This window comes from Balaenoptera physalus, assembly GCF_965194825.1.
Source record: "Balaenoptera physalus genome assembly, chromosome: 16".
NCBI classification, from domain to species: domain Eukaryota; kingdom Metazoa; phylum Chordata; class Mammalia; order Artiodactyla; family Balaenopteridae; genus Balaenoptera; species Balaenoptera physalus.
This window is the reverse complement of record NC_138898.1, coordinates 24,911,466-26,041,007: the sequence shown is the minus strand read 5'-3', so window position 1 is coordinate 26,041,007 and position 1,129,542 is coordinate 24,911,466. Positions and strand designations below refer to the sequence as shown.

At 44.0% G+C, this 1,129,542-nt stretch overlaps 20 protein-coding genes, 8 long non-coding RNA genes and 2 pseudogenes across 54 annotated transcripts; 17 read left to right on the top strand and 13 right to left on the bottom strand.

The window, feature by feature from the left end:
• The first annotated feature begins 27,381 nt into the window (after positions 1–27,381).
• BPIFA2 (BPI fold containing family A member 2) lies at positions 27,382–35,324 on the top strand. Its single transcript, XM_082432086.1, is given in 5 exon segments — positions 27,382–31,719; positions 33,362–33,498; positions 33,729–33,774; positions 34,558–34,685; positions 34,689–35,324. Coding segments are annotated over 5 exon segments (561 nt in total). The 5' UTR covers positions 27,382–31,544; the 3' UTR covers positions 34,764–35,324.
• Positions 35,325–46,442: 11,118 nt separating this feature from the next.
• Positions 46,443–62,716, top strand: BPIFA3 (BPI fold containing family A member 3). 2 transcript variants are annotated; one of them, XM_082432243.1, is made up of 7 exons: positions 46,443–48,536; positions 54,045–54,195; positions 56,062–56,169; positions 56,819–56,968; positions 58,156–58,240; positions 58,662–58,725; positions 59,259–59,386. In XM_082432243.1, the coding sequence occupies exons 1-7, from the start codon at positions 48,413–48,415 to the stop codon at positions 59,291–59,293; spliced, it is 717 nt and encodes a 238-aa protein (XP_082288369.1). In that variant the 5' UTR covers positions 46,443–48,412; the 3' UTR covers positions 59,294–59,386. The 2 variants fall into 2 exon arrangements, with proteins under 2 accessions (XP_082288369.1, XP_082288368.1); XM_082432242.1 differs by lacking the exon at positions 46,443–48,536 and having other exon boundaries at positions 48,617–54,195; positions 59,259–62,716.
• Positions 62,717–66,491: 3,775 nt separating this feature from the next.
• Positions 66,492–72,144, top strand: BPIFA1 (BPI fold containing family A member 1). Of its 2 annotated transcripts, none has more exons than XM_082432237.1 (9): positions 66,492–66,589; positions 66,779–66,953; positions 67,145–67,304; positions 68,783–68,890; positions 69,208–69,357; positions 70,194–70,278; positions 70,893–70,956; positions 71,319–71,388; positions 71,945–72,144. In XM_082432237.1, exons 2-8 carry the CDS (start codon positions 66,794–66,796, stop codon positions 71,381–71,383), a joined length of 792 nt encoding a protein of 263 aa, XP_082288363.1. In that variant the 5' UTR covers positions 66,492–66,589; positions 66,779–66,793; the 3' UTR covers positions 71,384–71,388; positions 71,945–72,144. The 2 variants fall into 2 exon arrangements, with proteins under 2 accessions (XP_082288363.1, XP_082288362.1); XM_082432236.1 differs by having other exon boundaries at positions 70,155–70,278.
• Positions 72,145–87,549: 15,405 nt separating this feature from the next.
• Positions 87,550–104,010, bottom strand: LOC309646207. The gene is made up of 2 exons (XR_014255219.1): positions 103,330–104,010; positions 87,550–87,876 (listed from the first exon to the last, which is right to left on the bottom strand). It is a non-coding gene; the product is annotated as an uncharacterized lncRNA (long non-coding RNA).
• LOC309646202 lies at positions 90,393–99,665 on the bottom strand. The gene is made up of 2 exons (XR_014255214.1): positions 91,451–99,665; positions 90,393–90,529 (listed from the first exon to the last, which is right to left on the bottom strand). It is a non-coding gene; the product is annotated as an uncharacterized lncRNA (long non-coding RNA).
• Positions 101,411–124,253, top strand: BPIFB1 (BPI fold containing family B member 1). The gene is made up of 16 exons (XM_082432180.1): positions 101,411–101,493; positions 104,024–104,173; positions 106,769–106,901; positions 107,604–107,711; positions 108,637–108,786; positions 109,557–109,638; positions 112,679–112,742; positions 114,500–114,585; positions 115,593–115,772; positions 116,717–116,770; positions 117,261–117,419; positions 119,528–119,595; positions 120,493–120,538; positions 121,440–121,503; positions 122,458–122,534; positions 124,081–124,253. The coding sequence occupies exons 2-16, from the start codon at positions 104,032–104,034 to the stop codon at positions 124,111–124,113; spliced, it is 1,446 nt and encodes a 481-aa protein (XP_082288306.1). The 5' UTR covers positions 101,411–101,493; positions 104,024–104,031; the 3' UTR covers positions 124,114–124,253.
• A 783-nt stretch (positions 124,254–125,036) lies between these two features.
• Positions 125,037–146,219, top strand: LOC309646109 (uncharacterized protein). Its single transcript, XM_082432085.1, is given in 10 exon segments — positions 125,037–130,957; positions 131,780–131,947; positions 134,119–134,272; positions 134,276–134,277; positions 135,318–135,449; positions 136,272–136,356; positions 136,790–137,130; positions 137,801–138,041; positions 140,217–140,435; positions 141,280–146,219. Coding segments are annotated over 10 exon segments (1,920 nt in total). The 5' UTR covers positions 125,037–130,583; the 3' UTR covers positions 141,484–146,219.
• Positions 146,220–171,104: 24,885 nt separating this feature from the next.
• On the bottom strand, positions 171,105–337,319 carry LOC309646199. The gene is made up of 2 exons (XR_014255211.1): positions 336,470–337,319; positions 171,105–172,677 (listed from the first exon to the last, which is right to left on the bottom strand). It is a non-coding gene; the product is annotated as an uncharacterized lncRNA (long non-coding RNA).
• CDK5RAP1 (CDK5RAP1 mitochondrial tRNA methylthiotransferase) lies at positions 173,588–212,124 on the bottom strand. 2 transcript variants are annotated; one of them, XM_082432181.1, is made up of 15 exons: positions 211,978–212,124; positions 211,220–211,432; positions 208,861–209,191; positions 206,128–206,231; positions 205,614–205,648; positions 204,454–204,554; positions 202,314–202,524; positions 200,602–200,722; positions 196,377–196,607; positions 195,247–195,344; positions 194,483–194,538; positions 189,011–189,141; positions 183,966–184,127; positions 178,339–178,479; positions 173,588–173,853 (listed from the first exon to the last, which is right to left on the bottom strand). In XM_082432181.1, the coding sequence occupies exons 3-15, from the start codon at positions 209,168–209,170 to the stop codon at positions 173,773–173,775; spliced, it is 1,782 nt and encodes a 593-aa protein (XP_082288307.1). In that variant the 5' UTR covers positions 209,171–209,191; positions 211,220–211,432; positions 211,978–212,124; the 3' UTR covers positions 173,588–173,772. The 2 variants fall into 2 exon arrangements, with proteins under 2 accessions (XP_082288307.1, XP_082288308.1); XM_082432182.1 differs by having other exon boundaries at positions 183,978–184,127; positions 211,978–212,122.
• On the top strand, positions 212,168–213,151 carry LOC309646205. The gene is made up of 2 exons (XR_014255217.1): positions 212,168–212,300; positions 212,991–213,151. It is a non-coding gene; the product is annotated as an uncharacterized lncRNA (long non-coding RNA).
• On the bottom strand, positions 218,290–244,116 carry SNTA1 (syntrophin alpha 1). Its single transcript, XM_082432193.1, has 8 exons — positions 243,684–244,116; positions 240,172–240,357; positions 225,687–225,891; positions 222,324–222,531; positions 222,044–222,174; positions 219,882–220,078; positions 218,983–219,170; positions 218,290–218,898 (listed from the first exon to the last, which is right to left on the bottom strand). Exons 1-8 carry the CDS (start codon positions 243,991–243,993, stop codon positions 218,806–218,808), a joined length of 1,518 nt encoding a protein of 505 aa, XP_082288319.1. The 5' UTR covers positions 243,994–244,116; the 3' UTR covers positions 218,290–218,805.
• On the top strand, positions 225,902–234,527 carry LOC309646187 (annotated as a pseudogene). The gene has a single exon. The product of its transcript is annotated as an uncharacterized misc_RNA (transcript).
• Positions 280,897–462,321, top strand: CBFA2T2 (CBFA2/RUNX1 partner transcriptional co-repressor 2). 7 transcript variants are annotated; one of them, XM_082432177.1, is made up of 12 exons: positions 280,897–281,080; positions 390,974–391,095; positions 408,466–408,609; positions 412,072–412,313; positions 430,660–430,749; positions 434,959–435,140; positions 436,044–436,297; positions 439,169–439,254; positions 440,193–440,388; positions 450,173–450,241; positions 453,140–453,330; positions 457,588–462,321. In XM_082432177.1, the coding sequence occupies exons 3-12, from the start codon at positions 408,492–408,494 to the stop codon at positions 457,885–457,887; spliced, it is 1,728 nt and encodes a 575-aa protein (XP_082288303.1). In that variant the 5' UTR covers positions 280,897–281,080; positions 390,974–391,095; positions 408,466–408,491; the 3' UTR covers positions 457,888–462,321. The 7 variants fall into 7 exon arrangements, with proteins under 7 accessions (XP_082288303.1, XP_082288300.1, XP_082288299.1 ...); XM_082432172.1 differs by lacking the exon at positions 390,974–391,095 and adding an exon at positions 286,988–287,090 and having other exon boundaries at positions 280,952–281,080; positions 453,143–453,330; XM_082432171.1 differs by lacking the exon at positions 390,974–391,095 and adding an exon at positions 286,988–287,090 and having other exon boundaries at positions 280,952–281,080.
• Positions 327,538–327,899, bottom strand: LOC309646195 (large ribosomal subunit protein eL39). The gene has a single exon (XM_082432276.1). The coding sequence runs from the start codon at positions 327,844–327,846 to the stop codon at positions 327,691–327,693; it is 156 nt and encodes a 51-aa protein (XP_082288402.1). The 5' UTR covers positions 327,847–327,899; the 3' UTR covers positions 327,538–327,690.
• On the bottom strand, positions 331,032–336,459 carry LOC309646204. The gene is made up of 2 exons (XR_014255216.1): positions 331,427–336,459; positions 331,032–331,114 (listed from the first exon to the last, which is right to left on the bottom strand). It is a non-coding gene; the product is annotated as an uncharacterized lncRNA (long non-coding RNA).
• A 95-nt stretch (positions 462,322–462,416) lies between the features above and the next one.
• Positions 462,417–470,113, top strand: LOC309646174 (ATP synthase subunit O, mitochondrial-like; annotated as a pseudogene). The gene is made up of 2 exons (XR_014268636.1): positions 462,417–464,784; positions 464,923–470,113. The product of XR_014268636.1 is annotated as an ATP synthase subunit O, mitochondrial-like (transcript).
• Positions 470,114–470,205: 92 nt separating this feature from the next.
• NECAB3 (N-terminal EF-hand calcium binding protein 3) lies at positions 470,206–487,071 on the bottom strand. The gene is given in 14 exon segments (XM_082432225.1): positions 470,206–471,036; positions 471,134–471,225; positions 471,742–471,819; positions 471,988–472,106; positions 472,108–472,125; positions 472,632–472,685; positions 472,790–472,869; positions 472,992–473,110; positions 473,704–473,840; positions 481,846–481,943; positions 482,140–482,165; positions 483,134–483,242; positions 484,810–484,834; positions 486,862–487,071. Coding segments are annotated over 14 exon segments (1,101 nt in total). The 5' UTR covers positions 486,979–487,071; the 3' UTR covers positions 470,206–471,007.
• Positions 473,850–476,616, top strand: LOC309646076 (uncharacterized protein C20orf144 homolog). Its single transcript, XM_082432067.1, is given in 4 exon segments — positions 473,850–475,693; positions 475,995–476,101; positions 476,274–476,486; positions 476,489–476,616. Coding segments are annotated over 4 exon segments (810 nt in total). The 5' UTR covers positions 473,850–475,319; the 3' UTR covers positions 476,605–476,616.
• On the top strand, positions 479,308–481,826 carry ACTL10 (actin like 10). The gene has a single exon (XM_082432212.1). The coding sequence runs from the start codon at positions 479,320–479,322 to the stop codon at positions 480,577–480,579; it is 1,260 nt and encodes a 419-aa protein (XP_082288338.1). The 5' UTR covers positions 479,308–479,319; the 3' UTR covers positions 480,580–481,826.
• A 1,415-nt stretch (positions 487,072–488,486) lies between the features above and the next one.
• E2F1 (E2F transcription factor 1) lies at positions 488,487–498,256 on the bottom strand. Of its 4 annotated transcripts, none has more exons than XM_082432167.1 (8): positions 497,545–498,256; positions 494,431–494,501; positions 492,690–492,780; positions 492,089–492,308; positions 491,088–491,240; positions 490,261–490,375; positions 489,935–490,166; positions 488,487–489,144 (listed from the first exon to the last, which is right to left on the bottom strand). In XM_082432167.1, the coding sequence occupies exons 1-8, from the start codon at positions 498,239–498,241 to the stop codon at positions 489,026–489,028; spliced, it is 1,698 nt and encodes a 565-aa protein (XP_082288293.1). In that variant the 5' UTR covers positions 498,242–498,256; the 3' UTR covers positions 488,487–489,025. The 4 variants fall into 4 exon arrangements, with proteins under 4 accessions (XP_082288293.1, XP_082288292.1, XP_082288294.1 ...); XM_082432166.1 differs by lacking the exon at positions 488,487–489,144 and adding an exon at positions 489,192–489,803; XM_082432168.1 differs by lacking the exons at positions 488,487–489,144; positions 489,935–490,166 and adding an exon at positions 489,192–489,803.
• A 4,049-nt stretch (positions 498,257–502,305) lies between these two features.
• On the bottom strand, positions 502,306–524,034 carry PXMP4 (peroxisomal membrane protein 4). 2 transcript variants are annotated; one of them, XM_082432261.1, is made up of 4 exons: positions 523,789–524,019; positions 519,784–519,846; positions 515,754–515,952; positions 502,306–512,396 (listed from the first exon to the last, which is right to left on the bottom strand). In XM_082432261.1, the coding sequence occupies exons 1-4, from the start codon at positions 523,899–523,901 to the stop codon at positions 512,133–512,135; spliced, it is 639 nt and encodes a 212-aa protein (XP_082288387.1). In that variant the 5' UTR covers positions 523,902–524,019; the 3' UTR covers positions 502,306–512,132. The 2 variants fall into 2 exon arrangements, with proteins under 2 accessions (XP_082288387.1, XP_082288388.1); XM_082432262.1 differs by lacking the exon at positions 515,754–515,952 and having other exon boundaries at positions 512,236–512,396; positions 523,789–524,034.
• A 93-nt stretch (positions 524,035–524,127) lies between these two features.
• LOC309646203 lies at positions 524,128–966,057 on the top strand. The gene is made up of 3 exons (XR_014255215.1): positions 524,128–526,833; positions 764,914–770,959; positions 959,239–966,057. It is a non-coding gene; the product is annotated as an uncharacterized lncRNA (long non-coding RNA).
• On the top strand, positions 532,771–574,864 carry ZNF341 (zinc finger protein 341). 2 transcript variants are annotated; one of them, XM_082432128.1, is made up of 15 exons: positions 532,771–532,978; positions 538,227–538,337; positions 540,083–540,279; positions 542,721–542,870; positions 547,195–547,446; positions 550,938–551,133; positions 552,727–552,817; positions 554,449–554,642; positions 555,374–555,564; positions 560,147–560,355; positions 566,772–566,868; positions 568,483–568,615; positions 571,406–571,517; positions 571,772–571,842; positions 573,631–574,864. In XM_082432128.1, exons 1-15 carry the CDS (start codon positions 532,786–532,788, stop codon positions 574,158–574,160), a joined length of 2,727 nt encoding a protein of 908 aa, XP_082288254.1. In that variant the 5' UTR covers positions 532,771–532,785; the 3' UTR covers positions 574,161–574,864. The 2 variants fall into 2 exon arrangements, with proteins under 2 accessions (XP_082288254.1, XP_082288255.1); XM_082432129.1 differs by lacking the exon at positions 532,771–532,978 and adding an exon at positions 533,596–534,501.
• Positions 596,380–644,199, top strand: CHMP4B (charged multivesicular body protein 4B). 2 transcript variants are annotated; one of them, XM_082432253.1, is made up of 5 exons: positions 596,391–596,754; positions 638,097–638,274; positions 639,996–640,110; positions 641,159–641,285; positions 642,516–644,199. In XM_082432253.1, the coding sequence occupies exons 1-5, from the start codon at positions 596,565–596,567 to the stop codon at positions 642,578–642,580; spliced, it is 675 nt and encodes a 224-aa protein (XP_082288379.1). In that variant the 5' UTR covers positions 596,391–596,564; the 3' UTR covers positions 642,581–644,199. The 2 variants fall into 2 exon arrangements, with proteins under 2 accessions (XP_082288380.1, XP_082288379.1); XM_082432254.1 differs by lacking the exons at positions 641,159–641,285; positions 642,516–644,199 and adding an exon at positions 639,251–639,472 and having other exon boundaries at positions 596,380–596,754.
• On the bottom strand, positions 742,962–759,042 carry LOC309646201. The gene is made up of 3 exons (XR_014255213.1): positions 758,725–759,042; positions 758,444–758,530; positions 742,962–758,330 (listed from the first exon to the last, which is right to left on the bottom strand). It is a non-coding gene; the product is annotated as an uncharacterized lncRNA (long non-coding RNA).
• On the top strand, positions 759,345–839,913 carry RALY (RALY heterogeneous nuclear ribonucleoprotein). 6 transcript variants are annotated; one of them, XM_082432231.1, is made up of 10 exons: positions 759,345–759,866; positions 796,641–796,718; positions 831,919–832,183; positions 833,290–833,362; positions 833,551–833,598; positions 835,640–835,809; positions 836,518–836,631; positions 836,838–837,034; positions 838,297–838,345; positions 839,552–839,913. In XM_082432231.1, the coding sequence occupies exons 3-9, from the start codon at positions 831,928–831,930 to the stop codon at positions 838,339–838,341; spliced, it is 903 nt and encodes a 300-aa protein (XP_082288357.1). In that variant the 5' UTR covers positions 759,345–759,866; positions 796,641–796,718; positions 831,919–831,927; the 3' UTR covers positions 838,342–838,345; positions 839,552–839,913. The 6 variants fall into 6 exon arrangements, with proteins under 6 accessions (XP_082288357.1, XP_082288360.1, XP_082288356.1 ...); XM_082432230.1 differs by having other exon boundaries at positions 759,346–759,835; XM_082432232.1 differs by lacking the exon at positions 759,345–759,866 and adding an exon at positions 794,249–794,363.
• On the bottom strand, positions 849,064–866,770 carry EIF2S2 (eukaryotic translation initiation factor 2 subunit beta). Its single transcript, XM_082432227.1, has 9 exons — positions 866,616–866,770; positions 861,380–861,557; positions 859,753–859,856; positions 856,624–856,759; positions 855,796–855,896; positions 855,025–855,173; positions 852,422–852,478; positions 850,181–850,266; positions 849,064–849,543 (listed from the first exon to the last, which is right to left on the bottom strand). Exons 1-9 carry the CDS (start codon positions 866,628–866,630, stop codon positions 849,368–849,370), a joined length of 1,002 nt encoding a protein of 333 aa, XP_082288353.1. The 5' UTR covers positions 866,631–866,770; the 3' UTR covers positions 849,064–849,367.
• Positions 866,949–881,086, top strand: LOC309646197. Of its 4 annotated transcripts, none has more exons than XR_014255207.1 (4): positions 866,951–867,106; positions 869,193–869,268; positions 869,519–869,640; positions 871,210–881,086. It is a non-coding gene; the product is annotated as an uncharacterized lncRNA (long non-coding RNA). The 4 variants fall into 4 exon arrangements; XR_014255209.1 differs by having other exon boundaries at positions 866,953–867,106; positions 879,403–881,086; XR_014255206.1 differs by having other exon boundaries at positions 866,949–867,110; positions 869,519–881,086.
• An 8,089-nt stretch (positions 966,058–974,146) lies between the features above and the next one.
• On the top strand, positions 974,147–1,074,941 carry ASIP (agouti signaling protein). Its single transcript, XM_082432263.1, has 5 exons — positions 974,147–975,066; positions 975,483–975,529; positions 1,071,935–1,072,104; positions 1,073,351–1,073,415; positions 1,074,670–1,074,941. Exons 1-5 carry the CDS (start codon positions 974,983–974,985, stop codon positions 1,074,844–1,074,846), a joined length of 543 nt encoding a protein of 180 aa, XP_082288389.1. The 5' UTR covers positions 974,147–974,982; the 3' UTR covers positions 1,074,847–1,074,941.
• Positions 1,074,942–1,086,031: 11,090 nt separating this feature from the next.
• AHCY (adenosylhomocysteinase) lies at positions 1,086,032–1,102,210 on the bottom strand. Of its 2 annotated transcripts, none has more exons than XM_082432184.1 (10): positions 1,102,052–1,102,210; positions 1,096,465–1,096,655; positions 1,095,237–1,095,312; positions 1,093,411–1,093,560; positions 1,092,413–1,092,525; positions 1,091,732–1,091,939; positions 1,091,554–1,091,641; positions 1,091,335–1,091,452; positions 1,090,332–1,090,526; positions 1,086,032–1,086,921 (listed from the first exon to the last, which is right to left on the bottom strand). In XM_082432184.1, the coding sequence occupies exons 1-10, from the start codon at positions 1,102,077–1,102,079 to the stop codon at positions 1,086,790–1,086,792; spliced, it is 1,299 nt and encodes a 432-aa protein (XP_082288310.1). In that variant the 5' UTR covers positions 1,102,080–1,102,210; the 3' UTR covers positions 1,086,032–1,086,789. The 2 variants fall into 2 exon arrangements, with proteins under 2 accessions (XP_082288310.1, XP_082288309.1); XM_082432183.1 differs by lacking the exon at positions 1,102,052–1,102,210 and adding an exon at positions 1,101,467–1,101,788.
• Between the last annotated feature and the right edge of the window lie 27,332 nt (positions 1,102,211–1,129,542).

The window sequence follows — 1,129,542 nt, the reverse complement described above, 5'->3', positions numbered from 1 at the left end:
AGACGAGGGAGCGGAGGCTCTGAGAGGCTAAGCTGCCCGTTGGCATGCAGTATGTGGGCAGCAGGGCTGAAACTCTCTCCTAGGCCTACGACGCTGAAGCTGGTGCCCTACTGTCAAATGATGACAGAAGTCCCCACCACATGGGATTGTCATGAGGTTTAAAGACAGGGTGCACGGGAAGGAAGGGAGGAGTAGGGCACATACGAGATATCGATGTTTTCAAATGTTTTGCTGCTTCGGGGTTGCCGAAGGATAGACCTCAGAGAGTTCAGAGAGAAGTTGCCGAAGATGACCCCTCCTGCGCTGCGGGGAGGATGGCTGAGCGGCGTGGGTGGTGCGATAGGAGCAGGTCGCTGAGCTGAGTGTGAGTGACAACAGAGGAGCTGGTGTGCTGAGCGGAGCGCTGCTCCAGGACGCCCCGGACGGCAGGCAGCGAGGGTGGGCTTGGGGACGTAGGTGGTAGGATATCCGGGGTCGTGCTGAACAGGCTTCACGGGGGCACAGTCGGGGTGTCAGGTGCTGTGGGGGGACAGCAGGAGGCGGTTCACTGTGGGGGCAACAGCAGTGAGGGCTGTGGGGGTGGCAGCAGGTGGCAGGGATGCTGAGGGTGGCCAGCCCTGCAGCAGCTGCGCTTTGTCTGGGGACGCCATGCAGGCCTAGGAGGAGACTTCATGTCCGGGAGCAGCAAGGACGGCACCGCAGTGCTAGGGAGGGGGCCGCGGCGGGCGGGGGTGGGAGGAAACTTGGCCTTTGGCAGCCAGTCCCTGCAAGTTAATGCATCTGGCCGTGGCCTTGCCGGAGGTGCGCCCAGCCTTGTCAACAGGGCTGAGTGCCGGAGGCGGCCTGTCGGCGAGGTTCCCTTGTTCGGAAAACGTTTACTAGCTGGTGGTGAGTGGTTAGGGGGTGGTGGCGACAGCTTGGGTGGCAGTGGTGGCGGTGGTCTCATGGGGGGGTAACAAGGAATTGGCAGAGCGAGAGGAAGGCTGAGGAGACTGTGTGTGTGTGCGCGTGCGCATGTGTGTTCCCTGCACACGCTTTTCTGTCTTGGCTTTGCCTGGAGGTGACGTTCATCCCTGTATTCCAGTGGTCCTTTTGATGGGACCTCCACCGGGGGTCCGGGGAGCGTTGCTCACAGATGATGTCACCCGGAAAGCAACGGACCGCATGGGAGACTGCACTCCCTGGCCAGTGGTTCCACGTTCTGTGCTGCTCCAGCCGCAGGGGTGTCACTGCTCTGCGTGGCCCTCCCCGTGCCAGCGCCATCCCAGCCCGAGAGCGCCTCTTCTTTGAGTGTGCCCTTCCTGTGACCCCTTCGGCCCTGTGCAACCCCGTGCTTCCGGACATGGCGGGAGCCCCCAGCTACCACCTGAAAGCCATTTGGGAACCTCGGAGAAGGCAGCACCCACAGCAAAAAAAAGCCTTGCGCCTTCGGGCATTTTCTGGAGCGTCTTTGGATCAAAGCATGAGAGGGAGAAGGATGTCCAAGTTTAACCCCATTAATGCAGGTCAGGTTTGACAGGGGGGAGAGGGTGGAAGGAGAAGCAGTACCATTGACTAAAGGCCTAGCAAGTGCCAGGACTTTCCCACCCATTGTCTTGTGAAATTGTCACAGCCATTCTGGGGGATAAAGGGTATGATCCTCACTTCACAGATGAGGATGTGAGCTCTGGGAGTCTAAGTGACTTGCCCGGAACCTGGCCTGGGTTTGGCTTCAGAACTTGCTCTCTTCTACTGCATCGCAGCGAGTAAAGGCAGAGAGTAAGGAAGCCCAGAGGGTTTGGGGAAGAGAAAAAGGAATAGTCTGATCAGAGCAGGTGAGCAGCCTGGAAGGCTGGCCAAAGAGTTTGAATTTTCTCTGCTAGGCAGTGGGGAGCTATGGAAGGTCTTACGGGGAGGCGGGGGGAGGAGGAACCTGACATTGGTGTTGGATATGCCGAAGTGGACAAGGCAGACCGCAGTGGGAAAGGCTGGAGCCTCAGTCAGGGTCTTGAAGGAAGAGAGGAGGCCACCGGGAGAGGCCTAGGTCACCTGGATATTGGCATTTCTTTCTCCCGGGACTTCCCTGTGTGAAGAGGATGCCCACCCAATCTGAGCCTCTGAGGTTCCCCAGTGCCGAGCCCCGAGGTCTAAGCTTAGGCACGGAAGGCTCCCGTGCCCCCAGCTACCACCTTCTTCCTGCCACACCAAAGCGTCTCTGACTGGATGCAGGCACTCCACCAATGTTGTCCAGTCTCGCTCTCAAACGGTTAAACTTCCCATTTTGCACATGATTCTGGAGTAGAGTCAATGTGTGTGATTCAACGACACAGTCAACCTAAAAGCCCAAGTGTGTGTTGCTGGGCACCTGACAGATGCTCAAGAAATGCAGACCCCACCCCCTTGCAGATCTTTAAGCACAGCCTTTGCTGTTTTGGAAAAAAGGGAAACAGAGGCCCAGAGAGGCAACGGGACTAGCCCAGGGCCACATGCCAGGAGTAGTATGGTAGGGTCAGGACCAAGTCCCCTGAGTCCACATCAAAGCTCTTTCTACATCATCTCCGGGTCTCCAATCCTGGTGAGCACAGAATCCCTGGGCAGCATGTAAAGAGGCAGGTTCCCAGGCCCCCTACTCCTCAGAGCTTCTGACTCAGTAGCTTCAGGATGGGGGACTGGAATCTGAGTTTAATAAGTTTCACAGATAGATTGGGGAAAAACTTTGAGGAATATTACTTTAGTCTACCATCCCCATTGTGCAGTCAGGGACACTGAGGCCGGGAAAGAGCAAGCAGGCGACAGGGTTGGTTTTAGACCTGATATTCGATGCTCAGCCCTGAACTCGGTTGGGCTTGCCTTACTTGTAGGGTGTTTCAAGGGATACCCCCAAGCCCTTGAGTCTGTTCCTCTCCCCTGCATCGAGGTACGAACCAACTGTGACAGAGTTTACCAGCCTTCAACTCCCACCTCCACTCGCTTTCCAGGCAAGAGGTGACTCTGAAAAGTGCAAACGCAGGAGCTGCCATGGCCTGGGCTTGATAAAAACAAACCAGGCAATTGCCTTAGGGGAGCTGCGGGGCCAGCGATAAAGAGCCCTTGTTCTGAGCCCTGAGCTGACCCTCAAGGGCCCCGCCCCTGCCCCACCTGAATGCTGACATCCATCCCACCTGTTAGCCTGCGTCATGTATCTCCCCCTGGAGAATTCTGCGTCTTTCTCCCAGTCACTCAGGCGGCACCCTCAGAGCTCTCTCTGTCCTCCCTCTACCCGCCTTCTTCCTCCATCTCAGACTTGCTCCAGCCCCCCCTCCAAGTTGCTGGGACCTTTCAAGCTGTTCTGTTGTCCCTGTCCCGGTTCAGTCCTTGTTCCCTGGTTTCTGGACCAGAAAAGTCTCCCAGCTCCTGTCGCTACCCTATTGTGAGCCACACATCTGATCCTTCATCTAATGAGCAGCTACTATGTTCCAGGATGCAGGAGTAGGACAGCCTCCCCTCCCTGCGATCCTTTGAATTTAGGCAGCTCTACTGCTTGGGGAGCCAGGTTTGAGCCTGGAAATCTTTGCCCAGGCTGCGTCCTGGCACCTTGGCTCCCACACAGCCTCTAACCTCTGGGGTCCTATCCTCTCTCCAGGGTACTGCCAGGAGCCAGGTGTAGGCCTCACTGCTCCTTCCCAGACTTGGGCAACCTGTCTCTCATCGGAGGGTTCCAAAGCAGGTTGTAGCTGTGACCTCATTTGACCATCTGGGAACTGTGAGGTGAAGGAGGGATTGGGATTCGCATTTCACAGAGGCGGGAACTGAGGCACAGGAAAGGTGTGACTTGCCAGGGCTACCTGGTGAGGAAAAGGCAGTGCTTGATGGCAACCCAGGCCTCCTGAGCTCGCCTGCGGGGCTCTTTGTGCAAATCCTAACAGCAGCAGTGGATGAGTTTACTTGGTGCCTGGCAGCGTGATAAGCTCTTGGCATGAGATTCATTCAGCCATCACAACAACGCTTCACAGCAGGTGCAACCATTAACTCCACTTTATAGATGAGGAGACTGAGACTCAGAGAGGGGATTTGCGGTCACCCAGTGCCCGAAGAGCAGAGCTGAGATTCGAATGCAGGTTATCCTGACTTTGCTGCACATGCTTCCAACCTAAGCCACAGAGATGATGGGGTGACATTTAAACCCAACCAAACATGGGGTCCTGCGAAGTGACCAGAGGAGGTGGGGGTGAAGTTGATAACTGGCGGCCCATGTTGCACCAGGGGTGTTCACACTGAGCCCTCTCATCAGCTGGTTTCTGCCTGGGTTGAGGTGATTATACTATAGTATAATCAAGACGGAAAAATTAGTGAGGGTTTCTGGACAGCCCAAATGGAAAAACAGATGAGCTACTTGGGTTGCAGGAAGGTGGGATTCAGAAGCCCTGCCTCTCGGGCTCCCTCACTCCCAAGATAGCCTAATTAACGAGAATAATAATGGCAAAATGGTGATAAAGCACTATCAAAGACAGATGTAAAGTATTATCACAATAGCAGCTAAGATCCTCTGAGCACTTGCCTTGTACTGGGTACCACATGGCCAAGCCCTTTATTTTCTTATTCTTTCATTTCTTTATTCTTGTCCCCATTCTACAAAGGAGGAAACTGAGGCTTAGTCAGCTTAGATAAGCAGTCTGAGAACACACCGGTAATAAAGGGAAGACTCAGGATTTAAACCCAGAGTCCGCAGATGCATCTTCCATGCATCACGACGTTGTGAGTCCAGTGGGTTGGAGCAGGGATATAAAAAAACTGTCCGTGGGTTCATTTATAGGATATTTATGAGAAACCATTTACTGATTCTCAATTTTTCTATGCTCTCTTTCCCAAGAACCCTCTTTTCAAGAGTGGCTTCTTCCACAAACCTTCCCACCTTCCCTTCCTCAAATGTTCCTTCCGCCTCCTTATGAAGCATTTTCTCTTTGCCTCAGTCCCTACTCAAGATCATTGCCTTGGAACATCACCTCCAGGACCTGGAATAAATGGGCTATGAGTGATCCTAGAACGTCCAGGAAATAAACCAGGTGGTTTTCAATTTTCTTTCAACAAAAGAAGAGTGTTACTACTGTTCCTAGTCTTAATCTGCTTGGAGTTATTGAGAAACATTTTTTGGTAATACAACCCCACGTGATTTTTTTTTTTTTAAAGTAGACCATTGCCTTTTTTTTTTTTTTTTTTAATAACAGAATTTTATTTATTTATTTATCTTTGGCTGTGTTGGGTCTTCGTTTCTGTGCGAGGGCTTTCTCTAGTTGCGGCAAGCGGGGGCCACTCTTCATCGCGGTGCGCGGGCCTCTCACTATCGCGGCCTCTCTTGTTGCGGAGCACAGGCTCCAGACGCGCAGGCTCAGTAGTTGTGGCTCAAGGGCCCAGTTGCTCCGCGGCATGTGGGATCTTCCCATACCAGGGCTCGAACCCGTGTCCCCTGCATTGGCAGGCAGATTCTCAACCACTGCGCCACCAGGGAAGCCCCCCCCCGCCCCCGCCGCCACGTGATTTTTGTCATATACATTGAAAGCAGTTCAAAGAATTGAGCAACACTGTTTTAATCAAACTCCTCTCATGTCCATCTGCTTATTTGTTGAACAAGTACACGGAATTTTTTGTAGCACTTAGATCTCTAAAGATGAAAATTAGGTCTCTGATGGGTGCTGAACCCTGCCTCCTTCTAGCAATGAGTAAAGTAATTCCCAGATAAAACAACTAACTGGGAAAAAAACTGTCCATTTCATTAAAACATCCGTTTCTCAACCAATATTTCTCTGTGTTAAATTATTATTAAAAATTTTAATAGAATGCATGTGACCATTAATTGTCATGATAATGAAGAGGAGCAGAATATGTGACCCCAAAATAACCTACTTTGGCCTGTAGATTATTTTCAGCTGAAGGCAATCAAGCCCAGCATACAAACTCAAGAAAAACTTTTACGTCTCCCTTAACCACCTAAAATAATTAGACAGGGGGTCTGGTTCAGAGAGAGAGCTATTACCGGAGATAACTTTTATCTGAATACCCTAACTGTATGGCAGGGCAAACATCTAACTACCAAACATCTCCTCTTCTTATTGTCCTGTGAATTACCCTCCTCCCCTTTGAAGCCCCAGGCCACTATCCCATTCCTTAGCTCAGGGTGGCATAGAAGTGTCAGCTGCTGGATTTGGCCTCGGTTCTCATATTTTTATGGAACTCCCATACATACATAATTAAATTTGTTTTCCTCCTGTTAATCTGTCTTACATCAATTTAATCAATAGACCAACCAAAAGAACCTAGAAGGGTAGAGAAAAAAGTGTTCCTCCCCTACAATAACAATCTAAAAGATTATTTTTAATATTTAGTGCCTTATGGTCAAGGGGGAATTTGAAAAAAATTTTAATCAAGATACATATTGTTGATGCAAAGAAGCACATCTCTCTCCTTGCCTGTCCGACCTCATCCCCTGTTCTTTTCCCACTTGTCAGCTTCAGGAAAGCTTTGCTGGCCTCCTAACTATTCCTCTAACACACCAGCACCTTTCTTACCCCAGGGCCTTTGCACATGCTGTCCCACTGTCTGGATTGCTCATCCCCCTAGACATAACTATGGGTGCCTCTCTTACCCCCTGCAATCTTCTCTAAGTCACCTTTTCAGTAAGGTCTTCTCTGACCTCTGTGTCTAAAATTTTTCTCCCTCCCTCTCAATCCTTTATATTCCCTGCCTTGCTTTTCTCTCCCTTAGCACCATCCTCTTCTTCTTATAAGGACACCAGTCTTACTGGATTAGAGCTGACCCTCATGACTTCATTTAATTTAGTCATCTCTTTAAAGACCCTATTTCCAAATACAGTCACATTCTGAGGTCCTGGCAGTGAGACTTCAGCATATCAATTTGGGGGGTATGGACACAATTCAGCCCATAATACGTGGGAAGCTTCACTTTAACCAGTTCCCCCAGCTCTATGCTTATGATGGTGCACTTTATGTCTGTGTGCTCTGCTTCAAGAAAGGTGTGAGAGGTACATGGTTTTTAAAAATTCTATAACTCAGTACAAACAAAAAGGTTTGGAGTCCTCTCAGGTGGAAGTTGCTCTGATTAAAAATCATTGTGTATCTTCCAAGGCTGTAGAGTGACATGCCACATAAACCCTTGCAGCTGCGAACAGTCAGAGAAAGGGAGGGCCCACTAGGTGCCGCGTCCAGATTCTGGGGCAGAGCTGACTGCAGGTTGGGGATGAGAGCTGGCCAGTCAGGTTTGCCCCACCATCAGCAGATACCCCTCCTGCCAACCCTCCCATATGGCCATCTCCAGACCCTGATATCCCTGTTTTACAGATGGTGCAAACTGAGGCTTGAGAATGGAAGGGATTTACCCAGGGAGGCATCCTGGCTCTTTGGCTTTGCATGCACTCACCCCTGACTCAGCCTGGTCACACTGTCCTATCCCTCAGGCCTGGCATCACCCCACCCTGGCAGGGCCGTTTGTCTTCCTCCTGCTAAGTGAGGTGTGAAATGGGCCAAGAGTCTACAGGCAAGGCACAGACCAGCCAGCCCTCCCAGGCAGCCTGCCCAGCCCACGTGCCCCTTGGCCCAGCACCTTGTGACTGGGTACAGCCTGGGTGCCAGGGAGGGATAAGGGAGTGGGCTTAGGAGAGGCCCACAGGGGTCAGAGGAGCTTGATTTGCTGTTTGACGTTGCTGGGCCCCTTTGCCACTCTGGGCCCTGGCATCCTCTCCTCTGATTCCTCTCTACCCAGAATGGGCCCCAGGAGAGTCACACTGAGGATGAGCGAAAAGCAACAGAGACACCCATCCTCGTGGCCATAACAGTCCCTTCAATGGGTACCACCCTTTACAGTTTGCAAGTTACCCTCCCCGTCCATCAGGGTACCGCTAAGGCCAGTACCTAGGGGGTACCTGAGACCCAGCAACAGGAAGGGATACATTCAAGGTCCCACACCTGGCCTGTGGGACCCTAAGGCCCCAGTGCAGACTCCAGGTGCAGCCTGGGGGCTCCCAGACTCCCTCGGTGTCCCTCGGGAGGAGGGAGAGTGCTGGCATTATTTCTGGCATTTCCAGAGAAATAGTGGACCTTCTGTCAGCCAGCACCATGATTTCTCAGGTACACCAAGATTCCTTAGGAATGTTGATAAGTTCCCCGGAATTCCCACAGGATTCCTGCAGCTTCCTCAGAGACACTGACATTCTTTTTTTTTTTTCTTGCATGTATTTTTTTTTAAATTGTAGTATAGTTGATTTACAATGTCATGTTAATTTCTGGTGTGCAGCAAAGTGATTCAGTTATACATATATATATTCTTTTTCATATTCTTTTCCATCATGGTTTATTACAGGACACTGAATATAGGTCCCTGTGCTATGCAGTAGAACCTTGTTGTTTATCTATTTTATATATGGTAGTTTGTATCTGCTAATCCCAAACTCCAAATTTATCCCTTCCCTACCCCCTTACCCCTTTGGTAACCATAAGTTTGTTTTCTATGTCTGTGAGTCTGTTTCTGTTTTGTAGATAAATTAATTTGTATCTTTTTTTTTTTCCATTTCTCCTTAGTTGAAAATTTTATTCAATGTGTTTACTCGAACATCAAATTCACCATTGGTCTCAAAGAATTTGCAAGAAATGTTCAGGTCATCGTAGCATGAACAACTATCTTAGTTTGGCCAGGACTGAGAGGATTTCTGGGAGAAGGCTAGTTCAGGGCTGAGACCAGGATATTCCCAGGCTAGTGGGACAAGGTGATCACCCTGCTGGGTATCATATTCAGATTCCACATATAAGTGACATCATATGGTGTTTGTCCTTCTCCTTCTGACTTCACTTAGTAGGATAATCTCTAGGTCCATCCATAATGGCATAATTTCATTCTTTTTACGGCTGAATAATATTCCATTGTATATAGATATACCACATCTTCTTTATCCATTCATCTGTCGATGGACATTTAAGTTGCTTCCTTGTCTTGGCTATTGTAAGTAATGCTGCTGTGAACATTGGGGTGCATGGATCTTTTCGAATTATAATTTTCTCCAGATTATGCCCAGGAGTGGGATTGCTGGATCATATGGTAATTCTATGTTTAGTTTTTGAAGGAACCTCCATACTGTTCTCCATAGTGGCTGCACCAGCATACATTCCCACCAACAGCGTAGCAGGGTTCTGTTTTCTCCACACCTTCTCCAGAATTTGTTATTTCTGACATGCTTATGGAACACTGGTATTTCTGAGGAAACACTGAGCTGTCGGGAAACACTGAGAATTCTTTTAGAAACAAATAAAAAGGCTCTCAGAAAGAGAGATTTCACAAGGAAAAGTTAGCATTCCTCGGGAATTCTGCGTGTCCCCTCAGTTCCCATAGGAATTTCAAGATGTCTCTGAGGAACAATGAGGCAATCACAGGAGGGCTGACAGTCTTCCCAAGTCAGTGATTCTCTCCAGGAAAACTGAGAGACTTCACAGAGAGGGGGCTTAGAATAGGGAGCTAACTTACGGGGGGCTGAGGTTGCCTTGGGGAAAGATGTGGCCTCTTCCCAGAACTTTGCAGATGTGCACATGGAGACAGGAGCACACCAGAGACCCCCGACACACACACACACACACACACACACACACACACAGTCACATACACAGACACAAGGCACACACATACAGACACTCAGGCACACACACATGGATTCGTAGTTCTTTTATTTATTCAACAAAATGTTTTTCTTTTTGGCTGCGCTGGTTCTTTGTTGTGGTGCACAGGCTTCTCATTGCGGTGCGCGGGCTTCTCATTGCGGTGGCTTCTCTTGTTGTGGATCACGGGCTCTAGGCACGTGGGCTTCAGTAATTGCAGCATGTGGGCTCAGTAGCTGCAGTGCGCGGGCTCTAGAGCGCAGGCTCAGTAGTTGTGGCGCACGGACTTAGTTGCTCCGTGGCACGTGGGATCTCCCCAGAGCAGGGCTCGAATCTGTGTCCCCTGCATTGGCAGGCAGATTCTTAACCACTGGATCACCAGGGAAGTCCTATTCAACAAATATTGAGCCAGCCACTACAGAGTTGTTCCTGGAGATACATTGGGGAACAAGACAGAGAAGGATGAGTAGGTGGTTGCATGGATAGATGAGTGGGAGGATGGGTAGCTGGGAGGATGGATGGATGGATGGATGGATGGATGGATGGATGATGAGTGGACGGATGCAAGGATGGATGCAAGGATGGATGGACATATGGATGGAGGAATGGATTGAAGGGTGAAAAGATAAACTGACAAAAAGACTTTTGTTGACTACCCTGAAAACCTAAGCTTGTTTCACTAGACGAAGTCTGAAAATGCATGCCTACTTAATTTAAGAGCAATGAGCTAAGGGTTAATCAGATTCTGTAGCACTATATTTCAAACAGGCCATTCTCTAAAAAGATGTCCAGAGCCTGGGCTGCGCCCAATCACCACCTTAAAGATGATCTTTAATGTCATTATTTCATGGTTGAGAAGGATGCTGTAAGTCACAGATAGCTGCTATAACTCAGGAGTGCTACAGTTAAATTTCATTATGAGGTTTAAAAGATAGGCTGGCTAGCCTGAGAACCCAACTGCCTGGTATCCAAGATCCTTTGTAGTTCTCAGATTCTGAATTCAACAACTTAGCATAGATATCACAAACTTAAATGCCTATTGAGGTAAGAATTTAGCATAAATTAGTAAGGGAGCCCCGTTTAAGAGAAGTACAGCATACAAGTTCAATTTTAATTTTAGGGAGGCAATAGAGAGTGGTGGGGTCTGTGGCAAACTGGACAGCATATGCCTCTTCTGAAGAGGGCAGCTCCTCTTCAGCTCCAGTTGACTGTGGCCATGTGGGAAGGAGGGCCCAGTCTTGTCAGTTTTCTGTATTTTAAAGAGAAATTGGAAATTTGAATTTTTAAAACTGTGAAGTTTTAAAAGACTGTCCTTGAAAAAGAAAACACACCTATGCACCTCATTTGGGCTGCAACCTACTATTCTGCAGGCTCTATCTTGGAAGCTGATTTCTAAGAGGAAATGCCCTCTATGTGCCTTAAATCAAGTCACAAAGAATGTAAAAGACACCACCTGTTTGTGAGGTGGCAGAAGCCCTGCTGGTGAGGGGGTTGAATGTCCTCTAGCCCATCTCTTTCTTTCACTCACTGCATCCTCACAGCAACTCTATTTTACATATTACACATGAGAGGCACAGAGACGTTATGTAAATTGGGCAAGGTCACACAGCCAGGAAGTAGTGGTGCTGGGATTCAAGCAATCTGTGTTTTTAATGTTATAGTAATTTGAGTTAGTATATGCCAAGTACTTAGGCTAGTCCCTGCAGTGGAGGAAACATTTTGTAACCATTAGCCATAATTGTCATTATTTCGAATGTCCCTGTTCCCTTCCCCAGCCTGCTCTCTGCAGTGATAGAAGCCATGCTGAAACAGATCCTGCAGATCTCTCTACCCAACATGGTGAGTTTGACAAAGTAGGCCCCAGGCAGACCCTAGAGATTAGCTGGAAAGGCTTTGCAGCTGGAGGCACAGAGAAGCAACCAAGGTAGAGAGAGGCAGCCAGGGCAGGCGATTTTTTTCTTTGGACTCTCCAGCCTCCCAGAGCTTTGCTGTCCTGTCCTTTGTCCAGGTCCCTGCTACTGGGGAAGGGACATTTACTGAGGGACTAATGTGTGCTAAGCAGTTTACACCTGTGGGAGAGGATGATTTGTATTGTGTTTATAAAAGCCTCTGATAGAACCACTCAGTTTTATACAACCAGTCAGAGGTCGGGCTGGGCTGGAAGGTGGGAGGCCTCTGCTCCTCTGTATTTTACCTGTGCTCAGTGGTCCGATTCTGGTTCTACATCATCAATCAACAGTTGGGCATCCTGAAAAGTAAGTTGTGTTATGGACCTGAGACTTGTTCTCTGGCTTAGACTATTGCAGTAGCCACACACCCGCTCCTGTTTTCTCCCTTTCATGGCTTCCAGAGAGGTTTTTCTGAATCACACCTCTGCTCAGAGTCTTCTGTAGGAGGATCAAGTTCAAACCCCCAAAGTTGGCAGTCAAGGTCTTTCCTGCAACTGCCCCAGCCTTATTCTCCTCTGTCCCCCTCATGCTGCTTCAGCCAGCTGATCTCAATCATCCCATACGCTCCAGGCCCTTTTGAGACATTATAGCTTTGCTCCGAATGACTTCCCACACCCTCCTTCTGCACCTGGAAAATTTCTGCACCCCTTCAAGGTGTGACTCCAATGGTTAGTTCCCCCCAAAGCCTTTGCAGACCTCTCCAGGTAGAACGACTCCCTCCTCAGGACTCCCACGCACACCTATCCATCACTTGTACCAGACTGTGTAGTACTTGTCTGCTTCTTGGCTGTTTCTTCCACTAGAACAGAAGCTCCTTGAGAGCAGGGACTCTGTATTATATTCTTTCTTGTGTTTGTCTCATAGTTCCTAGTTAGGCACAGAGGAGGCTCTCCAAGTATACTTTGTTGGAATATGAACTGGAGATGAAAGAGAAGAACATCGATGAATGGAACAAAGGACAAAAGTATAAATATAAATAAGTGGAAATATGTATGGAAGAGTAGGTGGATAGATGGATGGATGTGTGGATGGATACATACAAGGAAGTATGAACAGAATATGATGGAAGGAGGGAAAAATGGAAGAAAGGGAATATAAGTGGATTTATGGATAGATGGAAAGACAAAGGAAAGAGATAAAATGATTGATGGATATAAAAGAAACTGGAAAGATGAAAGATGATGGAGGGATGGAGGGATAGACGGATGAATGGATGGAAAGAAGAATGGATAAAATAATGAAAGAAGCAAGAGAGGATGGTTGGATAAAAGGATGAATGGGTGAAAGGGTACATATATAGACAGGTGGGTGAGTGGATGAATGGAAGGAAAGAAGGGTCTATTACTGTTGTGTGGGAAGATGGATGGTGGAGAGGTGTGTATAGACAATATATGTATTAATTGAATGGGCAAAGGAAGAAAAAAGGAAATTATAGAGATAGATGGAGGGTGGATGGATAGAAGGAAGGGAGGGAGGGAATATTAGGTGGATGGATAGGTGGGTAAATGGGAAGATGAGGAGAAAGATGATGGTAAGGGAGGCAAGTAGGACATACGAATGGATGGATGGATGGATGGATGGGTTACTACCTGCCAAGGTGAGACTGCTCCACTCTCTTGTGCTAGAAGATGGTAGGGCATTGGGGCTACAGTGTATTTTCCAACAGTTTGGGAATAATCTCCCTCTTCTGGATAAGTCTGTGTATGACAGGGACAAATGAATGAGTTTTATGAGTCTGTGTTTCAGTCAACTTAATCTCTTGTCCTCCCTTCTCATTGCCACCTCTCTCCCTCTCTCTTCATCAGATGTCCACTCACTTGAGTTATTTAGGAACCTCCACTCTGCTCTCTCCAGAGTGCCCCCAGCATCTGAGCCATATTACTGCCTGGATTTTCAGGTATGAGCAGCTAATGGCGGCCCCGCCCCATCACTCACTGGAGTCTCCTTGGCCAGGCAAATGTGCCCACTGCTGTCCCATCAAGAGAGGTGTATGTGCCATGGTTTTGGAGACAGGCAGGCTTAGCTGCTGCTTTGACTGTGCAACCTTGGGCAAGTCCACTTACCTCTCCACATCTCAGTTTTCTCATCTATCAGATGAGGATGATTATCATACCCATATAAAGTTATCATAGAGCATCACTTCCAAGACACACGTTTTCCCCACATTATAACATTTCTAAAATTGGCTTGTGTCCTACATTCAGTGGTATGCCACAGTTCAACTGGGAATTAAAATTTTTTCTTACTGACATATTAAATAATGTGTACCTTCATAAATGATATCTTGGCATGCATGTAATATAGTACAATGACTAGATGAGAAGATGTCTGATTATTTGTCCAGCGCAGAGGAGGAACGAAAAAACTAGTGGTTTATTCCCCTTTGCCCTTGATTTAAATATTTAAAACAAACAATCAAGCTAGTTACTTGGCATCACAGTACATGGGGACCCCAGAATGGAGGAGTGGTTCATGGTGGTCTTAAATGCATCCTTCCCCTCTGAGCTTCTTTTAAGCATTAACATGATACTGCCAGCCCCCTCTAACTAATGGGAAGTCCTGATTTATGTGGAATGTGCTTTGCTCCACAAAGTAAGAACTTCAGGGACCTTGGGACTAACAGCCCCTGTGCTCCCAGCACTCAGCTGTTCAGGATAAAAGTCAAAAGTCCAGATTTTAGGAACAGCTCTGCCACCAGCATCCTGTATGACCTGGGCAAAGCCATTCACATCTCTGAGTCTTCTCTTCCTTGTCTATGGTCCCTATATTGCGAGGTTGTTGTGAGGATTAAATGAGAGGTGCAGAACTTGGTGTAGTAGGTGCTCAGTTAACGTGGGCTTTCTGGTTTTTCCCAGGACAAACATTTCCCGGCCTCTTTCATTAACTGGCTGACTGAACGTAAGTTTTTTCTTCTCATACCTACCCCCACTGTCTCCCAGTCCCCACTCCATCTTCACGTTGAACTGTTCTTCCTCAAGAGCCCTGAAAGCAGGTGTAAAATCTTGGGACCACAGAGAGCCCACCGGGCACAGATTCCATGCTTTGATCAACATCGAGCACTGAAGCTGGCTTCGAGGACACCGGCTCCCCAGGGACCAGTGTCACAGTAGGGTTCCTGAGATCGCCCATTCCATAGTGATGACTGTGACGGTGGGCGTCCAGGCTGTCTTATTCCATAGTGACTCTTGCTAGAGAGAGATATCTGGAGCAGCCCATTCCATAGTGATGAGTGTTAGAGTGGGTTCCCGGGACAGCCCACTCCAGAGTCTGCAGTGTCAAGGTGGAGCTCCTGCACTAATCTACTCCATGGCAAAGAGTTCTGTCATGACATTCCTGGAATCACCTACTCTATAATGATTAATCTTTTAGTGAAGTTGCTGAAATTCTTTACTCCATAATGATCAGTGTTATGGGATTCCTGGGCTATCTCACCCCGTAGGGAAGACTACATGATGGATTCCTAAAATATTTCACTCTGGTGGTCAGTTAATTAGAATATCTCATTCCATTAGGTTTCTAGGCCAGTCCCTTTCCTTGGTGAGGCTTTTGTTCATATTATGGTTAAGTTTCCAGCCTATCCCACTTTATGGTAAAGAGCATTGTGGTGAGATTCTGGAGATACTCCACTGATCTATTGTGAGGAGCTTTCCAGTAGAGCCAACTGATTTCTGAGTCTTAAAGGAATTTGTTTAGTCATTGTGCTTCCATTCCATCCCCAAACCCCCTATGCCCTCTGTGGGGGCCTGGGCTGGACAAAGAAGGAGCGCTGTCCTGGCCAAGCTTCTGGATTTTCATCAATAGCCTCTTTCAAGCCGCCTCTACCTCCTCTGGGCTTCTCACCAAGACTGGGTCCCAGGCAGGAAGCAGGAAGGAGATGGGATCCCTCCCAAGTAGGAGGGGCAGCCTATAGTCTCCCTGTGGAGCCAGGGAGGGCCTGACTTCTCCGTGAGCCCTCTTGCTGCTTCCCTGGAATTCTCTATGATTATTGCGAAAGCCAGAGAAGATGACCAGAAAGATGCCCTGGCCTGGGCATCCGGAGACCTGGGCTCAAATCCCGGTTCAGCTGCCAGCTCTCTGGTGACCCTATACCAGTCCCATCCTCTCTCTGGACCTCTCTTCTCCCATCTATAAAACATGCACAGTCTCTAAAGATCTTTCCGTCAGTGATGAGTGCCAGGGAAACGGGAGCGGGACAAGACCAGAGGCCAGAGAGGCCCTTGACAAAACTGTGGCCGCTACGGGTCTTTCTCACAGTGCCATCTTCTAATGTCTCTCTTTGCTGTCAATTGCAGAGACCCAGCAGTCCTCTTATCACTAGGATCAGCTTGGGAACCCTGCCAGGACCACGGTAAGGATGTTAAGCCCAGGAGAGTCACTGTGGAGCCCTCTGACCCCATCTCGAGAAACTGCCATCTTGGTTTACCCACCATTGATCTCTCACAGCCAAACTGCAAATAGTCCCTTCATTAGAGCTTGGGTTTGGATTTGCTCAGAACTGATCAGATGAAACACCTCTCCAGGGTGGGTACTGATTGAGGCAGGAAAGCCTCTAAGAACCCAACCAAAAGAGTGAGGCTCTAATGGGTGAGGGACAGGAGTGAACGTCCTCCCCCTTCAGGCAGTTGGTCTGATTTGCAGCCTAGGGTCTGCGTATTTCTGAGGACCACTGAGGCCGAGGAGATGTTCCACCCAGTACAGCAATGTCATTCCAGTGAGATGCATAAGCCAGGCTGAAGGACTGGCTCCAAGATGTTTAGGACTCAGAATCAATAGGTGCTACTAGTGAAGCTGCCTGTAACCCTCTAATCCTGTGTCCCCCAATCCTGCTCCTCTGTACTCTGCCTTCCTTACCTGTATAAGAAAATTGCTCCGGGCTTCCCTGGTGGGACAGTGGTTAAGAATCCGCCTGCCAATGCAGGGGACACGGGTTCGAGCCCTGGTCCGGGAAGATCCCACATGCTGCAGAGCAGCTAAGCCCGTGAGCCACAACTACTGAGCCTATGCTCAAGGGCCCGCGAGCCACAACTACTGAAGCCCGTGCACCTAGGGCCCGTGCTCTGCAACAAGAGAAGCCACTGCAATGAGAAGCCCGCACACCGCAATGAAGAGTAGCCCCCACTCAACGCAACTAGAGAAAGCCCACACACAGCAGCGAAGACCCAACACAACCAAAAATAAATAAATAAATAAATAAAAATTTTTTTAAAAAAGAAAGAAAAAGAAAATTGCTCCAAAGCCGCTTTTTCAGTGTATAAGGTACACTTCAGCATCTGCCTAGAAATGATAAAATTGAAGCGTAAGATAATACACATTTAGAATTCCAGAAGGTCAGAATCCTGGCCTCAAAGGCCCTGGGAATCCCAGGCCCTTCCCAGTAGGTGGGAATGTTGGGCCTGCTGGTCTCACACAATTGAAGCCCTGAACCCTTTCTTCGCATGAGACTTTCATGATGCAGTTGTGTGTTTCAGTGAGTGGGTGACCTGTTGTGGCACTTTGGTGTGCAGTGAAGGGCACAGCTTTGGAGTCAGGTAGACCTACGTTCAAATGCTACCCTTCCCACTGACTCCGAACCTCAGTTTCTTCTTCTGCAAAATGGGAGTGAGAATAGTGGCTATTTTATAGGATAATCCTGAGACAATGCATGAGGAAAGCCTAGATGCAGAGCCTGGGACAGTGTCACAAACTGCCTCCACCGGTGGGTGGTCCAAAAACTGAGAGGCAGAGGGAAGTACTGGTGCAAAGATGTGGAGGGAAAATGCAAAGGGCTGTGAGAACACACTGTCAACCCCCCACCCCGCTTCACTCCTGCTCCCCATAGATGAGCCCCCGCAATCACAGGGGCTGGAGACTCCATGAGCTTCAGTCACCCTCTTCTCCACTCCCCCCAACCCCCCTACCCCCCTACCCTCCTGGCCCCGTGAGGAAGGAGTAAGAAGAATCCATGGGGTTGGCCCAGGTTGGGTGGTAGACGTGCAGTTCCCAAATGACACCACAAGGTGGAGCCATGACCCTGAAAATTCATGTTTCTTACACTGTGAAGATAATTTGTATAAAGCAGCATTTTTTTTTTTTTATGCCGGTTACTGTGCTGAGCACTTGGCTTTCATGATCTCGCTTAATTTTCAAAGCCACCTCTCAAGGTCAGTGTAATTAGCTTCATCTTAAAGATGGGAAACTGAGGCTCAGAGAAGTGATGCTACTAAACGTGTGGGTTGGGAGTCAGATCCCAATTCTTCAGTCTCCTGAGACACTTAACCTCAGTCTCCCCATCTGAAAAATAGGGATAATAATAGCAATACCATTACGATAGGTAATAGACCTTAGCTGTTTGTTTATTCTTAGTCTCTGCCCAGCCCTGTGCTGTGCTCCTTACATGGGCCATTCCATGTGGTCCTCACAACCATCCTAGGAAGTAACCCTAACCCTGTTTTGCAGATGAGGAAATTGAGGCTCAGAGAGCTTCGCTGCCTAGCCGACTTCCACACAGCTGGAAGGAGGTAGAGTGAATTAGAACCCAGGTCTTCTGGCAGAAAGCAGGAGGAGCTGGAAGAGGGAGGGTGCCCAGGGCCTCAGGGAGGAGAGATGCCCTAGGTTCTCGTTCTGGCCCAGCATTAACCTGCCATATCCTTGCTGAGTCCCCCATGTTGCTCTGGCCTCAGTTTCCCCACTGGTACCACAGGGAATTGGGATTCATGAAGCTGGGCCCCTTCACCACTGCCTGGTTCTACAACTCTATCCTGGGGATGGGGGTACTCATGGGGTGGCAGCCAAGAGACCACATCCTGGAGGTGCCAGGTCAGGCCATTGGGAACCCGCAGTGACAGGAGGGTCCCAAGCCCCCAGGGCTCTCCCCACTCCCCACACAAAGCGACGCCAAAGCCCAGTTCTCTCTAGGCCTCCCTCGTGCCCCTTGGGCCCCGCCCTGAAGACACCCTGACTGTGGTGGCTTATGTGCCCTTCTGGTCCAGTGACACATGTGACAGCATTTGTTTTGTCAACCTCCTTTTGCCAGCACCATCTCTGTGAACTCCGAGGGTTTCCATGGGCCTGGGGCAGAGTCACGTGGAGCCAGATGGGGGGACAAAGAAGGGAGAGAAGAGGGAATTGGAGTGGCCTTTGGTTCTTCCCCAAGTCTCTGCGGGGCCAGGTGTCCCTCGTCCAGAATCAATGATCCCAGGGAGGCTTCCAGGCACCAAAGGACCTGCCGTGGGAGACTCTCAGGATACACCACCACCACGACGTTCCTTCCTTCAGGCAGTAAATACGTTCAGGTCACATCTATGTGAATCTGATTTAGGCAAATCTGAAACAGGGTCTTGCAAAATACGAATGAAGTTTCATGTTGGGAACAGAAAGTTAATTTTTCTCATTGTTAAGAATGCACAACTGAACACGTCTCAGGCTCTCCCTCCTAAGGAAGAATCAAGTTTCCTCTCTTAATGCCACATTCCCTCCAGCTCCCTCCTCCCCTCCCTCTCCCCCTTCACAGCCAGGTTTCCCCAGAGCTGGGCTTCTCAGCCTGGAACAGGTGCAAAACGCCTGGGGCTCTTGTTAAAATGCAGGTTCTGGTGGGTTGGTCGGGGCCAGGGCCTGAGAGTCTGCATTTCCTCAAAGCTCCCTGGAGACGCTGATGCTACTGACCCACAGGGCACCCCCTGAGCAGCACGCTTGCTTGGGACACGTTTACCCCTCTGCCCACCCAGTTTCACTGGTCACCCTACCAGCTCAGGGCTCAGCAGGACGTCAACCATCTCCACGTGGAAGAAACCAGCGGACCCTTTTCAGCCTCATCTTACTTGATGGCAGCGCAGACATCAGTTCCTCCTCCTTGAAACCAGCTCTTCCTTGGCCATCCTCCTCTGCCCGTCCTCCTGCCCTACCCGCCATTCCATCTCTGCCGCCTTTGCAGGCATGATGTTTTCATATTGGTCCATCAGTGTATTCCTTCACCCCAGCCACTGTGATTGGCTCAGAGCTCAGCATGTAACCCCAGCCGGACCAATGCAGATCAGCCCTAGACTTTGGAAGAGATATTAGGAGAGAGATAATGCTCTTTCTGCTAGGGTTGTTAAGAGAGAATGTGAGCCTGGTGTCGTCTCTGCTACCCCTTGGGGAGAGTCGGTTTGAGAATGAAGCCAATGAAGAAGAAGGCAGAGCCAAGTCACAGACAGAAACCCGTCCTGAAACTTTCCTTTGAGCACTTGGATTCAGCCATGCCTGAAATCCATTGACCTTTGAGTTAATGTGAGCCAATGACTCCCTTTTACACTTAAGTCAGTTTGGGTAGTGTTTTCCATTACAAATAACACAAATAATCCTGACAGATGCAATTGACAAACACATTTCAGCTCATTCTGTGTAAGCCATCCTGGGAAACAAGAGAAGAATCTCAGACAGACCTTGGCCTCTCAGAGTTGACAATCGTTTGTGTGTGTGTGTGTGTGCGTGTGTGTGTGGAAAAGGAAGAGACCTATTCAAAAACCACAAGGCAGGAAAGTAAGAAGGGCCAGCGGGGTGGATCATTGAGGGTCTCGTAGGGGATGTTCCCTGAAGGGTGGGGGAGATTTTTTTTTTTAACATCTTTATTGGAGTATAATTGCTTTACAATGTTGTGTTAGTTTCTGCTGTATAACAAAGTGAATCAGTTATATGTATACATATATCCCCATATCCCCTCCCCCTTGCGTCTCCCTCCCACCCTCCCTATCCCACCCTTCTAGGTGGTCACAAAGCACCGAGCTGATCTCCCTGTGCTATGTAGCTGCTTCCCACTAGCTATCTATTTTACATTTGGTAGTGTATATATGTCCATGCCACTCTCTCACTTCATCCCAGCATATCCTTCCCCGTCCCCGTGTCCTCAAGTCCATTCTCTATGTCAGCGCCTTTATTCCTGTCCTGCCAGATGGGGGAGATCTGCAGGGTGTGACATCGTCAGACCTGGCTCTGGGCACTGGGAGGAGTTGGTGCAAAGCAGGTCCAGGCAGCCAGAGAGGAGGCCCTGGGGATGGTCCAGAGAGCCAAGAAGCCTGAGAATGATAGTGATAGAGACCCCACAAGACATGGGTCCCGTGAGGAAAGGCAAAGAGTTCTGCTATTTTCTCTGCATTTCCTCTCCTTTAATTCAGTGGCCACCACATAAGGCTCCAGGACGTTTTGGGGTTTTTTTCATTTTTTAAAATTTATTTATTTATTTATTTATTTTTGGCTGTGTTGGGTCTTCGTTTCTGTGCGAGGGCTTTCTCTAGTTGCGGCAAGCGGGGGCCACTCGTCATCGCGATGCGCGGGCCTCTCACTATCGCGGTCTCTCTTGTTGCGGAGCACAGGCTCCAGACGCGCAGGCTCAGTAGTTGTGGCGCACGGGCCTAGTTGCTCCGCGGCATGTGGGATCTTCCCAGACCAGGGCTCGAACCCGTGTCCCCTGCATTGGCAGGCAGATTCTCAATCACTGCGCCACCAGGGAAGCCCCTCCAGGACGTTTTATTCTCCTTTTTATTCAGTGCATCCCCAGTGTCTCCCAGCCAGGATCAGCATCTGATTTTAGAGAAGAGGTTCAGAGAGCTGACTTGCCTCAAATCACCACCTGTAAGAAGTAGGGTCAGGAAAGAGACCCTGTCCTTTTTCTCACCCTTAATCCTGCCCCTGGGCAGAGTTAGCTTTTCTGAGTACTCACCATGTGCCAGACACTGGGCTAACTGCCTTCAGGCTTAAATCTCACCTAATCCTCACACCAACTTTATCAAATGCACTATCGTGAGCTCTACTTGGCAAATGAGGAATGGGGGCTCAGAGAGTCTGTGTAACTTGCCCAAGGTCACACAGATGGTCAGCAGCAGGGTTAGGGTTCCAGCTGAGGTCTGGCTAATTATCGAAAGCCCTGTGAGACAAACACACTCAGAGCTACCCCAAGTTTGGGGATTCTGCCAACATCGGTCTTTTGTATTATCTGTATTATCTCCAGCTACACCATAATGTCATATTGTTTCTTCTTTCATGTCCCAAAGTGCTCAATTCAACCCAATTTAGTGTTTATGAAAGGCTTTCCTCAGGACCAGGCTCTGTGCCAGGGACAGAAGCCAAGGCAGGAAGAGGGAAAATTCTGACCATTTGCATGAAGTTTTCAATGTACAGAACATTTTCAAGAACATTACCTGCTTTGGGGAAAATAGTTGTCAGTACGTATGTTTGCCTCCACCCACTGCTGGTGGGCGCTGAGGGTGGGCACACATGAGTGCTCTTTGGGACCCCAGAGCCTGGCATGGGGCAGGGCCAGAATAGAAGTTCCCAAAAAATGTGATGAATGAATGGACGATGGGATGAGTGGATGGATGGAAGGGTGGGAGGATGGATGGATGGGTGGATGGAGTTCTGGATTCTTCTTGCTAGATTCTGGGTCTCATCCCTTACATTCATCTATTCAGCCAGTTGGTCAAACTTGATTAAGTTGCTCTTTTCACTTTAATTCAATGTAGTGCTTTTTGGGACCTACCACAAGCCGGGCCCTAGCTGGCTCCTGGGGACACAAAGAGAGCAGAACCGTGGTCCCTGACCTGAAGGAGCCCCAGTCTAGCAGAGGGGAAAGGGCTAACACACATTCCTTCAACCAGCAAACTTTTATGGAGTGACCCCTCTGACACAGAGTGATGCTAGGGAAACGGAGATGAATCAGAGTGCTTCCTACCCTTGAAGGGCTCAGACAGTCCAAGAGGGATGTCAGTTATTAAGATGTAAATGACAGTGTGATGTAAGTGGCTCAGAGCATGGGCTCTGGGATCAGGCTACCTAGGTTTGAATCCCAGCTCAGCCACTTACTAGGTGAGTGACCCTGAACAATTCACTTTCCCTCTCTGTGCCTCAGTTTCCTTGTCTATAAAATGGGGATAATATATTACCTGCCTCTGGTTGTTTGGAGGAGTAAACAATGAGATTACACTTTGCTACAGTCATGAGCTGATCTCAGTGGCTCATCTACTGCCCTGGAGGGTGGCCCATCTCTGGGACAAGGACCAAGATTTATTCATCTTTGACATAGGGCTTGGCCCTCAGGAAGTGCCCAATAAACAGTTATCAAATGGATGAGTGGTCCCAGCACAAAACTATTAACATTTGTTAAATGAATGAATGAATGAAGGGATAGATAGATGGATGGGGGGCCCAGTTCACTTTAGCAGGAAGGATCTGGAAGATGACACAGGGTGAAGACAGACAAGAGGTCAAATTCTGGGAGGTCAGCTAAGACTAGGGAGGGATTCAGAACTCACTCATGTCAATGGGCTGCTGACCTCATTCTTTTGCCCATTCATTCATTCAGACAGTCAGCGAATGCCAGTTAGCCAAGCCAGGTCCTGTGCTGGTCACTGGGACCTCGGAGATGATGTGATCCCTCACCTCAGAGATCTGATCTGATAGGACATAGCTGACCTCCCTTTCCCAACCCTTCTCTTTCTTCTTTTCTCCTTCCTTTCCTCCCTTCCCCTCTCTTTCCATCCTCTCTCTCTTCTTCCCTCCCACAAACATCATTTGATTCCTACTTTAATCAGATCTTGCTCTGAGTGACCCAAGGTGAAAAAAGGTAAGGTGTCCGGACTTCAAGGGACTCGGGGAAGGAGCCAGACCCGCTGAACATTCCTTTCAACTGTGTGCTGAATCTTCTCTGGGAGATTTGGGCAAAGTGTTCAGGGGACATTTCATGCGGCAGGAGGAAGAAGACCTGAACCTGGGAGGGGTGTGGGACGAGCCGCCTGTCCATCGGTCAGTCCATGAGAAGTAGTTCTTCACTTTCTAGGGGCCGGCACCTGGGGGAGTTGTTTAACCCAATAGGTGTTCCAGACACAGAGTCCAGGGCTTAGAAAAATGTTTGCAAGCTGAAAAAAAACAAAATGTGTCACCTTCAAAATCAGAAAAATGTCAAAATCTTGAAGTTTAAATTAAAGGTCTTCAGACTGTAACATTATAACAACTTTGTTAATTGTTATATTTAACAGTCATGAAAATGACAATATGTTTGAAAACAGTTGTTACTTTGATCTTTCGTATTTGGCAAGAATTCCCGAGGAAGCAATTCAAGTCTGAGAAATGCGAGCCTATTATAAATTGGGTGAATTATTCCTGCCTGACTGATTTCAAAAGCAAAATGACAATTCTTTCAGCTTTTTTTATAGCAACATGAAGAAATTACATTTGGTGGATGGGACGTGGGTGCCCTTCCGTATGTCTGCCATTGTGAGGGAAGTGGTGGGGGAGGGGAGCCTGTGGGCGGAACCTGGGAGCTGGGTGGGAGCGCGGAGACTCAGCCAGCCCTGCCCCTGCCTCTGTGCAACCTCAGCCCCGTCCACGTCCTCTCTGATCTCAGCAGCCTGGATGACCTCCTAGGACCTTTCTCGACTCGGGGCTGAGCCATGTGTGGAAAGAGATACCAGCTCGGAGCTTAAGGGCTGAGTCAGTGGGACCAGGAAGCTGCCATGGCTGAGGTTTAGCAGTCACGCGGTGAGTAGCATGTCCTAGTCCTGGGACGGCTAACCCTTAATGCCTCGCTGAAGATTTTCAATAAGAAATTCATCTCGCGACCCTTGTGGCTGGGACCTTTGTCCCTGAAAGACAAATACCTTCGGTGCAAGGAGCTGTCATCACTTCTCTTTCCGGGATGACCTGGACCAGCCTGTCTAGACCTCAGATGTCCTCAGAGGGTACCAACCTCCCTACCCACCGCCAGCGCCCTTTGCGTGCCCCCCATACCCAGGCCCTGCAGGGTTTGGAGAGTGTTTGGGCGGGAAGGGGCACTGATGCACCCCGAGTTGTGCCCACCCCACTGTCATCTTCTTGTTGCACGTCACAGACGCCTGGAGAAGAACTCAGCCTGGCATTAGCGCCCAGAGCAGAGAAACAACAGGCTCAGAGGGGCCCACAGCTGAGGGGAGAAGCCCCCGGCCAACCAAGCCCACACTCTCAGCCACTACACAGACCTGGGGTCACCATAACATGGAGGGGCCTGAGAGAAAGGAGCAATGGGTCGTAATGCAGCAAACGTGCCAAGTGTCTGGGGAGAGGCAGATGTGCAAGCAAAGTACTTGAAAACAGAGCAACATGGCTCTCCCTCAGGAAGTCACCCGTGGGCAAGATCCCTGATCTGTGTATTATAATAACAACAACAACAACAACAATGACAAGTCAGGGAACATGTATTCAACAGCTACTATTACAGGACATCGTTATGGCACTGGGGACACATCAGGGAACAAAACAGACAAAAGTCCTGCCTCATGGGGCCCCCATTCCAGTGGAAGAGCAAGAGGAGCACATCTTTAGAGATTGTGTCCAGGTTTATACATGTTAACTTGTGTACCCTTCAGACTGGTTCAGTGAGGTAGGCAGACCCATTGTGCCCACTTTACAGGTGAGTAAGCTGAGTCTCTGAGAGGGAAAGGTCACAAGGCTAGTAAGTGGCAGAGTCAGGATTTGAACCCAGGCCTAGCATGCTTTTGAGAACTGCACACACTGCCCCTTGTCACCCTCCTATTTTCCTGGGCTCCTAAATGCTGTGATAGGTCACCACTCACTACTATTTATTGTAGTAATAGTAATGATGATGATCGCAATTATTCATGGAGCACCTTCTGCAGCCAGGGCTGGGCTGGGCTCTCTACTGACATTTCCTCATTTAGTTCCCCCAGCAGCTCTTCTAAGGTAGAGGACATTCTAGTTCTCATTTTATGGTTAAAAACCCCAGACCTCAGAGAGGTTGGGGTACTTGCCTGCTGTCACACAGCCAACAAGGGAAAAGTCTGGGATGCACAGCCGAGGCTGACACTAAGAGCAAGCTTATTGTGCTGTTATAAATAAAATGCATGAATTTTTAAATGTGTATATTTTAATTAATCAGCAATAAAGAAAAATGCTTCTGCAGACTGTAATAAATATTTATTGAGCATCTACTGTGTGTCAGGCCCTGGGGATGATGCCCTGTGGTCCTGGCCCTCATGGCCTCAGAGCAGGGACGATTGTTACTGTGTCCTATGAGCTGGTGCGATTCCTGCTCAGAGCAAGAGCGTGGGGTGCCCCAGCTGGTGGGAATGTAGCAAGTAGCCCCCAGATGTTCCTGACCACCTCTCAAGAGTCCTGAGAGCTCAGCTGAATAGCAGGGAACCTCTGCTCATTTTGTAGTTAGAGGAAACGGAGACCCTAGGAGAAAATGAGTGTCTTGCTCCAGGTCACAAAGCAGGTTATTAACAGAGCCAAGACTGGAACCCAGATCGGGGTCTCCTCCTCCATACCCCAGCACCAGGAAGGTCCCAGAGTCCCACCCTCCATGAACATGTGATGTCAATGTGCCCATCACCAGCTGGAGGGACCTTTAGAGATGACCTGGTCCCGCACCACCAAATGTGCGGTTGCTCCACTCTCCCCTCCTGAACTTGTGGCAGACATTACTAATCAATGATGCCCTCTAAGCCCAGGAGCTGCCTGGGAGGGCTTCTCAGCAGAACACTCCATCCAGTCCCTACAATCAGTCAGACTTGTAGTTGAGAACATAGTTCTTAAGAGTTCCCTTACGTGGCCCCGGAAGGGAAACTGAGGCTCAGTGAGGAATCACACCTGCCAAGGGCTATACACCAGCACCTAAGGGAGTCGGAATTTCCAGACACTGGTATACTGGAGGCCTGAGACCATTTTAGCTCATCTGGTCTTTACTGCACACAAAAATAAGAAATGCTGTTGCCGTTGATTAAGCATTAAGCATACTGGATGCTTAATCTTCTCATTTAATCTTCTCCATAACCCTGTGGGGCGGGGCCGCATACAGATGGGAGACCTGAGTTGGACGGGAGTGAAATGACCAGAAACCAGCAATAATTATAATCACCATCATCACTGTTGTCACCATGTATCGGGGGCCTACCACACATTATCCCACCGCCTCCTCACAATATGCCTGGGAGGAAAGTCCCATCATCAGTCCCATTTCACAGGTAGGGGAAACTGAGGCTCAGGGTGATGAAGCCCCTTGTCCAGGCAGCACAGCCAGCAACAGGCAACGAGAGAGGATTCGATCCCAGCCTGCCCAACTCCAGAGCCGGGGTCTGACTACCGCCCCCTCGGTACCCTTTTAATTTCCATTTTGCAACCTGGATCCAGGCACGGGGGTGTTTACCCATTTTACGATGAGACAGCTAAGGCCTGGGGTGAACACCGGGTCTGAGGTCATTACATCACACTTGGCCCCCTGGGCTGCGTTCCTGAGGCGGGAAAAACTCTCTTCACAAGATTTCAGCACAGCCCTCAGCTCTGTGCCCACAACCAGGGCAAGAGGGACCTCATGTGTTTGCAGAACTGGGCACAGACAGCCAGGAAGGGGCGTCTGCTGACTGGCTCAAGGCTCTGCTGGACGGCATCTTCCACGTCTCAGGCCCAGGCTTGGGCACCTGGGCTGCCACCTTCTCCCTGCTCTGTGCTCTGATGGTGGGACCACAGTCAGCGCGAGGAAAACTAGCTCCCAAAGCCTCCAGCCCTACTCCTACTTTGCTCTGGACGTGTTCACGTGGAGGACAGGCTTACAGGTCCCTACTGAGCTGCAGGTGGGCGACCGGAGGAGATGAACACTGGGTGGCCTGGAGCTCTCTGCTGGTGCTCCCAGCCTGATGCCAAGTGGGCACCCATCTGTGCTTCCTGGACCGTATTCCAGGTTGACATGGGCCCAATGCACCGGGCGTTACAACCAAATCAAACAGCAGAGGCTGAGGAATAAACAGGATATTCTAGCCCAAGGACTCTCCTGCTGCACCAGCTGGCCTCAAGTGACATGGTAGAAAGGTCCTTCCCTGGGGACTCAAATTCCTGTCCTTGTGAGTCCTGGGCGAGCCACCTCCCTTCCCTGAACCTGTTTCCTCAGCTGGAAAATGGCGCTTTCCAAACCTCCTCACGGGGTTGTCGTGGGCACCAACGGTGAAAGTGGACCTGCAGTAAGAAGCCCAGGGCCAGGCACTCACCCGCACCTACTGGGTGCTGGGCACTGGGGCCAAAGAATGCGACTCGCTGCTGCCCCCAGAGGCTGCGAGCTGGAACAGCCGATCTCAATGGGAGAGGATGCAGAACTGCGTGCCCTCTCCAGCCTTGCCCTTTCCCATCTGTGTGGCCTTGAGCAAGTCATCCTCCCCTTCTGAGCCTCACGCTCTGCAGCCGGGAAATGGGGGCAGTAACACCCCCTGCGTGGTTGCTGAGGGGATGAAACAAGATGAAGCAGGATAAGCACCTAGGGTTGTGAGGGTCATGTCTGGGCTGAGCTGGGGCTCCAGAGGATGGGGTGGAGGTCACAGCTCATAGAATTCAGGTAGAAAGTACCTTCAAGCCATCTAGTCCAGTTGTTTCCATTTCTAGCCAGCCGCCCCCAGGCAACTCCATCCCGGAGCCCCTGACCCTAAGTATCTAGGGAGGGCATCAGGCATCTATAGTTTAAGCAAACTTATTAGGTGATTTTGTTTAACCTTTTTTTAAAAGGCTATTGCCCAGAGTAGAAAATTTCAACAAACCTAAAAGATATGAAATGAAAGAGGAAAATAAGTGGGGTTCACGTCACCGTGTAGCCTTGGATGAGTCCTTCTCCTTCTCTGGGGCACAGCCTCCCCAGACTTCCCAGGAAGGAGGTTAAATTGATGAACTCTAAGCTCTCCTGTGGCTTTGATGTCTGTTATGTTTCCAATGTGGTCATGTGACCCTTGAGTAGTTATCAGAAGGGAGGAAGCAAATGTGTATCTACAAATGTGTTAAGTCAGGATTTACTGTGGGTTTGAATGGCATGATCCAACTCACACTGGCTTCAACAAATATAAAAGAGGGAGGGAGAAATGTGTTTGAACTGGAAAGTCCTGGGCATAGAGGACTTCAGGCACAGCTGAATCCAGGCACTAAAAGGATACATTTTCTCATTCCCTTAATATGGCTTCATTCTCTAGTGAGATTTGTCAGATAATTGTATCTAAATTTTTTAAGGACAAAAACAGACCCAGGCAATCTGTGCAGGCCCAGGCAATCTGTGCAGACCCAAAGCCCCCTTTGCTGGTAGTGAGCTCTTTTATCCAGAACAGTAGTTATATGGTCTCCATGATACTGTAAATGTACCCCTTGTGTAGGGATGGAAATGTATGTGTTTTCTTCATATGAGTCTAGCTTATGCTGTCTTGTTCTTGCACATGTGCATATGTGCACGTGTGAATGTGCACATGTTCACATGTGTAAGTACGTATGTGCTTGTTCAAGAGTCCCACACACACTGCTGGGATTAGGATCCAGAAGACCTCAGAAAAAAGGGGGGCATGGTTTCTCTCCACTTAGGTAGATTTAGTCTAGTGTACATCAGACTTGGTGTACACTAAACCTTTAGCAGAAGGGGGCCCTTGAGGGTGTGGTAAAGTCCTATCCTCATGTGGGTTGGAGCCAGTGAACCTGCAGAGGAGTGAGCGACCCTGAGAATATGGCTCCTTAGAAAGCAGGACCTTTGAGGTGCATGTGTGCCCACCTCCAGGGCCACCCCCAGGGGACAAGAGTGTCTAGTTAATTTCAACTCAAATCTCAGCCATGAGAGGCGGCCGACATCAGTGGGAGAAGTTGGCTTTGTCCTGGGTGTGGTCCATGATGAGAAACAGCACCCACACCAGCCACTGTGACCCCAGGAGGCCACGGCCAGGTGGAGGTGGGGTCTTGGGAGGAGGGAGGGTGAGAAAAGGAAAGAGGCAGGAAGCCTGAGGGAACCACATCCCCATGAGGCAGCCAGACTCAGGTAGAAAGAAAATCTGGGGGGAAGAATCATACAAATATGCAACAATGGTCTTTGAACAATAGACTGAAGAAATTTAGAATCGCACACGGCTCACAGTCACATGAAGTCACACAGGACCTTAGCAGTCATCTGATCAAATTCTTGAGCATCTCTGGTGAGGGGGCCATCGCCACCTTCCCAGGTAGTAGATGGCCTTATAGGATGCCCCAGAGAGAGGCTTGGAGCATTCTACAGACAGGTCAGGGTCTAGGGGACCCATGTGAGAGGAAAACCCCAGAGTGGGTGTGGTAACAACTGGCTGAGGGCAGAGAGCAAAGGAAAAAAGTCAAATTTTGATGATTTGCCATGAAAGAAGCCAGCAAGGAGCTGAGATCGGGGAAGATGGGGAGGGACCACCTCAGGCAGGCAGTCACGGAGGTTCTGAGGTGATGTCGAGAGCCAGAGACAGTTGTGGAGGAAAGTTCTGGGAAGAGGGAATGGTCTGTGCAAAGGCCCAACACAGCAAAGAGGCTGTCATCTTTCTGGAACAGAAGGGAGACAGTAGGGGCCAGGGAGGGAGGGGTAGATGAGTTTGGAGAGGCAGTGAGCAGATAACACAGGCTCTTGTGGGCCGTGGTGAGCACTTTGGGTTTAAGCTGAGAGACCCCTCTGGCTGCTGCATTGAAGGTAGAGGGGTTGAGGGCAAGTGTGCAGAGGGAGACCGGATATTGGGGGTTAATACGGATGCAGATTTTGTTCACTCTCAGGAGGAACACTACTGAATAAATGGAGCAGGCAGGCTTGGGAGGATTGTAGTGAGCAACCCGTCATTGCAAACGTTGGCCCGGAGGCTGGCTCCACCGTGAGGGATGTTGTGGAGGGCACTCAGACGCCAGAGGAGGGTTGGGATAAATGACCCCACTGGTCTCTGACCCTGACTCTATGGGTCACAATTCTAGCTCCATCTCTGTCCCTGTCTTACTGGGTGACCTCATGCTGGTTGCTTTCCCTCTCTGAGCCTGAGTTTCCAAATGAAGACAGAATTAGGCTGGATGATCACTGTGGGTCCTCCTACCAGAACATTCTCCAACTCATCAGTTCTATCCATTCTCAGTCTTTACCCCAGCCCACAATGGCAACCGTCTTGGCAGCTGGAGGCTCTATGAGAACCTGATCTTAGTCTTGGCACAAAGTGCTCTCCATATCCATCCATTCCAGTTCAGGCATCCTCAGTGACCTTTGGGTTGGAAGTCTCTGTGTTCACTCTGGACAGGGGTTATTTTCTTTGGCGTCTCCTTGGATGGCTCTGAAACCAGGGCTTGCTTCCAGGGGCAGCCTCCCATCCCATCGCCACCATATAAGGGCCATCACCACCCAGCACAATTCCAGGAGACTGTGCAGGGGAGCAAGGATTTGGTATTTTCCTCCAAACCTGTGAATGGTGGACTTCTTCATTAATGTCTCCCCACATGGAGGCCTTCAGAATGTGTTGGGGGCAAGAGGCAAAGGGAAGGGCCACTTGAATTAGCTACTATTTTGAAAATAGGAAATTAAGAAATAGATTATATTAGAAGTGTCAAACCTATGAGCAATGCATGGTCATGATGTGGCACCCTTTTATTTGTTCATACCTTTATTTGGCAAACCTTTATTTTGTTGTACTGTACTAGGTGCAGGCTTTTTACTATGGGTTGGGAATTCAACAGTGAAATAAGTCACAGTCCCTCCTCTAAGGAGTTCACAGCGTGGTGGGAAAGACAGACAAGTCATCACTAATTGGTACCCAGAACTCCGATCAGAGAATGAAGGCAGCAAAATGGTGGAGTGGGGCCCCCTAAACCTAGACTCTGGGGAGGGGCCTAGAGTGGGTTTCATAGAGGACATGATGTCTTACTGGAGAGTCAGTAGGAAGTGACTTAGGTAAAAAGGCAGAGAAGAGGGAAATGTTCCAGGCAGAGAAGACAGCATGTGCAAAGGACCTCTGTGTAAAGAGCATTGACTTGGAGTCAAGTGTGACTTGTCATATAGCAGCTCCTCCACTCACTGGCTGTGTATGTCTGGGCAAGTTGCTCTAGCTTTCTGACCTGTGCTGCCCATCTGTAAGAGAGGAGATAACCACATCGATCTTAAAGGACTGTTGAGTGTAAGAGTGATAGGTGCTCATCAAAGATCCCTTTTCTCTATGGGTAATTCTCACTCCTGTTTCTCCCATGACTGTCCAGGTGTCAGGACAAGATGTTTCAGCTTTGGAAACTTGTTCTCTTGTGCGGCCTGCTCACTGGGACCTCAGTGTCTCTTCTTGAGGATCTTGGCAATGATGTTGTGAGCAAGCTGAAACCTGTTCTCGATAAAGGACTTGAGACCATTGACAGTACACTTGGACGTGAGTCAGCAAGAAGAATGATCAGTGGCAACTAGGAGCTTGCCTCCTAAACACTATGCCTGTATTACCAAAGGCTGCCACCAGGGGCTGCTCTTTATGGGTGGTCTCCTGAGAGAGGTGGTGATTTGGTTCCTGGTTCATTCATTTTTTTATTTTTCTAGAAACAAGTAATGCTTAAATAAATAAAACTTTACATATTATATCACGGTAAATTTTCTAATACATGCATAGGATAAATTCCTAAAAGTGACATTTCAAAAGTTCAAAAGGTATGCACATTTTAAATTATACTGGATATTGACAAATAATCCCCTATGTTAACATTTTCTCCAATAGTCTTTTTTTCTACTCCCTTGACAGCACTGGTATGGAAAACTTAAATATTTTGCCAGTCTCACAGATGAAAGGTTATAATTCATCTCACTTACCATTTCTCTAATTATGAAAGAATCTACATATTTTAACTCAAATATTTTATTTATATTTTTAGCATATTCTTCTGTTGAGTCATTCAATTAGCTTAGTAATTTGTATTAACTGATTGGAAATCGAGCCCTACTTAGCTTAGGTAGCTTTAAAACTACCTACCTTTCTACTTGATCATATCTCCTTATAATTATGATTTCTTGAAAGAACTTGGCCTGCTTTTCATTTTCTGGAAACATTGGCAGCACACTGACAAACATTCTTTATAGGAGAAACTAACTTCTGTACGTGACTGCCTTTCAAACCTTGCCAGGGCTTAGGCAACTTGCAAAGAAACAGAAGGGATCCACTCTCCAATTTCATTGCTGATAAAACTGAGCTCAGAAACAGAAGTGTCTGGATCGAGGTCACCTAGTTAGTTACAGGACCAGATGTAGTTTCCATGTCTGTTTGCGTCATTATAACTAGGTAGATAGATACTGTCCATTGCAGAGCCATGTTGCTGTACTATGATTACGTATCTTTTCTTGTAGCCTTTCTTTTCTCCTTGAGCGAGTTGTTGCCTTGTTGTTTCTTATTTGAATTATTTTCTGCACATATATTCTTAATTCTTTTCAAATGTGCCATTCAACTTCTACCATACCACTTACTCTACCAAATCCCTCTTTTCTCTGAAGATCCCCCTTTAGGACACTCTGTCCTCCTGCTCCTGTATGAATTATTGCTTTCTAGGCCTGCTGCAAAGCTGTCATCCAGGGACTCCTATTTGCCACTTTCATGAGTTGGAGCCATATTTTTTCCTTGATTCTAGATTTTCCATTTCTTAGTTTATTCTAAGTTTATTTTGTTTGTGTGAGCATCTCATTAGAGCGTCACTACTAGAAGCTGATGTGCAATCAATATCTATTGCCTGGTCACTGGATCGATTGCTTTGTTGATGAATGATGAGTATATCTTAGTGTGAAGGCAGCATGGAAGGAACAAGGTCTCCTTAGCTGTGTGACTTTAGGCCCATTTCTTAACCTTTTGATCCTTTATTTCCTCATCTGAGTGCAGACAATAATAATAATTATTATATAATAATTATAATATATATTATTAGTAGATAATAATAATATCTACTTTATGGAGTTGTTATAAAGATTAAATGAAATAACACAGGCAAATGGTCTCATTTAGTATCTGGTGCAGAGTAGCTGCTTCATAAGTTGTGTATCACACTAAATGGAGATTGTTTCTACAGCTATCCTTCAGAAATTGAAGGCCGACTTGGAGGCGCTCCAGGAATCCACGTCTTGGCAGGAGGCCCAGCAGAAGATCCAGGAAGCTGAGAACTTGTTGGACAAAGCCCTTTCTAAAATTTTTCAAGTAGTGGAAAAGGTGAGTCGCTGCTTCATGGTAGAAATCTTTGTTCCAAGAAAAGAGAATACATATCTTTAGGGGACGTAAGATTAAGGTCAAAGACAGAAGGGTGAATAAACCTTGTGTGTCCCTGCAGAGCGGAAGTCGTCTGAGGCCAGCTCTACCAGAGCTTGGGTAAATTACAGGCAGGGCTGCAGGGCCTATCTGGGCATCTCATGGGTTTGGGCTTTCTCATTCTGTGATTTCAGGGTCAGGATGAAGGTTCTCTTTACCCTTACCTCTACCTGTTTGCTGGTGCCTAAAGCCACTTTTCCAAGGAATAAGACTTGTCTTCTCTGAAAATAGCTGAGTATATATAGTCTGAATGCCCTCAGGAGAGAGGAAACCAGAATCCACAATACATGGGTGGCTCCACACACGAAGTTCTGGAGTCCAGCAGTTCTGGGTTCAAATTCTGACTGTACATAAAAGAGAATGAAATAATGCCACTTGAGCAACATGGATGGACCTAGAGATGAACATACTAAGTGAAGTAAGTCAGAGAAAGGCAAATGTCATATGATATCACTTATATGTGGAATCTAAAATATGACACAAATGAACTTATTTACAAAACAGAAACAGACTCACTGACATCAAAAACAAACTTATGGTCACCAAAGGGGAAAGCGCTGTGGGGGGATAAATTAGGAGTTTGGGATTAATTTATACACACTACTATATATAAAATGGATAACCAACAAGGACCTACTGCATAGCATAGGGAACTATACCCAATATTTTGTAATTACCTATAAGGGGAAAGAATCTGAAATAGAATATATATCTCTATCTACCTCAATCTATCTCTATATCTATATCTGAATCACTTTGCAGTATACCTGAAACTAAGACAACATTGTAAAGCAACTATACTTCAATAAAAAAAAAAAAATTCTGGCTCTGGCACATATTTACCCTTGGAGTCTTGGGGGAAACCACATTTGTCTGAATCTCAGTATGCCACGCCATCCAATGGAGAGATTCAAACCTCTGAACAGGGTTCTCATGAAGAACAAAGCAGGCAAGGTCAGTGAGGCTCATATGCGCATCACGATGCTGGCATAGAGAAGTGCCCAGAAATGGCTGTCATGAGGAGTGACAAGGGTGAATTGTGGTTTTTGCACAGGTTGAAAATCAGTAACGTCCACATCCTGGATATCAAATAATTCGAAGTGACTCCTGATGGCAAAGGCGCTAGCCTGAGTATCCCCATCACCACTAACGTCACCCTGACCCTATGAGTAGGCATTAGAATCTGAGGTTTGGGAGAGGCAGTGCAGCATGGCCGATGAATCTCCAATCTGGAATCAGATACAGAGATAGGAAAATGAGGATGTGTAGAAGAGTCTTTATAAATTAACTGCACTAAGATTTCATCATCCATTAGCTATGAGATCTTGGGATAGCTACTTAACTTCTCTATACCAAATGTTTCCTCTTTCTGAAAATAGAGATAATAATAGTACTTTTCCCTCATGGTATTGGTGTAATGATTCAATGGATCAATCCATGTAAAATAGTTTTTTTTGAAACACCTAACACAGAATTTGTTCTCAATAAATGTTAACTATTATTTTTATTTTAATCATCAGTGTGATACTGTATAGAAATATCACATGAACCAAACCCATGTGGCCAGCTGAATAAACTCCTAATGTAAAAAAGTAGATTCCATAAAGAAAATAGACCATATTGACATTATCCATAGACATCCCATATAATGTCCACACAGATGGAGGAACTCAAGTGGGCAATGTGAAGGGACTTCTAGACCTCTGTTCATTGTGAATCTTATTTCCTGCAGGCCTCTGTTGGGTGAGCTTGTCAACCTGGGCCTCAACTTGGACCTCCAGACTAGTGTCAGCATTGAAACTGATGCCAAGACTGGTGTCTCCACAGTGGTCGTGGGATAATTCACCAACGACCCAGCCAACATCTCACTCACCTTACCGGACAGGTCAGGCCCACCCATCTCACCACAGCAGGGCTCCCAGAGGATTTGGGACCCCTAATTTCAACCTTATTCCTATACCTGGGAGGGAGCATAGTATGGTGAAAAGGAGTTCAGACTCTTGTGTCAAGTTTGCTTTGCCACTAACTTGTGACTTTGTAACCAATTTAGCCTCTCTGAGCTTTAGTTTTCACATCTGTAAACTGAGGATGATAATAATACCTAATTCATAGGTACTGTGCTGACCAAATGAGAAAATGCAAGTGTTTAGCATTCAGCCTGGCACATACTAAGCTCTCAGTAATAATAATATCCATGCTGACTTTCTGTCTCTTTGTTCTTCCCATTACTGAGACATGAGTGTTGACCTCTCCAACCATAATTGCGAATTTGCCTATTTCACCTTTCAGCTTTATCTGTTTTTGCTTTATGCTTTTTGAAGCTCTGTTGTTAGGTGCATGCACATTTAGCATTGCTATATCTTCTTGAAAAACTGACCCTTTTGTTATTATATAATGTCCCTTAATAATAATAATAATAACAATAATAATAATAAACTGTGTTTACCTTCTTGCCTCCAGTTCGGAGGGAGAAAGAGGAGTGAATACCTACCATGGGCTCTAATTTCAGATTTCCCCAAATCATCCTCCACCCACTGGAAAATTCCAAAAATGAGATCTTGAAAACATAATCCTCTCCATTTAAATCACTGATCTGTGGTAACCCACAAAATCTGCATCCTAAACTGTGTGCTTGAAAGAGCATGTGTAGCCCAGGGAAGAGGGTGGAGGGAGAAAGGCTGACTCTGGTCATGGCTGGCAGAGGAAAAGTGGTCTGGAAGCTGAAGGCTGGGGGAAGGTTGCCTTTGACAGGGAACAAGGCTGAGCCATGAGCAGAAGTCAATCCATCCTACCCCAACAAGGAATCTGATCACAGGTTGCCTAAAGACCCCTCAGAACCAAAGAAAGGCTCCACAGCCTACTATTACTTGGAAAGACTGAGACGTAAGTCCAAATACCTGAGCCCTGCTGGATACTGCCTTGTGCATAGTCCCAGGGAATTCATCCTGCCCTCTGGGTCCCAGTGTCCATATCTGTAAAATGGCATTCCACTCTGCTGCTCCAAATTCTCTCAGGACTTTTCTCTCCACTTTGGGTGGAATCCCAAGCCCTCCTCAGGGCCATCTAGGCACTGCTTGGTCTGGATCCACCTTCATGTCCCTGTGCTCTCCCCTTTGCCCACTCTGCCCTGGACATGCTAGCTTTTGCTCTGTGCCTCAGACAAACTTCTTCCCGCCTCAAAACCTGTGCACGGGCTGCTCTGGCTACATAGAACACCTTTTCCCCGAAGCCATCTCAACGTACGTCTCATTCTTCAGGGTCTAAAACAAAGCTTCTCCTATTCTCTCTTGTAAGAATCTATTCTTGCCCTTCTGAGTTCTTGTCACAAGTTTTCATTATATATTTAATTGTATGTTTACTTCATTTGTTCCTTCAGCCAAAAATGTATTACACATCTGCTACATGCCAGGCAGCCACCATTCTGAGCTCTGGAGAATGTACTGGTGACAGCAGACAAGGAACTTGTTCTCATGGAGTTTATTCTCTTGAGGGAAAGGCAGACAGATGAACATTCAGTACACTAATAAAGAGCCCACAAGGAAAGTGTCATATTGCAATGATCCCTGGGCAGAGCAGCACACTTAACAGGGTACTATGATACAAAGCCCTCCCTTAGGCAAGCAGTCACGGAGGGCTGCTCTGAGGAGGTGACAGTTATGCTGAGAGCTGCAGGTGGGAAGGAAGGAGCCAGACTTAGCCAAACTTGTTTAATATACTATTTAGGTGCCAGTTTAGGAGCTGCTTGTGCTTTGCTCATCCCTGTGTCCCCAGTCTCACTTGGTTTCTGGCGCATAGTTGGTGCTCTATAAATATGTGTTGAATGAATGAATGGATAGATGGATGGATGGATGGATGGATGGATGGATGGATGGATGGATAGATGAATGGATGGATGGATGAATGGATGAGGTCTCAGGGTTGTGATGAGACTCATGGGGTATTGGGGTGAGCTGCTGGTCAGACATGGGGTTCTAAGTGATGATCCCCTTGGATAGAGGCTCAAGTCACCTGACTTCAAGGGGCTCCACCATCTTCCACCCTCTTCCCACTTCTCCTGCTTGGCTGCTCTGCCAACTTCACCAAGCTTTATCAGTTTCCTCCCTTTTCCAGCCCCATTGGACTGGTCAGTGAAGCCATGAACACTGTGGTCAAACTCGTGAGAAAGACAATGTCCCTTGTGGTGCAGTATGAGGTGAGTCCCCAACTCCTGCGGGCCCAGAGCCAGGCCTGCTGGGGGGCAGGTGTGACATTCCCTGGCCTGGCAGTAGGAGGAGGGGAGCAGGGGCCTGACATTAGCTGAAATCACTGGGTCCCACATTTGAACCATTTGCATACCCATGTACTGCCAGTAGGCCTTCTAGCTAATATTTTCTTTAATCAACACAATTTTACTTAAATTTATTTAAATACATTTATTTTTAAAAGGAAACTTTATACCACTATCATAAATAGAAATTAATATCACTTATCATATAATTAAAAAATAAGCACAGAAGAAGTGAAACTGTCCCTGTTTGCAGATGACATGATGCTACACATAGAGAATCCTAAAGATGCTACCAGAAAACTACTAGAGCTAATCAATGAATTTGGTAGAGTAGCAGGATACAAAATTAATGCACAGAAATCTCTTGCATTCCTATACACTAATGATGAAAAATCTGAAAGAGAAATTAAGGAAACACTCCCATTTACCATTGCAACAAAAAGAATAAAATACCTAGGAATAAACCTACCTAAGGAGACAAAAGACCTGTATGCAGAAAACTATAAGACACTGATGAAAGAAATTAAAGATGATACAAACAGATGATGAGATATACCATGTTCTTGGATTGGAAGAATCAATATTGTTAAAATGACTATACTACCTAAAGCAATCTACAGATTCAATGCAATCCCTATCAAACTACCAATGGCAATTTTCACAGAACTAGAACAAAAAATTGCACAATTTGTATGGAAACAAAAAGACCCCCGAATAGCCAAAACATCTTAAGAAAGAAAAACAGAGCTGGAGGAATCAGGCTCCCGGACTTCAGACTATACTACAAAGCTATAATAATCAAGACAATATGGTACTGGCACAAAAACAGAAATATAAATCAATGGAACAGGATAGAAAACCCAGAGATAAACCCACACACATATGGTCACCTTATCTTTGATAAAGGATGCAAGAGTATACAATGAAGAAAAGACAGCCTCTTCAATACGTGGTGCTGGGAAAACTGGACAGCTACATGTAAAAGAATGAAATTGGAACACTTCCTAACACCATACACAAAAATAAACTCAGAATGGATTAAAGACCTAAATGTAAAGCCAGACACTATAAAACTCTTTGAGGAAAACATAGGCAGAACACTCTATATGACATATATCACAGCAAGATCCTTTTTGACCCACCTCCTAGAGAAATGGAAATAAAAACAAAAATAAACAAATGGGACCTAATGAAACTTAAAAGCTTTTGCACAGCAAAGGAAACCATAAACAAGACGAAAAGACAACCTCAGAATGGGAGAAAATATTTGCAAACGAAGCAACTGACAAAGGATTAATCTCCAAAATATACAAGCAGCTTATGCAACTCAACATCAAAAAAACAAACAACCCAATCCAAAAATAGGCAGAAGACCTAAATAGACATTTCTCCAAAGAAGATACACAGATGGCCAACAAACACATGAAACGATGCTCGACATCACTAATCATTAGAGAAATGCAAATCAAAACTACAATGAGGTATCACCTCACACCGGTCCGAATGGCCATCATCAAAAAATCTACAAACAAATGCTGGAGAGGGTGTGGAAAAAAGGGAACCCTCTTGCACTGTTGGTGGGAATGTAAATTGGTACAGCCACTATGGAGAACAGTATGGAGTTTCCTTAAAAAACTAAAAATAGAACTACCATATGACCCAGCAATCCCACTACTGGGCATATACCCTGAGAAAACCATAATTCAAAAGAGTCATGTACCACAATGTTCACTGCAGCACTATTTACAATAGCCAGGACATGGAAACAACCTAAGTGTCCATTGACAGATGAATGGATAAAGAAGATGTGGCACATACATACAATGGAATATTACTCAGCCATAAAAAGAAACGAAATTGAGTTATTTGTAGTGAGGTGGATGGACCTAGAGTCTGTCATACAGAGTGAAGTAAGTAAGAAAGAGAAAAACCAATACTGTACGCTAACACATATATATGGAATCTAAAAAAAAAAAAGGTTCTAATGAACCTAGGGATAGGACAGGAATAAAGACACAGATGTGGAGAATGGACTTAAGGACACGGGGAGGGGGAAGGGTAAGCTGGGACGAAGAGAGAGAGTAACATTGACATACATACACTACCAAATGTAAAATAGATAGCTAGTGGGAAGCAGCTGCATAGCACAGGGAGATCAGCTCGGTGCTTTGTGACCACCTAGAGGTGTGGGATAAGGAGGGTGGGAGGGAGACACAAGAGGGAGGGGATATGGGGATATACGTATGCATATAGCTGATTCACTTTGTTATACAGCAGAAACTAACACAACACTGTAAAGCAATTATATTCCAATAAAGATGTTAAGAAAAAAAAGATTCATACCCTTTGTATATGTCTCAGTCCATTCAAGCTGCTATAACAAGATACCATAGACTGGGTGGCTTGTAAATAACAGAAATTTATTTCTCACAGTTCTGCAGACTGGGAAGCCCAAGATCAAGTAAACGGCAGATTCAGTGTCTGCTGAGGGTTCGCTTCCTGGTTCATAGATGGCCATCTTGTGCTCTGGGGTCTCCTATATAAGGGCACTAATCCTGCAAACTTCATGATCTAATCACCTCCCAAAGGCCCCACGTCCAAATGCCATCACATTGGGGGTTAGGTTTCAACATATGAATTTCAGGGGGACACAAAAATTCCATTTATAGCAGTATTCACTCACATTGTCCATTCATGTGCCTTTTCCCCAGACCCATCCAATATCCCTGATCATCCAATATTGTTCCTTCCAGTCCTTTGACCAATGAGCCCTTCATCACTACCCACAAGCCCATGTCTAGCCTTACCTCAGGCCACTTCTCTCTCTGCACAGAGTAGATGACAGGTGCGCTGCCCAAAGCTCTGCCCAGAGAGATGATTTGGTCCCCTCTTTGGGCTCCTCATGAGTGGAGCTGTAGTGCCGCAGCAGACCATTTTCCTCTTATACCAGCATACCAAGCTGACCCATCCATGAATCAAATTCCAGATTTTTTCTCCTCTGTCGGCTGGTCAGAGGAAACCTCCATGAAGCCGTAAATGTTAGTTGAGGAAGAGGTGCCAGTGCAACAGTGAGGGATGACATGGGGTCTGGGCCACCTGCCTGTGCACCTTATTTGTGCCCTCTGAACTGCTCAGGCCTAATCCTGGATATGACATTTCCAATGTATGATGGATTGCTCCTGGGCCCACCTGACTTTCTGGCTTATTTTCTGGGTCTGGGTGTACTCAGCTCATGAGAAGTAGTTCTGACCACATGGTTATTTGATAGCCATGGTCAGACACAGGTGTCTACCTACCAGGTGCTGGTATCAAGCTAGGTGCTGTTTTCCAAATGATGTATAGTTCTCTGCAGCAGATGGCATGGCTTTTTTCTAGAACTCCAAGGGATATGTGCTGTGATTTTTCTACTGGGGCTTGACAAAGGCTCCACATGTTATTACTTCCTATCACAAACGCTTCTAGTACCACGGAATTTACAACTTTGCTTTTGTTTTGTTTTCTTTTGTTTCACAGTTATTTTAGCTATTCTAAGTCCTTAACGTTTCCATGTGAATTTTAAGAATCACCTTATCAATTTCTACAAAATCTTGCAGGGATTTTTATTGGTATTTCATTGAGTCTATAGATCAATTTGGAGGAGAAGACTTCTTAACAATATTGAGTCTTCCAACAGAATATATCTCTCCATTTATTTAGATCTTTAAAAATTCCTCTCAGCAATATTTTGTAGTTTTCAGTGTACAGATCTTATACATCCTTTGTCATATTATTCCAAAGTATTTAATATTTTTAATATTATCAATATGGCACTGTTTTAATTTCAATTTCCAATTGTTCATGGCTAGCATATAGGAATGTAATTGACTTTGTTTCTCAATCTTGTATCCTGTAACTTTGCTAAACTCACATGTTAGTTCTAGTAACTTTTTTGTAGAGTTCATCAAACTTTCTATGTAGATGGTCATATCATCTGTGAATAAAGATAGTTTATGTCTGTCTTTCCAATCCAGATTTTAATTTCCTTTTCTTATCTAGGTAGAAGCTCCAGAACAATGTTGAATAGAAGTGAGAGCAGACATCCTTGTCTTGTTCCTGAAACTAGAGGCCAAGCATTCAGTCTTTTACTATTAACTATGATGTTAGTTGTAGGTTTTGTGTAGATGCCCTTTATCAGGTTGAGGAAGCTCCCTTCTCTTCCTAGCTTGATGAAAGTTTTTAATCAAAGTTAGATGTTGGAGATCTATCCAATGCTTTTTCTGCATCTATTGAGATGATCAAGCAATTTTTTTTAGTTTGTTAATATGATAATTTTCAAATGCTAAGCCAATCTTTCATTCTTGAGATAAACCCCCATATAGTCATGATGTATTATCCTTTTTATACATTGCCATATTTAAATCACTGAAATTTCGAGGGTGTTTGTCGCTCTGTTCATAATGGATATTGGTCTGTATTGGTCTTAGTTTGGTTTTGGTAGTAGGGTAGCACAGAAGTACTTGATAAGTGTTCCCTTCTCTTCAGCTTTCTGGAATAGCTTGGGTATAATGTGGTGTTTGGTGATGACACCACATCAGCCTAGATCTTTCTGTGTGATAAGGATTTTTCTACAAATCCAATTTCTGTAATAGATACAGAGCTTTTCAGATCATCTATTTCTTCTTGAGAAGCTTTGGTAGTTTGTGTCTTTCAAGGAATTTGTTCTTTTTGTCTAAGTTATAGAACTTATTGCCATGAAGTTATTCATAATATTTCCTTATTACCCTTTTAATACCTGTAAAGTCTGTAATGCTGTCACCCCTCTCATTCCTGATATTGGTCATTTGTGTCTTCTCTCTTTCCTAATCTCCCTGCCTAGAGTTTTTTCAATTTTATTTATCTTCTAAGAGAACCAGGTTTTGATTTTGTTGGTTTTCTCTATTGTTTTTCCATGCTTATTTCAGTAGTTTCTACTCTGATCTTTATTACTTCCTTGCTTCTAATTGCTTTGGGTTTAGTTGACTTTTTCTAATTTCTTACAAGGATGCCAGGTCTGACGTGTGTGGTAAGGACCCAAGCAAATTCCCTCCTTTCCACTGGCTGACATTTGAGGCTGACATTGTGGCCCTGAATGGCTGGTCCTTGTGGATGACCCGCCTTCCCCCTTTCCTCCTGAGAACACCTCTGCTAGGCAGGACCCTGGGCTGGATGGAGCCAGCTTCTGCCCCATTGTGGTCCAGAGTGTTCACGGTCGTGGTGAGACCTGCAGTCTTCACTCCTTTGGCGCATCAACTCCAGTTCATTGAAAATCTTTGATATTTGCCATGCGTGTCCTATGGAGTCTTTAGCGGCCTCTGGAGAATTACAAGAGGAAATGCCACTGGGCAAGGCAGGCTCACAGAGCCTGGGACGAAGGGTGAGGACTGTGAGTGAATTTATCCAGAGACAAGATAGAGCCTACTAGAGCCAGACACCTCCACACTTACAGGTGTGTGTCCTTGGGCAAGTGACACCATCTCTCTGTGTCTCAGGCTTTGCATCTGTGAAATGGGGCAGTAACAATGCAAGCCTCGAGGGTTATTGGGAGGATTGATTAATTAATTTAATTAACCTACAAAGAATGCTTAGAGCAGAGGCTGTCCCACAGTCAGGCTCGATGGGTCTGCTCTTGTCATTCTTCCTGCCTCTCCTTGCAATGCCTGCAGGGGCTGTGGGCTGGTGTTGGGGGGCAGAGTGGGGTGTGGGATGGGGAATGAGTCACAGCTCCTCTGATGTTCTTCCTGTGGGCCTGGCTGCCTAGCTCGTGCCCCAGCCCTACCTCACCCAGCTGGGTGACTTTAGGGAATTTACTCAACCTCTCTGTGCCTCTGCAAAGGGAGGCCAATGATAACGGTACCTAGCTCAGAGGGCTGTGTGGAGGATTAAATAAGCAATTACAAGCAAAGCACTTAGACTGCCCCTCAAGCACAGTTAGCGCTCAACAAATGTTTACCAGTATAATCACTCTTATTTCAGCTAAGGGGGCCTCCTCATGCTCCATGTACAGCGGGATTGCCCAGAAGCTTATTCCCAGGTCCCACTTCCAGGAAGACTCTGACTCCATTGCTCAGGGGTGGCCTAGGAATCTGCATTTTTACAAGCACCACCCATCCCTCCAAAAGTACTACAATGCTCCCAGAAACCCAAGCTCTTCCACTTTCCCGTCCCCCTCTCCAGGCCACCCCAGAGCCCAGAAGAGCCACCATCATCATCTTTTGTCAAACCTAATATTCCACTCAGAAAGGGCCCTACCCCCACTTTTAGGGAAATTTGACTTTGGGTTAAAGTTCCAGTGTCTAGTCTTCCATGACTGTAAAATGTGTACATTTCTACAAAGAATGGGATACGTGAATAATAGATCCTGTTCCTTAGACGAGTGATTCTCAGTGAATGGACTAAGCCGGGCTGTCCCAGACCCCACTGATTCAGGTGTGCAGGAATCTGCATGTTACTCACCCATTCTACTGCCCCCTGGAGTGTGAGGACCTCTGCTTTGGGGAACCTAGAGCTGCCTTAGAGCCCAAGGAGAGGAGGAAGTGGCCACTCCCAATGGCCATGGGAGGACGCTCATGAAGAAAAGCCTGCACAGCCCTCGTTCTGCCAGGTCTCCTTACATCCCTGGGTGTCCCTCCCTGGAGCCATGGACGTGAGCCAGGGCCTCTTCGGGGCACATGGCCGCTGACTTCTCACCCCCGGTCCCATCCACACCTAGTTCCTTTGTTCCTCCAACCTGCTGGGCCTTTCCCCACCCCAGGGACTTTGCCCTGCGGTTCCACCCGCCAGGTGTGCCCTCCTACACCTGCACCCAAGGCCAGCTCCATCTCCTCCTCCTGGACCCAGCTCAGATGTCACCTCTCTGGAGACCTTCCCTAACCCTTTTCTAAAGTGGCCTCCCTGCAATTCCCAATTTCACCTCACTTTTCCCTCTCTATACAATTTGTAATTATTTCACGTATTGTTCATCTTTTGTTCTCGTTCTCTCACCAGACTATAAGCTGCTGGAGAAGCAGGGATTCTGTTGTTGCCCAGAGCCAAACACAGTGCCTGGCACATAGTGGGCCCACAGGGGATATTGGTTGACTGGACAAGTGAATGCTCCTCCAAGTCAAACTCCTGGAAAGCCAATTACCCAGAGGAGCAGGGGTTTTAACCAGTGTGAGTGGGCACGCCTTAAGAGGACCACAGAAATCCTGCTACTGTGAGCAACATTTTTAAACCAGGTACATATACGTTTATCATCACAAACCCAAGTTTTCATCACGTTTTCAAAATGCCTCCCAAAAATGTAAAGAAGCTTGTTCTAAGGTAAGTTCTTTGAAATAGTGCAGGAGATTGCTAATGGGTGAGGTTTGGGGTGTCCAGCATCTCCAACTCCCAAGGGAAATAGCAGCTCACCTCTCTGGGGTGGCAGCTCCTCAGGCTCACGTCCCCTCATGTGTGGCAGGAGGGTGCAGTGAGATCCCACACGGAGCAGGCTTAGCACAGTGAATGAGGCCACCAGGTAAATATCGGCATCACCAACCTGATAAAAGTAGCTGCTTCCACAGGAGCAGGGCACCCCTCCAGTGGCCTCCTCTCTGGGAGCACCAGTGGGGGACAGGGGCGGGGAAACACCCAGCTAACTTATAGCCTTTCTTTTAAATAGCTGCTCAAGCTCTACCTCCCCAGGGACGTCTTTTCTCTGCTTACCCCGCTCCCCAGCTGTCAGGTCTCCCCTCACTGCGCCCTTGCTTAGCTCCTCCCGCCCCCCCACCTCCGCTCCACAGCAGAGCCGTGCTTCATAACCACATGCTCCTGGCAGGCAAAGATGCAGACCGTCAGCCTCCCCAGCGCGTGTGAGCTCCAGGAGGACGAGGAACCTAACTGGCTGCTCAGAGCCCATGGTGCCTGCCACTTAGCACTCACTGTCTTTAGCTGCTTTATTTGGGTTTTTTTTGGGTTTTTTTGGTTTTGGCTGCGTTGGGTCTTCGTTGCTGTGCGCGGGCTTTCTCTAGTTGCAGCGAGCAGGGGCTACTCTTCGTTGCAGTGTGCGGGCTTCTCATCGCGGTGGCTTCTCTTGTTGTGGAGCACGGGCTCTAGGCACGTGGGATTCAGTAGCTGTGGCACGTGGGCTCTAGAGCGCAGCCTCAGTAGTTGTGGTGCACGGGCTTAGCTGCTCCGCGACACGTAGGATCTTCCCAGACCAGGGCTTGAACCCGTGTCCCCTGCCTTGGCAGGCGGATTCTTAACCACTGGGCCACCAGGGAAGTCCCACTTTATTTGTTTGTTGAATGAACAAGAACAAAGCCCACCATCTGATCGGACGTCTGCAAGCTCCCTCCAGGCACTAAACCATCACAGCACCCCCAGTTGTAATTCCTGCTAGAATTGCCAAAACAGCCGTACACTCATTTGCAGATGTGCTCAGGAGAGGTGGCTCCTTGACATGTGCACTTTCAGTGTCCTGGGCACCATCTCTAGGCTAATCATACTTGGTGTCGTTCACTCCACCAGCTTCCCTGGTTTACAGGTAATGAAGCTGAGGCTCAGAGAGGTGAGAGTGAGGATGACAGCAATCGTTGCATTGCTGTGCAGGATTCTCTTTAAGTCTCCCTACAGCCCCACACTATTATCCAGACTCAGGGTGCAAATCCTGGCTTTCCCTCCTGAGTCTGCCAGGAGGGAAAGCCAGGATTTGCACCCTGGTCTGTGTGACTCAGAAGCCCACGCTCTTAACCGCGTGTCATTATGCATTAAGCTGGCTTCAAATCCGGGGCTCACCCCTGAGCAGTGCTTCCTGCTCCCTTGTCATGCACCAGACCCTGAAATCTACACCCTACACGTCATCATTTCTTTACACTCAGTGGCCCTGAGAACCACAGCCTGTGAGGAGGTGGGGCTGACAAACCCCCCCACCCCCTGTGCAGCTCTCCAAAGAGCCAAGGACAACAATGACCACTCTTCTCCAATTTTCTTGACAAAAAAAAAATAACAAAATCCCAACTGGTTACACAAGACCAGGAAGACTAGAAAAGTACATTTAAAGTAATTGATATTCTACAAACATCCTCAAGGGGGGCATGAACACTGAGAGAGGACCTCAGATCGGGAAAGCCATCACCCTGAACTAATGCTTTTGATTTACGAGACCAGAAGTGAAGTGTCCAAGGATGGCCCGGGGCTTCTGGGAAGTTCACACAGGACCCTGCATGCCCCCCGCATCTTGTGGGCGAGAGGACAAGAAGGGGAAAGAGCCTTTGTCTCAGAGCTCACGGCAGCTGAATTGTCGGGCCCAGACTCCCAAGGCCTGTGCAGCTGCAGGAGAGCAGAGGAGAGACAGAGTGGTAGGGGGTGAGGTCAGAGAGGACACCAGAGACCCTGCAGGCTCTGAGAGGCATTGCACAGATTTCAGCTTTCCCTCTGTGTGCAATGGGAAATTTTGGAGGGTTTTGAGCAGAGGAGTGCCATGGTCTGATTTATGTCTTAAAATGATTTCTCAGGCAACTGTATGCAAAAGAGATTGTAGTTGGGCCAGGGAAGAAGCTGGGACACCAGGTAGGACACCCCTGCAATAACTCAGGCCAAGAGAATGGCAGCTGAGGAGGAGTGGTTAGATGTGGTCAGATCCTGGAAGTGTTGACAGGACTTCCTGACAGATGGGTCATGGGAGATGAGGAAAGAGGAGTGAGTCAAGGGGGACTCCAAGGGCTGTGGCTGGAGCAACTGGATGGATTGGGATGCCGTGTCTTGAGATGGTGAGGAGAGGGGATTCGAACTGCATTCTTAATGACCCTCAAACCCAGAGCAACAAGATAAACCTAATGCTTTGGCTTCAAGGCTCTCTGTCCCCTCCCTGTAAATCTTATCCACAAACCATCCATCCATCCAATTATTCATTCATTCATTTGTATCACTTAATAAACATCACTGGTAACTACCATGTGGTAAACATGGGAGGAACTGGACACAGGAGGATTAATTAAATTCACACCCTGCGCTCCAGAAACATATAATTTAGTGGGGGATTCAGAGACCAGCCAGCCTCACTGTTTTACGTATTCAGTCATTTGGTCCCTCAACCAACAATCATCAGCACTTAATTTCTCACAGGCAAGCATTGCGATAGGCATTGCAGATGATCCTGCCCTTAAGAAAGTCCTAGTCCAATTGGAAAGCCTGAGATTAACTATCCTTGCCCATTCATTCATTCATTCATTCACGGAAGAGTCACCAACATCCACCCTGTGCTGGTCTGGGAGAGGATTCCCACTGGATGACCCAACAGTGGGGTCTACTGCGTGTCTCTAAGCAACAAGGCTTCCGTCTGGATCCCTGGCCTCCCCGCAGGGTTCCACCTGCTGCCCTCACCATGTGAGCAAGCCCCAGTGGCAGCTGCCAGAGCCCATCACGACACCTCCCCACAGCATGCTGGGGCTAACTCCGGTGTTGTCTTCCTACAGAAAACCATAAGTCCATCCAACCAGGTGGCGACCCTTGCAGCCATCTGCGTGGGTACCATCTGACCTTTCTTAATACCCACAGGTCCAAGAACCCAAGATGCATTCACTCTGGAGGCTCCTGGTCCTCCTCAGCTCGCTGGCCTTGCCCTTGGCACTACATAAGCAGCACTGGCCTGGCCTGGCCAAGACCCACACAGACAGCAAATCGGGTCTGGCGAGAAGTAAGCTAAGTCCATGCTCTGCCCGCTGTCACAGGGAGGGTAGGGAAAGCATTAACTTGACCCCATCACTGACTTGCTAGATGACCTGGAATTGGTCACTTACCCTCTTCTCTTCCTTTTTTCTTAGACCTGAAGTACACAAAATTGAATTTGAGTTGATCATATGCCTATTCCTAGCACATCATCATTACCATGAACCATAGCAAGACCCCTCTTGTGTTTTATTTTATGTTATTTTCCTCTCGACCTCTTATTCTCACTCCCATTCCCCTCTTCCTTGGCAGGCACTGCAGCTTGTTTAATATAGGTGTTGGCTTTTTTGGGATGGTGGTGCTTCGCAGCTTGTGGGATCTTAGTTCCCTGACCAAGGATTGAAGTCGGGCCCCCGCAGTGAAAGCGCAGAGTTCTAACCACTGGACAGCCAGGAAATTCCCTAATATGTGTTTTTAAATGCCCATATCCTTGTAAAACATACAGTGTTTTGATTTACATAAATGGTAATGCCATATAGATTTCTTTTTTTTTTTTTTTTACTGTTTTCACTGGACACTGTGCTGTTGACATCTGTTGCTTCAGACTTGTGCAGAAAAGTCCATGAAATACATCCACTTCATCATCACTTGGCCATTTCCCTAGGGATGAACACTTGAGTTGTCTCTAACTCCCCACTATTATAAACTACACGGCGATGAACATTCTCACGTGTCCTTCTTAGAACCTATGGGAGAATTTCCCTGGGATATACCCTGAAGGGAGATGGCTGGGCTCTAAGGCAGGTGCAAACTGAATTTAACTAAAGACTGCCAGATCGCTTTCTAGGATGGCTGTGCAGGTCTACACCCATTCCAGTAACAAACAAGCATACCTGTATCCCTTGTTTCCCAACACTGGAGAGAATCCACTGGTATCAGCCTCCTTGGGCTGCCACAGCAAGATACCACAGACCAGGTGGCTTGAACAACAGACATTTATTTTCTCACAGCTCTGGAGGCTGGAAGTTCAAGATCAAGTTGCCCACAGGGTTGGTTTCTGGTGAAACCTCTCTTCCTGGCTTGTAGATGGCCACCTTCTCACTGTGTCCTCACAGGGCCTTTCCTCTGTGTGTGTACAGAGGGTGAGTGAGCGCGTTCTGGTGTCTCTTCCTCTTCTTATAAGGACGCCAGTCCCATCGGATTAAGGCCCCACCCTTATGATCTGATTCAATGTTAACTCCTCCTTCAAGGCCCCATCTCCAAATACAGTCACATTGGAGATTAAGGCTTCAGTATATTGATTTGGGGCAGGGGGAGCACAATTCAGTACATAATAGCATCTTTCATTGTTTGCCAGTCTGATGTGTATTTGAGTGATATCTAATTGTTTTAGCTTGACTATCTGATTAGTGAGAAGTTTGAGCAACACGTCTTAATTCTGTTAGCCATTTTGACTTCTTTGAATTCCCTGTTCTTATCTTTTGCCCATTTTTCTATTTGCTTTCCAATTTTTTAAATCCTCTTTGATTTGAGAAGATGTTAATTTATTCTTGACATTAGTCCCTTGTCAGGTCTAAGCATTGCTAACATTTCTCCCAAACTGTCACCTATTAACTTTGTTTGTAGACACTTCATTGAACAGGAATATTTTCAAACTCAGCAACATTTCATCTTATGGTTTATATTTGATGAGTCTTAAGCCCTTGTCTCTACCCTGTTTTTTCTAACAGCTTTACAGTTTCACTTTTCACATATAGGATTTTAATCCATTTGGAGGACATCTTTATGTATGTTTATATCTGTAAATTAGAGATTCAGCTTCACTTCTCTCCTTATGAGTCCATTCAACCCACCTACTAAATGGTCAAATTTCCAAACACATGGATTCCCTTTTGAGTTTTGTGTTCTGTGTCTGTGTAACTGTTCCTGTACCAAAAACATAATATTTTAAATACTACATCTTTGTAAAATGTCATTTTATCTGATAGAACTTTCTTCTTCCAAATGAATCTTAGACTGTGTTGAGTTCCTTAAAAAAGAGGAAAAATCTTCTGGAAATTTAATTAGGGTTTCACTGAATTTGTTTATTAATTTAATGACAATTGACATTTTTGCAGTATTATGTTAGGCAATTACAAAAGTAGTATATCTTTCAATTTATTCAGATTATATTTTAAATCCCTTAATAGAATTTTAAATTTATATAAATGTCTTAAGCATGTTTTGTTAAATTGATTCCTAGAGAATTTATGGGTTTTGTTGCCACAGTAAATATTGCCTAATTTTCTATTATATTTTCTAGTTGGTATTGCTGGTACAGATGAGAGGAAAGCTGTTGATTTTTAAAAATTAATCTGCTATCCAAAAGTCCTACTGACCATTTATTAGTTCTAATAATTTGTCTTATTTATTCTGTTCAATTTTCTATCTAGAGGATTATATCATCTGCAAATAGTGACAGTCTTAACTTTTCTCTTCTAAACCTTATACTTCTTGTGCCTTTTTCTTATCTTGCACTATAGCCAAGGCCTCCTATAGGAATGGGAATATATCTAGAATTCTCCACTTAGTATATTTCTGTAGGTTTTTGGGATATAGTTTTTATCATATTAAGGAAGTCCCCTTATATTTCTAGTTTCCTAAATTTTTCTTAATCATAAATCGGTATTGGCCCTTAACAAATGTTTTTCTGCATCTAAAAATTAATCCATCTTTTTCTTCTACTCTGTTAATGTGATAAACTGTATTAATAGATTTTCTTATGTTGAACCCATCCTAGCATTTCTGGAATAAATACAATATTTTTATAACATACTATAATTATCTGTTTATAATCTGCTATTATTGTATTATTTTTATAATGTACTTTATTATTTTTATAATGTATTATTTTTATAATATACATTAATGTATTTATAATGTATCAAACTAAAATTTATATTTTATAATGTAATATGATATTTTTATAATGTACTATTAGCTATTAGATTTGTTAGCTAGTAATTTATTTAGGATCTTAGCAAATTTTTCATACATAAAATTGATGTGTAATATCTTTTCCTTGTACTGTTCTTGAAGCAAGTTGTACTAGCCTCATAAAATGAATTTTGCATCTTCTTCTTTTTCTATTTTTTTTCACAATTACCTTTTCATAAAGTTGGGTAAAAGTCTTCCATAAAACCATCTAGATCAAAACTTTTGGGGAATGAGATCACCTGTTTCTATTTCTTAATGGTTTTAAGTTATCAATGTTTTCCATTTCCCCTCATCATGACTTGGCATTTTATGGTTTGCCATAAATGTATGCATTGCATTTAGGTTATCAAATATATTCACATGTGGCTGTGGCTCCAGGTATCCTCATCTGTACAATAGGTGCAGTTAGAATGCTGTTTCATGGGACTGCTTTTGAGACTTAAATGAAGGCAAGTATGTGCAAAGTGTTTTTCAACTGTGAAAATGTTGATCTCTACAACCACTTCTCACGTATCTGTTAGGGTGTTACAGAAAACCCAAGTCAATCTGGTTAAAACTATAAGAAAAAAGTATTTCACACAACTGAAAGTCATAGGTAGGGCAAGCTCCGGGTTTGGTTCAATCAGCAGCTCAAAGCTGCCAACCAGAACAGAATTTCATCCTTTTTTAGCTCTGTTATCGTCATGGTTTCATCCGCAGGCTGCTGGTTCACAGTGTGATAGGCAAATGGTGGCCAGTGGCCATTGGAGCTATAAGCTGTCTTGTTCCTTTCCAGTAGGAAAAAGAGAAAGAAACCTTCCCCTCAAACATGAAACATAGGGTCTTCTGTTTAGTCTGATAGAACCAACTTGGATCATATGCGAACTTTGTACCTGTAAGAGTCACCATGCAATGATAATCAACAGCCTCATCTGGACCAGGAATTGAAGAGAGTGTCTGAATCAAAACAGGGGTCAGATGGGAAGAATAGGACGAATGGGTGGTTGGGAGAGTGGGTGGATAAGAGGATGGATGGGAGGATGTACGGATGAGTGGATGGATGGATGGGAAGGTGGATGGGTAGATGGATGGATTGATGGATGGATATTGGATAGACAGATAGATGGAGAATAGATGGGAGGATGGATGGATGGACAGATGGATGGATGGATGGATACTGGACTGGCAACTACTAGTGTCTGCTGCTCACAAATTCCCAAGTGCTACTGTCATCATTAACCAAGAACTACTAAGAGTTCTAGGCATACCTATAGTTTCACTCCATCCTTGAAACTATTTCTTTACTGTATGTTCTCCTACTAGATAGAAAAATGGTTTGTGTGTTTAGTGCCCAGAACTGAGCCTGATACCCAGTAGATGCTCAGTAAATATCCTTTGGCTAAATGTCTCAATATTCCTAGTAAGTATCCTATGAGATGGGTATTATTACTGCCCTATTACACAGATGAGGAAATCAAGACTCAGGGAGGTGGCAGAGCTAGGATTTGAACCCAGATCTATGACTCCAGAGACACTTTCTTTTTTTTTTTTTTAAATTTTTTTATTTTATTTATTTATTTTTGGCTGCATTGGGTCTTTGTTGCTGTGCGCGGGCTTTCTCCAGTTGCGGTGAGCCGGGGCTACTCTTTGTCCCGGTGCGTGGGCTTCTCATTGCAGCGGCTTGCCCCGTTGCGGAGCACGGGCTCTGGGTGCGTGGGCTTCAGTAGTTGTGGTGCACAGGCCTGGTTGCTCCACGGCATGTGAGATCTTCCTGGACCGGGACTCGAACCCGTGTCCCCTGCATTGGTGGGCGGACTCCCAACCACTGCGCCACCGGGGAAGCCCCAGAGACACTTTCTTGTTTGTAGGCAGCAGAAACATGGGGTGCTGAAAGGGGGTCTGGGGGCTGGCCCTGGAGGATAAGGGTGAGGTGTCACAATGGCTTCTGTGGCTCTGCAGTAATACATAGTTCTCAGTGTGGGGCCTGAACACCTAGAGGGTTGAGTCAGTGCAATAAATGTGTCCTGAGATGAGCTCTGAGGTTTGTCAGAACTGGGCCCCCAACCTGGGCGGCTGGGGTCTAGGGCCCAGAGAGCTAGGACTTCACGCAAGTCAATAGCTTTTCAAATTTCCCTCCTTTTTGGAATTCATTCTTTTCCACTGGTAGCTCCACCCAGCCCTGCAGTTTATTCCGAGCATGGTGGGGGAGGATTTCCATTTATTCTCTCCTTATTTGCCCACCTCTTTTTCTCTTCAACCAACATTTACTGTGATCTAGATCCTGTATGTTAGGCTCTGTGTTCCAGATTCAGAGATACAGCACTGGGCAAATTTTCAACCATAATATCTCTCTTGAGCAGCTATTGCCTGCCAGACCCTCTGCAAATGTGTCACACCAGCACTGCAAAGCATCATTTCACGGATGAAGAATGTGGATCTCAGTGGTGGGGGCAGGGGGATGACACACCAATCACTCAGCAAGAAGCCGGTGTGCCAGCCTGCAACCTGGGCCTCCTGGCTCCAAACCCCCCACCTTTGCCAGGGCATCGTGCAATGTCACTGGTCCCATATCCATTTCCAGTTATTGCCCAGGGCCTCATGAAGCACAATACAGAGCGCCAAATCCAGAACATCCGCTTCCTGGACAGTCTGAATGCCTCCAGGCAGATGGCTTCGGGGATGGTGGACTGGCTAATTGGCAGTATGAGCCTTCAGCAGCATCAAGAAGGCAGGTGAGATCTTGAACCCCATCACTGGCCCTGGGACTCCTGATAAAGCTCTGAGTAAGAGGGCAGAGCTGAGGGCATGGCAGTACAAGGCCTGTGAAGAGGAAAGGAGGGAAGATTGGAAGGAGATGTCAGACCCAACACAAGGATGAGTAGGGGGCCCAGTACAAAGGGTCACTGGGAGAGGCAGCACAGCAGAATAATTAAAGGTGAAGGTTTGGGAAGCAAAAGTTTCTGCATTTAAATCCTGACTCTGCCACCAACTTTGGGGAAATTGCTGGGCCACTCTGGTCTCATCTATAAAATGGGTACCCAGAGCACAGCCTGGATAAACATCTGAGGTGCCAAAGGAACCCAGGACTAGAGTCAGACATTTGAACCTCACTCTCGCTTGAAAGCTGTGTGACTCTGGGCAAGGCACTTGAGCTCCCTGAGCTTCAGCCTTGAGTCCTCCTCAGTGAAATGGGTGTAATCATCCCCACGTCCTGGAGCTGTTAGGAGCTTTCCCTGTGGCACATAGTGGATGCATAGCCATTGGTATAATTAGCCTCGCAGAACTGGGCCTGTCCTCCACCTCCATTTTCCCCCCTTCCTCTCAATGGATGCAGGCCTCCCCAGCTGCCTGGTCTCAAAGCTGCTCAAATGTAACACCATGATCCCAGCCTGCTGTGCCCTTGACCTACCTTCTCTCTGATTTGCATCCCTCATTCCCTCCACTTTAATGAGCACCAGGACTCACCAGCAGGGTTTCCCTTGCTGTGTGCAGCCACAATCACTTCCCTTCATTCATTCCTTTAACAATCATTACAGTTATTCATTGAGCACCTACTGTGTACCAGCACCTGGGCTGGGTACTGGGAATGCAGCTCTACATAGACCTACGGTCCCTGCCCTTTTGGATCTTACATCCTAGTTAGTGAGATAGGCCACGAAAGTAAATAACTAATTTCAGACGGAGGGATATAACACGAAGACAAATTTAACCAGGTCAAAGGTGAGAGTGAGAGGGCTGATCGGGGGACCTTCCTAACCCTTAAGTAGAAATATGAATGAAGAGAAGGAGGTGAGTGACATGAGGTCATGGGGGCACAGTGAGTGCAAAGGCCCTGAGGTAGGAAGGAGATTGATGCATTTGAGGAAGAGAAAAAGTCCTGTGTGGCTGGGTGAGCAAGGCGAGGGTGGTAGGAGATGGGGCTGCAGAGGCAGGTGAGGCCAGACCCTGCAGATCTGAGGGGCTGTGATGTGGAGTTCAGATTTTATTGCAAGAGCAGTGAGAAACCAGTGGAGAACACTGAGTGATAGGGGAGTGTTAAGGCCCCTCTGGCTGCCACATGGAGATGGTTTGTGGAGAGGCCAAGATCGTGGCCTTGAGCCCAGAGAGAAACTAGAGCATCTCCAGGCAAGAAGTGATGGTGACCTGGACCAGACGAAAGCAACAGAGTGATGGGAAGTGGCCCATTTCAGGATATATTTTGCAAGCAGAGCCAACATGATTTGCTAGTGAGTGGAATGTGGCGGTGAGGGATGGAGAGAAGTTGAAGACAGCTGCCACGGTTTGGGTCTAGGCCCCTGGGCAGGTGGTGGGGTTATCCCCTGAGAGCGGGAGGCTGGCTCTGAGAACGGGCCCAGGGGCTGGGTCTGCAGTTGGCTGTGGGTTTCACAAGTCAGTTGTGTGGAGCTATTCGGGGGCACTCGGGGACAGCTTGTAACCCCAGGGCTCCTGCAGGGAGCTCTTGCCCTCAGAGCATCTGTGAAAGGCTCTGACTCCAAATCCGACTGCTTGGAGACAGGCCAGCCTTGTCTGTAACGCCCAAGGCCTTGAGGTCTGAGGCCCTTCACCCTTGTGGGGGTCTTTGCTCTTTCCTTGTGCAGCGCCAACATCACCAACATTCAGCTGGACTATGGTGGGATCTGGATGTCTTTCCATAATGAGTGGTTCTTGGCAAACATCTCACTTGAATTTGACATTGACTCGAGACTGTAAGTCATACAGAAGCGGGGCCTGAAGGGCACTGTTCCTCTTCACTGGGAACCTGGGAGTCGGGGCAGGGGGATGGATTTTGGCAATTTGGGGAACCCAGATCTTTCCGCTGCAAACTGGTTTCAATTCCTGGTTTCCGAACTCACTTGCTGTGTAACCTTGGGCAAGTCACTTCACATCTCTGAGCCTTGGTTTCTTCAGCTGAAATGTGGATGGCGATCACTGGTCAGTGGAGGCAGGTCATTTGCTCATTTAAACTTATGTGAGTTCCCTACAATGGTTTTAAAAAGAGAAACACTTTAATGATCGCATCACCCTTCCCTCCTCCGGTTTAGACTACCCTTTAACATCCACTGCCTCTGGGAGGGCTCCACTAAATGGTAAAGGTTTTTAGAATAAGATTAACTCTCAATTTTTAAATTTCCGAAGGCCCCCTAATCTGGTCTATTTAAAGGATTTTCAGAAGGCACTCTGGCTAGTACTGTTTTTCTCCTTAATCGCTGACCACAGAATTTAACATCCAGGCAACGTGGAACCCCGCTGGGCTGGTGTGTTGAAAGAGCCACTCTCCGTGTTGGCTGCTTCTTCCTCCTTCTATTCTTTCTCTGTCTCTTGCCCCTCCCCCCTCCTCCTCTCTCTTGTCCCCAGGCCCTTCAATAACCAGATCATAAAGACACACGCACGCATGAACCTCACTGTGGAGTTCTGGCTGGAGAAAGATGAGTTTGGCCGGAGGGATCTGGTGATAGGCAACTGCCGCGTGGATCCCAGCAGCGTCCGCATGACTGTCCTCACTGAGTAAGATCCCAGCCGCCCCTCCCCAGGGCTGGGCCCCTTCCTGACTGGCCCTGGCTGCAGCCGCAGGTCTCCACCACCTCCTGGGTGAGCCCCAAACAGATCTCACCCCTTCCCCAGGATCTGTTCCTCCTCCTGCATCCCCATCCCAGAGATGGCCCTGCCACCCTCCCAGAAGCCAGACTCCTCCTCCTCCTCACTCCCCACAGCCCATCGTCCACAGGTCCCATCAGTGACCTCCTGGCAACCCTCACCTGCTCCCTTTCTCTCCATCCCCACAGCCACTGACTGGGCTCATCGTCCACTTCCTGGACCATTGTGGGAGCCTCCTCCAACTTTCCCTGACTCAGACCTCACCGCTTTCACTCTGTTCTCCCCCTGCAGCAGAAATCTAGCCATGTCACCCAGCCCCTGCTCCAGACACTCCAATGGTTCTCCAATGCCCTCTGGATGAAGAGCAAACTCCTGGATGTCACTCAAGGCCCTACTTGTCCTGTCCCCCACCCCACTCTGCAGCCCTTTGCCCTCAAGTCTCTCTGAAGAACCCCCCTCCATCAATATGCCATACATTTTCATACCACGGTGCCTTTGCACATGCTGACCCTTATGCTTGGACGCCCCTCCTTCCTTCTTTAAAGCTCCTCCTCATCACTCATTCATTCAACAAATATTTGCTGAGAACCTACTATGTGCTAGGCACAACATACTTGATGCTAGGGATACAGTAGTGAACAAGCTAGAGAAAAATAGACTTAAATAAAGATCTGTAGACTAGCTGACCAAGTGTGTCAACCCCAACAGACTGAGTCCCTCAAGGGCAAGATTTGTGTCTGATCTCTCTCTGTAATTCCAGAATGCTGAAAGCAACTAGGTCATCAGTGGAAATCCATTCATTTATTCATCAGACATTCACTGAATGCCTAGATCATGCCAGACATCCACGAAGAAGACTGTGGACTGTAGTTACTGACCTGGTTCTAAACTGATCAGCACTTAACTAGCTGTGTGACCTTGGGCAAGGCACATCACCTCTCTGAGCTGCGCCTTTGACTATTGCTTACAATGATGCCTCTCATGTAGGGCTCTCTGAGGATTAAATGGCTGTGTGAGATGTTCTCCACACACAGCACCTGACATCAGTATTGTCTGTATTTATCTGTTCTGTTCTGTACATCTATCTCTCTTTCTAGAGATATCCCACCAAAGATGAAACATTTTTTCCACAACCTCAGAGACAACCTGGAAAAAGTTATCCCACACCTGATAGAAAGTCAGGTAAGTTTCAGAAAAGTAGTTTCACCTTGGGCATTCTTGAGTCCGAGGGTCAGGGCATATATATTGACGTTTCAGTGAAGAATTGGGCTTTAGAACCTGAGAAATCTCAATTAAGATGTTCAATTTTGCCATCTACTGACTGTGTGTCCTTGGGCAAGTGACTTAGCCTCCCTGAGCCTCAGTTTCCCCATCTGTAACATGGGAACCATCACAGTCCCCATTGCACAGAGAGTCTCAAGGATTCAGGGGGGCAAAGCACGGAAGTGCCGTGCATAGCACCTGGTGGGTAGTCGGCGTTCAATAAAAGGGAGCCACACTTGCCATGATTCCTTGTGGAAATCCCGTGGCTTCCAGCCACAGCCCCTCCAGTTTTCTTTTCCCACTCCCTGGTCTGACCCTCCTCTCTGTGTTGGTGGCCCAGGAATGTCCTCTGATCGATGAAATCCTCAGGCAGCTGGATGTGAAACTGTTGAAAAGCCTCATGGGTGAGTGAGCACCTGCGTCCCTCCGGGGGGAGGACTCAGGACGGGCAAATGGCCAGAAGAGGTGCCCCTGCTGCAGCTCTCACGGAGGCCTGCTGAGGGGTGTCTGCATGTGCTCCGAGGACACTCAGAGGTGACCATATGACCATGACCTTCACTATCCCCCGAGAGAGCCGGGACAGCAGAGGGCACCCCTACCAAGCAGGCTGTGCCCCGCCAATTCACCCAAACCTCCAGGTTACCAGAGCTTCTCCCAAGATCTCCACTCAATCCTTTAGGGAGCACTGCCCTCGCACACACCCAAGCCCACCCCCATCGCAGTTGCAGACAAACAGATAGAGTCCCTGCCTTCAGGGAGCTCACAGTGAGTGGAAGACACAGGAACTGAATAATTAGATATCATTTGAAGAGTTTTAATGTGAATGTTCCCGGCACCAGGCCTTGGTCAGCATGGATGGATGACAGACCCCTTTGGTGTGGACCTGGGGGTCAGAGGGCAGACACCTGGTGACTGATTCTGCCTCTTCTCCTTACAGAGCAGGCTATTGCTCGTGAACTCAACCAACTTTGAGTCCAGCCAGCCTTCCACGAGCCAGACTTGAGCACCCCCTAGCTGCCCACTGATGATCAGAAGGAGATTCCAGATTTGGAGACCACAAGTCTCCCTCAGAGTGGGGCTTCCGATGTCCCACTTTTACCACAGGCCCTGTGGACATCCTGTCCTCTTCCACAATAAATTCTATCTCTGAACGGTACAGAGGTCCTTCTGCCTGGGCCCTGAGGTTTGGGTTCCAAAAGTCAGACCTGATGAAGGTCCATCCTGAGACTTGGCTGATGGCTGATAAGGTCCATCCCAAACCCAGGATATGCCTGGGTTTGCTCATCAGCCCAGAAATGCCAGAGAAAACACTCTTTCTTTTCCTGTAAGTTGCAGCCAATAGCCATCCATGGATGTGCTCATCAATGCGGGGAGGGCCCTGTTGAGAGTTCCCATCCCCTTGTTCATTCAACCCATGTTTATTGAGCACCTAATATGTGCCCAGAACTTTGCTGGGCTCCAAGGGAGTGAAGAAGAACGGTGACAGAATGGTAAAATATAAACACTGGCACCAAACAGATCTGAGTTCAAATTCGATTCAGCCCAACGAGAAGTTCCAGGAGGGTATAGACATGTGCATCAGGGTGACCAATGACCCTCCAGCCCCTAGCACAGGCCTGACACCAAGTGTGTGCTCAGCAAATACCCAGGGTTAAATAATGGGTGAGTCCTGGTCTTATGACTCCCTAGCTGTATCGGGGACAAGGCACTTTACCTTTTGGTCTCCCTCCCCCGCAAAGTGGGAATAGAAATCTTACATGACGTGGGACAGCAGGAACCCTCACACTGCTGGAGGGAGATAAGTCGCATCTCCACTTTATAAAACTGGGTGGCAGCATCTCCTGAAGGGCAACATGTTCCTCCCTCCGACCCACAGTCCCAATCCTAGGTACAGAAATACATGCACGTGGGCACCGCAAGACGTGTCCAAGATTGCTCATAGCATCCACAGTCATAATAGCCCCAGAGTGAAAACTCCCTAAATGCCCATCAAAAGAATGGGTAAATAGAGTGGATAAATATCTTGTGGGATAGTCACCAGCGGAATGCTCTACAGTAGTGAAAATAACCTATACCCACACAACCACGTGGATGGATCTCACACACCTAACAAAGCGAGGCCCCGAAACACACATCTCCCATCTATATGAGGCTCAAACACGGCAAACCTAATCCATGCTGTCAGAGGTCAGGATGGTGGTTACCCTCATGGAGAGGGTTAGTGACGGGAAGTAGTAGGAGGGCCTTCTGGAGGGCTGGTAACATTCTGCTTCTTGATCTGGGTGCTGCTTATGGGGAGGATGTTCAGTTTGTGAAAATTCACTGAGCTATTCACTTATGTGCATTTTTCTTATGTATGTTATACTTTAACAAAAAAATTTTTTTTGAAAATAAAAACTATTTACCATGCAGGATGTTTGTAGGAGTACATGAAAAGACATTTGCAATATGTTTAGCATCTGCTAGGTCCATGGGAAATGCTTTTTAAAAGTCATTTAATTCATTGTTAATTATTTGATTAATGACTACTCACTTCTTAAATATAGATTCCTGCCCTCCTCCACCCAAGGAAAGGGACAGCATACTAAGAAATCAAGAGGAAATACACACACACACACACACACACACACACACACACACACAATAATAGTAGCACATACATCTAAGCACTCTGCATGTGCCAAGCTTGGTGTTAGGAGCTTGCATCCAGCATCTCATCAAATCCTCACAGAAACCCCATGAAGTCCAAAACTGCTATCCTGAGGCTCAGAGAGGGAAAGCCACTTGCCCAAGGTCACAGAGCCAGGAAATGACCAAGTCGACTGCACTCAAGCGGCCAGACTCCAGAGCCCACAGCCTTGACCACTCTGAATCCCCACTTCAGTCTTCCATCCCTTCCTTCTAACACCCCTATCCCACCCACAACCCCGCACTGAGAGGAAAATGATGAAATCTGCGTTCCGCTAGATTGACAAGCTCAAACAAGGAAGTGTCAACAGCTCAGAGATGAGAATAGGGCAAGAGATACTCATGTCTCCATCTTTCAATTCACACTCCCTAATCCGAAATGCTTCACTGGGGATTTGCAACCCTAAACACCCATGTTCACACGAATGATACCCCTTGACAGCCTTGAATTTACAGGGGTTTTCCGGCTCATGATTCAAAGAGCAAACACGGGAGGGCTGGGCCCCATCCTCCAACGAGGTTGCCTGGTCCCTGTGAAGGCAGCTTTTGTCTGCCTTCCTTCTGACCCTTCCAGGGGTGCCTTTCTCAAGGGGCCTCCTTGGGTTTCTCGCATTCTGTTTTCTTTTCATTTTGAGGTTCACAGAGCTGTGGACTCATTGTGTTTTCTCCTGGAGGAGCTCGTTTCACAATGGACCTCTATAATGATACTGGGGTCCGGAGTGGGGGTGGTAATTGAAGCAGAAATTCAGCCCCAAATACTCAGAAGCTTGCTCCAGGCCCTGCCCACTTGTGCTTGTAACGTCCACGCCCTTCCGTACAGAGTTCTGACTCCCAGGGAAGAGAACCAGCATTCCACCCCCAAGTTCTGGAGAACAGACCTTGCACAGTTCAGAGTCCCTTGAAAAATAAAATGAACTCTGCCCTTTAGAAATGGATCTCATTTTTTTTTTGACTGGACTGGACAGATATTTATTAAAATAAAAAGGGAAGTGGCAGGACTCCAGATGTTAATTTTTCCTTTTAGTTCATCTGTAGTCTCCAGATTTTTCGCCAGTGAACACATGTTCATTAGCAATAATATAAAGTGGATATACAGAGAACCACAAACACTGGATATACAGAGAAGAGGTAGCTTCCTTATTTGATCTGTAACTAACCCATTCTTCTTTACAATAACCACTTATTAGAGGGGAAACACATTTTCAGTCTACTTTAAACCATAGTTCAATTCAGTACATAAAAATGGATCCCTTGATTCACAGAATGACACCAGGAAAGGCTCCCAAACACAGTCACAATCTGATACGTAGGAAGAAAAGGGCATGAACTCCAGTTTCTGACAAACACACTGGGGAGGCATTGATGTCGCCAATGCGGAAATCACTGTCCTGAAATGTTAGCTGGGTGTCCGTCCATGCTTCCTGATGCCCCACGACCCTTGCCCTGCTCAGGGCACTGGAACAAGCAGTACCTGTGCTTCAAGGAAGGGCAACTTCAGCAGAAGCAGAGAGAAGGCTTTTGAGTCTACAAAGCCTGGGTCTCTGACAAAACAGCAGTGACAGAGAACAGATCAGTGGTTGCCAGTTGCAGGGCAAGAGGGAGCGGGTAACTATAAAAGGGCAGCATGAGCGTATTCAGGGGATGATGGAACTGTTCTGTATTATTGTATAATTGTGGCTAAATAAAACTATTCATGTGTTAAACTCATTGAATTATACACCCAAAAAAAGTCAATTTTACTGTAGGCTAAATTTTTTTAAAGCCTGAGTTGTTTTGTTTGTTTGTTTGTTTTGGGATTTGTTTGTTTTAGTTATAAGATACTATTTCTTTTTTCACTCTCTCTCCCTTTTTTTTGGCCATACCCTGCGGCTTACAGTATCTTAGTTCCCCCACCAGGGATTGAACCCAGGCCACAGCAGTGAAAGCGCTGAATCCTAACCACTGAACTGTCAGGGAATTCCCAAAGCCTGGGTTTTTCAATTTCAAAATTTGGGACATAGGAGACATTAAGAATAGCATATACATGATGAATTGAAGCAAGGTTTCCTGCCCCCAGGACTAGAAAATTTCCCATGTTGGGTTGGTGGAGTGTGAGGGTCCAAGAGAAATTGAAGAGAAAATAGTTCTAGTGGGTTCTGAGAAGTGTCTCATGGCCTTGCTTCTCCCCAGGCAAACCTTGACGTGGGAGGAGGACAGCAGAAACCCCAAGTCGATGTGCAGGATTCCAGAACAGAGGGGTTCTGTGCCCACATTCCCTTCCAGAACCAGGAGAGGTGGCAGGACCCCAGGGAGAGAAAGTTAACTGGAAGGTCTCAGCAGTTCCAGGCAGATGGGCTGCGGCAGTCCCCCTGGGTCCTGCCTGAGACCCAAGGAATCGAGACACAGAACAATTTTGGGTGTCCAGCAAGGGTGTCCAGTAAAAAGTAAATGCTAAATTCGAAGGGGCCTTTTGGACGGGAGGGAAGCACAGCATCTTGGCATCAAGGGGTCAGATGGTATATGGCTGTTTCTATATTTCCAGTCAAAACAGGGACAGGGCAGCCTTCTTCAGATGCCTTGGCACAAATAAAGCCCCTGGAACAGAAATAAAATCCCAAGGGGAAATGGGGAAGTTTTTGTTACTCAGGAAAATGGCATTTGAAATGCTGAACTATACATACATTAGAAAAAAAATATGTAGGGGAGTTCCCTGGTGGCCTAGTGGTTAGGATTCAGAGCTTTCACTGCAGAGGCCCAGGTTAGATCCCTGGTTGGAGAACCATCCCACATGCTGCATGGCATGGAGCAGCCAAAATACAAAAAAAATAAATAAATAAATAAATAAATAAATGAAGGGATTATGTATTTAAAAAAAAAATGTAGGGACTTCCCTGGCAGTCCAATGGTTAAGACTTTGCCTTCCAATTCAGGGGGTGAGGGTTTGATCCCTGGTTGGGGAGCTAAGGTCCCACGGGCCTCGCTGCCAAGAAAACAAAACATAAAACAGGAGCAATATTGTAACAAATTCAATAAAGACTTTAGAAAATTGTCCACATCAAAAAAAATCTCCAAAAAAATAAACGTAGACACATGAGTTTATGAACTGAAGTTCATACCCCGTCCCCAGACATTATCCCCCGCAGCCCTGTGAGGTAGATATTATCCTCCCATTTTACAGATGAGGAAAGTGAAGTTCAAAGGTTTGGAGGGACTTGCCCAGGGTCACAGGACTTGAACCAGGGCAATATGCGCCCACATCCATCCCCTTTCTGCAGTAACACAAATGCAGCCTCCTAGCTTCAACCCAGCAGCTGTTAGCTGTCCAGTAACAAACTTGAATCCATTCTTTGGCTTATCTGCTTCCGTTTCCCCGAAAAATAGTAGCAACCTGACACAAACCACAAGAGTTGTACCAAGATAACAAAAAGGGGACCCCTTTGAGGATGACTGACAACGTACAAGCTGCGGGAAGAGTCTGGTGAGTGCTTGAATGGATGGTTGAGTTCAAGGCCATGGCCCAGCCCCTTGGAGGCATCGGCCAGACTCTCACAGGAAGTGGGAGCAGCTCCAGTGGAAGGTCTGACATGAGGGGAAGGCAGCTTGGCTCACTGATTACAGGGGCATCAGACACAGGGGAGAATTCTGACTCCACTCACTCGCTGTGTATCCCTGGGAAGTAATCACCTTCTCTGAACCTTAGTCTCCTTATCTGACATTTGAGGTTCAACAATAACAACCACTCATGACAAAGATGAAGTTCAAGTACGGAAAGCACCTGGCACATAGTGGGTAGTCCATAAATATGCATTTCGCCCTTCTCTCTCCGCTTTTGGTTATAATGTGTTTGGTTCTGCAAGACAAGAGCTGCTCTCACTGGACTAGGGCTTGGACCTCCCTGTCCCTCGTTTTTTCATCTGTAAAATAGACTCCAAAGGCCCAAGTGGTGGTAACAAATGCCTCATTACTTCATTTGGGGAAGGGAAGAAGAAAGGGTAAGGGTAGAGGCCAGGATGTCACACAGTCCCTCAGGCCTGGGAAACTGGAAAGCATTTTCCAGGTTATAAAAGTGGGAGGCATGACATTCACAGACATGGAGGTGCAAAACGGTCAGAGCGTGCCCAAGGCAGCCTCATCTCTCAGCCCAGTGATTAAGGGAAAGGACTAGAGTGTGAATGCCTGGGCCCCATGTCCACTGTGAGACTCTGGACGTGTCACCTCACACTCCGAGCCTCCGTTTCCCGCTTGTAGAATGGACGTACTCATTCCCATCCCACACAGGGTTGTGAGGATTTGTGAGGGGCTGGAGGTGAAAAACGATGCCGCGCCTGGCATTCAGCAAGAGCTTGACAAGTATTAGCTGTTGACACTGTTTTTATTGTTATTATTATCCAATGGGTTGAGTCCTAATGATACTGACCAGGGTTTTTGGCCTTCCTTAATCAATAGAAATTGACTAGAGTCCAGACAAGAAATTCAGGCAAGGCTTTATGGGGGCCCCTGCTGCCGCAGGGGGGAGTGAAAGCTAGTAACAGGTTCCCTTGCTCACCCCCCGAGGCAGGGCGAGCTGGTTCCTTCTACGGGGTGAGGGAGTGTAGGGGTGTGTCCAGGGGTCAGGCTAGAGGGGTGGCTTACGTAGTTTGCCCACCCCTTTGGTGGTGTTGAGTTCAGGGGGCATGCGCAGTACTCTGTTTTGGCTCCTGGCTCTTCAGAAGCGGCAGATGGGTTTTAGGTCTTTTTGTATCTTGTTGTCCATAATTTGCCCCAACTGCCCATGCACGCGGTTATGTTTAGTCCCTTATAGTTTCTTTGTATTTTGTTGCTTGAGGAGACATTTGTCCAGGTACAAGCACTGCAGCAAAGAGTCCCAGGTCCCAGGCCCCAGCCTGTCTCACTGACTCTGCCCCATCCTCTCTGTGTCCTTGGGCACCTGTCCCCGCTGGGCCTCAGTTTTCTCTTCTGCAAAGGAGGGACAGCAACCCCTCCCTCCAGGGTTCTGTGAGGATGTGTAGCCCCCAGCATGTGACTGTCATGCAGTTAGGATTCAGAAGCCAGGACACCCCTGCCCTGGAACTGAGGGGTGTCCCAGATGTAAGGAAATCAGAGACAGTTTGACTCTTTTTTGACATTTTGGGATCAGGAGCCCTCCAACTGGAGAAGAATAATTGGACCAGGAATGGAAAAGACCTGGATATGAGATTGAGGTCCCTTCCTGGGCTCCGCGAGCTGCCTCTCCCAGTGTTTCCAAATGTGATCTTCAGGCCACCTCAGAGCGTGGGTCCCCAGCCTCAGCCCCACACGTGAAACCATGAAGTCTTGAGTAACATCCCCATCTCAAGTTTTCCTCTGTTTAACTTGTCAGTGACACGGCTTAACTGTCCCACCTACTAATGTGATTGGCAATTATTTACTTTGGAGAGCAATTATTACTTTGGTGTCTTACTTTGAAAGACACCACCAGATTGCAGAATTCTGAGTTATCTAGAAACCCATCATTCAACTGCTTGTTTCCGGATTCCCACACTATAAAAGAGGCTGTCTCCTCAGCAGTAGCCAGCAGGGAAGAGGAGACCAAGACATCTGCTGGGACGTCTGAGAAGCCAGGTGAGATCTGCCCATTCCATCCCCCCGCCCCTCCACTGCCTGAGTGTGGAGGACTCAGCCCAAAGCCTGGCTCAGAGGAAACGTGTTAGTTATTGCTATTCACTGCCTGGTGTGCAGGGGCAGGGGCAGGCGGTGGATGGGTTCCTCTCTTGTGTTCGTGCCACAAGGGACCTGTCATTCTTTCCACAGATACTGAACGAGAAGATGTTTCAAACTGGGGGCCTTGTTGTCTTCTGTGGGCTGCTGGCCCAGACCACGGTCCTGCTGGAAGCCCTGCCCTTGCCCCTGGACCAGGCACTGCCCTTGCCTATGATTCCGTCCCTGGCCTCGAGTCCCACAGATCTTGCTGGAAGCTTGACAGGTGGTAAGTGAAAGTCTGTGACAACCTCCTTCAGGGGTGTGTGTGTATGTCTGTGTTAGTGTGTGTGTGTGTGTGTGTGTGTGTGTGTGTGTGTGTGTGTGTGTGTGTGGTTGGTTGGGAAGAGAGATAAAAGAGGGCAAGGACTGAGGACCCATAATTGATCTGACCCCCAAGGACCCCATACCCATTTCCAGGTCTCAGCAATGGCCTGCTCTCTGGGGATCTATTGGACATTCTCGAAAACCTTCCGCTCTTGGACATCCAGAAGACTGGAGGGAACACTCCCAGAGGCCTGCTGGGGGGCCTGCTTGGGAAAGCGACCTTACTGACTCCTCTCCTGAACAACATCGTTGAGTGAGTAGCCCTAAAATAGGGCCTTGGACCCCACCAGAGAACCCCCGTTGGAGATCTGACAGCCCCAGGCAGTGGCCCTGAGGAGGGGGGGGTGGTCTGAACATGAGGCCAGGACTCAGGCTGAGACCTTCCTCGTGGTCTGGCAGGGAACACCAGCCCTCTTGAACTAGCAATTGCCCCCAGTCCTAAAGCGCATCCTGCGTCCCCAGCATCATCTATAATCCTCACCATAGTCCTCTGAGGTCAATTTAATAATCCCTAGTTTACAGATGGAAAAACCGAGGCACAGAAAGGTGCCTGTGATCACACCACAGGAGTGATGCAGAGTGAGGCTTCTAACTCTAATTGACTCAAGTCCAAAGGCAAGGTCTTTTCCACTATATTATAGTAATTTTGTTCTCCTCACCTGTGAAATCCCTTAGAAAACTGTGGCCTTTGATGTAAGCAAGAAAGTGTAAGCTACTCTCCTCAATGACATCATCATGTGATGTCCGTGGAACAATCCAAGATGAATAACCCAGGAGCCACCTGAGAGCTCTCTAAGCAAGAGGCAATAGTAGAAAGCTTGGTGCCAGTGAGCTGGCAAAGCCTAGATCCTTCATAGGACTGGGTCAAAGCTTTTCCCATGATTCCTACCCACCCAGGTGCTTGCCCCTGACTAGAAGACAGATAGATAGCCTTGAGTTTGATTTTTATATTCACCATGTACTTGCTGGGTGACCTGGGGCAAGGCACTCAGTCTCTCTGGGCTTGGTTTCTTTATCTGTAAAACGAAGATTATGGTACCCACAGAGAAAAACTGTTGGGAGGACTGAGAAGATGTAGATCACCTGGCTCAGTGGCTGGCTCAGAGAAGAGACTTACTTACTTCCACCCTCTCTCCATTTTCCCGGACTTCCTGCTTCTCCATCTCCGTGATAAACATTGTTGATTGACCTGCTATTGAAGAACTTGGCAGGATGAGTGATTCCTACCATAAATGTTTGCGAAGGACTTACTCCAATTGCCCAGACATCATCCACTTAGCCACTTACCCATCCATCCATCTATTTGTCCATCCTCCCTCCATCTAACCACTTACTCTTCCATGCATCCACCCACATATCCATCTACCCCCCTGCTCATCAGTCTACAAAGTCAACCAATACAGAGTAGACCCTTTCTTTGTAAGGCTCTGAGCTGGCATACAGGATGAAAATATAACCCAGACACAGTCTCTATCCTGGAATACCTTATAGACTTGAGATGAGGAGAGGGCCATGTGTGTGTCCGGATCTGACCCAGGGCAGAGTTTGGGAAAAACTGATGTGAGACTCGAAACCCATGTGGCTTTTGCTGCAAGACTCCCCTCCTATCTCCTCCATCCCACCTCATGGGTAGCTCCCACTCTGGGATGGGTAAGGTGGAGTTAGGTGTGGTTTCTAGGTTTAGAACTAGAGGAGTTAATGTTTCTCCCTCCAATGTTGCTCCCTGGGCAGTATGAAGATCACTGATCCGCAGCTGCTGGAACCTGTCCTCCTGCAGAGCCCTGATGGCCAACGTCACTATGTCACCATCCCTCTGGACATGGTCCTCAATGTGAAAGTGTGAGTGGGTCCCAAGGGGGAATGGGAGGATGGCTCACCAGAGGAGACCCTGATGACCTTGAGTAGTCAAAAAGAAAAAAGGTGTTGGAGTCTGTCTAACAGACCTGAGCCTCCAACTTCAGCTCATTTGCTCCCATGCTGAGTGACCTTGAGTCACTTGGGAAACTCATTTAACCTCTGTGAGCCTTGGTTTCCCCTACTGGGAAATGAGATGAGTACAGCTGTGGGCGAGATGGCTGGCATTTCTGTCAAGGAGAAAAGCCTCCTCTGCCTTGGGATGTGGTGGGACCAGCTGCAACAGACTGTCTTCTCTGCAGGCCCTTGGTCGGAAGTCCATTGAAGCTGGCTATGAAGCTAAACATCACTGCAGAACTCTTAGCTGTGAAAGATGAACAGGAGAAGTTCCACCTCGTCCATTGCAACTGCACTTTCTCCTCTGGCAGCCTGCAAATCTCCCTGCTTGATGGGTGAGGCCAGAGGGGTGGCTACTCCTGTCCAGAAACAATAGGATGGGATGATGGATGGATGGTTGGGAAGATAGAACAAAGGGAGAATGGATGAGTGAGAGGGTGGAAGGGTGAGAAGATGGATAGGTGGAAGGATGGATGGATGGATGGATGAATAGGTAAATGGTCACTTATCCCTTCTTAGGCCAGGCTGACCAATTCTATGCTGGATTAGGCAACAAGAAATCTGAGTTCAAGCCCCATCTACCTGAGGGGTGTGGCAAGAGATGGAGGGCTTCCCGTGTGAACTTGAACAGTGCTTCCCCAACTTGAGTCTCAGCTTTCTCAGATAACTGCAATATGGAGCTACTTTGGCATTATTGACAGATGCTCTAAAATAATAGATGTGGACATGCTTTGTGCCAGTAAAGGGTAAAATAGCTATGGAGCCTACCTGGGTTACTATTTCAGTTCCTGCTGCGAGGGAGAGGGAGGCAGGTATAATATACAGGAGTCGTCCCTATCATGGCTCACGTTTACTGAACACGTGTGTTGTGCATCACGTGTATCATCTCATTGAGTCCTCATGACAACTACATACTAAGCACTGTTCATTCAGTTATGGATTTTACAAAGCCTTATTGAACACCTACTGTGTCCTGGAACTATGGGTTTATTCTACACGTACCTAGTGTGTGCGCTGCTGTGCGGTGTATCACTCCCTTTGGATGTGCCCCTTGTTGTGGACGCACGAGGCCAGGTTCCATGACTCAGGGCTGAGACTGCAGTGGGCACATACCAGTGCTTCTCCATTCCAGCCTCAGGCCCCTGCATGGCCTGTGGCTTTTCTCTTTCAGATTGGGCGCCCTCCCCAGTGAAAGCCTGATTGACAGCATCACTGGGATCTTGAATAATGTCCTTCCTGGGCTGGTGCAGGGCAAGGTAAGTGAGTACAAGTCGGGGCTCCTGATCTTTGGCTCTTAGAGCTTCTCAGGCTAAAAGAAGCCCCTGGGGTGAGCTTTTCTGAGCCTCTCAGTTTGATAAGTAAATTCCATCCATCAGTCTATCTGTCCATTGATCCATGTGTCCATGTTTCTTCTTTTCATCCTTCAAAATGTATTGATTGGTTTCTGCTCTGGGCCAGGCCCTGTGTGTGTCCACACTACAGCTGAAACAGATGGGCTCCTGCCCCAAGAAGCTCCCAGGCCACACCCCCTGTGGCTGAAGACCAGACCCACCCAGCCTATGCTTCGGTGCCTCCTATAACCAGAAACTCACCCCTCCCAGAGTAGTCCACCCTATTCAGAAGCAGATGCCAGATCACAGAGTGAACAGTTCACTGCATGATTGGGCACCTCACCCATGCCTTCAGTTTCTCCTTCCACCCACTGTGGATGTGTGAACATTCATCTGTGGGACTGCTTCGAATCAGACACTCTCAGATACAGAAAAATGATAGAAAATCTCCCCAGAGAATGCATACTGGGGATGCTGTTGCTGCCAGGGTCTCCCTAAGGTGCCACTTTGCCTAACTCTCCTCTCTGCCCCTGGGTCAGGTGTGCCCTCTGGTCAGTGAGGCTCTCGGTCACTTGGACACCACTCTAGTAAACTCCACTGTCAGTAAGTACCTGCTTCCAAGCCCTCTCTCCCCACTGCAGGAGCAGGGATTTCCCCCAGGGAGCTCTGTCCCTGCACACGTGGGACAGCTAGGTCCCTCCAGCCTCAACTCTCCCCACTTCAGATTTCTTCTTTGCCTTGAATTATCCAGATCATGTTGAGGCATAGACTCTATCTCCCCCCATCAGCCCTGACACTGAGAACAGCTGGGCTGGTTGGTGGAGGCGGTACGGTCCCCTCCAAGCCCTGCCTGAGCGTGGTTGGATCTCAGAGTTCCCATTCCCTAGTCCCAGGCCTCCAGGGGACTGTGAAAGTCCCTGGGCTCCTTCACTCTGGTCTGTGGTTATTGTTTCTTCATTTTCCAGACTCACTGATCTACGGGCTGGAATCAAGGTCTAAGCCTTCCAGGAAGGGACCTGGCCTCTGCTGAGCTGAGTGAGTATTGCAACCCACTCTGCAGGATTTGGGAGCTGGCTTTTCTTCTCCTAGTGGGGGCAGCAGGGGGCTTGGGACAGTGACATCCAAAGAGAGAGACAAACAGCCACATAGATATACACCAAGATGCACAGAGACGTCCACAGAAATGCTGACAGAGGTGGAGAGACACAGGCGGCACCGCAACACAGCTACCAAGAGAAACACACATGGTCGTGGATACGTGCACACACACACACACAAATGCCCGGACACACACATGGTCACTTAGACAGACACACAGAGGCACACGCTCTCATGTCAGCACACGCACACATGTACACACACATGCAAACGCGCCACGCACAAATGGACACACAGACACACACTCAAGCACATGCACAAGGAGCTCCCTGACCCCGGGCCTGGGCTCCCCTGGTGGCTGAGACAAGGTCACCCCAGCCTCAGGGTCTCAGCCTCCTCCCCACCCTCTGGAGGGCGGGTTTGATGATGGGCCAATACCAGCAAGACTCAGGGGCTTCGAGGCTCCATTCCGGCTGCGGTCTTCTCCCAACAGAACCATTTCCTGCTGCTCGATCCACCCCCTGCGCAGCACCCGAGGGCTCACAGAAGGCTGGCCCGTGTCCTGGACCATGACACGGCCATGTCTGGAAACCAGAGCAGCCTTCTCTCCAAGGAAACTGCTCCCCCTTCTTTCCCACCAGGCACGTGTCACATTCCATGTTCATCACCAAATAAAACTGTCCTTTCTCTGCACCAGGTGCCTTCTCATTCTTCACCATCGCTGGGGGGCTCATAGGTGGGAAGGTGCCCTGGCCTGAGCGGTTGGAGCTGTAGAACAGAGTTTGGACCTTACATTGGAAATCTTAATGGTCTTAGGCAGGACGGGAAGATGTTCAGATGGGTGTGGATTTCAGAGGGACTGCTCTGGGGTTCTTAGGATGGGTGGACAGAGTGTTGGGTAGATGTAACACTGCAGGCAAAAGTGATGATACACAAGATACCACGCAAGAAGTGAAAATGGCAGATTAGAGGGACGTCCAGGAGGCGGACCTGGAAGGGTGGAGGTGAGGGAGCAGGTGAGGCTCGCGTCCGTGTCTCAGGTGGGGAATTCCAAAGGTAACTGGAAATATGGGGGGACGAGTTGATTTCAGCAGGAATATTATGCCTTTAGCTGTGGCCCTGCTACGTGAAAGTGCCTGGGGGACCACGAGGGAGACGTCCAGGAGGCTGATAGATACACGTCCTCTACCATCTCTCTTTTGCCTACTTGCATCCAGTCATACTGGCCTCTTCTCTGCTCTCTCAGCAAGAGGATGATGAAGATGACAAGGAGGAAGTGTAGGAGGAAGGACAAACTGGTCCAAAACGTTCATTGCTGAAAGGCTTGGGAAAGATAAGCACAGAGAAGGGTCATGGGAGTTGCATATGAAAAGATTATTGATGCCCTGGGTGAGAGTCGTATTTTTAGAGGAAGAAACCTGATTTTACGGAACTGAGAAGAGAACGGGATGTAAGGAAGTTGAGACTGTGAACACAGGTAAGATTTATGAAAAATTGGTTGCAAGAAGGAAGAAGAAGGGCTACCCAGGCTGGGGGACGTTGTCCCCTCAAATAAAAAATAAATATGCTTTCACTGTTTGAGGTCCTTAGAGGATCAGCTCCACCCTTTCACTCCACAGCTGAGGCCTTGAGTTGTATGTGAATGACTTGCACAAGGTCACAGAGTAACAAAAAGGCAAATCAAGGACGGAAACATCTTACACATTGAGAGACCCCACTGACCTTGTGAGAATGAACAGATTCAGGCTGGTGGTTCTCAACTCCTGCCAAACACCTGCCATCGTGTCCGGACCCACCACTATCCCCACTTGCTATTGCCACCAACCAACATGGTGTCAGGGGAGGACAGTCCCGGGGTTCAGAACTGCAAGAAGACTTATTGTAGGAAACCAGCACGCGTCTTCTGGTGAGGACTTAAGAGGGGAAACATCTTCCACACTCACAGAAGTAGAAGATCTTTGAGCTCAGGGTGAGTAGTTAAATTCTGTAAGCAGCTGAATGATTGTTATGACTGTGAAAGACCTGAAATACAGAAAGGACCTTCCAGACTGGAAACCAGCAATCAGGACCTGACTTGGAGAGAACCCAGGCATTAACTACCTTCATGTCCTCTCTGGGCAAGCATTAGGTCAGGACTGAGAGTCCCCCAGGGCTGAGGCCCCAAGGATCAAGGTGGATAAAGACGGGCAAATACACACACCTGGGACTATAGCACTGGTCCTGCTGCCCTCTGACCATGGCACCAAACTGCACTCCTTCCTGGACAGACACCCACTGTCCATCTCTGGATACTATTTTCTTCCTACTGCTCCCTGGACCTCTTCCTATAGCCCACTGATGGGTCCTTCCCTCCCCTAACAATTTCAATTCCTAATTAACCAGTCTAAGATTCCCCTGGATACAAGTGACCTGGTTAATCAGAACACATTTATGACTTATAATGGGACATTTTCACATTTTAAAAGCTCTTCAGAAGGATGTCAGTGGCAATGGCAGATTAAAGACCTCCAAAAATTCTCTCCTACATAAAAGCAAACAGAAAAACGGCGAAAATTGTCCGAAACAATTTTTTCAGAACTCTGGAAATTAACCAAAGGCTTGCAGCAATCCGGGGCCGGGGTTGGGGGGGTGTTTATTCAATAAAAAATGGCTGAATCTTGGTCAGAACAGCAAGCTTTGTGACATTTTAGCTTATGCATCTCCCACTTTCCAGCTCCACAGTAGACTTGAAAACCAAAAGCCCATAATCTCTGTGAAAACCAGTAGCCTGGCAGCCACAGAAGGCCGGCAGAAGGGGATTGATTAGAACAACTTCAAAGCCTCATTCCCAGAGAAGTGTCATTGTTTGACCAGTCTGTTAGTTCCCTGGAGGACCCCATTCTCAAGGCTGTCTTTACTTGACCTGACTCAGAGTTCAGCCAGTCAGTATGAATCATCTTTTCCCCAAGGACATTTGTCAAAATAGTACACAGGCCTTAAGACTGGGTCCCCAGGAGTCTTTAACTCTCAAGCTAGTCCACATTCAAGTCTTCAGGAACTTGTCATAATGACCTTTTAAATGTTCCTGCCAGTCACCGGCTCCAGCAGCCTCTGCTTCAGGTAAGATGATCTTGACTATAATTCTATGTGTTTATCTCTCTCTCCAGATTTCAGGATGGCAGTTTGCCCTATGACCTCAATTCTCTGATGGATCTAAGCATTGATTTTCAGTTCATTGAGCCCTTTTCTTGTTGTGAGGTTGGGAGTGACAACTTCCAAGCTCTGTACACGTGAGAGCTGAAGTTAGAAGTCTGAGTTTGCCATAGTTTTCACCAGTTAGTTTCGTTTCGCTAGAGGATGGGCCCCCAGAGTCCCCCATACTGCCATCCTGAAAGTGAGACTTCTTTGGAAGTTGTTAACCATTATTTCTTCAAATTTATTTTCTGCAACCACTCCTTTTCTCCTCTCATTCTGGGACTCTGATGACATGAATGAAGCTTTTTTGTTAGAGTCTCTCTGGTCACTGAGGCTCTCTTCATTTCTTTCAACCTTTTTTTCTTCCTCTTATTCAGATTGGATAACTTCTATTGATTCACCTTCAAGTTAATTGACTATTTCCTCTTTCGTCTCCACTGTGTTGCTGAACCTATCCGCTGAATTTTTTATTTCAGTTACTTTTATTTTTACACTCTAAGATTTCCATTTAGTTCTTTTTTGTAGATTCCATCTCTCTTTTGAGACCTTTGTCTTTCCATTCATTTCAAAAGTGTTAGTCCTTAATTCTTGGAACATGTTTATAATATCTGCTTTAATGCCATTGTTTGTTAATTTCAACGTCTGGATCGTCTCAGAGTTGATGTCTCTGAGTTGTCTGTTCACTTGAGAATTTGTCAGACTTTCCTAGTTAATTGTATTCCAAATAATTTTGGGCTGCATACTTTTTAATACTATGTTATGAGACTCTGGGTCTTATTTAAATCCTATGGAGGATATTGGGGGGGGGGTGTTTGTTTGAGCATGCAATTGACCCAATTAGAATCTAACCCAGTTAAGTTCAGTTTCCAACCTACCTCCTGTGGGCTGTGTTTTTAAACAAGGGATTTCCTCCATTGTCTTTCTCTCATAAGGGTCCCTCTTCCTAGTCCTTGGATCAGAAAGAGAGGACTTCTCTTGGAGCTCTTTCTGTTCACACCCGTACATAGTTCCATGATTCAGACTGTCTTTGGGTCCAGCCTGAAAGATATAAGTGGGATTAAAACCCAGGAAACTCAACTACGGATTCATTCATTCTTTAAGTTATGACTTCCTTCCCCAATCCACCATTGATGTTTCAGAATTCTCCGAGAGCCACTTCATTCACTATGTCCAGGGGGTTCATTTCATTCCATAGGAAGGACAGTGTGGAGTATGCTTACCCCATCTGTTTCAGCTCTCCAATCTGCAAAACCAAATGGCTTATGACACATGATGGTGGACTACCAGAAATTTAACCAGGCACTCTCATAGATGTACTATCTTTACTAGAACAGTTGAATGCAGCCTCTGGTACTTGGTATGTAGCTATTTATCTGGAAAATGTGTTCTTTTCGATACTCGTCAGATAACGAGTCCAGAAGCAGTTTGCGTTCACTTGGGACGGACGATGGCACACCTGCAGCCTTGCCCCTGCTCTGCGTCACAAAATAGTCAGAGGGGTCCTCTCATGTTCATGTTCTAGTTACTGTTGCTGTATAACATTTCACCCCCAAATTGAGGAGCTTGAACAACAATACCCATTTCGTGGTGTTCCCTGGATTCTGTGGGTCAGAAATTCAGGACGGCTCAGGGGGAAGCTCTGGCTCATAGCCTCTCCTGTGATTGCAGCTTTGCTTGTAATCGCTTGTTTAATCCTCCACACAGCCCTCTGAGCTAGGTACCGTTATCATTGGCCTCCCTTTGCAGAGGCACAGAGAGGGTGAGTAAATACCCTAAAGTCACCCAGCTGGGTGAGGTGGGGCTGGGGCAGGAGCCAGGCAGCCAGGCCCACAGGAGGAACATCAGAGGAGCTGTGACTCATTCCCCATCCCACACCCCACTCTGCCCCCCAGGACCAGCCCACAGACCCCGCAGGCATTGAAAAGAGAGGCAAGAAGAATGACAACAGCAGACCCATCGAACCTGACTGTGGGCCAGCCTCTGCTCTAAGCATTCTTTGTAGGTTAATTAAATTAATTAATCAATCCTCCCAGTAACCCTCGAGGCTTGCATTGTTACTGCCCCATTTCACAGATGCAAAGCCTGAGACACAGAGAGATGGGGTCACTTGCCCAAGGACGCACACCTGTAAGTGTGGAGGTGTCTGGCTCTAGTAGGCTCTATCTTGTCTCTGGATAAATTCACTCACAGTCCTCGCCCTTCGTCCCAGGCTCTGTGAGCCTGCCTTGTCCAGTGGCATTTCCTCTTGTAATTCTGCAGAGGCTGCTAAAGACTCCATAGGACACGTATGGCAAACATCAAAGATTTTCAATGAACTGGAGTTGATGCGCCAGGGGAATGAAGACTGCAGGTCTCACCACAACCATGAACACTCTGGACCACAAGGGGGCAGAAGCTGGCTCCATCCAGCCCAGGGTCCTGCCTAGCAGAGGTGTTCTCAGGAGGAAAGGGGGAAGGCGGGTCATCCACAAGGACCAGCCATTCAGGGCCACAATGTCAGCCTTAAATGTCAGCCAGTGGAAAGGAGGGAATTTGCTTGAGTTCTTGCCCTTGCACCATGCATCATGTCTCTGTTTGATCATTAATTTCCAACGTCAACAACTTGACTTGTTTTATCTCTCCCCGTCCTCCCCCACCGCCTAACTCACAAGGGCCTGGGTCTACTGTCTCTCAGACTTTTTCTTCTCTCCCAAATCTTCATCATAAAACTTCAGCAGTTTCTCTGCCACCTGCTTGTATTCTCTTTTCTATCCCCAACTCTCCATTTCATTCTTTTACTAATTACACTCAATGGTAACGTCTCAGAATTTGCTCACTTTTTAAAAATTGGAATCTCAATTTTATGGTATTAGTTAGGACAGAGCAAGGCTGTGCTACAGTAACAAAGGAGCCCTGAAACCTCAGTGGAGTAACACTATAAAGTTTGATTTTTCACTCCCACGTTCACTCCACACACCATTTTGGAGTGATACTGTCTGGAATGCACAACCTCTTCTGTCACCAAGACAGGGTAATGAGGGCTGGCAGATGGGCAGGACATCATTAAAAGCTGGGCCAAAAAGCGGCATGCTTCACTTCTTTCACATTCCACTGGCTAGCCATTCTCTTCCCCTGAGCCCCAGTCTCCTCATCTGAAAAGGGGGGATAATCACAGAACCTGTCTGAGAGGGGTTTTGTGGGGATTAAGTCAGGTGATACATATAAAACACAAGAGTCAGGCTCAAGAAACAAGCTATTATTATCATTCATGCCAACTATTTCCTGGAATAGCATTTCAAGCAAATTATTTGAGCCTCATTTTATCATTGAAAAAAAAAGGGGGGAGGCATAATAGTACTACATTCAGCATTATTGTGAACACAAAATAATGTGTACAAGACCTGGCACATAGTAAGTGCTTAAGAAATGTTGCTGCCCTGAGTTAGCTTCAAAATCTTTCTAGAAGGAATCATTGGTTCCAGGGAAGAGCAACCAGGATCTAGGAATTGGACACACAAGAGAGAATCAGCATCAAGGTCAGTCAGGGTTTGATCAGCATAGAACCACTAGGAGTGATGTGTATAATAAGGGATTTATTGTAGGGCTCCCTTATCCCTGCAACTCATGGAACTGTAGGAGCAAGTTGAATGGGCTCTGTTAAGTTGTTGTCTTTGCATCTGATGCTGGAGCCTGAAGTCAGCAGGGCAGGCAGACAGGAAGGGAAGATGGATGTGGAGTGGGGGAAGATCAAAGACAAACTGGAACCTGCTTCTGTGTCTCCCCACCTCCAAGGCTCCAAGTTCAAAGATGCAGGGATGCTGGGGAGAGTTCCTGCTCCTCTGGTGGATGATTTTGAGAGCCCAAGCACTTGATAAGGCAATGGAGCAGAGCCAGAGACTGAGTGCTGGTCCAGACCCTGCCCCTACCTGCATGTGACCCTTAATGCAAAGTAACCAAGACCAGTCACAATCCCACAGCCCTCTTGAGCATTAACTGTGATGCAGCAGAGCAGAACTCACTGCATGGCATCCTCCTTTTTGGGACTCAGTCTTCTAAGCTGTGAAATGGGAGACTTTCAGCATTTGAGTCCTTGTTTCAGAAGAAAACTCTCTGCCCTGGAAGGGCACCATTTTATTTATGCTGCAGCTAAATACTTCTCCCCTTGTATTAGTTATCTACTGCTGTGTAACAAGTTATCCCAAAACTTTGTGGCTCAAAACCATAAACATTTATTCTATCACAGTTTCTGTAGGTCAGAAATATAGAAAGAGCTGGGTGATTCTGGTTCAGGGTCTCCCATGTGGTTTCAGTTAAAATGTTTTCCAGGGCTGCATCTTCCGAAGGCTTGACCAGGGCTGGAGAATCTATTTCCAAGATGATTCACACACATGGCTTTTGGCTGGAGGCCTCAGTTCCTTGCCACCCAGACTTCTCCATTGGGCTGCTTGAATGTCCTCTCAACATGGCAGCTGGCCTCCCCCAAAGCAAGTGATCCAAGAGAAGGAAAGAGGAAAGCTGCAGGACCTTTTATCACCTTGTCTTAAAAGTCACACATCATCACTTTCTGCCATATTCTCTTCATTAGAAGTGAGTCACTAAATCCACTCCACACCCAACGGGAGAAGAATTAGTCCTGTCTCTTGAAGGGAGCATCAAAGAATTTGGATGTGTTTTAAAACCACTATCCCCCTCTCCATTCCAGATATTCCCATGGACATTGCCCTCAATGACCAAAGGCTCAGAAGCATATTTTCCCAAGCAAACAAGCCTTTCCTCCTTAGATAAAATCTTTAGCCTCCCTAGAAGGTGGAAGTGGTTACAATCCAGTGTTTGGATTTTATATTATTGCTGTTGCAACTGTTTGTTTAATAGCAGTTTTTCCTTCCCACCACGTTCAAATCAGACAAAAGTAGAAATACTCTGATTGAAGTGGAGATAAAGGGCACAGTTTCAACATTTCTGCCCTTTGTCAGTGTCTTTGCCAGCAGTGATGGTACTTCCCCTGGTATGTGAGATGACTTGAGACAGAGCATGAAATCCCAAAGGAGAAACATTTTTGTTCTCTTTTTTATTCTTTTTTCCTTCCTCTGACCACAGGAAGAAGAAAGTCTCAGTTGGGAGCTAGTCTGTCTTTACTACTTTGCGTGATGCTGCTACAATCCCTCTTGAGAGAGATAGATCCTCCAATTGTTCTCACCACATTATCCCATAAAACTTAACATTTTTCTTTTTCGCTTGTATCTACTTTGTGGTTATCTTCTATTTCTGAAAGTTGATGCTGGGGCTTTTAACTGAAAACTGTGAAGTTTCCTATTACAATAGATTTTCTTTAAAAATAGGGAGACAATTGAAAGGAGAATATTAAGCAAGTAAAAGTAATGGTGGCTGGTTTGGGGCAGAAATCGTGGAGGTGATATGTGAATGATTGGAATCTGGGGACCCTGGGGGCCTGTCCTCTAATGAGGAACCCATCCTCTGATGCCTAGCCAGCCTGGCCGCTGGATACCCTGAAGCCACGTAAACCTCCAGGGCCCTAGCCTTGCACCAGCACTCTCGCATAGCCTTGTGACCACTAGAGAGAGCTGCTGCATGGCAACCCAGCAGTCATCTTGAAGATTAATATTTATTTGGCAGTAATGGTGGGCCTAACACCTTGCTAAACCCTTTAAATGCAGGATCTTATTTAATCCTCACAGAGATAAGGACTCTAAGACTCAAGGTCATACAGCTTGTGAACAGCGGATTCAGGATTCAAATCCCAGAAGTCAAACTCTAGAGCCCAAGCTCTTTGCCAGGGGCTGCAAACTCACCATCCTCCAGCCAAATCTGGCACATTGTTTTTCCTTTATACTTTAAATTACTTCAAGTGTTGGTTATTCTCCAATTGTGGACTGATTGTAAATGCAGTCACCTATTCCCACACCTCCATCCTACCAAATTGTCTTATGCTATTAAATGCTTGGCCCCAAAAGTAGGGTTGCCTGATCTACCAATAAAAATACAGGACACCTAGGTAAGGTTGAATTTCAGATAAACAGTGAATATTTTTTGTGTAAGTATGTCCCAAATATTGCGTGAAACAAACTTAAACTAAAGTTATTCATCTTTTATCTGAAATCCAAATTTAACTGGGCTTCCTATATTTTTTTCTGGCAACTTTACCCTACTGGCATTTGTATTTATAACTCCTGCCCTGTACTCCATTCCCCCAGAGAGGGGAAAATTTATTGAGCATCTACTCTGTGCTAGTTTTGAGTGGAGCCCAGAGAAATCAAGGGCTCTGCAGCAGCTCCAGGCAGCAGTTCAAGCAACACTGTTGCTTGAGCCACATGATCAGGCAGACCCCATGGTACTAGAAGTATCTATGATGCCATGTAGAGTGTTTGACAAACCCCAATAAGGGAGTTACAGAGAAGACCCCTAGAGTTCTGGAGCAAAGTCATACCATCTTCAGCAGAGAACTGTACACCGCTAGAAAAAATAGCTCCTGACCTGTTACTGGGCCATCAAGTGACCATGAGGCCAGAACTTCCCATCATGCACTAGGCACTGTTATCCACCAAGTTGTAAGGTCAGGCAGGACCAAGAGTCATCCATCATCAGGTAGAAATAGTACATCTAGCTTGGCTCAAGGTCCAGCATAAGTAAGCTGCATGAATAGGTGGCCTAGACACCCACCTCCCTTGTCACCTATGTCACCTACTAGTGTTCCCCTACACTTCTCCCTTGGGTCACACCTATGGTCATGTGACCAGCGGATGGAGGAGAAAAAAACCTGAGCTTGGTCCATGAAGGGGTTGGTGTTAGCTGAAAACGGATGCTATTCAGGGTTGACACTGAAAGACGGGAATGAGAGGGAACCCTCCCAGGAGGCAAAGCTTCAGGCAGCACACCTGGTCATCCACTTTGAGAAAAGAAAGAAATGGCCAGATATTTACAGTCTCGTGGGCTGAGGCAAATGGCTTAATAGTTTAAGCAAGAGCCTGGAAGAAATACGAATTTTTAAAATATTTATTTATTTTCTTTATTATTTTTTTTGGCTGCATCCGGTCTTAGTTGCGGCACGCAGGATCTTCGTTGAGGCATGCGGGATCTTTCATGGTGGCACAAGCACTTCATTGTGGCCTGCGGGTTTTCTTTCTCTAGTTGTGGCACATGGGCTCCAGAGCGCACAGGCTCTGTAGTTTGCAGCTCGCAGGCTCTCTGCGCGAGCTCAGTAGTTGTGGTGCACAGGCTTAGTTGCCCCGCGGCATGTGGGATCCTAGTTCCCCGACCAGGGATCGAACCTGCGTCCCCCGCATTTGAAGGCAGATTCTTTACCACTGGACCACCAGGGAAGTCCCAAGAAATAAGATTTAGAGATTGGGTATGCCAAAGCAGATTTAGTAACTGTCACTGAAAGTATGTATGACCTGCCACCAACAGGGACTACCACTGAATGCCTGATATGGTACCATCCATTCAGGTGATCAACCAGCCTCTTGGACCAGCAGAAGGGCTGAGGATTAGTGAAACTGAAATGGACAGTATTCTGAGTATCGGTTAAGGCCTCATGATCAACTGCAACACCAGGGACTCTAGTTAGTTTTGGAAATTTCCCATGAATTGTGACTGCATCAGTTTGCTAGGGCAGCCGTAACAAAATACTATAGACTGGGTGGCTTAAACAACAGATATTTATTTTTTCACAGTTCTGGAGGCTGGACGTCCAAGATCAACGTGCCGGCAGGACTGGTTTTCTTTGAGGCTCTCTCCTTGGCTCGCAGGGGGCTGCCCTCTTGCTGCCTCTTCACATGGTGGCCCCTCCACGCACCCTCGTTCCTGGTACAATCTCCTCTTCTTTTAAGGATACCAGCCAGTTGGACTAAGGTCCATCCTAATTGCCTCTTTAACTTGATCACCTTTTTGAAGGCCCTGTCTCCAAATATAGCCGTATTCTGAGGTATTAGGGGTTAGAGCTTCAACATATGAATTTTGGGGGACACAATTCAGTCCATAATAATGATCACCCAGCATTCCAGAGCAGCTGAGCCTGTATAGGGTGAACTTAATATGAAAAGCAAGTTGACCCAAGCAGTGTAAGCGGTGGACTACAGACGCTGGCACTGCCCCGCCCAGACCCCCATAACTGGGCACTAAGCCTCACAGCTCCCCCTTCTCTAGAGAACTGCTTTCAGCTGACAGGAGCCATCCCACCTCCATGGGGGACAACCGCCACAGATGATGGACTAATATGAGCAGGGACAAGGCCAGTCCCTGTGCCTGAAAGTGGAATAATGCTGAGGTGTGCTTTTCTGCTCCCTTTCGTAGCAGATGATCAGAGCTGTAGGAGGAATAGCTCGAGGTACCATCCGGCACTGAGAAGGGCATGAATTCATGTGCACAAGATGTTCATTATTGGAAACAAGGGGGGAAGTTATGGTACGATACAGCCTGTGAAATGTAACACTAAAATTATATGTGCTGATGTGAGAAAAATCTCCAAGACACGTTAATGAAGGATGGAAGAACAAGGTGCAAAATACAAGGTAGTTTGATCCTTCTATGACTGTTGTAAAGGATAAGTGCTTTCTGGAAGGACAGACAGGAAGTGTCTACAGTGATTAAAACTCCAGGGAGTAGAGTGGGTTGGGATGAGGAAGTTGTACATCTGTGTGTCACTCAATATCCTTTTGTACTTGTGAAATTTTTATCCTATACGTGTATGACTTCCCCCAACATTTTACTATAAACATATTCACACATACAGGAAATTTGAAATAATTACATAGTAAGCACCCATATACCTACACGGAGGTTCTATAATGAACAGTTTGCTATGCTTACCCTATCACATATCTGCCGATCTATCCATCCTTCCATCCATCCACCTTATTTTTTTATGCATTTCAAAATACATTGCAGAGAGCAGTTCATTTTATCTTTAAACACTGCAAGATACCTTTCATTAACTAATGTTCAGTAGTTGTTTATGTTTTTTAACTTTAAGGTAAAATTTATATAGACTGAAATGCACAAATCTTTAAGGGTATCTATGTGTCATTTTTATACCTGATTTTCTTAACCTTTTTTTAAGAGTGCTGGCACTGTCATCCTTTGTTCCACTTTCAGCCAGCACTGACTGAGCCCCTGCTGTGTGCCACGAAGTGTGGCGATGTGCTGGGGCAACACAGTGGACAGGACCAAGTTGCAGTTTTCATGAGCTCCCCCTCCGGTGGTGGGGGGAGGGGAGCGGACAATACGCACATAAATGAATAAGTAAATAAAATCATTGCATGCTGAGTGAAAGAAGCCAGATGCAGCAGGGTACATATTGCATGTTCCATTTACATGAAGACCAAGAGCAGACAAAACCAATTTATGGTGGAAAAAAAATCAGACACCACTCCCCCAGGGGGCACAGGGCTAGGAATTGGCTGGAAAGGGGCATAAGGGAACTTTTTGAGGGATTTGGGTTACACAGGTGTATGTATTTGTCAAATCTCAGCAAATGGACATTTAAGATTTATGCTTTTCATTGTATATTGAAAGTTTTTCCATTGCAGCCCACAGACTGGGCAGCCCCCAGGATCACTTTAATGGTTCTAGAGAGTTCTCTGGCTAAAAACCAGTGCCACATCTGTCAGACAATGTTGACAGTCTTATCAAAAGTGACATTCCCATGGTGCTTAATGTTTTTCTGCTTCTTTCCGTCTCTGCATGGTTCCTTGAGGGCCGTGATGTTCAGGCCTGTGTGTTCTGAATGGCCAGTTCCGCTGTCATCCTCAGACCCTTCCGGTCCCCAGTTGCCTTGCAAAGGTCATCAGCAACCTTTTTTTGGAGAGAGACCCAGGGAGCCGATCTTGGGAGCCAGGGCAGACGTGGCACCCACTTTCTCATGGGCACATGGCTTTGATCTCGTTGGGTTGAACTTGGGTGTCATGGAGGAGGCAGCTGGTGTTGGAAGAACCCAGACGCCAGCTGACAAGAGACGGATGCACCTTGGCCTCCTCCAAGCCGGAAGCCCAACTGCAAGCAAGAGTTGAACTCTAGGTCACCACACGTGTGCTGAGGACTTAGTGGGAAGGGTACTGACGTCTGCAACTTAGTTTGAAATGCATCAAACACATATGATGGATGGGCAGAATTTAGGTGGTAAAATGTAGCGTTATCTGTAAAACTAACTGCTCTGTGTTTGAAAACTTTCTTAAGAAAATATGAGGTTTCTGGCTACATTGCAGAGAGGAAATGCGAGGGGGCCAGACAAGACTCAAGAAGGCCAGTGAGGAGGCTGCTTCAATTGCCCCAGGGAAGAAATGATGAGGCCTGAGGTGAGACTAGCAGTGGGGGTGGAGAGGAAGGAGGCCAAAGACACCGTATAGGGGAGACTCCGGAGGCGAGGAGGGAGGGGAGACTCTGGGGGCCGGGGGGGAGGGGAGAAATGAGTGGAAATAGCCAGAAGTCAGGCCCCTGTGAAAGCCTGGAATGGCCTCTCTCAGGAGCAGCAGACCCTGAAAGTGCAGAGATGGGGGTGGGAGGGCATCTTGAACGTCCCTTCCCAGCACAAAGGAGAACATTGAAAAGAGTTCCTGCGATGCGCCCACCTCCAGGTGGGTCTCCTGGTTTGTCCACAGGTTACCTCTTTCTCCTCTCCTGGAGGACGGGGTGACTAAGTGAGCACAGGAACCTCCGTGGGGTGACTTCGTGGGAGGTGCCAGATGGGTCCCTGTGCTCCCCTCCTAGCCTCCAGGAAGTCAAGATAAGCACAGAGCAAGACATTCACAGTCCAGGGAGGTCTCCAGTCCAGAAAAGGTGCAAAGAGGTTTGAGAGCTTCCTCGGTTTGGGTTTCGGAGCCTCCGCTGGTGCCAGTGGACACAGCCGCCCACACGGTAAGAGATTTGTGATCCGGCTCGCACACACTCAGCAAGAGCTCCAAGCCTTTCTGGGTGCATGATAGATAGTTTGGTGCAGCATTTTCCAGAAGCAGAGCTGCCTCCCACACCATTGCTGGGAGTGAGAATGTGATTCCCCTCCTACTTTCTCTCAGTCCTCAGAGGAATTTGGGTACGTCTGCAACCCCTTTCCAACCAATGCCAGTTCTCCCCCGGGGGGCCTTGAAGAGGCGACATCCCCAACCAGAGCTCCACAATGTGTTGTTTGTTTTCACCGTGACTTTAGAAAAAGTACGTCACCTCTCTGAAGGGGACTCACCTAGACCTCATCTGCAAAAGGAGGCAAAAACAGTGCCCAGCTCCAGGCATCGGCGTGGGGTTAAATGGGTTAATACCAACAAGGGTGCATAAGAACACGATAAGCTTAATTATAGCCATTATCTTCATCCCTATAATCCTCTTGTCACCTCCTATTTCTGGGAAGCGATGTTGCTCTTTCATTTGGTAGTGTTATACAATTTCCTGTTAGAAGTAGAAAATCAAATGTATTTACGTTTCAAACATGATCCATTTACCAAAATGTGTGTTGAGTAAACAGTAATCTTAGGAGCTAGCAGATATTGCAAAATATAAATGCAGACGTGGCAGGTAGGGGAAGGCAGTACAAAAACAACAGGTGTTTGTGAGATGATGGCTGAAAGATTAAGAGCACAAGCTTTGGAGTCAGATGGACCAGAGTTCAAATCCTGACATCTTGTCCTGGTAGCTGTGTGACCTGGAGCCAGTCTCCCCACCTTCGTGTACCTCATTTCCTCATGTGTACAATGAGGGAAGGGGGAGAATAACAGCGAACTTGCAGGCTGGAGGCTCAGTCTGGCGGGTAGTGAGCCCTCAGAGATTGTAGGGCTGTTCCTATCCTGTACTTCAGGCAACCTCTCCTTTCTTACATAATTAGCCCCCAGGATTGTGTTCCGAAGTCAAACTTGGGAAATGTGAAAGTCGAACGAGGGAGATTTACACAAGGGGTGTGTGTGTGTGTTTGCGGGGGTGGGGGCGGGGTGTTTACAGAGGGTATCCAGTTCCCAGAGGGCTAAAACCACTTAAATCCTCATGATGCTCTGATGGTACAGTTCCAGCATCCCATATTTGTCCTGTATTTTGGTCTCTGTCCTCACGACTGAGACAATTGAGCACTGTGTTTTTATATTTCTTTGTCCATCTCTGGCTCGCTCTCTGTCTCCCCAGGAGAATGTAAGACCCAGAAGGGCGGGGGGCAATCTGTTTGCTCCCTGCTATGCCCAAGGCACCCAGAACTGTGTCCACACTAAGGCGGTGTATAATACAATTAGCTGACTGACCCACTGGCCTGCTGGCTGACTGGGTCTGTCTGTCCCACAGTCCTGAGTTACTAAATAGAATGAGGGAGAAGGGGAGAAATATTGAGCACAGATCTAAAACTGCACAAGCCCCCACATGCAGCCAGGTGTAGACATCTTCCTAGCCCTGCCCTGGGCTGCTGGGGAGGCTTTCCTCACCCTCGTGACCAAGAGAGAATGGGATAGGGGCTGCCCCTAAGAGTCTGTCTCTGAGGATGGCCATTTGAGGGGATATAAGGCTGAAACTCTGAGTCCCCCAAACTGAGACTCCCCATCTGTGGTCTCAGAAGCTCCTAGGAGCCTAATCCAGGGACCTCCACCTCCCAGGGGATCCCCCAATTTTCCACCCCACCTGTCTGCGGCAGCCAGACCCCATTTCTAAGGGCAGGCAGAACTCCTAAAGGACGGTTCGCCTAACATCCCCCAACTCGTAAAACCACTCAGTTTCTCCTTTATCCAGTTATAGCCATACAATATCAGTAATAACAACTGCAACAATCTTAATAGAAATCCCAATACTAAGAGCTCCCTTACTGGGTTCCAGGCTCTGCCCTAAGTCAGCACTTTTCTTTGAGCCTCTCAGCTCATCTTCCCAGCAGCACTACTGTTTTTGTTGTAGGAAGGGGGACCCCTTCCAGGGCCTGAGAGTGGGTTCTTGTCTAACACTCAGAAATAAATTGTCTGAGGAGACACGTGCTGACAAAGCAAGAGACTTTATTGGGAAGGGGTGCCCAGGCAGAGAACAGCAGGGCAAGGGAACCCAGGAGAACTTCTCTGCCATGTGGCTCACAGTCTCGGGTTTTATGGTAATGGGCGTAGTTTCCAGGTTTTTTCTGGCCAATCACTCTGACTCAGGGCCCTTCCTGGTGGCACGCACATCACTCAGCCAAGACGGAGTCCAGTGAGAAGGATTCTGGGAGGTTGGTAGGACATATGGACTGGCATCTCCTCTCTCCTTTTGACCTTCCCCGAATTATTCCGGTTGGTGGTTACTTGTTAGTTCTGCTTTCCTTACCAGGACCTCCTGTTGTAAGATAACTCATGCAAGTGGTTACTATGGTGCCTGGCCAGGGCAGGAGGTTTCGGTCAGTGGTTCCCCTTAACAACTCCCCCCTGAGAGACTTCATACTCAAGATACTTCTTGGGAATTGGAGCAGAGGTCTCTTTCTTCTGTAACTACTTCCTGCTGAGAGTGGGCATATTCCCGCCTAGTAGAGTAGAAGTTTCTCTCCACCTGATCTAAATCGAGGTATTCTGTGTCCAAAACCAGCATTCACCCTCGTAGTAACAACAGTTTAGCCTGAAACTGTCAGACCCTGTCAGAGATGAACCTTGTAAGCAGTTGAAACAGACGGGGGCCAAATAGGAGGCTTAACAGGATGGTCATTGCCAGGCCCAGAAAAGGAAGGCAAAATTTGGGGTGAGGGCTGCAGGGTGTGTGACCTTCTTCTGATGGGTTGGTGGTGAGGTAACAGGGTGGTGCTCCAGGAATCTTGCACTCAGCCTGAAATTACCATCCTCCACCTGGGTGGGGGCCCCAGTTCTGCAGAAGAACTCAAAGATATTGTTATGCATACTCCTTGAGGAGGAACCAGGACCCTGCCCCAAGGTTGCACTACCATTTGACTGCTCCTCCCCTATTTCTGCACCCCCGCCCCTTCCCTGGTTAGCAACTGTTTGAATCTGCCCTTTGGAACTCAGGGAAAGTCAAGGAGGTTGAATAAAGCCTAATCCTACAAACAAGAAACAGGGGACACAGAAAGGATTTGTATTCCAGAGCCCCAGAGAGTCCTGCTCAGTTTCAATTCAGGGAACTGGGCAACGACAGCTCTGGCCACTTCCTGCTAAAACAGGCATAGTCCTGCCTCAATTTGGGGAATAGACACTGAATTGGGACTATTTCGGAGTTCAAAGTCCTGGATCTGAGTCTTGTATGATTAAAATCTCAATCCCTTGGTCCTCCATTTTGGTGTAACAGACCCAGCTAGAAGTAGCTGGAGGAGTGACAACAGGAATTTTAATAGACAAAATAAATCTCATTCCCTGAGGAATTCAGAAGAGTAAGCCTGAAACCCAGTCTGGATCTCGCACCCTGGGGAGACTTGTAGCCAAAAGTTGTTTACTTTTACCTGTCGGTTTTAACTCCCAGTGTGGTATTAACATATACATAACAGAAGCTATTGGCCACTATACATCTCCTTTTTCTACTAATATCTGATCTAAAGCAATTTCATTTTCTAAAAATTTAATAGTTACAAGAGGATACCTTGAAACTATAAGGTTGCAGCTAACAGCTGCCAGCAGCAGACATTGTTTTGAGAATGGCTAGGGGCATCCTAAGTCTGACATAGCTCAGAAAACTCAAGTTCTTAGCAATACAAGGACTTGTCTGAAATCATGTCCATAATGCCACCTAGTATTACTTTGGATGTCTGAGCCACAGCTACTCCATTTTGACTTTCAATTGCATTTCTCTCCTTAATGGGCAAAGCAGATGTCACCATTAATGATTTTAGTGCTTTTCTAGATATGAGAAGATGCAAGAATTTGGGCTCATAAAATCTTTTCCTGAAAGTGTCTAACTATCTGAAGCCCTGTTCTGCTAGTTTTTCCAGAGCACAGAGCACCTCATTCCTGATCTCCACCCTGAACTCCTTTCAGAGTGTGCTGAAGGTCAGTGGCTGCAATGGCCATTGACCTAATCCTTGAAGAGGCAAGGAAAATATTCCCTCTTGTTGCTTCTTCTCATACCTAGTGTTACACTATTACAATCATTGATCTCATATGGGACTAAATCATCATTTTATCAGAGACTCAGTCATACATTTGGTAGTGAAAAAAACAACAATTCTGTAAAACAGGCAATATAAAAATAATATAGCTAGCAGTATTAGTAAGGTCATAAGTAAGCACTTAAGAATTTCCATTAGGTGCAGCCCAGTATATCCCAGGTCATCTGACTTAGCCTGTTCTGTACCAATCCTTATCTTTAAGGGAAATTATATATTGGCACTGTCCATAAGGCACCCAGCCCAGTTTCCTAGTGTTACTAGACTGATTATCCTTAGTATGATTTAATTGTTCCCAACACAGAGGAGCCTTTAAACTTAAATTACCATAGCCTGGTGTTAACTACATAAATCCATCCCATAACTGTGGGAGATTTTATTCCTTGGCTGAAATGTTGCTTGTTGCTTTTTTTTTTTTTTTTTTTTTTGCTTGTTGCTTTGATCGAGCTTGAGTAATAGAGGAAAATTCATATTTATGGCCAGGGTCAGAGCAGGCATTATTAATTGGCCAGGTGAGGGGATTCCATCTAGTAATATCAATATCAGTGTCTTGAACAGGAGTAAAATTTTTTCTTTTAAAATAAATTCCTAAGAGCCAACCAGTTAGACCCTTGGAGCGGAGAAATCCACCAAGGTAACCCAGAAGTGCTAGACACAGGTAACTGGCCACAAACCCAACAATTGGACTGATTTTTAAGACTAGCATAAGATGGTGCCCATGGTAGAAAAACATTTCATTCATATGCAAAGGTCCAAGAAGTCAAGAAAACATTATAATATGAGTCAGGTCGAGGATATTGGGCTAGCTGTCTACTTCTGATGTTGTCTTCTTCTTGTTCTAGTAGGAGTGTAGTTTCTCCTCTGTTGGAGCGTTGTTTTAAGGTGAGCCTTAGTAAATACAGATCTCCATTAACAAAACTGGAATTTAATATTCACTGAAACATAATCTTTTTTCTCTCTAAAATTACCCTCATTTTTATCAAATATAACCAAATTAAGACGAATTCGTTTGCAAAATAAGTCTGGTCTCAATAAACTTGATCTGATGATTTATATAAACTATGATTGCTCATATAGGCCTTTTTTTTTTTTTGCTTTGCTGAAACTTTTATAAGTCTCAGACTGAACTTTTTTTTTTTTAATTTTATTTATTTATTTTTATTTATTTATGGCTGTGTTGGGTCTTCGTTTCTGTGCAAGGGCTTTCTCTAGTTGCGGCAAGCGGGGGCCACTCTTCATCGCGGTGCGCGGGCCTCTCACTATTGCGGCCTCTCTTGTTGCGGAGAACAGGCTCCAGACGCGCAGGCTCAGCAATTGTGGCTCACGGGCCTAGTTGCTCCGCGGCATGTGGGATCTTCCCAGACCAGGGCTCGAACCCGTGTCCCCTGCATTGGCAGGCAGATTCTCAACCACTGCACCACCAGGGAAGCCCCAGACTGAACTTTTAAAAGACCTCTCAGGGCTAGGAAAGTCATGCCAAGGTCTTGTCACAGATTTCGCCTGACAGATCTAGGTGAATTTCTCCCTTTTCAAGGTCCCCAAAATACCTTAAGATTTCTGTACATGTTAGTGAGGTAGCCTTCCTAATTTATCTGTTAAAGCTGCTGGGAACCCAAGAGTTTCCAATCTCTGGAGGGAACAGATAGAGAGAAAAGATAAATGTTTCAATTCTGCTTACAAAGGTACAATTTACCAAATTACTGTAAGTCATAATGAGTTTGAGGGGAAGGTTTTTCTTATATCTGGAAAACACAGATTCAAACCAGTAATTTTTCAGATAGAAACCATAAAAATTATAACCATATTCACCAGTTCACTCAGTCCTATGTAGATAATCCTTTTTGTTAACAGTTTTATAAAGCCATCAGGTTTCCCATTTGAATTCTTCAATTTCTTACCCAGTTCAGCATTATGGTCTGAAAGTCAGAAATTTGTATTTATCCTAAAGTCCTTTCTATAAATCTTCTTGAAGAGGAGGCATTTTTGCTAAGGCATTAGAGTGAAACCGTAAGTATCTACGCATGACAAAAAGACTTAAGAAGGCACAGAAAAAAAAAAAAACCTGATTACAATTCAATCAACAAAGAAACTTGGTTACTGCTGTGACATACAACACTTGCAGATAATAACTAGAATTATGATTGATAACATTTTACCAGGACATATCAGAACATATTTAGGAACTCCACATAATTTCTAGAATATCTATATTAGTAACATTTACCAAACAATATAACCTAAGAGGATTTATTACTCATTTGACAATACTTCCCATGTAATTTAACATACCAAATGAACTTAATTAGTTTAATATCCCTTTGGGATGTTTCAGGAGCCCGTTGAAGCATCCCAAAGTTAGCTAGAGGTCAAAAGGACTTCATTAGAATTTAATTTTGGAAGTTTTGTCAAAAAAAAATCAAAAGGATTTAGAATACTCAGTCAGATAGGCTCATACATCACTGTGAAACAAGTTACTCACTTAGCTAAAGTAACAATAAAAGATTTCAAAGACAAATACAGAACAGATCACTTAAAAGGTCACAACACTAGAATTTCAAGTTACCAAAATCTGGAGAGACTATTTTTAGATAGACATTCTTAAACATAATTCTTCCTATAGAGTTTACCTAAAAGCTCTTCCCTCATTTGCATTTAATTCACTTATAAAATTTCATCATGCCAAGTTATGTTTCTTGCTGACAAATTTGCAACAGATATAATAAGATCTTATTTAACTTTTATTAAACCTAGGTACAATAAGGGTATTACACTTAATGTTAATGACTCTGAAGGCATGTCTATATTAATTAGATCAACAAGCTTATACATTAACACCAGGTGTTAATTTAATACTGAATATTTCCCAGTTCACGTGAACCTGAAATTAATTCTGGACAGTTACCTTCTGTATTTTTCAGAATTTATATAAGCGCTTAATTTTCTTTAAGCCAATTAAGTAGAGCTCATTGACAAATTAATTTTGATAATACCTTCAAAGGTAAAGACAAAGATAATGCACACATAAACACATAGACAGACGACAAGAGATCTCACAGTTTCATTTTCTAAACTTAGTCATGAATCAGATATTACAATATAAAACTCACTAGTTTATAAATAACTGTTGGAATAAGTAAAATGTTAAAAGGCTTCTTCCCCGTTTTTTTCCCTCATCTCAGAGATGGTCTAGATAAGATAAATGTTCCTGAGAGCCCTGGTGTCAAGGTACAGGGAGAGAAAATTAAGTTATCCTAGTAGGACTTGTTCCTCAGGGTCAGAATTCTGAAAAGATGTTTTTATCAAGCTTGCCTCTGTGTATGCAAAAAGAACCAGTTTTGGAATTTTCAAGAGTTTCACCTAAACCAATTTTCTCTGGAGTCTAAACAATATGGTGGCCACACAATGTTATAATAAAATATCATCTCTTTCTTAGTCATAGGCTCATAACTACAATCTTTGCAGTCAGACAGAATTCACCCAAGAGGGCTCTGCAGTGGAACAGAACCAGAATTTCCCATTTCACAAGGCAGAATGGCCATCACAAATCACAACACAGAACACAAAGTACAAAACACAAACAGGCAAGGCTGTCCTAATCAGACACTCCCTTAAATACAAGATCGCAGTCTCTCAGAAAACCTCCTACAGAGACACAGAACTTCAGATCTGAGTACTGGCAGAGTAAATGGAAATACCTCAGGTCTTCAAAGATTTCAAAGGGAGGAAAGCAGGCCAGGTTGAAAGAAGTGGGGAAGGGAGAGGGACAAAATGGGTTGCCTTATGGACATCTCCTGCCACCTGCAGATGCCCAGGTGTTATGGGACTTTTCCCTGGGCTTCCAAGAAGGGAGAACAGGAACTCAGCCCTACCAGAAGCCAGAAACCAGATACAAGATACCAGACCAGAATTTGAGCTCTCTGTCCACCAGAGGGGATCAGGCTCCGACCCTCAGATCAGGCTGAGGCCATTCAACCAGACTCCTGCATCCAGGACCAGTTCAGAAGAAAGAGGTGTAGGATAGGAGGGGTTGAAAACAGGAAAGGGAAAGGGAAGGAGAAAGAGGTCAACAAAGTCTCTTGTTCCTTACCCATTCGGGGCACTCTGGCCAGTCGCCCACATCAGGAGGAGACCAGGGACAAAAGGGTCCCGGTAGCGACCACTGGATCCGGTCCGTCAGCAGGTGAGCTGGTCCCTGACTACCCCAAGTGGTCAGGATGTCAGTCGTAGCAAAGAAGAAATCCTGCCAGATTTGCCATTTGTTGCAGGAAGGGGGACCCCTTCCAGGGCCCGAGAGTAAGCTCCTGTCTAACACTCAGAAATGAATTGTCCGAGGAGACACACATGCTGACAAAGCAAGAGACTTTATAGGGTAGGGGCTGCGGGAGGAGAGCAGGAGGGTAAGGGAACCCAGGAGGACTGCTCTGCCATGTGGCTCACAGTCTCGGGTTTTATGGTGATGGGCTTAGTTTCCGGGTTGTCTCTGGCCAATCATTCTGACTCAGGGTCCTTCCTGGTGGTGCACGCATCACTCAGCCAAGATGGATTCCAGCGAGGAGGATTCTGGGAGGTTGGTAGGACATATGGACTGGAGTCTCCTCTCCTTTTGACCTTTCCCGAATTCTTCTGGTTGGTGGTAGCTTGTTAGTTCCACCTTCCTTACCAGGACATCCTGTTGTAAGATAACTCATGCAAGTGGTTACTATGGTGCCTGGCCAGGGCGGGCGGTTTCAGTCAGTGGTTCCCCTAACATTTTGAGAGTTAAATGAGTTAATAAGTGCTTAGAACAGGGCCTGGGAAGGGAGTGAGTGCTTGTGTGGCTATGAGGTTCCCTTCCCATGTCCACAGCTGAACCAAAGTCAGCTGCTGCTCAGTGACCTCGGTGACGAGGGCAGGGCCGGAGCCCCTTCTGACAGCAGGGAGTCACCTGTGCTCTCCACAGGGCTCCCCCAGCTCCCTCTTGGACCTCTGATGTGGCCCCCAAGAGATGGACAGAGACAGGGAGAGAGAGAGACAGAGGGAAGGGGACAGAAAGAAAGAGATAGAAAGACGTAGAGAAACCAGTCTGTGTGAGAGGCAGAGACTGAGTTCCCAGGAGAACTGGTGTCAGAGTGTTCAGACAAGTAGGGTCTTGGAGGCCCGGTTTAGGGGGTCAGACCAGACTCTCCCTCTGCCTGAGGGAGCCTCCACTGCAGCCTGTGGCTTTCTGGGGCGAGCCAAGGGGCTACCAGGACCCCAGCCCCGCTAGTGCTCAGTTCCCATCCCCCACCTCCACCTCACCTCCGACCCTGGGTCTGGTTTCTGGTGGAATTGGATCCAGCCCACTTCCCTGCCATCCACTCTGTTCCATCACAAGGCTCAGATATTACCTGAAAAACTGGGTTTGCCTCTTGGTGGCTGTCAAGCCAAAAGACACAGCCAAGGCAGAGATCGGGAGAAGGAAGGACTTATTACTTGCAGTCAGTAAGGAGAACACCGGGGATCTTTCCCAAAGCAGTGTCTCCCTGAGCAGTACAACTGGGGAAGTTTTAAGCTAAGGGCACATGCATGAAGGGGCTTGAGCAGAGAAGAACTAGGCACAGGTTCGGGTCCAAGGTCGACAGAGTCCAAGCTTTAGTTGACTGAAGTCACGAGGGTCAACATCATCATCCCATCCTCCACCTGGGTGGGGGCCTTAGTCCCTGCAGAGCGCAAAGACTGTGTCAGATTGTTAGATATATCCCAAGAGGAGGAACCAGGACTCTGTTTTATCACTGAGCTATTGTTTCTTGACTGCTTTTCCTTTGTTCCTGCATTCCCTGACTTCCCTTGAAATCATTGATTACTGAGACTTGTTCAAGAGCAAGCATTGCGGCCAACCTTAGACCACAAAATGGCTTAGGCCAAAATGGCTTCTCTTATGTCAAGAAAGCCTTCCTTGTTCTCTTTCTCCAGAGAAAGAGACAGATAATCCCTCAGACTCACTCTTTCCAAAACCCACCTTGTTTCTTTGTCCCTCCACCTGGAAAGCCCTCTTCTTCTGACCCTGCATGTCAGCCTCTCATCAGCCCAGATGAAAAGTCACCTCTTCCAGGAAGCCTTCTCTGAACTATCCCCCTCCCCAATCAGGCAGGGCAACACCTCCAGGCTGCTGGCAACTGTCACACTCAAGACAGGTGTGGACCAAGCTACCTGCTCTATCATCTGACACCTTTTGCCTGAGTCCCACACTCTGGCCTTTGTACTGCTTGCCTGGCCCTGCTAACACTCCTGTGCCGACCTCCATCGCAGCACTTCCAGGAGAGCCTGGGCTTACTGCAGTTACAGCACTATAGCTCTGTCTGGGTTTCCCTTCCTTAGAGCACTTGCTTATCAAGGCCAAGCTGACCTCCACCTAATCACATGCCACCTCATTGATAGGAAATCACAGTGCTTAGCCCTCTGCTTGCATTGACCCTCATATGACCCAATGCCTGTCCTTTCTGTCCCTGTAGGACCCATCCCCCCCTTGACTGTGAGCCCTACAAGGGCAGGGTGCACCTGATCTTTGTCCCCCCAACTCCCCTCCTAGAGCTAGGAGTCTGGTTTAGCCAAGTTCGTTTGCATTGAATCTAAAATCTATTCCTGTCCCATAAAAGAGGGATTATGCCTACAAGGTTCCAACACGGATTTCTTTTTTCCCTTTCCTGGTGGTTCTGGGACTAGTGTGACAGGGCTTTTGTTTCATCCATCAGCCTTGTCCCTGGCAGTGTTTCCCAGGAATCCTGAGCTGGTGAGAGCTGTGGGTCAGCTCTGGGAAAAGAATGAGCTTTCCTCCACTCCCTTGTTCTCAGCCCAACCTTTATTTACTCATTTTCAAGCCATTTCATGGGACTGATTGTTTGCTGATCCAAAAAAATGCATTCAGTGTAAAAATTTTTTTAATTCTGAAAACACAAAGACAATGGTAAAGGTCACCTATGATGACACAACTAAAAAATAAGCATTGTTACCATTTTGGTGCCTTTCCTTCCAGTATTTTTTCTAGATGGAAAAAATAATTTTTTTTAATACAAAATAGAAGAAACTGTTTCCTTTTTCACTTGCTGAGAGCCTTAAGTTAGTTTCTCCGTATTGTTTTGTGACAGCGGCCTGGTGGCCCACAATTTATTTAATAAATCCCCTGTCGATGGACATTTAAGCTGGTGTTACTTTATACGTAATGCTGCAGTGCACACCCTGACAGTTCATTTGTCAACATCATCAACCTCCTAGTTCCAACCCGTCTGGGGTCTACATGCTTGTGGGCAGCATACAGTTAACTTCTTCCACCTGGTAAGGGTTTCTGCAAAACAGCTCAAATGATATGGCTCAGAATATTACCTATAGCTCTCGAGGAGGAACTGCTAAATGTCCTTGACTTTGTGCAATGGCTAAACTATTATTATTTTGTCTTGCTTCACCGTTTCCCTTTACTTCTGCATTTTCTTACTATTCTGATTAATTATATTCTTTGGAACTCAGGGAAGGCGGCTAAAGTTTTTCTATAGACAAGAGGCAGGCAGAGGACGCTGGGCGGGGGAGGGGCAATCTGTCCCAGGAAGGACCCATAACGTGCTGCTCAGTTACACTAATACTTCATTTTGCTCACACCACTGGGCAATTCCCTCAGACAGAACCTACACACACCCTGGGTCATGGATATGAGGCTTCCTAAGAACAAATTTGCCCTCGAGAAAAGGCCATTCCTCACTGTGTATTTACCAAGCTCCCTCTGCTATAAGCAAAGGTTATCAGAGCCAGCCTGGCCCACAGCATCCAGGAGCCCAACATCCTTATCTAACAGCTGGGGAGACTGAGGCCCAGAGATAAGGGATTAGCAAACTCTACGTTGTATAGAGATTTTCTCCCCTCTGCAATCTCCCTGACATTTTGCAAGGGAATGCAAAATCTTCAACAAGGATGCAGGTGGGATGGAGAAAGGATATAGCGTCTATATTGCTCATGGCAAACATTGCTAACAAGCATCACAAATTCTTCTGCTAGTCCAGACACTTGAGAACGTCTCCAACAGCCATTACCATGCAACAGGACTTGGCAAAACAAGTGAAGTGTTCCTGCCATTCTGGTGGCATCTTTGGTGCCAACAAAGAGCCTTTTTAAATTGAGGACTTGAGCCCATTCAAGTGAGTTTCTCAAGGTGGCTTCCTTTTTGCCTTCTGAGATAGGAAGAGTCCACAAGTCCTCCTGATTTCTGTCTGTCTAACCCTGCCATGTCCTCAGAGACCCTTTCTGGTTTTCCACAGGACCACAGATTTCTAGGAAGAGGATGCCCCTCGTCCCAGCTAGAGGTGACGGGGTGGGCTGGGAAAGAGGGGTAGAACACGGGCTCCAAAGTCAGACAGAAATGGGTCCAAATCCTGGCTCCACATTTTACAGCTGTGAGACCTTGGGCAAGTCACTGTCCTCCCCCAAGAACCTTCCTCATCTGGAAAATAGAGGTGATAACGCCTCTATTTTCTCCCTTCTGGGCCTTACTTTGCTGATTTGTAAACTGGAGATGGTCTTTTTCCACTCTGCCACTTTGCTGTGTCAGAGTGTACATCTTTGATTCAACAGCAAACTCTCTCCCCACCCCTAACTGAGGTTTCTACGTACCTGTTTGGCAGGGGAGAGGAGATCTCTCTCACTCTCTCTCTCTCTCTCACACACACACACACACACACACACACCCCTTTCCCCCTCTCTGACTCCATGCAGGAATGGAGCACAGGCTGGAAGGAGAGGAAAGGGGGCAGGAGAGGGTTACCTTGACTGATACTATTGCAAGATGGCCCCCTACTCTCTGGGGAGACAAAATCTGTTTACAGCTGAGTCTCATGGGCACCTTCATGGGGGTGTTTCAAACCTCCGTGTCGGGCCTCCCAAGCTGCAGCTCCAGACGAGTGTAGAGCTCCTCCAACGGCTGACCGCCCTACATACCACCCCCAGCCCCTGGTTCTCTGGCAGCCTTTCCTCACTGCCCAGGGATGATAATGGGAAGGACCGAAACCAGCCCCATTCCAGATCCCTCTCCTGCAGGGTCCACATCAGGCCCTGGAAACACACACACACACACACACACACACACACACACACACACACACACACGCTTTGACCCTGTCCAGAAGGAGCAGAGAGCAATAATTTTTCCCTCACGGAAGCCACTCTGCCCACAGTGACATCAGTTCATCAGCCTGTTTCTCTCAGGAAGAGACAGAATCCAGCCCGTCCCATATCCCAAGTCCAGGGTCACACCCCTCTAGGTCCGCACTAGGGGCAGACACCCCTGCTCTCCACGCTGGGACAGTGGGAGAAGGGACCACAGCTGCCTCCTAAGAGGTATCTTCACCAATCTGTCTCCTTTGCCCTCTTGACACTTTTATCCCCTCAGTCTGGGTCAGCACCTCCACGTGAGGGACCCAAGAGCTGTGCCACCGCCTCTTGGCCACCTGCGTGCACTGTGGCCTGGCTCTTCCTCCTGGTTGATAGCGTCCGAGGAAGTGTGGTGCCTCAGATGACACTTGCGTTTTGGGACTTGAGGAAGCACTAGCGAGGACACTTATTGATGGGTAGTGGTCAGGTAGCTTGATGCAGATACTGTCTCTGAATTAGGCCTTGAGGGTCAGTAATGTGAATATTTCAATAATAATAATAGCGTTTCCCATTTACTAAATTCTCTGATGTTCCAAGCATTTCACATTATCTTATATGACCCTCAAAACAGTCCCATTTTACAACTGAGGAAACAGAAGATCCCAGAGAGGAAGCCATTTTCCCACAGCCATACAGCTGATAAGCCCCAGAGTAGGGATGCATCGGCGTCTGGTGGCTTCCAGATGCTTCCCCTGCCTGCTGCCCAGACAGGGCAAGATGGCATCTTCAGGGGGGTGGATGAGGCATTCCAGGAAGGGGACACAGCACAAGCAAAGGCCTGGGAGCTGGAAAGAGGGGAGGCCAGGACAAAGAGGCCCTGAGCAGTCTGGGGATTGGTGGGGGCTGAGTGGCACTGAGGGCAAGGGTGTGGGTTCCAAGGACAGAGGCGCGCTGCCCATGGGGGGCAGCATAGCCAGCTGGAGAGCCCGGGAGGAGGCATCTGCCTCTCTGGAGATGCGCCCAAGGGAATGGCAGGCTCCCTCCGGGAGGCCGCTCTGACTCCAGAAGCAGCTCATCGTTAGGTGTTTGGGGCCGTTGGCGCGTTGCAGACATGGCAGGATGGCAAACGCTCTTGCCTTCTTCCTCTTGACAGCTCCAGGGAGGGGAGACCAGCCAGGGCCTGGCCATGCACTGTGTGACCCCACGGCCCTCGCTGCCCCTCTCTTGTCCCCCTGCACAAGGAGACAGGATTCAGTACCGGCTCTCCCAGCTCTGAACCACAATCCCAGCTTCTAGACTGAAGTCAGGCAGCAAGGATGATTCCCCAGATTATGCCAAAAGGCCCCGTTTGGGTCCAACTCCCCGACACTAAGCTGGAGTCACTGGGGAAGGACAGCGTAGTAGTGAAGAGTGTGTGGTCTGGACTATACAATACACTCAAGTCCCAGCTCTGGACACCCTGGGCATGGACCTGGAGCAAGGCACTCACCTCTCAGGGCCTCAGATACCCTGGGTAAACTCAGGGCTGCTGACACCCACCTCTGGGTGAAGTGAGCCAAGGCACCCAGGCAGTGGGCGAGAGGGGTCCCGCGGGGCTGTTCCTTTGTCCCCTTGGTTCACAGCCATGACTCACTCATTCACCCCGTGAATACTCACTGAGATTTCTGAAGGCACGGGCAGGGCAAAGTTGGTGCAATTGCTGCAGAATGAACGAATAAGAGCACAGGCTAAGTGCTGGGTGAGCGTGCACCTCAGTTCATGCTCTCAGCAGCCTGTGAGGCAGGTGCTAGCATAACCCCATTTTACAGATGAGGACATTGAGGCCCAGAGAGGTGAAGTACCTTGCCAACAGTTACACAGCAAAGAAGTGGCAAAAGTGGGATTCAAACCTATTCTCTTGAGTGAATTAATTCATGGAGATGTGTATTCCTAAATCCCAGGACGTATTTAGGAATAAGGGATGGGCAAGGCTATTCTTTCCATCCCCCAAGTTAATTATTTGGCTACGCTATGATCGTAACCTCTCTGCAAAGGCTCATCCTATTCTAAGCAATAATAACAACAGCAACAAGCACTCACATTTATTGAGCACTTACTCTGTGCCGGGACCTCCAGTCCCTGTCCTCTCAGCACTTGAGGAGGCAGGTGCTACCGTTATTCCCATTTCACAGATGAGAAACTGAGACTCAGAGAGGTTAGGGAACATGCCCTGAGTCACAAGGCATGGAAATAGTGGAGCCAGGGCTGAAACTCAGTCTGTCTCAGGGCGCCCTGTGTCCGCCAAGATATCCCTAGATAGGTTATGATGTCAGAGTTTCGGTTTGAGCGCTGGCTCTGCCGTTTGCTGGCTGGTGAAGCCAGTACCTCTGTGGCAAAGTCAAGGTAACAATGCTGACCCTGGTGGGAATGACGCTCCGTTGATATGACTGATGTAAAGCCTGGGGTGGCACCTCCACGTTATAGGTGCTTAAAATGTCATCTGCTCCTGTTTTCATCATTGTCCCCACGGGAGTGGCCGCCAGGAGGCAGGGAGCCCCTTGCAGAGGCCACGCTGTGCCCGGTCCAGCTCCCCTGCCATGTGCCCCCAGTGCCCCACCCACCCCTCGCGTCAGCCAGATCCTCCTTTCTCCAAACTTCAGGAGGCTGGAGTTCGAGGTGGGGCTGTGGTTCACCAGATGCCACAGATATTTACCTTGGAGACCTCAGCCCAGATGCAGAGGGTGTACAGGATATAAGGCTGGACTTCCAGACCCACTGCCCAGGTGAGGAGAGCAGCAGGCCGAGGCCTCCACGTGTCCAGGTAAAAGTGTAGGGAAGGGGGCTAACAGCCTACATCACCAGGAAGGGACTGAGCTGGAGACATCTGTTGGGGTCAGGTCAGGAGCAGGAGGGAGGCTTGGCCCTGGTATAAGATCCCTCGGTCCACTAGGACCTCTGAGGGTCAGGGCCAGGGGGTAGAGAGGTGCCCAGCTTCCTCACCCAGAAGACCAAAGAGCAGTGATGAGGGACTGGACTGGCCCAGTCTCTCCCTGACCTCATCCCCACGACATTAATCCACTCTGCACACACCAGCTGCTCTGTGGCCAGCCCTGTGCTGGGGGTGATTCTGGGGATAAGAACTATCAGACAGTCCTGGCCATCAAGAAACTCCCAATATGGGCCAACATGGTACATGCTGTGCTCAAGGAAAGCCCAGGGACATGGTGGTGGAGGACAGTCAAGGAAGGCTTCCTGAAAGAGGTGCTATGTTGGTGGAGAAGCTCAGTAGAAGTTGGCTGGGCAAAGGAAGAGAGAAAGGTATCTCATGCAAAAGGAACAGCATAGGTAAAGGCCAAGAGGTGAGGTACAACGTGGTGGGTGTGTGTAGGGTGCTTGGATTTGTAGAGGAGACAACTTTCCACAAGAGGGGAAGCCACCATCCTCTTGCTTCCCTGAGCACCTCTGATCAGAGGAGGACAGAGGGGTGTGAATTGATAACGAAGGCAAAAGAGAATCAAGGTATTTGAAAGAAAAAGACAGTGGGGTGGGGGCGGGGGGCTTCCCGGGTAAAAGAGCAGGGTGCAGGCAGGGCGTCACTGCTGTCTTCTGACTTTGACTGCAAGGTGGCTCCTTCTGACCCTAGTATTAGCAATAATAACTGTCATCATCGGAATAACAGCTAACACTCATTGAGTGCTTGTGGCATACCGGGCCACAAAGGGATGGTCCTATTTAATCCTCCCAACAACCCTGTGATGTAAGTATTATTATTATTACCCCTTACTTTATAGATGAGAAAACTAAGACAGAGAGAGTAAGTCACTTGCTTGAGATCACACAGCAAGTGGTAGAGGAAGGCCTCCAATTCAGGTCTGTCTGACTCCCAGGCCCACGATATTTCTCCTCCACCCTCAGGTCTCCTGAGACTCAGGGATGAGGGTCCTATGACTTGACAGGGGTCCTCGTGGCCCAGACCTTCCCAGATTAGCAGGCTCACATTCTCCCACTCTTCCAGGGCTCCCAGGGGCCATTCATTCATTCAGCAACCATTTACTTACTAAACACCCACTGTGTGCCAGGCACTATGCTGGCTGCTGGGGACACAGTGGGGTGCAGGTAGACCCAACCCTTCCTCCCGGAGCTCTTGGCCTGGTCAGGAAGGCAGATATTGAATCGTTATTGCAAGTGCGTCAGAGAGCTCACACTGCGCCAGCTCACAGAAGACACTCGTCATCCAGATGCCACGTCTGTCTTTGGCAACAAGAAACCCGGGTGCTGAGCCAAGCGAGGGCCCAGGTCTCTGGGTCAGGATCCTCCCGACCTCCAAGCAGGACCGTGCATAGGAGGCAGAAGCTGCTATAGGGTGCGTCGGGGCAGAGCCAGGGTGCAGGCTGGGGAGCTCAGGATGAGGTTATAGCTGCTGACGCTCCACACCCTGCAGGGGACAGAGCAGCCCAGGAGCCAGAACACCCCAAGCTCCTCTCGCAGGAGGCGCCCACAGGCCTCTCCTCTCTCTTTCTGCCTTTCTCTTCCTGGCTCCAAACAGCCACCTACTCCCTCCTCAAACCACTGAGTTTTATGAATTAAGCAAAGAGCTTTCCTACCACTTTGCATCTTACCTGAATTCTCATCTCCCTCCGGCCTCCAAACTTCCTGTCCTGGGCACACACCAGCCCCCCAGGGTGACATTTCTCCAAGTGTGGTCCAGGCTCTCTGGTTGCAGGAGAGGGAAAGCTTTACAGAGAAAGGGACACGTAAGCAGTTTTCAAGAATGAACAGGAGTTCAGCAGGCAGATAAGGAAGGAGGAGAGCATTACAGGAAGCAGGAAGAGCAGGGCAAAGGCACACACAGGAGAGAACAAGGTATGCTCTGGGAACTTCAAGCAGCTTGGAATGACTGGAAATTTGTAAAGCAAGAGGGGAAACCCAGGAAGTGAAGTTGGCTGAGGAACTGAAGAAGCAGAAGTGTTTTGTCCTGAGCACTGTTTTGTCCTGTAAGAAAATAGCTAATATTTTCCAAGTGCTTGCCATGCGAAAGGCACTGTGCTAAATGCTTTCTAGATATTAACTCATTTAATTCCGACTCCATGAAGTAGTGGTTATGATGCCCATTTTCCAGATGAGAAAACTGAGGCACAGAGAGGTTAAGTTGATTGTCTAAGGACACAGAGACCCAGTAGGGCTCCAGAGCCCACTCTATTGACCATCTCACTAAACAGCCTCTCCTGGACTCCATGCCCCAAGTCACCAGGCGTGGTGGGCCTGGCCTGGGTCTCTCTGCCCAGCTAACAGGGCCCTCTGTGTTCACCCCAGATTGTGCCATGTGCCACCTGCCAACCCCCAAGAAGATGGCCAGCCCACGGACCTTCACCTTCCTCTGTGGTTTGCTGGCAGCCAATCTGGTGGGAGCCACCCTCAGCCCTCCTGCGGTTCTCAGCCTCGGCCCAGAAGTCATCAAACAAAGTAAGTCTTGGCCGCCCAGGCCTCACCACCATAAGGCAAGGGGGCAGGTAAAGCAGCCCTCCAAAGGAGGGAGAGAGTTCCCCGTCCCTGGGGGTATGCAAGGCATTGTTGGGATCCCAGGTCTTGAGTGAGACTTGATTGGCTGAGTTACAAAATTTGGGAGTGTCTACGATCTCAAGAGTCCATGATTCCAAGATCCCCTTCTTCTTAAATTCCACGATTCCAAAACACACTACTCTGAGGTTCCATGGCCTGCAGAAGGGGTGTGCGGCCACTGCGTGAGATGATGCAACTGCCTCTCCAGCTGCTCTCACTTAAACCCCTTTGCCAGAGCACCTCTTCTGAGTCAGACCCAGGGTGCAACTAATCTCCAGAGCAAAGACCCTCAGCTGGGAGTCTGGCCGCCTGGGCCACGGGCACAGCTTTATCACGCTCCAGCTCTGTGGCCCTGGCAACACCCTGAGCCTTGGTTTCCTCCTCTGCAAGAGGGTCCGCCTCCCTAGGTTGTTGGGAAGTAACAACAACCTTCTTGTTACAGGAAGTAACAAGAGCTTAATGACCTCTACGGCTCAGCTTCTCAACCTCAGCACTGCTGACCTTGGGGGCCGAATACCTCTGCTGTGGGCGGCTGTCCTGTGCACTCTAGCTGTTTAGCAGCATCCTCGGCCCAGCTGTGACACCAAAAAATGTCTCCAGACATTGCCAAGTGTCTCCCAGGGGACATTGCCCCAGTTGAGAACCACTGCTCCAGTGTTGTCCCCTGAGAGGGAGAAAATCAGTGGGCTCTGGAGGTCCAACTGGAGCAAGTAGAGACCAATCCTCTGTATGCAGTGGGCCTGGGCTGCGTCTGGATGGGAAGGGATGGGCCAGGTCCTGCAGGGCCAGACAGGCATTGTAACCAGAGGAGGGAACCCCTAGGAGGGATGGGGAGCAGAGAGCCCTTGACACTCTTTGGGGAGGCATATGTGCCTTGGGCCCACACTGAATCGTAAGCACGTGGAATTTCAGCCAGAAGGAGCTTGGAGAAGAGCAGCCATTTAGGTTCCCCAGCAGCAGCGTCTGAGTTCAGGAGCTGTGTGCAAGTGGGTTGTTCTGGAGGTGATCCCAGGAAACACCTGCAAGAGAGCGGGAAGCAAGTCAGGTAAGGGGAAGTCAGTTACCACCGGGAGCTGGAGCTCCGTCCTCCTGGGCATCTGTGTTAGTCAGGGCCAGTCAGAAGGCAGAAACCACACAGTAAGCCCAATAGATGGGTTTGTATAAAGAATTATTAGCAGGAATTGGAATACTGGGAAATTGGCTAAAAGGAAAAAAGGTGAGAACGCCAAATGAGACCCTAGGGATTGGGATGCAGCAGGGAGCTCAAATCCAAGTACAGAAGAAACTTGGAGGAGAGAATCCTCCCCAGAACTCATGGAAGGAGTGTGTTGAAGCCCCTTGAATGGTGGGAAAGTCCCCGAGCTGTCCAGGGTGAGAGCTGGTCCACGGTTGGCAGGCTGAGGCCACCTGGCAGAGAACGGCCTGCCGAGGAGCAAATGGATTTCTTTGGGAAGCAGCCCCTGGACAAAGGGATTGCTGTTGACTCACTGGGACGTTGTCCCTGGGTAACTGCCTGGAAGGGAGCGGGGCTGACCCCAGCACTGGCTGCCCACGGGAGTCCACTCAGCTCACAGCCTGAAGCTCTGGGAGGTGATGCCACTGGAGTCTGGCAAGAGGAGCACCAGGGCCGGGAGGGGAAGCTCCTTCCTCCTCCACGTCCCTCCAGAGCCTCTACTGACAGTGCTGAACAGTGTGCCAGCTGGCAGAGGAGGAATATTTACAGGGACCAGCTCCATTGTCACAGGGCAGGCAAAAAGGCCCGCTTTGTCTCTGAGAGGCACCGACACACAGGGACTCTGGGACACAGTGTCCCCACGGCAGGGGTGGGGGGCGCGACACACCTAAGTCATCCTGCCCAAGGGTGGAGGGAGCTGGGGTATTTATACACCAATTCCCGTCAGTCATTGGCTGAGGTTTTCTTCTGGAGCATCAGCTCTCCAGCACTCTGACCTGCTCTGCACACAAGCCAAATGGGCTCCAGCTGTCAGGAAAAAAGTCCAACCGTGACCAGAACCCAGGGGTCCTGGCTCTTCCTTTCTCTGCTCAGCACCTGGGGCTCTTTGGACAACAGGCCCATAGGATGTGGAGGTCAGAGAATCATTAGCAAGTGAGTTTCAGCTGCAAAACAGCCCCAAACAAGGCCTTATGAGCTCCCTGCCTCTTGGCTCCAGAGTGTTTGCCCCTGGCTAGGGAGAGAGTTGCAGGTCCATGTGCCGGGTGTCCTGGCCAACACTCCCGGCAGAGGCTGGCAACGTTCAAGGGTGTGAATGGTCCCACCTGTGCCCAGCCACAGTCTTCATGTGAAAGTGACCCATCTGGACCATCGTCCTCCAGGCCACATTTACACAGTGGAGATGATCAGAATGGAGCCATCCATACCCTCACCTTATATCCCAGTCCAAGTAGCCCTGAGTGATGTCCCCTCCCAGCCTGGGGCCCCCACCAAGCCATCCTTCTCGCCCCTCCTGCTGGACCCTAATCCCTGGGACCTGTCTCCAGTGCTGACGCAGAAACTGAAGGATCACGATGCTATCAACACCCTGCAGCAGCTGCCGCTGCTCAGCGCCATGAAGGAGTCGGCCGGGGGCGTATTCAGCAGGCTGGTGAAGTCCATCCTGAAGCATATCATCTGGTAAGTGGAGCAGAGCCAAGCTGGGAGCTAGCTCTTTGCCCACACGTCTGCCCGGGACACGCTTTGCATGCTCAATCAGTTGGTCAACAAGCATTGGTTGGTATCAGCTCTGTGCCTGACCGTGAAGGATGGATCAAACAAAGCCTCTCCCTCAGAGGCTCCCAGAGGAGTAACAATAACCGTAAGAGAGTGACCCAGGAACCCTAAGGGGGGTGACCTCAGGGGAAGGTCACCTGGGGTGGGAGGGTGAAGGGATAAGGAGATGCTTCTCAGTGGAGGAGACAGGTGAGCCAATGACTCCATGCTCACCAGGAGACAAGCAGAAATGGCATTCCAGGCAGAGGGACTGGCCTGAGCAAAGGCATGGGCGGGGGGAGGTGAGAGTCAGAGTGGCTGGTGCTCAGACCCCAAGGCCAAGAGGGAGAGATCATCAGGGCCAGGGCACTGAGGGTCTTACAAGTCAGCCCCAGGAGCTTGGATTCGTCTCCTAAGTGATGGGGGAGCCATGGAAGTGTTGCGGGCAGGGGAGAGGAGAAGGATGGGGGCAAGACCGTGCTGAGGAGGAGGCAGCACACAGGGCTTGGGTCCAGCTGCTGGCTGGGCACTGCGGGGTTGGAGACAGGAAGGATGGAGGGAAGCCGGTCCGGGGACAATGCTCAATGAACATGAGGCATGATCTCATCTCTCCCGTGTCCCATCCAGGCTGAAAGTCACCTCAGCCAGCATCCTCCAGCTGCAGGTGCAACCCCGAGATGATGGCCGGGAGCTGATGATCCATGTTCCCCTGGACATGGTAGCTGGATTCAACACGTGAGTGTCCCCTCAGTCAGGCACAGCTGGCCTGACAGTTTCCTCCACTCATTCTCCCCGCCCCCATCCTCCATGCACGTGTCTGGAAAAGAGAGTTCCAAGCAGAGGACAGAGCAAGTGCAAAGGCCCTCAGGCAAGAGTGCACTTGCCTTGTTCACAGAACGGAATGAGAGCGGGGAAAGGGGGCAGTGAGGTGGTGCCCCAGTAGGCAGCTGGGGCCAGATCGTACAGGGCCTTGTGGGTCAAGGTGAGGACTTGGTTTTAACCAAGCGAGATGGGAGCCGTGCAGGGCTCTAAGCAGAGGAGGGACATGACATGATTTCACATTCTTCCAGAAGCCCTCTGGCTGCTGTGTATGGGGGCAAGAGTGGAGACAGTGAGGTTATCCAGAAGCTACTGCAATAGTTCAGGAGGAGACAATAATAGCATGGACCAGGGTTTAGGACCAGGAAGGTGGTGGGAAGTAGACAGATTCCAAATATGTCTCAGAGGACACAACAGGATTTCCTGACAGATTGAATGGGGGCTCAGGGCGGGGCGGGGGGAGAGGGGAGATTGAGGGGTCAAGGCAGCATGGAGTGGCCAGCAAACAAAACAGGGAAGATCATGAGAGGAGAGCATTTGGGGAAGGATCCATGGTTCAGTTTGTACATGTTAAATCTGAGATGCCTGTAAGACATTTGAGAAGTGAGTTAGGTATAAGTTTGGAAGCTACTGACATAGGCAGAGGATTTAAACCAGGAGAGGAATCCAGAAACTGAGCCTGGGACACAATGAAGTCAACAGTTGAGGAGATGAGGAGAACCCAGCAAGGAGCCTGAGAAGGGAGGAGTGAGAGCCAGGAGACAGAGGTGGACAGCAGGCTTGGCTTGATCCAGCCTGAAGCTGGGATGGAGATCACAGCATGGGGCTCCTCCACTCCCAGGCCCCTGGTCAAGACCATTGTGGAGCTGCACATGGAGGTGGAGGCCCAAGCCATCATCCACGTGGAGACTGGCGAGAGAGACCACACCCGCCTGGTCCTCAGCGACTGCTCCAACACCCGCGGGAGGCTGCGCATCAGCCTGCTACATAAGTGAGTGTGACCTCCTCCCACTGGGCTCCTGGCATGCCTGGGAGGGAAGCCAGGTGGTGTCCTGGACCCATTTTACAGATGGAGAACGTTGAAGCCCACAGAAGGAAAAGGACTTATCTCTCCTGACTCCTGATCTGGAGCTCCCTCCAGGAAATCTGTGATGTCAAAGAGAGCTCAAGATATCAAGGGTGAAGCGATAATGATGGGATTTCAGGCATCGTGCCAGAAATTGGGGCAAACATTTGAAGGTGGAGAGGAGGCTCTTTCCTAGGCCCCTCAAACCACACAGGTAGGCTAGGGTGGAGCCATGGGTATAAACTGTGGAGTCAGGCAAACGTGTCTCCTTCATTTACTGTCCAGGTGACGCTAGGCAAGTCACCTCCCCATGCCTCACCTTCCAGGCCACAGTGAGAGGATTAACAGGGCAGCAGCGCTAAGCGCTCAGCTGAGGGCAGGGCATACAACAGATGCTCAAAGACATGGTGCTTCCCTCCATCTCTCCTTAGCAGGAGAATGGGGGGAAATGCGAACTGCCCTCATCCCAGCGTCCAGCACAAATTCCTAAAGACAACCCCCAGGCCCTGTCCCTGAGAACTGTCGGCCACTGTCTACACCAGGCTCAGGGTCTACACCCAGCCTTGTTTCTAACAGGCCCTGGGCCTTGGGCAAGTTCCTTCCTCCCCTGGACTCAGTCTCTCCTTCTGTAAAACAGGGGAGGGGTGATCATCTCTGACCCTGCCTCATCTCTCTCCTCTTCTCCTCTTGGGAAGGCTCTCCTTCCTGCTCAACTCCTTAGCTGACAAGGTCATAAGGCTCCTGGTGCCAGCCCTGCCCAAGCTGGTGAAAAGCGAGGTAAGTGGAATCAGGGTCTCTCTGGCCTGTGAAGCTTGCTTCCCCTGTGGTTGGGGATGGAACTGCATGCTGGTGCTAAGGGACTTGTGCTTCCTTGAGTGGGAAGCTTCTGGGCTTGGGTCACTCTTTCAGCAGTGGATCCTTGAGATCAAAGTAATGAAACTCCCAAAAGTCAGCCAGGGGACCTTGAACAGTGATGTGCTGATAAATTGCTCACAATTGACCCAGGAGGGGTTGGTTGAAGGAAGGGAGCTCTGATTTGTAACATTTACTGATTTCGTTGATGTAAACACCCCTTCCATTGCCAATTTCAAGCTACTAGTGTGATGTCACTGAACAGAGTCAGGAAGAGATGCCTGGTAGCCCACTCTTGTATGGCATTTCCACCATGCAGGTACAATAGACGTAAATAAGCTAAGAACAATAGATAACAGTAAAATAAAACAAAATAATTAGGAAGTAATGAGTTTTGAGTTTTCATTGACTTTGATCTTAGCACAACTTATTTAATTGTAAGTTTATACAATTTAATTTTTAATAATGTCAGGTTTAGCACCAAGCTCAGATATTCCTGAAAATTTAACAGTTGGCCCTCATAAATTGGTCCAAGCTGGCTCTAGCGCACCAGGGCCTCACACCATCCTGGTTGTGTCGTCAGGGGTTTGTCACCCACCAGGTCTTGTTGGACTTATTTCTCTGAGTCAGTAAACACGAATCCATCTCATTTTATATGTCCCTTCAATGTCACAGGTAAACTAAAATTCTATAAGTTGGAGTCATCCACTGTGACCATTGATTTTCACTGTAAATTCCAAGATGTGTTCACAACAGTGATTCTCCTGGGGTTAAAAACACCTTGTCAGGGACTTCCCTGGCAGCCCAGTGGTTAAGACTCCACGCTTCAACTGCAGGGAGCGCAGGTTCGATCCCTGGTCAGGGGATTAAGATCCTGCGTGCCGCACTGCACTGCGTGGCCAAAATGAAATAAATAAATAATAAAAACACCTCGTAAGATAATTAATATATTTTTAATAAAAAAACTTTTTTGAATGGAAAACACACTATTATAACCAAAACCTTTGGGAAAAAAATACCCATAATCCTTCTACCTTAACTTGGCGGCTATTTTTTCTTTTGCATGTTGTTTTCCAAATCTCCATCCACATGCACTCAGAGTTTTATATGGCTGCACTCGGCATCAATATTATTTGATATCCTCTATGGTATATCTATTTCCTATGCCATTGTATGATATTCATAACTATTTTAATAGCTGCACCGTATTTAATACTTCTTAAAACCATTCCAGAGAGCCTTCTGAAAGGACTTTGAAAGTGAATTCTTTTGTAAAACTTAGCTTCACTTATGTGAGGTATTTTTTCTCTTAAGAAATTTTTTTTTCTATTTAAAGGTGGCAGTTTCTTAAAGTAGAGCCAGCTGGAAATTTTTTCCCAGCCTCCAGCAAAATCATGTTTTAACTGGCATTATACTTTAATAGCTAAAACTGTGTCTTCCACTAGAAAAGACGGCAAGAACTTGGGATTATAAAATGTTCTTTGCATGATATCTGTTTTTAAGGGTGAAAAGCCAAATACAGTGAACAATTTGAGAAAACTGGCATTCCATTAATCATCATGGTTCCCCACCATGAATCACTGGATTTGAAACTACAGTCCTACGAATATTTTACTTGGCATGAAGGGAAAAAGGCGCAGCATGTTTAAATCTGGCAGGAGCCCATCTAGAAAATGCTGATGCCCCTTTCAGTGTAAATATGTGGGTCCCAATCCCAACTGCACATCAGAACCTCTTGGGAAGGCTTTTTAAAATACTGATATCAGGGCTCGACCTGAGAGATTCAGATTTAATTGGCCTGGTGGGGCCCTGGTATCCCAGAGGATTCTAGCTGCCCCAGAGGAGGATTTGAATATGTAGCCAGGGGTGGAACTGAAGGAAGGGGAATTGTGGGAGAAGATGCAGAGGGTGCCAGCGACACCTTTCCCATGAGGAACAGACAGTGAACGCTGGGAGTCCCTGAGCTCAACTCCTCCATCCTCCCTGGGTTCAGGGTTGGCAAAGCAGCTGGAGCAGGGAACAGGTTTTTCATAGGAAAAATGAACATTTGTCAAAGTGCATTGTCATTTCTCGAGAGTAGCAATGGGTGGTCAACCAGAAGGTTCTTCACTGGGGAAATTGTACCTAAGACAAGATGACAAAACCTCAGAGCACTGCCCTGGAAAACAGGCTGCCTAGAGCAGAGAACAAGGCCTCTGGGCCCCAAGGTCAAGTAAGTCAATTGTTTAACTTCCTCCCCAAGAAGAACAGCTCTGGCCAGGGGTTGTCACTATGGACATTTGGGCCCCCTAATTCTTTGCTGTGGCGGCCGCCCTGTGCATTGAGGGATGTTTAGAAGCATCCCTGGCCTCCACCTACTAGATGCCAGTAACACTCCCCATAAACTGTGACAACTGAAAATGTCTTCAGTAATTTCCAAATGTCTCTTGGGAGACAAAATCTTCCCCTGCTGAGAACTGCTGCAATTTTGAGGGGAGAAGAGTTCGGGGGGCAAAGAGATGTGTTGGAGCTAGAAACCCACAGAGATTGTTCGCAAGTCTGGTTGGGTGTGTCTTGCTGGCCTGTATTCTAACCTGACACGTGGAAGGAAGTCAGTACCAAGTGTTGACTCAAAAAGTGAATGAAGGAACGCATTCTCCATTTTCCTCCTATGGAAACGTGGACTCCTGTGAACACGATGAGTCTGAGGGGAGGACAGCTGACAGGCCAGGCACACCCTGGACACAGGGCAAGGGACAAACCATGGCAAAAGATGCCAAGTGACACCAGAGGCTGTGATGGGCTCTGAGCAGCGGTGATGACTGGGGACGTAAGATGCACCACTGAGTCCTCAAGCCCATGGGTGAAAATCTGGCTGGCCGTGGGCACAGGGACGGGACTCAGCCCAGGAGAGCTGGGCATGGGTCACTGTGGGGCTATGTGCTGGCCCCTGGCTGATGGAGGCCCTGCATTTGTGCTGTTGCAGCTGTGTCCTGTGATCAAGGCAGCCTTTGAGGACATGTGTGCGGACCTCCTGAACCTGACGAAGGGTAGGTGCGCTGCTCTCTCATACCTTTCTCCTTGACTGCTGAGCTGGCCTCCAGGCCCTGGCTCTGCCCAAGGCAAGCCTCCCCCCATCAGGCCTGAGCAGCAACTTGGCCCAGGAGCAAGTGAGACAAGAATCACCTGATCCCTGCCCAGGATGAGCAGACAGGAAATCACCACAACTGTGACTTCATGAGCACACAGTACGTGCAAGGTTCTATGTGAGCCCAGTGGGTGCCCCAGATAAACGCAAGTTCAAATCCCAGTTCTGCCACTGATTTGCTCCATGGCTTTGAAAAAGCCAACTCCACCTCCTTATTCTGTTTCCTCATCTATAAAATGGGGTTTATGCAGCCCTACCTCACAGAATTGTTAGTGAGGATTAAAAGTTTATGGGAAAGTTCCAGATATATAGCAGGTTCTCTGCCTGGCACAGAGAGGTGCTTACAGATGTGTGCTGGATGGGTGGATAGATAGATGGATGGATGGATGGATGGATGGATGGATGGATGATCAGAGACTACTATGGGCTACTAGGGAAGAAATAAATTGTATCCTCAGATCACTCACAGTGAAATTCTGAGTTCTTGGACCCCTCAGAGAGGGGATTGATGGGAAGAAGAAAATGCTACCATCTACTCTTTTGGGATCTGAAGAGGTTCATTCAAAGCCACCAGAGAGGAGTGGAAAGAAGAGAATGGAATCAATAGGCATTCAGCACCCATAGAGCACCTGCTTTGGGCCAAGCCCTTGGGCTGAGTATTTTATATACACTGTCTTACTGACTCCTCAGACAACTCCATGAAGTGGAGTGGATCATTACCCCACTTCACAGATAAGGAAACTGAGGCTCAGAAATGAAATCATTTGTCCAAGTTCACAGAGGAAATTAGTGATAGGGGAAGGCTTTAACCCAATTCTTCAAGTTCCAAGTCTGGTTTAATTCAGATTTGAGCCAACTTTACCAGGTACCAGTCCTGTACAACCTCTGAGGCAGGTATACTACTCTCTCCTCATTTTAAGATGAGGAAACTGAGGTTCAGAGGCTAGCCAAGGCCGCTGGGGCTCCAACCCAAGTCTGTCCGGCTCCCCTGCTCCCCAGGGGCAGGGCAGGAGGCCTCCCCCAGGAGCAGGCAGACCAATGACCAACTCCCCGCCCGCCTCTGCGCCCCTCCCTAGTCTTCTCCATTTTCCGCCCAACAGCCCGGGCACATGAGACGCCACCGCCATCTGGCGGCCAAGTGGGGAACCCCAAGGCAAACGCACGCTATCCCTAGCACAGACCCAGACCCCGCCCCCCTGCAGGGGGGGTGAAAATCTGTCTGGTGGGGGAGGTAGACAGGTATAAGCTGTAGGTCAGTTTTGTTCCAAACCAGAACGTTGGCATAGGACCGACTGGGTTCAGATCCTTTCACAGTATGCCCTTGAGGGACATAAGTCACTTCACTTTTGTGAGCCTTGGTTTCCCCATCTGTAAAATGAGGGTAATCGTAGGACCTACCTCCTAAGGTTATTGTGAGGATTCCATGAGCTAACACATGTAAAGGTTTAACACGTTACCTGGTGCTTGATATATGCTCAATAAATGTCAGTCAGTATCATCATCATGTTTATCATGGTCCTTATCAACATCATCGTTACATCTGCTCCTTCCCTTACTCCACCTCATGCAATAATGCTGCTCCAGCCAAAAGCAGCCCCAAACCATCCCATCCAATACTGTCCTCCACCCTCACACAACTTTCTTCTTCTCCCTGAGCAGTGCCCGTTTCTCTCAACTCTGACCATCTGGAGTTTGACTTTATGTCTCCTGCCATCGACCATGATGTTGTTCATCTCATCCTGGGGGTGAGTGTCATGGGACCTCAAGGAGAAAGTGGGGACATCACTGCCCTTCTCTTACCCCCAAGGGTCAGACACCATGGGTCTGTTTCAGGGGAGAAAACGCCAGTCACAGTTAGGACACACAGGCTGATTTAGAAGACTCTCAACAGGCTGAACATGTCCCATGTAAACCATTCTGATGGAGAAAAATCAGCAGCTGGAAGCTACAGGCCACACACAGAACATCGACCCCAGTGACCTGATTTCCTCCAACCCTGATTTTTCCAGTCAGGGTCCAGAGTGTGTGGGGCTCTTGGCCTTTCTCTCAGGCAAGCCCTTTCCATTCCTCAAATATCTGGTGACCTTGAACAAGAGCCCAGGATGGAGACACATCACTGAGGATCACACAGACCTAAGTTTCTCTCCCAGCTCCACAGCTCCCTGGTGTGTGACTTTGGGCAAGTTTCTTCACCCCTCTAAGCCTCAATTTCCTGATCTGTAAAATGTAATAACAATGGTCACCAAGGAGAGGAAGAAATGAGGCTGCATGGGACCTGGCAAGAAACCAGTAACCATCGGTTCTCTATAAAATGTGGAGCCGCCCACCCACACTGGGGCTGGACGCGCTCAGGGACCAGTTCAAGCAAGGCAGCGTGAATCTCAGACCAGTTTTCACGGATCCTCGGAAAACAGCAGCATCAAACATTTCCATCCATTCTGTTGCAGTCTTGAATTTTCCCTTCATCTAAAGGGTTTGTGAGGTATCTGAGAAGTTGAAACCTAAATGCCACATAAGACATCTAGATTTTTTAAAAATCAGAGATTGCCTGAGGGGTGCAAGTGCTGTAGATGTTGCTAGGCACCTGAGATAAGTCATCATCTACAGCAAAGCACTGAATGCCAGGCTGAGTCTCCTGGCAGCAAATGCAGAAAGGGAAACAAGCTGAATGGTGTCATTTCCTTCTAGGTTATTACTGGATACGTCGTGGAGTTAAAGTTCCCAGACAACTCTCTGCTCTGTGTCTCCTTAGGCCAAGTTGGTGGACTCGGAAGGAAAGGTGACTAAGCTGTTCAATGACAGTGTGGATTCCCTGAATCTGCCCTCCCTACACTATACCCCTTTCAGCCTCACCATGAGGAAGGATGTGGTGAATGCTGCAGTAGCTGCCTTGCTCCCTCCAGAAGAACTCATGGTCCTGTTGGACTATGTGGTAAGCCTCAGCATGGGACAGAGCGTGAAGCCACCTCTGCCACATCATGGGGATTTCTTGAATCAACGGGGACACAAGGACTCCTAAGCAGGCACCACCTGTCAGGCTCAGCTTACATATCTCCAGTGATGGAGAGCTCACTCCCTTCTCAAACAGACCCTGCGTCTGATATATAACTCCAAAGCTGAAAACCTCCCTGTAACATCCAGCGCCAGTCCTAGTTCTGCCCTCCTGGAACCTGAAACGCCTGCTTCCTCTACCAAATAACAGGCCTGTCCAAAGGGCATTTTAGATTCTGACTGGCCCTGGGATGGTGATTGCACCACCGCTGTTCACTGCAGGACCCACGGCAGACATCACTAATCTCTCAGGGCCCTCCTTCCTGTTGACCCTGGATGCTGACACAGCCGCAGAATCCTTATCAATCCAGCACAGCAGATAACCACCACTAGTCAACTGGAGTGTGCCACCTCACCGGGGTGACCGATGGGGAAACCGAGGCCCAGAAGGGGATAGGGTTGGCCCAAAGTTAGGGAAGCGGGACAGGACTTCAGGTCAGCTGACAGACAATAGATCACCAAGCTCTCGGGGATTAGAAGTCAGGGTGAGGGGTGGGGGTGACGAGAAAAGGGGAGTGGTCACCAGCAACCACATTCACGACTATAGTAAGAATTCGGTCGCTTCTCTATGTCCTCTGAGAACAGGGAGCCGCCCACAGACCCACAAGCACCACCAACCCACAATAAAAGTCCAGGCCGGCGGGGACTTCATTCTCCACAGCCGCTGACATAGGGGATGTTTCCCACCAGGGACAGACATGTGCACTGGACCACCAGGCCCTCCCAGCTTTTCTGGGGTTTGGGGGATCCCAGCAGTGGGGCTGCTGGAGGTGTGTCTCCCCTCTCCCCCCCAGCGGACCTGCTCTGGCTTCCTCTCTTCCTTAGCTTCCTGAGACGGCCCGCAGGCTGAAGTCAAGCATCAAGGTGATCAGTGAAAAGGTTGGTCCATTTACCATCTGCAGCCTGAAGGGTGTTTGCTATGGTCTGTCTACTGGCCTCTGGGGAGTAAAGTACATGTGGAACTGCTCTGTCCTTCGAGCACTGGTGACTGTAACAGACTGGTCCCAGTCCTCACGGAGATTTCAATCTAACAGGACAGTTTGACCTGAATCAAATAATTACACAGATAATAATTCAGTTACAAGTGTGGTGACAAAGGACAGATTCTAGGGGTTATGAGAGCACTACTGGGGCACCTGATAGAGTCTGGGAGATTAGGAAGGGCTTCCCTGAAGGGAAAAGTATTCCAGATATAGGGAGAAGCAAAACCAAAGGCTGTGAGATGGGGAGAGCAGCAGTCTATTCCAAGATCTGAGGAAGCAGGGAGTCCAGGAAGGTTGACAGCGGCCAGACCACATGGGGCTGCATGGGGCCGGCAGGCCATGGTGAGGCACTTGGGAGGTCACATGTGGGTCTGATGTCCTTTCAGGCAGCAAATCAGCTGGGGCCCACACAAATCGTGAAGATCCTGACTCAGGAGAACCCAGAGCTCCTTGCGGACCAGGGCAATGCCAAGGTGGCCCAACTGATCATGCTGGAAGTATTTGCCACCAATGAAGCCTACCGCCCCTTCTTCACCCTGGGCATTGTGAGTTCAGTTGTCTGAGACGTTGGCAGCAACCTGGGGGACCCCTCTGTCCACTATTCCTGTTCACCCCTCTTGCTTTGCTAAACCTTTCCACCACTCTTTTTATCTCGCAGGGATAGGGGAAGGGAATTCTGAACCAAGAATCAGGAGATTTGGGGGCCCAGCTCTTTATTAGTCAGGATCTTTGGGCAGAAATTTAATTCACATGCACAAAATGAATTGTATTAGCTCGTATAACTGAAAAGTCTAGGTCAGGATGGCTTCAGGAATAGCTGGATCCAGGTGTTCAAGCAATGTCATCTTCATTCTTCTCTCTTCCCTTGTTTTTCTTTGTGCTACCTTCATCCTCAGGTAGGTTATCCCTTCATGGAAGTGCCCCCAAGCTGCATCAGGCTTATAACCTATCCGCTTGGCAACCCCAATGGAAAAGCTTCTCTTTCCCAGTAGTTCCAGCAGAACTTCCAAACCTGACTCTCATTGGCTGAGTTAGGGTCAAGTGCCCACTCATGAACCAACCAGCGTGGCCAGAAAAATGAAATATGTAAATTTTCTGAGCTGGGACACACACACACACAAACACACAGGAGTGGGGAATTGGGTTTGTCTCTATCCAAACCACAGGCCTGAGAGGGAAAGGGGTAATTCCTCTTCTGAAGTATGAACAGAACTAAATCATCTCCAAGTAAGTTCTTAACTGATTTTTGCAGTAACCCCAACAGGTCAGATCTCAGAGCTTCTATATAGGGGGATCCTGTGTGTAAAGGTATGGGGCTGGGAGTCATCAAAGGGCAAGCCCAGTAGGAAGGTATCTTAGATGGGGCCCTTAGAAACAGGCCCGAGACAAAGACTCTTATAAAAGTGGTGTATTGGGGGAGAGGTCCCAGGAGAAGAACTGAGCAAGGATGTGGTCTCAGCTGGAGGCTCGCTTCTGCTTCACCCCACAGAGAGCTCGGGAGCATGGTGGCACCACAGAGTCGAGCCCAGGCTGAAACAAGAAGGCTGGCCTTTTGTACCCCCTTGTCCTTCAGTTGTTGGCCATAACTGCCCTCAGAGTAGGCACAACATAACCTCCCAGCAAGGCCGCTCCGCTCCAGCAAGGGCAGTTCCCCAGACAAGGGGACGGCTGGGCACTGTTAACAGCAGCATTCAGCAGCTGAGGAATGGATGCCCCACCCGAAAAAAGGACCTGAGTGGGCCACCCGCTGTATCGCACAGAGGACAGGGAGGAGGAAGAGACGAGGCAAGGTTCATGGCTGGGCCCTGGATAAGTGAGGCCGAGGAATCCGGACACCACCTGGTTGTTGGAGGCTAACGTTACACTCTCCTTACAGGAGGGTCGCTGCATGTCCTGTGCAGGCTGTCCACAGGCCACGTCAGCGGGCACCATTCACACAACTACAGGATGCACAGTGCCCTGGCTTCCTGTGTGGGAGGATACTCTGAGCCCCCAACCAGCAGGGGAAGTGGACTGCCCCTGGCCAGCCTCACTCTCTGGGGACTTCCCCTCCATGGCCAATGGCAGACACTTTTCAAAAGGTCACCAAGCCCAGGCCTGCAGGAGAAGTTTGTTCTCTGGGTGCAGCTGCCCTGGAGCTGGAGCCTGGCACTTGGGCTCACCCCAGCCCATGCGTCAAGATGATGGATACCTTCGGCACCTGCGTTTGAGGCCTGGCTTAGTTTCTGACCTTTCCAATAATAATAACCAGTTAACATTTACCATCCTGTCTGCCCCTCAGTTTCCTCACCTCTACAATGGGGTAATAATAGGACTCACTTCACAAGAGTCGTGAGGATCAAAGGAGATGATCAGATAAAGCTCTTAAAACACCACCTGACACACAGTGAGGGCTCCGTGTGTATTGGCTACCGTCATCATTGTCATGATCAGTAATCCTCTGTGCAGTCTCTTCAATGGGGAGTGGGTACAGGTACCAGCCCAAGAGAGAAGGAATTTGAGACCCACAGAGGTCAGACCCTTTCCCAAGGTCACAGCCAACAGCTGAGATTCAGACCGTGTCAGCTTGGCCCCAGAGCCTCCTTGCAGAACCCCACACTCCACACCTGACACATCCTCTAAATAAATGGGGCCTGGGTTTCTCTTGTTGCAGGAAGCCACCTCAGAAGCTCAGTTTTACACCAGAGGTGACCTACTTATGCTCAACTTTAACAAAATCAGGTAAACATGAAAATCACTGTGAAGATTCTGGTGATGAAAATGAGTCCTGTCTGGTGACCACTGGTTTCTTTAAACAGCCAGCGTTTTGAGCCTCTGGGGTGACAGTGTGAGTGAAGGCTGCTTCCGGACGGGCAGAAAGGCTGCCTTGCCGGGACTGTCCCACTGTCAAGGACTGAGTATGAGAGAAAGCAGAGAGGGACATGGTCTTGCAGCAGTCACGGGGCAGGCTGACCCTGGCCACGCGGGAAGGGGCCGCCCAGCACCATCCCCTCGGCCTGGGGCAGCCCATTTTGAACACCAAGAAAGTGGCAGTGACAGTCATGCCTGGATGCTGAGCCCCCATGGGGCAGAGCCCAGCAGCACACGGCTCCCGCTGCCTGCTACACCCCTGCCTGTCCTCCCCTCATCCCACCACCCTCCTGCTGCCCCAAAGGGAGTTCAGGGGTTGCAAACTGGAGCCTCCTGGGACAAATCAAGCCCATGGATGTGTTTTCATCAGCCCACATAGGGTTAGGTTTTTTAATATAAATTAGTCGCCAACATATACAAATCAGAATATCTGGCCGCCATGGCCTGCATTCCTATATGGCAACAAACAGTGGAGCTAGGAATTAGGTACCCCCTTTAGAAGGAGAAAGAGCTCCTCATTCCACCATGGTCCTCACTCCTGTGGGTGATCTCTCTGCCTGCTCTTTGGGCAACTATTTGTTTGCTATCTCCCCCCGCTTCCCCCATGCATTACAATGTAAGCTCCATGAAGCAAGGATTTTATTTGGGTCACTGCTGTACATCCAGAGCCTGCACTGTGTCTGGTACATAATAGGTGCTCAGTAAATAGTTGATGAATGAATGAATGGGACTCCGAGGGACCAGCCTCATGAGCATCTTCTGTTGCAGCTCTGATCGGATTCACCTGATGAACTCAGCCATTGGCCTGTTCAATGTGAGTATGAACAGATTTTCCCTGGGGATGCAGGGGATTGCCGAGGATGGTCCATCTCAGAAGCAGACATTGCCCAGGATTTGCTTTGAACAAGGTCCCCACGGGCAGCCCCATGGTGAGCTGGCCAGCCTCCCCGATCTCAGCCTCAAAGTCCAACCTCCTGGTTCAGGTGTTTATTGAGCACCTACTGTATACCAGACACAGCTGAGACTACACACATTCACAAACACACAGATACACACGAACTTCCCTTCTGTAAAGTTCTGACCCTAAAACGGAAAACAAATCTCCTTTATTCACATCTCATTTCACTCATATAGACTCATCTCAGTGGTGACCCTGGGCAGCCCCTTCCGCCCAGTCCTCAGTTTCCCTGTCTGAGTCAGACTGAATCAGAGATCTCAAATTGGCTGAATCCTGTCTTCTGCTGTGGTGGGGTATTTGTTTCTTTGTTTTGGGGAGGGGCAAATTTTTCCACCCTTTTGTTTTGTCTTTTAATTTTTTTTGACAAATATTTTTTAATGGGGAGGCTTCCACATGAAAATCAGGACTTCTGGCTTCCCTTGAGAAGTTAAAACCTCGGGAAACAGGGTGAAATTCCCTTGGAGAATTCTGCTGAAACAGAGCGGTGGAGCCCTTGAGATTGAGGGCGAGGGATGCATCCCACAAATGTACCCCAGTCCCCTACCTGTGCATCTAGGGCCACCTGGTTTGTGCCCCACCCCTCCCCCCACAGCCTGTCTTGTCCGTGGAGCCCTTGCAGTTCTGACCAGTCAGGAACCTGAGATTCAGCATCTCCACCAGCTGCCCTCGCCAGAGAGCGGGACTGTGCCCATTCTAGGAATGGCTGGGAGGACTTCAGATTCTCAGCCAGGGTGATTGGGCCCCTTCTCTTTCACAGCCTGAACTTCTGAAAGACATCATCACCAAGATCCTTGCCTCCGTCCTGCTGCCAAACGAGAACGGTGCGTCCCTTTGCTGTCCATCCCCCTGGTCCCCAGGGCGTTGAGGGCAGGTGCTTTACTTCTCCTGCCTGTGTCTCCATTTGGGGCCCCTTTCATTTATTTTCCACCTATCCTCAGAGCCTAGTTCTAATTCTGCTTCCTCCAGGAAGCCTTCCAGGTCATCCACCTGGAAATGAGCTTCCCCGTCTCCAGCATTCCAGCCCAATTTCTTCACTCTTGTCAGAGCCTAGGCATGCATGGCAATGCCCCAGGCTCACAGGGCTGACAGCAGGAGAGAGACAGAGGTGGAAACAGACAACTAGAGCACACCCGATGTGTCTCCGATAGACCCGGGCTCAAGTGCTGATTCCCCTTCTTGCTGGCTGCCTGACCTTGGACAAGCTGCCTTATCATCCTGAGCCTCAGTTTCTCCATCTGTAAAATGGGAAAATAAGAGCACCTTCCTCTGAGGCATAAAGGAGAAGATGTTTGTATGAGGGCAGAGAGGGTGTGCCTGCACAGTCAGTGTTCAACAGCTCTTAGCCTTTGCTGTTGTTGGCATTGTTATTTGTGTCAGTAGTGGAGGAAGCCAAGAGAAAAGGTTGTAATTATTCTTGTTGAGCCCCAGGTCATGGGGATGGGGAGAACTGGTAACCTCTGACTTTTGTCATGTCTTTGTTTTATTAGAGTAAGAAATCTCAAAGTATAGGCACGTGCTGTGGATGATAGGAGGCCCTGATGGTTCTTGAGCAGGAGCATGAGAGGATGTGAGGGTACCTTTTGGAGCAGCCAGAAGCTGGGGCTGGAGACAAAGAACGGGGAGATGAGGCTGGGTGGACGCTAGAGCTGGAGAACAGGGAGAGGCAAAAGGGGCAGTCTGAGTCGGGAGTGCCGGGTCTAGGAACTGTGAGCCTGTCCACGGCTGCCCAATCCCACCCCAGGCCCACCATTCTCTGACCACACTTGTGATTTCAGGCAAATTAAGATCCGGGATCTCAGTGTCAATGGTGAATGCCTTGGGATTTGAGGCCGCTTCGTGGTCTCTGACTGAGGTGAGTGGGGTTAAACATACAGTCGCAGGGAGAGGCCAGGGATAGGAGGTGGGTGCTGCTCTCCCATCCTGGCCCCTCTGGTCACTTATGGGGGACCTTGAGCAAGTCCCTTTTCCTCTCAGGGCCTCATGTCCTCATCTTTTAGCGGAAGAGGATGGCTGTCCTAGCCTGGAGTCATAAGCCTCCAGCCTTTTCTATCTTACCTGTCATCCCACCTGGCAGAGGGAAGGGTAGGAGGCTTTGTTAACTGCCTTCAAAGGCAAGTTGACATTTGACTCATTTTCAGCTGCCCACCCTCAAAAACTGTGTCCATGCTTCAGCTGGCTTTGATGGAGAATTATGACAGCATACTGTGCATGATACCTAGGCTGGGTCTAGACTCAGGGACCAGAGGACCAGCTTAAATGCCAACTCTGCCTCTCTCTCTCGCCAGGGACCCTCAGGCAGATCCTTTGGCCTCTCTGAGCCCAGGTTCCTCACCCATAAAACCAGCAGATGTCTAAATATACAGGCCATGCACTAATGAACTACATACAATGATTCAATTATAATATGAGCAGTTTATACTGCATTTAATTCATGTTGGATGGACACAACAGGTGTCCATCCAACTGGGTGGCTGGAGGTTAGTATATTTCATGTATCTCTTATTAGGGGGCATTTAGCAACTGTCTTGTTTTTTTGTTTTTTTTTTAATCAAGTTGCAAAGCATCATTTGCAGTTTGGGTTAGAAAGGTATCATTTCCCCTTTGGATCTGCTTTTTCCAAATTTCCTGTTTTGCTCTATTCATTTGTTTTGGACTAGCAGCACACTGATATCCTTTTTATAGCCTTACGATATAATATGTTTTAAAATCTAGTCAAAGGAATGAATAAATGGATAGATTTGAGGGAATTCTCCAGCGGTCTAGTGGTTAGGACTCCATGCTTTCACTGCCAAGGGCCCGAGTTCAATCCCTGGTGGGGAGCTAAGATCCCACAAAATATGCAGCATGGCCAAAATAAAAAAGGATAGATCCAAGATTAAACAAGTACGGCTTTAAAAAAGTTAATGGTAGAATCTAGGTGACGAGTATACAAGTGTTCACTATAAAATTCTTTCAACTTTGCTGTATATTTGAAAATTACCATAATAGAATGTTGGGGGAAATCTAATAGGTTACATTCCTTGTATCACACTTAGTTTCCTCAAAAAAGGCAGAGTGTTGTTAAAAATTTAGCTGCCTGGGACCCAATGGATACAGCCAGGAATCTGCATTTTCCAAAACTTCTTGGGAGTTTTGTTGATCTGCTGGGCCTGGGGACAACAGTCCTATATAATCCCAGACTTTGCACCCAGATACTTTACCTGTGCCCCAGGCCCCTGCATGGTGTCACTGTTCACACACAGACGCTCCTGCTCTGACCCTCCCAAGAATTTTTTATGAGTGAGTTCAGGGTCATGACCCCCAATGCCAGCAGTCACCTTGTGGAGGATAAACTAGCATAAACCACAAAAGGGCAGAATGTTAAAAAAACTTTTTTGACTTTTCTCCTCCAATTCCAGGATGCCCTTGTGGTCACCCCGGCCTCCTCGTAGAACCTCAGACCATTTTCCTCTCTCCCAGTGAAGACTTGTATGGCGGCCTTCCATGCAAGCTGGGTCTCAGTGGGAGTGTGGAAGCCAGCTCTGTAGACTGGCCCTCTCTGCAATAAATAAACTTGTCTGTGATTCCTGCAGTCTGGAGTGTGTCTTTGTCACAACTCAGGGGTCATTTTGCCCCTGGCAGGCTTAGGGACTGGACATCCAAGCCACATCGAGGCCATGTTCAGGCACATCTGAGCCAATCTGAGCCATGTCCAAGCCATGTCTTGGTGACATCAAAACACACATGGACAAGGTCCAAGGTTTTGGCCACCTCCCTGAGCGACAGGAATAAAAAAGCCAGTTGTCCCCTCCTGCCTTCCACGTCAGCTTCTAGACCACCTACGGTAGGACAGCCTCTCTTGTGGGTATGCACGTTGTGTTGATCTTGGTGATGTGGTGGGTCGAGGGCTCGCTGAACAGTGTGACTCTGGAGGCAAGATTTGAGTTCTGGCCTGGACCCCTCAGTGGTTGTTTGACCCTAAAATGTGGCTCCCCCTCTCTGGGCCTCAGCTTCCTTCTCTGTAAAATGGGGAGAATCTTAGTCCCCACCTTGGAGGGCTGTGGTGAGGATGAAATGAGAGAAAACAGTTCCCAGCACGTGGGAGGTGCTCAAACAATGTCATCTGTGGGTGATGTCATTGGCACTCTTGTTACCTAGACTCCGGGATGTTGGGCCTTATCACTGAAGTCCCTTCCCACTTAGACAGCACGTGACTGTCATTGTCTCCCTGGCCCTCCTGATGCCAGCAGGTTCAGGACAGACAAAAAGGCCCCTGTCCTCCAGGCTCTGGGTCCATCCCAGCATGCAGAGCTCACATCCCATGAGGGGCCTTGCAGGAAGGGACAGGCGGGTGTTGCAGGAAAAGACGCTACACAGCTTCACAGTAAAAACATCCATAAGAACACCTTGCAACATGGAAAGGCAGGCAGGAAGGAGTTTCTCCTACAGGACTCCTACAGGTTAGGCCGAGAGGGACAGGACAAGACCCTGCACGAGGTGCTTACACTGGGGTCAGTGAACACTCGCTGGGCAGTTGCTGAGGGCTGGGCCCTGTGCTGCAGCTCCCCGCATGCATCCTCGACCCCCAGGCACACTTTGTGGTCCACATCCCACATGCCATTATTTTTCTAAATCATATTAAACCTGGGTTTTGAGCCCCCACTCACAAGGGAGCTGAGACAGTCCATCTCCATCTTCTCTGGGGCAGGTCTCCTCTGGCTCCCTAGGGTCATGCCACGTTCTATTGTGAGAGTTTCCGAGGAGCCTGGAGGGTGGGGCAGGGCTTCCGGTCTTCGGTCCCATCTGGTGCCGATGAACGGATCTCCGTCCCAGCCCACAGGATCCTGTCAGAGGTGAGCAGCTTGGAGCCCTGGCCACACTGGGGCACTTCTCCAAAACAGCCATGGCCATGGCTCCTGGGTTGCGACCGCCCACAACCTCTTGGGCTTCCTGGAGGGTGGTGAATAAATAACCCTGCTTCCTCACCCCTTGGGAGCAGGGAACAACTCCACACTGGCTCCCACAGCACCCCAGAGGGACTGTGCCCCAGGTGCCCATGGGGTCACTTGCTTGATACACACCTTTATGGGCTGTCTCCCTCCCTGCCTCACTTTCCCCCTCTCCTACCAGTGTCTCCTGGCATCACCTCCCCTATCAGCTACCTGCACTCAAATCCTGGTCTCAAGTTCTGTTTCTAGGGAACCCAAACCAAGACAAGTATTTGCTCTGCAGGTACTAGGCTAAGGGTCTTACAGACCTTCACTCACCCAGTGCCTCTCCTATGGTGTTCCCACTTGGCAAGTGAGGAAACTGAGGCTCTGACAGCTCAACACGACTACCAAGCAGCCCCTACCCATTACCCCGCACCACCTCCCTCTACTCTCTGCTCCCTCATCACTCCCCCAGAGTCTCCAGCCCCCATAAAGAAGAAGGAAGGTGGTCTTCTGTGCCAGCCCCCTTCCGATTTGCACCCTGAAACACAGGCGCCATCCGTGCACCCCTGAGGCAGGAGCCGCAGACCCGGAACTCCAAGATTCCAGCACCTTCCTGGGCTGGGGGAGGGAAAAGTCCTCTGCTTCCCTCTGAGTCTTAGCAGCAGCAGCGAATGAAAAACACCAAGTGATATCTCAATAACTCTTCCTGCCTTGCAGGAATTATTGTCTTACAGATGAGAACTCAAGTAACACAGAGCTGGTGAAGTGGTGGGAACCCAAGCCTCACCCACTTGCCCCAGCCTCCCACCTGAATCCACAGCAGGACAGTGACCCAGGTTTCTTTTTTTTTTAAAATTGAAGTATAGTTGCTTTACAGTGTTGTGTTAGTTTCTACTGTACAGCAAAGTGAATCAGCTATACGTATACATATATCCCCTCTTTTTTGGATTTCCCTCCCATTTAGGTCACCACAGAGCATTGAGTAGAGTTCCCTGTGCTATACAGTAGGTTCTCATTAGTTATCTATTTTATACACAGTATCAATAGTGTATATATATCAATCCCCATCTCCCAATTCATCCCACCCCCCCCTTCTCTCTTGGTATCCATATGTTTGTTCTCTATTCCTCAAAATAACAGTGACAACTAACAGCCTCTATTCCCTGAGGGCTACTCAGTTCCCAGTACAGTACTAGACACTTCCTGTGGGTTAACTTTCCCATTTTACAGATGAATAGACTGGGGCTCAGAGACAGACAATAATGATGTCTTGTACCTCTCTGTGCCCTTCCCAGGGCTTCTCTTTCATGGAGGAGACCCCCAGGAAATCTCCCATCTCTCAGCAGAGATTAGTCCATGAGGTAAACATACAGAATTCATGGTGCTCCAGCCAAAATCTTCCCTCCTATCCTGTTTAGAGAGGCCAGATCTTGGAAGGGAAGGGAGACCTCTGTGCTTCCACCAATATCCTGCACCAGCCCCTAGTGACTCAGATGAGGAAATTAACCCTAGAGCCTTTCTCTGCCCAGGCAGGAGGACAGCACTTGGCAGTAATGTTGAGACCCAATTGACAGAAATGAGGGGGACCTGCCAACTCTTAAAGCATCTTCCAACCAAAAAGTCCATGATTTTATGATGCTGAGATCCTAGAATAAGTACATCCCATCTGAAATATGGCGCCAAACCATACTAATATCAGCCATTGACTTTTATTTATTTGTTTACTTATTTATTTATTTACTTATTTATTTATTTGATTGCACCGGATCTTAGTTGCAGCTCGTGGGCTCCTTAGTTGCAGCTTGCCAGCTCCTTAGTTGTGGCTTGCGAACTCTTAGTTGTGGCATGCATGTGGGATCTAGTCCCCTGACCAGGGATCGAACCCGGGCCCTCTGCATTGGGAGCACGTAGCTAACGTTGCCCTAGCATTTCCTGCGCAGCTGCTGTCTTCCAGAACCAGCCCTTTCATCATCAGCCCCTCTGTGCCATGTTCCAGCCCAAGAATGGAGTTTAACACCTGCCCTGACCACATCTCTGACTGTGAAAGGGAAAGGAATTATCCACAAGGAAAATCTAAAAGCCGCCTAGAGGTGAGTCCTGCCCACCACTGAGATGACTGCACTGGACAGCGGTTAATGAAGGAGTGGATGCTGACACAGCCAGCTACGTGCACTCACGATGGTGGCGTCAAGATTCTCACAGGGGCTTCCCTGGTGGCGCAGTGGTTGAGAATCTGCCTGCCAATGTGGGGGACACGGGTTCGAGCCCTGGTCTGGGAAGATCCCACATGCCGCGGAGCAACTGGGCCCGTGAGCCACAATTGCTGAGCCTGCGTGTCTGGAGCCTGTGCTCCGCAACAAGAGAGGTCGTGGTGATGAGAGGCCCACGCACCGCGATGAAGAGTGGCCCCCACTTGCCGCAACTGGGGCGGGCCCTCGCACAGAAAAGAAGACCCAACACAGACATTAAAAAAAAAAAAAAAAAAAAAAGATTCTCACAGAAGAGGATGTCTGCAGAGCAGTTTTGTTGGGAGTGAGGACTCGAGGTCTTGGAGCTGCATTACTAGTAACACCAAATTTCCCTTTCACTGGGTGGCCAGTTTCCTCTCTGGGCCCTGATTTCAAATCCCAGTTTTGCCACAGACATGCTGTGTGACCTTGAGTAAATCACTTAACCTCTCTGAGTCTCCATTTTCTCATCTATAAAATGGAAATTAAAATAAGCAACTTTTTTGGAACATCCACATGAATTGCCCCAATGAATCTTCACAATACCAAAAGACATAGTTGGATTATTATTCCCATTTTGCAGACATGAAAAGTGAGGCTCAGGAGGGAAAGTAACTGGCCCACATTTACACAGCTACTGAGTGACAGTGGGGATTGAACCCAGACCTGTCTGGCTGCAGAGGCATGGCATGGGTGCCATATATGGAAAGAGCATGGGGAGTGGCCACAATGTGGTCACTGGGCTCCTCCCAGGCCTGCCTCTACCCCTGCTCTCCTCCACACACACCCCAACATACATCTTAACTCCCTTGGGTCCTGTGACTGCTACATCCTGCAATAGGAGCCTCCTTGGGCCCCTCCTGAGAGCTGGAGGCCCTGCCCCAGGCTCCATAGCACTGATGCGGCTCCTAAGGGAAAGGGCCCACCCCCAAAACCACAAGGCCCCCACCTACTTCCTCTCTGGGGTCTGTTGGCCCAGGGCTAGAGCCTACCCCTAGGACCCCAGTGACTAGCCCCATCAGTTTTGGCCAGAAGCCCCTAGCCTTCCGGTGCCAAGAGGACCCCTCCCTCCACTGAAGGGCTCCGCTGAGCACAAACCGGCCAGGAGGCTGGACTTCCTGCCATGTTTCCACCCACCCGAGCTTCAGAGCTCGGGTTATAAAAGTTGTGTCTTTCTGAGAAGCTAGTGACAGAGGCCCGGGAGAGATTCTGGACAGCCCTATTCTTGGAGAGGTAAGGACAAGGAGGCTAACGTGGGCATTTCGCAAATATTTCTTAAGTACCTACAATAATGTGGTGATGTGGTACATAGATTCTCAGCCAAACTGGGTTCCAATCCAGGCTCTGCAGCCACTACCTGTGTGACCTTGGGCAAGTCATTTCTCCTATCTGTGCCCATTTCCGTAAAATAGGCCTGCTATCAATGATCCCAGACCATTATGGTAAGGATTCAATAATGCAACAAAGCTTGTAAAGCTCTCGGCATAGAGCCTGCTACCTAGTAAGGACTCAAGTAAAAGTCGGGGCCAGTATGATTCAAGACTGGTACGAGATGGAGACGGCTGGGGGACGGTGTGAAGTACTAAGAGCAGGAAGGGAGGAGAGACCTGACTTGGGTGAACTGATTAAGAAAAGTGCCTAACATGGGCACTGGCTAAACACTGGTTGGATGAGTAGTGGATGAATTTAAGATCAGCCTGGTAGCAGAATATGAATAGTTAATGCCATGAGTACAAATTTCCCAGTCCAAAATTCACATCTGCAAATAAACGAGAAACTTTTTTTTAGGACCCATTTTAATCACTGTTTTGAGTTCCTGCCATCAAGCAAAAAACGCTGGATGTTGCTGATTCGAGACAATGCCAGGATGTTCTCGGGCACTCCAGAGTAGGCTCAGCCACTTTGGGGGCTTTGCCCAGAGGCAGCATGTACCCTCTGGGTAGTGTCTTCATGGGCTTTGGGGTGGGGATGTGGCGGCTCCTTAATGGGCCCGGCTTACACTGGCATCTGCCCTGGACGTGTCTGTATCCAGCTGGCCTCTGCCTTGCAGTTCCAAAGGCTGCATCTCCTGGCAGCACACCCTTGCCCACCTGGAGCGCCCCCTGCCTGCAGGCTCTGGGGTCTCAACTATGCCACCTTGGCCATCTGGGCGGAGGCTCAGCAGGCAGGAACCAGTACAAACGTACTGTTTGAAATACTGAAGTATTTCCCTACTAGTTGGTAAAGAGCCATGGCTTTAAGCCCCCCAGGTGCCTACCCTGGCCACTGTGGTGCTTCCCCCAGGACCCCCAACCTTGTTCTCCTCAAGATTCAGAAACCTCCATGGTTTTAATGTCTCACAATGTCGCACAGCCACATTAACAGCTGTTGGGCACACTGCTTGCTAAGTGCTTTGCGCATATTACTGAGTGCATTCCCCACAACAATCTATGATTGTCCCCCATTTTACAGATGAGAAAACTGAGGCACGGAGAGATCAAGTAACTTGCTCAGGGTCACACGGTCTGGAAGTGGCAAAGCCCAGATCTGAAGAGAGCCCACTTGAGAGGGAAGGACATTTCAGGCAGAAGGAACCGAAAGCACTAATGTGAGATGGTGGGGGTAAGGCTGTGTTCAAGGACTAGCAGATCTAGAGAGAGGGAAGGAAAGCTGGAGAGATGGCTCTAGGAGAGGCAGAGCTGGGAGAAGCTAGGCAGTGGCTCCCCAGTGAGGCGGCCAGTGGGGTTCCCAGCTCTGTGTCCCCAGGTCCTGGCCAGGAGGATGCTGCTGTTCTGGGGGTCACTGCTATGCTGGGGGCTGCTGCCCCAGGCCCCGGGGGAGGCCCAGCATTTAGTCTTCTTACGCTTCAGCAAGGATCAGCTGGAAACAGGTAGATTTTTAAGGGGTGGGTGGCAGGAGGCAGGAACTCAGGGAAGAGCAGGGGTGGAAGGTGACACCACCTCCCTGCTCAAGGCTTTTCCTCTTCTGGCTTCCCCCTCACCAGCAGCAGAATTTGCCTTCCTTTGCCCAGAGCTGACCCCATCCTTCCCCTGCTCTAACACTTGCTGTGGCTCCCTAGTGCCTTCGGGAGAAGCTCCAAGCTCTTCATCCTGGTTTTCAAGGCCCTGCCTCTCCAGCCTCTTCTACCACCACCTGCTCTGACCACCCCTGTAGACTTCCCAGCCTCCTTCCTTTGTTTGTGCTGTTCTTTCCCCCGTTCTCAACACAATGGATTCTGATTCACCATTTAAGGCAAAGCTCTAATAGTCCCAGTTTCCCCAGCAGAAGGAGTCTCCTTCCACTGGGTTCCCACAGCCCTTTGGTGAAGCCTCATCTATGGCCTTATCCAAGCGTACTGTACTTGTCCTGTCTGTCTGTCTTTCTGTCTCTCCCTAACTCTTGGCTGTGAGCTCTTTGTTATCCATTCACCTCCTTCCCCATTCAACACAGTCCAACCTCACTGATCTTTCTGTTTCATACACTCACCAGGCTCATTACCACCTCAGGGCCTTTGCATGTGCTGTTCCCTCTGTCTACGTTGCTCTCTCCCCAGATCTTGCAATAGTGGATTTCTCCACTTCATTCAGGTCTCAGCTCAAATGCCTCCCCTTCAGAGAGGCTCTCCCTGACTACCCTATCTAAAGTAGACCTTCCCCCCAGTCATGCTCCAATTCGACTCCGTTTTATTTTCAAAAATTGCCTTGCTTGCTTATCTGGGGGCTCAGTTGTTTTCTGTGCCCGCCCCCACCCCCCCCCCCACTCCTAGAATGAACCCCATGGGCCCTGAGCCCAGAAGAGAGTAAGTGCTTCATAAGTACCTGTTGCTAAATGATTGTCTAAATCGCTGACTCAGAGCAGGTGCTGGTGGGCCTTTGTTGAATGACTGAATGAAAGGTGAGCCCCGCCCTGAGGAGGGCCTTGTCCTCAGACATTTCAGGCCTGCTCTCGAAACACCATGTCCTGGACCGTGTGGCCAGGATCCCTGTGATGGGGGCCACAAGTAAAGGAGTCGCCATCCTGGACCACCGGCCCTTCGTAAGAGAAGGCCTCTCCAAAGGGAGCAGTGGGCTTGATCTGTTGCTGGTCGGGGACCTGCTCTCGGGGCAGAGCTTCCCGCTGCTGGGGGAGCTGCTCCAGCTGGGTGGGTGAGTGGCCTTCTGGCTTTTCTTCCCCCTCAGGGACAGTGTTCTCACCTGCTGGGTGGGTAGGAGGCCCCAGCATCATTGGAGCTATTCTCCAGCCTGGAAAGCCCTCAGCAAGTACATTTTTATGGTCCCTAAACCTCCTGAAGCCACTTGAAATCCTCCAAGGAACAAAGCAGAGTCTCAGTCAGGGATCTTAGCCTGGCAGCCCTCCAACCCTCCACATTTAGTTTATACCTGGGTATTGCAAACTCCCATAGTATTTTTTAAATATTTTAGTGACTTGCCAATATATAAAAATCTAGAGTGTTTTAATAAAAATCCAGATTTTCTGACTGTATTAGTTTGCTAGGACTGCCATAACAAAGTACCACAAACTGAGTGACTTAAACAACAGAAATTCAGGAGACTAGAAGTCTGAGATCAAGGCGTTTTCCATGTCTCTCCCCTAGCTTCTGGAGGGTTGCTGGCAGTCTTTGGTTTTCTTTGGCTTGTAGAATCATCACCTGATCTCTGCCTTCCTCTTCACTTGGCAATCTCCCTTGTTGTGTGTCTGTGTCTGTGTCCAAATTTCCCCTTTTTATAAGGACACCAGTCACATTAGGCTAGGGGCCCACTCTACTCCAGTACGATCTCATCTTAACTACATCTGCAACAACCCTATTTCCAAATCAGTTCACATTATAAGGTGGGGATTAGGAACTCAATATATGAATTGGGGGACTTGCCTGGTGGTCCAGTGGGTAACACTCCACGCTCCCAACGCAGGGGGCCCGGGTTCGATCCCTGGTCGGGGAACCAGATCCCGCATGCATGCTGCAACTAAGAGTTCGCATGCAGCAACTAAGAGTCTGCATGCTGCAACTAAAAAGCCTGCATGCCGCAACTAAAGATCCCGTGTGCCACAACTAAGACCCAGTGTGGCCAAAATAAATAAATAAATAAATATTTTTTTAAAAAAACATATATATATATATGAACTGGGGGGTGGAAGGCAGACACAATTCAACCCCTAATAGCAACTCTCTCTATAACAAAGATCTGGTCACGCCTGGCCTGACCTCCCACGTGGCAATCATTGGTGTAGGATCTGTAGTCCCTAAGTCAGTCCCCAGACACCTCCTCCACTCCCTTATGTTACATGCTTGGCCCTGAAGGCAAATGAGCTGGAGACTTCTGGCAAAATAAGTACCAACATAAATGAATGATATTTATGTAGGTTGGGACAGGGGTTCCTGCAAGGTCAACCTATGTAGCCACAGGTAGGCCTCCGAATCCATCCCCCAGAATGAGCAGGGAGAGCCAGATGGGTCCTAAGATGATAGAGTCCAGAAGAAGTTTTCTGAAGGGGGTGAAAAGAAATGAAAAGCTAGGGCACTGGGGTGGGTAGGGGTGCTTCCCAGAGAGGCCTGGGAGGAGGGTGCTGGGCCCACACCTGCCCCAGCCCATCCTAAGGCCTAGGACTGGCCACCACTCACCCCTGCCTGTGCATTTGCACCACCTCTACTCACCCATCCTGGCACAGGGCATCAGCTTGGGAGGGCCGTAGGAAAAACCCCACATGGTCCAAGTCATTCTTCAAAAACCTCTGGAAGGTGCCATGGTGGAGGCAGGCATACAGCCTTTGGGGAGCCCAGCCCATCCAGGTCTTCCTCCAGCACTGGAACTTGTTGCTGCCCACTCCAGTGGGCACCAGGTAAGTCACCAGCTTGTATCTAATGTTCAAAAAGTACATAAAACTCTGGGTTCCTCTTAGCTCAGGGAGATGCGAGGACCTGAGGCCATCAAGGGGAGCAGAAGTTTCATGTCCTCCTTCTTGGATGCTCAGCAGGGCAGGTGGTCCCTGAGTAGAAGGCGGTGGGATCACCAGCCGTCTTGCTCTCTCTGACTCCTGCCTGCTCGCGTCTTTTTTGCAGAACCCTTATATTTGAATTCAGACCTGTTAAATGTGCACGGACAGGTCCGCCACTGTATTCTCCTCATTTTGTAGAGGGTGACGCTGACGCCTGGAGAAGGAAAGGGACTTTCCCAGGTCTTCAAGGCTTAGAGGCTGCAACTAGAGCCCAGTGTTCTGCAGCTGGGCTGAGGGTCAGGGAAGGGGTGTCCCAAAGCTGCCCCCACCCCTCCTGGGGTCTGCCCCTATTCTAGCCAATACAGACACACACACTCCACAGAGTCACAGGGGCCTTACCAGGCCATACAAACAACACCCCCCAACCCACTCACAGGGTGGTCACAGAAGATGCCAAAGGCCCCGAGGTCACCCTACAAATCCTGAGTGACAGCCTGCTGCAGGTCACATTGCAAAGCAAACTGTACCTCTCGCTCTAGAGGTGAGTGTGTGCCCTGGGGGCTTCCTCCCCACCTCCCTCGGTTCCAGGCAGCCACGCAAGGCTAGCAAAAGTCTGCTGCCTATGTCACCAAAAGGGTTACAATAATCCTTTCCACTTGGGCATGTTTCAAAGTCACTTTTTTGTGATGGGGAAACTGAAGCACCGAGTAGGAGAGGGACCTGCCCAGGATCACACAGTGAATCTGCAGCAGAGGCTGAGATAAAACCCTCTGACTTCCATGTCAGGGGACATGTGCCCCATCTGAGTAAAAGGCAGATGTTTTCACGGGATGATCCAAGGAGGGTCTGGTTCAAGCTCACCTTGGGGTCCACCACGCCTGGACTCCAATGCCACTTACCATCCAGGCAACTTGAGTAAGGGCGTCCGTCCTCTGGGCCTCATCCACGAAGTGTTATGATCAAGTCCCCTACTGCCCCTGGCTGTTGTAAGAGTTCACTGCTAATCTAAGAGCTCAGACCGCCCACGAAACTGTGGATGATGATGCCAACCTGGGGTTGTAAACACAACAGCCAATAAAGGGAGTGATTTGCACATGAAACAGGAATATTCTTACATGCCCCTTAGGAATATGCCCACTCTCTTTTTTTTTTTTTTTTTTTTTGTGACATATGGCATTCTTTGTCTAGCTTCCCTTTTTAATAGAAAAGTGAGCACAAAGAAATATTTTCTTCACAGGGATGTGGGCACAGAGAAATATTTCTCTGCTATACAATAAATATATCATCACCCTTATACTGATGTGCAGTAAAAATGCAGCTTGACCCTTGGCCTGGTGGGAACTGCAGCAAAGAGGAGAGCATGTGGCCCATCTCAAGGGCACATCAGCCCCCCTGTGAGGATGCTGGCCGAGAGTTTCCAGATCTTTTAGGTTTTCCAAAGTTTGAACTCTGTATTTTTAATGAACTCTTCCAGTTTTTCATTTGAGCCCTCCAGACAACTGCAGGCCCCACCAGCCTGTGACTTCTGGACTCAATCTTGGGCTGCGGCTTGGAGCCTGCCCTGACATGCTGCCCCTACAGGATCCTGCGGCTCAAAGTCATCAAGAACATCTGCATCGGGGTACGGCTGGAGCAGACAGGGAACAAGACCAGCGTGGCCTTTGAGGAGTGCCACACGCCACCAGGATACCTGAGCACTGAGGTTCTGGAGCAGTGAGTACCTACCCCCCACCACTCCTGCACCCAGCCCTTCACTGAGACTCTCCCCAGAGAGTCTCAGTCTTAGGCTGCCTCTCCCCAGCCTAAGCTGTCTAGAGTGACCAAGGGTGTCAGGGACAGGGTCATCGCCAAGACCACCAGCTGTACACACCACCCATCAGTATCTCCTGCCTTCACATTGAATGTTATGGCCAAAGTGTGCATCCACGCAGGTCAAATCTTGGCTTGGCTGCTTCCTAACACCAGGAGCCCTGGCCAAGCTATTTGGCTTCCAGGAGCCTCAGTTTTCTCACCAATAAACAGGATCACAGAACTCAGCCAGCACGGGGTGGTTGTGGGGAAGAGATGAGCTAACCCCTGTGAGCTACTTAGCACAGATCCTGCTGCATAAAGTGGCCATTGCTTATGATTCTTAATATACCTAACAAAAAAGCCACCTCCTCCAGGAAGACTTCCATTAACTTCCACTGCCAGGTGTGACCTCTCCCTCTTTGAAAATCCCAGAGACCTTTATTAGAGAGAGAAATAAAGCAAGAGAGGCAGAAAGGGAGAATCAGGAAGAAATAAAGTGGAGGAGGACAAAGTCTGGAAGAGAGAAAGCAAGAAGGCAAGAAGGGAAAAAAACAGAAAAGGGAAGGGGAGAAAGAGGAGAGAGGAGAGGAGAGGGACACCAGGCGGGGAAGGAAGCAGCCACCCTGAGCTTCCCTGTTCACAGGCCCACTGGGGCTTTCCTCAGCCCTGCCCTGGACTCCCCTCTCTGGCCTCAGTCTCCCCTTCCATGGTGTCTCAGACCCCACCTGCTCTCCCCGCCCCTAGGATGGACCCCCTCCTGGTGAACAAAGCTCTGGGGTTGGTGACAGATGTCCTGGATGAGGCATTGCCCTTCCTCCTACAGAAGATAGTAAGTTGCTCATTCCCCCCGCCCCAGCCCCTGAGAGAGGGGTGTGACCCCAAGGGACAGCCCCTTGATCTCACCCTGACCTCAACAATGACCCCCTCATGCCTTCCCTCCAGGGGTGTCCCCTGGCCACAACCCTGCTCAACTCGCTGCTGGAAGACCTATTACACATCACTCTGTGTTCGTAGCTCCCAGCCAAGGAAGGGGCTTATCTGCTGTCCCCCTACTGTGTGCCAGGAACTCTTCTAGGCTCTGGAAATATGATGGGAAATAAAACAGACAAAGCTTTCCCACAGGGAGCCTACTTCCTAGTGGAGGGGGAAAAGGGCATTATGTCTTATGACCTTGGTAAATCATTTCCCCCCCGAGCCTCAGTTTCCCAGTCTGTAAAATGGGATTAATCACAGGCTCACAGAATGGACTGTCGTGATAATACATAAAACCTGGCACAGAGTTATGGCTCAGTAAATGCTCATTGTTACAAGAAGCTGAAGGCCCAGCCCACAATGAACTTAAAGCTAAGCAGAGAGGGAGAAGGAATTTCTCGCTGCTTCAGTGCCTCCCCATGCCCATCCCTCCATCCCCCAGGGAGGCTGAGCCCCAGTTCCATTTCCTCATTGCAGCCCCAGCCATCTCCGGCCTGGAAGATTTCCAGCACTATGTCACCAGCACAGAATTCACAGAGGAGGCCATCCTGATGAAAGTCCAGGTGAGCCAGCCCCTGGCCAGGGCAGACCCTCTGGGGATGTCCACTGGTCTCAGGGAGAATGGGCACAGAGGAAAATGAGGTGGGGCTTCTCTGGATAGGAGGCAGAGGAGAAGGAGGAGGAGAAGGAGCAAGTGAAGGAAGTGGTGGGCAAAAGAGGAGGAGAGAGGGGAAGGGAGAAGAAAGGGCAGACCAGGCAGGCCCCACCCTCCGGAGCTCACACTGAGCCTGGGAAGTCCCGCTCGACCCTGGAAAGGTGGAGAGGCCATGGGGCTGTATGTCCCACAAGTGAAAATCAGGCTCCAACAAAAGGGCAGGTGGGGTGGCTCAGGAGCGGCAGGACCGCGTGTAACGCCCAGCTGGAAGGGACCCCTCAGATGGGGAAACCGAGGCCCAGAGAAGCGATGAGGCTGGCTGCCCCTCTCCTCCATGGGATGGTAGCAGGTGAGTCAGAAGGACAGGGGGATTTGAGTGGATAGGAAGGAGGCACTGTTAACAAAGGCACGGAGAAAAGAATGGGGTTACATGAGGGAGAAGCAAGGAAGCGTAGCTCATGGGTTCAAAACCCAGCTCCACCTCTTACCATGTAAGTCACTTCACTCCTCTGGGCCTCAGTTTCCTCATCTATCAAATGGTTTCCATCTCGTGGTGCTTTTGTGAGGTCGAAATGAGATTGTGCCTGTAAATGTTCAGCACTGTGTCTGGCACATAGTGAACCCTCCATATGTTAGCTGTAACCAGTTTTTGGCTGAGGAGACTGTCCCCTCTGAATTTCTCCTTCCTCCTTCATTTTTCTAAAGCTCATGACCCCTGCAGCCCAGGCCAGAGAGCCCAAAGGCCTGACCACCTGGCCCCCAAGCCCCTCCCAAAATTAGCCCCGGGCAGCCTGGCAGACCTGGCCTTTTCACTGGAAACCTACAATGACATCCTGTCCTGCCTCTACACCAGCAAGGAGATACATGTGAACCTCCAGGACCCCACGGTGAGTACTTGAGAAAAGGAAGTACATTACTTTACTGCTCTACTTTTCACATGAAGAAAGCAAGGCCCAGGTGGCATAAATGCCTTCCTGGGTGAGCCTAGGTAAGTCACTTCCCCTCTCTGGACCTCACCTGGAGAACTCTTATTCAGCTTTCAGAACCCAGTATAGAAGTTCCTTCTTCTGGAAAGACTTCCTTGAACACCCCTTTGTTGTTCCTCTCTTCATAACATTTATGCTGCAAACATGTATTGAAGGCCTACTGTGTGCCATGCCCTGTGCACACAGGGTCCCTGCCCTTTCACAGATCAAAGTCTACTGGAGGAATAGAAACTGAACAAGAAAACAGATAAATAAAATAATGTATCTTATTTATAATAAGCTGAGCAATGGATCAGCAAGTGTGTGGTGGAGGTGAGAGAACTACCCTGGACACTGTAGTCAGTGAAGACATCTCTGAGGAGGTGGCCTGAATGGTGGCACACACACACACACACACACACACACACACACACACACACACACACACAGAAGTCAACGGGAAGAGCAAGTTCCCAGGGTCGATGAGGGCATCACATGAGGGAGAAATACAGATAGATCACTGCTCAGAAGCCCCCAGCAGCTCCTCATCATGCTCTGAACAAAGTCCAGTCTCCTCTCTGCAACCCCAGGGCCTCGTGAGATCTGGCTCCTGCCCACCTCTCTAGCTCTGTCTCCTCACCCACTATGCTCCAGCCACACAGGCTGGGCTGGTGCTCACCTCAGGACCTTTGCACATGCTGTCTCCCTGACTGGAACACTCTTCTCTCCACTGTTGGTCTCTGTGCAAATGTCATCACCTCAGAGAGCTGCTCCCTGACCACCACATGTAAATATCTAAAGTAAGCCTTTTCTCTCTCCTCCACCCAAAACCCTCTCTTTCTACTCTTTTCCCTTCGAAATACTGATCTCACTGTGTGTATGAGTATGAGTAAAGTTATATATGCGAAGTTGTATATATACACACATATATACATATACACACATATGTATATCTGTGTGTGTTCATTTATTTAACTTTGTGTGTTCACTGTCTCTGCAGTTTGGGGATGGGGACTATGAAGAGTATACTCTCTGAAGGGTACACAGGGTGTGCTCAGTAAACACTGAAATATGAAATCCCAAGATCTATATCTGGAAGAGATCTAATGTTATTGCTCCATTATTAACATGGGGAAACCAAGGCCCAAATAGGGAAAGTGACTTTCCCAAGTCACCCAGCAGGTAGGATCAGGACTGGAACCAGGGCTCCTGTCTCCCCATACTGTTCCCTCCTTTCCACACAGGTGTGGCAGCTCTGAGACTGGAAGTGAACCCTGTGATTCCATGTCTACAGAAGTTCTTACACCAGTGGATGAGGGTACATGTGCAAGGGTGTTCTTTGCAGCTTCACTTGTTACAGGGTGAAAAATAAAGTTAACCTAGGTGTCCATCAATAGGGAATTGGTAAAATAAGTCAGGTAATGGCTATATAAGGTGGAATTCTATGCAGCTGTTTAAAAGAAAGGGGTTGTTCTATATGTACTGATGTTGAGAGGAACAAACAAGGTGCAGGACCATCTGGTTAGAATGTTCCCATCTATTCATTCTTCTATGTGTGTAGAAAACAGCCTGTCAGGATATACTCCAAAATGTCAGTAGTGGTTACCCCTGAGAGTAGGATTTAGGAGAAAAGGGGAAGAAGTGTTGGGATGGACTTTTCATTTTTACTGTATACATTTTATAGTGTCTTCTATAATGATTTACGATTTTCAAAAATCAATGGATCACAGGTAGATGAATATGAATGTGATAAAGCAAGTATAGGAAAATGTTAATAGAAGAATCTAGTTGATGCATATACAAATGTTCTCTATAAAACTCTTTCAATTTTGCTGCATGTGTGGAAATTTTCACAATAAAATGCTGGGGGGAAAAATCATTGAAACAATAAAAAGTCAACCTTTCCAGATAAATCATGATGAGAAACCTGGTGAATGGCTCCTCCTGTGCTGCGACTGAGTGGTGTACCAATGGTGCATTCAGTTAGGGACAATTACATCTCATTGAATCCCACTGACACCCCTCTCACCCCATGTACCTGTTCAGAACAGACCTGCAGGATTCTAAAGGCCAACACACATGTTGTCCTTTTTCCAGGCTGCTGACCTCATTCAGCTATTGTCACTGAGAGCGCTGGAGCCTGGGCCCAAGGTGGGTATGTTGCCAACTTCTCCCCCAGCACCTCAGCCAGGATCTCAGGGAAGATTTCTTGAACAGGGGACAGGATTGGGCCACAGAGGCATGTTACATTTGGCCAGACTTTCCTACTGTGGACTCTGGAAATTACTGTGCCTTCTTCACAAGTACCGTGAGGATTAAAGGAGACGATTCACTTAGCTCATTGCCCCACCCAGGTGACACGGCCATGTGGCTGTCATTATTATTCACTACTAAACAAAACCCCGACCCTGCTGAGGCACACCTCCTGAGGCAGACAGATGTGCACACATGGCAGATAGCAGTGAGCAGCGACTGTGTGCCAGACCCCTCCACCTACATCGATGTGATCCTTGGAAAGCCTGCCCTCTCACCCCCTTTTTACACATGTGCAAACCGATGCTGAGCAGTGTGACTTCACTTGCCCAAGTTCACATTGCTCAGTAAGTGGCAGAACCAGGACTTAAACCCAGTCCCAGACTCCAACATCCATACTCAGTGTGCTCTCTCTAAAGGCTCTGAGAACAGGGCACCTGATAGACAAACAATAATAACAATAACCGCAATAGATAACAATAGCACTACTAGATGCCATGTTCCATTCTAAGCACTTTACATAAATTAACTCATTTAATCCCCACAACAACCTGGTGAAGTATGTATGATTATTATCCCCATTTTACAAGCATGAAAATTGAGGCACAGAGAAATTAAGAAACGTGTCTCAGGCCACATAATTTGTAAGGAGCAGAGCTGGACTCTGGCTCCAAAATCTATGCTCTTACCTGCTATGCAAGCCCAGGAGAAGGAGCATGTAATTTCACCTCAATGGAGCTCAGGGAGGGTAGGTGACCTTCCCAAGGTCACACAGCAAGTTGCTGCAGAGCTAGAATGAAAACTCAGATACCGTAACTCCTAAGATGGCCTTTTCCCATTCCTCCAAGCTGGGGGCTAAGGAACACCATCTTCTGTCGCAGCCAGCACCTTCTCTACCCTCATTTAGACTTCTAATCAGGCCAGAGGGAGCATGGGACTGACCATCAGCATCCCTCATCCTCCCACTGTCCACCTTGACGGCCACACGGCCTCAGTCATCCAGCCGGGCTCCCTGGTACTGCTGGGGCCCAGCAGCACCTCCTCCTTCTCAGTTTCCGGGGTGAGTAAGCCTCAAAGTTTATTGTTCCCCAGGGGGCCTGTGTCCACATGAGGGCCCCTCCAGTGCCAGCTGACTGAGGCAGGGTGACAGAGGGCAGTGGCAAACCCCACTGGCATGTCATCTGCTAACATTCCATCAGTCCACACCCAAATAGCTGCACCTATTGTGAGAACATCAAAATACTTTAACACCTGCTCCCCTAAGTCCAGCCCCCAGTGCTCCCCAAGGATCTCTTCAGCAACTGAAGTATTTTGCCTCTGATACCCCCTGTTCAGTGCCCTTGACTGTCTCCCCTGGACATGCCTACATCCAAAGCCCTTGTCCACAAAACCGGGAAAAAGCTCAGAGAAACAGAGTTCATGGAGGGCTCAATGCCTCTGTGTTCTCTGCTCCCGAGAGAGAGGCGCCCAAGCTAGAGAGCGCTGGACCTGGGGAGGAATTCTGGGGAAATACAGCTCCATCAAAGTTTCAGCTTCTTTATTCTGAGCCCCCTTGGGATTCCTACTTCCCACTCCACAGACTGAAATTGGGAATGTGCCCGTGGGGCAGAAGGGTCGCCCCACCATAGGTGAGCCTAGGAGCATCTGGTGCGTATAACAGGATGCTGGGATCTTAGTTGGCATGATTCTGTGGCCCATAAATCAGTCAGCTCTGGCTGGTGGCGAAAAGTCCGGTTTCTGGTTTATAAGGTAACCAGGTGAATTTTGGAGGCCCCAAAATGCTGGTCCTCTGGCTTCCAGCAAGTGCTTCTACCACCAAAGGATTCACTGCAAAAGGCTTTCTCTCAACGCAGCTGAGCTTTCCCCCTCCCCTCGTATCCAGCCCTGGCCTCCCCTGACCTCCAGGAGCACCCAGCACCCACCAGTACTCTCTCCCATGGCAACACCCACACATTCATGGTCTGAACACACATGAACCAGCAGCTGGGATCCGGCGAGAGGACCGGGTGAGAGGGGCTGGCCCTGGACAAGTATTCACGGGGGGTGGGAGTGAAGGAAATCCCTCTGGCTGGAATGTAAATTCCTCTCCTATTCTGAGCAAATTTCAACTCCTCATAGAAACTCTTTTCAAAGGCTGTGTTTTCCTCGAAAAATCAGGAATTAAAACTGCAGTTCACTCCAAACAGGTAAATATTTTTGGTTTGGGATGGTCAGAAAAAATAAGAGGGTTGACAGAGAGAGATGGGAGGAGAGAGTGTGGTTACGGGGTGCAAGTCTCCCAGCTTGCTCTAGCTGAATGGAGCAGTTTACAGGAGGGTGGGAAGGAAAGAGAGGGGAGGTGTGCTGTGACTTGAAGCTCACTGAGCATCGCATCCCCCCCGCCACCGCCAGCAACTGCCATCTTGGCTTCCTCGTGGTCCTGAAGGACCCACCGGCAGGCCTGAAAGAAGGCCCTGAGCCGCTGATGTGGGGCTCGAAAGCCTCACTTGCTTTCCATGAGTGATCTCGTCTTGCCCTTGGGCGGGGGGAGTACTCAGAACTTAAATTTGTCCATTTCATTCTTTCACGTGCTTAACAAATACTGAGTGCTTCTATGTGCCTGGCCTTGTCTTCGGTACTTAGGATGTATCAGTGAACAAAACAAATGTCCCTGGCCTCATGGAACCCACGTTCTAGCAGGGTAAGGTGAGATAATAAACAATAAATACAGTAAGGTAAATTACATAGCATATAGGCAGGTGATAATGCTACGGAGGAAAGCGAGGAGGGGACGGAGTAGGGGTATCAGGAGTGCCGGTGAGGGTAATGTTCAAAAGGAAAGTCAGGGAAGGTTAGAGAAGAGCAATGCAGGAGGGAGCTGTGGGGATGTGGGGAAGGGGACCCAAGGTTCCAAGGCAAGGGTGTGCCTGAGGCCAGGGAACAGGAGGGAGCCAGGAGGGTTGGATCCGAAGGGGTAAGGGGAGGTCAGAGAGCGAGCAGGTCCAGGGGCCAGGCTGCGCTGGGCCTACGGGTGGGGGCGGGCTTTTCCTGAGTAAGCTGGAAGCCACTGGAGGGTTCTGAGAAGAGGGGAGCAGACTGGAGGGGGCTGGGGCGGAGGCAGGGAAGCCACTGAGCAGGCCGGTAGAAGGATGCAGAGGGTTGATGAGGCTTGGATGAGGTGGTGGCAGGTGGCAGTGGCGGGGAGTGGCCGCAAGCAGGATGCATTCTCGAAGTAGAGCTGGCAGGATTTCCTCATGGAGTGGATGTGGGGAAGGAGTGAGAGGCGTCCAGGATGACACCAGGATTTCTAAGGGCACCTCCTTGTCTTTCAGGAGAACGTTTAGTTTGTGCCTCCAGCAGGCCTGTGCATCCTGTCTCTGGTTTTCCTCACCCGTGGGCTTCCCAGCATGGCATCCTAAGCTATTTGTGCCACCTGCACCCACACGTGGCAGTATGGGGTTTCTGCTGTAGTGTGACTGGTCTGGGCCCTCCCTGCACTGGCCCCACTGTTAACGAGGCCATGCGTGGAGCACATGGTCTCTTCCCCCAGATGTTGTTCTTGCTCCTACACTGGAAGAGCTTTTCACTGCCCCTGCCTGTCTGAGGGAGGCCCCACAAAATAACTCCCTTTCTGCCCACCCTGGGGGTATCCCACCACCCTACACTACCACAGGACTGTGAGCCTCGTTGTCTAGCCCTAATGCAGGAAGGCTGCAAGGTGCAAAAACAATAAAACAAAGGGCTAAATGAGAACATGAACAGGAAACACTTCAAAATTATCATCCCTGTTGTATCAGGCCTCCTTGCTCTGGCTTTACTTGCATAGAATCCCAGGTTTAGAGGTCCTAGAGATCATCTTCTCAGGGTCAGGGATTCCCTCTGTGACATCTTCAGAAGGCAGTCATCCAGACCAGGGCTGCCAGGTATGGTTGGACAGGTTGCGCACGGCACAAGCCACCCACATCATAGACGATACAAATACAAATATGTTTATGACAGTCTCCCAACAGATGGGAAAAGAGTGTCTCGAAGAAAGGGAGTTGTATCCCAATCTGTCCAAATGGGTTGGGGCAGCCCTGGTCAAGACCTCTTGAACATCCCTGGTGAGAGGAGGCTTGCTTTCTCAGTGAGACAATTCTTGCCCCATTACCAAGCAGCTCTCAGCACTGGAGAGTTCCTCCTTGGACTGACCCAAAGTTGGTCCCTGCGAAGCTCTGGCCCCGGGGTTTTCTCTGGCCCAACTGGTTTCCTGGACTGCCCTGCAGAGATATGAAGATAGTTACTGTGACCTGGGGTGAGGCAACCCTTCTTCAGGGCCCCCAACTTTCCCCAGTCCCTTCACTAATCCAGTCATCTGGCTCCAATGCCCTTCAAAAGTGGAGTTCCCAGGACTACTCCTGATCTCCTGTGGGCACCTGTACACTGGAGTCCCCCCACCATTCCCATTCTGACCATTGGTCAGAATCTGCCAAACCAGCTGAAGTGACCTTCCTGTCCCTCTTTCATCTCTTGTAGGAGGAACGTCTGGAAGCTTTTCTCTTAGAGCTTCTGAAGAGGTTCTTCCCCCATCACAACAGTGAGCGCCACCGCGTTTCTCCTCATGCCCACATACAGCGCAGCTGCGAGCCACATCAACCATGCCCGAAGCCCTGCACAGACAGCTAGCTTTTGCCTTGTCCCCTGGGGTTGGTTAAGAATTGCCCACGGGCCAGGCAGAAGGAGGCGGGGTGGGGAAGGGGCCATGTGTGCCCTCCTGGTCTTTGCCCAGGCCACTGGTGGTGACAAGAGCTCAGAAGTGGAGGGACGAAGGGCTTCTCAGGGGAGGTGGGGGAAGCATTACGGAAAGTGAGAAAAGGAAGGGCCCTCAGAGGTGGTGGAGCCCCCCGCTCACAATTCCAACGCCTGCAGGGTCCAGGTAGGTAACATACCCAAAGGAAGCAGCCCAGATAGGGCCTATGGTAAACATGCCCCGCCTTAAGTGGGCGGCCAGCACTCAGTTCAGGTATTTTTTACCTTTGAGAGATGCCAGAAAGCTGAACTTTTAGAGACATCACCCCCAGGTTAGATATCAGCAACAAAATCAAACTTTCCCCAAACACCCTTGTCTTAGTTTGGGCTCCCTCAGAAGCAGACCCTGAGGTAGCAGAGGGCAGGCGGCGTTTTGGGAAGACGGAAGGTGTGGGAAGTGAGTCTTCCAGGAATGCAGAGCTGCGTCAGGTTCCTCTGCCCCAGAGCGCTCAGCGCTTCCCTCTCCTTCCGCCTCCCCTCACGCCGTCTGCGTAACCTTCACCAGTCTACCCACATGATGATTTAGTCAGTGCCTATGTCCCCAGCCGGATGGTGAGCTGCTGGAGGGCAGGGACCCCTGGTCTTTGCTTTTTGGTGTGTTCCCACCCTTGTTCACTGCCTCCCATCCAGGAGACGCTCAGGAAGTACATGTAGGATAAATAGCTCAGACGTTACTCCTTCTGAGAAATCAGCTGGCTCAGCCTCCTCATCTTTCAGAGGGCCCACAGAAGTTACCCAAGGACTTACCTAAGGTCACACTGCAAGCATCTGCTGCAAGTATCCTTAAAATGCTGCTAAGAAGAGCATCTTCATAAAAATGTGTTCATAGTTATTGAATATATTCAAGAAGAAATTCCCTTCAGATAGATTTTTAATAAACGGGTAGAGTAGCTATTTAGAGACCTGACCTTCTGGAGTGGGATGGCCTGATGGGGGAGAGGAGGACACACCCAGTCCCACAGACCCCTGCCCACAGGGCACTGAGCTCCCCCGCCCTCCCCTCTTGCGATCTGCTCAGAGAACAAGGCCTCCTGCTGCCCAACGTCAAGGGCATCTCCTTCGACCAGGCGCGGATGGAGTCCTCCAAGGTAAATGCTGGGAAAAGGAGCTTCCTGAGGCACATGTGGGAGGTCAGAGCTAGAAGGGCCGTGGGGTCCTACAGGTGCCTTGTCCCCATCCTGCAGAGGCAGAAGCTGAGGCTTGGGCAAAAGAGGCACTCCGTGTGGAAAGCCCTTTACCTTCCTTATCTCACAGGCTCCTCACAGCCATCCTGGGTGGGATGCCCCATTTACAGATGAGGAAACTGGGGCTCTGGGGGGCTCCATGAATCCCTCAGGGAGCCACACCCTAGGCTCACTGAGAGCTTCAGTGCCTCACACAGGTGATCTTCACAATGAGCTCCATGAAGTTGATGCTATTATTTTTCCCATTTTACAAAAGAAAGGCAGAAGAACTTGCCCAGAGCAGCAGAGTCAAGATTCCAACTGGGGTTCATCTGACTTCAAAGCCTGTACCCTTAGCCTGGACCATCCACCACGCTAGAACTCAGGTGTCCTGAACCCCAGAACAGGGCTGTTGCCTCTGGCACCTGCTATCTGTGAACTGCCAGAGGGTGGGAACCAGGGCAGCCATAGGCTGGCTACATGTCAGGAAGGTTAAGATGCAGCCAGAGACCAGAGGGCAGAGAAAACCAGCAGAGGAACCACGGAGGTGCTTCCAGGGGCGTTTGCCAGCTCTGAACCTGCCCCTGGAATCACCCTGCCCCCTTGGCCCTCTTCCCTTCCCTCTGTGGGTGGACCTGAGAAGAGGCTGATGGGAAAGGGCAGAGCTTAGAGATGCCCTTCATTTCTTTGTTCCTGCCTTGAAAAGACTCCCACTCTTAAACAGCAGCACAGGAAGGGATGTTTGGGGCAAGGCAGAGAGAAAATCAGACAGAAGCTCCTGGCTGTATGACCTCATGGCTAGGCAAGCCACTAGTGGTCTCTCAGCCGGCTGTCTCTGTCTGTATAATAGAGATAAAGGCAGTTCTCCCCATGGGCTGGAAGAGAGGACTCCCCCGGCAAACACGAGGAATCGTTAGGGCCACTGATCTTACTACCCAGCCCTACTCCAACATTTGACAGAATGTGACCCACCATCCCAGTCGTAAAGTTTGAGCTTCAGGAGTCCCAGCTTATGCCGAATCCTGGACCCAGGACTCCCAGTTCCCAGTTCTGACATTCAGGAAGCACTAGAAATCTGCTTTCAAGACCCAGAAGTTACTGTGCAGAAGGAGGCAGGAGGGGACAGCAGGAGTTCCTATTATAAAACCCCAGCTCCTGGCCTGTGCTACTCCCCCACCTCCACCCTCAGACCCTGACCTAGATTCAGCCCAGGGTGGCCCTAGTAGAGAAGGGTCCACTCAGGGTGACTCTAGCAGGTCGGGGCTAGAAGGGCTTCTAGAGATAATACAGGGGCTGGGGCTGCTCCATAAATGATGCCACAAATCCTGGCAGTGTGGGCCAGAGAGGGTACTCTATAGCTCTGAGTACGAAAAAGAACAAAGTCAGGGCACAGCCCCAGCAGCTGCCATATAACCAGACCTAGAGAGGCAGGGGGAGAAAGGGTGGGTGGGCTCACTGGCTCACTCATTGATTCACTTCTAGGCTGCCCCGCACTGTTGTGCTGGTTACATATCGTACAACTCTAGAATGCACCACTCATACTGTAGTGTACCTGAACAACACCACCTAGAGTTGGGCAGTGCACAACCTGTACATCCTTCCATGGCTGCCCTCATCGCTCACTCATTCACTCAGTCAATAAATGGCACCGGCTGTTCTGTGCCTGGCCCTGTGCTGGGTGATGTTGGGATAGAGACGAGTTAGATCCAATGCCTGAACGCTCCAGGAGCTCCCATTCTTATGGGGAAAATAGGTGCAGGAACAGATGGATTCCAGCAACATGGTCGGGTCTGGCAGAGGTTTGAGCATTGTGGGTGGGAGCACATGAAAGGCTCTAGCTGGGTGAGATGCCCACCTCAGGGTGACCCAAACAGGACAAACCCCAGTGCTACAGAAATGTGAGAGGCCCCTTGATACACAGGCTTTCAGGAAGAGCCCCAAAGACTGGTCCGTCCTTCCCTCACAAATATTCCCAAAACCCTCCTCCCCCTCCACTCTATCCCCACGTCCAGTCAGTCCCTGACTCTGCCCTCTTGCCACCAGGGGAAGGTGTGCCCTCAGGACACACAGTCCCTCTCAGGAGTGGCAGGAGCAGCTTCGGGGAGAGCTGGCTTTGCACGGCGAGGACGGATGGGGTGCATCTCCCTGCTTCTATCCACAGGATTACTTGCTACTGACTGTTCCGGAGGAATAACCAGTTCTTACTGAGGGCCAGTCCCTCCCGGCAGCCACAAGTGCTCTGGACACTTGAGAGTCCAAGAATGGCTACAGTCACAGTGGAAAATCAGTTTCAATAAAGATGATTCTTGCTTGAGACGGAGTCTGGTTCTGAGTTTACTAAGGGGTTCTGGGAGGTGGCCAGGCTGTTGGGTTTTTTGTTTGTTTGTTTTTTGTTTTTATTTATTTATTTTCTTTTTGGCTGTGTTGGGTCTTCGTTGCTGCGTGCGGGCTTTCTCTAGTTGCGGCGAGCGGGGGCTACTCTTCGTTGCGGTGCACGGGCTTCTCATTGCAGTGGCTTCTCTTGTTGCAGAGCATGGGCTCTAGGCACACGAGCTTCAGTAGTTGTGGCACGTGGGCTCAGCAGTTGCGGTTCGCAGGCTCCAGAGTAGTTGTGGCACGTGGGCTCAGCAGTTGCGGTTCGCAGGCTCCAGAGTAGTTGTGGCACGTGGGCTCAGCAGTTGTGGTGCACGGGCTTAGTTGCTCCGCGGCATGTGGGATCTTCCCGGACCAGGGATCGAACCCCCAACCCCTGCACTGAAAGGCGGATTCTTAACCACTGTGCCACCCGGGAAGTCCAGCCAGGCTGTTTTGAAATGTTTAAATGAAGGGATTTTCTCCCTAATAGTTCCTGTTTTCCCTTGGCCCCTCAGAGAGGTATTCTGAATTCTGTATTCAGTGTCTCAGAAAAGGGAGGTGCCTCAGAAAATGGAGAAAGGGCTTGAGCTTCAAAAGCCCAGGCCCTGAGAGGATGGGGTGTACAAAGGATGTGAGGAATCTGCACACACAGGAAAGGTTCCTGGCTCCAGAGGGAGGAAGAGAAAGGAAGCAGGAAAGAGAAGTACTAGAGTCCCTAAGAAAGGGGGGACCACGGGACACAGAGATATTTGGGAGGCCCTGAGTACAGAGGGAAGCAGCCAGACCCCCAAGCAGATGAGTGACTGTGAGACGGCCGCACCTCAGCGTGAGGTGACTGTCATGTGCCCAAAAGCAGTGCCACGGCGGGAGAGAGCCAGGATCCCTCCTCCCCACCAACATCCCAGTCCCATGTGGCCCAGGCAGAGCCAAGCAGTGAGCAGAGAAAGGGTGGGCACTAGAGGGCTCTGCAGTCTGAAATGTAAACAACTCCATGGTTGCCAAGGGTGGAGAGATGGCAAAGCAGACAGACGCCCCCTCCCACGCCCAACCACCTGCCAAAGCCCATAGCAGGTTAGGCCCGGCCCCAGAAAAAGGCAGATGAGGAGAAACTTCAGACTATTATAGAGGCTCATAACAGTCTCTGTCTTGGGAATGAGCAAGTAGTCAGCAGCCCAGGAACCCCAGCTGGCCTCTGGAAACTGGAAAAGTTGTTGGGGGGAATCCTTACCCCAAGCCCAGAATTTTCCCACCTATGTGTGACCGCATCACCTGGCACAAGGTAGATGCTGAGTACAAAATGATTGAATGGCGACCTCCTCAGGACCTCGGGAAAAGTTGGGCAGGCCTCGGCTTGCTCATCAGCAAGAATGACCTGTCCAAGCATAAGAGAGCCTCTCTCACCAGCAACAGAAGCCCCTCATTCCTCTCCTATGACTTTACCAGATGCATCTCACTTTACAGTCTGCAGACACATCTGTTATCCTATTAGACCCTCACGATAACATTGGGTGCTGCCTGATAGGGTGTCCGATTATTCCCATCTGCCAGGCAGGGTAACACCACTTCTGATGCTAGAAATCAAGACACTGGCTCCAAAGACCACCCTCCTACTCCCTCCACCCCATATGGCCCCTCCCTGCTGCCACCCCACCCTGGGCCTCTAAACTCAGCTTGGGAGCAAATAGCCCAAAACACCTCTCCCACTCACCTGCTCTGGTGGCCTAAGGCCTTCCCCAGTGGCATCACTCCTGAAGGTCTTCTTTTTTTTTTAATAAATTCATTTATTTTATTTATTTATTTTTGGCTGCGTTGGGTCTTCATTGCTGTGAGCAGGCTTTCTCTAGTTGCAGCCAGCGGGGGCTACTCTTCATTGCAGTGCATGGGCTTCTCATTGCGGTGGCTTCTCTTGTTGCAGAGCACAGGCTCTAGGCGTGTGGGCTTCAGTAGTTGCGGTACGCAGGCTCAGCAGTTGTGGCTCGCGGGCTCTAGAGCACAGGCTCAGTAGTTGTGGCTCACGGGCTTAGCTGCTCTGCGGCATGTGGGATCTTCCCGGACCAGGGATCGAACCCGTGTCCCCTGCATTGGCAGGCAGATTCTTAACCACTGTGCCACCAGGGAAGACCCCTGAAGGTCTTCTTAAGGAAATATCAATACACCTTTTTAAGAAGTGATTTTCAATTTTTCAAGGCTAATGATCCATTTCTTCAAATAAAAGCTGACAAAGAAACCCGATACATAAAACAGATGACAAGGGAGCTCCTCTGATTAGAATGAGGCTGGGGACTGGATCTCTGCCCCCTCTAGTTCCACCTTCTAATCCCCAAAGTGGGCACCTCTGAGGAACCTCCATGCTCCATGGAGTTAAGGCACTGAGTCACCCAGGAGGGAGGCCATCAAGAACCAAGAGCGCTGAAGGACATGAATACAGGATGGATGTGTTTTGACAACTGGGATAACCTAAAGAATGGGGGGAAATTCACTGGAAGAAAGAAAGGGACACAGAAGGAAGAACATGGAAGGCGCTAGCTCTTCCCCACCCAGATCACAACTCCTCAGCTAAGGTCTCTGATTCCTCCACACCCAGTCCAATACCTGGTCCGATCCTGTTGTCCTACTTTCTAAATCACTCTCAAATCCACCAGCAATACCACACTGAACAAGGCCTCAATCATCTCTCACCTAGATTGTTCCAGCTGCTTTCTCCCTAGACTCCAAATAGCAGCCAGAATAGGCTTTTCAAAACATAAACCAAATCATGTCACTTCTTGGTTAAAACCCTCCAGTGGCTTCCAACTCAGAGGAAAATCCACCGTCTTCACCACAGCTCACAAGGCTCTTCCTGACTTGGCCCCAAGGTCAGCCCTCCATCTTCCTCTCAGTCTCACTGGCCTGTGAGTTGCTCAAACACACCAGATCTTCCTTACGGCAGGCTTACCCAAGCTGTTCCCTCTCCCTCCTCCCCTCACCCTGCCTGGGGTGCTTTCTTCTCATCCTTTAAGTCAACTTAGAAATCATCTCATCTGAGAGGCCCTCCACTACTCCCATCACAACCTTCATTTCTTTCAAAACTCTTAGCACAACTTGTCCTTATTTTATTGCATTTTATTGGTTTGCTTACTTGTTCTGTGTCTGTCTCTCTAATTATAAGTCATGAGGGGAGAGACCATGACTCATTAATGCAGTCCTGGTGCCTGGTACATAGTTGGTACTTAATAAATATCTGATGAACACATAAATGGATGGATAGATGGATGATGGATGGATGAACTCATCACCACTAATCCAGGCCCTGCTCACATTTGAAGATACACTATTGCTGGAAACAAGAGGGAAGCCAGGGGCCAAGGACTTCAAGTTTCCCATTTGCATAAAGATATAGTCCAAGGAGAAACAACCCTTATCCATTTATTATATTAGAGCAAAGAGCTCTTCTAGGTGATACCTTAAAACAAACAAAACCTAGTTTACAATGTTACATGGAGTCAAACTGCTTTTCTTTCCAGAGTAAATTTATAATGCAGATATTTCATGAATTGACATTCACTTTCCCTCATAAGAAGTCCAAATGCTTGAGGTTGGCAAAAACAAGCCAGATCTCACATGGATCAGGAATCTTGAAAATATTCATATTCTTTGACAATATGTATGACAATTCCCACTTCTGAGGATTCCCTAAAGAAGTGAGCAGAGATTCAGAGAAATATTTAAGGGCAACACTGATTGCCACAGCATTGGTTTTATGGTGAAAATCTGGGAACAACATAAATGTCCAACTGTAGAGGACTTTTTTTTTTGACAAATTCTTAGCAAGAAATATTGCACAGCCATTAAAATCATGCTTTTAAAAGAGCATTTGGGGGCTTCTCTGGTGGCGCAGTGGTTGAGAATCTGCCTGCCAATGCAGGGGACACAGGTTCGAGCCCTGGTCTGGGAAGATCCCACATGCCGTGGAACAACTAGGCCCGTGAGCCACAACTACTGAGCCTGCGCGTCTGGAGCTTGTGCTCCGCAACAAGAGAGGCCGCGACAGTGAGAGGCCCGCGCACCGCGATGAAGAGTGGCCCCCGCTTGCCGCAACTAGAGAAAGCCCTCGCACAGAAACGAAGACCCAACACAGCCAAAATAAATAAATAAATAGCGTTCCCTTTGGGAAAAAAAAAAAAGAGCATTTGGGGGGCTTCCCTGATGGCGCAGTGGTTAAGAGTCCGCCTGCCAATGCAGGAGACACGGGTTCGAGCCCTGGTCCAGGAAGATCCCACATGCCGCGGAGCAACGAAGCCCATGCGCCACAACTACTGAGCCTGTGTTCTAGAGCCCGCGAGTCACAACTACTGAGCCCGTGTGCCACAACTAATGAAGCCCATGTGCCTAGAGCCCATGCTCCCAACAAGAGAAGCCACCACAATGAGAAGCCTGTGCACCACAACAAAGAGTAGCCCCCACTCACCGCAATGAGAGAAAAGCCAGCGTGCCGCAACGAAGACCCAACGCAGCCAAAAATAAAATAAAATAAATAAAAAGAAAGAAAGAAAGAAAGAAGATACATGCACCCCCGTGTTCATTGCAGCACTGTTTACAATAGCCAGGACATGGAAGCAACCTAAATGTCCGACAACAGAGGAATGGATAAAGAAGATGTGGTATGTATATACAACGGAATATTACTCAGCCATAAAAAAGAACGAAATAACGTCATTTGCAGCAACATGGATGGACCTAGAGATTGTCATACTGAGTGAAGTAAGTCAGACACAGAAAGACAAATATCATATGATATTGCTTATATGCAGAATCTTTAAAAAAAAGGGGTACAAATGAACTTATTTACAAAACAGAAGTAGAGTCAGGATGCATTGCTAGAAAACAAACTTATGGTTACCAGGGGATGTGGAGGGGGAGGAGGGATAAATTGGGAGATTGGGACTGACATATACACACTACTATATATAAAATAGATAACTAATAAGAACCTGCTGTATGGCACAGGGAACTCTACTCAATACTTTGTAATGGCCTATTTGGGAAAAAAATCTAAAAAACAGTGGATAGATGTATATGTATAACTGATTCACTGTGCTGTACACCCTGAAACTAACACAACATTGTAAATCAACTATACTCCAATAAAATTTTAAAAAAGGGAGTCATCAAGTTATCAACTCGTATATACTGTGACATGTATATGTGTGTATACATATATAGAGAGAGCTATATATGTATACACATTTTTTTAATTCAAAAAATGTTGTTTTAGGATCTATCCATGTTGCCAATTATGTATCTAATTGCTTCTTGCTACTGTAAGGAATCCATAATATGTGTCCAATTCATGCATCTAATATTTTTATGTATATTTATGTATACTATGTGCACATATATAATATATATATAGAGAGAGGGAGCAGCATGTATAGAGAGATATCAGTATATATGTGTGTGTGCATTCATACAGATTGTAATGGTCAGGCCATTCAAGATGGCTGTTCTCTTGCTCTCTGTACATCCCCTGCTCAACCGGTCCTTGCTTCACTCACATGGCTCCTCTTCATTATAGGGCTTAATCAGTAACCACCTGCCCCAGCTGCTTGTTTCCTGGTAAATGATGAGCCAACCTGAAATCATTTACCCCTATAAATGATAGCCTCTTTCTCCCCCGACTAGCAAAGATTGTGGCTATGTCCTGCCTGCCCTCTGCTGCCCACGGTGGGCTGTCACTCCAGAGCCTTGGGTTTGGATATGTAATATCCTGTGTCCAATAAGCTGTTGATGTCTCTGTCACTGTCTCTGAACTCTTTCTTCTATCTCGAGGCTGGGCAACTACAAGGCTTTCAGGCCTACAGGTTACAGCCCAGCACAGATAGTCAAGAGGATGAGGAACATAGAAAAACTAACAAAATAAAACAAAAGATACTTTGAAGTTTAAAAAAAAAATGTTGGCTGTGATTGACAGATATCTTGAGTGGTAAGATTACAGATGATTTTTCTTCTTAATATCTTTTTACAGTGAACATGGTTGACTTTTATCATTATAGGAAAAAAATGTCCTCATTCATTCAGTAAATAAATATCAAACACCTACTCTCAGCCACGTGAGAAAAACAAAGCAAGAATGGTTTCTGCCCTCATGAAACTCGTGAAGGAGATGACATTCAACAACTCAGCCAACAAAAAAGACACGCGACTACAAACACCAATGAGGGCCCAGAAGGAAGACTACAAGGGGGCACTGGGAAAGAGAATAATTCAGGGGTAGCCTGATTTAGATGAGGTGCCAGGGAAGGCTTCTCAAAGCAGATGATATTTGAGCTGAGCCCTGCGGGATGAGTGAGTTAGGCAAAATGTGGAGAAAATGAATCCAGACAATGGGAACAGAATGTGCAAAGGTCCTGAGGTGGGAACAAGCTGGGTATATCCAAGAAACTAAAAGAAAGCCAGTGCAGCTGAAGAGATTAACAAGGAATGTTGGAGAATGAGGTTAGAGAGGCAGGCAGGAGTCAAACCACACAGAACCTCACAGGCCAGGGCCAAAAATAAAGGTGTTATTCTGTGTGCAAAGGTGAATCACTGATGAATATTAAGCAAGAGAGTTATGTGATCTGAATTATGTCATACATTTTTTAAGAGAAAAGAGATTGAGCCAGAACTACAAAGATACAGACCCCCAGAGCTAGCTTTAGAAAAAACTCCAATGTCTGTTATATCATGAGAAGTCAGGAGATTCATCCCTGAGCCATCCAAACTGATCACCCAAGGGAGCCCATATCTCTGTCCAAGGCCATTCTGAAAAGGGGTGGAGACAGGAGAAAGGAGGGCTGAGGATGACAGGAGCTCCTTGCCTCATGTACTGCTGTCACTTCACACACTCAGAGCCACTGTGTTACCTGATTTCCATAATCCCCACATAGGAGAAGCAGGCAAGGAACTGTTAGCCTATTTGACAGTCAGGGAGAGAAACTGAGGCTCTGAGAAGTCGGATCATTCATTCATTCATTTGTTCAACATTTACTGCACACTGGATGGAGACAGTGATGTACAAGACGAGTAAGACATGCCCCAGCCCTCAAGAATGTCACAGACCAGTGGCACAAGAAGACGAGTGGCATGTCCTAGGTGAAGGCTTTGGTTTCAGGCACATCTGTACTAGAATCCCAGCCCTGCCACTTTTGTAGAGGAATAACGGCTTCTCTGAGCCCCATTTAGAGTTTCTTCATCTCTAAATGGGGATGTGGGTGATGGTACCGTGCTGCTGCTGATGATATTGACAGGCCATTGTAAGGATGGAAAGCATGTTCTGAGTGCTCATTAATAGGGGCTTGGTGGTTGTGCCCACACCTTATATTTCAGGGTGATTTCCATGACATGTCCCTCTCCCCATCTCAGGCAAAGTTAGTTCTCCCCCATGTAAAACCCAAGCTGGCTGATTCCATATGCAAATGCCACCGTAGCAGCACCTGTAGGTATATATGGAGCCAACTTGTTGCACTTCCAAAAGAGGATGCCCACTAGCAGCAAAGTGTAGCCCGTGGATGGTAAAGTAGCTCAGAGGGAAAGCAGAGAAAACAACTTGTAGCCCCTCTGGGAACGAATGAAAAGCTCCTCTAGGCATAGACGTATTCAGCTTTGACTTAACAAAGCAGAGACCACAGGCCTAACACACTGACTGACATCTGTGTGGCAACTGGGTGAGAAAGGAAGACAGCCAAAACAAAGACAGCTGACAACATGTCTTAAATACTTAGACTTCGGAAACGTCTCATGCATTCGTGATAAGATATAGTCACATGTATATTTGTAGTAGGATGTGTGAAGAAAACTCTATCCTCCCACTGAAAAGAAAAAACTTCAGTGACATTACAATGTCTCTATACCTGCCTTCATTCTGGTAAAAGTATTATAAAGAATCCATTCTTAAAAAAAAAAAAAAAAAAGAATCCATTCTTTTTTTGGTAAAAAAACATAACCCCCAAATCCATATTTTCTTGTAGCAAACAAGGTGTAAATAGTTGCCAAAATCTAGGAAAATGGTATAAAATCTGAGAGAAAGGTGGGCAAAAAAAATCTGAAAAAACTGATGCAAAATTACGTGATGATGATGATGATAAATTATGGAATACTCACATATGCCAAGCATGGTGCTAATTGTTTGACATATTTCATCTCATTTAATCCACATGGCAACCTTATGATAGGTACAATAGTATCCCTACTTTGTGGATGAGGAAATTAAGGCACAAAAAAAGTTGGATAACAGCCCAAGGCCACACGAGAGTAGGTAGCTTAGCCAGGATTCACACCCAGGTCTGTCTGGCCCCAAAGCCTGTGCACAGAAATTCTGACTCCTCCTGAAACACTAATTTTTCACATTTGATGAATCACAAAGCCCACTGAAAATCTCATGAAAGACATGTACCCTAAGAAATGAAAATTAACCCAAATTTCACAAGCAACTGAAGAGTGTTCAGGGATATAAGTTCCCTACAGGAGGTCCCTGTGAATTCCCATTACTGGCGAAGATCTGAGACTGATTACACCAGAGAAGGAAACTGAGGAAGGAAAGCCACAAATGACTGATGAGTTCCAGGGGACTAGATGACGTGGACAAGCATATACGCAGATAAACATATAAATATGTACACCCGTGTGTGTACGTCACTAAAGAAACACCTATGAAAGGTCATAATCCTGATGCCAACCAAGACAACTGTGGCTCAGCCGGGCCTATTAAGACCTCTTCACACAGAGGTCATTAAGAATTCGTCCCTGCCTTATGACCTGCAACTGTGATCCCAGCCAAGCCTTGGCCAACCTTGAAAGGGCCCTCTCCTTCAAGAGTCAGCAGGTCAAATCACTTAGAGCTTGGGAACAAGCACTGTCCTTGTGCCCAGCCTGATAAACCACACCTGCATGAAACACCTTCCCACAGATACTGGATTAGCAGAATTCAAAGGCTGCCCCACCTCCTAAAGTTAAAGGAGAGAGACACAAAGAACTGGGAGGTCCCAAGGGCCGTCAGAGGTTGCATCCCTGATGTGCCCCTTCCCGACCTCTGGAGTTGGGTTCATTCTCTGGGTCCAAAGAATCAATGGATGCACTGAAATCAAAGTTCATCCACCAACAGGTGTCACAAATTTCACCTAAAAGATGATTCCATTTCCCTCAAATGTCCAAGAAAAATAAGACCCAGGACGGTTGGGTTTTGTCTTCTGCTTATCATCATGTATAGGTTCTGCCTAGGTTCTGCCCTCTGGAAAAGGTCAATGTCATTTGTTCTATGCATCTAACATTCCAGCCAATTCCAAAATGGGACCTTTGCCAACTGAAACTGTAGCTGAGGTTCACAGTATGAGAACAGTGAAGTTGGGGAGGGCCCTGCAGCAAAATGCTGAGCCTGAAGGCAGGGACCCAGCCCAATCCCCACCCCAGCGCCCACTCCCCCACTTCAGGCATTAACCATCCCATCAGTCAAAATCACCTCCCTCTCCCACACTCTTGCACTGTAAAGCTGTGGGAATACCACAGCATGATCATGACAGGACGTACAAAATCACAAAACATTGAGTAGTAGGAACCTAACAGATGACTGGGCCTTCTCTAAATTATAGGAAAAACCTGAGGCCCAGAGAACAGGCTCTAGAATTTGGGGAGCCATTAAATGAGATAATAAGTGAGAAGGAGCCTGGGCTAGAGACTGGAAAATCCTGAATACAGATGAGCACCACAGCAGGCTACTGACACCATTCAAGCCTCATTCCTGGGGCAATTAGGGAAAGGAAAGGGGACTGAGCAAATCATGTAACAACCATGCTTAAAATCCCCCAGGCCTGCATTCATGCTCTTGCCTGCCTGAGACACTGTGTACTTTCCAATCCTCCTGCACCCATTTGGATCCTTCATATCACACACATCTGATACAAAATGTCACTTGACATGGAGGCCGTCCCCGAACACCCTGTCCAAAGGGACCCCATACCCTCTCCCTCAGATCCCCGCTCTAGTATTGGTCACTCAATGCTGAGTGCCAACTATGACCAAGGCATGACACTGGCACCACGGGGTGAATCTCCCAGGCTTCAACCATAACACCTAAAAGCCTGCCATAGGGGCCGGCCATGTATTCACTTCCATTAAGTCTAATGTACAATCTCTGTGAGGCATTACAACGATGACAACCATTTCTTGACCAGTAGGACATGCCCAGCACAGGTCTAGACACTCAACAGACAATACGTAAGAAAACAGAAAGTGGGCTTCCCTGGTGGCACAGTGGTTGAGAAGCCGCCTGCCAATGCAGGGGACACGGGTTCGCGCCGTGGTCCGGGAAGATCCCACATGCCATGGAGCAACTAAGCCCATGAGCCACAACTACTGAGCCCACGTGCCACAACTACTGAAGCCTGAGCACCTAGAGCCCGTGCTCCGCAACAAGAGAAGCCACCGCAATGAGAAGCCCGCACACCGCAACGAAGAGTAGTCCCCGCTCGCTGCAATGAGAGACAAGCCCGCGCGCAGCAACGAAGACCCAACGCAGCCAAAAATAAAATAAATAAAATAAATAAATTAAAAAAAAAAGAAAACAGAAAGTGCCAACTCACCCACCCACCCATCTCAACCGCCCAGGGAATGCAAATCTAGACCATGAGGAGAGGCAAGGTTTTGGACGCACTTCTGTGAATCCAACTGTACTAAACATCCTGAGTATAGATATATTTAAGTACAAAGAAATACAGATATTAATGATGGGGAAAGAAAAAAAAAACTAGAAAAGAACAAAAAGGAAATATCTGAGTCAAGCATGAGATCATTAGAAAATTTTCAAAAAATGTAATGGTGTACAAAAATGCTTATGAAGGTACTGTTAAATTTTTCAAAAGCAAAATAAAAATTACATTAGGTCTATGCAAAAAAAAAAAAAAAAAAAAGGAGAAATACCAGTGCCGTCACTCAGATCTCTTTTCCCTTCTCCATACTTCTCTGAACTTTTCCTGCCATGTGGGGTTTGTGTTTTATAAACAGAGAGCAAAATGCGTATGAAACGAAGAGGAATTATTCAATGGAGGCCAGAATTCCACAGATAAGATGAGCCTTGAGCTTGCTTGAGAAGAAAGTCACTCTAAGGCTGGGAGAACTGTGAGTTACGTACAAACATGCATACACACACACGTTACTTGAAGCACTACTTAGACGGAGGAATTCACCTGAAAAACGAAGATGTGTGGCTTCTCTTGGAAAATCAGAGGTCTGGGGGACCGAGCCGCTCTGCTTCAGGGCTGATCAGCTGGAGAGAGCAGTGCTTCCTCCTCTCTAAGGGGCTCCTCTCTCCGTCTCCACAAGCCCCGCCGCTCCCCCACAGTCCTGCAACATGGAGGCTGGGAGGTCAACTGCCCTCTGTCTTCACGCTCATCCACTGGGGTGCTCCCACGGGGCCACCTCACTCCTCAACATCAGAGCCAGGCCTCCAAAGACACTGCAACTGATGGTAGTCTCACACGGTAACAGGGATTTTTCTCTTGTTCTCTCTCTAGACCCACTTTAACCAAAATACATCCCCTGTGCCTGGAAGTCTCCTTCCTCCAGACCCTATAAATGTCAACACTGTTGTAATTTTGTCCCGAGAAATGCTCAGGGAAATCATCACTAAAAGTGCCAAGCAGGGCTCTGTCAAGGTAAGCCTTACCCACATGGCCCCTCCACTCTCCTCTTTGCTTAAGTCTAGTCTATCAACCTCTAAGTGTGAGAAGGTAGAAATACAAGTAGGTTCTGGAACATTTTTCCGTAGATAAATATGAGGAAATGCTATGGGACACATATTTTCCCTTAATGGTCATATAAGTGGGTCCTTGCTTACACTGGGGAAAAGGAGGAAGCAGGGGCACAGGAGGACAAATGTTTTCTGAGTGTCTCCTATGTGCCAGGTACAAAGCCAGGTGTCTTTACATGATGTCATTTCGTCCTCACAACAGCACTGAGAGGTAGAGCTTCTTATTCCCATTTTACAGGTGACCAAAGTGAGAGAAGCAACTTACCAATAGTCAAAGCATGTGCAAGGGAGTGAGTTTATCTACATATGAGGTATTCACTTGCCCCCCGCCCGAAAAGTGGTAGAAGGCAGTAGTTACAACAAAATACTAACCTTAAGTCCTCTCTATGTGTCAGGCTCTATTTCAGCAATGTACAATGTTTCCTTACCAGAGTCTCCCAAAATCATCAAGTGCAGAACTATCTGCCACAAGAGCATAGAAAGAAACGGGCTTTAAACTGGATGAGGAGTAACAGAAAATGTGTTTCTGTGTTATATGCCCCACTGTCCTTCCGAGAAAGGAAATGAGATAAAGGGAAATGTCTGGAATTAGTGCCTGTGGGGTCATATCAGCTGTACCAGCACCCAGCAAGGTACAGGATCAATAAATATTTAAATAAAAGAACCAAGCAATGCGTGGATATCTCGCAATGCAACATCCTGCAGTCCTTCTTCCTCTCCACACTCTAAATGATGACTTCTTTACAACAGATGAATAACCTAGGTGCAAAGATCACCAAAATAGTCTACAACCACCTGTCAAGAAACAAAATCCACGCCACCTACTGGGTTGACATGGAAAAGGATGGTGAGAAGTTTGCCACTGGGCATACAGTGAGTGCTGAATAACAAATCACGACTGAGCTGTGAGGAGGAACTAGTAGGAGCAGAGGGCACATGGAAAGAAGAGTGTTCCGTAGGGGGAACTAGTAACAAAACCCTGAGGACCACAGTGCCTGGGTGTCCCTAGGAGGAGGAGACCAACCAGGCTGGTAGGCTCAGCCTTGAGGGGAGAATAAACAGGTGGTCCCCGGAGACCCGGTCATCTCCACTCCAGGCCTCACCTGTGACCTTGTTGGTCATATCACAATATGACATGTTTGCTGAGTAGCCTAGCGAAGGTATTTTTTTAACTCATGTTTGTTTTATATTAATGCAGGATTTAATCATCTCCCATGCATGCAAGATTTCAAAAGACAAACTGATAGCGGACATCAAGATTGAGAGGTACTGTCTATAACTACAAACCCCTCAACATTCGTCAGCACAGGAAGCAATATCAAAAACACAATTCAAATCACATGCGAAGAGTAATGGAGAAGGCCCTTGGGAAATACTTGGATGATTACAGGGAAATCAGAAGGAAGTTTTACTCACGTGCTTATTCACCTTAAATTTGCTCTTTCTCCTCTGTATTTAACATTTTAAGGGGATATGGGGATATATGTATACATATAGCTGATTCACTTTGTTATACAGCAGAAACTAACACAACATTGTAAAGCAATTATACTCCAATAAAGATGTTAAAAAATAAAAATAAAATTTTTTTAAATAAAAAATAAATTTTATAAGTGACTTTAAGAAGCAACTGAACTGGGACTTCCCTGGTGGCGCGGTGGTTAAGAATCTGCCTGCCAAATTCAGGGGACACGGGTTCGATCCCCGGTCCGCAAAGATCCCACATGCCGTGGAGCAACCAAGGCCGTGCGCCACAACTACTGAGCCTGCACTCTAGAGCCCATGTGCCACAACTACTGAGCCCGCATGCCACAACTACTGAAGCCCACAAGCCTAGAGCCCGTGCTCTACAACGAGAAGCCACCGCAATGAGAAGCCCGCGCACTGCAACAAAGAGTAGCCCCCGCTCGCCGCAGCTAGAGAAAGCCCGCACACAGCAACAAAGACCCAAAGCAGCCAAAAATAAATAAATAAAATTTTTAAAAAAAGAAGCAACTGAACTAATACCTAAACTCTACTTTAGAACTGGTTAATAATTTTTATTTAAAAATAATTTTTCCTTGTATTTTGTTTCCTGACAGCTCTCAATACAGAGTGACATCCCCTGAGGCTGTAAGTCGATTTGATTTTCAAAACATTTATCTATAATAGGGGAGAAATTATTTTAAAGCCAGGCACTCAGTGAAACGGGGACTCTGCAAAGGAAAAGGTCACACAGACTAGATCACAGGCACAATGTGGAGCAGGACTGCAGGCTCCGAACCTAGGTTCTCTCTGGGAAGCTCTTAAAACTTGGTTCCCCAAGCTCATTACTGAAGTGCCACATTCAGTCAGTGACCTAAAGGAAGGCCTAGAATCTGTGCTTTTTTAGTGTTGGGTGATTCTCATACACCAAGAAGTCTTGGGGGTCCACTGGAAGGAAGAAAAGATGATCTAGATTGTCATTTTGCCTTGGCTCACAGGAGGATATCCAGCCTCCCATAGCCTCACACTTCCCATCAAAGGTTTTCAGTCCTTGTTCTACAGAGCAAGCACATGGAGCCCCAGAGGAGACCTGGGAGGTAGGGAAGTGGGGAGCGCAAGGGTGGGACCTAGGGACCGGGCTCCAGAAAGAGATAAGGAAACTTACAGAAGGTTCACCAACCACCTCTGCATTTAAGACATTTGATCTCCCACACGTTCATACTTCCATTCAACAAACATTTAGTGAGCATCACTACGCGTCCAGCCCTAAATCTGTAACATGAAATGGTGATGAGGTCCCAGACTCCAGGAGGGACCTTCTAGTTTAAGCAGGAGGACAGGAACAGATTAAAACCATAAATAAATAAGCCACATCATTAAGAGTCTGGTAACCACACACTGGATGGAGGCACACAATGGGCACCCAGAGGTGAACAACCTTATGTCTATGTCCCATATGTCAGCCGTGAGATAGTGGGGAGTCATGTGAGAGGTAGACTCTGGGAGTCGGTGTAAGCCTGCGGTTGCTTCATCTTATCTGTACCGGGCAGCTATGTGTTAGGCCAAGCTCTGTGCCAGGGAAGGATCACAGAAGGCATGAACCCTGACCTCATGTAACTACCCACCTGACAGGGAACACAGACACTCATGCAAATAGCTGTCAATTGAGCATGAAGAAGACAGAGTGGAGGAAGCTTGAAATGGAAGGCAGACTGTGGGTTCACTGAGAAAATGATGCCTGAGCTCGGCCCTGAAGAAGGAGCAGTTTACCAGAGGGCAAAAAAAAGTGTGTACCAGGTAGAGGGAATAGGATGTGCAAAGGGTAGGTCGCATGGACACATCGGCCTCTTGAGGGGAATGCAAAAGAAGGGAGGTAAACATAGCACCAGCAAGGAGGACCAGATCAGGGAGGGACTCAGAATGGCTCCAAAGGAGGCACTATCCATCCTCACCGAAATACTGAATTCACATTCGGCCTGAGGGCACGTGGCTGTACCACTGTGCCTACAGCAATGTCTGCAACATAATAGGAGCCCAAAAAACACTGGTAAAGGAGCCACCCAAGGCATCAAAACCTACTGAAGGGCCTTTGAAAATCCCCAAAGAATTAGAGGCCTGAGAGATAGATTAAGATCCACTTTCCCTCGTAGCCTTGTCGAGTACCAGACTTCTTCCACCAGGAAAAAAGCCCATATGTACGGAGGCACCCAAGACCACTTTCCCTGATGTGACGACTAGCTGGGGGACTAGCAGATATACTAACAAAAATGCTCCACCCATCTCTTTCAGATGGACGAGGTGCAAAATGTGATACCTGTGGTTCTGAAGAAATTACTGCTTGTCATTGTTGGTATGTGGAACTAATGATGTAAACACCTACAAGAGTCAGTGTCACAAGAAAGGTACAAAGATGGGAAACCACACTCCAGAATGTGACACGGAAGTGAGCAGAGTATCATCTGATCTCTGTGATTGAAAAGCACTTTTTTGTTTTTAGATAGGGACTTCAGCATCTTGAGATGGCAAAACATAAAAAACAAATCAAAATGTCCCTTCTACATGTCCAAATGAAATTCAGCCCACTAGGTGTTTTCAGAAGAACAGCATCATGACACTTAGAGGAAACAGGAACCAAGTCACCTAGTCACATAGATACTGCGGTTTGAGAAGTTCAAGAGTCTGAGTTCATAACCCTTATAACCATCAAGAGATATGATGCAAAATGCCATCTGTACATATTTATGATGAACTCTAGGGGGTTCAATGTATTGCAAATGAAATCAAAATAGCAGGGCTTAATTCTTCTGTTTTCTTAAGGTAGGGAGGGCAGACATGCCAGCATATCTCTTGGTATCAATTCTCCACACATATAATGTCCATCAGATTTCCAGTTAGTTCTAGGGTCCTTGAGAACTCACCCTCACACACACAAAAGACTGGGAGAGACTATGTCTTAACTCAAATCCCTCCGTTGAATGAGCAGGGGAGAGATTTCTCCTAGAGCCATACACTGCCCAAAGATATCCTCTAGCTGACTGTGGCTAAAACAACCCAGCCTAGTCATTGTTTCTTTCAACTCATATCATAAGATGCTCCTTCTTTATTTCAGAAAATTTAAATCAATGGAATATTCCACCAGGAGTAATCTCAAATTCACTAAACAAGGCCAAGGTTCAAGTGCCTAAATCGGTAAGAAAAAGAAATATAAACATTTTCCTTTCACACTAAAGCTCACTCTGCACTTCAGTCTTCAGGGTAAGAAATAGGGGCCAGTGGGCCCTGGCATCAGAGTCTGTTCTGGGCTGTCCCACCAGCTCCCTCTGGTCTCCCCACTCTTTCCTAGGCAGATTCATTGCGTACTGCTCCTTTAGTTACCACATAAGTCCTAACCCTGAGATTGGAAACACCCCCACTACATATGCCTAACTCATCCACACTGTCACCTTGTGACTATTGGAGCCTCTCATTCTCTGACACCCTGACTCAAATTTCCCCTTCTTCCCATCTATCTAACCCTACACTCAGAGAAAACTGAAAAGAGAACTTGCTTTCTGAAAACAGTTAAAAGAACGGGAGTTTTCCATACACAAAAATAAACTCAAAATGGATTAAAGATCTAAATGTAAGGCCAGACACTATAAAACTCTTAGAGGAAAACACAGGCAGAACACTCTATGACATAAATCACAGCAAGATCCTTTTTGACCCACCTCCTAGAGAAATGGAAATAAAAACAAAAATAAACAAATGGGACCTAATGAAACTTAAAAGCTTTTGCACAGCAAAGGAAACCAGAAACAAGACAAAAAGACAACCCTCAGAATGGGAGAAAATATTTGCAAACGAAGTAACTGACAAAGGATTAATCTCCAAAATATACAAGCAGCTCATGCAGCTCAATATCAAAAAAACAAACACCCCAATCCAAAAATGGGCAGAAGACCTAAATAGACATTTCTCCAAAGGAGATATACAGACTGCCAACAAACACATGAAAGGATGCTCAACATCACTAATCATTAGAGAAATGCAAATCAAAACTACAGCGAGGTATCACCTCACACTGGCCAGGACGGCCATCATCAAAAAATCTACAAACAATAAATGCTGGAGAGGGTGTGGAGAAAAGGGAACCCTCTTGCACTGTTGGTGGGACTGTAAATTGGTACAGCCACTATGGAGAACAGTATGGAGGTTCCTTAAAAAACTAAAAATAGAACTACCATTCAACCCAGCAATCCCACTACTGGGCATATACCCTGAGAAAAACATAATTCAAAAAGACACATGCACCTCAATGTTCATTGCAGCACTATTTACCATAGCCAGGTCATGGAAGCAACCTAAATGCCCGTCGACAGACAAATGGATAAAGAAGATGTGGTACATATATACAATGGAATATTACTCAGCCATAAAAAGGAACGAAATTGAGTCATTTGTTGAGACGTGGATGGATCTAGAGACTGTCATACAGAGTGAAGTAAGTCAGAAAGAGAAAAACAAATATCATATATTAACGCATGTATGTGGAACCTAGAAAAATGGTACAGATGAACCGGTTTGCAGGGCAGAAGTTGAGCTACAGATGTAGAGAACAAACGTATGGACACCAAGGGGGGAAAACCACAGTGAGGTGGGGATGATGGTGTGCTGAATTGGGCGATTGGGATTGACATGTATACACTGATGTATATAAAACTGATGACTAATAAGCACCTGCAGTATAAAAAAACAAACAAAAAAAACCAACTAATACTAAACTTTCTTTGGGTTATTTGTATGGAAATATGTTAATATAAATGTTTCAGATACTACATGAAATTTCTAAAAATCTTATATGTTCTGGTATAATGTTATAAGTCATAATTCTAGTTATTACTTTAAAATGTATATCTCAGAAATAACTAAATTTCCTTGTCAATTGCATTATTATGAACTTTCATCAAATCTTTAACCGTGGTCATTTTTAAGTCTTTTGTCATTTACAGACAGTTCTGGGTGTACTCTGATGCTTTCGCAAAAAATGTTCCTATAAAAGGGTTTCATCTTCAAGGAATTCATGGAAAAGACTCTGACAACTACAGGTTTCTGGTAACTGACTATACTGCTGAACTGAATGAATAAGAATTTTCAGAACTCTAATGGATAACTGATGAATTCACAAAAGTGCTAACAAAAGATCAAGAAAAAAAAAAATTAATTACATGGGACTGAGTGAACTGATGAGGATGATTATAATTTTTGTGACTTTCTGTTTGAATAAAAAAAAAAAAATCCCACAAGGACTCAGAGGCAAAAAATATACAAATCAATTTTCACTGCAAAGTAAAGGAGCTGTTACAGAGGAGGATTACTGGACTGAATGTCAATATTATGACATTGTATGAGTGTGTTTCGTGTTTGGTAATTGCAATCATTGTTGCTTTTGTTGTGGTCATCCATTTACAATGTTTGGTGTCAGTTTATTTATCTCTTGTAAAAATAAAATACAGTGTGTGTGTGAAAATAAAATAAAATAAAAAGATTAAATGAGGTAATGCATGCAGAAAGCTTATCCCTGGTTCTAGCACATAGTGAGCACTAAATATGTATCACTTATTTCTGGAAATTAATATGAACTTTTTGTAATGGGATGGAGGCCAGAAGAAGGAAAAATGTTTTGTGAACTTCATTCTCAGGAATAAAAGAACAAAAGTGTGTTGGGACATATATCCACCCTATGACCCAGCAATTTTAGTTCTGGTCATTCACCAATGAGAAATACAAAATATGTCCAAAATGGGCAAGGATTTTCCTCACAGCTTTATTCATAAAAGCCTAAAACTTGAAACAACTCAAATGTCCACCAACAGGTGAATGGACATACAAATTGTGATATTTTCATACAGTAAGATATTAATCAGTAATAAAAAGGAATGAACTCCTGATGTGTACAACAACATGGATATATCTCAAAACATTATGTTGAGCAAAAGAAACCAGACACAAAAGTTGCTTATTGTATAGTCTGTATAGTCTGTAAATGAATTTCTGGAACTGACAAAACTAAGCTAATGTAATAGAAATTGGAGCAGTAGTTGCCTTAGGGGGAGGGTTGACTGGAGAGGTACACTGGGAACTTTGGGGTGATGGGAAATATTCTATATCTTCATTGGGATGGTAGTTACGAAAGTATACACTGTCAAAACACAACAAAATGTACACTTAAAATATGAGCATTTAATTTTACGTAAATTAAAATTCAATAAAAAATAACTCCCAAGAAAATGCAAAAAAAAAAAAAAAAAAGCAAAAATATAAAAATCCTAGAAGATAACATAGGAGAAAATCTAGGTGACCCCGAGTTTGGCAGTTACTTTTTAGGCACAACACCAAAGGCACAATCTAAGAAAGAGGTCATTAAGAAGTTGGACTTCATTAAAATTAAAAACTTTGGCTCTGTGAAAGATGCAGTTAAGAGAATGAAAAGACCAGGCACAATCTGGTAGAAAATATTTGCAAAGCATATATCTAATAAAGGATTGGTATTCAAAATATACAAAGAAGAGACTTCCCTGGTGGCGCAGTGGTTAAGAATCTGCCTGCCAATGCAGGGGACATGGGTTTGAGCCCTGGTCCGGGAGGATCCCACATGCCACGGAGCAACTAAGCCCGTGCGCCACAACTACTGAGCCTGCGCTCTAGAGCCCGCGAGCCACAACTACTGAAGCCTGCACGCCACAACTACTGAGCCCGCATGCCTAGAGCCCTACTCTGCAACAAGAGAAGCCACCACAATGAGAAGCCCTCACACCACAATGAAGCGTAGCCCCCACTCACCCCGCCAGCTAGAGGAAGCCCATCATGCGCAGCAACAAAGACCCAACACAGTCAAAAATAAATAACTGAATAAATAAATTTATATTAAATATACAAAGAACTTTTTTTTTTTTTTGCACCATGCCGTGTGGCATGCCGGATCTTAGTTCCCCGACCAGGGATCAAACCCACGTCCCCTGCAGTGGAAGCACAGAGTTTCAACCACTGGACCACCAGGGAAGTTCAAAATATACAAAGAACTCCTAAAATCCAACAATAAGAAAATTAACAACCTGATTAAAAAGCAGACAAAAGATCTAAACAGACATCTTACCAAAGAGACACAGATGGCAAAGAAGCATATGAAAAGATGCTCAACATATGTCATTAGGGAACTGCAAATAAAATAACAAGATACTACTACACATCTATTAGAATGGCTAAAATTCCAAACACTGACAACAACAAATGTTGATAAGGCAGGAACTCTCATTCATTGCTGGTGAAAATGCAAAATGGTGCAGCCACTTTGGAAGACAGTTTGGCAGTTTTTTATAAAACTAAACATACTCTTAACATATGACCCAGCAATCACGCTCCATGATATTTACCCAAATGAGTTGTAAACTTATGTCCACACAAATACTTGTCACAGATGTTTTATGGCAGCTTTATTCATAATTGCCAAAACTTGGAAGCAACCAAGATGACCTTCATTAAGTGAATGAATAAATACATTTATCCAGTGTAGTATATCCATACAATGGACTAATATTCAGCACTAAAAAGAAATGAGCTATAAAGCCATCAAAAGACATGGAGGAACTTTAAATGCATATTACTAACTGAAAGAAGCCAATCTGAAAAGGCCACATAATGTATGATTCCAACTATATAACATTCTGGAAAAGGCAAAATTATGGAGACAGTAGAAAATTCAGTGATTGCCAGAGGTTGGCCGGAGGGAGGAATGAAAAGAAGAATTTTAGAGCAAGGAAACTATTCAGTATGATACTATAATGATGGATACAAGTCTATAAATTTGTAAAACCCCACAGAATGTATAACATCAAGCAAGAACCCTAGTGTAAACTATGGACTTTGGATGATAATGGTAAGTCAATGTAGGTTCATCAATTGTAACAAATGTACCACACTGGTGTGGGATGTTGATAGTGAGAGAGGTTGTACATGGGCACGAGGCAGGAGGTATATGGGAATGCTCTGTGCTTTCTTGTTATTTTGCTGTAAACCTAAAACCACTCTAGAAGAACAAAGTCTATTTTTAAAAGAAAAAGAAGAAAGATCTTGAATCAATAACCTACCTGCCACCATAAGCACTAGAGAAAGAAGAGCAAACTAAACCCAAAGCAAGCAAAACAGAATAAAAAGGATTATAAAAAAATACTATGAACAATTTATGCCAATAAATTAGATAACCTGGTTGAAATGGACAAATTGCTAGAAATACACAACCTACCAAATCTGACTCAAAAAGAAATGGAGGGGCTTCCCTAGTGGCACAGTGGTTAAGAATCTGCCTGCCAATGCAGGGGACACGGGTTCGAGCCCTGGTCTGGGAAGATCCCACATGCCGTGGAGCAACTAGGCCCATGAGCCACAATTACTGAGCCTGCACGTCTGGAGCCTGTGCTCTGCAACAAGAGAGGCCGCGATAGTGAGAGGCCCGCGCACCGCGATGAAAAGTGGCCCCCACTTGCCGCAACTAGAGAAAGCCCTCGCACAGAAACGAAGACCCAACACAGCCATAAATAAATAAATAAATAAAATAAAAATTAAAAAAAAAAAAAGAAAAGAAATGGAAAATATAAACAGATCTATAACTAGTAAGGAGACTGAATTAGTAATCAATACATTCTATTAACGTGGAGTATTACCATTGATTGACATTATTCAACAATAAAAAAAGGAATGAAGGACTAACACATTACACAACATGGATGAACCTTGAAAACACTATGTTTAGTGAAAGAAACCAGACACAAAGGCCACATATTGTATTATTACATTTATATATTAATAAAATGTCCAGAATAGGCAAATCCATAGAGACAGAAAGGATAGTAGTGTTTGCCAAGGGATGCTGGGGGGAGTGGAAAATGAGAACTGACCACTAACAGGCATGGGGTTTATTTTTGGAGAGATGAAAATGTTCTGGAATTAGACAGTGGTAATGGTTGCATAACCTCATCAATTTACTAAAAACCACTGAACTGCATACTTTAAATTGGTGAAATTAATGGTAGGTGAATTACATCTCAACAAAAAGGGAGAGGGAATCAGTCAAAGTGGTTATATAGGGTTATAGTAACATTAGACAATGTGGATCTCAAAGCAAAAAATATTACCAGGGGTAAAGAAGGTCATTTCATGTTGATAAAGGAATCAATTATCAACGGAACATAAAAATCCTAAATATTTATTCATGTATTAACATAGCTTCAAAATACATGAAGCAAAACATGTTAGAACTGCAAGAGGGAAAGAGACAAATCCATAATTATTTTCAAAAATTTCAATACCCCTCTCTCAATAGCTGATAGAACTTAATAGATAGTAGGCAAGGATATTATAGGTTTAATCTGAATTGACTGACATTTACAGAACACTACACCCAACAATAGCAGAATACATCTTCTTCTCCAGTGTACACCGAACATTTACAAAGACAGATCATACTCTGAGCCATTAAACAAGTCTCAATAAAATTCAAATGATTAAAGTCATACAAAGTATGCTCTCTGACCACAATGTAATTAAATTAGGAATCTAACACAAAGATCTCAGGAAAATCCCCAAACATGTAGAAATTAAATAACCCAGTTCTAAATAACCCATTAGTCAAAGAAAAAAATCAAAAGGGAAATTGGGAAGTATTAAACACAACATGTCAAAAGGCATGACAGAAAAATCCATGGTAGCCTGGGGATGGGGGATCAGAGGCGAGAGGGATTACAAAGGGACATGAGAAAAATTTCAGGGGTGATGAATATATTCACTATTTTGATTTGGTGATGGTTTATACATGGTTATATACATAGGTCGAAACTTACCAAACTATACACTTGAAATGTGTGCATATCAGTTGTATGTCAATTACACATACATCAATAAAGCCGTTAGTAGTGTACATGGTGTATAACCATTTGTATGAAACAAATACACACACTAAACACCATATATACAGAGACTATATCTGAAAAGACATATTAGAAAATGATAAAAGTGCTGGATTTTTTTTTTTTTTTTTTTTTTTTTTTTTTTTTTGGCCACATCCCGCAGCATGTGGGCTCTTAGTTCTGACCAAGGATCAAATCCGTGTCCCCTGTAGTGGAAGTGCGGAGTCTTAACCACTGGACCACCAGGGAAGTCCCAAGTGCTGGCTTTTTACAAAGGAACTAGGGGATTAGAAAAAAGTGATGGGAAGGAAACTGACCAATTACAGATACCTACTGTATTGTTTGAATTATTTACCACATGTATGTTTCACTTTCTCATAAAAAGTAAAATAAAATTTCCAAAAAAGAATTTTTCACACATTTTGAATGAAGAACTGAGATGAAGAGCCATAACAAACGTTTCTTGAGTAGAAGATGGATCTTGAGGGCAGAAATCAACCCCCTCAAGCCATACCAACAGGTGAGGAAGAGGTTCCTAGCCTGGGATTCCCAAAGGCTGCCATGCAGGTCAGTGGAAGGGGTCAAAAGGAGATCATAGCCAGACACACAATAAAAGCCTCAGCATATCCTAATATACACAGTCTGTTTCAGAAGCAAAATCTTTCAATGATTACTCTCATTTGTTAAGATTTTACTATGGGGGCTTCCCTGGTGGCACAGTGGTTAAGAATCCGCCTGCCAATGCAGGGGACACGGGTTCGAACCCTGTTCCGGGAAGATCCCTCGTGCCGCAGAGCAACTAAGCCCGTGCACCACAACTACTGAGCCTGCACTCTAGAGTCCACGAGCCGCAACTACTGAAGCCCGTGCGCCTAGAGCCCGTGCTCCGCAACAAGAGAAGCCACTGCAAGCCCACGCACCGCAACGAAGAGTAGCCCCCGCTCGCTGCAACTAGAGAAAGCCCACGCACAGCAACGAAGAGTAGCCCCCGCTCGCTGCAACTAGAGAAAGCCCACGCACAGCAACGAGGACCCAACACAGCCAAAAATAAATAAATAAAATAAATAAAAATTTAAAAAAAAAAGATTTTACTATGTTCCATAGACAGTGCTAAATTCTTTACAAGTATAATCTCACTGAACTCCATATGAGATAAGCATTTTATTATTATCCCCATGTCACAGGAGAAAATCAAGGCACACAAGAATAATAAAGTAACTACTCAAGTTCACACAACTCTGAAGCAATTGAGTGGGGAATTCAACCAAAGTCCTTCTGACTCCAAATATTCTACACTACCATCTTTTGGATTTTTTTTCATGATCCCCACAGAATGACATAATCTTGGTAGTGAATGGGCCAAAAATGACTCCTCAGAGCCTACTATAAGGTAATGATGCTTTCTAAACTCCAAGTGCTGTCAGACCTGAAGGTAAAGAATGAACTGACAGGCTAAAAAAGGGGTCCATGAGGGAAATTCTCAGGTAAAATATGAGAATAAAGTGAGGAGACAGGCAGCTAAGTCAATGATATCAAACCAAAATGTTAGAAAGATCTAGAGCAGTTTTGGCTAAGCAAATGGTTCTCTCCACCTTCGCCTCCCCTTCAGTCTCTAATTCCTAGGGTACATGGGAGAAAACCAGAGAGATTTTCTGGTGTCCACAGTAGAAATCGGGGTGGGAAACACTTAATCCAGAAACTGCAGGGAAAATCTCAGAGACATTAACCAAGGCAAAAATGAAGTAAAAGTAGATAAAAAGGGAACACTTTAGTTTAGGTAAATTTAATGACTGTAAAAGCTGTTCACAAAGGAGCAAAGAAATGTATTTTCCATTTCATAGAAAGTTGCTTCACCATTTGCAGCTTGTCTCCAAAGCTTCGTTACCTCTTTCATTAGTGACCAGTCATATCTCTCTTCCTGCTGGGAAGGAATGAGAGGCCAACCACTCAGGTCAGCAATATGCTGCAGAGTCCTTCAGAGTGGTCCTGCAGAGGACATGTCCTTTAAGTGTCTGAGAGCTGGCGGAGGTGATCTGAAAGAAAACCAATCAGAAGAAGGCAAGGTAACCAGGACTGAACTACAGGGACTTAATGTGAATCGTCCAGAGGAGAGGCCACCAAAAGGAATCTAATGGAGATAACAGGCCAGCAGAGACTGCATGGTTCCTCTGTGCCCCCAATCCTTGGAGGAAGGGACATTTGATACAATGCTAATGCATATAATTTAAGGAGTCCAAAATAGGTAATTCCCAAACAGCCACTTCTCCCTTTTCTCTTGGGAGATGGCTCCTCCCCAGAGACAACCATAAGGTTCAGGTGTGAGCTGCCTATCACAGACCCTGCCCCTCCTAATCCCAGAGGTAACCTGTGATCCAGGCTGTACCAGTCAAATTCCTCCTTAAGATATTTATGGCCAATATTTGGTGAGAAAGGCTCTCTTTTTTCTCTAATTGAGAGCTGAAAGCATGTGACCCCCAAAATTACCAGGGGCCTCATTTCTGACTATAAGAATGAGTCAGTCCATTAGTAAATATTTATTTAGTGCTTACTGTGTTCTAGGAATTGTCCTAGGTGCTACAGATATCAAGAAGAACAAAACAGATGTTTTTCCTACCCTCAAAGTAGCTTTCAAGAGAAGACAGAGAATATATAAACAAACAAATGAAAATTATTTCAGGCACTAAAAAGTGCTATGAAGATAAAATGAGCTAATGTAAACAGTGAAAAAAGCAAGGCAGAGGGAAGCTTCTTTCAGCACTACAGTGGGCCTCTCAAGGAGGTGACATTTAAGAGAACTTGAAGGTTTAAAAGTAGGCAGCCAGGCAAAAATCAAGAGCCTCCTAAGCAACACAGCATGTGCACAGAACCTGACACTGGAACTAGGTCTGAGGGGCAAAAAGGAGGTCACCAAGACTAGAGGAAAGAGAATAAAAAGAGTACAGGGGACATGAGGTTGGAAAGGTAGCTGGGGAAGATCATAAAAGGCCATGGACACCCTGCATTTTATGCTGGCTCCAATGAGAAACCACTGCAGGGCTTAAGCAGATGAGTGAGTGATCTGATTTAGAAAGGTCACACTGACTGCTATGGGGCAGAACGACTAGAGGAGGGCAAGAATGGAAACAGGAATATGAAGCCTCTGAAATTCTCAGGTACTGTTGGTGGGAGTGTAAACTGGTACAACCATTTTGGCTATTTCTATTATATACACCCTGTTACACAGCAATTCCAAACCATATACCCTATAGAAATGAATATATACTTGCACTAAAACACAGGCATAGTCGTAGCAATTCTATTCATAATAGCTACAAACTGGAAACAACCAAAATGGCCAAAACATAAATTGTGGTATATTCATATAATATGGATAAATATAATCATGGATGAATTGCACAATATCCATGCATCAAAAATATACACTGTATTAGAGCAATTATACTCCAATAAAGATGTTAAATATATATATATATATATATATATATATATATATATATATATATATATATATACACTGTATGATTCAATTTTATATCAAAAACAAGCAAAACTGAACTATGGTATTAGAAATTAGGATGCAGGGGAAAAGAGTAACTGGTAGGAACATGACAGGGGTTTGGGGAGTTCTGAAAATATTTTGTTTCTTAATTCAGGTGGTATTCACATGGGTAGGGTCACTTTGTGATGATTCATCAAGTAGTACACTTGTGAGCAATTTTCTACATTTATGATATGCTTCAATAAATAATTCATTTTCAAAATACAGAAACAGAAAACCCGTGAGGAGGCTGCTCTAATCTCCCAACCAAGAAATGATGACGGCTTAGAGAAGGAGAGAAACGGTCAGGTCCAAGATACATCCCACAGGTAGAGCCGTAACAGATGAACTACTGATGGGGAGTACAGGAAAGTAAGTATCTAGGATGATTCCTATATTTTTGGTTTGAGCAACTGAGTGGTGCCATTTGCTGAGATGGAGGAGGCTTGAAAAGAAGAAAACTGCAGGAAAGTGGGAAGAATTCATTCTATTTCGGCCACATTAAGTTTAGGATGCAAGAAAGAAAGGAGACAAATGCAAATCTGGAGAGGAAGTGAAGGAATGGAAGCAAAAAGCACAAGGAGCAGCGTGACAGAAGACGCAGACGCTTCCTACACAGTCCCACATGAGCAGATAGCGTGGGCAGGCGGAGATGTGAGTGAGCTGGTGGAAATACTGATGAGACAATGAGATTTCACCTAATTGTATCGATTTTCTCTATGAAATATGAGGCAAAGAAATCAGCTGAGACTAGGATTTAGATAAGTGAGCGAAGATTTAGGGAGAATGAGAGTGGAAAAGTTATTTTACTGGGGAAATACAGTAGGATTAGGATTTCAGCGCCATTCATTTGAGTTTTATGGCATGAATGTGAACTGAGTACAGTTGGTTTATGCGAAGAGACTGTTATTTGTCCCCCAACAGTTCTCCCGTTCTTCCTCAGTAACTCCTCAGAACTCCCGATTTTTAACTGGGCACATCGTCATTCAGAATGAAGACCACACTTCTCAGCTTCTTTGCAGCCTGGCATGGTGTGTTACCATGGCGGAAATAGTACGTGCAACTTCTGCAAACTGTCCTAAAAGGAAGAGGGCAAGTCCTTCACCTTTCTTCTTCCTGCTTCCTACTAGCTAGGACATGGCTGCTGGAACAGCCATCTTGAATCATAAGGTGACCTTGAGAATGGAGGCAAACACAGCAGAGCAAAAGACAGAAGGAGCCTAGACCCTTGGTGATCATGGAGCCATCACAATCACCAGTCCTGGACCTTCTATATCTAGATTTTTATGACAAAGAGAACTCCTACCTTATTTAAGCCACTGTATTTTGAGTTTTCAATCACCATCATCTGACCTAATCTATGTAATAGAGATTAACTGTGTGCTCTTCCCCAACAATGTTCAGCTGCTAGGGTGCAGCTGCAGAGTAAGCAGATAATCACTTTCACCAAGGTTGGAGTTTAGCCAAATAAGCACCATAGAAGAAAGGGAGACAAGAAAATGAAATTTATGAGGAAATGGTTCTAGCACAGCCCGGGGACTCTAAGTGGAGAAAGATGAGAAAAGTGACAGAAAGATCTAACAGACCCCTGGTTCCACATCTTCTCCATTCTGATCCTTTCACTAAATCTTACTTGTGGGGTTTATGTCACTTCGGAACAAAAAAAGAGTCCCAAGTATCACCTTTCTATCTTTCTTGACAAATGGAATTTTTCCATTTTACAAAAGAATATCATACTAACATTACAACCCATACCACCAAACTCATCTTGCAAATAACCCTTATCTATAGTAGAAATAGGAAGAGGTATGAAAAAGCAAATGAAAATCAAAGAAGCAAACATTCAGAAGACAAAGAAGAAAACAAGACAGTGTCAAAAAGAAAGAATGAACAAGTAGAAAAACCTATGAGAGACTGTTTCCAGATCAATCACGTTGCTGCCTAGTAGGAATAACTCCATTTAGGAAATCTCTAGGTAATGCTGAAAGTAAGACAATCTCCAGTCAGGACAAGGCCAGAAAGGAATGGGATCATCAAGTCCCCAACCTGCAAAATCATTGTTTATGTCAGATGGACAGAACAGAAAAGTTCTGAGCGCTGGTAAAATTTCCAGGCCAATCTACAGAAGTTACATGCCAGGAGAATGAGCCTCCCTCAGCTGCACACCATGAACCATGGCTCCCATGACTCCAGAGGGAGGTGACGGAAGAGCAAGGACAGAAAGCAGAGGAGAGAGTAAGGCACTAAGGAACACGGTGGAGGATATAACACTGAACAACATCAGCAGAAGCATCACCCTCTCGCCACATCTCTCTTGTGCAGATGCTTCAAAGCTCAGTGTTGGAAAAGTGGTCTTGCTCCTGCCCACCTCATCAGTATGTGTCCTGCCAGTCTCTGGCTCTGGGGCAAAGTGGACATGAGGAAAAAAAGGAAGATGGCAGTACCAGACCTCTGGTAGTGTAGGAAGAAAAAGAAGAAGGAAGAAACTCATGAACGAGGGAAGAAAGGAGGAATATCCTCAGTGAAACGGGGAGAGGAAGAAAGGGAAAATCCCACAGCCATTCAACTAGACCTGTTAGTCCAGGGAAGGGATGCAGGAAACTGGAGCACATGTAAGTTAGGGATGCCTGGAGCATTAGAGACCTTGAAGGGCATGCTGATCTCTGACAGAGAGAACTATCAACTCACTTAAAATCACTTACACTTCCTGGCCTCTCTGCAGCAGGAAACTACTTGCCACTATGTATTCCAACCTCACCAAATTCCCAGAAAGAACCCTTTCAGGGCAGGAGAGAAGAAAAACAGAAAGCCTAGTTTGGAGCAGTCTAAAATCCAATTCAAGTGCCCTTTCATTGGTCAGGTTGAGAGAGATATTTATTTTACTAAAGAATTTCTCCAGGAAAAATTTTCATTCCCCCAAATTATCCAATCCAACACCCACTTCACAGTGCAAGTCAACGGTGCAAAAGGACATCCTTACCTTCACCAGCACATAGTCCCCAGGCTGAGCTTGGACCCTGAGCCCAGAGTTAGTGACATCCTCCATCTCTACATCAGGAAAGATCACCTTAAGGTTTCCATCATTCCGGCCATACAGGTCAGTGGCAGAGCGTTTACTGAGCTGCAAAAGAACAGAGGAGAGGTTATGAATCTGTCACAATCATCAGTTCTTGGTCTCAGAACCCCAGGGGTCTGACCCATAGAGCATTTCTTTTTTTCTTTTTTTTTTAAAATTAATTATTTATTTATTTTTGGCTGCGTTGGGTCTTTGCTGCTACACGTGGGCTTTCTCTAGTTGCGGCGAGTGGGGTCTACTCTTCGTTGCGGTGGGCTTCTCATTGTGGTGGCTTCTCTTGCTGCAGAGCATGGGCTCTAGACGCACGGGCTTCAGTAGTTGTGGCTCGCGGGCTCTAGAGCGCAGGCTCAGTAGTTGTGGCGCACGGCCTTAGTTGCTCCGCAGCATGTGGGATCTTCCAGGACCAGGGCTCGAACCCATGTCCCCTGCACTGGCATGCGGATTCTTAACCACTGTGCCACCAGGGAAGTCCCCATAGAGCATTTCTTAACCAAGGAATCACAAGACTAAGTGCTTTACTGCTGCTTCACCAACAAGGGCAGTAAATAGCACACAGCAGAAGCTCAATAAAATTTTCTGACAATATCATATATGATTCAATCAACGAGTCTTTGATTACAAAATTACCTTTTGCGGGAATGGACTTCCAACAGGCCTGATGCCAAGGACATATGGGTGATACACTTGGCAAAAGGGCTCTCACTTCACGGAGTCTCATAGTAATCACTCAGGAATGTTCTGGGGTTGTCTGGCCTGCGTTACTTGTCTCAATGAATAGGCAGACTGGAAGCCAGAGTCTCCATCACAACGTGCAAAAGACTGGGCCAGGAGAATACTAAAACCAGTATGATGGTATTAATTTCCAGAACATACCCAAGTCTTTCTCCTCCAATCATGAGGAAGTGACAAAAAACAAATTTATCCTCAGGCCTTAAATACCAGGAAACTGGACAAAAATATATGAGACACCTATTTTCAGATATTGGACAACAGATTTGCAAAACTATGATCCCCAAGAGAAGGAAAACAAATGGGGTGAGCCCTTCAATCGCCCCTGCATTCTACCAGAAGACACGTGCCAGACCAGAGAATGCAAAGCAGGGAGGGAGATCTCAAGGCAGAGCATGGTGGTTCTCTCTGAATTGAGGAAAGTTGGATCAAAGTCCAGGGAGCCTGCAATAGCTGGAAATTGTGGAGCAAGTTCAAGAGAGGAGGGAGCTAAGCAGAAAAAGAGCTGTAGAAATGTGCATAGCGGCCCCCTGAGTCTTTGCTGAATAATAATACATCCCTGTGTGAAGCAAAAATCCATGATGTCAGACAAAGAAAGTAACCTGGGAACTGTCAGCTGGTTAGCTCCCAGATCTCACAAAGGGCTAGGAATCATCTGACCTACCACCAAATAGTCCTCACTGATTCCTTGGAACATGCAGTAATGACTCTAGAAGAGCCATAAGTAGTACTAAGAAGGTTAAACTATCCCTAGAATAAAAAAACTTTTCTAGCAAAGATTAAAAACAAGCCTTGATGACCATTCTGACCAGTGTGACGTGTGGAATCTAGAAAAATGGTACAGATCAACCTATCTGCAGGGCAGGAACAGAGACGCAGACATAGAGAATGGACATGTGGTCACAGGGGGGAAGGGGAGGGTGGGATGAATTGGGAGATTAGTGTTGATATATACACGATCATGTGTAAAACAAATAGCTAGTGGGAACCTGCTGTATAGCACAGGGAGCTCAGCTCAGTGCTCTGTGATGACCTAGATGGGTGGGATAGGGGTGGGCGGTAGGAGAGAAGTCCAAGAGGGAGAGGATATATGTATACATATAGCTGATTCACTTCGTTGTACAACAGAAACTAACATTGTAAAGCAACTATACTCCAATTAAATCAAAACAAAAAAAACCTTGAAAGGATCAAACAAAACTACAAACTACAAGTAACAAAACTGCTTATCAGAACAAAGCCCAACACAAAACCCAGACACTCAAAAATAATGTCTGACAGCAAAATGTCCAACATCCAATCAAAAATCACTAGATATGCCCAGAAGCAGAAAAACATGACTCATAATCAAGAGAAAAGTCAGTCAATAGAAACAGACCTAGAAATGATAGCAGTGATGGAATTATCACAAAGATATTAAACCAGCTATTGTAATTAAGCTCAAATACTAAGTTTCAAAAGAAAACAAGAACACAGAAGAGAAGCAGAAGATATTTTTAAAAAATCAAATGTAACTTACAGAGATGAAAAATATATGATCTAAAATTTTTAATTCAATACATAATAGCAAATGAGACACTACCAAAGAAAAGAACAATGAACCTGAAGACAGAAAAACAGAAACTATTTAAAATGAAGCACAGATATAAAAAAGAGAAAAAAAACTGAACAGCCTCAGTGTCCTATGACACAATATCAAGTGGTTGGACATACAGGTGACTGGAGAAGGAGAGAAGAAATGGGGGGCGGGAGACGGGTGGCAGGAAGGAGGAGTACAGAAAAAATATCTGAAGAATAGTAAATGAAAATTTTCCAAATTTGATGAAAATTATAAACTCACAAACTAAGTAGCCTTAACATATCCCAAACAAAATACAAAGAAAGCCATGCCAAGACACATCAAATTTCTAAAAAGTGATAAAATGACAACTAACACAACATGTAATACTAAACTAAATCTTTTTCTTATAAATGACAGTTCTGAGACAAATGGAGAAATTTAAATGGGGGTCTAAGGACTGGATGGTAGTAATCTAACAAGCTTAATTTTCTGATTCTAATGGTTGTACTACAGTTGCATAGGAGAATCCTCCTGTTTGCATAAAATACACACTGCAATATTTGGGGAATTGGGGGCATCAGGGCAACTTACTCTCAACAGCTTCAAAGAAAAAAGTTCTTTGTACTATACTGCTACTTTTCTACAAGTTTGAGAATGTTTTACAATAAATTTTTTGAAAGAGAGAGTGTTCATGTTCCATGATTTGAACAAACCAACCATAAAAGAACATTTATAAGACAAAGAGGGAAACTGGAACATCAACTACATATTTGATAATATTAAGAAACTACTGTCAATTATTTCAGATATGATAGTCACATTATGTCTATTTTAAAAAAGAGTCATCTTTTAGAGATATATACTGAAATAATTACTGACAAAATAATATATGTCTTGTACTTGCTTCAAAACAACTCAGTGGCGGCAGTAGAGATGAAACAAGATCAGCCATGATTAACACTGTATTGACAAACTGCTGAGGCTGGTTAATGGGTATGTGGGCATTCACTAACCTCTCTATACCTATTTTTTTTTTAGATTCTCCATAATTTGAAAAGGTTGGGGGGGTGGTACTTTTAGGCTACAGAATGAGACAGATATGGGTCAAATTCTGGCTCTGCCACACTAGCTGTGTGACCTTGGGGAAGTTATTCCTACTTCTCTGAGTCTCCTTTCTTCAACTACAAAAGTGGGCTAATAACAGCACTACTCCCAAGGACTGTGGTGGGACTCAACATGCATATGACTGTAAAGTACACAGTTCCTGGCACATAGTAAATGCTCAGTATACAGAAGCTATCATCTTCTCTGACACTGAATACAGCAACCCGGTGTTTTAAGCTGGCCATGAGACTTCCCTGGCGGTCCAGTGCTCAAGACTGCACACCTCCACTGCAAGGGGCATGGGTTCAATCCCTGGTAGGGGAACTAAGATCCCACATGCCGTCCAGCGCAGCCAAAATAAATAAATAAATAAATAAACTGGCCATGACTGGAGGAAAGAAAGTCTCCCCTAAAAAAAAGTGAAGACTCCAATGCTGACCTTGAAAAATTCATTTATTCTCTAGCCCCAGGTGAGTACTGGCTTATGCTGGATGTGTTTTAAAAAAACAAACAAAACAAAACTTGTTTTGGTTCATTTAATTACCATGGGCTCTCTGTGGGGTTGATAAAGTCTTGGACAAAAATTAGTAACCTTTGAGTACTTATTCATTCAATCAAAAGACAGGTACACTATTCTGTACCAGACCCTGTGTGAGGAGAGCTGGGCATACAATAAGACCTAATTCCTACTGGATAAAATGTGGATTGCTAATAGACACGTTCATGTACAGATCTCCAGAATCACAGTGACACCCTAAATAACAAAGCATTTATCGAGGCAAACACTTTTGAGGTATTTCACCAGCTCAGCATCACCAACCATCAGCAGCTACTAGACCAGACCACAGGAAGATTCCTAACCCAAGCTGAGTTGATCGGATTCCCTCTCCTGGAAATTTGAATTGGAGCTGAAAGACACAACTTCGGTCTGTGAAAAACTGGAACTATACCATGAAACACAGGAACTATAGGGCTGCTGTACTCTGCCACACAGATGAAGAATCAGGAAAAGCTGGTCTGAGGAGGAGAGAAGAAAGTCTGAGCCTCAAAGGCTTCCCAGACTGGGTACAGTCCCTTCCAGACACCTGGCAGTATTCTAGCCTTTGGGCTCCAAAAAACACTCCTGAAGTCTTATACAACACAGAATTATTTTTGGCTTAGACTGAATGGCTTGAACAAATTTCCCACTGTCACTCACTACCAGAGAGTCCTAACAAACACAAATACCAAGCAATTGCTGATTTTGACACTGCCATATCCTACGGCATGGAGCAGGACTCTCCTTTCTCAAACCTGGACTTGTGAGGAGTCACAGAAAGAGCCCTATGTCTCTCTTTCCTCTCCTCTTCAATAGCCGAAGCATGCAGCTTCACAGAAGGTGAGGTTCCCTAACTCACCCCCTATCCCATCTGTTTAGTGCTCTAAATGATGACTAGGTTCCCAAGCTTGACCACAGAAGACTACAGAATCCCAAACTTCCGAAACGCAGTACATTTCTAAGAAAGTGTGATTTCTAAAAGGACTGAAAACAAACAATAAAATTGTTTCTAAAAATACACATATAATAGTGTTTCCAAAAAGGTGGAGCAGAAATACTTTTCACTAATCCTTTCACTAAATACAAAAATATCCTTCAGGAATGAAGAAGAAATCAAGACACTCTAAGATGAAGGAAAACAAAGAGAATGTGCTGCCAGAGTGTCTAAAGGGAGTCCTCTAAGCAAAAAGTAAACAAAAAAGAAGGAACCCTGGAACAACAGGAAGAAAGAAAAACAGACATGATAACTTGCAAAGAAAATCCCAAGCAACCTACCCAAAAAACTCCTAGAACTATTGAGTTCAGCAAGATCAGAGGATACAAGATAGAAATACAAAAACCAATTATTTCTACATACTAACAGTGAACATATGGACACCCAAAATAAAAATATAGTTGCAATTACAATAGCTAAAAAAAAAAAAAAAAAAAAAAAAAAAAAATGGGTGTAAATCTAAGAAAACATGTACAGGATCTATATGTTGAAAACTGCTAAAAGAAATTAAAGATCTAAATAAAGGGAGATATACTGTGCTCTAAAAAACAAAAAACAAACAACAACAACAACAACAAAATATATATATATATATATGTACATACACATAGCCTTACCCCCTCCACCAGCACCAGCTGGGTACAACCCACAAAGGTCTTGTTGGCTTTTGTTGCTTCTTCTCGGAAGACAGTGATAAGTTCCTCCAAACGCCTTAATTTTACCTCTTCAGGGATATCATCCTTCAGCCTGTGATATGCCCGTGTCTTCTATTAAAAAAAAAAAAGAGATGGAGGTCACCACAGACTTGTAGAATACGTTCTTCAAGCACAGAAGCAGACATGCTCATCCAATTTGCAATTTACAGACACATGTATAGGAACTCAAGCCACACCACAAGGGTTCTGTAGCTCTTGGGCCTTCTAAGAGAAAAAGGTAACTATGCAGTGGAGCCACGTTTTTGCAAGGGTTAAATTCTAAATTTAGTACATGAAAATCATAGACTCAAAATTGTTCTTGATATTTTTATAGGACACAGACACTAAATAATTCATATACCAGGTTACTCAGCAGCAGTGTTTATAAAGACACAAGATGCAAAGCATAGTAAATGTTTATCAATAGGGAACCAGTAGGGCCTTCCCTGGTGGTGCAGTGGGTAAGACTCTGCGCTCCCAATGCAGGGGGCCCAGGTTCGATCCCTGGTCAGGGAACTAGATCCCACATGCATGCCGCAACTAAGAGTCTGCATGGTGCAACTAAGAAGTCTGCATTGGAGAAAAGACAGTCTCTTCAATAAGTGGTGCTGGGAAAACTGGACAGCTACATGTAAAAGAATGAAATTAGAATACTCCCTAACACCATACACAAAAATAAACTCAAAATGGATTAGAGACCTAAATGTAAGACTGGACACTATAAAACTCTTAGAGGAAAACATAGGAAGAACACTCTTTGACATAAATCACAGCAAGGTCTTTTTTGATCCACCTCCTAGAGTAATGGAAATAAAAACAAAAATAAACAAATGGGACCTAATGAAACTTCAAAGCTTTTGCACAGCAAAGGAAACCATAAACAAGACGAAAAGACAACCCTCAGAATGGGAGAAAATATTTGCAAACGAATCAACGGACAAAGGATTAATCTCCAAAATATATAAACAGCTCATGCAGCTCAATATTAAAGAAACAAACACCCCAATCCAAAAATGGGCAGAAGACCTAAATAGACATTTCTCCAAAGAAGACATACAGACGGCCACGAAGCACATGAAAAGATGCTCAACATCACTAATTATTAGAGGAATGCAAATCAAAACTACAATGAGGTATCACCTCACACCAGTTAGAATGGGCATCATCAGAAAATCTACAAACAACAAATGCTGGAGAGGGTGTGGAGAAAAGGGAACCCTCTTGCACTGTTGGTGGGAATGTAAATTGATACAGCCACTATGGAGAACAGTATGGAGATTCCTTAGAAAACTAAAAATAGAATTACCATATGACCCAGCAATCCCACTACTGGGCATATACCCAGAGAAAACCGTAATTCAAAAAGACACATGCACCCCAATGTTCATTGCAGCACTATTTACAATAGCCAGGTCATGGAAGCAACCTAAATGCCCATCAACAGACGAATGGAAAAAGAAGTTGTGGTACATATATACAATGGAATATTACTCAGCCATAAAAAGGAACGAAATTGAGTCACTTGTTGAGACATGGATGGATCTAGAGACTGTCATACAGAGTGAAGTAAGTCAGAAAGAGAAAAATAAATATCGTATATTAATTCATGTATGTGGAACCTAGAAAAATGGTACAGATGAGCTGGTTTGCGGGGCAGAAGTTGAGACACAGTTGTAGAGAACAGACATATGGACACCAAGGGGGGAAAACTGCGGTGGGGTGGGGATGGTGGTGTGCTGAATTGGGCGATTGGGATTGACATGTATACACTGATGTGTATAAAACTGATGACTAATAAGAACCTGCAGTATAAAAAAACAAACAAACAAAACAACTAATACTAAACTTTCATTGGGTTATTTGTATGGAAATATGTTAATATAAATGTTTCAGACATTATATGAAATTTCTAAAAATCTTATATGTTCTGGTATAATGTTATAAATCATAATCCTAGTTATTACTTTAAAATGTATATCTCAGAAATAACTAATTTTCTTGTCAACTGCATTATTATGAACTTTCATCAAATCTTTAACTGTGGTCATTTTTAAGTCTTTTGTCATTTACAGACAGTTCTGGGTGTACTCTGATGCTTTTGCAAATATGTTCCTATAAAAGGGTTTCATCTTCAAGAAATTCATGGAAAAGACTCTGACAAGTACAGGTTTCTGGTAACTGACTGTACTGCTGAACTGAATGAATAAGCATTTTCAGAACTCTAATGAAAAACTGATGAACTCATAAAAGTGCTAACAAAAGATCAAGATGAAAAAAAATTAATTACATGGGACTGAGTGAACTGATGAGGATGAGTATAATTTTTGTGACTTTCTGTTTGAATTAAAAAAAAAAAAATCCCACAAGGACTCAGAGGCAAAGAATATACAAATCAATTTTCACTGCAAAGTAAAGGAGCTGTTACAGTGGAGGATTACTGGACTGAATGTCAATATTATGACATAGTATGAGTGTGTTTCACATTTGGTAATTGCAATCATTGTTGCTTTTGTTGTGGTCATCCATATACAATGCTTGGTGTCAGTCTATTTATCTCTTGTAAAAATAAAATACAGTGTGCGTGTGTGTGTGTGTGAAAAAAAAAAAAAAAGAAGTCTGCATGCTGCAACTAAAAGATCCCACGTGCCACAACTAAGACCCAGTGCAGCCAAATAAATAAATAAATAATTTTTTAAATTTTATTTAAAAAAATAGGTAACCAGTAAAACAAATTATGGTTTATCTACACAATGGAATACTACACAGTTGTGAAAAAGAATGAAATAGCTATGTATATAGATATGATTGCTCTCCAAAATATACTCTGAACAGAAATAAGCAAGGCACAGATCAACATGTATAATAAATTTGATGTAGAAAGTATACATATAAATGTATTTATAAATACATGAAATGTCTCTGGAAGGTTAAAGAAGAAGTTGCTAACAGCAGTTGCCTTCAGGGAAGGAACTGAAAAACTAGGCAACCTAGGAAGAAAAAACAACTCCTTTGCACTGCATACTATTTTGACCTTTTGAATTTTATACCACACCCAGGTTTTACCCAGTCAAAAAAAAAAAAAAAAAAGAAGGAAAATGTATCCTTGAAATCATCCAAAATCATAGTGTACATACATGTTTATATATATAAATATACACACACACACATTTATATATATCTTTATGTACACAAGCTCATAATGGAGTTGGAGAACCACTGAGCTAGACAAAAGTGGAAAGTCTATACACCAAAGTCTGGACATTCAAACCAATCTGCCTTTAAGAGAACTACCATATCCAGAGGGAAATGAAGAAAGGGTAGAGAATTCTAAAACAGAATTCTCTTACAGGGTTTACTCTATTCTGTCTTATTATTAATAACTAACCTCTATTGTGCACTTAACCATTATAAAACACTATTTTAAGTGCTTTATATATATTATCTTAATCCTCAAAATAACCTGATGAGGTTGGTATTAATGTTATCCCTTTTCACAGATGAAGAAAGCAAAAACTTTTCCCAAGGTCACACATTATTAAATGGGAAAGGCACAATGTGAGTGCTTGTTCTCATCCACTATGCTACTTGATTAAGCCTCTAGGACCTTAACCCTAATCTAGGAATTAGACTCCAAAGTAAACACTCATATTCAATGCCCATAGGATATGCTTCCACCTCACACTGAAAACTCACTTCCCAACTTTAGCATTAAAAAGAATTTCTCTTGGGCTTCCCTGGTGGTGCAGTGGTTAAGAATCTGCCTGCCAATCCAAGGGACACAGGTTCAAGCCCTGGCCTGGGAAGATCCCAAAAGCTGTGGAGCAACTAAGCCCGCGAGCCACAACTACTGAGCCCACGTGCCACAACTACTGAAGCCTGCGCGCCTAGAGCCCATGCTCCGCAACGAGAGAAGCCACCACAATGAGAAGCCCGTGCACCGCAACAAAGAGCAGCCCCCAATCACCACAACTAGAGAAAGCCCGCGCACAGCAACAAAGACCCAACACAGCCAAAAATAAATAAATAAATTTATTTTAAAAAAAAATTTCTTTTGCATATTTGTGATGTCCACAGAGATGAAGCAAATTGGAACCCAACAACCCTTCTGATGCTTCATCCCTGAAACAATTCTATAAGAGACATCAATATACACATTGGCTCACTTACACTGTCTACAGAATACTAGGTAGTGAGCTTTAAAAGACGTGAATTAGCTTGGTTGATGACAGCTGAGTGACAGTGATGGTTCAATCATTCATCAGATAGCTTTTCCCTGGCCACAGAGACCCCTCAGCCTCCAGCCCAAACACATGGCAAGCTGCCCCTGGGGTGACTGCGGGGATGAGAAGTGACCCATGCAAATTCATCCCTACTATCAAGAAAATGGCAGACAACCAGAACTATCCCCTCTCTGCAGGAAATATGCATTACCCTTCCTTTTCTTTCTCATCTCCTTCTGCTTTGCTTTCCTGGGAATCTGTGTTATAGGAGAAACTCTAAAGTGGACATCAGTGGGTTCACTTGGCCTAGAAAAATGGAAATTAAAAATGGCTGAGGATGGCTAGGAGGGCAACAAGGAGCCTCTGTAAAACAAATCACATCTGTTGGCCAAAAGAGAAGTTCTGCATATTAATAAAAGATTTTCGGTTTCTTTTAAAGAGAATAGTGCCCCTCCCTCCACTTTCAAATTCTGAACCTAAACATAATTTTAAATATTCTAATGAAGAGGAATATTAGCACAATTGTTTTTCATCTCAAATTGCTGAACTGTATAAAAGGGTAGACAGGTTTATTAGAAAAAATAAAGAAATGAATGGTAAGATCCTTGTGGTTTCTCAAGAACAGCCTCACTGCCACTTTCTTTTCTTCCCAGCTGTCCACAATCGACCAGAAACTGGTCGGGAATGATGTCAGTCTCAGCATAGAAGTAGCTCCTCCCCCAGCCCAGGACTCACCTGTCTCATGCTGTAGGCAAAGAGGAAGCCCATGTTGTACTGAACTTCCTGAAGCAAAGACACTGTCTGGAGGTGATCTTCCTCCGTCTCACCACAAAAGCCAGCAATGAAATCGCTGCTGAGGCTCACACCTGTGACACACAACAAAAGAGAGCATGTCACTGCTGCTTACCTTCAAGAGAAGCCTTTGGTACCGGTGGATTACAGAGGGAAGGATAGAGACTGTAAGGCCTTCCCTGGAGCTAGCCAACCCGTGTGCAAGTAAAATGGAACAGTTATTATAGAGCAAGGAGGTAAAGGCCTGCTCATCAACAAGGTTCCCATGCCAGAGCCTGGCTTCTCAGTCTACATTCCCCTCAGTGCTAGAAAAGGTATTTTTCACTTCAAATACTGGATTTAGGGACACAGTAGGAGTCCATATTTTCAAATTTGTCCTGCTTTAACTTTTTTTTAATTTAATTTTTATTTTATATTGGGGTATATTTGATTTACAATGTTGTGTTAGTTTCAGGTGTACAGCAAAGTGATTCAGTTTTACATATACATGTATCCATTCTTTTTCAGATTCTTTTCCCATATATTTAGGTTATTACAGAATATTGAGTAGAGTTCCCTGTGCTATACAGTAGGTCCTTGTTGATTATCTATTTTATGAATTCCACTTATAAGTGACATCATATGTTATTTGTCTTTGTCTGACTTACTGCACTTAGTATGATAAACTCTTGGTCCATCCACACTGCTGCAAATGGCATTATTTCGTTCTTTTTTATGGCTGAGTAATATTCCATTGTATATATGTACCATACCTTCTTTATCCATTCCTGTCGATGGACATTAGGTTGCTTCCATGTCTTGGATACTGTAAATAATGCTGCAATGAACACTGGGGTGCATGCATCTTTTTGAATTACGGTTTTCTTGGGATATATGCCCAAGACTAAGATTGCTGGATCATATGGAAGCTCTATATTTAGTTTTTTAAGGAGCATCCATACTGGTTGTACCAATACGGAGGTTGTCTCCATAGTGGTTGTCTCCATAGTGGCTGTACCAATTTACATTATCATCAACAGTGTAGGAGGGTTCCCTTTTCTCCAGACTCTCTCCAGCATTTATTGTTGGAAGATATTTTGATGATGGTCATTCTGACCAGTGTAAGGTGATACCTTATTGTAGTTTTGATTGCATTTCTCTGATAATTAGCAATGTTGAGCAGCTTTTCATGTGCTCTTTGGCCATCTGTATGTCTTCTATGGAGAAATGTCTATTTAAGTCTTCTGCCCATTTTTTGATTGGGCTGTTTGTTTTTTGATACTAAGCTGCATGAGCTGTTTGTCTATCTTGGAGATTAATCCCTTGTCAGTCGCTTCATTTGCAAATATTTTCTCCCATTCTGTGGCTTGTCTTTTTGTTTTGTTTACGGTTTCCTTTGCTGTACAAAAGCTTTTAAGTTGAATTAGCTCCCATTTATTTTTGATTTTATCTTCATTACTTTAGGAAGTGGATCCAAAAAGATATTGCTGCAGGAATTCCCTGGTGGTCCAGTGGTTAGGACTTGGCACTTTCACTGCCATGGCCTGGGTTCAATCCTTGGTTGGGGAACTAAGATCTCTCAAGCCATGTGGCACGGCCAAAAAAAAAAAAGATACTGCTGCCATTTATGTCAAAGAGTGTCCTGCCTATGTTTTCCTCTAAGAGTTTTATAGTATCCAGTCTTACATTTAGGTCTTTAATCCATTTTGAGTTTATTTTTGTGTATGGTGTTAGAGAATGTTCTAGTTTCATTCTTTTACATGTAGCTGTCCAGTTTTCCCAGCACCACTTATTGAAGAGACTGTCTTTTCTCCACTGTATATTCTTAACTCCTTTGTCGTAGATTAATTGACCATAGATGTGTTGGTTTATTTCTGGGCTTTCTATCCTGTTCCAATGATCTATATTTCTGTTTTTGTGCCAGTACCATACTGTTTTGATGACTGTAAGTTTGTAGTATAGTCTGAAATCAGGGAGCTTGATTCCTCCAGCTCCATTTTTCTTTCTCAGGATTGCTTTGGCTATTCGGCATCTTTTATGTTTCCATATAAATTTTAAAATTGCTTGTTCTAGTTCTGTGAAAAACGCCATTGGTAATTTGATAGGGATTGCACTGAATCTGTAGATTGCCTTGGGTAGTATAATCATTTTGACAATATTGATTCTTCCAATCCAAGAACATGGTATATCTTTCCATCTGTTTGTGTCATCTTCAATTTCTTTGATCTTATAGTTTCTTAACTTTCATCTTATAGTGTCTTATAGTTTTCAGAGTACAGGTCTTTTGCCCCTTAGGTAAGTTTATTCCTAGGTATTTTATTCTTTTTGATGCAATGGTAAATGGGATTGTTTAATTTCTCTTTCTGATCTTTTGTTGTTAGTGTATAGAAATGCAACAGATTTCTGTACATTAATTTTGTACCCAGCAACTTTACCACATTCATTGATGAGCTCTAGTAGTTTTCTGGTAGCATCTTTAGGATTTTCTGTGTATAGCATCATGTCATCTGCAAACAGTGACAGTTTTACGTCTTCTTTTCCAATCTGGATTCCTTTTATTTCTTTTTCTTCTCTGATTGCCATGGCTAGGACTTCCAAAACTGTGTTGAATAAAAGTGTCTTGTTCCTGATCTTAGAGAAAATGCTTTCAGCTTTTCACCCTTAAGTATGCTGTTAGCTGTGGGTTTGTCATATATAGCCTTTATTATGTTGTTAGGTTCCCTCTATGCCCACTTTCTAGAGAGTTTTTATCACAAATGGGTGTAGAATTTTGTCAAAAGCTTTTTCTGCATCTACTGAGATGATCACATGGTTTTTACTCTTCAGTTTCTTAATGTGGTATATCACACTGATTGATTTGTAGATATTGAAAAAAATCCTTACATCCCTGGGATAAATCCCACTTGATCATGGTATATGATCCTTTCAATGTACTGTTGGATTCGGTTTGCTAGTATTTTGTTGAGGATTTTTGCATCTATGTTCATCAGTGATATTGGCCTGTAATTTTCTTTTTGTGGTATCTTTGGTTTTGGAATCAGGGTGATGGTGGCCTCACAGAATGAGTTTGGGAGTGTTCCTTCCTCTGCAATTTTTTGGAATAGTTTCAGAAGGATAAGAAGGATAAGTGTTAACTCTTCTCTAAATGTTTGACAGAATTTGCCTGTGAAGCCAGCTGGTCCTGGATTTTTGTTTGTTGGAAGTTTGGGGGGTGGGTTTGTCTGTCTGTCTATCTATCTATCTATCTATCTATTTATTTATTGCTGCGTTGGGTCTTCGTTGCTGTGTGCAGCCTTTCTCCAGTTGTGGCAAGCAGGGGCTACTCTTCGCTGCAGTGTGCGGGCTTCTCATTGCGGTGCCCTCTCCCGTTGTGGAGCACAGGCTCTAGGCACGCGGGCTTCAGCAGTTGTGGCACATGGGCTCAGCAGCTGTGGCTCGCAGGCTCTAGAGAGCAGGCTCAGTAGTTGTGGCACACAGGCTTAGTTGCTCCAGGGCATGTGGGATCTTCCCGGACCAGGGCTCAAAGCCCCATCCCCTGCTTTGGCAGGCGGATTCTTAACCACTGTGCCACCAGGGAAGTCCCTTGTTGGAAGTTTTTTAATCACGGTTTCAATTTCAGTACTTGCAATTGGTCTGTTCATATTTTACTTCTTCCTGGTTCAGACTTGGAAGATTGTACCTTTCTACGAACTCATCCATTTCTTCTAGGTTGTCCATTTTATTGGCATATAGTTGCTTGTAGTAGTCTCTTATGATCCTTTGTATTTCTGTGGTATCAGTTGTAATTTCATTTTCATTTCTTTTTTTTTTTGGCTGTGCCACATGGCATATGGAATCTTAGGGATCTTAGTTCCCCAACCAGGAACAAACCCATGCCCCCTGCAGTGGAATCAAGAAGTCCTAACCACTGGATTGCCAGGGAATTCGCTCATTTCTAATTTTATTGATTTGAGCCCTTTCCCTTATATTCTTGATAAGTTTGGCAAAAGGTTTATCAATTTTATCTTTTCAAAGAACCAGATTTAGTTTCATTTATCTTTTCTGTTGTTTTCTTCATCTCTATTTCATTTATTTCTGCTCTGACCTTTAAGATTTCTTTCCTTCTACTAACTATGGCTTTTGTTTGTTCTCCTTTCTCTAGTTGCTTCTGGTGTAAGGTTAGGTGGTTTGAGATTTTTCTTGTCTCCTGAGGTAAGATTATATTGCTATAAACTCCCCTCTTAGGGACTTCCCTGGTGCCGCAGTGGTTAGGACTCTGTGCTCCCAATGCAGCAGGCCCTGGTTCGATTCCTGGTCAGGGAACTAGATCCCACACACATGCCACACCTAAGAGTTTGCATGCCACAACTACGGAGCCCACGTGCTGCAACTAAGGAGCCAGCGAACCGCAACTAAGGAGCTCACCTGCCGCAACTAAGCCCCGGCACAACCAAATAAAAATAAATAAATACATAAATAAACTTCCCTCTTGGAACTGCTTTTGCTGTGTCCCAAAAGTTTTGGATTGTCATGTTTTCATTTTCATTTGTATCTAGGAATTTTTTGATTTCCTCTTTGATTTCTTCGGCAATCCATTTTTTAGCCTCCATGCGTTTGTGTTTTTTACAGTTTTTTTCTTGTAGTTGATTTCTAATCTCACAATGTTGTGGCTAGAAAAGATGCTTGATATGACTTCAGTTTTCTTAAATTTACCATGGTTCGCGTGACCCAGCATGCGATCTATCATGCAGAATGTTTCAGTACCTCATCCAAACATATACTTTTGAAGTTAAACACAATGTTCCAACACACTTTAATTTATTTAATTATCCCAACAATCCAATAAGGTGAGTACTATTAACTCCATGTTACAGATGAGGAAACTGCAGCCCAGAGAACCTCCACACTATCCTGCCCTATCCAAATGAAAGTATTGGTACAGAACACAAGTTACAATAATTAGAAATTTGTAAAACAATGTAGACATTGTCAACCAATCTAAACTAAAAGACTTACAGAGTAATTTTATTCAGAGGAAGGGAAAAGAGAGAGGGGAGTAAGGGTTATGATAACAAGAAGGAATTACCTCTAAGTAGACATTTTTAAAGATATCAATTGCTCCCAAATCAGAACTAATTTAGACTATAACTTTGCCAGCTAACGAGCAAGAACAAGGTTTCTCTCATATGTTCAGAAACACAAAGACTATAGAAAAGGAATCCCTTTAGTACCTGAGGCCACAAGCTAATCCACACCTCTGAGTATATCTAGTAAGACCAAGATATTAAAAAATCGGAAAGAAGTAAAGAAGTAAAGAAAAAGAGAGAAATGAAGAGGATCAAAAGAAGTGAGAAAGGTGACACAATGTACTACCACAGGTGTTGCCTGTATCTGACCAAGAAGACTGGGGTCACTGGTAGAGTAATGTGCTCAGCAAAATATGTTTCTTAAATGTACCTGGGATAGACTCTCTGATATGATGAATTAATTCCACATAAGCTTCTCTTGAATATCTGCAATAAAGAACAAAAAGAAAAAGCTTAGATGAACCAATCTTCTTTAAATGAATGTTATAAGAAGATAACACTATGAACTAATCACATGTAATTACTTCTCATTCACATAGGACAGTACAAGAGTAAGTATCCAGAAGAGTCCTTCTGATCCAAATCCTGTACTATAACCTAATCCAGAGCCTATAAAATTTTAATTCAAGAACATAAATTACTCTAAATAGATGTTTTTATTTAACTAAGAAATGAAGACAAATTAACACTTAATATCTCTAAAACTCTTTGCCAATGTGGAATACAAGGAAATTACTAGTTCCATACAGCTTGCCATTTGTCACATGCTCCTTTCAGTCTTATCTTTGCTATACTTACTATTCCCAAAGTGAGTGAACACACGGAGCTATATTTAAATTCTAAGACCTAAAAAACTTTAATGTTAAAAGCTAAAGGATTAAAATCTCAGTGTGCCACACAGTAGGTGCATAATAAAACACATGCTAAACAAATGAAATGAGTGATCTAGTCCTCAGTCTATACTTACAGAATGAACGAAGCAAGTTATAATGTCCACGGGTTTACTCATGTAATAAATATTTAGTGAGCAGCTACTGTGTGCCACACACTACACTAGGTTCTTAGACACTGCTTGGTCCTTAAGGAAACATGGAAAGGTATGGGATGCCCCCACCCGCCCCAAGCAAGTCTGACCCCCTCCGCATGGCCTCCAATACACGGCTGCTTCCACTCTGGGCTGGTAGGTGGATCTGTTTACAGATGTTGTCCCTCTCATGAATCAGCTGCAGAACCTGATCAAATAGAACACATTAAAGGTCATCAAAGTCTCACCAAAGAATCTTGCAGAAAGGAATACCACCCCCCACTGTTTCTCCACCAAAGTTAATCTTTGAGAATTACGAGGCTGACTAAACCAAACACGTAAATTACCAAAAATCTTTACTTTTCTCAACCCACGTTCTGTCTGTCCCAGACATTTCACCTGATGGCATCTTTGCTTTCAAAGAGTGAAGAAAGTAAGCAGAGGTCAGATTCAAGCCATGGGGCTATACAGGGGTAGTGCCAACACAGACCAGAAAGGAAAAACAGCATTTGTTTCATCCAGCTTACAAACTAATTAGCCACTTTAAAAGATATCATCAAGGAACTAAAACTAGGAGAAAATACCTGAAAAAAATATACTGACAAATGATTTGTATCAAGAATACATAAAGAACTTTCACAACTCAATAAGACAAATAACACACAGGGGAAAAAGTAGGGGTGGGGCCAAAAGACAGACATTTCACCAACACAAAAAACCTTCCAAAAAAAGGTTTCACACGTGAGCTACATACTACATGCCAAGCACATTGCCGAGTACGTTCTACCCGTTATATCTATTTCCCAATAACCCAAAGCAGGAAGTGATTATTAACCATTTTACAAACAAAGATGACAAGTTGAAAAGGTCACCCCTACTGGTAAAGCAGTGGAAGAGCCAGGACTGAACTCAGCTCTGAGGCCAAAGTCTAGACTGTTTCACACTGCATCACACTGCCCCCCCACCTGTCCTTCCCACAACATCCTGTAATAAAACCTCTCTCCGCACAGCCCTCATGGTCCCACTGGTGGTCTTAATATCAGTCCTTTACCTGCCCCCACCTTGGCAGACTTCAAATCTTTCCAAAGGACAGGTAGATTCAGAGGGCAATACAGTAATACACCACAGGATCCCCTGATCCTCTGAGGACGGATGTCTCTGCTGCATGCTACTGGCTGCAGCCTTTGGCATGCTTAAGGATACTGATGTCAGTTCGACACAGTAAACTCTCAATACTCACCTCATCAGGAAAGTCCTTGGGGTGGGGAGAGGTGAAACGAATCCTCATTTCAGGATCTATTCTGGAGACCTGATCCAGAAGGTAAGCAAAACGAAGGCCCCCTTGCTTGGCTTTATAGTTGGTGGAAAAGCCACGGCTAAGGTTGGTGGACACTGCATTGTTGAACTGGACCTCTGAATTGTCCCGAAAACTATTAACATTCTGACCAAGGAGTGTCACTTCTTTCAGCCCCTGAAAAAGGGAAAATAAATATACTGGAAGCAATTTTAAAACATGTTTGGCAGCTTCACACCAATTCACTAGCTAAAATTAGCTAAACCTACCAAGAGCCATCCATAAATGTACTCTGTCTTTAACCCAATAATTTCATGCTTGGGCATCTTGTCTGAAGAACTGAACTTCAGAATAAAACCTTATGCAAAAAATCTTCAAAGCATTTTTTAGATAGCAAAAAAGCTGGATTCAAGTCCCATGTTCAATAATAATGGTTAATTTATACGACTAAAAATCAAATTATGACACCATTCTGTCCACTGAATGTTATATAACCATCACCTATGAAGTATTCTTGCCAAAAATATTTAGTCTAAATCCCATCAAGCTTTAACACCTAACTTCCAGTTTACCAGAATTCAGGGGAATATTTTAAATGACAACACAAGGAAGCAATCAGACAAACCCAGACATGTCTAATGCATCATTTAAGACACACAACAAAAAAGTGAAAGGACTGTTTTAGATTAAGAGAGACTGAAGAAATATTACAATACAATCAAACAAAACTGTATAAATCTTGATGGGATCTTGGTTTGAAAGTAGAACAGTAATAAGATATTTTTGGATAAATTAATAAATTTTGAATATGGGCTGCGTGTTAGAGAATATTAGTTAATTGTTAAATTTCCTATAAATGATAATGGTATTATGGTTATGAAGGGGAATATTCTTTATTCTGAGAAGACACATACTGACGGATGCAGGGCAAAGTGGCCTGATGACTACCATTTACTTTCAAATGGTTCAAAAAATATATATTTATATATCTATAGAGATAGGCAGATAAAGGACATATGACAAAATGTTAATAATCATGTTTATTAGACTAGTCTTTCAACCTGTCTGTTTGAAAATCTGCATTGTAAAAGTTCAGAAAGAAGAAGAATAATGGTTTCTATAAAGACTATTTTTTATAATTTTATTTTGACATAATTTCAAACTTACAGAAAAATTGCAATGGTATAAAAAACTCCCAGGACTTCCCTGGTGGTCCAGTGGTTAAGAATCCGCCTTCCAATGCTAGGGAAGCAGGTTCGATCCCTGGGCAGGGAACTAAGATCCCACATGCTGTGGGGCAACTAAGCCCGCATTGCAACTACTGAGCTCGTGCACTCTGGAGCCCACGCACCACAACTGGAGAGCCCATGTGCCATAACTACTGAGCCCAAGTGCTCTGGAGCCCACGTGCCACAACTAGAGAGAAACCCACGCACCGCAACAAAGAGCCCATGTGCCACAATGAAAAGATCCCACATGCCACAACTAAGACCCAACACAGCCAAATAAATAAATAAATAAATTTTTTTAATTAAAAAAAACTCCCATATACTATTTGCCCAGATTCAGTAACTGTTAACATTGTATCCTATTTCTTTATTATTCACATTCACACCTCATGTATATACTTTCTCTCTCTACACACACATGCAAGCACACATTTTTCTGTCTTCTGAGAAAAAGCTGCAAACATCATACTCTTTTACTTCTAAATATTTCAGCATATAAGAATATTTTCTTATATAATAGTAGTCACAGGACAATTATCAAAATCAGAAATATTGATAATATTATCTAATCCACATTCCATAAGCCAAATTTTCACCAACTGTCCATACTATGTCCTTTATAACTTTTTTTCTTAATTTTTATTCAGCAACGGCATGTCTAGAAACTTATCTTATGGATATAACTATTAAGATGGACAAAGATTAATGCATAGAGATGTACTTCTACACAGCACTGTTTTAACAGAGGAAGAACTGAAAGCAATTTGAAAGCTGCTGTCCTACAAGTAAATCATAGTGCATCCATACCAAGGAAGGCCACACAACTACAAAAATAAATTAAAAGCTGTTAATGACATGAGGAAATGTTCACACTATTACAGACAGGATACAAACTTGCTTAGGCAGTGACATCACAATTACATAAGAATATGTAATTTTTTTAAACATTTTTATTCCCTGATTAGAATCCCACTCCAGGACCATGCAATGCATTTAACTGTCAAAACCCGAGTCTCCATAAAGACTATTTATTTTTACAAGTTGTGACATAATGTTAGCTTAAAAAACAGGATATACTAAATGCAACATGGATCCTGGATTGGATCCAGAAAGAAGACATTCGTGGGGAAACTGGCAAAATCAGAATAAAGTCTGAAGTTAGTTAACAATAATATACCAATGCTAATCTTTTAGTTGTAAGAAATGTACCAAAGTTAAGTGAGATGTTAACATTAGAGGTAACTATCTTTGCAACTTTTCTTACAGAAAAGAAAAGTCTGAAGTTATTCCAAACCAGAAAATTTTTTTAAAAGATAGTAAGATATAAAACTAAGTAAAACACACACACATATAAAGAGATGTAATGACCAAATGAAAAAAGAGCTATAGGACAATTGGGAAAATTTGAATATGAGTGGACTAAAATGAAAAGATATTTAGCATTTTTTGTTAATCCTATTAGAGGAATTAATGGTATTGAAAATATCCTTATTTTTTTTTAGGGATGCACAATTACTTAAGGGTGAAATGTCATGCTGTACTCTGAGATACTTAACAACAAAAAAAAATAAAGTAAATATAGCAAAATGTAACAATTATTAAATTTCAGGGACTTCCCGGGCAGTCCAGTGGGTGGGACTCCACGCTTCTATTGCAGGGGACACAGGTTCGATCGCTGGTCAGGGAACTAAGATCCCACATGCTGCAGGGCAACTAAGCCCACGCGCTGCAACAAAAGATCCTGCATGCCACAACGAAGATCCCGAATGCCACAACTAAGACCCAATGCAGCCAAATTAATTAATTAATTTTTAAAAACACACACACAATGCAGAATCTTAATTTTTCATAAGTCAATGTCTTTGAATTCACTAAGATTCACTTTAATGTTATTAAGTTCCTTCTTTTATATGCAAATACCCTAGAAAAGTTAGGGGTTTTTTGTCATCACCTCAGTCTATTTAAACAGAATATCTCCATCCCAAAGGAGTGAGTTTTGGTACAGCTGGAGAGCTGGAAGGGGAGAGGAAGGAGACCACTTTAGACCACTTTGGATAGCACTGGGTGAGGTAAGGTATGAAGAATACTCACAGTGCCTGTGAGCAGCCAGAGACCAAATCAGGGAACTGAGAATCTGGGGATGGGAGAAGAGAAGACAGCTTGCCAGAGTGCACAAACAAAGGCAAACTGCTGACTTAGAACTGGAGCAGGGGCTAGCCTCCCATGGTTCCTAAGCCAAGCAAGTAAGAAAACACAGAGACTCGAGTGGAAGAAAAGCTCCATATTCCCACCTATTGTCCTCTTTTGCAGGGCTGGAATATTAGGGCCTAGGGTTAGGGAGAGACCTCAAGGGCTGAAGGACCAGCTCCCAATAGGAGGAAGGCAGGAGATATCTCCCCTCTGGCCTCTGATCTGATTCACTACCCTCACCTAACCTCTGTCCCTCAACTAGTGAGCTGGCTCAGTGATAAAATGAACAAGAGATTTGGGAATAGCCTAGAATACAAAGACAGACTAATAAATCATTCTCTGAAAACTTACTAAGTGCCAGTAACAATTGTCCTTCCAGTAACAATCCTTCCAATAACCTAGCAAAGAAGGTATCTGCCCTCTTTTCATAGATGGGGAAACTGGGTTTTGAAGAAGATAGTTAAGTGACCTATGCCAGGGCATCAAGCCAGAGAATGGTGGAGCCAGAATTCACAATCATCTAATTCATGCTCTCTCCATTCTACTGTGCTGCCGCCCAAGCAAACCTCTCAGTGGATCTGCCTATAATTCCTGGGCAGCAAACCCAAGATGTACACCCAGGTATTTCTTTCTGGCCAGGTATGGTTCTAAACTTGTACAGCTTAGAGAAAGCACAGGCTGCAAAACTAGAAAGGTTGTCCTCATCCTCCCACAAACACACTCACAGTAAGAAGGGCTGGAGAATTTTTTACCTGCTCAGAAAGCTTCCTCACTTCCTCTAGAATGGAGGCAACAGGCCGACTCCTCTCCCGGCCACGTGTGAAAGGAACAATGCAGTAGCTGCACATGTTGTCACAGCCTCGCATGATAGACCTGGGGAGGAAAGCACCAGAACTTAGTAACAGGAGCAGGATGGCCTGGTCCAACCCAAGGAGCAGCTCCCTTGGCATTATCCTTTGGCTCTGAATTCTCTTGGCAACAGGCTCACACTGGACCAATTGGAGATCTAAGAAGCAATAAAGCAGACATTTTTTATCTTTAAAAACTATTATGGGGAGTTCCTTGGTGGCCTAGTGGTTAGGATTCCAGGCTTTCACTGCTGTGGCCTGGGTTCAATCCCTGGTCGGGGAAATGAGATCCCACAAGTTGCACAACACGGCCAAAAAAAAAAAAACTTATTATGTGTTAATCACAGGATATAAACCAAACTGTAATTGGTGGATGCAGTGGTTACCCTAAGGGACCGCAGTGGTGAAGGAACGGGTTGCAGACGTACCACACCTGGACTTTCTACTGTTTATATTTAGATATTTTTGAACTCTTTAAATCTAGACCAGAAAAAAATAAATATTATAAAGAGTGTATTAGGAATGGAGACCTTGGATTTAAAACACAAGGTTCTGCATCTCTCACTCATTCCTGATCCAAATGCTAAGTATCTAAGTTACATCACCCTCTTTCATTGCATCATGTATATGAAAGCCTAAACTTATCTTAAGGAAATAATGATGGATAGATGTATAGTAAAGATGTTCACTGAAGGATTGTTAAATAAATGTTGGCTATTAATTTTTATAAAGCATTCCAACAACAGAGTATTGGATAGCCATTAAAATGAGAGGTTGGCAAACTTTTTCCGTAAAAAACCAGATGGTAAATATTTGAGGTTTTGCAGACTATACAGTAGAGACTCATCCTCCTCACAACTACTCAATTCTGATATTGTAGTGGCAAAAATAGCCACAGACAATATATAAACAAATGGGTATGGCTGTATTACAATAAAACTTTATTTACAAAAATAGGCTATAAGCCTATTGGCCAATCTGTTAGAGAAAATTTCATGACATAACAAATGTACATTATTTTAAATATGAAAAGGTTATAAAACCAAGTACACCAAGAGCCAATTTTTATAAATAAATATACACAAAGCATACACATACAAACACAGAAGAAAGAACAGAGTGATACACAACAAACTGATAATAGTGTTTATCATTAGCTGGTAGGAGTATAGGTAATCCTTACGCTCTTCTTTATGTTTTTCTATCTTTCCACATATTCTTCAACAAATATGAACTATTTTGTCATCAGATCTTCTTTTTTTAACTTAAAAGATCAGAGGAGGGGAAAAAAAGATCCTGAAAGCCCTAGATATTTTAAGTGAAAAAAATAATAAGAGTATAGAAGGGAGGGTAGGAAAGATTCTATATTATATACATGAATGCATGTGCAAAGAATACCTCTGAAAGGATTATATAAGAAACTCCTAACATGGTTGCCTCTGAGAGGTAGCCTAGGAGACTGAGGATGACAGGTGTGAGGGAGTCTTACTATACCATCTTTTGTCTTCAGTTTTTTGTACTATATGCATTAATTTTTTTAATGTAATAAAATTAACATGTTATTTTAAAAGTAAGAAAGGAGAAGCTGACTCCCCATCTCTTGGTCAGTGACTCACACAAAAGCAGAAGTGGCACTGGGGCTCGTCTGGACTGGCACGACATCAGCATAGGTCTCATCCAGAGAGAGCAGAACATTGGCAGCTTGCTGGCCTGACTCGGCAACAGCAAGCAGCCGAGGAAGGTCCCTATAGGCATCTGGACCAGCCAAAATATCCACCGTTTTCTCTCTGTTGAGGATCTCCTCCTTCAATCTCTCAGCCATGCAGCCTGGGAGGGAAATGAAATAAGCTAAGACCTGTTCCCAAATTCATCTCGTCTCACAACTTCTTTTTAGTACACATTCTCTCCAGCTGGATCAGAGACCAGGTCACAAAAACTTCTCTAGGAGTTTAGCATCATCCCTCAAATTTGCCCAACACTTCTATACCTCTGGAACCTGCATATTCCTATATAAGAAAACCATAGGAAAAGAGCTCTATAGCAATTCAATGAAATGCCTGGAAAAAATGAAACCACCATCCAAAAACCTTTCTAGACATGAACCACCTCTTTTTTCAACTGAAAATTACTTGGCGCTACAAATAAAAACTATTTTGTGTCAGGAACTTATTTATTAAAATAAAACTTATTTATATACAACTGCACTTACACACTTTATCCCTCTTGTTGCCCATAATACTTATTAAAACCTATAAGAAATGAGTTATCCATCTACGCTGGTATCTTCCATAATCAAGAATACCACTGTTATTAGTAAAACTATACAATTTAAAAATCCATTTTATTAAAAAAAAGAAACCCTTTAAAAACATTGGTTTAAGAACTATTCTTGGCTGTACAACTGTGTATAGCAGCATCATTCACAATAGCCAAAAAGTGGAAGCAATCCAAGCATCCATAAACAGATGTGATATATACATACAATGGAATATTATTCAGCCTTAAAAAGGAAGGAAATTCTGACACAAGCTACAGCCTGGATGAACCTTGAGGGTATTATGCTAAGTGAAAAAAGCCAGTCACCAAAATGTTGTATGATTCCATTTATATGAAGTACCCAAGGCAGTAAAATTCACAGAGGCAGAGAGTAGAATGGTGGTTGCCAGGGACTGAAGTGAGGGAGGAATGGGGAATCATTACTTAATTGGTGTGGAGTTTCAGTTTGGGAAGATGAAAAAGTTCCTGAAATGGACAGAGGTGATGGCCGCACAACAATGTGAATGTACTTAATACCACTGAACTGTACATCTAAAAGGGGTCCAAATGGTAAACTTTATGTTACATATACTTTACCACAATTAAAAGAAAAAAACTGTTTGGGGGATTTCTGACATTCCTAACAGATATATACCCAGGGGCTTCTATAATGAAGGAACTGGAATGGAACAAGACATTCTAGCTAATCTTTCCATCCTCCTGCATCACTTAGTACATTAATCTGTGAAATAAAGGATATGCTCCAACCTGTGTTTCGACCCATCATCAAGAAGAATTAATTTAACTATTCCACAATGGACACAGTCTATTTTAAGGTTAAGTACATTGACTAAATTCTGGGACCATGAGGGTACAGAATATTTATTTTTGAAATATGCCTCCCAGCTATCTATACCAGAGCTGTCCAATAGAACTTTCTAAGACAATGGTAATGTGCTTTATCTACGCTGTTCAAACTGGTAGTACTAGTCAAGTGTGGCTACTGAGCAGTCGATATGTGGCTAGTGAGACTGAAGAAGTGAATTTTTAATATTATTTAAGTGTAATTAAATTTAAATGACCACATGTGGCTAGTGGCTATTATACTGGTCAGTGAATAATTAGATCTTCACTTGGGCATGCTTCAGGAGTCAAGATAAAAGGTGCCTACGTGGTAAATTCAAGCTGTCCCTTCAGACTCCAAACTCTCTCCTATACACTACTCTGTGCCACCATGAGCCCCATCAGACTAGTAAGGACAGATCACTTTCTGAGTACAGTACCTATTACTTTAAGGCACTAAGAAAAGCCCTTTTATGAGCTTTATCTCATTTAATCCTACAGCCTCTGACATTAAGTATAAGAGTTGAATGGCATATATAAGATTGTATAAGATTTCTTCACTACTGGGAATCCAGCCTCTAAGGGAAACCCTAGCATATAAAGCTACATGGCGCCTAAGTCTCACAAAACTCACAAAATCTGCAAATTACCAGATACCTAGAATCCCAATCCTCAGAGGCACTCGGGAGCGGAGCCGTTTTGACTTCAAGGATTTGAGCTGATGTATACGATTCCAGATGGTCTGTTCAGCCTTCTCCCTGCAGAGGTCAAAAAAGGTAGACCTGAACCTGAAAATAAACTACAAAGCAATCTAAAAGAGCAAGACAATGGGAAGAATGGGAATTCCCTGGCAGTACAGCGGTTAGGACTCCACGCTTTCACTGCAAAGACACAGGTTCAATCCCGGTTGGGGTACTAAGATCCTGAAAGCCATGCGGTGTGGCCAAAACTATTCCTAGAATGACGCCCTCCCTGCACATCTCCAAATCCTGACAAGCCTTTAAGCCAAAATCAAAAACTATCTACTCCACAAAGCCCTCCCCAACTCTCCTCTGTTGGAGAGTTTGTTCTCCTGTCACCTTAACTATTCTATTCCCTGTACTCAGCAATTTCTCCTTTTTACTGTTTCATTTTTTTTACCTAGTGCTTTCTGCCAGATGTTAGAGCTATTTGTGTATCTGTCTTAGCTCCCATATCAGACCAGACTCCTTAAAGTCAGGCTCCATGGAGGAAGGGTTCATTTCTGAATCTCCCAAAGAACCTAGTCCAATGTCTTGCAGCAAAGACCCTCAGAACAAAAATGTTGGATTAATTAATTGATAGTATAGCCAGCTGAGGAAACATAACACCAACATGCTTTGTACACAGAAACAAAGTAATAAACAGGGTATGTTCACTTCTGATGGATGCCACCCATCTCTGTTCAGAAGAACTCTGTCCCTGACCACTGACGGTACCTAGCCCTTATGATGTGAGGTACATCATAAACATGTGCCATTGGCTGCAAGAAAAACCCAAGGAAAAGTTGGGCAACTCAGCACACTCTCGGTTTCCTCATCAATAAAATGAGTTTGATAACAGCACCTACCTCATAGGGTTGTTGTGAGAATTAGTTAGTGCACGTATAGTACTCAGTACAAGACCTGACACACAGTACACGCTTAGCAAATGCTGACCATTCTATCATTACTATCTCCACTGGTGTAAAACTGCAAATCCACTGGCTCATCTCCACAGGTAGGGCCAGCCTGGCACCGTTGGCTCTGGCATTATTATATAAGATACATTCACTCTCTAGGTAAAGAACAAATTCCCACCTGATAGAACATGTGACAAGGAGGACCACATCAGCCTGGGTGGAGAGCAAGGAAAAAAAGGAAAATTATGATCTTTGAAATTAACCTTTTAGAATCACTGCCCACAGCCCTTTTTTTTTTTTTAATTTTTTTAAAATTTACCATTTTAACGATTTTTAAGTGTACAGTTCAGTAGCGGTATGTACATTCACACTGCTGTGCAGCTATCACCACCATCAACCTCCACAACTATTTCATCTTCCCCAACTAAAACCTGTACCCATTAAACACTAACTTCCCATTCCCCTCCTCCTCACGGCCCATTTTTAACCTAGTTCCTTGCCTGAAGGTAAGCACCACCTTAAAAGTTTCAAAAATAACTGCAACAAAAGTACACCTCGGTCCCATACTACACACTTTCCTCAAGGGAACTCACTCTCACTAGGCCATAGCCTGTTCCTGAAACTCCACCCAAGAACTGGCACACATGCAGAATCTCGCCCAGGTAACAAGGGGAAGCAGGAAATGAGTATACCTCCTGAAGGTTACTGGTCCGGAGGTAGCCACTCTTCTGTAAGATGGACCAGGCTATCTCTGTGTCATTCACATTCATCTGGCAGCCATAGGTCTCAAGGTAGACTGCAATGAGAGGGCAATTCCATTGCAGGCAGATGAAAAGGAACCACATGTCTCAAAAGGTCTCCTCCCCAAATGCCCCAGAAACACCTGAGGCAACTGGTTAGCCGCTAAGTCCCCTGTTGCCTCAATTCTAAGGCATCATTAATTGCCAGATGTACCCCCAAATTAATGACAGCCTTTCAGAACAAAAGAAATACTACATTATATACACACACCAATTACAAGCCGTATCATTTAAAAATGGAGAAAACATGCACCTGAGAATCAGGAAATACGATTAGAAAAGGGAGGACTAGTTGACAATAATTATCAACCTGGGGGGAAATAAATTTAAATCCACGTTAGGGCTTCCCTGGTGGCGCAGTGGTTAAGAATCCGCCTGCCAATGCAGGGGACACGGGTTCAAGCCCTGGTCTGGGAAGATCCCACATGCCGCGGAGCAACTAAGCCCGTGCGCCACAACTACTGAGCCTGCGCTCTAGAGCCCGCAAGCCACAACTACTGAAGCCCGCGTGCCTAGAGCCCATGCTCCGCAACAAGAGGAGCCACTGCAATAAGAAGCCCATGCATAGCAACGAAGACCCAACGCAGCCAAAAATAATAAATAAATAAAACAAATAAATTTATTTTTTAAAAAAATCCACATGTTACACTCCTCCTTCTCAAAATGAGGTTCTCCAGACTCTGGAGGGAGCAGCAGTGGCCAGAGGGTACATAAAGCCACAAAATAAAAATGAGGCAACTTCCTACAGTAACTTCAAACATCTTAAATGAAAACAAGCATGGCTAACATGACATAAAACACATTTGCACAAAGCTATAAGAACCTCAATTTCACACCATAGCAAGACCCTTCAAACTAAATTCCTATTTCAACCCCTGCGCCCACCAACGCACTTTAATCCACAAACCCAAATAAATTCTAAATGGAGTTAAAAGTTGAAGGACAATCACATGAAAACCAATAGAAAAGAGCAGTAATTTTTTTAAAAAAAGAAAGAAACAATCAGGATTTTTTTTTAAACCTTCCTTGGCTCACTTCCCTTGTCTAAAAAAAGAAAACACCAAACTTATGTCAGGGAGAGACTGAAGGGAACAACAAATTTTAAAGGACTACAAAATACCGAGCAGGAGTCACAAGGTATACAGACTCCTTGATTTACCAATTCAACTCCTAGAAATTTATTCCAGAAAAAAATTTTTAAAGAAGCAAAGCTATCTATATACGCATGTATCTGTATACATATATATGAGGCACTTATTATAGTGTTATTTATAATATAAAAATTTTTGAAACAACCTAATGTCCCAACAATTGGAAAACATCATGGTACAGCATGTGATACTTTGCACCAATGTTTTTAAATTTAATTATGAAGACTAGTATTTGGAAGAATATTAAATGAAAAGAGCGCATTACAAATAACTTGCACCATATGACTGCAACCAAATAATTAAGAATTATAAAGGGAAATTTTTTTTTGAAACAGTGCAAAAGGGGAGAGGTCTGGTTGTCTCTTAATGTCTCTTCAAACTTTTTTTTTTTTTTTTTTGGTTCTGTTGGGTCTTCATTGCTGTGTGTGGGCTTCCTCTAGTTGCAGTGAGCAGGGGCTACTCTTCGTTGCGGTGCGCGGGCTTCTCATTGTCGTGGCTTCTCTTGTTGCGGAGCACGGGCTCCAGGCGCGCAGGCTTCAGTAGCTGTGGCACGCAGACTCAGTAGTTGTGGCTCGCGGGCTCTAGAGCGCAGGCTCAGTAGTAGTCGCGCATGGGCTTAGTTGCTCCGTGGCATGTGGGATCTTCCCAGGCCAGGGCTCGAACCCGTGTCCCTTGCATTGGCAGGCGGATGCTTAACCACTGTGCCACCAGGGAAGCCCTCAAACATTTTTTTAAGGCATTTTAACTGAGTGCATTATGTTTCTCAGAAAATCTCTGCCTAAGCATAATGATTTTCTACAGCACCAATTATGAAACCTACCTTATAACTTAGGATGATCTAAAAATCAGAACAGAGATCATAAGGGTTTCCAAAGGTAACCAAAGAGAGGACTCCCCAGGACTTCTACCCCCAAGTTGCTTGTACCAAAACTGTAAGTTTCTTTATATTATTGTTACTTGGTAGAGTCTGACGATTCCATAACTTAGCAGCCTTCCCACTCTGTTAACCCTCCAAAGCCAGGTCTGTAATAAAAGACCTGTTAAGAATCAGACTATGGGACTTCCCTGGTGGCGCAGTGGTTAAGAATCCGCCTGCCAACGCAGGGGACATGGGTTCGAGCTCTGGTCCGAGAAGATCCCACATGCCACGGAGCAACTAAGCCCATGCACCACAACTACTGAAGCCTGCGTGCCCTGGAGCCCTCATGCTGCAACAACTGAGCCCATGCGCCACAACTCCTGAAGCCCGCATGCTGCAACTACTGAAGTCCGCATGCCTAGAGCCCATGCTCTGCAACAAAGAGAAGCCGCTGCAATCAGAAGCCCGCACCCCGCAATCAAGAGTAGCCCAGAAAGCGCACGCGCAGAAATGAAGACCCAACGTAGCCAAAAAAATAAAGAAAGAAAGAATCAGACTATGGATGCTGGAAAGGAGTAAAGCAGGAAGTCCAAAGAGAAGTAAAGTAAAACCAACCTTTTCTCTGCCTTCCTAAAAGTTCATCCACTGTGAGATACGGGGGTGGGTCCTCCACATCTGGAGTAGACGGTTTCTCTTGAGGAACGGAAGCACTTCTTAAAAAATGCTGAAAAGTCGGTCCAGTGGCCAGCCTGGAGCTGAAATCCTTCCAAACTCCATCCTCCTGCCGCGTCTCTGGACTGGGACATGCAGAGCTACGGACACCACTGTGTGCCCTGCAGGTCCTCAGCAGCAGCCAGGACACAGAGGCCAAGGGCCCCCACCTCAGACATCTCTGCGCTTGGAGGACACACTGTAAAGGATGCATGGCACTAAAACAGCCCAAAGACTGCAAGAGAATGACAGACATCACCAACATTTATTGAACACTATATACAGGGCACTGCTCTAAGCACTTCCAAGTGTATCAATACATTTAATCCTCACAAAAACCCAAGAAGGTACTCTTAATAATATTGTCCCCTTAATAATATTTTACAGGTGAAAAAACTGAGGCAACTTGCCAAATATCACACAAAGAAGTGCCAGAGATGAGACGCAAACCCAGGCAGTCTGTTTTCAAAACAAAGGGGTTGTAGAGATGAAATGAGAAGCCCTGACAAAATAACAAAGTAGCATCTTGTGCCAGGAACAGTTCTAAGGGCTTTAAGTGTATCAGCTCTTTAAAGCTTCACAGCATCCTGAGGAACATAGGCAACAGACACTACTATTATCCCCATTCAGAGAGGAGGAAATAGACAGAGAGGCTGAGGGACTTACCTAAGCTCCCACAGCCAGTAAGCAGCAGAGTCGGGATTCAAATAAAGGTCTCTATTAAAACAAAGCCTGTGCCCCTAGCCACCTTGCTACACTGCCTCCCCACATGGTGAAAACTATTTACTGAGGGCATCTTCTTTTGGGTTTCTTCAAAAGGAAAGTATCTAACATGGGGGCACCATATGCCTGATCGGTGACTACTTTCGACCTCCAAGAGTCTCAGATTACTGCCCTTCAAACTTCCCACCCAGACTCTCTCACATATGGCTGGGGGGGAGGGATGGAAAATGGCACAACCTTTACAGAGAGCAATTTGCCACCTTCCATCAAAATTACAAACACACAAACCCTAGATAACTAATAAGAACCTACTGTGTAGCACAGGGAACTCTACTCAGTACTCTGTAATGACCTACATGGGAAAAGAATCTAAAAAAGAGTGAATATATGTATATGTATAACTGATTCACTTTACTATACAGCAGAAACTAACACAATACTGTAAATCAACTATACTCCAATAAAAATTAATTTTAAAAAAACACACAAAAACCCTTTGACCAAGCATTTCCATTCCTAGGTATTTATCCTACAGATAGACTCATATGCAAAATAACCTATGCATAAGGATATTTGATGCAGCAGTGTTTCTAATAGCAAAGAAACGGAAAAGATTTAAATGTCATCAATAGGGAACTGGTTAAATAAGTCACAGTACATCCATACAATGGAATAAGATGCAACCGTTAGAAAGTGAGGTTGAATCTATACATGACAAAAAAGCAAAGAAGCAAAGTGTTATACTAGATATAGTGGGCCATCCACAAATCTGTGTAGGAAAGAAGACATGAATATTCAGGTACATATTTGTAAATGCACACAATATCTCTAGAATGCATAAGAAACAGAGGGTGCCTCCCAGGAAGGAACCTAGGTGACTCAAAGTACAAAAGGTGGAGACTTACTTTCCACCACATATTCTTAATGGACCCCACATCTCCAGCCTGACTACCTCATTCCAGCCATACCAGACATCTTTGTACTGATCTTCACTAGCTTCTAGGCTTTTATACATGCTGTTTTCTCTGGCTGATGTATCTTCGCTCAACTGACTTGGCCAACTCCTACACTACTTTTAGGTCTCTGCTTCCTCCTGGAAGCCTTTCCTGGCCACCACCACCAAAGTCTAGGGGTCCTCCCCTAGGTTCCCAAAGCCTCCTTCTAACTATCACAAGACTCATCACACTTTGCTGTTAATTACTGCTTATCCCTTGTAAGCCGGAGGTCTCTGAAAGCAGGGAAAAAATCTCATTCATTTCTACGTTCTTAGTATCTCCCATTGTAGTAACATGGCAGGTGCTATACATGTAAAATGAGCAGATGTGGCCTGTTACTTCTCCAACCCGATCACCTGCTGTACATGCTACCAGCACTTTAGGCAGAAGCAATGCCAACCTACTTTCAAGTGACAGAGAACAGCAGACTTTTAGTGTGAACTTTAAAGTCACCCGAGGTCACCGTGTGACCTCGGGAAAGCCAAATTCCTACCTCTGAGCCACCAATTCCACATCTGTAAAGTAAGGATAAAAATAATACCCACCTCTCAGAGATGTTGTGAGAATTAAAGATGTTAAAACCTAACTTGGCATACAGTAATTCTTCAGTAACTGCACAATTGCAGCCCACACCTCCTTTGATGGTGGGTATAGAGCACTGTGGTTAAGACGCGAGAGACGGAGTCTGACCCAACTGCTGCCTCGCCAGATAAATTTGGGCACGTGGAAGCGTCTTAAGTTCTGGGAGCTTCCATTTCCTGTGTAAAATGGGAATAACAGTACCTATTACAGCACCTATCTCCATGTCTGTTGTGAGGATCAAATGTGACAATACGAACAAAATGCTTGCAGAGCACAATGTAGGGGGCCTCGGTGGGGGCCTACATTAATTGGTAGTCGACAATAACGATGAGACAATAGCCTCATCTCAACATACAATAAAGCATCCCACTTTATTGGGTGATTACAATGTGTCAGGCGTGGTGCTAAGTGCTTTCCATGGATTACCGTATTTAATCCTCACAGCAACTGTGAGGCAGGTTCTACTATCATCCTCACTTCACAGGTGACAAAGCTAAGGCTCGGGGGAAAGAGGGCTGACTTGTCCAAGGTCACAAACGAGTAGGAAGCGGGGCTGGAGTGCACACCCCGACAGTCTGACTCCAGGGTCCGCGCTGTAACCACCGCGCCATCCCCCCCCCTTGGACACCGCGCATTCCCGGGGCACCGCCGCCCCTCCAGTCCCAGACGTGGGGCGTGGCCGAGAGCGCAGGCGACCTCCGCCGGCGCTCAGTTCACCTACCGCTGCCCGAAAGCCTGGCGTCCAGCCGCTGAAGCTCCTCTCAGTGGCCAAGCTCCCGGCTCAGCTGTCTGCGGCTGCGCACGCACACGCGCAACTTCCGTTCCGCCGCAATTTCCGTCCGGGGCGCTCCGTCCGGCGGAAGTGCGTCTTCTCTACTGTCCGGGTGGGTCCAAGCTCGTGTTTGAAAACCCTCCACTGGTGCGCTGAACCAAGCGGTAACCCCTAGCCGGCAGGTGGCAACTGAGCGCTTGAAATGTGGCGAGTGCGAATTAAATGTGTTCTAAATGTAAAATACACACCGGATGTCAAAGAAAGAATGCCAGGTATCTCCTCGATAATTTTTATATTGACTACGTGCTGAGATAATATTTGGGATTTATTGGTTTAAATGAGTATATTATTTAAGTTAGTTTCATCTGTTTCTTTTTACTTTTTTCAGTGTGGCTACTGGGAAATTTTTAATTATTTACGTGGCTCGCTTTCTATTTCTATTGGACAGCGCTGCGTTATAGGTTAAAGACTTCCCAATTCACGTTTCCAGCATAGAACCCCCCTCCCAACCCCTGGAGTCACAGACACATAGTTCCACTGTCTATGGGGCACCTCCCCTTGGGTACCTATCGACCGTCTCTAACTCAATACAGAACTCTTCATTTCTTCATACACATCCTAACCCAAAACCTGTGTCTGCCCAGTCTTGCCCATCTCAGTAAATGACCCAAGCATCCTCCCAGTTGCACTAGGAGAAACTGAGTCATTTTTTGTTTCCTCTCCCTCAATCTCCACACTCAATCTATCAGCAAAGTTTTGTCAGCTCTAACTCCAAAATGTCTCAAATCTATCCACTTCCCATTCTCCCGTTCTTCTGCTGCAACTCTAGCCCAGGCCACCATCATCTCATCAGAAAGGACAGCAATAGCCTGCTAACTGGCCTCCTTGCTTTTGCCCTTAACCTAGTTTCCTACCAACTATTTCCCACACAGAGCCTAAGAGAGTTTGTTTTCTTAACTCAGATCATGGGAGTTCCCTGGCGGTCCAGTGGTTAGGACTCCGCGCTTTCACTGAGGTGGGCCCAGATTCGATCTCCATCCTTGGTTGGGGAACTAAGATCCTGAAAGCTGTGCAGTGCAGCAGGAAGAAAACAAAACAAAACAACAACAACAAAAAAAAACAAGACTTAACTCAGATCACATCATTCCTCTGCTGAAAACTCCCAGTGGCTTGCCATTGCCTTTGCAATAAAATCCAGATTTCCTACTGTGTCCTAGGACCTGCATGATCTGGCTACTGCTTACTTTTTACTTCTCCAACCTACTTATTTATTTCTTACTATTTGCTTCTCCTAGCATGTTCTCTCTAATTAACTATATTTCAACTACACAATTTTATTTTGCTCCTTCAATACCCCAAGCACATGTTTATCTCAGAGCCTTTGTACTTTGAACATTCTCTCTCTGGAATGTTCCCCAAAATTGTTTCAAGGTTGGTGCCTTCTCATCCTTCATGTCTCAGCTTAAATATCAGCTCTCCAGAGAGGCCCTCTCTAACCACCCCATGTAAAAGGCTCCCATCACTATCACATCATTTTCTTCTCAGTATTTGTCACTATCCAAAATGATAGCATTTTTTGTTTACTTGCCATTGCCTATTTCCTAGACATTCAGCTCCCTGAGAGCAGCGACACATTCTGTCATGATCACTGCAATGTCCCCAGGATGTAGCACAGAGTCTGATTCATAGGAGGGCTTAATAAATACTTGTTGAATGAACAAATGACTGCTTTATGTATTAGTTTGGGTTCCCCAGAAGCAGATCTTGAACAAAGGACTTGAGTGCAGGCAGGTGATCACAGGAGACACTGATAAGGTAACTCAGGGAATGAGACAGGGGAGACAGCCAATAAGGAGTGTGTTATCAAGCCAGTTACCAAGGTGGGCATCTGGTTCTTCATTCTGTTGGGGAGCTCTAGGAAACAGTGTAAGACACAGACCTCAGAATTATTTCACCCAAAGGGAGAGGAAGCTGGGGTAATTCTATACTACCAGCCATGGTGGAAGTATACTCCTACTTGTGTTAATTCCTCACTGCTTCTACTCTGCCTATGCAGAGAAGGCTGTGGTTTGGGAGAAAGCCCTCTATAAATAAGATGCAGTCACTGACTCCAGCACTCTGAATTACCAAGGCTCTGGGCGGCCTGACAACCCCTGCTACAACTGGCCTCTTCGACACCTCATTAGAACTCTGTGAGGTTTATTATTGGCCCGAGTTACAGGCGAGAAAACTGAAAATACAAAAAGGTAGTCAAGTGCTGAAGCTCACATAACTAGGGTATGGCAGAATTGGGATCCACCCACAGGTCAGTCTGATAACAAAGTCCTATTCTCAACACTGACTGACTAATTCAAAGTCAGACTGGCTGGGTTCACATTAAGGCTCCGATACTTTCCACGATAGCCATGGCCAAGTCAGTCCTTCCTGCTGACTTCCACTTTCTTTGCATATAAAGTGGCTGCTATGTAGAAAATATACTGCATTGAGGGTAGGAGGGTGGGAAGACAAATCAGTAGAGTATTGAGGAGGCTGTGGCAGTTGTCCAGAGATTGTGAAGTCCTGGGCCAGTGCAATGTCTTGGGGCAGTGAAGAAAAAACAAACGCAGATTTCAGGAGTTTGAGACATACCACAATAAATTCCACAGCGTCTCTTTACATGACTACTGGGTGCCAATTGAGTCAAATATACAAAGGCAAACACAGCCCAAGAATTGTATTATGGCTCTTGTTTTTTACTGTGGTTCTCCAGGTAATGTAGAATGTGCTCTGATCTTTTCAGGCAATAATCAGCACCGTGAAAATACAAAATTTCAGAATTCCTGGAAAACTTTTAGACTCTAGATAGAGACAAGTTCCTGGAAACTCTGAGATCTAAAGACTCCAGTTGGAGAAATATTCAGGTTTACTGTCAAAGTTTTTACTACAAGGGGAAGATGTTCTGTCCTAACTTGGCCATGGGGGGGTGCCACCTGTGCCACACAGAGCCCCACCATGGTGGCCAAACCTCCATCCCAATAGGAGTTATGTTGAGGAGGGAAGCCTCCCACCCACGCTGCCAAGGTCAGACAACACCCATTCACCCTCCACAGTGACCCCAAGCATGGACCCTGTCCTTCCTGACACATCAATTCTCTATTTCAGGTCCTACTTATCGTTTCAACGTGGCCCTTCCCTCTTTAGCCTCGGTATTGTCCTCATAGAATCACAGGAGAGAGGGATTCTAGGGCTGGAAGGAAGCCACTTTTAGAGCTTCCAATGTGGGAGTCAGGGAGGAGCCGGGATTTCAACCCAGGTCTCTTGGCCTCTTAGAACTGTGCTCGTTCAAATCTGGATCTTCCCCTAGTGGCCCCAGAAGGAGGTGTCACCTTCCCCTTTTGTGGCCAGAGCAGGAGGCAGCAAGTCAGAAGATGTCAGAGCTACCCCTTGCCAGTTCTGATTGCCCATGGGATGGGCATGAGGGATGTTCTCTGGTGCATGTTATGCTGCCCCCACCTACACACACACACACACACACACACACACACACACACACACACACCAGCCATTCCCAACATCCCTACTATCCTGTCCCACACACATCAGCCCATGTGAGGGCCAGGGACCATTTCCAACCTCCCAACCCATCACCCACCACATTCCAACAACAAGGGTCCTTTCAGCTGCCATATTGTGGAGTCTCAGACAGTGTTGTGTCTTGGGCAATGAAGGTGATAAAAACAACACCCCCCACCCCGCCCAGATCTCCAGGAGCTTGGAAGGCTCATGTTCCATCCCACCTTGGGAATCTGTCATCTGGGATGCCATTCCCCCTCCTACCTAACTCCTACTGGTTGGTGATAGTTCTAACAGTTACTGAGCAATTTCTTCTTCCCCTCCTCCTTTCCCACTGATCAGCCTCAGCCAAATGACTTGTTTTGGCCAACGGAATGAGAGTGGACAAAATGCAGAGGATGTAAATGTGCTTGTGCACTTTGCTTGTCTTTGAACTCTAGGGACTTGCCATGAGAACATGCCCTGGGAGCTGATGCCCCTTCATCCTGGGCTCCAGAAGGAAAATCATAGAGTAGGCCTGAGCCCAACCCACAGCCTGGACCAAAGCCAACCAGTCAAGCCCAGCTTCTAACAGTCAAACTGAAGTCAACATGCAGCCCCAGAAGTATGAAAATAAATGTTTGTTGCTGTGGCCACAGAGTCTGGAGTTGTTTTGGTCCACAGCATTATTGCAGCAGTAGCTGATTTTTAACCTGCTCCTTCAGAAGGACATCAGCTTCAGGTCTCCTCCTGAGAGAAACCTGCCCTCACCCTCAGAGCTGGTCAGGTCCCCGCTGGCCTCTCTGGTATTTCCATGAGTCTACCCAATCACACATTTGATTGTGAGAGCTTCTGCTGAATTTCTTTCCCCTGTGCAAGGGGGCCTGTCAGTCTTGCTCCCAGCAAATCAGCTCCTGGACCCAAGGATTAGCACAAAGTAGGTGTTCATTATGTATTTCTCAAATGAACAGTGGATTGACAAATGGGTGGGCAGATTGAGGTGGGCAAAGCTGGAATATCTCTGCTTACCTGCATTTCCCCAGGTTTCTAGAACGAGCTCTGGCTCTGGCTTGTTACGTGAATCCATGTGGGCCTCAGTTTCGTGTGGAACCTTGATTAGAACTGCTTAGTCTAATGCAGTAACTACTAACCACATGTGGCTACTGAGCATGTGATATGCAAGCAGTGTGAATGAGGAACTGAATTTAATTCCATTTTAATGAATTTTAATTTAAAAACTGATACTCAATTCAGTTATTGGAAAACTTTAGTACATTTGGAAATACTTGATTATGTGAATCTAATTTTTTCACCTGGAAACTTTATGAAATCTAAATACCAATCAAAGGTTTCCAATGAAAATTTGGTATCTGACTAGAGATGTGCTGTAGGTATAAAATACACACCAGATTTCAAAGACAGTATGAGAAAAAGAATGTAAAACATTTCATTAATGAATTTTTATATTATGTGTTGAAGTGATAACATTTTGGATCTACTGGGTTCAATAAAATATATTATTAATATTATTTTCATCTATTTTTTCTTACTTTTAAAAATATGACTACTAGAAAATTGGTAATCACAAATGTGGCTTGCACTATATTTCTAGTGGACGGTGCAGGGCCAGAAAATCTCTAAGGTGAGCAAGGGCTCTGAAGTCAGAAAAACCTAGTTTGAATCCAAGCTCAGACATTTCATAGCTGTGTGACTTTGGGCAAGTCACTCTCCTGTTCTGAGCCCCAGTTTTCTTACCTGTGAAATGCAGACTGCCGCGCCTATCAACATAGATAGTGGTGAGGATCCAATGAGGAAATGTATGTACAGCGCCCAGCACATGGCAAGCACTCTCTAAATGTAAGCTATCGGTACTGTCATCACGGTAATTTTTCTGGACAACGCAAGCAACTGGGGCTCATATGCAGCCAGCTGCATGGTACAGATTCCAAGGAAACATTCCACGAAGCACACTCCAAGCGTCCTCCCTTCTGCAGGAAAGGAGCAAGAGGCTCTCTATGATGGTTTTAAAACAGGTCCACACAAAAAAAAATGTTTAAATAAATAAATAAATAAAATAGGTCCACAAATTCTTTGACATTCCTTTCTTCAAGCGGTGGAGCCTAATTCCCCTCCCCTTGAGCGTGGGCTGGGATTAGTGACTCACTTCTAATGAATAGAATAAAGCAAAAGTGACAGTATGTGACATCCAAGACTGGGTGATAAGAGGCATTGTGGACCCCTCTTGGTTCTCTCTTCTGTGTCACTCACTCTGGGGGAAGCCAACCGCCTTGTCATGAGCACACTCAAGCAGCCCTATAATTAGGCCCATGTGGTGAGGAACTAGGGCTTCCTGCCAACATCCATAAGTGAGAAATATTGGAAACAGATCCTCTAGCTCCAGTCAAGCCTTCAGATGAGTGCAGCAGACACCTTAACTATAACCTCATGAAAGACCCTGAGACAAGAACAACCCAGCTTAGCCCCTCTCAAATTCCTAATCCACAGAACTTGAAAGAATAAATGTTCACTGTTTTAAGCTGTGAAATTCGGGGGTAATTTGTTATGCAATAGTAGATAACCAATAGACTCTTTTTTTGGCCCTGTGGTTAAAGGTCTGCTCTTCTCTAGGGAAAGGGGCTCCAGTCCTGGGTCTGCTCCATCTTGGGACTACAGGGGCCACTACAGCACCCACAGGCCAAGGTACAAACCACAGACACTGGGCCAGGCTGCCTATGTACTCACAGGCTGTTTATTTATCCGAGACTAAGGATGAGAGAGAGAGGATGAAGAGAAAAACCAGATGCCTCAAGGTGGTAGAGCTGATGGAAGAAATGAACAGAAAGGCTCCCCCTCTTTCTCTTGACACAGACCCCAGGGAACTCCAGCTTCAGGTGGGGCCTCTGGGGACAGTTTAGGGGCCCCTAGGAGGCCTGGCAGTTGTCAGCTAGGGTCAAGATCCCCAGAGGGGCAGGTCCCGGGCTCGGAATGGCTTCTGCGTACACAAAATATCTCTCCACAAAAGGCACTGGTGTGGGTGGGGGGAGCAGCAGGGAGGCTACCACGTCACCGGCAGGATCCACTGTGTCCTGAGTCTGGGTCCCAGCCTCTCTCAGGGGCTGGGTCTCTGCCTCCTTGTTCCTTTCCTCTCCCTTCCCTCAGCCCAGTGGTAAGCAGGCAATCAGCGGAGGGCCAGGTCAGGCCATGTGGTGGACACCCCCTCTTCAGGGCTAATGCATCTGACGACCTCTAGGCTAAGAGCCCCAGACGGGTGACTTTGGCCGAGAGGAAGGAGTGGATGATGAAGACCATTGTTTTGGGGCATGAATGCAGGTCCAGCTGCTGCAGGGTGGACGGAGAGAAGGGTCAGGAGCCCCATCCAGCCTGGGCCCCAGGACAGCATCACCCCCCAGCCCCTCCACTCACAATCTCTCCTTCAGTGCCCCCGAAGTCCAGGAAAAGGAGACTGGCACCATCGTCCGAGGACATCTGCAGCTTCTCAAAGGGTTGTCGGAGCAGCACAACTTGGGCCGCACCTGGCTCAGCCGCCCACAGTGTGAAGCCTTTGTCAATATGCACAGAGAGGCTGCAGGGACGGCCGTTCCATGTGCAGGCTGTGGGGAGGGTGTGGGCACGGGCACAGCGACACCTCAGAGACCGCAAGCCCTACCTCCAATCCCCACTGGCAGCTCCAAAAGCGGAACTTGAATGCCACTGGAGATGGGAGGCTCACTGTCAATGCCATTTGTACACCCACCCTGTACAGAGTCACCCACACTCTGAAATACAGAAGGATGAGCAGGCAGAAAACCTATACCCCACTGCCAGCCCCACTGCCAGCAGCAAAGGTAGAAAGGGGGAGCTTCAACTCTGCTTTGGACAGGAGGCCCACTCCCTATAAAGGCATCAGCAGACCCACCAAGCATGGCCTTTGGAGACCTTAGAGGCCTGTAGACTTGCCCAGTTAAATGTGAATTTCAGATAAGCGATGGATCATTTGGACATACTTAGACCAAAAAAATATTTGTTGTTTTACCTGAAATTCAAATCTAAGTGACTGTCCTGTATTTTTTCTGGCAACCCTACTCCAAGTGCCATCTCTCATATCCTCACCAGCAGAGTCACAAAGCCGGCACAAGAAAACCCCCGGGAAAAGAGTCTCACTACCTACCAGGGCACCTGCACATCCAAAACAGAGGGCCCTCAGAGACCCCAAATCCCACTCTCTCTCCCCCTCCTGAAGCACCCTAAAGAAGGAAACTTGAATGCCCCTGGGGATAAGAGGCTCGTTACCAGAAAGGCACTCCCAGATCCACCCAGCCCACCTGTCGACACCTCCTGCACACCCTCAGCAGCCCGGTGACAGCCATCCACCAGCTGGCGGGTCCAGGCAGCCAGCTCCTGCGGTGACTCCACGCTGAACAGGTGAGTGTCCACACCGTGGCGGGTACCCGTGCGCAGGGCAAAAGAGAGCTCTGCATCGTAGGACAAGGAGCCCTTGGAGGGGCCTGAGTGCACCAGCCTGGGGGCAGGGGGCAGAGGGCTAAGCATGAGGCCTCAGGCAGCAGGGAGGTAGTTCTGGGCCACGGGGGTGGTTACCTGGGAAGGGACCCTGCGACTCCTTTACCACCTAATGTGGAGACAGGACTTCCAGACAGCCACTGATTGACTCACAGGAGACCATCTCCTGCCACCCTTCCCCTTGCCCCCTCGGCTCCAACCGTTCTGGTGTCTTCAGACACGCCAAGCACACTCCTGCCTCAGCACCTCTGCTGTTCCCTCTGCCGAGCACACTCTTCCCTGATTACCTGCATTGCTCTCTCCCTCACTTCCTTCGCACCTTTGCTCAAGTGCCATCTCCTCTGAGAAGCCTTCCCTGACCTCTCTGTCTAAAACGGCACCCCTCCCTATCACTCACTAGTCTTACTTTTCTTTATGGTACCAGAAGTTATAATTACTTTTCACTGTTTCGGTTGGCTTTTGTCTTTTTCTCCAGAATATCATCTAGGGTACAAATTTTTGTCTAATTGTTCGCCACTATATTCCCAGCAACTAAAACAATGCCTGACATATAGTAGGTGCTCAGTAAACATTTGTGACCTGAATTAATGAATCACTTAATTAGGCAGGCAATTCATGACCTGCTTATCCCTAGTAGGCAGCAGGCTCCTGACACGTATGCCAGAGTCCAGCCCAGAGTGAGGAGACATGGACAACAAGGGCCCAGGCCCCGCAGCTTGATTCTCACTTGCTGCGTAACCTTGGGCAGTTCAATGCCCCTCTCTGGGCAGCAGACCCCAGAGTTCTGTCCCTTAGCCCTCTTTGCTCCTCACTCCACATACTTTCTCTTGTAGCTTCATTCCCCCTTGGAGCTGCTTCTGATACCCAGTCCCCTACTTTGCAGCCCTAAACTACAGACCCACAAGTCTCCAAGTTTCCTACCCAAGCTCCCTACCTGTCCCTCACACACTTTGGACTCAACTCAGCGTCTTGCTCTGACCTCCCCCCTTTGCACTCCCACCCCCAGTCCCACTGCTCCCCCAGACACGAGCTCCGAACCTCCCGTCATCCGGACACCTCCCTCACCCTCCCCATCTGGTGAGTACTAAGCCTGGTTAATTTTACCACCCATGTGTTTTCCAATGCAAATGCAGCCTTTCTTCTCCATCTGCTGCCTCCACCCACCTCCACCAGCTCTCCTGCATGACTGCTCCCATCCCCCGCCTCCAGCGTATTTTCCAGGTGGCAGCAACATGGATTCTTTTAAAACACAACCCAGAGTCACCTCACTCCCAGGCTAAAACTCTTCAACTCTGCCCCAGCTCTTAAGATAAGGCTAACATTCCCTAACCAGCCAATAGCGGCTCCACGAGATCAGGCCCTGCCAACCCCCTGCCTCATTTCTCTCCATTTCCTGCAGAGAGTCTACACACTGGTTATAGCACACTCACAGCTCCATGAACGTGTGAGAGCCCTTCATGCCTCTGTACCTTTGACTATGTTGTTCCCTCTGTGTGAGATGCTTTTCCAGCCTTTCTTAAATAGCAAACTTCTACTCATCTGTCAAAGTCCAGCTCAAATGTCACCTTCTTCCCGAAGACTTCCCCCACCAGGCCAGGTAGAGTTAAGTGGTTCCTACAACTCTGCGTCGTAAAGGCTGTTTCCGGGTCAGTCTCCCCTGCCAGGCTGGGGACTCCCCGAGGGCAGAGCCTCTGGGGACTCTCTGTCTCCTGAACCACACAGCACAAGGTTGGGCAGAGTAGGCATCAATGAATGAGTGACTGGTGGGACCTCATATCCTTCTGTTCCAAGCCCCCATTTTACAGATGAGGAAACCAGGGCCCAGACAGGGCAGAGACTCGCTTCAGGCCACCTGGGGAATAACTCAGGGCAGGATGGGGCTGGAGTCCCCAGCTTCTGAGGTCCATCTAAAGCATCACCCCCCAAACTCCGGGTGGGACACACAGTCCTGCCTGTCCGCAGATACCTGGTGGTGATGAGCGGGGCAGTACGGGCCGGCCGGCTCAGGGCCTCACGGGTCTGGGGGAGACAGCAGTAGAGAAGCAGCTCCTTTTCGGTCAGCAGGGCCAAGGTGGGTGCTGTGCCCCCACTGGGCAGCTGCAGGGGGCAAGGCAGCAGTGAGGAGGGACGGAGAGGGGAGAGGTCAGAGGGCCAGGGCGGGGTGAGGCAGTGAGGGGCAATGGGATTTGGGTCAGCTCCAGGACAAGGGAAGAGGGGGGAGGACAGGTCCCGGGCCCTGCAGGCACCTGCTCAGTCAGCCAGCCGATCTGCTTGATGTCCTGGCTCCCGGCTGTGCTGGTGGCTGACAGCAGCGCCTGCAGCTCGTCCTTGACCCAGGGCATCAGAGCGTTGACCTGGGCTTGGATGGCAGCTGCCCACGACCTGGCACTAGCCTCATCCTTAGCCCTCAGGAAGAGGGTGTCCCGGCCATCTGCTGAACAGATCTCCAGATACCTGCAGGCACAAATGAGGTGGAGGGGAGGGCCCGTCCACTGGGCTGCAGGTACCCAACCCTGAAATCTGGCCCAAGAAACCCCATCTACCACAAAACCAGAAGAAACCACAGGGGATGCCCATGACAGAATCAGGAGCGACACTCACTGCAGGGCTCCAGCCACTGTTGTTGGAGCCTCATGGGGCTTATCTATCTTATCTCAGGATAAGAGACTATCTCACACACACACACATAGGCATATACACACAAATACACACACACTCAAACATGTGTGACGGGGGCCAAAATTATCACTGTGCGAGGATTCATGATTTTGCCCTGTCCTTCCTGGTTTCTAAGGAGAAGGACTGTCTTGCTGGGCCATCTCCCAGGTTCTCCTTTGTGGTGCAGAACCAAAGTAACGCACTGACGGGGTAGGGGTGTGGACACAGCAACTGAAGAGGCTTGGTAGCCTGAGATGGTCTACATAAAAAGAGGTGGGGGGCGGGGGAACTTCCCTAGCAGTCTGATGCTTAGGACTCCACGCTTCCAATGCAGGGGGCACGAGTTCGATCCCTGGTTGGGGAACTAAGATCCGCGGTGTGGCAAAAAAAAAAAAAAGAGCTGGGGAATGGAGAAGGGAAAAGGGCGGGGAGATAAAAAGCCACAGAGGTAAGTGTGGGAAAGGTTTCAGGGAGGTACAAGAGGAGTTAGTGACAGGGAGAGGACTTTCAAATGTTCTGTGGGGCATTGAAGATTCACTGCCCTTTGGCTTTTCCGTAAACAGTGAAGTGGGGCAGAAACTGGAGAACGGCTCACACACATCCGTTCCAATGCCCTCCGCCTCTGCCTTCCTCCACTACAGAGCTCTCTTGCAGCTAGCCCTGGCCATCGACCCAGTTCTGACCGATGAGAGAGAGAAGGCTCTGGGGAGGGTGTCCCTTCCTAAATGAAAGGTAAAGCGTTTCCAGCTGTGGTAGTTAGTTTCCAAAGGTGGCCTCCACCAAATTCATCCCTCCCTATACACACGGTGCACCTCTCTCATCAAGAGGTGAAGCTTCTTTCTCCTCTACTTGGCCTTGTGACTTGGTTTGACAAATAAAATGTGGCAGAAGTGCCATTCCGGAATTCCCAAGCCATCATGAAATCCAACTAGCCCGAGGCCACCCACCCTGAGAAGAACAAGCTAGCCATATAGAAAGGTCATACTGAAAGAGGAATGCTTAGCCAGCCTCTAGCTGTTCCAACCACCCCAGCTGGCACGTGGGTGAAACAGCCATCTTGGACTTCCATGCCCAGCAGATACCACATAGAACAGAACTGGCCGGCTGATCCAGCCCAGATTACAGAATTGTGAAAAATAATAAACTGTTATCTTCTAAGCTACTAAATTTTTGGATGGCTTGTTATGCAGCAATAGAACAAAATACCAGGAGAAAAGTTCCTTTGTCCCTTGCCTTCTTCCTGCCTGGAATATGGACACATGCTTGGAGGTGCAGCCACCATCCTGCTTCCAGGAAGAAGAAAATCCGCAATGAAGATGGCAGAAGGGGAATTCCCTGGCAGTCCAGTGGTTAGGACTCCGCACCGTCACTGCCGAGGGCCCGGGTTCAACCCCTCGTCGGGGAATTAGAATCCCGCAAGCCATGTGGTGCGGCCGAAAAAAAAAATTTTTTTAATAAAAATAAAAAAAGGAAGCTGGAAGCCTGATGCCTTGAGGGCATTCTTGAGCAGCAACAGCAGCCTACACAGCTGACTGCTAGACTTCTTTTTAAACATGTGGAAAAATTAACTCCTCATTTATTAAGCCATTTCGTGCTGGGGTTTCTGATACTTGCAGCCCAATGTAATCCTAACACTAAGTAAAAGTTTGAAATATTTTTCATTACATTTTGGTTACCAGATTGTGTTCCTTTGACTGGGATATTGTGCTGATATGGAAACCCAGTTATATTCAAGTTACACATATGTGCACAAATCAGGCACATGTACATACATGTGTATACACATACAAATATTAACACATATGCACAAATCTACACCCCTGCCTGTGCAAATGCTCACATATACACACAAACACTTGCATTTAAATGCCATCTACATGTACACAGACATAGAAATACACGTACACACATGCTTCAGGTGATGTCTGGGATCAGGCTGGGATCCACAATTAACCTAAAGTTCTATGAGTCTCAGCAAGGACTGATACCACCTCACCTTCACCCGACACAGAAGGCCCCTTTAGTGGAGCACCTGTAAGTGACCAGTGAATCACTAGTTCTTGCCTCATGGGGGCAGGCTGGGGCTGGGGCACCAAGTAGGGCCAGGAGATATGGATGCTGAACATTAATCAGCCCTTCAGGGCAACGCTGGGCATTGGCCTGGCATTGAACCTCAGCTGTAACTAGGACCCACAGCACAAGCCTTTTATGCCCAAGCCATATACACACCACCCCAATACTGCACACCGCATTTAATCAACATAGACTGCATTCACCACCATCATCACTCAAGTACCTGAAGCTTCTGAAGCAGGGAGGGCTACCTGGAATGAGGCAAGCTCCATCCCTTCCAGGTTGTGTGATCTTGGGCAGGTTACTTCCTCTCTCTGTCCTCATCTACAAAATGGTGGTGAAATAATAGGACTTTGCCTGTAGGGTTGCTGTGAGAGTTAAATTAAGTTGTGCGTGATAAACACTCAGTAATGTTGGCTGGTATCAATCTTATCATTGGTGTTAAAGGCTGCGCAGATGTGAGGGATGGTAACCTTCCACGGCCCTGACACAAACATTACCAGATATCTCAGAACCTCAGCAGAGTTGGAAGAGACTTGAGGGGATCACTGAGTCCGATATCCTTGTTTCACAAAGGGGAATCTAAAGGTTAGTGAAGAAAAGGGACTAGTTCAAGGAGAACCAAGACTGGAATCCAGGGCTCCTTCACAGACCAAGTTCCTCCTCAGATGTGAACTGCCCAGAGGAAGAAGAGAGAAGCAAAGCACACCATCATCCCCATAACTTCACCCTTGCATCCATTCGACAAACATTTCTTAAGCACCTACTATGTCTGCGCATCGTGCTTGTCACTTTGCAACACAAGGGAATCTTTCCTTTGGCCCCACTACCTAACACAAGGGCATGTCTGTCTGAGTTGCCCCCTACGTCAGGCTTACCTGGTCTCCGGGTCAGTGGGGGTGCACCTCCTCGAGACATATGCCATCTTCAAGGACATGTGTTTGGCATCACGGAGGTCCCGGGGTGGGAGGCCAGGGGAGGAAGGCTGCCGCTGAAGGGGTGAGGCAGGAGGCGAGTCCCAGCCAACCGAGGTCCCACTGGCAGAGTTCTTGAAATATGGTGAGACCTCTTTCATGTACTTGACTGGTTAGGGGAGAGGTCAGCAGTTACCACTGTGACATGGGCTCCCACGTAGCACACATCACAATTGTCACTAATTCATTAAAAGTTTAATTTATGTCCACTATCACTATCCTCCTCTAGGCTAAAGTCTCAGACAGAGCAGCATGGTAGAAAATTCTGGATGCATGCCAACATCCATTCTCTCACTTTTCCCTTGGTTTATAGACACATGGCCACTTGGAAGAAAGACTGCATTTCCCAGCCTCCTTTGCAGCTAGGTGTGGCCACATAACTAAGTTCTAACCACATAAGTTTAAGTGTTTAGAGCTTCAGGATGGCTGCTTAAAGGGAATGGGCAACAGCTGCAGCAAGGCAGTGAGAGCACCGGGAGTCAGAAGATGTGACTGCTCTGCCACTGTCCCATTGTTTGCCTCTATCTCTTCAGTCTTCTCATCTGCAAAAAGGAGGGGCTGCATGAGACAGTCCTGTGGTGGAGGCTGCTAATTTTCCTCCAAGATAGTGATAAACTTCCAGCTTAAGACTTCATTTTCTAGGTTCCCTTGCAGCTATAAGTGCCCATGTGACCAAGTCTGGCCAATAGGATGAGAGCAGAAGAGATGTGTGCAGCTACCAAGTTCTGCCCATTAAAGAAAGGGGCATGCCCTGGTCTGGGAAGATCCCACATGCCGCAGAGCAACTAAGCCCGTGTGCCACAACTACTGAGCCCACGTGCTGCAACTACTGAAGCCCACGCACCTAGAACCCGTGCTCCACAACAAGAGAAGCCACCGCAATGAGAAGCCCACGCACCCCAACGAAGAGTAGCCCCTGCTCTCCACAACTAGAGAAAGCCCGTGCGAAGCAGTGAAGACCCAATGCAGCCAAAAATAAATAAATAAATAAATTTATTTATTTAAAAGAAAAAAGAAAGGGGCACGCCCTTCCTTTCCCTGTCTTTTCCCTTGACAGGTTGAGCTGGCTAGAACACAGACTGGTGGGGCACCATCTTGACCAGGAGAACATGAGCCACACTCTAAAAGGCTGACTAACAAACAGAAATAAATGGATGCTGAGACTTTGGACTGCCACGTCAGACTTGAACTGTTACCTAAGAAAGCAAGGAGCTTCTATTATATTTAAGCCATAGTATTTTATGGGGATCTGGTTACAGCAGCACAACTTGTACCCTAACCAATACAGATGTCTAGAGGCCCTCTTAGCTCTGACCAGTCATCGCTGAGTGAGTATAGTGGACTCCTTCTAGAATAGCATTGTCCAACAGAGACAATGATTTCTATGATTATGAAAATGTTCTCTATATACACTGTCCAGCACAGTAGCCACTAGCCGCAGGTAGCTATTGAGTACTTGAAATGTGGCTGGTACAAAATTCAGAGGAACTGAACTTTTTATTCAGTTCCTCTGCCCAACTGACCCATAAAGTCATGTTCTGATATGTGATCCTGCTCTCCTGGCTATGCTAGCTGGACCAGGGGTCAACCCCTTACCCACACTAGGCTACCCAAATTGAGACTGTTGAGAGATCCTACACTAATGTCTTGAACACACTTGAAAGCTACAGGGGCAACCACCTTCTGCAGTGAGGACAGAGAAGAGGCGAGAGCTGATTTGTAGGGAGAGAAAATCAGTGGAGATGCATGTTGAGAGACAGGGGAAAGCCCTGCCAGGCATCTGCTAACGTTCTGGCTTCTGATACTCCTCATTTAGAAAGTTGGACTGCCATCCCAACAGGAGTTATGATATTTGCAACCAAAAGAGTCTTGATTGGGGCCTGGATTCCATGCCTTTTGACAAAAGGAAGATGTCAGTAACAAAGGGCAGCTAGAAGTGAAAGGCAACATAATGACAGGGTTGATTTGAGAAGGCTTGGTGGGAGAAGAGTTTCAGAGACAAGTCAGTTTTCTTGAGCATCTAATATGTGCCAGGTGTTGGACTGGCCCTAGGTAGCACTGGGATGGTAAACATGTGACACTTGAGCTACCACTTGTTTATCCCTTGCTCAAGGAAGCCATCACAAATCAATCATAGTGTTCTATGGCAGCCATTACCAATCAATTAAAGCTAACTGATAATAAAACATTTTGGCATTCTTACTCTATCAATTAGTTGAGTTTGGCTGCAAATAATAGAATATATGATAACAGTGCCTTAAGCAATAAAGATATTTATGATTTCATGTAACAAGAAGTCTAGAGGAAGGCAATTTCAGGATTGGTTCAGTGGCTCAGTGACATTGGATCCTGGATAGGCATCTCTGCCATTGGATCTCTGCCATTCTCTGGCCTTCCCCTCATGACCACAGGATGGCTGCAACAGGCTCAAGCTAATCATTCCTTACATGACAAAACCCAAAGCAAGAAGGGAGGAGGCAGGGAGAAAAAGGGCTGTCTCCTCACATCTCCCTCTTATCAGAGAGCTAAATATTTCCATGAAGCCTTATATCTCATTGGCCTGACTGGGCTGCATGCCAACTTCTAGCAAATCATTAGTAAGAGTGAATAGTCATGATTTATTTAGACCAATCACAATTCAGCCTCTAGGGCTGAGCATATTCCCACCCAATTAAATCAGGCTCTGGTAGCATGGAAGAAGGGGAAATGGTTGGAAGGCAGACAACCAGTAGTGTCTGCCACATCTGTCCCAGCATCTGGACTGTTCCCAATTCTGATGAGCAGCAGTCTCCTCATCTCTAAAATGAGCTGCTAGAAGGACAGTGTGTACATCAAGGTGGTTAAAAGTCTTGCCCGAGCACTGGTCTCTCTTCTCCCAGCCAGGCTGGCCCCTCTGCTGCCCTACTGAATAGTACCTATGCCTGCTAGCCCTTGGGCAGCCTCTCTTCCTCTCCTCTCAGCCACCTCTACCCCCATGGCCATCTGGCTTGCTAGACATCTGATGTCTGCAGTCAAGGCCCAGTCAGTATGCTCTGTCTGTGAGCGGACAGACCAGGAAGGGGTGGGGAAGCAGTTCTTGGTCCAGCTCCCTGGAAGAACCACATAAGAAGCTATTTCTGTTGCAGGAGACTGCCCTTGAGGTTCAGATAGGATCCAAGGCAAACAGGGGTGAAAGTGAGAGGGAGTTACAAGCCCTATTGGGGTTGGAAGAGAAGTTATATTGAAAACAAGAGCAGATTGTTTAGAAACAACTAAGCTTAGGTCTGAAGATTGGGAACTAAGACGAAAAATGACTCATCCTCACCATTACAGCAATGACTTACCCCAGGATTATGTCTCAAGGGGCGATAGAGGTGGGACACATAACAGCCTACCTGACAGCCAAACCATTCCCCTACTTTTTTTCTCCTTGCTAACAGAACCCAGAGCCCAAAAGGCTGGGCTTCTCCCCAGCCCAGTGGGAAAATCTTGACTGGTCAAAGCGAATCATGATCATTCCATCCCTCTTGCTTGTGATTAGCTTAGAAAGGGGCAGATGATACAATTCTGTCCAATGAGCTGTGAGGGAAAATATACTCCCTTCCCTTCCTCTCTAGCCTTCAGAAGTTGCTGGGAGGGGGGAGTTGGTCCTAAAGTGATGATAGTCACTTTGACCCCAGGATTGGGGTCCACACACTGAGGATGGTGAGTCCTTAAATTAATCTACCCTGGAGCCATGCTGACTTTACGTATTCTGGAAGACACATATTTTCTTCAATGTTTAAACCTCTTTGAATTGCGTTCCTGTTACTTGCAGACAAAAGCATCCTAACTAATACAGCACCCACCCATTCCCCCCCACTCCGACTCAGGCTGCAACTGATATATCTCCCTACTATAATTAACTACGTCCCTCCCCTGCTCAAAGCCATGCTCTGGCTCCCTGCACTCCTCACCCAACTGCAAGGCTCTCCAGGACCTGAGCCCTGCCTACCTTGCTGGCTTTACCTCCTGCCACATCCCCAATCTCGCCCTCTAATCCAATTATACTGACCTCCTCAGAGCTCTCAGAAGCTGTAGGGGCTTCCAAATGCCTTTAAAAATGCAGTTCTCCCTGCACAGAATGCCCTTAGTACATGGTTTGGAGACAGGCACTCCAGGATTTGAATTCCAGCTCTGCCTAGCTATGTGACCATGGACGAGGTAATTCACCTCTCTGGCCCTCAACCTGCATAATGATGTCTACCTCAGAGAGACGTTAGAATTGAATAAGATGATATAAAACATATGACACAGGTTCTGCCCACACTTAGAACTCTGCTGTGATTTTGTGTGTTGGGGCTGTCTCTCGCACCAAACTGGGAGCTCCTAGAGGACAGAAACGGGGCTTGATTCGCACCCAGAGTTAGCGCTCTGTGAATGGAGAAATGAACGCCAGGGCAGGACAGGTTCGTTCAGCAGGAGGGAGAAGGTGCCACAGCCCAGGAGGTCCTGGCTCAGCTCAGACATCGCCCCTCTAGGAAACCTTCCCAGATACCCGCTCTGGAACCTCCACGCCCATCACCTCCGCAGTCCCCTAGATCCCACTTCCCTATGTGTCCATGTGGGAGTCCGTGTTCTCCTCCAGGCTGGGAGCACTGTGAGGGCAGGGACCTTGACTGACTCGTCTCTGTACCCCCCAGAATCCAGCAGGGATCTCCAATGCTACGTGCTCAGCAAATGAACGTTTGTCAGCTTTGAAGCCAGAGAAACTACTAGAGGCCCTGCTCACCCAGGCCATTCCAGAAGTGGGTCCGCCTTCTCCTCTCCCACAGGAACATGCTATAGATGGACAGCACACCAGCTGGTGTCTGAAACAGGGCTTGCATTTCACCAACCAATCAGCCTGTCCCAGAGTGGGGGTGGGGTGCTGGGGCCCCCAGAGTGTGGCCATAAATAGCCCAGCTCTGAGGCCTCCTCCCTGCTCTGATTTCTGCCTGAGTCACCCAACCAGGCAGGGCGGGGCTGCCCAAAGGCAGTGGCCTAGAGAGCTGAGGGCAGGACCATGACCCTGTGGCCAGCATTCTTGAGACCCCAAGGATAGACCCAACTGGTGTCCACACCCTCCCCAGCCAAACCTCTGGCCCAGGAGCCTGGTAAAGCAGATACGTGGGCCCTTCCTCCTCAGGGAAGCTGAAACAGACACAGGACACCCTGCCCCTTCCAGAGGCCCCAGCTGCCAGCTCTGCCAAGGAGAGAAGCCAGCCCTGACCCCAAGGAGCCAGGAATAGATTCCACTAGAAACGCAAGGAACAGAGGCAAGGCAGGACCATTTGCCTGGCCCAGGACAATTGGGAGGGAACATATGTGTTGCAGAGAGAAGGGGATACATCTGTGCTGGCTCAACACAGTATCCCCAGTACTTATCCCAGTGCTCAAAAAATGTTTATGACTGAATGTCTTGGCTTTGACACTTGGCTGAAGCCTGTCCCCTAAGCTCAAGCTGTTCCTTGTCTGTTCAGTGGGTGCTCATTTACTTGCCCCTGCCTGAAATTACATGATCTATCCATTTGCTTACTAGTCTACAGCCTCTCTCCTCTAACCAAAATGTCAGTTCCATGAAGGCAGGGACATGTTTCCTTGCTTATTAGGGTATCCCCAGCATCAAGAATAGTACCTGACATATACCAGGTAATCAGTGAATAAGAAATGCGTTAAATAAATGAATATTGACAAGCCTGGGGCTTCTCAGGATGGAGACAACATTGAAGTGGGCTCTAGAGTGAGGCAGGCTTGGGTTTAACTTCCTTGCTCTGTGACCCTGGACAAGTGACTTGACTTCTGTGAGCCTCTATTTCTTCATCTTTGTAATGGGAGTAAAATATATCTATCTCCTAACATACTGAGATTCAATACTTGTAAAGCACTTTGTCCTGCCTGGCATAGAACAGGTCTTCAATAAATAGCAGTGTGGTTATTAGTTCTGCTGCTATTCTTAGTATGACAGTATAAGGGGATGAGCACAGGATGTCGTGACAGACAGACAGACAGACAAAAATTTCAATGCAGGCCCTGACGCTTACTATCAGGCCTTGGCAAGTCCCACGGTCTCTCTGAGCCTCAGTTTGCTTGCCTATATAATTGGCACTCATATGTCAGCTTTCTGAGTAAGGCATTGTGAGAATTCAAGTCCAAGCTGCCCACCTGCCCACCCAGGATGTTGTGGAGAGGACTTGGCATTCCAACGGGCTCTGGATGATCTGAGGTCCTGCTGATCCAGCAAGGCTGGACTATACATAGTTCCCAGCCACTGGCAGGCCTTGCAGCAGCGCTGCCTGGACTGCCACACTCTGGGGCATAAAATCTCACCTTCCACACCCTTGTGCAGTATAGGGGGCACCATCTATCAAGATCCTAAAGGCACATGAACACTTGGAACTTGTAATACCCTTTGCAGGAATCCCGTTCAGATAAATGTTCACAGGTGCATAGAGGGGTCATGGCATCATTGTCTATGGCACAAGAGGCTAGGAGCAACTTGAATCCCATGAATAGGGGCTGCTAAATACAAGAAGTGAGCTCAGGACTTCCCTGGTGGTCCAGTGGTTGAGAATCCGCCTTCCATGCAGGGCACGTGGGTTCGATCCCTGCTGGGGGAACTAAGATCCCACATGCCGTGGGGAAACTAAGCCCACGCACCATTTCACAACTAGAGAGAAGCCCGTGGGCTGCAACAAAAGATCCTGCATGTCAACAAAGATCGTGCGTGCTGCAACTAAGACCCGATACAGCCAAATAAATAAATAATTTTTTTTTTTTTTTTTTTAAGTTGAGTTCCTGGCAGACCACTCAGTCCCGTTCACGGCTATATCCCCAGTGCCTTACATCGAATCTTGGCATAGAGCAAGGGCTCAATAAATATTTGTGAGACGAATGTCTGAATCCCAATAATGGGATACTATGTAACCATTTAAGAGAATGAGGACTTCCCTGGTGGCACAGTGGTTAAGAATCCGTCTGCCAATTCAGGGGACACGGGTTCGAGCCCTGGTCTGGGAAGATCCCATATGCCATACAGCAACTAAGCCTGTGCACCACAACTACTGAACCTGCACTCTAGAGCCCACGAGCCACGACTACTGAGCCCGCGTGCTGCAACTACTGAAGCCCACACACCTAGAGCCGGTGCTCCGCAACGAGAAGCCACCGCAATGAGAAGCCCACGTACCACAACGAAGAGTAGCCCCCGCTAGCTGCAACTAGAGAAAGCCCACACACAGCAACGAAGACCCAACGCAGCCAAAAATAAATAAATAAATTTATTTTAAAAAATAATAATAATAAAGAGAATGAAACAGAGTTACATGTGCTGAGTTGGAAAGAGGTCCTCAACTTGTTCCATGATAAAAACAAATATGGAAACCTTTCTCTGGAAGTGTGTGAAAATATTAGCCATGGGTGATATTAATCTATGAGAAGATAATTGCTTTACACTCTCCTGTTTTGTTTTGTATTTTTTTAATTAAGCATATATTACTTTTCACATTTCTTAAAACTCTATTTTTCAAAAATATACCGCCAGGATCTGGGGAAGGGGCGGCAGGTGCCATGTTGGGCCACAAAGGTGGCAAGAAGCCCCTGAAGCAGCCCAAGAAGCAAGCCAAGGATATGGACGAGGAAGATAAGGCATTCAGGCAGAAACAGAGGAGGAGCAGAAGAAACTTAAGGAGCTAAAAGCGAAGGCCCCGGGGAAAGCCCCCTGACCACAGGTGGAATTAAGAAATCTGGTAGGGACTTCCCTGGTGGGCCAGTGATAAAGAATCCGCCTTACAATGCAGGGGACACGGGTTCAATCCCTGGTCAGGGAACTAAGATCCCACATGCCGCGGGGCAACTAAGCTGGCGCGTCACAACTACTGAGCTCGCACAGAGAGCCCGCGTGCTGCAAACTACAGAGCCCACGTGCCCTGAAGCCTGCGCACCACAACTAGAGAGAAGCCCGCGCACCACAACTAGAGAGAAGCCCGTGTGCCACAACGAAAGATCCCACATGCCTCAACGAAGATACCGCATGCCGCAACTAAGACCCGATGCAGCCAAAGATAAAATTAAATAAATAAATAAATAATAAATAAATCTGAAAAAAAGGAAATCTGGCAAAAAGTAAGCTGTTCCTTGTGTCTGAGGCAATGATGATCCTTAATTCCATTCCTGTTTAAACATCTGGATTCTCTGCCATAACATCTGTTGCCACCTATAGCTAGAATGAAGTGTTGTCTTGGAACATATTGTACATTTAAGAATAAACTTTTGTTAAAAAAAAAAAAATACACTGAAAAAAAAAACCATATGTATATCTACACACTACCACATTCCAAACCATCTTAGCCAGGATTCAAAGATAAAGCCCTCATCAACTCAGGAAGCCTACTAGGATCTTAGTAATGGGAGAAAGAAGCACTTATTGAGCACCTACTATATACCAAGCATGAAAGCTCAAATCTCACTAACACATCTTCACCTAATCAAACCAACTCAATGAGACCGATCCATTGTTAAACTGCCCAATTTAACAGTTGAATAAATTAAATAAACTGAGCCTCACAGAGATGACATGACTTGCAGTGCAGTATAAATATTTAAGAATATGGGTTTTGACATCTGACAGATCTGACCTCAAATTCCATCTCTGCCCCTGTGTGACCTCAGGCAAATAGCTTCACCTCTCTGAGTTTCAGTGTTCTCATCTGTACAATGGGATGAATAATGTACCTTGAATCATAAGGGTGGTTTGTTTTTTTTTTTAATTAATTTATTTATTTATTTATGGCTGTGTTGGGTCTTCGTTTCTGTGCGAGGGCTTTCTCTAGTTGTGGCAAGCGGGGGCCACTCTTCATCGCGGTGCACAGGCCTCTCACTGTCGCGGCCTCTCTTGTTGCGGAGCACAGGCTCCAGACGCGCAGGCTCAGTAATTGTGGCTCACGGGTTCAGTTGCTCCGCGGCATGTGGGATCTTCCCAGACCAGGGCTCGAACCCGTGTCCCCTGCATTGGCAGGCAAATTCTCAACCACTGCGCCACCAGGGAAGCCCATAAGGGTGGTTTTGAGGATGCAACGAGAAAGCATATGGAAGGCACTTAGCACAGTATCCAGCACACTGTAGGTGCTCATTAAACAGCACACATAAATCACTATTATTAACATTCTTATCATTATCATTATAATTTCCTCCACCACCACCAGCAGCCAAGCTCACATAGCTAATCGAGGCCAAAACCTGCTTCCAGAGCCCCACAAGCATTTTAATCAAAGATCCAGGGAACAGGCCAGGACTGAATTAAGCCAAGTTTTGTCTGTGGGGAATCACATGGCCCTAAGCCGTATGTGTGTGCAGCCAAATTAATGTTTTCGCCCACTTTTGATAGTGGTGATGTATTGAGCCAGATTTCAGGCAGGACACCTGGCAGTGTCCATCTCCCAGGGAATGAGCTGGCGGGGGCCTGGCCCTGGAGTTCTGAGGACTCACAGTGGAAACTCTCAGGAGTCAGTCAAGCCCAGCTTGAGCCTTGAGCCCCATCTTAAACATTTAGGAAAGTCAACTGCAATTGAGGAGGTTACAGGCAAAGTAGAAAGGGTCAGGGATGTCCCCTGGGTGATCATTCCCCCCAAACTCACCAACATCTAATGTGTGCTGGGCTTGGTGCCAGGCTTGGGGCTCTGAGGCAAACTACACATGATTCCTGCCTGCAGAGACCTTCAAGTTTACTGGAGAAAACAAAAATGCTGCTGCCGATGTGATGATGACAAAGGTTGACATTTATCAAACGCTTACTGTGTGGAAGTGTGCCATAAACCTCAAATGTATTGTCTCAGCCTTATAAATAGCAAATAAAATAAATGAGTGCCTACTTATGCACACACTGGTCCCAGCACGTTACATGCATTATTTTTTTATATTGCAAACAACCGTGAGAGGTAGGTATTATCCAAGGCAGAGTCAATAGTGGCCTCTGCAATCAGACAGACCTAGTTTTGAATTCTGAATCAGCCAATTTATTAGTTGTATGACTTGAAGAAAGTTATTTATTCTTAACAAATCTTGGTGACGTTGTCTGTAAAACGGGGATTATAGCAATTCCTACTATTCTCTGTGTCTTTTACGTACATGCTACTCTATGCCTGTATCTTTTAAAAGCCTGATCTTTGTGTGGGGTGAACCTTCTCTACTTTGTACAAAGTACTAAAATTGCCTTTATTCATTTTTGTCCTTTAGTATTATTTTTTAATGCATCACAGGCTCCCTGTTGCCTGTGTCTTGTCAGCCTCACTGGGGGTGGAGGGAGGGGAGGCATTTGGCTGTCCCTCCCTTTTCCCCCAGGCCTGGTCTCCAAGGGCCCAGGCTGGCCCTGCTTCCAGATCCTTGCACACAATGGGCCTCTCTAAGCAGCAGACAGAGGCATGTTGGCTGTCAGCTTGGGCCCAGACTCTGGTCACAAATACATCGCTATAGCTGAGAATAGGCTCAAGACACTTGTGCAAACTCCTGCCCTCAGAGAGGAAAAGGTCTAGAGGGCAGGCTGGGGCTGCTGATACCCAGCTGTGCCCCTGACTTAGGCCAGGGAAGTAGGGTTCTGGCTGGCAACTGCAGTTTGCTAGTGACATCTTTTCCTCTAGGATGTTCTCAGGGAGCTCTGTACCCATCAAGCCCCATACCTCAGGAAAGATGCCCAGCTGCCCTGCCAAGTTCACATCCAAAGGACAGGCCATGGGCCCTTGGAGGTGGTCTTAGAAGTGGGATGAGGGTGGGGAAGTTCTGAACAATGTGACCAGTGATTGGGTGCTAGGGAGGAACCTAAGCCCAGAGAGGCTTCCAGGAGCTCTGGCTCCAGACTGGGGCAGCTGCCCAGTCTCCACAAACTCCCCCAAATCTCAAGGACCAGTCACAACCCAGCATCCTAGATCCCTCATGTCTTCCAGGCTTTTCAGATCACCCGTGCGATTCAAAGAGTCTTGACCCCAGTGCTCGCCCCCACCTGTTTGTTGCCTTGGATGGAATTACCTCCTTCTACAAGCCTGCTGGAGAGCAGCTCAGAGAGAGACTTCAACTAAGAAAAAGCTGGGAAAAAACTAACAAGAAGGCTACAACCTCGAGACTCCTCCTTTTATTCAAATCTGCTTAGGTCAAACCACCACCATCTCCCTCCTGCTCGTGGCCCCAGCCTCTTTGTTGCCATTCTGCATCTACTGTTGTCTCCCTCCAAACCAGGTTGATGCTGTAAAGCCCAGAGCTGACCATGTGAGCCCCTGCTGAAAACCCTTTAACCGCTCTGTTTCCCTCCAAATTCCTTTAGTCTGGCACTCAAGGCCCTGCAGAATCTGTCAGTCTGAATAGCCCTCTCTTTCTCCATTCCCTTCCTCACACCTAGGCTCAGATAAAGCTGAATTACTTCCCAGGCAACTCCCCAGGTAAGTCAAGTCATTTCACCCCTTCGTGGTTTTGCTCACACAGCTCCCCTTCCTGGAATGCCCTTTCTCCACCCCATACCCACATCTGCTTATTGTTCATAAAGTGCCAGCATCCCCTCCTCCAGGAAGTCTTTCCTGACCACCTGCCTCCTCCAATCCCTGGGCAGACCCCATCTCAGCACCTATGACAGGATGGTGATCTGGTAGGTTTGCTCAGCTATCTGCCCCACGAGACTGAGAGTCCCCTTGAAACCACTGAGTAGAGCAGTACAAAGGGAGGAGGAGAGAAAGAGAAGGCAGGAGAGGGCTGTCATCCAAAAGGGAGGAAAAATACCAGAAGATTATAAACAACTTTATGCCAAGAAATTTGACAACTTAGATGAAATGGACAAATTCCTTGCAAGACATAAATTACCAAGAAAAGAAAAAAAACAGATCATCTAAATTGCCTTATTAAAGACATTAAAATCGGGAATTCCCTGGCGGTCCAGTGGTTAGGACTCCGCACTTTCACTGCAGGGGTCCAGGGTTCTATCCCTGGTAGGGGAACTAAGATCCCACATGCTGCGCAGTGTGGCAAAACAAACAAACAAACAAAAACACCTTTCTATAAAGGTAGCTTCCCTGGAGAATGCTACCAAGCATTTAAGGAGGAAATAATACCAATTCTATATAAATGCTATAGGACAGGTGGGGAGTCACTAACATTTATAGAGTGCCTACCATGTGCCAAATCCTATGCTGGGCAAGAGGCAGGCCAGGCTCCATCCAGCAGCCTGGGGCAGCGTTTGCCAAGGAAAGCTCTTGCCCTATGAAAAGTCTTAGAGAACATAAGTGCTGGAAACCCTCAGTCCTGGGATGGTATTTCTCTTCCCTACTCTACGTGCAGCAGACATTGCTAATCAATTCCAGCTCCTTTCTGCTGAGTCCAGATAAGACCTCCCAATCTTTCCAAATATGGAACTCTCAGTAGCCACCAAGGAAGCTAACACTCAAAATGAAAGCTGTTGGTCATCTCTGATCTAGCTTAACCCCAACAGATATGAAAACTGAGCCCCAGAGAAGAGGGTCTTGCCTAAGGCCAGATTAATTACAGAGCAGACAGGATTTTAGACGCTGATTTTTAAATAGTTTGTGTGGAGAAGATAGTGTTCGTATTTTGTCTCCCCAACTCACTGGTGGGCTCCTTCAGGGAGGGCCAGGTCTGCTTTAGCTTCTGACCCAATGCTCCTCAAATCAGGTACACAGTAGGTCTCTGGAAATGCTTCTTGGCTTTAGTGAGGAAGGAATGGAGTAAATGAGGTAGAAGGCTTGGCTATTAGCCCCGAAACCAGGAGGCGCTTCAAACGTCTAACGCTCAGAGATGCTACCCTCTCAGAATGATCCACACTGAGAAGCCAGATAGAGACATTCTTTACCTAAAGAGGAGGAAGTGAAGGGGACCTTGGCGTGGATTAGAAATGTGTCTACAGTAGAAATTTTACCATCCATGGACTAAACTTTCAAACAGCAGAGACTAAAAGAGTTTTTCAAGTCAACCAAAATATGACATTTTGATGAATTTCAACAGTTTAAACTGCATTACTGGCTATAAATATCAAAGTGATGAGGCATATGGGAGGGAAAGTTTCCTATATCCATATCATTAATGTGTGATCTTGTTATTTAATTTTGCTGTTAAAATATGATTGATACACTTAAGCTTTTAGGGACCAATATTGCAGAGTCAGCTTTCAGTATATATTTTAAAAATACAACAGTAGCATTTAAATAGACACACAGTACATTTAAATAGATAATAAAATGTAAAAATAAAATAAAACAAAACGATAGAGAATTTAGGTCAAGAATGCCAAAGATCACCCAGGGATCCAGAGCCTGTTTGTCTCTGTGGCCTCTTCGAGACTCCTTCGGGGACACAAAGGCAACCTATCAGGATCTGGGCCTAGGGCTCAGCTCCGCAGCTTCACTGGCCATGGCATTCTCCATCAGCCCCCGCCACCTCCGTGTGCCTGTTCTGGGCCAGAAGCCAAAGACACATTCTTCAGGCCCCCATGGCTTCCGGAACTGACAGAGTGGAGTTTTTTTTGGGTTTTGGTTTTGGGGTTTTTATAACGTCTTTATTGGAGTATAATTGCTTTACAATGTTGTGTTACTTTCTTCTGTATAACAGTGAATCAGCTATATGTATACATATATCCCCATATCCCCTCCCTCTTGCATCTCCCTCCTACCCTCCCTATCCCACAGAGTGGAGTTTGATGAAAGGGCTGAGCAGAGCAGAAACCTCCTGACAGAGCTGGCAAAAGGCAGAAGTGGGACCACCCCAGCAAGAGACTGTAACAACCTATGGGAAACTGAGGCCCAGAGAAAGCCAAGGTCTCATCTAAGACCACACAGCGACGGGATAGTGGAGGGGCGCCACCAAGTCCCCCCCCCACAAAATAATACTCCTCTCTGAGTCTAGCTGGAAGTATTTGATGTCCTGCTACATAAAGGCCAAGTCCTCTCCAAAGCAAGATGGGTCTCAGGGTTTTAGGAGAACTCAGAGTTGAGAGCTCCCCTGGTTCCTCAGGAAAGAATCTCAGCCGCCCCTTCGCCAGTCCCCACCCCTCTCTTCCCGAGTCACTCACTGGGTGGCAGATCCTGCCTGCCATGGACCTTTTGTCCTATTTCCACAACCCAGTAAGGCAGAAGTTACATCCCTGCCCTACAGATGAGGAAAGTAAGGCTCAGGGGAATGAGGTGACTCGTCCAAGGCCACAGAGCTAGAGAGTGGGAGATAGGAAATGAAAGCGAGGTCAGCCTGGCTCTGGGCCAGCTCTGCTGCCACCACCCCTGCTGTCTCAAGGCAGATCCCCAAGTTCTGTTTCTGTTTTCAACCCTGCCCACCTCCCAGCCCCCACTGCTTGAGGCCTGGGGAAGGTAGGGAAGAATTGAACACCCCTGGAGTCCCCAGTGCTTACCCTCAAGCACCACCTCTTTGCCTGTCTTCTTTAGGACTTGCACCGCCTCATCATGGGTGGCAGAGGAAAGGTCTTCCCCATTCACGGACAGGATGGCATCCCCTACAAAGAGGGCCTCCGTCTGGTCGGCTGCCAGGCCCTTGAAGATCTTGGAAATGAGAATAGGCATCTTGTTCTCTCGGCCCCCTGCACAAGCACGGAAAGAGGAAGAAACTGAGGCAGACACTCCAACACTTGTGAGTCACATCGAGGCAAAATTACTTCTGAAGGTCTCTCACTGTGTCCAACCCAGTGCTGGGAAATGGGGAGTGGAGAGTAAAGAGGATCTCTGAAAAGACCCTGAGAAGTTTAGGACACTAATAATACTTACAAGTCATTTTCTAGATTTATAATGTTGTAATGGATCTTTTGGTTAAATGTTTTGGGTGTTCACCAGTGTTTGAGTAACTTACAAGGTGCTTCAGTAACTTCTTTTTTTTATTTTATTTTGGATTTTAAGCGATTTTCCCATAATGAGGGAACCCATTGATAGCCTCTAATCAAGAATAAAGATAGAAGTCAGCTATTGCTATGGCCACAAAGGATCTCTTTAGCAATCAGAAAGCTTTACAACCTAGGATCCAGGCTAGAAACCAAGGCCTTAAAGTCTAGAGATTTCAAAAGCCTATCTGGGGACTTCCCTGGTGGCACAGTGGTTAAGAATCCACCTGCCAATGCAGGGGACACGGGTTCGAGCCCTGGTCCGGAAAGATCCCACATGCTGTGGAGCAACTAAGCTCGTGCACCACAACTATTGAGCCTGCGCTCTAGAACCCGCGAGCCACAACTACCGAAGCTTGCACGCCTAGAGCCCGTGCACTGCAACAAGAGAAGCCACCACAATGAGAAGCCCGCGCACCACAACAAAGAGTAGCCCCTGCTCGCCATAACTAGGCAACTAGAGAAAGCCCACTTGCAGCAACAAAGACCCAACGCAGCCAAAAATTAATTAATTAATTAATTAATTTAAAAAAAAAAAAAAGCCTATCTGGGGACTTCCCTGGTGGTGCAGTGGTTAAGAACCCGCCTGCCAATGCAGGGGACATGGGTTCGAGCCCTGGTCTGGGAAGATCCCACATGCCACAGAGTAACTAAGCCCGTGCATCACAACTACTGAGCCTGCAAGCCACAACTACTGAGCCCACGTGCCACAACTACTGAAGCCTGAACACCTAGAGCCCGTGCTCCGCAACAAGAGAAGCCACTGCAATGAGAAGCCCACGCACGGCAACAAAGAGTAGCCCCTGCTCACCACAACTAGAGAAAGCCCACGCACAGCAACAAAGACCCAATGCAGCCAAAAAAAAAAAAAACCTAATACATTTTACCACATTGCTTTATTTCTAAATTCTTGAATGTCCTTTTAAAATCAGAAACAGTAATAACAGTAATAACACCATGCTAAGTGCTTTCAATCTTGTCTCGTTGCATCTCCACAACACCCCAATCACACAGGCATGCTCAGATTCCTACCGGGAAAACTGAAGTGTGGAGAGAAGCCCCTTGCCCAAGGTCACCCACCTGGTTAGTGGCAAAGCCAGTATTTGAACCTAGGTCTCCTGGCTCCAGAACCAACACTCTTAACTCTATGGTAGACTGCAAGTCAGGCCCTCACGTATCACACTAGTGCTCCATCCTCAAAGATGAGGAACAAGCGGCCCAGGTCATAATTCCAATGTCACCCAACAAATTGGTGGCAGAAGTAGGACTGGAATGCCTCTCCAGACCCCCACACAGGCTCAACAGTTTGTTCATTGCACCACACAGAGCTTGAGACCTAGGAAAGGAAGGCATTTCTATTCATATCTATCTGCCCTCTTCTGCCTGAAATTAGGGACTTCAGTTCAGTTTGAATCCATGATTATTCTTGGATGCCTGGGCTGGGCTGGACCCTAAAGGAAAGGTCAACATGGCAACGGGAGCCCAGTCTCCATACATGAAGAACTGAATGGAGCTGGTATTCCCCCTGACACCTCCTAAAAGTACCCTTACTCCCACCTGGAAGTATGAAGCTAGGAGGTAACTTTATGTGACCTTGGAAAGTCCCCCTCCTCTCCAAGACTCAGTTTGTCCATCTGCAAAATGGAACCCTGTATGAACTCTAAGTTCCTTCCTGTTTTAACACATTGAGTGTACAATTTCTGGATTGATCTGTTGCCCTATCCCATGCTGGAGTTTGAAGGCAAAACTGGTGCCCACTCCCTGGCTTTCCCATTTTCCCCTTTTAGATCCCTTTGGTTGGCTGCATGGAAGTTTGCCCTTCCATGGGGAAGAACCGACTCCTCTGGACACTCTCTAGGGGCCTGATAATTGAGGTTCAAATCCCAGCTATGTCGCTCACTGACTGTGTGATACTGGGAAAATCATTTTACTTTTCTGAGTCTCAGTTTCTTCACCTACTAAATGAGGATTATGCTTCCTACCTTTTAGTACTTGTTGCCAGGATGAAGTGGATCATGAGCCTAGAGTACTGGGCACAGCACTTGGCACACAGTGGTAGCCAAGTCACCACCATCCCCACCCCTTCAGGAAGGAATGGTGAACCCAGCAGCTGGGGTGTGCAGGTTTTTTAGCACTAGGTTAGTTACTTTGGGAGTCTCTCGTGACTTCTATTCTTCCTCTCATCTAACAGCCATAATTCTCCAGGCACCTACTATGTGTTGGCAGGGTGAGTACTTTGGACTCCTGTTTTCATAGAAACATCCCAATTCTACCATTACCCTCATTATATAGTTGAGGAAACTGACGTCCGGAGATGGGAAATTACTTGTCTAAGTTCACACAGCTGATTCTGGACTTCAGTCTGGGTTGCCCCCTAAAGAAAGCTGTCAGTACTGGGGGTTGAGAGCCCATGTCAATCCTGTGGAAGGTGGAAATGGTCAGATCAGGAAACTCAAACCCAGCTGTTAGGGCTCTTCACCTAGGTCCACAGCCTTCCTAGGTCCTCAGATTTCTAGGTCCTTTCTGGCCCCCTGTTTGTGAACCCAGCCTCCAGCTAGTCTCCAATCTCCCCACCAGCCATGCTTCCTACTCCAGGCCTTACTCCTCCCTCCCACCTCGGTTGTGTCTTGAAGACTTCCCCCTCCCTGCCCTAGTCGCACCCCAGGCCTCAGTCTCCTTTCCCCATCCTTTGCTCTCCTGGGGTCCCTGTTGTTGTTCTTGATGGCCATGCAACCCTAGACTAGGCAACCAGTCTCAGATCTCTTTGCCTCCACACAGAACTCCCCACCCACGTGTCCTTGGTGAGTCCCCAACGCCCTCCACACCTGTGCCTTCTGACTGAGACCTCAAAGCCCTCTCCGACCTTGGTGCTCCTGGTGCCCTCGGTTCCCTCTGTTCTCTCAGACGCCCTTACCCCCAGACAGAAGTCAACCAACTCCATGTCCTCAATACGCTGCCAGCCCCCGCGACCTCTGCGCCCTCGGCGGTCCCACAGACACCACGACCCGTGCCCTCGGTGGCCCCGCGCCCACCTTTAATGCTGATACCCAGCCCGCCGGCGTCGGCCTTGCGCACCGTCACGCGGCGCCGCTGGAGCAGCAGCGCCTCCGGCAGCGGCGGGGACTTGGCGCCCGGTTCGGCGGCGCCGTTCAGCTGCGCGGGCTCCGGCTCCCGCTGGGCACCGGGCTCCGGGCCGGGATCGCCGTCGGCGGGGCTCACGGTCAGCGCGTCCTCCTCTAGACTGAGCAGCACCCGCTGCCACCGGTCGCCTCCAGCCCCCGAGCCCTCCCCGGCGCGCAGTTCCAGTAGCCCGGTGCGCGGGGCACGCCTGCCTGACGCCATCTTCGCCTCCGAGCCCCCGGGCCGCCGCGCTCGCCCTGCCCCGCAGTGCCCGGCCAGCTCCAACCCAGCACCTAGGGCGGAGGGCAGGCGGGGCCCGGCTGGGCCAGCCGCCACCCTACCACTGGCCTCTGGGGGTGGAGCCTCGAGGGGCGGGGCTATCTATGGGTGTGGCTAACGGTTAGTGGCGTGGCCACAGGCAAGCTAGAGAGGGGCTGGGGCGGGGTCCAGGAGCCGAAGGATACGCTGTGGGTCTACATGGGGGTGGGGTCATAAGGCTGTCCGGGCGGGGCCACGAGTTAAGGCAATGAGCGGGTGAAGTGGGGTGGACGGGGCCATTAGGGGGCGGAGCTTCGTGTCAGGGGCTGGACCCTAAGACCCTGTGGAGGAGACTGCACCCGCCATGGCCGTCGAGGGCCGGCGCCGCAGCTCGCCCACGTGGGAGCACAAGAAAAAGAGACAGAACCGTGGATCCTGGTGCGAGGTTTTGGGCGTTGGGGTGGGCTGCACATGGCGGAGCGCTGGACTCCAGGGACAGGGCTTGAGTTTAAGAGGTAGACACGAGCTGAGAGGGACTTCGCAGGCAGGTTGCTAGCGGAGGAGATTTGAGGGAGCTGGTTTCCCACGGTGGGGCTGGAGCTTTGGTCTGTGGGCGTGGCTTAGTGTGGGGCCTGGTGTCTAACGCTGACAGGCTCCGCCCCCTGGGATGAACGCGTTGCTGGCTGTTTAGGGCTTGGGGAAGGGGTGAACACTGTCCCCACTTCGAAACTGGAAGGGAGTTTAAGAGATTAAGCCCCTGTTCTGTTCACAGTCGAATACGGAAAAGCCTGAAGTCCCACACTGGCCAGAGAAGAACCCACAACTCCTGGTGTGAGGGAAGAAGGCTGGAGGGTGGAGCTCTGGGTCTGGGCCTCTGGAGACCTGGTTTACGAACCCTGCTCAGACATGGTGTGAGCTCCACATCGACCCTGGTCCCGGCACTTCAGTTCTCTAGGCCTCAATTTCCTCATCTGTGAGATGGGGGTCCTAATAACCCCTACCTCACAGGGACTGTGTCAGGATTAAATCAATGGGGAAATATACTGTACACTGTGAATCTTATGCAATCAATATAATCACTTTTATTGAATGCTTACTATTGGCCAGGCTTAGATCTAAGCATTTTCATGTGTTTTCTCAACTTTACAGTAGCTTCGTGGAGTAGCTACCGTTACGAACACTCCCATTATACAGAAGGGAAAATTTCGATTTAGAAGATCTAATTGGCCCGGGTCACACATCTGTAAGTAGGGCAGAGCTGGGATTCAAACCTAGGCTTGTTTGACACTGGTGCCTGGGCACTGACCCACTCTGCTAGACAGCTGCCAAACACACAAGTGAGGTGTGATCATTACCAGAAAAATCCCATCACTTTGCACATCTCAAGCAGCCCTCATCTCTGCCTCTTGTCTCCATCTTCCACTCCTACCTGGAATGTGTTAGGCAATAAATAGGGCCACATCAGTCTGTAGATTCCCTGCATCTTCAGGTAGAATCCTCCACATAAGATACCATCAAGGGGGAAAAAAAAACTCACAAGAAAATAGGTACGTATACAAATTGTCCACAGCAAACTTCTGTTTGCAAATAACTAGAGGCCAAGCCAAGTATCCAACAAGACGGGAATGGCTCTATATCACTGAAAACCCACTGAGGGGACTTCCCTGGTGGCGCAGTGGTTAAGAACCCGCCTACCAGCCTGCCAATGCAGGGGACACGGATTCAAGCCCTGCTCCGGGAAGATCCCACATGCCGCAGAGCAACTAAGCCCGTGCACCAAAACTACTGAGCCCGTGCTCTAGAGCCTGCGAGCCACAACTACTGAGCCCGTGCACCACAAATACTGAAGCCTGCGCGCCTAGAGCCCGTGCTCAGCAACAAGAGAAGCCACCGCATTGAGAAGCCGGCACACCGCAACGAAGAGCATCCCCCACTTGCCACAACTAGAGAAAGCTTGTGCGCAGCATTGAAGACCCAACACAGCCAAAGATAAATAAATAAAATAAATAAATATTTTTTTAAAAAAAACCCCACTGAGGCCACATACATAATGCAGTTGTATTATATGCACACGTACATATAAAAAATAGATGTCATTTGTTCAGTTTGCTATACATTGGCACATGAGCTGGCTGATTAATATACATTGTCATTTAAACCTCACATGAATCCTGCACAGTCTTTATATTATCCCCATTTTATAGATGAGGGAATTGAGGCACAGCACTAGTAAGAACAGATCTCTATGCAAACATGGGTCTCTCTGGCTTCCAAGCCCATATCCCTCCTACTCCTTTCTGCAGCCTACATAGCAGCAAGGGATGAGTTCACAGTTCATTCATTAATTCAACAATATTTATTGAATATCCACTATATGCCAGACACAGTAGTAAGTATATAAACAAGTAGTTGTAAACAAGATAGTATCTCACCTCACAGGACATACAGCCCACTGGGAGGCAGGATCTCACTGTGGTTGAGAACAGGAACTTTGGATTCTGATTTTCTGTGTTCGAATTCCTACTGTGCCTTTTTTTTCCCCATCTTTGTTGAGATATAATTGACATATAACACTGTGCCATTTTCTATCTCTGTGGTCCTGGGTGACTTTTTTAACCTATAAGCTTCCATTTCTTTTTTTTATAAATTTATTTATTTTATTTATTTATTTTTGGCTGTGTTGGGTCTTCGCTGCTACGCACGGGCTTTCTCTAGTTGCAGCGAGCTGGGGCTACTCTTCGTTGCAGTGCACGGGCTTCTCATTGCGGTGGCTTCTCATTGAGGAGCACGGGCTCTAGGCGCACGGGCTTCAGTAGTTGCGGCACGCAGGCTCAGTAGTTGTGGCTCATGGGCTCTAGAGCACAGGCTCAGTAGTTGTGGAGCATGGGCTTTGTTGCTCTGCAGCATGTGGGATCTTCCCGGACCAGGGATCGAACCCGTGTCCCCTGCATTGGCAGGCGGTTCTCAACCACTGCGCAACAGGGAAGCCCCAGCTTCCATTTCATAATCTATAAAATGGGGATATTAAAATTACTATCCATGGGATTATTATGAGGAATAAATAATATTGGTAAACTGCTTAACACAATTCCTGTACTACATAATTAGCATTTAAAAATATGAGTTGTGGGGCTTCCCTGGTGGCGCAGTGGTTGAGAGTCTGCCTGCCAATGCAGGGGACACGGGTTCGAGCCCTGGTCTGGGAAGATCCCACATGCCGTGGAGCAACTGGGCCCGTGAGCCACAATTACTGAGCCTGCGTGTCTGGAGCCTGTGCTCCGCAACAAGAGAGGCGGCGATAGTGAGAGGCCCACGCACCGCGATGAAGAGTGGCCCCCGCTTGCTACAACTAGAGAAATCCCTCGCACAGAAACGAAGACCCAACACAGCCATAAATAAATAAATTTTTTTTAAAAATGTTTAAAAAAAAATATATGAGTTGTGGAACTTCCCTGGTGGCACAGTGGTTAAGAATCCGCCTGCCAATGCAGGGGACACGGGTTCGACCCCTGATCCAGGAAGATCCCACATGCCGCGGAGCAACTAAGCCCGTGTGCCACAACTACCGAGCCTGCGCTCTAGAGCCTGAGAGCCACAACTACTGAGCTCACGTGCTGCAACTTATGAAGCCCATGTGCTCTAGGGCCGACATGCTGCAACTACCGAAGCCCTTGCGCCTAGAGCCCATGCTCCACAATAAGAGGAGCCACTGCAATGAGAAACCCGCGCACCACGACGAAGAGTAGGCCCTGCTCGCCGCAACTAGAGAAAGCCCGAGCACAGCAACGAAGACCCAATGCAGCCAAAAAAAGCTAAGGAAAGAAATGAACCCATTTGTGAACCTTACCATCTAATAATGTTAGTCTGTGTCTTCTAAATAAACAGAAAACTTTTTTAAAAAATAAAAAATTTAAAAAAAAATATGAGTTGTAATTATCTTGGAAAACAGGCATCAATCAAATAGCTTTAATTTAGAATGATAAGTATCAAAACAGGGTAGACACAAGTAAAACAAACCAAGCAACCATCTGACATATACATGACACTCGATAAATATATAGAAGAAAGAGACAAGGCGAGAAAGGAAGGAAGGAAAGAAGGAAGAAAGAAGGAAATACAGAATTATATATATGCATTGATATTTTTAAAATATGACTGTGCTTGAAGATTGTAGGGCAACATGAGAAAATTGACGGTAAACACTTAATGATAAATGAGAACTGCATTTTACTTGACTTTTGGAAGCTTCATTCTGAAGGTAGCGGGGCGGGCGGTGGGGATCAGGAGGGAAGCAAGAGACCAGAGGGGAGATGAGACTCCTTTCCCAGAACCAAAGCCTGAAACCAGATCCTTAAAAGTCCCCCCACGTACTGCCCTGCTTTAAAAAGACTTAATAAGCCCCAGACAAACTTGGTGAGAAAAAGCCCTGAAACAGAGTTCCTGCCCTGGGAGACTGTTTTCTGTGGTTATAATGGGAAAGGAGGAAGAAGAGGGATGATGTGTGCAGAATAAGAGGAGGCTAGCAGAGAAGGAAGAAGGATGTAGAGTCAGAGAAAACAGTGGTGTATGCATGTACATATGTATATGAGTACGTGTGTATATAGAGATGTGTGTGTGTATTTTATGTGCGTATCTCTGAGAGAGACAGAGTGTGTGTGTGTGTCCATGGTCACACAGTATGGGCAATGGCAACCAGCTGTGCCCCTGTCAGTCCACCCCCAGGAACCCTGTAGCTGGAGGAATGCATTACCCCTCCACTGTGGTCAGCTGATGCCTCTCTGCTGTGGCTCAGAAATTGGCCTTCCGGACACATACACACAGGCCTGGCTCCCCACAAAACCCCAGGGCAGAGCTCCCAGAGGAAACCAGTTCACTCTCAAGGGATAGGAGAGGGGGAAGGGAAAAGGAAGAAGAGAGGAGCCGATCAGCTCACCAGTCTCCAATTCCCACTGAAGGCCCTGCAGGCTCAGGCCCTTGGACCAGCAGTCTCAGGCCCTCATCTGAGATAGGGAGGCCTCCACGCTCGGGCTCCAAGGCAGGTAGCAGAGTTTTCAACACTCCTGGCCTCCGAGACCCAATGATGGAAGTAATAATGAGAGTTTACATGACCAACTGCTTAACATAATTGCCTTCGGTGGATCATCTCATTTAACTTTCAAGATAATCCTAGGAAGTAGGTCCTGTTATTATCTCTATTAGGCAGATGAGGAAACTGAGGTCCAGAGACATTTGGTACTAAGCCCAAGCAGTCTGGCACCAGAGCTCGCTGTGACACCGTACTGCACCCGAGGAGAAGTTTGGATCTTAGTGGAGGAGGTTTCCAAAATATAAGACTTGGGAATTCCCTGGCAGTTCAGTGGTTAAGACTCTGTTCTTCCACTGCAGGTGGCACAGATTCGATCCCTGGTGGGGGAACTAGGATCCTGCAAGCCACATGGCGTGGTCAGGAAAAAAAAAATTATAAAAAAAATTTAAAATAGGGACTTCCTTGGTGGCGCAGTGGTTAAGAATCTGCCTGCCAATGCAGGGGACACGGGTTTGAGCCCCGGTCCGGGAAGATCCCACATGCCGCGGAGCGACTAAGCCCATGTGCCACAACTACCGTGCTCGCGCGCCTAGAGCCCATGCTCCACAACAAAAGAAGCCACCGCAATGAGAAGCCCGTGCACCACAATGAAGAGTAGCCCTTGCTCGCCACAACTAGAGAAAGCCCGCACACAGCAACAAAGACCCAACGCAGCCATAAATAAATAAATAACAAAATCTAAGACTCTGTGGCGTCTTATGGGATGGAAACCAAACCAGGTGCTACCCTTATACACCATCTTTTATTTTTCCTTGCAGCCTTGTGAGGCAGGCGTTATCATCTCCATTCCGCAGGGGAGGAAACCATGGATGAGAGAGGGAAAGCAATTTGTCCAAGGTCATACAGCTAATAAATGGCAGAGCCTGAATATGAACCAGATTATTTCTGATTCCAAAGCTTTGGCCTCTTCTGGGCTACCCTAAGATCCTAGTTAAAATTAGACTCTCAGGGGAATTCCCTGGAGTTCCAGTGGTTAGGACTCCATACTTCCACTGACGGGGCCCAGGTTCATTCCGTGGTCCAATCCCTGGTCAGAGAACTAAGATTCCACAAGCTGCAAGGCACAGCCAAAAAAAAAAAAAATCAGACTCTCAGAATGTTTAGAGAATTCAAATTGTAGGCTTGTGGAATTTAGAATAAAAGAATGTTAGCAACCAAAAATCTTGGTGTTTAGGAGGGGCAACCCACCACATGTCACCAAGTCCAATTCCCCCACTTCACCCCAAGCAAGAAGCTCCTTTATAGCATCCCCAAGAGCTCCCCCTCTAGCCCGTGCTTAGGTGCCTCCAGTAATAGGGACCTCACATTTCCACAAGGTAACCCATTCCAGTTAAGAGGGCTCTCCCCGCCACCCAAGCCAAGTCAAGGAGAGGGGACCTCCTCACACTTTGTAATCTTGCTGTCTCTGTGCTGGAGACCCAAGGCTACCTTTTTTAAATGACTGTTAAAATGAAAGCTGAGAGGACGTCTAATAATTCTCCCATAACCATCCTATTCATTTCCTTCACAGGACTCATCACAATTTGTACTTCATGCTTCATATGTTTGTTTAGTTGATTATCACCTGTCTCCCCAGTAGACTGGGCACCCACTGAGGGCAGGAACTGTGTCTACCTGGTTTATTGCTGTAACCCCAGCACCTAGCATACTGCCCAGCGCAAAGTAGATGCTCAATAAATATCTATTAAATGGATGAATGAATGAATGCATACTTCCTGAGGGAGTATAATAGGAGCTTGGGTCTGTGAAAGGTAAGTAGAGGGATGGCCTTCCAGGCTGAAGGCTGGGAGAGGGACTGAGCTCAGCACTTCATACCTTCTGGCAGGGCTCAATGATCTCCATCTACTAGGGCAGGCACAGTATTGCACACCATCAAAGCCCCAGCACAAGACCTGGTAAACGGTAAAAGTCCAGTAATGTTTGATGAATGAATACTGAATAGCAGAAAAGGGTTCTGGTTTCCACTTAAAAGGATGCCACCCACAGCTGGAATTCTTTCCTTCTTTCATTTATTCAACAAATTTTGTTTAGTGAGGCTGGGGTAGGTGTGAAAAATCACATCTTTTCTGATCAAACAGACTATTCCTGGGCCTCCTCTCTCAATCTGTCTGACATTAGTTCATTTATTTATTCATTCAAAAATATTTATTAAGTCTCTTGGGAATTCCCTGGCGGTCCAGTGGTTAGGACTCGGCACTTTCACTGCCATGGCCTGGGCACAGCCAAAAAATAAAAAGAAATGATCAATTCATCTGAGTCCCTCTGGCCCCCCTCCCTTATCACATTCCCTCTTCCCACATCCAGAGATTACCAATATGTGAACTTTGCTATAATCATGTCCTTATATTTCATTATAGTATTAATATATTCACATATGTATGAATACTAAACAGTCTATTGTTCAGTTTTACTATTTTTTAAACATTTCCCCTTCTACTATTTGGAAGTTATGTTCTCTAATTGTACTAACTCCAATCTATGATCTTCAGTTACTCTCTCCCAAATTATTTGCTGTGTTTGTCTAGTATTTTAGTGCTCATTTTTCCTTAATCCCACAAATTAGATATCATGGTTGCTTTATAAAGTCAATGTAGATTCAGAGGTACCTACGTGTTCACCATCTTCTTTGCTCTTCACTCTCTTGCATCTCAGAATTTTCTTCTGGGATTATTTTCCTATTCTCTGAATTACATCCTTGAGAATTTCCCTTAGTGAGAGAGGGTATGCTAATGGTAAACTCTTTGTTTTTCTTTATCTGAAAGTGATTTTATTTTATGCTTTTCTTGAAAAAGAGTCTCATTGAGTAGAAATTCTAGGTTGGCAGGTTTTTTTCCTCAGCGTTTTGCGGATATTCTATCTCTGTCTTCTGGCTTCCACTGAAGCTATTGAGAAGTCTGCTGTCAGTCAAATACTTCTCTTTGTAGATCATCTGTCTTTTGGGGTTCCTTCCGAAAACCAGTAACCCAAGTCTAATCGTGAGAAAAACATCAGACAAATCTCTATAGAGAGACATTCTACAAAATAGCTGACCAGTTCTCGAAACTGTCAAGGTCATCAAAAATACGGAAAGTCTGAGAAACTTTCACAGCTAAGAGGAGCCTAAGGAGACATGACAACTAAAGGAAATGTGGCATCCTGGATGGGATACCGGAATAGAAAAAGGACATTAGGCAAAACTAAGGAAATCTGATTAAAGTATGAATTTTAGGTAATAATAATGTATCTACATCGGTTCATTAATTGTGACAAATGTACCATAATAATATAAGATGTTAATAATAAGGGAAACTTGGTGTGGGATGTATAGGAACTCTCTGTACTATCTTCACAATTTTTTGGTAAATCTAAAAAGTTTATTTCATCAAAATTGATAGTAACCTTTTGATACATCACCTTCATATATATTAGTTCAATCAACATACCATTACAGCACTCATTTAAAGAAAAATTGAAGAATATTTTACCGGACATGGTTGAAGTAAAACTCTAAAAAGAGCCTTTGTGTGTCTTCAATAATAAAAGAAAAGGAGAGATAAAAATAACCTCTAGCTTATGTCAACATCAAACAAAACAGTCAATTTATCCAATAAATATGTGTTAAGGTCTACTCTTATGGTTTAAGGAACTGCACCCTCAGATCACAAGACAGAAAAATGCAAAACTTATATTTAAAAAAATTAAAAGTTTGTTTGAAAAAATAAACAATTCCAGTTTTATAGTTAGGCAATTCCTCAAGTGTTATAAAACATAGAGTTATCATATGATCCAGCAAGTCTACTCTTAGGTATATGCCTGAGAGAAATGAAAACATTTGCCCATGCAAAAACTCGTACATAATGTTCATAGTATTTTATTATTATTATTGATACCAAAAGATGGAAATAATCCAAATGTCCATCAACTGATGAAATGGATAATCAAAATGTGATATATTCATACAATAGATTGTTATTAAGCAATAAAAAAAAGAATGAGGCACTGATACAGGCTACAACATGAAAGAACCTCAGAAACATTGTGCTAAGTGAAATAAGCCAGTCACAAAAGACCACATATTGAATGATTCCATTTATATGAAAGGAATAAGCAAATCTATATCAATAGGCAAATTTTTAGAGACTGAAAATAGATGGGTGTTGCCCAGAGTGGGAGGCAAGGTGGGAAGATGAAGAGTGTCTATCAAAGGGTAAAGGGTTTCTTTTGGGGGTGATAAATGTAATGAAAATGTAAAATGAAAATCCAGTTAGATTATGGTGATGGTCACACAACTCTGTAAATATACTAAAAACCATTGAATTGTATACAAGTGAACTTTGTGATATATAACTTGTATTTCAGTAAAACTGAGTATTTATATAATTCCAGTTTTATTACAATTAAAGATTTACAATTTTCAGAACCAAAGATTCCACTGTCATACTTGACTCATGTCCTTCAATATGATAGAAAAGGTCTAAAATGGATGATACAATTACTCTTGTGCAATCATGTTTGAGATTTACCCGTAGCAAGACTTCATGAGTTGATAATCTTTATTTTCATAAGCTGTATGACTCAGATGTTGCAGAAATACTCGTGTATCAAAATAGGTTTTGCTGTGGACTTCCCTGGTGGCGCAGTGGTTGAGAATCTGCCTGTCAGTGCAGGGGACACGGGTGCGAGCCCTGGTCCGGGAAGATCCCACATGCCGCAGAGCAGCTAAGCCCGTGCGCCACAACTACTGAGCCTGCACTCTAGAGCCCGCGAGCCACAACTACTGAAGCCCGTGCACCTAGGGCCGATGCTCCGCAACAAGAGAAGCCACCGCAGTGAGAAGCCCGCACACCGCAACTATGAGTAGTCCCCGCTCTCCACAACTAGAGAAAGCCGTGCGCAGCAATGAAGACCCAACGCAGCCAAAAAGACAAGAAAAGAAATAGGTTTTGCTATATCCCTTTCATTCTTAGCAGCTCAGTAGTGTATTTTTATATTTTACCTAGCACTTTTAGATTTTTTTGAGCAAAAGAGCTGTTCAGAAAAAAAAAAAGTTCAGAGTTACCTAATCCACTAAACTGCTGACTGATACGTTTTTAAAGGAAACTTCTGGCCACCAGATAGAATATGGACAATGTGCGGTGGGGGGTGAATTGGAAGCAAGGAGAGTATTTCACGAGGAAGGCCCTAGAGAGCCTCACTAGCCCTGTCTCCCCAGCCCAGTACTGGTCACTCACAAACAACCCTGTCAGTGAGCTGATGCTGGGGCCATATGGATTTCACATCCTAGTGCCACATCTGACAGGTGCCAGCAGAGGGCAGCAGAAAGCCAGGGCTGTAGTGTCCTGGGCAGGTTGGCCATCCAGCTCTGGTAGAAAAAAGATGGGAACCCACTGGGCTGGCCAAAAGGTTCATTCGTTTTTTCCATAAGATGGCTCTAGTAGCACTTAGCTGTCTTTAATTTCATTGGAAACAATTTTGTTAGATTGTATTGTGACAGCTGTCATATCAGCATGCATTAAAAAGAAAAAACATCAAAATTTGGTGAATTTTTGTGTAGCCATTTTAATATTGAAGATGGAAGAAGAAAAGCAACATTTTCGACATATTATGCTTTATTATTTCAAGAAAGGTAAAAACACAACTGAAACGCAAAAAAGATTTGTGCAGTGTATGGAGAAGGTGCTGTGACTGATCAAAGTGTCAAAAGTGGTTTGCGAAGTTTCATGCTAGAGATTTCTCGCTGGAGGATGCTCCACGGTCGGATAGACCAGTTGAAGTTGATAGCAATCAAATTGAGACACGAATTGAGAACAATCAACGTTTTACCATGAGGGAAATAGCAGACATACTCAAAATATTCAAATCAAGCGTTGAAAATCATTTGCCCCAGCTTAGTTATGTTAATCGCTTTGATGTTTGGGTTCCACATAAATTAAGCAGAAAAAAACCTTCTTAACCATATTTCTGCATGAGATTCTCTACTGAAACATAATGAAAACTTTCCTTTTTTAAAACAAATTGTGACAGGCGAAGAAAAGTGGATACTGTACAATAATGTGGAACGGAAGAGATCGTGGGGCAAACGAAATGAACCGCCACCAACCACACCAAAGGCCGGTCTTCATCCAAAGAAGGTGACGTTGTGTATACGGTGGGATTAGAAGGGGAGGACTCTATTATGAACTCCTTCCCGAAAACCAAATGATTAATTCCAACAAGTACTGCTCCCAATTAGACCAACTGAAAGCATAACTCGACGAAAAGCATCCGGAATTAGTCAGCAAAAAATGCATAACCTTCCATCAGGATAACACAAGACCCACATGTTTCTTTGATGACCAGGCAAAAACTGTTACAGCTTGGCTGGGAAGTTCTGATTCATCCGCCATATTCACCAGACATTGCACTTTCGGATTTCCATTTAGCTCAGTCTTTACAAAATTCTCTTAAAGGAAAAATTTTCAATTCCCTGGAAGACTGTAAAAGACACCTGGAACAGTTCTTTGCTCAAAAAGATAAAAAGTTTTGGGAATATGGAATTATGAAGTTGCCTGAAAAATGGCAGAAGGTAGTGGAACAAAAGGGTGAATACGTTGTTCAATAAAGTTCTTGGTGAAAATGAAAAATGTGTCTTTTATTTTTACTTAAAAACCGAAGGAATCTTTTGGCCAACCCAATAGAATGGGGTGGGAATAGGGCATCCTTGAGACTGCCACTTCTGAAGCACTTTCTTCCCTTCCTCATGTCAGGATTACACATCCACTTCACAGATGATGATAATAATAATAATTATTGTTACCATATTATACCAGTAGCCGTTTATTGAACCCACCCTCCCTGCACACTCCTAACCTCCAGTCACAGACCCCACCAGTGGAAAGAGAACCAGTTTGGGGGTCAGGCAGACTGGGCTTCAACCCTGGCTCTTCCATTAACATCATGCTTCCTCTTTGAGTCTACTTTCTCATCTATAAAAAGGAGATAATAAAACCAAAGGCAGGAGGGCTCTGAGAGAATTAAATGTGCCCTGTATAAGGTGCCTGGCACATGGGAGAGACTCCATAAATTTTAATTCCTTCTTCTGGTTTCTGTAGATTGTTTTATTTAGACAAATGTTATTAATGTCACTTAATGGACATTCACTCTGTGCATACTCTGTGCCTGGATCTATCCTAGGTGCTTGAGGACACAAGGGTGGACATCCCAGATTGGCAGAAGCCAGGAAGGCACCCCTGTGTTAGAGTGGGTCCCCACCAAGTCCATCTGGATTAAGAGCAAGGGTTCCAAATTCCTGTTGCCTTGCGTTAAATTTGTGTTGCACCACTCAGTTTATGACGTTGGGCAGGTGACCCTGTCTCTTTGAGCCTCAGTTGCATCATCTGTAAAATGGGGGATAGTTACAGTACCTAGAGGATCAAAGTGACATTTAAATGTGACAATGTACAGCAAATGCACACGGTAAGTGCTCGGTATATTTAAAAACAGAATAGTGTCTAGAATTCCCTGGCAGTCCAGTGGTTAGGACTCGGCATTTTCACTGCTGGGGGCCCAGGTTCGATCCCTGCTCCGGGAAATAAGATCCTGCACAGAAGAAAAAACAAAAACAAAAAACAGTGTTAGACTGCCTTAAAATTACTTCTCCCCTGAGCAGTCCTTACTGCTCACTTTGGTCACCAACCACCTGCTCGGATTTACCAAAGCAGGCTGGTATCAGAGAGGAAGCAAAAACCCAGCACCTGAAGACTGGTTCCACCACCTACCCACTATGTGACCTTGGGCATTCATATGGCCTCTCTGTTCTTCAGTTTCCTTTCCAAAGAGTTGGGATTATAATAGTACCTACCTATTAGGGGTTTTGTGAGGGTTAAATGAAGATAATACTTAGAAACACAGTGTCAGACAGAGTAAGTGCACAATACATGTTCAGTTACTGTTGCTGCTGCTGCTGTTGTTGTTATTATTACTGTGACTACTACTACCATGCTGTCTTCCACATCCACTCTGGCATCAATTCCTATGGATTCAACCTCCTCAAAGCCTCTCACAGCAGTCCCCATCCTCCATTCGTAGGTCTGGCCCTGCCTATCATTTCAGGCCTCTAATAGGGGTTTGTTAAAACACAGATTGCTAAAAAAAACAAAAGCAAAAAAAAACACAGATTGCTGGGACTTCCCTGGTAGTCCAGTGGTTAAGAATCTGCCTTCCAATTCAGGGGACGTGGGTTCGATCCCTGGTCGGGGAACTAAGATCTCACTTGCAGCGGGGCAACTACGCCCACATGCCACAACTACTGAGCCCACTCGCCACAATTAGAGAGAAGCCTGAGCACTGCGACAGAGATCTCACGTGCCACAACTAAGACCCGATGCAGCCAAATAAATAAATAAATATTTTTTAAAAACACACTGATTGCTGGGCCCCATTCAGTCATTAATAAATCCAGGGTTGATGAGGTGGGTCAACAATAACCTAATTTGCATTTTTAGCAAGTTCCCAGGTGATGATGATGCTGTGGTCCAAGAACTGCCCTTTGACAACCTTTGCTTCTGAGCTCTTCTCAGCCTCTCTGATTCAGGAGTCCCCCACCTAACCCTTCTCCCGGCAGGTGGCCTCAGAAATGGGGTGACTTGGGGTGGAGATCATTCAATGAAGGTCAGAGGCTACAGGCTGGTGTATGAAAAGGAGATTGACCTCTGGTTCCAGGGTTTGTTCTTCACCCAGGAATCTGCTAGGGTAATCTGGAGGCCTGAAAATCCCACCCTCTGGTTCCTCTCCCACCCCCCTCCCCAACACAGACACACACAGAGCTTTCCCCTTGCTCCTCCTAATCATTCACTCCAGGAAGAGTCCCAAGCTGTGGAGGGGGCCCCCCTGGGCTCAGAGCTCACCCACCCTCATGCTGTATCCAGAATAACCCTTCCTTCCTTTCCTCACAGATGTTTCATTCACCCTCCTCTCTGGTCTGAAATTCCCTCAAAAGCGTTCACTAGTAATTTTTCCAAATCACAGTAATTACCTCATTACTTTGATATTAATAGACTTCATTGGCATCAAGGAGCCAGTTGAAACATGCCCAGACCTTGTGTGGGGAGATGGATTCCAGAAGGCAGCCCCGCAGGAGGGCTGGCCCGGCTGCAGCCCTGTGCCTCAGCTCTGTTCACCTCCCCCACTCCTGCTCTTACCCACATCAGAGAGTATCCTGGAACCACAGATTCATGAGAAACAGCAGAGACCAAACCATCCACTCCCCAGAGGCCTAGAGTCACCCAGCAAAGTAGAGGCAGCACCCAGAAGGAAACCCAGGGCTCTTGACCACCCAGAGCAGCCTTACTCCTTTCCTCCCCTCAGCTATGCCCCAAGACAGATCTGACTTGGGGACCCTCTGAAGCCCAGCCTGGATGAGGAGTCAGGGGTGACTCCTTACCTCCCCAAAATAATTAATACTTATTGAGTATAGCTCATAAACTCTCCAGGCGATAGCTTACTTAATCCTCACAGCCTCCTAGGAGGTAGCTGCAGTCATTTATTTAACCCATTTTACAGATAAGGAAACTGAGTCATGGCCCAGAAAAAGGATACACAGTTGTAATTGGGGGAGTGTTTGGGGAGGACTCTGGGCATGAATCAATCACCTACAGATGCCCTGGGGTCCTCCTCTCCCCACCTGAGGCTTTCTTGTCTCTAGCAGCACCTGCAACCTCTTTCTAGATTCCAGGACAATAATGAGATTTAGCTCAAATGTATTGAGGGCTAACTGTACCAGATGCTTTGCTTGTATTATCTTCCCTCTCCCTCAGGACTGTTCTCATGATAAAGATTTAACTAGCCCCATTTCAGATGAGGAATGAGAGCTTAGGTGATCTGCCCAAGGACCCACTCTCAGTAACAGATCTGGGATTAATTCAGGTAGACTCCCAAGCTTATTCTCCTAACCATGAGACTCTTCAGCAAGCACCCTCCTCTGTAGGCTTCGGTTTCCCCATCTGTAGTAATCAGAGGGACCATCGGTTGAGGGTTCCCTGAGTGCCAGGCACCAGTTTGCCACAATCCCTACATGGTCCATTGCAGTTGATCTTATTAGTGCATTTGAATCTGTGACCTGTTATAACCACAGAGCAATACCTGCCTCGGTCATATCTGCCCACCCTCAGGTGGATGCTAAGTGGGTTTCCAAGTTCAAGGCTCTCCAGGAACATTGCTTGGGAAACTTCCTCCACAAATAGCATGGGGGAAGGGACAGTTTCGGCAGAAAGGCTACCCCGGGCAAGGCAGGCCAAGGCTGAGAGTGACTGGGCAGCCAGAGACTAGACTCGCCAAGCTGGTCAGGGCGGGGGTGTAGTATAGAGGATCCTTTGTCAGGCCAGAAGCTGCAAGGCTGCCCCATCTCCACCATCTGGCTCCAGCTCCAACCCAGTGATGCATGATGGGGAAAATGGGGGTGGGGTGCTGAGGGCTGCCCACCTGCTCTGCCTCCTGGGATAAACCAACCCAAGACATCCCAGGCCCATCTGGCCAACATATTCCTGAGCCCTGACTACCCCTGGGGACTCCTTTCGACAGGCTGAAATTGGCCGGGAGTGCGGCCAGTCTGTCAGGGTCACAGGTCACTGTTAATCTGCCAGAACAAGGGAGGGCGGGCAGGTGGGCAGGCAGCCAGTGTGGGCAAAGCCCTGGCAGTTCCTGTCTTCTGCTCTGGTGGCCTTAGAGGGAGATTTTCCTCTTTTGGAGTCAGGGAGGTGGGCTAGAAAGAATACAGACTCTAGGAAAACTGCAAATGCTCATATCTCGCTACCTAGCAAATCCTCCTCTAGGTGCGGACTCCAGAGAAACTCTCACCCGTACGCTTAAGATGTCATTGCAGCTCCGTGTGTAATAGCTGAACATTGTCAATAACCTAAATGCCCATCAGTAGGGGACTGGATAAATATAAGAACCTAGACCATCTTTCTCACTGTTACTCAACTATTGAGTCTGAGAACTGAGACTCCAGTATGTCAATATGACTTGTTCCAGGAAATTCTTGCCTGGAAAGATAAGAATGTAAACTGGTAAATAACTCTGCTATTTGCCTCAGGAAATTCTTGCAAACCAATTTGTTTGGGCAAACAGTTTGCTCATCTTGGCAAATACCTCTCTTATCAGACGACAGACAGTTCTCTTCTCAAAGTTTCCAGAGCCTCTTAGGTGTCCACCAACTCTAAACTGTTGTGCCACAAACTTTGCCCAATTTCAATCTGTTTTCCACCTTAAAAGATTCACACTTGAGGGGACTTCCCTGGCGGTCTAGTCGTTAAGACTCCGCGCTTCCACTGCAGGGGGCGCAGGTTTGTTCCCTGGTTAGGGAAATGAGATTCCCGCATGCCTCCGGGCCAAAAAAAAAGATTCATACTTGAGCCCAGCCCACCCCCCAACCCTATAAATATTCTTCCCTGATCACCCCCCTTTTGAGGCACTGCTGAGATTTCCTGAAGATAATATTCCCCCTTGCTAGAGCAGATTTCATAAACTCAGCTTTGCTTAATCAACAGTTTTTCCTGGTGGTCTTTCTGGAAGAGCTGACAATAGACAAATAAAATGTGGTCTCTATAGGACAGAAAACTTTACAGCAGGTAAAGGGAATGAACTAGAAATGGATGGATCTTGAAAACATGATGAAAACATATGTTTATGAAACATATGAAAACATAAGGCTAAGTGAAAATTCAAATTGCAGAAAGATGTGGGAAAAAATATGATGAATTATGTAACATTTTAAAACCCCACAAATAGGGAATTCCCTGGCGGTTCCGTGGTTAGAACTCTGAGCTTTCACTGCTGAGGGCCTGGGTTCGATTCCTGATCAGGGAACTAAGATTCTACAAGCCCGCGGCATGGCCAAAAAAACCCAAAAAACCCCACAAATAATATTGTGTATGATTTTAGGACAGACTCATATAAAAACAAGTACAAGTATAAAAACATGCACGGTGTCTATGGAAACCCAAAATTCAAGGCGTTTATGAAAACCAAATTCCCCTATGAGGAGGCAAGAAGGTCAGTGGGATAGAGGAGTAAACAGAGGGTTTAAATGGAAACTATAATATTTTATCACTTCTGTCAAAAAGGAAAACAAAGATTTAAAGAAACATGATTAAAAAGGGTAGTATTTGGGGCTTCCCTGGTGGCGCAGTGGTTGAGAATCTGCCTGCCAATGCAGGGGACACGGGTTCGAGCCCTGGTCTGGGAAGATCCCACATGCCGCGGAGCAACTAGGCCCGTGAGCCACAATTGCTGAGCCTGCGCGTCTGGAGCCTGTTCTCCGCAACGAGAGAGGCCGCGATGGTGAGAGGCCCGCGCACCACGATGAAGAGTGGCCCCCGCTTGCCACAACTAGAGAAAGCCCTCGCACAGAAACGAAGACCCAACACAGCCATAAATAAATAAATAAAATTTTTAAAAAATAGTAATAAAAAATAAAAAAAATAAAAAATAAAAAAAATAAAAAGGGTAGTATTTGATTATTTGGAGAAATAGGTAATCAGGTGATTTTTCCTAAAATTGCTTTAAAAATTTTTTTTGTCTATTGGCCAGAAGCTTATTCTGTTTTATTTTTGGGCTGCACGATGCAGCATACGCGATGTTAGTTCCCTGACCGGGGATTGAGCCCGTGTCCCCTGCAATAGAAGCACAGAGTCTTAACCACTGGACCGCCAGGAAAGTCCCTTTTTTTTTTCCCACAAGCTTATTCTTTTTTTAACAAAATTTTAGTAAATTATACATAACATGAAATTTACCAATTTAACCATTTTCAAGTGTGCAGATCTGTGGCTTTAAGTTCATTCACATTGTTATGCAACATCGCCACTATCTATCTCCAGAACTTTTTCATCTTTCCAAACTGAAACCCCACCTCCTATTAAATAATAACTCCCCATTGATTGTCCCCTCCCCCCAGTCCCTGGCAACCACCATTCTACTTTCTGCCTCTATGAATTTGACTACTTTGTGTACCTCATATAAGTGATATACCGTATTTGTCTTTTTGTGACTGGTTTATTTCATTTAGAGTAATGTCTTCAAGATTCATCCATGTTGTAGCATGTGCTAGAATTTCCTTCCTTTTTAAGGCTGAATAATATTCTATTGTATGTACAGATAACATTTTGTTTATCCATTCATCCATCAGTGGACACTTAGCTTGCTTCCACCTTTTCACTATACTGAAAAATGCTGCTATGAACGTGGGTGTACAAATGTCTGTTTGAGATCATGCTTTTAGTTCCTTTGAGTATATACCCAGAAGTGAAATTGCTGTATCATTGGTAATTCTATGTTTAACTTTTCAAGAAATTACCATGGCATTTTCCATAGCAGCTACATCATTTTCCATCCCCAACAGCAGTGAGTGCACGAAGGTTTCAATTCCACGTCCTCACCAGCCCTTGTTATTCTCTGTTTTTTGATAACAGCCATCCTAATGGGTGCAAAGTGGGATTTTATTTTTTTTTTTTTGGCCGCCCCGCGTGGCATGCAGGATCCTAGTTCCCTGACCAGGGATGGAACCTGCACCCCCTGCAGTGGAAGCACAGATTCTTAACCATTGGACGCCAAGGAAGTCCCTGGGCTTTTTTTTTTTTTTTTTTTTAATGCAAATAATCTTGTATGCTATTCTGTATGAAAAGAAAGAAAGAAAGAAAGGGAGAAAGGAAGAAAGAAAGGGAGAAATGAAGAAAGAAAGGGAGAGAGGGAAAGAAAGGGAGGGAGGAAGGACGGGAGGGAGGGAGGGAAGGAGGGAGGAAGGAAGAGAGAAAGAAAACATTTCCAGGAATTCCCTGGCGGTCCAGTGGTTAGGACTCTGCGCTCTCACTGCCAGGGACCGGGTTCAATCCCTGGTCAGGGAACTAAGATCCTGCAAGCCCCACAGAGCAGCCAAAAAAAAAAAAAAAAGAAAACATTTCCAAATTTAAAGGAAGGAGGGCAGGTCAGTGCAGCATTGAACAAATCACTTCACCTCTCTGAGCCCCAATTCTGTCACCTCTGTCACCCAGGAAAATGGTGGAGTAGTAATCCCATTTCCAGAATTAAGGAAGTAACAGTTGTGCAGATGTTTGTGCAAAGAAAGGAATTTGGCCAGAAAGTCAATATGTCACCCTGAAAAACTCGGGGGACAGAATCTGCGTGAAGAAAATGGAGCCTCAGTAGCCCTCTACTGAGGGCCAGGCACTTCCAAACTTTAAAGTCCTCCGCATTGTACAGAAAAGGAAGTGGAGGCGCAGAGGGTCCAGGGACTTGCCCATAGTCACACATGGCAGAGCTGGGATCTGACCCCAGAGCTGAAACTCTCAGCCCCTGCAATTCACTGCCTTGCATGTGACTTTATCCTGATCCCAAGAGTTCAGTGAAATAGGGCCCTGTAGATCAGAAAGTCTGAGTACCTCCATGATAACAGTAACTAATATTTAATGAGCACTAGCCATGTGCCAGGCACCACACTACGCTCTGAATCCTCACAACCCCCATGAGTTGGTATATTTCCTGCTCGCTGATTTGCAAAAGGAGTCTCAGATAAGTCAGGGGATTTGCCCGAAGTCACATAGCTAATAATAGTGTCTGGTCTATATGGCTGTAAAGTCTCAACTGCCCCATCTAAGTGGAAGACTCAGGATTCGAACCCAGGACATCAAGGGCTCTAGCCATCAGGCTAGAACCCAGAACCCAGAACCCAGAACATCAGGACTCTAAGCCAGTGCACGTTCTTGGCACCCTCTCTCTCCCAGGGAATGAAGGGGCTCCTCAGACCATCTTTCCTGCTGTCCCCTCTTGTGGCCCTTCCTTCCTCCCAGCCCTGGGAGAATGCAGGGAGAGGCTTTGACTTGGAGGCTGGACCTGCCGAAGGTGCTCGGGCATGTGGGGAACCCACAGGGCCATGATTTCTAGGCCATCTCTGAGCCTCGGTGGCACCTTTCCAGGTTACAGATGTTTCTGCAGCTGTGTGACCTTCATCTTGGTCTTCTTGACCCCCAAAGCCTCCTCCCAGGCCCAGCCAGCCCCAAGGCAGGTAGGCTCTTGCTCAGGACCAGGTGCCCAAGTGGGGCCCAGAAAGAGCCAAGTCTGCCCCCACCCCCCACCACGCACACACACCAAGAAGCGGCCCTGGGACATCCCCCCTTCCAGACTCCCAGCTTCTGCTCCTGTCCCCTGCCTCTTTATCACCTCCTCCTTCTGTAATCAGCTCACACTCCAGAGAGGAATGAAGGCCAGTTTATGTCTTAGAACCAGGCTTTAGGCCATGAACCATTCTTTAAAAGCAGGGGAAAGAGCCCTGGGCTGGAATAATTATGAATAATTATTATTATAGTTTAAATAATTAAAATAAGGAGAGAACAACAATAATACCTGACCTTGAGAGGTTATCAGTGTGCTAAGCACACATTGTCTTATTTAATCATTTAATTCTCTCAAGAATGCTGTGAGGTAAGACTGATCTGCTTCTGCTTTGAAAAAGTGAAAACCAAGCTCAGAGAGGTAAGGGAACTTGCCGAAGGTCACATAGCTGCCAGGTGGTGAAGCCTAGAGGAAAGAGAACTGGTGACCTAAACCTTACCCTGCCTGATGCTTCCTTGGGAAAGTTAAACCCTCTCAGAGCCTCATCTTGCCCAGATGCAGAGGGGAAGAAAAGACAGACAGGATAGAACAGGACCAAATAAGCATGGAGCCACACAGTTTGGTAGTTTGGTGTAGAGGGAAGCAGTATGCTAAGGACCGTAAGTGGAATCTAATTAAGCCTAGAGGTAGGCACTCTTCTTCATTCCATTTCACAGATGAGGACTTAGAGGCATAGAGAGGTTAAATAAATGCCCAATGCCACATAGCTAATGGACATAGACTTCCATCGGGATCTGTGAGACTCCAAAGCCCTCACTCTGTGACTGTTACACCAGAGGTCAGTCAGCAAGTTCCTGATCCCAAACTGAAGGCCTTGAACTCTGTGTGAGGTTTGGATTTCTTCTCTCTAGATCTGCACTATCCAATACAGTAACAATTAGCTACATGTAGTTATGCATAATGAAATAAAATTAACAATTCAGTTCCTCTGTCGCATTAGCCACATTTCAAGTGCTCCATAGCCACACGTGGCTACTGACTACTGTGCATATATAGACCATCCCATCATCCCAGAGACTTCTATTGGCGAGCGCTGATCTAATTGTTGGGGAGGGAAGCCATCGAAGGGTACGAGCAGCAGGAATGCCACCAGGGCAGGTCTTTGTGCTGCCATCACTCAGGATTCAGGGAGGGAAAGAGGTGGGTACCCAGCAGGTTGAAGTGAACAGGTTATGGTGAAGAGGCTGAACCCAGAAGGCAGTGGGGGCAGAGAGGTGGAGGCAGTGAGGGAGCAGGGAGGTATTCCCAAGAGTCTGGCTTTCCTGGAATCCCCTCCCCACCACTTGCTGTGTGGCTTTGGGCAGTGTGTGCATGCCACTTCTCTGAGCCACAGTTCTTCAACTATAAAATGGAAATAATAAAAGTACCAGCTGGGAATTCCTTGGCGGCCCAGTGGTTAGGGCTCCGAGCTTCCACTGCAGGGGGCACAGGTTCGACCCCTGGTCGGGGAGCTAAGATCCCTGCAAGCTGTATGGCACAGCCAAAAAAAAAAAAGTACCAGATGCACAAGTGTGAGTTTTAAAGGGATAATGTGGGTACAGCAGAGCTGCTCCTGTCTGTGATAAGGGACCAGTTTACTGTTTCCAATCCATCCGTCGACTGACATTAGGTAAAATACAATGAAAATGAATTATTCGAAAAATAAACACGTTTGGATGTCATAGCAATGTCGAATTGCCATGTAATTTTCTAGACATTCTGGGACTTCCCTGGTAGCGCAGTGGTTAAGAATCTGCCTCCCAATGCAGGGGACACGGGTTCGAGTCCTGCTTCAGGAAGATCCCACGTGCCGCGTGGGGAGCCACTAAGCCCGTGTGCCACAACTACTGAAGCCCGCCACAACTACTGAAGCCCGCGTGCCTAGAGCCCGTGCTCCGCAACAAGGTTAGCCACTGCAATGAGAAGCCCGCTCACCGCACGGAGAGCCTTCGCTCGCTACAACTAGAGAATGCCTGCGTGCAGCAATGAAGACCCAACGCAGCCAAAAATAAAATTTTAAAAATTAAAAAAAATAGTTTCTAGACAGTCTTCATTTCTTACTTATTTTGTTGTAACAAACAGTTTAGGGACTAACACTACCCACACTTTGAGTAACAGTGATTATAGGTCACTTGGTTTCATGCCTGGCACGGTCAGAGGCAGCCACTGCTATTATTAATAGTAATATTGGATGGAGCAATGAATAATAAATGTGGTGGGTGCGGAGAAGAAGGAGTCTTGATACCGTATTGTGGCTAATACTCACAAGGGGGAGAGGCAGGACCGAAGCCCAGATACAGTCACTCCAGAGTCCTCTCATTCAATGCAGTAGGGAGAAGGCTATAGGCTACAGGACTGATTGGAGGTAGACCTGGAATTGGGGCCTAGCTCAGCCCAGGTGTACTTCTGGGCTTGTTATTTTTAACCAGGCTCTCTGCTGATGAAACTGGTGTTATGACTCAAAGGTGGAGAAATGGATCCTTTTGCAATAGATTGTCTTACCAATTGAATGGCTGAGTGAAGGGCAGGTTCCAGATCCCAACCTCTCCACCTTCCTGCCACAGGACACTTGTACATGCTACGTGTCCCGCTCTCCTGGGCATTCTTCCTCCCTTCACCTGGTTAACTCCCATTAATCACTAAGATTTTTGCCACTCCCCCTCCCCAGCTGCTTTTGCAGGGAAGTTTCCCAACCATTAGAATTTCATGGCTTCAGAGTTCTATTAGTTAGAATTTCACAACCAGAGAATTCTATTGATTAGAATTTTATGGCACCAGAGAAGTACTGATTAGCATTCCATGGCCCCAGAATTCTATTACTTAGAATTCCATGACTTGAGAATGCCACTGATTCAAATTTCATGCTTAGTGTTCCAGTAATGAATATTTCCCCCAGATACCAACGCAGACTGCTCAGCCCTCCGCTCAAACTGTCACCTGCTCAGGGGGAGCCTTCCTTCACCTCCTTATTTCAAATTGTCTGTCTGCCACCTGCTCCTGTTTTATTTTTCTCCATGGCGGTGATCACGACTTAACAAATCAAATACATTACTTACTGCCCCCTGTAATAGAATGTAAGAAGATCCACAAGGGTGGGCATTTTTTTTTTTTTTTAAGAAATGCACGTTCTTTTATTTATTTATTTATTTATTTATGACTGTGTTGAGTCTTCGTTTCTGTGCGAGGGCTTTCTCCAGTTGCGGCAAGTGGGGACCACTCTTCATCACGGTGCGCGGGCCTCTCACCATCGCGGCCTCTCTTGTTGCGGAGCACAGGCTCCAGACGCGCAGGCTCAGTAATTGTGGCTCACGGGCTCAGTTGCTCCGTGGCATGTGGGATCTTCCCAGACCAGGGCTCGAACCCGTGTCCCCTGCATTGGCAGGCAGATTCTCAACCACTGCGCCACCAGGGAAGCCCAAGGGTGGGCATTTTTATCTGTCTGGTTCACTGTAGCATCCCCAGGGCCTAGAACAGTGCCTGACACACAGTAGATGCTCAATAAATATTTGTTGAATGTTTATAAGTGAATCAACTGCAGAATTAATAAACTGTTTCAATTATTACACCAAGTTATCATATAATAATTTTTAAAAGAGTGACTGCCCATTTATCCAACTACCTCTTCCAGCATGTTGCCTCTCACTCAATGCTTCAACTCACAATGGAGAGAAGAGTGCCTCTCCTTTCTCTGTGTCTTTCTCCCTATGACAGGGGTCTCAACTGAGTCAAGATCCAGGGTCCTAGGAGAGGGAAAGGAATTGAAATGAAGGGGAGACAGGGATGAGCTTAAAAGGGGATATCCTAACATCTGGAATCTATCAGTACTAATTTTCAGCCTCAGATGTTACTATCACCTCCTCCAGGAAGCTCCCCCTGACGGCCAGATTAACTTGGCTCACCTGTCAAATGCTCTTCAACTTTCATGCACCCTGTCCACAGCACTCTGTACTATTTGTATTTAGAGACGAGCTGGGTGATTGACATCTGCAGATAAGGACCACATCTGCTTTGTACCTCATGCCAGGACAAGTGCCTGGCACACAGTAGGTGCTCCAGACTTACTTGTGAAATGAATGTATGAACAGCATATCACACTCCTGCTGGCAGAATGGAAAAGGACACGCTAGGGTCAAGGGGGTGCCAGAAGGAGAAAGACCCTCAGGAGACTGGAGTTCCGGTACCCAGCCTCCCTCTGGAGTCATCTCCAGGGTTAAGAGTAGGATAGGGGTGGGCAAATTTCTTGTGTAACTGGATAGATAGTAAAACATAGCCTGCTGTTGTAGCAGCCGTAAACAATATGTTAACAATAAGCACGGATGTGTTTCCAAAAACCTTAGGGATGCCAGAATTTATAAACCTAATATGTCTCAGGTGTCACAGCAACAGTCTTACTTTGGCCTTTTCAACAGTTAAAAGGTGTAAACACTTCATAAACAGTACAAAACAACAAGCAGTCAAGGGCTATAATGTGCAGAACTCCAAAATAAAGTTTTAAGTAGAAAGTAAGGGTGAGAGATGGAAGTGAAGAAGGGACGTTTTTTGTTTAAATCTGCGAGGTTGGGCAAGTCACTTAACCACTCAGCCTCCTGCTCCTCCTTTGGAAAAGGGCAATAATGAAAGTCCTTGGTTCCCAAGGCAGACTTGAGGATTAACTGAGATAATGCCTTCAACTCCAGCCAGGCGGGCTCAGCGTGAGCCAGTGGGTTGCTATTGTTAATAATAATCATTATTATTACTACCAAGGGGACTTTGGGAGGAGCAAACGGAAGGACATATGCAAATCCCACAGCATAAAGTCTGGCACCCAGGAGACCTCCACAGAAGCTCCTAACCTCCCCTGTCCTCCACCCCGCCTCCACCCACCCTAGGTCACTGGAGATAGACCTCCCCAGCATCCTCCACCGGCCTCCCAGGCTCTCCTGCTCCCCACAGGCCTCTTCTGAGACAGAAAATGTGCCCACTGGCAGCTGGTGGGGTGCGGGGAGGAGGGTTCTGACCAGGTCCCCTGCCCATTGTCTGAGCATGCCGGCCCGCCAGCCAGCTGATGTCCTGTGTCCCGACACCAGCTGGCCCACCCCACCCCCACCCAACACTCTCTCCTCCCAGGTCCCTCCTTGTCACTCATCCTCCCCACCCCCCAACCCGCAGCCTAGAAAGAATCAGAATGTGACCAGAGAGTCTGAGCTTTTGTTCCCCAAATCATAGGCTGATTTGCATTCCTTTAGCAATTTGCACACCCCATTCATTTGCAGAGGCTAGACGGCTGCAAAGCCAGCAGGGTTCTCGGGTTTATTTCATTTGCGAGGGGTTTTGAAAGGTGACTTTGGGTGTTCCCTTTTAGCCTTCAGCACTTCCTCATTCTGGGACTTCGGCCACTCAGATCCTTAGTTTCCACATCTGTAAAATGGGTACAATAACACCTTTCCTACTGAGTGGTTGTGGGGAGTGAATAAGGGAACGCATGCTGTGTACCTGGCACACAGTATGTGCTCAACAGATGACAGCTTCTTATTACTTAAACAGAGTAGCATCCTCATGTCCTCCAGAGCCAACTGTTAAACCTGTGCTGTCCCATAAGGTAGCCACTAGTCGTGCGTGGCTATTTAAGATTAATTATAATTAAATTAAATTAGAACTTTAGTTCCTCAGTCTCACTAGCCACATGTGCTGGTGGCTGTCGTCCTGAGCAGCACAGATATCAAACATCCCCATTAGTGAAGGAAGTTGTATTAGACTGTGGTGATTCAAACCCTCTAATTCGCCCGAGCTTTTCTCCCTTTCCCTGGTAGGGCTCTCCCTTCTGCAGCCCTTCTCCCCTCCCCATCAAGGTAATGACCTTGGTGAATGGGTGTTCTTTTGTTCTCTGCACCTGGGCTAGAGGGTGGAGAACAGGTGTGGTGCTGTGCCCTGGAGCACCGAGGGGGTGGGCACAAATTGTCTGCGTGGTAAAGCAAACAGCTGCACCCAGCTCTGTCCCAGCCACCAGCAGGAGCATTCATGGGCCCGGATGTGAATGAGGGAGGGGAGGCACAGGGAGTTTCTGTCCTCACCATCTCCCAGAGGCAGTTTAAGGTCACACAACACATCTGAGCCTCGGATGTGCAGTTTCCAGCACAGCTGACACCTGGGGAAGGTGCGCCAGATGGGAGGCCCGGAGTGCGGGGGGGAGGGGAAGATTAGCAACTTCTCAATGCCAAGGCTCAGCTGTATCAGAGACTGAATGGCATAAATAGGTCACATTCAGACTATTTCAAACTAGGTGCATCCGCTGTGGTCCCATGTCACCCCTGGAGTTTAACAACCATAGCAAGAAATGTGTATCTCCATGTAACTGTCTATTGGCATCCCCAAATTAACATCCCTAAACCAGAACTCACTTTTGTCTCCAGGATGTGTCTGTTCATCCCACAGCTGTCTCCATCTTAGGGGATGGCTGCCCCATCCTTCCAGCTGTCCCACCCCCAAACCTTCAAATCAACCTTGGCCCTTCTCCTTCCTGTGCCCTACAAAGGAGCTGTCAGCAAATCCTGTTGGCTCTACCTTCAAAATATACCTTGAATCCAACCCCTTCTCACCATCCCCACCGCTTGGCAGCACCCTGGTCTGAGCCACCACTGTCTCCCTGTGGCGGCTTCCACCTTTGCTTTCCCCAGTATACCCATCACCCCAGAGGCATGAAGATCAAATCACTTGTCTGTACAAAACTGTCTAGTGGCTCTGAAATTCACCCAGAACAAAGTCTAATTCCTTACTGTGGCCTACTGGGGCCCCATTTGTCTGGCCCTAGTCCGCTTGCCCAGCCGTATACTACTGTCTCATCTGTGCCATGCACACTCCTCCCTCGGGGCCTTTGCTCCTGCTACCCTCCACCAGGAGCTTCTGGCAGCTCTCTTACCTTCTCAGATCTCAGGAATATAAATACCCTATTTGAAGAAGACTTTCTTTGTTACCTTCTATAAAACAGCACTCACACTACCACACACCTCCTCCCCACCCCACCTTTGACTTCTTTTCTTCTTCTTAGAGTAACTATCATGGTATCTATTTATTTACTTGCTCACTGTCCAGCCATTGTCAGCATCCCCTCATAAGAATGACAGCTTCATGGGGCAGGAATTTTGTCTGTCTTCTTCACTGCTGTATCCCCAGTGCTCAGGACAGTGCTTGGCACAGAGTAGGTGTTCAGTGAAGGAAAGAAGGAAGCAAAGGCTCTGTGCTAGGAACCATGCTAAGCACCTATAATATGGTTACCTCATCTAAGAGCCATAGCCCTTAAGGTGGATACTGTTATCTCTGACTTTGAAAAGGTGGATACTGTTATCTCTGACTTTGCAGATGGGAAAATGAGGCTCAGAGGCAATGACTTGCCCCAAATCAGTAGCAATCTAAAAGTGTGTCTCTTGCACCACTCCCCAACCTACAATCAGAATTGACAGGGAGCTGTAAGAGATCAAATTCGTTTTTTTTTTTTCCTGAACAATAGTTGAGGGAGGGACTTCCCTGGTGGTGCAATGGTTAAAAATCCGCCTGCCAATGCAGGGGACGCAAGTTCGAGCCCTGGTCTGGAAAGATCCCACATGCCGTGGAGCAACTAAGCCCAAGCGCCACAACTACTGAGCCTGCGCTCTAAAGCCCGCGAGCCACAACTACTGAGCCCGTGTGCCACAACTACTGAAGCCCGCGTGCCTAGAGCCCGTGCGCCTAGAGCAACTAAGCCCAAGCGCCACAACTACTGAGCCTGCGCTCTAAAGCCCGCGAGCCACAACTACTGAGCCTGTGTGCCACAACTACTGAAGCCCGCGTGCCTAGAGCCCGTGCGCCTAGAGCCCGTGCTCGGCAACAAGAAAAGCCACCACAGTGAGAAGCCAGCGCACCACAACGAAGAGTAGCCCCCGCTCACCGCAACGAGAGAAAGCCCGTGTGCAGCAGCAAAGATCCAACACAGCCAAAAAAAAAAAAAAAATGTTGAGGGAGTTTGCCTGGTGGTCTAGTGGTTAGGATTCCAGGCTTTCACTGCCATGTCCCAGGTTCAATCCCTGGTCGGGGAACTGAGATCCTGCAAGCCATGCAGAGCGGCCAAAAAAAAAAGAATAGTTGATTTACAATATTGTGTTAGTTTCAGGTGTACAGCAAAGTGATTTGGTTATACATATATATGTATATATCTATATCCTTTTTTCCAATTCTTTTCCATTGCATTTTATTACAAGATATTGAATATAGTTCCCAGTGCTACACAGTAAATCCTTTTTGTTTATCTATTTTATATGTGGTAGTGTGTATCTGCTAATCCCAAACTCCCAATTTATCTCTCCCCATCTCCCCCGACAGGATACTAAATTCTGAGTGCCCCAGGGGATTCCGTTGCAGAGGCAGGATGTCTGAGATCCTCTGCTCTGTGAGTGGGCAGCTTTCAATAGATGAATCTTTTACACATTCTCAGAGGAGGCTCTAAATCTCTAGATTTCTCTTCACTTTTAGTATGGCTTGTGGCCAATTGTTTAAAGGGGAAAAAAAAAAGCATATCAGAGCCCTCTAGGGCATACTTGAAACATTTTATTTGCGTTCCCTTGCCTCAGGCTGGACATCCCTTCCCAGGGTCTCCAAGCAGCAGGCCAGCCCTCCCCACTCAGATCACTCACCCCACCCCCAACCAGCTGAAAGAGTAGAGAAGCGGTGAGAGGGAGGGGGCCACACGACATATAGGACTTTACAGATTCTGGTTGGAAGTTTGAATTTTATTTTAAGCACTTCGATGAGTCTTGGAGATGTTTGTTTAAATTTTTTTTTTGGCCACGCTGCGCGCGGCATGTGGGATCTTAGTTCCCCCGACTAGACCAAGGATTGAACTCACACCCCCTGCAGTGGAAGTGCAGAGTCTTAACCACTGGACCACCAGAGAAGTCTTTGTTTTTAATTTTTGTTTTTAATTTTCAATTGAGGAAGAACATATAGAGCACAAATAAATCATAAAGGTGAATTTTCTCAAGCTGAGCACACCCATGTGACTGTGAGCATCCAGACTGAGAATCAGAATATCACCACCCCCAGAAGCCCTCCTGGAGTGCCAGCCCAGTCACTGCCCTTTCCCCACCCCACGGGTCACCACTCTCCTGACTTCTAACAGCATAGATTAGTTTTACTTATTCTTGGGATTTTATGTATAAATGGAATCACACAGTATATACTCTTTTGTGTCTGGCTTCTTTCACTCCACATTTTTTTTTTTTTTTTTTTTTGGCTGCATTGGGTCTTTGTTGCGCTCGGGCTTTCTCTAGTTGCTGCGAGTGGGGGCTACTCTTCATTGCGGTGCGCGGGCTTCTCATTGCGGAGCACGGGCTCCAGGCGCGTGGGCTTCAGTAGTTGTGGCACGTGGGCTCAGTAGTTGTGGCAGTCGGGCTTAGATGCTCCGCGGCATGTGGGATCTTCTCAGACCAGGGCTCGAACCCGTGTCCCCTGCATTGGTAGGCGGATTCTTAACCACTGCGCCACCAGGGAAGTCCCTTTCACTTAACATTAAGTGAGATTCATCTGTGTTGTCTTTAGAGCGATATTTTATTCATTGTCATTGTTACGTAGTACTCCATTGTGTGAACATATCACAATTTATCCTTCTGTTGACAGACACTTGGGAACTTACTGGTTTGGGCTTTTGTAAATAATGCTCCTATAAACAACTGTGTACATGGCTTTTCATGCATGCACATAAGCATTCCTCTCCAGTATCTACCTAGGTGTGGAAATGCTGGGTCATTGAACAGGCATACGCTTAGCTTTAGCAGGTACTGTTTTCCTGAGTGGTTGTACCACTTAGACTTCCACCACTAGAATTCATGAGGGTTTTAGGTAGGCAGTGGCACAATCTGTATCCTAGTCTACCATCTATGCTATCAAATGTTTGTCACACTACTAAGTGAGCAAGTAGACCAGCACATGCCGAAAAGGAGGACAGTTCTGTCTGGGCCTGGCTGAACTCTCCTGAGAGGCATTTTCTTATCACACACTCTCCTGGGACCAAAGACCAGCCATAAACAAGAAAAGATCCCTGTCCCTAAAGAACTCACAGCCTAGATGGAGGGTTTAAAACTGTGCTCCATGAGATCTTATGGGGTCTGTATTCAGTACAGAGACCTGTGTACCTGGAGAAATGGAGGTAGAGAAACATGACAACAGTTAGACAGGACTTTGAGGCTATTCATCTCTAGGCCTAAAGAAGTCCCAGGGATCAATTTGGCCAAAAGCCTGGAGGACAGAGTGTTGTCTGGAGAAGACCAAGTGTGGCGACCTGAGATAAAAACAGGGGTTCTGGAATCAGTGACTCCCAAGCTGTGTACAGGAATCACTCAACCCTGTTGACCCTCAGTGTTCTCATCTGTTAAAAGGGATAATGTGATAGCATTCAACCTAGCAGGACTGTTAGCTATGCTTTTTTTTTTAATATTTATTTATTTATTTGGTTGTACTGGGTCTTAGTTACGGCAGGCAGGCTCCTTAGTTGCAGGATGCGGGCTCCTTAGTTGGGGCATGAGAACTCTTAGTTGCAGCATGCATGTGGGATCTAGTTCCCTGAACTGGGATGGAACCAGGGCCCCCTGCGTTGGGAGCGTGGAGTCTTATCCACTGCACCACCAGGGAAGTCCCTGGTAGCTATGCTTTGAACTTTGCACTAGTACCTGGTACATAGGAAGCACTCAAGGAAGATCTTATAAAGTATTTCTGTGTGGCTGGAGGGGAAGGCATGGCAGGCAAGTTTAGAATGTGCACAGTCTTGAATACCATGATGAGTTTGAATAGTTTCTGTAAGGCAGTGACGAGCCAGTGAGGATATGAAGGATGCTAGAGAGTGAGCAGGGAAACTAAATAAGAGGTGACCTGTGGTCAGATCTTCTGACTCAAAGGACAGCTAGTGAAGGGAGAACTTAGAGGCAGGGAAGCTAATTAGGAGAACGTTGCAATATGGACTGTGCATTTTTGCAGGTATGACATATTTCATAATAAAATATCTAAGAAGAGACCAAAATAAATAAATAAAGAGGTGATGAGAACCTCACCTTGGACAGGGAAGCGAGTATGAGGAGGAAGGCGTGGACTTAGGGGCATTTACTAGTGAAGTCAATGGGATGGTGGTTGGTTGTGGGGGTTGAGAGCAGCAAGCCTCTGTCTCATTGCCTGCAGGGCATGAGGTGCACTGCTTTGGGGTGGCATTCACTTCTCCTGTTGGGCACTTCTGAGTCTCGTAAATTTACTTACCCATCAGGGAGGGATATTGGCCATTAGCAATCTACCGTATTTTCATCTACAAATTTGGAAATGTTGTAAAATAATTGTAATACCCATTGTTAGGAGATGAGCATGCTCAACCACTACTGGTGGAAAAATGATTTGGTAAAACTGAAAATGTTGCTATTATTTGATCCAATAATTCCACTCTGAAAAACCTACTTTAAGACTCAGAAAAGAGGAAAGACTAATGCACAGTGATGTTCAATAAGGCATAATTTGTAACAGAAAAAGTAAAAAGAAAGAAGCAGCCCTAATGACAATTCACATTAGATTCTACCAAAAGTAGAATGACACCATTAAAGTGATGTTTATGAATAAATTTTAGTGACATGAAAAAATACTGATAGAAAAAATAATAGTGAAAAAAGGCTGGATACAGAAATGTATTAACGGTATGATCTCAATTATGTAAATATACCCATGAATAGAAAAAAGTTGAGAAGGATATGCAGTGAAATGGTGAGAACAATTTATTTCTCAGTGTTAAGAACTGAGTGGTTTTCCTTTTCTTCCTGATCTTGTTATGTAGTATACAAATTCCTCACCATGAGTTTCCTCACATTCCTCTCAATCATAAACAATAATGAATTTTAAATAATATAACTCGACTTGTTCATCTCTCCTTCTGGGAGCTCTTGGGCTCTTCAGCCTCCTATGGAGAAAAAGCCTTGCTTATTAGAAGAGTCCCAACCATGCCAAATATTTCTCTGGTGCACAGATAGGCTTTCTAAAGTGCCATGACCATTTCAGGCTCCTGTTTACCCAACAAGGATCATATACCTTTAAATCGCTTCCCCTCACTGACTGTCATCTGGCCAGGCCTTGTGTTTATCCTACATTAGCGGAAGGGCATGGCCAGGGCAGATGGCAGGCAGCGAGCACTTCTCCCTGCCACCCATCTTTATCCTCCTTGTCACTAGTTAAAGAAAAACAATCCACTTGGTTTGGACAAGAAACAGCCAGGGTCCCCAGTAAATTTCCTTAGGTCTACTGAGTCTATGAATCCTTTAGAAAGTTGTGATAAGAACGTCAGAATTCAATTCGGTCACTTGAAACTAAGTTTCTGACTCAGGCAAACATTATGGTAAGTCTCTTAACCTCTCTGAGCCTCAGTTCTCTTGGCTGGAAAATGGAGCTGTTGTAAACTGAGCTCAAATTCAGTGTCTAAGGCACCTGGCCCTGTCTCTGCCTCTTAAATGTTAGTGTCCTTGACCCTGTAGGCCTTAGGTAACTGAAGGATGCTGATGCTTTGTGGCTCTGATCTGTTCCGAGAGGGCCTCTCTTCCCCACCTCAACACACATACACACTCCACCATGAACTAAGCAAGAATGATAAAGAAATAGAAAAGGTGGTGAGCTTGTGGAGAATGATTTATTATCTCTATATCTGAAACCCAACAAACTTAAGAAATCTATATGTTTGAAGCCAGACCTGCCCAGGTCTTCAGTAAGAAAGTTTTGTTTTCAAAAACAGTAGAATGTAGTATATCTCAAACAATGGAGTGCCTGGCAATAAAAAGGAAGGCAAACTACTAATAGATGCAACACAGATGAATCTTGAAATCATAATGCTGAGTGAAAGAAGCCAGACAGTAGAGTACATGCTGCATGAGTCCATTTACATGCAATTCTAGAAAATGTAAACTAATGCATAGTGACAGAAAGCAGACCAACGGTTCCCTGGGCCCAGGTGCAGATGGAAGGATGGATTGCAAAGGAACAGGAGGAATCATAGAGGGGTGATAAAAGTGTTCTTTATCTTGTTAGTGCTGGTGATTTCTCAGATATATACAACTGTCAAAATTCATCAAACTGGACCCTTGAAATTGATGTGGTTCATTGTACATATAGTACAACTCAGAAAGTTGATTTTTTTTTTTTTTGGGGCTGTGCTGTGTGGCATGCGGGATCTTAGTTTCCCGACCAGGGATTAAACCTGTGCCCCCTGCAATGGAAGCAGAGTCCTAACCACTGGATTGCCAGGGAATTCCCAGAAAGTTGACTTTTAAAAGAGCAATCATAAGCGCTGGAGAGTGCAGGATGGGGAGTGACTGCTATTAAGTATGGGGGGTTTTCTTTGGGATGATGAAAATGTTCTAAAGTCAGGTTCTGGTGATGGTTGCACAACTCTGTGAATATACTAAAACCACTGAACTGTACACTTTATTTTATTTATTTATTTACTTACTTTGAATATTTGAATTTTATTTATTTTTTTATACAGCAGGTTCTTATTAGTTATTTGTTTTATATATATTAGTGTATATATGTCAATCTCAATCTCCCAATTCATCCCACCACCACCCCCCACCGCCACTTTCCCACCTTGGTGTCCATACGTTTTGAACTGTACACTTTAAATGGGTGAATGTATGGTATATGAATCATACCTCAATAAAGCTGTTAAACAAAAAACAATCATATAGCTATAGTGATAGAAGTCAGAATAGTGGTGACCTCTGGGAGGAGTATTAACTGAAAAGGGACATTACAGAGCCTTCTAGGGTGGTAGAAAATGAGCTTTATCTTGATATGAGTGGTGGTTACAGGGTGTTAAGCCTGAAACAAGTCATCAAACTGTATGCTTGAGATTTGTGCATTTTGCTATATATGTACCTTACGCTTCAATTTTTTCACTTAAATTCACTTTTAAAAATTACATAAAATAACTTTCATGTTTTTAAATGTGCAGTTCTGTGAGTTTTGACAAATGCATACAATCATGTAACCATCATGACAATCAAGATGTAAAACAGTTTCATCAACTCTAGAATTTCCCCCTGCTCTTTTAAGTTCATCCTTTACCCCACCATAAGATCTGGCAACCACTGATCTGTTTTCTGTTCCTATAATTTGCATTAAAAAAATATTCTATAAAGAAGGTAATAGAATATGTAGCCTTTTGAGTCTGGCTTCTTTGAAAATCATTTGCTTTGTTGTGCCTGTCAGAAATGTGTCCCCTTTTATTGCTGAATAATGTTTGTATGATGAATGTACCACAGTTTGTTTATCCATTCACTAGATGAGGGACATTTAGATTATTTCCAGTTTTTGGTAATTTTGAATAAAGTTGCTCTAAACAGCCATATACAGGTTTTTGTGTGAACATAAGTTGTTTTTTTTTTAATTAATAAAATTAGTTAATTTAGATGTTCATATATTAGGCTTTAAAGAAATCCCCCCCCTAAAAAAAAAAGGGAACTTCCCTGGCAGTCCAGTGGTTAAGACTCCATGCTTCCCCTGCAGGGGGCACGGGTTTGATCCCTGGTCAGGGAACTAAGATCCTGTAGGCCATGGCCTATTAAGAAAGTACTTAAACATAAGGTTTTGTTTTGGCTGCATTGGGTCTTAGTTGCTGCGCCCAGGCTTTCTCTAGTTGCAGTGAGCCGCGGTTACTCTTCGTTGCGGTGCACGGGCTTCTCATTGCGGTGGCTTCTCTTGTTGTGGAGCACAGGCTCTAGACGCGAGGGCTTCAGTAGTTGTGGCACACAGGCTCAGTAGTTGTGGCGCACGGGCTTAGTTGCTCCATGGCATGTGGCATCTTCCCAAACCAGGGCTCGAACCCGTGTCCCCTGCATTGGCAGGTGGATTCTCAACCACTGCGCCAGCAGGGAAGCCCCTGAGCATCTTTTTAAAATGTTTATTAGCTATTCAGATTTTCTGTGTATTGTCTCTTCATTCTCTTTGTCCATTTTTCTATTAAATTATCTTATTTTTCTTATTGGTTTCACAGAGTTCTTCATTTATTTTGAATATTGATTTTTTGTTGAATATGTTGCAACTATTTTATCCCAGTCTTTTGCTTAGAAAAGACAAACAAAGTTAAAAAAAAAAAACTTTGGGACTTCCCTGGTGGCACAGTGGTTAAGAATCCGCCTGCCAATGCAGGGGACATGGGTTCAAGCCCTGGTTCCTGGTCCGGGAAGATTCCCACATGCCGCGGAGCAACTAAGCCCCTGCGCCACAACTACTGAGCCTGTGCTCTAGAGCCCACAAACTACAACTACTGAGCCCGCAAACTACAACTACTGAGCCCGCAAACTACAACTACTGAGCCCACATGCCACAACTATTGAAGTCCGCGCACCTAGAGCCCGTGCTCCGCAACAAGAGAAGGCACCGCAGCGAGAAGCCCGCGCACCGCAATGAAGAGTAGCACCCGCTTGCCGCAACTAGAGAAAGCGCCCGCACAGCAACGAAAACCCAACGCAGCCAAAAATAAATAATTAATTAATTAATTTATATATTTAAAAAACCCTACAGCTAGTGTCAATCTTATTTAAAAAAACTTTGTGGGCCTCCCTGGTGGCGCAGTGGTTGAGAATCTGCCTGCCAATGCAGGGCACACGGGTTCGAGCCCTGGTCTGGGAAGATCCCACATGCCGCGGAGAAACTGGGCCCGTGAGCCACGATTGCTGAGCCTGCGCGTCTGGAGCCTGTGCTCCACAACAAAAGAGGCCGCGACGGTGGGAGGCCTGCGCACCGCGATGAAGAGTGGCCCCCGCTTGCCACAACTAGAGAAAGCCCTCGCACAGAAACGAAGACCCAACACAGCCAAAAATAAATAAAAAAATAAATTTAAAAAACAACAAAAAAAAAACCCGGCATTCGCTTTAAAAAACAAAACAAAACAAAAAACTTTGTTTATGGTATCTTTGTATATAGAAGAGTTTAGACATTTTAATCTCTTGTTTTAATTTTCATCCCTGTTTTTGAGACTTTGGGAGGCAGGATAGTTCAGAGTAGCTCAAAGTACTGGGTCTGAAATCAGAAGTTCCTAGCTTCCAATCCCACCTCTGCTATTTGCTAACAGTAACCAGTGGGCAATGTGGTTGGTGGGAAAGCCCTTTCCGCATGTGTAGAAAAGGTAGAATAATACTTCTCACCCTCATTGTGAGGATTAACTGGATGGAGTGTATAAAAATGGCTCAATAATAATAATTACAGCTAACAGTTATTAATATTATGAGCATGACATTTTAGACATTTGGAAAACTGTAGGCCAGAAAGGGGAAGTGACTTGCCCAAAGACACGCGCAAAGGCGACCAGATCTTAACCTGTACGACTCAGGTGAGGCATTGTGCCCTGCCCGCTAGGCCCCGCCCCCTAGGGCCTATGGGCCCAGGCAGCTGCCCTGGCCACAGCTGGAATCCCTGCGTACGAAGAGTGGGCCGTGCACGTGATGGGCGCGCGTGACGCAGAGGGGCGGGACTGAGAAGCAGAATGCGCCGGGATAGGGTGGTAGGTTCGCGCGGAAGGGGCGGGGCAGGTCAGGGGGCGGGGTTTAGTGGGAACCGATCCTGGGGCCGGGCTTCCGCGTGCGTTTGTCTGGAGGGCGAGAGCGCGCGGCGGGGGCGTGCCCAGCGGGTGGGGCGGGGCCAACTGGGGGGCGGGGCGGCGCGCGGCCTAACGGCGGCGGCTGTGGTGGCGGTGGCAGTAGCGGCGGCGTTGGGGTCGGCGAGCTTGGCTGTTACAGGTCCCGCAGCGGCGCCCGCTAGGGACCCGGGCCGCGGGTGGAGGAGGAGGTGCGGGGCGGCGGCGCTTGGCGATGGTGGGCGTCCCCGGAGCGGCCGCCTTCCAGCGTAAGCGGGGCGGGAAGGCGGGCGGCTGAGGGGGGCGTGTAAAGGCCTGCGGCTCCACAGGCGCGAGCTCCCGAGAGGCAGCCGGCGCGAGGCCAGGGTGGTAAACTGAGGCCCCAAGAAGGGCGGCGGATCCAAGGTCACGCGGCGGGCCGGGCCTTCCCGGGCTCCCGCGGCCGCCAGAGCGCTTCCTGCGCTGCTCGAGGGTTCGGAGCTCATGGCGTGCGCGAGTCTGTCGGGACCGCGGCCTCGGAGCCCCGGCCGGGCCGGCGTCCATGTAACTTGCCCGCGGACAAGGATTGTTTTGTTCTCCCTGTGCCGGGGCCCCTAAGTCCGGCCCTGGAGAAATATTCCACACGCCCAGTTTCGACGGATGTGTGGCGGATGGTGGAGGAGGCGAGGATGGCCCCTTTGAGGGGCCTGTTGAGTGCAGGCTCAGGGGTCTGCCTTGGTTCACAGTCCGGCTCTTCTACTTACAGGCTGTGACCTTGGGTCTCTCTGAGCCTCAGTTTCCTCTTCTGCAAAATGAGGGTGTGAAGAGCATCTCCAACCCCTCCCCACCCTGGTTCTGGGTTTTGTGGGGCCCGTTAGGAGGCTTGACACGGACTCTGGCACATACACAAGCGTGAAAACTGTCATTATTGTAGTCGCTGATAAACCTCAACCAGGGTGAACCTCACTCGAAAAAGCTCGAAATTGGGCTCTGGTTGTGTGTGTGTTTGAGATTTTAATTTTATCTTAGATTAGTCCTGCTTTATGATCCAGTTGTTCTTCTTACCCCCATTTCTCCTTTTCAGCATTTATCTACTGTTCCGCCTAGAATTGTGAGATCCTTGGAAGAGGGGTGGGTCTCTTAATAATAACAATAGAATTTTAATTGTTTCTTGTTACAAGAGCCATAATAGCCAATATTTTTTGAGCAGCAGGCATTTTGCATTCTATTCATTTAATATTTATTAAATCACCTATTAAGTAAAAAGTACCATTTTGGCCCTGGGAATATAGCAACAAACTAGATAGACCAAACTCAAGCTTTGAGTTTAGTTGGGGGGAGGGGAGAGAGACCTTAAATGAGGAAACAGATAAAACCATTTTGCATGTTTTCTCTCATTTAACTCTGGTAATGTAATTAAGAGTTAAGTATTTGCGTATGCCCATTTTGCAGAGGATGAAACTGAGGAACAGGAGCTTCCACACATAAAGGGGAGGCTTTACACAGCCTCTCTTCTTTGTTTGATGCCCCTTAAATGTTGGATTGAAGAAATGCAAAGTAGGTGCACCCAGCTAATGCCTCTTCATGGTCAAGTTTGCAGTTGCTATTTTTAATGGTTTGATCCATTCCTCTTGGAGCTTATAACTAAAGAGAGGCAGACAGAGGTGACCCTTAGGTCTGACAAAGGTACACTATCTCTGTATACTGAAAGGACCTTTTATCTGAAGTTAAATTTTTTATGCCCAAATCTCTTTTATGCAGTTTTCAGTTTAAAATAAGCCCTAAAGTCCAATTTTTTTGGTTCTGTTATGTAACTAAGGTTTGTTTGTTTGTTTATTTATAGTGTTCCTAAGAGAATTCTTTATTATATTCCTAAGCAATGTGCTCAGTATGCTTTTTCTTTTAATTTGGAAGTAATAGTAAGTTGCATTAAAATGTTGAGAGAATTTTTAAAAATGAGGTTCTCATGATACAGTTAGAGGCAACATTGACCATCTGCTAAGCACCAAGCCCTGTGCTGATGTAGGGCTTCCGTAGATGAGTAAGAGCAGACTCTTGCCTCTAGAAGCTTACCTATAGTCTTGACTGGCTGATGTTTTTAACTGAAACTAGGTAGAGAGAATGCAGGAGCTCAGAGTCCCTTGGGGAAATAGTCTAGAGTAGGGCCTCAGATGTTTTTAGTGTTCTTTGTATCAGTAAATATGGTTGAGTATGCACACATATTATGTGAATGTTTGTTTTAAATTACAGTGTAGACTGTATTATGTATATTTTATAACGTGCAAAAATAGACATTTTACAAAAGGATGAGCTAAAACAAATATAAGTAGAAGTTACAGTATTGTCTTTCCACCCCCAAGTGTGTGAATGGTAACAATGCCCCCTATGGTAGAGACCGTTGATCTTGTAGTCGGACCTTCCCCTCAACCCATGATGTCTGTTGAAATTAGTTCTGGAGTTGTGCCTAGGTTGAAATCTTGGGGTCCAGTCCTTACTAGCTTTGAGACCTTCAGCACTGCCTATCCTTTCTGTGCACTTTTATTTTCCTCATCTGTAAAATCGAGATGAGAGTTCCTATCTTGTTTGCAGTTTTATTGTGAAGATTGATAATATGTACATATTGGTATAATGTATATCTTAATATATGCGAAGTACTTACACTGGGCTTGACACACTAGTTTGGGTGCTGTTAGTGGCTGAGGATACAAAGATGACTTGGAATCTCACAATTTAATAGGGGTCCTGCACAAGTACATGGGTAATGATACAGTGCTTTAAGTTCTCAAAGGCTTTTGGGAATGTAGAGTAGGCACAACTAAATGTTCTTCGAGGGTACAAGTAAGGTTCAGGTAAGGAGGTGACATTTGAACCAGGCCTAAGAAGGAGAAGGGCTTTTTCCAGAAGGATGAGGCTTGAACCTTATTGGCTGAGGGTATAGAGTGGAAACTGGGAGGCTGTTGAGGGCTTGGTGAGTAGTTCTCCAGATCTGGACCTGCAGGGAACCTGACTGAAGCTTGTATACCTTGTTAATAGATAAGTGATTTCGGGCTGGAGTTGTGCCTAGCGGTTGTGATGGCAAGGAAGCCTGTTCTAGAACTTTTCATTTTCAACGCACAACAGCTCTTTCGTCTCTGGTGGCACTCATTCTGCCTTCTTAAGTTATCTAAGAATGTAAACCCCTAAATATAAACTCCTTGAGGGTTATGATAGTATCTGCATTTTTGTGCTTTTATTTTGCCTAGCAAGGTAAGCGCGAAGTCCATAAATGTGGAGAAAAGTATGTAAATCCTTGAACCTACAAAGAATTCTGAACAGTTACAAGTGGAATGATAAATGACCATACTCATTAATGAAAAGCTCACAAATATTTTACGGTAGATAAGCATCACTATTCAAAAGGGGTGAGAACTGTCATGTTCAGTAACTCTCTCTTTATCTGGCACTTACCCATTAGAATGAAAGAAGAGATGAGAAAGTGCACCAGAAAGACTTCTCTGAGGTTGAATTAGATGCCTTCTATTTGTTCCTCTAGGTCCACTCTCCGTCCTTTCCCACCCTGGGAAGCTGACTTACTTAGACGACATCAACTAGTTTCCTTCCCACCTGAGGTTATGGAATTTAATTACCCTGCTCCCTTCCTATGGATGTTGTCTCTGACTAAATGTGTCCCTTGATTGAAGATTGCTATTCTAAAGGTGGTTCTCTCTACGTGCATGATCGCTCCTTCTAGGTTTGGAAAGTGTGTCTTTACTTTGTTCCTCAGGCTTAGAGGTACTGTCACTAGTCTCAGGGTACTTATCCGAGCCCAACTCAGCAGATTTAAAGCAACAAATGCACTTGGAGAGGAGAGAGCCTACCCCAGGTAAGGATACTACCCCCAACGAGAGACAGGGTCTCATCCTTTCCTGTGGTCATTACCTGCTATGCCACATTGATGTGTTCAGTCATTTTCCTCCCAAACTATTGCATATGAAAAAAATGGAATAAGATTAAAAACACCCATAATCTGTGACCACACGATCAAGACTAGTTAAATTGCAGTTAGTAGCCTGTTTAAAAAGGCAGGGATGTACATGAGGTAGGTTGTTTGGCATAATGGAAAAAGCAGAATTTGGAGGCAGACTTTGAGTTTGAGGCCCCGTTCTACTGGGAAGTTATTCAATCTCTGAGACTCAGTTTGTTTGTTTAATCTGTAAATGAGGATAACTCCTGCCTAATAATAATAATAATAATAACTAGTATTGAATGTTTATTTTGGGCCAGATACCATGCCAAGCTTATACTCACTTTTGCCTTTTAATCCTTCACTCTTTTAGTTAGATATATATCCTCATTTTACAAATTTTATATATTAGGAAATTGACTCAGATGTCATAGAGCTAATAAATGACCAAGCCCAGATTAAAATCTAGATCTTTTGTGACTGCAGAGCCAGAGTTCTTAACATTAAGGTAGCTGCTGAAAGCTTTTAGACAGGAAGAGTGGTTTATTTATTTATTTGTTTTTAATTATTAGCGTTTTCCTTTAAGGGACATTTATTAGTTTTTAGGATGGATTTTTATTTATTTATTTGGCTGCGTCAGGTCTTAGTTGCAGCACATGGGATCTTTCTTTGCTGTGTGCGGGCTTCTCTCTAGTTGTGGTGCGCAGGCTCTAGAGTGCATGGGCTCAGTAGTTGCGGCGCGTGGGCTTAGTTGCCCCGCCGCATGTGGGATATTAGTTCACTAACCAGGGATTGAACCCATGTCCTCTGCATTGGATGGCAGATTCTTAACCGCTGGACCACCAGGGAAGTCTCAGGAAGGGTGGTTTAAATGATAGTATACTGAATGTAGCACTAGGATAAAGATGAATTAATTCACTAAGTTCCTACTTCCTCCAGGGTAAGGAAAACAGGAGGAAAGAGGTGGGGAAGTAAGATTTCTCACCTGCCGGTTTTAGCTTCAATCCTTAGTTTTTTTTTAATTAATTATTTTATTTATTTAATTGTTTTTTTTTTGGCTGCGTTGGGTCTTCGTTGCTGTGCGCACAGGCTTTCTCTAGTTGCGGCGAGCGGGGGCTGCTCTTCGTTGTGGAGCACGGGCTCCAGGTGCGTGGGCTTCAGTAGTTGTGGCTCACAGGCTCTAGAGCGCAGGCTCAGTAGTTGCGGCACGCGGGCTTAGTTGCTCCGCGGCATGTGGGATCTTCCCAGAGCAGGGCTCAAACCTGTGTCCCCTGCATTGGCAGGTGGATTCTTAACCACTGCGCTACCAGAGAAGCCCAATCCTTAGTTTTAGAGTATTGTTTTGAACCTCATTATAGAAAGTGATCACTCAATTGTAAAGATTTACTTAAAATCGCTAAAAGTTTGAAGGCTGAGGGAGAATCTCTGCCCTAGTTATAGTTTCTGCTTGAGTAAGATTAGGGCCTTACTAGCACTGTATTGACTGGCCCCATGTGCAATATGAGCTAGTACAGCCTGTCTCTGGGTTTTATTATGGCTGGTTAAGTAGCTTTTGCTTCTGTCTCTGGTTTCTCTCTCTGGCCCCTCAAAGGCCTTGAGGCTATCTGAAATTATAGGAGCTGGGGTATCATAAATTAAACTTGTAAAATGAGTCTGTAGCAGATATGTCAACTGAATCTGACTTTAAGTCCAGTTTAATTCTTTAAAAAAAAGTTTTTGCTAGATTTTCTGCTGGGCACTTTTCATGTATGTTATCTCATGTAATTCTTAGAACATCCTTGAGAGGGAGTTAGTATCTCTGTTTTACAGTCGAGGAAATAAGGCTCAGAGAAGTTAAATAAATTCCCCTAGGTCACACAGTTAACCAGTAGCAGATAACACTATTCCCACTTAGTTCAGTCCTGATATTGAATTCATTGAGATCTGAGTCCAAAACCCACTAGTTTTTACCTTCTATCACGTGGCTCCTTGTTTTTACTAGGTCATCTAGAGGTTTTTAGACATGTGTTCCTGAGGATACCAGTGCTCCCTGAAGATACTTGATTTCCCATCATTTTTCTTCAACAACTTTCTTTCCCTAACATCTAAAATGTTCTGTGGATGGATATGATTTAAAGATTGCTGAATTAGATCTTGGTCTTGTTTAGAGGTATCCTGAATTGGCCTTAGTGATGAATTAAAAACAAAAAACAAAAAGGCAGCAGAAACTCTCAGCATATTTTACCAATTCATTCCATATGTTTCCTGATTTTAGCAGTGAAGCAGATGATGGCAATGAACATCAAAAGCCCAAGAAATGTCCATGCTAATTTTACGTGGCCCTGTGAGGAGCTGTCAAATACGGATCATCAAATATGGTATATGGACTATGCAGTGAACCTTTACTTTGGAATGTGGCTCTTTAAAATATGATTCTACCCCTCTATTTTGTATTGCTGTAATTAAATGCAGAAATCAAAGTAAAATTCAGAGTTAACTCAGAGCTAGGTATCCTTCTGTCTGAATTGATAGCTTTGGAGTTGGCTAGACCTTTCAATTAAATTAGCTGATGGCAACAAATATGTAATCTGACCTCTGGAGCAACTCAAGTGAAATGTTAATACCAGGCATAGCACAGCTCCCTTGACACACTACTTTGACCTTTTCCTCTCTTACAGATGTTTCCCTTATTCCTTTGTTAACTTAGCCATCTTCATGCAGAGGTCCTGCCTGCTTTTAATTTTTCAAAGCCACATGAGAACAGACATTGAAATAGCACAGATTTATTCATTTTTACCTTATATCCCTAGAGCTCCGCTAATCAAAATCACCATTTCCTCTAATTCACATATAGTTTTTAGCTAGTTTACTGTCTGCTTACCACTATCCATCCTCTCCCCTTCCCCAACCCCCCATAAAAGCTAAAATACTAGTGTTTTTTTTTTTTTTGGCTGCCTTGGGTCTTTGTTGCTGCACGCAGGCTTTCTCTAGTTGCAGCGAGCGGGGACTACTCTTGGTTGCAGTGTGCGGGCTTCTCATTGCAGTGGCTTCTCCTATTGCGGAGCATGGACTCTAGGCATGTGAGCTTCAGTAGCTGCAGCACACGGGCTCAGTAGTTGTGGCTCACAGGCTCCAGAGTGCAAGTTCAGTAGTTGTGGCGCATGGGCTTAGTTGCTCCGCAGCATGTGGGATCTTCCCGGACCAGGGATCGAACCCGTGTCCCCTGCATTGGCAGGCGGATTCTTAACCACTGCGCCACCGGGGAAGTCCACTAGTGACATTTTTATCCACCAAAAATGTGGCAGGATTTTTTTGTCCTTAATATTGAGAAAGTATGATTCATTTTGTTTCCCTCTTGAGAAGTGGAGTCAACTTCACAGGGAGGAGGCAGGCAGAAAGCAAGTCCTCTTTATGGCCGAGATTAAAGGTAGAGGTGGCTTAGCAGAGGCAAGTTCTGAGTGGTGAAGGAGAGGTAGGGGGTGAGGTGATGATGGTCTTAGCTCCCCTGGCATTCATCCAATAGCTGCCTGGAGCTGCTAGGAGCTCAGGAGCTATAGTTTTCATAAGCTCCTCAATTTTCCCTGGATGGGTTGGTCTGCCTCAGTGGTTTAAACTATACTCTCATCTCTTCTTAAATATATACTACACCATACTGTGTTAGAAAAACACAAACATATTCAAGGATGGTGATCACATTATTTAAAAAAACCACTTTTTTTTTTTTTTTTTTTACTCCTTTTTCTTTTTTTTTCAAACTTTGTATTTTGACATAATTTCAAACTTAGGAAAAAGTTGCAAGAATGTTATTAAAATTCCTGTATGCCATTCACTTTGATTCCCCAAATGTCAGCATTTTACTATATTTTCTATATTCTTTTTATATATGCATAGTATTTTTTGGAACTGTATTTTAGAGTAAGTTACAAATGTGATACTTCTTTACCATAAATAAGGTAATGTATGTTTCCAATAAACTAGGACATTCTCTTATGTAACCACAGCAATATACTTACCAAAATCAGGAAATACAGATTTGATACAATATTATTATCTAATATACTGACTTTATTCAAATTTTGCCATTTGTTCCAATAATGTTCTTCTTTAAAAATTTATTTATTTATGTATTTATATTTTATTTTTGGCTGTGTTGGGTCTTCGTTGTGGCGAGTGGGGTCTACTCTTTGTTCCAGTGTGTGGGCTTCTCACTGCGGTGGCTTCTCTTGTTGTGGAGCACGGGCTCTAGGCGCGCAGGCTTCAGTAGTTGTGGCATGCAGGCTCAGGAGTTGTGGCTCGCGAGCTTAGTTGCTCTGCAGCATGTGGGATCTTCCTGGACCAGGGCTCGAACCTGTGTCCCCTGCATTGGCAGGCGGATTCTTAGCCTCTTAACCACTGCACCACCAGGGAAGTCCCCCAATAATGTTCTTTTTTAAAAATTTTTTAATTAATTAATTTATTTTTATTTTTGGCTGTGTTGGTTCTTCGTTGCTGCACGCGGGCTCTGTCTAGTTGCAGTGAGTGGGGGCTACTCTTTGTTGCGGTGCGCGGGCTTCTCATTGTGGTGGCTTCTCTTGTGGCGGAGCATGGGCTCTAGGTGCGCAGGCTTCAGTAGGTGTGGCTGGTGGGCTCTAGAGTGCAGGCTCAGTAGTTGTGGCACACGAGGTTAGTTGCTCCACAGCATGTGGGATCTTCCCGGACCAGGGCTCGAACCTGTGTCCCTTGCATTGGCAGGCAGATTCTTAACCACTGTGCCGCCAGGGAAGTCCCTTCATCAAACTTTTATCCATTGGTTGTAGCATCTATTGATGATATTTGCCTGAGTCAGTTAATTACTCTGATAGTTGTGCTCTGGTTTTCTATCAGTCATTCTTCGCTTTTTAGTTAATATTCTACTGCAGAGCATTTTCTAATCCTTATTTGTATGTATTGGGTTGACCAAAAATTGCCTTCGGTTTTTAAGTAAAAATAAAAGATACATTTTTCATTTTCACGAAGAACTTTATTGAACAACATGTTCACCCTTTTGTTCCACTACCTTCTGCCATTTTCCAGGCAACTTTATAATTCCATATTCCCAAAACTTTTTATCTTTTGGAGCAAAGAACTGTCCAGGTGCCTTTTACAGTTTTCCAGGGAATTGAAATTTTTCCATTAAGAGAATTTTGTAAAAATCAAAAGAAATGGAAATCCGAAGGTGCAATGTCTGGTGAATATGGCAGATGAATCAGGACTTCCCAGCCAAGCTGTAACAGTTTTTGCCTGGTCATCAAAGAAACATGCAGTCTTGCATTATCTCGATGGAAGATTATGTGTTTTCTGTTGACTCATTCTGGATGCTTGTCGTTGAGTTATGCTTTCAGTTGGTCTAATTGGGAGCGGTACTTGTTGGAATTAATCATTTGGTTTTTGGGAAGGAGCTCATAATGGAGAACTCCCTTCCAGTCCCACCATATACACAACATCACCTTCTTTGGATGAAGGCTGGCCTTTGGTGTGGTTGGTGGTGGTTCATTTTGCTTGCCCCACGGTCTCTTCCGTTCCACATTATTGTATTGTATCCACTTTTCATTGCCTGTCACAATTTTGTTTTAAAAACGGAACGTTTTCATTACGTTTCAGTAGAGAATCGCATGCAGAAATAAGGTCAAGGTTTTTTTCATTTAACTTATCTGGAACCCACACATCAAAGTAATGAACATAACCAAGCTGGTGGAAATGATTTTCAGTGCTTGATATGGATATTTGGGTATGTCAGCTGTCTCTCGCGTCATATAACGTTGATTGTTCTCAATTAATGTCTCGATTTGATCGCTATCAACTTCATCTGGCCTACCCGACCATGGAGCATCCTCCAGCGAGAAATCTCCAGCACAAAACTTTGCAAACCACTTTTGACGCGTTTGATCAGTCTCAGCACCTTCGCCATACATTGCACAAATCTTTTTTTGCCTTTTGGTTGCATTTTTACCTTTCTTGAAATAATAAAGCATAATATGCCAAAAATGTTGCTTTTTTTCCCATCTTCAATATTAAAATGGCTACACAAAAATTCACCAACTTTGATAAGTTATTTTAAATATATACTGATATGACAGCTGTCACATACAATCTAATAAATTGTTTGGAATGAAGTTAAAGACAACTAAGTGCTACTAGACCCATCTTAGGGAAAAAACCTAATGAACCTTTTTGCCAACTCAATATTAATATGGATTCTTATTTTATGTAGCAGGTTATAATCTGTTACCATCATTATTTATTGTGTTTTTCACATTGTCCCAGATTTGGCAGTGGGAATCCCTTCAAGCTAGCTTTTGACAAGTTCCCAACATTCTTGGACCAGTTCCTTACTTTTTGGCGCAAAAAAGATATTCCAGGCTTATCTTCCTACCTGAGCATTGGAATCAGCCATTTCTCCAAGGTGTTTCTCTCCTAATTCCTGTTAGTGGAGAAAATTATTTAGAAATCAAGATGTGGTGGTTGTGTGTGCTCATTGCTATGGGATGTCATTGCTTCCAGATCCTTTTAATGGGCAGAGCTAAAAAATCTATGTATATATGTACACATACATATATACACACGCATATCTCTAAATTTCTATTTTTATCTACATGTAATAAAAACTGAAACTGAGCAAAGGGCTTCTGTGCCCATGGTGCAGAAAGCCAAACTCTGACAGTGGTAGTTTGCAGCAAAGTAAGGACTTATTGCAGGGCGCCAAGCAAGGGAGTCGGATCCAAACCCACCTGGTCTTTGAGTTAGGGTTTTTTCTTTTAAAGGGGAAGAACAAAGAGGCTGGGACTAATGTTCGTTTTGTGACATTTCTGTGACATTTCTTAATTGTAGTTTTGGGAGTCAGGATGTCTCTGGTTTACGATTCTCCAGCCAAAGTGATCTGTGGCTCGGGGGTCTGTTAGCTCAACTTGTGCTGGAGGAACAACCTGAGTTTGTATGTTTTTTTTTTTTTTTTTTTTAATATTCCTGCATTTTATTTATTTATTTATTTTTGGCTGTGTTGGGTCTTCGTTTCTGTGCGAGGGCTTTCTCTAGTTGTGGCAAGCGGGGGCCACTCTTCATCGTGGTGCGTGGGCCTCTCACTATCGCGGCCTCTCTTGTTGCGGAGCACAGGCTCCAGACGCGCAGGCTCAGTAGTTGTGGCTCACGGGCCTAGTTGCTCCGCGGCATGTGGGATCTTCCCAGACCAGGGCTCGAACCCATGTCCCCTGCATTGGCAGGCAGATTCTCAACCACTGCGCCACCAGGGAAGCCCTGTATGTTAATGATGATGTTTATAACAGCAGTTTTAGTTCGTTAATGCTGTTATCAACAATAGCAGTTTTACTCATCTGACTATGGTTGATTAGTGTTCAGTTAGCACAGGATTGAGGTCAGAGGGGACAAGAAAGGGAATAAATTTTGGATAGATTAATCATAATCTTGATAAGGGTACTTGGTTTCAGAACTGTGTGTTCAGACTAATACCTCCAATACCACAAACTTCGTTTAGCCTTTATCCTTTCCATATTTTTAAGTCCCTTCTCTTACCTAGGGATTGTAAGCCTGACTCACGTAATCCACAATATATTTTACTTATTTGCCCAAACCTAGAATATACAGAAAATAGGTCCAAGATTGCTAACCCATGTTACCATGAAGTTCAGTTTGTAAACCTCTTTGATTACAGGTTTGTTTGTTTGTTTTTAGTCTGAGGGTATATGGTCGATATATTGTGTACAGAAGTTACTTTGGGGTAGCTCCTCAATGATTTAAGATGTAATTCAACCTACAGAAATTTGATGTATACTTTTTTTTTAGGCCATGTGGTGCCTTGCGGTACTTTAGTTCCCTGACAAGGGATTGAACCTGGGCCAGGGCAGTGAAAGCGCTGAGTCCTAACCACTGGACTGCCAGGGAATTCCCAATAAATCTCAGTATTTCTGTTCACCTTTTGGAAGCGCATTTGATTGACTCTCAGCCATGGAGTGTCTTCCTTACCCTGGGTGAATAGTTTTTAAATTTTATATGGTTGTAGTAATTTGCAGCTGTTGACTTGCTGGTTTTGGCACATAGTGAAAATTTTCCTTTTTTTTTTCTTTCATGTAAAAAAGGCAGAGTGATTTGCTACTGAGTGGTTTGCCTTTCAAACTCTGAGTGTGCTCATTTCTCAGATATATTTGTAGGTGAGAACTATAGGTTTCCCTGTTTGGGGTTTTGGAACGGGGAGAACAGGAGGAATGAAGTAGGGGATGATGAATGAAAGTCAAATAATGGTGACTACCAGAGTGAGCACTGTCAAAATAATACTGATTCCTTAGAAAAGAGAAGTACCCCGTCTTTTGATGTTACCAACGAGCTTCTCCCAATACTGACTGAAAAAAAAAGAATGGTTTCTCTGAAAACATGGCATCCCTGTAAAACCTCCACAGAGAGGTTTAACCTAGCAGTTGTTAGGTGGTTTAGCTAAAATTTCTTAAGCAAATACTGACCCAAATTGAGTATAAATATTGTGATAATTAAGTATTCCTTTTTTTCTCCAGATGTGTAAATGGAGTAGTTTCTTTTTTCTTTCTCTTTTAGTCAAGTTTTTGAGCTATAAGTTACATACAGTAAAATTTACTCTTTTTAAGGGAACAGTTCTATGAGTTTTGACAAATGTATGCAGTTGTAATCACCACACCAATCAAGATATAGATTATTTCCATCATCCCCAAAAGATCCCTCGTGCTCCTTTCCCCTCATTTAGCAGCCCCTGGTAACTAGTATACTGGTTTTTGTCCCTCTAGTGGTTTCTCTCTCTTTCTCTCTCTCTCGCTCTTGCTCCTTTTTTCCCTTTTCCATGTCATATAAATGACACCATACAATATATAGCCTTTGTATCTGATATCTTTCACTTACACTAATTGTTTTGAGAATTGTCCATGTTGTATCTGTAGTAACCTTTTATTGCTGAGTAACATTTCACTTTGTGGATGTACCATGATTTTTTAAAAAAAATTAATTAATTTAATTTATTTTATATTAGCTGTGTTGGGTCTTCGTTGCGGTGCGCGGGCTTCTCATTGCAGTAGCTTCTCTTGTTGCGGAGCACGGGCTCTAGGCACGCGGGCTTCAGTAGTTGTGGCACATGGGCTCTAGAGCGCAGGTTCAGTAGTTGTGATGCATGGGTTTAGTTGCTCCATGGCATACGGGATCTTCCTGGACCAGGGCTCACACCCATGTCCCCTGCATTGGCAGGTGGATTCCTAACCACTGCACCACCAGGGAAGCTCTTTACCATGATTTTTAAAAAATCTGTCTACCGGTTAGTGGACATTTGGGTTGTTTGCTTTCCTGTTTTGATGATTTTGAATGAAGCTCTAAATTTATGCACAGGTCTCTTGTAGACATATGTCTTTATTTCTCTTGGGTAAACAGGAGTGGGATTGCTGGGTTCTATGGTAATTTCATGTTTAAGTTTTTAAGAAACCCTCAGAGTGTTTTTCAGAGTGGCTGCACTGTACCATTTTGCATTTCTAACCAGTAACGTATGAGAGTTCCATTTGCTTGTTGGGTGTTTCATTTTGTTTTGTTTTAGAATTAGGTGTTAAGGAAACAGTGTATCTGGGTGAAATCAATTTTGGTTGTCTAGTTGCTACTTATGAAAGGCATATTCTCTGTTTTATAATGTAGAGTCTCACACTGTTTGTCTTCTGTTGGAGTCAGCATGTTCATTTTTTAAAATAACTAATTAATTAATTTTTGGCTGCGTTTGGTCTTCGTTGCTGCGGGTGGGCTTTCTCTAGTTGGCGCGAGCAGGGGCTACTCTTAGTTGCGGTGTGCGGGTTTCTCATTGCAGTAGCTTCTCTTGTTGCGGAGCATGGGCTCTAGGCGCATGGGCTCAGTAGTTGTGGTGCTTAGTTGTGGGCTTAGTTGCTCCACAGCATGTGGGATCTTCCTGGACCAGGGCTCTAACCTGTGTCCCCTGCATTGGCAGGCAGATTCTTAACCACTGCACAACCAGGGAAGTCCTGGTCATTTCTTATTTATATATCATTAACAGAAATAATATCAACCAACACATATATCAGAACAATTTTCACACATTATCTAATTTTTACAGCAATCAAGTGAGGTAGGTGGTAGTATTCTCATCGTCTTATTTCATATAAGGTTCAGAAGCCAGGTGGTTTGCTCACTGTCACACAGCTAGAATGCCAGGGTGTGGGTTTTTGAGAGTTGGAGCTGTGAGGGGACATTCTGTTTCTTTTTAGTTAGAAGTGTAGTAGTTAGAAGACGTGGGTGCTTCCCAGTTCTTCCTTCTACCTTCAACTCACAAGCAGTGCAGCTTTGGACAATTCATATTTGGATTTTGAGTGTCTTATCATCTGTGAAATGGGGATAGCCATACCGTCTCTGTCTACCTGACAGGTAATCACCTGACAAGACAAGAATCAATTGAGGGACTGTAAAAGCATGTTCTGGACACTATTTGTTATTACATGAGTGATTTTGTAATGCATGAATATATTTTAGAAACTTAAACAATACAGATAAAGTAAAAATCCCCTTCCTAGTCTTAAGTGAAGCTGTTCATTTAACAACTGTATTGTGCTGCTGTTAGATGCAGGGATGGTGCTAACTGCTGTGGGGCTGCCAAGGTGGTTAAGATTCAGTCCCTGTCCTCAGAGATCTTCCAGCTTGTCTTTCCTTCTTTGTCCTAACACTTTGTTGATTGCTCTTGTAATGAAAGCTTTGACAACTGGATTTTAATTAAGTTTGGACAATGATTGTCCATCTTTTCCCCTTATAATTGATGCTGTTGGGGAGAGTTGTACTGGGAAATAGTGAAGCAAAGATTCTGGTTCAATTGATGGAGGCAGTGAATTTCTTGGGAAGGAGATGGGATGCCAAACATGCCTCAGAGCCACTGAGCACATAGCTGTAGCTGTGGACATCAACACTTGGCTTGCTGTGAGCTTTCTATAGGTCTCTAAATAGTACATGCTAATTTTGGATTCTGAGGAGTGATTTGGTAAATAAGGAGAGTTTCCATTAAAACCATAGTTTTTAAATAGTAATTTGAAATCCTGAAATCAATTCCTGATTATTTTTACGTGAATGTTCCTTTTTTTGGTGTATTGTTTTAGTTTACTTGCCATTTCCACTTTGGTCTCTTTGTTCTCTTTACTTTGGTAATTGAGTTCAATGAATCATTTTTTTGAGGGACCTAATATTTGTATTCTACTGGAAAGAAGATGAACAGCTAATTATACTAGAAGGTGGACTATTAATGAATTATCATTACAGTGACTAAAAGTCATTGATTTTCTAAGATACTTTTGATTTCAAATACTCATTTACTTTCACAAATATTTATTGAGCCCTTAGTACTGGATTCTGGGGAATATAAAGAGAATTCTAAGGCACTGGAGAAATTTAAATGTAGTTCAATGGTGGAGGGAGGAGCAGATTGATGTTTCAGTACCGAATGGTAAGCAGTAATAATAGCATGATAAGAACCACCAAGGATAGGCATCTGACCTAATGCATGTGCATGTATGTATGGATGTGTTTCAAAAAAAGGCTTCTTAAAGAAGATGATGCCTGTCTTGAACCAAGTCTGTTTTTCCTTTCCAACAACTTTTTTTTTTAAATAAATTTATTTATTTATTTATTTATGGCTGTGTTGGGTCTTCGTTTCTGTGCGAGGGCTTTCTCTAGTTGCGGCGGGCAGGGACCACTCTTCATCGCGGTGCGCGGGCCTCTCACTATCGCGGGCTCTCTTGTTGCGGAGCACAGGCTCCAGACGCGCAGGCTCAGTAGTTGTGGCTCACGGGCCCAGTTGCTCCGTGACATGTGGGATCTTCCCAGACCAGGGCTCAAACCCGTGTCCCCTGCATTGGCAGGCAGATTCTCAACCACTGCGCCACCAGGGAAGCCCTCCAACAACTTTTAAAAAAATTATTTTTGGACTGGCAGTGTATTTACATAATTCAACAGTTAAAAGGTACAAAGGTTATTTACTGAACTGTCTGCCTCACCTCTGTGCTCCAGCCACACTTCCCCTCCTTGGAGGCAACTAGCATTACCAATTTCTACTGTATCCTTGCAGATATATTCCTGTGGGCCATATAATATCATAGATAAAAGAACTTCCTCATTCTGCATTGTATTTCATTGTATGGGTGCATAATACTTTTTTTTTCCCTACGGTCCACTACTGATGGACCTTTACATGCCAGTCTTTTGCTGTTAGAAACAATGCTGCATAGCTTTGTAAAAAATGTCATTTCATAAATCTGTAGACTAAATTCCTAGAAGCAGAATTGCTTGGGCAAGGGGTACAATTTGTATAATTTTGATAGATGTTGCCAGATTACTCTCCATAGATGATATGTCAGTTTTTATACTTCTGCCAACAAAGTGAGTGACCCAAGTAAAAAAGGGGTAAGAGATGGGGAAAGCTAAGTCTGGGCCAGGTTTGGGGGGGATTAAAAATACGTATGTTATTAGGGACTTCCCTGGTGGTGCAGTGGTTAAGAATCTGCCTGCCAATGCACGGGACACGGGTTCGAGCCCTGGTCCGGGAAGATCCCACATGCTGTGGAGCAACTAAGCCTGTGCACCACAACTACTGAGCCTGCTTTCTAGAGCCTGCGAGCCACAACTACTGAGGCTGCATGCCCTAGAGCCTGCGTTCCGCAACAACAGAAGCCACTGCAATGAGAAGCCCGCGCACTGCAATGAAGAGTAGCCCCTGCTCGCTGCAACTAGAGAAAGCCCGCGTGCAGCAACGAAGACCCAATGCAGCCAAAATAAAATAATAATAAATTTTAAAAATGGAGGTGTGTTATTAAAGTATAAGTGCTTGGTGGAGAATGGCAGGAAATGAGACTAGAGAAGCAGACTGGGCAGGTTTATGCTTGGATTTTATTCTGTAGGTAATGCAGAGCAATAGAAAGGATGAGGGAATGACATAGTTAAGATTGTGTTCTAACTAGAGCACTCTGGTGGCCCTGTGCAGATGGATTTGAAGGGGCAAGGCAAGAAGCAGTAAAAATAATTAGGTTAATGCAGTAGCTTTGTCAGATCATGTGTCTGAATTTTGGGTTTGGAAACTAAAGGGAAACAAGTGTGCTAAGGGAGAAAGAGGAGGTAGATTTAAAAGAGGAAGAGCATATCTCACTGAAAGTAGCAAGAAAGGCTTCACTGAATAATAGTTGCATTTTGATGGATGGGTCCATCTTGGATTGGTAGATATGGAGAAATGGGATAAAGGAAATCATTCCAGGTCCTGATACTGGAATAAGCCAGGAGTAGGCAAACTTTCTATAAAGAGCCTAATAGTAGATATTTTAGGCTTTATGGAACACGTAATGGATTCTGTCACATATCCTCTTCCTCCCCCTTTTTTTTCAACCCTTTAAAAATATAAAAACTGTTAGCCCATAGCCCTTACTGAAACAGGCAATGGGCAGGGTTTGTGCGGGGGTGGGATGGGAAATGGCCTTAGTTACTGACTCTTGGAATAAGCAAAGGCCTCCAGGCTGGAAGGTGCAGGGCAAGCATGAGTAAAGGCAGGTTCAGGCAGAGCTGTGGGAAACTTTGAATGTTAGGCTAAAGAATTTGTCCCCAGGTTAGACACATTGAGGAGTCACCTATCATATTGACTCTGGAGATGGTGACATTTTGCCTAGTACTATAAGCTTACTGTATTATCAGCTATAAAAGGCCTGGCTGGGAGAACTGCCTTGTGTAGACATTTGTATTACATGTAGTACTGCTGATGGAATGCCCAATACTAGCATGAAATACTGAGGTCTAACCCACTCACTAGGACTTTCGAGTGTTTTAGTGAGTGGCTTAACTCAGAAAGAATCAATCAAGTTAAGTAAGTAGTCAAAATTTCAGGAATTCTGTAGATACTGCTAAACATTTCTCAATTTTTTTTTTATTCCAAGTTTTGAAGACTAGGAAATAAAATGTATAATTTAGCTGATTGTTTCATTAAACAGCTCCCCAACTCTATATAATCTCCAGGTGAGCTTCCCATTGTTTTAAGCCTCTGGTTCTAGACAACTGGAAAACTGGTTTTCCTCGAAATGGGTGGATTGGTGGTGTGCAGAAGGTATCAGAAATACCTTGGGGAGTTATTAGAATATCAGTGTGATAGCCATATTATGATATATTCAGGGGGAGGATGTCTGGTATGTTTTTTGAAATGGCCTCTCAGGTGATTCTTTACCACGTCCACCCCATTAAGAGCCACTGTTTGAACCAGTTTCTGTCCTTACCTTATATCCAGTGATACTTGTAGGACTCCATCCCTCTATCTACCATCTACTATGAAGGAAGAGTTGAGATGTAACTTTGCTATCTCATAAAGACTGCTGTGGGAATTCCCTGGCAGTCCAGTGGTTAGGACTGTGTGCTTTCAGTGCCTTGGGCTGGGGTTCGATCCCTGCTTAGGGAACTAAAATCCCGGAAGCTGTGTGGTGCAGCCAAAAAAAAAAAAAAAAACAGACTGCTGATCTCTGTATATCTTTTGGCAGTGAGCATTACTAACTCATATTGTCAATTTGCTGATAAGATTTTCCTAATGAACTCTGGCTTTATCTTATTTTCAGTTATTTTTTATTATATTTTGCCTCGGTGTCTTATAAGCTTTGTGCCTGTGTTAATAGAAGAAAGTCAACTTCCTTCTTTTTGTGAAACTGCTTTTTATCAGCACAAAAACATAGACCATGATTAGGTACTCTGCTCTTGCTGCCCCTATGTTCTTGTACTTATTCTGAGCACTTTATGTACACGTAGTGGGTATGCAGATTTTTGTTGAGGCAAAGGAATGCTCTAAATATAGGAAAGCCAAAAGATAAAGGATCTCTGAGTTCCTTCTCATTCCACAGTCTGTGGGTCCATGAATTAAAAGGCAGTAAATCCTGAGGGAACCCTGATAAAATCCTCAGACCAGATTCCACCATACATGGTATCTGACAATCTTTAACAATTGCTTGTTTGTTCCTTTTGGTGGCTATAGGTGAATAAGGTAACTATGCAGATTGTTAGGACATGCAAAGTTTGGAGACAACAGTTGGGTCATATTTATTTATCAGTCATCTTTTCTAATTAAGGCTATCATTTGCATTTTGAAGCAATTGAAATTCCCCAATTTTTTAAAGCACGTGTTGGTTGTGGCAGTGAAAGCTGTAATGTGCAGTAATCAAAGATTTTTGATTGTAGCACATCTTCATATATGCAGATTTGGAACTAAGTGTGACAGGATTATCTGGGTGGTTGATAAAGGTTTATAAACTTAGAGGGGTCTATTTAAACTTCTGCTATCAGAAATAGGAAATTGGGATCCCATTAGGGCTTAATTGGTTTGACTCCAGTTTTTTAGCTTGAGGCTGCTGAAGAGTTAATTTATTGTGCAAGGGTTTGACTGGGTGTGGATCACAAATTTATTTTAAGGAAAGGATCTCTTTGTATGTTTATGCATTTGCCAGATTAGTCCTGTTTACATGTGAACCCTCTTCTCGATTACAGGGAAAACAGGCAGACAATCCATGCCAATTAAATACGAGAACATGACAGACTGATTTTGATCCTACAGATTAAGGGAGGAAACAGGGCTAAAGGTTTTATTAAATTTACCCTGAATGGTGACATTGAAAAACCTTTGGGGAAAGGTCTGTCGGTAACAAATGAGTAAATTTTTTGCATTTAAATAGATCCTTTATGGGCTTCCCTGGTGGCACGGTGGTTAATAATCTATCTGCCAAAGCAGGGGGCACGGGTTCGAGCCCTGGTCCAGGAAGATTCCACATGCCGCGGAGCACCTAAGCCTGTGCGCCACAACTACCGAGCCTGCATGCCACAACTACTGAAGCCTGCGCGCCTAGAGCCTGTGCTCCTCAACAAGAGAAGCCACCGCAATGAGAAGCCCACGCACCGCAACGAAGAGTAGCCCCCACTCGCCGCAACTAGAGAAAGCCTGCGTGCAGCAACGAAGACCCAACGCAGCCAAAAATAAAATGAAATAAATAAGGAAATAAATAAATAAATAAATAAATAGGTCCTTTGTCTAGTTAGATAGTATTACATAGTGAGAAAGGGTCTTTCGGTTGATTTTCTCAACACTTGGATTCCAGTTTATAGGTGACTGAAGATGTGGCTTTAACTAATCACCTAATCTTGAATTGTATTTTGTTTTTTAAAGAAATATTTATTTATTTATTTATTTGGCTGTATCGGGTCTTAGTTGCGGCACACAGGTTTTTCTCTAGTTGTGGCAGGTGGGTTGAATTATATTCTAAATGAAAATAAATTTTGCTTATGGCTATTAATAGAAGGATGTTTAAAATAAATGGAATCGTGGCTTCCCTGGTGGCGCAGTGGTTAAGAATCTGCCTGCCAATGCAGGGGACATGGGTTCGAGCCCTGGTCTGGGAAGATCCCACATGCCGCAGAGCGGCTAGGCCCGTGAGCCACAACTACTAAGCCTGTGCGTCTGGAGCCTGTGCTCCGCAATGGGAGAGGCTGCGACAGTGAGAGGCCCGCGCACTGCGATGAAGAGTGGTCCCCGCTCGCCGGAACTGGAGAAAGCCCTCACACAGAAACGAAGACCCAACACAGCCAAAAATAATAAATAAATAAATTAAAAAAAAAAAAATTAAAATAAATGGAATCATTAGCTGTTTGGAAGGTAGCTTAATAGTGTTTCTTTTTCCCTGTAACTTTTTTTTTGGTAAACTTTTTATTAAACAAAAAATTCATAAACCATAAATGTACAGCTCAATGAATTCTCTCAAAGTGATCATACTTGTGTAACTGCTATCCAGATCAAAAAATAGAACATTAAGAGCAACTACTTCAGAAGCCCACCTCTCACCTGCCAGTTACTATCCCTCCCTCTCCACCAGGCTAACCAGTATGCTGACCTCTATCACCATTTGAACCTTTGGCTTAAAAAAAAATGAATGTTATATAAATAGAGTCATATACTATATTTTCTTCTATCTGGCTTCTTTTGTTCAACAATGACACATGTTCTTGTGTCAATATTTCATTCTTATTGCTGTATAGAATTCCACTATAAAAATATACTGCAATTTATCCATTCTGTTGTTGATGGACATTTTGATTGTTTCCAGTTTTTGGCTGTTAGGAATAATGCTCCAAAGAACATTCTTCTATGTCTTTGGGTATACATGTGTATGACTTTTTGTTGGGTATATACCTAGGAGTGGAATTGGAAGGTCATTGAGTGTGTATACTGCCAAAAGGTTTTCTAGAGACGTTGTACCATTTATACTTGTATCAGCAATCTGTGTGAATTTCATTTGTTTTACATCCTCACCAGTCTTAACATTTTGCTGAGTCCCTCTACTTTGTATAGGTATCAGGGATACAGTAGTGAACAAAAGGAAGTCTCCTCTCATAGAGTTTGAAATTTAATGTGATGAAAAATATATTTTATACACACATGTTTAATATATTCAAGTGATGATAAAGTGTTAAGCAGGTATGTTGGACAGAGAGAGGAGGGTGGTAGGGAGTGCTGTTAGACACAGTAGTTAAGAAAGACTTCTCTGATCAAGTGACATTTGAGCAAAGACCTGGAGAAAATAAGCTAGCCATGTGGATATCTGGGAGAGGAACAGTCCAGGCAAAGGGAATAGCAAGTGTCAGAGCCCTGAGGTGGGAGCATGCTTGATGTATTCATAAAACAGCAAGGAGGCTAGGAAAACTGAAGACATTGTGAGTAAGGGCAATAATGGTAGAATCTCAGAAGGTAAACAGGGACAGAGCATGTGGGATTTTAAGAGTCAAGGAAAGGATTTTGGATTTTCTAAATGACGTGGGAGACCATTGGAGGGTTTTGAGCAGAGGGAGTGACATTATCTCCTTTACCTTTGTTTTGTTTTTTTATTTGGCTGCGCCAGGTCTTAGTTGTGGCACGTGGGATCTTTATTGCGGCATGCATGTGGGATCTAGTTCCCTGACCAGGGATTGAACCTGGGCCCCCTGCATTGGGGGAAGTCCCTATCTCCTTTACTTTTTAAAGAGGTCACTCTGCTCTTGGAGAAAACACTGGTGGGGCAAGGGTGGAAGCAGGAATGTGAATTCAGAAACTATTATAAATAAAAGTAAGACAAAAAAAAAGAAATTATTGGTGTGGGCCAAAGAGGGAGGTTGGTGGTTTGGATCAAATATTAATGGTGGAGGTAAGGAGAAATAGTTGGATTCAGGATGTTTTGAAGGTGCAGTGGATAGGATTTGCCCCAGTGGATTGGCTGTTGGCAGGGGGAAGGTTGTGTGTCAAGGATGACTCCAAGATTATTGACTTAAATTGCTAATTTACTGATTTGAGAAAGACTGGGGAGAGGGTAGAAGTCACCAGGTAGGTTTGGGCTGGGATGGAGAACCAGGAATTTGATATGGGACATTTTGTATATGAGATATCTATTAAATATCCAACTAGAAATGTTGAGTAGACAGTAGGATATATAAATAACATGGTGGGTGGGACATCCCTGGTGGTCCAATGGTTAAGAATCTGCCTTCCAATGCAGGGGACGCAGGTTCGATCCCTGGTTGGGGAACTAAGAGCCCACATGCTGTGGGACAACTAAGCCTGCGTACTGCAACTCCTGAGCCTGCGTGCTGTGGAGCCTGCACGCCACAACTAGAGAGAAGCCCGCGTGCCGCAACTAAGACCCTATGCAGCCAAATAAATTAAAATAAATAAATAAATAAATAACATAGTGGGTGAATTCCCTGGCGGTCCAGTGGTTAGGACTCTGAGCTTTCACTGCCAGGGCCCAGGTTCAATCCCTGGTTGGGGAACTAAGATCCTGCAAGTCGCATGGCATGGCCAAAAAAGTAAAAAATAAATAACTTGGTGAGTGAAAATAGAGGTTGGACCTAACATGGCCTTTGGAGTGATGTAGAGGGAACATATAAATTCTCTTTATCATATGAATACTTGTAAAGCTCATTATTTGGAATTTAGGTTATGCAGCCTTCTGTTTTTGTGAGAGCTATTTGACAAGGAAGTAAAATATCAGGAAGTTTTAAAAAAATTTTTTTTAAATTCATGTATTTATTTATTTATTGGCTATGCTGGGTCTTCGCTGCTGCTCGCGGGTTTTCTCTAGTTGCGGCGAGCGGGGGCTACTCTTCATTGCTGTGCGCGGGCTTCTCATTGCGGTGGCTTCTCTTGTTGCGGAGCACCGACTCTAGACAAGCGGGCTTCAGTAGTTGTGGCTCGCGGGCTCTAGCGCGCAGGCTCAGTAGTTGTGGCTTGCGGGCTCGAGAGTGCAGGCTCAGTAGTTGTGGCGCACGGGCTTAGTTGCTCTCCGGCATGTGGGATCTTCCCGGACCAGGGCTCAAACCCGTGTCCTCTGCATTGGTAGGCGGATTCTTAACCACTGCGCCACCAGGGAAGTCCCAAAATATTAGGAATTTATTGAAAAGGTTCTTGGGTACTTCTTTGAAAGATCTGTGACTGAAATTTAGTAGACTTTGTATAGATTTAATCTGGTCTACCATAGTTTCTATTGTCTGTTATTCTTGTGTAAAATGATCATTGCCATAGTGACCTTAGAAGCTCTATATGACTATTAAGTACATTGTGAATTATGTGAAGAAAGAAAGCTTTAAGCACAGTGTTTCACATTATATTTATAGCATATTTGTAATATGTACCTAATTTGAAAAATAATGTTTTACATGGGGATTTCACGTAGACTGTTTTATTCAGTGCTCACAATAGGCTATGAATTGTACTATTGCCATCTCCCATTTTACAGCTGAGGAAACAGAGGCTGCATGGATAATGAATTGACACTCAGGGCATGTCTCTCTGGTTAGATAGTAGAAACAAGACCTGAACCCAAGTCCTAACACCACAGAACCATACAGACTAACTCTGTTAGCTACCATGTTCCATTTCTCTGCTATGCTGAATCTATGATAATTTATTACATAGTATTCTGCTTCAACACTATAATTTTTGAAAGATATTTTACAAAAGTAATATAAGACATTCTCATAAAAAATTTATAGCAAACTACAGTAAAAAGTAAAAATTCCATTTCACCTCATCACTGAAAGTTTGTGTGTATTTCCATACTTCTTGGAATACCTTTATGGACATCTGTAATACGCAAATGTATAATGTTTTTTATAAATGGAATCATAATATTTTGCAGAGGCTTTGTAATTTCCAGTCAGATGAGAAGTCCTCAAAACCATTCTGTCAGATCTTTGCTTTAAAGATGAGCAAAGACATTTATCTCTTCTGTTATTTTAAGTACCTTGGAACAGGTTTTATGAACGACTGCAACATTCAATATTGATTTGTTCAGTGTTAGTAGTGAGATGCCTTTAAAGGGATCACACCTTTCATTTCAGAGAACTTTCCAAATGCTCTTTAAAAAAGGCAGATATATGATCAACTGCTTCATGAGGTTGCCAGGAATCATTCAAATCCTTTTCCCGTTCTCAGAAAGTGCATGGTCGTCCATTTTGGAGCAGTTGGCTCTTGCAGATGCACCTATTACCTATAGTTGTAGGAGATAATGTCTCTCCATGTGTCTGATGGTAGAAAAAGGAATTAATGAACCTGTAGCTAGACAGAACTGTGCTGGAAGTGAAAATAGGTCCTTTCTGCTATTGATGACATAGAGAAGAAAAGCTTCAGGTGGATCAAACTCCAGACCTAAGTCATAGAAGTCTTGCCAGTTTTCAGCTCATTAATGCCATAAGGTATTTTGGTGATTATTTCCACCAGTGTAAACTATTACATACGACAGATTATGCATTTTGCTTTTATTTATTTATTTATTGGTTTTTTTAAAAAAATTGAAGCATAGGTGATTTACAATGTTGTGTTAGTTTCTTGTGTACAGTAAAGCGATTCAGTTATATATATATTCTTTTTCATATTCTCTTCCATTATAGTTTATTACAAGATATTGAATATAGTTCCCTGTGCTAACAGTAGAACCTTGTTTTTTTTATCTATTTTATGTATAGTAGTTTATATCTGCTTATCCCAAACTCCTAATTTATCCCACTCCCACCCCCTTTCCCCTTTGGTAACCATAAGTTTGTTTTCTGTGTCTGTGAGTCTGTTTCTGTTTTGTAAATAAGCTCATTTGTATCATATTTTAGATTCTGCATAAAAGTGGTATCATATGATATTTGTCTTTCTCTGTCTGACTTACTTCACTTGGTGTGATAATCTCTAGGTCCATCCATATTGCTGCAGCATTTTGCTTTTAATATCTAACTTTTAATGATGTACTCACTAAATTCCCATTTTGTTAATATTTGCATAAGACCTTCTCTGGGCCAGTCAGTAGACTAGGTAGACATATTGGGGAGATAATGAAGTAGGCTCTTCTTGGAGACAGGACAAACCAAACAGGAAATGAATTTGTATGTATCTCAGAATTCCAGAGTAATGAAGGTGAATTAATACCAAATAACTGGTAAACATAGGCTTATTAAAATAACGATTAAGAAGGGAAAAATAACTATGCCGTGTACACTTCGGTGTGCATCCAGAGCATCTGGGAAGCTTGTTAAATGCAGCTTCTGGGACTTCACCTCCCAGAAACTTAAATGCTGGAGTTTGGGGTCGGGTCAGGAATCTGCGTTTTCTTTCACCAAGCCTCCTAAGTAATTCTCTTTTGGTAGTCTAAAGACTACTTTCAGAAACAGTGCTTCCGAGTGTCTAAACCTGACAAAGATCGTCTAAATCTAAATGGAGAAAGCATTACAGGGAGGAAGAATTATTTTGATATAGGACACTTTGTGGTAAAAGTGATAAATGATAATGTCTGAGAAAGTACTAGGAGAGAGATTAGTTATTAACTGACTAAGGTAGGGAGGAGGAGGGACTGATGTTTGACTTTACTTTTTGCTCAAGGAATACATCTTTACTTTGACTGCCTTTTATTTTATATACCAGGTAATGCTATGTTGTCTTTGCGTAACCAAGCTCTCATATCTGTAGTTCTCTATATTCCTGGGACATCCCTAATTTTCACTATTTCATACCATTTTGTCCATAAGTTATCAAAATATTCTAAAAAGTATAACTTGCAACATTCAAACAAACTCAGGACTGTGACATAAAATCATTTATCACCTCATGAGTGTTTATTTATTTGTTCAGGAAATAATCAGTGTTTTTAGTTTACCAATATTGATGAATATTCCTTAATGGGGAGAAAATTCCTCTGAGGATTTAAGTAGAGGTTGAGTTAATTTAAGGTCCCGTGGGGAAAATAAAAAAAAAATCTCTAAATTGTGAAGTTTCTTAAGCATAAAACTAGGAAGAAATTCTCATTTTTCACATGCTGTTTATTTGGCATTATCCGTCATTCAGTACATTTACTGTTATTGACACTACCATTCTTAATATGAAGCACTGACTGCTGGGAGGTGATGAGCTCATTTTAGTAGGATTATCTTCCTATAAATGTTCTTTCTTAAAAAATTATAAATAAATAAATAAATAAATTAATTTTTGGCTGCGTTGGGTCTTTGTTGCTGCACGCAGGCTTTCTCTAGTTGCGGTGACCGGGGGCTACTATTTGTTGCAGTGTGTGGGCTTGTCATTGCAGTGGCTTCTCTTGTTGTGGAGCACGGGCTCTAGGCGCACGGGCTTCAGTAGTTGTGGCTCAGGGACTCAGTAGTGGTAGCACGTGGGCTCTAGAGCTCAAGCTCAGTAGTTGTGGCGCATGGGCTTAATTGCTCTGTGGCAAATGGGATCTTCCCGGACCAGGGCTTGAACCCATGTCCCCTGCATTGGCAGGCAGATTCTTAACCATTGTGCCACCAGGGAAGTCCCTAAATGTTCTAAATTAAGTAGTTTGGGAAGTGGTTATTGATAACCAAATTTGTAATCTAGGTTTGTCACACTTTTTAACAGTTCTTTGGCATTATTATTGTAACTTCTTTAACATTGTTGTATTTGTGTTTTGGAGATGAAAGGCATATTTTAACATCCTATAGTTGAATGACAGTCTTAATTTGGGCAATTAGATGAAAATGCTGACCTGGGCTTGCCTGATCGGCAGCTAGGATTGTTTTAACCAGCTGCATGGAATAATAGATGTATAGAACCCGGTGTTTTACTTTAACTGAGGCTGTGCCATCTGTGGGAGCAGGTGGACAGATTCTGTGTCATCAGGGAAACACAGCTGGTGAGACTTAGGAGAAGAGCTAATTGATTGCTTTTCCTCAGCTCTGGCTCTCTCCAGTCACGTACATTTAAGCACAGGTTTTACCTGTGCACAGGTGTTGCCTTTGGTCAGTACAACAGCAACAGCAAAAGTAAACAAAAAAAGTGTACATTTGACTGCTTGTATATTTTTTGGGTTGGCACTGAGAAAGATAATTTAAGGTTTTTTTAAATACATGTATTTATTTATTTATTTGGCTGCATTGGGTCTTCATTGCTGCACATGGGCTTTCTCTGGTTGTGGAGAGCGGGGGTTACTCTTTGTTGAGGTGCACCGGCGTCTCATTGCGGTGGCTTCTCTTGTTGTGGAGCACAGGCTCTAGGCGCATGGGCTTCAGTAATTGGAGCGCGTGGGCTTCTGTAATTGGAGCCCATGGGCTCAGTAGTTGTGGCACGTGGGCTTAGTTGCTCCGCAGCATGTGGGATCTTCCCAGACCAGGGCTCGAACCTATGTCCCCTGCGTTGGCAGGCGGATTCTTAACCACTGCACCACCAGGGAAGCCCAATCCAGTGGTATTTCACAAAGAAATAGCGAAGTGAGTGAGCCAATTGAATATAGGGAGCAATCAGTTATGTACATAATTTCAGCTCATCTGGGACTGCAAACTAAAAATGAACCTGTATTACAGGGTTGTTTCAGAAACAATCATTATACCACTGGGCTGCATGAAGGGAGCTAGGAGTTTGCTCTATCCTACTTAAGGTTCAACTTAATATTTATGTACCTCAGTTTAAGAGATATATGTGAACAGCATTTGAGAGGGTTCAAAGAAGATCCTCAAATATGATTAAGCAAAAGAAACTCCAGTTGAAAGGTTCATGAAGCTGTGCCTGATGAAGAGAATACATAGTGGATTGATAAGCCTTTAAGGATTGTTTTGCAGAAGTTGGCTATTTGTATACCTCCCCACTTTAGAACTAGACAGGAGCGGACAGGCAACATCAAATTTACCTTAGCCATGAGAAAAGTTAAATACACTTTGTCTATTCTGGGACTAGCAGGATCATTGTCACTCAGGAGCTTGTTAAAAATGCAGAATCTCAGGCTATGTCACGGACCTACTGAATTTGCATTTTAATAAGATTTCCCCAACTGATTCATATGTACATTAATGTTTGAGATGTACTAGGTTAAACCATAGAGTTTATTTATTTTTATAAATTTATTTATTTATTTATTTTTGGCTGCATTGGGTCTTCACTACTGCGCATGGGCCTTCTCTAGTTGCAGCGAGCAGGGGCTACTCTTTGTTGCAGTGTGTGGGCTTCTCACTGTGGTGGCTTCTCTTATTGCAGAACACAGGCTCTAGGCACGCGGGCCTCAGTAGTTGTGGCATGCGGGCTTCAGCAGTTGTGGCTCGCGGGCTCTAGAGTGCAGGCTCAGCAGTTGTGGTGCTCAGGCTTAGTTGCTCCATGGCATGTGTTGCTCTGTGGCATGTGGGATCTTCTCGGACCAGGGCTGAAACCCGTGTCCCCTGCATTGGCAGGCGGATTCATTCATTCATTCATTCATTCATTTATTTATTTGGCTGCGTTGGGTCTTTGTTGCTGCGTGTAGGCTTTCTCTAGTTGTGGCGAGCTGGGGCTACTCTTCGTTGCAGTGCATGGGCTTCTCATTGCAGTGGCTTCTCTTATTGCGGAGCAGGGGCTCTAGGTGCGTGGACTTCAGTAGTTGTGGCACACGGGCTCTAGAGCTCAGGCTCAGTGTTTGTGGCGCACGGGCTTAGTTGCTCCGCGGTATGTGGGATCTTCCCGACCAGGGCTTGAACCCGAGTCCCCTGCATTGGCAGGTGGATTCTCAACCACTGCGCCACCAGGGAAGCCCCTGTACAGGTATATTTAATTTTTTTGATTCAGAGAATTATGTGTAATTCTGTGCCTGGCACATAGTTGGCATTTAATGGAAAGTGGAATGTTTCCTAATAAACCTCAAGTAAGATCTTTTATTAAGAAAATCAAAACTGTCCTGCCATGAGTTATGTGGGCTGAATTCTTGGTTGGGTAGGAAAGAAGGATGTGGAACCTAGGTAGGGTAGGTGACCTTTAGATGACTTTTTTTTTTTTTTAATTTTATTTTTATTTATTAATTTATTTTTGGCTGTGTTGGGTCTTCGTTTCTGTGCGAGGGCTTTCTCCAGTTGCGGCAAGTGGGGGCCACTCTTCATCACGGTGCGCGGGCCTCTCACTATCGCGGCCTCTCTTGTTGCGGAGCACAGGCTCCAGACGCGCAGGCTCAGCAATTGTGGCTCACGGGCCTAGCTGCTTCGCGGCATGTGGGATCCTCCCAGACCAGGGCTCGAACCCGTGTCCCCTGCATTGGCAGGCAGATTCTCAACCACTGCGCCACCAGGGAAGACCCTAGATGACTTTTTAAAAGTTCCTTCTTTTGTTCCCTTTTTCATAATATTGTGACTTTTGGATCCTTGAAGGCTTGCTGGAATTCAGAATCAGGATTTGAACAGAGAGGTGGGTTCCTCACTCTGTTGATTACGTAACCATCTACATGGGTACGGCTTTGGAATCTAAAGGGTTTTCAGACTGGGTTTTTGAGTGATTGATAACATTTCTCTCCCTTTGTTGTTGTTGTTTCTTCTGGAACTTGTTTAGATGGGCATGCTACAAATTTGCAAATGTTCTCATTTTCAAATTAAAAAATTTTGTTGCAAATTCATTTTAAGTTTTTTTTTTTTTCTTATCCATATGTTCCATTACACACTTAAAAAAATAAGGCTCTGTCTTAATAGGAGAGAATTGCGCACTTAGAGGAGGGCTGACTTTATGCTTGCTTTGCTAGAAGTGAACTGGTTAAGTTACACCCAGGTAATAGTATGATAAGGCACAATTTTTTTTTTGTATTAATTTGAAAAGAAAGTCATAAGTATGATTGCTGTGCATAAGTCAGAAACTAATGTAGAAAATAATGTTTTTTCTGTAAACAGCTTATAATAGATATAATTCAGAGATATAATTCACATACTATACTCTTTTAAAGTGTACAATTTAATGAATTTTAGTATACATACAGGGTTGTGCAACCAGTGCCACTGTATACCAGGACATTTTCATCATCCCCAGAAGAAACCCCATACCCATTAACAATCACTCTGCATTTTCCCCTTTCCCATCCCCTAATCTATTTTCTGTCACTGTATTTGTCTGTCTGGACATTGCATATAAAGTGTTAGAAACACTCTTTGTTTGGCTTTCATTATAACTCTTTTCTGGATTACTTGTCAATATTTAAAATTGGGAAAAATACAATATTTTGTGACTTTGTAATAAGCCTTTTGTGACTGACTTCTTTCACTTAGCATAATATTTTTGAGGTTTATCCATGTTGTAGTATATATCAGTGCTTCATTCCTTTTTGACTGAATAATATTCACTGTATGGTACAGAGTCAGTCCTCATTATTCACAGATTTCTGTATGTGTGAAACTGCCTACTTGCTAAAATTTATGTATCCCCAAAACAATACGAGGTGGTCTTTTGTGGACATGAGCAGAGTAGTGAAAATTTTGAGTTGCCCAGCACTCACATTCCCATCTGAAGTTGTACACGGTAACTCTCTGCCTTCTTGCTTCAGCTCTCATACTGCAAACAGGTTCTTTTCGTGGTCTGTATAGTGCCACATTTTTGTATTTTTCTGCTTTCTGCTTTTTGTTGGTGATTTTACTGTTTAAAATGGCCCCCAAGTGTAGCGCTGAAGCGCTAAGATAAGAAGACTGTGATGTGCCTTAAGGAGAATATATGTATGTAAAATAAGCTTTGTTCAGGCATGAATCATATTGCTCTTGGCAGTGAGTTCAGTGTTAATGAGTCAACAGTATATATTGAATAAGATGTCTTTAAACTGAAACACATAAAGCAAGGCTATATATTGATCCATTGATGGAAATGTTGTGACCAGAGGCTTGAAGGAACCTAACCCTGTATTTATTTCCCCTAGGAGCAATGGTTTAATATTTGCTCATTCAGTGATTGCAGCAGCTTTATGGAACACAACTGCCGAGAATAATAAGTATCTGGTATGCCACATTTTTACTTAAATATTTATCAGTTGGTGGATATTTGGCTTGTTTCAACTTTCTGGCTATTAAGAATAATGCTGCTATAAACATTGTGTATAAGTTTTTATATGGCCATACATTTTCTGTTCTCTTGGGTATATACCTAGGAGTGAAATTGCTGGGTTATATGGTAATTATGTTTAACTTTTTGAGGAACTGCCAGATCACTTTGGAAGAGTGGCTGACTATCTTACATTCCCATTAGCAGTATATTTGGATTCCAGTTTCTCCACATCCTCCTCAATACTTGTTATTATCTATCTTTTTTTTTTTTTATTATAGCCATCTGGTGGGTTGGAAGTGGTGTCACATTGTGGTTTGATTTGTATTTCCCTAATGGCTAATAATGTTGAACATCCTTTCATGTGTTTATTTATTTACTTATTTTTTAAACTATTTATTTGGTTGCACTGGGTCTTAGTTGCGGCAGCTGGTCTCCTTAGTTGCAGCAGGCAGGCTAGTTGCAGCTCGAGGGCTTCTTAATTGCAGCTTGCTGGCTCCTTAGTTGTGGCATGCGACCTCTTAGTTGCGGCATGCGACCTCTTAGTTGCGGCATGCATGTGGGATCTAGTTCCCTGACCAGGGATCGAACCTGGGCTCCCTGCATTGGGAGCACGGAGTCTTAACTACTGCGCCACCAGGGAAGTCCCTCGTGTTTATTGTCCATTCGTATATCTCCTTTGGAGAATTTCTAGTCTTTGCCCCAAGGATAGCTTTATATATATATATATATATATATATATATATATATATATACACACACACACACATACGTATTTTGGCTGTGCCACACAGCTTGCGGGATCTCAGTTCCCTGACCAGGGATTGAACCCAGGCCATGGCAGTGACAGTGCCGAATCCTAACCACTAGGCCACCACGGAACTCCCAAAGATAGCTTTTAATGAAACCAAAACATCTATTTGATGAATAAATTTATTTTATGGCAAAACTAAAAGTTTTAAATTGTCAAGAAACCAAATTCAGAGTTATAAATTAGCTTCTTACAGGATATTGATAGATTATTGTGGATACTCCTGCCTTTTTTCTATAAGGTCAAATAAAAATTTCAAATTGAGTGTACTAAAGGAAGTATACATCTTAAAGCTATATTTCCATGTGAAGGAGGACTGTTCTCTGAATACAGTTTTGAGAGGAATTTAGCTCAGTCTGCTTCTTTGTGGTTGGAAGGCTTAGAAAGTTCTCCCATCTTACTCATCTAGCTTGCATTGCAATATTTAGGATAAGAGTTGGGCCACAAAGCTACATACTCAAGTGAGTGCAGGTGTGCATTTGAATGATGCACATCTCCACGCTTGAATAAAGCAGATCTCCACACTTGTCATTATCTGAGTGTGTGATCATTCCAGTGTTTCCTAATTTTATAGGATCAATTGACAGTAAGCTGCTTTTTTGTTCAAGTCCTCAGCTATATTACAAGACTTGTGGGATCATGTTGAGCTAGCTTGTATGTATATTTGGTAAAGTTTGCTAAATCCAGGAGCCTTACTAATAAAATTGTTCTCTTTTATCTTCTAGATACAATTATTATACCTCATGTAATTTGTACATGTTGTATTAGTGTGTGTTTTCTGGTCATTTCAATTTTATTCCTCTGAGTTTGGGATATTGTGATTTATCCAGATTTTAAAAACCAAACAAAATATTTTTATATTTTTCATGAAAGGCAGAGAGCTAGGAGTTCTTTGGAAGACAAGGTTTTCATATCTTAAGAAGCTTGATACCTTTTGAGAGGTGTATGGCCTGTGCACTTAAGTAATTGAGACAGGTTAAGATGAGGACATATGAATGGAATAAAAGAGATGATCAGTAGAGGTTGAATGTGGAAAATGTCATCTGAATCAGGCCTTGAAGGATAGCTTTCAAAGAGCAGATTATGAGTGGAATCCAGACTTTTTTGATTGGCTTGATTTGTTCGGTTGGCTGCTTTTCCCTCTGTTTTGAATCAAAGGCTCCCAGATGAGGACTTTATTATCAACCTTTGACTCAAGTGTAAGTTATATTTCTGCCCCCAATTCTTGTGTGTAGAATTAGGACCTTATGACTTATAAGTGGCTTCTTAAGCTGCTCTTATACCTTTTTGCCAGGGTTGTGTGTATAACTATGTTCAGTCTTCCTTAACATGTCCACTCTTGGGGAATTTGCCCAGGAACTAACTTAATCAGTCTGTTCCATCCAATAATACCAAGGTATATCCATACTTGGGCTCATGGTGCCACCAGTTGGCTGGTGGGAGGAAGTGTTTTAATCTTTTCTTTATCCCACTGGGAGTTTGCACTGCCCTCGGCCTAGTTATTTTCACATTATGACATTTCTCTCACATTCATGTTCTTTTTAGTAACCTTCTATTCCTCTTTCAACTCTAGTTTTATTACCGTAGGACATCTTCCCATCTCTCCTGTTTACTTTGTTCTCTTTGTGAGTTAAGAAAAAGTAAAAGAAAAAAACTAGGCATAAGATTACTCCCAGTATCTTTGTATCAAGAAAGAAGAAAGGAGTCATATTAAAAAACATTTTTTTTAATGAAAATAGAGAGTCACATATGACCTAGGCCATAGTTCCTAGTATAGGGGAGAATGTTAGCAAAAGCTCAGAGGTGGGAAAGCGCAAGATATGCGTACAAAATGACAAATGCTCTAATTTAGGCCAAAATGTATCTCACATACTGCACATACTTTTATTGTATAACCTCCTGATCTTGTGTCTGGGGATTTTGAAAATGCATTTTTGTTGGATTATTGCCCCACTAGGAAAAAATTTCAGTCTGTTGCAGTTCCACATTTAAACTGTTTCATTCTGGATTCCTCATCTTTGGACCTTTCTAATAATTTCTGTGGTCACACTGGGTCTGTTCTGTTCCTGTGCTAAGTGAAAGCACACAATCACAAAACTGTGTAGGCATAAATGAGAGGCATATGGGAGTGGTGTAAAAGGAACTCTAGGAGCCTTCATATGCCTGGGTGGGCAAGCTAAACTAATAGCTCCCAGCAGTTCTTCTGAATCAGACATCGTGGAGCCAAGAGTCTAGCATTTGGAATTCCACTGCCTGTGCAAAGTGTCTGTCTTTTATCCTCCAAACCACCATTTGTTAAATGGCTAATGACCCAGTGGACCTGTTGACAACAGAGGGGGGAAGCTGGCAAAGATCAAGTTTAAAGGGAAAAGGAAAGAAAAGTTCAAAGGTAGAAAAGTCAGAGCAAAAAGGGGGTTTGATCATATCTTCACCTACCCTTTATTATTATTTTTAACAATTTATTGTGCAGAATTTTGAACATACACAAAGTAGACAGAATAATGTAGTAAACTTCCATTTATCTATCCCCACAGCCCCAGGAGGCTGCAATTACCACACTTAATTAAGGGAAACCAGAAAGAACTCTGGTGAGCCTTGGGTTTGGTCTCCAGGCCTCTTTAGGTCTTGTCACCTTTGGCCTTATGCCATCAGACTCCTCTTTCCCCTGTTTTAGCACCTGCTATGTATAGAACACTGCTGAGTAGGAAAGTACTTAACCTCTAATAGCTTAAGAAACTAAGTGCTGTTGTTCAAGTATAGTTATGAGGGCAGAAAAGTATAATTAATTCTATCAAGGGAGTGCAGTGGAGAGGACTTAGGAGGGTTTTATTGAGAAGGTGGCATTTGAATTTACTACAGAAGGGTGGGGCATGGGGGTGTGGACTGGATCCCTGATCCAGATAGCAATGTAAGCAGTCTGTTAGTTCTTTTCACTGGGCTATTTAGAACATGACATTTTTGTTACATTTCTAACACAAGATATATTTTAGGTGAGCTTTTCCTTCTTGCTTTAAGCAGTTTAGAAATATAGGTCAATTTCAGATATTTTTGGCTAAACTGTGTGTCTCCTTGAATGCTTATTAAGATGAATTATACAAGGTGTGTTAGATTCTTTTGAGAAATACCATTCAAAGCAAGCTGAGCCAAGTTTGATTGTCTGGACAGGACCTATGAGAGGATGTGGGCTTTGTCTGGGTCTCTTGTTTCAGTTGTATTTATCAGTGAAATAAGCCAGGAGAGCAGTCTGACTTTTGCATTTTGAAAAGCTGACAGGCCAAGGGGAATGCACCATAAATAGTGTGTTATAGATTAATGAGGTATTGAGGTAACCCAGCACCTCATTCTGCCTTGTGCTTTGTCTTCTGTTGTTTCTCAAGGAATGATTCCTCTTTGTGTATCAGATCCATGTTTCTCACTGCCTACAGATGATGTTTGGCTTGTTTCACTGTCTTCTCATATCCAACTTTTTCTAACTGCTTGGAATCATCAGGGATCTACTCACTCACTCCTGAACAAACAGTGCTTCTGCCTGACTCTTTCTTCTTAAACTTTTATCACTTTTTTCCTTACATATACCTTGTTTTGTTCTTTTACTTTTTAAGCAATTAAGGTATAATGGACACACAATCAACTATAACATATTTATTTTTATTTTTTTATTATTTTTTTTAAAGTTTTATTGCAATTTTTTTACTCCTTTTTTTTATTCAAACAGAAAGTCACAAAAATTATAATCATCCTCATCAGTTCACTCAGTCCCATGTAATTAATTTTTTTTTCATCTTGATCGTTTGTTAGCACTTTTATGAATTCATCAGTTTTCCATTAGAGTTCGGAAAATGCTTATTCATTCAGTGAAGCAGTATAGTCAGTTACCAGAAACCTGTGCTTGTCAGAGTCTTTTCCATGAATTCCTTGCAGATGAAACCCTTTTATAGGAACATTTTTGCAAAAGCATCAGAGTACACCCAGAACTGTCTGTAAATGACAGAAGACTTAAAAATGACCACGGTTAAAGATTTGATGAACGTTCATAATAATGCAATTGACAAGGAAATTTAGTTATTTCTGAGATATACATTTTAAAGTAATAAATAGAATTATGACTTATAACATTATACCAGAACATATAAGATTTTTAGGAATTTCATGTAATGTCTGAAACATTTATATTAACATATTTCCATACAAATAACCCAAAGAAAGTTTAGTATTAGTTTTTTTTTAATTTTTAAATTTTATTTTATTTATTTTTTTATACAGCAGGTTCTTATTAGTCATCAATTTTACACACATCAGTGTATACATGTCAATCCCAATTGCCCAATTCATCACACCACCATCCCCACCCCACCCCGCGGCTTTCCCCCCTTGGTGTCCATATGTTTGTTCTCTACATCTGTGTCTCAACTTCTGCCCTGCAAACTGGTTCCTCTGTACCTTTTCCTAGGTTCCACATACATGCGTTAATATACGAAATTTGTTTTTCTCTTTCTGACTTCACTCTGTATGACAGTCTCTAGATCCATCCACGTCTCAACAAATGACCCAATTTCGTTCCTTTTTATGGCTGAGTAATATTCCATTGTATATATGTACCACAACTTCTTTATCCATTTGTCTGTTGATGTGCATTTAGGTTGCTTACATGACCTGGCTATTGTGTAGTGCTGCAATGAACATTGGGGTGCATGCGTCTTTTTGAATTATGGTTGTCTCAGGGTATATGCCCAGTAGTGGGATTGCTGGGTCATATGATAGTTCTATTTTTAGTTTTTTAAGGAACCTCCATACTGTTCTCCATAGTGGCTGTATCAATTTACATTCCCACCAACAGTGCAAGAGGGTTCCCTTTTCTCCACACCCTCTCCAGCATTTGTTGTTTGTAGTTTGATTTGTTGTTTGATTTTCTGATGATGCCCATTCTAACTGGTGTGAGGTGATACCTCATTGGAGTTTTGATTTGCATTTCTCTAATAATCAGTGATGTTGAGCAGCTTTTCATGTGCTTCTTGGCCATCTGTATGTCTTCCTTGGAGAAATGTCTATTTAGGTCTTCTGCCCATTTTTGGATTGGGTTGTTTGTTTTTTTAATATTGAGCTGCATGAGCTGTTTGTATATTTTGGAGATTAATCCTTTGTCCGTTGATTCATTTGCAAATATTTTCTCCCATTCTAAGAGTTGTCTTTTCGTCTTGTTTATGGTTTCCTTTGCTGTGCAAAAGCTTTGAAGTTTCATTAGGTCCCATTTGTTTATTTTTGTTTTTATTTCCATTACTCTAGGAGGTGGATCAAAAAAGATCTTGCTGTGATTTATGTCAAAGAGTGTTCTTCCTATGTTTTCCTCTAAGAGTTTTATAGTGTCCAGTCTTACATTTAGGTCTCTAATCCATTTTGAGTTTATTTTTGTGTATGGTGTTAGGGAGTATTCTAATTTCATTCTTTTACATGTAGCTGTCCAGTTTTCCCAGCACCACTTATTGAAGAGACTGTCTTTTCTCCATTGTATAGCCTTGCCTCCTTGGTCATAGATAGTTGACCATAGGTGTGTGGGTTTATCTCTGGGCTTTCTATCTTGTTCCATTGATCTATGTTTCTGTTTCTGTGCCAGTACCATATTGTCTTGATTACTGTATCTTTGTAGTATAGTCTGAAGTCAGGGAGTCTGATTCCTCCAGCTCCGTTTTTTTCCCTCAAGACTGCTTTGGCTATTTGGGGTCTTTTGTGTCTCCATACAAATTTTAAGATGATTTGTTCTAGTTCTGTAAAAAATGCCACTGGTAATTTGATAGGGATTGCATTGAATCTGTAGATTGCTTTGGGTAGTATAGTCATTTTCACAATATTGATTCTTCCAATCCAAGAACATGGTATATCTCTCCATCTGTTGGTATCATCTTTAATTTCTTTCATCAGTGTCTTATAGTTTTCTGCATACAGGTCTTTTGTCTCCCTAGGTAGGTTTATTCCTAGGCATTTTATTCTTTTTGTTGCGTTGGTAAATGGGAGTGTTTCCTTAATTTCTCTTTCAAGTTTTTTCATCATTAGTGTATAGGAATGCAAGAGATTTCTGTGCATTGATTTTGTATCCTGCAACTTTACCAAATTCATTGATTAGCTCTAGTAGTTTTCTGGTGGCATTTTTAGGATTCTCTATGTACAGTATCATGTCATCTGCAAACAGTGACAGTTTTACTTCTTCTTTTCCAATTTGTATTCCTTTTATTTCTTTTTCTTCTCTGATTACTGTGGCTAGGACTTCCAAAACTATGTTGAATAATAGCGGTGAGAGTGGACATCCTTGTCTTGTTCCTGATCTTAGAGGAAATGCTTTCAGTTTTTCACCATTGAGAATGATGTTTGCCGTAGGTTTGTCATATATGGCCTTTATTATGTTGAGGTAGATTCCCTCTCTGCCCACTTTCTGGAGAGTTTTTATCATAAATGGGTGTTGAATTTTGTCAAAAGCTTCTTCTGCATCTGTTGAGGTGATCATATGGTTTTTATTCTTCAATTTGTTAATGTGGTGTATCACATTGATTGATTTGTGTATATTGAAGAATCCTTGCATCCCTGGGATAATTCCCACTTGATCGTGGTGTATGATCCTTTTAATGTGTTGTTGGATTCTGTTTCCTAGTCTTTTGTTGAGGATTTTTGCATCTATATTCATCAGTGATATTGGTCTGTAATTTTCTTTCTTTGTAGTATCTTTGTCTGGTTTTGGTATCAGGGTGATGGTGAGCTCATAGAATGAGTTTGGGAGTGTTCCCTCCTCTGCAATTTTATGGAAGAGTTTGAGAAGGATGGGTGTTAGCTCTTCTCTAAATGCTTGATAGAATTCACCTGTGAAGCCATCTGGTCCTGGAGTTTTGTTTGTTGGAAGATTTTTAATCACAGTTTCAATTTCATTACTTGTGATTGGTCTGTTCATATTTTCTATTTCTTCCTGGTTCAGTCTTGGAAGGTTATACCTTTCTAAGAATTTGTCCATTTCTTCCAGGTTGTCCATTTTATTGGCATAGAGTTGCTTGTAGGTTGTCCATTTTATTGGCATAGAGTTGCTTGTAGTAGTCTCTTACGATGCTTTGTATTTCTGCGGTGTCTGTTGTAACTTCTCCGGTTTCATTTCTAATTTTATTGATTTGAGTCCTCTTCCTCTTTTTCTTGATGAGTCAGGCTAATGGTTTATCAGTTTTGTTTATCTTCTCAAAGAAATAGTTTTTCGTTTTATTGATCTTTGCTATTGTTTTCTTTGTTTCTATTTCATTTATTTCTGCTCTGATCTTTATGATTTCTTTCCTTCTGCTAACTTTGGGTTTTGTTTGTTCTTCTTTCTCTAGTTTCTTTAGGTGTAAGGTTAGATTGTTTGAGATTTTTTTAAAAAGTTTTTTCTATGTATCTTTTTTTAAATAATTAATTAATTAATTAATTTACTTTTGGCTGTGTTGGGTCTTCATTTCCTTGCGAGGGCTCTTCTCTAGTTGCGGCAAGTGGGGGTCACTCTTCATCACAGTGCACGGGCCTCTCACTATCATGGCCTCTCTTGTTGCGGAGCACAGGCTACAGATGCGCAGGCTCAGTAATTGTGGCTCACGGGCCTAATTGCTCCGCGGCATGTGGGATCTTCCCAGACCAGGGCTTGAACCCATGTCTCCTGCATTGGCAGACAGATTCTCAACCACTGGGCCACCAGGGAAGCCCCTATTTGAGATTTTTCTTGTTTCTTGAGGTAGGCTTGTATAGCTATAAACTTCCCTCTTAGAACTGCTTTTGCTGCATCCCATAGATTTGGATTGTCGTGTTTTCTTTGTCATTTGTCTCTAGGTATTGTTTGATTTCCTCTTTGATTTCTTCAGTGATCTCTTGGGTATTTAGTAACGTATTGTTTAGCCTACATGTGTTTGTATTTTTTACGTTTTTTTCCCTGTAATTCGTTTCTAATTTCACAGCGTTGTGGTCAGAAAAGGTGCTTGATATGATTTCAATTTTCTTAAATTTACTGAGGCTTGATTTGCGACCCAAGATGTGATCTATCCTGGAGAATGTTCCGTGTGCACTTGAGAAGAAAGTGTAATCTGCTGTTTTTGGATGGAATGTCCTATAAATATCAATTAAATCTATCTGGTCTATTGTGTCATTTAAAGCTTCTGTTCTTTATTTATTTTCATTTTGGATGATCTGTCCGTTGGGGTAAGTGAAGTGTTAAAGTCCCCCACTATTACTGTGTTACTGTCGATTTCCTCTTTTATAGCTGTTAGCAGTTGCCTTATGTATTGAGATGCTCCTATGCTGGGTGCATATATAATTATAATTGTTATATCTTCTTCTTGGATTGATCCCTTGATCATTATGTAGTGTCCTTCCTTGTCTCTTGTAACATTCTTTATTTTAAAGTCTATTTTATCTGATATGAGTATTGCTACTCCAGCTTTCTTTTGATTTCCATTTGCATGGAATGTCTTTTTCCATCCCCTCACTTTCAGTCTGTATGTGTCCCTAGGTCTCTTCTAGACAGCATATATATGGGTGTTGTTTTTGTATCCATTCTGCAAGCCTCTGTCTCTTGGTTGGAGCATTTAATCCATTCACGTTTAAGGTAATTATCCATATGTATGTTCCTATGACCATTTTCTTAATTGTTTTGGGTTTGTTTTTGTAGGTCCTTTTCTTCTCTTGTGTTTCCCACTTAGAGAAGTTCCTTTAGCATTTGTTGTAGAGCTGGTTTGGTGGTGCTGAATTCTCATAGCTTTTGCTTGTCTGTAAAGCTTTTGATTTCTCCATCGAATCTGAATGAGATCTTTGCCGGGTAGAGTACTCTTGGTTGTAGGTTCTTCCCTTTCATCACTTTAAGTATATCATGCCACTCCCTTCTGGCTTGTAGAGTTTCTGCTGAGAAACAGCTGTTACCCTTATGGGAGTTCCCTTGTATGTTATTTGTTGTTTCTCTCTTGGTGCTTTCAATAATTTTTCTTTGTGTTTAATTTTTGCCAATTTGATTACTATGTGTCTTGGCGTGTTTCTCCTTGCATTTATCCTGTATGGGATGCTCTGTGCTTCCTGGACTTGGGTGGCTATTTCCTTTCCCATGTTAGGGAAGTTTTAGACTATAATCTCTTCAAATATTTTCTCTGGTCCTTTCTCTCTCTCTTTTCCTTCTGGGACTCCTATAATGTGAATGTTGTTGCGTTTAATGTTGTCCCAGAGGTCTCTTAGGCTGTCTTCGTTTCTTTTCATTCTTTTTTCTTTAGTCTGTTCTGCCGCAGTGAATTCTACCATTCTGTCTTCCAGGTCACTTATCTGTTCTTCTACCTCAGTTATTCTGCTATTGATTTCTTCTAGTGTAGTTTTCATTTCAGTTATTGTATTGTTCATCTCTGTTTGTGTGTTCTTTAATTCTTCTAGGTATTTGTTAAGCATTTCTTGCATCTTCTTGATCTTTGCCTCCATTCTTTTTTCCGAGGTCCTGGATCATGTTCACTATCATTATTCTGAATTCTTTTTCTTGAAGGTTGCCTATCTCCACTTCATTTAGTTGTTTTTCTGGTGTTTTATCTTGTTCCTTCATCTGGTACGTAGCCCTCTGCCTTTTCATCTTGTCTGTGTTTCTGTGAATGTGGTTTTTGTTCCACAGGCTGCAGGATTGTAGTTCTTCTTGCTTCTGCTGTCTGCCCTCCTTATTGAAATTTTTTGACACTTAAAAAATTTTATGTATTTGGTTGCACTGGGTCTTTTTTTTTAAAATAAATTTATTTATTTTATTTATTTATTTTTGGCTGTGTTGGGTCTTCCTTGCTGCACGTGGGCCTTCTCTTGTTGCGGCAGGCAAGCGGGGCTACTCTTTGTTGCGGTGCACGTGCTTCTCATTGCATTGGCTTCTCTTGTTGCAGAGCATGGTCTCTAGGCATGTGGGTTCCAGTAGTTGTGGCTCGCGGGCTTTAGAGTGCAGGCTCAGTAGTTGTGGTGCCCGGGCTTAGTTGCTCTGCGGTATGTGGGATCTTCTCCGACCAGGGCTGAAACCCGTGTCCCCTGCATTGGCAGGTGGATTCTTAACCACTGTGCCACCAGGGAAGTCCCTGCACCGGGTCTTGGTTGCAGCAGGTGGGCTCTTTAGTTGTGGCATGCGAACTCTTAGTTGTGGCATGCATGTGGGATCTAGTTCCCTGATCAGGGATCAAACCCCGGCCCCCTGCATTGGGAACACAGTCTTAAGCATTGTGCCACCAGGGAAGTCCCCCAAGTATACATATTTAAAGTGTACAGTTTGGTGAGTTTTGACATAGATATACCTGTGAAACCATCACCACAATCAAGATAGTGAACATGTCAATCACTCCCCAAAGTTTTCTTGTGCCCCTTTAATACCTCCCTCTCCAAGCAAATCTGCTTCTAGCAAATCTGCTTCTAGTAAATCTGCTTATAGATTAGTTTGCATTTTCTAGGATTTTACATATATATTTATATTTTATATAAATGAAATCATACTGAGTATATACCCACCCTCCCTCCCTTCCTTTCTTTCTTCGTTTGTCAGGCTTCTTTCATTCAGCATAACTATTTTAAGATATTGTTGTATGTATCAATATTTTATTCCTTTTTATTGTTGTAGTATTCCCTTGTATGGATATATCACATTTGTTTATTTATTCACCTCTTAATAGATGCTTGAGTTGTTTCCAGTGTTTTGCTATTATAAATAAGGCGGCTACCTTTGTAAATATATAGGAGTGGCATGGCTGGATCAGATGATAGATGTATAACTATAAGAAATTGCCAAACTATTTTTCCAAAATATTTTCAAGTGTATTTGCCATCCATATTTCTTCTGTGGGGAAATGTCTGTTTAAATCTTTTACCCAGTTAAACAAATTGAGTTGTTTATTTTCTTATTATTGAGTTTTCAGAGTTCTTTATATTTCTGGGTGTAAGTCCTTTATCGGCTATATGGTTTGCAGATATTTTTTCCCAATATGTGGCTTGTCTTTTTATTCTATTAGTGGTGTTTTTTGAAGAGTAGAAGCTTAAGAATTTTTTTGAAGTACAATTTATTAATTTATTTCTTTTATGGGCTGGGCTGTGCTTTTGTTGTCATATCTAAGAAATATTGGCCTAACCCAAGGTTGCAAAGATTTCCTTTTATGCTTTCTCCTAGCAGTTGTGTAGTTTTTGTTTTTACATTTAGGTCTATTATCCATTTTTAGGTCATTTGTCATGTGGTATGAGGTATACATGAAAGTTCAGTTTTTTTGCAATGAATATGTAGTTGTTCCAGCAGCAGTTTGTTAAAAGACTATTCTTTCTCCAGTGGATTGCCCTTATACTTTTGTCAAAAATCAGTTGTCCATATTTGTGTGAGTCTATTTCTGGACTCAGTATTCTATTGATATGCTTGTCTTTATGCCTCTTCCGCATGATTTGATTTACCATAACTTAAAATCTGGTAGTGTTAGTCCTCCAACTGTACTTTTCTTTTTCAAAGTTGTTTTGGCTATTCTAGGTCCTTTGCATTTCCAGATAAATTTTAGGTTTTTTGTTTTTTGTTTTTGGCTGCACTGTGCAGTATGTGGGATCCTAGTTCCCCAACCAGGGATTGAACCCACGTCCCCCTGCATTGGAAGGTGGAGTCTTAACCAGTGGACCACCAGAGAAGTCCCCTCCAAATAAATTTTAGAACCAGTGTGTCAGTTTCTACAAAAAAAAGCAAGCTGGGATTTTGCTTGGGACTACATTGAATTTTTTTTGGGTGTGTGGGGGAGAATTGACATCTTAACTATATTGAATCTTCCCATCTGTGAACACAGTATATCTCTCTTTATTTAGGTCTTTGTTAGTTTTTCTTAGCAATATTTTGAAGTTTTGAAGTATAGGTCTTATACATCTTTGTCAAATTTATCTCTTCACAATTTTTGAGAACATTGTAATTTTTTTTTAATTTCAACTTTTGATTGCTTATTGCTACTATGCAGAAATAATTGATTTTTGTATATTGATCTTGTATCCTACAACTTTGCTAAATAAATTCACTTATCTTAATTGTAGATTTCATTGGATTGTCTACACCATCTGCAACTAAAGACAGTTTTACATCTTTCCAAGTATCACTTATTTTACTTCTTTACTTATTACCAACATTTTCTATGTTGTCACCATCTCAGAGTCTGTCCTATTCTCTCTTGTTATCTTTTTCATCCTAGCCATTATCATATATCTTTTTTTCTTTTTAAATTACTTGGACTTCCCTGGTGGCGCAGTGGTTAAGAATCTGCCTGCCAATGCAGGGGACACGGGTTCGAGCTTTGGTCCAGGAAGATCCCACATGCAGCGAAGCGACTCAGCTCGTGCGCCACAAATACTGAGCCTGCGCTCTAGAGCCCACGGCCCACAAGTACTGAGCCTGCGTGCCACAACTACTGAAACCTGTGTGCCTAGAGCCTGTGCTACACAGCAAGAGAAGCCACTGTGCACCGCAATGAAGAGTAACTCCCGCTCACCACAACTAGAGAAAGCCCGCGTGCAGCAACAAAGACCTAACGCAGCAAAAATAAAATATAAAATAAATAAATAAATAAATCTTAAAAAAAATATCACTTAATGGCAAGTTGCCCTAATACCAGACATTCTTCTCTCAACACCTGTCTTGCTTGTGGCTGTGAAAACTTATCCTCAGAAAACACTGGTTTCATTCTGTTCAAGGCCATAGGTATCACTTACATGAAGTCCTAACTTACTTATCCCTCCACACTGGGATCTTTCCCATACTGCTAATAATTGACATCTGTGTTCACCAGTCTGACTTATTCCAGTCCATTTTCCACCTAAAATAATAGATGGGGGGAGTGAGCGTCAGAGCTGAGACTGAGAGATTTGGTTTGAATCCCTGCATTGCCACTTAATATCCATGTAATCTTGTACAGGGTCCTTATGTACTATGTGATTGTCTGTAGGAAGAGAATTAATACAAGGTCCTCACAGTGTGTTCGAGGATTAAAAGAGCATAGTAATCCTAGCTGTGTGCTTGGAGCACACAGCTAAAATATGTGAGCACTGAGTGAATGACTGCTTGCTTGCTTGTTCTATTTCTGTACTGCTGTTGATGCTGTTTTCCCATCTTGGGGTACCCTCATCGCTTTTCAGGTCCTCTGAATCCTTCCTCATGTTTCAGGGTCAGTTAAGTCTGATTTAGTTATTCATTTCCCTCCGTTCTTTTTTTTTTCTTTTTTCTTTTTTTTCTTATTTATTTATTTGGCTGCACCAGGTCTTAGTTGCAGCACACAGGATCTTTGTTGTCATATGCAGGATCTTCATTGCGGCATGTGGGATCTAGTTCCCTGACCAGAGATTGAACCCAGGCCCCCTGCATTGGGAGCATGGAGTCTTAACCACTGGACCGCCAGGGCAGTCCCTCCGTCCATTTTTTACATCCCTGTTGAGTTGACTTCTTACTAAACTTAAGGACTGGCACTCTTTTGAGCAGCTTTGTATTCCTCAAAATGCCTTGCACAGATGTATCATAGGTGCAAAAATAATTAGTTGATTATATGGTTAATTTAAGAACAGTGCAACAAAAATACTTCATGAAGTTTGTTGATTTTTGGGGGGGCGGTATGTGGTTAAAGTTTCAGGGGGAAATAAATTGAATTTTATATGATATAATGGAAATGGTAGAAATATTTTTATCTGATTAAAGGTAGCTTTAAAAGAAATAACCTTTTTCTTTTTTAATTTTGATTTTGTTCATCAAACAGGGTCATTCATGCATCAGAACGGAAGTTTGGATAACTAAACCATTTTTCTCTTTGTGCCGCTTCATAAACATTTTAAAAAATCACATTGTTTCAGCTGAAGTAGACTGTTCAGTACTTCTTCAAGGATAACATATATGTGTATATAGATACAGGTTAAAAATGATAACTGATTAATGTGCATGGAGAAACAGCCCCTATAACACATGTTATTTGAAAAACAGCTTAAGACTTTGCAGGTTCCATTAAGAAGTTCTGTGGTGAGATTATGCTTATCAGAAAAAGATTTCTTGGGCTATTGAACATTTTAATTTTAAAATAAGGGGATTCAAAACCAGAAGATGATACAGTTACTTTTGTCTTGTTAAATATCCACAGTAGTCATTCTAAGCCATTAGACCTTTCCTTAGTGTTTCGTGTGTTAATAAATAAAATCTTTTTTTTTTTTTTTTTTTTTTTTTATTTTTAAAAAATGCAGAACTTTATTTCACAGGCCATACGAAAACAGTCAGCAGACCAGTTTGCCAATCCCTGGTTCACGTGATTCCTACTCTTTGAGGACTGGCACCATAGAATAGTATATGAATGATTTTTATGGGACTTCCCTGGCAGTCCAGTGGTTAAGGCTGCACGAGTTCGATCCTTGGTCAGGGAACTAAGACCCTGCCTGCGTCGTGGTACGCCGCCCCCCCCCCCCCCCCAAAGCCTTTTAAGAAGGTGCTACCCTCAGGTATGAGGATGACACATACGCGCACTTCCCGTAACAGTAGGTGTAAGAGCTGCTAGTTACAGGGAGCTATTAAACAACAAAATCTAACAAACCAGTTCCTTACTTTTACTAGCCATACTCTAAGTACCTGGTAACTAGAGAACATTTCTATCATTGAACAGTCCTGTGTTACACCTGATAGGAGGGGTATTTATTCAGTACATCATCACAAACCAGAATAATACAGTAACAGTTCCAACAAAAGGTTCACATGTTTATTACTGAGCTACACAGTGAGCAGTGGTGAGGAAAGATCAAGAAAAGAGGAGAGAGCATCAAACACAGGCAGCTGTTCCAGACACTAGTGATGTTCTGATTATGTGTGCCACTTCATATGTGAGGCTCCTTATAGACCCAGCTTGGTTCTTCTCCAATGTCTTCTCTTGGAGTTGTACCTGATTTTATTACCAGTTTTCATTCGAATCCACTGGGGAATGGGACGATTCTGCTTTTGTTTCTTGGCCAGGAATCGTTTGATCCTGAAAGTCTTGTGAGAAGACATGACAAGGAGCAAATCCAACCGCACATAGGATGGCGGACAAGAGAAAAAGAGAATAAAATCTTGATATGCAGAATACCTGTTGAAACACCTAACTGGTATAAGGCTGACCAGTAACTCCTGATCACCATTCACATTGTATCCTAGAGTTGTGCTCTAGGGGGTGCTATTCACATAGAATATAATGTAAAAAGAAACCCCTAGAGTTGTGCAAGTAGGAGGTATTAGCTTAATGCCTTTGGCTCTAATAAGTGAATAAAACAATTTGAACACTGCTGTGAGCTAGAGTTTAAGATGCACTGTGGGACACTGGAAAGAGTAATTTGTTGGCAGCCAGGAGATCTGGGTTCTGGAACTGGTCACCGGTTGACACCTAGCCTTCCCCATGGTACCACAAAGAACTCTGATTAGTTATCTCTTTAGTGGCAAATATTTTGGATTTAGGTGATGGGTTGAAGTCAGGAATGAGGTCCAGCACTGAGGATACTAAAGGTGGCAGAGACATGTGGTTGTTGAGAGGTCAAGTGATTAGAAACAGTTTAGGGCAAAGTTAGGCTCATGATTTTGGTGTGGAATGTGAATGGAAATCCAAACACCTGCTCCATCTCCATTGGCTGGAGACTGACTGGTTGTCATCATTCTTAGATTATACTACAGGTACATGAAAAGGACTTCACTGATAGCTGAGCAAGGAAAGAAGAGAAGCAGGGCTCAGTTACCTTAGGTCTAGGCCTTCCTAAGGCTGAAGATGAGTTCCTGCTCCTGCCCATTGCTCAAGCAGTGGCTTGACCGTGGTAGACAGTATGGCCTATATGTTCCAGTCTAGGTTTATGCCCAACCACTTTGATATATTCACTGCATGAAACCCCTTTTTTTCCGCTTGTTCTTTCCATTTCCCTCGGTTATAGGTGCATTTCTCCCTACTCATCTGAACTTAGAACCCATCTATATTCTCCATGAAGCATTTCTTGTTCTTTGTTTAGTGGGAAGAGACTTTTCTTGTCATTTTTGGTAATTTTTACATTATATCAGATTATTATATGTGGTGCTGTGTATATGTTTATTCCCTACTGTATTGTCATATTGAAGGCAGGGACTTGGACTTAATTATCTTTGCATCTCTCAGTGCCATGATTTTCTCAAATTTAGTGTACAGAAGAATCATCTTGAGAACTTGTTAAAGTTTGGATTCCTGACCTCCTCCTTCCCATTCTGATTCATTGGATTTGTTATGGGCCTGGGAACATGCATATTAACAAGCTCCTTGGGAGAGTTTAGGCAGGTGGGCTAGGGGCCCATATGGTTTACAGCATCTAGCCCAGTACATTGTCTTGCTCTTCACAGAGCATAGTATGATCAGTTGATTAAATCAGTGGTCAGTCAGAACGAGTACTCATTGGTATGTCTGCTAGAAGTGATCTTAAAACCTGTCAAGAACTAGATTTATTTTTTCCTGGCTACCTAATATCCTGTAGATTTTTGTGAGTTATATGAACTCTTTGTACCCTCAGTTTAAGCTGCCTGTTGACTTTATTTTTTAAATTTCTGATTAGTCTCTCAATTATCCTATGCAAAAAACTAATTGTAGACATATATGCATTTGAGTTTTGTCTTTAATCCTATACGTCTTTTAAAAATAAACTATCTATGGGACTTCCCTGGTGGTCCAGTGGTTAAGACTCCGCGCTTCCACTGCAGGGGGTGTGGATTTGATCCCTGGTCGGGTAACTAAGATCCCACATGCCGGGAGGTGTGGCCAACAATAAATAAATAAACAAACAAACAATCTATAGCATGACTGTCTTACAGAAAGCAATACTTTCAATCTTTGTAGGAACTAACAGAAGAAGTCTTTCTTACTAATTCTTAATTTGCCCCATTAAATTGTTAATTTCTATGGATACATTGTTGTATTAGATGTATGGGAAAACAAGTATATACTTAAGATTTTTTGGTGCAGTGTGGGTGCTTAAGGTAAACACATAAAATAGGTAAGAGAACACTTAAGGCAGTATGTGATATAGGACCAAATGAATAGTCTGTGAATAGTAAAAGTAAGTGATTACTGGAGTTCAGAGAAGAGGGAGAACCTGGGAAAGGACTAGAGAACCTAGGACGTCTCCAAGGAGAAGGTAACAGGGGCTGAACCTGAAGGTGTTTTGGAATTTGATCAGAGGAGTAGGGCATTCTTAGAGGGAAGAACATATGAAGATTCATTTTATAGATGAAAAAAATGGAGGCTCAGAAAGGGAAGTGAGTTTCAGATGAGGTACTGGTTCCTGGACCACTGTCTTTCTCTTTGTTCAGCACTGGGAGGTTTCCACTGTTACCAAGTAAAAGACAGCTAGTATTAAGGTAACCAAGTGTCAAAGCACTGATAATTTCCAATTTTAATTGTGAGAATCTGAAAGTTTAGAACCAAATTTTTTTTTGTGAAAGAATTATGAATTTGACAGAGTTCATCTTTCATTAGTACATACCTAGTTTGATGCATTTTCAACAATATATTTTCAGAAGTAAAAGAATTTGAAATAATGATTAAATATAATATTTTGCATTGTATATTCCTTGAAAACATATTTATTGTGATGAGTACATGTCTGACTTTCCTAGGAGGTGAGGATATCCAGTTGTCATTTCTTAGTTCTCATCTTACTAGAGGAATTAACCCAATTGATCACTCTTCTTGAAACACTGTTCATTTGGTTTCTAGAGTACCACCACACTCTGTTGTTTTCCTCCTATCTCATTGGGAGGCTGTTTCTTCTCAGTTTCCTTTGGTGGTTCTTTCTTTTCTTTCTGATCCCTTTATGGGCTACCCACTGCCCAGTGTTCAGGCCTTGAATCTCTGTCTTTATCTATACTTATTCCCTTCATGAACTCATGGCTTTAAATACTATGCTGACAACTCCCAGATTTATATCTCCAGCCCAGATCCCTTCCCAGAACTCTTGATTGGTTTGTCCACTTGCCTACATGACATCTTCACTTGGATACCTAACAGATATCTCAAACTAAAAAATGTCTAAATCTGAACTTCTGATCTTCCTCCTCAAACCATGTCTTCCTTCAGTCTTCCCTGGCCTTTAACCAAAAACTTTGGAGTTATTCCTGGCTTTTTGTGTGTGTGTATTAAAATACATTTAACATAAAATTTACCATCTTAACCAATTTTAAGTTCAGTGGTATTATATACATTCATATTGTTGTTCTGCCTTCACCACCATCCATCCACATAACTCTTTTCATCTTGTAAACTGAAACTCTATACCTTTTTTTTTTTTTTTTTTTTAATTTATCTATTTATGGCTGTGTTGGGTCTTTCGTTTCTGTGCGAGGGCTTTCTCCAGTTGTGGCAAGCGGGGGCCACTCTTCATCGTGGTGCACGGTCCTTTCACTGTCGCAGCCTCTCTTGTTGCGGAGCACAGGCTCCAGACACGCAGGCTCAGCAATTGTGGCTCACGGGCCCAGCTGCCCCGCGGCATGTGGGATCTTCCCAGACCAGGGCTCGAACCCGCGTCCCCTGCATTGGCAGGCAGACTCTCAACCACTGCGCCACCAGGGAAGCCCTGAAACTCTATACCTTTTAAACAATAACTCCCGATTCTCTCTGCCCCCTAACTCCTGGCAACCACAATTATACTTTCTGTCTCTGTGATTTTAACTACACTAAGTTCCTCATGTAAGTGGAAACATATAGTATTTGTCTTTTTGTGAGTGGCTTATTTCTCTTAGCATAATGTCCTTAAGATTCTTCCATGTAGCATATTGCATAATTTTCTTCCTTTTTAAGGCTAAATAGTATTCCATTGCATGTGTATACCACATTTTGTTTATCCATTCATCTGTCAGTGGACACTTGGGTTGCTTCCATGTTTTTTAGCTATTGTGAGTAATGCTGCTATGAACATGGGATACACATATCTCTTCAAAAGACTCTGCTTTTAATTCTCTTGGGTATATAACCCCAAAGTAGAATTAATTGCTGGATCATATGGTAATTCTCTTTAATTTTTTGAGGAACCTTTACAGTTCTCCACAGTACCATTTTACATTCCCACAAATAGTGCACGAGAATTTTGTATATCCTCTTTGGAGAAACGTCAGTTCAAGTCCTTTGCCCTTTTTTGGATTGGGTGGTTTGTTTTGTTGTTGTTGAGTGTTAGGAGTTCTATATATATATTCTGGATATTAATCCCATATCACATATTTGCATTCTCCCATGCTGTGAGTTGCCTTTTTACTCTGTGGATAGTGTCTTATGATGTACAAAATTTTAAATTTTTATGAAGTCCAACTTGTCTATTTTTTCATTTTGTTACCTAGCCTTTCCTTTACCCAAAAACCTTGGAATTTTCCTTGACTTTTTTTTTTAACATTGAATCTGTTAGGAGATAATGTTTACTTTACCTTAAGAATATATACAGAATCTAAATAACATCTTAACTTCACTCCTCCCATTCTGGTCCAAACCACCAACACCTCTGACCTGGCTTACTGGAGTTACATGCTAGTTGTTTTCCCTGCTTCCATTCTTGCCCCTCCATCTGTTTTGAACATAGCAGCCAGAGTGATCCAATTTAGTCAGGTCTTGTAAATTCTCTGCTTAGAACCCTGTTAATGACTCCCATTTTACTCAAAATAAAACCAGAGATTTTAAAAAGACTTTCAAGCTTTCTGTGATCTACACCCCTACCTTACTACTCCCCCTTGACCTCTGAACTCATACCCTACTACTTTCCCAGCTCCAGCCACACAGATCTTCTTGCAGTTCTGTTTGTTTTTTAAAAACTGGGTGTGAGGCCCAGCAGTCTTTTTTATTTTTAAATTTATTTAAATCTATTTTTATTTTTTAAAAATATTTATTTATTTAATTTATTTATTTGGCTGCGCTGGGTCTTAGTTGCGGCACGTGGGATCTTTGTTGTGGCATGCTGGATCTTTAGTTGTGGCATGCGGAATCTTTAGTTGCAGCATGTGGGCTCTTAGTTGTGGCATGGGGGATCTAGTTCTCTGACCAGAGGTCAAACCTGGGCCCCCTGCATTGGGAGCATGGAGTCTAAACCCCTGGACCACGAGGGAAGTCCCTTGCAGTTCCTTTTGAATACTCTAATCCCCATCTTATGTCAGGACCTTTACCTAGACTGCTTTTTGTTCACCTATCCTATGGTTCATTTCTTTACTTCCCTTCTCAATGAGGCTAACCAGGCAACCCTATTTAAAACTGCACTCCCTTCCCCATTCCCCATTGCCAGCTTATCACCTTCTAACAAACTATATGTTTTACTTATTTTATTTATTGTCTGTTTTCTCTTCCTAGAATGTAAGTTCCAAAGGGGACAGGGATTTTTGTCTCTTTTGTTTATTGATGTGTTTCCATTGCCTAGAACATTGTCAGGCACATGGTAGATGTTCAGTGAATATTTGTTGAATGAATGAATGAGTAAATGAATAGAATAGGAAGCAAAGTAGACATGTGGTCTCTGCTCTCATGCAGATTTCAGTTTGTGGTTTGCTTTCTCCACATGAAGTTATCCACAATTTCTATATTTTTTTGTTCGGCTTAAATATTTGTAATTCAAAATCTTTGTGAAATTATAGACATTTAAGCTTTGGGAAGCAGTGTTTGTTACAAAGAATGATATCTTGAGTTATGTTTTGAATGAAATGAAAACTATAAAGCATTAAAATACAAAAGCCATGTGCCAGAAAAGGTGATGACGTGATTAATTTTTGAAAAATACTGTTAAGTCACTTTGGATCTTAATTCATTGCTGTGGACTTAATTACATAATGTTCCATTTCCTTGCAATGAAAAGCAAATTCTTTGGCTTATAAAGGGGACTCACAAACCAAATGATTTTTAGCTCTCATTAGGGTTATTTCTTTATCTTTTTGTAATCTACCATTAAAAATCCTAAATTTCATTTAAACCCAAAATCCTATGGTAGAAATTAAATATGCAAGACTTTTGAACAAATATCTAGTGTTGAAGCAAACATAAATAGTAGATATCAAATTGATGCCAACTGAGGAAATATGATTAGACTTAGTCAATAAATAAATCTGTTAACATAGTCTGCCATGTGCCAATTTAAATAATGAAAGCATTACTGTAGGAGGATGTTTTGTTAAATGTCCTACGAAGGCCTGTGTCTTCTGTGTAAGCCTACCATGTGGTAGACACTTAATAATAATTGGGAAATAATAAGACTGAACTTTTTGTCTCTTAAATTTTTTATCTGAGGGAAGAGGTATTTACTTGTACAGAAAACTTTAATGGGATGGCTAACATATCTTGTCTGTTAGTGACTGACACACTTTCTTTCCTTTGTCCTGAATATTTGCTGTGGTTTCATAATAGAACAAACATTTCTATTTTGACGGTTTTTATACTTAAAAAATTACGAGAAATAGTGAAGGTTATAAAACCTGGCCTTAGCAGCCATACCCTAAAAACTAAAGGAAAAGGAATTTTTGGTTGATACGAATTTTGAATTTCTGTTTGTTTACTCTGAAAAATTACTTTAGCTCACCACTACCTGTTTCAGTGTATTTTCTTTGCAATTAAAAGTTTACCACTTGTGGGCTTCCCTGGTGGCGCAGTGGGTAAGAATCCGCCTGCCAATGTAGGGGACATGGGTTTGAGCCCTGGTCCTGGAAGATTCCACATGCCGCGGAGCAACAAAGCCCGTGCACCACAACTACTGAACCTGCGCTCTAGAGCCCGCAAACCACAACTACTGAGCCTGAGTGCCACAACTACTGAAGCCCAGGCACCTAGAGCCTGTGCTCTGCAACAAGACAAGCCACATGATGAGAAGCCCTGGCACCGCAAGGAAGAGTAGCCCCCACTCACCACAACTAGAGAAAAGCCTGCACGCAGCAACAAACACCCAACGCAGCCAAAAATAAATAAATAAATAAATTAATTAATTAAAAAAAAAAGTTTACCACTTGTAATAGTAAAGGAAAATAAGGCTTACATTTTCTCTCTGTTTAGTTTCGTTTCAGAGCCAGAATTTGTTAAAAGTATGAAATCCCAGACCTTATTAAGTGAGTTTTCAGGGAATGTGATAAAAGTCAAATTTTATATGAAAATGTGGAAGAATAAATGGCATGAACTGAAGAATGTGTAGGGTTTTCCAGCAGGATGTATGAATTATATATTTATCTCTATATTCTATAGTTACTTTATAAAAGTAGAAACTATTATTAACCGTAATATTTTGTGTCTCCAACTGAGGTGTTGATTGTGTGCTTGAAATACTGAATGATTCAGTTTTTCTTATGTGTCATGTTTCCTAAGCTGTCAAAGACAGGAAATAAAAAAGACTACTTGGCAGAAATTTGATTTAGGTGTATGTAAAAATCTGTATGTTCACTCCGACATTTGAGTGAAGGAATTCCAACAAAACTAGTTGTAAAAAATTTCTTTGAAGTGAATATTTTCCCAGTAACTTTTTTTTTAAATTAATTAATTAATTTATTTTTGGCTGTGTTTGATCTTCATTGCTGCGGGTGGGCTTTCTCTAGTCACAGCAAGTGGGGGCTACCCTTCATTGCGGTGTGCGGGCTTCTCGTTGCGGTGGCTTCTCTTGTTGCGGAGCACAGGCTCTAGGCGCGTGTGCTTCAGTAGTTGTGGCGCACGGGCTTAGTTGCTCCACAGCATGTGGGATCTTCCTGGACCAGGGCTTGAACCCGTGTCCCCTGCATTGGCAGGCAGATTCTTAACCACTGCGCCACCAGGGAAGTCCCCTCCCACTAACTTCTGATATAAAACCAGAAACACTTTCCTGAAGGGTAAAAAGCAGAAATAATCCCAATATATAAAGTGGGAAATTTATAAGGAATGTAGCATCTCTGGATTATTCTGCTTGTTGTATAAGTGCTAGACTTATTGTGAGTTTTTTAAAAAAATTTTTAATTATTATTATTTTTTTGGCCCCGCTGCACTGCACGCGGGATCTTAGTTCCCCAACCAGGGATCGAACCCGTGCCCCCTGCAGTGGACGTGCAGAGCCCTAACCACTGGACCGCCAGGGAATCCCACCCCCACCCCCACCCCCATCATGAGGTGTGTTTTTTTGTTTCTTTTTTTGTTTTTTTTTCTTACCATTGTGAGTTTTAATCTTTACCTGTATGCTCACTTTTACCTTGAGAACTGGGAGTTTAGATCTCTTTAAATACTTGTGTGGTCTTTGGACTTTAATTTCCTCTAGGTAATAATAGACAGGCTTCCACAATAGGTATACTTATCTTAATAAAACTCATATTTTAGGCTTTTCAACCTTAAATTTGAATACATGAATATATAGATGTATTTTTTTTAAGTCTTTCTAAACATGACATCAAAATCAGGCAAACTTGTTTAGGGTAGAACTTCTGAATGGTGGAGTAAGGAGCTTGGCAAATCCCTTCCCTCCAAATTTTTGCAGTTAAAACTGGGCAGAGGGACTTCCCTGGTGGCGCAGTGGTTAAGAATCCGCCTGCCAGTGCAGGGGGCATGGGTTCAAGCCCTGGTCTGGGAAGATACCACATGCCATGGAGCAGCTAAGCCCATGCGCCACAACTACTGAGCCTGTGCTCTGGAGCCCGCGTGCCACAACTACTGAACCCTGCACACCTAGAGCCCGTGCTCCGCAAGAGAAGCCACCGCAATGAGAAGCCTGCACACCGCAATGAAGAGTAGCCCCTGCTCGCTGCAACTAGAGAAGGCCCGCATGCAGCAATGAAGACCCAATGCAGCCAAATAAGTAAATAAATAATTAAAAAAAAAAACTGGGCAGAATTGTTTAAAACAACTATTTTAAACTTGTACTTGTTCCCAGCAGCATTACTCAACCAAAAATTGGAAACAATCCAAATGTCCATCAGCTGGTAAATAAACAGAATGTGGTACATCCATCAATAGCAGTAAAAAGGAATGAATATTGATACATGGATAAACCTCAGAAGCATTGTACTTGAGTTAACAACAGTCAGATATAAAAGACCATATTATGATTTCCATTTATGTGAAATGTCCAGGAATGGTTAATTTATAGGGATAGGAGGAGCAGATAGTGGTTGCCTGGGACTGTGGGTGTTAAATGGGATTTCCTGTAAAGGGACAGAAGGGATCTTTGGGGAACAATTGAAATGTTCTAAAATGGAATTGTGGTGATGGTTGTACAACTGTATAAATTTACTAAAAATCATTGAATTGTATGTTTAAAGCAGGTGAATTTTATGGTATGTATACTACTATACCTCAATAAAACTCTTATTTTTAAATGTTGGCTTTTTCCCCCCATTCCAAAGGAGTGGCCCAAGTATAGCACATCTCTGCAGATGGCATTTACTTAGATGGTTGCTTTCAGCTTATTTAATTCAGGTGTTCTGAGAGCTTGGGGCCAGCAGGAGATAGAGCACTGGCTTTGTTAGTTACGGTTCATATTACGATCTTAGGCACATCAAAGCCACCAACTTTGTTTGTTTTTAAATTTGTAAAATGGGATTCAATAAATACCTGACTTAAAACCTGGCAAGAATTTGGACATTCAGTTTTGTTATTCACGTAAGCCTGCTGAAAGATAGTAAGAGGTGGAGACCTAGTAATTTGACAAGTGTAATGTTCCACCTTCTTGCAAATAGGTATATACCCCTAGGATGAATGATACCTTATTTAGGACAGGGCAAGGGTAGCAAAAATGGTCAAAATGTTTGGGAAAACCAGATCTAAGCTAGTAATTTTTAATAGTTATTAGCAAAGTAGTCTTGAAATTATAAAAAGTTCTTATCATTTCAAAAAACAGTAGCTTTCCCATAAAAATTCTTGAAGAGAACATAATTTGATTTGACTACATCATATTTAATAGGAATTTAATCCAACTTTTCAGACCTTATCCTCCCTTTGTCCTATTTTAATTAAATGAAGGGATTGGATTTTTTTTTTTTTTTTGGCCGCACCACATGGCTAGCGGCATCTTAGTTCCCGGGATTGAACCGGGGCCCGAGGTGGTGAAAGCACCGAGTCCTAACTGCTGGACCGCCAGGGAACTCGCAAAGGGGTTGGATTACATTCTTTTTAAAGTTAATACTCTGTGCTTCAATCTTGTTAAATTATTTTTGAAGCAAATAGGATATTTCAGTTCATCTAACAAATAAACATTGAGTATGTTGATCAAGACATACCCCTTGCCCTCAGAGAATAGTAATAGAGACTCGAGTCAACAAATCACTGAAAATCTTAAGTACTAGTGTCATATTAGGTACTCTCAAGCTACATGGACAGCACTACGAGGCATCCATTTTCAACTCTGCTTGCTTGAGAATCATTTCTCCTGAAGGGAAAGCCCTTGAGATAAGTCTTCAAAGACGAATCCTTTTCTAGGTATTTAGTGAAGAGTTTATTTGAAGTGTTCTTAGTGAAGGAAATCGGTTGGTAGTCTGATTTGAGTAGAATACCTGGGTATCATCCCTCATGCCTTAAAATATAGGGTTATATGTTGGTTTATTCTAGCAAATGAAAATTCCTGCTTCATTTATTTTCTGTTCCTCTGATCCATCAACTTTAAAAAATCTGCTATCACAATTAAATTGAATTCTTGATTTTAAATGATGATATACAGCTGCTGCAGTCTGACTTGTGTAGCATGAGGGCTGATGACTCAAACGTCAAGAGAATTGTTTGTTTTGTTTTCAAGATCACTTGTGAATTTGATTGCTTCCCTGTTTTTTTTTTTAAGTTGACACAAAATTCTTCCAAGCTTTGTAATGGTAACTATGTAAAGCAAATAATCAGCAAATTACGAAGTCTTTAATAACTAGTAAAACAGGAATCTATCTATACGTAGTCACGTAAACTGGAAAGTTAGACTATCTTGTTTCTGGAGAGCTTCCAAACCTCTCTTTCATTTTCAGGTGATTTAACTTAATGATGTTACTAGACTACATGGAAGATCAGTTTAAATAAGAAATAGAAACAAAAAGAAGTTTAAATAAGAAACAAAGATATAAGGGACCTCATAACACCTAGTCCCATCCTCTGATTTGACAGATGTAGAGGGTTAATGATTTAGATAATATACTTAGTAGCTGAATTGGAACAGTTACTCCAGGCTTTTTCTATAGTATTGTAAGAGAAAATTAGTATCTTTTAAAATGTTTGCTGTAAATGACCTAAAAAGGAGGACACTTCATAGTCTGATCAGCTGTATATTTCAAACTTTAAACATTTGTTGTCGGAACTTCCTTGGTGGTCCAGTGGTAAAGAATCCGCCTTCCAATGCAGGGTTTTTTCTTTTTTTAGATGATTTTATTTTTGTATGGTAGATGTTAAAGAGGTGATTTTTAAAAAGACTGGTGTTAAAATATTTTTTCATTCAAAATATGATCTTTAAGATTGTTAATTTTCTTATTATTTAATAGTATATGTTTTTACTTTCCCCAATTTAACAAGTACACTTGTACTTTTTTTTTTAAATAAATTTATTTTATTTTTTTTTATTTTTGGCTGCGTTGGGTCTTTGTTGCTGTGCGTGGGCTTTCTCCAGTTGCAGCTAGCGGGGGCTACTCTTAGTTGCAGTGCCGGCTTCTCATTGCGGTGGCTTCTCTTGTTGTGGAGCACGGGCTCTAAGTGTGCGGGCTCAGTAGTTGTGGCTTGCAGGCTCTAGAGTGCAGGCTCAGTAGTTGTGGTGCATGGGCTTAGTTGCTCCGCAGCATGTAGGGTCTTCCCGGACTAGGACTTGAACCTGTGTCCCCTGAGTTGGCAGGTGTATTCTTAACCACTGTGCTACCAGGGAAGTCCCTGTTTTTGTTTTTAAATGAGAAGTTCAAGAAGATTCCAAATATGCAAGTAAAGACTATCCACAATGGGGAATTCCCTGGCTGTCCAGTGGTTAGGACACCGTGCTTTCACTGCTGACCCCTGGGCAGGGAACTAAAAATCCCAAAAGCCTCGCGGCATGGCCAAAAAAAAAAGACTGTCCATGATGAAAAGCAAGTTGACTGTAAGCATCAGTGTTTATTAATTTTGTTATTTTTTTGACATCATCGTTTGAAGGTCTAGAGTCATCTTTATGTGCTGGATGAGAGATTTGATCTGATGAATCCAACTCAGAGGTCTGGATCTCAAGCATATTTGTAGAATCATTTTTATGCTTCTCAATTTTATATTATATATTTATATTTAGGTTTCTTATACTTTGTCTTTTAGCAGTGGCCCATTGTCAGTATGAAATAAACATTATTACATGACTAAAAATAACAATTTAAAATAACTTAACGTTGGGACTTCCCTGGTGGTCCAGTGGTAAAGAATCTGCCTTACAGTGTGGAGGATATGAGTTCGATCCCTGGTCAGGGAACTAAGATCCCACATACCAAGGGGAACTAAGCTTGAGTGCCTCAACTAGAAAGCCCATGTGCCGCAAACTACAGAGACCACGCGCTCTGGAACCCGAGCACCACAACTGCAAAGACCACGTGCCCTGGAGCCTGCACGCCACAACTAGAGAAGAGAGAAAAACCCACATGCCACAAGTAGAGAGAAGCCCGAGCGCCGCAACGAAAGATCCCGCGTGCTGCAACTAAGACCCAATGCAGCCAAAAACAAAATAAATAAATAATAAATCTTTAAAACAATAAATAAATAAAATAACTTAATGTTCAGCACCACCATGGCAGTAGTTGTGATCATCAGAGTAAGAAACCAAAGGAGAAACTGTCATGAGCATCTTCATTAGAAGTCCACGGACTGCTACACATGTTCACCTAATACCCACAACAGAGTTTTCAAACTTTTTTGTTTTGAATGGGGACTTTTTTTCTTTTTGATAAGTGCTTATTTGATATAATAGAAAACTTACAGTAAGTTGCAAGAATCATAAAAGGAACACTTGTTCACCAGTTGTTTACATTTTGCCCCATTTGTTTTATCATTGTGTATTATATGTATATAATTTTTTTAAACCACTCTAAGAGTAAGTGGAAGAATGCCCCTTTTGCCCTTGAATACTTAAATGTATATTTCTGAAAAACATTCATTCTCTTACATAGCCACATTATCAAAATTAGGAAATTTAATATTGATGCAGTTCACAGACTATATTCAAATGTTATCAGTTATCTCAGTAATGCCCTTTAAGCTCCTGTACCCCAATCCAATCCAGTCCAATCCAGGATCACACACTATACTTGTCATGTCTTGTTAATCTTTTCTTATTCTGAAACAGTTCCTCAAGGCTGCTGCCTCCCCCTCCCCACTTTTTTTTTAAACTTTCTCCCTTTTCTCACCTTCCCTCCCTCCCCCTCTCTTTCTTTCTGTCTTTCCATCTTTTCAGTCTTTCTTGACCTTGGCAGTTTTGAAGAGTACAGAATGTCCCTTAGTGGTCTGATGTTTCCTTATGATTAGATTTGGATTATGAATTTGGAGCTGAAATGCTCTAGGAGTAAATACTTCATTTAGGGAGGTGTATGTTGTCAGTTTGTCCTAATATTGGTGATTGATGTTAAATATTAACCTTGTTCATTTTGTTAAAGAGAGTGTCTGCCAGGTAGCTGCGTTGCAAGTTACTATTTCCTCTTTGTGAACAATAAGTAACTTGTAGGATATAACTTGAGACAATGTGTATATATCCTGTTTTTCATCAACTTTCTATTCACTAGTCTACCATGGTGATTTTCTACTTCCATCATTCTTTCTGTATTTATAAGTTGGCATCTACTAGAAGGAATAGCTTTCTTCTTGATTGATTGATCTTTTAAATTCAATTTTTATTTCACATATTATGCTTTTTTAAAAAAAATTTATTTATTTTTTATTTATTTTTGGCTGCATTGGGTCTTCGTTGCTGTGCATGGGCTTTCTCTAGTTGTGGTGAGCGGGGGCTACTCTTCGTTGCAGCGCGCGGGCTTCTCATTGCGGTGGCTTCTCTTGTTGCGGAGCACGGGCTCTAGGTGAGCGGGCTTCAGTAGTTGTAGCACGTGGACTCAGTAGTTGTGGCGCACGGGCTTAGTTGCTCCGCGGCATGTGGGATCTTCCCGGACCAGGGATCGAACCCATTGCATTGGCAGGTGGATTCTTAACTGCTGCACCACCAGGGAAGTCCCCACACATTACACTTTAATCCATTATTCCCATTTATTTTGATGCTCAAATTGTCTCACAGTTGACCATGGTAGCCCCTTCTAACTGGCATCAATATCTTTTTGACATGTCCCCATCATTTCTGAGTAGTCTTTTATTTTCTTCTACAAGGTGTTGCCTGCATATCTTGTATTTTCCCTGTCCTATCCATTTCTCCAAGGAGCCCTGGTTTTAGTAGAAAATGTGGTTTAGAAATCAGGATCTGGATATAAGATGTGGTCATTGCTTCTAGACCCTCTCAGCAAACAGCCAGGAAGAATATGTATGAATTTGTTTGTGTGTGTATTTCTATGTCTATATGTTTTTACTATAAAAATATATAATGTAGTATAATAAAAAAATATAATAACCATGGGTTCATATTGATACCTTCAATTCAAATCTAACACCCAGGGGCATATTCTAATTTTCCTATATAGGATGACATTAAAATTAAATTAAATTAAAAAATCAACCCCTTTACAAATTTTGTTGTAAAGCAACCAACTGAGCATCTGTGTTCACTATTCCTGGTAGATTGCACTGTCATCCTTTATTTTTAAAAATTGATGGTGTATCAACTCATGATGTAGTCAGTGAGATAAATGAATATGTTGGTACCACATTAAACCTCGTGTCAGACTTTAATTTGTTTTGTCTGAGATACTTTAAAAAACTGTCCCAATCAATCTGCCAGCTTCACCCATAATTTGGCACAGTGTTTAAGGAAATCGCTGTCTTTTTTTTTTTTTCACTTTGTATCATGGAAAATATAAAACAGACCTAAAAATGGACCCTCATGTACGTAAACACCATGCTACAATAATCACCAACTCAGCTTCTCTTGAAGGAAATCCTAGACAGCATATAAACTTATCAATAACAATTTCTATGTATCTCTTAACAGATAAGGACTTCTTAAAAATATAATTACAAATATTATACTTTAAAAAGTTTAAGATAATTTCTTTTTTTTTTTAAAGATAGTAGTCATCTTTTCTTTTTTAAATTTATTTATTTATCTATTTATTTTTGGCTGTGTTGGGTCTTCATTTCTGTGCGAGGGCCTTCTCTAGTTGCGGCAAGCGGGGGCCACTCTTCATCGCGGTGCGCGGGCCTCTCACTGTCGCGGCCTCTCCTGTTGTGGAGCACAGGCTCCAGACGCGCAGGCTCAGTAGTTGTGGCTCACGGGCCCAGTCGTTCTGCGGCATGTGGGATCCTCCCAGACCAGGGCTCGAACCCGTGTCCCCTGCACTGGCAGGCAGACTCTCAACCACTGCGCCACCAGGGAAGCCCTAAAATAATTTCTTAATATAATTAAATATCTAGTGAGTCTTAAAATTTTCCCAGTTATTTCATAGGGTATTTTTTATAAATTTATTTATTTATTTATTTTTGTCTGTGTTGAGTCTTTGGTGCTGTGCGCAGGCTTTCTCTAGTTGCGGTGAGTGGGGGCTACTCTTTGTTGCGGTGCGCGGGCTTCTCATTGTTGTGGCGTCTCTTGTTGCGGAGCACGGGCTCTAGGCATGCAGGCTTCAGTAGTTGTGGCACGTGGGCTCGGTCGTTGTGGCTTACGGGCTCTAGAGCTCAGGCTCAGTAGTTGTGGTGCACGGGCTTAGTTGCTCTGTGGCATGTGGGATCTTCCCGGGCCAGGGCTCGAACCCGTGTCCCTTGCATTGGCAGGCAGATTCTTAACCACTGCACCACCAGGGAAGCCCTCATAGGTTATTTTTTACAGTTGGTTTGTTCAAATCAAAATCCAAATAAAGTCCACATATGCATTTAAGTCTTTTATTTCTCTTTTAATTTATAGGTTTTCCTCCAACTCCCTTCCTCTGTCTCACCTTTTTTCCTATAAACCTGGGTGGTTTGCACTATAGATTTCTTCACATTCTGGACTTTGCTAATTGCACTCTCATGCTGTCATTAACATGTTCCTGTGTCCCCTCAATGTCCAATAAATCAGTTGTTAGATCTAGAGGCTTAATCGCATTCAGATTTACTTTTTTTGTCATGAATACTTTGCAGGTGGTGGTATACTTCCATTGGGAGGCACATTAATATCCATATATATCTCATCTCACACTGGTGGCAATTGATTCATTACCTAGATTAATTTTTTTCATTAGGGATTTGCAAAATGAAGTACAGGCATACCTCATAGACAATTGCAGGTTCGGTTCCAGACCACTGCAATAAAGTGAATATCGCAATAGAGCGAGTCACACAAATTTTTTGGTTTCTCACTGCATATAAATGTTAAGTTTACACTATGCGGTAGTCTATTAAGTGTGCAGTAGCATTATGCCTAAAAAAATGTACATACCTTAATTTAAAAATAGTTTATTGCTAAAAAATGCTAATCATCACCTGACAGTGCAGGATTGCCACAATCATTCAATTTGTTAAAAAAAAAAAAAAAAAGTATCTGCAAAGTGCAGTAAAATGAGGTATGCTTGTATATATAATTTTTTCATTTCAGTTGGATTATTTCAATAGGGATCAGTTTTCACCAAGTATTTGTTTACCTAGAGGTACAGCTCATAAGAAAGCAGGTAAAATGCTTGATACACTAATTTCAGAATAATGAATTGGTTCCCTAGTGTCCTTGAAAAGGTGAACAGTTAGTTTTTTATAAGTACCATTATGAAGTCATGAATTTAAACATTATGCTGTGTTTCAATCCATTGCAGTTATTATTTTTTACTGATGCTTAAATTATCCCATTGTAGTTAGTGCGATCCTCTTCAAGTTGGCTCCTAAGTCCCTTGGACGCAGCTCCAAAAGACTTAGATAGCTTAATTGATTTCTGATATGACAAGTTTTGTATATTTCCTGCCCTATACCTGGAGTCAACTGTTTTTCTAAAGAGCCCTGCTTCCTTTTAGTGGGAAGAAGTATTTAGGACCCATAATCTGGGTGCTAGAAGTGAAAGAACCATCTGTTTTTCCTTTTTAAAATAATAATAAAATTTTATTCTCTCCTGTAGTTCGTATAGGTCAGAATTCCAAGGTAGTTTAGCTGGGTGTTATGTGAACAAGTTGATGCTGGCATTGCCAAGAGATTTCAGTTCTTCACCATATGGACATCTTGGGGCTGCTTAAGTCTTTATGACATGGTGACTGGCTTCTCCCAGAGCCAGTGATCCAGGACAGCCAGTAGCATCTTTTGATTCATTTTTCTACTAGACAATAGAATATAGTGCTCTGGCTGTGAACCCAGAGTACCTGGCGCTGGCAGTCACTAGCTATGTCCATTAAGTAATCAAGTTATATAACTCTTTGTGCCTTACTTTCCTTAGAGATAATGATAATACTTAGAGGCTCTATAATATAGGGTCTTTGTGACGATTCAGACAATTAGAACAGTCTCTGACACTTAGCACGCATGGTAAGCACTAAGCCTGCTGCTCTTGCTACTATTAGCACCATCACTGGGATGAACTAAAGAACCGAAACCTAGTCAGTAAGTTGCCCTTGGCAGAAATAGTCTTTCTTCTTATTTGCCAAAAATTGCCATGACAGAAGAATTGTTTACAGATTCCAGATATCCCAAGTATGATAGAAGATTAAGGCTTAGAGAATTATAGCCACACCTATTTGATTATGTTCATGGAGGATCTTTCATTCCTAATTTGTGTTCATAGAGATTTTAATGCAGATATGTATCAATATAATGTGACCAGGAAGCAGCCAAACACTCCCCCTGCCCTTTAACTTTTTATTTTAAAATGTAGATTTTCAGGGAGTTGCAAAAAAAAAAAAGTAAAGGCGGTCCAGTGGACCTTTCACCCAATTTACCTCAGTGGTAATATCTTGTATAACTATAGTACAGTATCAGTTTTCAATGATCAATTTTCATTTAGCAGAAATTGACTGAGCAGCTATTATCTGCTAAGTATTTGGAGGGATAAGTGATTAACTCTGACCTTGAACAGTTTAGTCCTCTCTGGGTTCTCATTGTTATAGTTCTAAATATATATTTTGGCTCTTCATTGTTGAAACTTGAATTAGCAGCTCCTTTAATGTTAAACATTATGTTATTTCTCACATTCATATTTGCCTTGTTTTAAAACAATTTTTTGCATTGTGTCTCCATCTTTCATTTATAATCTTTACAGCATCAGAACCATGTTGCCTGCATTGTCTTAAATTTTAATCACGTGCCGGTTTTGCAGTGCTACCAAGTCTGGATCTGAGAGGCAGCTTGTGTGAATCATTTACATATATTTCTGTTAATACTCCCCAAATTAATTTGCAACTTTACATTTTTCATCCAGTTACATGTTCATTTTTAATAATTCATTTTAAGAAGGACTTTTCATATGCAGGATTTTAAAACTGGCTCAAAGAGCAGAAGCTATTAAACAATAGCAGAAACCAGAGAATATGTAGGACTTTAAATAGTAATTGTTAAACATTTGAATGTTCCCAAAAATATGAGTCCGTGTGTCAGTGTGTGTCTCTACATGTTATTCCACTAGGGACTTGCACAGATAGGTTTTGCACAATATCCTTGCTGTTATTGTCAGCCATAAACAAATTACACGTATTTAACAAGTTAATGTCAGATTGGCCAGGAGCCACTAGGAGGTGTGTACTTAGTGACATCAGCTGGCAAAGAGCCCTGGTAACAGAGAGGGTTGGAAGGGTAGTGGAGGGAGAGGAAGCAGGAGGGAGGGAGAAAAGGAGAGAGACAGAGAGACTGACTGTATCTGGGGATTCTGGCAAGGTGAAGAGCTGGTCTGTTTGGCAGGACCTTCCCATCTGGGATCCATCTGTGTTTCCCTGGAATGGGACAGGCAGCTCTAGTCAGTGAGAAATCGCAGATGTGAGAGAGCTGACACATGTCCAGCTAATGAAAGAAGGAAGAAGGCTGGTCTCAGATTGGGCTTTGAAGATTAGGAGGAGAAGAAGAGGAGCTCTTATATATCTGTTTCAAATAAATTTGGTATATTTTAAGAATCTGGATTGTTATAATCTGGGCATTTGGGGTAAGTACCTTTTAATTTAGTTTTGGGGGCTAAAGTGGGCAAGGCTCTGGCTTTCAAAGCTTTTTATTTCAGATTATGATGGTAAGAATTTTTTTGATATTTGATGAGAGTTCAGCCTTTAGCTACTCATTGTTATTTTGATGCTTCATTTTGTTCATATTTCTGTATCATTTTTCATTTGCCACCTTTACATTTGAATGCCGTGCTTTTTTGAATGGAAAATTTAATCAGATGTAACATATGAATTCTATGGCTAGGAAAGTAGTCCCCCAAATATTTCTTTAAGATCTTCTACAGTGAGTCTTTCTGTGATGTTTTGAGGGAAATTTTTTTCTCCTTTAGTATGCATAATACAAATAGTGTTTAAAAAGATGGCCCATAAAATACTCTTTCTTATTGTCACATTTTATTTCAATGTATTCGGGCGAATTACAACTAAAAGATATTATGCCTAAAAGATAATTTTAATGTATTTAGCTCTTTTTTTCTTTATTACATCTTACTGCTATCCTCTTTTCTTCTGTTTACTTCCTACATGCAAAATAAATAACATCAACAAACCTGACTTGTGAGTTTGGAGTAGTTGTGTGATGCAGTAGATTCATGTGCACATAGCTACTGTGTTCTATAGTCCTTGTTAGTTTGTGATGCATAATTTAGACTTCTGCTATTTCTGTACATTGCATTCATGTTTTCCAGACTTCCAAATCCAGACAACTATGGGAAGAGTATGGGTTTGGGAATTATACATACTATACAGCCATTATTTGCTAGTTCTCTAATCTCAAGCAAGCTTATGTCATTATTGGCGAAGTTCATCTGTCACATAGAAGGCATACAAGTTAGTTTCAGAACTTTCTAGATGTTCAGTATTTTGCTGTGATTGGCTCCTGAACCTTCTGCATTTTTAACCTCAAACTCTTAGGCTAAGAATGGGTCTTATCTATATAGTTTTCAGGATACTTTCCTCTCACTTTACCTACCTCCTAGATCATTTATATCTGTTATAAATGTTATATGCTCTCTTTGTTAAGTCTCACTATGATTGTAAATGATTTAGAAACGATTCTAAGTATTGTAATGCAAATGAGCCTGTCTTATTATAACAGAACAGAACTTTGTTTAAATTGTATTTTTTTCCTTTACAATTCAAATAGGAACTTTAAAAAATATTTTTATTCCTTAAAATTCTTCAGTCTTCACTTATGTCAGTTGGGTAATTATTTTAAGAGAACAGTACAATACTATTAATTTTCTTCCTTCAGTTTTGCAGTCAGGTTTCTTGAGATGGAGGGAGACTTTTTAAATGAGTATTTTCTTATACCCAATTGACTAAATGATTTAGTAACAATTTCGAGTTTCTTTTTTGATAGGTGCAGTGTTCAGAATCTTTGGAGACTTGTCTGAATATTTGAGAGGATATAGGATTTATATTGAATTTACATGATACTCTTTCAATGAGCAAGCACTTTTCATTGTACTCTAGGAGACATGCTCCTAGGTTGAGTTGGGAGAAAAAGACTTAATGCTGAAGTGTAGACTTAATGCTGAAGTGTCAGGTATACTGTGAAGGGATTTGCATACTGCTGCATGTCCTTACTAAGAATACTTTGATGCTAGAGTTTCAAGAAGCATAAGAAATGATAAATAATATGCATTTTAATATGTGGAGTTACCCTGACTGCAAATAAAGGTGGTTTATTAAGAGTCCTACTAGGACCACACAGTTCAGGAGAATAGTTGCTTATTACTAAGGCAATAATCAATATTTCTGACTTGAATACGGGAGATAATCGTAGTACTTTCTGAAGACTATTAGAGCCTTCAAGAAACTTTCCTACTGTGGGGACTTCCCTGGCGGTGCAGTGGTTAAGACTCTGCGCTTTCAGTGCAGCGGGCACGGGTTTGATCCCTGGTTTGGGAACTAAGATCCCAAATGCCGAGTGGCACGGCCAAAAAAAAAAGCTTTCCTACTATGAAAAGAGGAAACCTCCTAAATTGGCTTCCAGGGATGACCCAACCATGGGTTTTTCATAGCAAGGGGCCATGTTGGATTGAAGGTATATAATACAATAATGTCAATAGGCTAGAGATGAAGATAATGACATTTAAATTGCATCTTTGGAACATAAAGAAAGAGTGCTTTTGAGTTTGAATGAACATACTTTATACAAAACTGAAAGAATACAAGTGGATCTGAAAGATCAGTTGGGTCAGTTCATTGAAGGTTTTTTAAGGCCACTCAGTGTTCGTAAGCCCCCAGTGATAACCTATTGAAAATGTTAGGATTGAAAAGGATCTTAAGGATAATCTAGTCAATTGCATTGTTTTATAGATAAGCAAAGTTGAGGGAAGGGTAGTAGAGTGGTAAAAAGTCTGCCTGGCCTAGAGTTTATTAACCTTAGTTGGTAGCTGAGCTTGGACTGGAATTGTATCCTGAGTTTCCAGGACGTTGATTTTACAATTTTTCATTGCCCGTTATGTGTGATAAGATGGTAAGGGATAAAAAGTCTTCTACAGGAAGTAAAATGTACATGAATGCATGAATTGGATAAGTTCTGGGAATTATTGCCACTCAAGAGAACCTTCAAGAAGAGAAGAATTTAGGACAGGAAGGATTTGGACACCTCGTTTTTTGGAAGAAGCACAGTGGGTAGATGGAAAAGTTCACTTTCCATTAGATCCCAGTGCCTTAAATCAGACTTTGTTAGATGCATAGCTACATGGTGTTAATTTCTACTGTATTTTCAATTATGCCTAGCTGTTGTTGCTGCCTTTTCAAATCCAAGAGTAATTGTTTGCTTCTGAGATAATTATTTATATACATAATACTCCCCTACTCCTTTTTTAAACTTATGATTTATACCAGGAGCTCTAATTTAAAAGGTTTATACTAAGATGGACTGTGTGGGTTGTTTAATTTTCCCTCCAAGTTCAAGTCAATAAATACAGGAATTAGTGGTGGCTATGTCTTGCAGAAAAACAACCCACTATAACTGGTTTTTATATTCTCACTGGTTGATGGGGTTTCCAAACAGTGTTTAACTTTTAAGACCTATGTGGCATCATATTTATGCTAGGAAACGTAAAATGCATATGGATTTACTTTTCTAAAGCATGCCAAAACCTGCAAAAGCAACTCTTTGTGCTTTGTTTAAAGCAACGGCTAGTAGAAATCCTGTTATCATTCAATCCTGAGCAGCTTGTTAGGGATGCCTGGCAAGGTGGAGTGCAATTCTGCATAGAATCTATATATATATATATATGTTTACATGTATCTGCAGTTGCTTCTCATGGCTGGAGTTCTGAAGTAAATAGAATATGTATTTTCATGTGGTTATGGTAGTTAGGACAGGTGGAGGAAAGGCAGTGAAAAGATTATGTGTAGGCTTTGGCATTAGGCTGTGTAATCATGAGCTAATTTAACCTTCGCTACTAATCCCCAATTTTCTCACCTGTAAAATGGGAGTAAAAATAGCAGTTATTGTGGATTCTAAGAATTAAGTTAGAAAGTAACAAGCATGATACTCGCTGCATAAATACTCAGTAAGATTTATCTTTCCATGTGATTTTTTTCAGTCCCCCTAACATCAAAGTCACAGTAACTAAAGATTTAGTTAAAATGTGACTCTTGCATTTTCAATAAGCCCCTCTTCAAACTGAAAGGGAACCAACCCTGCTTCCTTAACTAATTCTTAGTCATGGGAGAAGGGTGCGTGTAGAGAATGCAGCAGCCTTAAAAACTCAAACCTGTTGCTGTGTGGCAAGCTGTTAATGTTTAGGGACCTTGTGTTACTTACCCTGCTGGAAGAGCTGGGGGATGGGCCGCTTTGAAGGGTGACAGATGTGCCCTCTGCTGCCGGCCGGCGCGTGCCGGCTCTGTCCCTCTGCTCCCAGCACCAGGTGCAGCCATTGTTCTGGCTGGTCTCTCTTCATCTGGCCTCGTCTGTTACTCTGCTCTTTCTAGCTCATTGTTTCTGTAGGAAATTAGCATTAAAAACCCATCTGAAACCTCCATGTCCCTCAACTGCAGGTGACTGTTACTGGCCCCAGCTGCCACCCTTGCGCTTGATTACTTCCATATGGGTCTGTGCAAAGAAGTAGTAGCCATTTATTGATTTCCACCACAGCCCCCACCTCTGTTACTCAAAGTGTGATACCCTGAAATCTATTAGACCCCCAGTTGGTACTGCAACTGTGATGAACATTTTACAAGCAAAACTAATTATACCCTCTTTCTCCCCCTTTACCACCTCCTATCTAAATATTAAGTGTAAAAAACCAGAATGTCATAAGTGGAATAGTAAATTTTTTAAATGTCTAGAGATAAATCTCTTTTTGAGTAGTAAACCTTTTAGACTTTGGATGGGCTTTTATGGAAAATTTTAGTCATTGCTTTAAATATTTCCTACCACACCCATAACATTCAAGCAAACCATGGCCCAGTAGGCCCCTAGGGTGGGGGTGGGGGGGACACAAACGTTCTGGTTATCTGCTGTTTGGTTTATTAAATTTAATCAGGGCAGGCAGTATGTTAGTAAAGGGGCCTAGTTTTAAGTGATTATATGTTTTGTGGAAAACTGTGTGCATTTAGAATTAGTTAAGTCCTCTGGTTTTGCATTATTTTGTTGTTTGCCCCTCTGTGTTTGCACAAATGGTTGTTCCAGTTTATGTACTCCAGTAAATACCACAGTGGGGGAGGTTGGTGTCCTAGACTTTTCTTCCTTCATCAGTAAACAAATTAAGTGTTCTATTTTGGTTATTGGACTAAATCAAGATTAAATCTCAAACAGGTTACCAGACATAAAACACTAAATCAAAATTGTTACCTTGACAAAGTCACTACCCTTATCAGTAAACAGAATCTGGTTCTGGCAGCCTTTACAAGTAAATAGCTCAGAAAAATCAAGGGGGAGGTAATTGACTAAGATATTTTGACTGTTGAGTATTTAGCTGTGCCAACCCAGTCTTAAAGTAAAATCTTGAATTCACAATATTTCAAATTAAGTTATTTAATTATTTTGATATATAAAGTAACAATTTCAGTATTTCAAATTTAGCTTTGTGGTGCTTATGTCATAAATAATTCCATAACGTAAGGCCATTTCTGTTGGAGAAATGTCCTTTTGCCTTTCTTCCTTTTCCTTTCTCATTTGGAATTTGGAGTTTTAAAAGTTCCTAGAGCCCCTGGCAGCCAACATTTTACCTGACAGCTCCTTTGGAGGCAAGCCTTCAGGTAAAGCTGTGTGATTACATTTAGAACGGTTTAGGATTTGTCATTTTTGAAGAGTCTTTGGAGAGCTTTTAAGTTTGTCCCTCATTTAAGCAGTGGAGAAATGGAAGATTAGAGACCTCAGGAAAGGAGAGTTGAGATTTGAAACTAAGTCTTCTGACTCCAAATTGTGGTGCTAGTAAAAGTTAGGACTGATTGTAAGCATGATATTGCTGCAGATATTATTATCTTGAAGTGCGTGTACTTCTTCTTGGCGTTCATGAAGAACAGGATTTTCTTTCAGTGGCCTGTCTGAAGAGAAATATGATTCTTCTTTTACTCTGTCATAGGAAAAGGAATTTGCAATCTAGTGTGAGACAAATTTTCTCTTCATCCCTTTTAATGATATAAGTTGTCCTATGCCATTCCCAACACCAGTGCCATGATAAAGCTGACAGTAGCTTTGTTTTTGAATGAGAGCTGTGATTTCAAAAGCAGTGTTCTTTGGTTGCCCCAAGTAGAGAAACATCATGGCAAATGGCCATGTGTGCTTTTATTGCCCAAATCACATTTATGGTAGAGATTCTTTTTTTTTTTTTTTTAATTAATTAATTAATTTATTTATTTATAGCTGTGTTGGGTCTTCGTTTCTGTGCGAGGGCTTTCTCTAGTTGTGGCAAGCGGGGGCCACTCTTCATCGCGGTGCGCGGGCCTCTCACTATCGCGGCCTCTCTTGTTGCGGAGCACAGGCTCCAGACACGCAGGCTCAGCAATTGTGGCTCACGGACCTAGTTGCTCCGCGGCATGTGGGATCCTCCCAGACCAGGGCTCGAACCCGTGTCCCCCGCATTGGCAGGCAGACTCCCAACCACTGTGCCAGCAGGGAAGCCCTTATGATAGAGATTCTTTACCAGGGCTGGGATTGGGGAGAGGCAACTGAGATGCCTAGGTGAAAAATTTGAGGCACTCACTCCCAGGGTTGGCCCTGCACTTAAATTTTGGGACCTGGCACCTCACTGTCTTTACTCCTGTTCTGGCCCTGCTCTTCAGTAATGTCTAAAGTAGGAAGAGGATGGCAGACTTGGTGCATGCAGTTGATCTGTTTATTTTGGAAACTGAATAGAATTAAAGTGTTTCCCTGTCTTTCCAGCCAAGGGAACAGTCTCTAAAACTTAATGTTTTGAAAGTAGGTCTGGGGGCTTCCCTGGTGGCACAGTGGTTGAGAATCCTCCTGCCAATGCCGGGGACATGGGTTCAAGCCCTGGTCCGGGAAGATCCCACATGCTGCAGAGCAACTAAGCCCGTGTGCCACAACTACTGAGCCTGCACTCCAGAGCCCGCAACCCACAACTCCTGAAGCCCCCGCACCTAGAGCCCGTGCTCTGCAACAAGGGAAGCCACTGAAATGAGAAGCCCGCGCATCACAACAGTAGCCCCACTCACCACAACTAGAGAAAGCCCTCGCACAGCAATGAAGACCCAACGCAGTCAAAAATAAATTAAAAAAAAAAAAAAAGTATGTCTGGAAGAGGGGCAGGAGAAGCTGTGATTTGTCTTGGGAATTTTGGTTTGGGGAGTCAGTTTTAATTACTTTAGTACACATTTCTGAAGGTCCTTCAACTTTTTTGGTTTCTTTCTTTCTTTCTTTCTTTCTTTATTGATGACTGTGTTGGGTCTTCGTTTCTGTGCGAGGGCTTTCTCTAGTTGCGGCAAGTGGGGGCCACTCCTCATCGCAGTGCGCGGGCCTCTCACTATCGCGGCCTCTCCTGTTGCGGAGCACATGCTCCAGACGCGCAGGCTCAGCAATTGTGGCTCACGGGCCTAGTTGCTCCATAGCATGTGGGGTCTTCCCAGACCAGGGCTCGAACCCGTGTCCCCTGCATTGGCAGGCAGATTCTCAACCACTGCGCCACCAGGGAAGCCCTGTTTGTTTTTTTTTAATGTACCACTTTATTCTGTTTTCTTACATTTTGCAAAGACAATATATATACTTAATTGGATAAATGAAAATAGTGGGCGAGTGTGAGGATAGACGTTAGAGGATATTCCACACTCCCATATTTTCTGCTCTTTTGAGGGTGATTGCTTAATATCCTTTACCTGCATTCTGCAATCTCATCTTCCTGTGGCTTTACTCATATCTATCTATATGCTGTTGACTCCCAAATTTATATCTTTAAATCATATTTGTCTTTTGAACTCCAGAATCATCTCATCTCACTGCCTAATGAACATTTCCACATATGTTAAACTTGTTGATTGTGTTGTTCAAGTATGCTCTAGCTATAGTAATTTTCCAATTTTATTAGTTTTTAGGAAAGATGTGTTAAAACTTTCCACTATGATTGTGTGTTTTTCATTTCTCTTTGTAATTCTGTCAGATTTTGTCATTGAATCTGTGTTGTTGGGTACATACTTTGTCCAGGATTATTATATTTTCCTAATGATGAACCATCCTTTATCATTTAGATAATGATGTTTTTGGTCCTCAATAGTGCTTTTTGAATTAAAGCCTATTTTCTCTATTATGAATATTGCTAACTCATTTGCCTTTTTCATCATTTTTTCTTAACCAGTCAGTATTTTTATGGTTTTTAAAATTCTTTTTTCAATATTTAAATATTTCAATATTTATTTATTTGGCTGCGCTGGGTCTTGGTTGCAGCACGCGGGATCTTCGTTGTGGCGTGCGGGATCTTAAGTTGCAGCCTTGTGGGATCTTTTTAGTTGTGGCATGCAGGATCTAGGTCCCTGACCAGGGGTTGAACCTGGGCCCCCTGCATTGGTAGCATGGAGTCTTAACCACTGGACCACCAGGGAAGTCCCAGTATTGTTACAGTTTTAACATGGGTCTGGTGAATATCAAATACGCAGATTTTTGTTCGAATTCAATCTAAAAATATTCTTTTACTTGGTAACTTTGGTCTGTTTATATTCCATGGGTTACTATCATATTTGGACTTATTAATATAATTTTAGGGTTTTTTATTTTCCTTTTAGTTCTGTTCTTTCCTCTTTTCCTTGGAGACTGAAAAATGTGTTCTGTACTTTTTTTGGATGTTACATTTCCATTATTTTGATGGTTATTCTTAAAATTTTAATATGTATACTTAAAGTCTAAAACATAATTCACAAACACTTTTCTTTTCTTCTTTTTAAACAGAGATCTTAGAACACTTCAAATTCAACAACTTCTCTTCTCAGTATACTACAACTGTCTAGGATTTTATTTCCACTTTGTGTTTTATACTCACCCCTAATCAAAAGAAAATTACTGTTATTATTCTTATAGCTAATATTAATTTAGGTTTGCCAACATATTTATCAAATTATCTGCTCATATTTCATCATTATTATAATTTTTCCTTTTAGGTTAATTTTCCTTCCTGCCAAACTACCTCTGTTAATAGTTCTTAGAGAAACAGTCTGTTAGTGGTAAACTCTTTCGTTGGTCTGAAAATATTTTTCTTTCACCTTTACTTGAATGATGGTTAACTGAGTTTTAAATGGTAAAGGTATTAATAGTTATTTTCCATCAGCACTTGGGAATGGTGATTTCTGTTTTTCTGGAGATGTGAAGTCTGCTTCCAGTCAAGTTGGTTTTTGTTCCTTTGTTGGTTCTATTTTTTTTCTCTCTGTTTGCTTTTAAGATTTTCTTCTTGGGCTTTGGTATTCTGCAGTTGTACTATGGTGAGGTTAAGTTGTGGATTTATTTCGTGCTCAGGACTTAGTGTACTCCTTTAATCTGAGGATACAGGTCATCAGTTCTGGAAAATTCTTGTCTATGATCTCTTTGAATAGTGTCTCCTTTCACCACTCTCATTTGCTCTTTTATCTCTTTCTAGATTTGTCCTAGATATGTGTAGGACCCTCTTACGCTATTCTGCATGTTTCCTATGCTTTCTTTTCTGTTTGTTTTTTTTTTAATTTTTGGCTGCGTTGGGTCTTTGTTGCTGTGCCCGGGCTTTCTCTGGTTGCGGCAAGTGGGGGCTACTCTTTGTTGTGGTGTGTGGGCTTCTCATTGCAGTGGCTTGCGGAGCACGGGCTCTAGGCGCGTGGGCTTCAGTAGTTCTGGCATGCGGGCTCTAGAGTGCAGGCTCAGTAGTTGTGGCGCACGGGCTTAGTTGCTCCGTGGCATGTGGGATCTTCCCGGGCCAGGGCTCGAACCTGTGTCCCCTGAGTTGGCAGGCGGATTCTTAACCACTGCATCACCAGGGAAGCCCGTCTTTTCTGTTTTTTACTTTATGTCTTTGTACTGCATTCTAGGTGATTTCCTTAGCTCTATCTCTTAGTACTCCTTTTTTTTTTTTTTTTTTGAGCCACACCATGTGGCATGCAGAACTTCCCTGACCGGGGATTGAACCTGTGCTCCTGCAGTGGAAATGTGGAGTCTTAACTACTGGGAAGTCCATCCTTCATTTTAAAATTCTGTCTGATGTGCTCTTCAAAATATGCACTGGGCATTTGCCTTCTAGAAATTTTATTTAATTCTTTTACAGATATGCTTTTTAAAAGAACCTGGGTACTGTTCTCTTATTTTCTTTTATCTCCTTAACCACCTTTTAAATATTAGATTAATTGAGGTATAATTTATGTACAGTAAAATTCACCCTTTTAGTTATACAGTTTTATGAATTCTGACAAACACAGTCATGTAGCCACCACCACAGTCAATGTATAGAACATTTTCATTACCCCTCTAAAGTTCCCTTGTGCTCCTTTATAGTCAATCCACCTTACCCTACCCCCTCATCCCAGGCCCTGGCAAACACTTATCTGTTTTCTCTCCCTATAGTTTTGCCTTTTCCATAGTGTCATATAAATGGAATCAGACAGTATGTAGCCTTTCTGTCTGACTTCTTTCACTTAGCATAATACATTTGAGATTCATCCATGTTGTTGCATGTGTCAATAGTTTATTTTTATGGCTGGGTAGTATTCCATTATGTAATAAAGTGACTAACCTTTCCAGTTCGTCTTGGTCCTAGAAGACCCCTCAGTTTTGCTATTCTGTATAAGTTTTAGAATAAGGTCTGTAGTTTAGATAGTGGTATTGTGTTAATGTTAATTATTTTGGCAATTGTACTGTGGTTATAGAAGTGAATATCCTAGCTCTTAGCAATTACACACTGACATATTTAAGGGAAAGGGGATATGATGTCTTTAGCTTACTTTCAAGTGGTTTAGACAAAAAAGTAGGTAGGTAGGTAGGTTGAGTGAGTGGTTGGGTAGGTAGATAGATAATGATAAAAATTAGTGAATCTGAGTGATGGGTATCAAGGGAGTTCTTTGTACTATTCTTGCAAGTTGTGATTATATTTTAAGAAATGTTGTTGGGATAAAAGAAATGGAGTACTGATAACATAAACCAAAAAAAAGAGGGTATGATAGCGAATGGTCAGTTCTCTGTCTGAAGAAGTAAACTGAGCCATTGTCTGAATTACAGTAAACAAGTAGCCTACTAGATATCAGATGGAAGAATATTTCAGACAGAGAAGAGCCTTGCAAAGAGGTCTTATGGTGGGAATACTCTTGATATGTTCAAAGAATAGAAAAATGGCTGGCATAGTTATTGACGTAGTAGATGATGAGAAGAGGATAAAGAGGAAGTTAGAGAGCAGGAGACAGCTCCTGTAGAGCTTTGTAAGCCAGGGGGAGGAATTTGGATTTCATTCTTAAGAGTGAAGGCGTTATCGATGGGGTCATAATGTGATCTGATTTATATTTTATTTATTTATTTATTTGTTTGTTTATTTTTTTATTTTTGGCTGCGTTGGGTCTTCGTTGCTGCATACGGGCTTTCTCTAGTTGCAGCGAGTGGGGGCTACTCTTCGTTGCAGTGTGCAGGCTCCTACTTGTGGTGTCTTCTCTTGTTGCGGAGCACGGGCTCTAAGCACGTGGGCTTCAGTAATTATGGCACGTGGGCTCAGAAGTTGTGGCTCACGGGCTCTAGAGCACAGGCTCAGTAGTTGCGGCACAAGGGCTTAGTTGCTCCGTGGCATGTGAGATCTTCCCAGACCAGGGCTTGAACCCGTGTCCCCTGCATTGGCAGGTAGATTCTTAACTGCTGAGCCACCAGGGAAGCCCTGATTTATATTTTATAATGATCACTATTCCTATGGTCAAGAGAAGGAGTTATATGGGGGGTGACTGAAAGCAACAAAACCAGAAGTAAAAAATAAGTTTGGATTATGTTCATGGCATCAGAGACAGAGAGGAGATGATTTTGTTATGATTTGGAGGTAGGTTGAGTTTTCCAAATTTGTTGATGCATTGTATGTTGCGGGAGGAAAAAGAGTACTTTCAAATTGTCACATTTGTCCTCATTGTTATTCATCCATTCATTTAAATATTTATTAAGTGCCCATTGTGTACCCAAGCTCTCTTCTAGGCATTGAAGTTACATCATTGAATAAAGCAAAGACCCTTCCCTGAGGGAGATTAAATTCTACTGGGAGAGACAGATAGTAAAGATGTTTAATAAGTAATATATATGTCGTCTAAAATATATATGTTTTATATATTTAAAATGTTTGATATATATGTTACAAAAATGAGAAGTGCTAAGGAAAAAGGGAAAGACTTTAAAAAGTTCCAGGTTAAGTTGAGGCACGTATATAAAAGGATAGTTAAGGAGGGTCCTTACTGAAAAGGTGATGATTTTGAGAATGCAAGAAGGTAATGAATATAAAAGGTTCAGCACTTTTATGTGGCACATTGTGCCTCTCACCTTTTGAGTACTTGTTATGAAGACTGAGGATGATAGTTCTTTACAGGGTACAGTCTTGACTCTACCTGTGATATTGTGTTCATTTTTTTGAGCATAACGAAGGAATCACCAAATGAGAGGCTAAAGTATTTGGAGTAAGGCTTTCAGAACTGTGGGTCTTGGTGCATGTGGAACATTCATAAATAGTAGGAGAGTAATTTAATAACAAAAATACACTCTTCTCTAAAAACAATTTGCAAGGTCTTTTTGCTTTGACATTCATCTGTATCCAAATGGGATTTGAGGTGGCATACAATAAAAGACATTAAAAAGAAGGAGGATCAAGAGCCAAGGAATTTGGAGAAGGATACTAAGTGGAACCAAGTTGTTGCCACTTAGCCCTGCTCTAAACTTTTAGCTAAAAAAAAAAGGGAAACCCCTGGGTTTTTATTTACCTTGTTCTCATCATCTGATTAGAGAACCCATACTTAGGAGGAGAGCCTTTTATCCTGGCATAGTGAATCAGGAAAGGTGTGCCATGAAGAGATGATACTCAGGTCAGTTCTTCATGCATGAATAAAAGTTAGCCTGGAAAAGGTGAAGAGAAGAGTCCCAGTAAACTATGAGGTCAAAAGTGGAGTATAATAAGACTGGAGAGGTAGTCAATGTCTAGATTATACAACATACCCTATGCTGTAGAAAATAGGATTAAGGTTCTTAAAAAAAAATTTTTTTTTTAAAGCAGGGAAGTGTGACTTGTTTGGCATTTTTGATGATGGAGGCTTCTGGGCAAAAGGTGAATTTCAAGAGGGCAGTCTTAAAGTCAAGAAGACCATTTTGAGATTTACTGTAGACTAGGCAAGAGATGGTGACGGTCTGAATATTGCTTGTTGTAAGTGGAGTAGAGAGGGCCAGAGGATTTGAACTTGGCAGGGAGTGGGAGGATGATGCAAAGTAATGATTGGTTTTAGTGTTAACATTTTTTAAAAAAATAAATTTATTTATTTATTTATTTTTGGCTGAGTTGGGTCTTCATTGCTGCGCATGGGCTTTCTCTAGTTGCGGTGAGCAGGGGCTACTCTTCGTTGCGGTGTGTGGGCTTCTCATTGTGGTGGCTACTCTTGTTGTGGAGCATGGGCTCTAGGTGCGCGGGCTTCAGTAGTTGTGGCGCGTGGGCTCAGTAGTTGCGGCTCGCGGGCTCTAGAGCGCAGGCTCAGTAGTTGTGGCACACGGGCTTAGTTGCTCCGTGGCATGTGGGATCTTCCCAGACCAGGGATCCAACTCGTGTCCCCTGCATTGACAGGCAGATTCTTAACCACTGTGCCACCAGGGAAGTCCCCTAATGATTGGTTTTAAAATACAAATGAAAAGACTGAGCTGATCAGTTGTTTTTAATGTGGCCTATAAAGGGTTTTGTGCTTTCAAAGGGAGGTTTAAAAGGGTGAATAAGCTTGGGTACTGTATGTATTTTGTTAGATATTTAGGGGTGGTAAAATAATTTCTAAAATATTTCTAGCAACTTTATTTTCATTTTTATCTGCAGGATGAAAAAGTAAATTCTAGGGTTCTTTTTGATTAAATTAGCACACCATATGGTGTTTACACAAACTGACTGCTATCCGAGGTGGCTGTGTTATTTTTCTCTTTCAGGATATAATCCTTTACCTGATGCCATGTGCTGAAACATTTATTTTCTAGTGAACAGTATGTGAAGCAATTATTCTAGTCATTGTATTTTTTCTTGATGCCTTAATTGATGTTACCATTTGTGTAGTGTTTAACCCTACTGGTCTATTAGTTTAATATTTTTAAAAGTGAAATCTTTTATACAGGTTTATATAGTGCTTTCTAACCTTTTCACATCATAGCACACAGAGAAATTGATAATTTCTGACTGGCCATCCCAGGCTGAGTAAATCAATATCTCAGTACACTCGTAATCATTCATACCTCTCCAGTGTTTCTTGTCACCACACAGCTTGGGAAGTTCTGCCTTAGTAGAAAAGGTATAGGAACCTTTCTGACTGCCTTTTTGTTTTGCTGCTGTGTGTGGCTTATGAGATCTCAGTTCCCCAACCAGGGATTGAACCTGGGCCATGGCAGTAAAAGCCCAGAATCCTAACCACTAGGCCACCAGGGAACTCCCCTATATTGCATTTCAGTTAACCGAAATTAGCAAAGAGTTACAGTCTATAGTGTGTTTCAGATGTGCTAGGTAGGTGCTGTGGTTATGACAATGAAGAGCTCAAGGGATGGGCTAATGGAGAGAGACAGGCACAGAAAAAAATTACGGGTGGTACGGTATGACAAATGACATCTTATAAGGGACGGTGTTTATAAGGGGCTGTGAGAATGCAGATACGAGAGAGTTTAATTCTGTCAAGGTGCAGTTGAGGAGTATCTGTGAGGGCTAATGAAGAGGTGAGGTTTGAGTTGGACCTTAAAGTAGGAGTTTCCAAAGTACCTGAGACAGGGAAGGCAGAGCAGTTTAGGGAGAGGGGACAGCCTGTTTTATAGGCTTTATGCCTGTTTAATTTCTATCAGAGAACTCTCTCCTCTTAATATATAAGAAGTAGATATTGGAACTTAGAAGTTTGCTCTAATGGCAGGCATGGTTATCTGCCCTGCCAAAATGCCCATCTATTTTCCATTTATGTTGGTTGGATTCAGCCCCACTATAATACAGACTTATATTTGCGTTGTGCTTTTAATTTTCAAAGCTTTTTATCCCCATAACGGCCCCCCAGGGGTAGGAAATAAAAAACAAGTGGTAGTATTTTTATTTTTATGGAGGAGAAAACTGAGACATCATTATCATATCAGCATTTTTGTTTTCCAGGCATGGTCATTAAGAAGCAAGAATGTAGACGCTTGAAGAGAAATTCCTCTATGATGCCTGTCAGTTCCTAGATATGGTCTTTTTTCTTTGCTTAATTACAGAGGGTACTGTCTTAAGAGGAAGAACCTCTCAGTCCTCTGGGCACAGCCATAGTGCTGACTGCTAAGGCACTGACCAGGAGGGAGCCAGCAAGGCAGACAGCATGGTTGCTGATCACAGAGCTAACAGCCCGACATCTGCAAGCTGCAGCTGTAGCCTTCTGCTACAGCATATTCATATACCTGCTTACACTTGGTGAAGAATCACCGAGTTTGGAGGAAAAATGTGACTTAAACCATTCCAAACTTATAGTTTGGATATATAAGAATATATTAAACTTATAAGAATATGTCTCTAGGACTTATATTCTGTATTGGGTGGAAGTTGTCCATGAGATTCCATAGTTGGTAGTTGTCCCAGTTCATTTATTGCCATGTTTATTCCATCTTCCCTGTACCAAATTTAGTTTAATGCCAAAATAAGATTGAGCTGTCTTAACAGATGAATTGAGTAGGTGCTGATTGCGTCACTGAAATGTTTGCCAAAGAGATTTTATTTTCTAGTTGGTTTCGATCTGTTCTGTCCTTCATCCTCTCTTGGAAAACACAGTAGAATACCTGGTTATGTTTTTAGGGTGTCATTGTGAAAACAGTCATTTCAATGAGCAGTGATGGCTGTTGAACCTTTATATTTGTGCCTATACAGTGTAGTTGTCCATTTTTCTAGAGGTACCTGAATTTTTGGAAAATAGTGAAGGAAAGAACTTATTGGATTGTTAATTTTGAGGAGCTGTATTGGGAGGAAAAAGATGATCTTGCTGTGGAGCCAACAGTTTCAAAATCATGAAAAGTCCATTCTTTTGACAGAGTGAGCCTGCTTCATCAGAAGTCTCTTGATTGTCAGTTGAGAACATAAGTGGGTTCCTACATAATAGCTTTTACTTTTCAGTCTTCTAACTTCCCCAGGATCCACTTCAGCTATAGATTCTCTACAATTACCTTCATATATTTGTGAAGAAAGCAAGAACTGTAGAAGAAAATGAAGTCTCTGTGCTATGATCAATGTTCATTTCTTTTTATCTTATTAAATTCTTTGTCGCAGTGTACAAACCTCATTGAGTCTTTTAATAATTCATTCTTTCAGCATCATTCTATTTAGATTTCTTTTGCTATAGTTATGGGCTCTGGAGTCCAGCAGAGCTGTCACTTACTCTTTTTTGTGGTGGGCGGTGGGGGGGACCTCGCCACGCGGCTTACAGGACCTTAGTTCCCTGCCCAAGGATTGAACCCAGGCCATGGCAGTGAAAGCCCAGAATCCTAACCATTAGGCCACCAGGGAACTCCTGAGTGGTTATTTCTTAACTATATGGCATTGGGCATAATGTAACTTCCTTACAGCCTTAGTTTCTGGTTGAGAAAAGTGGTAATCATGATGGTATTTCCTATCGTTTTGGTGTTGTTGTGTAAATAAAATATTTATAGAGGTGTTTAGTACCATTCTTTGCACATGTTATCATTTACAAATGAATAAATGAAAAGAGAGGATAATGGGAGATATTGTTATTGTAGTTGCTTCCTGACTTGTACTGATTATCCTTCCCGGCAAGAAAGTCTTGCTGAACTCAAATACTGGGGAAATTGTAAACCTGATTCCTTACCAGTATGGATTAAGAAAAGTGTTTAGTGTTCATGGGCATCTGAAGAAAGGCTTTTAAGTTGGTTTTCCTTTGTTATCAATTGGTCACTTTTTAGTCATTGCTAAAGTAGATGGCTGCATGATACAAATAACATGAAAATATCACAAGTTAATATAAGAATAATACAAACAGTTGCAGAAACAGCAACATAAGACCAAAAGTAAATGGCCTCTCTCCCGCCCCACTTTTTTCCTTTATAGCTGACTATTTAGGTGTTTGTACACCTAATTCAAATTTTTCCACATCTCTAAAATTTTGTTATGTTTTCAAGGCAATTTATGTGATTGAATTTACTTAGAGTATTAGTTTCCTTGGGCTTCCCTGGGACTTCCCTGGTGGTCCAGTGGTAAAGAATCCGCCTTCCAATGCAGGGGATGCGGGTTTGACCCCTGGTCGGGGAACTAAGATCCCATGTGCCGTGGGGCAGCTAAGCCCACACTCCGCAACTACTGAGCTCACATGCCTCAACTAGAGAGCCTGCGTGCCGCAAACTACAGAGCCCACATGCCCTGGAGCCCATGTGCAGCAACGAAGAGCCCGAGTGCCACGGCGGAAGATCCTGCAGGCCTCAACGAAGATCCCACGTGCCGCAACCGAGACTGGACGCAACCGAAGAAATAAAGAAAAATAAATAAATTTTTAAAATAAATAAATAAAAATAGGTCCCAGAAAAGTGGTAAAAAATTGAGAAGTCAGGTCTAAGAATAGAGAACTGGGGCCTAAGTTGAATATGGAAACAAGATAAACAATTTTTATTTATTTATTTGTTTGTTTTTGGCTGCATTGGGTCTTCGTTGCTGCGTACGTGCTTTTCTCTAGTTGCAGCGAGTGGGGGCTACTCCTCATTGTGTTGCACGTGCTTCTCATTGCAGTGGCTTCTCTTGTTGCGGAGCATGGGCTCTAAGCGCACGGGCTTCAGTAGTTGTGGCATGCGGGCTCAGTAGTTGTGGCTTGCGGCCTCTAGAGCGCAGGCTCAGTAGTTGTGGAGCATGGGTTTAGTTGCTCTGCGGCATGTGAGATCTTCCTGGACCAGTGCTCGAACCCCTGTCCCCTGCATTGGCAGGCGGATTCTTAACCACTGCGCCACCAGGGAAGCCCAAACAACTCTTATTTATTTGTAAAAAGAACCATTATCAGTGGGATTTTATTAAATGGACTTCTGCGCACCCATTTGCACTTCCTTCCTTTCGAGCTTTCGGCACTCTCTCCATATTGCAACGTTGTCGAGTTGCTGTACTCTGTAGCATCCCAAAAGGCTGGCACAGCAACTCTCTGCTTGCATTGCCTACAGCTATCATCCACCGGGGCCAAACACATGACACTGTAGTGTTATTTCCAGATGTCATTCGCTCTGTTTGGATGACTTGGAGCTTAAAGAAGGGTATTTGCTCTTGAATAGGAGAAAAATTGTTACTTTGGCATAAGGCCCACCTTGGCACCATTCCCACATCTGTTATTGATTAGAAGTGAATGCTGGTCAGTCAGAATGCAAGAGTGCTGGTCTGATTATCAAGCTCACTCTTCAGGGTGAAATACTGCAGGAAATCTCAAGGATGGCATAAACTGGCTCTGAGCGGAAGATCTGAAAGACGACCCTTTTTATAGCTGTTGTACAGAGACTTGATGTACAGAGATACCATGGGTGATTTACACATGCCAAGAGGATATCATAACATCTGCATGCAGAAACTGTCCTTAGAGGGGGCAGTGGAATAGTTAGTGGAATCCTTTCTTGCTGATTTTTTTTAAAAAATGTAATTAACGTAAAATAAAACGTGCAGATAGTGTGTTCAATCCATTGAGGTTTTTTTAAAATTAATTAATTAATTAATTTTTGGCTGCGTTGGGTCTTCTTTGCTGCACGTGGGCTTTCTCTAGTTGTGGTGAGCAGGGACTACTCTTAATTGTGGTGCGCGGGCTTCTCATTGCTGTGGCTTCTCTTGTTGCAGAACGCGGGCTCTAGGCGTGTGGGCTTCAGTAGTTGTGGCACGTGGGCTCTAGAGCACAGGCTCAGTAGTTGTGGCCCAGGGGCTTAGTTGCTCCACAGCATGTGGGATCTTCCCAGACCAGGGCTCGAACCCCTGTCCCCTGCATTGGCATGCGGTTTCTTAACCACTGCACCACCAGGGAAGCCCCTCCATTGAGTTTTTAATAGTTGTCTACTCTTGTGTAACCATAGTCTTAAAGTTTACAACATTTTAATTTACCAGAAAATTTCTACTTATCTCCTGTAACCAATATCTCATTTCTCCTCCTGTATTTCCATTTCATGTAAATGGAGTCATATAGTGTGTATTCTTCTGTGTTTGGTTTTTCTGGTTTTGAGTTTCATACATGTATCAGTAATTGCATGAGTCAATGGATCATTCGTTTTTAATGTTGTAGTATTCCATTGTTTGGATGTACCTCAGTTTATCCAGTCACCTGTTGATGGACATTTGGGTTGTTTCCAGGTTTTGGCTGCTATAAACATTCATGTAATTTTTGTGAATATATGTTTTAATTCCTCTTGGGGTGGAATTTTTCAGTCATTGAGTAGATGTATGTTTAACTTCATAGCAAACTGCTAAATAGTTCTCCAGTAGTCCAAAGTAGTTGTACCATTTACACTCCTACCAGCAATTTATGAGTTTGGTATGCTCCATATCCTTAACATTTAATCTTTTTTTTAAAATAAATTTATTTATTTATTTATTTATTTATTTATTTATTTATTTATTTATTTATTTATAGCTGTGTTGGGTCTTTGTTTCTTGCGAGGGCGTTCTCTAGTTGCGGCAAGCGGGGGCCACTCTTCATCGTGGTGCGGGGGCCACTCTTCATCGCGGTGCGCAGGGCACAGGCTCCAGACGTGCAGGCTCAGCAGTTGTGGCTCACGGGCCCAGTTGCTCCGCGGCATGTGGGATCTTCCCAGACCAGGGCTCGAACCCGTGTCCCCTGCATTGGCAGGCAGATTCTCAACCACTGTGCCACCAGGGAAGCCCAATCTTTTTTTACTTTAACGATTTTGGTGAGTTTGTGTTAGTAGCTCACTGTGATTTTTATTTATTTATTTATTTATTTATTTATTTATGGCTGTGTTTGGTCTTCGTTGCTGTCTGCGGGCTTTCTCTAGTTGCGGCGAGTAGGGGCTACTGTTTCGTTGCAGTGTCCGGGCTTCTCGTTGCGGTGGCTTCTCTTGTTGTGGAGCACGGGCTCTAGGCACGCAGGTTTCAGTAGTTGTGGTACATGGGCTCAGTAGTTGTGGCTCATGGGCTCTAGAGCGCAGGCTTAGTAGTTGTGGCTCACGGTCTTAGTTGCTCTGCGGCATGTGGGATCTTCCTGGACCAGGGCTCGAATCCGTGTCCCCTGCATTGGCAGGCGGATTCTTAACCACCGCGCCGCCGGGGAAGCCTGCTCATTGTGATTTTAATGTGCATTTCCTTGATGATTAATGATGTTAGGCACATGTATGTATTGGACATGGCTGTGTCTCCCTTTGTGAAGATATATTAATCTATTCCATTTGCACAATATGTGTTCAAATCTCATTGTCAAAAGGTAGGTTATTTGTGTTTTTATTGTTGATTTGTCAGTATTCTACATTCATTCTAGGTGTGAGTCCCTTGTTAGATACATGAGCGCTGAATAATTTTTCTTATGTGTGGCCCGTCTATTATCTTAATGGTGTCTTTTGATGAACAGAAAACCTTGATTTCATGAAGTCTAATTTATCAATGTAAATTTTTTTCTACTTTTTTTGTGACCTGCCCAAGGATTCTTTGCTTACCATAAAGATATGAAGATATTCTCCCGTTCATTTTCTAGGAACTTTGTGATCCTGGGTGTTAGTCTATGATCCATTTTGAGCTCATGGTTGTTGATGGACTGACATAGGATTGAGATTGGTTTTTTCTACTCAGGTATCAAGTTCCAGTGATATTTCTTAAAATGGTTTTTCTTTCCCCACTGAATTGATTTGGCACCTTTACTAACAACCACTTGCCTTTGAGTAGTTTGCCCTTTAACCTCGTTCTTTTTTGAAGTGGTTTTGACTATTCTGTATCCTTAACATATCATGTAAATAACTTCTTAGTGTCTGTCCCTTTTGTCTTTTTGTTTTTTTTAATGAAGAGATATTCTTGAATTTCTAAAACTTTTACAAAATTGAGACTATACTTTTTATGTAGTTGCAACGAAAAGTTGCAGAGTAATGAATGCTATTGCACGGTATAATCTCTTTAAAATATAAAGACATGGAACAAATTATTTTAAAATAGAAGAGTGCTTTGGGTTATCTCCCATTAACAAGCAAAGCTAACATTTACTTTGTTTTTATTTGGAATTATTTATTTATTATTTTTAGTTTTTTTAACATCTTTATTGGAGTATAATTGCTTTACAATGGTGTTAGTTTCTGCTTTATAACAAAGTGAATCAGCTATATATATACATATGTTCCCATATCTCCTCCCTCTCCTTATCCCACCCCTCTAGGTGGTCACAAAGCACCGAGCTGATCTCCCTGTGCTATGCGGTGGCTTCCCACTAGCTATCTATGTTACATTTGGTAGTTTTATTTGGATTTAAATCAGAGTTGAAAAGTTCTGGTTCTAATTTCCCATCCAGATTGTTTTTTAACTTAATAGTCGCATTATTAGGAAAATTCAATCACTCTGTATAAGCCACTAAGAAATGCCTAAGAGTTGACTTAAACAAATTTTAAAAAATTAAATAAGAAGCAAGTGTGTACTGGACTTGGCACTGGGAATATAGCAGTTATTGAGACAGTCACGGGCCCCAACTTTCAAGGGGCTTACTGTACAAGAGGCAGAGGCTGGTCTCTTCTGAAAAAATAAACAAATTATGCATTTGGGGCCTTGTGATGTGAACAGAAGTTTTTTTGATGTTCTTTATTATGCAGCAGCTGATAGAAGCATCAAAAATATCACCCAAGGAAGTGATATTTTTTGCCATTTGGGTAGAACTTATATCCAGCGTACAGATAACATTGCAGTTTTTTGGGTTTATTTATTTATTTATTTATTCATTAATAAAGTTATTTATTTTATTATTTTTTAAATTTTCTCTGCGTTGGGTCTTCATTGCTGCACACGGGCTTTTCTCTGGTTGCGGTGAGTGGGGGCTACTCTTCGTTGTGGTGCGCAGGCTTCTCATTGCGGTGGCCTCTCTTGTTGGGAGCATGGGCTCTAGGTGCGCGGGCTTCAGTAGTTGTGGCACACAGGCTCAGTAGTTGTGGCTCGCGGGCTCTAGAGCGCAGACTCAGTAGTTGTGGCGCAGGGCTTAGTTGCTCCGCAGCATGTGGGATCTTCCCGGACCAGGAACCAGGGCTTGAACCCATGTCCCCTGCATTGGCAGGTGAATTCTTAACCACTGTGCCACCAGGAAAGCCCTGGTTTTATTTTTTAATGAAAATATGTCCTGAAGCCAAGGTATACAGCATGAACATTGGAATGAGTGGGTATCTATGTCTATGGTTTTCTTTGTCCATTATGTAGTTTCTTAGTATTATTCACCTTCTAAATTCTTTTTTACAAAGACTTGTTTTATACTATGATTGGTATTGTATCTCAGGTTCTTTGTTTTTGTTTTTTTAATTTTGGTTTTTGTTTCGTTTTAATCCAGAGGAACCAGAGGTGTTAGCCTATGTTTTAAAACTCACATTTGGTAGTGGTACACACAGCTGTCACACTGAGTAATTGTCAGGTCACTGTGAGGGTTTCTTTTGCTTACTAATCTGTAGGTATAAATCTGGGTTTTAACCACATGCGATTGGTAAAAATTAGTTCTTGGGAGAGTTTATGCTGTGTGGGCCATCTGTTCCCTGTTCTCAAACACAGAAGGAAAAGTTAGCCTTTAAATTTTCAAGCCATTGAACTAAGATGTATGTTGGGCAGGTAGGCTGAATGAAGTCTCCAGAGGAGACACTTATAATTTGGAATCTGTGGACATCCCTGGATTTGGTTGCAGAAGCATTAGTGTATGTGGATATACTCTTCATTTGGTGGACAGGAGTCTTCATTTTTAGCTGATTGTCAATGGTAACTATGAGCCAAAACAGGATCTTAAGCTGATAATACAATATGATTTGATTGTTTTTATAGGATTCAGCTAAATCTTCAGTTTTGTGTGTGTCCCCACGGCGTCTCTACTTGAGTTTCACTCCTTTAACTCTTATCACCCAGCTACACCATGGACTCCTTGAGGGTTAGAATTGCAGCTTTTTTTTTTTTTTTTTAAATATCTTTATTGGAGTGTAATTGCTTTACGATGTTGTGTTAGTTTCTGCTGTACAAGAAAGTGAACCAGCTATATGTGTACATATATTCCCGTAACCCCTCCCTCTTGAACCTCCCTCCCACCTTCCCTATCCCACCCCTCTAGGTGGTCACAAAACATCGAGCTGATCTCCCTGTGCTATGCGGCTGCTTCCCACTAGCCATCCATTTTACATTTGGTAGTGTATATATGTCAGTGCTGCTCTCTCACTTCGTCCCAGCTTACCGTTGCCCCTCCCCGTGTCCTCAAGTCCGTCCTCCACGTCTGTGTCTTTACTCCTGCCCCGCCACTGGACAGCTTTATTTTTGTATTCCAAGCACTTAGTCCAGTGCTTGGGTCATGCTAGCCTTTTAGCGATGATTGGTAAGATGAATCATCATGGTAACTTCTTGCTTTACGAATGGTAGCACTATTATTAAAAACAACTTCTGTTTTTTCCACATTTTCTTCCAGTTTTTGCCTACAATTGTATATACTTTTTTAAAAAATTTATTTATTTTTGGCTGTGTTGGGGCTGTGTTGGGTCTTTGTTGCTGGGCGTGGGCTTTCTCTAGTTGCGGCGAGCGGGAGCTACTCTTCATTGAGGTGCGCAGGCTTCTCTTTGCAGTGGCTTCTGTTGTTGAAGAGCACGGGGTCTAGGTGCGCGGGCTTCAGTAGCTGTGGCGCGCGGGCTTCAGTAGTTGTGGCGCACGGGCTTAGTTGCTCTGCAGCATGTGGGATCTTCCTGGACCAGGCTCGAACCCGTGTCCCCTGCATTGACAGGCAGATTCTTAACCACTGCGCCCCCAGGGAAGCCCCTGTGTATACTTTTTATATGTTACTTCCATGAATATATAGCATGCTCTTTCCCTTTACATTATATCAAGGCCTATTCTATGTTGTCATTATTTCAATAGAGAAGTATACTCAGAATGTGTATTGTTTTCATCACATATCAATATTTCCATTAAATTGTGTTGCCATTTACCAGTCCTTTATACAAGAACACTATTGTACTAATTTGAGAAATCAGTTGTTTCAGTTTAGTTATTACGGTAAAGTTGTTCTAGCCACATGGTATTGGGCTTTTCCCAGGGCTGGAGACCAAGTCCCACAGTCTTGTCTGGGTCTCATTTTCTTTGGATAGACTGCCTGTATGGCTTTTCTAGTTTAAAAGTTCTTCAGCTAATTTTGTAAACCTTATTTGGGGAGAGGTAACTATTTTTATGAACCAATATTTTGAATGTAATGTTTGGTTTTAAGAGGTTTTAGGATGTTTCTTCTTTCTTTTTGAGTTGAGTATGTTTATATGATGTCTTCATATTTTATGTTTAGTAAATCATAGTAAATTTTTAAAAATCACCTTGTTTCTTTTGTTTTTTTTCGGCTGTGCTGGGTCTTCATTGTGGCACACAGGTTCTTCTCTGTTGCAGCGTGCAGGCTTCTCTAGTTGTGGCATGCTTCTTCAGAGCTTGTGGGCTCAGATCCCTGCGGCATGTGGGATCTTAGTTCCCCAACCAGGGATCGAACCTGCATCCCCTGCTTTGGACCCTGGACCACCAGGGAAATCCCACCTTGTTTCTAAAAAGGATAAAATTATATACAGTTGAGAATGAATTATTTGTTGAATTTAAATAATAAGTCATAGAGGGATGTTGCTTGGATATATTTAAGCCCTAAGTTACCTTGTTTGGATTTAGGTGGTGACCAAGTCTCTATAAGCAATGCATTTTGAAACCGTTTCATCAGATGTATTCTTTCTGCAGGGAGTTCTACTGTAGCATGCATTCATTTCCACCCCCAGAGGACAACTGTCTCAAAATGCTGTAAGCACTTTCCTGTACCCCCTCTTATCCCACTGTACCATGCATTTAGTTATGGACTCGCTCTCTATCTTCTCTTCTTGATTGTATACTCTAGTCTTTGTCATTGGTTTTTTTTTTGGTGGGGGAGGTCGACATCACTGGGGTTTAAGTGTCGTTTTTGGATTAGAAGATTTCTCCTCAGCCCATTAGGTAAACTCTAGCCAGCTTCTTCAGCTGGCTTCTTGGTAGGAGCAGTAGCGTTAGTAACAATAGTGGATGATATTGATGATGATGATGTTGGTATGTTTTGTAAAATGGTTTGTAGTTTAGCACAGGATTATTAACTTCATTTCCTGATAATAGAACAGGTTGGAAAGAGGGGCAGACTTAATTGCCTATTTTACATAGACAGTGAACCACTGTTTTAGGTGTGCTTATTTGTTTAAGCATTTACTGTATACCAAAAAATGATATCCTGTAAACTCACAATGTGGTTTTGACAGGTTAACTGACATGCTTTTGGTCATACAACCAAATTACTGGAATTATAACCTAGGGCTGTCAGTCTAAATTAAGAACTTTTTTTTTTCCTGTAGCCGCACCCCTCGGCATGCAGGATCTTAGTTCCCCGACCAGGGATCGAATCCCCGCCCCCTGCAGTGGAAACATGGAGTCTTAACCACTGGATCGCCAGGGAAGTCCCTAAGAACATATTTTTACCCATCTATGCTGCTCAGGTGTAGAAGGACTGGGATCTAGGGCTTCTGACTTTCCAATCTTGGTTTTTCTGTCATGCTTTCTATTTCAAATAATCTGTCCCATTGTTCCCTGACCCTATTTGTCAAAATTTTGGTTTCAAAAATGAGGTCACTGTAACTAGATCATACTGCTTGTGTGTAAAGGAAGACTTAACATGTTAGGAATGCTTGGCAGCCCAGTGGGTGTCTTATAATTCTTCTGTAGAAAAGAAGATCTAGTGAGAGAGCAAATGATAATATTTTATAAGCAATGTTCCAAAAGAATTCAAGGAAATTGGCATTTACCTGCTAGCTCCACCATATCTTCTGTTTCATTTTTATGTTCCTTTCCATACTGTGACCATGTGTATCAATTTTTTAATAAATAATTGTAATCATACTGCATATATAATTTTTGTAGGAGGCTTCCCCCCCCCACATAGTTTTGTACTGTATGCATTTCCCAAGTGTTGAATGATCTTCATAATTATAATTTTTAATGCCTTCACAGTTCACATTGACATGCAGTTCCATCATTTAATTAACCATTCCTTTGTGGCATAAATTGCTTTTTCCCTTGAGTTATTTTCTTAAGAACAAATTCCCAGGAGTGAGGTCACACAGTCAAACGGTATGAACGTTTTTCTGGCAGAGAAGTCATTTTTTAACCCCACTAACTGAATGTTGATACTTTGAAATATGTTTATTTCTGTGCTTTTTCTTCCCAGTACATTAATAATCAGATACTGGAACTAATGGAAGGTAACAAGCATATAGATAGTCCAGATAGCCTTACAGTTTGAACTGGAAATACATCAGTATTTTCTCCCAAAATTCACTATCCCATTTTATTATGCTTTGGCAGAGTGATGGAGGACTGGCTGAAGAAATGTGGAGAAATTGATATTAAAACCTTGGCTGTGGCAAATTGAAAGTTAACTTTAGAAGAAAAGCTTAACAATAGAAGAAAAGCATGATTACTCTTCATGGTTAATCATTGAAATATAGATTTAATTCTTTTGTCCTTCTTTCCATATCAGTCTCTATTTGATTATTTGCCCCACTTCCCTAGAAAGGTAGCTACTAATTAATGGGTATGGTGCTTTACATTGTGCAAAAGGACTGCCAGTATATGCTCATGTAATCCTATCAATATTGCGATTAATTATTATTATTTTTATCGTTTATTTTAAAGATGAGTAAACTGAGGTTCCTAATGATATTGGTTCTTTGCCAAGTAATGGAACCTGCTCATCATATCTTTCTCTGAAGGTTTTAAGCAGAGACTGGATTCATGAAAGTCATTCGTATCTTATAGCAGATTCTTACATTGGGCATGAATTCAAAATAGATAAAATCTTAAGATCCTTCATGGTCAAGAGTTTCTAAAATCAAAAGTACTTTGACATAGGGACTCATATAGAGAGGGAAAAATAGAAAAGCAGCTCTGAATCAGGAAAGAGTCCTGTCCCCACAGAGGTATGTATTTTGACTCTTAATTTTTCTTTTCCTTAGAAGGTTCGTAATTAGGGCACAGAAATTCAGGATTATCTTAGTTTGGAAGCTATGTACTTGATTGCTAGCTTCCTAAAAGTATATAGTAGAGTCTCCTAGAATTGTCTGTACCTAAATCTAAACTTCACTACTAAACTGTAATTAATACTCCTTGCCTTTGTTGATTGAAATTAGTTTTAATTACATTCTCTTAAGTGGACCTGTATGGAAAACATCTTAGATGTTTCCAAGACCAAAAGTTGAATTATTTTACATGTATTTCATTTTAACTTGTCATGTCTTGGCTGTTTTGGCATTTAAAGCCATTAATCTTAACTCAACATTTCTGTCCCAAGGCAAATGAGAGGCAGATGCTCACATCTGGACTATTTGTTCCAAACATTGTTTCATTCACATAGTTTAAATTACATTAGAAATTTTGATAGTGATGAAGTTAGGAATTTAGAGTGAATGATTCAGTCTTCCCATTGAAAGGGAAGATTGAAACTTATAATTCAGTGTAGGCATATAGACACAACTCTTTTTGTTGTTGTTAGTATTTTAATGTAAAATATGCATTTTTGGTCTGTGTTTTAGCTTTGCATGTGTTAATTAAAATGATGAAGTTATAGAAGAGAAAGTGAACATTTTGAAGTATTGTCAGTAATTTCAGTGGACATTTAGTTGTGAATAAACAAATATACATATATTTTTAAAAATTACCATTGCCATTCAGTTCATATTTCTTTCTTGCTCCTTTATTTCTGGCCTCTTTGAAAGACTTATAGTGCATTATCTGTTTCTTTATTCCTTGGTTTATTATAAAGAATAAAACTGTATTTAAGAGTAATACAATACACCCTAATCAAGCAAGTGATTCCATAATGCAGGTATGGTTCAACATTAAGGCACTTAAAGGAGGAAAAAAAAAAAAACCCATTTCTATAAATAGGTCCCTTCCCCTCATAAAAAAGTGTTTGATTAAACTGAAGGCCTATTTCTAATAAAAACAAATAAAAAGCAAGTTAGTGGTTGATGAAAACTTAAAGAGTGTAAATACAAAATGTATGGCTTTAATTAGAGCTGAAAACTTAAAGATAGTGAAGAAGAACAGAGGACAGCTTGGGGCTGTGAGAGATGCACAAATGAATGAATCTAATATAGATCCAGGGTTGGAAGTTGAATGCCCAGGCACAAAGAGCACAAGGAGGCTGAAGAAACACCCCTTTTAGTCTTTATCTGTTGTGGGGCTATTAGTCTGATACCATTTCTGCTAAATGCATCATAATGAAGCATCTTGTTTGCATATGCATCTTATTACATTTTTCAAAGATTTAAGCCCATAAAATGATCGCTTACATGAATTCTCTTTATTTTGAACTTACCTTCTGAAAGGGAACAATAAACCAAAACTATCCTACCTTTGTGTTTTTTTTTTTTTGGCTGCACCACTGCATGGCATGTGAGATCCTAGTCCCCACACCAGGGATCAAACCAGGGAATTCCCAAAACTGTCCTACCCTTAATTGATCAACCCAAACACTGTGAGGTCATCGTTATCCAGATTTCTCTTGAAATGAATTTGTCTCTGTGGCGTGGGGTTTATGCTAGATTTTTCTATTTTTTTCCTTTTTTTAGTTATTTCTGAGATATACATTTTAAAGTAATAACTAGAATTATGACTTACAACATTATACCGAACATATAAGATTTTTAGAAATTTCATGTAATGTCGGAAACATTTATATTAACATATTCCCATACAAATAACCCAAAAAAAGTTTAGTATTAGTTGTTTTTGTTTGTTTGTTTGTTTGTTTTATACTGCAGGTTCTTTTTTTTTTTTAATAAATTTATTTATTTATTTATTTATTTTTGGCTGTGTTGGGTCTTCGTTTCTGTGCGAGGGCTTTCTCTAGTTGCGGCAAGCGGGGGCCACTCTTCATCGCGGTGCGCAGACCTTTCACTGTCCCGGCCTCTCTTGTTGCGGAGCACAGGCTCCAGACGCGCAGGCTCAGTAGTTGTGGCTCACTGGCCTAGTTGCTCCGCGGCATGTGGGATCTTCCCAGACCAGGGCTCGAACCCGTGTCCCCTGCAGGTTCTTATTAGTCATCAGTTTTAAACACATCAGTGTATACATGTCAATCCCAATCGCCCAATTCATCACACCACCATCCCCACCCCACCGCGGTTCTCCCCCCTTGGTGTCCATACGTTTGTTCTCTACATCTGTGTCTCAACTTCTGCCCTGCAAACCGGTTCATCTGTACGATTTTTCTAGGTTCCACATACATGCGTTAATATACGATATTTGTTTTTCTCTTTCTGACTTACTTCACTCTGTATGACAGTCTCTAGGTCCATCCACGACTCAACAAATGACTCAATTTCGTTCCTTTTTATGGCTGAGTAATATTCCATTGTATATATGTACCACAACTTCTTTATCCATTCGTCTGTCGATGGGCATTTAGGTTGCTTCCATGACGTGGCTATTGTAAATAGTGCTGCAGTGAACATTGGGGTGCATGTGTCTTTTTGAATTATGGTTTTCTCTGGGTATATGCCCAGTACTGGGACTGCTGGGTCATATGGTAATTCTATTTTCAGTTTCTTAAGGAACCTCCATACTGTTCTCCATAATGGCTGTATCAATTTACATTCCCACCAACAGTGCAAGAAGGTTCCCTTTTCTCCACAGTCTCTCCAGCATTTGTTGTTTGTAGATTTTCTGATGATGCCCATTCTAACTGGTGTGAGGTGATACCTCATTGGAGTTTTGATTTGCATTTCTCTAATAATCAGTGATGTTGAGCAGCTTTTCATGTGCTTCTTGGCCATCTGTATGTCTTTTTTGGAGAAATGTCTATTTAGGTCTTCTGCCCATTTTTGGATTGGTTTGTTTGTTTTTTTTAATATTGAGCTGCATGAGCTGTTTATATATTTTGGAGATTAATCCTTTGTCTGTTGATTTGTTTGCAAATATTTTCTCCCATTCTGAGGGTTGTCTTTTCGTCTTGTTTATGGTTTCTTTTGCTGTGCAAAAGCTTTGAAGTTTCATTAGGTCCCACTTGTTTATTTTTGTTTTTATTTCCATTACTCTAGGAGGTGGATCAAAAAAGATCTTGCTGTGATTTATGTCAAAGAGTGTTCTTCCTGTCTTTTCCTCTAAGAGTTTTATAATGTCCAGTCTTACATTTAGGTCTCTAATCCATTTTGAGTTTTTGTGTTTGGTGTTAGGGAGTGTTCTAATTTCATTCTTTTGCATGTAGCTGTCCAGTTTTCCCAGCACCACTTATTGAAGAGACTGTCTTTTCTCCATTGTATATCTTTGCCTCCTTTGTCATAGATTAGTTGACCATAGGTGTGTGGATTTATCTCTGGGCTTTCTATCTTGTTCCATTGATCTATGTTTCTGTTTTTGTGCCAGTACCATATTGTCTTGATTACTGTAGCTTTGTAGTATAGTGTGAAGTCAGGGAGTCTGATTCCTCCAGCTCCGTTTTTTTCCCTCAAGACTGCTTTGGCTATTCGGGGTCTTTTGTGTCTCCATACAAATTTTAAGATGATTTGTTCTAGTTCTGTAAAAAATGCCACTGGTAATTTGATAGGGATTGCATTGAATCTGTGGATTGCTTTGGGTAGTATAGTCATTTTCACAGTATTGATACTTCCAATCCAAGAACATGGTATATCTCTCCATCTGTTGGTATCATCTTTAATTTCTTTCATCAGTGTCTTTTTTTTTTTTTAATGTCTGAAACATTTATATTAACATATTTCCATACATATTTCCATACAAATACAAATATAAGATTTTTAGAAATTTCATGTAATGTCTGAAACATTTATATTAACATATTTCCATACAAATAACCCAATGAAAGTTTAGTATTAGTTGTTTTGTTTGTTTTTTTATACTGCAGGTTCTTATTAGGCATCAATTTTATACACATCAGTGTATACATGTCAATCCCAATCGCCCATGGTATATCTCTCCATCTGTTCGTATCGTCTTTAATTTCTTTCATCAGTGTCTTATAGTTTTCTACATACAGGTCTTTTGTCTCCCTAGGTAGGTTTATTCCTAGGTATTATTTTCTTTTTGTTGCAGTGGTAAATGGGAATGTTTCCATAATTTCTCTTTCAGATTTTTCATCATTAGTATATAGGAACGCAAGAGATTTCTGTGCATTAATTTTGTATCCTGCAACTTTACCAAATTCATTGATTAGCTCTAGTAGTTTTCTGGTGGCATTTTTAGGATTCTCTATGTATAGTATCATGTCATCTGCAAACAGTGACAGTTTTTCTTTTCCAATTTGTATTCCTTTTATTTCTTTTTCCTTTCTGATTGCCATGGCTAGGACTTCCAAAACTATGTTGAATAATAGTGGTGAGAGTGGACATCCTTGTCTGGTTCCTGATCTCAGAGGAAATGCTTTCAGTGTTTCACCATTGAGAATGATGTTTGCTGTGGTTTTGTCGTATATGGCCTTTATTATGTTGAGGTAGGTTCCCTCTATGCCCACTTTCTGGAGAGTTTTTATCATAAATGGGTGTTGAATTTTGTCAAAAGCTTCTTCTGCATCTATTGAGGTGATCATATGGTTTTTATTCTTTAGTTTGTTAATATGGTGTATCACATTGATTGATTTGCGTATATTGAAGAATCCTTGCATCCCTGGGATAAATCCCATTTGATCATGGTGTATGATCCTTTTAATGTGTTGTTGGACTCTGTTTGCTAGTCTTTTGTTGAGGATTTTTGCATATATATTCATCAGTGATATTGGTCTGTAATTTTCTTTTTCTGTAGTATCTTTGTCTGGTTTTGGTATCAGGGTGATGGTGACCTCATAGAATGAGTTTGGGAGTGTTCCTTCCTCTGCAATTTTTTGGAAGAGTTTGAGAAGGATGGGTGTTAGCTCTTCTCTAAATGTTTGATAGAATTCACCTGTGAAGCCATCTGGTCCTGGAGTTTTGTTTGTTGGAAGATTTTTAATCACAGTTTCAATTTCATTACTTGTGATTGGTCTGTTCATATTTTCTATTTCTTCCTGGTTCAGTCTTGGAAGGTTATACCTTTCTAAGAATTTGTCCATTTCTTCCAGGTTGTCCATTTTATTGGCATAGAGTTGCTTGTAGTAGTCCCTTAGGATGCTTTGTATTTCTGTGGTGTCTGTTGTAACTTCTCCTTTTTCATTTCTTATTTTATTGATTTGAGTCCTCTTCCTCTTTTACTTGATGAGTCAGGCTAATGGTTTATCAATTTTGTTTATCTTCTCCAAGAACCAGCTTTTAGTTTTATTGATCTTTGCTATTGTTTTCTTTGTTTCTATTTCATTTATTTCTGCTCTGATCTTTATGATTTCTTTCCTTCTGCTAACTTTGGGTTTTGTTTGTTCTTCTTTCTCTAGTTCCTTTAGGTGTAAGGTTAGATTGTTTACTTGAGATTTTTCTTGTTTCTTGAGGTAGGCTTGTATAGCTGTAAACTTCCCTCTTAGAACTGCTTTTGCTGCATCCCATAGGTTTTGGATCATCGTGTTTTCATTGTCATTTGTCTCTAGGTATTTTTTGATTTCCTCTTTGATTTCTTCAGTGATTTCTTGGGTATTTAGTAACGTACTGTTTAGCCTCCATGTGTTTGTGTTTTTTACGGTTTTTTCCCTGTAATTCATTTCTAATCTCATAGCGTTGTGGTCAGAAAAGATGCTGGATATGATTTCAATTTTCTTAAATTTACTGAGGCTTGATTTGTGACCCAAGATGTGATCTATCCTGGAGAACGTTCCGTGTGCACTTGAAAAGAAAGTGTAATCTGCTGTTTTCGGATGGAATGTCCTATAAATATCAATTAAATCTATCTGGTCTATTGTGTCATTTATAGCTTCTGTTTCCTTATTTATTTTCATTTTGGATGATCTGTCCGTTGGTGTAAGTGAAGTGTTAAAGTCCCCCACTATTATTGTGTTACTGTCGATTTCCTCTTTTATAGCTGTTAGCAGTTGCCTTATGTATTGAGGTGCTCCTATGTTGGGTGCATATATATTTATAATTGTTATATCTTCTTCTTGGATTGATCCCTTGATCATTATGTAGTGTCCTTCCTTGTCTCTTGTAACATTCTTTATTTTAAAGTCTATTTTATCTGATATGAGTATTGCTACTCCAGCTTTCTTTTGATTTCCATTTGCATGGAATATCTTTTTCCATCCCCTCACTTTCAGTCTGTGTGTGTCCCTAGGTCTGAAGTGGGTCTCTTATAGACAGCATATATATGGGTGTTGTTTTTGTATCCATTCAGCAAGCCTGTGTCTTTTGGTTGGGGCATTTAATCCATTCACGTTTAAGGTAATTATCGATATGTATGTTCCTATGACCATTTTCTTAATTGTTTTGGGTTTGTTTTTGTAGATCCTTTTCTTCTCTTGTGTTTCCCACTTAGAGAAGTTCCTTTAGCATTTGTTGTAGAGCTGGTTTGGTGGTGCTGAATTCTCATAGCTTTTGCTTGTCTGTAAAGCTTTTGATTTCTCCATCGAATCTGAATGAGATCCTTGCCGGGTAGAGTAATCTTGGTTGTAGGTTCTTCCCTTTCATCACTTTAAGTATATCATGCCACTCCCTTCTGGCTTGTAGAGTTTCTGCTGAGAAATCAGCTGTTAACCTTATGCGAGTTCCCTTGTATGTTATTTGTCATTTTTCCCTTGCTGCTTTCAATAATTTTTCTTTGTCTTTAATTTTTGCCAATTTGATTACTGTGTGTCTCGGCGTGTTTCTCCTTGCATTTATCCCATATGGGACTCTCTGCGCTTCCTGGACTTGGGTGGCTATTTCCTTTCCCGTGTTTGGGAAGTTTTCAACCATAATCTCTTCAGATATTTTCTCTGGTCCTTTTTCTCTCTCTTCTCCTTCTGGGATCCCTATAATGTGAATGTTGTTGTGTTTAATGTTGTCCCAGAGGTCTCTTAGGCTGTCTTCGTTTCTTTTCATTCTTTTTTCTTTAGTCTGATCCACAGCAGTGAATTCCACCATTCTGTCTTCCAGGTCACTTATCCATTCTTTTGTCTCAGTTATTCTATTGATTCCTTGTAGTGTAGTTTTCATTTCAGTTATTGTATTGTTCATCTCTGTCTGTGTGTTCTTTAATTCTTCTAGGTCTTTGTTAAACATTTCTTGCATCTTCTCGATCTTTGCCTCCATTCTTTTTCCGAGGTCCTGGATCATCTTCACTATCATTATTCTGAATTCTTTTTCTGGAACGTTGCCTATCTCCACTTCATTTAGTTGTTTTTCTGGGGTTTTATCTTGTTCCTTCATCTGGTACGTAGCCCTCTGCCTTTTCATCTTGTCTGTGTTTCTGTGAATGTGGTTTTTGTTCCACAGGCTGCAGGACTGTAGTTCTTCTTGCTTCTGCTGTCTGCCCTCTGGTGGATGAGGCTATCTAAGAGGCTTGATGGGAGGGACAGCTGGTGGGTAGAGCTGACTGTTGCTCTGGTGGGCAGAGCTCAGTAAAACTTTAATCCGCTTGACTGCTGATTGGTGGGGTTGGGTTACCTCCCTGTTGGTTGTTTGGCCTGAGGCAACCCAATGCTGGAGCCTACCTGGGCTCTTTGGTGGGGCAAATGACAGACTGTGGGAGGGCTCTCGCCAAGGAGTACTTCCCAGAACTTCTGGTGCCAGTGTCCTTGTCCCAGCGGTGAAACAGAGCCACCCTCGCCTCTGCAGGAGACCCTCCAACACTAGCAGGTAGGTCTGGTTCAGTCTCCCCCCGGTGTCACTGCTCCTTCCCCTGGGTCCCAGTGCACACACTACTTTGTGTGTGCCCTCCAAGAGTGGGGTCTCTGTTTCCCCCAGTCCTGTTGAAATCCTGCAGTCAAATCCCACTAGCCTTCAAAGTCTGATTCTCTAGGAATTCCTCCTCCTGTTGCCGGACCCCCAGGTTGGGAAGCCTGACGTGGGGCTCAGAACCTTCACTCCGGTGGGTAGACTTGCGTGGTATAAGTGTTCTCCGGTCTGTGAGTCACCCACCCAGCAGTTATGGGATTTGATTTTACTGTGATTGCACCCCTCCTACCGTCTCATTGTGGCTTCTCCTTTGTCTTTGGATGTGGGGTATCTTTTTTGTTGAGTTCCAGTGTCTTCCTGTCAATGATTGTCCAGCAGCTAGTTGTGATTCTGGTGTTCTCACAGGAGGGAGTGAGAGCACGTCCTTCTACTCCGCCATCTTGGTTCCTCCTCGATTTTTCTATTTTTATTTCATTTGCTTGTCAACAGCAACCCTAGCAGCTGGACAGTATTCACTGCATTTTATAAACAAGGAAACAAACTTTTCAGGAGGAACTATTCCTATTATTAAGGAGTTAGAAAAGTAGCAGAGCCTCAATTTGAATACAGATCTGTCTGAATGTAGACACCATGTTTTTTCTATTACTGTGTCATATTTCTACATCAGAGCTGTCCAAATGAAATATAATGCACGCCACGTAGGCTTATAATAGGGGGCACGTATGTAAAATTTTCTTGTGGCTTTATTAAAATAAAGAAAAGAAACATGAAATTACTTTTAATGATATATTTAAGTTAATATACTATGTCTAAAAGATCATTTTAACATACAGTCATTATAAAAACTCTTGAGATATTTTACATTTGCTTTTAATTTTTAATTTATTTATTTTGGCCACACCACATGGCTTGTGGGATCTTAGTCCCCTAACCAGGGATTGAACCCAGGCCCTCGGCAGTGAAAGCATGGAGTCTAACCACTGGACCACCAGGGAATTCCCTACAATAGCTTTTTTAGTACTAAATCTTCAAAAGCATTGTTTTACTTACAGCCCATCTCAGTCTAGATCAGCCACATTTCTAGCACTCATTAGCTACATGTGGCTAATGGCCACCACATTGGGCAATACAGCTCTATATTATGAAATCCTATGCAAAAACCTACACTTAGAAAACATGTGAATTTGTGCTAAGTTGTATAATGTATGGAAGGAATCATTGCCTTACACATGGATTCACCAGAGGCTTTCTCTAATAATTAAAATTTAGTGCATATTTTGACATGACTCAGGAGCACATTTGCTCATAAACTCAAAAATATCTGTAATCCCATTGTCTTGCCCACAGAGAGCTTCCAGAAAGTAGTTAAAAGAAATCATCAAACTCTAAGCTAGTTTGTTTTTGTTATTGTTTTAAAGTCTTTGTTACCTCAGAAAGAGGGTTTAATAAGTGAACTGTTAGAAACCAGATTGAATCAAACACATAGAGCTCCATTTTTTTCTTGGCTTCTCTGTGTGCAGCAGGAACATAAGGTTTAGTGGGTTTGCACAAACACTAGTCTTTTGATTCGTCATGATGAGATAGTTTTCTTCAAATATTTAACGATGGTAAGACTCCAGAAGACAGAACTATTACCAGTTAGTGACCATTGCCAAGAACTACTTCTTCATTATCCAGCAATGGTAGGTGTTGTATTTGCTGATGTAGGAAGATGATACAGTGATAGAAAAAACAAGGTCTCTGGATTCTTACAGATCAGGATTCAAATTGAGGCTCTGCTACTTCTCTAGCTCTTTGATAGAATAGTTCCTCCTGAAACGTCTGTTTCCTTGTTTATAAAGCGCTCAAAGTTACCTCACACAAGCTGGGTGTCAGCCAGTCAGGGAGGTTGTCCAGGGGCTTCTCATCTTGGAAGAGAGCTTGATCTTTGATCCCTGGTACTCCTAGGTCTGCAGTTTTTGTGGTTGTCTACCCCAAGGCAGAAACTGATGTCTTCAGACAGGGGAAACATGAATCAATTTTTCAAATATTAAGTGACATGGAACCAAGTGGAGCCCTAGCATTGGAAAGCGCTTTTTAAAGTTTGTAGAATAAATATGTACAGAAAAGAAAAATATTTGTACATCCAAGTTAACTGAGCATGGTAATGTGATTAGAAAAAAAAACTTTTAAAGTTACAGTTAACTTGGTGGTTACTTTACTGTTTGGAAGATGGGACTGGGCACATATGTCTTTGCATTGGACAAACATTATTACTTAATAAAATATAATTAAAATAGCAAAAGTAGGGGCTTCCCTGGTGGCGCAGTGGTTGGGGGTCTGCCTGCCAGTGCGGGGGACGCGGGTTCGAGCCTTGGTCTGGGAGGATCCCACATGCCGCGGAGCGACTGGGCCCGTGAGCCACAACTACTGAGCCTGCGCGTCTGGAGCCCGTGCTCCGCAACAAGAGAGGCCGCGATAGTGAGAGGCCCGCGCACCGCGATGAAGAGTGGCCCCCGCTTGCCGCAACTAGAGAAAGCCCTTGCACAGAAATGAAGACCCAACACAGCCAAAAATAAATAAATAAATAAATAAATCTATAAAAAAAAAAAAAAAAAAATAGCAAAAGTTGACAGCTTTTAAAATTTAATATTTTTCAGTCTGAAAAGAGTAACAGCTGTGTATATTTGGGGGAGGATGAATCTGGAGAAACATAGCATCTTTGGGATGGAAAGGCCTATGGAGAAGAGAGTTATATGAATGAAAGATTTGTTGTCTGCATTAGTCTGTGATATTTCCCAGCAATTTAAAAACATAGACATTCAGCTTCTTTATAGTTAACACAATTAATGGTTTCATGATTTAATATAACATTACACTGTCTTCATTAAATGTGATGATACATTAATAGTACTTGTATTTTTGAGGAGTGATTTTTTTTTTAAAGTGATACTGATGGGGTTATATAGCTCTATCTTCATACTTGCTTTGTCTCCCTAGTGTCAAGTAAACTGGTATGAATTTTCAAGATTAATAGGACAGTCTCTGGCCTAGAATTAGAGTAAGCATAACTTGCTTATACTTGTGCTAGTAACACAACGAAACTAAATAGCATAATTACCTTTTATGTCCCCCACCCTTCATCAGCTAACAGTTATTATGAAACCACTACTCTTGCTTGGTAGTGTCCTAGGCATGGTGACAGATGATGAAAACAGGACCAACAAATGGGAACAAAAGCATTGGGGAAGATTTTAATGTATCTAGAGAAGGAGGAAGGAGTTTGAGGAAATGGAGACAGAATGACCATGACTTACAGGAGAACCTCCTAATTGGGATAGGGATATAGAACTGTTCATGAGAATGGTTGCTGGTGAGTATCAGAGTTTAGTGACTGAGAGCCACGAAGGCCAGTCTGAGGAACAAAACACAACAGAGAATGGGGATTCTTAATGAAATAGGTACCTGGTAGGAAAGTGCAGAATAGGTTGAATCCCAGAGAGAGTCCAGTTAGAGAAATGAGAGACTAATCTAAGGCAGTGGCTCTTGAGGGTAGAGAGAGAGGGTTGAAGATGGGTATGAAGATGTAGAAGTAACAAGGTTATGGCTGACTCACTGGAAATGGGGAGGTGTGAGAGAAGATAATTCAAGTCCAGCCAAGCTTGGGGGCTGTGTCACTTTTGATTATTGTTATTTGGTGTTGCCTACTCTAGGCGCTGGAGATATGGTAAAGAAATAGAAAAGGCCTTTATTTCCCCAAAGATGGGATCAATCAAGCAAACTAAATACTTGCTTGATTGGTGCAATGGTAATAAGTGCAGTGAAGAAAATAATGGTCATGGGATGATCTGGTAGGGAGAGTAAAGAGTAACTTAGGGAAGCTCCCTCTGAGGACATCTGTGCTGACATCTGAATGATAAGGAGTAAGCCATTCAACAACTTGGGGGAAACCAATTCTAGGCCAAAGGAATAGCCTGAGTTAAGGCATTGAAGTGGGAGTTCTCAGGGCACTTGAGAAGTAGAAAGAAGATCATCATAGCTAATGCATAGCAAGGGCAGGACAGGAGGACATGAGATTGGACAGATAGGCATGGGGTAGCTCAGCAGTTCTCAAATTCTTTGGTTTCAGGATCTCTTTCCACTCTAAAAATTGTTAAGGATCCCCAAAGAACATTTTTTTTTTATGGAAGATACACACTCCCATCAGAAATTAGAATAGATTTTTAAAATATTCCCTTAAAATAATCCCATTACATGTTAATATAAACAAGATTTTTATGAAAAATACCTTTCAAAGCAATAGAAGAGTGGCTCTGTTCAATAGTTTTTTTTTTTTTTTTTTTTTTTTTTTGTTTTAAATGTTTATTTATTATAAAACAAGCTCACAGCAAAGAAAGAAGTTGGGATTTTACCAAAATAGATTGGCTTTCAAAGAGTCCTGGTGTGTGGAATTGTGACAGAACTATTAGATTGTTTCTGCTTACCTGTGTTGATCTGTTTGGTAGTAGAAAGAAAAGCTTGAACATAACGTAGAGGTGCCTTGGGTGTGTGCTGGGGGAAATCACTATTTAGTTTTGTTTTTTTTTTTTTTTTTTTTTTTTTTTTTCACACACACACACTGTATTTTATTTTTACAAGAGATAAATAGACTGACACCAAGCATTGTACATGGATGACCACAACAAAAGCAACAATGATTGCAATTACCAAACATGAAACACACTCATACTATGTCATAATATTGACATTCAGTCCAGTAATCCTCCACTGTAACAGCTCCTTTACTTTGCAGTGAAAATTGATTTGTATATTCTTTGCCTCTGAGTCCTTGTGTCTGTTCAATAGTTTTGCAAGCCTCTTTAATGACCAGCTTAATGGAAGATAACTGGATTCTCATGTCTGCTTCTGCATCAAGTCTCTTATAGTATCATTCATCAAGTCGTTACTGGAAAAAGCCACTGTGTACTCATAAAGGAGTAAGAATAAAGAAGGCAGATAACCTGTGGTGATGATAATGATGATGATAATGATGATAATGGCTTTGACCCTTTAGAACCTCCAAGGGTTTCCAGAACACACTTTGAGAACTTCTGGGTAGATCATTGCGTCTAAGCCAAGGTAGAGTTTGTATTTTATTGTAAGAACAGTGGGAAGCCATTAGAAGAGTTTAAATAGATCTGTGACAAGATCTAAAAGAATCAGCACTTTGGCTGTTACATGGAGAATGGATTGGAAGGGACAAAAGCAGAAGGAAAAAGAATAGTTAGGAGACAGTTGCAGTAGTAGAGGTGAGAGATGACGTGGCTTGAGCTAAAGTAGAACAGTGGAGATGGGATAAGTAATATATTGTGATATATTTTAGAGTTGACCTGTCAGGATTTACTGGTATATTGTTTTAGAACATTCTGTGTCCCAGAGAAATTGTAGCACAGATGCATCAGCAGGTGGAACCAGAGACACCTGGGTTTGAATCTTGGGAAAGCCATTAATTAGCTGCGTGAGAAATTCATTATTTCTCCCTGTCTCCAGAAAAAAACATGTAAGAAGGATTTTATGTAACTGAGAAGACTGGAGTTGGCTTGTTCTCTGACAGTCTCAGTTCTCCGAGTTAACCTGAGTTTGGCTGCATGTGTTTGGCCAGGGCAGTAATTGCCACACAATATTAAGAGGTTGAGATTTAGATTGTAGTAGGGGTAACATTCACCTCAAGGCAAGATGCTAATCAAATGTAATTTTAAGTTATTCTGTTCATGTGAGAAATATTAACTTGGTGGAGACTTGAAGCAGATGGTGTGCAGTTAGAATAGATAACTATATTATTCCAAATAAACATTTGTTGGATCTGGGAAGAAACAATCCATTTTTCACTTTTCCCTATTTACATTATCAAGTCAGCTGTGTTGCTGCTGCTTTTAACTTGCATTAAGGTTATCAACACAGTTTTGAAGTTGGCAGGCAATTACAACATATCTTTAAATACTAAAATCATCAGCATTGGAAGAGACCCTTTAGTTACTTTCAACATATAGTGGTATAATGATTGTTAATACACTCCTGATAGATAGCTGTCTAATAATATCTGGTACTTGAATAGTGTAACAGAGCACTTTCTTAGTTGTTACTTTATTGGCCTTTCAACACCTCCCTTCCTCCCATGTTACAGATGAGGAAAGCAGGACTCTGGAGTGACTTGTGCAAGGTCCCAAAGCTGATAAATTGGCAGAACAATCAAGATTCAAAGTCAAATCATCTAGTTTCATGCCTACTTCTTTCTTCTACAATAGCCTGCCTTCTACTCTTTAAGGACTTAAATTTCCAGCTGGTTTGGAATTTGGTCCGTTTGTCAAACTGCCCTTTTCTTCTTATCTTTTGCTACAAACTAGCCTTTTCATCTTTACTATATATTCTGTTTCAACTAAGAGATAGTCTTAAATTGGGAGAGGAAGCAAGATTATATATTAACTGTTTTATCTGTCCTAAAGCCTTTAGCCATTGTGCTTGACTTGTCCCAGTTAAGTTCTGGAGGGAGAGTTGTGTGCAGTCTCTTAAATGCTTTTGTATCCTTTGCCACAAATAATATATTTGTTCTAACCTTCTTTGTAATTATATTCTTGCTTGTTGATGCTTTGACAAAGCCAAAGTTTTAAAATACTTGGTTTTGCAAGGTATTTTCTTTTTTTAAATTTATTTTGTTATTGAAGTATAGTTGAATTACAGTGTTGTGGTAATTACTGCTGTACAGCAAAGTGACTCAGTTATACATATATATATACATTCTTTTTCTTTTTCTTTTCCATTATGGTTTATCACAGGATATTGACTGTAGTTTCCTGTGCTATACAGTAAGACCTTATTGTTTATCCATTCTATACCAGTTTGCATCTGCTAATCTCAAATTCCCAATCCAGCCCTCTCCCAACCCCTTCCCCCTTGGCAACCACCAGTCTATTCGCTATGTCCCTGATTCTGTTTCATAGATAGGTTCATTTGTGTCATATTTCAGATTCCACATGTAAGTGATATCATATGGTATTTGTCTTTCTCTTTCTGACTTACTTCACTTAGTATGATAATCTCTAGTTGCATCCATGTTGCAGCAAATGGCATTATTTGGTTCTTTTTTTATGGCTGAGTAGTATTCCATTGTATATATGTACCACATCTTCTTTATCCATTCATCTGTCAGTGGACATTTAGGTTGTTTCCATGTCTTGGCTATTGTGAATAGTGCTGCTGTGGGCATAGGGGTGCATGTATCTTTTTGAATTATAGTTTTGTCTGGATATATGCCCAGGAGTGGGATTGCTGGATCATTTGGTAATTCTATTTTTAGTTTTCTGAGGAACCTCCATACTGTTCTCCACAGTGGCTGCACCAATTTACATTCCCACCAACAGTGTAGGAGGGTTCCCTTTTCTCCACACCCTCTCCAGCATCTGTTATTTGTAGACTTCTTAATGATGGCCATTCTGACCGGTGTGAGGTGATACCTCATCGTAGTTTTGATTTGCATTTCTCTAATAATTAGCAATGTTGAGCATCTTCTCATATACCTATTGGCCATCTGTATTTCTTCTTTGGAGAATGTCTCTTTAGGTCTTCTGCCCATTTTTCGGTTGGGTTGTTTGTTTTTTTTGTTGTCAAGTTGTATGAGCTGTTTGTCTATTTTGGAAATTAATCCCTTGTCGGTTGCATCATTTGCAAATATTTTCTCCCATTCTGTAGGTTGTCTTTTTGTTTTGTTTATGGTTTCCTTTGCTGTGGAAAAGCTTGTAAGTTTGATAAGGTTCCACTTGTTTATTGAGAGGTATTTTCTTAATCATAGGTCTAATCTCTATAATAACCTAAACAGCTAGAATGTATTCCTATATGAATAATTGTATATTTAATTTTGAAATTCACAATGCCTGCAGTTTGGAAGATTATACTCTTTACTTGGCTTCTGTTTTTTTCCAATTTCCCTGGCTGCTCATTTTCTTTCTTTTTTTCTTTATTTTCTTCTCTTTTTAAAAATTATTTATATATTTATTTTTAGCTGTGTTGGGACTTCATTGCTGCATGCAGGCTTTCTCTAGTTGCGGCGAGCGGGACTATTCTTCGTTGTGGTGCGCGGGCTTCTCATTGCAGTGGCTTCTCTTGTTGCGGAGCATGGGCTCTAGGCGCATGGGCTTCAGTAGTTGTGGCTCTCAGGCTCAGTAGTTGTGGCTCATGGGCTCTAGAGTGCACGCTCAGTAGTTGTGGGGCACGGGCTTAGTTGCTCCGTGGCATGTGGGATCTTCCTGGTCCAGGACTCGAACCCGTGTCCCTGCATTGGCAGGCGGATTCTTAACCACTGCACCACCAGGGAAGTCCCTCCTTTCATTTTTATTGAAATATAGTCAACATACAGCTCTGTATAAGTTTAAGGTGTACTGCATATTGTAACGACTTGACATAGTGCTGCTCGTTTTCAGTCTCCTTTTTTATAAATTTATTTATTTTTTAATTAATTAATTAATTAATTAATTTTTGCTGTGTTGGGTCTTCGTTTCTGTGCGAGGGCTTTCTCTAGTTGTGGTGAGCGGGGGCCACTCTTCATCGCGGTGTGCGGGCCTCTCACTGTCGCGGCCTCTTGTAGCGGAGCACAGGCTCCAGACGCGCAGGCTCAGTAGTTGTGGCTCACGGGCCCAGCTGCTCCGCGGCACGTGGGATCTTCCCAGACCAGGGCTCGAACCCGTGTCCCCTGCATTGGCAGGCAGATTCTCAACCACTGCGCCACCAGGGAAGCCCCAGTCTACTTTTTTAGTTTCTTCTTATCTTGTGTGATCCCCCAAATTAGAGTACTTAAAGATCAGTCCTTGAACCTCTACTCTATACTCACTTCCTCTAATATATCCAGTTTCAAGCTTTAAATAGCATCTATGTATCAACAATTGACAACTTTCCCGCCACAGGCCTCATCTTCAGACTTTTATATCCAGCTGCCTGTGTAGCATCCCCATTTGAATATCTACTAGGCATTTCAAACTTTGTCCTGATCTCAAACTATACCCCCCACCCCCCCATCTTTCACATTTTCCCCCATCTCAGTAAATAGCAACGCCATCCTTGCAGTTGCTCAGGCTAAAAACCTCAGAATTACTCCTTGAGCTCTATCCTCAGCAGTAGGAAACCTTGTAGATATTCAGCTATTTTCAAATGAATGAATGAGAGAATACTAAAATTCGGTTCAGGAAAAGCTGCTCAACCTCCTTAACCTAAGTATGTTTTTCATCCCTTCCCATCTTCACTATTATAGGGCAGAATTATGTCTCCTAAAAATGTATATGTTGAAGTCCTAACCCTCAGTACTTCAGAATGTGAATGAATTCGGAGGTAGGGTCTTTAAGGAGGTAATCCTTAAAGGTAAGGAGGTAAGTTCAACTGAGGTCACTAGGGTTGGCCCTAATCCAATATGACTGATGTTGTTATACAAAGGGAATTTGGACACAGGTATCTTCAGAGGGGAAGACCATGTGAAGACACAGGGAGAAGAAAGCTACTTACAAGTCAACAAGAAAGGCTCCAGAAGAAACCAACCCTGACAACACCTCAGACTTCTAGCTTCCAGAATTGTGAGAAAATAAATCTCTGTTATTTAAGCCACCTAGTCTATGATACTTCGTTACGACAGCCAAACTAGTATACCAAAAAGAGCAGGTCCATAAAAATCAGCTATACTCTTTTTCATATTCCAGTGTAGGAAAGTAACACCTTTCTTGCCATGTTCTTTTTTCTGTCTTCCTTTGTTGTCTTACTCATATTTTCCCTGTGAATGGTATTGTCCTAAAAAGGCTTTGATAGATAGAAGGTGGACATGGGTAACTGAGCCTAGCTCTCCAGAACTGGGAGCTGAAAACATCAGCAGAGAAATGCAAAGCAGAATGTTCTGTGAAACAGTATGGACAAATTGCAGAACGTGGGAAATAGTGAGAGTGAGGAGCTTGTAAACATGTTATAAATCTTTGACTTTATGACTAATCCAAAGAAACTGATTAGTAGCTTCAAGAAGAGGATCTGAATAAACTATCAAAGTATGAACAAATATTTAGTGTATAAATAGTCACTATCCTTTTTTTTTTTTAAAGAAATATGTATTGAGCTCAGTTGTTAGGTTTTGTTTGTTTAAATATTTATTTATTTGGCTGCCTCAGGTCTTAGTAGCGGCATGCTGGCTCTTTGTTGCGGCGTGCAGGTTTCTCTCTAGTTGTGGCACGCAGGCTTCTCTCTAGTTGTGGCATGTGGCCTTAGTTGCCCCACAGCGTGTGGGATCATAGTTCCCCGACCAGGGATCGAACCCGCGTCCCCTGCATTGGAAGGCGGATTCTTAACCAGTGGACCACCAGGGAAGTCCCGTCACTATCCTTTTTTAAATTTATTTTTTATTGAAGTATAGTTGAATTACAATGTGTTAGTTTCTGGTGTACAGCAAAGTGATTCAGTTATACATATATATTTTTTCATATTCTTTTCCATTATGGTTTATTATAGGATACTGAATATAGTTCCCTGTGCTGTACAGTAGGACCTTGTTGTTTATCCATTCTCTATATAATAGTTTGCACCTGCTAATCCCAAACTCCCAATCCATCCCTCCCCCTCATCCCTTCCCCCTTGGCAACCACAAGTCTGTTCTCTATGTCTGTGAGTCTGTTTCTGTTTCATAAATAAGTTCATTTGTGTCATATTTTAGATTCCACATATAAGTGCTATCATATGATATTTGTCTAATCAGTCAACAAGTCCTATTTATTGTAACTGTAATTATTTTTGAAATTTATCCCTATGTTTCCATTCCTATTGCTACTCCTATCTAAGGCCACAATCATCTCCCACTATAATAACCTTGTAGGTAGTCTCTTCCTGCATTATGATCTCACCATTTTCCCCATCGCAGCTAGTGATCTTTCTTTTCTTAGGAAATATTTCAAGTTTGCAAAGTAAGAAAAAAGCACGCTATAACAAACACTCATGTACCCACCCTTAGCTTTGTCAAATTTTAATGTTTTGTCTTATAATTTGCTTCAGATCTCTTAATGAAGTGAAATGTTAGAACTACAATTTGTGACTCTGCCTGATTCCATTCCTTTCCTTCCCTTTGCATTAGTCAGTATCCTGAATTTGATGTTTATTATTCCCTTGCTTTTGCAAAATATTTTACTACATATATGTATGTAAATGTATCATATGTAAATCAATCCCTTATCATATATAAATTTAAAAATGGTTTTTATGGAAGTATCATACTATCCATATTTTTCCTGCAACATACTCTTTTTACCAAATATTTTTACATTGTTTTGGGATTTATCTTTTCGATACATAGAGCTCTGGTTCTCTTATTTTAACACTATTGACTGTTTCATTTCTGAATTAGCCGCAGTCATCTATTCTCTATTGTTGGACATTTAACATGTTTCTCTTATATGTAAATTTTAGTAATTGCTCATCAGGTTACACCAAAAGTCTTGCTGGCATGTAATAAGAATTGTATTGAATTTATACATTAAAATGAAGAGAAAATATTAGTGATAGTAAGTCTTCCCATCCATAAGTACAATAGATCTTTCCAATTATTTGTCTCCTTTTATGTCTTTCAGTCTACTTATGTTCTTTATAAAGGTTTTATATATCTTGTGTTAGGTTTATTCCTAGGTGGTTTATACTTTTTGTTGTATATTCATATCTTTTTGAAATTACTGTTTATTTGCTGGTGTATAGGAATGTAATTAATTTTTAAAATATTGGACTTTTATCTAGCAACCTTGCTGAACCTGCATGTTAATTCTACTATTGGATGGTAGAGTCTCTTGGTTCTATATAGAAAGTCATCTTGTGTGTACAAAAGGATAATTTTATTTCTTTCTTTCCAATCCTTGTACCCATTACGGTTGGTTAACTGTCCTGCTGCTATGGCTTGACTCTTGAGTAAATATTGAATAGAAGCATTGATACTAGACATCTTTATCTTTTGGAGTTGAAAGGCATTGCTTACAATATTTCACCAATAAGTATATGGGTTTTTAGAGGAGACCCTTTATCAGGTTAAGGAATTGATCTTCTATTTCTAGTTTTATTCACGCTCATGAGTGGAATTGGGTTTTAGTGAATGCTTTTCTGTAATTATAGAGGTGATTTTAAGGTGGGTTTTAGGGGGGGAGGATTTTTAAAAATTAATTTTTATTTGAGTATAGTTGATTTACAATATTATATTAGTTTCTGCTGTACAGCAAAGTAAATCTGTTATACATATATATCCACTCTTTTTTAGATTCTTTTCCCATACAGGTAACTACAGAGTATTGAGTAGAGTTCCCTGTGCTATACAGTAGGTTCTTATTATTTATCTGTTTTATATATAGTAGTGTGTATACATCCATCGCAGTCTCCCAATTTATCCCTCCCCCACCCCATAACCTTAAGTTTGTTTTCTACATCTGTGACTGTATTTCTGTTTTGTAAATAAGATCATTTGTACCATTTTTTTAGATTCCACATATAAACAATATCATATGATATTTGTCTTTCTCTGTCTGGCTTACTTAACTTAGTATGACAATCTCCAGATCCATCCATGTCGCTGTAAATGGCATTATTTCATTCTTTTTAAGGTGTTTTTAAAAACTCTGTTAATGTGGTGAATAATTGGATTTTCTAATATTATATTATCCTTACATTCTTAAATAAACTCAGCTTGATTGTGATTTTTTTAAAAAAAATACATTGCTCGATTTGGTTTGCTAATTTTCTCAGCTTTATTGTGATATAATTTATATATAATAAAATTCACACATGGAATATATACAGTTTAAGTTTTAGCTATTGTATGTAGTTGTGTTAGCACCATTATAATCAAGATATGGAATATTTCCATCACCATAAAAAGATTTATCGTGCCCCCTAATGTGCCCCTTTGTAGTCAGTTTCTTCCCATCAGTACCAGGGACTGATCTACTTTTTGTCACTAATTTTGTCTTGTCTAAAGTTTCAGGTAAATAGGATAATACAGTATGTAGTTTTGTTGTGTGCCTGGCATCTTTCACTTAGCCTAATGCTTCTGGTATCATCCATGTTGTTGGATGGTAGTGTGTCCTTTTTTTTTGTTTGTTTTAAAGATTTATTTTTTTTTATTTATTTTGGCAGTGCTGGGTCTTAGTTGCGGCATGTGGGATCTTTTAGTTGCAGCATGCGGGCTTCTTAGTTGTGGCATGCGAACTCTTAGTTGCAGCATGCATGTGGGATCTAGTTCCGATCCGGGATAGAACCCGGGCCCCCTGCACTGGGAGCTCAGAGTCTTACCCACTGGACCACCAGGGAAGACCTGGTATTGTGTTCCTTTTTGTTGATGTGTTACAATTTGTGTTTCTTTGATGACTGGCATGTTGAGCATCTTTTTATGTCCTTATCAGTCATTTGTATATCATTTGGGAATTGTCCCTTTAAATCTTTCTGTGCATTCTTAAAATTGGGTTGTTTGTTATTATCAAGTTGTTAGAGTTACTTATATATTCTGGGTTATCTCTGTGTCTGGTGTCAGATGGCACCGGTAGAAGATACAGGAAAGAGAGATGACTGAGGAGGAGATAAGCATAATCATGAAGCCAGTGATCCTTCACAGGTATGCTGGTCATCTTTGAGGCTCTCCTTTTAGGTCTGTCTGATTTTTGGAAGAACATCAGGTAACTAGCCTCCTATTTGCAACTCCTTAGCTCTGACTTCGTGTTGTTAGTGTTCTGTCTTTAAATAATTTTTTTCTGTTTTAAGGTAATTTTCATATGTTATTTTCTTTCAAGGTCAATAAGTAGAAGTCTCTTTATATACAGTCTTAAGAAAACAAAAACTTTATTCAGATGAACCACTTCAGTGGATGTGGGTTAAAAAAAAATGTTTTATAGGCATAGAAAAAAAAGTAAACTAAGAATTAGATGGTTGAATTTTTGCAGTTTTTTAATCAGTCATAGCAGAGGTTGGGAAACGATGGCCCACTGCCTGGTTTTGCAAATAAAGTTTTATTGGAACACAGCCCAGTTCTTTGTGTATTGTCTACTGTACCACCGCAGCAGAGTCGAATACTTGTGACAGAGACCATATGGCCCAAAATGCCAAAAATATTTACTATCTTGCCCTTTGCAGAAAAAGTTTGCTGATCCCTGAGCTGTAGGAATGTATTAGATAAATTAATTTTCCAGTGTAGCGGCCTGAACCAAGATGGCGGAGTAGAAGGACATGCTCTCACTCCCTCCTGTGAGAACACCAGAATCACAACTAGCTGCTGGACAATCATCGACAGGAAGACACTGGAACTCACCAAAAAAGATACGTCACATCCAAAGACAAAGGAGAATCCACAATGAGACGGTAGGAGGGGCGCAATCACAGTAAAATCAAATCCCATAACTGCTGGGTGGGTGACTCACAGACCGGAGAACACTTATACCACGGAAGTCCACCCACCAGAGTGAAGGTTCTGAGCCCCACGTCAGGCTTCCCAACCTGGGGGTCCGGCAACGGGAGGAGGAATTCCTAGAGAATCAGACTTTGAAGGCTAGTGAGATTTGATTGCAGGACTTCAACAGGACTGGGGGAAACAGAGACTCCACTCTTGGAGGGCACACACAAAGTAGTGTGCGCATCGGGACCCAGGGGAAGGAGCAGTAACCCCAGGGGAGACTGAACCAGACCTACCTGCTAGTGTTGGAGGGTCTCCTGCAGAGGCCGGGGGGGTGGCTGTGGCTCACCGTGGGGACAAGGACACTGGCAGCAGAAGTTCTGGGAAGTACTCCTTGGCATGAGCCCTCCCAGAGTCTGCCATTAGCCCCAACAAAGAGCCCAGGTAGGCTCCAGTGTTGGGTCGCCTCAGGCCAAACAACCAACAGGGAGGTAAGCAACCCCACCCATCAGCAGTCAAGCAGATTAAAGTTTTACTGAGCTTTGCCCACCAGAGCAACAGTCAGCTCTACCCACCAGCTGTCCCTCCCATCAAGCCTCTTAGATAGCCTCATCCACCAGAGGGCAGACAGCAGAAGCAAGAAGAACTACAATCCTGCAGCCTGTGGAACAAAAACCACATTCACAGAAACACAGACAAGATGAAAAGGCAGAGGGCTACGTACCAGATGAAGGAACAAGATAAAACCCCAGAAAAACAACTAAATGAAGTGGAGATAGGCAACGTTCCAGAAAAAGAATTCAGAATAATGATAGTGAAGATGATCCAGGACCTCGGAAAAAGAACGGAGGCAAAGATCGAGAAGATGCAAGAAATGTTTAACAAAGACCTAGAAGAATTAAAGAACACACAAACAGAGATGAACAATACAATAACTGAAATGAAAACTACACTACAAGGAATCAGTAGCAGAAAAACTGAGGCAGAAGAACGGATAAGTGACCTGGAAGACAGAATGGTGGAATTCACTGCTGTGGAACAGACTAAAGAAAAAAGAATGAAAAGAAACGAAGACAGCCTAAGAGACCTCTGGGACAACATTAAATGCAACAACATTCACATTGTAGGGGTGCCAGAAGGAGAAGAGAGAGAGGAAGGACCAGAGAAAATATTTGAAGAGATTATAGTCGAAAACTTCCCTAACATGGGAAAGGAAATAGCCACCCAAGTCCAGGAAGCGCAGAGCATCCCATACAGGATAAATGCAAGGAGAAACATGCCGAGACACATAGTAATCAAATTGGCAAAAATTAAAGACAAAGAAAAATTATTGAAAGCAGCAAGGGAAAAATGACAAATAACATACAAGGGAACTCGCATAAGGTTAACAGCTGATTTCTCAGCAGAAACTCTACAAGCCAGAAGGGAGTGGCATGATATACTTAAAGTGATGAACGGGAAGAACCTACAACTAAGATTACTCTACCCAGCAAGGATCTCATTCAGATTTAATGGAGAAATCAAAAGCTTTACAGACAAGCAAAAGCGAAGAGAATTCAGCACCACCAAACTAGCTCTACAACAAATGCTAAAGGAACTTCTCTAAGTGGGAAACACAAGAGAAGAAAAGGACCTACAAAAACAAACCCAGGGGCTTCCCTGGTGGCGCATTGGTTGAGAATCTGCCTGCCAGTGCAGGGGACACGGGTTTGAGCCCTGGTCTGGGAAGATCCCACATGCTGCGGAGCAACTAGGCCCGTGAGCCACAATTACTAAGCCTGCGCGTCTGGAGCCTGTGCTCCGCAACAAGAGAGGCCGTGATAATGAGAGGCCGGCACACCGCGATGAAGAGCGGCCCCCACTTGCCGCAACTAGAGAAAGCCCTCGCACAGAAAAAAAGACCCAGCACAGCCATAAAAATAAATAAATAAATAAATAAACCCAAAGTTAAAAAAAAAAAAACACCCCAAAACAATTAAGAAAATGGTCATAGGAACATACATATGGATAATTACCTTAAACGTGGATGGATTAAATGCTCCAACCAAAAGACACAGGCTTGCTGAATGGATACAAAAACAAGACCCATATATATGCTGTCTATAAGAGACCCACTTCAGACCTAGGGACACACACAGACTGACAGTGAGGGGCTGTAAAAAGATATTCCATGCAAATGGAAATCAAAAGAAAGCTGGAGTAGCAATACTCATATCAGATAAAATAGACTTTAAAATAAAGGATGTTACAAGAGACAAAGAAGGACACTACATAATGATCAAGGGATCAATCCAAGAAGAAGATATAACAATTATAAATATATATGCACCCAACATAGGAGCACCTCAATACATAAGGCAACGCTAACAGCTATAAAAGAGGAAATCGACAGTAACACAATAATAGTGGGGGACTTTAACACTTCACTTACACCAACGGACAGATCATCCAAAATGAAAATAAATAAGGAAACAGAAGCTTTAAATGACACAATAGACCAGATAGATTTAATTGATATTTATAGGACATTCCATCCAAAAACAGCAGATTACACTTTCTTTTCAAGTGCACACGGAACGTTCTCCAGGATAGATCACATCTTGGGTCACAAATCAAGCCTCAGTAAATTTAAGAAAATTGAAATCATATCCAGCATCTTTTCTGACCACAACGCTATGAGATTAGAAATGAATTACAGGGAAAAAACCGTAAAAAACACAAACACATGGAGGCTAAACAGTACGTTACTAAATACCCAAGAAATCACTGAAGAAATCAAAGAGGAAATCAAAAAATACCTAGAGACAAATGACAATGAAAACACGATGATCCAAAACCTATGGGATGCAGCAAAAGCAGTTCTAAGAGGGAAGTTTACAGCTATACAAGCCTACCTCAAGAAACAAGAAAAATCTCAAGTAAACAATCTAACCTTACACCTAAAGGAACTAGAGAAAGAAGAACAAACAAAACCCAAAGTTAGCAGAAGGAAAGAATCATAAAGATCAGAGCAGAAATAAATGAAATAGAAACAAAGAAAACAATAGCAAAGATCAATAAAACTAAAAGCTGGTTCTTGGAGAAGATAAACAAAATTGATAAACCATTAGCCTGACTCATCAAGAAAAAGAGGAAGAGGACTCAAATCAATACAATAAGAAATGAAAAAGGAGAAGTTACAACAGACACCACAGAAATACAAAGCATCCTAAGGGACTACTACAAGCAACTCTATGCCAATAAAATGGACAACCTGGAAGAAATGGACAAATTCTTAGAAAGGTATAACCTTCCAAGACTGAACCAGGAAGAAATAGAAAATATGAACAGACCAATCACAAGTAATGAAATTGAAACTGTGATTAAAAATCTTCCAACAAACAAAACTCCAGGACCAGATGGCTTCACAGGTGAATTCTATCAAACATTTAGAGAAGAGCTAACACCCATCCTTCTCAAATTCTTCCATAAAATTGCAGAGGAGGGAACACTCCCAAACTCATTCTATGAGGCCACCATCACCCTGATACCAAAACCAGACAAAGATACTACAAAAAAAGAAAATTACAGACCAATATCACTGATGAATATACATCCAAAAATCCTCAACAAAAGACTAGCAAACAGAATCCAACAACACATTAAAAGGATCATACACCACGATCAAGTGGGAATTATCCCAGGGATGCAAGGATTCTTCAATATACGCAAATCAATCAATGTGATCCGCCATATTAACAAATTGAAGAATAAAAACCATATGATCACCTCAGTAGATGCAGAAGAAGCTTTTGACAAAGTTCATCACCATTTATGATAAAAACGCTCCAGAAAGTGGGCAAAGAGGGAACCTACTTCAACATAATAAAGGCCATATACAAGAAACCCATAGCAAACGTCATTCTCAATGGTGAAAAACTGAAAGCGTTTCCTCTAAGATCAGGAACAAGACAACGATGTCCACTCTCACCACTATTATTCAACATAGTTTTGGAAGTCCTAGCCATGGCAATCAGAGAAGAAAAAGAAATAAAAGGAATACAAATTGGAAAAGAAGAAGTAAAACTGTCACTGTTTGCAGATGACATGATACTATACATAGAGAATCTTAGATGCCACCAGAAAACTATTAGAGCTAATCAATGAATTTTGTGAAGTTGCAGGATACAAAATTAATGCACAGAAATCTCTTGCATTCCTATACACTAATGATGAAAAATCTGAAAGAGAAATTATGGAAACACTCCCATTTACCACTGCAACATACAGAATAAAATACCTAGGAATAAACCTACCTAGGGAGACAAAAGACCTGTATGCAGAAAAGTATAGGACATTGATGAAAGAAATTAAAGATGATACCAACAGACGGAGAGATATACCATGTTCTTGGATTGGAAGTATCAATACTGTGAAAATGACTATACTACCCAAAGCAATCTACAGAGTCAGTGCAATCCCTATCAAACTACCAATGGCAATTTTTATGGAACTAGAACAAAAACTCTTAAAATTTGTATGGAGGACTCCTGGTTGTGCAGTGGTTAAGAATCCGCCTGCCAATGCAGGGGACATGGGTTCGAGCCTTGTCTGGGAAGATCCCACATGCCGCAGAGCTACTAAGCTCGTGCGCCACAATTACTGAGCCTGTGCTCTAAGAAAGCCCATGAGCCACAACTACTGAATCTCGCGCGCCTAGAGCCCGTGCTCTGCAATAAGAGAAGCCACCACAGTGAGGAGCCCACACACCAAAACGAAGAGTAGCCCCTGCTTGCTGCAACTAGAGAAAGCCCGCACGCAGCAACAAAGACGCAACGCAGCCAAAAATAAATAAATAAATAAATTTATTTTTAAAAAAATTTTTGTATGGAGGCACAAAAGACCCCGAATAGCCAAAGCAGTCTTCAGGGAAGAAAACGGAGCTGGAGGAATCAGACTCCCTGACTTCAGACTATACTACAAAGATACAGTAATCAAGACAATATGGTACTGGCACAAAAACAGAAACATAGATCAATGGAACAAGATAGAAAGCCCAGAGATAAACCCACGGACCTATGGTCAACTAATCTATAACAAAGGAGGTAAGGATATACAATGGAGAAAAGACAGTCTCTTCAATAAGTGGTGGTAGGAGAACTGGACAGCTACATGTAAAAGAATGAAATTAGAACACTCCCTAACACCATACACAAAAATAAACTCAAAATGGATTAGAGACCTAAATGTAAGACTGGACACTATAAAACTCTTAGAGGAAAACATAGGAAGAACACTCTTTGACATAAATCACAGCAAGATCTTTTTTGATCCACCTCCTAGAGAAATGGAAATAAAAACAAAAATAAACAAATGGGACCTAATGAAACTTCAAAGCTTTTGCACAGCAAAGGAAACCATAAACAAGACGAAAAGACAACCCTCAGAATGGGAGAAAATATTTGCAAACGAATCAACGGACAAAGGATTAATCTCCAAAATATATAAACAGCTCATGCAGCTCAATATTAAAAAAAACAAACAAACCAATCCAAAAATGGGCAGAAGACCTAAATAGACATTTCTCCAAAGAAGACATACAGATGGCCAAGAAGCACATGAAAAGCTGCTCAACATCACTAATTATTAGAGAAATGCAAATCAAAACTCCAATGAGGTATCACCTCACACCAGTTAGAATGGGCATCATCAGAAAATCTACAAACAACAAATGCTGGAGAGACTGTGGAGAAAAGGGAACCTTCTTGCACTGTTGGTGGGAATGTAAATTGATACAGCCACTATGGAGAACAATATGGAGGTTCCTTAAAAAACTAAAAATAGAATTACCATATGACCCAGCAGTCCCAGTACTGGGCATATACCCAGAGAAAACCATAATTCAAAAAGACACATGCACCCCAATGTTCATTGCAACACTATTTACAATAGCCAGGTCATGGAAGCAACCTAAATGCCCATCGACAGACGAATGGATAAAGAAGTTGTGGAACATATATACAATGGAATATTACTCAGCCATAAAAAGGAACGAAATTGGGCCATTTGTTGAGATGTGGCTGGATCTAGAGACTGTCATACAGAGTGAAGTAAGTCAGAAAGAGAAAAACAAATATCGTATATTAACGCATGTATGTGGAACCTAGAAAAATGGTACAGATGAACCGGTTTGCAGGGTGGAAATTGAGACACAGATGTAGAGAACAAATGTATGGACACCAAACGGGGAAAGCCACGGTGGGGTGGTGGTGGTGGTGTGATGAATTGGGCGATTGGGATTGACATGTATACACTGATGTGTATAAAATTGATGACTAATAAGAACCTGTTGTATATTAAAAAAAAATTTTCCAATGTATTTATGAACGTGGAATGGAAAATTTTGTTTTTCAATCCCTATTGCAGTATATGGTAAAGCATTATTTTTGTTTTAGTTTGGCTCTGTCTTCAAGGTCCCTTGTAAAATATTTTCTGTTAATTTGTTGAGTCCTTTTGCCTCAGTTTTTGTTGAATAATAAATTATCTGTCATTGTAAACAATTATTCCTGGCCATCTCTGCATATGAAGCCTGGATGTTGTTAGAAAGTTGGATGCGTTGTCAGGTTTGTGGCCGAGCTACAAGGATGGGAAATGCTCATCCTTAAGCATGTCCTATGTCCATAATCAGTTTAACCAGCCTTATAAGCCTATAAGTGCAACAGTAATTTTGATGTTCTTTCCACTATCTTTAACAGATTAAAATAGTCAATTTTGGAAATGCTTCTTATATGACAGTTACACATTTAGAACATTTACCTATTCTTGGCAGTGGTTAAAGAGAAATAGTGGTCAAGAAAATCTTTTTCCTGATTTTTCCCTTGGTTCTGATCCCAACTTTAGGGGCACCATTCAAAGTATATCCTTATGTTCATTGATTCATATGTCTACAAGCAGTTAACGACAGATCAGACTCATTAGGTTAGGATCTTACATGTTTGGGGATCATCCTTCATGCTTTTTGTCATTATGTGCTGCCTGGAAAGCCCGTGTAGCATTTCCAGTAAACTACTTAATGGTCTGTAGAGACATCCCTGGCCTTCATGAGTAAGTCATGCTTCTACTTCTTTATTTTCTTAGTATTTTGTACACATTTAAATGTATCTCTCTTTCCTGTAACTCAGGGCCCTGTCTTCTTTATCTCTTTGCCAAAGTCTGGCACAGGTCAGTTAGTAGCATGGGATCTAGAGCACCTCAAAATTCAGCCACAAATAATTGGAAACAATCCAATTCATCAGTAGAGAATTGTTTAAATGAACTGTGGTACATCCCCACAATGGACTATCATGCATTTGTTGTTTTTTTTATTAGTTTTTATTGGAGTATAGTTGATTTACAATGTTGCGTTAGTTTCTGCTGTACGGCAAAGTGAATCAGTTATACATATACATATATCCACTCTTTTTTAGATTCTGTTCCCATATAGGTCATTACAGAGTACTGAGTAGAGTTCCCTGTGCTATACAGTAAGTGCTTATTAGTTCTCTCTTTTGTATATCGTAGTGTGTATATGTCAATCCCAATGTCCCAATTTATCCCTTACCCCCATCATGCATTTGTTAAAAAGAAAAAAAAAGGTTGTGGAATTAAGAATTTCAGGACATGCTGTAAAATTATGAAACAAAAGAAACAAAAAACCAAGGAGTAGTATAGTTTGTATGTGGTATGGATCAGTTGCCTGTTGGTCTATTGCTATAAGAAACCATGCTAAAACTTAGTGGCCTAAAACAATAAGTTTTTTTTTGTTTTTTGGCTTATGAATCTATGAGTCGGGAAGTTCTCCTGCTCTTGCTTATGTTCATTGATTCATATGTCTACAAGCAGTTAACTACAGATCAGACTCATTAGGTTAGGATCTTACATGTTTGGGGGTCAGCTGGCCTTAGCTGGTATAACTCTTCTCTGCTCCATGTGGTCTCATCCTCCTGCAGACTAGTCTGGATTTGCTTTCATGGCAGGGTTAGCGTTCCGAGACAGGTGTAGAACCAGCACTGTGTCACTTCCATCACATTATATTGGCCAGAGCAAGTCAGGGGCCCTGGCCAGATTCAGGGGAATAAGGGGATAGATCCCATTTCCTGAGGCACTGCAAAAGGCATGGTGCCATTCTTAGGGATGCTCAGTTTAATGTAATTATGCTGTCTTTGTAGAAATGGGGGTGGGATAAGAATTTATTTTTGCGTTTGCTCATTTGTACAGAGAAAGAATGGATGGATACATAAGAAACAGATTAAAATGATTGTGTATGAGGTGGGGTATGTAGGTATAGAAGCAGGGAGTATTTCTTTTTATATCATATATTGATTTTTGAACCACATAAATGTATACTTATACATACATACAAAAAAGAGAATTATCTACCTAGCCTCTGCCCCCCGAAATAGTTCTCTTTAAACCATCATGATTATTTCTTAGTTAGGAATATGATTTGTTTTAAAGAAATGGTAATGGCTTTCTTGGACACCCTGTTTGAAATGATCAGTATTTCTGTACTGTGCATCTGAAAGATCTATATTCAGCTTATTTTCCTCAGAGATTATAATCAGGAGCACTTGACCATATCTTCTTCTACCCAGAGTTTAGCATAGATAAACATCTCAATGGCCAAATAAAATGATTCCTTCTAGTAGATTGTTAATCTGATTCAAGTAAACATGTAAGAGTGTCTACTGCATTGTACCAGCCATTATTACGTATATTACATACATATCCCTTCCCAATAACCCTGTGTTGTAAGTATTACCCTCAGAGACAGATGAAGAAAACCATAGTCACACAAGTAAGTGATAGAGCATCCTTCACATTAAGCTCACCTTCTTTCACCTAAACATCCTCCCCACTTGCAGCCCTGGGAGTTCCCCTTCTTTCCAGTTGTTTGTGTGTAGCTCTTCCCCTCACATAATTGCATTTTTCTTCTCATTTATACCTCTTCTATTTATTGTTCCTTTGTCATCCTCAAAGTAATTTCTTAAAAACTGTAATGGAAAAGCAGTTCATAATGATTTGTAAATGCTCTCATTTGTGGGCAGTTTATCATACAAGATTCTTCTCAAGTAGCAGTTACCTAGGATGTTTATGTTTGTGTTTAGTATTACTTTCTCTTAAAGCTACAGAATAATTTTGCTCTTTTGCTTCATGTTTGATTCTTCAAATTCCTATGTGGGAAAAAAAATCACACTGCCCTCACACAGGTAACTGTTTATTATTTTGTTCTCTCTTTCATCAGTTTTCTATTTTTATGACATCCATAGCATCTTGCACAATGAAGAGGTAAAATCATTATCCAGACATATTTTTCCATGTTTGTCCCTCTTCTTTAGCTCAAGTTGTTTGGCTTTATGTTGTTAGGTGTTGAAGCATCAGTGATCCTGCAAATTCATGTGGTCATATTTCCGTATATATCCAAATATTTAAAATAACCAAGGCACAGTTGTAGAGTGACTAAATTATCAGTTACCTTGAACCTTAGGATCTATGTTTAGCATCAAGTTGAACCTTTCTGATAAAACTAAGGGTTAATTTAATTTTCTAGGACTGAATACTTCGTCTCTTTGACGATTCAAGCAGTGGTGTTTATGGGCTGAAGTCACACTTAAGAAAAAAAAAATTTCTTCTCTTTGAACTTCAAGTTTCTCTGGAATTGAAAAGAGCTCAAAATTTCGTTGGTTCTTTCAAGGGATCCAGGTAGATGTTTTATAAAACCTCAGTTTTATAAAAATTCAGAAATGAAGTCACTTTAAACGTGATGGCATAAAGGAATGCATTGGCCACCAAGCAGAGGGTTAAAATGCCTGCTTTGGAGTGTACTCCTTACTTACCATCTGAGCAACTGCTGGATTTGGCAGTTTATAAACCAGGATAGAGCTCTCACATCATGAAGTGCATTCTTGCCACCCAGCTTCCAACAAAAGTATCATCTTACATTGTACTTGGTAATTTTGCAACTGTTGATTCTTGGATCATTCCATACAGTATCTCTGAGGTCACATGGATTGTTGATAGTATACACATTTTCTTTGGGGAACAAATGTTAATGTTAACTTGGACATAGTCATAAGGCTAGTTAAGTGATAAAATCAGGACTTGACACTAGTCTTCATGTTTTCTAATCATCATTATTCTTTATTGAGTACCTTCTTTATACCTAGCACTAGCCTAGGCATTATCTCTAATACTTACATCAAAGTGAGGCCTGGAAAGGTGAAGTGATTTGATAAAATTCATACAGATTTTATCATTCAGTGATAAAATCGTCATTAGAATGACGATTCACACCAAACCTCTCAGTCTCTGTACCCATACTTTTCCTACTAGACAACGGTTGTTGCTTGAAACATGAGGAATGATACTAGTGTTGCAGGTTTGTGAGTAGTGACGTGAATAAGAGATAGGTAGTTTTAACCTAATATAAACCGTACTCTGGAGTCTGGGTTTTCCTCAGTTTCTAAGCTTTCAGTTGGTATATAATTCAGTGTTTTGCAGTTGGGCTGCTCTTGAGTTTTTCATTCTGCCAAGTGCTGACTGCTAAAACACATCTCACTGATAAGCCCTCCTCGGGCCTTTGGCGCCCTTGCTGTAAAGGCAGGTGGGCTGAAGAAAGGCTCCCCCTAGGTCGTTGCACGCTATACACAACACATAACAGGGCAAGACAACTGTTAGTTCCTTCCTTCTTTTCTCCCCCCACCCTCCAGAAAGCTGGGTCCCAGATGGAAGAGCTGGAAACGTGTCAACTGTTCTCTGAAGGGCATTGAGAAAACACTGTCAAGAAGAAAAAGGCAAACGCAATAGCTAATTAGTTCACTAATCAGACGGGATGACCGTCCATTTTACAAAGAAAATCTCCTGGACAGAGATGGGAAGGGCTGGCAGAGTGTGCTCACATGGCTCTCAAAGAACTACACATTTTTGTCAGGGGATTTGTAACTTGGGGGCATTGCTGCCCTGATTGACTTTATATATTCATTATATCTCTTCCCAAAATGTGACCACTGCAAACTAAGGCATAAAAATAATATTTGGGGATGTTTTCCTCTTGAGAAAGTGTCCTTGAATGTGCAAAGATGCGCCTTGTTGCCAGTGTCATGAATCCTTTTATATGTGTTGTGTTTATAACTGTGATCTCAGTGAAGGAAAACTTTGATTTAACATTCTCATTTGAACCTTTGGTCTCCATTTCTTGTACTTTAATTGAATTCAGCAGTTATTGGAGAATAAACACAGGGTACTTAAAGGAAAAGCTTGGAATTACTGAGAGGAACATAGCTCAATTTAAAGGTGATTATGGTAGCCCTGGCCCTATTATTAACGAAGTAGGTAACAAATTCCCTTTAATGGGAAAAAATAACTTTTTGAAGATATTAGAACATTACGCTTCATTATTAAGTCTTCTTCATATTAGCTCAGACCTAATTCTAACATCAAGTTAATCTACCTAATCTGACTTTCTGGGATTTGTTGCCGTCGAGTGTTATCAAACAGCTGCTTATTATGAATTGTCCTCATAGATGAAGTAGCCTGTGCTTAGCTTAGGGTCAGCTCTACTTTTCTGTTTTTTGGACAATATACATCGTAAATGACATGCCTGGTATCAGAGATGTTGACTCCACTTCATTTTTCTTACTTAGAATAGTTGATATGTATAAACATGTATTTCATCATTTGTAGTAATTTATATACAACTGACTGATTCTATTTCCATGGCATGCAGTTGATGCTTACTTGTCTGGACAGTCCCACATTAGCTTTTTTTCCCCCTACTATTTCAGTTAATTTGTAAGAAGTCAAGAAAGAATGCCGTTGAGATAAGCTGAATTTATAACCTGGTTTCTTCCTTTCTCAGCCACTCTCCTCACTGTTAACTCTCATGTCACATCATCCCTTGACCTTGCTGCCTTGCCTTGGATTCCTAGGATTGCCATAACAAAGTACCATAAACTGGGTAGCTTAAAACAACACTATTCTCTCACAGTCCAAGAGGCCAGAAGTCCAAAATCAAGGTGTCAGCAGGGTGGATTCCTTCTTGGCCTCAGAGGAAGAATCTATTCTATACCTGTCTCCTAGCTTCAGGTGTTTGCTGATAATCCTTGGCATTCCTTGGCTTGTAGATGGCAACATTCCAATCTCTGCCTCCATTGTCACATGCGTTCTCTCTGTGGGACTATGTCTGTCTTCACGTAGTAGACTTCCCTCTGTGTGTGTGTCTGTCTTTTCTCCTCTTCTTATAAGGACATCATTCATACTGGATTTAGGAACTACCCAGATAATCCAGGGTGATCTCCTCCCCTCAAGATCCTTTACTTAATTATATCTTCAAGGACATTTTTTCCAAATAAGGAAACATTCACAGTTCAAGGAATTAAGAGGTAGACACATTTTGGGGGGCCACCATTCAGCCTATTATACTAAGTAAGCATCTTCTTCACTTCTCAGTCCTCTAGGTAAATATGTTGGTATTTCAGATTGTTGTCACTATTTTTATTTAATAGAAAATTCTGATTTCCATTCCTTTTATTCTCTACAGTTGGTGCTGACAAAAGGGTGCCAGCAATGCCTGGATCGCCTGTGGAAGTGAAGATACAGTCAAGATCCTCACCTCCCACCATGCCACCCCTCCCACCAATAAATTCTGGAGGACCTAGGCCAGTGTCATTCACTCCTACAGCATGTGAGACCTCTTAATTACTTGGGTTTGTGGTTCACAGTGACATTTGGATCTAAATGAATGTCATTAAGCCTTCTATATATACTACTCAACATTTTCAAAATGGCTGTTAACACACACACATGTATCTTGGTTGTTTCTTTTCTAAGTTGCTTTTTCCCTCTGAGAATAGTACATAGCTGATTTAGGTATTTGGAAATTTAGTAGTCTAAATATTTTGTTTTCATACTTTTTGGCTTGTAATTATCTATTTTAATTTCTTTGGCTCTAAAATAATGAATTTTAATTATTATATTGATTAATAGGATTCAAAGTAAGTTTCATAAAATGATTGAACTACTCCAGGACTGTCATGGTAAGGCTTTTTACAAAAAAATTGATTATTTTATTAGTTTACTAGGGCTGCTGTAACAGAATACCAAAGACCAGGTGGCTTAAACAACAGAAATTAATTTTTTCACAGTTCTGGAGGTTAGAAGTCCAAGATCAAGATATCAGCCAGTTTGGTTTCTTCGGAAGCCTCTCTCCTTGTCTTGCAGATAGCTGCCTTCTTGCTCTGTCCTCTCATAGCCTTTCCTTGTGCATGTGCATCCTTGGTGCTTCCTCCTCTTCTTATAAGTACAACAGTCATATTGGATTAGGACCTAGGCAGATGACTTCATTTAACCTTTAAGGGCCCTATCTCCAAATATAATCACATTCTGAGGTACTGGGGGTCAGAACTTCAACATAGGAGTTTGGGAGTGGGATACAGTTTAGTCCATAACAATTATATTAGACAATGAATAAAAGTTGTTCAGCCTTACTAGTCACCAAGGAAATGCAAACTAAAACCCAATGTAGTACCACATACACCCACAAGAATGTTCAGAATGAAAAAGAATATCAAGTTTTGGTGAGTATGTGTGGAGCAACTTGAACTATCATACATTGTTAATGAGAAAAATTTTTAGTAGTATCTACTAAAGCTGAATTTCCCCAAACCCTGTAACTCCGCAAATTTAGTCCTAAAACCTCAATTTAAAAAAGAAGGTTTAATTATTTATTGTCCCAAAACATTTGAAATTGAGTAACTGGCAGCTGTAAAAATTTGAGCCAAAGTTTATGAAATGAAGTTTGATATCCTTTTTTCTTAAATTGTATTTTTTATCTCAAAGTTAAACAGCCTTAGATAAAGATACTATCTTGACGTGAAACAGATTTAAACCCAGGATGTCATTCAAATTTCAAGATATAGACAGTAGGGGTGTGTGTGTGTGTGTGTGTGTGTGTGTGTGTGTGTGTGTGGTCAACCCTTTTGACCCCCATATTTGACTGTTTAGGGATGAATATGTTTTATTTCAGAAAATGTGATCATACACTTTCACTGAAGAAATTGTAAAACAGCCCATGTAAGTGTCAGGGTGGCGAAAAGCGTAGTAATGTATATTTTTACAGGTTGCTTCAAAAGAGGGCAGCTCTCCAATGGCAATGAACCTTTCTGTGAACACAAAGAAATGATACACCATTGCAGCTGATTTTCTGTATTGCTGAGGTTGAGTGTTGAGCCTTCCTTTCCAGTAGCTCTAGCGTCCTTTACTGGAAGACACAGTAGAGACACCCTCTTTTTCTCAGCCTGTTAACCTTTTATGCAGTGAGCCATACACATACAGCATACACAGTTCATAACAGCTTAGCTAATTATGATATACACAGATGTGTGTTCAGTCAAGAAGTAGACAGTTTTTCAAGGCAGTATAAATATAGAAAGAAATAAGTATAATTTGGTAAGTAAAATAATGGAAGCATGTACTTGGGCAGCACAAAGGAAAGTTATTAAATCTAGTAGGAGCAGTGGAGTCTCTCAAATAATGCTTCTTAATACAGATGATATGTTTTTAGACTTAGTGTTACTTTCTTAAATTTTCAAGCCTGGATATGATTAAGTGAAAAATCTATTGACACTTAGGCACTAGGTAATTTTATTTCATTCATCAGGGAAGAAGGAGCTTTGCCTCCAAGAACATAGCTCTAGAGTTGTGTTCCAAATTAAAACTACAAGAAATGACTGTTAAGAACAATGGGCAGGGACTTCCCTGGTGCTGCAGTGGTTAACAATCCACCTGCCAATGCAGGGGACACAGGTTCGATCCCTGGTCCTGGAAGATCCCACATGCCACGGAGCAAGTAAGCCCATGCGCCACAACTACTGAGCCCGTGCGCCTAGAGCCCATGCTCTGCAACAAGAGAAGCCACCTCAATGAGAAGCCTGCACACCGCAACAAAGAGTAGCCCCAGCTCGCCACAGCTAGAGAAAGCCCACATGCAGCAACAAAGACCCAATGCAAATAAAAATTAAAATAAATACATAAATTTATTAAAAAAAGAAAAAAGAACAACAGGTAAATAGAAAAACGTAATTAATCACATGTATTATAATTTGAGCAGAAATATAGAATGGAAGTGTCCCATATGGTATCTAGAAAATGCTGTATTGAATGACCAAGAATTTGGCACTGTCAAGGCAGGGAAAAACTGATTTTGATGGACATGAATATTCCGAGTGGTCAAAGAGATATATATCTCATTGCAGGAATAGGTCATTAAACCTATAGCCTAGAAAAAACATTTCTCACATTAACACAACTCTCTGCTTTCTGATTATCTTGTTCAAATGCTATATATATATATATGTTTTAATATAAATTTATTTATTTAATTTATTTTTGGCTGCATTGGGTCTTTGTTGCTGCGTGCGGGCTTTCTCTAGTTGTGGCGAGCAGGAGCTACTCTTCGTTGCAGTGCATGGGCTTCTCATTGCAGTGGCTTCTCTTGTTGCGGAGCACGGGCTCTAGGTGCACGGGCTTCAGTAGTTGTGGCATGCGGGCTCAGTAGTTGTGGCTTGCGGGCTCTAGAGTGCAGGCTCAGTAGTTGTGGCGCACAGGCTTAGTTGCTCTGTGGCATGTGGGATCTTCCCAGACCAGGGCTTGAACCCGTGTCCCCTGCATTGGCAGGCGGATTCTTAACCACTGTGCCACCAGGGAAGCCCCCGAATGCTATATTTTAATTGACTGCTTAGATTATTTGGAAACCTGAGGTTGGGAAGGAGATGTCACATAAAAGATGGGCATGAGTGTCCAGTCATTGGAAATACATATTCTACCAGACTCCTCTCATGCAGCCCATTGCAAGAAGTCTTAAAAACTACCCATCCCTCCCCTTGGCACCTGTAGAATTTAGATGTCCCTTCTCTTTGCTCTTGTAGCACTCATACTCTTCTAACACTTTATGTTATTCTGTTACCATTTTTTACCTGGCAACCTGTCTCACTATAAAGCAACATTGTTGAGGGCTGAAAACGTGTCTTGTATACTCTTTTAACATGTGATTTACAAAATTCAAATGAATAAATGAAGGCAAATGCAAAAAAAGAAGAAATTAACAGAGATCCTTATGTTTTGCACTTAAACCAAGTCTTTCTTTTAGTGAGCAACGGCATCAACCATTCTCCTCCCACCCTGAATGGTGCCCCCTCACCACCACAGAGATTCAGCAATGGTCCTGCCTCTTCCACATCATCTGCACTAACAAATCAACAGTTGCCAGCCACTTGTGGTGCCCGGCAGCTGAGCAAGTTGAAACGTTTCCTCACCACTCTGCAACAGTTTGGCAATGACATCTCACCTGAGATTGGGGAGAAGGTGCGGACTCTTGTTCTAGCACTGGTGGTAAGTACATCACTGTCGACAGCTGCTTGAGTATATGGCTCAGAACTGAAGCCAGCAGAGAAGTTGTACATACTTCTCCTCATTCCCTAACTTGTAGCAGTGTGGCAGATTCTACAGTCTAGATTAGTTTAACTTGTATAATAATGTTGAATCATGGATTTCAGTTGTGGATAATGTTTATCAAAGAAACAAAAGCAAAATCTATAACGTTTACCGTATTGTTTCTTATGGTATCAATTTAATTCCGATAAACAACTTTGAATTTCTCTTAAAAGTGAGTTTCAACAGGCCCGCTGAGGTTCAACGAAGTTTTGTTCCTTAATATATTCAGTGCCTGGTGCATTGTTTCCAAACCAGAGAAAAAAGACAAATGGTTTAATTTTCAAGATAATTATTTGTGAAATTACAAGTTTTGTGGTCTAAATAAATAGTATCAAAGGGATTACATTCTTCAGCTCCTCATGCAAATACAAAATTAAAATTAAAATTTCTTTAGGATTTCCACACAAATTAAAATTTCTTTAGGATTTTCAAGGAACACATTTTTTTTCCATACTGAGTGGCGAATCCATGATATAAGGTAGTGATCTTCTTACATTGACAGCTGGGAGGGGTTTGACTCTTAGTGTATATAAGGGACAAGCTTCCAGTTCTTAATGTTTGTAAATTGAATTCCTCAAGATTTACCTCAACTAAAAGCACACTGTGCTCCTACGTATTACCCTCTGTATGTGATAAAGATGAATCACAGTACTAAACTTTTACCAGGCAGTTCTCAAAGTGTAATTAGGGACCCCTAGGATTTCTCGAGACCCTTTTTGGAAGTCCAGGAGGTCAAAAACATTTTCATAATAATACTAAAATGTTACTTGCCTTTTGACTCTTATTCTCTCATGACTGTATTGTGGAATTTTATAGAGGCTGCATGACATAGGATGTTGAAACAGGTTAAATGCAGAAGCAGATTAGGAGAATCCAGCTCTCTTTTATTAAGCTAGATAGCAGAGAGATTTGCAAAACTGTACAAACAGTGCCATTCTCCTTACTACATTTTTTAACCATTTTTAAAAATTGAAGTATAGTTAATTTACAATGTTGTGTTAGTTTCAGGTGTACAGCAAAGTGATTCAGTTATATTCTTTTTCAGATTCTTTTCCATTATAGGTTATTACAAGGTATTGAATATAGTTCCCTGTGCTATACAGCAGGTCCTTGTTGTGTATCTATTTTATACATAGTAGTGTGTATCTGTTAATCCCAAATTCCTAATTTATTCCTTCCCCACTTTCCCTTTTGGTAAACATAGTTTTGTTTTCTATGCCCGTGAGTCTATTTCTGTTTTGTAAACAAATTCATTTATATCATTTTTTTAGAGTCAACATTTAAGTGATAATTGGAATTCCCTGGCAGTCCAGTGGTTAGGACTCTGTGCTTTCACTGCTGTGGACCATGGTTCAATCCCTGGTTGGGGAACTAAGATTCTGCAAGCTGTGCCACACAGCCAAAAAAAAAAAAATTTCAGTGATATCATACGCTATTTGTCTTTCTCTGCCTGACTTACTTCACTTAATATGATAATCTCTTTCTAGATCCATCCATGTTGCTGCAAATGGCATTATTTCATTCTTTTTTATGACTTAGTAATATTCCATTGTGTGTATATGCTGCATCTTCTTTATCCATTCCTCTGTCGATGGACATTTAGGTTGTTTCCATATCTTGGCTATTGTAAATACTGCTGCTGTGAACATAGGGGTGCATGTATCTTTTCAAATTATAGCTTTGTCCAGATATATGCTCAGGAGCATATGGCAACTCTATTTTTAGTTTTTTGAGGAAACGCCATACTTTTCTCCATAGTGGCTGCACCAATTTACATTCCCACCAACAGTGGGAATGTAAAAGAAAAAGGAGGTTTCCTTTTTCTCCATACCCTCTCCAGCATTTATTATTTGTAGACTTCTTAATGATGGCCATTCTGACCAGCGTGAGATGGTACCTCATTGTAATTTTGATTTGCATTTCTCTAGTAATTAGCAGTGTTGAGCATCTTTTCATGTGCCTGTTGGCCATCTGTATGTCTTCTTTGGAGAAACGTCTGTTTTGGTCTTCTGCCTATTTTTTTTTAATTGGGTTGTTTGTTTTTTTGATATTAAGCTATATGAGCTGTTTGTATATTTTGGAGATTAACCTCTTGTCGGTTGCATTGTTTGCAAGTATTTTCTCCCAGCGTGTAGATTGTCTTTTCATTTTGTATATGGATTCCTTTGCTGGGCAAAAGCTTTTAAGTTTAATTAGATCCTATTTGTTTATTTATTTTTTTATTTCCATTACTCTAGGAGATGGATCCAAAAAAAGTATTGCTGTGATTTATGTCAAAGAGTGTTCTGCCTATGTTTTCCTCTAGGAGTTTTACAGTATCCAGTCTTATATTTAGGTCTTTAATCCATTTTGGGTTTATTTTTCTATATGGTGTTAGAGAATGTGCTAATTTCATTCTTTTACATATAGCTGTCCAGTTTTCCCACCACCACTTATTGAAGAGACTGTCTTTTCTGCATTGTATATTCTTGCCTCCTTTGTTGTAGATTAATTGACCATAAGTGCATGGGTTTATTTCTGGGCTTTGTGTCCTTTTCCGTTGATCTGTGTGTCTGTTTTTGTGCCAGTACCATACTTTCTTGATTACTGTAGCTTTGTAGTATAGTCAAATTAGGGAGTGTGATTCCTCCAGCAGTGTTTTTTCTCAAGATTGTTTTGGCTATTTGGCGTCTTTTGTGTTTCCACACAAATTAAAATTTTTTTTGTTCCAGTTCTGTGAAAAATGCCATTGGTGATTTGATAGGGATTGCATTGAATCTGTAGATTTCCTTGGGTAGTATGGTCATTTTAACAATATTCGGTCTTCTAATCCAAAAACAAGGTATATCTTTGCATCAGTTTGTGTCATCTTCAGTTTCTATCATCAGTGTCTTATAGTTTTGGGGTACAGGTATTTTCCCTCCTTAGGTACATTTATTCCTAGGTATTTTATTCTTTTTGATGCAGTGTTAAATGGGATTGTTTGCTTAATTTCTCTTTCTGATATTTCATTGTTAGTGTATAGAAATGCAACAGATTTTTGTATCCTGCAACTTTATTGAATTCACTGATGAGCTCTAGTAGTTTTCTGGTAGCATCTTTAGGATTTTCTGTATGTAGCATCATGTCGTCTGCAAACAGTGACAGTTTTACTTTTACTTTTCCAGATTGGATTCCTTTTATTTTTTTTTTCTTCTCTGATTGCTGTGGCTGGGACTTCCAAAACTATGTTGAATAAAAATGGCAAGAGTGGGCATCCTTGTCTTGTTCCTGATCTTAGAGGAAATGCTTTCAGCTTTTCACCATTGAGTATGCTGTTAGGTGTCGGTTTGTCATATATGGCCTTTATTATGCTGAGGTATGTTCTCTCTGTGGCCACTTTCTGAAGAGTTTTTATCATAAATGGATGTTGAATTTTATCAAAAGCTTTTTCTGCATCTGTTGAGATGATCATATGGTTTTTATTCTTCAGTTTGTTAATGGTGTATAACATTGATTAATTTGTGGTGATCATGATGTATAATCCTTTTAATGTGTTGTTGGATTCTGTTTGCTAGTATTTTGTTGAGGATTTTTGCATCTGTGTTCATCAGTGGTATTGGCCTGTAATTTTCTTTTGTTTTGTAATATCTTTATCAGGGTGATTGTGACCTCATAGAATGAGTTCAGAAGTGTTCCTCCCTCTGCCATTTTTTGGAATAGTTTCAGAAGGATAGGTATTAACTCTTCTTTAAATGTTTGGTATAATTCACCTGTGAAGCCATCTGGTCTTGGACTTTTGTTTGTTGGGAGTTTTTAAGTTGCTTATTTAATTTCTTTTTTTTTTTTTAATTTTATTTATTTTTGGCTGTGTTGGGTCTTTGTTGCTGCGTGCGGGCTTTCTCTAGTTGTGGCAAGCGGGGGCTACTCTTTGTTGCAGTGCGCGGGCTTATTGCGGTGGCTTCCCTTGTTGCGGAGCACGGTCCCTAGAGCACGTGGGCTTCAGTAGTTGTGGCTCACAGGCTCTAGAGTGCAAACTCTGTAGTTGTGGCTCACTGGCTTAGTTGCTCTGCAGCATGTGGGATCTTACCGGACCAGGGATCGAGCCCATGTCCCCTGCATTGGCAGGCAGATTTTTAACAACTGCGCCACCGGGGAGGTCCCAGGTTGCTTATTTAATTTCATTACTGGTAATTGGCCGGTTCATATTTTCTGTTTCTTCCTGGTTCAGTCTTGGCAGATTGTACATTTCTAAGAATTTGTCCATTTCTTCTAGGTTGTCCATTTTTTTGGTATATAGCTGCTCTGAGTAGTCTCTTAAGATCCTTTGTGTTTCAGTGGTGTCAGTTGTAACTTCTCCTTTTCTGATTTTATTGATTTGGGCCCTCTCCCTTTTTTTTCTTGATGAGGCTGGCTAAAGGTTTATCAATTTTGTTTATCTTTTCAGAGAACCAGTTTTTAGTTTCATTGATGTGTTCTGTTTTTTGTGTTTTTTTTTAGCCTCTACTTCATTTATTTCTGCTGTGATCTTTATGATTTCTTTCCTTCTACTAACTTTGGGTTTTGTTTGTTCTTCTTTCTCTAGTTGCTTTAGGTATAAGTTTATGTTGTTCATTTGAGAGTTTTCATGTTTCCTGAGGTAAGCTAGTATCACTATAAACTTCCCTCTTAGAACTGCTTTTGCTGTGTCCCATGGGTTTTGGATTGTTGTGTTTTCGTTTTCATTTGTCTCTAGGTATTTTTTAATTTCCTCTTTGATTTCTTCAGTGATCCATTGGTTGTTCAGTAGCATGTTGTTTAGCCTCCATGTGTTTGTGTTTTAAAAGATGCTTGATAAGATTTCAGTTTTCTTAAATTTACCAAGTCTTGCTTTCTTGCCCAGCATGTGATCTGTCCTGGAGAATGTTCCATTTACACGTGAAAAGAATTTGTATCCTGCTGCTTTCAGATGGAATGCCCTATAAATATCAATTAAGTCCATCTGGTCTAATGTGTCATTTAAGGCCTGTGTTTCCTTACTGATTTTCTGTCTGGATGTTCTGTCCATTGATGTAAGTGGGGTATTAAAGTTCCCCACTATTATTGTGTTACCATCAGTTTCTCCTTTTATGTCTGTTAACATTTGCCTTATAAATTGAGGTGCTCCTATGTTGGGTGCATATGTATTTACAATTGTTCTGTCTACTTCTTGGATTGATCCTTTGATCATTATGTTTGTTTGTTTGGGTTTTTTTGGCCGCGCTCCTTAGCTTGTGGGATCTTAGTTCCTTGACCAAGGATTGAGCCCAGGCCCTCGACAGTGAGAGCACGGAGTCCTAATTACTGGACCGCTAGGGAATTCCCAGTCATAGCCATTTTCTTTCTTTCTTTTTTCAAAAAAATGTTTATTTGTTTATTTTATTTATTTGGTTGCACCGGGTCTTAGTTGCGGCAGGCGTGTTCCTTAGTTGCGGATTGGTGGCTTCTTAGTTGTGACACACAAACTCTTCATTGCAGCATGCATGTGGGATCTAGTTCCCTGACCAGGGATCGAACCCAGGCCTTCTGCATTGTGAGTGCGGAGTCTTAACCACTGCGACACCAGGGAAGTCCCCACAGTCTTTATTTTAAAGTCTCTTTTGTCTGATATGAGTATTGCTATTCCAACTTTCTTTTGATTTCCATTTGCATGGAATACCTCTTCCCATCTCCTCACTTTCAGTCTGTATTTGTCTCGAGATCTGAAGTGAGTCTCTTGTAGGCAGCATATATATGGGTCCTGTTTTTGTATCCATTCAGCAGTCTGTCTTTTGGTTGGAGCATTTAGTCCATTTACATTTAGAGTAATTATTGATATGCATGTACCTATTGCCATTTCGTTAATTGTTTTGGATTTGTTTTTGTAGGTCTTTTTTCACCTTTCTTCTTTTGTTCTCTTCTGTGATTTGATGACTATCTTTAGTGTTGTGTTTGCATTCCTATTTCTTTTTTTTTTAAACATCTTTATTGGAGTATAATTGCTTTACGACGGTGTGTTAGTTTCTGCTTTATAACAAAGTAAATCAGTTATACATACACATATGTTCCCATATCTCTTCCCTCTTGCGTCTCCCTCCCTCCCACCCTCCCTATCCCACCCCTCTAGGTGGTCACAAAGCACCGAGCTGATCTCCCTGTGCTATGCGGCTGCTTCCCACTAGCTATCTATTTTACATTTGGTAGTGTATATATGTCCATGCCACTCTCTCACCCTGTCACATCTTACCCTTCCCCCTCCCCATATCCTCAAGTCCATTCTCTAGTAGGTCTGTGTCTTTATTCCCGTCTTGGCACTAGGTTCTTCATGACCTTTTTTTTTTTTTTCCCTTAGATTCCATATATATGTGTTAGCATACTGTATTTGTTTTTCTCTTTCTGACTTACTTCACTCTGTATGACAGACTCCAACTCTATCCACCTCACTACAAATACCTCCATTTCGTTTCTTTTTATGGCTGAGTAATATTCCATTGTATATATGTGCCACATCTTCTTTATCCATTCATCCGATGATGGACACTTAGGTTGCTTCCATGTCCTGGCTATTGTAAATAGAGCTGCAATGAACATTTTGGTACATGACTCTTTTTGAATTCTGGTTTTCTCAGGGTATATGCCCAGTAGTGGGATTGCTGGGTCGTATGGTAGTTGTATTTTTAGTTTTTTAAGGAACCTCCATACTGTTCTCCATAGTGGCTGTATCAATTTACATTCCTACCAACAGTGCAAGAGTGTTCCCTTTTCTCCACACCCTCTCCAGCATTTATTGTTTCTAGATTTTTTGATGATGGCCATTCTGACCGGTGTGAGATGATATCTCATTGTAGTTTTGATTTGCATTTCTCTAATGATTAATGATGTTGAGCATTCTTTCATGTGTTTGTTGGCAATCTGTATATCTTCTTTGGAGAAATGTCTATTTAGGTCTTCTACCCATTTTTGGATTGGGTTGTTTGTTTTTTTGATATTGAGCTGCATGAGCTGCTTGTAAATCTTGGAGATTAATCCTTTGTCAGTTGCTTCATTTGCAAATATTTTCTCCCATTCTGAGGGTTGTCTTTTGGTCTTGTTTATGGTTTCCTTTGCTGTGCTCCTATTTCTTTTGTGTATGTATATTTATTATAGATTTTGTATAGCAGCCTGTATATATAGGTTTTTGTATAGCAGGTTTTTGTATAGCAGCCTATATATATATGTGCTTGTTTTAAGTTGCTGATCTCTTACTGTCAAATGGGTTTTAGATACCCTGCATTTGTACTCTGCTCCCCTCACAATTATTGTTTCTGATATTATATTTTACATCTAATTGTTCCGTGTGTTTCTTTTTTTTTATATATAAATTTATTTATTTATTTTTGGCTGCGTTGGGTCTTTGTTACTGCACGTGGGCTTTCTCTAGTTGTGGTGAGCAGGGGTTACTCTTAGTTACAGTGCGTGGTCTCCTCATTGTGGTGTCTTCTCTTGTTGTGGAGCACAGGCTCTAGGTGTGCGGCTTCAGTAGTTGTGGCACACGGACTCAGTAGTTGTGGCTTGCAGGCTCTAGAGCACAGGCTCAGTAGTTGTGGTGCATGGGTTTAGTTGCTCTGCGGCATGTGGGATCTTCCGGACCAGGGCTTGAACCCATGTCCCCTGCATTGGCAGGCAGATTCTTAACTACTGTGCCACCAGGGAAGTCCGTTTTGTGTGTTTCTTAACTGCTTATTGTGGATACAGAAATTTTACTACTTTTGTCTTTCAACCACCTCCCCAGTAGCTTTGTATATGGATGATTTCCTACCTTTATTGTATATTTGCCTTTACCAGTAAGCTTTTCCATTTCATAATTTTCTTGTTTCTAATTATGGCCTTTTCTTTTCTGCCTAGAGAAGTTCCCTTAGCATTTGTCATAAAGCTGGTTTAGGGTGCTGAATTCTTTTAGCTTTTGCTTGTCTGTTAAGCTTTTGATTTCTCCACCAAATCTGAATGAGAGCCTTGCTGGGTAGAGTATTCTTGGTTGTAGGTTTTTCTCTTTCATCACTTTAAGTGTATTGTGCCACTCCCTTCTGGTCTGCAGAGTTTCTGCTGAAGAAAATCAGCTGATAGCCTTATTAGGAGTTCCTTTGTGTGTTATTTGTTGCTTTTTCCTTATTGCTTTTAATATTCTCTCTTTATCTTTAATTTTTGTCATTTCAATTACAGTTTGTCTTGGTGTGTTTCTCTGCAGGTTAGTCTTGTATGGCAGGGGTCCCCAACCCCTGGGCCGCGGACCAGTAGCAGTCCGTGGCCTGTTAGGAGCCAGGCCGCACAGCAGGAGGTGAGTGGCAGGAGAGTGAGCTAAGCTTCGTCTGCCGCTCCCCATCGCTCGCGTTAATACCTGAACCATCCCATCACCCACCCCGCCCCCTGTGGAAAAATTGTCTTCCATGAAACCAGTCCATGGTGCCAAAAAGGTTGGGGACTGCTGCTGTATGGGACTCTGCACATCCTGGACTTGGGTGACTATTTCCTTTCCCATGTTAGGGAAGTTTTCGGCTATTATCTCTTCACACATTTTCTCAGGCCCTTTCTCTCTTTTTCTACTCCTTCTGGGTCCCCTATAATGCAAGCATTAGTGCACTTGATGTTGTTCCAGAGGTCTCTTACACTGTCTTCATTTCTTTTCATTCTTTTTTCTTTTTGATGGCAGTGATTTCCACTACTCTGTGTTTCAGCTCACTGATCCATAATTCTGCCTTGTTTAGTCTACTGTTGATTCCTTCTAGTGTATTTTTCATTTCCGTCATTATATTCTTCACTTCTGTTTGGTTGTTCTTTATATTTTCTAATTCTTTGTTAAAAACTTCTAGTTTATTGCTCTCTGCATCCATTTTCCTCCCAAGTCCTTTGATCATCTTTATGATCATTACTCTGAACTCTTTCTCGGGTAGATTGCCTATCTCCACATCACTTGTTCTTTTTCTGGGGTTTTATCTTGTTCCTTTGTCTGAAACATTCCTCTGTCACCTCATTTTTTTTAATGTTTATTTATTTGGCTGCACCAGGTCTTAGTTGCAGCACATGGGTTCTTCATTGCCATGTGAGGGATCTTTTACTTGCAGCAAGCAAGCAGGATCTTTTTTTTTTAGTTGCGGCATGCGGTGTCTTTAGTTGTGGCATGCAAACTCTTAGTTGCAGCATGTGGGATCTAGTTCTGTGACCAGGGATCGAACCCTGGCCCCCTGCATCCAGAGCGTGGAATCTTAGCCACTGGACCACCAGGGAAGTCCCTGCCTCATTTTGTCTAAATTGCTATTTGTATTTTTATGTATGTGATAGGTTAGTTACGTTTCTCAGCCTTGGAGAAGTGACCCTCTGTAGGAGATGTCCTATGTGTCCCAGCAATGCACTCCCCTCTCATCACCCAAGGGCCACAGGCCAGCTGGTTCCAGGGTAATGTCTCACCTCCGTTTGCAGACTTGCAGCAAAAATCTGTATCCACCACAAGTGCTTGAAGTTATTGCCTTTTCGAAGAAAAACACACTTCTGGCAGCAAATTGCATCTCTTGTGGAATCTTGCTTAACTTCAGTACCGCAGCCAATGCCATGCTGCACCAAGTCTGTATACTACATTTTTGTGATAAGTACAGTTATTTTGAAATGAGTTAATAATAAATATTGTTTAAATTCTCAGTTTTAATTTCAGATATAGTGATTATCAATAGATGTAACCCATATTAGAGGGATTATGAGACTAAAATGTTTATGAACTGCTGCTTTAAAAGATGACTCAGTATTGTACAGAGGAAACCACTTTCATACAAGGCAAAGTGCAATAAATGACTTTTTCATCATTTGAGATTCTATCCCTATTGTTTTGTATAGCTGTAGGTGGTTCATTGTCATTGCTGTATAATGTTTCATTGTAGGAATATACCACAGTTTATACTTTTTGATGGACATTTGAGTTGTTTATATTCTGAGGCAGCATCAGGGGTCCCCCAGTACCACCCCCATGTCTTGAGATTTGCTAGAATTGTCCGGACTTGGCGTATAGTTGTGCTCACAGCTAAGTTTTTTTTTTTTTTTGGCTGCGTCAGGTCTTAGTTGCGGCCCACAGGATCTTTGTTGAGGCATGCGGGATCTTTCGTTACAGCGTGCAGGCTCTTCATTGTGGTGCACAGGCTTCTCTTTAGTTGTGGCATGCAGGATTTCTCTTCTCTAGTTGTGGCGCGCAGCTTCCAGAGCGCGTGAGCTCTGTAGTTTGTGGCACACGGGCTCTAGATGAGGCGCGCGAGCTCAGTAGTTGTGGCACGCGGGCTTAGTTGTCCTGCAGCATGTGGGGTCTTAGTTCCCTGATGAGAGATCAAACCTGCGTCCCCTGCATTGCAAGGCGGATTCTTTACCACTGGACCACTAAGGAAGTCCCTAAGATTTAATACAGAGGCATAATAAGGACACACAGCTGGATCAGAAAGGTGAGAAACACAGTTGGGATCCGGAGGAATCCATATATAGGCTTCCTTTTTCTCCTCTATGAACGGTTGCACAGAGTTCACTCTTCCCCAGCAGTGAAAATACAACAACTTATGTGTGATGTTTCTGCCCAAGGAACCCCATTAAACCCTCAATGCCCAAGGTTTTTCCTGGAGTCTGGGCACATAGGCACTCTTGGCGTAGCACCTATGAAACTCCAGACTCATAGAAGGAAAAGTGGTGTTTAGCATCAATCAGAGTTTGTAAAAACAGTACCACCATCCATTAGGGAAACTTTTTGTTTGTTTGTTTGTTTGGGGTGGGAGTGGGGTCCCTTTATTGGTCAAATTTTAGAGTACTATGGAAAAGTCTTTCTGGCTCTAGACTAATAAAATTGGCCTTAAATGTCAAAATGAGTTTGAACATAATTGGAAGCAAAGTAGCCATCAGAATGTTATGCCAATTCCAGCAGCAAATTACTTTAAGTAGAGTCTGCTTAATTTCAAGAGTCAAAGAAAAAACTGACGGCTCATTTGCATGCGTGCACTCGCGCATGCACACACACACACACAGAAAGTGAAATTTTTTCTAGCTATGAAAGAATATGTAGATGTAGCCAATCATTTCTTTTAAATGGCTGTGCTTGGGTTAATGTTTCTTTTTTTTTTCCAAATTTTTAAAATTGTGTCATCATGAGAAGGTGGTAAAATACGTATAGCACAAAATTTACCATCTTAACCATTTTTAAGTGTACAATTCAGTGGTATTAAGTATATTCATTGTTGTGCAGCTATCACCACCGTCCACCTTCAGAACTCTTTTCATCTTTCAAAACTGTAACTCTGTGCCATTAAACAATAATTCCCCATTTCCTTCTTTCCCCAGCTTCTGTCAGCCACCATTTTACTTGACTACTCCAGGTACCTCCTATTAGTGAAATCACATAGTATTTGTCTTTTTGTAGCTGGCTTATTTCACTTAGCGTAATGTTGTCAAGGTTTATTCATGTTATAGCATGTGTTACAATTTTTTACCTTGCAAGCAGGCTTTCCTAAGGTTAGCAGTTGTAGACCAGCTGTATTAGCTCTTTTCTGTACAGGGGCCATTACAAATAATGAGCATTTTTATTTATGGTACATGTGTGCAAGCACTGCACTGAACAATGGAATTGTGATTTCATAGGGTATACATGTATATAAGTTTAGTATATAAGGTCAAATGGTTTTCCCAAGTTTTATACCAATTTATAATCTCACATACTGAGATTTTCATTCAGATCAGCGTCTTAGTCCTTTTAGGCTCTTAAGATAGAATACCATAGACTAGGTGGTTATAAACAACCAATATTCATCTCTCATAGTTCTGAAGGTTGGTAAGTCCAAGATCAAGGTGTCAGCAGATTTGGTGTCTGTTGAGAGCCCACTTCCTGGTTCATAGATGGCCATCTTCTCACTGTGTCCTCACAGGGTGGAATTGGCAAGAGAGCTCCCTGGTGTCTTTTTTTATAAGGGCACTAATGCCATTCACTAGGGCTCTGTCCTCATGACCTAGCCACCTCCCAAAGGCCTCACTTCCAAATATCAACACATTGGAAATGAGGTTTCAACATAGGAATTTTGAGGGCTTACAAAAACATATAGTCTATAGCAATTGATATTGAAACTATAAATATATTTGGAGACAGTACAAGGTGAGAAATGTTTGTTAAATTTAATATCCATTCATTGTTAAAAAAACAGCAAACCAATTATAGCAGGAACTTCCTTAATCTGATGACAGTTGTATGTATAAACACAGAACCTTTAGCAAGCCTATGCTAAGTGGTGAAATTTCAAAAGCTTTCCCTCTGATATTAGGAACCAGATAGGATCTCTTTTCTCTTCACTGTAATCCTGAACATTATAGCCTAGCAAATAAGATATAAGGATTGGAGGGACTTCCCTGGTGGTCCAGTGGATAAGACTCCATGCTTCCAATGCAGGGGGCCCAGGTTCAATCTTTGGTCAGGGAGCTAGATTCTGCATGCATGCAGCAACTAAGAATTCACATTCTGCAACTAAGAGTCCACGTGCCGCAACTAAGAAGTCCACTTGCCCAACTAAGAAGCCTGCATGCTGCAACGAACATCCCACGTGCCCCAACTAAGACCCAGCACAGCCAAAATAAATAAATAATGCATAAATAAATAATTTTTAAAAATATATAAGGATTAGAGAAACATAAATAAAACTGCCATTATTCATAGATAAAATGATTGCCTTATGTGTATTGCATTTGAGCTTACCAATCTGTTATTTTTCCTTTCTTTCCTTTCCTTTTTCTTTTTTCTTTTCTTTTTCCTTTTTCTTTTTCTCTTTTTTTCTACCATCTTGTTGAAAACTTTGTCTAATTTGGAGGAGAATTAACACCTTTAGATTATTATATTTCTGTATCTGTGAAAGCCTTATTTGGTCTTTTTTGTTTTATAGTTTTATTTTTATTTATTTATTTATTTTGGCTGCTTTGGGTCTTCATTGCTGTGCGTGGGCTTCCTCTAGTTGCGGCGAGTGGGGGCTACTCTGAGGTGTGGTGCAAGGGCTTCTCATTGCGATGGCTCCTCTTGTTCGGAGCACAAGCAATAGGTGCGCAGGCTTCAGTAGTTGTGACATGCGGGCTTTAGTAGTTGTGGTTCGTGGGCTCTAGAGTGCAGGCTCAGTAGTCGTGGTGCATGGGCTTAGTTGCTCCACAGCATGTGGGATCTTCCCGGACCAGGACTCGAACCCGTGTCCCCTGTGTTGGCAGGCGGATTCTTAACCACTGTGCCACCAGGGAAGCCCTTATTTGGTCTTGTATTTATGAAAGGAATCATTAAGACTTTGGCAGGCATATGTAAATGGAACAGTCATTCCATGTGGAGGAGACTTCATTAGCAAAGTCAGAAAAGGCCACACAGTTAGGTAGCAAGAGTTTAGTTCACCTGTGTGCATTTGGTGTTTCTGGTGTGTAAGAGAAGAGGTAAGGTGCTGGTGGTCCTTAACTGTACCAGGAAGCAAGCGTGGCAATTTCCACTGCAAGGTAAAGGTAAATGTTTTGTACTCTGGCTACTTATTTGGAGAATACACATTCTGGAAGGTAGTTTTATACCTTAAACTAGACAGTTCCTTTGACCTACCAGTATCTCTCCTTGACATTCATCCTAAAAAAATTATAAACAATGTGCACTAACATTATTTATAATGTCCAAAATATTTGAACCACCTAAACGTTCTATAAAAGCCTGAGTAAATGACAGTACCTCAGTTTAATGGAATATGATGTAGTCATATCAAGTCTGGTTCAGAAGTATAACAGAAAGGTATACTTCTTCCTATCCCTCCTGACAAATACAGCAAAAAAACAATGGACATTATGTATAAAACGAAAGTAAGAAGACTCTGAAAGATGGAGAGAAGAAGGCACATTGGCTAGTGACCTTGAGACTCAAGGAAGTACACAGCAGTGAGTTCCCTTGGCTTTGTGCTGTCATCATATATCCTGGACTGTGGTCTGGAGAAGCCAGTATTATGGAAATACTAATGAGCACAGACAAAAAGCAAACAAACCAAAACCCACCAAAAAAAGCCCCACCTCTTTCTAGCCAAAGGACTAGGAAAGGAGCAACCAAGCAAGATACAAAACTTTTGGGCAAAAATCACTCTGTGACAGTCAAACACCTCAGGAAAAAAACCACAATAAGGTACACCCTTCCCCCTCCCCATGAGGCCTATTGGGGAGCCTGAGCTCCCACCCCTGCCCAGCAGTAAGGAACCCCTCTTTCCTTCTACAAATCAACAGAGGTTGAGTGGGGAGCCTGGGATTATACCCCACCTGACAGCATCAAAGATTCTTCTCTTCCCAATGGCACACTATCAGAGGATGCCTCGAAAATAGAAGGCGTAGATAAGATCTGGAGTCTTACAACATAGAACCCAAAACATCCAGGATACAGCAGAAAATCACTTGTCATACCAAGAACTGACCATCTCAAGTGGAATGAGAAAAGGTAACCAACAAACATCAGTTAAGATGACCCAGATGTTTGAAATATGTGACGGGTTTTGAAGCAGCCATCATAAAAATGCTTCAGTGAGCAGTTATCAACACAAATGAAGAAATACAAAGCCTCAGCAAGGAAATAGAAGATATAAAGAACTAAATGGAAAGTTGAGAACTGACAAATATAATAATGAAATTAAAAACTCAGTGATGGGGACTTCCCTGGTGGCACAATGGATAAGAATCTGCCTGCGAATGCAGGGGACACAGGTTCGAGCCCTGGTCCTGGAAGATCCCACATGCCACAGAGCAACGAAGCCTGTGAGCCACACCTACTGAGCCTGTGCTCTAGAACTGGTGTGCCACAACCACTAAACTTGCATGCCACAACTGCTGAGCCTGCGCACCTGAAGCCCATGCTCTGCAACAAGAGAAGCCACCGCAAGGAGAAGCCCGCGCACCACAACAAAGAGCGACCCCCGCTCACAATGACTAGAGAAAGCCCGTGCAGCAACAAAGACCCAATGCAGCCAAATAAATAAATAAATAAATAAAAATTTTTAAAAAACAAAAAAACAACTCAGTGATGGACTCAACAATAGACTGTAGAGAACAGAGGAAAGAATCAGTGAGCTTGAAGCTGGAACGATAGAAAACTACCCAATCTATTTATTGGGAAGTCCACTACCCAATCTAAACAACATACAGAAAATAAGTAAAAAAACATCAACAGAACCTCAGGGATTTAAAAGAGTATAACAAAAGATCTGAGTCACAGTAGGAGGAGAGAAAGAATGTGGGGCTGAAATAATGCCTGGAAAGTTCCCAAATTTAACAAAAGATCCAAGCCTACAGATTCAGAAAGGCTGAGCATACCTCAAAGAAGACATCCCATCCCAGGAATTCCCCCGTTGTCCAGTGGTTAGGACTCCGAGTTCTCACTGCTGAGGGCCCAGGTTCAATTCCTGGTCAGGGAACTGGAATCCCACAAGCTCTGTGGTGTGGCCAAAAAAAAAAAACAACAAAAAGACATCCCATCCCCAAAAATCTTGAAAGCAACAGAGAAAGCATCAGTAACCATGGATGCCAGAAGGAAGTGGCATATTTTTCAAGTGCTGGGAGAAAAGATTGTCAACCCAGAATCTTGTATCTATCAAAAGTATCCTTCTGGAATGAAGGGTAGAAGGATCAAAATATTTTCACATGAAGTAAAACTAAGAGAATTTGTCTTCAGCAGACCTACACTAAAATAATGGCTAGGGAATTCCCTGGCGGTCCAGTGCCAGGCTGTCACTGCCGAGGGCCCGGGTTCCATCCCAGGTCGGGAAACTAAGATCCCACAAGCCGCAGGACGCGGCCAGAAAAAAAAAAAAAAGAAAGGCTAAAAGAGCTTCTTGAAACAGAAAGGAACGATAAAAGAAGGAGTCTTGAAATATCAGGTTAGGTGAAGGAAAAATGGAAAGAGTAAAAATATAAGTAAATACAATAGACTTTACTTCTCTTGGGTTGTCTAAATTATGTTTGATGGCTGAAGCAAAAATTATAACCTTGTCTGTTATGGTTGTCAGTATATATAAAGGAAATATTTAAAACAATTATTATTATAAACCAGGGAGGATAAAGGTAGATAGGGTTTCTATACTTCTTGGTCTTGATTTCAGTGGTGATAACGTGAATGTACACATGCCATAAAATGGCATAGAACTATACACACATATTACCATGGTAGTTTCCTAGTTTTGATATTGCACTATAATTACATAAAATATAAACATTGGGGGAACCTTGGTGCAGGATACAGAGGAACCTATCTGTGCTATTTTTTGCAACTTCCTATGATTATCATTATTCCAAAATCTTAAAAGATTAAAAAAAATTTTAGTCTGGTGGCCTATCTATACCCATTGTCTTGTAAGATCTCTGTAAGTGTTGCCCTTAGGATCCAGTGGACTAGATTCCCCTCATACTTTGCATTCTTACATTCTGCCTTCCTCAGAAGCATCTTTCTCAAGGCTGCACTTTCACTTCTTCAGATGGCACTTCTATAAAGCCTTCCTTGTCCCCCTATGTCTGCATGCCAGTAGTGTCCTGCAAACATGTACTGTGATCATACTGTAATGAATAGCTTACTTTTCAGTTTTCCCACTAGACTATGAGGAAACAAACAACTATGCTCTTATTTATTAAGTAATTGAATGGAGGGAAGGATAACAGAACAATGGCCTATCTTCCCTCTCGGATAGAGGATTGCCTGGCATCTATAGTATATATAGCCTTGAGTCCGTTTCTCTAACTTAAGTTAATCTTTTCCCTCCTTTGTCCATCCATAAGAAAACTTAGTCATTTCCTTTGGTCTTTCCATAGATTTAATCTACTTGTGTTTACTGTTTGAGGCCTGATTGCATTATTTGTAGTAGGGAGTGAATAGCATTCTCTTACACTTAATTTTTATTCCTGATTGCCGGTAGAGTTGGTTGCATTGTATACCTGTCATTTACTTAAAACAAGCACTCAGCTAAGGTTTAAAAGAACATTTTTGGTATGAAATGGGGTAAACTGTACAAACATTTTCATTTAACATGGTTAAATTTGATACACTCTTTTTTCCCAAAGGGAAATATTTTAGTTTTTTCTCAACATTGTATGATACATGTGGAAAATCCAACATAATTTCACATCCAGAAATAACTATTGTTGTAATTGTCCTTCCAGACACTTAAAATGCTATATAAATGTATGTGTGTTATTTTCAAAAATGGATTGTTAGAATATACTGCTATGTTCTCTGGTTTTTCACTTAGTATATTATAGACACCTTTCCTCAATGCATACAAATCTGTCCCCCACCTTAAGCGTTCTGATGTATGATGGTATTACGATTTTTAATGCAGTTTTGTGTTGAGGACCTATATGTTTTCCATTTCTTCTTGTTAAGAAACAATATTTTACTGATGAATAATTTGTGTGGTACATGTTACATCTTTGAACACTTGATGACTTTATAAAAATAAATCCTAGAAGTCATCATTGTTCTTTCAGACAAGCAAGAATTCAGATTGATGTTTTGTTTTGAACTTATTATTTTGCTGTGTTTTAGGGAATTGAAGTAAAAATAAAAATATTTTGTGAACTTTGAAGAAAATATTTGTATTGGTGCATTCCTCTTAGCAAAGGAGCTGAGAATCTTAGTTTAAAGAAGGACCTGAAAAAATACAGGGGAAGTGCTAATAACTTTCATGGGAATACTAAAATCTAACCAGTGGAAGTCTGCCCATTTGGAGGTGCTCTGATTTGCAAACAGACCACTGGAAGGTAGAAGGCATCTTTTTTTGTTGTTAACTTCCGATTTAGAAGATTTAGGGAACTGATGCTAGGAGGTAGGCAAAATCAATGAAGAAATGAACTTCTGAAGACATGAGGCTCCGAGTCATTAAGTTGATATCCTGGGCTGATTTGGGAACTGTTCAGCTGGAAACACTGTAAGCTTGGTTTCCTGTACCTGAGGTGACTTGTGATGAACCCCTCAATACAAGGAACCTGAGTGCCTCTCTTCACGAGAGGAAGGCAATGCCCTATTCTGCCCAGGCTGCTGAGCAGAGAGGGGAATTTGTTAGATTTGGGGTAGTAGAGAAGAAAATCAAGGAGGCTGAATTTCTTTCATAAAGGAAACAGAATTTGGTTAACCTTTGAGAGGGATTTGAGTTCACAATAGTGCTCTTGGAGTTATCCTTTTCCTTATTATTTCAAAGGGTTCAGCACTATCAGATTTATGTTAGAACACTGTCCAGTTTTAGAAGTTGAACAATGCTATTTATCTTTTCAGAACTCAACAGTAACAATTGAAGAATTCCATTGCAAGCTCCAAGAGGCTACAAACTTTCCTCTTCGTCCTTTTGTTATTCCATTCCTGAAGGTAATTTTTATGAGATTACTACTGGAATGTAATTTATCTTCAACATTTCCTCAAGATCTGTTACTGATCCCTGTTCTATGATCTACATCAGGGCAGCTTGCCACATTTTATATCTGTATTTTATTTGGGGCTGCTACAGAAGTGTGAGTGGTTTGCGAATAAGCTTTATGCTTGATGAGATGAGAGTTGCAAAAGCCTTGAGTCGTGGTCTGTATGCAGACACTGTTGGTGACACACAGAAGGAGCAGGTGGGGAGGCAGGGAGCAGGAGTAGAGTGGGATGGAGGTGCGCATGGCATGGAGGTTGGGCTCTTAGCAGAGGAAGTAACTGGACACAGTCTTTTGGTTGTGGCCAGGGGGTGAAGAGTGTGTGTTATGGGAGGAGGCTCTCAAAATAGAGGCCTTTGTAAGTTAGGACTAACCCTTAGGACAGGAGCATGTGGGAAGGCAGTGTTTACTTCTCTCCTCCCCCCAGTTAGTCTAGTTTCTAATTACGTCCTCTGGAATTAATGTCCCCTGGAACATAACTTTTGGGGACACTGTTTAAAATTATTATGCGTACCTGATAGGTGAGCCACTGTTAAATTTATATATAATATGCTCCTTTTTAAAAAAAAACTTTTTATTTTGAAATAATTTCATGCTCACAAAAAAGTTTCAAGATGGTACAATAAAATTCACATTCTCCAAATGTTGATATTTTATCACATCTGCATTATTATTCTCTTTTCTTTCCATTTATTTTTTCCTCAGAAATGTTTCAGGGTAAGCTGCAGACATGATACATCTAAATACTGATACTTTAGTATAATTATCAAATCAAGAAATTAACATTGATATTTATAACACTATTATCTATAGACCTTATTCATATTTCACCAGATGTCCCACAAATGTCCTTTTTAACAAAATGTCATTTTTTTTGCTCCTGTATCTAATTCAGGATCACATGTTGGATTACATTGTCATATCTCTTCAGTCCATTTTTGTAAATTAATTAATTTATTTATTTATTTATTTTTGGCTGTGTTGGGTCTTCGTTTCTGTGCGAGGGCTTTCTCTAGTTGTGGCAAGCGGGGGCCACTCTTCATCGCGGTGCGCGGGCCTCTCACTATCGCGGCCCCTCCCGTTGCGGGGCGCAGGCTCAGTAGTTGTGGCTCACGGGCCCAGCTGCTCCGCGGCATGTGGGATCCTCCCAGACCAGGGCTCGAACCCGTGTCCCCTGCATTGGCAGGCAGATATCTCAACCACTGCACCACCAGGGAAGCCCTCTTCAGTCCATTTTAATCTGGAACAGCTTCTCAGTCTTTTATGATTTGGACAGTTTTGAAGAGTACAGGATAGTTGTTTTATATCATATGTTTCAATTTGGATTTTTCTGATACTTCTTCATGATGAGAATGAGGTTATGCATTTTAGACAGAAATAGCAGGTAGGTGGTATTACTGCATGCTATCAGGAGACATAGATGTTAATTTGTCTCATAACTGGTGGTGTGGACTTTGATCAGTTGGTAAAGGTGGTGTCCACCATGCTTTCCCACTGTAAAGTTACTATTTTTCCCATTAAACAATTTTTAAAAACAGGTAACATTATGACTCATACAGATTTTAAAAAATGAACCTGTGTCATAGATTTTATTTAATTCATTATTAATGAGGGAATCTGTAAGGTGTTATACCTGTTCAGGGGAGAAGCCAAAGAACAGACATTATAGGTCAGGATTATTGATAAGAATATGCAAACAAAAGTAAATCTTCTGCAGTGGGCAAGGGAAGTCTCTAGAACCTCTATGCATGTAATTTTATGCATGTTCATAGACAAGTTTTTTGCTTTGCAACCGGTTATGTGTAAGTTGCAGTCCTATAAAATAGGTCAAAGGCAATGAATGACTAGAGTCAGATAACAATGTATTCTAGACCAGGCATAGTCTGTAAACTTATGACCCGTATCCAGCCCACCACGTTGTTTTGCAAAGCCCTGGAGATGAACATTTGTAATCGATTTGGTAATTTGGAACACTAACGTTGAACCCCAAATAAGCTAAAAATGTTATCCTCAATCCCTCCCTATCAAATGAATTCTATTCTTTTCATTAGTAGTAGACTATACAAAAAAAATGAGCTCAATTTTTTTATATTTTGACTTTTTAAAAAAATTTATTAATTTATTAATTTATTTATTTTTGGCTGCGTTGGGTCTTCGTTGCCACGCGCGGGCTTTCTCTGGTTTCAGCGAGCGGGGGCTATGCTTCGTTGCGGTGCGGGGGCTTCTCTTGTTGCGGGGCATGGGCTCTAGGTGTGCGGGCTTCAATAGTTGTGGCATGCGGGCTCAGTAGTTGTAGTTTGCGGGCTCAGTAGTTGTAGTTTGTGGGCTCTAGAGCACAGGCTCAGTAGTTGTGGCACACGGGCTTAGTTGCTCCACGGCATGTGGGATCTTCCCGGACCAGGGCTTGAACCCGTGTCCCCTGTGTTGGCAGGCGGATTCTTAACCACTCTGCCACCAGGGAAGTCCCTGTATTTTGACTTTTGTCAGTACAGTATTTGTAGAAATTGGTTTTCTTCTTTTATATGAGTACTCACATAATATCTTCAGTTTTGTCTTGACAAAATAAATATGCCCCCTTTACCTTCTTTTACTTTACCTTTATTTCCTAAGAAAGTGTAATGCATCAAAAAGATGGGTCATCTTAACTGAAATACTGATTCTGGTTTTTTAAAACTTTTAAAATTAGAGCGTTATAGACATGCAGGAAAATGCATAGGTCTCAGTGCACAGCCTGTGTTGGGCTCTGTTCTGATGGCATTGACACCTTGGCCTCTCAGAGCAGTCTGTGGTGCCTTTTTCAGCCTTGAAACAGCTGTGTGTTCTATCTTGGTCCCTTTTCTGTGCATCAGAGCCAGTAGATAATTATTTCCCCCAAGACTCCAGAATCAGAGAGATTTGGGAAATTTGTGTTAATAGGAAAATGATTAGCATATTTAAAAATTCATCAGAGGACACATGTCACAAATGTAAAGATCTGACATGATTATTTTTTCAATTAAGTTTTTACGGTTGCTACAAGATTGAGGTTATAGAACAGACTTAAAAGTGTTTTATATCATCAAATTCTCTATTCTTAACTCTCGTTATTTTGGAAAACAGCACGAGGTAGGTTGTTCTGGCAGCTTTTTGGCTAGCATTTGGGTTTTTGTCAATTTATTTCTGCTTTAAAACAGTCACTAATTATGGTGCCTGCTAAATTAACTGTTGGTAAAGGGATGACTACTTGCATGTATTAAACTCTGCTTTTACTTTCTCATCTGTTTCCCTTGGGATAAAGACTTATTGTGGGCTCAGTCTGAGTTGTTTTTAAATTTGGGGGGAAATATAATTTTTTTAGTAAATATGGGGAAAGTATATTTTAAATATGAAGGACTTAACAGTTAATTTTAAAGATGCACAGGGTTTTTTGTATGATTTGTCTTGTTAGAGGTTTAAGTTTGAGGAGAAAGAAAAATAATCAGTACGTAAATAATTATCCTTTTACAAAATAAGGAAACATGCTCAGTGGTGCACCACAATAAGAAATATTAGATTCTGCCCACGGGTTACCTGTGTATACTCAGATCCTAGACTAGTCTAAGGTTTGTTGCCTTCATTTCCATCACTCCTGTTACTTTTTTCAAAACCCCATGTTCCAACTAAGCCAGAATAGTCACTGTTTCTGGAATTCCATGGCAGCTGTAATAGAGAACAGGAAGGCAAGGTTGACTAGTGCTATCAGAAATGGCTTAGATTCACAAGAGAGAAACCTGGACTTAAAATGATAAAGGAAAGACTGAATTCCTCCTACTCCCATGTAGGCATTACTAATTCACTAACTAACTGAAGTCTTCAAAAATGTTTAAGTTTTTAAATCATTATGTTCAACAAAGCTTTATTGAGCTTTGACTCTGTACTAGGCCACAAAGGTAATAAAGCATAGTTTCTTCCTTAAGGGGATTTACATCTTGTGGGGACAAGAGACAAGTTAACAGTAATTCAAGTTCAGTATAGTGGATGTCACTTTATTCAGAGGGGGGCATATGAAAATTAGAATGACAAACAGTGAAGGGCTTTTGTTTTGTGTCATCTTGTTTGTGAAAGCCTTTTGAGGTGCTGAGCCCTGTGTATAGGGCCCAACACTGGGAAAACTGCCTTCCAGCCCCTACCTCTTCTTTTCAAGGCGAACCTGCCTCTGCTGCAGCGAGAACTGCTGCACTGTGCTCGGGCCGCCAAGCAGACACCATCCCAGTACCTGGCTCAGCATGAACACCTTCTGCTCAACACAAGTATTGCATCCCCTGCTGACTCTTCTGAGCTGCTCATGGAAGTGCATGGAAATGGAAAGAGGCCCAGTCCAGAGAGGTGAGCAGAGAAGAGCTTTGTCATCCTTGCTTTTCTGGAACCACTCTGAGCTTTCCCTTTACTTGTGAAAGAAAAACAACTTGATTACTGTGGTGATATGTAGGGATGGACTCTTAGTTTTGCTTTGTCCCAACATCAGGTGGCAATATGCTTCTCAACTCTTTAGATGACTCTGTATACCCCTGCTGATAAATTCTACTTTTGAGCATTCTGTGGGTCCACTGCTCCAGAACCATGAGAAATATAATCTGTTCAAGGCATTTTTTTCTGATACGTGAAGTCTTGTAAAAGTATAACAGTTAATGAATCAGCTTTACTTTGAAGATTGAAATTATATTAATATAATTTATCCTGGAAATTTATGTATGAGTATCTACTGCTATTTTCTATGGTTTGTCAAGGAAGCAACATTTTAATAACAGTGGAAAATTTGTTACAATTGAAGCAAATGACTAAAAACCCTACCAGTTCACAAGCGTATTAATTATGTGAGCCTTTTTTCTCCCATATAGAGAATTGTCTCTTTCCAGTACTGACCTCCAGAGTGGCAAATTTGACCTTGAAACATTTCTAAATATAGTTGAACCCATAATCCTCCATAGTCCTATCACATAAGAAAATGCTGTCATCTTAGTTTCTCCTTTGCTTCATGAGGTTGAGATGTTTCTGCTTGGTTATGGATAGATTTGACCTCTCTTTTCATGCCGGGATAAATCAGTAATTTCCATTATCTGCCTGGCCCCTGAAGACATTTCAGTTCATGCCTCATCTCAAACCTTTTCTTATCATCTTCCTGTTTGTGAAAGTGCATAGCACAATACATAGCACAAAGTAGGTGCTCGGGCAGTGTTTGCATGAACACTTGTTGACAGGCTCAGACATGTACTTCCCATTCTTCTACAGGCGGGAAGAGAGCAGTTTTGAAAGAGATACAATTCCTCCTGAGCCTCCTGCCAAGAGAGTGTGTACCATTAGCCCTGCTCCCCGGCACAGTCCTGCCCTTACTGTGCCCCTCATGAATCCTGGGGGCCAGTTCCATCCTACTCCTCCACCTCTTCAGCACTATACCTTAGAAGATATTGCAACTTCCCACCTATATCGTGAACCCAACAAGATGCTAGAACATCGAGAAGTTCGTGATAGACACCACAATCTTAGTAAGTGGCATAAGCAGCATGGTAATGATTTAAATTCAGATTGAATCCATGGGTTTCTTTCCTGCTCAGTGATAAAGCAAAATACTATCATCATTGCTTTTTTCCACTGATAAGCTAAAACAATATTATACATAAAAAAGAATGTTAGAGTTATAGTATTCTCATTTGAAATTGATCTCAATTCATACCTTGTTGCTGTTATCATTATATGATAGAAGTAGGCTAAACATATTTTCGGAAATACACAATGAAGCATTTAAGAATAAAGGGATATTACTTATTCTGATATGGTTCAGAAGAAAAATAGAGAATGACAAAGCGAATGAGGTAAAAATATTCACGTTTAGGAAATCTGGGTGAAGGGTGTGTGAGAATTCTTTATTCTTGCAACATTTCTGTAAGTCTGAGTTTATTTCAGAATAAAATGTTTTTAAAATTAAACAAGAAAGTTGTAAAACATGTGGTCTTAAGAGGTGAAAGTGCAGAGACATTTAGGTCAGAGGTAAGGCATACCTAAATTTAAATCTTGGCTCTGCATTCTAACTAGCTCTGTGATCTTATGCAAGTTGCTTAGGCTCTCTGTGCCTCAGATTACACATATCTAAAATGGAGAAGGACTTCCCTGGTGGCACAGTGGTTGAGAATCCACCTGCCAATGCAGGGGACACGGGTTCGATCCCTGGGCCGGGAAGATCCCACATGCCGCGGAGCAACTAAGCTGTGTGCCACAACTACTGAGCCTGCGCTTTAGAGCCCGCAAGCCACAACTGCTGAGCCCATGCACTGCAACTACTGAAGTCTGTGCGCCTAGAGCCCATGCTCCGCAACAAGAGAAGCCACCGCGATGAGAAGTGTGTGCGCTGCAACAAAGAGTAGCCTCTGCTCGCCACAACTAGAGAAAGCCAGCACACAGAAATGAAGACCCAACGCAGCCAAAAAAACCCAAAAAATTTATAAAAAAAAATAAAATGGAGAGAACACCACCTCCTGTGCTGGGTAATTGTCACATTTGGACTGCCTGGCATATGCATCCTCAGTAACCATTAAATTTAAGAAAAAACAAAAAGGCCCCTAGCAGACTTCACCCAAGATCAGTTTTGAACAAAGCTCCTTGTCAAAACTCAAATAAGTTTACTGTAGAAGGTTCTTTGTAGTTTAACTGCTGGGATATGTCAGAGCAGAGAACCAAAGGGCTGCTAGTTTCCAGAATTGGCCCTGCATTTCCATCTGTGGGTTGCCCTGTGGAGTAAAAAGTTGCAAAACATTTGCCTGTCCCCCCTTCTGACTTAGACTCACTAGCATCTTTCAGAGGCTCGGACCACAGTAGGGCCCTGGCTTCATGCAGTAGTAGCTGAATGGTGTGGGCCACGACAGCAGTGGTGTTCTCAGCTGCCAACATTTACTGAGTCTTAAGTACTTAGATTGTGGTATATGTACATTATCTCTTTTAATCCTCACACATAGGATTCCATGGAGTTTATGCCTTTTTATACATGATGACAGAACTATGGCCAGAATCACATAGCTAGAAAGTGTCAGAGACAAGATTCTGACCCCAGTTTTCTGATGCCGAGAGCTTGGGTACATTCCCAGTGTGCTATGATGGCTCCCTTAGCAGCTGTCCTGTATGGTTTTTATGTTAAAAATTCGCCTTCCTATTGATTTCTTCTATATTCATACACATTTTTTGCCAGTTGAATTTGTTACTTTCTAAGAGAAGTATGCTAAAAACTAGCTAGAACTGCATTTTGGTCAGATTTTCCTTGTATTTCTAACAGTTTTAGAAAAAGGTTTTTTCATCTTGAAGTGTTCTACTTGAAAGACCTTTAATCCTCTACCTTGAAGGTTTATTTTACAGTCAATCATTTGCTTTCCAGGCTGGTTATAGATTCCTTAATTTTCCCTAGTCCTCTTTTGAAAATGTATGCCCTAGTACAGTAGTTCTTACCAAATCATTTCCCACCCCCCACTTTTAAACAAATAAACTGTAACACTCCCCCAATTTACTCTCCTAAAATGAAATTTATGGATACTATAGCCTACCTTAGTCCCATAATTTTAGGATCAATATTCTAAAGTATAATACATAAGAAAGTATTTTATAATATATTAGTGCTCAGGCATGACTACACAAGAAGATATGATGAAATAAGCAGATGGTTGCACAAATACAGAATCACTATGAATACAACAGCTATAAATTCAGACTGATATCAGGTGTGTTACATTGACAGTTCAGATACTATGAGCAGTGTTGCCATGTGTGACATGATTTTCAAAGTAGTGGATAATTCAGTATATCCTTGATTCACACAGTCATTGCATTCATGCAAATTTCAGTAACGTATATCAAAAACCATGCAAAAAATTATACCTTGGTTAATACTAAGTTGTTTCCAAGTACTTGTACAGCACCAGCTCTGTTTGTGGTGGTTAAGCACTTGCATTGTGCCACAACCTTACCAACATTTAGTATGATTGACAATTTAATATTTTCCAATATATAGATGTGGAACCATCTTAGTGAAGATTTTATTTACCCTGTGTGACTACGTATAAGTTTGAATGTCTTTTTATATGTTTATGGATCATCTGTACTTTTTTGTCTGGGGCATACCTATTTATTTATTTCTCTTACCTGTTTTTCTTTTGGGCTATTTGTCTTTCATAATTGATTTGTAGGAGTTTTTTAATACATTCTGAATAGTGATTTCTTGTTGGTTTTATGTCATTTTGTGGTTTTATATCATTGTGAGTCATTGGCCTTAATAGTGTGCTCATAGTTGGTATGAATGTATTTGTATTTACTTGGTAGAATTCTGTTTACTGTATTCTTACCTCTATCTTCAAATTTAATCTAATTTCTAATAGGTCTAAATGGAGGCTATCAAGATGAGTTGGTAGACCACCGTTTGACAGAAAGGGAATGGGCTGATGAATGGAAACATCTTGATCATGTAAGAATCTTACAGTGTATAGTTTTCCTAACTACTTGTTACTTTTAATTCTTAATGTTACTGAGAGTAAGAGTGTGTATGCTTGAAGTGAACTAACCAGAGCTACGGTGTCTTTGCAATAAAAGCTGATTTATCTACTACTGCCCCAGCTAGAGAGCTAAGAGTAACTCCCAAATCTTTGTACTGGGGTGATCACTTGAGGTCATAACCAAGTGAAACCATGCAGTATAATGGTTAAAAACATAGGCTTATGAGTTTTAGGACCCAGCTTTGCCACTTCTACCTCTGTGATGGGCAGGTTCTTTCACCATTTTTAGCCTCAACTTTTATATCTTAAAAACAATAATACTATATTATTTGAATTCATGGGGGTTGTAATGATATGCAAGGTGCTTATCACAGGGCCTGGTATAATAAATGGAGTGTTAAATAAATGGCGCTTCTCCAAATACAAATGAGAATTAGTACACTGGCACAGAATGTAAACTCTGCCCCATTGGAAAAGAGAGTTTCCTCTCTCACTAAAAAGGGAAGAGAAGATGTAATACCTGCTTGAAATATACATACAGTAGCTTTTCCTTCCTGAGTGATGTTCTCTCTGAACGTAATTCTCTGATTGCATTCTTATGTAAATCTCCTGCTTTAGGCAGAGATATAATGTGTTTTCACCATACTCTTTAAAGAACCATATTGTGATGAAACTGGCTGCTTCAACCATGATGAATCCAAAAAGTATTATTTTGAAATCTTAAAAATTGTGTGTATATATTTAAAGAGAAATAATAAGAAAGGCTTTCAAATATAAACTTGATATTGCTAAATCTGTAAGCTTCTTAAAACTTTATTCTTTATATTTTGTTTACCTGTCCTTGATTTTCAATGTTGATTGTATGAATGTCCTCATCCCATGGCTCTGCCTGACTTCTTTCCTGGCTCAGGCCCTGAACTGCATTATGGAAATGGTAGAGAAAACAAGACGCTCCATGGCAGTCCTGAGGCGCTGTCAGGAATCAGATCGTGAAGAACTCAACTACTGGAAAAGACGGTACAATGAAAACACAGAGATGAGGAAAACAGGGAGTGAGTTGGTCTCCAGGCAGCACAGTCCTGGGAGCGCAGATTCTCTCAGCAATGGTAAGGGGAGAATCACTTCAGTTGACAAGGGAGGCTTTTTATATATCTTTGTTGTTGTTGTTGTTGTTTATTTTTGAGACTTTTTATATTTTACTTTAAAAGGAAGATGGTACTAGATTGTGGAATTAGAAAGACCTTGGTAATTATAAAAAATATGTCAAGGACTCAGTATTTGGCATGTTCAAGAAATACTCTCTTCCCCACATAGAATGAGAATGTTTGTCATTTGGTTCTGTTTTCAACTCTATACTGTATATAAGTGCTGAGTGATGATCAAAGAATGTTTGGATGTTAAATTCAGCCTGGCTGAATGTACTTGGGACTCTCATGTACATCACATTCATTCCTCACGGTAGCCCTAAAAAGCTTCACCTCAGCTTCCATCCCCCTTTCCCCATTCCCTATCTAGAAAATTACCATTTATTAACCTCTGCCTGGACAAAAAAATGAAAAGTTTTACTGTACCAAGCTGGATTGTGCCTTCCTGCCTTTTCCCACCCTGAAGCAGCAGAGATATGAACAATTGTTGAGCTCTCAATCCAGGATACATCCAGGACACATCCAGGACACCACAGCTATTCCTCCAAAAATGTTCCCTCACATTGACCTAGTAACTGAAAAGGCACCCTATCCAAAGGCATGGCTACATGAGGGGCCACCTGTGATCAGACTCTTTCCCCACCCACCCACTTCAAGCTCCCAGTTTTCCCCAGGGAGAATGACTCCTCTTATGGCAAACCTAGCATATTCCACAGAAGACAGCCATTAGTCTCAAAAAGACTACCAAAAAAATTGAGGCAAAGACATTGGTAACTAAGGGATTGCTCTCCCCCACCCTACCCACAGAGGTGACTCTTGAGCCAACCATAGATTAGCAACATTGTGCGGAATATCCAGCACAGCAGGACATCAAATACTTACAGTACAATTCTTTTAAAAGGAGCCTCAAGCTAATTCTCAGGTATCTCTCACCATCTGAACCTTCACAAATACTCCCTGTCACAGCTCACAGAAACTTACTTACCCTAACTTCACCACCCGAATCACAAACCTTCCATCGAAGCTCTGCAAGTGAGGGTGTAGAGTGCAGAGTGAGCGTGGTCCTGAGTCGGCTCTTCTCCAGCCAGAACTGCAGGTCTTGCTGGTGTTGTTTAGAAACACTGCTTTGCATTGAGGGTTTAGCTAGGGTGACTATGGCTATCGTCCTGTCGTAACTATTACCAGCACATCTCTTACTCTCGAAAATGAGGACAACTGGGATGATAAATTATATTGTCACTACAGGTTTACCTCTTCGTGGATCCTAGGGTTTCCTCCTCTCAGGTTTCTCAGGGCACTGTCAATCTGTCTGACTTAAACAGTATCTTTCAGTATCTTTATTTATGCATATTATACATATTTAGTATTTTTATTTCATTGTTTATTTCTCTTATAGTACGTTTGTTGCATGCATTGTAGAAGGAAATCATAATATCCTAAACAAGTGAGCTACTCAGTGTGGACCAAAACCACTCCAAAAACTACTTGTTACTGGTCTGTGATGATATGAGGAGCTTGCACAGGATGGATCAGGCACCGCTTGCTTCACTCTAGGAAGAGACTGCTACACTAAGCAGCTCACTTAGAGACGTCGTTGTTTTGCTTGCATTCTGCATAAGCTCCTTATCTCTTCAGGGACTAATAACGGTTTGCAGACCAGCACTTTGAGCAGCACTGTCTGTACTGGGCAGTGTTTGGGGGCGTAGCACACAAACATACTCACCAGTGACTTTTCAGTAGTTAGATAAGTAGTGTTTTAAATGTTTGACGTTATATAGAAACCTCTGGTGGATTGTTATTTAAGTATTTAATATTTATGTGTTTTGGTGATTTAGAGAGAACTTGAATGGACTTTGGATGACATTATTATTTTCCCCATTTAAAATAATGGAATGTAGGTTTCCTCTGTCTGAAAATTTGTGGTTCACAATATTTTCAGGAACAGATTTTGGTCAGGGATGCATGAAAGGAAAGTATTTTGGTATTTTATTTAAGGACACATAAATAAGTATGAAAACAATAAGGAAAAACAAGAAAATGATTATCACAGAATTCCAGAGAATAGTTTCCTCTGGGTATGTGGCATGGAGGATGTTGATGATGTAGAGTGCAGAGTGAGCTCTAATCATCTTTATCAGCTATTAGGACAGGATTACAAGTCCAGCTGGCATTATTTAAACATTACTATGGCTTACACTACTCACTTCTTGGGGATTTGGGGTTGCCAAAAGTGTTTTCTATCTTAATCTGGAGGTTTTTGTGTTTTCACTTTATAATTTTTCATTAAATTGTACATTAGTATTTTTATGAACTTGTTAGCATCTAATATTTTGCAATTAAAGTTTTGTTTTTTTTTAAAAAAGGAAAGAAACTGACTCAGCTATCGGTTTTCCCCAGTTTTTCCTGAGAATGAGAGTCACCTGGGTGTTTATTAGAAATACACATTCTAGACCTTTCCCTGGAGATTATGATTCAAGGACCCAGGAATCTGAATATATATATATATATATATATATATATATATATATATATGTTTAATGAGTCCAATAATCAGGCAATTTTGGGAAAGCTGCCTGCAATTAAGTCCACAGTCCAGGGGGCTTTCATGGAGCTTTTTAGTGGCTTGCATTCGTATGACCAAACTCTAGAGGTAAGCCTCTAATAAAGGTGGAGACCAAAATCAAGAAACAGAAATGTGAGTTAACTGCAGCTTCTCAGAGAAAGGAAAACTTAAAAAAATATGTTGTTAAAAAAAAAAAATGTTGTTAATATCCATAGAGAGAAAAAGATTTTAAAAAACCTAGAGGATCCATCAAACTCATATCCAAATCATGAGTTTCAGAAACAGTGAACAGAAAGGAAAAATAAAATAGTTACTGAAATTCTTTTTAAATTTTACCCAGAACTGAAAGACAGCATTCCAGCTTGAACCAGTCTATCAAGTAAACAACACAGTGGAAGAAACAGATTTACCAATTAGCATCATTGAAAGCTGGAAGACAATGAAAGGAAAATTATTTTAACCTAGAATTCTGTATGCAACCAAAACAATTGTTAGATTAATAACCCACAATTTAAGGGGAAAAAAAATGCACCTCCCATCTACCTTTATCATGGTGTTTACCACATTTGGGTACGATGTGCCCCAACACAGGGAAGTAACCATAAAGTGGAGAAAACATGGAATTGATAAAACAGGATGCAACCGAGAAAGAGAGGAATGGAATCCCTGGGATATTTGGGAGGGTCCCAAACAACAATGGGACATTCCAGGCTGAAACAGTCCAGAAAGCAGCCAGTTCAGACCGGAATAGCCCATCAGCTTGCTGGAGATTTTTTCTAGAAAGGGAAATTTATAAAATATTTACACCACAGGATGAGAATTTGAGATTGAGTTAGAAATAATTACATAAGAAACTTAGCACATGAATAAATCAGTTATTAGCTCTAAGAAAAACAAAAACTTGTTCAGGAAGATAAAAAGATTCATAGAGGGACTTCCCTGGTGGCGCAGTTGTTAAGAATCCTCCTGCCAATGCAGGGGACATGGGTTCGAGCCCTGGTCTGGGAAGATCCCACATGCTGCGGAGCAACTAAGCCCGTGCGCCACTATTACTGAGCCTGCGCTCTAGAGCCTGTGCGCCACAACTACTGGAGCCCACGTGCCACAACTACTGAAGCTGATGCGCCTAGAGCCTGTGCTCAGCACCAAGAGAAGCCACCGCAATGAGAAGCCTGCCCACTGTAACGAAGAGTAGCCCCCACTTGCTGCAACTAGAGAGAAAGCCCGCGCACAGCAACGAAGACCCAACACAGCCAAAAATAAATAAATAAATAAAATTTATAAAAACAAAAAAGATTCATAGAATATGAACCACATGACTCAGCTGTGATTAGCATTTACCTTGAGTACTGTAAATGTTGACTATTGATGTAACAGAATTTGAGTATATCTCCGTTTGGGGGAGGGGGAGGAGAAGGAATTGTTATTGTGTCTGGTGGGCTGGGGGGAGGTTAAAAGAGAATGAATTCTTTCCTTCTGAAATGGCTAATCAGTCAATAATGCCTGCAACTTGAAAGATCAAGATATACCAATATCGGAAGAATCAACTAAAAAGGACACTTTACCATTGTTACAACAGAAAATATATATATGACCTACAGAGAGGTGACGCTCCTAGTGTGGTTTGGGAGACCTTAACCATGAACACTGGGTTCTAAGCCAGGCACTTTTCTTCAGTAGTTAGCCCTGGATACCCCCTTAGAACCCATCTAAGGACCTTTGGAAAACTCCTGATGCCCTGGCCCCACCTCCAGAGATTCTGATTTAATTTGTCTGAGATGGGACCTGGTCTCCAAGAGCTGAGAACCATTCCTTTATGTCCATTATCACTTAATTCTCAGAGCAACCTCATGAGGTAGCTATCTTTTTCTTTTCCTTTCTTTCTTTCTTTCTTTTCTTTCTTTCTTTTCTTCCTTCCTTCCTTCCTTCTATCCTTCCGTCAAACTGTATGGCTCATTGTAGAAAATACAGAAACATAAAGAATTTACTAGTTTATCATCCCACTGAAGAGTTTTGGGATGTGTCTGAGAATTCTGGATTACAATTTTGTATTGATTCTTTGAAAACATAACTTCATATTAAGCATGTTTCTCACATCATTGAGGATTTTATGAATATAATTTTAATGACTATACTATAGTATTCCACCATGGAAATAAGCTATAATTTCCTTAAGCCATTCCTATTGTTGAACATTAAGGTTTTTTGCTTGTTGTTTCTTTTTCAGTGAATAATGCAATATTTAAAATCTTTATATGTAGGGATTTTTTCTTTAGGATATATCCTTAGTAAAATTAATGGGTTGTGGATACAGACATTTGTGTTCATTTGATCTTGTTTTATTTTGATGGATGGGATAGCTAATATGGGGTCAAATCTATCATTTCCTTTATGGTTTTCCTTGACCTTGATCCCTACCCAAGGCACAATAAATTTCATCTATATTATATTCAAGTTTTATGTGTTTGCATGTTAGCTATCCAACTTTTAATTCTCCAGATAGTTTAAGTTTTCCTACCATCAGTTGATACCCATCCTCTATCTATTAAAATGAAGTAATTATCAGATGCTAATTTGGTTAAATACTTCAATCTATTTCCTTCATTGATCTTTCTGACTATATTAGTTATCACTTTTAGTAATAATAGCTTATGTGGGCTCTTACTATGTTCCAGCCAGTGCTAATAAGCCTTTTACCTGTGTTTTCAAAACTGCCTATTGAGATATAGGAACTACCATTAGATTTATTTACAGATGGCAAAACTGAGGCTTACATAAGTTAGAAACTTGGCCAAAGTAGTCCTACAGCTATTATGTCAAGATTGTAAGTAGGGGACTTCCCTGGTGGCGCAGTGGTTAAGAATCTGCCTGCCAGTGCAGGGGGCATGGGTTCAAGCCCTGGTCCGGAAGGATCCCACAAGCCATGGAGCAACTGAGCCCGTGTGCCACAACTATTGAGCCTGCGCTCTAGAGCCCACGAGCCACAACAACTGAGCCCACACACCGCAACTACTGAAGCCCATGTGCCCTAGAGCCTGTGCGCTGCAACTACTGAGCCCGCATGCTGCAACTACTGAAGCCCGTGCCTCGCAACAAGAGAAGCCACCACAACGAGAAGCCCGCGCACTGCAATGAAGAGTTAGCCCCCGCTCACCGCAACTAGAGAAAGCCCGTGTGCAGCAACGAAGACCCAATGCAGCCAGAAAATAATAATAATAATAAATTTTTAAAATAAATTAATTCACTTAAAAAAGAAAGATTGTAAGTAGGACATTCTATTCCAGAACCAGCACACAATCTTAGTGATTATGATAGCTTCCCAATATAATATCAAACTTATTATTATAGCTTCAGAATGTGTTTTAATATCTGGTAATGTTATATCCACTTCATTTTCTTGGGTGTTTTAATTTCTTTATTCTTTAAATGGAATTTTAAAAAATGAACTGCATTGCAAAAATGTCCAGCATTACGGAAACATATAGATTGTGAAAAATCTTATCCCCACCCACTTTTTCTCTCCTCTCTTGGGCTCACTTATTAGCAAATTAGTGTGTTCTTAAGGAATTTTCTATGCCTATACTTAAAGATAACTTTTCTCAATTTTTGGTTTTGAAGTTTTTCAAACGCAAAGAAATATTAAAAGAGCAGCACAGTGACCAATGATGTGCCCCATACCTAGATTCACCAGTTTTTCACATTTGCTTTCTCTCTTTATAGATGGGTAGATAGGTAGGTACAGTCTGCCCTAAACCATTATGATACTCCTCCTTAAATGCTTCATTTTGTTTCTTCTAAGAACTAGAGCATTCTCTCACAGAAACACAGAACCATTAGTCCCCCACTTCTGATCCATATATTTGCATTCTCTGTCTGACCTTTGATTAATAGCCTCTGAAACTCTAGTTTTCTTAGTAAATGAGCTGAAAATTTTGGCTTCTGGAAATAACCATGAAAATGTCCCTAGTTTCCAGGCATGTCCTGACTAAGCCGAGAAGTTCCTTTAGGGTCATTTGCATCCTCCCCTCTTACATCTGTCAGAGAAAGAAAATACTGATGACTGGACAGATACAAAGTTGATGACTGAAATGAAGTGGCTTTTCCTCATTCGTCAAGGCTTCCCCATGTCCACACAAGTAAGCAAGTATTTCTTCTGTCATTTAACACCAATGACAGCTTACCTACACACTCAAACTCTTTTCCTTACAGGTTTTCCTTATTTAAGACTTAGTTGACATTGATGAACTACCTTCTCCTTAGCTTGTGTTACTTTGCCTCTTCTAGTCCTAGATTTTTCCTTGTATTTATTTTATGGATCTTGGGTTTCTAGGTATTTGACAGATGGCCACATGAGTCAGGAACTTACCTATGTGGAAAAGAGTTCATTTCTTCAGTTTTCTTGGCAGTGGTGTTAGCACTTCCTAGAGATCTCAGTCTCACAAAAAGTACTAATACTATCAAAATTTTAAGACATATGGGGTTCCCTTTTGGGGTGATGAAAATGTTCTGGAAATGATGGTTGTACAACATTATGAATGTACTAAATGTCACTGAATTATACACTTTAAAATGGTAAGTTTTATATGTATTTTACACAATTAAAAAAAAAAAAACTCGGGGCTTCCCTGGTGGTGCAGTGGTTGAGAATCTGCCTGCTAATACAGGGGACACGGGTTCGAGCCCTGGTCTGGGAAGATCCCACATGCCGCGGAGCAGCTAGGCCCGTGAGCCACAACTACTGAGCCTGTGCGTCTGGAGCCTGTGCTCTGCAACAAGACAGGCCGCGATAGTGAGGGGCCCGCTCACCGCGATGAAGAGTGGCCCCCGCTTGCCGCAGCTAGAGGAAGCCCTCGCACAGAAACGAAGACCCAACACAGCCAAATAAATAAATAAATAAATAAATAAATAATTAAAGGTGCTAATAATTAAAAAAAAAAAAAACTCATTATCCCCTCAGCTCTGGGGTGATACAGAAGTAGGTTCTCTGTGCTGATAGCTTTTGAAATAGGAGAGATTCCTTTCCTATCCAAGACCAGTTTGCAGCCAATTCTCAGGCATTCTTATAAGGACTAAAGTGCCTCTGGCAAACATTTCATGCCAGGCTGGCCTCCCTTGCCACACTGGGTGTTCCCCCTGGTTCCTCTTTGCACCATGGGTTGATGAGTGTTCAGAACATAAAATCTACTTTTCAGATTAACCTCAACAGGAGCATAAGAAAGTGAGTAAGTCTGCTAGCACTGACTCATTTAAAAAAAGTTTTAAAAAACTCAAATTACCTTAATTAGTTTTCATACTTTATAAAACAATGAAAACATTTCTTATAAAACATTATGTCTTATAATCACAATAGATATATATGTTAAAGTCACCCTCCACCCCATGCTTTTCGCAGCAACAGTGTATTTGAAATACACTGTTCCAGATCAGAGTATTTTATTTACTAGTTGCTTTTTTTTTTTTTTTTTAAAGTTTATAAGCATTTTAAAGGAAACTTCCTTAAATCACATATAAGGATTCAGAGTTGGCAAGAAACAAAGCCATATTCTGTGACCGATAGAAAGCAGTTGCCAGAGAGCTGAGCATGATGGATACAGTTAAATTGGATACAGACACAGCACATACACGCATGTATATGTGCATAAATATCGACTCTTACGTTTATACATTTGTTTTTAGGGAAGTACCTTAAAAATACCTACATGTTCATAGTGGGGAAGGACATAGAGATAAGTAAAAAGGAAGTGAGGCTTGGGCTTCCCTGGTGGCACAGTGGTTAAGAATCCGCCTGCCAATGCAGGGGACACAGGTTCGAGCTCTGGTCCAGGAAGATCCCACATGCCGTGGAGCAACTAAGCCCATGCGCCACACCTACTGAGCCTGCGCTCTAGAGCCCACGAGCCACAACTACTGAAGCCCACGCGCCTAGAGCCCGAGCCCCGCAACAAGAGAAGCCACCACAATGAGAAGTCCGCCCACTGCAATGAAGAGTAGCCTCCGCTCGCCGCAACTAGAGCAAGCCGCGTGCAGCAACAAAGACCCAATGCAGCCAAAAAATAAATAATAAATAAATAAATAAATTTATTTTTTTAAAAAAGTGAGGCTCACTTTTCATCTCACTACTTTGAAATACTACTAATATTTGAGGCACGCATGTGTTTTATTTTTTATTGAAATATAGTTGATTTACAATATATAAGTTTCAGGTATACAACATAGTGATTCACAGTTTTTAAAGTTATACTCCATTTATAGTTATTATAAAGTATTGGCTGTATTCCCTGTGTTGTACAATACATCCTTGTAGTTTATTTACTTTATACATAATAGTTTGTACTTTTTAATCCCCTACTCCTATTTTGCCCCTCCCCACCTTCCCTATCCCTACTGGTAACCATTAGTTTGTTCTTTATATCTGTGAGTCTGTTTCTTTTTGGTTATATTGACTAGTTTGTTTTATTTTTTAGATTCCACATATAAGTGATAACATACAGCATTTGTCTTTCTCTGACTTATTTCACTAAGCACAATACCATCCAGGTCCATCCACATTGTTGCAAATGGCAAAATTTCATCCTTTTTTATGGTTGAGTAGTATTCCTGTTTGTGTATGTATCACATCTTTATCCATTTATATGTTGATGGACACTTAGATTACTTCCATATCTAGGCTATTGTAAATACTGCTGCTATGAACATTGGGGTGCATGTATCTTTTCAAATTAGTGTATTCGTTTTCTTCAGATATATACCCAGGTGTAGAATAGCTGGATCATATGGTAGTTCTGTTTTTAGTTTTTTGAGCAACTGCCATACTGTTTCCTACAATGTCTGCACCAATTTACATTCCCACCAACAGTGTACGAGGGCTTCCTTTTCTCCACACCCTCACCAATGTTTGTTATTTGTGGTCTTTTTGATGACAGCCATTCTGACAGGTTTGAGGTGATATTCTGGTTTTGGTTTGCATTTCTCTGATGATTAGCAATGTTGAGCATCTAAAAATTAAGTGTACTGTTTATAATCTGATTTTATTCCTTGTCAGAACATTTTTTCCAGTAAATGAATGTATATGTTTGAATCTTTCTACGTGGTGAATGAGAGATCTGATAAGTTTTTCACAAAAGTAAAACATGTTAATTATAGACAGCTTCTGACCCTATGCTGTTTCTCTCTCTTCTGTAGATTCTCAGCGGGAATTCAACAGTAGGCCAGGAACAGGATATGTACCTGTGGAGTTTTGGAAAAAAACTGGTATGTCTGTCTGCTTATAGGTCACATGTGCTCACTAATTTATATGAGTGTAGAGCACATATTTGGGGGAAAGGTGGTTTTCTCATAACTTCCTCTTCAAAGAGCTCTAGGCTCCTGCCTCTCCCCCTGCAGCTTGGCCCACCTTCTGGACTGCCTGTCATGTTACTTGCTGATTAAGAATTTGGAATGACTCCCTACAATCCATCCAAGTCCTTATCACCCCCTTCTACTGGGAGGCGTTAAGTAACTGACTCTTCCTTCCCTATTTATATGCCCTGTTTCTGGGTGTATAGCTTAATTCATTTCTGCCTATTCTCGTCACTGTGTTCTCATGCTCCCACATTTGGTTCATTCTGCTCTTCCTTTCATCTTCACTGTCTCTAGCTGCATCACAACTGTTCTTGGTAGGTGTCATTTTCTACAAGAATAAGGGAGGGTAGGAACTGCTTGTTGTGTTAAGACAGGGGATTACACTAACCTCATATCCCTAATATTACCTTATCCAATACTAGCCTTCTTTTCCTTCTTGCCTCCCTTTCTCAGTGAAATTTTTGTAGTCCAATATACAGTTGGTTTTCTTTCTAAGATAAAATTTATTTCTACAAAAAAGTTAATACCCAGTTGATATCAAGACCATAATATAAACAGATGGACAAAAGATAGGAACACACACCTCATGAGAAAAACAAATTAACCATGTTGCAAAATGTTTATTCTCACTGACAATCAGGAAAGTACAAGGTAATGCAACCCTGACCAATTAGCCCCCAAAGTCTTTAACACCTAATTACTGACAAAATTTTAGAGGACCCTGTTAATGACACTAAATAATTCATCGGAGATTTATATATGAAATTACTGTGTTATCAACCATGAACACATGGAACTTTTGAAATCATTTCTCACTGGCATGCTTTTGAATCTTAAAAGGGAATGATCCAGGGACTTCCTTGGTGGTCCAGTGGTTAAGTTAAGCTTCTACTGCAGGGGGGGCACGGGTTCAATCCCGGGTTGGGGAATTAAGATCCTGCATGCCACACGGCACGGCCAAAAAAATAAAAATAAATTTAAAAAATAATAATAAAAGGGAATGATCCAGATTTAGACACGCAAATTGTTAAAAAGGCAGCAGTATGTAAAAAGACACTGTTTTTAGTGTATTCTTGGAGCAAGGGAGAGGCAACCCAGGAAATGCCCACATATCCATGAATGGTAATATGAATTTTATAGTGTGGCACCACAACAGAATATCATCTTACCATTAAAAATAATTTGGAAAACTACATAGCACCTCGGAAAAATCTTTGTAGTTGGAAATGGGGATGTGTATATTATACAACCAAGAAGTAGAATTGTGGGAAATGAAGATAGTAATTGTAAAGGTAGAGTGAAAAATTACCATGCACAAGATCTCTTTGGTAACTAGTGATTTTCTGCTTGAGAGGTAACCTTTGGTTAACTATGGTTAAGAGCCTAACTTTGGCGTGGGCCAGCTAAATTTGAGTGCTTGTTCTGTGACAGTGCCATCTGTGACCTTAGATGACCTTCAGCGAGGTAGATTTCCAAACTATGATTCTTACTGATTCATCTTTAAACTGAGAAGATAAAATACACTTAGGAGCATTTTTATGTTGGCTCAATAAGAGACACTCAACATCTACCTGGTAAATTAAAAGAGGTCTATGAAAGGTAGCTGTGGTGGGCCACAGTGGACCTACCTGCGTGGACACCAAGAGTTAAGGAGTGGTGTCAGTGTCTGATCAGCTCAGCATCATCCTTGACCTTTAGGGTGAAAACTTGCTTTTCTTGGCTGGAGCGATATGATGGAAAGTTCTAGGATGGCAACACTGTGTTTAGACCTCTTTTGAGCCTAGGCCCTGTGCAAGAGCCATGTGCAAGCAGTAAGGGAGTTTCCTTAGGCTTCTGAGTTGCCCAGTTTTGTGGACTCAGTAGGGAGGTCATTCACACTGGGACTTAGGACTGAGGCTCAAATGCATAGCATATGTCATTTGGAGTGTACATCCTATAAAACCAAGCAGGGTGGTGGTGCTGGGAGGAACTGATCAGGAATCAAGTGGGGTGATGGCAACTGGACAGGGCTTTGGAGGCCCAGGGCACCTAGCAGCCCAGAACTGTATCTTCAGGCAACATTTCTCTACTGAGTTCAGTCTCACATACCTAACTGCCTCCTGGTCATTTGTACCTGGATATACCTCAACCTTCTCACTTGCCTTCAACACCAGCATTTTGCTTACTATCTGTTTCATTGCATAGCAGTTCCATTCTTCGCCTTTACCTCCACCTCCAGACCCTTAGATGTACCAGCTTATTCTATCTCATCCCCTTTTCTGTGCCACTTGCTCCTGCCTAAATTCAGAGTCTCTTTTTATCAGCCGGATTATTGCCCCAACCTCTCAGTTGGTATCTCTGTCTTCAGTCTTTTGTCCGTGCATAGAACCCTTTAGGGTTTCACATTTTCTTTAGAAGAAGGGCCAAATTCCTTAGCGGGGAATGCAAGACTTTCTAAAAATTCATTTCCACCTACCATCTCAACCAAGACACATTTTCCTGATCCTCCTCTGCCACTTATAGAGCTGACCACTTTTCCCCTTGGAACTGTTGTGTCTTACACTGACATGTATCATGGCACCTCAGCCACCTTTATACTTGATCACAGTTGTGAGAATATGGATACATCTTAGTCACCGAGGTCTCCCCAGCCCCTAGCATGAATGGACAAGTGAGGATAAGAATAAAAGTGAATGCTATGTCATAAGTTCATCCCTGTGTATTTTTAGAAAAGTCATCTGGTTTCACCTCTGTCCCTTCTTAGAAACGATGTGGAGTGGGAGGGGAAAGATTTCTCGGCCAGTTGATTTTACTGTCACTTTCTTCTAGAAGAAGCTGTGAATAAGGTGAAAATTCAGGCCATGTCAGAAGTACAGAAAGCCGTTGCTGAGGCAGAGCAAAAAGCCTTTGAAGTGATTGCTACCGAGAGAGCTCGGATGGAGCAGACAATAGCGGATGTCAAACGGCAGGCCGCAGAGGACGCCTTTCTCGTCATTAACGAGCAAGAAGAGTCGACGGAGGTCAGAGCACTGTTGGGCTGCGGGCTGGGGCTGGGGCAGCTGGAGTGACCAAGCCCACTGCTTTCCTCTTAAGTGCTGGGTAGTAAGGGCCAACAGTCCGCTCTTGAGCTAGATGATTATGATTTTTATTCAGTACCAGAGAGGTTTGTTTCTCAATTATTATATTCTTGTATATTGGCTCATTATATTGGTTTAAGTTTTGAAAACTCACCCTAAAGACAGAGTTTGCGGACTTGCGTGACAGCAGTGACCACCACTGCCTGAGCGGGCCTGCTGTGTGCCAGATGCAGAGCGAAGTGTGTGTGTGGTCTTTGTGGTCCTCACAGTGACCCTGTGAGGCGTGGGTGTTGTTGGAGTCCAGATTTACAAATGAGACTGGGGCTCAGGGAATTTGACGTAATCCCACATCGCTGAAGCCAGAGTAGGAGAAAGGAGGTGCAGGGTCCTGTAGCATCCGATCTGTTTACAAAAAGAATAGTCCTTTCATGGATTGAAGTGACAGATCGGGCAGGCCTGCCTGACTGCCTAGGGCCCCAGAGGACACTCTTGTACCATAATGAGGACAACAAACTGAAAAGAAAAGGCATGTGACAAAAACATCATAACAGTCCTTTCGAATGTAATGAGCTTTTTCTGTAACTTTCATTTTAGTCACTTTTCAGCTTTAAGACAAACTTTAAGTCCTGAAACAAGCCTGTTTCTGTAAGTAGGTAGAGCCCATCTAGTCTTTGGGATATTCTCTTGAAGTTATAAAGAACTGAGATTTTTTTGTTGGTTTTTTAAATGGCAGAAATTTTATTTTCTCATCCTCTTTAAACGATCTTTTTCAGTATTACAGTGTTAGGCATGGCAATGTGAAGATGAAAATGCCTAAATATCATGTTGCCATTCACAGAGGATGTGGAAAAAGTCCTTATTGTAGCACTCCCAACTGAATTGTGAGAAAATATTTCCTTTAACTCTCCCCTTTTCCTTCTCCCCTCCTACTTTTTTCTGTTGTATATTTAATTCCTTATCTATAGCCATCCATATCAATACCTATATTTGTCCATATTTATCTACTTTTATATCTATGTTTATGTCTTTCTCCGAAGAAAGAATGTAACATTTTGGCTAAGAGCATGAGTTCTGGATCTGGATTGCATGGTTTAAATCCCAGCTCTCCATTTATAGCATTGTGCTTTAAAGGAGCTAGAATTTTAAACAATGCACAAAGAGGCTTACAGGTGAGGCACACACCAGCATCCATCCCAGCAAACTTCCTTCCAAAACAGGGGCAGGATAGCAGGGCCTAAGCTCTGAGTAATTTTGTGTTGGACCAGGAGAGCTGATTTCCTTCCATTTCATTCAGAAAGTTCTACTTGACATCTAGAGGTATCCCTGGAGTTTTTCATCCATCCTGTGAGAGGTGGTTTGGTATAGCGGAAGGAGCCCAGGAACCCTAAGTGCTAGTCCCAGTTCCCCTCACACTGGCAGCATACCCTTCAGGAGTCAGTCTCCTTCTCTGTATAGTGGGTGTGTAGCAGCCCCTGTCCTGCTGGTCTTACACTTTTTAGGAAGATATAATTAGATCATGGTTGTGGAAATGGTTTTGTTTTTTTTTTTAAATAAATTTATTTATTTTATTTATTTATTTTTGGCTGTGTTGGGTGTTCATTGCTGCGTGGGCTTTCTCTAGTTGCGGCAAGCGGGGGCTACTCTTCGTTGCAGTGCACGGGCTTCTCATTGCGGTGGCTTCTCTCGTTGTGGAGCACGGGCTGTAGGCACGCAGGCTTCAGTAGTTGCGGCACGCGGGCTCAGTAGTTGTGGCTCGTGGGCTCCAGAGCACAGGCTCAGTAGTTGTGGTGCACGGGCCTAGTTGCTCTGCGACATGTGGGATCTTCCTGGTCCAGGGATCGAACCTGTGTCCCCTGCATTGGCAGGCAGATTCTCAACCACCGTGCCACCAGGGAAGCCCCTATGGAAGTGTTTTTAAACTGCAATGCGCTGTTTAGACAGAAGGGATTTATGATGTTGTTAACGACATAGGTGTGTAAGCTGTGGCAGCTCTTGCTCTTGCAGAACAGCTGCCTCCTCTGAGGCCAGACTGAAGCGTCTCCCCTGGAATGCCTCAGGTAGAGGGATGAAGTGAGAGGTCCCCTTCTGTCCCCAGCCTGGATTTCCTGGTAAACATAATGGGCTAGCAGTTGACTATAAGATAGGAATCATTTTTCCTTTAGGCCAGGTTTGAAATAAGGTCAGGGAGCTCTGGGATGGGTCCCAAGGATTTTGACAAGCCCCAGGTCATTCTGATACAGGTGTTCCCTGGGCCACTTTGAGTAATAACTGGCATAGACTGATGGCCCATGCTTGACAAAGGAAATTCTGGAATCCCATCTCTGACTTCCTTGGCCAGTAACTCAGAAGGTTCATAACCTTACCCATTAATTACAAAGGCCTTTTTGGCCACATGCATTGCTCCAGCTTTGACAAATGCTGATTTGAAGGGTGACTACCACAATAAACCTTTTGTCATGTTTCTTGGCAAAAAGGCTTTTGGTGAAATCAGGGAAAAGCCACAGAGACAGGGAATGTCAAGTGTCCTTTTCACCCTGGCTTCTCTGACCCTAACCACGTTGTTCCTGCATTTCTATGATCCCACCTCTGTGGGAGGCTGTTTATCTTGTTTCATTGTATCCCATCAATCATGTAATAAATATTTTAAATGTAATGGTGGCCAAGGTGAAAGCACCATTGGTTTAATACTGTGCCCCAATTTGAGATGTTCTTGCAGACTTGGACAGAGGGAGTAGAGGCCAATGTTTCCACAGCAGCCCCATGAAGGCAACTGAGTTCTTCCCCACAAGCAATAATGTTCTACCAAAGCATTGTTTGGAGTCAGCCTGTCAGGCTCCAAAGTATGAAATTCTCTGGAATGTAGTTTGCTTGAGGATCTTTAATGATCCTCAGAATTACTTCTGTCCCGTTTTGGTCCTCCACTGTTGGTGTTGGCAAGGTTGGGGCGGTCCTTAGTATTTCCTGAGAAGCCTGTTGTGTTAGAAGGGAATCTGCAGTCCTTTCTAAGGCTTTTTGAAACTAAACTTGTACATTGGCTATAGTGGAGGCAGGCGGTCCAGGTTCCAGGCTTTGCATAGCCATGTGATCATTTTATAACCTCAGACAAGTCCCTGCCTACTGGCCCTCAGTGTCCCACCTATACAATGCAAGAGGTGGGCGAGGTGGCCTCAAGGTCCTTCTTAGCCCTTTTCAGTTGTTTTACACTTGAGCAAGTGTTCTGATTTCATTGGGAACAGTATCTTTCTTCTCTGAGTGTCAGGCCAGGCCTCGTGATGGGCTTCTGCCATTCTGGAGAACTTGCAGGGGAGAGGGCAGCTGGCTGACTGATCAAGTCCTTCCTGACACCTAAGAAGAAAGCCTTGCTTTCCTGATAGCTTCACCTGACCAATGCCATAAGGCTCTTCTCTTATAAGTGGGTCATGGAGACCTCAAGTGCAGAACACTCATGTGTCACTAGTGAAGTCCTCACAGGAACCTACAGGGAGGAGAGTACCAAGGGGCAGGTGCTGGGAGCTTTCCTCTAGGAAAGTGCAAAGAATAGTAGGAAAACTCCCTGATGTAGACCTCAGGGCCTTAGGTTCTAAGGTATTGCAGGGGGCTCCCACAAACAAGCCAGAAATATTCCCATGATCCTCAGCCCACCTCTGATGAGATACGTCACTGAAAGGAGAATGAGCACAGAGAGAGTAGCGCAGCTTCCCACACTCCTGGTCACTCACACAGGTCCTCTGGCAGGTGACTTTTTTAAAGATTAGGTGTTGTCAGTGAACACAACAAAGGTCATTTCTCCATTGGGAAGGGCAAGGAAGAAAACTGTCTAAGCACCTGTGTGGTCTTGGAATAGATAGCTATGATGGGGGAACCCTGGGACAGAATTTGGTTTGGTCGTTGAGGATTAAAATGTGAGTCAAAACAATGAGTTGATGCCTTTAGCAGGACTTCCAGCTGCCCTACGATGTCTTCACATACCCCTCATCTCGCTGTCCCATCAGCCCAGGATAGGTAGTTTTCCTGTTGTACAGATGAAGGAAACTCAGAAAGCAGATTAACAGTAGAGGCAGGGCAAGCACAGGTGTGTGCAGCTCCAAAGCCCACTCTCTCCCCGTACAGCCCCACCTGCTGTTTTACAGTGCAGGTGACAAGTTATGACAAGCCTGCCCCCCAAGATCCTAGCAGCTAATGGATGCCTGTGTCTTGCAGAACTGCTGGAACTGTGGCCGCAAAGCCAGTGAGACCTGCAGTGGCTGCAATATCGCACGATACTGCGGCTCTTTCTGCCAGCATAAGGATTGGGAGCGCCACCACCGCCTCTGTGGCCAGAACCTGCACGGCCAGAGTCCCCACAGCCAGAGCCGGCCGCTGCTTCCTGGAGGGAGGGGCTCCGCAGCCCGGTCCGCCGACGGCAGTGTGCCAAGTCCAGCCCTAGACAAGACCTCGGCAACCACCTCGCGCTCCTCAACGCCTGCCTCTGTGACAGCCATCGACACCAGCGGACTCTGAGCCCCAGACTCGCTTCCCCCTGATGACCTCACAGCACGACAGACTCTGCACGGGAGGCTGGCTGCTTGAACCAGTGCAAGTAGCTGTCGGGTCATCATCAAGAGAAGTGGAGGCAGGAAGACTTCAAGCCCCGGCAAACACTGCTCCCCAGCCTCTCCAGACACTTGCCCCAGTTTCCCGTCTGTGTCCTTGGGGGAAGTCATGTGCACACAGGCAGCTGGCTGGAGCTGCCTCCTCCATGGCTTCCTGGTTTGTTCCTCTCCCAGCTGAAGCTGGGATGGCCGGCCACTTTTCTGTGTAGCCCGCCAGCTCCCCTCCCTGCCTCGTGAGGCAGCAGGCTGTCGAATGCGCCCAGTCAGGCTGGAGGCAGCTCACCCCATGTGCTGTCCCCTACTCCATCGTCCTCCCACGGCAGAGGCCTGGAGACTGATAGCAAGCCGGGAGGAGGCCTCTCTCCCAAAGGGAGTTCCCCTTGCCCCTAACAGCTCCTTGAGCCCCATTTCCACCCTCAGCAGGTGCCACTGATTGGTCCCGTGGGGACTTGGGCAGGCAAAAAGCAGCACTCAGGACTCCCTCCTCGACCCTGCTGTTCAGACTTAAGATTCTCAGAAACCAGAGGAAAGAAGTCACCATTTCAGTAAAAGCACCCATAATAAAAAATAAAACTTCCACCAAGCATCACAGATCATTTTGGACAAGATTTTCTAACCTGGCTGGCTATTTTAGTTTGGGACCCATTTTTTTTTTTCTCTTATTTGATTTTGCTTATGCAGAAAATAGTTTTCAGCGCATGGATTGGTCTGAGGGAGAATGAGACTCAATTGTGGATAGTCTGTTCCCTCTGAGCATGCTGGCCAAACTAATATCACATGATTGAATGGATCATCTATTGGAAATGCAGAACCTTTTGCCACCACTTGGCTCTTTGCACAGTCGTCTTGTTCTGTGTCCTTTTGTCTCAGACCACGCACGTCCAGGTCACTGCGTGGATCTTCTTCCCGTGGTCTCTATTTGGCGCCTCTGAAGCCGTAGTTGACCCACAGGATGCGATGTGGTGTGGCTACGACTTGCCTCACCAGTCAAGGCCTGGTCACTTCTGAGCAACCCTTTTGGACCTGAAGGAATTCTTCAAACCTTGTCATTATGTCCTGTATCAATTTATTATTGGGCATACAATCTGTTTCCCTTCTCTTGTTTTGTAGGTACCTGCCCTCTTTGAGCTAAGAAAAGTTCTGTGAAATGTGACAACCATTTGAGAGAGCCTGACCAATTTTTCTTCCTGTCTTCAGGGAGTTTTCCAGCTGCTTACCTAGCTCTCCAAACATGACATCACCTATAGTCCCTTTAAAACGTTAGGAACTGCCACACACGTTCTTCCCTGTCATTCAAGTTTTACTGGGAGCCCAAGGACTCTGACCCTCCCCCACTCCACCTCCAAGCCTTCAGTGCCCTCTTGCAGCAAGGAATCCGTTAGGGTTGCCCTCCTCCCGCTGGCCCTTGAAAGCTCAGCTTTAGATGGCCAATTTCTGTGCATTGACCAGAGTGAATTGAAAGCTCTCAGTAAGGTATCAGCATAAGTAACATTGTCCTTACATATAGGTGTATCTTACTTTAAGAACTTTAAGTCCCTAATTTACCTTACCCAAGGATTTTCTGTCTTAAACTCAGAACAAGGCACCTTTAAAATACCTGGATTTCCGCTACATAAAGTAAGACATCCCCAGAAAAAGAATAACAGAATAGTCATTTTATTGTGGAACTCCTTAAGCTGTAGCAGTTGGGGTGTCCTGACTAACAGAGATGAAATCAGAACCCCAGACAGGAGTTGCCTACATTTCCCTGAGACACGGAATGTCCCCTGAGAGGAGGTCACTGAGCCTATAAACCTGTTGCAGCAAGAGGGTGTCTCGTGGTGTCCACTGGGTCTGTCCTCAGCTCCCTTTTTCATTGGCAAGTTGGATGAACACCTAGGCACGTTCTTTAAGTCTTCAGTGACCACAGGACTAGCCAGGGTAGCTCAGGCTTTTTCGGGTTGGAATAAGCCAAAACCAACCGAATACTGTTCATCAGGGCTCGATGTCAGGCTCTACAGGTAAGGTTTAGGATTAGTGTGCAGGTAGGTCCTAGCTGACTTTTGTGGAGTGTGGTTCCAATGACAGCTTAATTTTCAAAATTTTTATAATGCTATTCTAAACGGCTTTGCTCATGTGCTACCCAGAGGCCAAGCTGAAAACTTAGGCAGTGTTCCACACTGCAGTTCAGATCTCAGGCCTTTTGCTGTATTAATTTTGGTCAGTTTCACACATAGGTTGCTAGGGCATCTGTCCAAGACTTCCTATTTAAATGTAAACAATCCCTTTCTCCACCTCCCGCTCTTCTGAAATTCTCCAGCTCTCTGGTTAGGAGGAGAAGGGACACTGTCTTGGGATGGGGTGAGGGGACTGGAGGGGCAGGGGTGAGTCCAGGTTCCCCACTTGGTTTCCCGTGTCTGCTGATAACCACTCCAGCTGCCAGGTTGAGGCTTCCCCCTTTCATTTAATTAGATTTAAAATATCTTAATATACTCAGACTGCTTAGAGGATCAACCTTTATAGTTTGAGGGGACAAAAGAAGACATAGTGGTGGTACTGAAGGTATTGTCAGGGCAGTCATAGGCTCTTCAATATTATCCTAGAAACCAAAAGCAGATGTGACAAGTGATGGGATATCATTGTCCTCTCCCAGGTGAGGAATGGTTGCAGGAGCCAGAGAAGACCAGAAGGGGCCAACATGGGAGCCGTCTTTAAATGTTCTGAGGGAAGCTTGAGGGCTGGATCCTCAGATCTTCAATCATGCTTTGGGGCCACACTGCCTGCACCAGGCCTGACTCCACCCAGTGGTGAAAACAGACTCAGGTTAGTTCTACCTGCTCAGGAATAGGCAGCCCTTGTCCTGAGCTGTGAGCATTCCGCTTGGGAGCGTCCTTGCAGCCCCCGGGATGGGACTCAAGCAGATCTGCTCAGGCACAGCCATGCGACCCTGAGGTCACAGCAAGTGCATCTTCTCTTAGACAGTGCTGAGTCATGTATGTCTCTCAGTGGATCTAAGACTGGAAACAAGACCCATCTCCCCAGCATGGGTCCATGCCTGGCATCGGCTGCAGTGGGCCCTCTGCAGTGTGGATGACCTTTGTACATCTGGGCCAGTTGGTCCACCAGGAGCTCCTCCCTTCTTGGTGTCAACATGAGCATCCTCAGCTTCTAGACAGAAAATCTACACTTTACTTTGTACAGCCTTGTCCCAAAGTCAGATTGATCCCCAGTGCTGTCACCTGCTTGCAAAGGGTAGACCTTGTTATGGGTAGTTCCAGAAGATATCTCAGCAAGTGGGCTTGAAGTCTCAACAACACAATTGGAATTGTGTGGTCGTGAGTTCTTCGGGATGAAAGCATAAATAATGACCAGGTGGCTGTTTGTCCTGGAAATTGTAGATGGGATTATGGATTGAGTAAATCATTTAAAATAGAACTCATCTTGGAGGCTTTCTTCAGCACTGGTTTCCAGGCTCCCAGGTCAATAGACCAAGCCAAGTTTCTTAGATTTTTTTTTTTTTTTTTAAAGCTATTTACAGAGAACTAGGTGGTGGCAGGTTTGAACCAAATGTAAGAAAAGCTAGAGAGACCTGGACTGTTCCAGCATGGGCCAGCTGGCCAGCTGTCGGGAAGGAGTCCTGCCTGGGGTAGAGTGGGGTGTTGTACAGGGCGAGCTGTTGAATAGTGCCCTTCCAACTCTGTCTGTAGTTATTGTGAAACCAAAATGTTGACTACCTGCCTCTTTGCCCACATGCATTGACATGCTCAATTCCAAAGATGATGGTGCAGGCAACCTTTTCCATCATGAGCCAGGAGAAGGTTGAGGCCTGAGGACGGACCTTGCATCCGCCCTTTGCCTCCACAGCCCCAGAGATGGAGCTTCCCCTGCTACCCCATCCGGTTAGACCCACAACTGCCCAGTGTACACTCATTGATGCTTATACCAAATAGGGCATATGCGGCTGGCAGCTGGCAGGGACAGCACCATCCCTGCATTGGATTTGGCAAGAGAGAAGCAGCAATAAGCATTAGGCGAATGGCTGAAAGTGCCGTTGGGCTAAGAGGCTTTCGAAGTTCCTGATGAGGCTACAAAAGCTCCATCCATAAAAGAAAGCCAAGAATGTAAATAAATCAAAAACTAAGCTTCCAAGCGTGGTTTTTTAAGGGGGATGATGAATGTGAAACCACCCACAGGATGCGGTAGAATCGGTTTTTCTGTGCTTTGTCATTCTACTATGATAGGAACTTTTGTTACTTAACTCTGTGCATAACTTATTTAATGTACTGTATAAATGAACCAAAACTGTTAAATATGTATTTAGTTTGTTCTACTTAAAGTAGTCAATAAAAAGGCTATATTCCTTTTCTGACTCAAGCTGGAATGGGACTAGGAGGGAAGGTGGTGCATGTAGTTCTGTAAGACGTCTTGCCGGCAGGCTTCTGCGTCCCCTCTGCCTTGTTCCTCGATCTTCAGAGATGGGGTGGGGCTCCACTGGTTCTTGCTATGGCTTGAGAGCACCCAGGGGAATGAAAGCAGGAGGTGCTGCTAAGAAGGCGGTTCCAGCTTCTGGACCTCTGGGAAGCCAAGTGCCAACAACAGCTACAGATAACTCCCAACTCTGCCAGCTCTTCACCATTAAGTGATCTTTTAATGAGGAAAATACAACCACAGAAAGTTTGAAAAATAGGGTAGTGGATCTGTAGGTACTTTTTTCTAATAACATGGTATTTCCTTAAACGTTTTTAACATACCTGGACTTGGGAATATTCATTCATTTCCTTTTTATACTGAAGCTAAATCATAAGTTCACTGTTGCCTTCACATTTATTTGCTTAATGGTTTAATCAAGGCCATAATTTTCTGTTGTTTGTTTTGCTGTGCCATGCGGCTTGTGGGATCTTAGTTCCCCAACCAGGGATTGAACCCGGGCCCTCGGCAGTGAAAGCCCGGAGTCCTAACCACTGGAGGGCCAGGGAATTCCCTCAAGGCCATAATTTAACTCTTCATCTCCTGTTGGGCAGTTGGATTGCTTTCATATTTTCCCTAACATACTGAAGTGAACATCTTCCTTAGCATGATTTATTTCTTTGGGATACTTTTGCAAAGTGGGATTTCTAGAACTGAACATTTCTTGGGTCCTTGAAGCCTGTGTTCAAATTGCTTTCCCTGAAAGCCCACCAGCTTGCTGTTCCTCCGACAGGACCCAAGTAGTACTTGCATGGCTCTGAGGTGGTCTGACCAGCTGTGACATGACACAGGTTGCTGCAGGCACTCCTGTGTGTACCTGTACGTATGAAGTCTTGGGCTGTCAGTCCAGTTTCCTAACCAGTGACCTGAGGCCTCACTTCCCAAGGACCTGGCCCCAGCCTCACTCCTGTCACCCGAATACCCATCTCTGGCCTCAGCCCTAGAACTACTTCTGAGCAGCCTTGCACAAGAGGCTTGTTGGCACCATCCGCTTCACAGGCCCCCAAAATGCAAAGGGAAGGGTTGGTTACTAGATCTCAGGGTAGGGAGGAGGATGACCTTGGCCTTGGCCCTAGAAGGCAAGGTGTGGGTTTAGCTGTTTCGTGCAGATGGTGCCAACTGCCAGTTTTTCTCAACAGCTGCCCGGCGCTGCAGTCCACCATTCAGCAATTACAGGATCTCAAGCCTCGTGACTGTCAGTCTAGCACAAAAGCATATTTGGTAGACAAGTCAACAATCCACAGTCTGCCTTAGCCCTGGAAAAATGATCCCAGGGACTTGGGATAATATAGTAAAATACCATGTTAAATTTGCTATATAAATAGGCTGAAATTTTGCCATTATCATAAAACACCTGGATGCCAGATAAATTCTAATGAATTGACTTTTTTTGCTGAGGTCACAGATGAGAAAGTTTAGGAAATCCCCAAGGGACAGAAAAAAAGAGTAAGCTGAAACCACAAAGGTAGTTGGGTACAGTAGAGGAAAACTGCCTGGGGGCAAAAGAAATTCCAAGAAGTCAAGAGTTGGAGGGATTAACTGCCTCTAGGGGGACTGTGGCACTAAGCTTCGAGCCTGTACAAAATAGAGAAACAAAACGGGGACCTCTCCATAAAGCCAGGGCACTGGCTTTGGCCTCAGTGAAAAGGCAAGCAGGGAAAATTGACCTGTCTGCAAAGGGAACTGAGCAGAGAACATCTCTCTGGCCCTGCTGGAAGAAAGAGAAAAACTGACCAGAGACTGCTCTTATGTCTGCTCTCTCCTGGAGCTGAGGTTCAGATTCTCATTACTCCAGAGGTCAAAGAATCCCTGGACTGAGAAATTAGGATGATTCCAGGCTTGTATCTCCTGGTATCTGGCAGAAGCAAAAATGCAAATCCTCCAGAGAAAAATATTAAAATATAATCATATTATTACATATCAACCAAGTATAAATTGTCCAAGATAGTTACTAAAGTTCATGTCCAAGCAGATGAGCCACTATGAGCAACAGTCAGCAGGAACAAAAAATTAACTCAGCTCTCATCAACTCAGGTTTGACCCACAGCCGCCCAGGAGAAGAGGCTGCCCCAGCAGTGCCCAGGCTCTCCCGGCAGGTGCGATGCTTCAGCACATCTGTGCTCAGGCCGTTCATCAAGCCTGTGAGGCCACCTGTTCAGATATATGGTCTCAAAGGTCGCTATGCCACTGCTCTTTATTCTGCTGCATCTAAACAGAATAAACTGGAGCAAGTAGCAGAAGAACCGTTGAGGGTAGGACAAATCTTGAAGGAACCTGAAATGGCTGCTTCTATTATGAATCCCTATGTAAAGTGTCACATTGAGGTGAAAAGCCTAAATGACATGACAGCAAAAGAGAGGTTTTCTCAGGACTTCCCTGGCAGTTCAGTGGTTAGAACTCCACGCTTTCACTGCCAAGGGACTGGGTTCAATCCCTGGTCGGGGAACTAAGATCTCCCAAGCCGTGCACGGCACAGCCAAAAAAAAAAAAAAAAAAGGTTTTCTCCCCTTACATCCGGTTGGATCAATTTGCTTGCTGAAAATGGTCGCTTGAACAATACCCCTGGAGCCATAGTTCTGACTTTTCTACTATGATGAGTGTCCAGACTGGAGAAGTACCTTGCAGTTACCACTGTACCTCCTTTAGATGAAGCCACTCTTGCTGAATTAAAAACGGTCCTGAAGAGCTTTCTAAGTAAAGGCCAAGTGTTGAAACTGGAAGTTAAGATTGAGCCATCAATCATGTGTGGAATGATTGTCCGTACTGGAGAGAAATATGTCTTCAAAAACCGAGATTCAGAAGCTGAGCAAAGCAATGCAGATTTTCTAAGTGTTGATTTTCTGTCAGTGAAAATTCTTAAACTTGGAGCAACAATAAAATGCTTCCCGAACAGGAAAAAAAAATTGATTTAGACCCCTGGGACTTCAATACTGTTATTATCAGATACAGAATATAAAATAACTATGAAACCTCTAAAGACAGTGCTGGAAAAAAATTAGCAAAAAGTAAGAGACTAAGGCAGATTTGCAGATAGAATTCTGGAAATTACAATCATTGAAATAAATAGTGCACTACTGAATGGCAGATTAGATGAATTAAAATGAGTGAAGCATTACTGTATGAGAAGGAGATGGAAAAAAAGGAAAGAGTTGTTCCTTTTGGAAGGCAGGTTTCGAGGGAAGAGCCCTTTCAAATTTTACCAAGGAGGCTGTCAAGAAACTTACTGACTCAGTATAAAGGGAAATAATTGGCCTGAGATGATACAATCTCAGAATGAGCAAACATGCATCTATCTGAACTCATCCTGCCCGTCTGTGCTTGTTTCTGGTGCTGGAATTTCAAGGTAGTGAGTTGGATGTATCCCCTCCTCCACATCCTCTCTCCCAAGACCATCGGGGAACCAGCAACAAACCACCCCCCATTCTCCAGGCCGGCTTCATTGCTTGGTGCCGGGCGCCCTCTTGTGGAAAGAATCAGACCTGCTACCTCTGCTGCCTCCATCCACAAGCCAGATTCCCATCCAGAGTGCACACCCCAGCACCTTTTGCCTTCCCCTTGCACCAACCTTTTCTGAGGCTGCCTATCTGCCCCATGAATTCAACTGACTTTCTCTGGGTGCCTCCTAGGGAGTTGCAGAAATGATGAGTACTCAGCACCCGCACCACCTACCTTCCAAGCGGTGAGCTCTGAAAAGCCCACATCAGATCCACCCTCCACCTCGTGCTGTGCTTCCATGGCTCTTCTTGCTGCCCCATCTGCCATCCTGCAGCCCCAGGGCTTGGCCTCACTCCCTCCTTTGTTAAAGCTGCCACCGTCCTCCAGCGTTTCCATTACCAGAGGATGCCTGAAATTTTGCTCAGCGATGTTCACGTTTGATGGCAAGTAGCTCTTGGTACCAGAGAGTAGATCCAGTTGTGTGATTCAGAGCAAGCACTTGCTTGCTGAGCTTCTGGTTCTTCATGTGTAAATTGGGGATGCTAATGGTGCCTACACCACTGGGCTGTTCTGAGGTGAAATGTGATCATATGGGAGTCACCCTTAGCATAGGGCTTAGCACCCAGGAAGCCCCTGTAAACAGAGGCTGCCATCACAACCTGCTTTTCTTTCTCTCTGCCAATATGTGATGTCCTTGAGGATTCACCTTTGTCCCAGCATCCCGCTGGGAGCCTGATGTCTTCCTCAAGTAGTATTTGTTTTGAGAATAACTTTTTTTTTTTTTTTGCCGCACCGCGTGGTATGAGGGAACTTAGTTCCCCGACCAGGGATCGAACCCATGCCCCCTGCAGTGGGAGCGCAGAGTCCTAACCACCAGACCGCCAGGGAATTCCTGAGAATAACTTCTTGAAGGCCTTTTGTTTCGACCCATCAGGGTCTGTGTTAAGGGGATTTGGTGTGCATATTTCTCTCTGAGAGCAGGAGGGCAGTGGCAGCCACCTAGACTGTTGCTGTCTCTCCAGCACCTGGCCTGGCACTGACCCAGTCCCTAGGACAGGTTTTGATGTATGCAGGTGAGTCACCAGCACAGGTGGGAGGAAGGTGAGGAGGCAGGTGCAGGGAGTGGGTGAAGGGGTAGAGGTGGCAGCTGGCAGAAGGAGCCAGGCTCTCCCAGCTTCAGTACTCTGCCTGTCCTTGACCTGGGTGCTGTCACCAGCCCTGGACATTTTGCCATCCCTGGCACCTGCCACAAAGCAGGTGCCCAGTGGTTGTTTTTTTGTTTGTTTTTTTTTTTTGATTTATTTTTGGCTGCGTCGGATCTTCGTTGCTGCATGCGGGCTTTCTCTAGTTGCAGCGAGCGGGGGCTACTCTTTGTTGCAGTGCGCAGGCTTCTCATTGCAGTGGCTTCTCTTGTTGCGGAGCACGGGCTCTAGGCGCGCAGACTTCGGTAGTTGTGGTGTGTGGGCTCAGTAGTTGTGGCCCGCAGGCTCTAGAGCGCAGGCTCAGTACTTGTGGCGTACGGGCTTAGTTGCTCCGCGGCATGTGGGATCTTCCCGGACCAGGGCTCAAATCCGTGTCCCCTGCATTGGCAGGCGGATTCTTAACCACTGCGCCACCAGGGAAGCCCCCCCAGTGGTTGTTGAAATGAGCTGAAGAGCCAATGAGAGCAGGGCACCGAGGGCAAGAATTGGGAAAGGTGACTCAGACCTGATGGCTTTGACGTGCTACTTAAAGGCTAAGGAGGCATTTCTTTTTTTTTTTTTTTTAATTAAGTTTTCTAGCTGCATTGGGTCTTTGTTGCTGCACACGGGCTTTCTCTAGTTGTGGCGAGCGGGGGCTACTCTTTGTTGTGGTGCGTGGCCTTCTCATTGCTGTGGCTTCTCTTGTTGCGGAGCATGGGCTCTAGGCACATGGTCAGTGGTTGTGGCTCGCAAGTTCTAGAGCGCAGGCTCAGTAGTTATGGCGCACAGGCTTAGTTGCCCTGCGGCACGTGGGATCTTCCCTGACCAGGGCTCGAACCCGTGTCCCCAGCATTGGCAGGCAGATTCTTAACCACTGTGCCACCAGGGAAGTCCTAAGGAGGCAATTCTAGAGTGGATGGGGTAGAGGATGCGAGGGAACAAAGTTCTAGAGGGGAGTTGCAAACCTAGGGACTGAGGTTGCGAATAGCCCAGCTCAGCTGGAGTGTTTTAGGGGGATGAGGCTGCACATAATGCGAGTGGGTATTGATTGCTAAGGGCCTTGAATGCCAAGTCAAGAAGTCAAACTTGATCTTGGTGCTAAAGGTAGGGGGGTGCCATTGAAGGGTCTTAGCCAGAGGAGTATGGTCACCACGGTGATGTTTTGAAAACCCCTTCTTTCTGTTCCTTTATGGGGAATGGACTGTTTCGGGATGGAGTACAGAAGGGAAGCCCAGTGAAGAGGCTGCCATAGTCTTTCAGGCCAGAGATGATGGTGGCCAAGACCTGGGGGCCTGGGGGATGGCAGCATGGAAATGAATGTGGGCTTGTGAGAGATAGGTAGACACACCTAAAGGCCTGGGGCCCTCAGTACCCCCGTAGCCCCAGCTCAGATCTTTCTTCTCCCTGTAGCTGTAACTCCAGGCTCCTGTCTGCAGCCCAGCTCCACACCCGCCCACAGCACTCCCCTGTCTGGCAACCCCCCGCCTCCCCGTTACCTGCAAGACATCATTCAAACTCCCTCTGGCCTGGCCTCCCTGCTCACCTCCAATCCCATACACTCTGCAGTTCCTCCTTCTGCTCCCTTTGTCCGCAGCATTCTCCCTCCCTGTCTGCCCCTCACATCTGTGTGGAGACTGCTACACTATTCTTTCACAGCTCAAACCCAACATCACCATCTCCAAGAGGCCTTCCCCAACCCTGTAGGACTGACACTGTCCCCTCCACCTGCAGGACCCTCCTTGGCACCTCCAAGCCTTCAGCAAGGAAGGGAAGATGCAGCCCATCTTTTAAACAAAGTGTTAACTCTCAGAACTCCATTGCAGGGTGAGATGAGACAGGCAAAGGGTGGCACCCATTTAAGAGGTGTCAGCTTGAGCTTAAGAATTTCAGCATCTTTGTTCAAAGAAGGCAATGGGAAGATTTTAGTTTTGAGGGTTTGCTGTTGGTACTGTTTTCATAAAGGAAACAGAACGGAAGGAATTAGAACACAGGACAGAAAGTAGGATTATTTCCTCCTGGATGGCCTTCTTCTCTAGCAAAGACATACTGACACCTCCTCCAGCCACCCAGACCTGAGAGAGTCAGGTGCTGGCAGCACTTTCTAGGAACTGCCAAGAGTCTAGGAAGTGAGGTGGCATGGTGCAGCCTGGTGTAGCGCTGGCCGAGGAGCCCCCAGGGACCCCTGTGCTGGTTCTTTGGCCTGGGTGGCTAGGCCAGTGGGAGCAGCTCTGTCTGTCTCTGCCAAGTCTGAACTCCTACAGGGGTCACTGGGGAGAAACCTCCCAGACTAGGACATCTACCCTGAGCTGCCTTCCTGGCCATGCCTCAGGGCCCAGCCACGACCTGGCACCACCAGGGCAGTCAAGCACATTGGTGAAATGTCACTCAGCCCACTGGCCAGTCACCCCTTAAAACCTACCACAGCTTCCTCAAGACGAAGTGCCTTTGAGGCCCTGCTGCCTCCCCGCCTTGGCCTCAGCCCGCCTCTGGGCTTCCTTCAGTTCTATGAGGCAAGCTCTCCTCCCCCTCAGAACCTGAACCTGTGCATTTCTTCTGCCTGAAAACTCCTGACCCCAACACCCTCCAGACCAGGTCAGAGGCCAGCCTCTGCCCTTGTGGTGCTACGTGCCTCCCCTTTAGAGCCCGCATCCTATGTAGCCACCTCTCACCTCCCTCCATGTTGGTCACCTCCCTCCACGCCCCAAGTCCCTTCCGCCAGGATGGCTCAAAGGAGGGTCCCCAGTAGCTGGTAGGACCAACTCAGCCATTGTTCTCCTGGAACTGCCCTATGGCTCTGTCAGGTGGTAGGGGTGGTGACAAATCCAGCCTGGAAGGGGGGGGGAGGTTCTGTCTGGGGACAGGTCTTCTCACAGGGATCGGCCATGCTATTTGGGACCCTGAGAGGGCTCTGTGGCCTGTCCCCAGCTCCATACCACACCCTGTTGGCAAAGGAAGGGGGGGTGAAGCTAGAACCCCCAGGATCTGGGGTGGATTAAGGCAGAGCCCATGTCCATTCTCCTTTCCCAGGAACGACCCTAGAACCAGGGTTTGTGGGGTGAGAGGAACCTGAATTGAGGAAACCTGGATTGGCCGTGATTAAGTTCCCACTATCAGCAAGAATGGGGGCCTGGCCTTCTTGCCAAGGGAGAGAGAGGACACGATGCCAGAGGTGACTACTGCCTTTATTGCCTCTGTGCTGGGGTCCTGGGCTGGGGTTCAGAGGTATCTGGGGGCAGCAGGTGACTCTGGAGCCAAATTATTGCTACTTAGCAAGGTCACCTTGGGGCTTCCCATAGTGCCCTTAGTATGGGTGGGCATGAGCATGCAAATGATATGCAAATGACATGCAAACCAACCCAGGATCCTGCAGAGGGCTCTGGTGCAGCCACAGGTGCTGAAAGAGTCAGGAGCCTGCCAGCCCTGGAGGGTGATGGGGACACCCAGGTCCTTGCAGACTGCAGACTGATCCAGCCCAGCCTCGGGAGTCGAGGTTCGGGGGTATGGACAGTCCCTGAGCATCAGCCCTGGTTCTGCTGCTGGTTGGGGAAGAGCAGAAGCCTGGCCCCAAGATAGCAAGCAGAAAGCAGGCACCCACTAGGTAGCCAGACAGCCCAAGGCCCACTCAGAGAGGGAAGGGACCTGCCCTGGGTCACACAGCAAGGCAGGGGCAGAGGGGACCAGAATCCAGGCCTCCTGAGCCAGACAGATGCCAGAGTGCCTCAGAGGCCAAAGCTATGAGCAATAAAATACACTGTTAAAGAAAGAAATACAAAGCAAGCAGCCCAGTCCCTGATCCCTGGGCTGAGAGATTCTCCGCCAGCTGGCTCTGGGAGGGGAAGCCTCTGAGAGCCAGGCCCCAGGTATAGGAGGTGGCAGCGTTCTTGGTCTTGAGCTGAGCTGACCAGTCCAGAAGCTCCAGAAGGAGACAGGCAGGGCTCCAGGGTCCTTGGCTTATGCAGGTCAGGCTCAGTTATTATTCATAATCCACCAGGATGCTGAGGGTCAGAGGTGGGGAGTCAGAGGCCATCAGGTGCCCACTGCCCTTCCCACCAGTTCCCAGGGCTGTGGAGAGCGTTGGGAGCTGAAGCCCACCTGGGAAGAACACAGTGGTGAGGGTGTCTGGAGCCTGCAGGTGGTCAATGAGGATGCGCTGGAAGGCCTTACTGCAGGCGGACTGCTGGTGCCTGGGGAGGGCCGCAGAGTGGACCAAGGCTGGAGCTGGTCCCCAAGGATCAGGACCACATGGTTAAAAGCTCCCCACTCCCACCCAGTCCTGCTGCCTGGATTCAGATCTGAGTCCTTCCTCATAGTGGCTCTGAGCCTCAGTTTTCTCCTCTGTGAAATGGGGACAATAGTGTCCACTTCACTGGGATACTGGGAGGGTTACATGAAATAACACACAAGGCGTGTGGCATAGGCCCTATGCCATAGGGTGTGGCCCAGTGGTAAAGGTGTGTATTCATTGAGCACCTACCTTGTACCTGGCACTGTGTTCAGTTCTTTACATGTCATCTCATTTAGGTGATAAGAGGATGGAACTATGATCACTCCCATTTTGAAAAGGAGGCCACTGGGGCTCAGAGGGGTAACTCTCCTGAGGTCACACAGCCAGTGAATAGGAGAGGATGATTTGAACCCAGGCTTGACTCACTCCAGGGCACATACTCAATAAACATTAGCTGTTAGACCACCACTCATACCTTCTCCAGGAGGCCTCATCCTGCCAGAACTCGTACAGGGTGAAGGAGGCATTGTCCAGCATCTTCTGGGCAGACACACTGCAGGGCCAAAGAGACGGCCAGGCCAGGCCTGGGCTGCCACCACCTCTGCCCACCTAGCCAGGGGTGTCTAACGAGAGCCCTGGCCCAGGACGCTCAGTCCCAGCATTCCTCGTGCTCACCCCCCACCCCGACCCTGGCCGGCCCACCACCCGGCTGAGGACTCACTGCAGGCAATGGCTCTGGGCCCCTGTGAAGTCCACGTAGCAGCACAGGGCATGGTGGAAGTCCTGCAGGGCTTCCTCTGCCACCTGCACCTGCCTTTGGGCCACGAGGATGTGCTGGCAAGAGAGGCAGCCTGGTCAGCTGGGGTGGGGTAGGGCAGGGCATGGGGTGAGGGACTGCTGTGGCCTCCAGGACGACCCCGCCCTTCTTGGCCTGCACCAGACCCAGCCAACCCTGAGGTCGGGCTCCTGCCCCAGCCTGGCCCCCAGCTTCCCTGACTCCATCCTCCTCTTCCCATCGCCAGGGTTGCTGCCTTGATCCAGCCACTGTCCCACTCTCCTGCAGTATGGCACCCCTTCCTCCTGCCCCCTTTAGCCTCTGTCCACACTGCTCCAGACCCAGCTTTCAGAACTGTAGACAAGGGACACTGACGCCCAGGGAAGGGCAGAGTTCTGCAGGGTCACAGAGCAAGGGCCAGAACCCAGCACCTGCCTGCCAGGCCCAGGGGACAAGGGCTGGGTCAAGCCTGGAGAAGGGGGCATATGTACAAGACAGAGGCTGGGGGCAGCTGGCCCCGTGAGCCTCCTCACTTCATGATCTCCTCCCGGACTCCCACACCCAGCTGCCTGCCCCTCTCACACACTCACCGAGTTGGGCCCCTTGGTAAACTCCTCCTCGTGCAGGGGTTCCAGCCGGGGGGCCTGTGAGGGATGCAGAGCGTGGGCCAGTTCCCTGGCGTGTGCCTGGCTTGCGTGAATTCCCAAAAGGTCCACAGGCACAGGGTACTGGCCACACGGCCACTCACCTTGCACTCCAGCTGGTCGATGAGCTCCTGGAGACGGTTGATCTGGAGCCGCCAGTGCATCTCAGCCTCTGAGCTCTGCCCTGGGGGTCAGGCACGGGCCCCCTCAGGCTGGGGGCTTCTTGGGATGAATTGAGGGAAAGTGGAGGAGCAAACACTGGGGCCCTGGGGGATGCCGTGCCCTCCCATCCCACCGCAGGCACACCTGTGTCAGAGGAGCCAGGAGACCAGGTGGGTGACCGACTGACACTCCGCAGGGCCCTGCGCCCTGCCCGCCGGCTGCCACGGGGCCTGCTCTGCACCTCCACCCTCTCTTCGTCTGACCTGAGGGGAGTGGAGGGGTCAGCCCACTGCTCCCAGACTCACGGGGCCAAGCACTGGGGCCCCAGCACGGGCCTGGGTGGGTAAGACAGGCTTCCCGGGACACTGAGGCCCAGCCTCAAAGCCAGCCACCCCTGCTCACCCCCTCTTGGCCTCCCTGCCTAAGAACAAGAATTTGGGGGCTTCCCTGGTGGCGCAGTGGTTGAGAATCTGCCTGCCAATGCAGGGGACACGGGTTCGAGCCCTGGTCTGGGAAGATCCCACATGCCGCGGGGCAACTGAGCCCGTGAGCCACAATTACTGAGCCTGCGCGTCTGGAGCCTGTGCTCCGCAACAAGAGAGGCCGCGATAGTGAGAGGCCCACGCACCGCGATGAAGAGTGGTGCGTGGGCCTCCCCGCTTGCCACAACTAGAGAAAGCCCTCGCACAGAAACGAAGACCCAACACAGCCATAAATAAATAAATTAAAAAAAAAAAAAGAATTTGGGCTCCAGGATGCTAGAACGTGGAACATGATAAGAGCTGAGGGCCTTGACACATGGAGATAAGGGGCATTCATGAACCGGACCCACAGGTGGGCAGAGCTCCTCACACACCGTGGGCCATGGGCCTGGGCCTCCAGGGTATCTGACGCCCCCTCCAGCGAGCTCTGCAGGGCTTGGAGCTGGCTCACCGTCTCCCGCAATAGGAAGCGTGTCACAAACTGGTCCACCTTGGAGGCCCGCTCATACTCCTGGGGGCAGAGGGGGCATGGTCAGCATCTCCTGGCTCCAAGCATGTATTTCTGAATTGGGAGCTGCCCCCTGCGCCCCATCCGCTGCTCATCAGAGCAACAGTGGCAGCCTAAAGAGCAGAGGACATGCAGACCTGGCATAAGCAGAAAGGCGCTGGGACTCAGTGGGGAGCAGACCCCGGACCCCCTCCTTGTCTGGGCCTGGCCTCTCTTACTGGGAGGTATGAGGCCAGCTCACAGAGAAGCATCTGCCATTCTCTGGCCCTCAAGGCCCTTTCCCTGTTGGGGCTCCCACCTTCAGCCAATGAGGCCGCAGGCACAGCTAGACTGGGCTGGGTGGGGTGAGGCAGGGCAATTTTGACACATGAGGCAAAATGACAGTGTGATATGGCGCCATACTCACCAGCTGGCCCCAGACTCACAGTCTTAGTATTCATTCATTCATCCATTCATTCATTCACTCATCCATGCAACAAACATTTACTGAGCACCTCTTACTAGGAGCTGCAGATACAAGATGGCAGGTCGCTGGCCTCACACACACACCCCAGCACTGATCCCCGTCTACACTGCCATTTCCCCCCAGCCCTTGCCAAGGCGGGCAGAGACAGGGAGGCCCACCATGTGCCAGGCCCTGTGCTGCCCACCTGGAATGCTCAGAGACTCCCCAGCTACCTTCATCTCCTTGTGCCTCAGTTTCCTCACCTATAGAACAGGGATGGTAATAGCCATCTCACTGAGCTGTTGAGAGGCTCCAGTGAGTTATCTCCTACATAGGGCTCAGCCTAGTACCTGGCACATAAGTTCTCAATAAAGAACTGCCATTGTTTTTATTGTCAAACATAATACTAACAAGAAACCTGCCCACTCCACCTACACACACAGTACAGGGTGGGAGTCCTGGGGAGCTGTGGTGCCCCCCTCCACAAGGGGCTCCAGAGGCACCCTACATCAAGGGCTTCGTCTTCTGCCCATGACCTGCCTCAATTCAGCCATCAGATAGGCAGGGACAGAGTGGGGGCTGGGACCTCTCATTCTCAGACAGGCCAGTGGTTTCTCCAAGCCTGATCTCTAGACTTCCTGGCCGTTCTTTGAGCTTCCTGAAATCCTTCCAATAAATTCCCTTGCTGGTGCTTAAGATGACTGATCAGTTTCTGTTGTTTACAACCAAAGAACCTGGCTGACACAAGCACCCATTCTGCGTCAGGCCCTGTTTCTAAACAGAGTTACATTTAATCCTTGTAATAATCTACAGGAAACATAATTGACCCTGTTTTGCATATGAAAAGACTGAGGCCTACAGAAGTTGATTACCTTGGCCAAGGTCACACAACTAGTTAGCGGCAGAGTCAGAATTCAAACCCAGGTCACAGAAATTCCTCTCCTCACCACTAAGCACCTTACAAGCATCGCCTCACTTATGTCATTAGCCCAGTTTTACAGCTGAGAAACCAAGGCCAGAAGTCACAGACAGAGTAAATGGAGCCGAGATTGGCCCGTGTGTTCTGGGAGGAGCAGCTCGGAGCCTGGAGCTTGTTAGGTCGACCCATGAGGTCACAATGTGGTGTCCCTGGGACAGAGCCGGGGCAGGGGACCCCCAGCCAGAGGGCAGGGCAGAGGCAGCATGGGCCGGGCCCCCCAGTGGTGACCAGCCCTGCCATAGGAAACAACAGTTCCCACAAGAGGACCAAAGTGCCCAAGCAGGCCCGCAAGGAGAGGCCACCTGACATGGACAAGGCCTGGCGGAAACAGCAGTTCTTCAACCACCTCAAGTGGAAGAAGCCGAGTGTGAGTCCCAGGGGGCAAGGGGCAGATGGAGTTCAGGGGACCTGGACAGGTGGACAGGAGGGGATGCTGGGACTCTAGGCCTCGTGGGGCATGGACGGGGTTAGAGAACCCCTTCTGAGGATGAGGATCCCAGGAACCCACGTGGGTGTGGATGGGGTCCTAATAACCCAGAAGGGAGAGCAGGTATTCCAGAAACCAGGAGGTGGATGAGACTTGGGAGCCTAGGAGGGGGAGCAGGAGGGGATTCTCCCAACCCTGGACAGATGGGTGGAGGTCCTGGCATGGCGAATCAGCCCTAGCTGGTGCCACTGGGGCTATGGGCACAGGGAGTTCCCTTATGCCCCCTTTCCATTGCCCCTCCTCAAGTGGGCAGAGGCCCTGGACCGAGGCCGGGGTGGGTGAGGGTCTCAGCATCGAGGCTGGGAGGGCAGGCAGCGGATTTCATAAACGTGACCGGAGTGAGGTCTCAGGAGGTCAGCCTGGCGGGGGCGGGGGTGAGGGTTTCCAGAGGGGAGGCAGGGTTCCGGGCGAGGGGGGCAGGGTGCCTGCCTCCCCCACTACCCCCTGCCAGGGCTGGGAGGATGGCAGGAGTCCCGGAAACGTAGAGGGGGCAGGGTCCTGGGAGACAGAACCCGGGTGGGTGAGGGTCCCCAATAGGAAGGTGGGGCGCGCTCTTTCCCCTAACGCCCCTGCCCCACCCCCAGACCAAGATCTTGCTGCTTTTCCCCCTGGACAAGCGGCAGCAGCTAGCCGAGGCGACGGCAGGCCCCGGCGCGCGGCCCAGGCGGCCGGGTGAGGACGCGGCGGCGCCCACGTTGCAAGGTGCAGGCGACGGCGCTGAGCGGCGGGACGGCGCGCAACGAAGATGATCCTAGTCAAGCTGCTGCTGCTGGACGCGCGGCTGCAGGAGGAGGGGCGCCGCGTGGCGGGTGGGCCCGGGGGCGGGCCCGGCGGGGCCAAGGCCGCGCATGGCTGACAGTGGCTCAACGCCCGTTTGCTGACCGAGAGCAAGGCGGGCGGCTACGCGACCCTACCTAGGAGCAGCCGAGCAAGCGGCGCCGCGGCCCTCGCCCGCGGCACTGAGTGCCTGGCCCGGAGCTCCGGACCACAGTCCATACCAATAAAGAGCGCATAGCAACCCTGGCGCTGTAGCCCTGTCTGAGGCATCGGGGCGTAGAGCTGGGGTGGGGGAAACTTAGGGCCTGAGCGAGACGGGGGAGAACAGGCGTATTGAAGGCAGAGCCACAGCCATGGCCTGGAGACAAGGCTGTTTTTGCCTCCTCCCTTCTTGTGACCCAAGAGTCAGAACCCCTATTCCGGGCTGGCGGTGGTGGGGGCGGGGGCACCCTGCCACAGTGGAGGGAGGCTGCTCCTCTCCCCTCCAGCTCCAGGCCCGGGTCAGATCCTGACGGCTCTGCAGGCCCAGTGGAAGAGAGCTTGGGCAAACCCAGGCTTGGCCACGCTAGGAGGAGGGGCCTGCTTCCAGCAGAGGCCAGGCAGCTCCAAGAGTCTCCAGCACTCACAGGTCCTTCTTAAGCTGAGGGAAGGTCCCAGGCAAAAAGCCACCACCTTGGGGAAAGAACTGTGAAGTTCTCATGGTCAGCATAGTTTGAGCCTTAGACTCACGTTCTGCCTGTGAGAGCACCCAGGAGGAGAGGCTGGGGTCCCTGGTCCTCTGACCCTTCCCTCCTAACCCACTCTGCTTGGTAACCCCCAAGGCACCTCAGTCACTTGTCTCCCAAATCACCCTGTCCCATCCTCTTCCCCACATTGCAACCAAAGGCTTCTTCCAAACCACTGATCTGTAGGGCAGTTCACGCTCCCGCTCATAAGCTCACACTGGTTCTCCGCTGCCCACAGGGAAACACCCAAACTTATTACTGGGATGTACAGGTCCAGACCCCCAGCCTCGGTCTTCGCCTCTAGGGCTTCTTAGTGACTTCCACCCTCACCCCTGCTCTGGCCATATTGCCACTTGTGGTTTTCAATTCGAGGTTCACCTCCCTAATTCACCCACAAGAGGCCCTGCACACTTTCTGTGGGCGGAACCCAGCTGCTTCTCTCTCTCCTGGGTCCCAAACCCAGCTCCAGACCCTACTCCCTCCAGCCCTGCCAAACCTGCAGCCTGCATTCCACTGGAGACCAACATCAGAATGCCCCCTTTGGGGGCAGATGCAGCAGGAGTGAAGGTCCCAGTTCACTAAAACCACAGGCACAGCTTCTGCTGAAGATACACTTTTGTCAGTGTCAACACGACATCACCTGCATCAGGCTGCAGGCTGTACTACCCATAGCATCTCCCCTGCTGCTTTGTGAGAACTGACCCTTTCCTACCATCCACATGGTTACAATCAGGGCAACCACGTTCCTCAATGTGGCCACACCTCCTGGCATAAGCAATTGGCCCAAGCTGGTCCTATCAGCCCCTTCCCTGGGTCTGTAATTTAGGAGCTGTAGGAGACTATGTTTTCTACAGGAACGTGCACAGGCTGAAGCCAGTCTTGAGAAGAATGTAAACAGAACGCAGAGCCAGTGCACATCTTGGGTCCCCCACAGGCCGGCAGTCAGGCCCTGATTCCAGTCTTTTCCTAAAACCTGATTTCACCCTTGCCTTGATATCCAGTAAGACATACAAGATCCTTGTGATAAAAGTCCGTATTTTAGCTTAAGCTCACCGGAATGGGTCTTCAACTTGCAACCAGAATGATCCTAAAGAGAATAAAGAGACTCTGCAGAGACAAGACGTGGACTATTTCCTGTGTGTGAGGACGACCGCCTTTCGGAGGAAGTAACTGAGCCCAGAGAGAGATTAGGACTTGCTCAGTGCACAGCGAGTCAGCCTCAGAACAGAGTCACAAACTCAGGTCCACGTTTGTAAGCCCCTGAAGGTAGGATCCCTTTGTGGGCTACCTGGGCCCTTGAAGGCTAAGCACACAGAGATCTTCAGGGGGGCTGGAGATCCATGATTAAGAGCTTTCTCTTCAGCGTTGAGAGGGAAGGGGCCGCACATTTGGCCAGCGCACATCAGATAATCCGAAGTGGTTTGGGGAAGGAATCAAATTGGTTGGACTGAGCGGCTGAGGCCAGACCCCTGGATGTCAAAATCACTGCCCTTGACCCTGTCCCAGGAGAGAGGATGGGTCTGGGGCGTTTTCATCAGGGTAGAGGCTGCGAAAGCACAGCAGGTGCTGAGAACTGAGGTCACAATGAGTCCAAGTTCTTTTCCTTCCTTCTCTGACCACCCCCTCCCAACTCCACGACCAGGAGCTACAATACTTCTGTCAAGCTCAGTTGAGAAGTGCCAGGAGACCGCCAGGGTCTCTAGGGCTGGGCTGGACTCCTGGGTCCCCAAGGGGGATATATGTCCGGAAAACATTGCCACAAGTCCCCTTCATTCTCAGAGCTGCTCCTGGAGGCTTCTCAATCTCTTAAAGCGGCCCTCTCATCATCCACCTCAGCAAGGGATTAGGGGGCGGAGCCGCACCGCCCAGGCGAGTCCTCGGAGAGGGGGTGGGGCCTTGAGCCCGAGGAGGACCAAGAGGGACTGAGCCAGAGCCCAGTTAGGGCGGAGACCGACACTTGAACCAAAGGTCGGGCCTCAGGCCCAGGGTCGGAGCCAAGAGCTGAAAAGAGACCTCCACTCCGGCCAGAAGAGTGGGACTTCAGGACCAGAAGGCGGGGACGAAGGCCCATGAGGCAGAGCCAAGATCTGAAAGGCGGGCCTCCATCAAGTCCAGCTGAGGCGGGGTTCTCACGCCGGGGGCGGAGCTTTGGGCTGAAGGGCGTGGCCGGCCCGAAGGTGGCGTCGCTGTCCGGGAGCCACCGGGTCCGCCGGCTGTCCTCGCTGGGCCGCGTCGCGGTGGTGGTGGACCAGGGCTCGGGCTTCACCAAGGCGGGCTTCGCGGGCGAGGAGCAGCCGCGCCTGGTACTGAAGAGCTCCAGCCTGGTACCCAGCTGGGACCGGCCCGTGCTGCCCGGGGCGCCCGGCTGCGAGCTGGCGGGCGGCGTGGCGCGGGCGCACCCCATCAAGCACGGCGTGGTGGTGGACTGGGAGGCGCTGGAGGGGCTGTGGGAACGCCTGCTGGTGGGGGGCCTGCGGGTGTGCCCAGAGCAGTGGCCGGTGCTGGTGAGCGACTCGCCGTCGGCTCCGCCCGCGGGCCGCGAGAGGGTGGCTGAGCTGCTGTTCGAGGCCCTGGCAGTGCCCGCGTGCCACATGGCCAGCACCGCGTTGCTGGCGCTCTGCTCTGTCGGCGCGTTCAGCGGGCTGGCCTTGGAGGCGGGCGCGGGCGTGTGCCACGCCACACCCATCTATGCGGGCCACTCGTGGCACGAGGCCACCTTCCGGCTGGACGTGGCAGGCAGTACACTGTCGCGCTACCTGCGGGACCTGCTGGTGGCAGCCTGCCCCGATCAACGACTGCATGCCCTGCCCCGCAAGGTCATCACACAGCTCAAGAAGCACTGCTGCTATGTGTCGCTGGACTTCGAGGGTGACCTCCGTAACCCTGCCCGCCACCATCCTGCCAGTTTCTACTTAGGCAATGGGTGCTCTGTCTGCCTCAGCAGCGAGCGCTTCCGCTGCCCAGAACCCATCTTCCAGCCGGGTCTGCTAGGCCAGGCTGAGCCAGGACTGCCCACCCTGGCTTTCCGGGCACTGCAGAGGATGCCCGCAACACTACGGACACGGCTGGCCAACACCGTGGTGGTGGCCGGTGGCTCCACGCTTTTCCCTGGCTTCACTGAGCGCCTGGAGATGGAGCTGGAAGCCCAGTGCCGGCGGCATGGTTATGGGGCACTGCAGCCTCGCCTGGTGGCCAAGCCCGGGCGTGGCACAGCAGTGTGGACAGGCGGCTCCATGGTGGCCTCACTGCGTTCCTTCCAGTGCCACTGGATGACCCGGGCCATGTACCAGGAATATGGCTCCAGGCTGGTGCACGAAGTGTTCAAATGACTCATGTTGGACTGGAGGGGGTGGTGCCACGATGGGGGTGTGCAGAGGCAGACACCTGGCAGGCTGAGCTGCAGCTCTATCAGAGGCATTGAGTGCCAGATAAAAGGCTCAGTGATGATTGGAGCTGGCAGAGTCGTGTGGTGTGGCAGAGTTGTGTCCCAGACCCCACCCCCCATTTACAAGCTGGAATTCCCCAAGAGGGTCACCCTCTACCCCTTTCTGGGCCAGGAGGAGGTGGTCAGGACCCCAGGGGCCCTTACTTTGACCTGCAGTTTGAATCCCCACTAACCAGTGCCAGTTCAGAGAATGCCAGTCTAGGGGCCCACCCCCAGGGCCGTTTCCATGGCAACAAGGAAGGCGATGCCCCCACTTGTGTCCAGGCCACAGATATGGAAGTCATGATAACATACCAACCCCTCATCATATCCCATTTGGATTCCCATCCCATGCCAGGCCCCAAGGGGTGACCCTTTGAAAAACTACTAAATCCCATGTGAAAGCAACCAGAAGGGGAAGCCCTGTCCTCAGCTGATCATCAACTTGCTGAGAGCCTCAAAGTGAGGTCAGGCACAATCCCAGGCCTGCTCACTGTTCCCTCCTCACCCGCTTAGGTGGAGGCATTTCTTAAAAAGAACACAAAGGGAGGGGTGCCTTTCGATGTTTTTAAAATACCATCCAAGCGCCTGAAGCCCAGGCCGTGAGCACTGTTTATGCTTGTGCACACGTGTCCATACACAGACACAAACACATGGGTGCACACATGCCTGCCTACTCACGCATGTCCTTAGGCTGCCGCCCCAACCAAGCTCCACACACCAGCACGAGCCTCTGGATGTGTGTGAGCGTGCCCTCCCCCACAGCCCATCCCTGCTGGGAGCTGGCCTTCATACCCCACAACAGTTAGGTCTGGTCAATAATAAAAACAGCAGCAGCAGCAGCTCCAGGTGTGACGTGGCTACTGCGTGCCAGGCAGAGGTCTCGGTGCTGGGAATGGAGTAGAGAACAAGACAGACAAAAACCCCTGCCTTCATTCTCGTTTAATTGTCACAACAAATGTCTGGAGGTAGGTTCTATTATAATGCCCAGTTTACAGATGAGGAAACTGAGGCCCAGAGAGGTAAAGATGCACAGCCAGAAAGTGGGAGCCAGGATTAGAACCCAGGCCTCTAGCTCCACAGCCCTGAGCCCAGTGGTGGAGGCTGCCACAGCACAGCAGACAGCCCCTGCCCTCATTTTGGGCCCCCCACCATCAGCCCCTCCACTCACCAGCTTTGTGGTGTCCATGGCAGTGAGCACTGCACAGTTCAGCGACTCCAGTGCAGCCAGCACAGGCCGATAGACGCCCAGGTGTTCAGAGAAGTAGTCTGAGGGCAGAGGAGATGCTCAAAGGTTCCCAGACCCCCACCCCCCCATTTACAAGCTGGAATTCCCCAGCAGCCAACCAGGCCTCATACCCTGAGCCCAGCCGATCCTGTTCCATGGGACACCAGCAACAGCCTCTCATTCACACCCACCTGCCCAGGGGTCCTGGGAGACAAGAGCTCCCATGGGCCTACTCACCACACAGCTTCTCCGTTTCCAAATTGCTACAGGGAAAAGAGAAGGCACCCTTCAGACCCGCTGACGTGGGCCTGGTAAACTGGGACTTTGAAGCCAATGTTCCTCTCCTCTTCCTGCCCAGCTCAGGCTGACAAGGAGGCAACTTCTGACTCCACCCCAGGTTAAGTTGCTCAGTGGACAGAGAGGGGGAGCACGGGTACTATCAGCCCGCCAAACACTCTCTGAGGGCAAAATTTCAGTCCCACTGTCTGCCTCCAAGGGGGTTTCAGGCCGGGGAGGCAGATATGAACACAGGTCAGAGAGGAGTGGTTAGAGCTGGGAAGGGGGAGCCAGGTCCCAGGTCTGCGGAAATGCAGAGAAGGCATGGAGTATTACTTGGTAGGTCAGGGAGGGCTTCCTGGAGGCGGGGCTGCCTAAGTTAGGCCTTGAAGGAGAAGAAATCTGACTGGAGTATCTGGTGGTGGTGAGGTGGTAGCACTGCAGACAAAGGGTCCAGCCCAAGCCTGAGAACATGGGAGCCTAGGATTTATTCTAAGGAGATGGGGGGAAGGGAATTGAGAGGGAGGGATAGCTGTGCATGTGTGTGCACCCATGTGAGGAAGCAGGAGAGAAGGCAAGCAAACTCGCACTAAGGCCTGTAGATATGGAAGCACCTGCATCCATGGGTGGAAGCAGGCGGGGCCCAGCTGTCCCCAGGCATCCTCTGGTCCCTGCAGGAAGCGAGAGTTGGAAGAGGGGGCACCTGTGGGCTGAACCATAGGTGGTGACTCAGGCCTGGCTATTTTGGGGTCCCAGCTGGAAGCAGTGTGATGAGCAAGGCTGGAGCCAGGGAGGGGGTAGGTGGGTGGGTAAAGTTGGCACCGAGCCCTGGCACCCCTCTCCCTCTGCCCCCCTCATCCTCCATAAGGAACCAAAGCAGCAGGGGACACAGTGGGGTTGGGACAGCCTGGCCTCACCTCTACACGCGGTGCACACATCCCCCTCGAGTACTCACTCAGCGGGATGCCCATCAATACTGCTGAACAGCTCTCGCAGCTCCCCAGGGCTGAGAACCCCATCGGCAAAGTAATTCTGGAATTCTTCAAATGAGAGCTTACCATCATCTGGGAGGGGGGAGGTGGGGGGACAAAGAGCAGAGTCAGTATCCCTGACCCTGGCTGTACCCCTGCCACAAGATCCAGGCCCACTGAAGGCTTTGCAGCATCTCACAACCACCCAGCCAAGTGGAATGGGATTCTGAGCTTGATGGGAAGCCTAGCCACTGGGGACAAAAGGGCTGGGGTCCCCAGAGGTGCCCACTTAAGGCAACAGGGCCCACTTTACAGGCACCCAAGGGACAGGGCAGTACACATGTGGCACTGGGTACGGACTCAATGTTTGCCAAATGAAGAAACAAATGAACAACAGCCTGGGTCACAGTCAGATCATGGCAGGGCCAGATGTCACTTGGAGGACTCGGGGCTGGGTCTCTGCCCCACATGCTGGCCAGTGTGGCTCCAGGGTGGAGGGGACCTCCGTGCTCTGGACCCAGGCCCTTCACAGAGAAGCCACAGGGAGTCAGATAAGATTTTCCTAAGAGTGGAGCCCCTGTAAGTAGCAGCAGGCTGGCTCAGGAGGGAAAGACCTCCCCAACACAGGGGACATGTAGCAGAGGCCTAGAGCGTTACCTGTGAGGTCTCTAAGCAGATGGGGTGGGGAGAGTGGAGCTGGGGGAGGGTCTGAACTTCCCCAGACAAGATGCTGTGATCCAAATGAGACCATGTGCCCTGATCAACCGGTTGGAACAAATGGTCTCCACCAATTTGAAGAGACCCAGGGAGAAGGGGCAAGGGGTGGGGACACAATCCTCTCTCAAGGAGGCTGAAACATAAACAGGTCTGAAGCCCCCAGCTGAAAGTGAGGCCAAGGCTGACGGGCTGTCTCAGCTCAGACCCTCCACTGGCCAATCAAGGCACCGTGGGCTGCTCTGAGTCATCTATGCGCAGCAACCTGCCTGCAGGGTCCCCTAATGGCTCCTGCTTTAGCTTTCAAGGTTTTGCCAGACCAGAGTCTGAGACTGCCCAGGACTCAGGGCAGGAGGAGCTGATTCCCTGGACCTAGCTTTATCCTGCCCAAGCCCTCCCTGTGTCCAGATGGTTGGTAATGTGGAAAGTTACTGAGCACTCTAAAAATCTAAGATAAAATCCCCCACAGGGCCTCATCTCCATGACCGCACCCTTCCAAGCCCCTCACACAGGGAGCCTGGGACCAAGCATCACGTTAGACCTGGGTTCAAGGCCCACCACCTCAGGCAGCCTGCTTTACCTCTCTGGGCCCCTGCTCCTTTGTCTGTGAAATGGGGTGAAGAATTCTCACTAGCTTGCCGTTGTGAGGACAACATAAGGTCATATATGAGAAGTACCCCTCAGTGTGCCAGGGCACTGCATGAAAATAAGCCCCCACCTCCAGCCTCTGGCTAAGTTACATGTCCGCCACTCTCCATCCTGCCAAACTTGATTCAAAACAACACTTCCTCCGAGAAGGACACCTGGGTTCATTCTCCTGATTTGGGTCCTCTCAAGATTTTTCTCCATTCTGGACTGTGCCCCCAAACCCCCAACCCTCCCCTGAGCCTACCCGATGTCCGTCACCCGTCCCCCCACTGTGGGACCCAGGGGAAGCCACACTCACCATTCTTGTCTGCTCTGCGGAAAACCTAAAGGACAAAAGAGCATGGATGGGAGCTGGGAGCTGGGAGGCAAGAGGCCCCCACCCAACTCAACAGAGCCCCAGATGGCTGGCCTGCCCCCTGCGTCTCCCTTCCTCCTGCCCAGCATGGTCCCAGCTCCCTGCCCAGCTCGGCCCTGCAGGAGCTTTTCCAGCAAGGTGAGCACAGAAGAGCACACAGCGGGCCCACTGCTCGCTCACTTCTCCTGGGGGCCTGGCCTTGTGGGGGGTGCTCCAAGCCAGCTCTCTGCACCTTCACCTCCCACACCCAGAGTCAGTCCCAAGTTCTGGCTGATGCATCAGCCCGCGAACGGTCCCAGCTTGAGGAAGGTGGGGAGATGGGCCAAGATGCGGCCTGAGTATCCTGGGCACCCATCCCAGACCTGATCCCCAACTCTGCTGTGTGGTTATGGTCTGTCACAGACTCTGCCCACTCCGGGCTGTGTCTCTGTGAGCTTGTTGAAGACCCTGACATGCAGGCAGTGGCTAGTCCTTTCTTTGTGGGTGCCTACTTTCCCACTAGCACACAGGGGAGCAGCCCAGGGTTAACCCTTCCAGGGCTGGGGCTTCCTATGAGGCCGACTCAGTATGAGGGTCTTGGGCAGGCCTGTGTGCGTGTGTGTGTGTGTGTGTGTGTGTGTGTGTGTGTGTACGTGCAAGGGTGGACAGACTGTATTCATGGAGAAGCAGACAGGAAGGGCAACAGAGGCAGCAAGAGTGGAGCAGAGTCAAGACTTGGTCCCTGTCTCCCCTAGGGACCAGAGACTCCCAGGTCACCCAAAGCAGCCCAGCAAATAGGAGACCAGCAGGCCTGGCAAGGAGGGGCAGGCCAAAGCCTGGACAGAGAGCCCCTATCAGCTCCAGGTCCTGAATACCTCTTCCCTCTGGCTGTTTTCTTGGGTCAGTGAGGCTCGGGGATGAATGTAATCCCTAGCCAGAAGCCTGACTCAGAGAAGGTCTGCCACTGGTTCGGGGTCCACACAGCAGCCCAGTAGCCTGGAGATACAGGGGGGTGAGAGTGGGGGAGGGGTACTAAGCTGAGAATGAGGACACCTAGGGCCACACCCTAGTGTGCCCCTGCCTCCATGTGTGATCTCAGACATATCCCTAACCCTCCAGGCCTTGGTTTTTCCATCTGGGAAGTGGGAGGGTCAGGTCCCTTCCAGCCGGGAGGACTGTGGCCAAGTGCTGAGTCACTAGGGACAGTGGGGAGGGGGCAGGAGTACAGCCTTTCCCACTGGCAGGGACCTCTGGGAGTGGGGGAATGAGAGGCACAGAACGGGCTGAGGGCTGGGGTGAAAGGTGGGGAAGGGGCTCAGGGAAGTGACCGAGGTCGGGCCAGGCTGCTCCACGCTGGTGTCCATAGGGGCTGCAGGGCTACCTGCCAGTCAGGAGAGGGTGTACAGACCACAGAGAACGACTGTGGGCAGCCCCGACCAACTGTGGGGTCCTTGGGTTGGATCTAAGGGACTCTGGGGTCAGCACCAGGTCAGGAGTCAGGGTACTGCTTCCTCTTCCAGGCCCCCCTGCCTGGGTCAACCCGGCCTCGGGGCACCGTGACTGCTCCTGTGATCAAGGGTCGACAGCCCGCCCCCCGCCCCCGGCCAGACACATACATGGGGTGGTTCTGGGTTGGGGGGCAGGAGGGACAGTGACACTGAACCAGAGACAAGGAGAGATAAGGAGAGAAAGAATAAGAGACAGAATGGGACACAAAGGCTGCGAGATAAAGATAAGGGAGACACACGGAAACAGAGACAGCAGGGTCAGAGAGAGATTGTGAGAGAGGCAGAGACCCAGAGGCAGAGGCAGGGTCCCCAACAGACCTGGAGGAAGAGAGACTGACATAGAGACAGGGAAAAGCAGAGTGAGAGAGCCGCAGAGACGGGGACAGGCAGAGAGTGAGAGAGTGCAGGGAGACACAGGGAGAGATACGACAGAGACCTGGAGAGACACCGCGAGAGACACCACCCCCACGGCCACAGCGCCGGCGCCCCCGGCCCGCTCCCCACTCACGTCTTGGAAGAGCGCGTGTCCTGCTGGCCCGGCGGCCGGCGCGGGCGCGGGGGGGCGCGGGGGCTCCGGCGCAGGCGGCCGGATCAGGCACACGGTGAGCAGCCCCGCGCACGCCATGGCGCCGCCACCCGTTCGGCTCCGGCTCTATGCGGCTGCGGGCTCTGGACGCCACCGCCGCGGACTTCGGGGGACAGGAAGGTGGGGCGCCCGCCCATCGGCGCCGGCGCGGAGGCTGAGGGCCCCGCCCCCCGCGGCTCCGCCCCCGCCCCCGCCCGGAGGACCGCCGAGGCCCCCTCCCAGCCCGGCCCGCGCGCTGGCCAGTCCGAGAGCTCGGCGCTCCGCCAGCCCCTCTCCAGGCCCTCAGCGTCCCCGTCTGGAAAAGGGGAGCAAACTCCAGCCTTTAGGGTGGCAAGAGCCGCGCAATGCAGAATTCCAACCACCGTTCACCTCCGCGACTCCCCATCTCCCAGAGAGGCGGCCACTGCGGAGTAAGGAGCCACCCAAGGGGTCATTTGCACCGGGTAAGGGCTGAGCGAATGACGACCAGCGTGGAGTACTACACAGCCAGGAACAGAACGGGAGGGGCTGCGCGCGCCCACCGAGGGCAGGTCCCGCACCGTTACAGGGTCAACAGAGCAAAGGGCAGGAGCACAAGCGCGCCACCTGCTGGGCAAACCCGCAAGTGGCTTCGCCTCTGCGCGTCTGTACCTTCTGCAAAATGGGGGTAAGGGTAGACACATCGTACGATTGTTGTGGGGGCTGACTGACAGTGAAGGGCTTAAAATAGGGACTGGCTCAGGGAAAGCCCACCTAAGGGTTTGCTAAATAGGTCCGTGTGGACCGTCTCCCAGTCACCCTCCCTTCCACTCTGAAGCTCTACTCGGGCTTCTCTTCCCCCTCGCTCTTCCGTTCTGGCCCCCTCTTCAATCCATCCTCCATACAGCAGCCAGAGGGAGCTTTTAAAATGTAAAACAGGGCGTGTCACTCCTCTCTCAGACTCACCAGGGTCCTTGTCCCCTGAATAAAGCCCAAGACTGAACGTCTCTCCACCCTGGCCCTCACCTCAGGATTCCAGCCACACTGGTTTCTCTCAGGTCCTCAGGGCCCTGGGGGCCTTTGCCCATGTGGCCCTCTCCTGCTTGGTGTGTTCTTCCTCTTCCTCCTCAGTTAATTTCTTCTATCCTACAGCTTTAGGTCAAGCACCACCTTTTCCAGGAAGCCCTCCCTGATCCTCTCATTTGTTTGAGTCTCCTCCAGCAGGTCCTGAGAGCTCCATGAGGGGAGGGAACGCGTGTCCCCAGAACCTGACACGGAATCAGCCTGTTGTAATTATCTGTTGCATGTTTACAAATGTCCAGAAACATCTGGAAGGAGCATAGCAAACTGATCAGAGTGGCTCCTCTGGGGCTGGAAAAAGGAAGGGAGTTCATTTATTACTTTGTCGGACCAGTTTTTAAATTAGGGTAAAAAAGGTGATGAAGCCTACCTTTCTCGGGGCAGTGAGGCTCAAATAAAATGAAGCCAGGCAGGGACAGGGAGAGGGAAGTAGAGAATGGGCATTTTCCCAGCAATCTTGACCTCTCCCACCCTCACATTTGCTCCCAGTACATAGTCCCCAAACCGGGCCCAGACATCATCAAAATATTTATTAAAACCAAAGCAGAGGGAACAGAGCTGTTAGGAAGGCAAATCAAAGTGCAGATTGGAGGGTGGGGCAGAGCAAGAAGTGGCGTGGAAGGGGCACTTCAAATGCCACAGGAGGGGCCCCTGTGGTCTGGGCTGGGGGGGAGGCCCTTCACCCCACCCCTCCCGCCCACCCTGTCAGTGAAGGTCCCCCACTCACCTCTCCCATCTCACATCCATCCTGGGGGCAGCTGGGGCCCTGCAGTGACCCCGTGGGGAGAGACCACCCCCTTGATCCACCCATGGCTGTCAGTCAGTCAGTCTGTCTCCCTCCCTCACTTTCCCAATAAATAAACCATTCAGGCCTCAGCTCCTTCAGAGTGGGGCAAAGAACAGCTCAGGGACCCCTGCCCTCGCTCAGGGGTAAGGGAGTTGCGGCATCAGCCCCGCATCCCTCCTACCCTTTGCTGATGCCCCAAGCTTGCCAAAAAGGCCTTGATAAATAAATAACGCTCCATTAAAGCTTCGATCAGAAAAACCTTTAAGACGACAGAAGTGCTCTCGCGGTCCTGCAAACGAGCAGGCCAAGGCCTCGCCACCCGGCCCGGTCAGCACGCAGGATTCTGGGGGCAGGTGGCCACCCTGGGCCTCGTGGGGCCCCTGGAGCAAGGAGACCAAAAGTGCAGTTAGAGCCCCCGCCATGCGCACACATGGGCTCATGCACACACACGTGGACACACTGGGGCGTGTTTTCAGTGCACACACAGATGTGTTCACCTTCATTCCCCGGTACATGCACACACACATGCTCACACACCACTCACCCCGTGTACACACGTGTCGGGTGTTGGGTGCATGCACATACACACCACAAACAGAATCCTTCCCTTCCTGGCTTGCTCAGCCTCCTGGCAGTAGCCAGACTCCAGAGCTAGAAGCTTCCGGAGGTAGGGGAGAGGGGTATAAATTAAACGTTTCCAATTGGACTAGGAGGACGGCCAGGGGCAGGGGGCTCCAGGGCTGCAGAGACAGGGTGGGCATCCCAGGAGGCCCTGGTCCCCCTAAGCCCCGTCAGAAATCCAGGGGAGTGAGGTCCCCAAAGTCACAGTCGAAGAGGTCTCTGATGCCCTCGCCCTCCTCAAGGCCGAAGTGGTAGTCGAGGGCCTCGTGCGGGGGGGACAGGCTGATGAACTCCTCGGGGAGGAGGCCGGCAAAGTCCTCCCGCACGTGCTCCAGGAGCGAGTCGGCCGCCACCAGTGGGGACAGGCGGTCCTCGTCCATGGGGGCCCGCAGGCTGCCCATCCGGGAAAGCAGAGGTTCTGGGGAGACGGGGGAGCATCACAGGCCGGGGACGCCCCGGCGGGGAGGACAGAGGGTCTGTCACGCCTGCCCGCCCACCCACCCGGGAGAGGGGGCCCCACCCCGCCCTGCCCACCCACCCTTCACCCACCTTGCTCCAGGCTTAGCAGGGACTGACTGGGATCCGTGGCAGGGGATGAGGGGGGAGATGATGATGGTGGTGGTGGTGGCACTGTGGTGGCAGGGTCAGCTGCCCTCTCCTCCTCCCCAGAAGCTGCACCCTGGGACGGGGTCTTCCCGGGGCTGATCCCGCCCGCACTCTCCTCAGGGCACAGGAAAACATCGATGGGGCCTTGTTTGCTCTTAAGGGAGATCTGAAAGGTCTGGGTGAAGGTAGCAGGCACAGTAAACTGAGGCTCAGCTAACTACCAGCCCAGCCCAGCCTGTCCTGGTCCAGTCTAGACTCCCAGGTCTCACCTCTGAGGAGTCCACGGCTTGAAGCTGGGTCTCGGGAGGGGCCTTGATCACCATAACCATCTGTTCTGCAGGGTCCGCAATGCTACGAAGGTCCTGGCAGGTCACGTAGGCCAGGGTTGGTGGAGTCAAGGACCACATGACCTTTGGCCTTTGGGGGCCACCCACCCAGACAGCTCATAAGGCAGAGCCCATACCTGCTGAGTCACTCCTGTCCTCTGCATCTCCCACTCCAGGGCCTGGCACATAGCTGGTACTCAATCCTATCTCATGCCCTTGAGCCTCAGTTCCCACATCTGTACAATGAGGCCACTCTCTACCCATCAGATCTCAAGGTAATAATGGCTGCCTGCAATAATTTCATATAAATTACATAAATACAGGTTTGGTACTGAGAATTTACCCATGACCTTGGTGTCAATTAGTAGTTATCTCCAAAATGTATAAACGTAATTTGGGTATTCACTTAAAAGAAAAGCTTATTTTAAAATAAAGTTTCTATTTTTGTAAATAAAAGACAAATAAAAACTTACATCTCTAACCTTGAAGCTACAACCAGGTACCAAATCATTGTATTAAATGAATGTTTGTTATCGGTATCCTAGCTTTTCTTGTTTTAATCTGTGCAACTTTGGAATAGGATTATTTTCCCCTTTTACAGATGAAGCTGAGACTCAGAGAGTAACTTGTCCAGTGTCACACAGTGACTAAATGCTGGGCCAGGACTGGTATCCAAAGCCAGAACCCTCTCCTGAATCCAGGGCCCAGGGTAGCCTCTCTATTCCCACTTGGATGGGGCCACGGTCACCCTCCAGGCAGTTCAAGGATATCGCTGGCTGTCAGCATCCTCGGAAAGCAGACGCAGCTGCGTGGTGCAGATGTGGATCAGGTGGTCCAGCTGCCGCTCGCTTTCCTGCAGTTGCTGGAGGTCCTGGGTCAATCCTTCAAGCCGCCCACCGATCCCCACTGCTGCGTGGCTGCCTCTGCCGGGAGGCAAAGGGAGGGTTAGCAGCTCCCGGCCCCTCTTCCCAGGAGGCGTGACCCTCAGCAGAACAGTCTGCTGCTGCCTCTTTTCTGTAAGACCCAGGCGAGCCCTCGCTCCTCTTGGCCTGGCTCCTCAGCTGGGAAACAGCAGAGGGCTGAAGCTGGGCTCCAAGGCAGACTGGCTGGGTTCAACGTCGGGCCTGAATGTCTGTGAACACCCACGTGTCCCTCATAGGGGGCTGGATAAGTAAATGGGGACAGACATGCCATGGAATACTATGCAGTTGTGTAAAAGGACAAGAATGCATTAGATGCAGACATGGAAGCATTTCTAAGACATATTAAGTGAAAAGAAAAAAAATGATGTAGAATGGAATATCTACCGATAACTGAGAACACAAATGTGTCAGAGAGGGGAGTAGGATGACCGGGGAAAGAGGTGAAAAGGGAGAAATAAAATAAGAATTACCAAGAATAAAACAGCTGTGTTAAACAATCTCATCAATGGCAACAGAAGCCAGAACAATGGTCACCTGGTGGTATGAGGGGTGGACTGTGTGGGGAGGGGCACAAGGGAACTTTCTGGGGTGCTGGAAATGTTCCTTATTCTTATCTAGATGGTGGTTACCCAGGTGAAGAAATATGTAAAGTTGCACTGAGCTAGATAGGTAAGATTTGTGTTCTTCCCTGCATCTATCACCTCAGGGAAGCCAGCTTTCCTCTCTAAACCTCGGTTTGCCCTGCAGTAAGACGGCGATCCGGGCAGTCACAGTGGTATCACTATCAGCTCCTCCGGGCTGGCCCGGCCCTGGGCCTCTGCCCACCCTCCTGTTTGGCTGGTACCTACAGCCACTGGATGTGGTTCTTGGACTTCTTGGCGATGAGCTGGATGCCCTCGAGGACGTTGGTGATGTCGTAGATGCGCCGTTTCTGCACCTTCAGCACCTCAGCTGCCCAGTTCAGGTCGACGACACCATCGGCCGAGCGGCTCAGCAACTCCAGGAAGCGCTTGGTAGTCAGATTCAGTGATGTTTCATAGCGTGACTTCTCCCCTGGGGATTTCACACCTGGGGGCCAGGCAGGGTAGGGTCCCTCAGCACCACCCCCACCCCCCAGACCCAGCCAGGCTGGCCTCCCTGGCAGTGCAGGGCAGGAGGACTGGGGGATGGGGCTGGGGGGCAGATGGCTCCTTCCCCTTGGTGAGGCCAAGCAGGGAGGCCCTGTGGCTGCCTGCCAACCACAGCATTCCTCTTCCGGCTGGGGAACTCCCCACCCCCCAGGGCTTGGGGAAGCCATGCCAGGCGGCCACTCCAGCTGCCCCTTGGGGCCCCCAGAGGCCTGGCTCAGGCCCAGGCCTAACAGACCAGAGCTTAGTGTGCAAGCATGTTTGTCTGTCCACAACCTGGGTCCAACCAGGAGGCCTGCCCTAGCCCAAGCTCAGGGGGTACCTTTTCCTGGGTGGCGGCCTCTGCCCCGAGCTGGCCCACTGCTCTCGGCCAGGTACTGATGGTCAGTTTCCAAGTCCAGCCTCCGCTTCACCTACGGCAAAAACAACGGGAGGATGCCCAGTAACCAGGAGAGTGGGGCCACAAGAGACCTGGCTGAGGGCCTGGTGCTCCCAGGCCGCCCCCTGCCTCAGTCTCTCTCCCAGGATGCCCAAGTGTGTGAGTGAGGGGGAGGTCCCAGGGGACACAATCCTACCCCATAGGACAGAACACTCAACTGGAAGGCAGAAGTTCAACACCCAGTTCCACCACTACCTTCTTGGGGGCATGTGGTAGTTTGCAAATTTTTTGATACTCCTCCTTTCAAAAGATGGAGCCTAATTCTCCTCCCCTTAAATATGGGCCAGATCTGGTAACTTGCTTCGAATGAACAGACTATGGTGGATGTGTGTCACTTCTGAGACTGGATCATACAGGCACTGGAGCTTCCTCCTTGCTCTCTTTATTGGATCATTCACTCTTGGTGGGAGCCAGCTGCCATGTCATGCAGGCACTCAAGTAGCCCTAAGGACAGGACCAAGTGGCAAGGAACTGAAGTCTCCCCCCAACAGCAACACAGGTAAGCTCAGAAGCAAATCCTCCAACCCTAGTCATGCCTTCCGACGACTGCAGCCGGGCCAACATTTTGGCAGCAACCTCAGAAGAGGCCCTGAGCCAGAAGCACCCAGCTAAGTCACCCCTGAATTCCTCACCCCCAGAAACTGTATGATAATAAATGTTTGTTATTTTAAGCCATTAGGAAACAGGTCCTCTGAGTTAAGTCACTGCCTCTCTCTGGTTTCTGACTGTCTGTGAATATGGCAGCACAGTAATGGCCCCATTTTACAGATGAAACAACTGAAACCCAGAGAAGCTCACGGTCATACAGGCAGGAAGTGGCAGAGCCAGAATTCCTGCCCAGATGCCCTCTGATTTAGTTACACCACTCGAGGATGGAGATTGCCCTGGAGGTCTCACAGGCATCTCCACTGCATCCTGACATACCCTCCCCTCCCCCACCCACAGGGTTTCCTGAGCTAGAACCTGGTTCAGCCCCACCTGCTGCCCTCATCACATCTAGCTGCCAAGAAATCCTGTCACCACAGCCACCAGCACCTCCCACCTGGACCAGCTGTCTTCCCATTGGTCTCCCTGCCTTCATCTGTCCCCCTTCACCTTAGTATCCTCATCTGCCACCAATTCTCTACAAGAACTTCTGCTGAGACATCTTTCTTCACAAACCTGTGTCTCCAAGCCTTAGCTCATGCTGGTCCCCTCCCTGGTTTGCCCTTGCCTCCCTCCCTCCTAATTCACACCACCGCTTCCCCCCCTCTGTAGGCAGGCATCTTACCCATAACCTAAGCCTTTCCGATTCCACAAGAGAAACTGAGCCTCTTCTCCCTCAGAACTGCCTCAAACCCAACCTTTCCCCACATGGTCCCTCGCTACAAATTTCTGCAGATGCGTTTGTCTCACCCAGAAGCCAGGGAGCCCCTCAGAGGCGGGCACTGGGTCTGAATAGTCTCTGTACACAGGGTCTGGGCATCAACAAACGTTTGCTGAATGAACCACCCCACATGCTGACGGACCCCGACACTCCCTCTCACGCACACACTCGTGGATTCCCGCAGGGATCCGCAGATAGAAGAGCTAACACGCACTGAGTGCTTCCTGTGTACCGAGCACAGCTAGGTAACTGCTTTACCTGCGTGCGATCATCAAACCCTCCAACCATCTTGCAGCACGTGCTCTGAGGACTTCCACTTCCTGAGGAGCCTGCACCTCGGAGAGGTCACGTAGTGAGAGGTAGAGTCAGGATCTAAACCTTAGTGGCCTGGGCAGAGGCTAGTCCAGAAGCCAGGCCCCCTAAAGCGAAACCAGAATGTACCCCCTCTCCAGCCTTGCCCCTAGGGCCTGAACCCTAGTATGCTCCAGCCAACCGCACCCCTTGCCTCCTTCCTGCTCCCCACAGGGGTGCCCACCCTGAAGGCAGATCAATGCCACACTCTAAAACAAGGGCTCAAGCAGATGGATGCCCATTTCTGCTGCTGCTCTCTAGAGATGCAGGCACAGGGACCCAAAAGGCGGGGGTGAAGACAAACAAAACATTGGTGAAAAAATCTGGATGACTCAAACACCTATCCACGGGAATGGACACAAAAACTGGTTCATCCAGCCTCTGGAATACCACGCTGCTGTCAAGAAGGACTGAGGCAGGTTGATACAGAACCCTCCCAAAGACATATTGACAAGAAAAACATAACGCAGTGCATTTATGTGATCCCTTTTGAGGATAAAGGGCTCATGAAACCATTTCCTCTGGTTCAGTTGCTATTACTATAGAATCCATTTCAGGGGTGACCTCTGTATGGGAGGGAGGACCATGAGGACCATGTTGCCTTATCTCTAAAGTGTGGATGATGTGCTGCTGGAACACGGACATAAAGGAAAAACTTCAATTTCTAAAACTTTAGAAAAAGAAAGCTGTCATAACCACCTTAAAAAAAAAGCAGGCTCAGGAGGAGAAAAAAGGAAAAATGGATGGGGCTGGGATCTTGTCCCCCTCAACTTTCTAGCCTTTTAACTCTTTTTCTATAGTAAATGTGTATTATGTTAAGTTTGTTTTTTAACAGCCATGACAACAGGGTAGAGGTGGACAGGAGAGGCCAGGAGGAATGGCTGAATCGTGCAGAGACTTGTATGCAGGAGGTACTCAATGAATGCTCACTTGTTTCAAGGACTGCCCCAAACAAATGCTAGAGCAGAGGGTCAGTGGAGGCCACAGCTCAGATGGCCAGTGGCTACCCACAGGTACAATGTTAGGGGGTGTTGGATGGCAAAAGCTGGGCCTATGTTTCTGGACTTCAGCTCCAAGACCGCACCAGCCCTCACCCCTGCCCACGGCAGAAAACGCCTACTGTCCCTTAAGTACTGTGAGGGCAGAGGCTCCTTACTTGCCTGTGCCTAGAACCTCATAGGTGCTCACTAACAACTGTTGAATGAAAGGAATGCTCAGGCCCAATGAGGCTGCCCCTGACACCACTGGGGGTGGAGCAGAGGGCATACGTCCTCAGCCCAGTCCCTGGCTGTCCCTCTGAGCCTGAAGCTCAGTTCCCCAAGGGCAGGACCCACAGCCCTGGGCCTGCTAGGTACCTGTCAATCAGCTAAACTGGAGGCTACTTGTCCAGGCCCCAAGCTGGTACCCACAGGGACAGGTTGCTGGGGTACAGGAGATGAGCCAGGTGGCCCACCCCTGGTACAACTTCCATCCCTCTCACTCATTAGGAGGAAGGGACCCTGGGCTTCCTTCAACCTCTATTAGCATCTCCAGTATGCAAGGCATCCCAGCAGTTAACCACTCAGGAAATCTGGATTGGTCCCACCACTCACTAGCTGACTTACTAGGGAATGTTCTAATATCTCTTCGCCTCAGCTTCCCTATCTGTAAAAGGGGAAGGTTGTTGAAAGGGTTAAATGAGTTAATTGGGTAAAGTGCTTGGCACAGAGCCCAATACACAATACAGTCTCAAAACAATGGTGCCTGCTATTGTTATTATTAGCATCTCGGTGATTCCGGAAGGAAGGCCACACTGGGCAAGGGGCCAAGGGGGTTGGGGGAACCTTGCCGGGACGCCTCAGGGACCAGCTGCCACCCAGGCCATCAGCAGTTGGGCGGCTTCCACCTCCTTGCCCTGGGCCCTGCCTCTTCCCACAACTTGCTCCAAGCTCTATGCGGAGACCCCATCCTGCCTGGCCAGCCCCTGCCTGCCCATCCATGCCTCACCTTCACCCACAGGTTGTGCCAGTCAAACTGGTCTCCACGCCCTGTCCTGGAGCCCACAGGACCAAGCTCCAGGGCTCCACTCCCTTCTCCCCCTGTAATTCAGCCACTTCTTTTGGGCCCCCTAGTCTGAACTGTCTTGAGCCTCTTGCTGCTCAGGGAGCACTTTATCAAGGCATCTCCCTGGGGCATTTACTCTCTCCTGGCACCGGGGGCCTCCCCTCCAGCTCCCAGAGGCCCAACCCACCCAGTACTTCCACTGGGGCCCAGGGGTCTGCCTGCCTGATTAATGAGGTTCCATGGCAACCAGGGTCTGGGAGGGTGGAGGATGGCAGATGGAAGGACAGGCAGAGGGAGGGGATCAGCAGCTGGCCCAGCCACCCCGCCCCTGCAGAGAAGGCCTCCCAGCCAGGCGGCCTGTCCCCAGAGGCCCGGAGGGCCCGGCCTGCACCTGGCAGTCCAGCATCGAGGCAGGAAGGAGGGTCTCCTCCGTGGCTCTTCCACGGTCTGGTCCCAGGACGCCCCCCTTGACCTCCCCAAGCAGCCATGCCCACCACCCAGCCACACGTTCTGGTCTGAAGCCAGCAGGCCTCAGTTCAAATCTCACTTGCAGCCTTGTGACCAGGGGGCAAGTCACTTCCCCTCTCTGGACACAGTTCAGATGGGCACAGTGACAACACCGAGCTCACAGCATGGATGTGAGTTTTAGCTGCCTTGAAGTCTGCCAGAGACCTGGCATGCAGTCAGCGATAGCTGAATACACGTGGGGCCATTATTATCACTGAGTCTGACCCTCGAGCGTCTCTGGAGAGGAAGCTGAGGCCCAGAGCACAGAGCAGCAAACAAGGACTGGCCCGAGGTCACCCTGCACCCCGGGGCGGGGCCCGGAGGACCAACCCAGGCTCGGCACCGCCCAGCCCGGGCGCGTCAGCCCACCCTCCCCCGCCCCAGCTGCCGCCGGGCCAAACACCGCGCCCCGCCAGGGTCTGCGCGGGGGTCCAGGTAGCGCAGTCGGCCCAGTGTCCCTGGTGTCCGTACCGGCGGGCGGCCGAGCGCGGGGCGCGGCGCGCTGGGTGTGGGCCGGGGCGCCTGCGGCGTGGCGAAGAGCAGCAGGTCGGGGTCGCGGGGCCCGGCGGCGGGCGCGGCGGGGCCGGCGGGGGCCGGCGGGGCGCTGGCGTCCTGCGCCGTGGAGATGATGACGATCTGCGAGGAGTCGAGCAGCCGCAGCGCGCCGGCCCCGAGGAGGGCCTCCAGCGCCGGCGCGCAAGGGCCGCCCGTGGGGGCCCCGGCCACGGCCATGGCGCTCACGGCCCGCGCGGCCCGGGTGGCAGTCGGCGGCGGCGGCGCGGGCCCATGGCGGCAGGCCGAGGCGAGGACTCGATCCCGCTCCGGATCCCGCTCCGCCCCCGGCAGCCGCTGCCTGCAAAGTCCCGGCCACTTTTACGCGCCAAATCCTTTTTGCCGCGAAAGAGCCACGAGCCGCCGAGCGCTGCCACCATTGGCTGTTCGGACTGTGACGGAGACGACGGCGACGGCGCCTATTGGCTGCAGCGCGCCGGACCTGCGGCAGAGGGCGGGACGGGGCGGCGGCGCGAGGCGGTCGGGCCAATCGCAGGACGGGGCGCGCGCAGGCTTTGTCGGGGCGGTGCCAGGCGCGTTCGCACTCCCCCCCCCCCAGAGGGGATGACCCCTGTCCGAGGAGGGGGGCACCCAACCGCTCCCCGACGTACCCCATCCTGCTGATGCCTCTAAGTGGAGATAGAATGTCCGTTCTGCATATCTCACCGTCAGCTGACCCCACGTGACCCCCAGAACCCCCACCTGTGGCCCCAACACACTCAGGTCAGATCTCTAGAAACTGCCCCTCCTCTTTTCTGGGTTCTCACCTCCAAAACCCCAGCCACATCTCCCTTCCTCAACTTGCCCCACCAATGCCATTCACTTTCAAATTCTGCACCTACCCTATCCCTCTCACCCAGAGTCCAAGCAGAAGATGGGGAGGGATGTCTGACCCAATGCAGCTTGGGGCTTTTCTACAAGCCCTCCTGTAGCTGGAATCTCTTCAACATCCTATGCACAGCTTTTGCTTAAACTGATTCATTCACTCATTCATTCAACAAACGTTTTGAGAGCCTGCTCTGTGCCCCATTCTTGACTCCTGGCCCTAAGGAACTCACAGTTTAGTGAAAAGGGGAAGAGGGAAATAGGTAACAAATGTTTACAATATGATGTGGAATTTCCACTATTAAAGTAATTCCAGGGGGCTTCCCTGTGGCGCAGTGTTAAGAATCCGCCTGCCAATGCAGGGCACACGGGTTCGAGCCCTGGTCCGGGAAGATCCCACATGCCGCGGAGCAGCTAAGCCCGTGGGCCACAACGATTGAGCCTGTGCTCTAGAGCCCACGAGCCACAACTACTGAGCCCTCCAGCCACAACTACTGAGCCTGTGCGCCTAGAGCCCATGCTCCACAACAGGAGAAGCCACCGCCATGAGAAGCCCACGCACCTCAATGAAGAGTAGCCCCCACTCGGGCAACTAGAGAAAGCACGCGCGCAGCAATGAAGACCCAACGCAGCCAAAACTAAAAATAAAAAATAAATAAATTAAAAAATAATAGTAATAATAAATAAAGTAATTCCATGTTAGATCTAACAAAGGGAGAAGGTGAGTGTGCTGAGCATGAAAATGCATTTAATCCGGAGGCCCTGGGACCTCTCCATCAGCCGTTTCTCATTGCTCAGGTCAGCTGATTTGACCAATATTGTCCTCTCCTCTGTGCCAGGCTTTATGCCAGCACTGAGGGCAGAGATGTGAAAGGTCTGATGATTTCTATGAACTTGCCTGCCATCTGGTGGGGATGACCCATCAAAAGAAAAAAACAAAGTAGCTAAGACGCAATCAAGAATGAGATCCCTCGGCCCGGCATAAACATCACTTCTTCCAGGGGGCCCTCTGCTGTTGGAGCTAGCTCACTTCCTCCATTGCCCAGCCTGGCCTCTGTTCTAGCACTGAGTGCGCAATGGATTTCTCTATCTGCCTCCCCTATCAGACTGGGAGCTCCATTAGGGCCTCTTCCCAGCACTGGCCTGGTCCAGAGCAGGTGCTGAGAAGGGTTATTAAAGAAACAGGCTGATGCCAGAGGCTACCTGGAATGCAAAGAGAAGGCCCTGGTTCTCCAAGAGTAGTCCTTAGACCCCCGGTTTCAGAATCACCTGGGTGCTTGTTAACTATGGGCCCACCCCAGCCCTGCCAACTTAGAATCTAAGTGCCTAGGAATCCTCATTTTCACATGCAACCCCCCACCCTCATTCCAGGTAACTTTTATGCACGTTCATATTTGAGAACAAATTGGTATTCCTGTATAACCAAAATGTGTGGGGCAGCCTCAAATTACAGCCCCTTGTGGACACTTCTTAGCCTCAGTTTCCTCATCTGTAAAATGGGCTTATTGGGCTTCTCTGGTGGCGCAGCGGTTAAGAATCTGCCTGCCAATGCAGGGGACACGGGTTCGAGCCCTGGTCTGGGAAGATCCCACATGCCGCGGAGCAGCTAAGCCCGTGTGCCACAACTACTGAGTCTGCGCTCTAGAGCCCGTGAGCCACAACTACTAAGCCCACATGCCACAACTACTGAAGCCCACGCGCCTAGAGCCTGTGCTCCTCAACAAGGGAAGCCACCACAATGAGAAGCCCGCGCACTGCAACGAAGAGTAGCCCCCACTGGCCGCAACTAGAGAAAGCCCGCGCACAGCAACGAAGAACCAACACAGCCAAAAATAAATAAATAAATTTATTTTTTGAAAAAAGGGGGGGTGCTTATTGCCCTGGTGCCTTCCAGGGTTGCCATGTGGATGAAAAGTATAGGTGTTTCATAAACTATGAGGTGGTTTAGGAACACAGCAGGAGTTTCCTAAGCAGTTTGTGAAATTACTCATCGCAAATCCCAGACTATGTCAGAACTAGAGGGGACCAGAGAGACTAAATAAGCCTCTCACTTATGGTACAGAAGGGAAAACTGAGGCCCATTCAGAAGTGAAGCCAGCCAGTGATAGAATCTGGCCAACATGGATTCCCAGCCCTGGGCTCGGCCTGTCCCCCTCCTCTCTCCCTACTTAGAGAAGCTCCCATAAGAATGGTAGGTCTCGGGCTTCCCTGGTGGCGCAGTGGTTGAGAATCCGCCTGCCACTGCAGGGAACACGGGTTCGAGCCCTGGTCTGGGAAGATCCCACATGCTGCGGAGCAACTAGGCCCGTGAGCCACAACTACCGAGCCTGCGCATCTGGAGCCTGCGCTCCGCAACAAGAGAGGCCGCGATAGTGAGAGGCCCGCGCACCACGATGAAGACTGGCCCCTGCTTGCCGCAAGTAGAGAAAGCCCTTGCACAGAAACGAAGACCCAACACAGACAAAAATAAAATTAAATAAATAAATAAATAATGATAATAAAAATAAAGGAATTCCTTTAAAAAAAAAAAAAAAGAAAAGGTATTTAAAAAAAATGGTAGGTCTCATTCTAAATAGCCAAGCCAGATCCTGACAAAAGGGTGAGAGAAGCCAGCAACATTCCCACTCCAAAGGTAATTTCCTTCCTTCACACATTCCCAAAGGGTCTCAACAACAGTAACATTCACTCTGTAAAGCCCTCTCATGCCCAATAGTCATTCAACAAACATTTCTCGGGCACCTGTTATGTACCAAGCACTGTACTGGTTGCTGGAGAAGGAAGACAGATACTACTGCCCCATTTTATGATGAGGAAACTTGAGATCTAAAGGGCATGAGCTTACCTAGTGGATGAGAAAGCTATTATTCAGGCTCGGTGAGGCCAAAGCCAGGGGTTTTTCAAAGCCCTGCCCTGCCCAAAGTATTCAAGTACACAACCTCCCAGGTAGAAGCAGGTGCCCTCCTTCCCACAATCCTTCCTGTCCTGCTGCAGCAGAAAGGAGTGAAGAGCAGAATTCCCAATGTGAAATCCAGGAAGAGATACAGGCCTTCTGTATCTATTAATACCCACTTGAAAACAGCAAAGGCCTGATAGATAGAGCCTCTTGGCCCCAAGCCCGACAGATCCTGATAAGGCTGTTCTCAACAGTTCTCAGGCTGGTAGGCTTCCAAAAAATCCACAGTTACTGGGCAGCCACTTCCACTGATGATCTCCTTTCAACCTGATACTCTCATAAGTGAAGCTTGTTTATCCACATGGTGCAGGATGGAGGCTCAGAGAGGGGCACTTGCAACTCAAGGTCACACAGTAGAATAACAGTCTCCCACTGTAAAACCCAGGGCCTGCCCTTCATACCCACCACCCTCTGTAAATACCCCAGAACCAGGCTCAGGGCTGTCAAGATTCTAATGTGTGGTTTCCAAAACGTATTATGGTGGATAGTGGCTTAATTAATAGGTGCTCACCTCCATCACCACCATCACCAACTCCTTACTCCAGGGGAGTCCAAAGGAGTGGAAGCTCCTGGGCCCACAATCCTCCACCTGAAGACATCTTTCCAAGAGGCAGGATGGTAGAGTGATAGCATGGGCTTCTAAATCAGGTGGATGTAAACCGGAATCCGAGTCTGTGTGACCTTGGGCAAGTCAATTCACTTCCTCTGAGCCTCACTCATTCAATCCACAGATATTACTGAGCACTTACTATGTGTCAGATATTGTGCCAGGTGCTAGGGAGACAGTTGGAAGCAAAACACTCATCTCTGACACCTGGAGCTCACAGTCCAGTGGGAGAGTCAGAATTATTTCTATGTATCTGCACAATATGCTCATTAAGAAGTTTGACAAATGACACAAATAATTCAAAGCTATTTATTCCACATACACCACCTCCCCTAAACGTACATTCATAGCTTAAAAAAAAAATCTCCAAACATGAACATCCTATTATAAGGAGAAATGATTCTGTCGTGACTTAATTTTATTAAGGGGCACAGAAGCATCCATTGTTGAGTTCTGGCAGAAGGAGGTGGGGAGTTTTATGTCTGCAACGTTACATTCATCTTGAATGATCCCTTGTCACTACACTGAATTGTTTGACTGACGGTTTACCGTCCCTGGAGTAAACCGTCACTGTGCCAGTTCTGGCTGTGTCTGTCACTGTGCCAGTTCTGGCTGTGTCTGAGCACAGGCCTCTTACCCATTCGGGAGGCCGTCTAACATGGGAGCAAGCCTTGGGAGTCAGGCAGACCCCAACCATGTGGCTTGGCCAGATGGGTAAGTGATTTACCCCACTGAAGACCTTTGCTTGCCTCATCCATGGAACAAGGGGCAAAGGCTCCTTGACAGAATGGGTGTCAGGGTTAAATGAGAAAACAAGACAAGCAGAGTTTGCAAACTGGCCCACAGGTATGATTTAATTTACCCAGATTATTTTTTTCCTGAATTATGAATTAGTTTTAAAAAAATTTTAATTGGGAAATGCTATATAAAAATTCAAATATCTGGCCTTAACAAAAACCCAGTAATATCTGGCAATACCACGCAGGCCATCAGGGTGCTGAGCAGTTGCTGTCCCCCATTTAGCCAGAGCCTTGACCCTCCAGGCCACAAGCGTCCCTGCCTGGCTTGCCTCACTCGGTGACCTTACTTGCCCTGCCATTCTGGGTACCTGGGTTTGCAATCCCTGATGCCTGTGCCTGGAACAGAGTAAGCAGCCAATAAATGTTAACTACTATTAGTGACATCATTACAGCAGCAGCACAGCTCCTCTGCTTTGTGGGTAGCTAAAGAGAAGATATGGACGTGGCAGAGTAGGGAAAGTGGGTGTTCACAGGGCTTAGTGCCAGCCAGCAGCTGCCTGGCTGTGTGGCCTTGGCCAAGTCCTCGGCCATTAGCTGGTCCATATGTTCAGTGGGGGTGGGCCAGAAGGTCCAAGGTCAATGGAAGTGGATAGGCCTCTGGTTGATAGGCGAGCCTCCTTTCCCTCGAGCCCCCATTATTCCATGAGCTCACGCTCTGGGGACCCCTCTCCTCTCCAAGGCTCGCCCAGTGCCTCTTCCCTTCTCTCCATCACTCCAGCCTCTGCGGAGAGATTATGCTTTTCCAAGGAGAGGGGAGAAAACCAGACACAGTGGCTATGCCTGCCCTGACCGGCGCGGAAGTGAGGGGGTGGGGAGCCCTTAGAGCACAGGGGCTCTGTTTTTTCATCTGTAAAATGGGGATGGTAATAATAATGATAACAGTGTTTACCTGATAGGGTTGTTGGGACATTAACTGAGTTATTACAGTGCTTAGGGCAGTAGCTGGCACATAGAGAGCCCTCAATAAATGTCAGCTGTTACTAAGAATGAAATATGAATCACTGGAGCAGCTTGCCTACATCTCCTCCCGATTTTTCCAAAAGAGAAAAGAAAAAAATTCTTGTTAGGCTGCAGAACAGGAGAGTTTTCAAGCAGCAATCCCTGCACTGCCTCCCAAACTCTATTAGGTTCAAAGGCAAGAAGAAAAATACATTTGGAGGGCAATGAAGTGGGTAGATGAGACAATCCCATATTCCACTGATCCTCAGACTTTTTTTTTTAATTAGTTAATTTTTAAATTTTTTTGGCTGCACCCTGCAGCATTCAGGAATCTTAGTTCCCCGACCGGGGATCGAACCCATGCCCCCTGCAATGGAAGCACAGAGTCTTAACCACTGGACCGCCAGGGAAGTCCCCTCTCCGACTTTTTTTTTCATATTTAACATCTCTGAAATTGAAGGGCATCACACAATCAGTGGCATGTCCATTTTTAGTTGGCAGCTCTTTTCTTTCTTAGGGGCTCAAGATAACGCTGTACCTCATCTTGGATGGCGTCTTAGAAGTCAGGAGATAAGGTGAATGAAGAGCGCAGGGCCGGGCCTGCCCCGTCAGAGGCCCTCATTGTTCTCATCACCTCCAGCCTCACCAGCACATTTGAGGCTGGCCATGGTGGAGTGAGCCGCTTTTCTTTCTTTTTCTCGTTTTCTCTCTGACACCTGCTGACCTGCATTTGGCCTCCGGGGTGACAGGCACATGGCAAATGCGGTCAGGGAGGGGAGTAGGGAGAGCTCAGGATGAGAAGAGAAAGGCTTTTTATCATATATTAAGATATTCAGAGAGCAGGAGCCAGAGATATTCTCTCTCCCTTTTTTTTTTTTTTTTTTTTTCTTAAACAACAACAAAAAAAATCCCTGCTGGAAGCCGGAGTTATGTATGTGCCAAACAGGCCAGGAAACCCAGCAGGCCTCCTGGAGCTGGCAATGAACCGAAACAGGGGCATTGTGTCCAGGCCACTGGCTGGCTGAGGGGCATTGTTAGGGCCTGGGCCTGTCTGGGAAGAGGGGGGCAGAGGGGGCAGGGGGACTGTGTTCCCATGACTCCCTGGGGAGTAACAACAATCGGGACCAGCTGGGAAGCTCGCATGCCAGGGGCCCGGTGGGCGGGTGGCCGACCCCAGAGGGGCAGTGGAGGGCCGCAGGGGGCTGCGGAGGCGAGGGGGGGCAAGGTCAGGGCCTGTTTCTCAGCTGGGTGGGGGTCATTTGCTATACCCTTCTCTCTCATCCCCCCACCCAAAAGCCCTGGGCCACTGAGGTGCTCTCCAAATGACACCCCAGATGTGCCCACTTCTCTCCAGCCCGCGGCCCCCCCAAACCTGGTCCAGGCTGCCATGCTGTCTCACCAGGACCACTGCCTGGCTTCCTCCCTGGATCCTTGCTGGCAGCCTGGCCCCCTACATTCTGTTCTCCACACACAGCTCAAAGGATCTTTCCAAAATGTAAATCATATCACATCACTCTCCTGCTTAAACCTGCCAAAGGCTGCCTGTCACACTTAGAAGAAAACCCAAAGCCCTCACTCTGACCCACGAAGCCTGCCTGATGGGCCCAACCAGCCTCCGGGACTCCATCTCCAACACTCCAGTGAGCCCCCGCCTGGCACTCTGTCCCAGCCACGCAGACCTCCTGCCAGGCCCTGGGATGCTGTCAGCTGTTCCCCCCTCAGGGCCTGTGCACTTGGCAGATCCTCTGCAGGGTACACCTTTCCTCTACATCTTTGCATGGCTCTCTCCTCATCATTTGGGTCTCAGAGCAAACAGCACCTCCTCAGAGAGGCCTTCCCTGGAAAACAGACCCTGCCGTTCTCCTCCCAAGTCACTCTATTACAGTGCCTGTACTACTGACTTCCTGGCATCTACCACTCTGAAATGACCACATCTGTATATTCATTTGTCAGTCTTCCCTCCCTGGACGGTAAGCCCCACGTGAGCAGGAACTGGCTTCTTTCATTGCTAAATCCTAGCCTCCCTGGACTTCCCTGGTGGCGCAGTGGTTAAGAATCCGCCTGCCAATACAGGGGACACGGGCTTGATCCCTGGTCCAGGAAAATCCCACATGCTGCGGAGTAACTAAGCCTGTGCACCGCAACTACTGAGCCCGCGTGCTGCAACAACTGAAGTTCGTGCGCCTAGAGCCCGTGCTCCGCAACAAGAGAAGCCACCGTAATGAGAAGCTCGTGCACCATAACAAAGAGTAGCCCCCGCTCGCCACAACTAGAGAAAGCCCGCGTGCAGCCAAAAATCAATCAATCCGTCCTAGCCTCCAATATCACCAGGTACCTAGTACCTAGCAAGAACTCACCCAATATTAGCTATTATTTTTACTATTCCTGTGCTCAGGGCTTGGTAAACAATGTCAGCTGCCACAAGGGCAGGCTGGGAGGGTCACTCTCAAGCAGGAGTTCTGAATCTGTGATCCATGAACCCAAGTTCCATGAACTTGGACAGGAAAAAAAATTACACCTATATTTTCACTAGTCTCTAACTGAAATGTAACATTTCCTTCAATTTTAAATGTAGGCAACAAACCAGAGGCCAATTAGCAGCAACCTGGGACTTTACCTCCAAGAGAAATCACAGCTTCCATATCATTATGTGATTTCCATATCACAGCTGCCGCAGGGATCTTGAGATACTATTTATGCTTATTGCACCTGTGAAATCTTGGTAGTTTTCGACCTGCCACTAGATCTTGTTATCTAATGTGTTAAAAAAGAACACACATTACAAGGGACTTCCCTGGTGGTCCAGTGGGTAAGACTCTGTGTTCCCAATTCCGGGGGCCCAGGTTCGATCCCTGGTCTGGGAACTAGATCCCACATGCCGCAACTAAGAGCCCACATGGCACAACTAAAGACCCTGCATGCTGCAACTAAGACCTGGTGCAGCCAAAGTAAGTAACAAATAAATATTTAAAAATTTTTAGAAAAAGAACATACATTATTAAATCACAAATTTAAAAAATATTTTGATAATTATTTTAATATTCAATATAATTGTTGTCTTTTGTAATCCTACTTTATTTTATGGGTTTTAAAAACACCATTCTTGAGAAGGGTCCATAGGCTTCACCAGATGCCAAAAGGGTTCATGACCCACATAAAAAAGACACCCTAAAAAGGAGTGTCTTAAAAGAGCTGATGCGGGGAATTTCCTGGTGGTCCAGTGGTTAGGACTCCTCGCTTCCACTGCCAGGGGCCCAGGTTCGATCCCTGGTCAGGGAACTAAGATCCTGCAAGCCGCGCAGCGTGGCCAAAAAAAAAAAGCTGATGTGGTCTGACCTTGATCCCTCTCTTAGCTTTTGTCCAGCCCACGAGGAGAGGCTGAAGGGGGAGCCCAGAAAAGCAGGGGGAGCAAGGTTTCTGACAGAGACCCCACGACCTGCATTTCAGTGCTGCCTGGTCCCGTCTTATTTATGAAATCATGAGCACACAGGCCTGTAACAGAAAGCAGGGCGCCCTCTCTAAAAGCAGTAGTCAGAAGACAGCCCAGCTTTCCCTCTGTCCTCTAGCTGGACCCCTGCAGCCTCCAGCTCCCAAGGGTGAGTCCTGTAGGAGGCCTCTGGTTAAAGTTAACACCCTCTCACCCAAAATGCTTTTCAAGGCTGAAAGAAGACACCCCACATCCCTATGAATCTGGAACAAGACAAGGGGAGGAAAAAACGTAACATTTCTTTTTATAAAAACCCTCTAACTTGTCACAGAAAGCAACCCATCTGAAGTCACAGACTGTTGGCTCCAGGAGGTGGGGCACTGGTTTAGGAGGGTGTCAGGTTTAAAGCCTGATTCTCATAAACACAAAACACACTCAAGGGAGTGGGAGAAGCGAACAACGTGGACAGAAACGCCATCTCCAGGATCCTTTCTGGAGCCTGCGAAGTGGAAGGCGGGAGCCGCAAGCATCACAGGAGGCGGATTCTTGGCGCCTCGGCCTGTGAATCATCGCTCTCACATGGGTCCCCTGAATGACCTCTGATTTGGGAGTGGAGCAGCAGAAGGGCCCCAAATTCACTTCCATGTTGTGCTTCCCCTTTCACTTGGGAGTTCTGTGGACCTGAGTGTTGGGCGTCATCTACGACAAGGCTCGGGACGCCTAGGGTGGTTCATGCTGATCTGCCCAAGATATTTCGGGACTGGAGGGTGGAGCTGTGGGGGACGGGAATTGGCTCAAAGAAAGGACTCACTTTTTTTTTTTTTAATGATACTAACATTGACTTTTTTTTTTTTTTTTTTGGGCCACGCGGCTTGCAGGATCTTAGTTCCCCGACCAGGGATTGAACCCATGCCCTTGGCAGTGAAAGCACAGAGTCCTAACCACTGGACCGCCAGGGAAGTCCAGGACTCACTTTCATGTCAGATTATTGATCAAAGAGAAACCAAACATGCAGAGGACAAGGAGGAAATGTCAAAGGGTTCCTGAGATGACAGTGCAATGTACAAGTTTCTTATAAGACAGAGATGGGTGGTTGTGCAGAGAATGTCTCAGGAAGGCTGCACTAGAAAGTGCTGACAGGTGGCACCCCTGGCTGGGGTGGAGGCAGGTAGGTGGAGCTGGGGTGCAGGGGGGACTTGATTCTTCCCTGTTACACACTTTTTGTACCACTTAAGTTTTGCACACTGTGTATGCATTATTGAATAAAAAATTTTGTTTACAGCTTTGCATTGTCAAGAGACCTCATAGGAATGTAGCAGGTGCTTAATAAATACGTTAAAACACTGCGCTGTTTCAGGAACTAGCATTTATGGAGCACGTACTGTGTGCCAAGAGCTCTCCGGCAATCCCCATTTTCCAAGTCTTGCAGAAATGGAGGCTTGGCTAGGAGGCAGCTGAGTGGGGACTCTTCCTAGGAGCCCGGGCTCTGCGCCTGCACAAGGACCACACCGCCTCCCCCCTGGAGTGAGCAGTTGGAGGCACCAGATGCTTTGGCAGGATCCAGAGAGATGCCATCTGTGAGGGGAACCTATTCTTACAGAGCAGAGACAGTGGGTAGTGGAGCTGGCCAACCCCCAGCGGCAGTGGGGGGATGTCAGGAGGGCAGGCAGCCAAGGCTTTTACCTTCAGCTGAGGGTGGGGTAGGACAGGCTAAAAAAGCAGGGTGTCTGCAGTCCTCAGGGCCATGCTTTCTTTTACATTTGGTTGATATGTTGGAAATAACAGCAAACCTTTATCGAGTGCTTACTTCATATGCTATCATATCATCTAATCCTCCAGACCACCCTATGAGGTGTGCGCTATTAGAATGCCTATTTTACAGATGACAAAACGGAGGCCCAGAATGGTTAAGTCACTTGCAAGGGACCAGCGAGGCTGGAACTGAGCCCAGACACTCTGGTTCCAAAGCTTATGTCCTTAACCACCACTTGTGCTGCCTCTCAACTCACTGCACCAGAGGCCAGTTTTAGTTTGGGTTCCCCTAATCGCAGACCCCAAGACAAGGATTTGAGTGCAGGTGGTTTCTGTGGGAAGTGGTTCAAAGCGCTGGTAGGGGCATGAGGAAGGGAGACAAGGAGGAAGTGTCATCACACAAGTGACCACTGTGGGCAGCCAGAGCTCAAGTCTTGCTGGGGTATTCTGGGAGCCAGTGTGGAGCAGGCACCTCAGTTATCCCACCCAGTGATAACTGGGTGAGGGGTGCAGGAGTGGGGGTAGTCATCAGTCACTGGTGGAGGGCTGCTCCCAGGATGTGTTAATCCTCTAGCACTGCAGGTTTGCTGCAGGCTGGCAAAGCAGGTGCCAAGAGCAAGTGAGGAGCCCTCAGGCAGAAAGACTCAGGGTGGCAGTTGGGTGGCTTGTGTGCACTGGAGTGGTAAGTTAGGCAGGATATGGGTGGGGCACCGCAGCATCTGCGACAAAGCCCACTTGCTGATGGCCACCCTTTCCCCTCCCCATAACCTTGGGATCTCATTCAGCCTCCACGGAGTGAACTAGAGAAACTTCAAGATCCCCTCCTCCAGGCCTTCAGTACAACACTGTGCCTGAGAACACGCAGTTAGAATCAGACCAAATCCCACCTCGATGACCTAACAGCTCTGTGACTTAGTTTCTTCCTTTGTCACATGGGCTACTGGTTGGCCCCATATCATTCCCTACCACCTTGTTATGCAAGGTGTAGCTCAGAACAGCAGCAGCAGGAATCATCCAGGAGCCTGTGAGAAATACAGACATCTCAGGCCCCACCCCGACCCCACTGAATCAGAATCTGCATTTTAATAAGGTCAGTGACTCATGTGGATATTTCTACTCGTGATTTTCTTTTTTCTTTTTTTAAAATTAATTAATTAATTTTTGGCTGTGTTGGGTCTTCATTGCTGCACGAGGGCCTTCTCTAGTTGCGGTGCATGGACTTCTCATGGCGGTGGCTTCTCTTGTTGCGGAGCAGGGGCTCTAGGCACGTGGGCTTCAGTAGTTGTGGCGCCTGGGCTCGGTAGCTGTGGCTCACGGGCTCTAGAGCACAGGCTCAGTAGTTGTGGCGCATGGGCTCGGTAGCTGTGGCTCACGGGCTCTAGAGCACAGGCTCAGTAGTTGTGGCGCACAGGCTTAGCTGCTCTGCTGCATGTGGGATCTTCCTGGACCAGGGCTCGAACCTGTGTCCCCTGCATTGGCAGGCGGATTCTTAACCACTGAGCCACCAGGGAAGTCCGTAATTTTCAAAATATAAAAAGAGATTAAAGTATGCCTATTCAAATTGGTTGTCCATGGACCAAATCTCCTGGAGACCTGTTTGATCTGTCCAGCTTGGTGGTTTTCAAAAATCAGTCTGGCACACGAGTCTCCAGTTCCCCACGTCCCTGTCACTCCCAAATGCATAGCACCCAGAACATTATCATTTATGCCACTTGCCAGGCCCCTATAGGCATTTGAGTTTGCACCCCTATAACTAGCTAACATTTGCATAGCATAGTTTAGGTTTCTAAATTTAAAGTAAGGCACTGAAAAAAACATGAGCTTTGAAATCACATAGATCTGGGTTCAAACCCTGGTTTGGCTGTCATACTATTAGTTGTATTACCTTGGGCAAGTTACTTCTCTGATTCTCAGTTTCCACATCTGTGAAATGGAGATCCAAATACATACCTGCAGGGTCTTTGAATGGATTAAAAATAATTAGTGCAAAGCACCCAAGAGGAAGTAGGAGCTCACTACATGGATGTAATTAGTAGAAGCAGCCGTTGTAGTTACACAAGTCCAATGTGGACACCAGGTATTACTATGATTATCCTCATTTTACTAGAAACTGAGCCTCTGAGAAGAACCTTCCCCAAGGTTACACAGTGGTGGAGTGGGGACTCAAACCCACGTCTTCTAGCTCTATATCTGCGCTGTCCACTAGAATTTTCTGCGAGGGTATACTATATCTGTGCTATCCAAAACAGTAGCCAGTAGCCACATGTGGCTACTAATAAGCACTTGAAATGCGGCTGGTTGAAATTGAGAAATGCTGGAAGTGTAAAACACACACCTGATTTTGATGACTTACTACAAGAAAAAAGAATGTAAAATATCTCAGTAACTTTTATATTTATTACATGTTAAAATGATAATATTTTAGAAATACTGGGTTAAAAGATATGATTAAGGTTTATCTCACCTGCTTCTTTCCTCCCCACCTTTTTTTTTTTTTTGGCCACACCCCACGACTTGTGGGATCTTAGTTCCCCAACCAGGGATTGAACCCGTGCCCTCGGCAGTGAAAGCTCGGAGTCCTAACCACTGGACCGCCAGGGAATTTCCTCCACTTTTTAAAAAATGTGGCTACTAAAAAAATTTCAATCACGTCTATGACTCACATCGTGTTTCTATTGGACAGTGGAAACGCCAGAGCTTCTTCAGTAGAACACCTAAGACGAGGAACTGAATATTTTCTAAAAACGCATTTGCAACCCACTGCCCACCAGCCAGGAGCCCTCTGTTCCAGAAGAACGGTCGGAAAACATACCCACCAGAAAGAGACTTCAGTGCCCTCCTCTGAGTGCGATGACCCCTGAGGCCCAGGGTGGGGTGTGACTTTCCCTGGTCTCACAGAGTCAGCGGCACAGCTGTCACCGCGCCCAAGGCTCCTCAGCCTGATCTGGCGGCTCGTTCCACCATTCAAGAGTACCTAATGGGGTCTGAAAATCAGTGCTTTCACTTTGGCAAGTGGAACCCCGGGCTAATAAAAGAGTCTGAGACCCCGGGTCTTGAAAAGCCCGGATCCCCTGGGATGATTCGCACCCCGGGTCTTGAAAAGGCCGGATCCCCTGGGATGATTCGCTGATGGAGCCAATCTCGAGCTGAGCCCGCCGGAGGTGACTTGGGCGCGGGAGCCTCCATGAGCACCTTGGGGCCAAGTTACTCGGAGGGGCGCCTCTTGCTGTAGATGAGGAAGTCCGAGAGGTCGTGCCACACGTTGCTGTCCTCGTACAGGTAGGTCATGGAGGACTGCAGAGAGGGCTGCAGCGTGGGCCGGTGGTACTCGAAGAGCCACAGGACCAGCCCCCACAGTAGCCCGGTGAACAACGGGAATGGGTCCCACCTGGGCTCAGGGATGTAGCCCTTCCCCACGCCCAGGCGGCACAGGGCAAACAGGAGGCGTGACATCAGGTACATGTTGATCTGAGGGAGGGAATGACAGGGAGGTGGGGGTTACAGGTGGGCCCAGCCACCGGGAACCTTCTGCCACCCTGGGGCGCCACCTGCGCGCCGGGTGACTTGAAACAGTTACGTAGCAGGCATTTAAATGTGACTGTTGATGGCTTTAATTTATTATTCTTTTTCATTAAAAAATCTGAACAATGAATATATTTCCATGGCTCGAAACTAAAAGGTAGCTCGACAACAAAAAACGCAATCCATAAAAGAAAAAAGTTAATAAACTGGATTTCATCAAAACTCAGAATTTTTCCACTGTGAAAGCCCATGTGAAGGGGTAGAAAAGAAAAGCTCGACTGGGAGAAAATATTTACAAACACATATCTGACAAAAACTAGTATCTGGAATATATTTTTAGAAACTCTCAAAGCTCAACAGTGAAGAAAGAAACAATCCAGTTAGAAAATGGACAAAAGACACAAACAGTTATTTCACTGAAGAGGTTACACAGAAGGAAAATAGGCACATGTAAAAAGGTTCAACTTCACTAGGCATCAGGGACATGCAAATTAAAACCACAATGAGATAGCACTATACACCTATCAAAATGTCTAAAATTTGAAATGTAATAAACCACATGCCAGCTAGGATGTGAAGAAACTGGATCACGCATATATTCCTGATAGGAATGTAAAACAGTACAATCACTCTGGAAATGCTTCAGCAGTTTCTTATGAAACTAAGTATGTATGTACCATATGACCCAGCAATTGCACTCCTGGGTGTTTACCCCAGAAGTGAAAACTTATGCTCACCAAAAACACGTACAAGAATGTTCTGAGTAGCTGCATGCCTAATAGCCAAAGACTGGAAACAACACAGATGTTCTTCAACAGGTATATCCATACCATGGAACACTACTCAGCAACGAAAAGGAATGAACAGCTAATACATACAGTAACTTGGATGAATTGCCAGGAAATGATGCTGAGTGAAAAAATCCAATCCTCAAAGGTTACATACTACAATGACTCCACTTATATAACATCTTTTTAAATTGAAGTATAGTTGATTTACAATGTTGTGTTTGTTTCAGGTGTACAGCAAAGTGATTCAGCTATACACACACACATATACATATATATGTATATATATTCTTTTTCAGATTCTTTTCCATTAAAGGTCATTACAAGATATTGAATAGAGTTCCCTGTGCTATACAGTAGGTCCTTGTTGTTTACCTACTTTATACACAGTAGTGTGTATCTGTTAATCCCAAACTCCTAATTTATGCCTCCCCCACCACTTCCCCTTTGGCAACCATAAGTTTGTTTTCTATGTCTCTGAGTCTGTTTCTGTTTTGTAAATAAGTTCATTTGTATCATTTTTTTAGATTCCACATGTAAGTGACATCATATGGTATTTGCCTTTCTCTGTCTGACTTATTTCACTTAGTATGATAATCTCTAGGTCCATCCATTTTGCTGCAAATGGCATTATTTCGTTCTTTTTTATGGTTGAGTAATATTCCATTGTATATATATATACCACATCTTCTTTATCCATTCATCTGTCAACAGACATTTAGGTTGCTTCCATGTCTTACAAATAGTACTGCTATGAACACTGGGGTGAATGTATCTTTTCAAATTAGAGTTTTCGTCTTTTCCAGATATACACCCAGGAGTGGGATTGCTGGATCATATGGTAATTCTATTTTTAGCTTTTTAAGGAAACTCCATACTGTTCTCCATAGTGGCTGCACCAATTTACATTCCCACCAACAGTGTAGGAAGGTTCCCTTCTCTCCACACCCTCTCCAGCATTTGTTATTTGTAGACTTTTTGATGATGGCCATTCTGACTGGTGTGAAGTGATACCTCACTATAGTTTTGATTTGCATTTCTCTAATAATTAGCGATGTGGAGCATCTTTTCATGTGCCTGTTGGCCATCCGTATGTCTTCTTTGGAGAAATGTCTATCATATAACATTTTTGAAATGACATCTTTGAAATGACAACATTTTTGAAATGGAGGTCAGAGCAGCTGTTGCCAGGGGTCAGGGAAAGGAGGGGAGGGGGAAGGAGATGGGTGTGTCCAGGATTCCTAGACTTTGGAAGTTCACAGACAAGTGAAATTTCTATCAAAAAAACAAAATTGGGGAAACTTTCCCAAAATACAAAACGCTCATATCCTTAGATTCCACAATTCTATGTCTAGGAACTTACGGACAGACTAACATAAGTACAGGAAGATGTCTGAACAAAGATGTAGACTGCAGTGTGTGTGTGTGATGGCCAAAGGCTAAAGAGCCCCTAAATGTCCATCCAGAGGAGACTGTGAAATCAAGCCTGGTCCATCCCATCAGCAGAAGGCTCTACTGATGTTATAAAGGATAAGGGACTGACAAGACAGGCCTCCAAGATACACTGACTGTTACATGAAAAAAAACGTAGTATGATCTCAATTGGTGGAAAACTCCTACTATGTACTCTGACACAAGCACAGACAAGTTCTGAAAGGCTACACAATACACAGTTAAAGTGACTGTCTATATGTATATGTATAACTGATACACTTTGCTGTGCAGCAGAAACTAACACAACATTGTAAATCAACTATACTCCAATAAAAATTAATTTTAAAAAAGTGACTATCTCTGGACAGTGGCTGGACAGTTGGTGGGGGACAGGAACTTTCTTTTCAGTTTATTTTCTAATTTTATCATGATGTATCCTAAGCACCCAGAAATGTGCCAGGCACATAGGGGGTGCTTAGTTTGCATTATTTAAAATGTGAAAATAAAATATTATTTTTATAATTTAAGAATATTTAAGAAATTTGAGGGAGGCAAATTGGAAAGACTGCCAACTTTCGTATTGCCCAAGAAGGATGCTAAAACAGGAGCAGCAGCAACGATTAGCATTTCGTTTCATCACCTCATTAAAAAACAGAACTTTAACCCAGAAAAAAGGGCAAGTTACAGAACCAGAGACAATTCTTTGAATGTATTAAGTTTTGTTTTATGAAAATCTTACTCCAGGGTCATGTTTTTTTTCTCACTTCACTGCAGAGTGGTGTTTTGTGTTTTTGTTTTCTTTTGTTTTGTTTTTTCAAATCTTTGCCCCAGAGAGCTGCACACACATTGATTTTGGAAATCATGGAATTCCAACAAGGCACCTGGTTAACAGAGCGCGAAACTGAGGGGGAAGTGACCTTCCCAAGGTCACACAGGGACTGGTGAACCACAGACCCTCGGACATGGAAGGGAACCAAGAGCTTGTCTTCTTTGACTCCCATCCCCAACTCTATACCTGAATCCTGTCCCACGCTCCACCTCCACCCCTCTCCCCAACCCACATCCAGCAGAGGGCCTTTACCTGGCTGTTGATGTTATTGTTGTTTCCAAACACCAGGACGCCCCCAAGGAAGGCAGCCACGAATGAGTGCACCTGGTAGGTCTCGCCCTGGAGGTGGGACTGCAGGGCGCAGAGTCCCTTGTAAGTGAACACAAAGCTGGCCAGGTTCCGGGAGTGAGTGTACGTGGCCTGCAGGATAGCCCACAGCTTCTCCCGGAGGCTGCACAAACACAGGGAGCCGCCATGAGTGCAGGCCCAGCCGCCCCCAGGGCACTCACCCACCTGACACACAAAACTGACCCAGGCAAGGAGCTCATGGGCTGATGCTCATTCAACCCCAGGCCTCTAGGCTCCATGTCCTTGGGGCTGCTCCCTCACTAGATTCCGGCCTTGACTCCACGCCACTTCCTCCGAGAGGTCTTCCCTGACCACTCTACATAAAAGAACGACCATCGTATTCTGTTCCCTTACCCAACTTTTCTTTTCTTTCATAGCTCTTATCACCACCTGACATTTATATACTTGCTTATTATCTCCCACCACTCCCACCCCATCCCAATGGAAGCTACCAGAGAGTGGTGTCTACATCTGGCTTGTTCATCCTCAGCCCCCAGTACAAGGCCTGGCACATAGTAGGTGCTCAATAAATATTTTTTTTGGAGTGAATATGTGAAGAAATGAATGAGCGAGTGAGTATGTACTATGTGCTGGATCTGGGGATACAAGTCTGAGAAAAAAGAGATCTGCTTGCTGCCCTCATGAGGTTTATGATCTAATGGGAGAGGGAATTATGAAATGAATAATCACAACACAAAGGTCAAACTTTGACCTTGACAAGACATGATCCTGGGGTGTGAAGAATGAGGAGTCAGTGAGGTCAGGAGGGGAGAGGAGTTGCATCCCAGGCGGTGGATCAGCACGTGCAAAGGTCCCGAGGAGGGACAGAGAATGGGGAGTAAAGGAACAGAGAGAAACCATTAAGACCTGAGCAGAAAATATGTGGGGCAAAAGCTGTGGGGGAGGGGCGGGGCTATGCTAAGTTTTGTCTTTATCCTGAGAGAAGCGAACATTTAAGTAGGACAGATGATTTGATTTATCTTTAAAAAATCACTAGGGGGCAGTGAGGAGAACCAGGGAGAGGAGCAGACTGTATTCTGGGAGATCAGTTCAGGGCAGGCAAACGCAAGGGCCCTCAAGGCTGGAGAAGGACCTTGAAGTGTGTCTTCTGGGACGTGTGGAAGTCTGCCAGGTGAGTGGGGAGAGCCAGGAGTCAGCTGGCTCTCACCCCATAGGAACATGGGCCCAGCACTGACAGTTCTAAGGCAAGCTGGATTTCCCACTTGTCAAGTGTTGGCACTAATCCTCCCTTCAAAATGTTTCTAGAATCTGAACACCTCTCACCTCCACTGCCACCGTCAAGGTCTGGGCCACCACAGTTACTCAACTGGATTATTGCCACAGCCTCCTACTTTACACCTACTTCTGCCCTTGACCCCTAGCAGCAAACTCTTCACTCTCTCACTATTAAAAGATAAGTCAAATAGTGGCATGTCCCTATACAAATTCTTAAAACAATTTCCTGTTTCCCTTAAAGGAAAAGCCAAACTCCTCTCTATGACCTAAAGCTGGACAGGATGGGCCTAGGTTACCCCTGTGACCTTCCTCTCTTTGTTTTCTCCCCTGCAATCCCTCTGCTGCAGCCTCCTCAAACTCACCAGGCATGATCCCACCTCAGGACCCTTGCACTGGCTATTCCCTTGGCCTGAAACACTCTTTCCCTTGATACCCACTTGGCCAACTCTTCCATCTCCTTCAAGTCTTTACTTGAATGTCACTTTCTCACTGAGGCCTTCCCTATTTAGTTCTGCAGCCTGCCCCTCCTCCAGCACTCTGGATCCCCTTTCCCTCTTTCCCTGCTCTAATATTTCTTTCCCACAGCCCATACAATCTTCTAACATACCATATACTTTCCTTATTATGTTTATTTTCTGCTACTCCTTGCTAGAATGCAAGCTTTACAAGGGAAGTGATCATTCTCTGTTTTTTTTCACTGCTGTATCTCCAGCACCTAAGAACAGTGTCTGGGGGCTTCCCTGGTGGCCCAGTGGTTGAGAATCTGCCTGCCAATGCAGGGGACACGGGTTCCAGCCCTGGTCCGGGAAGATCCCACATGCTGCGGAGCAACTAAGCCCGTGCGCCACAACTACCAAACCTGTGCTCTAGAGACCGCGAGCCACAACTACTGAGCCAGCACGCCAAAACTACTGAAGCCTGGGCGCCCTAGAGCCCGCGCTCCGCCACAAGAGAAGCCACCGCAATGAGAAGCCTGTGCACTGCAACGAAGAGTAGCCCCTGCTTGCCACAGCTAGAGAAAGCCCACGCGCAGCAACGAAGATCCAGTGCAGCCAAAAATAAATAAATAAAATAAATAAATTTATTAAAAAAAAAAATAATCTTTGAGTGTCTGGCACATGCTCAATAAATATTTACTGAATGAATGAATGAGTTCAATTTAAAAAAATGATTCGGAGGGCAAAAACTAAAACAAAAATAAATTTAAAAAAGGAAAAATACAGGGCTTCCCTGGTGACGCAGTGGTTAAGAATCCGCCTGCCAATGCAGGGGACACAGGTTGGAGCCCTGGTCCGGGAAGATTCCACATGCCACGAAGCAACTAAGCCCGTGCGCCACAACTACTAAGCCTGTGCTCCAGAGTCCACGAGCCACAACTACTGAGCCCATGCGCTGCATCTACTGAAGCCCGCCCACTCTAGAGCCCGTACCCTGCAACAAGAAAAGCCACTGCGATGAGAAGCCCGTGCGCTGCAACGAAGAGTAGCCCCGACTCGCCTCAACTAGAGAAAGCCCGTGCACAGCAATGAAGACCCAACACAGCCAAAAATAATAAATAAATAAAAAGGAATAAATAAATAAAAAGGAAAAATACATAAAGAAAAGATCTTACAGGGACTTCCTTGGTGGTGCAGTGGTTAAGACTCCATGCTTCCACTGCAGGGGACGCAGGTTTGATCCCTGGTGGGGGAACTAAAATCCCGCATGCTGTGCAGCATGGCCCAAAAAAAAAAAAAAATAGAAAAAATCTCGCAAGCTGGATTTGAGTAATAGGGTGTCCACGTGTGATTCTTTTTTTTTTTTTTTTTTTGGTTGTACCAGGTCTTAGCGGTGGCAGGCAGGCTCCTTAGTTGCAGCATGTGTGCTCCTCAGTTGCGGTTCACGGGCTCCTTAGTTGTGGCCCATGGGTTCCTTAGTTGCAGCTCACTGGCTCCTTAGTTGTGGCACATGTGCTCCTTAGTTACAGCCTGCAGCCTCCTTAGTTGTGTCATGCAAACTCTTAGTTGCAGCATGCACGTGGGATCTAGTTCCCTGACCAGAGACTGAATCTGCATCCCCTGCATTGGAAGGCAGATTCTTAACCACTGAGCCACCAGGGAAGTCCCCCATGTGTGATTCTTATAAGCTCCAGATGAGGCTACATACATTAAAAACTAGACCACAAAGTGATTTCTGAGAAGTTTCTTGAGGGAAGTTATGGGAGATCAGAGGAAGGCCAAGAAGTCTGAACAAGGGCAGAAGGTAGGTCATGAACAGTTTTCCTGAAAAAGAGATCCTCAGAGAACTGGTATGGGTTGCTAGGAAGGAAATAAAGGTGTGGTAGAAGAGGAAAGGGCATTCCTGGTGAGGGGTACTGCATGAGAAATGTAAGGAGGTAGAACCACATGTGGCACATGAATGAATGGCAGTGAGTCTTGGTGCCAAGGGCACCCCAGGGTGGACGTGGGGGAGTAGGGGGGATGCCCCTGAGGTCAGGCTGCAGAGGGCCTTGAAGGCCACACCTGGAAGCTGGGCTTCTCTGGAGGACAGTGAGGAGCCAGGGGAACTTTCGAGATGGGATAATAGAATCAGAGTTGTACTTTAGGAGGTGGTGGTGCAGACAGGTTAGATCCAGCTAGGAAGCTACTGCAACAGTCCTGGCACTGAGGGGTGACCACATTCTCTACCAGTTTGAAGGGTGTGCAGAGGGGATGGGTACCTGCCACTCCGGAAGAGAAAGGTCATGACCAGTGCGTGAGGGGCCCGGATTTTGACTCCATAGCTGTAGAAACAAAAGAAAACAGTTACTACAGCACCACTGAATCAGTTTCTTTCTGACTCCCTGTGCCCCCTCCCCATCCCTAATCCTGACATCATTTTGGGAGGGAAAATAATGCTGGCTTTCAAGTTAGATCTGGGTTCAAAGTGGGTAGTACAGGGACTTCCCTGGCAGTCCAGTGGTTAAGACTCCTCACTTCCAATGCAGGCAGTGCGGGTTCGATCCCTGGTGTGGGAACTAAGACCCTGCATGCCACGCGGTGTGGCCAAAATAAAAAAACCAAACCAAAGTGGGTAGTACAAAGGAAATAATATTTGGTGCCAAAGCCCTGCCCTGTTTTGCTGTATACACTTGGATAAATCATTTAACATCTCTGAGCCTCCCTTCTCCCATCAGTTAAAAGTATTCTCCATTTCAGAGTTGCTTCTGGCAGTTAAGGACATAGCGCATGTAAAAGTTCCTAATTCAACCAATATTAGTGTCTCTGCCTTTCTTTTTCTTCTTTATTGGACTTTCCCTCGCCCCACCAAGTTCTCCTGCTGTCTGGCCCCAATCTTACCAGGCTACAAGGTCTAAAAATCTTTGGCAGCCTCCTTGAGACAACTGTCATGAGCCCCATATTGTTGTCATATGAGTATCTGTGAGGCTTGCTTGAAACAGCAGAAGACTGAGAGCAAACATGTGTCCATCAACAGAGGGCTACTGGGTAAACAAATAATGGACCCAGCAGTCAGTGGAATGAATACCACACAGCTGTACAAGAACGAGGTGGCTCTATATGTGCTCTATGCTTGGTTAGAGCAAGGTGTGTAAACTTCTCAAAAGTTCTAACTTTTTATGCCTTTTGTGAATATGCTACACAATTTTCAAAAAATAAGTCAAATAAAAAATATGATCAAGTGACAGCAGTGTTACTGTAGTGGTGGCCACACTGAATGGCTTATTTTCTCACTGCCTAGCTGTGGGCAGGGCCCTCATCCTGGCTCCAGCAAGCTCTCTGCCCCACCTCCTCAAAGTCATGTCTCTTTCCCCTGAATAAAGAGACCCTTGGCCTCCTCCAGCTGGCCAGGGCTAAAAGGCTCCTTCCTTATACCACAGACACAAGCAGAACAATGCCCCCAACTCCCTACATCTGCTTGGCCCCCTACCCAAACTCCTCAAACTCAGGTGAGTTTACTACCACTCACAGGATCACTCTGCATCTTGAAAAATGGGATGCCCTGGATTAAAAAGGATTTAAACGATATGCAGGTACAGTGTGATATCCTGGAAGATCCTGGTCTAGACAAACTTGCTATAGAGGACATTTGGGGGACAACTGGAACAATTTGTCTATCAACTGGACAGCAGTCAACATTATAGGATTATGATTAATTTCTTAAATGTAATTACGATAATCTAGCCATATAGGAAAATGCTCTTATTTTCAGAGATGCACATTGATATATTTAGGAGTAGAGCATCAAAATGAGTTACATTTTACACAGTTCATACGTCTCAGTTCTCAGTCATCCAAGTCGGCCTCCCTGAATGGATGGCCTCTCTTGACAAACAGCACATTCTTTTCCACCTCCAGGCCTTTGTTCAAACCATTCCCTCTGCCTGAGATGCCCTTATCACCCACAGCAAATTCCAACTCAGCCTTCAAAATGGCACCATCACCTCCTCTGTAAAGCATTCCTGATCATCTGGTATTGTCATGGTAATTTAATCATCAGTCTCCCCACTTTGACTCCAGGTCCTTACAGATGGGCCTGGGCCCACTGATGTTATCTCAGGGCCCACCCCACCCTGATCACACCAAAGCAAGACTGATATGATCTGGCCAGACCCAGGGGGAGCCACCTTCTCCCTGACTCTGGGTGCCCATGGAAGCCAAGAGCCTGGCATTGAGATCAGGTATCCTTGGGTTTGAATCCTGGCTCTGACCCTGACTAAGTGACTTGACCATGAGCAATGAATCTTCCTCTCTGAGCCACAGTCTTCTCATCCAGAAAATGGGGACAATGGCAATTCCTACCTTGCACATTCATTCATTCAGTAAATATTTGAGAGCCTGCTGTGTACCAGGTACTAGGAATATAGCAAGGAACAAAATAGATTAAACTTTCTGTCCCCATTGTTGCAACAAAAATAGAAATGAGACTTTTCTTTTCTGATAGACAAGGAAAATAAAGTAACAATGAACAGCCTGGGGAAACAGCATAAACAGGCCTGAAAGAGTTAATCAGTCCTAGTTTTATTTTAACTGTTACTAATCTGTAGTGTCTGTAACTAGATTTGTCCTTCACAAAGCTAACCTCTAACATTCTCTGACACTATGTGAATTACATCCTGTACCTATCAGTCCCTAACTCTGTGTTAATTACACACTGCCCCTAACACTCTCTGATCCCACATGTGAATTACATCCTGCACCTGGTATTTACACTCCCTGCACTCCCTTGTAGCAAATCAACCCTTGTAACCTCTGCATTTCAGAAAGCAGGTCGCAGGCCTACAACCCAGAGGCCAACAGACCCAATTACCAAACAGACTCAATTACCAGGCTGCCTGAGGCTAGCTGTGACTGTTTGGAAATAACGCAAGAAGAAGATAAATGCAAGACCTTAATTACTTTGAGCCTTATCACCTACCAGACCACGAGGCCCGGCTATATAACCTTGCCCTTATTCCCCATAGAAGGGGGGCACAGTTCTTGAGGTGCTAGCTGGCTGTGTTTCCCCTTTGCCTGGCAAAGAATAAAGCTTCTTCTTTTCCTCCAAATCTCTGTCTGTTTCTGTTTGGCATTGGTGCACTGAGAGCCAAGATTTTTGGCATCACCATGAAGCTCACTTTCCAGTGAGAAAGACAATAGAAAAACAGGATACATAAGTGAACTACTTAGTGTCAGATGGTGGTAAATATTATGGAGAAAAATTCAGTAGGGAAGGAGGTGGGAAGTTCAGGGATGGCTTCATTGAGGAGGTGACAATCAGAGGCCTGAACAAGGTGAAGGAGTGAGCCAGTCAGACATCCATGTGAACAGAACAATAATTACAGCAGCCAACAGTTATATACATACCAGGCACTGTGCTAAGCATTTCACACATACTGACTCAAGCCTCTGACAGTATATAAGTACTATTATCAGCCCCATTTTATAGAAATTGAGGCTTAGAGAGGCTAAAAGACTTGCTCAAGATCACGCAGGTAAGGGGCACCAGGATTCAAACCAAGGTGGTCACATCCACACAACCATGCCATGCTGCCACTAAAATGCCAACTTCAAGAGCATGCAGATTTTCCGTTTGTTCTCTGATGCGTCCCCAGTTCTGGCACAGTAGGCTCTCAATAAATGATAGCTGTTATGCATGAAGTTTAAAGGAAGCTGAGCTCCCGTCCTGGCACCAGCCAGGGGAAATGACCCCAAGACCTCTTCTGCAGGTCTTCAATTTGCTCAGCAAATATTTGCAGCTTCATTTACATCACGACTGAGGCTTATCAGGAGTCCCCTGTGCCAGAAGGGACTTACAAAAGAGAATTGAGAAGCGGCATGAAAGCCCACGCGCAGCTTAATGGAGGGAGCACAGAGAGGCAGGGCCGCCGGCTGGCTAGAGGCCAGAGTCCAGCTTCCCATTAGACCCAAGGGCACACAGCGGCGAAAGAGGGGAAACTGGGCCCAAATGAAGGGAGACAGGGGCTGCATGGGAGGCAGTCAAGGCAAGAGGTCCAGGTTGCAAAGCACGGAAGACCCAGAAACAGCGTAGTGGGAGCCCCGGCTCAGAAGGCGCTCGGAACCCAAAATCCAGCGCCCACTGCGCCGATATTGGACACCGAGAGATCTAGGGACACACTAGGGCTGCTCAGGGGCGCACAGCGCGCCGGCGCCGGCCCCAGAACCCGCTTCTCCGACCCCATCAGATCTGTCCTTCAGCCCCTGCCCCGCCCCACCGCCCGACTCACACAGCCCCGTTCCGGAAGCCCTTAAGCATGGACAACGCTGCGTGGTAGCGGCGCTTGCGCAACAGTGCGTTGATCGCAAGGAGCAGAGTCCGCAGCTGCGGCGGGGCGGCCATAGTGCGGGCGGCGCGCGGGGTGGCGGGCACCGAGCAGGACGGCCGCCCTGACTGCTCCGGGCTCCTCCTGCTCAACCCTCAGCGCCGGACAGTGCCGGGCAGCGCAGCCGCGTCTCTGCGCCCATAAGATGCGTCTGCTGTCACTCATACAAGGAGAGCCAATCACAGGACTCACTCATCTCACCAGGGGAATGGGACGCAAGCACACTCCCGAATAGCGGTCTGATTGGAAGAGAGGGAGAGCTTGTAATCAGTCACAGTGGGCTCCGCCCGATTCGACTTAAAGAAGGTTAGAAACATGCTCCTGGATTTGTCCAATCAGAAAGCATGTTTCTCTCGGGCTTGGAGAGAGGTGTGTCACCTGGGAGCTTGGAAGGAAGTTTCCTGAAAGAGGAGCTGCCCTCCCTAGAGTTGGGATGGTGGCACTGCGGGGAGCCAGGCCTTATCTTTACACATGACAGTTCTGATTGGTTAACATTGATCATAGCGATCTTCTCAGACCATAAATGCCTTGGCACCCTTTGGGTTTCCATTTATTCTTAAAAACCAAACTCCTTCCCACGGCCCGCCAAGAGAAGACTCTGTATGATCTGGCCCCTGCTTCCCCCTCTAACCTCATTCCCACAATCTCCCCTCCTCCCGTCACTTGCCTCCTAGGTCACTCCTCTCCAGCAAAACTAGCCTCCTTGCTGTTCCTCGAGCGTGACGCTCCTGCCTCAGCGCCTTTGCACTTCGATTTCCCTGCCTCGTATGCGTCACCCCAAGTTCTTCCCATAGCTGGCTCCTTCTCAACCTTCAGGTTTCAGCTGAAATACCACCTCCTCAGAGAGGTCGTCCCAGATATCCCATCTAAAGTAGCACTGCCCACTCTCTGACTCATTACCCTCTTTTATTTCCTTCATAGAACTTTACACTCTTTGAAATTATTTATTTGCTACATGTTCATTGTCCACTGCCCCTACCAGACGGTAAATTCCATGAGGGCAGAAACCTTGTCTGTCTTGTTTTCTGCTGTAACTCCAGTACTTAGCACATGGCTGGTGCCCAACATAGGCTTGTTGAGCAATATAGTTCTGGGTTATCTCCCAGAACATTGAGGGGTGACATTTATGTATGATGTCACTGTGTGGAGTTGTTCCTGGATAACAGTTACACACAGAGTGGTGGCTGTGATTTGTGAGGGTGTCCCCTGGTACATGGGCCATCTGGTATTTATCTGTGACATTATTGCCTGGGTCAGTGTCAGAGGATGTGGTCAGAGGTCAGTGAGGAGGAATTATGCTGGGCCTATTTTATCATTACAACTGGATTTTCTTTTTGCAGGGGTTAATTGTGGACTAATTTATTCAGTTAATCTTCCCCCTGAAAATAGCAACATTAGATAAAATATAAGAATATCCTCTGAAAAACACTGAAATGCTTAAAAGCCTGGGGAATGCTCAGGCCAATTATTAGGTGAAAGCTGGTAACCAGATATTTAACAAGAAGATTGGAATATTGGAGCACCAAAGCTACTTATGACATGAGGGCTTTTGCTAATATTGAACCTGTGGGTTTCAGTTCATCAACCACAGAGGGCAAGAGGGACAGAAGTGAAAGTCCAGGGCCTGTCCAAGGTGGGGAGTCTAATAGAAGAATCTCCTCACATTAGGCTGAGACCCCAAGGGTCTCACCCTTGAGTTTAATGTGATATGAAGCTGCACACTCCACACCACGAGCCCCAAGGGAGTTCAGAAAAGGTTGCCTTGATACTGAGCAGAACAGTTGGAGGAAAAGGAAAGGGGAATATTTTAAAGCTCTTTCTTAGGGAGTTGTGACCATTGATGAGCCCTTTTGTGCCCCAGGGAGTAGAGCCCAGTAGCCCAAGAATTCTCAAGCCATAAACTGGGAACCTAGTTTGAAGTAACAACTGGATTGCCCCTAGTTATCATTGGAAGTGAGTGGAAGTGCCCCCAAAACTTTGACAAAAGCAAATGCAAAGTCTCTCTGAAGAGGGCACATTTATCAATATCTTTGCCTTCAGGGAACCACCACAAATAATTTTTCAAGGTGAGACCAGCACACAGTCAGAGATAACTAGGAACCCAAGACTTCATGAAGAAAAAATAGATACGACAGATGGGAGGAACAGATAAACACAGACTTCAGGTACTGTAATTCACAGCCACAGGTTTTAAAAAATTGTGCATACAAGATTTAAAGTTAGAAAATAGCTACAGAAAACAGAAAATTATTTTTTTTAAACATGGAAAATTTGAAAAGGAACCAAACAGAACTTCTAGAAACATCACCTGATACTCCCATGAAGAATCAGTCACCAATCCCTGACACATGGCCGAGCATTAGGAAAGGGTATTTCGAAACTATTTGGTTCGGCAAGTACTTCCTGAGTGCACTCTTTTGCTAAGCCCTTTCTCACAGATATTAAGAAATTTCTGCCCTCAGGGAGCCCAGGGTAAAGAGTCACCATATGGGAACACTTACCATTGCCTGGTGCCCCCCCCACCCACCTTTTAAAATACTTTTTCGGCTGCACCTCACGGCATGTGAGATCTTAGTTCCCTGACCAGGGATTGAACCCGCACCCCTGGCATTGGAAGCGCAGAGTCTTAACCACTGGACCGCCAGGGAAGTCCCCTGGTGACCCTTTTTAATTAATTTATTTTTGGCTGTGTTGGGTCTTCGTTTCTGTGCGAGGGCTTTCTCTAGTTGCGGCAAGCGGGGGCCACTCTTCATCGCGGTGCGCGGGCCTCTCACTATCGCGGCCTCTCTTGTTGGGAGCACAGGCTCCAGACGCGCAGGCTCAGTAGTTGTGGCTCACAGGCCCAGTTGCTCCGCGGCATGTGGGATCTTCCCAGACCAGGGCTCGAACCCGTGTCCCCTGCATTAGCAGGCAGATTCTCAACCACTGCGCCACCAGGGAAGCCCCCTGGTGATCCTTTTTAATGGTATATAACTCTGAGTTCCTCAGGGTTTGGCCTATTTCTTCACCTTTGCCCAGTGAAATTGAATTTATTTATTTAATGAGCACCTACAGATTATTAAGTGTATGTCAGGAGTTGTTTCCTAAGTGCTTTATTAACCATTTCATTCTCATAGCAACCGTATGAGGTAGGTACTATAATTATGCCCACTTAACTGATGGGAACTAAGGCAGAGAAACAAAATAACTTGCTTAAGATGATTTCGCTTATAAGTGATGGATCCCGGATTGGAATTCAGACCCTTGCTCCAGAATCTTTGATCTTAGCCACTGTATTCATTTGCTAGGGCCTCCATAACAAAATACCATGAACTGGGTGGCTTAAACAACAGACGTTTATTTTCTCACAACCCTGGAGGCTAGAAGTCCAAGATCAAGGTGTCTGTAGGTTTGCTTTCTTTTGAGGCGTCTCTCCTTGGCTTGCAGATGGCTGCCTTCTCACTGTGTCTTCTCATGGTCACCCCTCAGTCTATGTGTACATCCAAATCCCCTCTTCTTTTAAGAACACCCGTCATATTGGATTAAGGCCCACCTATGTGCCCTCACTTAACCTTAATTACCTCTTTAAAGGCCCTCTCTCCAAACACTGTCTGAGTAGTAGGGATTAAGATATCAACATATGAATGGTGGGGGGTACAACTGATCCCATAACAACCACCACACTTTGCTGCCTCCTACCTATACCAATGAACCTAACAAGATGTCAGGGTCCAGCGTTGCTTTGTGTGTCCTTAGTTTCTTCCACTTAAGGCTGGGAGTCTGGTTGAAGCTGCTCATGATTTCTCCCCTCACCATGGAGAAGTTAACTTTTCTAGGGTGGCTGGGGCACTCACTGTGAATGGGAACACTGGGTGTTTCCCAGACTTTCCTTCTGTCCTGCTTGACTCCACCCCTGGAATTGCCACATTATTTACCACAGGAGTCTCTGAACTGTGACTGGATTCGGTTCAGTGCCAACGTGCTGGCCCTAAGGGAATGTGACATAGAACTGATAGATTTTGGTGGAGGAAGAGATGGAGGTGAGTGGAAAGTTTGGAGCAGGGGGCAGCCTGACTGGAGAGCCTGCTGGAGGTAGGGTCTATATCCCTGAAAGCTCATTCAGTTGTTCCATCCGTCAAGTAGTCAGTCAACAAGCATTTCCCAGGTTGCCTCTGTGCCGAGCTCTGATGGTTGCCTCCATCCAACCAGAATGGATGAAGCACTTCTGCTTAGAGGGCTCCCTATGGAGGAGGTAGAGAAAAGGGGAACTTCCAATGGCTGAAGAGTATCACATGATCCCTATCATAGGGGTAGGGGTGGGAGAACAGCATTTTAGTAAGAGAGAACAGCATGTGCAAAGGCCTGAAGAGCAGATAAAAATCAACGTGTGTATATGCACCTGCATGTATCAAAATACAGCCCTGCCCTTCCTTGGACTTACGATGGGGTTACACCTGGATAAACCCATCGATGGTGGAAAATATCATTAAGTCGAAACACTTAACCTAATGAATATCATAGCTAAGCGTAGCCTACCTTAAACGTGCTCAGAACACTTATATTAGTTTACAGTTGGGCAAAATCATCTAACACCAAACCTATTTTATAATAATGTGTTGGATGTCTCATGTAATCTATTGACTACTGCACTAAAGTGAAAAGCAGAATGGTTGTCTGGGAGCAGAACGGTTGTAAGTGTATTGGTTGTTCAGCCTTGTGACTGCACGGTTGACCAGGAGCTGTGGCTCGCTGCCGCTGCCCAGCATCATTACAGATCGCTAGCCTGGGAAAAGATCAAAATTCAAAGTTTTTCTACTGAATGCATATCACTGTCAAACCATTGTAAAGTTAAAAAATCATAAGTGGAGCCATTGCAGGTCAAGAACTGTCTGTACATGGAAAGCTTCCAAGGTCTGGATTAGTGGAATCTTTTAATCCATCACCCTCAGAATAAAACCCACACCCACTGATACAGTGTCTGGTCCAGAGTAAGGGATGAATAAATACATAATAATAGACATCATATTGAAAGGGAGGGGAATAATGATTAGAGAATTTCTTGGAGGACATTTGATGCAGAACAGCTCGGGTATCCTATGTGAAGACCAGGCCTCTTCATGGTTATATTTCTGCAAGACCAGTCATGTACTATGTAAAGTAAAAGCAGTAACCAATGTCAAAAAAAGGATCATAAATTATTTTCTCTTTCTACTCAAGAGACTTTAATCAAAGCCCACATCTCTATACTTAATATGAATATATCTGGATGTCAGCCCTTTAGTGGTTACAAAGTTTTTACAAGTAACCTAATGTAATTCTAAATGACACATCATTTTGACTCATACTTAAATTTGTGAGAGTATTACAGCCAGAGAAATAAATGATACTTTAGCCCTTAAAAAAAAAAACAACCCACACCCTCAGAGCGGCCCTGTCTATCTCTCCAACCTCATCCTCCTGTTCCCATACATTGCTTATTATCCTCAGTTGCCCCTTTACCGTCCTTGGCTTCCTTTCATTTTGGCCTCAGAGCCTTTGCACTTGCCCAAGATGATAAAGCTAATAAGCTCTGCCTTTTTGTTCCCTTTTGTCCATCTGATCCCATCTCATTTTTCAGGTCCGCCTCCTCAGAGAGGCCTTCCCTGACCTGTCTAAAGTAGCTTCCCCTCCTCCCAGAAAAAAATACTTAAAGTCATAGAACATGTCTCCTTTTTTTTTCTTGCTTATAGCCCATCTCACTTGCATCTCACTATGACTCCATGAAGGCAAGGATTTTTGTCTTTTCATTCATGGCTGCATCCCTAGCATCTAGAACAGTGTCTAGCCTACAATAGGTCCTCAATACCTATTTTTAAGTTAATTAAATGAATGTGAAGGTATTAATATATTACTTGAATAATTTAAAAAACATAAGAAAGTTATATTGAGAAACTCTTGCCGAGAAGACATGATGAGAATCTGTGGCCACTGGATCAATGGGGACGTTAAAAGAAGACAGGGAGGAGGGAACCCTGACCTTACTCTTGCCAGACAGGCAATGGGAAGGGGGGCTCGAAGTGGGCCCTGGGTCTCAAAGGTTCCCAGGAAAAGAGGTGGGGCATGGAGTCTGGGAGAGGGGGTGGGTTCTCTGTGGGGGACATTTGCTCAGAGCTAGCTGTGCAAGGGGGGGTATAGGAAGGGGAAGGGTACCGGTGGCGGAGGGGAGTGGTGTTCAGAACAGGATGGGGGGTTTGTGGTAGAAATGCACCTTTAGGCAGAGGGTCTTTGAGACAATTTATCAGGAACAGTGGCTAGCAGTGTCCTACAATGACAGTGGAGCTTATTGGAACAGATACATATTTTTTAATTTTAGGAGTTACATATGTAGTGAATATAAGAAAATGAAAACTGTGATTTTTGTGATGGTTGCTTTGGATGAGGCTAAAATAATTATTTAAAAAAAAACCCAATGAGAATGTTTAGAGTCAACGTGGTAGTCCAGTTGTAGGAGGATATGGCTATGCTCGTGGGAGAGATCATGATTGTTGGCACCTCCATGGTTCCCCTCTCCTTCCCGTGCACACCCCAACTCTTCCTTGTGGCCCAAATGTACTTCTTTGAAACTACATCACACCTTAAAATTACACAATTTTTAAGATTTAATGTCTGTTTGCTCCCCCTCACCCCTAACTCCATGAGAAAGGACCCCTGTATTCCTGGAGCTATTATAGGACTTGGTACATAGTAAGTCCTCAATGAGGGGCTGATGGAGCATAAAGGAAGATGACAAAGGGGTCTGTGTGTGATGGGGGATCCAAATGAGGGGCAGGAGGATCCCTGAGAGACCTGAAAGGGCTTTCAGTGAGGCTGGGCTGGGGGTTGCTGAGGTTGGATATTGGGGGTTTATGTAACAGAAATGGGGTCCCCGAGAGGCAGGGATGAAGGTCTGTGGGAAGAGGAAATGGAGGTTCCTAAAGGGTGGAAATGGGGGGGTTACGTAACAGCCAAGAGGAATCTCTGAGATGATGGGGGATTAAGACCAGGCAGAGATGGGAGTCATGTGAGGAGAGGCTGGTGGCTCCCAATAGGTCGAGATGGTGGTCACTGTGGGAGGGGGAATGAGAAGTTTATGACAAGGGATGGGAATCCATGCTGCACAGTTGGGGCAGGAGTCCTGTATTTGGTGGAGATGGGGGTCCTTGCGACCGAGTTGAGTGGTCCAGGTGAGATGGGAGTGGGGGTTGGTGTTGCAAAGGCGGGGGTACTGTTGTTACTCAATCCAAGCTCGGTCTGCTCGCCGCACGACAGGCCAATGATCGGGAGACGAGGTGCTGAGGCAAGGAATAGCAACTTTATTCAGAAAGCTGGGCACCCGAGAAGATGGCGGACTAACTGTGGTGTGCTCCAAGGACAAAGAACAAGATAAATTCAAAGGGCCAATATTGCCAGAACAAAGAGTTACAGGACTCCTATCACTCTATCACAGTGCGACCATTGCAATGTCCCAGAGCCCTCCCAAGCATCATGCCCTGTCCCTTTCCCATCCCATATAAGGAAAGACATTTGCCCCGTTTTTCTCCCGCTCAGCACACTGAAAGTATACATACTCTGTCCAGTCAGCAGATGACTTGCAGGTTCCCTGGCTATAAAAACAGACAGGCAACCCATGCTCATTGTCGACTTTCCCTGGCTACCAGGAAGTCAGCCCGCTGTTCTTGCAGCGACCCTTCTCTTTAAGAAACTCTACCTTCCTCACATTCTGCCTTGTGTCTGGAAATTCTTTTCCAACCCGCGCTCGGACCACCACACTAACGTCCCAGAATAGCATCTTATCGGGGTCTGTATGCCAGTTTCTTTTATAGAACAGAGAGGGGGAGGAGGTGAGGAAGTAAAGTAAAAAGGCCATAAGTCTTGCAAACTATCTCATGGCTTGGCCAGAATTGGAGAGGGGATGTGTTAATTTCTTCTTTTCTGTGGCCATTCACAGGTGGGTAGGGTCTGAATGTCTTCCTGTGAGCTGAACAAAGGCACTTTAACATTCAGGCAGAGGCGCAGGGTTCCCCGAGGTAAACCATTATGTATGCTTACAGCTATAGACAGCATCCTCTTAGTGATGACAGTAACAAAAGCATCCAAAAGCAAAGGTTAAAGTAAAAGAAACAGATCCAACATGGAGTCAGATTTTGCTCTTCCCTGTTACACTGTGTACAGTGGGAATATTCGGTCCCTTTTGCAGAGTTGGGGGTCTCAGGCAGTTGGACAGAGGTCTGTATCACAGAGTTGGAGTCAGGTCCAGAAAACAGGGTTGGGAGGTGCCTGTGTGCAATAGGGATGGGGGTCAGTGCGCAGAGTTAGGGGTTCAAATTGAGACAGGCTGGGACCTGGGACCCTTTGCTGCTATGCTGCAATGCTTGCACCTGGACACACGTCTCCCCGAGCAACAAAATACAAAGAAACTATATGGGACTAAAAATAACTGTGTGCATGCATGCACGGCTGGGGCAAATTCTGGACCCAAAAGATACAAAAAGACAACAAAACCCAACTGCCATTTGTGAAGAACCAGGAACAAAAACTGGGTGTTGGGAGCAAAAGCAGGGTACTGCGCATGTCCCCCTGCACACAATACCACCTAAGGGGTGGACAAAACACCTAAGCCACCCCTCCGCCTGACCCCTGGACACACCCCTACCTTCACTCCATATAAGGAACAAGCTTGCCCCCCTTCAGCAAGCAAGCAAGGGAACCTGTCGTTTGCTCTCCCTCCCCCCTGCTGCAGCAAGGGCCCCAATAAAGCCTTGCCTGAACTTCTTATCTGGCCTCTAGTCAACGTCTATTCATTGGGGAAAGCCAAGAACCCTGGTTGGTATCAAAATACTGCAGGGATAGGGGTCCACGTGTCCAATAACTGGGTTATCCAGGTGGGGCTGGGGGAGCCCCGGGATGCTGGGGGTCCCACGAGCCATTCCTGGTTTTCTGGGATGGTGGAGGGGCTCCGAGGAGGAAGGAGGGCGCCCCCTAGCGGCCCCGCCGCCGCCGCCGCCACCACGGCTCCCACAATGCTCGCGCAGCCCGGCTTCGGACTCCAGCGGCGGCGGCTCCAAAATGGCGCAGACGATCTTCGAGGCCCTGGAGGGTGAGCGGCGGCGGGGACTGGGGAGGCGGCTGTTCCACCTTGCGCCCCCTCCCGCCGCGAACTCGCAGCGCGGGGCCCAGGGCGCGTGGCGCCTGCGGGGCGGAGGGCGCCGGGCCGGAACAGCCAGCGGGGCGGGAGGGCCACGGATGGGAACAGCCGCGGGAGCGGAGGTCGGCAGGGGTGGGGGAGCAGTGAGGCCTGAACAGAAGCGGAGTTGAGGCTCAGTGGTGGTGGGGGGTGCATCTCGCGACCGGAACAGCCGCGGGCGCCTAGGCCCGGCGGCGGCTGCGGCGGCGGGTGGGGGGGTGGGGGGTGCGTGCAACCGGACAGGCACAGCGAGAGAGAGAAGGCCCTGGGGGAGAGCACCGAGAGCGGAACAGCCGTGGACGGCTGGCGCAGCGGGAGGGGAGCCTAGGACCGGAACAGCTGCCGCCGCCAGGGCCCGGGCGGCGCGCGGTTGGGCCTGGGGGGCAGTTTCCTGGAGGGAACAGCCGGGGGATGGTGATGCAGGCCAGGCCGGGAACCGCGAGGCGAGCGTGGTTACACCGCGGACGCGAGGGCTGGGGAGGGCTGCATCCAGGGGGACCGTGGTGCAGCAGCGGCTGCGGGGGGGAGGGGCTGAGCCAGGGGTCCTGACCATTAAGAACTTGTATTGAGCGCCAACTGTGTGCCTCGCGCTCTGACATAGTGTCTTCAATTCAGACCAGGAAAGGATCGGCGCCACCTGTGTGCAAGGCCAGGCCTTGGACAGAAACCAGCAAACACGGGGTGCCTACTTTGTGCACCATTACGGGATGCAGAGTATTATAAACCCAGACCAAGAAAGGATGGGTGCCAACGGTGTGGTTGGCCGGGACGCCAAGTTACCAGACCCAAACCAGCAAACAGCGCACCGAGTGGTTGTCCCATGCTCTGCAAGATCCTAGGATGTGAATGGTCCTCAGGCTCTGGGAATTGTGAGCTTTGGAGGCAGGCAAACACTGAGAGCCTCCATGTGCACTTGCTAGGAGTTGGGAAGGAAGCCTCAGAGAATTCAGGGCCATGGCACAGAGTTGATGCTGGGGGGATACAGACCCAAGAATGCTCTTGGACGGATGAGATGAGTATACACATAATTAGAGTGCAAGCTGAAAGTAGGCTGGACCAGTGGTATGTGGCTGAGGCTTTGAGTCCTGCAACTCCCCAGGAGGTCTCAGCTGTGTCTCTTAACATCTTGGAGGATCAGCTCTCTCACCACGAAATGTGTAATCCTCCCCACATCTGGGAAGGTTAAGTTTCAGGAATACTCGTTGGTAAGGGATGTAGAAATCATAGAATTATAGAAAAGGTAAACAGTAAAGATAACCTCAGCTGGTGTTCAGTGCTGTGACGGGTGATGGATGTGGAAGGCCAGGGTCATTGGTGGCTCCCTCTGGGAGGCCAACAGGATGGTGTGAGGCCTGCTTTCTCTCTAGGTTCATGGACTTCCTCAGTGTTTGAATTTTCACTACAAGAATGTGTTCCTGTATTGAGTGATGAAGAAGGTAAAGGAAAAATCAGTTCCTGGGACTGTGTGATGCGCGCTGGGCTAGGAGAAGGGCAGCAGAACTGTGGGTATCCAGAGATGACCCAGGCAGTGGGGACTGCATTTGCAAAGCCCTGGTGGGGAGAGAGGTCTAGGATTCACAGAAGTTCATGTGAGCAGCTAGAGATGAGGCTTCTGAACTTTATCTTGGCATCAGTGTGGAACTAAGAAAGGGTTTTCAGCAGGGGAGCTGCACAAGCTAACGTATGTTTTATAAAATTCACCCTGGCTGCTCTGAGAACAGACAGGAGGGGTCAGAGTGGCCGTGGGGAGGTGAGACCACTGCGGCTGTCCTGCTGGGAACTGATGGTGGCCTGGGCTCTGGGGACAGCTATGGGGATGGAGGAAAAGTGGATCTGAGAGATATTTGGGAGACAGAATAGGCTAGACTTGCTGAAGGACCGGAAATCAGGGTGTGAAGGGAGATAGGTTAAGGGAAGAATCAGGGGGTGCCCCAGGGGCTTTAGCTGTGTGGACAGTGGTGCCCTGTTCTTATTGATGAGGATTACTAGGAGAGGAACAAACTTAGGGATGGGGAATGACACATTTGGTTTGAGTTTTACATAGACAGCATTTTTTTCAAAGACTTAATTTTTTTAGAGCAGTTTTAGGTTTGCACAGTTGAGAGGAAGGTACAGAGACTTTCTGTATACCTTTGATCCTACACATTCATAACCTCCCCTTTAATCAACGTAACTCATCAGAGTGGTACATTTGTTACCAAGGATGAACCTGCATTGACACATCATGACCACCCGAAGTCCATAATTTATCTTAAGTTTCACTCTTGGTGGTGTACATTCTATTGGACAATTGTATAATGACATATATCCATCATTGTAATATTATCATATAGAGTATTTTCACTGCCCTAAAAATCCTCTGTGCTCTGCCTATTCATCCCTCCCCCCACCCCCGGCAACCACTAATCTTTTTATTGTCTCCATAGTTTTGACAGGCAGTATTTTTTATTTTATTTTTTAAAAAATAGTCATTGATTTATTTTGGCTGCACCGGGTTTTAGTTGCAGCATGCAGCATCTTAGTTGCAGCACGCATGTGGGATTTAGCTCCCCCGACCAGGGATCGAACCCGGGCCCCCCGCATTGGGAGCACAGAGTCCTACCCAGGCTGGACCACCAGGGAAGTCCCAATATATTTTTTAAGATAAATTTATTTATTTATTTTTGGCTGCGTTGGGTCTTCATTGCTGCGTGGGCTTTTTCTCCAGTTGCAGGGAGCAGGGGCTACGCTTCATAGCGGTGTGCAGGCTTCTCATTGTGGTGGCTTCTCTTGTTGCAGAGCACGGGCTCTAGGCACGCGGGCTTCAGTAGTTGTGGCTCATGGGCTCTAGACCGCAGGCTCAGTAGTCGTGGTGCACGGGCTTAGTTGCTCCGCGGCATGTGGGATCTTCCCGGACCAGGGCTCGAACCCGTGTCCCCTGCATTGGCAGGCGGATTCTTAACCACCGTGCTACCAGGGAAGCCCCCAATATTTTTTTTAAATTAAACTTTTTATTTTGAAATACTTTTTTTTCTGTAGATTCACGTGCAGTTGTAGAAATAATACAGAGTGATTCCATTTATCCTTTACTTAGTTTCCCACAATGTAACATCTTGTAAAACTATCCTATAGTATTATAACCAGTCGACATACAGAACAGTTCTATCACTACAAGATGTTGCCCTTTTATGGCTCCACCCACCTCCTTCCCCTGCTCCTCATCCCTGATGTCCGGCAACCACACTAATCTGTTCTCCATTTCTAAAATATTATCATTTCAAGAATGTCATGTAATTGGAATCATAAAGTATATAACCTTTGAGACTGGCTTTTTTCACTCATTGTAATTCCCTGGAGATTCATCCAAGTTGTTGCTTGTATCAGTAGGTTGCTCCTTTTTATTGCTGAGCAGTGCTCCGTGCTATGGATGCACTGCAGTTTGTTTAACTGTTCACCCACTGAAGGACATCTGACTTGTTTCCAGTTTTTTACTATTATGAATAAAACTGCTATGAACATTCATGTACAGATTTGCACACAAATGCTGACATACAGTTTTGCATTAGATGATAGAAGATTTACTGAAGCTCCTTCTGGGGGAGCATGAACATCAGGTTTGAAACTCCAGATATTAGGGAGAACTAAATGAGGGTGAGTGAGGATTCTCAGGGAGAGTGTAAGAGGGAGAGGAGAGAGAGCCAGATGGAAGGAACCCTTCAAAAATAGAAACATTTAGGGGATGGACAGGTGACGAGAGTAAAGGAGGCTGGGAAAGAGCGAGCAGAGAGGTGGGAGAAGACCCAGGAAGGGTGGCACCCTGGAGCCCGAGAAGGGAGTGTTTCAAAAAAGAATGTCTGATGCTGCCAGGTGGTCTTTGGTGATTCTGGTGGAATGATGGGGACTTAAGCCCCACTGGAGTGGGTGGAGGAGGATTGGGAGGTGGGCAGAGGAGATGGAGGGTGTAGACAACTCTCATCGGATGCTTGATGTTGAAGGGAGGAGAGATGAGAACATGAGTTCGAGGGAGGCCATTCTGGAGAAACCTGAGTGTGTGTAGCCGCTGCTGGGAAGGAGAAGTTGTGGGCACAGTGTGAGATGGGCCAGCTGGTGGAGAATGGCTTCTGAAGGAGCAGGAGGAGATGGAGAGAAGGGCTGGCCTCAGGAGGCACACAACCTGCATTGTGACAGGGGAAAGTATGGATTCAGTTTGGCTGCAGGAGCTAATGGTTCTAACTGCCTTTCAGTAGAAGCTGGGGCAGGTGTCCAGGTGAGAGGTTGGCTGTGAGGACAGAGAGAAGGAGGCACCCTCTGGGTTATTGGGGGGGGAGGCAGTGTGCCTTGGTGGCCACTTAGATGTGAGGAGGCCTGTCTTCCAGCTGGTGACACGGCTGGACAGTGTGCTACTGAGAACCTCAACAGTGACAACTGGTTGGAAAACATGGACGTAGTCAGCTTCTCAAGAGTCCCCCCGACCACAATCCAGATTATGCTGTTTATTGAGGAACTGAAAAAATACGCACACATTGGAAAACAAGAGAAGCCCAAGTGCAAACAGATTTGTGGGATTTGTGGGGTGTGGATGGGGAAGACTTAGTAACATGATTTCCAGAGGGGTTGTTGCATTTCGGATTAGACTCAGCCATGAGTAAGAGAGAAGCCCAACCTAGCAGTGGCTTAAACAGGCTAGAAGTTTATTTCTCTCATGTGGGAGTCCAGAAAAAGGCAGTCTAGAGCTGTGACAGTGGCTGTGTTCTACAAGGTCCTCAGAGACCCAGAATCTTTCCAGTCTTTTGCCCTGTAGTGCCCTTGTCCTCATGATCTGGGATGGTGGCTAGAGTTCCCACCATCATCTTCTTGTTCTAGGAAGCAGGATGGAGGATCGGACAAAGAAGGGGGTCACATACCAGGCAGCTTTTAAGAAAACTTCCCCAAAGCTCCTGTTGACCAGAACTTAGATATTCTCTAGCTGCAAGAGTGGCTGGGAAGTGTAATCTTTATTCTGGGGCCATGTTCCCAGCCAAAAATCTTGGGTTCTATTCCAATAGAAGTTGGAGAGAAAGCATATCAGTGCACAGACAGACATTTTTGCCATGGGGGCCTTGCAATGGGTCTGGCTTGTAAGGGTGAAGTCAGAGCAGGATGCTGGGCCCACCTCCCAGAAAGGCTGCTTTTCTTTCTTTAGGAATGGACAATCAGACTGTCCTAGCTGTCCAGTCACTGTTGGATGGCCAAGGAGCAGTTCCTGATCCAACAGGCCAGAGCGTCAATGCACCCCCTGCTATCCAGCCACTGGGTGAGTATCTGCTCAGGTTCACCAGTGGGAAGGGTAAGTAGCTTCCTGTGAAAACAGGTGGGGCTGATGAGGGGGTGTGGGAGTGAACTGCCCACTGTGGTTCCCAGGTTGTCCTCTCATGTCTGAAGCCTCTCTCCTTCCTCCCAGCCTGAATCTTCAGGCTCAGACTTTTCTCTGCTTAGCTCTGAGGATGTCTTTTTCAGTCACTTAGTGAATGTGGGGATCATGACAGAGAATGACTAGGAGCCCCGATGCTTAGCAATGCTTGTACCTTTGACCCAAAGTCATTTCTCAGCTTCCCCTCAATGAGGCTAAGCATGAATCTCTCCAATTTACAGCCCAGGCCCTTGCGACACAGAGAGGGCAAGGAACTTCCTTTAGAGCCCTGTGTGAGTCTGTGTGTTCATCCATTCATTCTACAAAGATTTTTGAGTACTTGGGAACCATGCTGGGGACAGAGAGACACACAACTGAGTTTGAATCCTTTTTCCCATAGTTTGGCTCTGTGACCTTGGGCAAGTGAGTTAACCTCTCTGTGCCCTCAGTTTCCACATCTGTAAGATGGGGATAATAGTCCTACCTCATAGGAATCTTGTGAGGGTACTTGGGATTCGGTTTTAGCTGTCATAAATAAGAAATGCAAGTTTCTTGTAGTTTGTACAAGATTAAAGTTTATTTCTTTGTTGCATGAAGTCCTGATGACTCAGACCCCTTCTTTCATATGGCTCTGCTGCTCTCAGCATGTGGTCCAAGATGGCTGCTCCAACCTCCCACTTTCATTTCCACACTCCAGCCAACAGGAAGGGAAGAAAGAAGGAAGTAGGAGTCATACCCCTTCCTTTTAGGAGGAAGTTGTGTAGACAGTATACTTCTCCTCTTCTCCTATTGGTCAGAATTCAGTCACATGACATGTCTAGCTGCAAAAAAGTCTGGGAAATATGGTCTTTAACTAGATGGCCATGTTTCTCACTAAAATTTGTATTACTTTTTAAGAAGGAAGAGTGAATATTGAATGACAATTAGACATTTCTGCCACAACATATCAAGAACTTGGCACAGTGCATGGCCTGTGGTGGGCCTTCAATAATGGATGGTGTTAACTGTAGCTAATCATTGATTTAGTTTTTCATGCATTCAGCAGACATCCACTGAAGGCCTCCTATGTGCCCAGAAAATACTGTAGTTATGGTGATAAATAAGAGATATTTCCTTCCCTTAGGAAATATGGTGGTGATGGGAAAAATGTGATAAGAGAGGCTTGCCCAGAGGAAGGAACTGTGAACAGTCTTGAGGAGGGCTTCCTGGAGGAGGTGACATCTGAGCTGAGCCTTGCAGAATGAGTTGTTCTGAGAGAGGCAGCTTGGCAGGGAGGACAGGGGATGCAAGGGCACTGAGGAGTGTGATCATGCAGCCCATTTGGGGACTGGTGAATAAATTCAGGCAGGATAAAGATTCTGAATGTCTCAACTTTGAAGCGAACCCACCTTACGATTTCCTGATTTCTAATTTTTGATTCCTGGGTGAACCTGGCTGGATATTCCCGCAGGTGCCAGCGTGGTTTGAAAGCTCGTAGGAAGCACAGAGTTGATGCTTGACCCTCGCACGTCGAGTCATGGAATGCCGTTAGTTTGCCTTTCTCATAGTCCAGCCATGGGCCTCCCATTTCTCACTGTATGCCCCCTCCTTTTTTCTTGCTTTTTTTCGTTATTTCCCTCCCTCTGCTGCTCTGTGGGCATGACCCCTAGATGATGAGGATGTCTTTCTCTGCGGGAAGTGTAAGAAGCAGTTCAACTCGCTGCCGGCGTTTATGACCCACAAGCGGGAACAGTGCCAGGGGAGTGCCCCGCCCCTGGCCACAGTCTCACTGGCTACCAACAGCATCTACACACCTTCGGCAGCACCCACAGCAGTCCAGCAGGCCCCGCCTCCTGCCAATCGCCAGGTATTTATCCATTCGTTTGTTCATTTATCTAGTCAAGTCTTTTTTGAGCACCCACTGTGTGTCAGGCACTGTGTGGGCACTGGGGGTACAGGGGTGGACAAACAGACCAGGTCACTGCCTTCATGGCATTGAGTGAGATAGATAGTACCCAAACAGATGTGTAGAGATGTACTTTTCCCAGGATAAGTGCAGAGAGATAGGGGATGTCAAGACAGGGATGGGAGGTTTTGCCCTTTTGTATGTGGTGCTCTGGGATGAGCTCTGTGAAGAGGTGACATTTGTGCAGAGACTTAGGGAGGTGAGAAATAGTCATGAAGCTACTTTGGGGATGAATATTCCAGGGGGCCGGATCAGCAAGTGCAAAGGCCCTGAGGCGGAAGCGTGCTGGCTTTATTCCAGGAACAGCAAGGAGGTGAGAGTGGCTAGAGCTAAGTGAGTGAGTGAGGAGGGTGAGAGGTGATAAGGTCAGAGAGGCAATAGGGGGATCCTGGCAAATCGTATCGGTCTGTGGGCTTTTACTCTGCATGAGATGGGAGCCATTGGAGGATTTTGAGCAGAAGAGGGATATAGTCTGATTTACACTTTAACTAGGTCACTGTAGCTGCTGTAGACAGTAGATTTTGATGGGAGTCAAGAGAGAAATCCAGGAGACTGATGAGGGTGCTACTGTACAAATCCAGACAATGGGTGGTGGTGGCTTGACCAGGATAGTGGCAGTGGAGGTGGAGAGAAGGGGTGAGATTTTCGAAATATTTTGAAGGTGGAGCTGACAGAGCTTGTGGATGGATTGGATGTAGGGTGTGAGATTAAGAGGAGTCAAGGATGACCAGAGTTGGAGTTGCCATTAACCGAACTGGGGAAAACAACAAGGAGAAGGTTTTGGGGGGGATGTCAGGAGTTCAGCTGCTCATGTTGAATTTGAGATGCCCATTGGACCTTTAAGTGGAGGCAGTGAAGGTGCAGACAGATATACAAGTCTGGAGGTCACAGGGCAGGCTGGGGGTATCTGGAGAAGCTTGCAGAGTTCTCAGTCAGGAACACAGTTCTGGAGCAAAGACACCCTGGGTGGGAGTTCAGAGGGATTAAAGACTCCTTATAAAGGGGGCTGGGCATGTCCCAGGATGCCAGGTCACGGGGTCAGGTTTCCCTCTGGCTTCCTCTTGTCTCCTTATTCCTCTAAAACATTATCTTCACCCATTGTATAGACATAATTCCTGCCATCAAGATAAAAGCGTTCACCTCCAGATCCATAGGACATGTACGTTTAAACTTTTCAAGTTACCATAGACATTTTCTAACACAGAGCAGTCGTTTTCTCACTCCTTGATTATGAGTTTTGTTAGTAGAAAATGTTCCCTCTCCCCCCACTCCCTTTTTTTTTTTTTCCGTAGGAGAGAGGGAAATTCTTCCAGTCCTGGGCAAGGAAAAAACTTTAGAACACAGTCGGTTGGTAATGGGCAAACACGAATCCCTCTGCCTGAGTGAGTTGGATGGACATGGAAATGATTTCCCATTTTTTGTCTCAGCCTAATGCATGTGACATTGTAAAAATACATGTCACTGCCTTTCCTGGCCGTGACATGGGGTGTGTCCCTAAACTGCCTGGGTTGTCCTTGCTTGGTTGAGGGCAAGGACATCCTGTTTGAGCAGGGACTCTGGGTTCAGGGGCCCAGTTGCTGCTGTCCCCAGGGGTCCTGCAGACAGACGACTTAGGAAGATGCCAGGAAAGAAAGGCAACAAATAAACAAAACAAAACACGCTTTACATCTACTGACAGGAATAGTCACTGCATGTTTGACACCCTCTTGTAAGGTCTGCCTTTCATCCTTGCTGTTAACCTGAGAACATATAATTATACTTTCACATACTTTCTTAAGTACTCACAGGAATTACATAGTAGTATTGTTTTAGATTTTTAAAGATGAGAATATATAATGTACATGTTATTATATAATTTGATTTTCCATGCAATACCTCTTACTTGCTCTCTATAGTATTCTATCCATGACTATATTGTATTTTTTGATCTATTCTCCTATTGATGGGCATCAAGGTTACTTCCAGTTTTTCACTATTAGAAACAAGGCTGTGCAGAGTACTCTTTTTCTGTGGACTCCCTGTGGACAGGTGTGAGTGATTCTCTAGGATAGAGGCCTGGAAGGATTGTTGCTGGGTCACAGGGTATATGCCTTACATGGAGGTGTGACTTATTCTCCTTGTTTGATAGACGAGGAAATGGAGGTTGAGAGAGGTGGAATGACTTTCCCAGGGTCACATGGCAGGGAGAAGTAGCACAAGTGGAAATAGAATCCAGGTCTGTGGGACTCCAGAACCCAGATCTTTTGCATCATGCCATCTGCTTTCTTCCACAGCCTCAGACATGTTCTTTCTCTCCCTTTCTCTCCCTTCCTCTCTCTCTCTCTCTCTCTCTCACTGTCCAGATCTCCACGTACATTACCGTGCCCCCATCCCCACTGATCCAGACCCTGGTGCAGGGGAACATCTTGGTAAGCGATGACGTGCTCATGTCTGCAATGTCGGCCTTCACATCCCTGGACCAGCCCATGCCCCAGGGCCCCCCGCCTGTGCAGGTAAGGAGGTGGCCAGTTTCTCACGGGATCTTGATTCTAGGCCTGCATGTTGACTCCTGCAGATTCAGAATCTTGTAGAGAGAAGGGGGCTTGGCCCCAGCTCTCCCTCAAGCTAAGGAGGACTGTCAGCTTCCCCTTGGCCAGCCCTGCTGTGGTTGGGGAAGCTGCCGCATTCAGCTGGGACCCAGAAAATGACTTTGGGGTTTCATAGCCACAGTCCAGTTGTTTGGACTCCTATTTTTATTCTTAACAGAAGTGTTCCATGTCCATTAGAAAAACACTAGAAAGTACACAATAGAAAAGTAAAAAAAAAAAATTTTTTTTTTTTAAATTATTCTTAACCTGGAAAGTAGAGAGACATGGCAACTGACTGAATTTACAATTCTTGGTTGGATCCTGTATTGGGTGAGGCATGGGGGAAGTGGTGAAGGCCTTATTGGGACACTTGGGGAGATTAGAATTTGGAGGAATCTGAATTTTTTTTTTTTTTTTAATAAATTTATTTATTTATTTATTTATTTTTGGCTGTGTTGGGTCTTCGTTTCTGTGCGAGGGCTTTCTCCAGTTGCGGCGAGCGGGGGCCACTCTTCATCGCGATGCGCGGGCCTCTCACTGTCGCGGCCTCTCCCGTTGCGGAGCACAGGCTCCAGACGCGCAGGCTCAGTAGTTGTGGCTCACGGGCCCAGCCGCTCCGCGGCATGTGGAATCTTCCCAGACCAGGGCTCGAACCCGTGTCCCCTGCATCGGCAGGCAGATTCTCAACCACTGCGCCACCAGGGAAGCCCCGGAATCTGAATATTTTATTTTAAAAAATATTTATTTATTTGGTTGTGCTGGGTCTTTAGTTGCGGCAGGTGGGCTCCTTAGTTGAGGCTCGCCAGCTCGTTAGTTGCAGCACATGGGCTCCTAAGTTGTGGCAGGAGGGCTCCTTAGTTGTGGCATGTGAACTCTTAGTTGTGGCACGCATGTGGGATCTAGTTCCCGGACCAGGGATTGAACCCAGGCATCCTGCATTGGGAGCATGGAGTCTTAACCACTGCACCACCAAGGAAGTCCCGGAATCTGAATATTTTAGATAATAGTATTATATCAATATTCAATTTCCCATGTACGATCATTGAATTGTGGTTATATAGGAGAATGTCCTTGTTCTTAGGAGATGCATCTGAGTACAGTTTTAAGGAATAAAGTGTCGTGATGTCTGTAACTAACTTTCAAGTGGCTTGACAAAGCACAAATATGTGTGTGTGTGTGCACACACACACACAGACGTTGCAGATGTGGCAAAATGGTAACAACTCGTGAATTAGATGAAGTATAAAGACTGTTCATTGTATTCTTTTTGTAACCTTTCCGTAGGTTTGAAACTTTACAGAATAAAAATTGGGAAATCAGGGAATTCCTTGGCGGTCCAGTGGTTAGGACTCCACGTTTTTACTGCCAAGGGCCCGGGTTCAATCCCTAGTTGGGGAACTAAAGTCCCACAAGCCAGACGATGCTGCCAAAAAAAAAAAAAAAGAAAAAATTGGGAAATCAATCAATCAGTCAATCACCCTTACTCTCTCTACCCAAAGAAAACACTGCCAAAATTTTGGTGTCTGGCTTTCCTGACCTTCGAATGCACATAGAGGGACCTCCCTGGCGTTCCAGTGGGTAAGACTCCACGCTCCCAATGTAGGGGGCCCAGGTTCGATTCCTGGTCAGGGAACTAGATCCCACATCCATGCCGCAACTAAGAGTTCGCATGTCGGGCTTTGCTGGTGGTGCAGTGGTTAAGAATCCGCCTGCCAATGCAGGGGACGTGGGTTCGAGCCCTGGTCTGGGAAGATCCCACATGCCGCAGAGCAACTAAGCCTGTGCGCCACAACTCCTGAAGCCCGCGCGCCCTAGAGCCAGTGCTCTGCAACAAGAGAAGCCACCGCAATGAGAAGCCTGTGCACCACAACAAAGAGTGGCTCCCACTTACCGCAACTAGAGAAAGCCCGTGTGCAGCAGTGAAGACCCAATGCAGCCAAGAATAAACAAACAAATAAATAAAGAGTTTGCATGCCACAGCTAAGGATCCCATGTGCTGCAACTAAGGAGCTGGCAACCCGCAACTAAGAAGCCCTCGAGCTGCAACTAAGAAACCTGCCTGCTGCAACTAAGGAGCCGGCCTGCCACAACTAAGACGGTGCAACCAAATAAAATATTTAAAAAAAAGAAAAGAAAAGAAAGACAGATGTGTATATTTTAAATATATTTATTTAAAAAGCTATTTCTGGGACTTCCCTGGTAGTGCAGGGGTTAAGAATTTGCCTGACAATGCAGAGGACACGGGTTCGAGCCCTGGTCTGGGAAGATCCCACATGCTGTGGAGCAACTAAGCCACGCCACAACTACTGAGCCTGCTCTCTAGAGCCCGCGAGCCACAGCTACTGAGCCCGTGTGCCACAACTACTGAAGCCTGCGCGCCTAGAGCCCGTGCTCCGCAACAAGAGAAGCCACCGCAATGAGAAGCCCGCGCACCACAATGAAGAGTAGCCCCTGCTCACCACAACTAGAGAACGCCCGCGCGCAGCAACAAAGACCCAACGCAGCCAGAAAAAAAAAAAGCTATTTCTGGGCTTCCCTGGTGGCACAGTGGTTAAGAATCCACCTACCAATGCAGGGGACACGGGTTCGAGCCCTGGTCCGGGAAGATTCCACATGCTGTGGAGCAACTAAGCCCGTGCGCCACAACTGCAGAGCCTGCGCCCTAGAGCCTGCGAGCCACAACTACTGAGCGCACGCACCTAGAGCCCGTTCTCCACAACAAGAGAAGCCACCGCAATGAGAAGCCCGTGCACTGCAACTAAGAGCGGCCCCCACTTGCCGCAACTAGAGAAAGCCGGCGCGTGGCAACGAAAGACCCAAACGCAGCCAAAAATAAAAATTAAATTAAAAAAAATACGTACATATCTATATATATACACACATCTATATAAATGGGTCAGGCTATATGCACTGTTCTGGAACTTGCTTTTCTTACTTTGCCTTTTGTATAACATCATTCTGTCTCTGTGCCTACAACGCTACATCAGTATTTCCCAAAGTGTTCCTTAGAACAGTGGCTCCTTGGGATTTTCCAACAGAAAAAGGATCCCTGGTCAAACCAGGCTGTGAGGGAGGCATTCTGCCTCTTCCCTTGCTCTGTCCCTGGGTTCTTCCTGCAGTAAAGAAATACTTTTGATTTTGTCACCCCAGATTTTTCTCTAGACATATATGACTATGGAACCCAAGGAACAGCAATGAAGAGAGGCACCCTTTATGAAATATTGATCAGCACCATCACTTTAACAACCGCAAAGGGTTTTGTTCCATTCCATGTGGATGGACCATCCTCTGTTTAGCCAGGCTTCCATGGAAGGACATTTAGGTCATTGCCATTTTTTGCTGTTATAAAAACTACTGGAATACCATCCACGTATGGTTATCTTTGCCCACCTGCTTGATTATTTTTGTAGAGTCAATTTCTAGAAGTCATTGGCTGTGTTTCGGGGATCTATGGCCACCAGCACATTTGGTGACTCTCTAGAAAGACCCAGAACTCAGGATGGTTGTGCTCATGGCTGTGGTTTATTAGGTAAAAGGATACACAGCAGGATCAGCAAGGGAAGAAGACCCAGCAGCTGAAGTCTGGAGAAAATTGACGTTCTTCCAAGTCTCCAAAGTTCTCTCTCTCAGGGAAGTGGCGGGGCTGCATAGAGCACGCATCTTCCTTCAGCAGAAAAGAGCAGCAACACGTGCCTAGTGTTTCTGCCAGGGAAGCACACCTACGAGTCTAAGGCCAGGGCTTTTATTGCGGATCGGTCACGTAGGCACCCAGCCACAAACCAAAATTCCGGACCCCGACATGCGAAGGAGGGGTTCACCATAAATCACATTGTTTGTGCAAACAGTCTAGGTGGGTTGTTGTAGGGTCAGTGCCCAGGTGGGCAAAATAGCCTTATTAACATAGGAAACCTTCTACGAGGCACATTCTCAGATGCCAGTTCAGAGTCAGTCCTACAAGCAAGCCCTTCTAAAGACAACAACATTAGGCCTGCTCTGTGAGCTCATTTCTGCACAAGCTGGGCCATTTTTGCTGACTTTCATGGAGAAAAGGGATAGCAACGCCAGACTGATGGCTCCTTGAATTCTCCCATGACTTTGTTTCCATGCCCCCTCTCAGCCCCATCCTCTGAGCTGCCTGAGTGGCTCTTCTTTCCACATGGCTGGCTAAGGCAAATGTCCTTCCCCACTGATAAATCAGACAGCTGGTATCAAGAGGCTATGACACTTTAATTTTCTCTTCTGATTTCAGAGTAGCCTGAACATGCATTCCGCGCCGAGCTACCTCACCCAGCCTCCACCTCCTCCTCCACCCCCTCCACCACTGCCTCCACCTCCACCCCCCCAGCCTCCACCACCCCCATCCCAGAGCCTGGGTCCCTCCGGGCGTCCCAACCCTGGCGGGAATGGCGTGGTGGAGGTGTATAGTGCCACAGCACCCCTGACTGGGAATGGAACGGTGGAGATCCAGGCGTTGGGAATGCAGCCCTACCCACCCCTGGAGGTGAGCAGACGCTGGGGCTTGGGGTGAAGGGGGAGAAAGTGGTCATGGTCATCATGGGTAACCTGAACCTTTTCTGAACACCAGCTGTGTGCCAGACACTGCTAGAGATACCGTGGAGGGCAAAACCAGATCGAGCTGTTATACGTGTAAATGTAAAATGCAAACCACGAGAAACTGGAATGAAGTAGAGGTTGTAGCAGAAATACAAGCTGCCCTCAGGGAGTGCTCAGGACAGTCAAGAGAATACCTGCCTTTTGGGGAAAGGAGTCCAAAAAATTACATATGCGAGTGTCTCATATTTTTTAACAAGCTGGGTATATTGGTTAGCTATAGCTGTGTAAGAAATATCCACCAAACCTCAGTGGTATATAGGAAAAAGTGTTTATTTTTCTCATGTCTACAGTGGTCAGCTCGGCAACTGGTGATCTTGGCTGGGTTCTCCCACATGTCTGGAGGTTGATTGGCGTCCGCTGCTCTAGAATGGCCCGGTGTGGGATAAGTCTGGTGGGGTGACCCGGCTCTGCTGCATGCATCTTTCATTCTCCAGCAGTTTAGCCAGGCATGTTCTCACCACAGTGGTGGACGTGCAGTAATGCAAACAGAAATGCTCAAGACTTCTTGAGGCTTAGGCTTGTAGGTGATACAGTGTCACTTCCGTTGGTCAAAGCAGGTCACAAGGCCAGCTTAGATTTAAGAAGTAGGGAAATAGGTGCCACCTCTTGATGGGAAAAGCTGCAAGTCACACTGTAAAGGGCCTGGGTACTAGAAGAGGTAATGAATTGAGGCCATTCAGTCAATATACAGGCATACCTTGTTTTATTGCACTTTGTAGATATTGTGCTTTTTTTACAAATTGAAGGTCTCTGGCAACCCTGTGTTAAGCAAGTCTATTGGTGCCATTTTTCCAACAGCATTTACTCACTTCATGTCTCTGTGTCACATTTTGGTAATCCTTGCAATATTTCAAACTTTTTCATTATTATTATATTTGTCATGGTGATCTGTGATCTTTGATGTTATTACTATGACTCGCTGAAGGCACGGGTGATGGTTAGCATTTTTTAGCAATAAAGTCAAAAAGTTTTTTAAATTAAGGTATATACTTTTTTTTTTTTAGATATAATGCTGTTGCATACTTAACAGGCTACAGGATAGTGTAAGCATAACTTTTATATGCACTGGGAAATCAAAATTTTTGTGTGACTTGCTGTATTGTGATATTCGCTTTATTGCAGCGGTCTGTAACTGAACCCACAATATCTCCGAGGTGTGCCTGTTCCATATGTGCCATATTAATTCCCGGCTAAAGAGCTCTGAGCTACAAGCAGTCTACTCTCAAGGCACTAAGAGTTCAGAACCATGCCAGACGCCAGTGCTGGGGGGCATGGTTATGATAGAAAGAGCCTACCTGCACTTGAGGTCACGTTATCTCAGACTCACCCTAGAATCCAGCCATATAGACATTCCATGTAAGGTAGCATCTGTATGGAAGGAGAACTAGACCAGTGGGACAATTCCTCCACCAGCCATGTGATGTTATAAGAGCCTGCAGGGGGATTTTCCCTAGCCTGGGAGAATAAAGCAAAAGGACCTTGTTGAATTAAAAAAAAAAAAAAAAATTAAGTCAGTGAGATGCTGAGAGGATGGTGGTGGTCTCATAGGCAGAGGGGCCAGCATAGGGGTAGCTGCCATTGTTTATTTTCCATGTAGACGAGGGTTCTCTTTGAGGACAGAGCCTGAGTCATCTCTGATTTTGCATCCTTAGCACCTGGCAGAGTGCCTGGCCTGTGGTACACCTACAGTAGGTATCTGAAATAGGGTCCTCTGACCTCAGTTTCCTTTCCTCTAGAATGGGAACTCCCCTTGCAGAGCTGTGAGGATAATGAGAGCTAACCCAGTGGCAGTCATGTAATTGCTCAGTAATGACTTGAACGATGAGTGAATTCATTCACTGTGACAAATATTTATTGAGTTCCATATTGGTCAGGAAAATTGAAACCACTCTAGGTATTTCTGGCAAAGGGATTTAATACAGGAAATTAGGTGCTTACAAAGCTGATGGAAGGGCTGGAGGAGCAAAAGTCAGGGTTGCTGAGCACCACTCATTTTCAGGGTCGCTGGTGTTCCTTGGCCCTTAGAACCACGACACTGCTGCTGCACCCAGAGGTGAGGAAACTGTAGGATTCTGTTGCTGAGGTTCCAGCTGCCCTGCTGTCCTTGGGGCTGGTGCTCAGGAGGGGAACGTAGGGTTCAGCCAGCCACTCCGAAACTCATGACTGCAAACCCACCTATCTCCCAGCACAGCTGCCGGAGGAGAATGGTTTCTACCTCCCTTCTGCCTTCCAAATCTCATGCAGATGCTTCTCACGGGCAGAACTTAATCTGTGTTCAGAACTGTGCTGGCAAGGATGCTTGGGAATGTAGTTCCCAGCTTCCTACCTCTACATTTCAGGGGAGAGCATGGGCAGGTGTAGGAATGGTTCCAAGGCCCGACAGACAAGATCCGGCAGAAGCACTTACTGGTGCCATATTAGATACCCAATACCTACGTAAATGAATTCATTCATTCAACAAATATTTATTGAGTCCCCACCCTGTGCCAAGCATTGCTCTAGGCCTGGGAATAGAGGAAGAAACAAAAGCAAAGCAAAAGTCCCTGCCTTCACAAAACTAGGCAGAAGATAAGTAAGTAAAATGTACAATTTATTAGATAATGATATGTCTAAGGAGAAAAATAAAGCAGAGAAAGATAGGAAGTGGAATTTTGGATAGGCTAGCCCAGGAAGACCAATGAATGATGAGTACAATGAATGATGAGTACATAAATTCTTCACACCCCAGTGTCATGATGTAAGCTTAGTGGTCACTGAGTTTGGGTGGCTCAGAATTCATTGGGTAATTTTCTTGTGGCTTCAGTGTCAATTCTTGGCCGAGGGTTGCGTGCTGGTGTGGCATCAGGCAGAGTCGGTTAAGAAGTGGAGTTGCTGGTGAGGGCATAGACCCTTCTGACTTCCTAGTTCTCCTGTGCAAGCAAACTACTACTAATAACAATAATAATGGCAATCACAACAGCTAATGTTGATTGGGTACTTACTATATGCCAGGCACTGTTTTAAGCTCTTTACTTGTTAACTCGTTTAATCCTCATAACCCCGTGAAAGGGGTGCTATGATTAGCCCCATTTTACAGATGTGGAAACTGAGACAGAAGTTTAAAAGGCTTGCCCAAGGTCAGTTAAATGATAAGTGGCAGAGTCAGGATTTGAACCCAGGCAGCCTGGTTCCAAAGCTCCTTCTAGCCTGCTGGCATCATAAAGTTCTAAGGGGTCTTGGGAGTGACTGGGGTGACTGAGCAAGGTGGAGGAGTTAGGATGGTGATGTAGATTGGGGGTGGCTAAGATCAGCCAGGGACACAGTGAGGGTCCCACTGGCTGGGGCAGGTGCTTCCCCTCCCTTCCCAGGGCACTCTTCCTGACTGTGCTGTTCTTATAGGTGCCAAACCAGTGTGTGGAGGCTCCAGTATACCCCACCCCCCAGGTGTACAGCCCTGGCAAACAAGGATTCAAACCGAAAGGACCAAACCCTGCTGCCCCCATGACCAGCGCCACCAGGGGTGCAGTGGCCACCTTTGACTCCCCACCATCGCTGAAGACCCGACGGACCAAAGGTTCCAGTGGACTCCCAGAAGGTGGGCCCACAGCCTGCCATGGCATCTTTCCTCAGCGTGGGCCTATCCACAGGCTGCTTAGTTCCAGTTTTCCCTTTTGTGATAGTTAGGATTAAGTTTGGTTGCATGTAATGGAAAATCCAAAATAAGAGTGACTTCAAAATGATAGAATTTTGTTGTTCTGTGCGAACTAAGTCCAGAGGCAGGCAATCTGGAGATCGTGTGCCTATATAATCACCAGGCACCCACATTTCTTCTGTCTTTCTGCTCTGCCATCCCTAGAACATGGCTTTTGTTCTCAGGGTGCCTCATCATGTAAAATGGCTGCTGGAGACCCAGTCATCAATTTCATATTCCAGGAAGTAAGAAGGATAAAAGAGGAGTCTCCCAGCTCCCAGACGTTCTGCATGATGCTTTTGCTTACATCTCATTGGTCAACACTTAGTCACTTGACCATATCTAGTTGCAAAGGAAGCTGGGAAATGTCTCTTTTACCAGGAACATTGATGTTCCCATTATGTAGGGGATTTATGAAGAAAGAAGGAGGGGTGAGTGGTTAATAGGCAGGCAAGCAGTGATGTCTGCCACCCCTTCAGAGATGGTAAACATGGGGTTAGGGGCAATGTCAAAAAGTGGTGGTAGTGGGGAAAGGCAGAGGAATTCAGAATTTTTCAGAGGGTTTCAGTCAACCTTCCTTCCTTTCACAAACGTGTTGAGCATCTGTGTGCTAGGCTTGGTGTCAAGAACTGGAAATCTAGGGACTTCCCTCGTGGTCCCGTGGCTAAGACTCCACAATCCCAATGCAGGGGGACTGGGTTCCATCCCTGGCCAGGGAACTAGGTCCCACATGTCACAACTACGAGTTCGCATGCTGCACCTAAAGATCCCAAATGCCACAAAGAAGATCCCGCATGCCACACCTAAGACCTGGTGCAGCCAAGTAAATAAATAAATATTAAAACAAACAAACAAACTGGAAATCTAGCATCTTGGGTCATGATTTCCTTACCCTTAATTATTCACAGTTTAATGGGAGAGACAGGGAATAAATTAACTATTTATGGGTCACCCTAGGAAGGAGATTAACAGAGTACTATGAGAATACTGGGGAGAGGCTGGAAAATGATGCTGCCTATCTATCTGGGGATGAGAAGGAAACAGTCTTGTGACTATCTGAGGGACAAGCATTTTAGGGAAGGGGGAACAGCAGGTGCAAAGGCCCTGAGGTGGGACCATGTTTAAAGTCTTTCAAGGTTAGCAAGGAGTCTGCTGCAGCTGGATGGTAAGAATGATGAGGTTGGAAGGAAGTAGAGGATGCAGAGCCCCATAGGCCACAGCAGAGAGGTTGAATTTTATCCTAGGGCAGAAGGGAGCCTTTGAGGGGTTTGCTCTACTCTCCCAGCCAGAGCGTGTCCTGGGCTTTTCTCCCCCAGGCACTGTGAGAGACTCACCTGTGCTTCTTCCCCTGCCTGTCCACGGGTGTAGATCTCCCAGGGTCTGAGCTGTCTGGCCCAAAGTCCAGGGGTAGAGTGGCTGGAAACTGCCCTTGGCGCCTTCAGTTGTGTCCCCAGGCTCACCATCCCCTTCTTCCCTCTTTGTCTTTTTCTTTGTCAGCTGCAGGGAAGCCAAAGGCTCAGAAACTCAAGTGCTCGTATTGTGACAAGTCATTCACCAAAAACTTCGACCTGCAGCAGCACATCCGAAGGTACCCAGGCATGGTGTGGCAGGCGGCTCGTGGGGGGAGGTAGGCTGAGGGATTCACATGGAAGCGATGCTCCTTTCTCAGCCCCTTCGTCTGGGTGGTGACCAAGGCCCCATCTGGTCTGTCATGGTTCTCAGACCTTCAGTCCAGCTCAGCATGATTTTTCCCTTTTCTTTCTCAGGAGCAGTGGGAAGGATCTGTGGGGCATGCCTACTGTGATGGGGAAGGTCCAAGTGGGCTGAGGTGGGGGAGGAATTTACTTGAATGGACAGGGGCTTTGTGGGTGGGAAGCGTGCCTCAGTCTCGCTTCTGCAGAAAGGGCTGACCTCGAGGATAGCCATGCTGTGTGAATATGCCTCTACAAGCTCTCTGCTCACTAACCTTGACACCCCTTGTCCCAAGAACCTGCAAGGAGCCCCTCTGGGCCTCAGGTTTTCCCTTGTGAAGTGGAGGGGTGGCCTTGTTCAGTGTTTCTCACAGAGTGGCACATTGGGACATGAGATGATTTTAGGTGGTTTATGGATATTGGTGTTGAAAAGACTTGAAAGACATAGTGAGAAAATTATCTTTTCAATTTCTTTCAGGCAAAGGAGAAAGCCTCAGTTTGGTGTAGTCTGTCTTTAATGCCTCTCATGTACTTGCTCATCTTTTATAACAGAGAGAGAGAGAGAGAGCGCCTGAGATTCCAACCTCGGCGTGCAGCAGCTTCTCTCTAGACCAGGGTCCGCCAGCCTACTGAGATGTTTTACATCACATCATGCTTTTCTCTGGGGGCCGCCTGAGGCTTGGTAGAATGTTTAGCAGCGTCCCTGACCTCTAAGCATTAGATGCCAGTAGCACCCCTCACTCCTCAGCTGTGACAACCAAAAATGTCTCCAAACATTGCCAGATGTCCCCGGGAGAGCAAAGTCAATCTCTGTTGAAAACCACTGGTCTACACTAGTGTGTGTCAATAGAACTTTCTGCAAAGAAGGAAAGGCCCCAATAGCCACTGTCCATAGGGTAGCCAGTAAGCATATGGCTACTGAGTACTTGAAATGTGGCTAGTATGACTGAGAAACTGAGTTTTTAACTTTATTTTATTTTAATAAGTTTAAATAGTTCCATGTGGTTTGTGTCTACCTTACTGGATGGTGTACCTATAGATCTTAATAATATTGTTTTATAAATAATTTTTTTGTTACTTTGTGTTTATAAGTGGTTTTCCATATATAATAACAACAGGAAACTTCATTTAAAGTTATTAAGTTTTTAAAAAGTACATTGATTTGAAGGAAAATGTTAAATAATGGTACAAGTGCTGTGCTGTGACAGCTAGGATGTCTTCTCCTTCAAAAACCAGAAATCCCTATTTAAACAATTAGGAAATGTTTTATCTCACAATGTGAGATGGCCACAGAGAAGGTCAGCTCCAGGGCTGGTTGATTCAGCAACTCAGTAATGTCACCAAGAGCCCAGGGTCTGTCTGTCTCTGGTCTGCCTGCCTCAGCAAGAGGGCTTGTCCTCATGGTGTCAGGATGGTGGCCGACAGCATCTGGATGCTCTGCCTGGGCCTTCCTGGTGGCTGTGAGCTCCCGGGCTGAGGCCACAGTCCCGTTCCGACACGCGGGCGCTGACGAGCCTTGTGTCTGCAGCCACACTGGTGAGAAGCCCTTCCAGTGCATTGCATGTGGCCGTGCCTTTGCCCAGAAGTCTAATGTCAAGAAACACATGCAGACCCACAAGGTGTGGCCTCCAGGACGCAGCGGTGGCACCGTCTCTCGCAACTCTGTGACTGTACAGGTCATGGCCCTGAACCCCAGCAGGCAGGAGGATGAGGATAGCACAGGTGGGTAAAAGTGGCCATTGGGCACTGCCCGGCTGGAGCCTCCCTATGCAGCCCTGGGGGTGAGCGGCGCCAGCCACAGGCAGCTAATGTGCAAGCAACATATGCCCACCTTTACATGACCTGCCAGTGGGAACTACCCTACTGCGTTGTTTAGCCATTCTGTGTGTGCCCTCCGAGTTCTTGTGAGCTCTAGAGAAGAAACCATTTCTTTCAAAACTCCTACAGTGCCTGGCACCAGAGGGTCCACCATTGAGCAGACATTTATGGAGGCCTACTGTGTGCCAGGCCACTGGGCCTACGGGCATGAGGTCAGAGGCCCCCGTCCTCAGGGAGGGTGAGGGAAGGACAACTAAACAAATGATCGTAATTGGAACAAGGAGCTGGGAGGCATTGTGAGTACAGCTAGGGGTGGCAGTCAGTGCTGTTAACAACCACGGAGAGGTCTAGAGTGTCCAAGGGGAAGGCCTGCGAGGGGAGACTTGAGGCGTAGCTCTTCTGGAATGTTCGTATTCAGTACGCTGGCCCCTGGAACGGCTGTGTCCGTGCGCACCAGCTGAGCGTGAGTGCAGGGCCTCGGGTACAGCATCCAGCCCCGAGCTCGTGGTAGGTGGCGGGGTGAATGCAGGGGAGCCCGCAGGAGGTGCCCTGGGAGTCCTTCCCGAGGGGCGTGGCTCTGTCCTGGCTCTCCCTCTGCCTTTCTCAGTGACTTCCCTCCCTGGCTTTCTCCACAGGGTTGGGCCAGACCCTGTCGAGCGCCCCGCAGCCCCAGGCCTTGCCCACAGCAGGCGAGGAGGAGGGGGACAAGCTGGAGGCCAAGCAGGTGGTCCTCATCGATAGCTCCTACCTGTGCCAGTTCTGCCCCAGCAAGTTCAGTACCTACTTCCAGCTCAAGTCCCACATGACCCAGCATAAGAACGAGCAGGTAGGTGGGTGGCGGGGAGCAGGGGTCGGGGTGGGCGGGCAACAACGACTCTAGTCGTGAGCCTTGACTGCTGCTGCCTAGAAAGGGACAGGAGTGGGCCTCGGCTGCTCTGAGCTACCATGTGACCATGATGGACCAAGCTTCCCCGTCCGTTCTGCCTGGGTGGGGCCAACTTACTGGGCTGTTATGGTGCTTGCCCAGGGGAGGAAGCCCACCTCTCAAGGGTCGTATAATGAAGGGACCTGACACAGGAAGCATCCTTACTCCTCTGAGAAGACCTAGGGTCTAAAAACCTACCTATGGGGATTTAAGACTCCTGCCTTTTTTTTTTTCCATTGAGGCATAATTCATATACCATAAAATTCACCCTTTTAAAGTGTACACTTTAATAGTTTTTAATCTATTCATAATGTTACGCAGCCATCACCCCACTAATTCTAGAGCATTTTTATCACCCCAGGAACTTTATACCTGTTAGTAGTCACACCCCCCTACTCCCAGCCCCAGGCAACCACTGATCCGCTTTCTGACTCTATGGATTTGCCTGTTCTGGACATTTAATAATGGAATCATATAGTACGTGGTCTTTTGAGACAATGTTTTCGTTTGTGTTGTAACATGTATCAGTACTTTATTCCTTTTTATTGCTGGATAATATTCTGTTGTATGGATATAGCACATTTTGAATATCCTTTTATCAGTTGATAGACATTTAAGTTGTTTCTACTTTTTGGCTTTTATGACTAATACTTTTGTGGACATCTGTGTACAAGTTTTTGTATGAACATATGTTTTCAATTCTCTTGGGTATAAACCTAGGAGTGGAATTGCTGGGTTATATGGTAACTCTATTCCAGTCTTTATTTTTTTTAAAATAATCTTTATTAGTTATTTTTTTTCTCCTTATAAAAGTATCATATACCCAATGTAATATTAGAAAATTCAGAAAAGTCTGAAGAATATTTAGGTTAACATTTACTATTTATTATATACTGGGTACTCTGCTAAGGGCCTTACATTCAATACTTTATTTACTTCTCATAATAACCTTAGAGATAGGCATTTTCAGTATATCCAGGTGAAGAAACTGAAGCACCGAGAGGTGAAGTGGCCCATCCTAAGTCACACTGCCAGTAAGTGACAGAGTCAGGCCTCAAAGCCAGGTTGGTTTGACTCCAAACCCCATGTCATTGACCACCTTGCAATGTGTCCTCCCATGAATGCAGCCCAAAATGCAGTATGTTTTGTAGATTTTCTGTTTGTTTTTTTTTTAAATTATAATTGGGATCTGTACACATATATAATTTTGAAGTATGCTTTTTTCTGAGATAGCTTTTTAAAAGACTTTTTAAAGAATTGTAGGTTCTCAGGAAGCTGCAAAGATGGTATAGAGAGGTCCCTCATACCCTTCAGTCAGTTCCCCTCAATGGTTACTTCTTACATAACCAGAGCACAGTATCACAAGTAGGAAACTGACTTTGATATAAAGTGTATGTATAGTTCTATGTCATTTTATCACCTGTGTAGATTTGAGTAGTCACCACTGCAATCACGATACAGAAGGATTCCATCACCACAGAGCTCCCTTGTGCTGGGTTTTTGTAGTCACACCCACCCTCCTCATCAACATCCCTGGCCTCTGGAAACCACTAAAATTAATCTGTGATCTGTCCTTATAAGTTTGTCATTTTGAGAATGTTGTATATGTGGAATCGTCAAGTATGTGGCCTTCTGAGATTGACTTTTTTCACTCAGTGTAAGTTTTCTTGTGCTTTTTGTTTTTTAATCTAATTTTATATTCTGAGCATTTACTCATGTCACTAGTTTTTAAAAATATTTATTTATTTAATTTTTGGCTGCGTCAGGTCTTAGTGGCGGCGCGTGGCTTCTCTCTAGTGGGCTTTTCTCTAGTTGTGGTGTGCGGGTTTTCTCTCTCTAGTTGTGGCGCATGGGCTTCAGAGTGTGTGGGCTCTGTAGTTGCAGCACACGGGCTCTCTAGCTGTGGCTTGCGTGCTCGGCAGTTGCAGCACACGGGCTTAGTTGCCCCGCCGCGTGTGAGATCTTAGTTCCCCGACCAGGGATCAAACCCATGTCCCCTGCATTGGAAGGCAGATTCTTAACCACTGGACTGCCAGGGAAGTCTCCATGTCACTATTTTAAAGAAAAAACCATAATTTTTAATGGCTACATTTTTTTTTTGGCCATGCCATGTGGCATGCGGAATCTTAGTTCCCTGACCAGGGATCGAACCTGTACCCCCTGCAGTGGAAGCAGTGGAGTCCCAACCACTGGACCACCAGGGAATTCCCAATGGCTACATTTTTTAAAATCCCCTATTATTGAACATTTAGGTTACTTCCTGTGTTTTGCTATTATAAACAAAACTGTGGTGAACATTGTTGTAATCAAATATTTGTCCACATCTCTGACTTCTTCCTCATGATAGATTCTTTTTCTTTTTTTTCTTTCGGCTGTGTTGGGTCTTCGCTGCTGCACATGGGCTTTCTCTAGTTGCAGCGAGCAGGGGCTACTCTTCGTTGCGGTGCATGGGCTTCTCACTGCGGTGGCTTCTTTTGTTGCGGAGCATGGGCTCTAGGGAGCGCAGGCTTCAGTAGTTGTGGTGCACAGGCTCAGTAGTTGTGGTGCACAGGCTTAGTTGCTCTGTGGCATGTGGGATCTTCCCAGACCAGGGATCAAATCCGTGTCCCCTGCAATGGCAGGCAGATTCTTAACCACTGCACCACCAGGGAAGTCCCCTTATGATAGATTCTTAGCAGGGATATTGATGGAGTTAAGTTAGGATATCTTTGGGGGAAAATCACAGAAAATTTTGACTCAAACTGGCTTAAACAATTAGGAAGTTTGTTATCTCACATAACAAGAAAACCCAAGATAGGGCAGCTCTGGGCCTGAGACAGTCAGTTGACTCAACCCAGCATCAAGGACCCTGTGTCTTTCTAGCTCTTGTCTCCACTATCTCAGGGTGTGGCCTTGTCCCCTGCTAATGGTTTGCCTGTGGTCCTGTGATGGTAGTCACTCTTTCTGGGCAGAAGATCAGACACAGTATTATCCGTGAGCATAAAGGGGTTGTATTTTCTGTGTCTTCTTTAGGAGCAAAGAAACCTTTCCCAGAAGCCTTCTGTAGACTTCTCATTGGTCAGAGCCAGTGCATATGCTCTGTCATTTAGGAATGCATTGTTATGCTGCAAATAATAGATAACAGGCTTACTGGTTAGGGTTTTTTTCCTCTCACATCACAAGAGGTCCATAAGTAGGTAGCATTGGACTTATATAGCAGGGTTCTCTTGGCTTTCTGCTCTGCCATCTTTAGCATGTGGCTTTCATCTGCAAGGTTGCAGAATGGCTGCTGTACCTCCAGTCATCACATCTATATTCCAGTCAGGACAAATGCAAAAAACAGAGGGGACTTCTCCTAGGAAGCTTTTGCCTTTTTGTTCTGGGAGCGATTCCTTCCCCAAAGACTACTGCCTACTTATCATTGGCAAGAAAGGAGTCACATGGCTGACACTCGATGTAAGGGAGCCGGGGGATCAAATGTTTTAACTTGATTTGGCATCTTGCCACTCTGAGCAAATCAGGATTCACTTTGTTAGGAAGAAAGAGCATGTGGAATTGTATCTGAGTGTGTCATGCAGCCCTATGGAGTGTGTACTACTTGTCAAAGTATAATTTTCAAAATGTTAAAAAACATCATTCTCATACAAATAACATAGTGAACATGAGTCAGAATTTTACTTAACTCATTAATGAGGGAACTGGGAGGATGACAAAGCCAGTCAAAAGAGGATATGAAACACTGATATCTATACCCATATATAACTATGTCAGTGAAAAAAAGGAATCCTGAAATAAGATTGCTAAGTTAGATACAAATCTGGTTAATGTCCTACAGGGCAACAAAACCTTTGGAGTTATCTTTTCTACATGACAAAAATCATTTACATTGGATCAGTTTTCTACAAGTTGACATTTAACTTTAGAGTCTGGGTCCTAATCAGTAGTAAACAGTCAAAACAAGTCACATCACCCAGAGGGTGAGATGACCCTCAGTGGCTTAACTGCCTTTACCTAACTGCCTGCCAGACAGCAGTTCTCAAAGTGAGGTCCCTGGCCCAGCAGCTTCAGCACCACCTGGGCACTTGGCAGGAATGCACATATTCAGGCCACCCAGACCTGCTGAATCAGATTCGCTGGTAGTGGCATAATCTGTTATTGTGATGCAGGCTCAAGTTGGAGAGCCACTATTCTAGCATGACATTTGAAGGACGTCATGTCATCTTTTCACATCTTTTCAAGATGTTATCATTCCAGGTTTTGGATATTTTTTCTTAAGCATATCCAGACCACACAGAGCCTGCGGGGAGGGTAATGGGGCCATTGTGACTGGCTGAGAGGAGGGGACCCTCTAATCAAAATAAGACCAGGGCTCCAGCAGCAGGGGAGCAGGGAAACAGCGGTCGGGTCTTCCACAAGCAGTGTTCGAGGTGGATGCCACAGGACAGGCAGCGGCAGTGGAGCAGCTTTCCTGCCTTCCCTCAGCGACCCTGCCTCTTCCCTCAAGGTGTACAAGTGTGTGGTCAAAAGCTGTGCGCAGACATTCCCGAAGCTCGACACATTTCTGGAGCACATCAAGAGCCACCAGGAGGAGCTGAGCTACCGCTGCCACCTCTGTGGCAAGGACTTCCCCTCGCTGTACGACCTGGGCGTGCATCAGTACTCACACAGCCTCCTGCCCCAGCACAGCCCCAAGAAGGACAGTGCCGTCTACAAGTACGTGCCCTCCCTTTTCCCTCTCCCTGCAGGGAGCCCAGGGATCTGGTCCCTTGGTGGTTCTGACTGCTCAGGACCAGTGGGACATCTCAAAGGGGAATCTGAGCCTCCAGGGTCCAGCCTGGCAGAGTGGGTTCTGTGTCTTGGCACTGAAGGGGGGAAGATGCTGGCCCTCCTTATATCATTCTTCAACTTGGCAGACAGTTATCCTAAAAAAAAAAAAAAAAAAAATCTTAAAAAAAGGGAAGCCAATCTTTCCTTGTTCATAATGGAAAAAAATTTGTTTTTTTCTAAAGTAAAATATTATGAAAATAGTATTTCGTCTGATAGTCTACACAATTTAGGTTGCAGTTGGAAAGGTATGCTGATTCTTAAATGAAAAAATGAACAAGTATGTATTTGAAAGCAAAAATCATAAAAATAAGATTCATTTGTTTTATAATCTGTAAAATTTAGGTTAAAGTTGAAGCTATATGCTGATTCTTAGAATGGACAAGGAATGAATCAAATGTAGATTTCATTGGGGGTAGTTTTCTGACAACCCTTTACATTGTTATAGTTTTCTGTTTCAGTCATAAAGAAGGTCCCTTTGGCAGAAATGATGAAGGGCTCCCTCCGTTTTTCCTCATGCTTTTAGTCCTTAGATCTTCAGATCATTCTCTTTGGAGCCATCGATCCTGTGATCATCCTTGTCATTCTGTTTGGAGCCATAGATCCTGTGATCATCCCTGTAGAGTTTCTCTTCCTCGATTGCTTTCTGGTCCCTCTTCTAGACTCTCATTTGCCGATGGTGTCATCCAGCATCACTTTCATGACTTGGTGGAACCCCTCATTTTTGCTCTGCATTCATTTCGCCGTGCATTTGCCTTATGTCTTTTGGGAGCAGCTGCCTCACAAAACCCAGCACGTAGTGCATGGGGATAGTGGAAAAAAAATTGGAGTGTTTGTCTAGGGACTTCTAGTTCATTAGTGAATATTTTCATGTTAGAATGGCTTTTGCTTCTCTGTACAAACTTGTATCTGCACAGACTTGGCTGATGACCTCTGTTAATGGGGCCTCCCTCTAACTCCTGGGTGAGGCTTCTGGGGTTCAAAAATAAGTAAGTACAGACCTTGTGTTTAGAATGCATGGGCTGCTTAGGGAGACAGGAGTGTATATATTCTTAGGATATACTGTGGTAAAATGCTATCATAGACATATTACCCAAAGTGGGAGGTAGGGCAGTGAAGGTGTCCCAGGAACAATGATATCTGAACTGGGTTTTGAAGGATGAGTAGGAGTTTGTCAGGTAGACAGTGGGTAGTGGGAAGTGCATTCCTAGCAGGAGGAACAGCAGGTGTAGCGATAGAAAATAAAATAGCATGTGGTTTAGAATGACTGTTCTGTAGAATGGAAGTGGGAGGAGATGTTTAGATGGGGCCTGGGAGAGAAAGTGGGGCCAGAGCATGAGGACCTTGTAGAAATCACAAGAGCTTTGAGAAGTTGGCAGGGGGACTGGGGCTCAAGAAATGGGATGTAGGGCAACTGACCCTGGGGGAGATTGGGAAATGGGGCCAGAGAGGCAGGAAAACCAGGTGAAGCTCTGACCAGCTAAGGGGTGGAGATTTCTGGATAATGATGAATAATTCTCATTTGTTCTCAGAGGGCATTTTCTTTTCCTTTTGCCGTTCCAATCTGTGGATATGCTATGAGTCCCTGTAGCTGTGTGGCTCTCTGGAGTGAGATGCAAAATAAAAGGAAGGGAGCAACTACTAGGTGCCTTGGCCTGACTTAGGGACATTGATCCCTGCAATCCTGGGAGGTAGGTTGTATCAGTCAGCTGAGGTGGCTATAACAAAATATTATAGCCACATGAGAGAGAGAGGGCGTCCTTTCTGTCTGGTCTTTTCTTATAAGGGCACTAACCTTATCTGGAGGATCCCACACTCATGATGTCATCTAAACCTAATCACTACCCAAAGGCTCCATCTGCAAATACCATTACATTGAGGGTCAGGACTTCAACATGCAGATTTTGGAGGGACACAGTTCAGTCCATAGCTGTGGTGTTCTCCCCATTTTGAAGATGAGGACATTGAGGCTCAGAGAGGAGAAGTGACCTGCCCACCAGAGTAACAACGTCCATACAGAGCTGGGATTCAAACTCTTGTCTTGGACTGTGGAAGCCTCATAGCTCTGGTTTTGGAGTTCGCAGGCTGAGAATTGAGCCCAATGACGGCCCTGTGCCTGCAGTAGATCACTTCTCCCAGGTTCTCTTGCCAAGGTTGGAGTGTCAGAGGCCCTTTGTAGCCATTGGAGCTTCTGGCCCCAAAGTAAGGTGCAGGGAGGCAGGACACCATCTGGATGGCCCAGGGGTGGAATGGTGTAGTGGGTAATGATAACAGCTCTGGAGCCACCTCCCTGTGCTCAAATCTGAGCTCAGCCGCAAACCTGATGGATGACCTCAGCAAGATATTCAGGCACTCAACTTCAGTCTCCTCACCTGTGAAATGGCGATACGATAGTGCCTACCCTATTGGATTATTTATAAGGATCAAGTAAGATGAGTATGAAGCAGCGTGCCCGGAACATAATAGGTACTCAATAAATATTATTGCTGCAATGTTTATTAATTATATAATTTAAATCTAGGTTTGGTTGTTGCTTGTAACAGGGACCCAAAATAACAGTGGCTTTAACAAGGTGAGAGTTTATTTCTCTCTCATGGTAACATTTGAGTGGGTGTGGTGGTTTCATTCCATTTTCACGGGGCCAGGCCCTGTCAGTCTGGCTGCTCTGCTCCCTTTGGGCCACATTGCCTTGGCCTGCCTGTGGAGTCTCCCCAACTCCCTCAAGTGAATTTCATACATGTCACTATATATATGCTGTATGGTTACTTTTTCCTTTTAAAAATAAGATATTTTTTTTTTCTAGTTACAAAAGTCATCCATGTTCAATGCACAGAAATGGATTTTTAGAAAAACCCACAAGAAGACAAAAAACAAAACCCTGTTAACCTCTTGGTACATGTCCTTTGGTATATATCTGTAATAAGCATATTTATAGCTATAAATATCACAGGCTATATTTGAGTTAGGTCATCCCAAACACAGTTATTGAATTTGGTGAAAATTCATCACACCATCTTCCTGTTGCACAACTTCTGACAAACAGTCTAAAATTTAATAGGATCATTCCGTATACTTGGCGTTATCACTTAAAACTATAATGTTTATATCTTTGCACCTCAGCACAAACAGACCTGCCTCACTCTTTTAAACAGCTCCTTAGTATTCCATTGTATGTGGATGGGCTGTAATTTATTTAACCCATTCCTTATTGCAGGTTAATTGGGTTATTTCCAGTTTGTCATTATTATAAACAACACTACAGGAACAACTTTGGACATATATCTTTGCTCATTTGTAAATAAGTTCCTAGAAGTGATTTTGCAGGTCAAAGATCAAAGAGGAGTTTAACAAAGATTAATTACCTACCTGAAAAAAATAATTGCTATGTGCATACAATGCAATATTTAAAAACTACGGAAGGGCATAGAGTGAAAAGGAATTCCCTATCCACCCTGACCCACTCCCTCATCCCATAGGCAATCACTTTCAGGAAGTGTTCTTTTTAAACTTATTTTGACATAATTTTAGACTTCTAGAAAAGTTATAAGAATAGTACAAAGAATTCCCACGTACACCCTTCATCCAGATTTCCCCAATATTACAATACTTACACACTTACTTTATCACATTCTGAGGTTTTGGGGAATAATTTGCAGATACGATGCTCCTTTACCCTTTCTCTGTAGTGTTTATTTTCTAAAAACGAGGATAACCTCTTACATAAGCACAGTGTAGTTATCAAGATCAGGAAGTTAAATCAACACAATTCTGTTACCTAATGTACCTTATTCAAAAATTTGTAATTGTTCCAATAACATCCTTTATAGACAAAGAAAAAAATGTTTTTTCTGGCCCAGGATCCAATGCAGGATCCCACATTGTATTTGGTTGTTTTGTCTCTTTAGTCCCCTTTAAGGTGGAACAGTTCTCATTCTGTCTTTGTCTTTCATGACCTTAATATTTTGGAAGAGTATAAGCCAGTAATTTTGTAAAATGCCCTCAGTTTGGGTTTGTCTGATTTGACCTCAGGGTGGAGCCAGGATTGGCACTTTTGGCAGGAGTATCACAAAGCGACGCTGTGTCTTTCTCAGCGCGCTGTATCAGGAGACGCACGACTCTGGTTTGACCCGGTGCTGGGGATGTTACTTTGGATGACATAGTTAGGGTGGCGTTTCTGGCAGGGAGTTTTCATTTAATGGTGTTGCGAAACTGCGTCCTTGCTGCCGGAGCCTGTGCGATTCCTGTCTTCTTCCTCCAACTAGCTCACCAGGTCTCTGCCCTCCTGGTAGCTCTGCTCTCACCCCTCCTGCTCCTTCTTTCTTGCCATCTGGAGGCATTTAGCTTGTGGTTTTCAGGGTGTGGCCTGAGGGGGCGTCCCCGGGGCCCACCACAGGTACAGCCTGACTGCGGGTTTCCCATGTGCCCTGGTGTATAGATGGCAGGGCCCATGGTTCTGTTTTTAACATGAATTGCCCACCTGCCTCTGGCATTCCTCAGTGGTGCTGCATTGTAAACGGACCCATTTGCTGGTGAAGGTTTTGTGTGGGGAGACGGTGGGACCTTTTCCTTAGAGTGGCTTGAGGCCTGAAACTGCTATTTTGCGGGCATGTTAGCAAGTGATGTTTAGAGTAAAGACCATGTCTGTGTGCTTTGCAGTTTATGTCCTTTGACTCTTGTTATGATCTTAAGAAAAACTGAGGGGCAGGTCCACTTGGAATTCCTACCCCATTTCATGGTTAAGGAAACTGAGGGTCAGAGATGGGAAGGAGCCAGACCTGGATCCTTGTCTGACTTTTTTTTTTTTAAATTTTTATTGGAGTATAGTTGATTTACAATGTTGTGTTAATTTCAGGTGTACAGCAAAGTGAATCAGTTATACTTATACATCTATCCACTCCTTTTTAGATTCTTTTCCCATATAGGCCATTACAGAGTACTGAGTAGAGTCCCTTGTGCTCCACAGTGGGTCCTTATCTGACTCTTTCATGTAAGAGATTGTCCCTGGTGCTCAGAGCAGGTTATGAACAAGACAAACAAGACAGATATGGTCCTGGCCTCCGGAGCCCACTTGCTGGTGGAGGAGACAGAGAAGTAAGCAAATAAATGATTCCAGATAATAATTGCTAAGAAGAAATACAACTGGAGAGCATAATAGGAAGTGACTGGGGCTGGGCTCTGGGGGGCACCTTGAGACGGGGTGGTCGGGGAGGGTCTGTCTGAGGAGGTGACATTTGAGCTGAGACGTGAAGGCTGAGCAGGTTCTGCCAAGGGGAGGACTCGGGGGAAGAGCGTTCCAGGTCATAAGAACAGCAAGTACAAAGAACCTGAGGTGGGGTCGAGTTTGCTGTGTTCTGGGTGCATTCAGGAGACCGGGGGGCCTGGAGAAGAGGGTGTGAGATGGGCAATGGGGAAAGGTGAAAGCTGAGAGCTGGGAGTGAGTCAGGCCAGTAGGGCCTTGTAAGCCAAGGTGGGGATTTTTAAGCAAGGGTGTGACATGGTCTGATTTTGATTTTTTTTTTTAACATCTTTATTGGAGTATAATTGCTTTACAATGGTGTGTTAGTTTCTGCTTTATAACGAAGTGAATCAGTTATACGTATACATATGTTACCATAACTCTTCCCTCTTGCGTCTCCCTCCCTCCCACCCTCCCTATCCCACCCCTCTAGGTGGTCACAGCACACCGAGCTGATCTCCCTGTGCTATGCGGCTGCTTCCCACTAGCTATATATTTTACGTTTGGTAGTGTATATATGTCCATGCTATTCTCTCACTTTGTGGCACATATATACAATGGAATATTACTCAGCCATAAAAAGAAACGAAATTGAGTTATTTGTAGTGAGGTGGATGGACCTAGGGTCTGTCATACAGAGTGAAGTAAGTCAGAAAGAGAAAAACAAATACCGTATGCTAACACATATATATGGAATCTAAGAAAAAAAAAAAAGGGTCATAAAGAACCTAGGGGCAAGATGGGAATAAAGACACAGACCTACTAGAGAATGGACTTCAGGATATGGGGAGGGGGAAGGGTAAGCTGTGATTTTGATTTTTAAAGGCTCCTGCTGGCTCCCCTGTGGAGAATGAATTAGGGCAGGGAGGAGGCTACTGTACGCGTCCGAGCAAGATGGTTTGGATTAGGATGGAGGCAGTGGCAAGCGAGAATTGACCGATTCAAGAATGAATCAGATGTGGGATTTTGCCTCCTGGTGTTGGGGGCGGGGAGTGGCCGGTTGCCACGCCTGCTGGGGCGTCCAGCCCGGCACACACGCTCTCTCACTTCTCTGCTCCTCCCCATGTAGGTGTGTCAAATGCGTCAACAAGTACTCCACCCCCGAGGCGCTGGAGCACCACCTGCAGACCGCCACTCACAACTTCCCCTGCCCGCACTGCCAAAAGGTGGGGAACCCTGCCCTTGCTGGCTGGGCGGAAATAGGGGGCGAGAGGTGATGGAGTGAAGACCCCACTGTCTCCTTCTCCCCTCCTGCCTCAGCACACGTGCAGGCCAAGCTTGGGGTTGTCTCCGCAGACGACACTTTGTCTTTGAAGAGCGAGAGCTCTGCCTGGCCTGTCTTACCCGTTGGACGCCACCCGTGGCCATCCCAGGGCTACTGCTGGGCCAGGCGGACCAGGCCGGGCTGACGTGGAGTGAGGCCTCCCCTGGGCCCAGGCCCAGCATCTGAACGGCGGCCTCCAGCTTCCTGATGTCTTATCATCCTTGTTATTACTGGTTCTTCTTTTCAGTGGATCTGGAAGCCCTCACTAAAGCCTGGCCCTTCATATCATCAAATATCCAGGCAGTGTTCCATTTTCCACTTTTTCCAAAAACATAATTTTTGTAAAGTTTGTTTGAATCAGGTCCATATATTGTGATTGGTTGATACGACCAAAGTTTCTGTTAATCTACAGATTCCCCCCATCGATGCTCCTTTTTTTTTTTCTTTTAATGTATTTGTTGAAGAAACTGGGCCATCGGTCCTGTGGAGTTTCCTGAAGTCTGGATTTTGCTGATTGCATCCCCCTGGTGTGTTTAACTGGTTTCTTTGTTCTACTCATTTTCTTACAACCTTACGAGGCAGATTTTCCAGGACAGACAGCCCTGGTTTCACTTCGGCCTCATTGTAGATGTTTCTAATTATATAGCCTAATTTAGGGGTTTGGAATTTGTGGTCTGAATAAAAGTTATCGTGAATTAGCAAGAACCATGTGCCAGATGCTGTTCTGAGCATTTTATCTGAACTGACTCATTTAACCCTAGGAGGTAGGCAAATTATTACTATCTCCATTTTATAGACGGGGAAACCAAGGCACAGAAAGGTCATCCAGCTAGGAAATGATGGGGCTAGTAAGTTGATGGGTCTGTGTCCTTGACCACTTCTCTATATCAGATGAATGAAAAAATGAATGAATGCTCTTCCTATGCCTGGGGAGGAAGGAGATTTTGCCTTCTGTGTTTTCTGGCTTTTTATTACCTTTCCATTTATTTCTTCAGTTATTTGTTCATTTTTTCATTCATTCCTTTGCTTGTCAGTCATTTGATTCAGGCCCTGTGCTGAGGAATGAAAGCCCCTCTCTGCCCTCTTGGAGATCCCTTACAAGCAAAGGGCTGTGTTTCAATAAGTTAGGTGCTGACTTTAAAAATATGGGTGGACATTCAAGGGTGGAATTTGCTTTGCCTGGTGTGGCATTGAGGAGTCAGGGAGGGCTTCAGAAGCAGTGACCTGAGTTGGGTCTTAAAGGATGAGTAGGAGTTTGTCAGGCTAAGAGAAAGTCTCCCTGGGTAGAAACAACAGCCTGGGCAGAACCTCAGGACAGGCATGTCTTGACTGGGCTTATGGGTGAGTAGTGGGAGCCATGAGGTTCTAATGGCTGAGCTTGACACTGTGGGCCTTGACCCCTAGTGGGCAGAAAGGAAGATGTTTCCGTAAGGGCTGGTAACGAGGGGCCCCTTGAGCTCATAACGCGGTGAGGGCTGGTGAGTCAGACCTGACGCTCACTCCTCTGTCCTGCCAGGTGTTTCCTTGTGAACGCTACCTGCGGCGTCACCTGCCCACCCATGGCAGCGGGGGCAGGTTCAAGTGCCAGGTGTGCAAGAAGTTCTTCCGGCGGGAGCACTACCTCAAACTGCACGCTCACATCCACTCAGGTGGGTACTCTGCCCCCCACCAACTCCTGCTCAGTCCCCCTTCCCCTCCCCCCAGACACCCTCTCTGTTCCCCTTCGCATCCCCCTCTGGCCTTCCTCCCCATCTCCTTCAGCCTTCTTCCTGAGCCCCCTCCTGCCCATCCCCTCCCTCTCTTCACCCCCCCTTCCCATCTCCTTCCTGGCCCCTACCTGCCCCCTCAAGTGAACAAGGGGTTCCCAACAACACTAGAGTGGAGAAGAGCCTCGGGAGGTGGGTGGGGGACACGGCTCTGCCCCTGAGGCCATTCTGAGCCCCTGGGGGTGGGGGCGTTGTGCTCGATGCAAAATTCCCTCCCAAACCTGGATAGAGCCCTCTCTCCTTAGTTCCCCAGCTGAGATACATTGACACTTTATTTTCTTTTAAGCTTTAAAATGTTTTTTATTAGTTAAAAAATTCTGTTCTGTTTTATACTGAAAAGGGTTTAAAGATTGAGAAAACCTGAGGAAAAAATCCTTGATAGTACAAAAGCATCTCTCCTCAGATGGACAATCCAAATGGTTTTTGATTTTTTTTTTTTTTTTTTTTTTTTACTATGGCCTACAGTAAAAAATACATTTTATATGCAACCCAGGAAACACATACGTACACACAGAATATACTGAAACAGAAGTTTCACAAAACAATATTTTCTATCTGTACAGTTTTAGTTGTTAAAATAACCACCATCAGTTTGTGACTTGGAGTTCCCAGTTTGAAGAGTGATCCTAATTCCCCTCCCCAAAGGTGATCACTGTTAGTGGTCTCATCTGGGACATTCTAGTTTTATTTTACATCTATAGAAAACATGTGCTTACTTTTACACAAACAGGCACATATTATAACTCTACTATGTGCCATTTTTCTTCACTTATCAAGGTACCTTGAAGATGTTCCTAATAGCACCTTCTTTTTCTCAGCTGCATAGTATTCTCCTGCATTTACCATCTTTGATTTAACCATTTCCCTATGGATGGACACTTAAATTATTTTTTCAGCTGTTAGTTTGTATACACAATGCTGTGTGGGTCTCTTGACAAGCTTTTGGGAATATATCTGTAGTGTACATTCCTAGCAGTGGAAATGCTAGGTTAAAATGTATATGCAGTACTGAGTTTTAGTTTGGGATGATGAAAAAGTTCTGGAGATGGATAGTGGTGATGGTAGCACAACAATAAGAATGTACTTAATGCCACTGAAGTGTACACTTAAAGATGGTTAAAATGGTAAATTTTCTGTTACATGTATTTCATATTTATGATAAAAGAAGAAAAAGAAGTAACTTCATTGGCAATTTTGATAGATATTACCAAATTGCTTTCTTTATGGTTTTTAAAATAATCATTATTATTCACAAGTAATACATGCTTTTTGTAAAAATGGAAGCAGTATGGAAGTACGTAAAGTAAAATGTTAAATTCCCCCTTCAAATCTTAATTGCTACTGACAGTTTGGTGTGTACCCTCCCCTACCTTTCTCCCTGCATATTCTGTGTCGATACAAACCCATATGGCCAGGGCTTTTTTGGAGTATGGGGATTGTATTTTTTTCTAACAAAAATTGGACTGTATTAAGCTGTCCTACACTTTTCTTTTCCCCCTAGCAGTATAGCCAGGAGATCTTTCCAGATCAGGAAACAGATCGACCTTAATCTTTTTAATGACTGCAGAACATTCCATTGTAAGGACCAGAATTTCCTCAATCATTGGGTTGGCATTTTTCAAAAGTACTTTATTCATCCCAGAGAGGAGAACAGAGAGGAAATAATGGCAGGAAATAAAGCAACCCATTAATAGCCCTTTTCCAAAGGGCAGTTTCTGACCTCTGACTACTGTTAGGTGAGAGCTGCTCTCCGTGCCACCCCTCACCCCCAGCCCCACGCATGGGTTCTGCAGCAGACGGTCTGGGGCAGCTCAGGTGGACGCTGGGTCACACTGCCGGGCTGGAATCTTACTTCCCCCAAACACTAGGTGTAGACCAGGAGCCTCAGTTTTCTCTTCTAGGACTTACCTTATGGTTTGTTGCAAGGATTCAACCAGATAAGGTGTAATTCCCCCCTCCCCTGTGGTGGACCCCACTTCAGTAAATGTCACGGCCATCCACCCTGTCGCTCAGCCCACGCCTTAGATTCTCTCATGCCCCACAGCCAGTCCGTTGGCAAGGGCTGCCGATTCTGCTTTCTGGACATCACCCATACTTGGCCACTTCCCATTTCTTGTACCAGCCTCCTTCCTGCCTCCACCCTCACGCCCTCAATCTGTTCTCTACACGCAGCCAGAGGGAGCCTGTGAGGCTCTCGAGTCAGATCCTGTCCCTCCTCTGCTCAGCGCCTCTGGTGGCTTCTCATCCGGCTCAGAGTGAAAACCTTGCCTCCCAAGCCCTCCCTCTGGGCCTGGCTGCCTTGCCCACCTCCTCTTCTGCCTCATTCTCCCTCCCCTGCTCCAACCCGGCCACACGGGCCTCCCTGTTGTTCCTCAGACACAGGCGGTGCCCCACGTCTCCTCCTGCCTGGGACCCTCACTCCCACATTCCTGCGTGGCTCGCTCCCTCACCACCTCAGGTGTTGCCTCGTCAGAGAGGCCCCTCCTGCCCATCCTAACTGAACCAGCCTCCTCTCCTCCTTGGCAAAGCAAAGTCCCGAGGAAAGGGAGAGGCAATATTCCCGCAGGCCACCTCCCTGGAGGAGCTGCTGTCCCCTGATGGAGACCCCTGCGCCCCATATTCACACTCCCTCTCACGGCACCCTTGGTCCCCCATCTGTGTTTCCTCCTGCAGGTGAGAAGCCCTACAAATGCTCGGTGTGTGAGTCCGCGTTCAACCGCAAGGACAAACTGAAGAGACACATGTTGATCCATGAGCCATTCAAGAAATACAAATGCCCCTTCTCGTGAGTAGAGATGGTGGGTGGGAGGGGGCAGGTTTACCCAGCTGTGGGATAGAAGGGGGTCAGGGCCGAGGGCTGCAGGCCCTCTCTCCTTTTGTCCTGTCCTGGGTCCCGCCTGGCTGCTTCACTCCCCATGCTGCTTCCCTGCCCAGCCCTTAGGGTGGATGAGCGAGTCCGTCCTGCCCGGGGCTGGCAGGGCGGCCAGCAAGAGAGTCCTGTGCTGAGTGAGCTCCCCTGACCAGTGTTTTGGATTCTAGGACACACACGGGCTGCAGTAAGGAGTTCAACCGGCCAGACAAGCTGAAGGCTCATATCCTTTCCCACTCCGGTAAGTGGCTCCTGGACGTGCCAGGAGGGTCTGGTTCAGCTCAAGCCCCCTGGGCAGGGACCCCAGAAAGAGCAAACACATCCTGTGAGGCTTATTTTCCCTGCCTGGTACCTTCCAGCCAATAGACTTTTGCCCCTGGGAGCCGTGAGCCTGGCCTGTGTTTGGGTCCTCAGGGTGTACGGCGGTGCGTCAGCCTCAGTCCCCCAGGCTGAGGAGGAAGCTGACTCAGGAGGAGACGACTGTGTATCAGAGAGGCACCCAGTGTGACAGAGGTGGGGTCAGGTGTGGAGGGAGATCCAGTTCTGAGTGGGTCCGAGGTAAGGCCAGGGAGCTTCCTTGGCCCACTCGGCAGAGCGAGGAAGCTGGGGTGTGGAGTAGGGGTCTCCACACCACTCCTCAGTTTCCCGGCAGCTCCACAGAGCTTCCCCTGGGGCTGCTGCTTCCCCAGAGCAGCTTGGCTGGCTTTCCACATACCACTTGGTCTATAGAACAAGGTTTCTCAATATCGGCACTATTGATATTTTGGGCTGGATAATTCTTTGTCGTGGGCGGCTGCCCTGTGCACTGTACGATGTTCAGCGGCATCCCTGGCCTGTACCCCACGGTTATGACAACCAAAAATGTCTCCGGGGACAAGCCAAAAGATCCTTGGGGAGTAAAGTCACCCCTGATTAACAACCACTGGTTTGTAAACAGGATCTAGTGGCTAAAGAGAGCGTGAAGACTAAGAGAGTAGATTGAGGACTTGGAGACAGAGGGCCTGGGCTTGATTCTTGGCACTACCACTGTCCTGCTGGGTGGCCTCGGGCAAGTCACTGCCCCCTCTCTGAGCTGTCATCCCAGGGAGGCTGAGGGGACCATGGCACAGGCTGTGTGTGGGACGGAGTTGACTTCATGGTGGATATGGAGGCACCAGTGATTCATCCAGTGAGTGACTATTGCGAGAATACCATGTGTCAGGCACTGGGGGTGCCATGGGGGAATCAGGCAGAAGCCCACCCTGCCCTCCTGGGGAAGCTTAGCATTTAGTGGCAGAGATCGAAAATGAACAGCAAACAAATAAGTATGTTACACTAAAATATGCTGAGGGCAAAGATGGAAATAAGCAGAGTGAGGGGGCAGAGAAAGAAGGGAAGTGGGTATCAGGGAGGGGTCCCCGGAGGAGGTGACACGAAAGCTGAGTCTGAGGGAGAAGAGCCGGAAGTGGCTTCCAGGGTGAGGGAGCAGCAAGTGCGAAGCCTTCAGGCAGGGAAGAGACTGGCAGGTGTTTGAGACGAGGAAAGGCGGGCGGGAGGCCTGGAGCTCAGAGAACAAGAGAGGGGAGAGGAAGGGGATGGGTCTGAGAGGTGAAAGGGGTGGCCAGCTGCAGGCGACTCTGTGGGAAATTTGGGGAATCACTGGCGGGTTTGGAGCAGGGAGTGTCATGGAGACGTTTTACCAAGACCGCTGTAGCTGCCCTGTGGGGAATGGTCTGAGGCGGCCAGGGTGAGGCAGGCAGACCAGAGAGGAGAGAGATGATGGTGACCTGGCAAAGTTAGTCAAGGTTTAGGGGCTGAGCTTGCTGTTCCAGGCAGAGGGGAAACAGCACAAGCAAAGGCCCAGGGGCAGGAGGCTGGCACAGGGTAAGTGGCTGGGAGAAGGTGGGAGATGAGAGTGGCGGGAGCAGGGCCCAGATCACACCCATGCTCGTAGGGCAAGCTGAGGAACTGGGCTTCGTTCCAAGCGCCAGGGCAGCACTGCAGGGTGAAGGGTCTGGGTGCCTCTCACTGCCTTCCCTTCACTCCCCAGGCATGAAGCTCCACAAGTGCGCCTTGTGCAGCAAGTCCTTCAGCCGCCGTGCCCACCTCGCCGAGCACCAGCGCGCCCACACAGGCAACTACAAGTTCCGCTGTGCCGGCTGCGCCAAGGGCTTTTCCCGCCACAAGTACCTCAAGGACCACCGCTGCCGCCTTGGCCCCCAAAAGGACAAGGACCTGCAAGCCCGGCGGCCCCCCCGGAGGAGGGCAGCCCCCCGCAGCGGCAGCACTGGTGGCCGCAAGGTGGTGACGCCCCTGCCTGACCCGCTGGGGCTGGAGGAGCTGAAGGACACAGGGCCTGGGCCAGTGCCCGAGGCCGCCCCAGGCAAGCCGCCCTTCTCGGAGCCGGATGCCGTGCTGTCGATCGTAGTTGGGGGGACGGTGGGGGGCGAACCTGAGCTGGTGGTGCCCGGGCATGCCGAGGGCCTGGGCTCCAACCTGGCCCTGGCGGAGCTGCAGGCAGGGGCCGAGGGCCCATGTGCCATGCTTGCTGTGCCTGTCTACATCCAGGCCTCGGAGTGATGGACCCATGGTGTTTGCTCCCACATCCTGCCTGATGCTCACCTTTGGGTCCAGGGCCTCTAGGAGCTGACTAGAGATCCTTCCCAGTGGAAGTGAGCCATTGGTCAAAATCCTTTTGGAACATGCTCTGTAAACCCTGGTCCAGGGCCGTCTCGCTGTATCCCCTGTCCTTCTGGGAAGCCCTGCAGCATTCTGGGATCTGAGGCAGCTGAGCCTGAATGGCCCAGGGTCTGGCTGGTCCAGGCTGGTGGTCAGGCTGCCTATGAGAGAAGACAGGGCAGTCCCACCCACCCCTCCTCCAGGCTGCCTAGGGGCAGCCTCTAGTTAAGCTGCTCTTCAGGGGCCTGATATGGTTGGAGCCCTTACCTGTTAAACCTTTTCACATGCAGTTCTCCCAGCATCCCCAGACGACTCTGTGATGTAGGCATGTAGGAGGCACTCGAGTGTTGTGGTTAGAGTTCAGCTGTCAGCCAGATCTGGCTTCAGATCCAAGCGCTGACACTTACTTGCTGTGTGACCTTGGATAAGTCACTTGACCTCTCTGAGCCCTGCATTCCTCATCTGTACAATGGGGCTTATGACAGTACTACCTCATAGGGCTGTCATTGGGATCCAGTATGATGAAATGTACAAAGAGTTTGGCATAGAGTTTGGCGTAGTGCCCGGCACTCAGAAAGTGCTCAATAAATATTTTTATCAACATGGCTCAGGCCCTAGCTTTGGCAATTTCTTTCTTAGCCCCTAGGTGGCAGCGTTCCCCCCTCCAAAGCTTGTGCGGGCTGAGGGGTCACTTGGCTCCTCACACAGCTACGATGCCCCAATTGCCATAGAGAGGTTTGGTGCATCCAGAATATGTCCCATGGAAACCCCTGGAGGAAGGGGTTTATAACTCACTTTTGAAAATGCAGGGTCCTGGGCCTTGCCCTAAAACCCTTTGGAATCAGAAACTCTAACCAGAGTCAGAGGACCATCTCGAGCAGGCCTCTGGATGGCCATAGGTGCCCCCACATCCAGCATTCCCTTCCCCATCTCCAGCTAGTCCAGGGGGGAAGCAAACTAGGCTCCTGGGAGACAGGGAGGGAGAAAAGGGGCCTTCACCAGTGCTTTCTTATTTGTCTTCACCACCACCGTGCTGGGCCACACTGCCTCAGTTACAGGAGAGGACTCTGAGGCTGAGATGGAACAGGGCAGGATGCGGGAGGACTGTCGGACTCAATTTGATCACTGAGTTTCCCTGAAGGCTGACATCCCTCAGACATCTGTGTGTGGGCCTGTGGCTGGAACTCAGAGCAAGGTCGAGTTCCCCACATCCTCAGGAAGGGTGTGATGCAGTGGGAGGGGCGAGTGAGGTAGCAGTGCACAGCTGAGGGGGTAAGGGCGGTAAGGGTACCCAGCCCTCAGGAGGGCCAGGGGAGGGGCTGATGGGGACAGGAAGTCTCAGAGGGGGAGGTAACACTCGATCTAGGCCTTGACACAGAGTGTTTGGTGGATAGAAGAAGGCATGCCAGGGGGATTGGTTCAAGACGGCGGAGTAGAAGGACGTGCGATCACTCCCTCTTGCGAGAGCACCGGAATCACAACTAACTGCTGAACAAGCATCGACAGGAAGACACTGGAACTCAACAAAAAAGATACCCCACATCCAAAGACAAAGGAGAAGGCACAATGAGATGGTAGGAGCGACACAATCACAATAAAATCAAATCCCATAACTGCTGGGTGGGTGACTCACAAACTGGAGAAAACTTATACCACCGAAGTCCACCCACTGGAGTGAAGCTTCTGAGCCCCACGTCAGGCTTCCCAGCCTGGGGGTCCGGCAATGGGAGGAGGAATTCCTAGAGAATCAGACTTTGAAGGCTAGCAAGACTTGATTGCAGGACTTCCACAGGACTGGGGGAAACAGAGACTCCACTCTTGGAGGGCACACACAAAGTAGTGTGTGCATCAGGACCCAGGAGGGAAGGAGCAGTGACCCCACAGGAGACTGAACCAGACCTACCTGCTAGTGTTGGAGGGTCTCCTGCAGAGGCGGGGGGTGGCTGTGGCTCACCATGAGGACAAGGACACTGGCAGCAGAAGTTCTGGGGAGTACTCCTTGGTGTGAGCCCTCCCAGAGTCCGCCATTAGCCCCACTAAAGAGCCAGGTAGGCTCCAGTGTTGGGTCGCCTCAGGCCAAACAACCAACAGGGAGGGAACCCAGCCCCACCCATCAGCAGACAAAGTGGATTAAAGTTTTACTGAGCTCTGCCCACCAGAGCAACACCCAGCTCTACCCACCACCAGTCCATCCCATCAGGAAACTTGCACAAGCCTCTTAGATAGCCTCATCCACCAGAGGGCAGACAGCAGAAACAAGAAGAACTACAATCCTGCAGCCTGTGGAACAAAAACCACAGTCACAGAAAGACAGACAAGATGAAAAGGCAGAGGGCTATGTAGCAGATGAAGGAACAAGATAAAACCCCAGAAAAACAACTAAATGAAGTGGAGATAGGAAACCTTCCAGAAAAAGAATTCAGAATAATGATAGTGAAGATGATCCAGGCCCTCGGAAAAAGAATGGAGGCAAAGATCGAGAAGATGCAAGAAATGTTTAACAAAGACCTAGAAGAATGAAAGAACAAACACCTAGAAGAATTAAAGAACAAACAAACAGAGATGAACAATACAATAACTGAAATGAAAAATACAATAGAAGGAATCAACAGCAGAAAAACTGAGGCAGAAGAACGGATAAGTGACCTGGAAGACAGAATGGTGTAATTCACTGCCACGGAACAGAGTAAAGAAAAAAGAATCAAAAGAAATGAAGACAGGGGCTTCCCTGGTGGCACAGTGGTTGAGAATCTGCCTGCCAATGCAGGAGACACAGGTTCGAGCCCTGGTCTGGGAGGATCCCACATGCCACGGAGCAACTAGGCCCGTGAGCCACAACTACTGAGCCTGCGTGTCGGGAGCCTGTGCTCCGCAACAAGAGAGGCCGCAACAGTGAGAAGCCTGCGCACCGCGATGAAGATTGGCCCCCACTCGCCGCGACTAGAGAAAGCCCTCGCACAGAAACTAAGACCCAACACAGCCAAAAATAAAATAAATAAATAAATTAAAAAAAAAAAAAAGAAAGAAAGAAATGAAGACAGCCTAAGAGACCTCTGGGACAACATTAAACACAACAACATTCACATTATAGGGGTCCCAGAAGGAGAAGAGAGAGAGAAGACCCGAGAAAATATTTGAAGAGATTATAGTCGAAAACTTCCCTAACATAGGAAAGGAAATAGCCACCCAAGTCCAGGAAGTGCAGAGAGTCCCAGGCAGGATAAACCCAAGGAGAAACACACCGAGACACATAGTAATCAAATTGACAAAAATTAAAGACAAAGAAAAATTATTGAAAGCAACAAGGGAAAAATGACAAATAACATACAAGGGAACTCCCATAAGGTTAACAGCTGATTTCTCAGCAGAAACTCTACAAGCCAGAAGGGAGTGGCATGATATATTTAAAGTGATGAAAGGGAATAACCTACAACCAAGATTACTCTACCCGGCAAGGTTCTCATTCAGATTCGACGGAGAAATCAAAAGCTTTACAGACAAGCAAAAGCTAAGAGAATTCGGCACCACCAAACCAGCTCTACAACAAATGCTAAAGGAAATTCTCTAAGTGGGAAACACAAGAAAAGGACCTACAAAAACAAACCCATAACAATTAAGAAAATGGTCATAGGAACATACATATCAAAAATTACCTTAAATGTGAATGGATTAAATGCTCCAACCAAAAGACACAGGCTCACTGAATGGATACAAAAACAAGACCCATATATATGCTGTCTACAAGAGACCCACTTTAGACCTAGGGACACATACAGACTGAAAGTGAGGGGATGGAAAAAGATATTCCATGCAAATGGAAATCAAAAGAAAGCTGGAGTAGCAATACTCATATCAGATAAAATAGATTTTAAAATAAAGAATGTTACAAGAGACAAGGAAGGACACTACATAATGATCAAGGGATCAATCCAAGAAGAAGATATAATAATTATAAATATATATGCACCCAACATAGGAGTACCTCAATACATAAGGCAACTGCTAACAGCTATAAAAGAGGAAATCAACAGTAACACAGTAATAGTGGGGGACTTTAACACCTCACTTACACCAATGGGCAGATCATCCAAACAGAAAATTAATAAGGAAACACAAGCTTTAAATGACATAGTAGACCAGATAGATTTAATTGATATTTATAGGACATTCCATCCAAAAACAGAAGATTACACTTTCTTCTCAAGTGCGCACGGAACGTTCTCCAGGATAGATCACATCTTGGGTCACAAATCAAGCCTCAGTAAATTTAAGAAAATTGAAATCATATCAAGCATCTTTTCTGACCACAATGCTATGAGATTAGAAATCAATTAGGGGGAGAAAAACGTAAAAAACACAAACACATGGAGGCTAAACAATACGTTACTAAATAACCAAGAGATCACTGAAGAAATCAAAGAGGAAATCAAAAAATACCTAGAGACAAATGACAATGAAAACATGACAATCCAAAACCTATGGGATGCAGCAAAAGCAGTTCTAAGAGGGAAGTTTATAGCAATACAAGCCTACCTCAAGAAACAAGAAAAATCTCAAATAAACAATCTAACCTTACACCTAAAGGAACTAGAGAAAGACGAACAAACAAAACCCAAAGTTAGTAGAAGGAAAGAAATCATAAAGATCAGAGCAGAAATCAATAAAACTAAAAGCTGGTTGTTTGAGAAGATAAAGAAAATTGATAAACCATTAGCCAGACTCATCAAGAAAAAGAGGGAGAGGACTCAAATCAATAAAATTAGAAATGAAAAAGGAGAAGTTACAACAGACACCGCAGAAATACAAAGCATCCTAAGAGACTGCTATAAGCAACTCTATGCCAATAAAATGGACAACCTGGAAGAAATGGAAAAATTCTTAGAAAGGTATAACGTTCCAAGACTGAACCAGGAAGAAACAGAAAATATGAACAGACCAATCACAAGTTATGAAATTGAAACTGTGATTAAAAATCTTCCAACAAACAAAAGTCCAGGACCAGATGGCTTCACAGGTGAATTCTATCAAACATTTAGAGAAGAGCTAACACCCATCCTTCTCAAACTCTTCCAAAAAATTGCAGAGGAAGGAACACTCCCAAACTCATTCTACGAGGCCACCATCACCCCGATACCAAAACCAGACAAAGATACTACACAAAAAGAAAATTACAGACCAATATCACTGATGAATATAGATGCAAAAATCCTCAACAAAAGACTAGCAAACAGAATCCAACAACACATTAAAAGGATCATACACCATGATCAAGTGGGATTTATCCCAGGGATGCAAGGATTCTTCAATATATGCAAATCAATCAATGTGATCCGCCATATTAACAAATTGAAGAATAAAAACCATATGATCATCTCAATAGATGCAGAAAAAGATTTTGACAAAATTCAACACCCATTTATGATTAAAAAAAACCTCTCCAGAAAGTGGGCATAGAGGGAACCTACCTCAACATAATAAAGGCCATATATGACAAACCCACAGCAAACATCATTCTCAATGGTGAAACACTGAAAGCATTTCCTCTAAGATCAGGAACAAGACAAGGATGTCCACTCTCGCCACAATTATTCAACATAGTTTTGGAAGTCCTAGTCACGGCAATCAGAGAAGAAAAAGAAAAGGAATACAAATTGGAAAAGAAGAAGTAAAACTGTCACTGTTTGCAGATGACATGATACTATACATAGAGAATCCTAAAGATGCCACCAGAAAACTACTAGAGCTAATCAATGAATTTGATAAAGTTGCAGGATACAAAATTCATGCACAGAAATCTCTTGCATTCCTATACACTAATGATGAAAAATCTGAAAGAGAAATTAAGGAAACACTCCCATTTACCACTGCAACAAAAAGAATAAAATACCTAGGAATAAACCTACCTAGGGAGACAAAAGAGCTGGATACAGAAAACTATAAGACACTGATGAAAGAAATTAGATGATTTAAACAGATGGAGAGATATACCCTGTTCTTGGATTGGGAGAATCAATATTGTGAAAATGCCTATACTACCCAAAGCAATCTACAGATTCAATGCAATCCCTATCAAATTACCAATGGCATTTTTTACAGAAGTAGAACAAAAAATCTTGAAATTTGTATGGAGACCCTAAAGACCCTGAATAGCCAAAGCAGTCTTGAGGGAAAAAAATGGAGCTGGAGGAATCAGACTCCCTGACTTCAGACTCTACTACAAAGCTACAGTAAGCAAGACAATATGGTACTGACACAAAAACAGAATATAGATCAATGGAACAGGACAGAAAGCCCAGAGATAAACCGACACACCTGTGGTCAACTAATCTATGACAAAGGAGGTAAGGATATACAATGGAGAAAAGACAGTCTCTTCAATAAGTGGTGCTGGGAAAACTGGACCACTACATGTAAAAGAATGAAATTAGAACACTCCCTAACACCATACACAAAAATAAACTCAAAATGGATTCGAGACCTAAATGTAAGACCAGACACTATAAAACTCTTAGAGGAAAACATAGGAAGAACACTCTTTGACATAAATCACAGCAAGATCTTTTTTGATCCATCTCCTAGAGTAATGGAAATAAAAACAAAAATAAACAAATGGGACTTAATGAAGCTGAAAAGCTTTTGCAAAGCAAAGGAAACTACAAACAAGACGAAAAGACAACCCTCAGAATGGGAGAAAATATTTGCAAACGAATCAACGGACAAAGGATTAATCTCCAAAATATATAAACAGCTCATGCAGCTCAATATTAAAGAAACAAACAACCCAATCCAAAAATGGACAGAAGACCTAAATAGACATTTCTCCAAAGAAGACATACAGGTGACCAAGAAGCACATGAAAAGCTGCTCAACATCACTAATTATTAGAGGAATGCAAATCAAAACTACAATGAGGTATCACCTCACACCAGTTAGAATGGGCATCATCAGAAAATCTACAAACAACAAATGCTAGAGAGGGTGTGGAGAAAAGGGAACCCTCTTGCACTGTTGGTGGGAATGTAAATTGATACAGCCACTATGGAGAACAGTATGGAGGTTCCTTAAACAACTAAAAATAGAATTACCATATGACCCAGCAATCTTGCTACTGGGCATATACCCTGAGATAACCATAATTCAAAAAGACACATGCACCCCAATGTTCATTGCAGCACTATTTACAATAGCCAGGTCATGGAAGCAACCTAAATGCCCATCGACAGACGAATGAGTAAAGAACATGTGGTACATATATGCAATGGAATATTACTCAGCCATAAATAGGAATGAAACTGGATCATTTGTAGAGATGTGGATGGATCTAGAGACTGTCATAGAGAGTGAAGTAAGTCAGGAAGAGAAAAACAAATATCGTATATAGACGCATATATGTGGAACCTAGAAAAATGGTACAGATGAACCGGTTTGCTGGGCAGAAATAGAGACACAGATGTAGAGAACAAATGTATGGACAACAAGGGGGGAAAGTGGCCGGGGGGTGGTGGTGGTGGGATGAATTGGGAGATTGGGATTGACATATATACACTAATATGTATAAAATGGATAACTAATAAGAACCTGCTGTAAAAAAAAATAAATAAAATTCAAAAATTAAAAAGAAGAAGAAGAAGAAGAAGGCATGCCAAGTAGAGCAGGGCATGAGCAAAGACCTCGAGGTATGACAGTGCTCAAGGTGTGTCGTGTTCTGGGGCTGGTGAATGGTCCAGGGTGACAGAGATTTGGGGGAAGTGGGTAGATCATGATAATCACTAATATGCTTCGAGCCTTCATGTGATTGACACTGTGCTATAAGCCTTTTATGTCGTATCACCTCAGCCCCATCAGGTGAGAATTGTCACTTTCCTTATTTTACAGATGAGGAAATGTAGGCACATTTGGGTAAAGTTTCTTACCCAAACTCACACAACTAATAAGTCAGAGAGTTGGGATTCAGGCTGAGTGGCCTGACTCCACGTGGCCTTAGCCACTCTGCTCTACTGAAATATGGGTTGATGTCTAATCAGAGAGAGCCTTGGATGTTGGGTTAAGGAATTTTATTCTCTACAATTAATATATTCTCTATAATGGAAGAGTCATGGGTGGCATTAAACATTTTAAAAAAAATTGTAACAGTGATAGTAAAAAATGTTAAAAACCACATCTCCATCCTAATACAACTATTTAAATTATATTTCTCTTTTCTTCCTGCCAATGTACACATGCATGCACTTACCAGTAATCACGAGGACTAAAGTTTACTAGGCACTTATATCATGCCTGGTGTGTCCTAAGCACTTTAAGGTAGGTGCTACTTTTAATCATATTTTACAGCTGAGATGAGGCAAGGTTAAGCAGCCCAAGTCACACAGCAGTAAGTGACAGAGCCAGGCCCCCAAACAAGGACCATATCAAGATCAGGTCTAATACTTAACAGATGTGCAGTTGGACTGTGGGGGAGGAGGCTGGGGCACTATTGGGGTTCTCATAGCTGAACGTGTCCCAGGTTGGCAGATGAGAGACTGAGGCCCAGAGAGCGGAAGGCCCATGGTCAAGGGTCACTCAAAGTTGATGACAGAGCTTCTCCAGGACCCCAGAGCCCCTAAATGCAGGACAGGGTGTAGTATAAAGAGGAACTGACCTGGGCATCCAAGGTCCCACAGATTTTGGCATCAGGCAGAGCTGGGTTTGAATCCTGGCTCTGCCTCTTCCCAGCTGTGTAACTGTGGCAAGTCACTTCACCTCTCTGAACCTTGGGGTCCTCATATGTCAAATGGGGAGAATAATAGTACCTACCCAATGAGACTGTTGTTGCAACTGAGGGAGAGAATTCTGGTAAAGCAGCGATCACAAATTGGCAGCCCACAGGTTGATAGACTTTGGCATTCACAATGTTTGAAAAATGAGCCAACATTTAAAAATAATGAAATTGGAGACCTGCAATCATGAAAAGTAAGATTCATTCCTTCTGTGTCAGGAACAGACCATAGTGCCTGCTATCATGACTTCAACATTATGTTGGAGGTCTAGCCAAAGGAACAAGGCAAGGAAAATAAATGATGTAAGGATTGGGAAGGAGGAAATAATAGCAAGGATGCTGAAATAATAGTAAGACAAATATATAAAAATTTACTGTGTTCCTATACTCTAGAAGTAATTAGAAAATGTAATTCAAAGTTGGGAGATTTCACATAAAAATCTGGGTTTCTGACTTCTATTGAAAAATGGGGGGAATTCCCTGGTTGTCCAGTGGTTAGGACTCTGGCCCTTCACTGTTGAGGGCGTGGGTTCAATCCCCGGTCGGGGAACTAAGATCCTGCAAGGTGCGTGGCGTGGCCACAGAAAAAATAAATTAAAAAAAGATAAAAATGGGATATCTGGTACCATGGGGCAGTAGTCAGGTGGAGCTGGGCTAGCCAGCCCTTTAGGTGAGCACATATATTACATGTGTCTGAAAAGTGGAAAAGCAAGATGGCCAGGCAGGGCCACATGATTTTTCATGTCCCTGGCCCACTTTACTCATTTATCTTATTTATAGACTCTGTGGGTATATGACTTTGAGGAACCCTGTAAATTCTGCTTCCTTTACGTCCAGTCCTCTGTCTGCTTCTAAGCCAGAGCTGCCCTCAGTTTCTCTATCAATAAATGTGGGGAGTTGAGTCATGGTTTTACTGACTGTATACTCAGTGCCACACCCTGTGCTCTGTGCCTTATTTATATGTTACTGAGTCCTCAAGACACCCCTAGGAAGCAAGCTCTCTTATCATGTCCATTTTACAGGTGGGGAAACCAAGGCTCAGAGAGGTATAACAACTTGCCCAAGGACTCACAGCTGGAATGTGTGGAGCTGGGCCTCCAGTCCAGGACTGACAGACTCCAGAACTCCTGCCTAGTCTTAGGATTTCTAAAGCTCTCACCAGCTCTGATGAGATGGTTATTTTTGGAACCACTTCTCTGAGGCTCCAGCCACAGCTCATCTCCTTGGCCACACTACCCCGTCCAGGCCCCCAGGCTCTCCTGCATGAATGACCATATCATCAGCCTTCTCTTTTTTAAAAAATTAATTAATTTAATTTTATTTATTTTTGGCTGCACTGGGTCTTTGTTGCTGTGAACAGGCTTTCTCTAGTTGTGGTGAGTGGAGGCTACTCTTCATTGCACTGCGTGGGCTTCTCATTGCGGTGGCTTCTCTTGTTGCGGAGCACGGGCTCTAGGCGCGCGGGCTCAGTAGATGTGGCACAAGGGCTTAGTTGCTCCGCAGCATGTGGGATCTTCCTGGACCAGGGGTTGAACCCGTGTGCCCTGCATTGGCAGGCGGATTCTTAACCACTGCGCCACCAGGGAAGCCTATCAGCCTTCTCTTTGGTCTCCCTGCTTTCTCTATTCCTCCACCATGATCCATTCTCTTGACAGCAGCCCAAAGGATCTCTCTAGAGCCTGGTCAGATTATGCCACTTTCTTGTTTAAAACCCTCCAGTGGGGGCTTCTCTGGTGGCGCAGTGGTTGAGAAGCTGCCTGCCAATGCAGGGGACACGGGTTCGAGCCCTGGTCTGGGAAGACCCCACATGCCGCGGAGCGACTAGGCCCGTGAGCCACAATTGCTGAGCCTGCGCGTCTGGAGCCTGTGCTCCGCAGCAAGAGAGGCCGCGATAGCGAGAGGCTCGCGCACCGCGATGAAGAGTGGCCCCCACTTGCCGCAACTAGAGAAAGCCCTCGTACAGAAACGAAGACCCAACACAGCCATAAATAAAAAAACAAGCAAACAAACAAAAAAAACCTTCCAGTGGCTTCCAATCCTTCCCAGGGTGAAATCTAAAGTTCTCCCTGTAGATTTCAAGGTTCTATACCATGCAGCCCTCATCTCCTACCACTCTTTTCTTTTTTCTTTAAATTTATTTATTTTGTTTATTTTTTTATTTTTTGGCTGTGTTGGGTCTTTGTTGCCACACGCGGGCTTTCTCTAGTTGCGGCGAGCAGGGGCAGCTCTTTGTTGCGGTGCGCGGGCTTCTCATTGCGGTGGCTTCTCTTGTTGCGGAGCACGGGCTCTAGGCACGCGGGTTCAGTAGTTGTGGCTCACGGGCTCTAGAGCGCAGGCTCAGTAGTTGTGGTGCATGGGCTTAGTTGCTCCGTGGCATGTGGGATCTTCCCGGACCAGGGCTCAAACCCGTGTCCCCTGCCTTGGCTGGCGGATTCTTTAACCACTGCACTACCAGGGAAGCCCTCCTACCACTCTTTTCTTATTTCACTCCACTCCAGCCACACCTGCCCCCTAGCTGTTCTTCCATCATATAAACTAGTTCCTGCCTCGGGGCCTTTGCACTTGCTGTTCCCTCTCTCTAGAATGCTCTTCTCCCAGATTTTTTATGGCTGGCTCCCTCCTTCTATTCACCTTTGTCCAAAAGTCATTTCCTCAGAGAGGTCTTCCCTGGCCAATCTGTCTAAAATAACCCCTACCCACTCCCATCATTCTCTAGTCCCTTAGCCTGCTTCATTTTTATTCATCACCCTTGACGTTATATTAGACGTTTCTTTATTGTCTGTTCCCCTCATTAGAAACCCACAAGGACAAGGACTTTTTTCTGTTTTGTTCACTGGTATATCTGCAGTGCCTAGAACTTCCCAGGAATTGCTCGATCAATATTTCTTGAGATATTTTGAACGAACAAGGTCCCCTCCACACATCCTCTCCTCCCACCTCACAGAGGCCAAGGGTAAGTTTCCCCCAGTAAGAATCTGCCACATAGGCTGAGAGAGAATTGGGAGGTAATGTCTGGTTATAAAGGACTCTTTCCTTTGTCTTAAAAGGGAGCTGACAATATCTGGGACAAATGACAAAGGCGGTGGCTTGGAAGTCTCAGTTGACAGAGCAAGTATCCGGCCTGGCCCAGGAGAACCGGTTGCACCAATTTTATCACCCCTGGGGAGGAAGGAGTGGAGGTGGCAGCTGCAGATGCTCCCAACCCCCAAGGCTGCCAGCAAGTGCCCCATGGATTCTCAGGACCTGAAGGGTGGTGGTGTCAGGGAGTTTAGTAGATTCTACCTCAGGGTTGGGGGTGACCCCCTACTGGCCAAGGATGGCTGGTGTATGGTCAGGCACAGAACCTGAGGCAGGAGGCCAAGGCCCAACTTCTCTGTATAGAATCACAGAGAGTAAACTGAAGCCCAGAAAGTGAAAGGGTCTTGTCATGGCAAACTGAGTTCAGATCCAGCTCTCCTGACCCCCGGGTCACAGCTACCTCAGTCCATTCATTTATTCACGCAACAAATATTTAATGAGCACCTACTATATGCCAGGCATAGTTCTAGGCATTGGCGGTACACGGTGAACCAAACAGGTAATGATCTGTGGAGTTCCCCTGTAGAGGAAGCAGAAGATAAATAACAAAGTAAATAAGCAAATTATATAATATGTTAGGAGGTGATAAATTACTGTAGAAAAGAGAAAAACTAGAGACAAGTAGAGGTTTGGGGAGTATGGGGTGTGGGGCAGGTTGCAGCATTATTTGGGGTGGCCTGGAAGGCCTCACTAGGAAGGAAACATTTAGGAAAAGACTCAAGGAAGAGGAAATGAGCCATGTGGTTATCTGGGAAACAGCATGTCAGGGAGAGGGCACAGCCCTTGCAGAGCAATGCCCTAAGGTTGGAGGGCCCTGCTGTGTTTGAAGAACAGTAGAGAGGCCAGTGTGGCTGGAGCGAGGAGTTGGAAAGGCAGTGAGGTGACGGGAGGATCATGACACGTCATATAGGGACTTGAGGGACATTGAAAGGCCTTTGGCTTTTACTCTGAGGTATGTGGGGAGCCATCGGGGGGGCTGTGAGCAGTGGATCTGACATGTATTTTTTAAAGGACCCCTCAGGCTGCCATTTAGAGAATGTGCTGGAGCGGGTAAGGGTGGAGACAGGAAGGCCAGTGAGGAAGTGTATTAGTTTCCTATTGCTGCTGTAACAAATTACTACAAACTCTGTGGCTTAAAACAACTCAAGTTTATTATCTTTCAGTGTTGGAGGTCAGGGGTCTGGTATGGTTCTCAGTGGACTGAGATCAAGTTACTGGCAGGGCTGTGTTCCTTTTGGAGGCTCTTGGGGAAAATCCATTCCCATGCCTTTTCCAGTTTCTAGAAGCCACCCGCATTCCTTGGCTTGTGACCCCTTTCTAGCTTCAAAGCCAGAAAGGTAGCATCTTCCATTCTCTCTCTGACTCTGACCCTTCTGCTTTCTTCTTGTGATTGCATTGGGCCCACCAGGATAATCTCCCCATCTCAAGATCCTTAATTTAATTCTTCTGCAAAGCCCTTTTTGCCACTTAAGATGACATTCTATAGAATGTGGACATCTTTGGAAGGCCAATATTCTGCCTACCACTGGAGGCTACTGCAAAAATCCAGGCAAGAAATGATGGTGAAATGAGTCAGAGTGACAGCAGTGAAGATGGTGAGAAGAGGTGGGGTTCTGGATATATTTTGAAGGTAGAGCCAACAGGATATTCTGAGATTGGATGTGGACCTTTCTTTTCCAGTGGAGGGGGACTTCTAGTCTACCTCTGTGTTGGGCCTGGACCTGGGTGAGGATGTGGGTTTCTCTGGCATGAGGACCAAGGAGTCATCAATCCATTATTGGAACCTATGTGGCTCCCTAGGGCCTGGTGCCTGTTACATGGCCTGCACGTGCTCAGTTGAAGGGGTATGAAGTACGTCTTGTAACCCACCATTAGCTCAAGTGCAGGGGTCCCTCCAGGGCACAATCTCCCCCAACTCCCCACTGTCCAGGTTCTGCTGGGCCTGACCTATGCCTATTGCTAACTTTGGCCTGTTCCCCAGGAAGGTCACACTTGCTCCCATGTCCATCACACTTTATTTATGTGTTTGTTTATGTGTGAAACCGAGTCTCCCTAAAACCGAGTTCCCGTACTGAGTTTATGATTAATCTCTCTATCCAAAACTTTATTCCCCTGCTTGTCTCCTCTGACCTCAATCCCTTTTTTGTCCCCTCTGGCCTCAATCCTGTGCTAACTGAACACTAATCAACCAGAGTCAGCTATTGTTGATAACATCATCAATGTAGTAAAATTGCTACTATGTCATCATTAACTTACAAGCTCAGGTTGTTTCTCTAGGGCAAGATGAGCCCACAGATCCTCAAGCCATGGACTGCCTGGACAGAGAATTATAAAAAGGAGACCTCCTGATTCCTGAAACCATGATTAAGAAATGTCACAAGACGATGATTAATCCTAGTTCCTTTGTTCTTCCCCCTTAAAACATCCCTAACTCAAAGACCAAGATGAAGTGGATCTGAGACTTGTCTCCCACTCCTTAGCTTGATGCCCTGCAAATAAATCCTTACTTTGCTGCAAATGCCCGCTGTCAGAGTTTGGCTTTCTGCATCACGGGCACACGAGCTCTTGCTCGGTTTCATGTGTATCTCTCTGTCCATTTATTCATTTGGATGTAGGCGGTATAAGCATAGTGGCTAAGCAGGTTGTATTTACAGTAAGAATCCCAGCTCTGTCCCTACAAGCTGTGTGACCTTGGGCAAGCTCTTCAACTTCTCTGTTTCTCCAGTATCTAATGTACAAAATTGGGACGATAATAATGCTCATTTCATGCAGTTGTTGTGTGGGCTAAATGAGCTATTTCTTGTAAAATGCTCAGTTTGGTGTCTTGCTTAGAACAAAGTGCTCAATAAAGATTTTCTATTACTTGCTGAGGTATCAGATGCCAGCCACACTACTTAATAATGGTGTGACCCTGGGCAAGTCATTCAACCTCTCGAAGCTTCTATTTCCTCAGCTGTAATCTGTACCTACCTCATCGAGCTATAGTTGGGATGATTAAATGAGGTATTCTATGTAAGCCATCTGATTCAGCATGAGGGCTCAATAGATGTTATTGACTATTATTCCTGTCATTATTGTTTATTTATTGTGTAAATATATATTGGTTGCATATTCTGTGCCAGGCCCTTTACCTGTATTCTCAATGAATCCTCAGAATGTGGCCTGGTGTGGAAGTTAGTGTCTCTTTCACAGATGCGGAAACCGAGGCAGATGATGCACCTTGCCACATGGCTGAATGGAAGAGCCCCAGTTCTAAACTAGGTTTGTGTGGTAGGCAACAAAACATGTTTTCTTTTTGTTTATGTACAGTATTACATAATTTACAGACGTACAATATAGTGATTCACAATTTTATAGGTTATACTCCATTTACAGTTATAAAATATTGGCTATATTCCCCATGTTGTACAATATATCTTTTAGCTTATTTTATACATAATAGTTTGTACCTCATAATCCCCTACCCCCAAACATGTTTTCTTTTCATTACTTCAACACACTTTTTTTTGAGTTAAAATTCACATAACATAAAATTCACCATTTTAACTATTTAAAGTGTACAATTCAGTGCTTTTTAATTGGGTTGTTTGTGTTTTTTGTTTTTGAGTTGTAATAGCTTTTTTTTTTAAAGATAATTTTATTTATTTTTTAAAAAATATTTATTTATTTATTTATTTTTGGCTGCGTTGGGTCTTGGTTGCACGGGATCTTTGTTGTGGCATTTGGGGTCTTTCGTTGCGGTGCGTGGGCTCTTCTTTGGGGCACGCAGGCTTCTCTCTAGTTGTGGCTTGCATGCTCAGTAGTTGCAGCGTGTGGGCTTAGTTGCTCTGCAGCATGTGGGATCTTAGTCCCCCGACCAGGGATCGAACCTGCGTCCCCTGCACTGGAAGGCAGATTCTTAACCACTGGGCCACCAGGGAAGTCCCTTTTTAAAAATTGTATTCTGGGGCTTCCCTGGTGACACAGTGGCTAAGAATCTGCCTGCCAATGCAGGGGATACAGGTTTGAGCCCTGGTCCAGGAAGATCCCACATGCCGCGGAGCAACTAAGCCTGCGCACCACAACTACTGAGCCTGCACTCTAGAGCTCGCGAGCCACAACTACTGAGCCCACACGCCACAACTACTGAAGCCCACACGCCTAGAGCCCGTGCTCTGCAACAAGAGAAGCCACCGCAATAGAAGCCCGTGCACTGCAACGAAGAGTAGCCCCTGCTCGCCGCCACTAGAGAAAAGCCCGCGCGCAGCAACAAAGACACAACACAGCCAAAAATAAAATAAACTGATTTTTAAAAAATTTAAAAAAATGTATTCTGAATATTAACCCCTTGCCAGGTATGGAATTTGCCAGTATTTTCTCTCATTTTGTGAGTTGCCCTTTCACTTTCTTGATAATGGACTTTGGTGCACAAAAGTTTTTAATGTTGGTGAAGTCCAATGTATCTATTTTCTTCTTTTGTTGCTTGTGCTTTTTGTGTCATATTTAAGAAACTGTTGCCTAATTGAAGGTCACAAAGATTTATACCTATGTTTCCTTCTAAGAGTTTTATAGTTTTAGTTCTTACATTTAGGTCTTTGATCCATTTTGAGTCCTTTTTTGTATATGGTGAGAGGTAGGGATATAAATTCATTCTTTTGCATCTGAATATCCCGTTGTCCCAGCACTGTTTGTTGAAAGACTGTTCTTTCCCTATTGAATGGTCTTGGTACTCTTGTTGAAAATCAATTGACCACAGATGTATGGGTTTCTTTCTGGACTCTCAGTTCTATTCCATTGATCTATATATCTATCTTTATGTCAGGGCCACACTGTTTTTGTTTTGTTTTGTCTGGGTTTTGCTGTTGTTTTTGTTGTTTTACTGAGAACTTTTTTTAAATTGAGGTATAGTTGATTTACAATATTGTGTTAGTTTCAAGTGTACAGCATGGTGATTCGGTTATATATTTTTTTCTGATTATATTCCATCATAGGTTATTACAAGATGTTGAATATAATTCCCTGTGCTGTACAGTAAATCCTTGTTGCTTATCTATTTTATGTATAGTAGTTTGTATCTGTTAATGGGGGTGGGCTTTTTTGCATTTTTTATTGAGATATAATTGACATATAACATTATAGTTTTCTCTTGCTATCCTCAGGGAATTCGTTCCAGAATCCCCCTCAGATACCAAAATTTGAGGGTGCTCAAGTCCCTTATTATAAAATGGTGTAGTATTTGCATATAACATCCTCTAGTATACTTTAAATCATCTCTAGGTTACTTACAATATCTAATACAATGTAAATGCTATATAAATAGTTGCTGGTGCACAGCAAATTCAAGTTTTGCTTTTTGGAACTTTCTGGATTCTGTTGTTGTTGTTGTTACTATTTTCAAACCTCAGTTGGTTGAATCCATGGATACAGATCCTGTGGCTATGGAGGGCTGACTGTATATTAGTTTCAGGTTTATAACATAATGACTCAATATTTGTGTATATTGTGAAACGATCACCACAATAAGTCTGGTTAACATGCGTCACCATATGTAGCTACAAATTGGTTTTTTTGTGTGTGCTGAAGATATTTTCAAGGAGCAATCCCAGATACCCTCCCTCCCCCGAGAAAAAAACCCTCACCTAAATCCGATTCCCCCACATTGCTCTTCATGGGCACCTAGTCCCTCTGAACCACCTGAAACCAAGCCGGTGGCTCACTTTAAATGTCGCTCAGCTTCCGCTCTGAATTGAGGAATGTGTACTTGAACTTTAAAACCGATTCTCTTCTGGAAGGAGAGTCACAGGGCAGCATGCTCAGCAGAGTGACTGCCAGGGCATTGTTCGGGGTAAATAATAACGACCAGATAGCTGCCGCTGGTCATGGCGTGTTCATGAACTTTGGGAGGAGGCTGGAATATTGAGGGCCAGTGCAGGTCTCCCTGTGAACAGGCATATAGAACGTGGGACTGAGAGGTGGGCTCCCAGGCTGAACGTGGAGACCCTCAGGGAGATGGTGTCACCAGCACGAGGTGTGGGGATGTGTGTCCCTCTGGTCCGTGAGATCCAGGGGGTCGTGCACCAGATACACAGTGTCACAGTAGGTCAGAGATTCCAACAAGGGAGCCCAGCGAAAGGCATGGCAGGAGGTTGTCCCTACCACTGGGGGCCATCTTGAGAAGGCCAAGTGTGGGTTTTGATGCAGAACCAAAGGTCTGTGTTCCCTGCCAGAATGATGCCTACAAGGTACCATCTGGGTTTTGCCTTTTCCTGAAAGTTCCTGCCACCAGGTGTGCATTTGCTTGTCAAGGAGCAAAACTGTCACCCTGAGCAAGTGGCTAACCCAATCTTACCATCGCCCTCATCCCCAGGGCCAGGCCATGACTTGGCTTCTCTGCTTGAGCTCCTGGACCACAGGGAGCTTCTCTCTGTTGTGATGAGAGACCCAAGGGTGACTCCTGGGCCCGGTTCCTCTGAGATCCCCCAGTTACCTCCTCCCGCAGTTACCTCCTTCCCCGGTTCTGCCAGCTGTGTTGCAGGGAAAAAAAAAAAAATAGGGTGCAAGAGGATGGTCACATTCCAGGTCTCAGGCGAGTCCCTGGGACGGGCCGCCAAGTGAGGGTCCTTGGCTTCGCTCAGGAAGGAATTCAAGAGTGAGCCCAAGTAGAGGGAAAGCAGATTTCTTTAGAAAGATACACATTCCATTGACAGAATGCAGTCCATCTCAGAAAGTGAGAGTGACCAGGACTACATCGTTTTGATTATTGTAGATTTGCAGTAAGTTTTGAAATTGGGACGTGTGAGTCCTCCAATTTTGTTTTGACTATTCAAGGCCCTTTAAAATTCCATATGAATTTTAAAATGCAGCTTATCCATTTCTCCAAAAAAAGGCAGCTCATGTTTTTATAGGGGTTGTATTGAATCTGTAGATAAATCTGGGGAGTTTTGTGACCCAACAATAATAAGTCTTCCAATCCATGAATATGGGATGTCTTTCAACTTATTTAGATGTTTAATTTCTTTCAACAAAGTTTTGTACTTCTCAGTGTACAAGACTTGACTTTATTAGGTTGAACACTTCTCTTCTGTTCCTATTTTGTTGAGTGTTTTTATCAGGAAAGGGTGTTGGATATACTCTGCTTGGTTTTTAGAGCTAAAAATTAGCAAAGTCCTCTGTATTTGACTTGGTATAATTATGTGAGACCAAATCATAATAATTTTTATGATTCATATTCAAAACCCATTCTTCATAATAGGCTTTATTAATTCAGCTTTTCTTGACTTTTTTTTTTGGCTGCATCACACAGCTGGCAGGATCTTAGCTCCCCAACCAGGGATCGAACCCGGCCCCCTGGCAGTGGAAGTGAAGAGTCCTAATCACTGGACCACCAGGGAATTACCTCCTTGACATATTTTTAAAGAAAATTACAAATATATGGCAGGGTATCTTTAACCATGTGACCTTGGGCAGTTTCTACTTCTGTGGTTCTCAGTTTCCTCAACTATAACATGGAGATGGTATAGTAATGCTTATTTCATGGGGCTGTGGTGGATGGAAATAAGATGAGATTTTTGAAGGCAGGGTACTTGGTAAACAAATCAAAACTGCATGCTTCTATGGCTGCTCTTACCAGAGATATTTTAACATTGCAATGTAGCGTGTTTAGTTAAGTACATAAGGTATGTAAAGGACACTGACCTTAAGTATAAAAATATAAATTTGTATACACCCATGTGAATACCACTGGATCTAGATACTGAACCTGTCAGCACCCGACAATGGTCATTCTTCCTGGTCTATACTATCCCAGGAGGTAACTACTATTCTGACTCCTATCACCACAAATTATAAATTAGTTCTGCTTGTTTTTGAACTTTGTATAATTGGAATCATACAGGCCTTTGTGTCTAATTTCTTTCAGTCAGCATAATATCTTCAAGTTATTCAAGTTGTTGCAATTACTGGTAGCTCATTCTTTTCACAAAGTTTTTTTCACAAAGTTTTTAATGAGCTAACACCAGTCGGTCACAGTTTGAAAAGGCTGTGCATTTGCCCAAGAGACCAGAAAAATGAGGACCAGGGAAGCCCAGGGCTCTCCAGTGTTGAGCCAATACACCCTGTGGATCTCTACCAAGGCAGTTGAATCCAGGATGGCAGCTACCTTGCCCATGTGTCATTACCTCTCATCCCACATGCTAGGCAGACATCATGAATTTTTTTTTTTTTGGCCACGCTTCGTGGCCTGTGGGATCTTAGTTCCCCGACCAGGGATCGAACCCGCACCTCCTGCATTGAAAGCCCAGAGTCTTAACCGCTGGACTGCCAGGGAAGTCCGCAGACATCATGAATTGATCTCAGAACATTTTTAAGAGATGTCCTGATGCAGACTCAGAATTCTTCTCAACCCAGTAATCCGAGTGACCCACACACCAATTAATTGGGGTTGGTACTAAAGATTAAATCAGAATATTCTGCTATCATATCACCAAGATGTATTTCTGGGCTCCCAGAGTTATGACATGAGGGGCTCTGCTATCATCCCGGCTTACCCCACAGCAATATGAGACTGGTGGTGGTGAGGTCTGCAGAGTCTGACTGTTCATATATTCTTTGGGCCATGGCTCAAACCCAGCAAATGTTTTGCTACCTGTGTGCCTGGTTGCACCATGACTTAGATAAGAGGGGAGAGGCAGATTTCTTAGATATGGAGGGGTTGATGGCTTGATGGAATCCACCTCGTTTTTGTTTTTTATTTTGATAAAAACATTGCAATGTCTCAATTACAAAACAAACAGAAGTGTGATTTATGTTTCACAATTTATGCTGCTGTGAATTCTTGACAGTTCTAGTATGTCTCTCACATTTGAAAAATTTCTTCCAACCTGGAAAGTTGGGTGAGATGAACTCTCTCATCCTTTGGGAATAGTCACCTTTAGGTGCAGGCTGGGGTCGTGGCAGATTACAACAACAACGACAAGGACAACATTCAAGGCATATTTTTGTCTATATGTAGATAATAGTCTGGGGAGGAGACTCATATATGTGAAATAATAGAGGAAAAGTTCCATTAAGCTCTCATTTATTTGAAACTCTGTTCCTAAGCAACAGAGTCCAGGAAGGGATAAAAAAGGAGCCAAGTTTTTCTTCATTGGAGAGCACTTCAGAACTGGTTTACTCAGAACTGCTTTACTCTTTGTTTTCATGCAAGGCTAACAAATGCAAAAGATTGGAAGCAGCAAATTAGATTGGTGGGCTTGGGCGAAGTATTGGCTACTAGACACAGCCTCAGTGCTAATAGATGGAGAAGTGATTCCTTTTTTTTTTTTTTTTTTGGCCACACCGCGCAGCATGTGGGATCTTACTTGCCTGACCAGGGATCTAACCCACGCCCCCTGCATTGGAAGCGCGGAGTCTTAACCATTGGACCACCAAGGAAATCCGGAGAAGTGATTCTTGACAGCAAAAGACAAGGAAAAACAATGAAATGTGATCCCACAACCAGTTGGCCCTTTGTAATGCAGGGGCAAAAAAATCCTCAATTCTGCTACTTTTGAAAGTTTTGAGTCTTCTCCCGGTTTAATTGCTATTGTGCATAATGATGACCCAGAATAAAATATACATTTCTGAGCACCTACTGTGCTAGGCCTATGCTAAGTAAGCATCTTACATTCCCTATCTCACACAAGGTTGTAGGTGGTCCTATTGCTATCTCCAGTTTACAGTTTTGGAAAGGGAAGCTCAGAGTAGAGGAAGTAACTGCCCAAGTAAGTATTCAAAGTGGGTTTTGAACCTTTGCAGTCTAGCTTTGCTGTTAGCCTCTACTAGGTTTCGAAGAACGTGTTAGGTGAATACGGAGTAGACAGGCATTGCAGGTAGAGAAACAGCATATGCGAAGGCTATTAAGTTAAGCTAGTCAGTCACTCAATTTCTCTGAGTCTTGCTTACTCACCTACAAAAATAGTAACAGTATTATCTCTCATAGGCTTGTGAGAATTAAATGTGATAATGCATGTAAAGCATTTTCCACAATGCCTGGATCATAGAATGTGCATAACGTTAATTACTGTTTTATAAAATATTCTTACTTCTCTTCCTGTTCTTCTACCGCTACAGAACTGGTTCCAAGGAGACTACATTTCCCAGCATGCGACCTCGCCCTTTGACCCTAGCTAGACCTAAAAAGCGCGCCGCCGAGAGCTTTAAGCAGGAAGACTATAGCCTCCCTGCATGCAGCGCGCCACCCTCCGTTAGATTTGAGGGACGGACGGCGCGTTGCCCACCGGGAGTTGTAGTCAGTGGCGTGTTTCCTTGACGCCGGCCGGGCCGGGCGTGGGGGCCTGTGGTAGGTGGCGCGGCCGGGCGCAGCTGCGGGGCGGAGGTGGCGGAGAGGCCTGCGGCGGCAGGGAGCGGCGGAGCGGGGAGCTGGGAGAAGGCGCCGGAGCCGAGCCGAGCCGAGCCGGAGCGGGCGGCGCAGGCCGGCACGGCGAGCAGCAACCATGTCGGTGTTCGGGAAGCTGTTCGGGGCTGGAGGGGGTAAGGCCGGCAAGGGCGGCCCGACCCCCCAGGAGGCCATCCAGAGGCTTCGGGACACGGAGGAGATGCTAAGTAAGAAGCAGGAATTCCTGGAGAAGAAGATCGAGCAGGAGCTGACAGCCGCCAAGAAGCACGGCACCAAAAACAAGCGCGGTGAGTCGGCCCGGCCCCCTCAGACTCCTCTGGCCCGGACTCCACCTTCGTGAGACTTGCCCCAGTGTTTGCTCAGGTTCTGGAACTCTTATCCCGTCAGACTCCCTTCCTTGCCTTTCCCGGTCCGGGACCCCTCCCCGTCTGACTCCCTTCAGTGTCTCCCGGAGCCCTGGACTCCTCCATCGTCAGACTGCTATTTCAGCCGTCTCGTCTCAGGCTCTCCCCATTCTGCCAGGCCCTTTCGACTCTAATTTCACAGCACTTCTTCCTCCTTCCTCCGCCCTCACTCTATTCGTTTCTCTTCCGCCTTTTCCTCCTCCTTCTGGCCTGCCCTCACCCACCTTCCCAGATACTGCCGCCGCCTCCTTGGCTCATTTCTGCCCTCCATCCTGACACTTGTGTCCTTCCTGGTCCCACCCCTACCCTCTCCCGACCCCTCTATGGAGTACATGAGCAGTCCTTGGTCCCTCCCCATCCCCCTGACTCAGAATTCTTCTTAAGAAGCCGCCTGGATGGAGAGAAAAAGGGACTGGGGGAGAGGAGACCCCCTGGTTCGGGCTCTATTCACTTGCTGAGTGAGCTTGAGCAAGTTCCTTTTCTTCTTGAGCCTCATTTTCCCCATCCGTCAGCCGGGCTTTGGCCTCCATGAGGCCTAAGGTGCCTTCCAGCCCTGTGATTCACTTCTTGTTGCCTTATCAGAGTTTCACGTAGCGCAAGCCTTTACCCGGTGACTCACCGCTTCCCAGTCCCTGTGTACCAGAAATAAGGATTCCATTCCTCCTTTGGCCCCGACTCCTCCCCCAGTCCCCACTGTGGTTCAGGGCAGGGATATTGAACTCTGAGGCACTTTACTTACTGTTGTATGGCTTTCTGGGCAAGTGCTTTGTATTCTTCTTAAGTGAGGTGAATGTGAAAACGCTTTAGTAACTGTAAAGCAATTCAGGAATATTTGATTTTTCTCGTTGTTATGGCAATATGAGAGTGAGCCATAGCGTAACAACCCTCCCCCTGAGAAGGAGGAAAGGTGAGAGGGGTTTAGGAGCTTTACAAACAAGTATTTAACTCAGAAGTCCGCAAGTCACTAGCTGTGTGACCTTGAGCTAGTGAATTTACCTCTGAAAGGAAGATATGGATTTACAGTGCCCAGTATACAGTAGGGGTTAAATAGATGTTTTCTTCATTTTAACAAAAGCACAAAATAACCCATCCTGAGGATGCTCCTTTGCTGATAGTCAGTGGATACTCTGGACATTCTTTTTGGGGGCTTACTGCATGCACTATATTCACAGGGTGAACAAAATGCAGCTTCCACCCTAATGAGGGAGAAGACAGAGAAATAAATGAAGAAAATTTTGTCTAGTGATGAAAAGTGCTAAAAAAAAAATTGGATGGGGAGTGATGGGGTGGGAAGGGGTGTCACTTTAGATAGGGTGGTCAGGGGAAGTCCTCTTCGAAAAGGTCAAGTTTGAACTGAACCTTGAGAACTTACCAGCTCTGTAGAAATCTAGGGGAGAAGCCTTCCAGGCAAGCAGACAGCATAGAAAAACGCCCGGAGGTTGGCCTCTTTTAAGAAACAGAAGACCTCTGTTTCTGGAATGTAGTGATTGAAGAGGAGAGTGGTATAAAATAAGTGGGTGTGGGGTGGACTTTGAACTTCCTGGTAAAGAGTTTAGATTTTATTCCAAGTGGATGGAAAGCTGTTGGAGGGTGTTACACGTGTCCTTATCATTCACATAGTTTTAAAAACACCATCTGGCCTCTCTTTGGAAAGTAGACCTGTGGGGGGTGAGAATGGGAGCTGGGAGACCAGTGAGGACAGAGGCAGCCGTACATTTGTGGCCTGGAGTCCAGTTGTAGCTCTGGAGATGGAGAGCAGGGTTAGATTTTGCTGTCTCTGGCATTTTTCTGTGATGACTCTCCCTCAGTCAGGATCCTCTGTTGTTCACAGAGGTAATTTAGAGTCAGTGTTTTGACCAGGCTGCATTTGGGGAATGCTTTGCCCATTGCCGGGTGGAGGAGGGCATCAGTTTACATCATCTCCGAACTGAGAGAGCAATTCTCCTGTGGTCTTTTGGTCTGGAGCAGTTTTGTTTCTACCGTTTTAGAGGTGATTAATTGGCTTTCAAGAGGCTTGGAGAGAGGCTGCCAGCAGACTGTGGAGGACCAATCTCAGCTAGTTGTAATAACTTTTTGGAAAGCAGTCTGTCTTCTTGCGTTTGCTTGAGAGGACAGGAGCTACTGCCCTTCTTTTTAGTGTCCTCTCGGGGAAGGTCTTATTTGCTTATAGGAATAGTGCTCAGAGGTGTTAACACCGCAACATACCATTCATTTAGTTACTAACTGACTTGAGCTGTGCTGGGACTTGGAGGATCAGAGATGAAAATAACACTGTGCCTGCCCTCCAGGGACTCAGGATTGGAAGTGTGTGTATGGTGGGTTTTTTTGTTTGTTTTGTTTTGTTTGTTTGTTTTTTGAGTTTGTGTGAGAGAGAGAGAGAGAAAGAGAGAGGGAGGACAAGGAGGAGAAGGAGGAGGAGGGAGGAGGAAGAGAGGGAAGGAAACATACCAGTCAGTGCTGAAACATGAGTGTGTACGTGGGGCTCAGGCTGCAGAGGAGAATATTCTTGTCTGGAGGGGAAAGGGCAAAGGTGGCTTGGCTGAGGAAGGAGATGTGAAGTGGGTCAGCAAGGAGTTTGGGGAGCCCTGAGTGAGAGCATCTCCTGGTGGGAGTCTGTGGGGCAGGACAGCAGATGGTTAACACTGGGGAGTGACCTGTAGCCTTTAGACTTTGACCTGGAGATGGTGAGGAGCATAGGCTGTCTTAAAGCAGAAGAGACAGACCAGCTTGGATTTCTGAAAGAGCACTGCAGCAGTAGCAATAAAGGAAGGAGTGTCAGCTGACCAAGAAGGGACTGGAGGCAGGAATCCAGTAAGCAATATGGGTAGAATCTCATGGACAGTGCACTTGAGCTGTAGCTTTGTCACTAGCTGTGTGTCTTGGGCAGGTTACTCTGTACCTCAGATTCCTCCTCTGTAAATAGGGGTACTAGTATCTACCTTATTAGATTAAATTATGTTATGCATGCAAAGCTCTTAGTAGAATGCCTGCCATATGGTAAGTGTTCAATAAATGGTTGCCATTATCATTATTACAAGGAGACTCTTCAGGTGGGAACAAAGGGCCTAGAGTAGAAGCATGGAAAACTAGATGAGAAGTAATACATATCAGAGACTTTTCTGAAGGAGAATCAAAAGAAGGTTGGTGATTGGTCAGAATTGTGGGCAAGATGAAGGAGAGGGAGGAGTTGAAGACAAGTCCCAAGTTTACAGCTTGGACAGTGGATGGATGGTGATGCCATTAACCAACTTCAGAAACTCAGAGGAGGAGCAGTTCTTCATAATTGTGAGTCCTTTGAAGTTTGTAAAACTCCTTTTTTCTTAGGAGTCTCATGATATCCACCGAGACTTTGAGCTCCATGAGGCAGGATGTGATAGTCATGTTCATTGCTGTGTCCCCTGTATCTAGCACGGTGCTGGCATGTAGCTAATGCTCAGTAAGTATTTATTAAATGATTGCAAACAGTCTTGGGGGTATGTTCTGTTATTCACATTGTCCGGAGAGGAAAATGAGGCTGGAGAGAGGATGTAACTTGACTCAGAGACCAGTTCTTCTGGTGGCTGTGGGCATCTTGTGTTTTGTTTACTCCCATGATGGCTGAAGGCATCATCATAACCTTTGTCATCACTCAGATCATTAAACACCCACCTGTGCAAGGTGTGGTGCTGAGTCGGGGGGAAAAAGAAGTGAGACAGGACTAGGTCCTGCCCTGTGAAGTGTGTAGCCAAATGTGGATGCTATTTTTGTGACGTAGATGTTGGAAAGATGATAAATTGTCCTTTGAAACAAACCTCTGCTGCTCAAGTAGATTATTTGCATCAGGCAGGTGTGTTCCAGGCAGTGGTTTCAGGTAGGGGCCTAGAGCAAAATTTGGATTGCATATTTTTTCCAAATTTCTTTTTGTTTCCTTTAGCGATGTATTCATTCTTAAGCATGTGGCAGGCTCTTAAACTGTGTCCTAGGTCCCATGCTCAGTGCCTGGAGCTTAGTGCTGGGAATATAGAGAAACCAGACACAGGCCCTGCCATCCAAGGCACTTAAATATTGTCATTTTTCCTTTACTATCAAGTGGAAATAATATTCATCTCACATGACTGTGGTGAGGATTAACTAAGATAATACTCAATATATGAAAGAGTGTGGCACATTGTGGATATTGAGTAAGTATACTTTTTTCCTTTTCTGATAAAGTTATTGTTGATCAAACCTCTTTGGTCAAGTGGAAAAGTTCTTTCACTGAGAAATAGATGGGAACCAGGAATGCAGTATAGGTGAACTGACGAAAATCTCCCCAGTTTAGGTCTTTTTTGGTACCTTTCCAAACAGTGCCCAGTTGGTGTTCTCCTTAAGAAAGGTGATCATATATCAAAGATTATTTTCTTCTTAAGGCATTGTAACTAGTTATGAAATATCTACCCTAGGTGGTTCAGATTTCCCTGTTTTCCCATTTTAATAAAGATGAAACCAGGTTGTAGAAAGGATCATATTTTAGTTTAACAAGAGAATTGTGTGAGATTGGAAAATGGAGATTGGATATCTCACCCTAAACTGGTATATTTCTGTTGGGTTTATGAATGCAAATCAGTTCATTTACAGGTTAGTTTAGGTTCAGTTGAAAATGTCTGATGGATGCAGAGAGGCCAGACGCTCATGGGAAATATATCTTCATTAAGTCCTGCTTATTGCTGGAGCCGGGGTGGCTCTCTCATGTTTAATAAAGTTGCTCTAAAATGTTAACACATGGGAAGACATCTTAATAAGTTAAATTTATAGTGAATGTGGCTTTTTGGTTCTCTGCAATCAAGGTGTCAGGTTGAAAAGCACAGCATCTTAATGGTGCGTGTACCAGCAGTATCTCCTATCCCAGAGGCCCGGGGATGGAAAACCCGAAACCCACCCAGGGAACTGAGCAATGAGGATTTCCCTTGGTGATGCTTAAGTTTCTTGTTTAAAGAGATGGTTGGCCAGATTGGCTTTGGTTTACTTCTGAAGACAGATGGAGTGTCAGAGAAGCCTATGCGTTGGCTGTCCAAACATGCTGGTGCCTCTGATTCAAATTACAAAATCTTTTTTTGCCCCATTTGGCAGGAAGATTAAATATTTTTAAGTGCCTGCCAGTAGGTTTCTAATGTGATTTGAAATTCAGGATAGATTTTGTTTGGAAGTTTAGCTATATGTGAGGACCTGTGAGCTAGACTGTTTTGCTCAGGGAAGTTCTGAGTTGCCCTGCGTTGGGTTTGAGTGTGGAGAACGAGGTTCTGGAGAAGAGCCTGTGAAGATGTGTGTGAGCCATATACCTCTGGGGCAGAAAGCCAGGACCTGATTTGTTTACAGTGGTCCAGAGCCCTGAGATGGAGCTAGGGTCTACTGGGAGGAGGGGGTGGAGTTCTTGGGGCCTTGAGGGATTCCTTTGGGTAGGAAAGGTTTGTGAAACCTTGGTCCTCTTGCTCTGCCACTGTCTTTGAAAAAGTGAGAGAGAGGATATCCAAAAACAACAACTTTATATTGGTCACTTTGAGAATGGATGGTTATAATTAGAAGGAAAATTTGAGCATAGCAGCAGAAAACGACAACAGACCTAGCTGGATATAGTACTGGCCTGTTTTTTAAGGTGTTTGGCTTAAGTCAGCAGACGTTTGTTCAGTTCCTTCTAGGAGGAGGGCAGCATGATGGTGTAAGTAGAAGATTCCCAGTTTGAGTGGCAGCTTCACCACTCACCAGCAATGCCTTGGCAGTTATCCTCTGAGTTTGTTTCCCCATCTATAAAAAGGCAGTAATAACAATACTTCTTAGGGTTCTTGTGAGGATACGGAATAAGGTGATATGTACAGAATGCATACCAGAGTGCCCGGCACAGAGGAGGCACGTAAATGTTTCCTTGGTTTCCCAGGTATAGTCTTAGGCACAATAAGGGATATGAAGATGGATAAGACACTACAAGGGCTTACAGTTCAGTGAAGATGACACACACATGTACAAGTAACTGATGAAAGGCAAACTATGTACAAATGAAGTGTTAGAGGAAAATACAGCAGGAAGAGATTAATTCATCTCTGAGGGGTGGCAGGTTCATCTCACCCAGTCACCCATCCAGTGCCCAAATTCCCTTTGCAGTATTCCTGCCAAGTGATTAACCTCTGATTGAACCTCTCTGCTGATAGGATTTGTATTAGGTGCTCTATCCTCCCACGCTACAGCATAGTCTGTCTTTGGACAGCTCTGACTATGAAATCACCTTTCTTATTTGGAACTGAGATCTGTCTTCCTGTAGTGCCTACCTCTGGTACAGGTTGGGGTGGTAGCTCTGTAGGGAAACAGTTTGGGCTGGAGGAAAGAATGTGGGATCTGGAGTTAGAAGGTTCACGGGCAGATCCCAGCTCTGACACTAACTAGACAGTGGTGAACTGTTTTCTTCAACTGGGAAAACAGGTTGCTAATTCTGCCTCTTGGGGCCACAGAGAACAAGTCTAATCCCCCTTTGGGAAGACAGATCAAGGAAAATGGGGCTTACGTCTCAACAGGTCTTCTCTGTTCCATTGACGGTTCCTTGCCTGGTGTTTCTGTTCTTTCCTTGTTACCCTCCTCTGGGTGGGCTCCTGTTCATCAGTTTTGCTCTTAAGGTGTGGAGTGGGCAGAGCTGACCATTCTGAATATGCCGGCTGAGGTCTGAGCAGCACAGCCCAGCACACACAGGACTAGGCGTTTGTTAGGAATTAATTTGGTTCTGTGTGCTGTAAGGCCCTGATAATTCCCATATCACTGACACAGTTGTTTTTTTTTGTTTTAAACAATTACACTTCCCTGTGGCCTTTCATTGGTGAAGGAATGAGCATCTAGGAGCGCCTGAAGTTTGTTTGGTCCTTCTTAAGGAGTCTTAGCTGAAGGATTGAATGATTTAAGTTCTTAACAAGAGCATCTGGCTGGCTTGATTCACCCATAGCTTCTCTTTCTAGTTTTCCCTCCTCCCTCTTCCTTACATGGCAAAGCTGGCGGGAGGGCTTATTTGAGGGATGCGGGAAAGCTACACATCTTCATGGTCCTGGATGTTTAGCTGAAAAGATTAGTGGAATGGTATGGTAGAAAAGTCTCTGGGTTTGGGATCAGAAGCCCTGAGTTCACATTCCACCTCTGCTTGCTAGTGGAAGTCTCCTCCTGTCTCTGAGCATCAGCTGCTTCAGCTGCAAGAACAGGATGCACTATTTACTATACAACTTTGCTACTCATACAGAGAACAAACAGGTGGTTGCCAGAGGGCAGGGGTATGGGAGGCATGAGTGAAATAGGTGAGGGAGATTAAGAGGTACAAACTTCTAGTTATAAAAATAAATGAGTCAGTCAGAGGAGATGTACCGCATGGGGAATATAGTCAGTAATATTGTAATAACTTTGTGTAGTGACAGATGATAACTAGGCTTATCATGGTGATCATTTTGTAACATATAGAAATATTGAATCACTATATATGCACCTGGAACTAATATAGTGTTGTAGGTCAATTATACTTCAATTAAAAAAACAAAAAGCAGCACAGCATTATAAATTAACTATACTTCAATTTTTAAAAAGGTTAAAAACAACAGCAATAACAACAAAACTTTGCCACTCAAAGTGTGGTCTGTGGGAACATTGTGAAATTGTTAGAAATGCAGACTCTCAAGCCCCACCCAGACTTACTGAAGCAGAACCTGCATTTTTATGAGATCTCCAGGTGGTTTGTATGCACATTAAAGAGACAGCTCTCTATAGTTATTGTAGGGGTTACATGAGAATGTTGGGCATTTTTCATATGTCCATGCCAGTATTCTTTCCTGGACACTCAGGGATGCTGTCTACCTGGCTAATTTGCTCACTCATTTTGTGGCTCAAAGATTGAACTCTTATCCAGCTCAGCCTATTCCCAAATACCTTCAGTAATCTGATGAGGCCACAGAATGGTTGGAGAATTCAGTGGAAATCTTCCTTCCTTCCCTTGAAAAAGAACTTGAGGGACTTCCCTGGTGGTGCAGTGGTTAAGACTCCACGCTCCCAATGCAGGGGGCCCGGGTTCGATCCCTGGTCAGGGAACTAGATTCCATGTGCATGCTGCAACTAAGAGTTCACATGCCGCAACTAAAGAGCCCACGTGCTGCAACTAAGGAGCCAGCGAGCTGCAACTAAGGAGTCCGCCTGCCACAACTAAGACCTGGTGCAACCAAATAAATAAATAAATATTAAAAAAGAAAAAGAAAAAGAACTTGAACACATGTCCTCATGATGGGGTAGCAGCCTTCTTCATGAAAGAAGCCAGCCATCTAGATAATTGACATGCATTCAGTAAAGCTGTTGGTCATGAGGACCCACTGGTTGTCAGGCACCAACAACTCTGGTGATAGGTTAGGGGTAGTTCCCATCCTCAGGGAGCACCACTGCCTGGTGGGGTGGTGAAGAAAGAATTTTCACCCAGTGAGCTTGTGTAGAGTGCCATAAGGACCCCAGGTGAGGAGATAACTCCACCTGGAGTGGGCTAAGAAGTGAATTTTTTAAAGTCATATCTTTTTCCACCAGAAATTATTTTTCAGTGAGTTCTGATTTCTTGGTTCAGTGGCTTTGTGACTGTTTCCTGTTCTGTTTATATGGCATTGATACTGTTATGATCCACCGGTTTTCTGCATCAGGAGGAACAGATGTTCTCTGAGTGCCTGTTCTGTGTTAGGAGCCATCTGAGATGCCATGTGGATTTCCAGGCAGTGAAAAAGACACAGCCTGGCGCAGTGGATCCTACTGTTGGACAGATCTGTGGCTCTCTCAGAGGAAAAAGTTATCCTGACTAAACAGCCCATACATTTTCTGATTGGAGTCTTAGAACCATCCTAGGTAAAGTGTTTCTTTCAGGAGTGTTTCTTTATGGATAAAGTCAAGCTAGAAAATGCAAGGAGTTTCTCAGCTAGGGGAGAGGGAGTGAGGTGGGATGGTGAAACAGGAAATTTCATCATCAAATTTGCCCTATTTAATTCTGTAAAATGACATTTTTCTGGATTTTAAGGTGATAGTGAATTTTTGAGCAGGATTCCTAATTGGGTTAAAACCCAGCAAAGAGCTCTGTCATCTCCTTTTCACCCTCAAAACCAACCAAACAAACCAAAAAACAAAACAAAACAAAACACCCCAGGATCAAGCACCAGGTTGCTTAGGATGCTTGCCCTGGAGCTTGAGGCACAGCACAACCTGCTGAGGAAAGTTTTCTCCTGTTGAACAATCAGGGCAGTTGAGTTTGCTCAGAGCCATGAGGCTCTGTGTGTCCCAAAGCAGGAGTTCAGACATTTACCCAGTCAGGGTTTTCTGCTGAAGTGTGAGGCCCTGCCTTACACTCCTGCTTCCTGGAGGCCCAACTCCTGGTGGGGGGATAAACCTCGGAGAGCAGTAATTAAAGTCCAAAATTGGCCATTAGTGCCAACCGCAAGAACACCCTAAATGTAGCTTGGTGGAGATTTGAGTTGGGGAGATTTGCCCCAGTTTAGGGTTGGGGATGACAGTGTGACCTTTTGCGTTAGGCCTTAAAGGAGTCGGCAGTGACCGGGTGGGGAGAGGTGGGGGTTGGGTGCGAGCACTTCCTGTTTGGTACGGGCACCACCTCAGCTCTAGAGTTACAACTGGAAGTTGCAGAAGAACTTTTGCTCTCTTCTAGCTGTGTTGAGTAAAGAGTAGAGTATATTTGAGGGAAGGGGTTTTGAAACGAATTTGGATATTGTACACTTTCAGGACTCTGACGTTGAGATCCCAATAGACATTTGCATTTCATTTTGCATTTCAGATGGTCCATTTTAAAAGAGGGTTGCTAGAAATGTTCGCTTCCTTCATGCACCCATTTGATAAATATATATTAACTTGAGGTGTGTGCCAGATACTGTCCTAGTTTACTGGGGACATGCAGGTGGAGACAGGTCATTGCCTCTGAGGTGCTCATAATCTAGCTAGAGTGACAGACAAGTAAACAGATACAATCAAGGTACAGTATGATCTGTTCTAGAAGCATATTCAGACTTCAGAGAATAGGATATGCAGTGGAGGGAGTCAAAATAGCTCTGTGTGTGTGTGTTACTTGAATCTGTGTTTTGTTAAATAGTTATTTTGGAGAGTGGTAGAATGTTAAAGCAGTAGGGAACTCAAAATGTGTGAGTGCTTGAAACTTTGAATTAATAGGAAAAGTTTTGAGAAGGAAAACCAGGAACATGGGGATATATGCAGTACCTTTAAAAAGTACTTTATTTGAATCAGAAGCCCCTTTGGTGGGGACGTAAGAATGGATAAATGTTTAACTTAGTCTAGTCATAAAATAATTAGCTTTAGAATATTAAATTTAAAGTGCAGCTTATTCTGATGATTATTACTTTGCTTTACAATTTGCTTTACAGTTGTCTTACTTCCTACAAAAGGAAGTAGGAACTAATAAACCTGAGGAGTGGGTTCTTTACTGTCTGCTAAAGCAGGAACTGTAAGTTCTTTGTTTGTAATCTGTGTAAGGCTTGTAACATGTATAAGACCTGATAGTTGTAAAAGCAAACACAAGACTTGCACACGTGTGTAGCGGCTGCTGTTCTCTGCAGAGGTTTGAAGAGGAGTTGCTACTCAGATGAGGCAACCTGAAAGGCTCCCCATTTGGGTGAGGAGTTTGATCAGCTCAGTGTCCCCAGAACTCATTAGACTAGTTTCTTAATTTTCCATCAGCTGGCTCAGTTGCTTTCACCTCTCCAGAGCATTTTCTCCTTTTAGAATCTTGCACAAGGGCAGTAATTGGTTGCAGATTGCTTAGAAGATTTGGGTGTTGAGCTGTAGTGGGTGCTGATAGCCCTCTGTGGCCATAGCCAAAGAGGGAGCTGGTATCAGCCTGGCATTCAGCTTGTTGCTCTTAGGAGGCAGGGCCGAAGGGCTGGCGGCTGCTGACTACCCTTCTTTTTTTTTTTTTCTGGCCTCATCACGAGTCATTCGGGATCTTAGTTCCCAACCAGAGATCGAACACGTGCCCCTGCAGTGGAAGCGCGGAGTCCTAACCACTGGACCACCAGGGAAGTTCCTGACAACCCTTCTTATGCTTAGATTTTAGAGATAATTTTGGAGGTGTAAAGGACAAATGGCATTGTAGAAAACACCCTTTCTTAAGTTATTTTCATCATTCTAAAAAAGTATTTTGAAGCAAAAAAATTTTTTTCAGGACAAAAATCTTCAGAAAATGAAAATACTCCCCCCCATCTTTGGGAAATGCCATGCACTTTACAGACTTGATCACGTTTGATCTTTTCAACAACCTCATGTATTAAGTGGTATTATTCCCCCCATCCCCCCATTTTAGAGATGAGAAAGCTGAGGTTCAGATTACTTGATTCACTGGGCTGACCCAGGAGCCTTGGGCATCCTGAGGTGGGCTGCATCACGGTGGGCTCTAGTATCTTTGGTGTTCCATAGGGCCAGGACTCCATAACCTGGAGTGCTTATAACTCACCAGTGGACAAAATCTTGTTATTGGAAATTAATTTTTACAATATTCCCTCCGGAGTATGAGCACCTGTTATTCTGCAGGAGAGTACTTCACATTTGTGCTGGGTTCTGTGGCTTCCAAAACACTTTCACATCCATGATCTTATTTTGAAACTCAGAGAAGCTTTAAAAGGCAGATGGGGCAAAGTGATTTTAACCCACTTTGCCGAGGAGGAAACTAAGGCTCAAAGCAATTAAGTGGTTTCCCTAGGGTCTGAGCCAAGGCTAGCCTTCATTAGGCTCCAAGTCTAGTGCTTTCCTGCCACATCGTGCACCATTCAGGCTCCCTCTTATTTATGCTCAATCTCGAAAGGCTGTGTGTCAGTAATGGGTATGGGTTGGGTGGAGGAGGATAAGGTTTCAGGTTCTTAGAGTGACTGAATCATCTTATACACAGTGGGACTAGTGCCAGAGAGAAGATGGAGAGGAGGCCGTTCGTACGTGTCTGGAATGGTTTGAGAGCCCTTATTCACTGTGTTCGTTCATTCACAGTCCGCTACAACATGGGCACTGTGCATTCCCCAGCCTTTATTTTACAGCAGTAAGCTTCTTTTCTCAGCAGTCTCTAGAGCAGTGTTTCTCAGCCTCGGCACTATTGACATCTTGGGTTGGATAATTGTTTGTGGTGGGGAGCTGTCCTGTGCATTGCAGGACGGTTAGCAGCCCCCTTGGCCTCTACTCACTAGATGTCCATAGCACCCCCTGATCCCCCAGTTGTGACAACCAAAAATGTCTCCAAAAACTGCTAAATGTCCCCTGGGGGCCAAAAGCTCCTAGGGTTGAGGACCACTATTCTAGGGTTGGTGAAGCCACACAGGTACAGCTCTAGAGCTTCAGAGGCTGGCCTAAGGGTAAGGGATCTTAAAGAGCAGAGCTGGGAGGACCTGTTAGAGTGCTTTTTTTAATTTTTGTTTTTTAATTTATTTTATTGAAGTATAGTTGATTTACAATGTTGTGCTAATTTCTGCTGTACGGCAAAGTGATTCATACATATATATATATATATATATATATATATATACATTCTTTTTCATATTCTTTTCCATTATGGTTTATCACAGGATATTGACTGTAGTTCCCAGTAGGACCTTGTTGTTTACCCGTTCTCTATATAATAGTTTGCATCTACTAATCCCTGACCTGATAATCTCTAGGTCTATCCATGTAGCTGCAAATGGCATTATTTCATTCTTTTTTATGGCTGAGTAGTATTCCATTGTGTGTGTGTGTGTGTGTGTGTGTGTGTGTGTGTGTGTGTGTGTGTGTGTATCTCACATGTTCTTTATCCATTTATCTGTCGATGGACATTTAGGTTGTTTCCATATCTTGCCTATTGTAAATAGTGCCTCTGTGAACATAGGGGTGCGTGTATCTTTTTTTTTTCTTAATTTTTATTGAAATATAGTTGATTTACAATGTTGTGTTAGTTTCAGATGTATAGCAAAGTGAATCAGTTATACATATACATATATCCACTCTTTTTTAGATTCTTATCCCATATAGGCCATTACAGAGTATTGAGTAGAGTTCCCTGTGCTATACAGTAGGTCCTTATTAGTTATCTATTTTATATATAGTAGTCTGTATATTGTATCTTTTTGAATTATAGTTTTGTCTGAATATATGCCCAGGAGTGGGATTGCTGAATTATATGGTAACTCTATTTTTAGTCTTTTGAGGAGCCTCCATACTGTTCTCCACAGTGGCTGCACCAATTTACATTCCCACCAACGGTGTAGGAGGGTTCCGTTTTCTCCACACCCTCTCCAGCATTTGTTATTTGTAGATTTTTTAATGATGGTCATTCTGACCAGCGTGAGGTAGTACCTCATTGTAGTTTCATTTGCATTTCCTGTTAGAGTGCTTTTAATCCTACCTTTTTGTTGTTCTGCTGAGGAAACCAAGGTCTAGAGATAGCTCAGGGCATCCTGGCTCTGCTTTCTGGGAGTGTAACTAGTAATAGTGTCCAGACCTGAATCCTTCCTACCCAAGACTTCTTTCATCATCCCAGAGGCCCTCAGTCTTCTCAGGTTGGAGGACCCTTATCTAGATCCAAAAAATATTCGGTACGATCACGTGATAATAGTTGTGCTTTTAGTACCCATTAATTGAGAGGTACATTATTCCGTTCAACCAGTATTTACTGAATACCCACTATTTTGTGTCTTCGTCCTAGGACTGTGTCTGACATGAACAGTAGTACATGGTCAAGTGGCGGTTGTTTTTGTTATTGTGCAATATATTCATCATTTAGTGCAGGCGGTGCTGGGTCGGCGCATTCACAGAGCAGTGGAATGATAACTGTGAACCCCATGGGCTCACAATCATAGACTGGGAACCAGTTGATGAATTATACCATGAGATTTGAGAGAACAACAGGCCTAAAACTCCAGGCTTTTCCTGAAACCATGAACTGTCGCCACACTTGAGATGGAAGTCTCCACGCTCTGTGGAAATAAAAAGTCAACAGGCTACTCAGAGTCCTCACTGTAGCTCTCTCAACAGCTATACACTGGGGCATTTGTGATACAAGAAGAGGCATTTGGCTGGAAACAGCTTTAGGTTCCTAGCATTAGTTGGTAAATGGCGCATGGGTCTAAGGGGAGTTTAAAATAATGGCCTTGAACTTGAGAATCTGTGTTTCCAAAGCCTCTCATCTCGAGGCACTCAGCTTCTCTGACAAGGACTATTACTCTTATTTCAGAGATAAGAGGCAGAGAGGCCAGGCCACACAAATAGTCCCTGAAAGAGAGCCAGCTACTCTAAGGTTTAGGAGCTGGGACTCTAGTTGGCATCCCAGGATGGAGCTCTTTGTTTCTGTCCGATGATGGTGGAAAAGGACAAGGGTTGTTAGATTAAGTCCCACCCAATGTGGCCAACATTTTGAGTGCCTGCTGTGAAAGACTCCATGTGAAGGGACTGTATAGGACACAGCTGAATGGGGTACAGATGAACGGGATTTGGGACAGAGGAGGGGGTCAAGGTCATTCCAGGCAGAGGGGATTGTGGGAGCCAAGGTACTGAGATTAGTGTACACTGTGTATATATGGGAGGGGTGGGAGCATTATGGGGTGTGGGAGAGGGGCGGTGGTGGCTCAGGTGGAGTAAGAGTTGGAAAGGTAAGCTGTGGCCTCCCTAAGAAGGCACTGGATGCCAAGCTGAGGAATCTGTGTTAGGCTCAATTTAGTGAGGCACATACCAGATAGACACAGTCTGTCTAGAGAGCAGTGTGCTGGGGACCAGCAGCCATCTTTCTGCAGCACCCGGTGAGGTTTCGCATTGGTAGGCTTTCTACCCATTATTACTTGAAGGAATGAGGTAGGTATAGGGGCTGTTTCCTTATAAGGGAAGACACATGGCTCACCACCCTTTTTCTCATTACTTCTTCCTGGTTCCCCTTCTGCTTTTTCCGAAGGCCAGCACATCCTGGACAGCTGGGTAGAGGCAGAGTAGCAACTTTTTTCCACTCTGAGAGTATCTCAGATTACATGCCGAAGGTAAGCAGGCAAATAAATATTTCCGACCTAAACCAGCTTGACCCAGCCTCATCAGGTCCTTTGCTGCCTCATATTGGGCATTTCACCCTCAGCTGCCTGGCTGGCTCACTCAGTTAGTTGTGATTTTTGTGGTTATTTAATCTTTCCTTTGTTTATCTTTGAGCCAAGAGAGAACTAGTTACTCTCTTTGCTGATGACAAGGACCTCTGTTTCTGAGGCCATACGTTTCAGGTTCAGCCTGGGCTCTCCTATCCTAATCACAAGAATCTGAACTAACTCTTTTTTTCCTCCCTGTTTCCTGAGCTCCCGGCCTCCTGTTATCTTGCCTGTTCCCTGGGCGCTCCCTGCATGCAGGTTGGTTGAACAGAGCCCTAGGACTTAGAGCAGCCTGGTCCTAGTTGTGAGTCTGTCCACTGGTATCTTTGGGCAAGTGCCTGCCCAACTCTGGGCATTTGTTTTCTCACAATAAAATGAGAAGGGCAGATTAAAAGAATGCTAAGATTCCTTCCTGCTCTAACATTCTCTGAGTCAACAAGTGCCATATTACAGTGATCTGCCAGAGAAGCAGGTGTTGCTCCAAGCAGTTTTGCTGTGTAAAAAGATGGAGTAGCGGGCTTCCCTGGTGGCGCAGTGGTTGAGAATCTGCCTGCCAGTGCAGGGGACGCGGGTTCGAGCCCTGGTCTGGGAAGATCCCACATGCCGCGGAGCAACTGGGCCCGTGTGCCACAATTACTGAGCCTGCGCGTCTGGAGCCTGTGCTCCGCAACGAGAGAGGCCGCGATAGTGAGAGGCCCGCGCACCGCGATGAAGAGTGGCCCCCGCTCGCCGCAACTGGAGAAGGCCCTCGCACAGAAACGAAGACCCAACACAGCCAAAAATAAATTAATTAATTAATTAAAAAAAAAAAAAAAAAAAAGAAAAGATGGAGTAGCTCAGCATTCATTTTGTCTGTTAACGCTTTGGGTACATCCCTGCTCATTGTAAAAGTCGGGGAAGCCACAGACTATTTTGTAGAAAGTGCTGGACATTTTCCATTTTGATTCCCTGGTTCAGAGGCCAGAGCTGAATAATGGTTTTTAGCTGATCCCCTGAGCCTCCATCCAGGCGAACAGCACAGATGCTGGAGGGCATCTCCTCATTTGGATCAGTAGCCTGTCTCTGACTAGACTGCCAGCCTTTTGGCAAATCAGAGACACAGATTTCTGCTGGGGCTGAGCAGGTTCAAACCCCGCTGGACAAAAACTCAGCACTGACCAGTTAAACATACTGGGGGTGCTTCCTTGTGGTAGGACTTGACTTCCTCACCGACCCACCTTTGGGGACACAGGGGATTTGTCTCCTGTGTGAGGGGAGTGGAGAAAGGAACCAGCTACTAAGGGCTGGCCTGACTTGAGTCATTTTAATTAAATCTACTCTTTAGGATGGCAGTTGTAGATGTAGTTGTAGTCTTAGGGAGAGCCATGGCCTTCTCTGCAAAGGCCTCCTGTGCTTAGTGTAAATCTGGCACCACCACGAGTGGCTACGTCTCTTAGGGATATGTAAGACATTTACCCACCTGGTTCTAAATTAAGGCCTTTAAAACTTCAAGTGTCTACTAGTGCCCATTAAAACAGTTCTGTCCCTTTTATTAACTTTCACATTACATTCCTGTCTCCTAAACAGTTCTGGAAAATCACACAACTTTAGAGCTCATCTGTCCTGTGTACAGAGGGAAATCCCAGGTCCAGAGAGGTTGGTGACCTATTAAAAGTGACACAGCTCATGAAAGCCAACCTGGGACTGGAACCCATAGCTCCTATCGCCTCATTCCAGTGAGTTGTGCCTCACTGCTTCTCAACAAATGCTGCGGTGGCATGTTCCCAGCCCTGCCAGAATGGTTTTGAAAATAAAATTAAAGTTGCCATGAAAGAAAGCCGGCTGACAGGAGAGATGGAGTAGACAGCTACTATTTTAGAGGGTTGTTTTCTTTTGAGTTATAACTGGCTGTTGGTGGTTTTGTGGGCTGCCTGGAGGCTCCAGACCTCAGGGTCTTTTTGTTGCTGCATTCCTGACACTCTGTGTAACCAGGCTGCCTTTCTCTGCCTCGCAGGGTCCTCCTGTGCCAGGGGTCTGAATGAGTCCTACTTCTGGCCCATTTTACAGGACTCTGGAGGGCTAGGAAGTCTATAAAGAGATCTAGGAAAGAGTTGGCACATAAATAGTAATTTTTGGTGCTTCCTGATTTTTTCTTCTTTTCAAGTTATTGAGGTATAACTTGTTTATGGTAAAGCAGACAAGTCTTAATTAGACAGCTTTGTGAACTTTTACAAACGTAACCACCGCCCAGATCAAGATATTGGACACTTCCAGCTCTCTAGCAGTCTTGATTTTTATAGTATCTCAGGACTTGAGAAGAGAGTGGTATTTGTCTACTCTGGCCTCTTTAAGAATCTCAGAGGCCATTATATTTTCCTTCTGTTACTCATTCAACGTATGTTTCCTAAACACCTAGTAGTGCAGGGTTCTGTGCTGGGAGTACAGAAACGGGTAAGTGTTGGCCTGTCTTGGCTCACAACCTGTCAGGGATTATGACTAGAATCCAAGGGAGAAAGAGAAGGGCCATGAGAGGCAGCTTGGAGGAGAGAGGCTGCCTCTTGCTGGGAGAGGAGAGGATGTGTGTATTTATGTAGACACACAATTTTCCCCACTTCCCTCACTATCTAGAAATACAGGAAAGGGGCCGGATTATGGACTTTCAGTCTCTTCTCGGCCAGTTGTTTGCATTCTCAGGCCATGCTGGGAACTTGGAGAGGTGCAGGCCCAGCTGAAAATCCACATCTATGGGGTTTGCTCAGCATTGCCTTCTCTGCTGGGAAGCAGGGGAGAGCTCGGCAGTGTGGAGGAAAGCAAAACCAAGAGGCACTCCCCGCTCCACTGCTTTGGCCCCCAGGCTCTTAGGAGCTGACCTCCCTTCTCTCTTGGGTTTTAAGACTCATAAGGCTACAGGTCTTATGTGAGTTAATTTTGGCCTGAATTTCTCTGTCCCCCTTGGTTGAATAGTTAAAACATAGAAATTTTCTGTCTCTTAAGTGAAAACAGACCCAAGACGGACTTGTCTGATTTTGTTCATGTGTGAGAAGCAAGTTTTTGTTTTGTTTTAATTACTAATAAAGGCATATGGCTCTGGTTGGTAGGAGGGGAGAAGGCCATTCCAAAGTAGACACAAGGTGATTCCTTTCTTTAAATTTAGAGTCTCCTGAAGTAGTGAAGCAATACCTGAGACAAGGTCATCATGAAGAGATAACACGCCAGGACATCTGAACATGACAGAGCTATATCTTGGTCCATGTGTAAATGGTAGCGAGGAAGGAAAGAGGGGCAGATACCTTAGTCTGGCTGAACCTTGTTCAGAATCTGATGAGTTACTGTATCTTGGAAACATAAGAGACTTAGATCATCTGGGTCTGTTCCCCACCCTCATTTTACAGATGGAGAAACTAAAACTTTGATTTGACCAGAGCTGGAACCAGAACCAGGTCTCATATCTGGTGGACTACAAAGATGTTCTGGAGGAGTGAGTGCTCAGCAGGATTTGGAAGGAAGCTTCGCTGGGAGAGAGTGGTGGTGAGGCAGTGAACAGAGTGGCCGGTGCATTGCATGGTTCCCCATATTTGGAGCAGGAGAACCAAAGTGCCAAGGCGGATGGGGAGGTGAGAGTGGAGAGGCAGGGAAGGCGGCCAGTCATCTGAGGGGAGGACCTGGGAGCCCCACAGCAAGGGGGCTTGGGGGCTGCTGTGGCCGTGATTAAGGATATTAATTGGCTGGAGAATCTTTATTGTTTATCCTCCTTTTTGTTTTCTAATTGACTACTTGGGGACACTTGAGGTACATATTGCTTTCCTTGATAGGAAGCCTGCTTTTTGACATTCCTTTCTTTACATTCTTTAATAAATAAGCAGAATATAGTCTAGTACTGTTGTGTATTGTTTAAGGGAATAGAGGTGATTTTCAGTTTCTGCTAATTCTGTGCACTTTGGAGTTAGTCCTCCACTTTTATTATTCTCACTCACATATATGGTTATAAGCTACAGTGTTCAAGAGGGAAGACCAGATAGCAAGCTCATGAACCCATCTGGGGGTTTTTTTGGTGGTAAATTATATATAACATAAAATTTACCATTTAAACCATTTTTTAAAAATTTATTTATTAATGGCTGTGTTGGGTCTTCGTTGCTGTGCGCGGGCTTTCTCTGGTTGCAGCGAGCGGGGGCTACTCCTCATTGCAGTGCGCGGCTTCTCATTGCGGTGGCTTCTCTCGTTGTGGAGCGCGGGCTCTAGGCATGCGGGCTCAGTAGTTGTGGCTCGCGGGCTCTAGAACGCAGGCTCAGTAGTTGTGGTGCACAGGCTTAGTTGCTCCGCGGCATGTGGGATCTTCCCGGACCAGGGATTGAACCCGTGTCTCCTGCATTGGCAGGCAGATTCTTAACCACTGCGCCACCAGGGAAGTCCCCATTTAAACCATTTGTAATTGTACTATTTTGTGGCATTAAGTACATTCACATTGTTGTGCCTGATCTGTTTTTACTCTTTGAATTTTGGGGGGCCAGGATTAACCATTGAGCAGAAAGGTGCTTAAATTTGATGTCTGCCGTTAAGAGAAGCTATTTGTCCTCTCTGAACCTGTGTCCTCATCTGTAAAATGGGAGGAGTAATAATAAGGGCTCTGGAGTCAGAAAAACTGGGTTTGAATTCAGGCTCCATTACTTTCTAATTGCAATCTTGGGGAAGTTACTTAGCTTTCTGAGTCTCAGTTTCTACTCTGTCCATTTTGAAGGGGAAAGGAATGAAGATTTATTGAGCATCCACTATTATGTATTGTGCTACACAGGTATCTTGCATGTGCTGCCTTATTGCCCCGTGAGATGCAGATGTGATTTTACACATACGGACTGTGAGCCTCAGAGAGGTTAAGTGACTTGCCCAAGGTCAGCCACGTAATAAGTCTTGGGAAAAGCCTTTTAGGAGTGACTGTTATGGTACTTTCTGAAATGGGATTTTTTTTTTCCCCTCATATAAATTCTGATTCAGTTAATGTTTGCTGAGCCTCTCTCAGGTGATAGGCATGGTAGTTCATGCCAGGATATTGTCTTATTACCATTTTATTTAATTATTTAAAAAAAATTTTTGGCTGCACCGGGCGGCATGCAGGGTCTTACTTCCCCAACCAGGGATCAAACCCGCGCCCCCTGCAGTGGAACTTCGGAGTCTTAACCACTGGACTGCCCGGGAAGTCCCAACCATTTTATAAATGAGGAAATTAAGGCTCACCCAGATTGTAAACAATAAAGCCAGCATATGGACCCAAGTCTGCCTGACTCCTACATTATGGTACCTCAGGATTACCTGATTGTGGCCCAGTTGTTTGAAGCAGTTGTTGATAAAAATGAATTTCATTCCAGCATTAGAATTTGGCTAGTCCCAAGAAGTTAATTGCAGTGAGATTTGACTTGAATCACAAAATAATAAAAGGCATTGGAGTCGGGGGGGTGGTATAAGGAAGAGGCCTTCCCAGCCATTATTAGCATATCTGTTCAGAAGCTTTGCAAAGAACAGAAATAGAGAAGCTATCATTCTTTGTATTATATTCTCAGGCGCTCAGAGCCAGGAACAGATTCCTTCTTTCCTCTCGCATTGACCCTGGAGGTAGACCTGTGGAGATCTGGCAAGGATAAAAATCTCATTAGAGCTCTCTCCCAGAGTTGTCAGGATCTCAGGCTGTTGTTGGGGATTTTTAGTCCATTGAGGTAGTTTTCGAACTTTTTTAGCAGCTAGACATGGTTCAAATAAACTCTTGTGGAGAAGCAATGATGGCAGGTCCTTGGGCAGTTTAAACCCTTCTGGCTTGGTAGAAAATGTTTGGTTGTTTGAAGAACCTCTAAAACATTTTCCTTAAGCCCAGGGGTCCTTGAAAACCACTGGCTGAGGCAGAGTGACTGACCAGACTGTAGACATCGCTTCCCCCTCATTCATTCAAATGACGCTTGGGCTTGAATACCTCATCTATGTCAGGGACTGTGCCCAGGAGGTTCACTGGGCTGTCTAGGGGGATGTCAGCTACAGCACAGTGTTAGTGTTTTCGGGCACTTCAGTGAGGGCCTGTGCAGGAGCACGCAGGGGAAGGGGCCTAGCCTGGCCTGGGGGAGTGGTGTGATCAAGAAGCTACTGCCTGGGCAGCCCTGCAAGACCGGTGGAAGGTAGCCAGATGAAGCATGAGAAGAGCATTTGGGGAGAACGGGAAGCCTAATGAGGCTGCAGAGAATGAAAGTCGGTATAGTGTCTTCTTGGCAGGGTAGTGAAATGTTAAAGTCTGTGTTTAGAAAGACCACTGGTGGACTACCCTGGTGGTGCAGTGGTTAAGAATCCGCCTGCCAGTGCAGGGGATACGGGTTCGAGCCCTGGTCCGGGAAGATTCCACATGCCGCGGAACAACTAAGCCCGTGCGCCACAACTACTGAGCCTGCGCTCTAGAGCCCATGAGCCACAACTACTGAAGCCCATGCGCCTAGAGCCTGTGCTCTGCAACAAGAGAAGCCACCGCAATGAGAAGCCTGCGCACTGCAACAAAGAGTAGCCCCCACTCGCTGCAACTAGAGAAAAGCCTGGACACAGCAACAAAGACCCAATGCAGTGAAAAATAAATGAATAAATAAGTTTAAAAGAAAACAAACAAAAGAAAGACCACTGGTGACAAGTGGAGAAGGGACCGGAGGGGGCAACCCCTAACCCCATCACACACTCCCCTCCCCCTCCTTTCCCCAGCTCACACACCGCAGTCCGCAGCCTAGTGAGCAAGCACCCAACACAGTCCCCTTGCCCCCAAGAACACACACCCAGCTGACCCCACAGGGCCCTACCCTGGACACAGTCCTCTTGCTCTTGGGTCCTCATTGCTCCAGCTGCTGGGAGGGGCCTTCCCTCGGTGTGCTGAGGAGCTAGAAGCTGCGGCTTAGGCCGATGATCTGTGTGTGGGTAGAGAGGCTTTTTGAGCCCTTAAGGAGGGAGAGTCTGAGGTTGCCTTTCATGTTCCAGCCTTGATCCGGGTCTGCCAGAATTGAGAGGTGTGACAAATGGTTACAGGAGAGGAGGTGGGGATTGCTGACCACCTAGCTTCTCAGGGAGAATGAGTGTAGAAATAAGAGGCAGGAAACAGGACTTTAGCCGAACTCCCACCTTATCCCCCTGACCTAGGTGGCTGGCAGGGTGCATGTAGGGGAGGAAATGGCCCTGTCCTCTTGAGATGCACTTCAGCTTCACTTTCCTTTTGTTCTGAGCCTCAGAACCTTCCCTGTATGCATCTCCCCACCATGGGACAGGATCTGTGACTGGGAAGAAAAGGAAACAGAGAGGTTCTCATCCTGGGAGGTAGGGTGACCTTATATCATCCAAATCAGGACACTTATGAGAGGAGAAGCAGATGCCATTAATATTTACTCTGGTACAGCAGATAAAAACTGGGACTGTCCCGCAAAACCAGGATGTATGGTCACGCTACTGAGAACTTGGGGTAACCCAGTTCACACACACACAAAAAAAGTTGCTGAGGGCAGAGGATAGCTAGAAGAAAATGTCAGTTCTGTTGTTATCTTTCTAGAGGCAGTAAGATCTGTGCAGAGGCTGTTGCAGTGGTAAAGGCATGGAGGAAATTCAGGGCAGCTGGGTTGGGAGATGGAAATAGTAAGGAAGTTGACCTGCAGAACTTGGTGGACCAATCAAGAACTCCTGATAGGTCCAGGAGGTTCTGGCTTTGGGAATATCTGTCTCCTTTTGCTCTAGCTCCCTCATTCTTAACTCGTTGGGGGTCATGGATCCTTTTGAAAATCCAGTAAGTGCTTCAGAAAACTACACATATAGTACATAGGAAATGTTGCATTGTCGTGTTAGGGATTCTGGAACCCAGGTTGAGAATCCCTGCTCCAGATTCTCTCCCCTGCCATTTTTCTGTTCTACCTCATTTCCTGAAATGGCCAGTTTGGTTTTAGTTGCAGGTGAAGGGGGACTTGTTGACCCATGACTGTGGGAAAGGGCAGGGTGGAGCTGGTCTCTTTCTGCTGATTAATTGATTTACTGACTGACTTCCCGTGAGTCTGGGCCATGACCACAGCCTGCTCTGGCTTATAGCCTGGGATCCTGGGGGTAAAAGAATCGCTACCTCCTTCTACCCCCATTTCTCTCCTCTGGAATCTCCTAGCAGATTTTGGAGAAGGAATCTGATTGGCTGCTTGGGTCATGTGCTCATGACTAGACCAATCACTTATGGAGGAGGGGCTGTTCTGCAGCCCAGCTTGCATCACAAGCCTACTCCACCCCTATGGCCAGGGAGGCAGGGTCTGTGTGCAAAGGCTTGGAGTTTGAGGGGGTTGGTCCTTAGGAAAACAATTGCCCCTGCACTTTTCTCCTCGTCCCTGGTAGAGCTCACTGCTCCTGCTCATCCATTCTTTCCCAGCCCCGGTAGGACCTGTGGAAAAGGACTGGAGACCTGGTTTCTGGTCCTAGGCCCACCCCTCCACCAGGCTTTGGCTCAGCGGGGGTTTACTGAGCACTTAACTCTGTGCCTGAACCTCCCTGGGCCTTAGTTTCCTCCTCTGTAAAAACAAGGTTGGATTTATTCCCCAAGAGTGTGTTTGTCCAGCCAACCATCCCTCACTGAGCACCTACTGTGTACCAAGGATGCTGAGATAGAGAGACACAGTCCATCCTCCCAGGAGCTCGCATTCTAGTTAAATTACAGGCAGTGTGAAGATGGAGATATGCGATAGGGTTCCAGGACTCTGAGGTTCTGTGCCTAGATTTTTTGTGGACTAAGGCAAGATTGTCTTTTTCCAGAAAGGCGCCAGCTTCCTGTGGCTCCTCTTGCCCTCCATCCCTTGCTGCCATTTGGGTAAGGAAGGTGGTTTGTCTTTACAACTCTCTCATGTGTCTCTGATTCTAAAAGGAGAGGAGGCTGGTTTGGTTTTCTCTCTTACTTTGGAGAAACCCTGAAAAGTGTGTTTCTGCTGGCATTCCCCCCCCCCCCACTTCCCCACTAAAGACCCCAGCCCCCAGACCTCTGTTGTCATCTGAGTTGCCAGGGTGCTGTCATGGTTGCTCAGGCAGAAGGGGGCTCTTGTTGGCATGGATTCAGCTGGAAGCAGAGGAAGAAAAGACAGCTGGAAAAGAAACATTTCATTCCAGCCTGGGAAAGGAAACCAAGGGCAGGCTCTGCTTCCCGTCTGTTGCAGCCAAGAACCTGGTCAACCCAAGTAAGCCCTGGACCTGGTGGGTACTGGGAGGAGCTCAGTCAATGCCTTCACTCCACTGCGGTACCAGACCACAGTGGCAGTGCCGGGCATTGTTAAGTTGTTCTTAGTAAATGTTTGCTGTTTTAAATAGAACTGCCTTTTCATATCTGCGGATGGGGAAGAAATTGGCTGTTTTATTTAAGTTACTTTTTTTTGTTTGTTTTGATTAGATAGTCATGTAAAGGGTGCATAATTTTTAAAGTGCCTCCTCTGCCCCAGCCATTCAGTGTCCCTTCATGAGGCAACCGATTAAAAAGCCCAGAGATAGTCTCTGCAAATTACAGACATATACCTATATATTTTCCTGACACACATGCAGAAATGGTAGCAATCAGGTTACCTTTGAATCCTGTGCTCTTTACAGTTTTGTAAGAAATTACTTAGATTTGACCCACCCAGAAGTCCTTGAACTTCTTTGTCTTGTCGTATGGATTTAGAGGACGTTAATTCAAATTTCAGGCACTAATTTGAATTTTGAAGTTCATATCTCCACAGAAAGACCTGCTGAGAATGGTCTTTCCCTTCCTGCCTCATCTTCTCTCCCCTGAGTCACTAGTTTCTCTGAGAAATGGTATCTCAGTCACCTGATTGCCCCTGCTGGGAGCCTGGAAGTCATTCCTGACTCCTCCATTTCCTTCCCCTGTACAGTCAAACAAGTGATATAGGCCCATGGAGTCTTCCCTCCTGGTATCTCTCAAGTTCATCCTCCCCTGGTCAGCCCCTCTGCTGTGGCCTTAGTTCAGGCCCTTAAATCCAGACCCTCTGGGTTATTGTAGTGGGTTGCCAGTCCTTTTTCTCCACAGCAGCCAGGGGGCTTTGTGAAGGGCAGATCTGATCACGCTCCTGGCCTGCTTCAAATTTTTCACTGGCTTCCCTCTAACTCTGGGATATTAACAAGACATAAAGCCTGTTCTTGCCTTTCTCTCTTGGGCTTTTCTACTTCCTCCCTCCCTCATTCTCTCCTGCCCTCTGTTCTTCCTGCCTGGGATAGGTCCCTCTTGGCTATCTCTTATCATTCTTTAAAACGTGTAATAACTCCAAACGTTAGGTTCTCCTCTTTGGGGCACCCACAGTTCCCTGTGCTTACCTCTCATTGTATCGCATTGTCCATCTGTCTGCTGGTTTGTGAGCGCCTTCAGCCTTGGGGCTGTATCATTTTTGTCCCTGCTTTTGTAGCAAAGTGTCATGAGCAAAGTGTAATTCCTCATATAGTAGAAGGAGCATGGATTTGGGTTGTACAAGGTATTTGTCATTGTAAGTTGTCAGAATATTGGCATGAAGTTGTTTGTAATATTCCCTTATTTTCCTTTTAATATCTGTGGAATCTGTAGTGATGTTACACCTATCATTCCTGATAGTAGTAATTTTTTTTTTTTTTTCTGATCAGTCTGGCTAGAAGCTCAATTTTATTCATCTTCTCAAAGAGCCAGATTTTTGTTTCATTGACCTCTATTGTTTCTGTTTTCTATTTTATTTATTTAATTTTTATTGAGATATAATTGACATATAACATTGTATTAGTTTTAGGTGTACAGCGTACTGATTAGTGTGTATATATGATCACCACAATAAGTGGTGACCCAATAAATGATCACTATAATAAGTGTAGTTAACATCTATCTATTTTCTATTTTATTGATTTTCACTTTGATCCTCATTCCCTTTCTTCGGGTTTTCATTTGTTCTTCTTTTTCCGGTTTCTTTAGGTGGAAGCTAAAGTCACTGATTTGAAGTCTTTCTTCTTTTCTATTATAGGCATTTAGTGCTATAAAATTTTCCCTTTGTGCTTTAATGGCATCCCACAAATCTTTTTTTTTTTTTTTTTAAATTTTATTTATTTATTTATTTATTTATGGCTGTGTTGGGTCTTCGTTTCTGTGCGAGGGCTTTCTCCAGTTGTGGCAAGTGGGGGCCACTCTTCATCACGGTGCGCGGGCCTCTCACTATCACGGCCTCTCTTGTTGCGGAGCACTGGCTCCAGACGCGCAGGCTCAGTAGTTGTGGCTCACGGGCCTTGTTGCTCTGCGGCATGTGGGATCTTCCCAGACCAGGGCTCGAACCCGTGTCCCCTGCATTGGCAGGCAGATTCTCAACCACTGCGCCACCAGGGAAGCCCCCACAAATCTTGATATGTTGTGTTTTCATTTTCATTCAGTTCAAAATACTTTGTAATTTCTCGTTTTATTTCTTTTTGGACCCATGGGTTATTTGGCAATATGTTATTTAGTTTCCAAATACTTGGGGATTTTCCAGAGATCTTCTTTTTATGATTTCTCATTTAATTTTATTGTGGTCAGATAACATATTTTGTGTGACTTAAATCCTTTTAAATTTATTGAGACTTGTATTATGGCCCAAAATTTGATCCATCTTGGTAAATGTTTTGTTATACACATGAACAGAATGCGTATTCTGCTGTTTGTAGTGGAGTGTTTTACAAATGTCAGTTAGGTCAAGTTTGTTAATTTTATGTTGTTCAAGCCTTCAATATCCTTACTGATTTCCTGTCTACTCATTCTATCAGTTGTTGAAGAGGGGTATTGAAATCTGACAGAAATGGTGATTGTGGATTTGTCTATTTCTCCTGGCAGTTCTATCCATTTTTGCTTCATGTATTTTAAAACTCTGTTATTAGGTATGTAAACATTTACAGTTGTTATATCCTCCTGATAAATGGATCCTTTATCGTTATAAAATGACCTTTTTTGTCCCTGGAAATATTATTTGCTTGTCTGATATATTAATATAGCCACTTGAACTTTCTTTTTAGTAGTGTAACCAAGGTGTATCTTTTTCCATCCTTTTAGTTTTAGCCTGTTTGTCTTTATAGTTGAAGTATATTCCTTGTAGGCACCATATAGTTGGATCTTTTTACTTTATATTTTATTTTTAAAAATAAATATATTTATTTATGTATTTTTGGCTGTGTTGGGTCTTCGTTGCTGCGCACAGGCTTTCTCTAGATGTGGCGAGCAGGAGCTCCTCTTCTTTGCGGAGCGCAGGCTTCTCATTGTGGTGTCTTCTCTTGTTGTGGAGCACAGGCTCCAGGCGCGTGGCTTCAGTAGTTGTGGCACGCGGGTTCAGTAGTTGTGGCACACGGGCTTAGTTGCTCAGGAATGAAGGACCAGGAAGTCCCTTGAGCAGTTTTATTATGATGTGCTTTGGTATAGTTTTCTCATGCTCAGGGTTTGTTGAGCTTCTTGGATCTGTGGGTTTTTGGGTTTTATCAAATTGGAAAAATTTTGGCTATTATTTCTTGAAATATTTTTTAATTTACTCTTCTCCTTTGGGGACTCCAGTTACACTTACAGAGGCTGCTTGCAGCCATCCCACAGCTCACTGAGCTCGTTTCATTTTTAAAATTATTTTTTTTCGGGACTTCCCTGGTGGCGCAGAGGTTAAGAATCCACCTGCCAATGCAGGGGACACGGGCTCGATCCCTGGTCTGGGAAGATCGCATGTGCTGCGGAGCAACTAGCCTGTGCACCACAACTACTGAGCCTGTGCTCTGGAGCCCCCGAGCCACAACTGCTGAGCCCGCATGCCACAACTACTGAAGCCTGCATGCCTAGATCCCGTGCTCTGCAACAAGAGAAGCCACTGCAATGAGAAGCCCGCACATTGCAGTGAAGAGTAGCCCCCACTCTCCGCAACTAGAGAAAGCCCATGAGCAGCAATGAAGACCCAACACAGCCATAAATAAATAAATAAATAATTTTTTCCCATGTTTCATTTTTGGATAGTTTCTATTGCTATGTCTTCAAGTTTACAAATCTTTTCTTCTGCAGTTCTATTATGCTGTTAATCCCATCCAATAATTTTAATGTCTGGAAGCCAATTTGAATCTTTTTAAAAAATATATCTTCTGTAGGTCTCCTTAACTTTAGTCTTTGCTAACTCTGACATCTGTATTAGTTCTAGGCTACTTGCAGTTGATTGATTTTTCTCTGCATTATGGATAGTGTTCATCTGCTTCTTTGCAGGTAACTTTTGATTCAATGTCAAATATTGTAAATTTTACCTTGTTGGGTATTGGATATTTCTGTATTCCTATAAATATTCTCAAGCTTTGTTTGGGCATAGTTTCCTTGGTAACAGTTTGTCCTTTTGGGTCTTGCTTTTAAGATTTGTTAGGTGGGCCCACAGCAATGTTTATCTTGTATAAGGCTAGTTATTTCCTGCTGTTGAGACAAGACCCTTCTGAATACTCTACCCAAAGTCTTGTGAATTATGACTTTTCCAGTATGGCTAAGGAGCAGGCACTATATCTAGCCCCATGTGAACACCTACCTGGTACTGTTTTCTCTAATCCTTTCAAGTGGTTCTTTCCCTGGCCACAGGTAGTTTCTTCATACACACGTACTGGTAAGTATTCTACTGAATACTTGATGGGGGACCCTCTGCAGATCTCTAGAGTTTGCTCTCTCTCTGCAGCTCTCTCCTCTCTGGTACTCTCTCCTGTGAACTCTAGCAGTTTTGGTCTCCCCAGACTTTCAACTCTTATCTCTTCAACTCAGGAAGTCTGCCAGGTTCTGCCTGGGTTTTCTCTCCTTGCACTGAAGTCTGGAAACTCAAAGGAATAAACTGGGGCAATTGTAGGGCTCACTTTGTTTATTTCTTTTTTTTCTTTTTTTTAATAAATTTATTTATTTATTTGTTTTTGGCTGCATTGGGTCTTCCCCAAGAAGTTGGCTGCGTGGGTGTTCTCTAGTTGTGGTGAGCGGGGGCTACTCTTCGTTGCGGTGTGCGGGCTTCTCATTGCGGTGGCTTCTCTTGTTGTACAGCACAGGTTCTAGGTGCCCGGGCTTCAGGAGTTGTGGCTCGTGGGTTCTAGAACACAGGCTTAATAGTTGTGGCGCACGGGCTTAGTTGCTCCGCAGCACGTGGGATCTTCCCGGACCAGGGCTCGAACCCGTGTCCCCTGCACTGGCAGGCGGATTCTTAACCACTGCACCACCAGGGAAGCCCCACCTTGTTTATTTCTCATCTCCCAGAATTGCTGTCCTTTTTTGCCTGATGTCCAGTGTCTTGAAAACCATTGTTTCATTTCTTTTAGGTGGGGAGGTAGATCCATTCCCTACCATTCTTCTTGGCTAGAAGCAGGAGTGTGGATTTGAGTCTGCCAGTTATTCACAAGCTTTGAGAGTTTAGCAAGTTACTTAATCTCTCCAGCCTCCAGTCTCCTCATCCATAAATGGGCTAAAAAGACTAATTCCTTACTGTGAGGATTAAGTGAAGGAATAAAATACAAGGCTCTGAACAGGTGTTAGCTCAGGTTAGTATATGAAAAAAGAATGCAGGGCCAAGATTTGAGCTCCATGCAACTATTAGGAATTCAGAAGAGGAGGGAAAGAATCTAGAAAAAAAAAAAAAAAAGCCAAGAAGAAATCGTTGTAGAGGCTGGGGAACCTCAGGCTAAGGGTGTCTCCCCAGAGGCTGGCAGAAGAGAGGAATTTCCGAGAGAGGATGTCAGCAGTCCTAGAACTTATAAAGAGATGGAGGATGAGGGCATTGGGGCCTGCAGTCTAACTGCAGTTACCTCTTCTCCCTGAATGACATTTGTGATTGATATTTGTGGCTAATGTTTGATCTGAGTGTTACTTCCTCCACCCAGCTAGAGCAGCAGAGTTCAGAGGCTGGAAGTGATCTCTGATTTTTCTAACTCAGTTTGTGAAAAAGAGATACTACTAATTTCATTGGACAGGAAAAACTTGATTATGTGAAATACTCGGGAAATGTATTGATGTTAATTACATTTTCGGATCACACAGGGTCAATCAGAAACAACCTTTTGTGTTTGTTTCAACCAATCACTGGAAATCTTAGAACTGTATAGGTTCACATATTGTTAGAGCTGGAGGAAGACCTTAGGAGGGAAATGATACACTCTTCTCATATCCTTGATGACGAGTCTGAAGCCCTAAGAAATGAGGGGCCTTGCTAAGTGATGTAATTTGGTCTTGGCAGAGTTAGATCTAGAAGCCGAATCCAGGAGCACAGGACCTGGGTTGCAGGTTCTGTCTAGTCAGAGGTCTCCCTAGAAGTAGTGGAAGGAGCATTGTCCAGGGTCAGGGCACCTGGCTTGGATTCTTCCTTGGCCATTACCTCTAACCATGTGACCTTGAGCAAGTTGTTGAACGTTTGGGGCTTCCATTGCCTGTCTTTAAATTGGGCATGACCTTAACTGCCTGAAGGCAAGGGGTTGTCTTCCCGAACTAAGATGTTGCGGGGTGGTCAGGTGTGAGGTGGTGGGTAGTGGTGGGTGTGGAGGTGAATTGGAGAGTATGTGCCCCTTCAAAAAGCACTGCTGCTACTTAGCTCCACTCGATTGTTGCCAGACAGCAGTGTGGGCTCAGTGTTGCCGGAAAATCTGCATTTTCAAAAGGAAGCCCAAAATCTGGATTTTTGTGTGAAATGTGCATTCAAATCAAATTTATGCATTAAGACGTGGGACAACTAAGACAAATCTGTGGACTGTATGGGTGTGCAGTTTTAGTCTCTGATAGCTGTTTAAACAAAATTCTGTGACCTGGTTGCCATACAGGAAAGAACCTTGCCTTAGATCCCAGAACATAGGCTATCTGACTGTGGCCCTCAAAAACCAAGGGCAGATCACTTTCCTTCCTGGGATCCTAGTTTCCCCGCCTGGCCTCGAGTTACCCTTATCACAAGGAGGTACTTCCTGGATGCCTGCTGTTTCCAGGAAGTGGAACATCTCCTCTTCCTGCCCAAATTGAACCCAGCTGCAGCAGAGCCGTGGGAAGCCATCATCTGCCCTTTCGGGGACAAGAAGATGCAGCCACACAGGCCTTTGCAGTATTCCCCTGGGAAAGCCTGACTCCCCTTGGCCATTTTCTTTTCCTCCTTATGGCCCAGGCCACTCCCACTGGCCCACTCTGGAATCATCTGCTGTTTACTCTGGGTCACTGCCACCTCTCTCCAAATGTAGTCACAGCAGAGGTCCCAGAGGAGGTCCCAGACTCGCTGTCCCTTAAACAAGCCCTGGACCCTTTGGTTTTAGAGTTCTAGGCATTCCAGTTGGGGTTAACGCAGAAAAAAAGAGTGGACAAGTGACAGGAGTTTGAGAAACCTTACCAAGTTCTTGTAGCTGTGGTCTCTGGGTCTTCTAGAATACAGTGGGGAGGTCATTTTAGGTCTTGGAAAAGATCTGGAGGCCATTACGGGGAGAGAGGACAGAGGGCCCAGCCCACTGGCCTCAGAAGAAATGACAGGGCAACGCTGGACTTTCTGGAATACCCCCCCTTCCCTATCTCAGTGCTGTTCGGCTCTTGAGAACCTTAAGAAGCTTGTGGTCTAGGGAAGAGATAGGGCAAGCACGAGGAAAGAAAACATTTATTCTTTTTTTTTTTTTTTTTTTTTAAATAAATTTATTTCTTTATTTATCTTTTGGCTGCATTGGGTCTTTGTTGCTGCTCGCGGGCTTTCGCTAGTTCCGGCAAGTGGGGGCTACTCTTCGTTGTGGTGCACGGGCTTCTCACTGCAGTGGCTTCTCTTATTGCAGAGCACGGGCTCTAGGCACGCGGGCTCAGTAGTTGTGGCACACGGGCTTAGTTGCTCCACGGCATGTGGGATCTTCCCAGATCAGGGCTAGAACCCATGTCCCCTGCATTGGCAGGCGGATTCTTAACCACTGCGCCACCAGGGAAGTCCAAAACATTTATTCTTTAAAACAAGAACAAAAGCCTCCCTACAAACTCCCTAACTATGTAGAATTGTCATCCCAAATGCAGAGGGGTTGATTAAATGGTTGGATTTTATCACGTGTACGTCTAACCAATTTAAAATCCACTAGAATTTTGTTGTTGTTGTTGTTAGTCAGAGGCTTTTACTGCCTACTCTCATGGATTACCGATTACTTGAGAGTTTCTGGGCAGACTGAGCTGCCCCTTGGATGCCTTTGGTGCTAGACTGCTGGCCTGTAGAATCTGTTGGGTGGGGAAGCACAGAGGCTCTCAGAAGCCCAGACTCAGGCAGAAGCAGGCCAGCTGGTGCAGGGTAGACGTTCCTTCGTGGAGCAAGAACATGCCCTTTACAGGTAGGCAGCCTGGCACTGATCCCATGCTTGCCACTGCTTAACTGTATGACTTGGGCAGGCGATAAACTCTTTGAACCTCAATTTCCCCATCTTGAGATGGGACACTGCAGTACCTACCACGTAGGGTAGGATTTTTTGGGGGGACCAGTGAGCACATAAAGCACAAGCCATGGTGCCTGGCATCCAAGAAGCCCCCCATAGGTGTTAGCTGCTGTTATATATTTCTCTCCACTGTGCCTCAGCTGTATACTCTTTCTTGGAGGGACACGCTGGGCTGGGGGAGGGACAGGAAGATACAGAGCTCCTCAGAGAGAATGTCAGACACGGGCAAGGAAAGAGAGAGGCAGAAAAGGAAAATACTCACGTTTATCGAGTATTTTCAGAGATTATCTTTCTCACCTGTCCTTGGGGTAGCTATATCACTCCCATTTTCCATTTGATGAAGAGGTGAAATAATTTACCCCAGGCCAGTGTGACCCAGGGCCAGGATTCTGACACCAAGCCCTGTGCTCTTTTCTCTGTGCCCCAGTGCTGGTACGAGTCAACCAGGACAGAGGTTGATGGAGCTTGTGTTGGGTACATAATCAAGGTGGTTTTAAATTGTTTTTTCCCAAGCTGTTTTGGGGGTGGTGGTGGCACGGGGAGTCGTAGTGCTATTGGTTCTTTTTCTACTAAAATAGGCTCTGAGAAGTCCTGCAGGTAGTAATACCAGTGACCAACATGAACTGAACACGTATGCATGTCTGGCCCAGTGCCAGGAGCTTCACATACATGTCTCATTTTAATCCTCACAGTAACTATGAGGTGGGTTTTATTATTACCTGAGGATTAGTGAGGTTAAGTAATTTGCTTAGGATTCACTTGATAGTGCAGCTGAAACTCACAGCTGGACAACTGGACTCCGTAAATGACCATTGTAATTTGATGTGACCCTGCATTTCCTAAGCTTATTTGACTATGTCTTATCTTGCCTTTACCTTTCTTTACAGAACATACTTTCTGTTTGCTGTTTAAATGATTTTGAAGCAGTTTGTTAGATTGTTAATTGAGTGGGGCTTATTTCTTTCATCTCTGTCCATGTTAAACAGTTAAGGGGCTTTTTTCTTTCTCTCTAGAATTTTCCCTCGCAGGGAGTACTATACTCCCTGTGTGTTTGCTGATGAAGTCAGCCAGGGTTTCAGGCTCTGCTTTCCTGGTCATACACAAGTACTTATTTTATCATTGCTAAATGGAGTGTATTAGCTCCAGGCCATGGAGAGCAAATTAGGGGAACTGGGAGATACAACACAGAGAAGGAGGCTGCTCTGAAAAATGCTGTCTGCACCTCTAGCCTGAACTCTCCAGCTGTGGGGGAATAAACACAGCAGTGTCAGGGACAGCATTCTAAGGCTTTGGCAGGATGAGACCCTCTTTTCCACAGGTGAGCCTGGGACACTGAGTGACGATGAACACAAAATCGACTCTGTCTGGGCATTTTGGTTTTGGAGACCTTTCTGTAGGTTCCTGGCACCTTTATACAAGGTAGAGAAATGAGAGCCCAGTCCTGCCCCCGCCTTCTGAAAGTACAGGCAGGACCAGCAGCACCCATTCTGGGGAGAGTCCTTTGGAACCAGGCAGACCAGCAGCTCTTTTCCGTTCGTTTTTCTTTTTCTTCTAAATGGGGACTTAGGAGAGCATATCAGGTAGCTTTCCGGTTCTTTGATGTGTTAGCATGAGCTTCTATTTTATTTTATTTTTATTTTTTATTTATTTTTGGCTGCGTTGGGTCTTCATTGCTGCGCGCGGGCTTTCTCTAGTTGTGGTGAGCGGGGGCTACTCTTTGTTGCGGTCCAGGGGCTTCTCATTGTGGTGGCTTCTCTTTTTGCGGAGCAGGGGCTCTAGGCGCACGAGCTTCAGTAGTTGTGGTGCCGAGGGCTCAGTAGTTGTGGCTCATGGGCTCTAGAGCGCAGGCTCAGTAGTTGTGGTGCACGGGCTTAGTTGCTCCGCGGCATGTGGGATCTTCCCGGACCAGGGATCGAGCCCGTGTCCCCTGCATTGGCAGGTGGATTCTTAACCACTGCACCACCAGGGAAATCCCAGCGGGAGCTTTTAAATGGGGTTTGCAAAAGGCAGAGTTTATGATTGGATGAAAGAGCATTAGGAGACTGTTTTCCTTATGCAGGGGGAACTATTGATTTATTTATAGCGACTTAATTTGTAGGTAACAGAGTTGAGGTGGTAGAAAGAGCCCTGGGCTGCAGACCTGGGTTCTAGTCCTGATTCTTCCTCTAACTCACTGCGGGATCCTTGCAGGCCTTGTCACCTTTTCTGGGCATCATTTTTTCTCAGTTTCTAATGAGATGGGTTGGACTTCGGGATCTCCGAGAGTCCTTCAAGCCCCCTCTGCCTTTGATGCCAAGTATGTAACTCTCATTTGGTCAGGGTTTGGCAGGACATCCAGTGCCATGTGGTGCAGGGATGCTTACTGATAACTGTCCCTGCAGGAGGATGGGCTTCTTTGACATTGGTGGTGAACTTTGTAGTTTTGACTTTAGGTCTTTTCTTGCCCATACACAGGGCAGATGACAGGTGACCCCAGCAAAGCGACTAGTGGCTTGAGGGCCAGGTGTGGTTCTCCTGGCTGAGGGCACACTGAACATCTGAGGTTTATTCATGGGCACAATGAGCAAGGAGCATCTGACTGATTGCTGGAGGTGGGCAAAGCAGGGCCCCCTCAGCTTCACCGGCTCCCTGCCCTCCAGTAGCTCTGCCGTGACCAAGCTGCTGAAGGTTCTTCCAAATTCTCACTTAGCGTTGCATTTGTGGGTAGGTGTCCCCTGGAGTGTGTTTGTGTTTTCTATGTAGTTCATGCTGAGAGTGGGAAAGAACCAGCGCTCTCCTCCTCTCCCAGCCCTTGGACCTTCTGCTGCATGAATTCAGATGTAGAATCTTGAGTCTTTGAAAGGACTCTAGACATCTTCATTCATTCAGTGAGAGGATATTACTGGACCCTCCTTCTCCCCAGTGCCTGAATCTCAATGTATTAGTCGTTAGTGTACAGTTATGAGATCTTCGCATCTGTTGAGATGCCCTGGGCTGATGGCCTCTATTCTGAATGCCCCCAGATCAGGGCAGGCAAACTTGCCCTCCTCAGCAACTCTTCAAAGATAAGTCTTAAGTCTGCCTTTGCCGAGGAAAAAGGAATGTCCTACCTAGTTGTACCGAACTGATGCATTCTTTGAAAATGGTTTCTGTACCAGTCACTAACAGATGCCTTGCAGAAGGAGTTTCTGGTCCTGGGTGAATGTCTTTTCCACTGGTCTCTCTGCTTCTTAGGGTATCTCTTCTGTATTTTTTCTTCAAATAGCTGTTTAGAGTTTCTAATGAAGCAACTGTCTGGAGACCAATGTTTATTTCAACATGGTTGGAGTTGTTTTTGCTTCAGCTTTCAGAGCCAATAAAGCTGGTTATTAGATTCTGTAATTGCTGCTGTAATTACCCTCTTGGAACCAGCAAAGGCGTAATTAAATATGGAGATTCCAAGGACTATTTTTTTCCATCTAAAAGCAACCTTTTAAACTTCTGTTGGCCTGGGTTAGATTTCAGTTGTTAAAGCATTGTGTTTATGAATGATACAGCGGGGGGGGGGCGGGGGGGCGGGTAGGGGGGTGGTGGCGGGTTCTTTGGCAGAAAAGGGATTTCTTTGGACACCTTCTTTGAATATTTGGTTTAGATGAACTCCTTGTTAACCCAGTACTTGTTTTTATTTTTTTTCCATTCCCCCCACCAGTTTTATTGAGATATAATTGACATATAACATTATATTATTTTTAGGTGTACAGCGTAATGATTTAATGTATGTATATATTGTGAAATGATTATCAAAATACATTCAGTTAACATGCATCACCTCACATGATGACATTTTTTTTAAACCTTGTATTGAGAACTCTGTACTTGTTTTTTTAAACCAACCATCAGGAATATGGAGAAGTGTAAGGCAAGATACTAGGAGCTAGCACATATTTTTGAAAAACATTGGGTCTGGCCCTTTAGGCTTTGGCTATATATGGAAGCAAATTTTTGTGGTCAGCAATAAGATAGGGATGGGGGCTGTTTACTTGAAGTGGAATGGTCTCCAGGAAGAGAGGCATTTTTACGCATTTAGCTTGCCCTAAGTTATACTTCACCAGTGTGCCACATGTTTGTAAGATACGGGGTGGTTCAAGGGCTCTGAATATGTTTACACATATTCTCGCAGCCCAAAGGCTGACCCCATGTCTAATTTCAGGGTTACTCTACTCATGAACCATGTATGGAAAGGGGGAAACGAATCACGTACCCTTTCACTTTGGGGTTCTCAACTAGCTGAGAAATACACACAGGATTTAGATTGGGGTAAACAAATGGACTGTCTCTGCCAGAAGCGGTCCTGGAGAGTTCACTGCAAGGAGGGGAAGAGACCGTGTGAACCCTGCAGGCAGGAAGGGGAGCCCTGGAGGGCCAGGCTGTTCACTCAGAACCTTTTCCTCCCCTCAGACAGGGCACACCTCATGGCGAGCATACAGGGGGAAGGGTGGGCCCTTGCAAAAATTCCTGTTTTATGGACCAGGACGAATGCAGGGAAAGAATGCTGCCCAATGACTGTGTTAGCCAGTGTTTCAATGAGATGTTATCTTTTCTCCATTGAGTAAGAGGTACACAGGAGATAAAATATGGGTGTACCCCACATGAGGAGCCCTGCAGAGTATATGAAAAACTTAAAAAAACAGGTGAAATTGGAGATTCAGTTTAATATATATTAAGCACTTGCTGTGTACCAGTCATTGTGCTGGATGATGGTTTGTAAAGATGAATAATATAAACATTATTCCATTCATGGGGGACTCTTGCTTACCTCCCTGGTATGTTTGGGTGTTTGCTTCCAGATAATTTATTGCTTGGGGGATTTTAGCAGCGGGGTGTAGATCAGAGAAATGCCAGATTGGCATGCAAGGAGTCACTGCCAATTGAAAATGTACTCAAGCAAAAGTTAAAGCTGTTCTAAACCTATGATGTTAACAGGCAAGGAATGGTTTTAAAAATCAGAACATAGCTAACTGTATAAAATCAAGGCTCCCGCTACACTCAGGACACTGAGAAGCAAGGCAAATGTCATCTTGTTTTTCGTTCTTGAGAACTGTCCCAGTGTCACTTGCCATCATCCCGAGCCCATGTGGGAAGAGCAGAGGCCTGGGGGTTTGTTTATACAGACTAGTGCTTGAGCCTTCCCCTCCTCTCATAACAGCAGGATGAGCCACTCCACCTTTCTTTTTTTTTTTAATTTGTTTATTTTATGTATTTACTTTTGACTGCGTTGGGTCTTGATTGCTGCTCGAGGGCTTTCTCTAGTTGCGGCTAGCGGGGGCTACTCTTCGTTGCAGTGCATGGGCTTCTCATTGCAGTGGCTTCTCTTGTTGCGGAGCATGGGCTCTAGGCACGTGGGCTTCAGTAGTTGCGGCGTGTGGGCTCAGTTAGTTGTGGCTCTCGGACTCTAGAGCACAGGCTTAGTAGTTGTGGCACACGGGTTTAGTTGCTCTGCGGCATGTGGGATCTTCCTGGACCAGGGCTCGAACCTGTGTCCCCTGCATTGGCAGGCGGATTCTTAACCACTGCGCCACCAGGGAAGTCCCCACTCCACCTTTCTGATCCCCAGTCTTGTTGGTGTGGATCTGGGATCTGTGCCCCTGGACCATGCGGGAGGATTGAATGAGGAGGCGGGCAAGACTGCAGCAGCCGCCCTGCTTGCTTATCATGCAACTGGCGCTCAGAACACCTATTGAATCTTGACTGGTGAACAAGTTGTTATAGGCTGGGCTATGCTGTGGGTGTTAGGGGAGGCTGAGGAGGACCTGGGAAAGGAGTAAGTGTGGGACATTGGCCTCAGAAGGCTTGAGAATCTCTTGTTGATTAGGGTGTGACTAAGTCGGTTTCTGTGGAAAAGCAACACAGTATCAGCGAAGTCAGGAGGAAGCAGCCCCAGGCCCTGAGCATTTGCATACCAGGACTCTCTCCAGATGCCTTCCCTGTGCCATGACGGTCAATGGCAAACGGATTCGGAACTGGTGCTGGGGCTCCCGGAACCAGGCTTGTGGTGAGAATCCCAGTCCCTTGCCTCCCGTGGGGCCTTGCAGGCCACATTAAACCACGTGGAGGCTTTGTCCTGTGGGCAGAGGGAGCTGTTGTGGGTTCTTAAGCAAAGGAATGGCATGGTTGAATATGTACTCCCTCTTCTGTGATCCCACAGTTCCCTGGACGCTCCCTGCTGCACTGGATGGTGCCTCCAGGGCAGGGTCCTGTCTTTTTCATTCATTGGGAGGCATAACAGTTAGCATGGCAGCCCATGGACTTTGGAGTTCCATACCTGGCTTAATGCTGCCTACCACCTGGTAACCTGAGTTACAGAACCTCTCTGAACCTGTTTCCTCATCTGCTAAGAAGGGTGGTCATTTCTACCTTAAAGGGTCGCTGTTGTGAGGTACTTACCTGGCAGGCATGGCTTAATACTAGCAGAAGGTGAAGATGTTCAGTAAAGGGTCTTGGGGACCCCTGGGTGTGTCTGCAGGTTGGATTTTTTGGAGTCATAGGCCATCTGGCCATTCATACCAGAATGAGGGAGATAGCAGGTTGAATGGTTTTTCAGCTTTTAATGAGGCACATTTCATTGTTCTTCAGATTTTTAGCAGTGTTTCTTTAGCCTGCTTTATCCTTTGGCTGGAGGAATTTTCCTGGTGGTTTTTGTCTGCTGCTTTTATTTTTTAATTAATTAATTTATTTATTTCTGCATCAGGTCTGCATTGCTGCGCGCGAGCTTTCTCTAGTTATGGTGAGCAGGGGCTACTCTTCATTGTGGTGCACGGGCTTCATGGGCTTCTCATTGCGGTGGCTTCACTTGTTGTGGGGCACGGGCTCTAGGCGCACGGGCTTCAGTAGTTGTGGCTCGTGGGCTCTAGAGTGCAGGCTCAGTAGTTGTGGCACACAGGCTTCGTTGCTCCGTGGCATGTGGGATCTTCCCAGCCCAGGGCTCGAACCCGTGTCCCCTGCATTCAGGGCAGGTGGATTCTTAACCACTGCACCACCAGGGAAGCCCTTGTCTGCTGCTTTTAAAGGAACTATGGACTGCTTACATGCAAGCCAAGGCCCTATTCCCTTGACAAATGATTCTCAGGGTGCTATCCTAGGCTAACAGGGAGTTTTAGTGGAAGGAGTACGTGACCTGTTCAGGTGACATATGGAGAAACCACAGCCCTGTTGGGGAGGTGATTGACTGTTGCCTACAGCCTGCAGGAGGTGGCTTTGATAGTATGGAGCTGGGGGGCACGAGTGCATGGGTGCATATGTGTCTACATATGTATGTGAGGCTAGTGCTGTTCAGGCCAAGGCAGGTGCCGGCAGCCCATTCCTTCTGCTTGATTCTGTGCAGAGCCTCCTTCCTGGCTTTGATGCCCAGCTAAGGTGTGTGCTAAAGATGCTTTTCAGTGTAAAGAGGGGAACTAAAATAGTAAGGGGAGGGAAGCCTGGGTTTTGACTCAGGAGATGTGGTTTGGCCCTTGCTCTGCTACCAACTCATCTTGATCAAATTGCTTGCCCTGACTGAACCTTAAAACAAGATTATCTCCTATAGCCTTAACACACCAGGAGGCTGAGAGTGATGATGGCATTGATTTGACCAAATGGTCAGACTCTAGATTAGTCCCTGACAGGGAGTTCTGTCTTTATTTCACTTGTGCTGTGCTTTCTATGATAGGGAATGCTATAGTTATCATCTTCAGGCATGGGGCTTTTTGCTTTTGTTGAATACATTTCCAGAAGGAAATTACTGGGTCAGAGGGCAGGAACAATATTATGGCTGTTGCTGTGTGTTGCCATGTTACTTTTCAGAAACATTATAACAATTTACAGTTGTCGGCTGTGTGTGAGATAGCATTTTAACCCCCAATGATCCAGTATTTGCTATAGTCGTTATTTATTATTTTGTAATTTAGTTGACATAAAATGATACTTCAAAGCTGCTTTATAATAATTAGAGCTGCTGGTTTTTTGGGTGTGCACTGTGTTTAATGTTGTGCTAAGTGTTTCTGTTATGTTATCTCATTCACAGTGAACCTATCAGGGAGGCTAAGTAGCTCACCAAGTCTGAGAGCTGGGGTTTGAACCTAAGGCAGTTTGACTTCCAAGCACATTCTTTTTCGGGGTGCCCGCCATGCTTTGATTTGTGTGTGTGCGGTTACCAAAGAGTGTGAACTTTTGCTTATGTGCCTGGCTGCATTTTGAAGTCTGTGAATTTTGTATAATTTTCTTTTTTTTACAATTTATTTTTCGCTGCGTTGGGTCTTTGTTGCTGCGCACGGGCTTTTTTCAGTTGTGGCGAGAAGGGGCTACTCTTCGTTGCGGTGCACGGGCTTCTCATTGCGGTGGCTTCTCTTGTTGCAGAGCACGGGCTCTAGGCACACAGGCTTCAGTAGTTACAGCATGCGGGCTCAGTAGTTGTGGCACGTGGGCCCTAGAGTACACGGGCTTCAGTAGTTGTGGTGAGTGGGCTTAGTTGCTCTGTGGCATATGGGATCTTCCTGGACCAGGGATTGAACCCGTGTCCCCTGCATTGGCAGGTGGATTCTTAACCACTGTGCCACCAGGGAAGTCCCTTGTATAGTTTCCTTAGAAAACTGAATGTGCTTTTTGTGTAGGAGAGATTATTAGCCCTCTGTTATAGTGGAAGCAGAAACTGAAGTGCATCCATCACAGTTAGGGAGAAGACTCAGTGAACTCTAGGACATTGCCCTGTGTCTGGGCTCTCTGAAACCCTGTTTTCTTCCCCCTGTGCAGCTGCCCTCCAGGCACTGAAGCGCAAGAAGAGGTATGAAAAGCAGCTGGCACAGATCGATGGCACACTGTCAACCATCGAGTTCCAGCGAGAGGCCCTGGAGAATGCTAACACCAACACCGAGGTGCTCAAGAACATGGGCTATGCCGCCAAAGCCATGAAGGCTGCCCACGACAACATGTACGTGGCCACCCACTGGTGGAGGGGGGCACCCATGTGGAAGGGCAGTGCTGGCCCTGGAGTGCCTCAGTCCCGGGCCATGGCCTTGGGCAGACCCCTTGACTTATCCATTCAAGCACCTGAGTTTGTTTTAATTTGCATTCTTTTTTGGAACTCCTTCTAAAATGGATTATGTGCCCTGCTGCCCTCGGAAGCAGATCTCATGGAATGAAACAGTGTTTTCTGAGTAATTCAGGGTTATTGGGATGAATATAGAGTTTCAAGCTGGAAAGGTCCTTAGAAGGTTCTCTCACCCAAGCCTCTGATCATCAAGGTGGGGAAGTTTGTCCCAGGGAGGGGAGGTGACTTGCCCTGGGTTTGTGTAAACTTGGATAGAACTGGGATTAGAATCAATGCCCGTGACTTTCGCCTCATGCTGTCAGGGGTCCTGAAAAATGTGGTACATTTGAGGGCTTTAACTCCCTCTCTTCTTAGGTCTGTTTTTGATGGAATTTTCTGCCTCCCCCCTTGCTCTTGGGCTTTGGCTATCATGTTGACAGTGTTCTTGACCTCAGCATTCCTTCCTTTATGTGGCTACTTCTCATATACAGTGGCCTAAGAAACTAGATAACCGAGCTTGTTATATTTGTAATTAAAGGCCAGGGTAACACTAGGCTCCAAATGAAGACCTCTCCCAAACAGAACAAAATTCTGCATTTGTTTTAGTGCTTGAACTTGGCATCGTATACTTGGGGGTGCTTGGAGCACTTTTTTGCTTCCTTTGGGTACTCAGCCGCGCTGTAGAACAGGGACTGGCCAAATGCAGCCTGTGGGCCTGCTGCCAATTTTTGTAAATAAAATTTTATTGAAACACAGTTGTGTCCATTAATACATATTGTCTATGGCTGCTTTTGTGGCACATGGCAGGGTTGAATTTTTGTGACAGAGATCGTATGGCCCACAAATTCTAAAATATTTACTGTTTGGCCCTTTACAGAAAAAGTTTGCTGATCCCTGTTCTAGAAGTGTGGGATTGCAGGAAAAGTAGCCTTCAAATAACTGAGCTATCGTCTGAGGGGATGTTCACTGGACTGAGCTTCCTGAGTGAGGCCCATGTCTGCTTCATGTCCATGTTCTCCAAGATGCCTGGCGCACAGCACGTCTCAGTGAATACTGTGCATGCCTTGAAGTATACATGTGTATATTACATTGATTAATTGTAAGTTTATATGATTGACAGTGTATAGAAAATAATTCTGCATTGTTTGCTTTTCCTTTGGGGCCTAGTAGAGGAGCCATAAGTGGATCTGTGTAGATGGGAAGGGCCTGTCAAATGGTGTGGCTCTGTTTTATGATTTGTGATTTTACCTCCCCTGGTGCAGAGTTGCCCTTGGGCTTGAAGAGCTACTGGCCCAGGAGTTCAAGTCCCAGGGTCTCATCTAATGTGTTTACCAGCTTGCATGAGAGACCCTGACAATGGCACCTGACTCCGCCAAGCCTTATTTCCTTAGGGTGTTGGACTAGGCGATGTCTAAGGATGCTTCCATCTTCTTGATTCTGTGATCCTCTATTTTAAAGAGGAGGAGGAAGACAAAGTAAAGACAAAAAAGGAATTCCTCAGAGGGAGTAATTGTGGGGCTGGGGCTGGGCAGCAGATTGCGGGGAGCGGGGCTTCTGCTTCTGCCTCCCAGGCCCTCTTTACACAGACTGTCTGACATGACATCTGTCTGTTTCATTTAAAGGGACATCGATAAAGTTGATGAGTTAATGCAGGACATTGCTGACCAGCAGGAACTTGCAGAAGAGATTTCAACAGCTATTTCAAAACCTGTAGGGTTTGGAGAAGAGTTTGACGAGGTGAGTGGTTTCATGCAGATCACACAGGCTTCACAGATGATTTCTGGGCTGCCTCTGATGTGCTCTTGAAGCCTCTCTGGCAAGGAATATGTGGTTTGGAAATCACCAGTTCTCGTCCCTCCAGAGACTTGAACATAGACATGGTATTAACCCTCCCTAATTCTGGGTTTTGAGGGCTGCTTTCACTGTTTGGGAAGCTTAGGTGGAGTAAAGGAACCTTTGTTGGGACCCCTCAGCAGACTTCAGGTCAGTATTGTTTTCAACAAGTAGTTACCTGCACTTTTCCGTGGTGAGTCCTGGGCTCAGAGCTGGGGCAGCTGAGGTCACCATACCCTGGAGAAGTTTACAGGATTTGCCCTCAGACCACTCTGATGTGAGATAAAGGTGAAGCCAAAGAAGGAACATTTATACCTGATCCCCCCGAAGGATCCATCTGGAACTTGGCCACCTACCAATTTCTGCTGTGGCAATTAGAACGTTGGGTCTGTTAGGTTTTCAAAATACCGTTACAGGCCCTGTACCTCATTCTGCCTTAGACTTGAGTCCACTGAAGGTCAGGCTCTCTTCATCAAACCTAATTCTTTGTGCTGATTCCCACTGTATAGCTGAGGAAACAGCCTGTGGCTCTTACCCTTGGCTCCCAGCACCAGGGTTTTCATGTTTTCAGACTGGAGTTTGAGGGACTAGTCAAGTTTATTTCAATTCAGCAGACATTCCTGAACATTCACTCAGTGCGCCCAGTTCTGAGATAAAGAAATGGGAATGGTAAAATACAATCCCTTTTCTCAGGATGCTCACCGCCTGGTGCAGGGACCCCAGATGTAGACAGCAATAATAGCTCGTAGTGTGTTACGTTCACCGGTAGAAGTATGTTTAGGATGTTTGAGTCACAGAATGTGGACCTGGAGTTCATCTCCCCTCTGACCTTCTCAGAGGGGCTGTGGGGCTTTTAAAAAATGAGCCATCCCCTGAGCCATCAGCTAAGAGGTACCCCTGGAGGGGCTGGGATTCCCAGGTTGTCTCTCATTTTTGTGTTTGCTTTTACCAGGATGAGCTCATGGCAGAATTAGAAGAACTAGAACAGGAGGAACTAGACAAGAATTTGCTGGAAATCAGTGGACCGGAAACAGTCCCTCTACCAAATGTTCCCTCTATATCCCTACCATCAAAACCCAGTGAGTACTTCTTAGCCACAATCATGACATACCCATGACCCACGTGGTGGGTAATCTTGTGGTTGGTTGGCTTCAGTTTGGGTCCCGAGTTGCCCAGAGTTGAGAACCAGATAGGATCTGTTGTGACAGCTCTAAAGACAGTGTCACCTGCTCTTTCCTAGTTTCTCTGTAGAGCAGGGTTTCTTAACCTTGGCACTGTTGACATAGCCAGACCGTTCTTTGGGTGGGGACTGGGAGGGGGCCCTGTCCCGTGCTCTGTGGATGTCTAGCAGCACCCATGGCCTCTACCCACTAGATGCCAGTAGCATCCCCCTCCCCAAGTTTTGACAACCAAAAATGTCACCAGCTTTTGCCAGATGTTGGGGGGTGGGGCGGGTCACAGCCAGTTGAGAACCATTATTGTAGAATGACTTTCCCTGTGTCACCAAACAAGGGGAGAGTTTGACAGCTCTTGCTCCCCATCTAGTACCCTGTGCTGTGCACACCTGTAAAAGCCGGGGCCTCAGAGGTTGCCACGGTAGGAAGGAAACAGCTTTGGCTTTTTTAGAAACCTGGTTCTATAAAACCTTCACTTCCTTCTTCCTTGCCCACACCCCCCGCCGCCCCGCACTGTTTCACCCTTGGGTAGAAGTATTCCACACAGAGCTTCTAGAAAAGGTGAAGCTGCTTGATTTGGCATGGAGGGAGAGGCCAGGGAGCGGGGTGTGACCAGGTGTGTCACCTCACTCTTCCACAGATCAAGGGGAAGTGGCCCCTCTAGTCGAGTCCGCTGCCCGGGATGGGGTGTGGGCAGAGGGGGTCCGGAGGCTGTCCAGCAAGCTGCCGGCAGTGTATAGAGGTGGCTCAAGCCCTTGAGGTGGAAGGGGGTGGCGGGCGGGGATTAGAGCTCTTCCGGGGTCCTTCCCGCTCTCCCCCACCTTGCATGCTCTGGGACTGAGGCCACGCATGGAGCCTGATGGACTCTCAGTGTAGAGTTCTCCCCGCTTTGTCTGGCTCCGGTGTGGGGGGAGGGGAGGTGCTGGGGAAGGTGTGCCTGGTTATCTGGAGTTGCATGTTGCAGCTTTTAGGCGCAGAGAAGCAGTCTGCTGATAGCCTGGAGGTGAGGCTGGCTGCAGGGGCGGGGCTGTTCTGTAGACGCAGTGTAGCGCAGCCCTGGCATCCAGCCAGAGTGTGTGGCGAACACTGCAGCCAGCCTTCCTAAACTAAACAGCTTTTCCTCTCTTCACACAGCCAAGAAGAAGGAAGAGGAAGACGAAGACATGAAGGAATTGGAGAGCTGGGCTGGATCCATTTAACTGGTCCAGCGCGGGCTGGGCCCAGACAGACTCTGGTGGCCTGCGAGGCGGGCAGGCACGTGCGTGTGTGGGGCAGGCAGGCCGTGGTGCAGGCAGGTTCCATCGCTCTCGAATCTCCCTGCAAAGCAGTAGGGCTGCATCACTGCTCACTCTGCATAGCATGGTCTGCACCCAGCGGTACGGGTTGGGGGGAGGGGGGTGGGGGGCTGGGAGGTGCCTGCTGTTTATAATGTTGAATTTCTGTAAAATAAACTGTATTTGCAAATCCAACATTGAGCTTCTGGACTACGCTAACTCCACTGCTGAGCCTCAATGGAAAGGGTCGACCGTTTGCAGTTGAAATGATCTGAAAATGCAGCCTCTGTCCTTTTATGTCAGCTGACTTGTCGCACATCTCTTTGTAAAACTTGTATGGTACTGACAGAAGAGTCATTTTTTTAAAGCCATAGGCTTTTCCTTGTCCTTGGTTGTAATAATGCATCTGATTTTGGTTTCCTCAAGAGCTGTATTTCTGTCCATCACGTGTGTACGGGCCCCTGTGTTTCCCACTCTGTCCCACTCCTCTCTCCCACTCGCCTGGTCTTTTTGGAGTTTGTGACACTGATTTGAAATGGCTGGTGTTCTTTTGAGAGTGTGTGAGGTTGTTAGAGTTAAATTCCAGTGATACATTTTTCTAACATAGCTCTAAGGTCCTTGTTGCTGTTTGTGATAACTGAGAGATAACTCATTGGAAACATGTGCATACATTTATATTCAGATGAAATTATGGTTTGCACCGTCTATTAAATATCTTGATTAATTTTCATACTTTGCCATTGTGTTTAATCAGTCTGTCGTTTGCTTTGGGGGTTGGCCCTTTCCAGGCCAGCGTGGTATCCAGTGGAGTCTGTAGAAACATGGAAGACTTGAGCATGATGTGTATCAACAATTTGAACCAAGAGCAGAGTGTGTCTTACTAGAAATGTGTTTAGGTTCCAGAAGCCATGGATCTGTGACCTTCACCTTGCTTGGGGACCCTCTGGGCATAGTTCAGGAGTGAGTTGGTTCTTGTGTGGCTCCAGGGTCTTCCCTAGTTCTCCGTCAGCATCCATGGGCAATGCCAGCAGGACAACAGACCCTCCACCTGTTGGAAACATTGGTGTGCCCACTGACTAGGCCCATCTAGTGCCTTTCCTGTGGGGTGGAAGCGTAGGGCAGTGACTGAGAATCTAGCTCACAAGTCCTAGTCTCAGGTCTGCTGTGACTTTGACCCGGCCTCTTCCACTGTCTCTAGTTTTCTTTAGTCTTATACTACCTTAAGAATCTGATGAACACTGTGGACCCTCTCCTTCAGAAAAGTGGATCTATGCCTATTCATCCCTAATTCTGCATGCAAATTGGCAGAATTGAGAGGATTGCCCTCCAGTACCCATCCCCAAACCTCTTGAGATTAAAACCAACCTGATAAACAAGGTCCTACTGTATAGCACAGGGAATTATATTCAATATCCTGGGATAAACCATAATGGAAAAGAATATAAAAAAGAATGTATATACGTGTATAACTGAGTCACTTTGCTGTACAGCAGAAATTAACACAACACTGTAAATCAACTATACTTCAATAAAAAAATAAATAAAGAGAAGTCAAAAAAAAAAAAAAAAAAAAAAGAGGCAACCTGAGTTCACAGTTAAACACGCCATCGCTCACTGGGTTCCAAGCTGTCCACCTGCCCTGGATCACATTTTCCCATGTGTGAAACAGCAGGGCGGGACCAGATCATTTCAGATGTCCTGTCTGAGAAGCTGCTACTGCCCTGCCCCTCACCCCTCACTGGTCCTCCTCCCAGGGCTGCCACACTTAGAATCAGGACTTGACCACAGTAGCTTGAAAATTCATGACTTGTCTGGGTGTTGGGTCTGGACGTTCTCAGAAGTTCTTTCCACCTCAACAAGAATCTAGTGGCAACGTTTGCTGCCAGATTCCATCTTCTCAGCCTGCAGTTGGTGGTCCGAAGGCATCATTTGGTGTGGGAAATGTAGAGTGGACATTACGCTCTTCTTGTCAACTGCCTCAGGGGCTTCTCACCCCAGGAATAGGTGAGGGGAGCTGGCACATCCAAGCATCCAGCTCTGGCAGGCCTGAAGCTAATTCTTGGGCAGTGTCTGGGGCTCCTCTGAGAAGTAGCTGCTTAATCCTACTAGATGTGGGCTTCGTGCCGGGCCTGTGGGATGCACTGTTCAGTAATGCCCAGTCCCTTTCCTGCTCTCTGGAGGTTCTCAGGCTGGAGAGAGAAGCGACCGTATCAGGATTCCTTTGCTACAAGCTACAGAAGATTCAACTGATATAAGCAGTAAAGACATTTACTTATCCATTCAAAACTTATTTATTGAGCACCTCCTGTTGCCAGGCACTGTTCAAGGCACTGGGAGTATATGCAGCAGACCAAGGCCCTGCCCTCAAGATGTTTATATTCTAATAATCTCAGGACAAGACGTCTTAGGTTTGGGACTTCCCTGGAGGTCCAGTGGTTGACTCTGTGCTTCCACTGCAGGGGGCATGGGTTCGATCCCTGGTTGGGGAACCAACATCCCACGTGGCATGCAGTGTGGCCACACACACACACAAAGTCTTATGTTGGCCGGGGGTTTGGATGGGGGCGGTGGGGGCATGGGGGGAGTCTGGATTTGTAGCAGTGGCTCAACCGTGTCCTCAAGGACCAGGTTCTTTGTATCCTTCTGCTCTGCTCCCCATGAACATTAGCTTTTCCTTATCTGGCTTGCTGCCTCTTGGTCATGAGATGGTCCTTTATCACACACCCGGGGTCTAGAAGCAGGAGGGTCAGCACTAGCCAGATTTTCTTTCACCTCTGCCCAGGTTAGCAGGAGGCAAACCTTTCCCAGAAGACTCTACACAAACTACCCCTGTGTCTCATGGGCCATAACTGTCACATGGCCACTTCTTGCTGCAAAGGTATCTGGGAAAGTGGGGACCAGACAAAGGGGTCCAATCAGGATCCTCCACTTGGGGTGGGGTTGGGGGCCTCCCTTCTCGGAGCCCATTACTGCCCACTTGATATCTGGACTAAACTGGGTTTCTCCAGAAACCCAGGAAGGAAGAAGAGGGGATGGTTGCTGAGTAGGTGGCATCAAGTATCTGCCTTGGAGGCAGATACCAAAAACCAGACAGATGGGAGATTACGTGCTTCAGTTTCTTCTAAAAAGCAGATTGGATCCTGACGTGTTCCTTTCAAACCCCTCAATCTGCCTCCACCCTCTCCTCTTCTGTGGTTGGAAAACTAAAGGTATATTGGAATTACCCAGGGAACTTGTTAAAAATTCAGTCTCCTGGGCCCCATCCCCAGAGGTGGGCGGGGACCCCTTGGGTGATTCTGATGTAAGTGGGCTGGGGCTACACTTTGGAGCCCTCAAGTGGACGGGATAAGGCAGAACGGCTTACACGGCCCCTCCAGTGACCTGCCCCTGTTTCACCTCCCCCCGTGTCTCCCCTTCATGCAGGCTCCAGCCCCCGGGCCTTCCTCTGCACACATCCCGCCTTGTCCTGTGCGGGCTTGCTGCTTCCTCTGCTCCCACCTCCCCCCTGGCTCTTGTGATTCCCCACTCACTCCCCAGACAGTGAGGTCACTTCACTTCCTGCCTCCTGGATCTCCTTGGCACAGGTCAGGTACTCAAGGGCGTTTGTGTGAATGATGTGTGCGGTCAGAGAGGACTGCCTAGCCAGGACGGGGTGGAATTTGCACTTGGGCTTGTGTGCCTGTGAGGGATGGGGAGTTCTAGACCCAGGGGAGCTTGTGAAGGGAGACGAGGGGGCAGGGAGCTGAGGGGCTGCCTCAGGAGGATTTGACTCCGGGAAGGGCTTGCTTGGGAAGAGGTGGGAGGTAGAAGTGGAGAGGTTGGGGCTGGACAGGGATCTGGAGTGTCTGAGAGTACGGAGTCTACGCAGTCCTTAAGAATCAGGCAGGGAAGGGAGAAAGGAAGGCGGGGCGGGAGGGCAGGGGGAAAGGAGGAAAGAAAATCAGTTGCTCAGGCAATGATTTGGGGGCCAGAGGAGGGGTAGAGAAGAAGCTTTCTAGGCTGCCTCCCATTTCCCTTAGTGAAGTGAGTGTAGCATTTTTAGAAGCAGCGGTACCGTGGAGTAAAATTCTGGACACTGGGTGGGTGTGTGGACAGACCACCGCAGCAGCAGGCCAAGGTATACAGACGCCAAGAGCACAGGGCTCTGGAGTCCGGCGCACAAGCTTCAGATCCTGCCCCTTGCAGTGCCCAGGGACTGTGTGAGCCTGGGGAGGTGACCTCATGCCTCAACCTCAGTTTTTCTCATCTGTAAAATGCAGGTCATAACACACCTGCCTGTATTAGTTTCCTAGGGCTGGTGTAACAAATGACCACAAGCTAGGTGCTTAAAACAATAGAAATTTATTCTCTTACAGTTCAAGAGGTCAGAAGTACAAAATCGAGGTATCAGCAGGGCCACGCTTCCTCCAGAGGCCTAGGGAGGATCCTTCCTCATCTCTTCAATCTTCAGGTAGCTCCTAGCATTCCTTGGCTTATAGCTGCATCACTCTAATCTCTGCCTCCATCTTCACATGGCCTTCTTCCCTGTCTCTGTGTGTCCTTTTCTGTCACTCACAAGGACACTTGTCATCACGTTAGGGTCCACCCTAATTCAATGTGATCTCATCTTGACCCTTAACTACATCTGCAAAGACCCTATTTCCAAATGAAGTCACATTGTGACGTTCCATGTGGACATTAATTTAGGGAACACTATTCACCCACTGTGCTGCCTCATACAGCTGTGAGATCATGGCCTGTAAAGCACCCAGCAGGGTTTTGGAAGCTCTGTGAGGTATTACAAGCCCCATTTGCTAGATGTGAATACCAAGGCTTAGAGAAGCTTTGGGTTTCACCGCTAATAAGTGACAGAGAGAAGAAGCTAATGAATTTCTTGTGCTATGAAGGCCATTCATTCAACAACTGTACTTTGGGCACCTTTGTGCCAGCAAACACAAAGCTCTTGGTGGGAAAATTAGGCCATCGCCATCCTCCTCTTCATCACCATTGCCAGCACAGGCTGGATAATCAATGCAGTGAAACCAGTTGAGAAGGGGGCACCTGACCCAGGAGGGCTTGTGGGAGGAAGCACTCTCTCAGCCAAGAATGAGGGGTGCTAAGGACTCAGCAAAGGAAAAGATGTGAAAGACAGGGAGCCAAGAGGATAGTTTTCAAGAGCATGTGCAAAGGCCCGGAGGCCACCTTGGGCTTGCTCGTGGGTCTGAGCAGGACAATGACACAGAATCAATAGACCTTTGGTAAGTATTTATGAAATGAATTACAGATGAGGAAACTGAGGTGCCAAGGCATTTCAAGTCCTATAGCAAGTACAGGCAGAGCTAAAAGACATGAACTTGACTTGAGTCCCCGTCTCCCCATCCAGGTCTCTTCCTGTCTGCCCTGGGTACCCACCTTGCAGAAACAGCTTCCTTCCTTCCTGCTAAGCTGCATCCTGGCCTTATCCAATAAACAGAGGATGCAGGTGGAGCTGGGATAGAAGCATAAATCTTTGGGTCCCGCAGCCCAGACTCTGCACTCATCCCAGGCTAGATTTCCGTGAGGCTCAGGCTAAACTGGACCCAAATTCCCACCGGGCAACTTGGGCCGCAGTAGGGGAAAGCAGACGTGTGTTCTCCTGCTCACAGTGATGTTACTTGATGTTACTTGCCTGGACTTTTTGGTTTTCAACAAGAAAAACAGTCTCGAAAGAATGGCAAACATTAAGGGAGCATTTACTAAGACCTGGTGCTTAATCTGCTTCATCTCATTTAATCCACACAAGAACTGTTTCAGGGCTGGACCACTCATTGTCCTATTTTACAGCTGAGAAAATAGGCTCAGAGGGATAAAGTGACTGGCCCAACGTCACAAAGCTGGCGAGCTGCGGAGCCACAAGAGTCCAGACCCCAAGCCCTTCCCTGCCATGTTGGTGGGAGAGGGGTAGGTTCGCAGGGACTCCCCTGTCTCCTTTAGAAGATGCCACTCTGAATGTGACCAAGTGCTGAGGTCCAAAGAGGAGGCCAACTCTCTCGGAAATCTTCCTACTGAGAGTAGAAAGGCCATAGGCAACAGGATCTAGAATCATCCAGGTGACCTGGAATGGAGCTGTGGGGTCAGAATCATACAAGTGGAATTGGGCTCCTAGCTCCTTCCACAAGGGGCTTTGAGGATGGGACTCCTTTGGGGCTGGTTTGCCCTTCCCACACCGAGGCCCCACCTCTTTTCCCCCAAACCATCTCACCAGTACTACCTCTGTTTCCTTCTCTTCCTCCTCCACTTGGGCAGCTATGGGGGGGACACTTGGTTCCCTTGCAGAAAGTGTGGACAGGGATCCCATGGTATATTCGATGGCACTTCCGCTTATCTATTGCTTCACAATAAACCACCCTGAAACTTAGTTGTGAAAAGCAACTGTTTCATTATGTTCACGGATTCTGTGGTCAGAAATTCAGAAAGGGCCCAATGGGGATGACTTGTCTCTGTTCCATGGTAACTGGGGCTTCACCTGCAAAGCCCCGGAGGCTGGTGACGTCAACAGCTGGACCGCCTGGAGGCCTCTTCAGTGGCATGGTATGTGTGGCTTCTCCATGTGGCTGGAGGCTCCTCACAGTATGCAGGCCTCAATGTAGTCCGAGCTCAGGGCTCTAAGTGTAGTTGTCCTGTGGAGGTGCCTCACCTTTATGACCTAGTCTTGGAAATCATGCGGAGTCACATCACCGTGTTTTACTGGTTACAAATGAATTGCAGACCCACCCAGGTTCAAGGGGAGGGGAACTCCACCACCCAATGAGGGCAGGCTTAGTTGTAAAAGAGCACGAGGGAGGGAGGGATAAATTGGGAGCTTGGGATTGACATATACACACTATGATATATGAAATAGATAACTAATAAGGACCTACTGTATAGCACAGGGAACTCTACTCAATACTCTGTTATGGCCTATATGGGAAAAGAACCTAAAAAAGAGCGGATATTGTATATGGATAACTGATTCACTTTGCTGTACACCTAAAACTAACACAACATTGTAAATAAACTATACTCCAATAAAAATTTTAAAAAAAGAAAAAGAAAAAAAAGATCATGGGGGACAGGAGATATCATTTGGGCCCTCTTTGGGAGGCACAATCTGCCATGAGAGCTAACACAGAGTGCTTAGTATGTGCCAGGTATTGAATTAACTCATCCGGTCTCTGAATTCCCATCCAGAGAAATTTTTTTTGAGTACATGCCATATCTATATTTATATATCTATATCTATCTATATCTGTATCATCTATAACTATATATACACATGCACACACTGAGTGGTATATTGTGTATATAATATATTGTGTGCATAATAAACACACACCCCTTGAGGTTTTATTTATTGATTTATTATTTATTTGGCTGTGTCCCGTCTTAGCTGCCGCACGCAGGATCTTCGTTGCGGCGCGCCCGCCCTCTAGTTGTGGTGCACCAGCTTAGTTGCTCCCGCAGCACGTGGGATCTTAGTTCCCTGACCAGGGATTGAACCCGCGTCCCCTGCATCAGAAGATAGATTCTTTACCACTGGACCAAAAGGGAAGTACACCCCCTTGAGGTTTTAAAACGCTGGGATAAGAAGTAAACAATCAGCACTTCCAATGTATTCTTCCTGTGTTCCAAAGTAGTCAAAAGATTTACCTCTGAAATCTGTCCCCTTTCTTCCCCTCCATTTGATCCAGGACACCACTGAATCTCATCTGGGCAACTTTAACAGTTAGCTCTCTGATGTCTCTGCACCCACCTTGCCCGACCCCCACTAATCCTTTCTTTATAGTAGCCAGAACCAATGTGATCTTTCTGAAAAGCCGTCACTCCTGTGGCTTCCACTGCCCTCTGGACAGAGTCACAGTCTGCATGTTCGAGGAATGCTCTGGCAGGCCCCTGCCTGCTTTTCCAGCTTCCTTGAGGCTCACTCTTTTGGCAGCGTTTCTCACGCTGGCGTTGGCAGAACATCTCATCAGAGATTCATCAGAATCTCCCTGGACCGATTCCATATGCCGGCTCCTGCGTGGATCAGAATGTCTTGGGGAGTGGGGCTCTGGAAATTGCATTTTAAACATGCTTCCAAGTGATTATCTTTTTCATTAAAGTCTGAGAATCCCACTTAGCCTGTGAGATAATCTCTTCTAATGTAACACCCTCACTCCCATTCTGCAGATGAGGAAACTGAGAATGACTGCTGATACCTCGATTTTGACTAGAAAGAATGACTTTCCCATGGCCTCAGCGTTCATGTTAGGGAACTGAAGGGTTAACTCGTCAGCCTTCAGGGCGAATTGCACGGAGAATCTCCAGGGGGCGTTTTCCAAACTTCTCGATCAGGGTGTAGTTTCCACCGAACACTTTTTGGGAAACGCTGCTACCACTCCATCCAGTAGGCGGTGTGATGCTGTGGTGCAGTGCACGAGCCCCGGCCCCCAAAGAGAGTGGGGTCCTTCCCGCCCCCTTCTCCCCGGTTTGAGGGACCGACGCTGCCGCGCGCCCGGGTGCCTGCAGGTGGCGCCATCTCCCAGGAAGTGAAGCACCGAGCTCCTCTGGAACCTCTGGGAGGGGAATGGGCTCTTCCCGGGTGGTCTGCGCCCTTGGAGGGAAGGGCGAGAGGAGGTGGGGTGGGGGAGGTGGGATGGGCATGGGCTTAGAATCCCCCCCACCCCAGCCATCCCCACCTGCCTGCTTTCTGGGGTCTGATGAGAGAGACGGACGCGGGGATACTGGGGTTGGTGGGTGGGTGGGGGCATTATAACCACAACAATCGTAATAATAATAATTATCTACTGAGCCCCAGGGACCGGGCGGGCAAGGAGGTGCGGCAGGTGTGCGCTGCTCCCTTGTCCTCTAGGAGCTCGCTCTGTAGGTCCCTGCCCTCGCCCAGGAGTCCTGTAAAGGAGGTCAGCCCTGTGAGTGACACCTCCTCCTTGGGCTTGGCCTCCACGTGGGAAGGCGGGTATGGGTCCCAGGCCCGGGACTTCAGTTCTTGACCTGAAGCTGGACCCGCACACTCCCACCTCAGGCGAATTAACTTTTTCAACCCCACAAACCCGGTTTCCTCTGCCCCTCCCTCCTGTGAAGCTTGTCGACCCTCTGTGGAGGGCCCCAGCCTTCCTGCCCTGGCCCTCTAGCTTCAGGAGACTCTGGAATAAGGGGTGCCCAGAAACTATATTTTTAGCACACTGACAAAGTGGGCCTTGGACACACTCTGGGAAATGCTGATGAAGAAATGTCTTCAAAAAAATAAGACTCTTGACTTGTAATGTTTGCTGATTTCCATGGTGTAAATACTCCCACCAAGGCCAATTTCAAGCTACCAACAAGACAACAATATTCCTCAAAATTGAAAAATTGGCTCTCTGAGATGGTACAAGCCCGCTCCAGCACACCAGTGCAAAAATGTTTATGACTCTGTTTAAGAAAGATTCTTTCTCTGCTTTGGTCAGGACCCTCTATGTAATTTGCCGGGGCCATGCAACATGAAAATATGGGGCCCCTTGTTCAAAAATTATTAACAATTTCAAGACAGTGACAGCAGAGTATTAAACCAAGTGTGGGGCCCTTCTGGGTGAGGGCCCTGTGCGGTTGCACAGGTTGCACACCGACGAAGATGCCCTGGCTCTGGTCCAGGCCACCAGCATCGCGTGCTTCTCGCTGCCTCCTCACTGGCTTCCCTGTCTCCCTGATCCCCTACGAACCATTCTCCACTTAGCTGCCAGGGGTACCTCTTAATATCTATGCCAGGTGTTGTAGCTTCCCTGCCTGCCTCTTATCCTTAAGAGTGGAGAGGCCCTTCTGCCTGGCCTGCTTCTCCCACCCCTGGCTCCCCAGCTCCATATTCTCATAACTCCACACAAGTCCCGCCTCACTCTTATCACCTTAGAGGCATTACATTTACTTGTCTGATGTCTGTCTCTCCCTCCATACCCTAAGTTCCATGAGGGCAGAGGCCACTGTATTCTTGTGCTCAGCACCACTGTATGCCTGCACTTAGTAGGTCTCCATACTTGCTAGCTGAATAAATGAATTAATTGATGAAAAGGATAATTGGACCAGGACAGGGGTTTTCCAATTTTTTTGGTAACAGAATCGTTTAGTCCAATGAGGGTAGCCCATTATATGATAAAAGTGTAGCTGGCTGCTTTGCCTGCTGTGGGGCAGTGGGTGGGACCAGAGCCCTGACCTTGGGTCCCACAAGGTCATGTCTCTGCAGAACAATGAGAGCTCAATGGATCTGGTTTGGTGACAATATTGCCACTTTCCTTTTCTTCCTACATTTAACCTTAGCCAACCCCTAGTGGTTAATGTTAAGATCTGTTCATAACAGCCAGACTCTGAACTCTTAGCTGTCACATTGGTTATAAATCCGGGTGATGTTCCCATGAAGAGGGGAGAGGAAGTCACCGAGGCTGCCTCTTCTGAGCACCTACTGGACCGCCAGGAAAGGTGGGCTGGGTGTCAGTGGGCGGAGCCTGCCTTCTCCCTGTCCCAGGCCATGCAGATCCCTCTTGGCCACCTCTCAGCTCTCAGCACAGCGGCTGGGGTGTCACGAGCAGAGGATTGGGTGTCCTCTGGGGAGGATGCTCATGGTGAGCACAGGGGCAGGGCCACAGCCCCATCTGTCAGGGGACCAGCCTGCCTCGGCCCACTCTGCTGTCATCCTGGCCTCATGTTGGTCATAAAGTGACCTTCCATGGCCAGAGGCTATGTGCTCCCTCTCACTGGTCCCTAAGCTCAATTTAACACCAGGCAGCATTTATTAAGCACTTACTGGGTGCTCAGTGTGCTGCTAAGGGCCTTGTGCATTTTATTGCCATCAGTCCTCACAGTAACCCTAGGAGTGGCTGTTATTATGTCCCCCATTTTACAGATGAGAAAATGGAGGCTCAGAGAGGGGGATTGACGTGGCCAAGATCACACAGTGGGCGAGTCAAACTGTCTACCCACTCTGACCCGGGCCACTGAGCCACAGACTGGCCCTTTATCTCCTTCCCCTCTGTATGTGTCTTCTCCTGTCTCTTATGAGACACTTGTCATTGGATTTAGGGCCCACTTGGGTAATCAAAGGGGGATATCATCTTAAGATCCTTCACTTAATTACAACTGCAAAGACCCTTTTCCCAAAGAGGGTCACATTCATAGGTTCTGGGGGTTTGGATGTGGACATATCTTTTGGGGAACCACCCTTCACCCTACTATGGGGTGTGGTCACAGTCCTTTCACTTTCACAGATGCCCTGCCAGAGACAAGAAAGTGGGAAGCAGAGAATTCCTCTAAGGACAGTGCCGTGTGCAGTAAGCTCAATAAATGTGAACCCAGGGAATTCCCTGGGGGTCTGGTGGTTAGGACTCCATACTTTCACTGCCGAGGGCTTGGGTTCGATCCCTGGTTGGGGAACTAAGATCTCACGTTGGGGAACCAAGATCCCACAAGTGCGGCGTGGCCCCCCCCCCAAAAAATGTGAACCCAACAAAAGAACTCGAGCACAGGGAGGAAAAAGCCACTGGGAGAGCCTGCCCCTTTGGGCCTTATCTCGGAGAGGGTCAAGCTGGCCCTCTGCGGGCCGGGGCAGAGGTGCACCCTCAGCTCCAAGGCCTGTCTCCGGGCCGAGCCCTGGGCAGGTGGGCATCTCTGCAACCCGTTCTGGCAGAGCACTACCCAGAAACATATTTTACCCATAAATGGGCCAATTAAGAAGGCAAATGTTTTCAAACAGGAGGATTTATTGGCATAGAATGTGCCATCTCTCCGAGTGGGAGGAGTGGGTGTGTGTGAGGAGCCATCTGGAGGGGAGTTATTTATCATATTTATTTAGTTACGAGTTGCTGGTTTGGAACTGGCAGGGCTTCATTAGGTGTGAGCGTGGATCCCTGGGAGCGTGCACAGATTCGGGAGGCTCTGGGAACACACGTGGGTCTGTGTCTGTGCAGACACATATGTCTTTGTGCCTGAGCGCATGTGTCCACGTGCCTGCATGTGTGTGTTCTCATGCACGCTCATGTGTGCACACCCCTTGATCACATTCTTCTTTATCTCTGCACACACATGTCTCTGGGTGTGCAGAGGCAGGTACACCATGAGTGTAAATGGCCTGCGTGCATGCTCTGGTGTACATGTGTGCATGAATGTGCCTGTGTGCTCGTGGGCGTGTGCACTCTTCTTTGAACGTGGATGTGTGTGTGGCCTTGTGTACACAAACCCTTGTCACAGACCTGTCATGCCTGTCTAACTCAACTTCTGTCACCATTAGACGTTGCTGATCACGCTCTCCTTAAAAGTCTCTTCTCTGGCAACGCCCCCTGTCGCTCTCCCTGTCTGATCACTCTCTCCCTGTGTCCCTCTTCTCCTCTCCCTCTAGGCCAGGGATTGCCAGCAGGTCCTGTGAATGAGAGAAGAGGGTCTGGCCTGGGTTAGGCTTTTGACGTAGACTCATTCTGCATACTAAAGGCAAAGGAATTGTCTTGGCGTCTGCAAAGATATATGCTCTCCTCTTTTACTTGAAACACTGAAATCTGACTCTCTGAGACTACCCTTTATGATAAAGGTGTGGGGTGTAGAAATCATTGCAAGTGCAATGATAACTGACAACAGAACTACTTAGCCTCAGATTCTATGAGACGATAGGGAAGGGTGGGGTCTGTGGTGAATTCTTAGCTACTTAACTTCTTAGCTACTTCTCAGCAATGGTTGCTCTTAGGGAGTTCTAGCCCACGTTGCCAGATCTTCTGATTTTCCAAGAGAAGAAAAAGATTTGTATTTTTAACTGAGCAGGGCTTGCTTTTTAAACATTGGCTCAAAGATATTTTAAACACTGTGCAGGTCAAACTGAACTTGTGTGTGGGATGGATGAAGCCCACGCCGCTCATTTGTAGCCTCTCACCCACACTCTCCTAGGTGAGCCCTGCTGCCCTGTGGCTTTAGGGATCATTGCCAAGCTGACAACCAACAGCTGTGCCTCTAAGTTGGGCCCAGACCCACACCTAGGCCAGACCCTCTCCTCCCGGGCTCTGGTCTTGTGAGTGCCAAGAGCCCAGCATGTCCACAGTGCAATGCAGCATCGTCCCCCTGGCCCGTGTCTCCCTTGGGACAGCCCCACCATCAGCCCTGCACACTGGAATCTGGACATCATCCTTGGGTCCTCTCCTCCCCTCAGCCTCCTTGGGCATCCAATCCAATCAGTCGCCCAGTCCTGCTGACTGTGCCTTCATGACAGTCTCTCCAGCTCCATCATCTCTCGCCCTGATGACTGTGACAGCCACTCAGGCATCTCCCGGCTTCTGGCTCCTGCCTCCCAGTCCCTTCCCCACCCAGCAAGGTCCGTGAAACTCTGTGTCATCTGATCCCTGCCCATAACTCTAGCCTTGTCCTTTTCCTCTCACTGTTGGCACTTTAAGCTGCAGCAAACTGCTTTTATTTTATTGATTGCCTCTTGCCTTTGTACATACTGTTTTCTCTTTGTGTAATTCCTTCCCAGGGCCCTCCTCTTCCCCTAGCTAACTCCTCTTCATCCTTTGAGACCCCACAGGAGGTGCCCTTTGCAAAAGTGTGATAATAAATCTCACCTCACGGAACTGTTCTCAGGATTCCATGAAATAGTGCCTAGCACAAAACCTGGCACACAGGCGGTGCCTAGTTGATGTGAGTGCCTCCACAGGCTGCTGCTTACTGTGGGAGGGGACAGTTTGGCCCCTGGACAGGTGCGCTCCCAGTCTTTTCCAGGCTTGGACCCTATATAACATCAGTCACAGAACTTCACCAGCACGTGGATTTTTCCAATCAGCCTTCTCCCATTAAATGGGCATTTTAATATTTTCATTGGACATACATTAGTCCCAGAGAATTCTGATTTTTACCACCCGTGTCTTAAAGTGTGGCGTTCTGGGCTGTAAAGATATAATCAGCTCTCATAAGAGACGGTTTCTTGAGTCCAAAGGGGGGGCCAGCATGGCAGCGGCGTGATTGGAACTCTAAGTGTCTCAAGTGACTGTCTCAAGTTCCCAGAGCCACAGTTCAATCAACTGCTGCAAACGGGAATTCAACAACGAGGATTAAAAAGATGGGAGATGATGAAAATGAGAAAAGGGAAACATTCAAGAGGGAATGGAATTTTGAAGTCATTTGATGGAAGTTTTTAAAATGAACAATATCAGCTCCCAAAGTACGTCTTTCCCACCCAGCTGAAGGGGAGAAGGGTTTCCTTTCTGGGATCCTGAAAAACCCTTTCAAGGCTTCTTCTTTTTTTCCCCTTACTCCCTCCTTCCCTTCCTCCTTTTTCTCCTTCCTTCTTTTCACAAATGTTTCCTGAGCACCTACTACATGCCAGGCACCACATTATGCACTGAGGGAATAACAACAGATCGGGCAGATGTTGTCCCTGCTCTTGTGGTATTTACAACCCTCCCCTACTGTTAGGCACTGGGGTTGTTTCCAGTTTTTTATAATTGCAGATAACAGCGCAGTGAATAATTTTGCACACGTACCAGTGTGAGGCGTGGAACAGAGTTTCCTTCCTGTTGCCCCAACAATGGTGGCTGAGACCAAAGCTATAGGCAAAGGTATCAAGTATCTCACATTCTAAAGAGTGCAGTTAAAATTGAGACCAGACATACCCTTCAGGGCTTATGAAAGTCCAGCAAGTTCTGTTATCTCAACTGCCCCGCCCACCCCACCAGCCCCTAACCCCTTGTCCTGTCTCTATAAGCAGAAAATCAGTGAGAGACAGAGAGAAGAGAATTATTGGATTGTAAGTTGTCGGCCCTGGGGGTGGGATGGGGGGTTAGCGGCTTCTCTCGGTGGAGGGGTGAGGGGATCTCCAAAGGGAGCCCTTGCAGAGATGGAGCCCATCAGAAGGGCAAACAGGCATCTCGTGCCACGTTGAGGTGTATGGGGGGTTTCTGCTTAGACGGTCACCTGGCTTCTCTGCCCTGGGCAAGATATAGGCAGCTAGGGAAGGGCTGCACAGAGGAGGCTGTGGTCGGGTTGTGGACCCCGAGGGGGTGGCTGGAGCTGTGCGCTGGGACAAGGACTCAGGGGCAGCGGCAGGTCTGGGATGGGCTGCCAGGGGTGGGAGCTGAGGGGTGGAAGGGCCAGAGCCACGTCCCACATCAGTATCCCTGAGGATTGCAGACCTGCACCCACCCAGGGACCCAGGGCATGGCTGGGGAGCATTTTCACAAACACTCTTCCTCCCCCTGGCCCTCTTCCCCTGGAAGCTGTCTCTGCTTGCTCTCTCGCTCCCCTCATACCCTCCAGGCTGGGACCCCCCCCAGGGTCCCACCACCTCAGCACCAGCCCCTCTGGCCTGTCCCTGCCTGGGGTGTGTCTCTCTCTGGCTGACAGCGAGGGCTTTGTCCACTTGTTTGCCCCTCATTCACCGCTGCATCCCAGCACCTGGCACAGGGCTGGTAAACAGCGACCACTCACTGTGTACTTGAGGGAGGCACCTTGTTGGAGGAGCATCGAGTCGAGGGAAGCTGCTGGCTCAGGTCCGTGGGGCTGGAGGACGCCCATCCTCTGCCTGCGTCTTTATTATCCCTTCTCTCCTCTTTATGCCTAACCCTAGCCTGGCTTTCCCTTTACAACCGCATAAATAAATGTTCGTCCTCAGAGAGAGCTTTCCTCTGGACGGTGCTCCGAAGAATTGGAAACACTCCCAGCCCAAGTTTACAGCAACAGGAGCCATGGTGTTGCAGGAAGGGGGCCCCTTCCAGGGCCCAAGAGTGGGCTCTTGTCTAACACTCAGAAATGAATTGTCCGAGGAGACACACGTGCTGACAAAGCAAGAGACTTTATAGGGTAGGGGCGCCCGGGAGGAGAGCAGGAGGGTAAGGGAACCCAGGAGGACTGCTCTGCCACGTGGCTCACAGTCTCGGGTTTTATGGTGATGGGTTTAGTTTCCGGGTTGTCTCTGGCCAATCATTCTGACTCAGGGTCCTTCCTGGTGGTGCATGCATCGCTCAGCCAAGATGGATTCCAGCGAGGAGGATTCTGGGAGGTTGGTAGGACATATGGACTGGAGTCTCCCCTCTCCTTTTGACCTTTCCCGAATTCTTCTGGTCGGTGTTAGCTTGTTAGTTCCGTGTTCCTTACCAGGACCTCCCGTTGTAAGATAACTCATGCAAATGGTTACTATCTTGCCCGGCCAGGGCGGGAGGTTTTGGTCAGTGGTTCCCCTAACACCAGCATCATCAAAACAGGATTTTAATCATCTGTATCTCTGTCTCTCTCACTAGACTGGGCACTCGCTGAGGGCAGGGACAGTCTGACTCAGTGCTGGGTCCCCAGCACACATTAGGTGCTCACCCCATGTTTTGTACGGAGTTGCTGAGTGGTCAAACCAGGTTGGAAGGTGTGACAGACGTGACAGAAGTGCAGAGGGTCTAGCGACGTGGTAGGTATGGGTCTTGAGGATGGGAACACAGGTAGAGAAATGGAGAGAGGGAAGGGTGACCAGAGAGTGGGCACAGCATGGGCAAAAGCATGGCGGCAGGAAATAGCTGAGGCAAGCAGGGCGCTTGCGCAGTTCGGTTGCTGCCACAGCCTAAAGCTCCAGGCTCGGAGTCGTGAGTGAGAAGGCTGGAGGGACCCAGGACCTCTGGGTCAAGGGTGTTGATGCCAAGTGAGGGTTGTGGCTGTTGTCCTGAGGTCCTCGGAGCCAGTGAAGTGTTGCAGCAGCAGGAGGGAGGACAGGATCAGATGTTGTGATTAGAAACCTCACTCTGGGTGCAATGACCAGGGAGGGGATGAGCCATGACAGGGGCCTGAACTGGGGCGGGGGGGCCAGCAGACCTGGAGAGCAGCGGGCAGACTCAAGCGAGATTCCAGAGGTAGAACCGATGGGGTTGGACATTGGAGTGGGAGGGGAGGCCAGGGCGGCCCCCAGGACCCTGGCTTGCGCAGCTGGGGTTGGGGTTGAGGGGTGGGAGCAGCTGTGGCCCCTGCACAGGAGGCGGGACGTCTGCGGGGTGCTCAGGAGGCCTCAGCACCCGTGGTCAGGAGGAAGGTCTGGGGGCCACTAAGGCAGGCAGAACCCCCAGGAGGAGTGTGGCTTTACCCCAGGCTTACTGCTCCTCTCGTAAATTAATCATCAGCATTATGGAAAATATAAATATTTATTTTTATATTTAAATACAAGATAAATACATTTAAAAATTTTAAATTTGGATTCAGAAACATTTCAAATAAAGAACAAGAACAGGCATGATATAGCAGCCAATGATACGCTGCTTTTTCCCAAATATATTTAAATTAAAACAAACAAAAAACCTTCTCTGTGCTCCCCCTGCCACCTCCATCCCACTCCCCAGAGAGTAACTGGTGTTTGTCCGAAGGGGATTTTCAGTTGTTTGCTGTGGAGTGGGTGATATAAACCCTCCCTTCCCCACCGTGCAGAGATTTTAGTGCTCACGGTGATATTTTAGAGTAAACACTTTTGTGGAAACAAGAAGAGCCTCCTGGGCTTGTGTCACCTGGGGGGGTGGCCCAGAGCCAGAGAAGGTGAGGCAGCCTGACATCTAGATTACACAGTCGCCCTGAGAGCCGTGTACTGTTGTTCCCATTGTATGGAGACGGAGACTGAGGCTCAGAGAGGTGACTTGCATAAGGCCATGAAGCTAAGAAGTGTCTGAACTGGGATTCAAAGCCAGCACTACCTGGCTCCAGAGCCCAGGTTCTTACCCATATTTATAGGTGAAAACAAAGACCAAGTTTGTTTTATACATCAGGATCCAGAGGGATCCCAGAGCTCTTGTGGCCATTTCACAGATGGAGAGACTGAGCCCTGAGAGCAGCCATTCAGCAAGTCCACAGCAGAACGGGGAGTAGAACTCAGGCCTGCTGCCCCTGAGTCTGACGTTCTCACCATCAGCCATCCCTCAGGGGGAAGGGAGGATTGAGCGGCGCAGAGGAAGTGGCTGGAAGGAAGGAAAGATGCCAGTTTGACAGGACCAGTGTTTGAATGTTGTACCGTGAGGGTTTCAGAACCTTCCCCATGGTGTTGCACATGATCCCCCCCGCCCCCCTCCCCCCACCAGGTCCTACATCACCCACTTGGTCCTCTGTGAGACTACAGCTTCTGCTGGGAGCCGGTGGCCAAACCAGCGTCTTTGTTGCAGATGAGGGAGTGAGCTCTTCCATGAAGAATCATGCCCTTCATCTTGTCCCCTGCATTTTATGCCACCATGTAAAATTTGCCATTAATTCCTCAGAATAAGACGTAGTGGCTGTTAATTTTTGATGCCTGGGAAGTAGCCAGCTGAATGCTTTTTTATGCCTGAAACTATTTTCCACCATTAGGAAAGTGTAATAAAAAGTTTTCTTTCTCTCTTTGATTTTATTTTTTAATTAGGCCAGAGGGTTTTAGTGGTTCTGCCGTCAGAGCTATGGCCAGCAGCTGGGAGCCTAGGAAGTAACTGAGAAAGGACACAAACATTCACTCCTCAAACGCCATCCCCACAGCCAAGCCTCGCCTCTCTGAAAACCCAAATCGTATTAAACCTCACATCTTCACCGTTTTTCCAGAAAGGGTGTTTGTGAGAGAAACTTGCAAAAAGTTTCTATTCTCTGCTTCTTAAATTTTCTTCTTTAAAGCTTCCCTTTGGATCGATCAAGTTTTCTTTATTTAGCTATTTTCATCTATTTGTTTGGAAGTTATATATGTTATTTTTATTCTGTTTCATGTATCTTTTGCAGCATAAGTCATCCCACATGAGTGGCTTAAAACAACAATTTATTATCAATTCTTTTGCTTTGCGTGACTGGGGCATTGAGACAGCTAAAGGGTCCAAAGCAACCTCACTCACATGACTGGCAATTTGTGTTGGCTGCTGGCTGGGAGCTTGATTGAGGCTGTTGGTTGGGTGCCTTGGTTCTTCTCTACTGGTTCTTTCCACATTATTGCTTGAAATTCCTCACAGTATGGCGGCTGGATTTCAAGAAGGAATGTTCCAATAGCTGTAGATATCTTAAGGTCCAGCTTGGAAGTTACCAGTATTACTTCTGTATTCTTTTGAACAAAACAAATTATAAAGCCAGCCCAGATTCAAAGGGTGGGAAAACAGACTGCATTTTGCAGTGGTAGGAGTTCAAAAGAATTTGTGTCCATCTTTAATTCTGGTCAATCTAAACATTATTTTAGAGGCTACACTTGAATTTCATACTTGTACTTAACATTACAGATTTCTAACAAAATCCAAAATTGGTAAAAAAAAAAAAAAAGTCTCAGAATGCATTGCCTTCCTTCCAAATACCCTCTTCCCAGCTCCTTTGTTGTTGTTGTTTAGTATTCTGGTTCCATCTTATTTATAAAACCTGAGAGTTTAAGTATAATTTTTTTACAATAAAAACTTATTTAGATTTACCATCATGTTTTACCAAAAGCTTTGCTGACCATTTCACCTTGCATTCCACCTCTCCCTCATGGGTTCATCTTCCTTCTTGTCAAAGTGCACCTTTTAATAATTCTTTCCGTGAGAACCTGCGAGTAGTAAACTATTAATCTTGTATGTCTGAAAATATCTTTACTTTGGTCTCACTCTCTAATGGTGGTTTAGCTAGGTATAGAATTCTAGGGTAAGTATTTTTTCACTGTGTTTAGAGATATTATTCCACTCTTTTCAGGTTCCAATGGTTGCTGATTAAAAGTCTGCTTGTTTAATTGTTGCTTCTTTGAAGGGGATCTGTCTTTTTCCCTTCTCTGGCAGCTTTAAAGTTTTCCTTTTTATTATTAATATTGTTCACTGCAGTAAAGGGTGGATTTGTTTTTAATTATCCCCCTTTGAACTCTATGAAGACTCAGATCTTTCTTCAATTCTGAAAAATACATATATATTATATTTTCATATATTTCCTCTCCCACGTTCTCTTTATTGTCTCTTAAAGGAATTCCTAATAGTTGCATGATGTATTGTCTCATTTCATCCTCCATTTTATTTTATTTATTTATTTTTGGCTGCGTTGGGTCTTTGTTGCTGCGTGTGGGCTTTCTCTCTAGTTGTGGTGAGTGGTGGCTACTCTTCATTGTGGTGCACGGGCTTCTCCTTGTGGTGGCTTCTCTTGTTGCGGAGCATGGGCTCTAGGCGCACGGGCTTCAGTAGTTGCAGCACGCAGGCTTAGTAGTTGCAGTGCGCAGGCTCTAGGGTGCATGGGCTTCAGTCGTTGTGGTGCAAAGGCTCAGTAGTTGTGGCGCACAGGCTCAGTAGTTGTGGCGCACAAGCTTAGTTGCTCTGCGACATGTGGGATCTTCTCAGACCAGGGATCGAACCTGTGTCCCCTGCATTGGCAGTCGGATTCTTAACCACTGTGCCACCAGGGAAGTCTCATCCTCCATTTTAACTTATCTTTTTTTTTTTTGGCTGCCCCACGTGGCTTGCGGGATCTTAGTTCCCCAACCAGGGATCGAACCTGGTCCCATGGCAGTGAAAACACCGAGATCTAACCATTGGATGACCAGGGGACTCCCTAACTTATTTTTTATATTTCACGTCTCTTTATTTCTCTCTGTGTTATATTCTGGGCGATGGTCTCAGAATACCTAGATCTTCTAGGTAACAGCTGTGCCCAGACTACTGTCAAACCCATCTATGGAGTTTATTTTAATTTCAGTTTATCTTAGATAACTTTTTTCCTTCCATGGCCCAGGGTAAGATATTTACTTCTAGGCTGTAGTGCAGGGTTATTTGGCGGTTTTTATCCAGTCACCATTCAAGGAAGAAATAGCTCATTTCCTACTTCTACTTAATATAGGGAGCCTAGTTCCCACTCCTGGCCTGTCACAGAGTCTAGAGCTTCATCTTCCACCCTCACAGAGACGTTAAAACCCCAGCTCTTTTCAACTGGAAGTCCAGATATGGCAGCCCTGGGCTGATGTGGTGGCTCCATGAAATTGCCAGGAACTCATTCACCTTTTTTTTTTTTAAATTATTTTATTTTATTTTTTAAAAATTTATGGCTGTGTTCGGTCTTCATTTCTGTGCCAGGGCTTTCTCTAGTTGTGGCAAGTGGGGGCCACTCTTCATCGCGGTGTGCGGGCCTCTCACTATGGCAGCCTCTCTTGTCGCGGAGCACAGGCTCCAGACGCGCAGGCTCAGTAGTTGTGGGGCACGGGCTTAGTTGCTCCGTGGCATGTGGGATCTTCCCGGACCAGGGCTCGAACCCATGTCCCTTGCATTGGCAGGCAGATTCTCAACCACTGCACCACCAGGGAAGCCCGCATTCACCTTTGATTTTCCCACCCCATCACCTCAGAGGATGGTGTTTACCCTCTTGTTCCACTTCCAGGCATCCCATCTTTGAAATGCCCACTATGGCTTCTGTCTCACCTCATTGTCCAGAACCGCATCACATGGTGGCCCCTACCTGCACGGGGAGCTGGAGGAGTGAGTGTTTTGGTGGTACTTTTTCCTTCCCACCGTGAAACAATCGCGGTTCTCTTAGGACGGTAGTAGAGCAGGCGGGTGTGGAGCTGCTAACTTGTAAGGTCTGCCAGGCAGAACGTCATCCTCGTTTAGGTGAGGAAGCTCAGAGCGGTGTGGTGACTTACACAGCTCAGATTCAACTGTTCTGAGCCTGTGTTCTTTCTGCTGAGCCCTCCCCACTCTCACCCTGCTCTGACTCAGGGATCCTGGCCTGGATCTTGGCTGCTGGGTTTTCCCTGGTCACAGTGCACTGGCCGTGCATGATGGATGGGGAGGGAGCCTCATTAAACACAGGGTGTTTCTGGTTCCCAAAGCCCACAGGAGCAGCAGGGCCTGGGGATCTGGGAGCAGGGAAGCTGAACAGGACTCCATCTGTCCTGTTCCCTCCCTCCCCCAGCTCTTGCTCAGACAGGCATTTGTCACATGGCAAGAGGGCAGCCTCAGTCACTTCATCTCTCAGCAATTAGGGGGCTGCACATGGCAAGAATAATGCTGGCCACTGGAGAGGGAGAGGGAGTGGGGGGTTATCAGGGGCCAGCAGGGCTGGGTGGAGCTCAGGGTTGGACATTCACATCTCTTCTGAGAGGAAAGGAGCTGGCTGACACCTCCCTGCCCCTCAGTGGAGGCCTCCTTATCTCCGCCTTCTGGTTTTTATACCACCTGTCCCTCCCCACCCAACCCAAACCTCTCTGATTGTCCCTCCCCTCCTCGAACTCCCCCCACCTGCCCTGGGTCAGTAGCCATGCGCTTTGCTTGGATAATCACACCTGCTTCCTCAGTGCTGCTCTCCCAGTGCTGGTCTTCCCCGTAAACCACCCTCTGCACTGGCCCCTTACAAGTCTGGTCAGATTGCAGTCATCTCCTCCCCTTCTTTTACATCCTTCTATGGCTCCCTACTGCCTGCATAATAAGCAGTAAACTCAGCCCTGCCGACCTCAGCTCTTGTTCCTCATCCTCTGTACTCTTGCTATGTTTGCTATTCAATTTTTTGCAATGGGTTATTGTGACACTGGAAATATATATTTGGTCTTCATCCGGTTCCTGGCACAGAGCTCCTAAAACTCTTAGGATTTTCTAAGTGATAAGCGCAATAAAGGTGTCTTTTATTATTCATACCAAGCCCCTTTCAACCACACCTGAGTTTACTATATTAATGAGGTGACATTTTGGAAAGTCCCACAGGTCACCAGAAAGATCAAGTGATTAGAGAGCTGGAAGTTAAACTCTATGAAAACTCTTGAATAACAGGATTTGATGATCTTCCGGGTTGGTGAACACATTCACATGTCAGGAGGGAGGCCAGTTCCGTGGGGACAGAAGCTCCTGCACTCAGGACCCTTCTGGGTCTCTCTCTATGTACTTCTTCATCTTGACTCTTCATCTGTATCCTTTATAATATCCTTCATAATAAACTGGCAAACACAAGTAAATGTTTCTCTGAGCCACTCTAGCAAATTAATCAAACCTGAGGAGGGAGTCATGGGACCCTCCATTTTATGGCCAGTTGGTGAGAAGCACAGGTGACAACCTGAACTTGAGATTGGTGTCTAAAGTAGGGGCAGCCTTGTGGGACTGAGCCCTTAACCTGTGGGATCTGACACTGTCTCTAGGTAGATAGTGTCAGAGTTGAGCTAAATTGTAGGACACCGGCCAGTGTCTACTGAAAATTGCTAGGTGGTGTTGGAAAAACACTCCAGAGTTATACAATTACAGGTTTCACAAATCAAATTAAAAAGGCCACAGTGAAAAAAGTCTCACTGTCACATCTTTCTCAACTACCCAGTTCTCATCACCCACCATATTGTTTAGTTTCTTGTGTCTCTTTCCAGAGTTTCTTTGTGTAAACATAAAAAAAACCCAAATAAGTAGTCCTATTTGTCTCCCCACCTCCCATCTTTTTACACAAATGGTAGCTTTGGGCAATGCATCGTCAAGTCACAGATCCAGTGGCCCTGCAGAAGGCTGGAAACACCTGAGCCCACTGGAGACACCTGACTACCTCATGCAGAACTAGCACTTTGGGCTCCCAGGGACACAATCATATTGGATTAGGAGCCCACTCTACCCCAGTGTGACTTCATCTTAATTATATCTGTGAGGAACCTATTTCCAAATAAGGTCACATTTTGAGGAGCTGGGGATTGGGACTTCAACATGTCTTTTTTTGTAGGGGACACAGTGTAACCCGTAATATCAACTCTGTCTTGTCCCTGGGGAAGCTGTGTCTTTAAACAGAGTCATAATGGGGAATAAGGAGATTTCAAAGCAAATAAGAAAAAAGGATTTGAAAGTGAACATTCTTGCCCCAGTTTTGCTTCTCCGTGTCTCTGTTTTACTGGACAGTCTGAGCTCATCTGGGTACAGAGCTGAGTGGCTTTATTCTTCTACAGCTGCTGTCAGTGGTGCTGTGTGGACTCTCCCTTCCCTGTCCCTTCACGATACCTCAGGCAGGTCCCGTGGGCTGCTGGTCACCTTGGAGTGTGAGGAAGTCCCAGCCAGTCTGGCCCGCTTTAACACTGCCCCCTGCCCCCCGTCTCTGAGTTAATGCTCTTGTCCTCAAACTCGGGTTTGACCAGGGAGGGGTGTGGGGAGAGGATGCAGGTTTGGCAGGAGGAGGGAGAGGATAAAGTGTCTCTTATCTAACAGCTTCCTGTTGAGGTTCCCTCCTGGTAGCCGGTGCCCTTTCTCAGGCCATCCCTGACTGGCCCCCAGGGACTTCTGTGTCATTGGTGCTCAATGATGGCTCTCACATGGGATGCAGGTGGATGTCCTGTGATGTCCCTCAAGGCAAGCTCTGACTGCCTTCTTTTGTCTTCTGTCCTGGGTCCTATTGCCAATTCTGGGATAACAGGAAAAGTTATACCTAACAACCTGTGACATCTGTCGTTCTGTCCATCCTCTATAATCTGAAGGCCCCAGACAAGATGAAGGGCTAAGCATGTACGACAAACTACTGAGAAATCCATGTTCATTGATGGCTCCTCTGTGTCACCTCTGTGCCAGGTGCTTGTCACCACGGCTCCACTGGATCCTCTAGCTGTGAGTTCCATGAGGGTCCTGTATCCACGGGACTGGGCCTGGAAGCTGGCACATAGTAGGTGCTGAATAAATACCTGTTAAGAGGGTGACTGTGGTGGCTTCAGTGGTTGTCCTAGGGTTTACAATACACATCTTTAATTTGTCAGAGTCTGCCTTTAAATAATATTATACTTTACACGTGTAAAGACCTTACAACAATGTATTCTTGCTTCCTTGCCTTCCTTTGTGTTACTCTTGTTACGCACTTTATTTTTACAAATACTACAAATGCATAATATATTTTTATTGTTTTGCTTTAGATGGTCAAATATCTTTTAGAATAATTAAAATTCTGAAACAATAAATTTTATATTTGCCTTCATTTACGCCATTTCTAACACTTCTCATTTCTTTGCGTAGATACAAGCTTCTTTCTGGTATCAAACTACTTCTGCCTGAAGAACTTCCTTTAATACATCTTATAGTGCAGGGCTGTTGGTAATTAATTCTCTGATTCTGTTTGACTGAAGAGGGCTTATATTTCTTTCTCACTTTAAAAAAAAATTAATTAATTAATTTATTTATTTATTTTTGGCTGTGTTGGGTCTTTGTTGCTGCGTGTGGGCTTTCTCTAGTTGTGGTGAGTGGGGGTTACTCTTTGTTGCAGTGTGCGGGCTTCTCATTGTCGTGGCTTCTCTTGTTGCAGAGCATGGGCTCTAGGCGCACAAGCTTCAGTAGTTGTGGCACGTGGGCTCAGAAGTTGTGGCTTGCGAGCACTGTAGTTGTGGCTTGCAGGTTCTAGGGCTCAGGCTCAGTAGTTGTGGCGCACGGGCTTAGTTGCTCCACAGCATGTGGGATCTTCCGGGGCCAGGGCTTGAACACGTGTCTCTTGCACTGGCAGGCAGATTCTTAACCACTGCGCCACCAGGGAAGCCCTCTTTCTCACTTTTGAAAGATGTTTTTCCTGGGCATAGAATGTTGGGTTCACAGTTTTTTGTTTTTGTTTTTCTTTCAGCTCTTTAAAGATGTCACTCCACTCCAAAGTTAAAAGATGAAAGTTTCTTCAGCACTTTAAAGATATCTGCTCTGCATAGTTTCTGATAAGAAATCTGCTGTAATTCTTATTTTTATTCCTCCGAATGTAATGTGCCTTATTTTTATCCTTTGACTGCCTTCAAGATTTCAATATTTTCTCTTTATTTTGGTTTTCATTAGTTTGAATATAACGTGTCCAGGGTTGTATGTTCTTGTTTGTCTGTTTTCTCCCCCCTTCCTTCCTTCTTTCCTTCCTTTCTTCTTTTCTTTCTTCCTTTCTTTTTGGTTTTGTTTAATGTTCTCTGTACTTCTTGGATCTGTGGTTTGGTGTCCACCATTAATTTTGGAAAATTCTCAGCCATTTATCTCTTCAAGTATTTCTTCTGACCCATTCTCTTTCTCTTCTCCTACTGGGATTCTGATTACATGTATGTTATATTGTCCCATATTCCATAATATCCCATGATATTGTCCCAAAGCTTTTGAATGCCTGCTTTGGTTTTTTCCCAACTCTTTTTTTCTTTTTGTGTTTTAATTTGGGTAATTTCTACTGGCCTGTCTTTAAGTCTGCTGATTCTTTCTTTGTCTGTGTTAAATCTACTAATATGCCCATCTAAGTTAATTTTTGTTTCTGTGCCTTTTATTTATAGCATTTCCATTAGATATTTTTCTTATAGTTTCCACCTCTCTGTGGAAATTTTCTATCTGTTCATGCATATTGTCTACTTTTTCCACTAGAGACTTGAACATAGTAATCATAGTTATTTAAGTCATAGTTGTTTATCCTTGTGTGATTAGTTCCAATATCTGTGCTGTATCTGAGTCTGGTTGTTGATTGCTTTGTCTCTCTTTTTTGTGTGTGTGATATTTTAATAGTTTATTCAAGAAAGAACAGCTTTGTAGAAAAATAAACCTTATCTAAGGTCTCAGGATGGGGATTTAAGCAAAATTCATCCACATTATAACAGTTTTGTTAGCATCTCAGTCTCCAGAGACATTATTCACCAAATAACTTCCCTTTTAGTGAGATACAAAAAACTGAACATGCACATACAATCACACAAGTGCATGTACAAGAAAATTCAGTTACGGATTCAGAACACTGTAACCAGCTTTTCAGACCCTGTTATCTCTATTTTTGTTTCTTTCAGCTATTTGCTCCACTTTTCTCTTTCTGCATTTCCCCACATTACTTAAGAGAGTATACATTACACACATATACATATCAATATATACACATACATATATACATATATGTATATACATACATACATTCATATATAATATATTTATATTTTCTTTTTTCTTCACAGTTGATGCTGTGATATTAGTTTTATATCAGGTAGTTGTAGATATATTCCTTTTATCATCAGAAAAAAAGTTTATGTGCAAAATCTTCAAGTGTTGCCCACGTGAAAAACAGTAGTGGGAATTCCCTGGCGGTCCAGTGGTTGGGACCCTGTGCTTTCACTATCGGTGGCACAGGTTTAATCTCTGGCTGGGGAACTAAGCTACCACAAGGTGTGGCCAAAAAATAAAAATAAAAACAAGAAAACTGATAGCATAGAGGAAGTAGGATCCATTTGACAATGCAAAGTAAAACTCTCAGCTATCCAGATCCCCAAAGGGGTCTGAGATCCGTATGTCTCAGACCCCATCAGTCTGGGGCACATTGGAGGTAGTTCATGATTTCACTGGCTGTGCCTTCTACCCAATATTGTGGCGTTTCTGGCCCTTTCCAACCCCCTGGAGGGTCTCATGTGTTGCCCACACACAGTGCTTTCAGCTACCAGGGAATGGCTGTTTATTAGTACTCCGCTCCCTAGGAGTACTAATAAACACACTTCACAGGCCTGCAGGTAGTTGGCAGTGTGGGGAAACATGGAGGAATGGAGGACGTGGGCCAGAGGGCAGTAAGAACAACAGTTTCTCAGAATGCCCCTTCTCTCATTCAGTCACTGCTCTCCTCAACCTTCTTTTGTAGGTGCTCCTTTTCCTTTTTTTTTGTTTTTGTTTTTGTTTTTTTGGCTGCATTGGGTCTTCATTGGTGCACGTGGGCTTTCTCTAGTTGCGGTGAACAGGGCCTACTCTTCGTTGTGGTGTGCAGGCTCTAGGCGCGTGGGCTTCAGTAGTTGTGGCGTGTGGGCTCAGTAGTTGTGGCTCACAGGCTCTAGGGCACAGGCTCAGTAGTTGTGGCACACAGGCTTAGTTGCTCTGCGGCATGTGGGATCTTCCCGGACCAGGGATCGAACCCGTATCCCCTGCATTGGCAAGTGGATTCTCAACCGCTGCGCCACTAGGGAAGTCCCCACCCTCAGCTTTAGACTTTGCCTACAATCCTGCACCTCAAAGAGGCTCTCCTCTGTGCTCTTGCCCCACCCTTCCAGCTGTAACCCACTGCTGTCTGTTACTGGGTACTTATTAGCCTGAGGGTAGAAGGTGCGTGTGGGAGACTGTCCTGATACTGCTTCAGTCTTAGGCAGGTACTGTGTCCCTGGGTCTCTGGGTGGGGCCTTGTTCATGATCCAGCCCCTTCCTCATATAAGGATTTTTCTATTTTTTTCCTCAGCTGCAACGGGCGATGAGGGCAACAGGATCTGCTGTCCTTCCCCCAGTGTCGCATGGCTTTTCCTCCAGCAGTGGCTGCTGCTCTCCTCCTCTAGGCCTGCACCACCAGGCAGGCTTTCTCTGACCTCTCACCCCACCCCCACCCTTCCTTACAGCACCCAGTGCAGTCTGCAGAGAAGAGCCTTCGAGTGGGTGCAAATTCCCTCATACCAGCCCACACTCAGCCTTAGCAGCTGGTTTAAAATTTTATTTGAATTCTCACCAGTTTGTATGACACCTGGCATCTGCCCCCGGTAAGCAAGGGCTCGTGTCCCATCTTCCTTGGAGGTGCCTGTGTTTCTTTAGATTTCAGACGAGTTGATTGCTCTGTGATCTCAGCTCTCTGATAGGTTTGAGAAAAACTATAAAATGCAGATTATCTGGCTTTTTCTTGCTGTAAAGATGGAAGTGATACTCTTTCCAGCTTTCTATGTTCTAAGCGGAAGCTGAAAGAAAAACGGGGACAGTTTTAAACTGTGTCTGTACGTTCTTTGAAGGCAATGGGAGTAACTCTGCATGGCTTCTGAGACTGTGATTAAAGGGCAGCACACTTCCACTCTGCTCACTGGAAGGCTTGCCCTGGAGTTCTGAACTGCCATGTGGAGATCACTGGGCTGTGAGGAAGCCCAGACCACAGGGATGGGCCACTTGTGAGCAGTCCAGTTGAAAGTCCCAGGGTTCGGCCAGTAGCCAACATGAATCTCCAGAGGTGTGAGCGATGACACCTCCAGTTCCCAGCCGCCTATCTTCCCAGCCGAACCATGGACATCACGGAGCAGAGAAAAACCATGCCCACCGTGCCCTGTCTGGATTCCTGATCCATGAAATCTATGAGCCTAAGCAAGTAATTGTAGGCCAGTAAGTTTGGGGGTAGCTTGTTACACAGCAGTAGTAACCAGAACATAACTCATCATCACAGGCTTATTTATTCATTCACTGAGTGCCCTGGGCCTGATGCTGAGGATGTGGAGACAAAGGATGCCCCAAGCCGCTATCCTTTCAGGGCTCACAGTCTAATGGGGAGGCAGACAAGAGGTGAGGGCTGTAATGGGAGTGCAGGGGACTCTGTGGAGTCCAGAGCCGAGGCCCTTGACACAGTCTGCAGTGGGAGGAGGGAGGGCAAAGAAAGATTTCTGGACAAGGTGACTCCAAAGCTGAGACCCAAACGGTGAAGAATAAAGTGCAGGAAAGAGAGAATGAAGATGAGAATAGCTTGGGCTGGAAGGCCATCAGGCAAGAGATGTGGCACTTTGGAGGGACCTGCCACAAACTTGATAAGGCTGAATGCGAGGGTGAGGGTTTGCGAGGCAAAAGATGAGGTGAGATTTCTGCATCTGCAACCTAAAGAGGTGCCAATTAAACCCACGTATTTACAGATGGGGGAACTGAGGCTCAGAGCAGTGACTTGCTCAAGGTCCCGCGGGATGCAGTAGAGCTAGAATTAGAACCCACGTCGGCCTGACTCCCAAGGCAGCATGAGCCACCTCTTCACACTTCTGAGAGAGACTAGGGGGCTGGAGGCTCAGATATGGAGTTGTGGAGTGTCTAAGCCTTGGCAGTGCCTGCTATTTGCTACTTTATGACTCCCCGTCTGAGTTGGGGGGTGGTAAGCAGAGAAAGGATGGAGACAGATGACAGCTGGAAGGGGTACCTGAAGGGCAAGGTGGGCCTTGCTGCCACTCTGAATGTGCTCGATCAACTCTAACTAAAATTGGTACCTGCATGATTCTCAGCTGTTGTATTGACACGTCATGCCTTGGAGGCCAAATCAGCCCCTAATCTAACTGGATGCCTTATTTCTGGCCGTAAAGAAACCTAGGGAGATCAATAATAATAAGAGGGACATTCAGAGCAGTGCGTTGCCTCTTTGGAAACGTGAAGGGAGTTTCTTCCAAATCTGCCAGGGAGCAGCCAAGGACAGGTGGGTGAGCAAATGGACATGATGGCTCTGTCTGTTTAACGGTCTTGACACATCAAACAGCCATTCATAGTACCCACTGCCAGTCTGAGGAACAGGGGAGAACAGAAATACACTCAGACTGCTCTGCGGGGCCCAGCTGTCATCATTAGAGATAGCAGCCATCTAGTGTATTAAGTTGGATCATTAACTAATTGTTGACAAAGGGCATCTGATGGGTACCAACTATTTTTGTGGCCTGGGAGGAAAACCAGGGACTTCGTGAAATCCTGGAATCTTTGTCACAAATCATTTGGTCATCTATTTACAAGGTCCTTGTAAAGCTTTGGTTCATTTTTTTTTTTAACTAACTTATTTTTGGCTGCGTTGGGTCTTTGTTGCTGCACACTGGCTTTCTCTAGTTGCAGCGAACGGGGGCTACTCTTCGTTGTGGTGCGCGGGTTTCTCACTGAGGTGGCTTCTCTTGTTGCGGAGCGAGGGCTCTAGGCGTGCGGGCTTTGGTAGTTGTGGCACGCGGGATCAGTAGTTGCGGTTCGCAAGCTCTAGAGCGCAGGCTCAGTAGTTGTGGCGCACGGGCTTAGTTGCTCCATGGCATGTGGGATCTTCCCAGACCAGGGCTCAAACCCGTGTCCCCTGCATTGGCAGGTGGATTCTTAAGCACTGCGCCACCAGGGAAGTCCAGCTTTGGTTCTTTTGATGGATATAAAGTAGGTTGGAGCTAGGAGATCACTCCCTATGATCTACTGATTTAGGGTCTAAAGTTTAGATTAATGGTTTTATTTCATGTGATAAATCTTATCCCGTGGTAGTGTTGTGTTGAGAAGGATTCTGAGGTTCTTTCCAGCCTTAGCAGGAAAGAACACTGCCATTGACAGATGTGTCTAGGCTGGGACCCAAGGGGCTTTGAGCCCAGGGCCCGAAGTTTGTAACTAGCAGGAGGCTTGGGCCCAGGGACCCCTAATTCAAAGATCTTTTAGAACAGAAATACCTGGCTCTCAATTTTAAGTTGCTTCCTGATTTGGATTTTAACGTCTCCATTATCACAAAACCCCCTCAGTAAAGCCTGGTTACACATGACTATCTGTGTTCAAGGTGTTTTGGGGTGGGGGGGCTGAGGGGGCTGTGTCTGGTCATGGGGTGATGCTGAAAAGAGGGAAGTCTGCAGCCAGAGGGAGGGGCGCTTGGTCCCTCTGGATATTTTTGCAGGGTCCAGGCCATATTTTCAAGACTCCTATTAAAAAGCCCCACTTGATCTTGAAGAAGGTCCTTTAACAAGGTGCATTTCCCACTCCTAGAGTAAAGGAACTTCTTGTTTTCAAATGTTAAATCATTCTCAGGTGAGCTGTTGGAACTCATTATTAATTCAGAGGCTTCAGCTCTGGGTAAAAGTGTTGCTGGGAGTCATTCCAGCAGAAATCACCAGACGGGTGGACGTTTTACTATCTGAACTTTGCCCGGGGGCAGAGGTGGAGGGAAGAAAGAAGGAGGCTAACACATACTAAGCACCTACTGTGTGCAGCTTCTGTGCCAGGAGCTTTAGAACTCTACTCATCTTCACCCAAACCTTTGGAGAGAAGAAAGTTGAGGTTAAGAGAGGTTAAATGACTTGACCAAAGTACACAACTAGTATGTGGTGGAGCCAGAATTTCAACCTGGGACTGTCTGATATCAAGACCTGATGACACTAACTCTTAAGAGAAAGGACAGATGACCTATAAGAAAGAAGAAGTGGAAATAATTGTTTAATGTATACAGAGTTTCAGTTTTGCAAGATGAAAAACGTTCTGGAAATGGATGGTGATGATGGTTGCACAACAGTGCAAATGTACTTAATGCCACTAAATCGTACACCTCAAAGTGCTTAAAAAGGTAAATTTTATGCTATGTATATTATTATGGACTATTTGTGTTCCCCCCAAATTCATATGTTGAAGTCCCTAACCTTCAATGTGATGGTATTTGGAGGGGGTGAGGCCTTTGGGAAGTAACTAAGTTTAGATAAAGTCATGAGGTTGGGGCCCTCATGATGGGATTAGTGTCCCTGTAAGACAAGATGCCAGAGAGCTTGCTTCCTCTCTCTTTCTCTGCCATGGGAGGATACAGCAAGAAGACAACTGTCTGCAAGCCAGGGAGAAGGTCTTCATCAAGGAACCAAATCTGTCGATACCTTGATGTTGGACTTCCAGACCTGAAGAACTGTGAGAAATAGATTTCTTTTTTTAAAAATTAGTTAATTAATTAATTTAATTTTTGGCTGCATTGGGTCCTCTTTGCTGAACGCAGGCTTTCTCTAGTTGCGGTGAGTGGGGGCTACTCTTGATTGTGGTGCACGGGCTTCTCGTTGCGGTGGCTTCTCTTGTTTTGGAGCACGGGCTCTAGGTGTGTGAGCTTCAGTAGATGTGGCATGCAGGTTCTAGAGCGCAGGCTCAGTAGTTGTGGCGCATGGGCTTAGTTGCTCTGCGGTATGTGGGACATTCCCGGACCAGGGCTTGAACCCATGTCCCCTGCACTGGCAGGCGGATTCTTAACCACTGCACCACCAAGGAAGCCCGAGAAATAGATTTCTGCTGTTTAAACCACACAGTCTATGATATTTTGTTATGTCAGCCCAAGCTGAATAATATATATATTTATTTTAATATGTATATTTTATCTTAAAAAAAAGAGAGAGAGAGAGAGAAAGGAAGGAAGGGAGGAAGCAAGAAGGAATGTCACTAGGTTAGGAAGTAGCAGCCCTAGATTTAAGTCTGAGCTCTGCCATGAACTGGCTGTGTGACCTCAGACAAATGGCCTGATTGCTCTGTTTCTTCAACTATGGCTGGTGATGCTGAAAGTTTGGCCTCTGTGCACTGGTGCCAAATCGAATCTCAGAGACAGAGTTTTGGGTGAAGTAGAAAAGAATAACTTTATTGCTTTGTCAGGCAAAGAGGGACACAGTGGGCTCATGTCCCTCAAAAGCTGTGTGTCTCAACCCGGGGGCATTTGGTGAGGAATTTTATAGTAATGGTTCTAGGGTGGACTTGCTGATAAGGATCAGGGTGTGTGCAGGGCCTGCACTCCTTTAATCTGGTCTCAGGCGGTCTCCTAATAAGCATTTCTTGTTCCTTTAATCTGGCCTCAGGTGGTTTCCTGATGAGCTTCTCTGGAATGAAGAAGGCTGACATCTTCTATTTGTTGGGGGTTTTAGTTCTGTAAAGGAGCTCAGAGATATTGTTATGCGTATCCCTTGAGGTGGAACCAGGACCCTGCCCCGAGGCTGCACTATTGTTTCTTGGCTGCTCCTCCCTTGTTTCTGCATCCCCTCCCTTCCTTGATTAGCAACTGTTCGAATCTGGAGTCTATTGCCTATAAACAAGAAACGGGGCAGAAAGTCTTCCGTGCCCAGGAGCCCCACAGGGTCCTGCTTGGTTTCAATGGGAGGCAGGCCTACCTGTACTGGACGCTGACTCTTTGGATGTCCAGTATTCCTACTTCCTTCTGGAATCTGTACCTCCATTCTTCCAGGAATTCCCTTTCCTCTCTGGTCATCGGATCCAAGCTGGACCAGAGTCCTTTAATCAGTAATGGAATGAGTCCGCTCCTCTCTCTGGTGTGAGAAGAGAGGGAGGGGATCTTGGTGACCATGGTAGTATCTGAAGTGAGAGAGAAGGAATCTGATACATTGAGAAGCAGAGAAGAGGGTGGTTAAGGGAATCCTAGTGGCTTTCAGTCCCAGGTACCAGGTACTGGGAGGTACAGGTATGTCCCTCTTCAGCCTGAGGTCTGGTTTGTTACTCCATCTTTGCATTCCATGAGCTGATCAGTCCCCCTTTCTCTTAAGGTGGTCCGGGTTCTTCAGAGGAACAGAACCAATAAGATATATAGATATAGATATAGATACAGATATATATGAGAGAGAGGGATTTATTATAGGAACTGGTTCCCACAGTTGTAGCTGAGAAGTTCCAGGAACCAGGAGAGCTGGTGGTGTAATTCAGTCCAAATCTGAAGGCCTGAGAACTGAGGAGGTGGGGTGGTTGATGGTATGAGTCCCAGTGTGTCTGAATGCCTGAGAACCAGGAGTGCTGATGTGTTAGGGCAGAGAAAGGGTAAGTGTACTCTACCTCCCTCTTTTTGTTCTATCCAGGCTCACCAAGCTGGGAAGGGCCATCTGCTTTACTCAGTTCACCAATTCAAATGCTAATCACTCCCAGAAACACCCTGACAGACACACCCAGAAACTGTTTTAACGGCTATCTGGGCATCCCCTAGTTCAGTAAAGTTGACACATAAAACTAACTGTCATAGCCAGTGTGGACTGGGCTTCTGTTACTTATTCTGGATGATACACTTACTGTTACCTGAAAAACTGGGTTTGCCTCTTGGTGGCTGTCAAGCCAAAAGACACAGCCAAGGCAGAGATCGGGAGAAGGAAGGACTTATTACTTGCAGCCAGTAAGGAGAACACCGGGGATCTTTCCCAAAGCAGTGTCTCCCTGAGCAGCAAAACTGGGGAAGTTTTAAGCAAAGGGTACATGCATGAAGGGGCTTGAGCAGAGAAGAACTCAGCACAGGTTTGGGGCCAAGGTCGACAGAGTCCAAGCTTTAGTTGATTGAAGTCACGAGGGTCAACATCGTCATTCCATCCTCCACCTGGGTGGGGGCCTTAGTCCCTGCAGAGCGCAAAGACTGTGTCAGATTGTTAGGTATATCCCAAGAGGAGGAACCAAGATTCTGTTTTATCACTGACCTATTGTTTCTTGACTGCTTTTCCTTTGTTCCTGCATTCCCTGACTTCCCTTGAAATCATTGATTACTGAGACTTGTTCAAGGGCAAGCATTGTGGCCAGCCTTAGATCACAAAATGGCTTAGGACAAAAATAGCTTCTGTTATGTCAAGAAAGCCATGCCTGTTTCTCTTTCTCTGGGGACCCCCTACCCTATCTACTTACATTACTGGCTATGGCTGAGGGGGAATGTGAGGGCCTGGGGAGGGGGTGAGGGGGAAGTTCTGGCTCAACTGTAGTGCACTGTGCCTATTTGCTGGGACCTTCTCTGTTCTTATGGAGCCATAGCCATACTGAAACCGTGCACCTCAGATTGGGACTTGGACCCATGTGGCCGGGACTCGAACTCGGCAAAACCCAGATTGGGACCTGAGCCCACGCAGCTGGGACTCGAACCCGGCCAATGAGAGACAAAGTGATGGGTAAGAAGCGTATTTATTTAGAGAGAAACACACTCCACAGACAGAGTGTGGGTCATCTCAGAGGTGGGAAAGGCACCAGGGTAGGGGGTTGTCAGTTTTCATAGGAGTGGGTAATTTCATAGGCTAATGAGTGGGAGGAGTATTCCAGCTATTTCAGGAAGGGGTGGGAATTTCTAGGAATTGGGCCACCACCCACTTTTTGATCCTTTTAGTCCTTCTTGGAACTGTGGCACCTGTGGGTGTGTCATTTAGCTTTCTGATGTGAGCTTGCTGATACATGGGCTCAGGGCCTAGTGGAAAAAGTCAACTTGTCCGCCATCTTGGATCCATTTGGTTCTAATCAGTTTACGTCATGTCCTCAGGTTATGTCATTCTTTCAAAGGTTGTGCCTGCCTCCTTCCCTCCTGTTTTATTCCCCTCTCAGAGATTTTACTTCCATATTCTTATGGGAAGCAGAAGGGCAATGGTCTGTCTTCTGTAACTGCTTCAAGGCTGAGTAGGGGCGTCGACCCTGCCTGTCAGGGAGTAAAAATCTCTGGATGCCTGATCTAGGGGCCCCAGGGGCAGGACAGCTCCTTGTTTTAAGTCAGTATGGGCTGGAATCCTCGCGTAGCCATCATCTTGGTGTGGAACGGTTGTAACTGTTTCCATAACCTTTCTATGAATCTCCTTGATGATGAAGCACTTTTCCTAACAGCATCAGAGTACAAAAATATCTATAAATGACAAAAGACTTAAAGCCATGGTTAAACATCTGATTACAGTGTAATCGATAAAGAAACTTGGTTACAATAACCAGAATTACAGATGATTGCATTTAACTTAACATACCAAATGATCCTAGTTAAATATTTCTCTTTAAGATACCTCAGGGGCCCTCTAAAGTACCCCAAAGTTAGCTGGAAATCAAAAGAAACTTAATTAAAATTTGATATTTGGGAAGTTTGTCAGAAAGTTTTAAAACACTTGGTCAAATAAGATCATATCACTGTGAGACAATAATTATTCCTCAACCAAAGTTACAAAAGATCTCAGAAGCAAATACAAGTCGCTTAAAGGCAAAGAAACTCATGCAATGTTGTCAAAAGCAGCATTTCAAGAATACTTTAGAAGGAGAAAGCAAATCCAGTTCTAGCCCATTCCTAAGAAAATCCATTTACCCAACTAAATTCAATCCAACCTTAGAAAATCCTGATCATGCATAACTCTTTTCATTCTTCATACCTTCTTTTACTAAAAACACATATCTTACTTGTCTTAAAAGTTTTTTTCACATTGAGTTACTTTTCTTGTTGACAAATTTGTAACAGATAGAATAGAGTCTTTTTGACCTCTAATAAACCTAGGTACAACAGAAGTATTATACTTAACATGGATGACTCTAACTTGTCTGTATTAATCAAACCAACAAGCTAAATCCACCTTCAATACCAGATATCAGTTTAGTACTGAATATTTTCCAGATGACATGAACCTGAAATTCATTCTGACCAGATTATTTTCTATTTCTGAGTATTTTATAAGCACTTAATTTTTTTTTAAAGCCAATTAAGTAGAGCTCCTTTACGAATTCATTTTTGGCAATATCATACACCTACAACACACATATAGATACATATGAACACACAAACAAACACAGAGGCCTCATAGTTCCCATTCCAAAATTTCAGCCCTGAGTCAGGTACAACATAAAAGCCATCAGTTACAAGGGGCTGGATTCAAACTGGGCTACTAGCAGATGAAACAAATCAAGGTCACCTACCTGGATGGCTAAACCCTTTTTACTAGTGTTTATAGAAAAGACACTTAAGATTTCTATTTATCCTTGACAAGCTCTAAATTACTGTACCCTCTTTTTAAAATTTAAAAAGATGGCAGAGATAAGGGTTCCTGCGAAGACCAGACAGGACATTTGCATCTCAAAGGTACAGGCACGTTCCTCCTAGGATGACTTTGTTTCCCCTTTGTTAATATTTACAAGCCTCTTTAGATAAATAGGGAGGGTTTGGGGAGTGGTAAAAGGATTGGTGGGCTTTGGATTATTTTTGGAGCCACACCTCTGGTCCTGTAAAGACTACACTTGTAAAACAAGGACAGTTTTGTTTTCTTTTTCAAAGAATTGGGTGGTTGCCTCTATGATATTGAAGGACTGACATACCCATTCACCTATGTTGGAAAGTTTTACTTTTCCTCATTTAGCTTAGGGGAGAAGGCCTCTTCCAAAATTCCTATCAGGCTTTGAATATCAGCTATGGTCAGTTTAGTCAGAAAAGTGGCCTCCTATTTTGGTAATCTACTTACAAACATTTTTTAGGATCTTCCATAGGTTTAAGAAATTTGTACCTTATATTTAGACACTATATAACCCTTTTTACTTAATAATCACTGTCTGGATATCTTTGGCCAAGCCCAGAACCTCGATATTGCACACTCCAGGGTCTACTAAGGCTTCTATTTTAGCTTCAGATTTTATCTGTTCCTTTTTGCTTTTTGTTAGAACCGTTTGGTGATGAGGGTGGTTCCCTTGCCCCTCGAGAAACAGAGTAGCCCCTTATTTAGTTAACAAATCTCTTCCCTTTAAAGGGATGGGACAGTCAGGCACAAACAGAAAGGAATGTAAAAACAGCTGGCCATTGATCTTGCACAAAAGGAGTTCCAGGAAAGTGTACCCCTGTCTCTTTCCTGACAATCCCATTATGTATTCCTTATGATTGCTAAGGTTTCCAGTCCTTTGGGTTAAGACCAAGAAGGTTGTACCAGTGTCTATAAGAAATTCTATCAAGTGGCCTGCCACATCAATGACCACCCGAGGCTCGACATTAGTTATGTAGATGGTACCTCTAGGCAGAGCCACTTTCGGCCTTGGGCCCCTTCAGTCTTCTGATTGCAAAACCATCAATGGCCGAGGGACCTGTCTCGCTCTCTGGCATCTGGGGCATTCCCTTTTCCAATGCCCTGGCTGTTTGCAAAGGGCACATCGATCACAATCCTCCCTCCAATGCCCCTTTTGTCCATACAGGATACACTGGCCTTGTATGGGTACCCATGGGCCTTATGGTCTGCCAGGGCCAGATGGGCCCAGAAAAGCCGGCTTCCCCTTTGGTGGTCTGTGAGCGGACAAAGCCACTGCAATCATTTGGGCCTTTTTCATATTACTCTGGGTGCGTTCAGCCTTTTTGGCCGTATCCCTGTTACTGAAAACCAAATAAGCCAATTGGAACAAATCATTCATTGGAGTCTGAGGACCAGCAGTTGTTTTCTGAATTTTTCACCTGAAGTCTGGGGCAGACTGGGCTATGAAATGCGTAGCCAAAAGGGGCCTGTACCTCGGGGGAGGAGGGATCCACGTTCAGGATCCGTGGCCCTGTAGGGTGGGTCAGTTAAAATGTCCTCTGTGTCTTTCCTAGAGTTATCCCTCTGAGCTACACATGCCTTAAATTCCTTTTGGGTTCCATTGCCTAGATACAAGGCCATGAAAATTTGAACATAGAGTACTTCACTCCATTTTAAATTTCCTAACTCATATTGTGGCCAAACCTGATTATATAGCCTACTAAGTTTTTTCCTTTTAATTCCTGTTGTCCAAATCTTTCCCAGTCCTGGAGTATATGACGCAGGGGGTACTGGTTGGGATTGATGCAGCCTGACCCATTTCAGACAAGCCTGAGGTGACGTCTCTAACTCCCGAGCTATCCAAAATTCCACTCTTAAGTCAAAATCCACCACGCAATTTAGTCAAGATTTGCACTTACAATTTTAGATATCCCTTCCAAGGTAGTCTCCCAACCAGGTGTTAGTGCCCAAAAAGTCGCAAAGAAATTGCACAGAAGACGTCCCCAAAGGTGTTGACTATGAGCGGGAGTTGGTCTAGCTATAAGTTGGGAATAAAGGGTCAGCATTTGTAAGGGTCAGAGGGAGAGGAGTAAAAGCATTAAAAGTACACCTTGGTGGTCACACAGATCTTCTGGGATTAACAGAAGAAAGAAAGAAAGAAATAGAGCAGGAATGAACAAGAATGCAAGACTGTAGGAGAAAAACCTCAGAGTCAAGGAGAAGAGTATAGAGATTAACATTTCTGTCCTGGACCTGCTGTTGGATGTGTATAAGTATACAGGGTTGACCCGCCAGTCAAAAATGAGCAGACATCAGCAGAGCGTCCTCCCCAGTATGCCTGGCTTGCGGCGTCCCACAGGCCTCTTTAGCACCAAGACCTAACTCTCAACGTCTTCTTATCACTGTGCCTTCGTGGTCCCCAGCTGAAACCGTGCACCTCAGATTGGGACTTGAGTCCAAGTGCCGGAACTCGAACCCAGCCAAAACTCACAGTCTTCCAACTGAGATCACACACCTGGTTTCAGGACTTAATGAAGCTCAGGTTTTTGATGTCTCATCGCAGAAAGAATTCAGTGAGAGACAAAGTGATGGGTAAGAAGTGGATTTATTTAGAGAGAAACACACTCCACAGAGTGTGGGCCATCTCAGAAGGTGAGAAATGCACCAGGGTAGGGGGTTGTCAGTTTTTATAGGAGTGGGTAATTTCATAGGCTAATGAGTGGGAGGAGCATTCCAGCTATTTTAGGAAGGGGTGGGAATTTCCAGGAATTGGGCCACCACCCAGTTTTTGATACTTATAGTCGGTCTTGGAACTGTCATGGCGCCTGTGGGTGTGTCATTTAGTTTGCTGATTGAGCATATACTGAGGCCCAAGGTCTAGTGGAAAAGGCCGACTTGTCTGCCATCTTGGACCCATTTGTTTCTAATCAGTTTATGTCATGTCCTCGGGTTATGTCATTCTTTCTAAGGTTGTGCCCTGCCCCCTTCCCACCTGTTTCAATACCCACCCTGTCCCTGAGGCCCAGGCTTCAAATGAACACACCCTCTGCACAGGGGGAAGTTGAGGCAGGGCAGAGTAATACTGCTCACCCTCAAAAATACCTGCTGCTGAGACCTGCCCAGCAAGTTTAAGAGTCCGCACTCAGAGCCCCTCTCTAGCCAGCTGAGACTCCAGGATGGAAAGCCTAAAGCACAAATGGGCATCCCAGGTCATTGCTGCTCCCAGGCTGGGACCTGCGAGGACCCTGATCCTCCAATCAAGTTTCCCTGTCTGAGCAAAAACACCTCCTTGGCCACCTTGCCCCACTGACTGAGATTCTGCCACTGTCACCCACACTTCCCCAGCTTCTAGGCTGGAACGTTCCTCATCTATTCTAATCCTCCTTCAGACACTTGAATCTCTTCTATGACACTGTTGACAAGGAATCATCCTGTCTCTGCTTGAATACCCCTGGCCACGAGGCGCTTCCTCTCTCCTGGAAGAGCCTGCTCCACCAGAGGACAGCTCTGTCTCTCTGAGGTTCTCCTTACATTCATAGCTGTCATCTGTCTCTCTAAGACCACCTCCTGCCCCCAGTCCTGGGTCTGCCCCCAGGGATCATCCAGAAGTGATCTGTTCCTCCCACATCTCTACTCCCACGAGGGTAAATTGTTCCTTATAGGACAAGGTATCTGTCATTTCTTTTTTTTAAATTCCCTTTTTAGAATATGCCCCCCCCCCACTTTTTTTTTAAAGTAGAAAACTAATCCATGTGCATTATGGAAGGTTTGGGAAATTTATAGCAAAGTAGAAAGATAAAAATTACCTATAATTTCACTTCCTAGAAACAACCACTATTACCTTTTCCTTCTGTCTTTCCTATTCATTTTTTTCCCATAATTGAGTGCATAGTGAATATACAATATCCTCACACTATTGAAAAAGCTCCTGGGCTTCTCTTGTGGTGCAGTGGTTGAGAATCCACCTGCCAATGCAGGGGACATGGGTTCGATCCCTGGTCCAGGAAGATACCACATGCCGCAGAGCGACTAAGCCCGTGCACCACAACTACTGAGCCTGTGCTCTAGAGCCCACGAGCCACAGCTACTGAGCCTGCGTGCTGCAATTACTGAAGCCCGTGCACCTAGAGCCGTGCTCCACAGCAAGAGAAGCCACCGCAATGAGAAGCCCGCGCACCCCAGCAAAGAGTAGCCCCCGCTCGCCGCAACTAGAGAAAGCCCACGTGCAGCAACGAAGACCCAATGCAGCCAAAAATAAATAAATAAAATAAATTTATTAAAAAAAAAAAAAAAGAAAAAGCTCCTTACAAACATGGTTTTTACTTTTTTTTCCCCCCCCAGTGTTTGGTTCTTATTTTTTTTTTTTAAACATCTTTATTGGAGTATAATTGCTTTACAATGGTGTGTTAGTTTCTGCTTTATAACAAAGTGAATCAGCTATACATATACATATAACCCCATATCTCCTCCCTCTTGCATCTCCCTCCCACCCTCCCTATCCCACCCCTCTAGGTGGTCACAAAGCACTGCTGATCTCCCTGTGCTATGCAGCTGCTTCCCACTAGCTATCTATTTTACATTTGGTAGTATACGTAAGTCCATGCCACTCTCACTTTGTCCCAGCTTACCCTTCCCCCTCCCCACATCCTCAAGTCCATTCTCTACATCTGAGTCTTTATTCCTGTCCTGCCCCTAGGTGCTTCAGAACCTTTTTTTTTTTTTTTTAGATTCCATATATATGTGTTAGCATATGGTATTTTTCTCTTTCTGACTTACTTCACTCTCTATGAGAGACTCTAGGTCCATCCACCTCACTACATGATTTTTACTTTTAATTATTGAGTAATACACCATTGTCTAAGCAATTTACTGATCATTCCCAATTACACATTTGGGTTGCTTTACAGTTTTTACTATTACATCACAATGCTGTGATTAAACAAACCTTGTGTGTAAAGTCTTTTTACTGTATTTCAAATTATTTCCTTAGACTCACATCCTAGAAGTGTAACTACTGGGTCCGGGGGTTGTAAACATTTTAGAGATGAATATTCCCATTTTTGGGGACATTAAAATTTTTGATGAAATGATTAATGCAGATTAATAAACATATTGACCTCAATATGTCAAACTGATAGCCAGACTATAAAAATGTACTGTGTCTTTTTTTTTTTTAATTAATTAATTAATTAATTAATTTATTTTATTTATGGCTTTATTGGGTCTTCGTTTCTGTGCGAGGGCTTTCTCTAGTTGTGGCAAGCGGGGACCACTCTTCATCGCGGTGCGCAGACCTCTCACTGTCGTGGCCTCTCCTATCGCGGAGCACAGGCTCCAGACGCGCAGGCTCAGTAGTTGTGGCTCACGGGCCCAGCTGCTCCGTGGCATGTGGGATCTTCCCAGACCAGGGCTCGAACCCGTGTCCCCTGCATTGGCAGGCAGATTCTCAACCACTGCGCCACCAGGGAAGCCCCTCAGTGTCCTTTTGTAAATTTTTTTTTTTTTGCCTCCTAGCTTATGGGATCCTAGTTCCCCGACCAGGGATTGAAACCTGGGTGTTCAGCAGTGAAAGCTCGGAGTCCTAACCATTGGACCGCCACGGAATTCCCTCCTTTTATAAATTTTTATCATTTGTTTTCAATTTTTTACAAAGAGCCCTTACCGTAATGTCACTTGTGTCCTACCATTCACGTAACAGCGGTAGAGATCCCAAGGGTAGCATCTAGGACTGAGATGCCCCGAGAAGGACAGAAGGGGAAGGCAGAAAAATCTTCTCAAAAAGACCTGTAAGAGCAATCCATTTTTTTAAAACCAATTTTTACTCCTGTTAACATTGTATAAGAGTGTCCATTATATGTACCCTTTCCAACATTGTGTTACTTATTTAAAATATTTGCAAACTTGATGGGTAAAAATGAATACTGCATTTTTTAATTTTCTTCAAATTTCTTATGTTTTAGTAGGACTGAACTTTTTTTTTTTTTTTTTTGGCTGCGCTGGGTCTTCGTAGCTGCGTGGTCTTTCTCTAGCTGCGGCAAGTGGGGGCTACTCTTCGTTGTAGTGCACGGGCTTCTCATTGCGGTGGCTTCTCTTGTTGCAGAGCATGTGCTCTAGGCTTCAGTACTCGGGCTCAGTAGTTGTGGCACACGGGCTTAGTTGCTCCGCGGCATGTGGGATCTTCCCGGACCAACGCTCGAACCTGTGTCCCCTGCATTGGCAGGCGGATTCTTAACCACTGCGCCACCAGGGAAACCCAGGACTGAACATTTTTAATCTAATATTTATTGGCCACTGTATTTTTTTCTTGGATACACTGTGAATGCTCTTTGTCCATTTATCTATTGGGGTCTTGGTGTTTCACTTGTTGATTTGTAAGAACTCTCTCTATACGAGGGATGTTTCTGCTGCCAACATCCCAATTTGTTGTTTGCCTATATGTTTCATTTGTGAGTTGTTTCTGTGGAGGTGGTTTAACTTTCATGAATCAAATCGATCAAAATCGATCAAATCGATCAAAAAATCACCTTTGTGATTTTTTTTCCCCACTGCTTTTGAATTTAGGACATCTTTCCCCATTTGATGAATATTCATTTCTATTTTCTCCTAAGTTTTAAATGTTTGATTGCTGAGTAACTGTATTCTACCTGGAATTTATTTTTGTATACATTTTGAGGAGAGGATCTAAGTGGATCTTTTTAAAAATTTTCCAAATATTAAGCCAATTACACACAAAATGGTTTGGGATTCTCACACCAGCTTCATCACCCATGGAACAAGTCCAAGTGATTTCTTCTCTCTCTGAAAGTGTGGGGACCAGCACAGGAACAAGTAATTTAAAAATTATTTATTTATTTATTTATTTATTTATTTATTTGGCTGTGCCGGGTCTTAGTTGCAGCACATGGGATCTTCGTTGCGGCACGTGGGATCTAGTTCCCTGACCAGGGATTGAACCCGGGCCCCCTGCACTGGGAGCGTGGAGCCTTAACCTCCGGACCACCAGGGAAGTCCCAATAATTTTTGAAAAACAGAATGAAAGCCCAAGCTAAATACTTTTCAAAGCTTCTTAAAACAACTCTGAGGAGACTTATTGTCATCCCCATGTTACAGATGAGAAAACTGAGGCTCAGCTTGCCTAAGGTGACACAGCTAGTCTGATCCAGCATTCGAACTCAGATTGTTTGGCTACTATTACAGGTCTATGCTCTCAGGTTTGACATTTTCTAGACTTAGGAGTGAATATCTGGTGGATGCTTCCCATGGAGTGGACATTGTTGGTGTCCCACCAAACCCCCTCAGGTCTGCCTTTCCCATTTCTGCGTGTCCATCCCCAGCTTCTGGGTGCTTTCTTCTGGTAGGACTCCTGTGAGACTTTCATCAACGGATTGCCCTTGGGCTACTAGAGCCATTCACCAGCACGTGCAGGGACCTAGAAGTGTCTGGGAGTTTTTCCCCTGGGTGGCCCTTGGCCTTAGACCACCTGGTGCAGGAGTGTGAAAGCCCAGCTCCCATGCCTCCAGGTGCAAACTCTGAGGTGTCACTTACATTCCTCAGCTTCCGGTGGGATCAGGCTGACGCTGAGACTCTCCTGAAATCCCACTCTTGCTTGCCCTTCTCTCCTCCCTGCCTTCCTTCCTCATACCCTGTCCAGTTCCTGTACGAACACTTCCTTAACAAGCCACTTGCATGTGAATCCTTGTCTTTGGAGCTGCTTCTAAGACAGTCCTCTATGAAGTGGATAAGTGGCTCTAGAAACATTTAACGTCCAGAGGCAAAGCAGAATGTGAGTGTGTGACACTTTCTCCAGTTCATGCTTGGGGAGGCCTGGACCCCCACTCTTGGATGGATGCCCTAAATCAATATGGCTTCAACTTCTCAGATAGTCTTTATGTTTTAATAGGAAAGTATAACCCAGTGTATTTACTTTTTACATTTAAAAATTATGTTAAAACTTATGTACAGTTGGATTCACTCTTTTTTTTTGGTGTTTAGTCTAAGAGTTTAAAAAAATGCACAGAACTGGCAATCACCACCATAGCCGAGATAGAGAACAGTTCCATCATCCCCACCAGATTCCCTCAGTAGCCCCTTGTAGTCAAACCCTTCCCTCCGCCTCAGCCACCGGCAACCACTAATCTGTTCTCCATCACCATAGGCTTGCCTTTTCCAGAATGTCTGATAAATGGGATCACACCATAGGTAACTATTTGTGTCTGTTCTTTCACTTAACACAGCGCATTTGAGATTCATCCAAGTTGTTGCAGGTATGAATCTCTTGTTGCTTCTTTGTGCTGTATCCATTGTGTGTCTGTACTACAGTTGGTTTATCCAGTCCTCAGCTGTGGACATTTGGGTTGTTTCCAGTTTTCCATGATTATAAATAAAACTGATAGAAACCTTTGCATATGGGTCTTTGGTTTAATGTAGGCTTTCATTTCACTTGGGTAAATACCAAGGAGTGGGATTTCTGGGTAGTTTGATAAGTGTACGTTTAACTTTGTAAGAAACGGTCTAAGTGTTTTCCAGAGCGGCTGCACCGTTTTACATCTCCACCAGCGTGTGAGAGTTCCTATTGCTCAACGTCCTCACCAACTTGGTATTATCAGGGTTTGTTTTGTTTTGTTTATTTTTTCCCATTCGACTAGGTGTGTGGCCTTGAATTTTAAAATCAGGTCAATTGGGTCATGTCATTCCTCTACTTAAACCCTCCAATGGCTCCTATCACACTTAGAATAAAATCCAAACCCTTCCTTGGCCTCCAGGGCCCTTCTTCTTCTTCTTCTTTTTTTTTTAAAAAAATTTTTTTGGAGTATAGTTGCTTTACAATGTTGTGTTAGTTTCTACTGCACAGCAAAGTGAATCAGCTATATGCATACATATATCCCCTGTTTTTTGGATTTCTTTCCCATTTAGGTCAACACAGAGCACTGAGTAGAGTTCCCTGTGCTATACAGTAGGTTCTCCAGAACCCTTCTTGACCAGCTCCTGACAGCCCCTCTGGCCCTTCTTCCACTGCTCTCTCTCTCCAGCCATACCGGGCCCTGTGCTGTTCCTGAGACATGCCACGATGCCCCCACCTCAGGGTCTTGGCTTTTGCTGGTTCCCTTCTGGAATGTTCTTTCCTCAGATTTTCACAAGGGCAGCCTCCTTCCTGACATTCTGGTACCAGATCTAAGCCCCCTCTGCAGAGGGCCTTTTCTGGTCCCCCCCACCTATTATTGCCCACACCTTACTCCCACCTTCAAGAAACTCTCCATGTTAACTGGTTTTATTTTTTTCATGTCTCTCATGTGAAATTAATTCAAGCTATTTATTATTTTAATTTTTTTCTCTTCTCTCTCTCTTTTAAAAGTTTGTTTTAATCGAGGTATAATATGCATATGGTAAAGCACACACATTTCAAGTGTACAGCTCAGTGAATTTTTATAGATGTATACAAATAACCACTTCCCATATCAGGACAGAGAATGTTACCCACACTCTAGAAATCTCCCTCTGCCTCTTCTCCCTAAAAGTAATCACTATCCTAATTTCTATCTGATTTGTCATAGGTGCATTTTGCCTGCTTTTGAACTTCCTATTAATGGAATCAGATGGTTTGCACTCTTTTTGTCCAAATTCTTTCATCTATCTCTGTGAGATTCATCCATGTTTTTGCATGTGGATGCACGCAACAGCAGTTTGTTCTTCTTTATTGTAATAAAGTATTCCATTATATAAATAGACCACAATTTATTTACCCATTCTGCTGATGACAAACCTGATGGTTGTTCCTGATTTGGAGCTATTGAGTAACAAACACTGCTATGAACATTTTTATGCATATCTTTTGGCAGATATGCACTCATGTCTCTTGGGTTATGCCTGGGAGTGGAATTGCTAGATCATAGGGTAAGCATATGCTTATCAGCTCTTTATTCTTTTACTTGTTTATATTATTTTTCTCCCATTAGAGTCTAAATTTCGTGAAGGTAGGAAACAAGCCTGTCTTGTTCATCATTGTATTCCCAACATGTAGCACAGTGCCTGGCACATCAAAGGTGCTCAATAAAAATTTGTTAAATAAATGAAAGAAAAAACATAAGCTACTATCAGCTCAAAGTAAGCATGGTGGAGCCAGGACTAGATCCAAATGCTCCTGACTTCCACCTTCCACAAGCTGACTCCGAAGGAGACACAGCGGCAGGTGCTCGGTTAATTTCAGCATCCTGTTATTCTTTGAAGAAAAAGCAGCTCCCTCTCCCTCTCTTGGCCTCCATTGTCACAGCTTGAAATATTCTTTTGATTATGAGAACATTTCCCATTAAGTGTGTGTCTCCAGCTTCCCCCCCCCCCGCCCCCCGCCCCAGTATTTATGAGCTCATAACTCCAGGATCTGTCACAATCAGTGTTGCAAAAGTGTATCTGAATGTAATGAAATAATTCGATGAGAAAAGTGGCAAGGAGACAGTTGGAATTTTCTCTTGCCTTACAAACCATCCCCAGGGGATGGGTGTATATAACTCAGCTCCTCCCTTAATTAAGTAAAACATTTTAAGGAAAAAACAAATTAATTACCACTTCATGGCACCACCCCAGCCAATTACCCAAACGGTTCACGTTCCATAAACCTCGCCTGAATTTAGAACTAATTATTGCTCTTTTGGTTTGTTTATACTTCCCAGTATGGCAAAGGTCTGTATTAAAAATGGGTGGTGTGGGATAGTTTTTTCCTCCACTTTCAAGATGATGTAAATTGTCATAAGGATCAGGAAGTAAGTCTTTTCTTTTTTTTTAAAGCTGAAAACACAGGGGATGTAGAATGTAGAGCACCCAGAGGGGGAAATAGAAATGATCTTGGGGTATCACTGGGGTGGTGGGGCGAAGCCCATAGGGCACAGAATATGTGGGGTCTTAGCCTGGATCAGTCCCTGATTTGCCATGTAATGTTGGGCAGGAACTGGACATCTCTGGTCTCTATCTGGGCTGGTTGAGCATCTTCCATCCAGCCACCTGCCTCCCTCGCCTCCTGGCAAGTGATCCCAATAGGAGAGGAGAATCCTATTATCTCTCAGCTATTGTTCAACCTGACCTGATGTCCTTCCTAACTCTCCTGCCTGCTTGCTCTGGCCTCACCATTGCCCACTGGGCCTGACCCATTCTTGTCTTTGATCCAGACAGGTCCCTGTGGCCAGAGCATCTGTTGACTAACTCTTCACCTATGCGCATTTAAAAGTGACCCTGCCTCATCCTGGCCTCCTGCATCTGGCTACCTTCTGATTGGTCCAGTTGCCTGATGGAACAGGCTGCCCAGGCCTGGTCTTGGCTCTTTAGGGGTGTGTGTGGGAGTGGGGTTCTCAATGGCATCAAGCACAATTGGTCCTGGGTAGCCCCCTCTAGCTGTGAGTCTTGTTCTAAGTCCAGAGCCATGTGCCAGCTCCTTGTGGATAGAAAGCCAAGCCCTAACATTCCTTTGCTTCTGCCACTTTTCTCATATGTGTGGCTGTGTACACTGTAGGCACTCAATCAGTGCTGAGCCACCATCTGAATTCTAGTGAGAGACATGGATAACCAGAAAGAAACAACAATCTAACTCTTCAAAACATTTTTATTAAGGTATGAGTTATGTACAATAAAGTGCATACATTATAAATGTACAACCCAATGAATCTTTACTTTGTGTACATTCATGTAATTCTCATCTAGGTCAAAAAACAGGATATTTCCAGCCCCCCAGACATTTCCCTCTCAGTCAATACCCTTCAAAGGTAACCATTATCCTGACTTCTATCACCACAGATTAATTTTGTCTGTTCTTAAATTTCATATAAATGCAGTCACCTGGTATCTAGATTTTTTGTGTGTCTGGCCTCTTTCACTCATCTGCTTTGTCTATGAGATTCATCCTTTGTGCATAGAGCAGTATTCTTTTTTAAAATAGATTTATTTATTTATTTTTGGCTGTGTTGAGTCTTCCGTGCTGCACGCGGGATCTCTCCAGTTGCGGCGAGCGGGGGCTACTCTTTTTTGCGGTGCGCGGGCTTCTCATTGCGGTGGCTTCTCTTGTTGCGGGGCACGGGCTCTAGGCGCGTGGGCTTCAGTAGTTGTGGCACGTGGGCTCAGTAGTTGTGGCGCACAGGCTTAGCTGCTCCGCGGCATGTGGGATCTTCTAGAACCAGGGAATGAACCCTTGTCCCCTGCACTGGCAGGAGGATTCTTATCCACTGCGCCACCAGGGAAGTCCCTATAGCAGTATTCTTGAGCTCTTTTTTAGATTAAAAATTTAAAAGACGACTACTCTAGTGATTGATTACTGGTTGTTGGCATCTAGTTTGACAGTATGCTGTCCTTTTAAAAAATAACCAAATGCCAAGATATTTGTGGATCTGATACTGATATGATAGTATGCACTCCCACCCCCTCAAAAAAAAGAGGAATAATTTAGTTCTTGAGAGTACTCAAGTACATTCAAGTTCCAAATGGAGCAGGGATGACTTTGATTGGAGGTGTCTGACCACATCTATCCCCTCTTGAGAACCTTCCAAGGCATCTTCTTGTTGTTTTCATTCTCATTTCCTGGGTTATTAGAGAGGTTGAGAATCTTTTCTTAGAATCATTTGTCACCAATGTTCCCTTACATCCTGTAAGGACCCTCTCTGGAGAACTGGGGGAGTTGGGAGGCTGGAGGCTGCTCCCTCCAGGTCATGTGTGAGGGGGTGGGAATGACCTGGATGTCCCTTTGGGGTAGCCCCCAAAAGGGCCACTCACCCCCTGAGTCAAGGAAAATCCGTGGGGAGAGTCAGCCTCCTTTCAGGCCAGACTCAGGCATTGTCTGTCCCCACGGAACCCTCAGTTTTAACCCCCACTTGTAGCCCCAAGAGCACGTTAGCAATCGATGCCTGGGGCCACACTGGAGGCTCTGATTCAGCAAGTCTGGGGTGGGTCAGGAATCTGATATTTTAAAGCTCCCCAAGTGATTCCAAGAATAGGGTGGTGCTGGACTGCCTGAATTTGAATTCCAGCTCTGTCTGTTATCACTGTGACCTCAGGCAGATGACTTGCCTTAATATCCTCATCTGTACAATGAGGGTAATAGCAGTGTTGGGGAAAAAAATGCATTAACGCACTAATGTTTGTAAAGTACTAAGAAGAGTACTCAAAAAAGAGTTGGCCACCGCCGCTGCCACCACCATCATCATCATGTATGGCAGCACTAATGCTTTACCAACTCTTTCACTTTACACATGGGGAAACTGAGGACCAGAGAGGGGCACGGGCTTCTCTAAGGTCACACAGTGAGTCACAGGTGGTGCAGGGACCAGAAGGCCACTACTTTCTCCCCTTGGGGCTGTGTTCCCTCGCCTGCCCACGTAGCCATAGCCGGAGTGCCATCCTGCCCAAAGTCCCAACAACACACTGCACACTGGGGGCGGGTGTGGCAGCTATAGTCTGCAGGGTATGAGCTTTCTGAAGGTTTATGGAGCTGGGAGAGGGCATCTGCCTTCCACCCACCACGGCATTCCCCTTTCCTCCTCTTCACCCTTCAAGGGAACCAGCTTTTCCTCCTCTTTTTGGGATGAGAGGGCTGGTAAGACCTGAGCCACCTCTGGATTTCTAAAGAAACGACACATATCTTGCCACCATTATTAAACCACTTTGTCCCCGCTACGCCATTCTAGAACCACACTGTCCCCCCTCCCCCCACCAAGCTACTGTACTAAATCACAGACCAAATTGGGTCACATCCTTGCTTTAAACCCTCCAAGGTATGTGTGAATAAAGAAAATGCAGTATATACACACAGTGGAATATTATTCAGCCTTCAAAAGGAAGAAAAACCTGTCACATGATAGAATACAGATGAAGCTTGTGGACATGATACTGAGTGAAATAAGTCTGTCACAAAAGGACAAAGACTGTGTGATTCCACTTATATGAGATCTCTCAGGTAGTCAGGCTCATAGAAACAGAGTAGAGTTGGGGTTGCCCGGTGGTTGGGGGAGGGGAAAATGGGGTTTTGTTGTTTGATGGGTATAGAGTTTCAGTTTTGCAAGATGAAAACGTTTTAGAGATTTGTTTGCACAACAGTGTGAATATATAACACCACTAAACTGTATACTTAAAAGTGGTTAAGATGGTAAATTTTATGTTTCATGGGTTTTTTTTCTGCTACAATTAAAACAACAACAACAGCCCTTCAAGGCTCCCCCATAGGCTTTAGGGTGAACCTAGACCCCTTTGCCTGGCCTCCTGGGCCCTCTGCACCATCATCAGACCCTCCTTTGTAGCCACCTTCCACCTGTCCCCACTGTACTCTCTGCCCCACCAAGCTCTTCAGCTTTCCCCAAAGCTCACACTTGCTCACCAACCAGCTTTTCCCTGGCTGTTTTCTCTGCCTGGAATGTCCTTCCCCTCAGCTTGTCAGCCTTTTGAAATTCTAATCATCCTTCAAGAACCAGCTCAAGGGAATTCCCTGGTTGGCCAGTGGTTAGGACTTGCACTTTCATTGCTGAGGGCGAAGGTTCAATCCCTGGTCGGGGAACTAAGATCCCGCAAGCCATGTGGTGAGGCCAAAAAAAAAAAAAGAACCAGCTCAAATGTATCCTCTTCTGTGAAAGTTTCCCTTAACCCCTCTCCTCCAGGGAGAATGATGCCCAGAGTGTGTGCCCCCGTCACTTTTAATATCACCACCACCATTACCACCACCTAGCTACTATTGAACGATTGCTTAATGTCTGCTGAGCACTGGGTCAAATAAGCTATATGCATCAGTATCTCAGTTAATTTTCTGATAACCCTCTATCATTCCATTTTACAGATGAGGAAACTAAGGCTCAGAGAGGGAGAGTAACATGCCCAAGATCACACAGCTCATAATTTATGGCACTGAGATTTAAACCTTCCTAAATCCAGAGAAAAGCTTTTAACCACTCAAATCTACTCCCCATATACAACCAAATTATTGCCTTGTCAATATATTGTTTATTTTTCTGTTTTTCCAATTAGGGGAGGGTTGTGCCTTTGTCATCTTGCCTCCCCTGCACCATGTCTGGCCCAGGGCCTGGCACAGAGCGGGAGCTCATTTCGTGGGAGTTTCACCCTATAACCTCCTGTAAGTCAGTGTTGATGCTAGTTCCCTTAATTCTACCACTTCTATTTCCCCTCCAGGAATTGGCAGATGGGCAATGGCAAAAGAAGCATCCCCACCGATCAATAAATAATAATGTTGGTGAATTTAAAATAAGAATCTGGATTATTAAAGTTACAAATCTTTGGTCTTTATACCTTTAATAAAACATGCATCTATTAATAATGGATACTGATTCTGGCCTGCTTATGCTGAAAAGGGGAAAAAAAATGACCAGTCAAAAGATGCTAATATTTTTTTCTCCTTACCCAGCTTAGCTGCCAACTGCTTCCCTGACAAATTGCTCATCATTTAAAAAGGTTTAAAATCTTTAACAGCACGAAACGGAAACTAAAGATGGGATGTTCAGCCTTGTGGGCCCTCAGTGAGAGATCATTCCTTCTGGAGACATCTCTCTCCTGGGGTGTAGTGGACCCACCTCTGCTGGCTCCTCGTTTGTCCTCTGGCTGCCCTTTCTCAGGCTCACTTTTTTTCTCCAACCTCTTCCCTGGGCCCCTCCCTTCCTCTCCCCATCCCTCACCTCCCCTTCCCTGCCTTCCCTTCTTCTCTCGTAACTCCCTTACCCTGAGTGACCTCACACACTCCTGTGACCACTAGTCATTTTGCATGAAAGGTAGTCACTCAATAGGAGAGAAAGTCAAAGAAGTAACAAGGGGACTGATCATGTGGGGCCTTTGTAAGACCATGTCGGCCACGTGAGTACTTTGGCTTTTACTCCAAGCATGATGGTGCCACTGAAGGAGCAGAGGAAGACACCATAGGACCTATGGCTTGAAAGAAATATCTGTGGAGGTTGTAATTAAAATAGACTGGAGGGTGATAAGGGCAGAAGCAGGAAAACCATTTAGGAGAGATGATGTCATAATCCAGGCAAGAGATGATGACAGTTTGGAATAGAGTAGGAGCAGTGAGGAGGTGAGAAGTGGTTGGGTACAGGATATATTTTAAAGATAGAGGTGATAGGATCTGCTGATGGATTGGAGGGGGCTGTGAAAAAAGAGGAAGGATTCAAGGATGTCCCCAAGGTTTTTGGCTTGAGCAAATAAAAGGTGGGAGTTTTCATTTTCTGAGATAAAGAAGGCTGTGGGTGGAGCAGGCTTGGGGACAACAGATTTAGTCTCGAATGTGTTTAGTTTGAGATGCCTGTTCGACATAATGTTATGGATTGAATTGTGTCACCTTAAAATCCATATGTTGGGGATTCCATGGTGGCGCAGTGGTTGAGAATCTGCCTGCCAATGCAGGGGACACGGGTTCGAGCCCTGGTCTGGGAAGATCCCACATGCCACGGAGCAACTAGGCCAGTGAGCCACAACTACTGAGCCTGCGCGTCTGGAGCCTGTGCCCCGCAACAAGAGAGGCCGCAACAGTGAGAGGCCTGCACACCGCGATGAAGAGTGAGTGGCCCCCGCTCGCCGCAACTAGAGAAAGCCCTCGCACAGAAATGAAGACCCAACACAGCCAAAAATAAATAAATTAATTAATTAATTAAAAAAAAATCCATATGTTGAAGCCCTCACCCCCAATTGGAGTTAGGGTCTTTAAGGAGGTAATTAAGGTTAAATGAGGTATAAAAGGTAGGGCCCTAATCTGGTAGACTGGTGTCCTTATAGGAAGAGACACCTAGCGGTCTCTCCCTCTCTAGGTACACACAGATGAAAGGCCATGTGAGGACACAGTGTGGAGGTAACTATCTGCAACCAAGAAGAGAGGTCTCACCAGAAACCAACCCTGCTGGCACCTTGATCTTGGACTTCCAGCCTCCAGAACTGTAAGAAAATAAATGTCTGTTGTTTTAACCACCCAGTCTGTGGCATCTTGTTATGGCAGCCTGAGCTGACTAATACAGATGTCTAAAAAGAAATGTGAAATTGGCAGTTGGACATATGGGTCCAAGTTCAAGGAGAAAGGTCCAGGCTACAGGTATAAATTTGGATGTTATTATCAGAAAGATGGTATTTAAAGTCATGAGACTATATGAGATTGCTGGTGGAGATAGTATGACAGAGATGAGAACATGACAAAGGACCAGGCCCTCTGACCTTCCTCTGTTTAGAGGTTGGGGAGATGAGGAGGAATCAGCGAAAGAAGACTGAGGAGTGGCCAGTGGTATAGGAGAAAATCAAGAAAGTAAAAAAGGTCCTGGGAGCCAAATGAAGAAAGGATTTTAAAGAGAAGAGAGTGTCCATCTATGTCCAGTGCTGCTGACGGGATAAATAAAGGGAGAACTGAGGACTGACCATTTGATTTAGCAACATGGAGGTCACTGGTGACCTTGATAAAAGCATTTGATTTAGCTTTGGGTGGGTGCCCTGGAGGTGAAAGCAAAAAGGAAACCCAATGTACTCAATAACTCTCATTATCTTCCAGAAAGAAATCTACCAGTTGTTTAAGACACCCCAAATTTTTCTGGGAATTTTTCATGCAAGTTCTTACAAACGGGGCATTGGATAATATAATGAATCTTGTCAACAATAGTTGAAGGTATTTTCTTCTCTCGCTTCTGACAATTTGACCCAGGTGCAAGTGGTAACCTTATGTATCCATCCCAGTCCAATTATGAAGGGTCTCAGAGTGAAATGTGTATGGAGAAACTTCACATGTCAACGCACCAAAGGGGCACAGGGGAGGAAGTGACTAACTCTGCCTTGGGACTTGGGAAAGAGGAGATGCTATTGAGATGGGCTTTGAGAAGATAAATAGAAATTCCTAAGGGGAAAAAGAGGACAAATGACATTTTATGCACATGAAACAGCTTGTGCTAATTCTAGCATGTACTTTCACTGAAAAATTATTTCTTTTTTTCTCTGTTTTTATGACTGTTTCTCTCCCTCTCTCTTTCTGTCACACCTCTGTATTCACAAACACAGCATGCAACTGTTAGAACTCTTGTTTGCAAATGACAGAAAACTCACCTCTGAGTGGCTTAAACTAATAAAGGAAACATTTTGGTTCATGTAAATGAAAAGTCCAAGGGTAAATTTAAGATGTCGCTAAACTCAGGGGCCCAAACAATGGTACTCATGCTTCGTCTCTCTCCATCATCTGGCTCAGCCTTGCTCTGTGCTGGATAACCATTCACACCGAACATAGTGCCAAGTTAGCTGCCAACAATCCCAGGCCTAAATCATCCCAATGGAACTGAATGGAGAACCTCTCTCTCTCCATTGTGACTCATTGGCTCTAATGGTGTCAGGTGACCATCCCTGAACAAATCACTGTGGTCAGAAGACTGAGATGCTCTGATTGCTATAGCTGAGACCCAGGCCCACCGCTAGCGCCAAGGAATCAACTCTGCCTAAAGCACAGGGACTGAGAACTGGGAGGGAGAGCTCTCCTAAAGGAAAAACTTGTTGCCAAAGAAAGTTGAATGGACCTTTAGCCGTGAAAGCTTTGTATGTCCACTTCCATGGAGTGGGCTGCTGAGGGTCTCGCTGAGATACTAGAATCCTACCTATCGTGGGAATCCTTAGAACTTGGCGGTTGAATAGCCCTCAGAGCAGTAGAGATGCAGGAAGACTGAGCTCTGAGGCACAAGAAAAGGAGAAGCTGAGAAATGTAGCTGGTCCAGGGCCTACAGGTTATCCACGCTTCTCACTGGGCAGATGGAGAATAGGAGATCAGAGAGGGTGAGGAACTTGTCTGAGGCCACAGCAAATTGAAGCAGAGCTGGGATTCAAAGCCAGCTGGTGTGAAGGCCAGAACCAGGCTCTGTCTGTGTGTCTGGCAGCTGTCACATTCATTAGTTCCCTGACATCTCTTTGTTTCCTTGTATATTTTTACAAGGTTGTTAATTACCAGCCATAAAGCTCAGCAAACATTTTGATAGGCTTTAAAAGCTCATGAAAACAACATTACATTTTAAGGCATGGTTTCCTAATTAATCTAATTAACTGTCAGCCTCACATCCTGCTGGTTTCCAGACAAGGCGAGCTGTGCCTCTTAGCTTCCGATTCAGCCCACAGGGATGGGGCTGTGGGCTTTCACAGCCACAATCTCCATGCCAGGAAACTAGTCAACCTGTTGTCTGAAGCAGTGTCTAGATGCTCAGCATTGCGTTGATTTATTTTCCCTGATGATCTATTTCTAGGACATATGCACAGTGGTTTGGAGATGCCCCAGATTAAAGCAAGTATGTGGATGACTGGCCACCTCAGCTTAGCACCATCCTAGAAGGGCAAAATACAGACACATTTGGTGCCTTCCCCAGTGATGTCCCCTTTCTCATTCACAGTCCTGGCCATGCAGCCCTGCTTCCCCCCAACAGCTGGATGGACTGAGATGGACACCTGACCCAAAGATGGTTCAGTCACTTCTGACCTGTGGCCTGGTACGAAAAGATGAGCTGGGCCAACTAAAGGCAACACTGGGGATGGAGAAACAGAACCAGGGAAGGGTGTATTACTTTACTACGGCTGCCATAACAAAGTACCACAGGCTGGGTGGCTTAAACAACAGAAATTTTTGTCTCAAGGTTCTGGTGGCTAAAAGTTTAAGAACCAAGGTGCTGGCAGGGTTGATTCCTCCTGAGGTTCTTGCTGCTTGGTTTGTAGACAGTTGCCTCCTCTCTGTGTTCTCACATGGTCTTTTCTGTGTGTGTCTGCATCCCTGGAGACTCTCTGTGTGTCCAATTTCCTCTTCTAATAAGGACACCAGTCAGATTGGATTAGGGCTCACCCTAACAGCCTCATTTTAACTTAATCACCTCTTTAAAGACCCTTTCTCCAAATACAGTCACTTTTGGAAGTTCTGGGGTTTAGGCTTCAACGTATGAATTTTGGAAGGACATTATTCAGCCCATAACAAAGGGCAAGAACTAGTTAGTGATGAAAATTCACATAGTATCTGGGCTGGGGCAAGGGGGCAACCACTGCCAGTGTACTGCCCATAACTGTGAGGCCCCCTGCTGGACACTCTGGACACTGCTTACTACAAACACTTGGGACCTGCCACCTTCTGCCTGAGGGCTTTTATCTGGCTGCTTTCTGCTGAGGGCACAGTCACCTGTATGCATGGAAAGCTGAGGTGCCAGAGGGTTAATGCCCATGGAGCAGCCCTCCATCAACGACTAATGGAAGTCACGGGGAGGGGGGATGAATACCTCAGCTCTCTAGCCCTTTGGGTGGGAAAACTTTGACCCATGTTCTACACCATTTCTAGAGCTCCCTGGAAGGATCAGCAGTAACTGGCACCTTTCCTTTCCTTTCCTTGGCCTGTCCCACTCCCCAACCAGTATTTCCCAGGATAAACTCCCAAATAAACTACTTGTATTTGAATCTTTGTCTCAAGGTCTACTTCTGAGGGAACCCAAACAAAGTTACGTGGCATGCAGACATAATGTGGGAAAAGAAGCAGAGGAAGCTGGCCAGAGGGCAGGGAAGAGAGAAAGATTGGACCCCAAGAGAGGGAAAGGGTTCCTGTGTTCTCGAGGCTCTAGTTCTCTCCCTGTGAGCACTGCCCTGCATTTCTCCTCCTTGGCTTTCCAGGTAGCCTTATAAATTAGGATGTTAGGTATTCTGGAACATAAAATGATTTAGCACCATCCAGGTGCAGCAGATTCTCTTGGACTCCTCCAGAAACTTCCCCCTAAAATATGCAATTACATTGCGAGTCGATACCTCTTGCTCTGGGGAAAGGTGCCACAAAGGATGTTCTGTGGTTCCATAAATATGCCCCTCAAAGTAGACCTTTGATTTTCAGAGCTGAAGCTGGGGATGAATTGGGCAAATTTGCATATGGGTCAGAAGCTACATGGGAGGGTCAGGAATCAAGACTCCTACACCCTTTCCTTTTGAGATTAAACATGATCACAACTTTTCTGGTTGATTGGGATGAGTCCAGTTGAGATTCCTGAAAGAAACAACATAAAGACCCACAGGGAAAATGACTATAAATGTAAAGGGAGTCTGCACTGGTGACCAGTGTTCAACACCAGTGCTTGTTCCAGCAAGTTTTGAAGCTGATGCTAGGGAAGATACCTAGTTTCTGATCCTTTAAGTGGAAAAACCAGGTCTTGTTAATTATAGTCTCCCATATTTTCTCCTCTGCTTAGGACCTTCCTGTAGAAATTCGCTAGACTTCTCAACATTGGGTGGGAGAGTATGTGGGGTTTATACTACATTGCCTGTAGGGGAGAGAGGAAGGAATAGAAGCCAGTAGGGGCAGGGTCTAGAATCAGAAAGGAGTGGATGGGAGCAGTTGGCTTCTGTGCTAGAGGGGTTCTCAATGTAGGGTACCACAGTCACAGAGGAAGTGTGCCCCAGGTGATAAGGGAAGTCTCAGAAGCAGGATCAAGCCCTTGGGTCAGGGATAGCATGATAAATATAATGACATTGATGGTGAACAGGATAATTGTCATAACATCTCCTGTTAATAGGTGAGAAAACTTCACCATTCTCAGCGGGGCTGAGTGTCAGGTCCAAAGAGTAAAATCAGACACTGAAAAATATGATTCAATGGGCAGAAAGTAGGATGACCGAGAACAGACTGGGAAATGGAGTCCTATTTGGGTCAAGATGAGCCGTTTGGGACCAAGCCTGTGAACAGTTTGAGGGTGTCAGAAGCCAGCTTGGGAGTGGGGTAGCTCTGAGAAAGGGCTAGTTCTGGTGGCCTGAGGCCAACAGGGTTGAGCAGGATTGTCCTTCTCGTGGCTTCTATCCTTCACCATCCAGCACTCCCTGGCCCCCATCCTGCTTCACACTCCCCAGATGGATTTTTTTTTTACACCAATAAAAAATAGTTTTTATTGAAAAAGTGCAAATACAGAGAAATAAGCAGAGGAAAAATTAGTCTTGCCACTTTTACTCTTCTGTTTTGACCTTGCTATTTTGTCCCAGCCATTTAACCTGAGACTTTGATGAAACATAATATTCTTGTTCTGAGCCTATTAAATCCTTGAAATCAGAATTATACAAAAGAGTAACAATATTTGTTGAAAATTTATTTTATTAAGACATTTTAATTCCTTGGTCAATTTTTTTAAAAGACAGCACAGTAAAAAAAAATCTAGTTTTTCCACTTTTTAAAAAATATTTATTTAGTTATTTATTTGGCTGCATCGGGTCTCAGTTGTGGCACATGGGATCTTTGGTGCGGCGTGCGGGCTTCTCTCTAGTTGTGGTGTGTGGGCTCAGGCATGTGGGATCTTAGTTCCCTGACCAGGGATCAAACCTGCGTCCTCTGCATTGGAAGGTGGATTCTTAACCACTGGACCACTAAGGAAGTCCCTAGTTTATCCACTTTTGTTTTTAATTCACTGAACTTATTTCCAACAAAATCAATTATTTTTATGCAAATGATACTTTTATTCATATCATGTCATATTGACTATAGATTCTAGTATTTTAAGTTTTGTTTGAGTGTCATTATTTTTACAATCAACTTTCCTGACACATTATGTATTTCAAAAAATTTTTTCCTGGTTTTCTAGAGATATAATTCATATAAGGCACTGTATAATTTTAAGGTATAGAGCATAATGATTTAATTTACATATATTGTGAAATGATGACCACAATAAGTTTAGTGCACATTCGTCAGCTCATGGAGATTTTTTTTTAATGGAAAAGAAAAACAAAAGGTTTTTTTTGTGTGATGAAAACTCAGGATTTACCTTCCTCCCCAGATGGATTTAAATTGATACACTCAAAACTGCAAAACTAGGGCGGGTTTTCCCTCCCTTCTGTCTACTCACCTTCAAGAATTTAATGAGCTTGTCTAGGTTAAAATGTTTTATTCAAGCGCAATGCCAGCGGTATCACTGAGGAAGTAAATCCTAAACTAATAGAAGTTGAGTGTAATGTAAAATAGCAGTTAATCTCTGTCGCAGAGAGAGTAAGAAAAATTAACAAACTGCTGTTCAAATATTTATTAGCAGGAGAGACTGGACAGATATCATTATTCTGTGACTGGGGGCGATTGAAACTTAAGGAATTATCTTGTCCTTACATGGGGAGGGTTAGAGGACCAGAGCCATCCCTGGGGGGTGGGGAAGGGTGACGCCTGTGGTAGGTCAGAATGGGAGGCAATGTCTCCAGAGGCTTCTTCTCCCCTCTCCTCGCTAAAATCGGATTGTGGATGTTGATCCTGACATGACAGGCACCAGCTCACCTCTGACACAGGTAGGGAGGTTCCCCTCTGCCATCCAGGGGGCTCAGTCCTGAACCTCAGCCTTGACCCTCCTCCTGTTGCCGTGCCTCTGTATTCCCTTCAATCACCCCCTCTTTTTGACAGCCTTGGCATTTCTTGATCACTCTGGATTTTTCCCCACAAGTGCTGGGCCTCTCTCCCATGGGAGTCACAAATCACCTGTCCTCTCCCATTAGTCCCGCACCTAAGACCTAGATAAAGTGACTATAAAGGCTGGCACCTGGAAGAAGAGCTCCAGACTTTCCAGCTGCTGGAGATTGCCTCCAAAGATGGCCACCAACAATGCCTCCCAGCCTTGGACTCACATGTTGCTCCTCCCCGTCAAGAGGTGGTACCGTTCCTCCCCCCTGGAATCTGGGCTGGCCTTGTGACTTGGCTTTGACTTGCTGCTGCCATTTCCACACCTAGCCCTTAAGGGACCTGGCAACTTCTGCTCTCTTGGAGCCCTGAGCCACTGAGAAAGAAGTCTAACTAACCTGCTGAAAAGTGAAGCCCAGCCACCTCAGCTGCCATCTTGAATGTTCGAGTCCCAGCTGAATTCATGAGTGACCCCAGCAAACATGTCATGGAAGAACTGCCCGGGTGTGTCTGGCCAACCCTTGGAATCATAAGAAATAGTAAATCGTTGTTTTAAGCCACTAAGGCTTGCAATGGCTGTGAAATAGTGATAGATATTTGAGACACCAGTCCTTCTAGGAATGAAGTCTGGCTTCCCCCTGACATTTTGCATGATGCAAACTATACTTTGCCAACTTCAGGACCCCTGTTGACACACGTGTCGGACACCCTGATGCTGGCCACCTGCCAGGGCTATTCTGTTGCCCTGCCCATCAAACTCCAAGCCCAAGCTCATTGGTTATTCAGTAAACACTGATTATACCTAAAGCTTGATTCAAGCCCTGTTTGGCCACTGAGAATTCAGAGACACACTCCCAGCATTCAAAGAGTTCACAGGCCAAAGGGGAGATAGGCAGGAAGATAACATGCTAAAATTCAGGGTGCAGGGACTTCCCTGGTGGTCCAGTGGGTGAGACTCTGTGTTCCCAATGCAGGGGGCCCGGGTTTGATCCCTGGTCAGGGAACTAGATCCCGCATGCATACCGCAACTAAGAGTTCTCATGCTGCAACTAAGAAGCCCGCATGCCGCAACTAAGACTTGGCACAGCCTAAATAAATAAATAAATAAATATAAAATAAAATAAAATAAAATTCAGTGTGCAAAGTGCTGAAATAGTAGCAGGACATAGTACCGTGAGAGTATGAGAGGTGGGGGGTGGAGGAGGAGCAGTCACGCCCAGGTAGACTTCACAGGGAGGAGTTTTTGAGTGATCAGTGGGGAGTTCTCCAGGAGGGTCATTTCCAGGTCACTGTGTTTCTGAGCTGTCCCCTGTGGCCCTTCTCAATGCCACTGCCTGTCCTACCACCCCTGGGCCTCCCACATCTCACCCGTGCAAGCTCTGCTCTCACCAGGGCTGGGCTCTACAGCTGGTGGAGGATTTTAAGTAGGAGAATGACATGACGGCTGATGTTAGGAGTGGACTGGGAGGAACCAGAGACTGGGCCAGAGACAGAAGCTCAGTGACAGGGCAGGTGGAGTGGTTAAGGTGAGAGAATCATGGTGGAAAGGGGAGAGAGACCTTGCCTAGGATGGAGAGCCTAGGACTCAGAGGTCCAAAGTCCCAAAGTCCAATGACTCCCAATCCAGAGCTCATTCCACTGGTGAGCAAATGAAGAGTAATTTGTAAAGTGAAAAGTACACATGAGTATGTGGAGATAGGTACAAGAATGTCCTTGGTAGCTTTGTTTGTGATGACAAGAAGTTGGAAAGAATTTAAATGTTCATCAATAGCAAAATAGCTATATAAATAATGGTACATTTTTACAAAGGAATATTACAGAGGAGCTAAAAGGAATGAATTTAGCTCTATATAACAACATGGGTAAGTCTTGCCAACATGTTGTTGCATAAAAAAGTCCCATAATCACATATACAGTAAAAAAAAAAACACTTATTTACTAAAAACACAAGCAACATTACATATTTTCTATGGGTTTCTATAAAATACGTAAGTGTATTTTTAAAAGGTCTGGAAGCCACCTGCCAAATTCCATATTAGGAAAGGGGACATGGACCAGGAATCTGGGAGGTGTACAAAGAAAGCTTGTGCTTTACTTATAATGTTCTGTTAAAAAAACGGGAATTCCCTGGTGGTCCAGTGGTTAGGACTGTGTGCTAGGACTCTGGGCTTTCACTGCCAAGGGCCTGGTTGGACCCCTGGTCGGGGAATGAAGATCCCGCAAGTCTCGTGGAGTGGGCACAAAAAAAAAAAAAAAAAAAAAGAGCAAGAGAGCAATGGTTCAATTAAAACTGATATTATTAAATATTAATTAAAAATTGAAAATAATGAATTAAGAATTTGATTCATGAACATTGTTCCTCCCCCTGAATTATCAGCTCAAACCTGTACTCTCCGATCCCTCACAGAAGCTGAGGCTCCTGGGTGCCCCTTTATTCAGTGTCAGGCTCCGAGTGGTGGGAGTGTCACTGAAGAAAGGAGGGGACGAGGATGTACTGAACCCCCTCTGCCCGGCATGCTCTGTGACCGATCTTGCATCACTGCATCATCACAGCAACCCTACGGGGTGGGTATGACTAGTCTCATGTACAGATGAGGCATGAGAGGCTCCAAAAGGTCAAATAAGCAGCTCAGTTCACACAGCATTCAAGTGGAAGGTTTGAACCCAGGTCTGTCTTATTCCAAAAGCCATACCCTCTCCTCTGTACCCAGGAACAAGGTGATGGACAGGCACAGAATCACTTGGGAGCTTTCAAAGCACACAGGTACCCAGATCCCACCCTCAGAGATTCTCAAGTAATTGATCTGGGCTTTTTTTTTTTGAAAAAAAAGGTGATTCTATGTTCTGCCAGACTTGAGGACACTGCTTTAACTGGAGGCCAGCTCATTCCCCCTGGATCAGTCATCATGGGTGACCCGCCAACTGTGCCCTGTGTTACTAAAGTGCTGTCCTTCTGGACAATGACTTTGTGAGAAGCAAATGTTTATTAAACGCTGGGATGCATCTTTGAAAGGTAGCTTGCAAAGCCAGTGTCAAATTTTGGTTCTAAATCTCTCACTGTCTTTTGTTAGGGAATGTGAGATGTATTCTTCGAGAAAAAAATTACCCTATGAAATAAATAAACCACCAGTAATAATTTAATAAATTTTAAAGTCAGCGTTTCCCAGACTCAGGCATTTGGGAGCTGCCTTCATATTTGCTATATGTGTGTATCGCCACTGCGAATTTACTTGCTATTTTACTTTAAATCAACTCCCATTTTATAAAACTGAAAACTTTTATTATAAACGATAACTGTATATCATCACTAAAAATGAAAACCAATAATACTTGTGATAAACACATAACTATTAAAAATAAAACATGATTACTTTTTGTCCTTCCTAAAATGATCTCATATACCACCATTGATATATGTCCTGTATTTTGGGAAACAGTTATAAATATTAAATTTAAAAGATTGGGAATTCTCTGGCAGTCCAGTGGTTAGGACTCTGCATTTCCACTTCAGGGGGCCCGGGTTCAATCCCTGGTTGGGGAACTAAGATCCCGCAAGCAACACAGCACAGCCAAAAATCAATCAATCAATCAATCAAAGATTAAAACTTTTGCATGAACTCTTTTTTTTTTTTTAAAGATTTATTGATTGATTGATTGATTGATTACTATGTTGGGTCTTCGTTTCTGTGCTAGGGCTTTCTCTAGTTGCGGCAAGCGGGGGCCACTCTTCATCGCGGTGCGCGGGCCTCTCACTATCGTGGCCTCTCTTGTTGCGGAGCACAGGCTCCAGACGCGCAGCCTCAGTAGTTGTGGCTCACGGGCCTAGTTGCTCCACGGCATGTGGGATCTTCCCAGACCAGGGCTCGAACCCGTGTCCCCTGCATTAGCAGGCAGATTCTCAACCACTGCGCCACCAGGGAAGCCCTGCATGAACTCTTAATGAATCTCTCAACTGGATTATTGCATCTCTCACTTGGGTTATTGCAATATCCTCTTATCCTTCCTGTTTCTACCCTCACCACCCCCTACCCGTCCCCCCCCCATCTATTTTCCTCCCAGCAGCCAGAGCGATCCTTTAAAAATGTATATCAGATCTTGTCATCTGTCCACCCAAACCCCTCCAGTGGCTCTCAACTCATTCAGAGTAAAAGCAATAGAACTTTCTATGGCCTATATCTTTGCAACTTAAAGTGTGGTCCGTGGACCAGTAGCATCAGTATCACCTTGGAGCTGTTTAGAAATGCAGACTCTCAGATCCCATCCTAGATCTGCTGAATCTGCATTTTAACAAGATCCTCAGGTGATTCATATACACTTTGAAGTTTGAGAAGGACTGACCTAAGTGATCCTACAAGATTTCCCTTCCTCTAGAACTGGATGGAGCTCTTAGAAGTCGTTGAGTTTACTAGTCTTTAAACTTATTTCAAATGAAATCTGACAAAAAGTCCTGTATTGAAACAGATAAAAGGGAACAACATCTGAGGTCTCTATGCAGATGTCCTGGGGGTACCCCTCCTTGTGTTAGTCTTGTGTGTGTGTTTTTTTCTTTTAATGAATCTATTTATTTATTTATTTTTGGCTGCGTTGGAGTCTTTGTTGCTGCGCACAGGCTTTCTCTTGTTGCGCTGAGCGGGGGCTATTCTTCGTTGCGGTGCGCGGGCTTCAGTAGTTGTGGCACTCAGGCTCGGTAGTTGTGGCTCTCGGGGTCTAGAGCTCAGGCTCAGTAGTTACGGCGCATGGGCTTAGTTGCTCCGCGGCATGTGGGATCTTCCCAGACCACGGCTCGAACCCGTGTCCCCTGCATTGGTAGGCAGATTCTTAACCCCTGCACCACCAGGGAAATCCTCTTGTGTGTTTTTCCAACACCACCAAGCAATTCTCCAATTCTCAGTGGATGCTGACTGATGTCCTACAAATTTAGCTCAATTCTGACACTATCTTCCTGGAGACAGGGAAAGATGGCACAGGTTAAGGGCTCAGTCTCCCAAGACTGTCCTCCTACCCCCAATTCAGATGCTGATCAAAAGTCCAGGTTGTCACCTGGTACTTTTGACTGACCAGCTATAAATCGAGGTTCCCATGACCCCTCCTCAGGTTCGATTAATTTCCTAGAGTAGCTCACAGAACTCAGGCAACCAGTTTACTTACTAGATTACTGGTTTATTACAAAGGATATTAATGGATACGAATGAGCATCCAAATGCAAGAGATGCATAGGGCAAGGTTTGTGGGGAAGGGGCTTGGAGCTTCCGTGCTCTCTCTGAGCGAGCACCTCACGTGTTCTCTTGCAGCACCTCCACGTGTTCACCAACCCAGAACCTTATTGAACCCTGTCCTTTTGGGTTTTTATGGAGGCTTCAGTACATGGGTGCAATTGATTAAATCATTGTTAATTGGTGATTAAACTCAAAGCTCCAACTCATCTCCCTTCCCTGGAGGTCATGGGAGGTGGGACTGAAAGTATCAATCCTCTATTTCAGGTTGGTTCCCCTGGCTACAAGCCGTCATCCTTAAGGGCTTTCCAAAAGTCACCTCATTCATTAACATAAACTCAGGTGTAGTTGAAAGGGGCTTGTTATGAATATCAAAAGATGCTCCTTTTGGGAGTTCCCTGGTGGCCTAGTGGTTATGATTCCCGGCTTTTACTGCCGGGGGCCAAGTTCAATCCCTGGCTTGGGGAACAGAGATCCCGCAAGCCACGCGGCGGGGCCAAAAAAAAAAAAGACTCTCCTTTCACCTTATAGCTCTTGTCACTTAGGAAATTCCAAAGGTTTAGGAGTTCTGTGCCAGAAAGAGGGATGAAGACCAAATATATATTTCTTACTATAAAGCACAATATCACAGTTAGTGACAGAAAAAGTGAACCCAGAGAGGGGATGTCCCTTCCCCATATAACCCAACACTCAAAAATAACTGACATAAATATGCTAGGGTTGGGCTTCCCTGGTGGTACAGTGGTTAAGAATCTGCCTGCCAATGCAGGGGACATGGGTTCGAGCCCTGGTCCGGGAAGATCCCACATGCCGCAGAGCAGCTAAGCCTGTGCACCACAACTACTGAGCCTGCGCTCTAGAGCCTGCGAGCCACAACTACTTAGCCTGCATGCCACAGCTACGGAAGCCAGTGCATCTAGAGCCCGTGCTCCGCCAGAAGAGAAGTCACCGCAATGAGAAGTCCACGCACCACAACGAAGAGTAGCCCCTGCTCGCGGCAACTAGAGAAAGCCCAGACACAGCAAAAAAGACCCAACCCAGCCAAAAATAAATGAATAAATAAATAAATTTATAAAAAAAAAAATGCTAGGGTTGCTTTTCTCTTTGGAACAACTTGAAGGCCTAAAGAGAAAACATGGATGGCCACGGCCTAACTGAATGTTCTGTGGAGGGAGAACTGTCCTGGTCTCTGCAAAATCCCTTCCAGAACAAGGAGCCAGGGAAGCCCAAGTTCTCTGTCTGATCAGATTCACGGGAAACCAGAGGGGCCAGTTTCAAGGCTTTCAGGTGCTGGGAGAAAGCTTGTTATTTTATAAGCAGTCTGTGCTTACTGCTCTCTACAGACAGATGTTAGAGTTCTTCCTTGAGAGAGAATTGCTCTTCTGTTTGGGAAAGTATTTCAAGAGACCTATTGATTATGCAGATGGTACCTGCTGAGGGTCCAGCCTTGCTGTTCTGCTGTTAGTGATTAAGCACCAGGGATTTGCACTTTTATCTAAGTATTGTCTTTTGTATTTGTCTCATATCTTTGCCTATTATCAACCTTTATTTAGCACTTTGTTTTAACGGATTTTTGTACACCACATACAGAGGGGAGATGGAGAAGAGAGAATTTGGCAACAGGCCAGGGCGAAAGGAGTCAGGTACCCAAGAAGATGTGCCCAGGAGGGGGACATTGGCCACAGCCATGTCTAATGCTCGATTTAAACACATTGTTCATTCTGTGATGACACCTCCTTTTCTTTGTTCTGTTAAACACAAGACAACAGGCCCCAAATGGAGTTGCTTATGCTAAGCCCCAGGTCTCCAAACCTAGAATTAACCTAATTACAGTTTTGACTCTCCCAGGAATGGAATCTTAACTCAGTCAATCAGGAATCACCTGATCAGCACTAGTTAGGTAACCTGCCTGACAGACGCCTGCCATCCCCTAAAGGAAAGTGACCTTGCCATAACCAACCCACTTTTTGCCTAGTATAAGTTTCTTGTTCCTGCTCCCTTCTGCCTATAAAATTCTTTCATTTCATACAGCTCCTCGGAGCTCCTTTCTGTCTGCTAGATGGGATGCTGCCAGATCCATGAATCATTGAATAAAGCCAATAAGATCTTTAAAATTTACTCAGTTGAATTTTGTTTTTGTTATTTTTTAATTATTTATTTATTTGTTTGTTTTTTTAATTTTTGGCTGTGTTGGGTCTTGTTGCTGTGCGCAGGCTTTCTCTAGTTGCGGTGAGCGGGGGCTAGTCTTCGTTGTGGTGCGTGGATTTCTCATTGCGGTGGCTTTTCTTGTTGCGGAGCACAGACTGTAGGTGCGTGGGCTTCAGTAGTTGTGGCACGTGGGCTCAGTAGCTGTGGCTCGTGGGCTGTAGAGCACAGGCTCAGTAGTTTTGGCATACCAGCTTAGTGGCTCCGCCGCGTGTGGGATCTTCTGGGACCAGCGATTGAACCCATGTACCCTGCATTGGCAGGCGGATTCTTAACCACTGCACCACCAGGGAAGCCCCGAATTTTGTTTTTTAACAGTTCCCAAATCTTCAGTATCAGTTGTTACCCCAGCAATGAGTTGAATTGTGGCTCCCCTAAAAAGACATGTTCACATCCTAATCCACAGAACCTGTGAAGGTGACCTAATGGGAAAAAGGTTTTTTTTTGTTTTGTTTTATCCTGTTTTTTATTTTTTATTTTATTTTATTTTATTTTTTTAACATCTTTATTGGAATATAATTGCTTTACAATGGTGTGTTAGTTTCTGCTTTATAACAAAGTGAATCAGTTATACATATACATATGTTCCCGGAAAAAGGTTTTTGCAGGTGTAATTAAGGATTTTGAGATGAGATTATCCTGGATCATTGGAGTGAGCCCTAAATCCAATGATCAGTATCTTTATAAGACACAGAAGAAAAAAAAAAAAAAAAAAGACACAGAAGAGGAGATAACAGAGGAGAAGGCAAGAAGATGGAGATGGAGATGGAGGCAGAGGCTGGAGTGATGTGGCCACAAGCCAGGAATTCCTGGGGCTGCCAGAAGCTGGAAGAGCCTAAAGCCTTTGGAAAGAGTAAGGTCCTGATAACACCTTGATTTTGGACTTCTGGCCTCTAGAACTGTGAGAGTAAATTTCTGTTGTTTTAAGGCACCAAGTTGATGGTGATTTTCTAAGGCAACCCTAGGGAAGAAATACAATCTCCAATGACTTTGCGTTGGTGGAGCTTTGGGCATGAAGGAGCTTTGGGAATACACAGGACATTAATGAGAAAGATGTTTCACTGAAGTTTTCATGGGAGACAGAGAAGGGGGTTTGCCTCTCACGTCACAGAGCAGGCACTCATTAGAATTCCTGGTCTGTACCCTCCCACACTGCATCTTTCCTTCTCTTCTCCTTCAATAATTCTCTGAAATCCCCCTATTTTTCAAGCTATTCAGCCCTCTTTTCAGCTGAACATAAGTGCTGTAGTTATCTGCCTAGCGATTATCTCTGCCTCCTCACGTGAGCCCTCAAGAGTCTCATTTTCTGAGTCATTTTCTCCTTCTTACAACCAATGGGGTCTTTCCTAAGGCATGAAGTATGAAAGGAACCCAAGAGGAAAGAGGCTAGAAAGAGAATTGTCTTCACTGACAACCTCCAGTCTTGGGATGGGCTCCTCCTGATGCACCTCTTTGGGCTTCTCACTGTCTCCACACTCCCCACTCCCTACCCAGTAGCTCTATCTAGAAACTAATGAGGTATAAACAAACACCTGGAATACACAGAATAAACCTCAGTGTTTCCTGTTATTTAATATTTATGGAATGGAATAAAACAGTGGATACAGTGAGGTATAAACAGGCCCTTGGATGCATGGGGCTGCTCTCCATTTCAGGCAATCTGGAAAGGAGTGAAGCAATGCCATGCAACCAGGGGGTAATTGCTCTAGCAACACCTCAACATGCAATGCACTGTAGCCCCACAGCTTTCAAATTTGTCTCCACCCTGTGTCTGGCTCTTAGCAGGGGCTCAGTGAATGTGTCAAGCTGAACTGTGAATCTGGTTTCCACACACAGCTAGCTCCCACTAAGTACTGCCCTGAGACCCAGGCAAGCATGGGCTCCTGCTCCAGCCTCACACCTCAGGGGCCCTGCACTTTGAAATGCCTTTCTCAAAGGAAGCCCCCTTTTGGTGTCTGAGACGGGATGAGGCTAGCAGTAGTATTCAGGTCTGGTGCCCTAAGCCCAGACCTGGTTCTATGTTAAGTCCTAATTGCCAGAAACACACCTGAAATTTTTCTAAGAATACCTCTGGGGGCTAGGACTGGCTAGGGTGGGCAGTACCATCTGCATGGGTCTCCCTGAGCCTGAACTGGGGTTCACGTGGGTTTCTGTCCTACTTCGCCCCTTCAAAGTGGTCTGTAACCCTCTACCCTACTTGTGGAGTTGACCAGATGACCTGAGGGGCTCCAGGATCGTGCCTGTGGGGTGGTCCTGGGGCCTCGCAGCGGGACCTGCTTCAGGAGGGTGGCATAGGAGCAGAAAACTCTCTCTGGCTGGTGTGGTATTCCTTTTGTGGTAGCACATGAGATTGAGTTTCTAGAATGATGCTGACACACAGAGTTTGAGTGACTCACAAGAGATGCAGGAGGGGTTTGGAGCTCTGGGCTATTAATGGCCTACCACTGACTCTCGGACCTGACCCATATACATGGGCCTGGGCAGTGGCTCTCACACATCTGTGTTCAGACTATAGTGCCACCTCTGGTCTGCAGCACCCATGGCTGCAGGGTGGCAACAGGTGTCCTTACCCTGTGCACTTTCTGCTCTTGGACTCCAACCTTTCCGCAGGCCTTGAGTCAGGTGTCAGACAGTCCTCTGGGTGTGACTATGCTTACTCATTGTTCTGCAGTGTCCACGGGCCTATCAGTGTCCTTTCTTGCCTCTGAGTGATAAAGCAAGTCCTGCTCTTCCGAGGTGGCCTTGGGCTATGCTGGATGAGGACAAACAGACTCTGCATGTATGGATCTGTTCTTGCTCCACCCATGGGCTCCTCATCTATGCTCCCCACTGGTAGTGGGGTGTAGTAGGCAGGAGTGAGGTCAACACTGAAACAGATCCCATTTTAGGAATGCAGTGATTGGGGCCCAAAGTGTTCAAGAGAAGACATGGTTACAAGACGTGTTGTTCTATACGAACAACTAAAAATTCCAAGTTGTAAATTTAACATGACCAGAAAATGAATGATCATTCACAGATTCTCCATACTCTGGGTAAGACTTCTATCAGTGGTCATCATCAAGGAAGCACGACCTTTGAGAGTCAATGGAAGCCAGTATTCACTGGCAGCACAAGGGATGATGCAGCCCCATGAGTAATGGTGTAACCATCATTAAATAAAAGGTATTAGGGAAATGCAGAGGCAAGAAGATCTGTATTGTTTCAATGTAAACAGAGACTGAAGAACACAGCATTGTAAACAATAATAGTGTTACTGCCTTTTTCTCAGAGTGGGAGATAGGACATTAGCCCAGAACAGCACATTTGACAGTAAAGTACAGAAAGCGATGGGTACCACAAAGAATCTTCATGTGCACATATGTATCTCTTCTGTACCCATAAATAAATCTCAATAAATCACCATACCTCACACAGGCCCAGGAATTTTATAATTCTAATCAAATTATTTACATAAGCAGGGGGCTCCCCAAAACATATTTGTCCAGGGTCCCATGCACCCTAGGGACAGTGCTGTTCCCACTTTCAGATACAGTGTCTTCCTTGAGCTCACGGTTGGACCCCACATCCATTCATCCTTCTTCTAGTATTCACACCCCAATTTTCCTCGGAGAAAACACTCTGCCCCATAATCAGTCCATAGGGAATCTGATGAAACTGAAATCACTCTCCACTCTGGGGGTGAGATTCCTCACTCATCACATCTAATTCTTCTGGCCCCAGCAATGGTTCCTGGGTGGGCATGTGGCCCAGTCAAAGCCAATGAGATACAGTGAGATTTTTACTTGGGATTCTGGAAAAGAGACTCTCTTTTCTGCAGTACATGTAACCTAGAAACGCATATGCTGCTGCCATCTTTTTAGCACATGAGGCCTGGAACTTAAACCAGCAACTGAAGAGGCACAAGGAAGGGGTGGAGGGAACTAGGAGCTGGTGAGTTCACCTGATCTTCTGATCAAGCTGCACCTGAAGCCAGACACCCTTGGATTATGAGCCAATAACATCCCCTTTTGCATAAGTAGTTTTAGTTGGATTTCCTATTATTTGCAGCCAGATTAAAACCGACTAGATTATTGCAACCAGATTATCGCATCTGAGGGCAGTTGCCTTTATTGCCCTTAAGCCAATGTCTTTTCAATTCCTTTTTTTTTGGCTACCTAACAAAGAACGGCTCATGAGATATCCACCAACCTCTGCCCAGTTCCTATTCTTGCCTCCTCTCTGCCCTACAACTGAGGCTTCTTGACATCTACTGCAGGCTCAGCCCTTCTCCAATTACCAAGGAAAATCCTGCTCTGAGTTGGAGGGGCCAATAACTCTAGCCCCAGTACTGGCTCGAATGAGCCATTCTCTCCCATCCCATAGCCTGCCCAGCTCTTTCAGTTTATAACCAGATTCGCTACTCACCAAGCTCTAGGGTCTCAGTACAAGTCATGTGCTTGGGATTTTTAAACTGGAATAATCAGAATGACCCACTTTGCCAGCTTGCAGGCATAAATATGGCCATTTTTTCTTGATTTTTCACTCATTTGAGTCCTCACATGTCCACATTTGTAAAAAGGCCCAAAATCTTCCTTTTCAGGCCTCCTCTGATCCCTGGATTTTCAAAGCCTAGGGGACAATTTGAGCTTAGGGCATCAGTAAAGTTCTGTAGGGAACTAGGAGGAAGTCTGATCAGTTCACCATAGCCATTGCTCCTCACTGCCACACGGTGTGGCTGTTGAAGACGGGTTCTGTGTAGTCCCCTGGGTGTTTCTCCGTAACTAATGGATGTCCTTGCTGGGTTCCTGCACAGGTCACAGTAGCGCCCCCTTTGGCCTTCATAGCATTTATCACATTTTAATTACATATTTGTATACCTACTCATTGTCCAACTCCCCCATAGTGTATGGACATTCCAGGGGTGCAGTTTCCATATCTGCTTTATTCATCACTACTGCACTACTGTATTTAGAGCAGAATAGGTGCTTATTAAATATTGCTTAAATCAATGTAAGAATGAAGAAATGCATGCATGCATGCATGAACGAATAAATGAAATGAAGTTTCTGAAGCAATGGAGAGACAAGACAGAGAAAGGTAGTTTCCAGAGACAGAATCTGGACCTACCCCTTGGGAGATAAACGGCAAACACTTGGCACATATGCTTCCACTCCCCACCCTTTTGTCCTTGGAGTCACTAATCAATCACGTCTTCTTTCTTTCTACTGAAGCTAAAGACAGTTTCTGAATCCTCAGTACAATAGTCCAGCCATCTCCCATAATGAATGGGGGAGGCAGACAAAAATGAAACTTTTTGCCATGCTTTCCCTGTGGTAATAGGATACAAGAGAAAGTTCTCATGCTGGCAGTTTTAAAATATAGCCCCCAAATTCTTTGATACTGCCCCTAGTGAATGATGGGATCTATGTCCCCTTCCCTTGTGTCTGGGCTCTGTGAATGCTTGATTAATGAATATGGTAGAAATGATGTTGTACCAGTTTCCAGGCACAGGCCTTAAGAAACTGGCAGCCTCCACTTTCTGTCTCTTGGAAATCTCTTTCTTGAAACACTACCGCCATGCTCTGAGGAAGCCCAAGCAGCTTTGAGAAGAGTCTACATGGAGAAGAACTGGCAGCCAGCACCAACATGCCAATCACATGGGTGAGCCACCTTGGAAAGGGACCCACCAGCCTCAGGGAGCTGTCTCAGCTGACATTGCATAAGCAAAGATGAGCTCTCCCTCCTGAACCTTGCCCAAACTGTATGCTCATGAGAAAAATAAATGGTTTCCGTCTAAAGCCACTAAGTTTGGAGTGTTACGTTATTCAGCAGTTGTAACTGGGACACTTATGAAACTTCAGCCTCAATTCTTCTCCTATGCTTCAGTCCCTATAATCAAGTTTGACTCAGTGACCCTGCCTCACATGCCAAGTCCCCTTCTAGACTGGCATTGTTTTTTAATTTTATTTTACTTTTTATTTAAATTAAAACATAGTTGATTTATAATGTTGTGTTAGTTTCAGGTGTACAGCAAAGTGATTCATATATATATGAATATATATATTTATGTATACTCTTTTTCAGATACTTTTCCCTTGTAGGTTATTACAAAATATTGAGTATAGTTCCCTGTGCTATACAGTAGTAACTAGTATATATGTTACTACTATAGTAACATATATAGTAGTATGTATATGTTAATCCCAAACTCCTAATTTATCCCTCCCCCACTTTCCTTTTTGGTAACCATAAGTTTGTTTTCTATGTCTGTGGGTCTATTTCTGTTTTGCACATAAGTTCATTTGTATCTTTTTTTTTTTTTTTAGATTCCACATATAAGTGATAGCATATGATATTTGTCTTTCTCTGTCTGGCTTACTTCACTTAGTATGATAATCTCTAGGTCCACCGATGTTGCTGCAAATGGCATTATTTCATTCTTTATGGCTGAGTAGTATTCCATTATATATATGTGTGTGTGTGTATATATCTATATCTATAACTCTCTGTCTATCTATCTATCTGTCTGTCTATCTATCTATCTATCTATCTATATCTTCCATGTCTTGGTTATCGTAAATAGTGCTCCAATGAACATAGGGGTGCATTTATCTTTCCAAATTACGGTTTTCTCCAAATATATGCCCAGTAGTGGGATTGTTGGGTCGTATGGTAGTTCTATTTTTAGTTTTTTAAGGAACCTCCATACTGTTCTCCATAGTGGCTGTATCAATTTACATTCCCACCAACAGTGCATGATGTTTCCCTTTTCTCCATACCCTCTCCAGCATTTATTGCTTGTAGATTTTTTGATGATGGCCATTCTGTCTGGTGCGAGGAGACACCTCATTGTAGTTTTGATTTGCATTTCTCTAATAATTAGCGATGTTGAGCATCTTTTCATGTGCCTGTTGGCCGTCTGTATTGGACCTGCATTCTGGAGAGGCAGCTTCATCCTATCCCAGCCATGGCATGGGGTGGAGGACTTATTCTGCTCCTTATGTCTCCCGTCCTGTAGGAGGATTGCTTAGCCTGTGACCCACCTGGCCTCTCTGGCAGCCCATGCTGAGACCTTGGATGTTTCATGATAGACTGTGGCTTTTGAACTTGGGAGTGAAATGTGGGTGTTATTTCAAGCCAGTTTCCAGCCCTTTCATTCCCATGGCTGTATTTGTCAACACCTGAGCAGAGAACTTAGAAGAACTTAGCAGAGGTTGTTTGTCGGTTGGGGAAGCTGTGTGCCATGTCCAATTCACTGCTTCCCTGTCATGCCCTGTCACTCTTCCTGGATGCAGACTCCTGACTTGGAGGAACCATCTCTGAAGCTTCTGTTAAGTGCTTCTGAAACATGTTTAGATGCCGTTTAGCCGCTTGGATGAGCCAGTGACTGCCTCACTAATCTGACAAACTGTTGCCAACAACTTGCTTGCTTCCCTCCTCCTGGCACTGGGCACCAGCAGCCTCCTCGCCTTGAAGATACTTTGAATTTTAGGAGGCTAAGGGAACCTGGCTTTGGAACTAGACAGATGTTAATTCAAATTCCAGCTTCATGATGTGAATGTCTCACATTCCTGTGAACTTGGGCAGGGAATGTCACCTCCTTCATCCTGGGTTTTCATATCTGTTCATGGATATAATGCCAGCCTCACAAAGTGGCTATGAGGAGTCAGTAACCTAAGGCACACAACCCATATTTTAACTGTGTATTAACCAGCCTCTTGAGATTGACCCAAGATGGGTTCAAATCTCCCACTTGCCCTTCTATGCAGGTTAACGCTTGTTCAGGACTTAGAACAGTACCTGTTCAAAAGTGCTAAAGAAAGTCCTGTGAACTTTATGGGCCACTTTTGTGCACCTCTGACTCCAGGCTTCTGGTACATCTGCCTAGAAAGGTGGTGAGGTTCAGTGTTGAGTGTGGACTCTGGGCACAAACTTCCTGGGTCTGAATCTTGGCTCCAATTCTTACTCTAACTGTGATCTTGGGCTAGTTAACCTCTCTGGGCCTCAGTTTCCTCATCTGTAAAATGGAGATGATAAGAACACCTACCTTTCAAGGTTGTTATAAAGATGGAGTAAATCACTGTATATAAAGCGCCCAGAACAGACACCGTACTGTATAAGCGATTATGATTCTGCACTATGTTTATCAGATGTAAAGTCTCACCCCTTCCTTAATTCCCATACATAAACTCCAACTCAAAAATTTTTGTGTGAGTATTGCAGAGCTTACAAAAAACATTTGGGTGCGACGGGCAAAGGAGGAATCTATTGCTTGTTACAAAACAACTTCAAGTTGTCTTTAGACATGGCAGTTCCTAAGCTTCAGCCACGCCTCCCGTGACAACCCCTCACCATGTCACCCCATATGGTCTCCATCCTCTCACCTTCTCTCTGGTTCCTTGTTTCTCTCCCTCCAACTACCTCCATTTCTTCTTCTCAGGCTTCTACCTGGGATTGCCTTCCTCACCCCTGTTCAAATTCTTCTCCCTCTTGTACACAAAATGACTCTTCTCTCCTTAGCCTTTACTTCTTGTACAAGAAACATCCAACACCCTCTAAAGTGCTCGGCAGAACACAAATGGGGACTTCCATTCAACTGGCCCCCTTCTTGGAAGACAGTTTGATTCATAAAAAGAAATGCTATGTCATGATGTAAGGATGTAAAGACTATGATAGATTCAGTATAAATTATACAGGTTCAATTATTAGATAAAATTTATATGTATTATTTTACATTTACCCTATTATCCTTCTTACTTCCTTTCTCAGTAGACTTGGGCTCTCACGCACCAGGGAAAAAGAGCCACAGCTGAATGGGAAGAAAAACCAAAGAAGTTAATTCCTAAAGATCCAAGTCCTGGTGATTAAAAGGTAATTTATACAGAATTTTCAAGGGTAATTTTGGTAGCAGGTAATTTTCTCCTTGTAGTGTTGAAGTTAGGACATGACCCCCACACGAGACAGAAATCTACAGCATAGTAAGCGTTGGTGGCCTTTCCTTAGAAGAAAGAGAATCAGGCTTTTAGTAGAGCAAAAGAATAAAAGTGAATGTGAAATCTTTGCGCAATTATTTGAAAGAGAGAACTCTGATTTGGCAATATGGCAAGTTTATGTGGACCCTTGTTCCAGCTGCAAACACAGAGAAATGCTGGATAGAAATCTTAAAACATATCTTTTTTTAAAAAAAAAAATTTATTTATTTCTTTGGCTGCACCAGATCTTCGTTGTGGCATGCGGGATCTTTTTTAGTCGCGGGATCTTTTAGTTGTGGGATCTTTTAGTTGGGGCATGCGGGATCTAGTTCCCTGACCAGGGATCAAACCCGGGCCCCCTACAGTGGGAGCGCAGAGTCTTAACCACTGGACCACCAGGGAAGTCCCAAAATGTATCTCTTTAATATACACCTGAGTTTAGAAGGAGAAAAGGGAAATCCTTAAGTGCCTGAAAATAAGTGTGATCTTAAAGCAAGCACAGTCAACTCTCAGCTGATATTGCAGCAGCCCCCAGGGGACATCCATGGACTTCAAGGACTAGGGACAGAGGTTTTAATATCCATGAAGGTCAGGAGATGAGGCCTTGGGGCCCTGTGAAACAGTGATCTGGAGCTAAGACCCTTTCCATTCAAAGCAGGAGCCTGGAAGGACAGTCCTCCCTGTGAAAAGGAGATCAGAGGTCCTCCAGCTCAGAACCAGAAATAGGCCTGGGGACAGGACAGGTGACTAGGGTGGGAATACAGACACAATGGGGCAGGACACAACCCCATTTGTCAGTGTGTGAGCATGGATAGGGGAAAATTGACGCTGAGTCTCAGAGTACAAGATTGAATAATAATAATGAGAATAACAGTGGCCATTTACTGTGCACCTACTATGTTCTGCATACCTCATATTTAATTCTCGCAACAACTTGATGAGTTAGGTGCTACTGATGTTGCTACTGGAAGGCTGAGTTTTTGGATTTGGACAACTTCGAGGTGAGAAGGTGGTTGCCTACTGTTCCAGCTTGGGGAGGGCTTTTGCAGGATAGTAGAGGCACATTCTGGAGATAATTTCTCAACCTAGTGGTTTTTAAACTGTGCCTGATGGAAGTTCAGGGGCTGCCTTAGGCAGCAAGGGGAGGGTTTATTCTGGGAGGCTTTGCTGTACCCATCCCCCCTTCAACCAGAGCAGTTCCCACTGATGTCTCTTTTACATATTGTGCTTCTTCCTCATGAGATTTGCTTCACCGAAAGGGTTCTGTAGCAAAAAACAATAAAAAGAAACTACAACAAAATAAAAGAAAAAAAATTAAAAAGGGACAATCAGGTGAGGTATCTAATTGCTATCACACAGCTGTCCCTCACCCTCACAGAATCCCATGATGCTCATATGTTGTTAGCCCTTGTTTTGCTGCCGCTGGACTGTAAGCTTGCAGAGGCTTTGTTCTCTGTGGTTTCCCCAGTGTCTGGCCAGAGGAGATCCTCCATAAATGTGGAAAAAGAAATTATGCCAGGATTTCCACTCCCTTGGCTGACCCAGGAAACCTGCCTGGTAGAGACTTGGAAGTGGGGCTCTGTCCACAGGGTGTAGGCTGCTTTTTGCCCCTGGGAGCCCCTCCCATAGCAAAAGAAGAATAAAGGTCCATTTCCTGTTCATTATATTTACCTAAAAGGGAAGACATTCTCTGCCTCTGGAAAATCCTTAATTGCGGCTTTATAAAGAGCCTCCACATGCAGAAAAGGGGGAGAAATTAATTGGTCTTCCAGGGAGCAGCTGAACTGAGGTCTGGTAATTGAATTTCACAATGGATGCCTCCCTCTGGGTGGCCTGTGTGTGATCTGGAATGGATATTTGAAGTTTTCCTCAAATAGGAGCTCTGGGCTCCTCAAGGTTTACATTTTTCAGTGGGTATTACTCATTTACACTTTCATCTCAAACAAGATGAAGGGAAATTTACATCATCTTACAAATTCTAAAATGATAGAAGGGAAAGACAAAGGGGTAGGGGAACCTGTCTTCATCTTGAGATGCATTTGGCAAATCCTTTGCAAAGGCTGGAAGAGCCAGTTCAGAGAATAAATTATTACTCAAATGCAGGCTGCCTCAGAGTGAAGCTGCAACCCAGCTAGCAGGTACCAGAGCTTGGGGACTTTGTTCCGAAATGAAAGGTGATAGGTGAGATCGGGAGAGGCAAGGAACACACCAGGGCATGATGATAATTGATACCTTGAACTTGTAGATATATACTGAGATGCCCCACTGAAGATTTAACTAGCACAGTGACCTGATAAGGACTTGATTTGTGTGTTTTCTGTCTCAACAAAACAGTTACCAGCAAATCACCGTGTCCTTGGTAAGGATATACAAGGCAACCCACCAACCACTGCCACCACCAGGGTAGGTATCAGATATTTTGGGTTTCTAAAGTCTAGGTCAGCACTAGAAATATAAAGTATATTTCTAGAAATATAAAGTATATTTCTAGAAATATATAGAATAAATAGAAATATAATATGAACCACAAATGCAAGCCACGTAAGTAATTTAAAATACAATTTATATTTAAAATCTTTTATTTATTTTTATTTACTTTTTTATTGAAGTATAGTTGATTTACAATATTGTGTTAGTTTCAGGTGTACAGCATAGTGATTCAGTTTTTTTGCAGATTATATTCCATTATAGGTTATTATAAGATATTGGGTATACAGTAAATCCTTGTTGCTTATCTATTGTATGTATAGTAGTTTGTGTTGGTTAATCTCCTACCCTTAATTTTTCCCTCCTCCCCATCTTTTATTTTTCATTTATATGATTTCTTATTTTATAGTAAGTCTTTTAATCAGTGTGTGTTTTAGCTTAGAGTACATCTCAATTCACACTAGATGCATTTCAAGTGCTCAATAGCCCCTTGTGGCAAGTGGCTACAAATTGGACTGTGCAGATATAGCTCTTCTTATAGGCAGTGAAGGCAAGGAGTAGAATGAACACTTTGTGATTCAAGGGTTACAAAGGGAACTGAAGAGGATTCTGGGTTAAGAAAGTTGATTGAAATGTCCTAATAGTTTGCTCCTTTTCTAATACTTAAGAAGATGAGCAAAAAATAATAAAAGCAGAAAAAAAAAGCCAAAACAATAACCTGGCAAACTGAACAAAACTGATAACTGTTGTGAGGTGAATTGTGACTCCCAAAATTCATATGTTGAAGTTCTAACCCCTAGGACCTCAGAATGTGACCTCATTTGGAGACAGGGTCTTCACAGAGGTAATCAAGTTAAAATGAGGTCATTAGTGTGGGCCCTAATCCAGTAATGATTGATGTCCTTATATATAAGGGAAATTTGACAGAGACAAGCCTAGAAGGAAGACCAGATGAAGAGACAGAGGCAGAAGACAGCCAACTACAGGCCAGGAGAGAGACCTTGAACAAATGGTTCAGGGACAACTAAACATCCATGTGCAAAAGAATGAAGTTAGATCCTACTTCACACCAGGTACAAAAATTAACTCAAAATGTATGAAACATCCAAATATAAGAGCTAAAACTATAAACCTCTTAGAAAGAAAATAGGTGAAAATCTTCATAACTTTGGTTTAAGCAGTAGTTTCTGATATATAACATCAAAAGCACAAAAAACAAAAGGAAAAATAGATAACTTGGACTTAGACAAAATTTTAAAACTTTTGTGCCATAATAGTATGGGAAAAGACAACCTACAGAACGGAAGAAAATATTTGTAAATCATGCATCTGATGAGTCTAGTATCCAGAATACATAAAGAATTCTTACAACTCAACAATTTTAAAAGCCCAGTTAAAAAATAGTCAGGGACTTCCCTGGTGGTCCAGTGGTGAAGAATCCGCCTTCCAATGCAGGGGACTCAGGTTCGATCCCTGGTTGGGGAACTAGGATCCCACATGCCGTGGGACAACTAAGCCCGCACGCTGCAACTACTGAGCATGCAATCCACAACTACAGAGCCCGCACTCCTCAGCTACTGAGCCCACGCAGCACAGTGAAGAACCCATGCGCTGCAACTAAGAACCCTACACAGCCAAAAATAAAATGAATAAATATTTTTTAAAAATGGGCAAAGTATTTGAATAAACATTTCTCCAAAGAAGAAATACAAATTGTTAGGAAGCACATGAAAAGATGCTCAACACCATTAGTTATTAGGAAATGCAAAACAAAACCACAGTGAGATACTACTTTGCACCTAGTAGAATGGCTATAACAGAAAGGAAAAAAATGGCTAATAAGTGTTGGGATGGATGGGGAGAAATTGGAACCCTCATCCATTGCTGATGGGAATGTAAAATGGTGCAGCCACTTTGGAACAATCTAGTAGTTCCTCAAAAGGTTAAACCTAAAGCTATCATATGACCTAGCAATTCCACTCATAGGTTTCAACCAAGATAATTAAAAACAAGTTCATACTAAAACTTATACACAAATGTTTATGGCAACATTATTCATCATAGCCCGAGAGTGGAAACAACCCAAATGTCCGTCAACTGATGAATGGATAAACAAATTATTGTATATCCATACAATGGAATATTATTCAACCATAAAAAGGAATAATGTACTGAAACATGATACAACATGGATGAACCTTGAAAACATTATGATAAATGAAAGAAGCCAACCACAAAAGGCCACATAATGTATGATTCCATTTACATAAAATGCTCAGAATAGGCAAATCCATAGAGACAGAAAATAGTTCATGATTGCTAGGGGCTAGGGAGGTGGGGAGGGAAGGAATGAAAAGTGACTGCTTCTACAAATAATAAATGCTGGAGAGGGTGTGGAGAAAAGGGAACCCTCTTATACTGCTGATAGAAATGTAAATTAGTGCAGCCACTATGGAAAACAGTATGGAGGTTCCTCAAAAAACTAAAAATAAGGTTGCCATATGACAGAGCAATCCCACTCCTGGGCATATACCCAGACAAAACTATAATTCAAAAAGATACATGCACCCCTATGTTCATAGCAGCACCATCCACAATAGCCAAGACATGGAAACAACCTAAATGTCCATCAACAGATGAATGGATAAAGACAATGTGGTATATATATACAAAGGAATATTACTCAGCCATCAAAAAGAATGAAATAATGTCATTTGCAGCAAGATGGATGGACCTAGAGATTATCATACTAAGTGAAGCAAGTCATAAAGAGAAAGACAAGTACCATATGATATCATTTATATATGGAATCTAAAATATGACACAAATGAATATATCTGTGAAACAGAAACAGACTCAACAGACATAGAGAACAGATCTGTGGTTACCAAGAAGGGAAGGGAAGGATTGGGAGTTTGGGATTAGTAGATGCAAACTATTACATATAGGATGGATAAATAACAAGGTCCTACTGTATAGCACAGGGAACTATATTCAATATCCTGTGATAAAGCATAATGGAAAAGAATATGAAAAAGGATATATATATGTATAACTGAGTCACTTTGCTGTATAGCAGAAATTAACACAATACTGTAAATCAACTATACTTCAATAAAATTAAAAAGGAAAAAGAAAGTGACTGCTAATGGGTACAGGATTTCTTTGGGGGTGATGAAAATGTTCTGAAATTAGTGGGCGTGCTTGCACAGTTTGGTAAATATACTAAAGCCCACTAAATTGTACACTTTAAGGTGGTAAATTTTATGATATATGGCTTACAGTAAAAAAAAATATAAATGCCTAAAAGAAATTCATGAGACATTGTTAGAACACAGTGAAACTGATAAAAATCTGTAAATTGTAGAATAATTTTATTTAAAAATTGTAAAAATAAATTGTAAAAAATATATATAAATAACAAAAACTGGGAGGTAAAAAGAAGTAAGAGTGCTCATCATTTTTCAAAGTGGGGAGATAGAAAAAACTGAAACATATAATTTAAAATAAAAACATAATGACTACAACTTTAATGTTTTTGTAATCTCTCCTTTGTAAATTTAGAGAGGTGTTTTAAGAAATGATCTCTTGAAATAAAGAAACTTTATTTGGCTTTCAACAATCTCTTTAGTTTCTCTCCAGTTCCTTTTTCTTCTAGTAAATTATAATAACATAAATGTAATACTTTTAAATTAAAAATTGAATCTATAATATAATCCCATTTTAATAAAATATTTCTATCATCTCATCTTCCTAATTTTACAATGGCATAGAAAGATGTTTCAAATAATGTTCACCTCTTATAATTTCTAGACCACAGAATTTGGTGTGGTTTTTATTTCTACTTTCACATTCACCTTTTTCTGCTTTATTGGAATTCTTCATAATAGAGTGGAATAATTTTCCCAAAACAATAGAGTTAATTTTCTAAATGAATGCAAGAAAATATGCCAAGATATGCATCCATCTCTACCCTGATCACAGACACTGGAAAATTAGCAAAGTGAGAAGAGTTTTTTTCACTGCTCATGTAATTTATAAAACCAGCTTACCACTGGTGTCAGTGCCTGTAACAATTTATACAGGTAACCCAGATGTACCCTAGAGTTTCTCACTGTGGGTGATCTTGGTAAGATTGATTCAGATTCCTGGTCCACAGTCTGTAGATCCACAAAGTACTCTGCAAGAGTCTGGACACTCCAGGGGTCCACATGCTCAGTAACATCCACCTCTGGGGCCTGGTTCTGGCATGAATCTGTGACCCAGATGTGAAACTCAGTCACACACACAGACAAATAAACCACCCAAATCACAAAAAGCATTCATGGGTAAAATTAAAATTTTTTTCTATGTTGGTAAAAAATTTAAATACAGAAAAGAACACAGAGTAATCTAACAAACACCCATGCCCTCCAACTCTCAGAATTTAGTGATATCATTTTATAGATTTTGCTTCTGATTTTGTAAGTCTAGTAGGGTTAAAAGTGAAATCTCCTATGTACACTTCCCTCCTCAGAAGAATTCACCATCAGGAATTTGGTGTCTGACCTTCCAAATCTTGTTTTCATATTTTCACTGCATATACTGTGTCCATAAATGCTTATAACATTGTTTTGTGTGATTTTAAGATATACAAAAATGGTATCATACTTTATTTTCTGCAACTTCCTTTTTCATGCAATAATGTGTTTTTAGATCTGTCTTTGATGATATATACAGATAGATATAAATATATGTGTAGTTCATTCATATTAACTGTTTTATAGTGTTTCATTGTATGAATATTTACAAATTCATCTATCTAAAGCTCTACTTATAGACAATTAAGGTTTTTCCAAATTTCCTCTATTACAGACAATGCTGCAAAGGGCAAACATTCTTGTACATGTTTCCTGGTACACATGTACAAGTATTTCTCTATAAAAATCTAGAGGTGGGATTGCTGGTCAAAGGGCATGCGCATTTTGTACTGTGCTAGATAAATAATACTACCAAATTGCTCTCCAAAGTAGATGTCCTGGTTTACACCTCCACTAGCAGAGTGGGAGGGTTCCTGTTTCTAAAGATTGGATAGCATGCAAATAAACAAAGAAATGGTTACATCAGTGAAATGCAAAGAAGTTCAAAATAACTATTAGGCTCATCTGTGCTTAAATGTCCTTCTGCTACCCCATCTCCATGCATACAGACCCACGCCCAGTAGGGGATTCCACCTGCTGCTTCTACCCATATTGTTCCCAGTCACATACCATCACGCTGACAACCTTCTCCTCCTTATCTACTTTTTATGCCTCCACCCCCAGTCTCAACTTTCTACCTGCTTCACTGGGGCAAAAAAAATAGATTCCTTCCATTTTCTCATGGAAAGTTGCTTAATCATCCCTTGTGTTGCTTGTGGCCTGATACTCTTGACCCAGTTTTACTTTCTATATTATCACGATGGTTTCTCAAGTACAGTTCCCTCTTGTATCAGTTAAGAATTGCTACATAACTAACAAACCCATCCAAAATTTAACTGGCTTAAGACAACAGTATTTATTAGCTCATGATTCTCTGGGTCAGCAATTTGGGCTGGGCTCAGCTAGGTAGTATTGCTAGTCTTGGCTAAGTTCATTCATACATTGTGGTCCGGTAGGTGCCTCTGCTTCTGGGGGATGGTTGGCTGTTGGCTGGGGAATAGCTATGACTTGGCCGCATGTCTTTTATGCTCCAGCAGGCTAGCTTGGGCTTGTTCTTATGGTAGTGGCAGGCTCCAAGGGTGAGAGCAGAAGCATGCAAGACTTCTGGAGGCTCAGGTTCAGAACCGGTACAGTATCACTTCTGCCTCATTCTATTGACCAAAACAAGTCACAAGGCCAGCCTAGCTAGATTCAAGGAGTGGAGAAATAGACCCTATCTCTTGGTTGGAGAAGCTGCAAAGTCACATTCCAATGGGCGTGGACACAAGGGGTGTGTGTGTGTGTGCGTGTGTGTGCGCGCGTGCACACGCATGGAGGATTTCGGGTTGAGTTCTCTGGGAAGGAAACTCTGAGATGGAGATTAGCATGCAGGGAGTTATTTAGGGAGTGCTCTTGGGATCAACACCTGTGGAAGAGAGAGGAAGGAATAGGATGGAGCAGAGGGAGAAGTCAAACTATGATGTCAGAACAAAAGCCTCAGTTGATTCCATGGGGGACTCTGAAGCTAGGATAAGTCTTCAAAGTTGTCCTGAATGGGGGCAAGGGGACCAGGTATCTATGCTCCCAAGTGGATCAATCATTGTATACAGGCTGCCTCAAAAAGGCAGCTGCCAAGGAAATTCTCAAAGAAGGCTTACAGCTAAGAGTCACCTGCCAACAGTACTCCCAGCAGCTGGTGGAACAAGTCCTTCATTCTTCAAGGGGGGGTGGCGTGTCTGTGTGGAATATCAGAGTCCACAATACTGCCACATCTCCCTAAGAATTGTGGTGCTAATTTTTTTTGATAACACAATTGTCTCTTGTTATATATGTATACATTAAACATTTGTAATCATGTGTTAAATGTGCTGTCTTAACTGTGCACAGATTTTATTCTATGGTCACAATGCTAAATGTCACTCCTTTGAGCTCAGTCTTCATAGTGTCATTGCTCACTCAAAACTTTAAGGAATAAGGAGAAACTTTGCTTTTTCCACTAGAAAGTTAGGCAAGAACAATTTCAAACCATGCTGGCAATGGAGTCACCAAAATGTAATTAAGGCAGAGATGTGTTGTTCTTTTCAGTAGCAGGAGAGCGAGGCTAAGATCTGGGTCACAGAGAGATGATCACTCAAAGGGGAACATGGGAAGCAGGGATGGGAATTTGCTGGAGAATCAAGTTGTGAGAGGAAGAAGGGAATGAGTGAGACACTAAAGGATGAATAAAAAGCTCCATCAGAGCAGTTCTTGAGATCTGAGCAGATATTTTATGCCTTAGAAGGGCAAGTTGTTCCGTATGGAAAAATTCCAGAGGAGTCACCAAGACAGGATTTGGGGAGCTGGATGGAGAATTGTTTCCACCTGCAGCAAAGGAGAATCCCTGTGAACCCCTGTGACCACATAGGAAAATCTCTGCTTTTCGGAAACAAAAGGCGTTGACTTTTATATGGAGGCTGACATAGCGGCAAACTTACAGGACAGGCCAAAAAGGAGGAAATTACAGAGCGGTCAGCAGCAAGGCCTGAGAGACCCACAGAATGTCAGGGCCTCTCAATTTAAAGTGGAGAAAACAGTTCAAATTGATTAAGTGATAGGACCGAGATCACACCATGGGTTTTTGGCTATTCTCTTTACTCTCCAGATCTAGCCTTCACCCTCCCCGCCGAGGCATGCTGTGCCCCAGCAGCTCACCTCTATGGACTATGTCAGCTGGTCCTCTACTCTCTGGCTTCCTGTTGGGCTTGCCCAATGGGAGGCACCTGCAGAAGACTGGAGGATGGAAGGAAAGAGAAATGAAGTTATTTATTTCCCCATCTCCCTCCTCACTGGGGACACAGACTGGAACCATTCTAGAAAACCCTCTCCTACAACTCCAGCTCTTTCCACATTCCCATAAGCACCCCGTCTCCTTGCCCCTTCAGGCCTGGAGTCATAACGCCCCCTCTAATGGTTGCAATCTCTGAGGTGTTTCCCCGTCCTTTACCAGTTTCCCTTAACCCTTCTTGCACCTTTATAAATTCTTCTTTATTCTCCTTGATTCCATTTGAGTGTGCCACCTCTTTCCTAATGCAACCCTGAATGATGTATCACTTGGGTCAGCCGGTTTAAAAGTCTTCATGCACAGTTGTCCCTTTTGGCTGCTCAGACTCAGAAACCCATACTTATGTCTGGAGAATTTCCCACCAATATGAGTCTTAGTGGGAAGTAGAGCTCACTTCCTGATGTAGAATGTGGAAGTGCTAGTTACTTGCTTTCCCAGGCTCCCTTGCAACTAGGGTTTGGGCATGGAACCTAGGCTTAGGCATTTAGAGGTACACACTATACTTTGATTGAGGAGCCAGTGACATGAAGACACAGAGACAATGGAGAAGCCCAATCTGGTGATAGTGGCCACAGAAGCAGCAATATTCTGTCTCTGGGGCAGCCCAAGCAGTAGGGCCAGTGGCAGTCCCTAGAGTCAGGTGTGAAGCTTTAGCAGGGTTAAAGGGAAGCTGAAAGGTCTGACATTCTGTGGTAGGGGCAGCAGGGTCCTTACCAGACTAGCCCTGTGCTTCTGCCACCGTGGTGGCCATTCTGGTTCTCCAGCCTTCCCAGCAATGCTGAAAGCTCTCCGGTGTCTATTTCACTGATTCATCTTCTGCTGAAATCTACTAGAGTCAGTTTCTGTTGCTTGCATTTATGAATTCCAACTGGTGGAGGTTTCCTTGTGTGGAGTGCATCCACGCTTCACAAGGAACCAGAAAACAGCCAGGGGCCATGGCAGCCGCTCTCTGCCTCCCACTCTTACCTTAGTTTCTCCCACTCTCTCTGTGCATCTGCCATGTCCTTCTCCAGCTGTGGCTTTGTCTTAATTCATGAGAAGACAGTATAGTCTATTGGTTGGGAAGCACCCACTTTGAGGCCAGAATGCTTGGGTTTGAATCCCAGATGTATTGCTTACTAACTGAGAGGCTTTGGTCAAGTTACTGCACCTCTTTCCTCTTCTGTACAATGATCATAGTAGGGTCCTCTTGTTTTGAGGACTAAATAAGATAATATATGTAAAGCCCTCACCAAGCTACTTGGTTCATAACAACCATCAATAATTGTTGCTATTGTTATCTTCACCAGCAGCATTATTATCATCACCATGATTCAAGGGCCTTACAGAGACTAATTAGAGCAGATATCTTAAATTCCAGTTCCAAAAGGAGCCAGGCAAGCAACAGGAATAAGTGACGTGGAGTCGTGTGTAAAATCACACTGGGGCAAGGTGGGGACTATGGAATATGGAAGATTGTGTGCCTGTCTAGAGGGAACAGCCACTTCTCACCAGCAGCCATTTATTGCCACGTGGAATGTGAGCCCAGTGATGCCCAACTTTCCACTGTTTCAAGAGAAGCCAGAAATCCAGATCTTTATGGGAAGCCTGATGTTTCCAATATCAAAAAAAAACTAGATAGGACAAACAAAACACTCCCAGGGCCATTATGGGCTGTAGATGTCACTTTGTGTGTTCTGAATGCAAATCTCTGGGTCCAGTTGAAATTCTCAGGGAGAGGATCTGGTTGGGTCAGGTTTAGATCACTGACTCAATCAGCTATGGCCATGGTCCACTGCCCACCCAGCAGGGAATGTGCTTAAAACTTTCTGAGAAGCAGGTGTGGGCAAGAATGTGGTGATGAGCTCATTTCAGAGAAGAGAAGCAAGGACTGAGGAGGTTCCCCAAGAGTTGCTTCTCTGTGGATGCCAGGGACACTGAAGGCAAATGCATCAGGAGTGTGATAAGCCCCAGTAACTGCAAACTTAAGATGGGGGCTTATTTATCTTATATAAAAATGTGTCTGGTGGAAGCAGAATAGGGCTGGTACAAAGGCTCAGATATAGCCACGTGATTCCAGATTCCTTCGATCTTTCTACACCTCCATCTTAGCATGTAGGCTTTCATTTTCATGCTTGTTACCTCATGGCTGCAAGATGGCTGCAGCTGTGACCATCATGCCTATTTTCCAGGCAGAGACAAAAGGAATCGAGAAGTGAGGGACGGTCCTTATGTAAGGATTTCCCACAAAGTCCCAGTATAGTTCTTCTTCCATCTCATTGGCCAGAACTGACTCTTATCCCTGTACCTAGCCACAAGGAAATAGGGAAGGTGAATATTTTTAGCTTGGTACATTGCAGCCCCAAACAATATCAGGGTTCTGTTCATTGGGAACAAGGAGAAAATAGACCTCAGGTAAGCAATCAGCAGCCTCTGACACCTCCTCCGTATAGGTACTATGTACCCAGACCTTGGCTAAGCACTGGACACAACAGGCTGAAAGCCACAGCCTGCACAGCAGAAAGATACAGAAATGGTTGTGAAACCCAATGCAGCTGGGCCTGGATCCAAAGAGAGAAAAATCAGCCTCTGGTTCCTTACAGCTTGGCCCCACCAGGGCCCAAGCATGGTGGGAAGAATGTGTGATTAACACCAGCAGCAGTTTCAGGAGGCACCCAAGAGATGTTCCAGAGAGAAATATGTAACCGGCACATCTGGTTTATAATGTATATTAATCCCTGACATGTAACTTGAATAATATATGTAAAGCAAAAAGTCCAAGTGCTGATTTAGGAAGCTTATTAACCCTGTCAGCAGAATTCATGTTCTATTTGCACAGTGCTCTGGGTCCAGCATCTCATCTAGGGCAGCAGGAAGGAGAAGGATTTCTGATGGATGCCAGCTGATGGCAGAGGCCTCACGCTGATGGGGATGGGGCATCAGTCAAGTGCTTGGAGCCCCTAGTAAGGGATGACAGGAGCTCATCTTGGCAAGGAGGACTATGGAACTAGACCAAGTTCCAGCTGGAGCTAGGGCCAGATCCATCCTCACCCCTCAAAAAGGAAGAAATCTAGAAAACTGAGGGCTTGGGGGTTCAAAGCCAGCTCTGCCACTTTTTCACCATGTGAATTTACATAAGTTGCTTCAGCTCTTTGAGCTTCAATTTCACCATCTGTAAATGGGAATCATAATCATAATCATAATCATAACTTATCTCATAGGATTGTTGTGAGGTTTGGATAAAAACAAAAAATGACAACAAACCAACAAAGTACTGAGCATTAACTGTGGGCCAGTAATATTCCAAGTGTTTACATGTATTATCTCATTGAATCTTCACAGCAACCTCATGAGGTAGATACTATTCTGATTCCCAATTGATAGTTGAAGAAAATGAGGCACAGAGAGGTGAAGTAGCTTGCTCAAGGGCACACGGCTAGTGACTGGCAGAGCTGAGGTTCAAATCCAGACAGCCTGGCCCCTAAGCACACGCACTGAGATGCTTCAACAGACTGCTATATTTTGTGTGAAGCACTCAGTAAAGGGTAATTCTCGGGAGTTCCCTGGCAGTCCAGTGGGTAGGACTCGGTGCTTTCACTGCCATAGCCTCGGGTTCAATCGCTGGTCAGGGAACTAAGATCCTGCAAGCTGTGAGACCAAAAAAAAAAAAAGGGTGGTGGTGATTCTCTAGGCCAGTGACGTTCAATTGACCTTCCTATGATGATGGAAATGTTTTGTAATTCTGTAGTGTCCGATAACAGTAGCCACTAGCCACAGATGGCTACTGAGCTAGCTTGATTAAGGATCTGAATTTTAATTTAATTTAATTTTAATTAATTTAAGGTTAAATACTCACTTGTGGCTAGTGGCTACTGTGTGGGACATGGAGCTCTAGGCTCCCCCACCCACTCAGCCCTGCTGGTGGGGTTTAACCCCTTACATCTGTTAGAACCTCAGGGAGAGTAGTGGCTTGCCTGGTAGGGGTCCAGTAATAGGGTTGTGTGAGCTGAACAAGGAGAGTGATGGTTCAGTCCTTTGCAGTGCCATTTAGAACATGCTCTGGGCGTCACCATTCAGAACGCTGCTCCTTTAAGAGAACGGGGGCTCAAGATCCCAAGGCTTCCAGAGAGCCCCTTAGCTGTAAGCTCCAGGATCCTAGACACTGTCCCAGTCAGTAAGATAATATAACAATCATGGTCCCTACCCTCCTGGAATTGGCAGTCTAGCGGGGGAGAAGGATATTAAGCAAATGACCACTCAATTAATTATGTAATAACAATTAATTAAACTCACACCTGAGTGTATGCCAATGTCACAAATGATAAAATGGCAGTTAGAGAAAGTGCCTTGGGAACCCTCAACAGAGAGCAATTAATTGTGTATGGGGCTTTAGGAGATGGATTGGTCAGAAAAGCATCCAAAGGAAGGAAATCTTGAATTTGGTCTTAAGGGGTTGGAGATTGTAAGGATGAAGTGTGCAGGAAGGGCATTCCAGCCAGAAGGAACAGCATGAGCAAAGGCACAGAGGTGTGATAGTACTTCAAGTGTTCAGATAAAAGAGAACATCATGATTCAAGGGGTGGTGAGAGAGGATGAGCCTGGGAAGATCAGCTGGGGACCACATTGTGAAATGTCTTAAATGTCATGCTGGGCTGCTGTTCTTTTTTTTTTTTTTTTTTTTAATAAATTTATTTATTTATTTATTTTTGCTGTGTTGGGTCTTCGTTTCTGTGTGAGGGCTTTCTCTAGTTGCGGCAAGTGGGGGCCACTCTTCATCGCGGTGCGCGGGCCTCTCACCATCGCGGCCTCTGTTGTTGCGGAGAACAGGCTCCAGACATGCAGGCTCAGTAGTTGTGGCTCACGGGCCCAGTTGCTCCGCGGCATACGGGATCTTCCCAGACCAGGGCTCGAAGCCGTGTCCCCTGCATTGGCAGGCAGATTCTCAACCACTGTGCCACCAGGGAAGCCCCTGGGCTGCTGTTCTTTATCTAGGGGTGAAAAAGCTTTCTCAGCAGAGGTGAACAGTTAGATTTGTTTCAGAAGGCAGGTTATGCTGCACTGAAGAATGTGGAGTTCTGCTGTTCTCTAGATGGGCAAAGTCTTTCCGGTCTCTCCAATTCTACCTTTGGCCCTTCTAATCCACTCTCCACACAGCAGCTAGAAGAATCTTCTTTTTTAAAAATATTTATTTATTCATTTATTTTGGCTGTGCTGGGTCTTAGTTGTGACACGTGGGATCTTCATTGCAGCATGTGGGCTCATAGTTGAGGCATGCAGGCTTCTTAGTTGCAGCACACATGCGGGTTCCCCAACCTGGGATCGAACCCAGGCCCCCTGCACTGGGAGCGCGGAGTCTTACCTGCTGGACCACCAGGGAAATCCCTAGAAGGATCTTTTTTGTTGTTTGTTTTTCTTATTTTTCATATGGTTCAAAAGCTAAAAAAGCCAACATTATCAAAATGTCTATACTTCTCCCACCCTCCCCCTTCCCCATCCCCCTCTCCCCACCCTCAGGGATTCCTCAGGGAATCACTTGAATTAGTTCTGTGTGTATCCTTCCAGATTTCTCTATGCATGCAAATACTCTCTTCTGATCCTTTTTTTTCTTTCACTTAACAGTGAGATCTTTTCACATCAGTAAAGAAAGCTTTCCCATTCTCTCTCTCTCTTTTAACATAAAACATTTATAGATTTACATGGAAGTATAAGAAATAATACTGAGAGATTCCATGTCCCATTTGTCCAGTTTCCCCAAATGGTGACATCTTGCAAAACTGTGGTGCAATATCACAACCAGCATATTGACATTGACGCAGTTAACATATAGAACAGTTCCACCTCCACAATGATCGTGTGTGTTGCCCTTTCACAGTCACACCACCTCCTTCTCCTCGTCTTCCCTTGCTCCTGGCAAACACTAATCTGTTCCTCACATCTATAATTTTGTCATTTGAAGAATGCTGTACAAAAGGAATCATACAGTATGTAACCTATTGGGCTTGACCTTTTCACTCAGCTTAATTCCTGGAGATTCATGCAGGTTGATGCGTGTATCAATAGTCTGTTCCTTCGCTGACTAGTATGCCATGAAATGGACGTACCACAGCTCTTTTGATCATTCACCCATTGAAAGGCATCTGGGCTGTTTCCAGTTTGGGGCTCTTACAAACAGTTTGGATTGTATGATAGTTGCATGTTTAGTTTTTTTTTTTTTTTTTTGATGTGGACCTCTTTGTTTTTAAGTCTTTATTTAATTTGTTACAATATTGCTTCTGTTTTATGTTTTGGTTTTTTGGTCACAAGGCATGTGGGATCCTAGCTTCCCCGACCAGGGATCGAACCCGCACCACCCGCAATGGAAGGCGAAGTCTTAACCACTGGACTGCCAGGGAGGTCCCTGCATGTTTAGTTTGATAAGCAACTACCAAAATGATTCTCAGAGTAGCTGTACCATTTTACATTTCCACCAACAATGTAGGAATGATCCGGTTTCTCTGCATCCTCACCAGCATTTGCCATTGTCACTATTTTTCATTTTAGCTGTTCTGATAGGCATGTAGTATTATCTCATTATGGTTTTGACTTACAGTTCCTTATGGCTAATGATGTTGAACATCTTTCGTGTGCTTATTTGCCTTCTGTTTATCTTCTTTGGTGAAAAGTTTATTCATGACTTTTGCCCATTTTCTAATTGGATTTTTTTTTTTACTGTTGTGTATTGAGATTATTTATATGTTCTAGATAATCCCTTTTCAGATATGTGGATTGCAACAAGTTTCTCCCAGTCTGTAGCTTGTCCCTTCATCCTTTTCTTTTTTTTTTTTTTTTAATTTATTTAATTAATTAATTTATTTTTTATTTATGACCCTGTTGGGTCTTCGTTTCTGCACGAGGCCTTTCTCTAGTTGTGGCAAGTGGGGGCCACTCTTCATCGCGGTGCGCGGGCCTCTCACTATCGTGGCCTCTCTTGTTGCAGAGCACAGGCTCCAGACACGCAGGCTCAGTAATAGTGGCTCACGGGCCTAGCCGCTCCGCAGCATGTGGGATCTTCCCAGACCAGGGCTCGAACCCGTGTCCCCTGCATTGGCAGGCAGATTCTCAACCACTGCGCCACCAGGGTAGCCCCCTTCATCCTCTTATTGTTAAAAGGAGCAGAGCAAAAGTTTTTAATAAGTCCAATTTATCAGTTTTACCTTTTATGGATCATGCTGTTAGTGTCACATCTAAGAACTCTTTGCTTAGCTCTAGACCCCTGTATTAGTTTGCTAGGGCTGTCACAACAAAGTACCACAAACTAGGTGGTTTAAACAACAGAAATTTATTTTCTCATAATTCTGGAGGCTAGAAGTATGAAATCAAGGTGTTGGCAGGATTAATTTCTTCTGAGGACTCTCTCCTTGGCTTATAGGTGGCCATCTTCTCCCTGTGTCTTCACATGGTCTCTCCTCTGTGTGAGCATGTGTCCTAATCTCCTCTTCTTATAAGGACTCCAATCATATTGGATTAGGACCCACCCTAATGACCTCTCCTAGGGATTGCTCTTGGAGCCCTGAGCCACTGTGTAAGAAGTTTGACTACCCTGAATCTGCCATACTATAAGGAAGCCCAAGCAACATAGAGGAGCCATGTGTAGGTGCTGTGGTCAAGTCCTTACTGAGCCCAGCCTTTGAATAATCCCAGCCTAACTTATACACACTTTTAGCCTTGTTTACTTATAGTTTTATGTTAATCTATTTTTTTGTTTAAATATAAAGGAGTTCACAGACTTCATTCCTGTGTAGTGCATTGGGACAACTAACATTCATGAGAGATGACTCACGTCAGGAGCTGTGAAGGGTCTGAGAGTTTACCCTGCTTACAAGCTGAGAAGCTAGACTGCTTCACGGGTGCTAGCAGAAGACAGAGTTCTGGGGCAGAACCAGGGACTGTCTTACTTACAGAGAAAGAGTAGCCAGATTGTCAGGCATACTCTGATTTCCCATGTCTCCCAAGTCCCAAGGAGGTGATACAGGTGGGCCTGCACACACAGTGAGTTGTGTTATAGGAGAAGAATACTGAGCTTGGAGAATCTACCGCTTCTACGCTGAGCAGTAACTAGTCAGCTCTTTGTCTGGGGAAGACATTACTTCATCCGTTAAGGTTGCTTGCTACAAACACAGTCCTGAGAAATGGCCTGAGTAGAAGGCAGTCAGGGCCTTGTGTTCTTGGCATATCCAGCAAGAATGTGCATGGAAGCTTAGGGCCCACGGTTTGTTGGGAGAAGTGGATTGCCTCTCCCAACAAACCACACCCATGGATATGCTGACCACAAACTCCATGCCCTGGATCAGATAGGCTTAGTTGTGCTGTGAGGTCCCGGAGCTAAAACTTCACCATTCTCTCCCCAACTCCTGATTCCACTTAAACCAGTAATAATAAAAGGTAAAAGATTTGCTCACATCAGGAGTTCAACTTTTATTAGTAAAACAACCCAAATGTTGCCAGTCTTCACTAGTTTGCCTGTTCAAGGGAAATCACATTGTGTTCTATCAATTAGTTATTGCTCTAGTAATGCCACATAACAATCAACCTTAAAATCTAGGCGGTATACAACAGCATTTAGCTTTGGGTTATGAGTTTCCTGGTAGCTGGGTGGTTCTGCTGCATGTATCTCTCATTCTCCTCCTAGAACCAGCGGGCTAACCAGAACTTATTTCTCTCCTGATGATGGCTGAATGGCAAGAGAGGGTGCCCAACTGCACAAGCATATTTCAAGCCCATTGGCCAAAGCAAGTCGCATGGCCAAGCCCAGAGTCAAGGGGTGAGGAAGTATACTCCATCCACAGAGGTAGAGGGGAGGGAGGGAGATACTCCTGACAACAGTCTAATCTATCATCTATCAAAAGCCCGTGGTGTCTCTTCTCAGCATTTTTTACTCATATAGGACCTCAAGCCCTCAAGCCCTCCTCCATAATTTCCCTTCAATCCCAAAGTATTAAAGAACAATTAACCCTCAAATGATGACTATTCATACAATGAACTCCTCCCCCACCTCCCAGAACAGAGCTTTAGAAAAACTTACACTCCTTTTTCTCAATTAACTAACATTTCTTCCCAATAATAAAAAAGAAATAAAACATTGCTTCCAAGTTTACTTCTCTAAGCTCCCTCCTCTGCCCACCAGGCTGGGGCCTGCTCTTGGATTGACAAATAACCCCAGTGCTTTATGTTTGAGCTTTTACATGCACATGAGGCCTTCTGTTTGAGAGGAGATACGAATTGTGCAATTCCTCATAAAGAATGGATCTGTTCTAGTTTTTATGGTTATATAAGGTTATAAAAGGTAATAAATTAATTTAGAAATGATTCAGGAAAGAGAGAGAGAATAGGAGTCAGAATAATAGCTAAAGTGTATATTTTCTTTGCTGCCTTATATAGTGAAAGAGAATACACCGAGGGTCTGGGCTTTACAAAGAGGTTAAATAATAAGTATCTGACACAGAGTATTGTGTTATAACAATATATTTTCCTCAAGGTCTTTTTCCCCTTTATCCCTGGGGTGTGTGTGTGTGTGTGTGTGAGAAAAGAAGAATTAAGCAGGGGTATATGTATTCCTAGGAGTCCCCGGAAGGTATTTCCTATATGCAGTCATCTCTGTGTTCCTCTTCCTCTCTCTCCAGCCCCTGCCTGTGAACATCTGTTGCCTGGGAGGCCCTTTGAAAACTCCTCATCTTTTCCATTGCTGAGGATATCTGTATTAGTCAAAGATTCTTTGCTAGAAGTGATAGAAACCCAACTCTAACTACTTTGAGCATGAAAAGGGGATTTATTGGCTCACATAACCAAGTCATGGATCGTACAGAGTGGAGCTGACCCCAGCAATGACTGGATGGAGACATCCAGTCGAAAATGCCGTCAAGCTTTTCTCTCTCTCTTCTCTCTTGCTCGTTGGAGTCATCCCTGCCTCTCACAGGTGGTCGTTCTCTATATGGAGGGGAATGTGGCCTCTGGCAACTCCAGAATCATAGCCTTCCAGCTTTAGCAACTCCTGGAGGATAGAGAACATTTCCTCAGCTCTGGTGTGAAAAATTCCAGATGTCTCTAACTGGTCTGGCTCATGGCTCCATTTCCAGAATAAAAGTGGGGAGCACTAGCATGGCCATTGGGAAAATCATTAGGAACCATGAAACCACTTTAATTTGTATGAAGTGCAGTGCTCCTTATGAGAATTATAAAGTTGGTTCTAAGCCCTTTCTCCAATCTGCTCCTTAGAAGGCCCAACTGTATAATAGCTGGGGGTGGGGCAATCTGGGAAAACTTCCCACATAGATGCCCTATGACCTTGCCATAAAGCAACACACTATCCCAGGAGGCAGCTCCCTCTCACGCTCTCTTTGGGGGCCCTCTGGGTTTTGTCTCTGTGGGTCAGTGGGTAGGTCAGGTTCAATTCCTCCAGGGTAGCTGGCCTGGGATGTGAAACTGGACAGCAGTTGCCCACGTCTTTGGAGCAGTGTTGCTGGGAAACATGATCGCCCACTGTCCCTGGGCCCCTGGAAGGGCTGGAGACCAGTGGCTTCACTGCAATTTTGACTCCATTTAAAGCGTGGGGCATTCCAACCTTGACAAGCCTTGGTCTTACAAGCCTTGGGACTCACAAGCCTTGAGTTCTAGAGCTGGCTCTCACTGATCAGTTCCCTTCTGTCATCCCTTTGCCTCTTCTTCAAGCTCTCCCCAAGCATATCTCCACTTACCCAGAAGCCTTAGTGAGCAATGCAGAATATTCTGAAGATTAGCCCTCTGTCAAAAGATTGGCACTTAACTATACATTTATTTATTTTAAATTAGACTAAAATGCTTAAGGTACGTATGCATCATATGTTATGATTAATCCACATTTGAACTAATATTTTTGATGCACTGATCAAATATCTGTTTCGATAACATGAGATAAAAGAGCTTCTACTATATTTGTTTATTATCTGTCATCCCCCAATAAAATATATAATGGATATGACATTTAAAAAATATTAAATGGATGATGTCTTAGGGTTCCCTGAGATGCAGACCTTGGGTCCAGAATTTGAGACCAACTAGTTTATTTGGGGGATGAGCCCTGGAAATACCGATAGTGGAGTGGGGAGGGAGGCAGAGAAGGAAAGCCTGTGAATAAATCATGTGTGATCAAATAATTTACCACTGTGCGCAACTGGAGCCTAATCCCACTGGGGAACTCTGGGAGGCAATTAAGAACACCCCTCAGAGTTATTCCATACAATGGGTGAGGACAATGGTGTAGCCATCAACTCCCCATTGGTCATTGGTTTAAGGGTATTTTTGTGGGCATTACATCACTAGTACTTCTGCCTTGTCCAGTGCACAGGCCAAGCATGCTCCTGTGGCCAGGTCTTTTGGGTCATAGCTGCAGTAATCATCCTTGGAGCATGGGTGGGGTGCTGAGGAGATATGGGTGGGGCTCTGGCAGTTGGCTACAGATGGGTTTTCCTTCCCCTAAACCAAGATATCCTGGGGTTTCCCACCCTACCACTGAATCAGTGGGGAGGGGAGGGTGGTCCACATATAGGTCCATGTGCTGTCCCCTGGCCTCTTAGATAACAGTCCAAGGACAGCACAAGGATCTATATGTGGATTGGCCAACACCCAGCCACCATCTTGAGTAGAGGAAGGGGTGAAGGCACAGAAAGATGAACATTTTTCTCAAAAGATACTAAGCACTAACTTACGTGAGATGGTTTTAAACTGGAAGAGACTAAGTTACTGTTAATAATCAGGTTTATATTTTTCTCTCTCAATAATAGATAGGGGAGGCACAAGAAAAAAAAAACCTGTCACTTATAAAAAATAAAGGACCTATACTTTTATTGCACCTATGAGTTGTAGAGGGTAGATTTCAATCCTTCCACAAATATGATCTCCATGAGGACGGGGCCTTTACCTGCTTTGATCGTTGCCGTATTCATAGCTATAGCACTGTGCCTGGCATATAAGATGCTGAACAAATATTTGTTGAATGAATGTGTGCTCTATATTTCCCTACCAGTGGCCCCTTCCCTTCTGAGATCCAAGCCACTTAATTTCAATTAGTTTATTGCAACTTCACCCAGAGCTGGGCAGGAGTGCTGGTATTTTCTCTCAGACAGGTAAGCACTTTAGTAGAGAGCCAGGGTATGAGGGGCAGCTCTCTGCACCCCACACAAGCCCAGCTGGACTCATAGAGAATGGTGAGGCTGTCAGAGCACAGGCTGGTAACTGATGGCCTGCGTGTGTCCCTTCAATTTAATGCCCTCTTAATTAATACAAGTAATGTCTGGGTTGTCCCTTGCTGCCACTACATTTCTGTCTCCAAGGCTCATTGCGATCAGGGATGAACAGATCTCCTCAGACCCCTTAGTCCCCACAGTCATGGAGTAGAGCTGGATTCCTGGCCCATCACTGCCCTCTCAGCTGGACGAACTTGGGTGAGTTGTGTTCCCTCTCTGAGCCTCAGATTCTTCATCTGGATAGGGCAGCAGCCTTGAGGATGGCTCTAGGCTTTTCCTTCTGCAAAGCCTTGCCTCATAGTGAAAACATATGTGACTCTTCAACATGGCAGACCACTAGAGAACAAACGTATGGACACCAAGGGGGGAAAGTGGCGGGGAGGGGTGGTGGTGTGATGAATTGGGAGATCGGGATTGACATGTACACACTAATATGTATAAAATAGATAACTAATAAGAACCTGCTGTATAAAAAATAAATAAAATAAAATTCAAAAATTCAAAGACAAAAAAGAAAGAAAAATTCCAGTAAGAAAAACAAAGAAAACAAAAAAACCCAACAAGGCAGGCCACACACTTCTTCACCCACAGGGATTCCCTTAATGATGTGGGTCTGGAGTCAGCCAGACTTGGGTCCAAATCCTGGGTTCAACCACCTCTTTCTGTCTGTATGGCTTTAGACAAGTCACTTAACATCTATGAGCTGCACTCTTTTTTTCTAATTAAACACACACACCCACACACAGATGCCAGACACTGTCCTAAGACTGCAGAGTTCGAATCCTGAATCTAGTGCTGGCTAGCTATATGACCTTGCAAATCTCTTAACCTCTCTGACCCTGTTTCTTCATCTTTCATGTGGGAATAAAAGTGTTTTCCTCCAGGTTTGCTGTAGGAAGTAACTGAGTTTATATATGTGAAGTACTTAGAACTCTGCCAGCAACATAGCGAGCAAGGATAAATGTTTGCTGTTATTATGGCTACCCATCTCGCTGAAATTTTACAACCCATTCTGGGAAGAAGTTTGAATTTCTCCACTTCTAAACTGAGGGTGATAACACCCACAGCATAACCACCCATGGTTATGATTATGAAAAGTAACATAGGCAAAATAATAATAGCTAATATTTATTGAGTATTGCAGTGAACCAGGTATTATACTGTGTGAGTCAGAAATGTGCTTGACAGCAAGTAGCACAGATGAAAAGTAACTGTGGCACATACATTTTATGGAGCTTTATTTATCTAACATTAGAAGTCTGGAGAAATCCAGGCTCTTTCCATCTTTCTGCTTTAACATTCTTATCAAGTCAACTTCTGTTCCCAAGATTTCAAGATGGCTGCTGTTCCTCTGTCCATCACGTCTCGGTTCCAGGCAGAACATGAGGGGAAGCGCAAAAGGCTGAAGAATGTCAGTTGAACCTGTCTTTTAAAAAAACTTTTCTGGGACTTCCCTGGCAGTCCAGTGGCTAAGACTCCATGCTCCCAATGCAGGGGCCCCGGGTTTGATCCCTGGTCAGGGAACTAGATCCTGCATGCTGCAGCTAAGACCCGACGCAGCCAAATAAATAAATATTAAAAAAAACTTTTCTGGTAAGTAACACCAAGCAACTTCCACTTGCATATCATTGGCCAAAACTCTGTCATCTGGGTTGTTCGTGCAACCTTACCTGCTAGGAAGCCTAGAACACCAAGCCAGCCTTCATGGCAAGGGAGGTTGTAAAGAATTTGGGGGTAGCCAATTCACAATATCTGCCAAATATACATTTTCTTATTTAATCCCCACCAAAGCCTTGAGAAACTGGAAACATTATGATTTCTGTTTTACAGATGAGTAAACTGAGGCCAGGAGAGGGACAAGCCCAAGGATACATAGCTTACAAGTGTCAGAGCCAGGATTCAAACCCAGGTGTGTACGCCTGGAGGGCCTGGGCTCTTCACCACTAGGTGATGCTATAAAGAGTCTACCACAATGCCTGACACAAAGTAGGGCTTAATATGTGTTACTTCCCTTCCACTTTTGGCCCTCCATGAGGCCCTGTCAACTTCAGGCATTTGAGGCTGGATCTCTGCACCCCTTTCCCTATAGTCAGAAGGGTGAGAGGGCTGGAGTCCATGGAGAGAAAGATGGTGGCCACACCCAAGGTTTCCCTGTTACTCAGCCTCTATGACCTGAGTGGGATAGAAGGAGCTGCTCTGTGTGTGTAGGGCAGAGGAGGATAGGTAGGAATACTTCTTTGATGCCAGTGTAAACTCTGGAAGGACATTTTGAAATTATGTGGTCAAAAGGTTTCAAAACAGCAGCCTGAAGGCTAAATGGATGTAATTTTTGGTCCTACACAACATTAAAAAAAATTCAATTGAATTCATAATATTTTAACGTTGGAAAACTTTGCTTCATAACCTATATTTCCTGTCTCTCTAAGGAAAACATAACCAGGCGATCTGGCCATGCTGGGCCCAGCTGGAGCTGGGTAGCCACGACCTCCTTTAGATGGGCATGCGCTCACCCACTAACACAGCTCCCCCCCTCCCCCCCCCGCCCCCACCGCCTGCTTCCCTTGTCTGTTATCTCCCAGGTCCTGTGAACTTCTGAGTTTGTTTCTCTCTCACTGAACCATTGGAAAGACTGAGGCTCAGAGCGGGAAGCAGAAGCAGTTTGAGTTGTCTAAGCTCATACAGCGAAGCAACAGCCAGCTTCAAACTGGGCCACTGTGACTCCCAGGCCAATGCTCCTTCTACACAACACTCCCTTCTGCTGCTGTTTATAAGTTTTTTTCATGCGCAGTGGGAAATACTGTAGAAGGAGCTGATTACGAAGCGGATGAGCGTGGCAACTCTGCCTCTGCTTGGCTGGGGCTGTCGCTTTCCTCCTTGGGCTTCAGCTTTCCCAACAGGAGAACAAGACTCACACTCTCTTAGATGTGGGAAGGCTTTGAGAACTCTGTGGAGCTAGGAGAGTTTATTAAACATGATTGCTGTTTTGTTTTGTTTTGTTGGCTACGCCCCGCAGCTTGCCGGATCCTAGTTCCGGGACCAGGGATCGAGCCCTCGCCCTCAGCAGTGAAAGTGTGGAGTCCTAACCACTGGACTGCCAAGGAATTCCCATGATTGCTGTTTTGATTGTCCATTGCTAAGTTAAAAAGCACCCCAAAACTTAATGGTTTAAAACAACCATTTAATTTGCTTGTGATTGTGCAATCTGGGCTGGGTTTAGGTGAATGGTTTTTCTACTGATATTGCTGGTGATCACTCTTGTGGTTGCATTCAGCTGGCAGGTAGGTGGATGGCTGGGATTCTGATTCTCTCCATGTGGTCTCTCCAGCCACACTTCGTAGATGGTTGTTCAGGGCTCCCAAGAACGAGCACTCCAAGAGGACAAGCCAGCATGCAAGCATTTATTGTCTCTGCTTGCGTCATGCTTGCTGATGTCCTATTGGCCAAAGTGTGTCACATGGCCAAGTCCAAGAGGAGATTACATAAGAGCATGGCTAGGGACTTCCCTGGTGGGGCAGTGGTTAAGAATCCGCCTGCCAATGCAGGGGACACGGGTTTGAGCCCTGGTCTGGGAAGATCCCACATGCCGCTGAGCAGCTAAGCCCATGCACCACAACTACTGAGCCTGTGCTCTAGAGCCCCTGAGCCACAACTACTGAAGTTCATGTGCCTAGAGCCTGGGCTCTGCAACAAAGAGAAGCCACCGCAATGAGAAGCCCGCACACCACAACGAAGAGTTGCCCCCACTTATGGCAACTAGAGGAAGCCCGTGCACAGCAACAAAGACCCAACGTGGCCAAAAAAAAAAAAAAAAAAAAAAGAGCATGGCTAATGGGAAGCGTGGTTCATTGGGGTCCACCAAAATAATGGTATAACACAAGTATTTTCATGGTGTCTGACCAATGGCTAGAGTAGAGAGAGTGCACCTCACCTGCAGGATGACATTTGATAGTCCCTGAGTCTCCCTACTCAGAATTATCTCTCCTGATGAACCAGCACAGAACCCGATGCTACCTTTTGCTTTACAGCTTTGGACTGGCAAGACCAGGTTTTCAGAAACCAGATTAGGTTTCAACCCATGGTACCAATCCAAATGATTTTTTTTTCAAAGAAATAATTATTCCATGCATTTTCTAGCTCTTTTATTTTTTTATTTTTATTTATTTGGTTGCACTGGGTCTTAGTTGCAGCAGGCGGGCTCCTTAGTTGCAGCACATGGGCTCCTTAGTTGTGGCATGTGAACTCTTAGTTGAGGCATGCATGTGGGATCTAGTTCCCTGACCAGGGATTGAACCTGGGCCCCCTGCATTGGGAGTGCAGAGTCTTAAAAACTGCACCACCAGGGAAGTCCCTCAGTCCAAATGATTGATATGGCTGCCTTCCATAGTGAGGTGGGGGGAATGTCCTGATTGGCCAGGACTGAGTCAAGTGCTATCACCAGAGCTAGGGGCAATGGGGTCAGCCCATTCTGAACTAAACAGGAATAGTGATAACAGATGAGATTTAGTAAGTGTTTGCTATGCACCAGCCACACCTTATGTGAATTAACTCATATAATCCTCCCCACAATTCCCCATATTCCTTTTTTTCTTTTTTTGAGTTTTATTTTATTTATTTTTTTATACAGCAGGTTCTTATTAGTTATCTATTTTATACTTATTAGTGTATATATGTCAATCCCAATCTCCCAATTCATCACAGCACCACCCCCGCCCCACATCACTTTCCCCTCTTGGTGTCCATATGTTTGTTCTCTACATCTGTGTCTCTATTTCTGCCCTGCAAACCAGTTCATCTATACCATTTTTCTAGGTTCCACATATATGCGTTAATATATGATGTTTTTCTCTTTCTGACTTACTTCACTCTAGACAGTCTCTAGATCCATCCACGTCTCTACAGGTGACCCAATTTCGTTCCTTTTTATGGCTGAGTAATATTCCATTGTATATATGTACCACATCTTCTTTACCCATTCGTCTGTCAATGGGCATTTAGGTTGCTTCCATGACCAGGCTATTGTAAATAGTGCTGCAATGAACATTGGGATGCATGTGTCCTTTTGAATTATGGTTTTCTCTGGGTATATGCCCAGTAGTGGGATTGCTGGGTCATATGGTAATTCTATTTTTAGTTGTCTAAGGAACCTCCATAGTGTTCTCCATAGTGGCTGTACCAATTTACATTCCCACCAACAGTGCAAGAGGGTTCCCTTTTCTCCACACCCTCTCCAGCATTTGTTGTTTGTAGATTTTCTGATGATGGCTGTTCTAAATGGTGTGAGGTGATACCTCATTGTAGTTTTGATTTGCATTTCTCTAATAATTAGTGATGTTGAGCAGCTTTTCATGTGCTTCTTGGCCATCTGTATGTCTTCTTTGGAGAAATGTCTATTTAGGTCTTCTGCCCATTTTTTGATTGGGTTGTTTGTTTTTTTAATATTGAGTTGCATGAGCTGTTTATATATTTTTGAGATTAATCCTTTGTCTGTTGATTCATTTGCAAATATTTTCTCCCATTCTGAGGGTTTTCTTTTTGTCTTGTTTGTAGTTTCCTTTGCTTTGCAAAAGCTTTTAAGTTTCATTAGGTCTCATTTGTTTATTTTTGTTTTTATTTCCATTGCTCTAGGAGGTGGGTCAAAAAAGATCTTGCTGTGATTTATGTCAGAGAGTGTTCTTCCTATGTTTTCCTCTAAGAGTTTTATAGTATCTGGTCTTACATTATGTCTCTAATCCATTTTGATTTTATTTTTGTGTATGGTGTTAGGGAGTGTTCTAATTTCCTTCTTTTACATGTAGCTGTCCAGTTTTCCCAGCACCACTTATTGAAGAGACTGTCTTTTCTCCATTGTATATCCTTGCATCCTTTCTCATAGATTAGTTGACCATAGGTGCGTGGGTTTATCTCTGTGCTTTCTATCCTCTTCCATTGACCTATATTTCTGTTTTTGTGCCAGTACCATTATTGTCTTGATTACTGTAGCTTTGTAGTATAGTCTGAAGTCAGGGAGTCTGATTCCTCCAGCTCTGTTTTTTTCCCTCAAGACTGCTTTGGCTATTTGGGGTCTTTTGTGTCTCCATACAAATTTTAAGATTTTTAGTTCTAGTTCTGTAAAAAAATGCCACTGGTAATTTGATAGGGATTGAATTGAATCTGTAGATTGCTTTGGGTAGTATAGTCATTTTCACAATATTGAGTCTTCCAGTCCAAGAACATGGTATATCTTTCCATCTGTTTGTGTCATCTTTGACTTCTTTCATCAGTGTCTTATAGTTTTCTGAGTACAGGTCTTTTACCTCCTTAGGGAGGTTTATTCCTAAGTGTTTTATTCTTTTTGTTGCAATGGTGAATGGGATTGTTTCCTTAATTTCTCTTTCTGATCTTTCATTGTTAGTGTATAGGAATGCAAGAGATTTCTGTGCATTAATTTTGTATCCTGCAACTTTACCAAATTCACTGATTAGCTCTAGTAGTTTTCTGGTGGCATCTTTAGGATTCTCTATGTATAGTATCATGTCATCTACAAACAATGACAGTTTTACATCTTCTTTTCCAATTTGTATTCCTTTTATTTCTTTTTCTTCTCTGATTACTGTGGCTAGGACTTCCAAAACTATGTTGACTAATAGTGGCGAGGTGGACATCCTTGTCTTGTTCCTGACCTTAGAGGAAATGCTTTCAGTGTTTCACCATTGAGAATGATGTTTGCTGTGGGTTTGTCGTATATGGCCTTTATTATGTTGAGGTAGGTTCCCTCTATGCCCACTTTCTGGAGAGTTTTTATCATAAATGGGTGTTGAATTTTGTCAAAAGCTTTTTCAACATCTATCGAGATGATCACATGGTTTTTATTCTTCGGTTTGTTAATATGGTGTATCACATTGATTGACTTGCATATACTGAAGAATCCTTGCATCCCTGGGATAAATCCCACTTGATCATGGTGTGTGATCCCTTTAATGTGTTGTTGGATTCTGTTTGCTAGTATTTTGTTGAGGATTTTTGCATCTATATTCATCAGTGATATTGGTCTGTAATTTTCTTTTTTTGTAGTATCTTTGTCTGGTTTTGGTATCGGGGTGATGGTGGCCTCATTGAATGAGTTTGGGAGTGTTTCTTCTTCTGCAATTTTTTGGAAGAATTTGAGAAGGATGGGTGTTAGCTCTTCTCTAAATGTTTGATAGCATTCACCTGTGAAGCCATCTGGTCCTGGGCTTTTGTTTGTTGGAAGATTTTTAATCACAGTTTCAATTTCATTACTTGTGATTGGTCTGTTCATATTTTCTATTTCTTCCTGGTTCAGTCTTGGAAGGTTATACCTTTCTAAGAATTTGTTCATTTCTTCCAGGTTGTCCATTTTATTGGCATAGAGTTGCTTGTAGTAGTCTCTTAGGATGCTTTGTATTTCTGCGGTGTCTGTTGTAACTTCTCCTTTTTCATTTCTAATTTTATTGATTTGAGTCCTCTCCCTCTTTTTCTTGATGAGTCTGGCTAAAGGTTTATCAATTTTGTTTATCTTCTCAAAGAACCAGCTTTTAGTTTTATTGCTCTTTGCTATTGTTTTCTTTGTTTCTATTTCATTTATTTCTGCTCTGATCTTTATGATTTCTTTCCTTCTACTAACTTTGACAATTCCCCATACTACTTATATGAGGCATAGAGAGGTTAAGGAACTTGCCCTGGTTCACACAGCTAGTAAAAGGCAGAGCTAGGATTCAAACTCAGGCAGTCTAACTTTGGCATCCACACTCTTTATGGGCTGGACCAAGAATGGGAGTGGATGTTCATAGGAAAGTCAGGAACTGATGTCAATAAGAGGGGGACATGATACTGTGCAGGCAAAAACAGTATCTGTAACTGACAACCACCCATTAACACCCTTTAAAAACATGATGTATCACTTAGAGCACAATTTGAAGAACAATGTTTTGTTCTTTATGCAGAAACCTGCATAATTGTGCATCTTCCTCTCTATTCCAGCTAGGACTCTTTTAGTCTTAGGGTCTCCTGATTGGATCCAAAGCTAAGTTTTTGGGCCACATGGTCAAGAACTCTTGAGGTACAACAGCAAAAAGAACATCTGAGTGAGAACTGTTAAAATATGGAGAAGTGGATTTGGAGAAGCAGATGGAGAACATAAAGGGGAATGTGGTGGACAATTGCAGAAATGCATCTGGGAGGCCAGGACAGAAGCAAGATAAATTGAAAAATCTCAGGAAGTGTGTGTGATTCTTCTGAATATTGGGGGTGGGGAGGGGGTGGAAGGCCTTGCGTATCTGTTATTTCCTGGGCACTCAATCCTTTTTGAATAAGATGCTCTAGAGATGGTTTTTCTCATTAGAACAGATGCCACAGACGCAAAGCTTTCCTTGTTTATATTTCTTCTAATGTGCTTCTGCTTGAGCAAGCGAGCCCTTAATGTCAATTTCAATTAATGTCGCAGCATCTGATCTTGGTGTTGCTTCTTATGGATGCAATGGGTGGGGTTGGGGGTGGAGCGAAGTTCACTGGGAAGTGGGGGGAGGTGTCCCCTCTTGTTAGGTGACTGGAAGGCCCTGGCGAGGGAGGCATTGGGAGGGAAGGTGTGGAATGATTTTCTCCCTACTTAATGAAGGCCATACTTTAAAGATGCTAGCCTGTCTATTGTTTGATAAAAAAAACTAATTTGGAGACCTAGTAGTAAGGTAGAGAGGAGAGACAAGGCTCTGAGGGCTGAGCCGGTGAGAAATGTGACACACACAACCTTGCATTGACCTATGAGAGCTTCCCCCATAACCTAGAACTGCCAGGAGCTGGTGCTCCTAGCCTGCTATCTACTATCATGGGGATCCCCTAATTCTGCCACAAAGCTGGTGGTCTCACACTAGTGTGAGTGTGACCTGAATTCAGCATGGCAGTGGGATGGAGCAGTTTGGGGTAGGGGAAGCAGAGCAAGGTTCATAGAGAGGCAGAGACAATCACAGTCTGCCAACTCTTCTTCCTTCTCTTCCTTCCTTCCTTCCTAACAAAGGGATTTCCTTTGTTCCCTGCCAGAGGGAATTTGTTTGGGATAGAGAAGATATGGATTCATGTTTTCCAAGAGACCAACCTCAGGAATGATTCTCTTCCCTTTGAGAAGTCAGGGCTCTTGTTTTTCATCTTCTTTATCATCAATAACAATCATTAGAAGACATTACCATTTCTTGAGGAACTTCTATGTGTCAGGGGATACTATACACATTATTTCTAGTCTTCCCAGCAACTGTCAAGGTAAACATAACTTATGCCCACTTTATAGAGGTGCAATTTGGGGCTTAGCTTCAGGAGCTTGTCCAGTAAGAGACAGGCTTGGGGTTGGAACTAAGGCCTGATCATTTGATTTCTGGCTCTGATGTCACCAATGATTGAACACTTGGGAGCTCCAGGCTCCTAAGACTTGCCAACAGGTGCATCCAAATGTTAAACACAGAATTTAACCTGCCCTGGAGTAGAAGTTGAGAAGGCTCTAGCCCTAGTTCTGCAACTCGGCTGCTTTCAGCATATGTGACGTGTGAGTTCCCCTCTCTAGGCCTACTTCTCTATCTGTAAAATGGGCAAGTTGGACTAAATGTCTCCAAAGGTCAGCTCAATCCAGTCTAACCTGAGAGCACTCATGGGGGCTTCTTGTTTGACTGTGCTGGAAGGCTACAAAAGTGGACAAGACAGGCTTCCATGCTCTAGTTGAGCTGGATGCATGCTTTAATAGTTATAAACCAAGGGCAACAAATCTTGGAGAGTGAAGCATTTCATTTATACTTAGCTAATTGCAAATGTGTGTGGCAAGGGAGATAAGATAGGCTTCTTGGAGGAGAGAAATTCTCCTTCCCCTCTGACCATATGGTTCCAACAGGCACTGCCATCTACTTATTCACCCAACCTCTCTATTCACAATGATTGGTTAAAGGGTAGGCACCTGGCTCAAGGTGGGCCGGTCACAGTACCTGGCCCCGCACCCATGGATAACTGGTCTAGGGATGAGCACCTACTCATGTTGGACCAATCTAAGTCCTTCCCTTAAGGAAGGCTTAAATTCCTGTCAAGACTAGAAGCAGAAAGCCTCTGTCTCACTAGTGGAGCAGCTGAGAGTTGTTGAGTGCTGAGAGCTGCTGCAGCCAAGTGTCCAGCCTTGAGGAGAAAAGCTCACACACAGAGAATGAAAGACAAGGACTGAGGAAAAAGAGTCCTAGCCACATCCAAGTCCCTGATCCCGTCATTTCAATTCTCTGAGCCTGGTTGTCCAGCCTTCCCATCAGTTCTGGGAGCTCCCCAATACCCTTTTAATAAATTCCTTTTCTGTTTCTGTTAGCCTGAGTTTTTGGGTTTTTTTTTTTTTTCAATTTGCAACTGAGAACCCTGGTTATATCCTGGGGCTCTGGGGCAATGCTAGTGGGGCTACTCCTCACCCCAGTCAAGGAGGGGCCAAAAGAGGGTTTATTCTCAAGCAGGTCGACAGGAAGGAGGGTGTGTCATTCCAGTTGGGAAGTGCATTAGCTTGGGAAGCAGGAATCCCTCCCTGTCATTGAACCTTAGGCAAATCTCTGTACCTTTCTGAGCCTCAGTTGCCTTTCCTTTCTGAGCCTCAGTTTCCTATCTGTTTCCTTATCACCTGGAATAGAATGGTGATTCTCAAAGCCGTGTTCTGCAACACCCTGTGGAGGGACCACTGTTTGAGGGTGGTTTGTGGCTGGGGTGGGGAAGCCTACTAGGCAGGACTCTGGGTTCCCCTCCCTCACTTCAAACAAAGCCACTCCCCTCCCCCATCTAATTATGCATTGCCTTTCTGTGAAAGGTCTGCCTTTAAAGAGGTCTCTGTAGCTTAACAGGTTTAAAACCCCTGGATGAGATGTCTTTGGGGACATTTTCTTTTCTAATAGTTCATGAGTTTATGGATTATAGGAGAAAGAATAACTTTCACACTGATGATAAAACCATTCTGAGTGTTTTGCTCTATGTCAGGCACTGAATGCTAAGTGCTCTACATACATTTGTCTTATTTTAAAAAGTCCTGGGGCTTCCCTGGTGGTGTAGTGGTTAAGAATCTGCCTGCCAATACAGGGGACACGGGTTTGAGCCCTGGTCTGGGAAGATCCCACATGCTGCAGAGCAACTAAGCCCGTGCACCACAACTACTGAGCCTACAAGCCACAACTACTGAAGCCCACGTGCCTAGAGCCCGTGCTCTGCAACAAGAGAAGCCATCACAATGAGAAGCCCGCACACTGCAATGAAGAGTAGCCCCCTCCCGCCGCAACTAGAGAAAGCCCATGCGCAGCAACAAAGACCCAACACAGCCAAAAATAAATAAATAAAATAAATAAAAAAAAATAACTTTACTGTTAATTAATAAACAAACAAACAAATAAATGAAAAGCCCTTAGGACTTCCCTGGTGGTCCAGTGGTTATGACTCTGTGCTCCCAATGCAGGGCGCCCGGGTTTGATCACTGGTCGGGGAACTAGATCCCGCATGCTGCAACTAAAGACCCTGCACACCGCAACAAAGATCCCACGTGCCACAACTAAGACCCGGTGCAGCCATATAAATAAATAAACAAGTAAAATATTTACAAAATAAATAAAAAAATCCTACAGCAACCCTATGATGTGGGGTCAGATAAGAACGTGGGACTTATTGGTGCAGCCACTATGGAAAACAGTATGGAGGTTCCTCAAAAAACTGAAAGTAAAGTTGCCATACGATCCAGCAATCTCACTCCAGGGCATATATCCAGACAAAACTATAGTTTGAAAAGATACATGCACCCCTGTGTTCATAGCAGCACTATTCACAATAGCCAAGAAACAAACTAAATGTCCATTGACAGATGAATGGATAAAGAAGATGTGGGATACACACACACACACACATACACACACATATATAATGGAATGTTACTCAACCATAAAAAAGAATGAAATTATGCCATTTGCAGCAACATGGATGGACCTAGAGATTATCATACTAAGTGAAGTCATAAAGAGAAAGACAAATACCATATGATATAATTTATATGTAGAATCTAAAATATGACATAAATGAACATATCTATGAAACAGAAACAGACTCACAGACATAGAGAACAGACTTGTGGTTGCCAAGGGGGAGAGGAGTGGGAGAGGGAAAGATTGGGAGTTTGGGACTAGCAGTTGCAAACTATTATATATAGGATGGATAAACAAGGTCCTACTGTATAGCACAGGGAAATATATTCAATATTCTGTGATAGACCATAATGGAAAAGAATATGAAAAAGAATAAATATGTATAACTGAATCACTTTGCTGTACAGCAGAAATTAACACAACATTGTAAATCAACTATACTTCAATAAAATTAAAAAAAAATTAAATCAGGGGAAATAAAAAAGAACCTGGGACTTCAAAGGTGAAGTAACTTGTTCGAGAGCACACAGTGTTGTTAAGCAGTGAACGGGAGTTTGGATCCAAACTGATTAGAAGGCATGAACTGGCAGCCCACAGGCCAAACCCAGCCTTAAGATGTGTGTCTTTTGGCCAGCACAGTGTTTTTATTCTTTTTAAAATTTGAATTAGTTTCCAGCATTTAAAAACCAGAAGATTTTTGTATAAGAATTTGAATTTAGAGCTTATTTTTCTTCTCAGACCTGGCAGCTGCCCACACTGGGAGCCCATACTCTCACATGAGTAGTAGGTGCCTTCTTTAGAAGGAGCATGAACTCCCAGCTTGCTGCAGACCCCATGACTCCCTATTGTCTTTTTTCAAATTTATTTATTTTATTATTTATTTATTTATTTTTGGCTGCGTTGGGTCTTTGTTGCTGTGCACGGGCTTTCTCCAGTTGTGGCGAGCAGGGGCTACTCTTTGTTGTGGTGTGCGGGCTTCTCGTTGCAGTGGTTTCACTTGTTGCAGAGCACGGGCTCTAGGTGCACGGGCTTCAGTAGTTGTGGCTCGCGGGCTCTAGAGCGCAGGCTCAGTAGTTGTGGCGCACAGGCTTAGTTGCTCAGCTGCATGTGGGATCTTCCCGGACCAGGGCTCAAACCCATGTCCCCTGCATTGGCAGGCGGATTCTTAACCACTGCGCCACCAGGGAAGTCCCAACTCCCTATTATACCTGACCCACTTTGCTCATCTATGGTACTTACTTGGCTCTGTTGGTATCTGATTTTGCAATCCCTGTTCTAATGACAAGCCTGTGTCTTCCTTAATGAATTCTTCCTTCTTGCATCCCTCCATCTCCATCTGCTCCTTCTTCAGGTCCTGCTGATTCTCCCCATCACCTCTCTGTTGTCTGCTCCCTCCTCTTCATTCGCCTGCTTTCCTCATCTCCTTTTTTCTTTGCCTCCAATGAAGACACCTGTTTGGTCCCTCTACTCTTCTCTCCCCTGAATCCATCTTCTTAATCCTAATCTGGGTAGCTCTACAAATATCATTGTCAAATCTCTGAAAAAGGATTTGCCCATTCAGGGTGAGCTCAGAAGGCAGAATTAATTCCAATGGTGGACAGAGGAGGTCACTGATAGCATGTGTTGGGGCTCAGATGGCCCTGGGTTCAAATCCTTGCTCCTTCACCTAACATTTGTGAGATATTGGCCTGTCACATTTCCTCATCCATGAAATGTGGACAAAAACAGATCCTAGAGTTGAACCAGATTGCTTTTAAAGGTTCTTCCAACCTTGACACTTTATCATTTCAAAGCAACTTCTGCTTAGAACCTTTCAATGATTCCCACCATCTACGAAGTTGAGTGGAGAAACCAGTTCCTCCAGATACTAGTTCTACCCTACCTTTTATATCTCATCTTTCTCAACTCAACTCATACATTGCACTGCAGAAACACTTAGCTCTTACATTCCTGTCTTCATATTTGCTATTCCCTCTGTCTGGAATCCCCTCCAGCATTCTGTAAACAAATACCTCATAAAAATGTGAGGCATTAATACCTCCACCTGTTGAGCCCTTCTCATCTCTTTTTGTTAGGAGGTCTGTTTTTATTGTAAATTACACACACACAAAAAATCCCAACTCAAAATACTCAAACTCTAAAGACATATTGGTCCATAGAAAAGTCCAGAGGTGGGTCAAGCTTCAGGTATGGCTTTATCAGGTCTCTGGCTCATTTTTTCTGCAATATTTTCTCAGTCCTACCCTCCCTTATGTGATGGCTTTGTTCTCTAGCTGACTTCCCTCATGGTGGCTGTGATGGTTAATTTTATGTGTTAACTTGATGGGCCTTAGCCCAGATAGCTGGTAAAACATTTCTGGGTGTGTCTTTGAGGGTGTTTCTGGAAGAGATTAGCATCTGAATTGGTAGACTAAGTAAAGAAAGGCAATGTGGGTGGGCATCATCCAATCTGGTGAAGCCTGAATAGAACAAAAAGACAGAAGGGTGAATTTGCTCCTTTGCTTGAGCTGAGACATCCATTTTCTCTTGCCCAGGACATTGGACATCGGTGTTCCTGGTTCTTGGGCTTTTGGACCTGGACTGAATTATACTATCGGCTTTCCTCATTCTCTAGCTTGCAGATGGTAGATCATGGAACTTCTCAAGCCCACACAACTGTTAACCAATTCCTGTAATAAATCTCTTCTATATATCTAAATATATATTATTGGTTCTGTTTCTTTGGAGAACCCTGACTAATATGGTGGCTAAGGAAAAATTCTGCTACACCTCTAGGCATCAGACCCTATATACCACACTGCTCAGAAGGCAAAAGGATGTCTCATCCTCATTCTTCGCCTTTATTGGACCAATAGTGGTACATCTTTAATAATTAGAAGGTAGGACAGTATAGTGATTCAGCATGCAGGTTCTAAAGTTGGACCCCACCACTTATTAACTGTGTGACCTTGGGAAAGTTAATCTCCATGCCAGAGCTTCTGTACAATAGGGATTATAATAGTACCTACCTCATAGGGCTGTTGTGGGAATCAGCTTGAAAAGCGCTTAGCAGATTGCCTGGCAACTAGTAAATGCTCCATGTTAGCTAGTGTTGCCAGCACGTTTCCTCAGAAACATCTCCCTTTATACTCTAATCTTCAGGGATTCTTCTGGACGATGCAGAGTATTCCTAGCATTTCTTTGTTGAATTCATAGTCATTCGTTCAACAGATATTAAATGAGGAGCCACTGTTTTGGGTACTGAGGAATGAGCAAAACAGACAAAATCCTATCTTTGTGGTGATCACACTGTAGTGGAAGGTAGGGATGGGAGAGAAACAATAAACATGTAATATTTCAGGTGGCGATAAGTGCTATGGAGAAAAATTCAACAAGAAAGTGTGTGAGGAAGTGCAGAGGAGTGGAGCGTTGCTATTTTAAATGTGGGTCACTTCCTCAGAGAGGCCTGAGGAAGTGACATTTGAGCAGAGACCTGAAAGAGGAGTGAGCCATGCCAATACCTGGGAGGAGAGCATTTGAGGCAGACACAAGAGCAAGTGCAAAGGCCCTAAGGTTAGCCGTATGCTTGGTATGTCAGAAGAACAGGAGGGAGGCCAATGTGGCTGGAGTAGAGTGAGAGGTGGTGAGAGCAATACAATAGGGGATAAGAAGAGTAGGAGGCAGGTCACACAGGACCTTATAGGGCATGAACATAATCTTCAGTGTCAGCAGGATGCCGGTAGGGAAGACGATGTCACCTGCACAGGGAAGTTTTATAACTGAGGCCATGAACAGGAAGGGATGAGTGCTTCAACTTTCCTGGTGGGGTGGGGGTGTTGACGGGAGGTCAGAGAAGGCCTCTCAGAGGAGGTGGTTCTTGAGCTGAGTGTTGAAGGATGAACAGGAGGCATCTAGGCAGAAGGGAAGGAGCAATCCAAGTGCCTTATCAGAGGGTACTGAGAGACTGTGGTGTATTCAAGCAAACATGGTAAGGCTGGTACACAGAGAGGGAGGTGAGGAGCCAAGGAGTGGCCAGAAACAGAGCAGAGGAGGTTGGGAGGGGCCAGATTCATTTTTTAAAAAAAATAGATTTATTTATTTATTTATTTATTTATTGGCTGCGTTGGGTCTTTGTTGCTGCCCGCGGGCTTTCTCTAGTTGCAGCTAGTGGGGGCTGCTCTTCATTGCAGTGTGCGGGCTTCTCATTGCAGTGGCCTCTCTTGTTGCGGAGCACGGGCTCTAGGCATGCGGGCTTCAATAGTTGTGGTGCGTGGGCTCAGTAGTTGTGGCTCGTGGGCTCTAGAGCGCAGGCTAAGTAGTTGTGGCACACGGGCTTAGTTGCTCCCCAGCATGTGGGATCTTCCCGGACTAGGGCTCGAACCCGTGTCCCCTGCATTGGCAGGCGGATTCTTAACCACTGCGCCATCAGGGAAGCCCGGGGCCAGATTCATTAATTGGTTGACTGACTCATTCATCCACTCAAGTTTCTATTGAACACTAAGTCTGGTGACACAGTGCCGTACACAACAGTCAAAGATTCCTGGTCTCATGGAACTTACCTTCTAGTGAGGAACATGGGCAAAAACACATAAACAGATCAGTAAATGACAAGACTAAGAAATGCCATGAAGGAAATGAACAAGAGGTCAAACTAGAGAACATCTTTAAGCTGGGTGTTCAGGGAAGGCCTTTCTGAGGAGGTGATATTTAAGCAGAGAGCTGAGGCATTAGAAGAGGTGGGGGAAGAACGTTCCTGGCCTTGGTCTCAGTTGTCACCATCTCTCTAATTTGATTTTTCTTCCTTTTGAAGCAGCGACAGGTCATCAAACAACACAAGTGTAGCTATAACTGCTGGTCTGGCAGAGCCAGGCAGGATTCATTTCAAACTCTGCTTCGTGCTCAGGAATCCAGTCTCTTAGGCAGGTTCTGGGGGAAGTGATGTGAAAAATACAATCACAGAATCACAGGTCGTACGGTGCATGGAGAATTTGTCTTCCCAGAGTCCAGGGAAGACTACATCTGAGGACTGAAGAGCTTACCATCCTCGTGTGCTCTGGTAAGACCCCTCCGGCTGTTCCGTGGAGGCTGGAACACTGATTTAGTTGAGAGTTTTCGACAGGAGAACTCTATTCAGTAGTGAGGACAAACATCCAGATCCAGATCAAATTATAAAACATTTCTCGCACCCCAAAAGGGTAAAGCTGCTTGAATTTAACTTTTTTTTTATGTGAAAGTGGCACCTCCTCCCCAGACCCGCCCTCACGGCGGCGTCTCCGCCCACTCCCAAAGGGCAGCGTGGATCTTCGCCTTCTCTACTCACCAGGTTCCCTTCAAAGCGAAAGGCCCTGGCGCTCCGTCCCACTTCTTCTCTTCCGCATCCCTCGGGCACCGCCCACCGCCAACTAGTTCGGGCCCCACCTCCAGGCCCCGCCCACCTCCAGCCCCCTCCCGAACCCCATCGCCTTTGGGTCACGCCTCCTTCCGGCTCCTCCCCAGAGTGGCCACCTTTGGGCCCCCTCCTCCCGGCTCAGCTTCCGGGCCCGCCTCTTTCTGTCCCGCTTCAGTCTTTCCTCCGTTTGGGGCTTCTCTTCAGCCCCGCCTCCAACACGCCCCGTTAAGGGCCCCTCCTCCCCCAACGTCGCCGGGTCCTCCCTCCACCCTTGACTCCTCCTCTGGGCAGGCCTCCCTTTAGCCCCGCCCACACCCCCCTCCTTTCAAGCCCGTCTCTGCGAGGGCGCCAATGTCTTCCATACTTGTCTCGCGCGCCTCTCTTCACTGCATCATCACTCTCTCAGCCCCGCCCCTCCTTACGCTCGGTTCCAGTGTAAACCAGTCTCTCTTCCCGCCCTAGCCCCGCCTCCTCAGGGTCCCACCTCAGGCCTTCCTCCCTGTCAGGCCCCTCCCCGGCCCCTCCTTCCTCTTCTCCCCGCCGTAGCTCTGGACCTTTCCAAAGCTAGGTTGAGGGGGTAGGAAGAGCCCCTGCGCCTCGGGGGCCCGGCTGTGTCATGGCGGGGCTGCGGACTCCTCGCGCTTGAGTCGCTGGGCCCGTCTCTGGAGACAGAGGCGGGGACAGGGGGTGGCGGGGCCAGGGCCGGAGTGGCGGGCTGGGCCGAGTTGAGGGAAGCCACTCCGGACGCCCCCACCCCGGCGCGCCTCAGTGGTGCCGGCCAAGGGAAGGACTCGCGACTGCGGGGCTCGCGCCGCTGTCAGTGCGGCGGGGTGCGCGAGCAGCGCGGCGCAGGGTGGGCAAAGCAGAGAGAAGCTGAGGGGGCGGTAGCGGCGGCGGCGACTCCCGCGCGTGTGATCAGTTCCTCACGCTGCGGCCGGGGCCGCCTTCTTCCTCCCTCCCTCGCTCCCTCCCATCCGCCCCCGAGTGCGGCGGCACCGCCTCCTTCCGCTCCGCGCGGCTTCCTCCAGACCTCTCAGCGCGGGTGAGTGGGGGCCGCGGGCGTCTCCTTAAAGGTACGGGGAGGGGGTGCTCCTTGCTCCTTTTCGGTCACCCACCTCTTCGCGCCGGTCGCTGGCTATTTTTAGAAACTCTTTTTTTTGGCCATGCGGGGAGTCCCGGGAGCCGGAGTAACTCCCGGCCCCCTCCCCCCGCACCTTCCCTCCACCCGGGCCTGCCGCCCTGGGTCCCGGCAGCCCTGGCGTTCCCTGCCCGCCTCCTCCCCGCGGGTCGGACCTGGGCCCGGAGTTGGCGGGGTGGGCCCGCGCCCGCTCGGAAGTTGGAGTCTTTTGTGTTCGCGCCCCGCCCCGCCCCGCCCCGCCCCGCCCCGCCCCGCCTGGCGAGGGGAGGAGGGGGGAGTGGAGGCCGCGCTGGGGAGGCCTCGGGCGGGCCGGGCCCCGGCTCTGGCCTCGGCCCCGGGCTTCTTCCGACTCTCCCTCTCGGGCTGGGTCTGCGGGTTCCCGGAGGCGATCAAAACTGGTCCCGCCTCGCTCCCCACGGGCCTGAGCGCCTCCTCGGCCCCCCTTTCCCGGTCCTGGGCATGTTGCACACCTTGGGCTTATAGAGGAACAACAGCAGGCCCTTGAGCTGGGGCCGTGTTCCGCGCTTCACGCAGCCTTTTCGCCGCCGAGTCTCAGTTTGCCTTTCAGTGAACAGGGAGAAAGAAAGTCGCCTCGCAGGGTGTTTGTGGATTCAGGGAGGAAACTAATGTGTGAGAGAAGTGTTTAATACCAACAGGTAACATTTAATGGACTTAGGAACTTCGCAAGCCTTATTTCATAGAATGCTCACGACGGCCTTCTGAGGTTATCCCCATTTACAAAAGCAGCAATCAAGGCGCAGAGAGGTTAAGTAATGTGTTCCAAATCACAGTTAGGAGCCACAGAAGTGTAAAGCCGTGGTGCTGGTACCTGTTATTTATTTCTTAGTGTGAACTTGTGTAATCTCTTAGTGCAGAACGGATTTTGAGTCACATCGTTAGTTGGGAGACCTAACTCCGTTCTCCCTGATTCCTTGCCCGTTAGAAGCTGATGGATGCAGAGGACTCCAGATCTCAAGCACAACTGAAGTTCCCTGGGGTTTTGGCTCAGGGAAGGTGTAAGTCGTTTAAAGCAGTGAGGTCCATCCGTTTTTTGTTTTTTGTGGCTTGTTCCTCCCACCAAACCTTGCTTGTTCTCTATAGTGTTTAGATTTATAGCTCCTGGTTGGGGGAGGGGGAGCAGAAAGTGGTTCAAGTCAATTGCTTCAACTCCCTGCCTTCAAATAGAGATTTATTTCTCTTATTTTCAGATAAGGCCCAGAGGGGTAAAAGTGAACTAAAATTAACTTTGGCAAGTGTTCTAGTTTTCCAGTGTGTTTGATCCCTGGTGTCTAAAGATCAGGCAGGGGAGTTCCTAGGCCAGGTCTTGCGATGTCTCCTGATGTGTGCTTTAGTTCTTTGGAGTCTGGAGGTCTGCTGTAGTCTCCCCTTTCCAAGATTCTGGATTTAAGAGTAGTGGTATATAGGACCTGGAAGGGGTCTTATCTGGTCTAACTTTTTTTATCTGCCTTTTCCCTCTTTCCTGTTAACTGAACCTTGGAAAGGGGAAGTAAGTTGTCTAAATTCACAGACTGCTTTAGTGACAGAATCACAACTGGAATTCCAGTCTTCTGACTCCCAGTGCAGTAATATTTTTATTTCTACCGTACTCTGCCACCTTTTGAAAGGGCACTAAACTACTTATTCAGGTCTGAAGACCAAGAATCCCAAGTAACTTGAAATCACAAAGAAGTTGTTTAGTCCCAGCATTAAAAGGAGGCCAGGTTTTGTGCACAGGAGTACCAGTTCTCGTAAGTCACCACTGTTATTTTATAGTACTTTATTTATGGTTTATAGTTCTCTTTTATAACTGTTACCTGATTTCATTTCTCATCCAGTTCTGTGAAGGAGCTCTCAGAGTTTGGTTTATAGCTCCTTTTTACAACTCTAATTGAGAATGGAGACATAGCAAGGTTAGGGCACTTGCCTTACTTAGATCACTGGATTAACAAGTGGTGAGTACAGGGCATCGCTCATGGACAAAGGATTTGATTTGATGTGGCATCATGAACTCAGTCACTCATTGTGGCTCTCTGAGCCTCAGTTTCCTTATCTGTAAACTATCACAGGGTTGGGTGGGGACTATGAAAAATGGCTATGAAAGTGCATTGTAGTAGTAGGCTAACATTTATTAAGTACTTTCCATGTACCAGTCACTGGATTAAGGACTTTCTGTAGAGCATCTCATTTAGTCCTCAGAGCTACTGTATGAATTAGGTATATTATTCAACTCCTTTTGCAGAAGAAGAAACAGGATTAGAGAGGTTACATGACTTGCTCAGGATCATGTAATTGATAACTGCAGACAATATAACTTTAAAGCTGGTATGCTTTTTATTTATTTTTTTGTAAAAATACATGTAAGATCAAATTTACTATTTTAACTATTTTTAAATGTACAGTTCTGTGGCATTAAATATATTCACACTGTTGTGCAACCATCACTACCATCCGTGTCTAGAACTTTTTCATCTACCTCAGCTGAAACTGTATAAACACTTACTTCCTCTCCTCTCCTTCCTGGCAGCCATCATTCTATTTTCTGTCCTTGTGAATTTGACTACTCTAGGTACTTCATATAAATGGAATCATACAATATTTGTCCTTTTGTGACTGGCAAAGCTGGCACTCTTAGTGCCTCCCTTAAGCCCAAGGTGCTCTGAAAATGCAAAATGATTATTAGTTCTCATCTGCCGTAAGGTGTGGCATGCAGCTCCAGAGCAAGAACCTAGGCCTGGCTGTACCACTCTGGTTAAGCTTCCCCCACTCCACCCCAGCTCCGTAGATTAAAATTCTTTATCACTGAAGCCTTTTTTGGAGATCTCTGCTTGCCCCTTCTGTATCTTCCAAAGGGAACTCCTGCTCTTGAAATAGAACCCAGAGGACTCCCCACCCTTGCTTTGTTTGCATCTTCCTTTCTGGCTGTCCTGGGTTTGGGCATATGGGGCTGTTGTATCAACAATAGCAGTGCTGTGACAGCAGCTCGGATCAGAACTACTCAGGACGATTAAATGGATTATCTTTATGAAATGCTCCCTCTTTGTGCCCTCCTCTTTCCATAAAGGCACACAAGAGGGATTAGCTTTTGGGTTCCTAGAGGGTATTTATGACTCCTCATTGCTTGCAGGTGGTTAAGATGGAATTAAATGCTGCATTTAGTCTTTCAAAATTCCCTTTGTTTTGACTACTTCTGTGTCTTTGTGTGTTTTGGGTGGTGTGGTGGTGGGATGTGGTGTTTATGTTTGTGAAGTGTAGTTGGAATTTTGTCATGATGCCAGCAGGGGTTGGGATGGGAGGTGTTCCAGAGATGGATAATAGGGCAACAAGCACAGATCTGAGCATGTTGCACTTTCCTCAAAAATCTGATGGCCCAACATTGCCTACATATTAAAGTCTAAACCCCTGAGTGTGATAATAAGGTCAGAGTGTATTGAAATGTTTATTGGATAGAATCTTGTAGTTGAGGGACTTAAAATCATGTAGACCAGCCAGCCACCCAGCCAACATTTGAATAGGCTACCCATTGAGATTCTGTTTCATTGGGCACCTCATTATTGGAAAGTTTTCCATTTACAGAACAGTTATTAAACATCTGCTCCGCAGTGTACTAAGCTTGGAAATTTGGGTGTCTCAGGGGGAAGACAGGCAAGGAAACAGGCAGTGTGAGAAGTGTTGTGACAGGGACAAGCACCATGAGAGCACGGAGGAATGGAACTAACCCAACCTTGGAGGGTCAGGGTGGGGGGGTTCGTCGGAGAAATTGGCTAGGCCTAGACCTCAGAGAAAAGACTAAGCTAGGAAAAGAAGAGATTTGGGGAGCTGAGGAGGAGACAGGTAAGACTGTTCTAGGCAGAAGGGAATAGCAAGTCTAGATATGGTGGTGGTAACAGGTGAGACTTTTGGCCATTTACTATATCTACCAGATGCCATTTTAAGCATTTAACATGTGTTAACTCATTTCTTTCCATAACCATCTTGAGAGGTACATACTGTTACAATTCCCATTCTGTAGGTGAGGAAACAAACACAGAGGCGTTAAGTAAGTTTCTCAAGATTTCTGGGCGGGGCATAAAGCATGAGATGGGTGGATGTAGCAAGAGATGAGACTGGCAAGGTGGGCAGAGCAGAGGCCAGGTCATGAAAGGAGCTTATTGCCCAGGTTGAAGAGTTTGGACTTCATTTTGGTGAGGGGACCATGATCCTTTATGCATCTTAGAAGGCTATCAGTGGTTCTTTGGGGAGTGGATTGGAGGGCTAGGGCACCATGGGCAAAGAGACCAGTTAGGAGGCTTTTGCAGTAATGCAGGCAAGAGGTGGTGGTGTTTCCAATGAAGGGTGTGTGTGTGTGTGTGAGTGTGTGTAGAGAAAAGAAGATGGAATTGAGTTGTGAGACACTGTCAAAGATTGTTGGTGTGGAGGGCAAGGAAGAAATCAAGGAAGACTTCTAGATTTCTACCTGGTGCGGTTGTATAGATGGGGATGCAGTTTATTGAGGTGAGGACACAGGAGAAGAAGGTGGGGGGAAGATTTCTCATGCAGGGTCTTATTACATCTGCTTTCATTTACCTTCATCCAGTATTGATCATAGTTATCCAAGGGGAGGGGGGGGAAACTGGGGTGAGGGAGAGTACGGCACAGCAAATTTGATAACTATCCCTGGCTAAACTGTTGTAGACACTAGTTTTGGAAAGGAGGAAATAATTAGAACCTAGACATTCCAGACCTTGCACAGCTCTGAAGACTGCTTATGTTAAAGCCAAGGAAAGATTATGTTTTCTCCAGACAACATTCTTTGGCATTGCTCTCCCCATGTGCCAGTGTCCCTCTCTAATTCACCTCTGCTTACTCTGCTAGGCACTGGGAAAGCAAAGATGAATAAAACATAGCTTGAGAAGCTTGTATTCAAAAGGGCAGCAGATCTCAGTAGCTTAGATACTGTAGTGGAGGGGAGAGAGTGGGGCGGGACAGGATGGGGAGGGACTAAGAAGGATTCTTATTAGGGGCAGGAGTCAGGAGACTCTGCTCTGTGTGCCAGTCTTTTCCTCAGGTGGCAAAAGTCTACACTTACTCAAAGGGCCAGGTTTATTCATTTGAATAATGATGACAAATAATGACTAGATGACCCCCAGGGTCCCTTCTAGCAATAACATTTTATGATTCTAGTGATGATTCAGACAGTATATCTCTTGGAGAGGTATTTTCTTTCTTCCTTTCTCTTCCCTCCCGCTTCCTCTTCCTCCCCTTTCTTCCTTAGGCAGTAGTAGGGATGTTGGGGTGGAGATAGGGTTTTCACATGAGTGTCTATTAAAAACCTAGTTTTATTCAGTTTTAGCTTTATGTATAAAACGTACAACTGGAGGAGAGACGATGGCAGTAGTAATGTTAGCTTGCTGTCCTACAACTGACCCCTGGGTACTGTAAGGAAAGTTTCAGACCCATGATGGATGCAGCTCACAGACTCTCAGGACTAGAGAGAAAGGGGCCGTGGGATAAATTGGGAGCCTAGTCATGAGCCTGAGGATATTTGGTCTGGTCCCTGCTACTAATAATTCAGTGTATGGGCTTGGCCACGCCCCTTTGCTTCTCTGGCCCTACTGCTTCATAAAATAATCAGGGGGCCAAAGGGTGAGCCCTGGGGACAGAAAAAGGATTGGAAGTTCCTCTCTAATGAGGAATAATTATCGAATAACTGGAGACAGGCATCTGCCCAAGTATTGCTAGTTATCTCTTCTGACTGTTTCTACAGCCCTTCTTTTTTCCTCAGTCTTTTTGTCACTTCATAATGGCCTCCATATGAATAAATCTGCTGTGCCTCCTGGGAGGAAGGGAGGAAGGTTGGGATATTATCTCTAGGTTCTGGTCTACATCCCCAACGAGCCGTTCAGGCTGCCTGCTGCCCCCTGCTCTGTATGCTGGGGTAGGGGTTGGGAGTTTTTGGTTGAATACTCAGGTTTTCTTAGGCTCAGACACATGTATTTGGAGGGCTCCACTGACTAAAGTGCCAATCTGGCCATCCTCCCAACATGCCCAGTGCAGTTCCACTGAGGGGGAATAGCATTCGGTGGGCCTTTGATGCTTGCCAAATTCATGTTAATTGTAATTACCTAATACTCCCTGGGATCTCAGTCTTCCTGTCTGTAAAACAAGGGGGTTGGGCTGATGTCTGGTTTTATGGGAGTGGCTTGAGAATTCATTTCTGGAAGAAGAAGGGGCTTTGTTAGCGTATTGAGAGTATCTCACAGGGTTAAATTCTGGGTTCGCAGATACCTTTCAGTATATAAACAGATGGATATTGCTTTTTAGAGTGGACAGAGTGCTGAAAAATTGCTTGTGAGGTGAATTTACCAAATTGTCTACTGAGTTCCATTATAAACTTGGAGCTGTTGTCCCATGGGACAAACTTGGAGTCCAAGACTAAAAAGTTATATTTAAATATGTAGCAAACTGTTTAAAATCATAGGATAAAAGGAAAATAAAAAAAAACACTATAAGATTCCCAAACACCACTAGGACTGGAAAAACACTAGACCAGAAATTTGCATTTCCTTAGAGCTTTGGCTTTCTGAGGTAGATACCTCTGCCGTGGTTACCTGGCCCTTGAAATGCCATCTGTAGAGACTGAAGAGTTCTGTTTATTTGTCAAGGTAAGAATCATTGCCTTATTCCAAGTAAGTATTCTCATTTACAAGGTCTCATTTACAACCTGGTCAACCTATTGTTGGCCAGGTTTTCTTCATTCCAGAGGCATTTATCTGGTATTTAGCTATCTCCTGTTTGTTTGTTTTATTAAGGATTTCACTAAGCCTAGTTAACGGTAGTGTTTGCATGGTGTCTGTTGATCTGTTTGTCTAGTTTCCTTTGTAATTCTTTGTGCTAGTGAAAGCAAGCTGAGCAGTAGATTTAAAAGAATCATTTCCATAACTCATTATTCCTCTAGGTCTGGGTTTCCTTTCTGGAAGGTATGATCATGCTACACTGAGAAGTCAAATGTTGTTCGCTGCTTACACAGACCGTGTTAAGGCTTTGGGACTTTGTTCTTCCAGATAGTTGTAAGCTGGCACTGAGGAATGGTGCTCTCAATATAATAATGATAGCTGTGCCTGAATCAGTTGAACACAAGAATAACTTTTCTTCATACCTTAAAGACTCACCCTAAATTGATTTTTCACACCAATTAAAGTTAACTCTTACTAAAATTAGGGTGTTAGGTAGAGTTACCATGCTAAGTAGGTTACCTAGCTGCTGTAGTAAGATTATGCTTGGAAGTCCAACTGCTTTCCATCCCTAAGTTCAACCATTTGTTCTAGGAATTTGGAGTACCTACTATGTGTTCTTCTCCCTATGGAGAACATAAAACCCAAACAATACATGATTCCTGCCCCCAGATTACATTCAGTCTGGAGAGAGAGACAGATAAGTACAACAGGTCCTAGCTTATTCTTACCCGTGCTTCCTTGGCCTGGATATTTTGGTTGAGGCTTTAGACTGGAAATAGCAGAATTGATGGATGTATCACTAGGCAAGGAGACCTATTTGAGTATCTGACTTCCAGTGTTCCAATTTGGTTTTGGCCTTCCCTCCTTCTCTTCCTTTCTTCTGCCTGTTATCTAGATTTTCTTCTCTATTGCTGAGGTGTCCAGCAGCCAGTGTGTAAAGTCAAGAACCTTAGGGTAGGGGACAACACTGTCCTTCAGGTTTGGGTGTCCAGACATCTGCCTAGTGCTTTCCCTATTCTTCTCACATCAGTTCTTTGGCTGGTTTCCAGAAAAAGTTGATATTGTCTAGTTTCTTATTTAGGAATGAAGAAAATTGTTTCATATTGAATTAAGTTTTATACTCAGTTTTGAAATAAAATAGCTATTTTGCTTGCAAATGGAATTATTTGAGGTGTGGTTTCTGGCATTTTTTTGGCTGTGCTGCACAGCCTGTGGGATCTTAGTTCCCCGAGCAGTTATTGAACCCGGGCCCTCAGCAGTAACAGCACGGAGTCCTAACCACTGGACCACCAGGGATTTCCCATTTGATCAGTTGTTGACTTACTAATTATGACTAAACTGTGGTTCTTGAAGCCCATTGCTGCTATCTCTGCCAGCCTTCTTTGAACACTTTGCAGCATGGAGCCCTAGGAAATGGAGGGAACGTTGAGGTTACCCTGTCTTGAAGGGCTCTTCATCTTCCCTTGTCCCTATTCTCAAAAAAAAAGTGTTATTTGGGATGCTGTGTTGTGTTCATGATTTCTTCCAACAATTTAGCATTGCCTGGGAGGTCTAGGAGAAGGGGAAATATGCCTGTGTTCGTCCTCAGAGGTTGGGGACAGTATTGAAATCAATTTGGCCAAACTGTATGGAGCCCATTGAGTCCTCCCTTGGTGCTGTGAGGGATGAAAATGTGTAAAGCATACTCTTGTCTTCAGGGAACCTGTGGTCTCTTTGGGGAGATAAGGTAATCATGAAGTTGTAGCTGATAATAAGGCAGTTTGGTGTAGAGAGCTTGGTTTGGAAGACTAAGGTCTTACTCTTGTTCCCTGGAACTAATTTGGCCAGGAAAACTGGAATAAGTCATTTTCCCCTCTCTGAACCTCCATTTTCTCATCTATAAAATGAGGTTAATAATCTGTATCTTGCCTTCCTCACAGTGTTATTGTGAGGAGCAAGTTAGATGTTACTAAAAGTGCATTATAAAACCAGATGATGCAATTTATATGTGAAGAATTCATGAGTCATTTGTCAGAGGTAATAGGTAAATAGCAGAGTTTCCTATAGAAGGGGAGATCTCTTTGGGCTGGGGTGATCAGGAAGAGTGGTCTGGACCAGTCTTGGGATGGGGAGAAAGAATGCTGGAAGCATTTAGACAGAGGCAATGATGGAGCAAAGGACTATAGGCAGAACTGTTAAGGGGCAGCAGTGAGTGTTTTAGCTTTAGTAGTTATTGACTAACAGTTTTCAGACTGCATACCAGATCAAACTCTCATCAGCTGTGTATGAGAGAATTCCTGTTGCTCCATGTCCTTGTCAACACTTAGCATTATCTTTTTATTTTATGTCATTCTTGTTGGAGTGTAGTTATAGAAGTGAATTGTAAGAACCACGATAGGAACTCTCAGGTAGTACCATACAGGGGTAAAATGATTGGTAAGTTCAGAGGAGGGAGAGATTGCTTCATTTGTGGGTGTGTGGTGCCCAGGGAACACCTATGGAGGAGTGAGCATTTGAGCTGGACCTTGTAGGATAAGGATAGTGACCATGTATTATCTAGGACCATCCCAATGTCTAATATTCTGTCTTGCTGCGCTTATAAATTATGAAACACCAATATTTCTATGTCTGGGCCAAATCTCCCAGTACACCCGGAAGCAGCGCCCGGATATCTTTTCTCAGTTGCAGTGCTTCTCTCTCCTCCCCCTTTGTTTCCAGAAAGTATGATCACAGGAGATTTAGGCTCCAGAGATGGAGAGAGGACATTCTGTGCAATGGGAACAACTTGAGCAGAAACACAGATGAGCAACTAGATCAAGCGGCATCCATATTCCAGCTAATGAGCAGAGTGGGGAGGGCATGTCCCATAATTTGGGGGTTGGTGATACCTTCTCATAGTCTCCTGGAGCAGGTGGAAAAGGTAATAATGTTCCCAAGCCAATTTGTATTTAAATTGATAGAAGGATGAGAATGACCTCTTTGCCTATAATTACATCATTTCGGGGAAGAAATTAATCCAGCAGACAGTCATACTTGAAGTATGTCGAAAGAGAGTTTGTCTTCTCTTAAAATGGAGGGGGAGGAAGGGGAACGCCAGGACCTAAAGAGCTTAGTCTCTCAGCACTCATCTATTACTTGTATATTTGCTCGGAAGAATTACCATTTCTTTGTCAGCTTTTATCCTGCCTGGTGGACTCTAGCTGGGTGTTTATTTTCTGTAGTTTTACCAAATCACTTTGAAGGCTGGTGTGAACATTGATCATGTCTTAGAGTCTTTCTTCTTTGTTCTGTCAGCAAATACTAGAAAATGTACCTTAAATTACCTGTTTTTGGGAAACAAGGTGGCCCTGCCTGCTCCCAGAGAGGCATGTTAAACATTAGTCAGCTCCTGATCCTGTGTTAGGTCCTGGGGTATTTGTCAGGGGACACTGGGGGTGTTAGAGCTGCCAGTGGGGACATTGACCAGAGGGTATTTAGGCCTTCTGTCAAGGAGACTTGTCAAGTGCTTGATTAAAAATCTGACCTGGGTTCTAGACCTAACTCTGCCATTTATATTAATAATAGCTGCCATGGGACTTCCCTGGTGGTGCAGTGGTTAAGAATCCGCCTGCCAATGCAGGGGACACGGGTTCAAGCCCTGGTCTGGGAAGATTCCACATGCTGCGGAGCAACTAAGCCCATATGCCACAACTACTGAGCCTACGCTCTAGAGCTCGCGAACCACAACTACTGAGCCCGTGTGCCACAACTACTGAAGCCCGTGTGCCTAGAGCCTGTGCTCCACAACAAGAGAAGCCACCACAATGAGGAGCCTGTGCACTGCAATGAAGAGTAGCCCCTGCTCACCACAACTAGAGGAAGCCCGCGCACAGCAACAAAGACCCAACGCAGCCACAAAAAAAAAAAAAAAAAAAGCTGCCATGACTTGGGTGCCCACTGTGGTGAGATACCATATTGGTGCCTTGTGTTCATACTAATAGAGCTGATATTTACTGGTGGTTACTATGCGCTGAGAGCTCTTTGTGTGTGTGTGTGTGTGTGTGTGTGTGTGTGTGTGTGTAGTCTTTATAATATAAATTTACATATAATCTTAAGGCATATCTTATATGTAAAATTAATGTATAAGACATAGACATGGGCTTCCCTGGTGGCGCAGTGGTTGAGAATCTGCCTGCCAGTGCAGGGGACACGGGTTCGAGCCCTGGTCTGGGAAGATTCCACATGCCGCGGAACAACTAAGCCCGTGTGCCACAACTACTGAGCCTGCGCGTCTGGAGCCTGTGCTCCGCAACAAGAGAGGCCGCAATAGTGAGAGGCCCGTGCACCGCGATGAAGAGTGGCCCCTGCTCGCCGCAACTAGAGAAAGCTCTCGCACAGAAACGAAGACCCAACACAGCCAAAAATAAATAAATAAATAAATAAAAGTGAAATTCTTTTAAAAAAAAAAAAACATATTTCATATAAAGTTTCAACATATTGTATATGTTGTATATACATATACAATTGTATATATTGTATATATATTGTATATAATTTAAATATAATATACCTAAGTATATATTAAAAATATTCTCACCTCAACCGTAAGAAGTAGGTTCTGTTGTTCCACATCGTATAGGTAAGAAACTGAGGTACCAGTAGGTTAAGAAATACGCCCACAGTCACACTGCTAGTAAATGTAGTTGCCAGGATTTAAACCTAACCAAATCTTCTTTTTTAATATGGAAAATTTCAAACATATACAAAGTAGACAGAATAGGTTAATGAAGCATGATGTACCCATCGTTCAGCCTCAGTAGTTATCTATTCATGGTCAATCTTATTGCATTTATACCCTTACATACTTCTCATCCTGTGCTTTGAAATGTGGGTATCATATTTTGTCCTTAAGTATTTCACAATATATTTTTTTTTTAATTTTTGAACTTTTTTTTATTGTCGTAAAGTATATGTAATATAAAAGTTACCATATTAGTCATATAGTTCAGTGGCATTCAGTATGTTCACATCATTGTGCAACCATCACCACTCTAGATACTTCTTTTGTTAAAAAGCTTTCACAATGTATTTTTTAAATTATTTATTTATTTATATTTTGGCTGTGTTGGGTCTTTGCTGCTGTATGGCGAGCGGGGGCTTCTCATTGCGATGGCTTCTCGTTGTGGAGCATGGGCTCTAGCACGTGGGCTTCAGTAGTTGTGGCATACGGGCTTGGTACTTGTGGCTCGTGGGCTCTAGAGCGCAGGCTCAGTAGTTGTGGCGCACGGGCTCAGTTGCTCTCCAGCATGTGGGATCTTCCTGGACCAGGTCTCGAACCCGTGTCCCCTGCATTGGCAGGCGGATTCTTAACCACTGCGCCACGAAGGAAGTCCCACAATATATTTCTAAAAGATGATTTTAAAAAACACAACCATTATCACATAATAAAATTTAACAATTCCTTAATACCATCAAAATCCAGATTGTGTTCAAATTTCCCATTGTCTTATAAATGTCACAATCTTATTTTTACAGTTTGATTTAGGATTTACATAAGTTCCATACATTGTAATTGGTTGTTATGTCTTTTAAGTCTTTTTTAATTATAAGTTCACCTTTTCCCCCTTTTATTTGTTGAAGGAGTTGGATTGTTTTTCCTGTAGAAATTTGCTCATTGCAGATCTGTGGTGTGTTTAATATGTTTCTCTGTCCTTTGTATTTCCTGTAAATTTGTGGTTGTATCTAGAGGGCAATATCTCTTAATCCTCATAGCAGCCCTACAAAAATAGGTATTCTTATTTTGCAGATGAGAAAACAGACTGAGAAAGGTTGGGTAACTTGCCCAGGGCCTCACAGTAACCTTGGATTTGAACAGACCTTCTTGCCTTCAAAACCTATGCTCTTTTGTTTTCACCGTTCACCCATTCTGTGAGCTTGAGCAAATCATTTTCAGTTCTCTGGGCATTAGTTTCTTTGTGTGCATTGAGAGCTCTTACAGAAGTAGTGTTCTGTGTCCCTGTGACCATTTTAGTGCCCACCATTTGACGGCATGATACTAGATGCTGTGGGTGATACTCATATGAATAAGACTGTTTTCAAGGAGCACGTAGTCAGCCAGGGACTGAGGACCATACCCTGTTTCAGACATGGAGCCTGTTTTGGCAATTGCGGGTCTATAGGATCATTAATCCCCCATAGGATTCCTAACTAACCTCCCTACATCCTGTCTTGCCCTCTTTCAAGCCATGCTCCTCTCTGCTGCCAGTTGCCTTTTCCTAAAAACCATTTTTGTTGTGTTCTCCCTGCTCATAAATCCAGCTTGAGGGATCTGGTAAATAAGAAAAGTTTTTCCAGCAATAAACCTTCCCTCCTTGGATTGAGTTACTGTTTCAAGGGCAGGTAGTCTTTTTTCTTTTCTATTTGGCAAAGGTGTTATTGCTTTTATGGAAATAGAATCTGGAGATGATAGAATAATGATGGAGTGAAGCATAGGGAATGCCATCTTGATTCAGGGGAGTGCATACATTTAGCACTGTACTGTTTACTCCCAAGGACATCCGACCGTAATGGGGCAATTGTGCTGTTTTGCAAAGAAAAGGAACTTTTAGTTGTGGAGTCCAGGGAGAAGAGTCTTAAAGGTATCCTTTTGAGATACCTTCATCTCATTGATGAACCTTCATCTTATTGGCTAACCAAGCCATTAAAATGAATGTGTTATATAGGAGTAGAGTCAAGCAGAGCAGTGTTTTCGGTCTGTAGTAATTTGGGTGGCAGACAGGTGGCATTGGGGTCCAGGTTGACGTACAACTGATATAGGTAGTGAAGTCAAAAGTCAGGAGAAGTAAAGTTTAGGGCATTTGTATCACTGGAGTGCCTTGCATATAATAGTTACCTAATATCTTTTTAAAGTCTTTAAAAAAAATACTTTGACAGTGGATCAAGCCAGAGGAGAAGGCTGTGAAATCATGGATTCTAAAGCTCAGGAGCCAAGTGATCTAGGACCCTGGATAGCTCCTTGGAAAAGCAGTTCCTCTGACAAAAGTTAAGAGTACTTAGGGGACTCCTAAGTCCTTTCTGTTCCAGATCTTTTCAGAGGATCTTACGCTCTGGATCAGAGGTTGCAGACTGGCAGGTCTTGGATTGTGTCTAGCCTGAAGTGTATTTATTTTGAGTTGGACCCCAGCCTGGGAAGATTAGGGTTTTCAGTGGAGATACTATGTATGAGATCAGAGGCCCAGGCATGTGGGCTATGAGGGTGAGTGATTTCTCCTGAAGAGGGAGTAGGATTTTTGAGGAAGAAGAAGGGGCTGGATCCTGATGCTGACCATGAGCATTTTCCTATTCACAGGAGTGGGAATAGTCCCCAGTTATTCTACAGGCTTCACTCCTTGAGCCTGCCACCAGGGACTCTTTGTATCATAATTGGCACCAGGCCAATTTGGCAAAATGCTTGAGTTTACAGAATCATGTTTTTCATTTCTCGCCCTCATTCCACATGCTACTTCCTTATTGGCTGACTCTTCTAGATAGAACATATTTATTCTCAAGTTTGTCAAAGCCCACACCATTTCCTGTTGTTTCTTTGCTACCCAAGCCCAGTGTCTGTTGCCATTTATCACCAGGCTAGCACTTTTTTCTTTGAAACACTTGGTCAGCTGTACTTATTTTTGCTACCTGCTTGGTGCCTCTGGGTCAGCTCAGCACTAGATGGAACTCTAATATTGAAGGGACTTAACCCAGTTACAGTGCTCTTAGTCCCTGGGACTAGATGAATTATCTTATTTTACCAGGAACTTTTGGTGCCTCTGTTGCCTAGGAAGTCTGTCTCCTGGCTTGTCTTAGGACTTCATAAGGACAGCAAAGTAGTCAAGTCTCAGTGAACCTTGTCCTTGTAAAATTGGCATTTTTTGCATCTAACAACTCACAAGCTGGGGTGAAGTCTGCCGTCTCATGGAAGAAACCATAACATCTAAATATACAATATAAATCAAAGCTGTTTTACTTATAAGTTAGTAACTGGTCTTTCTTTCCCCCCTAGCTGCAGTGAGAGCAGCTCCTGTGTGTTGAAAGTAGGTGGCTTTCTGAGTAAGTGACTGTTCTTGCTGCCTGTTCCCTTTGGCTCCTTGTAATTACTGTAACATCATCATCCAATATGTGGAGCACCATGGTAATTTCCATGACAACTGATCATGATTTCCCAGATAAAGGGAGGAAGCTAATAAGTGTTAGGAACTTGAAAAGGGTATTGGGCTAAGTTCTTGTGATACTAGTAGAATTTGGAGCTGGGAATGACTTTTCAGCAGCAACTGCCTAATTAAACCTTCCCCATTTATAGACAAGGAAATAGAGGTCTAGAGAGGTTAAACAACTTGCCTAAGGGGTCCCTAGGTTGTGTAATACACTTGAGATCCTCAGTCTAGTGTTTCTTTGTGCCTTCTATTCTGTATGGCTTCTTTCCATTATGTCCCACTGGACCATGAGCTCCACCAAGGCAGGATCCACATCTGTCTTGTTAATTAATGTTTTCCCAGCACTTACCACAGGACCTAAGTATTTTTTTTTTAATTAATTAATTAATTAATTTATGGCTGTGTTGGGTCTTCGTTTCTGTGCGAGGGCTTTCTCTAGTTGCGGCAAGCGGGGGCCACTCTTCATCGCGGTGCGCGGGCCTCTCACTATCGCGGCCTCTCTTGTTGCGGAGCACAGGCTCCAGAAGCACAGGCTCAGTAATTGTGGCTCACGGGCCTAGTTGCTCCGTGGCATGTGGGATCTTCCCAGACCAGGGCTCGAACCCGTGTCCCCTGCACTGGCAGGCAGATTCTCAACCACTGCACCATCAGGGAAGCCCCCCTAAGTATTTTTTGAGTGAATGGATAAACTATGTTGGAGTTCTCAGACTGGGACACATGAAATCACAGGATAAACCATATGCCTTCCTGAAGTGTACTCAAATCTTTTTTTTGTAGTTGGATTAGTTTAAGTATTATTACTAGTAGTTTAAAAGTTTACTCTTACATTAAGTCATGTTATGGATTGGATAATAAGTTAACATAAATTTTTTAGATAAAATGAGAAGGCATCAAATAAATTACAGGATTATAGTAGGCCCTTTGACCTTTACCCCAGAGGGTCTAGTGTTGCCAGATCTCTGATATATTTAAGAGGAGCTAGAAATCTAATTAGAAAAAAGAGGTCTGACTTTAAATGTTGGCAGACAACTCAGGTTTGTTTGTTTGTTTGTTTGTTTTTTAAACAAATGTGTGGGTCAGACAAAACACATCCTTGGGCCTAAGCATCCCTTTGTGACCTATGAGATAAACAGGTCTGGGTAAGAACAAGACTTTGGACAGAGCCAAATGGATGATAGTGTCAGGGATGGCTTCCATTCTGAGTCTGGCTTGGATTCAAACTGGCCATAGGTCGGAGTGGAAAGAAGTTAAGACTTGATAGGTTAGGAAAATTCCCACATTAAATATCATCCTCTGTGGGTAGCAGCTTCTGTAATATCTTAGCTCTTAGAGAGCATCACATTTACTCCCCTTGTTTTGCAGATTGAAATAAAGTCCAGAGACGGTAACAGAGCTTTCCTCTAGGATCCTAAGCAGCAGCCTTAGGTCTTGGGCAGGCCCCTGCTTCAAACTCTAGACCTTTGTTTGGTGCTCCTGCCTCATGCTCTTAGGGCATGGGGCTAGGGACTTCTGGAATACTTTGGGATGGTTGGTAGAGCTGGGCAAACTCCACTTCTTAGTACAGCCCTATCATCCTAAGCAAAGGGAGGGTTGAGGTGGCAGTAATATGCTCAGCCTCATCTTGGTGCAAAGGGTCTATTTCTGTGACTAGCATCATATTGACCTTATTTTTTCTACCTAGAAAGATGTAGAGGACAGCTCAGCAACAAAGAGCCTCAGTGCCAAGATAGATCCATTCCCTCCTGTGACTTCCTTGCCTCTTCTCTTCCTCTTCTTTTTCTTCCCTTCCGGCTCCTTCCTCCTTGAACCCTGCTACCTCCCTTCTGCACCCCCCGCCCCCCGTCCTTTCTTTTTCTCTCACTGTTGCCCTTCTCCTCCATGCGAAATTCTTGTGATGCCACTGCAGTAGGCAGAGCCTGGGATTGGACCTGTTTTCCAGGAGTTTTGAGAGGACTTGCTCTAAAGTAGGGCAACTAAATAAAGGAGATTATATGTATTTAAAATGTCCCTTCTCCTTCCCCACCTCCACCCCAGGTTGGAAAGGATAAAATCTCAACTATGGACTTGACTATAAGGCTCATATAGTCTGGTGTCACCTCACTTTGCTGCCTTCTGTCAGCAGCACAGTTTTTAACACCCACTGTTCCCTGTGCTCCTGTTCAGTAGAATGACTTTGTTTTGAGTATTCCCTCTGAGTAGAAACTCTTTCGGCTCCTTGTTGTCTTTACCTGACAAACTCCTACTCATCTTTTCGTACGAGTTCAAATGCTACCTCCTCAGTGAAGCTTTCCCTGATCACTCCATGAGCAGAATTAATTTTGATCTTCTTTCTACTTTGCTTCTACTTCTATAGTTGTACTCTGGTGCTGTATCACACCTGAATCTGCTTTCATTCCTGAAATTGAGACCTTATGAGCCAAGAGACAGTGTGCTGTTTATCTCTGTTTCCCGTGTGTCTCTGTAACAGGCCTGGCACAAATAGTACTTGCAGAATGAATGACAGAAATATATGTACATAGATACCTGTGGTATTCGGTTGAGCGATAAATGCTATAGGTGCAATATGATAAAGTGCTCTGGCAGTTTATGGAAGTTCTTGAGAGAGAACTTCTGAGAGAAATCTTGGAAGCTTCTAGAAGCTGGTAGCATTTGAATATTTCTTTTGAGATTTAGGGGAAGTTCAGTTGGCAAAGATGGTGGGAAGAACATTCCAGGTGGAGGGAATGGTTAGAGTAAAAACAATGAGAAAACACAGAGGTCAGGCCCCACCTACTAATTTACTCTTGCCCTAAGCTAGAATTCTTTCTAGAATGTGTGCTAAATTTTTAGGCCAGCCTAAAGGAAATTCTCTTTTCTCCTGTCTTTTCTACCTTTTTTTCTTTCTGTCCTTTCCTTCCCTTCTCCCTCTCTCGTGACCCACTTGTCTTTTACTTTTGATTTCTTCTCAGTCCTTTCCCTTCCTTTCATCTTCCCAATGCTCCAGTTTTTTGTTGTTCTTTTTTGAATTTTTTTTTTGTCTGCGTTGGGTCTTCATTGCTGCACGTGGGCTTCCTCTAGTTGTGGCAAGCGGGGGCTACTCTTCGTTGCGATGCCTGGGCTTCTTCTTGCGGTGGCTTCTCTTGTTGCTGAGCATGGGCTCTAGGCACGTGGGCTTTAGTAGTTGTGGCGCGCGGGCTCAGTAGTTGTGGCTCACGGGCTCTAGAGCACAGGCTCAGTAGTTATGACGCACGGGCTTAGTTGCTTCACGGCATGTGGGATCTTCCCGGACTAGGGCTCGAACCCGTGTCCCCTGCCTTGGCAGGTGAATTCTTATCCACTGCACCACCATGGAAGTCCCTCCAGTGCTTCAGTTTTATGTTTTTTGTTTTTTTAACTTTATTGTTTACCTTTCTCTACCTACTTTCTTCTTTCTTGCCCTCTTCCCCAGGCAACCCAGGAAATCCAGGCCTTTGGGTTGAGATGTGAATCAGCTACACAGTATTTAACTCCAAATACCACCTCCTCTTGTGAAGCTGAGAAGTAATCATGGCATAATTGCTTCTCATCTGTCTCTTATGTTTTATTGGCATTGACTTTTTTTTAACCTCCCACGATGGTGGGGGTGTTGTTATCATCTTATTTTTTTTAGTAGTTGTCAAAATGTCAATTTTAATGAGAAATTTCTGCAGACAGGCCTGCCCTTGAGTGGTGTGAGCCTTCAGGCAAAGCTAGGGCTGGATGAGTCAGAAATGCTCATTGGTCTGTTTTCTCATGCATACAGGTGTCTGGGTCACACAGATACATACACACTCCCTTCTGTCCCTACAGGTTTGTATGCTTTGCAACACATACACACACAACTGAGTTACAAAGGTGCACATATTTCTTCTCTTCTGTACACATCCATACTTATCTCCCTTATACCTTATACCCACACATTTATCCTCCTATACCCTTGTCCCACTGTTTTCTACCTAGATACACAGAATTGTGTGCCACGAAAGTATCTGCAAGCCTGTCTTACAGACACCACACTGTCCTCTCCCTTACGTATCCACACAAGTACTCCCCTACATACAGACACTGACATCTGCCCATGCCCCAGTCCCATACACTCAATACCACACCATCTCCCACTATTCCTTAAATCTCCCTCCTTAATTATTTCTAATCTTTATAGAAACATTTTAGTTTCAGACTAGTTTTGAAAGGAAATGTCTTTGTCGACAGCCAAGCTAGTGGACCATTAGGGAGTCTGAACCATTTATGACAGATCCTTTGACTAAGGCCTCTAGAGTAACCCTGTTATTGTGGAGGTGGGGGAGGGCTGGCTCAAACAATAGCGGATTGCTTCTAAATGGCACTGTTATGAGCCAAGGTGTATTATTATTTTTTTAAAGATTTAACTTTTATTTATTTATTCATTTTTGGCTGTGTTGGGTCTTCGTTTCTGCGCGAGGGCTCTCTCCAGTTGCAGCAGGCGGGGGCCACTCTTCATCGCGGTGCGCGGGCCTCTCACTCTCGTGGCTTCTCCTGTTGCGGAGCACAGGCTCCAGAAGCGCAGGCTCAGTAATTGTGGCTCACGGGCCTAGTCGCTCTGCGGCATGTGGGATCTTCCCAGACCAGGGCTCAAACCCGTGTCCCCTGCATTGGCAGGCAGACTCTCAACCACTGCGCCACCAGGGAAGCCCGCCAAGGTGTATTTGAACCTAGTTCCAAACTGGATCCTGTGATTTCAGGGTTCACTTCTATTGGAAGGTGATCATATACTGGCAAAAGAGCCAGAGCCACTGTAGATGTTCCAAATCAGACTTTCTAGGGTGGGGCCTGGAAAACTGTATTTTTAACAAGTTCCCAGAGTCCTTCTGTTGTGTAGCCAGGTTAGGAAACACTGATGTAGAGGAAAGAACTAGAAGTGAGAAGATCTGCGTTATCTTTCTGTACTACCTTGGACAAGTTATCTTTTTTTGGACCTTAGCTTTCTCAACTGTAATATAACAAAGCTCATGCTCATAAAGGACTTTTTCAGCTCTAAAATTTCATGCTGCTTTATGATGAGTTCAATCTGGGATACTTTTCTACCATAAAAGTGTCCATTCTCTGTCTACCCTGGGCAAGGCATTTCAGGCTTTGGCCAGAGGCCAGCAGAGGCAGCCTAGGCCCTGATCTTCTGTCAGAAGCACTGACACAGTTCCTAATTAGAAGTGGATCGATACGGGCCTGCAGCCAGGCCTGGGGAGCCTGGGAGGAAGCTGGAGGAGTACTCCTAGCTGGGGAGAATCTGATTACTATGAAATCGATATGTTTTCCTCACCTTTATAAACTCATATATAATATAGTGATAGGTACATAATACAGGCCCCCTCCTCAGATGGCAACATCATTTAGTGTTAATATTGGGTTAAGCCTCTTTGTATGTTCATTTCCCCTAACAACTTACCGGGATAGGTTGAAAAGGAAACTGGAGCTCAGAGAAGTGAAGTGACTTGGCTGCCCTATGTCACATAGCATGTTCTCTGTTGTACTGCACTACAACATTTCTGAGCATTTGCAACACTTTGATTCCAAGCCAATGAACTTTTTTTTTTCAATTTGGAATCTTTTTCTGTTCAGAATTTTCTCATTTATTTTTGGCCACGCCACATGGCATGTGGAATCTTGGTTCCCTGACTAGGGATCGAACCCGCGCCCCCTGCATTGGAAGCTTGGAGTCTTAACCACTGGACGGCCAGGGAAGTCCCTTTTTTTTTTTTTTTTTTTTTTTAAAAAAAAAAACCAGGGCCATCCCTTACCCTTCTACAGATTGAACTGGAGCTGAGGCCCTCTCCCTGGAACCCTTCAAAGACTGGAGGAAATCCCTTAAAACCAGTGGTTGAGGAGGATGGGGGGAGATGCTCTGCTTGCTTAGGCTTTCTCATCTCCTTTCCCAGGTCCCTAAGGAATGAGCACGCTCTGGTGGGAGAGATCAATCATCATTTGGGATCAGTGGGAGGGCTGAGTCAGGTTTCTGAACTGGCCCTGTGCAAGGAGGGGGAAGGGACTCACGACCAGATATTTCTATGCGTTGTAGAACCCGAGGGCTTAATATGCTCAGCTACCAGTGTGCTCAGACCAAATTCCCCCTACAGTTGGTCATTCAACAAATATTTGTTGAGTATCTCCTATGTGTCAGGGCTTGTGCTAGTGCTAGCTAAGGATTCCTCGATAAAGACCCAGTCCCTGCCCTGAAAGACCTCACAATCTAACATCAGAGGCAAACAGGGAAACAGACCATAGTATTCTGTATGTGCCTTAATAGAGGCATATGCAGGGTTCTCTGGGATCACAGAGGCATGGAAGTGGGTTTTTCTGGGGGAGATAACTTTGATCTGGCTTTGAAGGAAGAGTAAGAGTAGAGGCAGGCAAGGCAAGGAGGGCACTCCAGACCAGGGAACTAGCGCAAAGGAAAGCATAAAGATGTGTCCAGGAACAGTTGATAAAGGGGTGGACATTAGAGTAGTCCCTAACATGTAGCCAATCAGACTGACAGCCCTTGCCCCTTACTAGACTTAGGGCTGTAATAGTAGTCACTGAATGGTAGTAACACAGGAGCAGGTAGGGAGAAGAAGGTGGATTTATTAGTAGATGCCGACTGAAACTTAGTTTCAGGGAGGAAACTAGGGAGGAAAGCTGAAGAGCAGCAGCCCTCTGCACTCTGGGCCAAGCCTGCAGAGATGCTGGGGGTTCTTGGCAGTGGTTTGAAAGTTCGTTGGCTCAGGCACAGGGCTTTGCTTCTCTGATGGCAAAATCCTCTACTTGCCTTCCCCTCCTTTCTTTTAAAAAGAAATTAATGGAATCTGTTCAAAGTATCCCTGAAATGAAATTACATTTTTAACTCTAATTACCCTAATTAAAACTTGACAGCTGTAATCCTGGAATGGCAGATATGCTAAGTACCCCATGCCTGTGACAAGCTTACTTACCCAGATGGAATGTTGTTCTGTTCTGGGCTTAGGAGAAAAATTCTTTTGTATGTTTGTTTTGTTTTTCCCCATGAGCAATTTAGTCTTTGACCTCACAGCTTGCTCAAGCTAAGATAGGCTTACTTGTGGGCTACAGGCTTGTTCAGGACCCCTTAATCTCAGTAGAGGTCCCTTTGCATCCAGAGGAGATGCTCCTGATGATTCTTAGCACATACCTTTGAGTTCTCATTTCAGTTGAGGTTGGATTGAATGCCCTGAGCCTTTCCCTGGGTGAAATCTCCTGTCTTTGGGGGATCTGCACTTGTTAGAAGGCTGTCTGCTGATCTAGGGCTAAATCTGTATCTGGGATCAGTTTATGGCTGGTATTAAGGATACAGTTTGAGGTCAGGGACAAGGAGCTCTGAAAATAGGATCCCTCTTCTCTTCACATATATCAGCGTAGGCTAGAAGCCACCTAATGAAATGCCTGGTCTTGGCCCCTACCTTAACTAGTTACCTGGCCAGACAGGGAACATGATGGGGAGGGAGGGAGGCAGCCCCTGAAGCAGCCTGAAGGATCTGTTGATGCTGTGAGTCATCTCATGGTTCTGTTAGAACCAAAGATTCCCATGTTCTAATGACTTTCTCTTAGCCCAGAAGCCTGTTCAGTCAGTGGACACTGAGTGTTACATTAGGTACTGCAAGGGATACAGAGTTGAATAAGACACACTCCATGCCCCTGCGAAGCTTAGAATTGTGGGGGGAGTAGGGAAACTGTAGTGGGTGAGGGACAGCCATATAGTGACTAATTATGTAAGGCAGAGCAAGAAAAGACTTCTCACAGGTGTTGGCATTTGAGCTTGTCCCTGAAATAGGTAATATTAGCAGAGGAATGGAGAAGGGCATTGCAGGTGTTAGGGAAGAGCATGGTGGAAGGTAAGAAGTTGCCAGGTGACATCCTGCTGTGATTGGAGTACAGTGTGCAGGGAAGGATATGATAGAGGATGAGGTAGAGTTTAAACTATCCTGTAGGCAAAGGGGATCCATTGAGGGTGTAGGATTGTGATATGAGTGTGTGTGGTGGACTGAGGGACAAGGTGATTGGAGACAGGAGATTAGTTAGAACAGATGTCTGGCAAACTGACCTGTGGGCTGAATCAGTCTGCTGCCTCTTTTTGTAAAGTTGTACTAGAATACAGCCACACTCATTTGTTCGTCTATGACTGCTTTCATATTACCTTGGCAAAGTTGAATACTACAGAGACTGCTAGCCCTATACAGAAAAAGTTTGCTGACCTCTGAGTTAGAAGGTAATTATGAAAGTTCTGGAAGAGGAGATAAATGTCAGGACTAAGCCGGAAATGAATTGGAGGTGTCAAATGAGACTTTTCAGAAGAAGGGACAGCATGATTTAACAGAGAACACCTGCCCTACCTACCTCTCAAAACTTTGTAAAGGTCAAATTTGCTGAAAGTCACCATATCACAAAGGACACAGGATGCAGGCGAGTCCTGATTTGCCCTTATTAGCTGTGTGACCTTGGGCAAATCACTTACCTTCCCAGAAGTTCAGATGAATATTGTGAATAGAACAAAGAAAAGAATCAATCAGATTTTTCCTCATGGCACAGAACTCTTATTCTGCTACTTCTCTATACTTCACCCCCCATTTTATAAATCTGAGGGCCCGCTGTTGGGAAGATCAGGTATCCTAGAAAACCTGGAACATAATTTACAGTTTGAGTTGTGAAGTTGGGGATGGGTGGGCAGAGGGTTTTGATCTCCTGGAGCCGCTGGTGTTGTGGGAGAAGGGCTCATGATAGTTTGAGGACATCCTGTGCCCTTCCCCTTCCCTAACTGCTGGCACTTGTTCTGGCCAGATTGAGTTTATTTCTGCCCTTTAACTTCCAGAGCATATTAGCCCCCTGCAAAGCTAAAGGCTGGATTGATTTCTTTCTCAGTCACCTTTCAAAGCAGGAAACTATGTAAGTACCACTTGATATCCCTTATGTGTCTCTCCCTGCCACTACACTGAATCCCCTATGACTCACTCACTCCCTTTTTCCTAGAATGTTGTGCATCTACCCTGGAGGATAGGAAAAATCACTAGATGGGAGACCGCAGTGGTGGGTTCCAAACTCATTTCTCCCTTCAGTTTACTATGTGACCTCAGCCAATTTGCTTCATGTTGCTGGCCCTTCAAGTGACTTTAGCCACCTCTTAGGATCTGGGCTTTCTTCTTTAAGACCTCAACTTCAGAGCACAGCCTTTTCCCTTGTTTTCTTTTATCCTCTGTTCCCCCCTCCTTTCAATCTAGAGTATTTGTGTATATACGTACCTCATTTGCTTCAAATTCACTGCCTTTGACTGTGAGGAGAATAGTCATATCTCTAGCTGTTTGTACTGGCAAGGTTCTAGGAACTGGCACTCAGTCTAATTACTGGAGTGGAACAGACACTGGAGGTCAGGTCCAGCTGACCCTAGGGTTCAGCAAGGCATGGTGTCTCTAGGATGGGCAGTCTAGTTCAGTACAGGTAAACATTTGGCCCTGGTATCCTTGATAGAGTATAAGAATAAGGGCCAGGCACTGATCCAGGCAATTTACATTTTTTTTGTTCCTTTATCTCATAACTCTGAGACAGGTGATACCATCACAGATATCATTTTACAGATGTGGGAACTTAGTTTTAGAGGATCATTCAGTAGACAGAGACTGACTCATTGAGGATACAGGGAAATACCTAAATATTCCCTCTTCCCATAGGGGAGAGTGGTGGAAAAAACAGACAGTAATCAAAGCTCTTAAGAGGATATAGGGGAGCAGGTAAATAATAATGCTTAAGGATACCCAGTTTAGGTGGCCAGATCCAGGGCTCAAACCCAGATCTGTATGCGTGCTATTTCTACTATACCATGCTGCCTTCCCTGCAGAAGGATGGGGAGAGTGGCAAACTCAAGAATAAGTCTAGGCTGGCAGGCAGTCTCTGAGGAATGGCCACTGGTGGGAAGGCCTAGTCTTGGATTCAGAGCTGGGCTTTAGTCCTAGGAGGGCCTGAGATGTTAGGCAGGTGACCTGAGGCAGGCGTTCTCACATGGACCTGGGGCCATTTGTAGAATACTGTACATGATTTTGTGCCCTCTAGAAGTTGAAGCCTCATGGTCAGCACTGGCAATATCCTGGAATACCACAAGGAACCCCACAATCAACTCTGTGGTACAGGAGAACAGAGAGGAAGGGTTGATATCCAGGCCGTATGGGTAGGAGATGGGAGTTAGGGCGAAGACTGTTTTAAATATTTCCTGCCTGGAGTCAGAATTGTTTGAGGACTGGATTTGAGTTGCTGACTCCAACCTGAAGTGATAGAGCTAGGATAGAAGTGAGAGGGAAGGGAAGAGATTTTAGAGGCTGACAGTCTGTCTTCAGGTTAAAAAAATAAAAAAGATTAAAAAATTGTGTTAGAGTCTACAAATTAGTCCAGTTTAAAAACTTGAACCATTTTCTTCTCAGCACAGCCTTTGCATATGCTGGCTCCTTTTCCCAGAGGCTCTGTCTTCCTTTTTCTCTGACCATGGCTAGGCAGGCAGGTCATGGCTAGCTCTGAGCCATAGCATCCTTCAGTTTGCTGCTTCACCCTGGGTCTTTCCCTGTGATGCCCCCAATAGTGCTAGATTCGAGGCCTTTCTCGCCTTCTGAGATGGCCCACACTCTTGTCTGTGGAGTCTGTTTCTCCTTGAGTAAACCATCTTTCATTTTAGTTTGGCTCGCTCTTGAATTCTTTCCTGTTCAAGAACCCACACTTGGTGGCCATCCCAGGGACTCGCCTAAGACCTGGGATGTGAGCATCCTCTTGTGCCCCACTGTCTTTCCTGCAACAAGGGGAGATGTTACTTGGGGATATCACAGCACAAGTTACGGCAGATCCCAGTTTGTATGTTTTGAAGGATAACCATTGTATAAAGTACTGAACTGCGATTTTGCAAATATCTGTCGGTTGTTAAATTCTTTTTAAAGACATGTCTCCCTTTTGGTGTTGTTATTTAAACTACGGAAATTGTCTTAATCCAGTTTCCAGATTTGGTTTTTGGCATAAGTGATCGTCTGCTAGAGATCTGTGACATAGTTGGAAGACTAGGAGAAATACTCCCAATAGATGAAACAATGAGGAATTCCTGAAAGATGAGATAAAAACAGATAAATGGGGCAACCCCAATAAAAATGAGGACAAATACTCCCCACCAAGCGAAAGAGAGAAGTTCCCCCCAAAATTAGTTTTCTGGACAAAACTCTGTGTTACCCTGAGATAAGAAGCAATGACATGGACAGTTGGCCAGAAAATTAAGTAAGGTAATCACTGGTCAGTCTCCTCAGCAGACAGTCCTCTGACATTTAGGATAAAGCCATGTGTCTTAGTCCGTTTGGGCTGCTAGAACATAAACACCCGAGACTGGGTGCCTTCTAAACAACACATGTATTAAAAAAAAAAATAGTGCTAGATTTCGATTTCTTCATCTGTGAAATATGAGGTCCTAGTGTTCTATACTAAACTGGTCTTTTATCCGCCAGACCTGAAATTCATTCTTAAGGCTAGTTCTGATCCCACCCTTGGTATCTACAGTCTTCACATAACTGAGCTGAATCCCAACTAAAATTAACAGATTGTTTTTTTGCCTGACCATCTACTTGTGATTTAAATTTTGGGGTAAAATTGGCATTGTCTCTCAGATCCTGGCTTTCTGCCCCAGAACCCCAGTTCTGGGACTGAGTCCACTTCTGCAGAGCATTGTCATTGCTTTTTAAATACCTATTCAAAAACTGATATGTAAACTTGAAATTTGTAGTTCCAGTTTCCAGGTACATTGAGGACACGTCCAAATTTATTCTGTACTAGAGGAAGTCTGGATGATTTGGGAAGTGCCCTGATTGGGAGTGAGGAGACTGATTCTGGCCATGCCACTGCCTTCCTTCTGTGACTTTGGACAGATCCTCTCACTCTGGTCTTACCACTCCTTCTGTAAAATGGTGGGGCCTCTTCCAGCTCTGGTCTCATCAGGGACAAAAAGCCATCTTCTGTACAGTTCAGTTGCAGAGCACTGTCTGGCCCCAGCTTTGGTCTGTTGGTTACAGATTATAAAGCCTTGGATTCTCGCTTCCAGCTCAAGAGGGGGAAGGGGAACCATCCAACTGTCTCATTAGCATGGAGAAAAGAAAATAGTAATTACTTGTGCCTCCCTTGATGATTCCTGCGGGGTTGGTTTTTCAGGGAAGGAGAAGGGGGAAACTGGAGGCAGATTCAGATGAGGAAGGAGAAATGCTGTTAGCTGCCCAGAAAAGGCAGAGGCAAGAATGATTGTCTTGCAGGTCTGTTGTATTCTGTGGACGTTCTTCCAGGCAGCCTAGAGACTGCCTGGATTGAGTTTCATCTATTTATGGCATGTATAGTGTTCTCATACGTGGACATGGATTGGGCTCAGGAGCCCTAATGTCACCTGTCATTAAGAAACCAGCTGCCCTCCAGGGCCTCTTTTTGCGATATGCTGGGCATCCTGACACCTGTCTTTGTTGGGGAGTAGAAGAGGGTTTTACTGAGCCATTTGTGACTTGGCTGCATTTTTATTATGTTGTGAGGTCATTTTTTTAACCCCCATGGCAACACAGCCAGTTGGTTTATTATGCCAGGGCATAGGCAACACACAATAGAGCCAGTCATAAGAGTCAAGGTCAGGTATTCTTGTGATTGGAAGGAGTCTAGAACTGCAGGACCATGGCGTTTGATCCAGGCTGGGAAAAGCAGGCCTCACGAAGATTGAAGCAGTTAGAGTTCTGAGGCCAAGAGGTTAGGGGGCAAGCTGGACAGAACTAAAACAGATTGGCAAGCGTGGCTCCTGGGACAAGGACTATTTGCTCTATGGCCAGTCTTGTACTCCCTACTGTCTATGGGCAGTTGTGCACCTTCAAGTGCTGACTGTAGCAGAAATGGGTCTGAGACTACCTGCAGGTGAGCCCTGCCTGATTGAACCTGGAGCTGTTATGCTAAGATTATGTCCTGTGTCTGCTCACTCCTGCCTTGGTTGTCACCCCGGAGGCCTAGAGAACCTAGCTTCTATTTTCCTTCCCCTCTCCTGAGGAAGATATCACTTCAGAAACACCTCTTTCAGGGACTTCCCGGGTGGTCCAGTGGTAAAGAATCTGCCTTACAATGCAGGGGACACGGGTTCAATCCCTGGACAGGGAACTAAGATCCCACATGCCGTGGGGCAAATAAGCCTGCGTGCCTCAACTACTGAGCTCACGCACCTCAACTAGAGAGCCCGCGTGCTCTGGAGCCCGCGCACCGCAATGAAAGATCGGCATGCCACAAGTAAGACGCGACACAGCCAAAAAAAATAAAAAGAAAACGAAACACCTCTTTCAATCAGTCTTCCTGTATGCCCTGGAGATTGCTCTACTCTAAACACCAGAGGTTTTATAGGGATGTACTATTTTTTAAAAAAAATTTATTTATTTTTATTTATTTATTTTTGGCTGCGTTGGGTCTTTGTTGCTGCGCACGGGCTTTCTCTAGTTGCAACAAGTGGGGGCTACACTTTGTTGTGGTGCGCAGGCTTCTCACTGCAGTGTCTTCTCTTGTTGCGGAGCACGGGCTCTAGGCGCGCGGGCTTCAGTAGTTGTGGCACATGGGCTCAGTAGTTGTGGCTCACGGGTTCCAGAGCACAGGCTCCGTACTTGTGGCGCACGGGCTTAGTTGCTCTGCGGCATGTGGGATCTTCCCGAACTAGGGCTCGAACCCGTGTCCCCTGCATTGGCAGGCGGATTCTTAACCACTGTGCCACCAGGGAAGTCCCAGGGACGTACTATTTTTTTTAAAAATTTGTTTTACAAATGTAGAAAATAATTTCTTCTGTCAAAATATCTTCTTAGCCCCCTGAAGCACTCCCTTTCTCTTGTCTTAGGTCTTTTGCTTGGTTCCCCACCCTACCCAAAGCCTTTGATATCCAGGCCCCAGTTCTTCTCTCAAATTTTTCTTGATTTACTTCCTGGCTTCTTTCCCCTACTCGCCAGCTGTAGATTCCTGGTTTCCATATACTCCTGTAAGAATCTGTTCCCTTTTTTTTTTTTTTTTTTAATTATTATTATTTTTTAATGGAATGCTCCAAAATAATAGTCTGGTCCAAGGGAAGGAGTGCTTGTCTTAAGAGTAAACTTCCAGTCATGTGGGCCATAGTAAAGTGCTTCCCAGAAATAGGGACAGTGTGCACACTCAGGACACAGTACATGCTGACTCTTGCAAAAGTGTTCATACATAGCATTGTATTCCCTCCCGGTATAAGGTGTTTTGATCAGGTATTTGAGTTCTGCCCTGGCATCTCTCATGGCTTTTTGCCTGTTTGTTACAACATTAGAACATCTTGTCCTTTAGGGTGTGGTATTCAGTTTGGCAAAAGGCCCTGTCTCCTCTTTTACTGCGACAAATGTGAGAGCCCCTTGGGAAGGCCTGGTAAGTCCAGTCTGCAACTCTGGAACTTGATGGTGCACTTGCATTTCACCCCTGCCCATCTTTTCCCCAGGCATACAAAACCAATAGTTGCTTCATCGAGTACAAAATGGGAGAAGTTGGTCCATTCCCTAACACTTTATTATTGGAGCCTATTTTGGTATGTGGGGGGCTCCTTATTTTTGAGCATGAGAAAGTGCAAGGTATATGTGTAGTAGAAAGAGCACAGTTTTGCAGTCAGACCTTTTGAAATAAGTTCTTTTTCCCAGCTGTGTGGTTTTAGACAAATTACTTCTCTGAGGCTCAATTTCCTCCTGTAAGATGGGGATAATTCTATGGATTTCAAGAGGTTATTAGGAATAAATGAGAATAATTAAGGCTTTGGGTCTTAATGGTACATAATAAGATAATAGCAAATGTACATTTCTTTCTTTTCTCCTAGGCCTTTTTTATTGCTTGATTCATCCTTTGTGGTATTTAAATGGAAAAACAATATCTATCGTTAAGTCACTTATGCCAGGCCCTGAGGTAAGGGCTTTCCCATGCTATTTAATTTATTTCTCCCAATAACACATTTATGAAGCAGGAACCTTTTAAAACAAATGTAGGAAACTGAGGCACAGAAGGTAAATACCTTGCCTAAGGTCACAAAGCTAGTAAGAGACAGAGCTGGGATTCAAACCCAGGTGTGTGATTCCAGAGCCTGAGCTCTTCACCACTAAATTGGTCATTACTACTTTTTGTTGCTTTCCCTGAGTAATACGTGACTTCTGCTGGTTCTTACCTTCTTTGTGCTTGGAACTGTTGGTATTTGCATACATGTAGCTCTTGAGCTTTTTCAGTTTCAGTTGGTGCTTTACTGTCTTTTGATGGAGGTACAGACAGTGACAGTCTCTGCCACAGCTCTTCCTAAGTCTTTTCACTCAGAGCAGATCTCTTCAAGTGAAAGGTGGTACAGCCCTCTTTTTATTTTATTTCATTTTTTAAAGAGACCATCCCCTCATTCTTTCTTTACCTTTATATCAAACTAAATAGATTTAAACAGTTAAACTGTTTCTTGACAATCTTGTTTGATCCATCAGAAAATCCTCCAGACTAGTAGATACTATCACCCTTATTTTACAGATAAGGAAAAAAGGTCCAGGAAGGTGAAATGACCTGACAAGGTCACACAGTGCATTATAGGTAGAGCTGGAACTAGCCTTTAGGTTTTCTCTCAGCCCAGGGCTCTCTCTGTTGATTTAGTAAGAAAGAGAGATACCTGTATATAATATGTAGATCAGACCTAAAGAGGGTTGAGCTGTATTAGGACCCAAGATCTAGAGAGTCCTGAAGGGACCTTGCCTCCTCCATCCCATTTTTACCTCAGTACATTCACACACATTTGAGAAATTAAGCAGAAAGGGAGAAACACTTTTCCCTTAGGAATCAACAAAGCTTTCCTGACAGGGAGCTTTGGGGATGGGTCCAGAGGGTATCAGTATCCCCTTATCTGTAAAGAAGGTTAGACTCCCAGGGCTTATTAGCCTGGAGCAACCTTTGTAGAAGGAGCAGAGGAATAGAGGAAGAACTTTCATGTCTTCTGATCTCTGCAGGCCTCAGCCTAAACCAGGTGAGCAAGAGTTAGGCTGGGTCAGGACGGTGGTGAGAACTGAGGATGGGAGCCCTGAGGAATTTCAATTTACCTCATGCTGACAGATTTGGTCTGGGGTTTGGACAAGCAATTTCCCTTCATTTAAAATATATAAAGAGGAATTCCTACTACTGCTCTTAAAAAAAAAAACAAAAACAATTTTGTTTCTGGAATCAGAAGGAAAAAGAAACCTTTCTCAAAGTCTAGGTGTCAGACATTTTAATCCTGCCCTGGCACCCCCTTCCTTTTTGTTTCCTTCCTTACCTTCTCTCCTTTCACCCCTTTCTTCTACCTCTCCTTTCTGTGTTAACCACCTAACTTCCTTTCTTATCCTTTTCTCTTCTCACCTCTTCCCTAACTCCTGAAAACAAGAATGGGAAAAGGGTACCTTCAGCTGAGAGACTAGTAGATAGTTGGTATAGATATTGGGGCTGACAGTCAGAACATGGAGCTTGAGATTTTGGACCTTACTTCTAGACCTTAGAACAAAGGTTGATAGAGCTGGTGTTTTATTCACTCACAGGTTCCCTAAATACTTAGTGTCTCGTACGTGCCAGGCTATGTCAGATACTTCGGCATTCTAGTTAATAAGACCCTAAACCTGCCGTAAGGTCACAGTCTTATGGGAAAGACATAGCAGCAGTAAACCTCCTCTTTGCTCCTCTCTTCTCTCCCCCACCCCCATTCAAATCATTGGATTTTTGAGGTAGAAAGAACTTCAGAGTTTACCTGGTCCCTTTTCATGTTGCTACATAATGAGTAGGGCAGACCATGAAGTAAGTAAGCAAGCACATTAGGCTTTGGAGTAAAGCAGACCTAGGTTCAAATCTTAGCTCTGCTACTTACCAGCTGTTTGACCTTGAATGACACACTTAGCCTCCTCCCCCATCTTCAGTTACCTTGGCTATAAAATGGGCATGCCATCACTTGCTTCACAGGTATTACAAGGGTTACCAGCATAACACCTAGCCCAGTGCCTGGTGCATAGTAGCCCATGTCTTCCTGTCACCCTGCATCAAGGCCTGGCCTAAGCCCTTGCTCTGATGAAGCTTCTGAGGCCACTTCTAGTCATACTGATTTCTTTCTTTTTTTAAAAAAATTAATTTATTATTTATTTATTTTTGGCTGCATTGGGTCTTTGTTGCTGCGCACGGGCTTTCTCTAGTTGTGGCGAGCGGGGGCTACTCTTCGTTGCGGTGCGTAGGCTTCTCATTGTGGTGGCTTCTCTTGTTGTGGAGCACAGGCTCTAGGCACACAGGCTCAGTAGTTGTGGCACACGGGCTCAGTAGTTACGGCTCATGGGCTCTAGAGCGCAGGCTCAGTAGTTGTGGCGCACGGGCTTAGTTGCTCCACGGCATGTGGTATCTTCCCGGACCAGGGCTCAAACCCGCGTCTCCTGCATTGCCAGGCGGATTCTTAACCACTGCACCACCAGGGAAGCCCCAGACTGATTTCTTTTTCCACTTTTATAATACATAGCACTCTTGAAACTGTTAGGTCCTGCCTAATGTTCTTTTTTTTTCAAATTTTTTAAAAAATTGAAGTATAGTTGATTTACAATGTTGTGTTAGTTTCTGGTGTACAACAAAGTGATTCAGTTATATGTGTGTGTGTGTGTGTGTGTGTGTGTGTGTGCGCGTGTGCGTGCTTTTTCCTATTCTTTTCCAATATGGTTTATTACAGGATATTGAACATAGGTCCCTGTGCTATATAGTAGGACCTTGTTGTTTATTTTATATGTAGTTTGTATCTGCTAATCCTAAACTCCTAATTTATCCCTCTCCCACCCCCTCCCTCTTTGGTAACCATAAGTTGTTTTCTGTGTCTCTGAGTCTGTTTCTATTTTGTAAATAATCATTTGTATCATATTTTAGATTCCACATATAAGTGATATCGTATGGTATTTGTCTTTCTCTTTCTGACTTTTTTCATTTAGTATGATAGTTTCCAGGTCCATCCATGTTGGTGCAAATGGCATTGTTTCATTCATTCATTCATTCATTCATTCATTGGCTGCGTTAGGTTTCCTATGCTGGGCGTGGGCTTTCTCTAGTTGCGGTGAGTGGGGGCCACTCTTCATTGCAGTGCATGGACTTCTCATTGCAGGGCTTCAGCAGTTGTGGCACACAGGTTCAGTAGTTGTGGCTCGTGGGCTCTAGAGCGCAGGCTAAGTAGCTGTGGCACACGGGCTTAGTTGCTCCGTGGCATGTAGGATCTTCCTGGACCAGGGCTTGAACCTGTGTCCTCTGCATTGGCAGGTGTACTCCCAACCACTGTGCCACCAGGGAAGCCCTGTTTCATTCTTTTTTATGGCTGATAATATTTCGTGTGTGTGTGTGTGTGTGTGTATGTATGTATGTGTGTACACACCACATCTTTATCCATTCATCTGTTGGTGGACATTTAGGTTACTTCTATGTCTTGGGTATTATAAATAGTGCTGCTGTGAACATTGGGGTGCATGTATCTTTTCGAATAGAGTTTTCTCCAGATAATATGCCCAGGAATGGGATTGCTGGATCATGTGGTAACTCTGTTTTTAGTTTTTAAAGGAACCTCCATACTGTTTTCCATAGTCTGCCTAATAGTCTTAGTCATCCTTTGTAGGAAGCTGACACAGTCCTACCAGGACTTTACTCCACAGTTCTTGCCAGGAGCCTAAGGATAAGATTTGTTCTCATTCATCCCTGCATCCTCTACAACCCCTAACCCAGAGTTGTGACCATGGCTAAGAAGGCCCAGGAATTGTTTTCGATTAATTGGGTAGAAGACTTGGGGTTTTGCAGCTGACAAAAAGAGCTGTTAAAGATTTGGCTGGGTCTCCCATCTCAGCCCTTCCCCTTTCCTCTCCTGTTGTCACATTGATTCTTACAAACTCCCTATATTGTAGGCTGGATGGGAATTGTATCCCCATTTTGTAGTTAAGGAATCTGAGGCTCAGATTAAAACTCAGGTCTTTTGTTAAGAGATAGATCCAGAGTAAGATAAGAGTAGTAGGGGACTACCCTGATGGCACAGTGGTTAAGAATCCGCCTGCCAATGCAGGGGACACGGGTTTGAGCCCTGGTCCAGGAAGATCCCACATGTTGCGGAGCAACTAAGCCGGTGCACCACAACTGCTGAGCCTGCGAGCCACACCTAAAGCCCGTGTGCCTAGAGCCTGTGCTCCGCAAGGAAGAGCAGCCCCCGCTCGCTGCAAATAGAGAAAGCCCCCACGCAGCAGCAAAGACCCAACGCAGCCATAAATAAATACATGAATGAATGAATGAATGAACCCCACGCAGCAGCAAAGACCCAATGCAGCTATAAATAAATGAATGAATGAATGAATAAATAAGTAAATGAATGTATGTATGTAGTAGGAATTGGAACAGAAATCTTAACTGACGAGGTTTTCCTTGTCTGGAAGCAGTAGGAATCTTTACAAGGAAGAACAACAGGGGATGTGTTCTGAAGCCTTAGTGGATGGTGACGCCAGAGCCAGATAGTAGTCACAGCCAGAGATGTTTCAAGAACATGACAGAGAGGTAAGAAAGGGTTCAGGATAACTTCACTGAATTGCTAGGCCTTGAAAATTAAGAAGGATTTGAATATGTACAAATGAAGAGAGGCATTCTAGGTGAGGCAACAACATGGATAAAGGTATGGGAGCTGGAAAGCCCACAGTAGAGGTAAGGTAGATGATGACCAGACCCATGGTATGAGAGTCTAGAGAGCAAGGCTGAGGTGATTGGGAGCCATGACATTTTTTTGAGCAGGGGAGTGGCATTAGGAACATTAGTCTGGCAGTGTGGGCTCAATAGATTGGAACAGGAAGGGTCGGGGGAGACTAGTGAAAGAGAGACCAGGGAAGAGGCTGCTGTAACAGCCTGTCCTTGTAATGTCAATAAATTCTAAGAATTATTCCAGCAGTGCAGGCAGGAGATAATGAGATCCTGAACCAAGAGGAAGTTGACACAGTAGGGAATAAAGAAGATGATTTGGATGTAGAGCTGTTAGACTGAAAACAAAAACAAAAACAAAACCCTACAAGGACTTGGCAATTGTGGGAATGAGGGAAGAAGGGGTTGGAGAGCATGAGTGAACATTTTGGAGTCCAAATATGTACTTGGTGAGAGAGTAGCATTGACATATATACACTACCAAATGTAAATAGATAGCTAGTGGGAAGCAGCCGCATAGCACAGGGAGATCAACTCGGTGCTTTGTGACCACCTAGAGGGGTGGGATAGGAAGGGTGGGAGGGAGGCGCAAGAGGGAGGGAATATGGGGGTATATGTATGCATATAGCTGATTCACCTTGTTATACAGCAGAAACCAACACAACATTGTAAAGCAATTATACTCCAATAAAGATGTTAAAAAATATATGTAGTTCGGAGAATTGTTATACCATTTGGTGAAACATGGGGACTGGGAAATGGAAGATGAGTTCAGTTTGTTGACATGTTAATTGGAGGTGCTGATAGTCCTTTCCTCTTACCACCCACCCATTAGTGCCTCTGCCTTTGTGCTTTGACCCTGGCCTACAGGGATCCTTTAGTTCCTTGTGTTTGCTGCTTTGTTCCAGGCGTGGAGCCCCGCCACAGATCCCTCTACCCAGGCCTTATAGCAACTGTCATTCCTTCTCTGAAATAAAATAGTACATGTAAGGTGCTTAGCCCAGTACCTAGTCTATTTCAAAGTGTGCATTAAATGTTAGTGGCTATTAAATGGCTATTGTTGTGGTTATCATCATAGCTTTGTGATCACAGTATCCTCTGGAACCACCTGGCTGAAGGACTCTGGAGTTATTCAACTGGTATTCAGTAAAAAGCTTGGACTGCAAGTAAATGGAGAGGATCTCAGACTTGGGTATAAATGGGGGCTGTGAGCCATGTCAGCTAGGACTAGAGAATGCGTTTCCTGTGTTTTTTCTTCTGTTTTTGAGAAGTGGTATAGTGTGTGGTTAAGAAGGCAAGCCCTGGAGGTTGGACTTCCAGGGTTAAAGTCCCAGGTCTACCATCTATTAGCTGTGTGACTTGGGGCAAATTTACTTAACTTCTCTGTCTGTTTCCCCATTAGTAAAATGGGGAAATGTAATAACACACCAGCCTTACAAGAGTTTGTAAAGATTAAATGAGTTAATACAAATAAAGGGTTTACAACAGTGCCTGGCACGTGCTACTGTTCTCCTTACCCCAGTCATTTCTACCCCACATTCCAAGTAATACACAGGAGTTTCTCTGTCTTCTCTCTACCCCACATTCCAAGTAATATATAGGAGTTTCTCTGTCCCTTACCCAACAGAGGAGGAGGTGAGCAGAGAAACCTGAAATCAATCTCAGAGTGCTTGAAAATTTGTCCCAGCTGGGTTCCAGGTTATTGAAGCCTGGAGGAACCTCATTCTTCCCATCACTGTATTCTATGTTGACTTTCTTGTTCTTTAGCATAACAAGCTTACTCTTGCCTATTGTTGCCTCAGGGCTTTTGCGCTTATTCCCCCTCTCTGAAATACTCTTCCCTCTGATCTTTGCAGGTCTTACCCCCTTACTTTATTCAGGTCTCTGTCTAGCAATTGCTTCTTGGAGAAGTCTTCCTTGACTGATTTATCTAAAACAGACCTCATTCTCACTCCTTGTCATTCTTTCTTTCCTGACTCTGCTTATTTTTCTTTATAGCACAACCTGAAACTATATATTTAATTATTACCCTATCTTTTGCTAGGATGCAAGACATGTAAGGGCAGGAACTTTGCATGCCTTCATTGACCTAAGTTCATGCCTGTTCTGAGCAAGACCCTGACTGATTTCTCTCTGTTATAGGTGAGCCCTCTTCCCTGAGACAGTTGGTGCTGACCCTGTAACGCAAAAGAGGAAATTGCTGGCTGAGCTCAGCCACTGGTGAGTGAGGGTGCCTAGGTAAACTCTGGGCAAACTTGGGCCAAGATACAAGGTAATTAGTTTGGGGCTTATTTTTACCCTTAGGACAGATAACTTACAGATAATTACTCTCCTACTCCATGCCTAAGAGACTGTCATAGGCAGTCTTTTGTACTGGGAGGAGAATTGAACTTGCTTTCCTGGAGCTGCCATGAGACAGGCTGGGATCGTTTGCCATGAATAAAGCAAAGTATGCTCAATTCCTTCTGGCTTCTGCCAGCTGCTTTCTGCTGGAGGGTATTCTGGACCTGGCAGCTAAACCCCTTCTCCCATAAGCTCTCTTAATGTGACTTCATAGCCCTTAGAGACTTTTCCTGATTTCAGTCTTGCTTGTGACCTACCAAGCCCAGAGTCAGCTTCAGAAAATCCTGTGGTATTATCAGTCCTGCAGAATGTGATCATCAGTGGAGGTGAGGACGGAGTGATTAGAGTGGGGCTGTGTGAAGAGGGAAGTCCAGGGAATCTTAGAAGGAAGACTGCAGATGGTGAAACAGGAAGGGAAATCAACATATTAAGAACCAATAGTGTTATGGATCCCATTTAAACTAGACAAAACCCCATCTTATAGATGAGAGAATTGAGACTCAGGAAACTGAAGTAACTTGCCCAGGTTTACACCTGGGAATCCGTAAAGCTGATATTAGAACCCAGGTCAGTCTAACTATGAATACCATTGTTCTCTCTGCCTTGGCAGGCTTTCCTTGGAATGCTAATCTCCCTGGAATCATGATTTTTCTTATAAAGTTCAAGAAAACAGATCTCCTTAGGGATTCAGGAAGGAGGTCTAGTTATTTGAAGGGCCCAGCAGGGCAGGCAAGAGTTGGGGGTCCTTTCTGAGCAATGGGATTTTTAGTGAGGGGGAAAGGAAGAACCTTCAAGCAGGCGGAGGCCAAGGCTAAATATGGCTGGAAGGAGAAGAAAACATCTGTAACACGTGGGATTCCATAAGCACTTGGGCCAGCACAGATGGGGACCTGGAGAGCTGAGCTGCAGTTGGAAAACCTGGGTTTTTATCTTCTCGCTCAGTATTTGCCCTTGGATAATCTCCATTTCCCTATTTGTAAATTGGAGTGTCTCACTGCACCCACACGTCTATTTTGTGTGCACCAACCATACAGGATATTGTAGACAATCAAATGGGAGATGCAAGTTGGAAAGCTTTGTGAACTGTAGAACAGCATGACTGAAGTGAGAGAAGGTGAGAAGAAAGTGTTATAAGTATCCTTGGCATCTCAGTCCCTGACCTATTTGCCACCCCACTCCCCAACGGTAAAAGGGAAGGTTTTGCCTTGGAAATTTACACTGTAAATTTTCTCCCATGCCCTTCTCCTCCTCTCCTTCTGCAGGCCCTACCGGAAGTTCAGTCTTTCCACAAGTTCAGTCTTTCCAGGGCACAGAGACAAAACCAGGCAGCATTGGCAGCCATGATTTGCAGCATGTGGGCTGCAGAGTGCAGGTTTTAGATGCACTCACACAGCCTGGCTCCAAGGCCACTGCCAGTACAGATATTATAGTTGGTTTCAAGAGTCCATCCCGAGCATGTTAGAACAGGAGGGCTATTCCTCTTCTGGCCCTAGGTTCCCTGCCTTCCCCCAACCCCCACCCTCCAGCTGCTAGTGAAAAAGGCACTTGTACTGCAGCCTCATATCTTATCAGAGGCCATGGGCATTCCAGTTTTCCCACCGTTTCTCTCTCTCTTGGCCAGTGATATAGGTTACTCTCTTCACACTCTGTAACAAGGGGCATTCTGTTCTTCCCTCTGCCTGCCTGAGGATGCACAGAGGGATCTGTCCTCCAACCTGATGCTCCTGGAATCCACACTGGCCAACCTTCCCGCCTATTCTGAATCTCCGGACTCTTCCTGTCCTCTCTTTCTGTATTGGTTAATCTAATGTTCTATAACTTCTGGCCTTTACATGGCCTGGGCATCAAGCTTGGCTTTTATTGTTTTCATGACAACTGCCCTGTGAAGAAGTTCCACTACTGACTATTTTAAAATATGAACAATTCTTTGTAAAATATTTGGCCAAGCTGCGCGGCATGTGAGATCTTAGTTCCCCGACCCAGGGATCGAACCTGTGTCCCCTGCAGTGGAAGCACAGCGTCTTAACCACTGGACTACTAGGGAAGTCCCAATTCTTTGTAAAATATTGTATAATATACTGATATCCGTATAGTATCTTATTTATCTAACATCCTCAATTTTCCAGAGTGCAACTGAAAAACAAGAAGGTAGCAAAGCATTGTCATCCTTAAGACCTTGCACAGCACTAATTTATTCCTATTTTTACGTGTTGTTGTAACAAGCTTAGCAATCTGGTTTCTAAACCTCCATAAGATTAAGAGCGGTGTATAAAAAGGGGAGGAGGAGCTGCTATATTAGCAGCAGCTAGAGGTGAGAGCTGAAAGCTAACAGTAAGGGAGAGGTAAAAGAAGAATGATAAGAAAGAGAAGTTAAAATGGGTATGAAGGTCATACTTCAGGGACAACAGCCCTATAGACATCTATGCATTTCACTAAGGTGGAGCTAGGTAATTTTTAAGGTAGTTCTAGGTTCTTCTTGAGGGACAGAGGTATCAGAGAATGTTTAATTATTTGTAGTATCTACTATATTATCAGGTGCTATATTGAATGTTCTACATAAATTGATTTCATTTTCATAACAGCTTGGGAGGTAGGTGGTGATATTCTCATTTTATAAATTACGGAGACTTAGAGAGGGTTACACAGGCAGTGACTGGAAGACCTAAGCTTAGAACTTAGAAGAATCTGGCTTTAGAGAACCAAGTTTTTTCTATTCTACATTGGCTCTTTCTCCATGACCTAAAACCCTGGTCTTTCTCAGACTCTTGGGACAGTGGTTCCCACCCTCCCAACCCCGCCTTTATTCATTCTCCTATATATGAATATCTTTTTAAAGACGTCCATTCATTCAGTGTGTATTTATTGAGTGTCCACCATGTGCCAGGCACAGTTTTAAGTGTTTGAAACGTAGCAGTGAAGAAAATAGTTTTCTCTCTTGTATCCTAAATTCTAGTGGAGGATAAACAAATGAATACATAGGAATAAAAATAAAGCAAGGTAAGGGAATAGGGAGGGACTGTGTGATGAAAGAAGGCTTCTGTGAGAAAATAAACTCTGTTCAGAAATATGCACGAGCTGAAGTAGTATGAGTTATGCGTATATCTTGGGGAATAATATTCCAGGCATAGAGTTCAGCAAGTTCAGAAGCCCTAATACAGGAGCATGCTTAGTGTCTTGAGGAAAAAAAGGAGGTCAGTGTAGCTAGAGATGAAGTGAGCAATAGGGAGAGTGGATTATGGAGAAGAAGTCACAAGGGTAGACAGGGACTCAGATCATGTAGGGCTTTATTCTGAGTGAAATAGGAAGCCACTGGAGAGTTTTGAGTAGAGGAATGACATAATTTTACGTCCATAAAATCGCTCTGCATGACTCTACCGGCTAGGACCTCCGGTACAATGTTGAACAGAATTGGTGAAAGCAGACACTCTTACCTTGTTCCCCATTTTAAGGAGAAAGTATTCAGTCTTTCACCATTAAGTATGATGTTAGCTGTAGAGTTTTTTGGCAGACTTCTTTTATCAGGCCAAGTAAGTTCTCTTCTATTTCTAGTTTACTCAGAGGTTTAATTATGGATGGATGTTGGATTTTGTTTGTGTAGTTTTTATCCTTTATTCTACTAACATGGCACTATGTTATTGATTTTTGGATTTTAAACCAACCTCATTCCTAGAATAAATCCCACTTGGTTATAGTGTATAATCCTTTTTGTATGGTGTTGGTTTTGGTTTACTAGTATTTTGTTGAAGAGTTTTGCCTGTATTCATGAGGCATGTTTGTGTCCCACTGGAGCAGCAAGCCTGACAGAAGAGTGACTGACAGCTCCTAGAGGGCAGTTTTAAGGCCGTTGACTGTGGCAGAGAGGTAGGGATCTGAGCCTAAGAATAAGGCCAAGAGATCAAAAACCCAAGCTGGGAAACCATAAATCAGGAAACCAAGGTCCATCAGCAAGTTTGATACCAGAATCATAAGATGAGTAGGACATGAATAAAGGGGACTTATGACCTAATGGGGCAGATGCAGAAAAGAGCCCCAAAACTATCCTACAAAAGATCACGTTAACACAAAAGCAGAAATTGCTGCTTTTGAGTTATCTGTCATTTTGTATTAGGAGTCTCTACTGGTCTCCCGTACCTTCGTCTCCCTCCCCATCTCCTCAGTTAGCATAATATATCAAGAGTTAGTGTACTTAAGTGCATAGGGCAAGAGACAAAGTGATCTACAGGATAACTTGTCTTTAGGAAGATTAATTAACTCCATCTTTCCCACCATTGTATATATTCTTAAAAACCTCAGGCTATATGCTGCTGAGGAAAGAGAGGAAGCTTTAAAGCCAAAGATTTGAATCCTTGCTGTGACATTCATTTCCTTTGTGACTAACCTCTCCAAGCTGTAGTTTCCTCCTCTGCAAAATGGGAACAATAATGCCTATACAGTTATTTTGATGCTAATAGGAGATGATGAAAAAATGCCTGGCCTGGATTGGTGTTCAACCACTAGTGGTTGAAATAAATTCTGATACCCTGTGTTCAGTGTCAGATTGTAGTAGAAGGTGAATATTGTGGCCCAGGCTCTTAAGCCTGTTCTACTAACTCAACCTTGGGAAAGCATTTAATATCTCTGGGCCTCAGTTTCCTCAGCTCCAAAAAGAGGGAATGAAGTAGAAAGTTGTTCTATAATTGCTGGTATGTCTCTTCCAGTTCTGTGCCTCCAAAGGCACTTGGTCTGTCGTTCAAAGGAAAAAAAGAGGAGGGGGCCAAAAGAGAAGACTCAGCTTCAGTCCTGCTTAACGCTGCAGCAGAGACAGAAAGAAAGAGCCATTACCTACAACGAGAAGTGTTTGGGAGTCGGCTGCAGGGGCAGTGACCTGCCTGTCACTCAGCATTTGGAAAAAAAATATCAATGAGGAAATCAGAATGGCCTGGAATGTTGGAGACTGAGTAGATAACAAGTATGAGAGAGTCCATGAGGCATAGAACCCAGTTTGTGCTCTGTCACCCACTTTCTGGGTTTTCCCAGTCAAGCTGTTTCTCTTTTTGCAGCCTCCATATCCCCATCTGTAAAATGAATTAGGCAATGTATTCTCCAGGGGCCTCTTCAGGGCTTCCTAAAATTTCATTGTCCGCTCTCCTCTGGCTCTCAAGTTGGCTTGTACTCAGCTTTTGCCCTTGGTGTTGAGGATTTCATTTATAGGAGAAGACTTCTTAACTAGCAGGTTAGCACTACAGTATGTATTTAGAATGCTCTTGAAACCACAATTTCAGGCTGCTAAGAATCATAAAATTTTCAAGTCCAGAAATGCCTTGGTCCACCTGGTTTCACCCCGTCAGTTAACACTGAGAGATGATGCAATAGAGTGGAAAGACTACTGGCTTTAACAGCAGACCTGGAATTCAGATGCCAGCCTGTATTAGCTTAATTTCTCTGATCCATAGAAAATGAGGATAGTGATAATAGAGTAGGCATGTAAAGAATTGTTATTATTTGGAGGAGAAAGAAAAAACTGAGGCCTGAGAGATGATGTCGCCTGCTCAGAGTCACGCTCAGACCAGAACCTAGGTCTCCTGTGTCTCAGTTCAGGGTTTTCTCCTCTGGAGTCAAGGTCAGCTGTACCCATACGTAGGTAGTAGCAAAGATTGGAACTGAAAGCATGTCAGCTTTCTTAATATCTCTGCCAACAGTCTTCTCAATTCCCCTGTGGCGTGTGTCAATAACACAGCCCGTACTTGTTTTAGAAACAAGCTCTTCATAAGCACTCCTGTTTGATTTGCTTTGGCTGGTACAGGATCCAGATGCTCTTAGAATAGCACAACAGACTCTCCAAATCAGCCCATTCCCATTCTGAGCCACTCACGGCTCTGATCTGCTCACTGGGGTTCATCCCCTAGTCCTCCCTACCTGTCATATGAATCACGTTCAGTCATCTTTTGTTATTTGCCCTTTCCCTGTTGATGGAAGTCACATTTATCAAGTGCCTACTATGTGCCAGGTATTGTCATAGGTGTTTTAAGTTAAAATTATCTTCCTTAATCTTTATAACTCATTAAGTTATTAATAGCTCCAGAGGGAAAAGCTGAGGCTCAGTGAAGTAAATGAATTTGCCAGAGGTCATATACTTAGCCTGTGAAAGAGCTGGGTTTTGAACTCAGGTCCTCCTGCTTCCACAGACCCCATGCATTTAGTATAGTAAGCTCTTTCCTGAGTATCATACTGCCTCTGGCCTCTGCCCTTCCAGGAGGGTAGAGTGTTCAAGAGTGCCCAGGAAGGGGTATGCAGTGGCTTTAGTATAATGGGAATATCTCCATGCCTTCAGTGCATTTTCCCATGAGTTTCTTCTGCTCTCCTGCCTCAAACCAACTTCTCTAGGATCCACGTGTGTGGCCCAGAGGTCCAGTCACTAAGCGAGCGGCCAGGTTTCCATCTTCAACATGGAACATGGACTCTCTAGTAAGAAGTGCACTTGTCATTTTCAAAGTTGAATGAGGGGAATATTCCAAGCAATAAGCCCCTTGTATGCCCAACTCTGAAATGTAAGGAAGGAAGAGAGAGGGTCTACACATCTCAAGTGTGATGAGCCTCCTTCAGGGACCTGGCAGGAGAGGAGAATAATATGAAAGATTTAAGAATAAGATTGCTCTAATAGGTCTTCAAATCTGTAATCATTTTTCAGTTTACAAAGCACCTTACTTGTAGAGATTTTAGTTTAAGGAAACTGAAGGCATCTGCCTTTATGTGGCAGAGTCAGGGGCTGGAGTCCAACTCCTTAGTCTTGATAAGGCCAGTGAATCTAAGCCCTCCCTGAAAGGGTTCTGTCCCTGGCCTTGGGTTCCACTCAATCTTCATTTGCAAAAGGGGCAGGCCTTTAGTCTCTGCCCTTTTCTGAGCCCTCCTCTGCCCACTTGTCCCCTTCCTCAGCCCTTCCTACTCAACTGCTAGGGCCTTCTTAATGAGACCCTCTTCTAATGATACGTTTTTAAGTATAGGGTAAGAGGAGATATTTTTGGCTCTGTATTGTCCTCAGGATCATTTGCCATAAAATGATGGAATTTTAGGATGTCAGAGTGGGAAGAGATCTTAACTAACAGTTATCAAGTTTATGGAGGAGCCCTTTATTTAAACATATAATTAAACATCTCAAACAGAGCTGCTCTGTTAGAAGTGGCAGTGGTGGGCCCAGAGTCCACCAGTCCAGCCTCCCCCTTACCCTCATCAAAGACAGGCTCTGAGGCATCTGCCTTAAACCTGCAGAGTTGCCAGGAACACAGTTTATAAAACAACACTGACCTAGGTCAACTTACCCGTTTTATAATTGTGAAATTGAGGCCCAGCAAGGGGCAGTAAGTAATAGGCCCAAGGTCACACAATGAATTAGTGGCAGGTCTGACTCTCAGCTTTGTGCCCTTTCTGCTTCACTGAGCTTTATGTCATTTCATAAGTGACCACCTGTTTCACTTCACTAACATCCTGTGCCTGGATATCAGGCTTCTTTTGCCTCCTGGCATCTGGTTCCTGTGAGGTAGGTAGGTAGGCCTGTGGATGTGTGTGCTATGTCAGGGCATAATTCTCATCCATGTGGTGAGCATGTGTCAAGTTTTGTTTAACTCAGTGTGGGAACCAGCAGAAAGAGAATAGCTGAGAAACTGGATTTATGTTCTTAGTGGAAAAAGGATTGCTGAAATGAGATTGCTAAATTAGATCCAAAATTGATTAATGTCCTAATGAAAATGTAACATTTCATGTTATCTTTTCTACTTCTCAGTTTGCTATATGTTAACCTCTAACTTTGCAGAGTTTTAAAATATTTGGGCCCCAACTGTTGTGAACAGTAAGTCAGACAAAATTCCATTCTCCAAGAGTATCAGATGACTCTCAGATACATACTAAAAAAAATGTCCTAACATGACTTTAAAAGTTCACACAGTTTGTCTTTTTCCCTTACTTCCAGTTTTTGGATAATTTTCCTTAACAAAGCACTGCTGAAAATCATCAGAGTCTCTGGTAGTAAAGCTGGCTAGAGCTCTCCCAAGTCAGGAGGGCATCTTTCTGCTCAGGGCACAGACCCGACTTCTTTGCTGAAGCTTCTGCAGGTAGCAGCTATTAGCAGGACCTTGAGCTGTCTCCTACAGCCCTACTCACTGGCGTGGAGCTTGGCCTTTGCGAATCCTAGACTTGCTTCTTCCCCTTCACCTAGTCATGGAGGCTTTTTCCCTGCTCTGGTTACCCTCAGGGCCATCTTGGATGCAAAGAGATCCCAAAGTTCCACCTGGAGCAAGTTTGTTTTGAGCAGAGTTTTACTCAGGTAAAGTAGGCAGCTGCTTTCATTATGTGGTTTTGTCTCTGAAATGTTTTGCCCATCTTCTTATCCCCAATGCTACCATCCAAGGCCAGATATTAATCCTCTCTCACTGAGACTTTTTCATTGTCAACTAGCCTGTCTCCCCATCTCCAGTCTTTGCCCCTGACATATAACCTCCTTTTTCTCTCCATAGGTTTTAAGATACACATCTTATTCCTATCACTTTCCTGCTCATAAAACCTCTAGAATAAAATCCAGTGTCCTTAGCATGACATTCAAGGCTCTGCAAATACTATTTCTCCTCTTTCTTTCCAGCTTCTTCTCCAGTCCCATAGGAGTTCATATTAGTGAGTAGAAGTATGAGGGAAACCAACTTTTGGTTGGATGAACTATCTGATCAAGTCTGCCAGTGAAGGTTAAGAAGTGTTATTAGTTGTGGTACCATGTTAACATCCAATATGATAAACATTTGTGCCAGGCACAGAGATAGGTCCTTAGGGATAAGGAGAAGGCAAACACATGGTCAAGGCCTTTGGAGCCCATAGCTGATCAAGGAGAAGAGGTAGATAAAGTAAGTAGGTGGCAGTGATGATCACTATAATGGAAGCATGTGGAGTGCTTTGGGAACTTGGAGGAGGGGGGGATACTAACTGCCTGAGAGATCAAGGAAGGCTTCAGAAAAGAGCTGATATTTGAGTTGGACTTCAAAGATGAGACATTTGACAGTCGTGAAAGATGAAGTATTTGGCAGTTGAGAAGGGGAGTCTGTAGCTTCCAAGCAAAGAGACCAGTGAGGGCAAAGGCACAGAAGCTTACATGTGTGTCTCAGAGAAGAGTAAACAGTCCATTGTAGCCAGAGCATAGGATTTCAGGAATGGAGTGTGGTTAGGGTTAAAGTTATCAAAGTAAGTTGGGGCTAAACTGCGTAAGGCCTCATTTTCCAGGTTAAGGAAATGCTGTGTTTCACATCTAGTATACGATAATAATTCTTGAATTAAGTGGTATATATTTGTCTATTTGTGCACGTGTGTACTTGTGTGTTAGGATGTCATTGTTACATTTGGAGATGATTTTTGAAGACCCTCTGAGGCAAAGCAAATATCAAAAATTGGAGCCAAAAGGACAGGTTAAACCTAAGTTCACCCAGGCTTGAACTTTGAACTTCTGAGATTTTCACCAGTTCCATAAGCCCATAAGTTAATCATAGCATGCCAGAATTGGAAGGGACCTTAGGGATCCATTCAACGAATGCCTGATACTATTCTTGTAGCTGAGATATGGTAGTGAACAAAACAAAGACTGCCTTCATGGAACTTGTTTCAGTGGGGGAGACAGAAAACGAGTAAATCATTAATTATTAGATTATTTCATATGTGTTATGAAGAAAGATATGCAGGCTAGGCCCCAAGATAAGAGCATGTTTGTAGAGAAACTAGGAGGCAGACAGTGTGGTTGGAACAGCACCAAAGAGAAAGAAGCAGGGTTAAGGTTGGAGAGGGGACAGCTGAGGCCAGAACATATAGGACCCTGCATTTGGCCAATGGGAAAATGAGGCTAATATCCAGGGCCACATAGCAAGTTAGTAGGAAGGCCAGGATTGGTAACTATCCTGGTTCAGCCTCCCTTCCCTTGCCTGCCTGCTGGCTTCTGGCTTTTATCCAAGATTAACTTGGATCCCATTTAATTCCTTTATTCTCCTCTCCCTAACTTAGCTCTCTTTCTCTATCCTTGTACCCAAGGTTCCTGTCATACCATTACTCTATTTCATTTCAAGCTTCTCTGCTTAATCACAGCATTAGCATTTCCCAGACTCACATTTGTACACATGACCTGGTAATAGAGTGATTCCTGGAAGGTCAAAGTTAGAGAGGTCCCTGGATATCTTTTAGTTTGATTCTCTGGTATTAGAAACCCAGAGAGGACGAGTGACTTGCCCAAGGCCACTTAACTAGTTAGTGGTAGAACTTGATTTCCTTTGCCTCCCAGTCTCTGGCTTTTCAGTTTTGGCATGCTACCTCTCTTTCTTTAGTGTCCAGCAAAAGGGAGTCAAGTTGTGATACACATAGTTGGCAAGAGCAGCTAGCATTCAGTGACCCTCTGCCATCTGCCCCTTAGCTTTTTATTTTGTCTTTGTCATGTGAGTTTACTGTTTTATTCTGGCCAATGTCTTTGAACTACCACTCTTTGCAAAGACAGTATGTTGCTAAATTTCGCATCCTAGTTCATGCTATCCCCCCTACTTAACTGGCAGCCTGCTCTTAACCTCCAGTCTACATCCAGGCTTGTCTTTTAAGCCCAGCCCGTATTATCTTGAGAGAAGCAATGTAGAAAGAGCATAGCGTTTGGAGTTGGATATATCTGGATTTGAATCCCAGCTTTGGCATGTACTGGGACAAAGTAATCTTGGATAAGTTAGTTGACTTCTGAGAGCAGTTTTCTCATCTGTAAAATGGGGATGTTAATACCTGCTTGATGGGATCATTGGAAAGATTATTTAAAGTGTTATATGGGTATACCTCAGCATTCTGTAAAGAGAAACTTAGTAATTCTTCCTCAAAAGCCCATCCTGAATGCCCTCTCCCTTTTTCCTAATCATCTAATAGCCAACACTTCTTGGGTGGGTTTCTATGTGCCAGACACTGTGCTAAGTGCTTTTAAAAAGTATTTATTGGGAAATTCCTTGGCGATCCAGCAGTTAGGACTCTGAGCTTTCACTGCCGAGGACCTGGGTTCAATCACTGGTTGGGGAACTAAGATCCTATCCTGCAAGCCGTGATGCGCAGCGCCCCCCCCCCCCAAAAAAGTATTTATTACTACATGTGAATCTATAATTATCTCAAAATTAAAAGTTTAAAAAGAAATTTGAACCACTGATCTCATTTTTTCTGTATTTATTATTCTTGCTCTTGGTAGATAGATGCCAGGTTAGGATTCAATATATGCCTGTGTTCCAGTTCTTGCTATTTTCTAGTTCTGTAAATTTTGGACAAACCTCTTGACCTCACTCTTAAGTGTTTTTCCCACCAGAGTCCTAAAATTCCATTTCATAACCATTTGGAAACCTGACTTGCTTACCTTCTCACCTTGGAATTTGCCTCTATTGATGACATTGCAGTGGCAACTGGGCTGGCCCTGTGTGACTTGGAGAGGACAGTATGGGAGGCAAGAGAACTAGGCACCTGGGAGCTATTAGATCAAGGATTAGCAACTCGTCATAAATCAAAAGATTTCTGGGGTAGGAGTCTGGGGGTAATGTCGATGGTGACTCTACTTGGATTATGTTCTCGGGGTGAGATTGCCAACTTCATTGAATGGAAGGACCAGCAATGCACAGGCACTCTAGCTTGTGCCTGGGCAAAAGACAGCGTGTTGGTGGCAAGTGTCCAACATGGCCACGGCAGCCCACAGGCCATCTCTGCCATTCAGGACATCAGCCGCTGGCCCTGCCAGCCCTGGGGCAAGGTTGCTGTGGTTTCATAGAAAGAGCCCAGTCTCTGAAATTGCAAGTTCCGATTGTGAGTTCAAATCCCTGTCTACCAACTACTGGTTGTGTTCTTCAGCTAGTTCCTCAACTAGTTCCTTAGTTCCTGAAAATTCTTACTTTATCTCTCAGAGCCACAGTTTCTCTGTCTGTGAAATAGTGCTGTTGAGGGAGTTCCCTGGTGGCCTAGTGGTTAGGATTCCAGGCTTTCACTGCTGCGGCCTGGGTTCAATCCCTGGTCGGGGAACTGAGAGCCCATCCTGCAAGCCTCGCCGTGCGGCCGAAAAAAAAAAGTAGTGCTGTTGATACCTACTTTGGGGGTTGTTGGGAGGATTCAAAATACCTTAGGCAAATAGGTGTCACACAATACCTGATACTTCGTTGGGTGAATGGCAAGTTGATCTGCTGCTGTTAGCTCTTTGAAGACCAGTATCCTTGGGAGGTGCCATTCAAGTCAGGGCTGCTCTGATTCTCTTACCACCTCCCCACTCACCTCCAGAAACACCCTAGACCCCTCCTTTCCTTCCTCAAGTTCAGACCCCAGAAGTATTGTCTGTCTCACCAGGTGGCATATCTGAGTAAGCAAGATTGTTACATAGCAGACATACAGGACCAGGGAATGTAGCTCAGGCAGCAGCTGATGAACAAAAGGCTTCTCTCTGTTCCCAATAAGTTGGTCCTTGGGGATCCTAGCTTTGAAATTCTAATTGACACAGGAAGGAAAAGATTCATTAGGCTCTGGTCTCATTAAAGTGTTCTGCTGCTCACCTACGATTTATTCTTGGCACTTCATCAGGAGAAATTAAGTAAACCAACAGGCTGGGAGGCTGCTGACAGCATAGTTCAGTGTACCTGGTGCTGCTCGTGGGGGGAGGATATTGGGCCTCCCATACTCTGGAGCACACAACTGGCTTCAGAATTTCCTCACCCTTAGGACTTAGCATGAGTCTAAGTCTCATATATTGTCAGTGCTTTTGAGTTCATTCATAGGTGATAGCTCATTTATGGATGGTCCAGGAAGAACTGGGGCTTGCCCAAGATCACTGAGCACAGCAGTGGTGGAGCTAGAATTAGAAACAGTCAGCCCTCCTGACTTCCAGGCCAAGAATCTCCTTTGGATTTCTAGATCCACTATTTCAGTCATTCAACCATCAACAGATACTTTCGACACATGCTGTGTGCTAGGATTCTATGATAAAACAGACATGGGGGGGAGTGGAGAGGGAATACCTGACCCAGTATTAGGGGAGATTAGAAAGGCCTCCAAGTCTGAGGGGTGAATAGGAATTAGCTCAGCAAAGAAGCATATGAGGAGTGTTCAAGGCTGAGGGATCAGCACCTACAAAGGCTTAGAGACTCTCTCCAGTAATGGAAAGTCTTGCTAGGGTGGAGGAATTGAGGAAGAGATAAGTTATGATGAGTCAGTCTATGAGGTTTGGGCCACTTCCTGTTATAAGAACTCTATACCTGGGATTAGGAGTCCTGGGTGTTCTAGATTTGTTTCTACTGCCAGTATTTCTTTAGCATCTTTCTGGTGTGCCAGTGCTGGGCATTGAGGTACAAAAATGCATAAAATATATGTAGCTCTGTTCCCCAGAGATCTGTTAGTTTAATGAGGCTAACAAACTAATAAATAACTCCTATAACAAATAAAAGGAATAATTACCTTTGATGGAGGAAGTCAGAGTTGAGCTGTGTGTCACCATCAGTATTTTCTCTGGGCTTCGATTATCTCACCTGTCAATTTAGTGATAACCACTGTCCTGTGTAGCTCATGAGCTGATGGGAAGACAGCTCTGTAATGACTGATGTTTGTGTGGCATTTTGTGGGTTACAAAACACTCTTTCATCATTAATTAATTGAATCTTAACTATAATCTTATGACTTAGGAAATCTTCCACCAATTTACAGATGCGGAAACTAAGGCTGAGAGAGGTTGAGGCTTGTTTATGGTTTTACAGCTTTTGATTAACAAAAGCTAGGATTAGAAATCCAAATCTTCTGCTCTCTTTTGCATTACAGTGAATCTGAACAAACTTTGAAAAGTAGAAAGATGGCAGGCTTTCTGTTCCGTACTTTAATGGCACATTTCCCTCTCCCTTCAATAGAAATGCAAAGAATGACTTCAGTGTGAGAAAAGCAGACTTAAATTGCCTGGGGAGAAAGAAAAGGAGCTTATTTCAAGTCTTCCCCAGACTGGGCTCTGAACTTTTAAGACCATGTGTCCCAATGCTCTGTCAGCTCCCACTATTCCATCTCATGCCATTTACAGAGTAAATGTCTCAACTATTATGTCACTGGCTACAAATAGCAACTTGTAGGGTAGACAGAGCCTGCTTTTCAGGTGGGTAAACTGAGGTCCACAGAAGTTAAGTAATTTGCCCAGATTCACTGAATTATTCATGCCAGAATGAGGACTGGAATCCAGGGCTCCTGACACCACAGGTGCTCTTATGTCATAGAAGAATGCTCCTTTGATTCATTCAGTTCACACAATTCTTGAATATACCCCATGAGCCAGAGACTTTGTTTTACAAGAGAACCTCTGGTTAGGCTCAAACTATGTTGGTGCAGTGCCTTCCTCTCTAAGAGGAGGGACTTTGCTATTTATTTATCTGTCCCTGACCAGGGCCTGGTTCCAAGAATGCTTTGCTATTGTTTTTGGCCTTACTCTGTCAGAAGCTGAAGGGAGCAGATGGCCACAGCAGTGTGGATCATGAGGGTGTGATCCCAGGCTGGGCTAGACAATGAGTTGAGAGCCCTACTCATCTACTACTGTTTCGACGGTCAGGGCCCTGCCAAGGTGTTTTCCATCCCAGAACAAATTGAAGCTGGCCAACCCTGCCCCCTCCTACTCCCATACACAACGTACTTGTTGATCTTCTGGATAGATTTCATACAAAGGCTTCTATGATCTGCTGTCCCAAATGACCCTTTGGACCTATTTCCCAGGCATGTTGCACTATTTAAAGAGTCTCCTATATCTACAGGCCTCCCAACACTCCCACCCTCACTGCTGTTTTTACTTCTGACTCCTTAAGCAGATTGGCTGCTTAGTGTGACTGTGACAGTTAGCCTAAAGAGTACTCAATATTGAGAAGTTGGCATGTTTTCTGTTTATCCAAAGTTCTAAATAGAAAGTTTAAGGAACACTATTCTGGAGCGGGGCAGGGAGGTGGGGTGACTGGGATAAGGACAGTTGACTTCATGGGAAGCCTACAAGAACTTCAAGTACCTTAAAAAGTCATGAAAGGAAATAACATTTGTTCACAATATTTCAAGTGCCCCTTATATTCATATCTTTATATATTACAGAGCCCTTTCATACCTATTATTGCCTTTGAGTCTCAGAGCAACTCTTTGAGGGCAGCAGTGCAAGGATTACTATTCCCACTTGACAGTTGAGACCAGGGAAGGTTAGGGAAGAAGGTTAGTGATCGATCTTCTGGTAATTATGGTGGCAGAGCCCCAAACAGAACCAAGAATTGGGAGACAGGTAGTCCTAGGTTTGAAATCTGGTGCTCATCATATTCTAGCTGAATGACCTTGGGCAAGTTACTTAGCCTCTTCAAGCCTCAGTTTTCTTCTCTGTAATAAAAGGATAACTATCTCTTACGGTTGTCTAAGCATTAAATAATATAATGTATGGACAAATGCGAGCACAGTATGGAACAAGTATTAGGAGCTTAGTAACTGCAGGTTTCCCATCTTAGTGTTTTAAGTGTCTTGTATTCTGAGTCTTTAAGAATTAGTACTCTCACCCTCAGAATGGGAGAAAATATTTGCAAACGAAGCAACTGACAAAGGATTAACCTCCAAAATTTACAAGCAGCTCATGCAGCTCAATATCAAAAAAACCAACAACCCAATCCAAAAATGGGCAGAAGACCTAAATAGACATTTCTCCAAAGAAGATATACAGATGGCCAACAAACACATGAAAGGATGCTCAACATCACTAATCATTAGAGAAATGCAAATCAATACTACAATGAGGTATCACCTCACACCGGTCAGAATGGCCATCATCAAAAAATCTACAAACAGTAAATGCTGGAGAGGGTGTGGAGAAAAGGGAACCCTCTTGCCCTGTTGGTGGGAATGTAAATTGATACAGCCACCATGGAAACGGTATGGAGGTTCCTTAGACAACTAAAAATAGAATTACCATACGACCCAGCAATCCCACTACTGGGCATATACCCTGAGAAAACCATAATTCAAAGAGTCATGTACCACAATGTTCATTGCAGCTCTATTTACAATAGCCAGGACATGGAAGCAACCTAAGTGTCCATCGACAGATGAATGGATGAAGGAGATGTGACACATATATACAATGGAATATTACACAGCCATAAAAAGAAACAAAATTGAGTTATTTGTAGTGAGGCGGATGGACCTAGAGTCTGTCATACAGAGTGAAGTAAGTCAGAAAGAGAAAAACAAGTACCATATGCTAACACATATATATGGAATCTAAAAAAAAATGGTTCTGAAGAGCCTAGGGGCAGGGCAGGAATAAAGACACAGATGTAGAGAATGGACATGAGGACACGGGGAAGGGGAAGGGTAAGCTGGGACGAAGTGAGAGAGTGGCATGGACATATATACACTACCAAATGTAAAATAGATAGCTAGTGGGAAGCAGCCACATAGCACCGGGAGATCAGCTCAGTGGTTTGTGACCACCTAGAGGGGTGGGATAGGGCGGGTGGGAGGGAGACGCAAGAGGGAGGAGATATGGGGATATGTGTGTATGTATGGCTGATTCACTTTGTTATAAAGCAGAAACTAACACACCATTGTAGAGCAATTATACCCCAGTAAAGATGTCATAAAAAAAATTAGTACTCTCACTACAGTAAAGTGAACTACATGTAATGAATTTCTGTGAGCCAGAGTATCATTTAAGTGCCTCACTGGGTTAGTGGGAAGCAGGGGTGCTCCAGGCACTGGTTAAGTACTTCTGATACAAATCACAGTGGGTTAGAGCTGACCAGGGACCTGAGAGATCTATTCCAATGTGTCTTCCTCAGAAGAGATGTTAATAATCTAGGAAAAGTCAGACTGAATAATGCAAAGTACATTTCTTTATTGTTGACTTCTTAGAACCTTAACGTGCATGTGACTGGGGAGGGTGGGGAGGAAGGGATGGAGTATGCCAAGTTTCCTGTTTTTATTTGATCTTGGAGCCCCTTTTCTGAGGAACTCTCATTAACATCTTGAGGAACACTGGTTTTTCATGGAAGAGTTCATGCAACACTGATATGGTTCAGTTCCTCCATTTTTTGGATGAGGCAATTAAGGTCTGTAATCAAGTTTACAGAGCCAGTCCACAGTAGAACAAAGTCTAAGGTTCAGGGTGCCTGACTCCCCCTTGGGCCACACCACTATTTGCACTCCATTGTTCTTACTCTTCTAGCCGGCAAATCATAAAATTACAGAGGATTCTGCAAACCACTAATCAGAGAGCATTGTTAGAGCATCAAGCTTTCTGTTTTGTTGTGTTTGTGCCAGTAAGCAGGAAAATGAGGAAACAACAGGCTTAATGGCCACCAAATGTTTCCAAACAGTTGAAAGACCAGGGGTCAGGTAATTTTAGCTCAGTGTCTGGAAAGGTGCCTCTAAACCACAAAGTTTTAAGTCTGTTCTTGTTTTAAGAAGTTTCAGTTGCATCCAGGGGGCTCATCCAAGAGGCCCATAGTGCAGTTCCCAGCGATGAACACTGATACCAGTAACTATGGGAAAGATCCTGAGAGGAATTTGAAGAGAACGTGTCAGATTTCTGCTCTTCCATCACCATCTTCCATGGAATTCAGTGGTTAGGAATGTGCCGCTGGTTTCTATCCAGACCTGGCAAAGGGAGTTGTCCTTGGCATTTATTTGGTGGGGGCTGTCCTTGCTTTTACTAAGCCTTCTAGTTTAGATCTAGTAAAAAATACAACCTTTACCTTTGCAAAGTTATGCAGTAAACTTTCCAAAACACATCTGATAACACAAAACAATCCTATGACATAGAGGTTATCTTCCATGTGTCGTTATGAGGACACTGAGGCTCAGAGAAGGGGTAGTGACTTTTCCAGGGACTGACAGCAGATTAGTGATATGTTCATTGTTGTATTACAGGTGCCTAGTGCAATCCTGACATATAGTAGATCCTCAAGTATTTATTAATTGAAAAATTGGTACATTTCCAGGACTGAACTTCGGTCTTTGAACTCTTCGCCCAGTGTTCTTTCCTTTAAGCCAGCATGGTAGGGCCCAGTGGTTGGGCTCATCTCAGGGTCACCAGATAATTCAGAGAGAGTAGACTGGGTCTCCCTTGCTGTGTTGATTTCCAACGAGAATGGCCGTTTCTAGCCGTTGTTGCTCTCTGCTTGGTGAGGACCTTGTACATCTTCCCCACCATAGAAAGCTTAGATTCAGCAGTTTCTGGGCTGAAGATTCAACCTCTCTTTTGAGCCTCTGCTCCTTGGAGTCTACTGAACAAAGACACCACTGGTCCCCAGCTTCTTGCTCTGATCCTCCTTTGTTGTCTCTCTCATCACTGTTTTGTCTGTCCTTCTGCCCTACTGATGGATGAGGAACTTGGGTTCATCCCATGAACTTGAAATATACAGTTCACTTTTAAGGAGCTGCCATGTCAGGAACACTGGGAAACCATTTACTGAAACAGTGCCCACCTAGGATTCTTTCACCTGTTGCATCTGCTTGTTGCCAGGGCAGTGCTGGAGGCTGGGATTGCAAAGATTAATAAAAGTCTCTGCCTTCTAGGAGTTCAGAGTCTAATGGAGAAAGACAGATGTGTAAATCACAAAGGTGCAGCAAATGTTGCTGTGACAGAAGTCTGTAGAGAATATCGGGGTCCAGAGGAGACAGTGACTGTCTTCCTGGGGGATGGAAAACAAAGGCTATCCTGAAGAGTTTTCATCAAGGTTATGACATAGGTGGCTTTGTGCACTGAAAACCCTTCTGGCTCCAGCCTCCATCACCAAATCAGAAATTGGTCTGGTCCTGCTTTATTGATGAAGCAATCTCTCTTAACCTTACGCAATGTTAAGAGTGTGATATTTGGAGCCATCTATTAAATGGGACCAGTAGTAATAATAATTTCATTTAGAAAGCTCCTGAATGCTTCACTTGCTGGTATGTTATCTCACCGAATTTTCACAACCTTATGGGGAAGGTGCTGTAATATTATTCTCATTTTACAACTGAGAAAACTAAGGCACAGAGGAGTTAAGGCATTTACCCAGCATCATACAGCTGATACATGGCAGAGCTGGGGTTTGAACCCAGGTAGTCTGACTCCAGAGTCGTTGTCCTAAAAGAGTCTCAGGGCCATTGTGACCTTGATATAATTCTTAACCTCAAAGAGTTGTTGTAAGAATGAGAAGTAAAATACTTAGCAATGCATCTACCACAAAATAAGCAATTAATGAATCATAATGATCATTTTTTATATTACAAAACAGCCTTTCCTAAAGGCTGGAGTGGATTGGGCTCCTGCAAAGATGTCTCCTTTCTGTCTCCCAAGTCTCCTGGCTTCATTTTCTATACCGCCTGCTTCTTTGTTTCTTAAAAAGCATGAATGAGGAAGGGGGTGGGGACAGTGGTACCTGGAGTTCACTTCCGCAGGTACTCCCTGAGCACCACTCTGGGCCAGGGTCTATCCTGAAAGGCAGGAGGAATGCCGATATTAAATAGATTGTGGTCTCTGCCATCCAGGAATTCACAATCTGGGAGGGGAGATGACACAGAAACAAATCATTTTAATACTGCCTCCTCAGATGGATCTTAGGCAGCACATCAGATCCCATTGCCCACAGCTCATACCACTACTAGCAGGGCATGAATGACTTGCTATTATATTAATTGTTGAAATAATCATCCTGTTAATATCCTTGTCATCATTAAAGCAGATGTTATTAATGTAGAAAGTTGTAATACTTCAGAGAAGGTCAGCAGCTACTCAAAGGAGACTTTTAACATGCTCAGTTGGAAAAACCTATTTTATTTTTATGGGGGGGGTCGTGGTGGCACTCCTAAACTGCCAGTGGAGCTGAGGGAGTCCTTGGCTTGAGCAATGTACTATGGGGAAGGATTTATGTCCCTCAGGCCTCCCCACTGGCCACCTGATGTGCTGCTTAGTTATCACATACTTTATAGTTTCTTGTACCCAGGCACATTTTTTTATTTGGCAGAAGGAGCAAGAAATGGGGAGGTAGCTTTCTGAGGCAGTACATCTGCCTAGAGAGGCAGTGACTGCGCTCCTGCTGAGATTGGCTGGCGCTGTGCCAGGGCAGTAAGGGTTTCTTGAGTATATGTATTATTGCAGGAGGTACCTCCAGTTGGTTGATCCATGAGCATTATTGGAGCCCCTGCCATGTGCCTACCAATGTGCTAGGTGCTGTGAAAAATACCCCAAAAGTTCTGCACTGCTTGGCAAGAGAAGACTAACATATGAGACAAAAAGAGTTGACACAGCGGGATGTTGTGATCGGGGTTTGACTTCTGTAGTTCAGACGCTCAACACCTATAGGGACTTCTGAGTCCCTTCTTACTGAGCACTCTTCTGCATATGACATAGGACTGGGTCATGGCTCCCATGAAGTCCAAGCTCTTCAACAGTCCACAAGGGCTTTCTGATCTGGCCTTTTCCAGGCTCTCTGCTGTCATCTCTTGCAACATCCAGTCTTAGACTCTACACTCCAGTAATACCACAATACATATTATTATTCACTCAGTGTGGAAGCACTGTCCAGCTTCCACAACTTTGCTCATGCTATTTCCTCTTTCCTAAATGTTTTCTCTCATCTATGTGTGGATCAACTTCAACTTATCCCTATGGACAAGATCAGAACTTCTTGATGACTCCTCTTGCTGACTGCCTCCTCTTCCTTCTGTCCTGTCCCTTTGGTAAGTGACATGCCTCTGAGTTCCCACGTGTTCCTCTCATAGCCCTTATCCAGGTGAAAGGGATGAAACATAGTTTCTGGTTTTCATCACTGGACTGTGTGGACTGTGAATTCCTCTGGGGCAGGGATTGTAAATACTTTTTGTTCACTTCCATACTTTGTACAGTGTCTGGCAGAAACAGGTACTCAATGATTTTTTGATAAATGAGTAAATAAATATTCAGCGTATTATTCCTCTAAGAACCTACAATAACTTCGTGGCAATCAAAAACTCTGTAGACTCAAAACTTAGTGTAACAATCGTGGGAGACTATTATTTTCATGTATACATGAAAACAACAATGAGGATTTGCTTTTCCCCTGTTAACTACCCCCACCCCCCATCCCCCCACCACCACACATACTAATACAGTACATGATTCTGGTGAGGTTGCCATGAAAGTGGCATTCATTGGTGATAGCAGTGTAAATTGGTATAGCACTTTTGGACAACAATTAGGCAGAGTGTATCTCAAGAACCATAAAAATGTTCATACATTTTGACACAGTAATTCCACTTCTGGGACACTCTGTCCTAAGGAAATAATCCAATATATAGAATGAACTTTCCCTCAGATGCTATTATTTATAATATTGAGAAATTGGAAAAAGCTTAAATGACCACCTAAACTATGACCAGTCTAAATTTTAAATCCACTCATGGGGAAACTATGAGTTATTAAAAATGATAATTATTTTAAAATGGTGCTTATTGAAAGCTATGCAGCAATAAGGACAAATACGTTATATATACTGTGTTATAATGTTAGTTGAAAAAATTATGTTACAGAATTGAATGAATGATCTAACTATGTAATCCAAATATAATGCACAAGAAAAAACACTGGAAGGCAGTATACCAAGATGCTAACAATAGTTATGTCCTATAGAGGGGTTGGGGTTTAGGTGATTACTTATGGTAATTTCAAAAAATAAACACACAAGTACAGACACCCAAATTAATGGCCAAGAATTTTGAAATAATAAAGCAAAACTTTAATTTTGGTTTTAAGCAAAGGAGGCATGTAGTGATATTGTGATGGTGTGGAGGATGAATTGAGTGGTAATATGAATGGAGAAAGAAGGGCTACATTCTAAAAATATTTAGGAGGCCAAATCAGCAGGGCTTGGTTTTAGTATGTGAATCAGGAAATGATTCACTGTGTGGAGGGAAGAAGTATATGGAAGTATGCCTAGTAGAGAACATCAGCTCAGGGAGTTTAATGACTTGTCCAAGGTCACACAGTTAGTAAGTAAATGATTGGTTGATCCTGGTCTGTCTCTGTCCAGAGCTCATGCTCCTGCAGCTGAGACATCTATATATTAAAGTTTGGGAGAAACTTTTTTTTTTTTAAAACCAGCTATTGCAGTATAGAAACATGTTTAGTGTGGTGTCCTTTTTGAGGGGAAAGGGGACCAGAAAGGGTTAGTTAATTCTAAGAGGATGATGGGGGGAAAAGACCGTAGAGACCACAGCTGCTTCTGTCATGATCAATTGAATAAATTAGTTTAGAAGTTCATTAGGTATTGGGCATGTTATGCTTATTGTTTTGGGGGCTGGCTTTTTTTCCCCCCTAAGTTGTTGTGGTTCATTGGTTTACTTTTTTGGTTTTTTAAATTTTATTTTATTTATTTATTTATTTTTGGCTGCGTTGGGTCTTCGTTGCTGCGCGCGGGCTTTCTCTATTGTGCCAAGCAGGGTCTACTCTTCGTTGCGGTGCACGGGCTTCTCATTGCGGTGGCTTCTCTTGTTGCAGAGCACGGGCTCTAGAGTGCAAGCTCAGTAGTTATGGCGCACGGGCTTAGTTGCTCCGCGGCATGTGGGATCCTCCCACACCAGGGCTCGAACCCGTGTCCCCTGCACTGGCAGGCAGATTCTTAAGCACTGTGCCACCAGGGAAGCCCTCATTGGTTTACTTTTATTTGATGCTCGTGGTGGCTGGGCCTCCTGAACTTAGGTATGCAAATGTGTACCATATTACATGCAAATGAACATTTTGGTCATTACGCCAAGTTTATCAATGATGCTGCAGCTATGGGAGTGAGAGAGTTCAGATTGGCAGCTTCCAACAAGGGACATTTATCTAAGCAGCTCCCTGAAGGGGTCACCTGAGCAATAAATGCCCCATCCCCACATTGCATCATATAGACTAGTCCAAGAAAAGGCGTTTGTAAATTTGAGTCTATACCTTGGGGTCTGATACCTAGCCCTTCAGGAAGAACTCAATTCATACCAACGCGCTCACTATGTGACCTTGGGCAACTGCCTTTGTCTTTCTGCACTAGGGTTTACTCATCTGTAAAGCGGGTGTGACTTATAATCTCTTAGAGGATTGTTGTGTATGAATTTGGTAGCTTTAACTAGTGAAGGGGCTTGTAAACCACGTTTAAGGAGTTGGACTTGATTCTTGGTGGTGGGAAGCTGCTGAAGGGTCTTAAACAGGAGACAAGGACACACTTGCTCAGTGGTTCACTCAAGAGGCAGAGCTTAGTAATATTTGTGGAATTAATGTTGTTACCAGAGGGACAGAGTGGCTATGACAGTGGCATATTCTCAGTGGTCCTCTTTGGGCCAAACATACAGTGCTGTGGGGTGATGCTTACAGCCCTGAGTTGTGTTTAGATCAGCACCCTGGAGAGAGGTCAGCTTTCTTTTCTCCTGTCTGAATGTGGGAAATTAAATATATATATTTATATGCCAGTGCATATGCTTTAGGCAGGATCAAGCCTTAGTGGGACTGTGAGGGGTAGCATTAGGTGTTTTCAAGGAGAAGGATTGTTGTAATGAGGAAAATACTGATTTCACAGGAAAGGATTTTAATCAACTGCCCTTACACCTGAAGGGCACAGTGCTTGGCTGCAGTGCCAAGTTGTGTACCATCTACCGCCTACTTCCAGCCAACTGGCCCACTGCCAGGGTGCCTCTGTCTAGGAAGACCTGCAGGAGCTGTCCATCCCAGGGAATATCCCTGTCCACATTTTTGTAGCAATCTCAGGTAACAGTACACTCCCATATGTTATCTCCTTTGACCCTCACAACAACCTGCACTGCAAGTGGGCAGGGAAGGGATTTTCATCCCCATTTCACAGATGGGGAGCCTGAACCTCAGAGAAGTGAAGTGCCTTCCCAAGTTCACACAGCTAGTGGAAGTGGGGTTCAGGACCCTGGGACTCCACAGGCAAGCAGGAATTCAAAGCTAATAATCCCCTGTTACTATTTTAACTTGGGGCAAGGTCTGTCTTGGGAGGGGTTAGGCTGCCCTCTCTGTGTTCCTCCAATAGGAAAATGGGGACGTGTACACTACCATGGCACAACCTGCTGCAGCCTTATTCAGAATAGAGTAGCCACAGAATGTGGAGGTTCCATCGGAGATACCGAACAGTGAGCAAGCAGAGGTTTCTTGCAGTATCAGCCCTTGCAGCCCGGTTGCCTGGAAGGGGAGAACAACCTGCCTTCTGGGTCCTCAAGGTACAAGAGGCCTTTCTGGGAACCTTCATTTAGGGGCCTCTTGGTGCCCGCCTTCTCAAGTTGTACTCTCTGGGGACTGCTTTACTCTTGATACTCATTTCTTTATTCATTTAACACTTAATGAGTGCCTACTCCCGTGCTTCCTTTTATGTTCAAGGCACATTTCCAGATACTAAAATTTATTGCATCCACAGTGATAGTATTCTTCCCTTGATCATAGTTCAGCTCTAGATTAATGTTACAGTAGAACTCACTACCTTTCATACTCACAAGAAAAAGTTCTTCTGGGTTCTAACAATAACAATACTAATAACAGTAGCATACTTTCTAATGTGCCAGACATTGTTTTAAACATGAATTAGATTGTTTTATCCTCTGGCAACCCTAGAGATATGTATCACTACCCCCATTTTATAGGTGAGATAACTGAAGCATAAAGAACTTAAGACACTTACTGAGGGTCCTGTCGCACAGCTAGTTCAGTGGTAGAATGAAGGCATTTGGCTTCAGAGGTTACTCTCTTGACCATATTACATGACCTCTCACATGGCAGTAAACATTTAGGCTTTGATTCCTGCTTGATGGCAGCACCCTGTTCACAGCAGCAGGTTGTACCTCTCTATACACCGTGTCATATGACCCACTCAGCTCTGGGTTGTGCTGAAAAATAGTACTACCCCATTAGCTCAGTTAGAACAAAAAGAAGTTTTGTACACCGATGAAAATTTAGCCATGCACCTGGAAGATTCAAGGTACATTATTATGTCTTGGCACACTGGTTAAGAGCTACTCATCTGCCCCAGCCAGTCACACTCTTGGGTGTACAGTGGCATTCAAGAATGAATCTGATATCTATCTTGCTGTCAATAAACTCCCTAGAGGGAGAGAGAAGAATACTGTGTAAATAGCTGTGATACAAGACTGAAAATTAGAAATACCAAAAAGAAGAGTTACAACATGCTTTCCCTTCCTGGCTGGTTTCCTCATGTCCTCTAGTCTGGGGAGAGAGGGTCTAGAAGTACTAGCCTCTTCAGGCACATGCCTTCCTTTCAGATCACCAGGCTTCAGGAAGGTGTTAGTCCTCATTAAGCCTAGATCATCTTGGCTTGCAGGATATAGCATGACCTAGAGCAGATGACCAAGATAAATCACCTCCTAAAGCATTTGGTGGCAAATCCTTGAACTCATCCTTGGCCTGCATCCTCTTCTCTCTTTCTTGAGAAGAAAGGAAAAAGACTAAGATAGCTTTTCATAGTCTAACACCAAAGTCTACAAGAAATCAGGTTAAAGGACTCGAAAGAAATGAAATAAACTCTATTTTTTGTTTGCTTTGCTTTTTATAGAGGTTGACAGGGATGGGTGAGAGTGGTTTAGAGCTGTGCTACTCAAATTATAGCCCACTGAGTAGATGGATGCTAGTTCGCAAACTTGCTGGTTTGTGATGAGTACAGAAATTGAGACTAAGCGCTTAGAGACCTTTACAGTAATTTGACATTTGTATTTTACAAATGTATTTGTCTGTAATGGATTGGAAGTTTAAAAAGCAAAACAACAAAAAACTGCTTCTTCACCACAAGTAGTTTTGAGAAGTACTGGCTCAGTGTGACAAAGTGAAAAAGAGCTTCAGTCTTCTTGTCTGTAAAACAAGATTAATAATACCTACCTCAAATTGATGTTAAATAATATTTTGGCATACTTAATATGTGCCTGCCATTGTACATGTATTATCTTATTTAATTCTCGCCACAACTCTGAAATAAATTTTGTTCTGAGGCTTGGATAGGTTGAGGGACTTTGCAGAAGTCAAACCCTGTAATAAGTGTGTAGGTGGGATTTGAATGGGAACTAGCACTCTTGACTGTTATGCCATGTTCTGTGTAAAGGGCCTGGCATGCAGGAGGGCTCCCTGTCACTCCACTTTCTCTACTTCACTAGAGGTCTGGAGACCTGCTTTCTCATTCTGTCACTGATCCTAACTTATTTTGTGATCTTGGGCAAGTCACTTCTTTAAACCTTAATGATCTCATCTACCCTCAGTGGTAGGGACTATGTTTTATTCATTTTTGGTTCCCCAGCATTTAGGTGGACAGGGCTTGGCATATAATGGGTATTGAGTACTGAGGCAGTTGATTACACTAGATGATCTCTAAGGGTTCTTTCAGTCTCTACTCTGAACATCACAGGTACTTTATCCTCTTCCCTCTTGAGCATCATATTCCCCACCTACTCTACCGGCAGCATGACCTTATTTCCGCATGTCTGTTTGTCTTAAGCAGTCTTGATTCTGGGTACTTTGAGACAGCCCACACGATGCCCATGTTTTTACTCGTTTTTGAAATGTGTCTAGAATAAACCCACCAGAGATAACACAAGTATGGGGTGGAAGGGGCTGACTCACAAAGTCAGAAATGTGCTCTTACTCCATTCTTAGCCAGTGGGGCCTGGGCCTAGGGCAGCTCTGCTGGCAGCCCTGCCAGGCCTGACTAATGGCTGCAGCCTGGAGCAGGGTTTTCCATGAACTTCATCGGGGTCTCCAGTAATTGGAACATGGCACCTTCTGCCTTGTAATGGATGGCAGAACAAGAGGGGCATTTGTCACTGCCTGACTTCCCTGCGGGGAAAGAGGCTCATAAGTCACAGCTGACAAACCCTTTGATGACTTTTAAACTTCATTTACAGAAAAGAATAGCTGTAATCAACCAACAGCAAGCAGTGACTAATCTTGCCACATTATCACTGTGAGGAGCCAGCCCCTTGAGTTATGGGAAAGGGGAGAAGTCCATCCCCCAGGCTCACAGCAAGTGCTTACTGCCTCTTGGACTTGAGAGTATGCACTCAGCAAGGCTCCATGAGTTTTTTCCCAAAGGATCAGAAAGTGTTAGAAACTGATCTCCTGGCAGGTAGAGTGCATGCCTAGCACAAAGCCATTCTGGGCCAAGGTTAAGAGCACTAGCTCTTGTCTCATACAGCCTGGTCCCAGCTCTGCTTGTGTAGGTCCCATTTCCTAGCTTGTGTAGGACTTAAGCTCCAACTAAGCTTAGTTTCCTCATTTGTGAAAAGGACACTATATATACCACCACCTACCTCATAGCAGAAGACATAGTACAGTTCCTGGCATGTAGTAAGTGCTCAGCAAGTATTGGACATGTTAACCCTGGAAGGGCCCTTCGTGGTCACATGCTCCCAAACTCATGGTCATGTGGTACATCAGCAGCAAAGCCAGGACCAGTCTTCCTATTGGGGGATGGAGGGGATGACGTCTGGCAAAAGTAAAGAAGCTGACAATCATTTGTAGTTCCCCAACTCTAACTCAGTACTGGGGATTGTAAGCCCAAGTTTGTACCTACCTACCCTTTGTTGCCTTTCCCTCCATAGCTATAAGTGCTGCTTGTCACAGATGCTAAACCTCAGCCTAAGGCCATAGTCAAGAGTGCAAGATGCAGGGAGGGTAGAGTATATACTCAAACCACACTGTGGGAAGAGATGGCTGAGGCCCCAGCTCTACCTTCTGTTTCTGCTTTGGGGTCTCCCCTCAGGGCCTAACAGATGCTGATACCAGTGTTAGAGTATAGGACTAGAGACCTCATGGTGTGGCGGAGAGGTGAGTCAGTGGCTCAGCAAAGCCTGGAACTCCTCCCAGCCAGTGTTCTTTCCTCTGTCAGTCCCATACAGTAGTGATTTGACAGGCATGGGGAGGGGGCACTCTTACGAAGTTTTTAGGTTTGGTACCACATACTAGGACAAGGGAGAGAGCATGCATAGGCCCCCTACCCCTGACTCCCTTATTCTCAGGTGAAACGTTGGAGCATTGGGAGACAACCTAGGTAAAGAGGATTAGGGCTGGAATGTGGAGGATCTAGACTGCCAGGCTAGATTCATCTCTTTGCATAGGGCATTGGGCATTTGAGTTTCTTATGTAAATATCTACTGGTCTCAGCCATTATACTGGGCTCTTTACAAATATTATCACTAATCCTGGGAGGTTGGTATAATTCCCATTTTGCAATTGAGGAACCTAAGGCCCAGTGAGGATAAGAGACATGTCCAGGGTTATATCTCATAAGTGGTAGGACTGGGATTAGAACTCAGTCCTGTCTGACTGCAGAGCCTGTGCTGTTTCTGCTATTCCATGTGCATTCTTTTGTTATTAGGAAACAGTCAAGAAACAGGTTCCTGGAGAGAAGGCTTTCTTAAAAACAAGTGGAGGGCAAGGCCCATGAACACTGTTCCCCAGCACCTCCACAGTGCCAGCACAGAGGAGAATACTCAAAAATGTTTGTTGAATGAGTGAAGGGGATAGGAGTTGGGTAATAATAGAAATAGGTATAATCCCCTATTCATTTATAATATGTTACAGATGTACAAACTTTCACATCAATTAGCCTGTTTGATTTTTATATCAGATTTGAAAGGTAATCAGGAAAAAGATTATTTCTGTTTTCAGAATAGGATGATAAGACTCAGAGAAATTATGAGACTTGTTTCAGGTCACATGACTAAGAGCAGCAGAGCCAAGCCTCCTGGACTTGTAGCCTAGACCCCTTAAACTCTCCACCCATCCCAGGAGCCCTCAGTGTTCAGCTTGATGGGAACTAGGATTTCTCTTGGAGGTGGGAATGGTCAAGAACTAAAGAGCATTCCTTGGGAAATTAGTCCTGTCTGGCCAGTAATGATCATTTGGGCAGTGATAATGAGCTGGGGCCTGGAGAGTTTAATGAGATTAACAGATGTTCTGTCATCCCTAGCTGCCTGGTAACCAGGAGCCTCTGGACCAAGGAGGCCCTGGGTACTGATCAGTATAATTGCTTGGCTTCTCCCCATCACTGATAGCTATTTTCCTTTAAAGTCACCCAGATGGCTCCAGGGTTATCTAAGGGCAGAGGTCTGGCCACAGGCTGGTATGACCACTCATCCCCATGCTTGGGAATAAGGCTGGAGATGTCCAGCAGAACTGGCCCAGACAGAGGCTCTGGATAGCACTGGTTGAGGGGGATGAGGACCAAGAGCAGCAGAGGTCCAGTGCTGAGGAGGATTCACAGAGTTGGGGAAGTGGGTGTTCTGATGGTTGAGTGCCTCAGAGGTCAGGCTGAAGACTAGGTCCTGATAGGCAGCATTGGGAGGGCATGAGGTTTGGTAAGGCAGAGTCATAGGTTTAGAATAATTGAGACAGTGACATGTAGAGTGTCAAACAAGAAGCCTGGATTCAAGTCCCCTAGCTACTCCCTTAACCAACTGGGGGACCTTAAGTAAGTCACATATCTTTGCTGATGATCCTCAGCTTTTTCATCTGTAAAATGGGATTAACAATGTCAGGCTCAAGAAAATAAACTGGGGCTTTCTTTACTAAAATCCTGTGCAAATATGAGGCATTGTAGTAGAAAAGGGAAAGGGGTGAGGAGGACCAAGGAGAGGGTGTGGCTGGCTCAGGGTGACACACTCTCACCATGGGAATCAGTACCCAAGGCGTCTCTATGCTTAGGTTTTTGGAGTCAAACAGACCTGGGTTCCAGTTCTGGTTTTGCTCTGTTAACCAGTAACTTGGTCTCTCTGAGCTTTCTTTCCCTATCTAAATTACCTCCTCATAAGGCTGTTGTGAGAATTAAATAAGGTGAGGTTTGTAAAAGTCTCTTAACACATAGTTGGCAGTCAGTAATTAGAGGCTATTCTTATTGTGATGCCCCTTTGGGAGGCTCATTTACTCAAAGTTCAGGGGTTCAAGTACCTTTTAGGGCTTTTCTGCCTTGACAAAGCCCTGTCACTTTACCACATGTTCAGGCTTGGCTCTTCCAAAACATAGCTTCCATCTGAAATGTTTCATCTGGGGAAAACGATTTGTTTTTTGCCAAATTTCTTCTTTTCTTATTAGCCTGGAGGAGCCAGCCTGGAGGAGCCAGCCCATCCCTTTGAGCTGTAAATTGCATTTCAAAGCCTGTGTTCCTGGTGGGTTTTAATTAGCTTAAGGTCCCAGCTTTTTTTTTTTTTTTAAATAAATTTATTTATTTATTTTTGACTGTGTTGGTTCTTCGTTTCTGTGCGAGGGCTTTCTCCAGTTGTGGAGAGCGGGGGCCACTCTTCATCGCGGTGCGCGGGCCTCTCACTGTTGCGGCCTCTTGTTGCGGAGCACAGCTCCAGACGTGCAGGCTCAGTAGTTGTGGCGCACGGGCTTAGTTGCTCCACAGCATGTGGGATCTTCCCGGACCAGGGCTCGAACCCGTGTCCCCTGCATCGGCAGGCCGACTCTCAACCACTGCGCCACCAGGGAAGGCCAAGGTCCCAGCTTTTATGCAGCAGTTGTTTTAGCAGGTAAAAGTGAAGATATTTATTTGGGAGCCAGTCCCCAGTTTTCTCAAACCCAGCGTATCTAGACTGCCTCCTGCAAGCTTCTCACTGTCCTTAGGGCTTGTCTCTTAGCAGCCCAGAAGGAAAAATGAGATATAAGAACCCTAGACGTAGAGTCTGAGGACCCGTGGGGTTCTTGGCCCTGCTACTTACTGGCTACGGCATCCTGGCCATGTCCGTTCCCCTCTGTTCCTCAGAGAGTAGGGGGCATATAAGCTCCATGCTCACTAAGGTCCCTGCTAATCTGACATTGCACAAGTCTCTGGGAACAAGTTGGGTTCTTGAATCCCATCCCCCCCCCCCCCCCACCGCCCACCTCTACAAGAACAATCCCTCTACCCACCTCACCTTAGCTCATTGCTAAGCATGGGGCCTCTGGGGGCTACAAACACGTGCTCTCAATTACACAGCTAATCTGTGAGGCAGAGCTTGGCCCAGGGGGGAAAATAGCTTATCAAGTCAACTAGCTTCTGCTGAATAGGATGTCAGTATTTTCTAGGGCTCCCGCTCTAACCTGGTGGGAATCCCGGAAGAGCCAAGATAGAATTGTGTGGAGAGGATTGAGTTGGGGATGGTTGGTGTGCAGACGGGGGTGTTTGGGTCAGAGGCTAGAAAAAGGTGCCTGGAACCCTAGCCTCTAGTAGTCCCCCCAACTCCTCCATACCCCTACTTAAGGGCCACAGCTAGCCCTTCTCACCACCTTCTGGGATATTATCCTCACTGCTTCCTCCCTAATGTTTATTGAGCATTTACTGTTTATTGAGCAACTTTGTCGAGCTTGCCTCTAACATTTGCAGGGCAGAACAAGAGTATAGATGGAGACCCACATACCATGTGTCTAAATATTCGAAGGTTATAACTTATAAGTGAGGCTAACAAATTGGTATTTTCATAACAACCTGGAAGACCGTATCTGAGTTAGGGTTTCTGTACCTGAACCTAGCAGTTCTAGGAGAGCTAGTCTGAGCACGCTTTCTTTTCATTTTGCACCCCCAACTCCATTCCTCAGTTTGAGGAGCTTCATGGACATGTGAGTGGATACTTAAGCTTTTCTGAACCCCCAGAGAGACCTGCCCCTTGAGATTATGCACAACAGCAGCACAGCCTGCCCTCTGAAGAGTGTGCAGGCCTTGAAAGCAGATTGGGGGCTATTTGGTTGGGGAATACAGCGGTTAGGTTCCCGGAGCATGCTTCAGGCAGACGTTTCTCCTTGACAGTGCAGGGCAGCCACATACATATATTTCCTAAGTGTCTTCTCTACAGATCAGAAAACTGAACCCCGTGTGACATGGCTTCTGACTGCCTTTCCTTGGCATTGTACAGAATGTGCTCCAGTCTGACCTTGACCCTCATCTAGAATGGGCCCAGAAATGGCAGTATTAGTAGAACAGAGACGTTCAACTAGTTAGAGTAACTTGTAGGTCTTATAAAGAGCTTCACAGTTTGCAAAGGCCTTTTATATACATCGTCCCAAACCCCAGGTGATGAGAGAAAAGACAGGGTAGAGGCAAACCCAAAGGACTTTGCTCACCAGCCAAGGAGTGAATGCTGATCCCACTATAGCACCAAGCACAGGTGCTCAGCAGTGCTTCCTGTTCAGTAGTGTTAGAGCTTACTAACACTACTGAACAGGAAGCGGTCTGAGGGAACCCAGCGATGGTCATGGCCCTGCCAGGGCAGTGGCAGAGCCAGCAGTCATCAGTAGATCTCTGAACCGTCATCCCCCCTTCTTTTCTTTCTGTCTTGGTCCACACACCTGACCTGGTTGGCTCCCTCCAGCCAAAGCAGGTGGCATCTCCCTGGGCCAAAACTTCATGACTTTGTGCTGCCTCCAGGAGATAGCCCTGGAGATAGCTCAAAGGAGAGAGTTATCGGATGCCCATGGAGGAGCCCCACAAATTTCTTGTATACCCGTGGACGCACAAGGAATTAACCTTTGAATGGCTTGTCATCCAGGTAGGAGAGGGATTGTCAGAGAACTGTGAGGCATGGGGAACCCACATGCATCGAGCATTTCTTTCTGCATATGGGCAGTGTGTTAAGTGTTTTCACGGGCAATCTCTTGTGTCCCTCACTGCTTTATAAATGTTGATGATTGGATTCAAAGGCAAACTGAGTAACAGAAGAGTCCATCTTCCCACGCCAGCTCCAAAACTGGCACCAGCCCCTTCATCAGCAGCAGTGCCCTCTCAGCCCTCAGCCTTTACCTGCGATGACACACACTTGACCCCAGTATATCCTTGCTACTGCAAGCCCATAATAGGAGCAGGTTCTTCCGCAGAATCGTTCTCAGGTCCAGCGTATGGTTTCTTTGCAAACAGTACCATCTGCTGGTCAGAAAGTGCTAACTTCTAAGCTGGGAGGATTGAGGAGAAAAGGGTCTTTTTACCCTAATGGGACAAAAGATACAGATATCCCAGCTTATACTCAGCTCTTCTCTAATTCACTAAAAAGAAACCCCCTCTGCCCTAAAATATTAGGTAAATAGGCAGGTGTTTATGGTTAGCCTAAGCTGATGAGAGTTTTTATGCATACTGCCTGGTGGTTCTTCAGCACCTTCTGCAATAGCTCTAGGGTCAGGTTTTAAGATAGGAGTGTTCCAAAAGGGAGTTGCACCAACCTATGCCAGTGAGCAGAAGATGGCCAGGAAGTATAAATGCCAGGGCTTACATAGGCCTTTCCTACTGAAATTGAGCCTCCTTTTCCCTTTCCCGTTGGAGCCTGTGCCCAGATTATAACCTGTCCAGGAAGGGGAGTAGGAGAGAGTTGTACAGCCCTTTGGGGTAAAAAACATTGCCTGAGTATAGAGAGCAAAGAGCAGGTATAGTATCATCTCTAAGCAAAGAGGACAGAACTTGAATAGTAAGTGTAAAATGGATAACTCTAAAAAATTAATTTATTAAAAAAAATTCTCAGATAAATATGCTGACTTACTGTAGTACAGTTGACCCTTGAACAATGCAGGGGTTAATTCGTGTATAACTTACAGTCAGCCCCCTCCACATCCACAGTTCTTCAGCATCCGTGGATTCAACCAACCATGGGAACCATGCAGTATTGTATTTACTGTTGAAAAGTATTTGCATAAAAGTGGACCCATGCAGTTGAAACCTGTGTTGTTCAAGGGTCAACTGTATTTAAAGTGGGTTTAGCTCTGGGAAGGAGAGTGATAAATTTGATAGAAATGGGCTTTAGGGACCAAAGACCTGGGTTTGAATGCCTGTTCCTGGCAAGTTAATGAACTTGTTGGAGTCTGGTTTTGGTAAAGTATGAAGGATAATGATAACACTCATGGAGTCTTTTTTTTTTTTTTTTTACATCTTTATTGGCATATAATTGCTTTACAATGTTGTGTTAGTTTCTGCTGTACAACAAGGTAAATCAGCTATAAGTATACATATATCCCCATCTCCCCTCCCTCTAGGTCATCACAGAGCACCGAGCTGATCTCCCTGTGCTATGCAGCAGCTCCCCACTAGCTATCTATTTTACATTTGGTAGTGTATGTATGTTAGTGCTACTCTCTCACTTCGTCCCAGCCTCCCCTTCCCCACTGTGTCCTCAAGTCCATTCTCTTAAGTCTGCATCTTTATTCCTGCCTTGCCACTAGGTTTATCAGTACCATTTTTCTAGATTCCATATATATGCATTAGCATACAGTATTTGTTTTTCTCTTTCTGACTTACTTCACTCTGTATGAGAGACTGTAGGTCCATCCACCTCACTACAAATAACTCAATTTCGTTCCTTTTTATGGCTGAGTAATATTCCATTGAATATTGATATATCCATATTGAATATCCATATGAGCCACGTCTAATTTATCCACTCATCTGTCGAACTCATGGAGTCTTGGAATTATTCAATATCGCATGCCACCCTTAGCTCACAGTGAGTGCTCAGTGAGGTTTAGCTCACTTTTTTCGAAATGGCTGGTTCTAATAAAGACAGCCATGGTCCATGTCTGGATCAGACTGAGCAGTTTTCTTAATATGATGTTGTTTTAGAGCAAACATTACTTGCATTTACCATGTGACCTCTTTACCATGGTTCTACATTGAAGGAACAGAAGAAAAGCTGTGGAAGATCTTCAAGTTTAGATCCTGCAAGGGGTAGCATTTGAGATGAACATTAAAGAAAGAGTGGATTTGAAAGAACTGGAGTCAATATGAAACTTATGTAATGTTATAAACCAATGTGTAACCTCAATTAAAAGAGAAGAATTGAGTCAAGCAGACCAGGGTTCAAATCCCTGTCCTGTTATTCACTAGCATTGTGACCTCTGACTTTGCATTTCCTCCCTTATAAAATGTCCTAATTCTGCTTATCATGTCAGTACCAAATGACGGAACATATGTAAAGCACCTATATGAGGTGAGCAGCCAGTGAAATGAACAAAAATGGGGAGGCTGGATGCTGTAGGGGCGTGTGTGTAGGAAGGCACAAAGCAATCCAGTTTAGTCAGGTTGTGGGCCATGGGCAGCCCTTGAGCCCAATCCGGGTTCCCAGCCTTACAGTGGCTTTCTTTCTTCAGGTGGCCACCATGTCCTTGAAGATCCAGACAAGCAACGTAACCAACAAGAATGACCCCAAATCCATCAACTCTCGGGTTTTCATCGGAAACCTCAACACAGCTGTGGTGAAGAAGTCTGATGTGGAGACCATCTTCTCCAAGTATGGCCGTGTGGCCGGCTGTTCTGTGCACAAGGGCTATGCCTTTGTCCAGTATGCCAATGAGCGCCATGCCCGGGCAGCTGTGCTGGGAGAGAATGGGCGGGTGCTGGCTGGGCAGACCCTGGGTAAGCATCTCTCCATGGCCCTGCCCCTGGATTTCTCCTGGGCAGGTGCTGACCTGCATTCTTTAGCTTCCCTCTTATCCTCTTTTCTGTCTTCTCCAGCTGTCACCCACTATAAGATCAGTGCCTGTATGGGAAAATTTTAGAAGTTTCAGGAAAACACTTCTGTTCTGTCCCTGCTTTCACAGTGTAAGGGTTCCAGTTAAAATGCAGATTCCCCAGAGAAAGGGAACAGAGTGGACTAGCACAGCCTCTTACACTGGGCTGCATTTGGCTTAGGTTAGAACCCTTTCTGAGAGCCAGGAGGAGGGGCTGGGAGCATAAGGTGAAGCAGGTGCTCTTGGTCTCGGTGTTACGTACATGAGATGTGGCCGTGCTGGAGGCCTACCTTGGAGCCTGTATAGTGTTTGTATATGTTCACATACTTCGGTGTATTTGTGTATGTTTGAGAAGGATATGTATTCCTGAATATGTGGTATGTGGATGTAACTGAACATGTGGAGAATATGTGGACACATACCTTACTTTTACTATGTATATATGTAGAGTTATGTGTGTATCAGAATATACTTGAGTGTGTAAGCAGATATTCGTGTATTCATTTACCAAATATTTATTGAGGTCCTAACATTTGCTGAACTCTGCTCTAGGCATAAAGATGTTTGGTAGAAGGTTTGTGTAAATGTGCATTGGCTCATTTGCATATGGGCAGTTAAGTATAGGATGTTGGAGCCACTTCTGAGTGTAGTTGAGAGTGTGTGATCTTATTTCCTGGATATGTGAACGTATGTGTGAGGGTGTGTGTCTGATGTATGTGTTTATGTGAGTGTACTTGAGAAAGCATATAATTTGATGTACGTGGCATGTGTGTGTGTGATTGTGAGCATGCATGCATGTATCTGAATGTATATGAATATATAAACAACTATATGCATGTGATGTGTGGGTATGAGTCTAATTTGTGAAGACCTCTGTTGTCCATGTTAGTGAGTGAAGTCCATGTGTATCTCATGTAAACACATAAATTGCTGCACACGTGCATGAGGGTGATATGTGTATGGGTGCTGATATCCTGTCAGCATCTGACTCTCCCTCCTCCCTCCATACAGACATCAACATGGCTGGAGAGCCAAAGCCCAACAGACCCAAGGGGCTAAAGAGAGCAGCATCTGCCATATACAGGTGGGGCGCTCTGTCTTGTTTGTCTGTCTCTGGGTGGGATTGGTTCCTCTTTCCACAGAGGGAGTGAACACTGGTGGTGACGGTATGCCAAGCCTAGAATTTGGGGAGGTGTTTGGAGATGAGGGCCTGCGAAGAGTGGGCTGAGTGGCCGTCTCTAAGCCCCGGCCCTCTCCCCTTTGTTTCCCCAGTGGCTACAGCTTTGACTATGATTACTACCGGGACGACTTCTACGACAGGTGAGCGGGGGAGGGGCGTGCCCAGGCATGAAACAGCCAAGCTGGAAGCGTCCTGAGAGATTGCTGGTGCAGCCCACTCAGTCCTCCAAGTGGGAACTGAAGCCCAGAGTTGTGGACAGGCATCTGCCCAAGGCTGCTCTGCAAGTTAGTGGCAGAGCTGGGACTAGGGTCCAGTTCTATAGGTGCCCAGGCCAGAGCTCTCCCCAGCCCACACTGTCTCCCAACTCTCTGACTGCCCCTCTCCCTCCTAATCCTGGGGTGGGACTCAATGGGACTGGACAGCCAGGGGACCTATAAATGTAGCAAGTTGGAATACAAAACAGGTGCAGGGCCAGGTGCAGGGAATTTGAGCCCTCACGCTTCTGTTCAGTTTCCTTACCTCTCTGAGGTGTCCAGCCAGCTGAAGGAACCTCAGAGCTCAGTCTGAGCTTCTTAGCCTTATATTTATAGCCAAGAGGCCAGCAGTCCTTTGGAGGTCTGAATTAGTCCCTGGTAGGCTGTGGCCCACCCCCAAGCCTACCCAGACCCCAGCGTCCATGGCACCAGCCACATTCTTGTGGAAATCATGGTGGGGGCTGGCCCAAGCTTCTCCTCCTTCCTGCTTCTCTCCCTCCCTCCCTCCCTCTCAGCCTGCCCCAGGCTGTCCAGGAAGAGCAGACCTCTCTGAGCCTCAGTTTTCTCACCTGTGAGTGGTTTCAGGCGACAGTGCAATGTAGTGGAAAGTGCCCTAGCCTGGGAGTCAGAAGACCTGGGTGCTAATCTCAGCTCTGCCACTGAATAGATTACACAACTTTGGGCAAATCTCCTCCCAGTCTGAAATGGGCTTGCACCAAGTGATCCCTCAGGGCTCTTCCAGTTCTGGGATTCTGTGGTTCAGTGATTCTGACCAAGGCCAGAGCCGCCCCCTCCCCTTAGGGGCAGAAATGCAGGGTCTGGGACTGGGTCCATTCCCAGAGACTCTCCATCTCCAGCCATCACCACCCTAGGGCAGGGGCTCCCTAAACAAAGGAGTACCAAGGCATGGGGCATTGAATTGCCTAGTGATGGCAGGTTACCTGGCTGTCATCAGGAAAGTGATCCCATAGTATACCCCTGTGGCTGCTGTTCCGTGCAGAAAGGTGGTAGCAGCAGCAGCGGTGGGAGAAACCCCTACTTGGCTTACTGAGTTTCTGCCTGATCAGGAAGAGAAGCCCTCCTGGAAAGGGCTGGGTGATGGCGTCGGGGGTGCAGCATACTGTCTGGTATAGAGGGTCTGACCGAGCTGCCTAACCTTGATACTCCACTGGGCCCCCTGCCCCTCCATCTCCAAAGTCGAGTGAGAAGGATGGGGTGACTGGGGGCCCAGAATGAGGAAAGGGGCTTGGACTCCAGCCTCATGCCTCTGAGGTCATAGGCCCCTGAGTTGAGGGTCTCGGTACCCTGGCCCTTCACCTATCACACCTTCTAACGTGTGTTTTTAACCAAGTTCTCTCACGCTCTACCCTCACAGCAGCCTTGGGGGATGTGGGGGGCACAGAGTTCGGGGTAGCCATCCTCACTAGGCAGATGGGAAAACTGAGGCTTAGGCAGGCTTAGGGATTGACTCTCACTCCCTCACCTCTCTGTTTCCGGCTGGGGATTTGTACTGCTTTAGGGAGATTTGCAAACTCTGACCAGAGCTTGGGGTACAGTTGACTAAGCAGAAGTAGGTCAGGTAATAGAACAGGACTGGGTGTCAGGGTGATCTAGGGAAGTCTCCTTTCTGGGGCTGTCAGTTTGCTCCTCTGTTGAATGGGGCTAACCATTGAATGGTGGTAACCATTACCACCTGTCACCTCCCCTGCTCCTACCCAGCTTGAATGGTAGGAAAGGTGGATGTCGTAAGGTCACTGAGGTCCAGAAAGCCCTTCCTCTTCACCCTCAGGACTATAACTGGGAAGGATGAGGTATGGAGTGCAGGCTACCCAGCCCTTCACCAGCCCTACATGTGTTGCTCTAGGGTCACAGTGCCCCCTGGTGGCCACAGGCCATGCTGCAGCCTCTGGCCCATTTGCTCTCACAGGCTCTTCGACTATCGGGGCCGCCTGTCACCAGTGCCAGTGCCCAGGGCAGTCCCTGTGAAGCGACCCCGGGTCACAGTCCCCTTGGTCCGACGTGTCAAAACCACCATACCTGTCAAGCTCTTTGCCCGTTCCACAGCCATCACCACCACCGGCTCAGCCAAGATCAAGTGTGAGTGACTATATCTTCTTCCTAGGTAATTTTTATTTTTGTCATTAGCAAAATAATAGAATCACATTTTTTTACATTGGAAAATAGATAAAGGAACAAATCTCCCACAGTTCTGCAGCTCTAATACAACCAAGTGAGTATTTTCATGCATTTCTAAGAGGAAAGACCGACATTTGTGGAGGAGGGTCTTGGGTTAGGCACAGAGTCCAGTGCTGTGACATGGAGCCCAGTGAGGAAATGGTGTCATCTTTCCTTTAGTAAGCACAAGGACAGGTCCACACAGCCTCGCTACTCCACATTCATTCTGGTGTGCACACGTGGTCAGGCACTCAGGAAATCTGATTGTAAAACACATTTACACACCTTGAAAGACAGATACCACTCTCTAACATAAGCAAAGTCACATGCTTGCTCAGGTGCACACAGAGGTACACACCACACACCTCCATTTTTATCCATCCCCAGTCCCTTTCAGAGTTGGAGGGGTCGGGGATGGTGGGGGAGATCCAGGTTCAGAAGGGCCTCCAGGAAGTCTCAGGGGGAAGCCACAGGCAGCTCTGGCCTTTTCCCTGGCCAGAAAAAGACCGTGGACAAGGATAGTTTCTGCCACTGGCCTGTCTTCCTAGTTGACAGAATAGGGCTAGGGTCTTGTGTTAGTGTCAAGCTCCCAGCCCTTAGGTGACATCCCTGTACTCCCTCCACTCTCAGTAAAGAGCAGTGAGCTGCAGACCATCAAGACAGAGCTGACCCAGATCAAGTCCAACATCGATGCCTTGCTGGGTCGCTTGGAGCAGATTGCCGAGGAGCAGAAGGCCAATCCAGGTCAGCTTCCAAGGGTCCCTGCCCAGATCAGTGGCCAGGGGCACAGGGCAGAGTGTGGGGAGGACAGTGCATGGGGCAGAGAGGGACTGTGGCCTCCAATCCCATCTGGACCCACTGTGCTGAGGCCTAGCTTCCGCTAAGGTGCTACCCTGGGCAGCTGCCCCAGGTTGATTTTTATTCCCCTCGTTCCCCGCTTCCACCTGAAGATGGCAAAAAGAAGGGCGAGAGCGGCAGTGGCAGTGGCATCGGCATCGGCAGTGGCAGTGGCAGTAGTGGTGGCGGCAGCCGGCCACCGGCCCCCCAAGAGGACACAGCTTCTGAGGCAGGCACGCCCCAGGGAGAAGCACAGGCTCGAGACGACGGTGATGAGGAGGGGCTGCTAACACACAGCGAGGAAGAGCTGGTGAGGGCATGCGGGGGCGCAGGGGGAATTGGGACTGGGACTGGACTTTGCACCCTTGGTTGCAGGAGGGCTGCAGGGGGAGGGGGAACCTCTGAGCCGGTTGGCTGCCCTATGAGCTCCCTCCTTCCTTCCCAGGGATTCTAGTCCTGTGAGGAAGAGGGGGGAACGAACAGGGAGTACTTAGCTATTTCAGCTGCCAGTCAGAAATCCCACTGAGGACTGGGGCAGACCTCTCTCTAGCCTAAGGCCCATTCTAGACTCTGTCTTCCACATGAGTCGGAGAAGGGAAGAGTCACGGACTCAAGGAAACACACACGGTCTGCAGGGTTCCAGGGAGCACGAGGGGGATTGCCTGGGGAAGCCACAGGGAGTGTGGGTATCTACTCCACCTGAGGATTTTCTAAAAGCCATTGTTGCCTCAGAATGAAAACAGGCTGTCTCAAGAGGGAGTGAGCTCTCTGTTTGTTATTGGAATTCTTCAAATTGAGGCAAGGAGCTCATATTAAGTGGGAAAGTAGACCAGATTCTGAGTCCGTAAGATGTCTGTTGTGTGCCTCGTACTCAGTTACCTAACACTGAGCACCAGGCCCTGTAGTTCACGCTTTTTAACTTTATTTAACCTTAACAGCAGCCCTGAACTCTGCAAAGTATTACTCTTGTCACATTTTACACCATGAAGAAACTGAGACTCAAGAGGAGTCAAGTAGCTTGCCCAGGGCGTTGTAGCTAATTAGGGTTGAGCCAGGATTGGAGCCTGGACTTTAGCGGGTCTGTGAATTTTCTCCACGTGGCTGGGTTCTGGTGTGAGGACAGATGGGCTTATGGCCATAACAGTTGGAGGTCTTCCTCATGCCCAGCTTGTCTCTTCTTATTTAAACCTAGCCTGATACCCCATCTTACTCTTTCAGGCATAGTAGTCTCCATAGAGGCCCTAATGACGGCTTTGATGCTCCTAAGATGGGAGCTAGCTCACCAGTCTATTAGGCTTTCGGTCTGCTCCAACCTAAGAAGGTCTTTCTATGCAGAATGTGCCCCCTGGCACACCTAGAACTTCCTTGACTGGTCCTTTCTCTCTCCTGAGGGGCCTTCAGACTACCGTTGGGATCCCAAGCCAGCCTTTAGTTAGACTGGTCCCATAGTTATTCCCTTTGGCTGTCCCTCCCCCTTTCTGAGTGTGGTCTCCATATGTGCTCTGGGCCCCAGGGTAGGACAGAGCTTGCAGTGAGTGATGTGTGGTCCTTTGTTGTCTCCCTCCCTATCAGGAGCACAGCCAGGACACAGATGCGGAGGATGGGGCCTTGCAGTAAGCAGGTACGGGGGTCCTGGTGGGGAGGGGTGGAGTAGACCTGGCAGGGTAGTGCTGTGCCCAGCAATGAAGGCTCTGTTGTCCCCAGACATCCTGCCACGCCCATTTGTGGTAGGGGCTTGGTGCGTTGCAGGGCAGGGAGCCGTGGATGGGCTAGCCAGGTCCGCCCAACAGGAGTTCCCTCAGAATACTCTGAGCCGCATTGCCTGTCTCCACTTGTAAAGAGCTCCGAGTCTAGTGGAGGAAGACAAACTATTACCACCCAGTGTGAGCAGGATGACAGGGACTGGAGAGCCAGGGGCTCAGAGAGGCGTGTGGTGGAAGAGGTGGCGTGTAGCTGAGCCTGTTGAGGATCGAGGGAGGAGCGTCTGAGGGAGCACCCCTAGCACAGGCGCAGAAGGCCGGCAGTCCTCGGCGTGTGAGACGTGGCCAGGAGCCTCCTGTGGCTGCAGCCCCAGCTCTGCACGGTGGGGAGAGGCAGCTGCGCATCATCAGAGGGTGATGATTGTGCCAGACTTAGGGGCTGGGGTTTGACCCTGTCTGGAGGAAGTGCCCCGTGCACCCCAGCCCTACAAGGTTGTGATTGTGCCAGTGTAACAGATGTAGAAACTGAGGCACTGAAGGGGGCAGGGAGATACCACGTATCTCACAAGATCCCCAGGTGGTAATTGGTGGAGCCTAGATTTGAACCCAGTGGTGTGGGCCTCAAAGCTCACTCTCTGGTTGGTATTTACCACCCTGCTCTACCCCACCCTGGAGGGAAACCAGGCCACAGCAGCTCTGCCCATACTCAGCCCCATTCCTTTGGGGGCCGTTGCCAGAGTAAGAAAGGCTTGGGCGGAGGGAGGCCTCAAACAACAGAGGTGTCTGTACGCATGACACATTCATGCTATGAGATGCTCCACCACACATTTAAGTTTAGGCAATCTTCGTGGTTTGTTTTACCTGGGAGGCTCAGTTTTACCTTGTTAAGCCAGTTTGCAGGAGAGGTGCTGGGGACTCAGGTGAGGAAACTGAGGCTTAGGGAAGGGGGAGATTCACCCAAGGTTTCATGGCCAGAAAGTTATGAGGCCAGAGCCAGAGCACAGGCATATCTCTGTTTGCAAACAGCAAACACCATTCCACTCTTTCTTCTTCCCACCCCCTGTTATCAAGAGCACGAAGGGGCTCTTCCTCTCAGCCTTAGTCTCTCTTTTGTGTCTCTTTCTCAGTCTGACAGGAGCAATGGCCACCGGCAGGAGAAGGGCGTACACCGTACCAGGCCTCAAGCTGGGCACCCACCCCTGGATAACCACCCCCAGCGGGTCCCAGAGGAGAGCTGGCAGCAGGCACCACCTCCCTCACGCGTCCCAGCCAGTGCCACATTCTCTGCAGGTGGAGTTATCGGCATCCCCTTCTCATGTACCCTCCCTCCCTGTTGGCACTGCCCAGGCCAGAGGGCAGAGCACAGAGTTTCCCTATACTCTTGCCTCCCCTCCCCAGGACACTCCCAGGCTTGGGGTTTTTTCTATAGGTTTGGAGGGGGGTGGGACCCACAGGGAGGGGACCCTGACAATAAAGAGATTGGATCCCAGTTTGCTCTGAGATGGGATGGTTTGCGTTTTCTCATGAAGGTGCCCTGGCCCTCCTGTCCAACCAGAAGGCAGGTCTGCTACACCTGCTTCTGTTCCCTCCTTCACTCCTCTCTGCCAGAGAGCATTGTCTAGGGTGCCTGAAACTGATCTGTCTGGGCCTTAGTTTCCATGGCTAAAATGGGGATTAAAATGGCCAGTAGGGTTGTTCGGGAGGGTCAGATGTGCCAGTGCCCACGAGAGCATTCGTGGTAGAAGTGCCAAGCAATTTTGATCCACTTGGTCAGGCAGTGGTAGGTCCAGGCCTCAGTTTCTAAGTCTGGTGTTGCCCAGCTCTAAAATGGTTCTAGAACTCGCCACTTTCTCCCCTTCTGTGTCTTGGTTTAGGACACTGTTTTTTCACAGGGATCTTGGGCAGCAAGGGGAAAGAGGCTAGAGGCTGAGGCCTTCAGTCAGAGACCCAGACCTGGAGTGAAAAGTAGCCCCTTGGAACTGGTCAAAAGACTTCAATCTGGAGAGTTGGAGAGTTGAAGAGGGTGTCTAGAGGAAGGGGCTAGGTCCACAGGGAGTGTCTCATCCCCTTGAAGAGCCCTTGGTGGCACATACCACTACAATCCCTGAACCTACAATCTGTCCTTGCACCCAGGACATCAGAGCCCAGCTCTAGCTGACCCACTTGCACACCTGGGTAGGTCTTCATGTTCCCCTCTGTACAAGGTGGGGAACTGCTGCCCTGGACTGGAACTTGGGCAAAGTTCAAAGGGGTTTTGGTGCCTGGTAAATATCACACTGAGGGCTGGCACTGTGTTCTGTGTCCCCAGAGCTTAGTGCTGTGCACCCATTGTACTGTAATAACACTTCTAGACTCTACAAGGACTACTCAGTATGCTTTACTGAGGCACTCACTTTTCAGAGCTGGGGGTACAGGTACAACAGCATGGGCCATGGGCTTCCTTAGTATGCCAGGCATAGAGGCCATGAGAAGAGCAGGGAAGACCCTTTCCAGAGTTGGAAGCATCTGCCCTACCCAGAGGCCCTGTCTTATCACCCTGGCACCAGGAAATATCCTGGACAGAGTAAAAATGGGATTCCCCAACCTGGCGCCCCGGAAAAGCCCCTGAACTACTTCAGCTCCTAAGAAAGCTCACAGTTGGGCCCTTGAGTTAAGAGGTTCAGATCCACAAGACCCTGCATATACCTGCCCGTCCTCCCTGTGTCTGGGACCAGAAAAGACACTTCCCATTGCATTGCTCAATAGTTTTCATTTTTCTTTCCAACCTCTGAAAAACAAAAGGAGATCATGAAGAAATGTGATAGCAGATTCTGCCCAAAGCACTGATATTCTCTACATACTTTCAAGATCTTAAGTATCGATTGTGATCCTAGCAGCCCTCTTGAAGGACTGTCATAGCCAGTGGGTTTCCTGGATTGTGAGCTAATGCTTTCCCCCTTTTACTACTGCCAGTAAGGTTTGTGACCCTGGCAGGTCTTTTTCCTTGCCAGGTCTCAGTTTCCTCATCTGTGTGAGGGGTTGGCCTAGATAGGGATAGTAAATGGGCCTGATTTCAGTTGTATAACAAACCACTCTGAAATTTAGTGCCTTTAGTGAACATTTATTAGCTTCTGATTCTGTAGCTGGGCAGTTTGGGCTGTGAACCAGCTGGGTGGTTCTTCTGCTTATCTCATCTGGGCTCTCATGTGGCTGAAGTGAGCTGGCAGATTGTCTGGAAGCTGATTGGTCTCAGATAACCACCCACTTGTCAAGTGGTTGGGCAGTGGGGGCAACTGGGCCACATGTTCCTAGCATCTAGCAGGCAAGACAGGGTAAGCCCTGATATGCAGGTGCTCTTCAAGCTCCTTGCTTGTGTCATGCTTGTTAAGGGTCTGTTGGCCAAAGCAAGTCATATGGCTAAGCCCAATTCCTCATTATGACCGTAATTTGTTTTTAACCTATCTCAGGCCTCATTTCACTTGCCAATTCAAAACATTTAGTAGCAGCTGCTGGAATGCTTTTTGAAGATTTGGAGCAGTTTTTAGATTATTAGGAAATAGTAACATGATAGTTTGGTCATGTTTTTTATGGGCAAGGAATTGAAATATGGGTATGTGTCAGGTATTAGCCAACCCTGGCCAGGTTACATCTTGTCCCATAATATATATACTATGCAGTGGGCCATCTGATGAGACCACAAAAATACATACGGTAGAGCAGGGCAAAAGATTCTGAGCCAGGTGTCCTGGGTTTGAATCCCAGTTGGGCCATTGACTGGCTTTGGGCATATCAAAATCCCTCTACCTGTGGCCACTTCCTGAATATCTGCTGTATAAAAGGCACATTTTACACTTAGTTAATCTCCACAACCACCCTTTTAGGTGGATGTAGTGTGAACTTTTGGTTACAGGTTATAGAAACTGAACTTAAACCTGCTTAAGCAGGAGGAAGTTTACTGTTTCACAAATTTAAAAGCCCAGGGGTAGATTTTCAGACCCAGTGGGACCCGGGGGTTCAGGAGCTGCCATCAGGAATCTTTTTCTCTATTCCCCAGCTCTGCTTCTTCTGTTGGTGGTGTTCTCAGGCAGCTTCTAAGTGGTGGCAGAGCATGGCCACAGGGCCTGTGAAGGGTGGAGGGAGGAGAAAATCCCCAAATGGAAAATATGAGTTCTACAGCTACAAGAAAGGGGGCTTGGGCTGACAAAAACAGGTCTTCATTGTGTGATTATGACCATTTTATAGATTTTATAAATGTGGATGTTCTAGAACATGGCCCCATTGACAGGTGGTCTCTATGTCCTCTCCCCTTTATCTGGACTCTATTTTATCAGTAGAATACAGTGATGGTGATGCTATTATGCCAGTCTCCCAGTCCTGTTCTTAAGAACTAGCAGTTTCTACTTCTTCTGTGTTGGGACCCAGCCACCATGCTGTGAAGAGGCCATGTGTACATGTTCCAGCTGACAGCCAGTATCAACTGTCAGACATGAGTGAGGAAGCCTTCAAGATGGCTCCAGCCCAGCCACTGTCTGGAGAGCTGAGTAAGAACTGCCCAGCTGACCTAGTCAAAGCCCAGCACCATGAGTGATAATAATCAAATGACTGTTGTTGCTTTAAGCCACTAAATTTTGGAGTGATTTGCTATATATCAATCAGTTGATAACCAGACCACAAACTGAGATTCAAAGGTTAAGTAGCTTGCTCTACTTTGGGGGACTGGGTTAGGAGTAAAGACCTTCTGTTGAATTGAGTTCCTATCTAGACTTTTTGTTGTGTGACCTTAGGCAAGTCACTTAACCTCTGTGAGCCTCATCTTCCTCATCTGAAAAAAGAAAAAAACACATTCTTTTTATGACAGTACTTACTAAATGAGAGCACTTATTATTACCTAATCCAGATTCAGGTGATTTTCTCTTAAAAAATAACAGACCATAATTTCCTGTTCTATTTTTTTTCCTACTTATTTTTATACTCACCTTGTTTCAAAATGTTACTTCAGGCAGCTCACAAAGAAAAAGTCAATAGAATATTATAAAAGTGAGGCAAAGGAAGATAACAGCAAGGAGGCCTTTTTTGGTGTAATAACTCTTGTGAGTCACTGCAGTCAAGAGGAGTGCGTTGGTTTAGTGACTAGGCCATGGGGCAGCCCAGTTAGCCATCCTGCTTGTATGAACGAATGGATACGTCTCTCCTCTGACTGGTCAGTGGACTCCTGGTGCACACATGCTCTGCACCTCCACCTCAGTGTACCTCTGTGGGAGCCCAGATGATCAGGGTGTCCTTCCACAAAAGTACAGCAGCCAGGTCTTGTTTGGCGAAGTGCATGGGTTTGGCTCTTCTGTAGACTGAACAGAAACTGACAGGGTTACCCATTCTTACTTTCTGACCTGGACCCCGTCTTTCCCTCAACTCTCCAGTCCCTTTTAATAATAAGCCCCCTTATTCCTCAAACCCCACCTTCAGTGTCTGTCTCCTCTGTGCCCTGCCCTGCACACCCTAACGTCCAGCTCCCTGACCACACAGGGAGCTGCCTAAGGTGAGAGACTGTCTCATTCATCCTTGCACATAAGGGTTTTAAAAAGGAACATGTGACTGGGTCAACAACATAATTATGGAGCAAATACAAACAATCCAATCCAGCATCTACCTTTGTCTTCTTAATTATATTCTACCTCTGCAGAATCTATAGAAAGGCATATAACATATATACGTTAACATATATATGTTAGCATTTCCTGGGTGCTCTGCTGAGTTAACATAGATTGCATTATCTTATTTAACCCTCACATCAATCCCCCAGAGTTGGAGATACTCATCCCTTGTTACAGGTTGGGAAACTGAGACTCTGGGTTGAATAATTTGCCCAAAATCTTGTCACTTGGAAGGGGTGGAGGCAGGTTGCAAACCTGGGCAGTCGCTCACCACATGCCCCTGTCATAAATGACTCTGAAATTCCTCTCCCGATTCTTGTGACAACAGTCGCTCCTGGCTCTCCTCCTCTGCATACTCAATTTCCTTTGCTGACTCTTCCTCTTATGCCAGCACCTCTTCATCCGCTTTAATTTTTGTGTATAAATTCCTGGCTGACCAAACCTATGGCTTCAGACTCCACTTTCAGGCCTCCACAATCTCCAACTCTTAACTTAATCCTCCCCAGGAGTGCCGGGGGACATACACAGATACCCATCTGATAGTTGCACTTGGATGTCCACAAGGATCTCAGTTGAGCCCTGCCCAGCCCCATCTTTATCTTCATGAGTCCTGCATCTTGAAGAATGGCATTTTTGTCTACCCCGTTGCTCATGTCAACATCTTCCACTCCTAATTGTCAAATCATGTTAGCTTTTCCATGGTATGTCTTTGCTCTAACCTGTTTTTCATCCCACTGCCTTAATAGTTAAGCCCTTTTTATCTCTTACATAGACTTTTACAACTTCTTAACTAGCCTTCCTGCCACTTACTTCCCATCAGTCTTTCCTCTTTACCACCAATCAGTTATCCACTGCTCAGTGGGTAAATTCCAGACCCCTTAGCATAGCATGTAAGCCCTTTAGGATCTGACCCTCTTCCTTTCTCTCTCTAGCTCAATACCTCCCCCAGTCTGCCCTCTGTTCTTAAGCCACATAGAACTAATTGTGAAAAGAACTGTCTGATTTCTGTGCCTTTACACATGAGGTTGCTTCTACCTGGAATGTTGTCTTCTCCCACTGGTTAACCTTCATTTATCCTTTATAGCTCAGCTCAGAAGTCACCTTCTCAGACACCTTCCTGGCCTGAGTTAGCACTGCCCCTCCTGTGTGCTACTTTTATTACAGCTCTTACAGATTATATATATTTACACCTGGTTTGGTCATCGGTCATTTTCACTAAACTGTAAGTTCCTGGAGGGCAGAGAACAGGGTCTGGAGCCCAAGTGCCTGGGACTGCATCCTGACTCCCCACTTACCAACTAAGTGACTCCTTGGGTGAGCTGCTTATCCTCTGAGTCTCCATTTCATCTGTAAAATGGAGATAACAGTATACCTACCTCGAAGGGTTGCTGTGCTTATTAAATGAATAAATATATATAAGCACCTAGAACAGGACCTCACACAAATTAGGGACTTTGGTAGTACTAGCCATTTATTATATAAATGATTATTTAAGAATAGCCCAGAGGGAATTTCCTGGTGGTCAGTGGTTAGGACTCCGCCCTTTCACTGCTGGGGCCTGCATTCAATCCCTGGTCAGGGAACTAAGATCCTGCAAGCCGTGCAGTGCAGCCGAAAAAAAGGAGAATAGCCCAGATTCTGGGCCACATGAGAGGCATCTGTCATAGTGCACTGGTGTATCTGGGACTGAAAAGTGAAGCAGTTATAATTCTCAGAGGCCAAAACAGTTTATGAAACTGCAGATGTTGCCCAGCATGATATGATTAGGTTTGGCCAACTTCCCATGTAGTGTTTTGGCTTTAAGTTGGTTCCTGGCTCATTTAAAAGCTCATGAAAATCTGCAGCTGATGAATATAATTTTAAAAGGTGCCCATTAAAATGGTGGTGTTCAATAAGAATGTCCATTAGTACTTATCCTTTAGAATAGCTGGTTCTCCAGTGGCTTCAAATATTGTGTTACAACAGAAGCCAAGCTTAAATCAAGGGGCAGTGATTAGAAGGGTTCATGAATATCTGCTATTAGGGAAGGTTTGAAGGGACAGGACTCATGGCAATCACAGGGGACCCAGTATTTGGTCCTTTCTTCTCTGGTGAGCACCACCATTAATGGGACAAAGATTGAAGGGCTATGCCTCTGTTGCAAACCCTTGGGAGAGTTTGATGCTCCTATGGCCAAGGGTGGCAGGGTTTATCAGGATCACTGAGACAGGCAACCACCCCAAGCACAGCAGTCTTTAACAAGGTCAGTAAACCCACCGTCATCATAAACATAGAAGCAATACCTATAGTCTTCAGGATTTGTACACTTGGCAGGGCCACCCTTTGGGAAAAGGGATATGCTTACAAGTACTATCAGCCATTAAGTCTCCTCCCCTCTGACCAGGGAAATTCACCCTAAGGGAAGTAGGTATTCAACAGAAGGAAGATAGATAGTGCATAGTGCAAGGCAGACCTGGGTTAAGCACTTTACATACACTATCTCATCATCTTTGAGGTAGGCATTTTCTCATTTTATAGATGAGAATACAGGCTATAATCAATGGTAGAGGACTGCCACTCCAGACTGTTCAAAGCCTACACTCATAGCATTTTCAAGAATTAGCAAAACCCACCAGTAGGGTACTGACTTAATAAACTATGGCATAACATGAATAGACTCTTATGCAGTTTTAGAAATTATAAAGATACTAACTTGGAAAAATGTTCTTGATACTGAAAGATTCTATGGTGATAGGATTACGGGAATTAAATTTTTGAAATTATAAATTCATCTTCTCAATTAGAAAAAGACTATATACCACATACTCTAAAGCCCAACTTCTAAAAACACACTGTAAAATCTAATGTTCTGTTCAAATGTGAAAACTGAGTATTGCCAGGGCAAAGAATCTGGATTGGGGAGGCCAGGTCAGAACTGGGGCCTCACACACCACAGCAGTACTTCTTCCAGGCTGCCCAGCCCAGCATTTTTTCTGAACACTTAGCCTGCAAAATGTTTGGGGGGAGAAGGGGCTACAAGTCTGCATAGTCTATGTTCCTCTTAAAGAAACTCAGATACTAGAACACCTCCTACCACTTACAACCCACAAGCTAGGCACTGCTTGCTCTAGGCATGGGGATACATCAGTGAACGATCATACTCCCGGCTCTCAGCACTTACAGTGGCCTGAGGGGAAACAACAGTTGACATGCGGTGGGCAGGGACCTCTGAAGTATAGAGTGAGCCAGGAGGAGATCTTAGGAAAAGCTTAAGCTTTTTTGTAGGTGAGGCTGGGGACAGGTATGGAGTCAAGAGGGTTTTATAAAGACTAGAGATATAACTGCATGTTTATGTGCTTATGAAAATGCACATCAGCATACAAAAGACTTAGGCAGTCACGGAACATGTTTATCTAGTCTCAAACTCTTCTTTACCATGGGACATCCCACCCCGCACCCAGCATAATTAGGAACACTCTTCAACACTGCTTCCTAAGACACTTTGGAAATGGTGGTCTGGTTCCCTTATAACCATGGCCCTTGATCAGAAACTCTCAATGGCCTTTGCTTTGTCACTCCATAAAAGGTTCCTTCCAGCTGAGCTGTGGTTGGTATGAGGTAATACAGTAGACAGAAGAGAGGCTGATGCTATCGTGAATGGGTAACCTAGGGCAACCCATCATTTTAAATGGGTCTGCTACAGTCAATCCAATTTTAACCAAACAATACCTCAACTGGACTATCTCAAAGAGTTAGGATCAGTCCAGAGAATCTGTTTTGAGAATGGAGTTAAGAACTGGAGTTGAAATTGCCAGCCTGTCACTAAACTGTAAAGTCCCATGTCTCCCCACTAAAGAAATGAACAAAACACACATATATACGCACAAAAGCGCTAATTCCACAAGAGGCACTGATCCTTGCTTTATTCACGCAGTAACATCTGACATTGGGAATTGTGTGGATATAGATACAAAAGAAGGAAGATGAAATCATAAACAGCAGTTGAGTTCATTAGGGCAGTGCTGGCAGCTCAGCCAGTGTGTAGTCCCCTCAGGTCCTACTGGGTTGAGGGAATGCTCTGCCCCCTCCACTGCTTCTTGGCCAAGATGCTTTACAACACTTGGCCTATACTTTAAAATTAAGGGTCACAGTGATTAAAAACAACACAGTCAAGACATTCAAGGCTGAGTGACTGCTCCTGGAATAGTCTGGCAACAAGAAAGTGAGGAGCAGCATTATGCCCTTATCCTTGGCAAGTGCGTGCAAGGCAGATCACAGCAGACATGTAAGATGATCTTTTCCCCTGTGCTCAGTGGAGAAACACCTTTTCGGCCAAAACCACAGAAGGCAGAACCAGAAGGAAGCCCCAGAAGCACCACACAAGTAATATCGCCTCTTGGTTTCTCATGATCACATTCAAAAGCTACTTTAATACAGAAAATAGAAAAAGCATTTGTGGTGGGTCCTTTTCAAATCCAGAACACAAGTTGGGGAGGAAAAAGAAAAGCTTCCTCTAGCATCATGGTTTGGACTCTCAAGAGTTCTCTACTACACATGCCACACCACTTCCTCACCAATAGAAGCCCAACAGGGGTTTTTCTTGGAGTGCCAGTTACAAGACACACCCAAAGGCTGTTATCTCTAAACTTCTCTTAGTGGCCAATAAGGAAGAAAATGCTAAGAAAGGTACTTAGCACCTTGTATTCCCTTATGTAGTAACAGCTGGAGGACTTAGCAGTGAGGTAGTGGCAACAATCCTCACATAATGAAAAGAATTCAAGTCTATATAAGCGTTCTCTGGACACTGAAAACAAGCTGTCCTCCCAGACCTCATCCTCCAACCACCCTCTCACGTGAAGCTGTGTCTACTTACGGTATACCGGGAAGCTGAGAAGGAAAATGGCTACCCAGCTGAAGTTTCTCAGGACTAGCATACAGAGACCTCGCCAGAGCCTAGGCACAAACTGTTCTGCTGAATTCATTAGGCATAATTTTTTTTTATAGAAAAGAAAACTGAAGGACAAACCAAATTGAAAGAATCACTGTTATAATAACTTTAATTTATCTTGCATTTTACAGAAGTCTATGAACGATTTTAAAAAAGCACCGCCTTACCCCATCATATTTCTCTGACAGTTGATAAAGTAGGCAATGAGTATGTCAACAGCTTGAGCAACGGCATCTTGCAAGAATTTCGGACCAACCGGCCACACGCCAAAGAACTTGGCAGCTTTTCTATCTTGTTTTTAATACAGTGGTATATCCACTCTGATGGTAAACCTGTCCAGCCAAATCTCCACAACACACTTTGCAAAATCAGTGGTGATTAGCAAATTAGTTAGCTTTGGCACGGAGCTGTGCTCGCTTGCCTGTGACAGCCTGGAAGCCAGTTTTGATGCTGGCAACAGAGCATCGAGAATGACAAGTTTCACACTGTAAGAAATAGAGTCGGGTGTCCTTTTGCAGGATTGTGTCCGGTGATCGGCACGTGTGACAGGTGACATATTCCTCTGCAGGAAAAGCAACATAAGGAATTACCTGGTAGCCACAGTGAGCCAGAGGTTTCTTTCTTCTGAAACACTTCTACTGACTGCAAGCCCACGCTGGCACCCAAACCAGGAAAGCTTAGCTTAGCTACACTTAGGTATTCTAGGGCTAAGAAAACACAAGCTATCTGATGTGATGCTTCACATACTTAACAATGGGTTGAAAAAAGACCCCAAATGTCCAAAGAAGCAGTGACACTTGCCAAATGCCTACTCCTGGCTGTGTTTACACGAGAGCCAGTTAGACAACTTACTAGCTTTCCTAGGTGGGAACAGATCTGCCAATTTTAAGTGATTAGGAAGGTAACAAAACTGGGTCAGGCCAGGTCTGAATGCAGACAGATTTCTCTGACTTGGCCTTCAGCCTGGAACCAACCAGCAGCCTTGATCAGCTGGGTCGTCTTAGGAAATCCAAATCCCTCCCCATGACCCCAGTCGGCCACCAAGAGCCACCTCCCACCCCAGCTCCCCACCACTATCATTTTCCCTCATCTTCTAAGGCCAGCCTTTCCAGCTTCATTAAAAACCAATGGCTGTCCCCCAAAATACTTCAGCCCAATAAGAACATTTCAGAGCGACATGTTAAAAGTTATAAACTTACTGATATATCTTCTCAAAACATTTTCTATCTGTTTCTGTTGGAATCTTCCTTTAATTACAAGTTGGTTATTACCATCTATAGAACCACTATGAAAGAAAACAAAAATATCTCCATTATTATTATTTTTTTCCTATAAGGAATCAAATTCCAGGGCCTTTACATTTAATGAACTTAAAATATATTCAATGGCACAGGATAAGTTCTAGGAGCAGTACTACCTGGTTTCTCAAAATTTATTTTTTATTAAGTAGTTGGTACCTGATGACCGTATTTCCTAACATTAAATTCAATTTTCAATTAATTAAGTCTACAGCAACAAATCTGATTTGTAACTGATTTTAAGTCTAAAAAATTTATTCCTTAACTGTCTGTGTGATGACCCATTCACCCAACAAAAGGACAATCACACTTTTACTGAATGCATACCACATGCAAAGCAGTGAGGTAGGCTATAAACACATGCAAAGCAGTGAGGTAGGCTATAAATACAAAAAATATGAAAGGAACTACAGATATCTTTAAAAATTCTAAGGCCAAATCTTTTGATTCAGTCACATACAGCTGATGAAAATGTTCTAAAATTGTGGTGATGGTTAACTATGTGAACAAATTAGAAACCACTGGATTGTACATATTTACATGTGTGAATTTTATCTGTAAAGCTGTTACAACCCTCCCCCAAAAGTACAGTTGAAATCACAGGCCTCATATTGTCAATGGTGCTTAAAAAAGAAACTTTTTGAAAAGAAGTTGCTGACAAGTACTTTTGAGAAAGCAAAGCTCTCGGCTAGACGTCATTTGTTAAAAATTACGAATCAGAAAGTGAAACAACAAAATTCAGCCAAGCAGCATTAAATTTATATTTGCTCCGTATCTTATTATAAAGCTGACTTTTGCAGGAACCTCTCCTGTGATTCTCCTTTAACTATAAGAGTTTATTATCATCCTCCATGAACTGCAACCCCTAATCTCTAGGCTACAGTGACTTCAATGCTTGATGCAAGAAATTTTTTTCATTCACTGTCAAAAGAAATTGAATTTTCTCAACAACCCTATAATATTTAGCCCACTGACCATAAGTTCACTGGTCACAACTTGTTATAATTTACCTCACCTCTACAAAAACTAAATTATTCTGAGAAGTAGGAAAAACACTACCTTTTACTCCGTCAGTTTATGCAAGTTAAAAACAATGATTGTAACAGATTTACATTTAAAACACAATTCTTCCACAACACAGTCCACATATCTACCACTGGTCAAGTAAATTACTCCTTAACCCCAAAGCAAGTACAGCCGATTCCAACAAACTGAGTTTCAAGAGTAGGAAGAGAACAGGATACCTCAGTTATCTCTCTACTGCCAGCAAGGCACAGGATTAAGGCTTTTAAGAGTTCGAGCTCCTGAGAAAGGCAGACCTGAGTTTACATCTTGACTGCAATTAACTAGCTATGTTACCAACCATACAACTTCACTTCACCAAACCTGTTTCCAAATGTGTAAGACCAGGGTAATACCAGTTTCTACTAACAGTTCACATAACTGTTTAAAGATTGAGATGGTACCCAAAAAAGTGCTTGGCATACAATGGGCACTCAATGTCTTAGTCATATTTATTATGCCCTAATTCTGCATTACTTATTTTTAAAGGGACATTCAGCTTCCTAGCACTTATGGCCAAACTAACTGGGATGGGCTCCATGGGACACTGGCCCTCCTGAATGGTGATGAACTGGCGTGGTGTCTTCAACAGGAGAGCCCTAAAGACAGGGAAGTAACTATTTAATTATGGATACCTGTTTCAATGTTTCTCCCATGCCACTCATCAATTTATAAGCTGTACTTCATCAACAGCCTATTTACAATTTAGAAAATAAATTCTGTCCTAAGAAAATGGCTTCCTCTGAAATCTGGTATTTGCTCCATAAAAAGACCCAAGAATTCCAATTAATGACAGGAAACTCTCTAAACATGGCAGAGCCATGGTGCTCACTCTGGTATACCAACAGGCCTGTTCACAGAGGAGCCAATGTGAACTTTGTTTCCTATTCCCAAGTAACCAACCTCCCATAGAAATGAACAAGTTTTCCTCCTTCACTGCCCTAAAAGTTCTTCTGACAATAAAGTGAATGTTTTTTTTTTCTAAGCGTGTTACATATCTTTTCAAGTTAAGAGAAGTTCTTATGAAATGTCCATTAATACTGTAAGTAACTATACATAAATGTGAATATAGTTTCTTACCTTGTACCCAATTCAGCCAATAAAAATGCAAGGAGATGTTTGGGCTGACGATGTAATCTAAAAAGAAAGTGGAATAATATAAACCTTATCTTTCATGGAAATCTAACCAAACTTCTAAAAACCTCACCCTGTTCACTGTTTTAAGTTGTTATTACTCAGCTATTAGGTGAATTTTAGCACAGTTCATCAAATTCTGAAATGAAGATAAATGATACCATTTGTTTGCATTTCAAAGCCCATAAAACAATATTACATTTTATTTACAAACATATACACATTGGTAAATGTCTATAAACAGGGACAGGAAAGGTAAATACCAACTTTAGAGGATAAAATCTTTTTCTAGGAAGGAAGGTAAAAGGGATCAGAAAGAGATATAAAGATGGCCTTAAACTGTAACTGTAAAGCCCTCTTTGTAAAGAAGCAAAAAGATCTGAAGCAAATGTGTCAAAAGGTCAAAATACACCAAATTGAGGCAAATGAATACTCGGGTATTTGTTATGCTAATTCCTATATATTTCCTGTTTGCAATTTTTTATTTAAAAAAAGGGAAGTATTTCACAGCAGCACAATAGCAGAAAATTTAAAACAGGTAAAATATTCACCAACTGGGAAGTGGTTAAATAAATTATGGTACATCCATTCTATCTTGCTTTTAAAATAATACAGGTCTCTAAATACAGAAAAAACAAAAAGATGTATCCACATAAAATGAAAAAAGCAAATACAGAGCAAAGCCACTCAGTATTTTCACTTTTTAATTTATTCATTTGGCACTGTTTGGGCTTGTTCCAATAAGTAGATATTACTATTACAATTTAAAAAAGTTATTTTTAAAAAGTTACAACTTTAAAAAGTTATTTTTTCCCAAAAATGTAATGAGTAAGGGTTGGTGAAAATATAATAAAACAGGTAGACACTTACGTTGCTACTGGGAGTATAAACTAGTATAAACTTGTTGGAAAGCAACTTGCCAATGTCTGCCAAAAAACGTCCACTCCTTGTGACTAGGCAATTCCATTTTGGGAATTTTTGCCCTAAGGCTCTATTCCGAGTTCTGCCGAGATAATGTATAAGGATGTTTCCTAAAGCTCTGCCTCTGATAATGAAAAATTGGGAGCAACAATGTGCAAGTAAGGAACTGTCAGAATATGTTGTATAGGGACTTCCCTGCTGGCACAGTGGTTAAGAATCCTCCTGCCAATGCAGGAGACACAGGTTCTATCCCTGGTCCGGGAAGATCCCACATGCCACGGAGCAACTAAGCCCGTGCGCCACAACTACTGAGCCTGCGCTCTAGAGCCCGCGGAGCCACAACTACTGAAGCCCACGCACCTAGAGCCCGTGCTCTGCTACAAGAGAAGCCACCTCAGTGAGACGGCCGCGCACCACAATGAAGAGCAGCCCCCACTCGCCGCAACTAGAGAAAAGCCCACGTGCAGCAACGAAGACCCAATGCCGCCATAAATAAATAAATAAATAAATAAATAAATAAATAAATAAATAAATAAATAAAAATATTTAAAGCCTTGTGCTTCAAAGGATGGCAAGAAAGTGAAGACAATCCATACAATGGGAGAAAAAAGCTTATCTATATATATAAAAAAAGAATATGTTGTATAACTCCTAAAAACATTTAAAAGACTATTTAATGATAAGGGTAAAAAATTCACAATGTATTAAGAGAAAAATATGTTAAAAACCAGTATAATACCAATTTATTTAAATATATATAGCTGCATAAAAGTAGCAAAACATAAAAATATTAAACTATGATTACCTATCTCTTAATGGTGGACTTAACAGATGACTTTTTTTTTCTTTAGTAGGTCTATATTTTCTAATTTTTCTATAATAAGCAAATACTACTATCGCCATCAGCAAAAAAGTCTAAAACCTTTTAAGTCATGCCTAAGCAATGAAAACAAGTGGGCAGGGAATTTTTAGTGATTATATTTTCTTTGTTTACTGTTCTTTTCCCTTTTATCTGAAACAAGCATGTATCACTTATGAAACTAAAAAGAACAAACAGGAGATAAGGTCAGTTGCCCTAAGGAACCTGCCAGAAAAGGTGTAGCTGAGGAGCTTTGAGAAGAGCCAGCCCCAGACAGTGACCTGGGGGTGAGACAGGCATGGAATGAGATGGTAATTAAGAAAGTCGAAATCTCATCAACTGTGTCTTGGCAATAACCATCCAAGGAAGAAGCACGTTAAATTCAGCTGCTTTCCCAAAGCTCACTGCTTGTACTTGCTTGGCAGGCCCACCCCAGGCTGATGAGCTTCTCCACCTCCCTGGGCTCTCCAGGCCCCTGTCTAAGGACTACAGTCAGCCTTCTTACTCCTCACTCCATCTGGTTAGGATCCTCTCATGAGTCAGCATGAGTGGGCTTCTCTCACTTCTGGATGTCCAATAAAACAAACCTAAAGCAGCTTTCGATTCATAATGGAAAGAACTGACGGACTTGAACTGTGACCTCCCTTGACCCAACCCTGACACCTGTGCATTCTTTCTACTTTTAATAAAGTCCACAATAAGCATATTTAACATACACTCCACTGAGAATCTAGCATTTGGGATGGAGACTCTGCATCAACCAACTTACAATTTACAGATATCTGTAAAGTTGACAAAAGAAGTTTTCTTGGTTCCTACTCGGACGACCTGTGGAGGTTTCATGACAAATTTCCTTTTCTCTCCAGCAACCATATCTGGATTCTTTTCCCTCATGATGTTGAACACTCGATTCAGTAGCTATAGAGATAAAGTGGTATTCATGTACAGTCTTATTAATAGCAGGAGTATAACGTTCCCACTTGAGTCATTGTGCTTTTCCCTTAAACAGAACAAACTTTACTTTTTACTAAATGTACACACATATCACATGTTCTGGGAGCTCCCTGAAAGCAAGACTCAATTCTCAACCAGGAACTCGTCCATTATGGATGCTTAATAGTTCCTTGTTCAAAGTTAAAGGAATGAACAAGCCCCTAATTCTACTGTTTCTGTGGGAAAGTATATGGTACCTGGAGAAGTAAAATTCAGACTACCCTGAACAAGCAAACTCCAGACTACTATGGCCCCCTATTAGCCACTCCCTCTCCCTACTGTCCCCCTTCAGTGGGGCTCCAATGACCTCAGAAGTTCATGGATTCAGATGGAACAGTGAGTACTATAATGACTGCCACATTGTGGACAGCCTGCCCCAAACGTCGGCATCAGGCAGTGCTGTGCATTGGCTGTGTGACCTCTCTGGGTCTGTTTCATTATCAACCTGTACTTCAATGGCCCTTTCAATTCAGGGAACATTTATCCTGCTTTTGTTTTGAGTTCTACTGAACAGTTTAGCCCCCTTTCATAACAGAATTTGTCTTACCTCCTCATATGTGTAGTCTCTTTCTGAACCTGCCCAAGCAGGGCCTGTCTGGTTACTGAATGAGATACCATCATCTTTTTTGCTGTCTTCATCTTCTAAAGCTACAGATAACAAAGACTGTAAGAATGAGGGGTAGAGCCTGATACAATAACAAAAAGGGGAGAAGGGAGAAGGGAGAAGCAGATCTAGAGAAATGAAAGCTTCAAAGACATTTGTCTTCCTTCCCACAACTGCATTCACAACAGCCTCAAGCATAAAGGCATCAAGGCTCACAAATAACCCCATATTCCTTAAGGGGATGTTACGATTTTCATAAACCACCCTTAATAGAGACCTCTCTAGGAATCTGTGGTAATACAGACACATTGAACTGTTTCTTGATTTAACAAACATAAGATAAAATAATGCACTGGGATAATTAGAGGAAAAAAATGTCCAATTGTTTTGAAGCACTTAAGAAACATATACATCCATAAAAACCCATCTGCTGACTATACTAAAGTTCTCTAAAGCAGCTATAGCACTTAGAAGCCAATAAACAGCACTTTTAACAAAATAGTAAAAGATTTTTTAAACATTATTTAAAATTCAGTTACAGTAATTGTCCCAATAGTCTAAATCAGTATGTTTTAATGTAATCACAATTGTCAAGTTCTTCCCCCATGAAATCTTTTAAACTGTCATTATGAAGTTAGATTCTGTTTCCTTTTAGCTTCCATTATTAGGCAGTGGAAATAAGGGGCAAGAAAAAATAAATAAGGCCACCCATGAAAGAGACTAGGCCAAAGGCTTGTGTAGCCTAGAAATGAGCTAAGCTCCCAATATTACCTTCATCTTTCTCTAGTATTTCATCCTCATCTGGGAACTTGACATTCTTCTTTTTCTTCTTTTTATTGCCAAGCATAATGTCAAGGTCATCCTCTGGTTCAGCTGGTTCTTGAACATCACTTTCAATCTTAAGGTCCTAAGAAAGTGAGATAAGAGTCTCAACATTTTGCTACCAGGATTATTATCATTATTTTTAAATGACATGGGCTGACATGGTTTTGGAGGAAAAAAATATATTAAATATTCAAAACTGAAGTTACAGATCAGAACTCTCTCTCACAGGTGAACCAAACTGGTTCAGAGTCTGTCATTTAAACTGGAAAAATTTTAAGACACTTTTGTGGGACCTTTTCCTTTCTTTTATCCATCAGCCTTGGGATCTTACTATAATTATTGTCCATGTTTTTAAACCAGGCCACTGTCAGAATCAAAGAAACAAAGATTCTTAAATCTTCTCAGTGACAATCTTCAGCAGGAATGGGGTTCAGGAATGTTTTAAATAAGTTTCTAAGTATTCTGATGCAGTTCGTAGGAGGGTTTTTTTTTTCCTTCTGACACCAAATACGTGATGTTTTTCCACCTCAATTCTCCAACTCTCTGACACTAACTAGGTGACCTACAATTCAATGCAGTTCTAACACTACCCAGAGTTAGTGACAAACTCCATGGGTTTAAGGGCTCAGTCGCATAAGACTGTCTTCATTTCAGAGGCCAGGTACAAGTATGGAGTCCCCAGGTTTCCAATACATATGTCCTACTTCAAATTCAGAGGTTCCCACACACCCCTGGTTCAATAATTTGCTAGAAGGACTCAAAGAATTCAGGAAAACACTTTACTTAACTATTACTTTATTATATTATATATATATATACAATATTATAAAGGATACGCTCAGAAATAGCCAAATGGAAGACATGCATAGAGCAAGGAAAGGGAGGCAGGAGTGCAGTGCTTCCATGCCCTCTTCAAGTATACCACTCTCCCAACACCCCAGTGTGGTCACCAATCCTGAAGCTCTCCAAACCCCACTGTTTAAGGGTTTTTTATGGACCTAACCCATGAAAGCTTTTTTGTGGAGGCTTCATTATGCAGGCATGAATGATGAAATCACTGGCTCTTGGTGACCGAACTCACCAATTTTTTTATACCACAGCCAGCCTGGCACCAGACTGTGAGGAGGTCTTTGGGCATCCCTTCAATAGATGAAACCACAAAAGAGGGAGAAGGCAGAACCCACGGAGAATTAGGGTCCTATGATGAATGCATAGAGACAAGGTAAAGCTTGATCCCAAGATTAGCTGCTATAGTCATGGATGTAAATAGGGCATAACCTTGAAATGAGACATAAAAAACCCCAGAAGAGCAGAAAGGGCCAGTTTCAGTCTCCAGCCTTCTAATCTCACCTCCTTTCACCAGTGTATCCAACTCCCTACCCTGAAGTGTGCTGTCCACATTACCCATCAATATCTATTTTTGTGCACCTACATCCTGAACTACTCTGTAAATGGCTATAGTCATTTTAGAAATCTAATCAGCAGAAAAGTTGGAATAGCCGGGAGTAAATGAAGCTCAGCCTTGAGATGCCAAATCCAGCTGTGTAGTCTCAGTGCCACTTTTGGCCATCAAAGACCAATCAGCCCAATCAGTGTATTAGCTGGATAACACCAGACAAGAAACCAGATATTAACCTACTCTCTAATAAGATGACAGTCAGTAAATGAGAAACTCAGACATGCTAAATATAAATTAGCACACATCAGCCAGCTTCTAGTCCTATATTATTATTTATTTTATCCCAGTAAGATCTATTTCCAACCTGAGGCTAAGACCTAGTGAAAGGTAGAGAATAGCACATAGTGTTTTTGAAGATTTTTCAGAAGCCCTGTGGTGCTCTGAAAATTCAGGGGGAGAGTAACCCAAGATCTTAAAAACACTTCAGCCTCAAGTTAATGCCCATGTCTTGCCTGATAAGGGTACTTGTAACCTCTTACGTTATGACTTCAGTAGCAGAGAAAAAAGTATCCAAGCACTAAATTAGAGCTTACAAGTGACTCTTTAGGACAAAAGTTACTAGAGAAATTTGTTAACCAAGACTTTCTGTGGTACATCTCTGATGTGTCACCTTGTTACCCAGGCTATTTATACCTCATTCATTCAACATAATTTGAGCATTTCTCTTTATCAATTTCCTTATAACAGTAGGAAGAGAAGAGAATCCCCAAACAGGGAGAGAGTAGGATAAATCCAGGTAAAATAATCTTGTTCTAAAGAACTCTAAATTATCCCTGAACCTCCAAAAACAGGAAAAATATCTTATTTGTTTCAGTACCCTAACAATTAGCACACAATGCCTGACTCACTATCATCATTAACACATATTTGCTGAATTAACCAAGTCATTAAAATTGTGACATTGTTTCCAAAACTCAATGAATCACTGCTATGTGTGGGATACACCTTATTTACTTGAATTTGAGCAAATAAATAATTTACCAAAGAAAAATTTGGGTAAAGGGCACAAAAGGGGACAACTTAGTGCATGTGTATGTGTATTCTCACTCTTTCTCTCTCATAATTCTGAGATATTTTTATTAGAAATCAATCCAGTAATAAGACAATTACAGGGTTTCAAGTCCCTACAAGATCAGAGAACTCCATAAAACCAACCTGAGTGCTCTGCTTCTCCTACAGGCTATAAAATCATCAGCCACCAACCACCACAGGCTGGGGTTCATTCTTTGCTGCTCAGAAGAATACACATAAATTTGTGTATCCTCAACATGCTACCAAAAGTTTAACAGAAGAAACTATATTTGCTCTATAGGATTTCTCACAGAAATCTCTCTCCTCAGCCAATCTCAGTATGATTAATGACAAGTGGCATTTTGTAATCATCTTAACGGCACACAATACAATGTGTAAAACCTAAATTTACATTCCTTTGAACCATCATCCCTTTAAGATACCTAGTCAGACAAAAATCCCAAGAAACTGACCTTAACAGTGGTGACTAAATACTTAATAACAAAAGCAAAACTAGTAAGAGATGAGACAAACAGGGAGAAACATCAGCCGCTAGCAACCTTTCAAGAGGTCAAATTTTACCTTCAATAAGAAAGCAATACTACCTTTACACCTTCTTCAGCTTCATCAATATCAAATATCTTTTTTGTTTTTTTCTTCTTTTTCTTCTGATTAAAGAAGTTCAAGTCATCTAGATCATCAGAAGCATCTAAAAAGATAATTGAGATTATCAATTATTAACAAATAGCAGAAGGCGAAGCATTAAATTATGAGTTAAACCAATGTTTCAGCTATTAATCGATCAAGTCACCAGAATAGTGAGATTGGTATTAATTAGCACAGTTAATTCCTCCACAGCCACAAAGGTTAGGGTTCTGAAAACACAATGGCAGGTCAACTCAAAGCTTTGTAGGAAAAATCTGGTTAGGGGACCATGTTGGGAATATTTATTTAGTAATCTGACCATATGATGCCTCATTGTTCCCAAGACAAAGTCAGGGTTCTAACATAATTTCCAAGGCTCTCCAGCTTTATCTCTCTACTTCTGCCTACTCTCTCATCTCCCACACCTTAATTCCTAGTTCCAGCTCAACTGAACTACCTCCACTTCTTAGTGAGGTGTGCGTCTCTCACCTTCAAGCCTTCCTATGGGCCCTCCCACACAGCTCTTACCTTCATCTCACAGGATCTTTGTTAGAAGTTACTTCCACCAAGAAGTCTTCTCTAAGCCTATCCCTCCTGTTCCCCAACTGGGTTAGGTGTCCCCTAGGTGCTTTGATAGTACCTTCTATCACTCCAGCAGAGGTGTTTACCAGCTGCTTGTCTATCTCCCAATGAGATACTTAGGGGCTATGCCTTTCTCACCTAAATCCCAGTGCCTAGCTCAACGAGTTATTCAATCAATCAATCAACAAACGGCCTTACAAAGTATTTCACATTCATTAAAATGAGGCTATAATATGAATAAAATGAAATTTTATCCACCATTAGTGAGTAATAATGGGTTTGGTTCAGTAAGTTTTCCATTTGTTCTGCTCTATTGTACACTAGAAATATTTTAAAATGCCCCTACTACAAAGTTTTTCAAGGAACTATTTATGAATTAATTTCGTCTTAATAAAAGAATGATTTACTTTCCAAGTTTGTTTTAAACATGTATAAGATGCTTAGCACATGGTAGATGCTCAATGAATGTTAATTTTCTCTATCCCTAGTACAGTGTCTTCTATTCAATAGGCATAAATATGTTTACTTAATCATTTATTTCTAATTGTCAAATGCTGTCTGTGTTAGAGCACAGAGTGAGTAACTCATGCTGGTGTCTAAACCCAAACACTGCAGGCTGTAATTTTAATCTCTTCTGTATGTTTTCAAACTTGTTAAGACACAAAACTGTTTATCTTGGTCCCATTTCTTTCTGCCTACACTCAAATACTACCACCATTAAAACTGGAAAAGAGACATCCCGAAAGGCTAGACTAGAAAAACCAGCCCTGGAGTGACAAAGTTTTGTCATCTCTGTCTTGTGGATTCAGTGGAATTTTCCCTGAAACAAGTCTATCGGAAATCTGACAAGGTCCCATGCACACAGACCGTTGATGGCCTCAGCTTCACTGTAATAGATAGCCTCTCAGGTTGAGAGGCCACTGTGTACACAAAATCCAAAACACACTGATGGAAGAGAACCAGGTCTCCCAGGACAACAGTGACTCTCTCATGTCTACCACTTACCTTTTTTCCTACTGTCCTCTTCATCGGCTTCTACATCTTTGTCCTCAGTTGGCTCTGGCTCCACTTCTTTTGTTTCTGAGGGCTGGGTTTCTTCTGTCTGGGCATCCCCTTCCTCATCTAACATAAAAGGCTTCTTCTTCTTCTTTTTTTTCTTGCTCATAGTAGGATCAAAAATCATCTGTTTAAAAGACAATAAAAAAGAAAAGGGGACCACGTGATTATTTTTAATGATACTCACATTCCAAGTATGCTGTATTCTCAAAAGGCATACTCTTAAGAGTATCTGACGCATTAAAGTATCTAAAAGGATTTTACAAAAAAAAAAAAAATATATATATATATATATATACACACACACACACACACACACACACGCAACCTTCCTTATACTATTAAAAGTTGAGGGGGTGCTGCCCCAAAACATATGTACATGTCTTTTAATTTAAAATTATCACAAGATAACAGAATTTAGGAAAGGCATCTTAGCAATAACCCATGCTTCACCCCTCGCTTTATGAATGAGAAAACCAATGCCTAGACAAGTCATACATGTTTTATTTAAGGTTGGTAACCTGGGGTTGCTATACCAGCAGACTTGAACTGATAAAAAAAAAAAAACTTAAAAAATTTTTTTATCCTGAAACTCAGACAAGCCTTTAAGGAAATCCATCAGCAACCCTTCATGTAGCAAATCTCTGAGTAAAAGAAACTTCTATACAACCTTTTACTCTGCTTTTTGTTTCTGGAACATTAAAAAATACAGATAAAGTTTTTAAAAGCACAAGTCTAGAACCTAACTGATTGAATTCAAATCCTGACTCTGGTTCTTACTTTTGTTACCCCAGGTAAGTTCTTGCCCTCTCTCTGCCTCAGTTGTAAAATGGAGATCAGTAGCAGAAACAAAACCAAATCTCACGAGGTTATCAGGAGGACTAAATAAGTAAATAAATATAAAACACTTGGCGCAGTGCCTGGCACAAAAGTACTCAATAAATGTTAGCAATTATTATACATTTATATAATGCTTTACAGTTGACAAAACATGGTATCTCTTGATTCCTATCACTGAAATTTCATCAACTCAGGGTGATCTAATTTCCAAGACATATCACAAAACTCAAAAAAATTCCCAAAACTGATTCTGATTAACTTAAATTCCTTTATGTCCCAAGTACATTAAGGAAACTGAGCTACACTGAAACCAAACTATGGTCTGTAATAAGGTAGGGTAGTGTAAGTATCGTCCTCACCCAATAGAGAAGGATTTGCAAGACATTCTGGAAATTGATACAGCCTCATTTCAAAGTTATCCCCTCCAACCTTAAGAAGGCTCTAATTGTATAAATGAATAATTCTGAAAAGCGGTCAGTCTGAGGAACATAATTTGGCAAACTTAGAGAAGAGGATAGAAGAGCCAGGAGGAAGGAGTTCCCCACTGCTGACCTACTGGGTCTTGAGTCACCCTACATGGAGTGTTGTAATCTGTTCCACGGAAGAAGCTATAATTCATCCTTATTCCTGAAATATGGAAGTCTGGCAAAAGGACAGACAACACTCCAGGCACTACAAATTTGGTTGTCTGGCAGGGCTTACAATTCACTTACTGCATTTTTTTCAAGTATCAAGTTTCCTAGAATATTAACTATCTTTTAACTATTATTCAGCAAGACAGACTAAAGATAAGGGGGATCCTAAAATCATCAAAGGACATCCTCACAACCACCCTGTTATGCTCTGAAAAACATTCATATAGGTCCACAGGGAAATAGTACGGTTGTAGCCTTGTAAAGGGTTATAAACATGAAAGAACTGTACACTGAAGTAATTAACACCTCTCTCAATTACTCTCTCTGGATACTTAAGACATATACTCATTGCCTCATTTTATTCACACCACTCAGCAAAACCAGAGTTTAAAAATATGGAAATAGGGATTCCAAAATAGTGCCCAAAGCAGACCTCCCCCAAACCACAAGGTCACATCAGTCTTAACTTTAAAAATGTGGTTTTTGGGACTTCCTTGGTAGTCCAGTGGTAAAGAATCCACCTTACAATGCAGGGGATGTGGGGATCGGGCAACTAAGCCCGCGCGACAACTACTGAGCTCGCGCACCTCAACTAGAGAGCCTGCATGCTGCAAATTACAGAGCCCATGAGCTCTGGAACCCGGGCACCACAGAAGAGAAAACCCAACACCACAACAAGAGAGAAGCCCACGTGCCCCAACGAAAGATCCCACATGCCCCAATGAAGATCCCGCGTGCGGCAACTAAGACTTGATGCAGCCAAAAATAAAATAAATAAATAAATAAATAAAAATAAATCCTTTTAAAAAATGTGGGTTTTTTTTTAAGACTTTCATATCTGACTTAACAAATTATCACAGTCCAAATGTTTTGTTTATGAAACTAGCTGGGATGTGAGACGCAAACAGTTGCTCACGGTACACTTATGGAAAATCAGACTCTTTTGAGCTTTCTTTTTTTTAACTCTAGATAGAACAAAGCCTTCAAAAGTTTTCTCTTTTCAACTTCCCACACTGGGTTGGGTTGAAGAAAGTGAGGAAAAGGGACAGCAGCAAAAGTTACCCTGACAATAGCCTAAAGTGCTTCAGCAAGTTGGAAGCCTACTCCCATCTATCATACCTTACTCAGGATGTTAACTTTAAGGCCACAGCACACCCCACCCAGAAGGCAGGAGTGAGTTACAAAAGAACCCAGAGAAGCAAGGTGAGCAGAACAAATGCTCTGAACAAATGTGTCGTCATCTCTGGGTGACAGGATTCTGGGAGATTTTTATTTCTCTTTGTATTCTTCTGCGTTTTGTATACGTCATACAACACATATTCCATTTTTAATCAGTTTCTTTTGTAAAACACCTTACTATGTTGTGTGAAAACCTGACGTTCCGATACTTTGTGAATGGGGCCTAGTAATAAGCAATAATCTTAGCTATTGACAGCACTTTAATGCCTGCAGATTAGGGAATTTTTCCTCACAAGACAGCACTCATATTTCTAGAATACTGCTTTTTAGAGATCATGGTTCCACTAGTTTAAAAGAAATTATGTGAGTTTTGGGCTTACTTGCCAGGTTTAAAAGGAAGTGTGTGCAGTTTACGGCAACTATACATTAAAAAACTATTAAAAGCAAAAAAGGAAATGTGAAAAAAGAAATAAATTACTTTTTAATAGTGGGTTCTTTAACCCTCTATCCTGGCCACCAGGTAGGACTACTTCCACTGAAGCGAATCCCTCAGTTTATAAATCATTTCCATGTACAGATTTTCACTCGATTCTTACAAGTCTGTAAAGTAGCCAGAAGTTAAGAACTGGCCTAAGAAAACTTATCTATCCAGCAGTATTAAAGGAACCAGAATCTGCACATACCTTCAGAGTGGAAGCCAAAGGCAGGATTCTAGTCATACTAACTTGCTGTGTGATCTTGGGCAACTTAACCTCCCTGAGCCCTAATTTCCTGTTTACAAAATGGACTGGTAGATCTGAGAAATGCAAAGCTGCTTAATACTTTATGGGCTTCCAAAGTCCTCTGCTGGAATGCTAGTTCTGACATCTCTGCTTGACGAAATCCTTTTCACCCTTCAGTAATATTCCACTTCCTTCGACATCTGATCCCACTGCTAAAACTGAACCCTCCAGCCCTCCAAATCGCCGTTAATTGCTCTATTTCTACCTCCTGTACCAACTAGTAGTAAATCTCTTACAACACTTGCAAGTACTTTACCATAGAAAACCAAATACAGAAGAGCACCCCAGAGAACTCTGCACTATACAGGTACTTTATTTGTTAAAGGTTATGAAAAGCTTAGAAAATGGGTAGAAACAAAACAAGCATGAGACACTGCCACTCTCAGAACTTTTGAAATAGTGGCCTAGAGCAACGTCTACCATGACCTCCAAGCAAGAACCACGTACCTCCCTTAGACTCACTTTCCTTCCTAAGAGAGCGAGACCCTCCTAGTCACCTAAATAGAGATTTGGAATTCTACTACTGGCTCAGCCACTTACTATTTCATCATGGGCATTATACAACTCTCTAAAAGCCTCGGTTTTCTCATTTCTAAAATGGGCATAACAATAATACCCACCTTAAAGGGTTGTCATGAGAATCAAATGAGAGCTCAGAATCCCCTCCAAAATAAAATCCAAATTCCTTAACTTGGTCTTCAAATCCCTCCATGAACTAGCTACTACCTATATTTCAAGGGATTAACTCTAACCAAAGTGGATAATATTCTACTCCCTTGCCCTGGATCAGGCCTTTCCACTACTTGAGGAAATTCAAAGCATTTCCAGGGCCTACCTCAAAAGCCAAAGCTCGAAAAAGCCTCGAATTTTTCTCTTCCTTCTCTCCGAGGCCCTATTGGCCAAGCACTCGAATGCTTACAGAAATTAATTATAAATTCAAGGGGGTTTTTCTGGTGGGGAGACCTGGCCGGTAAGCGGTAGCTCTCCCCGCAGTGTTTATACCTACGGATATCGCTTAAAGCCAAATTTCATTTTAAGTCGTTTGGTTTTAAATAAACTGGGATAAATCTGGCCAAAAAGGGATCTGAGGAAATTTGCTGAGGTACAAGCACGACAGAAAAAGACCCAGGCAGCTTTGCAGCTCAGACTTCCCGCTGACGTCGCTGAGAGCTCTGCTAAGGAAGGCTCAGGGACTCCCGCCCTAAAACTTTCCGAAAAGGTTAATCAGTTTTTCAGGCTGAAGGATCTTTTCCTCTCGTCCTATCCCCCTCTACATGAGAACAAGGTTGGGTGCCGGGCAGGACAAGCCAGCCTGCAAAGTTTTAAACTAGGGCGCTCCACCGGAGCCAAGAGACGCTCCTCTCGGCACCACCAGCGCCCAGAGAGTGAGAGTTGGAGCTGCACCGTCAAATCGAAAAGAATGCAGGGGCCACCAGCCCCAATCTCGTTCAGCTGGGGCATTAACCGGGCACTCAAGCCTCTTCTGGAGAGCGACTCAACGGGCTCTCCATTCCGGAAACGCCGGCCACGGGAGGACGCCGGCCTCAGCGCCGCCACCCTGAGGAGAGCGGGGCACGGCCAAGCCGCGGCTCCGGGGCCCTCGCCGGCTCTGCCGCTCCCCGTCACCTAGGCCCGGCTGCCCCACATGGCGGCGGCCGGCCGCTAGGCCGCAGGCCCAGTCTCCCACACTGGGGTGGGTCTGCCTCACTGCCTCCGTCCCTAGACCTAGCACCAGCCTCAGGCCCTCACCTCATCCCCGGACATGGCTGCGGCTCGAGTGGGCTCGGCACGGACGGAAAGTCTGACAGGTCAGCCCCAGGCCCAGGCTTCAGCGTTGCTCCTGCCGACACCTCTCCCACCACCGCACTAGGATCTTGCATCAGCGAAAGGGAACAACACCCCGCCCACTCTTCCCAAGAGTTAGAAATGCGCCTGCGCAGAGACCGCCAAGGCGCAGGCGCGCGGCGAAGCCGACCTAGCGCGCTCTAACTGGCGCGAGTTACCAGGCGACGCCGCGGCGACAGGCAAGCCGGGACTTGTAGTCCGCCTAGAAGAGGCGGGCGCTAGCGCGGCGGCCGCCCAGCGACCCGTGCGCGTGCGCGACGTCTGAGGAAGCCGGCACGGAAGGTTAGATTTTGCTGGGGGCTGCCCTTACCTCAGCTTTTGGAGGCGTGGAGAACCCGCGCTGTTCTGCGTCGCTTGCGGAGTGAATTCGAGGCGGTTTCTCCTGGGTTAGGCTGGTGGGTAAGGCACTCAGTAATATGAACCCGTCGGGGCTTGTTTCCCTGCTGCTCCCTCCACCGTGCCCCATTGGGGTGTTCTAGTGTTTCAGGAACTCGAAGTTGAAGCTAGAGGCGCATACCTCACTAAATGGTTTTACTTCACGAGAAATTTAACTCAACAGGCTGGATTTCAACTTGGGAGGTCGGCTCCTCCCTGTAGACGGGAGAGGAGACGTCCCCTGAGGAGAAGCGGCCTGGCAAGAGGCATTCTGTCGCGAAACCTCGAAATCCTTGTTTGCGAAGTCTCTGCTTGAACGCTGCGGGTGCAATTCCCCTTGAGGCATGATAATAGCAGTTACCCTTTAGGGGGCTCTCACTATTGTCAATGCCCTCCAGCCAAATACCACCGAGATCACCTGTCTAGTTGAACAAAGCTGGGCTTGGACTTCCCTGGTGGTCCAGTGGTTAAGAAGCCGCCTGCCAATGCAGGGGACACGGGTTCGAGCCCTGGTCGGGGAAGATCCCACACGCCGCAGAGCAACTAAGCCTGTGCGCCACGAGTACTGAGCCTGCGTGCCACAACTACTGAAGCCCAGGCGCCTAGAGCCCGTGCTCTGCAACAAGAGAAGCCACCGCAATGAGAAGCCCGCGCACCGCAATGAAGAGTAGCCCCCCACTCGCGGCAACTAGCGCAGCAATGAAGACACAACACAGCCATAAATTAAACAAAAACCTGAGCTTATTGTCTCCTTGTAAGGAGGGGAGGCACAGCATGAGGCACAGGGAGACATCTCAGAAAGAGGGTGCTGGAAAGAATTTACAGGGTTTGGGCTTGTGTTAGGTAATTTGGAGGAGGGCTCCAGGAAGCGGGCCTTCTCTCTGGATTGAATGCTATTAGGAGGTGAAGGTAATTCTATGATGGGGTATTTTAATAATTCTTATCTAAAAAGGGAGAAGAACCCTCGTGTTAGCCAGGATAGGGGGATATTTGGTCTTTTTGTTTGTTTGTTTTTCTTTTGTGGTTGGGACAGTATTCTTGTTTGTTTGTATTCAAACATGTTTATGGAGTGGTTTTGTTTTTGTCTTATCCATCATGGTCACAGAGTGGCTTTGTCTGATGTTGGTGTTTTGTGAAATTGTTTATGTTCAGTAGGGCAGCACATCCTAGTTGATAACACCAGCCTAGCTCCCCCTATTCAGGAGCTGCTTTTCTCCCTCTCATTGTGCTTCATATCACTTAGTATATATTCCCTGCTTTGGGCCTCAAAACAACTGTGTGAGACAATCCACAAATAGTTTGTACTCTCCATTGGATACTAGTCCCTAATGTAAATATGGTAGGTAAAATTAGGTCCCTGCCTCCAAGGAGCTTATAGCTCAGTGAGAGTGATCCAAGCCCAGGCAATCTGATGCCAGTGGCTGCTGCTTTACCACCTTGAGAATCTGTATCCCTAAGGGGACTACACTGCCTCCTCAGTAATTTTCAGCTACTGATATCTGTGCATACCAGGATTTCTCAACAGCAGCACTCTTGACATTTGGGGCCAGATAATTCTTTGTTATTGGTGGCTGTTCTGTGCAGTGTAGGATGTTTAGCAGTATCCCTGGCCTCTATCCACTAGATGCCAGTGGCACCCTTTCCCTAATTGTGACAACCAAAAATGTCTCCAGCCATTACCAAATCACCCCTGGTCAAAAGCCACTGGTGAATACCATTTGTATTCTCCTGGTCTCTGAGAGGTAACAAATATTTGGGGCATGACAGTCCCCAGATCACTTTGAATGGGGAGGCCTTGAAGAGGAGAGAAGGAAACAATGTGGCCTACATTTTTGAAAACCCCATCCAACTAGGAGAATGAAGACTGAGACAAAGAGAAGACAAGTGGGAAAAAACAAAGGTAGAAGAGAAATGATAGAGGCAGAGAGGAGCTCATAGGAAATCACCCTTAAATTACTTAGTTCACACTAACAAAGTTAGTTCACATTAATAAAGACAAAACCTTAATGAGGCCTCGCTGTACTGTCACTCCCTGTTTGGGAAATGCTGGTCTGATTAGCAAATAGTGTTGACCACTTTTGTGAAAAGATTTATTTTCTTTTACAGCATGGTACCAGATATGACCTCCCTGAACTGGTTGCTTGCAAGAGACTTTCTTCAGAGATTTCAGGTTACCCTGAAGGTAGTTGTTTTCTTGGGAAAGCCAAGTTTCCCTGGGGAGCTGGCAAAAGTCACAAAGCAATGGCAGCTAAGTGTTTCCAGGTTTTGCAAGAGATAGATTGTACTTAGATTAAGCTAATAAGAACATCAACACAATAGTTATTTGTATTTTCCTAACCTGTTTCATCCAGGAATCTGTAAAACATATAGACATTTATTAATTTTCTTCTCATAATGGTGAGGGAAATCATTGACATTCTCCTATTTTATAGATACAGAAGCCAAATTATGGAGTCCACAAAAAGTAGTGAGAAATCCAGAACAGCCTCCTGGAATCTTCACTCTGGGCCATTCCTGATGCTCAGCACCACCCCAGATCTCCAGCTTCCTAGTAGTAAGCTACTGAATTTTGTTTTCATAGGCTTTAAAATATTCCTTAGTCTCTTCACTTGACCCACAAAAACAGGCCTATAGAGGCTATGACTTTAAATAGTGACAGTACTTGAACTAGAACCCAGATCTCATGATTTTAGTCCAGTACTCTGTCTACTTAAGCAAGCCTATACATCCTTGTAGGTGATGTTTAACTTACAGAAAACATAAATAAGAAAGAAATTCTAATCCATAGGGAAATCCAGACCTATTCAATCCTTTTCATTCATTTCATGGGTACTTTACGAGTTAGCTTTGATGAGTAAAAGAGAAAGTCACTGAGATATTAATGAAAAGCATTTAGTAACTCTGAAATTAAATTTGTCTTTGGGTTGATGAGGTAGACAGGAGGTATAGTGAGCACCGCCCCCTTACCCAAAGAAGTCTTGAATAGTTTATCCTCTGAGAACTAAACAAACAGAAATGAATTCTTAATTATTTAATCATATATAGAAACGACTTATGAGATAATGTGTCAATGGGGAGATTTAGGAATCTAGTCTAATGGAAATACTGTCTCCAAATAACATCATTATGTCAATGATTCTGAAATCCATTATTTCCAATCCAAACTTCTCCTCAGAATTCTAGCCTTACATGTCCAAGTGCCTGTTTCTTTTCATTTGCTTGTCTTACAGAGATCTCAAAGTTATTGTGTTTATAACAGAACTCTGGGTATGTCCCACTGCAAATCTTCCTCATCTTAATTAACAAGGCACTGCTCTCTACCCAGTTGCTTAAGTCAGAAACTCAGGAGTTAACTCAGTTCCTTCCTTTTCCTTACTTTCTTCATCCAATTCATTATCAAGTCTTATTGATTCAATGTCCAAAATAAATCTCAAATCCAACCACTTTTTTCTCTACTGCCACTAGCCTGGTCCAGGCGATAGTCATCTCTTTCTTGGATACTGCAACAGTCACCTCTTTCCCCTTTACTTCATAACACTTACCACAATTTGTTTAATTTATTGGTCTGTTTTTCTTACTTGTGATTTAATAATCTCACTTCACTACTAGAATGTATATAAAGTGCTTGAGGATAGGTACAAAATCTATCCTTTTTTTTTTGGCTGCGTTGGGTCTTCATTGCTGCATGTGGGCTTTCTCTAGTTGTGGTGAGCGGGGGCTACTCTTCATTGCAGTGTGTGGACTTCTCATTGTAGTGGCTTCTCTTGTTGCAGAGCACAGGCTCTAGGCGCGTGGGCTTCAGTAGTTGCAGCACGTGGGCTCAGTAGTTGTGGCTCGCAGGCTCTAGAGCGCAGGCTCAGTAGTTGTGGTGCACAGGCTTAGTTGCTCCGCGGCATGTGGGATCTTCCTGGACCAGGGCTCGAACCCGTGTCCCCTGCATTGGCAGGCAGATTCTTAACCACTGTGCCACCAGGGAAGTCCTGTTATTTATTTTTAAGTGCATATGTCCTTTCTTTCCAGCTAGATTATAAAATCCTTGAAAGCAATGACTATGTGTACTGTTGCCTCCTACAGTGTGTTAAATCTGGTAGGATCTTGATGTAAATTGTGTTGTGATTTACAGGGTTACTTAGTGTCTTGGCTTCTCTACAGAAGACTTCAAAACTCTTAAGAAAACCACAATGAGATACCACCTCACACCAATTGGATGGCTATTAGGAAAAAAAAAAAAAGAAAGAAAATGACAAGTGTTAACAAGGATGTGGAGAAATTGGAACCCTTGTGTACTGTTGGTTGGAATGTAAAATAGTGCAGCCACTGTGTATGGCTGTTCCCAAAAACAATATGGTGGTTCCTCAAGAAATTAAAAATAGTATTACCATATGATACAGCAATTCCAGTTCTGGGTATATATTGAAAAAAATTGAAAGCAGAGTCTCAAAGAGATATTTGTATACCTATATGTATAGCAGCATTATTCACAATAGCCAACAGGTGCAAGCAACCCAAATGTCCATTGATAGATGAATGGATAAACAAATGTGGTATATACATGTAATGGAATGTTATTCAGCCTTAAAAAGAAGGAAATTCTGACATGCTATAACATGGATGAAACTTGAGGACATTATGTTAAGTGAAATAAGCCAGTCACAAAAAGGTAAATACTGTATGATCCCATTTATATGAAGTGCTTAGGGTTGTCAAGTTCATAGAAACAGAAAGTAGAATGGTGGTTGCCAGAGTCTGGGGGATGAGGGAGAATGGAGAATTGTTGTTTAATGGGTATAGAGTTTTAGTTTTGCAGGATAAAAGGTGTTCTGGAGACTGGTTGCACAACGTGGTGAATGTACTTAGTTGCACACAAAAATGGTTAAGATGGTAAATTTTATGTTATGTGTATTTAACCAGAATTTTTTTTTCAAAAGACCACTGAATAGGGAGTCGAAAGACCAAGGTTGGAGTTCCTTGTTCCTTTATGACTAATGAATCTTGAGCAAGTCACTTTTTCACTCATGCCTTGATTTCTTCATCTTTAAACAGGATAATAACACATTCCCAGCTTCTGGGTTTATGTAAGGATCAGAGAGAAAAAAAACCCAAAAAATGAATAACTCTTAAGATAATTTTTTTGAGTAGTAGTTCCAGTATTCCAGTGTCCCTGATCTCCTTTAATATTCATTACAAATTTTATGTCTTATTTCATAACAAAATATTCCTAAAGATGTCTTAGCAATAACCTGTTACCACTTCAAAGGATATATACGCTGAACTCTTTCAACTTGGGCTGCTCAACTTACAATTTGGTCCTGGGAAAACAGCAAATAAAAAGCCTTTATGAGGGCTATTGATGACCTAAGATCCTAATTACTAATGTGGTTTAGCATTAATTGAGGAAATACAAGTTTAGGATTCTCCTGTGAACATAATAAAGCTGGTCCCAAATTAAGGGGATAAGAGGAAGAATGAACATCTGCTGAGTACCTAATAAGTGTTAGGCCCTATAACAGATGTGTTACATGCATTATCTCATTTAGTCCTCACAACAGCGTTGTCAGGTTAATAACATCATACTCGTTTTATAAACGGGTGAAACAAAGCTGAGAGGTTGTCACTTGCCCAGGATCACACAATGAATGACAGAGATACAATCAAGTGCAGGTCTGTGTGACTCTGAAGCCCATACTCTTTCTACTGTTACACTGCTTCTCAAAATATATTTGACTATGCCTCTTGGTAATAGAGTTAATGGTAAATATTACATATTTGATATATATTCATACATTTATATCAATTATCTTACCTTAGTCATTACAAGTAAGATAGACTGTGGTAAGGACAATTATCACCACTTTACAGATGATGAAACAGATAGAAAATTTAACTTACCTAACACCAACATCAACCAGCCAATAAATAATAATAGCAGGACTTGAAAATAGGTACTGCAATTCTCAGACCCATGTGTTTTCCACATCAGCCTCATGAGAGCAGAATTTTATCTCTGAATTTTCTGGTTCTGACATTTTTTTATGGGAGTGAAAGAGTGAGCATCTTGAAAGTCCTTCAGTTCTCAGTATACATGGACAAATTAAACACATCTTCATCCTTATTCTCTCCCCCATTCACTAAAATGACATTGAGTTAATATTTTTAATGTTATCAGTCCACAAGGACAAAGGGAATAAGAAAGATAACAGCAGATGAGGGATATCAGCAACATTTTGGAAGATGGAAAGTTGAGCCGAGAAAATTGAATTCCAAATACTGGGGAGGGGTATACTAATGAGAGGCAAGCAGGTTCATGTTGCAGAACACTAAAACATCAGGAATTGAAAGGAACAGATACTATAGCAGCAGAGATATGTGAAGGGCCAAAAAGAGGGAGATTGGCGGAAAGTCTATATAAGAAGTTAAACTACCAGGCTCCTTCCTCATCCTGCTCAGTTAGGCAACTACGCCTCTATCTCCCTGGTTTATTCTGTGAAAAATTGAATCAGAGAAGCTCCAGACTGAGGTACCAGGTACAGCTAAAGGTCATAGCTGAGGAGGCTGGGATAGGAGGATACCACACTGAAAACAGATCAGATGAATATCTACATGCTGAATGATGAAACTCGCCCAGCTTTCTTGCTCTACTTCACTCCAAGGATGCTGACAACAAGGCTTATATTCTCGAGGCAGGAGAGCAGAGGATTAATTTTGGGAGAAACTTAAAATTGGATAACCCCGGAAGAAATATCTATAGATAATGATACTTGAGGGTCTCCCAGCAAAACAAATAGGTCCCCACTTTATCAACCTGTGATGAAACCCACCAACTGACAAACTCTTCCGCCTAACATAGACCTTCCAAATACCTTTGTAATGGCTCACTCTTAAATATGAAGGGACAGCAAAGGATCACCAGATAGTTGAGATAAACCTTCACCAAGAAAGACAGCATCGAATAGAAATGGAAAACAGAGGCAATATATAGAGCAGAAGAATATTTTTTTGAAAACAATAAGCATCCTCTGCCTCTGATAGTATAAAATAGTGCATCCATAAAGCAAAGACAAGTTGCTCCAAAAAAAAGGAGCAATCAGAGAATAATAGCTCTGGGAAATTTTTTTAATAGCAAAAACAAATAATAGAAGTATTAATGTATAAAATTGAGGAAATCTCCCAGAAAAATAGAACAAAAAGACAGACCTGAAAATAAAAGAGAAAAGATATGGGCTTCCCTGGTGGCACAGTGGTTGAGAATCTGCCTGCCAATGCAGGGGACACAGGTTCGAGCCCTGGTCTGGGAAGATCCCACATGCTGCGGAGCAACTAGGCCCGTGAGCCACAATTACTGAGCCTGCGTGTCTGGAGCCTGTGCTCCGCAACAAGAGAGGCCGCGATAGTTAGAGGCCCGCGCACCGCGATGAAGAGTGGCCCCCGCTTGCCGCAACTAGAGAAAGCCCTCACACAGAAACGAAGACCCAACACAGCCATAAATAAATAAATAATTAATTTTTTAAAAAAACTTTAAATCATTTTCATATACATTACCACTTAAAAAAAAAAAGAAGATAATTGAAGAATGAATCCATTAGGTCCAATGTTAGGCTAACTACAGTTTTAGAAATGGAGAAGAAATGAAGGGAAGAAAATTATCAAAGAAATTACAAGATCTCTGATAACTGAAGGACACGAGTTTCCAGATTGACAGAGCCTGCTGAGTGCCAGCATAATGAAGGGAAAAAAACCAAAACCAAGAGAACTATGGGACATTATCATGAAATTTCTAAAGACAAGGGATAAAGAGAAGATCCAAAAATCTTGTTGATAGGAAGTGAAGAGGGAGCAGGGAAGGGGAATGGATTATTCATAAAAGAGTAGTTAATAAGAATAGCATATTTCTTAACATTGACACTGGTGGTTTGAAGACGATGAAACAGTGCTTTCAAAATTCTGAGAGAAAATTATTTTCAACCTAGAATTCTATACTAAGTCATGTTATCACTCAAGTGTGAGGCACAACTAAAGATGCAAGGATCAAAAAAATTTACTAACCCCCAAGCTTTTCCTGGGACACTACTGGAGGATGTGCTGTACTGAAACAAGGACGACAAAGATAGAGGTTTTAGGAAAGAGGGGATCAACCTAAGAAGGGTAAAAGGAAGTCCCAAGGTGATAGCTGTACAGCAGACCTTGTGAGGGATAGTCCAGACTAAAGGGGAAGGAGTGCTCCAGGGGAGTATTTCCAGTAAAACTTTTAGAGTATACGACATGTTTGGGTGTGCTAAAAATAGTTAAGGCATTTTTACATTTCTGTTAGTCTGGAACAGTTAGTGATAATGATACAGAAAATTTGGCAAACAAACTGAGGCAATTATTAATTGCAAGACAAACAAAAAGTTACATAAGAAAGGAAATGTAATCATAATACAATTAATTGATCCAGAAGTAAACCACACTTATAGAATCATAGTAAGGTTAATATGAAACATTGATTTAATTTAAATGTGATATAACAATATTGTGAGGCTGAAGGGAGGGAAAGCATAAAGTGTTGGATCTTTATCTTTTATATCAGGTACTGTTTAAAATTTACAAATCAAAAAAGAAAGCAGTAAAAATATTTAATTTAGGAAAATGTTAGTAAATATGAAAAGAAAAAAAGCCAGTGAAAGAGTCTGGGAGGGTATCTCAGGCTTTGGGGAGGCCACTGCCTTTTTTTTTTTAAGTCTGTGTGTGTGTTAAAATATACTCCTGCTGTGTTTTGTTATGAACCTTGTAGTTCCACATGACTTTTTTTAAACCACAAGACTTAAAGTATTTACATGTATTACCTTGATAAACATTAAAAATATCAAAGATAGAAAGAGAGAGAGAGAAGGAAAGAGAGAAAGAAAATCTTGTGTCTATCCAGACCTATGATATAAAATGACATTATGACTTTTCTTTATAGATAAGTCCTAGAAGAATACTAGAAAATAACAACCCTAGATATTTCAGAAGAATGAAACCCTAACTATTTAGGCCATTTTTTAAAGTATCTCATTGAATTTGGGGTGTCACAGTTGCTGCCTTCTCCCAAAATGAGAGAAATAAGGTGGAATACTAGAGCATTGCTATCCTCTGAGTTCTAATCAGTCTTACTGGCTGATTTTTTTAAATTGTGAAAACAAATGTCATCGATCTTCTGGAATCTCAAAAAGATGTTATCCTCAAGATAAATGTTGTGAGACTGTCTCATATATGGAATTAAGAGACCTAGGTTTAAATCCCCTTTCTATGACTTACTGGCTCTGTCACCTTAGGTATATTATTGATTCTGGCCCTCCCGTTTCTTCTGCTTACTCCAGAAGCTAAATTGCAATGAAAAATGTTCAAGAAGAACTGCTTCATGCTAAATCCCTCTAGTAGTGAATATGCTGCAGTGTACTTATTAGGGATTATTCAGTCTCCTCTATTAAACTATAAGAATTTTAAAAGTACCAACTGTATCTTTGCCTCTGAAATTTTCCACATCCTATTATTGCTGTTCTCTGCTTCTAATGGGCACCAAATCAATGTTGCCAGAGATTTATTGACCATATTGTGAGGAGAATGTTTGTCATTAAATGTTCCCATAATTCCTTGTTTAGAAAAGACAAAAAGTTCCATATGCTCCAGGAAGATTCTATTTTCATTGTTAAATTTAGGCTTAAGTTGGACATAAACAATAAAGTAAAAACAAAACAGTCTTCTTCCAAAGAAAGAGTTCCTTAATGATTTTTATATATGTAAATAAATATATATTATATATAATATATTTTTAAAAATTTTTGGCCATGCTGCACGGCATGTGGGATAGCATGTGGGATCTTAGTTCCCTGACCAGGGATTGAACCTGGGCCCCCTGCATTGGAAGTGCTGAGTGTTAACCACTGGGCCACCAGGGAAGTCCCATAATGATTTATATTTTTATAAAAAGGAAAGATTTTATCCAAAATCCTGGAGTACCCCAAAGATCTGGTAAACTTAACTGCTATTGTTACTGATATCCGTGTTCTTATGAGTATTAACAAAAGAATTTGACACATCTAAACAAATAAAATTATAGCATGAAATCTAGAGGAAGCGTGGTGAAGGAGATATAAAGAGAGTTTTTATGATCTTGAAAAGTACAAACGGGACTTCCCTGGTGGCTCGGTGGTTAAGAATCCGCCTGCCAATGCAGGGGACATGGGTTTGATCCCTGGTCTGGGACGAACCCACATGCTGCGGAGTAGTTGTGGCGCACGGGCGCACTACGCCCGTGCGCCACAACTACTGACCCTGCGCTCTAGAGCCCACGAGCGACAACTACTGAGCCCGCGTGCCACAATTACTAAAGCCCGCATGCCTAAATCCTGCACTCCGCAACAAGAAAAACCACCACAATGAGAAGCCCGTGCACCGCAACAAAGAGTAGCCCCCGCTCGCCGCAGCTAGAGAAAGCCTGCGCAGCAACGGAGACCCAACACAGCCAAAAAAAAGAAAAAAGTACAGAGTGAGACTTAATTTGTTCAACAATACCTAGAATATTAGAACTTTAGCTCACCTTTGGAAATTTAAAATACACTTTTGGAAAATAAAAATTAAATTAAAATGCCCACTAGATAGTGGACCTTAAATTTTTAAAAGTAACCATTTCATATATTTTAGAACAGTATAATTTTTCAATTAAGGCTATATTATTATGGCTAATATTTATTGAATGCTTCCTTTTGAACACTCCTCTAAGCTCCTTAATATATTATCTTGTTTTCCTAACCCTGTGAAATAGGTACTGTAATTACCCCCATTTTACAAATAAGAAAATGGGCTCAAAGAGATTAACTAAATATCATCTTCCAGATGCGATCTGATCAGTTCCCAGGTATTATACCTCCTTTAAATACGACAACTTTTTCCCCCTTTTATTTATTTATTTATTTATTTATTTATTTATTTTTAAATTTTTGGCTGCGTTGGGTCTTTGTTGCTGCATGCAGGCTTTCTCTAGTTGCAGCGAGCATGGGCTACTCTTCATTGCAGTGTGCGGGCTTCTCATTGCAGTGGCTTCTCTTGTTGCAGAGCATGGGCTCTAGGTGCGCAGGCTTCAGTAGTTGTGGCATGCGGGCTCAGTAGTTGTGGTGCACGGGCTTCGTTGCTCCGTGGCATGTGGGATCTTCCTGGACCGGGGCTCGAACCTGTGTCCCCTGTATTGGCAGGCAGATTCTCAACCACTGTGCCACCAGGGAAGCCCCCTAAAGTTGGGTTCCTTTGAAATGACCCAAGGCTCTCTTAATATCTTCCTTCCTAAATTGTACTCCAATTCCCTTTTGATGGTGTTAAACTCATTCCAGTTTAAGATTGTTCTTGGTGGAGCCATCTGACCTGGTAGCTTTTATTATCCTCCCATATGTATAATCGCTTGTTAGCCTCTTTATTTCTAACTTCCTCTAAGTATTTCTTCTCAGGTTCTTGGTTTCCCAACATACAGTGTTACTTCTCTTCTGTTAGATAACTTTTTTTTTTTTTGGTGGCGCTGCATGGCTAGCAGGATCTTAATTCCCCGACCAGGGATGGAACCCATACCTCCAGTGGTGGAAGCCCAGAGTCCTAACCATTGGACCACCAGGGAAGTCCCTAAATAACTCTTTTAAACAAACAAAAAAATACCTTTAAATAGCCTTATTCTTTTTGAGAAATCTCTTTTCCTTCCCCAAGGTCCCTTCCACCCAATAACCTCAGTATAAAATAGTCTCTTTCTCTGCTGAAACTTTGTAGTACTTCACTTATGCCTGCTTTCTTTATCTTATTTGTCATGTTCTCTCTAGCATTAGAGTTGTCTGTATTCATTTACTGTTTGCTAGAATCTAAACCTCTTGGGACAAGAGCCAAATTTTACACATCTTTGTATTCCTTTGTATTCCTTGCACATAATAAATGTTTAGTGAGTGTTGTTGAATGAATGAACAGGCAAATGAATAAATGGAGTCCTATTTAGTGGTGTGTTAGAGTTGCTCTTACTAGATTCTGAATGCTAATTGTTAAATTTTCAGGAATTTTGCTAGTAGGCTGTTAAACTATTGGTAGCTTGAAAACTGACCATGGTAAAAGTATTCCCACCAATGTTTTGTTGCACAACACAACAAAGTTTTTTTTTCCACCAGAGAGCCAGTTATTATTAAACATTTATATATTTATCAAACATTTACCAGCACACCACTGGTCCTATTCTTCCATACTAGAAAACTGTATATACCTCTTTGTGTTAATATTAAAAAGCTGAAAGAGTTTCTAAGCCATCTTTTCTAATCTCAACATTTTACAGATAAAGAAATTGAGATCCAGAGAAGTGAAGTGGTTTGTATATGTCATATATCTAGATAGTAGCAAAGCAGAAACTGGATTCCAGCTCTTCATTCTTCTGGTCATTTCTTCTTTTTATGCACCACATTGACTTCATTTCTATGTTGTTTTACTGTTGCTTTGTTCCTTGGTATAACTTCAAATAAGGTCATAAGTATTGTTCCACACATAATAATTATTAAGGGGTGTCAGTAAACAGAACACAGCTTTCTCTGCTCTTTGTTCCTTTTGCAAACAGATTTAACACATTTGTTTTTGGAGAAGGAGCAGATTTTGTTCCTGAGTTTTATGGGCTGAGAAAAAAGTTTTGCTTTTAATGTTTCTTTATTGTTTAGTTAAAAATTTTTTATTGAATAAAAGAGACTGCATTTCATAAAAGTACATTATATGACACTTGGAAATGTGTTTGTAAACTTTTATTGCACACTCCCCGAGAATGACTGTGAAAGCCAGGCAGCAACAGTTTTGTCTCTTCTGCAGTGGCATGGCTGCCCAGTAATATCTTCCTCACTGACCTGCCTTGTTTTCTAAAATTCTCACCATTAGTTTGACAATCTGGGATCAAGGTATTTGTTAAAATGCACAAATGTTACCTCGGAAGAAAAGCGCAAAAAGCCATTTTTAGAACACTAGAGGAATAAAAATAGGACAGATATTTTGTGATTTTGAAGGGATAAGGGTGATAAAGAGAGACCCAAGATAATGTAAGAATTTCCAGTAGGATAGGTAGGACAAGCCTATCTTTGGTGATTTGTCACAACTTAGAACCCATGGGGACTTCCCTGGCGGTCCAGTGGTTGGGACTCCACCCTTCCATTGCAGGGTTCGACCCCTGGCCGGGGAACTAAGACCTCCATATGCTGCGTGGCACAGCCAAAAAAAACAAAAAGTTTGAAAAAAAAAAAAGAGCCCATGGCAGCCAGAGGATAGCATGAGAATATTGGTCATAATCAGTGGATTTATTGGAGACTTCAGTGAGATCTTGGAAATATGGTTAACTTCTGAGAACAGAACTAGTAAGAAACAACCTAGGCTTGTCAGACCTCGCTTGGAGTATTATCATTAGAAAATTTGTAGACAAACTGGAACACTTTCCAGGGAGAAGATTGGGACTGAAAAATCCACCTTCAATAAATATTTATGTTCCAGCACTGTTCTGTACATTGGGATACATCAGTGAACAAAACAAAGATCCCTGCCCTTGTTTTTGTTTGTTTGTTTGGTTTTTTGTTTGTTTGGCCCCACTGCGTGGCATGCGGGATCTTAGTTCCCTGACCAGGGATGGAACCCATGGCCCTTGCAGTGGAAGCATAGAATCCTAACCACTGGATCGCCAGGGAATTCCCCTCTCCCTGCCTTTAGGGAACTTAAATTTTTGTAAGGCTAGACAGACAACAAAATGAATACTGACTACAGTTTGTTAGAAGGTGAAAAGTGCTTTTGATAAAAAGAAAAAAATAGACAAGGCAAAGTGAATCATGTCAAGAATATCAGGAAAAGTTGAAGGATGATAGTTCTGTTTCTTCTATAAAGTATGTATAATAATATTTACCATTGCTATAAATATTGAATGTGGTACTATTTGTTAAGTACTTTGTACTATGCCTAACATACTTGACAGTGGACAATAAAAGCTCTGCCCCACATCATCTTTACTCCAGGATCCAGGTCTTCTATCTGAAATATTGTCTGTTTTATGGAAGAGGGAAAAGAGGCAAGCAAACCACTCACTGGCTCTTAAAGCTTCTGCCCAGAAGTCACACGTCACCAATTTTATTAGACCAAGTCACATGGTGTGATGGTTTTCAAAATATGTCCACAAATTCTTTGACACTCTTCCCTTCAGAAAGTGGAGTCTAATTCCTCTGCCCTTGAGTGTGAGTTGGACTTAGTTTCTTGCTTCTGACAAATACATGATGACAGAAGTGATGATGTGTGACTTCCAAGACAGTATCATAAAAGGCATTGCAGGAGCCACGGAGGAGAGCGCAGCAACAGGGGTGCGGAGGGCAGAGTGGAGAGGTTCCCACACAGAAGATCAGTGCCGACCTGCACTCACCAGCCCAAGAGGCTTGTCTGCTCACCCGCCAGGATGGGCGGGGGCTGGGAGCTGAGTCTCAGGCAGGGAGAGGACTGAGGTTGGCGGCGTGAACACAGCCGGAAGGCGTTAGTGCACCACAGCTAGCCGGGAGGGAGTCCGGGAAAAGGTCTGGACCTGCCGAAGAGGCAAGAGACTTTTTCTTGCCTCTTTTGTTTCCTGGTGCTCGAGGAGAGGGGATTAAGAGCGCTGCTTAAAGGAGCTCCAGACGCGGGCGCGAGTCGCGGCTATCAGCGCGGACCCCAGAGACGAGCATGTGACGCTAAGGCTGCTGCTGCCGCAACCAAAAAGCCTGTGTGCGAGCACAGGTCACTATCCACACCGCCCCTCCCGGGAGCCTGTGCAGCCCACCACTGCCAGGGTCCGGTGATCCAGGGACAACTTCCCCGGGAGAACGCATGGCGCGCCTCAGGCTGGTGCAACGTCACTCTGGCCTCTGCTGCCGCAGGCTCGCCCCGCATCCGTACCCTTCCCTCCCCCCGGCCTGAGTGAACCAGAGCCCCCGAAGCAGCTGTGCCTTTAACCCCGTCCTGTCTGAGCGAAGAACAAATGCCCTCAGGTGACCTACACGCAGAGGTGGGTCCAAATCCAAAGCTGAACCCCGGGAGCTGTGCGAACAAAGAAGAGAAAGGGAAATCTCTCCCAGCAGCCTCAGGAGCAGCGGATTAAAGCTCCACAATCAACTTGATGTACCCTGCATCTGTGGAATACCTGAATAGACAACGAATCATCCCAAATTGAGGAGGTGGACTTTGGGAGCAAGATATATTATTTTTTCCCCTTTACCTCTTTTTGTGAGTGTGTATATGTATGCTTCTGTGTGAGATTTTGTCTGTATAGCTTTGCTTTCACCATTTGTCCTAGGGTTCTGTCTGTCCGTTTTTTTGGGTTTTTTTTGTTTTTTTACTTAAAAAATTTTTTTTTCTTAATAATTATTTTTTATTTTAATAACTTTATTTTATTTTATCTTACTTTATTTTATTTTATCCTCCTTCTTTCTTTCTATTTTTTCTCCCTTTTATTCTGAGCCGTGTGAATGAAAGACTCTTGGTGCTCCAGCCAGGCATCAAGGCTGTGCCTCTGAGGTGGGAGAGCCAACTTCAGGACACTGGTCCACAAGAGACCTCCCAGCTCCACGTAATACCAAACGGTGAAAATCTCCCAGAGATCTCCATCTCAACACCAAGACCCAGCTTCACTCAACAACCAGCAAGCTACAGTGCTGGACACCCTATGCCAAACAACTAGCAAGACAGGAACACAGCCCCATCCATTAGCAGAGAGGCTGCCTAAAATCATAATAAGGCCACAGACACCCCAAAACACACCACCAGACGTGGACCTGCCCACCAGAAAGACAAGATCCAGCCTCATCCACCAGAACACAGGCACTAGTCCCCTCCACCAGGAAGCCTACACAACCCACTGAACCAAACTTAGCCACTGGGGACAGACACAAAAAACAATGGGAACTACGAACCCTGCAGCCTGTGAAAAGGAGACCCCAAACACAGTGAGATAAGCAAAATGAGAAGACAGAAAAACACACAGCAGATGAAGGAGCAAGGTAAAAACACACCAGACCTAACAAATGAAGAGGAAATAGGCAGTCTACCTGAAAAAGAATTCAGAATAATGATAGTAAAGATGATCCAAAATCTTGGAAATAGAATAGACAAAATGCAAGAAACATGTAACAAGGACCTAGAAGAACTAAAGAGTAAACAAGCAATGATGAACAACACAATAAATGAAATTTAAAATACACTAGAGGGGATCAATAGCAGAACAACTGAGGCAGAAGAACGGATAAGTGACCTGGAAGATAAAATAGTGGAAATAACTACTGCAGAGCAGAATAAAGAAAAAAGAATGAAAAGAACTGAGGACAGTCTCAGAGACCTCTGGGACAACATTAAATGCACCAACATTCGAATTATAGGGGTCCCAGAAGAAGAAGAAGAAAAGAAAGGGACTGAGAAAATATTTGAAGAGATTATAGTTGAAAACTTCCCTAATATGGGAAAGGAAATAGTTAATCAAGTCCTAGAAGCACAGAGAGTCCCATACAGGATAAATCCAAGGAGAAACACGCCAAGACACATATTAATCAAACTATCAAAAATTAAATATAAAGAAAACATATTAAAAGCAGCAAGGGAAAAACAACAAGTAACACACAAGGGAATCCCCATAAGGTTAACAGCTGATCTTTCAGCAGAAACTCTGCAAGCCAGAGGGGAGTGGCAGGACATATTTAAAGTGATGAAGGAGAAAAACCTACAACCAAGATTACTCTACCCAGCAAGGATCTCATTCAGATTTGATGGAGAAATTAAAACCTTTACAGACAAGCAAAAGCTCAGAGAGTTCAGCACCACCAAACCAGCTTTACAACAAATGCTAAAGGAACTTCTCTAGGCAAGAAAGACAAGAGAAGGAAAACACCTACAATAGCAAACCCAAAACATTTAAGAAAATGGGAATAGGAACATACATATCGATAATTACCTTAAATGTAAATGGATTCAATGCTCCCACCAAAGACACAGACTGGCTGAATGGATACAAAAACAAGACCCATATATATGCTGTCTACAAGAGACCCACTTCAGACCTAGGGACACATACAGACTGAAAGTGAGGGGATGGAAAAAGATATTCCATGCAAATGGAAAGCAAAAGAAACCTGGAGTAGCAATTCTCATATCAGACAAAATAGACTTTAAAATAAAGACTATTACAGGAGACAAAGAAGGACACTACATAATGATCAAGGGATCGATCCAAGAAGAAGATACAACAATTGTAAATATTTATGCACCCAACATAGGAGCACCTCAATACATAAGGCAAATACTAACAGCCATAAAAGGGGAAATCGACAGTAACACAATCATAGTAGGGGACTTTAACACCCCACTTTCACCAATGGACAGATCATCCAAAATGAAAATAAATAAGGAAACACAAGCTTTAAATGATACATTAAACAAGATGGACTTAATTGATATTTATAGGACATTCCACCCAAAAACAACAGAATACACATTTTTCTCAAGTGCTCATGGAACATTCTCCAGGATAGATCATATCTTGGGTCACAAATCAAGCCTTGGTAAATTTAAGAAAATTGAAATCATATCAAGTATCTTTTCCAACCACAACGCTATGAGACTAGATATCAATTACAGGAAAAGATCTGTAAAAAATACAAACACATGGAGGCTAAACAATACACTACTTAATAACGAAGTGATCACTGAAGAAATCAAAGGGGAAATCAAAAAATACCTAGAAACAAATGACAATGGAGACACGACGACCCCAAACCTATGGGATGCAGCAAAAGCAGTTCTAAGAGGGAAGTTTATAGCAATACAATCCTACCTTAAGAAACAGGAAACATCTCAAATAAACAACCTAACCTTGCACCTAAAGCAATTAGAGAAAGAAGAACAAAAAAACCCCAAAGTTAGCAGAAGGAAAGAAATCATAAAGATCAGATCAGAAATAAATGAAAAAGAAATGAAGGAAACAATAGCAAAGATCAATAAAACTAAAAGCTGGTTCTTTGAGAAGATAAACAAAATTGATAAACTATTAGCCAGACTCATCAAGAAAAAAAGGGAGAAGACTCAAATCAATAGAATTAGAAATGAAAAAGAAGTAACAACTGACACTGCAGAAATGGAAAGGATCATGAGAGATTACTACAAGCAACTCTATGCCAATAAAATGGACAACCTGGAAGAAATGGACAAATTCTTAGAAATGCACAACCTGCCGAGACTGAACCAGGAAGAAATAGAAAATATGAACAGACCAATCACAAGCACTGAAATTGAAACTGTGATTAAAAATCTTCCAACAAACAAAAGCCCAGGACCAGATGGCTTTACAGGCGAATTCTATCAAACATTTAGAGAAGAGCTAACACCTATCCTTCTCAAACTCTTCCAAAATATAGCAGAGGGAGGAACACTCCCCAACTCATTCTACGAGGCCACCATCACCCTGATACCAAAACCAGACAAAGATGTCACAAAGAAAGAAAACTACAGGCCACTATCACTGATGAATATAGATGAAAAAATCCTCAACAAAATACTAGCAAACAGAATCCAACAGCACATTAAAAGGATCATACGCCATGGTCAAGTGGGGTTTATTCCAGGAATGCAAGGATTCTTCAATATATGCAAATCAATCTACGTGATACACCATATTAACAAATTGAAGGAGAAAAACCATATGATCATCTCAATAGATGCAGAGAAAGCTTTCGACAAAATTCAACACCCATTTATGATAAAAGCCCTGCAGAAAGTAGGCATAGAGGGAACTTTCCTCAACATAATAAAGGCCATATATGACAAACCCACAGCCAACATCGTCCTCAATGGTGAAAAACTGAAAACATTTCCACTAAGATCAGGAACAAGACAAGGTTGCCCACTCTCACCACTATTATTCAACATAGTTTTGAAAGTTTTAGCCACAGCAATCAGAGAAGAAAAAGAAATAAAAGGAATCCAAATCGGAAAAGAAGAAGTAAAACTGTCACTGTTTGCAGATGACATGATACTATACATAGAGAATCCTAAAGCTGCTACCAGAAAACTACTAGAGCTAATCAATGAATGTGGTAAAGTAGCAGGATACAAAATTAATGCACAGAAATCTCTTGCATTCCTATATACTAATGATGAAAAATCTGAAAGTGAAATTAAGAAAACACTCCCATTTACCATTGCAACAAAAAGAATAAAATATCTAGGAATAAACCTACCTAAGGAGACCAAAGACCTGTATGCAGAAAATTATAAGACACTGATGAAAGAAATTAAAGATGATACAAACAGATGACGAGATATACCATGTTCTTGGATTGGAAGAATCAATATTGTGAAAATGACTCTACTACCCAAAGCAATCTACAGATTCAATGCAATCCCTATCAAACTACCACTGGCATTTTTCACAGAACTAGAACAAAAAATTTCACAATTTGTATGGAAACACAAAAGACCCCGAATAGCCAAAGCAATCTTGAGAACGAAAAATGGAGCTGGAGGAATCAGGCTCCCTGACTTCAGACTATACTACAAAGCTTCAGTAATCAAGACAGTATGGTACTGGCACAAAAACAGAAATATAGATCAGTGGAACAGGATAGAAAGCCCAGAGATAAACCCACGCACATATGGTCACCTTATCTTTGATAAAGGAGGCAAGCATATACAGTGGAGAAAAGACAGCCTCTTCAATAAGTGGTGCTGGGAAAACTGGACAGGTACATGTAAAAGTATGAAATTAAAACACTCCCTAACACCATACACAAAAATAAACTCAAAATGGATTAAAGACCTAAATGTAAGGCCAGACACTATCAAACTCTTAGAGGAAAACATAGGCAGAACACCCTATGACATAAATCACAGCAAGATCCTTTTTGACCCACCTCCTAGAGAAGTGGAAATAAAAACAAAAATAAACAAATGGGACCTAATGAAACTTTAAAGCTTTTGCACAGCAAAGGAAACCATAAACAAGACCAAAAGACAACCCTCAGAATGGGAGAAAATATTTGCAAATGAAGCAACTGACAAAGGATTAATCGCCAAGATTTACAAGCAGCTCATGCAGCTCAATAACAAAAAAAACAAACAACCAAATCCAAAATTGGGCAGAAGACCTAAACAGAAATTTCTCCAAAGAAGATATACAGGTTGCCAACAAACACATGAAAGAATGCTCAACATCATTAATCATTAGAGAAATGCAAATCAAAACTACAATGAGGTATCATCTCACACCGGTCAGAATGGCCATCACCAAAAAATCTAGAAACAGTAAATGCTGGAGAGGGTGTGGAGAAAAGGGAACCCTCTTGCCCTGTTGGTGGGAATGTAAATTGATACAGCCACTATGGAGAACAGTATGGTGGTTCCTTAAAAAGCTAAAAATAGAACTACCATATGACCCAGCAATCCCACTACTGGGCATATACCCTGAGAAAACCATAATTCAAAAAGGGACATGTACCAAAATGTTCATTGCAGCTCTATTTACAATAGCCAGGACGTGGAAGCAACCTAAGTGTCCATCATTGGATGAATGCATAAAGAAGATGTGGCACATATATACAATGGAATATTACTCAGCCATAAAAAGAAACGAAATGGAGTTATTTGTAGTGAGGTGGATGGAGTTAGAGTCTGTCATACAGAGTGAAGTAAGTCAGAAAGAGAAAAACAAATACAGTATGCTAACACATATATATGGAATCTAAGGGAAAAAAAAAAAAAGGTCATGAAGAACCTAGGGGCAAGACGGCAATAAAGACACAGACCTACTAGAGAATGGACTTGAGGATATGGGGAGGGGGAAGGGTAAGCTGTGACAAAGTGAGAGAGTGGCGTGGACATATATACACTACCAAACGTAAAATAGATAGCTAATGGGAAGCAGCCGCATAGCACAGGGAGATCAGCTCGGTGCTTTGTGATCATCTAGAGGGGTGGGATAGGGAGGGTGGGAGGGAGGGAGATGCAAGAGGGAAGAGATATGGGAACATATGTATATGTATAACTGATTCACTTTGTTATAAAGCAGAAACTAACCATTGTAAAGCAATTATACTCCAATAAAGATGTTTAAAAAAAAAAAAGGCTTTGCAGCTTCTCTCTTGGTCTACTCACTCTGGAATAAGCCAGCTACCATGTCATGAGGACACTCAAGTAGCCAAATGGTTAGACCCATATGGTGAGGAACTTAGGCTCTTCACTAATAGCCAGTGAGGATCAGAGATCTCTTGCCAGTAGTCATGTGAATGAGTTCTCTTGGAAGAGGATCTTCCTGCTTCACTCAAGCTTTCAAATGTCTGCAGCCCCAGGAAACATCTTTTTTTAAAATTGAAGTATAATTGATTTACAATTTTGTATTAGTTTCAGGTGTAAAATATAGTGATTCAATATTTTTATACATCACAAAATTATCACTACAATAAATCTAATTTACACATGTCACCAGCAAAGTTATTACAATATTATTAACTATATTCCCTATGCTCTACATTACACCCCCAAGACTTGTTTATTTTATAACTGGAAGTTTGTACTTCTAAATCTACCTCACCTATTACACTCATTTCCCCCTCCACCTCCCCTCTGGTAACCACCAGTTTGTTCTCTGTATCTATGAGTCTATTTTTGTTTTGTTATATTTGTTCATTTGTTTTGTTTTTTAGATTACACAGGTAAGTGAAATCACGTGGTATATGCCTTTCTCTGTATGGCTTATTTCATTTAGCATAATACTCTCTGGGCCCATCCATGTTGTCATAAATGGCAAGATTTCATTCCTTTTTATGGCTGAGTAATATTCCATTATAGATAAATAGATAAGTAGATATATATATAGATTATTTATTTATTTATTTATTTATTTATTTATTTATTTATTTATTTATTTTTGGTTGCATTGGATCTTCGTTGCTGTGCATGGGCTTTCTCTAGTTGCGGTGAGGGGGGCTACTCTTCGTTGTGGTGCGTGGGCTTCTCATTGTGGTGGCTTCTCTTGCTGCGGAGCACGGGCCCTAGGCACACAGGCTTCAGTAGCTGTGGCAGACAGGGTCAGTAGTTGTGACTCGTGGGCTCTAGAGCGCAGGCTCAGTAGTTGTGGCGCACGGGCTTAGTTGCTCCATGGCATGTGGGATCTTCCCGGACCAGGGCTCGAACCTGTGTCCCCTGCATTGGCAGGCAGATTCTTAACCACTGCACCACCAGGGAAGTCCCAGTAGATATAGATTTTGAATCATTGTGTTTTCATTTTCATTTGTCTCCAGGTATTTTTAAATTTAAATTTTCTCTTTGATTTCTTCAATGACCCATTGATTGTTTAGTACCATGTTGTTTAGACTCCATCTGTTTGTATTTATTCCAGTTTTTTCCTTGTAGTTGATTTCTGGTCTCACACTATTGTGGTCAGAAAAGATGCTTGATATGATTTCAGTCTTCTTAAATTTATTGAGACTTGTTTTGTGGCCTGGCATGTGATCTATACTGGAGAATGTTCCATGTGCACTTGAAAGAATGTGTACTCTGCTGCTTTTGGATGGAATGTTCTATATATAGCTATTAACTTCATCTGATCTAATATGTCATTTAAGGCCAGTGTTTCCTTATCGATTTTCTGTCTGGATGATCTGTCCATTGATGTATGTGTGGTGTCAAAGTCCCCTACTATTATTCTGTTACTGTCAATTTCTCCTTTATGTCTGTTAATATTTTCTTTATATATTTAGGTGCTCCTATGTTGGGTGCATATATTTTTACCATTATGTCTTCTTGTTGGATTGATCCTTTTATTATTGTGTAATGTCCTTCTTTATCTCTTGTTATGGTTTCTGTTTGAAAGTCTTTTATCTAATATAAGTATTTCTACCCCAGCTTTCTTTTTGTTTCTATTTGCATGGAATATATTTTTTCATCCCGTCACTTTTAGTCTGTGTGTCTTTAGATCTGAAGTGAAAGTCTTGTAGACAGTATATATGTATATGTGTATGTGTGTGTGTGTGTGTATATATATGTCTTGTTTTTGTATCCATTTAGCTGTTATGTGTCTTGTTGGAATGCTAAGCCCATTTACATTTAAAGTAATTATTGATAGGTGTGTACTTATTGCCATTTTGTTAATTGTTTTCTTGTTGTTTTTGTGGTTCTTTTTTGCTCCTTCTTCTTTTGCTCTCTCCCCTTTAAGATTTGATGACTATCTTCAGTATAATGTGTGAATTCCTTTCTTTTTCTGTGTGTATCTATTATAGATTTTTAGTTTGTTGTTACCATGAAGTTCATATAACTAACTATAACTCCCTCTCTCTCTCTCTCTCTCTCTCTCTCTCTCTCTCTATATATATATATATATATATATATATATGATTATTTTAAGCTGTTGATCTCTTAATTTTTTTTTAAAGTATTTATTTATTTATTTATGGCTGTGTTGGGTCTTCGTTTCTGTGCGAGGGCTTTCTGTAGTTGTGGCAAGCAGAGGCCACTCTTCATCACGGTGCGCGGGCTTCTCACTATCGCGGCCTCTCTTGTTGCGGAGCACAGGCTCCAGACACGCAGGCTCAGTAATTGTGGCTCACGGGCCCAGCTGCTCCGCGGCACGTGGGATCTTCCCAGACCAGGGCTCGAACCCGTGTCCCCTGCATTGGCAGGCAGATTCTCAACCACTGCGCCACCAGGGAAGCCCTGATCTCTTAATTTTTAATGCATTCTAATAACACTGCATTTTTACTCCCTCCCCCATGTCTAATGTTTTTGACATCATATTTTACATCTTTTTGTTTTGTGTATACTTTACTTATTGTGGATATAGATGATTTTACTTCATTTGTCTTTTAACCTTCTTACTAGCTTTATAAGTGGTTGATCTACTGCTTTTACTGTATGTTTGCCTTTACCAATAAGATTTTTCCTTTCATATTTTTCATATTTTAGTTGTGTTCTTTTCTGCTTAGAGAAGAAATGTTTAATGTTTCTTGTAAAGCCAGTGTAGTGGTGCTGAACTCTTTTAGCTTTTGCTTGTCTGAACCCATGCCACCTACAGTGGAAGCACAGAATCCTAACCACTGGACCACCAGGGAATTCCCCTGGGTAAAGTATTCCTGGTTGTAAGTTTTTTCCTTCTATCATTTTGAGTGTATTGTGCCACTTCCTTCTGACCTCCAAAGATTCTGCTGAAAAGTCAGCTGATTGTCTTATAGGAGTTCCTTTGTATGTAACTAGTTGCTTTTCTCTTGATGCTTTTAAGAGTCTCTCATTGTCTTTAATCTTTGCCATTTTAATTATAATGTATCTGGGTGTGACCCCTTTAGGTTCATCTTGTTTGAGACTCTCTGTGCTTCCTGAACTTGGATGTCTGTGTCCTTTACCAGGTTAGTGAAGTTTTCAGCTATTATTTCTTCAAAAAAGTTCTCTGCCCCTTTCTCTCTTATTCTTCCGGGACCCCTATAATGTAATGTTAGTATGCTTGATGTTGACCCAGAGGTCTCTTAAACTATCCTCATTTTTTAAAAATACTTTTTTCTTTTCAGCTTGGGTGATTTCCACTACTCTTTCTTCCTGTTCACTGATCCATTCCTTTGTATCATCTAATCTACTGTTGATTCCTTCAGTGTATTTTTAATTTCAGTTACTGTATTCTTCAGCCCTGTTTGTTTCTTCTTTAATTATGTAACTCCATTAAACTTATCCCTGTGTTCATCCATTCTCCTCCCAAGTTCGTTGAACATCTTTATGACCATTACCTTGAACTCTTTATCAGATAGATTGCTTATTTCCACTTCACTTTGGTCTTCTTCTGGGGTTTTGTCTTGTTTCTTTGTTTGGAACATATTCCTCTGTCTCCTCATTTTGCCTAATTCTCTGGGTTTATTTCTATGTATTAGGTAGGTCAGTTATGTTTCCTAATCTTGGAGAAGTGGCCTTATATAAGAGATGTCCTTTGGGGCCCAGCAGCACATTCCCCCTGGTCACCAGAGCTGTATGCTCTAGGAGTGCTCCCTATGTGGGCTGCATGGGCCCTTCTACTGTGGTAGGGCCAACTGCTGAGGGTACACTAGTAGGCAGAGCTGGTCCCTGGCCTGGTTGGCTGCCAGGCACGTCCTTGTGTGGTGGTTGTCGGGCTGCTAATGGGGAGGACTGGGTCCCAGAGCAGCTGGCTGCATGACCTGGGGGTTCCCAGGGCTGGTGCTACCCTGCTAGTGGGTGGGTAAACCCCCAGTGCTAATAGGCTAGAGGGAGGACTTCAAAATGGTGCTTCTAAGCACCAGTGTCCTCATGGTAGAACAAGCTCCCATAAATGGGCTGCTGCCAGTGTTTGCATCCCCAAGGGAAGTCCCAGTTGCCTCCTGCTTCTCCAACAGTCTCTCCAAGATCAGCAAGTGGGTCTGACCCAAGCTCCTTTGAAATTACTGCCTCTCTGCTGAGACTCAGAGTGTGAGATTTTACACACACCCTTTAAGAGCAGAGCCTCTGTTTCCTGCAGCCCTCTGACTCTGTTCTGGGGGCTCCTCTTCTCATGCATGACCCCTCAGCAGGGGAGCCAGATGTGGGTCTCATACCCCTCACTCGTTGGGATGAACCTCTGCAATTGTGATTATCTTCCTGTTTGTGGCTCACCTACCCAGGGGTATGGGTCTTGACTATACTGCATCTCTGCCCTTCCTACTAGACTTGTTGTGGTTCCTTCTTTATATCTTTCATAGTAGAAAATCTTTTCTGCTAGTCTTCAGGTCGTTCTTATAGATAGCTGCTCTATAAATAGTTGTAATTTTGGTGTGCCTGTGGGAGGACGTGAGCTCAGAGTGTGCCATCTTGGCCAATGCTCCTCTTCTCAGCAAAACCATGAGAGACCCTGAGCCAGGACTACCTAGCCAAACTACTCCCAGATTCTTGACATACAGAAACTATGAGATAATAAATATTCATTGTTTTTAATTGTAAAGTTTTGGAGTAATTTGTTGTACAGCTATAGATAACTAATACATATGGCCACCTCTGAGTTCAATGGGACAGAATATATAATCCTCATGCAGAGAGAGGTATAGTAAGGAGAGAAATTGGAATATTTGGTGAGCAGTAATATCTATGACAGTAGCTAAAATATATTTTTAAATTTATTTTCTTTATTTATTTATTTTTGGCTGTGTTGGGTCTTCATTGCTGTGCATGGGCTTTCTCTAGCTGCAGCGAGTAGGGGCTACTCTTTGTTGCAGTGTACGCAACATCATTGCAGCGGCTTCTCTTGTTGTGGAGCACAGGCTCTAGGTGCACAGGCTTCAGTAGTTGCAGCATGCGGGCTCTAGAGCGCAGGCTCAGTAGTTGTGGCACACGGGCTTAGTTGCTCCTTGGCATGTGGGATCTTCCTGGACCACTGCTCGAACCCGTGTCCCCTGCATTGGCAGGTGGATTCTCAACCACTGCACCACCAGGGAAGCCCCTAGCTAAAATATTTAAATCTAGTCCTCTACCTTTTCATTAGACAAATATCTAAAGCAAGGAATAAATCATATAACCTCTGTACATTTACTCCCTTTTCCCTATCCTGTCATCCAGGAAGTTCCATAATCAGCAAGTAAGGAGGTGTTTAAGTCTGGGTTCTGATACCCCCTTCCTAATTCCTACCCCCTTCTAATTCATAGAAGTGTTGTCAGATTCCATTCTTTTTCCTGCTTTTGATCCCTCCTTAGTCCCGAATCGACCAGTTTTATATTCTGACTCTACTACTCAGTTTTACAAAGAAAGGAGATTTCTTATTCTAAGCTTTCCCCTCTTTTCCTATTTCAAGCCTGGAGTCCTTCATCCTCACTTTCTGGATATTTCACTAATACCTCTTTCCTTTCTCCTGCCCCAGTCCCAGCATTCACAGAGAGACAGCTTGGAACAGAGCATTGGCCAGTTTATAGGCATTAAAAACTCTCATTCAACCCTAAGCATGACGTTGGCTTTGTTCAAGTTTTTCAAAATGGAAATTTATATTGTTTTTCTGTTTATAAAGGAAATAAAGGCTCATAAAAAATGAAACAATAGAGAAATAAAAACTGAAAGTTCTCCAGAATTTTTATTATGCATATACAAATAAACACATATGTTTTTATAAAACTGGCATTGTAAAATGCATTCTCTTCTATAATTTTTTCAGTTAATAAATTGTGGTCTTTTTTCTATGTCAGTACTAACCAATCTATGTTATGATTATTAAAACTACACAATAAAGGGGGGCCATAAAGTCTGGAAAAATAGGCAAATACACATAATTGATTTATTGATATGACATTACAATACGTAATATGTTCAGTGATATTTCATGATATGTTCAATGTTTTGTCATTCATTAACAATGTGTAGTTCAATGCTCTGTGCAATATTGCAATGAACATAGTACATAAATACAGAATTTCCATCAACCCCTACACATGCATCTGAAATGCATCACCTCAATTGATTGTGGACTTGGTTTCACTGAATAAGCCTGTTCCTTTGGTGTACACCAGAAGAAGTAACCAAGGGGGTAAGTATCTATCTGATTTTTTCTTTTTTTAACATCTTTATTGGAGTATAATTGCTTTACAATGGTGTGTTAGTTTCTGCTTTATAACAAAGTGAATCAGTTATACAGATACATATGTTCCCATATCTCTTCCCTCTTGCATCTCCCTCCCTCCCACCCTCCCTATCCCACCCCTCTAGGTGGTCACAAAGCACCGAGCTGATCTCCCTGTGCTATGCGACTGCTTCCCATTAGCTATCTATTTTACGTTTGGTAGTGTATATATGTCCACGCCACTCTCTCACTTTGTCACAGCTTACCCTTCCCCCTCCCCATATCCTCAAGTCCATTCTCTAGTAGGTCTGTGTCTTTATTGCCGTCTTGCCCCTAGGTTCTTCATGACCTTTTTTTTTTTTCTTATATTCCATATATATGTGTTAGCATACGGTATTTGTTTTTCTTCTATCTGATTTTTTAATAAATTTATGCTTCCAGACTCTGCGGCCACTCTATATACCACTGTGTGGATATCCTGTAATTTATTTAACCAATCCTCTTCTAATGGGGCATTTAGGTTGCTTCCAGTTTTTCAGAGTTGTGACTAACAATGCAGTGAACATCCATATTCATATTCATATACCTTTGTGGATTTATCTGATTATTTCATGGAGATAAAGAAGAATTGATGGGTCAAAATGGATGACATTAGAAGTTTGATGTTATTGCCAAACTGCCTTCCACAGAATAAAATCAGCTTATGTTACCACTAACATTTGAATCAGCTTATATGACCACCTACAGTACATGAGACTCTTTCCCCACAAATTCACCAACACAGGTATCACTAATCATTTAAAATTTTGCCAGTATGATTCCTATTATTGTTTTAATTTGAATTTCTATAGGGAAGTCGCTGGAGGTCCAGTGGTTAGGACTCCCTGAGGCATAGCCAAAAAAAAAAAAAATTGAATTTATTTAATTATCAGTGAGGTTGAGAGTATATATTTCAGTGGTTTTAGTATGTTTGTTATGTGGTACAACATCTCTGGTCGTTTTTGTTTGTTTTTAGTGGTTTTTATTATGAAATAAAACAGATACAGAAAAACACAGTCACACACAGAGCTTAGTGAATTATTACAAAGTGCACTCCTTTTTAACCAGTCCAGAAAGATGTGAACTTTCAAAAATGCAAACGTGTGTTCGCATGTCCAATCACGTAAGTTAGTTCACGTGTCTGGCATACATTGTCACATGCGTGCATCCTCTACAAGTGCTTATGCTTTTGTGTACTTTACTGTACAGTACTGTATAGATATAGTACAGCATCTTTATTTCAAGCCTAGGATGTCCGGAAGCAAGCATAAAAACAGCAGTGACGTAGCTGGTACTGCTAAGAAGCGCCAAGTGATAACGATGGAAACAAAAGTGAAAATAATTGAGAGAGTGCAGCGAGGCGAAAAGATGGTAGACATCGCCTGTTCTTATAATATGAATCGTTCAACCATTGGCACGATTCTAAAGAACAAGGACAAGACCATGAAATATGTGAAGTCTGCTGTGCCAGTGATGTTGACAGTAATACCAAAGAAGCGTGGAAAAGTGATGGAGGAGATGGAGAAACTTCTCAGTGTGTGGATGCAGGATTGGCATCAGCATCGAGTCCCGGCTCAGCTTAATGCTGATTCAAGAGAAAGCTAAAAGCCTTTATGAAGACTTGAAGAAGAAACACAGTGAAGAATCAGAGGGTGCATCTTTTAATGCCAGCCATGGCTGGTTTCATCGTTTCAAGGCTAGAGCCAACCTTCACAACGTAAAAGTAAGTGGTGAGGCAGGGAGTGCAGATACGGTAGCTGCCCAGGAATTTCCTGAAACGCTTTGAGAAATTATTGATGAAGGTGCGTACTTAACCAAGCAAGTTTTTAATGTGCACGAGACAGGACTGTATAGGAAGAGGATGCCAGACCGAAGTTACATCAGTAAGGAGGAAAAGTTGATGCCAGGATATAAAGCAGCAAAGGATAGGCTAACTCTGTTGTTTGGTGGCAATGCTTCCAGCAATATGAAGCTGAAGCCACTCTTAGTTTATCATTCAGAGAACCCAAGAATCCTTAAAATCATAGCCAAGGGCTCTCTTCCTGTTGTGTGGAAGAGTAACCCCAAAGCCTGGGTTACACAGGCCATTTTCCAGGACTGGTTTTTCCACCACTTTATCCCAGAGGTAGAGAAATATTTCTTGGAGAAGGATGTCCCATTCAACGTTCTTTTGCTGCTCCACAATGCTCCAGGCCACCCCCCATTCACGGAGGACTTTCATCCCAGTGTCAAAATAGTGCATCTGCCACCAAATACTACATCACTCATCCAACCTATGCACCAGGGAGTTATAGTGACTTTCAAGAAATATTATTTATGTCATACTTTTCATCAGGAAGTAAAGGCAAGTGACAAATCAAGAACAACCTTGCAACAATTTTGGAAGGACTATAACATCTACAAGGCCATAAAAAACATTGACTTTGCTTGGCACGAGGTTACAGCCATCACCATGAATGGGGTTGGAAGAACTTTTGCCTGCAGTTGGTTCACAATTTTTGTGGATTTGAGAAGGTGGATGAGGAGTTGAAAGAGGTCTTCAGCAACTTAGTGACCCTCAGAGAGAAGCTGGAGCTAGATCTGCAAGAGGATGACTTCATTGAATTCCTTGCTGTGCAACATGAGGAGCTTACTAATGAAGACCTGATGGAGTTGGAGGCCCAGAAAAAGGACAAAGAGAGACAAGAGGAAGAAGAAGTAACTGAAGAACCGAAGAGATTCACCACTCAGGAAATGGCAAGGGGATTTTCTTTATTTAAGGAGGCACTGTTAGTTTTTGAGGCACAGGACCGGAACATAGAATAGTACATGAAGGTTGCAGCAGCTGTTCAGAATGCAATCCAGTACTACCATGTCATCTATGATGAGAAAAAAAGAGCTACTACCCAGACATCACTGGATCGTTTTTTCAAGAGGGTAAATAGAATTGAATCCAGCAACGAACAACCTGTGCCATCAACATCAGGCGTGAGTGAAATTGCAGCTTGCCCTCCATCTCCTATTGCTGATGATCCTTCAGCTCTACCATCTCCCACCTCCTCTCCCTCCTCCAGTCAGTAACTCTTCTTGCCTGTTCACTCGGTGCCAGCCCCTGTATGTATGCCAGCTGTTGTACTGTACTACTGTACTTTTCAAGGTACTGTACTGTAAGATTAAAAATGTTTTCTTCATTTTTTGTGTTTGTTTTTAAAGTATTATTTGTGTGAAAAGTATTATAAACCTATTACAGTACAGTACTATATAGCTGATTGTGTTAGTTGGGTACCTAGGCTAACTTTGTTGGAATTACGAACAAATTGGACTTACAAATGCGCTCTCAGAACGGAACTTGTTCATACGTAGCAGACTTACTGTACGCAGGTCAAGAAATAAAACTTCGTTAGCTCCCTCAGAACACTTCCTTGTACTTTATCCCAATCATATAATCACCTTCCTCCTCTCAAAAATAACCACTATCCTGACTTTTATAGCAATAATCTCCTTGCATTTCTTTATAGTCTTATCACCTGAATGTGATACTACAGTTTAGTCTTGCCCTTTTAAAAAATTAATATATCTGTTTTCTTTGCTCTGTGTTTTAAGTCTCTTTTAATTTATCGTTTCTTTCTCCATCCCTTTCTTTTCCTTAGAATTTATCTGTTGAAGAACGTGGTCCATTTGACTTGTAGAGTTCCCACAGTTTGGATTTTACTAACTGCATTTCAAGGACAGTTCAGCATTGTTGTATGTCCTTTGTATTACCTACAAATTAGCAGCTGGATGCAGAGGCTTTATCAGACTCCAGGTTTGATTCCTTTGACAAGACTACATATTACGTGTGATTGCCTGGTTGTTGCTTTTTTGTGTGTGCTGTTAGCAGCCACTGATGCTCCTTGCCTAGATCCATTAATTCAGTGGAGGTTAGAAACTGGTAATTTTCTAATCCTTTCTTTTTATTTATTTGCTGAAATATATCTATAAAGACATGCTTCCAATTATCTACTACTTACCCAATGGTAGAATTCATAACGAGAAGGCAGGATAAATGCTTGATCCTTTCCCTTTATTTGCCAGTTTTCAAGATAATGAATTGGTTCACTCTCATACTCCAAATATGATCAGCTTTTTAAAATATCGCTGTGAGCTCAAGGACTAAAGCATATATAATCAGTTTTAATCCATTACACTTACTATTTTATATTGACACTCCAATTGTCCCATTTTTGCTCAGTAAGCGCTTCTTCAAGTTGTTTCCTGAGTCATTTTGACATGACCAGTAGTCTTTTTTTTTTTAATAAATTTATTAATTTATTTATTTTTGGCCGCGTTGGGTCTTTGTTGCAGTGCGCGGGCTTCTCATTGCAGTGGCTTCTCTTGTTGCGGAGCACAGGCTCTAGGCACACGGGCTTCAGTAGTTGTGGCACGTGGGCTCAGTAGTTTTGGCTCGCGGGCTCTAGAGCGCAGGCTCAGTAGTTGTGGTGCACGGGCTTAGTTGCTCCGCGGCATGTGGGATCTTCCAGGACCAGGGCTCAAACCCGTGTCTCCTGCATTGGCAGGCAGATTCTTAGCCACTGCACCACCAGGGAAGCCCGACCAGTAGTCTTTGACAGCTTCCTTGCTAGGTGGTATGACAAAATGTTCCAGATTCATCTTGTACTTTTCCTGCCCTGGATCTAGAATCAACTATTTCTCTAAGACACCCTAGTTTCTTTTAGTGGGAAATGGTATTTCAACATCACAATCAGAGCATTAGAGATTCTTATTACTACTGGGTAGGTCACTGTTTTTAGACCTTGTCTGGTTGTGTTAACATCTTCCCTTAGTTTTTGATAATTTCACTGTACTGTATCTAAGTATGGACTTAGGCTTATTATTATGCTCAGTATCCATTATGCTTCCTAAATCTGAGGGTTTTGCTTCCTACATCAATTTTGAAAAATGCTTAACTTCATTTGAAACTTCAATCAGTTTTCTAAAGTGGTTGTTAATTTTGCACTCCTATCCACAGTGTATGAGCGTTCCGGTTACCCCACATATTCATCAACAATTGGTATTGTCACTCTTTTAAATAGCCAATCTGGTGAATGTGTAGTGATATCTCTGGTTCTTATTTGCATTCTCTAGGTGAGTAATGATGTTGAGCATCTTATCAATTGTTTGTTAGCCATTTGGATATCTTTTGTGATACGTTCAAACCTTTTGCTCAGTTTTTTAATTGGGTTGTGGTCTCTTTTTTATGGATTAGTATGAGTTCTTTATATATTATGGATACAAATCCTTTGACAGTTGTATGTGTTGTGAATGTTTTCTTCCAGTCTGTGCCTTACCTTTTCACTTTCTTAATGATGTCTGTTGATGAGCTTACAGGCTAACTCTTGCATATTGTGGAATATTTCATTGTAAATTTTGTAATTTTTGAATTACATTTTGTAATTTTCAAGAACCCATCTTTTTATATGATCTGGATTGAGATTTCCCCTATAGAAAGGGTTTGTATTTGCTCTTGTCAAATGTCTTAATGTAGGACCAATTTTTTACTTTAATGTTTTGGCTTAAAGGTCTAAAGACATATAGTTAGTGCAAATATGATCCTCAAACCCACTTGATGGTGGGCCTATGGTTACAAATTCTTGAGAGAGACTTTTTTTCATGCAGAGCAAGCTAAAACAGACATACTTCCTTGTTATTTCTTTTTGATGGTGGAAAAACTCTGGTCCCAGTTTTTCCTCAGCACCCTGCTTCATTTTCTGTCCAGGTGTCTTTTAAAACACCAAGTCCGGACTTCCTTGGTGGCGCAGTGGTTAAGAATCCGCCTGCCAATGCAGGGGACATGGGTTCGAGCCCTGGTCCAGGAAGATCCCACATGCCACGGAGCAACTAAGCCCGTGTGCCACAACTACTGAGCCTGCGCTCTAGAGCCCGCGAGCCACAGCTACTGAAGCCCGCATGCCTAGAGCCCGTCCTCCGTGACAAGAGAAGCCCGTGCACCGCAACGAAGAGTAGCCCCCGCTCGCCGCAACTAGAGAAAGCCACGCGCAGCAACAAAGACCCAGTGAAGCCAAAAATAAATAATAAAATAAATTTATAAAAATAAATAAATAAATAAAACACCAAGTCCTTGGGACTTCCCTGGTGGCGCAGTGGTTAAGAACCCACCCGCCAATGCAGGGGACATGGGTTCGATCACTTTTCCAGGAAGAGCCCACATCCCTCAGAGTAACTAAGCCCAAGTGCCACAACTACTGAGCCTGCGCTCTAGAGCCCGTGCGCCACCACTACTGAAGCCCGCATGCTCTAAGGGCCTGTGTGCCGCAACTACTGAGCCCACGTGCTGCAGCTACTGAAGCCTGTACACCTAGAGCCTGTGCTCCACAACAAGAGAAGCCACTGCAATGAGAAGCCCACGCACCGCAACGAAGAGTAGCCCCCGCTTGCTGCAACTATAGAGGAAGCCCGCGTGCAGCAACAAAGACCCAACGCAGCCAAAAAATAAATAAATAAATAAATAAAAAATAAAACACCAGGTCCTTGATTACTGAGACAGGCAACCTCCTCCACCCCCTGATCAAGTCATATTTATCCAACAATTTTAACTCCCTCTTTATATTTAGTCCCTCAACTTAAAAAAAAAAAAACTTTCTTAGGAGCTCAAATGTACTATTTAAAATAATGTTTATGGTATTTTAGTCAGCAATTTTAGGTGTTTTGTAGCAGGGGGGTTTTCAGAAAATATAAACTGAAATATTAGTAGGAATACTATGCCAAATATTTCTGTACCCATCAAATCATTCCTTTTCTCATCTCCTCACAGTCACTTGGGAGAAAATATGTAATAAAGATGTGAGGGCCTCTCTAGTCAATGCAGACTTACTTGGAGTCTGAAAAGTCAAAACAGTGTAGCATAACTTTCCTCATTAAGATTCTGCTTAATCCTTAAGGATTTTGTTAACATTTGGTTTTGCTTAATTTTACCCACATCCTGTTTTCTCAGGAATGGGCCTTATACGAGGGTTCTAATGGCTTCTTGAACATCAAATAAATCTTAAAAGTAAAACTGTGACAGATTGAGTGTGAATGAATCAAACAGGGATTAAATTTCCATTAAAATACATATGGATTTAATAATTAGCAGGAAAGCTCCTCCTAATTAAAAAAATGTTTTAAGATAATGTTTGAGCTGTTAGAGAAATGCAAAATGTTCCTGGACCGTATTGTCTCAGCTTATATAGATTCCCTCTGAAACTCTGATGTCACAGCCATAGACCAAATAGTCCCAACCAGCGAGTGATAAAGCTAGCAGTTTCTGGCAAATAGTAAGCATTTAAGAAATTTTAGCTTAATCTCTATTTTTCATGTGTTTGAAACACCCCTAAACTTATTTCGATGGAAGAAACTTCTTTCATACTTGCCCTCAGTCTAGTAGAGGAGTCAATGTGCAAACAAATGAAAACAATAGAATGTGCAGGGAATGGTACAGAGAAAAGGAGGGGTTAGTACCACAACCTAAACCAACATAGAAAGTCAGCCCAGATGATGCTTGACCTGAGTCCTAAAAGAAGAGCTGTTTTGCCTGCTGCACTACTATCAGCAGAGGGACAGCGTATGTAAAGACTTAGAGGTGGGGAAAAGAGCTTGGGATTTGTGGAGAACTACAATTGAGAGTGGTGCAGTGAAAGACAGGGCTACATGGGCAGTTAGAGGTCTGACTAAAGAGGATTTGCGTTCCAAGATCTTGGGTTTTATCCTGAAAGATCAATATTTTGATTACTATCACAGCACTTTAGCACTCATTTTATATGTATTTTTAGTATCACCTTTACCAAGGCATAATTTATATACAATAAAATGCACCTATTTTAAGTGTACATCTTGGTGACTTGACAAATTTATATACCTATGTAACCACTACCACTCAGTCTATAGAATTTTACCATTATCTCAGAAAGTTCCCTTGTGCCCCCTTCTCAGTCAACTTCCCCAACCCCCAACACACACACCTAGGCAACCACTATAGATTTCTGTCAATATAAATTAGATACAGCTTTTTAAAAGTTTTGATTAAATAGAATTACATAATATATACTCTTGTGTAGGTATATATTTCTTTTGCTCAGCATGATGTTTTTGAGGTTCACCCATGTTGTTGTGTATAACAGTAGTTTTTTTTTTATTGCTGAGATTTCATTCGATTTATATACCACACTTTAATCACCTGTGGTGGACATTGGTCATTTCCAGTTTCTGGCTATTATAAAGCTGCTATAAACATTTGTGTATAGGTCTTTGTCAGTAGTCATTTTAACATGTGTTGTAGCTAATAAATTTTCTGGAAAGACCCTACCATCCCACCACCTCTAGCCAAAGTATCTGTGTGTGTTGCTGGGAGTGAAGGGAAGGCAGCAAGGAGAATTTGTTTCAGGTTGGGACAGTCATGGTACCTCATTCCCCTGCAAAAGTAATTGGTCCAAGGAGCAGGCATGCAACCAAAGATTAGTTAGAGTCTTTTCCCAGAAGAAAGAAAATCTTTTTTCCCTTGGGTTGCTAAAATGGGACTATATAAGCTTGAAGCTGCCACATCTTTCTTCCCTGGTGGCATAGAGGAAGCCCTTCTGTGGTAGGAGAGAATAAGAACAATGCATGGGGGGAAATAGGGGTGGGGGGAGAGAGAGAATTCCTGCCTCCTCCAGGACTTAGTTATGCCTGACAGGAATACCCACATTTAGACATAACTGGGAATCCAAAGAACCTAATAAAGAGAAAATGGAGGCTAAAGGAGAAAGACATAGTGGAGACAGCTGAAACTCATGGATCATGTTCTCAATGTCCTGAGTTCCATAATGCCAACCTTTTCTTAACTTTGAAATTAAACAAGGAAGCTGCCAGTCTGAGCCCTTGACAAAGAGGGGTAAGTTGACTCCTCACTGTGGATTAAGGATATCACTAAGAGAACCGTTTCCCTACCACTCTTGCCTCTCCACCCATCCACAGTTCATTTCAACAGATATGTATTGATACCTGCCTGTGAATAGACTAGTGTGGTGGAGTTTGGGGATATAAAGATGAATAAGACAGTCTCTCCCTTCCAGGACCTCACATACTAGTAGAGGAGGGATAACTCACTCAGCCTGGAGGTGAGGGCTATAAGGAGCTAAATCTTAGAGGATAAAATGAGAAAGAGACAAGAGCACTATAGGCAAAAATATGGAGACAAGAAACATTTAGTGTTCTAGAGTATATGGTCAAAGATAGGGCATAGCCAGAAATAATGCTGTAGAAGCAGGAGTTGGGTCATGAAAGACCTAGAATGCCACACTAATGTAAGACGTTTATATTTTACATTGTAGACATTGGGAAGTTGTATTAGTTTTTGAGACCTGCTAAACAAAGTACCATAACTTGGGAGCTTAAACAACAGAAATTTATTTTCTCACAATTCTGGAGGCTAGAAGTCCAAGATCAAGGTATCGACCAGTTTGGTTTCTTCTGAGACCTCTTTCCTTGGCTTGCAGATGGCTCTCTTCTCCCTGTGTCTTCACACGGTCTTCCCTCTGTATGTGTGTCTAAATTTCCTTTTCTTATAAGGACACCAGTCAGATTGGATTAGGGCCTGCTCTAATGGCCTCATTTCAACTTAATTATCTCCTTAAAGACCCTATCTTCAAATACAGTGACATTCAGAGGTACTAGAGGTTAGGGGACATATGTTTCATAAAAACATTTCATAAAAAATTCATAAAAATTCATATGTTTCATAAAAAAATTTTAGGGGACACAATTCAGCCCATAACAGAAGCCATTGAAGGATTTTAAGCAGGGAAGGGCATGAACAGATCTGTACTTCAGAAACATTACTGGTAATAGTGTGGAGGATGGACTGAAGGAGGACAAGACCAGAGGCATGAAGCCTTGTTAGGAGACTTTCGGAATTGTCCAGGCAAGAGATGATAAGGGCCTGAATTAGAGAGCCTACTCACAGACTGCTGCCTGATTAGAATATTAGTCACTTCTGGATAGAGTGGCCCATGAGCAGTTGGTGACTCTTCCCACTAGGACAACTTTCGCTATATAAGATGTTTATGTACATTTGGTTTGAAGGAGAAGGGTAGGTGGAATGAGGCAGCAAGAAGTTCCATGAAGGATTTTTCAACCACATCATGGTTTTATAAGGCTCCCTAAATTTGGATTGTGTTCCTTTACTTGTCACTGTTTCTATTCCTGTTCCTACTCTTGTTATGGAGATTTGTTTTTGCTGTGGTAGAAAGATCACAAATTATGGAGTTGTGGCTACTTGGAGCCATAATTCTGGTGAGCCATAATTACTAGGTGAGTAACCTTGGGGAAGTCATTTTATCTCTCTGAACTTCAGAGTCTTTTTTAGTGTAAAATGGGATGATAATAATAATATCTACCTCACAGGTTTGTTGACAGAATTGAATGAGATCATGAATGAAAAGTATTTCGTAGAAACCTGTGCACTTGTTATTTATTCTCCTTGGTACTCCCAAAGGATATTTTTATGTCTGTAGGTGGGAGTGGGAAGCAGATATTCTTTACAGAGAATTTGGTGGCTATGATTTATTGAGTTACCTGCCAGGAGCCCTAGATGTGAGCCCTAGAGTATCTCTTTCTTCTGGATGGGGATCCCCAGGTCACAGGAGTTGATGGGGTGGTAGTTGTATCAACATTTGAGAAAAATATGACTCTTCTCTTGGTTATTTGGATCTGACTACCAGGAAAGAAAAAAAGTACAGTTTGATTTCAGTAAATGCTAGAATTTGGGGGCATATTTAGTATCACTAAAACAAAGAAGGGAGAAAATAGACAAAAGCAGAGAAACAAGGGGTGAGAGCCACAAGAAGGAATATAAAAACAGAAGACAATAGGAGAGGAAACTAGAAAAGAAAAGTACAATGACTTTCCCAAAATGTCTCCTATTTCAGACTTCTTATTTATGTCTCATTTCTTTAAGTATTATAAGAACCTCAAGGGAAAGGAGAGGAACTGTTCTGTTTAATATCATTTATGTATGTCTGGACAATGTCAACTCATTATTAATATTGTCACTAGCAAGACATGATTCCTGGAAATATTGACTTGGGTTTGTTATTATGTATAATAATTAGTATTTCTGTGAATTATATACCTCAGTCAATGCAAAGATTTTACAACTGTTTTAAAAAGATGATTTAGTTGATCAAACATATAATTCTTCTAAAAACCATACCTTAGAGGGGAATGTTTCTTCAAAGAAGTCTGACATGTTTTCATATGAGAAAACATTTTCTTAAACTTGAAACTGAATACTAACAATATTCCTTGATAATCCACCAAATTTTTTTATTAAGAAACTAGAAAACATGGCAAGAATTGGTCCTCAAATGAGACCAGGGATCAATGATTCATTCATTCAACATATACATTTAGGACATGAGGTTTTTTGGTCAGGTGCTAGGTGTAGAGTGGCTGAATAAAACATAGTGCCTGCCGATTGTGTGGGATGCCCCGGTCTCAGCCAGTGAATGAGGTGGAGGAGTGAGGGCGAGGAGGAAGAGGAGGAGGAGGAGGGCGAAGAGGTGCTCAGGGTGAATCAATGGAAACCCCCTCACGAAGCTGGGAAAGCACTTCAGCCGCAAAACAACAACAACAACAACATAGTGCCTGCCCTTGTGGAGTTTACAGTCATGTGGGAGAGTTAGATAGTAAATAAATACATAAATAAATATGCAGTTAACATATAATTACAAATTGTGATAACTTTTATGAAGGAGAAGAACAAGTTGCTATGAATTAAAATAACAGTGGAGACTTTAGATGTGCGTTGCTAAGGAAATGACATTTAAACTGAAATCTGAAGGATGAGTAAGAGTTAGTCCTGAGAAGAATGGGGAGAAAGTAGCCTAGGCAGAGGAAACATCATGTTTTAGTCCTGAGGCAAGAAAGAATTCATCATGGAGTTCATCAAAGCAGGCTTATGTAGCAAATCTCAGGTAAAGCTCAGTAAAGGAAATCCTTCTCTTGTTTCTCCTGTCCTTATAGTTAATACTAATGGCTAAATGTCTTGGCTATGGTCAAGGCTGAAATAACTGCTAAGAGTTGAAACCCATGAGATCAGGGCTAACTCTGTCCCTGGGGAGGACAAAGAGATTTGGGGGGGGGGGGAATCTAACCTAAGGATCTAGCATAAACTTTATTTATTATATCATCATAGATGGACTACTTAAAATTTAGATATTGGATTTTTCTTGACATTCCACCAAAGTTTCTTTTTACTATGTGAATTTTCCTGGTGATCTGATGACCTGTGTGGTTCCTGTGTTCCCTATTTCTGTTATTGCTACTCCTCCTGCCATCACCACCTCTGTGACAATTTCCCAGGCCAGGCACCTTGGAGCCACCTTTGACTTTTCTGTCACTTGGCAGGAACAATAGATTCCACCTCTGCAGTGTCTCTCCAATGAGTTGCCTCTGGTCCATTCTCATGGCCACTGACTATGCCCAGGCTCTCCTGCTCAGTTCCTTGGCTCCAGCTTCATCCAACTTAATCCATCCTTCAGGTTACCACCATGTTAATCTTCCTTGAGTACTGTTTTAATTCTGCCCCTTTCTTAGCTCTGACCATTTGTTCTGTAAAGAAATTCCCATGAAGCTGATTTACTCTTAAGCCTCAGAAAGTGTCATCTTTAAGATTACCTCAAACTTTGTTCTTATTCAGTCTAGAGTACTTCTTCTTCTCCTATCCCCTACTCACTGTCTGGCCATTTCAACCCAACAGTCTTCCAGTGATTTAAGCCACTCTTTTATTCATTCAATAAATATTTATTGAATGTCTATTATGTGTCAGGCACTGTGCTAGGCACTGGAGATACACAGTGAGCAAGGTAGATACAGTCCCTGCCCTTGTGGAGCCCACATTTTCACAAAAGGATGGTAAAGGTACAACAAAAGAAATATAATAAGCCAGAATAAAACAGGAACATTTCCCTTACAGCAGATTAAATAAGTTCCTCAGACCCTTCAAGCTGAAAGGCTGCATTGAAATTAGATTGCGAAGCTAGTGGGTCAAAAGTTACTCATCATCGGTATAGTGTAAGGTAGTAGAGAGAAATAAGGTTGGAGAGGTTAAGACCAGTTCATGGAGGGCCTTGAATACCAGGCTAATGAGTTTTAAACAGTTTAAAGACAATGAGAAGGCATTCACTTTTTCTGTTCTCTTCTTAAAATTCAGATTCTAAAGAACTGCCAGCTTTCTTCATACCCAGCCTTCTTTAACAAAACTGGAAAAGGTGTTACCTATTAATCTTTACACTTTATGATTGACTAACAACCTACATTTGAGGTTGTTTCTTTTAATATTTGCATTTTAGCCAGCTTTTGTAAATTTACACCTTTTTTTTTTTTTCCCTAATAGTGAGATCAGAGGCGAAAGAAAGAAATGTCAGAAATCATAAAGACAAGCCATAAAATTCTGTATTCACCTTCTTCCCAGGCAGACCAAACTGGAACCTCCTAAACTTCCCTAGAAACACTGGGGTCAGAGGACCATGTATCTTCCTAGTGTTCTCTATATCTGTTGGCCCTTTCTGCTTTCTCTGGATTGAGCCTCTCCTTCAGGCCCCTACCAGCCACTCCTCTGAGAGGAAAGCCCAGGAAAAGCTCTCCCTCCTCTGTCTTTACATGCCCTTTCCTCCCTCTTCCCAAGACTTCCAGGTGGTCTATTTGGTGCTATTTTAAATAACATTTAATGATATGTGCAAACCATAATCCTTCTTAACTGACAACCTATGACAATACCTCTTTGCCACCTAAATTACCTAGACTGATAGTAAGGAGATTTTAAAAAGAGCCATGTTGGAATTCGTCCTTTTCCCTTACAAGCAATATTATTGAACCCATAGACAATTAATTATGAACACAGTCATATTACTTCAGTTTGGCATGGGTTTACAACACATCATGCTTTTATGGTTGTTTCCAAACAACTTCCTGTCTACTCTCAGCCCATACATACCAGGACTCCCACATGTAACTCTTCTAATCACGGTAGAAGTAGCAATTTCCCAAACCATGTCCCTTTGCTGTTCCTAACTTCTGAGTTTAAAATGCCCTCTTAAGAGCCTCTTGAACCCCAACTACTAAGGTATCACTTTGAAATCTGCCTGAAAAAATGTCCAAACTATCCATTTCCTTCCCTGTCATACAACTTGGCACATATGTTCTCACCATACTTAGTCCCTTTTCTAGTCTTCTTTACAACTTTTTCTAGAAATGCCTCTTCATACCACAGGAAGCACAGAGCTATATGTACTTTTGTTGTTCTTATTGTCACCTCTGTTCAAATATTAGGATAAATACCAGTTAGGACAAACACCTAAAACCCAGTTATATTTTGATTATCTTAGCCTTAGACAGACTAGAATTAGTCACAACCCATACGCAAATCATGTATGATTGGGAGAATGAGGTTGTTTTAGCACGAAAGATAGTGGTACACAGGATGGAATTTTGTCAGCTATTCCTAATGTAGGCTTCTTTTGCTAAAACTGCATAAAAACATGTGTCAATAGAACTCAGAGCATGATTGTTATGGAACTTGACAGCAGGGCTGCACTTCATCATTCTGGGCAGCTCACATCTGGGAATTACCACTGGAAAAATGTCTTTGTGCTGTCCCTCTTCTTTATCACAGACATCTGCTTTGGAGGGGAGATTTGGATGGAGTAAAGTTTCTAAGCAAGTAGGGAAGGCCTAGAAACAAACACTTCAAAGTGCAGACCATATTCCTTTCTCCTGATGTATTAGATTCTACAACATTTAAACTTTTTCCTGTCTGGAAACTGGTACCAGTTTTCTCCCCTGTAGAAAACTGCTGTTCTTTAAAGGGATATAGAAATTCACTTTGACTAGAAAACACCTGAGGAGAGAACAGCTGCTCTTCAAGGTTGGAAAAACATTTTTCAAATGTTCTTTTGCCTCCTATGGGGTAACTCTGAGCTATTGACAATTTCCTTTTTCTTCCTGAAGCTGAGTCAGACAGGCATTACAGAACAAACACAGTCCCCCAAAAGAAGTCTCAATAGAAAATTTGGGTTTTTCTTGCTTTCTAAGCTGTTTTGGCTTATCTTCCCTCCTAAGGCTTGCTGAAATCTGACTACTTTGGGGTTAAGTGTAGTGGATGGAATATAGGGTAACTTGGAGCTTCTACTATTAAACTCTTTTATTTAAAAGTTCTAGGATTGACTAGCTGCTCTTTTATGAGAAAAAAGAAAGCCTCTGAAAGAGTATGTTGATTTGAAAGGTTTACTCATCATATTCTAGGAATAGCTACATTTTCCCTTATTCTCTTTCTTTAGTAAGAAGTTCAAAATTAAGGAATCAATACACTCATATTTGTTAATGAAAATGATATCTGGCAAGTTACCAAAAATATAGGTGTAGGAGTAATTTTTGTGTGTGTGGCTGCGTTGGGTCTTTGTTGCTGCGTGCAGGCTTTCTCTAGTTGAGGCAAGCGGGGGCTACTCTTTGTTGCGGTACATGGGCTTCTCGTTGCAGTGGCTTCTCTTGTTGCGGAGCACAGGCTCTAGGAGCGCGGGCTCAGTAGTTGTGGTGCACGGGCATAGTTGCTCCGCAGCAAGTGGGATCTTCCTGGACCAGGGCTCGAACCCAAGTCCCCTGCATTGGCAGGCAGATTCTTAACCACTGCACCACCAGGGAAGCCCAGGAGTAATGTTTTAATCGCAAATAACTCTTCAGATGTACAAGAAAAATCTTTTCTTCTTCTGACTCAAATAGTGAGATATGAGATATGAGAATAGTCACTTTAGAAAGACAAGATTAGAATTAATAAGGTCATCACCTTTAGATTTAGGAGGTAAGTGTTTTAGGGCTAGAACAAGGTTATCACCAGTCAGTGCAATCAAGGTAAGGACTCCAGAACAGAGGAGTCATTTATTTATGAACCAAGTTTTTCACCCTTCTCATTATTGGCTATACCCTATCCTTAAGATTTGATCTTTCTTCTCCAGTCCTTTTATTTACTTATTTAATTTTTAATAAATTTATTTATTTATTTATTTTTGGCTGCATTGGGTCTTCGTTGTTGGGTCTTAGTTGCTGCACGTGGGCTTTCTCTAGCTGTGTTGAGCGGAGGCTACTCTTCGTTGTGGTGCATGGGCTTCTCATTGCAGTGGCTTCTCTTGTTGCAGCGCTTGGGCTCTAGGCGCACAGGCTTCAGAAGTTGTGGCACGCGGGCTCAGTAGTTGTGGCTCGCGGGCTCTAGAGCGCAGGCTCAATAGTTGTGGCGCATGGGCTTAGTTGCTCCGCGGCATGTGGGATCTTCCTGGACCAGGGCTCAAACCCATGTCCCCTGCATTGGCAGGCAGATTCTCAACCACTGCGCCACCAGGGAAGTCCCTCCAGTCCTTTTAGAGTATGGTTCTATTCCCTGAATATCTGCCAATATTCCTAGCCAGATCCAATTGTGTTAGCCTGATAGTATGAGGAATTCAGAAGGTTAAGTACTCATTTCTTGGGTTTTTACCCCTCATGTTTCCTGTCCTCCTGTCCCTTTTTAAAATTATGAGTCTTCATCCTTCTGAATTTTAGCTCTAGTTTTTCCTCTTGAGAAGCTTCTCTGACATTCTGTTTGTGCTAACAACCAGTCCTTCATACTTCACTCTGTTTAACCCTTATCGGGATTTCCCAGGTGGCGCAATGGTTAAGAATCCATCTGCCAATGCAGGGGACACGGGTTCAAGCCCTGTTCCGGGAAGATCCCACATGCTGCCAAGCAACTAAGCCCATGTGCCACAGCTACTGAGACCGCGAGCCGCAACTACTGAAGCCTGCGTGCCTAGAGCCCTTGCTCTGCAACAAGAGAAGCCACTGCAACGAGAAGCCCGTGCACCACAACGAAGAGTAGCTGCTACTCGCCACAACTAGAGAAAGCCCGTACGCAACAACAAAGACAAAACGCAGCCAAAAATAAATAAATTAATTAAAAAAACAAACAAACAAACAAAACACTTATCAAGCTATTTCAGTAGCTGTTTATTAGACAGAAAACTCCCTCAGAATAGAGGCTCTCATTCATCTTTATATCCCCAGACACTGGTAAATAAGTGTCCATTGAATGAATGGATGAATGAAAAAATGAACAAGTGAACGGACGTCATTCTTAAAAAAACAATAGACCTGTTTCTAAGGTTACCAGTGACCTCCAAATTGCTAAAAGACAGGGAATTTCCTGGCAGTCCAGTGGTTAGGACTCAGAGCTTTCACTGCCGTGGCCCAGGTTCAATCCCAGGTTGGAGAACTAAGATCCTGCAAGCCACATGGCATGGCCAAAAAATAAATAAAATAAAATAAAATAAAATAAAACAGCTAAAAGACAATTTTCTGTCCTTATCATTCTTGACTTTTCTAGAGCATTGGACACTGCAGAATACTCTCTTCTTCTTGAAATTCCTCTTGTCTCTTATCTTTGATAAGTCTCCCCTGGCTCTCCTCTTCCTTCTCTGTGTACTCCTCAGTTTCCTTACTGATTTTTCCTCCTCTGCAGCACCTTAAATGTTAGAGTACTCCATACTTCGTTTTCCACCCTCTTTTGTTTTTCAGTACATGCTCCCTGGATGACCTAATCAATGGCTTCACACTCTTCACTCATGTCTCTGAAATCTCCACCCTCTAATTCATTTATTCCCTCTAATCAGGGGAAGAATATATTCAGCTATCTATGTCCACAAGTACCTCAGCCTTAACATGCCCTAAACCAAGCTCCTTATCTCTCCTTTTCTGTCTAGCCCCAGTCTATGTTTTTGTTCATGAATCCCCCAACTTGGGAAGTGATACCATCATTGTGCTCATGTCAGCAATTATACATTGCAGAAGAAAAGACTAAAGAACTTGAAGATATAGCAGTAGAAACAATCCAAAATGAAGCACATAGAGGAAAAAGACTTACAAATGAAAAAGAGTATCAGTGGGACAACTTCAGGTGACTTAATATATGTATAAATGGAGTCCCCAAAGGAGAAGGGAGGGTACAGAAAAAATATTTGAAGATATAATGACTGAAAAATTTTCAAATTTGATGAGAACTATAAAACCATAGATCCAAGAAGTTTAACAAATCTTTAACACAAGAAGCATGAAGAAGACTATATCAAGGCACATCATAATCAAATTTCTTAAAGCTTAGATAAAGAGAAAGTCTTAATCCCTATTCTTCATCCCTGCTGCCTTAGGTTTGGTCCTCTTATGTCTTAGCTGGATATTTACAGTAGCCTCTAACTAATCTCCTTACCTCTGATTTACTTCCCCACCAGTCCTCTCCTTTTCACCACTATCAGAGAAGGGAGTTCTTGACTACTAACTGAATAAAATCCAAATCTCTTAGCATGGCATATCCAGACCTTTCCCCTCTCTCCAACCTCAATACCTCCCTTCACCCACAACTACTTGCATCCTCTAGCCACGTGGAACTATTTGTGGAAAGAGCTGTCCTCTCTCTGGCCTCTGTGCCTTACATGTACTGTTGCCTTAGCCCTTCTTTTACTTGATTTATTAATCTGTGGTTCCACTAATCTCTAAGCTTTTGGAAGGCAGGGACTATCTTTCTTCTCTTCAGTGCCTGTTACATAGCTCAATACATATTTTCAAGTGAGTGAAATTTTCATTTAAAATTATTTTTATTTATTAACAGCCCAACAGTCTGGGAAATCTATTGTCATACACCTATACATTGAGATTGAAGAGAAACTGTCTTTATTTTCACAAGCCAGAAAATTTCTTCTCAATACAAGGTATTGCTGGCTGTTAATACATTTGTCTTTGGCTTCATTTAATTTTTAGCTTACTGAGATTCATGAAAAATTTCAATTGATGATTGTGCTTAAATAAGCTATTAAAATGGTATCATTTATCATCAGTAATACTCACTAAAATGCCTGAGAATGGCTGTGTTTTCTGGATGTCTTAAATATGTGGCAGTTTCTTTTATGAATGAGCATTCAACATGTTCCATTTCCACAAAAAAAGATGGGAGCTCTTTTGATAACTGCCAGAAAAGAAAATCACTGAGAGTGTATATTCATTCCTGCAAACAACTAGGGATAGTTTTTACACATATTCAGAGACTGTCTGCATAGGTATTACAGTCTCCATGTAGAAACTAGTGGCCCATTCACTGCCACTGGGCTTGTAGAACATGCCCAGGTGGATGGAGAAGGCATAGACTAGGGCTTTATAAATTAATAAAGTTAATGTTTAAGACCAACTGTATTGAGATAAGTAGAAATGTGATTTTGTTAAATTGTTTTTAAACTAATTGGATTGAAACTCATAAAAAAGTTCCATTAGTGAGTTCCCCATCAAGCAGTGAATCTGAAGTAGGATTGGGGAAGTCATATGCCCTTATGAAGACATAGCGTTGTTTTCAAAGGGCAGTCATCGACCCTTGAAAACTACAAACTATCCACCCTGAATCTGATTATGTGGAAGAAGGATTTTGTTCTCTGATGGGAACGTGCTACACATGGAGATCCATTAGTAGTGGGAGAGACTAAGATGTTAACCCCAAATTATAATGTTATTGGCCATGTTAAGGGTACTATAAGAGGACACAATTTTATCAGGAAATGTCTGATAGGCAGTGGAAGGTATGTATCTTGAAAGAGACCTCAAATTCTGGAGATATTAATTTGAGTCATCAATTTGTATATGGGAATTGAAGCACTTAGAGTGTGTGAGATCACTCAAAGAGAATGTATGAAGCTGGAAGAAAATAGTGAAGTCATTATTATCACCATCTCAACCATTTATTGAATGATTCTTACTGTATGCTAGGCATAGTGCCAAGTACTTTCTATGCATTATCTCATTTATCCTTCGCAAAAACCCTACACGGTTAGGTGCTCTGGAGTCTTTGGCAATGCTAACATTTAGGAGACTGACAGCTGAGGGTGCTCTATCAAGTGGGTCTGAAAAGGAGCCATCAGAGAAAAAGGAGCCATCAGAGAAAAAGGAGGAGGTGATGTCATTGAAATCAAGGCAAGATAGTATTTGGGGAAGGGAGAGGTCAGCAGTGCCACATGCTGCAGAGATGCCAAGGAAAATGAGGAGTACAAAGGAGCCACTGGCTTGCCAATTCAGAGGTTGAGGATGACCTGGGAAACATTTTCAAAAGAGTGGTGAGGGAGGGATGAGAGACATATTACACAGGGTTGAGGAAAGAATGGAATGCGCAGAGGAGAGGCAATTAGGAGGGGAAATTTAGGCTGGAAAGGGAAATAGAGTGGAACTTAAGAGGAGAGTGGTAGGGGAAGGGAGAAAAGAACAAATAGAAAAGACAAGACTAAGAGCCTAGCCAAGGTGTACTATTTCCAGAAAGAAGGTAAGTATAGAAGAGAGAGAAAAGATGGAGCACGAAGGTATGATTAAGAGGTCTAGTGTTAGGGTGAGCTTTGAACAGGGAGAGGGTCTCTTAGTGAGATTAAAAGAAAGGAGAAGTAGAAGATATAGAAAGAGCTCAGGGGAGTTTACTACTAGGGGGTTCTGTTTTGTTCTGAAAAGTAGGAGGCAAAATCACCTGCTTCAAATTAGGTGGGCAGGGGTCTTGAAAAAAGTGGGAAAGGTTGTGATATGGGGGCGTAACTACTCATATTCAAAAAGATATACTCTAATCTGCTGAAGACTTTAAATCAGAGTAGAAAAATAGGAGAAAGTATATCCTAATAGGCCCTCCTCTTTTATAAAAAACCATGTTCCCAGACTCTCTAGATAGAACCCTGCCTTGAATTTGGGGCATGGGGTTTTCTCTATGGAGGGGAACTGAAAAAGGTGGTATGTAAAAGAGTAAAGGAGGAGGACAAAATGTGGAAAGTGCTCAAGAGCAGGTTATACACGTTTCAGAAATGCAGGGAAGGTAATTAAAATAGCCAAAACCCCTGTGTTTTCCTCAAACCCTGGTTTGAACCTAAATGTGTACTGTGGATAGGATGCACTCTAAATGTGTCCAATGACAAATTTCTTGGAAATTTAACTACCTCTGGAGCTCTGGGAGAGATCTATACCTAACAGTCATCTTTAGAGGGCAGTGGTGATCTATGCAGGGATGTTATTTTAAAATAAAAGCAAAATGTCTAATAACAAGTTAAGTATCTGTAATGAAGAACATCTCCATTTCAAAGTATCACTTGAAATGAAACAGACATTCTATTAGAGTGTTTCTCAGATTGTGGTCTGAAGTACAATTGCATGGGGAGGGGGTTGGTTAGGAGTTGGGAGCAGGAGAGGATAGAAGAGATTAATGTTGTGTTTTCTTGAATCCCACATCAGACCTACTAAATTAGAATCTCTGGAGTGGGGCCTGAAATCTAAATATTTTACAGATGTTCCAGGTAATTTTAAAAATGTTTTATTATGGAAAATTTCAATCCCATACAAAACCATTATCATACTAGATAATTCTTGGTTACACTAAAGATCTGTCTGCTTCGATAATTGGGAAATTATGAGCTTACCCCACATTTCCATCCACGGTTCCAAGGCTGTATGTATCTCACTGACATATCATTTCCCCAAATGTTCACGATTATGTTTACATAATGGCAGATAGGTGTTTTAAATCATGAATGGGTGTAGAATTTAAATTTTTTGGATACATATTGAGATGATTATACAGTTTTGAACTATATAAATAAAGTTTCTAATGTAGAAGCATTCCTGTGATAAAAATCCTTCTTGGTAGTGAAATTGAGTTTGATTCCTTTATATTTTATTTGGGATTTTTGCAACTATGTTCATGGATAAGATTGGCCTGGATTTTTTTTTTCTTCTCTTACTGTCCTTGTTGGATTTTAGCTTCAAGGGTATGCTAGTCTCATAAACTAGCACAATTTATCAACATGTTTTAGCAACTTTTTTTTCAGCATTGCTTCTTATACTCCCCTATTTCCTTCTTGGTTCATTTTTATTTTGTTTTGTTGTTTTTTTTTAAACCAAGAGTTGACTAGCTAATTCATTCAGCAAATACTGTTTGCTCATCTCCTATGAAAAGCACAGCTTAATTCTGACAATACTGTGGTAAGTCAGTTAAAGTATCACTGCCATTGCTTTTTTTTTCTTTTTACCTTTTGACCTCCTTCACCCATTTCTCCTACCCCCGCCCCCCAACTTTGGCAACCACTAATCTGTTCTCTGTATCTATGAGCTTGTTGTTGTTGTTGTTGTTGTTTTTAAATTCCACATACAAGAGCGATCATAAGGTATTTGTTTTTCTCTATCTGACTTCTTTCACTTAGCATAATGCCCTTGAGGTCCATCCATTTTGTCACAAATGGCAAGATTTCATTCTTTTTTATGGCTAAATAATATTCTTGTGTGGGTGTGTGTTTGTGTATATCACAATTTCTTTATCCATTCATCCATTGATGGAAACTTGGTTCATTTTTATACTGGTTTGAGTACATTCCTTAATAGGTCTTTCAGCAAGATTGTTTTGATGGTAAATATTCTAAGTCTCTGTAGTTCTTCAAATACATTTATTTTGCTTTTACTCCTAAATTATAGTTTATCTAGGTATAGTCTTTTAGATTCACCCAGTCCATGGAGCCCTCTGGATTTCAACAGTTCTGAACACACTTTATGTTCATTTCTCAGTTCAGCATTCCTGAACTACATAGGTAGTATGAATTTGAACCACGTGGCTAATTTAGTGCATACTTGGAGATCTAGTTTCTCTCCAATATCTATTTTCTATCCACAGTCCTAGCTAATGAGCCACAACTTCCTTGTGAACCCAAGGTATCAGAATAAAGAGATATGGGTGTGGCTACTTTGAAAAACAGTTTAGCAGTTCCTCAAAATGTTAAATACAGAGTTACCATATGAACCAACAATTCTATGCCTAGGTATCTACCCAAGAGAAGTGAAAACACATGTCCACACAAAAAATTGTGCATAAATGTGCATAACAGCATTATTCATAATAGCCAAAAAGTAGAAGCAACCCAAATGTCCACCAACTGATAAATTGATAAACAAAATGTAGTATATTCATACAACAGAACACTATACAGCCATAAAAATAAACAAGTACTGATTCGTGCTACAACATTGATGAATTTCGAAAACATTATGCTAAGTATCCAGACACAAAGGCTACGTGTTGTATGATTTCATTTATATGAAATATCCAGAATAGACAAAACTACAGAGACCAAAAGTAGATTAGTGGTTGCCTAAGGCTGGGGAGTGGACGGAAGGGTGAGGCAGATGAGAATGGTTGTTAACAGGTATAAAGTATCTTTTGGGGATGATAAAAATATTCTAAAACTAGATTATGGTGATTGTTGCAGAACTCTGTAGATATACTAAAAACGATTGAATTGTACACTTTAAACTGGTGAACCTTATGGTAGATAAATTATATCTCAATAAAGCTTTTATTAAAAAAAAAAAAACTAGAGCAGGGGTTGGCAAATTTTTCTGTAAAGGGCCAAAGAATAAATATTTTAGGCTTTGTGCACCATGTGGTCTCTGTCAAAACTATTCAACTCAGTCACTATAGCATGAGAGCAGCCATGGACAATATGCAAATGAATGAGCATGGCTGCATTCTAATAAAACTTTACTTACAAAAACAGGTGGTGGGCCAGATTTGGCCTGTGGGCTATGGTTTGCTAACACCTAAGCTAGAGTAATAAGAAAAAGCTTAAGCCATGGAGGTATTGGAACTAGTTATAGGTCATAGTCTGCAATTTTAACAATGCTACCACAGGAGCTATCTGGCTTCAGCTTTGGCTTCAACTTTTTTTTTTTTTTAACATCTTTATTGGAGTATAATTGCTTTACAATGTTCTGTTAGCTTCTGCTATATAACAAAGTGAATCAGCTATATGTATACATATATCCCCATATCCCCTCCCTCTTGTGCCTCCCTCCCATCCTCCCTATCCCACTCCTCTAGGTGGTCACAAAGCACCAAGCTGATCTCCCTGTGCTATGCAGCTGCTTCCCACTAGCTATCTATTTTACATTTGGTAGTATATATATGCCAATGCTACTCTCTCACTTTATCCCTGCTTACACTTCCCCCTTCCCGTGTCCTCAAGTCCATTCTCTATATCTGCATCTTTATTCCTGTCCTGCCCCTAGGTTCATCACAACCATTTTTTTTAGATTCCATATATATGTGTTAGCATACAGTATTTGTTTTTCTCTTTCTGATTTACTCTGTATGACAGACTCTAGGTCCATCCACCTCACTATATATAACTCAGTTTCGTTTCTTTTTATGCCTGAGTAATATTCCATTCTATATATGTGCCACATCTTCTTTATACATTCTTCTGTCGATGAACACTTAGGTTGCTTCCATGTCCTGGCTATTGTAAATACTGCTGCAATGAACATTGTGGTACATGTCCCTTTTTGAATTATGGTTTTCTCAGGGTATATGCCCAGTAGTGGGATTGCTGGGTCATATGGTAGTTCTATTTTTAGTTTTTTAAGGAACCTCCATACTGTTCTCCATAGTGGCTGTATCAGTTTACATTCCCACCAACAGTGCAAGAGGGTTCCCTTTTCTCCACACCCTTTCCAGCATTTATTGTTTGTACATGTTTTGATGATGGCCATTCTGACAGGTATGAGGTGATACCTCATTGTGGTTTTGATTTGCATTTCTCTTATGATTAGTGATGTTGAGCATTCTTTCATATGTTTGTTGGCAATCTGTATATCTTCTTTGGAGAGATGTCTATTAAGGTCTTCCACCCATTTTTGGATTGGGTTGTTTGTTTTTTTGATGTTGAACTGCATGAGCTGCTTGTATATTTTGGAGGTTAATCCTTTGTCAGTTGCTTCATTTGCAAATATTTTCTCCAATTCTGAGGGTTGTCTTTTCATCTTGTTTATGGTTTCCTTTGATCTGCAAAAGCTTTTAAGTTTCATTAGGTCCCATTTGTTTATTTTTGGATTTATTTCCATTTCTCTAAGAGGTTGGTCAAAAAGGATCTTGCTGTGATTTATGTCACAGAGTGTTCTGCCTATGTTTTCCTCTAAGAGTTTTATGTGTCTGGCCTTACCTTTAGGTCTTTAATCCATTTTGAGTTTATTTTTGTGTATGGTGTTAGGAAATGTTCTAATTTCATTCTTTTACATGTAGCTGTCCAGTTTTCCCAGCACCACTTATTGAAGAGACTGTCTTTTCTCCACTGTATATTCTTGCCTCCTTTATCAAAGATAAACTGACCATATGTGTGTGGGTTTAACTCTGGGCTTTCTATCCTGTTCCATTGATCTACATTTCTGTTTTTGTGCCAGTACCATACTGTCTTGATTACTGAAGCTTTGTAGTATAGTCTGAAGTCTGGGAGCCTGATTCCTCCAGCTCAGTTTTTCTTTCTCAAGATTGCTTTGGCTATTCAGGGTCTTTTATGTTACCATACAAATTGTGCAATTTTTTGTTCTACTTCTGTGAAAAATGCCATTGATAGTTTGATAGGGATTGCACTGAATCTGTAGATTGCTTTGGGTAGTAGAGTCATTTTCACAATGTTGATTCTTCCAGTCCAAGAACATGGTATATTTCTCCATTGTCTTTAATTTCTTTCATCAGAGTCTTTTAGTTTTCTGCATACAGGTCTTTTGTTTCCTTAGGTAGGTTTATTCCTAGGTATTTTATTCTTTTTGTTGCAATGGTAAATGGAGTGTTAACTTAATTTCTCTCTCAGATTTTTCATCATTAGTTTATAGGAATGCAAGAGATTTCTGTGCATTAATTTTGTATCCTGCTACTTTACCACATTCATTGATTAGCTCTAGTAGTTTTCTGGTAGCATCTTTAGGATTCTCTATGTATAGTATCATGTCCTCTGCAAGGAGTGACAGCTTTACTTCTTCTTTTCCGATTTGGATTCCTTTATTTCTTTTTCTACTCTGATTGCTGTAGCTAAAACTTCCAAAACTGTGTTGAATAATAGTGGTGAGAGTGGGCAACCTTGTCTTGTTCCTGATCTTAGAGGAAATGGTTTCAGTTTTTCACTGTTGAGAACGATGTTGGCTGTGGGTTTGTCCTATATGGCCTTTATTATGTTAAGGTAGGTTCCCTCTATGCCTACTTTCTGGAGAGTTTTTATCATAAATGGGTGTTGAATTTTGTTGAAAACTTTTTCTGCATCTATTGAGATTGTCATATGGTTTTTATCCTTCAATTTATTAATATGGTGTATCAGATTGATTGATTTACGTATATTGAAGAATCCTTGCATTCCTGGGGTAAACCCCACTTCATCATGGTGTATGATCCTTTTAATGTGCTGTTGGATTCTGTTTGCTAGTATTTGGTTGAGGATTTTTGCATCTATGTTCATCAGTGGTGTTGGCTTGTAGTTTTCTTTTTCTGTGACATCTTTATCTGGTTTTGGTATCAGGGTGATGGTGGCCTCGTAGAATGAGTTTGGGAGTGTTCCTCCCTCTGCCATATTTTGGAAGAGTTTGAGAAAGATAGGTGTTAGCTCTTCTCTAAATGTTTGATAGAATTCGCCTGTGAAGGCATCTGGTCCTGGGCTTTTGTTTGTTGGAAGATTTTTTTTTTTAATTTTATTTATTTATTTATTTATTTATTTATTTATTTATTTATTTATGGCTGTGTTGGGTCTTCGTTTCTGTGTGAGGGCTTTCTCCAGTTGCGGCAAGCGGGGGCCACTCTTCATTGCGATGCGCGGGCCTCTCACTATCGTGGCCTCTCTTGTTGCGGAGCACAGGCTCCAGACGTGCAGGCTCAGTAATTGTGGCTCACGGGCCCAGCTGCTCCGCGGCATGTGGGATCTTCCCAGACCAGGGCTTGAACCCGTGTCCCCTGCATTGGTAGGCAGATTCTCAACCACTGCGCCACCAGGGAAGCCCTTGTTGGAAGATTTTAATCACAGTTTCAATTTCAGTGCTTGTGATTGGTCTGTTTATATTTTCTATTTCTTCCTTGTTCAGTCTTGGCAGGTTGTACTTTTCTAAGAATTTGTCCATTTCTTCCAGGTTGTCCATTTTATTGGCATATAGTTGCTTGCAGTAATCTCTCATGATCCTTTCTATTTCTGCAGTGTCAGTTGTTACTTCTCCTTTTTCATTTCTAATTCTGTTGATCTGACTCTTCTCCCTTTTTTTCTTGATGAGTCTGGCTAATGGTTTATCAATTTTGTTTATCTTCTCAAAACACCACCTTTTAGTTTTATTGATCTTTGCTATTGTTTTCTTCATTTCTTTTTCATTTTTTCTGATCTGATCTTTATGATTTCTTTCCTTCTGCTAACTTTGGGGTTTTTTGGTTCTTCTTTCTCTAATTGTTTTAGGTGTAAGGTTAGGTTGTTTATGTCAGATTTTTCCTGTTTCTTGAGGTAGGATTCTATTGCTATAAACTTCCCTCTTAGAACTGCTTTTGCTGCATGCCATAGGTTTTGGGTCATCGTGTTTTCATTGTCATTTGTTTCTAGGTATTTGTTCATTTCCTTTTTGATTTCTTCAGTGATCTCTTGGTTATTTAGTAGTGTATTGTTTAGCCTCCATGTGTTTGTATTTTTTACAGTTTTTTCTCCTGTAATTGATATCTAGTCTCATAGCGCTGTGGTTGGAAAAGATACTTGCTACGATTTCAGTTTTCTTAAGTTTACCAAGGCTTGATTTGTGACCCATGAAATGATCTATCCTGGAGAATGTTCTATGAGCACTTGAGAAGAAAGTGTATTCTGTTGTTTTTGGATGGAATGTCCTATAAATATCAATGAAGTCCATCTTGTCTAATGTGTCATTTAAGGTTTGTGTTTCCTTATTTATTTTCATTTTGGATGATCTGTCCGTTGGTGAAAGTGGGGTGTTAAAGTCCCTTACTATTATTGTGTTACTGTCGATTTCCCTTTTATGGCTGTTAGCATTTGCCTTATGTATTGAGGTGCTCCTATGTTGGGTGCATAAATATTTACAATTGTTATATCTTCTTCTTGGATTGATCTCTTGATCATTATGTAGTGTCCTTCTGTGTCTCTTGTAATAGTCTTTATTTTAAAGTCTATTTTGTCTGATATAAGAATTGCTACTCCAGCTTTCTTTTGATTTCCATTTGCATGGAATATCTTTTTCCATCCCCTCACTGTCAGTCTGTATGTGTCCCTAGGTCTGAAGTGGGTCTCTTGTAGACAGCATACATACGGGTCTTGTTTTGGTATCCATTCAACCAGTCTATGTCTTTTGGTTGGAGCATTTAATCCATTTACATTTAGGGTAATTATCTATATGTATGTTCCTATTACCATTTTTTTAAATTGTTTTGGGTTTGTTTTTGTAGGTCTTTCCTTCTCTTGTGTATCCTGCCTAGAGACGTTCCTTTAGCATTTGTTGTAGAGCTGGTTTGGTGATGCTGAATTCTCTTAACTTTTGCTTGTCTGTAAAGGTTTTAATTTCTCCATCGAATCTGAATGAGGTCCTTGCTGGATAGAGTAATCTTGGTTGTAGGTTTTTCCCTTTCATCACTTTAAATATGTCTGGCCACTCCCTTCTGGCTTGCAGAGTTTCTGCTGAAAGATCAGCTGTTAACCTTATGGGGATTCCCTTGTGTGTTATTTCTTGCTTTTCCCTTGCTGTTTTTAATATTTTTTCTTTGTATTTAATTTTTGATAGTTTGAATAATATGTGTCTTGGCGTGTTTCTCCTTAGATTTATCCCGTATGGGATTCTCTGTGCTCCTTGGACTTGACTGACAATTTCCTTTCCCATGTTAGGGAAGTTTTCAACTAAAATCTCCTCAAATATTTTCTCAGACCCTTTCTTTTTCTCTTCTTCTTCTGGGACCCCTCTAATTCGAATGTTGGTGCATTTAATGCTGTCCCAGAGGTCTCTGAGACTGTCCTCAATTCTTTTCATTCTTTTTTCTTTATTCTGCTCTGCAGCAGTTATTTCCACTATTTTGTCTTCCAGGTCATTTATCTGTTCTTCTGCCTCAGTTATTCTGCTATTGATTCTCCTCTAGAGAATTTTTAATTTCATTTATTGTATTGTTCATCATTGTTTGTTTGCTCTTTAGTTTTTCTAGGTCCTTGTTAAACGTTTCTTGTATTTTCTCCATTCTATTTCCAAGATTTTGTATCATCTTTACTATCATTTCTCTGAATTCTTTTTCAGGTAGAATGCCTATTTCCTCTTCATTTGTTTGGTCTGGTGGGTTTTTATCTTGCTCCTTCATCTGCTGCATATTTCTCTGTCTTCTCATTTTGTTTAACTTACTGTGTTTGGGGGTCTCCTTTTCGCAGGCTGCACGTTCATTGTTCCTGTTGTTTTTGGTGTCTGCCTCCAGTGGGTGAGTTTGGTTCAGTGGCTTGTGTAGACTTACTGGTGGAGGGGGCTGGTGCCTGTGTTCTGGTGGGTGGGACTGGATATTATCTTTCTGGTGGGCAGGGCCTCATCCTGTGGTGTGTTTTGGGGTGTCTGTGAACTTGTTATGATTTTAGGCAGCCTTTCTGCTAATGGGTGGGGTTGTGTTCTTGTCTTGCTAGTTGTTTGGCATGGGGCATCCAGCAATGGAGCTTGCTGACCATTGGGTGGAGCCGGGTCTTAGTGTTGAGATGGAGATCCTGGGAGAGCTTTTACTGATTGATATTATGTGGGGCTGGGACGTCTCTGGTGGTCCAATGTCGTGGAGTTGGCTCCTTCACCTCGGAGGCCAAGGCCTGACACCTGGCTGGAGCACCAAGAACCTCTGACATGTTGACCTCCAAATGGAAAAATCCTTTCTTTGTGTGAATATAGGTGGCCTTCGAGTTCCAGGTTTCAGGGAACTGGCCTGTGGTCCCAAGGATGGTCGCGGCTTTAGCCGGTGGGGTCCCTCCAGAGCCAGCAGCCTCAGTGAGGCCACCCTCCCATTGGGCTCCAGGGCAGCTCAGTGACAGTGGAGGGAAGAGACCCCAAGCCTGGAGTTCCAGCTCTGTGGAAACCTGGCTTCAACTTTTTCTTACTACTCTGATATTCATTTCTAGCACCTGGGGATGTCTTGTTCTTGTTTTAGAAATCAACCATGTGTTTTAAATGTATTTTTGTATTTTATCCATTAATTCTTTGTGCTTAGAAATGTCAAGGAGACTTCCTGCCTCAGTCTAGACTGCCAAAATGGCCAAAATTTACATATACGCTAAGTCCCTGTGTATTCCTCCAATCTCATCTTTTACTACTCCTTTACTCTCTCAGTACGTTTTAGTCACACTGACCTCTCTCCTGCGTTAGGGCCTTTCAAATAGCTCTTTTCTCTGCCCCTAAATCTTCACTTGGCAGTCAACTTCTTATCATCAAGTCAAATATCATTTAGCCCTCTCCAGATACTCAATCTAATTTGTTCCTCCTCACCCCCAAAGTCTATCTCACTACCTTATTCTTTTTTCTTCATAAGAGAGTCATTAGGCAGGTGACTTTGTCTCTGCCCAAGCTCTGAGTGGGTACTTTTCTTTTGGGATTCTGTTCATGAGTGAGCAGTGCTAACTGGGCCTCCAGCTTTCATCACTGCGTGTTCTGCTTTTGCTCCTATCTGCCCATGGCTTGTGTTCAGTCCTGGTTCCTATGGGTTCTGAGGCTTTGGCTTCTACTTGTTACTGTGGATTCTTGGGTATTTGTTTTTATTGTTTGAGGGAAATCTCCCCATTTTTGCTTCTTGAATATTTTCCATCTTCTTGTTTTTGAGTACAGCCCAAAATTTTAAAAATATATACATTACATATATAAAATTATATAAAAATTAGCACGATACATAGAAATATATATATATCTTTAAAATTTTATCTACTATTTAATGGGTTTGTAGCAGAAGAGAGGAGATTGCAGTATGTAAAAATTTTTAACAACTTGACACAGAAGTCACAGATAGCCATTCTTTAAAAACAATGCCATTGCTGCCATTGATCTTTTTCAACAAGTAACATGATTCCCTTGATGAAATACAGGACTCAGTCCTGTCTGGAACAACAGTGGGGTTTCTCTCTCTTCTAGTAAGCTCATTGGGCCTCACTAAAATAGATAGTCTAAAATAGATACTAAAATAGACAGTCTGTTTTACGGCCACCTACCCTGTTTTCCCCTTTGCTACTTACTGAAGTGTTACAGACTGATTGATTGATAGCTGCTCCTAGCTGTACTCTACCACTGTTTGACCAATCTCCATTCCTCTAACTGTGAACATTCACCGTCTTTTCTTTGTCTCCACTCCCCACCTCACCACCCTCCAACACACACACACACACACACACACACCATAACACTAGATTCCCTGCTTCGATTGCCTTCCTCTTGAGCCTGGAGTTGATAAGCAAAGTTTGATGCGTTGTGCCCAAGTGAAGTAAGCAGTCCATTTTAATGGGGCCACCTATGCAAACTACTGCTCTAATTTGCTTTATATACGTTCTCCAAAAGTAAATTGCTTTCCCTGCACAAAATGCAGTTATAAGCGCATATACTTTTATTATATAAATATAGCCTATCACTTTTTAGTCTATAAAATGCAAATATAGCATGAATACTTTGGCTAGATGAGGAGCAGAGTGGTTCTGAATAGTGGGTCTGCATTGATCTGTTTCTTAGTTAATGGCCACACTTAGTTCAATAAATATTTTTGAGCACTTACTGTGACCAGCTTATAGTGGAAGGTCTAAGCTGCTAATACAGAAGGACTCCAGAAACAGTTATTTAAACAAGATAGATGTGTATTTCTCCCTCATGCAACAACCTAGGAGGCAAACATTCCAGCAAGGAAAATGGAGATTGAGAGACAAAGCAATCTTTGTTGTACCAACCTTGTGCCAGGCTTTGTAGTAAGCCCAGGGACAGATCCAGGTTTTGTAGATCCTGAAGCTTATACAAAATTGGAGGCCCTCTTTAAGTAAGAGAATATAAAATAATGAATACAAAATTAAGTACAGGAACCTGAGCAAACGAAGGTCCCTAAAGGGAAAGTTTAATTAGCTTTTCAGTAAATCCAGCCATGAGTAGGCTCCTGCTGTCCAGAGCAAGATTTAGATTGTCTAAACAAGTCAATTAGAGACCTATATAAGTTGTAGTATATTATTGTAATTGACTAAATGGTCTGAAATAATTTCAGAATATTTTGCCTTACTAAGTGCTATGGATAGTCATGAAGGATTGAGTAAAGGGAAAGAGGAATGTTTGTTGGAGTTATCCATAAAGGCTTCTTAAAGAAGGTGTAGCTAGACCCTAAAGGATGGGGCAGACTTGGAAAGGCATAATAAAGGGCAGAAGCTATTCCTGGTAGGGATCCACATATGCAAAGTTCTGAAGGCAGAATGAGCAGAGCATTTGGGAAATGTGGGGACACTTAGACTTATCAACTGAAAAAAAAAATGCACAACATAAAAACGGTGAGTTAAGTATTATTCTGAGGACTATAGCCCAGGATATCTCTCAGCCACTCAGATAGCTCTGAGGAAATTCTCCAAAGAGATAAGGGAGGAGCCAGGATATACGTGAACTTTTTTTGCTGGGAAAAACATGTAGTCGAGCATAAAAAGATTCCTGCCAATCACAAAGAACAGACATCTCAAATTAATAATTTTAGTGCTTTTCTATATACAGGAAGATGCAAGAATCTGGGGGTCACTGAAATTTCTCCTTAGAGAATTATCTTAATTATCTAGGGGTCAGTATATCCAAAGCACAGAATGCTTCCTGTTTTTCTCCATCCTGAATTCCCCTCAGGGTACACTGTGGGTGACTGCAGTGGCAAATGACTTGATCCTAGAACTGGAATGGCAGGCAACATTTTTTTCTTTATAGACTGGAACTAGACTTAATATTGAGGAACAATAGGAAGATTAGGCAAAGACAAATGATGAAGTGTCCTGCTGAGATGCCAGAGTGAGGCTTCTGGATTTGATTAGACTAAGAGTGGGCAAACTGTGGTCAGCAAAAGGCCAAATCTGTCTTACCTCCTGTTTTTGTAAATAAAGTTTTATTGTAACACAGCCATGCCCACTTCTTTACATATTTCTGTGGCTGTTTTCCAGTAAAGGCAGAGTTGAGTGATTGCCACAGAAACCTTATAGCCCACAAAACCTTTATAGAAAGTTTGCTGGTCCCTGAGATAAAGCACTTGATGCAAGTGGGATTTTAGGGAAAGACTTTGATTATTAGTTTAATCTAAGACTGTATGCTAAGACCGATCTAAGACTTAAGGCATTTTCAGAAGCTTTCATCCATAAATGATGAGAATCTTAGGTCAAAGAACAGGGAAATACAAAATCCTCTAATAAAGAAGAGAATTAAGGTTTTACTGGAGACCATTTTTAAAAATCTGATACATTTACAGCTTCTTAACTAAATCTCCAAGGCAGGTTTAGAAAACTTTAATTGAAATTTAATTTCCTACTTTGCAGAAAATGTGCCTTAAGGGGTAATTTAGGTTGAAATGAAATCTCATTGTCTTGCTTTAAAACAGTTCTTGAACCATTATTTGTTTTTTCTTGCTGTTCTTTTGTTTCTGAATCTTTCACAAAACAATTGGGGCCAATTATCTTCCATGCAATTAAAATCAAATAGTTTGTGCCAAGCAGCTCTTTAATGCAGCTGCTTCCCCTTAATCTTGGGCATTTTTTGTGACACTGTTTTCCCTCCTGAAGCTCTCTCATTCTATGGTGGGGGTATTTGCAAATTAACATTCCCAGCAAACGTTTTATAGGCTTCACATTTTTCTGAACAATATCTTCTTCCCTATGGTGACGCCCAGGAGCACACACAGGTTCAATAAAGTGTTTTTATATTCACAAACATGCAGCAGAAAACAGTTTAAGGTTATCATAGCTTGGGAATTACACCTAGGAAATAAAAATGTAACATTTAATATGATGACAAAATGTTCTCCCTAAAAAATTACTTTCACTTATTGACATCTGTGCCCCAAATTTCCACACTTTCAAAATCAATTAACATTTATTGAAATCTTAAAATGTGCATGGCAATGGATACACCAAGAGATATGACACCTGCTTCCTGATCTCTTATAATCTAGAGCAGCAACTCTTAAACTTTTGGTTTCAGGACCTCTTTCCACTTTGTAAAATTTGAGCATCCCAAAGCTTTTGTTTATGTGAGTTTTATCTATTAATATTTACCATATTAGAAATAAAGAATGAGAAAATATTTAAATATTTCTTTATTCATTTTAAAATAACAATATTATGCCTATTACAACTTAACAAAAATACCATATTTTTATGGAAACTATATTGTCTAAGACAAAAAAGTAAATGGCCTAAATCAGCCAAGAAAACCATATTTCTCAGGTTTTTAAAAACCAATGTCTCTTTCAATATACTGAATATCTTTCTTAAACTACACATAATCTCTTTTTAAATTCCCCTATCTTGAGAAACCCTACAGCAGAAGAACAAACTGCACCAGGGATGCATTCACACTCAGCATAGGCTGTGGAGATGGTCTTAAGGAAGCATTTTCATCACGTATATAAACAGGGAAACATCAACGTGATGATTTTACATTCTACACACTTGACTATCATGTAAAACTTGGAATGTGAATTTTAGGATCAATTTAGAAGGCAGAATTTGTAAATATACTTAGTTTACCGATAAGAAGATTTCTCTTCCAGTAATATATATTACGGTTGTATAGCTTAATGAGAAGACCAAGTTTATCAGTGCCATTCAATGCAAATATTGCAGTTTCATTCATAATTGCAAAATCTTGGAAGCAACCCAGATGTCCAAAAAAGGTAATGAAAAGATTGGAATTATTTTACATTTATGTGAATCTCTTTAATGTCTGGCCTAATAAAAGACAACTGGATTCTCATATCTGCTTTTGCATTTAGTCTGTCAGGATATCATATGTCATATAGCATCAAGAAAATTCCACTTGTGAGAGAATCAGAGTTAAAAAGGCAAATAATGTCTTAATATTATTTTGAAAATAGTTTTGACCTCATATACCGACTGAAAGGTTCTCAGGGTCCCCGAAGGGTCCTTGGAGCTCACTTTGAAAATCCATGTTCTACAGTGAGAAAGGGGATCTATATATGAAAAAGAAAAATGACAAAATAGGCAGCATATTTCAAGTGACAAAGAAAAGGGATTTCAGATTTTCAAGGGAGCTGTAATAACACTGGTAAAGGGAAAGGTAGAGATAAGGAAGGAGGAAAATGTTCTAGAAAATAAGTAGGATTAGACCTTGGCCTTAAAGGGATCATAGGGCTAATAAGTGGAGCTCTTAGAAGAGGGACTTCCAAAGGAGTAATTGAATAAAAGTACCAGCAGAAATAGCAGCCATATGCAGGAGGCAGTAAGGAAGCCAATCAGTTGAAAAGGAGGATTTTCATGTATCAATGGGTAAGCATTCTAGCTCTTTTAAGCAAAAGGGAGAATGTTTTCATGCAGAAAAATTAGATCAAGAAGAGCTATCAAGAAGAGCAGGATCCCACCTCTCAACAAGTCACCACAGCCTGACAGGAAATCTGTTAGGAAGGGTGCTGGGTAGACGGAACTAAAAACCACTACCATATGGTTGGAGGAGCAATAGATGATAGTGATGGAAAAAAAGTTAGGGTCAGCCTATAAAAGGCCTTGAATATCATACCAAAGAGTTTGGACTTTATCCTATGAGCAACAGGGAGCCACTGAAAATTTTGACCAGAGAAAGAATATGATCCTTGAACTTATATAACCCTTGTCACTTTGTTCAGGTCGGACCTCGTCTTCTTCATCCCTGTGTCTTTCAGTGCATCACAAATGTAGCCTTGCTAACAGCAGGCTGTCAATAACAGTTGAATTGTTGAGTGATCAGATTCATATAAATAGACTTTGGGGAGGTGGTACACAGGACAAAGATAAGAGACTATTGTGGTATTTATTATATTATTATTCACTTATTCAATAAATATTTGTTGAATATGAAATATGTACCAAGCACTCTGCTGGGAATTTGCTGGGAAATAAAGTTATCTTTTCTGCTCTTGAGGAGTTTATAGTGTAGTGGAAAGGAGGCAGTCAACAAATCAAACACTATCTTCTATTTGGTAAATGCCCTGAGGGAACACAGAAGCAGACTGCCTAATACAATCATGGAAGGTTGTGGAAGATTCCCTGTTGTGAAAAAAACCCTCTCTCGTATATGCACAAATGCTTTACCTGGCCAAAACAATGCTAGCAATTTTAGAAATGAGAGAAATAAAGAACTGTGTCATTTCAGTTGTGAGGGATAGAAGCAAGAAGTATGATTTAACTCAGAGCTTAATACGAATAAAACAGTGAGTCCCGAAAAGAAGTAAACTGATTCCAGTTACGTGTCACTCTTCTCCACTGCCCATCCATCCCACTGAAAGTACTGAGGGCAATTATAATCACACTTTTATTCATGTTCACAAAATGAAAGAACAAAAAAACAGGTGAGAACTAATTGTGTGCAAGGCAGTGTGCTAAACACTCTACATATATTATTTCCTCTAACTCTTATTGCAGCATTGAGATCATTACTATTATTATAGCTCCCTAAGAACTTTACTTAAAGTCCCAAGACCAGTCCAGAAGACCAGGCAAGACTGAAGCCCAGATCTGATGACTGTGTCATGCTGCAGTCTTTATGGTCAGAAAAGATTTTGATTCTCCATAAGTGAAAGAAAGAAAGACGGCCTCAGCAAAGGGATGGGAGGGTAGGAAGAAAATGAACAGAAGTGAAATCCATCGACTCCACAGTTTTGCCTACAGCATGCCTTGGTTTTTGATCACATGGGGGAATAATATAAAACAATAATCAAAAGAGTGTTAATCATTGAGTTACAAGAGGACAATGAGAAATAGGAGGGAAAACTTAGGGTATGAAATTGTAAGTCTGTTATAATGGACTTTTAAACATTTTAATAATTAAAATAATCTCTCATCTGTAGAGCTGTGGTTACTATAGAAGCATTATGCTTTGGGGGACAGGATCCATTTTCCCAGGAACTACTATAAGTCATTTGAAGAAAGGCCCATCAAGATAAAATAAGTTTAGTTCTTTCAAGGACAGTAATGAGCCCAATTTTAGGTATGAAGGGTACATTCAGTTTCAACACAAAGACTTCCTGAAGGGAGACTTTCTTCTCCATAAGTAGAAGCTTCTAAAGACTTTAAAGACTCCTATGTCATCTGGCGTGACAGTTCCAGCCAGTTTGAAAGCAGCACTTATGGAGCTTTTAGTAGTCTGGGGGCCTGGGATCTAGTACTGTTTCCTTGGAACATGGGGTGAGTGATTCCACCATTCAAGTATTAGTTTATTCATCTGAAAAGTGAAATAATTCTCTCTCTCTCTCCCATACTAGGAGTGTATAAGGGCAAACAGAAGAAAAGAACACTAGTAAAAGTAGAAAGCAAAATAAGAGGTTATTTTCATTTCAAATAAATTATTTAAAACATTTGTTTAAACCTATTGAACTTCTAATAAGTATTAGCTCATTCATTCACTTACCTATATTTCCAAAATAGTCCAAAGCCACCATCATCTCTTTCCTGGACCCTGGAATAGACTCCCAACAGGTCTATCTGCTTGTATTCTTACACCTCACCCAATCCATTCTCCAGCAGCCAAACTTGTCTTTTCAAAACATAAAAGAGCATTTCCACAATGACCATAATGGAGTAATAGTATTCAATTAGCCCTTCCACAATTAAAAAAAATTCTGAAACTGGACAAAATGTATGAAATAAATGTCTTCATATGTTGGACATATATAGCACAGGACTGTGATCCTCAAGAGAAGGGAAACAAACAAGGTGAACCACATGATTGTTCTTGCCTTTTTCTTGGAAGTAATTTTCAGCTACAGAACAGGTGGGGTACCAAACAGAGTTCAATGATTTCAACAAGCTAAGGAAACAGAGATTGGAATTCAAAGTTATAAGGCAGCTGGGTTTTGTGGGACAGTGTACCATAGAAAAGAGATTTGTTCATAGAAGGAACACTAGAAGTCTATACAGGGATCCCCTTGAATCTTTGCTACTTTTACTACTAGTGCTAAACTACTTAGCTGCACACTAATTGGATGAGATTCCGTGAGACTGAATAAAGAATAACTACTAAGGAAATAACAATTACCAGAGATCACACTGGGCTGGGAAATGTTCAAGCTCCCATAAGCCAGAGTGAAGAGACATTGCCAAACATTCAGTAGAGACTCCAGAAAGATCCTGGAGACTGGGCATTCAGTAGAGACTCCAGAAAGATCCTGCTTTAGGAATTACAATAACCTAGTAATAGCAAAAAAGTTATTTTAGAGTCTCTTTAACAAAACTTGAAAACATGCCTCAAAAGTATCAAGATGATCCTAAGTAAATTAACAACTGCTTAAAAAAGAAGAGAAAAAGAAAAAGGAAAGAAACTACTTGCTTGAACAAAACTCAACACTATTAAAGAAGACAACAAAATCCACTCAACAACATAGCCTCATAGTCTTCATAATATCCAGTGTACAATAAAAAATTACTAGATAGGGGGCTTCCCTGGTGGCGCAGTGGTTGAGAATCTGCCTGCCAATGCAGGGGACACGGGTTCGAGCCCTGGTCTGGGAAGATCCCACATGCCGTGGAGCAAATGGGCCCGTGAGCCACAATTACTGAGCCTGCGCATCTGGAGCCTGTGCTCCGCAACAAGAGAGGCCACGATAGTGAGAGGCCCATGCACTGCGATGAAGAGTGGCCCCCGCTTGCCACAACTAGAGAAAGTCCTCGCACAGAAATGAAGATCCAACACAGCCATAAATAAATAAATAAATTAATTAATTAAATTAAAAAAATAAATAAAATAAAATGCGCTTTATAAAAAAAAATTTACTAGATAGGCAAAGAAGCAGGAAAATGTAACCCATAACTAGGAGAAAACAAATCAATAGAAACAGACCCAAAACTGACAAGATGATGAAAACAGTAGACAAGGATTTTAAACAAGCTTTTATAAATATGTTCAAGGACATAAAGGAAGATGTGAATAAAATAAAAGAGACAGAAATTCAAGAACTGAAAAATAAAGTATCTGAGGATTTCCACTTTCTGGAAGATGGAGTAGATGTACTTTTTTCTATTCCTCTCACTAAGTACAACTAAAAACACTGGGTGTTATATATAAAACAAACATAAGAAGACTCTGAAAGATGGAGAGAAAAAAGCAAACTGACTGGGGACCTTGGGACCTGGGGACCTGAGGGAGGACACTGTGATGAATTCCCTTGGTTTTATTTTTACCTCACATATCCCAAACAATGCCTATGAATGGGGGGGGGGCGGGGGAATGGATGTAAAAGGAGGTAAAGTTATTATAGTTCACCAGAACTGGTAAAATGAAGGTACAATAGATTGTGATGTTATGTATACATAATAAAATACCTAGAGTGACCACTAAAACTTACCCTCCAAGATAAGGAACAAGGCAAGGATGTTCTCTCTCACCACTCCTATTCAACATAGTGCTAGAAGTTCTAATCAGTGCAATAAGGCAAGAAAAGGAAATAACTATTAACTATTTTAACTATTAAAATTTCATAAAACTATTAAATGAATTCAGCAACATTACAAGATACAAGACATAAATCGATTGTATTTCCATATACTGACTTTAGACATATGGACACCAAAATTAAAACTACAGTACCATTTATAAATTCTCAAACAACAACAACAAAAAGGAACTAGTTAGATGTAAATCTGTAACAAACCATGTGCAGAACTTGTATGCTGAAAACTACAAAACTGTTAAAAGAAATCAAAGATCTAAAAAAAAAAAACGAATGTATGGGGAGAGAGAGGATCATAATATCTGGAAGGTACTTTCAAATGGTTAAAAAAAGAGAGAGAGTGAGAGCAAATAATAAAGCAAATGGAGCAAAATATTAACAATTGGTGAATCTGGATAAAGGGAATACAGATGTTTCTTAGACTATTCTTTTGACTTTTGTGAAAGTTTGAAATTGTATTAAATAAAAACATTTAAATATCATATTAAAAATAAATGTATGGAGAGACATACTATATTCAAGGATTAGAAAACAGCCTAGTAAAGAGGTCAATTCTCCTCAAATTAATATACAGTTTAATTCAATTCCTATCAAAATATCATAAGTTTTGATATTGACAGACAAGATTTTATTCTAAAATTTATATAGAAAGGCAAAGGAACTAGAATAGCTAAAACAATTTTGAAAAAAGAATAAAGTAGGAGAATCAGTCTACCTAATTTCTACACTTACTGTATAGCTAAAGTAGTCAAGACTGTGATAATCAAATTTCTGAAAACTAAAAATAACAAGAAAATCTGAGGATACATTATATACAGGGAAATAATAAGATTTACTGACTTTTCATCACAAACAATACAAGCCATAAAACAATGGAATGACATTTTTAAAGTGCAGAAAGAACAAAATGTTAACTCAGAATTCTATATCCAATAAAAATATTCTTCAAAATTAAGGTGAAATAAAGACATTTAAAGACAAAAGCTGAGAGAACTTGTTGCCAATAGACCCATACTATAAAAAAATTTTAAAGGAGCTTCTTTGGGCAGAAGAACTTTGTTCTATAATATGAATGAAGAGCATCAGAAATGATAACTATGTGGGGAATGGTTTTCCCTATCTTAATTTCTTAAAAAATAATTGACTACTTAAAGAAAAAATAATAACAGTGTTTTGTGGGATTTATAACACATTTAGAAGTAAAAGTATGACAAAACTACCAAAAGGCAGGAGGAAGGAAGTAGATACTTTCTATTGTAAGGCTCTTAAGTTATACATAAAATGGTAAAAAAGAAAAAAAAATTGAAAGTCTAGAAATAAACCCATACATCTATGGTCAAAATCAGTTGATTTTTGATGAGAGTGCCAAAACCATTCAACAAATGGTACTGGGACAACTGGATATCCACATGTAAAAGAATGAAATTGGGCCCATAATTCACACCATATATAAAAATTAACTCAAAAGCCCAAAGGTAAGAGCTAAAACTATAAAACTCTTGGAATGATACACATGAAAATCTGTATGACCTTGCATTAGATAATAGTTTCTTAGATATGACATCCAAAGCACAAGCAATCAAAGAAAAAATAGGTAAATTAGACTTCATCAAAAATAAAAATTTTTTATGCTTCAAAGGACACATAAAGTAAAATGACAACAGAATGGGAGAAGAATTTTCCAAATTATATATCTGGTAAGGATTTAGTATCCAGAATATATAAAGAACAATTCAACAGTAAAAAGGAAAATATCTCAATTTTAAAATGGGTGAAGGATTTGAATAGACATTCCGCCAAAGAAGATATATAAAGGGGCAATAAGCACATGAAAAGATGCTCAACATCATTCATCATTAGGGAAATACAAATCAAAATTACAACGAAATACAACTTCACACCCACAAAAATGGTTACAATTTTTTAAAAGGATGGCCATTGGCAAGGATGTGGAGAAATTGGAACCCTCATACATTGCTGGTGGGAATGTAAAATTATGCAGCTACTGTACAAAATAGTTTGGCAGTTCCTCAAAAAGTTAAGCATAGAATTACCATATGATTCAGCAATTCCACTCATAGGTGTACACCCAAGAAAATTGAAAACATGTCTACACAAAAACATGTACATGAATGTTCATAGCGGTATTATTCGTAATAGCTTAAAAATGGAGACAGCTATCCATCAACTGATGAACTGATAAACAAAATGTGGTATATTTCATACTATTTAGCCATAAAAAAGAATGTGAAGTGCTGATACATGCTACAACATGGATGAACCTTGAAAGCATTATGTTAGGTGGAAGAATCCAGACACAAGAGACCACAGGTTTTAAGATTCCATTTATATGAAATGTCCAGAATTGTTCAACCCATAGAGACAGAAAGTAAATTAGTGGTTGCCAGGGATGGAATGAGGAGGAAATGGGGGCTAACTGCTAATAGGTAGTGTACTTCTTTTGGGGTGATGGAAACGTTCTGGAATTAGATAGTGGTGATAGTTGTACAACATAGTGGATATACTAAAAACTACTGAAGTGTACACTTAAAAACAGTGAAATTTATGTTATATGAATTATATGTCAATCAAAAATGAAAAACAAATAACAAGTGTTATACTTTAATCATATCAATAATTACATAAAATATAAATGGTCTGAGATAGCTGAAGATAGTGATGGCCACTTGGCTACCTGTCTCACACTATTTCTTCCAAAAACAATACAAAAACAAAAAATAAATAAATCTATGCCTTCAGGAAATTAAAGACAGAGAATTCTGAAATTTCAAAATAACTGTAAGAGGAGAAAAATCTCCAAATTCCAGCATGTAGTTTCTCTTGCTCCTGCCACACTCCTGCCCTACTGTCAGGCTTCATGGTGAGCAGACACATGGAGAAAAACTGGGGAAGAGAGAAGAGATGGCTTAATGATGGGGCCAAAGTCTGGTCTACAACCACTCACTAAGTCTGAAAATTCCAAGAAATATCCAGATAGATTGGAATAGGGGAGGAAATTAAAAGTATAGGTAATTTAAAGAGGAAGTCTTCAAAATACATAGTTTCGGGGGTGGGGGGAAGACAAAGAATGAGTCAAGGATGACTGAGTCAAGGATGACTGCGTCAAGGATGGACTTTTTAATACATGGTATTGGGACAGCTGGATAGGCATTTGGAAAAACATAAAATTAGATCCATACCTAATGTCATACATAAGAATAAACTCCAAGTGGATTAGAGATCTAAATGTAAAGAATGAAATCATGTACTAGCAGAAAACATGGTAAGTTCCTCTTTAACCTCAAAATAGCAAAAAGTTTCCTATGACAAAAGCCAAAGCAATAAACAAAAAGATTGATAAATTTTACTACATAAAATTTTTAAAGTTTTGCATAGCCAGAAAAAAATATTCCATAAAGTCATAATGAAACTTATATACAGGGTAAAAATATTTGCAACATATACCACAAAGGACTAATATCCCTAGTATATAAAGAATTATTAAAAACTGAGTGGCAGGGACTTCTCTGGTGGTCCAGTGGGTAAGACTCCACGCTTCCAATGCAGGGGGCCTGGGGTCATGCCACAACTAAGAGTCCGCATGCCGCAACTAAGAGTCTGCATGCCGCAACTAAGAAAACTGCAAGCCGCAACAAAGATCCCGCATGCCGCAACTGAGACCCGGCACAGCCAAAAATAATAAATAAATAAGTGGCAAAGGAAAAAAACCTGAAAATAAGAAAAAGAAAAATGGGAAACAACTTAACAGACTTTACACACACACACAAAAGATATAAAAATGTCCTTCAAACATATGAAAAAATGCTAGCGGGTCTAAATTATTTCAGAATAGAAAAGATTTTAAATATATGAATGTTGTGGTAGGTAGGATTCAAAGATGGCCCCCGTGACCTTTTTCCCTTAGGGATTTTGCAGATGCAATTAAGATTACTAATCAATGACCTTAAAATGTTGATATTATCCAGGGGCTTCCCTGATGACACAGTGGTTGAGAATCTGCCTGCTAATGCAGGGGACACGGGTTCGAGCCCTGGTCTGGGAGGATCCCACATGCCGCAGAGCAACTGGGCCTGTGAGCCACAACTACTGAGCCTGAGTATCTGGAGCCCATGCTCCGCAACAAGAGAGGCCGCGATAGTGAGAGGCCCAGACACTGCAATGAAGAGTGGCCCCCGCTTGCCGCAACTAGGGGAAACCCTTGCGCAGAAACAAAGACCCAACACAGCCATAAATAAATAAATAAATAATTTTTTAAAAAAATGTTGATATTATCCAGGTGAGCCTAACGTGATCACGGGAGCTCTTCAAAAGAACAGAATTTTTGGGACTTCCCTGGCGGTCCAGTGGTAAAGAATCTGCCTTCCAATGTAGGGAATGCCCGCTTGATCCCTGGTCAGGGAACTAAGATCCCACATGCCGTGGGGCAACTAAGCCAGCGTGCTGCAACTACTAAGCTCATGCGCCTCAACTAGAGAGCCTGCATGCCACAAACTACAGAGCCCACACCCTCTGGAGCCCTTACACCACAACTAGAGAGAGAAAACTCGCCACAACTAGAGATAAGCCCACGCACCACAATGGAAGATCCCATGTGCCACAACAAAGACCTGCAGCCAAAAATAATAAATTAATTAATAAATTTTAAAAAGGACATCTTTAAAAGAACAGAATTTTCTCCCTCTGGTGACAGAAGGAATCAGTGAGATTTGAAATGTGAGGGGGATTCTGCAGCTGGACTTGAAGGATTCTGTTGCTTACCACAGTGTGAGAGGTCCACAAGAGACATAATACATGCGATCTCCAGGAGGTGAGAGGACCCACCAGCTAAGAGCCAGCAAGGAAGTGGGAAACTCACTCCTATATTTGTAAGAAACTAAATTCTGCTAATAACCTGAATGAGCTTGGAAGCAAACTTCCTTCATCAAGCCTCCAGATGAGAATGCAAGCAGCCAAAACCTTAATTTCAATCCTGTGAAACCTTTACAGTGAATCCAGTTATGTTGTGCCAGACTTCTAACGTAAGAACTGTGAGCTGCTAAATTTGTGGTAATTTATTATATAGCAGTAGAAAACTAATACAAGTGGACTAAACATTCCAATGTCAGATTGGATGAAAAAGCAAAACCAAACTATATGTTGTTTACAAGAGATACACATATGTAAGAACGCAGAGTAAAAAAGAGGCACAGTACTAACAGTAACCACAAAAAAAGCTGAAGTGGCTATATTAATATCTGATAAAGTAGACTTCAGGATTAAGGAGCATTACCAGAGGTGAAGAAGAACATTTCTTAATGATAAAATGGTCTATTCCTCAAAAAGACATACAGTTCTAAATATGTATTCATATAATAAGAAGGTTTCCAAATATATGAAATAAAAACTGGTGAATGGAAGGAAAAAGTAAACAAATATACAATTATAGTTGGAGTTCTCAACACCCTTCTCTTAGTTGATAAAGCAAGTAGTCATAAAATAAGTAAGGAAAACATGAATAACACAATGTAAACCAACTGGACCCAATTGCCATTTACTGAACTCTCCATCCAAAACTGAAGAATACACATTCTTTTCAAGTACATCTGGAATATTCATTAATATAGACCATATGTTAAGCAATAAATAAGTATTAATACATTTTAAAATTCAAAATAATAACAGAATAGGCTGTCTTATCTATTATATAGCCACAACAGAATTACATTAAAAATCAATAATGAAAAGTTATCTGGGAAAATCTCCAAATATTTTGATATTAAGCAAACATGCCACTTCCTAATCTATGGGGCAAAGAGAAAATCTAATGAAATCAAAACATTTTGAAGGGAATGATAGTTAAAAGCACATATCAAAAGTTATGGGACACAGTTATGCAGTCTTCAGAGAGAAATTTATACCTCTAAGTGCTTATATTAAAAACAAAGAAAGATTTAAAAGCAAATGATCTAAACTTCCACATTTAGAAGCTAGGAAAAAGGAGAGCAAATTAAACCCAGAATAAGCAAAAGGAAGGACATTATGAATGTAAGACTGGAAATCAGTGCAATAGAATATAGACAAAAATTTGAGAAACTTAGTGATATAAGACATTGGTTCTTTGAAAAGATTAACAAAATTGATAACCTCTAGCAAAACTGATTAAGAAAAAAAGAAGATACTTAAATTACTAATATTATGAATGAAAGAGAGGATATTCAGACCCCACTGAAAAATATAATAACCAAAATAAAAAATTCATTTTGGGGCTCAATAGTAGAATAAAGATAACAGAGAAGGGAGCCTGCTGAGCTCCCAGGCCGATCCACTGCCCTCCAAATCCCCCTCCAGGCCACATGGGTCCTTGGGGGCATAGGAGGGAGGCAGGGGAGATCAGGAGAGGCAGATGGGAGGGGCCCACCCGGGAGGGGCCCACCCAGACCCCAGACTGGAGGAGCAGGAGAGGAGAGGAGGGTGGTTGCCCCACTCACTTAAGCCCAGGAAGCCTGCTGGGCTCCCAGGTGAGGTCCCCTGCCCTCTGAGACCAGGGGTTGGAGGCAGCCTTGGCCCCTTCTGTTCCTTGAGCCTAAGCCCCACCCCCCACAGCCCTCAGGGCCTTTTCCAGCCCTGTGGGTCCTGAGCATTGGCCCTGTCCACTGTCCAAACCTCGCCCTTGCTTAGGCCCCACTCTCCACAGCCAAGGCCTCCCCCCCTCCTTTTTTTCCCCCTCCTCCTCTTTTTTCCTATTGTGGTACTGAAGTACCTTCCAGGTGTTGATTCATCTATATTTTTATTTTTATATTCTTTCTAACATATCTGTTTACTAGTCTAATTTTATTTTTTCCTTTGTTATTGTTCTCTCTCTTTTTTTTTCTTTTGCCACCCCACGTGGCTTGCGGGATCTTGGTTTGCAAGTCCGGGGTCAGGCGGAAGCTCCTGTGGTGGGAACTCTGAGTCTGCACCACTGAACTAACAGAGAACCTTAGACTCCAGGGAATATTCATCGGAGTGAGGTCTCACAGAGGTCCTCATCTCAGCACCAAGACCCAGCTCTACCCAATAGCCTACAAACTCCAGTGTTGGAAGCCTCAGGCCAAACAACCAGTAAAACAGAAACACAATCCCACTCATAAGAAAAAAAAATGAGACAGCAAAAAAATATGTCACAGATGAAGGAGCAAGGTAAAAACCTAAAAGACCAAATAAATGAAGAGGAAATAGGCAATCTACCTGAGAAAGAATTCAGAGTAATGATAGGAAAGATGATCCAAAATCTCAGAAATAGGATGGAAACACAGATTGAGAAAATACAAGAAATATTTAACAAAGATCTGGAAGAACTAAAGAAAAAACAAACAGAGATGAACAACACAATAACTGAAATGAAAAACACACTAGAAGGAATCAATAACAGAAAAACTGAGGCAGAAGAACGAATAAGTGAGCTGGAAGACAAAATGGTGGAAATAACTGCCAAGGAGCAGAATAAAGAAAAAAGAATGAAAAGAATTGAAGACAATTTCAGAGACCTCTGGGACAACACTAAACTCACCAACATTCGAATTATAGGGGTCCCAGAAGAAGAAGAGAAAAAGAAAGGGTCTGAGAAAATATTTGAAGAGATTATAGTTGAAAACTTCCCTAACATGGAAAAGGAAATAGTCACCCAAGTCCAGGAAGCACAGAGAATCCCATACAGGATAAACCCTAGGAAAGACACACCAAGACACATATTAACCAAACTAACAAAAATTAAATTCAAAAAAAAAAAAATTAAAAGCAACAAGGGAAAAACAAAAAATAACATACAAAGGAATCCCCATAAGGTTATCAGCAGATTTTTCAGTGGAAACTCTGCAGGCCAGAGGGAGTGGCAGGGTATACTTAAAGTGATGAAAGAGAAAAACCTACAAGCAAGATTACTGTACCCAGCAAGTATCTCATTCAGATTCGATGGAGAAGTCAAAAGCTTTTCAGACAAGCAAAAGTTAAGAGAATTCAGCACCACCAAACCAGCTTTACAACAAATGTTAAAGAAACTTCTCTAAGCAGGAAACACAAGAGAAGAAAAAGACCTACAAAAACAAACCCAAAACAATTAAGAAAATAGTAATAGGAACATACATATTGATAATAACCTTGAATGTAAATGGATTCCCAACCAAGAGACACAGACTGGCTGAATGGATACAAAAACAAGACCCATATATATGCTGTCTACAAGAGACCCATTTCAGACCTAGGGACACATACAGACTGAAAGTGAAGGGATGGAAAAAAATATTCCATGCAAATGGAAATCAAAAGAAAGCTGGAGTAGCAATACTTGTATAAGATAAAATAGACTTTAAAATAAAGACTGTTAAAAGAGATAAGGAGGAACACTACATAATGATCAAAGGATCAATCCAAGAAGAAGATATAACAATTATAAATGTTTATGCACCCAACATAGGAGCACCTCAATACATAAAGCAAATGCTAACAACCACGAAAGGAGAAATCGACAGTAACACAATAATAGTAGGGGACTTTAACACCCCACTTACACCAATGGACAGATCATCCAACAGAAAATAAATAAGGAAACACAAGCTTTAAATGACACAATAGCCCAGATAGGTTTAATTGATATTTATAGAACATTCCACCCAAAAGTGGCAGAATACACTTTCTTCTCAAGGGCACATGGAACACTCTCCAGGTTAGATCACATCCTGGGTCACAAATCAAGCCTCGGAAAATTTAAGAAAATTGAAATCATATCAAGCATCTTTTCTGACCACAATGCTATGATATTGGAAATTAATTACAGGAAAAAAAACTGTAAAAAACACAAATACATGGAGGCTAAACAGTGCGCTACTAAATAACCAAGAGATCACTGAAGAAATCAAAGAAGAAATTAAAAAATACATGGAAACAAATGACAACATAAACACGATGACCCAAAACCTATGGGATACAGCAAAAGCAGTTCTAAGAGGAAAGTTTATAGCAATTCAATCTCACCTCAAGAAACAAGAAAAATCTCAAATAAACAATCTAACCCTACACTTAAAACAACTAGAGAAAGAAGAACAAAGAAAACCCAAAGTCAGTAGAAGGAAAGAAATCATAAAGATCAGAGCAGAAATAAATGAAATAGAAACAAACAAAACAATAGCAAAGATCAATAAAACTAAAAGCTTGTTCTTTGAGAAGATAAACAAAATTGATAAACCCTTAACGAGACTCATCAAGAAAAAAAGGGACAGGACGCAAATCAATAAAATTAGAAATGCAAAAGGAGAAATCACAACTGACACTGCAGAAATACAAAGGATTATAAGAGACTACTACAAACAACTATATGCCAACAATATGTCCACAAAGAATGGACAAATTCTTGGAAAGGTACAATTTTCCAAGACTGAACCAGGAAGAATTAGAAAATATAAACAGACCTATCACAAGAAATGAAATTGAAACCATAATTAAAAATCTTCCAAAAAGCAAAAGTCCAGGACCAGATGGTTTCATAGGCAAATTCTATCAAATATTTAGAGAAGAGCTAACACCGATCCTTCTCAAACTCTTCCAAAAATTGCAGAGGGAGAAACACTCCCAAATTCATTCTACAAAGCCACCATCACCCTGATACCAAAACCAGAAAAATATATCACAAAAAAAGAAAATTTAGACCAATATCACTGATGAACATAGATGCAAAACCCTGAACAAAATACTAGCAAACAGAATCCAACAGCACATTAAAAGGATCATACACCATGATCAAGTGGGATTTATCCCAGGGATGCAAGGATTCTTCAATATACGTACATCAATCAATATGATACACCACATTAACAAATTAAGGAATAAAAACCATATGATCATCTCAATAGATGCAGAAAAAGCTTTTGACAAAATTCAACACCTATTTATAATAAAAACTCTCCAGAAAATGGGCATAGAGGGAACCGACCTCAACATAATAAAGGCCATATATGACAAACCCACAGCCAACATCATTCTCAATAGTGAAAGCATTTCCTCTAAGATCAGGAACAAGACAAGGATGTCCACTCTCACCACTATTATTCAACATAGTTTTGGAAGTCCTAGCCATGGCAGTCAGAGGAGAAAAATAAATAAAAGGAATACAAATTGGAAAAGAAGAAGTAAAACCGTCACTGTTTGCAGATGACATGATACCATACATAGACAATCCTAAAGATGCTACCAGAAAACTACTAGAGCTAATCAATGAATCTGGTAAAGTTGCAGGATACAAAATTAATGCACAGAAATCCCTTGCATTCCTATACACTAATGATCTGAAAAGAGAAATTAAGGAAACACTCCCATTTACCACTGCAACAAAAAGAATAAAGTACCTAGGAATAAACCTACCTAAGGAAGTAAAAAACCTGTACTGAGAAAACTATATGACACTGATGAAAGAAATCAAAGATGACACAAACAGATGGAGAGATATACCATGTTCTTGGATTGGAAGAATCAATATTTGAAAATGACTATACCACCCAAAGCAATCTACAGATTCAATGCAATCCCTATCAAATTACCAGTGGCATTTTGTACAGATCTAGAACAAAAATTCTTAAAATTTGTATGGAGACACAAAAGACCCCGAATAGCCAAAGCAATCTTGAGGGAAAAAAACAGAGCTGGAGGAATCAGACTTCCTGACTTCAGACTATACTATAAAGCTACAGTAATCAAGACAATGGTACTGGCACAAAAACAGAAATACAGATCAATGGAACAGGATAGAAAGCCCAGAGATAAACCTACACACCTATGGTCAACTAATCTATGACAAAGGAGGCAAGGATATACGATGGAGAAAAGACAGTCTCTTCAATAAGTGGTGCTGGGAAAACTGGACAGCTACATGTAAAAGAATGAAATTAGAACACTCCCTAACACCATACACAAAAATAAACTCAAAATGGATTAAAGACTCAAATGTAAGACCAGACACTATAAAACTTTTAGAGGAAAACATAGGCAGAACAACACTCTTTGACATAAACCACAGCAAAATGTTTTTTGACTCACCTCCTAGAGTAACGGAAATAAAAACCAAAATAAACAAATGGGACTTAATTAAACTTGAAACTTTTGCACAGCAAAGGAAGCCATAAACAAGACACAAAGACAACCCTCAGAATGGGAGGAGATATTTGCAAATGAAACAACAGACAAAGGATTAGTCTCCAAAATATACAAACAGCTCATGGAGCTCAATATCAAACAAAGAAACAATCCAGTTAAAAAATGGGTGGAAGACCTAAATAGACATTTCACTAAGGAAGACATACAGATGGCCAAGTGGCACAAGAAAAGATGCTCAACATCACTATTAGAGAAATGCAAATCAAAACTACAATGAGGTATCACCTCACGCTGGTCAGAATGGCCTTTATCAAAAAAGCTACAAACAATAAATGCTGGAAAGGGTGTGGTGAAAAGGGAACTCTCCTACACTGTTGGTGGGAATGTAAATTGATACAACCACTATGGAAAACAGTATGGAGTTTCCTTCAAAAACTAAAAATAGAACTACCATATGACCCAGCAATCCCACTGCTGGGCATATACCCTGAGAAAACAGTAATTCAAAAAGAGACATGCACCGTAATGTTCATTGCAGCACTATTTACAATAGCCAGGACATGGAACCAACCTAAGTGTCCATCAACAAAAGAATGGATAAAGAAGATGTGGCACATATATACAATGGAATATTACTCAGCCATAAAAAGAAACAAAATTGAGTTATTTGTAGTGAGGTGGATGGACATAGAGACTGTCATGCAGAGTGAAGTAAGTCAGAAAGAGAAAAATAAATACCGTATGCTAACACATATATATGGAATCTTAAAAAAAAAATGGCTCTGAAGAACCTAGGGGCCGGACACAGGGAGGGGGAAGGGTAAGCTGGGATGAAGTGAGAGAGTGGCACTGACATATATACACTACCAAATGTAAAATAGATAGCTAGTGGGAAGCAGCCGCATAGCACAGGGAGATCAGCTCGGTGCTTTGTGACCACTTAGAGGGGTGGGATAGGGAGGGTGGGAGGGAGATGCAAGAGGGAGGAGATATGGGGATGTCAGTATATGTATAGCTGATTCACTTTGTTGTAAAGCAGAAATTAACACACCATTGTAAAGCAATTATACTCCAATAAAGATGTTAAAAAATAAAAATAAAAATAAAATAAAATACATCTGGAATAAAAAAACAACAACCAACATAAGCCAACTCTTAGAAAAAGAGATTAGATTTGCCGTTATCAGAGGTGGGGGGAAAGAATGAGAATTGGGTGAAGGCAGTCAAAAGGTACAACTTCCAGTTATAAGATAAATAAGTACTAGGGATGTAATGTACAACGTGATTAAATATAATCAACACTACTGTATATTATATATGAAAGTTTGTTAAGAGAGTAAATCCTAAGAGTTCTCATCACAAGAAAAAAAAATTAAACAGACAGCAAGTAAGAATAAAAATAAATGAAATGACTAAGTACTGACTTAAATAAGCTTTTTGGCATAAACTCATCTTTGATATATTTTTAAAATTGACTAGGGTAATATTTTGTTCAAACACTACCATTGTTTTCATGGGCCAAGGACAGATAATTTGTAATGTCTATTATTGATAATTTTGGGGTTCTTGGCATGATGTAAATAAAATGCACTTGGATAAAAGATTTTTGATGTTGGTAAACAGTGCTAGAATATTACCTCCTAATGTGTACACACCTAGGTAAATCTATAATGGTTTCTCCTCAAATTGAGTTCAACATAATGTAATATAAAACCAGTTGTGATAAATTCTCCAGTCACAATGAAATAAGGAATAAAGCTTAACCATGTGCCCCAAACCTTGAAAAGCAACACCAAAGTAAAGAAAGAAATGATATGTGGAATTTTCTTGTACCACAGCTTCTGACCCCCACCCCACCCCAAAGAGAGAATACTGAGAAAAAAATATAAATTATTTGCTTTTAAATCCTGAGTGTTCCTACTAATAGCCTTCAATGCTGAGATATGCTAGCTGATACTTTGAGTGAGCAGACCTGGAAATTACAAATGTAAAGCCACTGTGAGTAGAAGTTCTTGGGGTTCAACTTGAGACCTCAGCTTAGATAGAAAGATCATACACAGCTCTTCATATTTCAGGGCATGAAGCTGAGTGGATGATGAAATTTTGCTATCATAAGAATAGAAAAGATCTCTAACTGTGATAGCTCAGACTGGTAAAATTTGGGGATGATATGTATTTCATTATTTATACTTTTCTTTCAATGTTTATATTTTTGAATAATGAGTTTGTATTATTTTTATTATAGCAATACTTATTTTTTAAGAAGCCAGAAATATAAAAAGTATAATGGGATAATCAAAGATATTCACAAAATACATGCAGAAGAAGGTTTATCATAATATTAGCGGTTATCAACTCATGTGGTCATTACTATCTTGGCATGTTCTTTTTTTTTATTTTTATTTTATATTGGAGTGTGGTTGATTAACAATGATGTGTTAGTTACAGGTGTACAGCAAAGTGATTCAGTTATACCCATACAAGTATCCATTCTTTTTCCAATTCTTTTCTCATTTAGGTTATTACAGAATATTGAGCCAAGTTCCCTGTGCTATACAGTAGGTCCTTGTTGGTTACCTATTTTAAATATAGTTCTCGGCATGTTCTTACAGGCTGTCAAAATCATAAAGCACTTCATCTCTTTAATGTTTACCCTTGCTTCATTATGAAAATAATCCTTTGAAAGTGCTTGGCTGGTCATTCTCTCAAAATGACCCCTTCATTCTCAAAGGTCTTATTTGGACTAATTTTTAGCTGTGAAGCACTTCTTAGTTAATTGAAAAGGTAATTGAAAGTAAAAACCAAGTTTGAAGCCTACTTGTGAGGATATCTCATAATTACAACATTAAATCAACACGATTTTGAAAATTACCATCACAAAGACAATTCCTATGTCCATATATTACATTTTCTCAGAAGAAAAAGAATTATTACTTGAAAATGAAAACCATAAGAAATCTCAAAAAAAGATTTTAAACATGAAGGCAATGCTATTAGATATTGTAAATTGTATCTTAAAAAGGAGAAACAGGTATTCCTTTTTCTAAATTGATAGCAAATAACTTTATGACTTGAAATAAAATGTGATACTTGAAGTATATTTAAAAATATTTGAAATATAAAGATATTTACCAACTCTACAGGGAAATCAAACATAGCACCATAAGATATTTTACATCAATATTACCCAAGTCAGAAAAATTTTATAAATAATTTTATATGCAAATACTATCATTGAGCCTGAATCATTAGTATTAGTATCTTGTAGCACAATGGGGAATAAAGCTCAACTTTTGGGCAGTAAAAAAAAAAAAAAAAGATGCAGACATAGAGAATGGACTTGAGGACACAGGGAGGGGGAAGGGTAAGCTGGGATGAAGTGAAAGAGTGGCACTGACATATATACACTACCAAATGTAAAATAGATAGCTAGTGGGAAGCAGCTGCATAGCACAGGGAGATCAGCTTGGTGCTTTGTAACCACCTAGAGGGGTGGGATAGGGTGAGTGGGAGGGAGGTGCAAGAGGGAGGGGATATGGGGATATATGTATATGTATAGCTGACTCACTTTGTTATACAGCAGAAACTAACACAACAATGTAAAGCAATTATACTCCAATAAAGATGTTTAAAAAAATGTTTGATGGTTGAAAGCAAAAATTATGATATTGTCTGATAGGGTTTTTTTCTGTATATATATGTAATATAGAAAACAAACACATCATAAAGGGGGGAGAGTAAAGGGACTAATATAGTGGTGAGGTTTCTATGCTGAACTGGTAAAACTCCAGTTGTAAATGCACTGTGAAAGTTAAGTACTTATACTGTAATCCCTATAGCAACCATACACATACACAAAAACTATAGAGTTAAAGAAAAAAAATAAGCCCACAATAGATAAAATGGATACTAGAAAAAAATTCAAATTACCCAAAAGAAGGCAGGGAAGGGGAAAGAGAGGGACAAAAAGAGATGAAACATGTAGTAAACAAATATTAAATGGTAGACCTAAGTCCAAACATATTAATTATTACATTAAGTGTAGAAAGTTCAAATATATCAATTAAAACAGAGCTTCTCAGAATGGAATTTTTTAAATGGCCCAACTATATGCTGTCTACAAAAAAAGCTCATTTCAAATATAATGATGTAGCTAAATTAAAAGTAAAAGGATAGAAAAAAGATATAACAGGCAAACAGTACTCAAAAGAAAGCCCAGTGGCTATATAAATATCAGACAAATTATGTTTTTTGAATTTTATTTAATTTATTTTTTTATACAGCAGTTCTTATTAGTTATCCATTTTATACATATTAGTGTATATATGTCAATCCCAATCTCCCAATTCATTCCACCACCACCACCATCCCCCACTGACTTTCCCCCTTGGTGTCCATACGTTTGTTCTATACATCTGTGTCTCTATTTCTGCCTTGCAAACCGGTTCATCTGTACCATTTTCCTAGATTCTACATATATGCGTTAATATACGATATTTGTTTTTCTCCTTCTGACTTACTTCACTCTGTATGACAGTCTCTAGGTCCATGCACATCTCTACAAATGACCCAGTTCCATTCCTTTTTATGGCTGAGTAATATTCCATCATGTATATGTACCACATCTTCTTTATCCATTCATCTGTCGATGGGCATTTAGGTTGTTTCCATGTCCTAGCTATTGTAAATAGTGCTGCAATGAACATTGGGGTGCATGTGTCTTTTTGAATTATGGTTTTCTCTGGGTATATGCCCAGTAGTGGGATTGCTGGGTAATATGGTAATTCTATTTTTAGTTTTTTAAGGGAACCTCCATACTGTTCTCCATAGTGGCTGTATCAATTTACATTCCCACCAACAGAGCAAGAGGGTTCCCATTTCTCCATACCCTCTCCAGCATTTGTTGTTTGTAGATTTTCTGATGATGCCATTCTAACCAGTGTGAGGAAATACCTCATTGTACTTTTGATTTGCATTTCTCTAATAAGTAGTGATGTTGACAAGCTTTTCATGTGCCTCTTGGCCATCTGTATGTCTTCTTTGGAGAAATGTCTATTTAGGGCTTCTGCCCATTTCTTGATTGGGTTGTTTGGTTTTTTGATATTGAGCTCCATGAGCTGTTTATATATTTTGGAGATAAATCCTTTGTCAGTTGCTTCATATGCAAATATTTTCTCCCATTCTGAGGGTTGTCTTCTCATCTTGTTTATAGTTTCCTTTGCTGTGAAAAAGCTTTTAAGTTTCATTAGGTCCCATTTGTTTATTTTTGTTTTTATTTCCATTACTCTAGGAGGTGGGTCAAAAGGATCTTGCTGTGATTTATGTCAAAGAGTGTTCTGCCAATGTTTTCCTCTAAGAGTTTTATAGTGTCTGGTCTTACATTTAGGTCTTTAATCCATTTTGAGTTTATTTTTGTGTATGGTGTTAGGGAGTGTTCTAATTTCATTCTTTTACATGTAGCTGTCCAGTTTTCCCAGCACCACTTATTGAAGACACTCTCTTTTCTCCATCGTATATCCTTGCCTCCTTTGTCATAGATCAGTTGACCATAGGTGTGTGGGTTTATCTCTGGGCTTTCTATCCTGTTTCATTGATCTCTATTTCTGTTTTTGTGCCAGTACCATATTGTCTTGATTACTGTAACTTTGTAGTATAGTCTGAAGTCAGGGAGTCTGATTCCTCCAGCTCTGTTTTTTTCCCTCAAGATTGCTTTGGCTATTCGGGGTCTTTTGTGTCTCTATACAAATTTTAAGAATTTTTGTTCTAGATCTGTACAAAATGCCACTGGTAATTTGATAGGGTTTGCATTGAAGCTGTAGACTGCTTTGGGTAGTATAGTCATTTTCAAATATTGATTCTTCCAATCCAAGAACATGGTATATCTCTCCATCCGTTTGTGTCATCTTTTATTTCTTTCATCAGTGTCATATAGTTTTCTCAGTACAGGTTTTTTACTTCCTTAGGTAGGTTTATTCCTAGGTACTTTATTCTTTTTGTTGCAGTGGTAAATGGGAGTGTTTCCTTAATTTCTCTTTTCAGATCATTAGTGTATAGGAATGCAAGGGATTTCTGTGCATTAATTTTGTATCCTGCAACTTTACCAGATTCATTGATTAGCTCTAGTAGTTTTCTGGTAGCATCTTTAGGATTGTCTATGTATGGTATCATGTCATCTGCAAACAGTGACGGTTTTACTTCTTCTTTTCCAATTTGTATTCCTTTTATTTATTTTTCTCCTCTGACTGCCATGGCTAGGACTTCCAAAACTATGTTGAATAATAGTGGTGAGAGTGGACATCCTTGTCTTGTTCCTGATCTTAGAGGAAATGCTTTCAGTGTTTCACCATTGAGAATGATGTTTGCAGTGGGTTTGTCATATATAGCCTTTATTATGTTGAGGTAGGTTCCCTCTATGCCCACTTTCTGGAGAGTTTTTATCATAAATGGATGTTGAATTTTGTCAAAAGCTTTTTTTCTGCATCTATTGAGTTGAACATATGGTTTTTATTCTTCAATTTGTTAATATGATGTATCACATTGATTGATTTGCATATATTGAAGATCTTGCATCCCTGGGATAAATCCCACTTGATCATGGTGTATGATCCTTTTAATGTATTGTTGGATTCTGTTTGCTAGTATTTTGTTGAGGATTTTTGCATCTATATTTATCAGTGATATTGGCCTATAATTTTCTTTTTTTGTAGCATCTTTGTCTGGTTTTGGTATCAGGGTGATGGTGGCCTCATAGAATGAGTTTGGGAGTGTGTCTCCCTCTGCTATATTTTGGAAGAGTTTGAGAAGGATAAGTGTTAGCTCTTCTCTAAATGTTTGATAGAATTCGCCTGTGAAGCCATCTGGTCCTGGGCTTTTGTTTGTTGGAAGATTTTAATCACAGTTTCAATTTCAGTGCTTGTGATTTGTTTGTTCATATTTTCTATTTCTTCCTGGTTCAGTCTTGGAAGGTTACACCTTCCTATGAATTTGTCCATTTCTTCCAGGTTGTCCGTTTTATTGGCATAGAGTTGTTGTAGTAGTCTCTTAGGATGCTTTGTATTTCTGCAGTGTCCATTGGAACTTCTCGTTTTTCATTTCTAATTTTATTGATTTGAGTCTTCTCCCTCTTTTTCTTGATGAATCTCACTAAAGGTCTATCCGTTTTATTTTTCTTCTCAAAGAACCAGCTTTTAGTTTTATTGATCTTTGCTATTGTTTTCTTTGTTTCTATTTCATCTATTACTGCTCTGATCTTTATGATTTCTTTTCTTCTACTAACTTTGGGTTTTGTTTGTTCTTCTTACTCTAGTTCCTTTAGGTGTGAGGTTAGATTGTTTATTTGAGATTTGTCTTGTTTCTTGAGGTGAGATTGAATTGCTGTAAACTTCCCTCTTAGAACTGCTTTTGCTGCATCCCATAGGTTTTGGATCGTCATGTTTTCATTGTCATTTGTGTCTAAGTATGTTTTGATTTCCTCTTTGATTTCTTCAGTGATCTCCTGGTTATTTAGTAACGTATTGTTTAGCCTCCATGTGTTTGTGTTTTTCACGTTTTTTTCCCCTGTAATTGATTTCTAATCTCATAGTGTTGTGGTCTGAAAAGATGCTTGATATGATTTCAGTTTTCTTAAATTTTCCAAGGCTTGATTTGTGACCCAAGATGTGATCTATCCTGGAGAATGTTCCATGTGCACTTGAGAAGAAAGTGTAATCTACTGTTTTCGGATGGAATGTCCTATAAATATCAATTAAATCTATCTGGTCTATTGTGTCATTTAAAGCTTGTGTTTCCTTATTAATTTTCTGTCTGGATGATCTGTCCATTGGTGTAAGTGAGGTGTTAAAGTCCCCCACTATTATTGTGTTACTGTCAATTTCCTGTCTTATAGCTGTTAGCATTTGACTTATGTTTTGAGGTGCTCCTATGTTGGGTGCATATATATTTATAATTGTTATATCTTTTTCTTGGATTAATCCTTTGATCATTTTGTAGTGCCCTTCCTTGTCTCTTGTAACTTTCTTTATTTTAAAGTCTATTTTATCTGCTACTCCACCTTTCTTTTGATTTCCATTTGCATGGAGTATCTTTTTCCATCCCCACACTTTCAGTCTGTATGTGTCCCTAGGTCTGAAGTGGGTCTCTTGTAGACAGCATATATATGGGTCTTGTTTTTGTATCCATTCAGCGAGCCTGTGTCTTTTGGTTGGAGCATTTAATCCATTCACATTTAAGGTGATTAATGATACATATGTTCCTATTACCATTTTATTAATTGTTTGGGGTTTGTTTTTGTAGGTCCTTTTCTTCTCTTGTGTTTCCCACTTAGAGAACTTCCTTTAGCATTTGTCATAGAGCTGGTTTGGTGATGCTGAATTCTTTTAGCTTTTGCTTGTCTTTAAAGCTTTTGATTTCTTCTTTGAATCTGAATGAGATCCTTGCCAGGTAGAGTAATCTTGGCTGTAGGTTCTTCCCTTTCATCACTTTCAGTATATGGTGCCACTCCCTTCTGGCTTGTAGAGTTTCTGCTGAGAAATCAGCTGTTAACCTTATGGGAGTTCCCTTGTATGTTATTTGTCATTTTTCCCTTGTTGCTTTTAATAATTTTTGTCAATTTGATTACTATGTGTCTCGGTGTGTTTCTCCTTGGGTTTATCCTGCCTGGGACTCTCTGAGCTTCCTGGACTTGGGTGGGTATTTCCTTTCCCATGTTAGGGAATTTTTCACCTATAGTCTCTTCAAATATTCTCTCGGGTCCTTTCTCTCTCTCTTCTCCTTCTGAGACCCCTATAACGCAAATGTTGGTGTGTTTAATGTTGTCTCAGAGGTCTTGTTGGTTGTCTTCATTTCTTTTCATTCTTTTTTCTTTATTCTGTTCCACAGCAGTGAATTCCACCCTTCTGTCTTCCAGGTCACTTATCCGTTCTTCTGCCTCAGTTATTCTGCTATTGATTCCTTCTAGTGCATTTTTCATTTCAGTTATTGTATTGTTCATCTCTGTTTATTTGTTCTTTAATTCTTCTAGGTCTTTGTTAAACATTTCTTCCATCTTCTTGATCTTTGCCTCCATTCTTTTTCCAATGGCCTAGATCATCTTCACTATCATTATTCTGAACTCTTTTTCTGGAAGGCTGCCTATCTCCACTTCATTTCGTTGTTTTTCTGGGGTTTTATCTTGTTCCTTCATTTGGTACATAGTTCTCTGCCTTTTCATTTTGTCTATCTTTCTGTGAATGTGGTTTTTGTTCCACAGGCTGCAGAATTGTAATTCTTCTTGCTTCTGCTGTCTGCCCTCTGGTGGATGAGGCTATCTAAGAGGCTTGTGCAAGCTTCATGATGGGAGGGACTGGTGGTGGGTAGAGCTGGGTGTTGCTCTGGTGGGCAGAGCTCAGTAAAACTTTAATCCACTTCTCTGCTGATGGGTGGGGCTGGGTTCCCTCCCTGTTGGTTGTTTGGCCTGAGGTGACCCAGCACAGGAGCCTACTTGGCTCTTTGGTGGGGCTAATGGTGGACTCCGGGAGGATTCACGCCAAAGAGTACTTCCCAGAACTTCTGCTGCCAGTGTCCTTGTCCCCACAGTGGACCATAGCCACCCCCTGCCTCTACAGGAGACCCTCCAACACTAGCAGGTAGGTCTGGTTCAGTCTCCTACGGGGTCACTGCTCCTTGCCCTGGGTCCTGATGCACATGCTACTTTGTGTGTTCCCTCCAAGAGTGGAGTCCATGTTTCCCCCAGTCCTGTCAAAGTCCTGCAATCAAATCCCACTAGCCTTCAAAGTCTGATTCTCTGGGAATTCCTCCTCCCATTGCCGGATCCCCAGGTTGGGAAGCCTGACGTGGGGCTCAGAACCTTCACTCCAGTGGGTGGACTTCTGTGGTATAATTGTTCTCCAGTTTGTGAGTCACCCACCCAGCAGTTATGGGATTTGATTTTATTGTGATTGTGCCCCTCCTACCATCTCACTGCAGCTTCTCCTTTGTCTTTGGATGTGGGATATCTTTTTTGGTGAGTTCCAGTGCCTTACTGTCAATGATTGCTCAGCAGTTAGTTGTGATTCAGTGCTCTCGCAAGAGGGAGTGAGACAAATTATTATTTGAAGAAATAATAACTAAGAACTACAAAGTCTCAGAACAAAGAAAATTACCAGGGATTAAGAGGGTCATTACATAATGATAAAAGGGTAAATTCACCAAGAATATATAATAATCCTAAATGTGTATATATCTAACAAAAGAGTTTCAAAATACATGAAGCAAAACTGATAGAATTGAAAGGAAAAATGGGGGACTCCACAATTATAGTTGGAGTATCAACACTCCTTTCTCAGTAATTGATAGAACTACTAGACAAAAATTAGTAAGCATATAGAAGAACTCAACCAAATGGATCTAACTGACATTTATAGACTACTCCATCTAACAACAGCAAAATAAATATTTTTTTCAAGTGTACATGGAAAAACGAATCAGGTGTACATGGAAAGTATAATCAAGATAGGCCATATGCTAGGCTATAAAATTAACCTTAACAAATTTAAAAGAGTTTAAATCATGCAAAGTATGTTTTCGGACCATAATGGAATTAGACTAGAAATCAAAACCAGAAAGATAACAGGAAAATCTCCAAATATTTGGATAGTAAACAACATGTTTCTAAATAATCAAAAAGTCAAAGTATAAAAATTAATAAAAACAAACAACAATAGCAAAAAAATCAAAGAGTCTCAGGTGAAATTATAAAAAATTTTTACTGAACAAAAATAATACAACAAATCAAAAATTTTAGAATGCAATGCTTAGAGGGAAATTTATAGCATCAAATGCTTGTATTAGAAAAGAAGAAAAGTTTCAAATGAATAAACTAAGCTTTCACTTTAAGAAATCAGAGATGAACAAACTAAATCCAAGGCAAGTAGAAGGAAGGAAATAATAAACATAAGAGCAGGAATCAATGAAACTGAAAACAAAAAAAAAAGGAAAAAAAGCAGTTCTTTGAAAAGATCAGTAAAATTGATATACTTCTAGCAAGACCGACAAAGAAAAAAGATACAAATTGCCATTAGCAGTAATGAAAGTGATTACACATTCTTAAAAGATAATAAGAGGGACTTCCCTGGTGGCACAGTGGTTAAGAATCCGCCTGCCAATGTAAGGGACACAGGTTCGATCCCTGGTCCAGGAATATCCCACATGCCGCAGAGCAACTAAGCCCATGAGCCACAACTACTGAAGCCCATGCATCTAGAGCCCATGCTCTGCAACAAGAGAAACCACCACAATGAAAAGCCCGCACACCGCAATGAAGAGTAGCCCCCACTTGCCACAACTAGAGAAAGCCTGTGCATAGCAATGAAGACCCAACACAGCCAAAATAAAAATAAAATTTTAAAAAAAGATAATAAGGGAAGACTGTGAACAACTATGCACATACATTCAACAACTTAGATGAAACGGACTAATTCCTTGAAAATGACAAAAGTCACTCAAGATGAAATAGATAACCTCAATATTTCTATAACTATTAAAGACATTGCATTCATAGTCAAAAACCAGAAAGGACTCTCCTGTCCCAGATGTTTCAGCTTACATACTGTACTATTCCATTTTTATCACATTTTCAAAAAGACAAAAAACTATAGTGATAGAGAAAAAAAGAGTGGTTGCCAGGGGTTAGTTAGTGATGAGGGCAGGGTGGGGAGTAGGGCTACAAAGGAACAGCATGAGGGAACTTTCTGGGGTTATGGAACTGTTCTGTATTCTGTTCGTGAATCTATACATGTGTTAAAATGAACTGTACACACAAAAAAGTCAATTTTACTGTATGTTCACTTAAAAAATTTTTTTTGTATAACCAGGACTCCTTGGGCAAATGGTTGATTCCAGACCTGGGGCACAGGAGGTACAAGATGAGCCTGGAACATCTTGTTATGCTATAAAGTAAGGAATTACTCAAAATAAGAATGGGCACATGTCTTGAGGGCAAAAGAGACAGCTTGAAGGAATTCATAATGACAATATCTTGAAATTTTAGCACCAAAATAATTAAGGACAGTAATAAATTATACACAATTAAAAATAGAAATCTATGAATCCCAACTTATAGCAAATAGATACATACATACATTTATACATACATACATACTGTTGCTTACAATAGAATGTCTAGTGCTTACTGCTAAATACAGAGGCAATACTGAGGTTGTGAAGTCATATTTTGCAGCCATCATAACAAAGATTAGCTCAGGCAAGAATATCAATGAATATTAAATCTAGGAGCAAATTTTTATGAGGTGCAGGATATTTGCATGATCTTAAAGTGTGTCCCCATAGAAGGTTTATTGGTTATCAGGGAAAAATTAGTAACTCTACAGTAGAGAAATCAAACAACTTGACCAGGTGATCACAACATCACAAATAAGGGGTAGATGGATATTGTATGCCTTAATGGATATTAAACCCTGAGGAGAACAGAGCTTTTATGTAGTATTCTGATCAGAAATGCATAACCTGAATCTAATTATAAGGAAACATCAGACAAACCAAAACTGTTTCTATTTTTTGGAATGTTCTATTTTTTAAAATGTCAATGTCATAAAAGACAAAGAAAGGCTGTGAAAATGTTCAAGATTAAAGGAGACTAAAGAGACTTGACAACAAAATGCAGTGCCTGACTTTAGACTGGATCTTGTGTGAGAGGAGGGGAAAATTCCATAACTGACATAATTGGGTCAGTTAACAAAATTAGAGTATGGGGACTTCCCTGGTGGCACAGTGGTTAAGAATCCACCTGCCAATGCAGGGGACACGGGTTCGATTCCTGGTCCTGGAAGATCCCACATGCTGCAAAGCAACTAAGCCTGTGTGCCACAACTACTGAGCCTGCACTCTAGAGCCCGCAAGCCAGAACTACTGAGCCTGCATGCCTCAACTACTGAAGTCTGCGTGCCTAGAGCCCCTGCTCTGCAACAAGAGACGCCCCTGCAATGAGAAGCCTGCGCACTGCAGCGAAGAGTAGCCCCCGCTCGCTGCAACTAGAGAAAGCCCATGCGCAGCAACAAAGACCCAACGCAGCCAAAAATAAATCAAAAAAAAAAAAATTGGAGTATGGACAATCGACTAAAGTTTCATATCAATGCTAATTTTGCTGAAGTTGATCAACATTGGGTGGTTAAGTCATAGGATATCCTTATTCTTAGGAAACATACTCTGAAGTATTTGGAGGTAAAGGACCATGATGCTTCCAACTTATTCTCAGACTGTTCAGAAAAAAACTGAGTGTATGTGTGTGTGTGTGGCAAGATGTGTGTGTGAGTGTGTAGAGAGACACAGACAGTGAAAATGATAAAGCAAATGGATAAAAATGTTAACAGGTAAACATAGGTAAAGGAAATATAGGCAATTTCTGTACTATTTTTATTTTTCCCAATTCTTTCATAAATTTAAAATTATTCCTCCCTCAAATTTTTAAAATTTTGTTCTTCAAAAGACACTGATAAGAAAACAAATAGGCAAACCTTAGCCTAGGAAATATTCACAATACACATACAGGACAAAGGATTTGTATATAAATAACTCCTACTCAATAATAAAAAGGCAAACAAGCCCAATTGAAAAAGGGGTAAAAACTGAGACAAGCAGTTCATAAAGGAAAATGTACAGGTGGACAATTAACATATGAAAAAATCCTTAACAGCATTATGCATCAAGAAAACACAGGGCTTCCCTGGTGGCGCAGTGGTTGAGAATCTACCTGCCAATGCAGAGGACACGGGTTCGAGCCCTGGTCTGGGAAGATCCCACATGCCGCGGAGCAACTGGGCCCGTGAGCCACAATTGCTGAGCCTGCGTGTCTGGAGCCTGTGCCCGGCAACAAGAGAGGCCGTGATAGTGAGAGGCCCGCGCACCGTGATGAAGAGTGGCCCCCGCTTGCCACAACTAGAGAAAGCCCTCGCACAGAGATGAAGACCCAACACAGCCATAAATAAATTAATTAATTAATTAAAAAAAAAAAAAGAAAACACAAATTAGGGACTTCCCTGGTGTCACAGTGGTTAAGACTCCACGCTCCCAATGCAGGGGGCCCGGGTTCAATCCCTGGTCAGGGAACTAGATCCCACATTCATGTCACAACAAAAGAGCTCTCGAGCGCAACTAAGGAGCCCACCTTCCGCAACCAAGGCCCGGTGCAAGCAAAATAAATAAATTGAAAAAAAAAAAGAATCCACTATGATAGGAAAAATTTCATTAAAACACACACACACACACACACACACACACACAAATTAAACGACAATGAGATACCATTCTACACCCACTAGAATAACAACAACAAAAAAAGAAAAACTGTCACTGCCAAATGTTGGTAAGGATGGATGTGCAGCAAACAGAACTCTCACACATTGCTGATGGGAGTGTAAAAATGATTTAACCACTTTGGTAATGTCTGTCAGTTTCTCATTAAATTAAACACACACCTAACCCTACACACCTGCAATTCTACTTCCAGTTATTTACCCAAGAGAAATGAAGCCATATGTATACAAAAAGACTTGTACAAGGACATTCATAGCTGCTTTATTTATAGTGGACAACTCAAATGTTCATCAACAGGTGAATGGAGAAACAAATTGTGGTATATCCATTAAATGGAATTCTACTCAGAATTAAAAAGGAAGAAGTTTCTGATACAAACTGTGGATGAACCTCAAAAACATTATGCTAAATGACAGAAGCCAGACACAGAAGAGTACATATTGTATGATTCCAATTATATAAAGTTCTAGAATAGGTGAAGCTAATCTGTGTGAAAGAAATCTAACAGTTGTTATGAAGGAGGGTGGGGAATGATTGGGGAGGGGCTTAAGGAATCATTCTAGGCTGATAGAAATGTTCTGTATCTGATAAGGTGTGAGCTATACTGGCATATGCAGTTTTCAAAACCACACTTTACACATGCAGATTGCATGTGTATATTGTGTATGGTATGATTATTGTGTATTTCATTGTATGTTAATCATATCTCCACTTTTTTAAAAAGGAAAAAAATAGATTATGTCACTACCCTGTTTAAAACTTTGCTTCCTGTTGCTAAGATCCAAACTCTTTACTGTGGCTGACAAGGCCCTGCATGATCTGGTCTCTACCTGTCTTTGCAGCCTCATCTCCCATTCTCTCCTGCTTGTTCACTATGCTCTAGCCAGATTGGTCTCCCTCCTGCTCTTCAAACATGTCAAGCCCTTTCCTGCCTCAAGATCTTAGTACTTGCAGTTTCCTCTGTTTAGAACACTCTTTTCCCAGCTCTTTGCATAACTGGTTCATTCTCATTCTTCAAGTCTTATCTCAACATCACCCCCTTAGAGAACCCTTTCCTGACCACCCTGTCTAATGTAAGCCCCTTCCAGTTACTCTTTGGTATTATCCTAATCATTTTCTTTTTAGCACTCTCATTATTTGCTATGATTTTGTTTTTCATTTTTCAGTTGTTCATTCTTTGTTCTTCATCTCCCTCCACTTTCATTGTTTTCATTGTTCAATACTGTATTCCCATTGCCTAGCAAGGAGTCTGGCACATAGCAGGTACTTAATAAATATTTGTTGAATGAATGAGTAAATTGTCCTCTAAGGGTAGAAAAAAGGAGAAGATAATTCTTCAGTAAATACAGAAAACAAAATTGAGGAACATGTGTTTCCATCCAATTTGCCTAAAGAAGTATTCAAGAATTTCTTGGAAAAATCTGGTACATCCACTGGGAAAAATTATTAAGGGAAATAAACATGGTTTTAAACTGTTAAAGTTTAATTAATTTTATAACACACTGATAAATTAAATTCAGATAAAATTTAATTGAAATTTGGAATATAAAATTAGAAGATGTTAACAGTGTGTTCAAACTTGAAAAAAGTGAGTATCTTGGGAAATAACAAAATGTCATCTTGCAGGACCAAGAAGTCATCTAGAATAACCAATACTGCAGAAGTCAGGAATCATGAATTTATCAGGAATATCTTATATTTGTATTAATCACTTGATCCTCCTAGTCTTTTGATAGACAAGCCAGAGCTCACATATAGGATGTCTCTGAAACCCCTCGCCCCAAAAAAAACAAGTTGCCAGTGTTGATGAAAATGTGAAATAGCCTGATATGTTGTAAAGATCACTGGGTAAGAAGTCAAAAGCCCCCAAGTATAGTTCACAATTCTTCCACTAACTAGCTGAGTAAATCACTTAATTGCTCTGGGCTGAGGGGTTTTTAATATGTAAAATAAAAGAGATGTACTAAATTATCTCCAAGAGCTCTTCCCATAATAAAGTTCTTTGAGGTGGAAATGGAAATAAAATTGGAGATGCATTGCCTAGTAAAGGTGGCTCATGTCCAACATGGTCATATGAGCTCAAGGTTTGAAAATAGAAAGTATTTAGCATGCTTATTTATCTCATTTTTTCTTAGAGAAGGAACAAGCCTCTCTGAAGTATCTTCCACCAGGAGAATATCTCCACTGATGTCTAGAAAGCTGTTTGGTTGGTGAAGGAAATGACACCATGGACTCCAGAATACTGTCAGGACAGCTTTCAAATCCAATGGGATGACTATACAGGCTAGTAAAAGAAAGGTAACTTACAAAGGGAAGAAAATTCTTTTGTGTGCATCACACTCTGTACTAATTACTTTATATAGCTATCTCATTTACTCTTTACTTATGTTATGTACTATTCCTATTTTTTAAATATAAATGTTTAGATAGAGGAGAAATTGAGGTTCACAGAGTATAAGTGATTTGGAAGCCCATATCCCTTCCACATTCTATCCCATCTCTGTCCAGAGAGTTAAATTCTTCCATGGAACTTTCTTATTCCTTCCGCAGAAGTTTCCTTGACCATCCTGGCCCAAGGTGATTTCTTCTTCTTCAGAGATTCTCTGGTGCATATTACCTATACTACCAATTTCACACCTATAACTTTATGCAATGTTGGTTATATTTGACTCATTTATTAATCAGTAAGTATTTATTAAACAGCCACCATGGAACTTCACTAGGCAGGGGGATACACAAATGAATAAGACACAGTCCCTGCCCTCAGGAGTTAAAATTTAGTGGCGGAGACAACCTCATCTGCAGTCTATTAACACCCCGATCCATTCTAAGATTAAACCACTTTCTCTACTCCTCTCTCCTCCAGTTCAGAACACTTCCATTTCAGCTCTCAGGCAAAAACAAAACAAAACAAACAAACAAACATACCAATGATGAGCTGGAAAGTAGCAAAACTATGCCTTAAGGGAAAGGGGAATTTTAATTAATGAATTAACAGTAGCAAATACTCTATAAACATCGAGGACAAAACAAAGAGGAGGTAATAATTGACTGAGAAAATTAAATTCTAAGCAATAGCACTCTTCCCAGGCAGCACAGAATGACTGGTAACACACGGCTGTCTTCCTAACACATCCCGGGGGGTGGTGGTGGTGGTGGGGGTGTTGGTTATCTCTTGCTGGTAACTAGGCATGGCTTCAGGAACAAGACTATCTATTCCAGCCACTGTTCCAGCCAGTTACACTACTAACAACATATTTCTAAGATAGTCTTCTTGAGTGCAATGACTGTTTTGTAACAGATGGTGAAAGTCCACAGATAAAAGTTATGTGGTACATAGAGCAAAGTCTGGTACATAGAAAAGGTTCTGCTCAGCTTTGGTTTCTTCTTGGTTCTTTTAGTCAGTCTAGATCTTGTGCTCTAGCAGTGTTAAGTTACTTTTTTTTTCTTCAGTGTCATACTCCGGGATACTGACTTAATTTAATCCAATTTAATGAGCACTTTCAATATGCAGTATGGTTGGTACTTAAGAGAAATAAACATGTATAAGAGGATTCCTGCTGCAAAGTGTTGGGAGTTGTGCAAATAATTATCTAGACTATGGACCTGGTAATGTCATGTTCTGTGACAAGTACTTCTGTTCTTGAGAGCCATATATAAAATCCAGATATATGGCCTAGCACATTCTACCCCATAGTGTAAGATTAAATTACTGTCATCTCCAAGGTTCTGGGCTGCGGTATGTTAATGAGGAGTCCTGGTCATGCTTACTAATAGGCTTTTCCCAGAAATGAACTTGCAAGCATTCTCTGAAGTGGAGCTGAATTCAGACAGAGGATCTATTGGTCTTACCAGTGTAACCTAGGATCTGAGAAAGAGAGACCAATCCCTGTGACTTCCTATTACCCAACATCTTTCCTAGAGGTACCCTTGAGGTACCAACCCAAGCCTCACCCCGCCTACTAAGCAAGAGGTGAGGCAGGTGAATAGATTCCCTTTAAAATGTAAAGGGTAGGGTTAAGGGACTGAAATTCATTGAGCATCTACCATGTGTTACACAAAAATCTCATTTAAAGTTTACATTAACACTCTGGAGTATCATTGCCCCCATTTTACATCTGAGGAAACTGAGGCCCAAAGAGGTTAAATAACTTGCCCAAGGTCACATAGCTTGTAAGTGGTGTTGATTCAACTTCGAGAATGGCACTGGATGGAGACCTAGTTCAGAAATCTGCTGGATCCTGCCTCTACCAGGGACCTATCATGGCTAAGTGATATTTCAAATTATCAAACTGCTCCAAAGCCATGGACAGGAGGCCCCCACACAGCACAATCAACTCCAGGAAGACCTAGACAATACATGAAATTCAATTACACCAAATCCCTTTGGTCTCCAAAATTCAGTTTTTTGCACCTTAATTTCAGGGTGCTTCCAGATTAGAAACGTGAGAGCTCAGTTGCCATAAAGCAAAACTCACACCAGGGAAACTCCTGCTGAGTTGGCAACACTCTGGGAGGTGGAGATCCTTGAGGCAGAGGAAGCCAGGGAGCAGGAGAATATAGAAGCCCCAGTAGCCCTGAAAGAACTGAAGATCCGGGAGGCCAGGCAAAGCGATCAGAGGGGTGGCCCCATAGCTGGTGGTCATTAACAGCTCAGGGCTGCATAAAAAGCAGTGGGAAGGCAGGGGATGGTTTCGGTCAGGCTGCCAAAGTCACTGAACCAAATCCTGGAGCCCCAGTTCACTGACCCTTCCCACTCAGCAATTTCCACAGGTAAGTCCAAAGGGGAAGTGCTTCAGGAATCTGACAATTTAATTCTGCTTTGCTGATATAAGGATATCATCACCAAAACTAGAAAGAAAATGGGCCAGTGATTATGACATGATTTTTTAATGAGGTCAACTCTCATTTTTCTATAGGGAGCTTGCCAGGAATTCTCTAAAATAAGAGACAACCCCCAAATCATTTATATTTAACTTTGGGATTTGGGGTGGCACTTGGCAGCAGGTTCCTGAGTATGTTTAACCTGGGTTGAAAATAAAAATTAGTAGTCTTTGGGAATGCACAGATTGATGAATGAGGCACAAAGGGGAACCAACTGTTCATTTAGACGTTGTCATTGATAATCCACAAATGGGGAGGGGAGTTATAAATGAATAATTCTAGCCACCATCAGAAGCTGGTTCTTTGTTAGAATTTGGGCACAGGCCTCAGCATGAAACTAGGCTGGGGAGAAATATTTATTAGCCGGAAGACTTCTGAAATCTTTTCCACAGCAAGTTTATACCCTTTCAGAGAGGAATTTATTTTCAATCTTTGTTTTCCTTTGGCCTCTAAAGTTCCTCCTCAGAGAAAAAGTCAATTCCCTGCTCTGGGCTAGGGCAAAGTACTTGAGGTTTGTCTGTTTCATCCCTGTCCACAGGCCTAGTAACTTTAAGATGGATTTCCTCAGGGTTGCAGGTCTACTGATGGTGTTTTCGTTTATCTCTTAGGAGGGCCCTGAATTTTCCAAACTGCCTTTGAGAGACTCAGATATTTTATTTTATAAATAGTAGTTAGTACAGACTTTATGTATCCATCACTCATATCATCTGTGCAAAATCAAGAAAATATACTCTAGTGGGTACAAACTTAGAGTACCAGGCTCTTAGATATGAGAGGTAATGGAAGTCCCTTGATGGTTTGTTTTCAGTGCAAGACGTACCTGGAGCACATCACTTACTGTAAATGACCTTTACAAGGGGAAGTTACTTTGGAGTGGTTTCACCACGTGAAAATGAGACAGGACCATCACAAGAATAAATAAAATCGTTTATCAAAAGCCAGATCTCAAGTCTAAAAGAGGAGAAAGAACTATTCTTTGCAAGGTTCAAACCTCAGAACAGATTCTTCTCTGCTGGTGTGTGGCATTTCCTCATCCTGCTTAGACTATCCATCTGCCTCTGCTATACAGACCTCCTTATAGGCCCAGTCCAGCCTTAATGCCTCCTGCTGACCACAGGCATTCAGGGAGAAGAAAATTCTGTTGCTGCCTTATTTCTGTCTCTGGAAAGGATGCCTCTCCTCCTAGCCTGCGGCCCTTGGTCAGGCGGGACTGATGGACTGCTGCCTTCAGGACCCACAGAGGCAGGCAGGCAGGCTCCTGTCAGCTCTGCCACTGCTCCTCCACAGCCCTTCCAACGCAGGCCACAGGCCGGCCATGCTCTTAAGCAGAAGTCTAGGCAAGGATTTCAAGTCCTTTTAAGAATTCACTCTGGGTAACGCTAACCTAGGGCTCTGAGTCAACAGCTGGGAATATCCTCTGTGAAGGATATAATGGGGGGAACTGCTGGCTCCCACCTCCTGCTCATCCAGTGGATTGGCTCTATTGCAGTCTTGGCATCAGCGCAATCACACCTGACTTTACCAGTTAGTTTACAGAACACCTCAGATGAGAACTGAGTAAGATAAGAGATATAAAAGCAATTGGTAAACTCCAAAGTCCCAGAAGAATGTACAAGACAATATGACCAAAGATTTCCTAACCCATTCCAGAGTTTAGTCCTTGGATTTCTGTCCTTTTCTCTATTCCCATTCTCCCTGGGTGATCTCATCTGTTCTCCTGGTTTTAATTATAACCTATACGCCAGTAACACCCAAGTCTGCATGTCTGGCTTAAATCTCTCCACAGAACTTTAGTTTTTATTTCTAATAGATTCCTAGATAAGTCTATTTCAGTGTATCCCACAGATATGGTAGAGTAAACAGAACTCACCCGTTTCTTCACTCAGCCCTTCTCTTCCTTTGGAATTTAGCATTTAATTGGTGATACCATCAGCCACATAGTCACCTGAGCTAGACACTAGAGAGCCTTCCTTGATTTTTGCTTTGCCCTCATCCCCTTGCATCCAAGGCCCTTAGGTCTGTTGCTTCTATCCCAAACTTACTAATTCAGGTGCTCATTTGTCTTTCCCCTGTATTATTCTGCTTTAACCTTGATTATTTTCTCTGGTCTTCTTGTCTCCAGATACGTCACATCAATCTACTCTCCACACCTCTGCTAGCACAATATTTGAAAATTAAGTCTGACCATATGTCTCTCCTGCTTAAAATGTTTCAGCAGCATCACAGGATATGGTCCAGGCTCCTTAATCTGATATATATAAGGCTCTCCCTGTCTGTTTCTCCTCATCTTTGGGCCCTTCCTGCCCCCATCTTTATTTCCCTCCACATATTTGCTATCACTGACTGGTCTTTCTGTCTGAAATGTGGTCTCCTTCTGTTGTCAACACCCCGACCCCACATAGCTAAATCCTATTCATCATTTAAGGTTCAGCTCAGATATCACTTCTTCTGAGAAGTCTTCCCTGACTAGCCCCATCCCCTGGTCCATAAGGTGCTGGCATATCTTATATATACCTCTAACAATGCACAAGACTCATTTATTATTATTATTTATTTTTATAATTATATTATACTTATCTCTTCTTCTGGACCGTAAGCTCTTTGTAGGCAGAGACAATGTCTTTATATCCACCATTTCTAGTAGAGTGCATGGCATAAACTAAGCCCCCAATAATTGTTTGAATGACTGAATGTCAGAAAATTAATCTTAGCTTTTTAAAAAACTCTTCAATGGTAAAAACTGAAAAATTATTTTAGCTAACCTCAGTTACCTAGCATCCTCTTGCCCTAAGTCCCTGAACATTTTAAGTAGTGAACTGAATTGATTTCTCTGAATATATTTTAAGTTTATGCCAAAAATTACATAGTGATATTGAAGAAGGGCATTCCTTAAACATTCCAGTACCCAATCTGATGCTCGAATGTCTTGGTTTCTCCCCTTGTCTCCCCACTACTGGGTCTCCATAGAGTTCCGCTGAGACACACACACACCGCTCAGATATTCTTCTCCCCAAACCAGAGCTCTGATGTGGCCACCTGGGGGCAGTGCAGACTTGTGGATGGACTTCACAGTAAGGCTTAGGGAGTCCCAGCGCTGAGCAGTCCCAGTCTGTGTGCCACTCCGCCCAGTTCCCTTTCCTCCCACTTTGACTCAGGCTCCTATTGAGTTGACATGAGGCTGACTGGAATAGGTGCGCAGGTGTGAGGCACGCTCACAGAGCAGCGTGCATACCCATACCCATATCCTGGAACACTTCTAGCCTCCAACTCCTGAGAGGCAGGGTTAAACAAATCAAGCTGGGGGTTTCTTTGAGCCAGGTTGTGAATATGTCATATTTCTGTAGTTCTCTAAATTAAATATCCTTGGCTCCCATCCACCAGTGGGTGGAAATCCAATCTTGGTCCTTTTTTCAGGATCTCACAGGTATTTCAGAAATGTCTCTCAGTCAGTGCCTGACGCCTTTGGAGCTCTTTGCCCGTGACAATTGTCTGTTCTAGGACCCTTTCTCTAGACCTAACTGGGGCATAGAGACCTCTGTTGAGGCTCCAAAATAGCAGTGCCTTTGGTCACCTCTTTGAGCACAAAGTCATCCCCATTCAAGGTCCTACTGTGCCGGGGTCTGTAGGAGAGTGGGAGCAGGACCTGGCTGCTCAAGGAGACCGCAGTGCTCCTTAGCACCATCCCTTTCAGAGCCAGGCTCAGGAAATTCTCTCTCCTCTGCCCTCCTCTACTCCTAAGAGCCCTTCTTTGTCTCAGACAAAACAGCTGTATCCCCTCTGAGACCTGGGCTGATTTCAAAAACAAAAGCCTGTTGATTTCTTTTATTTTTCTTTTCTGAGGCGAATGAAGCCCTGATCTCCAGAACAAAAGGCCCTCAGTTACTCTTTTGGGATGGCGAGTGTAGAAGATAGGAATAGTTCATTCTTTCACAAAGAACAGAAATGGCTGACACCACAGAAAATAAGACAGTTAATTCCTCAAGCAGGTTAGCCTGTCAAACACTAACGCACTGCTTATCTCATACTTTGTTCCCAGAGTATGGAGCCTGTCCAGGAAGAGGCAGTAGGCCATACTGCAGGTAGAGATCCACACTGATAATGTGCCAGCCTCAGACTGGGGAGTGCTTCAGGTTGAAAGTAAGCAGCAAACTTAGGCTCCCCCATCGTCTGTGTAGGTCCCAGATTGACTAGGGAGGATGGAGCTGGTACTCCCACGTTCCAATTCCCTGGGGCTGGCCTCATTTAGGCCTGATCTCTGGAAGAAGTTTGAAGAACCTATGGGAGAATTACCCCAAGACCACATCTAACCCTTGAATAATGAACTGGATAATGAAATAACAGAAGAGAGCAATCTTGATTACTGATTTTTTTTTGTATAAATTTTTATTTTTTAATATTTAATTAAAATATCCTTATTTTGATTACTGAGATTTTTGACACCCCCTTAAATTTTGCACCTTAGACGCATACCTTGCTTGTCTCACCCTAGCCTGTCCATTGGCATCTGCCCCTTGCAGAGCTACCTAGAGTCCTTGTAGTTCATTCACAGGATATAGCCTGAGCCTAGCTATATGAGACCCTTGGTGGGGCACCAGCATCTCAGCCTGACCTTGGGTCAGAGTCAGGGGGCCCAGCATCCTGGGCTAGCACTTCTCCCACACCCTCAGCTAGACTGTATTGAGGTCACACCTGTAAGGTATTGTACAATGAGACATCTGGGCATCAATCCAAGAGTCCTTTGATTGATTTTTTTAATAGATGGAGAGAATTTGCTAACATACCACTATTCATCAGGGGTCATATGAGGATCCAAGAATTTCACAAAATCTAGGTTGTTCTGATTTGATTAAGACCACATTCTTTTTTTTTTTTTTAATTTATTTATTTTATTTATTGGTTTTTTTGGCTGCGTTGGGTCTTTGGCTACACACGGGCTTTCTCTAGTTGCAGTGAGTGAGGACTACTCTTCATTGCAGTGCACAGGCTTCTCATTGTGGTGGCTTCTCTTGTTGCAGAGCAGGGGCTCTAGGCACACAGGCTTCAGTAGTTGTGGCACATGGGCTCAGTAGTTGTGGCTCACGGGCTCTAGAGCTCAGGCTCACTAGTTGTGGTGCACGGGCTTAGTTGCTCCCCGGCACGTGGGATCTTCCTGGACCAGGGCTTGAACCCGTGTCCCCTGCATCGGCAGGCGGATTCTTAACCACTGCACCACCAGGGAAGTCCCAAGACCACATTCTTTAGTGTGGCCCATAATAAGGCCAGCCCTTCACCACTTCATTTCATCTGTTTCTAGCCTCATGTCTAGCCATTCCCCCATGTACACTATACTCTTGTCACAGGGAACAATTTGGTCTGCTTGCTGTTTTCGAAGCATAAGAAGTACTTTCACGCCTCCGTGCCTTTGCTCATGTTGTTTCCTTGCCTGGAATACCTTTTTTCTTCCTCTCTGACTGATGAACTCTTTACTTATCTTCAGGCCCAAATAAAATATCATCTCCTCTGTAGTTTCCACTAATATGTTCCCCTTATTGAAGTTCACTAACACTCCTGATAGTCTCTGTCCCGTTTTCATGTAGCTGTTTTTTACTTGTCTCTTTATCGGTGAACTCAGTGAATGGCTTGAAAGAGCAACTCCTGAGGTTACTTCCTCTCCCCCTCCTCTTCATTCATTCTCCCCATCCTATGACTTCATTCATCTTTGTATCCGCAGCTCTTAGCATAATGCTTGCCACGGAGGAGTAGGAGTACTTAACAAACATTTGCTGCAAGGCATCAGGCAAAATGTGGTTCTTTTATTTTCACTTTCTATTTCCACTTCTCAGGAGATTTTGATTACTGGTCTCAATTTCCTCTCCTGATCATTTCTGTTCTTTCTGACCATATGCATCTCATCCCAGTTTTACCTAGCTTTTCTTGGCTAGCTCTCCCAACCCACTCCACTCATTCAGCACATATTTATTGAATACCTGTGGTTCCGCATGCACTATTCTAGGCATTGAGGATACAGCAGTGAACAAGATAGATGGGATACTTTCATGGAGCTTACATTATGGTTGAATAACTGGACCAAAACAAGTAAATGAACAAGATAATTTCAAATAATGATGAGTTATAGAAAGGAAATAAAGTGATGTGATAGGGAGTGAAGAGACATTAGTCAGGTAAGCCCTCTCTGACAAGGAAACATTGAAATCTTGAGGATAAGAAGGAGAAAGCCATATGGGGATCTGCAGAAAAAAATTTCAAGTGGAAAGGTCAGCAAGAGCACAGGCCTAGAGACAAGATCAAATGACTGAAAATTATAAAGCATTATATAAATAAACAAAATGATTGCTTCAAGACTTTCATTAGCCTGTCAGTATACCGTCAGCCCTTTCACAATAGAATAGCTTCAATCCCTTCTGAGAAGTGACTGATTTCCCTTAACCTCCAATGTCCCTACCACTCAAATCACAGAATTTTCTTCCAGTGAATCCCATTGAAACTCACCAGAAGTTCATCTGACTGAAGCACCAATCCATGGGATTAGATGCGTTGTGTGGTCCCTTTTAAGGGACTTCCCTCCCTCCCCTATCACTTCCAGAAGGACTAGGCGCTGCTCTCCCTTCTCCAGGAACACTCAAATGGAAATCCAGGGGCAGCGTTAAGGGGAAAAAGTCAATTCTCTGGACAGATACACACAAGTGGGAGAGCCTGGAGTCCACTTCTGTGAATCCCAGGAGTGTCTCCTCACCCCTACAGCCATTCTTGTTATCCTTTCTCCACACTGTGTGTTGCCCTCCACTGGGCTACCATGCCCGGCTGGTGAGGGAGTCCAAAAGAGCTGGCCTCCTCTCTTAGATACCAGAGCAGCTGCTTGAAGAGGCTGGAGGGCTTCCTGCCGCTGGAGACATGAAACACTCTCAGTAAGCCAGGAGCCAGAATCAAAACCATATGGTTTGCTTTGCAGTAAAGATCACAGGGCCTGAAAAACTAGAGGAAGGAGGGCCAGCCAGGGAACACGTTTTGGGAGTAAGAGAGTTGTGCCTATCCCAATCCTGGCAGCCCTGTACTCACAAGTATAGTCCCCCTACCTAAGGGCCCTCCTTTTCTTGGACTCATAGCCCATTTCGACTCTCTTCAGACCCAGATTGGTAAAAGTTCAAACAATAAAGCCCAGAGAATGAGATTATCCACTCCCTGGAAGATCCTGGTCCCCTAAAGGCCTCCTGACCAGATGCCCCCCAAAAGAAAACTGTCCCTATTTATTCTTATCTCTAATGAACTGACATACCCCACACCTTAAAAATATTAAACGAGCAGCCCTTTATCTAGTTGTTTACTGTGAATCTAACTAGATACAGGTTCTCTAAGATTTTTCTTAGATTTTTAGATTTATCTTAGATTTTTCCAAGGTGCTCCTGAGGTAGATAGAATCCATAAGCATTAAAACGAAATTCATGCTAATGACTCCTTCTAAAAGGATAAACTGCATGGTTCTAATGTGGAAGCCTGGATTTGGATCTGCTTTAGGACTTTAAATGCCAGGGCTTCTGTTAGTTCCAGTGGGTTCCTGTTCTTACTGCTACATGAGCGGGGATTGTTTAAGGACACTAAACAAGTTTTGGGGAGGAGGTGCTGCATGCCTGGAACTGGGATAGCTCCCAGTGCCTTCTGCTTTGCAGACCAAGGCCAAGGCACTCAAGGAAAAATTGAATCCTAATTCTCACTGTCCACCTGCTGCCTCCCTGCTCCCCAACCCCAGCCCATCACTTCAGTGGCTTCCTCTAAAAGGCAGCATTAGTGGGGAAAGCTCTATGTCCACAAGTCTCCATGTCCATGCAGAAGAGTTTGGGGCAGCTGGCTTTGTTTTAGGGCCCAGGCTGACCCATAAATGGGAGGAACATTCCAGGTAACCTTTTACTATAAGAAAGGGGTAGAGCCTCAGTACCTCAGAGTTGAGAGCCTGCTCCATAAACCTCTCCCATAATCTGTTCACTCAGGGCAGATCTGCAATATGCTGGGTCGTGGAAGAAAAAGAAAAAGCAAAAAATAAAACAAAAACAAATAAACATAAGTTTTCCTAACTTTCTTCTGCAGGTATTTTCTTGGATGGGAAGGGAAATGAAAGATCTGATAGAGAGAATGGTTCTCCTTCTTGGCTACTGTGGAAAGTAAGTGTTTACAAGGTTGCGTGATCAGGGATTTAAGGGTGGGATTTTGTCTTAAGCTTCAAAAAGTTGCAAAGATGATACTGTGCCTGCCTCCCAGAACCCCTGACCTGCTCCACTATATGTTTAAGTCAAAACAGGGAGCAATCACCTGAAGCCCTTTGGCTCCAAACAGGACCCTCAATTCTAGCCATCAAAGACATGGCCCTCGTTCTAGAAGCTCCAACCATGCATTCGCAGGAAATTTAGAAAAGCTGGAGTTCAGCCTTTGCTCCTCTCCTGATGTTATTTCTCATTGCCCCTCAAGGGCTATACACAGAATGCAAGGGACTGGCTATTTGGGTGAATTCAGTGAGGACATTGCCAGTTATAATTCATTCTTATCAGCCACAGAAACAGGATTAAGTATCAGACACATGTGCCAGAATGTGTTAAGCACTGATAGGTTGGCAGGATTGTTTTGAAGCTTTTGACCAAAATTAATTATATTTTAATATGTTCTATATATTTTTGTATAGACTCTATCTTATTTAAGTATCACAATAATGCTAAACTTTGGAAAGGGAAAGTATGACTCTCACTATTATATATACAAACACAAAGAGATTAAATGACTTGCCCAAACTCATCTAGCTTTGTTGTTACTAGAGTCAAGACTAGAACACTGATTGCCTAACTTCCAGTTCAGTGCCTTTTCCGCCATTTCAACTTAAGAACAAATATCCTCCAAAAAGTTGCAGTAAATCAAGGTATTAGCAGTCACTGAAGCCCTTCCCTGGGCTCCCATTATAATTATGGAGTCTTCCTCTTTCAAGGCTGAGTCGTCGTTTGCCACAATGTGCTCCCCCAGATTCACACACAGTTCACGTGCACGGAACACCATCAGGCACTTTGCATACCATTATTTCAATTCATTCCCCAGTACCTCCATTGAGGATATTATTTACCCATGGTACTGATAAACTGAAGCTCAGAGAAAGCAGATACATTAGTTTAAAATCCTAGAGCTTGTAAGCTGCAGTCGGAGCAGAAACCAGGTCTTCTGATACTCTGATCCTCTTTCTTGATACCCAAGGACCCCAGAAACATTAGCCATAATAGGAATCAAACATAGATCTCCTCAAGACATGAGTAAGTTTGTGGACTTTACCTGCATGAGGCAGATTTTCGGGCTGGAATATCATGTAATACAGGAGAGAACCTTCAGTTTCTCCAGAAGTGGCAACTATCCTTCCCACTGGGTGTCCACACAGAAACACGGGAGCATGCTTACGTGGCACGTGCTGCCCCGCCTCCCCCTGCCAGGGGTTTGGTCACAGCTACAGCATCTTGACAGCATATTTAAACCAACTTGCAGTAACTGGCAACAAAGTATCATTCCCGGACAGGCTGCGGGTCCTTGAGCTTCTGCAGACTTTGGAAGAGGGAATCCTTAGCTGAAAAATTCAAGAACCAGGGGGTCCCAGAGAGGTACGTAATAAATTCCATTCAGATGTTGGGACTGGTTTTTTCCTCTTTCTTTCTTTCTTTCTTTTTTTTTCAATCACATTCGAAGAGCAAACAAGTTCTTTTCACCTTATCAAGCAAGGTGAGAGGAACATTGCTTCCTTTATTCTTGAGTGGGTCTGCACCAAAGGATTGAGAGGGCTAACAGCATCTGAGTAATTAAGGGTGACATCTGGGTTATCTGAGAGCACTTTGTACATGTGACAGAATTATCCGAATAGGTAAATGGTGTTGCAAATACTTCAGCAAAATCCAATTACAGGCCTCTGAGTCCATTCTAATTTACGGCTCCCACACTGTTTACCTGCAGTATAGGCAGCGCATCCGTTTTGAAATTCTTCTAAGAAACCATGACTGTGCAAATTGGTCCAACAAATAGCTGAATGTACACATTGCTCCGTTAGAGAGGGAAAGGCAGACGTAGACATAAGTACTAAATTTTATCTCATGGCATCTGAGCTGCCTAGATGGCCTGACAGCTTTGTTGTGCTACAATATATGGGTAACAATTGGGTCATTAGGTAGCTCACAAAACTCCCCTCCAGCAGCCCAGGCTCTCCTGGGGTTAACTCTTGCTGTGGGGCTGGGATGAGGAAAAACAGACATTCCCAAGCTGCAGCTGCAGTTGACGTCTCCTTCACCCCACACCTGAGCTCCTGCTCCCTGGAAGAGAAACCTGAGTAAAGACAGCCATGGCAGCAGAGAAGGGTTCTTCTTGGCAGTGGCTGCTTCTGACTTCAGAGCTGTGGGCACTGAGCTAGAAAGCAGTACAGAGAGAGAGGACCAGGAACTAAATGACACTGGAAAATGGGAAACTCAGGGGAGAAAGGACCTGACTTTCTTCCCCTCAAAGACGTGTGCTTTGCAAGGTTCGTCTTTTCATCTGGACTGGTGAGTCTCAAAATTTTTAGTCCTTAGACTATTTGAGCAAAACAAGAGTGTCTCACCTATTTACTAGACTAAATAAACAAACCAGCAAACAAACAAACAAACAAAAAACCACTTTTGAGCTGTTTTTGCTGAATCCCTGTGATTATTTGTAGCTCCCTTTAAACATGTTTGTTTTGATGCATTTAAGTTTTGATCGAAATCCACAGTGGAAAATATTGTTTCAAAGGGAAAAAAAACAAACCACCCAACATACTTCTGTGCCTTGCATACTGACCCAGCCCACAGAACGATTGGAAGAATCTTTGCCGACCCACCAGAGATCCCTGGATTCCACTTGGAGAACCATCGATCTAAAAAACGACATCTTGATTTCAGAACCCTTCTTTTGATCTGGAATTATCTATTATTGACCACAGAAAGCTGCTACTGACGATTACCGGAACAGTGCCCTGTACAGCGAGAGGTGAGCCCAGTGTGGGAAGGAGAAATCTCTTTCTCTTTCTCAGCGGGTGTTTCGGTACAGTGCGATATCTATGCTTAGTATGATATCTATGAGCTCAATTTCTTCTTCTTCTCTTTTTCTTCCTCTTCTTTTTCCTTTCTCTCCCCTCCTTCCTCTTCCTCATTTTCTTCTACTTTGTTTGTTTCTTCTATAGTAAAAATTTCCCCAAGCCCTGGGTGCCTAAATGATTTTTGCCTGGTACATTCCACTAATTGAAGTTTCGTAATCACAGTTTCTTATTCGGGTGTGAATTTTCCTATATCTGAGCACCCAAATTATTGTAAACGCAGCTGGCCCCTGCCCATGCCTTGTGTACAGTTACCTGAGACAGTACCAGAGAAGAGAAGGCTGCAGGTTTGTGCCTTTCACTGTACCAAACTGCAGAGCTCTATTGAGATAAGTGTAGGAAAGGAGAACCTTCGTGGAGGGAGCAGCCATGTTGCAATGAACCGACAACACAGATAATATGAAGAACAAATCCAGGGAGAAATGGAACCATACGCTGGAAGCATGAAGTTACAATAGTTCCTTTGGTCAAACTGCTCTGAAAATGCAGGAAAAGACTCTCACTCGTGTTGAAGGTAGGGCATGTGTCTGCATCTGCTCTGCTTAAACCACAGGGATCTCATTAAGGATCGGGGCACTGACACTGATGGCTTCATTCTGGGCACAACCCTCAGCAGGATGGCCCCATGCAAAGGTAATTGCCAGGAATGGAGGGCTCATTATAGCCTTTTGATTTGGTCACCCAAACATCCTGTCAGACAGATGTAGAAAGGAGACCAATCTTTACCTCAAAAGAAGTAAATTGTGGGTTGAAGTGTTTGGTTTCAGTCTCTGTCAGGTTAAGGCTTTGAAAAACAGACCTGTGGGTCTAGGAAACCACATACCGGATTCAATTGCTTTGGAGTCCTGAGAATATTCAAGGATATAAGGAAATATATAACCCAATTCAAGACAATTATTTTAATTGGCGGTTTTACTGTCTAGTGCAGTAACCCTTATTTTGTGTAAGTGGCTCGGGGTTGGAATGCAATCTGGGAAAGGGCTGTTTCTGGTTCTTCAAGTCAGTCTGAAGGAATATCAAAAGTTAAAATAACATAAAACTTGCCATCTTTCGGTTACACCATGAATCTTTCTCTCTTCCGAGCACTTCTACATATGGGTAAGCGTTCTAGCAAAGATGCAGTTACAATCCAGCATGGGGAAGCAAAGGAGCCCAAGTGTTCAAAGTTGGACATAAGAGCCAGGACACTAGTCAAAAAGAGAGAAGAGCTATTATAGAAAAGAAATAGAAAATAGAAACCAAAATGATCAGATGTCGGTGTGTGTGTTGGGGTTGGGGGGATGGTGGATGGTAGCAGAGGGTCATCTTTGATTGACATAAGTAAGAATATAGTTCAGGGAGAATGTGCACAAAGAAATAGATCGTGGCTTGAGAAAAAACTGACTTCAGTTGGGTAGGGAACATTTATTCAGATTTTGGGGAGAAAATTGGAAAGAACTGTAAAGCTAAAGTCTGTATCCAATTTGAATACCTATGCAGCTGGGTCTGGGGGCCAAAGTAGTCCCTAGAGCCCCTAGAGGTCTGCATTTTGCTCAAAAGGCAGCTCTCTTGAGGAAAAAGAAGAAGAATGGGGGCATTGCAGCGGGGGAGAGGTCCATAAGCCCTTCTGATGGCCCCCACACAGGTAGGACACAGCCATGAATTGCCTGCTAGACAGCCACCAGTTCTGTCTCCATCCGTTCCCGAAACCCGTGTTTACAGATTCTTTCTTTATATTCAGGTGTTTTTAAGAAGAATCAGCTTGGAGCAAAAGTACTAAATTCAAAACATTCTAAACCACAATTTAAATCTTATTTAAAAGATGAAAGGATGAGAAGTGTGACTCTTTTCATTTGTGTAGAAATAGTCACTGCACACAGTATCCCATCCGGTATGTGTTTCACTCTTTCCTTGGTTTGTTCTGCTCTCAAGTGCCATCAGGCCTCATTCAATACAGTCAGTAATTGGACTTTTAGAAGGGGGAAAAGTGGTTATTTAAAATTGCCTCCTTATGTCCTGTAGTTGCACCCTTTGACATTTGCTTCCAGAGAAGTGTATACAGTGATGACTGACTAGGTATCTGCTTTAATTTAGTTCAACTGTGAAATAAATTAGGAGGCCATCCCCATCCTTAGCATCACTGTAAGTTAGGGACACAGAGAAAAATTCACTGGACCCTAGTGAAGGCATACACGGATTGGAGCTTCGGTGTGGTCAGGTGACCTGATTCACAGGAGCAGCAGGTCTTGGTGCACAAAGCTCAGGAATAGGAATTAGGAGACCAGTTTCTAGTACTGCATCTACTTCTAACAGCCTGTGAGGCCTTAATCTAGTCATTGACCCGCTCAGGGCAGCCATCTTCCCATGCATCAAATGGGAAGACAAAGACTAGCTTCCCCTACTTGTGGATAAGATGACAGCTGAAAGTATCTGCCTTAGCCAGGGGAGAGGGAGTGGGGTCAGAGAGAGACAGTTGTGACAGCTGACTTTGTCACTTGATTGCTTAATTTTTAAAATCTTGATCTCCCTCTTCACTGGGATCCTGAATAGTCTGGACACACTTTTATTTTCTTTTAAGTAAAGTTGTTATCGAAAGTTTTTCTGTTTCTATTAGACAAAAAAGCCTTCAGCTTGATGAATTTTCACCACATAAACACACCCAGGAAACCTAAACCTAGATCTAGAAATAGGACATTACCAGTACCCAGAACCCCCTCATGCCCTCTTTAAGTCCCTTTCTTCCCAAGGGCAACCACTAACCTGACTTCTAACACCATGATTAAGTTTTGCCTGTTTGAGGGTTTATGTATGTGTGTATATACTTTGATGTGTGACTTCTTTTGCTTAATATTACGTTTGTAAGATTCAGTTATGTTATTGCATGTAGTAATATTTTGGGGTTTTTTGGGGGTTTTTTGGTTTTTTTTTGTTTGTTTGTTTGTTTTGTTGTTGTTTTTTGGCCACACCACGCGGCTTGTGGGATCTTAGTTCCCTGACCAGTGATCGAACTCTTTGCCCCCTGCAGTGGAAGGGTGGAGTGCTAACCACTGGACTGCCAGGGAATTCCTACATGTAGTAATATTTTATTTTCATTGCTCTATAATATTTCATGAATTTATATACCACAATTTATTTATCCATTACCTTATTGATGGACATTTGGGTTGTTTCCAGTTGGGGACTATTATGAACAGTTCTATTAGGAACATTTATGAACAGTTTTTTGCTGAACATATGAATGCATTTCTATTGGGTATATCTAGAAATGGAATTGCTGAATTATAGGACGTGTGAGTTCTGCTTTAAGAGATACTGCCAGTTTTCCAAATTAGTTGCATCATTTTACACTCCCACCAGCCATGTCTGAGATTTCTGTTTTTTTCTACATTCTCATCAACACTTGGTGTTGTCTGTCTTTTACATTTAGCCATTTTGGTGGGAGAGTAGTGGAATGCTTTTTTATTTTAATTTATATTTCCTTGATGACTAATGAAGTTGAGCACCTTTTAATATATTTATTGGCCATTTGGATACACTGTTTTGTGAAATAACTTTCAGGTCTTGAACCTATTCTTGTCTGACATTTTTATTGGTCTATAAGTGTTCTTTAAATATTATGGACATTGTTGTGTACATGTTGCAAATATCATTTCCCACAATGCTGTCAAATCATATTGGAGCCTGAGGCAAAGGAAAATTCAGAAATACTGATAGCTATCTTTATTTAAAATTATGGCATTTTGCTCATCATGGATTTTTAAAAATTAACTCTGCTTTTTAAAAATATTGCATAACTTCTTATTTGTTTTGATTACTGAGGGGTTTTTTTGGTGCCCCTTTAAAAATTGTGTCCAAGCTTAACACCTCACTTGCCTCACCCTAAATCTGTCTCTTATTCCATTCTGTGGCTTCCATTATAGTCTTTATAGTGTTATTTGTTGAAAAGGAGTTCCTAATTTAAATTTAAATTTAAATTAATTGAATTGAATTTTTCAAGCTTTTCTTTTACGGTTAGCATCTTTTTAAAAAATTCTGTTTAAGAAATTTTTTCCTACTTAAGTCATAAAGATATTCTCCTATAATTTCTTTTAGAATAGTGCTATCCAATAGAACTTTCTGCAATGATAGAACTATTCTCTATCTGTGCTGTCCAATATGACAGCCAATATGATGCAGCTGTTGAGCACTTGAAATGTAGCCAGTATGTCTGTTGCACTGAATTTTAAATTTTATTTCCTTTAATTAATTTAATTAAATATAGCTAGTGGCAATGTAGTCTGACAATGTTGTCCACCTGGAATTGATTTTAGGATATGCTATAAGGTCATGTCTCCTTTTTTTCTTCCATATGGATATCCAGTTGACCCAGAATCATGTACTGAAAAGACCATTAATTCCTTTTATAATTTACCAATGTTCTACATGTGAATCTGGTTCTGGGATGTCCATTTTTTTCTATTTATCTATTAGTTCGTCTTTGTGCCAATTCCATGCTGTGTCAAATACTGTAGCTACTATAATGAGACTTAATACATAATAGAATAAGTTTTTCATGTTTCTGGTCTTCCCCAGGAGGTCTTGGCTATTCTTGAACTTCTGCATTTCCACATAAATTTTATTTATTTATTTATTGAAGTATAGTTGACATACAATATTATGTTAGTTTCAGGTGTACAACATAGTGATTTGACATTTAAATACATCAGGAAATGATCACCATGATAGGTCTAACAACCATCTGTCACCGTACAAAGATATTACAGTATTACTGACTATATTTCTTATGCTGTATATTACATCTTGTGACTTATTTATTTTATAACTGGAAGTTTGTCCCTCTTAATCTCCTTCACCTATTTCACCCAACCCCCTACAGCTGTCTCCTCTGGCAATCAGTTTGTTCTCTGTTCTCTGATAAAGTTTGTTCTCTGTATCTATGTCTATTTCTGTTTTGTTTTGTTTGTTTTGTTTTTTTAGATTCCACACATAAGTGAAAACATATGGTATTTGTCTGTCCAACTTATTTCACTTAGCATAAGTTGTGGCATGTTGTGGCAAATGGCAAGATTTCATTCTTGTTTATAGTTGATGATATTCCATTGTGTATATATACCACATATTCTTTATCCATTCATATATCAGTGGATATTTAGATTGCTTCCACAGCTTGGCTGTCGTAAATAATGCTGCAATGAACATTATTGTTCACTGAACATATATTGTTCATACATGTTTTAAATTAGTGGGTTCATTTCCTTTTGTTTTCCACCCAGAAATGGAATTGCTAGATCATATGGTAGTTCTATTTTTAATTTTTTGAGGAACCTCCATACTATTTCCCATGGTGGCTGTACCAATTTATATTCACACTAACAGTCCACAAAGGTTCAGTTTTCTCCACATCCTCACCAATCATTGTTATCTGTTGTCTTCTTTTGTTTTATTTTTTTTTAACATCTTTATTGGAGTATAATTGCTTTACAATGTTGTGTTAGTTTCTTCTGTATAACAAAGTGAATCAGCTAAATGTATACATATATCCCCATATCCCCTTCCTCTTGCATCTCCCTCCCACCCTCCCTATCCCACCCCTCTAGGTGGTCACAGAGCACCGAGCTGATCTCCTGGTGCTATGCAGCTGCTTAGGACTAGCTATTTTACATTTGGTAGTGTATATATATCAATGCTACTCTCTCACTTTGTCCCAGTTTACTCTTCCCCCTCCCCATGTCCTCAAGTCCATTCTCTAGGTCTGCGTCTTTATTCCTGTCCTACCACTAGGTTCATCAGAAACATTTTTTTTTTAGATTCCATATATATGTGTTAGTATATGGTATTTGTTTTTCTCCTTCTGACTTACTTCACTCTGTATGACAGACTCTAGGTCCATCCACCTCACTACAAATAGTTCAATTTCGTTTCTTTTTATGGCTGAGTAATATTCCATTGTATATATGTGACACATCTTCTTTATCCATTCATCTGTCAATGGACACTTAGGTTGCTTCCATGTCCTGACTCTTGTAAACAGTGCTGCACTAACCACTGTGGTACATGTCTCTTTTTGAATTATGGTTTTCTCAGAGTATATGCCCATATGGTAGTTCTATTTTTAGTTTTTTAAGGAACCTCCATACTGTTCTCCATAGTGGCTGTATCAATTTACATTCCCACCAACAGTGCAAGAGGGTTCCCTTTTCTTCACAACCTCTCCAGTATTTATTGTTTGTAGATTTCTTGATGATGGCCACTCTGACCGGTGTGAGGTGATACCTCATTGCAGTTTTGATTTGCATTTCTCTAATGATTAGTGATGTTGAGCATCCTTTCAGGTCTTTGTTGGCAATCTGTATATCTTCTTTGGAGAAATGTGTATTTAGGTCTTCCGCCCATTTTTTGATTGGGTTGTTTGTTTTTTTGATATTGAGCTGCATGAGCTGCTTGTATATTTTGGAGATTAATCCTTTGTCAGTTGCTTTGTTTGCAAATATTTTCTCCCATTCTGAGGGTTGTCTTTTCCTCTTGTTTATGGTTTCCTTTGATCTGCAAAAGGTTTTAAGTTTCATTAGATCCCATTTGTTTATTTTTGTTTTTATTTCCATTTCTCTAGGAGGTGGGTCAAAAAGGATCTTGCTGTGATTTATGTCACAGAGTGTTCTGCCTATGTTTTCCTCTAAGAGTTTGATAGTGTCTGACCTTACATTTAGGTCTCTAATCCATTTTGAGTTTATTTTTGTATACAGTGTTAGGAAGTGTTCTAATTTCATTCTTTTACATGTAGCTGTCCAATTTTCCCAGCACCACTTATTGAAGAGGCTGTCTTTTCTCCATTGTATATTCTTGCCTCCTTTATCAAAGATAAGCTGACCATATGTGCATGGGTTTATCTCTGGGCTTTCTATCCTGTTCCATTGATCTATATTTCTATTTTTGTGCCAGTACCATACTGTCTTGATTACTGTAGCTTTGTAGTAGAGTCTAAAGTCAGGGAGCCTGATTCCTCCAGCTCCGTTTTTCTTTGTCAAGATTGCTTTGCCTTTTCGGGGTCTTTTGTGTTTCCATACAAATTGTGAAATTTTTTGTTCTAATTCTGTGAAAAATGCCAGTAGTAGTTTGATAGGGATTGCATTGAATCTGTAGATGGCTTTGGATGTATAGTTATTTTCACAATGTTGATTCTTCCAATCCAAGAACATGGTATATCTCTCCATCTGTGTGTATCATCTTTAATTTCTTTCATCAGTGTCTTATAGTTTTCTGTATACAGGTCTTTTGTCTCCTTAGGTAGGTTTATTCCTAGGTATTTTATTCTTTTTGTTGCAGTGGTAAATGGGAGTGTTTCCTTAATTTCTCTCTCAGATTTTTCATCATTAGTGTATAGGAATGCAAGAGATTTCTGTGCATTAATTTTGTATCCTGCTACTTTACCAGATTCATTGATTAGCTCTAGTAGTTTTCTGGTAGCAGCTTTAGGATTCTCTATGTATAGTATCATGTCATCTGCAAAGAGTGACAGCTTTACTTCTTCTTTTCCAATTTGGATTCCTTTTATTTCTTTTCCTTCTCTGATTGCCGTGGCTAAAACTTCCAAAACTATGTTGAATAATAGTGGTGAGAGTGGGCAACCTTGTCTTTTTCCTGATCTTAGAGGAAATGGTTTCAGTTTTTCACTATTGAGAACGATGTTGGCTGTGGGTTTGTCATATATGGCCTTTATTATGTTGAGGTAGGTTCCCTCTTTGCCTACTTTCTGGAGAGTTTTTATCATAAATCGGTGTTGAATTTTGTTGAAAGCTTTTTCTGCATCTATTGAGATTGTCATATGGTTTTCATCCTTCAGTATGTTAATATGGTGTATCACATTGATTGATTTGTGTATATTGAAGAATCCTTGCATTCCTGGGATAAACCCCACTTGATCATGCTGTATGATCCTTTTAATGTGCTGTTGGATTCTGTTTGCTAGTATTTTATTGAGGATTTTTGCATCTATGTCCATCAGTGATATTGGCTTGTAATTTTCTTTTTTTGTGACATCTTTATCTGGTTTTGGTATCAGGGTCATGGTGGCCTCGTAGAATGAGTTTGGGAGTGTTCCTCCCTCTGCTATATTTTGGAAGAGTTTGAGAAGGATAGGTGTTAGCTGTTCTCTAAATGTTTGATAGAATTCGCCTGTGAAGCCATCTGGTCCTGGGCTTTTGTTTGTTGGAAGATTTTAATCACAGTTTCAATTTCAGTGCTTGTGATTGGTCTCTTTATATTTTCTATTTCTTTCTTGTTCAGTCTTGTCAGGTTGTGCTTTTCTAAGAATTTGTCCATTTCTTCCAGGTTGTCCATTTTATTGGCATATAGTTGCTTGCAGTAATCTCTCATGATCCTTTTATTTCTGCAGTGTCAGTTGTTACTTCCTTTTCTTTTCTAATTCTGTTGATTTGAGTCTTCTCCCTTTTTTTCTTGATGAGTCTGGCTAATGGTTTATCAATTTGTTTATCTTCTCAAAGCACCACCTTTTAGTTTTATTGATCTTTGCTATTGCTTCCTTCATTTCTTTTTCACTTCTTTCTGATCTGATTTTTATAATTTCTTTCGTTCTGCTAACTTTGGGGTTTTTTGGTTCTTCTTTCTCTAATTGTTTTAGCTGTAAGGTTAGGCTGTTTATTTGAGATTTTTCCTGTTTCTTGAGGTAGGCTTGTACAGCTATAAACTTCCCTCTTAGAACTGCTTTTGCTGCATTCCATAGGTTTTGGGTCATCGTTTTTTCTTTGTCATTTGTTTCTAGGTATTTTTTGATTTCCTTTTTGATTTCCTCAGTGATCTCTTTGTTATTTAGTAGTGTATTGTTTAGCCTCCATGTGTTTGTATTTTTTACAGTTTTTTCTCCTGTAATTGATATCTAGTCTCATAGCATTGTGGTTGGAAAAGATACTTCATACAATTTCAGTTTTCTTAAATTTACCAAGGCTTGATTTGTGACCCACGATATGATCTATCCTGGAGAATGTTCCATGAGCACTTGAGAAAAATGTGTATTCTGTTGTTTTTGGATGGAATGTCCTATAAATATCAATGAAGTCCATCTTGTCTAATGTGTCATTTAAGGTTTGTGTTTCCTTATTTATTTTCATTTTGGATGATCTGTCCATTGGTGAAAGTGTGGTGTTAAAGTCCCCTACTATTATTGTGTTACTGTCGATTTCCCCTTTTATGGCTGTTAGCATTTGCCTTATGTATTGAGGTGCTCCTATGTTGGGTGCCTAAATATTTACAATTGTTATATCTTCTTCTTGGATTGATCCCTTGATCATTATGTAGTGTCCTTCTTTGTCTCTTATAATAGCCTTTATTTTAAAGTCTATTTTGTCTGATATGAGAATTGCTACTCCAGCTTTCTTTTGATTTCCATTTGCATGGAATATCTTTTTCCATCCCTTCACTTTCAGTCTCTATGTGTCCCTAGGTCTGAAGTGGGTCTCTTGTAGGCAACATATATACAGGTCTTACTTTTGTATCCATTCAGCCAGTCTATGTCTTTTGGTTGGAGCATTTAATCCATTTACATTTAGGTAATTATTGATACGTATGTTCTTATTACCATTTTGGGTTTATTTTTGTAGGTCTTTTCTTTCTCTTGTGTTTCTGCCTAGAGAAGTTCCTTTAGTATTTGTTGTAAAGCTGGTTTGGTGGTGCTGAATTCTCTTAACTTTTTCTTGTCTGTAAAGGTTTTAATTTCTCTGTCAAATCTGAATGAGATCCTTGCTGAGTAGAGTAATCTTGCTTGTAAGTTCTTCCCTTTCATCACTTTAAATATGTCCTGCCACTCCCTTCTGGCTTGCAGAGTTTCTGCTGAAAGATCAGCTGTTATCCTTATGGGGATTCCCTTGTATGTTATTTGTTGCTTTTCCCTTGCTGCTTTTAATACTTTTTCTTTGTATTTAATTTTTGATAGTTTGATTAATGTGTGTCTTGGCGTGCTTCTCCTTGGATTTATCCTGTATGGTACTCTCTGCGCTTCCTGGACTTGATTGACTATTTCCTTTCCCATGTTAGGAAAGTTTTCAACTATAATCTCCTCAAATATTTTCTCAGACCCTTTCTTTTTCTCTTCTTCTTCTGGGACCCCTATAATTCGAGTGTTGGTGCATTTAATGTTGTCCCAGAGGTCTCCGAGACTGTCCTCAATTCTTTTCATTCTTTTTTCTTTATTCTGCTCTGCAGCAGTTATTTCCACTATTTTATCTTCCAGGTCACTTATCCGTTCTTCTGCCTCAGTTATTCTGCTATTGATTCCTTCTAGAGAATTTTTAATTTCATTTATTGTTTTGTTCATCATTGTTTGTTTGCTCTTTAGTTCTTCTAGGTCCTTGTTAAACGTTTCTTGTGTGTTCTCCATTCTATTTCCAAGATTTTGGATCATCTTTACTATTATTACTCCGAATTCTTTTTCAGGTAGGCTGCCTATTTCCTCTTCATTTGTTTGGTCTGGTGGGTTTTTACCTTGCTCCTTCATCTGCTGAATATTTCTCTGTCGTCTCATTTTGTTTAACTTACTGTGTTTGGGGTCTCCTTTTTGCAGGCTGCAGGTTTGCCATTCCCGTTGTTTTTGGTGTCTGCCCCCATTGGGTGAGGTTGGTCCAGTGAGTTGTGTAGGCTTCTTGGTGGAGGGGACTGGTGCCTGTGTTCTAGTGGGTGGGGCTGGATTTTGTCTTTTTGGTGGGCAAGGACACGTCTGGTGATGTGTTTTGGCGTGTCTGTGAACTTGTTATGATTTTAGGCAGCCTTTCTGCTAATTGGTGGGGTCGTGCTCCTGTCTTGCTAGTTGAGTGGCGTTGGGCGTCCAGCACTGGAGGTTGCTGGACGTTGGGTGGAGCTGGGTCTTAGCGTTGGGATAGAGATCTCTGGGAGAGCTCTCACAGAGTGATATTATGTGGGGCCGGGAAGTCTCTGGTGGTCCAATGTCCTGAACTCAGCTCTCCCACCTCAGGCCTGACACTAGCTGGAGCACCAAGACCCTGTCAGCCACACGGCTCAGAAGGAAAGGGAGAAAAAAAAGAAAGAAAAGAAATTATTAAAATAAAAAATAATAATAAAAGAAGAGAGCAACCAAACCAATAAACAAATCCACCAATGATAACAAGTGCTAAAAACTATATTAAGATAAACATAAAAGTCAGAAACAAAATCAGTCATAGACAGCAGACCCTAAGACTACAGTTGCTCCCAAAGTCCACCGCCTCAGTTTTGCAGTGATTCATTGTCTATTCAGGTATTCCACAAATGCAGGGTACATCAAGTTGATTGTGGGGATTTAATCTGCTGCTCCTGAGGCTGCATGGAGAAATTTCCCTTTCTCTTCTTTGTTCGCACAGCTCCTGGGGTTCAGCTTTGGTTTTGGCCCCACCTCTGTGTGTAGGTCACCTTCAGGCATCTGTTCCCACCCAGACAGGACAGGGTTAAAGGAGCAGCTGACTAGGGGGCTCTGGCTCACTCAGGCCAGGGAGAGGGAGGGGTACAGTAGTTATAATTGGAATGCAGGGCAAGCCTGCAGTGGCAGAGGCCAGCGTGATGTTGCAACAACCTAAGGTGCACCGTGTGTTCTCCCGGGGAACTTGTCCCTGGATCACGGGACCCTGGCAGTGGTGTGCTGCACAGGCTCCTGGTGGGGTGTGGATAGTGACCTGTGCTTGCACGCAGGATTCTTGGTGGCTGCAGCAGCAGCATTAGCATTTCATGCCCATCTCCGGGGTCCAAGCTGATAACCATGGCTTGCGCCCGTCTCTGGAGCTTGTTTAGGCGGTGCTCTGCCTTCTGTGGGCAGACAGGGAAGGAATCCCCTCTCCTCGTGCACCCCAAAACAACAGTCGTTTGCCTCTTAGGCAGGTCCAGACGTTTTCCCGGACTCCCTCCCAGCTAGCTGTGGCGCACTAGCCCCCTTCAGGCTGTGTTCACACGACCAATCCCAGTCCTCTCTCTGAGATATGACCTCTGAAGCCCGAGCCTCAGCTCCCAGCCCCCAGCCGCCCCGGCAGGTGAGCAGATAAGCCTCTCAGGCTGGTGAGTGCTGGTCCACACCAATCCTCTGTGGGGGAATCTCTTTGCTTTGCCCTCTGCACCTCTGTTGCTGTGCTCTCGTCTGTGGCTCCGAAGCTTCCCCTCCCGCCCACTCCCCGTCTCCGCCAGTGAAGGGTCTTCCTAGTGTGTGAAAACTTTTCCTTCTTCACAGCTCCCTCCCAGAGGTGCAGGTCCCACCCCTATTCTTTTGTCTCTGTTTTTTCTTTTTTCTTTTGCCCTACCCAAGTACATGGGGATTTTCTTGCCTTTTGTGAAGTCTGATGTCTTCTGCTAGCGTTCAGTAGGTGTTCTGTAGGAGTTGTTCCACATGTAGATGTATTTTTGATGTATTTGTGGGAAGGAAAGTGATCTCCACGTCTTACTCCTCCGTCATCTTGAAGGTCCCCCCTGTTGTCTTTTTGATGATAATGATTCTGACATGTGGGAGGTATTTCATCACGGTTTTGATTTCCATTTCCTTGATGATTAGTGATGTTGAGCATCTTTTCCTGTATCTGCTGGCCATCTGTATGTCTTCTTTGGAAAAATGTCTATTCAGGTCCTCTGACCATATTTTAATAGGGTTTTTTTTTTCCAGTGGTATGAGTCTTTTGTATATTTTGAATATTAACCCCTTATCAGATATACTGTTTGCAAATATCTTCTCCCATTCAGTTGGCTGCCTTTTTGCTTTGTTGATAGTTTCCTTTGCAGTGCAAAAGCTTATTAGTTTGATGTAGTCTCATTTGTTTATTTTTGCTTTTGTTCTCCTTGCCTGAGGAAACAGATCCAAGAAAAGTATTGCTAAGACCAGTGTCAAAGAGTTCACTACCTGTGTTTTCTTCTAGGAGTTTTATGATTTCAGGTAAGTCTTTAATCCATTTTCAATTTATTTTTGTATATGGTGTAAGAAAATGGTGCAGTTTGATGCTTTTGCATGTAGCTGTCCAGTTTTCCAACACCATTTATTGAAGAAGCTGTCTTTTCCCCATTATATATTCTTGCCTCCTTTGTCATAGATTAATTGACCATATAAGTGTGGATTTATTTCTGGGCTCTCTATTCTGTACCATTGATATATGTGTCTGTTTTTGTGCCAGTACCATAGTGTTTTGATTGCTATAGCTTTGTAGTATAGTCTGAAATCAGGGCCCTTGATACCTCCAGCTTTGTTCTTTTTTCTCAGATTGCTTTGGCTATTCAGGATCTTTCGTGATTCATACAAATTTTAGAATTATTTGTTCTAGTTCTATGAAAAATGCCATTGGTATTTTGATAAGGATTGCATTGAATCTGTAGATCACTTTGGGTAGTATGGATATTTTAACAATTAATTCTTCAAATTCATGAGCATGGTGTATCTTTCCATTAATTTGTGTTGTCTTCAATTTCTTCTCTCAATGTCTTACAGATTTCAGAATACAGGTCTTTCACCTGCTTGGTTAAATTTATTCCTAAGTATTTTATTCTTTTTGATGAAACTATAAATGGGATTGTTTTCTCAATTTCTCTTTCTGATAGATAGTTATTAGTGTGTAGAAACTCAAGAGATCTCTGTGTATTAATTTTGTATCCTGCAACTTTACTGAATTTATTTATTAGTTCTAGTAATTTTTGGTGGAGTCTTTAGGGTTTCCTATATATAGTATCATGTCATCTGCAAACAGTGACAGTTTTACTTCTTCCTTTCAAATTTGGATGTCTTTTATTCCTTATTCTTGTCTGATTGCTGTGGCTAGAACTTCCATTAGTATGGTTGAATAAAAGTGACAAGAGTGGGCATCTTTGTCTTGTTCCTGATCTTAGAGGAAACGATTTCTGCTTTTCACCGTTGAGTATCATGTTAGCTATGGGTTTGTCATATATGGCCTTTATTATGTTGAGGTATGTTCCCTTTATATCCACTTTGTTGAGAATTTTTATAATATATGGATGTTGAATTTTGTCAGAAGTTTTTCTCCATTTTTAAGAAGATCATATGATTTTTATCTTTTGTTTTGTTAATGTGGTGTATCACATTGATTGATTTGCAGATATCAAACCATCCTTGCTCTTCTGGGATAAATTCCACTAGATAATGGTGTATGATCCTTTTAATGTATTGTTGAATTCAGTTTTCCTGCATTTTGTTGAGTTTTTTTGCACCTATATTCATCAGGAATATGGCCTGTAATTTCCCTTTTTTGTGATGTTTTGTCTGGTTTTGGTATCAGGGTAATGCTGGCCTCATAGGATGAGTTTAGCAGCATTCCTTCCTCATCAATTTTGGAATAGTTTGAGAAAGATAGGTATTAACTCTTCTTTAAATGCTTGGTAGAATTCACCTGTGAAGCTGTGTGTTAGTTTGTTTGTTGGAAGTTTTTTGATTACTGAATCAGTTTAATTGCTAGTAATGTCTGTTCAGATTTTCTATTTCTTCTGATTCAGTCTTGGAAAGATATGTTTCTAGGAATTTATCCATTACTTCTAGGTTGTCCAATTTGTTGTCATATAATTGTTCGTAGTAATCTCTTATGATCCTTTGTATTTCTGTGATGTCAGTTGTAAATTATCCTTTCATTTCTGATTTATTTATTTATTTGAGCCCATTCTCTTTTTTTTTTTCTTGATGATTCTGGCTAAAGATTTATCAATTTTGTTTAACTTTTCAAAGAACTAGCTCTTAGTCTCATTAATCTTTTCTAGTTTTTACCTCTATTTCATTTATTTCCACTATGATCTTTATTATTTCCTTCCTTCTACTAACTTTGGTGGGGGGGTTGTTCTTTTTATTGTTCTTTTAGGTGTAAGGTTAGATTGTTTATTTGAGATTTTTCTTGTTTCCTCACATGGGCATGTATCACTATAAACTTCCCACTTAGAACTGCCTTTGCTGTGTTCCATAGATTTTGCAGTATTGTGTTTCCATTATTATTTGTCTCCAGCATTTTTGTTCTCTTTGATTTCTTCAGTGATCCATTGGTTGTTTAGTACCATGCTGTTTAGACTCCATGTGTTTGTGTTTCTTCTAGTTTTTTTCTTGTAGTTGATTTCTAGTCACATACTGTTGTGGTCAGAAATGATGGTTGATAGGATTTCAGTCTTCCTTAATTTATTGAGACTTGTTTTGTGCCCTAACATGTGATCTATCCTGGAGTATGTTTCATGTGCATTTGAAAAGAATGTGTGTTCTGCAGTTTTTGGATGGAATATTCTTTATATATCTACTAAGTTCATTGGTCTAAAGTGTAGTTTAAGGCCAATGTTTCCTTACTGTTTTTCTTTCTGGATGATCTGTACACTGATGTAAGTGGGGTGTTAAAGTCCCCTACCATGGGCTTCCCTGGTGGCGCAGTGGTTGAGAATCTGCCTGCTAATGCAGGGGACACGGGTACGAGCCCTGGTCTGGGAAGATCCCACATGCCGCGGAGCAACTAGGCCCATGAGCCACAACTACTGAGCCTGCGCATCTGGAGCCTGTGCTCCGCAACAAGAGAGGCCGTGATAGTGAGAGGCCCCCGCACACTGCGATGAAGAGTGGCCCCCACTTGCCACAACTAGAGAAAGCCCTCGCACAGAAATGAAGACCCAACACAGCCAAAAATTAATTAATTAATTAATTAAAATAAAAAAAAAAAAGTCCCCTACCATTATTGAATTCCTGTCAATTCCTTCCTTTATGTCTGCTAATATTTGCTTTATGTATTTAGATGCTCCTATGTTGGTGCATATATATTTATAAGTATTATATCTTCTTTTTGGAGTGATCCCATTATCATTATGTAACGCCCTTCTTTATCTCTTGTTACAGTCTTTGTTTTAAAGTCTATTTTGCCTGTTATAAATATTGCTACCCAAGCTTTCTTTTTTGTTTCCATTTGCATGGAATATATTTTTCTGTCCCCTCACTTTTAGTGTGTGTGTCTTTAGGTCTGAAGTGAGTCTCTTCTAGGCAGCATATATGTGGGGGTTGTTTTTTAATCCATTCAGCCACCCTGTGTCTTTTGATTGGAATGTATAGTCCATTTACATTTAAAGTAATTATTGATAGGTATATACTTATTGCCATTTTGTTAATTGTTTTCTGGTAATTTTTATTGATCTCTATTCCTTTCTTTTTCTCTTGCTCTCTCCCCTTGTGATTTGATTCCTTTCTTTAGTGTTACATTTATATTTCTTTCTCTTTATATTTTGTGTGTCTTTTATTGGTTTTTGGCTCGTGGTTACCATGAGGTTCTTATATAACAACCTATGTATTTAGCAGTCTATTTTAGGTTGATGGTCACTTAAATTTGAGTGCATTCTAAAAACACTACATTTTAACATCTCCTCCTGACATTTTATGTTTTTAACTTCATATTTTACATCGTTTTGTGTGTATACCTTTACTAATTATCGTAGATATATATGATTTTACTAGTTTTGTCTTTTAGCCTTCATACTAGCTATGCAGGTTGTTGATCCATGACATTTACTATATGTTTGCCTTTCTTGGTGAGATTTTTTTCTTTCATAATTTTCGTATTTCTAGTTATAACCTTTCTTTTCTGTTTAAAGAAGTCCCTTTAATATTTCTTATAAGTTCAGTTTAGTGGTGATGAACTCCTTTAGCTTTTGCTTGTCTGGGAAGCTCTTTGTCTCTCCATCAATTCTGAATGATAACCTTGCCAAGTAGAGTATTCTTGGTTGTAAGTTTTTTCCTTTCAGCACTTTGAATATGTTTGCTACTCCCTCTGGCCTGTAAAGTTTCTGCTGAAAAGTCACCTGTTAGTCTTATGGGGGCACCCTTGTATTTAACTAGTTGTTTTTCTCTTGCTGCTTTTAATTCTCTCTTTATCTTTTACTTTTGACATTTTAGTTATAATGTGTCTTGGTGTGTTTCTCTTTGGGGGTCATTGTTTGGGACTCTCTGTGATTCCTGGAGTTGGGTGTTTGTTTTCTTTGCAATGTCAGGAAGTTTTCAGCCATTATCTCTTCAAATAGGTTTCCTGTCCCTTTCTCTCTTGCTTTTCCTTCTGTGACCCCTATAATGTGAATATTAGTATGCTCGATGTTGTCCTAGAGGTCCCTTAAACCATCCTCATTTTTTGTTGTTGCTGTTTCTTTTTTCTTTCTGCTGGTCTGATTGGGTGATTTCCACTACCCTGTCATCCAGATCACTGATCCATTCTTCTGCATAATCTAATCTGCTGTTGGTTCCCTCTAGTGTGATTTTCATTTCAGTTATTGTATTCTTCAGCTCTGATTGGTTCTTCTTTATATTTTCTCTTTCTGTTGAAGCTCTCATTGTGTTCCTCCATTCTTTTCCCTGAGTTCAATGAGCATCTTTATGTCGTTACTTTGAATTCTTTATCTGGAAGGTCACTTTATCTCCATTTTACTCCGTTTTTTTTCTGAGTTTTGTCTTGTTCTTTTGTTTGGAAAATATTCTTTTGTCTTCTCATTTTGCCTAATTCTCTGTGTTTGTTTCTATGTATTAGGTAAATCAGCTACATCTCGTGGTCTTAATGGAGTGTCTTTATGTAGGAAGTGTCCTGTGGGGCCCAGTAGTATGGACCACCACCCCACCCTGGCAGGTTTTTATTCTTTTTTTAAATGGGTACCCTACAGATTACACATCATGAATCAAATAGGAACTTTTCTATTTCCCAGACAATGTAAGGACCTAAAAACACTTTAAGTTCAATTATCCAACACACACACACGCACGCACACACACACACACACCTTTTGTGTTCTCAGTGCCATATATTTTAATTATATATTTTAAAATTTATATTTTAAATATAGTTTTATATAAATTTTATTTGTATTGTTGTTATTGTCATTGCCATTGTTTTATACAATCAGTATTTATTAAATTTACCCATTGTCTTTAACTTTATGTTGCTCTGTATTTTTCCTTTCAGTTTTGTGCTTTTCCTTTTTCCTTCCACCTGAAAAAATACCTTTTTAGCATTTCTTTTCGTTTGAGTCTACTGGTGACAAATTTTGCAGTTTTCTTTTTCTGAAACTGTATTTCCACCTTCATTTCTCAAAACTCATTTTGCTGAGTGTAGAATTCTAACTTGGCAGTCATTTTATTTCATTTTGAAGATATCTTTGCATTGTTTTCTGGCTGCTGTTTCCTTGAGAAGTCAGCTGTCAGTCTTATTTTTGGTCTTTTGCAAGTAAATTGAGTTTTTTCTCATTCTAATTTTAAGATTTTTCTCTTGGTCTTTGCTTTTTAACAGATTTACTATAATTAGACTTGGTGTAAATTTATTCTGCTTAGGCCTTGGGATATTTCTTGAATCTGTGACTGGATAAAGATATCAAAAATATAAAGATAAAAACTTTAGAAAATACTCAATATTCTCAAATAGTGCTTTTGCCCCATTATCTCACTTCTAACCTACTAGGATTACAACTTTTTACCATGTCCGATATGTCTCTTACACTCTTTTCTATATATTTCATCATCTTGTATCTCCACTTAATTCTTTTTTTAAATTGAGATATAATTTACATACTATAGAATTCACCAATTATAAGTGATTCAATGATTTTCACCAAATTTAAATAATTGTGCAACCATTAGAACTTTTCTATCACCAAAAAGTTTCCTCATGTCCATTTGCAGTTATTCCTACTTCTGCTACTTCCAGCCCTAGGCAACCACTAATTTGCTTTTATCCCCCTAATTTTTTTTTTTTTTTTTTTTTGGCTGCATTGGGTCTTCGTTGCTGTGCACAGGCTTTCTCTAGTTGTGGCAAGTGGAGGCTACTCTTTGTTACCGTGCACGGGCTTCTCATTGCAGTGGCTTCTCTTGTTGCAGAGCACGGGCTCTAGGTGAGCAGGCTTCAGTAGTTGTGGCATGCAGGCTCAGTAGTTGTGGCGCATGGGCTTAGTTGCTCCATGGCATGTGGGATCTTCCAGGAACAGGGATTGAACCCGTGTCCCCTGCATTGGCAGGAGGATTCTTAACCACTGAGCCACGAGGGAAGTCCCTCCCCCTAATTTTTTTGTGGTAAAGTACACGTAACACAAGATTTACCAGCTTGGGACTTCCCCGGTGGTCCAGTGGTAAAGAATCTGCCTTCCAATGCACGGGGTGCAGGTTTGATCCTTGGTCGGGGAACTAAGATCCCACATGCTGCGGGACAACTAAGCCCACACGCCACAACTAATGAGCTCGCATGTCTTGAGAGAGCCCACATGATACAAAGTACAGAGCCCATACGCCCTGGAGCCCACATGCCACAACTACAGAACCCACGTGCCCTGGAGTCTGCGTGCCACAACTAAAGAGAGAAAAACCTGCATGCCACAACTAGAGAGAAGCCCGTGTGCTGCAACAAAGAGCCCACATGCCACACTGAAAGGATCCCACATGCCTCAACAAAGATCCCACGTGCTGCAACTAAGACCTAACACAGCCAAAAAATAAAGAAAATAAATAAATAAAATTAATAAATATTTTTTTAAAAAGATTTACCAGCTTGTCCATTTTTAAGTATACAGTTCAATGATGTTAAATACATTCATAATGCTGTGAAACCACTTCCAATATCCATCTCCATAAATCTTTTCATCTTGTAAACACTGAAACTCTATACCCATTAAATGATAACTCCACATTCCACCTCATCGAAGCCCCTGGCAACCATCATTCTACTTCTGTCTCTGTGGTTTTGACTACTCTCAGTACCTCATATACGTGGAATTATACAATATTTTCTTTTTGTGACTGGCTTATTTCACTGAACATAATGTCCTCAAGGTTCATCCATGTTGTAGCTTAGGTCAGAATTTCCTTCCTTTTAAAGGTCAAATAATTCATTTTTATGTATATATCACCTTTAACTTATCCGTTAATCTGTTGACGAACACTTGAGTTGCCTCCATAATTTAGCTGTTGTGAATAATGCTGCTATGGGGTACAAATACCTCTTTGAGACTCTACCTTCAATTCTTTTGGGTACATGTTCACAAGTGAAATTGTTGAATCCTATGGAAATTCTATTTTTAATTTTTTGAGGAACCACCATACTGTTTTACACAGTGGCTGTACCATTTTACATTCCCACCAATAGTGCACAAGTGTTCCAATTTACCCACATTCTTTCCAGCACTAGTTATTTTCTGCTTTTAATAGTAGCCATCCTAATGGGTGTGAACTATCTCACTATAGTTTTGATTTTTATTTCCCTAATGATTAGTGGTGAGCATCTTTTCATGTGCTTATTGCCCATTTATATATCTTCTTTGAGGAAATGACTATTCAAATCCATTGCCCATTTTTTCATTTGTTGTTGTTGAGTTTTAGGAGTTCTCCCTATATTCTAGATATTACTCTTTTATCAGATGTATGATTTGCAAATATTTTCTCCCATTCTGCAGGTTGCCTTATTACTCTGTTGATATTGGCTTTTGATGCACAAAATTTTTTGATTTTATGAAGTCCAGTTTGTCTAATTTTTCTCTTCTTGCCTATATTTTTCATGTCATATCCAAGAAATCATTACCAAATGCAATACCATGAAGATTTTTTCCCTGTTTTCTTCTAAGAGTTTTATAGTTTTAGGTCTTCACAGTTAGTCTTTGATTCAGTTTAAGTTAATTTTTGTATATGGTGTTCAGAAAGGTCCAACCTCATTCTTGTGCATGTGGATATCCAGTTTTCACAGCACCATTTGTTGAAAAGACTATTTCCCCATGGAATGGTCTTGACACCATTGTCAAAACTCAAATATCATATATGTGAAGGTATATTTCTGAGCTCTCTATTCTATCAATCATTGTTTTATATGTCCATCTTTGTGCCAGTACCACACTGTTTTGATTACTGTATCTCTGTAGTAAGTTATGAAGTTAGCAAGTATGGGTCCTCCAGCTTTGTTCTTCTTTTTCAAGATTGTTTTGGCTATTTGAGTCTCTTGATAATCCATATGAATTTTAGGATGCTTTTTTCTATTTCTGCAAAAAATGTTTTTGGGATTTTGATAGGGACTGCATTGAATCAGTAGATTGCTTTGGGTAGTATTGACATCTTAGCAATATAAAGTCTTCCAATCCATGAACATGGGATGTGTTGCCATTTATTTAATTTCTTTCAGCAATGTTTTGTAGTTTTTGTTGCACAAGTGTGTATTCTTTTTGATGCTATTTATTCTTTTTGATGCTATTGTAAATGGAATTATTTTTGTAATTTCTTTTTCAGATTATTCATTTTTAGTGTCTAGAAATGCAACTTAGTTTTGTGTGTTGATTTTTTATCTTTCTACTTTGCTGAATTCATGTATTAGTACTAACAGTTCTTTTTTTAAATATTTATTTTCCCTTTCTTTTTTTTTGGCTGCGTCAGGTCTTTAGTTATGGCACACGGGAATCCTCTTCGTTGAGGTATGTGGGATCTTTTCTCGTTACAGTGCGCAGTCTCTTCATTGTGGCACTCAGGCTTCTCTCTAGTTGCAGCGCATGGGCTTCTCTCGAGTTGTGGCGTGCGGGTTTTCTCTCTCTAGTTGTGGCGTGAGGGCTCCAGCGCACGTGGGTTCTGTAGTTTGCAACACCTGGGTTCTCTCATTGAGGCATGTGAGCTCAATAGTTGTGGCACATGGGCTTAGTTGCCCTGCGGCATGTGGGATCTTAGTTCCCCGACCAAGGATTGAACCCGCATCCCCTGCCTGGAAGGTGGATTCTTTACCACTGGACCACCAGGGAAGTCCCCCTAACAGTTCTTTTGTGTAGAATCCTTAGGATGTTCTACATATAAGATTATTTCTTCTGCAGGTAGAGATAATTTAACTTCGTCCTTTGCACTTTGGATAATTATTTCTTTTTCTTGCCTTATGGTTCTAGCTAGAATTTCCAGTACTACATTCAATAGAAGTGGTGAAAGTGGGCATCCTTATCTTGTTCCTGATCTTAGAGGAATAGCTTTCATTGTTTCACCATTCAGTATGATGTTTGCTGTGGGTTTTCATTCATGGCTGTTATTGTGTTGAGGTAGTCTCCTTCTAGTCCTAGCTTTTTGAGTATTTTTATCATAAAAATGTGTTGAGTTTTATCAAATGCTTTTTCTGTATCAATTGAGGTGATCATGTGTTTTGTTTTTTTTTCCCTTCATTCTGTTAATATGGTGTAAAACATTGATTTTTATATATTGAACCATCCTTGCATTCCAGAAATAACTCCCACTTTGTCATGGCATATAATCCTTTTAATATACTGCTGAATTCAGTTGCTAGTATTTTGGTGAGGATTTTTGCATCAGTGTTCATAAGATATATTGGTCTGTAATTTTCTTTTCTTGTAGGGTCTTTGTCTGGCACTATGAGTTAGGACGTATTTCCTCCTCTTCGATGTTTTGGAAAGGTTTGAGAAGGATTGGTATTTTTAAATGTTTAGTAGATTTCACCAGTGAAGCTGTCAGGTCCAGGGCTTTTGTTTCTGGGAGACTTCTTATTACTGATTCAATCTACTTACTAGTTATAGGTCTATTCAGATTTACTATTTCTTTGTGATTTACTCTTTGTAGATTTTGTGTTTCTAGGAGTTTGTCCATTTCATCTAGGTTATTCAATTTGTTGGTGTAAAATTGTTCATAGTACTCTCTTAAAATCTTTTTATTTCTGTAGGATTGATAGTAATAGCCCCACTTTCGTTTCTGATTTTAATAAGTTGAGTCTTTTCTTCTATTTTCTTAGTCTCTCTAGCTAAAGGTTTGTCAGTTTTGTTGATATTTTGGAATAACTAACTTTTGTTTTCACTGATTATCTCTATCTTGTCTATTTTCTATTTCATTTATCTCTGCTATACTCTTTACTATCTATTTCCTCCTGCTAGCTTTGAGTTTAGTTTGTTCTTCTTTTTCTAGTTTTTTAACATGTAAAGTTAAATTGTGATTTGAGATCTTTTTTGGTTTTTGATGTAAGTGTTTATAGCTATAAATTTCCCCATCATCCCTGCTTTCATTGCATCCCATAAGTTTTTGTATGTTGCGTTTTTGTTTTCATTCATCTCTAAATAGTTTATAATTTCCCTGGTGATTTCTTCTTTGATCCATTGATTGTTTAAGTGTGTTGTTTAATTTCCAAAAATTTGTTAATTTTCCAGTTTTACTTGTGTTATTATTTCTAACTTTATCCTGTTGTGGTTGAGAAGATACTTTGTAAGATATCTATCTTTTTAAATCTCTTGAGACTTAATTTGTGACCTAACATATGGACTCTCCTGGAAAATGTCCCATGTGCACTTGAGAAGAATATCTATGCTCTTGTTTTTGGATAGAGTATTCTGTATATATCTGTTAGATCTAATTGGCTTATTGCATTAAGTCTTCTATTTCCTTATTTATCTCCTGTCTGGTTGTTTTATCCATTATTGAGTGTGGTAATTAAAGTCTTCAGCTATTATTTTTATGTCCATTTCTCCCTTCAATTCTGTCAGGTTTTGCTTCATATATTTTGATGATCTGTTATTAGGTGAGTAAATGCTTATAATTGTTGTATCTTCTTGCTATACTAAAGCTTTTATTAATATATAATGTCCTCCTTGTCTCTTGTAACTTTTTTGCTTTAAAGTCTATTTTGTCTGATATTAGTATAGCCACTCCTGCTCTTTTTTGGTTACTGTTTGCATGGAATACCTTTTTTTTTTTTGGCCACACCGTGTGGCATGTGGGATCTTAGTTCCCTGACCAGGGATCAAACCCACTCCCCCTGCAATGGAAGCACAGAGTCTTAACCACTAGACGACCAGGGAAGTCCCTGTGCATGGAATACCTTTTCTCATCTTTTCACCTTCAATCTTTTTGTCTATTTGGATCTAACATGAGTCTCTTGTACATAGCATATAGTTGGATCATATGATTTTATCCATTCTACCAGTCTCTGTATTTTTATTGGAGAGTTTAATTCATTTACATTTCAAGTACTTACTGATAAGGAAGGACTTAATGCTGTCATTTTGCTATTTGTTTTCTGTATGGCTTGTTGCTTTTTTGTCCCTCATTTCCTGTCTCTATTACTGTCTCCTTTTGTATTTAGTTGATATTTTTATAGTGAAATATTTACATTCCTTTCTCATTATTTTTGGGTATATTCTATAGCTGTTTTTTTGTAGCTATCATGGAGATTACATTTAACATCCTAAAGTTATAACTCTCTAATTTAAATTTGTACCAGCTTAATTTCAATAACATACAAACACTCTGCCCCTTTACACCTCCATCCCACCACTCTTGGTTGTTGATGTCACAAAATTATGTCTTTATACATTGTGTACCCCAAAGCATAAACTAGTAATTCTTTTAAATTAATCAGTATCTTAAATTATGTAGAAAACAAAAAACGAAGTTACAGTGCAAAGTTACAATAATACTATCTTTTAGACTAACAATTATTTTTTAAATGTCTCAAATAATCTAGAAAACAAAAACTAGAATTACAAACTGTTTTCCATTATTGTACTTTTCAGCTCCAGAATTTCTTTTTGATTTTATCTTAGGTTTTCTGTCTCTGTATGGACATTTCTATTTTGCTCATACATCATTTTTTTCACTTTACCCACATTTTCCTTTAGTTCTTCAAGCATCTTTAAGATGGTTGTTTTAAAGTCTTTGCCTAGTATATCTGCCATCAGGTCGTTTTCAGGAACAGTTTCTGTTGATTTTTTTTCTTTTGAATAGTCATATTTTCGTATTTCTTTGTGTGCCTTGTGATTTTTCTTAAACCAGACATTTGCATTTAATAATGTGGTATCTCTGGAAATCTGATTCTTCCCCTACCGCAGGGTTTGCTGTTTTTGTTATCGTTACTATTTTGTTTTGTTTTTAATTGTTGTAGGCTGTCTCTTTGCCCAGGATCAGCCTGAGATGTAAACTTAAGATCTTCTCAGTCCTTTTCTAAGTCTTTCTGTGGGCATGCATGGTCAATTTCTAATTTTTCCTTATGCAGTTGTTTTTGAATGTCCTACTCTTTAATGTCCGGCTCCCAAAAAGGGAAAAAGAAAAATTAAGGGGGAAAAGGATGCTAACTCCTTAAATTGCATGGAAGTTACTTTAACTGGAGAGAGAGGGGCTTGCAACAATGTGGGGAGGTGCAACAACATTGGCCACCTGCCTCTTTGTCTGCACCTCTGTGACCAGAAGCAACAATCAGCAATCAGAGCACACATCCCAATATTTGGAGGATGGGATACTTTTTGCCCAGCCTCATTCCTGAAAGCTGTGTGCAAACTCCCTCCACAAACACGCACACAGCTGCCTGCCACAGGTAGCTATACTATGCTAAAAACCAGATTAACCACAATTTACTGTCTAAGCCTTCCCCTAGAAGTTGGAAGCCTTCAATGGACTCTAAAGTTCCTAAATAGTTGCATTAGACAGATTCTGTCAGCACAATTGTTGTCTAGGTGGGGAGGTAGATTCCTTATGCTCCTTCACCATCTTCCCAGAATTCTTCTGTAGGAGTTCTTCATATGTTATAGACACAAGTCTTTGCCACATATGTATATTGGAACATTTTTTCTCAGTCTGTTGCTTGCTTATTAATTTTCAAAATGCTTCCTTTTGATGGGCAAATATTTTAATTTTCTTGAAGTCCAGTATTTCAATTTTTACTTTTATGGTTAGTACATTTTATGTTATGCCTAAAAAAGCTTTGCCTATTCCATGGTTGCAAAGATTTTCTTCTAGAAGCTTTATGATTCTAGCTTTTACATTTAGGTCTGTGATCCATCTTGAATTAATTTTTGTGTATGGAGTGCAGTAGGGATCAGAATTATTATTCTACAGAGATATCCAGTTTCAGCATAATTTGTTAAATAGACTTTCCTTTCCGCATTGATCTTATTTGGTGTCTTAGTTGATAATCAATTGACTGTATAAGCCTGGGTCTATTTCTGGACTCGATTCTGGTTATTAATCTACTTCTATGTATGTCTATTGTAAGTTTGATGTAGCTTTATGGTAAATCTAGAACTCAGGAATGTAAGTACTCTAACATTGTTATTCTGTTTTCAAAATTGTTTTGGTTATTCTAGGTCCTGGATCCTTTGAATTTCCATACAAATCTTACAACCACCTTGTCAATTTCTTCAAAAAAGCCTGCCTAACTCTAGAGATAATTTGAGGTTCCATATATTTTCTCCCTCCAGAGAAGACTTACTTTTTGTTTTTGTCAAGCAGATGGCCTATGGGATGAATACCTTTATCTAATAAATGTCTGAGAAATTCAAAGCTGGGCTGCAATCTTTCTGAGGACTGGTCTATTTCCAGTTCATCCTTATTCCAAGGGTGAAGTGCTTCTTGGTCCCAGTCTGAAGCCTGGGTGTTTACCAGGGCCCTTCCTCCTTTTCAGGCTCTTTACTACAATTTTTTTTCTTGCCATTCCTGACTGGGAAATTGCTGAAAGCTCTTTTCAGCTTTTCCGTGCTGTTTTTGTTTTCAGAGTCAGCAATTATCTTCAGGGTAAAGTTTCCCCAAACACCAGGCTCACCTTTTTTGGCTTTTCTTTTCTTTCAGATCTTGGATCAGCAAATTCTCACTGCTTTGGTAACTCTTCTATGCCTTCAAATTGGTGATTTAAAAATAATAATTTGTCCAACTTTTCTAATTGTTCTCAGCAAGAGGTGTGTCTGTAAAGCTTAATTAGTCAGCCTTTGCCAGAACAGGAACTCTGATGTATTTTTTAAAAATACAAGTTAATTAAAGTTAACTTGGTTTTGGAAAATATTTTCAGACTTTCCTAACGATTATGGAGATAATTGGCAATTACCTAGAGTGGTGGAAATTGTTAGCATGGGGGTTTGCTTCAGCATTTTAGGCAGGAAAATACCATAGGCCCTCAGACCAGAATGAGAGAGGCCACAAACAGAATGTGATGTTTGGAGCTGCTCACCAAGGCTACTTGGTGTGTCTTATAAATTTTCCACTCCCCCATTTCCACCCATAATTGGGAGGTTAGAGATAATATACCTTTGCTTATTACCTTCATCCAGCCCCACTGAAGCAAAGTGGTATTACATTTTTCCATTATGAGCTATAGCAACATGTGAGTTTTACAGCTATATAATACTAGTGAGCATTCCTCCTATTTGCTTTTAGATGCTGATAGTGGAATCTGCTCACTCTAGCTTAATCCCAGGTACTTCTCACTATGCTGTCACTTAACAGGGGAAATCAGGTTGGTGGAGGTGAAAGCAGCAAAAGGAAAGGAGAATGTGCCCTATTCAAAAATTTTAATTTAAGCCTCTGAAGTTTCCCAAATCAAATGTGAGGATAGCTAGAAGCCTATGGGTCTTGTACACAGATGTACACACATTGGCAGCTATATAGACTTCTATACACATGCTCCCAAGTACATGCATTTTACACACTCAAAGGTATATAGACATAGACTGATAGCTCCTGTAGAACAGGTATTGTGAGAACAGGAAGCTTAACCTCAGGCTAAACTAGATAATACCATATAATCCACTGGATACTATGTGGAAAGAGGTGACTCAGGTGACCCTCTTGCCCTCTTTTTTTTATAGTTATTAGAAAATATTGGCTATATTCCGTATGTTGTACAATATATCCTTGTAGCTTATTTATTTTATACATAGTAGTTTGTACCTCTTAGCCCCCTACCCCTATAGTGCCCCTACCCCCCTTCCTTCCACTTACATCACTAATTTGTTCTCTATCAACAAGTCTGTTTCTTTTTTGTTATATTCACTAGTTTATTTTTTAGATTCCACATATAAGTGATATCATACAGTATTTATTTGTCTTTCTTTGTCTGACTTATTTCACTTAGCATAATACCCTCCAAATCCATCCATGTTGTTGCAAATGATGAAATTTAATTCTTTTTTATGGCCGAGTAGTATTCCATTGTATACATATACCACATCTTACTTATCCACTCATCTGCTGATGGACTCTTAGGTTGCTTCCATATCTTGGCAATTGTAAATAATGCTGTTATGAACACTGGGGGGGCAAATTAGTGTTTTGGGGGTTTTTTCAGATATATACCCAGAAGTAGAATTGCTAAGTCATATGGTAGTTCTATTTTCAGTTTTTTGAGAAATCTCCATACTGTTTTCCACAGTGGCTGCACCAAGTTACATTCCCACCAACAGTTTACAAGGGTTCCCTTTTCTCCACATCCTCTCCAACATTTGTTATTTGTGGGTTTTTTTCTTTTCCATTATGTTTTATTACAAGATATTGAATATAGTTCCCTGTGCTATACAGTACCTCTTGCCCTCTTGAGGAAGGACAGGATCAAGAAGCAAGAGCTGACTTTAGCTGATGCCTATTATGTGCCAAGTTTTGTGCTAGGACATCTTACATATATTATCACATTCAATCCTCATATGATCCTACAGAATAGGTATGTTACCCCCATTTTTAATTTAAGGCCCCAAAAGGCCCTAACAAATGTCAAATAGTCAGTGTACTTGCAGAGCCAAGATTCAAATCTAATTTTGCCTGGCTCCAAAGCCTATTCTCTGAAAGTATAAAAAAGAGGCAGAATTTCTTATTTAAACAATTAGAGTCTGCAATAGAGTTTCTAAATAGAAGCATAATTTATGACTTTGTTTATTATTTCTCTCACAGTGACCATCAGCATCAGTTTCAGTGAATAAGAGTCTATTGAGCACTTACTAAATGCTCAGTTACTAGGATTTTATGGGCAAGGATAAGGTTATGTGTGAACAGTGAGAGGAACAGAGCACAGAACTATTAGCATTAACAAGCCTTTTCTGAACACCTAAGCACTGAACTGGTTATTCAGAACATAAAGGCAGGAAGTATAACACATGGTCCTCACTCTCCAAAGCTTACAGCCTAGTTACATCAGATGTCATTTATGCTGCATCTACATGTACAGAATCTACACATACCTATAAAAGGCACAGAGAATACAAAGACAAGTAAGCCTGGACCTTCTCTCATGTAACTCACAGTCTAAGGGTGAGTCAGACTCACAAACAGGCATTTTCAATATAAGATATTGAGTTAAAAGTAAGCACAGGATGTCACAGGAGCATGGAAAGGGGACATTTAGCTCAATATAGTGGTTCAGGGAAGCAGGAAGAAATGACTTTTGAACTAACATGGGGGAGGCAGAATTAATGCATCTGAAACACTTAGCATGCAACACTGACAGTATATGTGTTCTGAACAGAATGATACTGATGATATGGCACTACAGAAAGTCAATGAATATTCCATGACTGAGCTGTTCCCTGAATAACTTCAGAGTGGGAGCTATCAGACTACAAACTTTTCCTTCTCTTCCCTTTGCTTTTGCAACTCCTAAAGCCCACTCTTGTTATGGGGAGTTTTTCTTCCTCCCTCCCTTCCTCCCTCTTTCCTTTCCTTCCTTCCTACCTTCCTTCCCATCTTTTCTTTGATTTTTTTTTTCCCAAAAAATAAGGAGGTCATAAGAGCTGGAGAAACTGGGGAAGTCTTCAAGCAGAGTGTGAGACTTGAAGGATTTATGGGATTTAAATATAAAAAGGGAGGACACTGAAAGGGAAACAAATGCCAACTATTGAGTCCATCGACTCACATTTTGTGAATCCCTACCCTGCCTTCTATACCATGTTCTGGGAACACTGAGATGAATGTGCCACGAGTTGAAATGAGCAGTACATGTTCGTGGGTAGTAAATGGAAAGCATGTCTAGAATAGTGGGAAATAAAGTCTAATAAGCAAAATGGGATAGGTTGTAAAGGGCCTAGAAAACAAACAGAGGAGTTTAGACTTGATACGTTTTGATATCAAGAGTCCTTTTAGGCTTTTGAGCAGGTGAGGGGGGAAAAAGTGGGTGGGAGAGATTTGAGAGAGAGAAGACTGGTATTATACAGACTAACAAGAGGCTGTGTGTGAGCCTAATTCTGGTAATAAGGGTCTCTAGGGTATGGCAGAAAGAATGGGAGGAAAGGAACAGGGCACATTTTAAAGAAAGAATGGACAGAGCTTGAGGATATAGAGAATCCATACCTCCAGGATATCAGTTTTTAAACATTAGGAAATGCCTAGTTACAGGCTACAAATCCTAAAAGAAGTTGGGTTGGGAATGGTAAGCTACAGAGAAGAAAAGAAATGAACAAAAAGGCTGCAGACTGGCGATGAGGTTATAACTGCTATGATCTGTGGCTAGTAAGTAGCCCAGGCCTTAGGTGTCTTCCAGTGAGGTTTAGGACTCCGGGTTTGTGAAGTACCTCTTTTTGGGGGAGGGGCTACCACACCTCTCGGCTTGTGGGATCTTAGTTCCCCACCCAGGGACTGAACCTGAACTCACGCACTCGGCAGTGAAAGCCCACTGGACCGCCAGGGAATTCCCTGAAGTACCTTTTTAAAAACAGGTAAAGTCTCTGAGAACCATTGTTTTGAGGGCACTATTTATCAGATTGAGCAACTCCAAAGCTAGAGACAGAGCAGGGGTCATTTTAGAAGGCTTCGCACACAGAGAAGCTTGTGAAAAACAAGTTTTAAGGAACTAGATCCTGAGGTCCTGACTTGTGGGTCTGAAGTGGGGCTCAGGAATCTTTACCAAGCTTCTTAAGGTGATGCTAATAAAAAAGGTGCTCAGGAGACCCTTTGAGAAACATTTAGAGAAAGATAAGCTAACTGCTCAGGGAGGACTGGGCTGGTATCTGCAGGTATGCCTTCTCCGGATCCATGTGACTTCACCACACACAGCCTCAGGAGTGCTAGACCATTCTATCCCATCAAAGTTATTCTGCTCCACTGGCTGTGAAGGAGAAGGAGATATTCATGTTCCAGGACACTGGCTCAGACAGGCTTATTGAGTGAGTCTAAAGACTTGTAGATGTCAAAAGGTTTTTAAGAATAATCATCATAACATAGTAATGAATCAAAAACATGCAGACATTTGTTTAAATGACCCTGTAGAGACTGGAGTTTAAAAAAAGGAAGGGACTGCCCAGATTCAGGGATCTAGCAGAATGGACTTGCTTGAGAAAAATCAAGCAAGACAACCAAAGGGGACTCTTGGGATTGCCCCACCAGGACTTCTGAGGCCACTCTAATGAAATGACTTACAAGTGTGGTAGAATAGCCTCTATGGCACCCACATTGGCCTAATTCTGGTTAAAATTGCACAACCAGGGTGGGCTGACAATCTTTGGGACACAAAGCAAGGTCCAACATTCAAGGCTTGGCAGACCTGACCAAGACTTTTCTCCTGCCTTTGAATTTATATAGTTCCTTAATTATATGTCCCTCATGCCCCTTAACACTTTTTCTTTTGTATTAAAAGTTGTGCTCTTGTCTCAACCTTCCTTTTAGATTGGAAACTGCATCTTTTCCATCTTTATACCCCCCACAGCTCTTCCACTAGGCTTCGTGAAATACAGTCATCTTTGTTACATAGAAAATTCTTATATGAGTTTATTTTCTCAGACTTTATTTGGTCCTACTGACCTTTCTGGTGCTAGTACCCCACAATTAAAATTAATATAGCTTTATAATACTTTTTAATATCTCATAGGATGTGTTCCCCTTATTATTCTTCTTTTTCAATATTTTCTTATTTTTTGGCCATGCCACGTGGCTTGCGGGATCTTAGTTCCCCGACCAGGGATCAAACCCAGGCTCCTGGCAGTGAGAGGGCTTAGTCCTAACCACTGGACCTCCAGAGAATTCCGTTTCAATATTTTCTTGGTTATTCTCGCGGTTTTTCTCAAATGAACTTCAGAGGCAATTTACAAAAAAATAAAATAAAATTGCATTGGGATTCAGATGGAGATTATGTTCAACTTATACATTAATCTGGGGGAAATTTTTTTAACCATAATAATTCTTACCTCAAGGAAAATAGCTTGTTTTTCCACTTATTCAAGTTTTTTCTCATATCTCTCAGTAGAGTTTATAGCTTTTTTCATATACATCCTTATAATTGCTTAAATGCCTAATTGCATAATTGCCTAATTATTTTTGTAATTCTTTCTGCCATGAATTAGATATTTTTATTTTGCCATTATAATAGTTTTTAAGTCATTATTGTTGGCATATACAAACACCACTGGTTTTTTGTTATTTTTAATTTATTTATTTTATTTATTTATTTTTGGCCACGTTGGGTCTTCATTGCTGTGCGTGGGCTTTCTCTAGTTGCAGCGAGCAGGGGCTACTCTTCGTTGCGGCGTGCAGGCTTCTCATTGCGGTGGCTTCTCTTGTTGCAGAGCATGGGCTCTAGGTGCAGGCTCAGTAGTTGTGGTGCACGGGCTTAGTTGCTCCGCAGCATGTGGGATCTTCCCAGACCAGGGATCGAAGCTGTGTCCCCTGCATTGGCAGGCGGATTCTTAAACACTACGCTACTAGGGAAGCCCACCACTGGTTTTTAAATCTTTATTTAGTAACTAGATCTACAACTATTTTAGAACATGTGTCTCATAAGTCAGCTGATCATATTGGCAAAAACACTTTACCTGTCTGTTATGTACGTAATTTACATTAATTAGCTAGTGCATTTTCTTGGGCCATTATGAATGTAAATTAGGTTTAATCAGGAAGTGCTATTAAAAACTTAATCGTACATTGTCTGCAAAACATCCATCCAAGAAACCCACAAAATTTAATTTTTAAAAACTTTTTATTGGAGTATAGTTGATTTATAATGTTGTATTAATTTCTGCTGTGCAGTAAAGTGAATCAGTTGTACATATATATATATCCACTCTTTTTTAGATTCTTTTCCCATATAGGTCATTGCAGAGTGTTGAGTAGAGTTCCCTGTGCTATACAGTAGCACAAAATCTAATTCTAAAACAAGTGACAGCTTTGCAATAAAAGAGCAATGTCCTCACTTGGCTTATAGTTTACTAAATTTGAATACCCATGTGGAAACTAATGGTACTAGTAAGTAAGTTTGGTAATAACAGCTACCATTTATTGAGATTTTACTATGTACCAGCCATTAGGATAGACATTTTGTATTAGTTATTTCAATTAATGCTCACAACAACTCTAGTATATAGGTATTAATATTCTCATTTTACAGATAAGAAAACTGAAGCTCAAAGAGCTAAAATTGCCTATCTATGGTTACATAGCTAGTTAATGATAAAGATAGAATTTAGACCTAAGTTGTCTGACTTTAACTCCAAAGGCATGCTTTTGACACTTGATTACTTACCCTGAGGTATAATACTGTAAATTTACTACAGTAAATACTGTAAGTTTACTATAGTATATACTTGACTCTCACAGATGGTTAAGACCACAGCATAATTCTGCTCAGTGCCTTAATTTTGTTACCTCAAATAGAATGAACACAACCAACCAAGATGGGATAACTGGGACCGAATTTACACTTAAAACAACTTAAAAAAGGAATAAAATATTTGAAAAAAATGGTTTCAATGGATACCAGGTTATGAAAGGCAGTGATCCCTGAAAGATGGAAAACAGATGATCCTTACAATTTTCTTGGCTAAACGACTGGAAATTTTCCAGGCCATGCTGCAATGAGGGGGAAACCAGGCAAACTGGCAATCTCCTTGAGTTGAGGAGAGACAATGCTGGGAATCTTTAGAGGTCAAAGCATATACAGCTTTTGGAGCAGAGTTTCAGAGAGGAAATTACTGCACAGAGAAAAAACTCCAGAAATCTTCAGAAGATCCCTCCTAGAGTATATAGCAGAATATGAAGAAACTACCCAAGGCTGGGGAGAGAACCACTGAAAAAGATTAGTGGGGAAAAATCCAAGATCACACAGGGCTGGAATGAGTACCTATTCCTACCATTCACCATGGAAAAAACTCATAATTCACATGGCATCAGGACGAGTACTCAGAAGGGTTTTGCATTAATACTGGGAAAAACTTAGTCCCAGACTAAAGATTGCTGTGGTCAAGCCTAACAAAGCTTAATATCAAGACCAGAAAGAATAAAAATGTTTCCAAGTACCCAAAACAAAGCTCAAGAATATTTACAGGAATACAAAAATATACATCACCCAACAAGGTAAAATTTGCAATGTCTGGCCATCCAAACAAAATTTAGCACACATTCAAAGAAGCAGGAAAATATGAACCTATAATGTGGACAAAAATCAATCAATAGAAACCAACCCAGAAATGATACATATGATAGAATTAGTAGCAAGGACATTAAAATAGTTGTTGTTACCATATGCCTTATGTACAAGAAGCTAAAGAAAGGATTGACCATGTTAAGTGGAGACATGGAAGATATAAAAAAAGACCCAACTCAAATTTATAGAGATGAAAAAGATACTGGATGAGATTAATGGCATATTAGTTGTTGCAGAAGAGATCAGTGAACTTGAAGACACAGAAATAAAAAATGAAACAGAGAAAAATGACTGAAAAAATATACATACAGGCATACTTCATTTTACTGCACTTGCTGTTTTTTACAAATTGCATTTTTTACAAATTGAAGGTTTGTGGCAACCCTGCATTGAGCAAGTCAATTGGCACCATTTTTCCAACAGCATTATTTTTAAATTAAGGTGTGTACATTTTTTTAGACATAATACTATTGCATACTTTATAGACTACAGCATAGTGTAAACATATATGCACTGAGAAACCAAAAAATTTGTGTGAATCACTTTATAGCGATATTCACTTTATTTCAGTGGTCTGGAACTGAACCTTCAGTATCTCCAAGTTATGCCTGTATACAGATTATCAGTGAACTCTGGGACAATTTTAAGCAACCTTATATATGTGTAATTGGAATTCCTGAAAATGGAAGGAAGGGAGAATCAGAAAAAAATATTTGAAAAAATAATGGATGAATCTTTTCTAATTGTGATGAAAACTATAAACACATAGAGCCAAGAAATTCAACAAACCTAAACACAAGAAACATGAAGAAAACTATACCAAGGCACATCATAACCGAATTTCTTAAACCCATGATAAAAAGAAAATCTTAACAGAATTTATAGGAAAAAGGCACATTATATACAGAAGAACAAAGATAAGAACAATACCAGATTTCTTGTTGGATATAATGAAAATCAGAAGACAGTGGAGAAGACATGTTTAAAGTGCTGAAAGAAAAAAAGGCCCCTGACAACCTAGAATTCTATACCCAACAAAAATATCTTTCAAAAATGAAGGTGAAAGAAAGATTTTTTTCAGATTAAAAAGTTGAAAGAATCACCAACAGAACTATACCACAAGAAATCTTAAAGAAATTCTTTAGGCAGAAGAAAAATAACACCAAATGGAAACTTTGTACATTCTATACACAAAGAAAGGAGAGTATCAGAAATGGCAACTACATGGGTAGATAGAAAAAAATTATTTTTTATTATTTAAATCCTTTAAAAATAGTTCAACTTTTTTCCCATTTTTTTGTTGTAGTAAAATACACATAACAGTTCAACATTTTAAAGCAAATATAATAACAATGTTTTGTGTGCTTTAGAACATTTGTAGAAGTAAAATGTATGACTCAATAGCACAAAGTCCAGAAAGGAGAAATGGAAGTATACAGATTTAAGGTCCTTTTTTTAAAAAAATAAATTTATTATTTTTTTTAATCTTTTTTTTTTAATTTTAATTTTAATTTATTTTGGCTGTGTTGGGTCTTTGTTGCTGCGCGTGGGCTTTCTCTAGTTGCGGCGAGTGGGGGCTACTCTTCATTGCAGTGCACGGGCTTCTCATTGCAGTGGCTTCTCTTGTTGCAGAGCATGGGTTTTAGGCTCACAGGCTTCAGTAGTTGTGGCACATGGGCTCAGTAGTTGTGGCTCACGGACTCTAGAGCGCAGGCTCAGTAGTTGTGGTGCACAGGCTTAGTTGCTCCACAGCATGTGGGATCTTCCCGGACCAGGGCTAGAACCCATGTCCCTGCATTGGCAGGTGGATTCTTAACCACTGTGCCACCAGAGAAGTCCTTAAGTTTCTTATACGATATGTGAAGTGGTATAATATCACTTCAAGGTAGATTGTGATAATTAAAGATGTATATACTCTTAACTCTAAAGCAACTACTAAAATAACATAATAAAGTTATAACTAATAAGCCAATAAAGGAGATAAAATAAAAAATACTCAATCCAAAAGAAAACAGAAAAGGGAAACAAAGAACACATAAGATAAATAGAAAACAAAGAGCAAGATGGTAGATTTAAACTCAGTCATATCAGTAATCACATTAAATGATTATTAAATGGTCTAAATATCAGTATTAAGGTAGACATTGTCAGACTGGATAGAAAAGCAAGACCCAACTGCAAACTGCCTCCAGGAAGCTCACTATAAATACAAAACCACAAATAAGTTAAAAGTAAAGGAATGGGAAAACGTTATACTAGCACTAATCAAAAGAAAGCTGAAATGGCTCTATTAATGTCAAATAAAGTAGATTACAAGGCAAAGAATATTACTAAGGATAATGATAAAGAGATCAATTCACCAAGAGGATATAACAATCCTAAACGTTTATACACCTAACAACAGAGTTCCCAAATACATGAAATAAAAAACTGATGACTTGCAAGGAGAAAGAGGCAAATCCACAATTATAGTAAGAGATTTCAACATCCCTATATTAATAATCCATAAAACAAACAGAAAAACATCAGTAAGGATATAGAAGACTTGAATAATGCTAACAACTGGTATTTGACCTAACTGGTAATTATAGACGAATCCATCCAACAATAGCAGAATACACATTCTTTTTAAGAAGAGAATGTTTGTCATGATTGACAATATTCCAGAACATAAAATAAGTCTCAATAAATTTTAAGTAACTTAAGTTACACAAGATATGCCCTTTGACCACAGTGTAATTAAATCAGAAATAAATAACAGAAAGATCTCTGAAAAATGCCCAAGTATTTGGAAACTAAATAACACACTTACAGATAATCCATAAGTCAAAGAAGAAATCAAAAGAAATGTTGTAAAATATTTGAATTGAATAAAATTTATGAGATGCCAATAGAGCAGTACTTGGAAACTTATACTGCTAAATTCCTGTATTAGAAAAGGAGAAAATTCTTAAATCACCTTAAAGAACTAGAAAAAAAAAAAAAAAAAGCAAATGAAACCCAAAGAAAGGAAATAATAAAATTGAGGAAAAGAGGAAATAATAAAGACTTAAAACATAAACTAATGGAACAGAAAAGAGAAAAAACAATAGAGAAAATAAATGAAAATAAAAGTTGGTTATTTGAAAAGTTCAGTAAAATTGATAAACCTGTAGCCAGACTGATTAGGAAAAAAAGAAGGAAGACCTAAATTACCAAGTAGGGAATTAGAGAGAGAGATCACTAGAGAGTCTACAGATATTGAAAGGATGAGGGAATACCAATAAATCAACAATTTATTTTTTTAATAAATCAGCAATTTAGATGAAATAAACAAATTCCTTGGAAGACAAAAACTATGAAAGTTCACTCAAGAAAAAAATCATATAACAATATTCCTAACTCTATTAAAGACACTGAATTTATAGTTAAAACTCTTCCCACAAAGAAAATTTCAGGCCCAAATGACTTCACTGATAAATTCTACTAAAGATATAAGGAAGAAATAATACCAATTCCACACTAACTCTTCCAGAAAATTGAAAAAGAAGAGAATGTATGCCAACTCATTCTATGAAGCTAGAATTACTCTCAAACCAAAATCAAAGACATTACAAAGAAAGAAAACTAAAGACCAATATACCTAATGAATATAGCTGTAAAATTCTTTACAAAAATTTTAGCCATTCAAATCCAACAATGCATTAAAAAGGATAATACATTATGACCCAAGTGAGATTTATCTCAGGAATGCAAGGTTTGCTTAAACATTCAAAACTCAATGTAATTTACCATTTTTACAGACTAAAAAAAAAGAACCTATATGATTGTTTCAATAAATGCATAAAAAGCATCTGAAAAAATCCAAAATCCACTTCTGATTTTTTTTAAATCTTAGCAATCTAGAATAGAAAAGAACTTCATCAATCTGATAAAGGGCATATACAAAAACCTACAGCTCATGTTATATTTAATGATTAAAGACTGAATGTCTCTTTCTATGATAAGGAACAAGGCAAGGGAATCTGTTCTTACATCTTTTATTCAACATTGTACTGGTGGTTTTAGCCAATGCAGTAAGGCAAGGAAAAGAAATAAAATTCACCCAGTTTGGAAATGAAATATTAAAACTGTATTTATTTGAAGAAGACATGATTGTTTATGTAGAAAATCCAATGAAATCCTCCAAAAGTCTGCTAGAACTACTAAGTAAGTTTAGCAAAGTTGAAGCATTCAAGATCAATATACAAAAATCAATTGAATTTTTATATAATAGCAGAGGCTATAAATGTTTCAGACATTAAAAAAAAAATAGCAGAGGCAATAGAAATTGAAATGTAAAAAAAATCATTTGTAATAGCATCAAAAATATTAAATTCTTTGTGATAAATCTATACAAGACCTATATGCTGAAACTATAAGACATTACTGAGAGAAATTAAAGAAACTCTAAATAAGTAGAGATATACCATGTTCATGGATTGGAAGACTCAGTACTGTTAAATATCAATTATCTTCATATTGATCCAACACAACCTCAATCAGAATCCCAGGAGGTTTTTTAGAAGTTGACAAGCTTATTTTAAAATTCATGTGGAAATACAAAGAACATAGAATAGAATAGCCAACACACTTTGAAAAAGAGGAAAAAAGTTTGAGGACTTACTCTCCCTGACTTCAAGACTTGGAAAGTAATTAACAAAGTGTAGTATTAGAATAAGACAAATAAGTCAATAGTTCAAAATAGAGAGTCCAGGAATAGATTCACACATATATGGTCAATTGATTTCCAACAGTTACAAAGTATAGTCTTTTCAGTAAATGGTGCTAGTGCTGGAACAATTAGATAACCATAAGCAAATGGTTATGAACCATTTGGAGTTCATTTTATGAACTCCAACCCATAACCTCACACCATATACAAAAATTAATTTGAAATGGATTGTAGACATAAGTGTAAAATCTTGCTGTATGGTGAGATAACAATAGAACGTTTAAAATAAAACATAGGAGAAAGTTTTGTGACCTGAAGTTAAGCAAAGATTTCTTAAATATAACATGAAAAGCACAACATATAAAAGAAAAAATTAGTAAATTGGACTTTATCAAAATTAAGAACTTCTACTCTTCAAAAGACACTGTTAGAGACAATGAAAATCCAAACCTCTGACTGGGAGAAATTATTTACAAATAACTTACCTGTCAAAGGACTGGTTTCCAGAATGTAATAGGATATATAAGAAAACAAACAGCTCAACTTTTAAATAGGCAAAATAGTTTAACAGACACTTTATCAAAGGAAATAAATAGATGGAAATAAGCTAATTAGAGAAACACAAATTAAAACCAAAGTGAGATACCACTATACACACCTATTAGGATTTCTAAAATTGAAAAGACTGATCATATCAAGTGTTGGTGAGGACATGGAGCAAATGGAACTCTCATGCATGTCAGATCTAGGATTTGACTTTAACCTACTTATAAGTTGATAAGTTAGCTTATTGTTGTTTTGTGGGTGCCAATAGAGACATGAGACTCTTGGGTCAAAGTACTCTATTACTCACCAAACAGCAAGCAGCATAAGCATCAGCCTTTTGCATCAGTTCCCCTTGCCCTCAGATTCAACAGGGGCAACACAGAGGACCCAGATGCCTGTCTGCAAACATGGTGAAATGTTTTACACGAGAGGAATGCTGAGCTTGGGGAACCCACTGTTTTGTGTTTGTTTGTGTTGTGTTGTTTTATTGTAATGCCTATAGTTCATTTTATTTACATATCATGTAATATTTTTATAGAGGTATAATTGACATACTAGTTTCAGGTGTACAATATAATTACTCAATATTTGTATGTATTGCAAAATGATCACCATAATAAATCTAGTTAATTGTCACCATCCATATTTAGAGAATTTTTTTCTTGTGAGGAGAATTTTTAAGATTTACTATTAGTAACTTCAAATATGCAATACAGTATAGTATCCATGCTGTACAATACATCCTCATGGCTTATTTATTTTATAACTAGAAGTTTGTACCTTTTGACCCCCTTCACCCATTTTACCCACTGACACCTACCCCCTGCCTCTGGCAACCACCAGTCTGTTTTCTGTATCTATGAGCTTTGGAAACCCATTGTTTTATAGCAAGCAGTAAGCAAGCCTGCTTTTTTGTCCTAGGGAGATATTACCGCATAGTTTAATGTTGCTTGCTACACAGACAATTCTGAGAAATGACCTGGGTAAAGAGCTGTCAATGCCTTGCATTCTTGGAATACTCTGTAATATGAAAGGGAGCATAAGAGATCCATGGCAGAGTGTCTCTCAACAACATACCCCCTCAGTTTACATCATCTTGGCTTATGATGAATTTTCACATGAGTAAGTCATTCTGTTGGCCACTTTGATTAATCTGTCTGGAACATAGGGACTGGAACCAAATCCATTCAATTTATCTCATACAGTATAGGCCACTGTCAACAGGTCTCCAAGCAGCAGGATGAGGCCAACTTGCAGTATTGACCTCAACCATGTTCCCCAGAGCTCCAGACTCAGTCAACTGTGAGGGAGATTTATAGGGCAATAAGATCAACAGGTCTTATTTCAGAGAGCCAGGATGTAGTCTAAGACAAGTCTCAATCACCATATAGCACAACCAAGGCTACTCAGGCATTAGGAGATGCATACGATTTTGTACCAGTAAGATTGAAACATGGTTATGCCACTCTGTGTGTTTGCATATATATAGGGGGAGGGGTCCACCTTTGGGAGCTGACATTGATAGCATCAGGCACAGAAGGTACAGTATCTTGACCATATGAGTTCTTCTGTTTTCATAGCACATGGGCAGGGATGACAAACCCAGCAGCAGGTGAGATTTTCAGCCTGAAAGCAGTCAGCCTCAAACAAATCATACAATTGTTTTGCCAGGTTGTAGTGCTAAATCTAAAGGACAAAGAGAACATTAATTGTTCCCTACCTCTCCACAGTTCTTAGGGCATAGGATGTTCCTTTCCCAGGTGCTGGGGTTGTTGCTCTCCTTCCATAGCCACAAAATCAGTGTGTCCTATCCCAGTAGCTATAACTTCACCTTTTCTCCAATTCTTCCCTACCCACACCAGACTTTTTATCTGAAAGGGTCAAATGCAAGTGACACAAGGATATTTTTTTAAGAATCGATGGAGACACATCATATCCCCCACCTTAGCCTGCTTGGGCAACTGTAGGAAGACTTAGTGAGTAGTATACTCAACCGAGTAGTCACTGTTCTCATGATTTAGGACCATGTCAATCTAACAAAAGAATCCAGGTGGCTGAACCACAATTAAGTTTGAATACCTGAGACGTCCTTTTGGCTAAGCAGTCCGTTAGAGGGTGCAACAACCAGGCTGACCTGGAGTTGCTGTTAGGGTAAAGAAAGGCACGTTATGCCCAGGAATGGTCAGGCAGAATCCTGAATTTCCAAAATAGGTCTATGTAACTCTTCACCCCATTCACCCTGATCATTAGCCAGTAAGCAATTAAGAGGAGATGATTCCTTTCTAGAGACAGCCACATTCCATAACCAAACTTCCTTTCTAAGATACGTGGACCAGAAGAGCTGAGAGAGATGTCAGAAATTATTTTGAGTTGATTTTTTAAAAGACAATTCCATGACTACTACTATTCAACATTGTACTGGAGGTTCTAGCCAGGGAAATCAGGCGAGAAAAAGAATAAAATGCATCCAGATTTGAGAGAAAGAAGTAAAACTATCTCTATTGACATTATCTATCTCTACATGATATGATTTTGTACATAATAAATCTTAAGGAATTCACACACACACAAAAACTTTAGAACTAATAAGCAAGTTCAGCAAGGTTGCAGGATACAAGATCAAAATACAACATCAATTACTTTTCTATACACCAACAGTTAGCAATATAAAAATGAAATTAATAAAACAATTCCATTTACAATAGCCTCAAAAAGAGTAAAATGTTTAAGAATAAAGTTAAAAAACTGCAAGATTTGTACACTGAAGACCAGAAAAGCACTGTTGAAAGAAATTAAAGAAGATCTAAACAAATGGAAAGACATCCTGAGTTCATGGATTGGAAGACTTAATATTGTTAAAGTGGCAGTAATCCCCAAATTGAGCTATAGATTCAACTCAACCCCTTTTAAAATACCAGCTGCCTTTTCTTTGTAGAAATTGTCAAACTGATCCAAAGATTCGTGTAGAAATGCAAGAGACCTAGAATGGCCAGAACAGTCTTAAAAAAGAAGCACAAAGTTGCAGGATTCACACTTCCAATTTCAGAATTTACTACAAAGCTATAGTAATCAAAACAGCATGATACTTGTATTAGTCATGGCTCCCCAGAGAAACAGAACCAACAGGAGATACACACACACACAGGGTGGAGTAGTAGTATAATATTATGGTGGAGTAGTAGCCCAATTTCCTCCTGGTAGTCAGGATCAATCGCACCAGCCAGTACAGTAACTCCCTTCTTTACTTGTTGATTCAGAGGCATGAAGAACCCAAGGTGGCTTGGTAGTAGTCTTAACTTGCAGTTCAGTGTAATCATTGTTGTGTTTCCCGGTGGAAGCATTTCTCCCTCTGGAACTAAGACATTTAGACCAGAAGAACATAAAGTTGTGGGAACATGAAGCAAAAATTTTGCTAGTGGGTAAAAGTAAGTGTTGCCACTCCCATTTTCACCACTCCATCCCTGGATCTATGAATCCTGGCTATCAGAGAAACAGCACCATATACAGGCATAGCTCGGAGATATTGCAGGATCAGTTCCAGACCACTGCAACAAAGCAAATATTGCAATAAAGCAAGTCACACAGATTTTTTTGGTTTCCCAGTGCATATAAAAGTTATGTTTACACTACACTGTAGTCTGTTAAGTGTGCAATAGCATAATGTCTAAAAACTCAATGTACATAACTTAACTAAAAATTATGCTGTTGGGAAAATGGTGCCAATAGACTTGCTCCATGCAGTGTTGCCACAAACCTTCAATTTGTAGAAAAAATGCAGTATCTTTACAGAGCAGTAAAATGAGACACAGTAAATCGAGGTATAGCCTGTACTGGATGCTGATTCAGAACCTATACAGTTGACCCTTGAACAACATGGATTTGAACTGTGCAGGTCCACTTATACGCAGATTTTTTTCAATAAACAGGCACTACAATACTACACAATCCGTGGAACTGTGGATTTGGAGGGCCAACTGTAAAGTTACATGAAGATTTTCAACTGCTCAGAGGGTAGGCACCCCTAACCCCCAAGTTGTTCAAGGGTCAACTGTACAGTCGTCTTTCGGTATCTGCAGAGGATTGGTTCCAGGACACCCCTCCCCCTCGTGGATACCAAAATCTGCAGATGCTCAAGTCCCTTACATAAAATGGTGTGTTTGCATATAATGTACTCACATCCTCCTGTATACTTTAAATCATCTCTAGATTACTTATAATACCTAATACAATGTAAATGCTATGTAAATAGTTGTAAATACAGTGTGAATGCTATGTAAATAGTTGCCAGTGCACAGCAAATTCAAGTTTTGCTTTTTGGAAATTTCTGCAATTTTTAAAAAATATTTTTGATCCCCAGTGGTGGAATCCACGGATGCAGAACCTGTGGATAAGGGGGCTGACTACAGCCTTCTGGAGAACCTTGCCCCACCCCTGCAAGATATTGCCACCTAGCTGGCCCTGTAATTGAGTCTTCAAAAGCCCATTCTGGGACTTCCTTGGTGGTCCAGTGGCTAAGGCTCTGTGCTCCCAGTGCAGGGGGCCCAGGTTCAATCCCTGGTCAGGGAACTAGATCCCACATGCTGCAACAAAGAGTTAGCATGCTGCAACTAAAGATCCCATGTGCTGCAACTAAAAGATTCCACGTGCCGCAACTAAGACCCAGTGCAGACAAATAAATAAATATTAAAAAAAAAAAAAAGCCCGTTCCACCATTCTATCAATCCAGCTGCTTCAGGATGGTGGGGAACATGATAAGACCAATGAATTCCATGAGTGTGGGCTCTTTTCTGTGCTTTTTTTTCCTGTGAAACAAGTTCCCTGATCAGAAGTAATGCTGTGTGGAATACTGCATTGGAAATGGCATTCTGTAAGTCCATGGATGGTAGTTTTGTCAGAAGCATTGTGTGCAGGGAAGGCAAATCCATATCCAGATTAAGTGCCTATTCCGGTAAGAACAAAATGCTGCCCCTTCCATGGTGGCCCAAAGCAGTCAACCTGCCACCAGGTAGCTGGTTGATCACCCCAGGCTATGGTGCTATATTGGGAACTCAATATTGGTCTCTGCTGTTGGCAGATCAGGGACCCAGTGGTGGCCATAGCCATGTTGGCCTCAGTGAGTGGAAGTCCATGTTCCTGAGCCCATGCATAACCTAAAACACTCACAGACACACCCAGAAATAATGTTTAGCCAAATTTCTGGGCACCTGTGGTCCAGTCAAGTTGACAAATAAAATTAACAATTATAACATTGGCATGCAGATAGACATATAGATCAATGGAATAGAATTAAGTGTTTGTAAATAAACCCATCCATCTATGGTCAATTGATTCTTGACATGCATACCAAGATCATTCAGTGGGGGAAAGAACAGTCTTTTCAACAAATAGTGCTGGGATAACTGAACAGCCACAGGCAAAAGACTGAAGTCAGACCCTTACCTCACCCCACACACAAAAGTTAATTCATAGTGGATCACAGACCTAAATGTAAGACCTAAAATTGTAAAACTCTTTAAAAAATATATACAGGAATAAATCTTGTGACATTAGTTTAGGCAATCTTTTGTAAATATGACACTAAAACAACAAATGAAGAGAAAAATAGATAAATTAGGCTTCATCAAAATTTTAAATGCTTGTGCTTCAAAGGACACCATCAAAAAAGTGAAAAGCTAACCCACAGAATGGGAGAAAATATTTGCAAATCATGTATCTGGTAAGGATTTTGTCTCCAGAATATATAAATAACTCTTACAACTCAACAACAAAGACACAAATGACCCTATTTAAAAATGAGCAAAGGATTTGAATAGACATTTCTCCAAAGAAGATGTACTAACGGACAGTAAGCATATGAAAATATGCTCAGCGTCACTGGTCATTACAGAAATGCAAATCAAAACCACAAGGTAGCATTTCACACCCATTAGGATGGCTATAATCAAAAAGAAAGATAATAGCAAATGTTGGCAAGGATGTGGAGAAGTTGGAACCCTTGTGCATTGCTGATATGATTGTAAAATGGTACAGCCACTTTGGAAAACAATTTTGACAGTGCCTGAAAGTGTTAACAGAGTTATCATATGATCCAACAATTCCACTCCTAGGTGTATACCCAAAATAAATGAACATATATCTACACAAAACTTTTACATAAATGTTCATAGCAGCATTATTCAAACTAGCCCAAAAATGGAAACAACCCAAATTCCTGTCAACAAATGAATATGTAAGTGAAAATATAGTATATCCATTAAATGGAATATTATTCAGCCTTGAAAAAGAATGTACTGATGCATGCTACAACATGGATGAACTTTGAAAACATTATGCTAAATGAAAGAAGCCAGTCACAAAAAAATACATATTGTATGATGGTTGCACAATTCTGTGAATATGCTAAAACTGCTGAAATTGTACATTTCAAAAGGGTGAATTTTATATGTGAATTATATCTCTATAAAGCTGTTACTTTTTAAAATGTTTATTCCATCCCTCAGTGATTCCAGCAGTCTGAGTGTGATAAGGGGACTGAAAGGTCTATCAAATACTTTGACTATCAGTCCATTGTTGAATGAGCTTTTGCAATAAAAGGTACATTAATATCATCATCCAGAAAGCCAAAATCATGTTAGTTTTAAGGGCACAATGGTGTGGCCAGAATTGGCTGATCAGACTAAAACAGCAAAACCATAATTTAAGAATGAATCGACAGCAATGAGAAGCCCTCAGAAGGGCTCAAAGTTCTGATTCATCAATTCCCCAGGAGCCAGTAGGATCAATACCCAGTGCAATATGGCCTCTTTTCACCATGAGACAAATAAGGCAACTTTTGACAGAAGTCACAAGTCTGGCATGAGTGGTAGCTTCTGCATCAGAAACATAGAGTTCCTTTGTTGTGTGCCCAGTCCATGATGTGCTACCATGTCCAATGTGATGATGGATCTAGGTAGCAGGTGTGGCAGTCTGGATGGTGCAAGCTTGATTAGCAGCTTGATTCCAGGTGGTCTTATCAGAAAGTGAGCCCTTATTTTGTATATCACATGAGTGATCCAGACCGTTTGATCGGCATCTGCAGTTTGTTTCCACAGTTCATGACCCAAAGAGAGGTGCCTTTAATCTGCCAGTCTGTAGTCTTCTAAGCAGCAAACCGGACAGCTAGGCCATTGGCAACAGCCCAAGAGTCAGTTAAAATATATAGCATGACTAGTCCTAAGGTAAAGGTGATGGCTTTCATTTCAGCCCATTGTGCTAATTGGCCCTTACTGCAATTGGTCTTCCAGAATTGTCATTGGAGCCAGCCAGCCAGTGGACACCATCAGCTTTCATTTTAACAAAACCATCAGTGAACCAGGCTTAGGCATTTAGGATAACCTCTGTGAATCAAGAGCCCAAGTGAGTCAGTGAGGGGAGAAAGTTTTCACATAAAGTTGACTTGTCACTAGGGCCAGCCCAGCTATGCACTTGAATATACCATTTCCATTTGACTAGTGAGGCCTTTTGAACCTTTCCCTGGTTAGGTGTAGAGTTCTTGTTCACCCACCCAAAAACTATCAGGCTGGAGAGTCACACAGCCTCATGGGTCAGCATTTGACTTCAACATGGGCTTAGTAGCAGGTTAACAGTTGCCTTTTTTTTTTAAGGGTTGTACTTGGTGGCTGCATCAGGCAGGTGGTGCTGCTATCCTAGGAAATGGCCTCTAACCTCTAACTCATGCTCTGATTTCCCTTTTTCCTCCTAGGAATCCATATTGTTTCTGCTGGACCACTTGTTCCCTGTTCAACCAAACAAACATCTAATGTTTTTACTCCCCACAAAACTCAAGGTCCTTATTGTTGATATCATTTATTTCAGCTTTGGGAACTCCTGACTCATTGCCACATGGCCTTTTTACTGGGGCCCTGGGCTTGCTGTCCATTGTCATCCCTTCCTCCTCCCACCCTGAGGAGAATGAGTAACAACAATTCAGGCACCATTTTTACATGGTTGGTTTCAATCCTTCCTCTCAAACCGCTCAGCTTCATTAATAGGTAGGGTACTGGGAGACCTTTTCTCCCCATCTCCCACCCACCACTTGTGCAAGCATATTCACTACCAGATCCCAAAGAGTGTCTTCATAACCCCAGTCCTTGCCTGAGGGGCCCAGATCCTTTGTCTTTCAAAGAGTCATGTCTCTGTCAGCATCCCATCCTCAGAATTCTCAAGTCTGGGATTTGATTTTATCCTACTTACAAGCTGTGTAAGAAAAACCTACTAGTCTTCCTGAGTAGAGAAAAACTGAGTTCTTTGCTCCTGCCTTTCTCTCCTATGTGCCTCCTTTACTCTCACACTTCTACCACATTCACAACGCTTCTGACACCATATATGTGGCGGTCTTTCCCCACACCAAGCAGTTCTCGGCACCACCAGCTCATTGTTCTGCAATTCAACTCAATTCTGACACTATCTACCCAAAAATAGCAACATATTCCACAGGTTAAGGAGTCAGTTCCACAAAGTACACCCCAGCCCCACTTCAGACGCCAGTCACAAGCTCAGGTTATCACCTGTGCTTCTGACCAACGAGGTATAGAATGGAAGTTCCAACAACACCCTCCTTGGGTTCAACTGATTTGCTAGGGCGGCTCACAAAACTCAGGGAAAACTTACTTAAGTTTACCAGTTTATAAAAGCATATGATAAAGGATACAGATGAACAGCCAAATGAAGAGCTACACAGGGGCAAGGCTGGATCTGAGCACAGGAGCTCCAGTCCCTGTGGAGTTGGGGTGCTTCACCCTCCTGGTATGTGGATGTGTTCACCACCCAGAAGCTTCCAAAAACCCATGCTATGGGGATTTTTATGGAGGCTTCTTTATGTAAGCATGATCAATTAACTACCTTTCTAGCCCCTCTCCCCTCTCTGGAGAAGTGGGGGATGGGGGAAGCTGAACATTCCAAGCTTCTAATCATGACCTGGTCTTTCTGGTGACTAGCCTCCATCCAGGGGCTAACCAGGAGCCTGCCCAGAGTCACCTCATTAGAAAAAAGATGTTTCTAATGGTCTTATCACTTAGGAATTTACAAGGGTTTTAGGAGCCCTGTGTCAGGGACAGGGTCAAAGACCATATATTAGAAGAAGAGAGGCTACTAGTATTCTTATCACTTAGGAAATTACAAGGGTTTTAAGAACTCTGTGCCAGGAAGTGGAGAGGGGGGGGTGCAGAGACCAATATAGATATTTTCTTTTATCTTACACAAACTAATAAGTTAGCATGTTACTGTTTTGTAAATGCTGGCAGGAGACACAAGGCTCCTGAGTCATAAACGAAGTACTTTATTGCTCACTGCATAGCGAACAACATGAAACATGTTTACATTGATTCCCACAGTACTATGGGGGTAACAAGGGAGGCCCAGAGGGATGCCTAATGCTTCCAGTGGCTTGCATTACAGGAGAGGAATCCTGAGCTTGGGGAAACTGCTGTTTTATAGCAAGTAGTAAATAAGCCTGGTTTTTGTCACAGAGGGTGACATTATATCATCCCTCAAGATTGCTCACTGTAAGTGCAATCCTGAGAAATAGCCTAGGTAAAGGACAGTCAGGGCCTTGCACTCTTGGCGTACCCAGCAAGATATATAGGATTGCCAGGGACACATGGAGGGGTGTCTCTCAATTAATACACTGCTGGCAGGAATGTAAAACGGTGCAACCACTTTGAAAAATAGTTTGGCTGTTTCCTAAAAAGATAAACATACATGTAGTATATGACCCAGACGTTCCACTTCTATGTATTTAACCAAGAGAAATGAAAGCATGTATCCATACAAAGACTTATACATGAATGTTCATGCAGCTTAATTTGTAATAGCCCAAAGTTGGAAACAACCGAAATTTCTATCAACAGGTGAATGGATGAGCAACTTGTAGTATAATCATACAAGGGATTACTACTTGGCAATAAAAAAAGAAATGAACTATTGATACAGGCAACAACATGGATGTATCTCAAAATAATTTTGATTTGTGAAAGTGGCCATAAAATAAAAGAGTACCTTATAGTTCCATTTATATAAAATTCTAGAAAATGAAAACAAATCTATAGTGACAGAAATCAAATCAGTAGTTACCTGGGGACTGGGTTGAGTATAGGGGAAGGTGGGACATGAGCAAAGAGAGGGATTAAAAGAGGCAGGAGAAAATTTTTCATGGTTATGTATATGTTTATTATCTTGATTGTAGCTATGGTTTCACCAGTATTTACAGATATCAAAATGTATCACATTACGAACTTTAAATATGTGCAGTTTATTGGCTATCAATTATATTTTAATAAGGCTGTTAAAAACAGAATGAACAATGCTGTTAATCACAGTATATTTTGTAATAACAAAAAACTAGAAACAAAATTTTTATTAATAGGGAATATTACATAGCAACTGAAATTGCAGTTGTATATGTACATTCACTGAAATGAAAAAATGTCCACAACATGTTAAGTGAAAAAGCAGGCTACACAGCTTGCGTATTGTCATTATAGCTACCCTCTATTGAGCATTAACTCTGTGACAGGCACTGTATTAAGAACTTGCGTTATCTTGTTCATGCCCATAACTACCCTGTGAGGTAGGTGCTACTATTACCTGCATTTGACAGATGAGGAATCTGAGGCACAGAAACTTGGTTCAAGATTCGAAGCTCATAAACTGAAATTGTAACAGAATATTGCTGATTCCACAGCCTAAATTCTGAACCTCTCACTATATTACACTATTTTCTCTATCCTGGATTAGGATGATCCTCCCTCTCTTTTTTTTTTTTTTTTTTTTTTTAAGGGTGTGTGTGGTATATACACATAGAAAGAGAATTGGAAGTAAATACAAATGAATATATGTCTAGTTATGGGGACTAGATTTCTAGTGATTCTTACTTTTCCCTAGACTTTTATGTATTGTCTGATTTTTGTAATGAGCACATATAAACATATCAACTTTTCTAAACAAAAAAAAAAAAAGCAAATTTCAGTTGAGGTAATAGAAATGATAGCATGGAGCTTCTCTTCTTGTGGTATACTGTTTAAGGGAAAAGTCTCTGGAATAAGATTACCTAATCCATCAATTTTATAGCTGTATAACTCTGAATGTGTTTCTTAATCTTGCTAAACTCCAGTTTCTTCATCTATAAAATAATAGAACCTGGAATTGTTGTGAGGATTAAATGAGATAAAGCATATGAAGTGCCTAGTACAAAACCTGGCACAGAGTAAGCTGTCAATCTATTTTTAGTTAATAAGTTGTTATTATCTTGAGTTCAACAAGCAAGTTGCCTGACATTTTAGGCATTCAATCTAGATGTCAATAGATGTCAATAGATGTCAATAGATGTCAATCTATTTTTAGTTAATAAGTTGTTATTATCTTGAGTTCAACAAGCAAGTTGCCTGACATTTATGCCTTCAGTCTAAAACTTTTAACTAACCATAAGTACAATAAGGTAGAGAAAGGGTAATTAAGAGGCCCAGTTTTAGTCTTGACTCTGCCGTGCAACAATATGTAACAATGGGCAAATCTCTTTATTTCTCTGGAACTCAGTTTTCTATTCCATAAACTGAGGGGGTTGGACTAAACAACTCCTAAAGTCCCACTCAGTTCTTAAATTCTGTGATTCTCAGATCATGAATTCATTCACTTCTCACTGGATATTAGTTGAGCATCTCTGGGGCCAGGCCCTGCACGAGGACCTAGGGATACAGTGGCAAACAATGTATTTAAATGCCTTCCCTCTGGAGCTTACATGATAGAAGAGAAATACAGGCACTGAACACATCACACAAATAATTATAATTTTATTCACTCTAAGAAAGAAAAGTACAGGTTGCTGTGAGAATGTATACTGGGGAGTCCTAACCCAGTTTAGGGGGTCAGAAGGTGTGTTAAATAGGTAACAAAAAAGGCAACAACCAGGCAAAACTACTTGAGGCTAATTCCATCTCATTGTGCAACTACTATAGGAATTCAAATAGTAAACAGTAGATTTAAACCACAGTGCCTTTTGGCATCTCCAATAAGTTCATAATACCCATGAAATCCAGTGGTAGTATTTGATCCTATTATTCGTTATACAGCATTGAATCTTTCAACAGTTCATGAGCCAGTTAGTTCTGTAAAAACAAGGAAATGTCTGTGGTGGAAGTCTGTCAAATGGGCTGTGCCTCAGATAGATGGCCCCTCATTCCAGTTGTCCCTGAGATGTCATAAAACATTTCCCTAAAGATTTTCTTTCATAACTGGAAATGGAATTTTTCTCTTGCTCCCACTTTCAACCCAAACTCTCCTAAACCCAAGATTACAGAGGCTCCAAGGCAAGTTCCATAAACTCTGTCCCATTGTTTCCTGGAGAAAATCAGACTGGGGTCTCTGTGGTGCCTCTGGAGTTCATAGAATGGCTATGGGGGCATTCGGTAGAAATGAAGAGATGGGAAATTGGGGCAGAATTGGGGTCCTCTGAGAGGGAGAGAAGAGTGACTGCCACTGCAGCACTGGGAGGCTTGAGTCTCAGCCCTGACTCTGGCCCTGACTTGCAGTCTGACCCCAGGGTGACACTGAACCCCTCTATTCCTATTTCTTCATTGAAATATTTCCTTGACTCATCTTAGGAGGATGGGAGATGAGCTCCCTGAAATCAGGAAAAAATCTTCTAAAATCTGTAATGTTCTATATTCTTATTTTATCCTCTATAACTTATTTTGCCTATTTTTCCCTGGGCTGCACACCTATAATGCATTTAACAACTATCTTTTCCTCTGTGTGGCGTAAGGGAAATTTGAGAGGCAGTATATTGAAATAGTTCAAAACAAGTCATTTATTTAACTGCTCTGTGCCTCTGTCTTCTCAACTAGTAAATGAGAATAATTCCTAGTTTATAAGGTCATTGTGAGAGTTAATTGAGATAAGATATATAAAGTACTTAGCACAGTGGCTGGCACATGGTAAGAAATCACTATTTGGTAGCTGTTATTATTATTACTGCTGGGCTAGGCCATATCCAGATCTTTCTAGAGGGTAAAAAAGCTAATAAGTAAGGATTATAAGATGGTAACCTGAGTCTTGGACTGCTATTTATATCACTTACACTGCCATTAACTCATTTTCCCTTCACTTTGAGCAATGTAAGAAAGGAGGGGTTTACAGAGTAGTAAAGGATTAAGCAGAAATTGCCAGAAGGGTTGAACAATCACCTCAGTGGTCAATTGTCTGAATTGTTTACTATAGTATCTTGAGTGCCCATGATGCTTGACACAAAATAGATGCTCAAAAAATATTTTAATTTGTTGAAATTGAATGAATTAATATACTGAAACTCACTGAGAACCTAGATGTTTGCTTTGTGTGATTTTAGACCTTCAGGAAAGTCAACCCAGTCCAAAAATTGCTTAGTTCATTACCTGCCCTAGTGTCAGACATGCTGTCACTCAAGAGCCATTCTTTTGAGTTAAGACTTTGTATCATAAAAAGGCTGTTAAAGATGCCTGAAGATGCCTCTTTACAGAGAACCTAAAAACTCCTTCATACTGCAAGCAAAAAGGAAGGAAAGAAGGAAGAAGAGGGAGGGACTTAAATAGTGCTGGGGATTTCTCCATTGTTCCACTCAATACTGTTATTATGAGTGTTAAATGGGAAGGAGGAATTTGCTATCTCCTCATTTTGCTGAAATATTGGCTTCCCTGTGCACCGATGCCGAACAAAAGTATGGAGACAGAGATTTTGGAGGAAGAGAGATGGCTTTATTTTTCTGCCAGGCAGAAGAGAAGACACAGCAGGCTAGCGCTTCAAGAACTGTGTTCCCCCCCCACCTCCTTTTGGAATCGGAGAAGATTTTATATGCGGGGCTCGCAGTCCGGGGTATATGATAAGGATCAAAGTAGTGAAGGTCTTGCATTCTTCTTCTTCCTGCATTATGTCAAAACAGTCACAGCTGGCGTCAGGCAGCCGGGTAATTGGGTCCGTTTGTCTCTGGTTATTGGCCTGCGACCTTTTTTCTGAAATGCAAATGCTACAAGGGGTGATTTGCTGCAAGGGAGTGCAGGATGTAATTCACACAGTGTTAAGGAGCAATAGGTTATTCCTGTCCTGCCCCTAGACGCAGACTTAAGAGAAGGGACTTGAGGACACGGGGAGGGGGAAGGGTAAGCTGGGACGAAGTGAGAGAGTAGCATTGACATATATACACTACCAAATGTAAAATAGCTAGTGGGAAGCAACTGCATAGCACAGGGAGATCAGCTCGGTGCTTTGTGACCATCTAGAGGGGTGGGATAGGGAGGGTGGGAGTGAGGTGCAGGAGGGAGGGGATAGGGAGATATATGCATACATATAGCTGATTCACTTTGTTATACAGCAGAAACTAACACAACATTGTAAAGCAATTATACTCCAATAAAGACGTTAAAAAAAAGAGTACTAGGTCAGCTTCGTAAAGTACAAATCTAGTTACAGACACTATAGATTAGTAACAGTTAAAAAAAAACAAAAACTAGGAGTGATTAACTCTTTCAGGCCAGGTTGTGTTTCTTCTCTAGCCTGTTTACTGTTCCCTTTATTTTCCTTGTTCTCAGGAGAGGGAAAACTTCATTTCTATTTTTGCTGCAACAAATTCCCCACTGCTAGTTCATCCCCTCCATATCAATGGAGGAAGGGAAACAGGCATCATTCGTGTCTGGCTGAGGACAAAACTTCAGTTTTGCTCCACTTGACAAACACCAGCTGTCTGGCCCAGGGGCCCATCTATCTCATATTTCAAATCCCCCCTGAGAGACATGAACCCCAAGAAATCTTTATTGGGAGGATGAGGGACGACAGTCTGTCTTCTGTAGCTTCTTTAGGCTGGCAAGGGGCTCGGAGACCCTACCTAGTTGGGGGTCACAGAGCTTTCACCCTGTCTGATTAAGGGCCCCAGGGTGCCTTCTGTTGTTGTTTTGGCAGGATCTGTTCTGAGAAACGGCTGGAATCTTTGCATCATCATTATCTTGATGTGAACCTATTGTAATCTGGAAGAGACAGAACTTAACAAGTAGTTTAAAAAAACAGAAGCCAAAGATTAGTAAAAGAATTACTGTAGCCCGGGTCCCAAGCAGGATTAAAAGCCATGTTCCCTTTGGTAGTAATTTTGATCCTGATCTAGACAGAGTCAGCGCTTGGGTTACCCTGTCTAAAGGAATTAAAGCCATTTGGTGTGTTCATATATATAATTTTATGTCCTCTTCTATTAGCCCAGTGTGACTGATATAGGTTTAACAGATCCTGTTGGAAGTATTTGGAGGAGTGACAACCTAAATGTTAACAGACAAAATAGATCTCATTTCTTTTTAGGAGAATAAGCCTGAAACCCAGTCTAGGCCTGGCACTTTGGGGAGAATTGTAGCCAGGTAGCTGGTTATCTAGTTTCATCAAAGTAGGTTTTAACCTTTGATGTGGTATTAACATATAAGTAATGGGAGCTATTGGTCACTACATATGTGTTTTCTCTTTTTGTTAATATAAGATCTAAAGCAATTTTATCATCTAAAAGTGTAATAGTTACAAGAGGAGACCTTTAAGAAGTAAGGTTGCAGTTACCAGCTGCCAGCAGACATTGTTTTGAGAATGGCTGGTGGCATCCCAAATCTAACACAGCTCAGAAAACTCAAGTTCTTAGCAATAAAAGAACTTGCCTCAAATCACACCACAGTGTCACCATTAATGATGTCAGTGTTTCTCTAGGTATGAGAAGATGCAAGAATTGGGGCTCGTAAAATCTTCTCCTGAAAGTATTTAACTATCTGAAGGCCTGTTCTGTCAATTTTTCCCAGAGCATAGAGTGCCTCATTTCAGATCTCCACCCTGAACTCCTTGTAGCAGGTGTTGAAGGTCACCAGCTACAGCAGCTCATGATTTAATCTTGTAGAAGTAGATGGCAAGTGTCAGTTTTCAGTCAGCAGGACCCCTTTTTGGTCATAATTTCAACCATGGTTTGGGGCATTTCATGACCATTTTGTCCCATGGTGCTAGGAATGCTCATTCCCAGGTCTGGCAAAGATTTTGCTGATAGGCCACTCCATGTGCTGTTACTGGACTAGGCCTTTACTAGTATCCAAAAGTCTCTGGACACCTGTCTTCCTAGTCTCTTATGGTCCAGGACAATATTCCCCCTTGTTGCTTCTTCTCATATCTAGAGTTAAGACTATTGCAATCATTGATCTCATATGGAACTATATATCATCATTTTATCAGAGGCTCAGTCACACTTTTGGTAACGTAAGAAACAATAATTTTTTTTGAAATAGGCAAAATACAAATAGCATAGCTGGCAGTATTAATAAAGTTATAAGTAAGAATTAAGCCAAGAAGTTCCATTAGGTGCCGCCCAGTATATCCCAGGTCGTGTTAGTCTGTTCTGTACCAATCCCTATTCTTCAGGGAAATTATATATTGGCATTGTCTGTAAGGTACTCAGCCCAGTTTCCTAGTGTTACTAGACTGATTATCCTTAGTATGGTTTAATTGTTCCCAGCACAGAGGAGCCTTTAACCTTAAGTTACCATAGCATGGTGTTAATTATATAAATCCATCCCATAATTGTGGGAGGTTTTATTCCTTGGCTGAAATGTTGCTTGTTGCTCTGATTGAACTTTGAGTAATAGAGGAAAATTCATACTTATGGTAAGGGTCAGAGCAGGTGTTATTAATTGGTCAGGTGAGGGGATCTCATCCAGTAATATCAATAGTGGCCTGAACATGAGTATAATTTTCCTTTTAAGATAAATTTCCTAAGAGTCAACCAATTAGAGCCTTGGAGTGGATAAATCCACTCAGGTAACCCAGAAGTACTAGACATAGGTAATTGGCCACAAACCCAACAATTGGATTGATTTTTAAAACTAGCATAGGATCACGCCTATGATAGAAAAACATTTGATACATATGCAAAGGTCCAAGAAGTCAAGAAAACATTATAAATGGGCAGATGAGTCAGGTCCAGGATCTTGGGTAAGCTGTTTACTTCTGATGTTGTCTTTTTCTCATCCTGGTGTGAGTGTAGTTTCTCCTCTGTTTGAGCGTTGTTTTAAGGTGATTTTGAGGTCAGCAGTCCTCCCTATAGGCCAGTCCAGTGCAGGGGCCCTTTGTGAGTGGAAATTAATCCAAGAGTTAATTCCCTTTAGTTTTACTGTGTATGAGCTAGTTAAGAGTACCTGATAAGGGTCCTTCCATCCAGTTTGGAGATAGTCCTTTAAATTACGTCTTTTCCAGTATGTATAATCCCCTGGTTGTAGGTCAGGGGGCATCTGATCTTCATCCAAAAATAGATTACTGAGATAAGCTTTAGAAACAAATTTAGAGTGTCCTTTAATAATTCAATTAAACTTTTTAGCAATATAACATAACAGCAAGGAACTATCTGGGAAGTGAGTCTTAGTAAACACCTTAATTAACAAAACTAGAATTTAATATTCAGTAAAACATAATTTTTTTTCTTCATCGTGAGGGCATTAACCCTGCAAGACCCGGAAGGCTTTATCCCATCAAATAAAAAATGAGGTTTGTCAGGGAGCACAAAAAGCCAAGCAGCTGTCTTGTATTTTCCATAGCCCTGACTGTTTGATTTACAGCTATTGTTTACCCATTTTAAATTCCCTGATTTAGGAGTAGACTGTTATCATGTTTTAAGGACATCAGGATGGGAAAAATCTGACAATGAGGGGTTAATTTTTGTAAGACATAATGAACTTTATCTACATGTGCCATAATCTTCATAGATCACTGTGAAATCATACTTATTTACTTTACCAAAGTAACAAAAGATGTTAAAAGTAAGTGTAAATCACTTAAAGGCAAATAAATTTACATAGTCTGTTATTAAAGCAGCATTCCAAGAAAACTTTGTTCTCTTAACAGAGGGAGAGAACCAAATTTCAGTCTGGTCTCAATAAACTTGGCCTGATGATTTATATAACTGTAATTAATCATATAGGCTTTTTGCTTGCTGAAACTGTAAGGAGTTTCAGACTGAACTTTTAAAAGACCTCTCAGGAAAGTCACACCAACGGCTTGTCACAGATTTCGCTTACCAAATCTAGGTGAATTCCTCCTTTTTCATGGTCCCAAAAATACCTTGAGATTTCTGTACCTGTTAGTGAGGTAGCCTTCCTAATTTATCTGATAAAGGTGCTGGGGACCTAAGAGTTTCCAATCTCTGGAGGGAGCAGATAGAGAGAAAAGATAAATGTTTTAATTTTACCCATAGGTGTAAATCACCAAATTGTTGTAAACCATAAGTAGCTTGAGGAGAAGAGCTTCTTTTTATCCAGTTTAGCATTATGGTCTGAAAGTCAGAAACTTGTATTTTATCCAAAAGTCCTTTTTATAAATCTTCTTGAAGAGGAAGCATTTTTGCAAAGGCATCAGAGTGAAGCCGTTAAGTGTCTATAATGACAAAAGACTTAAGGCAAGTTTAAAATCTGATTACAATGTAATTAACAAGGTAGCTTGGTTACTGTGGTGACATGACACAAGATAATAACTAGAATTATAACTGATAACATTTTACCAGGACATATCAGAATTTTTTTGAAACTCCATATAAGTTCTGGACTATCTATATTAGTAACAATTACCATACAATATAACCTAAGAAGATTTATTACACACTTGACAATACTTCCCATGTACTTTTAACATACCACATGAACCTAATTAGTGTAGTATCTCTCTTTGGGATGTTTCAGGGGCCCTTTGAAGCACCCCAAAGTTAGCTAGAGGTCAAAGAAACTTCATTACAATTTGATTTGGGATGTTTTATCAAAAAAATCAAAAGAGTTTAGAACACTCAGTCAGATAAGATCATACGTCACTGTGAAACAATAGTTATTCACTTAGCCAAAGTAACGATAAAAGATTTTAAAGGCAAATATCGAACTGATCACTTAAGAGGTAAAGAAGATTAAAATCTGTCATCCAAGGCAGTTCAACATCTTAAGAAAACTTGTACCATGCATAAAACTCTTTTCTCAGGGTCCACTTTCCACAAACCTTTTTTATCACTTTCTGTATCCATCACTTTATTTTCCCATTCAGAAACAGCCACCTGTAAGTCAGATCTACTTCCTTTTCCCTTAATAAAATGCGATTCCATTCCTCATACCTTCTTTACTCAAAACACACATCCTACTTTCCTTAAGCAACCATGAACTGTCCTTTATATCAGCACTCTGTAGACTGGTAAACATACATCCAAATAATAATTTTTGAAGAATGTGCTTTCTTATAGAAAATATCTCAGTGTGGCACTAAACACATTTTTAATAGTTCTAAACCTTTTGTTTCTCTGTAAAAGGAAGCCAATGTTCAGTAATTAATGTTTTAGTATCTTATTTTATTTGGAAATGGCCTGGTTATTTAATAAACTTCCATCCTTTAACTTAATTTAGCACAACTCTAAATTTTCAAGTTTTCAAACATCTGGAAAGATCATTCTTAAGTAAATATTCCTAAAACAGAATTATTCCTAAAACTTTCACCCAAAACTCTTATCTCATTTGCAATTTTTTTCCTTAAAAGTTTCTTCACATCGGGTTATTTTCATTGCTGACAAATTTGTAACAGATATAATAAGAGCTTATTTATTTTATATTAAACCTAGGCACAATAAAAGTAATATACTTAAGGTTGATGGCTCTAAAGACATGTCTATATTAATTAGATCAACAAACAAACATTAATACCACGTATTAATTTAATATTGACTATTTCCCAGTTCACGTGAACGTGATATTTATTTAATTTTTCTTGTATTTAGAATTGTTTGATTTGTAAGCGCTGACTTTTCTTTTAAGCCAGTTAAATAGAGCTCATTTACAAATTAACCTCAGCAATATTATCCAAAGACAAAAGCACGTACTGAAACATACACATATATCCAGACAGAGAGAGATCTCAGAGTTTCCACTTGAGATTTAAAATATCTCTTTGCCTCTTTTTTTTTTTTTTTTTTCTCTTGGCTTGAAGTTCTACTTATTAACCCAAGGCTGAAGTCTCTGATAAGAGTTAACTTCAAGGTTTGTCCTAGGCATATTTTTGTTCTCTCAGGGTCAGAATTTTGAAGAAAAGTATTTTAACCAGCTAGCTTTTTACTGCACATGTAAAAAGAACTGGTTTTGCAATTTTAAGAAAAGTTTTATTTTAACCAGTTTTCTCCAGTCTAAAGAATATTGTGGCCATACTGTCAAAAATCATCTTTCTCTGGTCATGATTTCATAGCTAAAATTTAAACCAGATAGTGCTCAAATTGGCTCTGATAACAGGGGTAGAGTGGCTGATAAAATGTTGTCCCATCAGGGATTGTCCCTCTGGGGAGGTGGGGTCTTAGTTTGATCAGAAGAATCTGAAGGAGTCAGGGAACTTGCAGGAGTGGGGGAAGCTTGGTTTCCCCCCTCCCCGAGAGTTGGGAGAAGTTAGAAGAGGATCATTTAGAATGTCAGGAGAGGTAGTTTTTTTTGCTGATTTTTTTTGGTTTTTTCTGATTCCTCAGGCTTTTGATTATGGAGCCACCTAGAACAGGATTATAATAAAAGAGACATAAATTCCTGAACATAAGGGAACCTCAGTTCATTTTTCCCATCCTGTGGCAATAAAGATGTAATTGTAAGAGACCCATTTTCAGTCCATTTTTCTTTGTCACTGGATCATAGCTATAGGTCGATCAGTCATTTAAAATTTTGCCTGCGGGTTCCCGGGTGGGGGTGGAACCTTAGAGGAATCGCTTCCCATTTAGGCTCGAGCAGTTGGTAACAGACGTTAGAGGTTAGCGCGCTCAAATCAAAACATAAACCTTCACCTTGTCAGCTGGAAGTCACACATAAAACATAAACCGTAAAAGGAAACAGCAAAGGGATGTTCAAAAAGAAAAAGGAGAAACATATGGCGGAGACCCGCTCAAACGTGACTTCCAAATCTCACTCGACCTGGACCGTTGCCCCAAAGCAGCGCCTTACATCAGAATCTCTCTTTGCAGGGAGAATTCCACATCAGGATTTTCCCTTTGCAGGGAAATCCCAAAATTGGAACCGAAGTTCCCGTAAGGGGACGGTCAAAAGTCACGAAGTGCACTCGGGGAGACTCACGTAGGTGCTGACGGGTGTGTCGCGACTTCCCTACGCCCTCTTTCTGATCCTCCAATATTTAGTGTTTTCTCAGAGTGGAAGTCCAGGCCGGCGCGGGCAAGAGAAGAGAAGTTGTCCTCAAGGCAAAAGAAGCCTGGCAGCTGCTAGGTCAGCCTCTCCCCGGTTCTCCGCCGCAGCCTCCGAGTTCCGCAGCCCAGTCTGGTGGGCCGGGTGAGATCAGGGCACAGCTCTGCAGCAAGGAGTCCCTGGCGAACTGGCCTCAGAGATATCCTCCAACCCTCCGCTCTCCCAAAGGAGGCTGGCGTGGAGAGAGATCCCCGAGTTTCCGATCAAGCCGAGGGGCCCTGCGGGCCGCCTGCCCCAGAGCAGATCCCTGACGACCCCCCATTTTCTTGCGGAAATATCGGCTTCCCTGTGCACCGATGCCGAACAGAAATACGGAGACAGAGATTTTGGAGGAAGAGAGAGATGGCTTTAATTTTCTTCCAGACAGAAGGGGAGACACAGCAGGCTAGCGCCTCAAGAACTGTATCCCCCCCCTCCTTTGGGAATCGGAGAAGATTTTATATGCGGGGCTCGCAGTCCGGGGTATATGATAAGGATCAAAGTAGTGAAGGTCTTGCATTCTTCTTCTTCCTGCATTATTTCAAAACAGTCACAGCTGGCGTCAGGCAGCCGGGTAATTGGGTCCGTTTGTCTCTGGTTATTGGCCTGCGACCTTTTTTCTGAAATGCAAATGCTACAAGGGGTGATTTGCTACAAGGGAGTGCAGGATGTAATTCACATAGTGTTGAAGAGTAATAGGTTAGCTTTGTGAAGTACAAATCTAGTTACAGACACTGCAGATTAGTAACAGTTGAAAAAGAAAAAAAAACTAGGAGTGATTAACTCCTTCAGGGCAGGTTATGTTTCTTCTCTAGCCTGTTCACTGTTCCCTTTATTTTCCTTGTTCTCAGGAGAGGGAAAACTTCATTTCTATTTTTGCTGCACTCAGGCTGTCTCAATTCTTTCTGATGAGCTTCTTACCAAGCTAACTATGAGTCTAATGATTAAAGGATCATGGCCCCTAAATGCAAACCAACTCTTCAGTCTGGTGCTTAACTGAAGTAACAGCAATCTGTTCGAACATTGGAGGAAAAACTGGCTGTATAAAATATGTGAAGACAACATGGCATCCTCTTAAGGGGTTTCAAGGGCATTTTGACTATATGCAATTTTCACTATATATACTGACTTTATTTATTTATTTTAAAATATTTATTTATTTAGCTGTGCCGGGTCTTAGTTGCAGCACGCAGGATCTTTGTTGTGGCGTGCGGGATCTTTTAGTTGCAGTGTGCAGGATCTAGTTCCCTGACCAGGGATCGAACCTGGGCCCCCTGCATTGGGAGCACAGAGTCTTAACCACTGGACCACCAGGGAAGTCCCTATACTGACTTTAGAATCTAACCCCAGGTCATGATATGCCTTCACTATATTCATTTTAATCTGCCGTCACTCATTAGTCCTGTGTCTGTGTGTCACACATGTGTGCATTCTATGACTAAAGAGGGAATGATAGCTAATCTATATTCTCAGTGGAAAAAGAATAATTAACCAATTTGTGAATTATGTTCTAAATTTGTATTAATTTATATTCTAATTATTAAGCATTTAAATGAGATCTTCTGCCTTGATTACAATTTTTAGTAAACGAGCTTCAGTTTTGACATTGTATTGTAGTTTTAGTTTTTCCATTCAACAAATATTATTGTGCACCTACTAATACTAGGCACAGTGCTGGTTATCACATGTTGTTTCCTTGAAAAACAATAACCACAAAAGTTTTTGTGAAAATCTGCTTCCTCCAAAGCCGCTGAGGAGTGATGAAAGGACTAGACTATGAGTGAGGCAAGGTAGAGTCTGAAATCTGTAACATAGAAAGGAAAACGGTGTAAATATGTGCTAAGGCAGAAAATGTGAGGTCTGAATGAGACTTTATTGACTCTGTAACATGTCTGGTAAAAGGGTGCTTGTTGCCATCTTTGGGAAATATTCTGTCTAGAGTTAAGTGCCGAAGAGTGCCTGGCATCAGGTAAAACAGCCTCTCCATTGTTGTGATTTAAATGATCCCTAAGCTGCTGGAGATCAAGGGGACACTCTTTGGGACTGAGAAAAAAAGAACATGGCACCTAACGACTACAGAAAACATTTTTAAAGTACCCTTGGAATATTTATGAAAACTGAACAAATGCTAGGCCATAAGGTGAGCCTAAACACATTTTTAAAGAATTAGTATCAAACAGACCATATTCTGAAGCCACAGTGCAATTAGGTTAGAAACCAATAATAGGAGTTCCCTGGTGGCACAGTGGTTAAGAATCCACCTGCCAATGCAGGGGACATGGGTTCAAGCCCTGGTCCAGGGAGATCCCACATGCCACAGAGCAGCTAAGCCTGTGCACCACAACTACTGAGCCTTTAATCTAGATCCTGCGAGCCACAACTACTGAGCCCCCACACCACAACTACTGAAGCCCACGTGCCCTAGAGCCTGTGCACCCCAACTACTGAAGCCTGTGTGCCGCAACTACTGAGCCCGCATGCTGCAACTACTGAAGCCCACACACCTAGAGCCCGTGCTCCACAACAAGAGAAGCCACCACAATGAGAAGCCCACACACAGCAACAAAGAGTAGCCCCACTCCCCACAACAAGAGAAAGCCCACACACAGCAACAAAGACCCAAAGCAATGCAATCCCTACCAAACTACCAATGGCATTTTTCACAGAACCAGAACAAAAAGTTTCACAATTTGTATAGAAACACAAAAGACCCCAAAAAGTCAAAGCAATCTTGAGAAAGAAAAATGGAGCTGGAGGAATCAGGCTCCCTGACTTTAGACTATACTACAAAGCTACAGTAATCAAGACAGTATGGTACTGGCACAAAAACAGAAATGTAGATCAATGGAACAGGATAGAAAGCCCAGAGTTAAACCCACACACATATGGTCAGTTTATCTTTGATAAAGGAGGCAGGAATATACAATAGAGAAAAGACAGCCTCTTCAATGAGTGGTGCTGGGAAAACTGGACAGCTACATGTAGAAGAATGAAATTAGAACACTTCCTAACACCACACACAAAAATAAACTCAAAATGGATTAAAGACCTAAATGTAAGACCAGACACTGTAAAACTCTTAGCGGAAAACATAGGCAGAACACTCTCTGACATAAATCACAGCAAGATCCTTTCTGACCCACCTCCTAGAGAAATGGAAATAAAAACAAAAATAAGCAAATGGGACCTAATGAAACTTCAAAGCTTTTGCACAGCAAAGGAAACCATAAACAAGACGAAAAGACAACCCTCAGAATAGGAGAAAATATTTGCAAATGAAGCACCTGAGAAAGGATTAACCTCTAAAATATACAAGCAGCTCATGCAGCTCAACATCAAAAAAACAAACAACCCAATCCAAAAATGGGCAGAAGACCTAAATAGACATTTCTCCAAAGAAGATAAACAGATTGCCAACAAACACATGAAAGGATGCTCAACATCACTAATCATTAGAGAAATACAAATCAAAACCACAATGAGGTATCACCTCACACCTGTCAGAATGGCCATCATCAAAAAAATCTAGAAACAATAAATGCTGGAGAGGGTGTGGAGAAAAGGGAACCCTCTTGCACTGTTGGTGGGAATGTAAATTGATACAGCCACTATGGAGAACAGTATGGAGGTTCCTTAAAAAACTAAAAATAGAACTACCATACGACCCAGCAATCCCACTACTGGGCATATAACCTGAGAAAACCATAATTCAAGAAGAGTCATGTACCACAGTGTTCATTGCAGCACTATTTACAATAGCCAGGACATGGAAGCAACCTAAGTGTCCATTGACAGATGAATGGATAAAGAAGATGTGGCACATATATACAATGGAATATTACTCAGCCATAAAAAGAAACGAAATTGAGTTATTTGTAGTGAGGTGGATGGACCTAGAGTGTGTCATTCAGAGTGAAGTAAGTCAGAAAGAAAAAACAAATACCATATACTAACACATATATATGGAATCTAAAAAAAAAAAAACGGTTCTGATGAACCTAGTGGCAGGACAGGAATAAAGACACAGACATAGAGAATGGACTTGAGGACACGGGGAGGGGGAAGGATAAGCTGGGACAAAGTGAGGGAGTAGTACTGACATATATACATTACCAAATGTAAAATAGATAGCTAGTGGGAAGCAGCTGCATAGCACAGGGAGATCAGCTCAGTGCTTTGTGACCACCTAAAGGGGTGTGATAGGGAGGGTGGGTGGGAGACGCAAGAGGGAGGGGTTAGGGGGATACATGTATACATATAGCTGATTCACTTTGTTATACAGCAGAAACTAACATTGTAAAACAATTATACTCCAATAAAGATATTAAAAAAAAAAGAAGACCCAATGCAGCCAAAAAATAAATAAATAAATTTTAAAAAAGAAACCAATAATAAAAAGAAAAACTGAAAAACCTCACATATTTATGAACTTTAAAACTTAATTTCTTAACTCACAGTCTAAAAGAAAAATTATAATGGAAATGAGAAAATACTTATAACTGAACAGTAGTAAAACTACTATGTATCTAAATGGTTGAGATGCAACCAAGCACTGTTTAGAGGGAAATTCATAGCCTTAAAGGAAAAAAAGGAAGAAAGTGTTAAAATTAAAGAACTAAGCATCCAGTATATGACATTAAAGGAAAAATAGCAGAATAAACTCAAAGAAAGCAAAAGAAAATAAAAAGCAGAAATTAATGAAAAAGAAAGCAAACATCCACTGAAGAAGATCAACAAAGCCAAAATTTGGTGGTTTGGAAATACCACTGGTAAAATTAATTAAGTAAACAAGAGAAAATGTAAAAATAAACAACATTATAAATGATAAAAGGTGATATGACAGGTGGTGAAGAGATTAAATAGATACAAACAATAGTATAAACAATTTTAGGCAACAAATTTGAAAACATATGAAATAGATAAATTCCAACTGATTGATGAAGAAATATAAAATCTGAATTGTCCCATGACCATTAAACAAATTGGACCATAATTTTAAAATCTTACCATAATCTGTATGATGCACTCTGATAAGCCTGGAAAGTAAGTTCTACCAAAATTTCAAAGAATAGACAATCTTACACAAAGTTTCCAATTTTTTTTTTTAATTTTTATGGAGGGACACTTCCCATTTCATCTTATGAAGGTAGAATAACTTTGATACCAAAACCAAACAAGCATAGTGAAAGAAAACAAGACAGGAAAAAACAGTACTGTATGACCAAGTTGGGTTTATACTAGGAATGCAAAGTTGATTTAATAATGAAAAATAAATTAATTTAATTCACCACATTAACAGATTAAAGGAGAAAAACAATATGATTGTACCAATTGATGAGGAAAATCCAAGATCTGTTCATGTTTCAAAAATAAAAAAGGCATGGGAATTCCTTGGTGGTCCAGTGGTAAAGAATCTGCCTTACAATGCAGGGGACACAGGTTTGATCCCTGGACAGGGAACTAAGAACCCACATGCCACAGGGCAACTAAGCCCGCACACCACAACTGCTAAGCTTGCACGCCTCGAGAGAGCCCGTGTGCCCAAACTACAGAGCCCACGTGCTCTGGAACCTGCGCACCACAACTACAGAGCCCACGCGCCCTGGAGCCCACACGCCACAACTACAGAAGAGAAAACCTCCATGCCACAGCTAGAGAGAAGCCTGCGTCCCACAACAAAAGATCCCGCATGCCTCAACGAAGATCCCCCATGCCACAACTAAGACCCGACACAGCCAAAAATAAATAAATATAAATGAATGATAAATCATTTAAATTAAAATAAAATAAAATAAAAAAGGCATGGGACTTCCCTGGCCGTCCAGTGGTTAAGACCCTGTGCTTCCACTGCACGGGGCATGGGTTTGGTCCCTGGTCCCAGAACTAAGATCCGGCATGCCACACTGCACAGCCAAAAAAATAAAATAAAATAAAATAAAATAAAAGGCAACAGAAAGGAACCTCTTAATCTAATGAAGGGCATCTCTATTACCACAAGTAATAGTGAAATGTTAAAGTATCCCCTTTGTTGAAAGATTAGCAAGAATGCTTCATCTTATTCAACATTATACTGAAGACCCTAGCCAATACAATAATATAAGAATAAGAAATAAAAAGTATACAGATTGGAAAGACACAGATGTAGAGAATGGACCTGAGGACATGGGGAGGGGGAAGGGTAAGCTGAGACGAAGTGAGAGAGTGGCATTGACATATATACACTACCAAATGTAAAATTTATAGCTAGTGGGAAACACTTGCATAGCACAGGGAGATCAGCTCGTGCTTTGTGACCACCTAGAGGGGTGGGTAGGGAGGGTGGGAGGGAGATGCAAGAGGGAGGTGATATGGGGATATATGTATATGTATAGCTGATTCACTGTTATACAGCAGCAACTAACACAACAATGTAAAGCAATTATACTCCAATAAAGATGTTAAAAAAAAAAAAGTATAAGGATTGGAAAAGGAGAAAGCAAATGGTGTTTATTTGTGGGTATATGTTCAACTCTGCAGAAAATCCAAAAGAATCTCTAGGTGAATTATTAGAATTAAAAGAATTTAGCAAGAGTTATGGGTAAAAATCATGTTATAAAAGTCAATTGCAACAATTAGTAAATAAGTTTATATAAAGAGACCATTTACAATCATAACAAAAATTTAAAATACCTAGGAATAAATCTAACAAAAGTTGTGGAAGCCCTATGGAGAAAATTTTAAAACTGTATTGAAATACAGTGGGCTTCCCTGGTGGCGCAGTGGTTGAGAATCTGCCTGCCAATGCAGGGGACACGGGTTTGAGCCCGGGTCTGGGAAGATCCCACATGCCGCGGAGCAACGAAGCACGTGTGCCACAACTACTGAGCCTGCGCGTCTGAAGCCTGCGCTCCACAACAAGAGAGGCCGCGATAGTGAGAGGCCCGTGCACCGCGATGAAGAGTGGCCCCCGCTTGCCGCAACTGGAGAAAGCCCTCGCACAGAAACGAAGATTCAACACAGCCATAAATAAATAAATAAATAAATAAATTTATAAAAAAAAAAAAAAAGAAATACAGTGAAGAGTACCTAAATATATGGAGAGATAGGTTCACATAAAAAGATACTGTAAAGATGACATCTCCTCATATTGACTTATACATTTAATGCAATTTTGATAAAAATCCTAACAGTTTTTCTGTGTGTAAAATTTGACAAGATGTTTCTATAATTTTTATATGGAAGAGCAAAGGACCGGGAATAGCCAAGACATTCCTGATAAAGAAAAAGTCAAAGGACTTCCCCTACCAAATATCAAGATTTATAATGCTATAATAATTAAGACAGTATCTTAAAGCAAATACACCAATGAAACAGAAAAGAAATCCCAGAAACAAACTCAAGCATATGTGGAAACTTTATTTATGACAGAGGTAGCATTACAGAAAGGAAGGAAAAAGATAAACTTTTTAATAAATTGTGCTGGGACAGTTGTTATGTATAGGAAAAAATTATATTGGATTCCTACTTTATGCCATATACAAAAATGAATTCTAGGTTTACTAAAGATTTAAATATGAGGAACTCAATAGATATTTGATGATATTAAGAAATTTTTAATATTTTAGGTATGATATTAGTATCATAGTTACGTTTTAAAGTAATTCTTATAGTTTAGAAATATATTCTACAATATTAATAGGTGAAATATTATGTTCTAGAGGATGTAGTGGATGGGAGTATAGATAAAACAAGATTGGCCCTGATATGAACTTTTTAATTTAATATTTATTTATTTATTTATTTGGCTGTACTGGGTCTTAGTTGCAGCATGCGGGATATTTTTTTTAGTTGCAGTATGCGGGATCTTTAGTTGCGGCATGCGGAATCTTTTGTTGCAGCATGCGGTATCTTTTGTTATGGCATGCGGGAATCTTAGTTGCAGCATGCAGGCTCTTAGTTGCGGTATGCAGGATATAATTCCCTGACTAGGGATCGAGCCTGGGCCCCCTGCATTGGGAGCATGTAGTCTTAGCCACTGGACCACCAGGGAACTCCCTGATTTGAACATTTTTGATGCTGGGTAAAGGGAATAAAGGGGTTTAATATACTATTTTCTCTATTTTATATATATTTGAAATTACACACTATAAAAAGTTAAAGAGATTTTAATGTGAAAGGCAAACCTATAAAACTTTCAGAAAACAATATAGAAAAATATCTTTATGACCATGGGATAGGAAAAGATTTCTTAAACATACAGAAAGAAAAATAAATTTGACTACATTAAAATTAAGAATTTTGATTCATCCAAAATACCATAAAAAGAGTACAGGGCAAGCCACAAACTGGGAGAAAATATTTGCAATACATATAACCAACAAAGGATTAGTACACAAGATATTTATGAATCAATAAGAAAAAAGACAATCAATGGGAAAATGGGGAGGAGACATGAACTGGAATTTCACAAAAAAGAAAATTCAAATGCCCATAAAAATATGAAGGGAATGCTCCATCTCTTGGTAATCAAGAAAATGCAAGTTAACACCATAATGAAATACTGTTTTATACACGATGGGCAAAATTTTTTAAAGTCAAAAAGTAAACAAATATTGGTGACATAATGGGGCAAGAACAATTCATATCTACTCCTGACAGAAGTGTTAAATTGGTAAAATGAAGGTGGAAAACAGTTTGGCACTACCTAATTAAGTTGAACATGCATATAACTTTAATGCCATCAATTCCATTCCTAAGTAAGTATATGGAGTAACCACTGTATGTATGCCCAGGAGAATATTCAGAGCAAAAAAGAAAAACAAAAAAGAATATACAGAGCAGCACTGTTATTAATCGCCCACACTGGGAGCAACTCACCTGATCATCCTAGTAAAATATGGATAAATAAATTGTGGGATATTCACACAATTGAATACCATACAGCAGTAAAAGTAACTAAACCACAAATTCACATATCAACAGGTAAAACAAAAGAAACAAGTCCCATAAGATAAAGTTATGGGACTCCATTTAGATAAAGTTCAAAAACAGGCTAAATTAAACTGTTTATTGTTTAGAGATTCATACTGATGTGGTAAACCATGAAAGCAAGCAAGGGCATTATTCAGCTGAAATTCAAGGTAATAATTTTACAGTCTCTGGAAGACCCTTAAAGAGTGGTGCTAATTCCAGATAGAAGTAAAATTTCATTAAGGAAGATATTTTGGGATAGAAGTGTTTGGGGCCTCTTAAATAGCACCAGAGGGAGCTAGGCTCTTGTCTCTGAAAGGATGGTTCAGGCCTCACCTCTCAAAGCCACTTTCTTCCAATCAGCAGAGATGAGTACGGCCCTCAGAGGCAGTTCTACCCCAGAAAAACTATTCCAATAAGTTCCAGATATGGTGCAGAAAGGGCGCCATCACCACCCCAGGCAGGCCACATGGCCCATGCCTAGCTCACCCCACACAGGGAACTGCAACCTGAATGAGGCAGTCCAGTGGCCTATTCAGAATCTTTCCTGGAAATACCATGTACTAGGTCAGCATTTCAGAGTTTTTAGAAAGAGTTCACAAGCACCTTCTCATCAGATCATGTCAACCCTGTGACATGCCCCTTGACCTTGGAGAGCTTCCCAAATCCCACACTTATTAGAAGTCATCTGGTCACCTATATTATAGCCCTTTTGTGAAAACCAGCCAATGCGCTCTTGAGAGATGCCCAACTCAACTCTACTCAATGTGGGAAAACCATGAGGGTCTTCAAAACTAACAGAAATGTCAATTTTCTTGGAAAGAGAGCTTAATTATCTACACTTGGAATGCATTAGAAGATATTTATAAGACCTTGACAATTCAAACACAAACAGAACACTACTAAGGAAATTAGCTATTTATTCTTCTCTTGGTTTTCAGCTAAAATAAGTAAATGATGGATAATTAGTTGATAAATGACCATATCCAGGAGGTCTAGAAAGATAGAAATGAGTCTGATCCTATTAGATCATAACAGGGTCTCATTTGATCATAACATTTTAGAGCTGGATCAAACCTAAATGAGATCATCTAAGTCCCCTTGAGAAATGCTCACACCTGTGCACAAGGAGATTATAATCCAGGATGGCCCCTGACCTACCTGCCCCCTCTAGGAAATACTATTTTAGAGTTAAAACTGTAGTATAGTAGTTAATTATCTATACTTATAAAGATTTAATTATTTACATAGATAAATCTCAAACTAAATCTTTAAGTATCCACATAGATAAATCTCAAATAATAGTAGCAAGCATATAGTGGTTACTATGTGCAGGCATTATTCTAAGGGCTTTACATGTTTTAACTTATTTAATTCTCACAGAAGCTCTATGTTACTATCCCTATTTAACATATGGGGAAACTGAGGTTCAGAGAGGTTAAGCAATTTACCCAAGATCATGCAGTTAGTAATGGTAGAGATAGGATATGAGCCCAGGCTATCTGCCCTGGAATCTTAGAGCTTGACTACCAGGCTATACTACTTCTCCATAGTATGATATTGCTGAAAAACAAGATGTAGCAGGAAACATATAGTATGTAACCATTTACATAAATGTTTAAAACTCTCAAAACATTTCTATGTTGTTTTTACAAAATCATATACCTAGAAGCATAAAAATATTCATGGGAGTGGTACTCGCCAACTCAGGATAGTGTTTACCTCTGGGAGAAGGAGGAGAAATGAATGGGGAGCTATATTTATAGCATTCTATTTCTTTGTTTAAAACTTTGAAGCAAATATGGGGACAACATTAACATCTGTGGTGAGCACATGGGTGAATATCACAGTTTATGTGACTTGTCCAAAGTCACATAAAAGTAACAAAGATGGAATTTTTTTAATAGATCACTTAGTCTAATTCTCTCATTTAGGATTTGAGGTCAGTCTGTATAGATTAGGGAACCAGCCAGATAGTAATTTGTTCAAGGGCCTACTGCGAGTCAGTGGCAGGAACCAAGTCCCCAGACTTCAGAGCACTTTTCACCCACACCACCATCCTTTCCCACATCCTGCCATTCTCAAACAATCTGTTTTACCTCCTGATTTATCCCCAAAGGCTCATGATTTTGCCTGCTGGACAACTTGTATTTGTCCTTTTGGCTAATTACTTTTAAGGAAATAATAATGTTCATTACTCATTTATATTCCATTGCTCCATACTTGAATAGGATTATATTTTAGAGTCATAAGGTCCAATCAGCATCAGAGCCAAGCCTTTCTCAGGAATTTTATGTCTTTTCTACTTTCTTTCCCTCCTTTTTCTTCTTTTTTTTCCCACTTAGCTCTATCTTTCATAGCCTTCTATTCCCATCACCTAAAATCCATCAGATTCAGGATGTTGCCTCCTCCCAATTCCATATTCAAACTCTTGATTTATCTGAAGAGCTTACTTGGTGGGTCATACAATGAATTAAAATTTAGAAAACATTCACATTTGTGGAGTGCTTCACAGTTTTCAAGGTGCCTACATGATTTCATTTGATCTTCTTTTCAGCCCAGGATGGTAGGCAGGTGAGATAGTGGGTTTAGACAGTTTATGTGACTTGCCAAGATCACAGAAAGAAAGTAACAAAACCTGAACAGGAATCCAGATCTTCTGACTTCTTATTCACTTCTCTTTCCAATTGCCCCTGTCTCCATAAACCACCAGAAATAAGTTGGTCCCTAGAAATAAGGATAAATCAATGTAGGACCTTGCCACTACCTATCACATTCTTCCACCACCATCCACACTAAAACAAACAATGCTTGCTGCATAGCCCTGTATTAAGCTGCTCCGCTCTAAAGAGTCTCAAAGCTTCACATCACCCAGGGGTCATAAATTGTGATCTTGTAAATTCTACTTTATTCAAATAAAACCCAAGTGAATGAGGAGCGCCACAGCCTAATAACTTACTGTGTCAGCAGAAGGGCAGCCCTTCAACTGTTGAAAATTTATGTAGAAATTTGAAAATCATGAGACCAATATTGAAAGTTCCCAGAGAGATTTTACTAATAAGGCAGGCTGGGCCTCAGCAATCTGCCCACCTAGAGTTTAGCTTCTCCACCAAGTACTCCTTAGTCCACCCAGAACTTCTGAAAGAAGCTGAATTAAACCCTTCTCTGGCAGGATTTGTTTTTCCAGGTTAACTCATTAGGGCAAAGTTTCATTCTCTCTCCTGGGATCCATTCTGAACTAAAGTCTCATTAAATCCTGTGCATGAGTATCCTCAGTGCACCCACTTCCTTTCCAACCCCTTGCAACCTCAGTGTCAACACCAATTCTAATTCCAAAGACTGGGGAGAAGAATAGGGAGACTAGACCACAAGGCTTGTGGCCACCAGAATGAGTATGAAGGCAGTCTTTGCTTGGCTGAAAGCAAAGAGATGAGATGGGGAAGCCAGCTACTGGGAGTTCCCGGGGTCTTTTAAAAATCTCACAGCAACACATCTTGCCTCTGCTGTGTAAGGACAGGGAAGATGCTCAGCTCTGGCTTCCCTTAGAGAGGCTGATAAAGGGCACTGTAAGTAGGAGAAACTTTTTTTCTTTTCTTCTGCTGCCTACAGAAATCCTATCTCCTCCTCTGGGTTCTTCAAATAACCTGGGTTGCTAGACATCCCCTACGTAAAATAAATGCTACCCTTTACTTTCACTTCTTTTGTAAAACCTGCTCTGTTTACTACTACTTTTCTGATGATGAAACACTTCTTCTTTTCATTGTGGATCAGTGAGAATCTTCCTGCCAATGAGATGGAGTGAAGTTTAAAATAATTTTTGTAGTATGGTTGTTTGTTTTCTTATTCTTGTCCTTGAAATTACAGACAAGCAAGCCCCAAGCCTCCTCTGTTGCAAGGTGAGAAAGTTCCTTTGGCCTTCATTTTTTGAGGGGAAGCATGTGAGTCTAGTTGGCAGCTTAAATATGCTTTCAGAGTGAGTGAAGCCACTGCGACTTTGGAAAGTTTAAAGAACTTGTTGGTCATCCCTCATTTCTTCATTTTCAGGAAAGCTAAACAGATTTATTTGTTTCACTTTTGTGGGTCAGAGTAGTTAGGAGTTTAGCATAAAGAAAGCAATCTACTTTTCGCTAACTAGTAGCTTCTTATTTCTCTTTACCCTGCTTTTTCTATTTTCTAGCAGTAAAAGAAAAAAATTCCATAGAAAGAGGTACTTTAAAATCTCAGCACTGACTCTGGAATCATATTTTAGCACTTCTTTAAATGTCTTCAGAAAGTCACTTGTAGGGACTTCCCTAGTGGCGCAGTGGTTAAGAATCCGCCAGCCAATGCAGGGGACACGGATCCAAGCCCTGGTCTGGGAAGATCCCACATGCCGTGGACCAACTAAGCCCATGTGCCACAACTACTGAGCCTGCACTCTAGAGCCCACGCACCACAACTACTGAAGCCTGCGCTCCTAGAGCCCGTGCTCCGCAATATAAGAAGCCACTGCAATGAGAAGCCTGCGCACCGCAATGAAGAGTAGCCCCTGCTCACCGCAACTAGAGAAAGCCCTTGAGCAGCAACAAAGACCCAATGCATAAATAAACAAATAAAAGTCACTTGTAGTATCAGATTTCTAATGAATCTCATAGAGTAGAATTTGGGATTTAGGATCAGTCTGCATGTGAAGAATTGGTTCATTTCATATTTATTAGAGCAAAAAACAGACAACCAAACTTCCATTTATTGCAAATTTCCTTTTCCTTTCTAAGTGTTTGGTTTTTCAGAGTGGATGCCCATTTCAGCACATTTTAATGCCCCTTAGAGGAAAGCTCGGGTTAATATTTTCAATTGTGGATTCGTTTGTTCTGCTTCAGCAACACTGGACATTTGTTCTGCCATTTCCATTGGAGAGGCCCTAGGAGGCTTAAGAGATGCAACATTGGAGTCACTTTGGGTTTTCTTTGGCTATTTTGGGGGCCTTTGTGGGATCAAGAGATCTTGACCCATGGACTTCCCTTGTGGTCCAGTGGTTAAGAATCTGCCTTCTAAAAAAAAAAAAAGAATCCGCCTTCCAATGCAGAGGATGCAGGTTCGATTCCTGGTTGGGGAACTAAGATCCCACGTGCCACAGGGCAACTAAGCCCACGCATGCTGCAGCTAGAGAGCCTGCGCACCACAACTACTGAGTCCGCGCACTCTGGAACCCGCATGCCACAACTAGAGAAGCCTACGTGCCGCAACAAAGACCCAGTGCAGCCAAAAAAAAAAGAGATCATCACCCATTCCATAAAACACTTTCACATGTGTCTGTCTCAAAACCTTTTCTACTTTGTCTAAACACAAAGTTTGTCTAATTCATACATCGTTTTAAGGTTTGCTCAGCTGTATTTCCTTTGGTCTGCCTTGATCCTTTTCTGCAGAAAATTTCTCTGACATCAAAGCCTCTTCCCTTCCTTCTGCTGGAAAGTTGTTGAGAGCTGTAGCAGACCATCCACCCAGCTTCAGGCCATGCTTAGTAAGTTCAGAATACATCCCAAGTAAAAGGAATTCAGAAAAACATAAGACAGCATGATGACTGGGGCAAAGAAAAGTGAGAGAAGTAATTTCTGAAGAGTAAAACCAAAATCAATAAAGTCCCCACTAAGGTCTTTGTTGAGTGATAAGCACTAAATCAGTCCGAAGGGAATGATGTCAGGAGGTTAATCATTTTAGCAGCTCCTACCAGCATTGTATTCCTTATATACTTTGGGAAGGCATATCTGGGAAGCCAGGACTCTTGACACCTGTTTCAGTAGAACAGGGAGACAGATTTCACACTGACATGCAGCTGCCTGGATGATTTGTGTCCTTTTGCTTCTTGAGGAAGAACACAGCATCAGGCCTTCTCTCGAATACTAACTCAGAGCCCCTTAGGCAGAGCCTGGGCCTCCCACATGGTTCTTGGTCTCAGAAGAAGAGTCCTGAAGCAGGCTGTCCATATAAGACCCAAACCACCCATTAGAATATTATTCAATTTGTCATCTGTTAAGCATAAGAATTAGACTAGTCAATTCAGTCACAACAGTCAAATCAGTCTGTGTGTATAGATATAGCCCAAGAGATCAAATTGTTTTGGTATAGTATAAAAAAGTTATTCTGAAATTTGTTAAAATGGTAAGGAAGACTTTATTCAAGACTATTGCGATAGGGATATTGCAATAGGAAAGGAAGATCAGGCTCAACTCAGAATACAACAAAGACAGTTGGGAATTTTTAGCCAATGATTAGAGTAAGAGGGGCAGAGGATGGAAAATTACTAAGAGGAGACATCAAGGGTAAGGAGATCCTTGCTAAACTGACCTAACAGGATTCTCCCTAAAGTCAGGTTTATACGTCAAAGGTGGGGGATGAGAAACCTGATTAGATATTGAGTGATCAGATATCAAGGGTGGGAGGATTCTCACTAAATTGACAGCATTCTTGCTAAACCTGAGCTATGCAAGCCAAAGACAGAATGGAGGGCCAAAGTCAAGGCCTAGTTAAGAAGAGGACTCAGAGGAGCCTAACTAAAGTTTGGTCAGGGAGAGAGTCTTTGTCAGTATCCACAAGCTTTCTTCTCTTCCTCCCATCCATTCCCATCCTACTTCCCCCAACCCCACCAGCCACAAAAGAGAGGTCTCCACTTTCCTCAGCCAGCCATCCCTTACACTTCCCAGATTTCCTCATTATCAAAAAACAGAGCGTGCCAGACTTCCCTGGTGGCACAGTGGTTAAGAATCCACCTGCCAGTGCAGGGGACACAGGTTCGATCCCTGGTCCGGGAAGATCCCACATGCTGTGGAGCAACTAAGCCTGTGTGCCACAACTACTGAGCCTGTGCTCTAGAGCCCGCGAGCCACAACTACTGAGCCCACATGCCTAGAGCCTGTGCTGCACAAAAAGAGAAGCCACCACAATGAGAAGCCTGCGCACCACAATGAAAAGTAGCCCCTGCTCGCCACAGCTAGAGAAAGCCTGTGCGCAGCAACGAAGACCCAATGCAGCCAAAAATAAATAATTAATTAATTAATTTAAATGTAAAAAAAACCCAAAACAGAGCGTGCCAGACTCTCAGGACTCCAGATTCAGCATCTCAACTAGCAGATGTATCTCTGACTCATTCCAGTCTCTGATTGCTAGGGTCGGTTTACTCTCTGATGAAAGAGTCAAGGCCCTCTCCACTTTGGGAAACTTACTTTCCAGTTGTGGACAACATCCCTGACAGACCCACTGGCAGCATTTGCAATCCCCATCCCTAGGGACAGTAGAGGAGGAAGAGCTAGTGATTAAGCAAACACATCACCCTTCCTTTAGCTGGCACATTTTTAGTCCATCTGACAGTCAACAACTCTCACTGATAGACACTGAGTGTGTAGAACTGAAGGAATTCTAAAACCAGGGTTTGAGAAATGGGGTAAATACTGTTTTGTTTTTATTTCTACTGTAGCAAGCTGGACTGGGCCAGGATGGCAGACCACCAAACCAAGAAGTTTGCAATTTTCCTCCTTTTTCTACTTCAGGCAAGGGTACCAACCTTCTTGTGTGGCTCTGGAGTCCGGAAGACTTGGGATTGACTGTTCTCTCTGTCACTTACTACCTCTGTCCCTTGGGCTGCTCTGGGTTTCAGTTTCCTCAGCTGTGATATACAGATTGTTAAAAGGATTAAATGTACATAATGTGCCTAGAGCAGAGCCTGGCATATAGCAGGTACTCAATAAATAGAAGCTATTATGATTCATGTCTCTGCCCTTGTCAGTAATTAGCAGTTTGAATTGTCTTACAATGAAAAGAGTAGCACAGTGGAAGAGATTCTAGTCTTGACTCTTACTGATTCAAGTGTCTCCTTGGGAAACCCCTTTCCTCCTTGGAGCCTCAGTTTCCTTATCTGTAGAACCAGAGTGAATGGACAAAATCAGTGTTTCTCACACATGGCTGTATATCACAATTTCCTGGAAGCTTATTGAAAGTATGTCTCCCAGGCTCCATCCCTGGAAATTCAGATTCAGTGGGCCTAGGGCAGGCTTTGGGGTTTATATTTGGCAAAACTCCGCAAGAAAAGGGATGAACAAATGTGGTATGTTTACAGTGGAATACTAATCAGCTATTAAAAAAAGAACAAACTACTTATGCATGCAACAAAATGGATGAAACCTCAAAAACATCATGTTGAGCAAAAGAAGTCAGATGCAAATGATTTCATTCAGTATGATTCCATTTATATGAGTACAGAAACCAGCAAAATTGATCTACGGTGGTAGGAGTCAGAATAGACGTCACCTCTGACAGGTAAAAATGGGTATTGCCTGGAAAGAGGCACAAGGGAACTTTCAGGAGTGGAAGAAATGTTCTATACCTTGAGCTGAGTGGTGGTTACACAGGTTTGTAAAGTTAAAATTCATCAAGCTGGATACTTAAAATTGGTGCATTTTACTGTATGTAAATGATATCTTAACAAAGTACTGTTAGCATAAGGGCAAAATGTTCCCCTGACGACTCTAATGCATAGCCAGGTTTAAGTTTCCTGGACAAGATGATCCAAAAGTTCTCTTCCAGTTCTAAAGCCCTATGGTTCTTATATCCCCGTCTCAGGCACCTTTACCAGTCCCTTTTATCCACAAATTAGGTTATATCTTTTACCTTTCTCGATCAAATACAAGATAAAAGATATTAAGAAAAGCCAGAGTCCTGAGCATATCCTAGCACTCAGATAAGGGATGCTAATGAAATTTCAGCGTTGTCCAAGCCCCAGTATGACAGAACAAAGGCCAAGGAAAAGACATTAAGTCACCATCAAATCTGACTTGTCACCTGTCCTGTTGTCCCAAAGAGACCAACAAATCTGAGGATTTTCTGTTGCTGGTTTTCTTTTCTATTCATTCATTCATTCATTCACCAAATATTTATTGAGTGCCTTGCTTTGTGCCAGGTACCTCTGGGTAGTGGGAGTAGCAAAATGAATATGATAGCAAGGTCCCTGCCCTCAGGAAGTTTAAATTCTACAAGAGAAGGAAAGCCAATACAAAGATAAACACAGATAATTGTTAATTGTGATAAGAGCCATGAAAGAAATAGGATGATGGGATAGATAAATACTGGGGGAGGACGTTTCTATGGAGGAGGTAATATTTGTACAAAGATCCAGAGGTTGCCAATGATTCAGCCATGGGAAGAACTAAAAGAATCAAGTTCAAGGCCAGGGAATGAACATTAGGGGCAAGGTAGAAAAGAGTTAGCATATTTTAGGAACAGAAAGGAGTACAATATGTCTAGAATCTAGTGATTGAGAGGGAGAGTCTATCAGATGAGGTCAGAGAGAGTAACAACAGGGCCTTACAAGAAATCATGATCTTATTTCAAGAACAATGGGAAGCTATTAAAGTTTTTAAGCAGGGGGTGATATGTGATTTTAATTCCCCCTCCCCCCGCAAAAAAATCACTCTACTATTTTGGAAATGGATGGAACAGGACAAAAGTGGAGACAGGATATCAATTAAGAGACATTTATAGTTGTCCAAGCAACAGTCCCAGAGGTTCAGAATCTGGGCTGAACTGCTATGCAAAGCTACCCTAGTTTGGTAACTCGGTTAACCAAAGACAGAGAGCAAGAAAAAACAACTTCAGAAGTTAGTGAATTCCTCATGCTCAGTTGGCCTTGTCTTTCTAATGTTTTCCCCACATGTCATAGATGAGGCTGAATAAAGGATCCCTCAGAATGTTGAGCTCAGTCCCTGAAGTGCCTTTCTTCAGACCCAATCTTGAGAAGCGAGCCAAATTTATGACCAGGGCTTCTCCAGGTCCTTTTCATCAGTTTCTTTCTCTCTTTTGGGGTCTCATGCCCACCCTCAGCAGAATCTGCCCTCCTAACACAGTGCCTCAAAGCTCTCTGGACCTTTCTTTCTTTACTTCTCCTTCTTTTCCTCTCCTCAGAGGTCTGCCCTTAGGTAGGAAAACAGAAAACTAATCCAATAACACTAATTGCTACCAACTTGACTGAGAGCATTTGCACTTGATCCTTATATCCCATAAGACATGCTATGGAATCTGGCTAGTTAAGGGAAGATATTTTGAGGCAGAATGTGGCTTAAATTCTATTTTGTGAGTTGTCCCACTCTGTCTTCCCAAAGAACTCAGACTAGCCAACAGAGGTTGTCTGAAGAAAAACATTAACTGGAGACACCGTTGATCTTGGACCCTGTGGCCTGGATCAACAGGTAGAGGGATCTGGAGCAACAAAGGGTGGGACTGGCTTTCCATAGAAATCTTAAGAGATGACAGTCCAGGCAGTCCCCAAGTAGAGGGCCCCCTCTTGTCTGGCAGAAGACAAGAGTCCAGAAATAGGCCAGAACAATGGGCCTGGAGGAGGCAAGACTTAAACAGGTTTTTGAAGGGAAGTGTAGGATTTGGAGAAGGAGATGATGAATGGCCATGGCATTCTAAACAAGGTGAATGGGGAATTCCCTGGTGATCCAGTGGTTAGAACTCTGCGCTCTGACTGCCAAGGGCCTGGGTTCAATCCCTGGTCGGGGAACTAAAAATCCCACAAGCCATGTGGCATGGCCAAAAATGAAAAAAAATAAAAGGTAAACAAGGTGACTGACGCTCTCTCACTTGCAAACTAGAAAGTACAAGTCCACAACTCTGCCCCTAACTTGCTCCCTATTTCCCACCCATGGTTGTAGAGAGAAAAGCTGGAGGTCAAGCATAAACCCATGTCTGACAACGGCTGATTCTGACTGATGCTGATGGTGCTACCTTTTCCTTCCTTCTCTCCTCTCCTGACCTAGGCAAGCTGGAGTCCACTTAGGGATGAGCAACACTAAGTCACAACCCTGGTCTTGTGAGTTGGATGAGCCATGCTTTATTCTGGTTAAAGGGAAACATCCCATTCAGAGAGAAACGGAACCAACATCTTGGCTTGGTTATAAATAATTGCCTCACTCTTAGAAAGTCTAAAGACCTAAGAGCTCTGAACCCTAATCAACATCTCAAAGGGCCATGATCTAACAGATACAGAGACCAGACCACAGTACAATTTACCTTTTCTTTTTTTCCCCCCATCATTATATTGTGAGAATGTTTTTAAATATGGAAAATTTCATGTTACCTCCACCCAGAATCATCCATATTTATTACCATATTTGCTTCAAGTCTTTTTTATTTAAAAAAAAATTACAGGGAGAATTCCCTGGCGGTCCAGTGGTTAGGATTCTGCGCTTCCACTGCAGGGGGCACGGGTTCCATCCCTGGTCAGAGAACTAAGATCCTGTAAGGCACCTCGGGTGTGGCCAAAAAAACCCCCACGAAAACAAACAATTACAGACAAAGTTGGAGTTTCCCTTACCCCCCAGCTCCAATTCTCATAATTCTTCTATTTCTTTGTCTTTTCCTCCCTACTTATCTTTCTCCTCTCTACTTTCCTTTTCTGCCTGTTTTATTCTCTTGTCATTAATTCTTTTAGTTTTTTCTGTTTTGGTTGTGGCTCGCAGCTTGCAGGATCTTAATTCCCCCAGCAGGGATCGAACCTGCACCCTCAGCAGTGACAGCGCAGAGTCCTAAACACTGAACTGCCAGGGAATTCCCCTCTTCTCATTAATTCTAAAATCTAGTGAGTTTAATACTTTACATTCTCCTCTTCTAAATATGTTTTTTAAAAAAGAAGACTAATTTAAAAGGAGGCTTCTTTAAGGCCCTTGATTACTTTTTGGGTGCATATCTGGTCCTCAATGAAACACGTTTCCATCCCAATGTAAAAGTTGTGATTATTAAGTTATACGGTGTTTTTCTTGTATGACTTTTATTTTTTTTAATGTATTTCTTTTTTTAAAAATTTATTTATTTAATTTATTTATTTTTGGCTGCGTTGGGTCTTTGTTGCTGTGTGTGGGCTTTCTCTAGTTGCAGCGAGCGGGGCCTACTCTTTGGTGCAGTGTGCGGGCTTCTCATTGCAGTGGCTTCTGTTGTTGAGGAGCACGGGCTCTAAGCGTGCGGGCTTCAGTAGTTGTGGCACATGGGCTCAGTAGTTGTGGCACACGCGCTTAGTTGTTCCACAGCATGTGGGATCTTCCCGGACCAGGGCTCGAACCCATGTCCCCTGCATTGGCAGGCAGATTCTTAACCACTGCACCACCAGGGAAGTCCTTGTATGACTTTTAAATTGCCTTTAGAATGTCTAGAATTCTAAAGATATTTAAAGCAACTTGCAGCATTAGAATGAATTTTTGGCCTCTCAATGTTACAGCTTTGAGGAAAAACACTCAACAGGCTATCTCAGTTCTGGTTGTGTCAGCTTAAAATTAAAATCATTTTTAAATTATAAAATCTCATGACTTAGGCCATATATTACTATCCTTGCCAGACTTGGCTGTAAATCATTGTCTATTTCCAGAAATCAGATTTATTCTCAGAGGGCAAATTCTTACCATCAAAAGGAACATTCAACAGAATGTGTTACAGCCTCTCTGAAGGGGATGCTGCTCATTTGGAATCACCGCAAGTCATGTTACTGAACTCAAGTCCAGCTGCTTGCTGCTCAAAAATTAATACTCGAGAGGCAAGTGTTGGTAGAAACAGAAAATGTTGCTTTTAATCAGAAAGCCAGCATTCTGGGGAGAAGGTGGAATCAACTCCGAAGATTCTGCTCAGCCATGAAAGATTTTAAAGGGAAAAAGGGAAGTAATCTCAGTTAATCATTGAGATAGGGAATCAGACTCGTCGCCATCTCCCCCTGTGTGCAGGCTTGTCAACTACTTGTGATCTTTCTTTAGATGATATATTGTTCACACAATTTGTGAGATTACTGAAGGGGAAGCTGAGGAAGAGATTTGGTCATCTGTTAATTACTTATTCTTCATTTCTACTTCTTTGATCTACAGAAAGAACTAACAGATTAGGCAAGGTATTGTGTGATCAAAAGATTTGAAAGGTGTGCTTGGGCCGGAGGTGAGTAGAGCATGGGGGTGTCTGGCTTAAGGTTAGTTACATTCTAGCTCTGCTAAAGTGACAAGACAAAATGGGCCTCCTCCAGAGAGCTCTTTCCTGCCAAAAGCTGCTTACAGTCAGAGTTAGAAGAGACCTTAAACATCTAATCCAAATCCTTTTTTGTACAAGTGAAGAAAAAGATGCCCACAGAGAGAAAGTAACTTGCCAGAAGTCCTGCAGTGAATTCCTGGCAAGGCTGGGTCTAGAACCCCGGTCCATTCTTTGGTGTCTGCTCCACTGAGATGTCTGATGCCTGGAGCACTAGTAAGGCAGCTGCAGGGGATGTCTAGAAGCAGTCTCATCATTATATAACATACTGCTGAAACTACTGAGTGTAATTTAATGTTTCCCCCAATCCACAAACTTCGTTATGTTCTCACAAACTTCTTTACAGCCACCATGTCATACAATCAGTGTCAGCTTTCTCAATCTTGTAACCAGAAATGACTTCATGGGTGTGCACTTGAGCAGTTGCATAGGCCCTCGTACTTAGAGGGCCTCATGCTTGCTTAGTTTAATGCTCTCCTTGAAATTCTTAATTTTTTAGCACATGGTCCCACATTTTCACTTTGGACAGAGCCCCACAAATTAGGTAGCCTACCTGTAACTTACATCCTGGGAGAAAGGAATGAGAAGGAAAATGGTCTCCCTGTTTTATTAGGAGATTGTAATGAAATACCTAGAACTATCCCCTGGGAGAGGATCAGGAACTTGGCACCTGTACTCCCGACTCAGGCCACTGACTATTTCCCACAACCCCAGGCCACCAGCCTGGTTTGGATGTACGGGACCTAATGATCTTCCCAGTATGAGATTTGGCTTCTTAAGAAAAACTCTAGCCAAATAATTGATTAAAATAGGATAGAAATCTCAGTAATTGGCTTTGGCTGTGCACATCTGGCTCCCGGTGGCCTGATGGCTGTAAAAGGAAGCCACTCTCTAGGGCAGGAAATTCAAGGAGACTGCCAAAGGGGAAAGGCAGCAGAGGCTGTCTGCTGCATAGAACCATATGAAAGAGGGAGGAACTGGCAAGAGCAGCACAGAATGTTTGAGCACTCCAGGAGCTGCAGCCCAAAACTGGACGGAGGCTGAGGAAATTAGAGAGGTCCTTGTTCAACAATAACTCACAAAATCATCCAAGACCCTGTGCAGTTTAACCACCCTCTTTTTTCTGCCTACCCAAGGCATTTATTTCACTTGTACCTCAACTCTAGCACTTCTCTCCTCATTTTTTTTGTTAGTTATTTGTTTGTCTTCCCTGCAGGACTGAAAGCCATCTAAAGGCAGGGACTCTTTAATCATCTTTTTTTTTTTTTCTTTTGGCCACACCATGGTGGTTTGTGGGATCCTAGTTCCCCAACCAGGGATGGAACCCACATCTGCAACAATGCAAGCGTGGGGTCCTAACCACTGGACTGCCAGGGAATTCCCATATTCATTTATATTGAGCATATAGTAAATTAATTCAATTGAGACAAACATTTATTGAGGCCTTATTTTGTACTGAGCTTAGGCATTGGAGCTAGGGGTAGTAGGGAGGGGATGAGCATGGAGATGAATAAGGCAGAGGCTCTGCCCTTAATGAGTCTTCAATCTAGAAGAGACAGGCAAATGAACAAATCATTACAACACAGTGTGTCTAGGGAGGAGAGAATAATTTTCTCCCCTGGAGGGGACAGTCAGGGAAGGCTTCCCACAGCATTCAAAAATTTTTTGTTGCTTGATTGGCTGTTCTAGGACAAAACTAAGTAGATAAAACATATTGCCACTCTCCTGCTACCCCAGAAATTATCATCACTAATAAGCCTGGGTGAACATTAAGGAATGGGCCGGTAGCCCCAGTGGAGCCTCCGAAGCTCAGCCTGGCCAGGCACTTGTAGTGGATGCGTATCACCAGCTGCCCAGGTGGATGAAAGAGGCGTAAGGCAGTGGGATCCTTATGCAGCTGCTGAACATCTGGTGTGGGGAATCTAGGTAACTATGAATGAGAGATATTTCTTCTCTGGCCCTGACCCTCAGTATTTGATACAGCTAGTTTGGCTGAGAAACTAAACCACAACAAAAATTGTGTGTTACTTCTCCCAGGTTTTGGCATATCAGAAACTGTGGCTGATGAGCCAGAAGAGTTATAGGCTTTGAGAGTGTTCCAGGGCAGAGAAAAAAATTGACGATATCCTCTGCTCTCACGTGCCTGTGATTCAGGATGAGGCCGTCAAGTTGCAGGAACATAATATACCAAGAAGGGGTTTCCATTTTAGCGCCTAGAAGCTGAGTGATTCTGAGCTTTGTAGGGGCCAGAGACACACTTTTAGATCCAGAGAAAGCTATGAACCTTCTTCCCAGAAAAATGCGCATATGCACAAAATTTTGCAGACAATTTTAGGTTAAGATTCTCTCCTGCTATAATTTCCTTTTCCTCCCAAGTGTATGTTTTGTTCCAAAAGACTGGTCAGAGGAAAATCTGCCTCTGTCACCACTAGCCTATATGAGTTGCTCCTCCATGTTGGATGCATACTCAACACTGCTTTGCTTCTAGCAACTTCTTTCTTCACAGGGATGAGTTTCACCAGATCCCTAGCCATGGGTGCTTGGCAGGACTGATGGAAGCCACTATTACAATCAACTGAGCCCCGTCTCCTCCCCTGCAGTGCCAGCTTGCCGGCTGCCCAGACACCCTGGTTCCCCTCACAGGTGCCACCAGCACAGCCCAGGGCAGGCTGTCAGGACTGCACCTCATTACACCTAGTTTGGTCAGCAGCTAATATTGTTCACTGTCTTCAAGAAGACTGCTGCCTTCACCTCTTCTTCCATTCTCATCTCTTACTATACCTCTGTCCCAATAGGTGGTTAGCCATCCCCCATCACTGGAACATTATAATCCTTTCCTTTGCTTCTGGGATCAAGGCCTTGACCCTAAAGGATTAAGATATCAGGCTATCCCAGTGCCATAGCTAAGGGGATGTATGCAGTGTACACTTGGTGTACGCTGCATACTGATACACCGTCTCCTCACCTTACCATACTCAGAGATGCTCTGCACACTGCTGTCTCCCATATTCCCTCAATCAGAGCCCTTACACATTAGTACTCATGTGCACGCACACGCACATGCACACACACACATCAATGGCACTCCTGAGGTATATAAACCACTTACATTTAGCCATGACTTTCCATGCCCTCTTTTCCAGAGTTTAATCAGATTCAGTCACACCCATGCATTTGTAAATCCCTCAGCTCTTAAGGATACACAACAACTGGCTTTTACAAAATCCTCCTCTGTGCAACTGCTTAATCTCCCTAAAGTCCAGGAAGCAGGAATCAGAAATTATGGATTCATAGAATTTAAGAATAGAAAGGTCTTTAGATTCTTTAATTCATTAGACAAATCTTTATTAAATTTCTACTCTGTGCCTCATAATGTGTACTGAGTCGTGTAGTCCTATCCTCTCATTTTGCAGATGAGAAAGCAGAGGCCCAAATGGGCCAAGGGTCACACAGCCACTTAACTGGCAGGTATGTCCATGTAACCTGATTCCCCTTTCTGGATTCTTTATATCCACATGCTGAAGAGAAACTCATCTTAAGTCCTAAGCAGTAACTTAAAGCAGATGATGAGTTTAAGGGGAAGAATTGTCATCAGTGATACCACAGATCAAAGAACAGTCTTTACCACCACAGAGTGGAAGGACAAATTACTCTTGAGAAAAGCAATTGCACAGGTAGTCTTTGTTTCAGCATTATGATCCTGCATTAATAGGTGGAGTGTGTGTCCCATGTTGAGGGTTTGTATAGGTCCATAATCCATTACCTGAAATTGCAAAATCCCAAAACTCTGCTGTAAGTTTTTTTTTCCTTTGGTAACTCATTTGGCAAAAAACCTGTCCTGAATTGATGCGAATCAATTCACAGTCTTTGTTTATCCTTTGTTTGTTTATCCATACCTTTTTGCTACAGAAGCATCAGTACATTTTTAATGGGTGCTTCTAGAGCCCTTATATGTGGTTTAATATAGAAGATATTGTTTTTCTAAAATTCTGAATCCTAAAAAAAAATCTGACCCCAAGCATCATAATACACCTAGGTATTATGGACATATATTACATTTAGAATATACATATCTCCCCAGGATTTGTGTAAGCAATGTTGGTTCTTACCTTCTCCCAATACACAAATAAGATTAATTCCACTGAGACTTCACCTTTCCCAGACTCAGTCTAGTTTTATAATTCCACTGAGTTACTTAGGTTCTAAGAAATTGTATTTTAGGTTTATTTCTTAAGAGTTACTTGCACAGCAAAGGAAACTTTTTTAAAAAATTAAGTCCTGTCGGAACTCCCATAAGGTTAACAGCTGATTTCTCAGCAGAAACTCTACAAGCCAGAAGGGAGTGGCATGATATATTTAAAGTGATGAAAGGGAAGAACCTACAACCAAGATTACTCTACCCGGCAAGGATCTCATTCAGATTCGAAGGAGAAATCAAAAGATTTACAGACAAGCAAAAGCTAAGAGAATTCAGCACCACCAAACCAGATCTACAACAAATGCTAAAGGAACTTCTCTAAGAGGGAGACACAAGAGAAGAAAAGGACCTACAAAAACAAACCCAAAACAATTAAGAAAATGGTCATAGGAACATACATATCGATAATTACCTTAAACGTGAATGGATTAAATGCTCCAACCAAAAGACACAGGCTCACTGAATGGATACAAAAACAAGACCAATACATATGCTGTCTACAAGAGACCCACTTCAGACCTAGGGACACATACAGACTGAAAGTGAGGGGATGGAAAAAGATATTCCATGCAAATGGAAATCAAAAGAAAGCTGGAGTAGCAATACTCATATCAGATAAAATAGACTTTAAAATAAAGAATGTTACAAGAGATAAGCAAGGACACTACATAATGATCAAAGGATCAATCCAAGAAGAAGATATAACAATTATAAATATATATGCACCCAACATAGGAGCACCTCAATACATAAGGCAACTGCTAACAGCTATAAGAGAGGAAATCGACAGTAGCACAGTAATAGTGGGGGACTTTAACACCTCACTTACACCAATGGACAGATCATCCAAACAGGAAATTAATAAGGAAACACAAGCTTTAAATGACACAATAGACCAGATAGATTTAATTGATATTTATAGGACAATCCATCCAAAAACAGCAGATTACACTTTCTTCTCAAGTGCACAGGGAGCATTCTCCAGGATAGATCACATCTTGGGTCACAAATCAAGCCTCAGTAAATTTAAGAAAATTGAAATCCTATCAAGCATCTTTTCTGACCACAATGCTATGAGACTAGAAATCAATTACAGGGGAAAAAACGTAAAAAACACAAACACATGGAGGCTAAACAATACGTTACTAAATAACCAAGAGATCACTGAAGGAATCAAAGAGGAAATCAAAAAATACCTAGAGACAAATTACAACGAAAACACGATGATCCAAAACCCATGGGATGCAGCAAAAGCAGTTACAAGAGGGAAGTTTATAGCTATACAAGCCTACCTCAAGAAACAAGAAAAATCTCAAATAAACAATCTAATCTTACACCTAAAGGAACTAGAGAAAGAAGAACAAACAAAACCCAAAGTTAGTAGAAGGAAAGAAATCATAAAGATCAGAGCAGGAATAAATGAAATAGAAGCAAAGAAAACAATAGCAAAGATCAATAAAACTAAAAGCTGGTTCTTTGAGGAGATAAACGAAATTGATAAACCATTAGCCAGACTAATCAACAAAAAGAGGGAGAGGACTCAAATCAATAAAAGTAGAAATGAAAAAGGAGAAGTTACAACAGACACCACAGAAATACAAAGCATCCTAAGAGACAACTACAAGCAACTCTATGCCAATAAAATGGACAACCTGGAAGAAATGGACAAATTCTTAGAAAGGTATAACCTTCCAAGACTGAACCAGGAAGAAATAGAAAATATGAACAAACCAATCACAAGTAATGAAATTGAAACTGTAATTAAAAATCTTCCAACAAACAAAAGTCCAGGACAAGATGGCTTCACAGGTGAATTCTATCAAACATTTAGAGAAGAGCTAACACCCATCCTTCTCAAACTCTTCCAAAAAATGCAGAGGAAAGAACACTTCCAAACTCATTCTATGAGGCCACCATCACCCTGATACCAAAACCAGGCAAAGATACTACAAAAAAAGAAAATTACAGACCAATATCACTGATGAATATAGATGCAAAAATCCTCAACAAAATACTAGCAAACAGAATCCAACAACACTTTAAAAGGATCATACACCATGATCAAGTGGGATTTATCCCAGGGATGCAAGTATTCTTCAATATATGCAAATCAATCAATGTGATACACCATATTAACAAATTGAAGAAGAAAAACCATATGATCATCTCAATAGATGCAGAAAAAGCTTTTGACAAAATTCAACACCGATTTATGATAAAAACTCTCCAGAAAGTGGGCAGAGAGGGAACCGAACTCAACATAATAAAGGCCATATACGACAAACCCACAGCAAGCATCATTCTCAATGGTGAAACACTGAAAGCATTTCCTCTAAGATCAGGAACAAGACAAGGATGTCCACTCTCACCACTATTATTCAACATAGTTTTGGAAGTCCTAGCCATGGCAATCAGAGAAGAAAAAGAAATAAAAGGAATACAAATTGGAAAAGAAGAAGTAAAACTGTCACTGTTTGCAGATGACATGATACTATACATAGAGAATCCTAAAAATGCCACCAGAAAACTACTAGAGCTAATCAATAAATTTGGTACAAAATTAATGCACAGACATCTCTTGCATTCCTATACACTAATGATGAAAAATCTGAAAGAGAAATTAAGGAAACACTCCCATTTACCACTGCAACAAAAAGAATAAAATACCTAGGAATAAACCTACCTAGGGAGACAAAAGACCTGTACTCAGAAAACTATAAGACACTGATGAAAGAAATCAAAAATGACACAAACAGATGGAGAGATATACCATGTTCCTGGATTGGAAGACTCAATATTGTGAAAATGACTATACTACCCAAAAAAATCTACAGATTCAATGCAATCCCTATCAAATTACCAGTGGCATTTTTTACAGATCTAGAACAAAAAATCTTAAAATTTGTATGGAGACACAAAGGACCCCAAATAGCCAAAGCAGTCTTGAGGGAAAAAAAACAGAGCTGGAGGAATCAGACTCCCTGAATTCAGACTATACTACAAAGCTACAGTAATCAAGACAATATGGTACTGGCACAAATACAGAAATAGAGATCAATGAAAAAGGATAGAAAGCCCAGAGATAAACCCACACACCTATGGTCAACTAATCTATGACAAAGGAGGCAAGGATATACGATGGAGAAAAGACAGTCTCTTCAATAAGTGATGACGGGAAAACTGGACAGCTACATGTAAAAGAATGAAATTAGAACACTCCCTAACACCATACACAAAAATAAACTCAAAATGGATTAGAGACCTAAATGTAAGACTGGACACTATAAAACTCTTAGAGGAAAACATAGGAAGAACACTCTCTGACATAAATCACAGCAAGATCTTTTTTTGATCCACCTCCTAGAGTAATGGAAATAAAAACAAATGGGACCTAATGAAACTTAAAAGCTTTTGCAAAGCAAAGGAAACTACAAACAAGACGAAAAGACAACCCACAGAATGGGAGAAATTATTTCCAAATGAATCAACGGACAAAGGATTAATCTCAAGAATATATAAATAACTCATGCGGGCTTCCCTGGTGGCGCAGTGGTTGAGAGTCTGCCTGCTAATGCAGGGGACGCAGGTTCGAGCCCTGGTCTGGGAGGATCCCACATGCCGCGGAGCAACTGGGCCCGTGAGCCACAACTACTGAGCCTGTGCGTCTGGAGCCTGTGCTCTGCAACAAGAGAAGCCACGATAGTGAGAGGCCCGCGCACCGTGATGAAGAGTGGCCCCCACTTGCCGCAACTAGAGAAAGCCCTCGCACAGAAATGAAGACCCAACACAGCCAAAAATAAATAAATAAATAAAAATTTAAAAAAAAACAACAACTCATGCACCTCAATATTAAAAAAAAAAGACAACCCAATCAAAAAATGTGCAGAAGAACTAAATAGACATTTCTCCAAAGAAGACATACAGATGTCCAAGAAGCACATGAAATGCTGCTCAACATCACTAATTATTAGAGAAATGCAAATCATAACTACAATGAGGTATCACCTCACACCAGTTAGAATGGGCATCATCAGAAAATCTACAAACAACAAATGCTGGAGAGGGTGTGGAGAAAAGGGAACCCTCTTGCACTGTTGGTGGGAATGTAAATTGATACAGCCACTATGGAGAACAGTATGGAGGTTCCTTAAAAAACTAAAAAGAGAATTACCATATGACCCAGCAATCCCACTACTGGGCACATACCCAGAGAAAACCATAATTCAAAAAGACACATGCACCTTAATGTTCATTGCAGCACTATTTACAATAGCCAGGTCATGGAAGCAACCTAAATGCCCATCGACAGACAAATGGATAAAGAAGATGTGGTACATATATACAATGGAATATTACTCAGCCATAAAAAGGAACGAAATTGGTCATTTGTAGAGACATGGATGGATCTAGAGACTGTCATACAGAGTGAAGTAAGTCAGAAAGAGAAAAACAAATATCATATATGAATGCATATATGTGGAACCCAGAAAAATGGTACAGATGAACCAGTTTGCAGGGCAGAAATAGAGACACAGATGTAGAGAACAAATGTATGGACACCAAGGGGGGAAAGTGGTGGTAGGGGGAGTGTGATGAATTGGGAGATTGGGATTGACATATACACTAATACGTATAAAATGGATAACTAATAAGAACATGCTGTATAAAAAATAAATAAAATTAAATTTAAAAATTAAAAAAAAATTAAGCCCTGTAATTCACTATAACCTTAATTAGTCTAGAGATGTTACCTAGTGACATCTCCTCCCTGCCCATTGTGCAGTGGCTACTATTTATATTAAGCCTGCTGGTTGCTGTGATGGTGATAATTCCTGCATTATCAGGTGTTCAGAGGAAGTGATGAATGTGGACTTTGGGTCTCAGTTCATCCACCCCGAACTCCAGACACTCCTTTTGTAACTCACATTTCCCAATTACCCTTTCACTTCTTTGCAGGAATTCCCAGCATGTTTTTTGGTCAGTTTTATATCATCGTGATAAGGAAAACCCAAAGAAATAGAATAACTACGTATAATGCCTCTCAATCAATGACATGACTTTTGTGACTTGCCTTAATCAGAGCTTTTCCTTAATCAGAGCTTCTCCCCAACCCATTCCACAATATCTCCATTCTTTCCTTTCTTTTTTTTTTCTCTTTTCAAGTTGAATTTATTTCTGATTTGTCCTTCTAATTAATACCCATTGATACCAGAGCTCTGCTGCTTGAAAAAAAAAAAAGGTCTCTTGGGACTTCCCTGGTGGTCCAGTGTTAAAGAATCCGCCTTCCAATGCAGGGGATGCGGGTTCGATCCCTGGTCGGGGAATTAAGATCCCACATGCCACAGGGCAACTAAGCCCACGCGCCTCAAGGAGAGAGCCTGAGTGTCCCAAACTATGGAGTCCACGCACTCTGGAACCCGCGCACCACAACGAGAGAGAGAAAACCTGCACTCCACAACTAGAGAGAAGCCCGCATGCCTCAGCGAAGATCCCGCGTGCCGTAACCAAGACCCGACGCAGCCAAAAAATAAATTAATTAATTAAAAACAAGAAAAAAGTTTTTTTTTTAATTGCTTTTGGAAGAGATTGAGGATACAAAATAAAATCTTAAAATACACATTTAATTTTATGCGACTAATCAAAATATTATCTTGCAATTTCCAATGATTATATTTCTTATTTGTATTCCAGGGGTTATTGCACTGCATCTTTATGAATTCTAGGCAGCATGGTGTAATAGAAAGTTTCAAAACATTATGATAACTACTCAGAATGGATATTTTCCCTCTGCCTCTAATAATCAAAACTTACCAAACCTAACTTTTGTCTCATTAGGACCCAGCCCTGTCCTAAAGCAAATCTGAAACCTGATAAATTAATGACAAGTGTTATTGGTTGGTAATGGCACAAGTTAACTTTCCCAAGTCACATTGGTCTTTTAATAAGGATCATCAATACCTTTACCCAAAGAAGCAGTTAATTACTTCAATCAGTTAGTAGATATTGAGAGAGCAGACGAGACGTGCTTGCTTGCCTAACAGCCCCTCACGATTCTCACAATCTAGACAGGGTCAGCAGACTTTTTCTGTGAAAGGCCAGAGAGTAAATATTTTATGCTTTGTGGACCACATAGGGTCTCTGTTGGGTTTTTTTTTTTTTTAATAGAACACTTTACAAACGTGAAAACCATTTTTAGCTTGAAGACTGTACAAATGCTACACGAAATATGGAAAGGGCAAATGAATACTGCAGTCACTAACAGCTACAGATTCAGCCTCAGTGGTAAGTAAATAAATGCTTGTATAACAAGCTAAGTACTGTGCTTAGGTCAGAAGTGGTCAGGCTTAAGAACTGGTAAAGGAGGAGCTTTGTATGGGGACCAGGAAGTAGCCAAGCTTGGCTAGGATATATACTTCCTATAGGAAAAGATAAAGCTGGAAAGGAATGTGGAAGGCAGGTTGGGAGGGCTCTGGTGCCTTTTTGAGGCTATGGATTATGTATTTCATTTGGTAGTCAGGGTAACCCCTGCAGAGGAATAGAATGCTTGGAATCCAGCAGCAGCCTCTTAATTGGTTTTCCTTCCTTTCAATCTTGTCCCCTCCATCTCCACACCCCAGTCAGAGGGATCTTTCTACAATGCAAATCTGAACAAGTCCCTCCCCCTATTCAAAACTTTTCATTCATTTTCCATCGACCTTAAGATATTGTTCAAACTCCTTACCATGGTTTGTACAAGTCCCATCATGATCTGGCCCCTGCTTCCATCTCCTGTTATGTTTATTTGCCAGCCTTACTGATCTTTTCTAGTTCCTCAAATGCACCATCCTCTCTTGCCTTTGGATCGTCATGTATATGGTTCTCAGTGTCTGCAACACTGCCATCACCACCTCCACTCTCCTCTCCAACATGGATAAGTCCAAATCAGCCCTCTGTTTTCAGCTTCAATACAACATGCTTCAAGAGACCTTCCCTAGTCCATGCACTAGTTGAGGTCTCCCATAGCACAAGCTTTATTAGAATAACTTATTTAACTTGTCAGTCATCCCTGATAGAGTGTAAGCTCTGTAAGGACAGGCATCATTGTGTATCTTGATCACTATTTTTACCCAAGAATCTAGCATAACACTGGTTCATAGTTGGTACTTAACAAATATTTTTTAACTAGCTGAATGAAAGTATGTATGAATGAATGAATGAATGAATGAAAGGAAATGGGGCTTTATTTAAAAGGAAGCTTAGTCTGGTTATATGTTCTAGAGTCAAGGAGGCCAGTAAGGAGGCTCTTATGGAAGACCAAGCGGGAGGAACTAGGCTGCTAGGGACAGAAGGAATGGAAAGGGAGGGAGGGTTGTGAGAATTGGGGGGAGTGAAAATCACTAGAACTTAATGACTGATTGACTGGGTGTGGGGAACAAGAGAGAAGGAGAAATTGCTCTCCAAGCTGAGAGCCCAGCAGCATCATTAGAGAGAGAGAGAGGGAGTCCTGCTAGGAAGAGAGGTCCAAGTTACTGCTTGGGGCTCGTCACTGTGCCAGGTTCATGGTCATAGAAATGAGTAAAACATGACCTTTTTTTTTATCAAGTGGGAGAGACAAACACATAAACAATGTGATAAAGGATTTGACAGAGAACAGTACAAAGTTCTGAGAAGCAGAGAATGGAGCAAATTACTATGCCTCAGTCCCCAGACTTTCCTGATAAAGGTTTGTTTGGGTTAACTATTGCTGATAGGGACTAGAAACCTCAGAGATCGAACTGCATGGAGCTGGGAAACTTAGGGCCTCAAAAAATGTTTTGGGCTCTAGGGCCTGAGGAGGTGTATTGTCCCACCACACAAAAAAGATGTGAGCTGCTTGAAAAACCTCTGTATTGCCTCTTTCTGTTTTATAGATTGAGATTCTTCAAGTCATTGTTTATTTGAAAAAAGAGTTCCCCTGCTAAATGAATGCAAACCACTCACCTAGCCCACTCCCCTCATTTTACCAAAAAGAAAATTAGAGTCCATTAAAAAAAAAAAGAAGAATGGATTTGTCCAAATTCACGCATTTACTAATGCTTAAGCTAAGACAAGAACTCAGAGGTCCTGACTCCGAGCCCAGGGCTCATTCTATTGACTCACTACCAGGCTTTGTGAAAGAAAATTGGTGGCCAGTTCATGATAGGCAAATAAATGCCCATTGATGAAAGGATCTGAAGGAATCAGAAGAAATGGAGTTAGGGCTGAGAGAGGTAGAGGATGGACTTCAAAAGGAAGGGACTGTCCCCTCTACCTTTAAGAAGTTTAGAATGAGGTTGGGGGCTGGCTATTTGGGTCCTCCTTCTCCCGGAATGTAACAGAAATGGAGAGAATTTTACTCTAAGCAATCTGAGGGCTGGGAGGAATAGGCTAGAAATTGCCAGGCTGAGCCCAGGAATGGGCAGGACCAGCACGAGCAGATTGTTTTATTCTCTTCTCACCCACTATGCCTTATGGCAGGGCCAGAGAACCTTGGGAAAGCAGTCTCAGCTTTTTCCCAGACCAGAAAGAACACACACAGGGTGGGTGAGGAGTAGGGATTCCACACTCAGAGAAGATGAAGATGCTGTTGAAGCTGTGAGCCCTCACTAAGCCAAACCTAGACATTCATGGGAAGAAATCCACTCTGGGATCTGTCTGGTTCATCAAAATCCAGCTAGCAATAAATCAATAAATATAGTTAGCCTATTTGAACAGGTCCATCCTATCCTCCTGACGCAAACCATATCTTCATTTATTTCCTCTGGATGTCGGAATATTGCATATGCAATGACTTACACACTTGTCCAAAAAAGCCATTTATCCCTACACCTTCTCATTCAGTCTTAACTCATGAGCCTTATTCTCTGCACTTCAGTAAGACCTCTGCCAGTGTGAGGCATTACTGGGAACCTTTCAACAACTCTGCCCAAGCCTAGGGTCTCCTGGGGCCACTGACTTAAAAAACCCCAGCACCCCACCCTCTGGAAGGCAGAGACCAATTGCAATGCATTCCTTTTCTCTTTGCTTCAGTCTCCCTCCCTTTTTTTAAAAATAAATAAATTTATTTATTTATTTATTTATTTATGTATGGCTGTGTTGGGTCTTCGTTGCTGCGTGCAGGCTTTCTCTAGTTGGGGCGAGTGGGAGCTACTCTTCATTGCTGTGCGCGGGCTTCTCATTGTGGTGGCTTCTCTTGTTGCGGAGCACGGGCTCTAGGCGTGCGGCTTCAGTAGTTGTGGCTCGCAGGCTCAGTAGTTGTGGTGCATGGGCTTAGTTGCTCCACAGCATGTGGGATGTTCCCGGACCAGGGCTCAAACCCGTGTCGCCTGCACTGGCAGGCAGATTCTTAACCACTGCGCCACCAGGGAAGTCCCTCCCTCCCTTTCTTGTCTTTCTTTCTTCCTCTCCCATCTCTCCTTTTCTCTCTTCTTCCTTTATCAGTTCCCCTTCCCTGTCCTAAGCCTTGCTGGTCCTCCAGCTCCCCTGGGACGCTGGGGTGTGGAATGGGATCAGAGCACCAGCCCAAAGAAAGCAGGAGGCCACATCCATTTGCCAGGACCCCTGGCCCACCTGACTGCCTTCTCTGTCCCACTCAGGCCTCCCGGAATGGATGTCATCCGCCTCCTCCTGGCTACCCTGCTGGTCTGCCTGTGCTCCCTCACTGCCTACAGCCACCTGGCACCTGAGGAAAAGCCCAGAGATGAAAGGAGCCTGAGGAGCAACTCTTCCATGAACCTGTTGGATTTCCCTTCTGTCTCTATTGTGGGTAGGTAGCCTGGCCTGGGGCCCAGCCTCCAGGCTCTGGCCCAAGAGAACTGCAGGATGGCAAACACACTCCCCAAGCTGATACCAGGATCCACTGCCATAGGTCAGAGCTCCTTCGTGCTCATTCCTCAAAACAATCCTGGAGGAATAAAGTGCCCCTTAACTCATTTGGTTTAGGAAAGCCCTGCCTGCCACCAATCGAATACGCAGCTTAGCATGTTAGAGGTTCTGAGAAACCTTAAAGTCATGACACTTGGTGAATTTGGTTTAACTTACCATTTCTGAAACTTAATGAGTCATGGAACTCCTATGAATGGTAAAAATTTTAGGAAATGCTGCAGAATATAACCAAGTCTGGGATGAACTAGTCCTTTCATGCCAGGGTTGAGAATTGAAAATGACTGCTTGGGAGAAAATATCAGGGGCATTAGAGCCTGGCATGGAGATCTTCTGGTTCGACTTCATCTGACAATAATAATAATAACATATATACTTATTTTGTGCTAGGCACTGTGAAGTGAGTATTATTTTTATTCCTATTTTATTTCACAGCTAAGTAAATTAAGTCTTAGAAAAGTTAAGTAACTAACACACAGTTCTTAATTGGCAAAGCCAGAATTCAAACCCAAGTGTTTAACTCCAGAACCTAAGCTCAAAACTAATATTCCTTGCTGACTTGTCTCTCACTTCAAAAAGAGGATATTCTAGATATATCAGGGAAGGGACTGGGGCACATTAACATTGATTGATCACCTTCGATGTGTCAGACTTTCCACTTTATAAACATACCTCATTTATCCTCAAAACAACTCTTCAAGGTAGGTATTACAGTATCCTACTTGCAGATGAGAAAACTGAGTCTTAAGGAGATTAAGTAGGTTGCTCAAGGCCACAAAGCTGTTATATGGCAGAGTCAGGATTCAAATCAGGTATGCCTGGCTCCAAAGCTCTGAGAAATGGAAAATAGGGATACAGGAAAAACAAGTCCATCCATGTACAAGACACTGAGTCCATTTTCCAGGGCCGCCTTTGCTTTCCCTCAGAGGACTCTTTGCTCTCAGTCTCTGGCTCCAGGTCTGCAGCCAGGCTAACAAGAACCTGCTGGCCTAAGTCCCAAGATGTGATCTATCCAGCCAACCCTTCATCCTCTCCCCTACCCTGGGGCTTCCTGGAGCCCCCTCTGTTCCTCCCACTTCATTGCAGCTCAGGGCCCTCAGAGACTGGCTTTGCTCCTTCTCTCCTTGAAGCACAGAACAAGAAATCCAAAAAGATCAGCAGAAAAGAAGCGGAAAAAAAGAAAAGATCTTCCAAGGTAGGTCTGGGAGCTCACATTGTTGGGGTGGGACTGGACTTAAAGGGAGAGCATCCCCAAGCTCTGGCTAGGAACTAAATAAAAGATTTCCCAGGCCTGCATGCCCAAAAGAAACTGAAAGCTACCAAAACTTCCTGGCCTCAAGCCCTGAACCAGACCCCCAGGAGCTGAGGCCCAGAAAGCTAAGGTTCACTGAGCAAAATAGCTTACCTGCTAAAAAGCATCTTCCTATACTAGCTCACACCCTGCCTGAAATTTCACCATCACTCATTCTTTTGGATGAATGCAATGTTTCCCAAACCTCAGTCATTTCAGAACCATTTCCACAACTTTTACCATATCTGAGTTTCACCTATTTAATATATTCGTTTAAAATTAAAACTTTAGTTTTAAAACTTTTCTATCATGGTTATATAGTTATTTAAAAACCTATATAACCATGATAGAAAACCAGTATCACTTGACATAAATAGAAAGTAACCCTAAAAATAAGTAAAATGAAAATAAAACCTTGTTTTTTGAAAACTCAGTTCCTCAGTTGCACTAGACACATTTCAAGTACTCAGCAGCCACATATGGCTGACTGGCGGCTGCCTGTATTGGACAGCACAGCAAAGAATGTCCCCAGGAAAGGGAGTAGCAAACTCAAAGCTCCTGCAGTAGGAACTCATTTCTTGTGTTCGGTGCACAGAAGGCAGTGTGCTAAAGACCCGTGGGAGAGGTGGGCGGGCCAAACCACAGAGGACCTCAAGGACCAAAGTAAGGGGGAGGAGGGTGTGCTTTAAGCCCGAGTGTGATGCCATCATAGGTCTTCTGAGAGGTCCCTTTTGTGTACTGGAGGTTGGACTGTAAGGGGGCAAGAGCAGCAGACAGGGGCCTAGCCCAGGGTAGCAGCGGTAGCGAAGCAGTGGGTAGACCCCGGATCTATTGTGAAGGCAGAACTGACAGGGACTGTGGCTACACCGGAAGGGGAAGGCAACAGAGACGGTAGTTAAAAACGGTGGAGCTGAGTGGGATGCCCTAGGGAGAGAACAGGCCAGGCCGGAGCCAGTTAAGTTCTGATGAAGTGGGGCATTGTTGGGGGAGCAGGCGGGGACCCGCTGGGGTGCCCTGTGGGCATCAGTCGAGCGGGCGGTGGGCAGCAGGTGGGGATGTCTGGTCGGGGGCCTCCATAGTCCAAGGAGTTCCCAGGCAGAGGTGAGGACGAGTGGGGCGGACGTGGACTGCTCGGGCAGCCCCGGCGTTTCCCCGCAGAAAAAGGCTTCGATGAAGAAGGTGGCACGGCCCCGGCCCCCGCCGCCTGGCCCCTGCGTGGCCACCCGCGACAGCTGCAAGCCGCCGGCGCCCGCCTGCTGCGACCCGTGCGCCTTCTGCCAGTGCCGCTTCTTCCGCAGCGCCTGTTCCTGCCGCGTGCTCAACCCCACCTGCTGAGCGCGCCTCTGGGTGGTGGGCGGGGTGGGGCGGGGCTTCTAGGGGCGGGGCTCCCCGGACGGGCCCTTCTGGGGCGGGCTATCTCTAGTAGGTGTGGCTTCCTAGAACAGGGAGTGGGGGTGGCTACTGACGTTGGGGCGGAGCTTTCAGGAGGCGGGGCTTCAAGGAGACTTGGCTTGGGCTGGGCTAAAATCCAAATATATGTAGGCTAATCAAAGGTGTGTGGCTGTTTCTTTAAAGAACCCAAAAGATCCTTTTCCCTTCGCCGAGTCCCCTTCACCGCAGAAGTTCTGCGGGCTGCGCACTTGCTTTCTCCTGGGCCAGGGGAAACCTGGTTACCTGGCCCTGAGGCTGCCCTCCTGGTAAGCCCATCTCTGGGTGTGGCCGCCAGAGACAATGCTGCCCCCTTCCTTTAAGCCTGGGAACACCCGAAGCTGCCTCCAAAACCAGGGAGGCAGAAAGGAACCATTAAGGAACTGCCTTTCAGTGTTTCACCCTTTCCCCCTTCTAAGGAGCTCCCCTCAGCACCCCCCAAAACAAGAAAGGCTACAACTCCATACACAGTCTCACTGGGCTGTCTGTCCTAAGGGGTCTGCGGATACAAACTGGGGTGGCTGATTGTGACTGGGCATTGCTCTGGCCTGAGGACCGTAGAGCCTTAGGAGGCTCCCCCAAAATGGTTAGCCTAAGAGACAAATAAAGGAGGGCGGTAGTCTACTGGAGAGGTCTGAGGACCTCAAAGAATCAAAGGAAAAGCCATACAACAAGCCTCAGAAAGGGTAGGACTCTGAGGGATGTGAAAGGAGCCAGGTCAAAGAAACCAATGGGCAATGTTTTCAGGGCAAGACTATGGGATAAGTCACCTCCAACAGCTTCAGTTCTTGCATGGGACCATTCATAATTCAAATGCCCTAGAAAGAGAATCTGATTGAGTTTTCCCACTCCCACGCTAAATGAACACTGATCATTGGTCCCCAGCCATTTTTAATTCTGAAAGCCTAGAGTTTGGGCTCTCCCAAGTAGGAAACAGGTGTTCAGGAATCCTTCCTCACTCCCTGCCCCGGCTCTGTCAGCCAGGAAGGAGGCAGTGGGCCTGGGCGTGGTGAGTAGGCAGCAACTTTTGTCCTGGATTATCAGGGGCCTGTCTCCTAGTGTCCCAAACTGTTGCCTGAGATTCTATCCTTAGAGATTCTGAGTCTGTGGGAAACTGAAATGCAGCATTTTATCTCTGGAAGGACCCTGGGAGGTGCTGTTTTGGGGAGAGAGGTGGTAAAGGTAGGAACAGGGTCTGTGTGGGCACAGTCACATGAAAACTCCCAGCACCTTGAGAGGAAAGGGCTCTAAATGACATCACCTACTTGCCCTGCTTGGCTGAGGGCATCCCTGCCAGTGAAAAGGTAGAAAAGCTGAGGTTTCACCTGTCAGCGTCTCCCAGAGCTGGAGCTCTTCCCCAGGGAATCACTATAAGCAAGAAAGAAGAAACTGCAAACGATGGTGATGTAAGAAGATAATTGTTTTGTTAAAAAATAATAACAAGGCCTGTCTGTACATGAGAAAGAGTCTAGAAAGAGGCTATGTGACAGAATAATGTGGAGCAGTTGCCTCAGCCCTGGTAACCACCATGTATCTCGGTCCTTGGAGGTGAGGACAGTTGGGCTCCGGGGTCAGCACAGATGGGGCCACCTCCCCTGACGCACTTGTCAACTTACAATCTTCCCTCTTTAAAAAAGGAATGGAGGAGGCAAACATCAGACCCTGGACTGGACCGAGCTAGAGCCACCTAGACAGAGCACACACACAAAAAGATGGGTGCCCCAGGCTAGGCTGGGGACACGATTCTGCACATTGGGAAAGTCTGTGTTTCTCTGGGCTTCCATTTACTTGTCTGTAAAATGGGATATAATCACTCTTGCTGTTCTTGTTATAAATCTGAGATAGTGTTGCTTCTTATACCTTAACACAACAAGCAACATACACACACAGACAGAGAAAAGCTACCAGTTGCTTGTTTTTGTTTTCTGTCATTTAGGCTGCAAGCCCACAGGGCAAGAACCTTTTGTTCCTTGTACCACAGCTGCTGCTGAGTAAATGTCATCAGTAATTAGAATATTGGGAATATACTGCAGCGGCTGCTCCAGTGTTTTCCAGACATTGCTCACCTACCAGGCACCATTTGACCCCTATGAGTGAGGCCAGAGATGCAAAGCCAAAGACCCAGTCCATTAGTGACAAAACCACTAGGCTGCTGGGTCCAGACAACCGCATGGAAGCCCAACCCATTCACTCATTCAGCAAATGTGTATTGAGCACGTACTAGGTGCCAGGCATTGTGCCAGGTGCTGTGAATACTGTGGTGAACAAGTCTAATCCTCTCCTTACAGAGCTCATGGCCCAGTGGACCATGACCACCAGCCCTTGTTAAAGGTTAGAACCATTGTTAGCATGTTTGGTCTGTTCCCTCAGACTCTCAGTTCTTACTTCTGTTGACTCAGATCCCTGGTTAGGTATTTATCTGCCCAAGTTCCCCTTCAGCTTGAGAGCCTAAGATTCATCCACCTTTTCAGAATTCCTCCTCAAGCCTTAGGGTCCTGAGAGAATGGTTCTGGGTCTCTGCAAAATCCTGCCTGAGTGACCAGAATTGGAATACATCTGTGACTCAGAGTTGTGAAGATGTGGGACACACATACCCTATTTCCCACACCATTATTCATATTTCTCTCCCCCCTGCCCCATACACACACAAAGTGCAAAGGTGAATTCTGTCCTAGATATATTCTACTTTTGTGGCTATTGATTTAGGATTAGGATCATTTCTTCCTGTAGAGCATGGCCTTGCACTTGTGCCAAAGTTCTCACAGTGTGGCCTTGAATAAGTCACTGACCTCTTGATGCTACTACCATTTCCCCATTTGCAAAATTCGGAGTAAATCAGCATGTTTTGGTTGCAAACAACAGAAACGATTCTGGCTAGCCTAAGAAACAAATAAAGGGGGGTGGTAGTCTACTGGAGAGGTCTGGAGACCTCAAAGAATCGAAGGAAAAGCCATACAACAGGCCTCAGAAAGGATAGGTCCCTGAGGGATGTGAAAGGAGCCAGGCCAAAGAAACCAATGGACAGCGTTTTCAGGGCAAAGCTATGGGATAAGTCACCTCCAACCACTTCAGTTCTTGCATGGGACCATTCATAATTCAAATTCCCAAGAGCGGGAATCTGATTGACCTGAAGTGGTACCCAGGAAAGGGTGGCCCATCTTGATAGACAGTCCCACAAAGTCTGTTCAAAATGTGGGAGGGATAATTCTCCAATAAAAAAAACCCAAAGATACAGTTACTGGAGGGCAAAATCCACAACTGGCCACTATGAGAGAGCTGGTCTCTGGATTTATTCTGAGGACACTTTTGGCACCAGAAATTCTGCAACATAATCTGAAGCAATGGTTTTCTTTTTTTTTTTAGGAGAGGTACCCTTTCCTCAGTTGAATTCTTAAGGGGGAACCCCATTATATAATACACATTAAAATAGTTTTAAGTTACTATAAGGTTGTAATGATGCACACAAAAATTTGAAATCAGAGATTAGAGATTAACGGTTGCCCTCCCATATCAGCCTCAGCAACCGGTTTGTTTCCATCTTTTGTTTTGGTTGCACAGTACCGACAAAGGTCTACTTCACACAGAGAAGTTGTTGCAAAAGGTTTTAACAGCTCACCCTGTGACCTCAGAACAGTCTCCTGTTAGAAACAGCAAGAGGTTTATTTCAAAATCTAGTCCAGGTGGTCTCCAACGTGTTAAAATTTGGTACCTAGCACATTTAAACATGAATGTTTTTATTACTTTTAAATGGCTTCAAAGTTTTTCAAAGTAGAAGTTGAAGCTTATGGATCTACAGAAGCAATATACTTCCAAAACCACTACCCTGAGGGGTAGCAGGTCCTCAGGACCTCAAATCCCTTCCTGGCTTGTGGACCACAGGCCAACCTAATTGGCAATCCTTGGATCCTTACTCTAAGTGCCTCCACCTGTTTGAACAACCACAGATCTAGCGTCTTCACCCACTGTCAAGAAATTACTCCCAGTCATACATACAACAGGAACTTTATAAAGGAATTTAACTCCAAAAACCAATTCCCATGTGTGAAGGGGACAGGATAGGTAAAGAAAAGAATTTAATTTTAACTGAAGTAGCCAAACCATCTGTAGCAAACTTCAGATTAGTCTAGAATAAACGTGTTCCTCCCTTTCTTCTTCCATGCACGAAGTATATTTATTGTGAGGCAAAGGGTGTGTGTGTTGTGGGACTGGGGGTAGGGCAGGAATGTCTTCTGTTTTCTCAGTAAAATCATCAAATGTTTATGTTCACTCCAGAAAAGAGTTTTATACTGATGGCTTGCAGAGAGACAGTAGCTATTGTCAGCTCTCCCAGCTGGCTATGGGAGTTGTAGAGTCTGGGAGGTGGCACCACCTAATGGTGATGATGATGATGATGGCGATGATGATCGTGCCTTCTTGTTATCTGCGGAGCCCAGCAAATAGCTTCATTCCTTTGACTCTTGAAGATTTTCACATCTTTCAGAGCTCCTCTTTGGAATTCCTGGACCCAGTGGCTGCATAGACTACCAGAGCAATAATAAAATCACGACTACTAAAGAAAAATTAATATAATGATGATGATGATAAAAACCTTCCTAAATTACCTAATTTTATAAGATCACATTTACAAGCCATTGAGTGAGCTGATTCCTCCCCAAATCAAAAACTAGAGCCTTATGACTTTGGGGAAAAGTTTAGTTTTTTGGTTTTTTTTTTTTTCTTTTTTTCTCTCATTATTTATCCCAATGTCTATCAACATCTGGAATTCTGCATAATGTATACATGTCAGAGGTTGCAAAAGAAAAGTAGAGAAGGGGCCTGGGGGGGAAGGGAGGGCAGTGCAGCCCCTGAGGAGCTGGGAAATAAAGAGGGTTATTTGATAAGGGGAAGGGGACATTGAATTCAGTGATCAGCCAAGGGCTACCCCTTTAAAATCCCAAAGCTGCCTTGGTTTCCCAGTCTTAAATGATCTGGAAATTAATTGATCTTTGTCTAACAGAACCTCCCCACCCCCCTATCCAGGAAGGCCCAACTGTACTGGAGCACCTCAAGTAATCCTCAGTAATTTCACCCAAACCAGAATCATGGAGCCCCCTGCACTGGCTCTGAGATGAGTGCAGAGCCTCTGGAGGGTCCTGAGTTGCTCGCCCTCTCCCCAGGATGCCTGAGGTTGTTTCCTGACTTTTGCCAGGGACCCAGGGCTGCTGCTAACAGCCTGAGGCTTATGTGATTTGTAACTATCATAATATCATACTAGTAATGTCTATTGATTGAGGCCTGTGGGATCTGCATTTATCATATCATACTAATAATGTCTATTGATTGAGCAGCTACTTCATGCCAGAATGATACCCAAGCTCCCAAATTTGCTTCTTGAGGTAAGAATTATAGTAAATAAGGGAACTTGGGGCTCAGAGAGGCTAGGTATTGTGCCTGGATCTCACACCTCAGCGCTGGGATTCATGCCCAGCCCACCTCATTCCAAAGCCTACGCCCTTAACCACCAGGCCACTGAAAGCCAGGCAAAGGAGATTCTGACTGCCTAGAGCCGACACCTTGCAGGAGCCTCAGCCCCAAGGTTTTCTCCCATTTTCTCTCCTGGTGCCATTTCTGTCTTCTCCACCTCAGCAGGACACTTGAAATTGCCAGAGACGGCAACCCTGTTCAAATGGGCTAAAGGAAAAAAAGGGAACTTTGTTGTTGTCACAGCACTAAACAGTCCAGTGGGTAGATCTAGTTAGCATAAAGCATGACTAGATTCAGGTCCTCTGGAATGTGTCACTCTGTCTCTCAATTCTATGTTGGTGTCACCCTCAGGCAGACTTCCCCTCATGGGGGCAAAGAAGCAGCTCTAGGCTCACATTCCTGCCAAGCCTGGCAGCCCTACTGAAGAGAGCGCCTTTTCTCCATTTTCAGGACAGGTGGGTCTTTTACAGTTGCCACCTGCTGTGCAACAGGCACTGGGTGGGAGGGGTCGCAAGGGAACTTGTTAGAAATGCAAATTATAGGGCCCCATCTCAGGCCTACTGAATCAGAAGCTCTGGGGGTGAGCCCAGCAATCTGTGGTCCTGGGCTCACCCCCAGGACCCCTGACAAGGGGTCAAGCCCCAGGTGGTCCTGACACAGGTTTAAGAACCACTGGGTTAGTGGGGATCCGTACAAGCCAGCAGTTAGAAGAGCCAGCAAGTTCCCCACAAAGAGACATGCTGAGGCAGGGCATTCTGTTGGACATACCCTGGGTGTATGTTCCCAGCTACTTCTGTTTCTCTCCCTTGTAATAAGGCAAGTATGAGAAGAACTGTGAGTGGGGGTAATCAGACTATCAGGGTACTTAGCAGTGTGAATGTAGGTACCAACTATTTATGGAGTTGTCAGGAAAAGCCCACTGCCCAGCACCTGGGGTCTTTTGGGACCCCTCGAAGGTTGTAACTCCTCCAGCCAGGGAGAGAAGCCAGCAGACCGGAAGGAATCTGGCCCCAAGCACAGCCCGCACGGGGTGCAGGCAGCCCAGGGTAAGCTCCTGGGATCACTATTGGACAGTTCTCTGTATTGCATCACACCAGATTTCTAGTAAAAATCCTGAAATCCTGGGGTTGAATCTGGACCAACTATGTGAGCTATGTGCCTATCCTTGAGCCAGTTTGGAGAGTGTATCCATGAGTAACTTACTGAAGCTGATTGACAAGGCCTGATCACATAAGCCCCCCTGGCTGCCTCCATCACTTCAAGCAGATTTCCTAGCCTTGTCCTCTGGGGTAGTCCTGAGTGGGTCTCAGGGATGAGAATCTGGATTCCTGAGGTTTCCTGAAACCTCAGCTCCCCAAAGCAGAGCCGACCCCTGCCTGCTGCCTCTTGTAGTTCTCCCGGCATAAGCAGGCCCTCCCAACCCCTCCTGGGTTTTACTCCATGCTACCTCAAACCCTCCAACCTCCTCATTACTTGTCTCCAACAAGACTTGAAAAGGGATTCCAGCACATCTAGCCTAGCAAGGCCCTCCCACCTTAACCTGCCACGTGGAGGTGGGCAGAGGGCCTTGGTATGCAGGAAAGAGCTCTTGCCTAGAGGCAAGCAGGACACCTAGATCTTCAGGGTGACTTTGGACTTCACTTAAACTCTCTGGGCCCGCATTTCTCCATATACACATGCTGGATTTGGCTCTATAGATGCTCTAAGTTCCTTCCAAGTTCTAAGATCCTAAGATTTTTCTAAAGTACTGTTTAATTTTCTAAATATCCTAAATTTCCTGCCTTCAAAACAGCTCCTTCCCACCCAGTGGTGCCTGACACAGCCCTGAAAACTTGACATAAAACTCTTTATATATTTACAATAGCCAGGACATGGAAGCAACCTAAGTGTCCATCAACAGATGAATGGATAAAGATGTGGCACATATATACAATGGAATACTACTCAGCCATAAAAAGAAACGAAATTGAATCATTTGTAGTGAGGTGGATGGACCTAGAGTCTGTCATACAGAGTGAAGTAAGTCAGAAAGAGAAAAACAAATACCGTATGCTAACACATATATATGGAATTAAAAAAAAAAAGGTCATGAAGAAACTTTTCTTCAAGGTTCTTGAAGAAAAGACGGGAATAAAGACACAGACCTACTAGAGAATGGACTTGAGGACACGGGGAGGGGGAAGGGTAAGCTGGGACGAAGTGAGAGAGTGGCATAGACATATATACACTACCAAATGTAAAATAGCTACTGGGAAGCAGCCGCATAGCACAGGGAGATTAGCATAGCACAGGGAGATTAGCATAGCACAGGGAGATTAGCTCGGTGCTTTGTGACCACCTAGAGGGGTGGGATAGGGAGGGTGGGAGGGAGGGAGACGCAAGAGGGAAGAGATATGGGGATATATGTATATGTATAGCTGATTCACTTTGTTATAAAGCAGAAACTAACACACCATTGTAAGGCAATTATACTCCAATAAAGATGTTAAAAAAAAAAACCTAAAAACTCTTTATATACATGTTATGTCACTGACCCTCAAAACAACCATCTGAGGTAGGTACTTCTGTCCTTGCCCAAAGTCACATGGTGAGTTAACAGCAGACCCAGGTCTCCTCCCTTCAAAGCCCAGTCCACTGTTCCACAAAATCCCCCAGGTCTTAACCTCCCTTCTCACTTTCCTGGAAAAAAAAAAATCCAGTCAGACCAGATACTATAGGACCCTTGGCCAATTCCTTCTTTCCCCATGATGCCCAGGCATCAGGAGTGGAGTTGCGGGGAACAGGAGACGCCATCAACTTTCACTGTGGATACCTGGTCAGTGTCAAACATGTGACAGATTAGCAGATCTGAGATCAGAGGTAAGGCTGAGACCAGATGTGAAAGGAGAGGGTGTTTTTTTTTAAAAAAGAAAGGTTCTGAGAACTGGCAGGACACCTCCAAAGAGGAAAGGAAAAGGCCAGGATAACAGAAACCAGAACCCCTAGGGGACCGGATGTGGGGGACTACATTGGATCTCACAGAGGGAACATCTGGAAAGGTATTTCTTGAGTCTGGGAGCAGACAGGTTTGAGGGAAGGGAGCGTGGCTGCCATGAAGGATAAGGCGTTAAACCTCTCTGGCTCAGATGAACAGCAGCCCTCCCCCTTTTCTACTGAGAAGAGCTGGGATTCTGGTCTCAGAGTCCTACCGAGTACAAAAACCAGCTCACTCTCTCAAAGCCTGTTTTCTGAACTGTAAAACGGGAATTCAAGTCTCTACAAGGTTATCAGGAGGAATAAGTAAGCGCTTACTTAGAGCAGTGGCTGGTACACAATTAGCTGTAAAAGAAATGGCAGTGGGCAGCAGTGGATCTCGGTCTGTTTTGACCATTGGTGTCATGATTGGTTGAGAGGTGGTTCCTGTGTCGTTTGTTGCTAATAATAGTTGAAGTACCAAAGTTTTAAAATTATTTACAGCAGAGTCATAGCATACATTCATGTAACCTAATGCAACAGCAACTATATGCATGGAGAAAAAAAGGCTGAGAATTAACTGGGCAGGACACCTTGATGAGCATCCAAGCCCGAGAAAGCATGGGGAGGGGCTATTGATCCTCTAGTTTTCAGCCCTTCACGCCTGTTAGACCGCAGGCCATCGACAAGGGTTTTGCTTGACACCATATACTTTTAAAAGTTAGACTAAACAAGCCCTTCTTTCTATCACTCAGATGCATTTGCACTCAAATAGTAGAAGAGGTGGAGTTACAATGCCAGGTGCAGCCAAGGGCATGCCAAGCATGATGCTGTGGACTCGTGGTTGGGAAAGCTGATCTGAGAGGCAGGATTGGCCTCAACCTCCATCTCCTCATGTTCTCCTGTGTACTCAACTCTCACTCAACTCTGGAGGAAGAAATACGAAAGAGAGCCCCAACGGCAATCCACTACCTTCTGTCAAAACGTCATGCCTTGAGTAGAGCAACCTTCACTTAAACACTCGCCATTTGTCTCACACAAGTGCCTGGCCCAGGACTCAGACCAACCCGAGGTGGAGTCCAGGCAGCACCACTTACCGTGTGATCTTGGGTCAGGCCATTTGGCCTCTCTGAATCTCTCCACTAATTAATACCAGGTAATAGCCAGAGGCTGAGAATACAAAAACAAGCCACAAGTATGAATGTTCAGTCAAGTAGGGTCGTTTCAGGGATCTGTGCAGCTCAAGGATTAAAACTAAGGTCTCATCCTAGTGTTCAAGGGCTCTCCTTCCTGCCTCCCAGGCCACCTTTCTAGCCCTCTACCTCACAGCTCCCCCTATATTACAGTTGAACTCCCTGCCCCCTAACTCACTCCTGCTTAAGTTGTTCTGCTGCCCAAAATGCTCTTGCCTTCAATTCCTATTAAAAATCTTTAGTTCTTTCAAAATCCATTTCAAGGGACTTCCCTTGTGGTCCAGTGGTAGAGAATCCGCCTTCCAATGCAGGGGATGCAGGTTCAATCCCCAATCGGGAAACTAAGATCCCACATGCCACGGGGCAACTAAGCCCATGTGCCGCAACTACTGAGCTCGTGTGCCTCAGCTAGAGAGCCCACATGCTGCAAACTACAGAGCCCATGCGCTCTGGAGCCCGCGTGCCACAGCTAGATAGAGAAAACCCGTGTACCACAACTAGAGAGAAGCCCGAGCGATGCAACTGGAGAGAAGCCCACGTGCTGCAACGAAAGATCCCAAATGCTGCACATAAGACCTGACGCAGCCAAAAAATTAAAAAGAAAATAAAATATTTAAAAAAAACCAAAACAACAAAATCCAATTCAAGCATCACCTTTTCCCTCCTGCCTTTCAGTGCTGCCAGGCACACTGAACTCTAAAGCTGAGCGGAGAAAGGGAAGTGCCAAGAGATGGCAAAGCTGTTTGTATGCCTGCCTTCTCCTTCTAGCTTGAGATTCCCAGCATCCCCATCAGGCCTTCCATGCAGTGGATGACCCTTAGAATAGTCTCTAGTTACCCTTCCCAGGCGGGTTCTTGTTTTTCTCTGACTTCCAAGACCAGAACAGGGGTTCAGTAAATGACGATTTAGGCAAATAGAGAGCCCCATTTCCCACCCACCTTCCTGTGATTTAAATCATGATGAGGCCACTTGTAACTGTGGACTTTAGGAAAGACGCTTAACTTCTATAAGTCTCCATTCTCATCCATAAAATTAGGATAATAATATTACTAAGCTTGTTGCGAGATTAATGAAACTACAAAGCACCTAGCACTCAGTAGGTGATCAGTAAACAACAGTCCTCCAAGGAGCATTGGATCAAGCCAAAGTGGAAATGGGGAGAAAACGAAATTATAAATTGGAACAGAAAAAAATAAGGTAGAGGAAATAAATACAAACAGAGATTACAATAAATATAAATAGGTTAATCTCACCTATCAAATGACTCCTAGGTTGGGTAAAAAACAGGCTGTTTACAAAAGACACACCTGGACACTAGAGTTCTCTCTTCATTTTACCCATTCTTCCAAGCCCAAGGGTGTGCCTGCAGCCCTTGTCACCCCACACCGCAACACAGCAGACTATTACAGCACATCAGACTATTACCCCTTGGCTTACACCATACATTGTTGACAGTGTATTATCTATAAAATAAAGGCTCAAAATACTTTTAGGCACCAAAATTTTTATTAACCCACCTTCTTGCTCTCTTTTAACATTATAAACCAAATTAATCTCTTTTTGACCCAGAGTTGTGATGGGAACATCAAGTTACAATGCACATTTACGTTTCTCTGGCCCCTCTCAACCTCTGGCTGTCACTTCTCTCGTCCTTTCTTGGCTATCCCTTAACAATATATTCCAACCCCTGTAAAATAGGGACTAAAAGTACCAACCTCATTGTTCTGAGGTTTAAGAGAATGCCAAGCACTAAGCCGGGCTCTCAGGAGCATTCAAACTCCAACAGTTCCTCCATACCCTTTGACATAGCTCCTTCTCATCTGTCATGGGCTGAGGAACCAATGAACCTGTAAACCAAGAACATGGGTATAAAGTCCATAGGCCAAGTGAGGGCCTGGATGGTAAAGTGCATGGGCTTTGTGAACACCACTGCCAACTTCCAGCCTAAGGAAGGACTGACTGAGTGAGCAGTTCCAAAACCCCTGAGCTCATGGCTCCCTGTGGGTAACTCCTGTGTACCTCTATCATGACCAGGGCTTGAGGAGGGACTTCTCAATTCCCCCTGCCACACTTGGAACAGTATGAGGGATGCAGCAGAGGCCAAAGACTGAATGACTAGCCCCAGGGAGTTGATGGGGAACATTATCAAACCAATCTCAAAGGTGGTGCCATTTGCTCTTGGGGAGGAGAGATGGGACCCAGGCAAGGACAGCAGCTGGAAAGCAAAGGGCAGGCCTGGTTCTCAATAGCGGTAGTGATCAGGTTTGAAGGGGCCATCACAGGGCATGCCCAAGTACTGGGCCTGCTTCTCAGTCAGCTTGGTCAGCTTCACATTCAGCTTGCCCAGGTGGGCTTCAGCCACTGCTTCGTCCAGCTGGGGAGAAACACAGAAAAAGCTGGAATCAGTGCCATGTTCTGGGATCCCTTACTTGCATCTAGCTGCCAAAAAGAGGCAGGAACTGTTCTGTTGTGACATCTGCGGAGTGTTATGCATATCACTTCATTCTATCCTCACAGCCAGCCTCCAGTGTGGCTTTTGGCTGCTCCGTTCCCCTTCTTCAAGGGGGAACCAAGCTACATCCTCCCCTCCAAGCAGCCCTAATGGGACAATCAATTACATCTCCTTCCTTACCCTCCATCAACCTAAGCAGCCAACCAAAATGCTTCTCTGGAATTTATCTATGGACAAGACATATTTTCATGACAGGGGCTTTCAGGATTCCTAAACAGGGAGGCTATCAGTCTCTGCTCACCAGGGGCAAGTCTATTTGACAAGTGAAGTGAATGTAGGAGGAAAAAAGAGCCAAGAGACAGAGAAAGAGCTCTGATGCCAATGGATCCCTGGATCCAGTGTCTGAATCTTAGACTCCTCCATTACAGAACCAATAGAGTTCCTTTTTAGATTACACTGGTTGTGTTTGTTTCAAAATACATCCTTAGCACTGGTGGTATAGTGGTGAGCATAGCTGCCTTCCAAAATACACCCTTAAAATCTTTGTCTATAAATTCATAAAACTCCTTCCTTCAAGAGGGGGAGCCTAATTCCTCACCCCTTGAGTGACTCAATTCTAATGAATAGAATAAAGCAGAAGTGCTGGTGTGTGACTTGGAGACTGGGTCCTAAAAGGCACTTCAGCTTCCTCCTTTGCTCTCCCCCTGGATCTGGGGGAGGCCAGCTGCCATCTCATGAGGAAACTTAAGCAGCCCTATGGAGATACGCATGTGGCAAGGAACCACCTGCCAACAGTGATGTGAAGTGGATCTTCCAGCTCCAGTCAAGCCTTCAGATGACTGCAGCCCTGGCTGACATCTCGACTACAACCTCATGAATTACGCTGCTCTCAAACTCTCAACCCACAGAAACTGAAATAATAAATGTTTATTGTTTTAAGCCAGTAAGTTTGGGATTTAAATTGCTATACAGTAACAGATAACTAATACACCAGTTTGAACAGGGTTTCTAAAGGATCCTGACTAATAAAAAAATTGCCATCTCCTTTCACAAATGTGGAAATCAAGGCTCAGAAAGGTGGAATGACTTGCCCAAGGTCACAAAGCTAGTTAATGACAGAGCTAGGTTTTGAATCCAGGGTCCACCTGGCTCCAAAGTCCCATAACTTGTCTCAAGTTATGGTCTCCAAGGCAGCTTTGAAGAGACAGAACAGAAACCAAGGAGGATAGAGGCTGGGGTTAGATAAGGCCTATTTCTAAGTCTGACCAGTGCTGAAATGCATAAAGGGGGCCTGAGAAGAAGGGCAAGTGGCTGTACTTAGAGAAGGATCAACCCTAAGCAGGGCTCTCACTTTCTCAGCATCCAGCTCCAGGTAGGGCCTCTTTCTACCCCCAAGTCCCATCCCATAATGGCGCAATAGCCTTTAACCACAGCCCAGCCCAGAGAGCTTTACATTTCCAAGTGGTTTCACACTCACGGTCTCATTAGAGGCTCACAAACACCCGTAAGAAGGAGGCCAGGGTTTATTCTTCTATTTAACAAATGAAGAAACTGGGGAGAGGCAGGCAAAGGCAGGAGCAGAGCCCACCCCTAAGTCCTAAGTCCATGTCAGCTCTGGAGGCAGAATGAAGGTCTCCAGTGCCCAGAGGACACAATGAATTCTCCCTTCTCTTGGCCTGGCTTAGCCGAGAACACCCTTCCTTCTCCCTGCTCCCCGTACCCAGGAGGCAGTGTGTCATAACGGTTAACAACTTGGACAGGCAGGGGTGGGATGCACTCCTGGCCCAATACTTTGCAGCTGTGGAGGCAAGTCATCCTCTGAAGCTTAGTTTCTTCATCTGTAGGCTGGGTCTCTCAGAGCTGGTATAGAGATCAGTGATATTCAAGAGCGCTTGGTGCAAGTACCTTAAGAAATGGTGGCTGCTCTCTCTTTCCTTGTTAACCAAGGTACATAATCCCTTGCCCACATCTCGCATGTGAGATGTGAAGCCTGTCCCCAACCCGTATCTTGGCAGTGATGAAGGAAGAAGATAGGATGGGGCCAGGTGCTGGGGTAGGAGGTGAGCTCTTTGCCTTCTCACTTCCAACCCCGGCCTCATTTTAAAGGCCTGCCCAATCTCTCACTATATTCACAGCCGTATTTCCTCCAACTGAGATCAGATGAGGGGTCGAATGAGACTTTTTTAACCGCACAACCAGCATGGGAACCTGGCAGGCTGCCCAGGACAGGACAGCCCCCTGAGGCCCTTACAGGTAAAACATCTGGTCAGGCAAGACAGTGCCTGAGGAAGACTAGGGGGAAAGGAGTTGGCTGGCTCGGGGGCAGACAACCCAGCCTCTTCCTACTTCTCATCAGTTGGCAGACCAGCTTTTCAAAGGGTGGGAGGAGTGGTATGAAGACTCCACTGCAGCCTCTCCAGCAGCCAAGGGCTGGAAGCAAGAGCTACTCTTACCATTTAGCTGAGAAGGAAACTGAGGCCCAGTCAGGCAAAGTAGCAAAGCCAAGTTCACCCATGACACTGGCAAAAAAAAAAGCCAGGACTAAAACATAGTGTTCTGACCTGTGGGAGAGGGCAGTTGCAGGGGGTGTTAGGACAAGCACTGGATTTGACATCAGACGACCTCATTGTCATGGTTAATCTGACCACACGCGCACAACATGTCAGGTGCCATGCTCAGTGTGTTAGTGGCATCATCCCATTCCAAGGCCACAATCACGCAGCCTGTAGGCTGCATTCGGCTTACAAACACTTCCAAGTTAACCAACCTGGTTATATTTAAAAACTGAATATTTCACACAAATATACTGATATCTGGCTTCCTTTGAAACGTCAGGAGCCCTGGTCCAGTGGGTCCAGGTTGATGACAGGCAGCCAACCTCTTCAACTGGGGCACGTGCTCTTTGCTCAGTTCCCACCCAGCCCATTTACCTGCCCAATCCCTGTGGGCATGTGGGTTTGTGACCTGTGATCTAAGGAAATCCTCACAATCCTTAAAGAGGTAATATCACCTTCATTTTACAGATAAGGAAATGGAGGCACAATTACACAGCCTCTAAGTGGTAAGGGTGAGATTCAAACCTGGATGTGTCTCACTCCAAAGCCCATGCTCCTCTCACCACCCAGCCCTGCCACTCTGGGAGTTATTCCCTGCTTTGGGCCCCAATTTCCTCCTCTGTTAAAAGGAGAGAATGATTTCTGCCCTGTGGAGGACCCTGTGAAGATCTTCAAGAGAGTGGAGAGGTAAGTGCTGTATGAACTCTGGCAAGGCCTGCATGGAGAGCCCAGGGCTGGACACATGACCCTTGGCCAGGGGTGGAGGTAGGAACCCACCTTCTTGGGCAGGAAGTGGACCCCGACGGGATACTTGTCTGGGTGGGTCCACAGCTCAATCTGCGCCAGCACCTGGTTGGTGAAGGAGTTGCTCATCACGAAGCTGGGGTGGCCCATGGCGCAGCCCAGGTTGACCAGCCGGCCCTCGGCCAGAATGATGATGCGGCGCCCGTTCTTCAACAAGTAGCGGTCCACCTGCAAGTGGGCAGCACAGTGGTAAGGGCTGGTGGGCACAGCTCCCAGTGTCCACCTCTATCCTCATCCTACCCTCCTGTCCAGCAGGCCTCCCGACCTCCAGCAGGGCCCACAGAGGGCCTGGACTGCCCCAGAACAACCTCCAGCACAGGGCCTGGCACACGCAATTAATAAGAGCCAGTATTTGTTATGCAACTCTGAGCAGCAGACCTCATAGGTCTGCTGTGAGAATTTAAAGAGCTGACATGTACAAGGCACTTAGTTTAAGTACTACGTATTAGCTAATGTTATTATTATTACTGGCATGTGCCCTGGGCTAAGAACATACATATAACCATATATACATATATACACAATATATATATAAAATTATCCCAGTTAATCCTACTAACAACCCTGTAAATTAAGTACTGCTATTATCCCCATTCCACAGATAAAGAAACTGAAGTTTAAAGGGTTAAGTTCTTTGTCCAGAGCCACACATTACAAAGTGGCTGCAACATGAGCCTGGACAGTCTGAGGACAGATCCCATGTTCTCAATCACCATGCCTAGTAACAAGTTGAATGCGGTGGTACTCAACCTTGGCTGCACGTCGGAATCATCTTGGGACCTTTAAAAATGGGGATGCCTTGGCCTCACTCCAAGATTCCAATTTAAGCAGCCCTGAAACCAGTCCCTCTTGCACCCATCCCACTGCCCAAGGTTGCCAGACCCTCGTCATCTGACTTGCTTGACGGCCAGCCTACGAGCACGCCCCCCTCGGCGCTCCATCCACCAAGCCTGCTGGCAGGGCTGGGGCTTCTCACCTGGGGCTTGATGTTCACCTTCTCCACAGCGTTCTCGTTCAGCCACTTGACATCAATCTCCACGTCAAAGTGTCCGATGTTACACACAATGGCGTCATCTTTCATCTGTTCAAAGTGCCTGTGGAGGAGCCCCAGACTGTGACAGACTGTCAGGGACCAAGAGCAGCTGCAAGCCTGCCCCCTCCTTCACTCCCTGGGACCCCCCAACCTGGTGCCTACCTGCCGAGGATGATGTCGATACAGCCCGTGGTGGTGACAAAGATGTTGCCCTCCTGACAGGCCTCATCCATGATGGTCACCTCATAGCCTGTGTAGGGACAGCGTCTGTGCGTCATCCAGGGTGGCCTTGCCCCCCCCTGGCCCCAGTGGCTGACAACCAACCTTCACCCTATCATACCCTCCATGGCAGCCTGAAGCGCGTTGATGGGGTCGATCTCCGTGATGATGACGCGGGCCCCGAAGCCCCTCAGGGCCTGGGCACAGCCCTTGCCCACGTCGCCATAGCCCGCTACCACCGCCACCTTGCCCGCAATCATCACGTCCGTGGCCCGCTTGATGCCATCTATGAGGGACTCCCGGCAGCCATAGAGGTTGTCAAACTTGCTCTGAAAGGAGAGGGGGCAAGGCGGCTACGGGGGCAGGCAAGGCCCTGGGGCCTCAGACCCACTCTCAACATCTCAGCCTGGTGGGCCTTGGGCTGATCACCTCCTGGGACTTCTCCCCACCAGCTAATGTGCTCATGTGCCCCTTGCCCTGCTCAGTCCCACGACTTTCTCCCTGGCCTTTCTCTGCCAGTCCAGAAGGCTTCCTGGGGATCAACTATGAGAGATTGCCCAGTCAAAGAATCTGTTTCACGTTAAACCTCTTGATGCCCAGCTCTGAGGCTCACTGCACAGTTCTTTGCCTCTTTAATGCCTTTAATGCTTTGCCTCATTACCCTAAGTCTACAACCCCTTTTCCCCCTCAAATGAGGGCTAAGCCCCTAGCCTGCAGCCTTCCCAGGGGACTTTCTGCAAGGCCTACTCCTGAGCTGCTCTGGGAACCAACAGCTGGAGCCATCACTGCCCCACAGGCTCACCTTGGTGACAGAGTCGTTGACATTGATGGCAGGCACCTTCAGGATCCCATTGGCCATCATCTTGTACAGGTTGTGGACCCCCGTTGTGGTCTCTTCGGAGATGCCTCGGATGCCTGAACAAGAGAGGAGGGGATGAATTTCAGGCCAGGAAGGAGGGCCCAAGGGACAGGGTGGTATCTAGGATGAAACTCCGAGAGCCTCAGAGATCCCACAACTGAACTCACCCAAATTCCTCATCTTTGCCTCCTAAAGCCGCTCCTCCTTCTGGGTTCCTATCTCTGTAACGGACACCACAGTCCACCTAATCACCTAGGCCAGCATGAGGGAGGAGCCACTACCATCACCAGGCCTAATGATTCTACCTCCCAACAACTCCCCAACTCTCCACTTGCACTGTCACTGCCCTAGTCCCTGCCACCATCGTCGCTTGCCTGTCCCAGCCACAACTCATCCTCCACACAGTAGCCATTTTTAACATATACATTTGCAGGGAAGTCTTTTCAGTACCATCCAATTACTTCCCTTTACTCTCAGGATCAAACCAAACTCTTTTCTCAGTCTATTCTATTAAGTCTTTACACATCTGATCTTCACTAAAGCTCCAGCCACAACCTGCAATTCTCCCCAGTGAAGGAAGCTGCCATGCTGGCTAACTTTCTGTTTTATGAATGGTCTATCCTTTCCTGCCTCAGGGCCTTTGCACTCACTATACTACCCCACTTTCCTCCCCACCCGCTTTTAACAAAGCTGACACATCCCCAGCTGTTCTCAGCCCTTGCCTTGGCTTGCCCTTGGGTCATCAGCTCAGCCAGGTCTCCCCTAGCCGCCCAGCCCCGAAGCCGGGCCCTAGCACGCCTACAGGAGCCTGCTGTTCTCCCATCTTCCACAGAATCTGCTGCTCAAGGCACTGGGAGTCCTGCCAGGCCTGCTGCTTTCATGTGGGCAAGCAGGTCCCGTTTAAACCACTAGCGTCCAGCCCATCCACCCGTCCTACTCACCTGACAGGAGCTGTGGGTACTTGGTGTGGATGAGGTTGGTGAGGTCACCACCATCGTCCAGAATCATGTTGAGGGGCCCGTCCTTGAAGTACAGCGTCTGCTCAATGCACCACAGATATTCCTCGTCCGTTTCACCCTTCCAGGCGTACACTGGAGAGTGAGTGGCATATCAGGGCCTGGCCCTCCCCACTGGCACCTGCTCCAGGGACCCACCTGGATAGAGCCAATACTATCTCCTTCCTAATTCCCATCCCCTGCCACCTCTAGCCCCTCTGAGGACTCAGCAATGGTAAGAACACAACTTGGAGCCAGAGAAATCTGAGTGCAAATCCTGGTTCTGCACTCACCAGCTGTGTGACTTTGGGAAAATCACTTCACCTCTCTGAGCCTCAGTTTCCTCATCTATAATAGTATGGATTATGTGAGACAGAGGCCAAGTACAGACACCCCCATATATAGGTATCTGGAAATAATTATTTCCTTTCCTACCTCTTCTGTCTGAGCCTTCAACCCAGTGACCAGGGCTCCTACCCACAATGCCTACTGCTAGGACGGAGGTGCACAGGGGCAGGAAGCCACACTCAGGTGGACCCAAGCGAGACAAGATCCAAGATTCATTATGCACTGAAAGGACTTGATGGGCCAGCAGTCTCTGTGGTAGGTTATCCTAGGCAAAGTCTGGCTGAAAACTACTAACAGCAGCTACCATGTATGGAGCACTTTCTCTGTGCCAGACATTACTCTAACTGCTTCATGCCCCATCTCATTTTTCCTCACAGAAACCCTGTGAGGCAGCCATTACCATCATCATCATTTACAGATGCCCAGAGAGGGGCTAAGATGTGCCCAGGTCACTCAGTATGGCATTCCTGAGCAGGCATCAGAACCCAGGCAGGGCTCCTGGGAATTCGAGGGCAGACCAGTGGTTAGGACTCTGCGCTTCCACTGCTAGGCGCCCAGGTTTGATCCCTGGTCGGGGAACTAAGATCTCGCAAGCCACATGGCGCAGCCAAAAAAAAAGAACCCAGGGCTCCTGACTGCCAGCCCAGGCTCCTCCCATCATATGGTACAACTGAGACACAGGTGTGGGGCTCCCATGAACCTCCTGTGAGCAAAGGACACCTGCCAAAGCAGGGCCAGCTTCCCCTCCCCCAAATTGGGGCAGACAATGGCATTAAAAACAAAACCTTTCCCAGAAAAGGGCCATGGAGCCCAAACTAGGCTGAGGAGTTGGAGACAGGCCAATCCAGCCTTGGTCAGTCTCTGGAGAGGTCCTCCCCCACTCTTTACCCTCCACCTGTGGCTGGTTAGAAGGAACTGTGAATGTCCTATTTCATCATCTTCAGAGCTAACCACTGACTTCCTCAAGCCCAGGCAGACTTGTGCCTATTTCTCCAGCAGCTTGTGAGAAAGTCTTTCCTCTTTGGTCCTGGTACTTCCCCAGCGCCCAAACCATCAGATACTATGCAATGGACCTCTGAGACTTTTTTTCTGCCCAGTATCCCTCCCTGATTCTCTCGGAAACAGACCCACATCATTCCTTTAAAGAATTTCCCCTCTTCAACATCGTGTGGCTCCCAATCATTAGATCCCACCCTTCCTGATCACATGACTTGAACTGGGCAAGTAAGTGCCTTCAATAGGATTTTAGATGACAGTTGGACAAAACAGTTCTTTCCAATGGGTCACTAGGCTAGGATTCTGTGGCCATGACTCCTCTCCTCTACCGCCGGGAAGTCTGTAGCAGTAAAAGTCAGTGAAGCAAACAGGAGAAAGCAGAGCCACTTCATGCATTCCTGCATCCCTCAGAAGCAAGCTGGCCTCACCTGGAATGCCAGCCTTGGCAATGGCAGCTGCTGCATGGTCCTGGGTGGAGAAGATATTGCAGCTGGACCACCGCACCTGGAAGAGCCAGCAAAACAGGGCTGGTCACAGACAATTCAGAAGACCAAGGTCACTGGACAGGGATAAGAAAAAGCCCTGGAGCTAGGGCCGAGAGGCTCGGGATCTACATCCAGCCAGTTCTGCAACCTCAGGCTGGGTTGCAGATGGCAACCAGTGGATGGGAGTGGATGGGAGCCAGAGCACTGACAAGATCCAACTTATGTTAAAACATGGCTCTGCTGTGTGGAAGGGAAAAGGCTCCACACAGAAGCAAGGAGACAGGGCAGAAGCTGTTGTCAGAGTTCAGACAAGAAATGCACCTCTAGCAGTGGAGGTGATGATGCGTGTACTTTGAGGGCTGAGCTGACAGGATTTGCTGCAGGGTTCGTTGTTGGAGTAAGAGAGCAAGAGGAGTCAGGGACGACCCCAGGTTCTTGAACTGAGAGGGCCTGTAAGGCTGAAGTCTGCATCTGCCTACACGGGGAAGCCTCCAAGAAGAGAAGGAAATCATGAGTTCCTTTGGACATGTTGAGGCTGAGATGTCAATCAGATCTCCAAGTGGAGGTGATACATCAGTTGCTGGGTATCCAAGTCTGGAGTTCCAGGGAGAAGTCCAGGCTCGTACATATAACTGGGAGTCATCACCATACAGACAGTATTTAAAGCCATAAAATCAGATTGCCAAGAGTGTGAGTGTATAAAAGAAAGAAGAGGTGCAAGGACTGAACCCTGGTGTATTCTGTGGCTGGCTTTTGCTGCTCTGCCCTGCCCCCTGCTTTGGGAAACATCTTGCCCCCAGAGAAGTTGGAAGAGCTGCAATCATTGGTACACATAACCCAGGCTGAACCAATCAGAGCGCGCCATCCTTCCAGCAGCCATGATTGGCCAAGGGCAGGCACATGACCCCAGGAGGGCCTAGGCGAGCCAGTCCTTAGGTGACTCAGTAGAACGCCGGGCTTGAGTTTTTCCTATCAGAGCTCCCCAGTCAGGAGAATGTGAACTGAGGGCAGTCAGACGCCGTCTTCCCAGCGAGAGAAAATCTGCAGAACAGTCACGACAAATGGAGGTGGGGGACACTGTGACAAGGCTGTAGCTGGAGCCCCTGCTGGGCCTGAGAGGGCACAAGACTGGAGTTCCCCACTGCACAAGAACTGCTGCTGCGGGCCTCACCTCAGCACCCAGGGCAACGAGGGTCTCAATGAGGACAGCTGTCTCCACGGTCATGTGCAGGCAGCCGGCAATGCGGGCGCCCTTCAGTGGTTTGGAGGCCGAGTACATCTCCCGCATGCGCATCAGGCCCGGCATCTCATTCTCTGCGAGGTCCAGGGCCTTGCGTCCCCAGGCGGCCAGGCTGATGTCAGCTGTGGGGGCAGGATGGATGGGAGTTCGTGAACCACCGCATCCCACCAACCACAAAGCACTGCCACTCAGCACTCATCCACTTGCGGGCAAGAAACACTAGACTGGGTAATCCGGTCACTGCACTCTCTCACTCATTCAACAAGGATTTATGGAGCCAGGGCAGTCAAAAAAGAAAGACATGGTCCCTGCCAGTAACCACAGCTTACTTATAGCCTTGTGGGAGAACACATTTAATCAAAGAATCACACAGGACCATGAATATTACAACACAGGTAAGTGCCCCCTTGAAAAATAGCTATCAGCCTATATATACCTCCTGCTACCCTTTCTGCTGCCACCTACCAACGTCCTCATTCCCTAAAGATTTTAGCTCCTGGCTCTCCACATTCCTAGTCATCACTCTTGGTGACTTCAGCACTCATAAATGATATAATCTAACACCTTGGACTCGGCACAGCTCCTTGATCTCCTTGAAGATATAAAAATGCTTCTCCACTCCTAATGTTTCTCTCCACATGGAGGGAACTCATCTGTGTAACTAACACTCTTGGCCTCTCTCTGCCCCAGGGGAGGTGGAGTGACTTGTCTAACTAGTAAACTTAGGAGGAATAAACTGGGCATGCGCAGTTCAGGTCTCCCGTCTTTTGCAAGCAAGCAGCAGCCAACCTACCTGCAGGAAGTGTGTTCTTCCACATAGAGACCTACCCAGGCCCGCCCTGCCTGTAACTCGTGGGTTAACTAATGAATTTTGGGGTTCAGTTAGCATGATCATTGGGACTTTGACACTAATCTGCATTCTCTGGCTTCGATGTTATTAGTCATCCCTTGGTAACTACAGCGGATTGGTTCCGGGAACACCTGTGGATACCAAAATTCTCGGACGCTCAAGTCCCTTACATAAAATGGCATAGCACAATGAATACTACTCCTGTCCCTTATAATCTCACCCTCCCTCCCCTGCCACACTAGCCCATTCTCAAGGTCAGTCCCTAGGTCAGTGTTTGCAAACGTCCCGGATAAGGGTCATCTGGCATGCTTACAAATCTCCCCTGCGGAATCAGATTCAGTAGGTATAGGATGGGGCCCGGAACTCGTCGTGATTTTTATCTTTAGGGGAGCTTAGATCCTGCCAATCACCCAAAAGGGGTGGTGGGTGGGAGGGAAAGGACTATAGAGAATTTAGTAATAAATAATAAAACCAACTAAGTCACTCTGCTTCCTACTGTACATCTAAACAACTTCACAGATGAAATATACCCCCCCATGGGAGGGACTACTCCCACTGTGCCTCAACACACACCCCCTCCAACCCCTGCCCACTTTGGCAGGCCATCACCCATGATACTCTCCCTTGGAAATCTTGATTTCAAGCGACCGACTCTGGCCATGTCCCATCTTTCCAATACTCTCTGTCTAGGGCCCAAACTCCAATAAAGCTGCAACGGGTCAGGTCAGAACCTTTAATCCATTTATCCTACGATTATCACTGTACCTCACTGCACCCTTCATGTTCTCAACATCTTCCACAATTTAGATTCCACTGTCCCTTCTACCCTCTTGTTCTCTGAGAACTCCTCAGCAAAACTCCCACCCTGGTTAAACCCAGCCCTCCACTGCACCCAAGTCATTGAGCCCAGTAGGAGGAAAATGATGACCACACCAAGAGTTTCATTTATTAAGACCACAAATCTCAAGGGACACTCCAGCAATCCTATTACATCTTCTTAGTAAATTTACCACCTTTTCCACTCCAAACTTCTAACCTTTCCTCATCAACTGATGACCTCACTTCACAATTCATCGAGAAGAATTCAGAACTATGCCGCTTTTCCTCCAGGGAATCCACTAGTCCTCCTCACATGTAGTTACAGACCAGGCATTCCTTTGTTACAACAGACAGGGCTGTCTCTGCTCTGTGGGGCCTGATCCCATATCGTTTTACCTCCTTGATGACTTCACTACTCCACTAAAACTGCTCTTCTCAAGGTCTCTGTAAGGCCTAATCCCCATAACTAATGGTCAATTACCTATGTTCATAGTTCTCCCTGCAGCACGAATAGCACTAAGTACTCTCTCCTTCTGAAACCCTTTCTTTGCTTGGCTTCTATGCCTGTCTTTCTGTGGCTTCCCTACCACCTTCCTGGCTCCTCCTCCTGTTACAGACTCTAAAGTTTGGAAGCTCTCAGGGCTTCATCATCTCCCTCTTCTCTCCTACCAGATGAGCTCATCCCATTTTATGGCTTGAAATACTTTTTCTATGGAAATGTCTCCCACACATTCATCTCCAGCCCAATCTTCTCCCCTGAACTTGAGACTCATATAATCCAACTGCCTATTCAGCATCTCAATTTGGATGCCCAACTGGATTATGTGTCAAGTTTGAGCCCTCGTGACTCCTTGCCCTCACCCCCAAACTTGTCACTCCCCAAATCTTCCCATTTTAGGAAATGAAACCACCATTCGACCAGCTGCTCCAGCCAAAAACTTAACGATTTCTTGCTTTCTCTTTCTCCCTTGCACCCCCTTTCAACCCATCAGCACACTGTTGGCTCAACATCCCCAATACAAGCAATCCAACAGCATCTCACCACCTTGGATCACTGAAGCCACCTCCTCACTGGTCTCCCTGCTCCCACGTACTATTCTCCCCACAGAAGTCAGAGAAAAAAACTTTTCAATTTTAAAATATATCACCTCCATTCTTCTGCTCAAGTAAAAAACAAGCCAACATCCAATGGCTTCCCCTTAACCATGAATAAAATCCTAACTCATCACATGGCTTTAGGGTCCTGCCCAGGTGACTGCTCACCCTTCTCCCCCACCTCTCCACCCTCTTCTCCCCCTCTCTAGTTGCTTAACCACACGAACCTCCGGGTGAGCTAAACTCATTCCCACCTCAGGGCTTTAACCAAGCAGCTCTCTTACCCTGGAAGGCTCCTCCCCAGCACCTGATACAGTACCTGGCACACAGCAGGGGCTCAACAAAAACCTGGAAACAGGAAAGAACTTGGTATTTTGTTGCTGGAGGAACAGAGTGTGCCAGGGTGACTCTAGTAGAGGGAGTAAGATGATGAATCAGGACTTTACTCCTATAGAGTTTTAAGGGGAGTATCATGACCAGACTTGTCTTCCGAAAAGCCCTCTTTGGTTGCTGCATGTATCTGTGGAGCAACAGACCCGGGGAGACCTGTGAGGAGGGAGACCAGGACTGGGGTGGTGGCCACGGAGACAGAGAATTGGGCAGATCTCCTCACTTATAAAATGGAGACAATACTACTGTATTATCCGTATGCATGTCTGTCCCACCCTCATCCTTGAGTCACCCTTGTATCTCTAGTGCCCAGCTGGGCCTGGCACAGAGAAGGGGTCCGCAAATGTTTACCACCCACACCTGTTGTTAGGACTGAATGAGAGAGAAGGTCCACGAAAGGGGCTGGCACGAGACAGGGTTAGCAAACAAGAAACAAATCTGAACCTAGTCCAACTCCCAGCATTTACGAATGAGGAAAGGCTCAGAGAAGGGTTTGCCCCAGGTTCCACAGCCAGTCAATGGCAAAGGCAGGACTGGTGGCCAGGGAGGGCTAGAGCCAGAGGCTCCTGGGAGGGGCACAGCAGTAGTGGACAATGGTTCCTGTCCTATCCTAAGCTTCACCCCCTCTGCCACCACCTGTCCCTCTAGCCAAAAAGAACTCTTTCACTGCCCTCAGGACAGCTGTGTCAGCCCTGGTGTTTTCGTGGGTCCCTCAACTCCAAGGGCACAGGAGGGTCTGGCACTCTAAGCTCTGGGGGTTTTGGTGCCCAGGAGAGCTGAGGACTTGCAGAGGTTGCAGTAACACCTGTCCCAGGACAAGCTAAGAGGCATAATAGCAAAACCCTCTCTGAGCCTCAGTTTCTTCGTCTGTAAAGTGAGAATAATCATCCCTAAACTTCTATGAGCCCTGAGGATTAAAGAAGATGCCATATGGGCAAGGTCGGGCACACTGTGCCCTCCCTGATGGAAGCGTCCTTTCTCCAACCCTACCTAGCCAAGCTCCTCCACTTCCAAATGCAGCCTTATCTGCTGCCACACAACCCGAAGCCCTCAACCCTAACGCATCCAACTCTCCACAGTGTAACATGTCCCCATTCCACTTCTGCCACTGGACCTTGACTTAATCTTTCTGGGCTTCAGTTTCATCCACACAAGAGGGACAATACCTACTCTGGCCTGCTACTTGATAAACTACTATTGATAGGTTGTTATTTTCCACAGTCTTTGCAAGTCACTTCCTGTAAGGGCATCAGTTTCTTCCTCTGTATCATGAGATAAAGTCCACCTCTAAAGATCATTCTGTAAACAAATGCAAATCCCCAGATACATAGCAAGTGCTCCATGAATGATGCTTTTCTCCAGGTTGAATGGCATCTTGAATTTACTTTAAAAATTGCTAGCCAGGCTGAACTGGTTTTTGCTGAAAGGTCAATTAGGGTTATTCCAAATGTGTTCACTTATATACAGTGGTGAAAAGGTGGGCACAGCCTGGGTTCATATCCTGCTCCACCACCTCCCAGCTGTAAAAATGTGGGCAAGTTACCTTTTTTCCTGGGTTTCAGTAAACCCATCATAAAATGAGCAAGTCATAGTCCCTACCCTAAAAAGCCATTAGAATAAAATGAATTAATCTATAATAAACGTAGAAGGCAATGCCCATTCCACAGTAAACGCCCAATAAACGTTAACTATCAGTGTATCAGCTTCAATCCATAGAACAGCAGGAAGAAGTTTTCTAACCACTCCAAAATTTCTTCGAGATTCTCTGTATGACTGTACCTTCTGGCCAGGTGGGTGACCCCAAGAGGTTGAGTAACAAGCCCAAAGTCCCTGGTAAGTGGACTAGCCCGGCCTTGGGCTCAGTCTCCAGGCCTCTCCCCACGTGCCCTTCGGGGCCCCAGTGCCCTCGCCTTCCCTGTAGGAGGCCCAGAGAGGGTGGGCACTTGCCCGGGACCACCAAGTTAGCCAAAGAGCCGGTCCAGGCCCAGGAGGCAGGATCCAGGCCCCCTAGTGTAGGTCCCGGCAGGTGCCACTGGTCCCAGGCCGCGGCCAGATGCGCGCTGCCCGCCTGCCCCAGGCGGCTCTGGCGGAACACGCCGCCAGTTCGCCGCTCCGCGGGCCTCGCCGCTCCACCGGCCTCGCGGGGCACGCCGGGACGCATAGTCCGCGGCCGCCTCCGAAGACCCGCTCGCGGCGGCGGGAGAACTCCAACCCCCAGACGGCCTCGCGCGGCCAAGACCGCGCTGTGCCGGCGATTCAAAGGGGGTCTTTCAGAGCGCCCCGGGTCGGCTCCGCGGCAGCCGCCTCAGCAGGCCCCCAGCGGAGGCGGAGCAGACACGGCCGGCTGCACGTCCTGGAACTCACCGACTTTGTAAGGCAGCTTGTCCGACATGCCGGCGGCGTTTCCGCACGGAGTGATGGACACGGGCGAAGGGTGCCGAGCCGCGGACTGGAGACAGGAGCGGGTCAGGCGGCGCCGGGTAGGGACCTGCGCGTGGCGCCGGCGCCTTTAAATATCTTCCCCTGGTTTGCATATTCATGAGTCCCGCTGGAGCTGAGCCATAGGGGCGGGGCAAACGCACGGGGGCGGGGCCGGAGTGGACTTTGGTCCCTGCTGAGAGCAGTTTTTTTCCCATGCGGTCCTTCCACCTCCCGCCCTGGGCAGCGAAGGGAGATCGGGGATAGGCCTGAGAACTAACTCGAGGCCGTTCTTTCTTTCATTCGTTCAACCAGTGAAACCGATGTCAAAACCGGGTGAAACTGAAATTCCAACCAGTTCACTTCCCCGAACCTCAGTTTCTTCTTCAGTAAAGCGGGCAGAATGATACCTACCATACAGATTCTAACTTGCAATATGTCAAGTTCCTAGCACATCCTAGACCTTCCACCCTCCTCCCACTGTCCTGAGTTTAGTTAAATTTGTATGCGTTTTTATACTTTTACTACATATGTATAAGTCATTAAATGCTTCATAGAATTCTTTCTGTGTTTAAACCCTTCATATAAATGGTACCATACTGTACTTATCCTTCTGCAGTTTGCTTTTTTCTGTTAAGAGTCATGCATAGACTTTGAATGTATTCATTTTTGCTGCTGTATAGAATTTCATTGTCTACATCCCATGATTAATTTATCTGTTCTCCTGTTTGCTGGCATTCGGGTTGTATAGTCAGTCTGCCATTATTGCATACATGGAAAAATGAACGTTGTCTCTTAGTGCCCATGAGTAGGTGTCTCTGGGCCATAAGTGTACTTAAGGGTGAAGTTTCTGAGCTGAAGGCACATTTTTTTTTTTTTTAAAGAGGTAATTCTTTTTTTTTTTTTTTAAACTTTGGGTTTACTTATTTATTTATTTATTTATGGCTGTGTTGGGTCTTCGTTTCTGTGCGAGGGCTTTCTCTAGTTGCGTCAAGTGGGGGCCACTCTTCATCGCGCTGCGCGGGCCTCTCACTATCGCGGCCTCTCTTGTTGCGGAGCACAGGCTCCAGACGCGCAGGCTCAGTAATTGTGGCTCACAGGCCTAGTTGCTCCGCGGCATGTAGGATCTTCCCAGACCAGGGCTTGAACCCGTGTCCCCTGCATTGGCAGGCAGATTCTCAACCACTGCGCCACCAGGGAAGCCCCCTGCAGCAGTTTTTAAAAGTAGGTAGTGTTACATAAAATAATGGCACATATTACAATGATGCATCTTAACACATTTTTAACTTTCCTAGATATTGCCAAATTGTTTTCCAAAATAGTTTATCCTCTCACCAGCAGTGTCTGAGAGGGCTTGTTGTTCCACATCCCTGTCAGCACTTGTCAGTCTGACATAAATTTTTGTTAAACTGATGGGTGTGCAAATCTCCTTGTGGTTTTTAATCGGCCACCTGAAGACTCTTTAACGTCTCTCTAGGAACCCTCTGCCCCAGCATCCACCCAGCTGCTATCTCCTTCCTCTCCTTCTCATACTTTTTCAGAGTTGACCCATTCTGTGTCTGTGCTTTCTCACCACCCACTGAGTCCTCAGCTGTGTGATCTCCACCCCCAGGTCTCTGCTGAAACTGCTCCAGCCAAAGTCAGCAGGGAACCTGGCTGAATCCAAAGGATGTGCCTCAGCCTGCATCCCAACCCACCTCACTGCTGCACACAATGTGCCCTTGGCCTCCACTTTCCTGACTCTCCTCCCACTCTCCACAGGGTAACTTCTCTGGCCTAAGCAACTTCCTATCCTTCACTAGCGACTTCAAGTGTTGATGTTCCTTTTTTCTCTTACTCTGCTCCATCTTCCAGGCCCATCTCACCCACACTTATGGCTATTGTGACCACTTATATCCAGGTAATCCCAGTGTTCATGGAATAAAACACTGCCTTACCCCAGACACTGCCTGTTTCACTTCTCAATTACATGCCCCTTCTCCCTGGAGTTAGCACTACAGTGATTAAGGTTTAATGTCTTTATCGTTCCCTTGCTTTTTAAAAATGGATGTTACTACCTATATGACTATCCTAAATAATACATTGTTTAGTTTTGACTGTGTTTTGCCCTTGTATAAATGAAATCATACTGTATATATTCTTCTGCAACTTGCTTTCAACATTGCTTTTGAGAGTCATTCATGTATATACTGTAGGTATGGTTCATTTATTTTCATTTCTGTTTAATCCACTTATTTATTCATTCTATTGTTGATGGACATTGGGTTGTTTCAGGGTTTTTTTGTTTTTTGTTTTTTATTTATTTTTGGCTGAGCTGGGTCTTCGTTGCTGCACGTGGGCTTTCTCTAGTTGCGGCGAGAGGGGGGCTACTCTTTGTTGCGGTGCGCAGACTTCTCATTGTGGTTGCTTTTTTTGTTGCGGAACACGGGCTCTAGGTGCGCGGGCTTCAGTAGTTGCTGCACGCAGGCTCAGTAGTTGAGGCACGCGGGCCCTGGAGCGCGCGGGCTTCAGTAGTTGTGGCGCACGGGCTTAGTTGCTCCGCGGCATGTGGGATCTTCCCGGACCAGGGATCGAACCCGTGTCCCCTGCATTGGCAGGTGAATTCTTAACCACCGCGCCAGCAGGGAAGTCCCTGTTTCAATTTTTTGCTACTACAAAGAATACTGCTCTAACATTCTTATGTGTGTGTATAGATCAATACAGGTATAGATATAGATAGATAGATAGAATTTGGGAGTTGAATTACTTGAACAGATACGCTCGTGTCCAACTTAACTAGGTAATATGAAACTGTTTCCTAAAGTGGTTGCATCAGTCTATACTCTGACCAGCAGTGGATAAAAACTCTTGTTTTATGCCCTTATCAGCATACCAATTTTTTTTTTTCTCCAATCTGGCAGGTATGAAATGATTTCTCATTGTGGTTTTAATTTGCATTTCTTTGACTACTGTGACTAATGAGGTAGAGCATCTGTTCATATGTTATAACCCTTCTGGGAGTCTTTGTCTGTAAAAGTTCCATTCATGTCTTTGCCTGTTTAAAACCAGGTGGTTTGTTTTTCTTTTCAGCTAATAGGAATTCTTTACATATTCTGGATACTAGTCCTTTGCTAATTATATGTGATGCAAATATCTTCTCCAGGTTTGTGGTTTGTGTTCTCACCCTCTCTGTTGTTTTTTGATAAATAAAAATTCTTAGTTTTAATATAGTCAGATTTATCAATCTTTTCCCGTAGTGTTAGTGGCAGTTTTTGTCTTGTTTTAGAAAACCTATATACCCCAAAGTCATAAAGAATTTCTCCTATATTGTTATCCCAAAGTTTTATAGTTCAAATATGTATGTGGTGTGAGGTAGGAATTCTATTTCATTTTTTTCCCATAAGGATAAGCAGTTGTCCCAGCACCACTTACGGGATAGTGCATCCTTCTCCCAGTGACCTATAGGGCCATCTCTGTCATACATTAAGTGTCCATAAATCCACGGGTTATTCCTATCTCTCTATTTTGACACATTGATCTGTATATGCACTGTTAAATTACTAAAGATTTATAATAAATCTTGATTTGGTAGGGGAAGTCCTCACACCTTGTTCTTCTTCAAGGGTATCTTGTGGGAGTTCCCTGGTGGCTTAGTGGTTAGGATTCTGGCTTTTCACTGCTGTGGCCTGGGTTCAGTCCCTGACCAGGGAACTGAGATTCCGCAAGCCGTGCAGTATAGCCAAAAAAAAAAAAAAAAGAGCATCTTGCACTGTCTTAGACATTTTAGAGTCACCTTGTCAAGTTTTAGGGGAAAAAAAGCTTTTTTGAATTTTTACTAAAATTGTGTTAATCTGTAAATTACTTAGGGGGAGAGTTAACATCTTTATGTCATTGAGTATATCAACATTAACATGGTACATATTGATGTATATATTGATATATATTTTTATATATGTATTATATATTTATATGTATTTCTGCACTTATTTATTTTATTTTGTGTTTTTGGGTTTTTTTCTCTGTCAATTTATTTAGATCTTCTTTAGTGTATTTCAATAAAGTTATTTATTTTTCTCGGGACTTCCCTGGTGGCGCAGTGGTTAAGAATTGCCTGCCAATGCAGGGGACACAGGTTCGAGCCCTCGTCTGGGAAGATCCCACACTCTACGGAGCAACTAAGCCCGTGCACCACAACTACTGAGCCTGCGTGCCACAACTATGAAGCCCATGCGCCTAGCCCCCGCTCTCTGCAACTAGAGAAAACCCATGCAGCAATGAAGACCCAACGTAGCCAAAAATAAATAAAAAATAAATAAATTTTTAAAACAAAGTTATTTATTTTTCTCTATAAAGATCCTGAATATATTTTGTTAGGTTGATTTCTAGGTGTTTTTTATGTTATTTAAAATTTTTTTATTTTTTAGATGTTTGTGGCAGGTGTTTACAAATGGATTGCTTTTGGTAGATTGATCTTCTGTTCAACAGCCTTGAACTCTTACTTGCTTTTAAATACTCGTGTTGACTATGTACACAATCATATCCTCTGTAAGCAAGGATAATTTTGGGTTTTTTTTTCCAATCCTGACACTGTTTTGTCTTTTTTTTCTTGCCTTACTGCACTGGCTGGACTTCTAGTACAATGGTAAATGGAAGAGGCGGACATTGGCCCCCTTATCTTGTTCTACTGCCTCTTGTGTCCTTCGTCTGATTGACTGACTGGCACCTCCCTCCACCAAGTAATTGCACATTTTATCATCATCAATAGAGCTATAGGGAATTCCCTAGCAGTCCAGTGGTTAGGACTCCAAACTCTCACTGCCAAGGGCCAGGGTACAATCCCTGGTGGAGGAACTAAAATCCCATAAGCCTCGCGGTGCGACCAAAAAAAAAAAAAAACAGAGTGAGAGAGAGCTATAAAATCCGTTCCCCCCTCTCTACCCCATGACCAACAGCCTGATTCCATCCTTCATCACCTCCCAGCTGGATCAGTGCACCAGCCTCCTCACTGGTCTTCAAGCATCCAGCCTAGCTGTGTCCCATTCATCCTCAACCCTATAGCCAGAGTGATAATATATATACACACACACATATATATATTTTGGCCACACCACGTGGCTTTCAGGATCTTAGGTGCCAGACCAGGGATCGAACCCGGTCCATAGCAGTGACAGCACCGAGCCCTAATCACTGCACCGCCAGGGAATTCCCCAGAGTGATATTTTGAAAACACAAATACGCCTATATCTTCCTCCTGCTTAAAACTGTTCATTGGCTTCCGGTTGCCTAAAGCAGTGGTCTCTAAAGTGTCTTTTTGATCAATTTTTTTTTCTCAAATATTATTACATTCCTTACAACATGACTGACAAGGACAGGAGTTCACATGAAGAGGAGGAGAACTGTCAGCTTCACCCTTTTCTATTTGTTCGCTGTTGTAACTTTAGCATTATCTGGAACTTGCCATTGCTTTGCAGGAATATTTTGAAGCCAATTGTCCATTTTGTGGGGCTAATATAGGAAAACTGGTAACATGATATTTATGTTTGCTTAGCTTGATAGAGGCACACACTACACACAACAGTGTATTGCAGAATTCTGAAAGGTGGGGGTAAGGACTCCACTGCCCACCCCTCCCAGGTGTGGACCCCCTTCCCTCAGGAAGTCTCTGCTACCTCACATGACGCTGACCTCAGACAAAGGTCAGACATACAGACCAAGTGAGAGTAATGGTGTCAGTTAATGACAAAAATCCATCCTAAGTGTATATCGTGCTTTGGGAGGTATCAGCTAAGGACATATTTGCTAATGTATGTATTTTAAGTTCATTTGAACAAAACTTTCGGAGATTGCTGGCCTCAGGAGAAGGTCCAAGCACCTTCAAGGCCCCCCTTGGCGTGGTGCCTGCTATGCACCTCACCTTGACTCTTTGCCCCCAACAGCATCACAGTTCACGTTATAGCAACTCAACACTTATGGGTGGTTCTCCCACACCATGTTCTTTCCTGCCTTGATATTCTCCCCTTTCTCCCTGGATGCACCCTGACCCCAGACTTCCTGTCAAAGTCCCACTTGTCCTTTAAAGCCCGGCCCTTCCTTGACACCCTCGCCCAGGCCAGAATAGATATCTCCTCTGTGCTCCCACAAGATCCCTAATGCAACTCTAGCACTGTACTTTCCACATTGTTTCATACCATCTTTGTAGGGGGGGCAGGGCTCTTCCTCTTTAGCCCCAGGATCCAGCACAGAGCCTGGTTAACTTTTAAAAGTGGGGTTTTTTTGTTGTTTGTTTTTAATTAATTTATTTATTTATTTATGGCTGTGTTGGGTCTTCGTTTCTGTGCGAGGGCTTTCTCTGGTTGCAGCAAGTGGGGGCCACTCTTCATCGCGGTGCGCGGGCCTCTCACTATCGCGGCCTCTCTTGTTGGGAGCACAGGCTCCAGACGCGCAGGCTCAGTAATTGTGGCTCACGGGCCTAGTTGCTCCGCGGCATGTGGGATCTTCCCAGACCAGGGCTTGAACCCGTGTCCCCTGCATTGGCAGGCAGATTCTCAACCACTGCACCACCAGGGAAGCCCCAACCCTGGTTAACTTTTAAAAATAATAATATAAATATTAAAAAAAACAGAAGTTGAGGTCCTTCATTTATTCATTCATTAAGTATTGATCAAGTTCTACTAACTGCCAGGCACTGAGCTAGCTTCTGAGAATGCAGCTGTGTTCAAGCCAGACACAGCCCCTGCCCTCATGGAGTTTGCATTCTAGTGGGCAAGGGGTGGAAAATAACAAAGAAATGAACAAGCAATTTCAGATAAGGATTTTTTTGTCCTGCCCAAAGGCCTTTGCACATGCTATTCCTTCTGCTTAGAAAGTTCTTCCTGACCCTTTGCATGATAAGCCACTGATCTTCCTATAAATCAGGTGTGCCAAAATGTAGCTTTATTATTCTTTTTCCGTGACTCAGTGGAGAGAAGCCCTTCCAACCTGAGACTTCTGAAGTCCCTTCCAACCTGAGACACTGTGTTTCCCATTGCAGCAGTGTTGTCAGCCCTACTTTGGTCCCTTGGGTTCCTAGGAAGATCATCCTGGGGAATTCCCTGGAGGTCCAGTGGTTAGGACTCCCGTCTTCCACTGCAGGGGGCACAGTTTCAATCTCTGGTCAGGAAACTAAGATCCTGCATGCCGTGCCTCGTGGCCAAAAAAAAAAAAAGAAAAACAAAAACAAAAAAATCATCCTGGCACATAGTAGATGCTTAATTTGTTGTCTGGTTGACTGGTTGAATGAATGAATGTAGTTACATTTTACCTTTTGGACAATAAATCAAATTTATTTTTCATTGTAACAGAGAGAAGTTGAAAAATAGAGAACAGGGGAAAAATGCATCTGTCTTAGCCTGAGTTTCATAGAAAGTAGAACTCACGACATAGGTTTAAGTTTGGACCTTTAGGGTGTATGATCCAGGGGTGCAGACTGAGGGAGGATGAGGGAGCAGAGCAGAGAATGACCAAGTGGGCAGCTGTATCACTTGGCTAGCCACTGCTCTGGGCTGCTCCATCTCACCGTGGAACCACCTGAGGAACTGAATGAAATGTGTTTCTATACCCACAGCTAGCTACATAATTTGCGATGCCCAGTGTAGAGTGAAAATGCAAGGCCCTTGTTCAAAAAGCGTTGGGGGCGGGGGCAGAATTCCCCAGCGGTCCAGTGGTGAGGACTCCGAGCTCTCACTGCCAAGGGCCCAGGTTCAATCACTGGTTGGGGAACTAAGATCCCACAAGCCCCAAGGCTCAGCCAAAAAAAACAAAAAAGCACTAGGGGGAGGGGAGAGTGCCATCAAAGTACTAAGATACAGATATAGAGCTTTCCTTCTCTTCCGCAGTTTCTCTCCTGACTTATCATGTTTTTTATTTGTTATTTAATATCACAATAAGTAAAGAAAAAATTTTAATTTAAATTTTACCATTCATATTTACATTGTACAATGCAGTTTTAAAGTTAAATATAAGAGCATTTAGTTCATATGTAGAATCACCAAAATTACAGAATTTGTATTTCATAGCTTGTATATGCATATGTGTTTTGTTCTAACCAGAAAGAGTAAACAGTGCACACAAAAAAACTTCCTTTGGGACTTCCCTGGCGGTCCAGAAGTTATGACTTGGTGCTTCCCCCGGTGGGGGAACTAAGACCCTGCAAGCCGCACTGCGCCAAGGAAAAAAAAAAACAACTTCATTTTACTTTTTGATATGTGCACATTATATGTGCACATTTTATCAGCACTCTGCCCTCAGCTTACTGGTGAGTAAGGAAGAACCAAAAGGAAAAGGAACTATGGATTTCCCCATCTTTCCTTTCCTTCTGCATTTTCAGTGTGTTTGGCTAATACAGAGTAACATGAGAAAGACAGGGCAGAGTCCCTTGGTTGTTAAGGTTTTTCTGTGTTCAAATCAAGCTCTGGTTTGTACTGGTTTGTGCTCTCTTTGAGTCTTGCTGAAATCCATACATCGTGCTCTGCTGGAATTTTGCATCCATGGGACTTTGAGACCGTGACATTCACGCAGATATACATTGTTTGTACCATTCATTTGAGAGAAAAAAGGGGGAATTATTGATCCACCAGCTTCCGACCCCAACAGGTCCTAATGTCTCCCCACAGGTCATTAACCTGCCTGAGCTTCCAGGAGATGCATGCAAATGCCCTGAGCAAGAAACCTTGGGAGGGGAGCTAAAGCTATGGGCCAGGCCTGGGGCAGGCACAGCCGGGGATGACCTGCAGGAAACTAGTAGGAGCCTGTGCAGAATTGGTTTCCCCAGCAGGTCTGGGATGAGAGGCAGGTGAGGTGGAGAGAATCCGAAGTGGGGCACAGGAGGGTCTGACAGAGCCACACAATCCTGCACCCACCACCCGACAGTGCCATCACTGCTTACTGTATTTTTTATGTTTTTCCTTGTCGTCTTTACCTTTAATATATATATTTTATATACATAAATATACTCATATAATTTTTATGTCACTATATGAGGATAATTTTCCTCCACTGTTTTGAGATATAATTCACAGAGCATAAAATTCACCATTTTTAAATGTACAGTTCAGTCGTTTTGGTATAGTCACCGAGATTGTGCAACCATCACCATGATCTAATTCCAGAACATTTCATCACCCCATAAAGAAACCTTCTACCCATTAGCAATCCATTCCTATTCTTCCCTCCCACCAGCCTCTGGCAACCACTAACCAATGTATTTTCGGTTTTGATAGGTTTACCTATTCTGAACATGTCATATAAGTGCAATCATATAATATGTGACCTTCTTTTCATTTTTAGTTGAGGGGTATTTTATATACAGTGATATGCACAGAACTTAAGTATTATCTGGATGAATTTTGACAAATGCATACACATGTAACCTATACTCCAACAAGAAAAGTGAATATGTTTGAGGATAATTTTTTTTTTTTAGTGTTCATTTATTTATTTGGCTGAGCCAGGTCTTAGTTGCCACATGTGGGATCTTTTAGTTGTGGCATGCAGGATCTAGTTCCCCCACCAGGGATCGAACCCGGGACCCTTGCATTGGGAGCGTGGAGTCCTAACTGCTGGACTACCAGGGAAATCCAGAGGATAATCTTTTAAAAGTGCACATAGAAGGGGGCTTTCCTGGTGGCGCAGTGGTTAAGAATCCGCCTGCCCATGCAGGAGAGACAGGTTCGAGCCCTGGCCCAGGAAAATCCCACATGCCGCGGAGCAACTAAGCCTGTGCACCACAACCACTGAAGCCTGTGCACCACAACTACTGAAGCCTGTGTGCCTAGAGCCCGTGCTCTGCAACAAGAGAAACCACGAGAAGCCCACGCACCGCAATGAAGAGTAGCCCCCGCTCACCACAGCTAGAGAAAGCCCGCGGGCAGCAACGAAGACCCAACACAGCCAAAAGTAAATAATAAATTAATTCATTCATTAATTTTTTTTAAAAAGTGCACTTAGAGTGGATATGTCACACCACTCTCATGGAGTAATAGGGGTTTTCCATTTTTTCACTATTAAAAGTACAATGAGTTGTTCATTCATGCAGAATTTCCCATATATTTTGGATAATTTCCTTGGGAAAAAAATCCTAGAATTTGGAGTAATTTGACCAAAGGACAGAAGCTTTTTTTTTTAATTTATTTTTTAAAATTTATTTTTATTTATTTATGGCTGTGTTGGGTCTTCGTTTCCGTGCGAGGGCTTTCTCTAGTTGAGGCACGCGGGGGCCACTCTTCATCGCGGTGCGTGGGCCTCTCACTATCGCGGCCTCTCTTGTTGCGGAGCACAGGCTTCAGACATGCAGGCTCAGTAATTGAGGCTCACAGGCCCAGTTGCTCCACGGCATGTGGGATCTTCCCAGACCAGGGCACGAACCCGTGTCCCCTGCATTGGCAGGCAGATTCTCAACCACTGCGCCACCAGGGAAGCCCTGGACAGAAACATTTTTAAAGATTCTCCTGATTTTATTGCCATGTTGTTTTCTAAAAGTCATCTGTTTGTCACTGCATGTTCATCATCATTTATATTATCCTTGTTTTCTTTCTTTTTTAAAATACATTTATTTATTTATTTTTGTCTGCGTTGGGTCTTCATTGCTGCCTGTGGGGTTTCTCTAGTTGTGGTGAGCGGGGGCTACTCTTCCTTGCGGTGTGCGGGCTTCTCATTGTGGTGGCTTCTCTTGTTGCGGAGCACGGGCTCTAGCTGTGCAGACTTCAGTAGTTGTGGCTCATGGGCTCTAGAGCACAGGCTCAGTAGTTGTGGCGCACAGGCTTAGTTGCTCTGTGGCATGTGGGATCTTCCCAGACCAGGGCTCGAACCCATGTCCCCTGCATTGGCAGGCAGATTCTTAACCACTGCACTACCAGGGAAGCCCATCTTTTTTTAAAATTTATTTTTGGTTGTGCGGGGTCTTAGTTGCAGCTGGCGGGCTCCTTAGTTGTGGCATTCGAACTCTTAGTTGCAGCATGCATGTGAGATCTATTTCCCTGACCAGGGATCAAACCTGGACCCCCTGTATTGGGAGCAAGGAGTCTTAACCACTGCGCCACCAGGGAAGTCCTGGTGGACTTCTTTTGTTTTCTTTTTCACTAATTTAGTAAGTGAAAATGATACATAATTTAAATATACATTTCTTTATCATCAGAACAAAAGTGCCCTGCTCCAGAATAAACCTAGTGAGAACCTCCCACTGAAAATTTAAGACTCCGCGCTCCCAATGCAGGGGGCCCAGGATCGATCCCTGGTCAGGGAACTAGATCCCATATGCATGCCACAACTAAGAATCTGCATGCCACAACTAAAGAGCCCGCATGCCGCAACTAAAAGATCCTGCGTACCGCAACGAAGATCCTGCACGCAGCAACGAAGATCCCACGTGCCACAACTAAGACCCAGCACAGCCAAATTGATTCATTAATTAATTAATTTTTAAAATACTTTAAAAAAAAGAAATAGTAGAGAGAGATTCCATGGCCCCTTTACCTGGTTTCCCCCAATGGTAACATCTTGCAAAACAATGTACAAAATCACAACCAGGATATTGACAATGATACAGTCAAGATACAGAACATTTCCATTACCACAAGAATCCCTCATGTCACACCCACTTCTCTCCTATTCCTACCCCCTTCTGAGCCCCTGGCAACCACTAATCTGTGGTCCATTTCTATAATTTTGTCATTTCAAGAATGTTATATAAATGGAATCATGCACTGTGTAACCTGTTGGGATTGGCTTTTTCCACTCAGCATAATTCTCTGGAGATTCATCTGGGTTACTGCATCTGTCAATAGTTCATTCCTTTTTACCCCTGAGTAGTATTCCTTAATATGGATGCACTACTTTGTTTAACCAGTCATCTACTGAAAGACATCTGGTTTGTTTCCAGTTTTTGACTATTACAAATAAAGCAGTTATGAATATTTGTGTACAGATTTTCATGTGAATATAAGTGTTCACTTTTTAGGGATAAATGCTCAGAAGTGAGTGCAATTGCTGGGTTGTATGGTAATTGCATGTTCAGTTTCATGAGAATAAGTTGCCAAACTGTTTTCCAGAGAGGCTGTACCACTTTACTTGCCCACCAGCAATGAAGGAGTGATTCAGTTTCTCCACAACCTTGCCACCGTTTGGTGTTGTCACTATTTTTTATTTTAGCCATTCTGATAGATGTATCGTAATACTCATGTGGTTTTAATTTGCATTTCCCTAATGGCTAATGATGTTGAACATTTTTTTCATATGTATATTTGCCATTTGTATATCCTCTTTGGTGAAATATCTCTTTCATGTCTTTTGCCCATCTTCTAAGTGAACTGTTTGGAGTTTTTTTTACTGTTGAGTTTTCAGAGTTCTTTATATATTTTAGATACCAGCCCCGTGCTGTATGTATAGTTTGCAAATATTTTCTCCTATTCTATAGGTTGTCTTTCTATTCTCTTTCTCTCTCTCTCTCCCTACTTTTTATTTTTTACCATGCGGCGTGGTTTGCGGGATCTTAGTTCCCCAACCAGGGATTAAACCCAGGCCTATGGCAGTGACAGCGCCAAGTCCTAACCCCTGGACCACCAGGGAATTCCCTTTTATTCTCTTAACAAGGACTTATGCAAAGCAAAAGTTTTCGATTTTGATGTAATCCAATTATCAATTTTTTGTTTTATGGACCATGCTTTTGTTTTTAAGCTAAGAATTCTTTGCCTAGCCCTAGATCCCAAAGATTTTTTCCTATGATGCTTTCTAAAAGTTTTATAGTTTGCATTTTACATTTAAGTCCATGATTCATTTTGGGTTAATTTTGGTATAAGGCATGAGGTTTAGTTTGAGGGGTTCTTTTGTCGTTGCTTTTTGTTTGTTCATTTGCTTGTTTTGCCCACGAGTGTTCAATTGTTCCAGCACCATTTGTTGGTTATCTTTCCTCCACTGAATTATTTTTGCACCTTTGTCAAAAATCAGTTGGGCACATTTATTTCCATCTATTTCTGAGTTCTCTATTCTGTTCCATTGATCTATGTGTCTGTCCCTACAGTCTTGATTACTGTAGCTATTAAGTCTTGAAAGCAAGTTAACTGATTTCTCCCATTTTATTCTTCTTTTTCAAACTTGTTTTAGCTGTTCTAGTTCCTTTGCCTTTCCATATAAATTTTAGCATAACCTTGTCTATATCTACTAAAAAAAAATCTTACAGGAATTTTGGTAGGAATTATATTAAACCATATATCAGTTTGAGGATATTGATTCTTCCAACCCAAGAACATTGTATGTTTCTCCATTTATTTAGATCTTCTTTTTCTCCCTTATCAGTGTCTTGTAGTTTTCAGCATACAAGTCCTGTCCATATTCTGTTAGATTTATACCTAAGTATTTCTTCTTCTTTTTCTCCTCTTCCTCCTTCTGAATGATATTGCATTTTTAGTTTTGGTGTCCATGGGTTCGTTGCTAATGTATAGAAATACAATTGATATTTGTGTGGTTCTTTTATATCCTGCTGATATAAGATTACCCTTGCTGAACTTACGTATTATGGAAGCTTTGTTTTGTTTTTTGTAGATTCTTGGAATTTTCTATGTAACCAATCATGTCACCTACAAATAGGGACATTTTATTTTTCCTTTCTGATCTGTATGCCTTTTTTTCCTTTTGCCTTACTGCACTGACTAGAATGTTCAACACTGTATTGAATACGAATGATGAGAATAGACATCCTTGCCTTGTTCCCGATTTTAGGTGGAAAGTATTATCTTTCACCATTAAGTACATTAGCCATAGATTTTTTGTAGATGCTCTTTATCAAGTTGAGAAAGTTCTTCTCTATTCCTATTTTTCTAGTGTTTTTTAAAAAAATCATGAACAGAGTTGAATTTTGTCATGTGCTTTTTCTGATATCAATTGATCTCATGACGTTTTTCTTCTTTAGACTGTTAAAATAGTGGATTACATTGATTGGTTTTGAAATATGCAGCCAACTTTCCATCCTTAGAATAAGTCCCACAGTTATTTTTATTATTACTGAATTCTATTTGCTAAAACTTTGTTAAGGAATTTTGCATCTATATTCAGGAGGAATATTGGGCTGTAGTTTTCTTTCTTTGTATGCCTTTGTCTGGTTTTGGTATCAGGATAATATAGCTTCTTAAAATGAATTGGGAGGTGTTCCCTCCTCTTCTATTTTATGGAAGAGATTGTGTAGAATTGGTGTTAATTCTTCTTTAAACCTTTGGTAGAGGGAATTCCCTCTCAGTACAGTGGTTAGGACTCTGCCCTTCCACTGCAGGTGGCACAGGTTCCACCCCTGGTCAGAGAACTAAGATCCCACAAGCCATGTGGCGTGGCCAAAAAAAAAAAACAAAACGAAAAAACCACTTTTGTAGAATTCTCCAATGAAACTATCTGGGCCTGGAAATTTCTTGAGAGTTTTTAAATTATGAATTCCATTTCCTTAATAGTGTTAAAAAACAAAATTCAACTGAATTAATTTTAAAGATCTTATTGGGGACTTCCCTGGTGGCGCAGTGGTTAAGAATCTGCCTGCCAATGCAGGAGACACGGGTTCGAGCCTTGGTCCGGGAAGATCCCACATGCCGCGGGGGTAACTAAGCCCGTGTGCCACAACTACTGAGCCTGTGCTTCAGAGCCCACAAGCCACAACTACTGAGCCCACATGCCACAAATACTGAAGCCCATGTGCCTAGAGCCCATGCTCCACAACAAGAGAAGTCACCGCAATGAGAAGCCCATGGACCACAACAAAGAGTAGCCCCCGCTCACCACAACTAGTGCACAGCAATGAAGACCCAACACAGCCAAAATTAAAAATTAAAAATTAAAATTAAAAAAAAAGAAAGTTCTGTTTTAAAAAAATAAAAATCTTATTGTCTTTACTCGATGATTCATGAATCAGGCAGCATCCCGTCTGGCAGACAGAAAGGAGCTCCAAGGAGCTGTACAAAATGAAAGACTTTTATAGGCATAAGGGAGCAGGATGAGGAAATTAAATTTTCCTTTAAGGGATGGTAGGTTCTATCAGGCATATTACCTCACTAGTGCTGACCTGGTGATTCCTGATTAACCTGTTTAAGATTCCATTTCTGGAAGAGGCCGAAATTGTAATTAAGTTTCAGTTTGATGATGTGGGACTTAGCATAAGTGACTCCATTTGGGGCCTGTTGTCTTGATTTTAACAATAGTTATAGGGCTATTCAAATTATCTATTTCACGTTAAATGAGTTGTGGTAGTTTGTGGTTTTTGAGGAGTGGACCATCTTGTTGAAGATGTCAAATTTATGTGTGTAGAATTATTTGTGCTCTTATTATGCTCTTTTTTTCTTCCAGTTTTATTGAAATATAATTGACAGACAGCCCTGTGAAGGTTTAAGGTGTACAGCATAATGATTTGACTTACATACATCATGAAATGATTACCACAATAAGTTGAGAGAACATCCATCATCTCATATAGATACAAACTTAAAGAAATAGAAAAAATACGTTTCCTTGTGATGAGAGTTCTTAGGATTTACTCTCAACAACTTTCATGTATAACATGCAGCCATGTTAACTGTATTTATTGTGTTGTACATTACACCCCTAGTACTAATTTATCTTATAACTGGAAGGTTGAACCTTTTGACTGCCTTCATTCTATTCCCCCTCATGCACCCCCTCCTTATTATGCTCTTGATGTCTATGTGGTCTGTAGTGATACCCCTGTTTCATTACCGATATTGGTAATTTATATCTTTTCTCTCTTTTTTCTTTGTCAGCCTTCCTAGAGGTTTGTCAATTTTATCAACCTTTTCAAAGGGCTGGCTTTTGGTTTCACTGAATTTCTCTATTGTTTTTCTGTTTTCAACTCATGGGTTTCTGGTCTTATCTTTACTGTTTCCTTCCTTCTGCTTGCTTTAAGTTTATTTCGCTCTGCTTTTTCTATGTTCTTGAGGTAGGAGCTTAGATTATTGATTTGAGACTTTTCTTCTTTTCTAATGTATGCATTTAGTGCTGTAAATTTCCCTCCCAGTAATGCTTCCACACAAATGTTAATATGTTATACTTCTATTTTCATTCAATGTATTTTTTAAATTTTTATTTATTATTTTTTGGCCGTGTTGGGTCTTCATTGCTGTGCGTGGGCTTTCTCTCTAGTTGTGGTGAGTGAGGGGGCTACTCTTCGTTGCAGTGCGCAGGCTTCTCATTGCGGAGGCTTCTCTTGTTGCGGAGCATGGGCTCTAGGCGCACAGGCTTCAGTAGTTGCAGCGTGCGGGCTTAGTTGCTCCATGGCATGTGGGATCTTCCCGGACCAGGGGTCGAACCCATGTCCCCTGCATTGGCAGGCAGATTCTTAACCACTGCGCCACCAGAGAAGTCCTCAATGTATTTTTAAGTTTCCCTTGAGACTTTCTCTTTGACCTAGGGACTACAGATATCCTCCATTTTCTATGAAAAAGTTTGCTATATGCTGCTTCACTTTTATGAAAGACCAACTAGTACCTATTTTCACTAATTAAAGAAATCCCAAAAAGTATTTTCACTTTTACAAAATAAGGAAAAGAGCAAAAATAGCATTCAGCCTTTGTTTTGCAGCAAACTATTATAGAGGCGGTGCGCACACCAAGCAGCAAGAATGGCACTGCCAAGCTCCTTGCCCGGGAACTATACTCAGCATCTCAGCATCAAGCCGCCATAGCTTTGACCTGTGTCTGTAAGCATCTGTGCTTTATCTTGACTTATTTTGTGCATCTACTAGTAAAATGTGTCCTAAGGTAATTGCTTGTTTGCTTTACACCGTTTAGGCTTAGGAAAAGTTTCATAGGAATGCTCTACTTTCAGACAGCAGGGAAAACCTGTATTTAAGAAGTGTATTGTTGAGTTTTCAAGTGTTTGATATTTTCCCGTTATCTTTCTGTAATTTGATTTGTAAGTTTGATTCCATTGTGATCAGAGGACACACTGTATGATTTCAATTCTTTTAAATGTGTTAAGACTTGTTTCATGACCCAGGATGTGGTCAATCACAGTATATGTTCTTTGGGCACCTGAAATGAATGTGTATTCTTATGTTGTTGGGTGGATTATTCTATATGTGTCAGTTAGCTACTTTGGTTGATGATGTTGTTTAGGTCTTCTATATTCATGCTGATTTTCTGTCTAGTTGTTCTATCAGTTGTTCTATAATTATAGATGTGTCTATTTCTCTTTTCAGTTCTATCAGTTTTGCTTCACATGGTTTGCAGCTCTATTGTTCCCTGCGTATGCATTTAGGATTGCTTTGTCTTCTTGGTTGACTGACCCTTTTATTATTATATAATGAAAAAGAAACAAACAAACAAACAAAATCAGGGAGGGGAAGAAATTCCTTATTAGTGCCAGATGGGGGTGGAATCCATGTGGTTTGGGGGGGGGGTTGATTCATTTTCTTTTTAAGTTTACTAGCAGATTGATAAAAATAAAGTGTGATAATTGTTAGTTATCTGTTGGTAATGCCGTGGGGAAGCAGGCCCCTTCATACATTGCTTTTTGTGTTGTACATTGGTCCAACTTTCATGGGCAATACTCTGGTAATAGCTAACAAGATTACAAACTCATATACCCTTTGACCAAGCAGTTCCACTTCTAGGAATTTTTCCCAAAGTGTAAGCACACGTGAGTGAAATGACGTTAAGAGCAAAAGATTGGAAATACTCTAAACGTCATTCAGTAGGATACTTGTTAAATAAATGATGGTACAGTCCACGTGGTGGAATACTTTGGCAGCCACTTTTTTTTTAAAAGGAGATGTTTATCTATAGATATAGAACGATCAATTGTCAAGATAAAATGTTAAGTGAAGAAAAAAGAAGGCAACTTGCAGAACAGTGTGCCTAGTATGTTAGTGTGTAAGTGGAAAAAAACACACAAACAGGTTTTTGCCTATATATGAAACATATAGAGATAGATAGATACATACCTACATATATATCAGGCTGGGTACACAGACAACAGCTACCAGTGCTTGGAGGGGGGTGGTGAGGAGACCTGTCCCCGCCCACTCTGCTGAAGGCCAGAGTGGACAAATAATTGTCAGACCCCCTTCCCCTAGGCCAGGCGGGGGTGGCGGGCTCTGGGGAGGCCGTGGGGCACCGGAAACAATAGGCAGAGACAGGCCAGGCCCTGTGGCCTCACCCAGCCCCCTCCCCCCCGCTCCCCCCGCCCTTTGAACCTGCCCTTTCAGTGTTTGCTTTTGCAGACACTTAGGTCCCCAGCTTGGAGGGTGGAGAGGGGCGGAGAGGGAGGGAGCCTGCCCATTGGCCAAGGGGTCCTCTAGACTGCCTTGCTCAGACTCTGAATTAATTGGGAGGCTGTGAGATGGGGGAGTGGATTCCACATGCTGAGGACACCCGCTGATGGGGGTGAGATAAAATAATGCAGTTCTCTGGAGACCTCCCCCACTGCTGCACCCCTATCAGGGTGTCTCCCCCGCTCCCTAACTCCTTCCACGCCGCTAATTCCAGGCCCCCTCATGTTTGTAAATGCCCCTCGGGTCTGCCTTGATGTCACTGCTGGGCGGCAGAGTACAAAAATGGGGGGATTTCTTAGAGAGCTTGGAACAGTCCCTCCCCTACCCCGCCCCTCAGTTCTTCTTATCCCAGACTGTTCTGCGTGGTGAGGGGGCCGATGAGAGTCCCAGGAGCTGGCTGCACCCACCCACCGACATGCTTCTCCCCTTGGAAGAGCCCTCCAGATTCAAAGAATACAAGAGAATGTTCCTCACTAGCAGAGTGCCCTGAGTCTCAGTCTTTCCACCTGTAAAAAGGGGGTGGGGCGGGAAGGAGGTACGACTATATTGTCGAAATTGTCTGATTATGTGTCTGTCCCACTACTTGCAGGAGGGTCAGGAACGTATCTGGTTTTCCCCACTGCTGTATTCCTAATGCCTCGCTCAGTGCCTGCCACACAGAAGGCACCCAAGATTTGTGGAATGAATTATTGCTCTCAGATGTCTGCTTAGGAGCCCACCTTTTGATGTCTCTTCAGCCCACAGACCTGGCTGTCCTTGGCGGTGGGAGGGGGGGAGGTCAGGAGCTCCCTGAATCCAGGTCTCTCATGTCCTGGACAGAGGCTGGAGCCTTCCCCAAGGGGGCTGAATGTCCTCTTGGGTCAGTTCCCACTCCAGTCCGGGCTTGCACAATCCTTTTATTCTAACATTTGCTGGAACCCTAGGCCAGGGACCCTAGGAATCCAGCGGCCTGGGATGCTCCTACTCCTTTTCATTTCTCAGATGATCCTTTCCCTCGTGGAGAGATAGACATTGCCTAAGGAATTCCACAGAGGAATACAAACTGAACACAGGATGCTCTGAGAGCTTGAATCAGGGCTGCCTGGCTCAGTGTGGCCAAGGGTCAGGGAGGAAGTCCTGAAGCGAGATCTGAGGCAGGAAGAGTTCAGCAGGCAAAGAGGGAGGAGGAAGTTCCCCCGGCCGCTGCCCCCCAACGCTGGGCTCCTTTGGCTGGGAGTCCTGACAGCACCCCGCCTCTGCGGTCCGCCTCTCTCTGGCGGGAGCCAACCTTTACCCCGCAAGGCCAGGAGAGGGCACCCTGCTCCTAGCTTTGGCTTCAGCCTGCCGCAGTCCTGTGATCTCACACAAACCTCCCAGCTTCCCTGGAACACAGGCAAAATGCACTTTATGCTGCCTCTCGCAGAAGAAACTAAGACTCAGAGAAGTTTGATGGACATAGCTAGTGAGTAGCCTTTTGACTTGTTTCATGTGCCTTTAGCCGGTGGAAGTATCTGCTCTGAGCATTGATAGTGACACCCTGTATAACGATACTAGTCAACATTCGAGTACTTCCTATGCACCACCCTATACGTAGGTGCTGTAGTTATACCCATCTTATAGATGAAAACCTGAGGCTTATAGTGGTTGATCTGCCCAAAGTTAGGAAGCACCAATGATGTCTGATCAAGAACCTCTGCTGATAAGCACTGCGCTACTCTGCTTTCCCATCATGCTCTTCCCTACACCCCACCACCCCGCATTCATTTGAGAGTGCTAGAATACAAGAAGGAACAAGAAAAGACCCTGCTCCCTGGAGTGCCATCTTAGTGAACATGTGTGTGTTTATGCGTGAATACAGTACAAACCCTCACACACATGTCCATTCACACCTGTATACTTTCCTCACCATCACACGCAAATCCACACACACACACATATTCACTCATACATATTCACACTCTCCCATACTCACTCACACATATTCAGCCACTTGCCCACACTCTGTTAGGTGTTAGATAGGATGTGCTTTAACTGCCAGGGCTCTGGGGTCTGAGGAATGTTGAGCCAGCGATCTGTGAGCTGTTTGTGAAGCCCTTCCCTTCCTCTTCCCTTGCGTTCATTCCACAAACGTTGCTGGCACCCACTCAGGGGCAGGTTACTGCGGAACACAGATGACTCAGACCTGGCCCCTGCCTTCAAGAAACTTCCTTCCTGTTGGAGAGAAATACTCACCAAGCACTTCCATACAGATCACTGATGCCAGGGCAGGTCTGACCAGAGGGTCCAGAGTGGATGGAGAAGATAACTCATCAGCCTTGGGCTGCGGGGTTTTCTCAGAGGAAGAGGCACCCATCTGGGTCTTCAGAAAAAGCCAGGCAGAGAAAGCAGAAAGAAACCTGCCCAGGTGTGGGAATATTTACATAGTCGTGGCAGAGTAAAAAGAGAGGGGGAAAAATAGCAGCTAACATCATGAACTGTTTCAGACCCTTATTGCAGATAATCCTGTTTAACCCCCTCAACAAGCCGATGAGATAAAAATCATTATTAACTGTATTTTTTTTTTTTTTTCCCACACCACGCAGCTTGCGGGGATTCCAGTTCCCCGACCAGGGACTGAACCTGTGCCCTCAGCAGTGGAAGCACAGAGTCCTAACCACTGGACCACACGGGAATCCCCTTAACTGCATTTTATAGATAAGGAAACTGAGGGAAGGAAAACCCAGCTGGTAAGCTGCAGAGTAAGGGTCTGAACCCAGCTCTGCCTTGCTCAGGGTGTAGGCTCTTGGCCCCATAGCTCTGCTGCTTTGGCCTTGATCACTTCTGCTTCCCACACATATACACCCTCCCTCTCTGTCCCTCTGGCCCTGAAGGGGACACTCACACGTGCACCAACGTAGCGTCACCCTCCCTAATCCCTCCAAAACTCATCTCAGTACCCTGGTGATTCCTTTACCCAATGTGCAGCGCTGTTCTGCCCAAGAAGAACTTCCAGTGTGCCCTCAGGCATCACACGGTTTTGTTTTGCTTTTGGCCCCCAGCTTTGTAAAATGTGTTATATGTGCCCCTAAATTCCTCGCAGATGACTGAAAGCTCAGAAGGCTGTGACCTCCTTCAGGGCAGCCACCAAACCTTGGGCATCTCTGCATCCCAGCGTCCAGCTCCAGGCCTGGCCCAGGGCAGCTACCCGGTTAAGGTTTGTGGACTGGAATGGATGATATATAAATTTGAGCAGAGATCAGAACATGGTAGTCTTCGGGATGTTTGCCTCCTAAACTGGTGTTTTCTAATGTTTTGAATTAGTTGCCAATTTCTTTTTTTAATTAAGGGAATTCACATGGCAATCCATATTTCTACCTTCTCTTTTAAAAATTATCAGATCTGGCCACTGCGACTACGTTGTCATATAGCAATGGGTACGTGAGCTATATATTAGTTGTCCTCTTTAGATGGTGTATAAGCCCTCCAGGCCAATATATATTCCCGCCCCTGGCCCACGTCAGTTGTTCTACCAGTCTGATCTCTGACTTGAAGTTTTCTCAATGGTCCGGGATCATCCTAATGAACATTGGTCGTCATTCTCATTTGCAGAGCACCCACTGAGTTCTTTGCCCCTATGCTAGACGTCCCCATGTTGCACAACTTCCTGAATTCATGAGTTGGTTGTAATTTACCTATCTTCTGGTTGCCAACCTGGATCCTAAAATGCAAGCATTAGTAGTAACCCCTTAAACTCAAGCTTCTGGGGTGGATCTTCACAGCCTCCCTGTGAGGTGGGCACAGCTGAGATCCTTACACATATTACAGAACAGGAAACTCAGGGATGAGCATTTGCCTGAATCATCACAGAGTCAGCCGTGGATGAGAGCGAGCCTAGAGCCGAGGAGCCCACACCCAGATAAGGAGATTGATGAGCCGGTGGTCTTGTGGTGTGAGGATCAGATGATGAGGGTTGTGCTCTGAGATCCTTGATCTTGCGGGTAGAGGAGCAGGGTCCAGAAGGAGGACAAAGAGCTTGGCATCACCTTCCCATGGTACTCTGAGGCTAATTGTGGGTAATTCTCTGCCCTGGCATCTGGTTATCTATTGCTGTGTAGCAAACCACCCATGTTTAGTGGCATAAAACAACAACAATCATTTTTTATTATTATCTTTTGGATTAGGGAGTTGATTGGGCTCAGCTGGGCAGTTCTTTTTCAGGGTCTCTTGTGTGGTTGCAAGCAGACAGTGGCTGGGCTGGTGTCACTTGAAGGCCTCCTCACTCATGTGACTGCCAGTTGATGCGGACTGTCGGCTGGGATCTCGGTGGGGCTGTCAGCAGGAAACCTGTGCATGGTCTCTTCATGTGGCCTGGGTTTCCTCATGGCATGGTAGCTGGGTTATAAGGTTGAACGTGCCAAGAGAGAGCCAGGCAGAAGTTGTATCACCTTTTTTTTAAAAAAAACTATTTTTTTTAACTGTACTTTATTTTTCTGTTACAGTATTTTTATTTTTTTATTTTGAGTTGTTTTTATTTTTTTAATTTTTTTATTAATTTTTATTGGAGTATAGTTAATTTACAATGTTGTGTTAGTTTCTGCTGTACAGCAAAGTGAATCAGTTATACATATACCTATATCCACTCTTTTTTAGATTCTTTTCCCATATAGGTCATTACAGAGTATTGAGTAGAGTTCCCTGTGCTATATAGTAGGTCCTTATTAGTCATCTATTTTATATATAGTAGTGTATATATGTCAATCCCAATCTCCCAATTTATCTCTTCCCCCTAAAACTTTTCTTAAAAATATTTTTATCTAGATTTATTGATATAATTGACATATAACATCTAAGTTTAGAGTGCTCAATGTGATTTTTTTTTTTTTTACATCTTTATTGTAGTATAATTGCTTTACAATGTTGTGTTAGTTTCTGCTGTATAACAAAGTGAATCAGCTATATGTATGCATATATCCCCATATCTCCTCCCTCTTGAGCCTCGCTCCCACCCTCCCCATCTCACCCCTCTAGGTCGTCACAAAGCACCAAGCTGATCTCCCTGTGCTATGCAGCAGCTTCCCACTAGCTATCTATTTTACATTTGGTAGTGTATATATGTCAGTGCTACTCTCTGCAATGTGATGATTTGATACAGGATATATTGTGGAATGATTACCACAATAAGGTTTGTTAATACATCATTCACTTCACATAACTACCAATAATTTTGGGGGTTGTGGTGATGGTAGTGGTGAGAACATTTAAGACCTATTCTCTTAGCAACTTTCAAGTATACAATACAGTATTGTTAACTGTAGTCACCCTGCTGCACATCAGATCCCCAGAACTTATTCCTCTTAAAACTGGAAGTTTATACTCTTTGACCAACATCTCCCCATTTCCCCCACCCCCAGCCTTCCAGAAAGGTGACCACCATTCTATCTTGTTTCTATAAGTTTGACATTTTTAGATTCCACATATAAGTGAGACTATACAGTATTTGTCTTTCTCTTTCCAACTTATTTCACTTAGCATAATACCCTCAAGATTCATCTATGTTGTCCCAAATGGCAGGATTTCCTTCTCTTTTATGGCTGAATAATATTTTATATATATATATGATATATAAAATATTATATATATACAATAATACACACATATATATTACATTTACTTTATCCATTCATTCATCGATGGACACTTAGGTTGTTTTTTGTCTTGGATGTTGTATGTATCACCTTTTATGATCTAGCCTTGGAATTCATATGGCATTATTTCCACCATGCTGTTAGTTGAGGTAGTCACAAAGACCCACCCAAGATCAAGGGAAGGGGCCACAGACTCTACCTCTTGATTGGGGAATGGCAAGGTTCTAGAAGAGCATGAGGGATGGGAAATATCGTCAGGTGCCTGGAGTCAGATGCCTGGATTAGAATCCTAACTCTACTATTTATGGTCCTGAGTCTCAGTTTTCTGATCTATAAAATGGGGCTAATAATAGCACCTACTTCATGTGATTGTTGTGAGGATTGAAAGGGATAAGGACCCGAAGTGCAGGGTACCTGGCACATGGCCGGTGCTCAGTGGGTGTCACTGCTGCTGGGGCAGCTCATCTCACTAAGCTCTGACCAGCGTAGTTTACCACCCCCCGGCCATTGCCTGTTTGTTTGTGTGTGAAGAAACCTGGAAGTGTGTTCAAAGATGTGTGTGCAAGTGGGTCCATGTGCACATGCCCACAGGAGCTGAATGAACGAGTGTGTATGTGTGTCAGTGTGAGTGGGTTTACAGGTGGAACCTGGGTAGAGGTCTGCCTGTGTACACGAGGCACATGCAGAACCATGGCTGTGCAGGAGTGCGTGAAACAGGGAGTGAGAACGACTCAGGCCAAGTGTGCGTGTGTGTCGCAGGTGTGTGTAATTAGTACTGGGGGTGGGTAGATTGAGCCATGAGGGCGTACAAGAGTGTGAGATAGGCCAAGCATATGTGTTAGATTGTGTGGCTATGTGTGCATGAGAGTGTGTTTTCCAGAAGGTGCCTGTCCATGCTTGATGCTTGCAAAAAATGAGAAAATGTAGAAGCAAAGAAAGCTTTCAGAACTTTCCAGGGATGTTCAAATCAAATGAACCCCTGGGGACTATACCAGCTGGAAAGGTGAGGCAAGCCAGGTGGAGGGGCGTGGAGAAAGGCTTTTCTGAGGTTCGTAATCACACTTAGGCTGGGATCCAGGGGTCTCTTAGGGCTGCTTCCCACACACTCTTGCCTCTTCAGCTTGGATGACAGCTATGTATCTGGGCCTGCCTCCTCCTCAGCTCCATTGCTATTAGTAGATAATTTGTTCATTCAGTCAACAGATATTTATTGAGAACCTACCGTGGGCCAGGCACTGTGCTAGAGCAGCAATCCCTAACCATTTTGGCACCAGGGACCAGTTACGTGGAAGACAATTTTTCCATGGATGGGGGGTGGGATGGGGGGTGGGGCGGGGGGCGGGCAGTGGTTCAAGGCAGTAATGCGAGCGATGGGGAGTGGCAAATGAAGCTTTCCTTGCTCGCCTGCCGCTCACATCCTGCTGTGCAGCCCGGTTCCTAACAGGCTGCGGACCGGTACGGGTTCGTGGCCCAGGTATTGGGGACCCCTGTGCTAGAGGCTGGGGATATAGCAGTGAACAAAGCCCCTGTCCTAGAGGGGCTATGTCCTACTGGGGGGATGTTATACACATAAACACATGTATCATGCACAAGTATAACATCAAGTGGGGGTGACTGCCATAAAGAAAAATAAAAGGAATGGGGTGACTTGGGAGGTGGGAGATACTCTAGAGCAGAGGTCCCCAAGCCCTGGGCCATGGCCCGGTAGCAGTCCGTGTCCTGTTAGGAATCCGGCCGCACAGCAGGAGATGAGTGGCGGGCGAGTGAGGGAAGCTTCATCTGCCGCTCCCCATTGCTCCCCATTGCTCCCATCACCGCCTGAACCATCGCACCAGCCCACCCCCCGCCATCTGTGGAAAAATTGTCTTCCACGAAACTGGTCCCTGGTGCCAAAAAGGTTGGGGACCGCTGCTCTAGAGGATGTCATAGCCTCTCTGAGGGGCAGAGAGCTGAGGGTGTCTGGGGGAAGATGTTTTAGGCAGAGGGAACAGCAAGCACAAAGACCTTTAGGTGAGAATGTGCTGGCACACTCCAGGAATGAAGAGGCAGCCGTTGAGGTTGCAGTGCAGTGAACTAGGGGCAGAAGGGAGGAAATTGGGTCATACAGCTGCCAGGAGATGGAGGAACATGAACTTTTGCAAGAGAGGGCAACTCTCCTTCTTCTCCTTTCCCTTCTCCACTACCCTCATGTGGTAGCTTCCTGGGGCTGCTGTAACACATTACCATGGACTTGGGTTGCAAAACAACAGAAATTTATTCTCTCACAGTTATGAAATCTAAATCACGGAAGTTCAAAATCAAGGTGTCAGCAGGGCCACACTCCCTCTGAAGACTTGGGAAGAATTCTTTCTTGCCTCTTCCAGCTTCTGGTGGCTCTAGGAGTTCACTGGCTAGTGGCTCTATCACTCCAGTCTTTTTTTTTTTTATAAATTTATTTATTTATTTTTGGCTGCATTGTGTCTTCGTTGCTGTGCGCGTCTTTCTCTAGTTGCGGTGAACGGAGGCTACTCTTCGTTGCGGTGCATGGGCTTCTCATTGCAGTGGCTTCTCTTGTTGCGGAGCTCAGGCTCTATCCTCATGAGCTTCAGTAGTTGTGGCACGTGGGCTCAGTAGTTGTGGTGCACGAGCTTAGTTGCTACACAGCATGTGGGATCTTCCTGGACCAGGGCTCGAACCCAGGTCGCCTGCATTGGCAGGCGGATTCTTAACCACTGCACCACCAGGGAAGCCCTCTGCCTCAGTCTTTACATGGCCTTCTCTTCTCTCTCTGTCTCTTTCCTCTTTTTGTCTCTTCAATACTTCTTATTGGATTTAGGATTTAGAGCCCACCTGGGTAAACTTATCTCCTTAACTTAATTGCATCTGCAAAGACCCTTTTTCCAAATAAGGTCACAATTACAGGTTCTGGGATTAAGATGTGGCTACATCTTTTGGGGGCCTCCATTGAACCCACAGTACTTCATTTTCCCGGGATCTAATGCAGGGTCACATGGGCTTCTCTGAGTTTCAGTTTCCACCTTTGTCTTTTTTTTTTGGCCATGTCACACAGCTTGCAGGATCTTAGCTCCCCGAACAGGGATTGAATCCACGCCCTCGGCAGTGAAAGCACGGAATCCTAACCACTGGACTGCCAGGGAATTCCCTTCAATTTCCACCTTTGTAAAAGAGGACAATAGCATAGATTCCTAGGGTTGTCAAGAGGGAGAGATGAAATCATGAATGTAAAATGCTTTCTATAGTTCCTCACATATATAGGTGCTCAAACTTGAATTTTTATTATTTGGTAGATGTTTCATGAAATTAATCACTTTATCAAGCTTCTTTTCTTTTTTTTAAAAATAATTTTATTTATTTTATTTATTTATTTCTGGCTATGTTGGGTCTTTGTTGCTGCGCGCTGGTTTCTCTAGTTGTGGCGAGCAGGGGCTACTCTTTGTTGCAGTGCGCGGACTTCTCATTGTGGTGACTTCTCTTGTTGCAGAGCACAGGCTCTAGGTGCGCGGGCTTCCATAATTGTGGCTCACAGGCTCAGTAGTCGTGGCTCGCTGTCTCAGTAGTTG

What these genes read in the sequence shown, in the direction of transcription:
- BPIFA3 (XM_082432242.1), top strand. Translation starts at nt 53,849, where the DNA reads ATGTGTCACACCAGCACTGCAAAGCATCATTTCACGGATGAAGAATGT. An exon ending in CGCATGACTGTCCTCACTGA is followed by an intron (nt 56,969 to 58,155) that starts GTAAGATCCCAG and finishes CTCTCTTTCTAG; the next exon opens with AGATATCCCACCAAAGATGA. An exon ending in CACACCTGATAGAAAGTCAG is followed by an intron (nt 58,241 to 58,661) that starts GTAAGTTTCAGA and finishes TTGGTGGCCCAG; the next exon opens with GAATGTCCTCTGATCGATGA.
- BPIFA1 (XM_082432236.1), top strand. Translation starts at nt 66,794, where the DNA reads ATGTTTCAAACTGGGGGCCTTGTTGTCTTCTGTGGGCTGCTGGCCCAG. An exon ending in TGCTGGAAGCTTGACAGGTG is followed by an intron (nt 66,954 to 67,144) that starts GTAAGTGAAAGT and finishes ACCCATTTCCAG; the next exon opens with GTCTCAGCAATGGCCTGCTC. An exon ending in CTGGGCTGGTGCAGGGCAAG is followed by an intron (nt 70,279 to 70,892) that starts GTAAGTGAGTAC and finishes CCCCTGGGTCAG; the next exon opens with GTGTGCCCTCTGGTCAGTGA.
- BPIFB1 (XM_082432180.1), top strand. Translation starts at nt 104,032, where the DNA reads ATGTGCCACCTGCCAACCCCCAAGAAGATGGCCAGCCCACGGACCTTC. An exon ending in ATCCTGAAGCATATCATCTG is followed by an intron (nt 106,902 to 107,603) that starts GTAAGTGGAGCA and finishes TGTCCCATCCAG; the next exon opens with GCTGAAAGTCACCTCAGCCA. An exon ending in TCAAGGTGATCAGTGAAAAG is followed by an intron (nt 116,771 to 117,260) that starts GTTGGTCCATTT and finishes ATGTCCTTTCAG; the next exon opens with GCAGCAAATCAGCTGGGGCC.
- CDK5RAP1 (XM_082432181.1), bottom strand. Translation starts at nt 209,170, where the DNA reads ATGCATCCTTTACAGTGTGTCCTCCAAGCGCAGAGATGTCTGAGGTGG. An exon ending in TTTAGGAAGGCAGAGAAAAG is followed by an intron (nt 206,232 to 208,860) that starts GTTGGTTTTACT and finishes CTCTCATTGCAG; the next exon opens with TCTACCTTGAGACCTATGGC. An exon ending in CTTGTCACATGTTCTATCAG is followed by an intron (nt 204,555 to 205,613) that starts GTGGGAATTTGT and finishes TGACCTCTGCAG; the next exon opens with GGAGAAGGCTGAACAGACCA.
- SNTA1 (XM_082432193.1), bottom strand. Translation starts at nt 243,993, where the DNA reads ATGGCGTCAGGCAGGCGTGCCCCGCGCACCGGGCTACTGGAACTGCGC. An exon ending in GCTGGGTATCAGCATTAAAG is followed by an intron (nt 240,358 to 243,683) that starts GTGGGCGCGGGG and finishes GTGCTTGTGCAG; the next exon opens with GGGGCCGAGAGAACAAGATG. An exon ending in CCCACTGACCCGGAGACCAG is followed by an intron (nt 222,532 to 225,686) that starts GTAAGCCTGACG and finishes TTGTGCCTGCAG; the next exon opens with GTATCTGGAGATCTGTTCAG.
- CBFA2T2 (XM_082432171.1), top strand. Translation starts at nt 287,030, where the DNA reads ATGTCCATGCTAATTTTACGTGGCCCTGTGAGGAGCTGTCAAATACGG. An exon ending in GTCATTCACTCCTACAGCAT is followed by an intron (nt 408,610 to 412,071) that starts GTGAGACCTCTT and finishes TCTTTCTTTTAG; the next exon opens with TGAGCAACGGCATCAACCAT. An exon ending in CTCTTGTTCTAGCACTGGTG is followed by an intron (nt 412,314 to 430,659) that starts GTAAGTACATCA and finishes TTATCTTTTCAG; the next exon opens with AACTCAACAGTAACAATTGA.
- LOC309646195 (XM_082432276.1), bottom strand. Translation starts at nt 327,846, where the DNA reads ATGTCTTCTCACAAGACTTTCAGGATCAAACGATTCCTGGCCAAGAAA.
- ACTL10 (XM_082432212.1), top strand. Translation starts at nt 479,320, where the DNA reads ATGAGGCAGAGCCAAGATCTGAAAGGCGGGCCTCCATCAAGTCCAGCT.
- E2F1 (XM_082432166.1), bottom strand. Translation starts at nt 498,241, where the DNA reads ATGGGGTACGTCGGGGAGCGGTTGGGTGCCCCCCTCCTCGGACAGGGG. An exon ending in CCGCGCTCGGCCGCCCGCCG is followed by an intron (nt 494,502 to 497,544) that starts GTACGGACACCA and finishes TCCGAGGTGCAG; the next exon opens with GCTCCTCAGGAAGTGGAAGT. An exon ending in CCTGCTAAGCCTGGAGCAAG is followed by an intron (nt 489,804 to 489,934) that starts GTGGGTGAAGGG and finishes CCGTCTCCCCAG; the next exon opens with AACCTCTGCTTTCCCGGATG.
- PXMP4 (XM_082432261.1), bottom strand. Translation starts at nt 523,901, where the DNA reads ATGGCCGCCCCGCCGCAGCTGCGGACTCTGCTCCTTGCGATCAACGCA. An exon ending in GGCTTCCGGAACGGGGCTGT is followed by an intron (nt 519,847 to 523,788) that starts GTGAGTCGGGCG and finishes TTGTTTCTACAG; the next exon opens with CTATGGAGTCAAAATCCGGG. An exon ending in ACAATAACATCAACAGCCAG is followed by an intron (nt 512,397 to 515,753) that starts GTAAAGGCCCTC and finishes TCCCTCCCTCAG; the next exon opens with ATCAACATGTACCTGATGTC.
- ZNF341 (XM_082432128.1), top strand. Translation starts at nt 532,786, where the DNA reads ATGCTGGGGGTCCCACGAGCCATTCCTGGTTTTCTGGGATGGTGGAGG. An exon ending in GATCTTCGAGGCCCTGGAGG is followed by an intron (nt 532,979 to 538,226) that starts GTGAGCGGCGGC and finishes TTCTTTCTTTAG; the next exon opens with GAATGGACAATCAGACTGTC. An exon ending in GGAGGATGAGGATAGCACAG is followed by an intron (nt 554,643 to 555,373) that starts GTGGGTAAAAGT and finishes CTTTCTCCACAG; the next exon opens with GGTTGGGCCAGACCCTGTCG.
- CHMP4B (XM_082432253.1), top strand. Translation starts at nt 596,565, where the DNA reads ATGTCGGTGTTCGGGAAGCTGTTCGGGGCTGGAGGGGGTAAGGCCGGC. An exon ending in AAGGCTGCCCACGACAACAT is followed by an intron (nt 638,275 to 639,995) that starts GTACGTGGCCAC and finishes TTTCATTTAAAG; the next exon opens with GGACATCGATAAAGTTGATG. An exon ending in ATCCCTACCATCAAAACCCA is followed by an intron (nt 641,286 to 642,515) that starts GTGAGTACTTCT and finishes CTCTTCACACAG; the next exon opens with CCAAGAAGAAGGAAGAGGAA.
- RALY (XM_082432234.1), top strand. Translation starts at nt 831,928, where the DNA reads ATGTCCTTGAAGATCCAGACAAGCAACGTAACCAACAAGAATGACCCC. An exon ending in GCAGCATCTGCCATATACAG is followed by an intron (nt 833,363 to 833,550) that starts GTGGGGCGCTCT and finishes TTGTTTCCCCAG; the next exon opens with TGGCTACAGCTTTGACTATG. An exon ending in CGGCTCAGCCAAGATCAAGT is followed by an intron (nt 835,810 to 836,517) that starts GTGAGTGACTAT and finishes CTCCACTCTCAG; the next exon opens with TAAAGAGCAGTGAGCTGCAG.
- EIF2S2 (XM_082432227.1), bottom strand. An exon ending in TTTACAGATATCTGTAAATT is followed by an intron (nt 852,479 to 855,024) that starts GTAAGTTGGTTG and finishes CTTTCTTTTTAG; the next exon opens with ATTACATCGTCAGCCCAAAC. An exon ending in TTGGCTGAATTGGGTACAAG is followed by an intron (nt 850,267 to 852,421) that starts GTAAGAAACTAT and finishes TTTCTTTCATAG; the next exon opens with TGGTTCTATAGATGGTAATA.
- ASIP (XM_082432263.1), top strand. Translation starts at nt 974,983, where the DNA reads ATGGGAAACTCAGGGGAGAAAGGACCTGACTTTCTTCCCCTCAAAGAC. An exon ending in AGTGCCCTGTACAGCGAGAG is followed by an intron (nt 975,530 to 1,071,934) that starts GTGAGCCCAGTG and finishes TGTCCCACTCAG; the next exon opens with GCCTCCCGGAATGGATGTCA. An exon ending in AAAAGAAAAGATCTTCCAAG is followed by an intron (nt 1,073,416 to 1,074,669) that starts GTAGGTCTGGGA and finishes GTTTCCCCGCAG; the next exon opens with AAAAAGGCTTCGATGAAGAA.
- AHCY (XM_082432184.1), bottom strand. Translation starts at nt 1,102,079, where the DNA reads ATGTCGGACAAGCTGCCTTACAAAGTCG. An exon ending in TCGTTGCCCTGGGTGCTGAG is followed by an intron (nt 1,095,313 to 1,096,464) that starts GTGAGGCCCGCA and finishes TGGCTCTTCCAG; the next exon opens with GTGCGGTGGTCCAGCTGCAA. An exon ending in GCTTCAGGCTGCCATGGAGG is followed by an intron (nt 1,091,642 to 1,091,731) that starts GTATGATAGGGT and finishes GTCCCTACACAG; the next exon opens with GCTATGAGGTGACCATCATG.